The sequence below is a fragment of the Rhinatrema bivittatum genome, chromosome 2 (genome assembly GCF_901001135.1).
Source record: "Rhinatrema bivittatum chromosome 2, aRhiBiv1.1, whole genome shotgun sequence".
NCBI classification, from domain to species: domain Eukaryota; kingdom Metazoa; phylum Chordata; class Amphibia; order Gymnophiona; family Rhinatrematidae; genus Rhinatrema; species Rhinatrema bivittatum.
Window position 1 is genome coordinate 657,138,343 of NC_042616.1, and position 1,153,433 is coordinate 658,291,775.

Sequence of the window (1,153,433 nt, forward strand, 5' to 3'; positions counted from 1 at the left end):
CCTAAAATCCCAAATATGTGCTTCTATGATAAAGGAGGAGTCTAAGGTTACTTCTAAAAGTCTAACTTAGGTTTTGGAAAAACACCAGACTTTGTCAGTGGTAGCTGGGGGGTTGGTCCAGACTTCACTTCTTTTGAACAAGCACCCCTGGCAGTGGTCATGGTATTTTAAGTGTTACAAAACATGCAGAAGCAAAAGCAATGTACCAATAGACTAACTGATGGTTGAAAAGAAGCATTTGGTACACCTAGTCTGCCCGGGTGCTCCCTGACTATGCTGCTATAGATATTGATCTTTCCCAGTTGTCAGCTCAACACGCTTGATAGGCTACACGTTTCTCGCTCTGATCATCACCCTTTCTTGTTTATACCACCTCCCATGCCACTAAACTGATTTCCTAGCTATCAGCTGCACAAGCTACATTGCCTCCAGGAGATACCTCCTTATCCTATGCCTGTCAAAGGTTTCAGGAGGCTCTGTTCACAAGAATAGAAAAGGATAAGTAAGCCAAACCAGGAAAGAGTTAATAAAGTCATTGACAATGAAGAGAGCTAACACAGACAAGAGAGAAGCATGTTGGTAAATAAACTAGGAGCTTGAAAAGCAGGTAGCCTGGGGAGGTTACCTGGAGTGTAGTGCTGAGATGCAGGTGGGCCCGGACTCCATAGCATGTGAATGCAGGTGGTTCAGATCATTGGAGAATTAAAAAACAGTTCAAATCAAGCAATAAGGTCAGTGTGAAAGAGGAAAGTTGCTGGGAGGAAGCTGCTGCTATAGCCGGTCTGGAGATGCAGTAGGAAACCCATTAATAGAAAGCACCTGAATGTAATCTACTTTGAAGGGGTAAAAAGCAGAATATGAAATAAATAAGTAATATGAAACTCACTGCTTGGAAAGGAACCAGGGTCCCCAAGTGTAGCCAGAAGATACCATTTGGCTATAGTAAATGGTCATGCTGGTGCCAAAAATAGGATTCATTGGGAGAGGTTACAACCAGGCCAGACAGACTTGGAGAAACCAGCAACCACAGACATACTAAAGAGCTAATTATTTTCAAATATCCGGCATACCTAGAAATGATGCATTTAGAGGAAAACCGTGCAAAATACTTTGTAAAAAGTTTTTTTTTTTAAAATGTGGGATTAAGTTGGTAAAGTTCTTTGGATATCAGCAAGAGCCAGGCCATCTATACATCTCTGATAGATCCTGAAAAGGAGGTAGGCCAGCTAATATCCAGGAACAAGGCTCCAGTACTCTGATACTACAGATATTATCCTCTATAAACATCTACCCTCAGATTTGAGTCTTTTCTATTTTTTCATGTGCATTTCTCACAGGGGATGGAGGAAATTCTCTCAGGGGACGAATGTTTTAAAAAGGTCTTTTGGCTTGATTTCAGGATTCTTCATGGACAAAACACATTAAGGTGAGATTTGAGGGCCAATATCTCTTAATGCTCAAAGTTAGGGAAAGGAGTTGAAATTTAACACATATCCTTACTGGAAGCCAATGTAGTTCCTCCCACAATGGTGTGGGCCTCTGTTTCTGGGTTTTTCTATACATCACCCTGGCTACTACATTTTGGACCACTGGTGGCTTATAAATTGCTTTCTTTGCTAGAGGCTAAAAAAAATAGAGCTTTGCAATAACCAAGGTGAAAAATTGCCAAAGCATGCATTACTGTCTTGGAAAAAGAATGACTCAAAAATAGCAAAGCCAACAAACTAGTCACAGCTTCTGAAAAGTTTAATTAGCAATCACTGAACTATGAGCTTCCATAGCATAGAAGGAGTCTAAGGTTACTCCTAAATCTCTAACTTGAGTTTTGGAAAAAGCACCAGACTTTGTCAGTAATGGGCAAATCTTTACAATCTGGTTTGGTTGGGACTGCAATCCACCAAATCTGTTTTGCTACCATTAAGCTTTAATTTAGTCCCTGCCTTCCTCTCTGAAACAAGCATAAGAATATATAAAGCTTTTGTGTGATCGTTTCCTAATGAACATAGGATCCGTATGTCATCGGGATATGTATATTATGATCCAAACCAAAATTCTGAACAATATAACAAAGCATGCATAAATACATTAAACAAAGGAGGTGGCCCTGAGGGACTCCACAAACCAAAACTCTTGGAGATGAAGAGTGGTCATCACACTTTCTACCAGATAGGATGAAAGCCAATGTCTGGATGTTCCTTCTGTACCTAATTCAGAGGTAAGCCAATGGCGAATGTGAAAGGAGCAAAGCATCTCGCTGTATATGAGTCAGACTTTGCAACAAGTGAATTCACAAAGAGAGGATTCCCCTCCCAGTCCAAAGAACTCTGAGCTTTAGTGGATTCACAAAGACTTTATGATTTTTACACAATACAGAAAAAGAATAAACATCTAATCAGCTTAGCATGACAGCATCAACATAAGAGGAAAATAAATTCTTTAAATAAATATGATGTAAAACAGATGCTGGCCAGACAAATCTCTCAACATCTTAGTATTCCTTATATGGCAATCTAAACATGTTATCGCTGAATTGGCAGTTCAGAGGTCACATTCCTTAGTTTCTCTGCTCGTCTACTCCCACCCTCCTTTCTTCAGGGTTACCTTGGATAAAGTGAAAGGCTACTGTAATTTACTTCCACATGTTCCTCCTTTTGTGCCTTACAATCACAAACTTGCTTCAAACATGTCTGCGTGGGTAAGCGAGGATGTTGTGGGAGTAGGGCCATAGCTACAATCAGGAGGCCAACCAGAGGATGCCAAAAGTGATCAGAGTGTATAAGACACCCAGCCAGTCTCCACGAGGCTTTAACACGTATAACAACATCATAATGGACAGCACATCATCTGATGGGCAATACATTTCACATTAGCAAAAGTAGAGGGCAGCATTAGAGCATCTAAAAGGCCAGAAACATAAGAACCCTTTTTTGTTTGAATACCTCCAGTAGTGAGGAACCCACGTTGTTTCCATAATTGTCCATAATCATGTTCAACACCAGAGACATAGCAAGAATCAGGATAAATGCTATCAATTTTCCCTTTAGCAATGATTTTGTTCCTGCAGCCTCTATGACTTAAATCTATACAGATCTTTAACACACAGAAAACGCTTCTTCTGGATGACTAACAGGGCTTTCAGAGAGAAAGACAATCAAAAATAATAGAGCTGAGGCTAACATTCCCGGGAAGAATCTGATACACGCCAGAAAGGAGGTAGGCCAGCTAATAACCAGGAGGAAGGCTCGAGTACAATGATACAACAGATATTATCCTCTCCATTGTTCCACAGACTTATGAGACTCAGAGAGAATGGGGATTTGGAAAAAGGGAAGAAAGCTATTTATCTTGGTCTTCATACTTAACACTCTGTGCTCTTTTACTTTTAAAACAACCACAACTCACAAAAGGAAAAGTGTAGGGTTTTAAGGGATAAACAGGGTTCCACCAGACTCTTTCCTTTAAGAAAATTCACTGTGGAAAAGCCTTGTTGCAGCTAGCAAATGGTTTTAGTCCCAGATTAGGTTAAAGATTATCATTTCTGAATTCATATCCCAATCATCAGGATAATCTCAATTCATACCTAGTCCACAAGTTCTGGATTACATCTGAGCAGAAATGTATCTGTTATTATTATTACTTTTATTTACATTTTTATATACCGCCTAAAGCAATTGTATTGTACTAATGGATTACATGTGAACATAGATCATCAAAATCATAAAATATACAGTCATAACATATAAACATAATCATGTAAAATAATATACATGTGAGCAAAAATCAAAACTCACACAAGAAAATATATAAGATTTTTAATGGATAAAGCAAACATACTCATTGGGTCAAGGGGTTGCATCAGCCTCCTTCTTTTCAAGACAATTCACTGTGCAAAAGCATTGGTGCAGTTAGCCAATAATTTAAGTCCCAGAGTTGGTGAACGATATTAATTTCTCAATTCCTATCCCACTCTTCAGTTCAATTTCATTTTGTAACAGGTCCAGAAGTGCTGGATGACACCTGAGCACAAATCTCATTTCACACAAGGAAAAGAGTCAGAGTTTATAGGGATAAAGCAAAGACACTTAATTCATGGAATTATATAAGGCTGATTAAAAAAAAAAAAGGCATTTTGGAAAAGGCTCAGTGCAGCTAACCAAAGCTTTAAACTAGGACGAGTTCCATGATTATAACTTTTGAATTCATATCCCACTGCTCAGGATAATCTTAAATCGCACCAGGTCCAGCCACTCTGCTCGTTTCTCTGTTCATCTACTCCCACCCTCCTTTCCTCAGGGTTACCTATAATTCATCTTGGATAAAGTTTAAGGCGTATTGTAATTTACTTCCACATTTTCCTCCTTTTGTGCCTTACAAGCACAAACTTGCTTCAAACATGTCTCCTTGGGTAAGTGAGGAAGTTGTGGGAGTAGGACCGTTCACAAAGATCACAAATCTTAACTCATACATTGAAAAGTGTAACGGATTTTAAGGATTAAGCATAAACACTCATTGGGTCACACAATATGACATAAAATGATAGCAAATAAAGACCAAAGGTGAACCAGTGACTCAGGCTCCTTTCTATCACGAGAATTCATCGTAGAAATGCCTTGGTGCCTCTAGCCATTGGTTTAAGTTCCAGATAGGGTCAACGATTAACATTTCTCATTTCCTATCTCACTCTTCAGGGTAAGCCCATTTCATACCAGATCCAGAATTCCTCAATGAGACTTGAGGAGAAATCTCATATTCCACATGGAAAAGAATAGGGTATATTAGTGAAAATGCAAACAATTTCATTTTGTCACAAAGTTCCAGCAGATTCCTGATTTCCAGATCAATCACTGTGGAAAATCCTTGGTGCACATAGCCAGTGGAGTAAGTCCTGCTCAATGATGACAATTTTTCAGTTCATATCCCACTCTGCAGTTCAATCTCACCTCATACCATGTCAGAGGCTCTGGATGAGTTCTGAGCAAAAAGTTCAATTCACACATGTAAAAGAGTATGGTTTTTACGGATAAAGCAAACACACTCAGTTCATGAGATTCCATAAGTCTGATTATTTTAATAAGAAATCACTGATGAAGAGCCAAGGCCCAGCTAGCCAAAGGTTTAAGTCCCAGACCTGGGCAAGAACTTAAATTTCTTCATTTATATCACAATCCTCAGTTCTTTTTCAATTCATACCAGATCCAGATGTTCTGAATGAGTCTTGATCACAAATTGCAAATGAATCAAGGAAATGTCTAGCTGGTTTAATGGAAAATGCAAACACACTCGAGTCATGAAGTTCCACTTGGCTCTTTGATTTTAAGACAATTAACTGTGGTTTAAGTCCATGACTTTCATCAATGATTATAATTTTGCAATTAATATCCGACACTAGAACATAAGAACATAAAAAATTTCCATACTGGGTCAGACCAAGGGTCCATCAAGCCTAGTCTCCTGTTCCAACAGTGGCCAAATCCAGGCTTCAAGTACCTGGCAATTACCCAAACATTAAGTATATCCCATGCTACTGATGCTAGTAATAGCAGTGGCTATTTTTTAAGTCAGCTTGATTAATAGCAGGTAATGGACTTCTCCTCCATGAACTTATACAATCCTTTTTTAAACCCAACTACATTAACTGCACTAACCACATCCTCTGGCAATAAATTCCAGAGTTTAATTGTGCGTTGAGTGAAAAAGAATTTTCTCCGATTAGTTTTAAATGTGCTGCATACAAACTGCCCCCTAGTGCTTATATTATCTGAAAGAGTAAATAACCAATTGACATTTACCCATTCTAGACCTATCATATCCCTCCTCAGCCGTCTCTTCTCCAAGCTGAACAGCCCTAACCTCTTTAGTCTATCCTTATAGCGGCGCCGTTCCATCACCTTTATCATTTTGCTCACCCTTCTCTGTACCTTCTCAATTGGAACTATATATTTTTTGAGACGTGGTGACCAGAATTGTACGCAGTACTCAAGGTACGGTCTCACTATGGAATGATACAGAGGCATTATGACACTTTTCATTTTATTCACCATTCCCTTCCTAATAATTCCTAACAAACTGTTTGCTTTTTTGACTGCCGGAAACACTGAGCCGACGAGTTTAATGTATTATCCACTATGATGCCTAGATCTTTTTCCTGGCTCCTAATATGGAACCTAACATCGTGAAACTACAGTATGGATTATTTTTCCCTAATTGCATCACTTTGCACCTATCTACATTAAATTTCATCTGCCATTTAGATGCCCAGTTTTCCAGTCTCCTGTAATTTATCCCAATCCACTTGCGATTTAACTACTCTGAATAATTTTGTATCATCTGTAAATTTGATTACCTCACTCATTGCATTCCTTTCCAGATCATTTATAAATATATTGAAAAGCACGAGTCCTAGTACAGGTCTTTGAGGCACTCCACTGTTTACCCTTTTTCAGTGAGAAAACTGTCCATTTAATCCTACTCTGTTTCCTGTGATTTAACCAGCTTGCAATCCACAAAAGGACATCGCCTTATATACCATGATATTTTAGTTTCCTTAAAAGCCTGTCTTGAGGGACTTTGTCAAATGCCTTCTGAAAATCCAAATACACTACATCTACCAGTTCAATCGCATGTCATACCAGATCCAGAAGCTCTGGATAAATTCTGAACACAAATTTGAACTCATACAAGGAAATGTGTAAGGCTTTTAATGGATAAAGTAAAAATATTTGTTGGGTCATGGGGTTGCATCAGCCTCATTTCTTTCAAGGCAATTCACTGTTTAAAAGACTTTTTACCAGCAAATAAACAAATTAATTATGGACAATCATAATTTCTCAAATGATGTCCCACTCCTCAAGAGAAACTCAATTCATACTGGGTCTAGAAGTTCTGAATAAATCTTGAGCACAAAACTCAGCTCTCACAAGAAAATGTTTCTCCATCAATGGGCACAAAGAATCGAAGTTTTGAAGGTAGTTCCAATCTTATGGTCTGATCATTTGTTGTTGACATTTGTATTACGTAGCTTGATTAAAACATAAAATACCAAAAAGAGTAAGTGTCTGAGACAGCAAAAATTCAGTACAGAGAAATTTTGTGTTGGGTGACGTGCTAATTTCAATTGTCAGGACTGGAACCTAGCATCCACAGATTTGCTAGTTGAACAGTGGTGTGCTAGTCTCTGTGAAGTTTATGATGAAACAACCCCTTTAAGGGTATGATGGATTAGTCCTGCCAGAAACACAGCCCCTTTGTTTACACAAAGTTTGTTTGATTTCAGAAAAATGTTATGTAAGAAAAAAAGGCTGTGGAGAAAGTGTGGGACTACATAGGCGAGAATATCAACTAACTCTGTTAGACTATAGATGGGTGTGTCACCAAGCTAAACATGCATTTCATGTGAGCTCATTGGAATCTTCCCTTAATAAGACATTGGCGCTATTTTCAACTGCAAAAGTTAACTTCTAACCGCAAAGGATGGAGTAATATAAGTCTTGATTGTAATCAGTTTGCTAACTATTTTAAATAAAAAATCCTGGCTGTACAACAATGGCTAGGGACGATGGCTTCAATAATTAGTGAGACCATCTCAACGCAAACTCTCAGTTTGTGGTCAGCATTCTCATTACCTATACTGAAGGAGACTAATTAAGAAACCTCTGCAGTGAAGAGCATGAAATCACCTTTCGATCCATGTCCAGTTTACCTAGTAGAAATCTAAAGAATACCACCTATGAGATTATCCATAAAACAGTTATTTGCTCTTTGCCTGAAAGCATTGTTCCCAGTAAATTGAAACAGACAGCTGATAGACCCATATTAAAAGATCATACAATATCTCTGACTAATGTAGCCAACTCTTATCCCATATCAAATCTGCCTACATTATTAAAATTTTTGAAAAACGGATTTCTAGCCCAGCTGGTTGATTTTATTCTACAGCAAAATGAGAACTAATTTGGGTTTAGGAGAGGCAACTGTACTGAATTGCTGATTGTGACTCTACTGGACGCTCTGCATAGCCACTTGGAGAATGGACGTATTGGTCCAATTGAATATCTCCAGTGCTTTTGACACCACAAGACAAGACTTTTTAATTGCCCATTTAAAATCACTTGGGATATAAGGAAATATATTAAAATGGTTTGCCTTCTTTTAACAAGGCAGATCTCAATGTGTTCAAATTAACAGTCAGTTTTCTACTTGGATAAATTTGAAAATTGGTCTACCTCAAGGCTTTGCTTTATCCTCTGTTCTTTATTAATCTTTTTCTCGCACTACTAGGGAGGGTTCTGCAGAAGCTGGATGTAACTATATTTTTTATATACATCTGATAATATCCAGCTGAATATTCCTAGTGAGGTACTGTTCCTCCGAGCTTGAGATAAAGACTTGTTTAGCCTCTAATAAGTTGGTCTTAAGTGTATTAAAAACAAGAATTGTCTGAATGGGCAGAAACCTCCAAGCCTATGATTTGCCTCTGGTTAATCTTGAGTGTGATTCAGTAGCTATCCAATCAGAAGTTAACAACTTACACATTTAGGATTCCCAACTTATATTGAAACCCATTATTAAGTCCCTGGCAAAAACTGATTTTTATAAGCTGAAAATAGTAAAACCAGTAAAACATTTAATTCCGGGAATATGTTTTGCACAATACTTCAGGCAAGTGTTTTGGGTCATCTGGATTATTGTTACATTATTTGCATTGGACTACCAGTGAAGTTGCCTCAGCATGCAGCAACAAGTCTGTTAATGGAGCTATCAAAATCGGATCATATTAACTCGGTAATGTATGATCTTCTTTGACTCCAGCTTAGATCAAGAATGAAATTCCAAATATTGACAACAGCTCATAAACTGTTATGTACTGCGACTCCCTGTGCTATCCAACAGAGCCTGAAATAGTACCACCCAGTACAGACATTACATTCTGAAACACAACACTTGATGTGTTTGCCCTTACATAAAGTTAGAGGATGCACAAAACCAGGTTGAGGGGAAACTCATATGTAGCTCCATCTTTGTGGAATGCCTTGTTTCTAGATGCCAGGAAGATTACTGATGTAAAAGTGTTTAAGAACTGCATTATACCTTGATATTCCAGAAGGCATTTCAGGATTGATTAAGGGGGTTATTTTCTAAAGCTATTGCACACGTGCGATAACTAGATAGATAGCGCATGCTTGCGATAGTCAGCTCGGGGCAGAGTCAGCCCCGGAAGAGGAGGAGTCGGGGCAGCACCAGGGCCGATCTGCGAAGACTTCTCAGACAGCGAAACGTATGCATCCTTTTCGCTGTCATTTTCGCGCCTTTTATGATGTAGTTATTTGGCGCAACACCGGCAGCGATTGCACCGCTGCGGTGCGAACGCTGCCGGCTATCGAAGGACCACCCCCCGCTTCACCCCCCGCTCCCCGTTACCGCGGGATTCAGAGAGCCTGGTGGTGTTAGTGAATCCAGGCCTAAGTTTGTGTTTTACAGTTATAATATTATTGTTTATGCAAATAGTTTTATTTAATTATTTATGTTTCTGACCTTATTGATGTAATTAGTAATCTGCACTAGACACAGTTTTTCTATGGAAGCATTGTGGCTAAGAAGATTCCAAATAAATTAATACATAAGTAAATACAAAAATAACATCTGTAAGGGTTTTAAGGCAAAAAGCAAACACTCTCATTGGTTCAAAGGTTTCCACCAGGCTACTTGCTTTCAAGACAATTCATTGTGGAAAGCTCTTGGTGCAGCTAGCCAGTGGTTTAAGTCCCAGACCTGGTAAATGATTATAATTTCTCAGTTCCTTTCCACCCCTCAGGATAAACTCATTTCATACTAGGTCCAGGCATTTTAGATGAATTCAGATCATAAATCTAAAGTTGAATAAGAAAATGTATAGGGGTTTTAAGAAACAAACCAAAGATAGACATTGGGTCACAGGGTAAATATAAAATAATAGCAAATAAACGCCATAGGTCAATCAGTATTCCCAAATTCCATACTCTCAAAACAATTCATTGCGGTAAAGCCTTGGTTCACCTAGCCAATAGTTTAAGTCCCAATCTTGGTCAACGATTATAGTTTCTAATTTCATATACCACTCCTCAAGACATTTCATAACAAATCCAGATTTACAGGTTGAGTCCTGAGAAGAAATCTCATATTAGAGAAGGAAAAGTGCAGAGGTTTTAAGAAAAAAGCAAATATGGGTCATAGGGGTCTTCCAGGCTCCTTGCTTTCAAGACAATTCACAGAGGAAAAGCCTTGGTGCACGTATCCAATGGTTTAAGTCCCAGAGCTGGCCAATGGTTATAATTTTTCAAGTCATATCTTACTCTTCAGGATAATCTCAAATGATACCAGATACAGGCTTCCTAGATGAGTCCATATCATAAATTTCAATGCAGAAAATGAAAAGTAAAAGAGTTTTAAGGATAAAGCATACAAACTCATTGGGTTAAATGGTAACATATAAAATGATAGTAAATAAATACCAAACATCCACCAAGTTTGCCAGTGTTTCTCAATTTCAAGACAATTTACTGTAGAAAAGCATTATGGTACAGCTAATCAATGATTTAAGTCTCAGACTTGATCAATGATTATCTTTTATCAACTCATATCCCAATCCTCAGTTCGATTTCAAGTCATATGCAGCCTGGATGTGTTGGGTGACAGGTTCCACTAGGCTGCTTGTTTTTAAGGCAATTCACAGTGGAAAAGCCTTCATGCAGTTAGCCAATGGTTTAACTCTCAGACGTAGTCAATCATTACATTTTATTAATTTATCTATCCTCTCAATATAATCTCCTTTCATACCAAGACCAACCTTTCTGGATGAGTCCAGATCACAAATTTCAAGTCACACAAGGAAAAGTATAGGGATTTAAGGACAAAGGAAACATACTTATTGGGTCATGAGATTCCACTAGGCTCTTTGCTTTTAAGACAATTCATTGTGGAAATTTATTTATTTACTATTTAAAAGATTTATTAATCACTCCCTCCAATATTCAGGGCAGTTTACAAAAGAAGAAACATAGTAACATTTATAAAACAAAAAATATTAAATCATACAAAATAAAACAATTGAAAAAAAATAATCAGGATATTAAAAGAAAATAAACTACACAAACATAATTAAAAACTTATGATTCACAATAATCTTTGAAGGCTTGCTTAAATAAATCTTTTTTTATAGCTTTCTTCAATTCTTTTTTGTTAGATATAACTCTCAATGAGGGTAGGATAGAATTCCAAGTAAAAGGGCCGACGATGGAAAAGGCCCAGTCTCTAGTCATATTCACTTGTTGCAGCTAACCATTGGTTTAAGTCCCAGACCTGGTCAATGATTATCATTTCTCAATTAATATCCCAGTCCTCAGGATAATGTCATTTCATACTTGGTCCAGGCATTCTATATGGGTTTGGATCACAAATCTCAACTCACATAAGGAAATGTACAGGGGTTTTAAGAAAGAAAGTAAATACATGGTGTCTCATAGTAATATATAAAATGATAGCAAATAAAGAGCATAGGTCAATCAATCTTCCCGAGATCTTTGTTCTTAAAACAATTCATTGCAGAAAAGCCTTGGTGAAACAAGCCAATGGTTCAATTCCCAAACTTGGTCAATGATTATAGTTTTGAATTTCATATCCAACTCCTCAGGATAATCTCATTTTATAGCAGATACAGAATTCCTGGATAAGTCCTGAGCAGAAATTTCACATTACACAAGCCAAAGTGTATGGGTTAAAGGGAAAAAGCAAACACTCTAGTTCGGTCACAGGGTTCCATCAAGTTATTTGCCTGATGTGGAAATGCCTTGGTGCAGCTACACAATGGTTTAAGTCCTAGACATGTTCAATGATTCTAAATTTTCAATTTATATTCCACTTTTTAGTGGAATCTCTTTTCAAAGCTGGTCCAGAAGTTCTGGATATCTTCTGATAACAACTCTCAATTTATCCAAGGGAAAACATATGGGAAAGAATATGGGTTTTAAGGGATAAAGCAAACCCATTTGTTGGGTCATGGAGTTCCAACAGGCTCCTTGCTTTCACTCCAATTCACTATGGAAAAGTCATGGTTTAGCTAGCCAATAATTTAACTCCCAGGGTTGGTAAACAATTGAAATTTCTCCATTCATATCACAATTCTCATTTATATTTCAATTCATACCATGTCTGGATGATATGGATGAGTCCTGATTATTCATTTCAAGTTAAAAATATGAAGGGGTTACGAGAAAAAGCTAATACATTACTTAGGTAAGATAGAAAGTGATGTCAGATAAAGACCAAAGTTGCACCAAGTTTGCAGGTGCTTAATGATATCAAAACAATTCATTGTAGAAAAGCTATGGTCAATTAGCAAATGGTTGAAGTCCGAGTCCAAGTCAATGATTTTAGTTTCCTAGTTCATATCTCACAACTCAGTTCATCTCAATTTATACTTCACAGGAACATAAGAACATAAGAACATGTCATACTGGGTCAGACCAAGGGTCCACCAAGCCCAGCATTCCGTTTCCAACAGTGGCCAATCCAGACCTGCCAGTAATAGCAGTGGCTATTTTCTATGTCAACTTAATTAATAGCAGGTAATGGACTTCTCCTCCAAGAACTTATCAAATCTTTTTTTTAAACCCAGCTACACTAACTGCACTAACCATATCCCCTGGTAACAAATTCCAGAGTTTAATTGTGCGTTGAGTGAAAAAGAACTTTCTCCGATTAGTTTTAAATGTGCTACATGCTAACTTCATGGACTGCCCCCCTAGTCCTTTTATTATCTGAAAGATTAAATAACTGATTCACATTTACCCATTCTAGATCTCTCATGATTTTAAACACCTCTATCATATCCCTCCTCAGCTGTCTTTTCTCCAATCTGAACAGTCCTAACCTCTTTAGTCTTTCCTCATAGGGGAGCTCTTCCATCCCCTTTATCATTTTGGTCGCCCTTCTCTCTACCTTCTCCATCGCAACTATATCTTTTTTGAGATGCGGCGACCAGAATTGTACACAGTATTCAAGATGCGATACAGAGGCATCATGGCATTTTCCGTTTTATTCACCATTCCCTTTCTAATAATTCCCAACATTCTGTTTGATGATTTTGACTGCTGCAGCACACTGAACCGATGATTTCAATTGTTATCCACTATGATGCCTATATTTCTTTCTTGGGTGGTAGCTCCTAATATGGAACCTAACATTGTGTAACTATAGCATGGATTATTTTTCCCTATATGTATCACCTTGCCCTTATCTACCTCGTCCAGATCAGTGTCGGAGTTTTAAGGAACAAAGCAAACACATACATTGGGTCATGAGATTCTACTAGGCTCCTTGTTTTCAAGACAGTTCACTATGCAAAAGCCTTACTGAAGGCATCCAATGGTATTACCCCCAATCAGGTTAATGATCATAATTTCACAATTTGTATCCCACTCTTCAGTTCAATCGCATTTCATACCAGCTCCAGGAGTTCTGGATGAGTCCAGATTTAAAACTCAACAAACAAAAGGAAACGTGTAGGGCTTTTAAGGAAAAGCAAATACTCTCGGTGGTTCACAGGGTTCCACCAGGGTCATTGCTTTCAAGACAGTTCACTGAGGAAAAGCCTTGGTGCACCTAGCAAATGGTTTAAGTCCCAGAGGTGGTGAATGATTATAATTTTTCAAGGCATATCTTACTCCTCAGGATAATCTCAGATCACACCAGGTACAGGTTTTTTGGATGCATCCAGATAAGAAATCTCAATGCACACAAGGAAAATAAAGGAGTTTTAAGGATACACACTCATTAGATCCCCGTGGTAACATATAAAATGATAGCAAATAAAGATACACCAAGTCTGCCAGACTGCTTTATTTCAAGATAATTCACAGTGGAAAAGGCTTTTGGTGCAGCTAGCCAGTGGTTAAGTCCCAGATTTGGTCAATGATCAAATTTTCTCAATTCATATCTCAATCCTCTGTTTAATTTCAAGTCTAGATGCTCCGGATGAGTACTGATCACAATCTAAATTTATTCAAGGAAAAGTGTGGAGATAATGCAAACACATTTTTGTTCAGTAAAAAGGTTCCACTAGGCTATTTGCTTTTAAGACAATTCACAGTTGAAAAGCCTTGGTTCAGTTTGCCAGTGGTTTAGGTCCCAGACCAGGTGAAGGATTATAATTTCTCAGTTCATTGCCACTCTTCAGTTCAATATCATTTCATACCAAAATCAGAAGTTCTGGATGAGTTAAGATAAAAAATTCAACTCACACAGGGATACGTTTAGAGGTTTAAGGGACAAATCATACCTATTCATTGGGTCACGAGGTTCGACTAGGTTCCTTGTTTGTAAGACTCTTCACTATGAAAAGCCTTGGTGCAGGTAGCCAATCATTTGTCTCAGATCTGGTTAATGATTATAATTTCTCAATTTGTATCCCACTCTTCAGTTCAATCACATTTCATACCAGCTCCAGAAGTTCTGGATGAGTCCAGATAGTAAATCTTAACAAACACAAGGAAAAGTGTAGGAGTTTTAAGGGACAAAGCAATCAAATCATTGAGTCACGAAGTTCCACTAGGCTCCTTGTTTTCAAGACAGTCTTTGTGGAAAAGCCTTAGTACAGTTAGCCAATGGTTTTAGCCCAGGATCCGCTTAGTGATTATAATTTCTCAATTAATATCCCTCTCTTCATTTCTATCACACTTCATACCAGGTCCAGATGCTCTGGATGAGTCAAGGTCACAAACCTAAACACATAAAATGAAAGTGTAGGAGGTTTTATCATTTCTTATCCCACTGCTCCAGATAATATTAAATTATACCAGGGCCAGGCATTCTGGATGAGTCTAGATCACAAATTAAAACTATGAAAAGGAAAGTGTAAGGGTTATAAGGATGAAGCAACCATACACATTGAGTCATAGAATAACATATAAAATGATATCAGATAAAGAGCAAAGGTCAAGAAATCTGCCCAGACTCCTTCCTCTCAAGACAATTCATAGCGGAAAAGCCTTGGTGCAGTTAGCCAATGGTTTAACTCCCTGACCTGGTCAATGATTATAATTTCTCATTTCATATCCTACTCTCAAGATAGCTTCATTTCCTACCAGATCCAGAATTCCTGGATGAGTCCTGAGAAGAAATCTCAAGGAAAAGTATAGAGGTTTTAAGGAAAAGCAAATCCTCTCAGTGGTTTACAGGGTTCCACCAGGGTCTTTGCTTTCAAGACAATTCACTGATTAAAAGTCTTAGTGCCCTTATCTAATGGTTTAAGTCTCAGAGGTGGTCAATGATTATAATTTTTCAAGGCATATCTTGTTCCACAGGATAATCTCAGATCATACCAGGTACAGGCTTCCTGGATGCGTCCAGATAATAAATCTCAATGCATGCAAGCAAAATAAAGAAGTTTAAAGGATAAAGCATGCACACTCATTAGATCACATGGTAACATGTAAAATGATAGCAAATAATGAACAAACGTAAACCAGCTCTACCAGTCTTCTTGATTTCAAGACAATTCATTGTGGAAAAGCCTTTTGGTGAAGCTAGCCAGTGGAAGTCCCAGAGTTGGTCAATGATCATAATTTCTCAATTCATATCCCAATCTTCTGTTCAATTTCAAGTCATGCGCAGTTTAGATATGCTAGATGAGTACTGATCACAAATCTCAATTTATACAAGAAATGTGTGCCGACAATGCCAACATATTTGTTTAGTAAAGAAGTTCCACTAGGCTGCTTGCTTTTAAGACAATTCACTGAGGAAAAACCTTGGTGCAGTTTGCCAATGGTTTAAGTCCCAGAGCAGTTGAATGTTTATATTTTCTCAATTTAATGCCACTCTTCTGTCATTTCATAACAGATCCAGAAGTTGTAGATGAGTTCAGATCAAAAATTCAACTCACACAGCGATAAGTTTAAAGGTTTTAAGGAACAAAGCAAACCCATTCTTTGGGTCACGAGGTTCCACTAGTTTCCTTGTTTGTAAGACTATTCACTGAGGAAAAACCTTGGTGCAGTTTGCCAATGGTTTAAGTCCCAGAGCAGTTGAATGTTTATACTTTCTCAATTTAATGCCACTCTTCTGTCATTTCATAACAGATCCAGAAGTTGTAGATGAGTTCAGATCAAAAATTCAACTCAGACAGCGATAAGTTTAAAGGTTTTAAGGAACAAAGCAAACCCATTCTTTGGGTCACGAGGTTCCACTAGTTTCCTTGTTTGTAAGACTATTCACTGAGGAAAGGCCTTGGTGCAGCTATCAAATGGTATAAGTCCATTTATATCCCTATCCTCGGTTCATTTTCAATTCATAAAAGGTCCATATATTTTGAATGAGTCTTTGACACAAATTGCAACTTAATCAAGGAAAGGTATAAGGGTTTTAAGGAACAAAGCAAATACCTTAGTTGGGTAACATAGAAAATGATGTAAGATAAAGGAGCAAAGGTCCACTAAGTCTGCCCAGGCTTCTTGATATCAAGACAATTGAATGTGGAAGGCCTTGCTGAGATTAGCCAAAGGTTTAAACCCCAGACCTAGTCAATGATTATACTTTCTGAATTCATATTTCCCCTCTCATGAAAATCTCAATTCATACCAGGTCCAGGCATTCTGGATGAGTCTAGATGATAAATCTCAACTTACTCAAGGAATAGTGTGGTAGTTTTAAGAGAAAAAGCAAACATACTCGAGTCAGGAGGTTCCACTAGGCTCCTTGATTTTAGGACAATTCACTAAGCTTTGAGTCCCTGACCTTGATCAATGATTTTTGATTTCTCAATTTATATCCCACTCTACAGTTCTTTTGCATTTCATACCAGCTCCAGAAGTTCCAGATAAATTCTGAGCAGAAATCTTAATTCACACAAGGAAATGTGTAGGGTTTTTAATAGATAAAGCTCAAATACTTATTAGGACACAGGGTTGCATCAGCCTCTTTTCTTTCAAGGACATTCACTGTCTAAAAGCCTTTTTGCTAGACAGTGGTTTAAATTTCAAAACTAATGAAGGATCATAATATCTCAAATAATGTCCCATTCCTCAAGAGAATCTCAATTCCTACGGGGTCTAGAAGTTCTAAATAAATCTTGAGCATAAATATCACCTTTCACAAGAAAGTTTGTCCCCATCATTGAACACAAAGAATCAAAGCCTTGAAGGTAGCTCCAATCTTATGGTCTGATAATTTTTTGATGAATTTGCTTTACCTAGCTTGATAAAAACATGCAATCCCACACAAGGCCTGGTCACATGAATATCTCTCAGTTTTAACACACGCCAGCCTTTTAAAATTAGGCTTTAAGAGTGAGACAGCAAAAAGTCGATATGGAATAATTGGCTGCTAGATGGAGTGCTAACTTTAGTTCTCAGGGCGGAACTTAGCAGCCACAGATTTGCTAGTTGAAAAGTGAGGTACTAGCCACTCCAAAGTTTATGATGAATCAAACCCTTTAAAGGAAATAAAAGTCCGTCCTGCCAGAAACATCACCCCTTTGTTTACACAAAGTTTGATAGATTCAGAATTCTTTCATATGAAAAAGAGCCAGTGGAGAAAGCATTGGACTACAGTGAAGCTGCTACATGTATTACAGGATGTAGTGGCACATCTATTAATGGGGCTATCAAAATCAGATCATATTAGCTCAGTCATGTATGGTTTTTATGAGCTCCTGGTTAGATTAAGAATGAAATTCTGAATATTCACAGCAATTCATAAACTGCTATATACTGCTACTTTTTGTGTGATGTCCAACAGAGTTTGAAATACAGTACAGTGATTATGTACTGAAACACAACATTTGTTATGTGTGCCCTTACAAAGAATTAGAGGATGCAGAGGCCAGAGAACCAGGATGAAGTTCTACTTGTATGTAGGTCCATATATGGAATGCCTTGCCTTTAGATGTCTGGAAGATTACTGTTGTAAAAGTATTTTGGAACTGCATTAAAACCATGTTATTCCAGGAGGCATTTAGAGATTGATTAATTTGTGTTTAAAACTAGTATTATTGTTTATATTGATAGTCTGTTTTAATTATTTATATTTCTGATATTATGAATGCTATTTTTAAGCCAAACTGGACACAGGTTTTGTATGGAAGTATGTGGCTAACATGAAGAACATGAGAAATTGCCTTACTGGGTCAAACCACGAGTCCAGCAAGCTCAGCATTCTGTTTCCAACAGTGGCCGATCCAGGCTACAGGTACCTGGTAAGTACCCAAACACTAAGTCGATCTCATGCTACTGATGCCAGTAATAACAGTGGCTATTCCCTAAGTCAACTTGATTAATAATAGTTAATGGACTTCTCCAAGAACTTATTCAAACCTTTTTTAAACCCAGTTACACTAATTGCACTAACCACATCCTCTGGCAACAAATACCAGAGCTTAATTGTGCATTGAGTGAAAAAGAATTTTCTCCAATTAGTTTTAAATGTGCTAATTGCTAACTTCATGGAGTACCCCCCCTAGTCCTTCTGTTATTTGAAAGACTAAATAACTGATTCACATTTACCAGTTCTAGACCTCTCAAGATTTTAAAGATGTCTATCATATCCCCCCTCAGCCATCTCTTTTCAAAGCTGAACAGAACTAACCTCTTTTGCTTTTCCTCATAGGGGATCTTTTCCATCCCCTTTATCATTTTAGTCACCCTTCTCTGTATCTTCTCCAGTGCAACTATATCTTTTTTAAGATGTGGTGACCCAAATTGTACACAGTACTCAAGGTGCGGTCTCACCATGGAGCGATACAGAAGTATTATGACTTTTTATGTTTTATTCACCATTCCTTTCCTAATAGTTCCTAACATTCTTGTTCCTTGTTCGACTGCCGCAGCACACTGAGCCGACAATTTCAATGCATTATCCACTATAACTCCTAGATCTTTTTTCTAGGTGGTAGTTGCAAATATGGCACCTAACCTCGTGTTAACTATAGCATGGATTATTTTTCCCTATATGTATCACCTTGCACTTGTCCTCATTAAAATTTATCTGCCATTTGGTTGCCCAATCTTCCAGTCTCGCAAGGTCCTCCTGCAATTTATCATAATCCGCTGTGATTTAACTATTCTGAATAAGTTTGTGTGACCTACAAATTTGATTACCTCATGTGTCCTTTCCAGATTATTTATAAATATATTTATTGTAAAGCATCGGTCAAAATACAGATCCCTGAGGCACTCCACTGTTTACCCTTTTCCACTAAGTAATTGACCATTTAATCCTACTCTCTGTTTCCTGACTTTTGACAGTTTGTATTCCACAAAAGGATATTGCTCGTATCCCATGACTTTTTAGTTTTCCTAGAAGCCTCTTATGAGGGACATTGTCAAACACCTTCTGAAAATCCAAATATACTACATTTACTGGTTCACCTTTATCCACAAGTTTATTAACCCCTTCAAAAATATGAAGCAGATTTGTGAGGCAAAACTTCCCTTTGGTAAATCCATGCTGACTATATGCTCTTTATGTGCTACCATGGATTTCTATATCCTCTGTGATTTTGATCTTTAGAATAGTTTCCACTATTTTTCCTGGCACTAAAATCAGGCTCACTGGTCTATAGTTTCCTGGATCACTCCTGGAGCCATTTTTAAATATTTGGGTTACATTGGCCACCCTCCAGACTTCAGGTATAATGGATGATTTTTTATTTTTTTTTTGGTAAATATTTTTATTGGTTGTAACATCAATAATACAGAAACCAGTTACAAACACAACAGTAGCTCAATGTGGCAGAATAAACATGAAAAAGAGAGACAAACCTGTTATTTGCAGACCACGGATAATATGCATTACTTAAGTCTCATTAAGAAGTTCTGTAATTAACTAGGAATAATGTATTCCCGACATGTGGTCAGTAACAGACTGTATAAACCCCCATTGATTGGCAAAATACGGGTAACTATGACTGAGTGTTTGAACGGCTGATCCTGGTAGTACGTGAAGTACTTTTTTTTTTTTTTTTTTTAGTTTATCGTCATCCCTCCTGTAACCCTCCCTTTCCCCCCTCCCCCCTTTGTTTGTAGACCCCGGTCAGGAGAGAGGAAAGAGGAGATAAAGCGAATAAATATGAAAAGAAATATCAGATAGAAAGAAATGAAATGAAATGAAAATTATTATCATATGTGCCCTAGCAATTAAGGTTCTGATTGTGGGTTAATTATATCAACCTTTGGTTGTATGTACTCCAGCAGCTTTCCCCAACATTCTGTCCGTTCCTTGTGTCGCTTACTGACAACAGCTCCAGCGGAAATCATTTCATGTGAACACAAATTAAGCAGTTTTTGGAACCAATGTTCCAGTTCTGGGCCCTTGTCTTCTAGCCAGACTGTTGAAATGGTCTTTTTTGCCACAAGGGCCGCCGTCATAATAAAAAGTCAGAGAGCGGGATCAGTGGCGTTCCCATCTCCCATGTGGCCAAAAAGCCATAGGTTTGGATCTCGGGAAATATCTTATCCCCATATTCTCATACACTTCTGACAGATATTCTCCCAAAATTTCGCTATGACAGGGTATTTCCAAAAGCAATGATGGTACGAACCCTCTGACTTCTGGCATTTGACACAAGTGGGAGCATCCCGTAATTTATATCGATGAGCTTGAACTGGAGTAACATATCCTTGCCAGATAAATTTGTATTGGGTTTCCCTCAAGACCTCATTTACCATAATGTTATTTATGCCTGCAAATGCTTCCAGTATGTCTTTAACGGTGAGCTGAAAAGTGTCCACTGTGCCCGTTTCTTAACTAAGGCCTCCAGTCATACAGTTCTTGCATCCCATCTCATATTTTTATAAAATAGTGAAATTGATGGGCCTTTCTTGTCCCAACACTTAATCAGGTCAAGTAGAACATTGGTGGCCTTCTGGTTAGCCCAACATACTATGTGTTTAACCATAAAATGGTGAAGTTGGACATATGCATAGTGGTCCGCTTGTGGAAGTTGAAATTGCTGTTGTAAGTCCTCAAATCTATACAATGCCCCCTGTAGGGGATTAATCAATTGGTGAAGAAACTCAAGCCCCTGCTGTCTCCATCTACTAAAAGTGGACAGTCCCTACCCAGAAGTAAAAAAGGGGTTGTTTACAATCTGCATTAAAAGTGTAATTCCAGGTGGCTGTTGGGCCTGTTTGCATATGTGAAGCCATGTTTTACGGCAGGTAGTAATAAATAGATGGGAGCGTAGTCCCTCAGGTATTTGCCTTTTATCAATGTGCAACAGGGAATTTAAGGTTACCCCGCCATACCAGTCTGTTAAGCAAGCTGAGGGTGTGAAAATAGCTGTACCTAGTATGCAATCTCTAACATAACGCAGATTACAAGCCATATTGTACTTGTATATGTTGGGACACCCCCAAGCCACTGGCGTGAATAGGTCCTTGTAATGTTTTTAAAGCTATTCTAGCTCCCCCCCCCCCCCGAGAAATCTCGTAAGGGCAGTATTAACCGCCCTAATGTCTCGAGTGGTTAGCCATAAGGGTAACATTTGGAGCACATACATCCATTTGGGAAGCAGCACCATTTGATACAGATGTATACGGCCTTTCAAGGACAGTGGAAGCATCACCCATCTCTTGAGAGCATCTAATGTAGACTTTAGTTTAGATGCAATGTGGGCCTCGTATATGGTCTCCAGGGATGCGGGAATCACCACCCCAAGATATTTAATGCGATCCCCCGCCCATTTGAGAGGGAAAACCCCTTCCCAATCTTTTTGCAATTGTTTATTGACGTCCAAAGCTTCCGACTTGTCCCTGTTTAAAGCCTGCAAATGACCCAAAGTCAGATTGCATGTCTAGCAGGATAGGTAGAGCCGTCTCGGGATTGGTGAGAAAAATAAGGACATCATCGGCAAAAGCCGCTATTTTAAACCCCTGCTGCAGCCCCTCAAACCCTCTGATCCCTGGATGCCGTTCAATGTTCCTTAAGAGGGGGTCAGGGGGTCTATTGAGAGGATGTATAGTAAAGGAGAGAGGGGGCACCCTTGTCTCACTCCTCTTTGTAAATAAATCTTGTCAGACCTAGTATTGTTAACAATGATGTGAGTGGTAGGCGACCGATATAACAGCCGAATATGCTCCAGAAACTCCCCTTGGAAACCATATCTTTGTAGGACAGAAAACATATACTCCCAGGTTACCCTATCAAAAGCCTTTTCCGAATTGAATCCAATGGCTAAGGTGTTTATATTTTTATCCTGACAAATTTTCATAGCTGTGATTAATTTTATCATGTGTCCCGTGGCCTTTCTTCCTTTGACAAACCCCACTTGGGCTTCCGATATCAATCTGGGTAGTAATATGCTAAGCCTCTCCGCCAATACCTTAGCTAATAAGTTTAAGTCACTATTTAATAATGAGATAGGGTGATAGGATTCTGGTAAAGTCGGGTCCTTCCCCAGCTTTGGTAGAACTACAATGTGAGCACTATTAAATTGATCTGGGACGCCACTTTTACCAAACCCTCTTGAAAAAAGTGTGTGACAGGGACTGCAATTTGGTCCTTCGTTATTTTGTAGAAGTCATATGCGAACCCATCGGGCCCTGGGGATTTTCCTGAGGCGACCGCATTAATTGCATGTAAGACTTCATAAGTCTGAATAGGACGGTTAAGAAATTGGTTGTGCATCACTGACAATCAGGGTAATTGAATATCGGAGAAGAACTGATCTTCCCCCCCAGGAGTTGGATTCCCATCCTGTGCGTATAATTACTCATAGAAAGTTCTAAACACTTCTCCTATATCTTTATTTATCCCTACTATTATGCCCTGTTTGGTTTTCATAGACTTTACGAATGACCGTGGCCGAGCTGCCTTCACTAGGTTGGCAAGAGGTCTCCCTATTTTGTTACCAAATCGAAAAAGGTTTTGTTGTGCGGTTTGTAATGCTTTGTGGGCTCTAAGGTGGAGAACTGTATTTAATTGGTGTAGCACAGTGAAATATGCTCTTCTATGATCATCTGAGGGTAGACGCACAGGGTACTTCCTTTCAGGGTCTCCCCTAATCGTATAATGTTTTTAGTGATTCGTTTGTTGCGAGCGCTAATGTATGCTATAATTTCCCCTCGCAGTAATAATATACCCTTCGTCCTATGTTGTTCATTATGGACTTCGTATTCTTTCCATTTTTCCACGAAGTAATTCTAAAAGTGTTTATCATCCTTCAGGAAGCTAGGGAAACACCAAATCTCACCACTTTTTGTGCCCTCTGATGATCGGAGACGGATAGATACTGGTGAGTGGTCTGAGATCACTGGTTGTTCAATCGTCACCCCTTCTAAGATGGGAAACACCTCCCGAGCTATCAAAATGTAATCTATCCTGGAAAAAGATCCATGTGGGTTGGAAAAGAAAGTATAGTCCCGTTCGGATGGGTGGAGGACCCGCCAAATGTCCAAAAGTCCTAAATGTTTACACATATATTCCATTCCCCCTAATCGCCAAGCTTTGTGTGTTGGATGTGTCAGTGATCTATCTAAGGATGGATCCTGTACTCCGTTAAAGTCTCCCGCAATATATAGCGGGCCCCTCACATGTAACAGTAACACATTCGTAAGGTTCACAAAAAAACTTTGTGGGGGGTCATTTGGTGCATACACATTGCATATAGTGACTACTTTACCCCTCCAGGTCCCCACAATGATCACGTACCGTCCTTCTGGGTCAGTAATAGTTGCTTTTAGCTGAAAATCCGCATTCTTGTGGATTAATATGGCCACACCAGCTTTGCGGCCTTGTGCCGCGGAGAAGGCATGATTGCCTACCCAGTATTTTCTCAACTTGCTACTTTCTTTCTTAGAGAGGTGGGTCTCCTGTATACAGGCTATTTCCACTTTCAGTTTTTTTAAATGTGTTAACACTTTTTTCCGTTTAATAGGCGTCCCTAGCCCATGTACATTCCATGAAATTAATTTGGTCATGTGATCCCCTGGTTCATACCCCGATAAGAAAGCCCTCGAAAGCAGATCCACAGAGGAAAGGGTCCCAGCCTATCCCCTCTCTTGGTCAGTATTTATCCTTTCATGACTTGGCCGTGAAGATTCCCACCCGTTCCCCTCTCTCCTAAATTCCATGCTCTCCCCCATGCCCCACCCTTTGTCCCCCACTCCAAATGTGCCTGACCTTGAGATTGTTGCCAAGTTAGTTCTCCCTCATCCCCTCCCCATCCATATCAAAACACAATTTCTAGCCTTCTCAGCTTGGTTGTGGTTCCGGTTGTTCTTATTCCAGGGTTGCCAAATATTTCTGAGCATGTCTGGCTGAGCAATTGTTTGCGTCTTGCCCTCATGCCATACCTTCAATGTCGCTGGGTATTGGAGTGCAAACTTAAACTGTTTCTCCACTAGCTGTGAGCAGACTGTAGAAAAATTTCTCCATTGTTGCGACACCCTGGCAGAATAATCTTATGTGATGCGGATGTTGTGTCCCTGATAAAAAAAAGCTCACGCTTCTTACGATACGCTAGCCAGATCTTCTGTTTATGCGCATAGTTGAAGATTTTTGCAATTGCTATTCTGGGACGGTTATCTGTCGGCTTTTTCATCCCCACTTGATGTGCCCGTTCTACATTAAGGGTGCCTTTCATTTCCGGGAGACCAACAGCCTCAGGGAGCCAGCCCTCTAGGAAGCTTTCCAGCCCTTTTTCATCTGCCCTACGCGACCTGTTTTCCAGGTCATCAAGTTTGTCCTGGCATTCTTTCAGGGCTTTTTCTTGTGAGGATACTTTTGTTGTGCACGCGGTCATGTCGCCCTCTAGTAAGGAAACCCTCCCCTCTACATGCTCAATTCACGGCCCTAGCTCCATTAACACCTCTCTCACTTCATGAATTTGTGCTGAAATGCCCGCAAGCTTTTCATCCAATGTGGCAGCGATTATTTCTTTCAGGGCGGCTGCTGTAATCGGGCTTTGCAGGGAGGGTTCTGGCTCACACGTGGCCGCCGCCATTTTTGGGTCTGCCGGCTTCCCTTTCTCTTTTTTCCTGCTTCTTGAGGCCATCGTTGTCGGAGAGCGGTGCATAAAAGTGACAATCGACATGTATTGATTGCACCTCGAATCCGTCTCTTGTCTGGTAAAGTATTTTTTAGCAAATTGCCGGCGTTTTGAGGATCGCGGGGCCCGGAGCCAAAGTGAAGCACGTCCGCTTCAGCTCATCACCCCACATGACCCCCCATAATTGATGATTTTAATGATAGATTACAAATTTTAACAAAAGATATGAAATGTCATTTTTTAGTTCCTTTAGAACCCTGGGATGCATACCAGGAGATTTGCTGCTCTTTAGTTTGTCAGTGTTGTTAGGTCCCAATAACAATTATATAAAATAATAGCAAATAGGTTAATCAGTCTTCCTAAATTCTTTTCTCTCAAGATAGTTAATTGTGGAAAAGCCTTGGTGTGGCTAGCCAGTAGTTTAAGTCCCAGACTTGTTCAATGGTTATAGTTTCTCATTTTATATCCTACTCCTCTAGATAATCTTTAATTATTCCAGGCCCAGGCATTCTGGATGAGTCCAGATCACAAATCTCAACTCAAACAAGGGAAAGAGTAGGGGTTATTAGGATAAAGCAAACACACACCTTGGGTCACATAGTAACATATAAATGATAGCAGATAAAGACCAAATGTCATCCAATCTGCCCAAGCTACTTGCTCTCAAGACAACTTGAATTGGAAAGGTTTTGGTACAGTTTAAGTCCCAGACCTGGTCAATGGTTACAGTTTAAGAACATAAGAACATTAGAACATGCCATACTGGGACAGACCAAGGGTCCATCAAGCCCAGCATCCTGTTTCCAACAGTGGCCAATCCAGGCCATAAGAACCTGGCAAGTACCCAAAAACTATGTCTATTCCATGTTACCGTTGCTAGTAATAGCAGTGGCTATTTTCTAAGTCAACTTAATTAATAGCAGGTAATAGACTTCTCCTCCAAGAACTTATCCAATCCTTTTTTAAACACAGCTATACTAACTGCACCAACCACATCCTCTGGCAACAAATTCCAGAGTTTAATTGTGCGTTGAGTAAAAAAAGAACTTTCTCTGATTAGTTTTAAATGTGCCACATGCTAACTTCATGGAGTGCTCCCTAGTCCTTCTATTATCCGAAAGAGTAAATAACTGATTCACATCTACCCGTTCTAGACCTCTAATGATTTTAAACGCATCTATCATATCCCACCTCAGCTGTCTCTTCTCCAAGCTGAAAAGTCCTAACCTCTTAGTCTTTCCTCATAGGGGAGCTGTTCCATTCCCCTTATCATTTTGGTAGCCCTTCTCTGTACCTTCTCCATCACAATTATATCTTTTTTGAGATGCGGTGACCAGAATTGTACACAGTATTCAAGGTGCGGTCTCACCATGGAGCGATACGGAGGCATTATGACATTTTCCGTTTTATTCACCATTCCCTTTCTAATAATTCCCAACATTCTGTTTGCTTTTTTGACTGCTGCAGCACACTGAACCGACGATTTCAATGTGTTATCCACTATGACGCCTAGATCTCTTTCTTGGGTTGTAGCACCTAATATGGAACTTAACATTGTGTAACTAAAGCATGGGTTATTTTTCCCTTTATGCGTCACCTTGCACTTATCCACATTAAATTTCATCTGCCATTTTGATGCCCAAATTTCCAGTCTCACAAGGTCTTCCTGCAATTTATCACAATCTGCTTGTGATTTAACTACTCTGAACAATTTTGTATCATCTGCAAATTTCATTACCTCACTTGTTGTATTTCTTTCCAGATCATTTATAAATATATTGAAAAGTAAGGGACCCAATACAGATCTCTGAGGCACTCCACTGCCCACTCCCTTCCACTGAGAAAATTATCCATTTAATCCTACTCTGTTTCCTGTCTTTTAGCCAGTTTGCAATCCACGAAAGGACATTGCCAGCTATCCCATGACTTTTTACTTTTCCTAGAAGCCTCTCATGATGAACTTTGTCAAACGCCTTCTGAAAATCCAAGTATACTACATCTACCGGTTCACCTTTATCCACATGTTTATTAACTCCTTCAAAAAAGTGAAGCAGATTTGTGAGGCAAGACTTGCCTTGGGTAAAGCCATGCTGACTTTGTTCCATTAAACCATGTCTTTCTGTATGTTCTGTGATTTTGATATTTATTTTATTTATTGGTTTTTTATACTGACGTTCATAGGAAACATCACACCGGTTTACAATTCGTTATCAAATGCACAATTAAAAACATTTGAATTTCCAAATATAAATCATAGTCATAAAATACATAAAATTCTTAATAAAACATTTAAACTAAATAAAAGCATCTAAAATTCAGAACTTGCCAGGCTCCTTCTTTGGTATCACTGCCAACAGTGAATGAAACATTTTCTGTAAAGGGGAGTTACAAGAAAAGGGTCCATCATCCATCCCAATGCCAGCTCAGAGTCTAATTCTGCTGCACAATTTCTAAGGGTCTCACTGTGGAAGGTGCGTTTGCCATGTTCATTTCACTCACCCGGCCCATGAAGAGGATAAGAAAATTGTCCTGAAAACCTTGCATAATCCGCAGTGCAACCCTTTGCCTAGGGTAACGGTAGCATCACAATGCCATAGCGGGCAAAATTATGGGGAAAGGCGCATTGCTGAAGACGAGACTCTTATTTGATTCTGACACCACTCCCTCCAGCTACTTTCTTAATACATTTGCTTGCTGGATGGGGCGCGACACAGACGGAGCAAACATGTCTGAATTTGTAGTCCTCAAAGCTGCATGAGGATCTGTTATAACACCAGCATACCTTGGTAGGTGATAGGATTGTCCCACTGATTTGCATACTTGTCGAGAAAGATCATCTTGCCCAGTGATGCCCCTCATCCAGAGGAATGCACAAGTTCAATTGATGATGTTCTTTGGGACATTCCTATCTGCATTGGGAAGCACATCCCCATTATTTTCCTTCTTCCATGTTGACTGCCTATGCCTTCCTTCCATGATCTAAAATGTATCGATGTAGGAGCATTTCCTGATCTTCTTTCGTAGAGCTCTAGGCATACTTTCCCATAGCTGGGATAATGTAGACAGGGCTGGAGGACCCCTGGATGCTTCGCTGGCCATTGCTGTAGGGTGGTGTATATCTCACATATCAGCATAATCTCATTTCATTAAAGATCCAGAATTCCTGGATAATTCCTGAACAGAAATCTCATATCGAACAAGGAAAAGTGTAGGGAATTTAAGGAAAATAGCAAATACTCTCAATCATTCAGAGGGTTTCACCAGGCTCCCTTGGATTCAAGACAATTCACTGAGGAAAAGCCATGGTGACCTATCCAATGGTTTAAATCCCAGAGCTAATAAAAGATTATAATTTTTCAAATCATATCATGCTCCTCAGGATCATACCAGATCCAGACATTCTGGATGCATCCAGATCATAAATCTCAATGCACACATGGAAAACAGTTTTAAGGATAAAGCATACACATTCAATGGGTCGAATGGTAACATGTAAAATGATAACTAATAAAGACCATATTTACGCCAAGTCTGCCCAAGCTTCTTGATTTCAAGATAATTCACTATTAAAAAGCCTTTTGGTATAGCCAGAAAATGGTTAAAGTCCTAGACTTGGTCAATGATTCTATTTTCTCAATTTATATCCCACTCTTCAGTGGAATCTCATTTTTTATCAGATCCAGAGTTCTGGATGAGCCTTGAGGACAAATTTCAACTCACATATGAAAAAGTGCATGGGTTTTAAAGCGTATAGCAAATATACTCATTGGTTCACAGGGTTCCACCAGGCTATGAGCTTTCAAAATAATTCATTGTGGAAAAACCTTGGTGCAGTTTGACAATGGTTTACCTCCAAAACCTAGTTAAAGACTGTAATTTTTCAATTAATGTCCCACTCCTCAGTATAAACTCATTTCTTACCAGGTCCAGAAGTTCTGGATGAACGAGATCACCATGAAGGACCGTTACCCACTGCCGTTGATCTCCGAACCTTTTAATCGGCTCCAGGGAGACAGAATATTCACAAAACTGGATCTCAGATTAGGCTTCTGTTTTTCAAAACAATTCACTGTGGAAAATCATCCAGCTAAAGACATGTCCCGGACCTAGTCAGCAATTTAATCCCTTTAAATCCCATGCCTCAGTTCTATTTGAATTCACACCAAGTCCATAAGTTCTGAATAAATTATGAGCACAAATCTCAACTCTCAGAAGGATAAGCATAAGGATTTTAATGGATAAAGCATTCATAGTAGTTGGGACACAGAGTTGCATCAGCCTCATTTCTTTTAAAGCAATTCACTCTTTAAAGTATTTCTGCTAGCCAGAGGTTTAAGTATCAAAACTGATGAATGATCATAATTTCTCAAATCATGTTCCACTCCTCAGTACAATCTTAATTTATACCAGGTCTATACACAAATCTCAACTCACAGAAGGAAATGTGTAGGGGTTTTAAAGAGTTAAAGGAAACACACGTATTAGGTCATAAGTTTCCAGCAGGTTGCATGGTTTTAAACATTTCATTGTGAAAAAGTCTTGGTGCAGCTACTCAATGGCTTAACTCCCTAACCAAGTCAATGCTTGCATTTTCTCAATTCATATCTATCCTCTCAGAATAATTTCCATTCATACTAGGTCCAGCCATTCTGGATGAGTCCTGATGACAAATTTCAATTCACACAAGGAAAAGAGTAGGGGATTTAAGTGACAAAGTAAAAACACTCATTGGGACATGAGGTTCCACTTGGATCCTTGCTTTTAAGACAATTCACTGTGGAAAAGCCTCGCTTCAGCTAACCAATGGTTTAAGACCCTGACCTGGTCAATGATTATAATTTCTCAATTCACGTCCTACTCCTCAGGATAATGTCATTTCATACTAGGTCCAGGCATTCTAGATGAGTTCAGATCACATATCTAAAATTACACAAGGAAAAGGATTGGGGTTTTAAGAAATAAAGCAAAAACATACATTGGGGTCACAGCATGATGTCCGGACGAATGTCGGTAAAAAAAAGCCATTAAAAAATAAAATAAATAAATAAATAGAGTAACATATAGAACGATAGCAAATAAAGACCGTAGGTCAATCAGTCTTCCCAAGTTCTTTGCTTTCAAAACAATTCATTGCAGAAAAGCCTTTGTGCAGCTAGCCAATGGTTTAAGTCCCAGACTTGGTGAACTGTTATAGTTTCTCATTTCATATACAAATCCTCAGGATAATCTCATTTCATAGCAGATACAGAATTGCTGGATGATTCCTGAGCAGAAATCTCATATTACACAAGCAAAAGTGTAAAAGAAAATGCAAAAACACTAGTTGGGTCACAGGATTCCATTAGGATACTTGCTTACAAGACAATTCACTGACAAAAAGCCTTGGTGCATCTAGCCAGTGGTTTAAGTCTCAGACCTCATCAATGATTATAATTTCTTAATTCATATTCCACTCCTCAGTTCAATTGTATTCATACTGGCTCAAGAAGTTCTGAGTAAATTCTGAACAGAAATTTCAATTTACACTCAGAAAAGTGTAATTTCTGAAGAAATCTTGAGCACAAAACTCAGCTTTCACAAAATAATTTGTCCCAATCAATGGACACTAATAATCAAAGACTTGAAATTAGCTCCAATCTTATGATCTTCAGTTTTTTATGACATTTGCATTACATAGCTTGATAATATCAAGTAATCCCAACTGTTTGAGATGACAAAAAGTTGATATGGAATAATTTGTTGTCAGATAGAGTGCTAAGTTCAGTCTTCTGTACTGAACTTAGCATCTACACATTTGCTAGTTGAACAGTGGTGTGCTAGTTTCTCCAAAGTTTATGTTGCAATAATGCCTTTAAGGGACATATGGGTTCATCCAGCCTGCACCTCTTTGTTTACACAATGTTTGATAAATTTCAGGAAAAGCTTATGTAAGAAAGAAAGGCAGTAGAGAAAGCATGGGACTAAACCTTATAGACAAGAATATCAACTAACTCCATTAGAAGGGTTTGTTACCAAACTAAATGTGCATTTTATGTTAGCTCATTGGAATCTTCTCCTAATTTGCCACCAGAATTATATTTGACTGTAAAAAAACAAACTTCTAATCTCATGGAATGGAGAAATATAAGTCATGATTGTAATCAGTTTGCTGAGTATTTAGATTCAAAAATCCTGGCCGTAAAATATTGGCAAGGAACTACAGCCTCAATAAGTAGGGAGACCCTATCATCACAAACTTTCAGATTGTAGTCAGTGTTGTCATTACCTATGCTGAAGGATAATAGTTCAGTAATTTCTGCATTGAAGAGCATTATATCACCTTTAGATATATGTCCATTTTATCTAGTGAAGATTCTAAAGGATATCACCGATGAGATTATCCACAATAAAGTTAATTGCTCTTTGCCTGAAGGCATTGTTCCAAGTAAACTGAAACAGACAAAAGTTAGACCCATATTAAAAGATCACTCAATATTCTGACTGATATAGCCAACTATTGTCCCCTATCAAATATGCCTACATTAATAAACATTTTGGAAAAGAGTGTTCTATCTCAGCTGAATGATTTTATTCTAGAGCAAGATTTGCTAGAAGAGAACCAGATTGGATTTAGGAGGTGGTCACAATGCTGTATTGCTTATAGTGAGTCTACTGGACTCTATGCATAGCCACTTAAAGAATGGACATACTGGTGTATTGGTCCAATTGGATATCTCAAGTGCTTTTGACACCGTGACACATGACTTATTAGTTGCCCATTTAAAATCACTTGGGATTTCAGAGAATATATTAAAATGGTTTGCCTCCTTTTTAGTAGGCAGATCTCAATGTGCTCAAATAAAAGATCGGTTTTCTACTTGGCGGAATTTAAAAATGTGCCTACTTCAAGGCTTTGCTTTATCTTCTCTTTTTTATTAATCTTTTCTTGCGATACTAGCGAGGGTTCTGCAGAAGCCAGATGTTACCATATTTTTCATAGCTGAAGAATTCAAAATACAACAGGCCAATGAAAGTGAGCAAAAAACAAAAAATAAAAAGCACCTTCACATACCAGAGAAGCTGCAACATGTATTACATTTGATTCAGCATGTAGCAGCATGTCTATTAATGAGGCTATCAAAATTAGATCTTATTAGCTCGGTAATACATGTTCTTCTTTGTCTCCTGGTTAGATAAAGAATAAAATTCCAAAGATTGACAACAAATCATAATCTGCTATATACTGCTATTCCCTGTGCTGTCCAACAGATCCTGGAATATAGTACCACCCAGTATGGTCATTACATTCTGAAATGTGACATTTGTAGTGTTACCCCCTACAAATCTTAGAGGATGCAGAGAACCAGGGTGAGGGTGTACTATTATGTAGCTCCATCTATATGGAATGCCTTGCCTCTAAATGTCAGGAAGTGCATTAAAATTTCATTATTCCAGGAGGCATTTGTGGATTAAGTTTGTATTTTAAAGTGATAATATTATTGTTTATGATGCTACTTATTATATAAATTATTTATGCTTATGACATGAATGTTCTTTGTAAGCCACAATGGACATGGGTTTTGTATGGAAGTATGTGTCTAAGAAGATTTTAAATGAATAAATAAAATGAGTAAGGTTTTTAAGTGAAAAAGTGAACACTCTCATTGGGTCAAAGTGTTCCACCAGGCTACTTGCTCTCAAGACAATTCATTATTGAAAAGTCTTGGTGTGGCTTATCAGTGGCTTAAGTCCCAGACCTAGTCAATGATTATAATTTCTTAATTCATTTTCTATCCCTCAGGATAATCTCATTTCATACTAGGTCCAAGTATTTTAAATGAGTCCAGATCTGAAATCTCAACTCATACAAGGAAACCTATAACAATTTTAAGAAACAAAGAAAACACATACATTGTTACATAGTAACATATAACAAGATAGCAAAGAAAGTCCATAGGTCAATCAGTCTTCCAAGATAATTCATTGTGGAAGAGACTTAGTGCAGCTATCCAATAGTTTAAGTTCCAGGCTTGGTCTACGTTTGTAGTTTCTCATTTCATATCGCACTTCTAAGGATAATTTTACATTATAACAGTCCCAGCATTCTGTTTCAGTCTAGATCACAAATCTCAACTCGTAAAAGGGAAAGTGTAGGGTTTATAAGGATAAAGCAAACATACAGATCTAATCATATCATAACAGATAAAATGGTAGCAGATAAAGAACAAAGGTCAACCAGTCTTCCCAGGCTCCTTGCCCTCAAGACAATTCATAGTTTAAAAGCCTTGATGTAGCTAGCTAATGGTTTAAGACCCAGACCTGGTCAATGATTATAAATTCCAAATTGTTCAATTTCAGGTCATACCAAGTCCAGATGTGCTGGATAAATACTGATCACAAATCTCAATTTAGAACAGAAAACATTTTAGAAACAATGCAAACACACTTGTTCAGACACGAGATTCCACTACGCAGCTTGCTTTTAAGGCAATTCACTGTGCAAAAGCATTGGTACAGCTTTAAGTCACAGACCTGCTGAATGATTATAATTCCTCAATTCATATCTCACTCTTCAGCTCAATCCCAATTCATATCAGGTCCAGGTATTCTGCATGAGTGAAGATCAGAAATCTTAACTCACACAATAAAAAATGTAGGGGTTTTAAGGATAAGGCAAACACACTCATTCGGGAACATAGAAATATATATAATGATAGCGAATAAAGACCAAAGGTCAAACAGTCTTCCCAGGCTGATTGCTCTCAAGAAAATTCATACTGGAAAAGCTTTGATGCAGCAAGCCAGTGGTTTAAGTCCCAGACCTCATCAACAATTAAAATTTCTCATTTCAAATCTCACTCCTCAGCAAATTCTCATTTCATACCTGATCTAATTTCTGGATGAGTCCTGAGCAGAAATCTCATATTATACAAGGGGAAGTGTAGAGGTTTTAAGGGAAAAAGCAAACACTGACATTGGGTCACAGGATTGCACCAGTTTTCCTTGCTTTCAAGACAATTCACTGAGGAAAATCCTTGGTGCAGCTAAGCAATGGTTTAAGTCCCAGACGTGTTCAATGTTTCTAATTTCTCAATTTAAATCCCACTCTTCAGTGGAATCTCATATCATACCAGGTCCAGAAATTCCGGATTAGTCCTGCGCACATATCTTAACTCACATATTGGAAAGAGTGTGGGTTCTAAGGGATAAAGCAAATATACTCATTGGGTCAAAGGGGTTCTTCCTGGCTCCAAGCTTTCAAGACAATTCACTGTGGAAAAGCCTTGGTGCAGTTTGCAAATGGTTAATCTCCAAGACCTAGTTAAAGATTATAATTTTTCAATTCATGTCACGCTCCTCAGTATTAACTCAATTTTTATACCAGGTCCAGAAGTTCTGGATGTGTCCTGAGCACAAGTCTCAATTCCTAAGAGAAAAAGTGTAATACTTTCTAGGAATAATGCAAACATACTCAGTGGGACAGGGTAATCCACCAGGGTGCTTAATTTAAAATGAATTCACTCTAGAAAAAGCTTTGTTGCAGTTATGCAACAGTTTAATTCCCAGAGTTGGCTAACTAATATAATTTCTCTATTCATATTCTACTCATCAGTTCAATATCAATTCATTCCAGGTACAGAAATTATGGATGTGTCCTTAAAACAAATATGAGTGATAAACCAAAATTGTTGACATTTTAACAGATAAAGCAAACATACTTATTGAGTCAAGAGGTCCCAAAGGCTCCAAGCTTTCAAGACAAAAAAAGCCTTGGTGCAGTTTGCAAATGGTTAATCTCCAAGACCTAGTTAAAGATTATAATTTTTCAATTCATGTCAAATTCTCAGTATAAACTCAATTCATACCAGGTCCAGAAGTTCTGGATCAGTCCTGAGCAATTCATACAAGGAAAAGTGTAAGGATATTAATGGATAAAGCAAACCTGCTCATTGGGTCATGGGGTTGCTTCAGCCTCCTGTCTTTCAGGACAATTCACTGTTTAAAAGCTTTATGGCTAGCCAGTGGTTTAAGGTCCAAAACCGATGAATGATCATAATTTCTAAAATCACGTCCCATTCCTTGAGACAATCTCAATTCATACCAGGTCTAGATATTCTGGACAATTTTTGAGCACAAATCTCAACTCTCAGAACAAAATGTGTTGGAGTTTTAAGGGATAAAGGAAGTACAGTTGTTGGGTCATAGGATTCCAGGATATTACGTGCTTTCAAAAGAATTCATTGAGAAAAAGATTTGGTGCAGTTATCCAATGTTTAACTCTTATCTATCCTCTCAGAATAATCTACATTCATACCAGGTTCAGCTATATAGATGAGTTGAGATCACAAATTACAACTCACATAAGGAAATGTATAGGGTTTTAAGAAACAAATCTCAGCAGAGACATGGGACAGTGTATGGTTTTTAAGGGATGAAGCAAAAAAAACCAAAAAAAAAACATTGGGTCATGAGGTTCCAACAGGCTCCTTGCTTTCAAGACAATACACAATGGAAAACTCATGGTTCAGATAGTCAATGATAAAAATCCCAGACATGTCAAAAAATGAAACATCTTCATTCATATCCCAATTCTCAATTAAATTTCAATTCATACCAGGTCTGGGTGTTCTGGATGAGTCCTGATTACATATTTCAACTTAAAAAAGTAATGGTGCAGGGGTTAAGGGACGAAGCCAACACATTAATAGGGTAAGATAGAAAGGGATGTCAGATAAAGAATAAGTATAACCAGGCTTCTTGATATCAAGATGAACTGTGGAAAAGCCTTGGATGATTAGCAAATGGTTGAATTCCCACACTTTGTCAATGACTGCAGTTTCTTAGTTCATGTCTCATTTCAATCCCAATTCATGTCTGGTCCATATCTACTTGAAAAGTCTTGATTTCAAATCTCAACTCACACAATGAAAAGCATAGCAGTTTTAAGGACAAAGCAAACAAGCTCATTGTGTTATGAGGTTCCACTAGGCTCCTTGCTTTCAAGAAATTTCACTGTGGAAATGCCTTGGTGCAGCTAAGCAATGGTTTAATTTCCAGACCTCATCAACGATTATAATTTCTCTTTTCATATCCCACTGCTCAGGATAATCTTAAATTATACCAGGTCCAGGCATTCTGGATGAGTCCAGATCACAAATCTCAACTCATACAAAGGAAAGTATAAGGGTTATAAGGATAAAGCAAACATACATATTGGGGCACATAGTAACATATAAAATGAGAGAGGATAAACACCAAAGGTCAACCAGTCTGCCAAGGTTCCTTGCTCTCAAGACAATTCGTATTGGAAAAGAATTGATGCAGCGAGTCAGTGTTTTAAGTCACAGACCTGGTCAATGATTATAATATTTCATGTCATATCCCACTCCTCAGAATAATCTAATTTCATAACAGATCCAGAATTCCTAGATGAGTCCTGAGAAGAAATCTGATATAACACAAGGAAAAGTGTAGGGACTTTAAGGAAAAAGAAACACTTCCAACAGGCTCCTTGCTTTCATGTCTATTCACTGAGGAAAAGTCTTGGTGCATCCATCAAATGGTTTAAGTCCCAGAGCTGGTCAATGATTATTATTTTTCAAGTCATATTATACTACTCAGGATAATCTGAAATCATTCCAGGTACAGGCTTCCTGGTTGAGTCCAGATCATAAATCTCAACTCACTCAAGGAAAAGTAAATGAGTTTTAAGGATAAAGCATACACACCTATTGGGTCACAGGGTAACATATAAACATGATAGCAAATAAAAAACAAAGTTCCACCAAGTCTGCCGAGGCTTCTTGAATTCAAGACAATTCACTGTGGATAATCATTTTGGTGCAGCAAGACAATGGTTTTATTCCCAGACTTTTTCAATGATTATAATTTCTTAATTCATATCCCCATCCTCAGTTCAATTTCAAGTCATAACCAATCCAGGTGAGCTGAATGAATACTGATCACAAATCTCTGTTTACACAAGGAAAAGTGTAGAGACAATGCAAACACATTTCTTGGGTAACAATGTAACACTAGGATATTTGCTTTGAAGGCAATTCACTGTGGAAAAGCTTGGAACAGTTAACCAATGGTTTAAGTCCCAGACCTGGTGAATTACTATAGTTTCTCAATTCACAGCACTTTTTGTATATAACAATACTGAATTTATACTGTTAGAAATGTGACAGTTTTAAACAATACACAATAATTGAAAAATAACACAATATAAAATAATTTATTTTCATTATGCAAAAATCATATATACATGTGCTTTCATTATTCAATTTTTATTTTCATTCATTTTTTTTCTCTGGTCCTATTCATCTTTCCCATTCACTATTTTGTCTGAGGTTATAACATTCTTTAGCACAATAAGCCATATACTCTCATTTTGTATTAATTTATTATAATTATATGCTCAGTTGCAATTTACTTCATCCCCCGTTCACTTTACTAACATACGGGCATTCACAGTAGCCACTCCCAACTCATTGATTGACATATAGTTTTGGCGCGGTTTGAGCCCTTTAAATTAGCACCACGACTGCGCAGCGTTTTTGCCAACATTCTGCAATTTGCACGGATGATATTCCTATCGTAGTAAGTGTTTATAGTAACATTGCATGACTTAAATGTCTTTTCTGTGTAATTCATGCCCTTAAAAATGGTGCCGTGATTTTGCAGCACTCTGCACTAAATTGATTTGTGTTTTTAAAATCGGTAACATTTTGCAGGGATGACGCATTCATTGCAGCAAGTTTGAGGAATAACGGTTTGTGGCTTACAAATGTTTTTGGAGCGATCTATGCCCCTTAAAATCGGCAACGTGGTTTGTAGTACTTTGCACTTTGTTATCTGTCTCTTTAAAATCGGCATCTCATGTTTGTAGTACTTTGCACCTTTGGTGATTAAGGTCCCTCTAATTGTAAGGGATTGTTACAAGTCAATTTCACTAAATGATTCATTTTGCTGGTATTTTTAGGTTCAGGTAGAATTTTGAGCAGTAATCTTGCTACGAGCAAAAATCAAGATTTTGGCAGTAAGTTATATCAGCTTATACAAACCTTAAATTTATTCTTTATCTAATTAATTCCTTACAAAATATGAAAAAGTCATTAAGTTTCTTCACTGCACATTTCATAGTAACCAACAGTAATATTTTTTGTAATTCATCAAGTATTGTCACAATACATTTAGTTATATACACAGCACTGGTGGTCACACCTTGATACAATGTATCAAAAATATGTCTTCGTGAGTGCTAAGAGTTTAGGATTAGTATAACATCATTAAAGTTTGCTTTTATTTTAATTTCACTTCTATGTGGACTGTAAAAATATTGCATGAATGTAAAAGTGTTATGATTCATATGTTTACATTATTTACATTTTAAGTTTCAGACACTTGAATTCCGATATATAAATATATTGAATATTGAATTCATAAATATCTACATACAGGTAATAATTATTTTTTACACGAATATGATTTCTTAAAAACAATAGATCTGTGGTCATGTTTGATTTGTATGCTGATTGATATGTTATAATTGTTTTTAGCCCCTGAGGCAGCCCCGTTGGGGCGAAACTCGGCCTGAGTCGGGCAAAGTATAAAATCTGTGTCTCCATCAAAATAAAGAAATTTTGGACTATATTTGGGGTTTTGAGGATAAATCAAGCACATTTATTGGGTTACATTGTGAAATACAAAATGATAGTGGATAAAGATGAAATGCAGATGACTACCCAGGCCACTTGTTGTAAAGACAAATCATAGTGCAAAAGTCTTGGAACAGATAGCAAATGTTTTAAGTCCGAGACCTGGTTAATGATTATAATTACTTAGCATAATCTCATATCATATTACATCCAGGCATTCTAAATGAGTTCAGATCCCAAATGTCAACTTACACAAGCAAACATTTTGGGTTTTTAGGAATCAAAGCAAATACATACATTGTATTACATAGCAACATATAAAATGATAGCAAAAAAAAAAAAACCATAGGTAAATCAGTCTTCCCAAGATTTTTCCTCTAAAATCAATTCATTGCAGAAAAGCCTTGCTACAATTAGCCAATAGTTTAAGTCCCAGATTTGGTCTACAATTATAGTTTCTCAATTCATATCCCATTCCTCAGGATCGTCTTATTTCATAATACAATTCATAAAAGAAAAAGTGTAACGGTTTTGAGGAATAACACCGTCATACTCATTGGGTCAGGGTGTTCTACCAGGCTGCTTACTTTACAAGAATTCACTCTAGAAAAGCCTTGTTGCAGTTATGCAATGGTTGAAGTCCCAGAGATGGCCAACAAATATAATTTTTCAGTTCATATTCGATTGCATCAGCCTCCTTTCTTTCAAAACAATTCACTATTTAAAAGCTTTTTGGCTAGGCAGTGGTTTAAGATCTAAAAACTGATGAACAATCATTTTTCTCAAATCATGTCCCAGGATAATCTCATTTCATAACATACCCAGACTTTCTGGATAAATAATGAGTAGAAATCTCATATTACATAAGGAAAAGTAGAAAGGTTATAAAGGAAAAAGCAAACACTCTTGTTGGGTCACAGGGTTCCATCAGGCTACTTGCTTTCAAGACAATTCACTGTAGAAAAGCCTTTGTATAACTAACCAGTGGTTTATGTCCCAGATTTCTTCAATGATTATAATTTCTCATTCATATCCCAATTCTTCAATTTCATTTCAAAATTGGTCCAGAAGTTCTGGATGAACCCTGAGCACAAATCTCAATTTAGACCCAGAAACTTGTAGGGGTTTTAGGGATAAAGCATGCATACTTGGGCTATGGCATTCCACAAGGCTGATTACTTTAAAAAGAAATCACTGTGGAAAAGCCTTTGTGCAGCTAGCCAATGCTTTAAGTCCCAGACAGACCTGGTCAAGGATTGAAATTTCATATCCGAATTCTCAGTTACATTTCATTTCATACCAGGTCCATATGTTGAGGATAAGGTCTGATGACAAATTTCAACATAAACTAGGAAAGGGGTTTTAATGATTAAGCAAATACTTTATTTGGGTAACATAGAAAATGATGTCAGATAAAGACCAAAGGTCCACCAAGTCTGCCCATGTTTCTCAATAGCAAGAGAATTCATTGTTGTAAAATGTTTTAATTCCTAGATATCATCATTCATTATAATTTCTCAATTCATAACCCACTCTTCATTTCAATCACATTTCATACCAGGTCCAGAAATTCTAGATGAGTCCAGATCACAAACTCAACAAACACATGGGAAAGTATATGGTTTTTAACATATAAAGCAAATAGACTCTTGGGACATAGGTTTCCACCAGGCTCTATACATTCAAGACAATTCACTGTAGAAAAGACTTGATGCAGTTAGCCAATGCTTTAAGACCCAGATTTTGTCCACGATCATAATTGTTCAATTCATGTCCCAATTCTCAAGACAATCTTAATTGTCCCGAATGTCAGGATAAGACCTGAGCAGAAATCTAAACTTACACAAGAAAAAGAGTAGGGGTTTTAACGGATAAACGCACTCATTGGATCATGAAATTCCACCAGGCTCTTCTATTTAAAGACATTTCACTATAGAAAAGCCTTGGTGCTACTAGCCAATTGTTTAAGTCACAGACCTCGTCAACTATTATAATTTCTCAATTCATATCCCTCTTCTCAGTTCAATTTCAATTCGTACGAGGTCCAGAAGTCCTGGATGAGTCCTGAGCACAATTCTCAACTCACACATTTAAAAGTTCAGGTAATTTAAGGGATAAAGCAAAAACATTCATTAGGGTATAGAGTTGCACAAGGTTCCTTGCATTCAAGGCATTTCACTATGGAAATGTCTTGGCTAGCCAATGGTTTAAGTGCCAGACATGGTCAACAATTATAATTTTTTTAATTAATATCCCACTCTATAAAAGAATCTCAATTCATACTGCAGAAGTTCTGAATGAGTCCTGATCACAATTCTCTACTCACAATGATAAAGGTAGGGATAAAGCAAAAACACTCATTGGGTCATGGGGTTCCACCCAGCTTCATGATTTCAAAACAATTCATTATCTAAATGCCTTGATGCAACTAGCCACTGATTTTAGTTCTAGACCTGGTCATTATAATTTCATAGTTCATATCCCACTCATCAGGATAATCTCCATTCTGGATGAGTCCAAAGCACAACTCTCAATTCACACAAGGAAAAGTGGGGGGAGGGGGGTTTGTGAGATAAAGCTGCCAAGATGTTTTAAGGTGTTTTATATTGTTTTAAATTGTTATTCGCTTCATATGATTTATTTTATTAGTAGAAGATAAATGTTTCAATAAATAAATAAATAAATAAATAAAGGACACACACTGGTTAGGTCATAGGGTTCCACCAATCTTCATGAGTGAAAAGAATTCATTATGGAAAAACCAGACATTGTCAACATTTATGGAAAAACCACACATTGTCAACAATTATAATTACTGAATTCATATCTCATGTTTCAGGAAAATCTCGTTATATTATCAGATTTCCTAACACCACCTCTGTCACTCTGCTATATGCAGACTTTTTCTTGCTTTTCATCATTAATTTCTCTAATGTAGAAGAAAATCTGATAATTCTGATGATTTACATACTAGAGAGGATAAGCCTCAACTGCAGAGAACTAACACAGTTTGTTTCTCACTACATATCCCTTTTTAGAGATTTTCATAATTCTCTTAACTTTTGGGGCTTTGCCAGTATTTCTGTGATAGTCAAGTCCAAACTCCCAGCTCCTGGCATTCTCCTCTTGACTGGGCTGCCGGGAAATTTTGGAAGAAGCAGAGATTTTTGCTGTGTTTGTGTCCGAATATGCCAGTTCCCTTTATTAAGAAAATATAAGTGAATTCTCAAAAGGACCAGGTTTCCCCCTGCAGTCCTAAGAACTGTGAATTCTTGCCAAACTACAGAGCCCTTTTATAGCCTTTCATACCTAATTACAAAATGTAGACAAAAGATAAAGATGGGCAAAGATGTCAACTTGACAAATGCTACTAAATCTTAGCATGTCATGAATACACTTCTAAACATATTACAGCTGAGTTAGCAGTTCAAAGGTCACATTCCTTTACCAATATACTCTTGCATTGCTCTCCTCCATTCCTCAGGGGTACAGATTGCTCATCTTAGCCAAAGTTTACAGTCTATTGTAATGAACTTCCACAAAATCTTTAGCCTCTCTGCAAATGGCTGCTTGTTGGGTGCATCAGCACCCATGCATGTGGGATGGAGGAGATGAAGCTTCCTCCAATATCAGCAAGCCTGTAGCATGGGATCACTGGAAAGAAATGTATTCAGTGTTCATTCAAAACATGGAACAAGAAGATTCAAAGAATAGGAGATGCATCCAGAGTGAGAGAAGTGCTCAAAGAAGGAGTCTGATATGACTTATGGCCAGGCAGATACCTGCTACCCATGGTAGACCACATAGTATTCACCGAGCAGGCCTCTTTAGTGCAGCAGGCCCCTGAGCTCATAAAAATGACATCCAAAACCCTGTGGGTTAAGGGGGGTTACAGTAGTCACAGAACATTAAAGGAGCATGTACGTAGGGCAGGAGGGACATACGATCCGCTACCTGGCCAAACTGCAAGCCAGCTGCCCAAGAGGGATCAGAAGACTGCAGAAGAGGAGCCAGGAAGCAGCAGGTGAATGAGCAGCCTGAACACCCGCAGTGCTTGCTGAATGAGATCCAGGAGGAAGCAACCAACCATGGTCTGACCTGGGCATAGAAGATGATACAAATGCAGGGAAACAGCACCGACGCACTTCCCCTTCCACCCAACTAGCACCAGACTATAAAAAGGGCTGTTTTGGAAAAATTGTAGCTGCCTCTTTCCTGATCCACAGGGTGAAGAGCTACAGCTGGATTATGTTCATCAGCATTGGTAGGAGTAGAATGGACCTTCAAAGTCCCTCCCAACGACCATACCAGAAGGCTTCAGAAACTGAGAGAGATATTGAGATATGGGGGGAGAAATCTTTTGATGCAGAGAAAAATAGAGAAAACTCTTCATTGTTTACGGTTGACCGGTATCATTCTGTAAGTGCTGATAGGGGTTAGGCTCAACTTGGAAGGAGGTTGGGTCTCCATCTTAAAACTAATCATTAAAAAATCTGGAAAGACTTGTAAAAAAAGGGTAGAAGAAAAAAGCAGCAGCATAGGTAAGAGATCTGGTAGGGCCTCAAGAGCATTTATAGCTTGAGTTAATCTCAGAATCTGAGGACTCCTCTGAATCCTCCGCTGATTCCAAAGTCCCTGTGAATTGAACAAATGTTGCTGGAGGGTGGTGGTGGTGAGAAACTTGGTTCCCTCAAGTAATGCCCCACCAGGTCAGCATTGGAGCATGGCAGTTAGAAATCAAGCCCTCTGCCTATCACTCTTCTAGCATGCCAAGTGCTTGATAAGCTGTGAAGAAAAATCTGAAAGGGCAGAGTCATGTTGAGAAAAGTTGTTCCAGATGAATTGAAGCCAGGTACCTCAGTGAAGGAAAGAACCCAGATTACAGTGAAAACCTGTGCAAGGAACTGCCAAAGACTGCAAGAGGAGAAAGCCAGAGTCAAACCCAAAAGAGCTTCTAGGAGATGCCAGAGGGCTACTCTGTCTCAGCAAGACTGTGAGAGAGACCAGGATATTACTGCTGCATGTAAGAGAGAGGGGGATATGATTGCTTAATTTGAGGCTGTTTAAGAGAGGAGGATGTTGTTTCTAAGCATAAAAGAGGGGTGATATGATTGATTTGTGAGACAGAGGTGGATATATCTGCTGAGTGAGGATGAGGGATATATGAATGCTGAGCATGACTGTGAGAGAGGGGAAAATGATTGCTTAGTGTGAGAGCGTGAGGGATATGATTACTAAGTGAGTTACAATTGCTGCGAGGCAGTTTGAGAGAGGAAGGGTCTCACTTGCTGTGAACAATATATTGCGGCTGAGAAGGAAGAGGGGGAGACAAGTGAGAAAGAGGGGGAGGGGAGAGGAAAAGGTTGAAGGTAGGCAAGCAAAGGAAAGCAAAATATGAGGAAAAAAAATCAACCCCCATTAAGTAATGAACACAGAGCAAAATACACAAAGAAATAATCTCAGAAAATAATGAAAAGAATAAGAAAAGCCAAAACCCCAACATAGGAAAGAAAAAATGAGTAAATTAAAATGCAATACAAATTTCCCCAGCCCCTAAAATCTTTGGCTAGTGCCTACCTTTTCTATATAAGTCACATTCCAGCTCCCAACCATATGCAGATGCCACCACCCCTTTCCAGATCTCCTCAGTTTCTCCACCACTCTTCTCAGTCCCCTGGGGGTCATGGTATCACTTTATAATATTACACAGCAGGAGGGGCAGTTTTGGGATATGCCTGGTTGCTGGGAATGTTTCTGCTGTGAGTGGTCATTTGCTGAAATGTTCCCCCCAAATGATCCACACAATAAAGTATAAATTTCTACTGAAATTGCCTTTTATGCTTTAAAGCAATCCCTATAAGGCTAAAATAGGCTGATCTCATGAAGGATCATTCAGAGAAGCTTTTTTTTTTTTTACATCTTTGAACTATAAGTTGTTTTTTTTATGAATATATGTAAACATATTTCAAGAAATGGAAGTTTTCAAGGCCGTATGATTTCGGTGAATTATTTAGCTGTGTAACTGCTTAGACATTCAGTTCATATCTTTGAAAATTCCACAGACATCTCTCTGATTCCTTAGAACATCTGTTTCTGTTTTACACATCTGGTTAACACACAAATATTTCAAAATAAGCACGAGGCCAGGTATATGCCTTAAATTGATTTGTTTCATATGTGTGTGCATGTGTCTATAGTCTTCTTTCACATAGATATATATATATTCGTGTTTTAAATTTTACTAGTAATTTTCAATTTTTCAAATATTTTCAACATGGATTTTTGGTGGGCTAAGGTGAGGTGACAGATTATATTCACTCTGTAAAAAATAAGGAAAACAAAACACCTGGTTAACAGTAAATAACCCAAGTCAGATTAATGATGAGACATAAAAGAGGATCATATGTTTTTGTTGGGCCGGAGAGGGGGGGGGGTTGGCCATTTCTTCCTGCTGCTATGGGCTTCTAGCTCAATTGGCAATGGTCTCTGTTAGTCTATGATACAAGGAGTTTTCATTTACAGCTGCCGGGAGTTTTCCCCTATCCTACATCTGTTAACTCACGGAGTCCGGTCATTGCATGATAATCCTCAGCCAGGGCCCATGCAGCAAGGCAATTGATACTCGTTCCTCTCCCCTCCCCCATAAGTGATAAAGATAACACTTTCTGACATGTCTGACCTTATAAAACCCATGGGCTCTTTCAGGGACTCCTCTCCAATGGGAAGGAAGGATTTTATTTTTTCGTGTAATATTTCTACTGATCAGTGATGGCAATAATACAGACAGACCCATCAGCGCAAACCTGTGGCAAAGCTTCCACTTGCCCAAGCAAGTTCCTCCATGGCTCATTTAGTCAATGAAATCAGCAATCTGTAGCAATGCCAGTGGTGATGGCAAGAAAAAAAGGTGAAGGTAACAGTCTAGCTCAGACCATCCAAAACCTGTCCTGGAGACCCCACACTCAGCTTTTTAGGATATCCACAACGAATACGCTTGAGATAAATCTGCATGCATTTGAGACCCAGTGTATTCAAATGTATCTCATGTTTATTCACTGTAGATCTGAAAACCCGACTGGCTGTGGGGTCCCCAGAACAGATTTATGAAGCCCCGGTCTAGCTGTCGTTCCCACAGGAGGTGAAGGCTTGACAGGCACTGGTCAGGGCATAGACAACCAATAACTCAATGGTAAATAATAAGCAAAGAACCATACCTACAGCTGCAGCCAGAAGGAGTGTAGTCACTTCCAAGCCAATGTCGGTCTGAGGTGAGCCCAGAGATGACCACAAGGAACAGGAGAAGATCTGAGCAGGCAAATATGTAGGAACAAGTAACAGGAACAGGAGTCTATCGGAGGTGACAGGTGAGCAGAAAAAGCAGTGGGATCGGGGCATAGAAGATTATCATGAAAAAGAAATATGAAGTCTGCAGTACTAAGGGAGCCAGGGTTTTGGGGGAGTTTGAATGTTGCTCTCAGTAAGGATTGGCCCCTGCTGGATCAATGAGCTTACAGCTGGGCAGACACAGAGAGAAAAGGTGAACTTGCTGGAGGAAGCCGGGGAAAACTTGAAGCTCTGGCTCAGTGATAAGGCTCCCTGCTGATCCAGAGGTTGCTAGTCCAAGATCTTCTTGGCTTGTGATTAGTCCTTCTTCCTCTTGACAGGCAATTCCTGGGGCCACTGAAGCCAGCTTCTGTGAGTGCATGTGGTGGAAGCTCCTGATTAGTTTGGAGGTGCATACATTTTGGGCTAGTTCCCAAATGCATTCCTTTGTGCCAAATCCTTCCCAAGCCTTGAAGCTGGTTTTGCATTCCCTTGGAGTCTAAAATTTGTTTTACCACAAATTCCTTCTGTTCGTCTGTCTTCAGTGATGGCAGAGGGGATGCCAGGTGATGTGGGATTAGATTTGTGTGATAAGATTTTAGCAATGCTAAATGAAAAAATACATTCAGTTCTCATGGCGCAATAGAAAATTTCAACAGGATGCCATGCTTGACCCAAGGATTTCCATTAACTTCATGGATGCCAAGTATGCTCAACAGTACAGAGCCCAGTAAGACATAAAAAGTCTCCAGTCCCAGAGAAGTCAAATAACATTCTCCCTGTGTCTTCAGGGCCAATAGTCACAGAAACAGAATTCCTTATAATGAATACTATTCCGGGTCATAAAGAAATAATTCAGTTTGACCTGATGCATGCTCCACATTAACTTATCATCAGGAACAGGAGAAGTTCGGAGCAGGCAGACGAGCAGGAGTGGGAATGGTTAAGTCACAGCATCAGCTGAGATGTAGCCCCTGGACCTGCTGGAGGTGGAGGTGGAGGTAGCCATGCATCTGTTAGCGCTGGTAGTAAGAGTAATCTTACAAGAGCTTCCGGTGACTTCCGAGGCTACGGTGCCATCAGCAGCAAGTAGACAGGCTGAGGATGTGGCAGCAGCAGGCTCCCCTATGCTGAGATTCAGCCATTTTTATTCTAGAAAAAAGGATTTATTTTAATTTGCTTTAGCAGAGACTCACATTGTCAATGAAAATACATTTCCCCCCTTTGTATATTTCTTGTTTGTTCTCTTGATTTTGGGAAGGACCATTTTCAAAGGAATGTGCCTGAGTAACTAAACAGCACCTCAGATGAATTCCCCAGGCAGAAGACTGCCCTCCCCTCAGCAGATAAAACCATGTGCGCTGTTTCACAGTCTGTGTACTTTCACTGCAGGAAATAAGAGGCAGGGAAGGCAGAGAACGTGTGGGAATTAAATTTTGAAATCCCCATGCATAATTTACTGTGCACCTTCACTAAAGATGATGCAAAGTCTGCACTTCTGCTGATTGCAAACTTTTAGAGGAAACCTCCACAGGGCATCTTCCTTTGAGAATCAGCCTGCAGGTCTCCCACAGACACGTAGGCTGCACACAGGGTTTCAACACTGCCCCTTTTTGTACCAGCTTTGTCACTATTAGCAACTGATACCAGAGTGTTGGCACAGTGAAGGAAAGTCACAAATCATCAGCCAACCCCATCCCATCATGTTCTCCAAATAAAGGAGGGAGATAGTCTGCAAGATGAACACAGGGAGGTCAATGCCTGAAAGTAACAGTAATGCTCAGAGTTCTTCATTTATTCTACAGCTTCAGCTGTTTTGCATCCATTCTAAACTCCCAGCTATCCCTATAGCGCTGGCATCTCCCTCCATTCCAGCCTCTCTGGTGAAGGATTTTCCCTATTCAGCTCCCCTCTGCTCTTGGGATGTGACTGCCATATTATTTCAGTTGGTACAAAGCCAGTCAGTCCAGAAACTGGCCTGGGTCCGCCTGCCGACGGTGGGAACCTGCAGGTAGAGTCAATCCTGCTTTAACCCAAGGGTCCACAGACACAAGAAATGTGTGAGATGAAAAGTGTGAGCATAGTGTGTATGATGCGCTACTTTCATTCTAATTAAGCACTCTTTTCTAATGCTTGACCTTGAAGTCTACAATCTAAACATCAAAGCTGATACACAATGTGGCATGTTTTAATATTAATGTGTATATTAAAATGGGCATATTTATGCCATAAATAAAAAATCGTATGGATCCCTTCATGAATATATGACTTAGGGCTCAGGCTCACACAATATTTGCTGCCAACACTGCCTGGGCGTGGGAGCCTGAGAGTCAGGGCACTGCAGACAGAGCATATTAGTGAAAAGTACCTGGCATTTCTCGGGTTGTCTGTTTCACAACTGATGTAAATCTTCAAACCAGAAGGGTCCTGGCTGGATCTTGCTATGGCTCTGGGGCAGAGTTGGTCCAACTGCTCCAGCTCCTGCTCTGGGTGATCCCGGGAGGCTCTTCTTGCTATGACACAGAGCAGCTGCCTTTGACTTAGGTGCTCAGCTTGACCACACATCACTTTCATCTCCTGCCTGTGCACCTGTGATTTCAGACGAGGTCGCCGGAAGAAAGGTGTGGGATTCCTGAACATCGCACAGTATTTCTGGACCATACAGACTGGTCCCTTTCTTGGCTACTTTTAAGGATGGCTCGCAAATATGGATGATCCAAGATATGTGGCTACCGGTTACCAGGGCCGGCAGCTAATTGGTTTGGATTAATTCCAAACCTTTTACACGCTTTGGGGTGTCTCATCTCTCTCTTTGCTCTCTGCATCTCCTCAGTGTCAGGGGCAGCAGAGAAATGAATCGCCGTGGTGAGAGAAAGAGACAATGCATCTGTCAGGGTTCCGCTGACATAAGGCCCCATTATGACAACACAGGCTCGCACTCTGAGTTAGGATGCGCAGGGATTCACTATAGGCTGCACTCCTATTATAAGACCAAGCATACACTATATCCAGGGGGAGTTTGTACATGAGCTTTGGAAGTCACAGCATGCACCCTTCAGATTCTGCTAATATATTTAGAGAGAATGTGTCATGCTTGTGCAAATGATGTATTGGTGCACATTCCATTGCTCTGCACACATGGCTGCAGGCCTGGATTTCTCAATAGGCATACTAGGCCTGTGCCTAGGGCAGCAGAAGTCGGGGGGGGGCAGGGGGGCAGCAGGCTGGCTGAAGATTTGCTGCCTTTCAGCTGTGCCAAATGTCACTCAGCAGAGGACAGCCCTTTCCTGATCCAGTTCCTCCCCTTCAAACAGCGTGCAGGGAACAGGAAAGTCTGCAGCAGACACAGAAAAGAGGGATCATCATGGGGAGATCAGAAGGGGCTGAATAGAGATCATTGAAGAGTGGAGGCTGGGGAGTGAAAAGGGGATGGGCTGGGGGCATATATCTTTGAATGAAAGAAGGGGAACAAGGTTAGGGGACAGTGTTCATCTGTGTGAGGGAGAAAAGATTGGTGCCAAGTGTGCTTATGTCATATTGGGTGAGATACTAGAGAGGGGGATGCAAGAAGGAGCAGGAGCAAAGTATGGTAAGGACACCTCCCTCCTCTCCTCCCCACCATATGCAATTCAAATCCTCCCTCCCTTGACCTTCCTTGCTACTTCTCCCCAGATTCTGCAACTCACTCCTTAACCCTTCCTAGTCCCTCCTCCCATTCCTCATCTCTCATCCTCCCTACTCTTAACCCTTGTCCCCTTTCTCCTCACTCCATTCCTGATCCTCCTCCCTTCCTCTCCCCATCTCTGTCTCCTCCTTGTACAAATAATTGAGATCACTTGTCTTCACCATTAAATATAAAATAATTATTATTATTATAGTGTAAAGTTACATTATTTTTATAAGGTAATATAAAAGATGGACATGTTTGACAATTTGCTTCAGAATTTTTAATTTTTGCAATAGGATTTGCCCCTGAGTTGCCATAGGAAACTAGGAGACTGTGCCTTAGACCTTCTGCTTCCTGTTGTCCAACCTTGGGGGGGGGGAGGGGTGGAGAGGGGGTGACAGGGCCAACAGTGCCTAGGAGTGTCAAAACCCCAAATCCGTCATTGCATGGTTGTAGTATATTTTCAAAGAATAAATCCATAGATCTACAGAAATATTAGAAAAGGGCCCTGAGATAGCTGATGACACCCACTTGGTACCCTGTGAACATGCAGGCTGGGGAATAAGCTGGACTGCTACAGATCCCAACACAGCAAATGCACACTAGCAGAATCTCTCACCTCAGTCAGAAAGGCTGAGCACAGACAGACCCTCCTCACACAATAGAGAATGAGGAGACTACAGGCTAGAATTAGAAAGATGCAGACACAAAATAAACTGGAAACCCCAAAACGCCAGAGGCTATATGCAATGCAACACTGGAGAAACAGAAACAGAAATGCATTTATTACAGTGCTGTGCATAATAATAAGGACCTAATATGCAAAGATATTCAGTTATTGAAGTTATCCTGATATAATTTATCTGGATAACTTAGAAGGGATATTCAGCTGAATGGCTCTGCTGCTGAATATAACCAGATAATTTCTACTTAGCTGGATAAGTTATATCCGGATAACATTTGACCTGCTATTGAGGATGTCTTTTCAGTCACTAAGGCTGAATATAGGCATGTATAAATTTAGGATAACTGGATAAGTTTCCTCACCTCACCTTGTCCGACCCCAAGATATCCGGCTATTTATTTAACAGTATAAATACTTATCTAGCTAATCGGTGGCCACAGAACATAGCCAGATATTCAGCGCTGCCACTTAGCTGGACAAGTCCCTATTTATCCAGCTAAGTAGCGCTAAATATCGGCCTGAAAGAGATCAGAGATGCACATTTCCCAAGGCTGAGAGAGAAACATCAAAGACTTCCCTACAAAAGAATGAGCAAGAAAAACTCTTTGTAGTCCTGGGGGGAAGAGGAGAAACAGTGGCTACAGCAGCAGAAGAGGTTCTATCCTGCCAGCAGGCCAGAAATGATACCTGACCATATGGACCAGCTCCAGAAAATGAGACGTCTCCCTGATACTGTAGTTTCTCTAACCCATATCTTTGCTTGGCTAATTACCATTTATAATTATTTTTCCTTCTTTTTCTACCCTTTTTATTTAAATAATTCTGCATATTACTTTGGTAATGCATGTAAAATTGTCATGTCAATAAAGTTATCCGAATCTGATCTCATTCCTGCAACAGTGGACAGATGTCCTGTTTTATACAAGGTATTCTGTTGCAATTTTTAATTTAAATGTTTGTTCCACCTTTTCAAGTTATCCTGCTTTTTAGTCCACTTATCCAAAGTATCTTCAAGGCAGTTTACAACATTATTAGCATTCAGGTACAGTAAATCCCTGCCCCAAAGAGATTACAATGTAAATTGCCAGCTAAGTGTAACAATGGTGTCACCTCTATTCCTCTGTACCATCTCAGTTCTCCAGGCTAACGGAGGTTTTGCATTTTTTGGGCCATCTCCTGGTTTGGGTCCCATTCTTAAAGGGGATGCCTTCGTATAAAAGAGGTAAGCATTACTGTTGTTGGGAGAGGGAGAAGGAGATTTTGTAGGACCTTGACAAACAGGGTCTAAGTTTGCTGTATTTTGGTACGTTTGCTGTATTTTGGTAGGCCTCTTCTAGCACTGGAAGCGTATACAATGGGTAGCACCGAGGGAGAGTAAGATCCTACCTTGCTCCCGAAAGAATTTTTTAAATTTGGCATTGGGAAATATGGGGTAATAGAGGCATCTAGCCCAATACAGAAAACGTTTACATGGTTGGATGGTGCTATGCCACTGCAAATACATGGCAGGGTACTGCTGTCCTGCCACCTGACTGAGGGAAGGAGCTGTGGACTCAGCTTGGGGAAAAGACTTCCCCTTTTCAACCCCTTTTCATACACCTAACTTCCCCTATCTCTCTCCACCGCGCTACCCTCCCCCCCTTTCCCTCCCCACTCCCCTTCTCCCTTCACCCCCCCCCCCCCCTCTCACTTCATATTCTGCCCAAATTTTATATTTTATGTTATCTCCCATTATTGAAAAAAATACAAGACTTGTTATATATAGGATGTGGATTGAGAGTGCCTTCATACAATGCTAAACTGGTGTTCAGCTATCGTGTCTGTAAGCCATGCTCTGGCTTTAAAATCATTAGGCACCTCAATATGGTTTTAATTTACTGTTTGTGTCCACTGGTTTGCGTGCTCATCAAATTATTTTCTTGTATGCAAGCCACTACTTAACTTATACTTGCGAGTGTGTAGTCAATCTTGTGCTGCCGACACCAAGGCGTTTTGGAGCTTGTGCTCCTTCTTCACGGGCTGTGCTTTGGCAAGAAAGACTGCTCAAACACTGTGGCAATTGTTACGGTGGCTGTATAAAGAACTGTGGACTCCGGCGCTGAGGATACAGAGTGTTATGCTCCGTTAAAAACTTACGGCTGCCGCGACCTGCTCCTTTTTCTAGCGAAAGGAGCAGGTCGCGGCAGCCGTAAGTTTTTAACAGAGCATAACACTCTGTATCCTCAGCGCCGGAGTCCACAGTTCTTTATACAGCCACCGTAACAATTGCCACAGTGTTTGAGCAGTCTTTCTTGCCAAAGCACAGCCCGTGAAGAAGGAGCACAAGCTCCAAAACGCCTTGGTGTCGGCAGCACAAGATTGACTACACACTCGCAAGTATAAGTTAAGTAGTGGCTTGCATACAAGAAAATAATTTGATGAGCACGCAAACCAGTGGACACAAACAGTAAATTAAAACCATATTGAGGTGCCTAATGATTTTAAAGCCAGAGCATGGCTTACAGACACGATAGCTGAACACCAGTTTAGCATTGTATGAAGGCACTCTCAATCCACATCCTATATATAACAAGTCTTGTATTTTTTGCATATTGTATCATGTTATAAAAGTTTGGGTACAGTTTTCAGGTATCTCCCATTATTGTACATATTGTATATACTTGCAAATCTTGTTTATAATAATTTAACGCTATACTCCCCTTTATATCTCCCCCCCTCAATTACTCTCTTGTTAACATGTTATATTTGTTCGATGTTATATTTGTTCGATGTAAAGCGCCACCCCAGGCGTCTGTTTGCGTTACACTGTGAACCGATGTGATATCATTGATGAATGTCAGTATATAAAAACTTTAAATAAATAAATAAATAAATAAATAAATAAGTGCAGAAGGGGTCCCCAGGTTAGTACGGCTGCCCTCCCCTAATACCAATGCTAGTGGGTAGTATTTCTGTAGATGATGAATACCTGCATTGATTAGATGAACCAGTATCTTCTTTTGACTAATGGTTTTACCGCAGTGAATACACCAAGCAAAACATAGGTCATCCCTAACTTTAAAGTGTCTTCATGACAGGGATGTCTTGCATGATCCCCTCTCTGCATCCTTAGGGACTGCTGCTGCTGGCAATACAAGTTGAGGTTGAAGATTGACTGTAAGATAAAAGTCCAAGAGCTCCTACTCTCTACCTGCACTGTCAGATCTTCTCGGAGGTATTGGCAATTGGCACAAGACAGCGTGGATCCAGTAGTGGTCCGCAGAGTGGAGTAACCCGAGGATCCCACGCAGCAGGATAGATGAAGTGAAGAGTAGGTCTTGTGCTCACAATGCAGTAGAGAATACGTGCAAGCAGCAGCGGAGATCCAATGCAGGAGATCTCACTTAGCTGAAGAAGTTGAGACAGGCAGGAGAGGCTCTCTGAGGAGCGGATAGTCCTGAGTGCAGCAAGGGCCCTGAGGAGCAGGTACCTGAGTCACTCAGCCAGGAATGCCGGTATAGCGATATGAAGCATCTCAGAGAAAGGAATAGCAAGATGGAATCCTTGCTAACTCATAGGTAGGAAAGTCCGGTTAGCTTAAATACACATTGGCAGTGATGTCATGTGGAGGGACGCCCCCGAGGTTCCCGCCATGACGTGCACAAGAAGGAGGCAGCCGCGCGCGTGCCCTAGGTCACACCGGGTTCAAGATGGCGACCGAGATTGCCCTCGCCATCCCGGGAACGCCAAGGAGGTCGGCGTGCAGAGGCAGTTACGGCCATCTTAGCCAGAATCGAGGCTACTGGGCAAAATGAGGTGAGCAGCAAAGGTCGCAGCCATCTGCGACCGACGGGCGCAACAGTTTGCTTATAGTATGCCTGTTTTATTATGTAAACTGGTATATCAAGTCCAATAAATAATAATAATTACTTGGGGTGGGGTGAGGGCAGGCTAAGCAACAATATGCACACTTTTGATTAATCAGAATTATGTGTATGGTTTCTCAAAGAAAAATTACCTGCAGAGAAAATCAGGTGCAAGTTTCTGTAAGTAATTTTTCCAGAGGCAATAATTAAAGCAAAACTACCCATATTTGTTGCATTTCCAGCTGCTGCATGGCCTTACCTTCACCAGAGAACTCTAGTGAGTTTGGCTCCGAATTGTGCTCTCCTACAAGTCCCTAGTTTTTTGCCTCAGACAGTCCTATAGCCTCCGTGCCACCAAGGGACCTGCAGGAGCTCACTCCTCTAGCTGGCCAAGACTCTCTTACTTACCTGCACCATGCCCAGACCCCAGACCTATTTAACATTATCTAGCTTCTGCCTGAATGCTTTGGCATCAAGTTCCCTTTGGCTCCTTGTTCTAGCCAATTCTGCCTTGTAGCCTTCCCAAGCCATTCCTTGTGTTTCCTCGTGGCCTCTGGGCCTTCAGATTCCAGTCTTGCCTTGATTTGTCCTGTAGCCTTTGGGCCTTCTGAACCTTCTTTGCCATGCAGCCTGCTCCAGGCCTTTCTTTGCCTCTGGGCTTACTAGGCTTTGCTAGCCCTGAGGCTTCATTAGCCTCTTCCTGATTCTAGGCTCTCTGTCTTACCCATGGGCTTCTCACCTATGCTGCTTTCGGGCTTTATGTTTCATGGCCTGTGTTGTCCTCCTGACCTATCCTGTCTGAGTCTTGTGTTCCAGTCTGTTCCTCAGTTCATTCCTGAGTTCACTATTATCTTCACTCAGTTCCAGTCTATTCCTGTGTTCAGTTCACTCTTTCCTCCATTCAGTTCCAGTCTATTCCAGTTTTTCAGTTTACTCTTACCTCTACTCTGCTCCAGTCTGTTCCAGTGTTCCAGTTCACTCTTTCTGCCTCTCAACTCCAGCCCAGCCCTGCCCATGCTCTGATCTGAGTTCCAGTCCACTCTGCACTCCATTCCTGAGCTCCAGCTCTGCCTGCACATCATGCCTTGCTCCAGCCTCACTGGACTGCCCAATCTAACTTTAGTCTGTCCTTTCTCCCTGTGCCACCCTGGAAATGGTGTCTACCACGCTTACCCAATTCTGAACTTGCAACAGGATGCCAAAGCCAACCATCGCTTCAGGGAGTGGAGGCAGGACCCTGAACCATCCCGGTGAGTCAAACTTTAATTCTTCCTAGATTAACATCTCTGCTATTAGTATTATTCCTGCAATACCTGCCAGACCATAAACCATCTGCACTACCAAGAATGCTTAACATGTCAGTTTCCAGAACATCAATCATGGACACACAGTAGATATGGGGAGAAAAATGTTTTTTATATCATAACTGCTTGAACTCAATTGTTCTAATCTGTTAGTGGAATTGCCCCTGTATTCTTAACCTTATACTCCAGAGGACATCTGCCCCATCTGTGGGACAACCAAGCCAGTCTCCAAGACCAAAGCATTGTTAAAACCTGAACCTGGGCTGAGAGGCAAAATAAATAAGGATACTTGTCTGCAGCCTGCAGCAAAGTCTTTCTGTACTACCCCTCAAAAAAACACCAGCCTGCTTGACTAACTCGTATCATGCACCTACTCAGGCAAACTCTGTTTATGAAGAGAAAAAATAATCTCCTGAGTTAAAACCCTTGGTTTCTATTTCCTATACAAATACAATGAAACCTATTGTTCATAAGGGGCCCAGTCAAGTCATCTTGCCCCTATCTCTTTCTTCTTCCTCCTCTCCCAGTTGTAAACTTCCTTGTTCATTGTAACTACTATTTCTGCACCAGTTAGTAACTTGAGTTCTCTGTTCAATGCACAAAATGTTCAATGTAAACCGACTTGATGCGTCCTTTGGGCGTGAAAGCCGGTATAGAAAATAATTAAATAAATAAATAAATAAATAAATAAATAAATAAATGGTGCCCCTGGAGGGCCTGGTCAAGTTATGCTGCCCCAGGAGGGGACCAGACAAGTCAAGCTGCCCAAGAAGGGGCCCAGTCAAGCTATGTAGCTCCAGGAAGAGTCCAAGTCAGTCATGCAGCTTTGGGAGAAGCCCAGTCAGCTACATCAGCTGTGCCATACAAGAGGAGCTCATGCCAGTTGCAGTGCTCCAGGAGGAGCCCAACTTGTCATGGAGTTCCAGGAGGAGCCACAGTCAACTAAATCAGTCTTGTTGCTCCAGAAAGAGTTCAATCCAGCCCTGCCACTCTGGGAGGAGCCCCAGTCATTTCATTCAGCAGGAAACACCTGCTCACAGCAACTTCATCCAACAGAGGATGCCTGCTCACAGCAACTTTGTTCCGCATGAAATGCCTGCTCACAGCAACTTCATCCAGCAGGAGATGCCTACTCACAGCAAGTTTGTCCAGCAGTGGGCACTTCATCCCAGTTAGTCTGTACAGTAAGGGGCATTGGTTACCAGCTATCCATCTGGGCCATACCTCAGGTTTTTCCTTCAGCCAGGACCCTCATAAAAAATGTGACCCAGGAGGAGGAGTTTTAAAGGGGGGGTACTGTTGCATTTCCTTTAGCTGTGCAGCCTCCCCTCCATCAGAGGACTCTGGTGAGTCTGGTTCCGAATTGCCTTAACGGTCCTACAGTCTCTGTACCACCAGAGCATCTCCAGGAGCTCACTTACCTGTAGATGCCCTGGTGGCACACTTACCAAGCCTCTCTTACCTGTCTGCACCACGCCTAGACACCAGTCCTATTTAAACTTGTCTACCCTCTGCCTCAAAGCTTCGGCTTTGAGTTCCCTTGGGCTCCTTGCTCTATTCACTTCAGCCTTGCAGCCTTCCCAGGCCATTCCTTATGTTTCCTTGTGGCCTCTGGGCCTTCTGATTCCAGTCTTGCCTTGCTTTGTCCTGTGGCTTTTAGGCCTTCTGATCTTGATCGTTCCCTGCCGTGTTTTGTAACCATCCGGCCTTCTGATTTTAGATTTGTCCTGTGGCCCGCGGGCCATCTGAATCTGCCTTGCCTTGCATTGTAGCCTTCTTCAGGCCTTTCCTTTCCTTTAGCCTTACCAGGCCTTGCCTAGACCTAAGGCTTTCTTAGCCTCTTTCTGATTCTAAGTCTCTGTTTCTCTTGCCCCCTTGGGACCTAATCAACTACGCCGCCTTTGGGCTTTATGTTTCATGGTCTGTGTTGTCCTTGTCATGTCTTGTCCTATCCAAGTCCCATGTTCCAGTCTCTCCCTGAGTTCATTCCTGAGTTCACGCTTACCTCTACTCAGCTTCAGTCTGTTCCAGTGTTCCAGTTCTCTCTTACCTTCACTCAGATCCAGTCTGTTCCAGTGTTCCAGTTCACTCTTACCTTCACTCAGATCCAGTCTATTCCAGTGTTCCAGTTCACTCTTACCTTCACTCAGATCCAGTCTATTCCAGTGTTCCAGTTCACTCTTACCTTCACTCAGATCCAGTCTGTTCCAGTGTTCCAGTTCACTCTTACCTTCACTCAGATCCAGTCTGTTCCAGTGTTCCAGTTCACTCTTACCTTCACTCAGATCCAGTCTGTTCCAGTGTTCCAGTTCTCTCTTACCTTCACTCAGATGCAGTCTATTCCAGTGTTCCAGTTCACTCTTACTTCCACTCTGCTCCAATCTGTTCCAGTATTCCAGTTCACTTTTACCTCCTTGCAGCTCCAGCCAAGCCCATGTTCTGTTCATGAGTTCCAGTCCAGTCTGTACTCCAGCCCAGCTTGCACTTCGTTCCTGAGCTTCAGCCCTATCTGCACCATCATCCCTTGCTCCAGCCTCACTAGATTGCCCAACCCTACTCTAGTCAATCCTGCCATCCTGTCCACCACCCTTTCCCAGCTCTGAACCTGCAGCAATATTTTATTATAATTCACTCGCATATTATATGATTGGCATGTAATTAAACTTGAATAAATTAAATTAAATTAAATTATTGATACAAATTCTGAGGGTAAAAAGTATAGCTGAGTTTGCGCCAACATGGATAGTATGATTATTGCACCCAAAGTAAATTCTCTATCTCTACCAAACTAAAGTAATTCACTAGAAAAATTAGATTACAAAGTAAAAACCTGGGAGATAGACCACAAGATTAAAAGAAAGGAATTTCCACAGTAAGATCAAACTTACTTTCAGGCCATCTGGGAAAAAATAGAACTTAAATTCTATATTGTGCTGTTTATCCTTTCCAGTGATTTACACCACAATGAAGACACTTCATTTTGAGAAGTTGGGATTTTGATTTTTCCTACAGAAACATGTCATAATGTTAATAGAATTGTATTTCTTTTCATCTGTGCTCTTTATCCCAAGGGTTACTTTTTTATGATTTTTAAATATGTACATGCACTTAAAACTATCTTGGGTTTAGCATTCTGGAAATTTCTGTGTTCTGACCTTTGGAAACTACTTTATCTACTCCTGAAAGGCAGGCATCTAACTTCTGCATTGTGTTCTTCTACTTGAAACAATTTCCTTTTAAATGAAAATAAAAATCAATAACCTTATCTTAACATCTTCAGTGGGCTTGATAGTTTTTTCACCTATGTCTACCACTATAACTGAATGTATAAAGAGTTTCTATATTTTGTATACAAAACAATATTACATATGATCTTTTAGTTTTCTAAATTTTATATTTGTAAAATTTTACAACAAACTATAGATATGAATTCAGGTGAATATTCAATAGCATGGCAAGCAATTTATCCAGCTAAAGATATATTGACACAGATATTCAGCAGAGTGCTGCTAATTAGGGGGTAAATTTTAAGACCCACACGTAGGCGCACATGTGCACGCATTTGCCAGCTCTGGCATATGGATGCGGCAATTTTAAAACATATGCGCATATATTTGCATATATGTGCACATGTATTAAAATCGGCTAATCGTGCATACATGTGTGCACGATTTCATACTGACATGGGCATGTGCATGCAAATGCCGCCTCGCTCACGTAAGTGGGGGGGATTTCACTAGGCACACGCACCAACGAGGTGTTTGAGTGGATTCTTAGGTACTGTGGCAGATGACCACGCCCATGGGGAGGAGCCCCATGGGGAGCCACAGTACTGGGCTAGTCTCAGGATGCACAAACACAGAGTTTTGTCTTTTATTGTACAGCTGATGTATACCACCAGAGGTGGCAGTAGTGAGGTGATCCAGAGGTAGCAGTCCAAGGACCCTCAGCAGAGGGAACCCGTCTCACCAAGATGGTATAGGGATATCCAGGTGTAGGTTTCCCAGCACGGCAGAGCTGTAGATGAGACAGACTGAGAATTAGATTACTCACTAGATGGTAGCTGTGATGTAGAAGGTTTCCACCAGGCAGAAGTAGATGGTAACCGGCACCGATGCAGGGAGAGCAGGTCCTCGAGGAACGAGTACCTGATCCCAGTAAGGCACCTGAAAGAAAGCAAAGGGCCCCCGAGGAGCGGGTACCCAGGTTAGAGAATACCCCGAAGGGCAGAGAGAGAGCTTCCAGCGGGAGCACGGAAGCAGCAGAGTAGCTTAGACCAGACAAGTCCAATCCTTGCTAATTCAACAAGCTAGCAAACAAGCATATGTTAAATACTCAGATGGTGTGACGTCACTTGAGGGGGACGCCCCCGAGGTTCCCGCCATGACGTGGATAAAGACGTGAGTGGCATGCACGTGCGCACCTTAGGAGGCCCTTAGGAGAAACATGGCATGAGGCTTTGCCATAGCCATTCCGGGGACGCCAGAGAATGCGGCTTGCAGTCGTGGCGGCAGCCATCTTCCCAAGGCTAGCGGGGAGAGCAGAGAAAAAGGTGAGGCACAAGGGTCGAAGCCGTCTGAGACCGACGGATGCAACACCTCTTTTCCCAGTTCACCTCAGTAAAGGAGAGGACTTCTTAACCCACCCAGCTAACTTGCCTCCCTTTTACTCTATTAGCCCTGACCCTTAAAACCCCGCTGACTACCCTATTTATTTTATTTTACAACACCGTCCACAGCAGAAGTAAAGTTATGTGGTAGGGGACCCGGTGCGCACTTGTGCACATAAAGATTTACGCATAGACTTTATGTACAGACTCAGCCCACCCATGTCCCACCCATATTACGCCTGTGCCCTGCCCCTTTTTGTGAAGAAATTTTATGCGTGTACCAGGAGATACACGTGTACTTGTCTGGTTTTTAAAATCCGTGCGGCATGCGCTGGGCCGACTCACGCATTTATCTCCTGGCTTTGACGCGCATAGGGCTTTTAAAATCAACCAGCAGGTGCACTAGTGAATATAGATAGACTTATTCAGTTAACTTTAACACTATTCTCTGGCGTGACCAGACTTAGCCAGATAAGTTATCCAGCTAAGTTAACTTTGTTCTGGAATGCCCCTGGAATGACTCCAAATCCAGTGAAAGCATTGAAAGGAATACATCATCTTGCTAGTGGAAATAGAACAGCTTTTAAATTCAAACATGGGGAAATCTGACATTCGCTCAGCAGGTCATGGTTCAGAGGGAGGTATCTTTGAAGGATACTAATGAAATAGGAGAATTAGGGCACCCTAACAGTAAGGTTCCAATAAAAACAAAAGTAGTCCATGTGCCTATAAGAAAATAATCTCCTGAGCTGAAAGAGTCAAAGTTATCCCTGTCAACTGAGAAGCTGGTTGTTAATACAAACAAAAAACACATTTTAAAATGTCTGATGCCAATGCCAGAAGTCTAAGAAATAAGATAGGAGAGTTAGAGTGTGTAATAGTGAATGATGAGATAGACATAATTGGCACTTTAGAGACCTTGTGGAAGGAGGATAATCAATAGGACAGTGTAATATCAGGGGACAAATTATATCACAATGATAGGGAGGATCAACTTGGTGGGGGGGTGTTGCTTTATGTCCGGGATGGCATAGCGTCCAACATGATTAAGATCATAAAGACACTAAATGCAAAGTAGAATCTTTATGGGTAGAAATTCCATGTGTGTTGGGAAAGAGAGGTTCCAATAAAGTATAATACTGTTCACCCTGGTCAAAATGCTAAGACGGATAATTAAAAGCTAAGAGAAATTAGGAAAGCTAACTAATTTGGCAGGACAGTAATATTGACTGGTCATACTAGAGAGATAAAGTTCCTGGATGGAATTGTTGTGAGCGTGGACCCTTGGACCGAGATGGTGTTGGCGCTACCTGTGGGGGAGACCCCCACAGGGCCCCACCGTCAGGAGGCGAGGCCGGATGGAAAGCAGAGGCCAGCAGGAGCTTCGCCACTACCAGCCCACGTTCAGCGCTGGTTGAGCCATTGGGTGCCGGAGCCAGCTGGTTTTAGGTGGGCCTCTGCTTGGATGATCCCATGTAACATGGCCAGATGAGGCGGGGGACAACCAGGAGCCAGAGGTCCGAGGCAAGCAACAGAGGACGAGATCAGATTTGGTCCAAAGGCCGGAGGCAGGCGGCAGAAGACGTGGTCAGGTCCAGTCCAGAGGTCAGAGGCGGGCGGCAGAAGACATGGTCAGGTCAGGTCTAGAGTCAGAGGCAGGCAGCAGAAGGCAAGGTCAAGTAGCAATCCGGGTCAAGAGTCAAGGTCTGTCCAAGGGAAGAGGAGCAAGGAACAGGAACAGGAATGCAGGAACTGGAGCTGGGAATCCGGAGCAGAAGCAAGAACGGGAACTGGAGACTGGTACAAGCACAGGCACAAGAATGCAGGAACAGGAACAGGATCAGGAAGAGCAACTCAGGAACACTGACAGAAGACAGCGAGGAGACCTGTTGCCAAGGCAAGCTCTGACGTCATCACTAGGAGCCGCGGGAGCTTTTCCCGCCATAGCCCCTTTAAATCCCCGAGAGAGGCGCACACATGCACCTAGGAGAAGGGGCCAAGGAAGAAGGTGGCGGCAGCGTACCCCACCGCAGACGGGAGGCAGCAGGAGAGGGCGGAGGACCGTCCTGGGTCAAGCAGGGTGACCGGGAGGTGGCAGGACCGGGACGGCGGCTGCCCACCGCGGCCGAGGTGAGGGGGGCCGAGGTCGAGCCCGGCACTGGGAGGTAGAGGCTGCCGGCCTGCAGCTGGGAATTGTAACAGGAATAAAGACTGTTTCATGGAGTAATTGATTCAGGAACTGACAAGAGAGGGAACTATTTTAGTTCTAATTCTTAGTGGAATGCAGCGCTTGGTGAGTGAGGTATGTACATAGGCCTTAGGCCTGAGCTATGTATTTCCTGATTCTGCTGGCAACATATTTCACCACCATGTGCTTTGGCAAAGCTCATTGCCGGAAGAAGGCAACACCCCAGAGACGGTGCCTGATTGGACAATAAAGCTACGTTCATAATTGGATATTAGAAGAAATTAATACACCCAGGATGTGCATCAATGTATTTCTATTGGACAATGAAAAAAGTTTAAAAGTCTCAACCCGAGCAGTCCAGAGCTGAGAAGCAAGCCTGATGCCCAGTTGCCACTGACCTGCGTCTCCAGAGAAACAACGACTTCCTCTTTCCTTGTTCCTCTTTCTAAATTGTCTATATTGTCTTTGTATTGCTATCAATAAATTTGCCTTTTAGATCATAAAGCTGTCTGAAGGTGCTTTCCGAATACCAGCAGAAAACATATGGTCCTTCGAGCCGGAAAACGGAAAAGAAAGCCTAACGCCTGATGCGGGTATCGCGGGCTAGCACACCTTCAGGGATACCTCATTGCCAGCATCGAAGGAAGTGAGGGTGCCATTGATCGGGAGTGGAAAACTGCCCTGAAGCATCCTGAATCTACTTTGAGATTTTTGAGACCTGAAGCACTTCAGAAACCACGTTTGAGGAAGTAAGTCTTACTCTCAAAAAAAAAAAAAACTGCTCAGTAACTTTTATTATCTCTTAGACCTTGGCGCGCACTGCTATCTGGCAGATCTTGTACAGTACCAATCAATAAGCCCAAGTTGAATACTGCGACATAACCACCTGGGGCTCCGGGCTTTTGCCGGGATACGTGCCGGGACGGAGTAGAAACTAGTCAGGTGGATTCCGAAGCGGGATTACGTGCCGCAGAAAAAAGAAGCCTTCAGATCAAGCATTCCACGGGCAAACATACGTGGAGCTGTCTGGAAAGGTAAGTAAAAACTTGTCTTATACGAGTGAGTCATAGGTTTTTCCGTTAGTGTACTAATAAGTTCGAAAACAATTGGCAGACTTGACGCTGCCTTTTGGCCCTATCCCGGTTGTTTCGGCGGTAACGCACTGGAGCCCAAGTAATTTAAGTAGGAACCGGTAACCAGTCGAACGGAAAGGAGTAGATAGGTCTTCAGTACTCGTCTGTCTGCAGGCTATCTCTCCCTAGTCCCGCTGTGAATACCTTCGTGTTTGAAGAAGTACAGCACACCGGAAGCGTGAATTCACGGTACGGTGAAAACTACAATTAAGGTAAGGTTGAACCACTCTTTCTCATAAGAGAGTGGCTACACGAAAATCATTTTTAAATAATTATGTCGAAGTTTTGGTCTGCAATATTAAGAGGTCCCAAGATAGCAGGGGAGGTCTGTCCGTCATGTCCCCTGAGCAGAGTCATTGCTCTGCATAAGCCCAATGAGAAATTAATTCGCAAATGCCACTCTAAGTGGGTTGCGTGGGCAGCAAGGGATAGTTCCCTAGAATGGCCAGTAGGGGGCTCCTTTGACCCGTCCACGCTCATACAGCTAATAGCCTATTTTAAGAACAGGTATAGCAAGCCAAGGGCAAAGGACAATAAGAGGCTAGCGGACCATATACAAGTGTCCAGATGGTTCGTTATGACAGGAACATATTTAGCAGCTATTACTGGTGACGGAGAGGTGTCACCACCCCCATATGATTCACTATATGTTCGTGATTGTTTAGAGCCTGAAGAAACAGTGACTGCAGTGGGTAATTTACATACGGATCCTGCTGTACCTTCAGAAAGGGAAGGAGAACCCCAAGTAAGTCCCACAGTTCCCACAAGCACACCCCAACTCAGTACAGTTGAGATTGAAGATGACCTTTTTGAAGATGCTGTTCCTGCATTTGAGGAATACGGCATGTGGTTAGTAGACCCAGTAGAAAGCCCAGCAATTGTAGATATGCACAATTCAGCAGACACTGGAATGCCAGTAGATTCTGCACTGAGTACTATTCTTGTGCCAGAAGATTTATCACCCCCTCGTCCACCATCTCCTCCCACACCTCTTCCCTCTCCTCCTCCTTCACCTCCTCCTACACCGCCACCTCCAGTATTATCACCACCTTCTGAGATTCCTGAACTGCCACCAATTCCTGAACCTTTTGACCTGTCACCCATTCCCTGTCTCCGACCTATGCCTAATTTGATTGCAGATAGCGATGAGGATACAGAAAGTAGTGAGGAAATCGAACTAGTCACTGTAGCTTCAGCTGCCGCTGGTCCTCCAGCAGCCAAAATTGCTAAATTAGATCATTCATTTTTCTATGTCACTATTTGGGTTGATTCATTTCATGGATGGACACTTGCCTTAAGCCCACAGAAGAGAGTCTGTCCTCTAGAAGGATCCCTGATTGCAATTGCACTGAACACTGTTCGGAGTGCTGGAAGCCGTAACCATGCCTCCAAATGCATGACCAGATGCATGACCTTGGGCCAGGTAGCTTCACTACTGACATCACAGTGGTATAATAAACAAAAACAGTGTCGGCGTGAAATAAACGATTTGGTGAGACAATATAATGGCCTGTTTCAAACCAGATTACGCCAAGTAATGGGGCAAGCAGAAAACATCTGGAAGAAGTGCCTTTCATGGGCCCTTGTATTCCGTTACAGGAAACCTGAGCTTTTAGAGTGCATGTCCCCAGATAAAGTGAGTTCACACCTATCAGAGAAGGTATCAGCGTATGTAGGACCTTACATTGCCACCTTAGTGAAGCTTGGACAGAACACAGTGTGAACCTAATATGAAACACAGTTTTAAATGGAACCACATTTAGTACGACCATCCTTTAGGATGATCTCCTTATTCTGAGCCTTACTTTTATAGCTATTGCTTGCTTTACTGCAATATTCATTTCAGGACAAAGAAGCTAAAATAAGAATTTGCTTACCTAGGATATTTGTGTACATAAGACTAGTAAATCCTTGCCAGCCTTCCCGATGTCTGTCATGTAAGCCGGAGTGACATGCGTTGTATACAGGAACCCCCGGTATATAAAATCCTCCGGTATATAATATCCAAAAATAAATAGATATGTCTCTATAGACTTTGTCTGACCAATTACGTGCTGTCCCTACTACAGAAGACAGCAGCCGTGCACTGGGATCAGATGCATGTGGTCAGTCAGTTGTTATCTGATTGAGAACTTTTGTAGTGCCATCACATATGTTAAACGCCCTAAAAGTAATAAGCTTGTGGACAGATATAACAGGTTGCTAGGCTTCCCATGTTAATGTATTTACTGGTCTTATTGTTCAAGCTATTAAGATTTATTTGTGTTACCATTTGCAGGTATATTTTAGTGTAAGCATGTTTAGTATAAGTAAGTTAATTTTTAAATGGTACCATATAGTTTTAAGTTTTAAGTGTAAGTTCCTCTTTTCAATGTGAATGTATTTTTATTAAGGTGTTCACCAAGCGCATGCGATACCTTCCTCTTACAACATGTTATTTCCTTTCTGCTTTGAACTGTACATTTGTGGTAAAAGAGGGATCAAGGGGGGGGGCGAGATACACCTCCCACCAAAATAAATCCCCTTTGCTCTCAACTTTACATACTGATTCTTTATTACGTTACTGACTTCACATTCCTTTAATACTGAACTTGAGTACTGACAAGAACATATACTAGTGTTAGAATTTAGAGTCTGAGCTGCTGAATTATGATTCTGAGAGGAGAATTATGAATTTGAAAGGACATTTTAACTAAAGAGTCAAACTGTATCTTAACAGAAAAAAAAAGGGAAGTTGTCTCTTGCAAACCTGCAGAGTACAGCTTATCTGTTCTGCCAGCACTAGCTGTGCTACGAACGGAAGAAAGAGAAAAAAAAAAAGGAGAAATAGTTTCTAGTTTAAAATGTAGCATATTTAAGTATTAGTTATTTGATATTTGAATTCTAATTATTTTAATTATTTGATATGATACATTGACTATAAGCTCAGAACATTATTGATTAAATTTATTTAATATTATTGGTTGGAAATCTATATGTACAATATTTGTTAATTTGATATTTCAATTGTATGCTAGTATTTACTTTTCAGGTCTTCAAGGACTTCTACCTTTTGGATAGGACTTCTACCTTTTTGACAGAATTCTAAACTTTTATTTTTCATACACATTTTTGAATTTTTTGATTTTTAATTCACTTTCTTTTGATACATTTTTGATATGAATTTTGAGCTCATATTATATGTTATCTGTTGTCTGTCCTATGTGAAGACGACATTGAATGTATATTTGAAGGATGGATGAGTGTGTGTCAGTCCAGTGTGACTTATGTTTAATGTAATGTCTGAAATACGTGTTATTTGTGGTTTAGCTTACCACAGATGACTTTTCTTTAAATGCTTAATTTGCTTTTATGCTACTTTACCATATTAGGTATCTGAAACTATTAAAGAAGCACATATTCTCACTAGGCCGTGATGAATGAAAAGCTGTTACACCTTACTGAAAGCTTGAAAACAACATTTATGGGACTCACTCCATTCTTCCCATCCCTTCTATGGAAGTCTCGGCCTTAACACAGAATTCATCTTCCACTCATCATTGAACTTTACTACTCTTGCTTGATTATATTTTGCCTTTATGTTGTTGTACTCTACATTAATGCAGTTCTCATGATTGTGTGAATCTTATTGCCCTGATCAGATTAGATCCATTCCCAATCATTGTCATCTCTTTACACAAAGACTAACTGTTATGCATTACACCACACTATGCTTTGTCAAATGTCAATGATAATTGATTGCCATATACTCCAAGCCCATATGCCATTTTGCAAATGCCATGATTTGGATATCTACATACATCTACATACACCAACATGTTACACACCACATTAATTTAAAATACTAAAGTTTTGCTGCTATTCCCAGTTCTCTCATATCCATTATATGATTAATTAAGATGATCATTCATCCCTAGGTCCCATAGATAACTGGTTTGACTTACCATCTATGATTTCATTATTGCTTTCCACGTTATATTCATCTCCAGTTGATATACTCTGCCCTTTTTAGTCCAGACTTGTTCAGACATCTGCGTGTCAGTGAAAGACCGGCGCAGTGTGCCGCAACATAGTTTGTCATTTCAGCCTTCACACCGTTCTTAGGCAGCTCATGTGAATAGGCTGTGCAGACAAGTATGTCCTCTTCAATTCAAGTATGTTTAGTAAGTTTAAAGGTTTAATGTAGTCCCAAATGTTTATATAGTTATTCTTGTTGATTGAAGACAGAATTATGACATTCATTTGATCTCCCTATTCTTAAACATCACATTTAGTAGAGTTTGCAGATACCATCCCATTGGTTACAGAGATTTCTTATCCCTCATCCATATTGATGTCTCCTTCGACATCCTACTCCTAATTTAGATTTGAAGCATTTGTTTATATTCCCATAATGTTCAAATGCATGGTAGGCTAAGACATAAGCAATAGTACTCCCAAGCATGGTTTTGCTTCTATTAATTAATTATAACTATTGCTTCTGCTATGTCTCAAATACTCTCAAGTCACTCTCAAGTCACCGCAGTTCGTCAACATCTAATGATGAGCATGATTGAATCCCTTTCTGAAACTAATGAATGAGATTTTCCAAGGGAAAAGATTGCATTTCCACAGAATTTGGTTTAATTGATGGGAAACACAGTTTAAAGTGGCTTACATTTCTAAGTGAGTTTGCAATGGTTAATTGTGAGAATGGATGAAGTTTGTTATTTTAATGGCCTAAGACATCATCCTGCATTACTGTGAAGACAACTATGAACTCCTATACCATATTAAAGGAAGCCTTTCATTTATCAGCAGCAATGTTACCTCCTCAGGCTGTTATGCTTAACGATGACGGGTAAGCACCAGGTAGCAAATCATTAGGATTGCGTACCCTGGGCAACCTAAGACAGTGGCATTAACCCTGAGTAGAATGATGGATTATTGTTTCAACTAATCTAACCATTCATTTACAATCAATAATCAATCATTAAGTAGATCTATTGATTCATATGCTGCTAATAGGACCACATTACAGAATCTTGGATCAACTGGAAGAAGGCCAGAACAATACCTGAATGAAGGATGAATGTGAGATTGAATGACAATAAAACAAAGTACAAAATGAGTATGCGTGAGCAATTGTGATTGTGATTGTGGATGTGAGTTATATTAAAGAATGATTCAACGCCATAAAGAATATGGAAGCCATTTTTAACAGTACAAAAAGGTGGGTCATACTAAATTGATGCTATGACCATTACAATCCAGGAAATACAATCTCAGCCTTTCATTGGTGAATCGTTCCCAACGATTCAAGGGGGGAATGTACATAGGCCTTAGGCCTGAGCTATGTATTTCCTGATTCTGCTGGCAACATATTTCACCACCATGTGCTTTGGCAAAGCTCATTGCCGGAAGAAGGCAACACCCCAGAGACGGTGCCTGATTGGACAATAAAGCTACGTTCATAATTGGATATTAGAAGAAATTAATACACCCAGGATGTGCATCAATGTATTTCTATTGGACAATGAAAAAAGTTTAAAAGTCTCAACCCGAGCAGTCCAGAGCTGAGAAGCAAGCCTGATGCCCAGTTGCCACTGACCTGCGTCTCCAGAGAAACAACGACTTCCTCTTTCCTTGTTCCTCTTTCTAAATTGTCTATATTGTCTTTGTATTGCTATCAATAAATTTGCCTTTTAGATCATAAAGCTGTCTGAAGGTGCTTTCCGAATACCAGCAGAAAACAGGTAACAGTGGTGGAGCCACTTGGCAATAGTGATCATAACATGATCAAATTCGAATTAATGGCTAGCACTAAACTTTCAAAAGGGAAACTTAGATGAAATGAGAAAAATAGAAAAAAAAAAATGAAAGGTGCAGCTACAAAGGTTAAGAGTGAATAACAGGCATGGACATTGTTTAAAAATACCATCTTAGAAGCACAGTCCAGATGTATTCCACACAATGGGGCTGATGCAAAAAAAAGTGCGGAAAGCGAGCATGGCGCCCGCAAGGGGGGGGGGCGCCATGATATATTGTAATTAGGGGGTCGCGTTAGCAAGGAGATGCTAGGGTCGCTTGCACGACCTTAGCACCTCCTTGCTAACGTGACCCCGCGGTTACTGGCGTTCTGCCAGTTATGAACACTGACGCCGATAAATTCAGCGTCAGTTTTCATAACTGCAGACTTCCAGTTATGAAAACCAATTCCGAGTTTATGGGCGTCGGTTTTCATAACGCAGCCAGCTGGTGATGAAAACTGATGCCGAGCACATCGGCGTCGGTCTTCAATGCGGCCAGCTGAGGTTTTTTTTGTTTTTTTAAACTTTTAAAAGAAGTACAGAAAACCATTTTTTTCTGCTTTTCTGTGCTTCTTTTCAATGCGCTCAGCTATTAACGTCTGCTCCAGGCAGCCGTTAATAACTGAGCAATAAATGTGCATCTGAGACGCACACTTATTTTTTTGAATTGGAGTGAATGAGTAATAGCCTCATTCACATGCATTTGCACGTGATGAGCGCTATCCTATTCACTCCGTGTCAGACATGCGTTAAATAGGCGCTAAACCCCCTATTGCATTAGGGGATGGATTAGTGCCTATATAACCCGCGTCCGACTGCGGGTTATACAATGCGCTCGGCTGAGTGCACTGTATTGCATCAGCCCCATTAAGAAAAGTGAAAGTAAGGCCAAACGATTACCAGCATGGTTAAAAGGTGAGGTGAAAGAGGCTATTTTAGCCAAAAGAACTTCCTGCAAAACTTGGAAGAAGGATCCATCTGAAAAAAAATAGGAAAAAGGATAAGCACTGGCAAGTTAAATGTGTATATGTGTATATGTATATATATGTGTATATGTAAAGCCAGTTATATCGTTCCATCTGTTCTATGGTTCTATGTAAAGCCCCTCTCTCTGTTGGGCAGTTTATCGTTTTATGTAAACCGGAGTGATTTGTAGTCCTTACAAGAACTTCGGTATATAAAAATTAAAAATAAATAAATAAATAAATAAATATAGCCCTGCCTTGATTTCTGAGTGATCTAGGGGTGGCTTAATAAAGATAACGCTCATGCCTCTCTTGTGTCCCAAAGTTTAAACATATTGATGTGCTATATATTTTCTGATTTTTTACAGTCTGTATGATCTTATAATTAGACTCTTCCACCAGTTCTCTTATCTTGCAGGTTCCTGCAGCAATGTCAACAGTTTACCTTCTAATATAGACACGAGAATATCACGTAGAGCTTAAAGCAAAACTTTCTACCAATGCCCTGCAGGTTAAAGTAGGTATTGCCAGCTATCTTGCCACTTCTTTCAGTGGTCCCTTATAATTTGAGTTATTCTAACAGTTTGATTCCATATCTCTACGATGTGCTCTATCACATGTCTATTAGGACTTGTCTCCTTTCAGCCTTTCCATGACTATATCAGGAATTAGTGTGCAGCAGCAGCAAAGCGACAACTAAAAGAAAAATTACCTCCATTAAACTTTAATGCAAATAATAATTATGGCAGCAAGTGTCCCAAACTTTGCTATCCTTATTGACTAACTTGCTTTTAAGGGTATATTTGAATTTTTCAGTTAAGTCAGGTAATTTCAGTTACCTGATGGTTTCTAAGAAGAAAGATCAATAAGAGATAATAAACAGATTATGCACAACCTGCATGACCTATGGAATGAGCTTGAACACCAAGAAACTAAAAATCATGATAATCATCAAAAAGCATTCTAATGCTACAGAAATATTTGCTGAAAATCAGAAACAGAAACAAATAATAAATATATATATTTAAAGTCAGATGTACTAAGAATTTTACCATAGACACAAAATTGGGGGGAAAAAACTTTTAAAGGTGAATTTTCAAATGCTTTACTCATGTTAAAAAAAAAAGACCATATATGCATGTATGTGACCAGAGTGTGCACAATCTGTATTTTAAAGAGGGGTCCCATACGCATGTATATGCGTGTGTGCAAGTAAAAGTACATGCGCAAAAAAGGGGTGTGTTGGGGGAGTTTCGGGGCAGGATTATCACTTACGCATGTAATGAGGTATTTTCAAAGTGATATATGCGCACGTCATCAAACTTTCATGAGTTCATTTCTACTACTCATGCACATATGTACAAACTTTCATTTTGATTTTGGACTTGGCGATTGATGGTTTTGTCATCACTGGGAGAGTGGACACAGGAGCAGAGTATAGGGTGGAAGGGAGTGTTCCTGGGACAGACTTATTGGGTGGTAACTTCAAAATACCAGTTTATACTGGGGATTACTGGAACAGATTGGGGGTAGCAGGAACATACAGAGCATTAAAGGTGGGAGGGAGTGCATGTTACTGGGACATACTGAGGTGTGGGATTCTGTGGTGGAGTGTCCCTTTTCTAATGGCCTTATGGAAACTCAGGCCTTTTCTAATGGCCTTATGGAAACTCAGGTCACAGCGGCTGAGGAAAGAGAGAAAACAGAGGAGGAGGAGGAGGAAAAGGTACCTCTTACACAGAGTACACAGGGCTAGGACATAGTTTTTTAATCTGTCTGAGAAGCAAGTAATGTGCAGGTTCAGGATTAATGAGGAAACCATACTGTAACTATGCTAGCAATTAGAGCAGGACCTGCATCCAATCATCTGTGGGGGCCACACTGTTACGGAAAGGGGGACCGCTAGGAGAACAATCCCATCTTGAGTGGATTGTGTGCCCTTGGGCCTCAGCACGACCCCCAGAGAACTCCAAGGCAGCACCAAGGGTTGGTGAGGTTTGTCCCTGCATGGGTGGAGACGGACGGTCTGACCCTCTGCCGGACCTGCATGCTTCTGGAGCCAATACAATGGTGTTGGTTATTGAACAGTCCTCCGACCGTTCCCAACCCTTTCGGACCTGCCACAAGGAATGACAAGAAGCAGCAGGCCGGACTATAGACGAGGGCAGCGAAGGCTCTGGAACATAGAGACTCTAGACATAGATGAGGAACTTGGAGGTACAGACGAAGACTCACTTGGGTGAGCAGACGAAGACTCGTGCAAGGACTTTGGACAAAGGTTCAGAAGCAAGGTACTGCAGGCAAAGGTATTCAGGAGCAAGATCAAGTACTGGGTTGAGACTGCGATGCAGTGAGCCCTACACAGCCACTACCCATGGGCTGGTCGCGGACCACGATTGAATGCAAAGCAAGCCCTAGACGAGGTATGGAATAACTGAAGCTGGAACATGGCGAAGATTCGGTAGAAGCCTGTACCAAGGCGCGCCCTACACAGCCCATCCTAGGCTGGTCGCGGACCATGCTGGAATGGCACAGGTTCACAGAATCCTTAAAAACAAAGCAATTTCACAAACAAAACTGCGGGAGATGACACAGTCCATGAGTCAAAAACCCCCTCATATTCTTCCGGCAGAGAAGAGCAGAGTCAGATATTCGTAAAGATTGGGCAGCAGGCAGTTAACAGGGCAAGATTAGAGCAGTTCTCCTGACCCAATGCTAACAGTCCAGCTAGATATGAGGGAGACAATTATAGGAGGTTAATTGCAGTATGGTGGTAGTGATAAGTGCATTTCTACCTGAGTGATGCAGCCTTCCTGAAAGCAGTCATGAATTCCAGACTGTGAGAGGAAGTAGGCATCATGAATGAATCCTAGAAACCTGGGCACAACATCCAGGCTGATGCCGTTGCCATTGCAGACCACCTGCATATTGAGGGAGTAGAAACCCCTGTAGTTGCAGTAAGTAACCTTGTTGGCCCCTGGTGCTCTTATAGGGACATGACTACAATATATACAAGACAGAGGGGAAACATGCTATTTGATAGAAATCAGTTATTATTTGATGTTGTTGCTGTCTTCTCTGAAGGAAGGATATATAGTGCTGAGTTTTCCTAAGCAATGCAGCTGGGACCTAATCTATATACATAGAGATGGCAGGCTGGCTGATTCCAGATGTCACCCCTAGAGGTGTCTGAAAGATGCTGATGGCAAAAAATGCCAGGGTGGTTGTGACCTTGTCATGTACTGACAAGTTGTGTGTTACAATTCCTCCTGTAGCTGTGCCACAGGAGGCCTCTCACCTTTTCTCTGGAGGCTGCACCGAAGCTGGGGCCTTGTTTGGACAGTCTATCCCGGTTTTGCTCCATGGCCTGGGAGGCCTTCCTTGCCATCTGGGCCTGCCTGAGGCCTGCTCTGCTTCCTCCTGGACTCTCTGGTTTGGGCCTCGCCCCTTCTTCCTAGGGCCAGTCGGGTGTGGCCTATCTAAACTCCTCCCAGGGAGTTGCCTGCTTCCTGCACTATAAAAGGACTTCTCTTTCAGTTCTGCTGGGCCTTGCATTGGGGTTACATGCTCCTGGATGTCTTGCCTTCCAGCGCTCCATCAGGCCTTTGTTCTTTGTTGGAGCTCCATGTCTCGTCTTGATGTCCGTCGCCTGTTCCTGATGTCTATGATCCAGTCCTGATGTTCCTCGCCTGTTCCTGAAGTCCTGTACCCCAGGTTCCTCGTCGCCTTCTTTCCTGGCGTGACATGTCGTGGTCCGTGACCAGCCCATGGGTAGTGGCTGTGTAGGGCGCTCATGGTACAAGGCCATGGTATTCCTTTTCATGAGGAGGCAAGCTAAACAGTCCAGCCAGTGGGAAAATCCATTTCCATAGAGCACATAGGTTTGAGGAGTACAGGAACTGTGCAGAAGGGCCAAATTTCTCCCTGCTGAAAGGAGGCCATAGGTTTCCTCTGGTGTTTGGGCCACCATTCAATCTAAGACATGTCCCATAGGAAGATCTAGCTCATAATTGCACCTTTACTATACTTGTGACTATTGGTTTAAGTCTTCCCTTGACATCCTAGCCTAATACTTCACTGTTGGCTTATATCACATTTGTAACACATGTAGATACATTATGTTCATAATTGAATGTACATTTGTTACTGTATCCAAACTCCTATTGATGATTGCCCTTTTTGTAGGCCATATTGAGCCCCCATAGTGACCTCCCCATGCATATCCTTACCTGACTTCACCCACACCCCACACCCCTAAAGTCCTGCTTGTTAAATCCTATGCACATCCTTACTGATCCCCACCCTCACTACCCACATCGTACTTACCCCATGTGGGTAAGAAACTCCGCTATTAAAAGCAGTTTGCACCAGGCGCCAGGCCTGATTGTTATGGCACACCCCAGGGATGAGGAAGAGGTCCTGCTCATGCTCTGTCATCAGGGATGCCAGATGGGTGACATCCCTGGTAGTGAAGGGCCGGCATTGCTGAAAAAGCAAGCCCCTGAAGAACCGAAAGATATACTTTGCAGAAGCATGCATGTGGATGGAATGTGCAAATTTGAATGTAAACTACAAAAAAACCATGCACAAATGTATGCAAAGGTACATGCACAACATTAACATTATATTTGCCCATATTTTAGATCATACATGTGCATTTGTGTGCATGATATAAAATACATCCGTGTGAATGTGTGAGTCCATTTGCGCTTGCATATGGCTTGTGCAATTCTTTTAAAGTTATTCTCATCATATATCTGGCTCTTAGGTAGTCAGATCACAGAAGAAGAAAATGGTTCAACAGAAGAAGTGAGAAAACTAAACATGATTTTTGAGATTGTAAGGGGTTCCCTTCAGAGGAACCCTTACAATTTGAGCTTAGAAAGAATTGATGCACCATAGTTGCCAACCTTTGTATCGAAGATAGCATTTGATAATGATTATAATGAACAACAATTATATAGTACAAGGAGAGCTATAGTGACATCATGAAAATGAGCAGCAGGAGGTATATTGCTTGGAATACAGTTTACTCATGAAAGAGATAACATTAAAAACTTAATTTTAATGTATGAATCATGCTACTGTATGTAGTGACAAAAACTCAGGGTGCATGAGAAGCATATATATAATATTTGTCTCCCTGAATGAGTTGCATATACACCTACTCAATAAAATGATGTCATAGTTATTAAATTATCACTGAACTTTGCTTCTTAGACACAAATGTTAAAAAAAATTAAACATGAAAAATATTTAGCAACATTTTTCCTATTCCCTGTTGGAAAATAATTGTTTTAAAGATATTTTCAACCTGTTAAACAGTATATCAAAAACAAGAAATTAGAAAAGTACTGGTGAATACTAAGTACATTCCAAGAGCTTACTGTAAATTATGGCTTTAAGAGGGAGATCTTTCAGATACTGCTGTCACATAAGGATGGGCATTATAATCTGCCATGAATCATTTGTAAAGCAAACGGGTATTACAGTAAGCAAACATCCAAGCAGCGTGAGATAACACTCCTATGCACAACAAAACTATTACACTGACAAGATAATGTAGTTTATATAAAGATCATAGTGGCAATATAATGTGGTGGTTATAGCACTGGTTCAAATCCCCATACCACCTTGCAATGAGCAAGTTACCCTGTCTCTCTGTTCAGACTTAGATTGTATGCTGCTAGGGACAAGATATTAATGAGTTTGTGATAAATCTTGCACATTGATATAGACATGGAGAGGTCCATATTCAGCAACACTTAGCCAGAAAAATGTTGTATTATCCAGCTAAACAGCAGTGGCTGAATATCTCCCCAGGGTCAGTAGCTGCTACTTACCGGATAACTACTTATCTGGCTAGTTAGCCAGCTAAGTGGTAGGCAGGGTGCATATAAAAGGGAGGAGATGCATTAACTGGATAAGTTATCTAGCTAACCCTGATATTCAGAGTTAGTGGGATCTAGTTGTGTCGGAGACCTGTCCTAAAGTTATCCGGATAAACTTATCTGGATAACTTTTAGATAGCTAGATAATATTCAGCAGTGCAGCCATGCTGCTGAATATCCCAGTTAAGTTAGCCAGATACATTTATCCTGCTGGATAGCAGCAGAATATGGAACTCAGGATTAATCACTGGATCTGTCTGGTAGGCTGCAAATACAATGAGATAACATGAAGTCCTATCAGAAACACAGGAGCTCACATAGCCAGGTCTATCTGGCAGGCTAAACAAGGGACTTAAGAGTCCTAGTACTGGTAGCTATTTAGATTATTACAATGCTTTGTGGTTAGAGCTGGGAAGAGAGGGATGCTGGGTGTAAACTAATAGAGGATTTTGCATGTTCATCTGCACAAGATGGTAGAGTACAAATGAGGAAGAAGAAAAAAGCTGTCCTGGATAAGGAGAGTTGTCTTGCACACAGATATGCTCCATGACTGGCAGTTGTGATATATCCTTGGCAATGTGGACAGGAATACCTGTGCAAACTGGATGGGTCAGTTATCTTTTTCTGTTGTCATCAACTATGGGGGCTGATATTCAGCTGCAAAGTGGCTAGTTAAGTTAGCTGGATATAGCTACCCGCATATAGCTATTTGGCTAACTTAAGTAGGATATTCAGCAGCATGGCAGCACAGCTGAATATACCTAGCTATCTTAAAGTTAGCCGGATAAATATTTTCCAGACACCTCTAGGGGTGACATCTGGAACCAGCCAGCCTGTATTATAGATCATATAGGTCCCAGCTGCATTACTGAGGAAAACGCAGCACTAACTTATACGGCTAACTCTGCTCTTTTCTGAAATGCTGCCCGCCCGCCACCTAACTTATGCAGCTAAATTCTAGCTGCATAACTTGAATAATTTTTCAGTTATCTGTCTAAATGGCTTTTGAATATTGACCTCTTAGTTCTTATGTTACTATGATAACTGGCTCCATGGAACAGGTCGATCCATTTCTGCCGTTATGTTACCACCTAATGCAAACATTTGTGAATGGGGAGAAGTTCACAGGATTATTTGTTTCTGCCTCATGAAGATTTACTCCTGTGTATTAAGTTTTTGTATACTTCCAAATTTATTAGAACTTTAGCATCTGTGCCACATGGTATGCCCCATAATATGGTGAAACCCTGCATTTTTAGCCTTACTGGTAGTGTGTTTTAGTAGTATAGTGAGCATGCTCTAGAGCAGGGATGGTGAACTCCAGGCCTCGAGTGCCACAAACAGGCCAGGTTTTCAGGATATCCACACTGAATATGCATGAGATAGATTTGCATACAATGGAGGCAGTGCATGCACATTTTTCTCATGCATATTTATAGTAGATATCCTGAAAACCTGGCCTGCTTGTGGCACTCGAGGACTGGAGTTCACCATCCCTGCTCTAGAAGGAATCACACTGCAGTCTGTGAGAACTGCTATGAGGAATAGAGGAAACACAGCCTGATCTGAAAGGATCTGCAAGACAGAAAATCACCTAAAGGCATGACAGAGGAGAAAATGTGTCAAAACCAACAGGAAGTGATCTTACAGCTCCAAGTGTTCAAGGCCAGAGGATCTTACAGGGGAGCCACAGGGACTTTAATTCAACAAGAATCCTGTTGAAACCATGAAGCTAAAACAGCGTTAGGGAGACCCACTCCCAGACCCAATATATTAAGTGTGTCCTGAATTGAGGGTGGTATATAAGGAGCCTTAGCCTAACAGCACTTTATTGGTCCAACACTCCTCAAAGAGTTCGCTCTGTGATATCCTGTTGTCTGGTCTTTTTCCTGCGTGATTCTTGGTGCCTGCTGGATTCTGACGCCTGCTTTGCTCCTGGATAAAGAAACAGATCTGGTTCTCAAAGGAGGTGAATGAAAAATAAGGCAAAAAGAACAGCATTCAAGAAGCACAAAGGATTGCAAAAAAAGGAACGCAAAGAAACATCTCTGTTAAACTGAGGGAGACGACGAAAAATCAGGAAAGCAAAAGCTCAAGGTGGAAGAAAGAATTGCCAAGGGGAGGCAAAACATTTTGCAGATATATCAGAGGAAGAAGAAGGCCTGAAGTGATATAGTGAAATTGAAAGGTGACGAGGAGCACTGTGTGAAGAGAAATGAAGAATATTAAACAAATACTTCAGTTCGGTGTTTGCTATAGGAGACCCTGGAGAAGGACCATTGCTGGTTGACAAGACCATAGATGGAGATGGGATAGATGAAAATCCATTTACAGAAAGAATGTTTGGAAAGAACTAGGAAAACTGAAAGTGGACAAGGCCATGGGGCCGGATGAGGTACATCCCAAAAAATTGAGGGAGCTGAGATGTGCTGGCAGGTCCGCTGAATGACCTGTTCAATAGATCCCTGGAAACAGGAGTGGTGCCATTGGAGAAGAGCAGTGGTGATTCCGCTTCACAAGAGTGTTAGCAGAGAGGAGGCTGGAAATTACAAACAGTTAGCCTCACCTCGGTGGTGGGAAAATTACTGGAGGCTCTGCTGAAGGAAAAGATAATGAACTACCTATGGTCAGAAGGATTTCTTGACCTAAGGCAGCATGGATTCCCCGGGGGAAGGTCCTGTCAGATAAATCTGATTGATTTTTTTGATTGGGTGACTAACGAATTGCATCGAGGAAGAGCATTCGATGTGATCTACTTGGATTCCAGCAAAACGTTTGGTATGGTCCCACATAGGAGGCTTGTGAATAAAATGAGAAGCTTGGGAATAGAGAAGCACCAAAGTGGTGGCATGTATTACAAACTGGTTGACAGATAGAAGACAGCATGTAATGGTAAATAGAACCTACTCTGAAGAGAGAACAGTGTTAAGTGGAGTGCCACAGGGATCGGTGCTGGGACCAGTTCTGTTCAATATCTTTGTGAACAACAATGAGGAAGGGATATAAGGTAAAGTTTGTCTATTTATGGATGATACTAAGATCTGCAACAGAGTGGACATGCTAGAAGGAGTAGAGAGAATGAAATGTGATTTAAGGAAACTTGAACAGTGGTTGAAGATATGGCAGCTGGGATTCAATGCCAAGGAGTGCAGAGTCATGCATCTGGGGTGCAGTAATCCCAAAGAACTTGTTGTGCATGGACCAAGAGAGTGATCTTGGGATAATAGTGTCTGGAGAATTAAAGATAGCAAAGCAATGTGACAAGGTGATAGCTAAAGCTAGAAGAATGCTGGGCTGCATAGAAAGAGGAATAACCAGTAAGAAAAAGGAGATTTTAATGCCCTTGTACAGATCCTTGGTGAGGCCTCACTTGGAGTACTATGTTAATATCTCAAGAGGGTCAAAGAAAGAATGGAAGTAGTCCTTAGAAGAGCAACCAAAATGGTGTGGGATCTGCATGAGAAGACCTGTGAGGAGAAGCTGAAGGATCTGAATATGTATACCCTGGAAGAGAGGAGGTGCAGAGGAGATATAATATAGACCTTTAGATAGCGGAGAGGTTTTAATGATCCACATTCGACAAATCTTTTCCATTGGAAAGAAATCAGTAGAACTAGGGGTCATGAAATGAAACTTTAGAGAGGACAACTCAGAACCAATGTCAGGAAATATTTCTTCACAGAGAGGGTAGTGGATGCCTGGAATGCCCTTCTGGAGGAGGTGGTGAAGACAAAAATAGTGAAAGAATTCAAAGGGGCATGGGGTAAACACTGTCGATCCCTAAAGGCTAGAGGATGGAAATGAAGAAGAGAGTGCATGAGGGTAACTTGCTGGTGTGGTGGGTACTACCCTTAACCAATAAGTCTTCATACTGTTGATGCAACTCCATCATTGCTCTCTGCTTCAATGGCAGGGGGAAAAGAGGAAAAGGGGAATTGGATTCAGACAGCAACTTTTAGGGTCTGGTGAAACAAATAAATATGAGAGTAACTTGCTGATCTGGCTGTTACTATCCTTAATCAATAAGCCTGATACTTTTGATGCAACTTTAACATAGCTCACTGCTTCAACAGCAAGAGGTAATAGGCAATTAGATTCAGACAGCAAACAACAAATGCTCTGAGTTTTACAGTCTGGGAAACTGATAAGTATGGGGGTAGCTGCACAGCGCAGCAGATACTGCCATAAGCTTGCTGGGCAGACTGGATGGACTATTTGGTCCTCTTCTGCCAACATTTCTATGATTCTATGTTTCTATAGTCCTGGTCTTCAGTTCTGCTCTTGGGTCTTGCTCTGTTTCCAGTCTGCCTGGTAAGTCCCAGTGGCTGCTTGAACCCAAAGGCCCAATCTTCAGGGAATGGCAGCTGCTCCAGGCAGAAGACATTGGCTCCAGATCACCTGGCCTCTCTAAGGTACGCCCCTGCCCAGACACGGCACTTTCTCTCTGTCCTTTATGAAGCAGGCCATGACAGTTTGGACCAGTTCAAGTACATGATCTAAACTGGAATGAACTGGCCAGGCATGTTCATTTTTGGTGAGGTCTAACAGCCCACATCAAGGATGAATAGGCTTGGCTAGAACCCCCAGCCAACCTAGATGCTTTGCTCACTTTGGGGCCAATGCAATAAAGTATGCCCAACATAGCGCACAGCTTAACGAGCAGTTGGATGCATGTTTTGGATGCATTTCTATAACTCTTGATGCAATAAGGGTATCAGCGCATCCAAAATGCGCATCCAGACAAAAGCGTAGCTAATAGAACTCATCACATGTAAATGCCATGAGGATGAGGCTATTAGCTATTATCCTGCAATGCAAAAAATCCCTATGCATCCAAGCCATACTTTTTAACCTGTAGAATTTTATGCCTGCCCTGGAACAGGGGTATAGTCTATCTGCATGTCAAGGGCTCAACTTAAAAACAAAAACAAAATGCTTTCCTGGTTCCTCTCACTTAGTATCATTGCGATACTAAGTAGGAAGAAGCAGAACCAAGCAAAAAAAAAAAAGTCTTGACATAAAAAACATTTTCAGGGCACACAATATACATCCACAATATACATGCTCTGGGCCGTGTATATTGTAAATGCATATTGTGCCAGTAAAATAGCTGCCACAGGAAAAAACAGATACTTGTAAATTGAGATAAATTTTACTAACCCGTACATATCCATGTCTCCTGGGTGCCTGATGCCATGAATGCATTAGGGACACACAATTTATCCCTAACACATCCATTTTAGCGCAGCAACTCATTTGCATATTGCATCAGGCAACCAGGAGAGGTGGATGTGCACATGTTAAAAAACATGCGATCAGTTTGGGCGCATGTTTTTTAAGCGCATTTTATTGCATTAGCCTGTTTATGCGCATGAATCAAGGGACACTTGGGAGGACTAACAACAGTAAATTTCTATTCTTTCTTTGTTAACTAACTTCATTAACTTTCTTTTCTTTTTTAACTAGCTTCTTTCTTTTTTAACTAACTTCATTAGCTAGCTTTTTTCTTTATTTTTTAACTAATTTCATTAGCTAACTTTGTTTTCTTTCTTTCTTTTTTAACCATTGTTCTGCTTTATGAAATACCCCAAGTTTCTTGTCTTGTATGTTTATCATATTCTATTGTAAGCTCTATTGAACGGGGACTATTTTGTGCCTTTGTACTGTGCTGCGTATGTCATGTAGTACTATAAAACAGTTAAGTAGTAGTAGTAGTAGTAGTAGTAGTAGTAGTAGTAGAACATGAGCCTAGAGAAAAAAAGAGAGTTACAAAACAGGAGTGGGCAGTAAGGCCCTCCAGGAGTCCATGCTTGTGTTGCGGAGGTGGACCCCTGGCCCAAGATGGTGTTGGCACCATCCATGGGGGAAGCCCCCATGGGTCCCCACTATTGGGAGGCGAAGCCAAGTGGGAAGCGGAGGCCAACTGGAACTTCGCCAACACCAGCCCTCGTTCCCCGCAGGTTGAGCCCTTGGATACCGAGGCCAGCTGGTCTTAGGCGGGCCTCCACGTGGTTGATCCTGGAAAAGATGTCCAGAGACAGAGTGCCAGGTGGCAGTGGAGACGAAGGGTTCCAGAAGGAAGAGGCAAGATCTGAGGTTGGGTCCAGATGAGAGTCAGGGCAGGCAACAAGAGACAAGGTCAGGTCCAAGAAGAGGGTCAAGGCAGGTGGCTAGAGACAAGGTCAGGTCCAAGCAGAGGGTTGAGGCAGGCGGCTAGAGGCAAGGTCAAGTCTGAGCAAAGGATCAATGCCAAGGAGGTCCATCAGAAGGTAAACAGGAAGGTCCACCACGAAATCAGTGGACAGGTGAGTCCAGGGCTCTCTGGGGGCTGACAATGGCTGCAATAGCCCCCAGGGTCAGCCCACAGTGTCTTTTGTTCTGCACACGTGGGGCAGTAATCCACATAGGCTTGAGTATCCAAGGACATGGTTGGCCACCAATAGTAATGTTGAAGTAGGGACAACATCCATGCGCATCCGAGGTGTCCAGAGACTCAGGAGTCATGTACTCACTGTAGTACCTTTTCACAAAGCCTGCGGGCACCACCTCTTCCCTGTAGGCACTGTCATGGCAGCAAACAGGTAGATACAAGCCAGGACAATAATATGCTGAGGCTCTTCCTGGGAATCTTTGGGCTCAAAGGAATGAGATAAGGCATCAGCATGAAAATTCTTTTCTGCAGGACAGTAACATAGATCAAAGTTAAACCAGGTGAAGAACAACCCCCAGCGGGCCTGGTGGAAATTCAGACAAATGGCATGTCGGAGATACTCTAGGTTTTTATGATCTGTAAATATATGATGTACCCTAGAAAGGGTAGGCTCTGCCTTTCGAACAGACACTGTCTAACTTGGCGGAAAGACGATTGCTGCGCAGGCGCTGAAGCACACAATGAGTGGCGAGGTCTTTTGAAAAAACAAGTATGTCATCCGGATAGGCAATGGCTTTCGTATACAGCAGGTTGTGGAATATTTTATTTATCATGCATTGAAATACCACAGGGGTGTTACAAAGGCCAAACGGCATTACAAGGCGTTCATAATGCCCATCTCTGGTATTGAAAGCTGTTTTCCAAACATATTCTGGGTGTATAAGGATGAGATTGAAGGCTCCTCACAGGTCTAATTATAAAAATGCTGGCCTCTTGGAGATGATCAAATAGTTCGTTGATCAAGGGCAGAGTGTACTTGTCCTTGCTAGTGATGGCATTTAGGCCATGGTAGTCAATACATGGTCTTAAAGACCCATCCTTTTTGGTAACGAAAAAGAAGGCTGCCCTGGTAGATGATGTGGAGGGAAGAATAAACCCCTTAGCCAGATTTTCGCGAATGTAGTCCGACATAGCTTTGGTCTCTAATACAGAGAGCGGGTAGGTTCTGCCCCTGGGAGGCAAGGTTCCAGACAATAGGTCGATAGGGCAGTCAAATTCTCAGTGTGGCAGAAGGATGAAAGCCTTCTGTTTAGAGAAAACATCCTCAAAGTCAGCATATGGCGTGGGAAGGCCTGAGACAGTGGCTGCCAGCGGGAGCACAGACGGAGGGTCCACTTTTCTTAAACAAGAGTGGTGGCAGGCAGAATTCCACTCTGAGAGTTGCAGAGCCTCCCAATTGAACCGCGGGGAGTGACACTGAAGCCAGGGTAAACCTAGCACTACTGGGTGGATGGATTTATCCAGCACGAAGAATTCTACTTCCTCCTCGTGCAAGGTTCCTGTCTGAAGGCAAACAAGAATGGTGGGTCACCATGGATAGAGGCGATAAGCAATGGTTTCTCAATAGTACGAGTAGGGATGCCCAGGTGTTGGGCCAGATCTCTCACAAGGTAGTTTCCTTCGGCTTCTGAATCGACCAAAGCCAGGGTAGGAAAGGAACAGGAGTTCCAGATCAGAGTAACCAGGAGTATTAGCTGGGGGGGCGGAGAAGTGTCGCTCAAGTTCAGGAACCGTACTGAACTCAGGCCAGCAAGTTTCCCGAATGAATGGGACAAGAGAACAGACAATGTCCTGCAGCCCCGCAATATATCTAGGGGAATAATATTAAAAATCATATCTTTTTATTTTAAAATTATGTGTGCATACCACACAGCATGTGTGCACACATTAACACCTGTTAGGGAGCAGATGTAAATGTGTACATGTACATTATCTTTGCACGATCTTCAAAATTTACGAATTTACAGCACAAATTGTGGACCTCTATCAGAGACAATGTCCTTGGGTAGGCCATATAATCTGAAGATATGATGAAAAAATAGGCATGCCAACTTAAGAGCAGATGGTAGGCCCGGTAGAGGACAAAATAGGCCATCTTTAAAAATCGATATATTGTTACCCATATAACAGTATGGCCCTTAGATGGAGGCAAGTCCACGATGAAATCCGTAGACAGGTGGGTCCATGGTTCCTCAGGAGCTGGAAGTGGTTGAAGCAAACCCCAGGGTCACCCGACCGGGGATTTTTGTTGCTCACAAGTGTTATAGGATTCAACGTATGCTTTAGCGTCAGAGACCATATTGGGCCATATTGTGATGAGTGTGGATTTCTGTGTGTTATGAGGGAGTGTGAATGAAAGACAATAGCCCTGTGTGGGGGTGTGGTGTGGTGTGTGAGTGTGTGTGAAAGGTGTAAGAGGTTGCACTTGCACTGACGGCCACCAGATGTCGCTGTTTTGTGTAAGCAATTTTTAAACTTGTATTACCGGTCACAGGTGTGACCTATATGTAATGTAAGTGTATAAGATCCTTCCCGTATGGGAAGTGAATGTTGTGTGCAAATTTGAACGCATTCGGTTAAGCGGTTGGTGAGATTAGTGACGACGTACAAACTATTTAACATTTTTATTTATATAGATATTATTTTGAGGTTTTAGCAATTAGGATATGCTATCTTTGGGAATGTGCATTTCTTATGAAGTTCATATTCAAACTCAAAAGTTAGCTGGCTAAATGAATATTTGAGCACATATCCGGCTAAATTCAAGCCAGTTAATAAGTTAGATGTACAGAATTTAGCCAGAAAAGTTAAGGGCGTTCTGAGGCGTAACTGGGAGGAACTGGGTTAAGTTATTCAGAATTAGCCAGGTGTCTTAGCTAGTTAAGTCTGGTTGGGCCAAAGACCTCCCTAAAGTTAGGGGGCTATAGTTAGCCAGTTAACTTTAAGATAGCCGGCTCTATTCAATACTGCAACTGCACCATTGAATATATCTCCAAAGTTAGCCGGAAAAGTTTATCTGGCTAACTTTACTATCCAGACTGTGTTTAATTAAGGACTTCTATATTTTTTGTATTTTGCGCTTTCTTTAGAGTTCCACTGTTCAGAATCTGGCTTCTTAAGCTTTCTATTTTGATTTTGTCTGCATGTTTCTGTTTCTAATTTTTAGCCACTTATTTGTGTATTAGATAAGGGTTAGTCTGTGTTCTGTCTGTGTGTGACTGAGGTGTAGTTTCTCTATAGGGATTTGTAGCAGTCAAGGTTGTTTGGTTTGGCCATTAGTGTTACAGGGCCTAGTGTAATATTTGTATTGCTGCCTTTTCATAGATAAGTTTGTTGTTGTTAAGAACATAAGAACATGCCATATTGGGTCAGACCAAGGGTCCATCAAGCCCAGCATCCTGTTTCCAACAGTGGCCAATCCAGGCCATAAGAACCTGGCAAGTACCCACAAACTAAGTCTATTTCATGTTACCATTGCTAGTAATAGCACTGGCTATTTTCTAAATCAACTTAATTAATAGCAGGTAATGGACTTCTCCTCCAAGAACTTATCCAATCATTTTTTAAACAGCTATACTAACTGCACTAACCACATCCTCTGGCAACAAGTTCCAGAGTTTAATTGTGCATTGAGTGAAGAAGAACTTTCTCCAATTAGTTTTAAATGTGCCACATGCTAACTTCATGGAGTGCCCCCTAGTTTTTCTATTATCTGAAAGACTAAATAACTGATTCACATCTACCCGTTCTAGACCTCTCATGATTTTAAACACCTCTACCATATCCCCCCTCAGCCATCTCTTCTCCAAGCTGAAAAGTCCTACCTCTTTAGTCTTTCCTCATAGGGGAGCTGTTCCATTCCCCTTATCATTTTGGTCACCCTTCTCTGTACCTTCTCCATCGCAATTATATCTTTTTTGAGATGTGGCGACCAGAATTGTACACAGTATTCAAGGTGGGGTCTCACCATGGAGCGATACAGAGGCATTATGACATTTTCCGTTTTATTCACCATTCCCTTCCTAATAATTCCCAACATTCTGTTTGCTTTTTTGACTGCCACAGCACACTGAACCGACGATTTCTATGTGCTATCCACTATGACGCCTAGATCTCTTTCTTGGTGGTAGCACCTAATATGGAACCTAACATTGTGCAACTATAGCATGGGTTATTTTTTCCTATATGCATCACCTTGCACTTATCCACATTAAATTTCATCTGCCATTTTGATGCCCAATTTTCCAGTTACAAGGTCTTCCTGCAATTTATCACAATCTGCTTGTGATTTTACTACTCTGAACAATTTTGTATCGTCTGCAAATTTGATTACCTCACTCGTCATATTTCTTTCCAGATCATATATAAATATATTGAAAAGTAAGGGTCCCAATACAGATCCCTGAGGCACTCCACTGCCCACTCCCTTCCACTGTTTCCTGTCTTTTAGCCAGTTTGTAATCCACGAAAGGACATCGCCACCTATACCATGACTTTTTACTTTTCCTAGAAGCCTCTCATGAGGAACTTTGTCAAACGCCTTCTGAAAATCCAAGTACACTACATCTACCAGTTCACCTTTATCCACATGTTTATTAACTCCTTCAAAAAAGTGAAGCAGATTTGCGAGGCAAAACTTGCCTTGGGTAAAGCCATGCTGACTTTGTTCCAATAAACCATGTCTTTCTATATGTTCTGTGATTTTGATGTTTAGAACACTTTCCACTATTTTTCCTGGCACTGAAGTCAGGCTAACCGGTCTGTAGTTTCCCGGATCGCCCCTGGAGCCCTTTTTAAATATTGGGGTTACATTTGCTATCCTCCAGTCTTCAGGTACAATGGATGATTTTAATGATAGGTTACAAATTTTTACTAATAGGTCTGAAATTTCATTCTTTAGCTCCTTCAGAACCCTGGGGTGTATACCATCCAGTCCAGGTGATTTACTACTCTTCAGTTTATCAATCAGGCCTACCACATCTTCTAGGTTCACCGTGATTTGGTTCAGTCCATCTGAATCATTACCCATGAAAACCCTCTCTGGAACGGGTATCTCCCCAACATACTCTTTAGTAAACACTAAAACAAAGAAATCATTTAATCTTTCCACGATGGCCTTTTCTTCTTTAAGTGCCCCTTTAACCCCTTGATCATCTAACGGTCCAACTGACTCCCTCACAGGCTTTCTGCTTCGGATATATTTTAAAAAGGTTTTACTGTGAGTTTTTGCCTCTAAGGCCAACTTCTTTTCAAATTCTCTCTTAGCCTGTCTTATCAATGTCTTACATTTAACTTGCCAACGCTTATGTATTATCCTATTTTCTTCTGTTGGATCCTTCTTCCAATTTTTGAATGAAGATCTTTTGGCTAAAATACCTTCTTTCACCTCCCCTTTTAACCATGCCGGTAATCGTTTTGCCTTCTTTCCACCTTTTTTAAATGTGTGGAATACATCTGGACTGTGCTTCTAGGATGGTATTTTTTAACAATGACCACGCCTTTTGCACACTTTTTAACTTTGTAGCTGCTCCTTTCAGTTTTTTTCTAACAATTTTTCTCATTTTATCAAAGTTGTTTGAGTCCTGAGAGCTATTGCTGTGATTGTATGGTATGGCAGGTTTCTAGGTATCTTTTTTTTTTTTTGCAGGATTTTGTGTTACTTTCCAAACTGTATATTTTATATTTTTTTTTGCATGTAATGTGAACTGTTCTTATTCTGCTCTATACCTGTTCTTAAGATTGTTATGATTATTGCTATTTTATTGTAGTTATGATGCCTCCCTTAATGGAAAAAAAGATTGGATATGATGATTGTGTTCTTTGCTTGCTTTTTACATGATATTTTTCTTGTGTATTTATAAACTGCAATAAATATACAATAAATTGATGTACATTAATAAGGAATTTTTAATGTTGGTATTAAGTACTTGAAATAAGTGAGTTAAAATATTTTAAAGTTTCACACATGATGCATAATGGCTGTTGTGGATTATTTATAAATCCATTGTCAGGTGCACTCTAAGGCATTATTTATTGATAAGAGTGTAATTAGACATGTATGCCTATTGCCCACCCATGTTAACCTTGGGACCACCTAAAAAAATCAATTCTGGTTTCACCACTGGTATGAGGGAGAGAGAGGGAGTGAGCCTGCATGTGTGACAGCCTGCATGTATAAAAGAGAGAGAGAGCCTGTGTGTTTATGAGAAAAAGAGCAAGCCTGGATATGTGTGTGAAAGCCTACATTTGTATGAGAGACTGTGAACCTGTGTGTGTGTGTGTGTGTGTGTATGTGTGAGAGAAAGAGAGCCTATGTGCATATATGATAGCAAGCCTGTGTGTGTATGAAAGAGAGAGAGAAAGCCCTGCATATGTGTGAAAGCCTGCATGTGTATGAGGGAGCATGCCTACATGTGTGTGTGTGAAAGCCTATGTGTGTACCATATCAGAGCACAAGCAAGCATCCGCGTGTGTATGTGTGTGAAGAAGAGAGAGGGAGTGTGTGTGTGTGTGTGTGTGTGTGTGAGTGAGAGCATGTATGTATGTGAGGGAAAGAGAGAGAATTTGTGAAAGTGTATGTTAGCATATATGTGTGTGAGGGAGAGAGAGAGTGTGTGTGTGTGTATGTGTGTGTGTGTGTGTGCGTGTGTGTATGTGAGGGAGTATATGAAAGAATGAACATGTGTAAATGTGTGTGTGACAGAGAATAAAGTTTTTGTGTCCCCCCTCCCACCCCAATCTACTACAATCTCAGGGTAACTGGAAATCAAAAGATCCCACATATGGAGAGTAGGAGATTTTTTAATCCTTATTAATTTTCATTTTTGAATGCGGTTTTGCAATATTTTATTGTGTTTGGGAAATATTAGAACAAATGTATGTGAGTTTTTTAATTTTTGGATATTCTGTTCATCAGCTGTTTTAGCATTCTTTTTATTAGCATGGTTTCAATACTATGAATTAGGTTTTATATCCCTTGATTTTATTGCTTGATTTTTGTAAGGAATGATGATGTTTCTGTTTTCCCATTCTAAACTACATAATACAGTCAGGCTTGTTGTGGTTTCTGTTGCGCTGGAGGTGGACCCTTGGCCTGGTGCAGGATTGGTACGGCCCTCCGGTCAGACCCAGAGAGCACCTGCCACCAGGAGGCGGAGCACAAGAGGAGACAGAGGCTAGCTGGAGGTTCGCCAATAGTAACCCGGGGTTCCCTCAGGTTGAACCCTTGGTTACCCGGGCCGCCTGGTCTTAGGTGGGCCTCGCAGGATCTCCTAGAGAGGAAGTGCAGAGGATGCCCACCACGAACAAGGGTGCTCGGTCGATGTCCAAACAAGAATGTCCAGAGGTCACAGGAGGCCAGAACAGAGAGTCCAAATGGAAAGCAAGGATCAAGGCCAGAGTAACAGTTCAGAATGGTCAGCCGAAGCAGGGTTCAGTACCTGTAGTCAATCCGGAAGTAGTCAGGTCAGGCAGAGGTCACGTTCCAGGCAGTGATCAGAAGTAGTCAGTGGTCAGGCAGAGGTCAGTTCCAGGCAGCTATCAGGAGTAGTTGGAGAACAGGCAGAGGTCAGGTCCAGGCAGCAATCAAGAATAGTCAGGAGCAAGCAATGGTCAGTACCGTGAGATCAGTCTGAAAGGTACTACCAGGGATGGAGAGACGAAGGAACAGAAGACGCTTGAACAGGAGACACAGGAGACACTGGAACAGGAGACACTGGAACAGGAGACGCTGGAAGGCAAACTAGACACTGAGTATACAACCCGATTGCCAAGGCGAGGAAGTGGTGTCAGACTACTTTAATACAGCCATCAATCAGGGCTCGCCGCGGAGGTGGGATCGGGATCCATCCCTGGCCCTTTAAGAGGCCGGGAGGTCCCCACGCGCGCACCTAGGGGCGGGGCCGACGCCACGGAGGACGCCGAGCCCCGCCGTGAGGCCTGGTTAGGAGCCTGAGCGTGGGGGAGCCAGGGTCACTGCGAACTGGCTGCGGCTGCGGTGTGAGAAAGCCCGGAGCTCATGGACTGACAAGAAAGGTGAGCAGGCCCGGCTCCGGAGCAAATGCGTCCGGGAAGCGCAACAGTTTCCAGTTCAATTTTTTTGTCAGCAAATTTGGAGTGTTTGGAGGGGGGGCACCAAATTACTAGGGGGATACAAAATTACTGGCCCTGGAGGCCAAAATGTCTCTACATTCTTCAAGGATTTCAAATATATAGTATGACTATTTTGCAGTTTTATTTCAAGAGAACACGCAGTTAGTATCCTGTATCCACTATGAGATAGCAGTGATGATGTAAAAGAGTTCATCGTTCCTTGAAAGAAAGAGTGTCACCTCAGAATTTAAGGAGTATAACACAGCTGGCCATCTGACTGGACAATACGTTTTAGACCAAAGTGAGGCTCACATTAGCATTTTGCATTGGAGAGAGCAGAACAGGGAGTGAAATCAGCTCATCCATACCACTTTTACACAAGGATGGGAGAATCGAGCAGATGCCATTGCCTTGATGCTCCCAGCACAAAATAAATGTGCACAGCAGCATCCAGGAGGACATCCCCCAGGTAGGACAGCACTTTCACCTGGCAAGACAATAAAGCCTCCTTTAATTCTGATGTGAGAGTTCTCATTTAATGAACTGTATAATAAGCAAACTCATCTCACAGAGGAAAAGCACTAGGTGACCTGCCTTTTTGTAAGCTGATCATTTTAAGATTAAAACACATATAATTAGCAATGGCATTGTGTATGTGACTCCCTCCATGGTGTATACCTGCAGTTTCATAAATTAATTTTCTGATTTTTTTTTTTTTTTTTTTTTGCTCGCATTAAACGGACATTGTGTTTAGTTAGTCAGTGTTAATGTGATTTATATTTTTAGACCAAGGTCCCAAGCTGATGTAATTAAAAGCAGCAGCACTCGCTTGAGGCTTCAAAATACCAGTTTGTCTATTTCTTGACTTCAGGGCTTCCTCTTTTTGGCAACACACAGACCTTAATTAAGCATAAGTTTGAAACTTGTGAGCACTAACAGCAATCGAGGCTTCAACTTTAGCTACTGTATCATTTGTGCATCTTTCATACAAGTGCAGATTTCAAGCACATCTTTTAAAATAAAATCCCTGCATTCACTCACTTCATGCCTACAACAAGGGCTTAGGCTGGTAAAATGAATCAGGAAATTTTAACTCTGGGCATTTAAGTACTGTACTGGGGAATTTAACTATATCAATAAGGAAGGAGAGTTTGTAAGGGAAGGGAATTCTGACTTCTTGCCTTCTTAAATAAAATCTTCAATGCTTCAGAAGAAAACTTCCGCATCATATTTATCCTAGCGCCGAGTGCTGGATGTGACTCACTCTGAATGTTGGGAGCAGCAGCAGTGGAGGAGCTCAGGCAACCACATGCGGCAGCCATGGTAACTAACGGCCACATGTGTAAAAAACGGGGGTTGCGTGGGTGGCTGGGCCTTGAGCGCGCCGCGCACATTTTAAAAGGGGCCCAGCCACGCGCATGTAACCCTCGTTACATGCAGAAGTGCCGGGCCCAAAAAAGGGGCGGGGAGGGGCAGGGCTGGAGGCGGCTGGTACTGCAGCCATTTGCTCCTAAAGAGGAATAAAAGGTAAAATAAAAATTTTGGGGTTAGATAGGATAGGGATAAGGGCGGGGAGGAGAAGTGCAGAGGGAAGAAGGTCAGTTAGGTGGGTTGAAAAATTCCCGCCGCACGTACTTTTACAAAAGTACGCGCTGGGGGGCGCATGCCACCTGCACATGTGCACGTGGATTATAAAATACGGCACGCATCTGCACGCAACCCCTGGATTTTATAACATACGCGCACCGGTGTGCACATGTTATAAAACTGGCGCACACCAGGGATGTGCAGCAGGGACGAATTCGTCCCATTTGGTATTCGTATTCGTCGGGACCCAAATCCGTTGTATCCGTTCTTGGGGGACCCCGATCCATTCATTAGTTACATATGTATTCGTTTCCCAAAAAAAAACCCCTTCCCAATCCTTTAAATTTAATTTACTACAACCTCCCACCCTCTTGACCCCCCCAAAACTTGCCAAAAGTCCCTGGTGCTCCAGCGGGGATCCTGGAGCGATCTCCTGCACTCGGGCTGTTGGCTGCCGGTATTCAAAATGGCTCCGATAGCCTTTGCCCTTACTATGTCACAGGGATTACCGGTGCCATTGGTCGGCCCCTGTCACATGGTAGGATCAATGGACGGCCGGCGCCATCTTGTGTTTAAAATCTAGAAAAAGGGGCCACAGATGTGAAACATTTCATTGCATTGTCAATGGCGGCAGGAATTACCTCATAATCAGGCCTATACAGTAAAGTCCGCGGGAGAGCGGGCCGGCGCGCGCACCGCCCACTCACCGGTGCACATGATGCAGTATTTAAATTAGGTTGGCGCTAATTTCTGAAAGTAAAATGTGCGGCTTGGCTGCACATTTTACTTTCTGTATCCCGCGCGCATACCTAATAGGGCCATCAACATGCATTTGCATGTTGAGGGCACTATTAGGTGCAACATGCATTTGCATGTTGAGAGTGCTATTAGATGCCACGGATTGGACGTGCGTTTTCCTCCCCTTACTGAATAAGGGGTAAGGGAAAACGCGCTTCCAAGAGCAGGCTATACTGTACTATATCGGCCTGAATGTTGTGGGAAATGGGCTGAGAAGCAGCAGGCAGAGTAAGATCCTGACTTTTGTACAGATTGCTACAGAGGGCTGTAGAAATGGAGTGCTGTTCATCTCTGTGTGTGCTGACATCATAGAGAAAGTAACGATGTACGGGGCATTCAAGAACTTTTAAATGCATTTTCTTGAACAAGGTTAATTCATAAGTGAGTAATTCAATGATTTAAAGCTGTGGCCAATTGAAATCAGTTATAAGATATTATCTTTACATTCTAATGATTCATTGATGTCATTGTGACCAGAAGAAACCACTAACTGGTTGTGATGGGGGTCTACTTACCCCATGACTAGGACAGAGCCAATACCAAAAAAAGGTAGCCTACAAAAAAAGTCGAAACAACCCCAGAGATAAGAGACAGACTAACAAAGTTAGGGAAGAAGAACAAAAATAGAAAAAGAAAAAAAAGGGTGTCCCTGAGGAGGAGCCCTGGCAGAGGGTGAGGTGGGGCTCCATCCCCAATAACCACACCTCCAGAAGCCCTCAGGGGGAATAAAAGAATAGGAGAGAAAGATAGTGGTGGGGCTGGATAGAGACAGAGGAGGGGAGAATGGAGAAGTGCTAAACCATCACAGGAACATGGATAACGGAAAACAAGACAAACTCCAGCCCACGGGAAGAGTTTCCTCCAGAGGTTAAAGACTACATTGTATGTGTCACCTCTTGCATGCTCTGAATATCTTTTTTGGGACCATCTGAATATGATTTTACCTCTTCTAAAATACCTTGAATAATGGCCCAATATCCTCTTTTACAACAGTAGATATTTGAGTACATCCAGTATTCAATCTTTGGCCTAGATTCATCATTTTGCTATAATTTTCACATGAATAGCACCTGTGATTAAAAAAAAAAAAAAGGGGGGTGCACATGTGTTAAATTTATTTCACCTTATGAAGTGCCCATACAGGCATTGTTTTGGGAGAGGGAGAGAGAGAGAGACAGATTCTTTATAAGACTCTCATATAAGTCAACTATTTGATAAACTTTCTACCTAGGTGCTCTCAACCTAGGGCGAGAGTACATTGTAGAAATCTCATCTTTGTGTACCTTTCCTCATTCCATATCACATTAAATGTTCACTGCTGTTCATACGTCTCACTGTAAATGTAAAACTGGCCCTAAAACCCTAGTCCACCATCAAAACCTCACCTGAAGTTACTAGTTGACCTTCCTACAGTGGTATAAATAGTTGAGTAATATACATGCTATCATAGAGGATCTTTCACTCTCTCTCCCTCAACAAAAATTTGCATACACATCTTGTAATGCAATAAATAACACAGGCATTAGTTACATGATGAATGATCCTGTTTATTTGCTGGTGGAGGCCCAAACCTCTGGGGGATGAATCAACCAAAACTGAGACATTGAAAAATATATGGTTTTATAGCAAATGTAAGCTGTGGCCCTCTGGTACCAAACACAGAGACTTCAAGTGGATGTAGCCAGCAAAAATACTATTGAGGTCCCAGGTAGCAGGAAGGATTACGCACAGCTTCTTATTTATTTGCATACCAGCAGATATGTGTGTACTCGGGTGCCTTTTAAAATCCACACAGCTCGCCAGCTGGACATATTCTCATATCTCCCAGTTTTGGCACACACCCCTTAGTTTTGCCCTTTTAAAAGACACCTTTAAAAGACACGATCTAGGTTACATACCATGTAACCTAAATCGTTCCATGTATTTTCTCTATCGTTTTGTATGTTACTTGTAAACCGATACGATGTGCAAACGGCTTTCGGTATATAAAAACCTTTAAATAAATAAATAAGTCTTTAAAAATGTATCCCTAAATGTGGTAAAGGAAAAAGGAATTCAATATATTGTCGGCATTTCTAGAAAGAAGGTTACCACTCCAGAATTTTATTATCAAGTTTGTCCAAAAGAGAAGATTATGATAGCACAATGGTTTGTATAATGCAGTATTAAGAAGTACTACAGATGATCGTTCTGTTACATTTAAATGACCTTTATTATATGTGAAATGCAATTCACATTGTGGCAAAAAGTTCTTAACAATACTTTCATATAGCTAAGTGCCAATTAACATATTATCCTACTCTTCATCAATTTGTATTAAGTGTACTACATTGCTAGCAGTAGCTGCTGTACATGTAACAATCCTATGAATAATACTAAGAAACTATCATAGCTATATTAAGAACCTAATAATATAGGTGCTTTATGAATTTCAAGAACTCAGAGGATCTTATCTTTAAGATATGCAGTGCATAATAATTTATCTTGATAAAGAATTTCATTAAGGAGTAAACCACACTGCACAGTGCTTTATGGGGCCCATGACAGAGAGGTGAGTGGGGACTTGTCAGCTCCCACTGCATTCTTTCCTCTCGTGGCTAAAATTCTGTACTGGGCTAATACCATGGAGTAAGTAAGGCAAGAAAACACCTCTAACCAGGTATCTTTGTACATCCTTCTAGGATTACCAACTGGTCGGTATTCAGTAGGGATGTGAATCGTTTTAGGACGATTAAAATTATCGTCCGATAATTTTAATATCGTCTTAAACCGTTATGGAACACAATACAATAGAGATTCTAACGATTTATCGTTATAAATCGTTAGAATCGTGAGCCGGCACACTAAAACCCGCTAAAACCCACCCCCGACCCTTTAAATTAAATCCCCCACCCTCCCGAACCCCCCCAAATAACTTAAACATTTCCTTGCCAAATCCTACCTCCTTCAATCCCCCACCCTCCCGAACCCCCCCCCCAAATGACTTAAATTACCTGGGGGTCCGGAACGGCAGCGGTCCGGAACGGGCTCCTGCTACTGAATCTTGTTGTCTTCGGCCGGCGCCATTTTCCAAAATGGCGCCGAAAAATGGCGGCGGCCATAGACCAACAGGATTCGACGGCAGGAGGTCCTTCCGGACCCCCGCTGGACTTTTGGCAAGTCTTGTGGGGGTCAGCAGGCCCCCCCCAAGCTGGCCAAAAGTTCCTGGAGGTCCAGCGGGGGTCAGGGAGCGATTTCCCGCCGCGAATCGTTTTCCGTACGGAAAATGGCGCCGGCAGGAGATCGACTGCAGGAGGTCGTTCAGCGAGGCGCCGGAACCCTCGCTGAACGACCTCCTGCAGTCGATCTCCTGCCGGCGCCATTTTCCGTACGGAAAACGATTCGCGGCGGGAAATCGCTCCCTGACCCCCGCTGGACCTCCAGGAACTTTTGGCCAGCTTGGGGGGGGCCTCCTGACCCCCACAAGACTTGCCAAAAGTCCAGCGGGGGTCCGGAAGGACCTCCTGCCGTCGAATCCTGTTGGTCTATGGCCGCCGCCATTTTTCGGCGCCATTTTGGAAAATGGCGCCGGCCGAAGACAACAAGATTCAGTAGCAGGAGCCCGTTCCGGACCGCTGCCGTTCCGGACCGCCGCTGGACCACCAGGTAATTTAAGTCATTGGGGGGGGGGTTCGGGAGGGTGGGGGATTTAATTTAAAGAGTCGGGGGTGGGTTTTAGCGGGTTTTAACGATTTTAACGATATATCACGATATTTTACCCCCCCAAACGGCAACAATACGATTCCCTCCCCCTCCCAGCCGAAATCGATCGTTAAGACGATCGAGGACACGATTCACATCTCTAGTGGGTGAGGGGGGGGGAGGATGGTGAAGTCTGAGACAGCTCCCTCCCTGCATTACTAGTGAGAGGCTGGCTTCAGAGACAGGGGGGAGCTGCCTGACCCTCACTCCTGACTTCCCCCATGTCCCAGCTAGTGAATGGTGTGTGGGTGAGGGGGGGGGGGGGAGGATGGTGAAGTCTGAGACAGCTCCCTCCCTGCATTACTAGTGAGAGGCTGGCTTCAGAGACAGGGGGGAGCTGCCTGACCCTCACTCCTGACTTCCCCCATGTCCCAGCTAGTGAATGGTGTGTGGGGGAGGGGGGGGGGAGGATGGTGAAGTCTGAGACAGCTCCCTCCCTGCATTACTAGTGAGAGGCTGGCTTCACAGACAGGGGGGAGCTGCCTGACCCTCACTCCTCCGGGGTATTGTGATCTTCCTGCACACAGTGCCCTATCCCTGATACCAGGGGTGTTGTGATCTTCCTGCATGCAGTGCCCTATCCCTATTAATACCAGGAGTGTTGTGATCTTCCTGCACGCAGTGCCCTATTCCTGATACCAGGAGTGTTGTGATCTTCCTGCATGCAGTGCCCTATCCCTGATACCGGGATGTGTGCAAGAAGATCCCAACACCCCCGGTATCAGGAATAGGGCCCTGTGTGCAGGAAGATCACAACACCCCTGGTATTAGGGATAGGGCACTGTGTGCAGGAAGATCACAACACTCCTGGTGCCAGGGATAGGGCACTGTGTGCAGGAAGATCACAACACCCCTGGTGTCAGGGTTAGGGCACTGTGTGCAGGAAGATCACAACACTCCTGGTATTAATAGGGATAGGGCACTGTGTGCAGGAAGATCACAACACCCCTGGTGCCAGGGTTAGGGCACTGTGTGCAGGAAGATCACAACACTCCTGGTATTAATAGGGATAGGGCACTGTGTGCAGGAAGATCACAACACTCCTGGTATTAATAGGGATAGGGCACTGTGTGCAGGAAGATCACAACACCCCTGGTGCCAGGGTTAGGGCACTGTGTGCAGGAAGATCACAATACCCCTGGTATCAGGGTTAGGGCACAAGTTCTAGTCACATTGACTGATCACATTATTTGTTTTGTCAAGCTACCAACTGTTTCCATTTCCCATCCCCCATATACTGTCAGTGGGAAGCTTGGTAACATGAATAAATAAGAGGGCAGCCAATAGGAATACATATTCATTCCTAAACTGACCTTAACTGATCTGAAAAGTGTCAAATTGTATCATTTTCAGTTAGTGCGCACTAACTCCCAGTTAGTGCGCACTAACTCCCGAGTTAGTGCGCACTAACTCCCGAGTTAGTGCGCACTAACTCCCGAGTTAGTGCGCACTAACTCGGGAGTTAGTGCGCACTAACTCCCGAGTTAGTGCGCACTAATCGGAAAAAACGATTTTTAACGATTTTTTAACTAAAAAATCGTGCCTAACACGATTTTCTTGCCCTGCCACACGATTTCTATTGTTAAGACGATATGGAAAACTATTCACATCTCTAGTATTCAGCTAGCTTGGATGGGTTTTATCTGGCCAGGCCAGTTGTTGGCACAAGTTCAAAACTGAACTGTTATAAAATTACCCCCAGCATGTGGCTGATCATCTGGGAACCAGAGACCATCGGATGCTGGGATTCAATATTAGGATGCAAGAGATGAAGGTTCATTCTAAGGCGAGGGTCCTAGACTTCAGAAAAACTAACTTTCTCAAAATGGAGGAGTACCTCAAGGAGTCGATAACTGGATGGGAAAATCTAGGAGAAGTAGAAGAGAAGTGGGCAAAACCAAAAGGAGATATCATAAGGACAACTAAAGGGAAGAGGAAAAAGAGATTGTTATGGTTTTCTAAAAAGTAGCTGAAAAGGTAAGGGAGAAAAGATTAGCATTCATAAACTACAAGAGATTGCAGAAAAAGATAAAAAGGCAATAATATTTGGAAAATTTAAGAAAAGCTGGGAAAGTAGTCAGAGTTGCAAAAATTCAAATAGAAGAAAAAATGCAAATATGGTAAAACAGGGGGCAAGACTCTTTTTTAGATATGTTAGTGAAATACAAAAATGGAATTGTGAGGCTCAAAGGTAAAGGGGAGGAATATGTAGAGGCTGATGAGGAAAAAGCTAAATTACTCAACAAATATTTCTGTTCAGTGTTCACAATGGAAGGGCCTGGAACAGGACCACATAAAACAAACACAAATAAGATTGAACGTGAGGTAAATCTCAATCAATAACAGAACAGTATGTTTGTGAGCAGCTAACTAAACCTAAATTAGATAAGGCAATAGGGCCAGATGAGATACATCCGAGGGTTCTAAGGGAATTTAGAGATAGCCTGGCAGGTCCACTAGCTAAACTTTTCAATACGTCTTTAGAGTCTGGAGTACTTCTGGAGGACTGGAGAAGGTTTGATGTGGTTCCTCTTCATAAAAGTGGAAGTAAGGAACAGTCTGGGAACTACAGGCCAGTTAGTCTAATGGAAGCAATGCTAAAACAGAGGATAGTTTTAGAGCGGGACAATCCAATGGATTGCAAGATCTGAGGCAACAGGGTTTTACCAGAGGTAATCTTGTCAGACAAAAACAATAGTTAGAAAAAACTGAAAGGTACAGCTACAAAGATTAAGAGTATACAACAGGTGTGGACATTGTTTAAAAAAAACCCACCATTTTAGAAGTGCAGTCCAGATGTATTCCATGCATTAAAGATGGAAGGAAGACCAGACAATTGCCGGCATGTGGTGAGGTGAAAATGCTATTTAGCCATGTGGTGAGGTGAAAATGCTATTTTAGCCAAAAGATCTTCCTTCAAAAATTGGAAGAAAGATCTTTCTGAAGAAAATAGGAAAAAGCATAAGCATTGGTAAGTTACATGTAAAACATTGATAAGACAGGCTAAGAGAGAATTTGAAAACTCCTAATAAAAACTTTTAAAAATATATCTGAAACAGGAAGCCTGCAAGGGAGAAGGTGGGACTGTTAGATGGGGCACTTAGGGAAACAAAGGCCATTGCAGAAAGACTAAATGGATTCTTTGCTTCAGTGTTTAGTGATGAAGATGTTGGGGAGATACCTATTCTGGAGACCCTTTTCAAGGGTGACAATTCAGATGAATTGAAGCAAATTACTGTGAAGCTGGAAGATGCAGTAAGCCAGATTGACAAATTGAAGAGTAGCAAATCACCTGGACCAGATGGTATATACCCCAGGGTTCTGAAAGAACTGAAAAATGAAATTTCAGACCTATTACAATTAATTTGTAAACTATCATTAAAATCATCTGTTGTACCTGAAGACTGGAAGGTGGCTAGTGTAACCCCGATATTTAAAAAGGGCTCAAGACGTGATCCGGGAAACTATAGACCAGTGAGCCTGACTTCAGTGCCAGGAAAAATTGAGGAAACTATTCTAAAGAACAAAATCACAGAACATATAGAAAGACATGGTTCAATAAGACACAGCCAGCATGGATTTACCCAAGGGAAATCTTGCCTCACAAATCTGCTACATTTTTTGAAGGGTTAAAAAACATGTGGATAAAGATGAGCCGGTAGATGTAGTGTATTAGGATTTTCAGAAGGTGTTTGACAACGTCCCTCATGAGAGGCTTCTAAGAAATTAAATATTAATGGGATAGGAGGCAATGTCTTTTTGTGGATTGCAAACTGGTTAAAATACTGGAAACAGAGAGTAGGATTAAATGGTCTGTTTTCACAGTGGAAAAAGGTAAACAGTGGAGAGCCCCAGGGATCTGTACTTGGACCATGCTTTTTAATATGTTTCAATAATTTTTATTTGCAATACTAAATAACATCATCCTGCGAGACTTATGCTCTGAGTCTTCTGCAGGGAATAACAATACATGACCTTAATTTTATAATAAAGAAATACAACAAGCCATCAAATTGCTGAGTTCAGTGCATTGCCATAACCCTCCCTCCACCCCTCCCTGATCCCCCTATCCTCTCCCAAAACCACTCCTTCCCAGAACAACAATGGAATGGTGTCCTCGCCACCCACAGTTCGCTTATGCAGGAACCCACTGTTGTGAATGGCCACAAGGCCTTGCATACTTTTGCAACCTCGAAGGCCTTGCATACTGTTATGGCCTCGGGGCCTTGCATTATGTTGCGGGATGGGTTTAGTGTGCCCTTGGGCCTCAGCCTGACCCCAGGCACACGCAGGGCCAACCAGAGGGTTGGCAGCGTATTCCAGCGTGACTGGCGGGCTGACCCTCTTCCAGGCCTGCAAGCTCCCAAGGCCAACACCCAAGGATGTTGGAAGTTGAATGGTCCTCCGACCATTCCAAGCCCTTTCGGACCTGCTGCGAACAGCAAGGAGCAGCAGGCTTGGCCTGAGGTTGAGGGCAGGAGCTGGACTAAGAACTGGAACCAGACTAGAACAGTAGACAGGAACTGTAGCAAGACTCGGGTACTGGAACCAGGCAGGAACTGTAGCGGCATCACAGATGAGGGCTAGTGCGAAGACATCACAGAAGACACTTGGGCAGAAGGACAATTGCACAGTCTCTCAGGGCGCCCTACTCAGCCCACCCGTGGGACTGAGTCGCGGACCACCCTGTCCCACTGTGCACCCTACACAGCCTGAAGGCTGGTCACAGACTACGAGGAGAGCGGGACATGCGCAGGGAAGATCTAGGCGAGGAGGAACTCCGATGTCGGGACCAATGACATCCGAAGCTCCGACGGCTGGCAGGAACAGAAGCTCCAGAGCACAAGGATGGATCCCACCTGTTGCCCACTCCAAGGCCCAGCAGGTCAGAAGGCTAGGAGCACATACAATACGCAGGGAAGAACATCCGGGAAGGCAGAAACATCAGGACGTAGACGATCATGGCAGGACATCAGGACGAAGATCAGAACAGGAACATCAGGATACCTGGACAGGACATCTGGACAGGGACCTCAGGCATGAAGACAAGACTTGACATGGCGAGACAACAGGAACTCCATGGAGAAGACAGGAAAGCCTGATGGAGCTCTGGCAGGCAGGAGCCTCCAGAAGGATGACACTCCGATGCAAGCCCACGAACAGACAGACTGAGCAGCCCTTTACAGGGCTGAAGCAGGAAGTCCACTTAGAGGTGGGGCCAGCACACTCCCTGTGCCTGGCCCTTTAAATCAGGCAGAGAGACGGGCGCCGGCGCCTAAGGAGCAGCAGGAGAACTGTGCAGGACCGCGGACAGCGGCCTGCACAGACGTCAGACGCTGAAGCAGGAGAACTGAGCCTAGACGCAGGCTCCGATGACGGCAGTGGCTCCTGCCACTGCAGGAGGCCCCGGGGGCGGCTCCAGCCGCCACTCGAGCCCGGGGATGCGGCCTCACTGCCACGAAGATGACGGTGACGTCGGGGACAGTTTCAGCCCGTGGTGAGGGGCAGGAAGGCCGCGGTTCCAACCTCGGAGGAGGAGAGGATCCAGGACGGCCTCCAGGCCGCGTGGGGCAACCGACAGACCATGGTTCCAGCCGCGCAAGAGGCCCGACGGCGGCGTCCTGCCGCGTCGGGTGAAGGGCAGCATGGTGAGTAGTTCTGCTCACGGGGGGGGCCCGCGGACAGCGGGTCATAACACCCACAACAGTCAGTCATTCAGAATCAAACTCCTGGCCTGATGAGGAAGTGTTTGTATGCAGCTGTTCCACACTGAAAAATATTTCCGACGATGGTGCGGGGAGAACCGAGAGGGAAAGGGGTACAATGAGAGAGGTGATCAAATTTGCAGATGACACAAAATTATTCAGAGTAGTTAAATAACAAGCAGATTGTGATAAATTGCAGAAGGACCTTACAAAACTGGATGATTGGGCATCCAAATGGCAGATGAAATTTAATGTGGAAAAGTGCAAGGTGATGCATATAAGGAAAAATAACCCATGCTGTAGTTACACAATGTTAGGTTTCATATTAGGAGATACTACTCAGGAAGAAGATGTGGGCATCATAGTGGATAATACATTGAAATTGTAGGCTCAGTGAGCTGTTTTGGTCAAAAAAGCAAACAGAATGTTAGGAATTATTAGGACAGCAATGATGAATAAAACAGAGAATGTCATAATGCCTCTGTATTACTCTATGGTGAGACCTCACCTTGAGTACTATGTGCAATTCTGGTTGCCACATCTCAAAAAAGATTCAGTTGCACTGGAGAAGGTACAGAGAAGAGCAACCAAAATGATAGCTGGAGTCTGAGGCCAGGGTCAGAACCAAACGTCAGGCAGAGACAGACAGAGAAGATAAAGACTGGACAAGAGACTAAGACAAGACAGGAACAAACAGGGCAAGGCAAGGCAAGGAAACAACAAGGCAAGGCATGGTAACAGCAAGCGACATGCACTGCAAGAGCAGGAGGACCTGTTACTGAGGCATCAGCAGAGAGGACAGCTGGGAGTATTTCTAGTGGTGCTGATGATGTCATCAGGGCTCTGTTCCTGCCATGGAGCCTTTAACAGAGGACAGTGCACACATGCCTGCGACTATGGTCATACACAGGAACAGCAGCCTCCATGCTGTGATGAAGAAGGCATGGCATCAGGGCAGGCTGGCACCATCTTGCAGTAAGTGCATCTGATCATGGGACCATCCCATGGCCAGCGAAATGTTACACTTAGCCAATTAAGACATACATTTTCCTTCATTCTGAACAAGTAAGGTAGAACATGTCTACTTCCTGTCTCCTTTTTTTTATCTATCAATAAGTTGCTTTTATGAATTCATACGGAATGGGATAAATCTTTAGCTTCTTATGTAGACTTGTTTAGACACATCTATATTCCTATGAACCATGTTACAAGCAGAAAGACAACAGGAAGGATTTATGACCATTTACAAAGCTCAGACCAATCTTTTCCCACTTCATAGCAACAGAAATTATTGAAACAAATGGAACTAACAAGTGACAAAATAGCACTCATACGGGCCGATACAGTACAGTGCGCTCCGATGGAGCGCACTGTTAACCCTCTATTGGACACATGTTTTTGACGTGCTAGCATTACCCCTTATTCAGTAAGGGGCCGAAAACACGTGTCCAACCCCCCTGAACCTAATAGCGCCCGCAACATGCAAATGCATGTTGATGGCCCTATTAGGTATTCCCGTGCGATTCAGAAAACAAAATGTGCAGCCAAGCCGCACATTTTGCTTTCAGAAATTAGCGCCCACATTTCTTCGGGCACCGGGAAAGTGCACAGAAAAGCAGTAAAAACTGCTTTTCTGTGCACCCTCCGACTTAATATCATGGCGATATTAAGTCGGAGGTCCCGAAAGTTGCCAAAAGTAAAAAAAAAAAAAATTTGAACTCGAAAACCGCATGCTCAATTTTGCCGGCATCCGGTTTCCGAACCTGTGGCTATCAGTGGGCTCGAGAACCGACGCCAACAAAATTGAGAGTTGGCTGACAAACCCGCTGACAGCCACCGCTCTGGTCCAAAAGGAGGCGCTAGGGACGCGCTAGTGTCCCTAGCACCTCCTTTTGCCCGTTTTTACTGCCGGGCCTAATTTGCATTCTGAATCGCGCGCACAGGAGAGTGGCCTGTGCGTGCACCGGGAGAGCGGGCGTTCGCCCGCTCTCCCGCGGACTTTACTGTATCGGCCCGATAATTTTTCTCTTTATAAGACTAGATCAAAGAGAATTCCAACAGCTTAGCAAACTAGAACTTAATTCTTCCACACATTCACAGCATTCTAATGGCAACATAAAAAGACATCTTAAAATTTAGACCCAAAAATGCACCTTTGTGGTGGCTGCATGTCTTAAATGTGTAAATTACTTAGACAACTTGTAAACATGCTGAAGAAAATAAAAATAAAAGTAAACATATCAGTAACAGCACTAAAATCCTGAGATCCTGGAAGACTGTTCACAACGTCAAATTTGTTGGAAGACTGCTCACAAGCACCAAATTTGTTGCAGGTTCACTCTGTAAGTGTAATAAGACTCAAGGCTAGTATCCCCTAGGCAGCTTCCCTGGTGAGATCATCTACCCAGACTCAAGGCCAGATGCAGGCACCTTCCTAACAGAATCTACTACACAAAGCCCTTTATGCCACACACATACACTCAAGCCCTGAGTCAGCACAACTGTAGATGCCCAGATAAGCAGCGTTTTATTACTACTGACAGTTTATGCTACAGAAAGCACTGCAGCAAAATTAATGTACAATTGTAGGAAAGAAAATAGCTGCAATCGTATAGTAAAATACTTTTCTTACAATTATTAGGAGGGCAGATGAAGGTTCAGGATTCTCTCTCTCTGCTGTCCCTCTCCCCTCTCCCTCACATGATTCTGTTAGTTAAGCACCTTTTGTCTGCACATCTGATGTATGTTTTCAGAGAAGCATGTGGTTTCCTAAAAAATGGTCCAGGGAGAGAATTAACTCCCTTACCAAAGAATCTGTGCATCTATTTTTTACATCTTCCTTTCCCACACTTGGGCCTGCTTTTCAAAAGCATTTACATGTGGGTTTTACATGTGTAAATGCACCTACCTGTGTAAGAATGCTTATGAAAATTTCTACAATATATGCTATTCAATTGTTCAAAGAATTTACCTGTGTTAAGTGCATATAATGTGGGTAAGTAGCTTTTGAAAATTGTTACAATAATATGTTACATTCACATATATAATTCCTTTAAAAATTCACCTGTTGCTGTACAGTCACGTAAACCAGGGGTCAGTGGTGAGAACCCTAGTCCAATAAGGCCTACCTTCTGAATACATCCTAAGCCAACGTCAGACTTAGGCCAAGCAATCCGATTATGGTATCACACACAAATGAACTGGTAAATATGCAACTGAATATTTGGCAGTCGTGTGTTTGGTTCACGGAAATCCACCTAAACAATTAGCAAGTGAAACGTGTACAAATGCCCAAACGACTTAAAGTAACTGATCCTATTTCCAATTTTCTGCCAGTGAGTATGTGCAGGTGCTTTGCTGTTTTCCACTCTGCACTGTCTATTCTCCAGCTGCAGGAATATTTTTTGCAATAAAGGCTACCCAGACAGGTTTTGCTCACATATAATTTGTCAGACAAAAGTGAATGACACTCGATGGTAAACAAAATCTGCAATTACTCCCAAATATCTGTACATGAAAACCTAAATGGCCTGGAGCCAAAGAACACCAATGTCCACAGGTCTGTCCACAGGCAATTTGGCTATTTGAGAATTCACTTCAATGCCTGAATTTTTCACCTCTCCCCTACATGTGAATATAGCATGAATAGCTGAGAAGTGGATGTGAGATTTTGATAAGCAGTGGGAGTAGCTATGATAATAGATGCATATACTTTATTAAAAAAAAATGTATAAAAATATAAGACACAAGACACAAGAATGACACAGAAAGACTAAATGAATTCTTTGCCTCCGTGTTTACTAATGAGGATGTTGGGGAGATACCAGTTCCGGAGATGGTTTTCAGGGGTGATGAGTCAGACGAACTGAACAAAATCACTGTGAACCTGGAAGATGTAGTAGGCCAGATTGACAAACTAAAGAGTAGCAAATCACCTGGACCAGATGGTATGCATCCTAGGGTTCTGAAGGAACTAAAAAATGAAATTTCTGATCTATTAGTTCAAATTTGTAACCTATCATTAAAATCATCCATAGTACCTGAAGACTGGAGGGTGGCCAATGTAACCCCAATATTTAAAAAAGGCTCCAGGGGCGATCCAGGTAACTATAGACCAGTGAGCCTGACTTCAGTGCCAGGAAAAATAGTGGAAACTATTCTCAAGATCAAAATCGTAGAGCATATAGAAAGACATGATTTAATGGGACACAGTCAACATGGATTTACCCAAGGGAAGTCTTGCCTAACAAATCTGCTTCATTTTTTTGAAAGGGTTAATAAACATGTGGATAAAGGTGAACCGGTAGATTTAGTGTATTTGGATTTTCAGAAGGCGTTTGACAACGTCCCTCATGAGAGGCTTCTATGAAAACTAAAAAGTCATGAGATAGGAGGCGATGTCCTTTCGTGGATTACAAACTGGTTAAAAGACAGGAAACAGAGAGTAGGATTAAATGGTCAATTTTCTCAGTGGAAAAGGGTAAACAGAGGAGTGCCTCAGGAATCTGTACTTGGACCAGTGCTTTTCAATATATATATATATATATATATAAATGATCTGGAAAGGAATACGACGAGTGAGGTTATCAAATTTGCGGATGATACAAAATTATTCAGAGTAGTTAAATCACAAGCAGACTGTGATACATTTCAGGAGGACCTTGCAAGACTGGAAGATTGGGCATCCAAATGGCAGATGAAATTTAATGTGGACAAGTGCAAGGTGTTGCACAAAGGGAAAAATAACCCTTGTTGTAGTTACACGATGTTAGGTTCCATATTAGGAGCTACCATCCAGGAAAAAGATCTAGGCCTCATAGTGGATAATACTTTAAAATCGTCGGCTCAGTGTGCTGCAGCAGTCAAAAAAGCAAATAGAATGTTAAGAATTATTAGGAAGGGAATGGTTAATAGAACGGAAAATGTCATAATGCCTCTGTATCGCTCCATGGTGAGACCGCACCTTGAGTACTGTGTACAATTCTGGTCCCCGCATCTCAAAAAAGATATAGTTGCGATGGAGAAGTACAGAGAAGGGCAACCAAAATGATAAAGGGGATGGAACAGCTCCCCTGTGAGGAAGGGCTGAAGAGGTTGGGGCTGTTCAGCTTGGAGAAAAGACGACTGAGGGGGGATATGATAGAGGTCTTTAAGATCATGAGAGGTCTTGAACGAGTAGATGTGACTCGGTTATTTGCACTTTCGAATAGTGGAGGGACTGGGGGGCATTCCATGAGGTTAGCAAGTGGCACATTTGAGACTAATCGGAGAAAGTTCTTTTTCACTCAGCGCACAATAGAGCTCTGGAATTTGTTGCCAGAGGATGTGGTTAGTGCAGTTAGTGTAGCTGGGTTCAAAAAAGGTTTGGATGGGTTCTTGGAGGAGAAGTCCATTAATGGCTATTAATCAATTTTACTTGGGGAATAGCCACTGCTATTAGTTGCATCATTAGCATGGGTTCTTCTTAGTGTTTGGGTAGTTGCCAGGTTCTTGTGGCCTGGTTTTGGCCTCTGTTGGAAACAGGATGCTGGGCTTGATGGTCTGACCCAGCATGGCAATTTCTTATGTTCTTATGTTCTTAGCTATGATGATTTGACGTACTTACCTCTTCCCTGAGTGGACCGAATTTCCCCAGGTGACACAAAATCATATTTTTCAAATGCTTCGAGGGAATGTTACAAAACTTCACACAGAAGAAATACTTTTCTCCTGAACTTCATTTCCCCATGATGTATCAGAAACCAAACTTCTCCCAAGCTAAAAAATTATAAGGACCTTATGCAGACAATGAAGACTCTCACATAATCTAGAGTTCTGTTACAAGACTGCAAAAAAAGCAGTTAACAGCTGTCATTTTGAGTGGATTTCAATTAAACTCGGTCAGAGGGATGAAATAAGGAAAACAAGGAACACTATTATCCACCCATAATGAAAGCTAACACAAAAGAAAATTGAAATCCATTCTGCTTGATTAGCAGTTTTGAACAGAGAGCTGTATGTAAGATACAAAAAAAGGCATTCTCATGAAAAAATAGAATCCTATTTAAATAAATCATGGAAACTATCTAGATGTTATAAGAACTAGGGTGATCCCAATAGAGCAATAAACTCTGATTCCACTTTGTCACAACAGTGGGTATCCATAGGGGGTCATTTTCCAAGCGGATTGCACGCGAAAAGTCCATTATCGCGTGCGATACCAAGATCAGGGCGGAGTCGGGGCGGCGTCAGCCCCGGAAGAGGAGTCGGGCCGGCACCGGGGCCGACAGCGAAAGGTACACTGCATTTTCACTGCCAATTTCGCGCCGAATAACTACACCTTATGATGTAGTTATTTGGCACGACGCCAGCAGCAATCGCACCATGGAGGTGCAATCGCAGGACTGCGCCCCCCCCCCCCCCCCCCCGTTACCGCCATATTCACTATGCCTTGCAGCATTAGTAAATCCAGCCCTAAATGAAGTCTAAGATGGAAGCAACAGGAAGTCCACACCTCAGAATCCAAATAGATGAAAACTTCAGTATGAAAAGGCATATAAATAAAATTATAAAATCTGGATACTCTAATCTCAGATTACTTCACAGACTGAAACCACTATTTACCCTACAAGACTTCCGGACAGTATTGCAAACTCTGATTTTTTCAAACATAGACTATTGCAACTCCTTATTACTTGGCCTCACTGCAAACATCACTAAACCTCTACAACTTCTCCAAAATGCATCTGCCAGACTTCTCATTGGAAAAAGAAATTTCGATCATATTACTTCCTCATTGATTTTCACTGGCTTCCTATAACTTATAGAATACAATACAAAATATTATCACTCATCTACAACATCAATAACATTGATCCATCTTCTTCTGGAATTTCTATTCAGCATTACAATCCACCAAGAAATCTAAGATAAAAAAATAAAGGCATTCTAAGAATTCCCTCCATTCAAAACATTCACCTATTTCATATAAGAGATAGTCTATTCTCTTTTGCAGAATCAAAAATTTGGAACACACTACCTAGTCCTTTAAGAATTTTAACACACGCTCAAGGGATGGGGTCAACGCTCTATATATTTATTTATTTATAATGATTTATAATAATAATTTAATTCTTGTTCTCTGCTTTATCTATAAGTTCTAAGTTCTTACAAAGTTAGCCCTGTTATTTGTACCCACTTGTTTGATGTAATTTCCAACTTTGGTTCTATGTAAACCGATGCGGTATGTACTAGTTCATGAACATCGGTATATAAAAGCCTTTAAATAAGTAAATATATAAGACTACAACTAAACAGAGGGAGGCAGTCCTGGAGACTGGAAGAGCTCTGCCAATTTGAAGGCTGGGAGTTGCTGAAGCAGAAGTCCTGTTTAACCCTGACCACGGTAAGTAAGGTTAAAAACAGTTATTGTTCTCAAAATCTTTGCAGACATCTTTGTTTCTGTATTGTCAGGGTTTGCAGCATGCCACTCCATGCTGGAATGGAGCGGACCACCATACTGCACAAATCACATTTACATGAAAAATTGAATGGATACGCAGCTGTTCTGCGGTGCTGACATTTCTCCACTAGTAACAAGATATGAACCTGTTCAAACTGCTGCACAACAGATCTGCCACAACAGTGTGGCAGATCTGATGCCATAGTTTTCTGTCTGAGCAGAGGCAGAGTTCTCCAGTCCATGTGCCATCATATGGGCTCTCAAGCTGTCTCCAATATCTTCTAAATTGTCCACCTCATAATCACTGCCCATTTGCCAGCTACCCAAGGAAAACTCTTTTGGGAATGCGGGTGTTGTCTATACGCACAATGTGGCCAGCCCACCAAAGTGAAGCTGCTATCAGCATTGCCTGAATGCTGGTCATACTGCAAGTGTAAAATACCTTGGTTTTAGAAACTCTATCCTCCCATTTGATACTGGTAATTTTGATGGAACTGTTTAAGCCTCAGAATGTAATGATGGTTATGAGTCCAGGACTCACATCCATAAAGTTGAGGTGTGAAGACAACTGCAAGACAGGCTTTATCATCACATACACACAAGCACACACTTTCCTCATTTCACAGGCACAGCCTTAAGCATCTAAATGCAAAGTTTGTTTTGGCCAGTCTGGCACTAACATCAACATGTTAACAGAACTGGACAAGGAGTTGGGTTAAGGGCTGGAAACGACTGATTATTAACCTTAGGTTTTTGTTTTTTGAGGCTTATGGTCAATCCAAAATGCTGCTGTTACGTTTGGCCAGCCACGGGAGGACCCCATGACCAGCCACGCTTACCCCAGAAGCCACAGGGCCCTAACCTTTGCGCCAGATCATTGCCAGACTCCTCCCCACGGCAGGACGCCACCAGAGCTGCCACCTCCTGATTCCCTCCATTAGGGTCTCGCTCGCCATATGTCGCTTCATTTAAAGGGTCCACGGCGGGGAAAGGCCGCAATACCCATTGATAACATCACATGCCTTGGCCCTATAATTAGAGCTTGCCTGACATTCCTACCTTGCCTCAGCTTCGGTAATGCATGTGCCAGTGTCCTTAGTCATGCATCCAGCCTTGCCTTGTCTCTCCAGCCTGCCCTGCTTTGTCATATCCAGTTCCTCTTGCCTCCCTGCCCGTCCTGCATGTCAGTCCTTCCTGCCCCATTCGTGTCTTCTCTTCAGACTGACCACCTGGATTGACCTTTGCCTGGATATTCACTACACTTAGATTGCCGCCAGCCTCTGGCTCTTTACTTGGACTTTGACCTCTCTTGATTGCTACTTGCCTCTGATCGTTTGCCTGGACTTTTGACCTCTCTTGCTTGCCACCGGCCCCTGACTCTTGCCTGGCCCTGGACTTCTGTCCATGCCTCTCCCTAAAGGACTCTCACCTAAATCCTGCCAGCCCCCAAAATCCAAGGAAAAACCTGCAAGGAAAAAGTTTGGTTCAAGTGAAGCCCTAGTCCAACCTCTTGTCAGCAAGCTTCTGCCAGCTGTTGGGGAGGACCTACGGGGTTTCCCTCGCAGGCTGTGTCAATTTCACCACAGCAGCAGTTCACCTCGCTTACAGCTGTAAGAATGACACAAAGCAGTCAAATAGCTGCTGAGCTTCTTAAAACAAGTGCACCACCAACAAACAAAAAGACGGTCACAGATTATTGTTGTATGCATTTTTTGTTATTGTTATACGCACCTTCTGTCAGAATGAAACTAAATGGGAAAGTCCAAATTGCAGTTTTTAAAGATAATTGAGCAATAGGATTGAAAAATAAATACCAAACAGAAGTGGAGCCAGGGCACAACCCTATTTGGTTCCTCTGGCAGCAAGGACAAGCTGATTTCTCATCTGAATTCAATAGAAAAATCCCCATGCCTTCATGAAAGGAGCAAATTGATATGTATGAATTTATTCAGGCAACCAACTTCTACGGCCGGCGCCATTTTGCGCAAAATGGCGCCGGCCGTAGACAACACGATTCGACTGCAGGAGGTCGTTCCAGACCCCTGCTGGACTTTTGGCAAGTCTTGTGGGGGTCAAGAGGCCCCCCCAAGCTGGCCAAAAGTCCCTGGGGGTCCAGCGGGGGTCCGGGAGCGATCTCCTACGCTCCTGACCTCGGGGGACAAAAAACAAAATGGCGCCGGCGCTACCTTTGACCTCTCATATGACAAGGCAAAGGTAGCGCCGGCGCCATTTCTACAAGCACCGGAGGTCCGAGAGTAAAAGATCACACCGGGACCCTTCCTCTGGACCCCAGGTAATTTAAGGCATTTTGGGGGTTTCGGGAGGGTGGGGGATTTATTTTAAAGGGTCGGGGTGGGTTTTAGGGTTGTTTTAGTGTGCCGGTTTTCCCGCCCTCCCCCCCACTGGACCCCAGGTAATTTAAGGCATTTGGGGGGGGGTTCGGGAGGGTGGGGGATTTATTTTAAAGGGTCGGGGTGGGTTTTAGGGATGTTTTAGTGTGCTGGTTTTCGATTTACACGATTTTCACGATATTTAAAAAACCCAAACGGCAACGATCCGATTCCCTCCCCCTCCCAGCCGAAATCGATCGTTAAGACGATCGATCACACGATTCACATCTCTACTATTTACCTTCCCTCTATCGGCCAGGACACCAGACCAGAAGAGACTCCGCTCTGAGGGCTGTTTACCAAAGAGTCTTGATGGAAAATAGGCTGTAAATGTAAGATACGAGTTAGGGGTGGGTAAATGGAGCAAAAACAAAGAAGGAAATCGCAATATCAGACTCCCAAACAGAAAGAATATAGTCTGAGGCACAATCAAACTCCCCTCAGCAACCAATCATTTAATAAATTAGACAGACTTCCCATTTTTATCTAGTGCCAACTCCTGCACTGTGGAACATTTTATGGCAATGGGACACTGCTTTGAGGATTTCAGATTTGTTGTTCTGGATAAGCCCAGAATGAATCCACAGGGGGTGATTATGATCTGATCTTGAGACAGCACGAACAAAGTGGATATTTAAATTGGACGCTGTATATATCCAACTGAGCTGAACTGAGAGATCAAGTAATCTGTCTTGAGGTCTTTCTTTCTTTTTTTTTTTTATTTATGCACTTTTACATTAAATCATAAAGAAAAAGGATTTCCAGGTTTTACATGTCATTACATCATTTGTTGCTCTTTTCCTTTTTTAAATACGAAATAATTTTATTAGGAAAGTGCATTTCCTGTCTAAATCTTATTCTCCTAATAACCATTTAATAAGGTAGGTATATAAGATTCTGGAACATATAGCACAAAATATGGAAAAGGAAAAAAGGAACTAACAGGATACAGAAATATCCTGAACTGGCTGAGTTACAGTACTCCCAGTTCCCCGGTTATCCAAAAAAAATCTCAATTGGGATGGTTCAAAAAAAAGATAACATGTATTATTCAGGTGTACCAGACATTTACAAGGATATCTAACAGACATTTTAGCCCCCAGCTGCCTAACTTCTTGACTCATATCTAGGAATTTTCTCCTTCAAATTTGGGTAGCCCGGGTTAAATCCGGGAAAACCGAGATCTTTTGCCCTAGATACAATTTGTTGTGCTTCGCAGTCGTGGCCACCCACTACCACAACCCCCTACCTGATCCACGCCATTGTGGCCGCCACGGCAGCGTCGGGGGGTCACTGGAGTCCGGCTCCGTTCGCCCCCGCACCTCGGCACAAGCCTCCGTGGGGGAGGCGTCCCAGGCCTCCCCTCACGGCATTGGGCCGCTCTGCATCGCTCCTGGGACCAAGATGGCTGCCCTGCCCTTAGGCGCGAGGCCGCGCCTCCTCTCAGAATTTAAAGGGGCCTCGCCCTCCAAATTGTCCTCACCTGTTCCTGATGGGCTAGGCACAGGGAAGTATTTAAGCAGACTTCCTCCATTCGTTCCTCAACTTGGCAACGAGTCTGCTCGCTCCGGTGAGTCTCCTGGTGCCTTTGGTTCCTGGTTCCTGCTTCTCAGTGATTCCTTGGTGTGTGACTTCGGACTGGCAAGCAGTGATTCCTTGGTGTGTGACCCTGGACTGGCAAGCGGCGATCCTTTGGTACTCGACCTCGGACTTCCTCCGGACCATCCACCTTCAAGGGCCCACCTAAGTCCCAACGGCCCGGGTCCCTACGGGCTCCTCCCGGGGGGCCGCGGGCTTCCAGTGGCGAAGATCCAGTTGGCCCTTGCACCGACCTCACGCCTCTTCGACCTCTCAAAGGTCCACCTAAGTCCCAGCAGCCCGGGTCCCTACGGGCTCCTCCTGGGGGGCCGCGGGCTTCCAGTGGCGAAGATCCAGTTGGCCCTTGCTCCAACTTCATGCCTCATCGCCCTCTCAGAGGTCCACCTAAGTCTCCGACAGCGAGGATCCAGCCAGTTCCAACCTCTGTTCCATCTCGCCACCCGACGGGGGAACCTGAGGAGCCATCTTCTAAGGTCATATCAACCTCCCGTTGGTCCAAGGGTTCACGTCCCTCCTGGTCATAACACAATTTACTTCTATTAGAGAAAAACAATTTAATACCGAATCTCTATCTGTTGATAGTACAAATGTTGCCAAGAGTGTCCCACAGTATTCAATTTGTTCCTCTTCTGTTGTTTCCAGAAATGCAGTTAGATCTACTTCTGCTCCCAGTACAGGCTCAGCTGTTATCCCTTGTTCTTTCATTGTTGAAGATACAAAATATGTATTAGAAATTAATGTATTGTTTCCTTTGAAAATTGAAGAACTTCAGTCAGGTATCTCTTAAACTGCTCTCTAGGAGAGATTAATTTTACTTTAGGAAAATTTAATACCCGTAGGTTAAGGTATTGTTGTGCCTCTATCTGTAACACCCTCAGCTGAAGACTCAGGTCCAGCCTCTGCTATCGGTTTAAAACCCAAAGGTGTTTGGTGTGTAGACCAGTTCTGTATCCGGATATGGCTGTTCATTGGAGGGGAGGGAGTCTTAGGAGCCCCAGGGCTTAAAGATGTATGAATGTCTAAAGGAGCCTGGGTGTGTTCCTCACCCATCTTCCCAGCAGACGCACCTGGGGTAGATACATGGGTTGGAGTGAAAAACCCATCAATAGTCGATTGAGAGGATATGGGCATGGTAGTTGCAGAGGAAGCTAACTGCACACTACTCTTTCGCTTCATATGAGGCATATAATTTAAGGAATTAATTCAACTGTTGAGAAGCTTATCTAGCTCAGCTTTCCTTTTGTTTCAATTTGAGAGTCTTATATACAGTGGAGGCAGTAAAAGAAGAGAAATTTATCATTGTAATTTACTTACTTTTAGGTGGAGGAGACCTTAAGAGAAAATTCTATCAGTCCTGAAATTCAAAAATAGAGCCATGTGCCCCTTAGGCACGCGCGGCTTCAGCGATGCACCAGCAGTGGCTGCGCACTGCTGAATGTCCGATTATGAGGGCCTCTCCTCGGACCCTCCATGATGATGTCAAGCCCAGAAGTCAATTGATGCAATACCGTCGGGGCTAGGTTCAGTCCTTACCCCCAGATTTCACGGCTGTAGGTAAGCAATTCCAGCATCAGGCAAATCAGGCAAAGACTCTTCTCCCTTCTCCTCCACCTCAGGAATGTCGCCGCGGAATGTCTGGTTATGAGGGCCTCTCCTCGGACCCTCTCTGATGACGTCAAGCCCGGAAGTCAATCGATGCAATACCGTCGGGGCTAGGTTCAGTCCTTACTCCCGGATTTCAAGGCTATAGGTAAGCAATTCCAGCATCAGGCAAGACTCTTCTCCCTTCTCCTCCACCTCCTTGAGGACTTTCTTTATAAAGGGATCAGTGGCCACTTTTGTTTTAGAATGCTGAAAGATGTTATGTCCGGCATGAATTGTATGATTCTTTATCAATGTTTTTACAGAGATTTTTCACAATATAATGGAACATATGAACAAGATATTCCATACTGGGTCAAACCAATGGCCCATCAAGCCCAGTATACTGTCTCCAATGGCCAACCCAAGTCACAAGTACCTAAACTTAAATAGATTTTAACAGTAATGTGTCTGATGTTTTGATTTCTTCTAGTTATGAGGTTTGGAGAGCCCCTGTTGCAGATATTTCCTGCCGAAACATTGAGGTAGCTGTCTTGCATTAAATTACTACTACTGCTACTACGTAACATTTCTATAGTGCTACACAACATATACAGTGCTGTACAAACATACAAAAAGACAGTCCCTGCTCAATAGAGCTTACAGTTTAATAAGACAAACATATAGGATATTACGAGAGTGGATCCTTGGGCCGGCGGAGTAGGGAACCAATGCAGAGGAGCCCCAGAGGGCCCATCCGATGGCAAGCGAGGCTGTAGGAGACCCGAGACCCCTCAGGACCTTCATCACTACCAGCCCTCGTTCCCCGCAGGTTGAGCCCTTGGGTACCAGGGCTGGCTGGACTTATGTGGAGTCTCAGGCCAGAGGTGAACTAGAGTCTGCAGCCAAGGAAGTAGGCAGAGGGCGTACCTCTTAGAGAAGCTGGCGAGGGTCTCAGCAGGTAGCGTATCTCGTAGGCAGGCAGCATATCTCGTAGTCAGGCAAGCAAATGTCTTGGCATGGAGAAGCAGAAGACAGGAAACAGGTAACAGACTATGGCAGATCCAAACAGGAACTGGAGCCAGGAGTAGCCAAGGCAAAGCCTGAGAAGCAGGCCCTGCCTTAAATACCTGCAGGGTCAGGTGGTGCGCGTGCCCGCCTGGGAAGCCGGGATTCAGGAAGAAGGCCAGCACAGGAGCCGCTGGCCATCCTGCACGCGGCATCAGCATGGCGGTCCGGAGGGAGGGCCGCAACCGCCGGCTTAAGTGAGGTTCCCGAGCCAGTAGGTGGGGGGGTCTGGCTGCGGTCCCGTTCGGCTGACTTTCGCAACACAGGACAAGAGACAGGGTATTTCATAAAGCAAGACAATGGTTAAAAAGAAAAGAACGTTAATTAAGAAGACTGAAAGCAGACAATCAGACATAAGATTTAAAAGCGGTTTCAAAAAGGTGAGTCTTTAGAAGAGATTTAAACATGGCAAGAGAGAGAACATGACGCACCAGTTCAGGAAGAGAATTCCAAGCACAGGGAGCAGCCAGGTGGAAAGCACAGAGTCAGGAATTGGCAGTAGAGGAGAAGGGCACAGATAGGAGTGTTTTAATACCCCGGTAACATCTGATAATCATCCTTGCATCATTTAATTGATCTGGACTCCGTTGTCAACGTTTGATAGGTACTTTTGTATTACTTACATAGTACTAAGTTAGTTTTGACCTGCACATTTTTTTGGGTGGTAAATGATTTGAAATTTTGTTCAGTCCTTTGTATCTTTTGCCCCATTGTGGGCAAAAGACTTGCAATTTTGACTGTTGTGCCTGAGTATTTGTTATCACCTGTGATTATCTCTTAGACATGCTTTTGCTCTCTCTGTTTACTAGGTTTTTGAAACTGCCAGAGATCATTTGACATGTTTCCTGGGAGGCAATGCTGCAGGGAGTTTCCCCTCTGAAAATTAGCTAGCAAGTCCATAGCTACCTTATACTCATTGACCTGCAAGCTGCCTGCAGGGTTTCAAAACTGCCCCCTTTTGCAGCTGCTTTCGTAGATTCTCATGGATCACGAACTCAGTTATAGCCTCAAAGTTTCCATGATTAAATGACATACTCAGCTACTACAGGGAGTTGTATAAGGTGCTCAAAATGGCTGTATTTTGATGTGCCTATTGCAGAAGATAAAAAGGCAACGAATGCTCCTCCTATATCAGAAGAATTTATACATGATTAATAGGGCGAGGCACAGGCCCAAGAGGATGGGACAGAAGATGATGACTATGAACCACAGGAAGAGGCAGATCATCCAAATGATAACACAAGAAATGATCCAAAGCATGAGACAAAAGAAGACAAGTCATCCACAGGATACGGACCGACAAAAGATTATTATCTCCAAAATAATAGAAGTTCTTTCTTTTGATTATTTTATGTCCTTTTTTTGTACATAGGATTGTATCTCCAGGATTTTAATGGGAATCAAAGGAGAAAACAGGATTCAATATTCAGAACACATTACAGAAACATAACACTTCCTTTATATGGAGGTAGTGCTGCGTTTAAGGGAAAAAATGCTCTGCTGTGGATTATAGAAAAACCTCATTTCACAATCCTGGATCTCATCCAACTCACTAGTAATAAAAATATAATCTTAGAAGTCCTCTTCTCCCCAACATGCATCATTTTATCATTAACTACCACTACATGCATCATATTAAAAGAGGCTGGGTCCATTTGATAGTCAAATGTGTTAACCTCTGTTAATTCAAAGGATTAAAACTCCAAGCATATTAACCATGTTATTCTGGAGACGGGGTGAACTGCCTTAATGCGTCATGCAAATGAAAGTGTACACCATGTCATTTCATTGAGAAGGTTGACACAGGTCAAAAAATAAATTGAATCAGTGACCTTTTCTAGTAATTTTTCCCCAGGCACACCATAATGGCCCTTGCTCTAAAGTAATCTCTTTTCTCTTCACAAGGTTCTATCCGCTGTCGTGATTTGCAGGGTTTTTTTTTAAGGCTGCCATAATTAATTCAGCTGAGTACTTCTGATCACATAACAGTCCATGAGACATTTTTTGAAGTATTTAATGTGCTTGGATAACCAGACTTCAGGTGTCATAGAACTGCCAATGCTTTGCCATATTGTTGCATGAAAGCATCATTTTGTGCAGAAAGGACTTAGTCACATTGATTGCTTATGCAAAATTCAGTCATGCCATTATCTTATTTGTTCAATCTGATAATATGTAGACAACTAATAAAACAATGCAGCCACAAGTATTAGAATGAGGTTTAGGTCTTTGATTTTTTTTTCTCTCAAATTATGTTTTTGCCCCTGTAAATTTTAAATCACGCGGGGCCTAATTTATGAAAACCTTTTTTCTCATTCTATGTCTATGGGGAGGGGAGAGAAAGGTTAAAGAACCAGGCCCATTGTCCAGTCTGGCATTAATTTTCAAAGGTACTTCTACAGGTAAATGTGTGATTATCCATGGGAAAAAAAACCCTTTGAAAATTTCCTGGCACTTTATGCTGAGAAAAGAGGCAGTGCTGGGAGAAGGGTTAAGGCAGGGCCAGTGAATTACACATGGGTATGTCAATCTGAAATCCCTGTTCCTGCTTTACCCCATGCACATTTTCTTTGCAGCATAAACAGGGTAAAGAATCTCTGCAGCACTGGTCCTCAACAGGGAGTTTCCCTTTGAAAATCAGCTTGCAGGCCAGCTAATATGAAGTATCTGTGGGACTGCAAGCCCTGCAGGGAGTTTGAGGAATGGGTCCCAGATCATTTCTGCCTTTAGCAGTAATATTCTGTTATGCAAATGCACAAGGCTTGTATGCACTAAGGGCCTGATATTCAGCACCATTTAACTAGCTAAGGGCCTCATTTACAGGTCGATACAGTAAAGTGTGCTCCGTCGGAGCGCACTGTCAGCCTGCTCTGGACGCGTGTTTTCCCTTACCCCTTATTCAGTAAGGGGAGGAAAACACGCGGCCCACCCGCGGCACCTAATAGCGCCCTCAACATGCAAATGCATGTTGATGGCCCTATTAGGTATGCGCACGGGATCCAGTAAGTAAAATGTGCAGCCAAGCCGCACATTTTACTCTAAGAAATTAGCGCCGACCCAAAGGTCGGTGCTAATTTCTTCCGGCGCCAGGAAAGTGCACAGAAAAGCAGTAAAAACTGCTTTTCTGTGCACCCTCCGACTTAATATCATGGCGATATTAAGTCGGAGGTCCCCAAAAGTAAAAAAAAGTAAAAAAATAAATAAATAAATTTGAATTCGGCCCGCGGCTGTCGGGCCGAAAACCGGACGCTCAATTTTGCCGGCGTCCGGTTTCCGAGCCCGTGGCTGTCAGCGGGCTCGAGAACCGACGCCGGCAAAATTGAGCGTCGGCTGTCAAACCCGCTGACAGCCGCCGCTCCTGACAAAAAGGAGGCGCTAGGGACGCGCTAGTGTCCCTAGCGCCTCCTTTTCCCCGTTTTTCCCGCGTCACCTCATTTAAATACTGAATCGCCCGCACCGGCGAAGGGCTGGTGCGCGCGCCAGGAGAGCGGGCGTTTGTCCGCTCTCCCGCGGTCTTACAGTATCGACCTGTTAGTAAGCATTTTTCCCATAGACACAGAATGGGAGAAAAGCTTTAGTAAATCAGGTCCCAAGTTTGGACTATGCAGCTAAATGACGTTGTTTGAATATCCGGCTGCAGACAGTGGCTGCCACTTAGTTGGTTAAATTTTCATCTGGCTTAAAAAGTTAGCCAGCTAAATAAGGGGCAGGATGTTCTGGGGCAGAACCACTTGTCCACTGATATTCAGCATTATCCAGCTTAGGCCTAGATTAATCAAAAAGCCATTAAATATAGCGAAAATAGTGCCCACGATAAAAAAATGGGTGTGGTTAGGCTACTTTGCAGCCTCCCGCATCGCATAGGTAAATAAGGCACAGTGCGTTGCATCAGCACACTCCGTGTTGTGTCAGCGTGATGCGTCACCGCGTGCTGAGTCGTTTTACACGGCTAGCATAGATTAGTGCATGGTGCATTATTTTTTCAGTTTACATATCCCAGCTTCCTGCAGCTGCCTCTTTGAAGGTGTGTCAGGCATGGGAGAGAGAGGAGAGGAGAGTTGGTGAATGGTTTAGTGGGACTAGGAGCTTTTTCTGAATTGATTACCTGAGTGCGTTGTCTGCTCTTCTGTTGCCATCTGTTTCCCTTTACCTTGGTCTTTTGTCTTCTTTGTTGGAGTGAAAGGTTTTGTTTGTTTGTCCAGTTTGTCTGTCTTTTAGTGTGGAGAATGGTGGTGGAGGAGTGAGGAAGAGTGGAATGAGTGGAGGTGGTAGGATTAGTGTTGGTGGAAGAGTAGAGGTGTGAGTAGGAGTGGTGTGAGTGGAGGAGTGAGGAGTGGTATTGGTGGAGGAGTGGAGGAGTGGTGTTTATGGTGAGGAAGAGTGAGGAGGATGGAGCGTGAAAGGTCTGGGATGAGGGGAGGAGGGGAGGATGGAAGAGAGCAGGTGGGAGGACGAGGGCAGGAGTGCTAGGAGGAAGAGAAGGAGTAGGGACAGAGACAGAGACAGGAGTAGAGATAGGCAAGAGGGAAGGGATAGAAGAGGTGAGAGGGGGAAGGGGATAGGCAGGCGAGGATGGAGGGAGGAGGATGGTAGGCTAGGGATAGAGAGAGATGGCAGAAGGGAAGGGCATTCGTAGGGCAAGGGCAGGAGGAGAGAGGAAGAGAGGGGAAAGGGGAGTGGGAGGGAGAGTGAGGAAAGGAAGGACACCTCTCCGGAAGTGGAAGTAGCACCCTCTTCTGGCAGGCAGGCAGCAGGACGCCCTTGTCTCAGGGCTATCAAGTTCAGTGTGCAAGATAATGAGATGGTCATTGCAGGGGTCCTGGAGCATTATGCCATGCTGTTCGGCAACTGAGTGGCTAAGACCTCAAAGGCAGCCAAGAGCCAGATCTGGCGCAACATAGCCCAGGGAATCTTCAGGCACAGTGGAGTCCAATGAAGCGGGGAGCAGGTGGCTCACAAGTACTGGGACATCAAGGCACAGTTGAAAGCCAAGGTGATGAGCAGAAATAAATATATACGGCTGACCAGAGGAGGAGCCCCTGTCTCATCATCCTGACATTCACAGAGGAGTGCCTCGTGCAAAGGCTGGGACCAGATGTCTTTGATGGCATGGCTGAGTGGCTGGACATCACACGAGCTGCAGCCGGTAAGTTCACCTCACCAGTAAATGGGCAGGCTGCAATGGGTGCAGGCCCGGCGCCATCGGGTGTGCAAACTGTGCAATTTAACAGGGCGGCGCACCCAGTGGGGCAGTGTCGCAAGCAGGGAGAGAAGTTCCATGGTGCCGCCAGTGGACCTGATCCCACCGGTGGTGGAAGAGGAGGCCCAGGGTACCACCGGTGGACCTGATCCCAGCGGCAGTGGAAGAAGAGCATCCATGGTGCTGCTGGTGGACCCAATACCACCGGTGGCAGAAGAAGAGGAGATCCATGGGGCCACCAGTGGACACGATCCCATAGGCGGCAGAAGGAAGAGGTCCATGCTGCCGAGAAAAAGCAGCGCAGCCCTGCCGAAATCGATGGCAAGGTCAGCGCTGCCTTAGTAAGTGGAAAAGCAGCGGCCCCGCCAGAATCAGCAAAGTTGCCAGCAGGGCCGCGCTGCTTTTCCACTTACTAAGGTAATGCCGTCAATTTTGGCGGGGCCGCCCTGCTGAGAAGGAAGAAGAACGCATCCTGCAGGAAGTAATCCAATGCCCCGTGGCCAGAAGTCATTCCCTTGGCCACGGGGGCTGAAGGAGACTCTGCTGCTGCTGCTGCTGCTGCCTGCTACGTCAAGGGAAGTGAGTGAGAGAGAGAGAGCATGTATGCTTGTGTGTGTGGGAGAGTGAGAGAGCATGTGTGTGGGAGAGTGAGAAAACATGTGTGCTTGTGTGTGGGAGAATGAGAGAGAACATGTGTGTATGTATGTGGGGGAGTGAGAGGAAGCATGTGTGTGCACAATGACCCCAGTTACTCTCTGCCTGATAATCCATGACAGTTTCAGGGTAACTGGAAATCAAAGGTTCCCAGGTATCGAGAGTGTGAATTTTTAAAATCCTTTTTAGTTTTAGTTTTCAGTTATTATTTGCTTTGTCTGCTGTTTTGAAATATTTTATTGGTGTTTGGGACATTAAAAAAAAACTTGTAGATGAGTTTTGAATTAACATAGAAACATGGAAATGACGGCAGAAAAAGACCAATCAGCCCATCCAGTCTGCCCAGCAAGCTCTCACACATATTTTCCCATACTTAGCTGTTTCACTGACCACCAAGTTCAGGGACCTTGTTGGTAACTGTTTGATTCAAATTTCCTGCCACCCCCTGCCATTGATACAGAGAGTAATGTTGGAGTTGCATCAAAGGTGAGCATAAGGCTTAATGGTTAAGGGTAGTAACCGCCGTATCAAGCAAGTTACCCCAATGCTTGTTTACCCAGACTGCACAGATACATGCCTTGTTGGATGCTGTCTGAATGTAAATCCTCTTTTCCACATTTCTCCCTGCCATTGAAGCAGAGAGCAATGCCATATATGCATTCAAAGTGAAGTATCAGGGTTAATTTGTTTAGGGTAGTAACCGCCGCAATAAGCAAGCTTCCCCATGCTTATTTGTTTACCCAGACTGTGTAGTTCAGTCCTTGTTGGTTGTTGTCTGAATGCAAATCCTCTTTTCCACATTTCCCCCTGCTGTTGAAGCAGAGAGCAATGTTGGAGTTGCATTAACCATGTGAAGGCTTATTGAGTAAGGGTAGTAATCACCAGGTAGTAGTCTCCATTCCAGCAAGCCACCCCCATGGCTTGATCTTTTATTCATCAGTTTTTGAAGAATATTATTAGTATGTTTTTAGTATTATGATTTTATTGTTTTATGTTTGAGGAATGGTGATGGTTCTGTTTTGTCATTGTTGCACTGCATACAGAATCTGTATCTTGCAGTTTCCAATTCAGTTTTTATCTGCGTGTTTGAATTTCTGCTTTATGGTTGCTCTATTCTGTATTTGGTTAGGGTCTGTTTATGTTCTGCATGTGTGACTGAGGTGAGTCATTTTTCTAATAGAAAGTGTATTAGAGTATTTGGGCTTTCCGAGGGTCAAGCCCACACCCAACACAGATTACTATAAGCCTAATACCATATGGTTTCCAAATGTCTTTTTTGCAAGGATTTCTAGTTGGCATCACAGCAGTGCATGTAAATATAATGTAAGTGATATTTTTACCTCAGAATACTGTACTTTGATATTTTTAATTTATAATATAAATGCATAACTCTTTAACAGTGTGTATGGAATAGAGTGGGGGGGGCTGTGGTACAAGGCTATAAGGTTCACCTAGGGTACCTAATACCCTTGCACCAGCCATGAGTTCGGGGGGGGTGGGGAATGGTGCCAGTTTTTAAAGTTTGTATCACTGAAGAGAGTTGGATGTTTTTGTGGTGGGTTTGGGACAGAGAATGAATGAATGAACGGGGAGGGGGTCAGCACAGTAATTGTTCGCACAGGGTAGCAAAAAAGCTAGCACTGGCCCTGAATGGATGTACACATCATTTGGCATAAGATACTCACAATCCTTGAAAAGCAAAGTGCACCTCTGATGCCAAATGAAAAAAGGTACTTATGTCTTATGTTTTGTTTCTAAAAAGAAAATAGCAGCTGTTTTGTTTCCACAGCTCTCCCCAACAAAGCTGCCGGTTCCAGCCAGGAAGCCCCAGGGACCAACAGCGCAGCAGCCCTTTTGCAGAGGGCCTTCCTGATGGATGACCAGACCCAGGTGAGTGAAGAGGAGGAGGAGGAGCAGCAGCTACAGGCTCAGGAGGCATTGCAGATGCTGCAACCCCTGGGTTCACCCAACCCACTCAATCTGTCCCCCAACATCTCTGACTTCATGGAGGAACTTAGTCTTGAGTGGGAGCCAATAACAACTTCAAGCCAGCACACCACAGCACCAGCCTGAAGCACCACGCCCTTGGCAGGAGCAGCCCAGTAGCCCCGTCATACCACATTTCGAGGCCCAAATTCCTGCACTCCTCTCCACCATCCACAGAACCTCCACCAGCACCGGCATCAGGCCCAGCACCAGCACCAACAACATCCCCGCCACCAACAGAGGAGTCCATGCACAAGCAGCTGGACCAGCTGGAAAGGAGGCATGGAGTGCACCTCTGACAATAAGGACAAAGCTACTGCGCCTCAAGAGGACTGTCAACAGGCAGAACCAGATCCTGCAAGATCAGACTGCCACAAACATATAGAGTGTTATGATGCTGGCCGCAACAGTCAATTGTATGATGAAAGTGCTGACACAGATCCTTCATAGGATGCCTGAGCAGCAATCCAAGTCTTCACTGGAGTCCACACCCTGCAGGAGTCCCCAGGCTGACAGACACCCAAGGGGTAGGACCCCAAAAGATATGCCCCCCCCCCCCAAGTGGCAAGTCACAACATGGCAAGGGGCCATAAAGGACCAAAGGTGGTGGAATCAAATGCCAAATAAGAAGAGTTGTACCAACAATCCTGGGTGGGCCCCTCTACAGAGATCCTGTGCCAGCTAGATGGAAGAAGGCTGCTGGGCCCGTCCTCACTACAAAATACCTATGCCGGCTAGATGGAAGAAGCCTGCTGGGCCCGTCCTCACCTCAGAGTTCCTGTGCTTGATAGATGGAAGAAGCCTGCTGGGCCCGTCCTCACTACAGAGTTCCTGTGCCAGCATGCAGAAGGGATTGTCTACCGTTAGCCATTGTGGTCCAGGAGCCTAACTCTAAAGCCCTCCTCACTGCTCTGCTCGTATTCCATCCTCCTTGATGGGCCTCTAGTTACAGTACAGATGCTGCCTCTTTTCATCATGTCTCATCTCTTGCTGCGGATGCTGGTGTCTCATCTCATCTCAGCTCATGCTGCTGCTACCTCCATGCTGCTGTGTCTTTTCCTGGGCCTCCTGCCTCCATGCTTCACTCTTTGGTCCTGGTCTTGCTGCCTTCTTGCTGAACTCTGCTGTCTTGGCCCTTAGGCTGTCCCTTGCCCTTAAGCTGTCCTCTTGAGTGCACTCTTTTTCAGCATGGACTGTATGGGGCCTTTTCCTAGCCATCAATAGCAAGGCTGCCATCAGTTCCAACATTAGACCTATACTGCAGCTATTGGGGGTGCCACTTAGGCTTTCTATGTTCTTTGTTGCTAAGCCTGTATATGTAATGACGCCATTTCAAACAATGTATGTACAGGTCTACACACAATGTGCTGTTCATGTAATTTACAATGTTTTGTGCTATTTGCTATCTTCTCCTTGCAGAATGTGATTACCTAAGACTTTGATTTTATTTCAAACAGTGGACTACATGTCTTTGCTAATAAAGTGGTCACTGGTTTGAAAAATACACTTCCTGGTTGGCTCCTTTCATTGTGTGGTTTTTGTGTTAACGATTCTCTAGGCACAAGGTTTGCCCTCCACATGGCCTTTCATGCTAGAATGCCCTTGCACATTCCAACTAGCCACTTATCTAGCTACCAAGACCCTCTGGGCTAGGCCGCACAACTGAATGCTCAGTGATGCTCCTAAGGAATACAGCAAGAGCTAAAGGACCTTCAGTATTGCCTCTTTTTGCACTGTAGCTAGCTTCTGCCCCTTCACTTGTGTCATAACTCAAAGGCTGTCTGTACCCAACCATTTGTAGCTTTCATACTAAACGAAATATGATGTCTACTTGATGATTGTTGGACAGAGTGTCAGCTACTATGTGACAACTAGGGAGGAGTGAAGGAATATTGTCAAGTCGGGAATGTCCACAGGCCAACAGCAGAGGCCTAGAGAGCTGATGCTGCTTGAGACCAGGCAGACTTCCCAGACTGGCTGGCAGCCCTGTACTGGCATGGTCTGATGATCTGTATAATATGTGTACGGTAAGGATGACAAGACACTACTCCTTTACTCCTCCTCCCTTTGTGTCACACAGCAGCTGATATTCTTTTCCAACAGTTAGCAAGCACACAGCGGTGTCGAAGGGAAAGGTAGGTTAGTGTACAAGGGAAGCGCTGAAAGTGCTAAGCAAAACCTGTCCCCTAGATTCTACAGCAGATATGGGCGCACCACCTATATGTATGCACAGGAAAGCTATTGACCTACATATGGCAGAAAGAAAGTAGCTCTAACCTGCCAGCACATACAGAGGACCTAGTGTCAAATGATGTGGCCTAGGGTGGCAGCCTCTATGTGAACTGTGCATGATATGATCAACAGAGAGGCGGCTAAGGAGATCAGTGACTGGAAAAAGGGACTCTCAAATAGGACTGCCGCCAGGCCTCTGGCGTCTGTCAAGCAAACCAACTCCCCCCCCCCCCCCACACACACACACACACACACACACAAAACCCCCTGCACTGGGTATCTCACTACATGCTACCGCTAAACCCTTATCCAAACCAGTCATATCTCAAGTTTACTTGTTTAAATGTTAAATAAGTTATCTGTATAACCTGCCATAACTGTTGTAATTAAGCTTCCATATATATCCTCTATATAATCTATATATCCTCATTAACTACTGTAATTAAGCGACTATGTTTAACCCCGTTAACCTACCTCTCATGTAAACTCTGCTACGTTCCTCTACCTTTCTGAGCTGCTGGATTTCCTCCTTTCACCTCTTCCATCTCTCTCCCCCCCCCCCCCTTTTTCACTCCTGCTCCATCCCCCACTCCCTGTTTTTTGTAATTTCCTCCTTTCTCAAGTTTATTGTGAACCGGCGTGATGTGCTTGCACGAACACCGGTATATTAAAAGCTGTTAAATAAATAAATAAATCTGAATCAGCCCAACATCGATGCCATTAGATGGTCCTTGCCACGCCACATTCCAGCCATCCCAGCATCCCCACATTCAGTGAGGAGCTTCTTAATACCCACTACTCCCTTCCTAAACTGGCAAGCCTCAGTGACAGCTTAAGCTCTGGATAGCCTGCACACCCCCCAAATAACTGGACTATTAGGCCCACTCCAAGTACTAGGTGGAAAAGCCTCCATGGCGGGGGGTGTGCATTACAGGCAAATGTCAACTAATGCGGACACTTGTAAGACTGCATATTTGATGTGTGACGCTGACAACTTTCATACTTCTGCCCCTCGCTCACTAGGCATAAACAATGAGCAGACAGGGCCGGTGCTAGCTTTTTTGCTGCCCTGTGCGAGAAATTACTGTGCTGCCACCACCCCCATCCCCCCCCAATTCATTCAGTGTCTGTCCCAGGCCCATCAAATAAAGCCCAGCTCTGTCTTGCAATCTATATTTTAAAAAACTGACAACCCCCCACCCCCACCCCCACCCCAGCAGAACCTATGGATAAGGAAGGGAATTAGGTACCCTAGGTAAACCTTTTAGCCTTGCACACAGGCCACCCCCCTACACACACCCTCCCTTTACAGACACACACAATTAAATTTTGCATTTATAACAAATTTTCATGAAAAAGAACATTCAAGAGTAGTCTTCTGAGGCAAAAAATTGCCTTTACAACATACTGTTTAAGAAAGACACTTGGAACCCCTATAGAATTGGACTTTTTGCAATGCGTATTGGATGTGAACTTGGCACTCAGAAAGCCATGAACAAACAGAATTACCTTTACAATATAGTAAACCTCCCATACCAAAACAACCCTAGCAACCTTAACTATGAAAAGGCAGCACTGCACATATTACACCAGGCCCTAGAACACCAATAAAAGCTCTTATTAGGAAACCAGGCTGCTGACTTCCGGTCAGACGTCACCAGGGTCGGCAGCCTGAACCAGCAGCTCCGAGCCCCCCCTTCTTCAATCAGGTGGCATCGCCTGCCCGATCAGCCACCGGAGTCCCGAACGGAGCCACAAATGAGACAACAGTGAGGGCTACCGAATCGCCTTTTTTTTTTTTTTGCATCGGTCCGGCAGCAGGAGGGCGTGATATGCGCCACAGAAACATGTGCGGCCTTCCCGGAAGCAAGGTAGCCAAGATGGCGGCCGCGGCTGACAGCAACAGACAGCTCGCAGCAATTTTGGCACTCCTTCAAATCTCGGCGAGTGTATCTGCTGCGCTCGACGACAGGCTTCTTAAAATTCAAGCATCCATGGAAGGTATCAAAACTGTGGTGGAAGGGCAAGCTCGGCGTATCAACGAGGCAGAGCAGCGCATCTCAGATCAGGAGGACAGACTGGATTCAGCAGAAAGGCAAGCCCAAACTTTAAATACACAACAGGCCACTCTCCTAGTGCGGCTGGAAGACCAGAAAAATAGAAAAAGGAGAAATAATGTCAAAATCATAGGACTCCCTGAATCAATGCCTGACCGTGACCTCTATTCATTTGTGGAGACCTGGCTCCCTGATAAGTTGGACCTGGTGCTGGCCACTGACTATCTGCGCTGTGAACGAGTACATCATGTGGGCCCCCGAGAGAGGCAAATAGCAGGCCAAGACCGGTGATGGCTAGAATATTGAACTGGTCTCACAAAGTGAAATTGTTGAAAGCTTACCGCCAGCATCCTGGGGTGGAATACCAGGGACAAAGGGTCCTGCTATTTAATGATTTCTCGGCCGCAGTTGCAGCGCAATGGAAAGTTATGTCCCCTTCGTGCTCAGAGCTACACAAAAGAGGGATCTTCTGTGTGTGTGTGTATGTGAGAAAGGAAAGGTGCTTCTGTTTGTGTGTGTGTATGTGAGAAAGGAATGGTGCTTCTGTGTGTGTATATATGTGAGAAAGGAATGGTGCTTCTGTGTGTGTGTATGTGAGAAAGGAATGGTGCTTCTGTGTGTACGTGAGAAAGGAATGGTGCTTCTATGTGTGAGAGGGAAGGTGCTTCTGTGTGTGAGGCAGGGAGGGTACTTCTGTTTGTGTGCAGTGTATATGTGAGTCAGGGAGGGTGCTTGTGTGAGTCAATGTGTGTGTGCGAGAGAGAGATGGAGCATGTTTTTGGCTGGCTTGTGGCTGTGAGAGTGAGGGCATGTGTATGATTGAGCCTGTTTGTAAGTGAGATAGAACATGTGTGTGATTGAGAACTTGTGTGTAAGTGAAATAGAGAGAGCATGTGTGTGATTGAAATCCTGTGTGTAAGAGGGAGCGAGAGCATTGTGTGATTGAGAGAGACTGGCCAGAGAGGTGACGTGTGTATGTGTGAGACTGATCAGGGAGATGACTGGTATGTGTGTGCTTGTGTGTGTGAAAGAGAGAGCGAGAAGAGACTGGTTGTGGTCCCTAAGGAAGAGGACCGTGAGGACAGCTTCAGCAGCTACTGCTGCTTCTGGTGTGGCCTGCAAGGGAAAGGAGTAGGAGAACTGCTGGAGAGGGTAAGTAAAGGTGGCTTTTTAAGTTCATTTTTCTTGATTGACTACCATTTTAATTATTGGATAGTATGTGATGTGTCTGCTGTTTGAAATATTTTATTGGTGTTTGGTAAAGATTTCAAAATTTGCTTGTGTCTTTAATTATTGGATATTCTATTCATCAGCTGTTTTGAAATTATTTTATTAGTATGATTTTAGAATTATGATTCATGATTTATATATCTTGATTTTATTGATTGTTTCATGAGGAATGGTGACATTTTTGTTTTTCCATTGTTGCACTGTACAGTCTGGCGTGATACGTTTTACAGTTTAGTTTTTGTCTGTACATGTCTATTTATACTTTATGTGGCTTTATTCTGTATTTTGTGAGAGTTTGTGTTCTGCATGCAAAGACTGAGATGAAGCATTCTTTTAGCACGTGATTTCTCTGTAGGGATCTGTAGTAGCTTGGCCTGTTCTGTTTTCCTGATAGGAGGTGTATTGATATTTTAGATTCTGGTGTAATATTTGTGGAATTCTTTTTCTTAGGTGGGGTTGTTATTCTTTGAGTTTTGGCAAATAGTACTGTGTTGATACGGGAGGACCATGCCGAAATATAGGGGTGTGTACATATATATGTAAATTATATATGTAAATTATATTGTATATGTAATTGGGTACCCATGGGCGAGTATGGAGAAAAATCCCCCTGGCCACTATTTTCCCACAATCCGCCCCGTCAGCAAGTTCACACCCGCAGGGGACAATCAATCCACGATTGTTCTTATACCGAAAACAGGTACCCTTATGACGTAGGATCTTATTGGCCAATCTCGCTAATTAATGTAGACATCAAAATCCTAGTGGCTGTCTTAGCCACCCGTTTAAATGCCATACTCCTCACGATAATACACCCGGACAAAACAGGTTTTATTAAGGGTTGGCAAGGAGTACATGTTGCGTCGGAGGTGGATCCTTGGGCTGAGGTGGGGTTGACGCAACCCATAGGTGAGGACCTACTGGTCCCCACCATCGGCAGGTGGAGTGGGATGAAGGTAAAGGCTACTTGAGCTTCACCTATACCAACCCTCGTTCCCCATGGGTTGAGCCTTTGGGTGCCGGGGCCAGCAGGACTTAGGTGGGCCTCGAGGAAGATTAATTAGAGAAGTTGATTCAGCCCAGAGACAGCAGTCAATAGATGGCATAGTCCTACCCTTGCCTGGGATTGGTACTGGAACTCAGGCGCCAATGGAATGGAGAGTAGCTGGAGGCACTCAAGCAAAGATAGGCCGAAGCCTGATAAGTCCACATCCAAGGAGTAGGCTAGGAAAGACGTAAATGACAGGCTTGGATCAGGGCCGGCAGCAAGTGGAGGTTGTGGCAAGCAATGTAGAATTCTGAACACGGAGAAGTCTATAGCGTAGTCAATCAAGGCGATGGTCTGATCACAGAGAAGTCAAGCATAGTCAGGCATAGCAGAGGTTTGGGTCTGGAAATAGGCAGTAGAGTAGTCAGGCATAGCAGAAGTCTGGGTCTGGAGATAGGCAGAAGAGTAGTCAGGCGTAGCAGAGGTCCAGGTCTGGATATAGGCAGTAGAGTAGTCAGGCGTAGCAGAGGTCTGGGTCTGGAGATAGGCAGAAGAGTAGTCAGGCATAGCAGTGGTCCGGGTCTGGAGATAGGCTGAAGCATAGTCAAACAAATCGAAGTTGATATCTGTAGAGTCAGTCCAAAACATAGGGCAGGAACGATGAAGACAGGAACCAGGAACAATGAAGGACAGGAACATGGAATAGAGAGGATTCTCTATCAGCAACAAGTACGAGGAATACGAAGAGACCTGTTGCAAACGCAACGCTATGGAGCAAGGCCTGAGCTTAAATACACTAGAGAGTCTGACATCATCATCCGGAGCCGCGGCCAAGTTCCCGCCACGGGCCCTTCAAAAGGATTAGCGATGCGTGCGCGCGCACCTAGGGAGGGGCATGGCGCGGGTGGTGGCGTCTCTCCGCGGACCATGCGGAGAGGTCCGACGAGCAATGGCATATTGTCTGGCAACACTGGGGTCCATGGCAGAACCGGAGGCACCGGGAGCGGCCCAAGGTCGAAGCTGGCGGCCCACCACCACTAGCGAGGAGGAACCAGGAGCTGGAGTCCATGTAAGAAGGTGAGGGGGCCACGCCGCGGGTCTGCCACGGACGGCACACATAACAGTACTCAATGTACGCCGTTTGATAGTTGCCCTTAGTTACCACCCCCAGGCTGAAGCATTAATCCTAAGCCTAGATGCGGAAAAAGCATTCGATTCTCTGTCTTGGGACTATTTGTTCTGGGTTCTCCAAAGCTATGGGTTTGCCGGAGAAATTATGCAATGGTTAGAGATGCTCTATTCCAACCCGAGTGCCCGATTATTAATCAATGTTTCGCTGTCCATGCCTTTCTCTTTACATTGTGAGGTGCGTCAGGGGTGCCCACTTTCTCCTTTACTATTTGTCCTAGCGATAGAATCCTTAGCTGAAATACTTAGGCATGACAAAGAGTTCTGGGGCCTTTGCATTGGCAATCATTTGTTGAAGGTGGCAATGTTTGCTGATGATATCCTTTTGTTTGTGGGTCACCCCTAAGCGAGCATTCCAGCCATAGTTTCACTTTTCTCGCAATTTCAGGAGATTGCGGGTTTACGTATTAATTTTTCTAAGTCCGAGGCGTTACCCTTAGATCCGCAGCTGCAGGCAACTTGGCCCAGAGTTTTTCCCTTTCTGTGGGCCCCTGGGAAACTTAAGTATTTGGGTGTGTGGATTCCTGGGGACCTCACAGCCCTTTATGCCATGAATATATGGGAAACGATAACGACTAAAGGAGCCCAGCTGACGGCTTGGCACCCACTTCCCCTGACATTTTTTTGGGTGATGTGCTCTTCTGAAAATGGTGATCATTCTCAAACTTCTGTACAAATTACATACGCTTCCTATTTGGCTGTCTAATGTAGATTTATGATGGGTACAGTCAGCTTTTCAAAAGTTTTTATGGGCCGGAAAGAGGGCACGAATAAATTACCAGACCCTTATGTGCTCCAAGGAAGGGGGGGACTTGGACTCCCAGACTTCTGGCGGTACTATGTTGCTTGTCAGATGCGTTTTGTCGGGGAATGGCTTCTAGACTCCTATTCTTACTGCCAGCATGGCTTGGTTACAAGTATGTCTGCTCCATGGTCTCCTTTATATCTCCTGCAAGCGTGCCCAAAGACGCTACAGACCTTGGACATTCCTAAAGTTCTTCTCCGTCCCTGCTGGCGCACTTGGAGGTGGCTCCGATGCCAGCGCACTAAGAAGGGCTCTTGCTCTCTGTTGTTGCCGCTAGTAGGCAACAAGGACTTTTTGTCTGGATTCAGCTGTAGTGCCATATTCCAGGACTGGGCTTGTAATGGACTGCCATTTATTTTTCATCTCTATGAAGAGAATAGCCCTGTGGTACGGGAGTTTGCTTCCATAGCCCAAACATATCGAATACCGATGAAACAATTCTTTGCATATCTGCAAGTACAACACTATCTCCATTCATTTCACTGGACACTCTTTTGCTAAGAGTATATTCGACACCGCGTACTCTCGCAACTCTATAAAGAGCTGGAATGCCTTGAGCAAGCAATCTGCTACAACAGACCCCTTGGATGCACTTACTGCTTACTGGTCAGCGGTATGGACGGAGCTGCTTACAAAGTCCTATTTACAACTCTGTTTTAAGACGCTGCACTGTCACATTCTAGATCTGGGGCTGCGGGAATTACAATTTCGGATCCTGCATCACACCGTCTGCGACGATGTGCATTGAATCAAAATGGGCAGTTTGTGATCACTGCTCTGTATCAAATGTGCGTGAGAGACCAGTACCATGATTCATTGACTTTTTACTTGCTCATGCCTTGAGACCTTTTGGTCTACAGTATTGGAGTTCATTGCGAGATGTATCAACAGACAGCTCCCAAAGTCAGGTAGACTTCTTATGTCAGGTCTGAAAGAGGTCCTGACACCATGTCCTGCTTCCCATGACCATTTTGGCAGACTCGCCATTCTTTTAGCTTGCCAGGTTTTGATGGTTTGGATTGATCCTCTTGCGTAACCAAAAGTAGCAGCCTGGTATCAAAGGATGGCATGTAGATGGAGTGGATGGACAGTATAAGGAGCTGCAGGAAACCTGATAGGAGATACTGTAAAAGTTGGTCCAAATGTTATTATCTCTTCCTGCAGACATACAAACCAACCTACTGGCGATCGGCTATCAGGTGAATTGGTTATAGTCTGTGCTTGCTTTTTTTTTTCTGTCCGGCTGGGAGCTATTCCTTTAGCCTATGATACATATGAATATCCAAACAGGATGGGTGGCGTGGAAATATGGGGACTGCCCTACGTGTTTGCTGTTCCAATATTGACTCAATATTTTATGTTCGTGTGCTGGACGAAGGTTCGTTGTCTCCCAGGGAAGGGGGAGGGGATAAGAAGTGGATGGCTGGGGGGATGACTGCGTTGTATGTGTTGGAAGGGATGAATGGATGGATGTATGGCTGGACAGTCGCTGGACTGTTCAGCGAGTAAGTCTGGGGTTGAGCGGGTTGACTTCTCTACAAAACGGAGATTTGCATGCTGCCTATACATGACATGGCAATAGGAAAGGACATGGTTGTCATTTCAGTCTCTGTGTTGCATATTCTCTGTCTCTGTTTCTAGCTTTGTACGATACTATTCTGCCTATGTATTGCACATCTTCTTAATAAAAACAATTTTGTTAAAAAAAAAGGAAACCAGGCTGCTATAGATCCCTACACAGAAATTACATGCAAGCACAATACCTCACCTCGGTCACAAATGCAGAACACAGAAAGACCCTGACCAAATACAGAATAAAGAGATCAGAAAGTATAAACAGAAATGTGCTGAGAAGAACTGAACTGGAACTCACAATCAAGAAATATAAAATATTAATCATAATAGTAAAGTCATATTCATAAAAAGAATATTTCAAACCAGTTAATGAATAGAATATCGAAAATTTCCCAAACACCCAAAATATTTTCAAAAAGCTGATGAATAAAAAATCCAATTAAAAATGTTTTATTCCCCCCCAAAAAAATAATCTTTCAAAAGAGCAAAATCATTAAATTACACCCAATAATTAAAACTAATAATGATTTAAAAGTCTGCTCTCCATACCGGGGATTTGATTTCCAGTCACCCTGAGATTGTCCTGGATTGGGGGAGGTAGGGCAGCACACATTTTATCTTCTCTCTCACACACATGTACAATAATACATTCGTTCTCTCATGCACTCCCTCTCCCTCACCCTCATAGATACATTATGTTTGTGTGTGTGCCTGTGAGAGCCTATATGTGACACACAGGCTCTCACAGGCACAAAACATTCACAAACACACAAGCTCTCCAATAGACACATTCACAGGCACACAGGTTCTCACACACAGACTCACAGAGAAGCTCTTACACAGCCACACACATACACACACACACACACACACACACACACACACCATCTCCTACACAGGCACTCACTCTCACAGGGCCAGTCTCTCGCTCTCTCACACACATTTTGGACCTCTTCTTCAGCTGCTGGATGCAGAGCAGGGCCTCTTCGTCTGCCGCCAGTGCCAGGGAAAGGCCGGTGGCACCACAGGGCTCTTCTTCTGCCGCCGGCTTAGAGGAAATGCCAGCGGCACTGCTCGACATTGCTTTTGCTGGAGAGAAGTAGGAACTCCGCCAGCATGTTACTTCACGCCACCACAGGACCTTTCTGTACTCACCTCCCCCCCTTCCTCTTCGTACGCCTCTGTGGCCTACCTATCTTCCTGCTTGTGGGAGGGAGGCAGCAGAAGCCCATGCACAGCTTCCGCTCCCTCTCCCCCCAAGCAGGAAGATTGGTGGGCAGTAAGGCAGGTGAGACTGCAGGCCGCCAGCAGAGATTAACCAGCCAGCAGCCCATGGCCTTGCCTGCTGCCACCGGCCCGCTGCCTCCCCGAGTGTGCCACTCTGTGCAAATGCACAGAATGCATACCCAGTCGCACGGGGCCTGTGACCGAACTAGGGTAAATTTTAGAGTACAAGGCCTGAGGCCATGCATACTGCAGCCCATACGGTCAACTCTCAGAGATGCTCCTTTTCAAGAGTGGAAGCACTCGATCACTGCTGTCCAAAAACAGTGTGTGCAAAATGAATGCACACCCACTGCTTGCTCTGGGGTATGGATTGCTGTGGTAAGAGAGGAATCTATGAGTGCTTCAGCACCCCAAGAGACAGAAATTGACAGAGGGTAACACAGCACATCACTCACAGAGTTGCACACTCACACATTTATCTTTTGAGTATGGACTACCTGCAGCACTTCGTGTACCTACACATGGGCAATGTAGTTCCTGGAATGTTTGTCATCAAACAACACTGTTGTCTGTGGCTGCTTGTCCATAACTGCTAATGAGAGCCTGATTCCTTCCTCGGCACTGATTATATATACCTGGCCACATAAAACACATCTGTCAGAGGCATGTATGACACTTACTTTGTCGGAGGTACTGACATGGACCCCTCAAGGCCATAGGTGGCACTAAATGTGTGTCTGGCAAAAGAACAATACAGAAAGGCCATCAGCCATCATGCCAACCACAAGAGACCTCTGTGAGCAGTAGGCCTATATATTCAGCACCGTACTATACCTAGCTATGCGATTTCTAATGATAATATGCAGAAGGTGAGGGCCTTGGCCACTGTGATTTCATGTAGGTTTGGTTAACAAAACAGATAATGTCATAATGCCTCTGTATCGCTCCATGGTGAGACTGTATCTTGAATATTGTGTACAATTCTGGTCACCGCAGCTCAAAAAAGATATAGTTGCGATGGAGAAGGTAGAGAGAAGAGCGACCAAAATGATAAAGGGAATAGAACAGCTCCCCTATGAGGAAAGGCTGAAGAGGATAGGGCTGTTCAGCTTAGAGAAGAGATGGCTGAGGGGGGGATATAATAGAGATCTTTAAAATAATGAGAGGTTTTGAACGAGTAGATGTGAATTGGTTATTTACACTTTTGGATAATAGAAGAACTAGGGGGTACTCCATGAAGGTAGCAAGTAGCACATTTAAGACTAATCAGAGAAAATTATTTTTCACTCAACGCACAATTAAGCTCTGGAATTTGTTGCCAGAGGATGTGGTTAGAGCAGTTAGTGTAGCTGGGTTTAAAAAAGATTTGGATAAGTTCTTGGAGGAGAAGTCCATTAACTGCTATTAATCAAGTTGACTTAGGGAATGACCTCTGCTATTACTGGCATCAGTAGCATGGGATCTTCTTAGTGTTTGGGTAATTGCCAGGTTCTTGTGGCCTGGTTTGGCCTCTGTTGGAAACAGGATGCTGGACTTGATGGACCCTTGGTTTGACCCAGCACAGCAATTTCTTATGTTCTTATCTGTGTCGGGATGCATGCAACCACCAAGAGGTATGCTACCTAGGAAGGACCTGTGCGCATTGTGGGAATGGCACCAGGTAGCACAGGTGCTTTACCCAAAGCTGTAAGGGAAGGTGTGCTACTAGCGCACTGATGTCAGCAGTAGGGTTACTAACTGCCTTCAATTTCCAGGATAGGTAAATCCATGGGGGATCCGGGGGAAGATCCAGAAGTATATCCATTCGTAGTCCATGGCATACAGTGACATTATGGAAGACACAGCAGAGCAGCATTACATCTCCAGCTTTGGGTGGGACATACATTAAAGCTCCACCCATCTTTCCAAAGGTGCGTTCAATGACACAACAGATAGCACATAAGGCCTCGTTGTACCTTGTCTCTGCTGGCATGTTGGGAATGGCAACAGGGGTGAGAATCTCACCCCTGAATCTCCACCAATCCGCCATATTGTGAATGAGTAAACTGGTCAATGTTGTTTGAGAGGAAGTCGTTCGTGAATGTACATTTAAATGATTTAAAATTCGATCAAAGTGATGCAGTTAATGTATGTTTTTGACGCAAAACATTTCATAGAAACATAGAAATGACGGCAGAAGAAGACCGAATGGCCCATCCAGTCTGCCCAGCAAGCCTCACACATTTTTTCTCTCATTCTTATCTGTTACTCTTAGCTCCTTGTTCTATTCCCCTTCCACCCCCACCATTAATGTAGAGAGCAGTGATGGAGCTGCATGCAAGTGAAATATCTAGCTTGATTAGTTAGGGGTAGTAGGGGCAGTAACCGCCACGATAAGCAAGCTACACCCATGCTTATTTGTTTTACCTAGACTATGTTGTACAGCTCTTGTTGGTTTTTTTTTTTTTTTCTTCTCCCCTGCTGTAGAAGCAGAGAGCCATGCTGGATAAAGGACTAGTATGGCCGAAACACGGTCCCGTGTCGGGAGACCTGAGTACAGCGGAGTTAACAACCAGTACTAAGAAAATAAGAAAATTAGAAGATTATTCTACAAACTATAATGTGGAGATAATCGACCATTGGGCAAAATCATAGTTACAATGGAATGATTGGCTCATTAAATTAAGCTAAATAGTTCATGGATGGACTTTTTAATGTTGCATATATAAAAAAGTTGAAAAAAATATTTTTGCATACAATATCTAGCAATTAGTGACATGATTATACATAAGGCAGAGTCTAAAAGCGTCATGCTATTTCGATGAAGCCTATTATGATGGTCACTCACTTCTAAGTTAAAAATTGTTTCATCCTATCATTAGCGTCAGGATAGGTTGTAAGTGGGGTTGTATGTTGGAGTATGTGAAAGGTAAAAGACAAATTTAAGCCATCAATCATAGCACAGTCACTTGCAGATCTGGCTTGCAAACCACAGCACCTATAAGACTGTATAAGTTAGCCTGTACCTTTCCCTGAGCCTAAGTGCATGTCACATTGTTGTGGGCCAGTATATGTGCAGGATGGCAGTAGACAAAAGTAGCTTTACTCTTCTGGGCTCCTAAATTGCATCTGGGTGTTCCAAGAAATGCGTGCCAGGCCCTTGCAACCAAGCTAAGGCTACTGGTGTGTAGCAGTCTGCCAACCCTGAAGCAATACATAAGAGCTGCCACACATGTGCTAGCTGAACAAACATTACCTCATGGTGTGACTGCAAATGTCCCTGCCTGCTCTGCAGTATGTCCTCCATAGAAACCAATGTGGGAGCCCTGACACGGGGAATATGCCAGGCCACCAAAATGCACAGGACAGTGCTTCTGGATCAGCTATGTGAGGGTCAAGACAAACTGTGGCCGAAACTCTGGATGATGCATCACTAACTGGCCACGTGTAATTGTGCAGTACCAGCAGTGGGGGCACTTCAAGCTTGTGATTAACCAGTGAGACGACAGGAACAGTGCCATTGTGAAAATGAACCCATTGAAAGCGTATAGTACTTGCTCACACACCAAGCTTTAGGGCAGGTGTATTGTTTGCCCTCACAAGATTAACAGGCCTCTGTAACATGAAGAAAAAAAGGCAGGCCCTGGGGCAATGGCCTGCAGATATAACTGTACAAGCCATTTGTCATGGCAGTGATGCTGTTACATCCCCCACAGCCCCCCCCCTCCCAATGTCTGTGCCATCTCCCAAAAACACATAGCCAGAGATGGAATATAGAAAGAAGCATCTCTTATCTATGAGTCAACCATCACCATTCAGGCCATCCTCAAAATTTTCACATAGGCCCGACTGCCTAAGTATAAATGAATTGTGTGCGGCTCCTGGGTCCCTGGCCACCATGTCAAGGATGCGCATTCAAGTATCACAGACCACTTGCACGTTGATGGAGAGGAGGCAGGCAGCAGACAAAGGTAATCAAAGGCATGATCCAAGTAATAGGCAGGCAGCAGACAAGGGTAATCCAAGGCACAATCCCAAACAGTGAGAAGCAATGAAACTCCAAAAACAGCACCAACATAAGCGAGCCTGTAGCTGAGGCAAGGACCTGTGCTGGACTGTCAGGTTAAATGCCGTAGTTCCCCCACCCCCCCAGCCCTACTCTAACCCCCACCAAAACTTTTATTTTACCTTTTGTGCCTGCCTCTGGGCAGGCGCAAGTTGCGCGCACCGGCAGCCTGCCGGCACGACATCCTCCAACTCAGTGACAATGGCCGCTCTGTCGGAGGCCTCTGGCCCCACCCACGCCCTACCCCTTTCTGCAAGTCCCAGGACTTACACGCATCCCTGGGCCTTTTTAAAATAGGCCCGGCGCACGTAGACCCGGTTACGCACATAAATCCTTTTAAAATCCAGCCCTTTATGTGCAGACTCATCCCAAAATCGACAATTATGCCAGAATGCAAGTGTATTGGTGAATCTAGTCACTTTTTAAAATAAAGCTATAAAGGAAAATTCCGAAGGATGCCAAGCTATCTGATTCTTAACGGTTTGGAAATAGTGTCTGGCTTGCAAATACGTATAGAACTGCGTGTGAGAAATATGATATCTGTGTTGTATTTGATCATGAGAGGTCTTGAACGAGTAGATGTGACTCGGTTATTTACACTTTCGAATAATAAAAGGACTAGGGGGCATTCCATGACGTTAGCAAGTAGCACATTTAAGACTAATCGGAGAAAATTCTTTTTCACTCAACGCACAATAAAGCTCTGGAATTTGTTGCCAGAGGTTGTGGTTAGTGCAGTTAGTGTAGCTGGGTTCAAAAAAGGTTTGGATAAGTTCTTGGAGGAGAAGTCCATTAACGGCTATTAATCAAGTTTACTTAGGGAATAGCCACTGCTATTAATTGCATCAGTAGCATGGGATCTTCTTAGTGTTTGGGTAATTGCCAGGTTCTTGTGGCCTGGTTTGTCCTCTGTTGGAAACAGGATGCTGGGCTTGATGGACCCTTGGTCTGACCCAGCATGGCAATTTCTTATGTTCTTATGTTCAGTTGCAGTACATCTCCTCCCTATCACGGGGTGGAATGATGGCCACATGAGTGCAGTCGATAGTTCCCAGAACATTGGGAAAGTTTGCAAAGGCATAAAAACCTCTCTTCAAGTCCATCAAGACCTGCCTTTCCTGAGGAAATGCTATGTAGCAATTAATGAACTCAGAGACAGCTGTGATGACCTGGTCCAGACAGCAGAAAAAAGTGGTTTGGGACATTCCCCCCACAACCCCTACTGTCGTTTGGAAGGAGCCGGTTGCCATGAAATGCAGGGTGGCCAACAGTTTGGTGAGGCCCTGCACTGTATGGGACCTTTCAGTGACTGGATCCAGATCCCCTTGGAATTCTTTATATAATTCCAGGATAGCCCAAGAGCTGAGGCAATACCTGCAAACCACATAATCCTCTGTTATGCCCAGCAAGGATGTTCGTGGAGGAAAGATGTGCTCCCTGTATCTCCTCCGCTATGGCCACCTGTGTGCCAGGCATTGCCCTGGCCCCTGACTCCACAGGGCCCGTGGCTCAGCCTCCGGTGCAGGGACTTGCCTAGGAGGGCTTGGAACAGCTCTTGCTTGTTTTTGAGGTTGTTGTTTTTCCGCTTGTTGTTGTCTGTGGTGAGCCTCCCAAAGAATCCACTATCTCCCCAACAATTAAATTTGCCACGAACATTATGGCTTTAGGAAGCTAGGCCAGGTAAGAACAGGTGTTTTTATTGGGGAAGGAAGGCCTGGTAGATGTGTCCATTGTAATCCTCTTTTTATTACATGTGATAATCACTGCGATAATACCTGCAATCCATGATATCGGTCGCGGGAGCATGATAAATAATTTTTTCACCATTCTGCAAAAAAAAAAAAAAAAAAGGGTATAGTTATGTCCCACATTAAATCTTGCGATAGTGTGCGCTATTCTATCACATTCTACACTAGCAGACCCTCATTTCCATTTACTCTGCCCAAACTCCTCCCACTCGAATACTCAATGTTTAATTTGCATATGCATTTTGCGTTGCGTTATTTATCGCACGTGTTACGGCGTTATCACGTGCAATAAGACCCTTACATGTTACGATAAATGACCCAGTATGTTAGCAGGATAAATTTAGGACAGCTATTTGATTGTTCTAAAGTTACCTGTAAGATAGCTCAGCATATTCTGCTGTGCACCGCTGAATATCACAGCTAAGGTAGCCAGTTAAGTTTATCCAGCTAACTTAGGAAACAGAGTAGCAGCTCATTATGGTCCTAAATGTATGTTGCTCATAATTTATCACTTCACTCTTAGCAACTAATTCTCATTTGTTGTTGGACTGCGAGCAATACCATATATCGATGCGAGGCACTTGATAGAAATACATTATATGCCCTCATATGTTTTTTATTCAGTACGCTGGTGAAAAAGAAATACTACTTCTTAGTAACCAATGCTAAAATTTCAACATTTCAGAATTATTAGAAGATGTGAAAATACAGCACACACAGCTGAAAATTATGCTGTTATTTTGAATTTCCTGACAAGAACTATTATCTGAACTAAGCAGGAAACATGAATATATTAGTTGATTATGCAACACCGCTATTGCATCTTGCACCTTTCCACCCTTAGAATATTCCATGCAGTTGAAAATACTGGTAGTGGTTTACTTGTGTCTAACTGTAATGGACAGCCATCTGTAGATGGACCAGATACATTTATGCTTAATCTAACTGGAAAGGACCTGTGAAAGAAAGGAGGAAATGAAAAAATTGTTTTAAAACTGAAAATAGAGCAGTAACCAGTTAGTTCAAATGGAAGAATGACAGACTAGATCAGAAGTCGGCCAACTTCTAGCCTATTGAGAAGGACTCTTTTAAAAATCAGTACAATGAAAATTCAGTATATTTCTCCTAAGAAGAAACATCCAAAAATATGCTGAATTTGAATTCCACCTTAAAACATAATCACAACTTCAGATTGCAATGAATCGGTTGCCAAAATTAATTGTGCCATGCCCCTCCTTTCCCAAGCCCCCTTCCCAAACCCAGCTGGCATACAAATAATCAGCAGCTAGAGCACATTCGATTAACATGCACCAACTGGTCTTCAAAAGTGAATCCTCCCACTGTTTTTTAAATGCTTCTCTCTACCCCTGGAAACCCCCATCCCTTTATCCTCTGGCCCTCCTCTCTCAGTTTATCAGACCGCCAGAGTTCTCCATGGTCCACGAGAGACAGAAGCAATCCCCATTACCTCCCGGCCTGCTGAAACCATTCTCCCAAAGGGACCAGCTGATCGAGGCTCCCTTTTGCCACACATCAATATACAGAATACAAAGACAACAGTTTCTGATTTCTGCAGAAGCAAAAAGTCCAGTTTCAGCATTTTGTGGGTATGAGGACATGGCGATGTTTCATGCTTACAAGGAAAATAAAATACTAATGTGTCTGAATTACAATTCCTTTGTTTTGTTTACATGTAAAATACAAATCTTCCCCAGCTTTCAGCCCCCCGATCCCTCCATCTAAAACCCTCACACACACACCCAAAAAAAAAAAGAAAAAGAAAATGTAAAAGCGCTTTCTGGGAAAAGAAAATAATTTACCTAAAATGTTCTTGCAAAGCTGGAAATCACTGTATTTTGAATGTGAAGGTTCCTCTGTGCATTACCAAGAAACCAGGAGACACTCAAAAGACACAAGGAAGAAAGAACATTAGTAACTATTAAAAGGAGACAAAAATCCCAAGATAACAATTTTAGTTTTCACAAGGTACTCAAAGCAATTTAGAACTCTGTTTTTGGCACTTTGAATCTTCTCTTTGCCTTCAGGTTTCTGGCTGTAGTACTCTATTTGTTCCTTTTTAAGAACAAAATCCAAACAATAAGCAAAAAAAAAAAAAAAAAGTACAATGCCAGGAAGACATCTTGTGGTTTTAGCTGTTTATTTAGCGCTCAGTTAATAAAGAAAAATACCAGATACAATCAGGGAGATACTATTAAGAGTGGGCAGTATTCAAGTTGCACAGATTTACAAACACAAGAATTGAAATAGAGCAAAATGAAATCCTGTGTCTTTCACAGACATCAAATATTTTGTGTTATTGTCTCTATGAGTCAGCGTTTACAATTTATTTATTTATTTATTTAAGTTCTTTTAATATACCTATGCTCAAGACAAGTCTTATCGAACCAGTTTACAATGAACGAGGGGAGAAACCAATTAACAGCAAGGCGTATAAAAGTTACAATAAAACAGGGAGTGAGTAACTTGGTCATTAGAAAATGAGGGATAGATTAAACAGTAAAAAACAGTAAGAAACAGTAAAATAGCAATGAGTAGAGAGCTATTGATTAGATAAAAAAGCTTGTACATTCATTTAGTGGTTCATTTAGTTCATTTAGTGGTTTTTTTGGTGGAGTTGGCCGAACAGTTCTATAGTTAGGGGGGGGGGGGACTGAGGGAGAGACAGGAAGGGAAGGTGGGAGGGAGGGGGTGTGGGGCAAGGAAGGGAGGTAATAGGGAGAGGGGAGATAGACGGTGCTGGAAGAAGACAGTATCTTCAGCGGTATGCTTGAGTGAATAGCCAGGTTTTCAGTTTTTTTCTGAAGGAGAGCTGGCATTTTTCGTGGCGTAGATCATGGAGGAGTGAGTTCCAGTGATGCGGTCCGGCCGTGGATAGAGTTCGTTTTTTAATGGAGTTGTGTATAGTGGATTTGTTAGGGGGGACCTGGAGGGTGTCTCTGTAAGCGGATCTGATTGGTCTTGATGAGGCGTGGAGATCAAGAGGAATGGTAAGTTGTAGTGAAGATTGCTGATATATGGTTTTGTGAATGATGGTCAGTGTCTTGAAGAGTATTCTATAGTGGATGGGTAGCCAGTGTAGAGATTTTAAGATTGGAGTGATGTGGTCTCTGCGACGGGTATTTGTGAGGATCCTGGCTGCTGCGTTTTGCAGCATCTGTAGAGGGTTAGTGGAGGAGGCAGGGAGACCGAGTAGTAGCGCGTTGCAGTAATTGATCTTTGAGAACAATATGGCTTGAAGGACTGTGCGGTAGTCATGAAAGTGTAGGAGGGGGCTAATCTGTTTTAGGACCTGTAGCTTGAAGAAGCCTTCTTTAGTGGTGGCGTTGATGAATTTTTTGAAGCTCATTCTAGAGTCCAGGATGGTCCCCAGGTCTCTCACCTGGTTTGTTATTGGTATCATGGCGGTGCTGGTGATGGTTATTATCGTTGGGGGAGTTGACCAGGAGTTCGGTTTTTGACGTATTGAGAATCAGATCGTGATTGGTGAGAAGGAGATTGATAGCGTGAAGGCAGCTGTTCCAAAGTTTATGGTGTTGGAGATGGTGTCCTTGATGGGAATAAGGATCTGCACATCGTCGGCATATATAAAGTGGGTAAGGTTGAGGTTATTGAGTAATTGGCATAGTGGGAGTAGATATATGTTAAATAAGGTAGGGGAAAGTGAGGAACCTTGGGGTACTCCTTGTTTGGATGGAACGGGGGGGGGGGGGGGATTCTTTGTTCGATATTTTTACTTTGTAGTGTCTGTTGCTTAGGAAGGATTTTAGCCAGAGGAGTGCAGAGCCTGAGATGCCAATATCCATCAGGCGGTTGATGAGGATACTGTGATTTACAGTGTCGAATGCTGCGGAGATGTCGAGCAGAGCTAGCAAGTAAGATTTTCCATTGTCTAGTCCCATTAGGATGTTGTCGGTTAACGAGAGTAGGAGAGATTCTGTGTTTCGTCCTTTTCTGAATCCGAATTGGGAAGGAAAAAGAATGTCGTGGGTGTCAAGGTAGTCTGTGAGTCGAGTGTTTGCTAGTTTTTCCATTAGCTTGGCTACGAAATGTAAGTTGGCAATGGGCCGGAAATTTATAGGGTTAGCTGGGTCCAAGTTTGGTTTTTTCAGTAAGGGTTTTATAGAAGCAGTTTTTAATGCATCCGGGACCGATCCTTGAATGAGGGAACAGTTTATGATGTCTGCCAGCGGTTTGGCAATGGTGTTCGGGATTGTGAGCAGGTGTTTAGTAGGTATTTGGTCTATAGGGTGTGATTACCTATAGGGTGTGATTACCTTCTGTAATCTGATCACTTTTGATCTTCTGCCTTTCTAACTAAAGAAACTATATGCTAAGCATTCTTCCCATAGATACAAAATAGGAAAAGCCTACTAGCACATCAGGACCCAAACGACCCATATCAATTCTTATTATGGCATAGTTGCCAGTGCAGGCCTTTGATTTTCCCAATTTGGATCATTCTCTCTCTCTCTCTCTCCTTTGGAATATGAGTTCTTATTGAATAGGGAAGGAGATAAAGAAAACACAGATGATTTACTAGGCAGCAACAGGGAACTCAATATCAAAGTGCCGAACCCACCTGGGAAGGGAGAGAAAAGCTTACACTAAAAATAAAATAAAAGGGAAGGAATGTATAAAAATACTCAGTTGAGAAATATCCATCAGAGTCCGGATATGTCTCGCTGTTACTTGAACCCAAATGTCCTGTTGGAAGTCCAACAAAGGTTTTTGGAGACAGTACTTCTGCCTGCTAATATTCCTTCTGTGCATTCTGTATTCAAACCTTGGTATAGCACATATATATATATATATCTTAACAATGCAGAACGTGAAAGTGATCACAATACAGCATAATCACCTGCGACACACTAAGGGGTCTTTTTGTTTCTTATTTATACTTACGTATTGCCTTTCATGAACAAAAAAACAACCCAAAGCACTTTACAACAAAATACAATAAATTACATTACGATCAAATACATCAACAAAATACAATAATCAAAATACATCAATCTAATAGTACGTTCAGAGCAATTTTCAGAAAATATCTACCTAGGTCAATGGCTATTTACTGGGTAAATAGGCTATCAGGAAATTGCCCACCATGTAAGTAAGTAAAAGTATTCACAAGGATCAACAACATGCCTACCTTTATCTGCAGATTCTCTCAGCCGCCTGCTTCTCCCCAACATCCTTAAAGAACAAGTAAGCTTCAAATTATGTCCCCTCATCTCCCACAGATGGAAATAAAAGTTGCACCTTATCAACCCTCAAAATAAAATCATCCTCCTTCCTCCTTGTCTCCCACATCACAGCATCCCTTAGGTAGCCTCTGCACAGCTCTAAATCCTACCCCAGTTCAAAAAAACCATCTCCTCACCGAAACACACAAAATGGCCCCCTCATAATAGCCCATCCCCCAATACCTTCCTCGCAACCTCATTCCTTACTTCATAGTGCCATCAACACTATAATTCAACATGGTGCTGGCTGACTGGAGGATCTCCTTTGCCCAAATCATGAAGGGCATGCAGATACTGGTGCCAGCATGCACATACTGGTGCCAGAATGGCAGGAGTGACTGGGTATTAGTCCTGCCTGATTCTGACCCAGGGACATCAACAGGTAATGGGGGCAATTTTTAGTGTTTTGGGTGGGGGTGCTGTTTTTGAGCTGAAGGCAGGGTTTGGAGCCTGGGCTGGACCACCATGGTGGAGGGTGGGGGGGGGGGTGTCATGTGCCTGTAGAGAATGGGAAGCATGATTTGGTTTGGGTGGAACCATATTTATGGGTGAACTGCCCCTTTAAAAGACTGTGGCCGAGGGCTGATAATGCATTTTGCCACAGCTGGGAATGAAAATAATATTCTGGCTTCAGCAATGCACACTGGCACATTAGTGGCGCAGACATTAAATTCACAAGGACAGTAACTTTATAACGAGTGCACGTGCGCCCACAAATGCTGGAATTTTAAATCATCCACGCAAGTTTAAAATAAGCCTAGCGTGTGTATGCTTGCTCCTAATTTTAAGCAGTTATGCGAAGAAATGTTATCGGCGTATCTTTCCTTAGGACTTGTCGGCTTTTACACGCGCAAGTGAGAATGTTTTAAAACATGCGCCCATGAAGGAAATAATTAGTTTAACCACTTAGGCCACCAGTTTGCCCAGTCTATCTCTAGGTCATCAAGACCCCTCTGGTTATTCAGCCTGCACTCCCCCCCAGTTTACCCAGACTCCTCACCCAGCCAGATTTGTACTATAAAGACTTTTTTTTTTCCCAGACCTGCACCTGATAAAGAGCAGAAGTAAATATGTGCAGGTAAGAGCCCGAGGCACACTGCATTCGCCAGTTACAGAATCAGGATTTACATGCGTAAATGTTGGCCCTGTCCCAGAATGCCCCTGACCCGCCCCAAATCCGCCCCTTTCTTCCTGTTGCTTGCGCGCGCGCATAATTTGCCAGTTGCTTGCACTCAGCCCATATACTCACGAACATGGACCTTTTAACATGAACAGCTTTTTAAAATTCACCCCCTAAGGGTTTATCACCCTTTAGTGAATCCCGCATTCCTGGGGGAGGGGGAGGAGCGGCAGTAAAGTGCATGAAAGCATATTATTTGCATTCTTCAGTATATATATGCCTCTAAGGCTGAATTTCCAAATAAAATACACTCTGAAAGAAAGGATTCTATGAGAAAACTAGATAACATTAGTTTTAAATTAATCTGGCTTTAATCTAACTCAACCAAGATGTGGGAGTTGAGACTTAACTTTTAGTGAAAAGGTTAGTTACACTGGAGTTCTGTTGGCAGCAGAACCTAATGACAGTCTGTACAAATTCAGGGCCTCGTTTGTGAAGCATGTTTCCCATAGACGAAGAATGGGAGAAAAGCCTCAGTAGTAAATCAGGCCCTCATGCAGGAAATTTCTGCAGAGTTATTTATTATACTCTTAAGTATTTCAGAGAATAAGGGTATTGTTTCTATATTCCATTCAAATTTTACAGTCTGTGATGAATTGCACTTACTAGCCGGACTCACAAATAGCTTGAGGTTCATTTATCCCAGAAGAATTAACAATAAAGGTCTTTCAACATGTTTAAAAAATAGATATGATTAGGGGAACGAGGAGGTATGGTGCTACAGGTGTGCTATTCACTGCAGTGCTATATGGTTCTGCCTTGTCACAAGTTAACAATGGCAAGTGTAGCACACAATCAGGAGAGGCTCAGGCCAGGTGGCTTGCTCAGTTTCCCCTATCGGATGTGACCTTCCTAATGATTCATTTATCAAATTTCCTCTGTTCATCAAAAGTGTCATACATCAAAAGTTTGCAAGAGACACTGTCTGAGAGACTTCCCTGCCTAGGAGCCACCCTTTAGTTTTTGTTTTACCTTCATGAGACACTCTTCAGAAAAAAAAGAGATGGCATGCTGGCAGAACTTTTCATCAAAAGTAAACAGTCATCGGCAACTATATCCTTTTCAAGCATTCACCTAGCTTTTGCGCAAAAGGTCAGCACCAACCTTCCGCGCCCTGCAATCCTAAAGTATGCAGTAGTGGTGGGCGGGTAAGTCAAGCCCAGCTGAATTACCTGACCTGACTCCATGAGCCAAAACCCAAGCTGAGCCAAGAAATACAGCACTAGCTTCAATCCCACAACAGAAGGCATGGGGGCAACCTTCCTGGAGCAGCAGTTAGTACCCTTAAAAAAAACTTGTTGGGCAGACTGGATGGACCACTTGGATCTTTTTCTGCCGATATTTACTATGTTGCTGTGCAATCCCAGCTGAAATTGAAATAAACAGTTACATACCTTTTTGCTTTCTTGGTTTGATTTTATTTGGATGTTTCTTTCTTTCTCCATCTGCTTATGATCTGCTCCTTCACTAAGCTAAATAAGACCTTGCTTTCTTACCCGGGTAAATGGCTATTTATTCAGGTAAATGGCTTCTGAAAATTGTCCACTCTTTCCCAAGTAAAAGTACTGTAAGTGCAGGAATCAGCAACACACATGCTTTTACCTGTGGAAGAGGTCGGTGGTCTCCAAGGATCAGGTAGGTTTGGGAGAAGCATTTTCAAAACTACACCTGATGCTTGTTAGGGGAAAGGTATCCACAGGAAAAGCAGGTGCAGATCTCTGGGGGAACTATTTCCTTAGGCTGTTTTCAAAGGGAAAGTGTGCATGTGCAATGTTTGGTAAAAAAAAAAAAATAGCACACCTAATTTTTCTACCATAAATTTTGCAAAAGCTTTTAGGTGCAGTTAACATTTCTGCAAAATGAGTTTTTCCCAAGCCAATTTTATGGGTAGTTTTTACAAGTGCTAATAGGTTAATAAATTGTTTTGCATAATTTTGCATTCCAGCAATTCATTAACTATTTTAAAACAGTTTTATAAGTATAAAACTGCATTTTATTATGTGCATGCTAAAAGGGAATATAGAGCAGCACACTGCTTGCCATTTTTGCATGCAAAGTGGACTTTGCAAAGCTTTTCTTCATTCATTACATTACCTCCTAGCATACGACTATCTATAGGCTACTGTTTCTGCAGAGCATGCTTGTTAGTCCATTTTCCTTTGTGTGGTGCTCCCAGACCTGCTTCCTGTAATTATTTATGACCAGTCTTCCACCTCTGCTATCACCTCTTCAACACTTATCTAGCTAGAGGTGTTTGACCCTTTTCACTCTATGCACAGAGATGTAAAGCTGCTGCAGCCTCATATTAGGTTTCATAGCACAGCATCTGTATGGGGCAACTCTGCAAGCAAGGGGATTGCAAATGTGATATTTGTTTTAACAATCACGAGAGGTGTTTTGCACTGATGAGCATCGTTCTTAAGCAAAAGTATCATACAAGCAGAATGCAGGTATCTTGGAAAATCTCCAGAGGTGCCAAGTTTCTTTTGTAATTTGGCTCCACTAGTGAATCATACAGTGTGGATCGACAGGGGCAGTTTTCAGCCTCCCTGTGAATATTGCAGGTACTCGCAAGTTCAGTTTCAAAGGGAAATAACCCCCCCCCACGCAGTTTCCCTTTCTAAATTGTCTGCCCTAACAGAGGCCATGGGTACAAGCAGGCGCCACATTCCCGCCGGGAAGTATGCTTGAGGAGTTGAAGATAAACTTACTTTGTTGAGATAGCCTTGTCCCCATCCCCAGGGCTGCCACTTTGATCCCTCCAGCTGTGCAGAAATTTTCTAAAGGGCTTTCTCTGTGAGTGCTGGAAAAACAACAGAAGATTATTTCCACTTAGATAGCAAAGGGTTAACTATTACCTTTGAAGTTTATCAACCTGTGTAGGGGAAGGAAAGAGAGTTACCTAGCAGCCTGGGGCATGTTAATTACTTTGAAGGCAATTTTCAGAAGCATTTAGCCTTATAAATGGCTCCTTACCCAGGTAGAAGAGATTTTGGGGAAATTGCCAACCCTGTCTGGGGGTAAGAGTATGTGCATCATTCCACAATGTGTACCTTTTACCCCCATTTTCATGGAGGCGGTTCTGGGATGAGGTTAGACCAGGAGAGGCAGCAACATACATAGTTTTGCGTTTTCAAAAATAGGCGCATGGTTTTGGCAGGGAAAAAAGTATCTGCAGAAAAAGCAGGGGCGAATCTCATTGGCCAGTTGTGCAAGGGGGAGTGCATGTGGGCTTTCCCCCTTTGAGAGCTGCTGCAAACTCCGCCAGTAAAAAAAATGGCCATGATCCTTACACCTGCCCGCACAGTTTTTTCTCTGTGTGACCTGTAAAGTGAGTATCCTCCCTTCCTTGTGTGCAGTTCATGACCTTTAGCTCTCTGCAGCGCAACGCTCCTATTAAGTTCTTTCTTGTTTTATCCTAGAGTCTGTAGTAAAATTTGCTAGTTACAGCTTCTAACTCAAGACTCCATCCGGTTTCTTCAAAGTGAAAGCTCTATTAACATGGTGGGGGTAGGGGGGGTCAATTTGGAAAGGGGCTTTCTCCAATGCTTGGTTGTCTGAGGGGAACCCCTTTGAAATCTGCTCTATATATGCTCAATCCAGCCTTAAATCTTGAGCCACAATGGCCACTGTGTGCCTCAACCCCTCAAATTGGTCAAGTAGATTAAGGATCTGAATTACTAAGCTTTTCTTTTCCCATAGACATAGGATGGGGGAGGAGGGAAGTCCTTTGTAATTCAAGCCCTAAGTAATTTGAGTTTCTTTGCAGGATGTAATATCTTTTATTGGATCAGTATGAGAATTATCCAAAGATGCTGCATGTGCATGAGATTTTGGATCACATTTAGCAACCCATCAGACTTGTGATTTGGCTTTTGACACATCGGATAACGCTCTGCATGTCCATCCGCACTGGACCTAAAATAAGTAAAAAAAAAAAAAAAAAAAAAATCATGACTACATCTAAGCTCCTATTATTTAGCCATTCATGTGGCTAAATAATAGGAGCTTAGATGTAGTCATGTTCTAAAATTGTAATGCTAGCAATTATAGATTGCAACATCGGAAAAATGGAACCTAATCCCCTCATCAGCTTTCATGTGAGACCCCCCTCTGCCATGTTATTCCATTAGAGAATCTGACACAAGTTACCTGCAGTACTTCCCAAATTAATATCAGTAAAAATGTCATTCTGTCAGTGGGCTTTGCCATGTCATTATCGCCCACATTTAGTAATATGTTAAGGATGATCACCAAGACCTTTGACAAGAACTGCCCCACTTGCCTTTATTTTGGTATCAGAACCTGTGCTTGTGTTGTAAAATGTTAACAAGGGTAACTGCCCCTTCCTTCCCCCCACCCAAAGGCCTTGATCCACTCTCATCACTCTCCTATCCTCACCTCCTCTTCCTGGCCACCCCTTCTTCCCAGCAGCAATGTGATGCTCCTCTTTCAGCTGCTGCCTATTTCCCGTGGTCTTTCTTGCCAGCCCTATACAAGCCATCCCTGTGCAATGATGTCTGTTTCCTCCTGCCTATTCTCTGTCTGTGAATGACCAGGGACCGATTTTACTGCACTTCTCATCTCGCAGTTTCATAAAAGGAAAAAGGCATTTTTCATTTTACTTTTTGTGACTTTGTACCCTCCTTGTAAGCCTTTCCCTTCTCTTTCTGTGTGTCTCCCCTCACTCTCTGTATGACTCTCCTCTGAATGTTCTTACTCTTTTCTCTCCTCTCCCTGCCTGTCTCTTCCAGTTTGTCTCTGCTCTTTCCTGTCCTCTCTCTCTCTCTTATGCTCTCAGGCTGTCCACCTGCCTTTCTGCTCTGCATGCAGGATCAAGCAGCTTGCAATCAGTGGTTTTACAGAAGCATCAAAACAGACTGGCTTTCTTCCTCTGGAAATGCAGGGTCTGAAGGGTGGGGGATGGGAAAGAGACTTAGCAAGTCTGTTATGGATACTTCACTCCGATTCTTCCTTCTGTGACCCAAAATTATTACTGCTGGAGCAGAGCTCTATTCCTTTCCCTCTCTTTTATTCCCCCTTAATTTCAGCCCTGGTCAGAACAATTCAGCTTTGGTTCACAATCCCCATATCAAAAAAAAGATATAAAACCATGTTGCAAAGATAAACAACATGATGGGTTTGATTCACCCCCACCACCACTGCCCTCTGTGTTTTTGCCCTCCACGGGGCAAATATTTAAGGCTGCTCTGGTTTTACTGAAGAGCAACTGTTGTACAAGTGGATACTCTGGAGTACTGGATGCATACTATGCAGGGTTACTACCTGTGAGAGGGTTAATACGGCTCACCTACCACTGGGAAATAAACTATACCTACCCTCCCAAAGTCCGCAAAGGGCCTCTGGGACTTAACCTCTTCACTTCCTACCCCTAAACTACAAAAACGCAATGGTGGTATTGTGGTCCCAACCTTCCTGTTGCCAAATTCAAAATGAAGGTGAGAGGTCCCACAAGAACAATCATTTCAACACATGTTATTATACGTCTAATTTAGGATGCATATCTTGCTTTGCACTTAAGATATATAACTGTATACTTTTGAAACACAGCCCATAAAGATTACAACTCCCTTTAGCCTGCTACACTTTCAATCAATGAATTATGCATTCTCTCTCTATTTTATTTTATTACTTTATGTGTAGATATAAGATAGGAGTTACTTGATGCACTAACCAGAAGATCAAAAATGGTTGACACTAGCTCACAAACTGAAAATAATGTCAATGTTATCTAGAGAACGGCTTGTTTTTGTTGCACGGCGGTGGACCCTTGGCCTGGCGCAGGATTGGTATGGCCCTCAGGGAAGTCCCGGAGGGCACCTGCCGCCAGGAGGCGGAGCACACGAGGAGACAGAGGCCAGCTGGAGCTTCATCAATAACAGTCCGGGGTTTCCGCAGGTTGAGCCCTTGGGTACCCGGACTGCCTGGGCTTAGGTGGGCCTCAGAGGGTCTCCCGGAGAGGTAGCGGAGAGGTGTGCCCTCCAAGAGCAAGGGTGCGCGGCTCGTGAAGAACAGCTGGGCTAGGCTGGAACAGAGTGCACCAGAGACCGCTGGAAGGGAACAGGAACTGAAGGTCCTTCGGACAGGATAGGCAGCGCCTAGTGGTCTAGCTTGTAGGAGGCCGCAGGCAGCGTCAGAGCAGGCAGACCTGGTGGTCACGGGAGAAGCGAAGAGAGCGTCCGAATGAAGCGCAAGGGTCAAAGCCAGGGTATCTGTCCGAGGGTGGTCAGCCAAAGCAAGGGTCAGTTCCAGGTATCAGTCCGAGCGTGGTCAGTGGCAAGCAGAGGTCAGTTCCAGGCAGCGGTCCAAACATGGTCAGTGGCGAGCAGAGGTCAATACCGGGTATCAGTCCAAACGCGGTCAGAGACAGGCCGAGGTCAGTACCGTGAATCAGTCCGAGAAGGTACAACCTGGGAAGCGGAGCAGGAATCAGGAACAGACACTGGCACACAGGAGGACCATGGGAAGACAGATGCAGGAACACTGGAACAGGCACAGGAACACAGGAGCACTGGAAGACACACTGGAAGACAGGAATGCAGGAGCCCTGGAACAAGGACAGGAACACAGGAACGCAGAAACACTAGAACAAGGCACAGGATCAAGGAAGCAGGAACATAGGACGGCAACTAGTTTCTCACAAATGAGACGATCCGTTTTCCAAGGCGAGGAACTGGGGAAAGGCCCTCGCCTTATATGTGGAGTTCAAGTGACGTCATCGGGAGGCGTCCGGCCCGAGTTTCCCACCCTGGGCCCTTTAAAGGAGGGAGCACGGGCTGCGCATGCGCCTAGGGGAGGGGTCAAGGACGCCGAGGAAGCAGAGCCCCGATGGGAGCTCCACTGTGAGGCCTGCGAGGACGGAGGTGAGTGGGGACGGCGCAGAGGACGCCATGAGCTGGCCACAGCAGCGAGAGAGGAGTGCCCGAAGCTCATGGAGGGAACGCAACAGTTTTCTTACCTGGCTGTTTCATCCTCCATCTATAGGCCTCCTGATCAATCAGACCTGGCCTCTGTTGAGATTACAATGCCATGAACTTTAATTTGCAATTACCTAGGGCTTTTTTCCTCTCTTTTATCAAGTTGAATTTTAGTTTGGATCATGCATTTCTACAGGTAACCCCATTCTCAATGCATGTTACATATAAAAGACCAATTCTTTCAATGGCACCCAATCAATTATGAGGGATTCCTACCAAAATTTCAATGAACACACACGAAACCCTCTTGAAAATTTTTTTTTACCATTTATATAATATTGATATGCCCTAATCCAGGGTACAGCATTTAAACTAGCATTCAGAAAAAATATTTTTAATTCACAAAGAAAAATTTTTTTGATGAGAAGAGGAACGTTTCATATATTTTATATCATAAACCCCCAAAGGGTGATACAATTATATTATAATCATAAACGGACCTCCTCCATCCCTAATTTTTTAAAAGTATAGTGTAGAAACACCAAGTGTTGAGATCCTTCGCTTTTTTCATAAAGAATTTTTGTTGAAAACTGTGAATTTCACATCATAAGAAACTGAAACAATTAATGTAACTGTCCCGGTAATCTGTGAACTGCCCGAATACGTTTATGGTGCTTGAACAAGCTATATCGACCTCTCAGGCATTATAAATGTAAACAAGGCTTAATTACAAGCTCAATCAACATCCCGACTTATATGATGTTGTAAATCAATGACCGATGCAGCCACGTTTCAAGTCCGTCCAGGGACCTTTCATCAGGGAGTTCATCCTCGTTAATCCTCTGTCGGTGAGTGTTGAGATGTTGCCTGGTCAATTTTGTGTGAATCTTCAAAGTGAGTCCGGAAATGACTCTACTCAGAGTAGAGTCATTTCCGGATGGAGGAGGTCCGTTTATGATTATAATATAATTGTATCACCCTTTGGGGGTTTATGATATAAAATATATGAAACATTCCTCTTCTCATCAAAAACATTTTTCTTTGTGAATTAAAAATATTTTTTCTGAATGCTAGTTTAAATGCTGTACCCTGGATTAGGGCATATCAATATTATATAAATAGTGGTAAAAAAAAATTTTTCAAGAGAGTTTCGTGTGTGTTCATTGTTACATATAAAAAACATAATACAACAATCATTAAAAAAAACAGAAGCATAAACAAATAGAAGACGATATTCAGTGCCACTTGGCCAGATAAGTTTGGACTTACTTATCTAAGTGGCGCTGTTTCAATATTCAACCACGTTTGGCGGCTGCCTCGTAGCCAAATAACTAATTTTTTGTTAGACAATAATCATAGCAAAACTACCACGATAGTTTTGGTTTGATTATTGGTGCAAACCCTGTGGGTAAAAGTATCCTGGAGTTTGCACCAATGCAAGCACTTTTTGATAATTGCCCCTCAAAAATAAACCAGGACATTTAAGTGTATAATGTTCATATCCCTTTATAAAATAACTAGTTAGGCATGGAAAGAAAATCTTCACTTGCACTGGTATATAAATGGCATTAAAATGTACCATGCTTTGTAAATAAGTAACAAACAATAAGCTTATAAATACAGCAGGAACACAATGAACTTTTTGTTTAATTATGAAAGTAGCTTTTAACAATCAACATCAAATTAACACAAGAAGTGTAGCTCCTTATTGCTCGTCGTTGCTTAAAATAGCATTTGCCATTTTCCCCTCATTTCCATCGCTGCCAATACATCAGTACTTTAAGGTCAAACAAGACGGATGGTTTATACAAACTCATTTCAAAACAAGCCTTTAAATATAGCAAACACATTTAATTCTAAAACATGGCACTGGGAGTACAAGTTATTTTATATTATATTTCTTTTTTTCATGTTTAAAGTAAACCACAATCATATTCCATTGTTCATAAGGTTTGATTAGTCTTTGCTCTTGAGAATGAATGCCTAAGCTGTGCTGCTTTGAGTCACTTGATGGATTCCTTTTGCTGCAAAGCATCCTAAATCAAAGTGACCATTAACAAGCTGGCAGGGTTATTTCAATATAAGCAAACCCTAAAAAGAAAACAAGGCAAAGAAATTTCACTATAAAATCCCTAGCTTATATTTGCAATAGAAATAAAGTTCTGCTTTTTAAAGTCTTGGCTAAAGTCAACTAATGCCAAACCTAAGAAGTCCATATTTAGCTGCTGGCTGGCTGGGAAAGTCAGTCAGGTAAACTTATCTGGATAACTTAGCTGAGATATTCAATGGCACGGTTTGCCACTCAATATTTCCAGTATCTTATAGTTAACTAGATACGTTTACACGGCTAACTTTAGGACTACTCTTTGTCTCCCCTAAAATAGCTAGATAATGCTGAAAATCAGGGTTCTCCAGCTAAGTTAGACAGATAATGTTGCTCCACTCTGGAGCACCCTCAGACCGCCCTGACTGCCAGATAACTTTTTAGCTAGATAGCAAGTTATCCGACTTTCAGCCCAATTCAGTAAAGTCTGCGGGAGAGCGGACCGGCCACTCGCCATTAGGTGGTGCAGTAGAAATAGGCAAAAGGAGGCGCTAGGGACACTAGCGCATCCATAGCGCCTCCTTTTAGCCCGGAGTAGCGGCTGTCAGCAGGTTTGACAGCTGACACTCAATTTTGCCGGCATCGGTTCTCGAGCCCGCTGACAACCACGGGCTTGGAAACCGGACGCCAGCAAAATTGAGTATCCAGTTTTCAGCCCGACAGCCACCGGCCCATTTTAAATTTATTTTTTCTTTTTTTTTTTTACTTTTTTTACCCTTCGGGACCTTTGACTTAATATCGCCATGATATTAAGTTGGAGGGTGCACAGAAAAGCAGTTTTTACTGCTTTTCTGTGCACTTTCCCGGTGCCGGCAGAAACTAGCGCCTACCTTTGGGTAGGCACTAATTTCTGAAAGTAAAATGTGCGGCTTGGCTGCACATTTTACTTACTGAATCGCGCGGGCATACCTAATAGGGCCATCAACATGCGTTTGCATGTTGAGGGCGCTATTAGGTGCCGCGGGTTGGACGCGCGTTTTCCGCCCCTTACTGAATAAGGGGTAAGGGAAAACGCGCGTCCAAGAGCAGGTTAACAGTGCGCTCCGAGCGCACTGTACTGTATTGGCCTGTATGTCAGGGGCGGACAGACCAGGGAATTTTTTAATCTCAGCAATTGTCCAGCTAAGTGCCAAACTGAGCCCGACAAACATGCTGAATATGGGCCTCTAAATGTTTATAAGGTCAACCTTTTCCACAAATACCGATAGAAAGTCTCTAGCTGAAAAATATTTTCACCATTTTTCGCTGCTTCTGTAATAGTTCAGTAAGCTCAGAATGCATCCATCCTTAGCACCAAGGACTGGGTTGGCTTTGGGATAACTGGCACCCTGTGCAAAAACTGAAATAGCTGCCCCCTCCCTCCTGGTAAAATACTGGCTTCCCTTGCATCACCATCTTCAGCCTCTTCAGGGATTTCTCTTCTCATCCACTCAGCATGATCCCTACCTGATCCTGGTGACAAATATAGGTTTTTATCACCCTTAGGCACTGTTGGAGCCATCATGCCCCCAGCCCTTCCTCTGGAAGATCAAACAACACCAATGAAGTCTGGAGTCCATACAAGATGGAACAGAATCACTATACATATCCTATACTTCAACTTCTATACACATAGGCTGCATCTAACTGCTGCAATAATTAAGTGCAGAACAGAAATAGTAAGCTTCCCCTTACAATTCACCTTACAAAAAAAAGGAAATTCTGGTGTCACCTCAGTAAAAGCAATGCAAACTCCCTCCAGCAGGCACTTTGCAAAGTAAAACAAAACCCTATAAAAAAAAAAAAGACACCTAGAATCTCTATAGCAAATCTTCCATAGCATAACAGCACTAATTCCCAGGACTCAAACAACAATATTGCTTTACCTATGAAAAGGCAGTGCTGCAAATTTCACCAGCACCCCCTAAAAAATCACTTCTTATTGGGAAAACAGAACAAGCCAGTCTGCTACAGATCCCTACAGAAAACCTACATGCTAGCAGAATCCCTCACTTCAATCACACACACAGAATATGTTACTACAAACTAGAAATCGAAGCATACAAACAAAAAGAAAAGGAAACTCCAGACTCTGCATGCAGCGCAACACTGAAGAGAAAACACAAATGCATTTCCTCCTATAGTGTGCAAAATGCAAAGATCTCAGAAACGCACACTCCCAAAGCTGACATATTACAATCAATAAACTGGAAATAAAATGCTTTTTTTCTGTCTTTGTTGTCTGGACTTTGTATTTTCCTAATCTCATTAGTCCTGGTCTCTTTTTTTTTATTCTTTCATTTTGTCAGTTTTCTCCTAACTCCTTTTTCAGAGTCTCCTTTCCATCTTCTCTCTGTCTCCTGAACTTCTTCCCCTACATCTCTCTCCAGGGACAGAACAAGAGTAATTGATGCCCTAGGAGGACTTTAAGCCACCTTCTTCTCCAGATACACATCTGCTTATCAGTGACATTTCTAGCACAGCATCCCCTGAAGTCCAGCAGCCCCTTGCCATTCCTCTCTTCCTCTCCAGCTATCCTTCCTTCTTCTTTCTCCAGCCTAAGCAAACTCTCTCTCTCTCTCTCTCTCTCTGCCCCAGCTGTCCCTCTCTTCCCCCACCATCCCCAGCAGTCCCCTCAAATTTTGCCTCAACCCCAACAATTCCTCTTCCCCACCTCCCCATCCTCCCAGTTCCAGCAGCCCCTCTTTTCCACCCCAGCCCCCTTTCTGACTTCCCTTGAAGTCCCATAAACTCTTTCCCTTTTTCCAAGCAGAATCCTCTCTTCTTTTTCAGTGTCAGCAGCCCCCTCTCTCCCCAACTCCTGAAACTCCTCTTTCCCGATCACCACAGCCACCCTCTCTCTCTCTCTCTCTTTTCCTCCCCAAGGCTCAGCAACTCATCTTTCCCACCCATTGCCCTCAGACCCAATAAAGCTCCATCTCTTCTCCAAGCCCCTCCCTCTGATCAGGTTTGCCCCACCCCGCCTAGGGGCAGGAGAGCAGTGTTGAAGCCTGGCTTTTGTAAGCATCTTCTTCTGCCACCAGCACTTCTTTGATCCTTGCAGTTCAAACAGTTGAAATTTAAACTGTACTGAGCAAGACAGAGAATGCCAACAGCAGGAGAAATTTAGAAACGCCCTACCCCCAGCACTGCTCTCTTGCTGGCAAGCCACAAGGAAGTCTGGAGTGGTAGCTGCAGCAGCTGTTCTTTGGCCCTCATGGGCCCTATCAGGAGGAGGAGGGGCAACGGATGCTGTATGGCTACATGGAAGGGGGTTGCTGGCACCACCTAGTGTATGACACCACATATGACTGCACAGGTCGCATACCCCAAAAGCCAGTCCTGACCGAGGATGCCAGAGAATGGTGCTTTAAGGTCCATTTTAGGTCTACGGGAAAACATGCTGAGTACAGGAGATCCTATGAGAGGCCCAAGTACTCAGGATATACAGATCTGAGCTTCTGGCAAGCATATAGAAAATTAATATCACTTCCTGCATGAAGAGTCCAGTGACCTAATGGCAGTGCCTCTATCCTGCCATGCAGGAGACCTGGGCTCGATTTCCAGACCCTCTTTCTGCTCAGTGGGGTGGAAGGGGCTAAGGATGCTACAGGGGCAGCATCCAGAGCTACCGGGAGGAAGTTTCAGCCCTCAAGCAATAGAAACACCTACAGGTGGGATGCAGAATATACACAAACTGGGTCCTGAAGCGAGCCTCAATCTGCAGCTCCCATAATATGGGCTATCACTGTAATGGTTGGTAATAAATAAGCTCCCAGTGTCCTGCAGACCAAAAACTTCCAATTTAACAGCTGGAAATACCCGAGCTCACATGAATTAAATGCTTGGGTATTTCCAACTATTAAATTGAAAGTCTCCGGTCTGCACGGTATACCTTATGTTCTTAAAATTAACATTTAAAATGTACTTGCTATATAACTGGAAGCCAGGGGAGCTCTGGTAAAATCAGGCTAAGCCTTTCTCCATATTTACATTTGGTTATGGCACATACGATCGGCAATATTCTGAATATGCTACAGTTTGCGAATGAGACTAAGCGGTAACCTCTAGTACAATGAATTACAGTAATCCAGGCGGGAGATAATTGTACAGAAGTTAGATGAGGAGAGGGATATATCCAGTTAACAACTTCCTGCCCTAGTCCCATTCTGACTGGTTTGTTTATCAATTTCTTAGGTGGAACATTGTCAAAACACTTACTGAAGTCCAAGTTGCTCTTTATTACCCTTTAGAACCTTGAGTCTTGATAAGGATTGTTCTAGACAATCACTCATCATTTTGATATCAGCCCACCTTCAGTCCAGTTCCCTTGTCCTAGTATTATCTGGTTCAGTTCAGAATTTAATGTTGAACCATATTGTACGTACAGTGGATTCTAAATTGTTTGCTACCATGAGGTCGGTAGCACTATCATCCAGCAATAAGAGATATAAAACAACAAAGTCTAAAGAAATGCTTTTTGGGGAAAAAAATTCACTTTATGATTATTATTATTAAAACTTTGATATAAGGGCAATCACATGAATGTTGGAGATTAATCAAAGTCACAATCAGTCTCATCCGTATAATCATAAGGCCCACATGCATATGATTTCTGTGCCAATGTGGCCCTCATTGACTTTATTTTCAGTTAATTTCTTTTTTAAGAAGCCTTGAGCAAGAAGCGCATAGAGCATGCCCAGTTGGATGCTGTTCCTTTACAGTAGCCATGCTTAAGGGTACAACATATACTCAGTGTTGAGGAAATGCATGTAGAATAGGTGCATAACCAGCAGGAGGGTGTGGATTCCTCAGTCCTACACAGAAACTGGAGGAGACCTGTGCCACCAACAGGATAGCAGCAGGCCAGAGGCCAGTGAGCTGCAGGACTCAAGCTGTGGAAACTTTCAGGTTCGCACTAAATTTTATTAAAACACAATACTGATGATTTTAGTTTTACTTACATATAATGTTACATTTATGCAGACATAACCTATGTAACATATGTGAGGTGGTAATACAAGTTTCTATTAACTTTTATTGCCACCTCACATATATTGCACAGGTTTATATCTGCATACATTGTTAGCATTATGTTTCCTTTCTATTAAAAAGTGAATGTTATGCTAAAAACTTGTAAAGAACTTTTCTTAGTCCTGCACAAACCTCAGAGGAAACAGCAGACTTGTGGTACACCAACAGGATAGTTGGAGGCCAGTGGGAATCTGAGTGGGTTGCAGGACTTGGGTGGTGGAAACCTTCCTTTCAGATGAAGTAATGGTATGTTAAAGCAGTGGAGCAGAAGAGTACACCTAAATAAGATTATTTCAGAAACTAGATTCCTATCACAAAAGAAAGTAAGAAGTAACAAAAAGTCTGAACTCTGAGGAAAGGGACAGGGTAATAGGGAATTGCTATCTGTAATTCCTGTCATAAGAAATCATAAAAATGTCTTAGAAAAATTATCATTTGCATTAGTTTAATGAAAACTTGATTTAATGTTAATTGTCAGGCTTGATAAAGAAAGCAAGTTTGCTTACCGTAAACGGTGTTTCCGTAGATAGCAGGATGAATTAGCCATGCTGTCATGGGATCTGTCCATCAGGTCCGGGAGGCAGAGCTTGATAAAGCAGAGGTTGATTTTTGAGTCCCTCTGCGGCTGCGCGTGGGTTCCTGCGCAGGAAGTACAAGATCTCCTCAGTCTGTGATTAAGCTGTATTGTAGTTGAAAACTTGGTGACTGCCAGGGAGGAGGGTGGGTCAGCATGGCTAATTCATCCTGCTATCTACGGAAACACCGTTTCCGGTAAGCAAACTTGCTTTTCCCATCGATAGCAGGGCTGAATTAGCCATGCTGTGATGGGAGTCCCAAGCTCCCGATCACGTTAAGAATAAGGGCGAAGGTGGAACGTGATCAAAGGAGAGTGGCAGTCACGGAACCTCAGAGGATAGAGAGTGCAAAACTGCTTGACCTATTTTCGCATCTGCAGTGGCTTGTTGGTCCAGGCAGTAATGCGAAGTGAATGTGTGGAGAGAAGACCAAGTAGCTGCCTTGCAAATGTCTATAGGTTGTACATTTCGAAGGTGAGCCCATGAAGTTGATAAAGCTCGTACTTGATGAGCTGTAGGTATGGAAGAGAGAAGTATGTTGTTTCTCTCATAACAAAATTGTATACATTAAACGATCCAACTGGAGATGGTACGTTTGGAGACGGGTAATCCTGGAGCTTTTGGATCAAAGGAGAGAAATAATTGTGAAGGTCTAGAAATGGAACTTGTTCTGGATACATAATGCTGTAGAGTTCGTTTACAGTCAAGCGTGTGGAGTAGTTTTTCCCGAGCATTATGGTGAGGTTCTGGGAAAAAGGTTGGCAGTTCAATACTCTGATTGATGTGAAAATGTGAAACCACTTTTGGTAAGAACAATGGATGCATTCTAAGCACCACCTTTTGTTGAAAAAATTGTAAATAGGGAGAATAGTGCACTAAGGCTTGTAATTCACTCACTCTTCTTGCTGAAGTTACTGCAACAAGAAACACTACTTTCCACGTGAGATATTTGAGATGAGCTGATTCTAAAGGTTCAAACGGTGGAAACATGAGCTGGTCTAGTACTGTGTTGATGCTCCATGGAACTGGGGGTTTTGCAATTGGAGGACGCAAATGAGACAGTCCTTTAATGAAACGAGAAAGGAGTGGCTGGGTAGAGATAGACGTATTATTGAACAGTCTATGATAAGCTGCTATGGCACTGAGATGTACACGAATGGAAGAAGTGGCTAACCCAGTGTCGTATAGGGTGCATAGGTAGTCAATAAGCCTTTCTGGCGTGCAATCAACAGGTTGTATGCCTTTGGAAATACACCATAAGGAATAACGCTTCCACTTATAGTTGTAATTGCGCCTGGTGAACAATTTTCTGGATTCTAGAAGGATCAATTGTGCCTGCTGTGATATATTTTGCTCCGTTAAAAGGCACCGTTCAACAGCCATGCCGTCAAATGAAGAGAGGCATGTAAAGGATGCAATAGAGTTCCCTGATCTTGGACGAGAAGGTCGGGATGTCGAGGGAGACGTATGGGAGGTTCCTGTGACAATCGGAGCAGGAAACTGTACCAAGGTTGACGCAGCCAAGCTGGAGCTATGTGGATCAGGCGCGCTTTGTCCTCTATGCACTTCTGAATGGTCCTCGTTAAGAGGGGAATGGGAGGAAAAGCGTAAAGGAGGTCTCGGGACCAAGAGATCAGGAAAGCGTCCTGAGCTGTCCTGAGATGTATGGAGCAGAAACGAGGGACTTGCGCGTTGAGCTCTGTCGCGAAGAGGTTCCCCACTGTTCGAATACATGTTGGGCGATGTCTGAATTGAGAGTCCATTCGTGAGGATGGAAGATGCGACTTAACCTGTCCGCCCTCGTGTTGACCATTCCCGGAAGGTAAGTTGCTTGTAGATGGATACAGTGCTGATGAGCATGATGATAAATAAGTAGTGTTTCCTTGCAAAGGGGCCATGAACCCGATCCCCCTTGTTTGTTGATGTAAAACATGGCTACCTGATTGTCCGTATAAATCATCACTCTGCGGCCTCTCAGGTAGTCTTGAAACGCTAGAAGGGCATTGCGGATCGCCCTGAGTTCCAGTAAGTTGATGTGAAGGCTCTGTTCGGACAAGGCCCATAGACCTTGTGTCTCGTACACTTCCAGGTGCACTCCCCAGCCCTTCCGTGATGTATCCGTGGTCAGGACCATGTCGTGACCGGGAATCCGGAACAAAGCTCCCTTGGATAATGTGCTGGGGGATAGCCACCAAGTGATCTCTTTTTTCATTTGGGCAGTAAGTGTAATCTTGTGTGTCAACGGTTGAGTGTGTTGCCTCCATTGACGCTTTAGCCCCCACTGTAGGTGTCTCATATGTAACCTGGTGTTGGGAACCGTAAAATTGGCCGCCGCCATGTGACCCAGGACTACTAATAGTTGTCTGGCTGTTGGTGATGGAGTGTTCAGCAATTGGCGTAGAAGAGTTCGCAGGAGGAGTCGTCTGTCTGCTGGGAGGAAAGCCCTGCATTTGGTGGTATCCAGATACGCCCCTATGAACTGCAACTGTTGGGTAGGTTGCAGATGTGACTTGGGAAAGTTTATCACTAGCCCCAACTCCTGTAGGCAGAGAATAATCTTTTGGAGATGACTGATCAGGTTGTCCTGTGTCTGCGGAACAATGAGCCAGTCGTCCAGGTATGGAAAAATCATCATACCCTGTTGTCTGAGATAAGCCACCACCACCACCATGCACTTGGTGAAGACCCTGGAGGCAGCTGACAACCCAAAGGGGAGCACCTTGTACTGATAATGCTGATTTTGGAAACTGAAACACAGGTAACACCACGATGCGGTGTGGATTGGAATATGGGTATAGGCATCCTTCAGGTCAATGGAGCACATCCAGTCGTTGGATTGTAGGAGAGGAAGAATGGTTTTCAAGGATACCATTTTGAATTTTTCCTTTACGAGGAATTTGTTGAGTTCTCGGAGATCTAGAATCGGACGTTGACCCCCCGATTTCTTTGGTACAAGGAAATACGGGGAGTAAAACCCCTGGTTTCTCTGTGAATAGGGAAGCATCCTGATGGCTCGATGTTGGAGCAAAGTGGAGATCTCCAGTTGAAGTTGATCCTGCGCCCTTCGATGTTGTAATACAGGAGGGCGAGGTAAAGTTGGTTTGGATTGAAATTGCAGCTGGTAGCCTTGACGAACAATATTTAATACCCATTGATTGGAAGTAATGTGTTCCCAGACTGAAAGGCACGCCTGTATTCTCCCTGGTGGTGCAAGGGAGTGTGGTGGTGGCTGTATTCTCAAAAAGATTGCGCCGGCTTGGATGCTGTCGTCGACTGCTGCGGTTGCAAACGCTGAGCACGAGGTTTTCCCCGCCTCTGGAACTGCGGTTGTTGAGATTGTTGCTGCGGTCTTTGATAGGTGGGATATGAAGAAGGCCTGTAGGCCTGATAGGAACGAAAAGGTCTACGAGTGAAGGTAGAACGCTTATTGGAAGCATATGTTCTCCTGGGAAATTGAGAAGAAGAAGTGGATTGCAGCGATTGTACTGCTATGGCCTCTTCCTTGAGCTTCCCTACAGTTTTTTGAAGTTTTGTTCCAAACAGGTTGTCACCCGTGCTGGGAAGGTTAGCCAGTTTATGATGTACATCCTCCCGAATCGTACTGGAGCGTAACCACGCTGTACGACGGGCTGCAATCGAGATGGCTGAAGCCCTGGAAGAAGTTTCTAGTCCTTCGTAAATAGACCTGAGAAGGTGCCTAGTGCACTCTTCCATATCATGAAGCGTTTGCGGCGGGGCTTCTGCTGAGGTCGTAAGCAAGCCTTTCGTTGCCTGAAGACGTTCGTATAGATATTGCACCATGTAAAATTGGTGGTGCATGATTCTTGTTGTCAGCATTGCGTTCTGGAACATTTTACGACCCACCTCATCAAGATATCTATTATCCCTGTTAGGGGGGTAAGAGGAGTGAGTCTTTGATCTTTTGAAACGCTGCATCGCAGACTCCACCACAATGGACTCATGTGGCAATTGCGGTAGTGAGTATGGTGGATCCTTTTTCATTCTGAACTTGAGATCAGATTTTCTGGATACCGCTGAGATCGCCTGCAGTGTCTCCCAAGACTTTAATAGCACTTGATGCAGCAGATCATGTGGTGGTAACGCCGTCGGTTCTCCTGGCGTTTCAAATATCTTGAGGAGGCCTAGAGTCTCCGCTCGGGGGTCGACTTCTTTTTGTAGCTGCAACTGTAAGATGTTACCTATCTTTTCAAGAAATTTAGGATAAGAGAGGTCCTCCGGCGGTGAATAAGGTTCAGGAGGTTGCTCTTGCGGGTGGGAAGGGAACCCCGTGGAAGAGGAAGGTGAAAGAGAAGGGGAATGAGAGTCCCTGGTGTCTTGCGGACTGGCTGGAAGCGGGCATGTATGCACCAGGGACGTAGAATGAGGAGCGCCCAACATCGAAGTAGTAGCCAGTGGAACTTCGGGTTCAGATGTTGGTGAAGAGTGATGAGACATCACAAATGCGGACTCCAACGTCTCGTAGAAACCTGCGAGAGATTGAGAGAGCTGTAAGAAAGCCTCCTTGGCGTGTACCGGCATGGAAGGTTTTGGACGGATAGTTCTCCGGATCCCGTTGAGGAGATAACGGACGGTGAACCGGTGAGGTGGAATAGCTTGGAGCTCTCGAGGTGTGAGTAGAAGAAAGGTAGACCGGAGATTCAGTCCGACGTCTCGACTTTGAAGAAGAGGATCGTGACGAGCTAAGTCTAGAGTCTGCCATGACGAGCTAAGTCTAGAGTCTAGAGTTGCCGTGACTTCTTTGTGGGAATGATGCCGGTGGGTATGTTTGTAGCCGTGACGGCTATGTTTAGAATGAGTATGGTCCCGTTTCCCAGATCGTGATGACGTAACCGATAATGGTTTTGAGCTCGTGGAAGTGGATACCGATTGAGGGGAATGATGCTTCCTTTTTCTCTGTAAGAGCATGGGCTGAACACCCTGCCCTGTGTTGTTAAGGTTAGACTTTCCAGACAGGCTATACCAGTCTCGCCGGCATTGAGAAGGTTCAGTTACTCATACTCTGGAAGGTGAGTCGGCATCCTTGCGAGCTGCCGAAGCGGGTGGATCATTTGCAGGATCTTCCCGTGTTGAGCGGTGCTCAGAGACCTTAGGTGTTAAAGTCGGCGCCGAAGGGGGCGCGGTTAGGGTCGGCAAGTGTTGTGGCGCCGAATCTGGGTCATACGTAGACGGCGCCGGTTCCTGCTTCGCGACGGTCGGCGCCAATCCCGGCGCCGATCTCGGTGTTGAACTTATCTGCGCCAATCCCGGCTTCACAGCGCATTGCGGCGCCGTGTACGCCGGAGAGGGCCGGTCTTTCCCGCGCCGTGGAGGGCGGCGCCGTGCGGTCAGAGGAAATTGTCGGCGCCGTGCGGTTTCCTCTTCTTTGGAGGCGGTGGTGACGGCGCCATGGATCGGCGCAGTAGATTCGACGTATGAGCTATATGCTCTGGGTTGTTTTGCGGCCGAGTATGCTTGTCTGCGCCGTGTTTATGGGCACTACGAGGGCGTGACAACGGTGGCCCGGTGGCCCCAGAATCTACTGGAGGACGCGGCGCACGCATCGAGGACCGATCCCGGTCCGAAGAATCAGGGCCCTGATCCTTACTTCGTACATTGTTGCAGGAGGCCACCCTTTTTCTTATTTGTGAAGTTGTCTTCGCCGGTCCCGGCGAAGAGTGAGATTCGGATGGCTCCGACGTGCTAAGGAGCTCTTGCAGGCGGTAGGCCCGCTGCCGTTGCGCTCTTGGTGACATCCAAGCGCAAAATTCGCATTCCTTCACTTTATGTTTGGCGCCGAGGCAGCGATAACAGCGGTCGTGACTGTCTGTTACTGACATGACTCTACCACAGCGACATCTTTTAAAACCTGACTTGGACATGAGGAGATTGAAGCTCCACGTGTGTTCCCGCATGCGGAAAGAACAGACTGGGGAGATCTTGTACTTCCTGCGCGGGAACCCACGCGCAGCCGCAGAGGGACTCAAAAATCAACCTCTGCTTTATCAAGCTCCGCCTCCCGGACCTGATGGACAGATCCCATGACAGCATGGCTAATTCAGCCCTGCTATCGACGGGAAAACAACTTTTCAAGTGTATGGTATGTAAATAAAGTTATATCTTTGGTTAAAACAAACAATTGTTTCTCCCTCTCTCTGCTTTTTCCTGAGAAGCTGGTAAGTGGTCACCAAAGGGCAAATGAAAGCCACCCAGATCCCGAATCTAACTCTGAGTACATGTTACACCAACAAATAATAAAGCTGCAACAACAGCATATCTATAGAGGGGTCCATTTTCAGTGCCACTTAATCAGATAAGTTCCGACTTATCCAGCTAAGAGCTATGTTTTAAATATTTGTCTGTGGTCAGTGGCCGCCACTTAGCCAGATAAGTGGTGGAAAGGGAATGGGCATAACGGGGAGGAGTCAAGTTAGCTGGATAATAACTTATTTGGCTAAATCTGGTTTCCCCATAGACCTGTCTTAAGGTTAGCCAGATAAACTTATCTGGCTAACTTTAGGAAAGTTGGATATATGCAGTGGCTGACTATTCACCTCATGAAGTCTATTTGATCACCATTTCATTTGATTCAATAAATAACTTATCTTTTCCTCATATCCCGGTGCTCTTTACTTTTATCCTAGTTGAATCTGTAAAAGGTAGCTTGAAGTCACCAGTAAGCACATCAGAATCCACCTCTGCCCCTGTGCTGTTGCTCTGCATAATAGTCCCACATAGATGGAAGTCTTCCTAAGTTTTCCCAAGACAGCTCATAGTAATTGATCTACTTTCTGCTTTTCCTGTATTTCACTGTAGTGTCCCTCAAAGGAAAGAGCTAATCCTCCTCCCTTTTTTCTATTCTATCGCTTCCGAAAAGATTATAGCTTGGTGGTATTACAGTCCTGCTCTTCTGGGGCTCTTGGGCATAATCATGAATATTCATATTTCGGCAAGTACCAAACTGTCACAAATAGGGAGCTATGTGGAATGGACAAAACTTTACATGGCATGATTCAGAAAAAGGAATGCTGGGTGCATAAGAAGAGAAGCCACAAGATGTACTCCATTAAAGTCCCCCTGCTGCACCCACAGATCGGCTCACAAAGACTTATTCACCCACAAACCTGCACATATTTTATTCGACTCCCAGAACCTTCAGCCCTGAAAATATTTACTCCTGCCCGGGGCAGGGGTATTGCCAGTAGATCCCTGTCCATGGGAACCATTTTGTCACTTAGTTTCTGAATGGCGTGCTTTGAACCATGTGGTTAAAAGTGTGGCAGACCCTCCCGGTCTGGCCACTAGATGCCACTATCTCTGTCCTTAGAACACACTTAGGAGCCATCCATCCCTTCAGGCCCTCCCACCAGGAGGCTTTGGATTGGGTGACTCGCGTTATTTAGCCCAGCCGTTTTAACACTCAGAGGGTTCAGTTTGGGGAAGCAGTCGAAGGGTAAAGATGTATTTTTTCCAGACTCTGGTAGGGTCTTCCAGCCTTGCCAAGGGAGTTTTCTTTCAGAGGATCCTTCTTATATTAAGTTACAGAAAGACAGTTGAGCCTGATACACTTTAGAAGCAGAAGGGCTCTTACTAGGGACCAAAGACCTGTGAGCCTTCTCTAAATCCTAGGTGGGCAAGCACCAGTGATGGATCCTGCTGCGAGAGGCAGTGAAGGCTGGAGGAGATCTATTTGGAAGGAACTGAGTTCACCCTGCTTCTTTGGGGAAAGTCATCCTCGCTGACCGTACTCAAGGGGCAGAGGCTGAAGACCACTGAGCCCATTCATAACCTGAATGTGGCAAGCACCTGTGATAGCATGAACCTCAGTTTAGGAAGTATCAAGTTAAACTTTGTGTTTTGGACTTTGAGTTAGTGGGGAGGGTTTGGAGATTCTAGCGATGTGATTCGGCTGAACCTTTTGGTTCGGCCTTCGTTATCGGCCCGCCATGGGAAATTTCATTTTCCCGCGGTTCAGGACGATTTTATTTTGGATGCCAACCAACCGAAGTCTGAAACCCACCCCAACCCTTTGAATTCAATTATTACAACGGGGGGGTTGTAAGAAAAAAAAACAAAAAAACTCAAACCCACCCCAACCCTTCAAATTTAATTAATTGCAAACCCCCCACCCTCCTGACCCCCCAAAACTTGCTGAAATTCCCTGCTGGTCCAGCAGGGGTCCTGGGAGTGATCTCCCCCTCGCTGGCCATCGGCTGCCAGTAATCAAAATGGCACCGATGGCCCTTTGCCCTTACCGTGTGACAGGGGCTATCTGTGTCATTGGCCGGCCCCTGTCACATGGTAAGAGCAATGGACGGCTGGCGCCATCTTAAAAAATGACACAGGCCATCCATTGCTCCTACCATGTGACAGGGGCCGACCAATGGCACCGATAGCCCCTGTCACATGGTAAGGGCAAAGGGCCATCGGCGCCATTTTTATTAGTGGCAGCCAATGGCCCGAGAGGGGGAGATCGCTCCCGGGACCCCGCTGGACCACCAGGGACTTTTGGTAAGTCTTCGGGGGTCGGGAGGGTGGAAGGTTACAATTAATTAAATTTGAAGGGTTGGGGTGGATTTGGGGTTTTTTTGTTTTTTTTAATGTGCCCTTTCTCCCCCCCCCCCCCCCCCCCAGCGAAAACGATAAGAAAACCACATGAAATTTTGTGGGTTTTCTTATTGTTTCATCGCACCCCCCCCCCCCCCCCATCGGAAACACAACGAAATAGGAAATATCGTCTCTATTTCCTATTTTGTTGCAAACGAATGCACATCCCTATATGGATTTCCCTTCTCCACTGGAATTGCAGTGCTAAGGAATAGCCTGATCTCACAGATTTTTCTACAAGAGAAATCCCAGAAGTAACAGCTAAGGATAAAAGAACAGCTGCACCAAAAGGAAGGAAGACTAAGAGAAGGAGACCCCATCCAGATCTCTGCACAACAAGGAACCAGGACAGGCTGGGTGTCTGAGGGACAGAAGATGCCTAAAGGTAAGATTTTTGCAAAGCAAATGGGACCCCTTTAATAGGATTCCCCCACAGCCGCTGGGAGAGTATGCTCATTTAAAATCACCGTGGGCTCTACCCAGAGGTCTGTAATAAGGACACCTACCTACACAGGAAGAAAACCCTGCAATTACTGTCAGATGTACATTCATAATTTTGGACAAATGGACTTTATGAATCAGTAAAATTTATTTTAAAACCCAGACCTGGTCCTGTCTAATTCTTATAGCCTCTCACTTCATGAGAAGCACTTAAGGTACAGCACACACACACTGGCGACCTTTCCTCATAGTCTGGCCATAAACAAGAGCTTCCCTTGTAAAAAGAGTCTCCCTCGGGGATTGAGAGTCAGCGTGGGACGAACTGGTTAGCCGGAGCAGCCCCAGAAGATATGAATTAGATTGCGTGCCCTTGGGACTTACACACCAAGTAAGGGTTACAAAAGCATGACACTTAGGCCCCAGCAGGAAAGGAGAGAGGACTCACCAGAGACACTGCAAGGTCACCATCTTCTTCCTTCTCCTCGTTTGGCTCATAGGGGCCGGTGAGTGAAGAGGTTGGGGGGGGGGTGGTTGGGGAACAGGAGAGAGTCAACTACTAAAACATTTTAAAAATGTTACTCTTAGTGCTCACTGCCAGGCCGATGCAATAAGGCATGTTCAGCAGAACGTCCAGTTTAACCCTCAGTTGTGCAGGCATTCTTGGTGCGCAAACTTTTCTGCCGATGCAGCAAGGAATTTTCTGCACAAACATTGTGCGTACACCGATGTGCATTTTAAGTCGGCACCCCGCATGGAAATTCCACACTGATGTTGGCATTAGGAATTAAACAACACCCCCCCCCCCTCCCCATCCCATACAAAGAGGTACGCTGGATTATCTCCTGTTTTCTTTGTATTGGAATAGTCCGAGGTGAAGTAAAGTTTCCAGCGCTAGTGTCAGTCTACAAGTGGAAGCTGGAGGTCTAGTGCCGGGATCTGTGCTCAGTATTTTATGTGCAGACAACATGCTTTGTGCACAAAAAGCATGTTTTCCATGCATAAAATATGATTTTTGTGCACAAAAACATGCTTTCGGCGTTGAAAACAGTTTTTGTGCATGTAATTCTTTTAAACCTGTAAATAAATAAATAAATAAATAAATAAATAAATAAACATAAAATAAATACATTGTAAGTATTGTCAATATGTAAATAAGTGTTCATCTGGGGGTCACCTTCCCAGCCTCAAGGAGCATTAGGGTTACTATGCCGAGGTGGGAGCTGGAAGCAGGATAACCTGCAGGGCCAGTACTAGGCTGAGGACACGCCACACAAAAAAAAGAAATACTACAATGTCCAGTCTTAAATTGTGTTCCAAAATAAAAATAGTTTACTGTAGTATCTTCAGAGTAGAACATAATGACAAACTTCAGTAGATGCAGAAAACAAACAAAATCACAGTTCCAGAAAGTTACTGAATTCTTCTCACTTCACACTTCTCTTCCTTTGGTAACAGTTACTTTTCTATTACCCAAGTGTCTCTTTCTACTTTGTTTCTTTTCTTTACTTGGTTTCTCCCCAAGCCTAGCCTGGTCCTCGCTTTCTTTCCATCATTAAGTAAAATAGTTACTCACTCAGTCCTGTTCAGCTCAAGGACAGATTCCCTCTCGTGCAACAAACAGGAACCCACCATGCCCTGCAACAAGTCACTGCTAGCACAGTTTGCCTCCTGGTCCAGACAGATGCCTGCAGCACTTAAGCACAAGTTTTCTTTAATCTTCCAAGCAGTATTGCAATGTTTTAATTTCCTTCCCTTCAGGCCTCCTGAGATTTTTGGAGAAAATCTCTTCCCCACTCCTGCTACTCCCTTCTGTAACCCACAGTTCCCACCTGTCTCTGTCCTTCCAATTCTGGAGAGTCAGACGTTTTACTACCTTTCCAGAGACCGAGCGCATAGGGGATGTACTCTCACTGTCCGTCAAGAAGGGCCAAAGATGACCTAGCAGGCCTGGAATATTCTTACGCTAGCTCCAGCATAATCTTTTGCATTCTGCACATCCTTTGCACTACCAGTTTAATGGTTCAGGCTTGTTGGACTTTTTAGATTTCCCATAAGGGAAAATTCCCCACTTTACCATGCACCTTCTGTAAACCTCAGCTTATTATTTATGTCTTTCTTTTCTAATGCTATTTCAAATAGTTCCATGCAGCACTGGTGGATTATCTTGTTCTGCAGACCGATGGTGTAGTTGAGAGACCAAGGCTATGTCTGCAGTAGATAAGGAAGTATCCTGCAAAATGTACACTCGAGGGTTCCTGTTTTTATAACCCTATTTTCTTCTTCTTATAATCCTCCCACCCCAGACAGCATGCCCGGACAACACACCTGTCTTCACGGGCCTTGAAGGTCTCTTCCTGAGACTAATCCTCTGTGTCACTAAGGCAATCACTTTCCCTCCCTCATTCTTTGCCTGGGCTCAAGCAAGTTATTTCTACAACAGGACCAAGCCCTGCTGACTTCATCAGAAGTGAATCTGAAGTCAGGGTTGCAGTGCTCTGGCCCAAGTCTGTGTGAGGCCTGCCTAAGGTGTTCTCACATTTTTAACTCCTGATAAACTAGCTGTCTTTTAAGGATAATTGTGCAATCAATGTTATCTTTTCCTTCCATACGTGTTTGATATGACTATTTTGTTACTGGACCTTGCAGTCTTTTGTATTGAGTGTCACATGTATGATTTTTTACCCGCCAGTGAGAGATTGTATGTGTGCACTTGGTGCAAAAAGCTCCTGGCTCTCAGGGAATGAGTCCGATCTCTGGAGGATAGAGTAGCAGAATTGGAGGAGCTGAGGCAGACAGAGAGGTACATTGATGAGACCTTCAGGGACATAGTAGCCAAGTCCCAAATCCAGTCTGGCAGCCCCAGTGCTGCCTTGGATCATAAAGGTCTCCCAATAGGAGAACATCACCCTGGTGTAGCAGGAAGTGATCCTGTAGCAAGGACCTGCTCTCCAGGTGATGTATTGTTCTCTCACACTGAGGACAAGTCTCCCAGGGCTACTGCCCAGGAGGGAAGGGTTAGGCCGGCCACATAGTTAGTGATTCAATTATTAGAAATGTAGATAGCAGAGTGGATGGTGGGCGTGAGGAATGCCTGGTAACTTGCCTGACTGGTGCGAAGGTGGCAGACCTCACGCGTCACCTAGATAGGATTATAGACACTGCTGGGGAGGAGCCGGCTGTCGTGGTACATGTGAGCACCAACGACATAGGAAAATGTGGGAGAGAGGTTCTGGAAGCCAAATTTAGGATTTTAGGTAGGAAGCTGAAATCCCGAACCTCCAGGGTGGCATTCTCTGAAATGCTTCCTGTTCCACGTGCAGGTCCCCAGAGGCAGGCAGAGATCCAGAGTTTCAATGCATGGATGAGACGATGGTGCAGGGAAGAGGGATTCAGCTTTGTAAGGAACTGGGGAAACCTTTGGGGAAAGGGGAGACTTTTCTGAAAGGATGGGCTCCACCTTAACCAGAGTGGAACCAAGCTGCTGGCACTAACTTTCAAAAAGGAGTTAGAGCAGCTTTTAAACTAGAACAAGGGGGAAAGCCGACAGTCACTCAGCAGTGCATGGGTCGGAGAAATGTATCCTTGAAGGATACTAATGAAACAGGAGAGTTAGGGCATCCCAACAGAGAGGTTCCATTAAAAGCAAACATAGTCCATATGCCTATATGTAAAAAATCACCGAAGCTAATGATTTCCGAATTATCCCAAACAACTGAAAAGCAGGTTGTTAAAACAAACAAAAAACACACTTTGAAATGTCTATATGCCAATGCCAGAAGTCTAAGAAGTAAGATGGGAGAGTTAGAGTGTATAGCAGCAAATGATGAGATTGACATAATTGGCATCACAGAGACTTGGTGGAAGGAGGATAACCAATGGGACAGTGCTATATCAGGGTATACAAATTATATTGCAATGATAGGGAGGATCAACTTCGTGGGAGGATATAGAGTCCAACAGGATATACAAGAGACTAAATGCTCAGTAGAATCTATATGGGTAGAAATCCCATGTGTGTTGGGTAAGAGTATAGTGATAGGAGTATACTACCGTCCACCTGGACAAAATATTCAGACAGATGATGAAATGCTAAGAGAAATCAGGGAAGCAAACCAATTTGGCAGTGCAATAATAATGGGAGATTTCAATTACCCCAATATTGACTGGGTAAATGTAACATCAGGACTTACTAGAGACATAAAGTTCCTGGATGTAATAAACGATTGCTTCAGGGAGCAATTGGTTCAGGAACCAACAAGAGAAGGAGCTATTTTAGATTTAATTCTGTGAAAGAGGTAACGGTGGTGGGGTCACTTGGCTACAGTGATCATAACATGATCAAATTTAAACTAATAATTGGAAGGGGGACAATAATTAAATCTGCAGCTCTAACACTAAACTTTCAAAGGGAAACTTTGATAAAATGAGGAAAATAGTTAGAAAAAAACTGAAAGGTGCAACTGCAAAGGTTAAAAGTGTTCAACAGGCTTGGACATTGTTTAAAAATACAATCCTAGAGGCGCAGTCCATATGTATTCCACACATTAAGGAAGGTGGAAAGAAGGCAAAACGATTACCATCATGGTTAAAAGGTGAGGTGAAAGAGGCTATTTTAGCCAAAAAAAAATCCTTCAAAAATTGGAAGAAGGATCCATCTGAAGAAAATAGGATAAAACATAAGCATTGTCAAGTTAAGTGTAAAACTTTGATGACAGGCGAAGAGAGAATTTGAAATGAAGTTGGCCATAGAGGCAAAAACTCATAATAAAAACTTTTTAAAATATATCCGAAGCAAGAAACTTGTGAGGGAGTCGGTTGGACCATTAGATGACCGAGGGGTTAAAGGGGCTCTTAGGGAAGATAAGACCATTGCAGAAAGACTAAATGAATTCTTTGCTTCCGTGTTTACTAATGAGGGTGTTGGGGAGATACCAGTTCCGGAGATTGTTTTCAGGGGTGATGAGTCAGACGAAATGAACGAAATCACTGTGAACCTGGAAGATGTAGAAGGCCAGATTGACAAACTAAAGAATAGCAAATCACCTGGACCGGATGGTATGCATCCTAGGGTACTGAAGGAACTAAAAAATGAAATTTCTGATCTATTAGTTAAAATTTGTAACCTTTCATTAAAATCATCCATTGTACCTGAAGACTGGAGGGTGGCCAATGTAACCCCAATATTTTAAAAAGGTTGTAGGGGCGATCCAGGTAACTATAGACCAGTAAGCCTGACTTCAGTGCCAGGAAAAATACTGGAAACTATTCTCAAGATCAAAATCGTAGAGCATATAAAAAGAAATGGTTTAATGGAACATAGTCAACATGGATTTACCCAAGGGAAGTCTTGCCTAACAAATCTGCTTCATTTTTTTGAAGGTGTTAATAAACATGTGGATAAAGTTGAACCGGTAGATGTAGTGTATTTGGATTTTCAGAAGGCGTTTGACAAAGTCCTTCATGAAAGGCTTCTACGAAAACTAAAAAGTCATGGGATAGGAGGCAATGTCCTTTCGTGGATTACAAACTAGTTAAAAGACAGAAAACAGAGAGTAGGATTAAATGGTCAATTTTCTCAGTGGAAAAGGGTAAGCAGTGGAGTGCCTCAGGGGTCTGTACTTGAACCAGTGCTTTTCAATATATATATAAGCGATCTGGAAAGGAATATGATGAATGAGGTTATCAAATTTGTGGATGATACAAAATTATTCAGTGTAGTTAAATCACAAACGGGCTGTGATAGATTACAGGAGGACCTTGCAAGACTGGAAGATTGGGCATCCAAATGGCAGATGAAATTTAATGTGGACAAGTGCAAGGTGTTGCGTATAGGGAAAAATAACCCTTGCTGTAGTTACACGATGTTAGGTTCCATATTAGGAGCTAACTCCCAGGAAAAAGATCTAGACATCATAGTGGATAATACTTTAAAATCGTCGGCTCAGTGTGCTGCAGCAGTCAAAAAAGCAAACAGAATGTTAGGAATTATTAGGAAGGGAATGGTTAATAAAACGGAAAATGTCATAATGCCTCTATATTGCTCCATGGTGAGACCACACCTTGAATACTGTGTACAATTCTGGTCGCCGCATCTAAAAAAAGATATAGTTGCGATGGAGAAGGTACAGAGAAGGGCAACCAAAATGATAAAGGGGATGGAACAGCTCCCTTATGAGGAAAGGCTGAAGAGGTTAGGGCTGTTCAGCTTGGAGAAGAGATGGCTGAGGTGGGGATATGATAGAGGTCTTTAAGATCATGAGAGATCTTGAACGAGTAGATGTGACTCGGTTATTTACACTTTCGAATAATAGAAGGACTAGGGGGCATTTCATGAAGTTAGCAAGTTGCACATTTAAGAGTGATTAGAAAAAATTATTTTTCACTCAACGCACAATAAAGCTCTGGAATTTATTGCCAGAGGATGTGGTTAGTGCAGTTAGTGTAGCTGGGTTCAAAAACGGTTTGGATAAGTTCTTGGAGGAGAAGTCCATTAACGGCTATTAATCAAGTTTACTTAGGGAATAGCCACTGCTATTAATTGCATCAGTAGCATGGGATCTTCTTAGTGTTTGGTTAATTGCCAGGTTCTTGTGGCCTGGTTTGGCCTCTGTTGGAAACAGGATGCTGGGCTTGATGGACCCTTGGTCTGACCCAGCATGGCAATTTCTTATGTTTTTATGTTCTTATGTACATGTACTGAAGTGGCAATATTTTCTTTTCTTTTCTCTGAAGACCTTTCAACCTCTGCTCAAGGAAGGATATAGAAAATGAGGAAAAGAACCTAATGATAGGTCTTGGTATTCCACTTAAATGAACATTTTTCAGGTCAGCCAAAAAGCCCTCTGAGGCTTGGTGGTCATGCTGATAAAAACTAGTAATTAAACAATGTTTTTAGCACTTTTTTTGTGAAATTAGGGCCTATGCAAAGTGTAAAATTTTACATCACTGGAAACTAATGTTTTTCATGTGTTCACAGCACAAACAGAGCACAGCAGTGAGAATGTAGACTCACATTGCCCAACACATTGTGAATCACTCACTTCTAAGGGTGAAAGGCTAATTCTGCTTCCATGCCCATGCAATCCTAGATCTCCCTGCTTAGATTACCATCAAAAATGCCAGTCATAATACTTTTATTTTATTTCTACTGATATGGTCACTTGTCCACTGGGTACTGAACTGAGACCATCTGCTTAGTTCACATAAGACACCCAACAGCTTTGTCCCAGAGGCTGGAACTGCAGCAGAAAATGCCTTGCTAATAGAGACTGGTGGGATTCTCTACTACTGTTTCAGTCTTCGGGACACCTTTCAGATTATGTGCATAGGTTTCCCTTAAGGAAGCATTTTTCAGCTAGCATGGTTCTTTGGTAGAATAGGGCAAGTCTGCCCCCTATGGCTTCTTCCTTTGGACGGGTTGGCTGATTCTCATTGTGGGGTGCGGCTGGGGCTTGGACCTGAGCTGGTTCCCCTTTTGTTGTGCTTGTTCCGAAAGGACTGGTTCCTGCCTGCAGGACGAGGCATATGATAAGAGTTTCTGTATGGATTGAAGCGCTGCGAACCTCTGCCCCTGGAAGATCGGGGAAAGGGGCATTGGTGTTTCTTATTCCTGTCCTCCGGTAGTCGCGGCAATGGGGACTCGCCCCATTTGTTGGCCATTTTCTCTAGTTCGCTGCCAAACAGGAGGGATCCCTCGAAGGGCATCCTTGTGAAACGCGTTTTAGATGATGCATCGGCCGACCAGCTTCGGAGCCAGAGTTGCCTCCTGGCTGCCACAGCTGATGACACTCCTCTAGCTTCTGTGCGTACCAGATCGGAAGCAGCATCCGCAAGGAATGATACTGCTGGTTCCATGGCTTCCCCAGGGGTGTTGCTCCTGGTCTGGGATAGGCAGGCACATGTCACCATGGTGCAGCAGGCCGCTATTTGTAGGGACATAGCGGCGACATCAAACGATTGTTTAAGTTTGGATTCCAGACGTCGGTCATGAGCATCTTTGAGCACTGCACCTCCCTCCACTGGGATGGTGGTGCACTTCGAGAACGCGCAGACCATGGCATCCACTTTGGGGCATGTCAGAAGGTCTTTGGCCGCCGGGTCCAGAGGGTACATGGCTGCCATGGCCAATCCCCCTTTGAATGAGGACTCTGGAGCACTCCATTCCAGGTCAATTAGCTGCTGGATGGCTTGTAACAGAGGGAAATGGCGGGAGGTCTGGTGGAGTCCCTCTAGCAGGGGATTCATCTTAGGTTCCCCTGAAGCGCTTGTGCCTGGAATAGCAAGCTCCTTCAGGCTGTGGGTGACCAGGTCTGGGAGCTTGTCCTTGGTGAAGAAGCGTCTCATGGTCCGGTGAGGCTCTGTCCCTGGGGGGAGTTCCCCTAGGGGCTCTGATTCCTCTCCAGAGTTATCCGTGTCCCTGTAGGTGGGATTTCTGGGCGGTGGAAACATTTGTCTGTGTCTAGAGGAGCCTGGTATATGAAGGTCTTCTGGTGGAGGCTGTGGCTGATTTGCTGGAGGCTCCGTCTGCATGTGAACGAAGGTTGTAGGCCTTTGAAGAATTCGAACTATGAGATGGATGCTGGGTCCAAGCTAGGGGGCGCTGAGTCCCTGGGGGTCCCCGTTTGAGGGGAGTCCCGCTGGTATTTGCTAGGTCCGGGGTACATCCAGGCCAAGGCCAGTCCTGGGTGGGACTGGCCTTGGCCTGGATCTCCCAGGACCTTCTCGCACTGGGCGCACAGGGCGTTGGCCTCTTCGCTTTGTGCGGCTCTGATATGGCATGCTGGGCAGAGGCCTTGGGCCTTGAGCTCCGTTCCTGGTGGTGCCATGGCTGTAGGCGCATAAACCCTTCTTTTTATGTGCTCCGGCGCATTTAAAGATGTGCCTGGGGGTTGTGCGCATAGATGTGCGTCTAAGTCGCAGATATGCGCTCAGGCCAATAGGCGCACGAGGCGCGTATAACTTATGCGCGCGGCCATTGTGTGTGTACTTTATGCACACATGTACCTTTTGCGTGTAACTTTATGCGCACATGTATTTTGTGCACCTAGTCGGCCTTGTGCACCCAGATCGAGATGGTGGACAGAGCAGTGAATAGGGCCAATATGGCGACGGCGACTACGCGGGCAATATGGCGACCACTTCGGAGGGTCTCCACGTGGGAGGACCCTTGAAACTAACTGAGGCCTGACCCTGCTAGGGCGGATCAACCTGGCGGCACAGGTCCCGGCTGGTGACCTGTGCGACTCCTCGAACCTCGGAGACCGGAGTCTATGCTGAAGATTTCTACCTTACCTTGTCTTCGGCGCTTCCCGGTTTCGTCCCGGGCGGTCTCCGGCTGCGGGGGGAGAGGGCAAATACCTTCACCGCCACGCTCAAGGGTGTACCCGCTGCCTCTCAGACGCGCCCGAGATCGGGGGCTAGGTCCTCGCCGTGATTCAGCCGCCGGACCAAGGCTCACCTCCGAGGGACCACGGAAATCACCTTGGGAATTCTCAACTGGGGGAGGGACCCGAGGGTATCACCGCAGGAGAGCGGGGCTCGTCTTCAGAGGTAAGTTTTCTTCCGAATTTGGGTATTCTCCATTGAATTTTGTTGTAACGCTGTGAAAGCGTGCAGGTAGTCCCTAACTGCTATGGAGACGGAAAATACTGAAGAGCTGCACTTCCTGCAGGGGTATATGTACTAGGGGCTGAGGTCAGATTGAAATCTGATCCATCTCCAACTGCTATCAGGAGTACACTATATCCATTGGTCCTGAGTCCATCTGCTACATGATAGGAAATTACTGCTATTTATCAGAGAAAAAAAATTGTTCTTCACTTGAGGAAACAGTTATATAACAATAAACAAAAACACAGCATAAAGAATTTTTATCAACAGACACAATAACAAAAAATGCACTTGTAGTAAGTGATTATAAGTACTTACTGGAGTCTGTGCATTGTAAGAAAGTTTACCTGCAAAGTTCTTAAATGAATCTCTTAAAGCTAAATTTTAGAAATTTGTGCAAAACTTACCATGAGTTAAGGAAAGAAAATATCATTAGAGAAATAATACTTTTGAGTATTGAATAAATGTGATATATATTTATGTTTGCAAATACATACCTGTTATTTTTATATTTTCTTAATGCCAGTTTAGTTTAAATAAACATTTTTTATTGTTGTGATTAATTTTATTTCAAACCAGTCTAGCATTTCATTTAAATAATCATTTTTAATTTTCTTTATGTGCTAACCTCTCCAATCTCTGGAGAAATTGTTGTTATTGGTAATAAATACAATAACCGAGAGGTAGTGTCTTCCTGTAACCTCACTATAGGGAGTGGTGTTTGTTAACTCTTGAGTTTCCTTTAAAGTGACACTGTGACAAGGGAATCTCACAATACCCACCCTCCTCATAGGAGAGAGCTGACAATTCAATTATACACCTCTCATAAACAACAAACATGGCATAACAGTTAAAAACATTTATAACAAATGCCCTTATACATTACTATATCTGTGATCATTTATCTCTCTCACATATTGAATTTCTCTAATCTGTCATACTTTGTTTAGTTTCATTAATGTTATAGATGTTAAAATTACTGAAAAGCATTTAATTTTGCAGGTTTGCTAAAAACATATTTACTTGTATAAAAAAAAAAAAATAAATACATTATCCTGACAGACACTGTTTGACTGCATGTGATCGGTGTTCCCGCCAAAAAGTGACTGGGTGTGTGCAAATGTTTTTCATGTGAGCAACAAATTACCCGATTTGAAAAGGCTTGCGCGCGTAAAAACCGGGGGTTATGCAAGTGGCCGGGCCTTGCGCACACCGCGCGCATTTTAGAATGGGCCTGGCTACATGCGTAACACGTTACACGCATAAGCGCCGGGCCCTGCAAAAGGGGTGGGCTGGGAGTGTGTAGTATGGGCCGGGAAGGGCAGGGTGGAGGCGGGCCGGGACAGCGCCATTATCCTCTGTCCCGGGGAAGTGCACGCCGGCAGCCAGCCAATGTGTGGAGTTTACTTCTGCTACCGAGGAGCAGTAAGTATGAAAATAAAAAAAAGGAGGGTTAGTTTAGGGGTCGGGAGGAGAGGGGAAAAGGGAGAAAGGGTAGGTAGGGCTAAAGGAAAGTTCCCTCCCAGTCTACTACGCGTACGCTGTGCATACTTTCGAAAATTCCCCCCTTGCGCGTGCGAGCAGCGGGCCACCCGCACATGTGCGTGCGGATGTTAAAATCTGGCGCACATATGCATGTGGACATCATATTTTATAACATGCGCATGCTAATGCCTGCATGTTATAAAACGATTGCGTCCATGTGCGCGCACCGAGAACCGCGTGCACATGGACGCGCGTGTGCTCATTTTAAAATCTACCTTAATATTTTTAAACAAACTATTTTTGAGCGCTAGCATTAGTGTTGCATTTCTGTATATAGCACAAAGAAAATAAGCATGTGAGCAAACATGTAAAAACCTGTTCAGGATGCTCCAAAATGTATGAGCTCAGCTTAGAGGAAACTATGATGTGCTTGCTATATGTTTCAGATTGTGAAAACTATTTTATATGTTGAAGTAAATGTTTGTAAAGCTTTTATTTCTTTATTTACTATTTCGTTTGTATATTCTGGTTTGTGTCTTTTCTTTGTATTCCTTATTTTGGGCTGGTATCAAAATCAAGACGTCCCACAAAAGAATGAGCAAGTATCATAACATTGCTGGGGGAAAGAGAAGAAACAATGGATATAGCAAAATATTTGGTATCCTTCCATGAGGCCAGAAATTATTCCTGGCCCAGCAACTGTAGAGGAACGGCATAAAAAACTTTGAAATGCCCCTACTGCTGTACTTTCCATAACCTATATCTTTACTTGACTTATGACGATTTTGCAATTTTTTTTTCTTTTCTTGCCCTACACTTTTATTTTTATCATTCTGTATCTTACTTTGGCAGCACATGTAAAACTGTCATGCTAATAAAGTTATCTGAATTAGGTATAAGCTTATTTGGGATGGTCACCATTTCTTCTTTTCACTGTTCTATTTGGATCGTCTTCCCAGGAGCTCTTCCGCTACCGTTCCGTCGTCTCTCTAGCACGCTGAGAACTCAAGCCAAATTGCGATCCAGAGCGCCACCTCGCGGACACCGTGGGAACACCGGCTCCTCGGACAAGGATTTCTTGGCCCCGGAAGTAAAACGTCCGACATTTCCGCTCTCCTTCCGCACACGAGGGTGCAAGTTTAGTAAGACCGCACGCGGGTCTCTTCCTGCTTTCGGGCAAAATGGCAGCGCCGCCAGTGGAGGAGCTGTTGGCTCGGGCCGAGGAAGAGGAGGCTGCGAGCCTGCGGCAGATTACGGTGTGCAAGGAGCTGGAGCTCGAGTTCGACCTGGGCAACCTGCTGGCAGTGGACCCCAACCCGCCCGAAGCGGGCGAGCTCCGCCGGCGCGGCGACTTCCTGCGCACGCTGGCCCGGGGCAACACGCAGCTGCTGGTAAACCGGCTGTGGCAGGTGCCCAGCGAGCGGGTGCAAGAGACCGTGGTAGTCCGCCTGCCCGAGCCCGCCCTGCGCCTGCCGCGCGAGAAGCCCCCGCCGCGAGCCCGGCCGCCCACCCGCTGGGAGGAATTCGCCAAGCTGAAGGGCATCCGTAAGCGAAAAAGGGGCAACCTGGTATGGGACGAGGCGCACGGCGAGTGGCGGCGACGTTGGGGCTACCAGCGGGCCAATGACGATACCAAGGACTGGCTGATCGAGGTGCCCGCCACCGCCGATCCCGCCGAGGACCAGTTCGCCAAGCGACTGCGGGCCAAGAAGGAGAGAGTGGCACGGAACGAGCTCAGCCGGCTGAGGAACATCGCGCGCTCGCAGGGGCACAATCCGGCGGCGCCGCCGCCGCCCGGCGCTCCCCGATCCCGGGCCGAGCTGGGCAAGGCGCTGCACGTGGCCCGGCGAGCCACCGCCTCCGCCGGCAAGTTCCAGGCGCGGTTGCCAGGCGAGAAGGAGCAGCCCCGCGGCGCGGGCAAAAAGAGGCAATTCCAGCCCGTGCTGGGGGATTTGGCGGCCGAGAAGAGGCGGCAACTGGAGCTGCTGGGCACCCTGGGCAGTAAGCAGCCGCGGATAGACGTGACCCGGGCCGCCAACAAGCAGTTGCGGGAGGACGAGCGAGAGGCAGCGTCGGCAAAAAGCAAGAAGCGACCGGGGAAAGGCAGGAAGAAGCGGGCAATTGCCGGGAAAGGGGCAGGCGGGCCGCGGGCTGGCAAGAGAGCAAAGAGCCGAGCAGGGAAACGGAGCAAAAAGGGACAGTAATGACTGAAAACTGGCACCTGCAGTCCCCAAAGAGAAGGCCGCAAGTAACATTTCAAATAGACATTTGAGTTTGATTCATCAGATCCTGTACCTGACTTGTTTTGGGTTTTTTTTGTACCTGCAGTCAGACCAGGACATCGGCCGCCGCATTCTGTACTTTCAAAAACACACATGGTTGTACAAAGCTCGTTCTCAATTTTGTAGTGGCGAGTGAAGGAATACAGTTTCACATGGCATAATATAGTATTGAAGCGATTGCTATAGTTGCAATTGAGGATTAATTGTTTAACGAGTAAACGCAACTTTTCAATGAGGCATCTGGAGCTTTTCGGTAATAATCCAATGATCATGCCAAATAATGCATTTGGATTGTAACAATAAATTATTCTGTTAAATCAGCAGCAGGAATTTTGTCTTACTTCAGACTTATTCACTAGCTGGGACTTGAGTTTATTGCTGTATACTGTAAATCATGAATGTTGCAGTTCTTGAGCAGTAAAATTTCAGGACTTATGTACTAAAACTTTTCCCATAGACAAAATGGGAGAAAGTCCTTAATACATCAAGTGGTTGGTTTGCAGTTATTTGTAAGCCACAGGCTACAGTATGGTGGTTGTTAATACTTTCTGGTGCTATATAGAACTCTTTAGTAATGTACTTTTTATTTATTGCTTGCTCTTACCATAGTGCTCAAAGATACAAGGTTATCAGATGGTCTCCATATGTACATAACATGCCATACTGGGTCAGACCAAGGGTACATCAAGCCCAGCATCGTGTTTCCAACAGTGGCCATTTCAGGCTATATGAACCTGGGAAGTACCCAAAAACTAAGTGTAGCCCATGCTACTGTTGCTAGTAATAGCTGTGGCTATTTTCTAAGTCAACTTGATTAATTGCAAGTAATGGACTTCTTCTCCAAGAACTTAACCGATCCTTTTTTAAAACCAGTTACACTAACTGCACTAACCACATCCCCTGGCAACAAATTCCAGAGTTTAATTGTGCGTTGAGTGAAAAAGAGCTTTCTCCGATTAGAGTCTGAAGAAAATTTTTTTAAAGATAACCTGATGCCAAGACTTTGAGGCTGGTTTTAGATGCCCTCTGGCTCTTCATGTACCTATTTTTTCAGCCTCCATTTCCAAACTAGAGTACTTTTGTAATTTTTGACCATGTATTCAGTTTGGTATCAAAAGGGCCTTCTCAGTCATGTCTGCATAATAATTGCTCACTTTGCGCTCAGGAAAGACTCTGTTCTTTCAAATTATATCCGTTTTTATTTTCTCTCTCAGGTGTTTGCACCTGAGAGAGAAAATAAGTTAATAAATGGAATTGTACATACACAATGGCAATTTACAATAGTTTCAATGTACATGATCCACAAATTGGCTATAGTAAAGGCTTGGTGTGGGTAACATATATCTGCAGGAAGGTTTTATAAAGGTATTTTATTTTTGGGATCTGTTCTAGAATTTGCTCTTTCGTTTGGCATCTGAGAAAACGCAGAGCCCTATCTGAGTACAGTATCTGGAATGTGAGTACCCCAGCAAGTATCTGGAGAGCCATTTAAAAGGGCAATGCTCTGGCATAGTACAAAACATAGTTTGATACAGTTTAGTTTTTGTTTTTTTACCTTCATTTATCTAAGCATTATCAAAGGTATGCACAAGTTTTCAATTAATGACATTGAGAAGCTGCTTTCTCATTTTTTGCTGTATTCATTTAATAAATTTCCTTGTGTAAGTGGATTATGCTAACATTGTCATAAACCTCAGGCAGTGTTCCATAATGGATTGTAATATTCTAATACTGTAAAACTTGGTAACTTCAGTAGAACCTAGTAATTCTTGATTTCTGCTGACAGCAAGACATATTCAGCTTTTTGGCAGATACAATCTATTCTGGGAGGCTGAGGATGCCAGTTTTATAAAGTATGAACATAACATAAGATTTGTCATACTGGGTCAGACCAAGGGTCCATCAAGCCAGTATCCTGTTTCCAACAGTGGCCAATCCAAGTCACAAGTACCAAACATTAAATAGATTCCATGCTACTAATGCTGGCAACAAGCTGTGGCTATTCCCTATTGAATAAGAGCAGTTTATGGACTTATCCAAATCTTTTTAAACCCAGCTACACTATCTGCCTTCACCACTTCCTCTGGCAATGAATGCCAGAGCTTAATTGTGCATTGAGTGTGAAAGAATTTTCTCCAATTTGTTTTAAATGTGCTACCTGCTAACTTTATGGAGTGCCCCCTAGCCCTATTATCCGAAAGAGTAAATAAGTTTCACATTTACCCATTCATGTCCTTTCATGATTTTGTAGACCTCTTATATCCCCCCTCAGCTGTGTCTTCTCCTAGCTGAACAGCTGTAACTGCTTTAGTCTTTCCATGCCCTTTATCATGTTGGTCGCCCTTCTCTGTACTTTCCCCGAGTGCAACTATTATCTTTTTGAAATGCAATGACCAGAATTGCACACAGTATTCAAGATGCGGTCTAACCATGGAACAATATAGAGGCATGATATCCTCCATTTTATTTACCATTTCCTTCCTAATAATTCCTAACATTGTTTGCTCTTTTGATTGTCACAACACACTGAGCTGGTGATTTCAATGTAATATCAACTGTGATGCCCAGATCTTTTTCTTGGGTGGTAATTCCTAAAATGGTAACTTCATGTAGCTACAGCATGGGTTATTGCTCCTCATATGTTTCATCTTGCACTTGTCCACATATTTTATCTATCATAATGGATGCCCAATCTTCTAGTCTTGCAAGGTCCTCTTGCAATTTATCACAATCTGCTTGTGATTTAACTACTATGAATGTGTCATCTGTAAATGTGATCACCTCACTCGTCTCACCTCTTTGCAGATCATTTGTAAATATATTAAACACCATTCCAAGTACAGATCCCTGAGGCACGCCACTGTTTACTTTTTTCCATCATGAAAATAGACCATTTAATCCTACTCTTTCCTCTTTGCAATCCACAAAAGAACATCTCCTATCCCATGACTCTTTAGTTTTCTTAGAAGCCTCTCGTGAGGGACTTTGTCAAACGCCTTCTGAAAATCCAAATACACCACATCTATTGGTTCACATTTATCCACATGCTTATTCACCACTGCAAAAAAAGTAGCAGATTTGTGAAGCAAGACTTCCCTTGGGTAAATCCATGCTAGCTCTGGCCCATTAAATCATGTCTGTCTATATGTTCTGTGATTTTGTTCTTTATAATAGTTTTCACTATTTTCCTCGGCAATGAAGTCAGGCTCACACCAGTCTATAGTTTCCCAGGTCACCTCTGGAGCCTTTTGTATATATTGGTTACATTGGCCACCTTCCAGTCTTCAGGAACAACAGATGATTTTAATTATAGGTTACAAATTACTTGTAATAGATGCAAAGCATAACACTGCTAGAGGAGCAAGACTCATTTTCAAGCAGGTCAGCTGCTGCTTTTGTTATTAGTACCAAATAATTATTAAATGATGTGCCAAGTAATGCTAGAATATTTTGGAGCTAGGAGTATGTCCTCTAAATCTTAAATCTTGTTAAGAGTAGTGTAAGACTAGCTTTATGCCTTCTAGATGAGGGCTTACATTTTACTTTCTTTCTTACCATTAAAGGTTAGAACTTGGCTTTTATGATAAAAAAATGTTTGACATGCTTGTGTGTAGGTGTATATATGTATGTGTAATATGTAATACAGTGTGTGTATATGTATGTGTGTATATGTATACACACATCCTAGAGTAGTAAAGGAACTAAAAAATGAAATTTCTGATCTATTAGTTAAAATTTGTAACCTATCATTAAAATCAACCATTGTACCTGAAGACTGGAGAGTGGCCAAAGTAACCCCAATATTTACAAAGGGCTCCAGGGGTGATCCGGGTAACTATAGACCAGTGAGCCTGACTTCAGTGCAGGGAAAAATAGTGGAAACTATTCTAAAGATCAAAATCGTAGAGCATATAGAAAGACGGTTTAATGGAACACAGTCAACATGCATTTACCCAAGGGAAGTCTTTCATAACAAATCTTCATTTTTTTTAAGGGGTTAATAAACATGTGGATAATGATGAACCGGTAGATGTAGTGTATTTGGATTTTCAGAAGACGTTTGACAAAGTTCCTCATGAGAGGCTTCTAAGAAAATTAAAAAGTCATGGGATAGGAGTCGATGTCTTTTTGTGGATTACAAGCTGGTTAAAAGACAGGAAACAGAGAAAGATTAAATGGTCAATTTTCTCAGTGGAAAAGGGTAAACAGTGGAGTGCCTCAGGTATCTGTACTTGGACTGGTGCTTTTCAATATATATATATATATATATATATCTGTAAAGGAATACGAAGAGTGAGGTTACCACATTTGGGGCCGATACAAAATTATTCAGAGTAGTTAAATCACAAGCGGATTGTGATACAGTACAGGAGGACCTTGCAAGACTGGAAGATTGGGCATCCAAATGGCAGATGAAATTTAATGTGGACAAGTGCAAGGTGTTGCACATAGGGAAAGATAACCCTTTCTGTAGTTATACAACGTTAGGTTCCATATTAGGAACTACCACCCAGAAAAAGATCTAGGCATCATAGTGGATAATACTTTAAAATTGTTGGCTCAGTGTGCTGCAGCAGTCAAAAAAGCAAACAGAATGTTAGGAATTATTAGGAAGGGAATGGTTAATAAAACGGAAAATGTCGTAATGCCTCTATATCGCTCCATGGTGAGACCACACCTTGAATACTTTGTACAATTCTGGTCGCCGCATCTCAAAAAAGATATAGCTGCGATGGAGGAGGTACAGAGAAGGGCAACCAACATGATAAAGGGGATGGAACAGCTCCCCTATGAGGAAAGGCTGAAGAGGTTAGGGCTGTTCAGCTTGGAGAAGAGACGGCTGAGGGGGGATATGATAGAGGTCTAAGATCATGAGAGGTCTTGAACGAGTAGATGTGAATCAGTTATTTACACTTTTAGATAACAGAAGGACTAGGGGGTGCTCCATGAAGTTAACAAGTAGCACATTTAAGACTAATCGGAGAAAATTCTTTTCACTCAACGCACAATTAAGCTCTGGAATTTGTTGCCAAAAGATGTGGTTAGTGAATTAATGTAGCTGGGTTCAAAAAAGGTTTGGATAAGTTCTTGGAGGAGAAGGCCATTTACTGCTATTAATCAAGTTTACTTAGGGAATAGCCACTGCCATTAATTGCATCAGTAGCATGGGTTCTTCTTAGTGTTTGGGTAATTGCCAGGTTCTTGTGGCCTGGTCTGGTTTTGCCTCTGTTGGAAACAGGATGCTGGGCTTGATGGACCCTTGGTCTGACCCAGTATGGCAATTTCTTATGTATATGTGTGTATATATATATGTTAATAGTTGGACTGTCCAAGGACGGGAAATAGTGATAAGTAGGAAGTATATAATTGAGATGTATGGCATTAAGAGAATGCTTTCTGAGCTTGTAGAAAAAGGATTTGAGAGTTCAGAGAAAGGGGGGAGCTGAAAACTACAGCGAGAGAGGGGTGATGCTCAATTTCTCTTTGTGGTGGAAGACAGAGGATTGGATACTTTATTTTCAGTTTAAACTGATTTTCACTCAATAAATTCCCAGTTTTTTCCCCCCCCCAGATGTGACAATTGGCTTAAACTGGTATTCACCCTACTTTTAGGATGATTAAAAAGCTGCTCCAGAGCTATAGACGTAGTGTTTCAAGGCCTCCAGCTACTGCTGGAAGCCAGTGTGGGCCAACGTGCATGCTGGTTTTAATCCTGCCCCAGCCCCACCAGTGAAAGCGCAAACCCATCAGTGCCGCCCACGCTATGTTTCAAGTCTTACCTCTTCATCCCCCAAGCAGTCAAAGTGCCTGCTGTCTGGTGCTACAAATGAGGTTGAAGCAGGCCCTGTCCTCCAGGACTTTCCGCCGGCTCCCTGCACAAAAGCAGAAGTACAGTGCTGCAGCACATAGGATCCTCAAGCATACTGCTGAAGGAAAGAGAAGCATGGAGTCACCACTGGTAAGGATGAATGCTGTTGCTGTGCAGGGGTGAGGGGGATAGAGAGAGATTATTGGCTGGTGGTGGGGAGAGAGGGGAATGCTAGGCAGGAAATGGGAGGTAGAGAGTGATATGCTGCTAAGTGGATGGGTGGGAGAATCTACTTTATATTTTACTAGCGGTACCCGGCCACGCGTTGCAGTGGCAGAGTCAGGTTCTTTACCCTCCCTCCCCCTTCCCCTTGCTCATTTACCTCAGTCACTCATCCTCCTCCCCCTTGGTCACTCACCCCCCCCCCCTTCCCTCCCCTGTCCCCACTCCAACTCTCTCCCCTCACACTCACCTTTCCCCTCATTCTCCCTCCCCTCACTGTCACCCTCCCCTTCAGATCAGAAAACCTTTCTTTCTATTTCTGTGGGAACCCCCCCCCCCATCCCAACCCTTTAAATCAAATAACCCCCCACCCTCCTGCCCCCTCCCAAGACCTGGGAAATTAAAATTGTTGGTGCTACATGTGGTCTGTCCCTGGGCGTCTGTGCGCTTTATGTAGCCAAATAGGGGAGTGCCTAACCAAATTTGCACTTCCAAATTTGTTTTGTGGTCTGGGGAGGGCTATTTTGGTGCGTTCCCGAGATTGTGCAAGTTTAGTGTATGTATTTGTGTGTGAACCTCCCCCTTCCCCCAAAAAACAACCCTATGAGAAAAGTTCTCTTAAACACCCCACACTCTCCTGCCGCCCCCCCAGAGTTGCTGAATGAATGAAACCTGACCCCCCCTCTCGTGACCCCTCCCCACGATGTTCGCAATAAATTCATTACCACCCCCCACCCTCCAGACCCCCTGAGACCTGATAAAAATGTCAGTCGGTGGAGCGGGCGTTCAGGAGCGGTCCGGGAGCGATGTATTGGCGTTGGTCCAGCGGCTGCGAGCACTGAAACGGGTTCAGATGGCCCTTTGCCCTTACTATGTCAGTGGGGTGGAGCAATGGCAGAGGCAGGTCCTCTGACATAGTAAGGGCAAAGGTCCGCCGGCTGCCAGTCCTGAAAATGGCGCCGAGGGGCCCTCGCCCTTACTATGTCACATGGGCTACTGCCGCCATTGGTGTCCCCGAGTGGCATAGTAAGGGAAAGGGCCGTCAGTGCCATGTTGATTGCTGGCAGCCGACAGCCGTAGTGCAGGAGATGTGTCCCGGACCGGACCTGGCCCCCCGCTGGAGCCTCCCGGTCTTCTGTCAGGTTTTGTGTGTGTTGTGAGGGCCTGGGAAGTAAATCAATTTGGCATGTGTGAGGAGGGTGGTGGGCGTATTATCTGTAAAGGAAATAGTTATCTTCCGGCAAAAAAAGTGCACGAATGTGTTAAAATGGAAGTGAAACGTGGACCTGGACTGGCGAAATGATTAGTGTAGCATGTGTTAGTGTAAAGTGTAACAGATGGCGCTTACATCCAGCAGATGTCGCTGTTTTTTCAAAACAATTTTTAAACCTATTTTACCTGCCACAGGTGTGACATATCTGTAATGTAAGTACAGATGAACCTTCCTGTATGCGAAATGAAGGTTGTGTCCAAATTTGAAAGCAATCAGTTCAGTGGTTTCTGAGATTAGCGATTTTGTCCAAACTATTTAACATTTTTATTTATATACATTGTCCTGGCTTCTGTCCACCAAAATAAACTCAGATATTTACCTGGAAAAATGAGTGATTTTCTCTTGGTTTTGTTCTTAATTCCCAGGAAAAATAAAGAATAATAAAAACTAAAAGTGAAGGTCCCTAAAAGTGCATTAGGCAATATAGAGAGGGGTGGAGCTGGAGAGCACAGGGAGGGAGTGGAAGTGAATTTCCATAGTGGCGATGCAGGCTCTGGGCAACTTTACTCTTTATATATAGATATACCGGTATATAGATCTCAGAAAAGAAAAGATGTGGACTATGACATAGGGCTAGGAGCCAGGGAAGTTCCAGAGGCCAATTCAGTCCTTGTATAATTGACCTTGCACAGGTCACCTTACCTTCCTGTTTCAGTTTATCAAACTAATTGAGTGCTGATAACATTGTTCCTTCTGTGCAGTGAGTGTTTCATATAAAGATGTGAAGCCAGGTCCTACAGAGATGTGACTACATGATGTTTCAAAAATACTAAATAGAATAGTGATTGGGACATTTGACAGGAAGGTGTAATATGATTCCATATTATTATCTGGTAAGAGCCCAATGGTGGAAGAGATCAGCTTTTGCTATTTTACAGTGGCTTCTTTGACGTAAAAGAGCCTTTAGCAGTTCTTCTGCCTTGCTTGTCTTGATCTTTTTTTTTTTCCTGAAATTTTGTGAGTACATCTTGACCATAATATTTTTTTTTAATACAAAAAACAAAAGGGTTTGTCTGCAGTCTGCATTATCAATAGTCTAACGACTAATGGCATCATATATAGAAGTGGTGCATTTTAGTCTAGTGATTGTTAGTTTGATGTCCAGCATTCACTGTCCAGGAACACAGTTTTGGTAAATTATAAGTGCCAGTTGTTGAATACTGTACCTTTTTTTTTATATGTAAAACTCTGGTATCTATAACATGAAAATATTTCCTCAAGTTTATAATTTCTGTAACTCCAGCAGATATTTTCCTAGCGTGTAGACAGATGGAGTCAGGACCAGTGGGTTTATGCTCCCCTGCTAGCAGGTGGAGACTGAGTAAGTTGACCTCACAGTATATTTATATAACCCTGCAGTGACCCCAGCCTGCCAGTATTCTCCCTCTCCAGCAGGTGGTGGACGTGCATCTCGCTATGGGGATTGCTTCAAGCTTTTAGGAAGGAGAAATTTGAAATTCTAAATTCAGGAAAAGAAAGCCCCGCTCTCCTGCGGTGATAGTTAAAGATCCCTTCCCCAGTTGAGAATTCCTGAGGTGATTTCCATGTTCCCTCAGAGGTGTGCCTTGCTCAAATAGCCGGGTTTCCTAGTGTGAACTTAACTGCTAGTTCAGCTGAAAGGAGACAGAGTGCAGCAGTGACGACCGATGCACTCTCCCCCTGTGGCCGGAGACTGTCTCTGTACTCAGCAAGTAAGTGCTGAGCTCAGGTAAGGTTTAAACAAAAAAAGAGAAAGTTTTAACCTGAATAAGAGACAAGGGTTTCAGGACTTCCTCCAGGCTCCATTCTCTGCGTGCCGCACCAACGTTGGTTCCAGCTCCCGTTGGGCAGCCAGGTGGGTTGAGCGGCCCCCTGTGGGCTTTGTAGGCTTTGTTCCTGCGTGGTAGATAGTGGCAGCCGTCTTTGCGCACTCTTGTGCATATTCTGCCTTCTGTGGGCCTTTGGTGTGTGCAGTGTGTTGGCTCTGTGCATTCGTGCGCTCGGTTTTGGGTGCACTTTTTACGCGCACAAACCTTTTTACGCTCTTGGTACACAGGTTGTGCATGCGCCTTGCCGTACTTTCTTCTAGGTGCTTATTTTTTGGGTGCATTTCTTCTTTGAGCGTGAGCTATTCCAACGCACGTTTACCAACGTGATGGTGCCGGTACGCAAGCAGCCTAAGAGTCTTCCTATTTGTGTTGCCTGTCATATTAGGGCTTCTCAGCCTGACCTGGCTTCTAACCTGTGTCAGCGCTGCTCAGATGCTCAGGGAGAGTTGTCTTCCTCAGATTTTGTAAGCCTGGCTCTTCCTATTCTGATGATGGGTTGGTCATGGCCTTGACTGGGGGGGGATGTCAGACCTTGGTCTCCCTTGACTGGCTCCTTCGCTGGTGAGGGCAGTTCTGTGGGAGCAGCTCCGGTTCCTTCTGTGCTTAGTCTGGACCCAGCTGCTTTTTCTTGGGTGGAATTTTTTCAAGGCTTACAAGTCTTTCTTCAGGCACAGTCCTCCACTTCCCCCATTTCTGTCTGGTCAGACCCCTCAGCTGGTGGTTCTTCCCTCTTCCAGTCCAATGCATAAGCGTCTGGGCTCACTTCGGCTCTCTGTAGGTGTTCCCAACAGGAATCCAGATGGCAGTGATGAGGTTGATCCTTATTCCCTGGAAGATGGAGGAAATTCCTCCATGACTGGAACCGTATCGAACCATGTTGCGGTTCTTTCATAGAGATGAACTGCCAACCCTGATTTCCCAGCCCTTGAAACAGCTGGGTGTCCCTGGTTCGGATGCTGTGTCATTGCTGAGGAATACGTGTACGTGGGTGCCTTTTGAAATTTGTTCAGCACAAGCCGGCCCAACTTCTGCATGTATTTCCCAGTTTTGGCATGTGCCAGGCTTTTCAATTCACCCATAAGAGTGTTGGGTTTGGGCCTAGGGAGGTGACAGAGAGATTCAAAAGCTCCCAGTTATGACCAAGGTAATATTGGTCCCCTTCTTCCAATGTGAAGAAAGAAGAGTTCTATATGATCTTGAAAGCGCATGTACTATAACTATGTCCTGCAATAGTTCTTATTTTGAGCCAATCAGGGAATTTTTGACTTCTAGTCATCCTGAGATTGGTGGTGTGGATTAGTAGAGGAAAAGTGTGTGTGTGTGTGTGTGTGTGTGTGGGGGGGGGGGGGGGGCGATACAGAGAAATATCTCTCCCCACTCCTCAAGAATCTCTCTGCTTGGGGAACACTAAATATTTTTCTGTTTCTAACAAATTCTAGGATGTTTCAAATCTGTACGTTTTAAATCGTTTTCTTTGTTACTGGGGCTATGGGCGGAGGGAGATAAGGGGTGAATGAGTGACAGCCCGTTCGACTGCTCCTCCCCTCTTGTCTTGCAGTGATCATGGCCGCGCGCCGCAGAGTGTCCGAGCTACTGCAGCAGCTCCAACTGGCAGCGTGAGTCTCGGCGCGAGCTTGCCCAGGCTGGGTCCCGGGTAAAACGCAAGCAGAGAACTTGGGATAGGGAGGAACTTTCTACGTCACGCGCGCTGTGAAAAACAATACCAGAGTGCAACTGGCCTGACACAGCTGTTACATGCAGTAATGTTTTTTTTGAAAAGCTAGAAAGCTTGAGGCACTCTCGGGCTGCTGTGTGAAATATAAAGTAGGAGGGGGGCGGAACTCTTTCCACACTTTGATCTTGTTCTTGGCGAGTGGTAAAGATAGGGTTGCGTCGGGGCTGGGCGTCACGTCGTCAGCTGGAAGAGGAAGAATGCGCGCTGTTTGCTTGAAATTACGTCGCTCGCCCCCTTTCTGTCTTGTGATTTACGTGCTGGACTGTTTTGTGTCTGTGCCTTACAGCAGGCCACAGTGTTCTTGCAGTATTCCTTAAAGCCAATTGTTTTACTGTTGCCACAGATTTGTAAGGCCTTTTCACGTATAGGCGGGGGAAGTACGGGGAGGTTGGTCCCGGCACCGTCCTTTCAGTTCTGGGGTTCAATAGAAGATTTGCATTTCCTCTGCACACTGTCATCTTTACGAGCTAGCAAACAAAGTATATCCCTTTTAGCAGAAAAAAAAAACCCACTACAATAAAATGAATATATGGTTAAATTAGCACAAGTTCGAAACTTGCAAACCAGTACCAACAAAGTTGTTCCTCTGGCATGTGGCCAGTATATGAAAATGCATTAATCACATTAACCATTTAAAACATGAGGTAAGCAATTTAAAAGAAAGTTAACAAAAAAATCAAATGTAGTTTATAATTCAAAGCAGTTTTGAAATCTGAGAAATTGTTGTGACCCTGAGTTATCTGACAAACCTGTGGTCTAAAATGCAGCCAAAACTGCCAGACCCCCAATTCAATCAGAAGTCGGAGATTAGTGCAATTAGTGTGAAATTAATCTATAATCTCTGAACTGGAAAGCAAGAGGTTATGGACAGGGTCCATAAAAATATGTATAACAGAAAAAAAACCATGAAATTCCATATTTTTTCATGGATCCTACGGCTTTTAATTTTTTTATAAAGGCTTAGATATCTCCACTAGCTCTGTACAGCTTGCCCAGCACCTTTCTAACATTTTTTCTTTCTAGCTGTCAGATGTGGAGGCAATTTTCCTTAACGATTTTTCAGTGCCAGAAAAGAAACAGAAAGTGTTTGCGGAGTGTGGAAATTGCAGTGGTTTCTGAAGTCCAAGAAGTGGTGTTAGTTTCCCAGTAGCATAAGAATAAGAAACTGTTCAAACCACTGATGTATGGTGCCAATGTACACATAAATATACTAAGAAGTTTTTCCATAGATACACAATGGAGAAAACAATTTAGTTAGTATATTAGGCTCTTTAGGGGAAAGGGAAGAGGTAGGAAAGAATACCACAGCTCTCGCATGTGCTTTGTGCTATTAAGATCAGTTCAAAAGTTTTCTACAGTGAAAGACTTTGAGCAATTAGCTCATGAATGTAGATACATTGAGCTTCCTCAAGTTATTTCCTAGACTAGAGTGTAGACCAGAGCTTTCCAAACTGTGTGTCGGGACACGTTAGTGTGTCGCCTGCAGTGTGCAGGTGTGTCGCGCAAGCCCGGTCAACTCTGACGCAAGTTTGGGCTTTTTTTTTTCTAGAGATTCACTTTTTTTTTTCAGTTTATGGGTTGCTTATTATTGGGTGATTTTTGCTGTCAATCGCATTTTTTGGGGGGCTTGGTGGGTGGAACAAGCCCAGCCATCCTTACATTGGCTGCTGCTGCTGCCGATGAGGCCTGGCCATTAGGAGTGCTGACTGCAAGCAGCAGTGTCTGGTGATCATGGAAGGGAGTGAAGCACTTAACTGGCAACAATCAAAAAGACGAGGTACATGAGTGTGGGGGCCAGACATGTGCTGGGGGGAGAGAGATGAGTGAGTGGGGGGCAAATGTGCTGGGGGGACAGACATGTGCTTGAGGGGGAGAGATATGAGTGTGTGGGGTACAGACATGTGCTGGGGGGGAGAGAAATGAGTGTGTGGGGGTCAGACATGTGCTTGAGGGGGAGAGATATGAGTGTGTGGGGGCCAGACATGTGCTGGGGGGAGGAGAGAGATGAGTGTATGGGGGACAGACAATTTGTTTTATTATTGTTTCTCATAAATTATAACAATAACATGAATCTTGGAATATATATATATTTTTTTTTAATTTTTTATTTATGCTGATTTTAACAATCTTACATAGAAGAAAATAAACAATTGGTTACAGATTTTCCATACTGTTATCAATAATAACTGAGGTATACATCTCTAATCTGCAGTAAGAAATGTAAGAGGTAATGCTCCAGGATTGAGAGAGAAATTTGAGCGGTTTAAGGAAAACAGGAATACCTTTTACAATTGAAAAAGGAAAAGACAAACCTAGATAGACCTGGAATATATATTTTTAATATAAATTTAAGGTTTTCATGAGATAGGTTGTGTCGTGAAACATTTTATTTATGTATATATTTAAGGAAACATACATAAATTGTCGAAATATGTTTTGTTCGTTTAACCTTTAACCTCTGGTTTGCTAGTAGACTGAATTACTGTGTCCCGAAATTATGTTTGTCTAAAAAGTGTGTCACCAACATGAAAAGTTTGGAAAGCTCTGGTGTAGACAGATGGACTCAGGGCCAGTGGGTTTATGCTCCCCTGCCAGCAGATGGAGATGGAGCAAGCTAACATCACAGTATATATATATACTCCTGCAGTGACCCCAGCCTGCCAGTATTCTCTGTCTCCTGTAGATGGAGGACATGCATCTCCCTATGGGGATTGTGTTTTTTCTAAGGAGAAATTTGAAATTCTGATTTACGGAACAGAAAGCCCCGCCCTCCTGCGGTGATACCAAAAGGTCCCTCACCCAATTAAGAATACCTGAGGCGATTTCCGTGGTCCCTCAGAGGTATGCCTTGGTCCGATAGCTGGGTTTCCCGGCGTGGACTAAGCTGCTTGTTCAGCTGAAAGGCAGTGGGTGCAGAAGGCAGAGCGCAGCGGTGACGGCAGATGCCCTCTTCCCCAGCAGCCAGAGACCGTCTCTGTACTCAGCTGGTGAGTGCTGAGCTCAGGTAAGGTTTAAAAAAAAAAAAAAAAGGAAATAAGTTTTACCTTTTAAGCAAAGATAGAGGGATTTTAGGACTTCCTCCAGTCTCCGTGCTCGGCGCGTCATATCGACATGCGTTCCCGCTCCCATTAGGGCTGGGGAAATGGGCAGCCTGGCGGGTTGAGCGGCCCCAGTGGGCTAGGCCCCGCACTTAGGCCTTTTCCTTGCACGCCGCTTGGCAGGCCATCACAGCGTTTTTCATGCGCTAATGTGCGTGCACTGCTGTCCTCTACAAGCCATTGGTGTGTGCAGAGTGTCTGCTCTACGTATGCATTGGGTGCTCATTTTTGGGCACGCCTTTTGCACGCACAACTTTTGGATTTTCCACACTAAGAGACATGGTGCATAAGTTGTGCATGCGCCTTGTCACGCTTGCTTCTGCAGGGCTTCAGTTTTGTGCGCATACATTTTTGAGTTCGAGCCGTTCAGACGCATATTTACCGCTGCAATGGCGCCGGTAAACAAGAAGCCTAAGCGTCTTCCTATTTGTGTTGCCTGTCATATTAGGGCTTCTAACCTGTGTCAGCGGTTCTGAACGCTCAGGGAGGTTGCCTATCTCGGATTTTGCTAAGTCTCGCTCCTCCCATTCTGATGATGGGTTGGTTACGGCTTTGACTAGAGGGATGGCTCCTCTGCAGGCAAGGGCAGTTCTACAGGACCAGCTCCAGTTCCTTCTGGGCTTGGTTTGGATCCAGCTGCCTTTTTTTGGGTGGAATTTTTTCAAGGCTTACAAGCTTTTCTTCAGGTTCATTCCTCTGCTTCACCCAGTCCTGTCAGGTTGGATCCCTCGGCTGATGGTTTCTCCCTATTCCAGTCCTAGGTTTCAGTGCCGGAGCTCTCCTCGGCTCCCTTCGGGTGTTCCCGACAGGAATCCAGATGGCACTGATGATGAGATAGATCCTGATTCCCTGGAAGATGGGGAAATTCCACCAGGACTGGAACCATATCGAACCATGTTGAGGTTCTTTTATAGAGATGAACTGCCTGCACTTTTTTCCCAGACTGTGAAACAGCTGGGTTTCCCTGGTTCGGATGCCACGTCAGAGCTGAAGAAGAATCCCATTTTGGTTTCCTTGCGTTAAGCCTCTTGTTTTTTCCCTGTGATGGATGCCATTCAGGAACTGATTGATCTTGAATGGGACGCGCCAGAGGCAAATTTTAAAGGGGGTCGGACATTGGAAGGTCTGTACCCTCTAGATCCAGCTGTGAGAGAGCGTTTGCATTTTCCCAAAGTGGGTGCCCTGGTCTGCGCCGTTTCAAAGCAGTTGACTGTCCCTGTGGAGGGAGGAGCGGCCTTGAAGGGATATGTACATGATAGGAGGATTGAGACTATCCTTAGGCAAGCTTTTGAGGCAGTGGTGATGACTTTACAGATCGCTTCCTGTTACGCCCTAGTGGCACGATCTTGTCTGCTTCTCTCTCAGGAGGTTGATGACTCTGGAGGGACTTCCAGAGCGGTTATGGAACCTGCTGCCACCTTTTTAGCAAACACAGGCTGCAATTTGGTCCATTCCTCAGCCAGAGGAGTGACTTTGATGATAGCAGACAGGCGTCAACTCTGGTTGCGAAATTGGTCAGCTGATTCAGCATCCAAAGCTAATCTTACTAAGATGTCCTTTAAAGGCTCACTCTAGTTTGGGAGCGAGTTGGAGAAACTGGCCAGTAAGTAGGGCAAATCTCCGGTTCCTTGGTTGCCGGAGGATAAGAAGCAATTACATCGCCCCTTTAGTATGAGGGCCTAACAGTTGCAGAGATGCGCCATTCCTCTGACTGAATGGGAGAGCGGGTCGTTTCTGACAGGTTGCAGCGCTGAATTTCTTGTTCCTGTGAGGAGCTGGGGGGAGGGGTGGTCCAGTCATTTCCCCGTGGAGACCCCTGAGAAGTCTCATACCTCAGGTCTCTCATTGTCAGAGAAGTAAAATTTCTCTATCACTTTAACATCCCTGAGAAGTCACATTCCTCAGGGGTCTCATCAGAGAAGTAAAATTCCTCTGCCACTTTAACATTCCTGAGAAGTCTCATTCCTCAGGGGTCTCATCAGAGAAGTAAAATTCCTCTGTCACTTTAACATTCCTGAGAAGACTCATCAGAGAAGTAAAATCCCTCTGTCACTTTAACATCCCTGAGAAGCCTCATACCTCAGGGGTCTCATCAGAGAAGTAAAATTCCTCTGTCACTTTAGGCTGTCTGGAGGGGAAAAGGAAAAAGAGGAAAGGTTTTTACTTTTTATTAATCAGTACCCTGTACAAGGACCAGCAGCTTATGGGGGAAGGAGCGGAGAGGTTTTCTCTCTCTCCCGCTTGCAGCAGCCAGGCACAGAAGGACTTTCCCGTTCCCGCGGCAACTCCTCACCCCCCCTCCCGATGCCTCGATTGCCATTTTGTATCCATATGTGAAGAGCCAGCCTACTGCACCTGTTTCTTTGCCAGATGGGGGAAGGGAATTCTCATTTTACTACTGATTTTGTACTTTTATTACACCTAATTTAAGCCCTGTGCAACTGACTGACCTAGAGCCTGCCTCTCCTTCCGATGCGACCCCTCCCCCCGGGGGGGACGACCTTAAAGAGACAGCAGGCCTTTTCTTCTAAGTTTGTGATTTTAATGCACAAAGCTTTTTTTTCGAAGCGGAAGCTGAATGGCAGGAGGAGGAACCTTTACCAGTAAAGGTCCCCAGGCCATCAGGGGTGTTGGATTCCTCTAGGGGACAGTCAGGACAGACAGCTGCTAATTTCTCGGGGTCTTTAGCTCCTAATCTGCCGGACCCTGGGTCGCAGGACCTTCTCTTTGGGGATGCAGACGGGGACATTGATGGGTCCGCCCCAGACGAGTTGGACCAGATCATTAAATCGCTTGGAGAGAATAAGGTACATAAATTGCCGGAAGATCGTCACTACGCGGACCTGGTTCAGAGGCCAACGGCGTTATCGTCAGACTAGACCGGTGCCTCACAGGACTCCCTCTTTGAGGTCACAGTCCAGGTCTCATTCCTTTCGAGGCCGGAGACCGGCTCGGAACTCCTCTACGCACGGAGCTTCTGCTACATCTACACAATAAAACGTTGCCGGTCCACCCTTTGGTTCCCAGGATAGGAGGACATCTTTCCCTCTTCTACGAGGAGTGGATCAAAATCACCTCAGACGGTGGGTCTTGGATATTTTACGGCACGGTTACGCTTTCAAATTTGCTCGACCTCTCAGAGACAGGTTTGTCTCATCAAACAGTGTGCAGTGCAACAAACACTGGATCATCTCCTGGATTTGGGTGCCATTCTCCCGATGCCAGTACCGGAACAAGGGTTCAGCTATTATTCCGTCTACTCCATAGTCCCCAAGATGGTCAACAGGACTCTCAAGATACCACACTTCAGGATGGAAACCCTGCGCTCAGTGATTGCCACGTACACCGGGCAATCCTCACGTCCTTGGACTTGATGGAGGCTTATCTTCATATCCCCATCCTGTAGGAGCATCAGCGCTTCCTCCGCTTCAAGATTTTAGGGCAGCATTTCCAGTTCCAGGCCCTGCCATTTGGCCTGGTGACCGCTTCTCGCACCTTCACCAAAGTTATGGTGGTGGTGGCAGTGGCCCTGCAAGGGAAGGGATTCTGGTCCATCCCTATTTGGACGACCGGCTCATCCGGGTGAAGTCCACGGATTTGGGCCAGCACTCAGTGGAAAGAGTATTACTTCTCCTCCAGTCGCTAGGCTGCATCGTTAATTTTGCCAATAGCAGCCTCACTCCGGCGCAGTCACTCGACTTTTTGGGAGCTCATTTCGGCACCAATGTGGACACAGTCTCTCTTTGTTGGATCGTGCCCAATCTCTCCTCTCTCAGGTTCAGTGCTTTCGGAACCTCCGACTTCCCACTGCTTGGGAATATCTCCAGGTGCTGGGCTCCATGGCCTCCACTATAGATGTAGTGCCTTGGGCGTTTCCCACATGCGTCCCTTGCAAAGTGCATTACTCTCCTGTTGGCAGTCGGTGTTTCGGGAATTTCAGATTCTTCTGCTGCTATCATCTCTAGCCAAGGACAGCCTGACCTGGTGGCTCAACCTGGATCACTTGCTAAGAATGGTGGAGGTTCCGCAGTGGGTGATCATTATGACAGACGCCAGCCTCACCAGCTGGGGGGGGGGGGCTGTGTGTGGACACCAATCGACGCAGGGGCAGTGGATGCCAGTTCAGTCAGCATGGCCCATCAACTGTCTGAAGACAAGAGTGGTTCGTCTGGCGCTGAAGCGTTTTCTGCCTCTAGTCCAAGGTCGAGCAGTCCATATCTTCTCTGACAACACAACGACAGTGGCATACATCAACCGTCAGGGAGGGGCAAGGAGTCTCCATGTCGCTCAGGAGATGAACAAGCTAATGCTGTGGGTGGAACTCCATTTGTCCCATCTGGCGGCGTCGCACATTGCAGGCGTAGAGAATGTTCAAGCAGACTTCTTACGTCGCCAATGCTTAGATCCCAGGGAGAGAGAGCTGTCCCAGGAAGCAGTGTCACTCCTCTTCACGCGATGGGGGACTCCCCATCTCGATCTGATGGCCACTCAAAGGAGCGCTCCACGCTTCTTCAGTCACAGAAGAAGAACAAGGTGCAGAGGGCATCGATGCCTTAGCCCCCCCTTGGCAGTGGGACCTCCTGCTCTACGTTTTTCCACCTTGGCCCCTAGTGGGAAAGGTGCTCCAAAGAATAGATTCACCAGGGGCCCATGATCCTGGTAGCTCCGGAATGGCCTCGATGACCGTGATTTGCAGACTTGGTCAACCCTTGCGGTGGACGACCCGCTTCGACTGAGACATCTGCCGAACCTTCTCCGACAGGACCCAGTATTTTTCGACCAGGGAGATCGCTTCTGTCTAGCGGCCTGGCTTTTGAGTGGCACCGGATGAGAAGAGGAGGGTACCCAGAGGCTGTTATTGCCACTCTTCTCAAGGCTAGGAAGCTTTCCACCTCCATGCCCTATGTCCGGGTCTGGACAGTTTTTGAGTCTTGGTGCCAGTCCACACAACTTTCTCCACGTCATGTGACAATACCCCAGATCTTATCTTTCTTGCAGCGAGGTCTGGACATGGGATTAGCCTACAATTCCCTCAGAGTACAGGTGGCAGCCCTTGGTGCCCTCCATCATCAGGATGGAACTACTCTTTCATTGCACCCTGACATAGTCTGGTCCTTAAAGGGAGTAAAGCATGTGAAGCCACCGATATGCAATTTAGGTCCTTTGTGGAGCTTGAATTTGGTCCTTCGAATTCTAGGCAGTCCACCGTTTGAACCTCTGAAGAGAGCTACCTTCAAGGACCTCACTCTCAGGACAGTATTCCTGGTGTCTATCTGTTCCGCTCGCAGAATTTCGGAGCTTCAAGCCTTGTCATGTAGAGAGCCTTATCTACGCTTCATGGATTCAGGGGTATCCTTGTGTTGGTCTCGATCTTTCATTTGAATCAGTTTGGTGGAGCTGCCGTCCTTCCAGGATGAGGATTTTAGAGAGCTTAGATGCCGTGATGTCAAGTGCGTCCTCCTTCGTTCTGGAGTGGTCCCCAGAAGGGGAAACAAGGCTTCTAAAATCACCATTGCCTGCTGGCTAAAGAAAGCAATTTCTACGGCGTATGTTGGCGCTGGGCGTCTACCGCCAGACGTTAAAAGGCTCATTCTCTCCAAGCTCAAGCAGCCTCCTGGGCAGAAAGCCAAGCGGCCTCGCCACAGGAGATTTGCAGAGCGGCTATCTGGAAGTCGTTACACATATTCGTGCGTCACTATCGCTTGAATCTTCAACCACTGATCGTGGGCTCCTTTGGGGCTCAGGTCATTCGAGCTGGGCTATCAGTGGCCCACCCTACTTAGGGAAGCTTTGGTACATCCCACGGTCTGGACTGATCCTGGTATGTACAGGGAAAAGAAAATTATTCCTTACCTGCTAATTTTCGTTCCTGTAGTACCATGGATCAGTCCAGATGCCCACCCTACGGATTGTTGGGGGTTCTTTGGGATAATCTTTCAGCTCGACTGTGTAATTATTTCAGGATCGGTTTGGGACTGATTAAGAGTTCAGGTTGCAAGTTTTTTGCTTAGACTTGTTTACAGTTGATATTCAATTTTGTATTGATCCATCCAAGGTATGTTTTTCCTTATTGCTTGGATATTCTTAATACTGAAGATTTACAGAGGGCGCACCAGTTATCAGGGGCCGCCCTCTCAGTTTTTGCTCTGATTCCATCTGCTGGAAGGGGGACATAACCACGGTCTGGACTGATCCATGGTACTACAGGAATGAAAATTAGGTAAGGAATAATTTTCTTTTAGGCAAATTGTAGAGTTACCGCATAGATAAATATCACAAGGCACATTATTTGTTTTTGCACACAGTATATTATTGCGTTGGGGGGTAGTTTTACATACACAGTCAGAGGAATTAACTGCAAATTTGATATGACTGATGAATTTCTATCATTTAAATCAGTGAAAGGTACCAACAAGAGGAGTTGATTTGTACAATGTAGTAGAGACTGCTTTCTAGTAATCAACGATTCTTGTTGGTACCTTTCATTGATTCAAATGATAGAAATTCATCAGTCACATCAATTCCTCTGACTGTGAATGCAAAACAACCAACTCCAAACCCACCCCACCCCCCAAACCTGTCTGCTGTCTTTTTATAAGCAGGACTATTGCGACTGGTAGTAGAGGGAGTTTGTATTACTGTTATTGAGATAACGCCAGAATTTTTTTTTTTATGGTGAATTGTATGGGGAATGTTCTAGTTCTGCTTTATAACTATTGCTGAGGGTCGGGGTGAGAGGTGGGGTTCCTGTGGATGCAAACTGTAGATTTACATTTAGCCTTGTGACTGTTATGTGTATCACGCATGTGAGAACCATCTATCAGGTGTGTCCCGACAGAAAAAAGGTTGAGAACCACTCTCCTAAAAGACATCTATCCCAGTAGTGGGAGCTGCTGCACTAAAAAATCCTCAGTCATAAAAACTGAAATTGTATTAAAAGTTTGCATTTACTTCCATGGTATTGACAGTACAGATGGTGATCTGTGGAGGTTTTGCTGCTGGATTGCTTTTGTGCTGGGTTCAGCGGCTCCCTCAAGGGCAGGATGTGGCCTGTCTGGAGTCAGGGACTGCTTCTCTAGCTGATGCATTGTATAACCTGATTAGAATTTTTTCAAGATCTGTTGAATCTTCTGTGGCTGCCAGAGATTTTCATGGCTTTGATATTGGTCAGCTGATGTATCATTTTAAGCCCACCTGAGTGAACTTCCCTTTAAGGAAAATTTATTGTTTGGTGGTCTAAACAAGCTGGTCAAGAAGCTTCATGAATTTAAACTATAAAGGCTTCTAGAGGATAAGGTTAAGCCTTATTATAGGGCTAACAGAGGCTATGATAAATTTAGGGATTCCAGGAACTATAGACCAGGGAAGCAGTCATCTTCCAATTGTTCAGAAAAAGACGAAATCTATCCTTTTGGAGAGTCAGAAAGACCAGAGTAAAGTCATCTGGTTCTGCAGGGTTCTCCCATTATTCCCAATGAAAGTAGGCAGATACTCCTCTTACAGATGCCTGTGGGCGGTTGTCTTCAGCTTTTGTACCAGGAATGGATCCATATAACTTTTGATCAGTGGGTTTTGGATGTGATTCAAACAAGAAAATTAGCCCCATGTGTAAGAACTCTCTGCTTATTTTTGAAGGAACACTTATGCCTGTGCTGAGTTGCTTTAGACCCATCAGGAAAAATAACCAGTTTGTTTCCTAGAAAAAGCTTATCTTTAATGTCTTTCAGACTCACCGCAAAGGTAACTAACAGTGTTGCACTTTGGAGTTCCTCTTCGTGAGATCTATGTAAAGAAACAGAAAAATCAGTAAAAATAGATCACTCCAATTGTTAGATGTTCATTGACTTATTGAATATTTGGAAGCTACCAATCCATTCCAGAAATCTGACAGATTGTATTGTTTGGAGGGCCACATAAAGGCAAGGCAGCTTTCAAGGCTTCAAAGCCACGTAATGGTAAGCTTCAGCTTGCCTATTTTAACGCCATCAGGCTCCAAAAGACCTTCAGAATCACTGAACAAGAGCTCAAGCATCTTCCTGGGTGGAGTTGACAGTCTTTCCCTTGAAGATATTTGTAAAGTGACCACCTGGTCTTCTTTGCACACATTTACTAAGCATTGCAGATTGGATGTACATGCAAGGGAGGACATAGCCTTTGGTGCTGCTTTTCTCAAGTCAACCCTAACTTCCTCCCTCCCAGATTAATTGGACTTGGGTGTTTCCCACACATCTGAACTGAAGTAATAGGATGATAAGGAAAGAGAAATTTACCTAATAATTTCCTTTCCTTGAATCTTGCTCCAGCAGTCCAGGACCCTCCTAGGAAACTGAGCCTGTGCAGTTTATTTCGGTGTATCTTTGATTACAGAAACTGTTTGTTCTCATCTAGAGGATGACTGAAGGTTCACTTGCTCTTTTAACTTTTCTATTCCTTATTAATTAAAAGAATTTTGGATGGTATTTTCTTGAAGGAGGATTCTTTGTAGGTGTTCTGTTTTATGTTATTTACAGATTATGTTTGTCAATATTAGTCTTTTCTCCTTCATGGCTTTGACATAAGAATACTGGCTTTTGGTGGAGCTGCACCATGGTGACACCCAGTGTCTCCATCTGCTAGTAGGGGGGAATAAACTGATGCATCTGGACTGGTGTAGCAAGATTCAAGGACAGGAAATTATCAAATAAGTTAAATTTCTCTGTGGTATTGTTGAGCATTAATTGTTTATTCCCTGGGTTTTTCTACTACTACTAAGCTTTTCTTTAGCACTACACGACATATGCAGTGCTGTGCAAACATACAAAAAGACAGTCCCTGCTCAATAGAGCTTGTAATCTAATAAGACAAACATGCAGGACAAAAGACAATAGGGTTGATTTTAAGACCTGCGCGTGTGCACATGGATCCCCGATTTTATAACATGCACGTACCAGCATATGCATGTTATAAAATCTGATGGCCACGCACACATGTGTGCCGAATTTTAAAATCAGTGCATGCATGTGCGGCCATCCACGACTCGCATGTGCTGGGGAAGATTTTAAAACGTACAAGCGGCAGCACAATCAGGCCTCCCCCAGTTCCCTCCCAGTCCACTCCAATTAAGGAGCGGACTGGGAGGGAACTTTCCTATCCCTAACCCTACCCTTCCTACTTCTTCCCCTCTCCTCCTGTACCCCTACCCCTTACCTAACTCTCAGAAATTTTTTTTTTATTTTTTACCTTGCAGCTCCTCTGGAGCAGCAGTAGATTCTGCAGCGCGTGCTGCCCCGGGACAGTGTCGAATGGTGCTGTCCTGTCCCTGCCCGGCACCCACCCCACGCCCCAGGCTGGGCCTCTTTCTTTCGGCCCAGCACTTCGGTGCATAACGAGGGTTACTCACGTGGCTGGGCCCTTTGTAAAATGCGCACAAGGCCCGGCCACGTGCATACCCCTCATTTTTTACGCTTTTAAAATTTACTTGTAAAAGCAGACAATCAGGCATAAGATTTAAAAGCAGTTTCAAAAAAGTGGGTCTTTAGATAAGACAAACACACCAGTTCAGGAAGACTATTCCAAGCACATGGCGCAGCCAGGTGGATAGCAGGGAGTCAGGAATTGACTGAGGAGAAGAGTACAGATAAGGAGTGACTTATCTGGTAAGCAGAGTGCATGAGGAGGGGTGTAGAGAGAGATAAGAGAGGAGAGGTAGAGAGGTGCTGCAGAGTGAAGGCATTTGTAGGAGAGAAAGAGGAGCTTGAACTATATCCGGGAGCAGATAGGGAGCCAATTATGGGGAAGACTTTGATTAACCAATATTTAGATTTAGCAAATGTTTTTCAAACAGCATTTGGGCCATGTTGATATAGTTGATCTAGTGTAATCACAACACTAGATTACTGCAAGCATAGTTTTTGCATCTGTAAAGTACTAGATAGAAGGTTCTAACTGGCATAAAACATAGCTTGAAAATATTATTTCATATGTGTTGCCCTGGAAAAGTGTATGTGATTTGATTTTACTCAGAAGTTTGTATCTTTCTGTTTTGTTTTGTATTTTTCATGTTTCATTAAACCTAAATTTTAACTCTGTTTTCTATTTAGATGTCGGTGCCCCACTCATTCACACACTTACTCCCAAGGTAACTTGCAAATTTCTTTCTAAAATGTTATTCTGAAGTACATGCAGAAGACCCAGTGGGATGGGGCAAGAGCCTCAGAAAGTAGTCAATGGTTATGCTTAGGGGCCTATGTACTAAACTTTACCATGTATGGTGAGACCCTTTTGTACACGTTAAAAATAGCTTGCAGTGCAAGAAGGGCCTGTCAGGCATTTAAGCGGCATTTGTATAAGCTCACAAAATTTGCTAAATAGTGTGAACAGGCTAAACCAAGAATGCTCAGTTCTCTTTTCCTCAGGCTTCCAAGGGGTATACAAATAAGCTTGGTACATGGTGCTTCCAAGAGATGTATCCAAGACTTCAAGAGGGCCTGGGAAAAGCACAGAGAATCCTTATTTGTCAAAAAATGAAGAGGCGGTAGAAGAATTAGCAGCTGGATCTCTAACAGTTTGCACTTTCCTCCTCTTCCTCTGCATGCATTTAAATGTCTGTCAATGACAACCTTTTGTGAGGAACCTTGCCCCATTTTATGGCTAGTCACAAAAGCAGGGGTTCTCCCCACCATAGACAAATAACTAGCCAGTCAGCCACTCCCAGTCCTTTACCTGCCCCTCCCTGCTTTCACAGGGCACCAGCAGGGTGAGAGAATGGACGGACAGGCCAATGCAGAAAGGTATGTTCAGCCTAATGCACAGCTTCACCTGTATTTCAACGCTCATTTTGAGGGCGTAAAACGTACTGCCTATGCAGCAAGGAGTTTTACACTCACAAAATGTGTGTTCTAAAATAAGACTACTAACTAGCGCCCTCACATGGAAATACTATGCAAATGAGGGCATTAAGCAATCTGTAATGCAGAGAGGTTTGCTGGCCTAACCCAGGTTTTCTTAGTGCTGGAAACTTAACTCCTGGGTCAGAGATGGAGTTAAGTTTCCAGTGTTGTTGTGCAGGCACAAAAAATTCAGAAAAAATAAATCTTTCCTGCTCTGCCACCAATTACCCTCTGCCACTTAGCTGGATAAGTCAGTACTTATCTGGCTAAGCGGTGATGGTTAACTGCGGCCAGATAGCCAGATAAATACTGCTTTATCCATCTGAGTGGTAGAAGTTACCCGTGGCCAGATAGTTGCATAACTATGATTTTATCCAGCTATCTTTTTTTGTTATTTTTTCAGTACGGTCTCTTTCTTCCCTGGTTCCCCCACCCAGAGGTAAAATGTGCATTCAGCACTGTTCTTCAAGTGTTAACTCTTGAAGCTTTAGCATATCATTAGCTTGATGCATCAGAAGTTTTCTCTTAGGGCCTCACAGTCACTATATATGTGAGACTGGGGGGGATCTGATTGCTGGGGATAGGTGGTGCAGGGTCTCTGGTTTTCTATGGAAATGTCGTAGCCAATGAACTGGCTGGAGACCAGGACTTCAGATTAGTTCTAAAGAGCTATCTTCCAGTGATAAAGGGGACAGCAGTCAGAGTAATATCAGACAATGCCACAGCAGTGACCTACTTAAACAGGGAAGGAGCAGCCAGGAGTCTCTTGGTAGCAGGAGAAGTAAAGCTATTAATGGCTTGGGTGGAAATACATCTCAAAGACTTGTTGGCAATGCATATTATAGAGACCAACAACATGCAGATGGATTTTGTGAACTGGCAACCTCTGAATCCAGAAGAATGGAAGTCAGACTAGGCTCATAGACAGGTGAGGTCACCCTCAGTGGAACTTGAAGGTGACTCATGGAAATGGCAAGGTGGAGAAGGTTTTCAGTCACAGAGGAGAAATGGGATCCAAGGGATCAGATGCATTGTGTCTTGTATATATTCCCTCTCTGGCCTCTGGTAGAACAGGTGCTTCAGATTACATATCATCTCAGATAGGTCATAGTGGTAGCCCCAGGCTTGTCCAGGCATTGGTGTTACACAGATCTAGTCAGGCTCCAAAATGGGGAATTACTCAGATCTGGGGGCTATTTTACCAGTGCCTGCTAGTTTTGGAGGACCCCTCTCCTTTCTGTCTTATGGTCTAGTTTTTGGGCAGGTGAGATTACATAAGTCAGGTTACTCAAGAGCAGTGATATCGACATTACTTAAAGCAAGGAAATTATCTATGTCCCTGGTTTATATCAAGGTAAGGAAAATTTTTGGCTTGGTGTCAGAAGAAAGGGTTGTCCCTGTATAAAGCACAGCAATCCTCAGTCTTGGAGTTTCATCAAGATGGCTGAACAAGGGCTTAGCCTGAATTTTTTTAAGGTTCAGGCAGCCAACCCTATTGTGCTCCTTGGCATCGCATGCCCTCTAGTCTGTCCATTGGTCCCGACATGGAATTGGAATTTAGTGCTTAAGGTCTTGGCAGCAGCCTCTTTTGAGCCCTTGAAGAGAGTTTCACTGAAAGATCTCAGTCTGGAGACTGTGTTCCTGGTGGCATTCTGTTCAGTTAGAAGAATTTTGGCGCCTCAGTTGCTGAACTTCTGGATCCCTATCTGGTATTTTCAAGAGAAAAGGTTATGGATCCGTCCGGTGCCAACTTTCTTGCCTATTGGATATTGGATTTTCATCTGAATGAGGCTATTTAGAAACATAGAAACATGATGGCAGAAAAAGACCATATGACCAATCTAGTCTGCCCATCATTCCAATTTATCTAACTCTAGCATTTCCATCACTCCCTCAGAGATCCCCTGCATTTATCTCAATCTTTCTTGAATTCAGATACCATTTTTGTCTTCACCTTCACTGTGAGGCCATTCCAGGCATCTATGACCTTCTCGGTAAAGAAATATTTCCCAAGATTTCTCCTGTGTCTACCCCCTTTCATCCTCATCCTATGACCCCTCATTCTAAAGCCGCCTTTCCATTGAAAGAGGCTAGCCTCCTGTGCATGGAAACCGTTAACATATTTAAATGTCTCCTCTATCTCGCCTTTCCTCTAGGGCAGTGATGGTGAACTCCAATCCTTGAGTGCTACAAACAGGACAGGTTTTCAGGATATCTACAATGAATATGCATGAGAAAGATTTGCATGCATTGCCTCCATTTTATGCAAATCTATCTCATGCATATTCATGTAGATATCCTGAAAACCTGGCCTGTTTGTGGCACTCGAGGACTGGAGTTCGCCATCCCTGCTGTAGGGCATACATGTTTTGATCTTTAAATCTATCCCCATGTGCTTTAGAACAAAGACCACTTTTCATTTTAGTAGCCCTCTGGACTGACTCCAGCTGGTTTATATCCTTTTGAAGGTTTGGTCTCCATAATTGTATGCAGTATTCCAAATGAGATCTCATCACTGACCTATACAGAGGCAATATCACCTCCCTTTTTCTGCTTACCATTCATCTCTCTATACAGTCATCAGACTGAATTGGGGAGAGTAAGGATGTACATAGGGCACTAAGTCACTCTGAAAGTCAGATAGACTTTTCATTCTGTTCTGGGAAGCAGTGTCTAATGTGTCCATCGCCCACTGCATTAAGGAAGCGATCATGTCGGCTTATATAGGAAAGATAGCCAGTCCCAGAAGTTTTGTGGGCAAATTCCACTAGAGCATAGGCATCCTCTTGGGCTGAGTGCAGGTTGGTCTTGCTGAAGGACATTTGCAAGGCAGCAACTTAGGCTTCCTTTACTCATTCATTAGGCATTACAGGTGAGAAATGCGGACCAAAGGGGATGCACCTTTTGGAGTGAGCAAGTTCAAGGCAGCCTTGGCTTCCTCTTGCTCGGTTTAGGCACGGGTACATTCCTCATGTCTGGCCTGGTCTGGCAAGGTGATAAGGATGGTGAAATTTAAAACCTACCTGTTAATTTATTTTTTCTTTTGATAAACAGGGCTGAATTAACTATGATCTCTGGCAGTGTGCCCCTTGGCAATTTGAAATGGACTCTTGAAGTTATAGTTTTAGAGATAATGTTCCAAAATATTTAAGGTTCAAAGAGTTATTTGAAATATTGATTGTTTGTAACTATATATTAGAATTGTATGATAGATTGTTTACAGCATTTTAGTGATTCTGCACTATTTGGTATAATCGATAGATGTGTTTTTAATGATGAGTGGATGAGTGACTATGGTATAGGTTTTTGTATGGATGATAGAATGAGATAGATAGTCCCTAGTTCACCTCCATTTCCATCTCCATGCAGGTCACCTTTGCCCACTTGGTCAGCACCAGTTTTTCCTGCTCCAGTTTTGCAGCACACCTCAGACATCAAGGGATCCGTGTATTCCCCTACCTGGATGATAGGCTAATAGTAGCCCCGTCATAAGATATCCTGCGCAATCATTTGCAGTCCACTATTGGCCTTCTTCAGTCTCTAGGATTCCTAGTCAGCTTCAAGAAGTTGGGTCTGATCCCTACACAAAGGTTTCAGTTCATAGAGGCAGTCATAAATACAACTATAGAAAGAGCATTCCTGTTTTCGGATAGGATAGATAACCTTGCAGGGTGGCTGCCTCGCTGCTGAATTCTTCACGCACTATGACTTGCCATGTTCTCAAATTACTGGGACATCTACCAGCAGCTAGCCACATGGTGCCAGTCACACAATTGTACATATACCGGCTGCAATGGAACCAGCATTTCCAATTCTCCTTACCAGAATTACAGTGACCACTGGGATAGCACAGGAAATTCATTGGTGGCTCAATACACGCCACTATGAGTCCTGTACCCCACTCCTCATCAGTTGCTCCTGAGCATGGACACCTCCACTACGGGTTCGGGAGCTCACACTGGACCCCTAAAAACACAGAGTATCTGGTCTGGTTCAGAGAGATGGCTGAAGACTGCTGGAACTTTGGGCCATTCGCCACACACATGGAATAGACTTAGTTTTTGGGTACTTGCCAGGTTCTTATGGCCTGGATTGGCCACTGTTGGAAACAGGATGCTGGGCTTGATGGACCCTTGGTCTGACCCAGTATGGCATTTTCTTATGTTCATGCCTTCAGCCAAGTCCTCCACGAAAAGAGCATAATGATCCAAATGGACAATCAAGTGGCGATGTTCTACATGAACAAACAGGGAGGCACAGGATCTTGGAGCATTTGCCACAAAACTTTACAGATCTGGCACTGCATGGTGACGCACTGGGCCTCCCTAAAAGCGACATAGAAACATAGAAAGGACAGCAGAAAAGGAACAAATGGTTCACCCTGTCTGCCCAGCAAACTTATGGTGGTATTTGCAGCGCCATACAAGTCACTCTCATACTTATCAGTTTCCCAGACTATCAAGTCAGGGCCCTTGTTGGTTGCAGTTTGAGTCCAATTACCCATCACCTCTTGCCTATGAAGCAGAGAACAATGTTGGAATTGCATCAGAGTTTGATTAAGGGTAGTAACAGCCACATCAGCAAGTTACCCTCATTCTTATTTGTTTTCCCAGACTGTAAAATTCAATGTCCTTGTTATTTGCTGTCCGAATCTAATTCCCCTTTTCCTCTATTCTCCCTGTCATTAAAGCAGAGAGCAATAATGGAGTTTTATCAACAGTATGAAGGCTTTTATCCAGCAAATTATCCCCATGCACTCTTTTCTTTACTTCCATCTTCTAGCCTTTAGGGATCTACAGTGTTTATCCCATACCCCTTTGAATTCTTTCACTGTTTTTGTCTTTACCACCTCTTCTGGAAGGGCATTCCAGGCATCGACCACCCTCTCCGTGAAGAAATATTTCCTGACGTTGGTTCTGAGTTGTCCTTCCTGGAGTTTCATTTTTATGACCCCTAGTTGTAGTGATTACTTTCCAGCAGAAAAGGTTTGTTGTTGATTGTGCATCATTAAAATCTTTCAGGTATCTGAAGGTCTGTATCATATCTCCCCTGTACCTCCTCTGCTCCAAGGTATTGTCCAGGAGGGAAGGGTTAGGCCGGCCATCATAGTTGGTGATTCGATTATTAGAAATGTAGATAACAGGGTGGCTGGTGGACGTGAGGACTGCCTGGTAACTTGCCTGCCTGGTGCGAAAGTGGCAGACCTCACGCATCACCTAGATAGGATTATAGACAGTGCTGGGGAGGAGCCAGCTGTCGTGGTACATGTGGGCACCAATGACATAGGAAAATGTGGGAGAGAGGTTCTGGAAGCCAAATTTAGTATTTTAGATAGGAAGCTGAAATCCAGAACCTCCAGGGTGGCATTCTCTGAAATGCTTACTGTTCCACGTGCAGGTCTCCAGAGGCAGGCAGAGCTCCAGAGTTTCAATGCGTGGCTGAGACGATGGTGCAGGGAAGAGGGATTCAGATTTTTAAGGAACTGGGGAAACTTTTTTCCGAAAGGATGGACTCCACCTTAACCATAGTGGAACCAAGCTGCTGGCACTAACTTTCAAAAAGGAGATAGAGCAGCTTTTAAACTAAAACAAGGGGGAAAGCCGACAGTCACTCAGCATTGCATGGTTCGGAGAAATGTATCCTTGAAGGATACTATTGAAACAGGAGAGTTAGGGAATCCCAACAGAGAGGTTCCATTAAAAGCAAACATAGTCCAAATGCCTATATGTAAAAAATCACCGAAGCTAATGATTTCCGAATTATCCCAAACAACTGAAAAGCAGGTTGTTAAAACAAACAAAAAACACACTTTGAAATGTCTGTATGCAAATGCCAGAAGTCTAAGAAGTAAGGTGGGAGAGTTAGAGTGTATAGCAGCAAATGTTAAGATTGAGATAATTGGCATCACAGAGACTTGGTGGAAGGAGGATAACCAATGGGACAGTGCTATATCAGGGTACAAATTATATTGCAATGATAGGGAGGATCAACTTGATGAGGGTGTGGCACTTTATGTCCGGGAGGGTATAGAGTCCAAGAAGATAAAGATCATACAAGAGACTAAATGCTCAGTAGAATCTATATGGGTAGAAATCCCATGTGTTTTGGGTAAGAGTATATTGATAGGAGTACACTACCGTCCACCTGGGCAAAATGGTCAGACAGATGATGAAATGCTAAGAGAAATCGGGGAAGCAAACCAATTTGGCAGTGCAATAATAATGGGAGATTTCAATTACCTAGTACAGAAAATGTGGAAATCGAAACATAATAAATTTTAGCCTAAGAAGGTGTCAGCAAGCCTGACGTTATATGTCCTCATAACAGACACTAACCGGTCTACTCAATCATCCACCTTCATCATTTTTTAATGCTTTAATATTCCAAAATTTTTTTGAGTTTTTGTCTTTTAACTAAAAATGTCCTCCATGGAATTCATAGAACAGCAGACTCTTAACCAACGACTATTTCATGTTGCCCTACACGGGCCGGTGTTTCGCTTATGCAGCTTCGTCAGGAGCACATCAAAAAGATGTTTAAGCAAGAGTCAGTTACCTACAATAATCATATGGTAATTACTTCATATATCAAGAAGAGGAGGAAAATAGTACTTATCTTAGTAAAGGCAGGGCTACCGTTCAGAATGGACCTCACGTCTCGACCATCTTGTAAGAAGAAAAATGGAGGAACTGAAACCGAGGTTCAAAGCTCTTTAAATTCACCTGAATTCTGACGTCACAGACCTAGTTCAAGTGTGATTGGAAAATCATGAATTAAACAATGAAAGAGATTAATCACCCCAGGAACGCATGCAGTTCTAATTCATTATTCAAGCCAGATGGGGACACAGTATTAAGTCTATATATCCAGCGCTGTTCAGCTTGCAATAAAAGACGATGTCTATTTCCCCCACGCCAATGAGGTAATATGTGATCAATTGCACAAAAACGTAGATCAGCAAACGTATGTTTCTGTTCTTGACAATGCACAACTAGCGGTTCATCCTCACGATTATTTTTGATATTAGAACGATGCTCTATCATTCTAGTCTTTAGAAAACGCTTGGTTTTCCCAACGTAGAGTAATGAACACGGACATTGAATCAAATAAACAATCATTGAGGAGTCACAGGTAGTATTATATTTTAAATATATTTTGTATCCTGAAGGTAATAATAGGTAATCCTGTATAGACATTGATGATTGACACACTGAACATGTATTACAAGGACAATGCGATCCAGAAATTTGGCTGCTTGAAACTGCAGTCATAGAACTGTCAGATTTTACTAGTAGATTTCTCAGATTAGCAGCACGCGAAAAAGTAATACGTGGTGGAGATTGGAAAATCTTGTGTACTTGTAAAACGTGCCAATATTTCAAAATTGATTCCCGAATCTTAGAAGCAACAGAGGAATAAGGTAAGATACAGGTCTGACGTTCAGAGTCTTCTACTGTGCGTTGAAGAAACAGGTAATCTCGATTAGAATATTTAGCACGAAGGTAAGCCTTCTTAATACAAGATCGGGGATAACCTCTAGCGAGAAAGCGTTGATGTAATAATTGAGATTGCATTTCAAATTCTGCAGTCGTTGTGCATAAACGTCTTAGACGGATGTATTGACTTACCGGCAGGTTCCTCTTTAGATTCCTCGGATGAGCACTGGTGTAGTGAAGATAAGTATTTGAGCAAACAGGTTTACGGTATAATGAAGTGACAAACTTTTTGTCAATCAAAGTGATGTGAATATCCAAAAATGTAATGGTATATGGATCAATTGAGGCAGTAAACTTTAAATGGGAATTACAAGAGTTTAGCCAATTAAGAAACAATTGAAAAGTCTCCTCATCACCTCTCCAAAGAACAAAGACATCGTCGATGTAACGCTTCCAAGTGACCAAATGTTGCATGAATGGATGAGTAGTGAGCCAACTGGTCTCAAAATGATGCATGTATAAATTTGCCAGATCTGGGGCCATGGATGCCCCCATGGCCGTACCACATACCTGTAAATAAAATTCTTGATTGAAGGCAAAAAAATTTTTCTTTAATGCAATCTCTGTCAACTGTGACAAAAATTCACTTGGAATTCGATGGGGTCTTGGGCGTAAGTCAAAAAAATTAGTTGCAATTTCAATTGCCTCATCTTGAGGTATAGAAGTATAGAGAGCTTCCACGTCCAATGTTACTAATTGTAAACCTGTAGTGTCAATGTCTAGGTGTTCCAAAAACATAATCATGTCTGAAGAATCCCTAATGTAAGATGGCATTAGGGGGACAAACGGTGCCAAAAATTGATCAACGAACCGTGACAGGGGTTCGAGAAGTGAATCACAACCTGAAACAATCGGTCGTCCTGGCGGGTGATCAATGTTTTTATGGATCTTTGGCAGCGTGTAAAATACTGGTACACGAGGATGTTGTTTAATCAAGAAGTTAGATTCTTTAGAAGTCAAAAAACCAGACTTCATTCCAGCTTTAACCACCGATGTAATGAGGCTCTTAATCTCATTAGTAGGATCAACATCCAAATGTATATAGAACCGAACATCATCTAATTGACGTCGAATTTCATTTTCATAATCCGATCGATTCTGAAGCACAATTTTCCCTCCTTTGTCAGCGGACTTAATGATTACATCAGATGCAGACTGGAGATCATGAAGGGCATTACGCTCACATCGAGATATATTTTGAAAGGTAGCATCAGCAGTAAGATCCAATGACGAGATATCTCGTGAAATGAGTTGGTAAAAAACATTAATAGCGGGATCCTCCGGTCCAGGAGGACTCCAAGTTGAAGGATTCGAAAGCACAGATAAATCCACAGTTGTAGGGTGTGTAGTGAAGAAATTTTTAATTTTCAACGTACGGACAAACCGAAATAGAGCTACTTGCAAGGAAAATTTATCACCCAAATTTGTTGGTGCAAATGAAAGTCCTCGTTCAAGCAACTTAGATTCTGTTGCAGAGAGTTGTCGAGATGATAAATTAAGTATTAGAGATTAAGAGCCTCATTACATCGGTGGTTAAAGCTGGAATGAAGTCTGGTTTTTTGACTTCTAAAGAATCTAACTTCTTGATTAAACAACATCCTCGTGTACCAGTATTTTACACGCTGCCAAAGATCCATAAAAACATTGATCACCCGCCAGGACGACCGATTGTTTCAGGTTGTGATTCACTTCTCGAACCCCTGTCACGGTTCGTTGATCAATTTTTGGCACCGTTTGTCCCCCTAATGCCATCTTACATTAGGGATTCTTCAGACATGATTATGTTTTTGGAACACCTAGACATTGACACTACAGGTTTACAATTAGTAACATTGGACGTGGAAGCTCTCTATACTTCTATACCTCAAGATGAGGCAATTGAAATTGCAACTAATTTTTTTGACTTACGCCCAAGACCCCATCGAATTCCAAGTGAATTTTTGTCACAGTTGACAGAGATTGCATTAAAGAAAAATTTTTTTGCCTTCAATCAAGAATTTTATTTACAGGTATGTGGTACGGCCATGGGGGCATCCATGGCCCCAGATCTGGCAAATTTATACATGCATCATTTTGAGACCAGTTGGCTCACTACTCATCCATTCATGCAACATTTGGTCACTTGGAAGCGTTACATCGACGATGTCTTTGTTCTTTGGAGAGGTGATGAGGAGACTTTTCAATTGTTTCTTAATTGGCTAAACTCTTGTAATTCCCATTTAAAGTTTACTGCCTCAATTGATCCATATACCATTACATTTTTGGATATTCACATCACTTTGATTGACAAAAAGTTTGTCACTTCATTATACCGTAAACCTGTTTGCTCAAATACTTATCTTCACTACACCAGTGCTCATCCGAGGAATCTAAAGAGGAACCTGCCGGTAAGTCAATACATCCGTCTAAGACGTTTATGCACAACGACTGCAGAATTTGAAATGCAATCTCAATTATTACATCAACGCTTTCTCGCTAGAGGTTATCCCCGATCTTGTATTAAGAAGGCTTACCTTCGTGCTAAATATTCTAATCGAGATTACCTGTTTCTTCAACGCACAGTAGAAGACTCTGAACGTCAGACCTGTATCTTACCTTATTCCTCTGTTGCTTCTAAGATTCGGGAATCAATTTTGAAATATTGGCACGTTTTACAAGTACACAAGATTTTCCAATCTCCACCACGTATTACTTTTTCGCGTGCTGCTAATCTGAGAAATCTACTAGTAAAATCTGACAGTTCTATGACTGCAGTTTCAAGCAGCCAAATTTCTGGATCGCATTGTCCTTGTAATACATGTTCAGTGTGTCAATCATCAATGTCTATACAGGATTACCTATTATTACCTTCAGGATACAAAATATATTTAAAATATAATACTACCTGTGACTCCTCAATGATTGTTTATTTGATTCAATGTCCGTGTTCATTACTCTACGTTGGGAAAACCAAGCGTTTTCTAAAGACTAGAATGATAGAGCATCGTTCTAATATCAAAAATAATCGTGAGGATGAACCGCTAGTTGTGCATTGTCAAGAACAGAAACATACGTTTGCTGATCTACGTTTTTGTGCAATTGATCACATATTACCTCATTGGCGTGGGGGAAATAGACATCGTCTTTTATTGCAAGCTGAACAGCGCTGGATATATAGACTTAATACTGTGTCCCCATCTGGCTTGAATAATGAATTAGAACTGCATGCGTTCCTGGGGTGATTAATCTCTTTCATTGTTTAATTCATGATTTTCCAATCACACTTGAACTAGGTCTGTGACGTCAGAATTCAGGTGAATTTAAAGAGCTTTGAACCTCGGTTTCAGTTCCTCCATTTTTCTTCTTACAAGATGGTCGAGACGTGAGGTCCATTCTGAACGGTAGCCCTGCCTTTACTAAGATAAGTACTATTTTCCTCCTCTTCTTGATATATGAAGTAATTACCATATGATTATTGTAGGTAACTGACTCTTGCCTTAAACATCTTTTTGATGTGCTCCTGACGAAGCTGCATAAGCGAAACACCGGCCCGTGTAGGGCAACATGAAATAGTCGTTGGTTAAGAGTCTGCTGTTCTATGAATTCCATGGAGGACATTTTTAGTTAAAAGACAAAAACTCAAAAAAATTTTGGAATATTAAAGCATTAAAAAATGATGAAGGTGGATGATTGAGTAGACCGGTTAGTGTCTGTTATGAGGACATATAACGTCAGGCTTGCTGACACCTTCTTAGGCTAAAATTTATTATGTTTCGATTTCCACATTTTCTGTACTAGATTATTTTTGTGGTTATCTATTGACTCTCTGTTTGTTTGTTGTGCTCCAGATTTCAATTACCCCAATAATGACTGGGTAAATGTAACATCAGGACTTGCTAGAGACATAAAGTTCCTAGATGTAATAAATGATTGCTTCATGGAGCAATTGGTTCAGGAACCAACAAGAGAGGGAGCTATTTTAGATTTAATTCTTGGTGGAACGCAGGATTTGGTGAGAGAGGTAACGGTGGTGGGGCCACTTGGCAACAGTGATCATAACATGATCAAATTTAAACTAATAACTAGAAGGGGGACAATAAGTAAATCTGCAGCTCTAACACTAAAATTTTCAAAAGGGAAACTTTGATAAAATGAGGAAAATAGAAAAAAACTGAAAGGTGCAGCTGCAAAGGTTAAAAGTGTTGAACAGGCTTGGACATTATTTAAAAATACAATCCTAGAGGCACAGTCCATATGTATTCCACACATTAAGAAAGGTGGAAGGAAGGCAAAACGATTACCGTCATGGTTAAAAGGTGAGGTGAAAGAGGCTATTTTAACCAAAAAAGCATCCTTCAAAAACTGGAAGAAGGATCCATCTGAAGAAAATAGGATAAAATACAAGCATTATCAAATTAAGTGTGAAACATTGATAAGACAGGCGAAGAGAGAATTTGAAATGAAGTTGGCCATAGAGGCAAAAACTCATAATAAAAACTTTTTAAAATATATCCAAAGCAAGAAACCTGTAAGGGAGTCGGTTGAACCATTAGATGACCGAGGGGGTTAAAGGGGCTCTTAGGGAAGATAAGGCCATTGCAGAAAGACTAAATGAATTCTTTGCTTCCGTGTTTACTAATGAGGATGTTGGGGAGATTCCAGTTCCGGAGATGGTTTTCAGCAGTGATGAGTCAGACGAACTGAACAAAATCACTGTGAACCTGGAAGATGTAGTAGGCCAGATTAAGAAACTAAAGAGTAGCAAATCACCTGGACCGGATGGTATGCATCCTAGAGTACTGAAGGAACTCAAAAATGAAATTTCTGATCTATTTGTTAAAATTTGTAACCTATCATTAAAATCTTCCATTGTACCTGAAGACTGGAGGGTGGCCAATGTAACCTCAATATTTAAAAAAGGCTCCAAGGGCGATCCGGGTAACTATAGACCAGTGAGCCTGACTTCAGTGCCAGGAAAAATAGTGGAAACTATTCTCAAGATCAAAATCATAGAGCATATAGAAAGACATGATTTAATGGAACACAGTCAACTTGGATTTACCCAAGGGAAGTCTTGCCTAAAAAAATCTGCTTTATTTTTTTGAAGGGGTTAATAAACATGTGGATAAAGGTGAACCGGTAGATGTAGTGTATTTGGATTTTCAGAAGGCGTTTGACAAAGTCCTTCATGAGTGGCTTCTACGAAAACTAAAAAGTCATGGGATAGGAGGCGATGTCCTTTCATGGATTACAAACTGGTTAAAAGACAGGAAACAGAGAGTAGGATTAAATGGTCAATTTTCTCAGTGGAAAAGGGTAAACAGTGGAGTGCCTCAGAGATCTGTACTTGGACCGATGCTTTTCAATATATATATGTAAATGATCTTGAAAGGAATAAGACGAGTGAGGTTATCAAATTTGCGGATGATACAAAATTATTCAGAGTAGTTAAATCACAAGCAGACTGATACATTACAGGAGGACCTTGCAAGACTGGAAGATTGGGCATCCAAATGGCAGATGAAATTTAATGTGGACAAGTGCAAGGTGTTACATATAGGGAAAAATAACCCTTGCTGTAGTTACACGATATTAGGTTCCATATTAAGAGCTACCACCCAGGAAAAAGATCTAGGCATCATAGTAGATACTACTTTAAAATCGTCAGCTCAGTGTGCTGCAGCAGTCAAAAAAAGCAAACAGAATGTTAGGAATTATTAGGAAGGGAATGAACAGAAAATGTCGTCATGCTTCTATATCGCTCCATGGTGAGACCGCATCTTGAATACTGTGTACAATTCTGGTCGCCACATCTCAAAAAAGATATAGTTGTGATGGAGAAGGTACAGAGAAGGGCAACCAAAATGATAAAGGGGATGGAAAAGCTCCCCTATGAGGAAAGGCTGAAGAGGTTAGGGCTGTTCAGCTTGGAGAAGAGACGGCTGAGGGGGGGATATGATAGAGGACTTTAAGATCATGAGAGGTCTTGAACGAGTAGATGTGACTCGGTTATTTACACTTTCGAATAATAGAAGGACTAGGGGGCATTCCATGAAGTTAGCAAGTAGCACATTTAAGACTAATCGGAGAAAATTCTTTTTCACTCAACGCACAATTAAGCTCTGGAATTTGTTGCCAGAGGATGTGGTTACTGCAATTAGTGTAGCTGGGTTCAAAAAAGGTTTGGATAAGTTCTTGGAGGAGAAGTCCATTAACTGCTATTAATCAATTTTACTTAGGGAATAACCACTGCTATTAATTGCATCAGTAGCATGGGATCTTCTTAGTGTTTGGGTAATTGCCAGGTTCTTGTGACCTGGATTGGCCACTGTTGGAAACAGGATGCTGGGCTTGATGGACCCTTGGTCTGACCCAGCACAGCAATTTCTTATGTGCTTATGTTGTTATGTTCTTATGAGTTGCCTTCTGAAATTTAAATATCAATAGTTTATAGGTGGATGTGATTGTCCTGGGAAGGAGAGGAAGGAGCCTAGGAGAGAAGCCCACACATTGAAGTCAGCATTCGCTATGACTAACCTTCACTGCAAAGCATTTTCCATTGTACTTGATGGGTTGGGATCCTGTCTGTTTCCATAAACTACCTGCTAAGGATGATCCTTACTCTGGAATTTCTCTTCTGTTACTGCTGTTTTCTTTCTCTCATCATTGCGCTTTTAAATGTAATTTTTATACATTTTCAGCCATAGTGACTGAAATTTCACTGAAATGATATGATGCTATCAGACATGTTTAAATCTTCCTTACCATTTACCTTACAATATGCGATCTGTATATCACAGCTACGCAGTGTCCCTCTATTCTGTTCAACTCATCACAATGTTTTCTTTCTTGTAAACATCTGGAGGTAATTTTCAAACTAAAATCCTTCCTCCATAAGTTTATCAATCAGTCATCATAGTAGGCACTGCCGGCTGATTGACAAATTTAAGATGATATACAGAGGAGGGATGTTAGTGTGGTGATTCATTTTTTCCTTCACTGGATTCTGACACCATTTTGTATTGTGGGTAATTTTCAAAGCCATTTCTGCATGTAAAACAATTGTTTATGCGCGGAAATGTTTTGTTACAAAATTATCTGGGGTTTGTACAGATAAAAGCATGCCCAAAATGCTATTTCATGCATATCTTTTACCTGCAGTGAACAGAAGTGTTCCAGGGGTGGAGCCTGGGCAGAGTTAGCATTTACCCAGATACTGTTTTTATTTATTAAAGCATTTATATACCACTGATCTAAAATTCTAGATCATTCATCAAATCACATAAATACATTCATAAAATCACATAAACAATTTGTTCTAACTTGTGCAGGGAGTTTTGCCTGGATAATTTGCAAAGTCTGCTTACATGCATAAGTTAACTTTGAAAATTGGTGTAAGTTTTGCACCTCACAGCCCACCAGTTTGTGTGAACTGTTTAAAAAAAAAAAAAAAAAGTACCCTCTTTATAATCTCCAGGTGTTACTTGTTTTGTGCTACTTAGAAGAGCAGGGATACTACATGCGTAGGATGGTTTAGTTTCAATACAAGGTATATTGAGTTTTTGTCACTTGTATTAAGCATTAAGTTCATGATGGAAATTTTCTTTCAGGCCTTGGACATACTGGCTCTGGAAAAACAACAGACTATGCATTTGAGGTATAAAATTACCAGAAAGAAAATATGAATGAATTTGGTCTTGTACCATTTTTGAAAAATATGTTTTGACTATGCCATTTTCTGATCAAATTTCTCTGATGTCGTTTTTCTCCTACTTTTCTAGATGGCTGTTTCAAACATTCGATATGGAGAGAATGTGACCCAGGAAGTGGGCCTGGTACATCCACCTTGTTCACTTTTCAGTTTATCCACCAGTGGGTAAAAGGGACGTGTGTATAGTAGTGTGGACATTTCACGGCCACCTGGACAGGATGAGGAAATAGACTTTAAAATAATGAGAGAGATTAGATTCCAGCCTTTCTTCATGCAACTTAAACTTTATTCTCATAGTCAAATATAAACATTAATAGACTGCCTATCTTTTTAGCAGTGTATTTCTATAAGGCCTTCATGCAGAGAAGGATCAGGAGCTCTTACTCCTGGAGACTCCGAGCCTCCTGATTCCAGCTGGGCTCCAGGGTTCCTCCCACAGAGCTGTCTCTTCCTGTAGAATTTAAGGTGGATCAGGCTAGATGTCTGGTCCCGCACATGTTAAGGAGAGGTTTTAGGGCCACTCCTTCACATACCTCCCCCTCCCTCAGCTTTGGACCCATTGGGCTAAGTGTTTTCACTCTCCCTGGATTCCATCCAGGGAAGTGACTTAACTCCCCATGCCCCTTCTGGCCTGCCACCATGGGGTCAGAGTTCTAAGGTCACGTCACCCTCATCCATAAGGGTTACCCCAGACATCATTATCACTACCACTCACTGCACCCTTTGCCCAGTGTCCACCCAGAGTCCTTTAACTGAGTCCATTGATGGCTCCAAGTTCTACTCCTTCCCCAGCCGGACTCCTTGGACTTCCTGTGGGTATTCCCTTGGTGGTTTCTCTTGTACTTGTGCGTGCTCTTCAACTTCTCTCTGGTGTCTTATGACTCCTCTACACTGTCACTATCACAACACTCTGGCCATTCCATAGTACCACTCTCTGGCTTCTCTGTAGTGCCTCTCGCTGGCTAGCCTGCAGCATTTTTCTCAGGCCTCTCTGCTGCACCCCTCTCCAATTTCTCCACGCTACTTTCCACAGCCCAAACAATGCTGTATCTAGCAGGCCATTCTGCACTGCCCCCTTCTGGGAAATCTGTGTTGTCTCTTCCAGGCCAGGCTATGAAGCTGCACCATGAGCTTTCTGGTATCTCAAATTCAGTCACTGCAGGTTCCTTCATCTTGCACTTTTCCTGCTCTGTTGCTTTCCTCTCTGCCTGCTCTTTCCTTTCAGGGACTATTCTGGCTTCAGAATAGTCCATTCAGAATAGACCATTTGCTGCTTCAGCTTTCTCTGGTGTCCTTCTGAAGGGTAGAGCTGCAGTCATGTGACTCACTTAGCTACTGTGCTCCCTCTCTTTTCAGTGGTTCTGAGCACTGTCCTGGTTTTACTCCTGCCAAGTTGGAATTTAGGAATACTGCTTGTCCTTCCTAGTCTTTACAGGTACACGCCCCAAAAGCCTGGTATTTAGGGCACTTTTTTGCAGCTGCCTCTGTTCTTCGTAGAGGCTCTAAATCAGCGCTTGTACATTTAGCTCAATCATGCTTTTACTTGGCTGCCTTATGTGCTTAGTGCAGCTCAACTCGCTGTTGGAGGCTATGCCCTGTGCTCACACACACACAAACACACTTACACTTACACTTTCAGGCAGCTTCACTGTCTTTAGGGACCATGCCCTGTTCCTGCACAATGTTTCTCTCTCTTTTCTATCTTTGCAGAGGTAAAAAGAAAGGCAAATAAAACCTGCTTCTCCAGCCACTTACTCATTGGATTTCCCTGACTCAAAGCAAGCGGAGCTGGTCTCCTTACTTGCTTTAAACCTATAACTGATCTACCTATGGCCCCAAAGACTACTCTCTGTTTCAAAGAATTTTTTTTTCTGTGCTCTTTGAGCTAGAATGCATTAAAACCTCAGTGCTCTGCAGTGCTAGCAGCAATTCTTCTGCTTTAAACTCAATTCTTTAGGTATGGTACACACCCCAAACTTTATCTTTTTTTTTCTACCCTTGGAGACTTGGGTTTTCTCTGTGCAAAGCATAGAGAAACATCCTCAAACTGACACCATATATGGGATAGCCAAGCAAATCTTCACAGGCTGAAGGCAGAAACTATGTTGACTCCAGCCTTTCTTCATCCAACTTAAACTTTATTTTCACAGTCAGACATGAACGTTAGTAGATTGCCTAAATTCTTAGCAGTTTACTTCTATAATACCTTCATGCAGAGAGAGTTCAGGAGCTCCTACCCCTGGAGATGCAGGGCCTCTTGATCCCAGTTGGGCTTACATTCTTATCCCCTTCCCAGCAGGGTCCCGCTCATAGAGCTTTCTCTCCCTGTAGGATTTAAAGTGGACTAGGCTAGTTGCCTGGTGCCACACAGGTTAAGGAGGGGTTTTAGGGCCACTCCTTTACATTGCCATAGAGGTAAAAACAAGTAATAAGAACTTTTTATTTGATTTATTTAAACTGGCTTATTGTCTGCTCCTGTCAAAAATTTGTTCAGTGCAGATTACACCAAACACTCGTAAAATAAACACTCAAAATTTAATAAAACAATCAGATAAAAATACAAAAAACCAGAAATTTACCTGATAAATTTCAGCTTTTTCCTGAAGGCTTTAATGTCCTTCTCTGTCTGCAGTTCTGAAGGCAGAGAATTCCAAAGCATTGGTGTACAACAAGTAAATGCTTGTACCTGAGTACTGGGCAGTCTGCCATCTCTGATCGATGGTACTAATATATTTGTCCCTAAGGACATCCACAGTCTTTCAGACAGGAAACATTAGGTCTCCCCTAAGAAAAACGTATGCACCCATATTAAAACGTTAAACTGCACCTGCATTTCAATTGGGAGCCAATGCAAGGTACATATTTTAGACTGCGTTCTTGGTGATATTCTTCTGCATTTCTGTAGTGCAAGCCTGTAATCTCTCTATTTTTCTAGGTAGTCAGCTTGTCTGGGGGAGGGGCTGTACAAACTCAATAGCAGATGCAGAGTCTGGTGAATAGCCATGGACAATTGTTAACTGTTTAATTCCCTCCCACCCTACCTCTCTACCCACCCACCACATGTCCGGTAAAAAATAATGGATTAAATTTATTGAAGAAATGGACGTTATGAAAATTTGCAGATTGCTGTAGCAAGAAAAAATCATATATGAGAGACTTGAAGTGAAGGATTGGAGTTTGTAAGGTTACGCTTTGGGGCAAATTTAAAAAAAATACACGAGCGCGTACTTTTGTTCCCGCACCTGGCGCAAACAAGAGTATGCCGGATTTTAATAGATACGCACGTAGCCGCACGTATCTTTTAAAATCTGGGGTCGGTGCACGCAAGGGGGTGAACGTTTCTGCACCTTGCGTGCACCGAGCCCTGCGCACGCTTCCCGTTCCCTCTGAGGCCACTCCGAAATCAGAGCGGTCTCAGAGGGAACTTTCCTTCCGCCTCCCCCCACCTTCCTCTCCCTTCCCCTACCTAACCCACCCCCCAGCCCTATCTAACCCCCCCCCACACCTTTATTATAAATATGCACACTGGCCGGCCGCCAGTGTGCGATTCCCCGGCCCGGAAGCAATTTCGGAGGCCTTGGCCACGCCCCCAGGCCGGAACCACGCCTGCAGCCCCGCCCCGGATGACGCGCCGCCCCGACACGCCCCCCAGGAAAGCCCCGGGACTTACGCGCGTCCCGGGGCTTGCGCTCGCCGCCGAGCCTATTCAATATAGGCTCGGCGCGCGCAGGGGGAGCTTGGGGCAGGTTTTCGGGGGGTACACGCGTATCCATTTGAAAATCTGACCTTTTTGTATGAGGATAAGAGTTGAAGAAATATTATCGATATCATAATTTTGGGTTAGTCCCTGAGGAAGCCCCCGTGAGAGGGTGAAATGGAAATATCTTTGTTGGGCCAGATATGTGATGTGAAACCCAAATGATATAGGAATATAATATATGGGAAAAACATAAAGGCGTGAGAAGCAAGAAAGAGAATACATATAAAATAAAATAAATGTGTTATAGAAATTGAATGTAAAAATCTGTCACAATATTTATAAATATTGATATATGCTATTTGTTTTTTAATTAGTATGAATGTAGTATGTATGAGAGACGTATGAGTTAGTTAGATTTTAAATGTCTAGATAGATGTTTATGTACATTTGGTTTGAATAAATATAAACATTGAATTTGTAAAGATTGTACTTTCTTTATGTGTGTTATTGATTAATAGAGAAATTTTTGATTAAATCCCTTTGGATTGTGTTACACTGTCTGTGGCAGGAAAAAGGATCCTAAGAGATAAATTCAAATCCTATGCCATAAGGCATTTAAACTAGATGACGAGTGTGGCAGAAGGAAATTAGAATGTCACCTCCCCAAATACAAATACAAAAGAAATGGGTGAAGAGGATAACAAAAGTCAACTGAATAAGACACAAAGCAAGTCCAAGAAAAGCAGTAACCTGAACAAGAAAAGCTGGAGAGGTATGAGCACAAATGCTCATAGTCTGGGCAATAAAATCCCAGACCTGAAAGCCCTAATGGTGGAGGCGGACTTGGACATTGTTGCTGTCAGAGACATGGTTCACAGAATCTCAATGATTGGGATATGGCCATACCGGGCTATAACTTGTTAAGGAAGGACAAAGAGGAAAGAAAAGGGAGAGGACTAGCTCTTTATGTCAAATACAATATCCAAGCATCTGAGCTGCAAGGAAGATGGAGCCGTCCTAAAAAAAGATGATGGTGCATCCATTTTTACTGGAGTAGTTTACAGGCCTCTGAATCAAATGGAAGAACTATTTATTTAGCCATTTTATATACTGTCGTTCCAAGTGAAGATCACAATGGTTTACATCATGACATAAATATAGGAACCAATTACATTCACTTGATGTGTTCATATTTCATACAATTTAGGCATAAGACATCATTTAGGCAAAAGACACATACATTGAGGTGACCAGGTAAAGGAGAGATATGAAGGGATGGGGTAGCAGGGGTGAGGGAGCAATTATAACAAAAGGTGCTGGAGGGATGTAAAGAAGGGAGTTTAGCAAAGATGTTTCTGATACATTTATTTGGGATGGGTTGGAAAGAAAGAGGTGATGAGTTCTTTAGATAGGTTCATATTGAGTTTGTCCATGTAGTTGCACGTAATGATTTCGGAATGTTAAGTTAGATGATAAATAAGCATTTTGAAATAACCATGTTTTGAGATCACATCTGAATTTCTTTGTTTCAGTAGTCAGACCTAGAGTCTCAGGTAGAGATTTCCAAAGTATAACGCCAGCTATGGAGAACTTATGGTCTCTTATTTTTCACAGGTGTATGTTCTGAAATGATGACACAGCTAGTAATCCTTTATTATGAGATCTTAGTGATCTCTGCGGCTTATATGGTTGTAGTGCCACCCCTACCAGGCCAGTGTTGTCCAAATGGAGGGAGGAGTGTATTAATGTCAAGACTTTGTAATGGATTCGTGATTGTATCAGTAGCCAGTGCAGAGCTATCAGTGATTGCAAGATGTGATCAAATTTCCTGGATCCTGTTAGGAGTCTTGCTGCAGCATTGTATAGTAATTGTAGTTTTTTAATGACCTTTAGATGCTCCGAGTAGAAAAGAGTTGCAGTAGTTTGTTTAAAAAGATAAGGATTTGTAGGACTGTACAGAAGTCTGCATGAGTCAGCAAAGGTTTCAGTCTATGTAGTAATTGCAGTGTAGCATAGCCTGATTTGATTAATTTGTTTGTGTTTTTCCATAGTTAGGTTCTCGTCAATCTGTACTTCTAAGTCCTGCACTTGGTCTGAGGGTGTGATATTGAAGTTACCCAGGTCAAGTGTCTGTGGAGATTTCTTCTTAACAAAATTATTTCAGTTTTTTTAGTGTTTAGAGATAGTCTAATATTGGATAATTCATGTTGAATAGCCTTCATGTGTGATGCCAGTGTTCGTATTGTATTTTCAATGGAAATGGTGCATGGTATGTAGAACTGAATGTCACGGACGAAGACTGTGGAATCTAACAGAAGTAGAGAGATAGTGGATGCCCTGCAAGGGGCTATGTTCAAACGAATGGTAATGGAACCCACGCGGGAGGGAGCATTACTCGATTTAGTGCTCACTGATGGGGATAATGTCTCCAATGTCCAGGTGGATGCCTACCTCAGCAACAGTGATCATCAAATGGTATGGTTTGATATTGCAAATAGGATATGGAGAAGTCACACGAAGACCTGAGTTTTGCATTTCAAAAATATGGACTTTGTTGAAATGGGGAAGTACCTGGAGGGAGAACTAGAAGACTGGGAGAAAATGAGAGAGGTGAAGAAACAGTGGGCCAAACTAAAAGGAGCAATTACAAAGGCAACTAATCTATATGTTAGAAAAGTAAACAAAAGCAAGAGAAATAAGAAACCTATCTGGTTCTCAAAGGAGGTGGCTGATAAAATAAAAACAAAAAGAATAGCATTCAAGAAATATAAAGGATCCCAAAGGAGGAGCAGAAGGAAGAATATCTGGTGAAACTGAGGGAGATGAAGAAAGTAATCAAGAAAGCAAAAGTCATGCAGAAGAAAGGATTGCCAAAGAGGTAAAGTGAGGTGACAAAACATTTTTCAGATACATCAGAGAAAGGCCCAAAGTAGTATAGTGAAATTGAAAGGTGAAAAGGATCAATGTGTGGAGGGAGATGAAGAAATGGCAGAAATATTAAACAAATACTTCAGTTTGGTGTTCACTAAAGAAGACCCTGGAGAAGGACCGTTACTAGTTAACAAAAAAATGGAGGGGGGTAGAACAGACAAAACTCCATTTACAGAAGAGAATGTATGGGAAGAGCTAGGAAAATTGAAAGTGGACAAAGTCATGGGACCTGATGAAGTCATCCCAGGATACTGAGGGAGCTCAGAGATGTGCTGGTGGGTTCGCTGCACGACCTGTTCAATATATCCCTAGAAAAGGGTGTGGTGCTGATTGATTGGAGAAGAGCAGTGATGGTCCCACTTCACAACAGTGGGAGCAGAGAGGAGGCTAGAAACTACAGGCTGGTTAGCCTCAGCTTGGTAGTGGGAAGAGTAATGGAGACTGCTGAAGGAAAGAATAGTGAACTATCTACAGTCAGAAGAATTACTGGATCAGAAGCAGCATGGATTCACCAGAGGAAGGTCCTGTCAGACAAATCTGATTGACTTTTTTGATTGGGTGACTAAGGAATTGGATCAAGGAAGAGTGCTCGATGTGATTTACTTGGATTTCAGCAAAGCATTTGATACGGTCCCACATAGAGGCTTGTGAATAAAATGAGAAGCTTGGGAGTGAGCGCCAAGGTGGTGACCTGGATTATAAACTGGTTGACGGATAGAAGACAGCGTGTGATGTTAAATGGAACCTACTCTGAAGAGAGAGCAGTGTTAAGTGGAGTGCCGCGAGGATCGATGTTGGGACCAATTCTGTTCAATATCTTTGTGAGTGACATTGTGGAAAGGATAGAAGGTAATGTTTGTTTTTTTGCAGATGATACTAAGATCTGCAACAGAGTGAACACACCAGAAGGAGCAGAGAGAATGAGACGTGATTTAAGGAAGTTTGAACGGTGGTCAAAGATATGGCAGCTGGGATTCAATGCCAAGAAGTGCAGAGTCATGCATCTGGGGTGTGGTAATCCAAAAGAATTGTACATCTTGGGGGGTCAAGGGCTGTTGAGCATGGAGCAAGAGAGGGTCCTTGGGGTGATAGTGTCTAACGATCTGTAGATGGCGAGGCAATGTGACAAGGCAATAGCTAAAGGCAGAAGAATGCTGGGCTGCATAGAGAGAGGAATAACCAGTAAGAAAAAGGAAGTGATAGTCCCTTTGTATCGGTCCTTGGTGAGGCCTCATATGGAGTATTATGTTCATTTCATTTCCACAAGTGGTGGCTGCCCAGTCAGAACACTCCTTACCCAATTGCACCCACTGTTCCCTTTTTGAGAGAAAAGACCAAAACCATAAAACTTCTGAACCACCCATCCCAAAAGAAATTAAGTGCGAAATTAAAATCTCAAGATCTAAAATATCAAAAGCTGTGATGAGGTCAAGTTGCACTAAAACTCCTGTTTGCCTACCATCTAGTTTACTAAGAAGAAAATCTGATAAAAACAAGAGAAGAGTCTCTGTCCCATGATGTGCCCAAAAACCAAACTATGATCGAATAAATGGTTATGCAGAAGAAACTCGTCCAATTGCTTAAACACACATTCTCTGATATTCTTTTCTATTGTAAAGAGATTAGCAACAGGCCTATGATTTGTAATTAAACCAGGGGCCAATTTTGTGTCTTTTTGAACAGGCCTTACTCTCACCTTTTTTTTTTTTTTTTAATACCGCTTGTACAGTCCCTTCTTGCACGGACATATTAACCATTTTTCAAGCACATTCGAAGCAAAAAGTCTAAGGGAGTCATTTGGGCCACTAAATGACTGAGGGGACAAGGAAATAGCAGTAAAATTAAATTAATTCTTTGCCTCTGTCTAAAATCATAAGTTGGGTGGAACAGGTAAATAGGGAACGGTTATTTACTCTTTCAAATAACACTAGGACTAGGGGGACATTCAATGAAACTAGCAACAGGCAGATTTGAAAAAATTGTTGGAAATATTTTTTCACCCAGTGCACTATCAAGCTATGGAATCTGTTGCTAGAGCATATGGTCAAGGCAACTAACATAGTGGGGTTCAAAAGAGAGTGGGACAAGTTCCTGAAAGAAAAGTCCATGGTCAATTATTAGCCAGGTAGACTTGGGAAAGCCAGTGTTTATCCCTGGGAGTGAGATACAAGAAATAGATCAATTATTGGGGATCTTCTGGTCACTGTCAGAGGTAGGATGCTGCACTTGATGGACCTAGGTCTGACCCAGCAAGGTACTTATGTTCTTATGTATGATACAGATTGCACTCCAATATTTCTCTATATTGGCTTATTGGATTATAAAAAATTATATCTGTGAGGTTACTGTTATGAATTTTATCTTTCTTTTACATATAAAAACATTCACTGTGAATGCAATTGAAATATAGTGGGGCTGGCTTTAGTTCAGCTGTAACTGCGTGATTTTACACACGTCAATTAAATAATAGTGAAGTGTTCTGATTTTATTGTTCTATTGTTTTCATCACAGGACCTACAGAATATGGGTGCCAAAAATGTTTGTGTGATGACAGATAAGAACCTGAGTCATCTCCCTCCTGTGAAAGCTGTTTTGAACTCCCTAGTCAAGAACAGTGTGAACTTCAAAATGTTTGACACTGTCAGAGTTGAACCGACCGACAAAAGGTAAAACCTACTGTGCCATATGCTGCTAATGTAGAAACTTAGGGGGTCATTTTCAAAGGCTTATCGTGTCCCTTTTCGCTTGCGATAGCATGCTGGGGGTGGAGTCGGGGGAGAATGGGGGCGGCAAGGGGAGGAGTCGGGGTGGCGAGGGGGCGGACTCAGCGATGTCTTCGCTGGCGGCGATAAGGTTAATATCCTTAACGTCACCAGTAGCGTGCCGAATAGCACCACCTTTCACGGTGGCGCTATTCGGTGCAAAAGCCTGCAGCGAAGACACCGCAGTGGTGCGAAGGCTGCCGACTTTCGCAGGTCCGCCCCCATTTTCGCAGGTTTCACCATTCTGCCATAGAAGGTGAATCCAGGCCTTAGTCTGTCACTATTCTTCTCCACTGGACATGTTAGATATGTGTTTCTGACCGATCCTAGTCCCTTCACCACAATTAATAAAACAGGTTTTCTTTCCTCGATAGTTTCAAGGACGCAGTAGACTTTGCCAGGAAGGGAAGGTTTGACGCCTATGTTGCTGTTGGTGGAGGTTCCGTGATTGACACCTGCAAAGCTGCTAACTTGTATTCATGCAGTCCAGAGTCTGAGTTCCTTGATTATGTCAATGCGCCCATTGGAAAGGGAAAAACCGTGACCATGCTTCTGAAGCCATTAATTGCAGGTGAAGTGGTCAGATGTGTGTTTGTGCATCGGTGGTTTATTATTTTTTTTAATTGGTCAGTCACTTATTAACCATGGAGTGTAGTTAGCTGTGGGCATGCTCATGTTTTGTGTCTTTCTACTGTGTTAGCCACTGAAAAGCATGGGCAAGGCAATGCAAACACATTTTCACAAAAAGTTCAAGCCATTGTCAGCACTGAGGGAAAATGTTTGTGTGTGTGTTTTTTAGGCTTTCTTTACAGGAAATGCTGACAAGGGCCTTATATCAACACTGATTTCTGTGCTTGTCCTTCAATTTACATGCTTAGCCTTTCGTTACTAGGAAAATTATGGGGTAGATTTTATAACATGGATGTGCCAATTTTATAACTTGTGCGCCAGTGCGTGCACGCACATGTGCAGGCGATGCACACAAGGGGGGTGAACCTTTGCAATTTCCGCGCAGTGGCACAATCAGGCCTTCCCAGTTCCTTCCCAGTCCCTACACCCCTACCTAAACTCCCTCCCTCTTCCCCTCTCCTCTCCTCTCCTCCCCACCCCCTAAACCCTACTGATCTATCTTTCTTTTTTGTTCTACAACTTACTTTAGGTCTGGAGCTGAAGTAAGTTGCGCGCACCAGAGGACAGTGTACGATGGTGCTGTCATGGCCCGCCCCTTTGAAAAGGCCTGGCACTTGTGCACGGTCCAGGCTTTATGCGCATGGTCGGGCCCATCCATGTGTGTAAAGCCCAGGGATTTACGCGTGCAGTCCTTTTAAAATCCAGCCTTATGTGTATAAGTTCTATGGCTTCAGAAAAATAGGCACATATGTCAACTATAATGGATTCAGCAATATGGCCTCTCTACCCTCATCCGAGTCCACATATTTTTCTTGTGCCACAGAGTTTACATGCATAAATTAACCAGTAAGAGAAAGTTATCAGGATTAATTTAATTTATTTATTTATATGTTTTAGATACCAGCATTCCATGTGAAAATCACTAGTTCATAACGGATAATTTTAAAATAAGCACATGTATTGGCACTCGAGTGGTCATACACTGGATTTTTAAATCATGCACACAAGTAGGCACATGATTTAAAATATGCCTACTGCACACGTGTACTAATTTTATGCAGTTATTCAAGCAAACGTTAATCACATATCTTCCTTAAGCATTTGTCGACTTTAACACGCATAAGGAAGCGGACTTTAAAACATAAGAACATAAGAACATCTACCCGTTCTAGACCTCTCATGATTTTAGTATTGATAATTTTTTATTGATTTTCAAAAAATTAGACGACAAAAATATCTAATCTTTCCATAATTTCAAATCATCATGATACAAAATACAGAAGTTCTCTTTATAAGAAACATATAATGGTCTAATTATGATCCAATCAAAGAAAGTCTTACCACATTTATCTAAGAAAACAGAGGCATGGCAATTTCAAGGGAGATTTCAAAAAAAGATTAATATTATCCTAATCATTGCATTGTAATCCTGTTTATATTTCTTTTACTGGATTATGTTGGTAACACGGCTGCTCTTTTCTGTTCAACAAATATTTTCAAATGTTCTGGACTAAAGAATATATAAACATCCTGTTGTTTTTTTACAATACATTTACAGGGATATCTAAGGTTAAATACAAATCCCATTGACACTAATTCCTGTCTAAAAGTCAAGAACTCTCTTCTTCTAATCTGTGTAGTAACAGATAAATCAGGAAAAATCTTTACCCAACTTTCCTGGAATGTGATGGGGTATATGCTAAAATATTTTTTCATAACTTTGTTTAAATCCAGTAAATTTGTAAAAGCAACTAATAGCAATCCCCTATCTATTATTTGATTGTCAGTGCTCTCTAAGAAATTCGTGAGATTACCCTGAAAGGGCATCTCCTCAGTGTCCAAGTTTGGAGTTTTTTTTGGTAAAAAGTAGCAATAGCTAATCATAGGAAAATCATTTTCCGAAAATGATAATGTTTGCATTAAGAACAACCTCAATGTTTCCATCGGTACCTGCCCCGCTATTCTAGGAAAGTTAAGCAGGCGCAGGTTTAATCGCTTATTATTGTTTTCAAAAGCTTCAAGTCGTCTATGCAAAGCATCTCTGTCTCTTGCTACAATCGATTGAAATTCTAAATTTTTTCCCTCCTTCTAACGCCTTAATCCTTATTTCTGAATTTTTAAGACAATCTCGGACTTGTACTAAATCCTGTTGATTTTTCCCTGTTGCTATATCAACCTTTTTCTCTAGTCCTTTTATGTCCATTGACATCTTTGCAATCATGTCCCATAATAATTCCAGCGTGACCACCGCAGGGCGCTTCAGTGACTCATTTTGGTTGTTCCCCGAGGTCAAGTCGTTTCCCTCAGGTACTATTCCATTTTCTCCTCCGATATTCACATTCGGGGTCCCTGACTCAAACGAATTGAGTACCCCCGATGAGCCACCCATGAGGCCTTCAGCCGCCCTGAAACCTGGGGGTACATCTAGATTGGGGCTCAGTGAAGCTTCTTCCAAGGACTTGGGCTGCTCTCCCATAAAGCTCAAGTCAGCGGAGTCCTTAGCTACTGGTGAGACAGGAACTTTTAGGAATCGAACTATCTCTTGCTGAATAGGAGATGGAGGGGGAAGTGAGGGGAACACCCTTATTTTCCCCTTCCGTTTTGGAGGCATATTTAGCAAAATCAGTTCAAATTCAGCAAACTGTTCGTCTCCCAAAAACAATGCAAATTTTTACTTGCCTCTGTGGCGATGCCTGATGCAGAGTTCCCCCTCGATCCTCGCTTATCCAAGCGAAGCCAAGCAAAGCCACGCGCGCCCCTTAGGCGCGCCTAGGAGGCGTCGTTCTTATTGCGTCTCCTCGTCCCCTCCCGATGACGTCGGGGCTGGCAGGCAGGCAAAACGGAATCAGCTGGGGAATCTCGGAGCTCTCCGGGTGCTCCTTGCGATCAGGCAAGCACTCTCTACCTCCTAGACGCCGCTCTTATTGCGTCTCCTCGTCCCCTCCCGATGACGTCGGGGCTGGCAGGCAGGCAGGCAAAACGGAATCAGCTAGGGAATCTCGGAGCTCTCCGGGTGCTCCTTGCGATCAGGCAAGCACTCTCTACCTCCTAAACGCCGCTCTTATTGCGTCTCCTCGTCCCCTCCCGATGACGTCGGGGCTGGCAGGCAGGCAGGCAAAACGGAATCAGCTGGGGAATCTCGGAGCTCTCCGGGTGCTCCTTGCGATCAGGCAAGCACTCTCTACCTCCTAGACGCCGCTCTTATTGCGTCTCCTCGTCCCCTCCCGATGACGTCGGGGCTGGCAGGCAGGCAGGCAAAACGGAATCAGCTGGGGAATCTCGGAGCTCTCCGGGTGCTCCTTGCGATCAGGCAAGCACTCTCTACCTCCTAGACGCCGCTCTTATTGCGTCTCCTCGTCCCCTCCCGATGACGTCGGGGCTGGCAGGCAGGCAAAACGGAATCAGCTGGGGAATCTCGGAGCTCTCCGGGTGCTCCTTGCGATCAGGCAAGCACTCTCTACCTCCTAGACGCCGCTCTTATTGCGTCTCCTCGTCCCCTCCCGATGACGTCGGGGCTGGCAGGCAGGCAGGCAAAACGGAATCAGCTGGGGAATCTCGGAGCTCTCCGGGTGCTCCTTGCGATCAGGCAAGCACTCTCTACCTCCTAGACGCCGCTCTTATTGCGTCTCCTCGTCCCCTCCCGATGACGTCGGGGCTGGCAGGCAGGCAGGCAAAACGGAATCAGCTGGGGAATCTCGGAGCTCTCCGTGTGCTCCTTGCGATCAGGCAAGCACTCTCTACCTCCTAGATGCCGCTCTTATTGCGTCTCCTCGTCCCCTCCCGATGACGTCGGGGCTGGCAGGCAGGCAGGCAAAATGGAATCAGCTGGGGAATCTCGGAGCTCTCCGGGTGCTCCTTGCGATCAGGCAAGCAGACCTCTCATGATTTTAAACACCTCTATCATATCCCCCCTCAGTCGTCTCTTCTCCAAGCTGAAAAGTCTTAACCTCTTTAGTCTTTCCTCATAGGGGAGTTGTTCCATTCCCCTTATCATTTTGGTAGCCCTTCTCTGTACCTTCTCCATCGCAATTATATCTTTTTTGAGATGCGGCGACCAGAATTGTACACAGTATTCAAGGTGCGGTCTCACCATGGAGCGATACAGAGGCATTATGACATGATCGTGTGAAGGACACTCCCAGTTTTACCAATGAGTCCATCAGTTTGCCCAGTCCGTCATGAGGTCATCCAGACCCTCTGGTTCTTCAGCCTGCCCTGCACTCCCCTCCAGTTGGACCTAGACCCCAGTCGATTTAGGCCTAAAAAGAGAGCAGAAGTAAACATATGTAGCTAACAGCCTGCCGCATACTGTGGTGGCTGGTTTTTAAAATACGGATTACATGCATAACTGTTGGGCCCTGCACTGGAATGCCCATGCCACACCCCTTTCCACCCCCTTTTTTTAGTGCAAGCATTTACATATATGCACGTAATTAGCGGCTTTTAAAATCTGTGTTGCTCATACGTGGCCCACGTGCTCGCGTTTATGGGCCTTTTAGTGTGGCAGCGCTTTTAAAATTCATCCCTATGTGTGTAAGTTAAAAAAAAAAAAAAAAAAAGTACATGGACATGTTGTGATCCCGGGTCGTGCCCCGGGATCTCCACTCACCACCCGGTCTGCTTTGTCTGTGGGAGCCTCCTTCGGCCCGCCGAACCCAAGACGTGGCCGCCCAGGCCTCCACCTCAAGTATCTGTCTGCAGTTATGAAGGACTTAGTCAGTTTACATGTTTAATTGTCTAGAACCTAGACTTTGATGCAGCTTTAGTGTATCCCCCTCTTTGGTTCAGAATTAAGGGGCTACAATCCCCAGGGCCAGTCTCAATGTCCTGGACCTCTCACTCTCTCCATACTCATGCACAGTTAGCCCCTGGGGTGCCAGGTTTTCACAGGCATGGGGGAACGACTTGCCTCCAGGACCCTAGGTGTATAGGTGGGAATTCACTCCACAACTGACTCTCAGTTTCAGTCAGTCTCAGAAATTGGTATCCTCGCTCCTTGTCATCTTGAACAGAAGCAAGCAGGACACTGAGATTAGTATTCAAATAATAAATTTATTGAAATTTAAAAAATAGGATCCAAGCCAAAATAGAAAAAAACCATAAGAATACAAAGGAGAATGACAACCCCCAGCTGCCTCAAACTCTTTCTCCATCTTCAGCTGCTGAGTCACTGTCCCTTCCGAGTGTTGGAAAATAGGGAAAATCTCTTCTCCAAAGTAGGTAGGAAGGTAGTGGTGGAAAAACGCCCTCTTTTCCCAGGTAAAGAAAAATCTTCTCAAAATCTCTGGGCAACCACAATCCCCAGTATTAACTGGGATGCAAGGCCATGCAGGTCCCAATCCCCTCACGCAGGGGCGATTGCCCTCCTGAACTGGGAGCAGGTCTAGAAAACAAACAGCTCTCTTAAGTCAAAAATCCTCTTTTCCTAGCATGTAGCAGATGGACTCAAAACAAATGGGATATAGCATGCTCATGCTAGCAGTTGGAGACGGATCTGACGTCAGCACGGGTACATATACCCCCACAGGAAGTGCAGCAATTCAGTAATTTCCGTCTCCAAAGCAGTTTGGAGCTTACAACGCTCGCTGAGCGTTCATCCAAATTCTACTCGACTAAATTCTTGAAGACTTCCATTTGGTCGAGCCCCGCACTCCTGCGGTGATACCCTACGGTCCCTCCCCCAGTTGAGATTCCCGAGGCGATTTCCGTGGTCCCTCGGAGGTGAGAGCCTCGGTCCGGTGGCCGAATCGCGGCAGGGACCTAGCCCCCGGGTGAGAAGGGCTCGGTCCCGACCCGTGCGTGGTGAGGACTTAGCCCCCCGAGTGAGAAGGGCTCGGGCGTGGCTTAGAGGCAGCGGGTGCACTTCCTAGAGCGTGGCGGTGAAGGTACTTACCCTCTCCCCCCGCGGCCGGAGACCGCCCGGGTCACAACCGGGAAGCGCCAAAGACCAGGTAAAGCGTACATCTTTCTTGGGTCTCCGGAGGACGAGGATCAGCGGGGTCGGCCTTCGTGGCGGCCCGCCATTTTACCTGCCTGTTCACTTCCGTGTTACGCGCACGTTGTTACACGTACATCATTACGCGCAGTGTTTGGTTGGGCGCAGGCCGTAGAGCGCACATAGTTATAGAATTTTAACCATCAATACAGGTATATTTTTTGAAAAATACAATTGAATTTTGCAGTTTCCTCAATTTCACATTATATCACAATTACATGGCACAAGAAACAAATTCTATTACAAATCAAACTAAATCAAACTGCAAAAATTACTATGTAATATTAATGAAACGAAAGACAATTCCTAACCTGAGTGATGAAAGAATTTAAAATAATAACATGATAGAAAATAATAGAGCTAGATAAATTAGTGTTACATATCACTTAATTACACCGTAATCAAGATAGTTCTAACTTGAATTCACCAAGGATCTAGAGTCTAAAAAGTTACATAATTGATCAGGTTCAAAGTATACATTTTTAACACCCTGCCTATTTACTACACATTGGCATGGGAACCTAAGACTAAACTTTGCTCCCATACCAACTACTTCTTCTCGCATCAGAAGAAACTTTTTCCTTCGTGGAACGTGTAATATCTGGAAAGACCCATATGGACTGACCCAGAAAAGGCAGCTTCCTGTTGCGAAAAAAAAGCTTTTAAGTATCATTTCTCTATCTTGTGCAAATACACATTGTATAAACAAAGTTCCTCTCTTATTAATCTTTGCTTCCATGGATGTTTCTAGGAATTGTGTTAAGTCTAGCTCTGGTTCAGGTACACATTCCTTAGATACTGTCGAAACCATCTTAATCTTATATACTTTAGCTAATGTAGGCTCATTAGGAATTGTTAATACTTCCAATAAATACTTTTTAAACATTTCTAAAAGTGATACCTTTTCAAGTAATGGGGAATTAAGAATACGAAGATTTAAATATCTAATGGAATTTTCTATATTTTCCAATTTTCTTTGTTGTATCTATCAGATTTAATCAGTTGTACTTGATTATTTTGCAAGATAGTAACTTTCTGATCTAATTCAGCAATATTTTGTGTATTCAAGGAAATATTCGATTCCATAAGCTGAATTTTCCCCACCAAGTTAGAAGTAATATCTACCAGGGAGTACACCGATTTTTCTAATACCGTTATTGCAGTCCATATAGAGTCCATTGTGACTTCAGTAAGCTTAGGAATAGCTGGGCGAAGTAAATTAAACTCGGATCTTTAGTTTTCAATAAAACTTCTTAATTCCCCCGATATTCCTTTTTCCTCTCTAGGAGTAGAGGCTTTTACTACAAAGGGAGTTGAAATTCCTTCCCCCGGTGTTAAGCCCTTCATGAACCCCACTGCTCCGGATTCCGGGAATAGAACTTCTGAGGGAAACGGGGGGGGGGGTGGACGGGGCTCCGGGACTTAAGGTGACTTGTATGTCCGGCGAACACTCCAGCTGCTCATCTGGATTGAATGCCAAGGATTGCCGCGGAGTTGTAGTAGCCACTACCGGAAGCATGAACCCCTCGATTTTTGGTTGAAGGATGTCCGAGGCAGGGATACCAGTCTCAAGCTCCCTAATCCTCGCTTTCCTTTTGAATGTGGCATAAGTACTTTCAATTTGGAAACTCACTCAGGGATCTTCTTCGTATAACTCTAGAACTATTAACTACTATAGTAAGAAATTGCCTAACGGGGGTATTCAGAGAGTAGGAGAGAGATTTAACTATTAAAGGAAATCTTATACTCACAAAAATCTAAATATTTAAAGGAGAAATTCTTCAGACCTGTTTCCAGACAAAGCCGCGTGCCGGCGGCAGCTACATGCCACAGGAAGGGGCGGTTTTGAAGTCTACTGTCCCCTTCAGATGACGTCAACGGCAAGCTCCTGTCGGGCCAGGACGAGACATCACCCTCTGTCAGCTGGAACAAACAGGTGCCGTAATTGCGATCCTTCTTGGGGTCTCTCTCCCCTCACCTTCCCCCGAATCAGGTCGCAGGAAGGGGCGGTTTTGAAGCCTACCATCCCCTTCAGATGACGTCAACGGCAAGCTCCTGTCAGGCCGGGACGAGACCTCACCCTCCGTCAGCTGGAACAAACAGGTGCTGTAATTGCGAACCGTCTCGGGGTCTCTCTCCCCTCTCCTTCCCCCCAACCGAGCTCTTTTTGATTGAAAAAATCCTTCAACTGTGCAGGCCGAAAGAAAATGTAACTGTCCCTATTGTATTTCACTGCGCACTTGCAGGGAAACTCAGGAAAAATGAGGCTCCTAACGCAAGTGTCTCTTGTTTCAATACCAGGAAGCCTTTCCTTTTAGTTTGCGTAGATTTTGTCAGATCGGGGTAAATTCTGATCTTTGCTCCCATGAATAATGCATCCATTTTCTTGAAATAAATCTTCATTACATCTGTAAGATCTTTCTCATTATAAAAAGTGATCAGTAATGTGCTTCTTTCAATTATTTAAAATCCAAATGATTCAAGAAACTCTGTTAAATTAGCAAAGTCTCTTGGAGTTTCTTGTACGTGTTGTCTGTTCTTAGTTGGTAGGAAGTAGACTCTGTCCAGGGGTGGGGTACTTTGAGAAGGAAATTTCAATATTTCAGAAAAAATACCTTTTATTGTACTCCGAGAAAATTCCCCCACAATCCTGGGAAAATTCAATACATGTAAATTAAGATGTCTTAGCACATTTTCAATGTTCTCTATTTTTCTATTAATATTTCCACAATCCTGAATGGTAACATTTTGTACTGATTTCACTTGCTTTATTTCATTTTCTATCCTTTCAAAATTCCCGGAGGCCTCCTGCTTCTGTGTCTGAAAGTTTTTATTCAATGAATCTAATTGCTGGGAAAGCACATTTATTTTAGCTGAACAGTCCCCGCAGGATTGCGCTATGGAAGATGACAAATTCCATAGCGCTTCTAAAGTCACCACCTCAGGCTTCTTTAAGCCTAGCATTGCTTCAGTAAAGGGACTAGAGGAGGCAACAGCCCTCTCACCTCCAACAACCGCCTGTACCTCCCCTCCCTCCCGATCAAACTCACCGGGCAAACCCCCTTCGGTCTCTTGAAGGTTTGGTGCAGGGAACTCCTCCTCCTGCAAGGCTTGTGGCCCAACTTCGGAGCTCAGCCTCGAGGACGGCGTCGAAGTTTCTCTGGCGGCAGGTGGTGGCCTCTCATCCAGTGGGCTTAGCGATATTTCATCCGAGTTAGGTCGGCTTCTCCTCCAAGCGTCCTAACAGCCGGGGTGCTGTTCCCTGTTTGTGTGGGTATCGCGGTACACTGTAGAATGGTCTTTTGCACGGAGGGCAGGGTGGTGATAGAAGGATAATTCCTCACCCTGCCTTTTCTTTTTGGAGGCATATTGACTTCAGGAAACAAGTTTGTCGGCAAAACGCTCCGCAGCAATCAAACAGAGCTACCGATCAGGGCGCCATCTTGCTCCACCCCCTTCATATTAAATTTCATCTGCCATTAGGATGCCCAATCTTCCAGTCTTGCAAGGTCCTCCTGCAATTTATCACAATCAGCTTGTGATTTAACTACTTTGATTAATTTTGTATCATCTGCAAATTTGATTATTTCACTCATCATATTCCTTTCCAGATCATTTATAAATATATTGAAATGCACCAGTCAAAGTAATTTTCCCTGAGGCACTCCACTGTTTACCCTTTTCCACTGAGAAAATTTACCATTCAATCCGTCTCTCTGTTTCCTGTCTTTTAACCAGTTTGTAATCCATGAAAGGACATTACCTCTTATCCCATGATGTTTTAGTTTTCTTAGAAGATGTTTTTTTGGCTAAAATACTTTCTTTCACCTCACTTTTTAAGGTTAACATACAGGCAATAAGAAAAACAATGGTTATAAAAGCAGATTTAATGTCTGGGGCTTATCAAATTACCATTCATTTCTGCTGGTCTCACCTCTCTTTAGCTGAGAATTACTTTTGAACGCTGATGAGCTCTACAATACGAACCCATAGGGTAGGAAGTGGAGCCCAATGTCTTGCCTTGTGGAGGCAGTAGCTTACATTCTCGGGCCGGCCAGGTGCTCGTTCCCTTCACAGGTCTCCAGCACAGAGAAGAAAGGACAGTCATGGCCACCGAAGTGACAGACTGTTCAACTCTCAAGTCTCTTAGACTTTGTCTTCGCAAGTCACCTCGGCACAGGATGCACAGGGGCAAAACAGGGGTGGAAAGCCAGAGCACTTACACGGTTGCTTTCGATGGGTCTCGATTGGCCGACTCTGGCACCCTGCTCATTATTTGATCAGTTATCTCTACCATGGCATTCAGTTCTGCCCTACCTCTCATTTTGTGGGGGAAGGACTCGCTGACATGGCAGTTTTTATGGCTCAGCATTGGAGTTGCCTGTAAGATCTGCGGATCTGCTCTGCTGGACATCCACAGAAGTGGTCTTTCCCTGTACGTACCCGGATCAGTCCAGACCGTGGATTGAGCCTCCTGTCCAGCAGATGGAGACAGACAAAAACTGAAAGGGTATCCTATACCAGGACAGAGCCTACCCTGCATCCCTTCAGTATTTGTCTGTCTCCAGCAGATACAGGCAGCTGAACCTGTGGCTCCCTTCCTTTTCTCAATTTCTTTCTACCGGTGAGATTGTTCCTTCTCCTGTGTTGTTGTCTATCAGATCAAGCAAGTATTACCTTATTTCTATACAAAAAAAAAAGTAAAAGGTTCAAAACTCCTGCTTTGGGAGACAGCTCTGTCTTCCAACTCTTAGGGGATCCTAGGGGGGGTTTGCCCCTTGTTATACAGCCTAGGACCCCTTTTCCCGGTGACCTGCTTGTCTGCTGGGGCGATACTGGTGGTCCAGTCACTCCCCTTCCTTACCTGTGCTGCCTTACAGGATTTAACAAGGAAGCTCAATTCCCCTGCCTTCATTTAAGTTTACAAAAAAAGAGGCAGGAGACAAGCGAATTCAGCACCTTTTGTGCACGGATAGCAGCACAGCAGGGTTCGTTCTCCTGCCTCTGCTACTGGGCAGCACAGCTCAGCTGATTCTCCCTCTGTAGCTTTTCTAACCTGCCTTCATGCCGCGATCCAGTGGCTGTCTTACGGACCAGGTGCTTCGAGCAGGACTGTTTCGGTCCCACCCTGTTTAGGGAAGCTTTGGTACATCCCATGGTCTGGACTGATCCGGGTACGTACAGGGAAAGGAAAATTGGTTCTTACCTGCTAATTTTTGTTCCTGTAGTACCACGGATCAGTCCAGACTCCCTCCCGTGTACTGTATGTTACATCCGCTCGAAGTTCTTTTCTTTACAGTATATTGGATTCCTCGACTTCCTAACATAACTTTAAGGCACCGGAAGCATCTACTAGATGAATGTGGATGTACAGAGTTTTCAATCTTTTCAATTTACCAGTTCTTTATTGCTTGCTTGATCTTATAGTTATCTTTATCTGCTTTGACAACGTTTATACTAAAGGGATGCAGGGTAGGCTCTGTCCTGATATAGGATACCCTTTCAGTTTTTGTCTGTCTCCATCTGCTGGACAGGAGGCTCAACCCACGGTGTGGACTGATCCGTGGTACTACAGGAACAAAAATTAGCAGGTAAGAACCAATTTTCCTTTTCACTTCTGTCTGTCAGCTTCTCAGAGTGTGACAGGTGTGCATTCTTTGTTACAGGAGAACTTACCTCCTGAGCTCCAGGGTCCACTCTACTCTGATCCAATGAAGATGGGGGTCGACTGCGGCAGATCTCTAGTCGATCAGCATATAGAACAATGTTACACAGGGCCCTCTTTCTCTGGAGAAAGACTTCATTATTATTCCTCCCCTTTCCCGGCTTTTGCATCGCAGAGCACTATCAATTGGGATCTGCTAATCTCTGGCAACTTTACCTTTTGGTGGCCTCTCCCTGCTCCGCTGGGCAGGTACCATTGGCTGACTTTACCCCCTTTGGCAAACCTTCCAAATGGGAGAGGGTGCTTGACTTGAGTCCACCTGACTTCATTTAGGTAGCCAGGGTCTGGGGACAGACTCTCGAGTAGTTCACTCCCAATCGGGAATATCTCCGTGTTCTTCAGGACTAGAGCTGGGTGCATCAATTGTATCTCTCCTAACTGAATGGCAAGCCAGATCTTACCTCTTAGCCCCATGGGTATTTCCCATGGGCTCCTAGGCCACATTGCACCATACCATCCTTGGAGTGGACCTCGCCCCCGGTTTCACCAGGCGTGCCTGCGCACCTCTCTACATTTTTTTAAAGGGCCCGCAGCATGCCAGCTGTTGGCCCTTCTTTCTGACGTCATCACTCCAGTGGCCTATATTAGGCGAGCCCTGACCATCAGGCCTCGCCTTGGCAACTGCCCTGCTCACTAGTTGTGTGACCAGCTGCTTGCCCTCGCTTCCTTGCCTGTGTTCTTACCCGCAGACCCTGACCTTTGCTTCTCCTGACCACGCTTCGGATTTTCTCCAGACCCTGACCTTTGCTTCTCCTGACCACGCTTCGGATTTTCTCCAGACCCTGACCTTTGCTTCTCCTGACCACGCTTCGGATTTTCTCCAGACTCTGACCTCTGCAACGCCTGACCTCGCTTCGGTCCTTTCTCCAGACCCTGATCTTCGTTACGCCTGACCACCCTTCGAACTGCCTATAAACTCTGACCACCGCTTCGTCTGACTCCGCCTGCCGATGGTGGGGACCTGAGGGGCCCTACCCCTCAGGTGGCGTCTTACCCCATCTTGGTCCAAGGGTCCACAAAGCCTATGAACCGTAACAATAGGGATAGTTCTGTTATTCTTTTTGGCTAACAATTCATGGTTTTAGGGGGTTTCTGATTAACATGAATTAATTTGCTCCATCTTTAATTGTTAGGAAGGAAATAAGCTGCTTTCTAGGAATAGTTTTGTGACAAAAATTGATACTTGTTCCAAATGAGATTTAGAGAGGTATTTATTTGATTCACACTTGGCCGGATTTTAAATGCCCTGCGCGCGTAAATCCGGCTGGATTTACGCACGCAGGGCCCTCGCGCGCTGGCGTGCCTATTTTACATAGGCCGCCAGCGCGCGCAGAGCCCCGGGACACGCGTAAGTCCCGGGGCTTCGTAAAAGGGGCGTGTCGGGGCATTCCGTAAATGACGCAGCGTTTCGGGGGCGTGGCGCGGCGTTTCGGGGGCGTGGTGCCGGCCCAGGGGCGTGGTTGAGGCCTCCGGACCAGCCCCCGGGTCGGGTGATGGCGCACCAGCAGCCTGCTGGCGCGCGCACATTTACGTCTGCTTTCAGCAGGCGTAAATCTGCCAACAAAGGTAAGGGGGGGGTTTAGATAGGGCCAGGGGGGTGGGTTAGGTAGGGGAAGGGAGGGGAAGGTGGGGGGGAGGGCGAAGGAAAGTTCCCTCCGAGGACGCTCCGAAATCAGAGCGGCCTCGGAGGGAACAGGCAGCGCGCGCTGGGCTCGGCGCGCACAGGTTGCACAAATGTGCACCCCCTTGCGCGCGCCGACCCCGGATTTTATAAGATACGCGCGTATCTTTATAAGATACGCGCGTATCTTATAAAATCCAGCGTACTTATGTTCGCGCTCGCGCAAAATTATAAAATCTACCCCACTGTGTTCACCTTTTTCAAGAATGTAGTCTGAGTGGCAGGATTTCCTGATAAAATGGCCTGGTGGTTATCTTTTATCATTTTCTTTTTTTTAATTGAGCTTTTCAGTTAGGCATAGTTGAATTGTGTTACAAATACTGTTAAAGCTGCCTTGCCATTGGTTAGGTTTGCTGGTATCATACCATTTCAGTTCACCTCTGTGGGCAGCACAGCTCTCCCATTATTAAGCTTTTCCACTTGGACATAGGCACTTTGTGGAATGCACAACACATTTCTTCCACAAAATGTAACTGGTCCTCATTTAACTATCTATATGCTACTGGTGCACGCTTAATCCACAAACAGAAAATCTCATGGGGTGAAAGTATAATAACCAAACGCTCCTTGCAACTGATGTAAGAACACTATTCTAAAAATAGTTAAGAATGTATCACAAAACTATTTCATGTTACTATATTTTTATCAAAACACAGTATTTTTAAGGTAGCTGAACATGGAAACATAAAATTGAATCTTGAAATTAACTGATTATTAACTCTTGAATTCATTTCTCCCATTAGTCCCCACCACTTTCTAACTCTTGAATTCATTTCTCCCATTAGTCCCCACCACTGCTGGGACAGGAAGCGAAACCACTGGTGTTGCAGTGTTTGACTTTGAAGAGCTGAAGACCAAAACTGGTAAATTTTAAGAATACCCAAAGCATAGGCACGTAGTGCAGCAGCTGATGCTGGAATTCCAATTGAGGAAGTTAAAAAAAAAAAAAAAAAAAAAGTTCAGCTGCATTCAACAAATGTTTAAAAAAAGTTTTTTTTAATTTTAAATCTATAGAGAATAAAAGTGAGGTATTCTCATGTCTGCTTTTTCAAGGGTGCATATGAACATTTCAGCATCACTTTTTATACAAATCATGTGTCAATCAAGGTTAAATAATGGAGCTGTATTCAGGAGAGCAATAAATCCCACTTAATAGATTATCAAAACATGAGATAAATATTTTACCTAATTTATGTTAAGGCTTGTAGACTTAACCTATAAAAATAATATACAGAATCCATTCACATTGATTTCTATATAGACTCTGTTAATAAATTGTTCAGTCTTAACAGTTTCCTTAACAATGTGCAAAGTCTACATATCCCCTCTGTTTCTCTCCACAGTAGAGTTTTCCCATCACCATCTTGCCTTGGTTTCCAAACCCGATCAATCCGCCTTTACAAATGTAATCCCAATTCAGGGTGTTGGTTGAACTTTGTTGGGGGCCACAGTAAAACCCAGGACTAAGTCCCAGATTTGCAATCACCAGTCCTTGAGCCCTGGGGTGTGGGTTCTTGGTCTTTGGGGGAAGGCTGTCCTTCTAGGCCCAGGGCATGTAAGTGGAATCTCTTCCATGTTTGTTGCTATCATATCTTCAGGATAGGCACACTGGAAATAACAGGATGGACTCAGTACTGGGTGTTCCATACTAAAAGTTTACTTTGATTTATCAAAAATGTTCAGTGTCCATAAACTCTTATTTCTATAAAAGCTGAGTCCCACTGTATTCCTCTATGAAATTGTCCTTCAGATTGGACCCTGAGTACTTCTTACCCTCCAGAGAGAAGATAGATAAATGTCCCAGGTGGGTGGAATATTCCAATTATGGTAGAAACCCTTTAAACAAAACAGTACCTGTTGTCCAGAAGGTCTAGGGTTATTTCACAAACCAAACTCTGTCTTGTGGCCAGTGGAGTCTCCAGATGCCTCCCAAAACTCCCCACTCCTGCTCTCCTTTTCAATCAGCTACCAGACCTCTCTGGATGAAAAGTTCCAGGCTGAGAAAATGGTTCTTCACTTTTTTCAACTTCTGGGCAAGGAAGAGTGGCTTTAAAACTTCCTGACCCAACTCAGGAAAAACACTAAAATTAGGATTTCTTCACAAAACCAAAAAGTTAAAACTCTCTTTCATTTTGTAGTGGAGTGAGTGTCTCTTCTCTGACCAGGACCAGAGGCTACCCAGAGAGAAGAAATCAACTTCCCAAAGAAACCTTCACTGTCTCAAAATCCAGGATCTAGGCAGAACCTTCCAGGCATGGAGTGACTGAGAGGAAAAACCTGTTCAACCATGGTTAGACTGGAAGGCCCAACCAAAATAGCAGAAAACACTAACAGCTCCTTACTCTCCAATTCTAACAGAAAATGCCACACTACTCCTACTTCCCCTCCCTTATTCACACAGGAGTTCACCATTCCAGCAAGCCTCAGAGTAGGTGCTGTTTAGCATGGTACGCCCCTTCTCTTGCCTCACTAACAGACCAATACGGTAAAGTGCACTCAGCTGTTTAACACGCTTTCGGATGAGGGCATTAAGGCTAGGCTCTCGCTCTCTCTCTCTCTTTCTTTCTAGAAGGGCCCTGACAGCTAAGCTGGCTGCAGGAGCTCAGCCCACTTGGTCACAAATCACGCCCCAAACTCCTCCCTTTTTTCTGATTTGCATCGCACCATGCGTTATGTTGCTTTCGCAGGCGTTAAAGGCGTTTTTGCATGCGTTAAGGTGTTTTTGCATGCATTAAAGGGGCTTAATGCATGCAAAAACTCCTTAACTCATGCCTTATAGCAATTTGATAAATGACCCTGTTTGTTGTATAAAGTGATCAGTCACTTTAGACTGGTGTATGATCAGCTAGTCTGAGTCTGAGAGGTTTTCCAATGAACATAAAGATAAGTTCCCCCTGGCGCAGGGTTTCCTGAAACAACAGCTGTTATCAGGCTTGTCTGTTTTATCTTTGATTGACTATTCGTACTGTTCATTTATTTATTTATTTATTTAAAATTTTTATATACCGACATTCATCCAGGATATCATATCGGTTCACATTGTAACGCAAAACAAACGCACGGCATGGCGCTTTACATTGAACAGTAAAACATGATAACAAAGGCATTAACGAGAGGGGGAAAATAACATGGGAAGTTTTGCACTAAAATTATAAACAAAGTTCATGGGTTGACTGTTTAATTTATGGGGTCAAGCACCCACAAGAGGGGAAACAATTTTAGACCGTCCTTAGTGGAACACAGGATATGTTGCGAGGGTCATTCATCAAAATGCGTTATGGTGTTAACACACGTGATAAGGCATTAATGCATGTGATAATTGTGTTACCGCACAGTGCAAATACAAATTTTTAGAAGTGGGATTGATTAAAATGAGGGGCACTATCGCACCGTGCGATAGCGTAACACAGGGTATCGCATAGTTTTAATGCCGGAAATAACTACACCTTTTTTCCTGGCATTAAGCTGTGCAATATGCCTGAAATGGCTGTAACGCAATTTGCGATAAATTTAGCAAATTGCATTTTGGTCTTTTCTGGCTTGAGAGGGGAGTGGAGGGAGAGAGAGAGCTATTGGCTGGCCCTCCTATAGAGATTTAAATAATTGACTATTATGATGCCTTTCTCTCTCTCTGTCTCGGCACTTCGGAAGCTGCGAAATAGAAGTATCGCGGGGTGCAAAAACTTTACCGCACCCCGCGATACTACCTATCAAAGAGGTATTATAGTGCGCGGTGTGGTAATTCTAAAATTACATACACACCCCTTTTTTTTTTACCGCGAGCATTATGCATGTATTATTATAGTATTTTGATAAATCTAGGGGAGTGTTGGTAACTTGGCAATAGTGATCACAATATTATCAAATTTGACTTAATAACTGGAGGGAGCACACTAAAGAAATTTACTGCGACAGCATTTAACTTTCAAAAAGGTGACTATGATAAAATGAGGAAAATGGTTAGGAAAAATCTAAAAGGAGCAATTGCAAAGGTTAAGACTTTCTCAGGCATGGACATTGTTTAAAACGTCCATCTTGGAAGCCTAGACCCGATGTATTACACACATTAGAAAAGATAGAAGGAAGGCTAAATGACTACCAGCATGGTTAAAAGATAAGGTGAGAGAGACTAAAATATCTAAAAGAACATCTTTCAAGAAATGGAAAAGGTATCTGAAGGAAGAAAACAGGAAACAGCATAAGCACTGGCAAGTCAGATGCAAAGCATTGATAAGGAAAGCAAAGACAGAATTTGAAAAGAAACTTGCCCTGGAAGCAAAAACTCATAATAAAAACTTTTTTCAGGCACATTCTAAGTAAAAAGCCTGTGAAGGAGTCAGTTGGACCATTTAGATGATCAAAGGGTAAAAGGGGCACTTAGGGATGATAAAGCCATAGCAGAGAGACTAATTAAATTCTTTGCTCTGGTATTCACTGAGGAAGATGTAAGAGATATACCCATGCTAGAATTGATATTCAAAGGTAAGATATCCATGCTTTACATCTAACTTACAAGTGCTTATGCTGTTTCCTGTTTTCTTCCTTCAGATCCCTTTTCCATTTCCTGAAAGAAGTTCTTTCAGCTAATATAGCCTCTCTCACCTCACCTTTTAACCATGCCAGTAGTCGTTTAGCCTTCCTTCCACCTTTTCTCCAAATTGAAGAGCTCTAACCTGTTCAGCCTTTCATCATAAGGGAGCTATTCCATTCACTTTATCATTTTTGTTGCCCTTCTCTGTACTTTTTCCAGTTCTTCTATTTCTTTTTTGAGATGGGGTGACCAGAACAGCTCACAGTTCTCGAGGGGTATTTTATTCTCCAATCCTTTCCAAATAGTTCCTAATATTTTATTTGCTTTTTTACCTCTGCCACAAACTAGGCTGAGGATTTCAGCATGTTATCCAGAATAACTTCAAGATTTTTTTCCTGGGTACTGACTCCTAAAACAGTCCTCACCATTGTGTACCTGTTTTTAGGATTAGGATTATTTTTCCCTATGTGCATCACTTTGCACTTGCCCACTAAGAGGGAAGCGAAACGGCGTTACATTTGGCATCAATGAATCCCTCAACTGCGTGCGGTCAAAGAAAACATATCTAACAGAATTCAGAACTACCAGATATTTACAAAGGTGCCTAACTATATAAGATGTCCCCAAGGAAATGACCTCAGATCTCCTGGCCAGAAATTTCCTCCTTTGCTCCTGCATTGCCCTGGCTAAGTCTGGAAATATCTAATTTTTTTTCACCCTTGAATAAAGCGTTGCAGTAAAGAAAAAAAAGAAGCTAAGAATATGCCTTTGCTAATTTTATGGATAATTTTTTGACAGCAGATAATCTGGGATCTCACAGCCAATGTCTTTCGCCAATCTAGTTTTCACTCTTCTCAAGGGGTCCTTCAAGATTCAATGATAGAAACTGGTAAATTTTTGAAATAATATCTTTACTTTGATGCAAGTCTGAAGCCAACTTCAAAATCTATAAATTCTCTACTAAATACATTCCTAAGGGAAAATTTATTAAGCAATCCTTTCAGCTATAAATAATGAAGCTTTGGGAGCAGCTGGAGAGGAGAGAACGCTAAACCCGCTACTGACCTGTGAAAACGCAGTAAAATCGTTGTGGAAGCACACCCCCGGGACATCAAAAGACTCTGGAGAGAGGGAGGCGTATCCGGTGACGCAGGCGGAGGTCCCAGCTGGTATAAAGTACGCAGCTGGAGAGAAAGAACTTGGGAGCAGCTGGAGAGGAGAGAACGCTAAACCCGCTACTGACCTGTGAAAACGCAGTAAAATCGTTGTGGAAGCACACCCCCGGGACATCAAAAGACTCTGGAGAGAGGGAGGCGTATCCGGTGACGCAGGCGGAGGTCCCAGCTGGTATAAAGTACGCAGCTGGAGAGAAAGAACTTGGGAGCAGCTGGAGAGGAGAGAACGCTAAAACCCGCTACTGACCTGTGAAAACGCAGTAAAATCGTTGTGGAAGCACACCCCCGGGACATCAAAAGACTCTGGAGAGAGGGAGGCGTATCCGGTGACGCAGGCGGAGGTCCCAGCTGGTATAAAGTACGCAGCTGGAGAGAAAGAACTTGGGAGCAGCTGGAGAGGAGAGAACGCTAAACCCGCTACTGACCTGTGAAAACGCAGTAAAATCGTTGTGGAAGCACACCCCCGGGACATCAAAAGACTCTGGAGAGAGGGAGGCGTATCCGGTGACGCAGGCGGAGGTCCCAGCTGGTATAAAGTACACAGCTGGCGGCGCACCGCCGCCGCCGGCGCACTGCCTAAGCCGCGCGCTCCGAAGGGGCGCGTGGCTTTGGCCGGCTTAGGCCGGAGAAGGCGGTAAGGCGGGGAGACTCTCTCCAATTTCTGCACATTGGATCTTGCAGAAATCTCCAAACAAGGTTATATGACCTACAGAACTGTGAGTAAAACCTGGTTTTGGAATCTGCTGTTTATAAATTTATGATGCCGCACACTAAACGAAAAGGAAAGGTTAGGCTGGACGCCTCAACCCCTGCAAACCTTTCCCTGTTCAAAGCAGAGTAACAGAGTTTTATACACCTGCAGGTAAAAAATCTCCGGAGAGTCCTATTGCTGTATTAGGAGCGGAGCAAGCCCTTTTACAGCCAGGAGAGGTAAGTCTTAGTCCCGGAGCACCCAATACTCCATCTCCTCCCCAAAGTGTCCCCGGCACTGGATATTCAGGTGTACTGGGTATGCGGATGGCGCTGACCCAGGTAAACCCGTTTGAGGGAAGTCCAGAATTAGAGAGGTCACTGTTAGAAGAACGGGAGAGGTTGGTTCCTCCAATTGCTTTGGAGACCCAGAAAGATGGAAATCAGCCCGAAGGGCGTAAAGAAATAACAACGGATCCTAAAGGACTGTCTCCTGGGATAACCATGAGAAGTGTGTCTCTTCAAGAAACCTCTGATCTTCCTAGTATCCCCAAGGACATTTTGGAGACCCCAAAGCAAATATCATTAGAAACACTATGGTATACCATGATGTCATTACAAAAGAATATTGTTAACCTAAATAATACCATTAAAGATATGCAGGTAGCATTTCAAAATATAAACCCCTTAGTCTCCAATAATGGAGCGACTTTGAAGAAAGTTGAGCAAGATATTACTGAGATAAAAAATGTGCAAAGTAGCATTATAAAAGGAGAAGGAATTCTGTCTAGGAAGGTGGAAAACCTTGAAAATGCAGCAAGATATTTAAATTTAAGGGCAGTAAATTTCCCAAGGTGTAAGTTAATCTCACCTAAAGAGCAATTAAAGAATTATCTTGCGGAGATATTGCATCTCTCCTTGGAGAAACAACCTACAATAGCTAATGCCTTTTTTCTGGGGATAGAAAACCCAGAAAATAAAGATAAACAGGAAAGTCAGGATATGTTAAACATTACAGAGCTAATTGAAACATCATTTAGTGCCCAAATAGTAAGCAGGGGGACCCTAATGATTAAATTTATACTATCTTCGGATAGGGATAAAATTATGAACTTATATATGCTAAATAGGAATACCCCCTACTTAGGGCAAAAAATATGGCTATATCCTGATGTCTCAAGAGAAACCCAACAAAGAAGAAGGAGGTTTATTAATTTGGCTAATCAAGCTAGAACATTTGGTATCAAGGTCATAGTAAGGTTTCCGTGTAAATGTATCATGTGGGATAAAGGGAATAAATATATATATTATGAACCAAATTATTTAGAAGAGTATCTAGAAGGAATCAAGACTCAGGGAGCAACAGGAGATAGTGTCCCATAGGTTATTGGGTATATTAGACGAATTCTAAACCTGCAATTCTGTAGTTAAGATTAAAATTATTTATGTTTAAGAATTGCTCAACTGCTCCCCATTTAGTTTGGTAAAAAGATAACAGATGATAAATATTTATGTTGAGAGGTGTTGAAATTGGTATATATATTATATTTGATGTAATCTGTTATCTGCAAAGAATTCTTAATTCTTTAAGAATTACATATATATATGTATCTTTTACTTTGAATTTAAAGATATAAATAAAGAATTTAAAAAAAAAAAAAAAAAAAATAATGAAGCTTTTGGATGTACTATGGGCCTGATTTTCAAAAGCATTTACGCACTTAAAACTGAGTTTTACTTGTGTAAATGCACTTTACCCATGTAAGTGGATTTTTGAAAATTGCTACACTATATGCCATACATGCATTTACATGCATGTAAGTGGCTTTTGAAAATTGTATGATAGTATGTTACTTTTACATGCATAACGTTTTTGGAAATTCAACTGTAAATCTCCTATTAATTTGATGGGCAGATAATATTGCTTCTCTTTTGAACCAACAGTGTATAGCCCAAGATTATACCAAATGGAGAAGTTACTCCTGGTGAAGTGCTCTGGGAAAGCAGTTATCCCATAAGGAGGATAATAGCCCAGGAATTGTGAATATCCCTTTCTTACCCAGTTGTTTTCTCCCAGTGTCTAACATTTTTAAAGACATTTTGATCCTTCTTTATAGCTTCTCTTTTTATGGATACCCAGAGTGATACGGTCATGGCCCATTATTCTTTAGCGTTATCCATTATTTATCACCTGGATTATTGTACCACAAAATAATACTCTTTCAATATATGTTTCTTTTACTAGAGCTGAAAATAAGGGAGCCTCAGCCCACCCCGATTTTTAAATGAGGACTCTGAACCTAGAGGAATTCTAGGTCTTTTACCTAGCCATTCAGATTTGGATATTGCTGAGTTTAAATCAGAAATAAAATTGTTTAGCAATCAATGGGAAGCATATTTAAAACAAATACAATTCTAGGCAGGATATTCTTTTTTATAGCAGCAATTCTTCCCAACTAAGAGATGGAATATGAGGCCCACCTGCAAAAGGAGAGCAAAGTTTAGGGAATATAGTATATTTCTTTTTATTAATTGTATTTCGGAATATATTAGTTCATAAAAAAGAATACTGTAAGTAAACCAAAACCAAATAAAGAAATAAAATTAAGCAGAAAGGCAAGCAGTCTTAATACAAGTGAAGGATCCAAAAAAGGAAGGAAGGAGCAATAAATACAAAAAAAAAAAAGGTGACTGCCAAACTAATAATGAAGTGCAGACATAGTTAAGAGGTGAGTAATGTCAGATGAAGATCACAGGCTTATCTGCTTAACAGAGTTTTCCTGAATGAAACAAGAGCGATGCTTTGAATTCCAAAGGAAAAAAAAATCTTTGAATTTAATTTGAATTCAGCTCCAAGGCTCAGGACTTTTGACCATTATGTCAAAAAGCACCCTCCTTCTCTCTATATCAAAGAAGATGTCTGGATTAAAGTCTAATTGTAAAGCCTATAGACGGTACTTTTATCTGCCGTGAGCAGAGGTACTCCTGGGGAGAGGTTTACATTTTCATGCATACTTTTATATTTTCAAAAGTATGTATATATTTCCCCTACACACACACACACACCAAAAAACCTTGTGCATTATACATTGATAGATGTAAATGTCTGCAGGCAATCTTGCTGGAGTAATTTTCAAAGGGAAGGTATGCAAGTACTTTCCCTATGATAATAGATGTGAAGTCTATGGCTAATTGACTTTAAATCTGTGCAGGCAGTTACCAGATTACCCCCAAAATGAAGAGTCCAGTTTTTGAAACTAACTCTTTAATATCCAGTTCCAATCAGGTACTCATTAATGCAGATCTTTCAGCTATTATAATCATTGAGACATCTAGATATTGCCTTAGGTTTACATTGTTTTATTTATTTTTATTTTAAAAGTTTTTATATACCGTGAAATGGTTAAACATTGACATTAACATTGGTTAAACCTGGGGCTAAATTATGAAATAGGCTGGCTGATGCCATTTTGAAATGACAGCACCAGACCTGGAATCCTAGGGGGATACTCCAGGTTCCACTAGCTCACAACTAATCTTAAGGTAGAGCAAAGGGGATCAGAAGGGAGGATTAAGGAGGGAACCTTTAGCCCATTTTTTTTATTTAAAGCAATTCAACAGGATATTGAGCATTCCTTCCTTCAGGATGGAAACTTTGAGGTCTGTAATAGTAGTGGTAAGGCAGGGAGAATACCTCACCTCCCTGGATTTGATGGAGGTGTATCTTCACATTCCCATCTGGGTAGAACACCAGAAATATCTTCATTTTTTGATTCTGGGAGGCCTCTATTAGTTCAGGCCCTTCCCTTTGGTCTGACCACTGCGCTGAGGACTTTTTCCAAGTTCATGCTGGTGGTAGCAGCCTTTTTATATCAAGAGGAGATTTTGATGGACCCTTATCTGGATGATTGGCTGATCAAGGCAAAAACAGTCCAAGACAGCACGGTCGCCACCAGGAGGGTGGTGTGACTGTTGCAGAAATTGGGATGGGTGGTCAACTTCCCCAATAGCATGTTGCAGCTGTCCCTGAAATATCTGGAGATACTTTTTGACATGTGGGCTGGCCAGGTGAGGTTGATAGTATAAATGATTCAGAAGCTTCTGTTGCAAGCGCCTTCCTTAACAGACTCCTGAAACCTACGGTGTGGAGTTATCATCAAGTGTTAGGGTCCATGACAGCAGCTTTAGACTTGGTCCCTTGGGTGAGGGCTCATATGAGACCCTTACAGAGATGACTATTATTCAGGTGAGATCCACGAGTGAGATCACTGAGTTTGAGCTGGTGGCTCAGCACCAGGAATTTGGAGTAGGGAATGGATCTGGAAATGTCTAATTGGATTGTGTTGACAACAGATGCTAATCTTCAAAGCTGGGGAGCTTATTGCTAAGGGCAAGTGGCTCAAGGGATTTGGACAGTAGAAGAGGCCATCTGGTCCTTAAACCAATTGGAGACTAGAGCAATTTGGCTGGTGCTGGTTCAGTTTGCACCCACTTTTTGGGGGCAGGCAGTCATTTTATTGAACAATGTCAATGTGGTGGCATATATGAATTGGGGCAGTACAAAGAGTGTGCAGGAATCATCAGAAATAGAGAATTTTCAAGTGGATTTTCTCAGTCTCATAATGTACTAGACCCCAGAGAGTGGAAGATTTCAGAGGAGGCTGTCATTCAGATTGTGGCTTACTGGGAACTGGCAGAGTGGGATCTAATGGTGACCACGGAAACGCCAAAGTGGAAAGGTTTTTCAGCCAGTGGAGAAAGGCAAAATTGTCCAGTCTGGAAGCCTTGATTCAGATGTGCCGGAACATCAGCTCCTCTGTTTTTTTTCACCATGGCCTTTAATAGGCAGAATGGGACAAAAGATCTCCAGACATCAGGGGATGGTTGTCTTAGTAGAACCCAATTGGCCCAGGCATCTGTGGTATGTAGATCTGATCAGGTTTGTTGGACAACAGTCCCCTGTCGTCGTCTTAGTGTTCAGATTTGTTGAGTCCAGGTCCAATCTGGCACGTAGATACAGATTGGTTTTGTGTTGGCCTGGACCTTGAAAGATCGCAGCAAAAAAGGGATACTCTTAAGAGACAGTGAATACCTTGCTGTGTTCTAAGAAGAGTTCTACTTCCTTGGCTTATGCCAGGGTATGGCAGATATTTTAAGATTTACGCTAGAGGGGAATCAATTCCATCCATCATACAGTTTTTGCAGGAGGGTTTAGCATTAAATTCCTTCAAGGTGCATATAGCGACACTTAACCTGTTATAGGGGGTCTGTTTAAAGGTAGACCATTATTGAGTCATCTGGATGTGTCTCATTTCCTGATAGGGCTGAATAATATTAGACCTCCACTGAGTCTTTGCCTTCTTGGAATCTGAATGTGGTTTTGTCCTTTTTGTCAGGGGTCTCCTTTGAACCCTTAAGGAGGATTTTGATGAAGCTTCTTACTTTGAAAGTGGTGTCTTTGGTAACATTCTGTTCCACCCAGCATATTTCGGAGTTGTAGGCTCTTTTGTGTAAGGAGCCTTTTAGAGTTTACAAAGGAAATGAGGATTCGTAGGGATAATTTCTTCCTTCCGAAGGTGGTTTCTTCATTTCACCTTAATTAAGTCTCAGTTTTGGACATAAGAAGGATCCTTTTGCACTATTTGAAGGTGTCAAAGGAGTTTAGGAAGTCAGACCATTTGTCTTTTTTGCAGGTTCTAGGAAGAAGAAGCTACTTCAAAGTGTTCCTTGATCCTTGGCACATTGGTTTAAAGAGATTATTATGGTGGCTTATGTTGAGAAAAGTCTGTCACTTCCTAAGAGAGTGAGAGCTCATTCCATAAGAAAACAGGCGACTTTGTGGGCAGAACTTCAGTTAGTGTCACCAGTATAGATTTATAGCGCAGAGACCTGGTCATCTCTGCATTCATTTGCTAAACATTATTGGCTGAGTGTTTGAACCAGAGAAGATGTCTTGTTTGACTTGGAGGTCTTAAGGGCAGATTTGGCAGCACTGTGCTGAATGAAGAGGAATGTGATCTTTCCTTGAATCCAGCCAGACTAGACCAAGACCCTCCCTATTCTGCCAAAAATGTTTATCTGCAGTTTCTTCCTATAGATAGGATTTTGGTGCCTATAATTTGGGCATAGGTAAGCATATATTAAAGTGTTTGTGCTTTGTTGCTTTTCTGCTTTGGAAGTTCCCTGGTTTGGGGAGGAAGATTAATTTTGGTGTAGTTTGTTCTTAGTTTGTTACAGAATTGTGGCATGCTGAGGTTAGCACATGATTCTATACCAGTGAAGTCAGAAGGTCTGTTATTCTCTGTCTCCATCTGCTGGTTGGGGGCCATAACCCACGTATCTGGATTGGGCTGACTGGATTCCTGGAAAGGAAATTATCAAGTAAGAACACATTTTACCTCAACCACTATCAAAAACAGAATGCTGGGGTCAAATAACCTTTGGTCTGACCCAGTAAGGCAGATTTTATGGAATCACCCCCACATTCTCTGCAAGGAAAACTAAATCAAAGAATTCATTCAGTTTTACTGTGTTGGCGTTATCCTTCCTAAGCACCTCTTTTACTCCTTGGCTATTTAATGGTCCAATTTATTCCCTCATAGTTTTTACTATTAATTTTGGTCTCTCTCACAATATCCTCTTCAGATTATCTCTTGGCCTTCTTTATTAATGTTTTATATCTAATTTGTCACTGCTTATGCTCTTTCACATTTCCATATTAGGCCCTGCTTTCCATTTTTTAAAGGATGCTGTTTTAACTCTAATAGCTTTTCTTATTTGTTTGCTTTTTCCTATTTTTTTAATGCATGAAATACATTTCCCTGGGCTTCAAAGATGGTATTTTTAAATCATCTCCATGCCACATGTAAATGTTTAAGGGGCAATATTAAGACTGTGTGGCAAAGGGTAAAATCTGCAAGTACTTTTTACCTGCAGACTTTACAGCAGTATTCTAAGGGAAAAAGCTCCCTTTTAAAATTGAATTAGAAAAAGTACCCAAACAGACTTGCACCTGCTATTTGTGTAGGTACTTTTTCCAATGGAATTAATGTGCAAACCTTTAGAAACTTAAAAATGTGCGCAAAATTCCAATCCACTCCAATTCCGCCTTCAGACCTCCTCTCTCTATATTCATGTACAAGTGAGGCAGTTGTCAAAGGTACTAGTTATCCAAATAACTGGTGCCTTTGAAAATTGCCTTCATAACCTTACAACTGCTTCTAGTTTTCTAACTAGTTTTCTTATTTTATTATAGTCTCCCTTTTTTTTAAATTTAATTCTGTGCAGTAATTTATTATTCTTCTTTAGTGATTATTTGAAATTTGATTGCATTAGAATTATTACTGGCAAACAGCTCCACCACCATTATTCCTTGCACCAGGTTCTACATTCCACTGAGTCCTAGATGTAAAGTAGCTCCCCCTTTCATCAGCCCCAGGACCAGCTGGCTTCATGACTCAGTCAGACAGTACCCCATGCTTATTTTTATGACATTTGCTGCATGCATCTGAACTTTGCTTTGTTTCTGGCAGATTTTAGTGATCATATGATGGGTTTTGTTTCTAGCCTTTTATTTTTCCAAGATAACTTTTCACACATTTTCCCTTTTCAGATATGTGGTTTAAATGTTCTGACAGTTGTACGGAAAGTGTTGATACCATTGTGAAGAAATAATGAAAAACTGAAATCTTGTCTTGGACAGAAGTTTGTGATACAGTACATTTTATATTCAATTTATAATCCATGGGTCTATATAGTCAAGAGTCTTGTTAATGATCTTATGGGATAGCATATAAATAAGAATTGAGTGAATATGCTTTTCCATTTCTTCCTTGTAATTAAAGAAGGAAGATGCAGACTTTATTGAACTGAGGGCTCGATTCATCCTCAAACTTTAACTTTTGAAGATCAAATAGAACAAATTCTTCAAATAACAGATATCCAGGAGCACAAAAGGATCCACCATTGAGTACTCACAGACCTGCCAATAAACACTTATTTATCCAAATACATATGTCTTTTATTGACTTCTGAGAGCCCTCAGATTAAAAAATACAGTCTCTCTCTCTCTCTCTCTCTGTCTTTCACACTATAGATATACTCTTCTCTCACAGGATTAGCTACAGGCTGGAGCACTGCTGTAGGCATACAACTCCCATTCATGTCTATGGGAAGACTTTTAACATACTTGACAGGAGACTCGAAAGATCTAAATATGAATGTTCTAGAGGATAGAAAGGGGGAATATGAAAGCGCCTAGAGAGTTGAGGATGGAATTAAACTATTTGCTTTTACGGAAGAGAGTTACATTTTGGCTCTTCCCAAGCTAGATTAATGAGCATTTTGAGTTCTTTCTGTAGTAAGATTTGGAAGCAGTAATCCCTCTTGTTTAGGGGCAGGTAATTCATTGTATTATTTTAATTATGTGATCTTAGTTCAAATTTTTATTAAATTGTATGATTTATTTTAGTTTTATTATGTTCAATTATTGTGATTGGATTTTTAAACTTGATGTACACCACACCGATCAGTCTTCTGCGTAAGCAGTTAATAAGAATGAATAAATAAAATAAATGATAGAGACATCCAAATACTTATTTATTTATTTATTTATTTATTTATTTCGAATTTTTCTATACCGACATTCTTGAACAAAGATATCAAATCATATCGGTTTACAATTGAACATAACTGTCGCGGCTATGGCGTTACATCGAACATAGAACATTGAGCAATAAACATAGAACAGGTCAACAGTTCAACAATAATATATAGTGAAATGCTTCATCATAGAGTAACATAATATATATAAATAGGGGAACAACAACTGGGGCGACTGTATGCGTAATATCAAAATACGTTTAATGAAGTGTCATTATGCAGCTGCATAGTGGATAATACTTCCTAAATACTTCCTAAAGGTATCTAAATTCACAAGAAGAAATCATTTTTTCAAAGCAGATTGCATTCAGGTACTGTAGGTACCTTGAAGGGCCTTGCAGTCCTTACCACATTCTGGGGTAGATTTTGATAGATGCGCTCGCTACCCGACACACACACACACATGGACACGCAATTTTATTACATGCGCACGCAGGTGCGCAAATGTTATAAAATCGGGGGTTGGCGCATGCAAGGGGGTGCACAATTGTGCACCTTGCGCGTGCCGAGCCCACGCCAGGCCGTGCTGCCTTCCCCACGCCCTTTCCCCCCCTACCTTTTGCAGGTTTTTTTTTCTTGTTTTAAAACTTACTTCAGTCCTGGGGCTGAAGTAAGTTGCACACGTCGGCCGACTGCCGGCACGCGATCCCCGGCACAACAGCAAATGGCCGCTGTGCCGGGAGCCTCTGACCCAGCCCCGCCCCCCCGGACCGCCCCGCCCCCGCTCCCTCCCCATCCCTTTTTGCAAGCCCTGGGACTTGCATGCGTCCCGGGGCTTTACGTGCATCGCCGGGCCTTTTTAAAATAGGCCTGGTGCGCATAACCTTTGGAAAATCTGGCCCTCTGTGTTGAAAATTATTTACAATTTGGGAAGAACATTAAAATCTAGTTAGAATAAATTGTCTTCTTTTGTTCTGTCAAACACACCACTCAAAATCATTTACAACCTTCCCCTGTGTTTAAAAAATAACTGACTGTTTGTTTCTATGTAAAAGATGCTTTTAAGGAGCCATTGCCATTTTACAGCAGGAATCACAGCACCTACCTTTAAAAAACTGATTTGGGGCTATAATTTACAAATTAGCTTACACAATATCTACATCATCTCACCTATACTATTCTAGGTATATTTTTCATTCCATTTACATCTTTTTCTGTCTTAGGGGGTCATTTTCAAAGGCTTACCGCGTGCGATAGCATGCTGGGGGCGGAGTCGGGGTGATGAGGGGGCGGACTCGGCAGTGTCTTCGCTGGCGATAAGGTTGGTTACCTTTCACGGTGGCGCTATTCAGTGCAAAAGCCGGCAGCGAAAACACCGCAGTGGTGCGAAGGCTGCCAGCTTTAGCAGGCCCGCCCCCCCAGTTTTTGCGGGATTCATCATTCTGTGATAGAATGGTGAATCCAGGCCTTAGATTCATAAAGTCACATCTCACATGCTCACACACACACACTTTCTACATCCTGATACAGCTATACTGCCAGTCTGCCACTGCATTTCCTCTGTCTGTTACCTCCTCCCCACCTGCCTTTACCATTGCACTCTGTGTCTGTTCCAAGTTTGCTTAAATTATGTTATGGTTTTCATTACTACCAGTAGGCTATGCCAGCATTTATCACCCTCTCAGTAGAGAGGATAGAGCTTCCATTGAAACATCTGTTTACTTCCACAGCTCTGGCAGTCGAGATCTCCATTTGTTGTGGTTTTATGGTTAGAGCACTCTTGCACTGGATTCAACAACTATCTGAGAGCAGCCTTTTTAGTTGATGCTCTTTATGAACTTCTTTGAACTTGCTCTATGTCAGTGACTTCTTTGGTGGTGGCCAGGAGTCTGCAAACTCCTGGTCGAAATCTCATCTGGGAAAGCTCCCATGTAAAGGCAAGCTTCTTTCAGGGGAAGATCTGGAGGAGCTGGTTAAGAACCTGGGGGATCCAAAATTCCAGAGCCTCCCAGAAGATAAGCCCTGGTCATTCTTCCGGACTAATAGAGGTCATCATCAGTTCTGAGACTCTAGGCTGCATAGGCAGTTGACCTCCTATTCCTTGCAGAGGGGCTTGCAGAGTTCAAAGGGAAAGGATCAACCCTTTCCTATTTTTTGGAAATCTACAGTGGACACAGCCCCTGCCTCAGGAGAAGGTCATTCTTCTCAATGAAGCTTGGTGGGCCCACTCTCTGGTGGTGCCAGTAAGAGGTCGCCTACAGCAGGTTTACCAGAAGTAGACCCAAATAACCTCAGATCAGTGGGTTTTAGAGGTAATCAGTCTCAGTTATGTACGCGCCCATTGCTGATGCCTTCATGGTTTTTCCCTCTGCCTCAGCCTCCAAGCAAAGGGCAGTGCACGGTGCTCTTCTATGGCTTCAGCTGTTACAGACAGTGGTTCCAGTTTCCCTTGAGGAGAGTTGCCTTGGCCAGTATTCCATTTATTTCATGGTTCCCAAGAAAGGCAGTTCTTACAAACCTATTCTTAATCTCAAGGGAGTGAACAGCAATCTCAAGATCTTTCATTTCAAAATGGAAGCTCTTCACTTCATACTTATGGCAGCGAAACAGGGAGAATTTCTTTCCTCCCTGGATCTATCTGAGGTGTATTTCTATATTCCTGTCAGGTGGGACAAAGAGAGGTATCTCCAATTTTGTATTCTACAGGAACATTTTCAGTTCAGAGCACTCCCCTTAGGCTTGGCGACAGCGCTGCAGACTTTCCCCAAAGTAATGGTATTGGTGTCAGCCTTTTTGTGACGAGAGGGGATTTGGTTCATCCACCCTAGATGATTGGTTGATCAAAGTAAAATTGTACCAGGAAGGCATTCAGGTGGCCAATAGAATAGTTCAAGTTTTAGAAAACTTGAGTTGGATAGTTAATTTCATGAAGAGAAATCTTTCCCCTTCGTACTTGGGAGCATGCTTCAACATAGAGTTAGGACATGTATTCCTGATATATATATATATATATATATATTTTTTTTTTTTAATTTAGATTTATATCAGAAAGAGTAGACAAGTTATTTCAGTAGATGCATAAATTTGCAGCTGGTGAGCCCGAGGGCCTGGGATTATCTTCAGCTGCTCAGATTCATGGTGGCAGCTTTAGATCTATTACCTTGGGCCAGGACTCACATGAGACCTCTTCAGTTTTTGCTCCTGTCTCGATGGTCATCTCAATCCCAGGATTATGAGTTGTGGCTCCCTCTACCAGGGTTAGTGAAGGACAGTCTTCATGGTGCATGGTCGCTCAGAACCTGTTGCAAAGGATCAGTCTGTCAGCTCCCTCTTGAATTCTGGTCATGACAGAGGTGAGTCTGTTCGGATGGGAAATTCATTGTCTGGATCAGATGGTTCAGGGACTCTGGACACTAGAGAAGGCCTCCTGGTCCACCAGCAAACTGGAGATCAGGGCAATAAGATTAGCTGTCTGTCATTTTTTTCCTTTCCTCAAAGGCAAAGCAGTCAATGTTGTCCAACAATGCAATTGCAGTAGCATATGTGAACAGACAAAGGGGAACCAGAAATCTGGGTGTTTCGGAGGAGACAAATCTTCTGTTTCCTTGGGCTGAAGAGAATCTGGAGCTCTTGCTGTGGACCAGGAGAATGTTCAAGCGGATTTTCTGAGCATAAATCTCATGGATGCAGGCAAATGGGAGCTGAGCCAAGAAGCTTTTCAACACATGATTCTCAGGTGGCATTTGCCTCAAATGAATCTAATGGCTACATGCAAGAATGCCAAAGTTTCTCAGTTCTTCAGTCATCGCAAGGAGGTTGGCGCTAAAGGCATAGACACTTTGGTTAAGCCATGGCTAAAGGAAAGTCATCTTTTTGTCTTCCCTCTTTGGTCACTGATTGGCAGAATACTGCACAGGATCAAGACCAAAGACAATTGTGTGCTTCTCATAGCTCCTGTTTGGCCTCGGAGACCATGGTATATGGATCTGATGAGCCATCGGATCGACCTTCCTCTCTGTTTGCCGTTTGTCCAGGGGCTCTTGGTGCAAGGGCCGATCATCATGGAAGATTGATCATGATTCTATCTTATAGCTTGGCTCTTGAAAGGTCACACAAAGAAGAAAAGCTACTCTCCTTCTGTAATTTCCACCCTGTTGAAAGCTTGTAAGTCTTCTACTTCTTTGGCTTATATTCGTATTTGGCACATTTTTGAAGCATTCTGCAGGAATCGGACAACTTACCCATGGTGTTCTAATATACCTTGCATTTTTTCCTACCTTTTGGCGGGTTTGGAAAAGAATTTGGCCCTGAATTCTCTGAAAGCATGTGACAGCTATTTCCTGTTACAGGTGCAAAGTACATTGAGTTTCAGTGGTGGCTCATTCGAACGTAATCCGTTTTATTTGAGGAGTTAAGAGATTGCAACCTCTCTTCAGACCATTGGTCCCTCAGTGGGACCTTAATTTGTTTTTTTTTTAATATTTATTTATATATACAGGGCACATACAACAGGGACTTGAGGCAAAGAAAAATCAAGCATCAATACAATAAAGCATGTATATAAAGTTCTCACAGGACAAGCAGGATGGTAATCCTCAGATATGGGTGACATCATCAGGATGGAGCCCAATCATGGAAAACTTCTGTCAAAGTTTCCAGAACTTTGACTGGCCCCTACTGGGCATGCCCAGCATGGCACCAACCCTGCAGCCAGCAGGGGTCCCCCTTCAGTCTTCTTTTTTCCATGCAGCAGTAGCCTCGCGGTAAAGGAGCTCTGAAGAGATTCCTGACAGGAATTTTCCTCACGGAATTACCACAAGTTGAATTGCCCCACAGGGGTCCCTCCTCTAACTTTTCTCAGTCCGCGGTACTCCAGTAAATTTTTACCCGTTTCCCATCGATTACCGTCGAGTTTGGCCTTCGCGGCCTACTGGCCGTCGACTGTACCGTGGCTAAATTTTTGCCATGGCGTCGAAGTTTCGTCGATGCCCGGACTGTATCCGCATCATGTCTATCACAGACCCCCATAAAGTCTGTGTAATGTGTTTAGGACACGAGCACGATGTCTTGACCTGCACCAAATGTGCCCTAATGACACCGAAGGTTCGCAAGGCCAGAATGGAGAAGATGGAACTTCTCTTCCGTGCTCAAACCCCGACTCCGTCCATTGCATCGACGTCATCGGAACTGGCACCGTCAACTTCACGCCAGCATCGACCAACAACCGGTGACCGACAGGCATCGACGACTTCTCGGCCATCGACATCCTCTACTCCCCCTCAGGATTGAGGGGATCGAAGGGAGAAACATCGCCATCGACACCGTTAAGACTCGGACCATCGAGGGAGCAAAATCATTGACCTTGCCATCATCCGAGCCGCTGTCAAAGAAACGGCACTGACCATTCCTGCGACCAGGTCTCCGAGGCAACCCTCTCCTGATCGGGAATCGGGAGCCGCGACTCTGCCTTTAACGGTGGTCCCTCCGGCTATGCCTCTGCCTCCTTCTTCTGTTCCGGAGCCGGGACTACTTGCTCCGGGTCTCTGAGAAGAACTGGACCGGATGGTTCAGGAGGCCATCGACAAGGCGATGCAACATCTTCAGGTTCCTCCGGCACAGACTGTGAAACCGATCATCGACAAGATTCCGGCAGCGCTGGCACCGCTGATATCCAGGATGGAAGCCCTAATGTCCGCCTTTCCATCGATGGATCCCGGGTCTCCGATGCCCTCCCCATGGACAGCGTCATCGGGAGGAGAAACACCGTTCCGCATTCCTCCATCCGGAGTTATGCCTCGGCCATCGATGCCTATATGTCCCTCGCCACCGATCCAACCATCGGTGCCGATACGTCCATCGGCGCCACCGAGTCATCCATCAATGCCTATACCGGTGCCTTCGATGCCATCGTCGGTGCCTCCGATAATTCCTCCGATTCCTTCGGAGCCTAGACCAGGACCTTCAGATATCCAACCACCCTGTCCCCCTCTACTTCCTAGAGGAAAGGTTGTTGATCCTAATGATACCTGGGGAGATGATACCTCATCAGACACCGATAACTTACCTTCACCCAGGTTCTTATGGCCTGGATTGGCCACTGTTGGAAACAGGATGCTGGGCTTGATGGACCCTTGGTCTGACCCAGTATGGCATTTTCTTATGTTCTTATGTTCTTACCCACTGAGAGTAGAAAACGTTCTCCTCCAAAAGAGGACCTCTCATTTATCAACTTTGTGAAGGAAATGGCTGAATTGGTTCCTTTTAAATTGCAGATGGAACAGGATGATAGGCACCAGATGATGGAGTTGCTCCAATTCCTGGATGCCCCCAAGGTAATAGCCTCTATTCCCGTCCACCAGGTTCTTCTTGATCTCCTCAAAAAGAACTGGGAAAATCCAGGAACAATTGCCCCAGTACACAGGAAAGCTGACACTTCTTATTTAGTATAGTCAGCCCCAGGTTTTCAGAAGTCACAGCTTGATCACCACTCGGTCGTGGTAGAGTCTGCACAAAAGAGGGCAAAAAGGTCAAAACCTCACTCATGTACCCCTCCTGGTAAGGAACAGAAATTCCTAGACAACATTGGTCGACGAGTATTCCAAGGGTCCATGCTCATCTCCAGAATTGCTGTCTATCAGCTTTATATGACCCAATATAACAGGATCATCTTTAAACAGATATAGGACTTCTCAGATTCCCTGCCTCAGCAATTCCAAAACCAACTACAAACCCTTGTAAGCAAAGGTTTTGAGGCAGGCAAGCATGAGATCAGAACATCGTATGACATTTTTGACACCTCTACCAGAGTGTCTGCAGCTGCCATTTCGGCGAGACGGTGGGCCTGGCTCAAGTCTTCTGACCTTCGCCCAGAAGTGCAAGACCGGTTGTCCAACCTGCCTTGTGTAGGAGATAATCTGTTCGGCAAACAGATCCAACAGACGGTGGCCAAATTAAAAGACCATCATGAGATGCTTAAACAGCTCTCTTCGATGCCTTCCAACTTCTCCTCAAAGCAGCCCTTTAGAAAGGACTCTAAGAAGTCGTTCTACTGTCCAAGATAGTCCTATCTGCCTGGCGGACCTAACGACAAGCCGGAGTACTCAGAGGAGAGGGCAGGGTAAGCCCCCCAAGGCTCATCGCAGTCCAGAAGTAGGTCCAGGTATAAGGCAGGCGGCAGACAAGAGTAATCCAAAGACAGTCTGAGTAGCAGCAGACAAAGGTAATCCAAGGCACGGTCCAAGTAGTAGGCAAGCAGCAGACAAAGGTAATCCAAGGCACAATCCAAGTAGTAGGCAGGCAGCAGGCAAGGGTAATCCAAGATGCAATCCCAAACAGTGACAAGCAATGAAACTCCGAAAACAGCACCAGCATAAGTGAGCCTATAGCTGAGGCAAGGACCTGTGCTGGACTGTCAGGTTAAATGCCGTAGTTCCCCTCCCCCCCCCCCCCCCCCCAACTCAGTGGCAATGGCCGCTCTGTTGGAGGCCTCTGGCCCCACCCACGCCCTACCCCTTTTTGCAAGCCCCAGGACTTACACATGTCCCTGGGCCTTTTTAAAATAGGCCCGGCGCGCGTAGACCCGGTTATGCGCGTAAATCCTTTTAAAATCCGGCCCTTTATGTGCAAGTGAAGAAAGCACACCCCCAGACTCATCCCAAAATCAACAATTATGCCAGAATGCAAGTGTATTGATGAATCTAATCACTTTTTAAATAAAGCTATAAAGGAAAATTCCAAAGGATGCCAGGCTATCTGATTCTTAACCATTTGGAAATAGTGCCTGGCTTGCAAATATATATAGAACTGCATGTGAGAAATATGATATCTGTGTTGTATTTGTTCAAATGACATTACTATCCCTTGCTTAGAAGAATAAAAGTTCCCCAAATTGACCGCTCCATTCCTGTACCATACTTGAAATATATGATTTTGCAAGATGGGCACAAAAGCAGGATTACCCATAAACTCTATTAAATCCGTTGCATAGGGATTACCTCCCCCCCACACACACACACTTACATATGAACCTCCAGGCAAGTAGCACTGGTCTTAACAAAATATGCCTAGAAATCCTGTCATCCATATCCCTATCAGCTAGATGGAGAGCATTTATCAGTTGCAATGGAAAGAGAAGTTCATTAATTAATTTAGGAACCTCATACTTAAAACATTGTTTGTACCATTCCCAGTTGAACCACAATTGACAAGCAACATTATGAAAATGAGGAAGCCAAAGGCCCCCGTTGGCTTTGGAGCACATAAGTATCTTATAGCTAATCCTTTCCACTTTCCCCCTCCAAATAAATTGTGTTACCGAGGACTGCAAATGAGCAATATCCTTTGATTTTAACCAGATAGAAAGCATCTGTAATATGTATAGTACCTTAGGTAATAAAGACATTTTAAACAGGGCACGTCTCCCCAAGAAAGAAATGGGAAAGTTTTTCCAAAATCGCATTTGATCGTCCATGGAGCCTATCGGTTTGGTTATATTCACTGCACGCTTCTGGAAATTTCTCTACAAAAAATTCAATATTTCATTAGATTTCACCTCGGCTTACCATCCTCAAGCCAATGGCCAAATGGAGAGGACTAATAGAACCCTAAAGCCGGGGCTCAGGAGGTTTCTTTCTTTTACCTGCGAAGGATTTTGCTGCCTGATTTCCTCTCATTGCCTCTCCTGCTACAGCTGGGCTCCCGGGGGCAGATCCCCTGCCCTGGTGAACCTGTCGCCCACCTCCAATGTCATCGGGGAGGAGCAGGAAGGGCTTTAAATCGGCCCTTCCAGCGGCGCGAAGTTGGGCTCAGGAGGTTTCTTTCTTTTACCTGCGAAGGATTTTGCTGCCTGATTTCCTGTTGTTGCCTCTCCTGCTACAGCTGGGCTCCCGGGGGCAGATCCCCTGCCCTGGTGGACCTGTCGCACACCTCCAACATCATCGGGGAGGAGCTGGAAGGGCTTTAAATCGGCCCTTCCAGTGGCGAGAAGTTGGGCTCAGGAGGTTTCTTTCTTTTACCTGCGAAGGATTTTGCTGCCTGATTTCCTGTTGTTGCCTCTCCTGCTGCAGCTGGGCTCCCGGGGGCAGATCCCCTGCCCTGGTGGACCTGTCGCGCACCTCCGACATCATCGGGGAGGAGCAGGAAGGGCTTTAAATCGGCCCTTCCAGCTGCACGCAGTCGCCCGGCGCGTGCCTAAGCCGCGCGCGCCAAAGGGGTGCACGGCTTTGTCTGAAAGTGCTGAAACTGAAGAAACTTTCTTTGGATTTTGAAGATATTAGTAACGACTTGGATGACTTTTCCAAATAAGGTACTGATTTCCTTTAAATATATGAAAACCTGAATACTTGAAATTCTCCATAGCCCCAACGAGCTATAATTGATTAGTGAGAGTTAGTGGTAGAGATACGTTTATATTCTTTACCTTAAATATTTACATATATTCTGTGGTAGGGGTTAACTCTTGAGGTATGCCTCACTCTAAAAGGAAGGCCAGGATCAGAGAAAACGTTAACATCCACTCCTGATCCAGTGACATCGCAGCCAAGAATATCTACGTTCTTTGCACCTACACTGGGAACAAATCTGGAGGACAGGGCCGCAGTAGTATCTGATTTGGAGCAGGAGTCAGTACTACAGGCCGAAACAATATCGCTTAGCCTCGGAGCTCCTAACACCCCCTGACCAGCTGTACAGTCAAATCAGGAACATCGTGACTCTTTATTAGGGGCTGACAGTCCTGAAAAATCAATATTGCCAGAACTGGTTGCAGGAATGAATGGAGAGCAATCTGGGGGGGGGAGGGAGAGCTCAAGCAGGAGCTGAATATAATTCTTCCATCTGAAATTCCTGAGTTTACTATGGGGGCACTGTGGTCAGCAATAAAGTCTCCTGAGAAAGCAATCGTGGATCTATCTCAAAATATTAGTAGAACACAGCAGAGCTTTTCTTGTTTGGAGAATTCAGTAACCCTGAATAAAACAAGTATAATAAAAACTGAAAAACGCTTAGAACAAGTGGAGGTATTCCAACAAAAATATGTTAAAACAGAGTTGATTAATGATAAGAAAATTGAATACTTGGAAAATTCAATAAAATACTTGAATCTCAAGGTCCTGAATTTTCCAATGATTAGGTTAACATCAGCCAAGGAAATGTTTAATAGATACTTAATTAATATTCCCTGTACGTACCAGGATCAGTCCAGGACACCTGGGTTGTGACTCCGCACCAGTAGATGGAGACAGAGCAAGAGCTGTCGGGCTCACCCATATATGGTCACACTCCTGTCACAGCCCCTCAGTCTTACTCTTTCTCCAGTAGATGGTGCAGGTTTGGTCACAGCCCTGGTCCCTGGGGGTTTTTGGCTGTTCCCTGGGGTTCTCCTTTTGGTTGTTAAGGTTCAGGTTCTTTTCTTTAATTGGAATTTGATTGGTATTTAAAAAAAAAAAAAAAGTTAGGAATTTTTCCTCTTGAGAGGATACATCCCCGCTGGTCCTGCCTCCCAGGGGGGTTTGGAAGGTTCTGAGGGGACCATCCCCCCCTGGTTGAGGCCGCTGCTAGGGTCGAGGACCCGCCTAGGGAAGTAGCAGTGTCGGGGGTGACACCGGGGAGCCCGGTTCACTCACCCCTGCTGCAACAGGAGCCTCAGGACCATGGACAGCGGCGGTTTTCTTTACAAAAAAAAAAAAGTGTTTGACTGTTTTTGTTTGTGCCACGGCTTCTCCTTCGCGCCGGCTCCCCGTTTCTTCAGGGGGGGGCCGTCTTCGTCACCGCCCGCGCCGTTTTTCGATTTCATTTTAAAGGGGCCTTCCTCCCATCGGGGCCGCATGCCGAGGGGATCAGTCTGCCGCGCGTGCTGCTTGGCGCGTTCTCGTCTCTCCCGGGACAGCGTCTGTGCGTCTTGTGCCACCGGGGGCGAAGGTTCGTCGGGGGTCTCTCAGGAGGGCCGATCCCGGGCGCCGCGTTCGCCGCCTCGCGATTCCGCTGCTGCTGACGGCCCGGGGGACCCGTTCCTGCTTAGCGCGGGAACAGCGGCCATTTTGCCCACAGTCAGGGAAGCCACGCGGGTGGCAGTCGCAAATGGCGGCTTGCCTCCCGCGCTTTCGCCACAATGACGTCCCTCGGGGGAAGCCCCTGGAGAGGCCCGGTCCCAAGAGGGGTCCGGGCCTGAAGAGGAAACTGCAGGCTCTGGGTCCTCCTGCTCATCCGATTTTGCGCTACTTTTGCGCAAAATTTTAAAGTATAAACGGAGCAAAAGGAGGCCAAGGAAAGTGAAGGGATCCAGCAGTTCAGCTGGATCCCGGAAGAGGAGATCTTCGGCGGTCTCTGAGAGCGACGCAACGCGGCGGAAGCGCCCTGTGTGAGGAATGCCGCAGGACACGGACTCTGATTCTACCTCCCATGAGGAAGATGACCTGGCCGCAGAGCCCCTGGGGGGGGCTGGCGATGCGACGGATGGGAGTCCTTCTCAACCGGGAGCGGGGAAAGGTACGCCGGCCGTCGAGGATGATGACCCAAAGTTGGTGCGGTTGTTCCGCAGAGAGGAACTAACCCCGCTTATTCCAGCTATCCTCCAGGAACTGGGGGTTGAAGCGCTGCCGGTGGTACCCCGGCAGGGCAGCGAACATGGATCCGGTACTGCTGGGTCTCACGGGTCCAGCAGTAGCTTTCCCCTGTCTGTTTACGGCTTCGGATATCTTGTTCCGGGAGTGGGACACTCCGGAGTTGGGCCTAAAGGTCAGTAAAGCTATGGACAGGCTCTACCCGTTGCCTGAGGGTGCGCTGGAACTTCTCCGACTACCGAAGGTGGATGCTGCGGTGTCCGCCGTGACAAAGAGGTCGATTCCGGTTACGGGAGCTACGGCCCTCAAGGATATACAGGACAGGAAGCTGGAGGTGCAGCTGAAGAAAATCTTCGAAGTTTCAGCATTGGGGGTCCGGACAGCCATCTGCAGTAACTTCGTAATGCGGGCCAGTTTGAGATGGGCTCAGGTCCTCCAGGCTAATGCAGGTCTCTCGGAAGCGGAGGCCAAACAAGCAGATCGGCTGGAGGCTGCAATAGCATATAGTGCCGATGCCCTACATGACCTCCTTCGTACTTCGGCCAGGTCCATGGTCTCGGCAGTGTCGGCCCGTCGGCTTCTCTGGTTCCGGAATTGGGCCGCGGATGGCTCGTCCAAGGCTTCGGAGAGAGAGCATCTTGGGGCACTGCTGTTTAAAGGGAAATTATTGTTTGGCAAGGAGTTGGACGATTTGATGTTGTCTCTTGGCGAGAACAGAGCTTTCAGGTTGCCTGAGGATAGGGTCAGAGCCCGATCCTCCTTCTCCAACCGAGCCCGTTTCCGTGGTAGCAGGAGGTCACGTCCCCAGAGGTCCGCAGGTCCTTCCTATCGTTCCGGTTCCTCACGGTCGTCCTCATGGACTCAGTCCTTTCGGGGGAAGCGGTTCGGCCGTCAGGGTGGAACCCCGGGGGGCTCGACCTCCAAGGCCTCCCAATGAGATGCGGCCGGTCCATCCATCGCTTCAGCTTCAGTCGGTCGTTCCAAACGTGGGAGCTCGGCTGCAGTTGTTTGTCAAGGAATGGGCCAAGATAACTTCAGATCAGTGGGTCCTCAACGTGATAAATCACGGTTACGTGTTAGATTTTGCAAGGATTCCATTTATTTCATCGTGCCGAAGAAGGACGGTACTTCACGGCCGATTCTAGATCTCAAGGGGGTAAACAGATGCCTTCGCATTCCACGCTTCAAAATGGAGAGGATCCGGTCGGTGATTGCCTCTGTGCACCCCGGCGAATTCCTGGCGTCCTTGGACCTCACGGAAGCGTACCATCATATCGGCATCCAGCCGTCTTACCACCGGTTCCTCGGGTTCTGCATTCTGGGCAAGCATTATCAGTTCAAGGCTCTTCCCTTCGGGCTGGCCACGGCTCCCAGGACATTCACCAAGGTGCTGGTGGTGGTTGCAGCTCACCTCCGAAGAGAGGGGTTCCTAGTACACCCCTACCTGGACGATTGGTTGATTCGGGCCAAGTCCGAGGTCCAGTGTCGACAAGCAGTCAACAGAGTCCTCACACTCTTGCAGTCCCTGGGTTGGGTTGTCAACCTCAGCAAGAGTCATCTGACACCCACCCAGTCTCTGGAGTACTTGGGGGCCCTGTTCGACACGAAGAGGGGCAAGGTCTTTCTATCCAAGGACAGGGTCCTCAAGCTACAGGGGCAGGTGCGCCGCTTGTTGTCGCTTCGGCTTCCCCTGGTATCCAATTACCTGACGGTTTTGGGTTCTATGGCTTCAACGCTAGCTTTGGTCCCCTGGGCCTTTGCTCATCTGCGTCCGTTGCAATCAGCGATGCTTTCCCGATAGAAGCCAGTGTCCGAAGAGTTTCATCTGCCACTCCCGCTCACGGCCCAGGCGCGGGCCAGTCTTCACTGGTGGCTAGAAGCGGACCACTTGACTTGCGGAGTCTCCCTGTTAGTGCCCAAGTGGACAGTAGTAACCACAGACGCCAGTCTCTCCGGCTGGGGAGCAGTCTGCCTGGGCAAGTCGGTGCAGGGCCAATGGCCCTTGGCTCAGACTCAGTGGTCCATCAATCGCCTAGAGACCAGGGCGGTTCGCCTGGCACTACAGTCTTTTCTGCCGCTTGTGCGGGGAAAAGCGGTTCGAGTGTTGTCGGACAATGCCACCACCGTGTCTTATATCAACCGTCAGGGGGGGACGAGAAGTCCACTAGTGGCGGAGAAGGCGCAGCTTCTGCTAGCCTGGGCGGAGCACCACCTCAGCAACATAGCGGCGTCTCACATCACCGGAGTCGACAATGTTCAGGCAGACTTCCTCAGTCGTCATCATCTGGATCCCGGAGAGTGGGAATTGGCGCCGGAGGCGTTTCACCTCATTTGCGAACAGTGGGGGATGCCACACATGGACCTCATGGCCACATGGCAGAATGCAAAGGCGCCCAGGTTTTACAGCCGTCGGAGAGAGAGAGGGGCCGAAGGAGTAGACGCGTTAGTCCTACCCTGGCCGCTGGACGTACTGCTGTATGTGTTCCCTCCTTGGCCGCTGATCGGCAAGGTTCTTCGTCGCATAGAGCTACCTCCGGCCGAAGTGATCTTGGTGGCGCCAGAGTGGCCACGACGCCCGTGGTTCGCAGATCTCATTCAGTTGTCGGTGGCATCGCCCCTTCGTCTTCAAGGGTTGGCGGGGCTTCTTCGGCAAGGCCCCGTTTGTTTGGAGGATGCGGATCACTTCTGTCTTGCGGCATGGCTTTTGAGAGGCAGCGCTTGAAGAAGAAGGGTTATTCGGATGCGGTGGTCGCCACGTTGTTGCGGGCCAGAAAGCAGTCTACTTCTATGGCCTACGTTCATGTCTGGGCAGTCTTTGATGACTGGTGTGCTGAGCGCAATGTGGATCCTATCTCGGCTCCTGCATCCGATATTCTGTCGTTTTTACAGGCTGGTTTGGCTAAAGGTCTTTCGTGTAGTTCCCTTCGGGTCCAGGTGGCAGCACTTGGATGTCTGCGTGGCAAGGGGCGGAAGGGCTCCTTGGCACTGCACCCGGACATTGCACGTTTTTTGAGGGGGGCCAAACATCTCCGTCCTCCCTTACGTTGTCCATGTCCGTCCTGGAACCTCAATTGGGTACTCTCTGCATTGTGTTCGGCTCCTTTTGAGCCCTTGAAGAGGGCAGCCCTCAAGGATCTCACGTTGAAGACGGTCTTCCTTGTCGCTATTGCCTCAGCGCGCCGTGTTTCCGAGTTGCAGGCGCTCTCATGCAGGGAACCGTTCCTAAGGATCTCGGATTCCGGGGTCTCCTTACGAACGGTCCCCTCCTTCTTGCCCAAAGTGGTTTCGGCGTTTCATTTGAACCTGTCCATTGAGCTTCCCGCTTTCAACGTCCGGGGTGCGTCGCAGTCAAGGCTGCGGGATTTGCGGAGGTTGGATGTTCAGAGGACACTTCTCCGCTATCTGGAAGTCACCAATCCGTTCCGTGTAACGGATCATCTTTTTGTTCTGTTCTCAGGTCCAAAGCGTGGGGGCATGGCTTCCCGGACGACAATTGCCCGATGGCTCAAGGAGGCCATTGGTTCCGCGTACATAGTACAAGGGAAGCCAGTGCCTGAGGGTCTCAAGGCGCATTCGACCCGGTCGCACGCTGCTTCCTGGGCGGAATCTTCTCAGGTGTCGCCCCAAGAAATTTGCAGGGCGGCTACTTGGAAGTCCTTGCATACTTTTACGCGGCATTACCGGCTAGATGTTCAGAACACTGCTGGGGGTTTTGGAGAGAGGGTACTCCGTGCGGGACTCTCTGCTTCCCACCCTCGGTAAGTTAGCTCTGGTACATCCCAGGTGTCCTGGACTGATCCTGGTACGTACAGGGAAAGGAAAATTAGTTTCTTACCTGATAATTTTCGTTCCTGTAGTACCAAGGATCAGTCCAGGATCCCGCCCGTGCTGCTCTGAGGACATGGAGAGTCCGCTCGTAGGTTTTCAGTGTTTCGGTTTTTCTGTTCTGCTTTCTCGATTGAGAGAGTTGTTCCAGTTGGGGGTTTTGTCGTTGCTCCCTGTTGGGGAGGGATCCCTCTTTTGGTTTGTGTTATCCTTTGCTACTTTGACATTACGTAAGACTGAGGGGCTGTGACAGGAGTGTGACCATATATGGGTGAGCCCGACAGCTCTTGCTCTGTCTCCATCTACTGGTGCGGAGTCACAACCCAGGTGTCCTGGACTGATCCTTGGTACTACAGGAACGAAAATTATCAGGTAAGAAACTAATTTTCCTTTTTGAAGATGCAAGAAAAAAATTTGCCAGTAATCTCAAAAATGTATTATTTACCTGTAAAAACTGTACCGGGTAATATTGTAGAACAAGGAACAACTATTGACTCAATTGGTGTCTGATGTTTTAGAGAGATCACTTGATACTGAAATTAAAACAAGGGCCACTCTTTTAGGGCCTTATTCACAAAGGACATTTGCTCTTAGGCTGCCTATGGAAATAATATTTGTTGAATAAGGTCCTTAGTGTCCTTTGTTTTTACAACTGATAGGGATGCAGTTTTAAGATTGTTCTTGAAACAGCGACTGCAATTATTCTTAGGACAAAAGATCTGGATATATCCGGATCTCTCTAGGTCAACTCAGGCTAGAAGGAAAAGTTTTTTGAACCTTAGATCTGAAGTAGAAGCAATTGCTGCAAGAATGATTGTGAAGTTCTCCTGTCATTGTGAGATTTTTTTCTTAAATCATAGATATGTTTTTTATGAAGTATCTCAGCTCCAGAAGTTCTTGAGCTCCCACACCCCAAGTAGCACAGATTAATGGTTAGAAGCATATATCTAGTATAACTCAGTGTAACTCTCTTCCCTTTTTGGATAAGGGGTATAGTCTATACCTGATGGTTTAACTGCTTGATTTTCTTTTATTAGCTCGTGTATTTCCTATAATAAGAACAGGTAAAATATATACTAGGAAGCGATGTATTTCTGTATTCTGTATTTGCTTTAAATACCTGTATTCAATTTATAATGTAATGTTATAAAATTTTGAAAGGTGAATAAAAATAAAATTAAAAAAAAAAGAACCCTAAAGCAATTCTTGCGAGCCTACTTGAGCCTGCGGTAGGATGATTGGGCCGACCTCTTTCCATGGGCGGAATTTGCATTAAACTCTCATCAGTCCACCTCCACCGCTTCATCTCCCTTCCAGGTGGTCTATGGACGCTAGCCTTTACCACCACTTTCGCTCCGCTCCCGCTGACTGTGGCATGACCAGCAGCTCAAACAACTGCTCAAGAATTGCATCAATTGTGGCATAATACCCAGCAGCTGCTCAAGCAGGCTGCTCAGAGATCTAAGAAGGCCTTTGACGTGCATCACCACGAAGCACCCCAGTTCCAAGCTACCTTCAGCTCGCTTCGCCCCTAAATACATTGGCCCCTTTCCTTTGCTCCACCGTCTGGATCCTGTTACCTACTGACTCCAGCTGCCTTGCTCGCTCAAAATTCACAACGCCTTTGATGTTTCTCTACTGAAGCCTTTGGTTATCTCAGAATTTTCTAAAAAAACCACCAGACCCCCAACCGCTGTCCTCTGAAGCAGATGTCACATACCAAGTCCGAGATGTCCTGGATGTTCGAAAACGTGGAAGAAATGGGAATATCTCCTCTAATGGGAGGGCGGCTTTGGGCCTGTGGAGAACAGCTGGGAACCTGCGGCCAATATCCTGGACAAGGACCTCATTCGACAGTTTCATGCCGAGTATCCTTGCAAACCCAAACCTCTGGGGGGGGTCTTAAGAGGGGGGGTACTGTTATGACCATCAGTCATAGATGGCTGCGACCGTGTCTACTGACATTCTGCACCGTCCTGCTCCCCTCTCCAGGTCTGCTCGCATCTCAGGCTAGTCTCTCTTGCTGTGTTCCCCATGGCTTCTTGTGGCATCGAGACGCCGCCGCAACCCACGCTGACTGTGGGCCTTCCTAGGTGCACGTGCGCGCGCCACCGGGGCCCTCTCTTGAAGCCTCTTCGGTGGGAACCTCGGGGGTGTCCCTGATTAATGAGGTCATTGGATCAGGGTTCTTAAGCTCCACCTTCACCCTCAGCTAGCCGACTTGGCAATGAGTTCCATTACTACACTAGGAACTCCTGTCTCCATTGTTCCTGTGGTGATGCTACCAGATTTCCTTGTACTCTGGAACCTGCCTGGTACCCGCTCCTCGGGGGCCAGCATGCACACTCTTTGTCTTCTGGCTTCCCCCGCTCCTAGGGCTGGCCCTGCGCTTCCAGAAATACTATCTTGCGGGCTTCCCGCTCCTCGGGGCCGCCTCTGGGAATGCCTTCACCACTTGGGAGTTCTATCTCTGCGCTTCCCCGCTCCTCAGGGCAGTGTCTTCGTTCTATACAGAGACTGTCAGTGCTTCCCCGCTACTCGAGGTAGTGCCTACGTTCTGCACTTGAGACTGTCTATACTTCCCCACTCCTCGGGGCTGCTCCTCGGGGCTGCTCCACTATCACCTGTCACTGCCAGTATCTCCCGCTCCTCGGGCTGCTCCACGTCATCATCTGGAGACCTGGCTCGGGCTTTCCCACTCCACGGGTTGGCCTACATCATCACATCAGTACCTCCTTCGCTGTGCAGCTCCGCTCCTCGGGGTTGCCTCTCCGGAATACCTCCTGCAGGTCCTGTCTCTCGCTTCCTGCACCATGGGCCTGCCTAGCGCCATCCCTTTCGGAGGGCTCTGCCCAGGTACTGATCTCCAGCCTACATATCTACTGTGGGGATCCCTCCTTGCTGTATCTTCTACTCTGCTCCTCGGGACCCCTCCACAGTTTCACCTAGACTCCTAGAGCTCCCCGCTGTGCCTGACCTCGCTCCCGATGGTGTGGACCTGTGGGGCTCCTCCCCACAGGTAGCAACAACTCTGGCCAAGGGCCCACAAACACATTAGGTGCATATATATTACAGTTTTTCATTCACAATTTTACCAACAAGAATAAGATATCTACCTGAGACATCCACTATCTTATGTTCCAATTCGAAGGGACATGTTTTATGTATTAAAATGGAAATTCCCCATTGCCTCTGAGAAAAAGAAGCATAATAACAGTGACCAACCCAACCCTGTTTAAGCTTCCCATGTTCTTTATCATCTAGGTGAGTTTCCTGAAGAAATGCAATGTGAGTTTTTGCTTTCTTAAAAAGATTAAGAAACTTTTTCCATTTTATAGGTGAATGGATACCATCAACATTAAGGGAAACTTTGTTTAAATCAGCCATTGAACTTCACCCAAAAAAACGCAGAACACCACCACTTTGGAACAGCAGTGATAGGAGGTGATCGCCCAGCCTCAATCACCCACCTCAAACACATGGTAGCAGATATAATAAGGAAGGGTATGGACATGTATAATCAAATACCCACAAATGAAAACATCTCTCTCCAAGCCATTCATCGTCACACACATCACATTCATCCCACATTCAACCACTTCCACACCCCATCCACATATACTTCAGAAAAGAGCCAAATATCCCCCTCATCAGAAACACAAATCCACAAGAAAGTAATATAAAACAAACAAAAAAAACCAGAACCCATGAACAAGCTCAAAGGTTTCTGGACCGCCCAATCTTTGTTCCTTTATGGGGCAACCCACAACCACCAGACACATATGCACCCATGTGTAACATCCAAGATAATAATACTACTTTAGTGACCAACACTCACAAAAAGTAATATACTGCAAACCATAATATATATATAGTTAGAGGTCATGGGAATACAAAAAATACATAAACAGCTGCTCAGAAAACAGTAGAAAAAAAATCAATACTATGATTGATATGGCCGCACAGGAAGAAGGTAGACCAAGCAACCTAATAGAAAGGAAAAAAAAAAAAAAGAAAAGACAAAAAGTTCATGTCTAGAAATTAAAAAAAAAGTCTTGACATTCAACGGCCCTTAAGAGCAACCATGCTAATAACACTGCAAAAATGATCCGAGAAGCAGCAAATTTGTCTTCAGAAACTGAGAGCACACAAAAAAAAAAAGATCTGAAGTAAATGAAAGATGATTATAGTAGACTATCCTCTCGCCATCATCGCAGATCTGAGCAGCAGCAGTTCAACTTAAGAAAGTGAAGAAAAACCCCAAGAAAACGAGACCCAGAAATGAATCCATCTGGGAAATATCCACAGTTCCACAGTCATTTCTAAGCAGTCTTGCAGTATTACACGTCCCAGTTTACAAAATTAGTGCTCATCTTCATAGTATCCACAATCAAAAAAAGGGTAAAGCATATAGGTACTGAATTTTTGCCGTAAGTACAAATAAAAAAAATAATAATCCACCAGCTGAGGCCTCCTTTCATGAACCCTGTGGCATATTCAGGCGTTCCAAGAGTTTCAAGGCTTGCTCCTTCATAGTTACAACCGTAGCTGTACCCTCTCGGAACACCATAAGCTGGGCAGGGTACTGCAACGCAAACTTAACACCGTTGTGAAACAGCTCCGAACAAATTGGCATCAATGCCTTCCGGGACTCGGTTACTTTGGAAGAATAATCATTAAACAAAAGGATCTTAGAGCCATCATACTGAATCTGGTGCTCCACTCCTAGTTTTTTAAATGCGGTAAGAATCTTCATTTTATCAGCAAAGTTAAGGATCCTAGCGAGCACTGCTCTGGGTCTACCTACGCGGTGGGTCCTTTCAACCACAGTGGGTTCAGTCTCCAAAGAAATGCCCAGCTGCTCCGGTAGCCAAACCTTTACCAAGTGAGTTAAATCTGAGTCTTTATCTTTCTCCAGTACCCCAATAATATGAAGATTATTATGTCTTCTCCTGTTTTCTTGATCATCAATATGCTCTGCCAAAGCCGCATTCTCTTTCTGTAGAGCAACTATAACGGATTCCAATCTGTCCGTCGTAGTTTCCTGCGTCTGATGGATGCAGGAAACTACGTATAGAGACTGAGTATAGAGTCCCAAACTACGTATAGAGTCCCAAACTACGTATGGGACTGAGCATAGAGTCCCATCTATGCTCAGTCCCATCCATCAGTCCGATGGATGGATGGATGGGACTGAGCATAGATGGGACTCTATGCTCAGTCCCATCCATCCGATTCCGATGGGAATCAAAACTCTCCTTGACCTCATCTATTGAGGATTGTAATTTGTTGAGTTTGTCAGCAAGAACTGCGGAACCATTCTTGGCAATTTCCTTTATTAAATCTGCTTTCAGTTCCTGCATTGCCACTTCCAGGTCTGCCACCATTTTGTTTTCCTCAATCTTGGTCTTGTATCTCGGTATTCTCAAGGTTTTTGTAGTCATACCTAACCGGATCCTTCTCCACGAATCTTCAAAATTAAAATAAACAATGTTGTAGCAAGCCTGATACAAAAAGTGAGCTCAGAGTCACTAAAAAAAAGTTTGTATATAATGTGTCTGAATTATATTTCTATTTGTTGTATCATTTTTAACGTATCATATTTCTATATGTTAAACCATTCTTACTCCTTCCATCCACTTTGTCTCCTCCTCATATATGCATTACCTTATACTATATCATTACCATTGTATTATATTGCAATATGTATTTCTAAAAATGTATGTATCTCTTTTAAAAATGTAAACCGTTGTGATGGCATGTCTGAACGACGGTATAGAAAAATTGATAAATAAAAATAAATACATTTCCCATCTCCTAAACTGCACCGGAAGACCGGAACCTCAATTTGGTTTGAGCCTCTGAAACAGGCTTCTTTGAAGAATCTCTTCTAGAAAGCAGTGGGGCCCATATTCAACCGCTGAGTGGCTAGTTAAGTTAGCCGGATACACCTATCTGGCTAACTTTACCATGATATTCAGTGGTGCGGCAGCAACCTGAATAAATTTGGCTATTTTAAGATTTTGCCAGATAGGTATGTCTGGCTAACTTTAGACCTGCCCTACAGCAGGCTAACTCCACTCCTCCCAGAAATGCCTATGTGCCAACCCCGGAATGCCTCCAACTTACCTAGCTATATTCTAGTCAGCTAACTTGTTACCTGACTAGAATATAGCTGGGTAAGAGTTTTAAAATTGTGGTTCCATCATTTAGACGGATAACTTTTCAGTTATCCGTCTAAATGGCTTTTGAATGTCTACCCCGGTATTTTTGGTAGATTCAGGCTTTGTTTTACAGGAACCCTTTCTTGGTGATCTTCTCTGATTCGGTGTCTTTTTGGCCTGTCCCTTCCTTTTTGCCAAAGGTGATATCAGCATTTCATTTGAATCAGTCTGTCACTCTGCCAGCTTTTTCTAGGGAGGAGTGCCAAGGTATTAACAGGTCACTGTGGTTCCTGGACCTTCACAAGGATCTCATTTACTGCTTGGAGGTGACAAATTTGTTTCATAAGTCTGATAGGCTGTTTTTGTTATTTGGAAGTCCGTGTAAGGGTGAGGCATCCTCAGAAGCTACTTTAGCCCGTTGGATCAGAGACACAATATCTTTGGTGTATCTGCTTAGAGGTTGGTGGGCCTCTGAGCTCATTCACACCCATTTCACTAGAATATAGTCTTCATGGACAGAAGCTGTTGCTGTGGTGCTGGAGGACATTTTCAAGGTAGCTACTTGGTCCTCTTTGCATTCATTTGTGAAGCATTACCGTCTGGATGTTCTTGCTAAGGGAGACAAAGCTTTTGGAGCTGATGTCCTCAAAGTGGCTTTTACTTCCCCCCCCTTCCTCAGTAGTGGAGCTCGTGTACTTCCCACCTGTTTGGACTGGATTGGTATAGCAGGATGAAATGGAAGTAGAAATTGTCTTACCTGTTAATTTTCTTTCCATGAATTCTACTACACCAGGTCAGGACACTCCTGGGAAGCTGGGCCTGCTCTTCTTCCTGGTTCTTGCCATTTCTGTATGTGTATATTTCTGAAGGTCAAGTTTCTCTCTGCCTGTTCTTGCTTCCTATCCATCTTTTCTTCTACTGTTCTTGAATAGAAGGGTGAGCTATGGGAGTCATCTCTCTCCAAGTTGGTTGAATTAGATTTGGTTAATATCGTTTGTTTTCAGTGTCCTGTCACAGAGAGATACTGGAGTTTCTCTGTGCTGCACTACCTTTACATAGTGGTGATGATGTCATGGATAAAGTCTGTGTGCTTTGCTTCCATCTGCTGGTAGAGGGACATAACCCACATGTTTGGACTGAACTGGACTGGACTGATGTGGCAGGATTCATGGGACGAAAATTAACAGGTAAGAAAATTTATCCTTCTCAAACTATACATTTGCAAAGAAAGCGAAAAAGCAAACATAAATAGATTAGCTGAGCTAGGAAAAAATCCCAGGAGGAGAGAGAAAAAGCAGAACTCATGACAAAGTAACAAGAATGCAACTAATCATATCTGACTGTGAGGCAAAGAAGGAAGAAAGTCTTAAAACTGAGGATTTGCGTGTACACAACACTGATGGGCACAAAGAATCAACTGCCTTATCCCCCAATAAAACATTGCCATCATACAGAAAATAACTATAAAATTTCACAACAGCCATACAAAATAGATGTCCTTGATGTATGTATCTTGGGCTCTGCTAGTAACCCTGCCCTTCTGTGAAAATTGAAGGAAACATTGATTCTTATGTAGGGGAATATTTAATTCCAGACCTGGAAGAATAGATCAGGCCTCTTATCTTCCAGTTGCTTGAGCAGTTCTATGGCAGGCTGGGATCCCATATAAGCCATCCTTACAGCTTGCCTGTGGCAGTAAGTGTTGTTTGGTCTTTAATACCCGAGCACCTTTTAGAGAGTGACAGTAAGCACAACTAATATTGGTGAGTTCTTCAAAGAAGAAAAGTGGATTTTTTTCCTCCAAAAATTATATATTGCTTTTTTCTGTTATATTTTTCCCTATTTCTTCTTATATTTTTGGTACACATAAGTGCTTTAAAATATTTAAATGAGAAAATGTTGTGATTGAAGCGTGTGCTGGCATTTTCAAACTTGGGATTAACATCATGGAAGGATCATGCTCCAAGTGCTCCTCCCCCCAGTTCCAGGTGTTAGTGACACAGGAGAATTAAGTACATATTGGGAAGGGTATAATTTAGGATTGTGTATATTGTAACCAATATTGCCTGTTGATGTAATCTATTTTAAATTCATTATAATCAACTTTGAGACCATCCATGGTAAAAAGTGGAATATCAAATGTCAATAAATAAGTAAAAAAATAATAATAAAGCCGATGATGTATTACACTATTTTTAGTAAAACCAGTCTATAAAACCTGCATAAATTGGAGTTTATATGGCCTTAATGAGTTATGCAGTCTCTTAACTGGAATAGGGGTTAACATAGAATGTGATTATTTTTGTTGAATAAATAACTTTTGGTTATAAATATTTTTAAATACAAATTTGGATGACTTGATCCCTATCAGAGTTTTTAGAAATGAAACTGTGACAGTGATGTACTTCCATAAAAATAATGAACAGTAATTTACAGCTGACCAGTTACAAAAAGAAGCCACAGTGGACTGAATCCTAAACCTGTAATCCATTTATGCAGCATTTGTTTAATCCAGAGAACTGGTTGCATAATCCAGTATAGTAGTTGTATCAATATTACTGTACCACAAACCTGTTCTAGTCAGTCCAAGCCACTGCTGCCAGGTTTGTAATCTGTAGTGTAATGCAGAGTCCAGATGTACAATGCTACATCTTATTCATAGTATGCAAATACAAAAAGGAGTTATTTAGTCAGTAGCTAACTTTTTTGTTTTATATTTTTAGGCATTGCATCTAGAATGCTCAAGCCCACCCTGGGTATTCTTGATCCCCTGCACACTCTCCATATGCCAGAGCGAGTAGCAGCCAACTGTGGCTTTGACGTACTGTGGTAAGCACCAGTCAGTAACTGGAAATACCCGTAGTAATGTGTTGAAGGCTTAGGTATTAGACATACCACGCTTAATTACTATTATACAATATTCAGGACGGGATTTAGGCATAGAAAACATAGGCAACTGCCTCTGGTGCCAGATTTTTATAGGCACCAGAGTATTGCTGTCGATGCATGCCTAAATCCAAGCCTACTGCCTCTTATGTTAACTGCCCTACCTCTATGCCATGGCTGCTCCTGTGACACTCCGCCTCCTCCCCTCGCACATGTGAGGGGAGGAGGCGGGGTGTCACAGGACCTGTGAGCACACGAGAGTTGCAGGAGGCCTCACGCTGAAATTTTGTCGATCTGTTTGCCATTACTTTTGTTGTGAGGCCCACATCTATGGTATAGAGGTAGGGGGGGACAGGGGGAGGAACTGCTTTTATGGGGGGGAGGGGGTATCGGGAAGCAGATGTGGATAAACCCCTCCCCTTCCCCCACTGCCTATAGGCGCTGGCAATTTAAAACCAGCCCTGACAGTATTTTGATTCTTCTAATAATAATTTAGATTTGTAGACTACCTTTCATCCCAGCTGGATCGCACTGCGCTTTACAGTCTTATATGTCACATGGCTACCTGTATGGCAGGAAGTTTGGCTTCCTGCTTTTGGTACTTGGTCTGTTTTGCAGTTTTCAGAGGGGATGAGGAGCAGTGGGTATTATTGAGCCCAATTTTGTAACAGTCCAGGAACAGCTAAAATACACGTGGACTTCAGACCTTATTTATAGGCAACGCAGATTTCCTTTGAAAATTAGCAGGTATTCGTACATCCCTGCATAATATACGTGCACACATTTATGTTTTCTAGCGAGCAGGTGTAAATGTCCACATGTACATGTACATGTATGCTCTTGAAAATTGAAATTGTGCGTGTAAATAGTTTGCTTCACCCCCCTCTCTTTCAGCTTCGTGTGAAAGTATGTGTGAAATTGCTTCAGTGTGTACTTTTACACATACAACTCCTGGGGTAATTTTCAAAAATCCCATTAACATACATAAAGCCACATTTTAAGCTTATAAATACTTTTTAAAATTATCCCCATTGGGGCGGATTTTCAGAGCCCTGCTCGCCTAAATCCGCCCAAAACCGGGCGGATTTAGGCGAGCAGGGCCCTGCGCGCCGGTGAGCCTATTTTACATAGGCCTACCGGTGCGCGCAGAGCCCCGGGACTCGCGTAAGTCCTGGGGTTCTCCGAGGGGGGCGTGTCGGGGGCGTGTCTGGGGGCGGGCCCGGTTGTCGCGGCGTTTCGGAGGCGTGTCAGCGTTTTGGGGGTGGGTACGGGGGCGTGGCTACGGCCCGGGGCAGTCCGGGGGCGTGGCCGCGCCCTCCGTACCCGCCCCCAGGTCGCGGCCCGGCGCGCAGGAGGCCCGCTCGCGAGCGGGGATTTACTTCTTCCTCCGGGAGGCGTAAATCCCCGGAGAAAGGTAAGGGGGGGGGGGTGTAGACAGGGCCGGGCGGGTGGGTTAGGTAGAGGAAGGGGGGGGAAGGTGAGGGGAGGGCGTTAGAGGATTCCCTCCAAGGCCGCTCCGATTTCGGAGCGGCCTTGGAGGGAACGGGGGTAGGCTGCGCGGCTCGGCGCGCGCCGGCTATACAAAATCGATAGCCTTGCGTGCGCCGATCCAGGTTTTTAGCAGATACGCGCGGCTCCGCGCGTATCTGCTAAAATCCAGCGTACTTTTGTTTGCGCCTGGAGCGCAAACAAAAGTAGGCCTATTCGCGGAGTCTGAAAATCCGCCCATAATGTTTACCTACTTTCAGCTTGGTAAGCTGCCTGCATCACAGAGAGATACAGTTAATTAAAAAAAAAAAAAAAAAAAACTTTCCCAGACTGGCAATGTTAACCTTATTGCTGTATTATTGTATTTTATTGTTCTTTTAAAATTAACAAAAAATACCTGACTTCAAAAAGAATTATCTAAAGGTTTATGGAGGGGTCAGTGTTAGGGCAGGATTTGCATTCTCAAGTTCTGGGAGAATTTTGAATTTTAATTTTTTTAAGAGGGAGGCTTAGTCCTACTAGTTTGTCCAGGGTCCAAACAGTTTCATATCTCAGGGTGTTAATCCCCCACCATATTACACAGGTTAATAATCTCAGTCGAAGGGCCAAGACAGAATCATCCTGTACTCATAACTCGGACCTTATATTTAATCTTAGCCAAAAAGAGGCAGATTGTCTCGGTCAGATTACTGTCCTAACCCACTTCCTCAGAATGGCCTGTAAGATTTTCAGACATGTGGGACTCTATTTGGAGAATAAGAAGTATCCTAAGCTACTTGCAAAGTCATAGAGCATGGTACAGTAAAAGCAGATTTCTGCAAGCAGTCTACCAGGTGATCATAAGAAAAATTGTTTTACAGAGTGCTGCCCACAAGTTCTCTTGCTGATTGCACTTTATAGTTTTTAAATCATATTGAAATTTTTGGAAGTTGTAATATAATTATGTTACTTTTACATTTCCATCTAATCAGATAGCTCTGTTTTCTAGAATCCTATACTCAGGGCTGGCGCACCCATTAGGCGAACTTCGGCGGTTGCCTATGGCGCCAAGCCGTAGGGGGTGCCAAAAAGCAGCCACATGGTGCCGCAAGTGAGGCCTATCCCGCTCGCGGCAAAGAGAAATAGAGACTGTGTGAGAAGCACACAGTCGGCGCCGAAACAGGATAGGTGGAGGTGCGACCGGGGGGGGCAGCACAAGGGTCGCCTAGGTCGCCTAATACCCTTGCACCGGCCCTGCCTATACTTAGAGAGAGAGAGAGAGAGACTCACACTCACTCTACCTGGGCAACAACAAGCTAGGTGGAGAGAACATTGCACAAATCTCATCTTGGAGTGAGTTTCCTCACTCCGAAGGCCAGCAAATCTTCACAAGAGACCACTGTTCTGTTCGTACATCTCATGTTGAATGTGAAAGTGGCCCCTAACCCCCTACACTAATACCTAATCCCCACCTCCAGTTACTAGGTGGGCCTCCCATAGGGATACAAATACCTGTCTAGGGAGGAGGCACTATAGCAAGTCTCTCTCTCTCTCTCTCTCTCTCTCTCTCTCTCTCTCTCTCTCTCTCTCTCTCTCTCTCTCTCCCCTCTAGCTGAAACAGGCCTGTCCGGAAACATCGTGAACCGCGATAAACCTTTACCGGCCTCTAGCGCACAACGTAACGCAAATGAAAGAAGTGTGGTTATTGGCCATGTTAGGAGCCGCGCTAACACTGCGGCTGTTTCGCGGCACATGATAAATCCTCCCTACTTTACATTTGCTCCGCCCCCTGAATACAAAATTAAAAATTTGCATTCTCAAATCGCGTTAACGGCTGTTAGTGCGATTTGCGGAATTATCACCCGCGGTAACTCCTTGGAAAATGACCCCCTTAATCATTTCCACAAGAGCAGGATTCATGAAGTGGGCACTGCTTTAATGATTTTCTTCCACAGAGCTGTTCCCACAGAAATAGCCAAAGTGCATTGCATTCCCAAGTTAACTCAGGTTTTAGATTGTACCATTATCAGTAATGATATTGTAGGGAGAAGAGCTGTGCTTTCTAACCCCACCTTCCTTTGAGTATGTGCCTACTATTTACCAGCAAACCCTCCTGTTCCTTGTTGGAAAATTAGCCAAACTGCAGAACAAAACAAATCTCGTTTATTCCAAACTTACACAGGGCTAAGCTTAACACTTTGCATCAGGAAATACACAGGCAATTGGGAACAAAGTTGATAAGAAAAACAATGGTTACAAAAGATTTAATGACCAGTGCTTATCCAATTACCATTAATTTCTGCTGGTCTCACCTCTCTTTAGCTGAGAATTACTTTTGAACGCTAATAAACTCTGCCTTACTAACCCCCAGGGAAGGAAATGGAGCCAAAATTCTTACCAGGAGACAAATATGTAGCTTACGTTCTCGAGCTGGTCGGGGGAGATCCCTCCCTTCACCGATCTACAGCACAGAGGCAGAGTGGACAGTCATGGGCACCGAAGTGGCAGACTGTTCAACTCTCAAGTCTCTTAGACCTTGTCTCCGCAAGTCACCTCGACGCAGGATGCCTGGGGGAAAAGCAGGGGTGGAAAGCCAGAGCATTCAGATGGGTCGTCTCCTCCTCTTCAGATGGGTCTCGATTGGCTGAGCCTGAGTACTCGCACCCTACTATTTTTCAGGGGCTGACATGCATAATTCAGCAGCTCATGCATAGTCAGGTGAATGCATAATTAAAGCTTTTAATTAGCAGACCTTCCCATACTTTTTTTTTTTTTTTTATCAGTCCTTCATCTTATCTCTAGGTTCATCAAGTGGTCAGTTCTGATGAATGACAGTTGTTCACATTTGACAGAGCTCTGATAAACTATGATCCTGGATAGACAATTAGGACCATAAAGAGAGGCCCCAATATTATCGCAGCACCGATTCCCACACAGCACCATCTGTGCTGATGTTCTTTTGGCCACATTTTGGTGGCAGCTCGGCTAGCAAGGCTAATAAATTCTTTGGCTTGTCACCTAAACAGCAGTGAGAAGGCTCTCTCCTGTTTGCATTTGGCTGTACTTAGCCAAATGCCAAAGTCCATTTTTTCTCTCTGCATTTAGCTGTGCATAGCCCAAATAAGCCAATGTCTATTTTTACTGATGTCAGATGGTCCATTTTAGCAACAATTGGGATATTTTCTACAATATTGGGATATAAAGAAATTTTGATAGAGGTGAGAAAAACAGGACATATGATAGGTCAACCATGCCAGAGTTGAGCCAAGGAGTCTAGCGTCCCTCACAAAAGCTAAAGACAATCTAAGCTGGATTAGCACAAGAAAAAAAGCATGCAATCATAACAAAAAAAAAAATGTTTACTGGATGCCTTTTACAAGGCTGTTTTGATTTAACTCCTTCTTATTCTTCTCCTTGTCTGTTCCATCTTCTCTGTTTTTGTTTTTTCAAACATTTATGATTTTCTTGTCATCTTGTATTTTCATTTTCTTCTTGTATCTTCATTTTCTTGTATTTGCTCTCCTTTCTATATCTGTATGTCTCTATCAGTCCTGATCTCTTTCATGCACTCTATCCTGGTCTTTTTCTTCTTTCTGTGATCAATCCACTAGGCTTTCCTTCCTGCTCCAACTCCCACCTGTCTCTGCATTACACCTTTACAGCAAACTTATCTCCTCATCTCTCCTCTTTATCTCTTTTCATCACCCAAGCCCTCTCCTGTACCATTTTCAGTGACACCAGAACAGGGGGAAGACCAGGGCAGAAGACAATTGCCCCCTCTCACTTTTTAACGCAAGAAAACACCCCATAGACCTCAAGGCTATTTCTCGTTTCGCTGTAAACCGATCTGATATGCTCTTTTGCACATGAATGTTGGTATAAAAAAGTTCCAAATAAATAAATAAGGCTAACTAATTATGGTGGCAAGCCCCGCGATGTTGCAGCAGGTGGTTAGCTCAGGGGCTCACCGAGCTGGAAAACACTATTGAAAGCTAAAACCTATTCCACTAAACCATTGTTTCATAGTTACTTAGGTTGCAAGAAGACCAGTGGCCAATCAAGTCCAATCTTCTTTTATATCTAAAGCATCATTCCTTATCATCCTGTTATACCAGTCCAAATGGGTGGGTTTTCTCCTCCTACTAGGAGATGGAGACTGAGGACACACCTCTATGACATAATTACTGATTCTGACCATGGTGCAGCTTCAAAAAAACCCAATATTTTCTGTCTTCAGCAGATAGCAGGACATACTGGTCTGGTGCAGCAAGAACTTGACTTCCAGGCTTCGGCCTTTTCCCAGCCTAGTGGAGAATTTTTGGGCAGTTCTGCACAAGTCATCCCTTTTTGCTTTATTGACCACAAACTGCGGGCCAGGCTTCTGGCTGCTTCCCACTGAAGCAGGCCCTATGAAAGGCTCCCAGCCCCAGAGGGGGATTGGTAGAGCTTAGAGAATGGGAACTTCTGTTCGTTGAGTTGTCTTCCTCCTCTTCCCTGCCAACACCTTTTCTCCCTCTGGCTTATTAAAGCTTTTAAAACACAGAAAAGGAAAGCAAGAAAGGTGAGGAGATCAGCCGCTTCTGCAGAAGCAAGCAACTGGAGGAGTGGGGGCCCACCAGCCATTCAGTCTCTTTCTCGCCTTTGGGCCTGCAGTATTTCTTCACAGCTTCTGACTGCGTTGTAATAGAGCCTGGTCGGTTTTCGAGTTGTGTGAGCTAACACTTCTCTTGAAATGCCAGGTCCTACTGGCTCATTTGCATCAGCAGTAGTGGTTCTTTGGAGGAGCCTGCAAAGGCCCTAGAATCAGGCAGCAGAAGTTTGGCAGTGCTTACACTCAGGCTCTCAGATCCAGACGCCGCAGCAGTTGAGTCTGGTACTGGAGTCCATTTTTATTTCCTCCTCAGAGGCATCCATTTTGGTGGGAACGACCACAATTTTATATATATCTTGCAGATCATTCTTCCCCATTTCTCCTCCCAAGCTAAGAGCTTATGCCCTGGGGGAAGGGGGAGGGGAGGGGGCCTGTGGTATTCTACTGTGTGGGGAAAACCTCTGCTGAAGCTATGTTAGGTCCCTGTCTTTTCTCTCTAGGGGATCTCTCCCAACCATTTTTTGTTTTCTTTGGCTTTTTACAACAGGCCTTCTGTGTTTACTGAAGCTTGGTGAAGGGTGGGAGACCTGCAGCCACCATGGGTCAGGGCTGGATTGGAGTGGCAATAAGGGCCCAAGTATCTACAGTGATGTTTGCAGCAGGGGACTCTGAGGGAGAGCACCCCATTTTTTTCTGTCCTGAAGGAAAACATGGATGTAGACAGTTGTCAGTCCTTTGAGGAAGGACAGGTGGCATCAGAGGGTGAGAATGACTCTTGTCTTTTGCCTATTTGTTTAAAAAGAAATTCTCATATTCCAGAGGTCATGTCCTTTAGGACATTAATTCTTCAGGTTGTGGAGGTTCTAGTATGAGACCTTGTTCTGTAAGGAATCCATAGGTTATCTAAGCTAGTGCATATCCCAATGCTCCCACAGTAATATTTAAAGGGCCACGAGGCATGAAACCCCCAGGAAGTCTAGGAAGACACCTTCCCCCCCCCCCCCCACCACCACCACCACCACACACACTGCCTATGGAGGTGGCATAGCAGGGGCAAAAGTAAAAAAAAAAACCCAAAACAATAAATTTAAAGTTGCATGGCGATACGCCACACCCTTCCCAAACCCTTCACCTTTCCATAAAAACAACCCCCTTCCAGGTTCCAAACCCCCCACAAGGGGAGAAGTAAATCCCCGCGCGCCAGCGGGCCGCTAGCGTGCCGAGACGCGACCTGGGGCAGTTCCGGAGGGTGCGGCCACGCCCCCGGGCCCGCCCCTGAAACGCCGCGTCCCGCCCCCAAAACGCCGCGCTGATCGGCCCTGCCCACAACACGCCCCTGACACACCCCCGACTGAAAACCTCGGGACTTACGCGAGTCCCGGGGATCTGCGCACGCCGGCGGCCTATCGAAAAAAGGCGCGCCGGCGCGCAAGGCCCTGCTCGCGTAAATCCGGGCGGATTTACGCGAGCAGGGCTTTTAAAATCCGCCCCTATATATGTAAACGTAACAAACTGTCATAGCAATTTTCAAAAGCCATTTACCCGTGTTAAGTACACTTAATGCAGGTAAAACCTAAGGACAATTCAATGGCATATTTTGTAGCAATTTTCAAAAGCCCACTTAATATGGGTAAAGTGCATCCGAAGGGATGGGCTCCACCTTAACCAGGGTGGAACCAGACTGCTGGCGCTAACCTTTAAAAAGGAGATAGAGCAGCTTTTAAACTAGAACAAAGGGGAAAGCCGACAGGCGTTCAGCAGCGCATGGTTCGGAGAGAGGTATCTTCAAAGGATACTAATGATGCATTAGAATTAGGGCATCCCGACAGTGAGGTTCCAATAATAAGAAAAGTAGTCCAAGTGCCTGTAATTAAAAACTCACCTGAGCTAAAAAATTCTAACTTGTGCCAGAAGTCTAAGAAGTAAGATGGGAGAATTAGAATGTATAGCAGTGAATGATGACATAGACTTAATTGGCATCTCAGAGACATGGTGGAAGGAGGACAACCAATGGGACAGTGCTATACCGGGGTACAAATTATATCGCAATGACAGAGAGGAGCACCCGGGAGGCGGTAAGGTGCTTTATGTCCGGGATGGCATAGAGTCCAACAGGATAAACATCCTGCATGAGACTAAATGCACAATTGAATCTTTATGGGTAGAAATCCCATGTGTGTCGGGGAAGACTATAGTGATAGGAGTATACTACCGTCCACCTCTGGTCAAGATGGTGAGACTGACAATGAAATGCTAAGAGAAATTAGGGAAGCTAACCAAATTGGTAGTGCGGTAATAATGGGAGACTTCAATTACCCAGATAAACAGGTGCAGGAAAGAAAATAGGGTCCCATTCAAAATTCAAAAGTGTATTTATTATGTGTCCAAACAAGACTTCAATTACCCCAATATTGACTGAGTAAATGTATCATCGGGACACGCTAGAGAGATAAAGTTCCTGGATGGAATAAATGATAGCTTTATGGAGCAATTGGTTCAGGAACCGACGAGAGAGGGAGCAATTTTAGATCTTATTCTCAGTGGAGCACAGGATTTGGTGAGAGAGGTAATGGTGGTAGGGCCGCTTGGCAATAGTGATCATAATATGATCTATTTTGAATTAATGACTGGAAGGGGGACAGTAAGCAAATCCATGGCTCTCGTGCTAAACTTTTAAAAGGGAAACTTTGATAAAATGAGAAAAATAGAAAAAAACTGAAAGGAGCAGCTACAAAAGTAAAAAGTGTGCAAGAGGTGTGGTCATTGTTAAAAAAAAAATACCATCCTAAAAGCATAGTCCAGATGTATTCGACACATTAAGAAAGGTGGAAAGAAGGCAAAACGATTACCGGCATGGTTAAAAGGGGAGGTGAAAGAAGCTATTTTAGCCAAAAGATCTTCATTCAAAAATTGGAAGAAGGATCCAACAGAAGAAAATAGGATAGTGCATAAACGTTGGCAAGATAAATGTAAGACATTGATAAGACAGGCTAAGAGAGAATTTGAAAAGAAGTTAGCTGTAGAGGCAAAAACTCACGGTAAAAACTTTAAAAAATATATCCGAAGCATAAAGCCTGTGAGGGAGTCAGTTGGACCGTTAGATGATTGAGGGTTTAAAGGGGCACTTAGAGAAGATAAGGCCATCACAGAAAGATTAAACAATTTCCTTGCTTCAGTGTTTACTGAAGAAGATGCTGGGGAGATACCCGTACTGGAGAAGGATTTCATGGGTAATGATTCAGATGGACTGAACCAAATCACGGTGAACCTAGAAGATATGGTAGGCCTGATTGACAAACTGAAGAGTAGTAAATCACCTGGACTGGATGGTATACACCCCAGGGTTCTGAAGGAACGCAAAAATGAAATTTCAGACCTATTAGTAAAAATTTGTAACCTATCATTAAAATCATCCATTATACCTGAAGACTGGAGGGTGGCTAATGTAACCCCAATATTTAAAAAGGGTTCCAGGAGCAATCCGGGAAACTACAGACCAGTTATCCTGACTTCAGTGCCTGGAAAAATAGTGGAAAGTGTTTTAAAGATCAAAATCACAGAACATATAGAAAGACATGGTTTAATGGAACAAAGTCAGCATGGCTTTACCCAAGGCAAGTCTTGCCTCAGAAATCTGCTTTACTTTTTTTGAAGGAGTTAATAAACATGTAAATAAAGGTGAACCGATAGATGTAGTGTATTTGGATTTTCAGAAGGCGTTTGACAATTCCTCATGAGAGGCTTCTAGGAAGGGAAAAAGTCATGGGATAGGTGGTGATGTCCTGTCGTGGAATACAAACTGGCTAAAAGACAGGAAACAGAGAGTAGGATTAAATGGACAATTTTCTCAGTGGAAGGGAGTGGGCAGTGGAGTGCCTCAGGGATCTGTATTGTGACCCGTACTTTTCAATATATTTGTAAATGATCTGGAAAGGAATACGACGAGTGAGGTAATCATATTTGCAGATGATACAAAATTATTCAGAGTAGTTAAATCACAAACGGATTGTGATAAATTGCAGGAAGACCTTGTGAGATTGGAAAATTGGGCATCCAAGTGGCAGATGAAATTTAATGTGGATAAGTGCAAGGTGATGCATATAGGGAAAAATAATCCATGCTATAGTTACACAATATTAGGTTCCATATTAGGAGCTACCACCCAAGAAAGAGATCTAGGCATCCTAGTGGATAATACATTGAAATCTTCTGTTCAGTGTGCTGTGGCAGTCAAAAAAGCAAACAGAATGTTGGGAATTATTAAAAAGGGAATGGTGAATAAAACAGAAAATGTCATAATGCCTCTGTATCGCTCCTTGAATACTGTGTACAATTCTGGTTGCCGCATCTCAAAAAAGATATAGTTTTGAGGGAGAAAGTACAAAGAAGGGCGACCAAAATGATAAAGGGGATGGAACAGCTCCCCTATGAGGAAAGACTAAAGAGGTTACGACTGTTCAGCTTGGAGAAGAGACTGCTGAGGGGGGGATATGATAGAGGTATTTAAAATCATGAGAGGTCTAGAGTGGGTTAATGTGAATCAGTTATTTACTCTTTCAGATAATAGACTAGGGGGCACATCTTGAAGTTAGCATGTGGCACATTTAAAACTAATCAGAAAAAGTTCTTTTTCACTCAACGCTCAATTAAACTCTGGAATTTGTTGCCAGGAGATGTGGTTAGTGCAGTTAGTGTAGCTGGGTTTAAAAAAGGATTGGATAAGTTCTTGGAGGAGAAGTCCATTACCTGCTCTTAATTTAGTTGACTTAGAAAATTGCTACTGCTATTACTAGCAACAGTAACATGGGATAGACTTAGTTTGTGGGTGCTTGCCAGGTTCTTTTGGCCTGGATTGGCCACTGTTGGAGACAGGATGCTGGGCTTGATGGACCCTTGGTCTGACCCAGTATGGCATGTTCTTAAGGTAGGCAATGATTTTCAGCATTGTGTCTGTCTGAATGTGAATAAAATGAATATTCCTTCAGAAAGGCTGGAGTCAGCATATTTTCTGATTCCAGGAGAGTGACACCTGTTCAGCCATCCTCACATAGTCAAATTATAAGCATTCTTAAATAGTACTTTAGAATTATTACTGGCAGCTTAAAGTTGTGATGAATAAAACAGTTTCTCCGCATCATCAATCTGGCACCTAAAAGTTTCCAACCGAGTTTTATACAGTCTAAGGGCATCAGTAGATCGATCACAATGCTAGTGACGTTCCTGCCTACACAAGGAACATCTTAGCATCAGAATCTATGGAGAAAACCAAGGACACTTCTTAAATTGATGATGCTTGAAGATCTTTAAAGGGGCAACCTTGTCCAAAAGATTGGTCAAAGCTGTCCTCCCAGGTGGAAACTGCTAGTTCATCATTGGAGAATGCACCTCTAGCTCAGATGACGATAAATCCATAAAACGATCATTGTCAATATGAACCTTTTTAACATAGGTGGACTTCACTGGAGGGGATGTATCCAGAGGAAGAACACAGGGATATTAAAAGGAAATGAGAAAATGATCAGACCACGGAACAGGCCTAAAAGTGATATTAAAGGATTAGGTGTCAATTAAAGGTGTACTGCCAAAAATCAAGTCCAGGGTATGATCCCAGTGAAGCCATGTTCTCAAGAAAATATTCACTATTGGTGGACAATGTTGATATGTTGGCATATAGGTTGAAATAGTTGACAATAAGCATATTGTTCAAATCAGCCTTAGATCGTAGTAGTTGCTCAAAAAAGGTCAGCAATTACTATTTAGCAGACTAAGAGGAGAATAGACCAGGCAAATACTAAACTCTTTAGAGAAAAAAGCATCATGACATGAACCATCATCCAGATTTTCCTGAGAGAATTTCCAGATGTCTTTATGCACAATCAGAAGCCCTTCTCCCTGATCTTTACAGCAAGGCTGAGTGGCTATGATATAACCAGATAAACATTGCTAGTTCAAAATAGAAATATTGGAATCCAAAAGCCATGTTTCTGTTATGCACCAAAAAATGAGGTGACTCAACAGTTAATAAATCACATAAGATGGAGATTTTTTTTCCTAATTGTTGGTCCATTAATTAGCATAACTTTCATCTAGGGATTAATTTGAAAAACTGAGTTATGGAAAAATTTGATAGGTAATGCTCAAGATGGCTGCCTAGCAGGGCCAGCCCCATGATGCAATGCTAACTGTCCAAACCTACTATGACCATGAATCACTTCAAAAAAAGCCAGAGGGTGATGAAGGGATGTAAACAAATCAGACTTAAACCAGTGACTCATTGTGCATGAAGGAGCGCACAAAGGAAACCCCCCTTTGGAGTGTAACACCTCTGGCATCTTCCACTGGCTCCTGGGTCCCCATGCTGGTGGCATCAGCCTTGACGCCCCCCTCCCTCCCGATATGGTGACAGCAGGGAGTGGGACCAAAGCAGCTGAGCCAGCAGGAGAGAGTAAGCAGGCTAAAGAGACTTGGTTCCATTCAGAATTGGGGCAGGTGATGGCAAATGCCCAAGTGACTGGGGAACATAGCAGGGCTAGTTTGACTTTGTTTTCCTTATTAAAATTGTAATACTGAAAAACTTAGGTTTTGGTTAGCTTTCAGAACTTATTTATTGCTCCTTCATGGATTTTTATTTCATGAAGTGGCTTGTATTAACTTTTGAATTTCTCAGGCTGGCAATATGACTTAATTTACATGAGACCAGTCGGATGAAATTACAGATGACCTACTGGATGACATTTGTGCACTTTGGGCTGCAGAGAGCAGTATTTTATGTAATATTTCATTCTCTTGACATCCTTAAACTGTGCACTGTGCTTTCTCCTTTAGCCATGCCCTCGAGTCATACACCGCACTTCCTTACAACATGAGAAGCCCTTGTCCTTCGAATCCAGCCACCCGGCCAGCTTACCAGGGCAGCAACCCTATTAGCGACGTGTGGGCTAAGCATGCGTTGCATATCGTGGCCAAATATTTCAAGAGGTATGAATAACTACATTTACTACAGATATCAATGCTATGGAAATGTTGGCCTCTAGTCAAGAGAAAAGGAGCATAATTTACTAAGATATTTTATATTAACAATCTGTTTAATTTCTGAGTGGAACACAAGGCAGGCATTATAAAGTATGTTGCAGATATCTGAATAATCAACCAGGTGCTTGCAATTTTGAGACGGAACAGCCTAGATCACCTAACTCCCTCTCTCAAATTCACACACTTCTGTATTCCTTTTAAAATTTAGAAAAGAAAAACTGTCTCTTGTGTATACACCATCCATTCTGATTGCTATTCCTTTATTAGGAGAAATTTGGTTGATGGTAATGTCAGTATGAGAGCTACTGAATCATTTAACAGGGCTGATGGTCGAGATGAATGAGAGGAGTCTCTGAATCCTCTGTGTATGGGACTAAGCATTCTTCATAATTGTTTCCACCATTTTGCCCAGCATCAGCGTCATTTGCAGGAGTAATCTGGAAGTCACAGACTGGTGAGGTTGACGTTGATGTGGGGCAAAAGTGATGGAAACAGTTTTCAAGAACAGAATTAGTGGGTATAGGGGTAAACATGACTTAAAGGGGAAGAGCCAGCATGAATTTAGCAAAGGGAAGAATTGTCTTCCCCTTCTTCCTAAGCTATTAGAATTCTTTGAAGGTGTAAATAAGCATGTAGATGAGGGCGAGCCAGTTAATATAGTGAACTTGGATTGTAAAATAAAGTTCCTTGCAAGAGACTCCTGAGGAAATTAAAAAGTCATGAGATAGAAGGCGGACCCAGTGTAGACTGGTAACTGGTTTAAGGACAGGAAGCAAAGAGTAGTACTAAATGGTCAATTTTTGTTATTATTTGTAAGGGTTTTGGGTGGATCCCTGGACCTGTGGCAGATGAACCATGCCCACGGGGGGAAGTCCCGTGAGGGGCCACAGGTCAGGCTCAGCATAGGAGACACACACACACTAGTTCTTTTATTATACAGGATTGGTGAACCACCAGAGGTGGCAGTAGTGAACTGGAAAGTAGCCCAGTTGGGCTTGTAGTCCCTCAGGCTCTGGAACAGCGATCCCACAATGGCTGTGCTGTAATAGAGAGAACTGATATTGTGAGTAGTAGCAGGATATGCAGAGTTCAGGAATACCTCATTCCCTGTACGTACCAGGATCAGTCCAGGACACCTGGGTTGTGACTCCACACCAGTAGATGGAGACAGACTAAAACTTGTGGGCGGAGCCATATATGCCCCTGTGCCAGTCACAGCCCCTCAGTCTTACTCTGTCTCCAGTAGATGGTGCAGGTGCGGTCACAGCTCCTTCCTGCCCTGGTTCTGGTACACCTTCAGGGTTGGTTATATTTTTCTTGGTTTTAGGCCAGTTTAGGCTACGGTGTTTTTTAATTGGGTTCTTTTGCTAAATTGTCCCTGACGTCCCGTCCGCCCTGCCTCCCAGGGGGGTTGAGAGGTCCTGAGGGAACTACCCTCCCCCGGTTGAGGCCGCTGCTAGGGTCGAGGACCCGGCTTTTCCAAGTAGCAGTGTCAGGGGTGACACCGGGGATCCAGGTTTTCTCATCCCTGCTGGATTAGGGCTCCAGGACCGTGGTCAGCGACAGGCGTTTTTGTAAAAAAAAAAAAAAAAAAAGTGTTTTTTTTATTTTGAGCCGGCTCTCTGTTTTCTTCGCGTCGCCGCTCTCGGGGGGGGGGCGCCGCTGACAGGGGGGAGGCTGTTCGTCCAATTTTTAATTTTGGTTGCTGCCGTTGCTCGCCATCTTCGCGCCGTTTTCACCGGCATGCCTCGCAGCTCGATTTGCCGGGCCTGCGGCTCGGCGCGCGCGTGTCTCTCGCGCGAGGGCCTATACGCGGCCTGCATTCCGGGCGATGAGGGGTCGTCCGGGGCGTCTCGGGGGGCTCGTTCGTGACCCGCGCGAGCGCCGCTGAGCGGGGGGGGGGGGGGGCAGGGGCACGGTAGAGAGGCCCCAGGAGGTTTTCCCGCTCAGTGCGGGTGCGGCGGCCATTTTGGCCACAGGCCGCGAAATGGCGCGGGAAACGGCAGGGCCTGCGGCCCTGCCTCCCGCGCTTTCTCCTCAACGAATCGCGGTGGAGAGGGGTCCCTCAGGGGACCCGGGGTCCCCGGGGAGTCCCGCTGAGGTTTCTTCCGATTCCGGATCGTTTTCAGAGGACTTTGCGCTTTTGCTGCACAAAGTCCTGAAATATAAGAAAAGCAAGTGCGGCCGGAGGGAATCCCGCAAGGCTCCACTGCTGAAGAAGTCCAAGAGGCCATCGGGGGTTGCGGAGGTGCCCCCGAGCGCTTCGAGGGGGAAATGGCCTCTGCGTGGCGTCCCACAGGAGGCGGACTCAGATTCCTCCACTGGGGCGGACACTGATTCCCCTGAAGAGCCCCTAAAGGGGGCTGACGAGGTGGCAGCGGATGGATCCGCTCCGTCCGGCGCAGGAAAAGGATCACAGGCAGTGGAGGGAGACGATCCCAAGGTGGTCCGGCTCTTCCGCAGGGAGGAACTGCCACCCCTAATTCCGGCCATTCTCCAAGAGCTGGGAATAGAGGCCCCTCCGGTAGTGGTTCGGCAGGAGGCGAACATGGATCCGGTCCTGTTAGGCCTCACGGGCCCGGCAGTTGCCTTTCCGTTTCATTTTTCTTCAACGGACATCCTGTTCCGCGAATGGGACACTCCAGAATTGGGTCTGAAGGTCAGCAAAGCCATGGACAAGCTTTACCCGCTCCCGGAGGATGCGCTGGACCTTCTCAAACTGCCCAAGGTGGATTCAGCGGTTTCTGCGGTAACGAAGAGATCCACCATCCCAGTCACAGGAGCGACAGCCCTCAGGGATCTTCAGGACAGGAAGCTGGAAGTACAGCTTAAGAAGATTTTCGAGGTTTCCGCGCTCGGAGTACGAGCCGCCATCTGCACGAATTTCGCTATGCGAGCTAGCTTGCGCTGGGCTCAGGTTCTTCAGGCCAATGCGGATCTTTCTGCAGGCGAGGCAGCGCAGGCGGATAAGTTGGAAGCGGCAATAGCTTATGGCGCAGATGCACTCCACGATCTGCTGCGCACTTCGGCGAGATCTATGGTGGCTGCTGTTTCGGCGCGTCGCCTCCTGTGGCTACGCAACTGGGCGGCGGACGGCTCTTCCAAGGCTCACCTTGGGGCGCTACCATTCAAAGGTAAGTTGCTGTTTGGCAAGGAATTAGACGATTTAATGATGTCTCTGGGGGAAAACAGGGCTTTCAGGCTGCCCGAGGATAGATCCAGGTCGCGGTCTTCGTTTTCAGCTAGATCCCGCTTTCGGGGTTCCCGGAAGTCGCGTCCTCAGAGGTCGTCCGGGCAATTGTATAGGTCTTCTTCCTCCCGTACCCCACAGTGGCAACAGCAGTCCTTTCGGGGGAAGCGCTTTCGGACGGCAAGGCGGACCCCTGGCGATCACAGGGGCCAAGTCTTCGCAATGAAAGGTGGTCGGCCCATCTCCCGCCTGCAGCCCCAGCACTCCGTTCCCAACGTCGGGGCGCGGTTGATGTCCTTTTTCGAGAGATGGGCCGGTGTAACGTCGGACCAGTGGGTCCTCAACGTGATAAGACACGGCTACGCGTTAGATTTTGCTCGCACTCCAGCGGACAAGTTCCTTGTCTCGCCCTGCAAGGCCCCCGAGAAGAAGGTGGCGGTGCTAGACACCATCCGACGCTTGGAAGGCTTAGGAGCTATTTCCCCCGTCCCGGTCAGCCAACACGGCAAGGGCCGTTATTCCATTTACTTCATCGTCCCAAAGAAAGACGGCACGTCCAGACCAATTCTGGATCTCAAAGGGGTAAACCGATGCCTTCGCGTTCCTCACTTCAAAATGGAGACGATTCAATCCGTCATCACCGCGGTTCGGCCCGGCGAGTTCCTGGCCTCCCTGGATCTCATGGAGGCGTATCTTCACATAGGCATTCAGCCATCGTTCCAACGCTTCCTCAGGTTCTGCATTCTAGGACGGCATTACCAGTTTCGGGCGCTCCCGTTTGGGCTCGCGACGGCCCCCCGTACATTCACGAAGATGATGGTTGTGGTGGCAGCACAGTTGCGCCGGGAAGGTCTCCTGGTCCATCCTTACCTGGACGATTGGTTGATTCGGGCGAAGTCCGAGGATCAGTGTCGGATGGCGGTGGCCAGGGTCCTCCATCTTCTGCAGTCCCTAGGATGGGTGGTCAACTTCAGCAAGAGTCATCTGGCACCCACGCAGACCTTGGAATATCTGGGAGCGGTGTTCGACACGAAGCAGGGCAAGGTGTTCCTGTCGCACGACCGGGTATGCAAACTGCAATCTCAAGTGCGGCGCTTATTGTCTCTCCGCCAACCGCGTGTCTGCGACTACCTTACGGTCCTAGGGTCTATGGCTTCAATGCTGGCGCTGGTGCCCTGGGCGTTCGCTCATCTGCGACCATTACAGTCGTCCTTACTGCCCCGCTGGAAGCCGGTCTCGGAGGAATTCCATCTACCGCTTCCTCTAGCGGGACGCGCGAGGTCCAGCCTGCTCTGGTGGCTGGATCCCGGTCATCTGTCTTCTGGAGTCTCCGTTCTGGTGCCCGATTGGATAGTGGTAACCACGGATGCCAGCCTCTTCAGTTGGGGAGCGGTCTGCCTAGGGAGCTCGGTTCAAGGCCTATGGTCAGTGTCACAAGCCCAGTGGTCTATCAATCGCCTAGAGACCAGAGCGGTCCGTCTGGCCCTGCAAGCCTTTCTGCCGTTGCTGCGGGGAAAGGCAGTCCGAGTGTTGTCGGACAATGCGACCACCGTGGCATACATCAACCGCCAGGGCGGGACAAGGAGCCCCCAGGTAGCGGAGGAGGCTCAGCGCTTGATGGCCTGGTCGGAGCTGAATCTCAGCAACATAGCAGCATCTCACATTGCGGGAGTCGACAACGTTCAGGCGGATTTTCTCAGCCGTCATCGCCTAGATCCCGGAGAGTGGGAGCTGGGGGACGCAGCGTTCCTTCTCATTTGCGAAACGTGGGGTGTGCCCCACATGGATCTGATGGCCACGTGGCACAACGCGAAGGCCCCGCGATTTTACAGTCGACGTCGAGAACGGGGGGCAGAAGGCGTCGACGCGTTGGTGCTTTCCTGGCCGACGGATGTGTTGCTCTACGTGTTTCCCCCGTGGCCGATGATCGGCAAGATTCTACGGCGCATAGAGTTGCACCCGGCCAATGTGATCTTGGTGGCACCGGAGTGGCCGCGCCGGCCGTGGTTCGCGGACCTCGTCCAGCTGGCGGTAACGGCACCCCTTCGGCTCCAAGGAATGGCGGGCCTACTTCATCAGGGCCCCGTCTGTTTGGAGGATGCGGATCACTTCTGTCTCGCGGCATGGCTTTTGAGAGGAATCGGCTGAAGAGAAAAGGTTTCTCAGATGCGGTGGTGGCTACGTTGCTACGTTCCAGGAAACAGTCGACGTCTCTGGCTTATGTCCGTGTCTGGGTGGTTTTTGAGGAATGGTGCGTGCAGCGTGGGGTGGACCCCACTTCGGCTTCAGTCTCCGACATTCTGGCGTTCCTCCAGGCAGGTCTGGCCAAAGGTCTGGCGTGCAGTTCTCTACGGGTCCAAGTGGCGGCGCTTGGTTGTTTGCGAGGTAAGGTCCGTGGTACGTCCCTGGCGCTTCATCCGGATATTTCTCGTTTCCTTCGGGGTGCTAAGCACCTTCGCCCTCCATTGCGTCTCCCTAGTCCGGCTTGGAACCTCAATTGGGTTCTCTCCGCTCTATGCACGGCGCCGTTTGAGCCCTTGAAACGAGCAACTCTTAAGGATCTCACTTTAAAAACGGCGTTCTTGGTGGCGATTGCCTCGGCACGGCGTGTTTCCGAGTTACAGGCCCTGTCCTGTAGGGAACCTTTCTTGCGTATTTCAGATTCCGGAGTTTCTTTGCGGACGGTTCCCTCCTTTCTTCTGAAAGTTGTGTCGTCTTTTCACGTGAATCAATCGGTGGAGCTGCCCGCTTTTGCGGGGAGGGAGTCCTCCGTTCCAGAAGCAAGGGAATTACGGAAGCTTGAAGTGCGGAGATCCCTCCTTCGATATCTGGAGGTCACTAATCCATTTCGGGTCACAGATCATCTGTTTGTCCTGTTCTCTGGTCCAAAGAAAGGGGCCGCAGCGTCATGCACAACGATCGCCCATTGGCTCAAGGAGGCCATTGGTTCGGCGTACTTGGTGCGGGGAAAACCACTTCCCGTGGGCCTTAGGGCTCACTCGACTCGTTCTCAAGCGGCGTCTTGGGCGGAAGCTTCGCAGGTGTCGCCTCAAGAGATTTGCAGGGCGGCTACCTGGAAGTCGTTGCATACCTTTATCAGGCATTACCGGTTGGATGTCCGGGCTACCGATTCCGGGGGTTTTGGAGAGAGGGTACTCCGAGCGGAACTCTCTGCTTCCCACCCTCAGTAGGTTTGCTCTGGTACATCCCAGGTGTCCTGGACTGATCCTGGTATGTACAGGGAAAGGAAAATTAGTTTCTTACCTGATAATTTTCGTTCCTGTAGTACCAAGGATCAGTCCAGGATCCCGCCCGCAGTGCTGCGCTGAAGTAATGGAGAGTCCGCTCATTGTTCTGAATTATTCTGTTCCGCTTGTTTAGCTCTCTCGGTTGGAGAGTCCGTTTCCAGGAGGGGTGTTTCTTTCCCCGTTCTTTTAGCGGTTTATAGCTAGTTTAGTTCTCTGGTTGTGTTCTACTTTGACATTCCGTATGACTGAGGGGCTGTGACTGGCACAGGGGCATATATGGCTCCGCCCACAAGTTTTAGTCTGTCTCCATCTACTGGTGCGGAGTCACAACCCAGGTGTCCTGGACTGATCCTTGGTACTACAGGAACGAAAATTATCAGGTAAGAAACTAATTTTCTTTTGGTAATGTACTCACGCAGCGGTCTCTCAGTGTGGAGCACAGGACCTGAAGTAAAGGCAGGCCCTCGAGGAGCGAGTACCTGGTTCCACCAGGTACTGACAGGAACTGATGTAGGAGCAAGTACCTGGTTCCACCAGGTACTGACGGAAACTGACGTAGGCACGAATGAACCAGGGAATAGCTCTGAGAGATAGAGATGGTAACTCACAGATGTTATAGGCAGCGGTGTCTTCCTGGCAGAAGTGGAGTCCAAGTAGCGAGTCCAGGAACATGGGCCCTCGAGGAGCGAGTACCGGTTCCAGACTGCTACCTGAAAGATAAGAAAGAGAGAGAGGCCCCCGAAGAGCGGGTACCCCAAATAGAGTTGGTCCAAAGGAAGCAGAGTTGCAAGGTACGGAGAGCGAATCCCATCCGTTAGGAAACCTTTGCTAACTCGATTCGTTAACAATTGCGTAGGCCTTTTGTATCCTGGATGCATGACATCATCACAGGGGGACGCCCCGAGGTACGCACCACTGAAGGTACTTGAAGCAGGGCCGCTCAGCGCGCGCGCCCTAAGGCAGTTGAAAAGCATGGCAGGAGGCAGCGCCCAAGCCAGTCCGGGGACGCCGGAGAGGATGGCAGGCAGACGCCGCGGCAGCCAAACGTCCGTCAAGCGCAGGAGGAGTCGCCAGAGAGGTAAGGAGGGCGGAGTGGAGATGTCGGGCAGCGACAGTTGTAACAGTACCCCCCTTCAAAGGGCGGTCTCCTCTTCGGGTACCAATCTTTGGTTTAGAAGGATGCGCAAGGTGAAATTGACGGAGCATCTCTTTGTCAAGGATGTTGGCCTGAGGCTCCCAAGAGTTTTCTTCGGGGCCGAAACCTTCCCATGACAGAAGGTATTCAAGTGCATTGCCTCGTCTTCGGACATCAAGTATCTCTTCAACCTTGTATTCTAGGTTGTCTTCTGCGTTGATAACAGGTGGTACCTGAATCTTGGAAGTAAATTCGCTGAGAATGAGTGGTTTTAAGAGTGAAACGTGGAAAGCGTTATGGATGTTGATTCCAGGTGGTAGCTTCAGACTATAGGTGATGTTGCCAAGACGTCGGAGGATTGGAAATGGTCCAACGTAGCAAGGAGCGAACCGAGTGGTGGGTAGCTTCAGTCTGAGGTATTTGGTAGATAACCAGACTTTAGCTCCAGGTTTGAAGACTGGCGCTTGAGTGGTGAGCGTCATAGTACTTCTTAGCACGGTCACTCGCTTTATTCAGCATGTCTTTTGTCTGAACCCACAAGTTATGGATTTCATCAGCAGTAGCTTGAGCTGCTGGAAGTGGCGGTGTTGGAGAACGTCCATATACCACTTCAAAGGGTGTTGATCCAGTTGATGTTGCTGGATGTGAGTTGATGACGAATTCAGCCATGATAGCAGTTCGGCCCAGTTATTCTGACGGGAACTGACTTCAAACGAATGAACTGCTTCAAAGTTCTATTCATCCGTTCTGTTTGGCCATTTGATGGCGGATGGTAGGTTGAAGTGTAGTCTAGAGAGATGTCAAATAACTTGCACAAGGCCCTCCAGAATCGTGCCGTGAATTGTGAACCACGGTCAGAGACAATGTGATTAGGTAGGCCGTGAAGGCGAAATATGTGCAATATGAAGAGCTTCGCAAGCTCCAAGGCTGAGGGTAAGCCAGGAAGCGCTACGAAGTGGGCCATCTTGCTGAAGCGATCAACTGTTACCCAGATGGTATTCATTCCTCCGGAAGGGGGTAAATCGACTACAAAATCAGTAGCGATGTGTGACCAGGGCTGTTCCGGAACTGGCAGAAGTTGCAGCAGACCCCATGGTTGACCAGAAGCGAGTTTGTTCTTGGCACAGTTTGTACAGGATGCCACAGGAATAGGTATCCTTCTTGATCGTAGGCCACCAATACAACTTCTGTATTTTGAACAGGGTACGGCGTTGACCAGGATGGCCGGCCAGCTTGGAATCATGCGCCCAAAAGAGCACCTTCTTCCTGAGGTGTTTTGGAACGATGGTCTTACCAGTGGGCACAGAATGGGTAGTCGCCAAGATGACTTTCTTCGGATCAATTATATGCTGAGGTTCTTTGGGCACATCCTCCGAGAGATGTGCCCAAAGAACCTTGGCGTCTGCTCTGGTATTTCTGTCTCCAGGGCGATACTTAAGCACAAAGTCGAACCGATTAAAAAATAAGGACCATCTGGCTTGTCTGTGGTTAAGATGTTGTGCGTGGCGGAGATACTCTAGATTTTTGTGGTCCGTGAATATGCTTATTTGATGTTGAGCGCCTTCGAGTCAAGACTGCCATTCCTCGAATGCAAGCTTTATTGCCAAGAGCTCTTTATCACCGATCCCATAGTTCTTCTTGGCCGGGGAGAATCGTCGTGAGAAGAAGGAACAGGGATGTAAGGCTTTCGAGTCTCCTGACTGGCTCAATATGGCCCCCATGCCGGATTTTAAAAGGGTTACATGCGCCGGGCCTAAAACCCCGGGGCTTTACAAAAGGGGCGGGGCAGGGTGGGGCAGTCCAGGGAAGGGGCGGGGCCAGAGGGTTCCAACAGAATGGCCATTGCCGCTGTGTTGGAGGATCACGTGTCGGCAGGCTGCCGGCGTGCACCACTTGCGCCTGCCCAGAGGCAGGCGCAAAAGGTAAAATAAAAATTTGTGGGGGGGGGAGGTTAGAGTAGGGCTAGGGAGAGGAAAGTTTAGGGGAAGGGATGGGAAGGGAACAGATGAAGGTAGCGTGGCTCAGCGCACGCAAGGTGCACAATTGTGCACCCCCTTGCATGTGCCGACCCCTGATTTTATAACTTGTGCTTGCCTGCGCGCGCAAGTTATAAAATCGGGCGTACATGTGCGTGCGCCGGGTAGCATGTGCACATGTAGGCTGCGCGCGCTCCTTTTAAAATCTACCCCTTAGTGTGGAGCAGTAGTCTAAAACGCAAGTATAATGTTAGGACTTATTCTGAATGGAATAGAGAGTAAAATTACGAATATCATTATGCTACTGTATAAATTTGGTTATGTACCGAAAAAACAAAGAAGATCGGTGTATATAGGGACTTTTATTAGAACTTGCCCAACTCTGGCCAAGTTCCACTCACACAGGAGCTACCTCAGGGGCTGTATGGATGCACTCTTAATACAAAACTTCAGTGCAAGGTAAACATAATATGCGCATAACAATTCTTAACGCGTTGCAGTTCCCTGCTGGAGTTTACCGCCATGGTTCAGACTCAATGAGTTGTTTTCACTTTTGACTTAACACACAGTATCGTACAATCTGAATATGGTCGGTTAGTGCAACTAAAGTTGGTATTGAAATCTTGATATCCGCGGGACTGACTGAAACAGACAGCATTAAGAATCGTTATGTGCATATTATGTTTACCTTGCACTGAAGTTTTGTATTTAAGAAGCCTGGTTATTTCAGAGCAGTAGCTTAAAGTTCCACTTCTTTACAGCTCCAGAGCACTCGTGTAAAAACTGGGCTCAACCTTTGACTGCGTTGTGGGTGATCAGCATTATTTTCCAGCATGCTATACCTTTTGGAGAATTAACTTTTGTTTAAAAACAGTTCATTATTTTGGTTAATTGTGGTGTTAGTTCATATGAGAACATATGGTAAACTTTGTTTTCTCTCTAGCAAAGCTTTAACCCCATAGCCTAGGTGACTGGGTAGTTCGCTGGTAGCAGGAGGTGGCAATGCTGCATCCGCCTAAAGTGATTGCGGAGAAAAGAACGTCAAATGATTTTTCCCTTAAAAGATTTTAGAACACTGTAAAATAGTTCCATGATCTCAGGGAGAGTTAAGAAAGGAATAATTAATTTTTTTAATTGACTATGTTGAAGTGTTCTTTAAAGGACCCCTATGCAGACAAAAAGTTATTAGGCCAAAAAATGAAGCCTTTGTTTGGTGGTCTTGTAACTATTGGCTTGTATCCTCTTAGCTTAGTAGTGAAAATCACTTTTTTTACATACTCTGGGAGGAAGTTTTCAAAAGTATTTATAGGGCATATGTACTTTTCCTCATATGGGAAAGGGATGGTGTCAGGGACAGTATTAGGGTGAGATCATGCAAACCCTTCATTTTGAAATCACTGTGCGTTTTTGCATACTTTGTGCCCAAAAAGTATGTATGGTAAAAAAAGATCCCTGCAGCACCAAGCACTAATTTTCAAAGGGAAACTCTGCAGGCTGAAAATTGCCTCTCTGTTATTGCAAGGGAAGCATTGGAATCTGAAACTCAGGCTGTGTTCTGTCTGGCATCAGTGTCATCAGGGAATAGGTGAGACACTGTCTAGTTTATCAGCTAACTGATAACATAAGTATCTGATAGAACACATCTTGAGCATTTCATTCCGTTTTCTCTATGCAAGAAACAATCTCATATACTTGAGCAGGTCTGAACTGGAAGCTTTGTAGCAGGTGAGCATATATGTCGTCGAATGGTCTTGATTTTACAGAGTGACATTCAGCTCCAAACTGGTGCTTTCAAAAGTCAATGTCATGAGTTTCTGAATGTTCGCTGTTTATATTGTTTCAGAGCAGTCAGGAACCCCGAGGATCGTGAAGCCAGGTTTTCCATGCATTTGGCAAGTGCATTCGCTGGCATTGGTTTTGGAAATGCTGGAGTTCATCTTTGGTAAGGAAAGACCATCTTTCCACTATTCTCTCTCTAAGGGGTCAAAATTCAAATGTTTGTTCAGGACTTAGCATGACATACGGTGGGCGATAATTTGGAGACAGCCCAGGGACATTCCAGGGTGGAGTTAAATTAGCCAGCTAAGTTACAGGGTCATTCTTTATTCTGCAATGTGCCAGTGTCATGTGCAGTACAACCTTATTGCACGTGACAAGGCTCTACCAGCCGCATTGCAGTGGTATTATTCTAATTAGGGGAGGAGTGTGGGAGAGGTTTTGATGGAGTTATCTCCCAGCAGAGCTGCAGGCAATAATGTTTTTCATATTATTGCCGGCAGCACTGCGGGAAATGACTACACCTTTTCCCGTGGCGCTTTGGGGGCAATAGTGTGCGAGCAGAATGACAAATCTAGGAGTTATCTTGCTAATTCAGTTATTCAGAATTAGCAGAATATTTGTCCAGCTAAGTTTGGTTGCGCTGGAGAGCAGTACTAAAGATAGCCAGATAAATTTATCTGGCTATATTCAGCGGAGTACCTAATCAGTAGTGCTCTACTGAATATCCTGGACAACTTATCTGCCTAATTTTAATTGAATAACTTGCCCACTCTCCACACTGCTGAATATTGGGCTCTAAAGTTCTCATGCATATTCATGTTTAGAGCAAGATCTTATATGTGAAACCAGTGCAAAGAGCTACTAGTACTACTTCTTGTACAGATTCGAGTATGGTCTCCAAAGGCTAGAAAGGCAGATCTGGAATAGTAGAGGGGCCCCCACCTCCACCCTGGAGGCCCCTGTGTAGCTTTGGAGGAGCAAGGTCTCCAGGAAGGCGAACATAGACTCGCAATAGCAGAAACTGATCCTGTAGCTAGAACCGACTTGCCCAAGGTCAGTGGGAAAATAAGGATTTTGAACCCTGGATTTCCTAGATCTCAGCCCACTACTCTAATCCTTAGACCAGTGGTTCTCAACTTTTTTCTGTCAGGACATACCTGACAGATAATTCTCATATATATGAGACACGTGGAACATATGATCGTCATGGGGCTAAATGTAAACATGCACGCTGCATCGACAGGAAACTCCCCGACCCCCAACAATGGGTACAGAGCACAACTAGGGTATTTCCTGTACAACTCACCAATCAAAAAAAGATATTCTGGTGTCATCTCAGTAATAGCAAAACAAACTCCCCATACTACCAGGCACAATAGCCCTCCTTATAAAAAGACAGTAGTTTACCACCAATGCATGTCCTATTGAGAAAACACAACAAATAAGACTAATGCAAATGCCTACATGCTAGTAAAATTCCTCACCTCGATCACACACACAGAACTGACCTGCACCAAGTACAAAAAGACCACAGATTACAAATATGGAGACAGAAACTGGAAGGGACCCAAAAAAGCCACTCTACATGCAGTGCAAAACTGGAGAAATGGAATCAGAAGTATAGCGTTAATATAGTCCCAGGATCTGCAATAATGCACATAAAATTACACCTGCATTATGGAATGCACACAAATAGTAACAGGCCTATCTATGAAAAGGCAACACTACAAATATTAAATCAGGCCTTAAATACCAATACACCTCCTATTAGGAAAACAGAACAAGCCAAGCTGCTATAGATCCCCACACAGAAATAATTGTAAAATATACTAATAAATGTTACAAAACAGCTGATGAACAGAATAATATCCAACAATTAAAAACTCATAAAATTATTAACAATTCTCCAAATACCAATAAAATATTTCAGAACAGCAGATACTTCACGTAATACCCAATAACTAAAATGCCAGTCAATCAAGAACATAGGATGGAGTATGGATATCGTGAGGGTGAGGGTAGGACTGGTTGGGGGATAAATGAGGTTTGTATATGAAGTAGAAACGATTCTGGGTGGTGTATGGGAAGGGGCTAGGTGCAGTGGGGGATAAACTACAATTGAAAAAGGTATAGGGTGTTTTGATATTATCCAGTGTTGTAGAGTTGTAGCTATTACTTCCTTTTTGTATCATTGCCGATGTCATTTATTCGAATATCTGATGCCATAGATTGTGGTAGGGGAGTTATCCTTTGTACAGCAAAGCAACCTATGCAATAAAAAGCAATGTTAAAAAAAAACACCCTTACTTACCCTCTCCAGCAACTGTCCTCTTCCTTTCCCTTGCAGGCCAATAGCACATACCAGAAGCAGCAGTTGCTGCTGAAGCTCTGCCCTCATGGTCCTCTTCCTTAAGGACCACGATCAATCTCACACACCCAGTAATTAGACTCCATGACCAGTCTCTGCCTCTCACACCTCAGTCATCTCCTTGAACAGTTTCTCTCTCTATCTCACACCAGTCACCTCCCTAACCAGTCTCTTTCTCTCTCTCACACACACACACACACACACACACACACACCAGTCACCTCCCTGACCAGTCTCTCTCTCTCTCCTTCACACATACTGGTCACCTCCCTGACCAGATTATCTCTCTCACACACACACCAGTCAGCTCCCTAACCAGTCTTTCTCTCTCTCTCCCCTTCACACATACCAGTCACCTCCCTGACCAGACTCTCTCACACTCACACCAGTCAGCTTTCTGACCAGTCTTTGTCCTTCACACACACCAGTCACTTCTCTGACCAGTCTGTCTCTCTCTCTCACACACACACACACACACACACACCAGTCACCTCCCTGACGTCTGTCTCTCTCTCACACACACAAACACGTCACCTCCCTGATGTCTCGCTCTCAATCACACACATGCTCTCTCTCTCTTACACAAGTGCTCTCATTCCCTATATGTACCCAGATCAATCCAGACTGCTGGATTTTGCCTCCCCTCCAGCAGATAGAGACAGAGAAAAACTTGAAGAGCACCCCCTCTTAACCTGGTGTGCCACCTGCATCTCTTCAGTATTTCTCTGTCTCCAGCAGATGGAGGTGATGCAAATACTGCAGTCTTGAGCCAAGATTTAAAAAAAAAAAAAAAAAGAGAGAGAAAGGAGATTAGAAATAAAGGAAGATCAAGCACAACAACAAGAAGTGGAATTTCCTCCTAGGGGGTCAGCAGTTCGTGGTGGGACACCCCCCCCCCCCCCCTAGTAGTAGGTCTGATAGAGCAGGGGTTGGATACCCCACAAGGCTCCCCCGTTCTAGTCAGGCACCAGGGGTGATCACCGGTGGTCCGGTCCCTCCCCCTCTACCAGCCCAGACCCAGAGCAGCCTGTATGCCTTGCCGGTAACCTTTTCCCTTTATTATGCTCTGCACTTCAAAAAAAAAAAAAAAAAAGAGGAGGATAATAGGCTATATACAGGCTCTGTCACTTTTCATTGTGCGGCAGTGTTTGTCATTTGCGGTCCGAGGCTGTGTGGGCGGCTGCATCTCCTACTCGATTTACCTTCTGCTCTATCATTTCCTGAGGTCCTCAGGACTCGCTGCCCAACCTTCCTGATGTCGATCCCGATGCTCTGGCGGCGGTTGTGGGAGCCCCAGGACTTTGTGCTGTTAATCCAAAAAAAAAAAATTTGTTTTTTTCCATGCTGGTCAGCTGCAGCACAGCAGTGGGTCACCACTCGGGTGGGCAGAGGGTTCTCCTAGGAGGATACGTCAACGGCTGGAGCCGCGGGGATCTTTCCGGGTCCGAAAGATTTGGGGCCCATCACTGAAGGGAGACTTGAACCCTACTCATGGTAACTCAGACCTCGGTGGACATCCTGACCCTCCCTCGGTTCCTTCTCTTTCCGGCCCGGACGAGGAGCCGGGCAAGGCTTCGCTTCTGGAAGGGCATGGCATGAGAGTTGTTCGCCTGTTTTCAGAAGGAGGAGTTGGACCCTCTCATTCCGCATGTCCTGGCAGAGCTAGGAATTTTGCTTCCTCTGGATGTCTCGGCACAGGATTCGGCAAACCCGGTCCTCGCTGGTTTGCAAGGTCCAGCCAAGACTTCCTGTCCCATCATATGGTTCAGCAATTAATGGTCTGGGAGTGAGATACTCCGGAATTGGACCTGAGAGTGGGCCGGGCTGTGGTCAAACTGTAGCCTTTGCCTGAGGAGACCATGGAGCTTTTTGTAAGTTCCAAACGTGGCTGCTTCTGTGTCGCCTGTCACAAAAGAACCACTATTCCAATAGCAGTTGTGGCAACTCGGACACCTCAGGACAAGAAGCTCAAAATACCTCTCAACAGGATTTTCGAAGTCTCTGCCCTTGCCATTCGGGCTACTGGCTGTCACAGTTTCATGCTTTGGGCAAGCTTTTGATGGGTGCAGCAGTTGCTGACTACCAGGGACTGCCTCAGGACTCAGCGCAGGCAGAGCGCTTGGAAGCGACTATCGTATATGGAGCGGATGCCTTATGTGGCCCCCTTTGTACCTCTCCCAGGTCAATGGTCTCCACATTCTCGGCATGGAAGCTCTTATGCTTTCGCACCTGGTTGGCTGAAGTCTCCTCTAAGGCTCAGCTTAACGCTCTCCCTGTTCAGGGCAAATTCTTTTTTGGTGAGGATGGGCAGTGGATTCTCTCTCTGGGCAACTATAAAGTCCGTAAGCCCCCAGAGGACAAACCTCAGCCATCTACAGGTTTCTCCCAACCCACTTTCATTTTTGGGGGCAGAGAAGCTTCTAACAGAGTAGGGCTTCTGCTCCAGGCCAGTGACAAGCCTCGGGGAGGTCTCAATCCTGGTCTCTCTCATTTCGCAGCCGAAGAGTGACTTGAGAAAGCGTTAACCAGGGTCCCTGGGGCCCAAGTCCCCCCAGTTAGATGCGGCTGTCCCGGTTTTTGCGAGGAAGGGGCCAAGATATCTTCTGACCAGTGGGTCCTATGCATCATAGAATACGGCTATGCGTTAGAATTTGCTTGGCATCTGAGACCTGTTTATCATCTCACCATGCGGATCCCCTTTGCAAAGGCAGATTGTTCGGCAGACCCTCCACAGGCTGCATTGTTCCATCTATTTCGTGGTGCCGCAGAAGGAAAGCTCTTTCCGCTCAATCATGGACCTGAAAAAGGTGAACAAGGACCTCAGTGCCGCATTTTTGGATGGACACCCTACCTTCGGTTATTGCGGCGGTCCACAGCGGGAAGTTCTGGGCTTCCCAGGATCTGACAGAAGCTTGCCTACACATTGGTATCCACAAAGATCACCGGAAGATTCTTTGATTCATGATCCTCGGAATGCATTTCCAGCTCCGGGTCCTCCCATTTGGTCTGGCTTCAGCTCCTCGCTCTTTCACCAAGGTAATGGTGGTGGTGGCCGCAGCTCTTCGGTGGGAGGGAAGACTGGTTCCCCATACCTGGATGAATGGCTATTTTGGGCAAAGTCGAAAGAAGTCTGCGAGCTGGCAGTCAGCAAGGCCTTACACCTTTAGCAGTCCTTCAGATGAGTTGCCCATCAGGCCAAGCGTCCTCTCTTCCTTCTCAGGTCTTGGACTTCCTGGGAGCGCAGTTTGACACCCGAGTGAGTAAAGCCTTCCTACAGGAGGAGCGGATTACCATGTTAATGCAACATGTTGCAGCTCCTCGGCTCGATATTGTCCACTCTGGAATTGGTCCCAATGGCGCTTGCTCATATGAGGCCTTTAAAGTGATCGTTACTATCCCGTTGGGATACGATGTTGGAAGAATTTCCAGATACTCTTACTGCTTACAGCTTCTGCCAGGTCCAGTCTTGGTTGGTGGCTCGCCCCAGAACACTTGAAGTGCGGGGTGGACCTTGAGGTACCTTAGTGGGTGATCGGGCCCACGAGTGCCAGTCTCTCCGGTTGGGGAGCAGTGTGCCAGTCTCATTCGGTCCAGGGCCAGTGGTCGCAAGTGGAGGCGCACTGGTCCATCAATCGCCTGGAAATGAGAGCAGTCCGTTTGGCATTACAGAATTTTCTGCCTCTGGTACGCTTCCGGGCAGTGCAAGTTTTATCCCACAATGCGATGACTGTAGCCTATATCGACCATCAAGGAGGAATCAAAAGTCGTCTGGTAGTCTCAGAAGCGGTGCAGCTGATGGCCTGTGCGGAACAGCATCTAGCCTTGCTAGCAGCATCACACATGGCGGAAACCGACTATGTGCAAATGGATTTTCAGAGCCAGCAGAGGCTAGACCCCAGAGAGTGGGAACTCTCAGACGAAGGGATGAACCTCATCTCTCGCAGATGTCCTACCCATATGGACTTGATGGCGACTCAGGCTCCATGCTTCTTCAGTCGCAGTGAAGAACATGGTGCGGAAGCCGACCGACATGCTCTTCTATGTGTTCCCTCTGTGGCCTCTGGTAGGCAAGATTCTCTGGAGAATGGAAGTTCATCCCGGAATGGTAATCTTAGTAGCCCTGTAATGGACCCAGCAACCCTGGTTCGTGGACCTAATCAACCTCGTGATGGACGATTCCCTGAGACTAGGTCATTTACCAAATCTCCTTTGTCAACGCTCTATATATTTCGACCAGGCGGATCACCTTTTGACTAGTGGCCTGGCTTTGAAAGGCAGCAATTGAGGATGAAGGGTTATCCGGAGGACGTGATTACCACACTACTTCAGGCTCGAAGGACCTCTACCTCTTTAACTTATGTCAGGGTGTGGAAAGTCTTCAAATCATGGTGTCGTGAGTGGGAGATCCTCCCTTGTTAGTTCTCGGTGGCGCAGATTCTGACATTCTTACAGAAAGGCCTAAGTAAAGGGCTGTCTTTTCATTCCCTCTGGGTACTGGTGGCAGCCTTGGGTTGCCTTAGAGGCAAGGTTCATGGTGCGGCACTACCAACACATCCGGATGTGGTGCGTTTCCTCCGCGAGGCGAAGCTTTTGAATCCCTCAGTCCGTCCGGTATGTCCGGCCTGGAGCCTTAAATTTAGTCCTCAGGGTCTTGAGTGAAGCCCCTTTGAGCCTCTATGATCTAACTCTGAATGTGGTGTTTTTTGCGAATCTCCAAATCCGGAGTCTTTCTCAGAACAGTTAGATCTTTTTTGCAAAGAGTTGTCTTGGCCTTATACTTGAATCTATATGTGGAACTTCCGGCTTTTTTAAGTGGAGGCGCCTTACGCTAGGGAGTTGAGGCATCTAGATGTTAGAAGGGTGCTGTTGCTTTATCTTGAGGTTACGAATACCTTTCGGGGTTTCGGCTCCTCATGGACATAAAGCATCGAAGGCAACTATAGCCCATTGGTTGAAAGTGGACATGGCTTCTGCTTACATTTGCTGCGGACAGACTGTCCCTGATGTTTTGAAAGTGCATTCGATTCGGTCTCAAGTGCCAGTTGGTCTTGTCACAAGAAGTTTGTATGGCAGTGACCTGGAAATCTTTACATACTTTTGCTGGGCACTACCATTTGGATGTCCAGGCACTAGAGGTCAGCAGTTTCGGGAGCAGTGTCATTCGAGCGGTACTCTCAGGGTCCAACCCCAGATAGGGAAGCTTTGGTACATCCCAGCAGTCTGGACTAATCCGGGCATGTACAGGGAAAGGAAAATTGGTTCTTACCTGCTAATTTTCATTCCTGTAGTACCATGGATTAGTCCAGATGCCCTCTCATTGGGGGGATGATGTCAGTTTCTTGAGAGTCCGCTCTAATTTGTTCCAAGCACTTCAGAAGGCTACAGGTTTCTCCTTATCCTGTACTCAGGTTTTTCCAAGTTTATGGTTACTTTTGCTTAATCTGTACTATATCCTTTTATTGTGTTCTGCTTTGGTAATATACTGATGAGATGCAGGTGGCACACCAGGTTAAGAGGGGGTGTGCTTCAAGTTTTTCTCTGTCTCCATCTGCTGGAGGGGAGGCAAAACCCAGCAGTCTGGACTGATCTGTGGTACTACAGGAACGAAGATTAGCAGGTAAGAACCTATTTTCCTATCACACACATGCTGTCTCTCAATCACACACATGCTCTCTCCCTTAGATACATGCTGTCAATCACACTTGCACAAACATGCTCTCTCTTACACACATGATCTCAATCACACACATGCTCTCTCTCTTACACACATGCTCTCAGTCACACACATGATGTCTCTCTCAATCACATACATTCTCTTACACACATACTCTCTATCACACACATATGCTTTCTCTCCCTCTGGCTCGCTCTCCTCATGACCACCACCCCCCCCCCCCCCTCCACAAATTGTAACTGCAGCAGCAGCCTCCTCCAGCCCCCCCTGCCCAAAAAGCAAAAAATCATATCTTCTGCGGGGGATTAACCTGCTCTTTCTCCCATCACTGATCGCCAGATGTTGCTTCATTTTGGTCTGGGCCTGCACTGCTGCTGCTATTACTTTATGTAGCATGGTCCTCTCTTCTTCCCATGTGCCCTACTGTACATCACTTCCTCTTTGGGGCCATAAGAACAGGAAGAAGAAAGGGCCATGCTGCTAATATTGCCAGCTCCCACTAACACTGCTGACATCCCTGCCTGGACGGGACTGTAGCAGTGTTAGTGGAAGAATGTCTGTATCTCACTGCGATGGAGGAAAAGGAGGGAAGCACAACCAGAGCGGGATACCAGGAAGCCGCAACACACCTGCTGGTGTTTGGCAACACACTGGTTGAGAATCGCTGCCCTAGACTAATCCTAGTGTATGCTGAGTGGAAAGGGCACTGGATGATATTAACGATCATTTTTTGTTTTGCCTTGCACACTGTTAAGTCTCTGGTGTGCCCAGAATCTCTGCAGATCACCACTTGTCTCTCTGAAGGCCATTCCACTGACATGGAGACACCCAGCTTTGGGTATATGACAGCAGGAGACACAACTGCCAAATAAGGGAGCTCTTTTTCAGTACAGATTGTAAATGAAATGTTGAAATGCACTTTTACAATGTTACAGAATGTTCTTGGTTATAAAGGATTTGATTTTTAAAGCAACTTGTATACATATAGTCCTGTTTTATGCATGTAAGTGGGGCTTTGAAAACCAGGGGTTTGTGAATATAAAAGTATACATGAAGCCACATTTTGCATGTATTTTTATCTGCATTGGCAAGGGGCGAATTGCGGGTGGGGAAAGTTATTTACATGCATTCTTTCGATTTTCTAAAGTATGAGCACAAATGTACATTTAGATAGTTAAACATGCTTAGGAGCAGGTATAATTTTGTGCATGTATGTGTCTATACATACTAGAGCAATCCATGAATTTTCAAAGCAGAATTATGCGCATAAGTCTGCTTTGAAAATTAAAGATATAATACCCACAGACTTTAGTCCTACACAGGCTATTCTAAAATTACCTTTAAAATGAATTGTTTTTTCTTTTCCCTAGCCATGGGATGTCTTACCCTATTTCAGGTTTAATGAAGACCTACAAGGCTAAAGACTACAATGTGGATTATCCTTTGGTGGTAAATAAACACACACACATATATATATATATATATATATAATTTTTATCATTTTTTTATGTATGCATGTTTTTATAGATGTGGAAATGTACATAGTTTGGATGAAATTATGACTGCAGTTTATTATTGTGCATCATTTCTGGCTAGACTCACCAGCTGATTCCATTTTTTTTCTGATAGACTGCTCCAGTCCTATTTCACCCCATAGAAAGCACGGACTTGTAGACCTGCCTTTCTTAGAGAACTCAGAAATACTTCTCCATGGGTATGGTGGCAGAAAACCAGAAATGGATCAGACAGTCAAGGAAAAAAAAAATGGAACCTATTGGCAACCCTAACTATGATCCTAATGTAACAAAATTAATTCACTCCCTCTCAGAGTGTCCCCAGCTCCAACCAACCTACAGAGCAGGAGACAGGTCTGGCACCCCACAGCAGCTCTCAGGGATGCTTTTGGGTTGTCGGATTGTTTGAGTATTTCATTATAAATCCAGATAAGAGTAGCGATACTTTTATGAGCAGAAAAAGAGACCAAGCAACCAGTGAGGGCAGGAGAACATGGCCTTTAAGGTGCAAGTCAGGAGCTGCTTGTGCGAGCACTGCGCGCCCAATAGATTAATTCTCCAGTACACATCTGCTGCTCCACCCTTTGGAAATTTGGAGCCCAATGCATGAGCAGTGTGTGTTTCTTTTCTGAAAGAACATCACCACCACAGGAAATTATACAAAAGAAGGGAGAATCTCTCCTTTAGGATCAAGTTCCACAACATAATCCGGGGGCTGCAGTCAAATTAGCTGTTACGGTCTAGATGAGCTTCACTGTGTTTGCTTCTCTAAGCTTTGCAAGAGCTGTTATAAGAGTTCTGGTTAACATGGGTGGGGGTTTATTTTATCTTTTAGCCACACGGTCTTTCTGTGGTGCTGACATCCCCGGCTGTGTTTACTTTCACAGCACTGATGTGTCCCGAGCGACACCTTGAGGCTGCAGGGATCCTGGGTATGTCAAAGATTCCACTCTGCTACATCCAACCTTTCTACCCAGCATTTTGAAACAAGATGGTTGTCCTCTCGAGAGAGAGGAAAATGCGCTGCCAAAACATAGCTGTGCCAGGGATGCTTTTCATGACTGTTGCACAGTTTGCACAAATAGTATATGTTTTGTGGCTACTTGCACGTTTGCATTTTTCACATTTTGGTCATAAAAAACTAAGACTATGATTACTGCGAGTCAGGAGCCAGTTTTTGGCACCTGAAAGCTAGCTTTTGTATGATAACCTAGTGTTTCTGTAGCCCTGTCTTTTCAAAAACTATGTTTTTAAAAAAGCCTTTAATATCTATAAATCATGGGCAGCCATTTCTGGTTTTAGGCCCTTCATCCTTGCTGAAAACAGCAGCAGTTTGACCATTGCCAGTGCTCACCCTATTCTTATTCCAGACATGTAGAATGCGGATATACAGCAACAAAGGAATAATGAGTGTCATAGAGGGTGAATTGAAGCTGATAATGTATTCTACAGTCCAGAGCAGGGACTGACCAAGACCTCCTTTCATTTAATTGAAAAACATGAAGGTGGCAGTTGCCCTCCAGAGCAGTCTGAAATATTTTTATTCACTTTATCAAATTAACCCCTCTGGCCAATTCTGGCCAATACCTGAATTAGACAAAATCAAGCTCTTTAAGACCAAAAAAAATATGCACTGTCAGTTTGGCTCCAGGATTTTAGTTTTGGAGAGATCCAATTTAAAATACAAAGGGGGGAAGAGGGCACTAGCACAGGCAGGGGTTCACATTGCCTGCCCCTAGTAACTTGGCAGGTTTAGATGCTCTGGTATAGATTCTCAGCAGATTTCTGATGTTTAATACTTTAAAAAAGTCCAAGATTTTGCATCACATTGATATAACATTAATATAAAATAACAATGTATTAGCAATTAAATTACAACACAGAGCACATTTTCTTATGCAAAGTTAGTTAAGTTTTGTGTGTGACCTCTTGGAGACTAGAAGAAGAGGGCTCAATGCAAAAATGACACCTCACATGAACTTATCCTCCTATATCCTTTTCCAAAAATTCCAAAGCACCATTTGCTAAACAATGTGGAAGATAGAGCAGAGCAATCAGTTATTACATCTAGATTTAAAAAAATATATTTTCAGGGAGGATAATTCTCAAAGACACTACTATACATAAAACAGTATTGATTTTTTTTCCAGTTAATACTCTATTGATTTAACTCATATTACAAACCAAAAACATAAAGGAATAATTCATCCAAACAGAATTAATGTCACATATTACAACAAAAATGTATCCAAAAAATATACGATTCAAGTCCCCATATACAGTAAGTGGGGAAACGTACAAATCTCAATTAGCGAGGACATTATAATTAGAAAAAAAGGAGTGAATTTATATATTGTGTGCTAAATAAAATGTTAATCCACCTGTTGCTTATCCCTGAATAAATTTCCAGATGAAGAGGATCAATAAATATAAATCTGTTTTTTACACACACACTTACAAGGAAATAAAAAAAAGGTTGCACCCAACAATGTCACACTGTCCCTCATTTGCAAAAATTGCTTCCTATGACATTGTCTCTTAGAAACATCAGGAAATAATTGTATTTTTTGTCCTCAAACCAACCAGTCTTTATATTTAAAATATTTCTAGGAAAATCATGATTTTATTTAACTCCCTACAAAAAGTAACCAATAAAGTAGTCCTAATAGCAGTGTCATCCATAAAAGCCTCAAGGAAGTCAGAAAGAGCTGGATTCTCCTGAGATAACAAATTCATCCCTCACTCAGCATCTACAGTAATTCTCTTAGACTTAGATAAATAGTAAATTCTTGAGAGTAGGAGGATGCTATCTTCTGAGATCCCTAAACTTTCTTTTAGATGTTTCTTAAACAATTCCAAAGATAATAATAATCTAGACATAGGGAAATTACTTCTTAATTGATTTTCAATTGCCTCTATATGACTGTGTAAAGGCAAACTTTCTTTAATATGTGCTGGTCTTACAGGGCATCATAAGAATTCTCAATATTATCTAATCATATATTATGCTCTTGAAGTGTTAATTTAATAACTTGGGTGATTTTACTTAAATGAGATACAGAATTTGACATAGTTTTATCCACTTTTGTAACCAAACGCCAATTTATTGTAATAATAATAATTATTATTTTATTTGTATACCGTCAATCTGGTAAAACAATCTTGGCAGTTCACAGAAAATTAAAATACAGGTATATGGCAACAAATAGACATCATACATAAACTACATTAAAAAGAATACTTATAGTGCAAAATTAAAATAACTTCACTATTCTGAATTTTCCTGCTATCCTTTTTCTGTCTGCGGAAATGCAATGCTGACTAGCCATGTTTTTAGTCCCTTTTTTGAAGATCTTAATGTCTGGTTCAACGCACAATTAAACTCTGGAATTTGTTGCCAGAGGATGTGGTTAGTGCAGTTAGTATAGCTGTGTTTAAAAAAGGATTGGATAAGTTCTTGGAGGAGAAGTCCATTACCTGCTATTAAGTTCACTTAGGGGCAGATTTTATAAATCTGTGCACACGCGTACTTTTGTTTGAGCACCAGGTGCGAACAAGAGTACGCAGGATTTTAATACATACGCGCGTATTCATTAAAATCCGGGGTCGGCGCGCGCAAGGCTGCCCAAAATCGGCAGCCTGTGCGCGCGGAGCCGCACAACCTGCCTCCGTTCCCTCCGAGGCCGCTCCGAAATCGGAGCGGCCTCGGAGGGAACTTTCCTTCCACCCACCCACCCCCCCGGCCCTATCTAAACCCCCCCCCCACCTTTGTCGGCAAAGTTACGTCGCTGGAAGCAGGCGTAACTTTGCGCGCGCTGGTCCGGCTGCTGCGCTCCATGTTCCGGTCCGGGGGCTGGTCCAGAGGCCGTGGCCACGGCCCCAGAATGCCCCCGGGCCAAAACCACACCCGCGGCGCCGCCCCCGAAACGGCACATCACTCCCGGCACGCCCCCGACACGCCCCCGACACGCCCCTTCATGCAAGCCCCAGGACTTACACGCGTCCCGGGGCTTGCGCGCGCCGCCGAGCCTATGCAAAATAGGCTCAGCGCGCAGGGGGGGGGGGTTTGGGGTAGGTTTTCGGGGGGTTCGCGCGTACCCCTTTGAAAATCTACCCCATAGAGAATAGCCACTGCCGTTAGCAATGGTAACATGGAATAGACTTAGTTTTTGGGTAATTGCCAGGTTCTTATGGCTTGGATTTTTTGTTTTTTATGTGAGAATGCCCTGTTAAACAACTATTCCTATAATAGGGAACACAGGCTTCAAAGATCACCAGAATAGAAAGATGTAGATTCTGTTGAAATATGCCTCTTCGTCCACATCCTTACAGTTACAGATCACTGTCTGTGTTATTTGGGCACTTGCACTGGGTACAGCAGCTCCCTGAAGAGCGGAAAGTGGCTCAGCTGGAGTCCAGGGCTGCTTTCCTGAAGGATGAACTTATTGGCATCTCTTCTAGATCTGTAGTGTCGTCAGTTGCAGTATGAAGGCTATTGTGACTACAGCACTAAGCAGCAGATGCTTCCTCCATAGCGCCTCTAAGCAAGCTTATTTTCAAGTGGGAAATTGTTTCTTTGGCAAGGATTTAAATAAAATTGTAAAGACCCATGGGAAGAAAAACCTCAGTTTCAGAAGAAGAAATCAGTCTTTTCAAGAGGCCATAAGGCAAATCTTCTAGGTCTGCTATTTTCATCTGTTCCACCCAATAAAGGTGGGAGGGTCCTCTCCTTGGGGATGTCTGAAGGCGTTTGCCTTCAGCAGTTTTACCAGGAGTTGTCTCACATATCTTTACGGTTACAACCTAATTCTTGCCATTTCAGTCCTGATTCCTATAGGGTCTCTTCATACATTTTGGCTGCCAGGAAGTTGACTGTTCTCACTACTCTCAAGTAACTTCCACATTTGTAAGCATCGCTTCCAGTTCCATGTGATGTGCAGGGGCATGGTTAGTACTCCATTTTTTTTGTGGTCCTAAAGAAGAACGATTCCTATAGATCTGTCCTCGATTTGAAAGGAATAAACAGTAGTCTTTACATTTCAGTATGGCTATGTGACAGGGCGAGTTTCTCTTTTGTCAGAATCTTTTGGCGGTTTAATTCCATATTCCCATCTTTTCTATTTATTTATTTATTTGTTTGTGTGCTTTTATATACCGAAGTTTGGAACACTCCTTCACTCCGGTTTACAGATATAACAACGCATTACAGTAAACCATAACAGACAATTTAGAACATTGGTAACAGATAAATATTGTGCTTTGTTGGAAGAACTATAACGTTTCGTATTATAATGTTTTCTAATTAACATCTTAAGTGGAAATAGTCATTTGTCAAAATAGATAATTTGAACAATTGACAACGTTCTATTTAACGTTTTTAAGTGCTAAAAGATTTTAATCATAACAGGTACTTTGTACATTTGTTAACTGATAATGCTTGTACTTTACTAATGACAGTCTAATGTTTAACATTAATAACAATTTGCATTTAACATTTACAATGCTAATTGTTTCTTAGCTTGATTAGGTCAGATTGGTGTTTCACTGTTAGGGGTGACATGGGTTGAGTAGTTATAGTGGTGAGTCGCAGGGGAATTATGAGGGAGGGGGAGTTATGGGAGGCAAGTAGCAGAATGATGGGGGTATGAGTGACGAGAAGGGGCAGGATGGAGTTGGAGGAGGATGAGGTAAGGGAGGGGAGTGAAGTGAATGGGAGTTCTAGAAGGTGAGCAGTTATGTCTGAGGTAAGAAGAGTGCATGTTTAGCTTAGGTGAGAAGAGGGGTGGCTAATAGAATCTAAAGATCCGAGTGAATACAAGGTGCTTGTTGAAAGTGAATCACAGTAGGGGGGAGGTGTATAATGGTGCGGTGTGAAATTTAGGTAGTGTCAGCTTAACCAATGCCATCTTTGTAGGCTTGTTGAAATAGCCATGTTTTGAGTAGTTTTTTTAAAGAGTTTTGTGTCATTTTGTAGCCTTAGGTTTTCTGGTAACGAGTTCCATAGATTTGGTCTGGCTATTGAGATTGCTCTTTCTCTGTCTGTTGTGAGGTTTGCGGTTGAGATTGGTGGGACTGCTAAGTAGGGCTTTGTTAGCTGATCTTGTGTTTCGTTGAAGATTATGCTTTTGGAATATAGTATTTAAGCAGTCTGATTCATTGTTATGTATGGTTTTGTGAATGATGGATAGCATTTTGTACTCTATTCGTTTTTCTATTGGTAACCAGTGCAGTTCTTTTAGTACAGGGGTGATGTGTTCTGTTCTTTTGTGACCGGTGAGTATTCTAGCTGTGGAGTTCTGTAATATTTGGAGAGGGTGTGTGGTTGTTTTGGGAAGGCCTAACAGTAATAAGTTGCAGTAGTCAAAGCATGTGAAAATTAGGGATTGAACTATGGTTCTGAATTCGGGTTGGTTTAGAAGTGGTTTTAAACGTTTGAGAATTAAAAGTTTGTAGAAGCCCTCTTGATTTTCATGGCAATGTGTTTTTTGAAGTTCAGTTCAGGATCGAGCCATATACCCAGGTCCTTGATGTTTTCTCTCAGTCTGATTATTGTATTGTCAATTTGAATTGTATTATTGGGATGGTTAGGTGGGCTTTTTCTTTCCAGTAGTATGCATTCGGTCTTGTTCATATTCAGGCATAGTTTCATTTGATTTAGGATATTTTTATGCTGATGAGATGTGTGGCTGCAAGTTTAAGGGTGTTCTCTACAGTTCTTGTTACAGGAGTGAGTAGTTGAATGTCGTCAGCATAAATGTTGTAGGTGATGCCGAGATTCGATAGTAGTTGGCATAATGGTAGGATATAAATGTTAAACAGAGTGGCCGATAGAGCTGATCCTTGCGGCACTCCAGTTTCATGTGGAATAGATTCTGAGAGGGAGTTGTTAATGTTCTGTTTCAGAGGAAAGAGGTGAATCTGGAAAGATTATCATAGGTTCCTCCATTTTTTACGTACAGAAAACGCACTTTCAGTTCAGGGCACTCCCATTGTGGTCTCACTGCTTTCCTAGAACCTTTCCAAGATGGTATTAGTGCTGGCAGCTTTTTGATGAACAGAATGTATTATGTTTGTTCATACCTCAGAGTCCAACCAGGAAGGCCTTTATGCTATCCAACAGAGTTTTACAGTTTAGAAGACTTGGACTAGGTAATCAACTTTGCCAAGAACAAAGCTGTTTTTTCCAGTCTCCAGAATGCCTGGATTTCTCTTTGATGCCAGTGCAGGCCAAACCTATCTAACACAGAAAAGAGGGGTCACAATTGTGAGTCAGGTAGAGAAATTTATTGCTCAGAGGGCTCCCAGAGCTTAGGATTATCTACAGCTTCTTGGCTTCATGGCAACCTCCTTAGATTTGGTTAAGTGGGCCAAGGCCCATATGGTCCCTTGCAGTTTTTCTGTTTGTTTCACTGGGCCCCTAAATTTTAGGATTATGAAGTTTATCTTCCTTTCCCAGGGTAGGGGAGGCAAAACCTCTTTTGAGGATCAATGCCACTGAACTTGCTGAGGAGAATGAGTCTAGAACTTCCTCACTGGGTATGCCTCAAAATAGATGCAAGATTGCTGGGACAATGCGAGCCCATTCCCAGTATCAGGTTGCTCAAGGGGCTCTGGTCACAGGAGGAGGGCTTGTGGTCCATCAACAACCAGAAAACAGGGCCTTCAGATAGGTTTTGCTACATTTCTTCCTCTGCATCTCCTGTCCTTAGTGAAGAAAATGGCAGCCTGGGTTCTCTCTGTCAATGCCACAGACTTATGTGACAGATAGGGGAGGCACCTGGAGTCCAAGGAAACAAGTGTTCTGTTTCTCAATGAGTGGAACAGAATCTTCTGAAATTTTCATGACTCATTATGGGACTATGAAATATCCAGTCCATCTCTCTCTTCAGTGGAAAGTGGAATCTCAGTCAGGGAACCTTTTAGAAAATAGTTGAGTCGATGGGAGCCTCCACACATGATCCTAATGTCAACTTGCAAGAATGCCAAAGCCCTCTGATTCTTCAGTTATCGTTGGAAGTACGGCTTCAAAGGGAGGGAAAACTGTTGTGTCTTTCTTCCCTGGCTTCTGAAAGGGAAGACCTTGAATAAGATAGCAAAACAGTTTTTGTAGGTCATTCTTTCCAATGGCTCCAGATTGGTCAAAAAGTCCTTGGCACACAGATCATGTGAGACTACAGGCTGATTCTCCAATACAAGAAATGGCTTTTTAAGCAAGTCTACAAGAACAATGCATAGAACTAGGCAGTTTTACCTCTTACACTTTTTCTTTTACTTCGGCAAGCGCACTGCCTTCTGGCTGCAATAGACCATCTACCGTATTATTTTCTGGGACCACACTAGTTCAAGATCCTCCCAGAAAGTTGGGCCTCTGCAATCTTTGAAGTGGTGCCTCAGTTTATAGAGATTGTTAAAAGGCAAGCAGAGGTTTGCTTTTTACTTCCTCTTTTCCTTTTTCTTTCTCTTCATTAAACCAAGAAACGTTTGGAAGGTTTATTTTTTTGGAGAAAACTTGGTGTTTCAAATTAAGTACATATTATTTAAGAGTTTGAATCAGTTGCTAGTTTTATCTTCCATGGCTTTGACTTAACAATTCTCACTTTGTGCTGGAGCTGCACTTTGGTAATCAGCAATGATGTCTCCTATCTGCTAGTCGAGGGTGAAAACACACATGACCGATGTAGCAGGATTCAAGAAAGGAAATTATCAGGTAAGACTAAATTTTTCCACATTCATTCTCCTTATACAGAGAAGGCTATTATGTGCCTGTTGTGAATTTAGCAGATGTTTTGATTAAATAAATCTATTTCAGCTTTTTTCTGCTCTCACAGCATCTTACAAACAGAGCATTGTGTTTTGTTTTAGGAGCTGACATCCGTACTGCCAAAGTTGAAGATGCTGGACTTATTTTGGCCGACACCCTTCGGAAATTAATGTTTGATCTGAATGTTGACGATGGTTTGAGTGCAATTGGGTACTCTAAAGCAGATATCCCTGACTTAGTCAAAGGCACTCTGCCTCAGGTAAGGATACTTTTTTGACAGCAAACTTTCTACATATGTGTCAGGTACAATCACTGGTGGGGCTTGAACCAGAGGCTGTTCGAGCAGCAGACCAGTGCTCTGGCCACTAAGTCAAACTATTGACACAGGGAAAGCAGAGGTGCCATAGAGAATGAACCAGATGCCAGGGCCAGTGACTGCACCATATAGGAGATAAGATCGGCACTCCAGCCTTGAAAAGAGATTGCTGAGAAAGGAGATACTCAGTCCCTGGCGAGACCTCATTTGGAATACTGTCTACAGTTCTGGGGTCCGCATCTTCAAACGGATATAAACTGGATGGATTCAGTCCAGAGGGTTGGCTACTAAAATGATCAGTGGTCTTTGTCGGGACAGACTTAAAGATCTAAACATGTATACCTTAGAGGAAAAGTGGGACAGAGGAGATATGATAGAGAGATTCCTGTTCATACCCCAGATCAGTCAGGACACATGGGTTTTTCATCCCTACCAGCATATGGAGATAGAAGAAAAGCTTTACTGACCCTGAAATATTTAAGGCAGAATGCCACCTGCAGTCGCTCAGTATTTCTCTTTCTCTAGCAGATGGTAGAGGTGTTAAGCACCAACAATCTAGGACTGAGAAAAAAAGAGAAAGGAAATTGCTCCTGGGGATGTTAGATCCTGCAAAGGTCCATATCCTCAGTGGAGAAGGGCGAGCAGTGGGTTGGCAGCCCTGTGTGTCTTGGCCAGGAATTGGTGGGGGTTGAAAGCCTGTGGTCCAGTTTCCTCTCTGACCTTGAAGTTTCTCCCTTGGCTCTTCTTGGCTTCAGAAGAACACCAGCAGTAGTTTTTGCCTTATTCTTTCCTTCTTTGAGGACTGGTATTCCTCAAGTGTTTGATTTTTTTTTTTTTAGAAAACAAGGAAAGCGAAAGCAGCACAGTTATGGTCTATAGGTCTGGAAATCAGGAGAGTAGCCAGAGGGAGTGTTGCCGGCTCAGCTTGCAATGCTGGGGTATGTCTCAGCTGGCTTGGGGAGCAGTGAGTGAGAGGCAAGCCACAACATGTAATTTTGAGCTTTTATAATTTGATAATCTTTATGTTCTTTTAAATTTAAATCTTTATTTACATTTGTTTTTTATTTAGTTATGTAAACCGTTTTGATTAAACACTGTTTGTAAAGACGGTATACAAACACTTTTAAATAAATAAATAAATAAATAAATAAACATGCAGCAGAGGCAGATAATGGTGGTGTTTTCAGAGTGCGGGAAATGCTGTCAAGCCTGCAAAGAGCAACAATCACATTTGTCTTCAGAGGGGTAATGTTGTAGCTGCGAATCCAGGGGAGAGGGCAGATCCAGTACGGCCAACTCAGTGTCAGAAAGCAGAAGAGTGACCCAATCAACTGGAATGGCTGAAGTTGCTTTCACGGTCAGCACAGGAATGGCAGCCATATTGGAAATGTGCTGGGGGACAAGGGAGATATGGGGAAGTGGAAGACTCACCTCCGACCTTGTTCCCTGCTATCCCAGATGCAGAGCATGTTAATGAAGTCTCGGAAGGGCAGGAGGACCTCTCTGATGAGGACTCAGAGGTCACAGAGGCTTTCTCCACTGATTTTGTGCTGTTACTTCACAAGGCCTTTTTAACAAAGAGGGGGATGAGAAGGAAGCATTCCCATTCTCATAGCCCTCTGCAAAGGGGCAAAGCAAAAGTTCTGAACCCTCAGGAGGGCAAGAAGGTGCCCATTCACGTCAGTTCCCAGACGGCGGCTGGTAAGCATCTCAGAAGAGTCGAAGGGCTCTAAAGTGGACACCGGTCCCACAAGGGAGTCCTATGATAATGACATAAGTGGAAGGCCCTCTGAGTCTGAGGAAGTCCTGGTGATGGAAGGGGACAACCCTAAAATGGTCAGGCTTTTCTGGAGGGAGGAACTATTTCCACTAATTCTCTCATCTCTAAAGGAGCTAAGGATTAAGGTACTGCAAGAAGAGTCTGATCATGAGAAAGTAGATCCCATGGATGGGCTTTGAGGGCTGGCAAAAGCTTTTCCCTTCCATAAAACAGTCAAGAAGCTAGTGGTAAGGGAATGGGATACCCCAGAAGTCAGCCTCAAGATAGGGAGAGCTATGGCAAAGCTGTATTCGCTACCTGAAATACTTTGGAACTTCTGCAACTACCAAAGGTGAATGCGTCGGTCTTAGCTGTGACAAAAAAGGCCACAATACCAGTGGTGGGCTCAGCAACTCTAAAGGATGCTCAGAACTGAAAATTGATAATGCACCTCAAAAAGATCTTTGAAGACATTGGCATTAGGTATTCACTCAGTGGTTTACAACAGTTTTCTGGCGTGTGTCTGTTTGTGCTGGGTTCAGCAGAGCCAGACAAAGGGACCATCATCTTCTGAGCCTGCCAACAAGCTGAGCACTTGGAGGCAGGAGTAACCTATATTGTGGATGCGTTGTATGACTTGCTCTGCACTTCGGCCAGAAATATGTCAGTGATGTCTCCTGTGGTTGAGAAATATGTCAGCGGATGTTTGGTCCAAATCACAGCTCGGCAATCTCCCCTTTAAAGGAAAGCTTTTATTTAGAGAGCCGCCTGGTGACCTGCAACGTGATCTCCCTGTTGCAAGAGCTCGGTTGGTGTAGCTCGGAGTATCTGGGTGTTTGGTTTGACACGAAGCAGGGAATGCTGGAAGCTTGTATTCAGAAGTTGATGGTGCAGGTGAGTCTCTTGATGAACACTATACGCCCAACAGTGTGGTCCTATCTACAGGTACTCGGTTTGATGGCGGAAAGCCTGGAAATGGTGCCATGGGCGAGAGCACATATGCATGCTCTTCAGCGCTCCCTGCTGTCTCATTGGAGCCCAAAGTCTCAGGACTATTAAATTCAGCTCCACCTGCCGATGGAAGTCTGCTCTTACCTCCAGTGATGATTGCAAGCGGATCTTCTAAGAAAGGGAGTTTCCCTAAATCGCCAGAATGGTTAGTATTCACAATGGATGCAAGCCTCCAGGGTTGGGGAGCTCACTGTCAGGAACTAACAGTGCAAGAGCGCTGGAGTGCAGAAGAGTCTCTTTGGAACATAAATCAGCGGGAAGCCCAGGCAGTCCAGTTGGCATGCTTGCAATTCAGTGGCAGGTTGCAGGCTCGAGCGGTCTGGATAATGTCGGACAATGCAATGACAGTGGAGGAGGAATAGCCTAGTGGTTAGAGCAGTGGACTACGAACCAGGAGACCAGGGTTCAAGTCCCACTGTTGCTCCTTGTGACCTTGGCCAAGTCACTTTACCCTCCATTGCCTCAGGTACAAAAAAAACTTAGATTGTAAGCCCTCTGAGGATAGAGAAATACCTACAGTACCTGAAGGTAAACTGATGTGATATCTCAGATCGAATGTCAGTATATAAAAATAATAAATAAATATCAGTTGGCAGGGAGGATCCGAGAGCCGGCAAGTGTTGCAGGAGATAAACTAACTTATGGAATGGGCAGAAGTGCATCTTCAGGAGATCTCAGCCTCATACACTGCAGGAAAAGACAATGTAAAAGCAGACTTCCTCAACAGGGACAGTCTGGACCCAGGAGAATGGATATTGTCGGATGAGGCATTTCAGATGATAGTGGATTGCTGAGGCCTTCTGTTTCTAGACCTGCTGGTGACTTCTCATAATGCGAAAGTTCCTCGATTCTTCTGTCACAGAAGAGATCCAAAATCCTTTGGTATCGATGCTCTCATGGAGGACTGGCCAGAGGACAAGCTGCTTTATGCCTTTCCCCATGGCCCATGTTGGGCAGAAGAGTTCGGAGGGTCGAGGGTCACAGAGGGATGGTGCTTTCAGTGGTACCAGATTGGCCCAGAAGACCATGGTATGGGGATCTGTGAAGGCTTCTAGTAGACTCCCCCTTCTGGATCTATTGTGGCAGGGACCTGTTCTTCACAAAGATCAGACTCAGTTTTGTCTTAATGTATGGCCGTTGAGAGGACTTGCTTGCTGAAGCGTGAATATTCTACTGCAGTGATTGCCACCTTTCTATGAGCAAGATAGTTCTCCACTTCTGTAGCCTGTGTGTGGGTTTGGCGAGTATTTGAGGCTTGGTGTTAAGATTGAGGGGTGTTTCCTCGTTCAGTTAAGATCCTACTCATTTTGGAATTTTTACAGGATGGATTGAAAAAAGGTTGGCCCTTAATTCCTCGAAGGTAGCGGCTCTTACCTGTTTCACGGGTCAGGTGAATGGTGAATCCTTATCGGCTCATCAGATGTGGCCTGTTTCTTGAGAGGAGTGAAACATCTTCATCCTCCCTTGTGGTTATCGATACCCTTGTGTAGTCTTAATCTGGTTTTGGATTTCTTGGCAGGCCCTATGTTTCGACCAATGCGTAGCCTTTCCTTGTGGTTACTGACCTTGAAAATAGTGTTTCTGGTGGCGATATGTTCTGCTCATCAAATTTCCAAGCTGCAGGCCTTGTCTTGCGAAGAGCCGTTCCTTCGGCTGACTCCAGGGGTGATATAGCTACATACTCTTCCTTCTTCTTTACCAAAAGTGGTCTCAGATTTTCACTTGAATCAGTCCATTTCCCTGCCGTTTCTGGATAGGGAAAGAGATATGGAGGAATATCGCCTGTTGCGGCCCTTGGTTGTCAAGAGAAATGTTGTGAGGTATCTGGAGGTTGCTAAACCTGTCCGAAAGTTGGATCACCTGTTTGTCCTCTATGGTGGAAGTAAACAGGACGAGTCAGCTTTGTGGGCTACAATAGCTCGCTGGATTAGGGAGGTAATCAGGGCTGCCTATGTGGATGCTGAAAAACCGTTGCCTACTCAGGATAGGGCTTATTACACTAGGGCTCAGACAGTGTCATGGGCGGAAGTTAGATTTTGTCTCCCATTGACATTTGCCGAGCTGCGACGTGGTCCTCCTTACACACATTTTCTAGATATTATCGTCTGGATGTGCAGGCCCAGGAGGACACAGCCTTTGCACATGCAGTTTGACAGGACCGCAGGGAGCCTCCTGCCCTATTCGATACACCCTACTGGTCCTGAATTCATCTATCTGGATGCTAGGAAATGAGAAATTACTACTTACCTAATAATTTCCTTTTTCTTAAACCAGTCAGATGAATTCAGCTTCTCGCCCTTGGCTGCCAAATGATTGTACTATGGTCCCCCTGAGTGGTTACATGTTCCTTGGGTTACTGGTAAGTGTTAATCCAGTCCCTAGTCTAGTGTTAATACATTCTTTGTTAGAGCTCAGGGTTTCCTGTTGGCTGAGTGCTGAAATGGTTATCTGTTATCAAGCTTTTGCTAGTCTGTCCACAGTTGGCTTTTGAAGAGAATACTGGCAGGCTGATGTCACTGTGACATCAGTTTGCGCCATCTTGCTGGTAGAGGTTCATAACCCACTGGAACTGAATTAATATGTCTGGTTTACAGAAAAGGAAATTATCAGGAAAGTAGTAATTTCTTATTAGGGACCCTAAATTTAAGCTTGCTATTCATTTACTTGATTTACCTCTATATTAGGTGCCTAATGCTGAAAATCAGTACTAAACTCCTAACTTTTTTTCTCTGATCTCACTCCAGCCTTTAAGTCACCCACTATTTAGGCTCCTCAATTTTATAGTGAAACTAGGATCCTGAATTTAGGTATTCAACCTTAGTATATTTTCAAAAGGACCAATTTAGGATCCTAACGCTCAAAGTTTGGCACCTAAAGTCTTTGAAAACTGGCCTCTTTGGGGACTGACTTCCTTGTGAAACAGTTCCAGTCATAAGTGAAGTAGGGCATTGTATAAACATGGATCAAGAATCCTCAGTAGAAGTAATCATGGGGAAGGGAAGATGGAACTCTCACTGTGCACATCTTCATTCTCTGGCACTGGCAAAGACTTTAATCATTCATCCAGTAGTTTGTTAGTTTGAATTACTGATTATTAGAAACGCTAATGGGAAATTTGCTTTGATTAATGGATTGATACTAAACCTCTGAAATTTGATTCAATATGTATGACAGAGTGAATCTGTCATAGTTATGGCCCTCTGGCTTTTTAATTAACATCAACCAATGCCTGATAGGAAGGATGAGTTGCAATAGCTTATAGTCTATTATTAGCATGATGTCAGTTAAAATAGCACTGGGGACTGAATGTTTATTTCCTTGAACTAAAGAACAGGAGGTAATGAGTTTCCTTTTAATTTATAGATGTCCACATGGTTACGTTCCTTCAATTATTATATTATCAAAAATGTATACAGATGTAATTCTAGATTCACCAAAACTAGTAGTGTTAGGTGATTTTAATATTTATATAAAAGTTCTCCTTGTTGAAGCCTGTGCAGAAAGGGCCGGATTTTCAAAAGGTTACGCGCACTGGGCCTGTTTTCAAAAGGCCCAGCGACAAGTGTAAAGCCGCGGGATGTGTGTAAGTCCCGGGGCTTGCAAAAAGGGGAGATGTGGGGTGGGGGCGGGGCTAGAGGCCTCCGACACAGCGGCCATTTGCCACTGTCTCGAAGGATCGCATGCCGGCAGTTGGCTGGCGCGCACAACCTGCGCCTGCCTCCAGGCAGGCGCAAAAGGTTTGAGAAGAATTTGGGGGGGGTTAGAGTAGGGCTGGGGGGGAAAGGTTAGGGGAAGGAGTGGAAGGTTAGGTTAGGGGGAAGGGAAGTTCCCTTCCAGGCTGCTCCGATTTCGGAGTGCCCTGCGAGGGAACGGGAGAAGCCTGTGGGCGTTGGCGCACGCAAGGTGCACTAGTGTGCACCTCCTTGTGCGCGCTGCACCCCGATTTTATAACTTGCGCACGCGCGCTGGTTTGAAAATCTACCCCAATGTGTCAACAATGAATGTTCAGAGTTTATCCTAGATGGTTAAAAACTCAACCCATGAGGCAGATCATATTGTAGACCTAATCTTCCATTCTAAAACTAAAATGTCAGTGAACCTAAATAAGGCCTTGTTTCTTGGACAGATCTTTATTTAATCACTCTTGGAAAAGAAGATGGTAAGATAAAGAAGATTAACCCAGAGCAGTTTGTTGAAAGTCTAAATGATCTTTCTGCCATCTTAATGAATAAAGCTAGTAGTGCACAGGCTATTAGCTGGAATAAGGAATTCAGCAGAGTCTCAAATTGTTTGGCTCCAGAGAAAATATGATTTATTAATAATAGATTTTCCCTGTGCTTTACTCATGATCTGCATGAACAAAAGCATCATGTTGAGAGGAAGTGGTATAAATCTCTTCCTTCAGATAATAAACCTGAATGTAGATCACAGATTTGAGGATTTATTAACCATTATGGCTGCAAAGAAATAGTATTCTTCCTCTATCAATAATGCACTGAACTGCTCTAAAAATCTTTTTCAGGTCAAGAAATGATTACTACAACTACTTAATACTATTGAGTCTCCAGAAAAATTGTTTGTTTTTTACTTCAGTACTTTCTAGATTGTTCTCTGATAAAATTGCTCTTATACAGAATGCATTAGCTAATTGAATCTTTGATGAACCTGAGAAGATAGTTTCTGATCAGCAGAATCATAGGATTTTAATAGAATTTCAGAAAGACAATTTAGTAGATACAAAGATTATCACAATCTGTTTAATTTACCTATGCCCACCATAGTTAATTTTTGCAGATTCTGTGAAATCAGTAATTAATGCATCACTACATAATGGGAAGATGCCAGATTCTCTAAAATTAACCATTGTTAGATCTAGAAAAATTAAGATAGCTATAGACCGGTAGCAAACATCCCATTTCTAGAAAAGTAGTTGAAATAGCTGTTGCCACTTAATGACAAAGGTTTTTAGATCATTTTCAATCTGGCTTTAGGCCAAAATTACTGAAATCGCTTTGGTGGTAGTGCTCGTAGTAGTAAATGGTCTACACTGAGAACTAGACTAGGGAATTGAATTTTCTGTATTTATTTTATATTATTTGCTTTTATGTGATGGCTGCATTTTAAGACATTCTCACATCTCCTAATGATAGTTTGTTATCTTTCAGGAAAGGGTGACTAAGCTGTCGCCACGTCCTCATTCCGAAGAAGATCTGACCTTTTTGTTTGAGGCTTCTATGAAACTGTATTAGTCTTCTAGTATGAGGGGGTAATGGTTAACCAACAAGATCTGGCACACAGGAATTTAAGGACAATTAATGACTGTATTGAGGATGTCTAAACCAGACTATAATTTCAACTGTAATACTAATGGTTTGTGGAATGTGATTATAGATGTAACAGAGAGATTACCTAATAAAGTCTAATGAAATCTGTCCTTTGAGCGAAAAATCTGCAACAAGTGAAGTAATGTTTGGAATAGGCTGGATTTCTCTAGGGCAGTGGTTCCCAAACTTGTCTTATTAATGCCACAGTTAGGTTTTCAGGATATTTGCAAGGAATATGCATGAGAAGTGTATGCATATTTTTCTCACTCATATTCATTGTGGATATCCTGAAAACCTGATTAGCTGTGGGGTCACCAGGACAGTTTTTTGAACCACTACGCTAGGAGCATGTTACTGACTATGGCTTTGGTTCTTGAATCCAGTCTTTGAGACAACAAAACAAGTCTAGGTTTGCGTAACCAAAATATGAAAAATAACCAGCTATATGTCATGAATATTCTATGTGAATAACCTGAACAGCAGACCTGTTTTGGGGTCACAAGGACTAGATTTAAGAACTAGTGGATTCTGACAGATGACCATAAGGAACTCAGGATTATGCCTTTTCTATAAATGGAGCCACTCTCAAGTATTCCACAGTTGGTAAGTGCGAAACCATGGATTTCCATCACATCTTTTGAGCAGTTAGCACTGTATTCCAAATACGACACAGACTGTTGACTGTGGGCATGCCAATGAAGGCCCATCAAGATCCTATTGCCAGCAATGAGGAAATGCCATTTTTGACTTTACAATGAATTCTGTTACCATACTATACTTGATAGATATTACAAGGGACTTACTTTAATTTCTTCCATAAAATATTGCTCATATACCTTGCAGTAACCCTGTCAAAATATGTTTCAGAATATATTTTAACTTGCTCATGATATATCATGCTTTAAGTGTTACTGATAAATAATGAACTCTTTATTGCAATGTGATCTTTCCCTACTGATTATATAAACCTTTAATAAATTAATTTCAACCTTATTTTGTTAAAATAGTTTCAAAATTATTGAACTATAGTTAGTAGAATAGGATTATGTTTCTTTTAGGCTCCTATTTCAGCCTTCTCCAGATATAGAGATGTACCAAAGGGGCAAAGGGTAGCCAGACTGGTACCAGTAGATTACAACTCTTCAGAAACCAAATGGGTAGATGGCAGCAGGTGGTTGGTGGCTGGGTACTGCCCAGCAAGGCCCCAGGGATTTAGATGGCCAGATGTTTTACTAGTTTTGGTAACTTTAGATTATTACAAATGCAACCTCTGTTAAACCTGCTACTAGAACTTTGAGATTGGTGGGGAAAGTAGACATCCCATCCTTCCTTGAGTTCTTTCTTGACAGAGGAAAGTGAAAGTCTTCAAGGCCCTTGTGCTGTTTGGTGGACTCCTGATAACTTCTAGTAAAAATAACACACTGACACTGGTAGTGTTCAAAAATGAAATCTTTTACTGGAATAACTAACATATATGAATAAAATCAGTAACTTCTCTGCTGTAAAGATCTTAGTAGTCCAGTAGCTGAACTGGAATACACTCCTGAATAGATGAGTTTCCACTGACACTTTCCCAGCAGCAATTCAGAAAGTGGATCTCCCAGTCTAGTAGTCTTTATTCTTACTCAAACTGGAAATCCAGTATTCAAACCTTACAGCAAATATTCAGTAAAATGTACAAAATATGGTACTATCTCTTTTTTCACTATTCTTCACCTCTTTTGGTTCTCTCAGTATAAGGATCCACCTTGGACCCCAAGAAATCTCCCTCCCCCTAGAAGACCTGAGGGCTCTGACCTTGAGCTTCAACCACCTTCCTAGAATGGAAGATTGCATGACAGTACATGAGACACTGTGGGCTCATATGTTTTGTTACAAATTCCTTGACACAACATCTCCCACTGGAGAGTGTCAGGGAACACTATACACTCCTACCCTCTCTGAATCATTCATCCAGCCTTTGTGAGAACTTGGTGCATATAGTAAGGGATCACTTTTGGTTTCACCTTTACACAAATCTTGATGGTAAGATATGGGGGGATAGGTGTTGGATTAAGTATGGGATTTTGTATGTTCATTTACCCAGGATAGTAAAGAATCGGAGAGGAAGATGCCAAAAACTGACTTGGATAAGGAATGATATCCTTAGTAGTGTGGACTAAAATGCAACCTTTTTTATGGAGAGGGTATAGGGAGATATCTTATGTTTTACCACTGAATCACCAAAAATGAATCATAATAGCCAAAAAATGTACAGGCCAGTGTACTGACAGGCCCCAAAAGCACTATCACAGCAAGAAAAAGAATCTATGCCCCTAGCAAAACAGCACTGTCTCAGTGGAAAAAGAAGAGACTTTACCCTGATATACTAAAAAATACTTTATCAAGATGTGCCTATTTGCAAATAGGCATATTTACAAAAAAATCCCACCCAGACGCCTCCAAAAAACAACCATGGTTCACCGACGATCTTAGAAGGCTAAAACAAAAATTAAGACAAATGGAATCCAACTGGCGGAAAAGTCCTACTGCTAGCACACTCTCAGCCTACAAACGCTCGCTACAACAATACAAGGCCAGCACCTCCAAATCAAAAAGAGACTTTTTTGCCTCCAAAATCCACAACTTAGTCTTTGATGCAAAAGCTCTATTCTCCTATGTTTCCTCCCTAACCCAAGTACCCTCACCAGAATGCCCTAGTAACCAAGCTCAAGCTAAAGCAGATGAACTCGCCATCTTCTTTCAAAACAAAATCACAAATCTTCTTACTCAACTTCCCTCCAATATCATCCCTCTAACTCCAGCCCTAATGCCTCACATCAAAAACATTCATCTTGAAATGTTTGAACCCACTTCGTCTTCCGAAATCCAAACCATCCTTAAAAGAATGAAACCATCTTCGCACCCAGCGGACCATATTCCCTCAAAACTTCTCCTCTCAATACCAGACACCATATCCAAAACATTAGCAGACATCATCAACTGCTCGCTATCCCAAGGTTCCTTCCCAGAAGACCTCAAACAAGCCTCACTCAAACCTCTTTTAAAAAAACCCAACCTGGACCTAAAAGACCCCAACAACTACCGTCCAATAGCTAATCTCCCTATCATAGCTAAGATTATGGAAAGGCTTGTGAACGCCCAACTATCGGACTTCATCGAAGACAACAAAATTCTATCCGCCTCACAGCATGGATTCCGCAAAAATAGGGGCACAGAATCCCTACTTACCTCCCTAACAGACCTACTCATCTTAGGTACAGACAAAGGTCAATCCTTTCTATTGATCCTTTTGGACCTCTCAGCAGCTTTCGATACCGTAAATCACGCTATCCTCATCAAACTGCTAGCTGCGATAGGAATCTCTGGTTTAGCGCTCTCCTGTTTCAAATCGTTCCTAACCAACAGAGGCTACAAGGTAAAAATCCAGAATAAAGAATCATCACGCCACGACTCGACCATCGGAGTCCCACAAGGTTCCTCTTTATCCCCTACACTCTTTAATATTTACCTCCTACCACTATGTCAACTCCTCATCAACCTCAAGTTAATACACTTTCTCTATGCAGATGACATCCAGATCCTGATCCCCATCAAAGAATCATACTCAAAAACCCTTGAATACTGGGAATCCTGTCACCTAGAAATCAAAAACCTCCTCAACAGCCTCAATCTGGTACTAAACTCCGCCAAAACTGAAGTATTACTCATAACTCCTGATAACAATCTCACAACCTCTCTGCCAAACAACCTACAAACCACTCATGTAAGAGATCTAGGTGTGCTAATCGACAATAAACTAAACTTCAAAGCCCACATCAATAAAACCACCAAAGACTGTTTCTATAAACTGCAAGTTTTAAAAAGGATAAGACCACTCTTCCATGCCAAAGACTTCAGAACCATCCTCCAAGCCCTCATTTTCTCAAAATTGGACTACTGCTGCTCCACTTTACTTGGCCTCCCCTCCTCATACACAAAACCGCTCCAAATGGTCCAAAACGCAGCAGCCCGTCTACTGACAAACACTAAGAAAAGAGACCATATCTCCCCAGTGCTACAAGACCTCCACTGGTTACCAATTCATTTCAGAGTCATTTATAAATCCATCACCTTGATATACAAAATCATTCACCAACATACCACAATCGATCTACAAATTCCTCCCCGCTTCCACAAATCCACAAGACCGACCAGGGAAGCCTACAGAGGATGCCTCATTGTTCCACCCACGAAAACCACTAATCACAGCACCTTAAGAGACCGAGCCCTTTCCACCGCAGGCCCACAGTTATGGAACTCCATCCCTCCAGAACTCAGAAACGAACCATGTCTCCTAACCTTTAGGAAAAGACTCAAGACATGGCTTTTCAGGCAAGCCTTCTCGAACTCTACCTAATATGCACCATAAACAAACTCTCTACTCAGAGACTGTACATATGAGACACCATATTTATATTGAACTTTTGTACATTATTATTCTCCTCTATCTCTTTCTATTTCTTACATTCCCAGTTCATTAGCCCTTGTTAATTGTAACTGCTTCTCTTCATCACGTTATTTATGTTTTTTGGTTGTATTATCCGCACCCCTGTTTTCTGTAAACCGACATGATGTGAACGAGTTCATGAATGCCGGTATAAAAAAACCTTAAATAAATAAATAAATAAATAAATGTCTGTCTAAATTAAAAAAAAAACAGAGAGACAATACAACTTAAGCTTATAAGCAAGAGTCATGGATGAGCCAAAGCAGAGTTCAGAGATCACAAAGACCCCCAGTCTTGGAAGAAAGAGGGGTGGGGGGAGTCTGAGACAGAAAAAACCACTCTGGCACACAGCTTGGCATACAGATGTGGCAGTTCTCCCCCCGGGAAATGGGGAGGGGGAAGAAGACCTGCAATGCGGCAAAGACCCTCCACCCACCACGTGATTATGCATGAGCTTATGCATATTTATCAGCTGGAAAGTATAAGACAGTGGGGCAAAGAAGAAGAAGGGGGTTAAGAAAAAAACCCTGAGAGTGAAACCCAAGCAAGACCCGAAAAAGTGAAGGACCCTCTGGTGAAGCGAACCTTGAGGGGGAATCCTGAGAAAAAACCCTGAAACTAGAGAAGGGACCCCTGAAAGAAAAGAAAAGGGGAACCTGAAGCAGACCAGAAGCCCTCCTATTGAGGAGGGAGAAGACTAGGTGTGGCCAAGAGACCAGGGCAGGAGACCATAGAGAGGAGACACCCGGCTCAGGTGCGGAGAGTGACACGGCGTCTAAGATGGTGAGGGGCAAGAGCAAACACAGACAGCCCGGCAAGTATCAGAGCCAGAAGCAAGTATCCTTCCAGGACCGCTTGCCCACTCTGCCAGTACTAGCCCAGGAAGCAAGCCTCTCTTCTGCCCACATTCTCCAGACCTCCAGCCAGCGTCTGCTTCAGAGGTGAACAGAGAGTTATCACCTGAAGCTGGGACTAAGGGTAAGTAAGTTAGCCATAAGTATTAATATGTTAGGCAGGCTAAGGTTTATGGCATGTTGTTACCACCCATGATACAGATCTTTCCTTAGGGAAAACTGGTGCTTAGTGGCCAGGATGTTAGAGACCGGAATTGTTATTATGTTCTAAAGGCTATATCCTGCAAAATCTGACAAATAAAAGTCTGTTTCTGAGGAGAATACACATTGGGGTAGATTTTCATACAGGGTGCCCTCGCGTACTTTTGTTGGCGCTCCAGGCGCCAACAAAAGTACGTGGGATTTTAGTACATACGCGCGTAGCCGCTAAAATCCTGGATCGGCGCGCGCAAGGCTACCGATTCCGTGTAGCCGGCGCGCGCCGAGCCGTGCAGCCTGCCTCGGAGGGAATTCGCTAACGCCCTCCCCTCACCTTCCCCTCCCTTCCTCTACCTAACCCACCCCCCCCGGCCCTGTCTAAACCCCCCTTACCTTTGTTGGGGATTTACGCCTCCCAGAGGGAGAAGTAAATCCCCGCGCACCAGCGGGCCGCTGGCGCGCCTAGACACAACCTGGGAGCGGTTCCGGAGGGTGCAGCCACGCCCCCGGACCGCCCCGGGCTGAAACCATGCCCCCGGGCCCGCCCCAAAAATGGCGCGCCGCTCAGCCCCGCCACCCGACACGCCCCCCTCGGAAAACCCCAGGACTTACGCGAGTCCCGGGGCTCTGCGCGTGCCGGTAGGCTTATTGAACATAGGCGCACCGGCGAGCAGGGCTCTTAAAATCTGCCCCATTGTCTTTTCCTGACTTAGGATCACAAGTAAGGTGGGAGGGCAATTGGAAGTGTCCTGTAGCAGACAGGTCCCTGCACCCCTAAACTCGCTTACAAGGGGAGAGAATGCACTACATATGAAAAGTATAAGTATGAGGGTACTTTCATATAGCTTGCATAAGAAAAAGGGCAAATATGCAGGAAAGTTACACCAATTTTCAAAGTGGACGTTTTTTTTTAAATTATCCCATCAAATCTATCGGCTGCTTTTGAAAATATTCTATTTTTTAATAATTATGTGTAGGAAGTTTACGTATTTAAATATATTCATCATCTTTGTTGCTTTTATGAATATTTATAATGTACGACTTTTAATACGTTTTTAAGTATTTTAATGCACATGTGGTGATTTTTAGATTTTTTTAAGAATTGGTTTTTTTCATTATAATGATCATATAGGGGTGATACAATTATAATGTTTATATAGGAGTGATACTTCTAACTAATTATAATAATTACATAGGAGTAATACAATTTTCTCAAAAATTTTACAATAAAAACCTTTCTATTGTAGTAGTGGATCTTACTGTGGAATTTGTACCTGTATAATTTGATATGACTTTGACATGCCCACATGAATGATTGACATGTCCATTATTTTAAAGGATTTTGTTCTTTTTATCTTTTTGGATTTGTATGAGGATTTCTATGGATTTATTTCATTTTAACAATACAGGCTAAGTTCTTTCATTAAAAAGAATAAGGTTTAAATAAAAATATATTTTGACAGCGTTTCCGTTTTTGGTGCCAAAATTTACTATTTAAAATGGCTGATTCAGCGCGCAGAACAGTGATTCAATGTCAGATTGAGTGCGGTATGCTACCAATGACGGTAAGTTTTTGGATTCTCAGACTCACTCGTATAATTTGCTAAGGTAGCGATGTTTTGAAACGGCAGGCTTATATTCATAACCATTCAATTGCTAAAGTGCCATGGTTGTCACTATTTAAGATCGATATTTATGCTTCAGTATGGCATGAAATTTAGCTATGTTTAGACGCGACGCGCTCAGGTTGCCTGTTTGAGTGCTTTTGTCCAGACGCAATGCGTCTGGGCAAAAGCCCGACAATATGATTTTGTTCCAAGTTTGATACAATAGTGCCGTTCCATATTTTTTTATAGTTATTTGCGTTTTAATTGTACATTGTTGTAATACATTTAATCCCTTCATTTAGCTGTCATTTTAGTGATGCCGACATTATTGATAGATTCATACACATAATTAAGATTATAATTTGATATTTTTTTTATTTGTACCGACATAAGCAATTAATTTTATAATCAATATTTAATGCGATGTACATGAAAAACTTTCTTAATTTCAATTTATTTTTCATTTAATCATTTTTTGCATTTTTTAGCATGATTGGTTCTTAAATGGGCATATTTATTGACTTGTTATCCTTTGGTTATGCTGTCCAATTTTATGGTGATCTCGGCTCAAGTATTTTATCTTTAGATTAAGTTATGACATAAATTGCCAACGATGGGTTATGATAATTTGTTTAATATGTGTTATCGATGAGCTAGCTATATTTTAGTTATAATAGAACATATATATATTTTTTTGGGCATGTTTCTCCTTTTTTTTGGTAATAAGTTTTAAGATAAAAACTTCTAATAATTAGTTGCCATTGTTAGGATTCACATACCACATGACCACATGTACATTATAAATACATGTAACGTGTTTTAATATATACATTGTAAATAATCAAATACATTTTTTTTAGTTCATAAAATTGCTGTACGTTTGATGAAACTAATTTGCAGAGTGTCGATTTGGAATCTGAAGTGTTCAAGGTAATGTTTTTTATATTTTTTTATTTTAAAATTTTGTTTATTAAAGATTGTTATGTTGATATTTTTTTATGAATCTTAATCTTTGATATCTGAGATCTTAATGATTGTTAAAGATTTTTGATCTTTTAAAAATACTTTTTAATATTTATAAGATCTTAATGATGTTATTTATTATTGATGTTAATTTGATGTATTCTTTATATGACTTCTGTTTGGTTTAATTGTAGCCCCTGAGGCAGCGACTAACAAGCTGCGAAACTCGGCCTGAGTCGGGCATCTTTTGAACACATCTTTCTTTGAATAAACAATCGAAATACGACTGAGGCATCTATTTTGTTTTTGTTTTCCTGACGGCTATCATAGATCGCCTACCTCTTTGCTTTCTTAAACCTACTTGTGGTACAGCATTGAGATTGAGAGAGAACTGATGGGAGAGCAGGGTGGGAAAACCAAGAGAGAGAAAGACTAGTAGGGACAGTGTGGGAGGATTAAGCAAGACTGATCAGGAGAGGGTGAGGGAATTGCGAGAGACTGAGAGAGTGAGACTGGTGGGGAAAAGATTGCATTCTGAGAGAGAGATACAAGTGGATATGAGGGGGAGAGGGTTTCATGTTGGGATCCCCCTACTGCCACTCTTCAAGGAACACAACCCTGTACCCCTTTCCTGTCTCTTGAAAATGTAAGGCTCTTCAGTACTGTGCATTGTGGTTTCTTGGCTCTTAGTCTGTTAAAGTGTGGCCCCCCTCTGCTCTACTGGGCAGACTGGATAGACCATTTAATCTTGATTTACCGTCCTTTACTATGTTATTGTGAAATACTCTGCATGATCATTAGATGTCAGCATACTTACTGCCTACAGAAACAAAAATCCAGATTGAGTTTTTCCTCTCCATTTCATTGCCATCCCATTATCCCTTCTCTTTCTCTGCAAATTGCAAAACTGTCATGGTGGACTGCCCATAAACTTTCACCCTCATGCAAGTCTGTGATAGATAAAGCAACAACACATTCCTGAAAATAAACACCTCTCTTTTGTGGTTACATTATTTAATCTTCTTGTCTTATAACTAGGATTTATTTTCTTTTTTATCTGAATGTGTTTCTTCTATTGTTACAGTTTTGTGGGTTTTTTGCAATAAAAGGTGTGCAGCATTTTATTATGGTTGTGCTTCCTCTCTTTAAAACTGAGTCCACACTTAATTTATTGATGCTGTATTCGCAGTGTGGCTGTTTCAAGTTTGATATCTGTATAGGATTCCAGTGAGGATAATAAAAACAGTTCCTGAATTCACTGATCAAGTTTCACAACAGTGAATGCAACTAAGTGGGAGACGTTTTTACAACTTTCAATACTAACATATTCTATAGAAAAAAAAAATAAAAATCTATGCAAAAAAAAGGAGGCTCACAATGTTTGTATTTAACTACCAAGTGAATTCTGCTAAAAGTTGCTTCTTTAATCTGTTAGATAATGTGAGACAAGTTGGTTTCACACACATTTTTATTTCTTAGCAACACCAAGAGCAGTATTTTATTACATCTTAGAAAATAGTACATTTTATTGATTGTATAGGCATTGAAATGGGATGGGCCACCCAGGCCATGGCCCAACCACATTTTTGCAGCTGGAAGTGTTTATATGCAGTGGTTTCCGCCAGATCTTGAGGCTGGAGGTTTGTGGGACCTGAGGCTAGAGGCTTGTTGGGGGGTGGGGGGGATCCCGAGGTTGGCTGGGGAAGGGTGATGCTGGCTGGAAGGGGCTCATCTGAGGCTGACTGCTGGTTGGGGGTGGAGTCTGGGAGCTGTTGAGACTGGATATGGGAAGGAATCAGGGCTGGAAGCAGACTGAATGGATACTGTGCACAGGGGAAAGAGGGAGTCAAGGGATACTGGTGTTGGATTGGGGAAAGCAAATTATCACAAAAAATGGGGGGAGGATTGGGAGGTGTTCTGTTTGGAACACAAAGTTCCTGTTGTTGTAGGTGATGAGGGTGAGTGTTAGATAACATCCCCCCTCCCCCCATTGTCCACAAGAATAATAACAGAGGCTCAGCAGCTCAAACATAATACCCTCCACTCTTAACAATAAAGATTATGGGAGTTTGGTTTAGGAGGAAATGCATTTTACTTTTCAAGTTTTGTAAAGCATATCTAGTCTAGCTTCATAGGATTTCTATTTTTGTTTCTGTTTTTGTCTTTATGTTTGTAATGTGGGTTATTTTGCAGGATTTTGTATTTCATATTGTGCCTGGCAGTGGAAAAATTTGTTACTTAATTTACACCAAACATTTTTTGTATGGTGAGGTATAGGAGGAAAATATCCTGTTCTTTCCCCATTGTACTGGTATAAGAATTTTTTGACATCATCTGCTTCAGCGATAAAAAAAAAAATGCCATTTATTATTGTTGTTGATGTGCTGAATTCAAATATGACAATTAAACCAGCTAATTGGCTGCTGTTTCCATGATATTTAACTTTTTACATTTTATGTCTGTCTATGTATAGATAGTAGAGTTTTAATCACAAACTTAGGTCTTCATGTACAGTATTTGTGTAATATTTCACCTGTCCTGTTTATTTAACACTTTTTAAAATTTATTTTGCAAATTTCTAATTTGACATATTCAAGTTCAGAAAATCATAATTCAGGAGTACATAGAATAACATTAAGCATATTATCCTAAGAAAATATATAATCTATATAACATAGTCTCAAAGTATAATTATCTAGACTCCCTCTTACCAAACAATGGGGAGAGGTTCCATTTTATAAGCAAGAATACCAGCAAAGAAGAAATATGAACCAAACATTGAGAGACTTGGGAGTACACACATTCTTTCCTACAACTAAGAAGAAGATGTGTTATGCTCAGTCTCTTGGCTCCTTCGGCTCTCTAACTATTTCTCTAGCTGTTCAGGTTCATAATAAACTTGTACCATCAATTTTTATTACACATTTACAAGGGAGTCTGATATTTAACTGAATCCCAAAAGTTCTAGCCTGATTAGCCAGCATTAAGAATTTCTTACATCTTATCTTGTTTTCCTTAGAAACATCAGGATAGACCCATAATTTTTTCCCAGATATAAACAAGATCTTTTACTTAGAGATAATGTATTAAAATTATTCTTATCTTCTGAAAACTTGAATGTTGCCAATAAAGTTGCTCGCATTTCTATTTGAGAACTATAGAAAGTCTCTATCAATTCAGTAACATTTAGTGACATTCCCTCTGCTGATAGATTTTCATTTAATTGCTCTTCCTTCTTCCTCGGTAGAAAATAAGCCTTCAATATCACTGGTAACATATCAGCTGATAAAGAATTATTTTCAAGAAATATTATTACTAATTGTTCTTTTGTAGAAGTCATTTTGCACTGTGGAAAGTTTAATATCCTTAAGTTGTTGTACCTTATGGAGTTTTCTATACTTTCTACCTTTTTCTCCAGCATAGTTTCACCTTTAATTATATAAAGCTGCACTTTCTTTATCTGGTTTATTTCTTCTTCCACTTTTATCAAGTTAACAGTGTGTTGATTTATTTCTGGGGTTAAATTATGTAAAGTTGTTTGCATGTCTTATTTTTGAAGACAAGCAAGGCATTTTGTGTCGACATTATCGCCTGTCATATTAAATCCATAGTCACAACTTTAGGGTTTTCACTCGGTAAGAAAGGTATTACATTTATAGCTTGAGGTAGAGAAATACCTTAAGCTTCTGGGTTCCTTTGAAGCTGAGCAATCTTCACTGCTGGTCCAGCTTCCATTTCACTGGTTCCCGCTCAGTCCAAGCCGATAGTTCCCTCCACTTGTGGGGAGGAGATGAAGGGACCTCCCGTTCTTTCTAATGGCACTGTTGCTCCAGCTGCACCTTCCCTGATAGGGCTCATTTCCAAAGACACCATCTATCCTCGTCTTGAGCCAGTCAGCAGCGGTCTTGGCATCGCCTGGTAGACTGGGAGTTTTAGGAGCCCCGGGACTTAGAGTGATATCTCCCAGGAGCAGAGGTGCTTGCTCTCCACCTAACTGCTCAGTGGGATACTCCGGGGCTATAACCTCCATCAAGAGTTGGAAGCCCGTCAGCGTTGTTTGAATCAGTGCGGGTCTTGTGGGGGTCGGGGCTCCCTCTCTTACACGGCCCTTACGCTTTCTATGTGGCATCTCTCAGAGGCCGGCAAACAAGAAAAATATCAGGAAAGAATCAACGCTTCAGGAGCTTCACACACCTTCTCTCCCGGGTGCCATCTTGACAAATTTACGTTGGTATATTTAACACTTTAAATATTAAATCAGTAAAAGGTTTATATAAATAATATCTACTATGACTCAAAAGGCCAATAACTATTATGCATGTATGTGTACATAGTTTAGTCCTTATTCAGTGGCTTCTCAGCTCTACTTGACTTGTCTCTTGTATTCATTAAATACTCTTGTCACTGTCCAGCAATAGTCGGTAAACATTGATGAGCTCCATTTGCTCTGATACCATTTTTCCTTTGCTGCAGTGTCCTGGGGAAATTACTCACCATGCTCATCATTCATGATGAAAAAAAATCTAGATGAGAGTGCAAAAAATGTATCGTTAGTGACATGTTGCAGCCAAAGCTTTTGTATGCCTTGAGGAAGTTTTCCACCAGCTCCTTGCAGCTATCTGTCTTCTTTCTGAGAAAATTTGTTACCACAAACTGGAAGGCTTTCCACTCCATCTTTTCCTTGCTACGTAATGCACAGTTAAATGCATCATCTCAAAGAAGTTCACAAATCTGAGGGCCAACAAAGACAGCTTCCTTTAACTTTGCTTTACTTAACCTTGGAATACCACCGAGGTACTTGAAGGCTGTTTTAGTTTTGTCCATGGCCTTGACAAAGTTCTTTGTTAGACCCAGCTTGATGTGCAAGGGTGGTAACAAAATCTTCCTTGATTCAACAAGGGCCGGATGCTGAACACATTTCCTCCATGGCTTCTAGGAATATCATAAGGCAAGACATATCATGAATGATGCAATTCGAGTTTCAGATTGCATTATTCATTGTTGTGCCCAGAAAGCAAGTATTGTCCAAACCCAGTCCTAGATTTATTCATAGATTCAGTCAAAGATGTATATTAGTCATTTATGGCTTAATTTGAGATCCTTTCCCTTCTTAACTTACTTATCCTCTATAATTCCCAAGTCAAAGGTGCAGATGATACTAAGATCTGCAAAGTAGTGGACATACTGGAAGGAGTAGAGAGAATGAGATGTGATTTAAGGAAGCTTGAACAGTGGTTGAAGATATGGTAGCTGGGATTCAATGCCAAGAAATGTGGAATCATGCATCTGGGGAGTGGTAATCCAAAAGAGCTGTATGTGATGGGGAGTGAAGAGCTGTTGTTCACTGAACAAGAAAGGGACCTTGGGGTGATAGTGTCTAGCAATCTGAAGATGGCAAAGCAATGTGACAAGGCAATAGCTAAAGCCAGAAGAATACTGGGCTGCATAGAGAGAGGAATAACTAGTAAGAAAAAGGAGGTGATATTCCCCTTGTACGGATCCTTGGTGATGCCTCACTTGGATTATTGTGTTCAGTTCTGGAGACTGTATCTCAAAAGGTACAGAGACAGGATGGAGGTGGTCCAGAGAAGGGCGACCAAAATGGTGAGTGGTCTCATCAAATGACTTATGAGGAGAGGTTGAAGGACCTAAATCTGTATACCCTGGAGGAAAGGAAGTGCAGGGAAGATATGATGGAGACCTTCAGATACCTGAAAGGTTTTAATGATGCACAATCAACAACAAACCATTTCCATTGGAAAGAAATCAGTAGAACTAGGAGTCACAAAATGAAACTCTAGGGAGGATGACTCACAACCACAACGTCAGGAAATATTTCTTCGCAGAGAGGGTGGTGGATGCCCTGAATGCCCTTCCAATAACAGTGAAAGAATTCAAAGGAGCATAGGATAAACACTGGGAGGTAGATCTTTAAACAATACGCGATCGCGTACTTTTGTTGGCGCACCAGGCGCCAACAAAAGTACGCTGGATTTTATAAGATACGCCTGTAGCCGTGCGTATCCTATAAAATCCGGGATCGGCACGCGCAAGGCTGCCGATTTTGGGCAGCCTGCGTGTGCTGAGCCGCACAGCCTGCCTCCGTTCCCTCCGAGGCCGCTCCGAAATCGGAGCGGCCTCAGAGGGAACTTTCTTTTCACCTGCCCTCCCCTTCCCCTCCCTAACCCACCTCCCTGGCCCTATCTAAATCCCCCCTTACCTTTATTTCGTGATTTACGCCTGCCCAAAGCAGATGTAAATCAACGAGCGCCAGCGGACTGCTGGCGCGCCATCATCTGACCCGGGGGCTGGTCCGGAGGCCTCGACCACGCCACCGGGCTGGTGCCATGCCCCCGGCCCCACCCCCGAAACACCGCGTCCCGCCCCTGAAACGGCACGTCATTAGGCCCCACCCCTGACACGCCCCCGGCACGCCCCTTTTCAAAACCCCCGGGACTTAGCGAGTCCCGGGGCTCTGCGCGCGCTGGCAGCCTATGCAAAATAGGCGCGCCGGCGCGGGAGGGCCCTGCTCGCGTAAATCCGGCCAGATTTACGCAAGCAGGGGGTTTAAAATCCACCCCTGTGAATTTATTAAGCCTAGAGGATGGAAATGAAGAAAAGAGTACATGGGGGTAACTTGCTGGTGGGGTGGTTACTACCCTTAACCAATGAGCCTTCATACTGTTGATGCAACTCCATCATTGCTCTCTGCTTCAATAGCAGTGAAAAAAGGGGAATTAGATTCAGACGGCAACTAACAAGTACATTGAATTTTATTGCCTGGGAAAACAAGAATGGGGGTAACTTGCTGATGCGTCTTAACAATAAGCCTGAAACTTTTGATGCAACTCCAATATTGCTCTCTGCTTCAGCAGCAAGAGGTGATGGGGAATTGACTCAGACAGCAATCAACAAGGGCCCTGACTTTGATGGTCTGGGAAACTGATAAGTATGGGGGTGACTTGTATGGCGCAGCAGATTCTACCATAAGCTTTCTGGTCAGACTGGATGGACTGTTTGGTCCTTTTCTACATCATTTCTATGTTTCTATGTATATACTGACCCAGTAGCATATGTTGAAAACTAAAGCCAATCAACAATTTTAAGCATCACTTTTGTTCTCAGTGACCCAGATTTAGTAAAGTTTGAGTACAAGCATTTTGGCAGTAGAACAGTTTATGGGCATCCTGAAAATCTGACTATGGAGAACCCAGGACGGGTTTTGGAAACCCTGTGCTAGTGGACAGAGAAAGTGATATCACAGAGACATTCAAATAACACTACACATAATGCACGAGGCAAGAACCTTTCATGGAAAGTAAGTTTTTGAACAAAGGGGTCATTGCACAATGCTGGGAAGGGTAGAATCATCTGTGAGGAAGGTCTTTCCAAACTTGTCCTGGAGTCCTCATAGCAACTTGGGTTTTCTGGATATTGACAATGAATATACATGAGATAAATGTGCATATATTGCTAACCCAACATATGCTAATTTATATCATGCATATTCATTGTGGATGTCCTGAAAACCTGACTGACCATGGGGACTCCAGGACAGGTTTGAGAAGCCCTGCAATAAGGTAAGGAAGAGGATTAATTTTCACTGAAAGAATGGTGAATACATGGAACTTCTTGGTGGAAGTGCTAAGACCAATAATTGCATGAGAATTTTAACCCCATTTTTTCATCTTTCACATATTCCTTCTGCCCAAATGTACTACTCAGGAACCCTTGCTTGCTTGAGAGTTGGAGGGTAGTTTTCTGTGAAACTAATCCTCAGTACCACTAATTAGCCATTAGGGGATTCTGTAGAAGGGGCAGTCACCTATTTTCCTTGATCTCAAACCCTTTACCTCCTCAATACATCTGAGCACCATTCACCCTAGAGTCTCCTGTGCCACAATATGGGGTAGATTTTCAAAAACGGCGCGTTGGCGTACTTTTGTTGGCGCTCCAGGCGCAAACAAAAGTACGCAGGATTTTAGTAGATACGCGCGTAGTCGCTAAAATCCTGGATCGGCGCGTGCAAGGCTACCGATTCCGTGTAGCCGGCGCGTGCCGAGCCGTGCAGCCTACCTCCGTTCCCTCCGAGGCCGCTCCGAAATTGGAGCGGCCTCGGAGGGAATTTGCTAACGCCCTCCCCTCACCTTCCCCTCCCTTCCTCTACCTAACCCACCCCCCCGGCCCTGTCTAAACCCCCCCTTACCCCTGCCCCCGACACGCCCCCTCGGAAAACCCCGGGACTTACGCGAGTCCCGGGGCTCTGCGCGCGCCGGTAGGCCTATTGAACATAGGCGCACCGGCGCGCAGGGCCCTGCTCGCGTAAATCTGGGCGGATTTACATGAGCAGGGCTCTTAAAATCCGCCCCTATGTGTATTATTGAACTCTTAAGAAGGCATGGAACAAACAGTTTTTTTGTACAACAGTATTTGCTCATTACATTTAAGCAGTGACATGCAGAAGCTTCACATATGATGCTAAGCTACGGATAGTATTTTCTCCTATTCAGATCTGGTTACACAAACTGATGCTACATTTTTATTCTGGGATTTTAGGGGTTTGAATTCAGCTTGTTTGTATACAGCATATTAATATGTTCCATGGGAAGCTTGTGAAACAATGCAGTCCAGAGCAGTCAATCTGTAATGTATCAGTGATCAGGAAATTCAGAAAATGTTTTGCCAAGACATAGACTCTCCACGGAACATTTCTAGCACTGAAAGACACCAAATTATTACAAAGTCTCCCTAAATCCTCATGTGTGTAAAAAGCTTAACTTTAACTTCCCTTTATTGTATTCTAGAGCCTATCTTTATCATTGTTGTGCTTATTAATATTTCTAAATCCTCATGATATAACACTAGTTGTATTCTAGCTCTATTCAGTGCTGGATTGAGGGTGTGTTGTTCATTCTATTGGTGGATAATGGATTTGGTTGATTGCTTGGCAGAAGGACAATAGAAAGATAAGCAGCTCCATTTGTGGCCATGAAATTCCCCATCTGCCAAGTGTGCTCATGCTCCGGAAAGAGCGAGGTGCTGACAGATGAACACGTCAGCCAAGGCCAATATTAATGACATTGGTCATATGAGCAGGACATGTGGCTCCTTGAATCAAAAACTAATTGTACCCATTTTTAACATCCTTGCATTCTCCAACAATGAGCTGGTTGCACTTCATTTGCTCTCCATGGAGGACACAAATTAAAGGCAGGTATAGTTTTCCAATTAATAACAACCCTGGGCAACCTCAAACTAATCTTAACAGCCAACTATTCCTTTTTTTTTTTTTTTTTCCAGTTTAACATCTATAAACAAACTGCATTGTAATGAAGTGTCATATATTAATGAGTTCATTTTTGTGGCATAGGAATGGCATTTATGCACTGTTGTAATAAACACTGATATATCTTATGATATAATGGACTGTTCATTCAGTACTATTTTTGTCAAATTTCCATGGAGCAAAACTCCTGTGAAAGTGTGTGAAACCTCAGTTGTAGTGAAAAATTTGAAGTGGGGGTGGAGGATGGTACAGATTACTTTAATGCACATATCTCATTGTTTCTTAGTCCTGAGTATACAAAGAGCTCAAAATTACATTATAAGAAGATAAATGGGAGTATGTCTCTTATCTTTGTTCTATTTGACATGATTCTGGTACGTTTATTCTTGTGTTTCTGTCACAGATTTATGGTGAAGTTCAATCTTTTTGTCCTAATTCCCTTTCTGAAGCAGTCATGTATTTGTATGCAAAATAGACATGTGCCCTAAAAGATCATGCACTGCTCACAAAAAAGTAGCAGAAGTTGATATCAAGTTAGTAAAATACCTGTCTGTATACCCTTAAATACTGCCTCTATTTTATTAGTGAAATGAAAATTGAATGCACATAGACAGTAACTTTAAAACAAATGCAAGGGTGCCCATACATGCATGTATGAGTGAGCGAGCAGACATACGCTGAAATTGTAAATCATGCCCGCACTTGCACATGTATGATTTAAAATGTGCCCCTAATTTTAAGCTGTTACTCAAGCAAACATACTTTATGTATCTTCCTTGGAACTTTATCAACTTCAATGTGTGCAGGTAAGCAGATTTTAAAACATGCTCACGCCAAGGTCAGTCCCAGTTTTACCAAGTAGTCCACCAGTTTGCCCAGTCTATCTCGAGCTTATCCAGACCCTTCTGGATCTTCAGCCTGCTCTCCCCCCAGTTGACTTGGACCCCACACCCTTTCATGTAAGGCCTAAAAACGCGATTTCTGCAGACTTACATCTCATCAGGAGCAGCCGTAAAGGTACGTGACTAATAAGCCACTGCATGCTGCGGCCTCCGGTTTTAAAATACAGATTTACGCATGTAACTGTTGGCCCCAGTCCTGTATTGCCACTTTTTTTTTTTTTTTGCTCGAGCACATGCATATATGCGTGTAATTAGCAGCTTTTAAAATCCACGTTGCATATGTGGGCCTTTTAGTGCGAGCGACACTTTTAAAATTCACCCTATTGGGAGGATAATTTTATAACAGCCCGCATGTGCAGAAAGTACATGCAGAATTCAGCCCTAATTTTCAAAGTGGACTTGTGCACATAAATTTGCAAGTGTATTCAGAGCCCTGCGTGGGAGCAGGTGTAAATGTGTATGAATAAATTTATGCATGTACTTTAGTTACCCTCCCCCAACTCCACCCTAGGGAACACCTCTTTCAAGTACATGTAAAAAGTATGCATGAAATTATTCCATGCATACTTTTACAAGTAAAAGCAATGGGGTAATTTCAGAAAGCCCATTTACATATATGAAAGCTTTTGAAAATTATCCCCTTTTCGTACAGCTTGCAGAGTCAACTAAAAATTTTGCAAAGACTACAGGGAGGCATGTTGATTGTAATATCAAAAGGAATAAGTGGAGATTATTATCATGCGTTGTATAGTGCGTACAAGGTATCAGGTCCAGATTTAGTCATAAGTAACATTAGGCACCTACCTTGGGTGCCAAATTTTGAAGGCACCCAATAACTGGGACTCCATTTGTTCCTATCTGATTTCTGTGCACAAAATCTCCCATCCTTGTCCACTGCCGATGGGCACCATGATCTTAAAGCTGGCTCTGCCAGATGTATACAGTGCAGAGATGTGTATTCTGTTAATCTAAAAAGGAAAATATGACAAATGAATTGAGTTTCAGTTTGGTTTGGTGCAGCCAAACCAAAATAGCCAGGCACTGGAAAAAAAACCTGAATCTTTTTCAGCTCATTTGATTTAATGCCATTACAGTCCATGGGGAAAACAAAGCAATGCATTTTTTTTTTTTTTATTACTTCAAGCCAGAGTGAGACAGAGAAGAGCAAAACTAATTATGTTGAAGCACTTTTTTAACTAGTCTATCTCAGCTGGCAGCTGCATCTCATGACATCATCCTTTTTTTTTTTAGATCCTTTCTTCAAAGTTCAGAGTTAAAGAAAAGTTTATAAAAAATGGTTTAGATTTAAAGAAGAAAACAAAATGTGCTGTCACTAACACCATGTCCTAGCTGTGATTAGGAGTGGTTATAGCAGGAGAAACTAGCATCAGAGCCTTACAGTATATGTAATCAGGGTAAGACTAGCACTTCAGCAGACAGCATGTATCAGCATGTGCAGGAAAGATCCAGACAGAGATATTGACTCTTCCTGCATATGCAGAGTGTGCAGTGACTATCACAGGGGACAGCTTGCTTTCACTGTAAAAGTTAATGACAGTGTATTAATTTTTGTTTGTGATTCTTGCACTAAGTTTGACTAGGTGGACATATAGGGGTAGATTTTCAAAGCCTACGGGCGTAGCTACTAAAATCTGGCCCATAGTAGGCAGCAAGCATCAGGATTTCACTGTTATCTATTTGTGATGAAAATGAGAGTCTGGTCTGTTCTCTGTGTGTCCACACAAGGGTGTACATTGTAACATTAAAAGCCCTATCCCACTATTAGTTTGTTTTAATAAATTCCATCATGTCACTGGCATCAAGAAGCAGAGGAGGGAAGGCTGTCCCTCCAGAGAGGCATAGGGCTAGCATAAGCAGAAGTGGTAATGATAAGAGACATCAGATCATGAAGACTAGGAACTTCACTCCTAAGATCAGGAAATATTTGAGAGAGAAACCAGCTAGAGATGCAGGGCTGGACAAGAAACTAGAACAGCATTTGCCTGCTCCTATCTCCACTGTTGGTATGGTGCAGAATCAGTGGAGGGTGGCAGCAACAGTGGAAGAGGATTAGGTGAGCATCAGGTTAAGCCAACACAATGCTCCCTGTTTTTTCCTGACTAATGTTAGCCGATTCTTGAAGAACATACTGATTCAGATGACGCATGTGAGGGATTTGAAGAATTAGAGGCAGGGGATGCTAAAAGCAGGTATTATGCTGACAGCAATGCTGGAAGCTGAGTGTACCATGCTCCTGGAGGGTGCTGGGTGGAACAGAAGGCTTTGTGGTAGGAGAGAGGTGAAGAGGAGGCTGAGGGTAAGCTTTTTGTTCAAACCAGGGGGGAAGGAGCATTTAGCTCCATTCAGCCTTTACTTTTGCTAAATCTTTGGGAGAGTTAAAAGGAGGAGAAGGATTAAGCTGACAGGCCCTACATTTCTCTCACTAGGGTAGGGGTGTTGAGTAGAGCCTGCAGGCCAGTTTGCTACTTCATTCTTTTTTAATATGGTCGCCACTTAAGCAGTTATATTCTTTGAATATAGCTAGTTAAGGCTAAAATTATCCAGGGACATGTTCCCAGACAAATTTAACCCTACTCTTGGCCATATCTGGAGTTAGTAAAATAAGTTATTCAGCTAACTCAACTCTACCCCCGGAATGCCCCCAATATGCCTCCTACTTATCCGGATAAGTAGCAATGTTATTCAGAACTCATCATTTATCTAGCTAATTCAAATGTTAACTGGATAAATGCCTTTGAATATCAACCTCTTTGTATCTTGTATTGATGTTCCCTCTTTTGCTGTTATCTGCCTGCAAGTTTCATTAAATCTAGATTGAAAACTCAAATGTCAGAGTCCAAAATAGGGTGCAGTTTCTCCCATCGAGTTTACTGGAAACGAATTAATCAGCATGACAAAATAAATGAATTAATTGGGGAATCAAAACAAACAAAATACATTAAAATGGCAAAAAAAAGTGAAATAATGGACCAAAGCAAATATTTTCCATGAACATCACTAACGCAGCACTGTAAAAAATGTTATCTGCCCTTCTACAAGCAGCAAAATGCAGTACTAGTTTAGCATAGATAAAATCAGGGCATTCTCCTTGGTAAATATGGGGAAAAAACGCTGCAATTCCTAATAGATGCGTGGAATACAGATTTAAACTTAACGCTTGATCATAGGTATTGAAAGCGTATATGGAACTCGGTGCATCGCAATTCTATTTGTGCTAAAAGGACTGAGCTGTTGGTTAAACTATCAAACAGAACTTATCGTACTCTTTTTTTATTCTAAATGTTTCTCAAATGTGGGGGGTTTGTGCTGAAGAGGGTGTGGTCAGATGGGTTCTTATATTCACATGTGGTGGTGGCACCTGATACTTAGAACTTTTTGGGAGCTAGTAATTCAGGAGACCGCAGACATCTTAGGGATTTCTGTTCAAGTGACCCCTGTTAAATATAGGGCCAGATTTTAGTATCTACGCGCGGGTGTAGATTTGTGCGCGCAACCCGGCATGCACAAATCTAAACCCGATTTTATAACATGCGCTCGCAGGCGCGCGCATGTTATAAAATCCGGGGTCAGCGCACGCAAGGGGGTGCACACTTGTGCACTTTGCGTGTGCAGAGCCCTAGGGGAGCCCCGATGGCTTTCCCTGTTCCCTCCAAGGCTGCTCTTAAATTGGAAGTGACCTCGGAGGGAACTTTCCTTCCACCACCCCCCTCCCCACCTTCCCCTACCTAACCCCCTCCTAACCTTTATTTTAGAAGCTGCGCCTGCCTCTGGGCAGGCATAGGTTGCGTGCGCCGGCCGAGTGGCCCTACAAAAGCCTCTGGCCCCTCCCCCACTCTGCCCCTTTTTTCAAGCCCCGGGACATGTGCGCGTCATCGGGCCTATGCAAGATAGGCTCGGCGCGCATAACCCCCCTGCATGCGTAAATCCAGCTGGATTTACGTGCTTAGGGCTTTTAAAATCTGCCCCATAGAGCATTAGCAGGTCAGTTCTTTGTAGCGGCTAGATTTACGTGGCAGCTTTCTGGAAGTCCGGTCCTAACACTGAGTACTGGCGGTCAGAGGTTAGGAATATCGCTGACATTGAATTGTTGCGCTTTGACCTTAAAAATGAGCATGCTAAATACCTTCGTATTTGGGGCCCATACCATGAATACCTGAAAGATATTATTTGTCTGTATGATGGGGAGAATTTTTAGTCAACGTGTCTATGTTGATTTTATACCTCGCAACTTAAATGTATCCCTTCTCCTTGTTTTCTTACGGAGATTCTGCACTTTGTATAAGCTGTTGAGGAGTTTTCCTTTGATGTATGCCTTGGAAATTTAATAAATAAAGAGTTATAAAAAAAAAATTACTAAATGTACAGACAACTCTTCCTTTAACAAAAATCTTTGAACCTTAAGTAATGGATATTTTTTAAATAAAGGCTTCCTGTTGGTTTTTGGAGGATTAACTAAAAGATAAGTGCTACTAATCATTCTTTGCATTAACTGAATTCATCGGAAGGCAGATGGGAATTTAAAACTGTTGCTCTGAAGAATAGGAGATGAGCTGAGATCCCAGCATCTGTCTGCCCCGGTGAACCTGGACAATGATCAGTGCGGCAGATTGGATTAGGAGAACCTATTCTGCAGCCCTGCAGAGCCCTTCCCTCGAGCTGACAGGCTCACACCAGTCCTGTGGAGGGCGACATGGCCCAGATATCCAGCTGCAGGAGCAATGACTGTTTGGAAGTCTTCACCACTGTTATTGTACCTACACGCGAGTACATTTACCACAAGACTCTCTAGTGTTGTCTCTTAAGTACTGTCCTTTTTAACAAGGGAGGAATTTTTTTTTTTTAAGAGCAATATCATATATACTACGAAGTGAGGTCTTGAGAGGAAATGCACTTTACTGTAGGGCCAAAGCTGCTGAAAACATGGATATATTTCAGTAAGAGAAAAATACCTGAGATAAATGTGCTTTTGTTGGAGTAATGATATATAGATATAGTAACAGATATTTTTGCAGGCAATCACATCCGTGAATCAAGAGTTCAAAAGTGATACGCTGTATATCTGTAACCCCACCCTGCTGTGCCTATCCTGCAAGAGTGGGGCCATAAAAGAATTTGTTTCTCTTTGGGGCTGAAACTACTCACAGATTAGCTCTTTCACAATCTCTCTTACGCCCAGGGCCAGATCCTTTGTAGGCGGGGTGAAAGGGCCCAGTGTGACAGGCGTATCCTTCTTACACATTCCCGTTTCCTTTGTGTTCCCTTGGGAGAGGGGACTTGTCCTTGAGGTGGGTGCAGTGAGTACAAAATAAATGCTCTGGAGTCACTGTGTTGGTGTCCAAAGTTAAAGTCTTTACTGTTCAAACAACGGTGATGCATGGCACAACAATTCAAACTGCAGCAGCACAGAATTCTCTTGTTTTTCTTACAGTCTCTTCCCTCTGTCTGTGCAGGACTCACATATCAGGGCCAGGGAAAACATCCACTCTCTTGGATTAGGTAAAGTGGAGCTCCCAGGTGGGCAGAGTCTCTTTAAACTGGTCAAAAAAACAAAACAAAACACCTTTCTATCTGCTAAAAATGTTAAATGTTTATGGCACAGAGAGTAACACTTCTCTTTCTCTTTCCAGGGTAGTGAAACACTGAATGGATGTCCACAGTGATATTTTTAATTTCCCCTTCTCAAGATCAGCAGATCTTCTGGATCTCCCGGGTTCCTACACAGTGGGGAGGATTTTCAAAGGGTTACGCGCGTAACCCCGAAAACCCGGTCCTGCGCATGCCGAGCCTATTTTGCATAGGCCCGGAGACGCGCGCAAGCCTCAGGATGCGCGTATGTCCCGGGGCTTGAAAAATTGGGCGGGTCGGGGGCGGGTCCGAGTCCTCTGGTGCGCCGGCACTCGACCGGCAGGCGCAACTTCGCCAACAAAGGTCGGGGGGGTTTAGATAGGGCTGGGGGGCGGGTTAGGGAGGGGAAGGTGGTGGGGCGGAAGGAAAGTTCCCTCCGAGGGAGGGAACAGGGAAAGCCATCGGGGCTCCCCTAGGGCTCGGCGCGCACAAGTGTGCACCCCCTTGAAGGATCCCCTTGAAGCAAGCAGCTGCCTTTGCTTCAAACAGGAAGGAAGGGCAGCCAAAACTTCCTCCTGAATCTTGAAATCAAAGTCTGTTTTTCCCCAACAGAACTTGACACTGGAGTTCCTCCTCACAACAGGTCACCGTCACTTCGGGGGCAGGTCTTCCCTATCCCTGGGCATCCCAGACACAGGGTTCCCCATGCCCCGAGTCCAAGAAAGGCCCAGGTATCCCGTGAGGCTCCTACCACTTAAAATCTTAAAACCTGAAAAATAGACCTAGAGGGAAAATCCTCAGCCTTCCTTCTCACAACTTGAATTGACGAGAAACCCAGAACGAGGCTAGGTAGTGCAATGTCCAACTCTGATCACTAGTCTGAAGAAGCATATTTAAAACATTGCATTACCTTCTTTTCTGGGCGCCTGTTCTTTATCCGGGTAAAGAGTAGCAGCTTCTGCCACTTACCCAGGTAAGTGGCAGAAGCTGCCACTTACCAGGTATATCCGGCAGCAGTGAGCTGCTGTCACTTAGCTGGATAAGTCGGTTATCTGACGCGAGTTACCACTAATTTAGCCGGATAAGTGACAGTGGCGAACTGCTGCCAGATAGACCAGTACTTACCTGGGTAAGTGGCAGAAGCTGCTACTCTTTACCCGGATAAAGAACAGGCGCCCAGAAAAGAAGGTAATGCAATGTTTTAAATATGCTTCTTCAGACTAGTGATCAGAGTTGGACATTGCACTACCTAGCCTCGTTCTGGGTTTCTCGTCAATTCAAGTTGTGAGAAGGAAGGCTGAGGATTGGTACTTATCTGGGTAAGTGGTAGTGGCAATTGCCGCCATGTACACAGATAAAGGACAGTACGCCCGGAGAAGAGTAATGCTTAATGCCCTCAGCTTGTCTGACGTGACTTAACGAGAATCAGGAGGGCTCCGTTTTACTTCTCTTCCTACAGGCACGCAGGGATTGCAGTATTTTAGACTTTTAAAAAATCATTTAAAGTGATTTTAAATGCCGGCATATTAGCGCTGGAAACTTAATTCCAGCTCTGACCTAGAGTTAAGTTTCCAGCGCTAAGAAAGGCGCACTGGCCAGATGCAGTCTCTCTGCATTGGAGATTAATGCTTAATGCCATCATTTGCATGGGATTTCCATGAGAATTTGCCAGTGGCAAGCAGTCAGGGCCTTCAAGCGATTCAGTGAACCCCCAGCCTAGCCGATTTCCTTTATTTACTTGTTTTGTTTTGGGGGGGGGGGGGGGTTTTGCATTTTTCTTCAAGTCGGGCAGGGATAAACCAAACCCCTGCCTGAGCCGATACTGCACTCAACCATGCAATCCACTTCATCATCTCCCAGCTGGCAGCAGGAGTCACTTTTAAGTGAACATCATCTCCTGCTGCCGTGGGGCAAATCTCACAGCACTTATCTGAGATTGGCCCTGTGGCAACAGGAGATGACATTGCATCAATGTAACTTCTGCTACAGTCCATGCTACTAAAAGAACCCGTGATCTGGCAGGCCACTGCGGAGCCCTTCCTGCAGTGGCTGAAGAAGAGAGGAGACCTCATGAATCTGTGGTGGCCGCCAGCGGAGCCCATTCCACTGGTAGCTGAAGACGAGTCCTGGCAGGCTGCTGTGAAGCCCATAACGTCACAACTGAAAAAGAGAGGACCTGTGACCCGGCAGCATGCAGCAGAGGTGGAGAAGAGAGTGGGAGACCCTGAGCCTGTGTGAATGAGAGTGTGCATGTAACAGCGAGCAGGCCGCTGAGTGTGACAGAGTGCTTGAATGTGTGTGTTAGGGGGAGAGAGCCACCTAGAGTGAGTTTGTGTGCAGAGAGCCACTGAATGTGAGAGTACCTGAGCATGTATATGTGTGAGGGAGAGAGAGAGCCACTGAGTGTTAGAGAGTGCCTGTGAGTATATGTGTGTGTGTGTGTGTGTGTGTGTGTGTGTGTAAAAGAGGGAGAGAACGCCACAGAGTGTAAGAGAGTGCCTGTGAATGTGTGTGTAAGAGGGAGAGAGAGAGAGTGTGTGTGTGTGTGTGTAAGAGGGAGAGAGAGCCACTGAGTGTGAGAGAGTGCCTGTGAGTGTGTAAATGTCTCTCTCTCTCTTACACCTACTCTCATAGGTACTCTCATACTCAGTGGCTCTCTCTCCCTCTTACACACACACACACACACACACTCATAAGAACATAAGAAAATGCCATACTGGGTCAGACCAAGGGTCCATCAAGCCCAGCATCCTGTTTCCAACAGTGGCCAATCCAGGCCATAAGAACCTGGCAAGTACCCAAAAACTAAATCTATTCCATGTAACCCATTGCTAATGGCAGTGGCTAAGTGAACTTAATAGCAGGAATGGACTTCTCCTCCAAGAACTTATCCAATCCTTTTTTAAACCCAGCTACACTAACTGCACTAACCACATTCTCTGGCAACAAATTCCAGAGTTTAATTGTGCGTTGAGTAAAAAAGAACTTTCTCCAATTAGTTTTAAATGTGCCCCATGCTAACTTCATGGAGTGCCCCCTAGTCTTCTATTATCCGAAAGAGTAAATAACCGATTCACATTAACCCGTTCTAGACCTCTCATGATTTTAAACATCTCTATCATATCCCCCCTGAGCCGTCTCTTCTCCAAGCTGAAAAGTCCTAACCTCTTTAGTCTTTCCTCACAGGGGGAACTGTTCCATCCCCTTTATCATTTTGGTTGCCCTTCTCTGTACCTTCTCCATTGCAATTATATCTTTTTTGAGATGTGGCGACCAGAATTGTACACAGTATTCAAGGTGCGGTCTCACCTTGGAGCGATACAGAGGCACTTACACTTAATGAGAATCAGGAGGGCTCCGTTTTACTTCTCTTCCTACGAGCACGCAGGGATTGCAGTATTTTAGACTTTTTAAAAATCAGTATGATTTAAAAATGAGTATGTGTGTGTAAGAGGGAAAGAGAGCACATGTGTGTGTGTGTGATAGAGAGAACATGCCTGTGAGTGTGTGTGTGTATGTGTAAGAAGGAAAGAGAACCGAGTGTGAGAGCATGCCTTTGTGCCTATGTGTGTGAAGAAACAGCCACTGCATATGAGTGTGTGTCTGTGTGTGTGTTTGTGAAAGAGAATGAACATGTGTATTACAAGTTTGTGTATGGAAAGAGAAAAAGGATAACGGTTGTGTACCCTCCCAACTAATCCAGAACAAACTCAGGGTTAATGGAAATTAAATGTTTCTAGCTATGGCGAGCAGATGATTTTTTTTATCCCTATTCGTTTTAATTGTTGGTTATTTGCTATATCTGCTGTTTTATTATTTTATTGATGTAATATTTGCAGTGCTGCTTTTTCCTGGGTAGGGCAGTTGATGTTTGAGTCCTGGGAGTTAGTGTTGTTTTGATATGGCAGATTTATCTCTTGGGGTCAACTGTATTCTTGACAGGCTGTGATAGCTTTTGTTGGACTGTGTATTATTCCAACATACTGTAAACGAGCTATTGAAACAATATAGGACCCGTCTTTAGATGTCACTGTCTCTGATCTGAGATCTGGAGCAGAGGCCTATGTAGTTTTAAAAGCTTTTGTACAATATTTTTAGGTACAGGTTTTTTTTATTTTGCAGATATTATTAGACAGCCTGGCTTGTTCTGTTTACCTAATGGGTGTTTTAGGGCCTGATGTAATATTTGTAGTGTTCAAAAAAAAAAAAAAAAGCAATATCATACTCGTATAGCCAAAGTTTATAGAATTACTAAAAGAAACTGGAATCAGAAATTATGTGCACAAACCGTATCAGGATATGGCACACTAACAGTCATCTGCCAGTTCTCAGTTTTATGTGCAAAAACGGGTCATAAACGTGACACCTTTTTGCATGTAAAATTGCATCTGCACATAAAATGCATGCAGAAGTACAAGCAGATACTAAGGTGCATTTGGCTCAGCTCACCTTTCTACATTGGCCTGTTTGAATAAGGAAATGCAAAATAGGCAGTTCAGAACAATCACAATGCTGCTCTAATGACCTATTAGAGCAAAGGCTACCTGTATATGTCTGGCAGAGAAACTAAGTTAAACATTACATCACTAGGACACAGTGCAATAATGAAAACGTACAAAACACGCTGTAACGACAGATTGCTCAGAACTGGTTTGAGAACTAACAGTACAACATTGTACTTCTATAATTACACACTTTTAAATCATAACACAGAAGTGCCCACAAGAATCAGGATCTTTGCTTAACCATGAAAACAAACAGTTGCATTAGGCCAACTCACCTGCGATTTGCACAGTGGAAGATTCCAATAGCTTTCACCCAACATGCAAGATGAAAAGTTAGGTTTAAAAAGGCTAAGAGCGAGAAGGCCCAGAGGCTCTCTCTTGCCATGTTTAACTCCCATCTAAAAGACCCACCTTTTTGAAACCTTGTTTAAATCTTATACCCGATTGTCTGATTTTAGTCTTGTTAACTAACTTTTCTTTTCTTTTTAAACATTGTCTTGCTTTATACCACAAGTCTCTTGTCCTATATGTTTGTCTTATTAGATTGTAAGCTATATTGAGCAGGGACCGCCTTTTTGTATGTTTGTACAGTGCTGCGTCAGTCGTGTAGCGCTATAGAAATGTTAAGTAGTAGTAGTAGTAGTAAGGCAAAGCAAGGAGCAAGAAAGCCCTTAGGACACAAGGCAAGACTAGGAGCAGGAAGGCCCTTAGGCCACAGAACAAGGCAAAACAAGGATAGACCTTGGTAGACCTCAAGGCAACAATAGCTAGGGCAAGAAGCAAATGAGAAAGCGAGGCTGGATTATATAGGGCTGAGGCTTGAGTGTGGTACTGGCAAGGAGTAGGAGCTGGCAAGGCTGAAGACATGGTTCGCTGAGGACTTCTGGTAGCTAGGAGTTGCACCACAGGCTGAGCTTGATGAGCGGAACCCTCTTAAAATCCACCCTAATATATAGAACACAATCTTTTCGGTTATATTGTAATAAACTGTTACTATTTTTGGTAATGCATTAATTTTGAGGTGCCTTGTGCCTCTTAAGTGACAGAGGGTTTCATTTGGTTCCTCAATTTCTCCCGCTATAGCTTATTTTAATGGTTCTTTTTCCACTGAAAATAATCTTTATGCTTATCATAGCGACTGTGCGTAGGTAGTAGGCAAAGGAATGCAAATTACTGTATTTTTTAAAAAAGGAAACAGACTTTGAAAATCACAAAACCAAATATTTTAGACAGATTTCTGTTTGCTATGATTTACTAGCATGGATGCTTTGGATAGGTCTTTAAGCAAAAAAATGAAATTATATTTTTTGATAAACCTCTCAAAAACTAAATCTGGGAAACATTTCTTTTTTTCTTTTTTCTTTTTTTTTTGTTAACCCATCTTCCTACCACATTTATTATTATTCTTAGACACAGGCCTGTGCCTCTACAAGTCAGAAGACAAGAGACCAGTCCACTTTTGTAACACTGTAATATCCCAGTGTAACTCTAAACAGAATGTAAGTTGCGAGGAATCATTAGAACACTACATAAGCTGGCTGCAATGCTGGAAGATGTGCCAAGAAATTATTGCCTGGCGAGCAGGGGAGCATGTAGCCTGCACGTGGCAGATGAAACAATTCAGTGGGTCACTTCCGCTTCATTCTTGTAGGTGGCCACTGGACAGATGTGTTGCTGCCACGCCAAGGTGATCTCATTCAAGGTTTTATTTTAAGAACGATGAGGAGTGGCGACCGGGGTGCCTGAAGAATAGGCAGCAAACATTTCCTTTCAGATGTGCTGCCAAGTCCAGTAAGTCATCAGAATTGGTTTATTATTTTGCACTGTGTTCCGAACATGCTCTTCCTGGCAACCTACTTTTCGTTTTCTTTTTTTTCAAAAAACTATTCTAACGCTTTATATTTATTAACAAAGAGAGGGGAAAACATTGTAACCACCATAAAGACTAATGTTTCCATCGCTGCCAATAGTAAGTTTGTACATGCTACAAAGGGATTCCAGTGAAATCACAGAAACAGAGCTCACACGATTTGTCAATGTGTCACCAGGATACCAGAGAGGAAATCTCTGTGCAGCTCCGTATTATAATCACTGTACATATAACCACCTCCTCCCCTCAGGAAGAGAGTCACAGTTCCATACCCTGCAGAGCACTGGGTTACATGTTGCAGGGATGGGGATCTGGGTTCAGTTATCTAGGAGCAGGATACACCTGCAAGGCCAATAAGAGGTTCACACACAGTCCACAAAAATAAAAGTTCATTCCGAAAGTTGTTTTCCTTAAACAGAGAAAAATGTACTGATCAAAAGTATATTTAAAATCCAGAAAAGAGGAAAACAAAAAAACCCAAAACCAAAAAACAGAAACAGTCCAAAGTATTCACTCCAAGAGGCAAAAAATATACAGGTTCTTTCAGAAGAAGTTCAGAAAGTTACAAATGCAAACTCAAGTATTATGCTGCATAAAATCAGTTCCAGTACACCAGGATCCCACAAACTCCAGTAAGAGCTTTTATCTTATCAAACCACATTCAGAAATTTCTACAGAATTCCCTTATTCTACTCTTTAGTTACTCTTGCTGGCTGAACCAGGACAAATCATCCCACTGAAGCGGTATGATCCTCTTGAGTTGCCCAACCACTTGCAGAAGATCACCCCTCTCTTCCACATAGTGAAGGGTAGAGGTTATGTGAGCCCTTGGTGCTGCGCCATGGTTGACACAGTCTTGAGGGCAAACCCCCGAGATCTAGCCAGCAGCTGGCAAATGCGCCCTGTAGTGGAAGAGTCTGTAGCTTCACCTTTATCAGTCCCCTCCCCCGCAGGTTGAGCCCTTGGGTTCTGGCAGCTGGTAGGCAGGTCCTTAAGGCGGTGAAAATAATGGAAGTCCAAGAGCATACCAGGGTCAGGGCAGACAACAGTCTAATGGAGTCAGAGACAGGCAGCTAGTAAGAGTTGTCAGTTCCAGGTGGCAGGCAATTGTAGTCAGGTTCAAGCAAGAAGTCAAGATCTGAGTCAGGCCAAGGAAGGATGGAGACACACTGGAGACACTGGACAAGGCGAGATTGGACAAGGTGGGCTGGATGAGACGAGGCTGGAAGACAAGGATGGATGATGAGGCAAGACTGCAAGGCAAGGCTGGATGACGAGGCAAGGGTGGATGAGGCAAGACTGGATGACACCAGGCTTGGCAAGGCAAAGGCTAGAAGACAAGGCTGGATGAGGCAAAGCTGAATAAGGCAAAGCACAGGAACGCAAGGCAATATGCACTGTAAAGCAGAAAACCTGTTGCTGAGGCAAGGTGGTACACCAGGACCCTTACTTAAATAGGCCGGTCAGCCTGACATCATTAGAAGGTATTGTTCAACATTTCCTGTTGTGGGGCCTTTATTATGTATGCCCATACACACATCCCTAAGGGAAGGCCATGGCCTGGCAGTATCAGCAGCGATTGGCTGCAACAGCAGCATTCTGCCATGACAGGAGTTCCTCGGCAGCATGGGTCAGCAATGGCGATGAGTGCAGCAGCTCATGGGTCCATCATGTGAGCCACCTAATGTAACAGCAACCCTCCTCCAAAGCTCCTCTCCTATTTCTAGGCTTTGGTTTCCTGGAGAATCTCTTGTAAAACTCAGATATGAGTTGGAGAGCTTGCAAGTTGAAAGCTGGCTCTCAAGATTTCTCCTCAGGTCCATAGTTCTCCCTGAGTTGAAAGTGCACCTCTTACAGTGGGAGATATATAGAAAGTGTCAAATTGGCCCTTGAAAAGAGGCGCTCTCTCTCCCCCCCCCCCCCAGTCAATCACTTGTGAGTACACATGTAAAGGCTCTAGTGCAGTAGGGATATTTTAAATGGTACACATGCACAATAGAAAATCAAGTGTAGTTTATGTGCACACCTTTTAAAATGTACTTGTTAATGAGCATGCTGCTTCATGAGCCCCTCAGTCTCTTCCAGAGGTTAAGTTTTAGCGAGATACTTGAATCTCCAGGGAGGCGGGCAGGTTTAAGGTATGGCTGATTCATATGGCTGTCTGTGGATAACCCTATTTACAGGTAAGCAAACTTGCTTCCTCTGTTGACAGGCAGGCTTGAATGAGCCATAACTGTCCACTGCAATAACTTTCTTTTCAAATTTATCTAATGCTTTGGGATTTTTTTCCAGGAGGTGTGTTGGAATGATCCCATATGCGCTTAGCCCTCTTCAACACCAACTCCAGCACAACAGAGTGGAACAGTAGCTGGACGACCCAAACAAGGGGAGGCTTGAACGTGAAATTTCAATCTTTCAGGCTACTGGAAGACATAATATTGATCCTCCCACATCCTCATTTGTAGATCTTTGAGGAGGATTAGGAGGGACACAGAGTCCACCAGAAGTTGACAAAATTGCAACAAGCCACAAACACCCATTCTCAAATCCATGTGCCTTCCTCACATTGATGAACAAAGTCTTTGCTAACTTCTCCAGAAAGTGAGCATAGCAGAGGTCTTCCGGAGGAGACATACGCTGTAGTAAGACAGATGGAAGATTTAAAAGAATCTCCATGGAATCCACATCACCTGACCACAGAGGGATGTTTAACCAGGATCCTAGTGACAAAGGAGACCTTGGCAGTGATGTCTGCTGGTCTGAGGGGGAAACAACCAGTAGAAACTCAGAATTAGCTAAACTGGGCAGATTTGATAGACCATATGATTTTTTTTTCTGCTGTAATGTTTATGGGACTCCCCTTAGGGCGGTGAATCCACTATGTCAGGACAGGGACTGCCTCCTATTGCAGGCATATTCTGAGGCAAGGAATGAGCTTTATGCAGACTTTGCAGCACCCCATGTGAAGAAAAAAAGCTCCTCCATCCTGGACAGCAGATGCTCCAATTTCCATCTCTGGTCCTCAGAGCTTAAGGAGGCAAAGAAATTCTTCACTGTCTTCGACAGCTGAGCTCTCATTGGTTGTGGAACATTTTACTCTGAATTGGAGGAGATACTGACTGTTTGGACACCCATCTAAGCTCATCCTCACTGAGGGTTGTTGATACTCGTTGCCACATTAGTTGTAAGTGTTCAAGCAGTAGGAACTGGCACAGTCAACACCAACTGCATAGAAGCATCCTGCTGACTGGCACCAGAATTAACAATAAGTGCTGGCATGGCCACCTTTTGCCCCAAAGCTCTACCCTCCATAGAAGAAAGTTACCTATCTGCGTGCTAAAGCACTCCACTCCACCAAAAACAAAGGCACCCTAGCCCTCTGAACTAAGAGAGATGACAGTATCCTGGAATAATTGTTGCAGTCCTGCCTGGATCCAGTACCCGAGTCCTGCTACAGTTCCTGCCTGGTTCCAGTATCCGAGTCCTGCTACAGTTCCTGCCTGGTTCCAGAACCTGTACCCAGTTACAGTATCACTACTGTCTTTATCTGGTTCCAGTTACCTGTCCTGATCCACAACCCTCCTAAGTCCCAGCGGCTGGGCCCCTACGGGCTCCTCCCAGGGGGGCTTCGGCTTCCAAGGGTGAAGCCACCTAAGTCCCAGCGGTTAGGCTCCTACGGGCTCCTCCCGGGGGAGCACCAGCTTCCAGGGTGAAGAGCATCTACGTCCCGCCTGAACATCTGCCTCCCGGCCCGCTGTTCATCCGAGACATTGTCCATCTCTTCCTAGTCTCCAGCAGGCCGGCCCAAGGGTCCACTAAACAGAGACTCCCACAACAATAACAGCTCCATGCCAATGAGATGGACAGCACCCAGGGTGGCATGAGATTCAGATAGAATAGATGGTTCAATGCCATGAAGGTCTTCCGTGCCATAAAGAACGATGACAAGTGCTGAGGAGGCTATATCCTCCTCAGAGTTTAGTACATGTTTGCTCTAGTGAACCCCTGTGCTGATGGTGCTTGCTACTTCTTTATAACCAAGGGAGATGACCTTGGAGAGGATCCCTCCTATTTAGGCATTCTTTTTGGCACCTAATCAGGCATCAGGGTCTTTGGAGCCATGTTTAACCCCTGACCTGTAGAAAACCCAGGAGCCAGCATCACACTGGGGGAGCCTTCCCTGACTTGCAGGAAAGTAGGGGAAAGGAATCTTGTCTCAATTCCTTGCTGCACCTAGAATCTGTCAATGCCTCACTCTGGAAAGAGGAGCGGCTCCACTTCCCTACCTCACACCGAGACTTCAGGCTGTTACTTGATGGTATCTTTTGCAGAGCCTCCATTTTCTAGTCATGATACTGCTGCACTCCTGGGGACATCTGACTACAGCTGTAACAGTTGAAGGTATCATGATCCAGCCCAAGCAGCAATAAGAGAAAGAATGTGTATCTGTAATGGATATCCAGCAACTACGAAAGCAGGCCTTAGAACTGCTGACAGAAGTCTTCTTGAGCTTGGACTTTTTCTTATTACTTTTTTTTTTTAAGAATTTAAAAGTTCTGTTGTGGGGCTACTGAGTAGCAGCAGAAGAAAAAAGATGCAACGAGGCAGAACATTAGGCCAACTAAAAAGGTCAAAACATTGAAGAGAGAGACTGGAAACATGTTCATGTGGTAGCTCAGACAAAGAACGAGGGGCTCATGAGGCAGCGTGCATGCATGGAAACTCCTGAGCAAGCCAGCAAGACTTTCACTGAACTCTGAGTGTTGGGTCCATGTCAGCACCATTGGATGACATCACCCATACATTATGGATGATTCATGCCGGCTTGTTAATGGAAAATCCAATCTTCCTGTCTGATAGTGCCCTTGGGCAAGTCACTTTGTCTTCCTCTGTCGCAAGTAACCCAGTTCTAATTGGGCAATAATATTGTTCCTCCTCCCATTTTTCCCCAATGTAAGCTTTCATGCAGTTCAGGCACATGAGAAGTGCTTTTGGACCATACATGCCAAAAGTGGCTGTATGTATGTTCCTGAAATATTACATTACAAAACACTCAGGAACCTGCTTGGATGAAAGCCACTAAAGACGTAAAATTAAATTTATAGTGTCATCGCCTTGCATTCTTTTGCTTTTCTTCATAATGCTAAACCAGATTTAACAGTTAGCCTTTTGTCTTTGCTGTTAAAACTTTACCAGAGACAAGGCGATGTGCTGTTACTTGGTTGACCACTGTTGGGTAATTTCTGTTTCCTGTGATTTTAGGCCGAGCTGACCAGAGTCACAGCTGTAGAAGCAGCGGACTGTGCTTTCATCCAGGAGTGAGTCCACTTTGTTTGTGCTTTCAAGCCTTCGACCCAGTTGCAGGGCAACTGCGCTCAGCTGCCCCAGTGCGCTCTCCATACAAGAGCAGCTTTGCTTGCACAGTCCCTGAGGCATTAGACAGAACAGCAGGTGGCCACAGTCAGAGGGCATCTGATTACAACCAAACAGTGTTAACTGCAAATGACCTCAACAAGCACAATAAACTTCAAACCTCTATAGGAAACATGTAATTAATTTCTAAAGCAACTGACCAAAATGTCATTTTATTGATGAGGTTCCATTAGCTCATGGACTTTAGATCTTAAAATCTGTTGAAAGTGTTTGATGTTTGTTGATTTATTTATTTTTAAGTGATTTATAGGCTTATCAAGAGGACAGGCAAATGACCTTGCCATTTACCTATGGTGCTGTGTTGCAGATTAAAAACAAAACAAAAAACAAACAAACAAACAGAGGGGATATTAGGCTAGTAAAAAATTAATCATTCTTTAGATTCTTTACAATTTAAAAACCTGATTTAGAAAAAGACAGATGTTACTATTTACATTATGCATGCATTATGCTCAGTAATTGTATGAAGTAAACAGTATCTGTGTCTTTCAATAGCAGCCCAGGAATGACATCATGCCATATATCTATCTAACACTGAACCCATATTTATTTGTTTTTGAGGCTGTTACCTTCCTCGACCTCCTCTCCGCTTATAAAATTTTGCAAATTGCTTTGAACTAGTAGAATTGCTCTGCTCACCTAAAAGAACAAAGATAAGGGTGTTACTTTTTTTGTAGGCAAAGAACAGAGCAGAAAGATTCAAACACTGAAGAAGAAAGCAACCTGACCCCCCCATAGCAGAGGCCTTCATGCCTCTGACAGGCAGCCGGCCCTGTGGCATGCCAGGTACACTGCAGAACATCTGGATGAAGCCCAAGAAGGCGGCAAAGCATCTTGGGGCAACCAACAGTGCTTTTGAGACAGACAGACTGAAACAAGACAGGGCCAGGGGTGCTTTTGGCTATAATGTTCTTAATGACTGTCAGAAGAAAAACAAAACTAATGATAAGAACATAAGAAATTGCCATGCTGGGTCAGACCAAGGGTCCATCAAGCCCAGCATCCTGTTTCCAACAGAGGCCAAAACCAGGCCACAAGAACCTGGCAATTACCCAAACACTAAGAAGAACCCATGCTACTGATGCAATTAATAGCAGTGGCTATTCCCTAAGTATAATTGATTAATAGCCATTAATGGACTTCTCCATTAAAGGATAATATGATAATCTAAGAATTTGTAGATTTGGATGTGTTAGAACAATAGATCGAAAAGTTTCCTCTTGGAATCTACTTTGGATTTTTTAACATAAATCTCAAGATCTGCTGCAAAATTTGACAGATCCACCTTAGAATTTGCCGTTTTTAAAAGATTGCTATACATCTCAATCTATTGACGAAGTACCTTGGTTCAGGCCATTGCACCATTGGAGTCCACCACACAGTAACACAGTAATAATGGCCGAAAAGGACCAAATGCTCCATCCAGTCTGCCCAGCAAACTTCTTATGCTACTAATATCTGCTGCGTCGTGCAGGTTACCCCCCAATGTTTCTCTTAAGGATAGTAACTGCTCTTCGGTACAGTTGTCCCCAAGCCTTATGATACCCCATAAAAAAAACAGGGCTCAATGAAACTGGAGAGGTGATAAACCGGAGACCGGAGAGGCAAGGAGGGAAGGCGCCTGCGGTCAAGCCCTGCTGACCACAGAGTGACACACCGAAGAGCTGCCTTGGAAGAAATTCCCTCCAGCCTTCAGGGGCTTTGCACGTGTTCACTATTACATGGAGGAAAGGGGGTTAAGTCAGGAGGGAGAAATGGTTGGGAAAAACTGATTCTTCTCATTTATTTGCTTTGTAATTTGGTCACATGAATATCCCGTGTTTCTAAAATGGGGGGGGGGGGGGGGGGTAATTTTCAAAGAGATTTACCTGAGTAAATCGCCCTCTTCTCCTGGCTAAGAGCATGTGCCGGCTCTCACAGCCTGAGCACTTTCAACCGGGTTAAAGAGAAGCGATCCCAGAAATATGCTGAAAGTCGGGGGAAGAAAGCAGCATGAGGACCTACGACGTGATTTCCAAAAGGTGCACTTGCTATTATAAGCTGACCCATCCCCCCACCTTAGCCGCCCGCACTAAGAGAAGGGGCAAAGCAGGTGGGTGATTGCATAGTGCAGACTTCACGCCAGCTAATTTTACCTGGTTAGTTTCTCTCTGCAAATCAGCTACAAGTTTGCGTGGGAGAAAGTACCTGTGGACATTGCGGCTCTGCAAGCTCACTGAAAATGTCCCCCCCCTTAGCTGGTAATTTCAATTTCAATTCAATGGTTTATTTGATTTTACATTCTGCCTTTCAGGCAGATTACATTCAGGTACTGCCCATGTTGGTACAAAGTCTGCAGGTTTCTTGTGCCCCAGGACGTGAAATGATGTGCATACTTTCACTATGGAAATACCCATGCACAGTTGCACCTGCTAATTCAAGTGAGTAGTTTTCCTGAGAAAAATATGCACACACGTTTGACAATTAAGAATTTGCATGTGAATGCAAACCCCTCCCCACCCCTGCCATCATCCACGCCTCTTCACACCTCGGGTAACGGTTTGCATGTAATGGTGGGTAGGCTTCTAACATCTCTTATCTGTTGGTAAAGCACTATTTTATCTCTGGAAATAGCTTCTAAAATCCCCCTGCAAGTGTAAAGTTCATGTGTTTGTGTTAAATAAACTTCTTAAAACACATTTAATGTATTGTTTTGCTATGTGTGACAGACAAATATATTTCTAGTGCTCTTATATACATTTTTAATTTAGATAGTTTTTGAGAGAGGAACTTTTTTATAATGCGTTTCACTTAGAATTTAGATATTTATGGCAGATAAACATCACCAGATTAATACTTTAATATATGTATTTATTAAATGTATAAACCACCCATCATAAAATTCCTGGGCGATGTACATAAAGACAACACAAAACAACAGACTTTTAATAAACTAGATAAACAACAAACTCACATATAATAAAAGCCAATAAAAAACACTACTTCTGCTGAAGATGTTGAAATGGGTTAAAAAATTGACACCACCACTAGACATGTTGAAAAGCATTGGGACAAATACCTGCCTATTTAAACCTAATCTGCATTAAAAGATTGTCAAAATAAAAACCCCTTGACTTTTTCCTACATAAGAAATGATTGCCAAGTGTTAAGTATGCCAAGACTCCTCCATGGGAGAAGAAATTATGAATCAGAAATCTTACCCTTCTCCTGCAGAGGATTCAAATCAAGTTTTTTTCCTTTGTATCTGATCCTTATCCATCATTTATTTGAAACAATGAAGGGGGACATTCCCAATTTGCTTCTTAAGGAAATGGATCCGCACTTTCCTTGCTCATGTGTTGAGTGATTCGAGGCTTTCCAGAACTACTACACTTAACGCTCGGTCAGATATATCTATATAATCTCAAAGTATGGTCATGGTTACTCCTAATTTCTTTTCTTTTTATCAGTTTAACTGAAAAAAAGATAATTATTTGGATAGTAAGATTTGCAAAAGTCATTGTTTATGTTCAGTTTTGCAATGAAAAGAACATTTTTTTCCTTACTATTTCATTTGAAAATTCTGTGTAAAAATGACATATTAGGATTCCGACTTTTAAAAATGCATTCATTCTGGGAAACGTTTTGTGAATGGTTGATTTATTCAGTGAGTTCTTGGTTACATGACTGGATGCTTTGAGAGTAGTGACATCTTTTCTTGGACTAACAAAAATAAATTGTGCACAGATGCTCTTGTGTGTGAATTTTCTGGGCCTACTGCAGGGATCTCTGCAACAGTTAACAAGAGATGCCAGTTTTATATGCGAAAGCAAAATCTTCACAGTGTCTTGTTTTTCCTGGGACCAATACAGTAATAAACAGTTTAATCCATCATGTGACTGGGCAATATAATTTGTCATAAATCTATAACAGAGAAAACATATATGTACATAGTCGATGTAAGCTGTGAAGAGATTGATAGTGAGAATTGTTGAACCGTATTTGGTGAAACTGTGCAAAGGATTATATTGCTTTCAACATATGGGTCTGATACTTTTCCACTGCTGAGGGAATGTAGTATATTTATTTATCTTGCGATACCATTCTAACAATAACACACGGGGATGGAAGTGTAATGATGATATTGGCTCAGTTACTGCCTGCTATATCAACTGTTGACTGGTCAGTGCTTCCCTTTATACTATTCACCTGGGGCGGATTTTAAGAGCCCTGCTCGCCTAAATCCGCCCAAATCCGGGCGGATTTAGGCGAGCAGGGCCCTCCGGGCCGGTGAGCCTATTTTACATAGGCCTACCGGCGCGCGCAGAGCCCCGGGACTCGCGTAAGTCCCGGGGTTTGGCGAGGGGGGCGTGTCGGGGGCGGGCCCGGTCGGCACGGCGTTTTGGGGGCGTGCCGGCAGCGTTTCGGGGGCGGGCCCGGGGGCGTGGTTACGGCCCAGGGCGGTCTGGGGGCGTGGCCGCGCCCTCCGTACCCGCCCCCAGGTCGCGTCCCGGCGCGCAAGAGGCCCTCTGGCGCGCAGGGATTTACGCCTCCCTCTGGGAGGCGTAAATCCCCTGACAAAGGTAAGGGGGGGTTTAGACAGGGCCGGGCGGGTGGGTTAGGTAGAGGAAGGGAGGGGAAGGTGAGGGGAGGGCGTTAGAGGATTCCCTCCGAGGCCGCTCCGATTTCGGAGCGGCCTCGGAGGGAACGGGGGTAGGCTGCGCGGCTCGGTGCGTGCCGGCTATACGAAATCAATAGCCTTGCGCGCGCCGATCCAGGATTTTAGCGGCTACGCGCGATACTACTAAAATCCCGCGTACTTTTGCTGGCGCCTGATGTGCCAGCAAAAGTACGCCTATTCGCGGTATTTGAAAATCTACCCCCTAGTGTTTTAGGTGAGTCATGCAGGTATAGCCGAGAGGAATACATCAAACAAAGCATTTGTGAGCAGATAACATGAAGCACAAAGTTTGAGCTATAGCCCTGATGCAGCGATTCCGTGAAACGTTGTCAACGTCAGCATTTTTCAGAATCAAATTTAAATCAGCAAAGGACAGTGGCATGGACACATTGACATCATAAATACGGTGTTATAAAGATAAGTAAATCTAAGTGATTTTTAAATTTGAAGCCAAGCCATATTATCAATTCATTAAGCTGTGAAATTTTGTGAAATTGAGGTGCTGGGAAGAATTTGCCATCACAAGTAGTTCAGAGAAGATTTTTGCAATACTGGTTTACTTCTGTGTTTAAATCATGAAGAAAAATAAAATTTGAAATTAAAAATTATTTTAAAATAAAATCACAAAAAGGAGAGGTTTTTGTAGACCAGTGACTGCAACAACTGAATGGGGATTCAGCCTTTAGCGTTTCTCATCAGTACTGAGGTCTTTTCCTCTCAAAGTAAACTTTGATATACATAATCTACAGAATAGGTGGCAGAAATATTCTATTGGTAGCCGATCCAGTGAGCTGTATAGCAGTGACGACAATAGGAATCGGATAAAAACAAGCTGATGGACTCAAGCTAGGTGGAGAGAACATTGCCCAAATCTCATCTTGGAGTGAGTTTCCTCACTCCAAAGGCCATCAAATCTTCACAAGAGACCACTGTTCTGTTCTGTTCGTACGTCTCATGTTGAATGTCAAAGTGGCCCCCAACCCCCTACACTCATAACTAATCCCCACCTCGAGTTACTAGGTGGGCCTCCCATAGGGATACAAATACCTGTCTAGGGAAGAGGCACTATAGCATGGCGCGCTCTCTCTCTCTCTCTCTCTCTCTCTCTCTCTCTCTCTCTCTCTCTCTCTCCCTCCCTGCAGTGCACTGAAACAGATATATACTTGCAATGTAGCTCAAATTGGGTTAATAGTGCAACTTGCTCTAAGAGTGTGTTGCAAGCTGTTATCACAATATGCATGCTTATTAGCATAAGGTAACACCCCTTTTTGGTATCGCATGCGATATTGGAAAATGAGGCCCTAAGTGTGTCAAACTGATAGCATAAGGAACACCAGAGACTCTTATTTGGCACTAAGTTATTTTATTTATATTTTAGCTTACCCCTTACCTTGATAGCTCAAGGTGAATTACATTGCAGGAACTGTAGATATTTCCCTGTCCCCAAAGGGGTTACAGTTGAAGGAGGTAATTTTCAAAGTAGTAACCCCCCAAAATGTAACATGCTATCATAGCAATTTTCAAAACCATTTATGTGCTTAAAGTACACTTATGTGCATAATAGTAAAACCTATTACAATTCAATAGCATTTGGAGCAATTTTCAAAAGCCCTCGTATGCATGTAAAGTGCAAAGGGCATTTAACATGTGTAAAACACAGTTTTAAGTGCATAAATCCATTTGAAAATGACCTCCTAAGAGGTAGATTTTAAAAGCCTTGCGCGCTCAAAAACAGCCACATACACATGTAAGTGGGCCGCATGGGAGCCTCATGAATGTTAAATAGCCAGGAAGTATTGCGCGCCCAGACAAAGAAGGCGGAAAAGGAGTAGGTCATGGGCATTGCATTGGCAGGGCCAGCACTGAGGCACATAACTTTGCTACAGCTCCTCGGTAGGCGTAAGAGAAGAAAGCGCGAGAGACTCTATAAGGCTCAGCCTGATGCTCTATATATGGACATGATTTGAGGTGAGTTTATTTTTTTGGGGGGAGGGGTGTTACAGAAACATTCAGAGGGATCCATTGTAAAATTGACATCATTAAAGAATTTCAGACCTTATAAGTGATAAAAAGGAGTTGTGTACACTGTAGCTAGCAGAGACTGCAGTGTACAAATCAACTCCTCTTTTTAGAATTTTCATTGCTTATAAGGTCTGAAATTCTTTAATGATGTCAATTTTACAATGGATCCCTCTGAATGTGTCTGTAACACCATCCCCTAAACCCCAACCCACCTCCTGAAAACTCACCCCCAATTAAAGTGCCCCCTTAGAATAGTCCATCTCTTTCACGCTCTCTCCTTCCCACCCAAGCGTATAAAATAGGGCACGTGGCGAGATATGTGCATTTATTGGCACACGTGTGGCCCTTTTAAGATCTACCTGTAAGTTTTTATCTGAGTAATGGAGGGTGAAGTGACTTGTCCAAGGTCATAAAGAGTGTGAGTGGGATTTGAACCCTGACTTCCCTAGGTTTCAGGCTTTACTCCTCCTTACCAAGTACTGGAGAGAAACATATTGCTCATATACCCAATATGTTTTCCCTACATAACGGTCAGCAAGTAAGTTGGTATGTGCTAACCATTGCACTGGACTAAACTAATGCCCTTGGAACTAGCTTTCAAGCATTATATTCCAGTTTTTAGGTGTACACAAAACCAAATAATAAGAAACAAGTACATACTGTTGCAAATTCAAATTGTAAATGTGGCAACTGATCAGCAAAAGCCAGAAAGCAGAAGGTTACTATGAAAGAGCAGGAAAGGAACAGCCTTTAGAAAATGCTTTTCTGAAAAGCCCGCCAAAAATGATCCAGCAGCCAAGTCTCTGGCAGCCCAGCTGTCTGTCAGAGAGAACTGCTTCCCATCTGCTGTCTGGAGCACACAAAGGCTGGTTGTCTGCCAGAAGGGGAGGACAGGCACATCTTCTGGAACGCCCCAAACACATGCTGTGCTGGCCATTGCCTTCATCTGCAGAGCATTTAATGAATCTGCAGGCTGCGGCCATTTCTCGCTTCATAAGGCTGCTTATAGCATGGCTGGGCTCACTTCTGGCAGATAATGTGTAAAGTCTGTCTCCAGATTATGGACACATTCTGTAAATTTCAGCCTTGTGCTATCAGTAGGCACACTATGCTAAATATAAATCACATTTAAACAGGCATTGGGGCAGAAGCAAATTCTTAAAGCTATATATACAGTATATTTTGAATTGTACCAAAATTAAACAATGTGTTTCATAAATATTACCTTTTTACTTCATCATACTAGTTTAACAGACCAATCTGCTTATTGAATGAGCATCTGAGGGATTTATTTATTTTACTATTTTTCTGTCTTGTGTAAGACCAAATATGTTAACTATATTCTCCTTATATACACAAATAAGAGAAACCCTTTGTTACATCTAATCCATGGTGCATTAGGTTCCTAGTGTATGAGTTAATACAAAAAAATTAGAAAGCATGGAGATAACTGAGGCCCAAAACACAGAAACAAGATACAGAAATATGAAGATAGCAAGTTAAAAAAATAACTTTATATAACATATAACCTTGAAAAGAATTACACGTAATACAATAATATAGTCAGTCATGGTTTATATAAAGGAAGAAAAGAAATGAGGCTATAGTCCAAGGGTAGGTAGTTCCAGTCCTCAAGTGCTACAAATTGGTTGCGTTTTCAGAATATCCATTATAAATATGCATGAGATTTGTATACAGTGGAGGTAATGCATGGAAATATAGTATATCTCATGCATAATCATTATGGATATCCTGAAAACCAGATCTGTTTGTGGCACTTGAAGATCGGGATTTCCTACCCCAGCTATATTCCCTTCAGCAGGTCAGAGTAAAATGAGTTAAGCTTAATTCAGAGGGGCCTATAACGCTAGCAGTCGTCACTTAATGCTTGCTTTGTCCGTCGAGATACCCCTATACCTCCTAATCTTCTTGTGTTAGCCTTTTTCCCTGTCTCATATTAATCACACCTGAGACCGATGTTGGTTGAATAAGGCCGCAGCTTTATTTTGTACATTATATCATCAAAACCCTTCCTGGGTACCTGGGCCAGTCCTCCGTGTCACTCACCGCCCGCCGTGGAAACTGAGCAAGGCAGCATTAATCCTTTTGGCCGCCCGCCTTGTCCTCCAGCAAAGGGCCCCCGCCCATCAGCACTTTCGACTCCGTCACCTTTTTGCGCTTCCCCAGCGTTACGCAGCTACCCAGCCGTCTTTCGCTACCTCCGGCACCACTTGCCATAGGCCCCAACCGGCCCGGGTTACCGCCAAGGCACGAGGTAGGGAATACCCTTGCCTCGTGTCCCCCCAATAACTCATTAAGCTGCGGCCTCTGTTATGCCAGGTCTCTATGGCCTCCTGTATGACATTATTAAAGATGTCATAACCAATGTCTGACAGGTGGACCCCATCTTGCCTGAAAAGGCCTGGGCATTCTACCTCGGCCCAACGGTGACTAATCTGTTCTCCTCCCCTCTCCTGTATCCATTTCCCAATTTGCCTATTTACTTTCTTCCTACCCCTATTCCATAATTTTGTGTTTTTCAACTTTGTACGAGGGATTATTTCCGACCAGAATATTGTTGTTTGTGGGAATATTTCCATAATCGTAATAATGTCCCGTTTTGCTGCTTGTATCAGTTGCTTGCATGTGGATGGTCCTAAATCGTTGCCACCCAGATGTACTACCAGCAGTTCAGGCACTACTCTCGAATCACTCATGTGCCGCAATAAAGGTATTAATTGTTCCCAACGCATACCTGGTTTACCTATCCAGGTGATGTACCATCCACGTGACGCCAGCCCTAGATGCTGCCCATATGTTCTTTCCTTTGCCCGTTTTGCAGCCCAACGCACATAGGAGACTTTCATGATCCACGCCGAGTGCTATGTCACTCGTAAATCTGTGAAAATACAATACAATCAAATGCTCCAGGTTACCCAATGTTTACCTTGTCTAGACGGACATATGTGTTAACTGCGTTGGAGCGCCACCATCCAATTCTTTTTATTGTGGACGTTTGTAGACCGGCTTGCGCTGCACTTGTTGCCGCCCCAATTCTAAACGAATGTGTCGTGAATTTTTTAATATCCAGCTTCATTTTTTGGATTGAAGCTTTTAACACTGCTGCAAACTGGTACTTGGTGAGCGGTGTACCATCCTTGTGTATCAGCAAGTGTACGCCTTCAACCGTAGATACCTCTGCATGTTGTTTATGGGACAAGTCTCGCACCCCTCTACCCGTTTCAATAACAACTTAGCTCCTTTTCCTTCTTGATCTGTTTTTGATTTTTGAATTGTTATGGTTAGTGTGTCTGTCGTCAACGTCACATTCTTTAGTAGTAACCCGCTCTGTCCATGGTCCTCTTTGTTGGCGGCCACCAGCTCGCTCACCCGCATTGCCCCAAAGAATGCGAGTGAAAAGGCCAGGTGAAATAGTTCCCGTTCGAAATCCCAGGAACATATGGAAGACAGGATCGTCCAGAGTGATCGCAACATGTCATGCGTGATGGGATGTCTTCTGTCGCTAATATGGCCCACTTTCTTTGCCCACCCTGCCATCATCTTCTTCACCATGAAGGACTTGGTTGGATCCCCCAGCCCTTCGCCTTAAAGAAGAATGCCATCCCTGCCAAGTGTGTTGTTACCGCATTTTTCGATACTCCTCTTTCTTTCGAAGTGGCTACGTACTTGATGATCATGTCATCGCTGACCGGTCCTTGTCTCCATCCTTTCTCTCTGAGGAATGTAATTATGTTATCGCATCCTCTGCAATAGGCCTTCCATGTGGATGGTGCGACTGATCTGCACACTAGGTCCATGGTGGTTTCCAACCAATCCTCCATAAGTGCATGGGCATGACTGTCCCTGTTTCCTCTGCAGTTGGGACCTGTTTGAAAAACAAATGCCATTTAGCTCGAGACAGGGCATCCGCTGCGCCGTTGCTTACCCCAGGAACATGCCTAGCTTGCAACGTAATGTTGTTACGTAAAGCCATCAACACCACCTCCCTGAGAAGATTAACCACTCTTGGGCATTTCGCTGACTGTGTATTCAATATTTGGACCACTGCTTTGTTGTCACACCTAAAAAATGACCTGCTTATTCCTCAGTCTGTCGCTCCATAGCACCAGAGTGACCAGAATGGGGAACAGCTCCAAGAATGTTATGTTCTTCGTGAGGCCACTGTCTCTCCACTCTGTTGGCCACGGTTCTGCACACCAAGCCTACTGGCAGATGGCACCGAAACCCCAGCCTCCCGATGCATGTGTGTGTATTTCCAAGTCTCTGTTGGACAGCGGAGCTTCCTGAATAACGGACACTCCGTTGAAGTCTTGCAGGAATTCCTTCCAAATCTTTAGGTCTTCTCGTATTTCCTTCGATATTCTGAGGAAATGGTGTGGGCATGTTATCCCTGCAATGCCAATCTACGCATAAATGCCCTTCCCATAGGGATGACCCTACACGCAAAGTTCAGCGTTCCCAGTATAGATGGCGCATTCCGCAATGTAATCTTCTTTTTTAACATAATCTGCTGTATTCCTATGTGCAGTTTTCTTACTTTTTCCTCCGGCTATTTTGCCATCATTCTGGTGGAGTCCAGCTCGATACCTAGAAATAATAATATAGTTATTGGACCTTCCGTTTTTTCATGCGCCAGCGAAACTCCGAAATCCTTAGCGACCTCCTGAAATTCTCTCAGCAAGTAGTGGCATGTATTTGCGCCTTTTGGCCCGACGAATAATGTATCATGTTTTCTGAATTTGTCCTCTGTGCGGTGACCCAGTGCAAGAATGAGCTGAACATTTCGAAGTACGCGCAGGATATGGAGCATCCCATTGGCATACACTTATCGACGTAGATTTTTCCTTTGAATGTAAACCCCAACAAGGGAAAACTGTCCGGATGTACTGGCAGGAGTCTGAAAGCAGATTCGATGTCAGATTTTGCCATCAATGCGCCCTCTCTACATGTGCTGAGCAGGGCCATAGCCGAGTCGAATGATGCATATTGAACTGTGCATTCTGCCTGGGGTAGCATATCATTGACTGAGGATCCCGGGGGATATGATAAGTTTTAGATAAGACGGAATTTTCCTTCTTCTTTTTTGGGGATCACTGCCAGTGGTGATAGGCACATATTCTTGAATGGTTGTTCCTGGAATGGACCTGCCATTCTCCCGAGTGCCAATTCATTCTCGACTTTTTCCTGGACTAAGTCCGCGTGTCTAGTTGCTGATTGTGCATTGCTAATCTTTGTGTTCTTGATGTGACCTTGTATTGGTATAATTTATTATACCATTATATCCATACCGAAATCCTTGTGTTAGCTTCTCCGCTTTTTGTGGGTTCGGATAAGCTTTTAGCCAGGGTTGCATCTTTTCCAAGTTGATGGGCGAGCACGCCTTCTTGAAGTGTTTCTTCTCAATTCACTTTAGGCTTACTCCCCGACACTGTCTTCTTGGGGCATCTGGTCAAAGAATGTTGCGTTGCGCACCCAGAACACACATGTTTGAATTTACATTCTTGAAATGTACATGTCGTCCTGTTATATCTCCAACAAGTGTTGTCCTGTGATTGCGGCAGTCTTGTGGAATATCTGGTAGGTGATGGTCTTCTGGAACTTCGTGGTGATGACACAAAATTGTTCAGAGTAGTTAAATCACAAGCAGATTGTGATAAATTGCAGGAAGACCTTGGGAGACTGGAAAATTGGGCATCCAAATGGCAGATGAAATTTAATGTGGATAAGTGCAAGGTGATGCATATAGGGAAAAATAACCCATGCTATAATTACACAATGTTGGGTTCCATATTAGGTGCTACAACCCAAGAAAGAGATCTAGGTGTCATAGTGGATAACACATTGAAATCGTCAGTACAGTGTGCTGCGGCAGTCAAAAAGCAAACAGAATGTTGGGAATTATTAGAAAGGGAATGGTGAATAAAACGGAAAATGTCATAATGCGTCTGTATCGCTCCATGGTGAGACCGCACCTTGAATACTGTGTACAATTCTGGTCGCCGCATCTCAAAAAAGATATAATTGCGATGGAGAAGGTACAGAGAAGGGCTACCAAAATGTTAAGGGGAATGGAACAACTCCCCTATGAGGAAAGACTAAAGAGGTTAGGACTTTTCAGCTTGGAGAAGAGATGACTGAGGGGGGATATGATAGAGGTGTTTAAAATCATGAGAGGTCTAGAACAGGTAGATGTGAATTGGTTATTTACTCTTTCGGATAGTAGAAAGACTAGGGGGCACTCCATGAAGTTAGCATGGAGCACATTTAAAACTAATCGGAGAAAGTTATTTTTTACTCAACGCACAATTAAACTCTGGAATTTGTTGCCAGAGGATGTGGTTAGTGCAGTTAGTATAGCTGTGTTTAAAAAAGGATTGGATACGTTCTTGGAGGAGAAGTCCATTACCTGCTATTAAGTTCACTTAGAGAATAGCCACTGCCTTTAGCAATGGTAACATGGAATAGACTTTTTCTGGGTACTTACCAGGTTCTTATGGCCTGGATTGGCCACTGTTGGAAACAGGATGCTGGGCTTGATGGACCCTTGGTCTGACCCAGTATGGCATTTTCTTATGTTCTTATGTTCTTAACTAGGAAACTCCAATACTTCTCCTGGTGCACACTGGGACAGTTCAAGAGAATGCTAGCCGAAAAATGAATAATTATGGCTGGGTATTATTAATATTTTTGTTGTTCCCTAATATATAAAATACTATCTATTTATATATTAATATATACATCAATTATATATTTTTATTATATTAATATATAATCCTATATATTTATATATCAATATTTAATATTTATTATTAATTATAATTATATATTGATATAAAATAATATATAAAATACCTACAGTACCTGAATGTAATCCACTTTGAAGCACTGCAAAAAGTGGAATATAAATCTAAATAAATAAATAAGAATAAATAAATAAGTTGATGTGTATGATTGCTAAAATATTAGATAGAAGCATTTTGGCAAAAGAGAGATGTTCAGAAGAATCACCCCCTGGAAAAGATTGGACTGATATGGTCTGGTGGAACAGGAAATATGACTCCAGATGTCCCTGTGGTTAATGGGGCTGAGAGAGAGAGCATGGAAAAGGAAAGAAGCTCTTTGGGTCCAAGAAAATATCTGGGACCCTGTAATATGTACAAACTTGTGATTACTAAGGAACTGTTAATAAACTCATTGATGTTTCTGGAAGAACTGATCTGATTCTTGATTAAAGTGGATGCTAGAACAGCAAAACCATGAGCAAGTCCATTTCTTCTATCAACACACCCATGGGGGTGCAAAAATTGGGTTCAAATCTCTTTGCTACTAGTGTGAATAGAAGTGGAATTAAAATCTGTAGTCAATAGGTATTGGTTTACTAGATCCTAACCTCTGACTCTGATAAATGACCAAGCTCATCTTATAAAGTTGATCTCCCTGAGATTATTTAAGGGGGAAGATCAGGGATGTGCATTTGTTTATACAGGTCGATTTTAAAAACTTTGCTCACACGCTTATGTGGGCCGTGCATGAACAAGGAAGTTTTTAAAAAGCTTGTGCATGCATGAGGAATAAGGTGGTGGAAAAGGGCAGGGGGGAGCATGGGCATTTTGGACCAAGTCCAAGACTTACATGCATATCTCGATATTTTAAAACCGAAAAAAATGCAGCGTGCGTACACTAGATATCCACCTAACTTTACTGCTGCTCCTCATGAGGAGCAAGTCTGTAGATCTTGAGTTTTAGGGCTTACAGAACAGGGGTGAGGTCAACTGGGCGGCATGCAGGAGGAAGAACCAGAGGGGTTTGAAGGACCTCAATATTAACTGGGCAAACTGGTGGACTAATTGGAAAACTGGGAATATGCATCGCACAAGCATGTTTAAAATCTGCTGACATACGTGAGTAAAAGTTGACAAAGTCCTATGGAAGGCACACATGTGCTAGCTGTGCTCAAGTAATCTCTTAAAATTAGGAGCATACTTGTGCGCAATTGGTACATTTTATAACATAAGTCCACACATGCGTGCATGATTACAAATTCCAGCGTATCTTTGCTCGTGAGCTGATATGTGCATGTATGGATGCACACACACACACACACACATATGTTTTAAAATTACTGTCATAATGAATAAGGAATCCCTTGGTTCATTGAAAATTAATACAAATAAAGCAAAATTGCTAGGGGTGGGGGTGAGGAAGGGATTTTACTCAAGGCAAGAGCAACTAGTGAGGTCACTCTGATCCTAGACTGACTAGAACCAGGGCAGAAAGGGACAGGGAACAAGCCAGGAAATAGGACCAATCAAGGTGAAGCATTTCTTTTTAACCAGTCTATCCTAGTTGGCATCTGCATGGATTGACAGTGACTGCCTCTTCCCCCTCCCCCCCCAAGTTGAAAGTGAGCATTTGAGCAAGGTACCATTTTAGCTCACTTGCTTTCGACTGCTGGACAGGATTGTTATACATTTCTAGCTCTGAGAGCTGAAATATATTGAGAGAAAGACTGCGACGGGACTAGGAGAATTGTGGGGTTTGCTGTGCCCTTTTCTGATACACTGTTACAGTGTATCAAAAATTTTCTTAACGTTTTTCAGTGATACAGCACACTTTGTAACAAAAAAAAACAGAAGAAAGTCAGTGAGAAATTTGAGTATTGGGTGCAAACGTCAGTGTACTGAAACAGATTTAAACTGCAGAAGTACAGTGTACTGACTAGACACACAGCAAAGGAGCTAAGGTTGAATCTTTGCTTCTCTGAGTAATCCTTGAAGTGGAAAAAGGATCTATTTGGCATGCTGTTTTTTTTCATGAAATGTTTCATCTCTGGAAAAAAGAAAACAGTACCATTACCAGGCACTGGCACTTAGGTAGGCACACACTAGGCCAGAGCTTTCCAAACTTTTCATGTCGGTGACACACTTTTTAGACAAATATAATTTCGTGACACAGTAATTCAGTCTACTAGCAAACCAGAGGTTAAAGGTTAAACGAACAAAATGTATTTCGACAATTTATGTATGTTTCCTTAAATATATACACAATAAAATGTTTCATGACACAACCTATCTTGTGAAAACCTTTCATTTATATTAAAAATATATAATATTCCAAGATTAATGTTATTGTTATAATTTATGAGTAACAATAATAAAACAAAGTTATTGTGTTATTCAATTTACCTCTTTAATGAGATATATGAGCCTGATGGGATGAACACAGCTTTTGAATATTTGGTGTTAATAAAAAAAGTCCAAAGGGTCTTCTGCATAATTTAAAAAAGCTGGCCAGTTTCATACTATAAAATTATTTGATAGCCTCATTCAGCTAATTCTATATGGCTATGAGAGTGAAGTCTGGAATTTATAGGAAGGGGCAGAATGTCAATATAAATCCTGCACCTCCAGTTCTGTAACTCTGTGCATCCACTGAAATTCCCCCAAACAATGGAGCTTGGATGTTTCCCTTACAGCTCATCATACTAAAAGATATTTTCAAATTCTGGTGTCACCTCACAGTAACAGCAGCACAAGCACCTTCCACTGCCAGGCACATTGTGAACTAACACAAAACCCCGCAAAAAAGGCACTCAAAATCTATACTGCAATCCCTTTGTAACATAACAGGAATAACACCAAGGACTCAAACAACAATAACCCTACCTGTGAAAAAGCAAGGGTAAATATTACACTGGGTCCTAGAATACCAATAAACCACCTACTGAGGAAACAAAACAAACCAGATTGCTATAGATCCCTATGCTAGCAGAATCTCTCATCATGGTCACACACACACAGAGCAGAGACAGACCCTCACCAAATACAGAATACAAAATAAAGGAGAACAAATTAGACAAAAACTGAAATGGAAATCCCAAGAAGCCAGACTCTGTGTATTAACAATGGAAAATCAGAACCACCATTCCTCATAAAACAAATAAAATCAAGAAACATAAAGCATCAGTTATAATAGTAAAACCATACTAATAAAAGAATATTTTAAAACTACTGATAGATAGAATTTCTATTAATTAAAATCATATACATTTTTTACAATTTCCCAAACACTAATAAAATATTTCAAAACTGCACATATATCAAATAACACCCAATAATTAAAATTAATAAGGATTTTAAAAAGTCCCTGCTATCCATACGTAGGAGCTCTTGATTTCCAGTCACCCTGATATTGTCAAGGATTAGAAGGTTACCCTCTCTCTCTCACACATACTCACGTTCATTCTCTCTCACACATACACTGTCATATACATACACATTCATGCTCTTATACCCACCATATCCTCTCGCTCTCACAGACACTGACACACTCTCAGGTTCTAAGACACTCTCTCCCCCTCCACACACACCCCACACAAACTCTTACTCCCCTGGATTTTCTCACACACTCATGCTCTCACTCTCTCTGGCTCCTTCACATACACACAAACACACACACCCAGGCAAGCTCCCAGTCATTCTCACACAAACACACACACACCCAGGCAAGCTCCCAGTCATTCTCACACAAACACACACACACCCAGGCAAGCTCCCAGTCATTCTCACACACAGAAACTGACCCCCAGGCAGGCTCCCATTCATTTTCACACCACTCCCTCACCATCCCCAAGGCATGCACACATTCATTCTCACACACACAGACCCCCAGGCAGGCACCAATTCATTCTCACACACACACATACACCACACACAGGCAGGCACTTATTCTCACACATACAAACCCCAGGAAGACACCCATTCATTCTCATACACAGACACACCCTCAGGCAGGCACCCATGCATTCACACACATACACCCCCAGGCAGACTCCCATTCATACACATGCACACACTAAAGGCAGACCCCCTCTTTTTCTTTTGCCAGCAACCTTGGAGCCTCTCTCATTCCTCTGCTGCCACTGTCACTGATGCCGCATGGCTATTGGGGAGGCGCTGAATGAAGCCCATTCTGCTGCCTCCTCTGTGCAGGCCCCATGGGTTTCCACTTCCTCCATGTTGATCTCGTACATTGTGAGATCCGCATAGCGAAAGTGCTACTCTTGCACATTACCAAAGATTACATGTGCCAATCAGTAAAAAGTAATTTTTTTTTTTTTTACATTTGCTGTCTGATCTTAGTTTTCTAATCGGTTGATCACAGGCTTTTTTGTACCACCTTCCCTTTCTTATTTTTTTGCCAATTCCTTTCATATTGTCTTTTTTTCTATTTCTTTTCTCTCCATCTATCTTCTTCCCTCAAACACACAGTCAGGTTCTCATTCTCACATGCTTTCTCTCTCTCACACACACACACACACTTAGGCTCTCACTCTCACATGCTCTCTCTCATACAATCATTCATACACAGTCTCTCTCTTGCACATGCTGTCTGACTCTCACACACCCAGGCTCTCTCTCACTCCCACATGCTGTCTTGCTCAAGCACAGGCTCTCACTGTCACATGCTCTCTCTCATACAATCATTCATACACACAGGCTATCCCTGTCACATGCTGTCTCTCTCTCACACACACATAGTCTCTCAACTCACTCTCACACACAGATACACAGTCTCTCAACTCATTTCATATACACACACACACACACAATCTCTCAACTCATCTCATATACACACTCTATGGGCCCTCAGCCTCTCTCTTACCTCTGGGCCTCCTCTTCACGGGTCGCTGCAGGATGGGCTCTGCAGTGGCCCTGATCTTCTCGGGCCGATCCGCAGCAGCCCTGATCTTCTCAGGCCAATCCGCGGTGGGGGCCCTGCTACCGGGCCTCCTCCTCTTCTCAGCCCGCTGCAACAACGCTGCTCCTCTTCTGCACGCGGCTGATGCTCCTCCTCCTTCCTGCCCGTGCGGCTCTGGCAATATTTTTATTCCGGGGCCGCATGGGCAGGAAGGAGGAGGAGCACCTGCACGTTTAGACGTGACCTTTTTCTTCGAGCTGTGGTGACGTGAGCTCCACCACGGCCCTGCCAATCTTCCTGCTGTGTGTCTCCGGCACAGCAATACTTCACTACTCAGCCGCCAGTGGGATGAGGTCCACCGGCGGCCGCATTGGCTCCCCCTGACCTCTCCTCGGTATACCACTTGCTCCGCCCCGTCACGTGCACCGGGCTTGCGCGGCACACTGCAGGCGACACACTAAAGTGTCGCGACACACACTTTGGAAAGCTCTGCACTAGGCAGACAGCAGTGCAGCAGCCTGGCACACTTTTGATAAGTTTGTGCCCATGCATGCCAGTCTCCACATTGGTATGCATGTGTGAGAGAAACAGAGAATAGTAAAAGGAGTACACACACTAACACTACTTGTAAAAAGACAAATCCTTTTCCATAAGCAGTAGCCATTCCTAGTGACTGTCAGATTTCCATTATGCGACAGAGAATGGCAGCAAAGGGAAGGCACTCTGGTACCAACAATAATATAGGGAAAGGAAAAGCTTTGGCTCCCTCTAAAAAGGTACCTATTAGTGCAAATCCAAATACTTCTGGCAGTAGGAGTAGTGAGAGAACACCAGAACTCCATCATCCAAGCTAAAGAGGTTTTCCTTTTTTTACAGGGAGAAATCATAGGCCCAAGCAGCATCAAGCAAGAAACTGAGGATGGAAGTGCCTGTGCTGTCCGCTGCCATGAGCTCTGTTTCTATGGTGCAGAGGCTGAATAAAGCAGAGTCAGTGGAGGGTGACGTTGGTACTGGCAGTGGAGGGAAAAGGGCAAGGGCAGTACTAGAAACGGAGAAGCCAAAAGCAGCACAGTACTCCTTCCTAAGAAATATCTGCAGCAGGTCCTACAAGAAAGTACTGATTCAAATGAATCATGTGAAGTCTTCAAGAGCTCAGATGATACAGAACAACTAGTAGCTGAGGTGAACATAGGGAGTTTAGTTATTAGTGAGCTATCCTCTCCTGAGCAGGTAGAGGAGGCAGATAACAATACTGCCAGGGAAAAGAGAAACCCCTAGGAAGAGGAGGGTTGGAATGATGCCCCTGGCCTATTGCTTCTTGGTCTACCCTAAACCCCAGCCCCAACACCCAAGCCTGCAGAGAGGGAGAGGAAATCCTGTAAGAAATATGAGGTATGGAGGCACTTTAGAGCAGTGTTTTCCAACCTGTGTGCTATGGCTTCAGACTTGATCAGGTGTGCCACAGAAAAGTCACTACTGCCTGATGCTAAGCTCCAAGCCAGCCTTGCTCTTAGCTCCTTGCTGCAACAAAAGAGGCCAGCAGTGGCTATTAAAAGCATCAGAACTCCTTTCTGAGAACATATGTAATCATGTATGCCTCTTTCGCCTAGCACCTCTTCATCTTCCTCCTCCTGAGCTTCCTTTTCTAGCCTTTGTCCTATCCCCAGGTTGAAAGAGTGTGCACTAAGCACTGGAAGTTACTTACTCTGATGTTGGGAGCAGCAGTAAAGAAGCTTTGGCAGCCATGGCTGCCTGAACCATGACAATATCCCGCTTCTCTTGTACTTGATTATAGAGGGAACTGGTTCATTGTGATGGGCTCATGTGTCTCTCCACCTCCTTTCTTCTTCTCCCTTTGTTTTAAAAGTTGGAAGAGAGACTGGCAGAGCCTACAGTGCTTTCCTAGCTCTTCTTTTGGCCATATGATTCCTCTCCATGTCCACACTGCCTGCTCCATGGAGGTTAGGTGCCACTCAACATTTCTGTTAAAGTAGGCATGCCGTGGGCTTGAAAAGATTGGGAAACATTGCTTTAGAGTAGTGATTCTCAACTGGTGTGTCACAGCTCCCAGTGTCCCACTGCCCTGGTTGTGTTTCCCTTCTTTCTTTTTCCTGCCCTTGCTGGCCAATGGGAAGCCTCCTCCCTTCTTCCTGTCCCCACGGGCCAATCGGAAACCTCCTCCCTTCTTCCTGCCAGTGGGAGTAGGGAGGAAGCCCCCGATTGGCCAGTGGGGCAGGAAGAAGGGGCATCCCATAGTGAAGAAGCCCAATCCCGTGAAGCAAGGCCACCATGGGAGCTCATCTCCGTGGCGGCGAAGAGAAAGCCTGACCCCGCTGAAGCAAGGCCACCATGCAAGCTCATCCCCGTGGCAGTGAAGAAGATACCTGACCCCACTGAAGCAGGGCCACCATGGAAGTTCATCCCTGTGGTGGCGAAGAGGAAGCCTGACCCCGCTGAAGCAATGCCACCATGGGAGTCCATCCCCGTGGCAGTGAAAAAGAAGGCCCCATCTCTGTGGGGAAGGAAGAAGAGGTTTGGTGGTGAAGCCTGGTGCATGCATGTATGAATGGGAGCCTGGGTGTGGGTATGTGTGTGAATGGGAGCCTGGGTGCGTGAGTGAGAGCTTGTGTGTGGTAAAATGGGAGTGAAAGCATTTGTGTGTGATTAAGAACTTGTATGTGAGAGCATGTGTGTGACTGAGACAGACACTGGTCAGGGAGCTGACCGGGGTGTGTGTGTGTGTGTGAGAGAGACAGAGACAGGTTGTGAGCCCTAAGGAAGAGGACCATGAGGACAGAGCTTCATCAGCCACTGCTGCTTCTGGTGTGTGCTTTTGGCCTCCAAGGGAAAGGAGTAGGAGAGTTGCTGGAGAGGGTAAGTAAAGGTAGCTTTTTAAGTTTATTTTTCTTGATTGCCATTTTAAGTATTGGGTATTATGTGATGTCTGCTGTTTTGAAATATTTTATTGATATTTGGACATTTTAAAATAATTTTTATGAGTTTTCAATTGTTGGATGTTATTCTGTTCATCAGCTGTTTTGAGACATTTATTAGTATAGTTTTACAATTATTTCTGTGTGGGAATCTATAGCAGCTTGGCTTGCTCTGTTTTCCTAATAGGAGGTGTATTAGTGTTTAGGGACTGGTTTAATATTTGTAGTGCTGCCTTTTCATAGGGTTGTTACAGGTGTAACTTTGTGTGGATTAGTTTATGCGCATTATTGCAGTTCCTGGGTTTATGTTAGGTGCTATATTTCTCTTTCCATTTCTCCAGGTTTGCACTGCATGCAGAGTGGCTCTTTTGGTTTTCTATTCCAGTTTCTGTCTCCATATTTATAATTTGTAGTCTTTCTGTGCTTGGTGAAGGTCAGTTCTGTGTGTGTGACCAAAGTGAGGTATTTTACTAGCATGTAGGCATTTGTATCAATCTTATTTGTTGTGTTTTCTCAACATGACATGCATTAGTGGTAAATTATTGTCTTTTCATAAGAAGGGCTATTCTGCCTGGTAGTAAAGGGAGTTTGCTTTTATTGAGAATTATCAGAACCAGAATATCTTTTTGTATGGTGAGTTAAATGGGTAATGCCCTAGTTCTACTCTGCACCCTTTGTAGGGGGTCAAGGGTGTTCCTTAGGATGCAGAATGTATGTTTACATTTAGGCCCATGACGGTCACATGTTTAGTGTGTCATACGCATGTGAGAACCATCTGTCAGGTGTGTCCCAGCTGAAAAAAGTTTGAGAACCACTGCTTTAGAGAAATGGAGGACTCATGTTTTGCACAGTGCATTCTCTGTTGTAAGTCCATCAGTACAGTATAGGAATTGGGGCACCTTACACTAGCAAGTATCATCATAGAGAACATCAGATAGCATGTTCTTCAGGGAAAGGTGTCGGTACTAGATTGGAGAACCCATTTGCCAGTCAAAGAAGCAATAGCAGGAGTAGAAAAGAGCTAGAACAGGGGAAGTCAGATTCAGCGGTGGCTAAGGCCAGAGGGATGCTTGGCTGCATAGAGAGCATAACCAGCAGGAAAAAGATTATAATGCCCTTGTACAGGTCTTTTGTGAAGCCTCACCTGGAGTTCTGGAGGCCGTATGTCAAAAAGGATAGACACAGGATGGAAGCAGTCCAGAGAAAGGCAACCAAAATGGTGGGGGGTCTGCATCAAAAGCCATATGGGATGAGACTATAGGACCTGAATATGTATACCCTGGAGGAGAGGAGAGACAGGGGAGATATTATACAAACTTTTAAATACCTGAAAAAGTTAACAAGGCCCAGGAATCAACCCTTTTCCAAAAGAAAACTGTAGAACTAGGGATCATGATACGAAACTCCGAGGGGGTAGACTCAGGAACAACATGAGGAAATATTGCTTCACAGAAAGGATTGTGGATGCATGGAATTCTTCTCCCAGAAGAAATTGTGAGGACAAGAACAGTAATGGAATCCAAAAGGGTATGAGATAAACACAGAGGATGCCTTGTGGCTAAAGGATGGAAATGAAGAAAAGAGGTAACCTGAACAGAGTGGCAGTTACTATCCATTACAGAGCACTGAGAGGAGAGGATCACCTTGCTGGTGGCTGAAAAGAATCAGTAAGTTTTTTGCTTGGGACTTATGTTCCGTTTCATAGTGATGTACCGCCACATTTATTCGCATAGTCTTATTTACTCATCTTGCTACTCTATTACATTAATTGTCTGAAATGTAATTACATTAATTGTCTGAAATGTAAATATTGCTCTGTTCTTTCTCTCCCCTCTTCCAGTTCCAAGTTAATTTTTCCCCGTTTTATTGTAACTTTCTCACATCCTTTTTCTGATTCCCTGTATTTAAAAGTTCAAGGTTCTTATTGAGAATATTGTTTATTACGCTACGTTATGCTTTCACACTTTGTTAATTGTAAACCGGGTTGATGTGATGCCTGTCATGAAACTCGGTATAACAAAAACATTAAATAAATAAATTGTCATTTTTAAAAGTATTGGGGCAAAGTTAACTATTTGGGAATATTATTTAGTGTGTTTGTGCTTTTAATAATCAATAAAGCAGTGAATAAACAAGTTAGACTGTATTTTTAAATAGTCGGTCAATAAGGCAGCTAGTAAGCAGTAGGTAGTGTGTTTATTTTTAAAAGTCTGTAAGGCAGCTAGTAAGCAGAACTGAGTGTTTGTATTTAAAAAAAACAAAACACACACAAAAACCCCCCCACAAAAAAAGTAGCCAGAAGCTAGAAATAAGCTAGGAGCAGTGTATACCTAAGTAAAAAGGTTGAAATGTTCAGTTCAGTTACTCACCTTGGAAAGGTGTTGAGGTAGTGTGATTTGGTTTGAATAGGTACCAACATTTGTTAATCAAGAGAGCAGTGAGTCACTCTGGCTGACTAACTGAAGTTAGACTGATTGTGCAAGGTGATGCATATAGGGAAAAATAACCCTTGCTATAGTTACACAATTTTGGTTCCATATTAGGTGCTACTACCCAAGAAAGAGATCTAGGCGTCATAGTGGATAACACATTGAAATCGTCGGTTCAGTGTGCTGCGGCAGTCAAAAAAGCAAACACAATGGGGCGGATTTTAAAAGCCCTGCTCACATAAATCCGCCCAGATTTACGCGAGCAGGGCCTTGTGAGCTGGTGCGCCTATTTTCGATAGGCCGCCGGCGCGCGCAGATCCCCGGGACTCGTGTAAGTCCCGGGGTTTTCAGTCGGGGCGTGTCGGGGGCGTGGCCGATCGGCACGGCGTTTTGGAGGCGGGACGCGGCGTTTCGGGGGCGGGCCCGGGGGCGTGGTTTCGGGCTGGGGCAGTCCGGGGGTGTGGCCGCGCCCTCCGGAACCGTCCCCGGGTTGCGTCTCGGCTCGCCAGCCTCCGGGAGGCGTAAATCCCCGGACAAAGGTAGGGGGGGGGGTTTAGATAGGGCCGGGGGGGTGGGTTAGGTAGAGGAAGGGAGGGGAAGGTGAGGGGAGGGCGAAAGAGAGAGAGGGAACGGAGGCAGGCTGCGCGGCTCAGTGCGCGCCGGCTGCCCAAAATCGGCAGCCTTGTGCGCGCCGATCCTGGATTTTAGCGGCTACGCGCGTATCTACTAAAATCCAGCGTACTTTTGTTTGCGACTGGTGCGCCAACAAAAGTACGCGAACGCGCATTTTTTAAAAATCTACCCCAATGTTGGGAATTATTAGAAAGGGAATGGTGAATAAAACGGAAAATGTCATAATGCCTCTGTAATCGCTCCATGGTGAGACCGCACCTTGAATACTGTGTACAATTCTGGTCGCCGCATCTCAAAAAAGATATAATTGCGATGGAGAAGGTACAGAGAAGGGCTACCAAAATAAGGGGAATGGAACAGCTCCCCTATGAGGAAAGACTAAAGAGGTTAGGACTTCTTAGCTTGGAGAAGAGACGGATGAGGGGGGATATGATAGAGGTGTTTAAAATCATGAGAGGTCTAGAACAGGTAGATGTGAATCGGTTATTTACTCTTTCAGATAATAGAAAGACTAGTGGGCACTCCATGAAGTTAGCATGTGGCACATTTAAAGCTAATTGGAGAAAGTTCTTTTTCACTCAACGCACAATTAAACTCTGGAATTTGTTGCCAGAAGATGTGGTTAGTGCAGTTAGTATAGCTGAATTTAAAAAAGGATTGGATAAGTTCTTGGAGGAGAAGTCCATTACCTGCTATTAATTAAGTTGACTTAGATAATAATAACCACCGCTATTACTAGCAACTGTAACATGGAATAGACTTAGTTTATGGGGTACTTGCCAGGTTCTTATGTCCTGGATTGGCCACTGTTGGAAACAGGATGCTGGGCTTGATGGACTCTTGGTCTGACCCAGTATGGTATGTTCTTAAGGCATGGGGGTAACCTGCTCAGAGTGGCAGTTACTACCCTTAAAGAAAAAAACAACAACAACAAAAAACTTTGCTGGGCAGACTGAATGGATCACTTGGGTCTTTTTTTTTTGCTGACATTTACTATGTTACTAATCCAATTCCCCAGACTCTTCCTCCAGTGAGGTGACAGAAAAGCAGCCTCCAATCCAGAGTCAGCAGCAAGCCACCATAGAGCAGAAGGGGTGTGTCACCATGTTACTGCTCACTGTCCTGTAGTAGAAGGCAGGTAGTATTAAAGGAGGTCACACATTCAACTGGGGGAAATGATTGTCCTGGATGACCAGCACATGGAATTTAAGTGGCTGCTGCGGCTGTTAGCCCCCAATTACAAAGTGCCCTCCCAGACTATATTCAGCAGGCATGCTATCCCTCACCTGTTCATTCCATGCATGCTCACAGGCAGGCGTAGAAGACTGTCTAGTAAATGTAACAGATAATCTGTTTGCTCAGTTCTTTGACAATACAAATGCTTTGATTAGGAAGGAACCTGTTCAGGAAAAATTGCATTTGAAGTCCAGCATGTTGGTGAGGGAGGGGATTGTAAATCTATTTCCGCTAATCAGCTGTTCAAATTTAGCTTCTTTAAAATGGTAAGAACATAAGAACATAAGAAAATGCCATACTGGGTCAGACCAAGGGTCCATCAAGCCCAGCATCCTGTTTCCAAAAGTGGCCAATCCAGGCCATAAGAACCTGGCAAGTACCCAAAAACTATTCCATGTTACCATTGCTAATGGCAGTGGCTATTCTCTAAGTGAACTTAATAGCAGGTAATGGACTTCTCCTCCAAGAACTTATCCAATCCTTTTTTAAACACAGCTATACTAACTGCACTAACCACATCCTCTGGCAACTAATTCCAGAGTTTAATTGTGCGTTGAGTAAAAAAGATTGTGTTTCAGGCTGGGATAGAAGTGCACATATTTGTGCTCCTACTTTTAAGTAGTTACACGAAAAACATTCACATATCTTTCTTTAGGATTTGTTGGTTTTTATGTGCACAAGTGAGCATATTTTAAAGCATGCACGTGTGTAGGAAATATTCAGTTTGCCCAGTCTCTCTGGTTCTTCAGCCTTTACTCCTCCCAGTTTACCCACACCTTTCACCCAGTCAGTTTTTGGTTATAAAAAGTTTTATTCTTACACCTGAAAAAGAGCAGAAGTAAATATGTGAAAGTAAGAGCCCAATGTGCGCTGTATTCACCGGTTTTAAAATCGGGATTTATGCACATAAATGTTGGCCCTGTTCTAGAACACCCCTGACCTGCCATTTTTATGTGCGTACTTTGTCTCTTTTAAAATGTGTCGTTCGCACTCGGCCCATGTACTCTCGTATATGGGCCTTTTTACGCATTCAATTCTTTTAAAATTTACCTCTTATCTAGCTAATTTGCAACTTATTTAGCTGCGTAGCACCTTTCCTGCTACTTAGACAGACAAATTTGAACTTATTCAGATAAGCAGTGGCACATATCTAGCTATATTCTGATTTATCTGGCTAAGAAATGGCAGGCCTACATATGGGCCGACACAGTAAAAATCGCGGGAGAGCGCCCGCTCTCCTGTGCGCGCAATTTAGTAAGTTAATTTATTTAAAATAGGGCCCGCGGTAAAAAGAGGCGCTAGGGACACTAGCGCATCCCTAGCGCCTCTTTTTGGACAGGAGCGGTGGCTGTCAGCGAGTTTGACAGCCGACGCTCAATTTTGCCGGCAAAATTGAACGTCCGGTTTTCAACCCACGAGCCACAGACCCATTTTAAAATTTTTTATTTTTTTTATTTTTAACTTTTTTTAAACTTTTAGGACCTCCAACTTAATATCGCCATGATATTAAGTCGGAGGGTGCACAGAAAAGCAGTTTTTACTGCTTTTCTGTGCACTTCCCTGCCGCCGGCAGAAATTAACACCTACCTTTGGGTAGGCGCTAATTTCTTAAAGTAAAATGTGCGGCTTGGCTGCACATTTTACTTTCTGTATCGCGCGGGAATGACTAATAGGGCCATCAACATGCATTTGCATGTTGTGGGCGCTATTAATCTCGGGGAGGGGGTTGGACGCGCATTTTTGACGCGCTATTAACCATTACTGAATAAGGGGTTAAGCTAGCGCGTCGAAAACGTTCGTCCAAATGCTCCACCGGAGCTCACTGTACTGTATCGGCCTGATAGCTGGATAAGTCTGAAAAAGTACTTCTTGTCTGCCTAAGTAGAGCTTTTCAGATTTATCTGGCTGTGTGCCACTAGTTAGCCAGATAAATCTGAACTTGCATGGCTCATGGTTTAGACATATGCGAGCATTTGTGCACACATATGTTCTCATTTTATAATCTTTCCACACTGGTCATAAAATACCGTAGCAACTTTGCTTGCATTCATATATACATTTAAATGGGTGGAGATGAGCAATTTTGAATCCCAATAGACCTCTTAGGGTCTATTGGGATTCACAATGCTTATCAGTCACAACAATGACTCTCCACCAGGCCTTATATTATCCCCATTACTCTTTAATCTGTATTACATTCCTTTAGCTGCTCTAACCGAAGAATTTCAGATAGATTGCTATTTGCTGATGATATTCAGCTTATAGTATATATTGATTTGTACCAAGGCACATAGATTTCTAAATGAAACCTCTGCCTCAAAACTGTTGAAAATTGGCTGGTGTCATCCCGGCTCAAATTGAATTCTCAGAAATCTGAGGCACTGTGAGTTAGTAGAAAAGGTAGGCTCCCTTTCAGTTCTTCCAGAGCTGAGTGGTATCATATTGATATGTAGTTAAAACCTCTTTTTGCTATCTCACCAGATTCAGCAACTATGTACTGGTGCCGAGTACATTTCAGTATTATTGGATATTTCCATTGCATTTGAAACCATGTATCATAGCAAATTATTGTCCTGTTTAAAGTCCTTAGGATTATTGGGTAATGTCTTTAATTGATTTGCTTCATTTTTATTAAATAGAACCCAGGAGATTAGGCTTGGGAATTGTAATTCTGTAATATTATGACAAGTAAGGTTCCTCAGGGTTCAGCCCTGTAAGCATCTCTCTAACATTTATCTTGCCCTCATTTGTAAACTGTTGGCCTCTCTTAGCATCAATTATTGGATCTACACTACATACAGTTATTTGTACAGTATTCACCTCCTGGTCAAATACTTTTTAAATGGTTTCATTATGCTTATGGACACTAAACCAATGGTTATTTCACAACAAACTAGCATTGAATGTCGCAAAGACAAAAATTATTGTGCTGAGCAAATTCCTGCTGTTTTTTGATAGAGCATTCCAGTATTCCAATAAGTATGTAATCTAGAAGTTATTCTTGACTCAAAACTGCCATTACTAATGCACATTAAGATGGTGGTTAAATCCACTTTCTATATGCGTCACACGCTGAGGAGGCATTGCTATTCCTAGAACCTTATGATTTTGGATTTGTTTACAAGCACTTATATAGTCCATGCTGGACTAAAATAATGTCCTATACAACGGGCTACCAGCAACTGTATTGCATCTGCTGCAATTGATTTAAAATGGTGCAGCTCACATATTAACAGAGTCTTCTCTGTGCAATCACATAACCCCTCTTTTGTCATTATTACATTGGTTACCAATTAAATGGAGGATTCTTTATAAACTAGCCTCAATACATAGCATGATTCATGATGATGCTGATTGTTGGGTTAATACCATATTAAAAATTTATAAATTGTTGCACTCACTAAGGTCCGAAGAGAAGTATTTGTTGGAAATTCCTACTATAAAATCAGCACAACTAAATGTGACAAGAGACAGGGCCTTCTCAGTTGTTAGCTCACTTTACTGGAATGCTCTACCAGATTCAATCCGGACAACTGAATGTCATGGTTCTTTTAAAAAGGTCCTAAAAAGTCATTTGTTTAAACAGGCATATTCTTAATGGAGAGGGCAGTAATCAATAACTAAGCGGCACAAGACATATTAGAAGCTTGTTGGTGCTATTTGGGCTTATGTCTCCTGCTGATATATTGTTGGGGTTCCCTGAAGATAGATGCTTAAAGCCAACAGCTATAGAGAGATACGCTTTTTATTTAAATGGTATAGACAAATATAAATCTTGCACACTAATAAAAAGGTACCTTATAAAGAGACAGAATGCCATGAAAGGCAAGAACATATACTGCCTCTTGAATGATTTACTGATAGCAAAGCATTATATAGAATTTACAGTTGTATATTTCCAACCTTTAAATTAGATTTCATAATTGTCAAAATTTCTATGCTTGGCTTTCTATTATAAACAAATAATCTGAATGGCTGTATGGTAATTTGCTCTCATTCTCCAACTTAATCATCTTGTGTGTAAATGTTTTCTTGGACTTTTGCAGCATTGGCAGCCTTGTGTCTTTTCTAAGAATTACATAGAATGTCAACTGGCCTTCTCCTTGGTTCTAGATATGTTTCTATGACCCTGTAGTTCAGTTCTTTATTTTTATCTAGCTTATAGTGTCCAACTGCCTAGAAAAGCAAATACAAAGTTGGAATACAAATATCATGTTACAATGTTATACTTGTTAAAGGCTGCCTATGATCAAAAATAAAAAAAACTTAGAACAGGAATAATGACTTCTTGTGTGACATGCCAAAAAATATTTTACTGAGATTAAGGGCCTATGAGCACCCACATCAGTATGTTACTATGCTTCTTGTTTGATTTTTTTTTATGTACTTTGCCTTATGTAAACTGCCATTCATTGTGATGAGTGTAGAATATAAATTAATAAATCTAAATCTATGCCCTCTGCTTGAAAGGAGGAATCAGCCACTCTTTTTAATGCCTTGTATTGTTTCATTGAACTCTGATGGAGGTCATAATGGAATTGCAGGATATCAAATATAAATAAATAAAAAATAGGGAGAGGAACAGCCAACAGGAAAGGGGAAGTGATATTGGCTCTGTATAAATCTCTAGTAAAGAAGTCATTAATAAACTGTGAATAATTCTGGAGACACTTTCAAAAGAATATAAAGCAAATAGATAGGGTCATTCATCAAAATGCATTAGGCCGTTATTGCGGGTATTAACACCCTAATGCCTGTGATAACAGCTTAATGAATGAATCATATCGTGAAATGTAAATACAACATTTTTTAATCAAAGAGGAGGAGTTTGGGTGGTGTTTATGAAAATGAGGGGTATAAACACTATGGGGTAGATTTTAAAAGCCCTGTGCGCCGGCGCGCACAAAGCCCCGTTACGTAAGTCCCGGGGCTTCGTAAAATGGGCAGGAGGGGGCGTGTCGGCGGGCCGGGGGTGTGTCTGGGGGGCATGTCCAGGGTCAGGGGGCGGTCCAGGGTGGGTCCAGGGGCGGGCCGGGAGGGCGATCCCGAGTTCCCCAGCACTGCGGCCTGTGTCGGGGGATGCCGAGGCGGCAGGCGTAACTTGCACAACAAAGGTAGGGGGGGATTTAGGTAGGGCTGGGGGGGTGGGTTAGATAGGGAAAGGGAAGATGGGGGGACTTGGAAGGAAAGTTCCCTCCGAGGCAGGCTGCACGGTTCGGCACGCGCAGGCTGCCGATTTTGCGCAGCCTTGCACGCGCCGACCCCGGATTTTATAAGATACGCATGGCTACGCACGTATCTTATAAAATCCGGCATACTTTTGTTTGCGCCAGTTGCGCATACTTTTTAAAGATCTACCTCTATGTGTGATAGCGTAATGCATGTTTTTAATGCCAGAAATAACTACATCTTTTTTCCAGGCATTAAGCTGTGAAATATGCCTGAAACGGAATTTGCAATAAATTTTGCAAATTCCGTTTTGGGAATTTTCGGAAAAGGAGAAGGAGAATGGAGTGGAGCGGGAGAACCTCTGGTGTGGCACACATATTTGTCATCTATTTATACCACTATAGGAAGGTCATCTAGTAACTCGAGGTGAGGTTTTGGTGGTGGACTAGAGTTTTGAGGCCAGTTTTACATGCAGTCAGAAGTACAAACAGCACAGTACACATCAGTGAAGACTGGATGTGATTTGGAATGAGGAAAGAAACACAAACATGAGATTTCCACAATCTTCTCTCATCCTAGCTTGATAATACCCAGGTAGAGATGCATCAAGATAGAGCAAGAGAACATTGTACAAATCTCATCTTTGCGTATCTTTCCTTACTCCAAAACATAAAACCTTCACTGATGTGTACTGTGCTGATCATACGTCTGCCAGTACAAGTAAAACTGGCCCCAAAACCCTAGTCCACCACCAAAACATCACCTCGAATTACTAGATAATCCCTCCTATAGTGGGTATAAATAGTTGACTACTATGAGAGCCTTATAAAGAGGTTCTCTCTCCTGCCCCATCCCCACTCGAGCAGCTTAAAACAAGGAAATGCCTTTCTGGGCACTTCTCAGCTTGCAAAGTGGAAATATTGTGGGTGCAATAAATGTAACACGTGTTGTGGTAAAATACCTATGTGAAATGCTAAAATAGTGCACATTGTGGTAAATGAAAAATTACCTTAACCACACCCTTTTTTTTTTTTTTTTTTTAAATCGTGGGCACTATTCATGCGAAATTTTTAGCATTTTGATGAATCTAGGCCAGAGTTTGAAAACTACTTTAGTAGCTGCTCTATGAACAATCATATAGATACAGATAAAGATTTAAACAGAAAAAGAAAGAAAGGGAAGATGTGATAGAGATATTTAAATATCACCAAGGATTAAATACATAGGAGACATCTCTTTTCAACAGAAGAGGACTGTGATGCATAGAACAGCTTCCGTGTGAAGGTGGTAGAGATGAGAACAGCATCAGAATTCAAGAAAACATGGAAGAAGCACAGAAGAATTCTGAGGGTAAGGAAGGGACTATAAAGCTAAGCTGGAGATGTGGATGGACCATATAGTCTTTATCTGCCATCATGTTCTCTATTTACCTAATAACCCTGACTTCTGCCTGTTCTTATCTTTTATTTTTCTCAGTCCTCTGCATTTGTTTTATTTTTATCCATTTTTAAATGATTTTAGGAATGATTTTATTGTTCATATTATGCTGTAGGTATTCTGTCTTATGACCATATTATTTCATTCTATTTTTTAAATTTTATATTGTATTATTACTTATTGTTCCTCACCTTGTACACATTCATAGAAAAGTGAGAAATGCATTGTAATAAATAATTTACATAACTTTTTTTCATTCCTAATAGTAAGGGTACTTTTTTAAGCTTTCGAAGTAGTATCTGTGCATTAAAAAAAGTTCAAACTAGAAACCTTATGGAGCTTTACACAAGCATTTTATTGAAGGACATTTGTTGAAAGAGTATGGAATTTTATAAAAGTATAACAAATGATAAAACAGTAAGATTAGCTTTCTAAGAATGGCAGAAAACCACAACAAACTGATTATCAAAATGATACACAAGATCTTACATCATACAATACACAAATACTAAAGTCAGCTTGTGCTTGTAGAAAAGCATTCGACATATGTTTATGTAGTCAGACTTGTATGCAAGATTCTCTTATACAAAAAAAAGTCACCAGCATAAACAGAACTAAGCCTATAGTATTCACTATACATTTATGTCAAAAGCTTAGAAACAAAATATTTAATACATGAAATCAGTTTCCATGCATACTTAGCTGGCACATATACAGTATGTATAATCTACAGCATCTTAAAACAAGTAGGTTGAAAAAAATACATTAAAAAGGTGACTTAAAGATGTGCTTAACTGACATGTTGTAAAGTTTAAAACTTCACACAAAAGCTACAACTACTTGGGAAACAAGTAATACCAATTCATTGTGTATGATGCTAAAATTGTTTGGATGGGACAAAATTTGATTAAAAGATTAACTTTAGTGATACTTGGCAATAATTGTGGATGTTCTATATTCAAAATAGTAGAATGGTTTATTTGTTCCATTAAAAGATTTATTCCATTAAAAGAAAACCATCCGTTTGTATACGGAGCATTTCTTCAAACGTACATGCAACACATAGTGGATTTTGAAAAGATGGAGTGGTTGAAACAGGAAAAGATTCAATATCAAAAATATAAAGCTATGCATATATGAGAATACAATACACACGCTCCAAACATTTGTTTCTCTGAAACACAATGCATGATGAATGCTCAAAACACTGTTCTTTAAAGCCCTGCAGAGCCCAACAAGGGAGCAACAGATACTTGCAATGTCTTACTCAAAAGCTCAGAAAGGACCTTAAGAGAGAGCTGTCAGCTGCATAGCTCTGCAGAGAGAGTAACTGAATTTCTGATAGTTTCCTTTTCTTATCCCTTCTATCATTTTGTCTCCTACCACTTCTCCAGGATGACTGCCTGCCCAATGCACAGTTAGATCCTCTTGCTAGCTGAATTCTAGAGAACCTTCTGCAGAAACTAAACTCTCTTAATGCTACTCCTCAGCTACAAGAGTCCATCTCTGCAATTCTCCAGCTTCTCTGGAGCAACCAGATTAGAAAGTGTCAGAAATTGCATCTCCCATACACTACATAAATTTGTCTGATGCCACTGTGTGAGATATGATCTCTGATGTTTTCAAAAAGGGCTGCTCATGGACAGAGGGGAGGGAAGGGTAGCTTAAAGATATGTAAAAACATTAAAATGTTGCATAGTGTTTCAGAAATACTGCATAGTACACACGGTATGATTTTCTTTTAAGCTACTATTCTTATGATTTAGCTGGTTTTAAAGAAGAGCTATAATGCCTTAAATTAAGATGTAATACCCTAACATGGAAGAGGATTAAGCTGAGTTCTATTTGCTAATATCCAAAATCCTGTATAAAAAAAAGTTTATCCAGCCATAAATAGTGGTATTAATCTTTGGATTAGTGATAAAATTTCAAGTGTTTTGAACTGCAGTACTGGTAATTTTAAGGTATTTTAGCTGGTAGTTAAGTAAACAATTATGACACCTTTTCCTTTTTTTATGATTTTTAAAAATATTTTTGAACAAATATTTGTATTTAAAATGTATTAATGTCCCTGCTTCTTAGCCTCCTCGCACCGTGTTTACTCAGAGTCCCTTACAGGCATCACATTGCTAAATAAGCATGAGCACAACAAAAACAGCTGCAGCGAGGACTCAGGGAAGAGGATTTTTACAAATAGGGGCATGGTTATAAAAGATGCATAGCTGTTATTAAAGAAAATTTTGGATAAACATATTACCAGCACAGAAAATGATAATGATCTGGGGCTAACACAAGAGAAAGCAAAACCAAGAAACAAATGTGATGAATTTCTGGAGAATCTAGCCAGTACTGCTGCTTAAAATATCTTGAAATAATTTGATTTTAAATTACACTATGAGGGATTTCTTCCCTCCCTCCCCTCTTCCCTGCACACACATGGTATTTGGTTAATGCTATAGTCATTCAGCTACAAACTTCATGGTAAAGATTGATCCCAGTTAGTTAACTCGATAACCTGCCATCATTTGTGTGTTCAACTTCACACACAGTGCATAAGACGCTCTCTCTTTCCATCTCTCAGTAGCAGCAAGCCGATTCTGCTGTCATCTATAGCAGCACATCTCAGGCGTGGAAAGGAAGAACATCAGACTTATACATAAATGACAGTACAGACTTCCATTTACCTGTCAGTATTTAAGATGACAAGTGTACCAATATACTCTGTAATTTGTTAACATGAAATCTGTTTCTTAAAAGCACAACCAAGACATTCCTTCAAAACAAAATAAGTGCAAATACCTAAGACTAGGCAACTGAAGCAACTGTCATAACCTGCAGAGAAATGCAGAAAAAAAAAAGAGTCTTCCAAAAGACAAAGATTTTAATAAATAAAGAATATACTTTTTCTCTAGAAATAGTTTTGAAAGTAAATTTAATGGTAAGACATCTACGTGCACATACAATGTTCAGGGCCAAGGTGCTAAGAGCTTTATCATTTACATGTTTTGCTTTTCTTTAACCCAATGGTTCCCGATAAACAGACAATTCTCTGGAATTCTCAGAAGTGCTTGGGCTCCCCAAAGGCTTAAAATAGAGATGCTTTCCTAAAGAGGAATGCAGACATGACCAACTAGCATTTACACCTGACAGGCAACTTATAGGATCCAAGCTATGTATAAAGTTTAAAAATTACAAGTCTTTGTCATACTTGTAGCACAGGAGGATTTAGATATGCATAAGAGTAACATGATTTAGTGTCTAGTGCAATATTCATGCAGCTGTAACATACCAATTAGTATTCATCTCAGGTAAGAATTTACTGCTTTTCCATACATCACTACTAAAAACTTGTCCTTTACCATTTGGGTACCCGATTCACATGAGATTTATTCCCAGAAGATGCATTAAGCAACAGCGAGTGCCTTCTGTGTTCATATGGCACTTCTAGTCAGTTCAATATTGCTTCCTGGATTGGAATCTATGGATTTGGTTCCATAGGCATAGAATGGGAGAAACACTTTACTGAATAGGGTCCTTAGCTGTTAAAACAGAAAACAACACTGGCTTCTAAATACCCTGCATCCCTACATATATTTATGTATAAATATCTACACTTAAGCTTAAAATAGAAATAAATTATAAAAACAATCAGACTTCTTTCCAATTTACAAGGTTACCCTGCGCCTACATACTGTACAATACATTCAACAATGGTCTCAGCTGGTTCGAAATTAATGAAGAAATACTGATACTTTACTAAGAATGAAAAACTTAATTCAGCCTTTTGACTATCGTTTTCTCTAGTACCGTTCACAAATAAATATATTTAACACTGTAGTATTTTACCGAGCATACCAAAAACCTGTAGTGCAACTTTCTAATCTTCCTTCCAATACCTCCCCAATGTGGTTTTTTTTTTTTTTTTACATAAAATAAAATGCTACCTAAGCAACTGAGCAATTTAAGCAGAAGTGCTTTTCTGTAGACATGCATTCAATGCAGTCGCGCTATATAGTTTCAAAAGTAGTACCTGTAAACCTACAAAACATCAAAAATGCAGCATCAAGAAATTACTATTTTATAATGAATAAAGTTCTATGAAAAATTGTCTAATAAAAATATGCTTTGTAAACCTGCTCCCACACTCTATTTTACTTTTTGCCATGTTTTCTTCAAAAGTATTGCAGGGATTATTCATGCTATCCCTTTACATTCAAGGCAAACTATCTTCTCTCTATCAATGAGGGAAATAATGTTTTAAAAATGTATGCATCACCAACCACCAGTTTTTGGGTTATATATATTTTGTCTATTTGTCAACTCATTAGTGCTGAATTCAGATCCAATGTCCACTGGCTCTAGGGCTGTTCTCTTTATTATCCATTGTTTCTCTTCCTGAACTCCACTCTATCGAATCCAATGTACCGTGCAGACTCTGGCATCACCGGCTGGATCAACAGGAAGATGAGGCTAACTATGAAAGAGCAAGCTTTTTGGAAACAAAATCAGCTATCCATCAGCAACCAGGAGAAATAAACAAATGTACCCAACTAAGAATTATGCTTTCAAACTATTTTATAGTTTGCCTAAATGGTGACTGCTTTATTTCATTTTCATGGGAAGTCACGCAATCCTCTTTCACTCCAACACCTCAATTTACTTCTCTGCAGGATTTGCATCACTTTGGGATTTCTTTGCTATACTAATCGTATATGGTGCTGATAGAGTATGCAGCGCTGTACAAGGAAATAGAAAAGTCCATCATCGCCTGTATCCTTGTATTAATACAAGCAACGTGGGTACAATATTTAAAGGCATCCCCTGCCACAAAGAACTTATTTATTATTTAATTTCAAAAGTCACATTTCACCAAAGTGATCTGAACTCTAGCAGCACAGTTTTATTTGGTCCTAGGATGACTGAGATCCCTTAGGGTTTTGTAGAATTATGTGAACAAAATGCAAAAAAAAAAAAAAAAAATTACCAAGTAAAAAATGTAGTCAGAATTTGAAGATAAAGCCACTTCAATCGTTTTCTCCTTGGCTGATTTTTCACTCTGTTTCCATAATTTTCAAAGGTGTTAAGCACATGGACCTGGCACGACCACCTCCAAGCATTTAGGGATACAAATGGATGCTATTTCACCTGGGCTGAGTCAGCCTTGATTTAACTTGTTGTTAGTTGTGCTGTTCTTCCAGAAATTGGAATTTCATGTACATAAAATCAATGGGCTAAATTCAAGACTGGCTCAGCGTGTCCAGATGACTCAAAGTAAGCTGGTTACAATGCTAGCATCATGGAGATGACAAAAAATTACAAAGCAAATTGTGCTACTTGAGACTTCACTTCCACAATATGTCCCTTTGGAAATTAAATTGCCAAAAGGAACCAGACAATAATTAGGTGGAATGAAGACGAGGGAAATTAGGAGCTATAATTCACCTGGTTGGAGAGAAAGGCAGATTATGTGCTCTGCCCATTAAATTCCCTTTGTATGGTTGTCTCCTAACACAAATCAATTATTTACAGGAAGTCCGTGGTAATACAGGTTTACAATCAACCTTTCTAGTGCAGGGTAGGATAGCAGTGAGTCACAAAGAATTCTTACTGGTTGTAAAGATAAATATTACAATATTAGAGCTCTTGAAATATTGCTGGTGGCTGTATATGTGCTGAGATATTTTCTTGCTTGCTCAGTCATGATCAGTTGATCTTCTGTCTTTCCATAGACCACAGTTTCCCACTCACCATGTGACTGTAAGAAGATAAAAATGATTTTACTATTATTTTACTATCAAAGAACAGCAACACAAATTAAAGTACCTTTTTATTCATATTTTTAATAAATTATATTTGTTTTGTATATGAATTGTTTGTGCTATTATATTTGACTGTATTTTAACACGGGCAGCCGTTTGTCACTAAAAGAGGAGGGGAGGGGGAGGGAAGACAAAGCAAAATTGCTTACCTTGTAATAGGTGTTATCCCAGGACAGCAGGATGTAGTCCTCACATATGGGTGACGTTACCAATGGAGCCCTAGTGCGGGAAAGTTTTCTGTCAAAGTTTCTAGAAACTTTTGACTGGCACTGTGGTGCCACTGAGCATGCCCAGCATGCTATGATATTCTCTGCCACAGGTGTCTCTCTTCAGTCTCGTATGTAGCAATAAGCCTTGGCAAAAAATAAATAAATAAATAAATAAATAAAAAATAAATAAATAAATATATATATATAAAAAATGTATGAGACCCAACTCCGCAGGGTGGCGGGTGGGTTCTGTGAGGACTACATCCTGCTGTCCTGGGATAACACCTATTACAAGGTAAGCAATTTTGCTTTATCCCAGGACAAGCAGGATGCTAGTCCTCACATATGGGTGATTAGCAAGCTAGAGGCTGAGTCATTTGGGATTGAGGCAACAGTGAAGTATTGCTGTTGAAATGAGTCAGCCGAAGATAATAGGTTGGTTGTGGAAGGAGTTGGGTTTAAACTGGAAACAAGTTCTTTAAGACAGATTGTCCATAGGCTGAATCTTGTCGTCCTTCTTTGTCCAAACAGTAATGAGCTGCAAAGGTATGAAGAGAACTCCATGTTGCTGCTTTACATATGTCAAGGATTGGCACTGAACGATAGTGTGCTACTGAGGTTGACATTGCTCTTACTGAATGTGCCTTTACTCGCCCTTGGAGAGGAAGGCCTGTTTTTTCATAGCAAAACTGTATGCAATCTGCTAGCCAGTTGGACAGAGTATGTTTACCCACTGCTTTACCTGGCTTGTTTGGATCATAAGAAACAAAAAGTTGATTGGATTTCCTATGGACTGCAGTGCGATTTAAGTAGAAAGATAATGCACGCTTACAGTCCAAAGTATGTAAGGCTCGTTCTCCTTGGTGAGAATGAGGCCTTGGAAAGAATGTGGGTAAAACTATGGATTGATTCAAGTGGAATTCCGTAATTACCTTGGGAAGGAATTTTGGATGTGTCCGGAGAACCACTCTGTCATGCAGGAACTTCGTAAAGGGTTCGTACGTGGCAAGTGCTTGTAGCTCACTAACCCTTCTAACTGATGTAATGGCTATGAGGAAGATAGTCTTCCATGTAAGGAATTTGAGATCACAGGAATCTATGGGTTCGAAAGGAGAACGCATAAGTCTTGTTAAAACCAGATTCAGGTCCCATTCTGTGACTGGTGGCCGAATTGGTGGTTTAAGTTGCATTAAACCTCTCATAAACCTACTGACAAGAGGTTGAGTGGAGATTGGTGCATCTCTTATCCTGTCGTGGTAAGCTGAGATTGCACTGAGATGTACTCATACTGACGAAGTCTGGAGGCCAGAGTCTGAAAGATGATATAAAATAGTCTAGTAGGGAAGTAGTGGGACAGGTAAAAGGATTAATATTGTTTTGTCTGCACCACAAAGTAAATCTCTTCCATTTTGAAGAGTAGTTCTTTCTTCTGGAAGGTTTACGTGAAGCTATAAGCACTTGAGATACATTGGTTGAAAGATTAAGTGGTTGTAAAGTCAAGCTTTCAACATCCATGCTGTCAGGGATAGGGATTGAAGGTTGGGATGGCGCAACCGACCCTGATCCTGAGTTATGAGAGTGGGAGCTACTCCCAGACGAATTGGATCTCTGATGGAGAGGTCTAGTAGTGTGGGAAACCATACTTGTCGAGGCCAATATGGGGCTATGAGTATCATGGACCCTTTGTCCTGTTGTAGCTTCACTAGAATTTTGGTTATGAGCGGTATCGGGGGATATGCGTATAGTAGGCCTGAGTTCCAAGGGCGAGCAAAGGCTTCCTTGGCTGGCTGGTTCTTCTGTTTGTGTAGAGAACAGAAGTTGTCCACTTTGTGATTTAGATGTGATGCAAAGAGGTCTATGGTTGGTTGACCCCAGTTTTGAAATATCCTGGTCGCTACTGAGGGATCCAGTGACCATTCGTGCGGTTGGAACTGACGACTGAGTCGATCCGCCACTACATTGTGAATGCCTGCTAGATAAGTGGCCCGGAGAAGTATGGAGTGGTTTAGGGCCCAGGCCCAAATCTGTGCAGCTTCTTGACAAAGGAGATACAAACCTGTACCTCCCTGCTTGTTGATGTACCACATGGCTACTGTGTTGTCCATTTGGATGAGAACAGTCTTGTGTGAAAGGCAGTCCTTGAACGCATGCAGTGTATAACATATAGCTCGAAGCTCCAGGAAATTGATTTGGAAAGTTGCTTCGAGTTTTGTCCAAGTTCCCTGGGTTTGGAGATTGTCTATATGAGCTCCCCAACTCAAGGTGGATGCATCTGTAGTTAACGTTATCTGTGGGACTGGTTGCTGGAAGGGTAGGCCCTTGCGCAAATTGTCCTTGTTTACCCACCAAAGTAGAGAGGAACGTAGCTGGTGGGTTACTTGAATTGGAGAATGCAATGGTTGAATGGCTTGGATCCATTGAGATCTTAAAGTCCATTGAGTTACCCTCATGGCTAGTCTTGCCATAGGAGTGACATGAACTGTGGAGGCCATGTGGCCTAGTAAGGTTAGAAACTGATGAGCTGTTGCTTGCGTCTTTGAGAGAATCGAGTTTGCTAGCAAGGACAATGTTTCTGCTCGATCCTCGGGTAGAAAGGTCCTTGCATAGATGGTGTTCAGTTCTGCTCCTATGAATTGGAGCAGGTGAGACGGTGTGAGATGGGACTTTTGATAATTGATGAGAAATCCCATGGAGTGAAGTAGAGCAATTGTCTTGTTGAGAGAAGTTATTGCTCCTTGTTGAGATTGATTCCTGATGAGCCAGTCGTCTAGGTATGGGAAGACATGAACACCTTGCTTGTGCAAGTGTGCTGCTATTACTGCCAGACATTTTGTGAATACTCTGGGAGCAGAGGCGAGTCCGAATGGCAGTACTCTGTATTGGAAATGTTGATGACCCACCATGAAGCGCAGATACTTGCAGTGAGAAGGGAATATTGGAATGTGAGCATAAGCGTCTTGAAGATCCAGAGAACAAAGCCAGTCTCCTTCTTGCAGAAGTGGGAGCATGGTGCCTAGAGAAACCATCCTGAACTTCTCTTTCTTTGGAAATTTGTTGTGATTTCTGAGGTCGAGGATGGGACGTAGGCCTCCTGTTTTCTTTGGAATGAGGAAGTAACAGGAATAGAATCCTCTGCCCTGCTGATTCCGAGGTACTAATTGGATAGCCTTGGCTCTCAGAAGGGCGGATAATTCTGCTTGTAGATGAGGTAACTGAGATTTTTGCTGTGGGCAGAAACTTGGTGGAGAATCTGGTGGAATGGAGAGAAAATTTAGTTTGTAACCATGGGCGATTATAGAGAGTACCCATTGGTCTGTTATTGTTTGCCAGTGTGTGTAAAAGTGGGATACTCTTCCCCCCACTGGAAGATGTGTTTGATGATTTAAGGGTGTGGCTTGTTCTCTGCTTTGATTCTCAAAATCCCGCCGCTGGGCCTGACTGAGGCGGAGGTTGCATGCGAGGAGCTCTAGGTTGTCTTGTTTGGGAGCGTTGTTGTTGAGGCCTAGTAGATCTACTCCTGGAAGTTTGGGAGTAGTATCGTTGTGGCCTGTAATAGGAACGCCTAGGTTCCCTCCGGGGTAGGCGTCGTTGTGATTGTGTAGAGGTGTCCTGAGGCATTTGGGACAGCTGACGTAATGTTTCAGTGTGGTCCTTTAGCTGTTGGACTGCTTCCTGGACCTTGTCACCAAATAAATTATCTCCCAAACATGGCAGATCCACAAGTTTTTCCTGGACCTCAGGCCTGAGATCAGAGGCCTTGAGCCAGGCATACCTGCGAGCAGTAATCCCAGCAGCTGCAGATCTGGAGGCAGTGTCAAAACTATCATAAGCTGCTCTCACTTCATGTTTTCCTGCTTCAAGGCCTTTGTTCACTATGGCCTGTGCTGGTTCTTGAAAGTGCAGGTAAAAAGTTTATGAATTGTTCCATCTGCTTCCATAAGTCTCTCTGATACTGTGTCATGCATAACTGGTATGCAGAGATTCTGGAATTTAGAATTGCAGCCTGATATACCTTTCTTCCCAAAGAATCGAGGGAACGGTGATCTTTACCTGGAGGAGTTGAAGAGTGAGGACGAATACGTCTTGATTTTTTCTGGGCAGATTCAACTACCACTGAGTTATGTTGTAGTTGTGCCTTTTGGAAACCAGGTGCTGTCTGTACCAGATAAGTGGAATCTACCCGTTTGTTTACTGCTGAAACTGTAGAAGGGTGCTCCCAAATCCGGTGTTGTAGATCTATAAGCACCTCATGAATTGGGATGGCCAAGACTTGTTTGGGTGGATCTACAAATTGCAAGACCTCTAGAGTATGTTGTCTAGTGTCTTGCTCTGTTGCCAATTTAAAAGGGATGGTATCTGCCATGTCCTGAATAAAGTTGGAAAATGACAGGTCTTCTGGTGGGGACCTTTTCCTCGGTTCCGGTGGAGAGGGTTCCGACATGAAGTCCTCATAAGACGTGTTTGACCCATGGCTATCCCAGGAATCCTCATCATCATCCCTATAAGGAGATTTTGTGATGGATTTAGGTGGTAGATGCATTCCTGATGGACCTGGTAATGGGTCATCGATGGAAAGTAATGGAGGTGTCTGTTTCTCTGGTTGCTTCGGTAAAGTGTCGATGACATCTTGATACCATTGCAGTAGACGCTGGAAGAAAGCTAGATCTTGAACTTCTGGCTCTTCCGGTGGTAGCTGTGTCGATGGAATAGCCGCCGGAATCGATGTTGACGTCGAAGGTGGCTGTCTCGGTGTGGAAACAGCCGGAGTCATCGGAATAGACGTCGAAGAGGACGATGGCAGGTGTGCATATATCGATGTTGATGCCGTTATTATTCTGGGTGTCAGCATCGAGTCACCTTTTGTCCTCGGTGTGAAAGTCGACACCGGCATCTGTGGTCCCACCGGCATTGGCAAAGTTGCCGGCATCGATGCTGGTAGCATCGGCATCGACGAGCCCGTCGGAATCAATTGTTGTTCCATGAAAGCCTTTGATACCGCTTGTCTGATGATATCAGACAATTCCGGCATTACAACTGATGGTACCAGAGCAGTTGTAAGCGGTGGCGGAGGCTGAGGTGTAGGATCCAGTGCATGGCCCTGCAGAGGATCAGGAACTGAAGACGGAGGATGAGGCCCAGACGCCGATGTTTCCTCGGTCCGTGGCCGCTTCGCCATCGATGGCTCCTGGGACGCAGTTTCGGGCATCGATGGGCGTCGATGTCGATTCTTGTGTTTTAACTTTTGAGGGTCGATGGATTTCGTCGATGACGATGAAGGTGACGAAGGATCTCCCGACAGCCCCGGGCAAGGTTTTTTAAGTAACAAGCGCTTAGTCGCTCCAGCCGGAGACGACTTCGATGCTGGATAAGGAGATGGGATAAGCTGAAGACGGAACAGATGTTCCATTTTTTCAAGTCGAGCTTTTCGGCCTTTCGGTGTCATCTCGGTGCATTGTGGGCAGTTATTTACCTCATGTTTTTCTCCGAGGCATAGCACACATTCGATGTGCGGATTGGTAATCGACATTTTCCGAGAGCATACAGGACATTTTTTAAAACCTGTAGCCATATTTCTAGTCGACAGCCGTCGAAACAAACGAGAATTTGTGAGAGAAAAATTTCCCTTCAAATGAAGGAAAAATGAGACAGAGGTACTCACCGGCCGGTGAAGAAATTACCCCTCGAGATCTGTGAGAGAGAATATCGCTGACTTATAGTCAAAAAAGTTGTTGAGAAAATCTCAACGGCTCCTATCCCGTGATGCAGCGCGGAAAGACGAAGACTGAAGAGAGACACCTGTGGCAGAGAATATCATAGCATGCTGGGCATGCTCAGTGGCACCACAGTGCCAGTCAAAAGTTTCTAGAAACTTTGACAGAAAACTTTCCCGCACTAGGGCTCCGTTGGTGACATTACCCATATGTGAGGACTAGCATATAGAAACATAGAAACATAGAAATGACGGCAGAAGAAGACCAACCGGTCCATCCAGTCTGCCCAGCAAGCTTCACACATTTGTTCTCATACTTAACTGTTTCTCTTGGCTCTTAGTAACCTTATGTTCTAATTCCCTTTTCACCCCCACCATTAATGTAGAGAGCAGTGCTGGAGCTGCTTCCAAGTGAAATATTAAGTTTGATTAGTTGGGTAAGCGGCAGCATAGCTCTCTGCCATGAAGCAGAGGGCAATGCTGGAAATGTGTGAAGTATCAGTTTTTCTTTTCCCCTGTCATTGAAGCAAGGAGTCATGCCGGACATGCACCGAAAGTGAAGAATGCCTTGAAAGTCACATTAACTATCAAATATTGAAAAGCCTAATAATTGGTAATACCTATAAGCCCATGAACCCATCCCTGTTTTTTTTCTTTTTTTCTTTTCTTTTTTTAATTGGGAGATGGATGCCCTTCATCCTTCTACTCTGTGAAGTCCTGCTTGTCCTGGGATAACACACACACACAGATTCCAAAGTACCATAGAGACCTGATGTAGCATAAAATTCTGCAGCTTTATTGGCAAATAATAACAATATACAACCATAGTCGTGTACCCGAGCCAAAACATAGATAGAGGTGTCAGTGTCTTCTTCTGCGCAGTCAGCACTTCACCTCTGGACTGGGACCAGCCGCAACCAAGCAAGGCACTGCCCTCCTGGAGGCAATTATCTCCAGAGCGTTCCCGGTCACCCGCCTTGCCTAAGCAAGTTCACTGCTCAATCACAGGGTGGACATCAGGTCTGCCACCGCTCCAGGGCCAGCATGCCCTGGCGACAGACAGCCTCCATCGCATCGAAGTAGAGTATACCACATTCTGTGCACTGCCTCCACTCGTGAACCCCTTTCCCAGCTTGGGAACCCATGCCCCGCTGCGACAAGAAAACAAACATGACCAATTCTTACCAGCAGGAATAACCATATTATTACAAGAGTGGGTGGGTGGATTTGTGGCAAGGATAGCAGCATGGGGAGAAGAAGCCAAAAGGGACGGAGCCAGGGTATGCTGCCCTGATATCCCCCGTGCTGCAGCCCCCACCCCTTGGGACGGCCTCCGTGTTTGACAAGGTCCAATGGGCCATATCGGATGCCCCAACCTGCCCCCAAGGCCTCCGGTCATCATGGGGAGTCCTCCTCCATCCTGGCCCACTGCCCTTCTGCCTTCCTCCAACAGCATCACAGCACTCCATTGCGCATGCGTGCGCTATTGGGATGACATCAGTACAGTCATTGTGCGGCGCTGACGGTGCACATTCCAGTGATGATGTCACTGACACGCAGTGAGTGCAAGCCGCGGTCCCCCCTCCTCCCGCTCCAGGTGCAGCGCTGGGTTATCAACGGCGTAGGTACACAGACCCGGCGCCGTGACTTAACCCAGGCAGCAATGATCATTTGTTGCCTGGGGGGGGGGGGGGGGGAGCATAGACAGCACACACATGCAGTTTCCAAAGTATCAGTGACCCGATATGGGGTAAAATTGGCCACAGCTTTATTGACAATTAATAACAATATACAACAATAGCCATGTACCGAGCCATAACATGGATAGAGCTGTCACAGTGTCCTCTTCTGCGCAGTCAGCACATCACCTCCGGCCCGGGGCCTGATGCAACCAAGTATGGCCCTGCCCTCCAGGAGGCAATTATCTCCATGGCGTTCCTGGTCACCCAACTCGCCCAAGCAAGGTGACTGCCCAATTGCAGGGTAGGTATCTGGTCTGCCGCCGCTCCGGGAGTCCCTATTGCATCAAAGTAGAGTATACCACATGCTATGCACTGCCTCCTGGCTCGGGAACACCCGTCATAGGGCCCGGAAAGCCATACGGCTTATCCAGGACCCTCCACCAAATCCAAGCCCAACTGCGGCACAGAACCTAATTGCAGCCAATGACTAGGGGCCCTACAACACCCTGTGAAGAGCATGTTTCAAATTGTTCAAGAACAAGTCCTGTCCATATCTGAGAGATGCACTCCATCGTTGTGGAACGGCTCCTTGCACTCCACACATAGGCCAGTTGTGGTGTCTCATGTGCAAGCCACCACTTTGTTTGATGAAATTTGCTGATCTGCCTGTTTAATTTCTTCATTCACCATCCCCAGAGTGGCAAGTCCAGGAACTGGAGATGGGGGGGGGGGGGGGGGGGGGGAATCTCCGACTAAATGAGTCTGGTGCAGAGCATTAAGGACAAGATGATCGTGATGTCATTCCTCATATTGTGGGGTCCAAAATCGTTGCCTCCGAGGTGTATGATTAATACTTCTGGAGGGACAAATCTTGTTAGCTGCTGCCTCAGCAGGGGGGACAAGCTGATCCCAATGCATACCTCTCTGACCCAGCCATAACACTATCTGTTCATAGGCGCTATGCCCAGTTGCTCATTGATGGTTATTTATATTGCACGTTGGTCCGCCCAAAACACAAACGAGCGTCCAGTGATCCATATCGACTGATGTTCTCAATGGGGGCCTGAAGGACAGAAGGTGTTAAAATAAATTGCTGCAAGGGAGGGGACGATCATATTTGTGACATTCATATCCAAATTGCTAAGGTGCGTCGAGTCCCGGGGATCCGTTTACCTGTCTTATATGGGAGAGGAATGCCAGGGAGCGCCATTTGCCGACAACCCAGATGCAGTGGCCATTTGCCGACAACCCAGATGCAGTCGCGCTGGAGGCCGCCCCGATTCGGAAAGAGTGAGTTCTGAACTGTTCCGACCTCAGCCCAGCCAATTCCAGGGCACACTTAAAGATAGTGTTAAATTGATACTTGCTCAGAGGGAGTGAGTTGGCATGCAATGGAAACTGTGTTCTCCCGGAGGGCATGAGCGCCCCGTAGCGTCCGCACTGGCAATGGGACATGTGACCAGACCTGGTACTTCAGCAAGTGAGATTGATGCCTCCCAGCTGAGCTGGTCGGTCTTTGATCTCCATTATCCAGAGAGTCAGTTTTTCCATCGGTGATGGAAACATCGCAAGCTCGAATACTGGAGTGGTCATGTTTAGAACTGGTTGTGGCAACTAATTCGCTCATGCAACATGCGGCAAAGAATGCAATGCAAAAGGTGGCTCGGAATAAGACCAGCTCAAAATGGTCCAGTACCACCGAAGGCAAACAGCACCATAGGGTAAGCAGGTTATCATGCAGGATAGGAGGCGCTCATCAAGGACACGAGGATTGTATTTCGTCCAACTCACAAGGACACATCTAACTTCAAAGTCCCTTACTGGGAAGGGCAAACTTTGGGCCTTTGCAAAAAAAAAAAAAAAAAAAAGCATAACCTGCCAGATCTGTTGGACTGCTTTGAGATGCACCACACTGTTTAGCTTGCACAGTGTATTCCATCATCCTGTGTGAAAGGCTCAGGTCCTCTGGCTGGTCGGAGGCTTCCAGGATTTCCAGTACTTCGTTGCATCCCCTCAGGTATGCTCATCAGGTAGATGGTGCAATTGATTGGCGCAGCAAGTCTAGTGCATCCTGGCTCCAATGCTCCAGAGGTGTACAGGAACTGGCATTCCCCTTCTCTTCAGCGTCCGGAGCGAGCCTCCAAAGTCTTCCCACTTAGAATAAAAATCAGCAATCTCATTGCTTCGCCAGCGCCAATACGTTTATCTGCAAACACCGCAAGACCATTAGCCTCAGGAATTCTGAAAAAGGAGTGCTGATTGATTATGTGAACGACAGCTAGGTTGTCACACCAGAATATCACCTTTCTGTTCACCAGTCACTCATGCCAAATATGGAATGCTACCACTATCGAGAACAGCTCCAGGAAGGTGATGCTCGATATGATCCCCGAATCTACCCAAGTATTTGGCCATGTCTCCATACACCAGCTGCCTTGACGGTATAGGCCAAAATCAATACCCCCCGAGGCATCGGAGAACAGCTCTAGGTCAAAGCTGGATACTGGTGGAGGTAGCCGCACTGAGCCATTGAAATCAGTCAGGAATTTTTCCCACACCCTGAGATTTTTGCGCACTGGGCGGGTAACTCGCAATCTGTGGTACTTCCTCATGACTATCATGGATGCAGTGATCAATCAGCATAGAAATGCTAGCCCCCATTGGAATTATGCGACAAGCAAAAGCCGGCTCCTGATTAGGGATCGCACTGTGGTTAGGGTTGCCCTGTGAGCCAGGTGCATACTCAGGATCAGTTCACCAGCTTCTGAATTTTATTGGCTGGGAGTCTGGACAACATCTGAATAGTATTGAGCTCAATGCCAAGGAAGGTAAGCACCTTAGTTGGCAGTTCCAACTTGACCGCTGCCAGTGAAATGCCAAAGTCTCTGGCCAAGGTTTGAAAGCCATCAAAGAGATTGTGGCACACTTCTGAGCCACAAGGGCCCACGAATAGAAAATCGTCCAAGTAGTGAACAATGCTTGTCAAACCGGTGTGCTGGGACAACTTCCAATGCAAGAAGGTGTTGCAAGCCCCAAAGTGTGTACACGAAACCAAGCACCCCAAGAGCATGCACTTATCAAAGTAATACGCACCTTCAAAGAAGAACCCCAGCAGAGGGAAGTCATCCAAATGCACCGGTAAGAGCCAGAAGGCAGACTATGTCCACCTTAGCCATGAGAGCCCCCTCCCAATAATCCCTGAGGAGGTTGAGCGTACTATCGAAGGAGGCGTATTGGAACGTACAGGCCTTCTCCTGGGGGATGAAATCATTCACTTTCCAACCAGCTGGGTAAAAAAGGTTATGTACAAGCCTAAACTTATACATAACCTCTTTCTTGGGCACCACCAATGGTGGTAAAACCATCCTGTCGAAGGGAGGCAGGGGGATGAGGTCCGCCACCCTACCGAGACTAATCTCCATCGACAGTTTCTCCCTCATAACCTCAACAAAACTGGTAGCAGAAGGCGCATTCGTATAGCTTGAAGGGTTCATAGAACCCTCATAAGGGATTCTGAAGCCATCCTTAAAACCCTTGTGCAGAACCGCTGCATGCCTATTGGAGTAAAGACTGAGACCCATCACCAGCTGCTCCCAGCTAACTGGAGTCGGGGCTCTTACATAAGGGCTACTTGCCTCTACCACCAAGAACTTTCTCTGTCCGTTTGGTGGTGGGGTAACTCGCAGCGCAGGAGGTGCAAATGTATTTGTACTTACAATCTTGTGCCGTACACTCCCCTTTATTGTATCACCAGCAGGCTTTGGCGGTGGGGTTAGATGCCCATCCGTGACCTTGGGAGCCCCCTTGGGAACAAAAGGAGTGATTGGTAGCTTGAGCCTCCGAGTTTTGCGCTGTTATGTGGGTCAGCCACAACTCGGCGTCGTGAGTGCCCCAGGACATAGATGGGATTTCCACCATCCTCTCTCTGAACCGCTCCTCATAGTTCAACCAAGCAAATTCCTCGTATACGGAGTGAGCACTGAATGGTGCCCAGGTATGACCACATTGCCAAGTGCTGTGAGGGGTCAGCTCAGACAATTATCGATGCCAACTGAGCAAAGGACCACACCCAGTTATTAATAGTCCTTGAGACCCATTTGGGACCCATAGAAGCTTCCTGCCACATCTGCCTCTTACGAGACCCTTCCTCCCATCTGTGCCTTTCCATCAGACTAAATATGTGGATGTATTGGTGGAGTATGCGGCGCCGGAGTAAGCGTGGGAAACCTTGCCAAAGCTGCTTCGTAATGTTGAGAGCAGGTAAGCCAGCACTAGAAGCAGTGGTGTCCTGCGACCCCTCTACCACAGACGATCCACGTGAAACAGAGAAGGATACGGAGGGGTGTGAGTGTCTCCTACTTTTCCTTTTGTGCCTCTGCCCTGCAACCTTGCTGCCCTCTGCAGGTGGTTGTTCAATGGCTGCCTTCTCCTCCCGGTGGTTGATTCGAGGTCTCCCCAACCCCAACCACAGGAATACAATGTTGGACTCATCTTCAGCAGACACAAGGACCACTGACTGTACCCCAGGGGCCTGAGCGGGATACGCATTGGTGGCATTCCGGAGGTCTGGAGAGTCCAAAGGACGGGCACTCTCATTAGGTGCTTAAGCGCAGGCAGCAGCCAGGACAGAGCATCCCTCAGGGCGCGACGGAACTGATGCGGGCTCTTGTAATGCAGGCAAGCAGCTCTGGGCTTGCGGGGACAAAGCATACCCATTGCCCCGTGCAAAGGTGTGCACCAGGTTGCCATTGCGATTGAGCCCCCTGATAAAACGAGAAGGGCCCGAATATGGCCACACAGGCCAGGAAGGAGGTACAGCCTCTGTAGCACTCCAAGCCGGCATCTGCATAGATGGTGCGCTGGACGGAAAGGCAGGGAAGGTGCATGGCTGGGCTCCCCCAGCCGAATATCACCCTGTTGCCGCGGGGGTGAAACCTCCTGGATAGCTAATAAATAAATAGCTGGCTCTGTGGTCCCTGTGAGGTCCCCACCCCACTGGCTGGAGGGCCAATGGGGAGGACTGAAGGATGCAACCACCTCCAGCAGGGTGACTACCCCTAGCAAGCTCTGATCCCGTCCCCCATGCTGTGCTGCCGATTGTTCACGTTGGCTGGTGGGTCTCTAGGAGGGAAATGGAACCTTTGTCTGACTCTTCCTGGAGATGGTTTGTGGCCTTCTTGGCCTTGTTCCCCCTTTGGGGGTTTTTGGACAGCAGTACACCCAGTGATTCCTCTTTAGGTGGGGCTGCGCTATTGGGATCTCCCCATGGGGGGTGGTGAGGGGGGGCTCTCAACTTGCAGCCGTACAAGCATGGCTACAGAATAGGAAAATTAGTTCTTACCTGTTAATTTTCGTTCCTGTAGTACCACGGATCAGTCCAGACAGTGGGCTGAGCCTCCTTTCCAGTAGGTGGAGACAGACTAAAACTTGCAGGATGCCCTATATCAGGACAGAGCCTATCCTCTAACCCTTCAGTATAACGTATGTCAAAGCATAAAACAATAAACCCAAGAATAGGATCAAGCAAGTAACCAAAAATCTCAACGGAGCAACCATAGATTAATGTAGAAGCATGGTATACCTATACGCTCTTGCATAAACTTGGTATAAAATAACCACCAAGGCTTCCGGTATAAATGCTCAATAATCTTGCACCAAGGAAAATATGAAAATCTGCAGACCTGCAAGAAAACAAGCTTCGAGAGGACAGAAGACAGACAGGGAAGGGCGTCTGGACTGATCCGTGGTACTACAGGAACGAAAATTAACAGGTAAGAACTAATTTTCCTTTCCTGTACGTACCCGGATCAGTCCAGACAGTGGGATGTACCAAAGCTTCCCTAAACTGGGTGGGACCGAGACAGTCCCGCTCGAAGCACTTGCTGCCCAAAGGAACCGAACACCGGAGCGTGTACATCCAGACAGTAGTGCCGAGCAAAAGTGTGCAGAGACGTTCAAGTGGCGGCCCTGCAAATCTCCTGCGGGGAGACAGATTGACTCTCCGCCCACGAAGTAGCCTGAGAACGCAGAGAATGGGCCTTCAGACGCTCAGGAAGCGGACGACCTTGACAAAGATATGCCGAGGAAATGGCTTCCTTCAACCACCGAGCAATCGTGGTCTTAGAAGCCTGCTTACCGCGGTTGGGACCACTCCAAAGGACGAAGAGATGGTCCGATACCCGGAAGTCATTGGTGACCTGGAGATAGCGAAGCAAGACTCGTTTCACATCTAGCCGATGAAGGTCGCCACCCGCCGTACCCGCAATCTCCTCCGGAGAGAACCCTGGGAGTTCGACAGACTGGTTGACATGAAAAGCGGAGACAACCTTAGGCAAGAAGGAAGGAACCGTCCTGAGAGAAACCCTGGAATCGGAGAAACGCAAGAAGGACTCCCGACAGGACAGCGCCTGAAGCTCGGAAATACAGCGAGCAGAGGAAATAGAGACCAGAAAGACAGTCTTTAGAGTAAGATCCTTGAGCGTAGCGTGGCGAAGAGGCTCAAAGGGAGCCGCACAGAGAGCACGAAGGACCAGGTTGAGACTCCACGACGGACATGTGGCCGGAGAGGGGGGGCGCGGAGGTGTCTAACGCCCCTCAGGAAACGAATCATGTCAGGGTGAGCTGCTAAGGCATGACCGTCCACCCGACCCAGGAGAGAGCCGAGCGCCGAGACTTGAACGCTTAGAGAACTGAAGGAGAGGCCCTTAGAGAGACCTTTTGAAGAAAAGAATCAAAGGAATCGAGGCGGAGCGCGCAGGGACACCCGCCTCCGTACACACGGACTCAAACACTTTCCAGATGCGCACATAGGCCAAAGAAGTCGACTGCTTCCGGGCTCGCAGCAGGGTGGAGATGACCTCCTCCCTATAACATTTGCGCCTCAGGCGACGCCGTTCAAAAGCCAGGCCGCAAGACAGAAGCGATTGGCTTGTCGAAAAATACAGGCCCCTGCCAGAGGAGACGAGGGAGATGACCGAGGCGCAGGGGCCTGTCCACCGCTAGATTGATGAGATCCACGAACCATGGCCTTCGCGGCCACTCGGGAGCGACTAGAATCACCGGTCCCCGGTGGAGCTCGATTCTCCTGAGAACTTTCCCCACCAGTGGCCACGGGGGAAACACGTACAGAAGGATGTCTGCTGGCCAAGGTAGAGCCAGAGCATCCATGCCCTCTGTGCCTTGCTCCCTCCAGCGGCTGAAGAACCGATTGGCCTTGGCATTGCGCAGAGTCGCCATGAGGTCGAGGTGAGGAGGACCCCACCTGTCCACTATCAGAGCCATGGCCGTGTCCGAGAGCTCCCACTCTCCCGGATCGAGCGACTGCCGGCTGAGGAAGTCGGGTTGAACATTGTCTTTTCCGGCGATGTGAGAAGCCGCAAGGCACTGTAGGTGATGCTCCGCCCAAGCGAGGAGACGGCTGGCTTCTAAGGCTACCAGGGGAACTGCGAGTGCCCCCTTGGCGATTGATGTAGGCGACTGTGGTGGAGTTGTCGGACAGGACTCGTACCGCCTTGCCGCAGATCAGGGGAAGGAAATCCTGAAGGGCCAGGCGGACCGCCAAAGTTTCCAGTCGATTGATGTGCCAGCGCGACTGAGTCTGGGACCATGTCCCCTGGGTGGACTGAGAAAGGCAGACCGCACCCCAGCCCAACAGGCTGGCGTCCGTGGTTACTATCGTCCACTGTGGAGCTTGAAGAGGCATCCCTTGCAGGAGATGAGGAAGAGACAGCCACCACTATAATTCGTCGGTGGTAGACTCCAAGAACGGAAGGACTACGTGGAACTGCTCCGACACTGGTTGCCAACGAGACAGCAAAGCTTTCTGTAACGGACGCATATGAGCAAAGGCCCAGGGGACCAGATCAATGGTAGAAGCCATGGAGCCCAGGACTTGGAGATAATCCCAGGCTGTCAGGGAAGATAGCGCAATCAGATTCTGGACCTGATCGATCAGCTTGAAGGCTCGCACCTGAGGTAAGAATACCTTGCCTACTCGGGTGTCGAAGTGTGCTCCCAGAAATTCCAACTTCTGGGAGGGCTGAAGCTTGCTCTTGGAAAAGTTCACTATCCACCCGAGAGAGGCAAGGAGCTCCAAGACGCGATCCACCGCCCGCCGGCAAGAGGTCTCCGACTTGGCCCTGATGAGCCAATCGTCCAGATAGGGATGGACGAGAATCCCCTCCTGGCGCAAGGCCGCTGCCACTACTACCATGACCTTCGTGAAGGTGCGAGGAGCGGTCGCGAGGCCGAAGGGGAGAGCTCGAAACTGGAAGTCCTGGTTGAGAATGTGGAATCGGAGATACTTCTGGTAGTCGCGGTGGATGGGAATATGAAAATATGCTTCTGCGAGATCGAGGGAAGCAAGGAAGTCTCCGGGACGGACCGCCGCAATGACCGCCTGTAGGGTTTCCATGCGGAAGTGGGGGATCTTGAGGGCCCGATTGATCCTCTTGAGGTCCAGGATTGGGCGGAAGGACCCGTCCTTTTTTGGCACGGTGAAGTAAATAGAATACTGGCCGGCGCCAATTTCCCCTTTTGGGACTGGGACCACCGCCCCCAGATCCAGAAGCTTGGAGAGAGTCTGGACCACCGCGTCCCTCTTGGCCCGGCCGCAAGGGGAGAACAGAAAGAGATCTGGAAGTTCCCCGACTAGGTCAGAAGCGTACCCCGTCTCTGATAATGTCGAGGACCCACTGATCCGACATGATTTTGACCCATTCCTCGAAAAACAGGGAGAGGCGTCCGCCGAGGTAAGGGACGAGGAATGGGTCGGCTGAACTTCATTGCGTGGCAGGTTTTGCGGCGGTACACCCTCGCGAAAAGGCCGCCTGCCACGAAAGGACTGCGACCAGGACTGCGCATGAGAAGACCCCCTCGCAGCACCGCCCCACCCGCGAAAAGCGGAGCGACGCTGACTCCTGAAGCGAAAGCGAGAGGCCGCGAAGGACCGAGAAGACTTAGGGCGGTCCTCTGGAAGCTTATGGACCTTGTTGTCAGCCAAGGAGTCCATAAGCTTGTCGAGGTCCTCGCCAAAGAGCATCTTACCTTTGAAGGGAAGTGTGCCCAGCCGGGTCTTTGAGGACTGATCAGCCGACCAGTGGCGTAGCCAAAGGAGCCTCCGGGCAGCCACTGCCGAAACCATCGCCTTCGCCTGCACACGGACCAAATCGTAGAGGGCGTCTGACACGTAAGCGATTACCGCCTCCAGACGTTCGGCTTGTTCTGCCTCACCTGGCAGAAGCTCCCGGGCGCAGAGTAACTGTTGGACCCACTGGAGGCCCGCCCTCATCATGAGACTGCTACAGCAAGATGCCCGAACCCCGAGGGCCAGGACGTCAAAGATGCGCTTCAGGTGAGCCTCCAGCTTACGATCTTGTGAATCCTTCAAGGCCGTGGAACCTTCCACCGGAATCGTGCTGTGCTTGGCCACTGCAGAAACATAAGAATCCACCGATGGAAATCGCAACAGCTCCAAGCCCTCTTCCAGGAGGGGACAGAGCTTATCCATCGCACGCCCCACCCGGAGCGCACCCTCAGGAGCCTCCCATTCCCGCAGGATAAGGAGCTTAAGCATGGGGTGGAAGGGAAAGGCCGAGGCCGGAGCCCGGAGCCCTCCCAAAACCGGGTTCATATCCTTAGGGTGTGAGGCCATGAGATTATCCACAGAGGGACATTCCAGACCCAGCTCCTCCAAAACAAAAGGGAGGAGGGGCTCTAACTCCTCCTTACGAAAAAGACAAAGGGCTCTGGAGTCATCCCCCTCTAGGGGGGGGCATCCGCCGAATCCGAGGAAGCAGCGGGGTCCGAGGAACCCCCGGGACCACCCGCACCCGAACTGGTCCCTGAGGCTCCGCGGCCGGTCCAGTGGTCAACGGCGCTGAACGAGGGATTTTTGGCGGGGGGACAAGGGGGGGGCTTTCATCCAGCTCATGCAGGCTAGCTAGATAAGATTTGTGCATGAGGAGGACGAAATCCGCGGAAAAAGGGACCCTGGATTTGCCGGGGGGGGGGGGGGGGGGCAGGGAAGGTCAGGACCTCCCTCCTGGGGACCCGTGGGGGCCAAATCGGGGGTTAAATCAAAAAAATCCGGCCCCCCAGCCCCAGGGAGCACTGAAATCGGCCCCGATTAAAAATCCAAGATGGCGGCCGTTCCCGGGCTCTGCCGACCCGGGAAAGGCCTAGCCATGCCGGGAGGAGTGGAGCCCCGGGCTAAATTTGCTTGTCCTGCTGAGGAGGGACCTTCCCCACCCAGCAGGCAAGCAGTGCAGAGGCCCTGACGCGAAAAACGCGAAGAGGACAGCCCACAAGAAAGACAGGCTGTCAGCTGGGACATAGCTAAACCTCGGCTGAAGAAAAAAAAAGTTGAAAAAAAAGCTTGATTGACAGCCTGCACAGCAGGAGAGAGCAGGCAGGAAACCTGCTGCCTTCTGCTTCTCTGACTGCCGGTTCTAGCCCTACTCTGACCAGAAAAAAATAAAAAAGCTGGTCAACTGCTGCAAATAAGTTAGAGGTAGGTGAGTACCTGCAACTTATTGAAAGTTTAACACCTTTTAACTCCTTTTTTTTTTTTTACTGAGCGCAGCAGCGGATTCAAAACCCTCTCAGCAGCCAGAGGGGGAACGAGGCCCAGAGAGCGTCGGTCCCCACATCTGGAAGCGTCCACGGACTCAGGACTATGCAGGGAACCCCCTCCTGCAAAAGGGGACAAGCCCCCCTGAGCCGGGCAAGAGCTGGGAGACTGACGTCTCCCACACAAAAAACAGAAAAGCACTAAAGAAGGCAGAAATTTCCTTCAGAGATCCTTTTTTTTTTTAAAACAAGAACCAAAAGAAGTACTAGCTTGAGCCTAAAGAGAAAGAAGAGGCTGACTAGCCTACAGCAGAGAACCGAAGGGGAGATGCTGCACCTGCTGGAGACAGACGAATACTGAAGGGTTAGAGGATAGGCTCTGTCCTGATATAGGGCATCCTGCAAGTTTTAGTCTGTCTCCACCTGCTGGAAAGGAGGCTCAACCCACTGTCTGGACTGATCCGGGTACGTACAGGAAAAAGAGCTTAAAAGTGCCCTCTTCCTCCTTTATTTATTTTTTTAATCTGCCAAACGGGAGCGTTGGGGAAGAAAAGACCTACAAGCTTAAAAGGAATGGAGCCAGGGTGTGCTGCACTGATATCCCCCTATGCTGCTGCCCCCGCCCCCCAGGAAGGCCCCCGTGTTTGAAAAGGCCCAATTGGCTGTTCTGGATGCGCTGACCCGCCCCCAAGGCCTCCAGTGATCGGGAGTTCTCCCCCATCCTGGCCCACTGCTCCTCTGTCTCTCCCTGACAGTGTCGCAGCGCTCCACTGCGCATGCATATGTCACTGGGATGATGTCAGCATGTCGGCAACGCCGCCACACATTCCAGCGATGACGTCGCCAATCACGTTGAGTGCACGCCACGGCCTCCCTTCCTCCTGCTCCAGGCGCGGGGTTATCAGTGGCGTCCATGCACCGACCTGATGCCGTACCTTAATGTTTGTAAGCCACTTTTGGTGATACCACTGGGTTTGATAAGGCAGATAAAAGTCCAAAGACAAAAATAGAAATAGAAATTTCAAGTGACATAAATCTTTCCTTAAAGCAGATGACATTTCAGGAGCAATTTTCAAATTGTCAACATTTGACACAAAGACTTTCTCCTTGAAAACTGCTGTGGGTATAAAAGATGTGCAGTCATTTGCTCTTCCTTTGTCTGCAGGTAGAGTTTTGCTTGAAAAGTATACACACAGATTTGAATATGCTATCTATGTGCATACTTATCCTCCCCAGACCTACTCCTGAGAATGCATACTCTCAATGCACTTAAAAGCTCAAGCATTGTGAATGGCAATTTTCGCATAGCCAATTTACGTGGATAAGAATCACTTTGAAAATCGGCCTCCCCATGTATTAACATTGAAAGCCAGAATAAAATTGGACCTCAAGCCACAATCTTGAAATATGAAAACAGTTTTCACATAACTGATGTGTGACACTACCACTTGCATGTAAAACTAAGAGAAAAAACAATATAGTTTCCTTACGACAATATAAAAAGACAGCTTTAAACAATTAAAAGCTATTAGAAAAATTCTAAGAAACAACTTATTTTTGAAATAAAATGCTAAAGAAATGATAGCCTTAACTGATAGGGCAATTAGTAACCCAGAGCTACAGTTCTTCAAAGATTGCATTCTTATCACACTAATAGTTCTAATAACTTTCTTCAGAAGGCACATTTCCCAAAATCTGTAGCTTCCCTGAAGTTTATGTAACATAAAAATAAAGAGTCGAGGTAAACAAATTTAACTTCAATATTTCCAATATGTGGGCTCCCCCCCTTGGTCCAGACTATGAATTACCCCTATGTTTAGGGTGGGGAGTTCAACATGAGAAATATTATTTACTAATATTATTTATCTTTGGATTTGTAGCTTGAGTGGGGGATGAGAGAGGGTCCCAGTCACTCCAATACCACAATTCTGTACCCTTCCCAAAAAAACTCATTTATGGCACAACAGACCAGATACAATCATCAAACCAGAATAAAACAGTAATTAACCTTTTTACTAGTATTATGTAGGTAGAAAATAAATCCAACCAGAATGTTAAATGGGAAAAGTACAGTAGTGAAGTATAATATAAACTTGCAGTTTTCTTATTTTAAATCAAGCAATGCAGAAATAACTCTGGGTATGGCCTGTTAGCCAGGGCAACCGACATACTCATATGGATAGTAAAAAAAAAAAAAATTAAGGATCTCTAATAGAAAAAGGTTGGGGGGAAAAGCAGTGAAGTACACAGCTTTCAAAGATTGTCTTTACCTCTGAATACTCAAAAAGAGAGGTAGGGGGAACAGATTCAACCCAATGTCACAAGTTTGTAAAGGGTGCACCTTGTAGTAAACACAAATTCGTGTGCAAAATAAATAAATAAATTCAAGAAAATGAAAAAATCCCTCTTGATGGTGGAACTGGCTTGATGACAAACCAGATAGATGAATACTGAAGGTGTGGAAGGTCTGTCTCTCCTGGGGAATTTCCCCAAATGGTTTACTTTGTACTAAACAGAAAGCAAGCCTGATTTCAGTCTTTTACTGAAAGACCATGGACCATCAGCTTCTCTTTCCCTGCCCAGTCTCATGTGGCTGTGGCAAGGGTTTATGCTTGATTTTGGTTGAAGCAGTTAAGATTAGATACTGAATCTGTGACAAAAGGCAAGGAAATAAACCTCTCTCCTGTGCTCAGATACTCAGTCTCTTAGGAGGGTGATCCGGCCATGTGCTCCTGGGCCTGGATATCTCTTGAAAATAAGTCTCTCAGCTTCTGGCTCCTCTGTCCCTTGTTGGGATATTACTGGAGAAATGCTTACCTGATAATTTAATTTTCCTTAGTGTAGCAGATGGAGACGGAGTCAGATTTCAAAGCTGACGTCACCCTAGATATACCCCTGCAGTGACCTCAGCCATTGTGGACTTACTATGGAAAAATCTTGATTTCAATTTGGAAAAGCTTTATAACTTGCTTAAAAACTCGATTAAAAAACTTTGATTAAAAACTGGAGACCGCCACTATACTCAACCAAACGTACAAGTAGGGGGCATTCCATGAAGCTAGCAAGTAGCACATTTAAGACTAATCAGAGAAAATTCTTTTTCACTCAACGCACAATTAAGCTCTGGAATTTGTTGCCAGAGGATGTGGTTAGTGCAGTTAGTGTAGCTGGGTTCAAAAAAGGTTTGGATAAGTTCTTGGAGAAGTCCATTAACTGTTATTAATCAAGTTTACTTAGGGAATAGCCACTGCTATTAATTGCATCAGTAGCATGGGATCTTCTTGGTGTTTGGGTACTTGCCAGGTTCTTGTGGCCTGGTTTGACCTCTGTTGGAAGCAGGATGCTGGGCTTGATGGACCCTTGGTCTGACCCAGAATGGCAATTTCTTATGTTCTTATATTCTTAACATAAGCGTTGGCTCCCAGCAATACCACAGATGCCCTGAACAAGGGAAAGGGTGATGGCTTACCCATAACCTATGGAACAGAGATTCATCTCCTAGGCGATTCCTTGGTGCTGTTCATGGGCAGCCGTGGGTGGGCTGCTGAGTACATCTGTCTACAGTAAGGAAAACAAAATTATCAGGCAAGTAATTTCTCCATTTCCTAGCATGTAGCCAGATGGACTCAAGACCAGTGGGATGTAGAAAAGCTACTCCCGAAAGGGGCGGGAGGCTGCCCATAGTCCAATTAGTACCACCCTCGCAAAGGCTGCATCCTCTTGGGTCTGGACATCCAGGCAACAGAACCGGGAGAAGGTGTGCAAGGAAGACCATGTCGTTGCTCGACAGATTTCGACGGGAGACAGTAGTTTAACCTTTGCCCAGGATACTGCCTGGGCCCTAGTGGAATGAGCTTTAACCTGAAGGGTTAAGGGCTTCCCTGCCTCTATGTACACTACCATGGATCACGTCCTTAAACTGCTTCGCCTTTTCTTCCCCTGTGAAGGACAAACAAGCTGGGTCTGAACGTTCCAGATACCGCACTAAAAGTCTACTGACATTTAAATGGCATAGGAGGTGGTAGTCTTCTGTGTCCTTGTGTCTGTCCAAGGAAGGTAAGGAAATGGACTGGTTCAGGTGAAACTCCAAGACTACCTTTGGTAAGAAGGATGGGACGGTGTGAAGCTGTACTGTTCCTGGAGAAAACCGAAGGAATGGTTCCCAAGACAGCGCCAGTAGCTCAGAGATCTGATGAGCCGAGCATTTTGCCACCAAGAATACAGTCTTTAATGTTAATAGGCATAACGACAGACTGCGCAGTGGTCTGAAAGAAGGCCCTGCCATAAAGTTCAATACTAGATTGAGGTTCCATAGGGAGACTGGCCACTTTAAGGGTGGTCGGAGTTGCTTAACCCCTTTTAGACAAATCCGGATGTGCCAACAGACGGGTTCCATTCACCTCGTCCATGAAGAAGAGGGCTGCCACCTGGAACTTCAGGGAGTTAAGCGACAATCCTTTGTTCAGGCTGTCCTGTAAAAATTCCAGGATCATGGTGATCTTGGCCGTTCGCGGGGGCACCCAGCGCTCCTCGCACCAAGCCTCAAATATTCGCCAGATCCATACGTACGCCTGGGACACTGAGAACTTCTGCGCACGGAGCAATGTGGCGATCACGACTGCTGAATATCCATGCTTCGTCAGGCGAACCCTTTCAAGGGCCAGACCTTAAGAGAGAATCGAGCTGGATCTTCGTGAAGAATTGGACCTTGCTGGAGAAGGTCCCTTTGCGGGGGAAGCAAAGGGTATTCTCCACAAGAAGCCTCCGCTTGTCCGCATACCATGAGTGCCTGGGCCAATCCGGAGCCACCAGAAGGACTAGTCCTCTGTGGAGGGAAGGTGTACAATAATTCCTCCTCTGGCCAGGTCTGGACGAGGGCGTCGATCCCTTGGGAGCACTGATCTAGTCTGCGACTGAAGAACCGGGGAACCTTCGCATTGTGAGATGTAGCCAGTAGGTCGAAGGATGGGGGCCCCCAGCGATCTACTAGGAACTGGAAGGTTCCTGGATCCAGCGTCAATCCTCTGGATCCAGGCTTTCCCTGCTGAGAAAGTCTGCTCTGACGTCTTTTCCTGTGATGTGGGAGGCTGAGATCCCTTGTAGATTTAACTCTGCCCATTCCAGAGACACTTGGTGGCTTTTGGTTCCTCCCTGGGGGTTGATGTAGGTAACTGTTGTTGCATTGTCCAACATCACGTGAATTGCTTGACCCTGGAGCCTGTGGCTAAACTGCAGGCACGAGAATCTGACCGCTCGTGCTTCCAGGCGGTTTATGTTCCAGTTCGCCTCTTCTTCAGTCCATCGTTCCTTGGCTGTTAATTTCTGACAGTGAGCTCCCCACTCTCGGAGGCTTGCATCTATCGTGAGGACAATCCAGCTCAGTGGGGACAGGCTTATGCCCTTGGTTATGTTAACTTCCTATAGCCACCACTGGAGCAGAGAGCATACTTCCATCGGTAGGTAGAGGCAAATCGAGTAGTCTTGAGACAGTGGGTTCCCATATGAGAAAGTAGGGAGTGTTGGAGAGGCCACAAGTATGCCCTTGCCCACGGTACTACTTCCAGGGTTGATGCCATGAGGCCAAGGACCTGGAGAAAGTCCCACACCTTGGGGCGCATTGTTTTCTCAACTGACGCACTTGGTCCAAGAATTTCCTTCTCCTCGAGGAAGGGAGGAAGACCTTGTCTTGCTTGGTGTCTAATTGGACCACCAGGTACTCTAAGGACTGGGAGGGATTGAGGCTGCTCTTGTCCATGTTCATGATCCAACCGAGTGCCTGTAGGAGGGACCTGACACTGCTGATCACCTGGAGGCTCTCTTCCAGTGACTTCATCCGGATCAGCCAGTCGTCCAAGTAAGGATGCACCAGGATCTCTTCTTTCCTCAGTGCCGCCACCACGACCACCATAATTTTGGAGAATGTTCTGGGAGTGGTTGCCAGGCCGAAGGGCAACACCCAGAACTGGTAATATCAGCCAGTACTGCAAATCATAGAAACTACTGGTAGTCTTGATGGATTGGAATATGAAGGTAGGCCTCAGAGGTCCAGGGAGGTTTAAGAACTCTCCCGATTGCACTGCCATTATGACGGAGCGAAGAGTTTCCATGCGGAAGTGGATTATCCGCAGATGATGGTTGACGCTCTTGAGATCCAGGATGGGTCGGCATGAGCCCTCTTACTTGGGCACGATGAAATAGATGGAATAACGCCCGTATTTACTTAGGGTGTAGATACTGGAGTTATAGCCCTCAGACTGAGGAGCCTTATCAGTGTGGATTCCACTGCCAGTTTCTTGTTCTGGGGAGTGGCAGGGTGACATCATGAACCTGGCCCGAGGGGTGCTGCGAAATTCTAGAGCATAACCTTCTCGTATGTCCAGTACCCATTTGTCCGACGTGATCTTGACCCACCGCTGATAGAAGAGGGATAGTCAGTCCCCCATCTCCTTGTCCCATGGATGGGTCAGCCCAATTTCATTGGGGAGTCGGGTCAAACCTGAGTCTGAACCTGTTCCTCTTTTTGGTTGTCTGTTCCGAAAGGACTGAGACCTTCCCGAGGGCCGAGATGACTCAAATGTTGAGTTTCTGTAGGGCTGGAAGCACTGGGAGCCCCTGGCCCGACCCCTCATGGGTGAGGGGCACTGTGACCTATTTTTCTTATCTTCCGGTAGTACTGGCGATTCACCCCACTTACTGGCTAGTATCTCCAATTCGCTTCCGAATAGAAGGGATCCTTTTAAAGGGCATCTTTGTGAGGTTCGCCTTAGAAGTTGCGTCTGCTGACCAATTTCGCAACCATAGTTGTCTTCTGGCCACCACCACTGAGGCTACTCCTCTGGCTGAGGTACATACTAGGTCCAAGCTTGCATCCACGAGGAAGGCTACAGCGGGTTTGATCACCTCTCCGGAATGCGCCCCAGAGTTATTTGCCTCTCTCTCTCTCGAAGCAGACATGAGTGAGCCGCCAGAGCACAACAGGAAGCGATCTGCAGTGTCATTGCTGTCGCGTCAAAGGCCTGCTTAAGGATGGATTCCAACCGCTTATCGAGAGCATCCTTAAAGGCTGCTCCTTCTTCTACAGGGATATTTGCTTCGAGACAGCACAGACCAGGGTCTCCACTTTCATGGAAACACAGGCGCTCCTTGACTGCTGGGTCCAGAGGCCACAAGGCCTGACCTCCTTTAAAACTTGCCTCCGGGGCATCCTATGCCAGGTCAATCAACTCATGCATGGCTTTCAGCATCGGGAAATAGCAAGAGGCTTTCCATAGACACACCAGGATGGGGTTCTTCTTTGGCTCAGACATAGGCTCCATGCCCGGAAATCCCAGAGTCTTCAGGGCCTGGGAGACTAGAGTCGGTAATTCATGTCTGTGGAAAAATCGAAGCATGGTCTGGTATGGTTCCAGGCCTGGAGGGCTTTGCCCATCCTCCAATGAATCCCCGTCATCGTCCGTGGTGTTTGGGTCCCTGTCAGAGGTGAGGAGAGGCATGTCCCGAGGCATACTTATAGGGCTGGGAGGGCGAGGCCTTCCCAGCTGGGGCTCAGCCTGGGCAGAGGCAGGGGCTGACTGCACCTAAACAAAGGCTTGAAAGCCCTGAAAAAATTCCAACCAAGAGAATGCCTCTGGGTCCATATTTGGGCCAGGAGGAACCGGGGTAGGGGCCGCTGAACTGCCCTCTCCTGAGGAGGACACAGCCCCGGAATTGCTCATGTTGGGGTGCTGCCAGATAAGGTCGTGGCTGATCCATCCTCCGACTGGGATGGGCCAGACTTGGAAAAGTTCTGAGAATCCAGCCCTTCCTGGGCCTCCTCACAGTGCTGACACAGGCAGGATTCCAGGTCAGACTGTGCCGCCCTAATTTGGCAGGCAGCGCAAAAGGAGTGTCGTCTGAGCTTCTTTGCTGCCGGGGCCATAACTTCTGTAGCTTGTGCGTTTAGCCGGCAAATGCCTCTCGAGCACGCACAGATTTGCTTGGTGCGCATAGACCTAAGGGGCCGGTTGTACACTAGGAGTGTGTGCCCTTATGCGCGCAGCTATGCATGTACTTACACACACGTTAGACACATAGGCCTGCCAGCTCCGCACGTACCAATGAACGAAGGGGGGAAAATGGTGTTGCACCAAATCGCATGCATGATGGCTCCGCCATGGATCGCCACGTGGAGAGTCCACAGAGTCTGAAGCGGGGACTAGCCCATCAGGGGGCTGCTCAACCTGTTCAGAAACCCCCTTCCCTCGCCCGAACGGGATCGGGAATGATGTTGGTACAGTGCGCCGAGCAAGGAGACCGGAGGAAAGACTTACCAAAGCCCTTCCATGTCTCTGGATCGGAGGAGTTCTTCTCTACTTACCTGGTCTCAGTGCTTACCGGCTGAGTACAGAGACAGTCTCCAGCTCCGGGGGGGAGAGGGTTTAGGCCTTCACCGCTGCGCTTGGCTTCTGCACCCGCTGTCTTTCAGCTGCTTCAGCAGCAAAGTCCACGCCAGGGAGCCAGGTACAGACCAAGGCACACTCTGAGGGATTTATTTATTTTATTTATTTAAAAGTGTTTGTATACCGTCTTTACAAACAGTGTTTAATCAAAACGGTTTACATAACTAAATAAAAAACAAATGTAAATAAAGATTTAAATTTAAAAGAACATAAAGATTATCAAATTATAAAAGCTCAAAATTACAAAAATATATAATAAAAATAAAAATCTAAAACAATGAATAGTTACATAAAAAATAAATCAATATATAATAATGTTGTGCCCTGTGTGATGGAGAAGTAGTTATGTTATTTAGTGTGTGATATATGGAAAGCAGATTGAAATAAATGTGTTTTTAGGGATTTTTTGAAGTGTTTGGAGTTGGATATGGATCTTAAAGAGTCTGGTAATGCGTTCCATAAGATTGGTCCAATGACAGAGAATGATCTTTTTCTGGTGATGTCAAGACGGGCCTGTCGTGGTGATGGGATGTCTAAGAGGTTTTTGTCCAGTGATCTTAGATGTCTGGGGGGTTTGTAAATCCGGAGAATGGAACATAAGGTAATTGAATTAGGAGTGTAGATGAGAGAGTGTATAATGGACAGGATCTTGAATTGTATTCTGTATTTAATTGGTAACCAATGTAATGATTGAAGTATCCGATGTTGGAAATCACCTCAGGAATTCTCAACTGGGAGAGACCCTTAGGTATCACCGCAGGAGAGCAGGGCTCGATTCTTCCTTTTGATTTGAAGGTAAATTTCTCCTTTGAATTAGTGCTGCAATCCCGTTAAACACCGCTGCTGGTGTGGGGATAGCGTCCACATCTGCTAGGAGACGGAGAGATACTGAATGGCTGAGGTCACTGCATGGGGTATATGCAGGGTGACTTCAGCTTTGAAATCTGACTCCGCCTCCATCTGCTAGCAGGGGAGCACATAACCCACTAGTCCTGAGTCCATCTGGCTACACGCTAGGAAATTGTAGCTTGGCCATGAAGAAAAACAGCTGTCTATTTCCTCAGAACAGAGACTTCTATCTCTCACTCTTGATATTTACCGTATTTTTCGCTCCATAAAACGCACTTTTTTCCCCACAAAAGTGGGGGGGGGGAATGTTTGTGCGTCTTATGGAGCAAATATAACCCCCCCCCCCAAAAAAACTAACAACAACCCCCCACCCTCCTGACCCCCGCAAGACCTGCCAAAAGTCCCTGGTGGTCCAGTGGGGGTCCAGGAGCAATCTCCTGCACTTGGGCCGTCGGCTGCCAGTAATCGGCCCCAATGACATAGTAAGGGCAGCCGACGGCCCAAGTGCAGGAGATTGCTCCCGGACCCCCGCTGGACCACAAGGGACTTTTGGCAGGTCTTGGGGGGGGGGGGGGTGTCAGGAGGGTGGGGGGTTGTGGTTAATTAAATTTAAAGGGTTGGGATGGGTTCCCCACCCCCCACAGAAAGAGAACGATAAAAGTTTTCTGATCTGGGGAGTGGACCGAAATGGCCCTCCCCAGACCCGAAAACGAAATGGGGACAAAAAATTTTTTATGCACTCCCCTAATTTGCTCCATAAGACGCACAGACGCCCGGGAACAGAGTGGTTTAGCACACCATATTTTTTTTTTTATTTACGGTTTTAAAGCAGAAATATATTACAATAACAATCAGAATGGTTACAACTATGGCATATGCAGAGCCAGCATGGAGACAATAAAATTGTAGCATTACATATTAAACGTTTGTTAGCAACATATAGTTAGAAAAATACGCTAGAACAGGCTGTATCAACCGTCTCTTCTTGTCTTGCAGGCCCCCCCGATCAAGAAATCACTGTTCAGGACTCCCAGTCATCACTAGTAGTCAATGGGAATCATACAAGACATATAATGATGATGGAAACTATTGGTCGCAAAAAGAGCGAGAATGCCTCTACAAAAAGGCCTGAAAACTGTAATATCATAAAAGCTGGCAGCATGAATAATAAACCATCAAAACTGAAACCTCTGTTACAAATGTCTGAGTTTTAATGCTTCCCACCCTTCCCCACTCTCCTCCCTCCTACAAATCTGGTCTGCTGTCTGACTCTATAAGTACATGGTACCCCTATCTGTATTAGTGTCTAGATATACTAGGAATACTTATGCGTCTTATTGTATATGTGTCTCTCCCCTCCATAAGAACCAACATCGCCATCGAAGCTCAAATTTGGCTAATTGTTTCCGCCTAACAGCGGTGAGTTTATTCAAATAACAGACAGTATTCAAACACTGTGTAACCCTAGCTAAGGTGGGTACCTGGCCTGATTTCCAACAGCACGCCAGTTCCATTCGTGCCGCTATAAGGGTTTGTTGTATATTTATTTATTTATTTAACACTTTTTTATACCGACCTTCATAGTCATAACCATATCGGATCGGTTTACATTTAACAAGGGTATAACTGTAGCGTAACTAAAGAGAATTAAACAAAAGAAACGAATAAGCCAAAGTTACATTCAACAAGGATAATGAACTTGGAAGCTTATGTAGCTGGAAGGAAGTAAAGGTAGAAATAATTAAGTATAAAGTATTCTTCTGTACGAGACTGTGTGTCCCTGGGTATATGGAGCAGAAAAACTGCCGGGTCTTCAGTTACAGGAAAGCCCATTATATCTGAAAGTAATTGTGTCACAGTATCCCAAAATTTCATCACTATAGGACATGTCCACCATATATGGAAATAGGTGCCTAGCTCTACACATTGCCGCCAACACTGAGCTGAAACTTGAGGGTAAAATCGATGGAGTTTCGATGGTGTACGTTACCATCGGTATAACATTTTATACCCGTGTTCTACTATCGAGGAGGCAATGGAGCAGCTATTTATAGCCAAAAAGGTAATCCCTAAATCTTTCTCCCAGCCCTGGATATGGGACGGCTGAGTTACCAGTTCTCCATTTAAGAGAATATATCCGGGAGATCACCTTTGCGTGAACTAGCTGCATCACAGAAACCCTCGAATAAAGTTTTACCTTTCTGTAGGTCTGTGTGCATCACCTTTTGGAATATATAGTGGTGCAGTTGACAATAGAAGTAATGTGTGTTATTAGGCAGATCAGATTCTAATTAAGTTTAAAATGGGGTTTGCTTTCTATACCTTAATGAATATTTACGCTCCTAATCAGGGCCAGGGGCCATTTTTACAAAAAGCCTCTGGTGTGCTACAGCAATGGGCGGATGGCCACATCATAATAGGGGGCGATTTCAACCTCACTAGATACCCATTTCTTGATTCTAGCAGTGGTAAAGGGGCCTTTGGTAGCGTACACTTTTTAAAAAATAACTTCCTCCCTCTGAACCCTAGGTGCGTCTTATGGTCAGGTGCATCTTATGGAGTGAAAAATACGGTAGTTCTTCAGGAGAACTGATTGCAGAGCTGCCAGATACATTCCTCTGAGCCTGGGTCTTGGTTCCAACTTTTGGCCATCCCCGCCCAGACACAGACAGAGCCAGCCAATTTTAATTTTCTTTTTTAAATGGTTTCCCAGCATTCCTTTGGCTTCCTCCTTTGCTGGCTATGTTAGTGCTGTTCTCTAGGCGGGCTAAACAGTACAGCCCTTTCCCAACTTGAGAATGCTGGATGCTGGTTCTTGCAGAACATTTGTCATTCACAGAAGAGCACACAGGGGTTTTGTTATTTTCATATTCCCTCACATTGGCTGCGGTGGCTTTCAGCCTCAGCAGGGTTGAAAAATCCTTTTTGGCAAGCCCAAAACACATCACACAAATGCACATTGTAAGACTCCAATTCATGATAAGCTCATGAAGGCAGGAACCTGCTACAAATAAATTTATAGAGCTGAGTAATGTAGCATGACAAAGCAAATGTTGCTTACCTGTAACAGGTGTTCTCACAGGACAGGAGGATGTTAGTCCTCACATATGGGTGACATCACAGGATGGAGCCCTGTATGGAAAACTTTTCTGTCAAAGTTTCCATAAAGCTTTGACTGACACTGGCACACTGAGTGCATTGAGCATGCTCAGCCTGCAATTATCCCTGTGAACCACAGGTGTCTCCCTCAGTCTCGTCTTATAGCTAAAAGCACAAGCGAAACTAAAATAAAAGTGAAAACGTATACAGACCCAACTCCGCGGGGTGGTGGGTGGGTTTCGTGAGGACTAACATCCTGCTGTCCTGTGAGAACATCTGTTACAGGTAAGCATCATTTGCTTTCTCACAGAACAAGCAGGATGGCAGTCCTCACTTATGGGTGAGTACTGAGCTGAGGATGCCCGAGAGTGCACCAAATGCACCCAAGATGCGCAAAAGACGCAATGACAGGGGTGGAATTTGGAATGGAGGGCATCCTGAAACCCTTAACGGGTTGGTGGAAGGATGTTGGGTGGTTAAACCGAAAAGAATAGGAGTAGACGGACTGGCCAAACATGGAGCATGCCGACTAGTCGTATCTAAGCAATAATGGGCTGCGAAGGTATGGAAAGAGCTCTAGGTTGCAGCCTGGTAAATATGTACAAGCAGCACCGGCCAAAAGGAAGCTATTGAGGCTGGGACGGACGCAACAGAGTCTGGTTACACACAGTGTTGTAGTGAAATACCTGCTTGCTGGTAGGAAAAGAGATACACACCGTCAATTAGGAGGAATAGGTCTGTTTGTCCACTGGAACTCGCAGCTTGACTCTTGCCACAGAAGGAAAGAGTTAGGTGGAATTCCTATGGAGTGTAGTGCGATCTAGATAGAATGCAAGTGCACTATTACTGACCAAGGAGTGGAAAAACCCTCTCGCTTTGGTGAGAGAGAGTTGGGAAAAATAGGCAGAGTATAGTCTGAATAAGGTGAGATGCAATGTCTACCTTAAGAAGGATATGAAGTTGAATACGTAAAACCACTCGGTCACAGAGGAATGCAGGGTCGGATGAGTATGTAACAATGTGTGTAACTCAGACCCTGTTGGTAGAAGTGACGGTTATGAGGGAAAGAATTTCCCATGCCAAACTGTGAAATGAGAGGAATGGAAAGGCTTGAATGGAGAACATATGAGACTAATAAGCACAAAATATAGGTTCCATTCTGTGACTAGTGAAAATAAAGGTGGCTTGATCAGTGGATAATCCATGGTAAGCTGACTCAGAAGGGGTTTACCGTTAATCGGTTATCCCCACTCCCAAACGATACACCAATTGGAACAAAGGTGTAGCTAGGTGGAGGATGTCTGGGGAGCAGAATCCAAGGGAGCAAGAGAAAAGAGTGGTGTAGAAAAAAGAAAAAGGGTAATACCCTTTTTGTATTCGTCAGGTGGTAAATCATGACATTTTGAATGGTAGGATTTGTGTGTGTAAGGTTTTGTGAGAATATCAGTGAGTCTACGATTTGTGCCTGAGGTGAGAAGGCGAATTGGTTACTGGTGTGATAGATTGAGTATGGGAAGCATACTGGTCTCGGCCAGGACGTGGGTCTGAGGAACAGTGAATCCCGTCCCGGTCCAGCATTAGAAGAGTGCTGGCTATGAGAGGCAGCAGAAGAGACACATTTAAGAGGCCCTTGATGGGAACGCATTGGAAACATGTGTAGGGAGTAGAATCTGTGCACTGTATGGTTCGATTCGGACACAGAGGGCAAGTTCGGTTGACCTCAGCGCTAGAAGATTTTTCCCACTACACATGTAGTCCGAGACCATTCGAGAGAATGGAAACCTATATGGAGAAGGTCTGCTAGTGCGTTTAGTACGTGTCTTAGATAAGTGGCCCGAGGATGCATGAAGTGAGCAAGGGCCAAAGGTAGAGCTGCGCAGCTTCCTTGCAGAGCAGCTAAGAGGTTGTGCGTGCTTGTGTGTTGGAAAGCACATTGTCCCTATGTCTGTATGCACAAAGATTTGTTGCAGAGGCAGTATTGGAAGGCATAAGGGTATAACTCATGGCTACAAGTTCCAGGAAGTTCATGTGAAACTGTGCCTGGAGTGGAATAGACGCATATTGTGTTGAGAAGATTTTAGGTTAAACTTTACACCCTGAGTAAATGCGAGCATAAGCAAAATCAGACTAGGTTTTGGTTCTAGATCTGCAATATGGATGAGGGATGAAAGCGGTTGAACAGCTGAGACCCACTGATAATGGAATTTCATTGAATCTAACCCATAGCAGTTTTGGATCTATGAGGAAAGTGCATAGTGAAGAAACCCCATGGCCCGACAATGAAGAATTGAGGGGCTGAGGTTATGGAATATGCGCGCGGTTCCTTGACAGGAAGGTCATTGTGACTGTGGTGTCCAGAAGTGTATAAAGGATTTATGGCAGTGACAGTAATCCCAGGTAGTAATTTATAGTGAGTCATGTAAAAGTTAGAGCTCCTTGCGTGGGCTGACTGTGGTAATGCAGCTGTCCATGCAAGGAAAAGCTTGAATGATGTTGCACTCCGTAGAGAAACAGCAGTCACCGATAGTGAAACAATGAAATACCCCAGTTGCCGAAGCTGGTGCAACCGGCAGAGCTTGGGATTGTAATATTGTTGACTCACCATGAAGCACATAGAAAGATTAGAGGTAACGTACTTACTGCGATATGGAAGCATGGTAACGAGAGATACCATTTTACCTCTGCCTTCTGAAGGAAGTTGGTATTTCTGAGGTCTAGGATGTGCGGAGAGTAACTACTTTCTGTTGAAAGAAAGAATAGTGTAATGAAAACTCCCCAACTCCCTCCCTCCTGCGCTTTGTAGCATCTGGGGGAGTGTACCGGGAACCTTGGTACAAAGTGAGTTGGCCGCTCTGATATCCGGCCAGTTGGGAGACCAGGAGGTGTCCAACTGACGGGGCTGATGTAATCTGGATATCATGTAACCTCCCACGGGAGCGTGAGCGGTAAAGTCTTACCCGCATTTCTGTGTGCTGTACAAGGAGACATCGAGACCTGTCGTCAGGCTTCGAGGTGGACTTGCACTTGAGGCAGTATTTGCTGGATCTCGTGTTTAGCAGATCTGCGAATGCATCTGGAACTTTGGTTCTGAATTAGGAACCAGAAGCCAGAGTATTAATCAGTACAGAGCCCCTTTGTTGAAAGCGGGAGGATGTCCTGATGCAATCCAAAAGAAATGATAGAGAGTTTCTCTTGGTATTGTGGCTGACATAGCTGGCAATAGTCATATGTGACACTAATACGGTTCTTGGAAGGTAGATGACCTAGAACTTTTCAAACCATGTGGCCCGAATTAGAGAACACATCTCAATGGGAATGCTGCAGAAGTGGGTACTTACCATCCGACGTGGATCGCCGAAGGATGAGCTGGAGATGCCATTATTTTGATTCTTACATACATGATAAAGTCTGAATTGGTGCAGTCTTATTGGCTCTTGGTTGCTATTCTGTGTTCTTGGTACATGTGATCTGCATGCCCAACTGACATTCAGATAGTAATTTTTCTTTTTAGAAAGAACTAGAATAGTTTTTTGAAACAGGGTTTTGTTTTTGCTTTTCACTTCTTGACTACTGGTGGGTGGGGGGATAGCACCTGAGTTTAACTATTCCAGATACCTAAAAATAATGATGAGCATGCTGTACACTGCCAGTGGGAGATGCTGAAGAGCAAGGACTTGAGACTATACTTCATTGCAGGGTGGACAGACACCCAAATAACTGCACATGTGAAGCTTTTGTTATACAGGCTACGTTGAGTGCAGTGAGCCTGACACTGAAGACATAATGAAAGGTGACTTATGTATTCTGATGAGTGGGTGGCCTCCAAAAGTCAGATAGGCTAACCATGCTTATAACTATCTGAATGAAGATCGCGACGGATGACAGAAGATACTGAGACCAAGTCATGGATGCTCCTAGCAGATTAGAGGCATGCTTACTAAGGATTTCTAGGTCAAGTAAACTCCAGGTGTACTTAAGCTTAGACGAGGTTAGGTAATAGTGATGAGGGTCATGTGGCCAATTATACAGAGAGAGAGTAATAGACTAAGACTGTGCTTTTCTTCTTTAGTGAAGGTATTTTGTACATTGCAGACAGTTATGAGATGTGGAATTGCTGAGGGGATGGCTGGAGGTAGCCACAGAGACAAAGAGAGAGAGAGAGAGAGAGAGAAATAGATGATAATGATATTTAATAAGAGAATAGTACAAAAAAAAACTGATAGTGTTAAAGTTTGGATTTCTTACCCTGTCTTTTATCACTCATTATATTAGGCAGGAGTCAATGCTGAAAGATATTGGGACATTGTTAGGTCTGCTAGCCTGTTTGTCATCAGAAATTAATCCACAAGCTGTGATGCAAGTAGAGATGGACCACATTTATGAACATTCTGTACAAAAGACTGTTGCGTTGTTTGATTGCTTTAACTTTTGATATTGCATTTTACATGTTTAGTATTAGAATCATTCACAAATATCACATGATATAACATGCATACATATAGTAAGTGTGAAATAGTATTCCCTCAGAATGTAGTCTGTGAGATACTATTGGTCATTCTTAATGTTTCTAATTAAATTGTCTCATGTTTGATATATCATAGAATTCCCCATACTATTAGCCCTATTTATTTATTTATGCAATTCTTATATATCGTTACACAGAACACAAGATTCTATCTTTACGGTTTACATAATAAAAATCATTATACAACGGTTAGAAACAGAATAAATACAATAAAATTCAATACAAATAAAAACAAAATAACTAAAATCTACTCATTAAAAATAAAATAAATCTAGTTAAGAAAAAGAAATAAGAATTCCTCTGTCAAACTTTAGTCTCTCAATTACCCTCTTTGGCATTGGTTCCATATGCTTGCTGAAAGCACCATGTTTTTAGGTCTTTCTTGAATTTCTTCAAGTTATTCTGTACTCTAAGTTCCGGTGGTAGGCTGTTCCAGAGTTTTGGCCCTGCAATCAAAATAGCCCTGTCCCTCACTTCGCTGAGGTGAGCAGATCTAACAGTAGGCACTGAAAGTAACCCTTTATTTGCTGACCTTAGTTCTGGTTGAGGTACATGGAGTTGGATAATTGAGTTTAGCCAATCTGTTTTGTCTCCATATATGATCTTATGAATAATACATAATGTTTTATGTTTGATTCTGTACTCAGTTGGTAGTCAGTGTAAAGACTTTAGAACTAGTGTAATGTGATCTTTTTTTCTTGTATTTGTTAGTATCCTTGCTGCGACATTTTGGATAACCTGGAGGGGCCGTATAGTTATTTTTGGAAGTCCTAGCATGGTAGAATTGCAATATCAAGTCCTGAAAACAATAACACCTGTACAACATATCTAAAATTATTTTGTGAGAGCAAGGGTTTTAGACGTTTCAACAATCTTAATTTATTAAAACCTTCCTTTACTTTTTTAGATATGTGGGCTTTAAAATTTAATTAGTAATCAATGATAAGTCCTAAGTTTCTTGTTGTATCCGTTAACTTAAAACATGTTTGATCATCAAGGGTGATTATTTTTTTGCCTAAACTGACATTTTTTCTATCTAAAATCATGAAGACGGATTTATCTAAATTTAAAATCTGTTTCATTTGTACAAGAAGTTGGCCAATGATTTTTAAGTACATTTCGACCATTCTGAAAATGGATTAAATATTGCTTTCTATCGGAAATAGCAGCTGAATATCATCCGCATAAATATAATAAGTTAAGCCTAGACCGCTTAACAAATGACATAGCAGTAGGAGATACACATTAAACAAAGTGTCTGATAGGGCCGAGCCCTGCGGGACTCCTGTTGTCAATTTTATCTTTTCTGACGTAATATCTTTAATCCTAACCGTAATTCTATTTTCTAAAAATGATCTAAATCATTTTAAGGTAGTATCTGTTAATCCAATGTCTTGTAATCTATTAAGAAGAATATTATGATCTACCATGTCGAAGACCGTTGAAAGATCTTAGCCCTAATAGCTAACTGTACATATAGACATTTTCCTTGTCAAGGGGATATAAATTTAAACTATTTTCCCTGTTGACTGACCTGACAATGTATGCTTATCTGCACATTTTTCTTTCTTCATGCTTATTTCCAGACTTGTAGGGAGAAATGCATTATGTATTGTAGTCTTGTATAATTCCAATGATCCTTTACTTTTCTAGTGCATTTTTAAGATTAGGTTCTCCTTTTGCTAGAAGTGGCTTGGTACCTTGCTGCCTACACAGGCCATAGTGCAAGGTCACACATACAAAGTGAAGACATGACTTAAGGAAACTACTTATTTAGAGTAAGACAGGAAATATAGAGTTAATGGTTTCCTGTTTAATGCAAACAGCTTTCTCCTAGTGCTGAGTGCTGGAACGAGTTGACAGCTATCTAAAATTAGTATAAACTGAACCTAAGTTTTAGGATACATTTTTAGTTTTGGTGCACACACATTTCTGAAACATGATGTATAGGAATTGAACAATAAGGTTGGATCTTTAAAGGTTTAAGTGTTCATAATTTTAGAATTATTTTTACACATTACTGTGGAGTCACACACATTATTCAATTAAGAGAAATAACAGTTACTTTACAGGATTATAGATTGGCCCTGGCCTTACTGTTAATACCATGAGGCCTATATGCCATACACTCCAGAATACTTACTGTTGTCAGTGTTATGTAGAAGTTACTGATTTTACCCCTATAATTCTTAATTTAACCTAGCATCTAGAACAGTGGTTCTCAACCTTTTTTCTGTCGGGACACACCTGACAGATGGTTCTCACATGCGTGACACACTGACCCATGATCGTCACAGGGCTAGATGTAAATATACAGTTTGCATCCACGGGAACCCCCCTGATCCACAATAATGGATGTAAAGCAGAATTATGACATTCCCTGTTCAACTCACTCTACAAAAAAGATATTCTGGTTCTGGTGTCATCTCAGTAACAGCAACTCAAACTCCTTCTACTTTCAGGCTCAATAGCCCTACTTATGAAAAGACAGCAGTTTACCACCAATGCATGTCCTCTTGAGAAAACGCAACAAATAAGACTGATAAAACACTTACATGCTAGTAAAATATCTCTGTAACAGACACAGAACCGACCTAACATACTCCCAGGATCTGTAGTAATGCACATAAACTAATCCACACACAGTTACACCTGTATTATGGAATACACTCAAACAGGAGCAACCCTATCTATGAAAAGGCAACACTACAAATATTAAATCAGGCCCTAAAAACCAATACACCTCTTATTAGGAAAACAGAACTAGCAAGCAGCTATAGATCCCCACACAGAAATAATTGTAAAACTATACTAATAAGCAGAATAAATGTTTCACAACAACTATGAACAGAATAACATCCAACAATTAAAAACTCATAAAAACTATTAAAAATTCTCCAAACACCAATAAAATATTTCAAAAAAAGCAGACACATCACATAATATTAAATAATTAAAATAGCAGTCAATCAAGAAAAATAAACTTAAAAAGCCACCTTTACTTACCCCCTCCAGCAGCTTTCCTACTCCTCTTCCATGCAGGCTGTAGCACACACCAGAAGCAGCAGTAGTGGCTAAGCTCTATACTCATGGTCCTCTTCCTTAGGGCCCATGTCTCTCACACACACCATACCAGTCATGCCCCCATGACCAGTTTCTGTCTCTCACACACCAATCATCTCCCAGTCTTTGACAAACACACCAGTCACCTTCCTGAACAGTTTCTCTCATGCCATACACACACACACAGGCTTCCCACTCCCGTGTTCCACTTACATATATGGGCTTCTCACTCTCATAATCACTTTCTCTTTCTCACATACACTCACCAGTCTCTCACTCCCATGCTTGTTCTCTCCACATGCACAGGCTTCTCATTCCCATAATCACTTTCTTTCTCTCCCACATACACACACACCAGTCACCTGATCTCTCTCATGCATACACACACAGGCTTCCCACTCCCATGTTCTCTTTCAGATATACAGGCTTCTCACTCCCATGCTGTATCTCACACACTCCCAGCTTTCTCACTCCCATGCTCACTCTTCACATGTACAGGCTTCTTATTCCCATAATCACTTTCTTTCTCTCTCTCACATACACGCAAACACACACCAGTCACCTGATCTCTCTCATGCATATACACACACACATAGGCTTCCCACTCTCATGTTCTCTTTCAGATATACAGGCTTCTCACTCCCATGCTGTGTCTCACACACACACAGGTTTCTCACTCCCATGCCCACTCTTCACCTGCACAGGCTTCTCATTCCCATAATCACTTTCTCTCTCTCTCTCTCTCTCTCACACACACCCGTCACCTGATCTCTCTCATGCATACACACACACACAGGCTTCCCACTTCCATGTTCTGTCTTACATACACAGGCTTCTCCCTCCCATGCTGTGTCTCACACACCCCCAGGTTTTCACTCCCATGCTCACTCTCTTCACATGCACAGGCTTCTCATTCCCATAATCACTTTCTCTGTTACACACACACACACCCAGTCTCTCTCTCATTTCCATGCTCGCTCTCCACGTGCACAGGCTTCTCATTCCCTGAATCACATTCTCTCTCTCACATTCACATACACACCAGTCACACCGTCACCTTACCAACCAGTCTCTCTCATATACATGCACACACACAGGCTTCCCACTCCCATGCTCTCTCTCACATAATCAGGCTTCTCACTCCCATGCTCTCTCTCACATAATCAGGCTTCTCACTCCCATGCTTTCTTTCACATACACCCCCACAACACCAGGCTTCTTACTCCCATGCTTTCTCACATACCCAGATTTCTCACTTCCATGCTTTTTCTCTCTCTCTCTCTCACACACACACCCCCCTGACTGTCTCACACTCTCACATACACATCAGTCATCTCCTTGAGCAGTCACTTTCATTGTCTCTCACATATACACATACATCAGCTCTCTAACCAGTTTCTCTCAATCACACACATACTCTCGATCAAATATATTCTCTCACTTACACACAGGCTCTCAATCACACACATTCTCTCACTTACACACAGGCTGGCTGGCTGCTTCTCTCTCTTTCTGTCACTCACTTCCTCTCCCCCCCCAGCACAAACGGTAGCTGCTCCTCCAGCCCCCGCAGGCCAAGAAGGAAGAATTCCATCGATCACGGGAGGCTCATGCTACTCTCTCCTTTCCCTTCCGCTTTATCCCCCAGAGCAGGAAGATCAGCTGCCTCTCCTGCTGCCACCGGACTCCTGCTATCTTCGGGCGTCCGAACTTCCTGTCGGGGGGGGGGGGGGGGGGGGGTAGCGGAAGCGCAGCGCACAACGTCCGCTTCCTCCCTCCCCCCCCCCCCCCAAGCAGGAAGATCGGCGGACCATATGGCCCGACGCCCGAAGATAGCAGGAGGCCGGTGGCAGCAGGAGAGGCAGCTGATCTTCCTGCATTGGGGGGAGGAAGCGGAAGCTGCGCGCGGCGCTTCCGCTCCCCCCCCGAACAGGAAGACCGGTTGGCCATACGGCCGCAGCAGCGCTTCCCCATGTGTGCCGTGATGGCACGCGAGGCGTGGGTTCTCTTGCGGCACGGCCTTTCTTCTTCCCGCGCACCACTTCCTGTTCCGGTTCCGGGTCCGGGGGGGGGGGGGGGGGGAAATGCAGGCGCGGGAAGAAGAAAAGGCCAGCCGCGGATGCCACAGCTTTTTTTTTTTTTTGCACCGCTGCCGTTCCCGCTGGGCTTGAACGTGCTGATAGCCCGGCGGCAACGGCAGCAGGGAAGAACGAGCAGCGGGAGGGACCGGGAGCCACGCGACACACCTGCCGGTGCTTGGCGACACACCAGTGTGTCGCAACGCACCGGTTGAGAACCGCTGATCTAGAAGACAATTATAAACTGTCTCCTGACTAATTAGTTGAAGCAGAGTGGTGAAAATATTTTTATATTTATGGGAATAACAGTATTAATCTATTTCCTCATAATATTTGCATGCTGCATCACAGTAGCTTTTATTACAAAGGATTATTGTTTGTTTCATGCCCATTACTATATGGACCACTACTTAAACCAAAAATTATGAACTCATATGAAGGAGGGTACGTATATGCTACAGTGTGTCACATGATATAATTTTTAGGAAAGAGGTTGAAATAAGCTCATTTAACTTGATTGCTAATATAGAAACATAGAAATGATGGCAGAAGACAACCACATGGCCCATCTAGTCTGCCCAGCAAGCTACGCACTTTATCCATTTTTTTCCCCTTTTTTTTCTCTCCCACCTGTTACTATTGGCTTCCAGTACCCTCCAGCCCTAATTCCCCTCCACCCCACCACCAATTTAGAGAGCAGCGCCGTATCTGCATCCAAGTGAACGTCCAGCTCAATTAGGGGTAGCAACTGCTGTAACAAGTAGGCCACACCCTTACCCCATACTCTTACCCACCCCTGTTTTTATTTTTTTTGTTTTTTTTTTTGTTTTTTTTTGGAGATAGCAGCCCTCCATCCTTCCGCTCCGTGAAGGTGGAACATCAACTACTGGCCACTGGCATCCCGCTCTGTGAATGCCTCTGTGGCTACTGCCGCTCCGTGCAGTGTTTGAATGCCTCTGTGGCTACTGCCGCTGCGTGCAGTGTTTGAATGCCTCTGTGGCTACTGCTGCTCCGGTGCAGTGTTTTGCTGCCTCTTTATTCATGCCCTCTAGACTTGATGGATCCACAGTGTTTATCTCACGCCCCTTTGAAGTCGTTCACAGTTTTAGACTTTACCACTTCCACCGGAAGGGCATTCCAGGCATCCACCACCCTTTCTGTGAAGAAATACTTCCTGACATTGGTTCTTAGTCTTCCTCCCTGGAGCCTCAGCTCGTGACCTCTGGTTCTGCTGATTTTTTTCTGACGGAAACAGTTTGTCGTTGTCTTTGGATCATTAAAGTTTTTCAAGTATCTGAAAGTCTGAATCATATCACCCCTGCTCCTCCTTTCCTCCAGGGAGTACATATTTAGATTGTTCAATCTCTCCTCGTATGTCATCCGATGAAGACCCTTCCACCTTCCTGGTCGCCCTTCTCTGTACCGCCTCCATCTTGTCCTTGTCTCTTTGTAGATACGGTCTCCAGAACTGAACACAGTACTCCAGGTGAGGCCTCACCAAGGACCTGTACAAGGGGATAATCACTTCCCTTTTCTTACTCTATATTACTCTCTCTATGCAGCCCAGCATTCTTCTGGCTTTTGCTATCGCCTTGTCGCATTGTTTCGCAGACTTCATATCGTTAGACACTATCACCCCAAGGTCTCTCTCCTGCTCCGTGCACATCAGCCCTTCTCCCCCCATCGAATACAGTTCATTCGGATTTCCACTCCCCATATGCATGACTCTGCACTTCTTGGCATTGAATCTCAGCTGCCATATCTTCGACCACTCTTCCAGCTTCCTTAAATCCCGTCTCATTCTCTCCACTCCTTCCGGCGTGTCCACTCTGTTGCAGATCTTAGTGTCATCCGCAAAAAGACAAACCTTACCTTCTATCCCGTCCGCAATGTCGCTCACAAATATATTGAACAGGACCGGTCCCAACACCGATCCTTGTGGTACACCACTTAAAACCTCCCTCTCTTCAGAGAGAGCTCCATTTACCATCACACATTGTCTTCTGTCCGTCAACCAGTTTGCAATCCAGGTCACCACCTCAGCACTCACTCCTAAGCTTCTCATTTTATTCACCAGTCTCTTGTGCGGGACCGTATCAAAAGCTTTGCTGAAATCCAAGTAGATGACAGAGTGCTCTTCCTCGATCCAATTCCTTGGTTACCCAGTCAAAAAAGTCAATCAGATTTTGTCTGACAGGATCTTCCCCTGGTGAATCCATGCTGCCTCTGGTCCAGCAATTCTCCCGACTGTAGATAGTTCACTATTCTCTCTTTCAACAGTGACTCCATTACTTTTCCCACCACCGAAGTGAGGCTAACCGGTCTGTAGTTACCAGCCTCCTCTCTGTTCCCACTCTTGTGAAGCGGAACCACCACAGCTCTTCTCCAATCACTTGGCACCACTCCCGTTTCTAGGGATCTATTGAACAGGTCATAACATGAGTTATCACTAAATCCACATGTTTCTTTAACAATCTTTGGGATGTTTGTTTTAAACCAAGAAATGGGGTGGAATGTGTTATTTTACAATGGATCAAAACAGGCCCCAATAATTGATATATATGGATCAATATATATATGGCACATAGCTTAGCATAAAGAAAGCCTGAAACTGTAGTATGCTGTCATTTGTTTTTCTTATTAGACTGCATGGTACTAATGAGCTAAAAGGTAAGAGCCAGGATACTTATTTGTTGTTCTAAGAGATAAGCCTGTTAAATGCCTGTGTTTGAACCTTTTGGGAGTCAGGCACTGTCTAGGTAGTACCAGGATCTTTAATTGCCATAATTTAACAGCTCCAGATGGCTAATGTCAGAGCTATGGGTGCAAAACAAAACATCTAACTTGCAGATATTAGATTAAAGTCAGAGAGAATGAGATATAAAAAGCTGCGTGCAACGGCAATTCTTTGAATGAGTCATAGACAGAGAACGAACAGTTAGTTTGTGGGGTTCCCAGATTGTACATTTTTCATTTCTGAGAATACATTGTTCCATAGCAAGGAAGACCTATGATGAGAGTATTCTCTATATAAATTCTTTCCTTATATTTATCTCTATTATTATAACCCTATTTACTTGTATTGATTTATGCAAAATTGTTGTGCTGCTGTGTGATACTTCTCTTTGTTGGTTAAATACCATATATTTACCATATTTATTTTTGCTTTTACCAGATTTGTGGCATAATATAAAACCACTTATCTTAACCTTTTACAGGTTCTGGATTTCTACCTAAAACCTAAATTTGGGTTCCAGAATATCCCTCCCACATTTTCCTATTTCGTTGGTGCCCACATGTACCATGACAGCCCTGTCTAAAATCCTATCTAGGTGACACATGAAGTCCACCACCATCTCTGTTGAGATCTCTCTCTATTTCTAGAGAGTTTCGTTCAACCGGAGGCTATTGCTGCTGCTGAGGATAAGGTCTCTGCCTATAATTAGAATATATAGTTTTCTGAGATGAATGATTCACTGTAGCAGATGTGAGCATCTGTAATACAGTACAATGATCTTTAATGACATCCACTGATCCCTTTGCCTTCTCTTAAAATTATCAAATGAAGCATCTGCTACTTTGTTATGAATGTCTTCTCAAAAACATGCACAACTTCTCAAAGACTAGACACATTTAGCCATGCAAGCTTTCTAGTTGATATGGATATTGCAGACGATCTAGAAACTGTATCAAGTTAAGTCATAATCAGCTCTTTGTTATGTGTTTGGAACCCTTATCAGCTTCATTAAAGAGAAGTAGGAACATGAACTTTTCCTGATCTTCCTGTTCAAGAAGAGTGAGAAGTCTCCTTTATTTTTACAAGGTGCTTTACAAATACTTGCACCATCTGTAATTGGCAAGCTGCAATTCTTGATTGTAGCATTGCAGCTTGAAACTGTTTCCTTCCAGAGGTATCCAATAATTTAGACTCCTTCCCTGGGGCAGCACAAGAAAAAGTCTGATTTTTGAACTGTTTTCTTAGCTGATTCAACTACAATGGAATAATGAAGGAGTTGTACTCTGATATATCCAGGACAAGGTTCACCTCTGTATTTTATATCAATATTTTTGTCCACTGGAGGTATGAAAAGAGGTGCCATCCAGAATATCATCTGCAGGTCCTGTAAGACTTTGTGTATAGAACTGCTTTCACTTGTTTTGCAGGCTGAATGAATCTAAGGACATTGTGAAAGTCCTCCTGTTGTGAAATTTCCTCCAATGGAATGGCATATTTTTAGACATTCTTTGAAGAAATGCTGGTTAGGTCATATCTTCAGGCAAAGTGTTACTCCTTTATGGTTCTGGAGGGATCTGATGCCAATTCAGAAGAACCATGCATAGAATGAAGCGAACCTAAATGGTCAGAGTAATCTGAATCTTCAAAATCAGATAGATTTACTGGCAAATTCTTAGGCATAGATCTCAGTATTGGTGATAAAGAAGCAGTTGATTTTCCTAGATGAATTTTATGGTATGGAATAATAGAAGATTGTGATTGAAGCTCCATGGCAAACCCCTCCAAAATAGAGACTATCCACATATCCATGCAGAGTATACTCCAATGTTCTCTTAGAGGCCTGATGCAATCATACCATTGATATTTTGGTTGGGGGTTGTAACCTCTGCTGCATACAGGTTATCACAATGTATTCTTGAAGTCCTGATGAAATCAAATCAGTGTTGTTAGGGTGTAACCTCCATTCCATGCAGGCTACCTCAATTGCTTTCTGTTTTCGGCTGTAGCTGCTTCTTCATGCAAGTTATCCAGTGTTTTCTTGGAAGAACAAAGTAATCATACGACTGCTGTCATAGTCTCAACTGCCACTCCATTGGTTACCCCAGTGCTTGCTTAACATCCTCTTGTCTCCATGGATCCTCTGCTTTTGTTTTTTGAACTATGTTATTTTTGTTTCCACCATCTCTATCAGAGGGGCATTCTAGCCATGTATTACTCTCTCTTTGAAAATATATTTCCTGATATTGGTCCTGAGTCTTACCCCTTTGAAATTTCATTTTATGACCCCCTGCTTTCCACTTAAATGGTTTACTTCTTGGCATTAATACCTTTCAGGTATTTAAATATCACTATTATATCCCCCTATTATCTCCGTCATTTCATACAGCTTTTATTGCAGACCCTGCATCATATTGGTGCTTTTCTCTGAACTGCCTCTAAGGTATCTCTATTCTTAGGAAGTACAGTCTTTAGAAATGAGCACAGCACTCTAGGTGAGACTTCACCAACTACTGCTACAGAATCTGATTACCCCATTCTGTTATTTTCTACAGGCAGTCAATACAATTGCTGCAATGTAATTCAGTGGCAGAATTCTCTAAAACATTTTTTTTTTTTTGTATTTAAAGATTTTATTGTCAATCAAATGCAGCAAGTAATATAACACAGTAGGATACAAAAAACATGAAGCATTAACCAGAACAAGAAGTACACCGGAGTAGTAACCGCAAACTTCTAGATACAACAGTACTTAACCAAGATTGTATAATTGATAAATTGGTCAATCACCCCATCCCATTCTTCCCTCCCCCCACCCCCCTGTACACAACTGGGAACCGGTAACCATCAGGGGAAATGTGTACTTGAAAGCCTGAAAGCGGAGAAGGAGAAGTCTAAATGGGAGAAAGAAAAAGGAGAGAGGTATGGGAGGGTGGATGGTGGGAATGCAGACAAGGAGAAAAAGCTCGCCCAGCCCTCCAGAGTGAAAGGCCCTGGGTAAAAAGTATGTATGGATAAAAAACCTGCATGGGGATATAGCCAAGATGCCTAGAAAGGCTACCAAACTCCAGGACAATAACAGCATTTGCGGCGTCTTTCAATCAAGTGGCAGAGTTTTGTAGTGCAAGCCACTTGGTGTAAGAGCCCCATATCCGGTTAAACGCTACCAGCCGATCCCTGTGTACTGCTGTAAGTCTACTGAGTTGATAATATGTATGTAGTCGATATTGAATTTTAGCCAAACTGGGAGCGTTAACCCCTTTCCAATGGGATGCTATCTCTGACCGTGCTGCAATAAAAACTTGTAACAAGAACTTTTGTGTGTCTTTATTATGGTCAGGTAAAGGTAGACCTAAGAGTGCGTGCCGGGATTCAGCTTGAACCGGAGTCACAACAACCAACGATAGCCATCCCAAAACCTCCCGCCATACTAATGCCACTTTGGGACATTCCCACCAAACATGGTAGTAGGTACCAATGTGGCCGCAGTCCCGCCAACAGAGGTTAGAAAATGTGGGCCGAAATTTATGGAGTCGTTCCGGTGTATAGTGCCACCGGTAAAGTAATTTATAACAGTTTTCCTGTAAACTGGCCGAGACAGAGCATTTATGGGCAAGGGAGTAAATAGAATCCCATTCTTGGTCCTCTAACTGACACTGGAAGTCTAGTTCCCACAATGTGCGATGGCGCGGGGTCTCCTTTGATAGCCCATTGAGGAGACCGTATATCTTAGAAATAACACCTCGTATAGTAGAAGCAAATTTGCAATATGTTTCAAACAGTGTGCCTGTCAGTTTCAAAGTACCCCCCATGCCCCGCGCTTGACAAAGTGATATAATTTAGCATAATGCAAAAAGTCCCCTCCACCCACCGAGTAATGTTCACTTAATTGTTCAAGTGTCATCAGGGAGCCCTGGTCCAGCACATGTACCAATCTGGTAATGCCCACTGACGCCCACCGTTTCACAGTCACAGATTCGTCCTGAATGGGGTATACAGTATTTGTATAAAGATGAGTCATTATAGAGTACCGTTCAGGCCCAATCAATTTAGCCTTCCATGGAAACCATACCTTAAGTGTGGTGTGAAGTGCGAATGGCATGTACATGACAGGTCCCCCAGTCTGAGATGGCTGCCACGGAAGAGCCGACAGGGGCATTTTCCCTACCAGCGCCTGTTCTAGGAGCACCCATTGCGGTATATCAGTCGTACGGTGAATGGCCACCAGGGCCCGAAGCTGCGCAGCCAGATAATACCACAGCAAGTTAGGTAATTGAACTCCCCCTTGAAGTTTAGTCCTATATAGAGTTGTTCTAGCCACCCGGGGGGGTCGTTTGCGCCAGATGTAACTACATAGCATTTGCTGCCATTTCTTTAGGAGGGAGGACGATAAGGAAATGGGTATCGTGGTGAAAAAATATAAAAATCTGGGCAGTATGTTCATCTTGATTATGGCAAGTTGGCCCAACCACGAATGCATCTGATGTTGCCACTTACATAAATCCTTACAGATAGTGCGGACAAAGGGATCATAATTTAACATATAGAGTTGACTAGTTGTGGAGCCTAATCGAACACCCAAATATTTAAGGGAAGTGGTAGCCCACTTGAAGGGAAATTGACGCCCCAATGATAGCACCTCAGTAGACGGCAGGGTGAGGTTAAGGATTTCCGATTTGTCAAAATTAACTTTCATACCTGACACAGAGGTAAACCGCGTCAACTCTGACATGACCTGCTGCAGTGAGGATGCCGGCTCTGTAAGAGTGAACATCACATCATCTGCGAATAGGGATATCTTAAAATGATGGTCCCCTCTCTGAACACCCACGATCCCCTGTGTGTGTCGAATAGTCGTAGTGAAGGGCTCAAGGAACAGGGCAAACAGCAAGGGAGACAACGGGCACCCCTGTCTGGTCCCCCTCTGAATCTCAAACGGTTCACCATAGCTCCCATTGACCTTAACGCAAGCTAAAGGTTGGCTATACAACTTTTCCAGCCAGGTCACAAAAGAGGTGCCAAAAGACATTTTGTGCAGCGTCTGGAAAAGGAACGGCCAGTGAACCAGATCAAAAGCCTTCTCTGCATCTAGTGAGAGAAGAACAGCTGGCACCCCCTCAACATGCACCAAGTCAATAATGTCAATTAGCCTTCGAACATTGTCCGCCGCCAACCGTCCAGGGACAAAACCCACTTGGTCATTGTGTACTAAATTGGGCAGAACTCCATTAAGTCGAGCGGCCAGGACCCTAGCTAGAATTTTAAGGTCTATGTTAATTAAGGAGATGGGCCGAAAAGAACTACATTTTGTGTGGTCCCGGCCTGGCTTTGGCAACACCGTAATACCAGCAGTGTTTGCGTCCCGTCCAAGAGTCGACCCCAGTAAGAGAGAATTGAACGAGTCTGTCAATGGTCCCGCTAGGAGGTGAAAGAATTTGCGGTAGTAAGTTCCTGTGAAGCCATCAAGTCCTGGAGCCTTGCCGGGCTTTAAGCGTTTAATGGCAAGGAGTACCTCTTCAGTCTCAATAGGCTTATCGAGGAATACCCTCTGGGAGTCAGTCAGGGAGGGTAAATTCACGGAGTTCAAATAATCGGTAATCGCACCATCAGATACCGTGCCATCAGCCGAGTATAGATGTGTATAGAAATTTGTGAAAGCGTGCCGTATACCCTCCGAGGTAGTGGTAGCTGATCCGTCTGGGGTAACTATCTTGGCAATAGTCGCCTGCACCCTTACGGCCCGTAATTTGTGTGCTAGATATCGACCTGCTTTGTTACCTCCCTCAAAGAATTTTTGTCTTAACAAAAGCATATGATGGCTAATAACCTCATCGTCCAGGGACCGAAGTGAACTCTTAATCTGCAGTATTTGATGATAAGCAGAATTCGAGGAGGTGGCGCTATGCTGCTGGGTCAAGACTCTCAATTTGGCCAATAGAGCTAGTCTGGTAGCCTCCCGGGTCTTGTTGCAGTGTGCTGCCTGTGAAATGAAAAGTCCCCGCATTACAGACTTGGAGTATTCCCATACCGTTAAAGGATTCATATCCTCAGTCTGGTTCTCTTGAAAAAAGAGCGTCAGTTGGGACTCTATCTTGGTTACAAAATCCCGATCCTTAAGTAAGCCCTCATTAAGCCTCCATGGCCGATATCCAGAGGTAGTGTCCTGTAGTGTAACTTCTATCCAAATGGGGGCGTGATCGGACCAAGTAATATGGTCGATCTCCGCTTTCTGGACCCTATTTTGCAATTGAGTGGAGACAAATAAGTAATCAATCCTAGAATATGTACCATAGGGATGAGAATAAAAGGAGTATGATCTAGAGTGTGGGTACCTCCGCCTCCAAATGTCTAAAACACACCATTTATCTAGAAAAGTGTGCCACTTAGACCTGAAGCTTTGGGCGCCACCGGTGCTATTATCCAGAGAGGGGGATAAAGTGGCGTTAAAATCACCACCTATCACTAAGTCCCCTTCTAGATGCTGTAGCAGGACTTCATCAATTTGTTTCAAAAAGGCTACCTGATCTGTATTTGGAAAGTAAACATTAAGTAAGGATATTATACTTTTACCCACCCTAATTTTCAGAAAAAGATATCTGCCCTTCGGGTCCACCAGATGAAATAGTTCCTCATGAACACAGGCAGCCGAGAGTAAAATGCCCACCCCCGCATATTTCTGCGCTTTAGAGCTGGCAGCCCAATAACCGGTGGGGAATTGAGGGAAGGCCAAAAGCCGTTCGTGGTGTCGCCGTACATGCGTCTCTTGAATAAACGCTATTCCCACCTTTTGACGCTGAAGCTCTCTAGTGAGCAGCAAGCGTTTCCTCGGGGTATTTAGCCCCTTCACATTAAGTGATAAAATCTTAGTAGCCATCTCATACAGTAATTACATTCCTCACCCATACATAAGAAAAGAGTTCCCCCTCCCTTGAAATACAGCCCACTAAGTGCAAAACTCCCCAAACCCCTTTCCCATTTTCAAAATACTCAGAGAAAGATTTGCAATTCCCAGTGTGTTCCCCAACAATACAACTGTATCCCTCCAACCCTCCTTGGGACACATGAAATGGAGGCCGTGTACTCCCGACTAACAGCGACCACCAGCCTATAACGCCCCTCCCCCCCCCCGCCCCCACCCCTGCTAAGTGTGTAAGCCAAAACATGTAAACCTGATAACTGCCTGTAACTGTGACAATGTACATATAATAACCAGAAATCCAGCGCAAAGTGCTTCTTGTCGTCCCTCGCGCCCTGCCATATGGTCAGAAAGATGTCCAGGTCAGCTCTTGATCAGCCAGCCAAGTTAGGAAGTCCGCCATGCAGAAAGATTCAACCTTGATCCTGCTGAGGGGAACGACGAGCATCAGACTGCCTCCGAAGTCTCTTCCCCCCCCTTTTCTGCCCGCTGCCATCGGGGGGCCGAGTCCAACCTCTCCAGCTGGGACGCCGTCTTGGGTGCTTGGAATGACACAGGGATTTGCGCTTTAGTGAAGGCTTCCAATGCTTCCACTTTGTTTTTAACCTTGTAAGTCACTCCCTGGGCTTGAAAAAGTAACCCAAAGGGGAAAGTCCATCGATATTTTATATTCTTATCTCGTAGAGCGGATGTCACTTCTCTCAGCTCATACCTCTTCTGTAACGTAACAGGAGCCAAATCTTGAAAGACAGTGATAGGTAGGTTGTGCCAAGTAATCTCCTTCAGCAAGCGGGAGGCAGTGTAGACTCTCTCCTTGAGGTGGAAGTTGTGAAAGCAAATTACCAAGTCTCTCGGTTGCTGGTCCCTGCGCTGCCCCAGGGCTCTGTGTGCTCGATCCAGGAGTATTTCTGGAGAGGTGGGTAATGAATCACTAGTGCTGCCCTGACTTTCGGATAGTATGTGAAGACAGATTTGTTGAGCCACCACCGTTGCGTCCGCATGTTCAGGGGTGTCCGGTACCCCCCTGATGCGCAGGTTATTTCTCCTACTCCTATTTTCTAGATCTTCAATTTTCTCCTGAAGCACTGAGTTCTGCACTGTGCTGGAGCCCTCGGGAGTGCAAAGTGTTCAGGGCTTCCCCATGCGAGTCTACCCTGCTTTCAATTTCGTCTGCCCGGTTCCCTAAGGCTGCCAGGCCCTCCTTTACCTCCGCCACAGAGTCCATGATCTCCCTTTTGTGCTGCTTCATGTCGCCTTGCAAGTCAATAAACCACTGCCTCGCCTCTTCGCGGGTGAGGGGAGTGCCTGCTGAGATAGCTTGCTTGTCTGGGCATGTTTCGGTGAGCGCCATGACAGCTTCACCATTTCCTGCAGCGTGGTCCTCGTCGGATCCGCCATCTTGGTCAGGATCGGGAGGTTGCTTGCCATAAGAAAATTGCCGTAAGTCGGCAGTTCGCCTTTTCGTGGCCATCGGGTCGGGGTTGTCAGCTGTGGAAGGCACTTCCGGTAAGTTTTATTAAAGGTTTGCCGCGATTGCGCTGGTTTCGGCGGGGTGAGGGCCTCCGAGGGAGCGGAGCTCATTAGCTATGCGACCGCTCTCATCGGCTGCTCAACAGCGCCCCCTCTCTAAAACATTTTTATTTATTGTAGCTATAAGTAATGAAGCTAAATAGCAAACTTTACAATATTCATGTAATATACATATTAGCAAAGAGTAAGAAGTTAAAATTATGCAAATACATGGGTTTTCTAGCAATTTTCAACATTACCCTATTGAAAATGACTTGAACTTCATGGTGGACCTTCCTCTCAAGTTTGGACCTGATCATGAAATTTAATGGAAGTTACCATGCTCCTATAAGGACTGAAGCAGCCTGTGAGCCTTTCTTGTATGTGTTAAAAAGCAATATAAGAATTTCTTAGAAACTTACCAGTGTTGACTTTTCAAATCTGACACTTTTGGAAGTACAAGGGTTTTGTTTCTTTTTAGTCAGCGTGAAGGCTTTGCTTTTCTCTGGAGCTCCAGAACACCTGTTTTCTTGTTTTTCCATCAGTGGTATCATTAATAAAGATGTGGTGACGATATTTTCTGACTATAAGGATAAAGTGAGAGAGACAAAAGAAACACAAATACATGATTCTTGCTTGATTTAATGGGAAAGAGAAGTTGCTTACCTGTAATAGGTGTTCTCAGGTGACAGCAGAACAAATAAGTCACGTACATGGGCTGATGCAGAAGATCTGTCCAAATTTTCTAAAAAAAGATTTCTAAGGCTTACATAGTGGTTTCCTGCACACCGCTGGATCTGAAGCTGTTCAGTTTATCCTTTAAGCTTATATGAAAAAAGGGGTACAGAATACTTCCCAAGGGGAGGCGGATGGGTTATGTGGCTAGTTGCATCGCTATTATCAGAATATACCTAGAAAAGTAGGGGTGTGCACAGCAAATAATTTTGTTTTGGTTTTTTTTTGTGTGATTTCATTTGGGTGTTTTCCATTTACTTTTAAGTTTCTTTTCTTTTTCATTTTGATTTTGGAAAATAATGCTTGCTGTTTGCAAATACTCTGTGCTATTTGAATACAGTGCACGCTATTTGCAAATAGTGTGCACTGTTTTCTGAAACTAAAAAGACAACCCCAGGGATCTCCGGAGACTCCTAATCCCAAGTCTCCATCACTCTCGGAGGCAGCTGTTTCCCCCCAAAGAAGTAATATTATGTAAAATAAACTCACAGTCACAGGAGAAGCCCCAACCCCGAGCCCATCCCTTTGTTAAAAAATACTTCTCACCACTCTCACAAATCAGTGCCCCCATGACCCACCCTTGTCCAACCTCCCGACACCTCCCCAACTCACCAAATTCTCCTTGGTGGTCTAGTGGAGGCTTGGGAGTGACCCCCTTCTGGTAGCTGCTGTCTTGAAAAATGGTGCTGATGCCCTTTGCCCCAGCATGTAACAGGGACTATCCAAAAGCACTGATGGCCCCTGTAACATGATAGGACAAGGGGCTGGTGTGGGGTGGGGATAGGGCCTGTGACTGGGTGTTTATTTTACAAAATATTATATTTGTTTGGGAAACTGCTGCCTCCAAGGGTAGGACAGGGAGATCCGGAGACCCTCTGGTTGCAATTTTTTTTTTTGGGGGGGGGGGGGGGGGGGCACCTGTGCACACTATTTGCAAATTAGGGCCTGATTTTAAAAAGCATTTACATGCTTAAAATTGGGTTTTACACGTGTAAAAGCACTTTCCCTGTGTGCCATTGAATTGTCTATAGGATTTACCTGCATAAGTGCACTTTATGTGCTTAAATGGCTGTTGAAAATTGCTATAATAGTAATTACATTTACACATATAAATCCTTTTGAAAATTTCCCTCAGTATGCACAAAAATGATAGAAAACACAACACAAAATTGGTTTTTCTATTTTGTTTCAAAACCAAAATGAAATGGCAATAAGGCCAATGTAATAAGCTGCGATGAACCTGTCGCAGGTTTTTGCGCGTGAAATTGCGCATGGCTTTCTGCACTAATCTTATGTGTGTATGTAATAACGCATTCAGCATGGTAAAAACGCGTGCACCAACCTGCTCAAAAACCCATGGCACGTTTTGCATGAGTGCATCCAAATGGCATGTAAAGGAGGTAATTATGTATTAATGGGTAATGCAGGGAGCTGCACTAGCAGGGAGATCGTTTTTTTAGGGCCTGGGTCAGAACTGGAGTTAAGTTAAATCACCTGTGATACATAAGCCATGCCAACTGTAACTAAATTCTGCTGTATAATGGCTATGAAACGCTGATCAAGCCAAACTGATTACCAGTAGAAATGACTGGCTACACACCTCCCTCAGAACTAAATGTGAGATCCACATATCCATGCCTTGCACCAAGGACATGAGTAATGAAAATTAGTGGCCTAGGCAGAATAAGACAAATGTCTCTCACTTACCCAGAGGTACAGAGGAGCTTCTTGCACACATGACCCAGGATTTACCCTTGAACCTTTTTTTTTTTTTTTCAAATGAACTCTGCAACATTTTCCCATTAGCACCTATTTTAGTGGCTGTTTTTCCTGCAGCTTTCTGCATCAGGGCTTAAGCACAGGTATCAATGCATGTATTTGTACTTGTATTTTTTTTTGTGTGTGTGTATCTAATTTGCATGCAGTTCTCTTATTACATCCAGTGGTGCCGCCTGTTCTAGACAGTGTGTGCTCAAAAAAATACATGCAGAAAAAGCACTGATTTCAGTGCGGGTTTTATTACATCGGTCCCAATGTCATTGATATGGTCTATATCATTTCAAACAAATGCACATCCCTAATAGGTAAGCAATTTTGCTTTCTCTGATGACAAGCAGGTGCAACAGAACTAAGTCCATCTTCAAATAAGAGGGAAAAGAGATGAATAGATGCCAATATTTTTTGTTGTTGAGAAAACCTCAAAAGTTTGTATTTATTAATTTATTTTTCTCCAAAGAAGAAAGGTAAACAAAAACCATAAGAACGGGCTGTACTCCTCAAATAGGACAATGCAAACCTAATAAACTATTACCACACTGTGTGGAATATAAAAGTTTTAAAAAATAAATAGCATTCAAATGGGAGGCCATGTCCATATAGAAATGATTGATGAATATACAATGAATATATTGATGAAAATACACAATTAAGCTCTAGAATTCATTGCCAGAGGATAGGGTTAAGGTAGTTAGCGAAGATGGGTTTTAAAAAGGTTTGGATAAGTTCCTGGAGGAGAAGTACATAAACTGCTATCAACAGGGAAAAGCCACTGATTGCTGCCAGGATTAGTAGCATGGGATTTATTTAATTTTTAATCATCAGCTCAATGTGCTGCAGCATTCAAAAAAGCAAACAGAATGTTAGGAATTATTAGGAAGGGAATGGTTAACAAAATGGAAAATGTCATAATGCCTCTGTATCGCTCCATGGTGAGACTGCACCTTGAATACTGTGTTCAATGCTGGTCACTGCATCTCAAAAAAGAAATAGTTGCGATGGAGAAGTTACAGAGAAGGGCGACCAAAATGATAAAGAGGATGGAACAGCTCCCCTATGAGGAAAGGCTGAAGAGGTTAGGGCTGTTCAGCATGGAGAAAAGACGGCTAAGGGGGGATATGATAAAGGTCTTTAAACTCATGAGAGGTCTTGAACGAGTAGATGTGAATTGGTTATTTACACTTTTGGAAAATAGAAGGACTAGGGGGCACTCCATGAAGTTAGCACATTTAAGACTAATTGGAGAAAATTATTTTTCACTCAATGCACAATTAAGCTCTGGAATTTGTTGCTAGAGGATGTGGTTAGTGCAGTTAGGGTAGCTAGGTTAAAAAAGGTTTGGATAAGTTCTTAGAGAAGTCCATTAACTACTATTAATCAAGTTGACTTAGGGAATGGCCTCTGCTATTACTGGCATCAGTAGCATGGGATCTTCTTAGTGTTTGGGTACTTGCCAGGTTCTTGTGGCCTGGTTTGGCCTGTTGGAAACAGGATGCTAGGCTTGATGGACCCTTGGTCTGACCCAGCATGGCAATTTCTTATGTTCTTACGACTTGGATTGGCTACTGTTGGAAATAAGATACTGGGCTTGATGGACCCTTGCTCTGACTCAGTATGGCCTCTCAAGATTTTATGTACTGTATGAATTTACAAATCTTTATAAACTTCTTCTAAGGAAGTAAATCTTACATTGGCAACTGATGTTGCCAAGGTCCTGACAGAATGGGCCTTACTATATGTTGGGAATTATTAGAAAGGGAATGGTGAATAAAACAGAAAATGTCATAATGCCTCTGTATCGCTCCATGGTGAGACCGCACCTTGAATACTGTGTACAATTCTGGTCGCCACAACTTAAAGACAACGTAAAAGACCTTGGTATTTGGATCGACAGTGAACTAAACTACAAAAACCACATCAAAGCAAAAACAAAAGAAAGTTTCCATAAACTCCAAATAATTAAACATCAAAAACAGATGCTTCACCGCCAAGAATTCAGAACCGTCTTACAATCTTTTATTTTCACCAGCCTTGACTACTGCAACTCACTCTTGATAGATCTACCTAAAGTGGCCTTAAAACCATTTCAATTACTACAGAACGCCGCAGCGAGAGTCCTATCTGGCAAAAAGAAATCAGACCACATCACCCCCGTACTCAACAGTCTACACTGGCTACCGGTAGAAAAAAAGAATTGAATTAAAAAAACTAACAATCTTACACAATGCAATATACAAAGCAGATAACACGGCCCTTGACAATGTCATACATATACACAAATCGCAACGTATGACTAGAACAGCAAGTAAATTACATCTAGATATACCATCACTCCCATTAGCCAAGCTATCCACCACAAGAAACAGAGCCATATCCATCGCTGGTCCGAAATTATGGAACTCACTACCAGAACACTTGAGCTCACAAAGCAACATTAAATCATTCAAAAAAGAGCTCAAAACATGGATATTCAGTTAAACATTCAAGGATGGTATTGGTTAATATCAAATAACATATCTAATACATAACCTGTTTCGGGTATGCAATGCCACTCCTAAGACTATGACACAGAACGTTTTAAGCTAGATTATTCGAAAAAACGTATTGATCTTTACCCAGACTTGTTCACCCCATTTACATGGTTTGATCACAGATATACTCTGTTATAAATGTTGATGTCGATTGTAATAAGTAGTTTTTCTGGTCCTGTTACTGTTAAATGTATTAGGTTGTTATATATGTAAACCGGAGTGAAGGCAGCTAGCTATACCTCGGTATAAAAAAACTCTTAAATAAATAAACAAATAAATAAAAAAAAAAAAAAAAAAAGATATAATTGCGATGGAGAAGGTACAGAGAAGGGCTATCAAAATGATAAGGGGAATGGAACAGCTCCCCTATGAGGAAAGACTAAAGAGGTTAGGACTTTTCAGCTTGGAGAAGAGACGGCTGAGGGGGGATATGTTTAAAATCATGAGAAGTCTAGAACGGGTAGATGTGAATTGGTTATTTGCGCTTTTGGATAATAGAAAGACTAGGGGGCACTCCATAAAGTTAGCAAGTGGCACATTTAAAACTAATCGGAGAAAGTTCTTTTTCACTCAACGCACAATTAAACTCTAGAATTTGTTGCCAGAGGATGTGGTTAGTGCAGTTAGTATAGCTGTGTTTAAAAAAGGATTGGATAAGTTCTTGGAGGAGAAGTCCATTACCTGCTATTAATTAAGTTGACTTAGAAAATAGCCACTGCTATTACTAGCAACGGTAACATGGAATAGACAGTTTTTGGGTACTTGCCAGGTTCTTATGGCCTGGATTGGCCACTGTTCGAAACAGGATGCTGGGCTTGATGGACCCTTGGTCTGACCCAGTACGGCATGTTCTTATGTTCTTAAGATAAGACCTACCAAGCTGAATGAAATGTCTATGGGCAACTTCCCCCTTATGTGCATGAGACAGAAGGAAAAATGCTGATTGATGAAGATGGAAGAAAAGCACTATACTAAGCAGAAATTTGGGATGCTGTTTTGATAGAACATTGTGTAAGATGGATAAGTTACTGAGGCCTTGAGCTCACGAACTGCATACTGAAGTGAAATACTATTTATGGCATTCCCTTTCCCTTTTACTGATCAGGGCAATTGAAAAAGGGTAGGAATTCTATTTTCTGATAATCAAAAAAAAAAATTGGGGAATCCCATCCTAGAACTAAGAGCCTTAAACATGTATCTTATATCTTGTCAAGTTAATTTCCTTGAACACAATTCCCCTCCTAAATAAGGGAGGTTAGCTATGCTCTCTGGATTTCAAGGATACTTGCAGTTACGTGCAAAAGCTTAACTACTCCTAGTCAAACTGACATGACTTTTCCTGAGAGAATTTTCTTCTCTTTGGCTTTATATTGTGTTTTCCTTCTGGCTTCCAGGAATGAACCTACCAAAAATTGATACATTTTAAATGGATGAGGTTTTCTATCTGGTGCGATGGTAAATCCCTTGAACTTATCTTTTTCCACACAAAATCTGTTTAAATACATACTACGTCTGAGTCTGGTCTCAAAACCAAATCAGTTAGGGTTCATCTCAGTGCTGCTGATACTTATCACCTTGTAGAAAGGAATGTGGCCTTCCATATCAGATAATTGAGCTCACAAAAATCAGGAAGCTGAAAGGTGCTTTCATCAGCTGCATTAGAACAATACTAATATTCTACGATAGTGCAAGACACTTTAGGAGAAGGAGTCAGTTAAAGCAAGCCCTGTATAAACCTGACAACCAAAGGCTGTACAGAAATCAGGTTCCTTTCTACAAGGTGATAAGTATCAGCAGCACTGAGATAACCCTAACTGATTTGGTTTTGAGACCAGACTCAGACGTAGTATGTATTCAAACAGATTTTGTGTGGAACAAGATAAGTTCAAGGGATTTACCATCGCACCAGATAGAAAACCTCATCCATTTAAAACGTATCAATTTTTGGTAGGTTCATTCCTGGAAGCCAGAAGGTAATCACAATGTAAAGCCAAAGAGAAGAAAATTCTCTCAGGAAAAGTCATGCCAGTTTGACTAGGAGTAGTTAAACGTTTGCACGTAACTGCAAGCATCCTTGAAATCCAGAGAGCATAGCTAACCTCCCTTATTTAGGAGGGGAATTGTGTTCAAGAAAATTAACTTGGCAAGATATAAGATACATGTTTAAGGCTCTTAGTTCTAAGATGGGATTCCCCAATTTTTTTTTTGAGTATCAGAAAATAGAATCCTACCCTTTTTCAACGGCCCTGATCAGTAAAAGGGAAAGGGAATGCCATAAATAGTATTTTCTCTTAAAAAGGGACATGAAATGGGACATGGCTTGGAGGGATCTTGAATAGACATAATTTGTAACTGTCCCTTAAGATCCAGAGGCCCCAGCTGCCTTGAGATTATCCTGGGCCAATGGTTTATATAAAACTTAGTTCTGCCTCTGAAAGAACTCCCTGCTAGGGGTGGAGGGAATGAAGAGGGGTTAATGTATTAGCTATGGACAGTTTTGACTGGGTTGCAGCATGGGGTTTTGTGCCTTTGTGGTCTCTCAGATCCTCTTGCTGACAGGGGCAAACAAATGGCAAAAAGTGAGTTTTCTGAAGGAAAAAACTGCCTCCCCGATGATCCACCCCAATACACACTTGTGGTGAAGGAGGGATCGGAAGTAACTGCAGAAAAGGTCTGAAGGGTAGAACAGTGGCCTTTTATAAGTCAATACTTTTTTAACATTATCTCTGAAGAGATTTTTCTCTGTTGCAGGGCCCGTCAGTGAGCCTGTCCTGCACATCTTAGCCATTAGAGCCTGCACGCATCAACTGCCATGGCAGATGTTCTTAATGCTGTGGAAGTTTGGTGGATCAACTTAACCAGATTCTTTCTACATTCCATGTCCATGAAATGAACACATTCTGTTTCTCTGGAGGGAGAAACTAAGAGCTTCCTTGCCCTTTCCATAACAGAATGCATACTGTATATTCAAACATGAAGATCTGATAGGACTTTATGCAGAAGCCTAGCACAGCATTCTGTAAGAACATCTTCCCAAAAAAATTCCAGAATTTGAGACTCCTTCCCAGATAGAACCCAAGGAGTTGAACTCTAGCTGTCCTGGCCTGCCCTCATCCCACCCAGACCCCATCCCTTTGGAGAGGCCCAGCACTTTGGTGTGTAACAGGGGTTATGCGCATGGCCAGGCCCTTCCAAAAATGCATGCGATGCATGCAAGGCCTGGCCACATGTGTACCCCCCGTTATTTATGCATGTGGCCCTTTTAAAATCGGGCCGTAAATGTGACAAAATCAAAGTATGAATATTTGTGAAACCTGACTAGACCACTGAGAAGGCTTCACTGATGGGGAGAAAATATCTTGAGGCACAGTGGTTTTGATGAAAATAAAAAATAACCACAAACCTGCCTATGAAACTAAAGGAAAGCACAGGACAGGACTGACTGAGGCAGCCAAACTGCTTTTCACAGAAATGCACTTGAGTGTTCCCCAGACAAAACAAGACTAAGGTGGACAAATCGGAGGGTCTCCTGCATTATGACAGAAGAGCAAGAATGCCCACCATATCCACTAAATCTTTTTAAACTGTACTCAGTTTTCCAGAAACTTTTCAGTGTTGCTACTATGAGATGATGTTATACATATGTGTAGCTTGCTTATGTTGCTTGTTCTTGGAAAAAAATAAAACTTGGAAAATGCCAAAAAGTCTAAGTAAGGTGCTACTAATAAAGCAAAGCTGCTTACTTTTAACAAGTGTTCTCCATGGGCAGCAGAATAAAACAGCCACACAATTGGATGAGGTGATCCAATAGCGCAAATGCAGAAAAATGCCCTCTCCAATTCTAACAGACTGATAGTGTTTTGAGCATGTGCAGGAGCTCCCATGCTGCTGACACCTCACAAGCCACCTCAGAGCTTCAATATCTGGGAGGTGAGTGGGATTGTGTGACAGATTTGGTTCTGCTATCCATGGAGACACCTGTTACAGGTAAGTACCTTCACTTTATTCATGAACAAGCAGAAACAAACAGTTACACAAGTGTGGACTCCCGATCTAAGAATTGTGTAAAAATGTTTTGGGGGTTTTTTTTGGCAATCAGGAAAAACTGGGAGGGGAGAAGTTGATGCTCCTAATGAAATAAGATCTGAAGAACAGTTTGGCCAAAAATACTATCATTGCATGAATGTTGGTCCAAACAGTAGTGTCTAGTGACAGTTTCACTTCAGAACAAAATGGTAAGGCCATTACTACTTTGATCTCAATATCTACGCCTTAAGAGCCAGAGACTGAAGGAATGGGATGGAGAAGAGAAGGGGTATACTACCGTCCACCTGGTCAAGATGGTGAGACGGACAGTGACATGGTAAGAGAAATTAGGGAAGCTAACCAAATTGGTAGTACAGTAATAATGGGAGACTTCAATTACCCCAATATTGACTAGGTAAATGTATCATCGGGACCCGCTAGAGAGATAACGTTCCTGGATGGAATAAATGATAGCTTTATGGAGCAATTGGTTCAGGAACCGACGAGAGATAGAGCAATTTTAGATCTAATTCTCAGTGGAGCATAGGACTTGGTGAGAGAGGAAATGGTGGTGGGGCCGCTTGGCAATAGTGATCATAATATGATAAAATTTGATTTAATGACTGGAAGAGGAACAGTGTGCAAATCCAAGGCTCTCGTACTAAACTTTCAAAAGGAAAACTTTGATAAAATGAGAAAAATTGTTAGAAAAAAACTGAAAGGAGCAGCTACAAAAGTAAAAAATGTCCAAGAGACGTGGCCATTGTTAAAAAATATCATTCTAGAAGCACAGTCTAGATGTATTCCACACATTAAGAAAGGTGAAAAGAAGGCAAAACGATTACCGGCATGGTTAAAAGGGGTGGTGAAAGAAGCTATTTTAGCCAAAAGATCTTCATTCAAAAATTGGAAGAAGGAACCAACAGAAGAAAATCGGATAAAGCATAAACGTTGGCAAGTTAAACGTAAGACATTGATAAGACAGGCTAAGAGACAATTTGAAAAGAAGTTGGCTGTAGAGGCAAAAATTCACAGTAAATACTTTTAAAAATATATCCGAATCAGAAAGCCTGTGAGGGAGTCAATTGGACCGTTAGATGATCGAGGGGTTAAAGGGGCACTTAGAGAAGATAAGGCCATCGCGGAAAGATTAAATGATTTCTTTGCTTCGGTGTTTACTGAAGAGGATGTTGGGGAGGTACCCGTAATGGAGAAGGTTTTCATGGGTAATGATTCAGATGGACTGAATCAAATCACAGTGAACCTAGAAGATGTGGTAGGCCTGACTGACAAACTGAAGAGTAGTAAATCACCTGGACCGGATGGTATACACCCCAGAGTTCTGAAGGAACTAAAAAATGAAATTTCAGACCTATTAGTAAAACTTTGTAACCTATCATTAAAATCATCCATTGTACCTGAAGACTGGAGGATAGTAAATGTAACCCCAATATTTAAAAAGGGCTCCAGGGGCGATCCGGGAAACTACAGACCGGTTAGCCTGACTTCAGTGCCAGGAAAAAGAGTGGAAAGTGTTCTAAACATCAAAATCACAGAACATATAGAAAGACATGGTTTAATGGAACAAAGTCAGCATGGCTTTACCCAGGGCAAGTCTTGCCTCACAAATCTGCTTCACTTTTTTGAAGGAGTTAATAAACATGTGGATAAAGGTGAACCGGTAGATGTAGTATACTTGGATTTTCAGAAGGCGTTTGACAAAGTTCCTCATGAGAGGCTTCTAGGAAAAGTAAAAAGTCATGGGATAGGTGGCGATGTCCTTTCGTGGATTGCAAACTGGCTAAAAGACAGGAAACAGAGAGTAGGATTAAATGGACAATTTTCTCAGTGGAAGGGAGTGGACAGTGGAGTGCCTCAGGGATCTGTATTGGGAACCTTGCTTTTCAATATATTTATAAATGATCTGGAAAGAAATACGACGAGTGAGATAATCAAATTTGCAGATGACACAAAATTGTTCAGAGTAGTTAAATCACAAGCAGATTGTGATAAATTGCAGGAAGAACTTGTGAGACTGGAAAATTGGGCATCCAAATGGCAGATGAAATTTAATGTGGATAAGTGCAAGGTGATGCATATAGGGAAAAATAACCCATGCTATAATTACACAATGTTGGGTTCCATATTAGGTGCTACAACCCAAGAAAGAGATCTAGGCGTCATAGTGGATAACACATTGAAATTGTCGGTTCAATGTGCTGCGGCAGTCAAAAAAGCAAACAGAATGTTGGGAATTATTAGAAAGGGAATGGTGAATAAAACGGAAAATGTCATAATGCCTCTGTATCGCTCCATGGTGAGCCCTCACCTTGAATACTGTGTACAATTCTGGTCACCACATCTCAAAAAAGATAGAATTGCGATGGAGAAGGTACAAAGAAGGGCTACCAAAATGATAAGGGGAATGGAACAGCTCCCCTATGAGGAAAGACTAAAAAGGTTAGGACTTTTCAGCTTGGAGAAGAGACGGCTGAGGGGGGATATGATAGAGATGTTTAAAATTATGAGAGGTCTAGAACGGGTAGATGTGAATCGGTTATTTACTCTTTCGGATAAAAGAAAGACTAGGGGGCACTCCATGAAGTTAGCATGGGGCACATTTAAAACTAATCGGAGAAAGTTTTTTTTTACTCAATGCACAATTAAACTCTGGAATTTGTTGCCAGAGGATGTGGTTAGTGCAGTTTGTATAGCTGTGTTTAAAAAAGGATTGGATAAGTTCTTGGAGGAGACGTCCATTACCTGCTATTAAGTTCACTTAGAGAATAGCCACTGCCATTAGCAATGGTAACATGGAATAGACTTAGTTTTTGGGTACTTGCCAGGTTCTTATGGCCTGGATTGGAAACAGGATGCTGGGCTTGATGGACCCTTGGTCTGACCCAGTATGGTATTTTCTTATGTCCTTAACTCCTGGGATTGAGTCAGGAGACCTGGGAAGACTAGAAGCTGAACAGGTGGTGCTACCATGAATCTTCTTTGCCATGGAAGCCATATTTGATGAGGCCAGAATGGGCCTATGAGATTTTCCTCTGAGTCTTTGCATTTTCTCCAGAGTATTTGGGATTAAAGAAACTGGAGGAAAAGCATACATGAGAGCTTTGTTCCATCGAATGAGAAATGCATCCAGTGCATAAGAATTGATCGCTGGTCTTTCGGAATAAAAATGGAAATTTTGTGATTGTGTGGTGATACAAAGAGGTCTATGAGTGGTACTCTCTCATATTTGAAAAAAACTTTGAAGAATAGTGGAATGTATGGACTACTCATGAGGATGAAAAACAGAAGCTGAGTTAGTCTGCAAGAATATTGTTCTTTCCTGGGAGATAAATGGCTGACAATGAGATGTTTCTTTGAACTGCCCAGTTTCATAACCTGACTGCCTCTGCTCATAACTTTGCAGATCCTGTACCACCTTGTTTATTTATTTAAAACATGCCTACCTGATTGTCTTTGAATTTGAACTACTGAGTGCTTTATCCAGGACTTGAATACCTGAAGTGCACTGTAAATTATATGGCAATATGTTTACACATCCATCAGAGAAACCTGAGGTCTGCAAATAAGGGCTTATTAACAATTCCAACTCTAAAGTCAGCACGACTTAGTCAGGTGCGAGATCGAGCACTATCAATAGCTGGCCCCAAACTTTAGAATACTTTACCAACACAGATAAGACTACAAGCAGACACTAAGAAATTTAAGATCGAGCTCAAGACATGGCTTTTTAAATGCACATATTAATTAATGAATGCCTTTAGATGTAATGTTTTTTAGTTTTTTAAGTATCTTTTATCTTTCACACTTTAACGTTTGTAATTTAAATTATAATTATGCCTTGATATGACTGTATGATGTTTAATATTAATCGCTCTTAATTATTTATTAGCTCGTAACTAGTTTTACCTATTTTAAATGCTATTAATGACTTATTGCATTTTCTTATCCTTATTTTATTGTAAACCGTTGTGAAGGTTTTACTGATACGACGGTATATAAAAAAAACAATAAATTAGAAACTAGAGCTACAAAAATATGATATGATAATTGACTCGAGTCAAACCAGTTCCTTGAGAACATATGTTGTTTAGATAAATGTCTGCCCCACTGGACTTAATTTTTGTGGGACACTAGCTCTTGAGCACTTATGGCTGGGCTCCTTTCTTGTAGCATTAGCTCTCACCCTCTCTGTAATGGACCGGGCACATCCAAGTGTTCATGTTTTATTATATATTGTATCCTGGGAAGGTGAAATGGAAGATGATAACCTGTTTTTATAATATTGAGAACTCATTGATCCATTGTAAGGAGAGACCACTGGGGAAAGAAAAACTGTAGCCTTCCCCCCACTGGAAGGGATTGGAATACCTAATAGTCAAACACTTTGTGATGCTCTCTGGGACAACCGGTGAGGTTGCTTTTGTCGACACCTCTCCCTATTCCATGGTCGAGAATGTTGAGGTTGTTGTTGGTATTATTTCCACAGAAATGATCTACTTGTAGTATGAATATGTAAAATACTTTCTGCTGAACAATAAAACAACAACAACAAAAAAAACCCCCAATAAAAGCTACCACTTACAAAGAATCAAATAAACACACCATGGATTCAAAAAATAAAAATGATTGGAATTGTTAAATTTCTTCAAAAGGAACACTCTTTCTTGCTTTGATTTCATAAAAATGTGGCTATGGGAATTCATAAATGGTGGTAAATCTCTCTAAGGAATAACAATATCTTCTCACAGAAAAAATGCTAGTTTTTAATCATAGTCCACATTACCATTCTTATTTTTGAAAGTCACTCATTGGCTGAAATTGTGGTCATTAAATTGTATATCTTGTTCTCTTTATGCATCTTATGTCCTTTAAATCAGGTGCAAATGTGAACTTAAACACCCATCACTTATCTTTTAAAAAAAATTGCAGCTCAACTCAATATCCAGTAATATCCAACATCAATCATGGCTCAGCATACAGGCATATTCACAAACATGACAAAGCTGTGTTGACTCTTTAAAGAACTGTGTGGCATTGCAGAAGTGAAGCCTTGAAGCAGGTGATAGGGAGCAATGAAACACAGCTTTGGGTTGAGTAATTTCTTCAAGATGAAAAGTAATATTTTCTATAATATGAAAAAAGATCCTCTCAAGGGAATAAGTAATCAAATAGGATAGAGAAGAAACCCAATGTGTGGGAAACAGACATAATCAATACTTTGTATTTTAATAAGTGACTATCATACAGTGTTGTGCACATAGTCTCCTGACCTGATTTCATGCACATTTAGTATTATAATCATAGGCCACCACAGAACCGGTCTTTTCAGTGGAATTCAATGCACCAGCACCTTGGTTACCCACTTAATTCTCCACAATATTTTTAAAGGGGTTTCTTCTCTATTCTAAAATAATATTTTCTGACATCATGTATCAGTGGGGGTTATTACTCCTTTGAGGCTCTTGAAATGGATGTGGTACTAGTTCAAAAGATTCTTCTACTGAATGATGTGTGTCTAAATGTCTTGAGTATTCTGAATCTTCATAATCAGAAATTATTATGAGAGAATCCTAAGACATGGACTTTTGCTTTGAAGTCAAAGGAGGAAATGCTTCTTGTTGAATATTTTTCTGATAAGTGTAATAGGGTGAGTACGTTGAAAACTCTGAAGCAAATGTTTCTAGGATAGGAAGAGGGGAGTCCGCCCTTGAAGTTGATGCTTTAACTGATTCAGATATGTAGTCTTTAATGAAATCCTTCCAAATCTTCTGGATGAAGGCCTCAGGTAACAGAGATAGCAAATGTTGCTTACCTGTAACAGGTGTTCTCACAGGACAGCAGGAAGTTAGTCCTCACGTATGGGTGACATCACAGGATGGAGCCCTGTACGGAAAACTTTCTGTCAAAGTTTCTATAAAGCTTTGACTGACACTGGCACACTGAGTGCCCTGAGCACGGTCAGCCTGCAATTATCCCTGTGAACCACAGGTGTCTTCCTCAGTCTCGTCTTATAGCTAAAAGCACAAGCGAAACTAAAATAAAAGTGAAAACGAATACAGACCCAACTCCGCGGGGTGGCGGGTGGGTTTCGTGAGGACTAACATCCTGCTGTCCTGTGAGAACACTTGTTACAGGTAAGCAACATTTGCTTTTTCACAGGACAAGCAGGATGGTAGTCCTCACATATGGGTGAGTACCGAGCTGAAGATGCCCGAGAGGGCACCAAATGCACCCAAGACGCGCGAAAGGCGCAATGATGGGGGTGAAATTTGGAACAGAGGGCATCCTGAAACCCTTAACGGGTTGGTGGAAGGATGTTGGGTGGTTAAACCGAAAAGAATAGGAGTAGACGGACTGGCCAAACATGAAGCATGCCGGCTAGTCGTATCTAAGTAATAATGGGCTGCAAAGGTATGGAGAGAGCTACAGGTTGCAACCTGATAAATATGTACAAGCAGCACCGGCCAAAAGGAAGCTATTTAGGCTGGGACGGACGCAACAGAGTGTGGTTACACACAGTGTTATAGGGAAATGCCTGCTTGTTGGTAGGAAAAGAGATACAGACCATCAATTAGGAGGAATAGGTCTGTTTGCCCACTGGAACTCGTAGCTTGACTCTTGCCACAGAAGGAAAGAGTTAGGTGGAATTCCTATGGAGTGTAGTGCAATCTAGATAGAATGCAAGTGCACTATTACTGTCCAAGGAATGGAAAAACCTTCTCGCTTTGGTGAGAGAGAGGTATTGGGAAAAATGGGCAGAGAATATTCTGAGTAAGGTGAGATGCAACGTCTACCTTAAGAAGGATATGAAGTTGAATACGTAAAACCACTCGGTCACGGAGGAACACAGGGTAAGGTGTGTAACTCACTGACCCTGTTGGCAGAAGTGACGGTTATGAGGGAAAGAATTTCCTATGCCAAACTGAAATGAGAGGAATGGAAAGGCTCGAACAGAGAATGCATGAGACTTATAACCACGAAATATAGGTTCCATTCTGTGACTAGTGAAAATTGAGGCGGCTTGATCAGTGCATAATACAAGGTAAGCTGACTCAAAAGGGGTTTACCGTTAATTGGGTATCCCCACTCCCAAATGATACACCAATTGAAACAGAGGTGTAGCTATGTGAAGGATGTCTGGGGAGCAGAATCTGAAGGAGCAAGAGAAAAGAGTGGCGTAGAAAAAAGAAAAAGGGTAATACCCTTTTGTATGCGTCATGTGGTAAATCATGCCATTTTGAATGGTAGGATTTATGTGTGGAAGGTTTTGTGATGCTACCAGTACCTGAAAACATCAGTGAGTCTAAGATTTGTGACTGACTGGTGGGACGGCGAATTGGTTACTGGTGTGATAGACTGAGAAGTATGGGAAGCATACTGGTCTCGGCCAGGATATGGGTCTGAGGAACAGTGAACCCTGTCCCGGTCCAGCATTAGAAGAGTGCTGGCTATGAGAGGCAGCAGAAGAGACACATTTAAGAGGCCCTTGATGGGAACGCATTGGAAACATGTGTAGGGAGTAGAATCTGTGCACCGTATGGTTCGATTCGGATGTGGAGGGAAAGTTTGGTTGACCTCAGCATTAGAAGATTTTTCCCGCTACATACGTAGTCCAAGACCATTCGAGAGGATGGAAACCTACATGGAGAAGGTCTGCTAGTACGTTCAGTAAATCTCTTAGATAAGTGGCCCGAGGATGCATGGAGTGAGCAAGTGCCAAGGGTAGAGCTGCGCAGCTTCCTTACAGAGCAGCTAAGAGGTTGTGCGTGCTTGTGTGTTGGAAAGCACATTGTCACATATGCTGTCTGTCTGTATGCACAAAGATTTGTTGCAGAAGCAGTATTGGAAGGCATAAGGGTATAACTCATGGCGACAAGCTCCAGGAAGTTCATGTGAAACTGTGCCTGGAGTGGAATAGACGCATATTGGGTTGAGAAGATTTTAGGTCAAACTTTACAACCCTGAGTAAATGCGAGCATGAGCAGAATCAGACTAAGTTTTGGTTCTAGATCTGCAATATGGATGAGGGACGAAAGCAGTTGAACAGTTTAGACCCACTGATAATGGAAATTCACTGAATCTAACCCATAACAGTTTTGGATCTATGAGGAAAGTGCATAGTGGAAACAAAACCCCATGGCCCGACAATGAAGAATTGAGGGGCTGAAGTTACGGTAAATGCGCACAGGGACATGTAAGTATTTATTAGAATGTCTGCGCGTATGCTGGACAGGAAGGTCATTGTGACTGTGGTGTCCAGAAGTGTTGTATAAGGGATTTATGGCAGTGACAGTAATCCCAGGTAGTAAATGTATAGTGAGTCATGAAGAAGTTAGAGCTGCTTGCATGGATTGACTGTGGTTATACAGCTATCCATGCAATGAAAAGCGTGAATGATGTTGCACTCCTTAGAGAAACAGCAGTCATCGATAATGATTCAATGAAATACCCCAGTTGCCGAAGCTGGTGCAACCGGCAGAGCTTGGGATTGTAATATTGTTGACTCACCATGAAGCACATAGAAAGATTAGAGGTAATGTACTTACTGCAATATGGAAGCATTGTGACGAGAGATAGCAAATGTTGCTTACCTGTAACAGGTGTTCTCACAGGACAGCAGGATGTTAGTCCTCACATATGGGTGACATCATCAGGATGGAGCCCAATCACGGAAAACTTCTGTCAAAGTTTCCAGAACTTTGACTGGCTCCTACTGGGCATGCCCAGCATGGCACTAACCCTGCAGCCAGCAGGGATCCCTCTTCAGTCTTATTTGATACCTACAGGCAGTGCCGAAAAAATAAAACAATAAAATGTTACGAACCCAACACCGCGGGGCGGCGGGCAGGTTTCGTGAGGACTAACATCCTGCTGTCCTGTGAGAACACCTATTACAGGGAAGCAACATTTGCTTTCTCACAGGACAAGCAGGATGGTAATCCTCACATATGGGTGAGTACCAAGCTGAGGATGTCCGAACATGCACCAAATGTACCCAATGGCATGCAACAGGCACAATAACTGGGGTGGAATTTGGTAGAGGGCATCCTGAACCCCACCGGGCAGGCGGGTGTTGGTACGTTACGTTGGAAATAGGTTACGCAGGACAGATTGGCCGAAGATTGAATCTTTTCTTCCGGCTTTGTCTAGGCAATAGTGGGTTGCGAAAGTGTGGAGAGAACTCTAGGTGGCAGCCCTGCAAATGTCAGGAAGCGGCACCAAACGTAGGTGTGCTACTGAAGTCGCCATGGCCCTCACAGAGTGTGCTTTAACATGGTCTTGGAAAGGAATTCCTGCTTGCTGATAGCAAAAAGATATGCAGTCCGCCAACCAGGAGGAGAGAGCCTGCTTACCCACAGGTTGCCCTAGTTTGTTGGGATGGAAAGAGACGAAAAACTGAGTGCTCTTCCTGTGGGCAACTGTACGGTCTAGGTAGAACGCTAGAGCCTGTTTACAGTCAAGGGTATGCAGAACCTGTTCCCCTGGGTTGGAGTGGGGCCTGGGAAAGAAGATAGGTAGTATGATGGATTGATTAATGTGAAACTCCGAAACTACCTTAGGCAAAAACTTAGGGTGAGTGCGCAATACCGCCCGGTCCTGCAGGAGTTTAGTGTAAGGCGGATAGGTAACTAGGGCCTGTAACTCACCAACCCTGCGAGCTGAAGTGATAGCCAAAAGGAAAATCACTTTCCATGTGAGATATTTTAGGTCACAGGAGTGAAGAGGTTCGACGGGTGGTTTCATGAGTCGCCCGAGAACCAGATTAAAGTCTCAAGAAAGGGCCGGAGGACGTAAAGGTGGCTTGATATGGAGCAAGCCTTTAAGAAAATGTGTTACGAGGGGTTGTACCGATATAGGGACATCCCCGACACCTTTATGGAAGGTAGCTACCGCACTGAGATGCATTCTGATGGAAGAGGTCTTTAGACCTGATTCCGATAAATGCCAGAGATAGTCCAAAAACCTTGGGATTGGACAGGAAAAGGGATCAAGGGATTGCGAAGAACACCATGATGTGTACCGTTTCCATTTATAGGAATAAGATTTTTTTGTGGAAGGCTTTCGTGAAGCAATCAGGACACGAGAAACCGAATCTGAAAGGTTAAGTGGTTGAAGAATTAACCTTTCAACATCCATGCCGTCAGGGACAAGGCCTGAAGATTGGGATGGCGTAGACATCCGTTGTTCTGAGTGATCAGAAGCGGGTGCGTTCCTAAGGGAATGTGCCTGCGGATGGAGAGATCCTGGAGTATGGGAAACAACATTTGGCGTGGCCAGTGAGGTGCTATCCGGATCATGGTTCCCTTGTCCTCATGGAGCTTCACGAGAGTCTTCGAGAGAAGAGGAAGTGGAGGGAATGCATAAAGCAGACCGGCTGCCCACGAGAGGGAGAATGCATCTCTGGGCTGAGAGCGCTCGCTCCGAATGAGGGAGCAGTAATTGTTCACCTTGTGGTTCTGAGGGGATGCAAAGAGGACTATTTGGGGATGACCCCATTGCTGGAAGAGAGAGGTCGCTACAGAGGGATTGAGAGACCACTCGTGTGGCTGGAAAACACGACTCAGTTTGTCTGCCAAGACATTGTCCACTCCCGGCAAGTAGGTGGCCCTGAGGTACATCGAGTGGGAGAGCGCTTCCGCCCAAATCTGCGCAGCTTCCTGACACAGGAGCCTGTGCCTCCCTGCTTGTTGATGTACCACATGGCCACCTGGTTGTCCGTCTGAATCAGGATGACGTGATTTGATAGGCAATCCTGAAAAGCTCTGAGAGCATATCGCATCGCTCGAAGCTCCAGGAAATTTATCTGGTGTTTGGCTTCCTCTGGAGACCAAAATCCTTGTGACTGCAGATTGTTCACATTAGCTCCCCAGCCGAGGTTGGAAGCGTCGGTGGTGAGAATGAGTTGAGGATCTGGCAGGTGAAAAACCAGTCCCTGGAGGAGATTGTTCTGATTTTTCCACCAGGTGAGAGACAGATGGAGTGCGTCGGTGATGTGGACAATGGTTGACAGAGGCTGAGTTGCTTGAATCCATTGTGACCTCAGAGTCCAATGCATGACTCTCATGGCCAGGCGGGCTATTGGTGTGAGATGGACTGAGGACGCCATGTGTCCAAGAAGGACAAGGAATTGTCGAGCTGTTGCTGTATACTGAGACTGCAACTGGTGAGCGAGGGACACGAGGGTTTGCACTCGTTGTTGAGGTAGAAAGGCTTTTGCCTGTAAGGTGTCCAAGTCTGCCCCAATGAACGATAAGGTTTGAGATGGGACTAAATAGGATTTCTCGTAATTGATGAGAAATCCTAGAGAAATTAGAGTGTGTAGGGTCAAATCCAGGGACGATCGAGCGGCTTGCTGGGTTGGGGCCCTGATTAACCAGTCGTCTAGATAGGGGTAGACGTGAACACCTTCTTTCCTGAGAAAGGCTGCGACAACCACGAGACATTTGGTAAAGACTCGTGGTGCCGATGCTAGGCCGAATGGAAGCACCTGGTATTGATAGTGCTTTAGGCCTACTAAAAATCTGAAGTACTTGCGATGAGCTGGAGCTATCGCAATGTGGGTATATGCGTCCTGGAGGTCCAGAGAGCAGAGCCAGTCTTCTCTTTGTAGAAGAGGTAGAAGCGAGCCCAAGGTTACCATCTTGAACTTTTCCCACTGGAGGTACTTGTTGAGGGCACGTAGGTCCAGAATTGGACGAAGCCCCCCGGATTTTTTGGGGATCATAAAGTACCGGGAATAGAACCCTAGGCCTTGTTGCGAAAGGGGGACGGGTTCTATTGCTCGTAACTGGAGAAGAAGGGAAACCTCCTGCTCCAGAAGGACAGTGGTCAGTTACTCTCCACGCTTGTAGAGGTGGTGAGTCCGGTGGAAGAGCAATAAAGTTCAGGTGGTAACCCTGAGCAATGATTGCTAGCACCCATTGGTCAGTTGTGATTGATTGCCACATGCCGTGAAAGTGGCCCAATCGACCTCCCACTGGTATGCCTGGCAGAGGAATCAGGCTGCTGCTCTCCAAGGGAAAGTATAAAACCTGAAGCAGGCCCCGGTTGGGGAGCTGCTTGTGGCTTTTGCTTCCGGAGCTGGCGAGGCTGAGATTTTTGATAAGGCCTCGTAACTCGGGACCTTGCTGGTGGAGGATAGTACTTCCTTGGGCGGAAGGATGACTTCTTAGAGTCCTTCTTGAAGGGCTGTCTAGAAGGGAAGTCAGAAGGTATCGATGAGAGCTGTTTGAGGGTCTCATGATGGTCCTTTAATTCAGCCACTATTTGCTGAATCTGTTCACCGAACAGATTATCTCCTATACAGGGCAGGTCAGAGAGCCTGTCTTGTACTTCTGGGCGAAGGTCAGAAGACTTGAGCCAGGCCCAGCGTCTTGCCGAAATGGCAGTTGCAGACACTCTAATGGAGGTGTCGATGATATCGTAAGCTGTTCTTATCTCATGCTTTCCTGCCTCAAACCCCTTGTTGACAAGGGTTTGAAGATGTTCTTGAAATTGGTCAGGCAGGGTTTCAGAGAAGTCCTGTATTTGCTTGAAAATGACCCTATTGTATTGGGTCATGTACAACTGGTAAGAGGCAATCCTGGAGATGAGCATGGCCCCTTGGAACACTCGACGACCAATATTGTTGAGGAACTTGTGTTCCTTGACAGGAGGGGTAGAGAAGTGTGGTTTTGTCCTTTTTGCTTTCTTTTGAGCCGATTCCACCACAACGGAGTGGTGGTCGAGCTGAGATTTTTGAAAGCCAGGGGCTGACTGTACCAGATAAGTAGTGTCAGCCTTTCTGTGTACTGGGGCAATGGATGCAGGGTTTTCCCAGTTCTTTTTGAGAAGGTCAAGAAGAACTTGATGAATGGGAATAGAAGTGATCACTTTAGGGGCATCCAGGAATTGGAGAAGCTCCATCATTTGGTGCCTATCATCTTGCTCCATCTGAAGCTGGAAAGGGACCAATTCTGACATTTCCTTCACAAAATTAATGAAAGAGAGGTCCTCTGGAGGAGAACGCTTTCTACTTTCAGTAGGAGAAGGAGGTGAAGGTAAATCATCGGTGTCTGTGAAAGTATCATCACCCCAGGTGTCATAAGGATCAGCAAGCTGACCTGTAGGACAAGAAGGGGGTTGGATACTCAAAGGGCCCAGCTGAGGCTCCGAGAAAATTGAAGGAATCACCGGGGGCACAGTGGACGCCCTGGGGGGCATCAGTGCCGGCATCGATGGCGCCGATGTGCGTATCGCTCCCGATGAATGAATCAGTGGCAAGGGACGATGGCTGAGGCAATACCCCCAAAGGAGGAAGGCGAAACAGTGTTTCTCCTCCCGATGAAGCTGTCATCGGGGAGCGCAACGGGGCCATCGGAGACCCGGGAATTACCGGTGGAAGGGCAGTCATGAGCGCCTCCATCTGGGATAGCAGCAGTGCCAGTGCTGCTGGAATCGGGTTGGTGACCGGTTCCACTCTCGGTGCCGGAGCCGGAGGGACCTGGAGTCTTTGCATTGCCTTGTCGATGGCCTCCTGGACCAGCCGGTCCAGTTCTTCCCGGAGACCTGGGGCAATCAGCTCCGGCTCCTTGACGGAAGAGGGAGGCTGAGGCACAGTCGGAGGGACCACCTTTACAGGCGGAATCGAGACTCCCAAACCCCGATCGGGTGAGGGTGGCCTCGATGTCCCGGTCGCAGGAGCGGTCGGTGCTGTTCCTGGACGGGGCTTCTTCGATGGTGGCTCGGACGGTGGCGAGGTCGATGATTTCGCTCCCTCGACGGTCCAAGATTTACGATGCTGATGTTTCTCCCTTCGATCCCCTCGATCTTGAAGGGGAGAAACGGGAGTCAATGGCCGTGAAGACGTTGATGGCGGGTGGTCACCGGACGGTTGTCAATGGTGGTGCGACTTCGAACGTGCCGGTTCCGATGACGTTGATGCGATGGACGGCGTCGGGGTGTGAGCACGGAAAAGGAGTCCCATCTTCTCCATTCTGGCTTTGCGACCTTTTGGTGTCATAAGGGCACATTTGGTGCAAGTCAGGACATCATGCTCATGGCCTAAACACATTACACAGACTCCAAGAGGGTCTGTGATAGACATGGTGCGAGTATAGTCCGGGCACCAACGAAAACCCGACGCCATGGCCATAGAAAAAAATCGAGCCACGGTACAGTCGACGGCCAGTAGGCCTCAAGGGCTAAACTCGACGGTAATCGACGAAAAAAGGTGAAAAACTTACCGAAGTACCGCGGCCTGAGAAAAGTTAGAGGAGGGACCCCTGTGGGGCAAAATAATTTTAAATAAGTCCGTGAGGAAAATTCCTGTCAGGAATCTCTTCAGAGCTCCTAAACCACAAGGCTACTGCTGCGCAGAAAATAGAAGACTGAAGGGGGACCCCTGTTGGCTGCAGGGTTAGTGCCATGCTGGGCATGCCCAGTAGGGGCCAGTCAAAATTCTGGAAACTTTGACAGAAGTTTTCCGTGATTGGGCTCCATCCTGATGATGTCACCCATATGTGAGGACTACCATCCTGCTTGTCCTGTGAGAAACCATTTTACCTGTGCCTTCTGAAGAAAGTTGGTATTTCTGAGGTCTAGGATGGGCGGAGAGTAACTACTTTCTGTTGAAAGGAAGAATAGTGTAATTAAAACTCCCCAACCCCCTTCCCCCCCCCCCCCCTGTGCTTTGTAGCGTCTGGGGGAGTATACCGGGAACCTTGGTACAATGTGGGGTGGCCGCTGTGATATCCGGCCAGTTGGGAGACCAGGTGGTGTCCAACTGGAGGGCTGATGTAATCTGGATATCATGTAATCTCCCACGGGAGCGTGAGCGGTAAAGTCTTACCCACATTTCTGTGTGCTGTACAAGGAGACATTGAGACCTGTCGTCAGGCTTCGAGGTGGACTTGCACGTGAGGTAGTATTTGTTGGATCTCGTGTTTAGCAAATCAGCGAATGCATCTGGAACTTTGGTTCTGAATTAGGAACCAGAAGGCAGAGTATTAATCAGTACAGAGCCCCGTTGCTGAAAATGGGAGGATGTCGTGATGCAATCCCCAAGAAATGATAGAGAGGTTCTCTTGGTATTGTGGCTGACATAGCTGGCACAGCGATATGTGACACTAATACGGTTCTTGGAAGGTACATGACCTAGAACTTTTCGAACTATATGGCCTGAATTACAGAACACATGTCAATGGGAATGCCGCAGAAGCAGGTACTTACTATCCGACGTGGATCGCCGAAGGATGAGCCGGTGAAGATTGCTGGCTCTGTGGATTTCAGGAGTCATCGAGGGGTAGCCTGTCGGACGTAGACGTCCGTCTCAACTCTGATACCTGGTATGGTGGCGCAGGTATAGAGGAGACAGGCTGGGCGTGGCTGGTGCTACCACTGTAATTAGTGGAGGGCCACAATCCTGCACCGATGTCGGTGGGGCATGCCTCGGGAACAGGGGAGCCATCTTTGACTCGTGAACCCGGCCCTTGTCACAGTGGCTCGATGTCTCGTGACGCCAGTGCAGAATTCTTCAGAACTCGTTCCGGTGTTTCTGAAGCACCAAGGACTGCCAGCACTGTGCGGAACAGTGGCGATGGCAGTGGTGATGTTGCTCGGCCCGGGCATTCTCCAACACTGAGAAGGATAGCACCGGTGTGCTGGATGGCGTCTGTGGCGGATGGTCACCATGCTGGTAACGATGCGTGGCACAGTGCTCGGCCCGGTCCTTCCCCAGCTCCGAGATGGATGCCCTCGCTGTCTTGGATGGTGACTGATGATGGACTGTCAGCATGCCTGCACTGCTCTTGGCTCTATGTAGTGTCATAGGCTAATACGGGGCTTTAATAAGAACCCAAAGCATGGAGCACTGTATTTAGGCGAGGGCATTACTGAAGGTGCTATGTCGGTATTGACGGTGTCGATGGCAGCCGAAGCGGCCTCGAGGGTATCTTCAAAAATATATATGAAAAAAACGTCAATGACCGGGGCAGAGCAAAGATGAGTGACGGAAGCACTGATCTCATTGGCATAGGTATCTATGGAAACGATCTGGCATCGAATAATTGAAAAAACATCATTGGCATCGGAAAAATGATACCGGCATCGACGGAGTCAATGACCGCATCAATAGGAACGTCGAAGACACCGATGGAAACTACGTGGGCATCGAGGGCATCGATGTATGGAGGCAGGCACCGACGGCATTGTCACGGGCGTCGATGGTATTGATTGGATCGACTCAGGCACCAATTGCATCGATGTTGGCATCAACGGAACTGACGGCATCGACGGAATTGACATTGGCATCGATGGCATCGACATTTCCATCGATGCCACCGATGCAATCGACCCAGATATCGATGCCACCGACCTGGGCATAGAATCCATTGATGGAATCGACCCTGGCATGGATGCCATCGATGGAATTGATCCTGGCATCGATGCCAAGGACAATGGCATCGATGAATCGATAAAATAAAGGATGGCATCGATGAAAATGACCCTGGCATCGATGGAAGTGCCCTGGGCGACGGTGGTATCGACCCGGGCATGGATAGCACAGACGAGACAAAGGTGTGCATCAATGGCGTCTATCCGGGCAATGATGGCACCGATGAAACCCAAGGAAAAATCAGTGCCACTGATGAAAAACATGGATGGCACTGATAGAAATGATGCAGGGACCGATGGCATCAGTGTACCGCGGGGGGAGGGGGACTGATGGCATCTAAGAATCCAGGACGGTCTGAAGAGGGTACTGATGGTAGCGATGGGGGCATCGACTGCGCGAGGGTATCGAGGAAATCGAAGGACCTGAAATCGACAAGGGCCCTGGCGGCAATGGAAACCGTGGAGGTCCCTTTCCCACTAGCGCTAATAACCAGGCAGAGTGTCACAGAGGGACACTCGCAGGCTATGTGTGGCTAACTGAAAACATAGAGAGAGGGAAGGCCGCAGTCGGTTGGGCAGGCCAGGGAGGTGACAGGAACCGACCGAAAAAAAAGGGCATAATACTCACCGAGCGTCGAATAAACGTACGGAAGGGAGACCTGTGCAGGGAAAAGTGTTTGTGAAGTAAAAGTTTAAGTGTTTCCGTGTGGAAAAAGTGTTAGAATTTCTCACAGAGCTCCTAACCGCTATGCTTACTGCAGAGAGGAAAAAAGAAGACTGAGGGAGACACTTCTGGTTCACAGGGATAATTGCAGGCTGAGCATGCTCAGTGCACTCAGTGTGCCAGTGTCAGTCAAAGCTTTATAGAAACTTTGACAGAAAGTTTTCCGTACAGGGCTCCATCCTGTGATGTCACCCATATGTGAGAAGTACCATCCTGCTTGTCCTGTGAGAAACTGATTATACTGGGAGGCCTTTTCCAGAATAGGTATCTGACTCAGGTGCTAAACTAGGTGTAGAGATTTTATGATGAGATAGAATGAGTTTAATGCTGAGGGACATGGCACTAAAGAACAAGGTTCCGAGGAGATGTATGGCACCAAGGACAGCTTCCACGCTGATTCATTGGTGCAATGCTTTTAAAAAGATGGCTCCAATGGCCTATATGGTCTTTCGTCACAGTGTTTCTTGTCTACTGGCACCAAAGAGTCACACTTCCTCTTTCTAGAATCAGTTTTTGAAGAAGAACTTGTGTTTTCTTGCCCTCTAGACTCTGATATTTTAATATGGTTTCTTCAAGGAGGAGCTCTGTAAGAAGTGGAACAAATTCGTATTTTAACTTCATGCTCCTGTAATTAATGGCTCATGGAAACAATTTTCCCACATGGACCACAAGTAGTAGAGCTATGATGGGGGCCTAGATACCTAAAACATAAATCGTGTAAATCCTGGCTACTTATTTTATAGTGGCACTTCACACACAGTTTGAAGGGGCTTTTACCTGATCTTGGAGACTTTTCCCAACATGATGAAGCTGAAGGTAAGTGAGAAAAAGTTTTTTGTTTTTTTTTTACTCAAAGCCAGAAAAACAAAAACATGGCAAAGAGATTAAAAAATAACTGGAAACATGAAAAATATTAAAACAGAAAAAGACTCATGGTGGCAGCAATTTGGAGCAAGCAAAGAAATTCTCATCAGAGTGCTACACTCACAAAAAAAACCCAAAAAACTGAAATGCCTCTTATGGTGACGGCAGTGTAGGAACTCCTGCCTATGTTCAAGACTTTTAGTCTGTTAGAGCTGAAGAGAACATTTTTCCAAGGTGGTGCCATGAGATGATTTCACCCACTGTTGTTCCTGCTTATCCATGAAAAAAGGAGACTCTTTGTTGAGAATGCAGCCCCCCCCCCCCCCCTCACCCACCAACGTTAACAGATCAGAAGAGGCCTGAGACAAAGCTGGCTGTGGGAGAGCAGTTCAGCATATGTGCTCTGACAATAGGAAAAAAAGAATACAGGCAGCAGATCCAGCGGCACACAGGAAATGACTGAAGACACAGGAAAAGCTTTCTGAGAAAGCTCTGAAAAGATCTTCTGTGCCATGTAACCCATGTGTTTGGCTCCATTGCATCTGTCTGTCATCAGAGTAAATATGAATGAGAAAGCAAAATACTGGAAGTCTACCAAAGAAGAACATTAAGCATCTCCCTCTAAATATGCTCTTGCCTTCTTACCTATCAATAGCTTTACACACTTAAACTTAGGAAATGAAGAACAAAGATAAGAGTCCAGAATAAGAATAACACAAGTATCATATACACTATGGGGTTTGATTTTAAAAAAGCATTTACATGCTTAACATTGGGTTTTACATGTGTAAATGTACTTTACCTATGTAAAAGGACTTTCGAAAATTGCTACAATATATGCATTGAATTGCTCATAGGATATTCATGTGTATTGTATTCTATTGTATTGTATTCTATTGTATTGTATTCTATTGTATTCATAGGATATTCATGTGTATTGTATTGTATATTCATTGTGTATTGAATTGTTCATAGGATATTCATGTGTATTGTAATTAATAAAATTATTACATAATTTTATTAATTACAATGTTAAACTATACTATATTATTTATTATCATTATGTTAAATTGTCATCCAGTTATATTGTTCCATATGTGCCACTGTTCTATGTAAAGCCCCTTATCTCTGTTGGGCAGTTTATCATTATATGTAAACCGGAGTGATTTGTAGTCTCTATAAGAACCTCGGTATATAAAAATTAAAAATAAAATAAATAAAAATAAATATGTGCACTTTTTGCACATAAAGGGCTTTTTAAAATCGCTATGATAATATGTTACATTTATATGTGTAACTTTTTTTAGGCTACATCCTTTGTGTCCAGATGTATCTATTTGCTTTCATTTCTTTAAAGTGTTCTTGTGTGCTGTTATTTTAAACTGCAAATTATTTTTTCAAGTTTCTGGAGGCATCAACTATCTGCTTCTCATCTTGACTTGTATTCCACCTCATAGGTGTTGCCTAGGAATTTTCAACACATATTAAATATAGGCAACAGAATAATACAAATATAGAGGTTTATCCAAATAACTTTTGAAGTTAACAAGACAAAGCTTGAGATTTTAATTTCCTGCCCCCTCACCAACAAAATTGTAGCCATGAAAGTCATTACCCAGCTAAAGTTTAGTCGAAAAAAGAGGCAGGGTAGGATGGGGCAAGACTCTAATATATCTGGCTAGCACAGATATCCAGCATTAGCCAAATAAATTTAGACAGGTAAGTCTGGTTGTAAAATTAACTGTACTAAATTTACCCAGAGAATGTATTCAGTACAATACTTGCCCAGGTATGCTCTACTGAATATCTAGGTAAAGTTCCTGGGTGATATCCCTGTTTCCCATCTGACTCCATATGATATCAAAGGGTACAACATTCCATTTAATGCAGAAACTGGAAATCAATATACTGAATACAATTAAAACAAGCATTGAATTTGGGTAACAGAACACAGCAATCATTATTTGTATTTCAGGGCATGGCTTCTAAATACTATTTAAATCTCTATATCAGCATGTTCAGAGTGCTAGAGATTATGTCTGTCTTGGAGTAGTAGCCTAGTGGTCAGAGCAATGGGCCCTGAAACAGGAAGCCAGGGTTCAATTCCTAAAGGATTACTAATAGTAAATTTATTAAGAACATAAGAATAGAAAAGTTGCCATACTGGGTCAGACTGAGGGTCTATTAAGTCCAGCATCCTGTTTCCAACAGTGGCCAATCCAGGATACAAGGAACTGGCAAGAATCCAAACATTAAACATATCCCATGCTACTATTGCCAGAAATAAGCAGTGGCTATTCCTTAAGTCAACTTGATTAAACAGTTTATGGACTTCTCTTCCAGGAACTTGTCCAAACCTTTTTTAAATCCAGCTAGCCTAACTGCCTTCACCACATCCACTGGCAACGAATTCCAGAGCTTAATTGTGTGTTGAGTGAAAAAGAATTTTCTCCAATTTGTTTTAATTGTATTACTTGCTAACTTCATGGAGTGCTCCCTAGTCATCCTATTATCTGAAAGAGTAAATGACCAATTCACATTTACTTGTTCTAATCATCTCATGATTTTGTAGACCTCCATCATATCCTCCCTCAACTGTCCTATTTCCATGCTGAAAAGCCCTAACCTCTTCAGCCTTTCCTCAGAGGGGAGCTGTTCCATCCCCTTTATGATTTTGGTTGCCCTTCCTTGCATTTTTTCCATTGCATCTATATCTTTTATAAGATGTGGTAACCAGAATTTAACACAGTACTCAAGAGGCAGTCTCACCATGGAGAAATAGAGGACGTGAATGAAGAGTGGGTGGCTCACAGGAATGACGATTACTGCCTGAAGATAATACCCTTATGCAATAAACATACACACTGTTAATGCGACTCCAACATTGCTCTAAGCTTCAATGGCAAGAGGAAACGTGGAAAAAGATTTGCAATCACAAAAAAAGCGGGGAGTAGCTGGCTTGTTACGGCGGTTACTACCCCAAACCAAATAAGCCTGGTACTTCACTTTCAATGCATATCCAGCATAGCTCTCTGCTTCAACGGCAGGGGAGAAAGACTGATACATCATGTATATCCAGCATAGCTCTCTGCTTCAACGGCAGGGGAGAAAGTCTCATAGTTCACTTTCAATGCATATCCAGCATAACGCTCTGCTTCTACGGCAGGGGAGAAAGTCTCATAGTTCACTTTCAAAGCATATCCAGCATAACTCTCTGCTTCAACAGCAGGGGGAATGAAGAAAAGTAGATCTATATACAGACAACAACCAACAAGGTCTAAATTATTTAGTCTGGGTAAACAAATAAGCATGGGTATAGCTTGCTTATTGCGGCGGTTACTACCCCTAACTAATTAAGCTAGATATTTCACTTAGAGGCAGTTCCAACACTGCTCTGTACATTAATGGTGGGGGTGGAAGGGAAATAGAATCAAAAGGTTACTAAGAGCCAAGAGTAACAGATAAGAATGAGAAAAAAAAAGTGCAAAACTTGCTGGGCAGATGGATGGGCCGTTTGGTCTTCTTCTGCCGTCATTTCTATGTTTCTATAAATAAAGAGGAATTACGACCTTCTGTTTTATTCACTATACCCTTCCTAATAATTCCTAACATTGTTTGCTTTTTTGAATGCCGCAGGCTACTCAGCTGACAATTTCAATGTATTATCCACTATAATGCCTAAATCTTTTTTCTGATTGTAGGTTTCATGTTAAGATTTACCAATCATGTAACTATAGCATTAGTCATTTTTCCTATATGCATCACCTTGCACTTGTCCACATTAAATTTAATTTATCATTTGGAAATCCAATCTTCCAGTCTTGGAAATGCCTCCTGCAATTTATCACTATCTGCTTGTGATTTAACTACTTTGAATAAGTTGTGTCATCTGCAAATTTGATCACCTCACTTGTGATTCCCCTTTCCAGATCACTTATAAATGTATTAAGCACCAGTCCAAGTACAGATCCCTGAGGCACTCCACTACTTACCTCTCCCCACTGAGAAAACAGACCATTTAATCCTATTCTGTTTTCTGTCTTTTAACTATTTTGCAATCCACAAAAATACATTGCCTCCTATTCCATAATGGTTTAATCTTCTTAGAAGTCTCTCATGAGGGACTTTGTCAAACGCCTTCTGAAAATCCAAATATACTACATCTACTGGTTCACTTTTATCCACGATTATTATCTCCTTCAAAAATATGTAGCACATTTGTGAGGAAAGACTTCACTTGGGTAAATCCATGCTGGCTGTGTCCCATTAAACAATGTCTATCTATATGCTCTGTGATTTTTTTCTTTAGAATAGTCTTCATGATTTTTCCGGGCACTGAAGTCAGGCTCACCAATCTATAGTTTCCCAGATCACCCCAGAGTCCTTTTTAAATATTGTGGTTACACTGGCCACCTTCCAGTCTTCAGGTACAATGGACAATTTTAATGACAGGTTACAAATTACTAGAAATAGATCTAAAATTTCATTTTTGAGTTCTTTCAGGACTCTAGGGTATATATCATCTGTTCTAGGTGAGTTGCTCCTCTTCAGTTTGTCAATCTGGCCTACTACATCTTCCAGGTTCATTGTGATTTGGTTCAGTTCATCTGAATCATCACCCTTGAAAAACATCTCTGGAACAGATATCTCCCCAGCATCTTCATTTATAAACACCAAAGCAAATAATTCATTTAGTCTTTCCATTATGGCCTTATCTTCCCTAAGTGCCCCTTTAACCCCTTGATCATCTAACGGTCCAACCAACTCTCTTGGCTGGCTTCCTGCTTCGGATATATTTTTTAAAGTTTTTATTATGAGTTTTTGCCTCTACGGACAGCTCTTTTCAAATTTTCTCTTAGCCTATATTATCATTGTTTTATATTTAACTTGTCAATGCTTATGCTTTTCCTATTTACCTCAGATGGATCTTCCAATATTTGAAGGAAGTTTTTTGGCCAACACAGTCTCTTTCACTTCACCTGTTAACCAAGCTGGTATTCATTTGACCTTCCTTCCACCTTTCCTAATGCATGGAATACATCTGGATTGCGCTTCTAAGATGGCATTTTTAAACAATGTTCTCGCCTGTTGTAAACTCTTAAGTGCACCTTTCTTTTTTTTTTTTTATCTTCCTCATTTTATCAAAGTCTCCCATTTGAAAGTTTAGTGCTAGAGCTGTAGATATACTTATTATCCCACCAGTTATTAATTCAAATTTGTTCATATTATGAACATTATTGCCAAATGGCCCCATCGCCATTACCTTTCTCACCAAATCTTGTGTTCCACTAAGAATTAAAAAGCTCCCTCTCTTGTTGGTTCCTGAACCAATTTCTCCATGAAGCCGTCATTTATTCCATCCAGTAACTTTTCCTCTCCAGCATGTACTGATGTTACATTTGCATGGACCTTTTCCTCTCCAGCAGGTCCAGATGTTACATTTACCTAGTCAATATTGGGGTAATTGAGATCTCCCATTATTACTGCATTGCCAAATTAGTTAGCTTCCCCTTAGCATTTCATCATCTGTCTTATCATTTTGGCCAGGTGGACGGAAATACATCCACATCACTATACTCCTTCCCCAACACACATGAGATTTCTACCCATAAAAATACCACTGTGCATGGAAAGAGACTTAGCCTGACACTCAATATATGCACCATAGTAAAAAGGCACTTTGATTTGGGGCAAGTTTTTGGGAGGTGATGTTACAATGAATACCTCTGAATGTTTCTGTAAAATTTACATCATTAAAGAATTTTAGACCTTATAAGCGATGAAAATTCTAACAAGAGGAGTTGAATTGTACACTGTAATCTCTGCATTGTACAAATCAACTCCTTTTCTTCACTTATAAGGACTAAAATTCATTAATGATGTCAATTTTACAATGAATACCTCTGAATGTTTCTGTAACACCACCCCCAAACCACCTCCCAAAAACTGTGTTCTTCCTGGATATTTAAAATTCGCGTAGCTCCCGTGTGTTTTTGCGAGCAAGGCTTTTAAAATCTACCTCTTAGTCTCTTGTAGGAGACTAAGGTAGTTCTTTACTTATAGGAACATAGACTACTTTTGCTTTCATGGGAACCTTTTTTTTTGGATGCCTTAACTTTCTTATTTTGTTAGTATCCTTCGAAGATACCTCCCTCCAAACCATTAACTACTGAGGTACTGTCAGCTTTCCCCCTTGTTCTAGTTTAAAAATGCTCTATCACCTTTATAAAGGTTAGCATCAGCAGCCTCATTCCACTTTGGTTAAAGTGGAGCCCATCCTTTAGGAAAATATGCCCCCTTCTCCAAAAAGTTGGCCAGTTCCTTACAAAACTGAATCTCTCCTCCCTGCACCATTTTCTCATCCATGCATTGAGACTCTGGAGCTCTGTCTGTCTCTGGGGACCTGCTTGAGGAACAAGAAGTATTTCAGAGAATGCTACCCTGGAGGTTCTACCTAAAAGTCCAAATTTCGCTTCCAGAACCTCCCTCCTTCACCTTCCTATTTTGCTGGGGCCCACATGTACCATGACAGCCAGCTCCTCCCCAGCACTGTCTAAAATCCTATCTAGGTGACGAGTGAGGTTCACCACTTTCACACCAATCAAGTTACCAGGTGATCCGCATGTCACCTATCTACATTCCTAATAAATGAATCACCAGCTCTGATGGTCGACCTAACCCTTCCCTCCTGGGCAGTAGCTCTGGAAGACTCGTTCTGTGTGCGAGAGTACAATGTATCAATTGGAGACTAGGTCCTTGCTACAGGATCACGTCCAGCTACACCAGGGTGATGTTCTCTAGTCAGGTGATCTTCCACTTCCAAGCAGCACCAGGGCTGCAAGACTGCAGTTGGGACGTGGTTATGTCCCTGAAGTCTTCTCTATATACCTGTCTACTTCAGCTGCCACTCTAGCCTCCAGAGATCAAACTTGTTCTCTAAGAGCTCTTTGTACTGGGTACACACATAAAACTTCTCACCAACGGGTAAAAATCATGCATGTAGCACTTGATGTAAAAGACAGGAAGGTCCCCCTCTTGCTTCTGGACACTTGAATGTTTTTTGGCACATCAGAATTTTTTTTGCCTGCCAACATAAAGTTAAATAAAGGCTTATATCCTCTTCAGGTAGGCCAAGTAAACTCACAGTAAACACCTAAATGGTTCAAACTGCTTAGTAATTGGAGTTCTAAAATGTTCTCTGTGAAGATAGCAAAATGTTGCTTACCTGTAACAGGTGTTCTCACAGAACAGCAGGATGTTAGTCCTCACATATGGGTGACATCATCAGGATGGAGCCCAATCACGGAAAACTTCTGTCAAAGTTTCCAGAACTTTGACTGGCCCCTACTGGGCATGCCCAGCATGGCACTAACCCTGCAGCCAGCAGGGGTCCCCATTCAGTCTTATTTGAAAGCTACAGGCAGTGCCGAAAATTAAAACAATAAAATGTTACGAACCCAACACCGTGAGGTGGCGGGCGGGTTTCGTGAGGACTAACATCCTGCTGTCCTGTGAGAACACCTGTTACAGGTAAGCAACATTTTCCTTTCTCACAGGACAAGCAGGATGGTAGTCCTCACATATGGGTGAGTACTGAGCTGAGGATGTCAGAACATGCACCAAATGTACCCAAATGCGTGCAACAGGCATAACAACTGGGGCGGAATTTGGTAGAGGGCATCCTGAACCCCACCAGGCAGGCGGAAGGGTGTTGGTACGTCACGTTGTAAACAGGTTACGAAGGACAGACTGGCCGAAGATGGAGTCTTGTCTTCCGGCTTTGTCCAAGCAATAGTGGGCTGCAAAGGTGTGGAGAGAACTCCAGGTAGCAGCCCTGCAAATGTCAGGAAGTGGCACCGAGCTTAGGTTTGCTACTGAAGTTGCCATGGCCCTCACAGAGTGTGCTTTAACACTGTCTTGAAGTGGAATGCCCACTTGCTGATAGCAAAAGGATATGCAGTCCGCTAGCCAGGAGGAGAGAGTCTGCTTACCCACAGGCTTCCCTAACTTGTTAGGGTGGAAAGAGACGAACAATTGATTGCTTTCCCTGTGGGCAGCTGTACGGTCTAGGTAAAATGCTAGAGCCCGTTTACAGTCAAGGGTATGCAGAGCCTGTTCTCCTGGGTTGGCATGGGGCCTGGGAAAAAAGGTAGGTAGTATGATGGATTGATTAAGACGAAAATCCGAAACTACCTTAGGTAAGAATTTAGGGTGAGTGCGGAGTACCGCCCAGTCCTGCAGAAGTTTAGTGTAAGGCGGATAGGTAACTAGAGCCTGCAATTCACTAACTCTGCGAACTGAAGTGATAGCCAAAAGGAAAATCACTTTCCATGTGAGATATCAAAGGTCACAGGAGTGAAGAGGCTCGAACGGTGGTTTCACGAGCCGACTCAACACCAGATTAAGGTCCCAAGAAGGGGCCGGAGGACGTAGTGGAGGCTTGATATGGAGCAAGCCCTTCAAAAAGCGTGTTACAAGGGGTTGTACTGATTAGGGACATCCCAGACACCTTTATGGAAGGCGGCTACTGCACTGACATGCATTCTGATGGAGGAAGTCTTTAGACCTGACTCAGATAGATGCCAGATATAGTCCAGAAACTTCAGGATTGGACAGAAAAGCGGGTCAAGGGACTGAGAAGAGCACCATAACGTGAACCTTTTCCATTTGTAAGAGTGAGATTTTCTCATAGAAGGCTTCCGTGAAGCAATCAAGACACGGGAAACTGGTTCAGAAAGGTTAAGTGGTTGAAGGATTAACCTTTCAACATCCATGCCATCAGGGATAAGGCTTGAAGATTGGGATGGCGTAGGCTCCTGTCGTTCTGAGTGATCAGAAGTGGGTCGTTTCCCAAGGGAATGTGCCTGCGTATGGAGAGATCCTGAAGTATTGGAAACCACACTTGGCGTGGCCAGTGAGGTGCTATCAGGATCATGGTTCCCTTGTCCTGATGTAACTTCACAAGAGTCTTTGAGAGAAGAGGAAGTGGAGGGAATGCATAAAGCAGACCTGTTGTCCACGAGAGGGAGAATGCGTCTCTGGGTCGAGAGAGTTTGCTGCGAATGAGAGAGCAGTAGTTTTCCACTTTGTGTTTTTGTGGGGACGCAAAGGTCTATTCGAGGATATCCCCATTGTTGAAAAATGGAGTTTGCTACTGAGGGGTTGAGAGACCACTCGTGTGGTTGAAATACGCGACTCAGCTTGTCCGCCAGCACATTGTCCACTCCCGGTAAGTAGGTGGCCTTGAGGTACATCGAATGGGAGAGAGCTTCCGCCCATATTGTGCAGCTTCCTGACTCAGAAGGAAGGAGCCCGTACCTCCCTGCTTGTTGATGTACCACATGGCCACCTGGTTGTCAGTCTGAATCAGGATGATGATTTGAAAGGCGATCCTGAAAAGCCCAGAGAGCATATCTGATTGCTCGAAGTTCCAGGAAATGTATTTGGTGTTTGGCTTCCTCTGGAGACCAAGAGACTTGTGTCTGCAGATTGGCTACGTGGGTTCCCCACCCGAGGTTGGAAACGTCGGTGGCGAGAATGATTTGAGGATTTGGAACCTGGAAGGGCAATCCCTGGAGGAGATTGGTCTGATTTTTCCACCAGGCGAGAGACAGATGGAGTGAGTTGGTGATGTGGACAATGGCCGACAGAGGTTGAATAGCTTGAGTCCATTGAGACCTCAGAGTCCAGTGCATGAGTCTCATGGCCAAGCGGGCCATTGGTGTGACATGGACTGAGGATGCCATGTGTCCCAGGAGGATGAGAAATTGGCGTGCAGTCGCAGAATGCTGAGACTGTAGCTGGTGAACAAGAGATACAAGAGTCGGTGCTCGTTGTTGAGGCAGGAAAGCCTTTGCCTGTAAGGTGTCCAATTCTGCCCCAATGAACGATAAGGTTTGAGATGGGACTAAGTAGGATTTGCCGTAATTGACAAGAAATCCTAACAAAATTAGTGTGTGTAAGGTTAGTTTGAGGGACGACAGAGCAGCTTGCTGAGTGGGAGCCCTGATTAACCAGTCGTCCAGATAGGGGTAGACGTGAACACCTTGTGTCCTGAGGAAGGCTGCGATAACTACGAGGCATTTTGTAAAGACTCGTGGTGCAGACGCTAGGCCGAATGGAAGCACTTGGTATTGATAGTGCTTGGGGCCTACTAGAAACCTAAGGTACTTGTGATGAGCTGGAGTTATCGCAATATGAGTGTATGCGTCCTGGAGGTCCAGAAAGCAGAGCCAGTCTCCTCTTTGTAGAAGAGGTAGAAGCGATCCCATGGTGACCATCTTGAACTTTTTTCGCTGGAGGTACTTGAGGGCCCAGAGGTCCAGAATAGGATGGACGCCTCCCAATTTTTGGGGGATTAGAAAGTACCAGGAATAGAACCCTAGGCCTTGCTAACAGTATGGAACAGGTTCTATTGCTCTTGACTGGAGAAGGAGGGAAACCTCTTAATCCAGAAGAATGACGTGTTTGGATGTTCTCCACGTCTGTAGAGGTGGGGAGTCCGTGGCAGGGCGAGAAAGTTCAGATGGTAATCTTGAGCAATGATTGCTAATACCCATTGGTCGGATGTGATTGAATGCCACATGTTGTGGAAGTGGTATAATCGACCTCCCACTGGTATGTATGACAGAGGAATCTGGCTGCTGCTCTCTAAGTGGAAGTCAAAAACCTGAAGCAGGTCCTGGTTGAGAAGCTGCTTGTGGTTTTTGTTTACGGGCTTGACGAGACTGCGGTTTTTGATAAGGTCTCGTGGCACGTGACCTGGCTGGTGGCGGGTAAGACTTCTTCGGGCGGTAGAATGACTTCTTAGAGTCCTTTCTGAAGGGCTGTTTTGAGGAGAAGTCAGAAGGCATCAAAGAGTGCTGTCTTAGGATCTCATGATGGTCCTTTAATTCTGCCAGTACTTCTGGGCGAAGGTCAGAAGACTTGAACCAGGCCCACCGTCTCGCCAAAATAGCAGCTGCAGACACTCTGGTAGAAGTGTTAAAAATGTCATAAGATGTTCTAATCTCATGCTTGCCTGCCTCAAACCCCTTGTTTACTAGGGTTTGTAATTGTTCTTGAAATTGCTGAGGCAGGGAGTCTGAGAATTCCTGTATCTGCTTAAAAATGACTCTGTTATATTGGGTCATATAAAACTGATAGGCGGCAATTCGGGAGATGAGCATGGCCCCTTGAAATACTCGGCGACCAATGTTATCTAGGAACTTCTGTTCCTTTCCAGGAGGAACAGATGAGTGAGGATTTGACCTCTTTGCCCTCTTTTGTGCAGACTCTACCACGACCGAGTGGTGATCAAGCTGTGATTTTTGAAAACCTGGGGCTGACTGCACCAAATAGGTAGTGTCAGCTTTCCTGTGTACTGGAGCAATTGATCCAGGATGTTCCCAGTTCTTCGTGAGGAGATCAAGAAGGACCTGATGGATGGGAATAGAGGTGATTACCTTGGGGGCATCCAGGAATTCGAGCAACCATCATCTGGTGCTTATCATCCTGTTCCGTCTGTAATTGGAAGGGAACCAATTCAGACATTTCCTTCACAAAGTTTATAAAGGAGAGGTCCTCTGGAGGAGAACGCTTCCTACTCTCAGTGGGTGAAGGTGGTGAAGGTAAATCATCGGTGTCTGTTGACGTATCATCAGCCCAGGTGTCATAAGGATCAGCGCCCGTCCCTCTAGGAACTAGAGGGGGACAGGGTGGTTGGATACCTGAAGGTCCCGGTCTAGGCTCCGAAGGAATTGGAGGAATTATCGGAGGCACCGATGATGGCATCGAAGGCACTGGTGCAGGCATCGAGGGCATCAATGGATGACTCGGTGGTGCCGACTGACGTATTGGCACCGACGGATGAGTTGGTGGCGAGGGACGTATTGGCATTGATAGCTGAGGCATAACTCCAGATGGAGGGACGCAGAACGGTGTTTCTCCTCCTGATGATGCTGTCAGTGGGGAGGGCATTGGAGCCATCGGAGACCCGGGATCCATCAGTGGAAAAGCAGCCATAAGCGCTTCCATCCTGGATAGCAGTGGTGCCAGCGCTGCCGGAATCGGGTCGATGAATGGTTCCACAGGCGGTGCCGGTGTCGGAGGAACCTGAAGATGTTGCATCGCCTTGTCGATGGCCTCCTGAACCATCCGGTCCAGTTCTTCTCGGAGACCTGGAGCAAGCAGCCCCGGCTCTGGAACAGAAGAAGGAGGCAGAGGCATAGCCAGAGGGACCACAGTTAAAGGCGGAGTCGTGGCTCCTGATCCCCGATCGGGTGAGGGTTGCCTCGGTGACCCGGTCACAGGAATGGTCGGGTGCCTTTCCTGGACGGGGTTTCTTCAACAGCAGCTCGGACGATGGCAAGGTCGATGATTTTGCTCCCTTGATGGTCCAAGTCTTACGGTGTCAATGGCGATGTTTCTCCCTGCGATCCCCTCGATCCTGAGGAGGAGTAGAGGGTATCGATGGCCGAGAAGTCGTCAATGCTGGTCGGTGGTCGATGCTGACGCGAAGTTGACGGTGCCTGTTCCGATGACATCGATGCAATGGACGGAGTCGAGGTTTGAGCACGGAAGAGAAGTTCCATCTTCTCCATTCTGGCCTTGCGACCCTTCTGTGTCATTAGGGCACATTTGGTGCAGGTCAAGACATCGTGCTCGCGTCCTAAACACATTACACAGACTTTATGGGGGGTCTGTGATAGACATGGTGCGGGTACAGTCCGGGCACCGACGAAACCCCGATGCCACGGCCATGGAAAAAATCGAGCCGCGGTACAGTCGACGGCCAGTAGGCTGCGAGGGCCAAACTGTAATCGACGGGAAACGGGTAAAAACTTACCGGAGTACCACGGACAGAGAAAACTTAGAGGAGGGACCCCTGTGGGGCAATTTAACTTTTAGTAATTCTGTGAGGAAAATTCCTGTCAGGAATCTCTTCAGAGCTCCTTTACCGCGAGGCTACTGCTGCGCGGAAAAAAGAAGACTGAAGGGGGACCCCTGCTGGCTGCAGGATTAGTGCCATGCTGGGCATGCCCAGTAGGGGCCAGTCAAAGTTCTGGAAACTTTGACAGAAGTTTTCTGTGATTGGGCTCCATCTTGCTTGTCCTGTGAGAAAAAGCATAATGTGCAGTGCTGAAACAGGCTAGAGTGTTAGAATAGCCACAACCCAACTACTTGCAAATTTGAAACCATTGCAGAACACACGTGAAGCATTTTGAGATTAATTAGAAAGGACATGAACCTAACTCATATGCAAGAAATACTCTTTATAGACTAACCTGGAGATCTGAAATAGTATCAACTGTGAACATCTGAGCACCAAGTTCTTCTTTTTCCCAGGCATCCAAAACCAATGACTTTCTTACTTTCTTCACAGAAGAAATATGCTAGAAATACATTTGTAAATAACATTAACAGAATTGCTGCAATCTAGATTACCAATATGTTTTGTAAGTGCTACATTATGGCATTACCTCTTGTTTGCAGTTTATATAGACAGGATCATCTTCCTCTCTGAGGAATATGTCTTTTCCAGTTTCCTGTTTTAAGACCTCTCTAATATCTTCTTCCAAAAAGGCAAGAGGCTGTGACTATGATATTGAAACAAACAGGAAACATTAGTATTAACTGTGTTATTTTTCAGTACTGATTAATTTAGTAATTAAATCAAATTTGAAAAATTCTGTTCAAGTGTATAACTTTGACAACAATATTAGCAGTTATAGGAAAGCATAACAGATTTATTACTAACAACTGTAATCTACAATATTATAGTAAATGTTATCAGGTCTGATTGGTTATTTTTGCATATTTCTGTAAAGATTGTAAAACTAGAGACTGGTAAAACCAGGTCAGATTAAAATTCAGCCACAGACACCCCCTGACCCAGAACAATCTGCACTATACTCAAGAAACAGCCATCCTTCTCCTATATGTTTGCCCACTTCTTTATGTTTAGTTTTTTCCTAACTTCTTTGTTCCTGACTTTGTCTCTATCTCAATGAGTAGCACACTCATTGCTTATTCTTTCTTTTTCACTCTCAAACACTGCTTCATAAACTAGTATTGGTCTTATTACAAAGTTGTACTCCTCTCCTTTTACCCAGGCTGAGATTCCCTGAACACATATAATGCCACTTGTTTCTATCCACTTTAGTCATCCAACTGTTGTTGTTACTTTGGCATGGAACTCTGACAAAAATTTCTTTGTTTGCTCTAAATTGCTGCCACCATGAATTTTTCACTATTTTGATATTTTTTTTTTGTTTCCAGTTTTTTTAAATCTCTATCATGTTTTTGCTTTTTTGCTGCTAAGTAAAAAAAAAGGTTTCTCCCTTCCCTTCAGTTTCATTATTTCAGAAAAGTCTCCAACATCAGATAGAAACCCCTTCAAACTGTGTGTGAAGCGCTGCCATAAGATGAGTAGCCAGGACTCCAGGAGCTTAGGCTCCCATCATGACTCTACTGCTTGCGGTCCATGTGGGACAAAGTTTTCTGCAAGTCAGTAAATAAAGGATCATGAAGCTAAAATATGAATTGTCATCCTTTTCTGAGAAAGAGAGCTCCTCCTCGAAGAGACCATACCAAAAAAAGATCAGTGTAGAGGCGGTACAAGTTTCTCTTCAAAAACTGATTCTAGAAAGAGGAAACAGAGCAATTCACTCGTGAACTATCATCTTTTAAACTCCAGTTCAAAGTCATTTGAGAAGTACTTAAAATAAAGCTATCAAAGCTGCTGATAAAGTCTCAATCTCATCAAATGCTGCTGTAAACTTTATAAAGAACAGCTGTTCTTCACAACCACTTAAGTTCTAATAAACATTCCCCAGAGAGACTTCAAAAACCAAGGTTGTTACCAGAATTATTCTTCCAATATTTCCCTATGAGACTTCAATGGTTGCTATTGCTCCTCATGGTGGCTATATTATAGAGCAACCTGAAACATGTTTGTAACTAAGACTAATGTCTGTGTATCTCCTAATGTCAAAACTGATTCTCTAATATACATGCAATTAGTGGGGGGAAAAAAATTAACCCAAATTTTGCCAACTTCAGAAATGCAATTCTAATTCAGATCCCTAAAAGGTTTTAATGATGAATAAACTTTGAACTTTTTACGTTGCAAAGAAAACAATAGAACTAGGGGTCATGAAATGAAACTCCAGGGGGCAAATCAGAACAAACATCAGGAAATATTTCTTCAAGGAGAGGGTGGTGGATATCTGGCATGCCCTTCCGGAGAAGGTATTGAAGACAAAAACAGTCAAAGAATGCAAAGGGGCATGGGATAAACACTGTGGATCTCTAAGGGCTAGAAGACAGAAATGAAGAAATGCATGTGTGTGTGTGTTGGGGGGGGGGGGGGGGGGGGGGGCGACGACTTGCTGGTGTGGCAGTTATTACCTTAGCAGAAGGCATGAAGATTACTATTCTTAACCAATAAGCCTTGAAGCTTTTAATCCAACTGCAACACACAAATTGGATTTGAACCGTAGTATCAATATAACAAATTCCACAAAATAATCTACCACGTGATATTAAATGCCAATGTTATTGAGCCTTTGACAAAACCCTCATTCAAGAGCAAATATGCAGGCACTATGCCGTGTTTGACAATATTCACTTTTAAGAATATGGGATCTATAAAGTCAACTGCTCACCTCAAATTTGTTGTAATCATCGGGATTGTCAACATGGATTTTTTTGTGAAGGAGATTCAACCTTAATTGTTCTGTTTTTTCTTTACTTTGTTTTTTTCTTAACTTTTTTAACACTTTTAAAAAATATTTATACGCTTTTGAGTCATGTGGATTAGAAACACTTTCAACGCCTTATAACCACAGAAAAAAAGGGGACACTTATCGTTATGTTGTTCTGCAGCGGCACCAAGCTTAAATGCCCTGCCGGGAACACTGCGTGTTTCGTAGGAAAACTTATTTCATGGGCTCGGGCTTCAATGTCACTATAAAATAAAAAATCATGATTAAACCATGATAATAATACATTCCATACAGTCCATTTCTAAGTAACATACGTGTCTCTCTGTGAATGGAACTCCTTTCAGCGTCTTCTTCAAGCTCGGCTTTTTCAAAAATGGAGCTGCCATAAGGAAAAAGGGGGAGGATTTAAACTGATGAATGACTCATACACTGACCAATGGGAGCCCAAACCTGAACAATTACAACCAATAGATACTCTAGAGAACAGCCTTTTAAATCAAGGACATCCATTCAATATTATCATTCATTCCTGCTGGATACTCAGTTGCTAATTTAAAAATCCAACGTTGTTCTTTATAGTTCAATTCAGAACGTTTATCACCACCCTGAGAGGGTGCTAGAATATGATCTAATATTGTCCAATGTAAATTTGAAAATTCATGCTGTGCAGATAGACAATGCTGTACAATTGGAGCCTCAACATTTTTGGTATTTAAACGGCTGCGATGTTCTCGCAGCCGAATTTTAATAATCCTAGATGTACGTCCAACATACAATGAAGGACAATCGCATTGTATAATGTAGACCACATTATCTGTGTTACAATCCGAAGAAAAGTTTTTGAAAAATGTTTCTCCTGTTCCAGGATGTTGCCATGAATTACCTTCAATCGTAGTGCTGCACATATCACAGTGGCCACATGCTTTATGTCCGGGAACCTGTGGTAATCTTCTTGGAAAGGTGGATGTTGCACGGACTATAGTTCTTAATATTAGAACCCCTTTGAAATGATATTAGGGGAGGGTCAGAAAAAATAGAATGTAATTGAAGAACATACCAATGCTGGTGTACACTTTTAATGATGGCCGCCGATTGATCAGAATGTTATAAAACAAATACATTGCGGGATATAGATTTTCTGGATTGATAGTCCAATAATGTTTGTCTACGAGAATAAAGTGCTCTTTTGTAGGCTGCATGGATTGCAAACAGGGGGTACCCCTCTCCAAAAATCTTTTAGCCATGATGTATGACTGTTGTTTAAAGTTCTGAACAGAGGAGCAGATACGTCTCAAACGAAAATATTAACTCACAGGTAAGCCATTCTTGAAGGCCTTTGGATGAAAACTATGATATCTAAGCAGGTTGTTCCTGACTGTCACTTTCCGATGTATAGCAAATGTTGCTTACCTGTAACAGGTGTTCTCACAGGACAGCAGGATGTTAGTCCTCACATATGGGTGACATAACAGGATGGAGCCCAATCAAGAAACACTTCTGTCAAAGTTTCCAGAACTTAGACTGGCCCCTACTGGGCATGCCCAGCATGGCACCAACCCTGCAGCCAGCAGGGTCCCCCTTCAGTCTTGTTAAAAAGTTACAGGTAGTGCTGAAAATAAAATAAGAAAACGTTTTGAACCCAACACCGTGGGGCGGGTTTCGTGAGAACTAACATCCTGCTGTCCTGTAAGATCACCTGTTACAGGTAAGCAACATTTGCTTTCTCACAGGACAAGCAGGATGGTAGTCCTCACATATGGGTGAGTACCGAGCTGAGTATGTCCGAGTATGCAACAAATGTATCCAAGATGTGCAACAGGCACAACAACTGGGGTGGAATTTGGCCAAGGGCATACTGAACCCTAACGGGCAGGCGGAAGGGTGTTGGTAAGTCAAGTTGTGAATAGGTTACACAGGACATATTGGCCAAAGATGGAATCTTGTCTTCCGGCTTTGTCCAAGCAATAGTGGGCTGTAAAATTATAGAGAGAACTCCAGGTGGCAGCCCTGCAAATGTCAGGAAGCGGCACCGATCGTAGGTGTGCTACTAAAGTTGCCATGGCCCTCACAGAGTGTGCTTTAACACGGTCTTGAAGTGGAATGCCCGCTTACTGATAGCAAAAGGACATGCAGTCCACCAACCAAGAGAAGAGAGTCTGTTTACCCACAGGCTGCCCCAATTTGAAAGGATGGAAAGAGAGAAACATTTGAGTGCATTTCCTGTGGGAAGCTGTACGGTCTAGGTAGAACGCTAGAGCCCGTTTGCAGTCAAGGGTATGCAGAGCCTGCTCTCCTGGATTGGAATGGGGCCTGGGAAAAAAGGTAGGTAGTATAATGGATTGATTGAGATGAAACTCCGAAACTATCTTAGGTAAGAATTTAGAGTGAGTGCGGAGTACTGCCCGGTCCTGCAGAAGTTTAGTGTAAGGTGGGTAGGTAACTAGAGCCTGTAATTCACTAACTCTGCGAGCGGAAGTGATAGCCAAAAGGAAAATCACTTTCCATGTGAGATATTGAAGGTCACAGGATTGAAGAGGCTCGAATGGTGGTTTCATGAGCTGACCCAAAACTAGGTTGAGGTCCCAAGAAGGGGCCGGATGACACACAGGAGGCTTGAGGTGAAGCAAGCCTTTCAAAAAACGTGTTACAAGGGAGTTGTACTGATATGGGGAACATCCCCGACACCTTTATGGAAGGCAGCTACCGCACTAACATGCATCCTGATGGAGGAAGCTTTTAGACCTGACTCTGACAAGTGCCAGAGATAGTCCAGAAAATTTGTGATTGGACAGGTAAAGGAGTCAAGGGATTGAGAAGAGCATCATGACGTGAACCTGGTCCATTTGTAAGAATAAGATTTTCTCATGGAAGGCTTCCGAGAAGCAATCAGGACACGGGAAACTGGTTCAGAAAGGTTAAGTGGCTGAAGGATTAACCTTTCAACCTCCATGCCGTCAGGGACAAGGCTTGAATATTAGGGTGGCATAGGCACCCGTCGTTTTGAGAGATTAGAAGCGGGTCCTTTCCCAAGGGAATGTGCCTGCGAATGGAGAGATCCTGAAGTATTGGAAACCACACTTGGCACGGCCAGTGGGGTGCTATCAGGATCATGGTTCCCTTGTCCTGACGTAACTTCACGAGAGTCTTCGAGAGAAGTGGAAGTGGAGGGAATGCATATAAGAGACCGGTTGCCAATGAGAGGGAGAACGCATCTCTTGGCTGATAGTGTGGGCTGCGAGTGAGAGAGCAGAAGTTATCTACTTTGCGATTCTGAGGTGACACAAAGAGGTCTATTTGAGGATAACCCCATTGGTGGAAGATCGAGTTCCTTACTGAGGGGTTGAGAGACCACTCGTGCGGTTGAAAGGTGCGACTCAGCTTGTCTGCCAACACATTGTCCACTCCCGGCAAGTAGGTGGCCCTGAGGTACATCAAGTGGGAGAGGGCCTCCGCCCATACCTGCGCAGCTTCCTGACACAGAAGGTAGGAGCCCATCCCTCCCCGTTTGTTGATGTACCACATGGCCACCTGGTTGTCCGTCTGGATCAGGATGACTTGATTGGAGAGGTGATCCTGAAATACCCTGAGAGCATATCTGATTGCTCGCAGCTCCAGGAAATTTATTTGGTGTTTGGCTTCCTCTGGAGACCAAGATTATTGTGTCTGAAGATCGGCCACGTGGGCTCCCCAACCGAGGTTGGAAGCATCGGTGGTGAGAGTTATTTGAGGGTCTGGAGCCTGGAAGGGCAAGCCCTGAAGGAGATTGACCTGATTTCTCCACCAGGCGAGAGACTGACAGAGTAAGTCGGTTACGTGGACAATTGTCGACAGGGGCTGAATAGATTGAGTCCATTGTGACCTTAGAGTCCACTGCATGACTCTAATGGCCAAGTGGGCCATTGAGATGACCTGAACTGAGGACGCCATGTGTCCCAGGAGGATGAGAAAGTGGCGTGCAGTCGTGGAGTGCCGAGACTGCAGCTGGTGTGCAAGAGACATGAGAGTGAGAGCTTGCTGTCGAGGCAGAAAAGCCCTTGCCTGCAAGGTGTCCAAGTCTGCCCTAATGAATGATAAGGTTTGAGATGGGACTAAGTAGGATTTGTCGTAGTTGACGAGAAATCCGACTGAAATTAGAGTGTGTAAAGTAAGATCTAGGGACAACAAAGCAGCTTGCTGAGTGAGAGCCCTGATTAACCAATCGTCTAGATAGGGGTAGACATGGACACCTTGAGTCCTGAGGAAGGCTGCAACTATGAGGCATTTTGTGAAGACTCGTGGTGCAGACGCGAGGCCGAATGGAAGCACTTGGTACTGATAGTGCTTGGGGCCTACTAGAAACCTCAGGTATTTGCGATGAGACGGAATTATCGCGATATAAGTGTATGCGTCCTGGAGGTCTAGAAAGCAGAGCCAGTCTCCTCTTTGTAGAAGAGGAAGAAGAGAGGCCAAGGTTACCATTTTGAACTTCTCTCGCTGTAGGTACTTGTTGAGGGCACGTAGATCCAGAATTGGATGAACGCCTCCTGATTTTTTGGGGATTAGAAAGTACCGGGAATAGAACCTTAAGCCACGCTGAGAGTAGGGTACTCGTTCTATTGCCTTGGACTGGAGGAGGAGGGAAACCTCCTGTTCCAGCAGGATGGAGTGATTGGATGTTCTCCACGTCGGTGGAGGTGGGGAGTCCGGTGGAATGGAGAGAAAGTTCAGACGATAACCTTGAGCAATTATTGCTAGGACCCACTGGTCTGAGGTGATAGAGTGCCACCTGTTGTTGAAATGGCACAATCGACCTCCCACTGGTATGTGGGGCAATGGAAGCTGGCTGTTGCTCTCTATGCAAGAGTCAAAAACCGGAAGCACTCATATCACGATAATTCCATCTCATCGCAAATACCTGAGGTTTCAAGGAGCTGCTTGCGGTTTCTGTTTTCGTGTCTGACGAGACTGGGCTTTTTGAAACGGTCTCGTAGAACAGGTTATAGTTGGTGGCGGGTAGGACTTCTTCAGGCGGAAGAATAACTTCTTAGAGTCCTTCCGAAAGGGCTGTTTTGAAGAGTACTCAGAAGGCATCAGAGAGAGCTGTCTCAAGGTCTCATGATGGTCCTTGAGTTCCGCCACCGTCTGTTGAATCTGCTCGCCAAACAGACTGTCTTCTACACAGGGCAGGTCAGACAATCTGTCCTGAACTTCAGGGCGAAGGTTGGAAGACTTGAGCCAGGCCCATCATCTTGCCGAGATAGCAGCTGCAGATACCCTGGTAGCAGTGTCAAAGATATTGTAAGATGATCTGATCTCATGCTTCCCTGCCTCAAAACTCTAGGGTTTGGAGTTGCTCTTGAAATTGATGAGGCAGGGAGTCTGTTAAGTCTTGTAGCTGCTTAAATAAGACCCTATTATATTGGGTCATATAGAGCTGATAAGAGGCAATTCGGGTGATGAGCATTGATCCCTGGAAGACACGGCGACCAATGGCATCTAGAAATTTCTGTTCCTTGCCTGGGGGAAAGGAAGTGTGAGGTTTTGATCTCCTTGTTCTTTTCTGGGCAGATTCGACAGCCACAGATTGGTGAGCCAATTGAGGTTTGCAAAAGCATGGAGCTGACTGAACGAGATTGGTGGTGTCAGCTTTCCTGTGGACTGGAGCAACAGAGCCAGGATGTTCTCAGTTCTTTTTGAGGAGATCCAGAAGAACCTGGTGGATAGGGATGGAGGATATTTCCTTGGGAGCATCCAGGAATTGTAACACTCCATCATTTGATGCCTGTCATCTTGTTCAGTCTGCAATTGGAAGGGAACCAATTCAGACATCTCCTTCACAAAATTTATGAAGGAAAGGTCCTCTGGAGGAGAAAGCTTTCTGCTTTCAGTAGGTGAAGGTGGTGAAGGCAAATCATCAGTGTCTGGTGAAGAATCATCAGTCCAGGTGTCGTAGGGATCAGCACCTGCTCCTCTAGGGAGTAGAGGAGGACGGGGTGGTGGGATCACTGAAGGTCCTGGTCGAGGCTCCGAAGGACTCGAAGGAATAACTGGAGGCACCGATGAGGGCACTGAAGGCACCTGTGCAGGCATCGAGGGCATCGATGGATGGCTCGGTGGTGCCAATGGATGCGTCGGCACCGATGGGTGGATCGATGGCATCGACGTATCGGCATCCCGATGACAAAGCAAGTGGGGAGGGCACCGGAGCCATCGGTGACCCAGGGTCCATCGGTGGAAAAGCGGCCATAAGCGCTTCCATCCTCGAGAGCAGCAGTGCCAATGCTGCTGGAATTGGGTCAGTGGTCGGTTCCGCAATCGGTACCGGTGTCGGTGCCGGAGGAACCTGGAGTTGATACATCGCCTTGTCGATGGCTTCCTGAACCATCCAGTCCAGTTCTTCTTGGAGACCTGGAGCAAGCAGCCCCGACTCCGGAACAGAAGAAGGAGGCAGAGGCATAGCCGAAGGGACCACCGCTAAAGGCGGAGTTGCGGCTCCCGATACCCAGTCGGGTTAGGGTTGCCTCGGTGACCCGGTCGCCGAAAAGGTCAGTGCCTTTTCTGGACGAGGCTTCTTCGACGGCGGCTCGGACGATGACGAGGTCGATGATTTGGCTCCCTCGATGGTCCGAGACTTTTGATGTCGGTGGCGATGTTTATCTCTACAATTCCCTCAGACTTGAGGGGGAGCAGAGGGTGTAAAAGGCCGAGAAGTCGTCGATGACGGATGGTCACCGGCCGGAGGTCGATGCTGGCGCGAAGTTGATGGTGCCGGTTCTGACGACGTTGATGCAATCGACGGCGTCAGGGTTTGAGCACGGAAGAGAAGTTCCATCTTTTGGTGTCATAATGGCATTTTTGGTGCAGGTTAGGACATCATGCTCACATCCGAGACACATTACACAGACTTTGTGAGGGTCTGTGATGGACATGGTGCGATTACAGTCCGGGCACCGGCGGAACCCCAACGCCATGGCCATGAAAAAATTGAGCCGTGGTACAGTCGACGGCCAGTAGGCTGCGAGGGCCAAACTCGACGGTAATCGACTGAAAATGGTTAAAAAACTTACCGGAGTACCGCGGCTTGAAAAAGTTGAAGGAGGATCCCCTGTGGGGTAAATTAAATTTTAGTAATTCCGTGAGGAAAATTCCTGTCAGGAATCTCTGCAGAGCTCCTTAACCGCGTGGCTACAGCTGCACGGAAAAAAGAAGACTGAAGGGGGACCCCTGCTAGCTGCAGGGTTGGTGCCATGCTGGGCATGCCCAGTAGGGGCCAGTCAAAGTTCTGGAAACTTTGACAGAAATGTTCTGTGATTGGGCTCCATCCTGTTATGTCACCCATATGTGAGGACTACCATCCTGCTTGTCCTGTGAGAAAGACATTTTAATTGTTCTACCTTCTTTGATGATAGAAATGTCCAAAAAAGAAATCTGAGAAAAATCATAGTCAAATGTGAATTTCAAATCCTTGTCAACTGAATTTATCTATGAAAACAATTTTTGTAATTGATTTTCATTAGACTCCCAGAAAAACACCAAATCATCAATGTAACGAGCCCAAAAAGATATGTTGTTAAAAAATGACGATGTATAGATATGTGTGGTTTCTAATTTGTTCATAACAAGATTAGCTACTAAAGGAGCCACTGAGAACCCCATGGCAATACCTTGAACCTGTAGGTAAAATTCTTGTTCAAACAAAAAATAATTATGTTGCAGAACTAAACGAGTGATGGACATCAAAAAGGACAAAGGAATTCGATGATCCTAGTGGAAAGGACTTCAGCTAAAATTTCCAGCTAATATTACATCCATTGATACCAAAATAGTTTGTTCAGAAATTACAGTATGACTGTCCAATTTCTTAAGGACATGAGTGGTGTCTTGGTCATAAGATTGCATATTTTTTACGTATTTTTGTAGGAATTTATCCAGAAAAACCGCGAATGGTTCCAGAATCGATCCATTACTGGATATTATTGGCCAAAGTGGTGGGTTCTCCAAATTTTTGTGCACCATTGGAATCCCGTAAAGAACCGGGATCCCAGGATGAGAAACCAGCAAAAACTGACGTTCCTTCTTAGTAAGAAATGACATCTTCCTCTCTACTAGTAGATCTTCTATGTGTGCCTTTAAATGAGTCGGATCTTCTGTCAAGTGTTGGTAATATTTACTAGCCTTGACATGTTCTTTCAAACTGTTAATGCACTGACTCTTATTCTGGATAACAGTACAACCCCCCTTATCAGCAGGTTTTATGATTATCTCAGGATTAGAGGATAGCGAACGTAATGCCTCCCACATTGTATGTGAAAAATTAACATATTGTTTCTTGGGAGAACCTTCAATGTTATCCATATCATATAACACTAGGCCACGGAATGTGGCAATGTTGGGGTCCAATGGGCCAAGGGTTATCCATTTTGATTTGGGATGTACTAAGGACATAGTGTCCTGAGGTACCTCATGAGATTCACAGTATAACTTTAATTTAAGTTTCCTTATAAACCAAAATAAGGAAATTCGGCTATCAAAAGAATCGTAATAATTATGAGGGACAAATGACAAACCCAAATCTAGTACTTCTTTTTGTGTATCAGTCAAAGAAATGTCAGACAGATTAATTACTGTGGATCGTACCGTGTTTTGGATCTCGTCTGAGGGCCTTCCCAATCCATGTGAGCCTGCGTTATTGGGTCTTTGCGTGGTTGTCTGCGCTGCCCTCTCTGTTGCCAACGACCCCTTCTGCCACGGCCAAAAAAAGATTGGTTACCACGTGAGGATTGGCCTCTACCATAAGCCCCGTGTGAACCGTCACTGTCAGAACTGTCTGAACTGTCACTAGAATTTTCAAAAGTGACATGACGTGGAACTGGTTCATCATTTTTATTTAACCATTGATACACCCCTGTTTGCAATCCGTGCAGCCTACAAAAGAGCACTTTATTCTCCTAGACAAACATTATTGGAATATCAAGCCAGAAAATCTATATCCCGCAATGTATTTGTTTTACAACATTCTGATCAATCGGTGGCCATCATTAAAAGTGAACACCAGCATTGGCATGTTCTTCAATTACATTCTATTTTTTCTGACCCTCCCCTAATATCATTTCAAAGAGGTTCTAATATTAAGAACTATATTGTCCATGCAACATCCACCTTTCCGAGAAGATTACCACAGGTTCCCGGACATAAAGCGTGTGTCCATTGTGATATGTGCAGCACTACGATTTAAGGTAATTCATGGCAACATCCTGGAACAGGAGAAACATTTTTAAAAACTTTTCTTCGGATTGTAACACAGATAATGTGGTCTATATTATACAATGCGATTGTCCTTCATTGTATGTTGGACGTACATCTAGATCTATTAAAATTCGGCTGCAAGAACATCGCAGCCGTTTAAATACCAAAAATGTTGAGGCTCCAATTGTACAGCACTGTCTACCTGCACAGCATGAATTTTCAAATTTACGTTGAATATTAGATCATATTCCAGCATCCTCTCGGGGTGGTGATAAACGTTCTGAATTAAACTATAAAGAGCAACGTTGGATTTTTACATTTGCAAATGAGTATCCAGCAGGAATGAATGATAATATTGAATGGATGTCCTTGATTTAAAAGGCTGTTCTCTAGAGTATGTATTGGTTGTAATTGTTCAGGTTTGGGCTCCCATTGGTCAGTGTATGAGTCATTCATCAGTTTAAATCCTCCCCCTTTTTCCTTATGGCAGCTCCATTTTTGAAAACGCCAAGCTTGAAGAAGACGCTGAAAGGAGTTCCATTCACAGAGAGACACGTATGTTATTTAGAAATGGACTTTATGGAATGTATTATTATCATGGTTTAATCACTATTTTTTATTTTATAGTGATAAAAACATGACGAGCCCGAGCCCATGACGAAGTTTTCCTATGAAACACGCGCAGTGTCAAAACGTCGAGTTTGAACAAGACGCTGAAAGGAGTTCCATTCACAGAGAGACACTGACATGGAAGCCCGAGCCCCTGACAAAGTTTTCCTACGAAACACGCGCAGTGTCGGGCGTTTCAGAGAGAGCATTTAAAGTCAATGCTGCCTCATACAATCGGGCGTTCCCAGCAGGGCATTTAAGCTTGGTGCCGCTGCAGAACATAACGATAAGTGTCCCCTTTTTTTCTGTGGTTATAACGCGTTGAAACTGTTTCTAATCCACATGACTCAAAAGCGTATAAATATTTTTTAAAAAGTGTTAAAAAAGTTAAAAAAGAAAAAAACAAAGAAAAGAAAAACCAGAAAGAACAATTAAGGTTGAATCTCCTTCACAAAAAAATCCATGTTGACAAACCCGATGATTACAACAAATTTGTGGTGAGCAGTTCACTTTATAGATCCCATATTCTTATAAGTGAATATTGTCAAACACAGCACAGTGCGTGTATATTTGCTCTTGAATGAGGCTTTTGTCAAAGACTCAATAACATTGGCATTTAATATCACATGGTTGATTATTTTGTGGAATTTAATCCAACTGCAACATTGTTCCCCACTTCTACAGCATGGGGAAAAATGGGAATTGGATTCAGAAAACAGATGGACCCAACTTCTATAGTACCATAGAAACATAGAAGTGACGGCAGAAGAAGACCAATAGGCCCATCCAGTCTGCCCAGCAAGCTTTCACACTTATTTTCTCATACTTATCTGTTACTCCGACCGCTGAGTTCAGGGCCCTTATTAGTAGCTTTTAGATTCTAATTTCCTTCCACCCCCGCCATTGATGCAGAGAGCAGTGTTGGAGTTGTATCAAAGTGAAGTATAAGGCTTAATGTCTGAGGGTAGTAACCGTTGTATCGAGCAAGTTACCCCGAGGTTTGTATACTCATACTGCTCGGATCACTGCCTTGTTAGATGCTGGCTGGATGTAAATCCTATTTCTTCATTCCCCCTGCCATTGAAGCAGTGAGCTGCGTTGGATATGCATTCAAAGTGTAGTATCAGGCTTAATTTATTAGGGTTAGTAAATGCTGCAATAAGCAAGCTACTCCCACGCTTATTTGTTTACCCAGACTGTGCAATTCAGTCCTTTGTTATTGTCTGAATATAAATCCTCTTTTCTTCATTCCCCTGCCATTAAAGCAGTGAGCTGCGCTGGATATGCTTTCCAAGTGAAGTAACAGGCTTAAATTGGTTCGGGGTAGTAACCGCCACAACAAGCAAGCTACTCCCACGCTTATTTGTTTACCCAGACTGTGCAATTCAGTCCTTGTTGGTTGTTATCTTCATTCCCCCCTGTCATTGAAGCTCCATGTTCCATGTATGTTCCATGTAAACCGCCTTCCCGGCGATAGTTTTCTCTGTTAATTGTGAACCGGAGTGATATGTATTGTATACAGGAACTTCCGGTATATAAAAACCTAAAAATAAATAAATAAATAAATAAGCAGAGAACGTTGAAGCAGAGATTTATGCTGGATATGCATTGAAAGTAAAGTATCAGGCTTAATTGGTTTGGGGTAGTAACCACCGCAACAAGCAAGCTACTATCACGCTTATGTTTACCCAGATTGTGCTACCTTGTTGGTTGTTGCCTGAATGAAATCCTCTTTTCCACATTTCCTCTTGCCGTTGAAGCATAGAGCAATGTTGGTTGTTGCCTGAATGAAATCCTCTTTTCCACATTTCCTCTTGCCATTGAAGCATACAGCAATGTTGGTTGTTGACTGAATGCAAATCCTCTTTTCCACATTTCCTCGCTGTTGAAGCATAGAGCAATGTTTATTGAATAAGGGTATTAATCACCAGATAGTAGCCGTCATTCCCGCAAGCCACCCCCATACCTCTTCTCTTCATTCCCATCCTCCATGCTTTATAGATCCACAGTGTTCATCCCACGCCCCTTTGAAATCCTTTACAGTTGTGGTCTTCACCACTTTCTCCGGAAGGGCGTTCCAGGCATCCACCACCCTCTCCGTGAAGAAATACTTCCTGATATTGGTTCTGAGTCTTCTTCCCTGGAGTTTTAAATCGTGACCCCTGGTTCTGCTGATTTTTTTCCAACGGAAAAGGTTTGTCATTGACTTTGGATCATTAAAACCTTTCAAGTATCTGAACATCTGTATCATATCACCCCTGCTCCTCCTTTCCTCCAGGGTATACATATTTAGATTCTTCAGTCTCTACCTCATAAGTCATTTGATGAAGACCATCCACCTTTTTGGTCGCCCTTCCTAGAACTGCTTCCATCCTGTCTCTGCCCCTTCAGAGATACGGTCTCCAGAACTGAGCACAGTACTCCAGGTGAGGCCTCACCAAGGACCTATACAAGGGGATAATTACTTCCCTTTTCTTACTCTAAATTCCTCTCTCTATGCAGCCCAGCATTCTTTTGGCTTTAGCTATTGCCTTGTCATACTGTTTTGCCAACTGCAGATCGTTAGACACTATCACCCCCAGATCTCTCTCCTGCTCCATGAACATCAGCCCTTCCCCCCATCGAATACAATTCTTTCGTATTTCCACAGCCCACATGCATGACTCTGCACTTCTTGGCATTGAATCTCAGCTGCCATAACTTCGACCAGTCTTCGAGCTTCCTTAAATTCAGTCTTATTCTCTCCACTCCTTCTGGCATGTCCACTCTGTTGAAGATCTTAGTATCATCCGCAAATAGGCAAACCTTACCTTCTATCCCGTCCGCGATGTCACTCACAAAGATACTGAACAGGACCGGTCCCAACACCGACCCTTGTGGCACTCCGCTCATCACCGCTCTCTCTTTAGAGTAAGTTCCATTTACCATAACACATTGTCTTCTGTCCTTCAACCAGTTTGCTATCCAGGCCACCACCTTGGCACTCACACCCAAGCTTCTCATTTTATTCACAAGCCTCCTGTGCGGGACCATATCAAAAGCTTTGCTAAAATCCTAGTAGATGACATCGAGCGCTCTTCCTCGATCCAATTCCTTAGACACCCAATCAAAAAAGTCGATCAGATTTGTCTGACAGGACCTTCCCCTGGTGAAACCATGCTGCCTCTGGTCCATCAATTCTGCTGCTTGTAGATAGTTCACTATTCTTTCCTTCAGCTGCGACTCCAATACTTTTCCCACCACTGAGGTGAGGCTAACCGGCCTGTAGTTTTCAGCCTGCTCTCTGCTCCCGCTCTTGTAAAGCAGGACTACCGTCGTTCTTCTCCAATCACTCGGCACCACTCCCGTTTCCAGGGAACTATTGAACAGGTCACACAGCGGAGCTGCCAGCACATCTCTGAGCACCCTCAGTATCCTGGGATGAACCTCATCAGGCCCCATGGCTTTGTCCACCTTCAATTTTCCTAGCTCTTTCCATTCATTCTCTTCCATAAACGGAGATTCATCCATTCCGCTCCCCTCCAGTTTCTTGTTAACTAGCGTCGGTCCTTCTCTGGGGTCTTCTTTAGTGAATACCGAACTGAAGTATTCATTTAATATTTCTGCCTTTTCTTCATCTGTCTCCACCCATTGATCCTTTTCACCTTTCAATTTCAGTATACCACTTTGGACTTTTCTCCTTTCACTGATGTATCTGAAAAATGCTTTGTTACCTCGCTTTACCTCTTTGGCAATCCTTTCTTCCGCCTGACTTTTCACTTTATTGATTGTTTTCTTCGTCTCCCTCAGTTCCACCAGATATTCTTCCTTGTGCTCCTGTCTTTGGGATTCTTTATATTTCTTGAACGCTGTTCTTTTAGCTTTTATTTTGTGTGCCACCTCCTTTGAGAACCAGATAGGTTTCATTTTTCTCTTGCTTTTCTTTACTTTTCTAGCATATAGATTAGTTGCCTTGATAATTGCTCCTTTTAGTTCTCCTAGCTTTCTAGTTTTCCTCCAGGTATTTCCCCATTTCATCAAAGTCCGTGTTTTTGAACTGCAAAACTCGGGTCTTCGTGCTACTTCTCCATATCCTATTTGTGATATGAAGCCATACCATATGATGATCACTGGTGCTGAGGTGGGCACCTACCTGGACATTAGAGACATTATCTCCATTAGTGAGAACTAAATCGAGTATAGCTCCCTCCCTCGTGGGTTCCATTACCATTTGTTTGAACAGAGCCCCTTGCAAGGCATCCACTATCTCTCTACTACTGTTAGATTCTGCAGAAGGGATTCTCCAGTCTATATCCGGCAAATTAAAATCTCCAACAATCACCACGTCTCCCTTCGTTCCCATCTTTTGGATGTCTTCAACCAGATCTTTGTCAAGCTCTTCTATTTGATTTGAGGCCTGTAAACCACTCCAATAAAAATGGATACCCCATCATCTTTTTTTTAGGTCGGCCCATAGTGCTTCTTCTTTGCCCCATCTTCCTTGCTGCTCAGATGCTTGGATATTGTTTCTGACTTAAAGAGCCACTCCTCCCTCTTTCCTGCCCTCTCTTAATAAGTTATAGCCCGGTATTGTCGTATCCCAATCATGTCACGTCTCCGTGACAGCAACAACGTCCAAGTCTGCCTCCACCATTAGGGCTTGCAGATCTGGGATTTTATTGCCCAAACTATGAGCATTTGTGCTCATAGCTTTCCAGATTTTCTTGGACTCCTTTTGTGACTTATTTAGTTGAATTTTGTTATCTAGTCTATGATAATGATGCGCAGAGATAAGGGTAAAAGTATAGGATTGCTTCTATGTCCTATTCCTAAAGGAAATGAAGGAAGTGTGCAGGAGGGTAACTTGCTGGTATGGTGGTTACTATCCTTAGCAGAAGGCATGGAGATTACTACCCTTAACCCATAAGCCTTGATGCTTTTAATGCAAGTGCTTCACAAGAATTTCAAATAAACCCAATAATTTCAAGAACTAAACAAACACAAAATCATATAATCTTGATCACACCATAGAGTTATCTACACTAAAATAGACTCTGTGAATCTTTGTTTCAATATCTACATATAGATTATGTGAATATTTTTATATCATCTCAAAGTGACCATCATATACCTCAGGTGGTTTATCAATTCTGAATATGACACCACCGAGCGTGATGTCAGTTCCGGCATCAGATTTTCGCGGGCTTTTGTGCTTGTTAAAAAGAGGTGAGACATGGCGTTTTTTCTAAATACAGTGAAGTGAAGTAAGAGAAGGCTTTAAGCATCGCAGGCATCTCATGTAAAGTAAGTGGGCAATATGTTGAAAAGTGGAGCCGTTGACTTAGAGGTTTATCGCAAAATAGTACAATGTTTATGATATTGTTTTGCAGAATCATTATACAGCCTCAAGCTAAGACAGCTTTGTAGAGAGCAGCATGTTCAAGGTGTCAATCCTTGATGAAGGAATAATTTTCCGAAACACTGCAGTGTCGGTTCAAGACACTAGAACTGGCTCAAGACACTAGAACTTAATGACATGCATGGAGAAGAAAAGAAATCAGTGTTATGAGGAGGTTGCGGACAATACAGCACCTTGAAGTTAAGTGACTGTTGATTAACATATAAATTCCAACAAAAATTAACAAAAGCACATCTCGAATAAATGACTGATGAATATAAACCTTCAAGCCTAATATCGGGTGTGTTATATTCAGAATTGATAAACCACCTGAGGTATATGATGGTCACTTTGAGATGATATAAAAATATTCACATAATTTATATTTAGATGTTGAAACAAAGATTCACAGAGTCTATTTTAGTGTAGATAACTCTATGGTGTGATCAAGATTATATGATTTAATGCAAGGGCAACATTGCTCCCCACTTCGATAGCAGGGGGAAAAGGGGAAATGGATTCAGACAATAACCAAGAGGGCCCCGACCTCTATAGTCTGGGGTACTGATACCCAGGCATAGGGTAAAAAGCACAGCTCTGCTTCTATTGTAAAATCCATAAGCAATGCATGTCAAGCAGCACTGTCTGAATTTTTAAGAAAGCTCATTACAGAATAAAAAATGTTGCTAGCTGAAATTATCGGTAATCATAAAGCTGGGGACAACTGCATGGAGTGGCAGTTACTACCCTTAAGAGAAACATGGGGGTAGCCTGTACAGAGTGGCAGTTGCTTCCTTAGGAAGATTGCTGGGCAGACTGGATGGACTATTTGGTCTTTTTCTGCTATCACTACTATGTTACTAAGTGCTTCTTCTGCAGTTAGTCACTTGGTAAAGACCCTTGTTGCCGCTGATAGGCTGAAAGGGCATACTCACCACTGACAGTGAGAGTAGTATACCAGAATGTATAAATAGTGCTCGTGGGAGGGATGGATGGGTATATGTGCATAGTTGTCCTTTAGATCCAGGGCACACATCTCTCCCCCCGTTCGAATGAAAGAAAAAATTGTGTGAAGGGAGTTCATCTTGAATCTTTCGCTGGAGTATATTCTTGTTCAGACTTCTTAAATCCAAAATGAGTCTCAATCCCCTGTTTTTCTTGGAGATAAGGAAATAGTGGGATTAGAACCCCTAGCCATGCAGATAGGGGCAAAACAATTTATATTGCCCACTGATTGAGGAGAGACTCTACCTCCAGACAAAGTTACGTCAAGAGAGTCAGATCCGGATTGAAAGCTGAGCAATGAGGAAGCTTGGGAAGTTTGGAGAAACACAAGCAATATCCAGACTCTTATTTTGAGAACCCAGTGGTCTTTGGTGATCTTGCACCATTTCAATAGGTATCACTGGATTCTTTCCCCCACCCCTCCACTAAAGAGGGTGGCTAGCAGGTTAAGAACATAAGAAGTTGCTATAGTGGGTCAGACCGAGGGCCCATCAAGCCCAGCATCCTGTTTCCAACAGGATGCCAATTCTGGCAAGTACACAAACATTAAAATAGATCACAAGCAACTAATGCTGGTAATAAACAGTGGCTATTCACTAAGGGCCAGATTTTGAGACTTATGCGCGGGTGTAGATTTGTTCGCGCAACCCGGCGCAAACAAATCTACACCTGATTTTATAACATGGGTGCGCAGCAGCACGCATGTTATAAAATCCGGGGTCGGCGCGCACAAGGGGGTGCACACTTGTGCGCGCCGAGCCCAAGGGGAGCCCTGATGGCTTTCCCTATTCCCTCCAAGGCCGCTCCGAAATCAGAGCGGCCTTGGAGGGAACTTTTTTTGCGATCCCCCCCACCTTCCCCTCCCTTCCCCTATCTAGCCCACCCCCCAGCCCTAATTAAATCCCCCCTTACCTTTTATTTATGAAGTTATGCCTGCCCCAGCTCGCCATCCCCCGGCACAGGCCGCTGTGCCAGACTTGGGACCGCCCCCCCGGATCGTCCCCAAACCTCCGGCCATGCCTCCTGACCCGCCCCCGGACCGCCGTCATGCCCCCGAACCCGCCCCCTTTTCGAAGCCCCGGGACATACGCGCGCACCGCCGAGCCTATGCAAGATAGGCTAGGGGCAGGCAGAGGCAGCTTTTCGGGGGTTACGCGTGTAACCCTTTGAAAATCTGCCCCTAAGCCAACTTGACTGATAGAGTTTATGGACTTCTCCTCTAGGAACATAACAGATCCAGCCCAAACCTTGACCAAGTGGTCTAAAACTTGGTCCAGATTTTAGCTGGATCTGTTGTGTTGCATTTGGTTGATGACGCTCACATTGCCAACTTTGATCTGGAAGTTATTACTGCTGCAGAAGTAGAGTTGGAATTCAGTACAGATGAAACTCCCAGAAGAGTAGTCTTTGAACATATAATCTTTTAAAAGCATAGTATAGCTGCCTTGAAGTGGACTGTTGCTCTGAGCCTGAGGAGAAGGACTGGACTGCCACGTTATTACTTTGAGCAACTGTTTCTCTGAGTTTGCCCCCAAATGAATGATCTCATGGGCAGGGAATGTCCACGAGTATCATTGTGCAAACTACTGGCTCTCAACCAAGCCATCTGGCGTGCTCCGACTGAGCCTGAAGAAGAGTGTGCCATCGTATTGAATGCTTCATAAATGGAATAAATAAGATGGCATATACACTCTTCCGTATTCAAGAGTGGCTGAGGGTATGCAGATTTGCTATCACACAGCAGAAGGAAAGGCTTCACTTTTTGCATATAATCGTGTAAGTATTGAAGTATATAGAATTGGTGAGCAGGCATACGTGCATTAAGCATGGAGCTTGGAAATACCTTTTTGTTAAATTTGTCCAGCAGCCTGGATGAAATATTTGAAAAAATTGCTTTCTTTGCTCTTTTAAGTGTTGATTCCACTATGACAGATTGGTGAGGTACTTGAACTATTTCAAAACGCAGGCATTTTTGTATTCTATACTTGAGGTTTAATTTCCTTGCTACTAGGGTGCAGGAAATCGGATTCGCCCACATTCTTATTTGCAACTCTTGCATAATATCATGGATTGGAAAGGCTGCAGGCTCCGCTGGGGTCTTCAAAATCTGGAGAAGACCGAAGACTCTTGTGCGATGATTCGTGCCCTTACAAACAATCTCTAGCACTGTGCCCAACTTATCCAGAAATTTGGAGAAAGAGACATCCTTAGGAGGAGACAAATGTTCTGGAGGTTCAGGAAGGAGGGGGGGTGAAGGAGGGGGGGGGGTGAAGGTTATTCTTGTTGAAACTCTCTCAGAACCAAGAAGGGAGAGAACTCTAATCCAGGACCCCAATGCGGTAATTGAAATCGCCTATTGTTACTGTACTGACAAACTAGTTAGCTTCCTTAATTTCTGTTAGCATTTCATCGTCCATCTCTTCATTTTGGCCAGGTAGACTATAGTATACACCCCCTACTATACTCTTCTCCATAAAACATGGAATTTCCACCCATAAATATTCTACTGCATTGTTTTAAAATCCTATCTAGGGGATGCATAAGCTCCACTGCTTTCACACCAGGCAAGAAAGTTACCAAGTGATCCTCACATCTACCAGCCACACTACTATCTACATTCCTAATGTTCGAATCACCAACCATGACAGACGAACTAATCCTTCCCTCCTGGGTACAAATCCTTGGAAACTACATCGTTGATGCGAGAGAATAATGCATCACCTGGCTGCAGGTCCTAGCTACAGGATCTCTTTCTGATACACCAATATGATGCTCTCTATTCAGGTGATCTTGCTTCTCCAACACAGCAAAGACTGGAGTTGGGACCTGGCTACTATGTCCTGTAGGTCTCCTCTATATACGTCATCTGTCTCAGCTCCTCCAAGTCTGCTACTCTAGCCTCCAGAGATTGGACTCATTTTCTGAGAGCCAGAAGCTTTTTGCACCAAGTGCAAATGGTAGAAAATTATGCAAGTGGCACTTGGTGCAAAAGACTGGAAACCCCATCTTGCCGCTGGACTGCTATCTGCATCTTAATATTGTTGTGTTCTTAGTTAATTTAGGTTGCTAAGGGAGTAAGGATGTGTAAATTAAAGTCTTTTAAATATATGTGGTGTATTTAATATTAATTTGGCCATGACTTGCAAGGGGACAATAATTAATCTATTGATAAAGGCTGGGTCACTCCCTTGTTTTCGATAACTCCCTGATTGATTTTTGGTATAATGTCTTTTGTTCTCTTAAATAACATAAGAATCTATAAATGAAACAAATGTGCATAGGGAGGGTGGAAGGAAAGACACTAAAAATCACCTACCTTTCCTTTTTAATGAAGCACACAAAGATTAATTCACCTCACAATTTCTCTGTCCTTCAAAATTTTAAATCCTAAAATTACCCAGTAAAGCAATATTCACTGATCCTCTTAAGCCACCAGCAAAATCTTCCTCTGCTCTCAATGATCCCTCAGGATTGAGAGCTAATGAGTTCTTCCCCTGCTATCTATATCTTGTATTTCAAAAGCAAATTACTATTGACGATACACACTTCAATTAGTTTGCCAGAGTGATCATCTGATATTGTTTCTGTTTAATAACTGACATCTAATCAAAGCAATCTCTCTTCAGTCACACTTTTTCCAAGCAAGTTACTTAGCTTTCCTTTCTTTCTATCAGATACAAACACTATAAACTACCTTCTCCTCTGCCTCCTGGGGCCATACGATTCAAATCAGCAGTCAGCTTGGGCAGCAAAGAAGGAGAATACAGCCCGACATGCTGCCACTCCTCTTTCTCCTGCCACCCAGTCAGCATAGTGGGAAAATCATAGAGGGGTTGTGGGGAGGGAATTATAAGAATAGGAGACCTGGGCATTAGAAAAATGTGAAAGAGGGCCTGGGAGGTTGTGAGAATAGGACTGGGGCTTTCAGGAAATGTGATAGAAGGGCTAAGGGTTGTGTGAAAGAGTGGGTGGTGTGTGTGTTTGTACGAACACCTGGGATGTGGACAGGAAAATACAAAGGACTGGGGGTAAAGAAGAAAAAAAAGAAAACCAGGGATCAGGGAGGGAATGGGAAAAGAGGAAATAAGGACATGGGGTGGGATATGAGCAGTGGGGATGTGAGGGGAAGCAAGGATAGAGACTTCTTTTTCCTCTCTCTATTTCCCCTCTTAAGAAACCAGAACAATTTTTCCAGCAGAATTTGCTATTTCTTGCTGCAGAATCTACCTTTAAGCTGCCACAGAAGACTGGGGGCTCTGCCTCAAACAAATAAATGGAAAAGAAACTCTTATAAGATTGTGTTAGGCAACCTTCATAAAAAGCCTCAGTGAATTTATGGCTTATTGGATAAAGCCTGTATGATTCTGGGCTGATATAATCATGGGTTGCAGTAACACTTTAATATGCGCTAACCAGCGCTATAGGTATGGCACAATCACTGTGTAATTGATATCTCTAGTGTGTGCACTTATCTTTTTCTTAGTTGAACGCAGGAAAAGGTGGCAAATAGTCCTGAAGCGTAGTCTCCGAGTTCTTCTTCTACTACTACTATCTCTGCCTGAATCTCTCTGAGAGATTCAGAGATCTGCCTGAATCTGCCTGAATCTCTCTGAGAGATTCAGGCAGAGATAGTAGTAGTAGAAGAAGAACTCGGAGACTACGCTTCAGGACTATTTACCACCTTTTCCTGCGTTCAACTAAGAAAAAGATAAGTGCACACACTAGCAATATCAATTACACAGTGATTGTGCCATACCTGTAGCGCTGGTTAGCGCATATTAAAGTGTTACTGCAACCCATGATTATATCAGCCCAGAATCATACAGGCTTTATCCAATAAGCCATAAATTCACTGAGGCTTTTTATGAAGGTTGCCTAACACAATCTTATAAGAGTTTCTTTTCCAGCTGAATATCTATATTGTGACTGGATTCTTTGTTTCAGCTGCAACTACGGGTTTCTATTGTATACTAAGTAAGCTCCAACAAATAAATGGCAGACCTCTTTCAATGGAAAGGAGGCTCTAAAATGAGGGGGTCATGGGATAAGGGTAAAATAACTTCCTCCGCTCAGAATCCCCCCAAGATTCCAGAACCTTCTTTCTCTCCTCTTCTTTTTCCCCCACCCCAATCTGCCTTCCTATTCTATTCTTCTTCTCCAAACTTCCCTTTCTTCCTGTCTACCCACTCCCAATCTTTCCTCTTTTTCGTCCATTCCCAATCTTATCTCCTTCTCCTCCACTCCCCATCTCCCATTCTTCCCCTTCTCCTCAACCCTGAGATTTCCTCTTCCTCTTCTCCCCCACATCGATAAATTCCCCACCCATAAAATTCCCAAGAGAACAAAACAAATTATTCAGACACAAAGCGTTTGGAAAACTATTATTATTATGCAAAATAAGTGATATAATTCAGCTGCCTTCCCAGACTCCTTGGCTTTGGACACTCACTGCACAGCAAGGAGCCACCATTGTACACTCTGATGCATGTATTACTAGGACCCAGCGAAGAGACGCATGAGGCGTATGTGCGCATGATTCTGTGCACTCTGGCGAGAAATTCGGGTAGTCACCCCGATAATGATATCACATGCTAAACACTACTACTTAGCCTGCCTGGACCTGGACTATTTGCCTTGGCAACAGGTTCCTGCCTCACTTGCTATGTGCCTGATTCCAGTTGCTGCTCCTGCCTAATTGCTGCCTATCTCGACCTTGGACCATTCTGCTTGCTGCTTGTCTCAGCCTTGGATTGTTCTGGATTCTGCTTGCCTGCTGCCTGCCTTGACCCCAGACCAGTTACTGGATTCTGCTTGCCTGCTGCCTGCCTTGACCCCAGACCAGTTACTGGATTCTGCTTGCCCACTCCTGCCTTGACCCCGGACTGGCCACTAGATTCTGCTTGCTGCTGCCTGCCTTGACTCCAGACTGCCTCCTGGATTCTGCCAGTGCCTTTTTCTGCTTTGGGATCCACCTAAGTCCTGCTGGCCATCTGCACTGAGGGCTCAACCTGAGGGAACGATGGTTGGTAAGGGAAGCCTCCTCAGGTCCCTCTTTGGCATTTCTGCCTGTGGTCAGGTTCATCAGTGGTTCTTCTTGCTGCCTCACCACACAGGAATCCATATCACCAGCTGCAGTCCAAAAGGGCTTCCGGAGCGGCCAGAGGGCTGCCCCAACAATAAATGTACATTATTTAATATATAAATAATTCAAATGTATGAAAATGTGCTGCATAACTGCCACAGAATTTCACAAATTTTCCTGCAGAATTTGCTCTTTCCTGCTACAGAATCTTCCCTTAGGCTGCCACAGGAAACTGGGGGCTTTGCCGCCAACAAATAAATGGCAGACCTCTTTTAATGGAATAGAGGCTCTAGAACGAGGTGGCATGAGATAAGGGTAAAAGGTGAGAGACTCAGGAGTAATCTAAAGAAATATTTATTTACAGAAAGGGTGGTGGAAGTAAGGATAGTATTGGAATTCAAGAGAGCACGGGACAAGTTTAGAGGATCTCCAAGAGGAAAGGTCTATAATGCTGACCAGTGGATTTAATTTTTTATTTATATTCTGCCTTGCATGAGATATGGATGTGTCATATGGTCTTATCATCATGTTCTATGTTTCTATATAATACATGGCTTTCAGCTCTAATCCACTGATATAGCATGATCTCTCATGAGCAGTCCAGAGATCATACATTTAAAACAGCCTGCAGGTGCACTCCTTATCCTTTCAAGGAGGCAAATAGGTGAGTACTCTTGGTGTTGTAGGGGTTGAAAGGGTATTCCCTGCAGAAGACTGGCAGTGTATTCACCAAATAAAATATTTCATGATCTCGAAAAAGATAGAGATAAGAATCCTGATATTGTCGCTTGTGTCCACTGGAATTTTAGTTCCCATTGCATTAATTACATAGGAAGTCAGGATAATGGACCTAGAACTCTCAAGACTTCCCTTGTTGTTGCTTTCTAATTGGCAAATAGTTTACTAGGGAAACAATCATCAGCTCTAACAATTTTTTAAAAAATCATATGAAGATTCTAGGCAATAGACAGAGCTTATGGTAGCCAGTAACAGACATTTTCTGACTGCACTGACAGCATTGCTTGAAGCCATGTTAGTAAAAATAAGATTCAAATGTTAAAAATCATTGATGAACAAAAAAAACCCCCAAACAAACCCATGAGACTGACTACAGCTATAAGTTTTAAAAAATGAAAACTAAAACTATAGAAAATGAGGCACAATAATGGAAATACAGTACAAGAAAGCACATGTTCATACATCCAAACAGTTTAGTGGACAAAAAATACTGAGGAGAGATGTGCTGAGGAGACTGGGTGGGAATCCTCATGCATACTTAGAAAAGATTCTAGATATCTCTAAGCTCTGAGAGAGCTGTTCTGCATCAGATAATGTCATTCGCTTGTGTGGTTGATTCAGCCTGCTTGTTCACACAAAAAGGAAACTAAGTACTTCAGTTGCACTCTAGCAGGTAGGTGAAAGGTTGGGTAGAGTGGAAATAGTATCTATAGATAGCAGATTTTTTACATAAGCTGTACTTGTGCAGTCTCTAATATGTTTATTTTGTATTTTAGGTCATGAATCTTTGAAGGCTAAGGATGGCTCTGTTGCATGAAACAAATGTTAGCTTGCACTGTGTTTAATGCACGTCTAAGCTGACAGGGCATCCCATCCCAGGAGGATGGAGTGAAGAAAAGAAATTTAAAGCAGAATAAAAACAATCATATGCACTCTGGCCGTGCAGTATAGACAAGGCAATGAGGACAAGGCAAATTTTGCAAATGGGATGAGAATTTACTAACATTTGTTTTTCTTCTGCAAACATGTAACCCTTCCCTAAATCAGGCCAACAAACACACGCACATGTGCATCCGCACGTCGCTTTGAAAGTTAACATCTTAGGGAATAGCCACTGCTTATTAGTGGCATTAGTAGCATGGGATCTATTTAATGTTTGGGTACTTGCCGGGTACTTGTATTCTGGATTGGTCACTGATGGAAACAGAATGCTGGGCTTGATGGATCCTCAGTCTGACCCAGAATGGCAACTTCTTATGTTCTTATCATTACTAAATCCATTGAGCACAGACTGGTTTGAGTCAGCACTCCTCTGTCAAAGCATACTGAAAACTATAGAAAAGTCCATATATATATATACTCTAAACAGAAAGAACTTTTTCTTTTTAATGGAAGAAGTAGAACCTCTTTGGAAATTTTGGAAGATTTTAATTTATTTATTTGTATATATTTTCCCCTCCCAGGTGGGTTTCTGGAGTTGTGTAACATAGAAACATAGATATGACGGCAGAAAAGGACCAAACAGTCCATCCAGTCTGCCCAGGAAGCTCATGGCAGCATCTACTGCGCCATACAATTCGCCCTATACCTAACAGCATCCCAGACCATCAAGCCAGGGGCCTTGTTGGTTGCTGTTTGAGTCCATTTCCCATCACCTCTTGGCGTTGAAGCAGAGAGAATGATGGAGTTGCATCAACAGTATGAAGGCTTATTGGTTAAGGGTAGTAACCGTCATATCAGCAAATTACCCCATGCACTCTTTTCTTTATTTCCATCTTCTTCCTCTTTCTACCTGCCATTGAAGCAGAGAGCAATGTTGGAGTTGCATCAGAAGTATCAAGCGTATTGGTTAAGGGTAGTAACCACCACAGCAGCAAGTTACCCCACACACTCTTCTTCATTTTCATCCTCTAACCTTTAGGGATCCACAGTGTTTATCCCATGCCCCTTTGAAATCTTTCACTGATTTAGTCTTCACCACCTCCTCCGGAAGGGCATTCCAGCCATCCACCACCCTCTCTGTGAAGAAATATTTCCCAACATTGGTTCTGAGTTGTCCTCCCTGGAGTTTCATTATATGCCCATTAGTTCTACTGATTTCTTTCCAATGGTTGTGAAGCTCTGTATCATATCCCCCTTGTACTTCCTCTCTTCCAGGGTATACATATTTAAGATCTTCAGTCTCTCCTCATAAGTCAATTGATGGAGAACCCCCCCCCCCCCCAACCACCATTTTTGTTGCCCTTCTCTGAACCGCTTCCATCCTGTCTCTGTCCCTTTTGAGATATGGTCTTCAGAACTGAACACAATACTCCAAGTGAAGCCTCACCAATGACCTGTACAAGGGGATTATCACCTCCCTTTTCTTACCGGTTATTGCTCTCTCTATGCAGCACAGCATTCTTCTGGCTTCAGCTATTGCCTTGTCACATTGCTTCACCGACTTCAGATCGCTAGACACTTTCACCCCAAGGTCCCTCTCTTGCTCCATGCACAACAGCCCTTCATCCCCCATCACATACAGCTCTTTTGGATTACCACACCCTAGATGCATGACTCTGCACTTCTTGGCATTGAATCCCAGCTGCCATATCTTCGACCATTGTTCAAGCCTCCTAAAATTGCATTTCATTCTCTCTACTCCTTCCGGCATGTCCACTCTGTTACAGATCTTAGCATCACCTGCAAATAGACAAACATTACCTTCAATCTCTTCCACAATGTTGCTCACAAAGATATTGAACAGGACCGGTCCCAACACAGATCTTTGCGGCACTCCGCTTAACACTGTTCTCTCTTCAGAGTAGGTTCCATTTACCATCACTTGCAGTCTTCTATCCGACAACCAGTTTGTAATCCACGTCATCACCTTGGTGCTCACCCCCAAGCTTCTCATTTTTGTTCACAAGGCTCCGATGCGGGACCATATCAAAAGCTTTGCTGAAATCCAAGTAGATCACATCAAGCGCTCTTCCTTAATCCAATTCTTTAGTCACTCAAAAAAATCAGATTTGTCTGACAGGACCTTCCCCTAGTGAATCCATGCTGCCTCAGGTCCAGCAATTCTCCTGCCAGTAGATAGTTCACTAGCCTTTTCTTCAGCAGAGTCTCCATTAATTTTCCTACCACCAAGGTGAGACCAACTGACCTGTAGTTTCTAGACTCCTCTCTGCTCCCACTCTTGTGAAGCTGGATCACCACCACTCTTCGTCAATCACTCGGCACCACTCCGTTTCCAGGGATCTATTGAACAGGTCACACAGTGTACCCGCTAGCACATCTGAGCTCCCTCATTATCCTGGGATGAACCTTATCAGGCCCCATGGATTTGTCTTTCAGTTTTCCTAGCTCTTCCCATAATTTCTTCTGTAAATGGAGTTTCGTCTACTCCACCCCCCATCCACAGTCTTGTTAACTAGCGATGATCCTTCTCCCGGGTCTTCTTTAGTGAACACCGAAGTGAAGTATATGTTTAATACTTCTGCCATTTCTTTGTCTCCCTCCACATATTAATTCTTGTCACCTTTCAATTACACCATACCATTTTGGACATTTCTCCTTTCTCTGATGTATCGCTTTACCTCTTTGGCCATCCTTTCTTCCACCTGACTTTTTGCTTTCTTGATTACTTTCTTTGTCTCCATCACTTTCACCAGATATTCTTCCCTGTGTTTCACATTTTGAGATCCTTTATATTTCTTGAACACTTTCTTTTTGCTTTTATTATATCAGCTACCTCCCTTGAGAACCAGATCAGTTTCTTATTTCTCTTACTTTGGTCTACTTTTCTAATATATAGATTTGATATAACAGATATAAAGGTAAGGAAATGATCAAAAAAGGTTTAAATTTCTCCTTCCTTTTCTTTCTGCTATACCAGTCCAGAACTGGGAAGTACCAAAGCCCAATTATTCTGAGTGGGAGGATATTAAACCTTCTTTTAGCACGCTTGCTTTATAAGCAGTGTTCTTTTTCATGAGAAGATGCAATCTGTATTGTTTTGAAAATGAATGCACTGTAAACCATGTGACTGTATTACAAATCTTTGCAGGAAGTCCCGTGGGACACGGACCCATGTCTGGGGCAGGGTACAATATGTGTGTGCAGCTGACGATGGCAGGGCAGGGGGGATTAATAAGGGTGAGGCAGGGAGGGGGAAGGGAGAATCAGATAGTGAAAGAACGTACAGAGGGGGAGGGGAAGGAAGTAGGTGGGAAAACTAAGGAACGCAGGGAGGGATGAAAGGGAGCTGCTATAGGGAAGACCAGAATGTAAAGCACAGCGCACCAGAAGAACCCCCTTTTTCCTGTAGTTTGCATCCTAACAGCAGCTGAGTTTGAGTTTCTAAATGGTAAGGGCCTGCATCCTCAAACCTCCCCTCCCTTGTGTGTCCTCTTTTTTTTTTTCCTTCTTGCCCTTTCCTGATCGGGTTGGCTCGGTCACTTGGTGGGGGTAATGTGGCCTCCACATGGTGGCCGGCCGGCTTTGTTCCGGCAATCTGCGGAAGGAGTGGGAACTGGGCGCGGAATGGCACTGGCATTGGGGTGATCCCCTACTGCCACATTGTGCCTACCAGCAGGGGCTCCGTGTGGGCAGTGTGTCCATCCAGTGAATATGGATATGAGTTCCCTGCAGCAGCTGCAATGCCCAGAGGTGAGGGCTCTGGCAATGGAAGCGCATAGTGCCGAGGATTTAGCGAGGGAGCCACTGGGCTGCTGCCATGGTTTCTGCAGCGTCGAATTGTATGCCTGTAGACTGGGGGGAGGGGGTGGCCTCCATATTCCTTGACTTCAGTTTCCCTGCGTTGGCACCCTACCTGGGGTGGAGAAGCGTTCGATCACCTGGAGCGGCTGCACTGGCTCACGGCTGGGCGGTACTGCATGACAGAAGGGGCAGCCCGGTGCTCTGCGTGGCAGTACGTGCTCCAGTTAGCTGATGAGTCTGGCCGGTGGGTGGTAGCGAGGTCAGTCAGATGGAGTAGCAGAGCAGGGATGATCTTGATCTGGCCGCTGCTATGCACCACGTTGTGCCTGCCAGGCAGGCGGTGGATGATCTGTGGTGGCCAGCAGGCCTTGTCGATGCACGGTCGGGCCTGCTGCTATGCTAGTACAGTGCAGCACAGAGAATGGCTTGGCTGCATTTTCTATCTCGACAGGTGTGTCGGGGGAATGAGTGCGCCATCTTTTGGTGGACAGTCTTTTATAGTTTACAAGGTAGCCATCTGCAGCGTGGAGAGGGAAAAATGATGCACCCACAGGAACGATTTGGGCAAGCATCCAAATGGGTGAAAAGCAAGGCAGTATCAATTCAAGACAAGTGAGTCAATCTGTAACAACTGAGTCCTCAGGAAGAATATGTTTAAAAAAAAAAAAAAGGGGGGGGGGGGAGGAAATATAGTTATTTGCAAGAGGTGCACAATGTCCAATGTTGTCTCTCCTGCAGTATTTTTCCGTAGGTGTGACATTTCATCAAAATGGTGCCCCTAAAATCGAATAGGGCACAGGGTTCTGGAAAAGACAAGGAAAAGGCCAAAAAAAATTAAAAAAAGAAAGGCCCCATAAAAAAGTCTAAGCAAGCGTCCAAACTTAGCCCCACAGACAAGCCATGACAAAAAGCTCGATCAGCAACGAAAAATAGGCAAGAATCAGACAACTTAATGGCCGAGCTAAGACAGAAGGCATAAGAACATAGGACAGAGTGGCTGAGACAGTGCATGTCTAAGAGCGACGAGACAATGCAGAAGAGGGACCTCAAAGCAACAGAAAAGTCTGCTAACAAAAAGTCTAACTTTGATTACCACGATCCTCGTGAGGACAGAGTCAATAAGGGTTCTGGGAATCTGCAGCCGGAGCTGGTTAAGTCGACCACAGACACAAGCTTTCTCCTCCGAGTCAGGGTCTGTCGCCAGTGACAGTGACGAGGAATTAGCTCTAGCCACTGAGATGCAAAAGGTGTTAAACATAAAAAAAAAAAAAAAAAAAGGGGGCACATCACCAGCCAAAGTATGGGGCCACAAATCCAGGGCAGCACATCTGGGCAGCTTGAAACGGTGGTTGCACTCGATAATCCCATGACACATTCCACAAAGGATAGAATGAGACACAAAGAAACTCTGCAGAGTCAGCACACTAGCGAGAAGTGTATCAAGAAAAACAAAAAAGAAAATATAGACGAGAGAATTCATTGATATTTTCTCACTCCTTATCCCAGAACAAAAGGAGGGTCACAATGAAAGCAAAGAGAAATATTCTGCAGTAGAGAGCAAAGAAAAAAACTGAAGATTTCCAAAGCACTCAACAATTGGGTTTCCACTTTTCACATATTCATGAGTGTGATAATGTAAAGGGAGCCAGAACAGGCGCCTTACCTAATATGGTATCTAGATTTCATCATGAAGGCACACAAGTGTTATGGAGGTTGGGCTTGGCTCAACTATGATAAAAAATTCCATAAAGCTATGGCAGAGGACAACTCAATATCCTGGCATCATAGAGTCATCAACCTATTACTGGATGAAATGATGCAGAAACCTTTTAGATACAAGCAGTCTTCTCACCCAGAGACAGAAACACAGGGGCGGCTTTTGGGAAGCATGAAACATGCAGACAGTATGCTGGGTACTGGACGTGAGCTCACTGTAGATTTAGACACACATGTACCAAATGCGGTGGGTCACACCCGGTGGCTCACTACTGAGCTCCCAAGGACAGACGACAACCACTACCATTTCAGCGAAATTGAGATGGACCAGACTTCAACCCCAGTCAAAATTAAGGCCATGGCTCCAAAGTTGGAGCATTATCTATGTACAGTTCAAGCCCAAGAGATCACCAGAGGATTCACCTTGGGTTATCCCAGTCAATGCTCGAAAGACCCCCCTTTGCCACACATCAACATTCGCAAAGTCTTATCTTTAGAACATGTTACATCTCCCCTGGGAGTGATACCAAAAAAAGAACCAGGAAAATTCAGGTTAATACACAATCTGTCTCACCTTGAAGGTGGATCAGTCAATGATATGACTGACCCACAACAATGAGTGGTTCAATATGCCTCGATAGACCAGGTCATAAAGATCCTACAAGCGCAGGATACCCAGGGTTCCTAGCGAAAGCAAATATTGAGTCAGCCTTCAGACTACTGCCAGTCCATCCCACATCCTTCCACCTATTAGGTTTCAAATTCAGGGGACAATACTATTTCGACAAATGCATGCCAATGGGCTGCTCCATATTCTGTGCATACTTTGAAAATTTCAGCTCCTTTGTACACTGGGTGGTACAGCAGGAATCGGGATCCAAAGGCCTAGTCCACTATCTAGACGATTTCCTGTTTATAGGCAGGGATGTGCAAAAGTGCAGATCCCCTGCTGGCAGTTTTCCAAACGGTTGCAGAGAAATTCGGAATTCCCCTAGCCCAGTGCAAAACAGAAGGCCCAGCTTTGAAATCTAGTCCTGTGGGGATTTTTTTGCAGATGCAAAGTATAGAAACATAGAAACAGAAATGACAGCAAAAGAAGACCAAATGGCCCATCTAGTCTGCCCAGCAAGCTACGCACTTTATCCATTTTTTTTCCCTTTTTCTCTCTCCCACCTGTTACTATTGGCTTCCAGTACCCTCCAGCCCTAATTCCCCTCCACCCCACCACCAATTTAGAGAGCAGCGCCGTATCTGCATCCAAGTGACATCCAGCTCAATTAGGGGTAGCAACTGCTGTAACAAGCAGGCCACACCCTTGCCCCATACTCTTACCCACCCGTGTTATTTTTTGTTTGTGTTTTTTTATTTTTGGAGATAGCAGCCCTCCATCCTTCCGCTCCGTGAAGGTGGAACAATAACTACTGGCCACTGTCATCCCGCTCCGTGAATGCCTCTGTGGCTACTGCCGCTCCGTGCAGTATTTGAATGCCTCTGTGGCTACTGCCGCTCCATGCAGTGTTTTGCTGCCTCCACTTTATTCACGCCCTCTAGACTTGATAGTGGTATGCAAGATAAAGAACATACCACTTAACATGCCTAGTTCAGCAGGCTGCCTCATCCCCAATGCAGCCCCTTTTTCTCGTGGATTAAATACACACATTGACATCACATGTGCTTTTCCCCACAAAGAGGGACAATTTTCAGAGAGGGGGGGTTTCCATGGAGAAACACTCATTTACCCATGGAAATCCCTTTGAAAATTGCCACTGTAAAATAAATTTATCATAAAATTATCCAAAATGAGTTATAATATTAAGAGACATGCATACCAGTAGAGAAACATGTTTTAACAGGGGGTTCTTTTCTGGTAACAATAGTGCTGCATGCTATGACACAAATATTAGGAGCCAGCAAGGTTTGAATGTAATACAGATGTGATGGATTTGGACTCCAGAGAAAGCATTTGCTTACCAGTAAATGGGATTTTCCATAGACAGCAGGATGAATCAGCCCTAATGTGTGAGGGATGTCATCCGATGGCGCAGACACAGACCCAGCTCTCTGAGCTCAATAAAGTCTTATTGAGAGTGTGAGGCAATTTCCCTACATGAAAAAAACATTATGAGCCCCTCACTCTCTTCAAGAGCTTAAGCTTTAGTTAGGTAGTCGACTCTCCAAGGATGGAGGAGGGTATTAAGTATGGCTGATTCATGCTGTCTACAGAGAACATAGTTTACATAAAAGCAAACCTGCTTTCTCTGTTGACAAGAGGCATGAATCAACCATAACTCACAGGAAGTCCCAAGCTCAGGGCTGTACTGCAGAGCAATAAATAAAAGGTTAGGGCTTATTTTCAGGGGATGTCTTATTTTTTTTTTCAATGATTGGAGAATGAGAACAAGGCTAAGCCCGCCTCCTCTTTCATTCACCAATCAGATTCAATTTTCGGCCGAACCTTTTGGTTCGGCCTTCGTTATCGGCCCGCCACGGGAAATTTTGTTTTCCTACGGTTCGGGCCGATTTTATTTTGGCTGCCCCCGAAACCCGCCCCAACCCTTCAAATTTGATTAATTAAAACCGGGTTTTTCAGTAAAAAAAACCAACCCAAACCCACCCCAACCCTTCAAATTTACTTCATTGCAACCCCCCCCCCCAAACTTGCCGAAATTCCCTGGTGGCCCAGCGGGGGTCTCAGGAGCGATCTCCCGCTCTTGGGCCGTAAGCTGCCAGTAATCAAAATGGCGCCGATGGCCCTTTGTCCTTTCCATATGACAGGCTATCGGTGCCATTGGCTGGCCTGTCACATGGTAGGAGCAATTGTTTTTGAAGGGGTTAAGAAACATGTGGATAATGGTGAGTCAGTGGATATTGTGAGGTCAATATTAAAAGTCATTAGATGGATAACTCACAAGTTATTCATCTAACTCACAAGTTACACAAGTTATCCATCTAACTCCAAGCTAGCCATTAACGCCAAGCTAGCCATCTAATTGTTTAGATTTGAATAATAACCTCTGGCTTTTCCAAAAGTGTTTGTTAAAGTCCCTATGAGAGACTCCTGGGAATATTAAAAAATTATGGGATGGGAGGCAATGTCCTGTTGTGGATTGCAAGCTGGTTAAAAGATAAGTAAGAGTAGGACTAAATGGTCAGTTTTGTCAGAGGAGAAATGTAAGCATTGGCGTGCCTCAGGGATCTGTACTGGGACCTGTGCTTTTTAGTATATCCAAAAATGATCTGGAAAAGGGAACGATGAGTGAGGTGATCAAATTTACAGTCAACCTAAAATTATTCAGAGTTATTAAATCCCAAGTGGATTATGAAAAACTGGAGGAGGACTTTGCGAGACTAAGAGACTGGGCATCCAAATGGCAAATGAAATTTAAAGTGGATAAGTGCAAAGTGATACACACAGGAAAAATTAACCCATGCTGTAGTTCCATAATGATAGGTTCAGTATTAGGAATTACCACTCAGGAAAGGATCTTGCTGTCATTGTGAACAAATTTTAGGAATTATTAAGAAAGGAAGGCAGAATAAAACAGAGAATGTCATTATACCTCTGCATCACACCATGGTTGGATCGCACCTTAAGTACTGTGCAGAATTCTGGTTGCTGTATCTTAAAATAGATGGGAGTTGAACTGGAAAAGGTACAGAGAAGGTTGACCAAAATGATAAAGGGGATAGAACAGCTCCCCTATAAGGAAAGTGGTTAGGGCTGTTCAGCTTGCAGATGAGACAGCTGGCGGGGGGGATGATAGAGGCATATAAAATCACAAGAGGAATAAAATATGTAAACATGAATCGGTTATTTACTCTTTCAAAAAATTCAAAGGGATACTCCATAAAGTTAATAAGTAGCACATTTAAAACAAATCGAAGAAAACTCTTTCACTCAATGCACAACTGAGCTCTGGAATTCATTGCCAGAGGATGTGGTAAAGCTAGTTAGCGTAGCTGGGTTTAAAAATGTTTTGGCAATTTCTTTGAGGAGAAGTCCGTAACTGCTATTAACCAGGTAGACTTAGGAAAAGCCACTGCTTATCTCTGGGCATTAGTAGCATGGGCTCTTACCAGTTACTTGTAACCTGGATTGGCAACTATTATAAACAAGATACTGGATGATGGACTCTTGTCTGACCCAGTATTCAATTTGTATGCTCTATACAGTATGCTAGCCAACTGGGCAACATTTTGTTTGGTGCCCTTCCCAATGTATCAAAGGATACGAACAACTAAGAAGCATGACAGTGAGTTAGAGTCCACTTTAGCTAATATGGAAGGGCTCTCTTGCAGCCCAGGGAGTGAAGAGCATTTCTCTTTTGAGCACATGTGGTTTTGGAAAGAAGGCTGGCAGCATAACAGCTTGGTAAATGTGGAATGCGGATACCACTTATAGAAGAAACTTTTGAGTTCTTTAACAATGTCGTGAAAAAAAACTGCAGGTACGTTGAATATGAAATCAGAGCCTGTAATCCACTTACTCTTTGTGCCAAGGTAACAGCCATGAGAAAGAACACATTCCATATGAGAAACTTTATATCCACTGGCTCAAGAGGCTCAACATGAGGTTTCATGAATTGAGCTAGGACTATGTTTATATGCATAATACTGTAATCCTCCCAGTCCTCTGAGCCACAACCTTGGAGTTATCTTGAACTTCTCTTTATCCTTATCAATTCATATCCAAAACACTGCTAACATGTTTTATTTCCTTCTCTGTTTCACCAATATCAGTTAGTTCTTTTCTGAACATATTACGAAAAATCGTATCCACTCTCTCATCACCTACTGCTTCGACTATTGCAACCTGCTCCTCCCAAATCTCCCAGTGTTTCATCTCTCTCCACTACAATCCATCCAAAATTCAGCTGCACAACTTATTTTTTGCACAAATCACTACACCCATATAACTCCTTTTCACAAGACACTACACATTGGCTCCCTATCCGTTCCCATAAATACTTCAAGCTCTTCTTAGTCACCTACAAAAACATTCACTCTGCAGCTCCTCCCTATCTCTCCTTTCTTCTCTCTCTCCACACCACTCCTTGTGCACTCCATTCATCAGGTAAGTCCTTCTTAAAGTTTCTCCTATTGCCAATTTCGTATTTTTTATCTGGCTGCATTATATAATTAGAACAGACTTCTCAAGCTGGTGTGTCATGCTCCTTCTCTTGCTTTATTAAAATCCCATCTAAAACCCCACCATTTTGAGGCTGCTTTTAAATCTTAACCCCTAATTGTCCTGCTTACAGCCTTATTAATTTTAAACCATTTTCTTAATAAAAAAATTCCTAAATTCTCTTGCCCCGTATGTTTGTTTTGATTAGATTGTAAGCTCTACTAAGCAAGGAATGTCTCTTATATGATCTTGTACAGTGATGTGCATGTCAAGAAATGTTATAGAAGTGAGGAGGAGTAGTAGTAGTAGTAGTCATCGTATAGTCGTAGTAGTAGGGTGAGGTCCCAAGATTCTTGAAGTTTATCAACCAAAAGCAATGCCACAGATCTTTCATGAACTTAGATACTAAAGGGTGGAGAAAGATCGGGCTCCTTCCACCTGCTGGTGATATATCGCAATGGCACAGAAATGAACTTTAACTGAAGAAGTGCTGAGGCCCAAGGGTATGAGGAAAAACATGTTGAAATAAATCCCTCAGACCACAGGGGAAGAGATCCAGCTAACTAGTCCCACACTATGTTGATAACCTCTTCACTTGAAAATTGGATAATCTTCTGGTTGAAGGTTTTCTAGCTCAAATCAGAATGTTCTCCACCTCCTCAGGAAGGAGTAAGGAGGAGACTACTGTGCGCTCAATATCCATGCCTTAAGGGCCAGGGATAGGAGGTTCAGATGGAAGAGACTGTGCTCGTCCTACATGATGACAGTTGGAGATATCCCTAGCAGAAAGGAGAATAAATTGACAGGTAAACAAGATGTGAATACCGCATCTGCCATGACCAGGCCAGCGCTAACAAGATAATACATAAGAGCATAAGAATTTTCCATGCTGGGTCAGACCAAGGGTTCATCAAGCCCAACATCCTGTTCTAACAGAAGCCAAACCAGGCCACAAGAACCTGGCAATTATCCAAACACTAAGAAGATCTCATGCTACTGATTCAATTAATAGCAGTGGCTTTTCCATAAGTAAAATTGATTAATAGCAGTTAATGCACTTCTCCTCCAAGAACTTATCCAAACCTTTTTTGAACCCAGCTACACTATCTGCACTAACCACATCCTCTGGCAACGAATTCCAGAGCTTAATTGTGCAGTGAGTGAAAAAGAATTTTCTCCGATTAGTCTTAAATGTGTCACTTGCTAACTTCATGGAATGCCCCTAAGTCCTTCTATTATCCGAAAGTGTAAATAACCGATTCCCATCTACTTGTTCAGGACCTCTCATGATCTTAAATACCTCTATCATATCCCCCCTCAGCCGTCTCTTCTCCAAGCTGAACAGCCCTAACCTCGTCAGACTTTTCTCATAGGGGAGCTGTTCCATCCCCTTTATCATTTTGATTGCCGTTCTCTGTATCTTCTCCATCGCAACTATATCTTTTTTGAGATGCGGCAATCAGAACTGTACACAGTATTCAAGGTGAGGTCTCACCATGGAGCGGTACAGAGGCATTATGACATTTTCTGTTTTATTGACCATTCCCTTCCTAATAATTCCTACATTCTGTTTCCTTTTGTGACTGCTGCAGCACACTGAGTCGACGATTTTAAAGTATTATCCACTATGATGCCTAGATCTTTTTCCTGGGTGGTACCTCCTAATATGGAACCTAACATCGTGAAACTAAAGCAAGGGTTATTTTTCCCTATATGCAACACATTGCACTTGTCCACATTAAATTTCATCTGCCATTTCGATGCCCAATCTTCCAGTCTTGCAAGGACCTCCTGTAATGTATCACAATCCGCTTGTGATTTAACTACTCTGAATAATTTTGTATCGTCTGCAAATTTGATAACCTCACTGGTTATATTCCTTTCCAGATTATTTACATATGTATTGAAAAGTACAGATCCCTGAGGCACTCCACTGTTTACCCTTTTCCACAGAGAAAATGGACCATTTAATCCTACTCTCTATTTCCTGTTTTTTAACCAGTTTGTAATCCATGAAAGGACATCGCCTCCTATCCCATGACTTTTTAGTTTTCTTAGAAGCCTCTCATGAGGGACTTTGTCAAATACCTTCTGAAAATCCAAATACACTACATCAACCGATTCACCTTTATCCACATGTTTATTAACCCCTTCAAAAAAATGAAGCAGATTTGTTAGGCAAGACTTCCCTTGTGTAAATCCATGTTGACAGTGTTCCATTAAATCATGTCTTTCTATATGTTCTACGATTTTCATCTTTAAAATAGTTTACACTATTTTTCCCGGCACTGAAGTCAGGCTCACTGGTCTATAGTTACCCGGATCGCCCCTGGAGCCGTTTTTAAATATTGGGGTTACATCAGCCTCCCTCCACTCTTCAGGTACTATGGATGATTTACCCTGATATAGCACTGTCCCATTGGTTATCCTCCTTCCATCAAGTCTCTGTGATGCCAGTTATGTCAATCTCATCATTTACTGCTATACACTCTAACTCTCCCATCTTACTTCTTAGACTTCTGGCTTTGGCATACAGACATTTCAAAGTGTGTTTTTTGTTTGTATTAACAACCTGCTTTTCAGTTGTTAGGGATATTTTGGAAATCATTAGCTTCGGTGATTTTTTACATATAGGCACAAGGACTACGTTTGCTTTTATTGGATCTTCTCTGTTGGGATGCCCTAACTCTTCTGTTTCATTAGTATCCTTCAAGGATACATTTCTCCAAACCATGCACTGCTGAGTGACTGTCAGCTTTCCCTTTTGTTCTAGTTTAAAAGCTGCTCTTTCTCCTTTTTGAAAGTTAGTGCCAGCAGCTTGGTTCAACTCTGGTTAAGGTGGAGCCCATCCTTTCGGAAACGTCTCCCCCTTCCCCAAATGTTTCCCCAGTTCCTTACAAAACTGAATCCCTCTTCCCTGCACCATCGTCTCATCCCTGCATTGAAACTCTGGAGCTCTGCCTGCCTCTGGGGACCTGCACGTGGAACAGGAAGCATTTCAGAGAATGCCACCCTGGAGGTTCTGGATTTTAGCTTTCTACCTAAAATCCTAAATTTGGCTTCCAGAACCTTTCTCCCACATTTTCCTATGTCGTTGGTGCCCACATGTACCACGACAGCCAGCTCCTCCCCAGCACTGTCTATAATCTTATCTAGGTGACACGTGAGGTCTGCCACCTTCGCACCAGGCAGGCAAGTTACCAGGCAGTCCTCTCGTCCAGCAGCCACCAACTATGATGGCCAGCCTAACCCTTCCCTCCTGGGCAGTAGCCCTGGGAGACTTGTCTTCAGTGCGAGAGGACAAAACATCACCTGGAGAGCAGGTCCTTGCTAAAGGATCACTTCCTGCTATACCAGAGTGATGTTCTCCTACTGGGAGACCTTTCTGATCCAAGGCAGCACTGGGGCTGCCAGATTGGATTTGGCTACTATGTCCCTGAAGGTTTCATCAATGTACCTTTCTGTCTGCCTCAGCTCCTCCAAGTCTGCTACTCTAGCCTCCAGAGATCGGACTCATTCTCTGAGAGCCAGGAACTCTTTGCAACGAGTGCACACATACAATCTCTCACCGGCAAGTAAAAAAATCATACATGTGACACTCAATGCAAAAGATTGGAAAGCCCCCCTCTTGCTGCTGGACTGCTAACTTCATCTTAGTTTTATTGAGTTCCTAGTTAAGATTAGGATAATAAGGGAATTGGAATGAGAGTACTTTAAATTTACAGGTGAATTTACTAATTAATCAGCTAATGTCCTATAAGGGGATGATTAAACTTTCAGTAAGGGCAGGTACAATAGTATGATGTTTAATGAGAAAGTGTCTCTTGCCTAAAAATCAAGGGTTGAGTGGGTGGGAAAGAGAGACACTAGAATTAACTCTCTCTGGCTTGCTTATTACCTCAGACACACACAAACTCTAAAGAATATATCCCTCTATTTCACCTTTCTCCAAACTTTTAAAAGTCCAAAGATTTCCTAAAGATATATTTACCAATCCTCTTTAACCATTAAATTGATCTTCACTCAGTTAATTGAAGGGACTCCTCTCCCGGGGATGCTGGGAGCAGTATGCAGATGAGCCTTCCGGTCCTCTTCTACTGCAAAGTGTGCGGGGCCTTTGGAAGCTGGGGCTGTGGAATTCAATCCCTGGATCACTTACAATGACCTCTGGACTCCTCTCCCAGGGGATGATGGGAGCAGTATGCAGATGAGCCTTCTGGTCATCTTCTACTGCTTTGTCCTGAAGGGCTTTCTGGACAATCCTGGTAATGAGAAGAACTGGTGGATATGCTGAGAAATGACAGATGCTCTAATCTTGCAGAAACATATCAGGAGCTGATCTGTAGCTACTTGAAAGAATGGAGCAGGAATTGTCAACCTTCCTGTTGTCCTACAAATTAATAGGTTGATCAATAAACCCCAATTGAACTAGTCATTTTTGCCTCTTCATCCAAGGACCATGCGTACAGTTGTAATCCTCTGCTGAGATGGTCTGTTAACATATTCTGGATTCATAGAAGATACATTACCTGAAGATGGACATTGTGATGACCGGCCCATGTCCAGATTTGCAGGGCCTCTTCGCAAAAGAGGAAAAAACTTGTGCCTCCTTGCTTGTTCAAAGAGAACATGGCCACTTGTTTGTCTCTATAGATCAAGATTCTCTTTCCAGAAGCAGATGAGAAAAAGCCATTAAAGATGAATTTTCAAAGAAGTTCTACATGTAAGTAGCATATATGCTATTTTATAAATGTTGAGAATATGTGCATATTTTCAGTTTTGCATATACATTGTAACAGGGGGAAAAAAAGGGGGCAGTCTAAGGACATTCGAGGGTAGGTTTCAGAATTACCACAGTAGTTGCTATTTTGAAAGAGATACACATATATACATTGCCAAATGTACTGGTGTACTTTTACAAATTGTCCTCGGTACAAAGCGTATCCACAAATAGTCATGTACATTTTCATGAAGGTCACTCACTCACAACCACACAAGCCTTCGTGCTCCTATAGAAGCCACTGAAGTACTGGCCACAGTACTGAAAGCTTCATAGGAGGAAGAAATAAGATGCTTCTTACATTCTTCCACATCTTCCACTGCTTGATGGAACTCTGATTGCCTCGGATCTGACAATTCCATCAAAGGTTTCAGCTTTTGCACACATTCATGCAAATACTGCTTTATATACAACTGATGAGTCGCAATCCGAGCACAAAGCATTTATTTCTGGAAGACACTTTTCCTCAGATGCATCCAATGCTTTAGGATTCTTCCCAGGAGGCATGTTAGAGTGGTCACAGATGCGCTTTTCATACTTCAACACTGACTCCACTACCATGGAGTGGTGTGGTGTCTGGACTATTCCAAAGTCTAGGGAGGCCTGAACTCCGTACTTCAGATTAAGCTTCCAGACCACCGAAAGACATGATTTCAGAGGCTACCACATGCTCATTTGCATGTCCTTCAGCAGGGTATGCACCAGAATGGCTGTAGAGTCCTCTGGAGATTGGAGAAATTGTAGAAGCCCCAAAACATCTGTTATCGGGTCTTCTTCCTTCTTAACACTAATAGACATCATCTTTGCTAACTTACCCAAAAAGTACTAATAATGGTGATCCCTCCAGAGGAGAGGGAGGAGGAATAGCCTAGTGGTTAGAGCAGTGGACTATGAACCTGGAGACCAGGTTCGAGTCCTGCTGTCGCTCCTTGTGACCTTGGGCAAGTCACTTTACCCTCCATTGCCTCAGGTACAAACTTAGATTGTAAGCCCTCTGGGGATAGAAAAATACCTACAGTACCTGAATGTAAACCGTAATAAATAAAGGATCTGAAGAAATCCCCATGGAAACTTCCTCTCCTGGCTATGGAGGTACATTGAGCCAGGAACCCAACGATAATGAAGGAGAGCCAGGAAGCAAACTCCTTTGATTTCAGTGGTGAAACTCCTAGAAGAAACTTAGAATGAGCTGATCCCACTTCTTCCCTTTCTAATCCATGAAGGGCCTCACTTGAAGGGGTGAATCAACCACTTCATGCCAGGGACTTACTCCACAACCAAACTCCTTGGGGTAAGCATGCTCCTATGTGGGAAAATGTCCATCTTGGACAGGAGAGGTTTTAGCCTCCCAAAGCAAAGAACGTCAAGCAGCATTGTCTGAATTATCAAGACGACTCCTCACCCAATAAAAATGTTGCTAGTGATAATTTATGGGTTTGATAGTTGCTTGGTTTTGATTTATTGTAAATATTATTAGTGGGTCATTTCATACCAAGTGGAACAGGGGTCCACACTCAATCTCCTCCAAATAAAAAAAAATAAAAAATTGCATGGATGTTCTCTAGGGTCTCAAATAAAGCCATACTAAATTTTTCACCTGGATCTCTGTTGGTTGGAGAACTAGAGGCAGCTGAATGGAGGTCTCCTTTGAGTACCATGCTCTGTACAACCTAAAATGCCATTTTGTCTAGATGCTGCAGCGAGACAACACCTTTCAAGGGCCTGAAATTTTGTGGATTAGTACAACCCCTGGTATTAAATCCCAGTGCAAAGTTTGGAACCTAACATAAGCTTGCCTCCCTTATTATGGGCCAGCAAAATATGTGAAAAATTTTACAAAAGAAATATAAGACCTACTTTGACTCCTCATTGCTCCTGACCTATACTTTGATTCATGGCATATACATTTAAGATTTGCACTAAGAGGCTTTACAGGAAGCTGGAAGCAAAGATATAATTACATAAAGATATGATGTCACTTTTATACAAATTTGACAATTTTTAGGTGCAAATATCTCTGAAATTTTTAAATCTTTTCTTTTTAATGTCATTTAAAAGACCATCTTGTTTTCTACAAAAGTTACCCTTTTCATTTTAGACTCAATCTTACTTTGGTCAGAATTAAGGCCCCAATGTTATGCATCATTTGCATGCATTAGTGTGCTATGTTATAAAGAGACATCTTTAATGCCCTGCTGTGTAACATGCGAATGAGCTAGAGATGTGAAATTTTACAGTACAGTGAAGCTTGTTGTGCTTACTATGCTTGTAGCTTATGACATTTTGCTTCGACATACTTTTATAAATGACCTCTCAAAATGGACATTTTATTGCACTGTGTTATTTATTGAATGCAAACCTGAACATGCAAAAGTATCACCTTCACAAGGAACTATGGTAATGTCATGTTAGCAGTGTGTTGTGGCAGAGATTTTGGGAACAGGCTCTGGTCTGACACCATTGTGCTCTTTGTGGTATAATGACTGCCTTGACAAACAAGTCCTGGCCCATCCTGATGTTTTATATATCTTGATGAAACTATCAAAAATTATTCCTTTATTATTCAGGATGCTGTGCAAGGATTTCATTGGGAAAATAGTCAGGCATACTCCACATTTTTGTTGTTTACTATTGCAACCCTGATATCCAATGTCTCTGTATATGCATGATCAGTGACTGCTTGCGCCATGACTCAATAGCTGAACACAAGTTTTTGAGAACACTCATTGAGCATTTGAAGGGCGTTTTACCACTTTTGGAGTATATTCACTACTTTAGCGATGGCTCTACTGCTCAATACAAAAACTTTAGAAATGTCATTAAATCTTTGCAATCATAGTAACAACTTTCGTATTACAGCTGAATGGAACTTTTTTGGCACCAGCCATGGAAAAAACCCTGTGATGGGATTGGAAAACGTTTAGCTGCCCGTGCTAGTCTACAACGCCCCCTCAATAACCAAATTTTGACACCAAAGGATTTGACTTTTGTGATAAAAGTGTCCCTGGTATCAAATTTTTCTTTGTCCCAAAGGAGGACACTGAAGAAATCAGACCTGTTCAGGATGAGAGGTTTAGCAAAGGTCATACAGTTGCTGGCACAAGGGAAAATCATCACTTCAAGCCCAACGATTCAACTAAAATTTGTATTAACAAAATTTTGAATGATGTCACTTCATTTATTGCAAGTGTTCTAGAACATGAACGTAATTATTTTCCTGCTTTTCAAGTATCCAGTTTCCAACTTGGTCAGTATTTAGCTTGCATCTATGAAAATTCCTGGTGGACTGGCCATATATGCAAAGTCTCAATTGAGGAACATGATGTCTTAGTCAATTTCTTGCACCCCCCAAGGTCCTGCAAGATCATTTTACTGGTTGCCCCATATAGACACCTGTTGGGTTCCAGAAGAACACATTATTGCTACCCTTGATGCACCCATAACAACTTCATCAGGCAGGCAGTACATTTATTCACAAGCTATTTTTGTCATGCACTGATGGGACATTCAAGGCAGGAAAAAAAACTAAGTGAATTTTTGTGAAATCTGCAGTTTAAGTAATTCTCGTATGTAGTGTCTTGCCTTTTCTTGTTTTGTGCTTACATAAAAGCTTGGAAACCTGTGGCTGGTACCTTGTCTGGCTGTCTGGCGTGGCTCCTAGGCAATGGGGTTGTCAATTTTGCTGAACTGGTAGGGCTCAGCTACCACTGACCAATGCAATGTAACTAATCAGCATACAAAGTTTTAAACTTATTTTGATGACTAAATTTATGAAAATATGTCTAAACAAATATATGTCAAAAGCTAAAAGTGTGGTAAGCACAATAAACTACGCTGCATTGTAAAATGTTACATCTCTAGCTTATTTGCATGTTTCACATTTGGGTGCCAAAAATGGCTCTTTTTAACATAGTGCATTCATACATGCAAATGATGTTTGTCTTTGGGACTGTAATTCTGACCAAAGCAAGGCTGGGTCCAAGATGAAACAGGGTGACTTTTGTAGTAACAAAGGTACTTTCAAATGATATTAGAAAGAAAAAAATTAACTACAAAGTAGAGATATTTGCACCCAAAAAAATGGCAAAAATTTGCATAAAAAGGTGACATGTCTTATGTAACTATATCTTAGCTTCCAGTTGGTTACAAAGTCTCCTAGCGAAAATCCTAGATGTGCGTCATGGGCCATGACCAATGATCCAGGTATGGCCTGAATCAAAGTATACATGAGGAGCAATGAGGAGTCAAAGTAGGCCTTAAATTTGTTTTTGTAAAATCTTTCACGTACTTTGCTGGCCCATAAAAAGGGTACCAAGCAAGCTCATGTTAGATTCCAAAGTTTGCATAACAACTTAGCAACAAAAGTTGTAATAGTCCACAAAATTTCAGGCCCCTAACAGGGGTTGTTTGGCTGCAGTCCCAGACAAAGTGGCCGTTTTGTGTTGCTCTGAGCACAGTACTCTAACAGTGGCCTTCATTCAGCTGCCTCTAGCTCTTGAACCAATAGAGATCCAGCTGAAAAATTTAGCATAGTTTTGTTTGAGGTCTTCAAACATCCACATAACATTTTATTCGATTTGGTTGAGCATGGATGATTTTCTAAATTGGTCCACTTGACATGGAATGTCCCTACTCTTATCATAAGGCTTGGGGGTAACTGCACGTAGCGGCAGTTACTACCCTTGAGAGAAACATGGGGGGATTTTGCACGGAGCAGTAGATACTACCATAAGAAGCTTGCTGGGCAGACTGGATGGGCCATCTGGTCCTTTTCTGCTGTCATTACTATGTTATGTTACTTACCATTCTTCAGAGTTTAAGGAGGCAAATAAATTCTTCACCAGCTTTGACAGATGGGACCATATGAACAAGAGCTGAAGGAAAGTCATCTTCCTCAATAATCCAAATTAGTTCATTCTTATCTGGGATCAGAATTGAGGACAGATCGACTCTGGGGAAGCCCTATACGAACCGTGCTGACTTCTTGGCACTGAGGGAGAGGACCCCAAAGGTAATTCTTTGTGTCATTTAGATGCCCTTACTGGCAACTCACCTGGCACCATAGACTTCTGCATCATACTCAACCCCAAATGTGTGATGGATCCGGAAACTGGTGCCATGGGAAATGGGGGTGGGAGGAAAGCCTTCCTGGACTTTCAAGGAAGAGGGGGGAAAAAAAATCCCGTCTTGACTTCTTGTGACAAGAATCCTAAGATGCCTTCCTCCAGGGAGAGAAGCAGCTCCACTGCACTACCTCACGCTCTAAGGCAGGGGTCAGGAACCTTTTTTGGCTGAGAGAGCCATGAACGCCACATATTTTAAAATGTAATTCCGTGAGAGCCATACTAACTACAACCCCCCACCCTCCTGACTCCAAGATCTACCAAATTAATTTACTACAACCCCCTAGTCTCCTGACGCCCCTAAGACCTGCCAAATTAATTTACTACAACCCCCCATCCTCCTAACCCCCCCCCCCCCAAGACCTGCCAAAAGTCCCTGGTGATCCAGCGGGGGTCCAGGGCTCGCAGACAAATCTTTACTAAAAAAGTAAAAATCTAACAAAAACCCCCACCCTCCTGACGCCCCCCAAGACCTCCAAAATTAATTTACTACAACCCCCCACCCTCCTGACGCCCCCCAAGACCTCCAAAATTAATTTACTATAACCCCCACCCTCCTGACCCCCCCAAGACCTGCCAAACGTCCCTGGTGGATATAATTGCGATGGTGTCGACAGCCCTTTGCCCTTACTATGTCACAGGGGCTACCGCCGCCATTAGTCGACCCCAGTGACATAGTGAGGGCAAAGGGCCGTCGGTGCTATTTTGACTACTGGCAGCAGACAGCCCAAGTCCAGGAGATCGCTCCCGGACCGCTCCTGGACCCCCGCTGGACCACCAGGGACTTTTGGCAGGTCTTTGGGGGGTCAGGAGGGTGGGGGTTGTAGTAAATTAATTTTGGAGGTCTTGGGGGCGTCAGGAGGGTGGGGGATTTTGTTAGATTTTTACTTTTTTATTAAAGATTTGTCTGCAAGCCAGATGCAGCCATCAAAAGAGCCATATATGGCTCCCGAGCCATAGGTTCCTGACCCCTGCTCTAAGGCTTCAGGCTCTTGCCTGACAATGCCATCTACAAGGCTGTAATCTTCCAGACATTGTACTGCTGTGTTCTCATAGACAACTGACCACAGCTGTAACAATTGGAGGAATCATGATCTATGCCCTGGCAGCATAGTAGACAGAATGCTTATCCATAATAGAGAAACAGCGCCCACAAACACACGAAAAAAAAAAAAAATGACCACAGTTTTCTTGACAGTTTCGTTTTGGTTTTTTTTTTTAAAGAACTGAAAAGTTCTGTAAACTTGCTGCCAAGGCAGCAGCAAAACCAAAAAAGATGCAATGAGCCAGGCCAAAAATAAAATGGAGAGAGACTCAGAATACATCCATGCGGTAGCTCGGAAAAAGAAAAACTGAGGGGCTCAAGAGGCAGTGTGCATGTGTGAGAAGTCCCACACATGCTCAGTAAGACACTTACTGAGCTCTAAGAGCTGGGTCCATGTTGGCACTACTGGATAATGTTACTCAGCATTATGGCTGATTCATGCCTGCTTTTTGATGAAGACAACAGAGGACTGTCACCATTGTAGGAGCAATCCTATGCTAGCACACAAGCAGCACTAATGATTTTGTCACAGAAAATGATTCTCTGTCTAACAAAGTTTCAATTGCCCAAACATTCTTGTGAGGTGTGGGGGTGGCAGGGACAAGACAGTACAATAAAAAGGAGATGCTCACTAAAACAATTTAACAATATATAAAAATGAAACATACCATAATTTTGAGAGGTCCATACTTTTTCTCTTGAGCAGCTAAAGCATTTTTAAAAGGTGTAGGCGTCCTTGGTGTAGTACCTAGTAAGGATCTTCTAATAGTAGGAGTTCTAAAACTATTACATAAGACAAATGATTAGATTGAAGCATCCCTATATCTACATCTTCCAGATAAAAATCAACTACTACTGAATAATGAAAAATCTAGGATAAAAAACTAATTTGACATTTTATATCTGTATTTGATAACTTTCTCTATTTCTTTCTGCACTCCTTGGGGAGGGAGTTCTGTGCAGAATTACCCTCCTGTGCAGAATTCTGCACCTGCCACACAGAATTAGGTGTGCATACCAAGAAGCATGAGCAATGAAAGTAGAGGTATGTGTGGGCTAGAAGAGAGGAAGGAATGGCATTAGCATGAGCTGGAGGCAAGAAAGGAGCAGCGGCAGGCTGGACTACATGAACCAGAGGAGAGTTAGGAGAGCAAGTGCTGGCCCATGAAGGCCAGAAGAGATGAGTATGATGCATTTGCCTTGGACTGCATGGCCTGAACAAAAGGAAGGAGCAGTGGGGGGTCCAGTGGAGATTGAATGAGCAAGCTAGCAAATTTAAGGAAAGGTAGGAGATTGCTGGGGGTCTTCATAAAGATGGGGAGGGAGCAGACAGAGAAAGCTAGGAAGGCTTGCTAGGGTGAGAGGAAACAGCTTTCTCTCTGTCTGCCCTCTCCTCAGAAGTCAAGCTTGGGTTAGGGTCCTACAGAAACTAGGGGTCTTGCTTAAGGGGCGAGGTGGTTAGACAGAGAGAAAGCTAGGGGGTCTTCCTGGGGAGCAAGAAGATAACTGAAGGGGAAAGAGAGAGAGTTGGGAAAGGTTCAAGCCTTGATGGGGGTTTCCAGAGAAGCAGGGGGAAATAGAGAGAAAGGGAGATTTGAGTCTGCTGAGAAAGCTAGTGGAGAAAAGGGATTGGAGAGGGTTCAACTCTAGGGGGAGGGGGAAATAGTGAGCAAACTGGGGGACTGACCTAAGGGAAAGAGATCAAGCATGGGGAAGGGATTCAAGCCAAAAGGGAGGTATAGCTGAGGAGAACTGTTGAACAATTTGGAGTGGCCAGGCTTTAGGAGGGGAACATTGTACACAAAAAAATTAAAAATTTTGCATCTGAGTAATAATTTTTTTTGTATTGCTATATAAATGATTACTTAAAGATAGTGATTGTCTGAACAAATAAAGTCTGCAGAATTTTAAAATATTTTATGCAGAATTTGTAACTTTTTTGCACACAGTTCCTCCAAGAGTAAACTTTTCTGTAAGAAATATATACACAATTATAAAAGTGATTATGCAAGTACACAATGCCCACATCTTGGCTGGTTTCCGCTGAACCTGACATTAATATAGCATTTGTATAGCATTTGTAAGAACAACAGGATTAGCCAAACAAAATTATTTACCCATGCTAGACTATTGCATTACTGTACTAGTTACCTCTGAATATTTAAAAATATTCAAAAGTCTCTTTCTTCCTTGTGTTGGATATCTGATCTCTCAATTAACTTGCTGTAACTATCTTAGTATTAACAGACTGACTGAAATCTTCAAACCCCAAATATTTACATTTCTGAGCTCTAGCATTGTTGAAAGAGGGACTATAATTGCTAAGTAATAAGCATTTTTGTTTCTTTGAGAAAAGTAACCATATACTTTCTCTCAGGCTGATACAGTACAGTGCGCTCCAATGGAGCGCACTGTTAGCCTGCTATTGGACGCGCGTTTTCCCTTACCCCTTATTCAGTAAGGGGAGGAAAACGCGCGTCCAACCCGCGGCACCTAATAGCGCCCTCAACATGCAAATGCATATTGATGGCCCTATTAGGTATGCGCGCGGGATACAGAAAGTAAAATGTGCAGCCAAGCCGCACATTTTACTTTCAGAAATTAGCGCCGACCCAAAGGTGCTTTACTGTGCACCCTCCGACTTACTATCATGGCGATATTAAGTCGGAGGTCCCGAAGAGTAAAAAAAGTAAAAAAAAATAAATTTGAATTCGGCCCGCAGCTGTCGGGCCAAAAACCGGATGCTCAATTTTGCCGGCGTCCAGTTTTCAAGCCCGTGGCTGTCAGCGGGCTCGAGAACCAACGCCGGCAAAATTGAGCGTCGGCTGTCAAAACCCGCTGACAGCCGCCGCTTCTGGCAAAAAGGAGGCGCTAGGGACGCGCTAGTGTCCCTAGCGCCTCCTTTTCCCCGTTTCTACCGCGCCACCTAATTTGAATACTGCATCGCGCGCACCGGCGAGGGGCCGGTGCGCGCACCGGGAGAGCGGTCGTTCGTCCGCTCTCCCGCGGACTTTACTGAATCGGCCTGTCTGAAAATTAACAGAAAGTGTGTCTGCTAAAAGCAACTGTGCACTTTACAGGTACGCAAGCTATTTGAAAATTGCCCTCAATAAGACCACAAACAATACTTATCACTGAAATCCTGGAGTTCTTTATTATTGTCCTTTCTGTACTTTGTAAAAAACATTTCTTTTTAATTTAATGTATTACTTTGGCAACACATGTGAAAATGGTCATTTAATAACACTTCTTGAATCCGAAAGCAAAATCCCAGAAAAAAAACAGAACTAAAGAATAGGATGGCAGATAAAGACCACAAAGCTCATGTTTTCCCATACCTACCACAGTACTCCAAACAATACTTGATCTTTGGCAATATATTCATTCCCCCACCACCAAGAAGAAAGAAAGCGGGAAATAAAGGAAGAAAGACAGCAAGATATTCAACCTGTAGAGCACAAAGCTAAGGATAATATGCTGGGAAATAATTGAAACATAATACTTTACTGTAATCATTTTTTTCATTTTATAGAATATCTTATTCTTTTTTCAGCTACACATTTTACTAAAGGAATAATAAATGTAATGGTGGTACATTTTTCATTCAACACATAATTAAGCTCTGGAATTCATTGCCAGAGGATGTGGTTAAGGTGGTGAGTATAGCTGGGTTTTAAAAAAAGTTGTGGATAAATTCCTGGAGAAGTCCATTAACTGCTATAAATCAATAGGGAATACCACTGCTTGTAGCCAGCATTAGTAGCATGGGATCTATTTAATGTTTGGGTACTTTCAAATACTTGTGGCTTGGGTTGATCACTGACTGGGACTGATAGACCCTTGGTTTCACTCAGTATGGAATATCTTATGTTCTTATGCACATTTATGCTTGAACTACCAATGAGTTAGTGAAGGTTGCTACTACTACTTATTATTTTACCACTACTACACATACCCAACTTCCAAGCAAGGAAAGAACTCACTCAATGCAGCATTATTTGGGGTTATTTATATAATACTGATAAAGCATCATACATTTAAAATAAAGCGGCTGTTGCTGGGGTGGAAGGGAAATAGAACCAAGAGTTAAGAGAAAAAGATAAGTATGAGAGAAAAAAAATGTGTGAAGCTTGCTGGGCAGACTAGATGGGCCATTTGGTCTTCTTCTGCCGTCATTTCTATGTTTCTATATGTAAGATGATATACCACCATAAGCCACCTTAAAAGGGCCAATCCAAACACTTTGGGGAACGACAGAAAAGGAGGGGGGAAGTGTTTTTGAATGGGCTGGTTTTTGAATGAGGATCGAGTGGAAGGATCTGCTTGTGGGTTCGAATTTGTCAGGTTGCTTGGTTTGTTAATTTATTTAATTGAGTTGGGTAGAGTAGAGGTGGGGCAGAGCAGACTTGTCCTACCTAGTCCCTCAATGAGAGAGGGAGATGGTTGGGGAAATTTGGGATAGAATGGATGACAGTAATGATGATTAATATATTATATTGGAGAAATTGCTTACCTGATGATTTCGTTTTCCTTAGTGTAGATAGATGGACTCAGGGCAAGTGGGTTATGCTGCCCTGCCAGCAGCTGGAGATGGAGCAAACTGACATCACAGTATATATAACTCCTGCAGTGAACCCAGCCTGCCAGTAGTCTCTTCAAAAAGCAACTGTGGACAGACTAGCAAAAAACTTGATTAAAAACAGTCAACCATAACTGTACTCAACCAACAATAAACACTGAACTCGAGTAAGAACACAGGTACCCCATTCTAGGGACTGGATGAACACTTACCAGTAATCCCCTGGTATCCGTATCCCTGCAGGAGGACCATGAACACAATCAGTCGGCAGCCGAAGGCAGAAAGCTGAGTCCATCTGTCTACACTAAGGAAAATTAACTTATCAGGTAAGTAATTTCTCCATTTCCTAGTGTGTAGACAGATGGATTCAGGACCAGAGGGATGTACCAAAGCTACTCCCGAACAAGGCAGGAGGCTGCCCGCAGTCCAGTCAACACAGCATGTGCAAAGGCTAAATCCTCCCGGGCCTGCACATTCAGATGATAAAACCTGGAAAAGGTATGTAAGGAGGACCATGTTGCAGCTCAGTAGATCTTGTCGGGAGATGACAAATGAACCTCTGCCCATGACCCTGCCTGAGTTCTAGTGGAATGATCCTTAACCTGAGCAGGCAACGGCTTCTCAGCATAGACATATGTAGCCATGACCACCTCCTTAATTCAACGAGCTATCGTAGCCCGCGAAGTTTGTTCGCCCTGCTTCTTTCCGTCATGAAGGACAAACAGGCCGTCTGACCTCTGAAAAGGCTCATAAACCTCCAGATAGCGCACAAGCCTCTTAACATCCAAGGAACGCAGAAGGCGATATTCCCCTCGCGTTCCTGACCTTATCCAGAGACGGCAAGGAAATAGACTGATTCAGATGAAATTCCGAAACCACCTTAGGCAAGAAGGATGGAACAGTATGCAGCTGAAATTCCCCTGGAGTCACCCGAAGGAACAGCTCCCAGCAAGACAAAGCCTGCAACTCAGAAATATGACAAACAGAACATATCGCCACCAGGAACACTGTCTTCAGGGTCAATAACAACAAGGAAAGATTGCGCAGCTGTCAAAATGCAGGGCTTGCTAAAAATCCAGCACCAGTTTAAGACTCCACAACAGAACTAGCAACTGCAAGGGAGGCCGAAGGTACTTTACCCCTTTCAAGAAACGGGCCACATCAGGATGAGATGACAAGATGACACCATTCACGGCACCTCTGAAACATGTAAGAGCCGCAACTTGAAAGGTCAAGGAATTATGGGCCAATCATTTAGTCAACCCATCTTGCAAAAATTCCAAAATAAGCAGGATTTTAACCGACTTAAGAACACTACGCTCCTCGCACCAGGCCTGAAATACTCTCCAGACCTGCACATATGCTAGAGAAGTGGAGAGCTTCCGAGCGCGGAGCAAGGTAGCAGTTACCGCAGAGGAATATCCACACTTCAACAAGCGAGCCTTCTCAAGGGCCAAACCGTAAGACAGAACTGAGCTGGATCCTGATGAATAACCAGCCCCTGTTGCAACAGATCCATGTGCGGTGTAAGACGAAGAGGGTCCTCCACCAGGAGTCTCCATCTGCTGGAGATGGAGAATACTGACAGGCCTGTGTCACTGCAGGAGTATATATATATCTTGTGATGTCAGTTAGATCCCATTTCCACGTGTTGGCAGGGGAGCATAACCCACTGGTCCGGAGTCCATCTATCTACACGCTAGGAAATTATTATATATTATATGATGATTTTGTATTTTTATACTAACATAAATACAAATAGAAAATGGAAAAAAAATAAAAGTAACCTTGATAAAGCAAGTTTGTTTAGTGTAAACAGTGTTCTTCATGGACAGCATGATCGATTAACCATGATATGGAAATGAAGTCTTCAGAAGGCATCAAACAGACCCCTCTCTAATACAGCTTTTTGCTCTTCTGAGCATGTGGGAATTCCCACACAGGCGTTGCCTTGTGAGCCCTTCAGTAGATTGTAGAGCTAAGCATAGCTAGGTAGTCAACTCTCCAGGAAAGCAGCAGGTATTTAGCATGGTTAATTCATCTTGCTATCTAAGGAGGACACCATTTACGGTAAACGAGCTTGATTTCTCAGTCATCAAAAGCAGGGCTGAATTAGTCATGACATACAGGGAGTCCTAAGCTGAGGGTGGCAGCAGACCATTTGCTGAATAAGCAACCAGGACATCACCATGGAAAGCGGAATACTGGATGAACATGCTACGCAAAACTGCTTGTCCAAATTTACTGTCACTTTTTGATAAATTGTCCAGATACTAATGGGATGTGAAGGTGTGCACTGACAACAAAGTTGCAGCTTTGCAGATGTATCAATAGGTATTGCTCACAGATAAGCTACTGATGCAGCCATGGCTCTCACTTGATAAGCCTTGATGGAGTCTATAATCTGTAGGTTTGCTAGTGCATAACAATGTGCTATACAGCCTACTAGTCAACTGGAAAATATGGGTGGCTGGTTTATGCTCCCTACATTCCAGACAAAACCCCTTCATGGGATTTGGCTGGGGTGCCGGTCGGGGCTTGGGAGCTCGCTGCAGGTTGGGACGGCTGCAGGAGCTCACCCTTTGTGAATGGGCGCAAGGGGCCGGAGGATAGTAGTTCCTTTGGCGATAGAAAGACCACCTCTGACCCTACCTCGCAGACCTTCTGGCTGAGGAGGGTGGGTCTGAAGTGCTGGCAGAGAGATGCGGGAGGGTGTCATGGTGATCCTGCTCATAACAAGGTTGCTTTGATCGTTTGGATCGCCCTTAAACATTTCAGGATGAACAGTGATTGATTACCCCCTTCTTAGAGGGGAGATAACACAGCGCTTCTGTATTTCCTTTAATTTAACCCGCCATAATAGGTATTATAGAAGACGACGCAATAGAATACTGCATCCAGCACCGGTAAATGAGAGAACACGACCTGACAGTAGACTGTGGTGACGAGACCGGATGCTGGCATCGCGTACTTATACCGGAAGTGGTGTCATGTTTTGTTAAAATGGCTGTCGAGGAGATCGACGGGTGAATAAAGAAACCTTGATTGAAAATGGAACCGCAAGAATAGCGATCACCAGAGACCCGTTGAAGTTGGACTCTTTGATATTGGATTTCTAACTCTACCCCTGAAGCAGGACCTAGGATGGTCCGAAACACGATCGTGTCGGGACGATTTTAAGACGCGCTGAGCGTTAGAGAAATCTACTTCAGATAAGTACTATGCCTTAATGAATGGTGTGGTGTGAATGACTAATCTTTTGATACGAGAGCTGTTGCCTCTGTTATATTATTGGCACGGTGATGCCACAATATCATAACATGGGGTCTTTTGAATAGTTTTACATAAAATATGAAAAATTTGAAAAATATTCCATAAAAAAGTGGGTTTTCCAAAAACTCCAACAAAGAGTGTTCTTTAGAATAATAAAGTAATTTTGGACCTGTAAACTACTCATGGGCTGTACATGTTACAGACTCATGTAGCACAGAGGTCCTACAAATACAAAAAGAAATTGTGCGTGGTTCCACAATAAGATTGATGAAAATTGATATACCAGAGTCCTTATTTTTGTTTGATGTGTGTGTACATGTATATGGTTCTGGAATAAGAATTTATTTGGGCATATTTGTTGTGAGATCCTGCAACTGGACCACCACATCCCTCACTTTGTCTCCGAAGAGATTCTCCCCAGTAGACAGCAGGTCAGCAAGTCTTTCCTGTACCTCCAGTCAGAGATCCAAGGTCTGCAGCCATGCCATCCTTTGGGCACAGATTCCCGCTGCAAAGACTCTTGCAGCCATTTCAAAAACATCACAGGTGGAACACACCTCTTGTTTTCCGCAATCCATGCCCTGATGCACCAATGACAGAAAAGTGTCTTGCTGCTGTTGAGGCAGCCTGTTCGGCCGCCTCCTGCACCTGTTTCCAGAGGTTGAGAGATTATATAGAGCTGGTAGGAAGCAATGCGGGCTATAAGCATTGTCCCCAGAAAGACCTTTCTCCCAAGAGCGTCCAGCGCTCTGTGATCCTTCCCCAGGGGTGCTGAGGCATGGGTCCGAAAGCATCTAGACTTCTTGAGAGCAGATTTGATCACTACCAATTGGTGTACCAGCTGATGCTTTTTGAATCCAGTAGCCTGTTGGACAAGGTACACCTGTCCGCCTTCCTATTTACAAGAGGTATCGAGGATTTGGGAGCAACCCATCACAACAGCAATTCCTTAAAGATAACGTGCACCGGGACTGCCACAATCTCTTTAGCAGCCTCCACAAACTGGAGGATTTCTAGCATCTTGTGTCTGGCGTCCTCCTCTGTCATCAACTGAAACTGGATGGCCTCAGCCATCACCTGTACATATTCTGCGAAGGTCAGGTTCTCAGGGGGGAGATTTCCTTCGCTCCTCAGGGGGAGAACCTCCAAGTCCTCTGAGGAGGATTCTGCAGTATCCTCCCCCAGGGGTCATACAGGGCCTCATTCTCACTGAAATCCTCAGGGGATGGGGCCCTGGGTACTTGGCCTTTGTCCAGAGGCCTAGGCACTGGTGCCAGCAAAGCTGAACGGGGGACTTCAGTCCACAGTGTCAACGCCAGCCTCGTTGGAGGAACCAGCAACAATCACTGCATTGGGCAGGGGGAGCATTGGTGTCCCACCGGGCATCAATGGCCCCCTGGGAACCAGCACCAGCAGGGTTGGTAACACCCCGATGAGCACATCAAGATGCTTCAGCAGCAGTTCCAACAGCGAGTGCACAGGCACCAGTGCTGCCGTGTCACCGGCTTGATGCTCTGCAGCTCCTGATCAACTGCCAGCTGGACTCTGTGCTCCAACTCCTCCTCAAAAGTTGCTGATGCCAAAATGGACTGGGAGGAAGGAAGGGGGGCCAGGTCCTCCTCAGAGCCCTGAGGTAAACTGGCAATTGACACCAGGACCAGTGGAGACCGTCGCGGAACCCCAGCATTGATGGAGGAGAGGCACTCCTCGCCGTGGGGTCACTTCGGGAGCATCATGGCAAGCGCTGGTGCTGACCCAAGCCCTGCACCATGCATCAAAGGTGACCAGTGCCGATGTTTCTTTGGCTTCCCTCAATGCTCGGCCCAGTTTTTGCCCAGTGCTGAGGTCAAAGATAAGGACCTGATAACCTGGACCTGAAAGAGACTGACAGGGGCTGGTCCCCGGCGCACCTATCTGCTGGCGGCATTGACAGAGCAAACACCGCCGCCAATGGCGATGGCCCGGTGTCCATCAGTGCAGCTCCATGGTCCTTCGGTGTCAATGCCACTGATGCCAATGTTGATGGTTGAGACTCTCTCGCCCCCAAAGAGCTTCTCCATTTTCTTGAGGTGAGCACGACGTCCCTTCGGGGTCATCTGGTCGCACAAGTGGCACCCCCGAATGACGTGCAATGCCCCCAGGCAGAGGATACACACCATGTGGGTTCGTGATAGACAGTCCTCGGGCACTGATGAGGCCATGACAATATGAACTCAAGAGGCGAAAAACGACAACAGAGGCAGTGGGATGCATATAGGGGAAAAATAACTCATGCTTTAGCTACACTAACGGGCCAATACAGTAAGGACGCGTAAGAAAGAGTGTGGCAGTGCCGGGTGCACCCTCGTTTGCCGCACGCATATTTTGGTTCACATACCGCTCGATTCAGTATTCAAATTAGACGCAAATCCAAGTGGCGTCCAAAGTGTGTCAATGAAGCGGTAGGCGTGCGCAATCCATCTTACTGTATACAGCGGTATACAACGCCTATACAGTATCCAGGGTACGCTGGTACCTGTCATTTCAAATGTCATTCCACCAGGTAAGTAGATGGTTCTTTTCTACAGACCCCGCTGCCTTGAGCGCTCGGCTGGATGTCGAAGCCGCGACCTCGTACATCCGGCTTGGACGTCCAGCCGGGCGTTCAAGGCAGCAGGAAGGTCCATGACGTCTGAGGTCGCGAACCTGAAAATATGAATAGAAGCTGTCGAAACTCGGATAGATGACATTGTAATGGCCGCAACTGAGACAAGCTGCAAAAGAGAGGGCTTGGAGCACAGGTTCAAAGAGCTTATTGAGAAGGCCAACGATCTAGAGAATGGAGGTCGTTAGTGGAATATCAGGTTGGTGGGCCTCCCAGGAGGAGTGGAAGGCTCAGAGCCGATTTCTTTCTTTGAACGCTGGCTCCCAGAGATATTCGGGCTTGAGATGAAAGGCGGGAAGATTAAACTTGAGAGAGCGCATCGAATGCTAGGCCCGGTACTGGGAGCAGGAGGTCGGCCACACACAGCAATCATGCAGGCGCACACCTACCCTGATAAAGTAAAAATTATAAACGTGACATGAGTAAAAGGAGAAATACTTTACCAGAATGTTCTTTCAGGACTTCTCGGCCTCAGTGCAGAAGAAGAGGTCCGGATATGCCATGATTAAAAAAAAAAAAACTGCAGCAGAGAGGTTTTCAACATGCTCTGCTTTACCCGGCTTAGCTCAAAGTGATGATCAAAAGCACGTCAAGAATCTTTGAATCTCTGACGGAGGCACAGAGCTTTTTGGAGCGAGCTGGGGAGGCTTTGCCGAAGCGCAGACACACGGAGTCAGTGAGACCACTGGGGCCTAATCCAGGCCGCTATGAGGACTGAGTGCGCAGTGCGGCTGGAGTGGGGAGCAGTGGAACTCTGCAGCAGTGACAGCAGCGGTGTGCGGAATAGCACACAATCCCTTAACAATGACTTTTTCTTTTTTTTCTTTTGCGTTTTGCCTATTGCATTTTCTCTGCTTTACCTTTTTACTCTTTTTCTGATATTACAATTGCCTTGAGCGCCCAGCTGGACGTCCAAGCCCCGACCTTGAACGTCCAGATGGGCGCTCAAGGAAGCGGGAAGGTCCATGAATGGACGCCGCGACCTCGAACGTCCGAGGTCGCAGCTTGGACGTCCAGACAGGCGCTCAAGGCTCTAGAATGGAAGTAACAGCTCTGATTCTATGCCTGGCAGGGCAAGCGGGCCCAGATTGGGCCTTCCCAGCTGACCTTGCCCGCCCAGCACTAAAGTGAAAGAAACATGTTTTAAATGACTTTTGTGCAGAGAAGGTTGAAGGAGGGAGATCCAGAGGGGGCGAAGATACATCTCAAGGCAGTGGGAAGGTCCATGAACGGCTGGCCGGACGTCCAGCCGGGCGCTCAAGGCAGCGGGAAGCCGACTGAACACCACACTTAACACCAGGGTCAGGGTAGGTGATAAATATGCAGGTTAAAGACGCAGCAAATAAACTGGTTAAAAAGGCGATAATCTGGGCGCACGTTACTGTATTGGAGGGAATAGCTAAATCGATCATTAACATATCATATACATGCGGCGGGAGGAGACGGATACGTGTCCATTTCGGCAAGTGGTAAGGACGCGTAAAACCGGATACTGAATCGCAGGTTCACCTTATGCGTCCAAATTATGCGTCCAAAGCAGGTTAGAAACTGGGTAACTGCGGCCGCACTTTACTGTATCGGCCCGTATGTTATGTTCCATATTAGAAGCTACTATCCAGGAAAAAGATCTAGGCTTCATAGTGGATAATACATTGAAATTGTAAGCTCAGTGTGCTGTGGCGGTCAAAAAAGCAAACAATGTTAGGAATTATTAGGAAGGGAATGGTGAATAAAACAGAAAGTGTCTTAATGTCTCTATCACTCCATAGTGAGACCGCACCTTGAGTTCTGAGTACAATTCTGGTTGCCACATTGCAAAAAAAGATATAGTTGCACTGGAGAAGATACAGAGAAGGGTGACCAAAATGATAAAGGGGATGGAACAGCTCCCCTATGAGGAAAGGCTAAAGAGATTAGATCTGTTCAGCTTGGAGAAGAGATGGCTAAGGGGGATATGATAGTGGTCTATAAAATCATGAGATTAGACCAGGTAAATGTGGATCGATTATTTACTGTTTCAGATAACAGAAGGACTAGGGGGCATTCCATGAAGTTAGCAAGGAGCACATTTAAAATAAATTGGAGAAAATTCTTTTTCACCCAAAGCACCATTAAGCTCTGGAATTTGTTGCCAGAGGATGTGGTTAGGGTAGTTATTGTAGTTGGGATAAAAAAAATATTTGGATAAGTTCTTGGAGAAGTCCATTAACTGCTATTAATCAAGTTAACTTAGGGAATAGCCACTGCTATTACTGGCATTAGTAGCATGGGATCTACTTAATGTTTGGGTACTAGCCAGGTACTTGTAAACCTTTAATTGGCCACTGTTGGAAACAGGATGCTGAGCTTGATGGACCCTCAGTCTGACTCAGTATGGCAACTTATGTTCTTATGGACTCTGTTTGGGTGGAGCCAGTACTAACCTGGCTACCTCCAATCCAGGAACATTCAGCGCAGTTCCAATTACATGGAAAGAGAACTCCTGGAGACACCAACCCATGACACAAGGACTAGAACCACTTCACAGAGATTCTAATAGAGTATCCCTTGCATCAGGGGTAAATGTAACTATTTCTTGTGAGAGTAAATATGATATTCTGGAAAGGAGTGGATGCAAAGTAACCTCCTTATCTTTAGCCACTAAAGAGGTAAAAAAAAAGTCCTCAACAACTCTGCCACTCGGTAAATGGGCTGATGTGCTTCTGGCTGGTCATTGGAGGTGGCATGTGCTCTTTAGAAATTAAGATGAAATCTTAATGTACTTCCTCTGGGCTCTCTAAAATTTGTTCTGGAGGTCTGTTGGAAATTAAGGGCACCAGGGCGTAAATGGAGTCTGGTGTGTCTAGCCACAAGCCTTGTTCCAGTACTGGAAGCAAGTGAAGTACATCTCTTCCTGCTCCTGATAACGTCTGTAAATGTATAGAAGGTGATTTAATAAATAGAAGCGTTGGAAGCACTGCAACCCAGTGTGTCGACAATTTGTCGAAGCCTGAGTCCTTGCTCCAAGGACTGAGGCTTCGATGGAGGGAGCATCAATGGTGTTTAGGATCAATACTTTGAATGCTATGGGATTCAGCTCATATAGTGCTCCTTAGCAGGATGCGTCGTCTACTTTGGTGAATGATGCCACAAGGGTATTGATGCTGCATACCTCAATAGTACCAGGAGTGGGTGCGCCAACGAATGTGTTGGGTGCATCGCCAGCATCAAATGCCAATGCTTCTTCTATGCTGGTGACATACTCCAAAGAGTGATGCTTTTTCATTTTTGTAGTTGCTGAGGTTTTGAGCTTGCAAAGGGTTTGTTAACACCTGGAAATGGCATATTTTCTGTTTGCTCGACCCCGAGTAGGTGGAGGAGCCCAAGGACTGCTCCAGCAAAGGGGAAAGCTTAGCGAAGGAGCTCCTGCTCAATTCAGCATTCAGGGAGCTCAACAAGGCTCCATCTCGGAGGACTGACTGCAGTTCTTTAGAGACTTACGCAGTTTCTCTATCTTCCAGACCATGCACTTCTGAGATCATAGAGACATCTTGCCGCAATGTTAACAGTTGGCCTGGTTGTGACTCATTCCCAGGCACTGGTAGCAGACGGCATGCCTATCTGTAATGGACATTTTCCTACTGTGCACACAGTCCTTGAAGCCAAGAACAGTATGCTTCTTGGTGCCAGACATTTCCATGAAGAAAAAATATGTATTTTTGAAAAAGCACCAAAAAGGCAGCAAAGCAACTTAATCATTAAAAAGTATGAAGAATAAAACTACTGGGTTATCAACCAAGAAAAATAACAGAGATAGGATACATGTCCATGCTGATACTCGGGGAAAAAAAAAAAAAAGACTAAGAGGCTCATGAGGCAATGCCTGTATGGGAATTCCTGCATAGGCTCAGCAGGGTAAAAAAGCTCTATGAGCTTAGAGAGAAGAGTCCATTCGGCACCATCGGATTATGTCACCTACATGTCACGACTAATTCAGCCCTGCTTGATGACAGAGAAAATGAGCTTCATTAAAATTTATTTAAAAGGAAAACGGCCAATTTCTGTGCAATTATTTAAGCAACTATGTCATTTTTAAATGATCTTCATAAAGGAACTTTTCAACATTGGGAGCCCAATTTTATAATAAAGAATTTAGGACTGAAGTGCACGGGGAGTCAGCCATAATTTTCAAATTGGATTTATGGGCATAAGTCTCGTTTGAAAATCAGCAGGTATGTGTGAACTCTTGTGCGGCATACACACACACACACACACACACACTTACACCTGTATGAGAGCAGGCTCATTGTTCACGTGCATACTTTTGCTTTAAAAAAAAAAAAAGTAAGTAAATGACTTCCCTGCCATATCTAATCTCCCAATTCTATCTAAAAAAAAAGTTGTTTAAAACAATTTCAATATTTTTAAGATGATCATTCTATTCTAGATCTTCATCAGTTTAGGTTTTGTGCAGGTGAAAGCATGGAAACCTTATTACTTTCACTTTTTGATATTTTTCAAAGGGGTTTTCATAGTGGAAAAAAATTCTTTTTGGTGCTGCTTAATCTAACTGCAGCCTTTGAGACAGCTGATCATGATCTTGTTTTAACAGACTTAGTGAAATTGGTATGGCCAGTATTGCCCATAAATGGTTTACATCATATTTAAAAGGAAGTCATCAAAAAGTGGTATATAAAAACTGCTAAGTCTCCTTTATTTGATCTTAATACAGGGGTTCCACAGGGATTGGCATTATCGGCCTCCCTTTTCTATGTGTACTTAGCCCCTATTTGTAAAATATTCGAGTCTTAATGTTGATTTTCGCATATTTGCTGATGATATTCAATTTTATTTACAAATTGATGGGTCAGTACATTTTGTATTAGAAAGAATGAAGTTTATTATAACTTCTTTAAACCAATGGTTGAAGACAAAATCTAACCTTGAATATGAAGAAAACAGAAATTCTGTATTTTGCAAAGATTCCAGAGAGAAATCTTGTCCAATTTGTCGATTAATGGAATTGCTATTCCTATATTAAGTCAAGTACGTAATTTGGGTGTTCTAATATTTATTTATTTATTTATTTATAAACTTTTCTATACCGTCATTAAGTTAGGTACCATCATAACGGTTTACAATAAGGCACAAATAATAATATTGGAAAACATAATAAAATCTATCATTAAACAGGTGCCAAGAATTTACGGTAACATAGTTCGTTTATAATTACTCATAATTGGAAGTGTTTTATCATGTTATATCATGTCCATTCTTTATTTTAACAGGTTTTAAAAATTCTAAAATCAAGGGCAAACATTTAAAAATAAAAATAGAATATAAACCCGTGTGGATTGGGGTAGTGGGCTTGAGTGTTCTGCAGATCGCTTATCTTATTCCCTGTGTTTTACTCTCCTCTCTCTATGTTGTACGCCTGTTTAAATAACCATGTTTTTAAATGTTTTCTGAAGATTTTGATGTCTGTTTGTAAGCGGATCTCGATAGGCATGGAGTTCCATAACATAGGACTAGCTAAGGAAAGTGCTCTTTCCCTTACTTGGGTTAGTTTAGCTATTTTAATTGAGGGGATGGTTAGTAATGCTTTATTTGCTGATCTCAGGTTTCTGTTAGGGACGTGTAGGCGAAGGGCTGTATTCAGCCATTCAGTTTTTTCATTATGTATTAATTTATGTATGGTACATAGCTTTTTATAATGTACTCTTTGCTCGATGGGTAACCAGTGTAAATCTATTAGGGTTTCGGAGATGTGGTCTCTTTTACTTTTACCAGTCAGAATTCTGGCAGCCGTGTTCTGCATTATTTGGAGTGGTCTAATCGTTGTGTGTGGTAATCCAAGTAGGAGTGCATTGCAGTAATCAGTGCTAGCAAAAATTAGAGCTTGTAACACTGAACGGAAGTTATTTATTGTAAGTAGCGGTTTTAGTCTTCTGAGGGTCATTAGTTTGGCGTATCCTTCCCTTACTTTCAATGATATGTGTTGTTTTAGGTTAAGTTCTGTGTCAATTATCACTCCGAGGTTTCTCACTTTCTCTGAAAGTTTTGTTTGGTTGTTTTTGAGTATGATAGGGTTTTGGATGATTTCCATGTTTTTGTGTTCTAATAGTAGGAACTCTGTTTTCTCTATGTTAATCACTAATTCCATCTGGTTCAGTAATTGTTTGATGATATCCAGATACATGTTTGCTATGTTCAGTGTCTTTTCAATAGTGTCATCAATGGGTAAGATTAACTGAATATCATCAGCATAAATGTAGTGTGTGATGCTTAGACCCGCTAGTAGGTGACATAATGGCAGTAAGTATATGTTGAATAGGGTGGCTGATAATACTGATCCCTGAGGGACTCCTGTTTGAAGGTTTATTTTATTTGACCTTGCATCTTTTATCTGTACTTGGTAGTATCTGTTCTCTAGGTATGATTGGAACCATTTGATTGTTTTGTTACTTAATCCTATTTCTTCTAGTCTATTTAGTAGTATGTTATGATTTACAGTATCAAAAGCTGCTGATAGATCAAGCATCATTAGTATGTACCGCTTACCACTGTCAAAGCCTCTCATGATGTTATCTGTAAGTGCCAGCAGTAGCGTTTCTGTGCTGTAGTTTTTGCGAAAACCATGTTGTGACGGATAAAGGATATTGTTATTCTCTAAGTGTTCAGCAAGTTGTTTTTGTATGGCTTTTTCTATTAGTTTTGCGATTAGTGGTAAGTTAGATACCGGCCTATAATTGTTCCGAATGCTCGGATCACTGTTTTTTTTCTTTAAAATTGGTTTTACAATTGCCCCTTTTAGTGATTCTGGCAATGAACCTTCTGTTAAGGATAGGTTGATCATCTTTGTTAATGTTGGGGATACTGTGTTGGCTACTTTCTTTTTGTCCATGGTTGGTATAGTGTCTACTGCATGTGCGGCGGGGTTTATTCTTTTTAGCATGGCTTTGACTTCTAATTCTGAGATTTCATTGAATTCAGTCCATTGATTAACATCTCTTTTTTGCATTATAATGTTTTGTTTGGTTGTGTTAGGAATCTTGTTTTTTAGGTTCATAATTTTTTCATTAAAGAATGTGGCTATTTCATCACATCTATTTTCTGGTATATTTTGGGGAGTATCAGATTTATCATTGGTGAGATTTTTTACAATGCTGAATAGTGTTCTTAGGTTATTAGAAAATTTTTCTATTTTATTTATTTATTTATTTAGGGATTTTATATACCGATTTTCTTGATACAGATCAAATCAACTCGGTTTACATAGAACGATAGTACATTAACAGTAACTAGTCAAACCTCAAAAGAGGAGACAGATTAGGAGCAGAAGGTAAAAGTTACATTATAACAATGGTGAATAACTTGGAATTGGAAATGAAGAGACAGATAATCAAAGTAGAGAGATATAACAGAGAGAAGGGGGTTGAAGCCAACCTCAGGAGAATAACTCTAGCATTATAACATGATTATATGACATTCTGCTAGTTATTGAAGTACAGCTGATTGAATAATATCTTAGTAGAATATAGTCTAGGAGACAGGAAAGGCTCTACAGAAAAGCCAAGTCTTCAGTTTCTTCTTAAAATCTATGAGGCAGGTTTCCTGTCGAAGGTCTGGGGGTAGTGTATTCCAAATGGTGGGGCCTGCTGTTGAAAAAGCCCGGTCCCTGATTGTTAATTTTTGTACCAATTTGATTGAGGGAACATGAAGGGATCCCTTATAGGCATCTCTCAAAGGTCTAGCTGAGGAGTGTAATTTGAGAGGGTGTAGTAGGTCTAGTGGAGTCTGGTGGTGGATGTTTTTATGAATAATGGTAAGGAATTTGTGAACAATTCTAAAATTAATTGGAAGCCAATGTAGGTTTTTTAGAATGGGCGTGATGTGATCTCTGCGCTTAGTGTTGGTCAAAATCCTTGCAGCTGCGTTTTGGAGTAGTTGCAAAGGTTTTAATGTAACAGCTGGTAGACCTTGCAGGATCGAGTTACAATAATCGACCTTAGAGAACAGGATTGCTTGGAGTACAGTCCTGAAGTCATGGTGATATAGGAGAGGCTTGAGTTTTTTAAGCACCTGTAACTTGTAGAAGCATTCTTTTATAGTATAATTTATAAACTTCTTCAAGTTCAGATGATTGTCAATTATAACTCCGAGATCTCTAGCATGAGTGATGTGGGAGATATTGTGCATTTGTTGAAAGTGTAGACTATTTTCAGGGGTGATAAGCAGGAGTTCAGTCTTAGCGGTATTTAACACCAGGTTGAGGCTAGTAAGGAGATGGTTAATAGTTTGAAGGTGAGATTCCCATAATTTGATTGCTGAGTCCAAAGAGCCTGTTATAGGAATCAATACTTGGACATCGTCTGCGTATATGTAGAATTTCAGATTTAGTGATGAGAGGAAATGGCAGAGAGGGAGGAGATAAATATTAAATAGGGTGGGAGATAAAGAGGAGCCCTGGGGGACTCCATTTTAGTACTGTAATATTGTTTCTTTGCATCGACTACATTTTAGTACTACATTTTAGTACTACATTTTACTCTTTTTTAAATTTTTTAAATTTTACATTTAGTAAATGTAAAATTCACTCCCAACGTCCCCCAACTCCCACTCTCCGGGATCCAGACGATGACGGCTGAGAAAATCGCACGCTGCTTCCTGGGCGGAATCTTCTCAGGTGTCGCCCCAAGAAATTTGCAGGGCGGCTACTTGGAAGTCCTTGCATACTTTTACGCGGCATTACCGGCTAGATGTTCAGAACACTGCTGGGGGTTTTGGAGAGAGGGTACTCCGTGCGGGACTCTCTGCTTCCCACCCTCGGTAAGTTAGCTCTGGTACATCCCAGGTGTCCTGGACTGATCCTGGTACGTACAGGGAAAGGAAAATTAGTTTCTTACCTGATAATTTTCGTTCCTGTAGTACCAAGGATCAGTCCAGGATCCCGCCCGTGCTGCTCTGAGGACATGGAGAGTCCGCTCGTAGGTTTTCAGTGTTTCGGTTTTTCTGTTCTGCTTTCTCGATTGAGAGTTTTGTTCCAGTTGGGGGTTTTGTCGTTGCTCCCTGTTGGGGAGGGATCCCTCTTTTGGTTTGTGTTATCCTTTGCTACTTTGACATTACGTAAGACTGAGGGGCTGTGACAGGAGTGTGACCATATATGGGTGAGCCCGACAGCTCTTGCTCTGTCTCCATCTACTGGTGCGGAGTCACGTTGTGACTCCGCACCAGTAGATGGAGACAGACTAAAACTTGTGGGCGGAGCATATATGCCCCTGTGCCAGTCACAGCCCCTCAGTCATACGTAATGTCAAAGTAGAACACAACCAGAGAACTAAGCTAGCTAGAAACCGCTAATAGAACGGGGAAAACACCCCTCCTGGAAACAGACTCTCCAACCAAGAGAGTTAGAGTTAACAAGCGGAACAGAAGAATTCAGAACAAAGAGCGGACTCTCCATTACTTCAGCGTAGCACTGCGGGCGGGATCCTGGACTGATCCTTGGTACTACAGGAACGAAAATTATCAGGTAAGAAACTAATTTTCCTTTCCCTGTACGTACCAGGATCAGTCCAGGACACCTGGGATGTACCAGAGCTAAATTACCGAGGGTGGGAAGCAGAGAGTCCCGCTCGGAGTACCCTCTCTCCAAATCCTCCGGGGTCGGTAGCCCGGACATCCCCCGTACTGCCTGATAAAGGTATGCAACGACTTCCAGGTAGCCGCCCTGCAAATCTCTTGAGCGATACCGGAGAAGCCTCCGCTCACGATGCCGCCTGCGCACGAGTCGAGTGAGCCCTCCGGCCCACGGGAAGCGGTTTTCCCCGCACCCAGTACGCCGAAGCAATGGCCGCCTTAAGCCACCGCTGAAGCAATGGCCTCCTTAAGCCACCGGGCGATCGTTGTGCGAGACGCTGCGGCCCCTTTCTTAGGACCAGAGAACAGGACAAACAGATGATCTGTGACCCGAAACGGATTACTGACCCCCAGATATCGGAGGAGGGACCTCCGCACGTCAAGCGTCCGCAATTCTCTCGCTTCCGGAACAGAGAACTCCCCGGCCGCCAAAGCGGGCAGTTCCACTGATTGATTCATACGACAAGACGACACCACTTTCGGTAGGAAGGAAGGAACTGTGCGCGAAGAAACAACTGTGCGCAAAGCAACTCCGGAATCGGAAACACGCAAAAGGGGTTCACTACAGGACCGGGCCTGCAACTCGGAAACACGCCGCGCTGAGGCGATCGCTACCAAGAACGCCGTCTTAAGAGTGAGATCCGTAAGAGTCGCGCGTTTCAAAAGCTCAATAGGCGCCGTGCATAGGGAGGAGAGAACCCAGTTGAGGTTCCAAGCCGGACAAGGAAGACTCAAGGGAGGACGAAGGCGTTTGGCACCCCGGAGGAAGCGAGCAATGTCCGGGTGGAACGCAAGGGACGTGCCACGGACCGTACCCCGCAAACAACCGAGCGCTGCCACTTGAACCCGAAGGGAACTGCACGCCAGGCCTTTGGCCAGACCAGCCTGGAGGAACGCCAGAATGTCGGAGACGGAAGCCGAAGTGGAGACCACCCCACGCTGCACGCACCAGTCCTCAAAGACCACCCAGACACGGACATATGCCCGACGGGGCCCTGATGGAGCAGGCCCGCCATTCCGTGAAACCGAAGGGGCGCCGTTACCGCCAGCTGGGCGAGGTCTGCAAACCACGGCCGGCGCGGCCACTCCGGTGCCACCAAGACGACCTTGGCCGGGTGCAATTCTATGCGCCGTAGAATCATGCCGATCATCGGCCACGGGGGAAACACGTAGAGCAGCACATCCGTCGGCCAGGGAAGCACCAACGCATCGACGCCTTCTGCCCCCCGTTCTCGACATCGATTGTAAAATCGCGGGGCCTTCGCGTTGTGCCACGTGGCCATCAGATCCATGTGGGGCACCCCCCACGTTTTGCAATGAGCAGAAAGCTTCGTCCCCCAACTCCCACTCTCCGGGATCCAGAGCGTGCCTACGGATGTGCTGCTCTACGTGTTTCCCCCGTGGCCGATGATCGGCAAGATTCTACGGCGCATAGAGTTGCATCCGGCCAACGTGATCTTGGTGGCACCGGAGTGGCCTCGCCGGCCGTGGTTCGCAGACCTCATACAACTGGCAGTAGCGGCACCCCTTCGGTTCCAGGGAATGGCGGCCCTACTCCATCAGGGCCCCGTCTGTTTGGAGGATCCGGATCACTTCTGTCTCGCGGCATGGCTTTTGAGAGGAATCGTCTGAAGAGAAAAGGTTATTCAGATGCGGTGGTGGCCACGCTGCTGCGTTCCAGGAAGCAGTCGACGTCTTTGGCTTACGTCCGTGTCTGGGTAGTCTTTGAGGACTGGTGCGTGCAGCGCGGGGTGGTCCCCACTTCGGCTTCCGTCTCTGATGTTCTGGCGTTCCTCCAGGCGGGTCTGGCCAAAGGTCTGGCGTGCAGTTCCCTACGGGTCCAAGTGGCGGCGCTTGGGTGTTTGCGAGGTAAGTCTCTGGCGCTTCACCCGGATATTGCTCGTTTCCTTCGGGGTGCTAAGCACCTTCGCCCCCCGTTACGTCTTCCTTGTCCGGCTTGGAACCTCAATTGGGTTCTTTCCGCTCTATGCACGGCGCCGTTTGAGCCCTTGAAACGCGCAACTCTTAAGGATCTCACTTTAAAGACGGCATTCTTGGTGGCGATTGCCTCGGCACGGCGGGTTTCCGAGTTACAGGCCCTGTCTTGTAGGGAACCTTTCTTGCGTATCTCCGATTCGGGGGTTTCCTTACGGACGGTTCCTTCCTTTCTTCCGAAAGTGGTCTCGTCGTTTCATGTGAATCAATCGGTGGAGTTGCCCGCTTTTGCGTGCGGAGGCTCCTCTGTTACAGAAGAGAGGGAGTTACGGAAGCTTGACGTGCGGAGATCCCTTCTCCGATATCTGGAGGTCACTAATCCGTTTCGGGTCACAGATCATCTGTTTGTCCTCTTCTCTGGACCAAAGAAAGGAGCTGCAGCGTCCCGCACAACGATCGCTCGTTGGCTCAAGGAGGCCATTGGTTCAGCGTACTTGGTGAGGGGAAAACCTCTTCCTGTGGGGCTGCGGGCTCACTCGACTCGATCTCAAGCAGCGTCCTGGGCGGAAGCTTCTCAGGTGTCGCCTCAAGAGATTTGTAGGGCGGCCACCTGGAAGTCGTTGCATACTTTTATCCGGCATTACCGGCTGGATGTCCGGGCTACCGATTCCGGGGGTTTTGGAGAGAGGGTTCTCCGAGCGGGACTCTCTGCTTCCCACCCTCAGTAGGTTGCTCTGGTACATCCCAGGTGTCCTGGACTGATCCTGGTACGTACAGGGAAAGGAAAATTAGTTTCTTACCTGATAATTTTCGTTCCTGTAGTACCAAGGATCAGTCCAGGATCCCGCCCGCAGTGCTGCGCTGAAGTAACGGAGAGTCTGCTCTGTGTTTTTGATTTGCTCTGTTTCGCTTGTTCGCTCTCTCGGTTGGAGAGCCCGGTTCCAGAAGGGGTGTTTCTTCCCCGTTAGTTAGCGGTATCTAGTTTTGTTCACTTCTCTGGTTGTGTTCTACTTTGACATTCCGTAAGACTGAGGGGCTGTGACTGGCACAGGGGCATATATGGCTCCGCCCACAAGTTTTAGTCTGTCTCCATCTACTGGTGCGGAGTCACAACTTTTTTAAATTTTACATTTAGTACTACATTTTAGTACTACATTTTAGTACTGTAATATTGTTTCTTTGCATCGAGGATAATTTGTTTATAGTAGGCCAGGTGTTTTTTGTATCTAGTTAGGTTTTCATGTGTTTTGGTTTTCCTCCATTCTTTTTCTTTTTTTCTCAGGGTTCTTTTGGTTTCCTTTATCTTAACATTGTGCCATTGTTTTGTTTCTTTGGTTTCTTTTATTTTGATGTTTTTTTATTGGGTTTATCTCATCGGCTAGTTTTTTTGTGGTTAGTATCCATGATGTAACTGCGGAGTGGCAGTTAGTATAATCCATTTTTGTTAGTTTTGTTTCTAAATTGTCTTTCAGGGCTTCTATGTTAAAAGGTGGGCGATATTTGAATTCATAGGGTTCACTTTTCATTGTTGCTTGTTGTTCAGTTACTTTGACAGTGGATTGTATGAGGAAGTGATCCGACCACGGGATCTGTGTGTAGTCTGTTTTAATGTGTTCTAAGTATTGATTGATAAATGATAGGTCAAGTGAGTGTCCGGCTATGTGGGTTGGTTCATTAGTAGTTAGTGTGAAACCTAGTGCTGTCATGATGTCTAATAGTGTTTGGCAGTTATTTGATAGTGGATTTGAGTCCATATGTAGGTTGAAGTCACCTAGAACAATTGTGGGTTTTGCTGTTTTTAGGTGCGTTGTTAGGAATTCGATTAGCGGGGAGATATTTAATTCTAGAAGGCTAGGGGGGCACCTCACCAGCATTATGCCCTCATATAGGTCAACTTGTACGCAATGCATACTATAAACTTCACTTGATTCACAGTATTCATTCTTTCATTGAAGTAAATGAAGGAAATGATCTAAAAACTATTGTTCATTCTCTAATTATGACACCGCTTGATTATTGTAATATCTTTCTTTTGGGCTTGTCAAGTAACATTAAAAGCAATGCAATAAGATCAAAATTCGGCAGCGAAAATTATCTCTGGACCTCTTCTATATGTCAACATGTTTTGCCAATTATGAAACAATTTCATTGGCTTCCCTTCTCTTGGCAAATAAAATGTAGGGTTTTGTTTGTTTTTAAAGGAATTAATAATCTAATGTCCCCTAGTTTTAATGCTGATCTAAAATTATATTAGCCTATAAGATCCCTTTGATCAGCATCTCAATTACTATTAGAGGTTCCATTAGTCAAATATATAATGTTAGATGAGTCACATGAGCATCTTTTTATGATTCAGGGTCCTTTAATCGGGAACTCTTTACCGTTGGAGATAAAGAAAAATTGTTCTCCTTACTTTTAGAAAGTTGATTAAAAATGTTTTTCAGGTTGTCTCAGATAACAGTAAGAAGGGTATGGCTTGTATCTAGTCAAATATAATATTGGTATGTAATTGTTATATTAACATTTAATGTAATAAAGCACTTTTTGTGATTTGTTAATCATTAGCTTAAGCAGGGTTTCTAAGATAGCAGCAAAATATATGACTCCAATACAGGTAGAAGCATCAAGATTTCAGGTAATGGATATATTAGGCATTAAAAGCAGTTAAGAACAAATTTTGTTTTTTTATTGATTTGATTTTATGATTTGTTGTGATTTAAATATGTTTATTTAATGTATGAATTTTTATTATGAATGATTTATTGTGAACCACTTAGAAATCCAGATAAGTGGTATATAAATATTCTAAATAAATAGGCCCTCAGGAATGCCTCTTTCAAGTATGTGTAAAAGTACGCTTAAAACTGCTTCTTCCATACTTTCACATGTACTGAAAGGCGTATGTGTGTGTCAAAAACAGCATTTAACACACACATATATGCTTTTGCAAATTCTTTCCTAAGGTTCCAGTTTATACCTTTCAACCAGTTCCTCTACAAAGTCTACATGTCATTATGCATCTTGACAAAAATTCTGGCTCAATTAATTTCCAAATTCTTACCCTGCATTTTCCTTTTGATCTTTGGGTGTCACATCCTTGTGAAGAGGGGTGGTAATAAGGACTTTTTGCCCACAGATTGGCGTGGATGTAAACGCAGGATTTTCAAGGTTAAACTGCTCATTTCCAGAACATGTGTTGAAAAACTATATACCAAACAAAAAAAGTACAAAGATTAAGCTTATAGTTCACAGATCTAGACTTTTCATTGAAAACATACCACCAAACCAAGGTTACTTATGTTACACTGAAAATGGCCACTAAAATAATTTAATTTCCTATATTCAGCAGTTATGTGTAAACGTATGTACCCCACAACTACATCACAACAATTACAAGATTTTTTTACATAACTACAGCTATCTGTGAAAGCACCCAACTCATACTTCTAATACTGCATTGAGAAAAAAAAATATTTATTTATTTTTATAAAGCAACATTTGATCTGAGATATCACATTGGTTTACATTCCAGTACTGTAGGTATGTACCTATCCCCAGAGGGCTTACAATCTAAGTTTTGTACCTGAGGCAATGGAGGGTAAAGTGATTGCCCAAGGTCACAAGGAGCGACAGCGGGACTAGAACCCTGGTCTCCTGGTTTGTAGCCCACTGCTCTAACCACTAGACTATTGCTAATTCCAAATAGCACATACAAAACATAAAACCCACCATGAAAACCTCAGTGCATAGTTATGAAAATAATTCAAGAAATTCAAAGCAGAAGCTCAAGATATTATCTAAAATGCCAGCTCAACCTTTTCTCTATTGACCATATCCCCAAATTTACTTTTTTTCTGTTCTAAGATATATATTTTTTCTCTCTTAAAGAATAAAAAAAATTATGATCACCTCCCCTATTTTAAAATATTTTCTTTCCAGGGTCACTCATCAATTCATGTTTATATATACCTTTGCAATTTCTGCATAGAGATTGGAAGATCTGTTCCATTTGAAGAAACAGTTTTTTCTAGTCAATGGCTTTCAAGATAAGACTAATATATCTACTATTTCTCTGGGTAGATCAAGATCTGCAATTATTGACAGGTCAACATCCAAGCTGTTGTGTTGAGGGCTGGGAGATTGTGATCATAAAGTATTCCATCTTGAGTTAATTTCCGGGCTAATATTCAATAGGCCGTTTAGTGGACAAGTTATCTAACTAAAGTTAGCCAGATAATTTGTCTCATATATTCAGCGGATAAACATCCCACAGAATATACAAGCTTAAAATTATCCAGTTACATGTAGCTGGATAACAAAAAACCTAACCAGCTATATTTGAAAATAGATGGGTAGGTTTTTAGATATCCAGACTTGAGTGGCTGGATAATGTGCTACTTAACTGGATATCTTTAAAGATATATGGCGAAGTAGCACTGTCAAAGCAAACAAAAAAACAAAACATAAAGCACCTGCAGGCCAATCCCCTCCCTCCCCAAAAAATCATAAAAAGTTCTTGTCATGCCATGTTGTCGCCTTCAAACCTACTGTAATTGCAATGATAGGGAGGAGCAACTCGGGGGGGGGGGGGGGGGGAGCCTTTATGTCCATGATGGCATAGAGTCCATCCTGGACATTAAGGATTCTGCAAGAGAGACTAAGTGCACAACAAAATCTTTGTGTGTAGAAATCCCATGTATGTCGGGGAAGAGTATAGTGATAGGAATAATCTACTGTTCACCTGGTTAAAATGATGAGATGGACGATGAAATGCTAAGAGAAATCAGGGAAGCTAACCGAATTGGTAGTGCAGTAATAATGGGAGATTGCAATAGCCTCAATATTGACTGGATACATTTAACAGCAGGACAGAGAAATAAAGTTCTTGGATGGAATAAATAGCAGCTTTATGGAGCAATTTGTTAAGGCACCAACGAGAAAGGGAGCTATTTCAATCTAATTCTTAGTGGAGTGCAGGATTTGGTGAGAGAGGTAATGGTGGTGGAGCAGCTTGGCAATAGTGTTCATAACATGATCAAATTTGAATTAATGTTGAAGGGGGAAAATAAGTAAATCCATGACTCTAGCACTAAACTTTCAAAAGGGAAATGAGAAAATGAGAAAAAAACTGAAAGGTGAAGCTACAAAGGTTAAGAGTGTTCAACAGGCATGGGCATTGTTAAAAAATATTATCTTAGAAGCGCAGTCCAGATTTATTCCAAGCATTAGGAAAGTTGAAAGGAAGGCCAAATGATTGCCAGTATGTTTAAAAGGTGAGGTGAAAGGCTATTTTATCCAAAAGATCTTCCTTCAAAAATTGGAAGAAGGATCTATCTGAACAAAATAGGAAAAAGCATAAGCATTGGAAAGTTAAATGTAAAACACTGATAAGACAGGCTAAAAGAGAACTTGAAATGAAGTTGGCCATAGAAGCAAAAAACTCATTACAAAAACTTTAAAAAATATATTCGAAGCAGGAAGCCTGCAAGGGAGTCAGTTGGACCGTTAGATGATCAAGGGGTTAAAAGGGCAGTAAGTGAAGATAATGCCATCATGGAAAGACTAAACCAGTTCTTTGCTTCATTCTTTACTGAGCAGGATTTGGGGGAGATACCTGTTCCAGGGACTGCTTTCAAGGGTTTCTCAGCCCCTCCTGGAAATGTCCCTGAAACATCTTTTTTATCTAGCTAAATTATAACTGGATAAGTAGTTATCCAGTTATAACTTAGCCAAGTAGGTGACTGACTATGCCACATTTGCCATTTAGATGGATAACTTGTGAGTTATCAATCACACAAACACCCACTCACACCAACCGTGTATTCCAGTACACAACTCTGTAAACAACAAAAATAATCCCAACCAATGTACTGGTGTATGTTATAAAGCACCCTGTTACCGACAAACTTTTGTTAGACCCTCTATTCACGAGTAGGCATAAATCAATCCGTCTCGTTTATCATAAGAGGTCTCATTACTTTAATTTTAATCACATATAAGTTTGCGGGTTGAAATACAGCTCGCATTTAGAAAAGGACATGCACGGATTAAACCGCTTTCTTTGATGGAACTTCTTGAGCAAAAGATGGATTTTTTCCGTTGAATTGGATTCCATATTCCAGCTATTCCCCTGAAGCAGGACTTCGGTCCGAAACATGGCCATGTCGGGACGTTTGGGACCTATTCATCGTGGATAAGTATTTGCATAAATATCATCCATTGGATATACTGGTTGGGAATTTTCCTCATGAATTTTTGTCAGGACTGTTTTTAAGGATAATTTGAAAAATTGAAACAAAATATATATGTGATTAAAATTAATGTAATGAGACCTCTTATGATAAACGAGACGGATTGATATATGCCTACTCGTGAATAGAGGGTCTAACAAAAGTTTGTCTGTAACAGGGTGCTTTATAGCATACACCAGTACATTGGTTGGGATTATTTTTAACTTATGAGTTATCCATCTAAATGCTTTAGAATATTGACCTTGTAGGTTCTGTCCCTAGATAAAGGGGAAGACTGTTGGAGAGTTGAACTAGATAAGCAAACCATAACTGTCTGGGCCATGCTGGAGCTATGAGATCAGCAAAATCCTGGAGAAGCTTGTGCACTGTTCTAGTGATCAATGGTATCTATGGAAAAGCAAACATGGTGCTTGTGGATGAGTGATCTTATGATGCTCACTCTTTCTGAAGGCAGAGATGCTCTTTCTTGTATTGAGTCCATCCCCGCCCCAAAGAACTTGAGCCTCCAAATGAGGACTAGACTAGATTTCTTGAAACTAAGAAACCCAATCATTGCAACAGTCAAATCATCTTGTAGAGGGAACAAACCATTTCCTCACAAGAACTTGCCGTGACTAGTCAATTGTCCACATAGGGAAAACTTGGATTCCTTGATGACGCAGATGTGCCACTATCAATGCAAAGCATTTCATAAAGACTCTTGGAGCTGCTGAACAGCAGTACTTTGTATTGTTAGTGGGAAGAATCCATCTGGAAATAAAGATAGTGCCAATGGGAAGGGTGGCTATGTTTGTGAGAATATGCATCCTTTAGTCCAGCGCATACATCAATTTTTCATTCTGTATGTATAGGAGAATCATGCTGAGGTAATTAACTTTGAATTTCTCTCAGAGTACAAATTTGTTTGTGTCTTAAGTTCAGAATGAGCCTCAATCCTCCTGACCTCTTGGGGATTAGGAAATATCAGAAGCAAAAACCCTGGGACAAAGAATAGGCTCTATTGCTCACTGTTGAAGAAGTGATTGGACTTCTTGGCAAAGCTGTGGGAGGTGAGATGGATATGGACTGAGAGATACACAATGTGGGAGGGATAGTAGCCAGGAGAAACCGGTAACCAAACTACATGATTTTGAAACAAAGGTCCTTGGTTATCTGATGCCACATTTCTAGGAAAGTCTGAATTCTTTCCCCATTAGAACAGAGTGGTAAGGGATCAAAAACTGGGCCCAGATTTGGGTTGGGCCTGCTGCAGGGTTTTGGGTTGACATTCCCGCTGCTGAGGTCTGGCCACAAGTGGCTACTGACACTGGGCCAGAAAAGGCAGCAGAAGGTTCTGCTGAACTGATCAGTAAGGCTGACTGAGGAAGTATGGGCACTTGTATGTGAAGAAGGAGCACTGCTAAGTTTCATCTTAAGCTTAGCAACCGTTTTCTCTCAGCTTTTCACCAAACAGATTGTCATCTAAATAAGGTAGCTCAACCAACTTCTTTTGGACATCTTCATATATGCTGCTCACTCTAAGCCATGCCAAAAGTCAAGCCCTGAAGGAAGCTAAGGAAGTACCATGAAACAGAGTTGAACAACTCAAACAGATCTGAGAAGGTGACGAACGACCTCGTCCACATCCAAAAGTGGATGGGAACCATAAGTAACACCTTCTGTAGGCTGTAAAAAAGGCTTTAGCTTCTGGATGCGGTTGTGAATGTATTGTGCCATAAAGAATTGGTGGAAAGTAATACGAGTGGAAAGCATGGAGCTTTGAAAGTCTTTTTTGCCGAAATTGTCAAGTAATCTATGGAGAAAGTACAGAATGGCTAAATACATCTATACGACTGCACGCTCCTCAAAAAAACTTGAGATCAATTAACAAAGGACTTTTAACAGTCCCGACTATTAAATCGGCAAAGCTTTCTCAAGTAAGAGATCGTATAATATCAATTGCAGGAACAAAAGTGTGGAATACGCTACCCACTCAATTGAGACTACAAGCGGATAAAAAGAAATTTAAGGCGGAACTGAAAACATGGATGTTTAAAATGTGCCTACTCAGAGGCTGAGTTGAAGTAACTTAAGGGCTGTTTCTTTCTGTTTTACTTAAATAATATTAATTTTAGTATATTATTTGTAGTTCTTAGGTATTCTTAATATTTGCTCTTATTGAATTCTATTTTAGTTGGATATTTTTAATATTATTTTTATTATGTATTTTTAACAGCTAATTTATATTTTCTATCCTTTATCTTTTAGTATTATTAGCTGTCAGCTCTCTTTTATGAATTTATTGTATTTTCCTTATTTTAATTGTGCACAGTTGTGAAGGCCTTGCTGATGTAACGGTATAGAAAAGCAATAAGCTATAAACTATGTTTCCCTGGAGGCAGGTTTGAGTGAAATTTGGTCTTTTTCGTTTTTTTGTTTTTTTAAATAGCAAACTCAAACACTACAGACACCAAATCCTGGAAACTTCTGAACACTGTATTGAAGATCAAGTTTCCTCGCTGTAGGAATGTCTGAAACAGGAGTTTCCCACATTCTCATTTGTAAAATGTTGAGGATGTTGTGGACTGGAAAGCTTGCCATTTCTGATAGAGTGCCTAGAATTTAAAGTAGACTGAGCAATTTTGAGAGGAGGTTGTTGTCTTTATGGACATGGAAGTCAAGCATCATTTCTATCTTTTCCACAAATGTAAGAGTATGTGAGGTCCTCTGGGGAAGAGGTGTGGTCAGTAGGATCTGGAAATGGGTCAGAAGACTTACCTGTAGAGTCTTCTTCTGAACCTACTGGCAGGGGTTCACTTATCCAGAACTCCAATGACAAAGAGGGTGAATCAGGTGGTTCTTCTGGTTGCCCCTGAGGAGATACACTCTGGTCAATTTCCTCCTATCGACTGGACTCCGCTGCTATAGAACGTGATGATGAAGAATTCCAAATTATGGGTTCTGATGGATGTGCTCAGGCCGATAGGCGAAACTTGGATTCCCGTGTGAGAATCGCTACAGTAGTGGTGAAGAGGATAGGCTGGATTATTCCTTTCCTTTCCTTAGTTAGAGGGGTAAAGACATTTCTCACCAAACCTGCAATCCGGTCAAATGACTGATGTGTCCATTGACCCAATGGAAGCAGAACATCCTCTTTGGAGACTAGGATAGATTCCCTACATTTGAATAGGTGGCTTATTGGAGGCAAGCGGAATTATAAAACATACCAGAAACAGTGTTTCCAATTGAAGACCCTCCGACAGCATCCATCTCCACATGAGGGTTCTTGTTATTGGAGGACTGCATACAGCTGTGTTGGTAGAAAAGAGTGATGGGCCTGATGTGCCGATAACTTTGAAGTGGAATGCTTGCATGCTTCGGAAGAATGGGGCTTCGATGGGCCTTTAGTGAGTCATGTCGAGAAAGCCAGTGCAGATTGAGGATGTTGCCTTGATGTGAGCGTCAACTGCATCAGAACTGTGCCATGAGTTCTTGCACTGTGCATCATGGTGTTATACCATTGGAGTACTGGATGCACCGTGCAGCCGGTGTGCAGTAGCTCCAAGATGCATCAATGAAGCACAGGCTGCAGGTACTGCAGGCTTCAGTGCAACATGCATTGAGTGGATCAGTATATAGATGGAGTTCTTCAATGCATTGCATGCTAGGTGTGCAGATGGCCCATAACTGCTTAGATAGCGCCGGTGCTGATGTACCACACTTGAAGTGCTTGTGCTTCTTCGATGAAGGATGCCTGACACTACTTGACCCAATGGCTTAGAAGAACTCTTGTTCTTCCCTGCAAGGCAGATGCTACTCTGTAGGAATAGGATCTGCTACGACTCCGAAGAGATTTATGCAGCTCCTCAATTCAAATTGCCCTGGAATGTTGGGGAGTGCAGAGATATCTGTCCACAGAAGTACTAGTTAAACTGGTCATGTTGCTACCCAAGGCACCAGAGTGTATTGGCAGTCAGTGAAGAATATTACTTTGCAACAGATACCATTTTTAAATCTGATCACAGCTGGATTTTTCTTCTGGCCTCTGGGGGAAAAAAGTGTTCCCCTCTCTATTTTTTTTTGTCAGAATGGAAAAGTGCTTTTATGGATGCTACAGGGGCATCAAGGCAACTATAAAAGAATATAATGAAGTAGAAATATCTAATTTACATTTTAGAGAAAAAATTATTAAGAGAGTGAGTACATGTCCGTGCTTATGCTCAGACAAAAAATGATCGAGGTAATGCCCACATAGGAACTCCTGCACATGCTTAGTAGAGATCACAGCTCTACTAGCTTGGAGAGATGGATCAGTTTGGTGCCACTAGATGACATCACCCACATGTAATAGCTAATTAGCTTGCTTATTGACAGAAAAACACAGTGATCTTTGATGGTATCCACTGCTTTTTAATTTCTCCCTGAAGTGATTGTCACTTGTGCATGGGGCATTTGCTAGCTCATCATGCACATCCTTCCATAGTCCCAATGAATGCAGCCAATCAAGTCATCTGGCTCCAATAGCAATTGCCGATATTCTAGAAGTGTCATAGGAATTATACACAGATCTAATAAAGTGCTTACCACATTCCTCAGCTTCTTGAATTACTGGTAGGAACCATTCCATCTTCTCTACTGGAAGGGCTTTTGCTAAAATTAGTAGTTTTAGTACGGAAGAATGCATATATAGAGAAGCAGCGTGAGCTTGTCTCACGCTGTGAAGGATAACAAGGAGCAAGCAGAGGGAACAGAGGGTTAATAGGAGGGGGGAGGGGGGCGGTAACTCATGGAGACAGCAGCAGTTTGAATAGCTGCTTCTCCATTGGTTGCAGGGAATAAACAGTTCTGGCGCCTTTTCCGTTGGTGCCTCAGTTAACCAGGAGCAGCGAGGCAAAAGGCAGTGCTTGCTTTCCCACCCACCCTCCCTTCAATGTTGGTTGTAATGAAAACATTTGTAAGAGGGGTTTGTTGTCGCAGTGGAGGCGGAAACCCGAGCCCTAAGTTATAATTTTGTATGTGTTTATAAAGGACATTGTTGGGGGGGGGGGGGGGTGAATCTTGTGTAGTTTGGGGCTGCTACACAGGATGGCCGATGAGCAAGGGGGGGGGGGCCGATGCTCTGGCCGCAAACTTACCCTCGCAGGAGCTGCGGCGGGGTAAGTGGAAAGGGGTGAAGAAGCGTCTTACCATTCGGACGAAGTGGTAAGAGAAGTACCTGAAGAAGAAGGGGAGGAGGAGGGGGTTGGGGGGAATGTTTTGACCGATTGTTAAAGTTGAAGGGCTCGGGTTAAGTTATGAAATAAACTGCGGCCCAATGCGTAAACCAAATTATTTGGAGTTTGTCTTTTGTACAAGGGGGGGGGGGGGAGAGTGTGTCAGCGAGCGAATAGTCTTGCCTACCTATGTTACGAGCCATATACAATTGATGAGCAGCTATCCTTGAATTAAGCATAGTTAACTGGAAAACTTTCTTTGTTACATTTTCTAGCAAGCTGGCATCCTTAGTTGAAGTAGTACTTGAATATACCTTTGAGAGTTTTGCTCTTTTTAATGCTAACTCCACAGTACTTGAATGTAATCCGCTTTGAAGCGCTGAAAGAAGTGCGAAAAGCAGAATATAAAAATTTAAAAATACTATTGATTGTACTTTGAGATGACGTGGAGCTGGTTACACCCTATTTTTTTATGTCTAATTTTCTTGCTACAAGAAAGGTAGATAATAGTGTATGCCACATCTTGGCTTGAAGTTCTTTTAGACATTTATAAATTACTTGCAGTGCAAGCAAGTATATCGTATAAAGGGCCCAAAAACCTCACACAGCGATTCTGACAACGTGAGAGACATCTTTGCATCTCAGAGTGGACACTTTTTAATGCCTGGCATAGCCAAAAGAAGGAAGGCTAAGTTGAACTCAATTTTTACAAGAAATACAATTACAAAAAAATACAAATACAGTTTAAGGAATTTTTTCTGAGGAGAAAACAGAGACTATCATAATGCTGTTTTATCAATCCTTCGTGTGACCGCAGCTTGAATACTGCATGCAGTTTTAGTTGCCCCATCTAAAAAAAAAAAAAAAAAAGACATAGCCGAACAAGAAAAAGTATAGAGAAGAGCAGCAAAATGATAAAGGGAATGAAGCAGCTCTCTTTTGAAAAAAGGCTAAATAGTGTACGGCTCTTCAGTTGGAAAAGAGCAAACAGGGGAGCTATGATAGAGTTTTATAAAAATTATGAGTGGCATGGAGCAGGTTAAGAGGGGATGTTTTTTTTTACTCAGTATGGCATTTCTTATGTTCTTATGACCAACAGGTTCTAACCTGCCACCATCTACTATGGACGTCAATATGCCAAAGAAATTGTCTGGGTGTTCAGCACTAGCTGGATAAATTTAGCTGGGTACATCCAGTCAGAAAAGTTGCTGTCCTAAGTTACTCAGGTAAGCGTACCTGAATATCTTAACTAGAAATGTTCAGCAGAACACTTACCTGGGTATATTCACTGAATATCTGGATAAAGTTACCCAGGCAAGCTTTACCATTTTTCAACTTACTCAATATGGACCTCTATATTATATATGCTACTGCAACCCCCTTGTTCAGGGGTTTTCTCTATGAAGAAGGGATACACATTTCGGCACTGAAGAAATCTTAGCAATCTAGGCCTAAGGGAATCTATAACCCAGTCACAGAAAAACAGTTTCCACACCAGAAGTGTTGTATCAATAAAAAGAAAAGTTTACTTTGGCAGGAAGGAGTAACAATAACAGAATCCTTCGCCAGAAATCATAATGATTTATAGTCACTCAAAAGTTTTACAAAAATATAGCACTTAAAGCTCCTAAAGTCCTATTGGTTTCCCTTGCTTTCCAAGATTTCTTTAAGAGCAAACATGGGATCCTCTGTTGCATTTAGGACTTTCTCTGTAATACCTGCACTCTGCAGTTCTTCAGACTAGTTTTTATATTCTCTGGAATGGATACCCTTCAGAGATGATAGTTGCAGCTTCTCCAACAAATATAACTCCAAACTTCTCCTACATCCAGGGTAAATGGACCCTTGTTCCATGCTCCAACTTAGAGAAGAAAAGCAATCTCTCCTTCCTCTCCAATTCTCTTCAAGAAGCAAGCCAGCAACATGCTGCCTCTCCTCTTGCTCCTCTCCATTTCTGACTCTTCCTGGTGAATCTGAATGCACATATATATATTTTAAAAAGATCCCTCCCTTTGGGATAGACAAAGTTAATTAGATTTACACTCCAATACATCTTTAAAATGTACCACAGTAGGACATTGCAAACCTTACATTACCATATTCTAGACTTCAGCCCTGGAGAATTTTAATCTAAAGGATCTACAAGCAAGGTACCAAAAAAGAAATATTAATAGGGCACAGAGCTAGATAAGATTTCCAGACATGGCCCCTTACTTTATGAACAAACTGAATGGACTTGTACTTTCATTCACAAACCCATTCAGTATCTTAATAGTTACAGGTGCACTCAAGATTCTACATACATCTGTGGAAGGAAGCTCAGAGTAACCCATACTGGAAGATTTACTCAGCAATCCAAATTTGACAGACAGCATATATGCAAGGAGCCAGCTAAGAAAAATCAGTGCTCAATAACAAATGAAATTAATATAGATTATACAAGGCTTTTACACAGATCCTTCTGTCAGAAAATGTGTTAGAAAATGTGTTTCTTTGTAATCATGTATGTACAGTGTAGTCAGTTATACCAAGCTACCGTAGTATTGAAGCATAAGAACTGCTTTTTGTATGTTTACTTAGATGAGGGCCTCTTTTGAGATGCATTCCAACTTCAAACACCTGTGTCCCTGGAGGCTTAAAAAAAAGTATAAGAAACTTTACTTCTGATCTTTGTTCTTGGGGAGTTAGAAAATGAGAGCCCCCACCTGGCTACTCTTGTCGGGGGTGGGGGGCAAAAAAGTAAACTTTCCTCAATTGGGATGCCTTCCAATTTCCTTATCTTTGTCCTTGGGGGGGGGGGCTTCGAAATCTGTCTATGTAGACTCCTGTTAAAAACAGTATGGGAAGAGGAGCAGTAGCGGAGCAAGATAAACTCTGACTGACCGCACGAGAGAGAGATTAAAAGGGCTAATTGCTTCATGAGATTGGTAAGCATTTGATTTTTCTGCATAAGAGAACCCTAGCTAGTATAATTGACCCTAGCTAGTATTAGCTAAGCATATACTAGAAAGAATTTATTTTACGAAAAGCAAGTTTGCTTACCATAAACGGTGTTTTCCGTAGATAGCATATGAATTATTCATGCTGTCTGGGTACGTCCTCCGTTCCACTAGGTGGCAGAGCTCTCTAAGATCACCCAAAGTCTTTTGGTGAGGTGCTCCTCCCTGCATACCAGCCGTGTCTCCTCAAGGCTCCTCAGTCTGCGTCAAAGCACGATGAAATGCAATGCCGAACTGTCCGGGGAGGTGGGCGGGTCAGCATGGCTAATTCATCTGCTATCTACGGAAAACACTGTTTACGGTAAGCAAACCTGCTTTTTTCACCATAGATAAGCAGCTGAAATAGCCATGCTGTCTGGGAGTCACCAGCTGAATTATTAAGCGTGTAGTTTATGTGAGTATTTTTATGTCATTGAACGCTCAATACTATGTAATGGGCGGACAGTTCGTATAAGTGAGTTCAAGTAGAAGTGTTCTTGGTTAGGATTATCCGTTTCATCACTGCATCATCTTTGGCTTGTTTGTCTAAACAATAATGAGATGTGAAAGTATGCAGTGAGGACCATATGGCTGCTTTACAGATATCTGAAATAGGGACATTGTGAAGATGTGCGACAGAGGCAGCCACTGCCCGCACTTGATGGGCTTTGGGTGTGGAGGATAAGGTTTCAGAACGTTTTTGGTAGCAGAAACGTATGCAGTTGGAAATCCAGAATGATAACGTTCGTTTAGAAATGGTAAGTCCTGGAGCGTTTGGATTGAATGAAAGGAAAAGTTGTGAATGTCTGATGGTAAACTGAGTTTGTTTCTTATAATATGCAAGTGCACGTTTGCAGTCCAATATATGGAGGCACTGCTCACTGTCATTTGCGTGCGGTTTGGGATGGAAAGTTGGCAAGGTTATAGTCTGATTCAAGTGAAAGGTGGAGACCACCTTTGGAAGGAAATTAGGATGTGTACGTAGTGTCACTTTGTTTTGGTAGAATTCAAGATAAGGTAGGTAGTATACTAGTGCTTGAAGTTCAATGATTCGTCTTGCAGATGTAAGGGCGACTAAAAACAGTACCTTCCAGGACAGGTATCGAAGATGGCAGCTGTCCATTGGTTCGAAAGGTGGTAACATGAGTTGTTCCAGAATTGGGTTGACATCCCATGGCACTGGTGGTTTCTGTAAAGGGGGTCTTAGATGTAGAACACCTTTCATAAAGCAAGAAATAAGAGTATGACAGGCTACTGATTCCCCGTTGAGAGGAATGAGGTAAGCTGCTATCGTGCTAAGGTGGACTCGAAGAGATGCAGTGGCCAGACCCAGAGTATAAAGTAGATGGAGGTAACTTAGAAGAAGTTCCGGTGGACACGTCAGTGGGTCTGCATTCATTGAGGAACACCAGGATACGTAACGTGCCCATTTGCGTTGGTAGTTTTGTCATGTTGATGGTTTTCTAGATGCGATCAAAATATCTTCCAGTTGAGGTGAAATGTTCAGATTTTGGAACAAGACCCTTTCAATCTCCATGCCGTGAGATTCAGTGATGCGTGTAGTGGATGGAGCACTGATCCTCCTTGCTGGGTGAGGAGGGAGGGGGCATTTCCTAGAGGTATCGGTTTGCAAATTGATAGTTGGACTAGGTAGCTGTACCATGGTTGACGTGGCCATGCTGGAGCAATGAGGATCAGATTCGAACCATCCTCGATGCACCTTTGTACTGTTCGGGAGATCAGTGGAATAGGAGAGAACACATAAAGGAGGTCCTGAGACCAGTCCAGGAGAAAGGCATCTTGTGTCAGCCAGCATGAGCTGGGGTATACTGAGCAAAAAAGATAGACTTTCTTGTTGTGTTGCAAAGAGGTCTATTCAGGGAAGACCCCAAATGGAGAAGAGTCGGTTAGCGACCCTTTGACCGAGTTCCCACTTGTGTGGGTGAAAAGTTCTGCTCAATTTGTCTGTCCTGGAGTTGTTGATCCCGGGTAGATATGTGGCTTATAGGGAGATCCCCTTGGAGTGGGCCCAGTCCAGAATCTGTATCGCTTTACAAAGGTTCCATGAACCGGAACTGCCTTGCTTGTTTATGTAAAACATTGCCATTTGATTGTCAGTGTGGATCATTACGATATGGCATAGTAGGGCATGTTGAAAAGCCTGGAGGGCGTACTTGATAGCCCTCAATTCCAGGAAATTTATGTGATAATTGTGCTCCTGGGTGGACCACAACCCTTGAGTCTGAAGGTCGGAAAGATGGGTTCCCCAGCATTTGGGGGAGGCATCTGTGGTTAGAATCAGTTGATGTCGTGGGGGTCTGAGAGGTGAGCCCTCTGTCAATGCTGGTGAGGTTAGCCACCAGCGGATGTCTACTTTCATGTTGGTTGTTAGTTGTATAGGTGTTGATAATGGACTTAAGAATTGAGACCATTGGGTTTTTAGGCCCCATTGTAGACGACTGATATGTAGTCTCGTGTGTGGGACCACGTAGATGCATGCTGCCAAGTGACCCAGTAAGGTTAAGACTTGATGGGCTGAAGCACTGGCAAGTGGTAAGAGACTCTGGGCCAGTGTGGTGAGAGCTAATGCTCGAGGTTGTGGCAGGAAAGCTCTGTCTTGAATGGTGTCTATAGAAGCCCCTATGAAGGTTAGCGTTTGTGTCGGTTGCAGAGACGACTTTTCGTAATTTATGAGAAGACCTAGGTTGTCTAGGCAGTTTATTGTTTGAAGTAAATTGTACCGTAGAAGAACTGGGTTGGGGGCTACCAACAGCCAGTCATCTAGATAGGGAAAGATTTGAACTCCTTGTCGATGTGAGCCACCACTACCGCTACTCTTGGTGCAGAGGAGAGACCAAACGGAAGAACTTTGTACTGGAAATGTCTCATGTTCGTCTGAAAACATAGGTAAGTCCAAGAATTTGGATGCATTGGTATGTGGGCGTACGCATCTTTCAGATCTATGGAGCACATCCAGTCTCCTATTTGTAGGAAGGGGAGAATGGATTTGAGAGAAGTCATTTTGAATTTATCATTTGTTAAGGGAACATAGGTCTAGAATGGAGCGGAGTCCCCCCAATTTCTTGGGAATAAGGAAGTATTGTGAACAGAATCCCTTGTGGTATTGGGATGGAGGCAACTCCCTTATACAGTGTTGATGGAGTAGTTTGTGTACTTCCCGAATGAGAATTTCCCGATGAGTTTTCTGGTGCTTGGGTGGTACTGGATGTGGTAGTGATGGAAGGGATATAAAATTGAGAGAATATCCATCCCGTATGATATTGAGGACCCATGAGTCTGATGTTATAGTGCTCCATTGAGAAAGAAAGTGGGACAGCCATCCCCCAACTTTCTGGTCAGGTAGTTGTGGCTGTATTATCCCTAAAAACTTTGTTGGTTTTTGAGTGGCTGAGGATCAGCTTTCTGGCATGGTTGACGAGGAGCACATGGCCGTTGATGAGGAGCTGGCTGTTGATAAGATTGTTGACGAGGGTTTGGATTCTGTTGTGGCCTATAGGCAGGGTAAGGACGATATTGTCGCCTGGGATAAGGTTTTTTATATGAACCTAAGGATTGCTTAGAGGGTGGTGCCTCGTGTTGAGTTAGCGAGAGTACTGCTACTTTTTGTTCTTTTAATTTAGCAATAGTCTCCATTAACTTGTCTCCGAACAAGTTGTCTGGTCTACAGGGAAGGTTGGCAAGCTTTTCATGCACGTCATCACATATGGCGCTTGCCCGTAACCAAGCCAGTCTTCTGGCTGCAATGGCATTAGCTGATGTTTTTGCTGAAGTTTCAATCCTTCATAAATTGATTGCACGAGATGACGAAGACCTTCTTCCATATCATGGAATTCAGGTGGAGTGGTGTTATCAAGCGATTTCTGCTGTAGAATAGGCTTCAAAGATTGCAGACATTCAAAGAGGTATTGCGCCACATTAAATTGATGGTTTTGTATTTTGGCATTTAGAACCCCTGATTGATGAGCTCTTTCAGCGAAATCATCCAGAGTTTTATTGTCACGACCTGGTGGATTGTTGGAGAGTAGCCTGGTTTTCCTTGCTTTCTGCACGGCTGATTCTACAACCACTGAAGCATTTGGTAGTTGTACGTTAGTATAGAAAGGTGAGTCATTCATTCTATATTATAAGTATGTTTTCCTCGAGGTGGGCGTAGTTTAAAACGGAGAGTCCCAGGAGTTTTCTAAGAGTGAATCTAAAACTGGATGTGACAGTAGTGCTGTAGGTTCAGCAGGAGTGTCAAAAATTTTAAGGACGCCAAACATTTCTTACCTGGGGTCTGGTATCTTTTTGGTTTCTACGCCCAATCGGAGGACCTACTTTTTCTAGAAATTGAGAGTAGGTTAGATCTTCCGGCGGAGAGATCGGCTCCGGTGGTAAATCTTGCGGGTCGGACGGGTATCCGTTGATGATCCCAGAGAAGAAGATGAAGGTGAAGAGTGAATCGGTAGAGGCGAAGGGGCTCTAGGTAGTGTTTTTGGCGCTGGTCCCGGTTGAGGGGGACGAGGGCATCTCTTGCGGTTCAGTAGGAAGCGGTTGGTTTTGTTTCTCAACGGATTCCAAAAATTGAGATAAAATGTTGGTAATTTGCAAGATGGTACTCGAAGCCGAAGTTGAAGGTTTCGGCTTCATTTGGAGATGTGATGGTAATACATCTGGTTCTTGAACATTAGCATCTGGAGCCTTTGGATGACCCTCACCCACGGGCAAAGGAACCAATGGGAAATGGAGGAGGACTGGTAGATCTGGGTCCTCGTGTCGATAAGAAGCCATAGACCGTACCGAGAAAACTTCCAAAGAAGTAAAGGAAGAAAACAAGGGTCGGATCTCCGTGGGGCAGACGGACTTTCTTCGAGTGATAGCACTAATGGTGAAGGACTTCTTCTACAGTGTGATGTTTTTTGTGTGCTACAACTGGTTGCGTCGGCAGCGTCGGTTTTAAAAGCTGCGGCCGTGTTGCTTCGGCATCGACGCAGTATCCTGGGTGTGTCAATGCAGTGTTCCTTCGGCGCTTCGGATCTTCAACGCGGTGAAGTTTCTTTGATGCGTTTATGCTTCAGTGGTGCCTCGACATCACGAGGCATCCACGCATGCAACGCTGAATGCGTCCTTGGCGCATCTCCTGCGCCCTGCGTCAGTTTGATTTTGGATTTTTTACTGTTCTTTGGAATGGGAGGGTCCGCAGAGGTAGCCCTTCGATGGCCTTGGGCTATTGGAGTCGACTATGGTCCAGGAGCCGATTTAACAGAAGTTTCAGAGAGGGGCATACGAACCCAAGGCTCCCTTTCTCAAACGGGCAATTTTTTCAGGTCTTTGGCGCTATGCCTGTGGGGACATGAGGCCCCAGTCCGGGCAGTTAGCTTGGTCATGTCTAGAATCTGTTGTGTTTGTGCCTCTTCTCGCCCCCTCACTCCACCCTCTCTACCTGGGATGCGACTCCCTTCAGCTCTAACGGACAGTGCAGCCGCGGCTTCTCTCCGCCTCTTGGTCCCGATGACATAAGGGCACGCGCTCCAGACTTTGTACCAGCAAGGGTGCGAACCTCGGGGGCGTCCCCCCGTAGTGATGTCATCCATTTGCACTTTAAAAGGTCTTTGTTTGCTTACCTTTAATGAGTTAGCAAGGAACTCCAACGGGACTTGCTTCGGCAGTCCACGATACTTGCAACAATGATCAGAGTCAGCCAGGGAACCCGTCCCCACTGCTCGGCCTTTTCAAAATTACCAGGAGTACCCGCTCCACGGGGGCGCCACTCTCTCTTCTTGATTTCAGATTGCCAGAACACTCGGAAGACTCCTCATTGCCTGGAAGCAATCGCGGACGTGAACACAGTGAGTTCTATTACATAGGAACCGGTACTCGCTCCACGAGGGCCCATGTTCCTAGAATCTTATACAGCAATTGTGAGTTCTTATTACAGACTGTTTGTGGGAACCAGTGCTTGCCTACGGCTCCTGTTCCTGCATGTACTGAAAACTCTCTGTGGCATAGAGACCATTACAGACATCTACTATTGTGAGTGTACCATCTTGTATCCAGTATACCCTGTCTACTCACTACTTCTAGTCTCTCTCTACAGCTCAGCGACCCAGAGATTATATTCCAGTATCAGAAGGACTTCAGCCTTGCCGGACACGACGACTCACTACTGCCACCCCTGGTGGTCCAGCTTCCAGTCTAAAAAGAACTATTGTGTTTATCTCATATTCTAGCCTAGTCGGTGGTTCCTCTCAGGATCTCCTCCTGGGGGCGCTGTCATCTGCCATTGGCCCAGGGATTCACCATTTCCTCTAAGTGGTCATTCCTTTCACTATTGTCACCTTGTGGGAGCTAACCACTACAGACCACTAACTCTGCTCACGGAAGTATTATATAGACAGCTACTCCTCTTTCTCTGAGACTTGCTATCTCAGTAGCGAAGTACTATATACCTATTGCCAACTCCTCTTCCTTGGAGAGTTGATCCATAACAGATTGCTACTCCTTAGCAGATTGGTAACAGCTTGCTACTTCCTTTCCTTACAGGGGTATCTTACAACAGTTCGTTAACAGATCTACAGATAGCTAACTCCTCCCATCTGGAGGAGCAGGTCCTGTCATATCGCTACTTCCCTTTTCAAGAGAACAGCAGAACAGCTTGCCAACTCCGCCCTCCTGGCGGAGTGAGTGACAGCAGATTGCTAGCTCCTGCCTCTCTGGAGGAGGCGAGCTTAACAGATTGCTAGCTCCTCTCCTCTGGAGAAGGAGAAGGAGAGCGTAACAGGACCGAGGCATAAGTAACAAAATTGGTGTCTGTCTGTCACAGACATGATTTTCCCCACATTCACAAAACTTGAAACCTGGTCTAGGCATGTTTAGTGAAGGGAGTAATCCTTTTCCAAGGTTTAAAACAGTTTCCTATCAGATTTTTTCCTCAGAAGTTTTCCTTTCCTCACAGAGAGAAGAGCTCCGTGTGCATTCAATCGCGTGGAAAAAAACGGACTGAGGAGCCTCGAGGGGACACGGCTGGTATGCAGGGAGGGACACCTCACCAAAAGACTTTGGGTGATCTTAGAGAGCTCCACCACTTAGTGGCACGGAGGATGTACCCAGACAGCATTGCTAATTCAGCTGCTTATCTGTGGGACAAAATGTCTTTAGTAGATATTTATCTAATTGCTATAGTTGCAGTAATTATTGTTACCATATTTATGCTTATAGCTCTGTAATGTTTGATTAAGATAAGATTTGAAAAATATAATGCCTCATAAGCTAATCACATGCTTTACAAGATTATAACTTATCTGAATAAAGAGACTTATTTTCATACATCCAGACTGGTTCATTTCTCTAAATAACTCTATTGGGGAACCCTCAGTTCTAAAAAATAAACTCCTTCCCTTAGGGCTGGCGGGTCTTATGAAAAGGTAGGATAGGGGCAGAGCATATCCTGACTTTCACTGATATGTCTACAGCTCTAATGTATGGAGAACCATGAGAAAACACCAATCTCAGTCTTCTATATGACTCTTTGGGCATTGGAGATCCATCAAGTATGATCAGCATAAAAGCATAAGAATTGCCATGTTGGGACAGATCAATGTCCATTGAACTCAGAATCATGAATTTAACAGTGGCCAAGCCAGGTCAGAAGTATCTGGCAGATCCCATAAAGCAGATATAATTCCTGTTACTTTCTCCCAGTGATAGCAATACCTTTCTTTAGTCTACCTGGCTAATAGTGTGTTATGGACATTTCCTCCAGGAACTTGTCCAAACCACTTTTAAACCCTGCTATGCTAGTTGCCTTGATCATGCAGTCTGGCAAAAGAATTCACGAGCTGAATGCACTGAATGAAAAAGTACTTTCTACGACTTGTTTTGAATCTGCTTGCTACCTTGTTTTATTATTATTTGAAAGGTTAAATAACCATCTTTTATTTATCCTTTCCACCCCACTCATTTTATAAACTTCTATCAAGTCCCCTCTCAGCCATTTCTTATCCAAGCTGAAGAGCCCTAGCCTGCATAGCCTTTCATCAAAGGAGAGATGTTCCATCCTCTATCATTTTTGTCATCTACCTCTGCACCTTTTCTAGTTCCACAAAGTCTTTCTTGAGATGGAATGACCAGAACAGCACACAATACTCAAGATACGGTCATATCATGGCTCAGTATTGAAGCAAAATGATATTTTTCATTTTATTCTCCATATATTCTATTTGCTTTTTGACCGCTGCACACTGAGCTGAGGATTTCAACATATTGTCCACAAGGTAGGGACTCCCAATACAGAAGCCAGCATCGTGCATCTGTAATTGGGATTATTTTCTATGTGCATCAATTTGCACTTTTCTACATTAAGTTTCATCTGCCATTCTCATTATCAGTCATTAAATTTCATCTTCCCAGTCTCTTAGTCTCATAAGGTTCTTCTGCAGTTACATGCAATTTGCTGCAGTTTTAACAACTTTGAATTACTGTCATCTGCATATCTGATCACCTCACTTGACATTCTCTTTTCCACATCATTTATGAATATATTAAACAGCACAGGTCCTAATACTGATCCCTGTGGTAGTCTACTAATGAACTTTCTCCATTTGGAAAACTGACCATTGAGTCCTATCCTCTGGTTTCTGGCCTTTTACCAATTCACAATAGAACACTGCCTCCTATCCTATGACTTTGTAATTTCCCGAGGAGTCTCTCATAGAGGACTTTGTCAAATGCTCACCTTATTCTTTATTTACACCTTCAAAAAATTCTAAAAGATTTGTAAAACAAGACTTCTCCTTACGAAAACCATGTTGATTGTCCCCCATTAAGTCATTTCTATCTATATGGCCAGTGATTTTATTTTTAAGAATGGTTTCTACTTCCAGTAATGGCTGCGTGCTGAATAGACGCAGGTGGAGGAAGCTCCTGGTGAGTTCCCCGTGGACCCCTAAAAAACACTGACTTACAAAACTTTGACATGTAAATCTTGTTTGAAGACCCAAACAATTGACCCAAACAATTTGAAATATTACCAGAGCGGCAATACTGCAACATGAGCAGCAAGTTCCATTGGGGTGCTCATGAAAAACTGAAGACTGGAGAGATACAGCATATGGCAAATCACTCTGAGAAAAGGTCACCTGTGGTAATGTCGGAGGAAATGATACAACAGATCACCAAGGCAGTTTCAGCGTGCTGGATGACCGGTTCACTAAACTACAAACCATGGAAGATATTAAAGATAGTTTGGAATCTCATGTGAAGTGAGTAAAAGCTGAAGAGCAAAGGATTCCGGGATAAGAGGGCCTGCTATTTCAGGGTGAACAAAAAAAATGCAGAGTTGCAAACTAAAAATATGCAACTGGCAGAGCAGGTCGATAATCAAGAGACCTGCAACAGAAGAAAACCTGCGGATCGTAGGTTTATTGGAATCTGTTTCTGATGTAGAATTGCCAGAGGTGCTGGAAAAATGGCTTCCATGTATATTATGCCTTGCAGAGGAGGGGTTTTCACCTGTGTGCAAAAGAGTTTATCACGTTGGAATTCGCACGGAGAAGTCAGGCGGAAATCCTTAACTGGGCCCACAAACAAGATTTCTGCAAGCCTACAGAAAGAAAAGACAAGCTAAGGAATATAACGGGCAGCAGTTGCTGCTATTTAACGATTTTTCCATGCAAGTGATTGCTCAGCGCAAGGAAATGGCATCTGTGTGCATGGTGTTGTATAAGAAGGGAATTAAGTTTGCTCTCGTCTATTCTGAAGATTTTTTATAATAAACCTATGAGAGTTTTTTATAGACAAGAAAGCAGCCACACCATATGTCGATGGGCTGAAAGATGCAGAGGGTTGACCAGGTTTTTTCACTATAAAGAAGAGTGCTCATAATGATTGAATGCAGGTTCCTTGAAACGTGGGGTTTTGGTCTTATAGGTCCATTTCGAGCCATGATCTCCCATGCCTTGAATTTATTTTGTAAAATTATGTAACTGGGTCATTCTTCTAATGTTTTGTTTAGTATGATATCATATTATTGTTGAATATAAAACTAAATGGTTTAAAGGGAGTCTTATATGGGCACAAACCGATAAGAATTTAAGCAGAATTGGGGTTTGTGGTCCCCTTGGAGGAGTGGGGTAAGGAAGTTGAAGGAGTGAATATTTTTTGGTTGAGTATGGATGAGGGGTGTAGATGTAAGATTGTTTGAATGGATGAATATGCAACCTCGAGAGGTAAAATAATGAACCATATGATGTATAATCCTGCTACTGATGAGATCTGTGAGACTTCTCATTTTACGGAATGGTTTTACGGCTACCTAGGTGCTAGGGCTGGGAGGCATCTGGGTCCTTTTAGAGGCTATTTCACAACCTGCCTTGACAGGTCAGTAGGTCTTTTCTTTTCACTGAGGGACAACGGTTAAGGTGAATGTATACGCCCTTAAATGTTGACTGTATCCATTCCCCAATAAAACAGAAGAAATTGTCTGTTTCTCAAACAAAAAGCCCACAGTTATGATCCAAGAAACACACCTTTCTGATAAAGAGCATTCTAAACTCAAAGGGGAATGGGTTGGGCAATGTTATTTCTCTTCCTACTCAAGAAGGCAACAGGGAGTGGCTATTTTAGTTCATAAGTAGATTTTGCTTGTATTAGTCCACCAATTTTCAGATGGGGAAGGCAGATTTGTATTGATACTGGGGCAACTGTATGGTCAGAAGGTGGCATTATATAATATTTATGCACCCAATGTGTACTCGCCAGATATTTTTTCTAGGATCATAAGCAACTTGCTTCAGTTCCCCATACAAGATCATTTGGGGGGGGGGGTTGTTTCAATGTGGTTGCAGATTCTCGTATTGACTGTAAACCAGCCAGGGAATATAAAATGGAGGAAAAAATATGGGAATCAACTTAGTGGTTAAAGAGTTAGGTCTCCCAGATATATGGTGTGTCTTGCACTGGGGAGAACAAGACTGTAAGTTCTATTCTAACACCTACAAGTGTTATTCTCGTTTGGATTATATCTTGATTTCTACAGATATATTTTCTAAGGTAACCAATGCAAAGATTGGTACAATATTGATTTCTGACCATGCACATGTTTTGATGGGACTGGAACTGAGGGATGCTTCTTGAAAAGCATGTAATTGGCGGATGGATCCAAATTTATTTCAAGATCAGGAATTTCATGGTTTCTTATAGGATAAATGGCGGGAATTCATAGAGTATAACGATAAAGATCAAATGTTGCCATTACTGTTGTGGGAATAGCTAAGGTAGTTATGCGTGATCATAGGATTGCTTATGTGGCCAAGCAAACAAAAATTTGCAATGCTGAAATTTTAAAGCTCACAATACTAGCCAAACAAGCTCAGAGCCAGCATGTGAATACGATGTCTACAGATGATAACCAAAAATTTGCAATGCTGAAATTTTAAAGCTCACAATACTAGCCAAACAAGCTCAGAGCCAGCATGTGAATACGATGTCTACAGATTATAACCAGGAATGGGATTCTGCACGGGCTGCGCTTAATACCTTTCTCTTTAAAAGAGCTAGGAAGTCCCTGTCTTTCTTTAAACAAATATTATATAAATATAGCAATCACCCAAGCAAACGTTTAGCCAATTTGGTAAAGATAAAAGGGCAGACAGCTGATATTACTGGAATAAAAGATAAGGCAGGTAAGATTCAGCATACTAAACAAATTTCAGAAATTTTTTTTTAGATTTTTACAGGACCTTGTATAGCGCTCAAGGGGATGATGATGAAAGCAGAGATACATTTTTTCAGGATATTAAATGGTAGTTGCTTCCTCCAGATACGCTAGTGGACATTAACAAGCCAATAACTGATGGGAAAATTTTCACAGCTATTCATAGGTTGAAATTGGGGAAAGTGTCTGGGTTGGATAGGCTAGGATCTGAATATTATAAAGTATTTGCTTTTGAATCCCATGGCTAAACTTTATAGTACCTGGTTAGACACTGATGCTCTCTCTGAAGTAAAGCAGAGTTGCTTACCCGTAACAGGTGTTCTCCTAGGACAGTAGGATGTTAGTCCTTACACATGGGCAACATCATCAGATGGAGCCCGGCACGGAAAACATGCCTAGCATGCCACGAACCACGCATCCATGCTAGATACCTGTCTAGTCTCATAACATAGAATTACGAAAAAATAAAATAAACAAAGGAGAAACCCAAAGGAGATTTCGTGAGGACTAACATCCTGCTATCCTTGGAGAACACCTATTACAGGTAAGCAACTCTGCTTTCTCCTAGGACAAGCAGGGTGGCAGTCCTTACATATGGGTGAATCCCTAACTACAGGCTGTTCCTGAACAACAAGCAAGACCAACAGGCACCCAACCAGGTGGTAACAGGCACAACAAAACAGGTGCTGTTGGTAACAGCAGGAAAACATCCTGAACCCGAAAAAAGGGCCTTAGACAGGAAGAGATGGGTTCTACAGCTGAAAGAGATTCCGGAGGACAGACTAGCCAAAACTACTATCCTGTCAGCCATCCCTGTCCAAACAGTAGTGAGTGGCAAAAGTGTGGAAGGAACTCCATGTTGCAGCCTTGCAGATCTCAGTCACGGGGACCGCTCTCAAATGGGCCACTGAAGCCGCCATGGCTCTGTCAGAATGAGCCTTGACCTGGCTCCCAAGCTGCACTCCCACTTGTGCATAGCAGAAGGATGTGCAATTCACCAGCCAGTTAGACAGGGTTTGCTTGGCAACCACAACTCCTAATCTGTTCTTATCAAATGAGATGAAGAGTTGCATGGACTGCATGTGGCCTGCTGTCTGCTCCAGGTAGAAGGCCAGGGATCTCTTGCAATCCAAGCTGTGCAGAGCCTGTCTGCCCTGGTGCAAATGAAGCTTGGGAAAAAAAAAGGTGGGCAGGACGACTTGAAATCCATCACCACCTTAGACATGAGTTTAGGGTGCGTACTCTGAATCACCCTATCATGAAAGAACTTCATGTATGGTGGATACGTCACCAACACCTGAAGCTCACTGACCCTGCACGCCGAAGTGACCATAACTAAAAACATGACCTTCTAGGTCAGGTACTTCAAGTTACAGGTGCTCAGTAGCTCGAAAGGATCCTTCATGAGCCATGCCACCACCACATTAAAGTCCCAGGACATAGCAGGAGGCCACAGGGGAGGCTTCAACTGAAGCAGACCTTGCATAAAATGCCCCATTATGGGTTGCACGGAGATGGGCGAACCATCCACCTCTTGGTGGTATGCCTAGATGGCACTCAGATGTACCCTGGCTGACTTGGTCTTCAAGCCAGCATCCGAAAGATGTAGCAGATAGTCAAGTAGCCTCGATGTGGAGCAGAACTGATCTAAACCACGATGCTCACACTACACAGAAAACCTCCTCCACTTCAGGCCATAAGACTTCCTGGTGGAAGGCTTCCTGGAAGCTACCAGAACCCGAGACACATCGTCAGACAGGGCAAGGGGCTGCAGGATTAGCCTCTCAACATCCAAGTCATCAGGGACATCGCCCTGAGTTTAGCATGGCGCAGCCTGACCTGATCCTGAGAGACAAGCTCGGGGGAAGTTCTCAGACCAATTGTTTCCCGGACAGAGAGATCCCGCAGGAGCGGAACCAGATCTGCCTTAGCCAATGAGGGGCTATGGCAGATCATGTTCTTCCTGTCTTGCTGGAGCTTCAGTAGAGCCTTCATCACCAGTGGAAGCGGAGGAATCGCATACAGAAGGACCTTGTCCCAATGACGGGCAAAAGCATCTGAGAATGGTTTGCCATCTTTCCTGTAGAGAGAGACTTTTTCCATCTTGCAGGTGCAAGGGGAGGTGAAGAGATCCATGTCTGGGGTTCCCCAGAGATAGAAGATCCAATCCACTACCTCCTGATTCAGGGATCTCTCGTCGGGCTGGAAGGCTCGACTCAGCCGACGCGCCACCACATTCTCCTTCCTGGCCAGGTACATGGCTCATAGCATGATGCCTTTAGACTGAGCCCATGACCAAATTTGAACTGCCTCCTGTCACAGAGGAAAGACCTGATTCCTCCATGTTTCTTGATGTACCACATCGCCACTTGGTTGTCGGTCTGAATCAGGACCGCTTTTGTTGGACAGGTGATCCCTGAATGCCCACAGCACGTAACTGTTCACCCGAAGCGCCAGGAAATTGATCTGACACTGAGCTTCCTGTGGAGCCCCTCCGCATGGACGCCCCAACCCAGAGTGGTTGCACCCATGATAAGTACAAAATGGGTAGGGGGGACACCAAAACGGAACCCCTTGCCCCAAATTGGGCAGGCTCTCTCACCAAGACAAGAAGGTCCTGAGTGGCTTGTTGCCATTGGGACTATAATATCCATTGAGCTCTGTGCATATGCAAGCGAGCCAAGGGAGTAACATGGATGGTCACGGCCATATGACCCAGCAGTTGGATCATATGACGGGCTAAGACCTGCCGGCTCCGAAGCCCAACTCCCGCAAGGTACGCCAATGTAAGTGCCCAGTTGTGAGGAAGATAAGCTTTGGCTTCAGCTGTGTCCAGCCAGGCACTGATAAAACTCAACTGAGGCAAAGGGTAAGATGAGACCGGGTAGTTGATGACAAAACCCAGGGACTCCAACACCTGAATGGTCAAGTGCAGGGATCAAAGCACTCCCTCTTGGGTGGCGCTCTTGACCAGCCAATCTCCAAGTAGGGAAACACCTGCACCCCAGATGGTGGAGGTGTGCCCCCAATACCATCAGACACTTGGTGAAGACTGTGCAGTTTAGGTGAGGCCGAATGGCTACACCCTGTACTGGAAATGCCTCTCCCTCAACGAACCGAAGATATTTCCTGTGACCAGGGAAGATTTCGATGTGGGCATACGTGTCCTTCAGATCGAGGGAGCAAAGTCAGTACCCTCTTTTCCAGGAGGGGAATCAGGATACCCAGAGAGACCATTTTGAACTTTTCTCTTCTGAGAAACCTATTCAAGGACCTCAGGTTCTCTTTGGAATAAGGAAATAGTGAGATTAGAACCCCCACCCCCACCTGCTGCAGCGGAATGGGTTCAACTGCTCTGGCCAATACTAGGGTGGAGAGCTCCGTCAAGAGTATTTCCTGATGCGAGGACAGATCCCAAGAGGAACACGGGGTTGAGTCCAGAGGGACACCCCAAAGATTCAGCTGGTACCCTCGACAAACGATGGACAAGACCCATCGGTCTGAGGAGACACTGGGCCAGCAGTCCACGAAGAATTGCAAACATTTTGACAATGAAGGTGCAAATTAACAGAAGAGCAGGTTTGCTTACTGTAAATGGTGTTTTCCGTAGATAGCAGATGAATTAGCCATGCTGTCTGGGAACGTCTTCCATGCCACTAGGTGGCGGAGCTCTCTAAGTCTAGCAAAGTCTTTCAGATAGGTGCTCCCTCTTATATCTTTCTCTGATATACCTCAGGCTCCTCAGTCAGTATTAAAGCAAGTGCAGTGTATGCTGGAAATGTCCGGGGAGGCGGGGGGGTCAACATGGCTAATTCATCTGCTATCGATGGAAAACACCGTTTACGGTAAGCAAACTTGCTCTTTTCACGTAGATAAGCAGCTGAATTAGCCACGCTGTCTGGGAGTCCCCAGCTGATGTATTGAGCATGAGAGAGTTAAAGTGTAGCTCAATTCCAAAGTTCGTGGTGGACAGGTCCTATGAAGGCTGTATGTGTGAGGAACATGTGCTCTTCTGTAGGATAGTCTGGCCCATTATTGCATCATCCTTTGCCCGTTTATCCAAGCAGTAATGGGATGTGAAAGTGTGTAGCGACGACCATGTTGCCGCTTTACAAATGTCTTTGATCGGAACATCATGTAGATGAGCCATTGAGGCTGCTAGTGCACATACTTGGTGCGCTTTCAGAGTTGTAGGTAGAGTTTACGAGCGTTGCTGGTAGCAGAATCAAATGCAATTGGATATCCAGATGGATAGAGTTCTTTTCGTTACTGGACGTCCTTGTGCATTTGGATTGAAGGAAAGAAAAAGTTGAGCTGGTCTGGTAGGTGAATGGGTGCACTGCTTATAGTAGGCAAGCACACGCTTGCAGTCCAAAGTGTGGAGTTTTTCTCATTATCATTCGCATGAGGTTTTGGCTGAAAAATGGGTAAGATTATGGTTTGGTTGATGTGGAAACTGGAAATCACCTTTGGTAAGAATTTGGGGTGAGTTCGCAAAGTCACTTTGTCATGGTAAAACTGAAGATAAGGGAGGTAGTGAACTAAGGCCTGTAATTCACTAACCCATCGTGCAGAAGTTAAAGCTACTAGAAAGAGTACTTTCCATAACAGGTATCGGAGATGACAAGTGTCTAATGGTTTAAAGGGTGGAAGCATTAGTTGCTTAATGACGATAGTAACGTCCCACTGTACTGGTGGTTTCTGTAAAGGCAAACATAGGCGTAGGGCACCCTTCATGAATCTGGATACTAGTTCATGACATGAGATGGGGCTTCCGTTGAGAGGTTTGTGGTAAGCTGCTATAGCGCTTAAATGGACCCGAAGTGATGATGTTGCAAGGCCTCTCATGTAGAGCAAATGGAGGTAGGCTAGAAGTTGTTCAGTGAACAAGATAAAGGGTCAAGATCCCTGGTTGAAGACCAGGAAGCGTAGCGTGCCCATTTTCTATTGTAACTAATTCTTGTTGACTGTTTCCTAGAAGAAAGTAAGATATCCTGAAAATATGGTGAAATGTCTAGGTGTTGGTATGCGATCCATTGAATCTCCACATCGTGAGGTGTAGGGACGAGTGAAGCGGGTGAAGAAGAGATCCCTTGACCTGGGTGAGTAGTGGGAGGCTGCTGCCCAGGGGTATGGGGTCGCAAATTGATAGGTGTAATAGGTAACTGTACCAGGGTTGTCTGGGCCATGCTGGTTCTATTAGAATTAAATCCGCTCGGTCTTCTATGCATCTCTGGATCATACGGGATATGAGGGAATCGGAGGGAATGCAAAAAGGAGGTCGTGAGACCAACTCACTAGAAAGGCGTCCACAGCGAGTTGGCGAGGGCTCGGGTAGACTGAACAAAAGGTTTCCAGTTTCCTGTTTGTTCTCTGTTGCAAAGAGGTCTATAGTAGGGAGACCCCATATGGAGAAGATGTGTTGAACTACTGCCTGTTCTAGTTCCCACTCGTGGGGATGAAAAATTCTGCTGAGCTTGTCTGCTCTGGAGTTTGGATGCCGGGCAGATAAGTTGCTTGAAGAGAAATGTATCTCTGGTGAGCCCATTCCAGGATCAGGACAGTTTCTTTGCAGAGGTTCCAAGAACCGGACCCTCCTCCTTTGTTTAAGTATTTATTTATTTAAAAAAAATTTTTATACCGAAGTTCGTTATGCAAACATCACATCGGTTTCCATGTAACATAAAACTGGCCAACAGGGCTTTACATTGAAACTGATTAAAGAACTGGGGAGTGGTAAGAGGGGGGAAACATGAAGGGAAATTATTGTACAAGAAAAATATAAGCTAGGTGAAATGATTATAAGCGTGGGAGCATGATTATATATAGGCAGTAAAATTATATACAAATATTATATACAAGTACATTTTTTACAAAGAGGATAATTTGGGTAAGGGGGTAGGGGAGAGGTCACCTGGTTGTCCGTGTGAATCATTACTATCTTCCCTCGTAACAATTCTTCGAAGGCTCGAAGGGCGTTTTTTTACTGCTTTGAGCTCTAGTAGGTTTATGTGTTGTGTCCTTTCGTATGCAATCCATAGACCTTGAGTCGTTAAGTGATCTAGATGAGCTCCCCAACCCTTGGGGGACGCATCTGTGGTGAGTATTATCTGATGTCAAAGGGGTCTTAGGGGTGAGCCCATCTGTAGTGTTGATGGAGAAAGCCACCACTGGATGGTGGTCTTTTTTCATACTGTCTGTCAAGGTAACTGGAGTAGACAGTAGATGAAGGAATTGAACCCATTGTGACTTTAGGCCCCATTGTAGCCGACGCATATGTAGACGTGTGTGAGGGACCACATATATGGCTGCTGCCATGTGCCCCAGAACAGTTAGTATCTGGTGAGCTGTTACTGATGTGCTGTGTAGTAGATCTGTAGCCAGAGTGGAGAGGGCTAGAGCTCTCAGATGAGGGAGAAAAGCCTTGTCCTGAATCGTGTCAATGAAAGCACCTATGAATTGTAATGTCTGAGTGGGTTCTAGGTTTGACTTTTCGTAATTGATGAGCAGACCTAGGTTGTCGAGGCAGGAAATCGTGAGGAGAAGATTGGATCTCAGTAGGTCCCGATTGGGTGCTACTATAAGCCAATCGTCCAGGTAAGGGAATATTTGAGCCCCCTGATGACGAAGGTGCACCACCGCCACTGCAAGACACTTGGTAAAAACTCTGGGGGCAGAAGAAAGGCCAAATGGAAGGACTTTGTATTGAAAGTGCTGGTGGTCCATTGGAAGCATAGGTACCACCAGGAACTGGGATGCATTGCGATATGTGCATACGCATCCTTCAGATCTAGCAAGCACATCCAATCCCCTGACTTAAGATAGGGAAGGATGGATTTGAATGAAGTAATTTTGAATTTCTCCCTGTAGAGGGTTTGTTGAGGGAACGCAGATCCAAGATTGGACACAGACCTCCCGATTTCTTGGGAATTAGGAAATATTGGGAGTAGAATCCTTGACGGAATCCTTCGGAAGGTAATTTCTGAATGCAATTGTTGTACAGAAGCATTTGAAATTCTTTCAACAGAGGTTCTTTGTGAGATATTAATTGCTTCTATGGTACCCAATGAGGAAGGGTTGGGAGGGATGAAAAGTGAAGGGTGTAACCCTGGCATATGATTGTAAGGACCCATTGGTCCATGGTTATTTGATTCAAGGCTGGTAGATATTTGGTTAATCTGCCTCCTACAGGAGAGGGTTGTGACAGTGACGGTGGTGAAGGACCGGATTGAGGCTTTGCGGGTGGAGGTTCTGCTTGCTGTCGTGGTGGACATGCAGCCCTTGCACACTGACGTGGCGCTTGAGATTGATAGGGAGGTTGCCGAGGCTGCTGGTAGGTTTGAAGCTTAAAGTACAAAAAGGGCTTAAAAGATTTAAATGGGGCCCTTCTGTAGGCTATCAAGGATGTATAAGGATACCTTGAGGTCGATGGGATATGAGGAGTGGTCAAGGAAAGGACGGCCGCCTTTTGTTCCTTGAGCTTAGGTACCATTTCGGTAAATTTGTCCCCAAATAAATTTTCGGGATGACAGGGTAGATTCAGCAATTTTTCATGGACATCGTCCCGTATGGTGCTGGATCGCAACCATGCCAAGCACCTTGCTGCAACTGCATTTTCTGAAGATTTTGAGAAAATATCAAATCCCTCATAAATGGATCTTAATAAATGTCGAAGACCCTCTTCGATATTATGATATTGAGGAGGAAGGGTGACATCCGGTGAAGCTTGTTGCATGGACAACTTCAATGCCTGAAGATTCTCAAACAGGTATTGGGTTATGTAGAATTGATGGTTCTGGATGCGTGCATTCAACATCGCAGCCTGGAAAGTTTTCTTTGCAAAATCATCCAGCGTCTTTTGGTCCTGGTTGTTATTAAAGCTCTGTTGTTAAAGCTGGGAATTAGCAATCTGTTATTAGAGCTCTGTTAAAGCTGAGAGATAGCAATATGTTATTAACGGAGATGCTGGAGATAGTAATCTGTTATTATTTAGAATAGTTGTGGGTGGATCCTTGGACCAGTGGCAGGTGACCACTCCCACGAGGGAGCTCCTGAGAGGGACTACTGGTCAGGCTTAGTGTAGGAGACATACACACACTAGTTCTTTTATTAGACAATATATTAAACCACCAAAGGTGGCAGTAGTGAGATGGAAGCGCCTGGCTGGGCTGTAGTCCCTCAGGTATTGGAACAGCGATCCCAGTATGGCTGAGCTGTAGAGAAACTAAGAAAGTGAGTAGATATGATATGCAGAGTTCTGGAACAAGTCCTTGGTGATAACACTCACACCATAGTCTCTTAAGGCAGCCCAGGAGTTGGAATGCAGTAGGCCCTCGAGGAGCGAGTACCTGGTCCCAGGGAAAGTTCTGAGAGATAGATGGAAACTCACTAATGTTGTAAGCAGCAATAACTTCTTAGTAAAAGTGGTATTCAGGAGCTGGTCCGGGACGTGGGCCCTCGAGGAGCGAGTACTGGTTCCGGACTGCGACCTGAAAAGAAAAAGAGAGAGCGAGGCCCCGAGGAGCGGGTATCTCTAGTGAACTCCGAGGAGGCAGCGTAGCTAGGTATGCGGAGAGCGAATCCCATCCGCAGCAACCTGGAGGAAGCGAACCCTTGCTAACTCGTCTTGTTAGCGAAAACTAAGACCTTAAATATCTGGAGCTGATGACATCATCTCAGGGGGACACCCTGAGGTTAGCGCCAACGCCGGTACATCAGTCGGGCCACGAGCGCACGCCCTTAGGCATCTGGTCAACATGGCGGCTTGCAGCATCAAGCCGGTCCGGGAACGCCGGAGGAGGACAGCCTGGAGACGCCGCAGCAGCTATCCTTCCGTCAACCCCGGAGGGAGTCACCAATGAGGTAAGGTGGGCGGAGCAGAGACGTCGGACAGCGACGGACACAACACCAGTGTGGTGGTGTATTAGCATGAATTCTTGATTTTCTAGTTTTTTGCATTGCGGACTCAACTACCATAGAATTATGAGGTAGTTGAATTGACTTATGAAAGGAGGAATCTTTCATCCTGTATTTTAAGTCAATTTTCCTTGATTTAGGAGGACTGGTCAGTGGCATGACCCAGGATTTTTCCAGCAGAAATGTTAAGACCAGGTCCTGCAGGAGGGCCACAGGTTCTGTAGGTGTGTCAAAAATCTTCAATATGCCAAGCATTTCTTGGCGAGGATCAGGAAGTCGATGCGTTTTTATGTTCAAGAGTTGTCCGATTTTTTCAATAAACTGCGAATACGTCAGGTCTTCTGGAGGCGAAGATGGTTCTCAGGGAACCTCTGCCAGGTCAGAGGGGTAGCCCGTAGATACAGTATCCATATCTGATAATTTGTGTTTCGGAGATGGTGGTTGAGTGAAAGGGACCTTTGGTGCTGGTCCTGGAATGACTGGCTCCACTGCAGGTTCTGGTGGGCCCGCAGGTAACGAAGGTGGAAGTTGAGATAGTTTTTACAGTCAGTAGAACAAAGTCAGTATGGTTGTGATTTGGTTCATGGCCTGTGTGGCTAAGCCTGAAGTCAAAGTTGAGGTGGAGTGGGACGAAGCCTTTCTTGTAGCGGCCACAGTTTCTGTGGAGGTGGTTTTAGTGGTAGAAGTTGTGGAACATCCAAAGGTTGGTCAGGAGCCAGAGGCACTTCCGATGGAAGGGACGTAGAAGACATTTCTTCCGGTGAAGAAGGAGAAGTGAAAGATGAACGAAGTGGTGAAATATCCCTGTCCAGATCCAGCATTGATGTTAGCGACGCTTCCCTAGGCCTCTTATGGCCAGAGTGGTGCTTTTTGGGTTGATTGTGAGATGTCTGCATTGGTTGTGCACCTCCGCGCATCACCTGCGTCGGTGGTGCATCCGTGAGTTGAGGGTGCGTCGATTCGCCAAATGCATCGGGGATGCACCAGCATGGTATAGGTTCGGCGCAGAATCCTCTTTGCGCCGGTGCGTCAACCGCTTGGCCTTGCTTTGATGAGCCGACGCTTCGAAGCAGTTTCGGCACATCTGTCCTCCGGGAGTGGATGTGTCGGTGAAGCATGTGGCCGTGATGCCGCCAACGCATCACCCGTTCTGAGCTCTGATCCCAGCCAGGAGAGCAACTGCGGGTGTCCTGATGAAGGAGGGTCGACAGAAGAAGCCCTCCTCGATGAGAGGGTGGCTCTCTTTCTCTTTGGGCCTGGGGAGGATCACATCGAGGCCTCAGAAGGGGCATAAGAACCTGAAGCAGTTAGCTGTAGTTCCTGCATTTTTGCAGCCCGCTGACGCTGGGCACGTGGGGACATGCGTCCACAGTCCGCACAATTTAACTAGTCATGGGATGGTCCCAGACATATATAACACAGAATGTGGCCATCCGTGGCAGACATAATTTTGCCGCAGGAGCAAAATTTAAAGCCAGGACGTGGCATTCTTTGTCTGCTGATGGTTTTCTGACCAAACCTTTAAGTTTAAAGTAGATTTTTTTTCCTTTCTTTTCTTCACAAAATTCTCTCACAGGAGAGCAGAGCTCCATGTGCCAACTGCCGCGCGGAAATAAACTGACTGAGGAGCCTGAGGTATATCAGAGAAGACATAAGAAGGAGCACCTAGCTGAAAGACTTTGCTAGACTTAGAGAGCTCCGCCACCTAGAGGCACAGAAGACGTACCCAGACAGCATGGCTAATTCAGCTGCTTATCTACGTGAAAAGAGTATTTTGTTTATATGCGATTGCTGTTTTGTGGGCAAACATGTTCAGTTTGCCAGCCTTTTTATTTATTCATTAACCTTGCTGTTTTTTGCATTTATCTGAATCACCACCAAAATGGGAGGTGAGCGGTTGGAAGGACAGATTAGAAGACAAGATGGTTTTCTAATTGCAATTGTGATGCTGTAACATTAATTCACAAATTACCCAATATAGTGTCTAAAAAGCCTGTAAAAATGCAGAAATATAAAATGTGGCCTAATTAGTGAAGCTCTTTCTGTAGTACAATTTTATGATTGGTAACTGTAGAGATGAGAAGGGTTTGCAACAAATGGATCTTATAGTATAGACTTTGTAACATCAACTGGACTCCTGGTATCCAAGAAAATCAAACTATTTTTAAGTATAACAATGAGAGAATTTTAAGCAACACGCCAATCTGATAAGCTGGCAATTTTCTTGAATCATCCTATTTTAATCTAGTAAAATCTCTAACAAACTCATTTAATGAATTTCAATTTGCATTTCAATTTTGTGTATACAGAATTTCAACTGAATTTCATTGCTAGCCACGCTAGTGCTTTAATGGGTACAGTTTAGGTGGAATAATTATATACATTAAAAGAGCAATATTTTGATACTGTTGACATACTGTTCCCAGATCCTTTAGACTTACAGCCATGTACTATTTCAAAACAATCTCAAAATCATTTCAGGTGCATTAAAAATAGTTCACACACCCTTACCTGTGATGGGGAAAATGGTAGTGTTTTCACTGGAGTGTTTTTTAGTGTAATACTGTGAGAATCACTGAATGAGCCATCGTTCAGTTCATTGATGGGTGACTGACCAACTCGATGTTTCTTTTTCTTCCTTAGGATACTAGGTGGGGTGCTAAACTTGGCTGTGATTGGAGAAGTAGAGGGTATCACCTCATCACTCTCTCCACTGCTGCAACTGTTTTTCCTTCCATCTAATATTAGACTGCTATTGAATTCACACTCCATAGCCTCGTCACTATGTTGAATTTGAATCACATTTATAGGAGTCTGTTTGCCTGGGGAAGCAGTACCAGCAGCATCAGAAATGTCAAAACTGGTGACATCACTCCAAGCCACAGGATCCTGTTAAAAAAAACAAAACACAAAGGTCAGCATGCACATACACTGCATACTACATTTCCCTATGTTTAATTTCAGTTAAAACTCTACCTCCATTTAAAATTTTATTATTGCCTGCACGGCCCTCCTTCTGTCCCCCCCCCCATCTCGCCCCTTCCTTCTTCTTTCCCCCCCCCCTCCTCTCTTGTTCTCCCCCCCCCTGCTCTCCACCCCCCCTCCCTTCCTAGTATTCCTATATCCCTTTTCTCTCAGTCTCCCCATTTTGTACATATGTATATAATTGCAAATCTTGTTTATTATTTAATGCAATTTCTCCCATGTTTTCTTACCCCCTTATTCCCGTGTTAACATGTTTTATTTGTTCTATGTAAAGCGCCATGCATGGCGTCTGTTTGCGTTACACTGTGAACCGATGTGATATCCTGGATGAATGTCGGTATATAAAAATGTTAAATAAAATAATAAATAATAACTAAAAGACAATGTAGAATATGAAATATTAGCATAGCCATGATACATTTCAGGCAATGGGATGAAATTCCAATGATCTGTCTACTGCACAAGACAGGATACTTAGCTGCACAAGGACAAATAGGTATCTACTAGACTACCCACAATAAAAATGTACAAAATATATATTAGCATACAGTTTAATCAAGAACTAGGTTAACTTGTGTATTTGGGTTACTCTGAAAACCTTTTGTCTACTCTTACTATTCACACAATATTCAAACTTTATAGTCAGTGTGATGCTTGCATTTTCAAAAATTACTCTTTTATAATACTGAGAAAGAAAAGGATGAGCTAAAATTTTGAAATGCTAGTATTGCCTCAGGAACAGAATATTAAATCAGAAAAAAGGGATTCAATGAATTTTACTTGTTTTAACTAACAATTAATTATAACAAAACCATGCTAGTATTGCTGCTTTAAGTGATTCAGTCAAGGTCATTATCACAAGTGGTGAATAAAGAAACAAAACCAGGATCTCTACATAATCAGCTACATGCTCAAAGTATGATACCATACTTCTAACTTATCTTAATTCTCTTTACATTCTGTACTCTTGTACTCAAATACAAATCAGAGTTTTTGGTATCTAAAGCACCTGGCAGACATCATTTTGAAACTTACAGATTCAATCAGCTCTAATGTCTCTGCAAATTCCGGGATCGTCTGTAAATATGACAGCACTGCATTTGCCTCCACAGCAAGGAACTTGTTGGGTGAGTTTTGCTGAGCAGATGTATTCTGGGTCTCATCCATACTGTAAAACTCACTGGTTTGCTCCTCCAGGCTATTTAAAGTATTTGACATACTGTCATCTACTAGGAAACTACCAGACCAACTAGAAAAACTTCCAGCCTGCTGGAAGACAAAAGAGATAAAATCATGTTATCCTCAAGATACAGTACAAAGATTCTGTATGGGAAGGAATTACTGAAGATCAAAAATGAGAGAGAACAATTTCATTAAATCTCAGAATTTTAGCCAAAAATCACACTTTGAAATTTTTAGTATACTTCAAATTATTTCAGTTATAGTACGATAATATCCTACAAACAAAAGCGTCACACCAATGTGTGGGCACCAAAAGAATGGAAGAACTGCTGAAGCAAGAGGTGATGGCTCAGAGTACAGTATGAAGGAATAAAAAGAACAAAGCATGTATGTTGAAAACTTGTAAAATATATGCAATCTCATACACATTCCAAAATCAAATATAAAATGTATATTTTCTTACTGTATAGCCATATTGTTATACAGAGAGGGATCCCTAAATGCATGATGTTGAAAGGGAAAGGATGATGCAAGTAGAATTGTAAATATATTTAAACAAATATGCATGCATACATATATCTAGCATAAGAAAATTGGAAAAATAAGCTCACATTTATAGAAAAATCCCCTAAAATGTTCAATATATATAATATGGGAAATCACAATTAAGGCTAGATATCTTACCCTTTGCGCCAAATGGTAACTGATAAATTAGGGAATGCAAGGATAATCTAGCAAGACATTTGCTACTGTAGATAAAAGATATGGGAAGAGATGTGGTCTAATAGCAAGAACACTGGATGATTCAGGAAAAAGCCTTGGATAAAGTTGAAAATTCTCTCTGTAGGACCTTGGGCAAGTTCACTATTAGCCTATACTTCCCAGACCCGAAGAAAAACAAGGCATTTGTTTAATCAGGCTTTCCCAGCCAATTTTTTTTTTTTTTTTTACTTAAAAACAAAGTATAGCACAGTTCGTTAAAGAAACAGCTGAAAACCCTAAGATCCTCCAGGATCTCAAAGACATGGTACAATATTAGATTATTTTTGTTGTCTGGAATACTCAATAATCACTATAGCAGCAAAGGCCCAAGAAGTCTAAAAGCTAACCAAGGCTCAGAAAACATAAAAACACACACTGAAGCAGATTTTCAAAGGGTTTAAGACACCTAACTTTTTAAGCTCATGCCTAAATTGACCCTTTTAAAAATTTCACAGCAGAGATCTCAGAATTTGCTCTAACCGCCACAAGAATATTAGGTTTTGTAGACTATATTTGGATTATGTTTGCTGAGATTAACCAAGGAAGAAGTATCAATGATCAACTTGACATACTTCCAGTTGCTGCAAATTCAAGAATGTCAACATTCATATACCACTTAGCAGACATAGCAAACAAGCTTTGCTAAAGGAAACTTGCTCAGGGAAGAAAAATACACTTTGGAACTGTTAAAGCAGAGCTTTCCAAACTTTTCATGTTGGTGACACACTTTTTAGACAAACATAATTTCGTGACACAGTAATTCAGTCTACCAGCAAACCAGAAGTTAAAGGTTAAACGAACAAAATGTATTTCAACAATTTATGTATGTTTCCTTAAATATATACATAAATAAAATGTTTCACAACACAACCTATCTCATAATAAATATTTGCAGGCTTCCACTTCCTCCATGCTGATCTCGTACATTGTGAGATCGGCATAGAGAAAGTGCTATTCTTGCACATTCCCAAAGATTACATGTGCCAATCACTAAAAAGTAATTTTTTTTTTTACCTTTGCTGTCTGATCTTAGTTTTCTAATCGGTTGGTCACAGGCTTTTTTTTTCCACCTTTCCTTTCTTGTTTTTTTGCCAATTCCTTTTACAGGGTCTTTTTTTCTATTTCTTTTCTCTCCATCTGTCTTCCCTCAAACACACAATCAGGTTCTCATTCTCACACGCTATCTCACACATTCTCACACACACAGGCTCTCACTCACATGCAATCTCACACATCCACAGCTCTCACTCTCAAATGCCTCTCTCTCATACATACATACATACATACATACTGTCTCTCTCGTGCACATGCTGTCTCACTCTCACACACACAGGCTCTCTCACTCCTACATGCTCTCTTGCTCAAGCACAGGCTCTCACTGGCACATGCTGTCCCTCTGCATGGGTTGCCGAAGGATGGGCTCTTCAGAGGCTCTGATCTTCCCTGGCCATGACATGGGATCTGCAGCGGCCCTGCTATCGGGTTTCCTCCTCTTCTCGGGCTGCCGCGACGTGGGATCCGCAACGGCCCATTAATGCTGCTCTTCTTCTGTACGCAGCAGATGCTCCTCCTCCTTCCTGCCCACGCAGCTCCGGCAACGTTTTTCTTCCAGGGCTGCACAGGCAGGAAGGAGGAGGAGTGAACGTGACCCTTTTCTTCGGGCCGTGGTGATGTAAGCTCCACCACTGCCCGCCGATCTTCCTGCTATAGTTCCCTGCTTCCGCCGGCCCTGTGGACCGGGCGACACACCTCCACACTACAGGCGACACACTAATGTGTCCCGACACACACTTTGGAAAGCTCTGATGTAGGCATTTGTATCAATCTTATTTGTTGTGTTTTCTCAATAGGACATGCATTTGTGGTAAATTACTGTCTTTTCATAAGGAGGGGTATTGTGCCTGCCAGTAAAGGGAGTCTGTTTTGCTTTTACTGAGATGTCATCAGAACCAAAATATCTTTTTTTTTGTATGGTGAGTTGTACGGGTGATGCCCTAGTTCTGCTCTGCACCCATTGTTGGGGTGTCAAGGGGGTTCCTGAGGATGCAGAATGTATATTTACATTTAGCCCCATGACAGTCACATGTTCAGTGTGTCACGCATGTGAGAACCATCTGTCAGGTGTGTCCCCGCTGAAAAAAGATTGAGAACCACTGGCCTACATGCTAGTAAAATACCTCTCCTCAGTCACATACACAGAACTGACCTTCACCAAGTACAGAAAGACCACAAATTATAAATATGGAGACAAACTGGAATGGAAAACCAAAACAGCCACTCTGCATGTAGTGCAAACCTGGAGAAATGGAAAGAGAAATATAGCACCTAACATGGTCCCAGGATCTGCAATAATGCACACAAACTAACCTACACAAAGTTACACCTGTATTATGGAACACACTCAAACAGTAACAACCCAACCTATGAAAAGGCAACACTACAAATATTTAACCAGGCCCTACACTATTAGGAAAACAGAACAAGCCAAGCTGCTATAGATTCCCACACAGAAATAATTGTAAAACTATACTAATAAATGTTACAAAACAGCTAATGAACAGAATAACATCCAACAATTAAAAACTCATAAAAATTATTAAAAATTGTCCAAATATCAATAAAATATTTCAAAACAGCAGACATCACATAATACCCAATAATTAAAATGGCAGTCAATCAAGAAAAATAAATGTAAAAAGCCACCTTTACTTAGCCTCTCCAACAGCTCTCCTACTCCTTTCCCTTGGAGGCCAATAGCACACACCAGAAGCAACAGTGGCTGCTGAAACTCTATCCTCATGGTCCTCTTCCTTAGGGCCCACAACCAGTCACTCACACACAGTCTCTGTCTCACACAGACCAGTAACCTCCCTAACCAGACTCTTCCTCGCATACATACAAGTCACCTCCCTCTCACATGCACATACTAGTCACCTCCCTGACCAGTCTCTGTCTCTCTCTCTCTCTCACACACACACCTCCCTGACCAGCCTGCCTCTCTCTTACACACACACACCTCCCTGACCAGTCTGTCTCTCTCTCACACACACGTTACCTAGCTGACCAGTTTCTGTCTCACATACACACACACCAGTCACCTCGCTGACCAGTTTCTGTCTCACATACACACACACCAGTCACCTTGCTGACCAGTTTCTGTCTCACATACACATAAGAACATAAGAAAATGCCATACTGGGTGAGACCATCAAGCCCAGCATCCTGTTTCCAACAGTGGCCAATCCATGCCATAAGAACCTGGCAAGTACCCAAAAACTAAGTCTATTCCATGTTACCATTGCTAATGGCAGTGGCTATTCTCTAAGTGAACTTAATAGCAGGTAATGGACTTCTCCACCAAGAACTTATCCAATCCTTTTTTAAACACAGCTATACTAACTGCACTAACCACATCCTCTGGCAACAAATTCCAGAGTTTAATTGTGCGTTGAGTAAAAAAGAACTTTTTCCGATTAGTTTTAAATGCTAACTTCATGGAGTGCCCCCTAGTCTTTCTATTATCCGAAAGAGTAAATAACCGATTCACATCTACCCGTTCTAGACCTCTCATAATTTTAAACATCTCTATCATATCCCCCCTTAGCCGTCTCTTCTCCAAGCTGAAAAGTCCTAACCTCTTTAGTCTTTCCTCATAGGGGAGCTGTTTCATTCCTCTTATTTTGGTAGCCCTTCTCTGTACCTTCTCCATTACAATTATATCTTTTTTTGAGATGCGGCGACCAGAATTGTACACAGTATTCAAGGTGCGGTCTCACCATGGAGCAATACAGAGGCATTATGATATTTTCTGTTTTATTCACCATTCCCTTTCTAATAATTCCCAACATTCTGTTTGCTTTTTTGACTGCCGCAGCACACTCAACCGACGATTTCAATGTGTTATCCACTATGACGCCTAGATCTCTTTCTTGGGTTGTAGCACCTAATATGGAACCCAACATTGTGTAATTATAGCATGGGTTATTTTTCCCTATATGCATCACCTTGCACTTATCCACATTAAATTTCATCTGCCATTTGGATGCCCAATTTTCCAGTCTCACAAGGTCTTCCTACAATTTATCACAATCTACTTGCGATTTAACTACTCTGAACAATTTTGTCTCATCTGCAAATTTGATTATCTCACTCGTCGTATTTCTTTCCAGATCATTTATAAATATATTGAAAAGTAAGAGTCTCAATACAGATCCCTGAGGCACTCCACTGTCCACTCCCTTCCACTGTCTTTTAGCCAGTTTGCAATCCACGAAAGGACATCACCATCTATCCCATGACTTCTTACTTTTCCTAGAAGCCTCTCATGAGGAACTTTGTCAAACGCCTTCTGAAAATCCAAGTATACTACATCTACCGGTTCACCTCTATTCACATGTTTATTAACTCCTTCAAAAAAGTGAAGCAGATCTGTGAGGCAAGACTTGCCTTGGGTAAAGCCATGCTGACTTTGTTCCATTAAACCATGTCTTTCTATATGTTCTGTGATTTTGATGTTTAGAACACTCTCCACTATTTTTCCTGGCACTGAAGTCAGGCTAACCCGTCTGTAGTTTCCCGGATCGCCCCTGGAGCCCTTTTTAAATATTAGGGTTATATTTGCTATCCTCCAGTCTTCAGGTACAATGGATGATTTTAATAATAGGTTACAAATTTTTACTAATAGGTCTGAAATTTCATTTTTTAGTTCCTTTAGAACTCTGGGGTGTATACCATCCGGTCCAGGTGATTTACTACTCTTCAGTTTGTCAATCAGGTCTACCACATCTTCTAGGTTCACCGTGATTTGATTCAGTCCATCTGAATCATTACCCATGAAAACCTTCTCCATTTCGGGTACCTCCCCAACATCCTCTTCAGTAAACACCGAAGCAAAGAAATCATTTAATCTTTCTGTGATTGCCTTATCTTCTCTAAGTGCCCCTTTAACACCTCGATCATCTAGCGGGTCCAACTGACTCCCTCACAGGCTTTCTGCTTCGGATATATTTTAAAAAGTTTTTACTGTGAATTTTTGCCTCTACAGCCAACTTCTTTTCAAATTCTCTCTTAGCCTGTCTTATCAATGTCTTACATTTAACTTGCCAACGTTTATGCTTTATCCTATTTTCTTCTGTTTGATCCTTCTTCCAATTTTTGAATGAAGATCTTTTGGCTGAAATAGCTTCTTTCACCTCCCCTTTTAACCATGCCAGTAATCATTTTGCCTTCTTTCCACCTTTCTTAATGTGTGGAATACATCTGGACTGTGCTTCTAGAATGGTTTTGGGTTTTTTTTAACAATGACCACGCCTCTTGCACATTTTTTACTTTTGTAGCTGCTCCTTTCAGTTTTTTTTCTAACAATTTTTCTCATTTTGTCAAAGTTTCCCTTTTGAAAGTTTAGCACGAGAGACATGGATTTGCGCAGTTCCTCTTCCAGTCATTAAATCAAATTTGATCATATTATGATCACTATTGCCAAGCGGCCCCACCACCGTTACCTCTCTCACCAAGTCCTGTGCTTCACTGAGAATTAGATCTAAAATTGCTCCCTCTCTCGTCGGTTCCTGAACCAATTGCTCCATAAAGCCGTCTCAGCATCTTGACCAGGTGGACAGTAGTATACCCCTATCACTATAGTCTTCCCCGACACACAAGGGATTTCTACCCATAAAGATTCAATTTTGTATTTAGTCTCATGCAGGATGTTTATCCTGTTGGACTCTATGCCATCCCAGACATAAAGCACCACACCTCCTCCCGGGTGCTCCTCTCTGTCATTGCGATATAGTTTGTACCCCGGTATAGCACTGTCCAATTGGTTATCCTCTTTCCACCATGTCTCTGAGATGCCAATTAAGTCTATGTCATCATTCACTGCTATACCTTCTAATTCTCCCATCTTACTTCTTAGACTTCTGGCATTAGCATACAAACATTTCAAAGTTTGTTTTTTGTTTGTAATTTCATTCTGCTTTTTAATTGATAGGAATAAGTTAGAATTTTTTAGCTAAGGTGAGTTTTTAGTTACAGGCACTTGGACTATTTTTCTAATTATTGGAACCTTACTGTCGGGATGCCCTAATTCTAATGCATCATTAGTATCCTTTGAAGATACCTCTCTCTAAACCATGTGCTGCTGAGCGACTGTCGGCTTTCTCCTTTGTTCTAGTTTAAAAGCTGCTCTATCTCCTTTTTAAAGGTTAGCACCAGCAGTCTGGTTCCACCCTGGTTAAGGTGGAGCCCATCCCTTCGGAAGAGACTCCCCCTTCTCCAAAAGGTTCCCCAGTTCCTAACAAAACTGAATCCCTCACACATCAGTCACCTCCCTGACCAGTCTCTCTCACATACACACACACCAGTCACCTCCCTGACCAGTCTCTCTCACACACACACCTCGCTGACCAGTCTCTGTCTCACACACACACACACATTTTCCTGACCAGTCTGTCACTCTCTCTCACAGAAACACATCACCTTCAACCAGTCTCTCCCTCAATCACACACATGCTCTCTCACTTACATACAAGCTCTCAATCACACACAAATGCTCTTGCTCCCATTCTACTACACACCCACAAAGCTGCCATTCATGCATTCAGTCACTCATTCTACCACACACACACACAAAGCTGCCACTCATGCACCCAGGCACCCATTCTACCACAGGCATACAAAACTGCTACTCACACACATACCACACAAAAAGCTGCGACTCTCTCTCACACACACACACACACACACAAGCTCATGTGGAGCCTCTTCTCATTGTTTGGCCCAATAAGCCTGGCCTCCACTTTTCAGCTGATGCCGGCCTGGCCTCCGGCGGCTGCACACAGGGCCTCTCTGCCCTTCAGCCGCTGCCAGCCTGGCCTCCAGCAGCAGCACTGTCTCTCCGCACTTCAGCCGCCGCTGGCCTGGCCTCCGGCGGCCCTATGCAGTGTCTCCCGCACTTCAGCCACCGTCAGTCTGGCCTCCAGCAGCGGCACTCCCCTACTAACTCCATCGGCCAGTCCGTTCCTGGAGAGAAGGGAAGCACAAGTGGAGCAGTGGGACATCGGGAGCCATGACACATCTGCCGGTGCGTCGCGACACACTGCTTGAAAATCGCTGGTTTAGATAATCAATATACATTAGACAATCTTCAGTTTTTAGTAATAAATCAAGTGCCAAACAAAAGAAGGGGTGATTTCAAAGAAAAGAAGATGATTTTCAATTTAAACACGACTAAACCAGCTGGTTTAAATTCTAATATTTAAAATTGTTCGTTCTGAATTTGCCCAGTTAAGGGATAGGACTTCCTAGGCCCCTAATCTAATAGACTCCCTTTTTCCTTGTTAGCCCCAATCCTTAAAACCCCGCTGACCAGCCTACATTTTTTTTTTTTTTATTACTTACCCGCCATCCATAGCAGTAGTAAGGTTATGCAGCAGGAGATTCAGGTGCACGCCTGTGTACATAAGTATTTACATGCACATCTCTTGGCCTTCCCCAATATGCCCACACCATGCCCACTCCACAACCCTTTTTGCAAACTTTTTCTTTGTGCACACAGCAGAAGATATGTATAACCTCGGGTGGCTTTTAAAATCCGCTCGGCATGTGCCGGCCCAAATTGTCCATGTATCTCCCAGTTTTGAATGCATGCAAGGCTTTTAAAATCTGCCTTTAAGCATATACATGGATATAAAGTTGATTTGTTTATTTGTTTTGGATTATTTTATTTTAAATATTAAGAATTATTTTTTCACAGAGTTTGGATCCCCAAATAAGCATATTTGGCAAAATGTTGGTCACATCAGACCATTATTTGAAATGAATATTTAAGATAAGATTTTGAATCTTTAAAAGTGTGATTCAATACTTTAGAAAATTTATAGGAGGTTTGTTTGTTTTTTGTTTGGGTTTTTTTTTTTTAAGACTGATGATTATTTCAAGCCAGAAAGGTGAAATTTATACTCACCACAGGTATTCTAAATTCTTTTTTCTCCTTCTTGAATAATCTTCCATGTGTTCTAATCCTTTAGTGGAATGTTTGAGTTCTCCTCACAGTCACACACTAAAGAGATGCATCAATGCTTCACATCTCTACTGGAGGGCTCAGTGCCCACTCCTTTTTCCTCCTTTCTCAAACACTCAGAAGCCTGGTCTTGATTCAAACAGGGATACTAAAAGTTGACTCCTGTCCTTTTTTCATACAGAGGAGCAGAAGTAATTAAGGGCCTTTTTGGCTAAGCCTGACTATTAGTGGTTAATGTGGTTCTTTGATACTTGGGTTGAGCCTTCAATGCCAGCTTTGAGAAGTTGGACTTTAGTTCACTGCAAAGAATGTCAGAGTTATCATAGTCGTACCCAAAATATTTGTAGCAAACTTTGTGATGGTCTGTTCTGGACATCTATTTGCACTTGGAACAAATAGGGTCATTCATCAAAATGCGTTATGGTGTTAACACATAACGCATGCAAAAATCATGTTACCACACAGCGCGAATGCAAATTTTTGGAAGGGAAAGGATTGGGGAGGGGTTTGGGCGGGATTAATTAAAATGAGGGGCAATATCGCAACGTGAGATAGCATAATGCATGCTATCGCACATTTTTAACACCGGAAATAACTACAGCTTTTTTCCTGGCGTTAAGCTGTGCAATATACCTAAAACAACCATAAACGCAATTGCGATAAAGATTGCAAATTGCATTTTGGCCATTTCTGGGTTTGGAGAGGGAGAGAGAGTGGAGTGTAGAGAGAGAGAAAGCGCGCCAGTGGGGAGGCCTTCACAGTATTCAACTATTTATATCTCTATAGGAGGGATAGCTCAAGGTGAGGTGTTGGTGGTTTATGGTTTAGGGACCAGTTTTACATGCAAGTGAGACGTACGAACAGCAGAGTACACCTCGGTGAAGATTTTGCATCATTTGGAGTGAGGAAAGTCTCACAAAGGTGATATTTCTACAATGTTCTCTCGCCTAGCTTGATAAACTCTATAACAGGGTACTATCAAGCTAGGGCGAGAGAACATAGAAGTATTGCGGGGTGCGAAATGTTTACCGCACCAAGCGCTATTTCTGACTATGGGAGTTATCCATGCATTATTATAGCATTTTGATGACTCTAGGGAAAAATTTGAAGCAGCTGGCCTGCTTCTCAGACATGGTGGGGAAAATCGATAAGGCAAAATTAAAGAAATGTTATTCCTAAAACAAGATGATCCAAGAGATGAAAAAATTTTAGCCAGATTTCTGCTGATGAGGCCAAAGTGAACAAAAACTGTAGGTTGGTGCAATATACAAAATAACCCCAAAACTTCCAAAGTGACAAAAAACCTAACTAGGGCAGTCTAGGGGGATTTTGACAGAAAACTTTATAAAAAGAATAACATATCTTCTAAACTCTGTGGAACCTCAACAGAGGATGAACATGTCAGACATTCTTGGCAGACAAAAATAAACTCTCTCTTACCACAAGCTGTCTCAGCGCCGCCTGCGAGCCTGAAAACGCCGTTGCTCCACTCCTCAGCCCGAGCTTGAAGCTCGGCCCACCTTGACCTGATCAGCCCTATCAGAGGGCAGCTTCAGTGCAGCCAATCGAGGAGAAGCCGGCGGGGATTTAAATTCTGCTCTTCTCAGGCGCCATTCCTCTTCGCCTCGCCGGATCAGTCGGAAAGCCTGCGCAGTCGGCGCCTTGACCTGCCGGGGTAAGGCTTTTTCTCTCTCTTACCACAAGCTGTCTCAGTGCCGCCTGCGAGCCTGAAAACGCCGTCGCTCCGCTCCTCAGCCCGAGCTTGAAGCTCGGCCCACCGCGACCTGATCAGCCCTATCAGAGGGCGGCTTCAGTGCAGCCAATCGGGGAGAAGCCGGAGGGGATTTAATTCCCCCTCCTCTCAGGCGTCGCGCGTCAAAGGAGCGCGACAAACGGGCCCGCCCCTTCGTGTGGCCCCTGAGGACAGGACCTATCACTAACACGACGAACTTCACCTCCTTAATCCTTGCTTCCCTACGATCAAGTCTCCTCCTGGATTCAACACACACCTACTCCAACCTCAATCCAGCTCTACACGTCAGATTCTGCCATAGACTCACCGTTCAGTGCTTCCGTTTGCTACTTCCTCACCTCAATTCCCCCGAACGCAGCCACTAACCCTAATTGGCTCAATTGGCCCATTTTTCCACTAAACGCCATCTACCTACTAGGGCAGGGGTCGGGAACCCATGGCTCGCGAGCCAGATATGGCTCTTTTGAGGGCTGCATCTGGCTCGCAGACAAGTGTCGCCATACTTCGCGGTTCCCCGCTGACCCAGCTGCTCCCCGGTCCTCCGCCGCCCGGGCTTAAAATGCTGTCAGCCCGGGCGGAACGCGGCAGGACAGCTGGAGTCAGCGGCACCGGCGTGCTCTCTTCTCCTCCCCCCCCCCCCCCCGCGGCCCGGAAGAGGAAGTGGAGAGCATCGGGTGCCTGCGCGGGAAGAAGAGACCACACTAGCGTGGTCTCTTCTTCCGCGCAGGCACCCGATGCTCACCACTTCCTCTTCCGGGCCGCGGGGGGGGGGGGGGGGGGAGGAGAAGAGAGCACGCCGACTGGAGTCATCCGGGTGCCTGCGCGGGAGTCATCGGGTGTCAGCCGGGTGCCAGCGCTGGAGTCATCGGGTGCCTGCGCGGGTCTTCCCGCGCAGGCACCCGATGCTCTCCACTTCCTCTTCCGGGCCGCGGGAAGAAGAGAGCACGCCGGTGCTCTCTTCTTCCCGCGGCCCGGAAGAGGAAGTGGAGAGCATCGGGTGCCTGCGCGGGAAGACCCGCGCAGGCACGCTAGTGTCCGACGGGAAGAAGACTGCAGCGCGGCTCGGAGGAAAATGAAAATCTTCAACCGCGGCCGATGGGACTCCGCCTTCGCCTCCACGAGGGCTGAAAATGAAGGAGGTTAGCGTTGGGAGGTGGCTGCTGCTGCCGCGAGTTCCCGGGGGGGGGGGGGGGGGGGGAGGGGGAGAGAGAGAGTGAATGAGCGAGCAAGCATGTGTGTTTGAGATCCTGTGTGTGTGAGTGAGAGATTGCATGTATGTGAATGATTGAGAGCCTGTATATGTGAAAGAGAGTATGTCTGTGATTGAGATCCTGCCTGTGAGAGAGAGAGCATGAATGTAAGTTTACCATTGGGAACCTGTATGTGTAAGTTTGTAATTGAAAACCTGTTTGTTTGAAAGAGTATGTGTGTATGATTGAGATCCTTTGTGTGTGAGAGAGATCATGTGTATGTATGATTAAGAGCCTGTGTGTATAAGTAAGAGAGAGATCATGTGTGTCTGTGTCTGATTGACAGCTGGTTTAGGTGATGGAGCATGTGAGTATGTGATTGAGAGCCTGTGTTTAAATGAGAGAGAGAGACCATGTGTGTCTGTGTGATTGAGAGCTGATTTAGGTGAGGGAGCATGTGAGTATGTGATTGAGAGCCTGTGTTTAAATGAGAGAGAGAGACCATGTGTGTCTGTGTGTGATTGAGAGCTGATTTAGGTGAGGGAGCATGTGAGTATGTGATTGAGAGCCTGTGTGTAAATGAGAGAAAGAGAGGACATGTTTGTAAGCATGTGAATGAGAGTCTGTGTGTGGGAGAAAAAGACAGCATGTATTTATGTGATTGAAAGCCTGTGTGTGTGTAAGCGTGAAAAGATAGACAGCATGTGTGTAAATGTGTAATTAAGAGCCTATATAAGTGAGAGAGAAAAAACATTTGTATATGTGAGTGACTGAGAGCATGTGTGTATAGGTGTGTCATTGAGAGCCAGTGTGAGAGAGAGCGCTGGTATGTGACTGAGAGAGGAGAAAGTTCCAAGCAAACCACCCCACCTCCTGCTAATTCAGAACAATCTCAGGACACCTGGATATCAAACGTTCCCAGGTATGCAGAGCAAAAAAATTTTTGTATCCTTATTATTTTTCATTACTGGATCTTTGTGTCTGCTATTTTGAAATATTTTGTTGGTATCTGGAAATGTTTTATATGAGTTTTTAATTATTGGATATTCCACTCATCAGCTGTTTCGAAATCTGTTCTTTTTGTTAGTACAGTTTTACTGCTGATGATTTTATATTTCTTGATTTGTTTTATAAGGATGTGTGATGTTTCTTTTTTCCTTTGTTACACTGCATACAGAGACTCTGGCTTGTTGCAGTTTCCAATTCAGTTTTTGTCTGCATGCTTCTTGTTATGCGTTTTGGTCTCTTTATTCTATGTTAGGTGAGGGACAGCACGTGATTCAGGTGAGGTTTTCTGCTGGCGTGTAGTTTCTGTGTAGGACTCTATAGCAGCCTGACTTGGTCCGTTTTCCTAATAGGAGATGTATTGGTGTCTTAAGGCCTGGTGTAATATTTTCAGAGACTTATTGTACTTTAAAAGTGTGATCTTACATAAAATGCACACATTTACTTGTATTTAGTTTTAAACATATTGTATGGCTCTCATGGAATTACATTTTAAAATATGTGGCGTTTATGGCTCTCTCAGCCAAAAAGGTTCCTGACCCCTGTACTAGGGTCTTCCCCAGACCCCACCACTTCACTCCTCACAATCTTACCAACAACATCTCCACCTCAGCTTGACTACTGCCTCACCTTCCCCCCTCTCCAGCTCAAACATCTAGAATGCATCCAGCCTTCCCAATCCCAATTCTACAGCACTGCCTATCACAGAAAAGAATTCCAACCAGACAAGCACAACACCGCAACTTAAAACCCCTTACACCTATCCTGATTGCACCGATTACCCAGCTCCTAGGCCTTACCCTATTCACCCTATCTCTATTCAATGCGCAATCCCTAACCAAGAAATCTCTAATCTTCAATGACTATCTCACAGATGCTAAGCCGGATATATGCGCAATAACCGAAACTTGGCTGAAACCCTCAGATACTGCAATAATAAACCAGCTACCGACGCTAACCTATGACATTTTCTCCTTTCCCAGACAGAAAAAGAGGGGAGGTGGAATTCTCCTAGCAACCAAAAAAGACCTTAGATTCTCTCAACATCCTGTCCACTCGGATACCAAACTTGAAATCGGCTTTTTCACATCACACCAACTACAAATTCTACTCGTCTATGCCCCCCCCCCGGGCCTCCTAGAAACTGATGCCTCCCCTATCGTTGAAATAACCACAATGCTCCTCAACCTGGACGCCCCAGCAATAATCTTAGGAGACTTCAATCTGCACATGGACAACCCCTCACTCTCTACCAGCTGTCAAACCCTTCTCTTAGCTCTCTCAGCAATGGGATTAACACAAATAGTCAACAAACCTACACATAAAGCTGGTCATACTCTGGACCTGATCTTTGTCAACAAAGGCATAAAGTCGACATCCCTACTGAAGAGTAAGAAGGTACCCTGGTCAGATCACTCCCTGATCTCAGCTTCTTTCTCGCTGGAACAAACCATCGCCCCTCACATACCCTCACCTTCCTTTCCTTACAGGAGATCATGCTCCTCTGAAGACCTCAATAGTCACTTGGTTCCACAACTTCCCTCCATAGACCTCACCGATCCTAACACTTCTCTCCGTTCTTGGAATGTCATCACAGAATCCATAGCTAACAAGCTCTGTCCTCTAGCAATAAAAAAAATCCCACTCAAATGCCTCTAAAAGACAACCCTGGTTCACTAACGACCTCAGAAGGCTTAACAAAGTTTAAGACAGAAAGAAGCCAAGTGGCGTAAAACACCATGCGCTAGCACGCTCTCCGCCTACAAATTTACGCTACACCTGTACAAGTCCTCCACCTCCAAATCAAAAAGGGATTTTATGCGTCCAAAATTCATAACCTGGTCTTTGACGCTAAAGCCCTATTTGCCTATGTATCTAGCCTCACTCAGGTCGCCCCCCCCCCCCCCGAATTTCCCAGTAACCAAGCACAATCCAAAGCCGAAGAACTCGCATTGTTTTTCCAAAACAAAATCATCAGCCTTCTTACCCAACTACCCTCCAAGATCGCCCCCCTACCATCGGCTTTGCAACCTCCCATCAAAAATATTCACCTCGAAGCTTTTGAACCCATTTCCTCCTCTGAAATTCAAGTTGTTCTAAGAAGAATGAAACCCTCCTCTCACCCGGCAGATCATATCCCCACCAAACTTCTTCTCACAATCCCAGACTCTATCTCCAAAACATTGGCAGACATCATTAACTGTTCTCTCTCCCACGGTTCCTTCCCAGACGACCTCAAACTGGCGTCACTCAAACCACTCCTAAAAAAAACAAATTTGGACCCAAACGATCCTAACAACTTTCGCCCAATAGCCAATCTCCCCTTCATTGCTAAGATTATGGAAAGGCTTGTGAATTCTCAACTATCGGACTACATTTAAGATAATAAACTCCTTTCCGCCTTGCAATATGGATTCCGTAAAAATCTAGGCACGGAATCCCTCCTTACTTCCCTAACAGACTTCCTCATCCTGGGTCTTGACAAAGGTCAATCTTTTCTGCTGGTCCTTCTGGACCTTTCGGCAGCCTTCGATACCGTCAACCACTCCATCCTCATCAACCAGTTAGCTGCCATAGGAATTTCTGGATCTGCTCTATCTCGGTTCAAATCGTTTCTCAGCAACAGAGGTTACAAGGTCAAAATCCAGAACAAAGAAGCTTCACGCCATGACTCATCCGTAGGAGTCCCACAAGGTTCCTCTCTATCCCCGACACTCTTTAACATCTACCTTCTACCACTTTTCCAACTCCTCAACAACCTCAACCTAAAACACTTTCTCTACGCAGACGATATCCAGATCCTGATCCCCATCAAAGGCTCATACTCAAAAACCCTCGACTACTGGGAATCCTGCCACCAAGAAATCAAACGTCTCCTCAATAGCCTAAATCTAGTACTAAACTCCTCCAAGAACGAACTACTACTCATATCTCCAGAGAACAGCAATCTCACCGCTTCTCATCTAACCAACCCACCAACCACTCGAGAGATTTAGGAGTGATAATTGACAACAGGTTGAACTTCAAAGCCTCCATCAACAGAACGACCAAAGACTGCTTCCACAAACTCCAAGTTTTAAAAAGGATAAGACCTCTCTTCCACGCCCAAGATTTCAGAACGATCCTCCAAGCAATTATTTTCTCAAAGTTAGATTACTGCAACGCTATCTTACTTGGTCTCCCTTCCTCCTACACCAAACCGCTCCAAATGGTACAAAACGCAGCAGCCCATTTACTAACAAACACCAGGAAAAGAGACCATATTTCCCCAATTCTAAAAGACCTTCATTGGTTACCAATTCACTTCAGAATCATCTACAAATCCATCTCCTTTATATACAAAATCATCCATCATCACACCAGAATTGACCGTGTTTACTAATGAGGATGTTGGGGAGATACCAGTTCCGGAGTTGGTTTTCAGGGGTGATGAGTCAGACGAACTGAATGAAATCACTGTCAACCTGGAAGGTGTAGTAGGCCAGATTGACAAACTAAAGAGTAGCAAGTCACCTGGACCGGATGGTATGCATCCTAGGGTACTAAAGGAACCCAAAAATGAAATTTCTGACCTATTAGTTAAAATTTGTAACCTATCATTAAAATCATCCATTGTACCTGAAGACTGGAGGGTGGCCAATATAAGCCCCAATATTTAAAAAAGGCTCCAGGGGTGATCCGGGTAACTATAGACCAGTGAGCCTAACTTCAGTGCCGGGAAAAATAGTGGAAACTATCAGCAAGATCAAAATTGTAGAGCATATAGAAAGACATGATTTAATGGAACACAGTCAACATAGATTTACCCAAGGGAAGTCTTGCCTAACAAACCTGCTTCATTTTTTTGAAGGGGTTAATAAACATGTGGATAAAGGTGAACCGGTAGATGTAGTGTATTTGGATTTTCAGAAGTCGTTTGACAAAGTCCCTCATGAGAGGCTTCTACGAAAACTAAAAAGTCATGGGATAGGAGGCGATGTCCTTTCGTGGATTACAAACTGGTTAAAAGACAGGAAACAGAGAGTAGGACTAAATGGTCAATTTTCTCAGTGGAAAAGGGTAAACAGTGGAGTGCCTCAGGGATCTGTACTTGGACCGGTGCTTTTCAATATATATATCAATGATCTGGAAAGGAATACGACGAGTGACGTTATCAAATTTGCGGATGATACAAAATTATTCAGAGTAGTTAACTCACAAGCAGACTGTGATACATTACAGGAGGACCTTGCAAGACTGGAAGATTGGGCATCCAAATGGCAGATGAAATTTAATGTGGACAAGTGCAAGGTGTTGCATATAGGGAAAAATAACCCTTGCTGTAGTTACACGATGTTAAGTTCCATATTAGGAGCTACCACCCAAGAAAGAGATCTAGGCGTCATAGTAGATAATACATTGAAATCGTTGGCTCAGTGTGCTGCAGCAGTCAAAAAAGCAAACAGAATGTTAAGAATTATTAGGAAGGGAATGGTTAATAAAACGGAAAATGTCATAATGCCTCTATATCGCTCCATGGTGAGACCACACCTTGAATACTGTGTACAATTCTGGTCGCCGTATCTCAAAAAAGATATAGTTGCAATGGAGAAGGTACAGAGAAGGGCAACCAAAATGATAAAGGGGATGGAACAGCTCCCCTATGAGGAAAGGCTGAAGAGGTTAGGGCTTTTCAGCTTGGAGAAGAGATGGCTGAGGGGGGATATAATAGAGGTCTTTAAGATCATGAGAGGTCTTGAACGAGTAGATGTGACTCGGTTATTTACACTTTCGAATAATAGAAGGACTAGGGGGCATTCCATGAAGTTAGCAAGTAGCACATTTAAGACTAATGGGAGAAAATTCTTTTTCACTCAGGGGTAGATTTTCAAATACCGCGAATAGGCGTACTTTTGTTGGCGCTCCAGGCGCAAACAAAAGTACGCTGGATTTTAGTAGATACGCGCGTAGCCGCTAAAATCCGGGATCGGCGCGCGCAAGGCTATCGATTCCGTATAGCCGGCGCGCGCCGAGCCGCGCAGCCTACCTCCGTTCCCTCCGAGGCCGCTCCGAAATCGGAGCGGCCTCGAAGGGAACTTTCCTTTGCCCTCCCCTCACCTTCCCCTACCTAACCCACCCGCCCGGCCCTGTCTAAACCCCTCACTTACCTTTGTCGGGGGATTTACGCCTCCCGGAGGGAGAAGTAAATCCCCGCGTGCCAGCGGGCCGCTAGCGCGCCGGGACGCAACCTGGGGGCGGGTCCGGAGGGCGCAGCCACGCCCCCGGACCGCCCCGTGCCGTAGCCACGCCCCCGAGCCCGCCCCCGGAACGCTCCCGACACGCCCCGAAAACGCCGCTGCGCTCAGTCCCGCCCCCGACACGCCCCCCTCCGAAAACCCCGGGACTTACGCGAGTCCCGGGGCTCTGCGCGCGCCGGTAGGCCTATGTAAAATAGGCTCACTGGCGAGCACGGCTCTTAAAATCCGCCCCTCATGCACAATAAAGCTCTGGATTTTGTTGCCAGAGGATGTGGTTAGTGCAGTTAGTATAGCTGGGTTCCAAAAAGGCTTGGATAAGTTCTTGGAAGAGAAGTCCATTAACTGCTATTAATCAAGTTTACTTAGGGAATAGCCACTGCTATTAATTGCATCAGTAGCATGGGATCTTCTAGGTGTTTGGGTAATTGCCAGGTTCTTGTGGCCTGGTTTGGCCTCTGTTGGAAACAGGATGCTGGGCTTGATGGACCCTTGGTCTGACCCAGCATGGCAATTTCTTATGTTATTATGTTACAATTTCCTCTCTGCTTACACAACTCCACAAGACCTACCAGAGACACATACAGAGGACCCCTCCATGTACTCCCTACTAAAACCACTAGACACATTTCCTTAAGAGATCGAGCCCTCTCCACAGCTGGCCCACCGTTATGGAACTCCATCCCTCCCAATCTCAGACAGGAGCCCTGCCTCCTAACCTTTAGAAAAAGACTCAAGACTTGGCTATTTATGCAAGCTTTCCCGGACTTAAATTAATGCACCTCGCCATCAACATATCCAACACAGCAGCTGTACTTCATCTCCTTGTATATAATTTAGTCTCTACTAAACTAACTTTATTTCCTCTGCTCCCAGTTCAATAGCCCTTGTTAATTGTAACTGCTTTTCTTCGACACGTTATTTCTGTTTTTGATGTGTTTACTGCACCCCTGTTTATATGTAAACCAGCATGATGTGATCATTTCATGAATGCCGGTATATAAAAACCTTAAATAAATAAATAAATAAATAAAATAAAAATATATTGCTACTGCAGAGCAGAACTTTCACACATGGCCAATGAAAAGCTTTTTTTTTTTTAACCAGGAAGCTGTAGAAGAAAATGTTCATTGCCAAGCAAAGTCAGGTGACTCATGTGACTATGAATTGCTAGTTTTCAGAGAAAATTCATGATCTCTCTCTTGCATTGAACAGGTTCAACTGCACAAGCTGCTAAAAAAGGAAGTCTTCTAGTCTCTGTGGTTCCTGGTAACCAAAGGTCAGAAAATCTTTTTGGGGGACTAATTTGAAAGTACTTCCACAGTTCTCTCACACTCCCGAGCATCTAACTATCTGAGTGAATTAAAGGCCAACAGTTCAACAAAAGTCTCAGCCTGGGAATTTGTGTAGAGCTTTGCCTAAGGTATTAGCTACAACTTCTGAACCCAATCAAAAACCTGATCCCGTTTTTGATTGGGTGGCAATGTGGGATTTAAATAAAATATAAGGATAAGTGATCTATTTACAGTTTTTATGTAATATCCTAACCAGAATGATCCACTACTTAAACTAGGAAAGAGTAGAAACATTCTTGTTGGTAAAAACACTTCTTGTAAAAAAGTTTCATATGGTAATTCTTGGTAGAGAAAGGTCAGAGAGAGAGAGAGAGAGAGAAGAAAGATTTCAATGTAAGGCAATGGTTTGTCACCATAGTATTACAAAAAGTCATCATTTTAAAACTCAGCCCTTTTCTTTAGTGAAGCAGAAAAATAAGAAAATTCTACCTCTTGGATACACAAACATGTGAATCAGTTCATATGTCAATTAAAACTATCCTATCTATGAAATCGGACAGTGTTAAGAGTTAAAGCAGTCAAAACATTTCAAACTGCAAAACATGCTACCAGAGATGTGGATTTTCCCCATGCACGTTTGTTTCACTTTGGCATAAAATTTGAACAAAGTTTTTTCTCTGGTAATTTTACTATGTACATTTTTCTGATGCACTAAATAGGTTTTTGATCTGACTTGGCATAACTATTGTAACATAAGCAGACGCCAGACTACTACACCCTAGTTGGTGTCCTGCACCTTACAGCACCGGGCCTGGCATGGTGGTATGTCCATTCCGGCGATGCCCCGGCATGGTTCCACACATTAAGAAAGGTGAAAAGAAGGCAAAACAATTACCAGCATGGTTAAAAGGGGAGGTGAAAGAAGCTATTTTAGCCAAAAGATCTTCATTCAAAAATTGGAAGAAGGATCCAACAGAAGAAAATAGGATAAAGCATAAACGTTGGCAAGTTAAATATAAGACATTGATAAGACAGGCTAAGAGAGAATTTGAAAAGAAGTTGGCTGTAGAGGCAAAAATGCACAGTAAAAACTTTTTTTTTTTTTTTTTTTTTAAATTTAAATTTTATTGGCAACAAGATCAATAACATAGCCATATTCACTTCAAATACAAACCACTGAAATATACAATAAAGCTTTTACAACCAATGTCTTGCCATTCTTTTCTGGTTTTCCCCCACCTCCCCCCCATACCAGCTAATATTTACTCCGAGGATGGGAGCCTTGAGATTGGCTGCCTCCTTCATAGCCCCAGGAAGCTCCCTCAATGTCACCATGTCCATAGAGCCTAGCCTCTCCGGATCTCCGCCCCCAATTGGCCCTTTACAACCCCAATGTTCTCCCGATGCTCAAAGTGCATTATACCAATGGAGAAAGGGCTCCCAGATGAGGACATGCTTTGCCACGGCATCCTGCTGTGTGGCCCTTAGATATAGCCACGAGTGCATAAGCCATAGCCGGTGGATAACTGACTCCACAGCCGGCTGCCTGTCCTGCTTCCAATGGGCCGCCAGTTGCTGACGCGCCGCACTTAACACGTGATGCACCAATTGTCTCACCCTCCTCGGCCACTTCTCTGGAAAATCGGACAGCAGAAAAAATGCCGGTTCATGGGACATGGGCACATGTAGCATCTGTATAAGCGTCTGCCGAATCCATTTCCAGAATGGTAAGATAATGGGGCATTCCCACCAAACATGTAAGTATGTCCCCTTTTGCGTACAGTTTCTCCAGCATTGTTCAGCTTGTGCTGGGTACATTTTATGCAATTTGGCCGGTGTCAGGTACCACCTCGTCAATACTTTGTAATTAGTCTCCATGATACTTGCCGATATAGTCCCTCTGGAGGCCTGAAGAAAGCAAGCATTCCAATGTGCCGCCGTCCAATTCAGATTTAAGTCCTTTTCCCAGGCCTGCTGAAAACAATGACCGGTCAAGTCTTTTTCAGATAGCCAAACGTAGATATTTGAAATAGTCCCCTTTAATTCATCCCGTGTACTGCACAGGCTTTCAAACGCCGAACATTGTCTGCTCACATTCACTCCAATATAAGGGTCTTGAATACAGTGTCGAATCTGGAGGTACCGATAATACTCCCCTCTGGGGAGGTCATGTTTACATTGTAATTCCTCAAAGGAGTGTATGCGAGAGTCCTGAAACAATTGGCCGTAGCGCAATATCCCCCACCTACTCCACCTCTCCAGACCAACCCCCCCCTCAAAGACCGCACATCGTTGCTGATATAGCCCAATGGGTAACAAGGGAGTTGTTACCTCTGTCCCCGACAGCCTCCCCCGGCATTGTTTCCAAATTTTCAACGTTACCTGCGTAAAGGGATTTGCTACCTCTTTAGGGTGCCCTTTCACTGGGAGCCCCCACACCCTCGTATGGAGAGGCGTGCCCCCCCCCAGACTTTGCTCAATTTGAGCCCAAAGTTTGAGACATCGCCCAGCAGCACATTCCGGTATAACCCGGAGCTGTGCCGCGTGGTAATACTTAATAAAATTGGGAACTGCTAGTCCTCCTTCCTCTCTAGGACAGTACAGCACCCTTCTTGCTATTCGCGGTGGCCTTCTCCTCCATATAAAGTGAAAGACCTTGGTTTGCAGTGACCGTAAAAATTTCGAGGGGACCTCTATCGGCAGTGTTTGAAAAAGGTACAACCATCTGGGTAATATATTCATTTTAATCACTGCTACTCTCCCCACCCAGGACAGCCTATATGGAAACCATATATCCAGATCTCTAGTCATTTGTAGCATCAAAGGAACATAATTAAGATGAAACAACTGCCTCCACTTTGCAGATAGTGTGATCCCTAGATATTTTATGCCCTTCGTAGCCCATTTGAATGGAAATTTAGCCTGTATCGCCGGAATCTGCTCCGCCGGCAATGTAACATTCAAAATCTCGGTTTTAGACATGTTAACTTTGAATCCCGATATCCCACTAAATTTGTCCAGCTCTTGGACTAGAATCGTTAGGGTACTCTGAGGATGAGCCACTGTAAACAGAAGATCATCTGCGAACAGCGTGACCTTAGCACAAGCTCCCCCTACTTCCAATCCTTTTATATCCCCATTTTGACGTATAATAGCAGCTAATGGTTCCATAAATAGCGCAAATAACAGAGGGGATAGCGGACACCCCTGTCTGGTACCCCTTCCCAAGGCAAACGCCTCTGAATAATATCCATTCACTTTAACACAGGCCTTGGGATGAGTATACATTGCTCGGAGCCATTGCTGAATATTAGGACCTAAGCCCACTTTACGCAGGACCCCAAACAGAAACCCCCAGTGCACCCGGTCGAAGGCCTTTTCCGCATCCACCGCCATGAGGACCAAGGGTACCCCTCGATTCTGTGCGGCCCACATCAAATTCACTACTTTACGAACATTGTCCCCCGCCTGCCGGCCTGGTATGAACCCAGATTGATCGGGCTGTATAAGGGAAGGCAAGGCCATATTCAACCGCTTTGCCAGTACTTTAGCTAAGATTTTTAAGTCAATATTAAGTAGGGAGATTGGTCTATAGGAGCCACACAACGTTTTGTCCTTACCCGGCTTGGGCAACACCGTGATCCCTGCCAGGCTCATGGTATCCGGGAGAGCCGATGTCTCAAGGATATCATTATACACCGTTTGCAAGTGTGGGACCAACAAATCCTTAAATTTTTTATAAAACAGCCCGGTAAATCCGTCCAAACCAGGGGCCTTGTGTATTTTTAAACTGGTAATAGCATCAGATATCTCCCCCCCTAGTAATTGGCATATCCAGAATTCGGACTTGATGCTCCTCTAAACTGGGTAAAGTAATTGTCCCCAAGTAGTCATCAATTTGTTCTGCAGACACATCTAACTCTTCCGTATATAACCGCTGATAGAACTGGGCAAACCGATTCCTGATTCCCGTGTTTTCCATAAGAATGCCACCATTATGGCCCTTTAGCTTGAGGATGGTACTTTGTGCTATTTGTTGTTTCAATTGCCTTGCGAGCCATTTACCCGGCTTATTACCCTCCAAAAAGTGGGTCCCTCGTCTATGGTCCAACTTATCCATAATCTCCCCATCTAATAAGGCCCGTAGTTCATTACGTTTTCGATCTAGCTCTCGGAGGACCCGCCATCCCCCTACTCTCTTATGGTCTCTTTCCAAGTTCCCAATGACCTTCGTCAGCTCCTGCTTGTACATCCTGTCTTCCCGCAGCTTCACTGCTCCCCTAGCTATCAGGCGCCCCCGGATTACAGATTTAAAGCAGTCCCATACCATCCGAGAAGGGACTTCCCCGTTATTGTTGTTCTCAAAGTATTCTGCAATGTCTAGTCGCAGAGACTCATAAGTTTTCACGTCTGTAAGAAGCTTATCATTGAGCCTCCAATATTTCATCCCCCTTTCTTCCTGCGTCAGTCGAAAAGTCCCAGATATTGGGGCATGATCTGACCAAACAATCTGGCCTATCTGCGACTCTTCACAGTCCACCACCCATTTCTTACTACCCAGCCACAGATCTATGCGGGAATAGACCCCATGCGCTCTGGAGAAGAAGGTATAATCCCTCACCCTAGGATGTCGGTGTCTCCAAATATCAATAAGCCCCCAGTGCTCCATCAGGAGTTTTAGCCTTTCTCTGTGTCCTTTACTTCCACCCCGCCCAGCACTATGATCCAGACTAGGGCTCAGTGTGGTATTGAAATCCCCACCAACTAGTACTGCACCCTGAATAAAATCACTGAGTGCTTGCTCCAGTTGTATAAAGAACATCCCTTGATTTTGATTAGGGGCATAGACGTTAATGAGGGTCATCAAAATATTGTCGACCTTTAACACTAGAGCGATGTACCTGCCCTGTCGGTCCTTTCTAGTATCCAAAATCTCGACCCTCATGTCTTTACTCAACAGAATTCCCACCCCACATGTCTTCCTCGCCTCACAATTAGAAGCCAGAAAAACATGCGGCTATGCCGCATCCCGCAGTAATCGCTCATCCCGCTTCAGCATATGCGTTTCTTGTATAAAATAGATCTGCGCCTTTTGCGCCTTGGCATCTTTGAATAACAATTGCCGCTTCCTTGGGTGGTTCAGCCCTTTCACATTCAGAGACACTATATTTAATTTAGCCATTCAGTCCTTCCTCTATTCAGCCTGTACTTATAAATTGAAAAGTACTCCCATCCCCTCTGTTTCCTAATCACCAGCCTGGTATACCCCCCATCCCCCAACCCCACCCCTCCCCCCAACCCCTACCACTATCCGTGAGGAACCCATCCTCACCCAAACCATAGGAGGAATGACCCCATCCCTTGTGGCTCCATATCATAATTTAAACAATTGCATGTATTAAGCCTTAAACCAGCATAAAGCCCCCCAGCGTAACCACAACCATATGCAACCTTTATCCCTTAACTTGTTAAACCTAAACTGCCAAACTGGGCTACTATACCCCATGAGTACCTCAACCCATGATCAACTTGCGATTCCCATAACAACATTATTAGAATTCCAGAACATGGATTCCCCCCCAACACTGAAGAGATTAATTCCAATACATCATATTGTCCGCCTCATCCCTCACTGGCTCCCCCCCTTCCTTAGCAAACTCCTGACGCCGGAGCCGCTTGCCACCCTTTCCCATTCTTTGCCATCGGGGGATGGGAACGCCTCTTGATGACGGCTGCCCCGCCGGCTGCGGGGTGATTGCGATGCCCTGCTGTCGTAGGAACTTTTCTGCGCCTTCCGGGCTCCTTGCTACACAGGAATTTCCACTGATGGTAAACATAATGCCAAACGGATACAGCCACCGATATCGGACATTCTCCGCTCTCAGGGTTTCAGTGATACTTTTCATTGCCCGTCTTTTTTGTAACGTCACCGCCAACACATCATTAAAGATTTGTATCTCCGCTCCTTTCCACACTATACGCCCCATGCCTCTTGCTTTATTCATGATCAGTTCTTTAGTGTGGAAGTTATGCAGGCAGGCCACAATGTCCCTCGGTTTGTTGTTAACCGGCTTTCCCAGCGCGCGATGGGCTCTGTCAATAAGAATTGGTTGCCCATACGGTTTTTCCGCTTCTGAACTCAAAATGGATCTGCATATGTTTTGCACAACCAGTCCATAATCGATGGTTTCTTCTCCCTCCGGTATACCGCGGATTCTAATATTGCAGCGGCGCTGCCGGTTTTCCAGGTCTTCTAATTTAGTTAGTAAGTCCTCTGTGACCTGCTGCAAGTGTTGTATATCCTTATTGTGTTGCACAAGGGTAGTAGCTTGCTCATCCACACTTTGCTCCACCACGTGCACGCGTTCTCCAAGCTCTTCTACCTCCACCCGAAGTGCCCCCATGTTTTCCTTTATTTCCAGTTTCAATGTCTGTATAATTTCTTGTTTCATATCTTGCAACCATGTCTGCAATTCCTGCTTGGTGGGGCTAGTCTCAAGATGTGCCCCCAAATGAGACCCTCCAATAGCAGCTGGCTCGGCTGCCACGGTGTCCACTTCATCCCCACTCGGGGCTCCTTTCTCCCCTTCCATGGAGTCGCTGTAGGCAAACGCTGACAAGTCTATGGGTTTTTTGCGGGCTGCCATTTGCTTTGCCTTTGCTGTACAGGTCTACCCCAGCCTCAGGGCCCCTTTACACCATAGCCGCCATCTCAGTAGCCTGCTTTCATGGTCACTCTGCCTGCTGTATCCCCCCCGGGGGATTCTCTTGCACACCAACTCTCACCCACTGCCGTGCAGCTCAGACCCAGCCTGACAATCGGTCCCACCATCCAAGGCTGAAAAATACTTTTCTTCCCCACTGTTGTCGCTATACTCCGGGGTCACTGGGGTCTTTAATTTTGCTGTGGTTTAGTGTGTTGCCTCTGCCCCGGGACTAACCACGTGGTCCGCCGCCATTTTGGCTCCCTGTTCGTCCCGCTGAGCGCGCTCCTCCATCGCCTTTCTTCCCCTGCCTGCTGCCAATTTCGGCAAGAAAAGATCCTCCCTGCAGTGCTGGGGCTCCGGTGGAGTTTGCAATATTAAAAGTTTGATGCCGACTGGGGGGCACTGGGGAATCGAGCCGCCGCGATCGCGACCGCCAACACGCGGTCCGCCGCCATCTTAATAAGTGCTGGGCTCCCGCGGGACTCCCTCCTCCTCCGCCCCGTACTCACGGCCGGCAGACTTTTGCACTCCGCGGTTCCCCCGATTCAAAGCCCGGGTGTTTCCCCTGCTTAGCCTGCTCGTTGTGGCCAGCGGGGCCCCTTTTTATCTTAGAGCCATGCCGTTTCTCAGTGCTGCCACGGCGAGCTAGGCACTTAAGCTGCCATTGCCCCGGGATGACGTCACTTCCTCACAGTAAAACTTTTTTAAATAAATCCGAAGCAGAAAGCCTGTGAGGGAGTCAGTTGGACTGTTAGATGATCGAGGGGGTTGAAGGGGCACTTATAGAAGATAAGGCCAATCCGGAAAGATTAAATGATTTCTTTGCTTCAGTGTTTACTGAAGAGGATGTTGGGGAGGTACCCGTAATGGAGAAGGTTTTCATGGGTAATGATTCAGATGGACTGAATCAAATCACGGTGAACCTAGAAGATGTGGTAGGCCTGATTGACAAACTGAAGAGTAGTAAATCACCTGGACCGGATGGTATACACCACAGAGTTCTGAAGGAACTAAAAAATGAAATTTCAGACCTATTAGTAAAAATTTGTAACTTATCATTACAATCATCCATTGTACCTGAAGACTGGAGAATAGCAAATGTAACCCCAATATTTAAAAAGGGCTCCAGGGGCAATCCGGGAAACTACAGACCAGTTAGCCTGACTTCAGTGCCAGGAAAAATAATGGAAAGTGTTCTAAACTTCAAAATCACAGAACATATAGAAAGACATGGTTTAATGGAACAAAGTCAGCATGGCTTTACCCAGGGCAAATCTTGCCTCACAAATCTGCTTCACTTTTTTGAAGGAGTTAACAAACATGTGGATAAAGGTGAACCGGTAGATATAGTATACTTGGATTTTTAGAAGACGTTTGACAAAGTTCCTCATGAGAGGCTTCTAGGAAAAGTAAAAAGTCATGGGATAGGTGGTGATGTCCTTTCATGGATTGCAAACTGGCTAAAAGACACTTCAAAGTGGATTACATTCAGGTACTGTAGGTATTTCTCTATCCTCAAAGTGTTTAAAATCTAAGGATGTAATTTTCACAGGAGTTATGCAACATAACATAATACTATAGTAGTGATTTTCAAAAGCTCCCTTACTCAAGTAAAGTGCATTTACACATGTAAAAGCTAATACTAAGTGTGTAAATGCGTCTTAAAATCAGGACCTAAGAATAACTTTCAAACAAATGCGTGCTGTGGTATCTATGCACATATATGGCCACAAGCAGATATATGCACGTATATAGGCTTATGCATGAATACATACAAAACATTGAAACCCATGTATATCAATACACTGGACGCATACATTTTTTCCTACCTATTTAAAAAATATATGCACATCTATTTTAGGCACAAAAGAAAGAATTATTCGCATCCCAATTTACATGTACAAGTTGGCCACTTTTAAATCATGCTTGCGTAAAAGGAATTAACTAGATTATCCAAATAGTCCATGAGTTCACCCAGTCTTTCTGCAGGTTATCGAGACCTTCCTGGTTCTTCAGCCTGAACTCCCCCCCACCCCCACCCACCCACCACTTCACCCACCCACCACTTCACCCAGATCTCCCACCCAGGCAGTACGACAAAATAAACATGTTTAATATCACTTACGGCAGATAATTAGAAGGTATAAAATATGCAAATAAGTTAGCAAATGAACACGCTTAAGCATTTTTAAAATAGCAACTTATATAAAATGTTGGCCCCGCCCGGGAATACCCCTAGACAGCCCCCCCCCCCTTTTTTTTTTTTTTTTTACACACGTTTATGTGCGTGTGAAAATGAAAATACAAGTGTTATTTCCAACATTTATAAAATAGAGAATATGTGAGTAGATGCTAATTATGCGTGTATATACTAATTTTTGTGTGTGTAATGTTTTGAAAATTCACCTATAAAAGTTTGTACCTGAGGCAAATAAGGGTGAAGTGACATGCTCAAGGTCACAAGAATTGGCAGTGAGATTTAAACCCTGGCTTCCCTGGTTCACAGCCCACTGCTGTAACCATTAGGCTATTCCTCCATGCCACTTTGAAAATTATCCCACCAAATCTATTCGCACCCCCTTACACCCACTAAAATATTCACAGAACTTTTTCAGGAAAATTTACATGCATACTTTAGAAAATCCAAAAGTACACATGTAAGTCCAAACTTCTCCCCAACAACATCCCAAGGGAACACCTTTGCTCAGCCTAGGTAAATTTACCCACGTCAGACAGGCAATTTTGTGAAAGGCCATTTTTGTAGATAAAGACTCTGCCAATTACCCTCTTAATTTGGTTTTAATGATATACTGAAACAAATTTAAAGCTTGAAATTGCCAAGTTTGCCTAACATCACACTGGTATCCATTCATTGTTACTAATGAATTTTATAAAACATTTTTAGAAATGGAAAGCTTTCCACCAGAAAAAGCATGGGGAAATTTTCTACCTTATATCTCTGCATGCTACGGAATGAAATAGCAAACTATTCAAGACCTAGGATATTGCACCAATTATTATAGAGAAATCAATAGGAATATGTAACAATACGTAAGGCTAAGTTGCTCACCTATACAGATATTCTCCTTAGACTGCAGGATAAATCAGCCACACAAATGAATGAGATCATCAGAGGATGCTGAAATGGAAAAGCTCTCTCAGAGCTCAGAAAGACCGAGAACATCTTTCTGAGAATGCATGAACCTCCCCTTGCAGTCACCCACTGCTTGAGTCTCTTCAGTCTTAATAGCAAAATAAACTTAAATTCTAAAGGGGAAGTAGTAGGGATTTTGTGGCTTATTTCTCCTGCTGTCTATATATTGAGGACATTTATTACAAGTGAGCAACATAACCTTTTCCATGGACAAGCAAAATAGTGTCAGCCACACAAGTAGGGACTCCTAAAATGGGGGTTATATAATATTAGTTTATTGTTTCTGTCTTTATGCAATCCATATTTATTATCAGAGAATTAAGGGAAATAATTGAAGACATTAATTAAATAAGCTTTGAAGAACTGCCTGTCCAAAATTCTGTCTTGCAGGGAAGTATTTTCTCGGCAGTAATGAACAATGGAAATATGATTGGAAGACCAAGTAGAAGCATTGCAGATATCTTCTATGGAAGCAGGGTGAAGATGCATTAAGTATGCTGCTGTAGCCCTACCTGATAGCCTTTCACCTTACTTTGAAGATGCTGTCCTCAATAATTGTAGCAATAAGAATTGCAATCAGAGATCCAAGTTGAAAGAGTCCTCTTTATAACTGAAAAACACGGCTTAATTGGGTTAAAAGAAAGACAGCTGTGAGGTGACAAAACATTTTTCAGATATATATAGGAGAAAGAAGGAAACCCCGAAGTGGTATAGTGAAATTGAAAGGTGACTAGGAGCAATGTGTCGAGACAGACAAGGTAATGGTGAAAATATTAAACAAATACTTCAGTTCGGTGATCACTAAAGAAGACCCTGGAGGACGACCGCTGCTGGTTGACAAGACCATAGAAGGGAATGGGCTAGACGAAACTTCTATTACAGAAGAGTATGTATGGGAAGAGCATATCTGATTGCTCGCAGCTCCAGGAAATTGATTTGGTGTTTGGCTTCCTCTGGAGACCAACTTCCTTGTGTCTGCAGATTGGCCACCTGGGCTCCCCAGCCAAGACTGGAAGCATCGGTGGTGAGAATTATTTGAGGATCTGGAGGTTGGAAGGGCAAGCCTTGGAGGAGACTGATCTGATTTTTCCACTAGGCGAGAGACTGATGGAGTGAGTCGGTGACGTGGACAATGGTCGACAGGGGCTGAATGCAGAGTCCATTGTGACCTTAGAGTCCACGGCATGACTCTCATGGCTAGGCGGGCCATTGGGGTGACCTGAACTGAGGACGCCATCTGTCCCAGTAGGATGAGAAAGTGGTATGCAGTCGTGTAGCGCTGAGACTGCAGCTGGTGTGCAAAAGATGAGAGTGAGAGCTCGTTGTCGAGGTAGAAAAGCTTTTGCCTACAAGGTGTCCAAGTCTGCCCCTATGAATGATAAGGTCTGAGAAGGGACTAAGTAGGATTTGTCATAGTTGACTAGAAATCCTAGCCAAATCAGGCATGTAAGGTAAGATGCAGGGATGACAGAGCAGTTTGCTGAGTGGGAACCCTGATCAACCAATCGTCTAGATAGGGGTAGACGTGAACACCTTGAGTCCTGAGGAAGGCTGCAACTACTATGAGACATTTCGTGAAGACTCGTGGTGCAGACGTGAGACCGAATGGAAGCACTCGGTACTGATAGTGCTTGGGGCCTACCAGAAATCTCAGGTATTTGTGATGAGATGGAGTTATCGCAATATGAGTGTAAGCGTCCTGGAGGTCTAGAGAGCAGAGCCAGTCTCCTTTTTGCAGAAGAGGAAGGTGGGAACCCAAGGTTACCATTTTGAACTTTTCTCGTTGGAGGTACTTGTTGAGGGCACGTAAGTCTAGAATTGGACGAACGCCACCTGATTTTTTGGGAATTAGAAAGTACCGGGAATAGGCTCTATTGCTCTGGACTGGAGGAGAAGGGAGACCTCCTGTTCCAGAAGTTGTGAGTGGTCGGATGTTCCCCACATCAGCCGAGGTGGGGAGTCCGGTGGTATGGAGAGAAAGTTCAGGTGATAACCATGAGAGATTATGGCGAGGACCCACTGGTCTGAGGTGATTGTGTGCCACTTGTTGTGGAAATGGCACAATCGACCTCCCACTGGTATCTGAGGCAGTGGAAGCTGGCTGCTGCTCGCTATGCAGGAGTCAAAAACCGGAAGCAGGACCCGGCTGAGGCGCTGCTTGTGGCTTTTGTTTTCATGTCTGACAAGATTGGGCCTTATGGAAAGGTCTCGTGGAACGAGTCCTAGATGGTGGTGGATAGGACTTCTTTGGACGGAAGAATGACTTTTTAGTATCCTTCTTGAATGGCTGTTTGGAGCCATAATCAGAAGGCATCAGAGAGAGCTGTCTCAGGGTCTCATGATGGTCCTTGAGGCAGGTCGGACAATCTATCCTGTACTTCAGGGCGAAGGTCCAAAGACTTGAGCCAGGCCCATCTTCTCGCCGAGATAGCAGCTGCAGATACCCTGGCAGCAGTGTCAAAGATATCGTAAGATGATCTTATCTCATGCTTGCCCACCTCAAACCCTTTGTTTACTAGGGTTTGAAGCTGTTCCTGGAATTGCTGCGGCAGGGACTCTGCAAAGTCCTGTATCTGCTTGAATAAGACCCTGTTGTACTTGGTCATATACAGCTGGTAAGAGGCAATCCGAGAGATGAGCATTGAGCTCTGGAAGACCCGGCGTCCAACGGCATCTAGAAATTTTTGCTCCTTGCCTGGGGGAAAGGAAGTATGAGGTTTTGTTCTCTTTTGGGCAGATTCCACGACAACAGAGTAGTGATCCAATTGATATTTTTGAAAACCTGGGGCTGTCTGTACCAAATAAGTGGTGTCAGCCTTCCTGTTGACTGGAGCAACAGAGCCAGGGTGTTCCTAGTTCTTTTTGAGGAGATCCAGAAGAACTTGGTGAATGGGGATGGAGGTTATTTCCTTGGGAACATCCAGGAATTGCAACAACTCCATCATTTGGTGCCTGTCATTGTGCTCGATCTGTAATTGGAAGGGAACCAATTCAGACATCTCCTTCAAAAGGTTAATGAAGGAAAGGTCCTCTGGAGGAGAACGCTTTCTGCTTTCAGAAGGAGAAGGTAGTGAAAGCAAGTTATCGGTGTCTGGTGAAGAATCATGTCCAGGTATCGTAGGGATCGGCATCTGCCCCTCTAGGAGCCCTAGGGGGATGGGACGGTGGAATCCTTGAAGGTCCTGGTCTAGGCTCCGAAGGAATCGAAGGAATAATTGGAGGCATCGAAGGCACCAGTGCACGCATCGAGGGCATTGATGAATGGATCGGTGGCGCCGATGGACGTATCGGCATCGATGGCCGAGGCATCGGTAGGACTCCCGATGGAAGGATGTGGAACGGTGTTTCTCCTCCCGATGACAACGTAAGCGGAGAGGGCACCGGAGCCATCGGTGACCCGGGATCCGTCGGTGGAAAAACAGCGATGAGCGCTTCCATCTTCGAGAGCAGTGGTGCCAACGCTGCCGGAATGGGGTCAGCGATCGGTTCCATGATCGGTACCAGTGTCAGTGCCGGAGGAACTTGGAGTCTTTGCATCGCCTTGTCGATGGCCTCCTGAACCAGCCGGTCCAGTTCTTCTCGGAGACCTGGAGCAAGCAGCCTCGGCTCCGGAACAGAAGAAGGAGACTGAGGCATAGCCGGAGGGACCACCGTTAAAGGCAGAGTTGCGGCTCCCAATCCCCTTTCGAGTGAGGGTTGCCTCAGTGACACGGTTGCCGAAAAGGTCGGTGCCTTTTCTGGATGGGGTTTCTTTGACGGCAGCTCGGACGATGGCGAGGTCAATGATTTCACTCCCTCGATGGTCAGAGGCTTCCAATGTTGATGGCGATGTCACTCTCTATGATCCCCTCGGTCCTGAGGGGGGAGTAGAGGGAGCTAAAGCCCGAGAAGTCGTCGATGCCGGACGGTCACCGGCTGGTGGTCGATACTGACGCGAAGTTGACTGTGCCGGTTCTGACGACGTCGATGCAATAGACAGCGTCAGGGTTTGAGCACGGAAGAGAAGTTCCATCTTCTCCATTCTGGTCTTGCGACCTTTGGATATCATTAGGGCACATTTGGTACAGGTCAGGATATCGTGCTCACATCCGAGACACATTACACCGCTTTATGAGGGTCTGTGATGGACATGGTGCGAATGCATTCCGGGCACCGACGGAACCCCGACGCCATGGCCACTCTAGCCGTGGTACGGTCGACGGCCAGTAGGCCGCGAGGGGCATACTCAACTGGAATCGACCGAAAATGGGTAAAAACCAATTCGAAAGAGGGACCCCTGTGGGGTATGAAACATTTTAGTAATTCCGTGAGGAAAATTCCTGTCAGGAATCTCTATGGAGCTCCTTAACCGCGTGGCTACTGCTGTGCGGAAAAAGAAGACTGAAGGGGGACCCCTGCTGGCTGCAGGGTTAGTGCCATGCTGGGCATGCCCAGTAGGGGCCAGTCAAAGTTCTAGAAACTTTGACAAAAGTGTTCCGTGATTGGGCTACATCCTGTGATGTCACCCATATGTGAGGACTACCATCCTGCTTGTGATCTACAATCCAGTAAGTTGCTGGGCCCGGGGCAGCATGGATTCATCAGAGGAAGGTCCTGTCAGACAAATCTGATGGTTTTTTTGACTGGGTGAATAGAGAATTGGATCCAAGGAAGAGCATTTAACATCATCTACTTGGATTTCAGCAAAGCTTTTGATACCGTCCCACATAGGAGACTTGTAAACAAAATGAGAAACTTCGAAGTGAGCACCAGGGTGGTGGCATGGATTACAAACTGGTTGACTGATAGGAGACAGCATGTAATGGTACATGGAACCTACTCTAAAGAGAGCTGTGTTAAGTGGAGTGCCACAGGGATCGGCATTGGGACCAGTTGTGTTCAATATCTTTGAGAGCTACATTGCGGAAGGGATAAAAGGTAAGGTTTGTCTATTTGCTGATTATACCAAGATCTGCAACAGAGTGGACACACCTGAAGGAGTACAGAAAATTAAAAGTGATTTATGAAAGCTTGAATATTGGTCTAAGATTTGGCAGCTGGAATTCAATGCCAGGAAGTGCAGTCATGCATCTGGAATGTGGTAATCCAAAAGAGCTGTATATGATTGGGGGGGGGGGGGGGAGGGGGAGGCTGATGTGCATGGACCAAGAGCAGGAATTTGGGGTGATAGTCTCTGGTGATCTGAAGATGGCAAAGCAATGTGACAAGGTGATAGCTAAAGCCAGAAAAATGAGGGGCTGCAAAGAGGGAGGAATAACCAGTAAGAAAATGGAGGTGGTGATGCCCTTGTACAGGTCCTTGGTGAGGTCTCATCAGGAATACTGGTGTTCAGTTCTGGAGCCCTTATCTCAAAAGGAATAGAAACAGGATGGAGGCAGTCCAGAAAAGGGCTACCAAAATGGTATTGGGTCAGTATCAGAAAACTTATGAGGAGAGACTGAAGAATATGAATATGTATACCGTGGAAGAGGGCAGGGGTGATATGATAGATATCTGAAAGGTTTTAATGATGTACAAACATCAAACCTTTTCTGTTAGAAAGAAATAAGAAAATTATTACTTACCTGCTAATTTTCGTTCCTGTAGTACCATGGATCAGTCCAGACAGTGGGTTATGTCCCCAATCCAGCAGATGGAGTCAGCACAAGCTTTGAGGGGGCGTATCCATATATACTACTACCCCCTCTGCAGGAGTTCAGTATCGAGTATATCAAAGCCAGAGTAGAAACCCCCGAAGGATCAAGTTTGTGGAAACAGATAATGAAAACAATTGTAACCGCAACAAGTAACTGCAAACATCCTACCAACTTGTAGGGAGCTGTGAAAAACAGCGAAAAGAAACGACTGTGAAGACACAGAACACTGCGAGCAAGAAGTAGCGCAGAGCTGAGCAGGATCAAGAACCCAAACGCGGTGGGCGTCTGGACTGATCCATGGTACTACAGGAACGAAAATTAGCAGGTAAGTAATAATTTTCTTTTCCCTGTACGTACCTGGATCAGTCCAGACAGTGGGATGTACCCAAGCTTCCCTAAATCGGGTGGGGTCCTGCGAGGCCTGCTCGGAGAACCTGCTCGCCAAAGTGTCCAGAGACCGAAGAGGCGAGGTGCAGACGATAGTGCCTCGAGAACGTGTGTAACGATTTCCAGGTGGCTGCCCTACAAATTTCCTGCGAGGATACAGAGCGAACCTCCGCCCAGGAAACCGCCTGAGAACGTGTAGAATGCGCTACGATGCCGGGTGGGGGAGTCAGTCCCGCCCCAATGCAGGGAGCAGCAATGCCGGCCTTCAGCCATCTGGCAATGGTAGTCTTCGAGGCCTGAGACCCCTTCTCAGGGCCGGCCCAGAGTACGAAGAGATGGTCAGAGGTCCGGAACTCATTTGTAGCCTCCAGATAGAGGCGCAGAGTGCGCTTGACATTCAAGAGACGGAGAGACTTCGGCTCTGAGGAAGAGAAGGACGGCAACTCCACCGTCTGGTTCACATGGAATGCAGAAACCACCTTCGGAAGGAAGGAGGGAACGGTGCGAAGCGAAACTCCAGAGTCGGAGAAACGGAGATAGGGCTCTCTACACGACAGAGCCTGCAGCTCCGAGATGCATCGAGCGGAACAGATGGCCACAAGAAATACAGTCTTGAGAGTGAGATCCTTTATCGTTGCACTGCGCAGCGGCTCGAACGGTGGTCCCGACAGGGAGCGAAGCACAAGGTTAAGACTCCAGGAGGGACAAGGGTCCCGTAACGGAGGATGCATATGCTTGACACCCTTGAGAAAACGAGCAATGTCAGGATACTGTAGAAGAGAGCCCCCATCGCTCAACAGCGAACCAAGGGCGGCCACCTGAACCCGTAGTGAATTATAGGCGAGCCCTTTTTCCACCCCCGCCTGTAGAAACTGAAGGATCTGAGGTACAGAAGCCTTAGCGGGTCTTGTGGCCTGGCTGGTACACCACAGCTCGAACACCTTCCAGACTCAAACATAGGCCGCCGACGTCGATGTCTTTCGTGCCCGCAATAGCGTGGATACTACCGCCTCCGGGTAGCCCCGACGCCGGAGGCGGCGCCTCTCAAAAGCCAGGCCGCAAGACAGAAGAGTTCTGCCTGCTCGAAAAATACCGGGCCCTGATGTAGGAGCTGGGGGAGGTGCCCCAGCCTGATTGGCCCGATCACCAGCTGTAGCAGGTCCGCAAACCAGGGTCGCCTGGGCCATTCTGGGGCGACGAAAACCACGGTCCCCTGATGGCTTTCTATTCTGCGGAGCATCCTGCCCACCAGGGGCCATGGTGGAAAAGCGTAGAGCAGAAGATGTGGCGGCCACGGGAGGACCAGGGCATCCACTCCCTCCGCGCCGCGCTCTCTCCGGCGACTGAAGAAGCGTAGAGCCTTGGCGTTGAGAGCGGACGCCATCAGATCCAAGTGGGGGGGCCCCCCACCGATGGACGAGAAGTTGCATCGCTTTGTCGGAGAGAGACCACTCTCCGGGGTCCAGCAGTTGACGACTGAGGAAGTCCGCCTGGATGTTGTCCACACCGGCGATGTGCGAGGCCGCTAGCCGGACGAGATGACGCTCCGCCCATTGCATCAGCAGCGCCGCCTCGAGCGCGACCTGCGGGCTGCGCGTGCCTCCTTGTCGGTTGATGTAGGCCACGGTGGTAGCGTTGTCCGATAGGATTCTGACTTCCCGGTTCCGAAGAAGCGGGAGGAAATGTCGCAGAGCTAGCCAGACCGCTCTGGTTTCCAGACGGTTGATTGACCACTTCGCCTCCACCGTGGACCACGTCCCCTGCGTGGCGCTTCGATCGCAGACTGCACCCCAGCCTGCTAGACTGGCATCGGTGGTCACCACCACCCAATTTGGCAGATCGAGGGACACGCCACGGGCCAGGTTCGGCGGATCCAACCACCAGCCCAGACTGTCCCTGGCATTCTGCGGGAGCGGGAGAATCATCTGGTAGTCCTGCGATACTGGTTTCCAATGGGAGAGGAGCACCCACTGTAAGGTCCTGAGGTGCGCGAAAGCCCAAGGTACAAGGTCGATGGTGGACCCAATCACTCCCAGGAGTTGCAGGTAGTCCCAGGAGGTGGGCTCTGGTAACGCAGAGAACAGTCGTGTGTGATCCCGCAAGGATTGAGCTTTGTCCTGGTGCAGAAAAACTTTGCCCAGTAGGGTGTCGAAGGTCGCCCCCAAAAAAAACCCAAGCGTTGCGAGGGCATGAGGGAGCTCTTGGAGAAGTTCACTACCCATCCCAGGGAATGTAGAAACTGTACTACTCGAGTCACCACTGAGCGTCCATGATCGAATGACTTCGCCCGGAGGAGCCAATCGTCCAGATAAGGATGAACCAGGATGCCCTCCTTCCGGAGAGCTACCGCCACGACTACCATGATCTTGGTGAAGGTGCGCGGCGCCGTCGCCAATCCGAACGGGAGAGCCGTGAACTGAAAATGCTGGTCCAGAATTTTGAAACGAAGGAGAAGGTGGTGGTCCGGGCGGATGGGAATGTGCAGGTAGGCCTCCGTTAAGTCCAGGGAGGCGAGGAACTCCCCCCGATGCACCGCCGCAATCACTGACCGGAGCGTTTCCATGCGGAACCGAACGACTCGAAGGGATTTGTTGACTTCCTTGAGGTCTAGGATAGGCCGGAAGGAACCGTCCTTCTTCGGTACGACGAAATAGATGGAAAAGTGGCCCGAGCCCACCTCTCCGAAGGGCACAGGCGCAATAGCGCCTATCTCCCGGAGTCTGTCCAGAGTCAGCTGCACCGCTCCTCTCTTGAGGTCCGAGCCACAGGGGGAAAAGATGAACCTTCCCTGCGGGGGGCGGACAAATTCCAATGCGTAGCCGTGTTTTATGGTATCCAGGACCCACTGGTCCGAGGTGATCCATGCCCACTCCGCGTAGAAATACGTTAGTCGGTCCCCAATCCTGGGGACAGGGGAGTGGGCGAGACTGGCATCATTGTGAAGACTTGGTATAGGGGTTCCCAGTTCCGGGAGTAGTGCGTGCGGGCCGACGTCCGCGAAAGGAGCGCGACCAGGGCTGAGACCTGGGGGCGGATGACCGGGAGCCCGCCAGTCTGTATCCCCTGTAGCGCCGTTGCGCTCTGGTCCGAGAAGAAGAAAATGCTCTGGATGGTCGAAACCTATCCTCCGGCAGCCGATGAACAGCGTTCTCCCCCAGGGACTTGATGATCCGGTCCAAATCCTCCCCGAAGAGGAACTTGCCCCTGAAGGGAAGAGAGCCCAGACTCGACAGAGGACGTATCAGCCGCCCAATTGCGTAGCCACAGTAGTCGTCGTGTTGCCACTACCGAAACCATGGATCTTGCGAGGACCCGAAAAAGGTCGTACGAGGTGTCCGCCCCATCTGCCACTGCGGCTTCTAGCCGATCTGCCTGGGCAGCCTCATCGGACGGCAGGTTCTGAGACGTGAGGAGTTGTTGCACCCAAAGGAGACTAGCCCGCTGGGCAAGCGAACTGCACATCACCGCCCGCATACCCAGAGCGGAGACCTCGAAAACCTGCTTAAGGAAAACTTCCAACTTACGATCCTGTGTGTCCGCAACGCTGCACCTCCCGTCACTGGGATAGTCGTCCTCTTCGTGACCGCCGACACTGCGGAGTCCACTTTTGGGACCTTGATGAGGTCCAGAAAATCTTCGGGGAGCGGGTACAGCTTTTCCATAGCCCGGCTGCTCTTCAGGGAGGCCTCCGGGGTGTCCCATTCCCTGGTGAGAAGTTGTAAAAACGAGTCATGAATGGGAAAAGCCCGAGCCCTCGGCCGGAGTGCCGCCAGGACAAGATCTCCCTTCCTTGAAGAAGTGACGACAGCGGGAGCCTACTGGGGCAGGCGGGTCTGGTGGCGGGTCCAAATCTAATTCTTGGATGATCTGCGGGATGAGGTCGTCCAGCTCTTCCCTCTGGAAGAGGCGTAGGGTACGCGGATCATTCCCCCTCCTGCGTGCCGTCCCCTTGTCCCCCGTCCGGGAGGTCAAGTCCATGTCCCGCTGGGTCTGGCACCGCCCCCACTGCCGCGGGCGTGGATCGGACCCGGGTAGGAAGGCGGGAGGCCCCCACTCCCGGAGGGTCGGGGGGGGCCGGCGTCGAGGGCGACATCAGAGGGATCTTAGGAGGGGGGGTCCCACAGGTGCTTCCAGCCCCTGCAGATAAGCGGTATGCATGAGCAGGATAAACTCCGGAGAGAACCCCGGCCTGCTCGGGTGCGCTTCGGGGGCGGCGTGGTTCCTGCTCCCTGGCCCTGGGTGCTTGGTTCCTGCACCAAAATCGGGGGAACACCCCCGCTGGTAGAGTCCTCCAGGGATCCGTTCTCCCTCGTGGCCTCCAGGGATCCGTTCCCCCTCGTGGCCTGCGCCTCAGGGCGCTCAGAATGTAAAATGGCCGCCGTTCCCGCCAAAAATGGCGGAGTGGCCGGCCCACGCCGCCCTGGCAAAAAAGAGAAATCAGTCAGGGACTGAGTTACCTTCCCCCCCGGGAAGGCATCGTGCACAGATGCCCTCCCGGGAAATCCGGGACCCCGGGTCTCCGCAGGCCGCACAGCGGGACGACCGCGGCATCGGGATCGCTGTAGGAGAAAAGAAAAAGCCACGGGGAGGGGCCACGCACACAAAAGCGCCGCTGCGGGGGGGCCCGGTCGGCCCGCACTGCCCGCTGTCCGAAAATAGAGGAGGGTGCCGCGGGGGGGGCCTTACCGGCCACACGACCCGCCCCAGACATCTTTCCCTAAATGGCTCAGCAGCCCATGAGGAGCTGTAAAATGGCTGCGGGTGAGGGAGTAAAGAGCGAAGAGGCCGGCTCCACCGGCTTTCGCGGGCACCGGGGGCTGAGCTGTGAAGGAAAAAACTACAAAGGAAAAACAAACTTACCCCTGGCTGCAACGAGAAATAAACAGCAAGGCCGCAGAGAAGAGACAAGGAAGAGAAGCCACTCCCCAGAAGTTGAAAGAACTCTGCCTTACTTTTTTTTTTTTTTTTAAACTTAATACAAACTTGATCCACAGAAAAAGACAACAACAAGCCATAATCAAGCAAGAAAGTGAAGAAAAAGGAAAAGGAGGGGAAGCCTGATTCCCCTACTCGCATCTGCTGGAGTCAGAAGATACTGAACTCCTGCAGAGGGGGTAGTAGTATATATGGATACGCCCCCTCAAAGCTTGTGCTGACTCCATCTGCTGGATTGGGGACATAACCCACTGTCTGGACTGATCCAGGTACGTACAGGGAACAGCAGAACTAAGGGTCACAAAATGAAACTCCAGGAGGGACATCTCAGAACCAATGTCAGAAAATATTTCTTCAGAGAGGGTGATGGATGCCTGGAATGCCCTTCCAGAGGAGGTGATGAAAACCAAAAGGGCGTGGGATAACTGATGTGCATCTCTAAAGGCTAAAGGATGGAAAAGAAGAAAAGAGTGCATGGACCAATGAGGGCCCCGACCTTTACGGTCTGGGGAAACAAGGATGGAGGTAAGTCGAAGATGCGGCGGTTACTACCCTTAACCAATAAGCCTTGATGCAACTCCATCATTTTTCTCTGCTTCAACGGCAGGGGAAAAGAGGAATTGGATTTGTACAGCAACCAACGAGGGCCCTGATTTTTATGGTGTGGGAAACTGATAAGCATGGGGTTACCTACATGGCACAGTAGATACTACCATAAGCTTGCTGGGCAGACTGGAGGGACCATTGGTTCTTTTCTGTTGTCTTTTTTATGTTTCTAAGAACTTCCTGTGGGATTTTCTTCTTTCCAAATAGAAGGGTAAAATTCTTCTGCAATCCAATGTGTGAAGAGTCTGCTCACCTTATGAATGTGCAATCTTGGAAATAATGTTGGTAGCACAAGGGATTGGTTTACATGCAAATGAGAAACCACTGTTGGAAGAAATTTAATTTTCAAACTACTCCATAAACCGAGGACATGGAGACAGGGCTGCAATCTGCTTACTCTTCATATATAAATAACAGCTACTAAAAATAAGATTTCCAAGATAATTTGAGATCTTCTTTTGCCAGTGGTTCAGATGATTGCTTCATGAGCAGAGCAAAACCTACATTAAGATCCCAAGGAACAGGGAAATCTTTTAATGGAAGTTTCAGATGTATGGGGCCTTTCATGAATTTGGCAGCTGTAAGTTGATGGGAAAAAGAAGCACATGTTAGTCATCATAGTATGCCACTATAGTGCTAAGGTCAATTCTGACACAGAGTTAGAAGTCACATAGGTTTAAAAAATACTAGAGTAATAAAAAAATAAAAATATAAAAGGGCAATTAAAAGGGACCTTGACAAAAACTGAGTAACAGACAGAAAATCTTTTCCATTTAAAGTTTTAAGATATTCTAGTAAAGAATTTTCTTGAAGCAAGAACTTTCTTTACTTCAAAAGGTAAATGCATAAATACTAGTTAACTTTCAACATCCAAACAGAGTCAAAAATTTAAGGTTGAGATAGCAGAGTTGCTTACCTGTAACAGGTGTTCTCCCAGGACAGCAGGATGTAGTTCTCACATGTGGGTGACGTCACTGGGCAGAGCCCTATCACAGAAAACTTTTCTGTCAAAGTTTCTAGAACTTTTGACTGGCACACTGAGCATGCCCAGCATGCCATAATCCCTGTAGCCACAGGGGTCTCCCTTCAGTCTCGTTTGTAGCAAAAAGGTGTGAGCAAAAAAATAAAATAATAAAACATTTCAGACCCAACTCTGTGGGGTGGCGGGTGGGTTTCGTGAGGACTACATCCTGCTGTCCTGGGAGAACACCTGTTACAGGTAAGCAATTCTGCTTTCTCCCAGGACAAGCAGGATGGTAGTCCTCACATGTGGGTGATTAGCAAGCTACAGGCTGACTCATATTTGTTAGGACCAACAGCGTACAACTCGTGCAGCATACACAACAAGTGGTGTACTGATGGGAAAAATGAGGCAGCCTGAAAATCACAGCAGATTGGATGTGAAAGAAGTTGGGATTACACTGGAAATAAATTCTTCAAGACGGATTAGCCAAATGCAGAATCTTGATGTCCTTCCTTGTCCAGGCAGTAATGTGCTGCAAATGTGTGAAGAGAGCTCCATGTTGCAGCTTTACAGATCTTGGCAATCTGTACTGAACGAGGTTGCCATGGCTCTCACTGAGTGCGCCTTCACTCGTCCCTGAAGAGGAAGGCCTGCTTTGTCATAGCAGAATTCAATACAGTCTGCTAGTCAACTGGAGAGAGTTTGTTTGCCCACTGCAACTCCCGGTTTGTTTTTATTGAATGAAACAAAGAGTTGGGTGGATTTCCTATGGACAGCAGTGCAGTCTAGGTAAAATGCAAGTGCACGTTTACAGTCCAAGGTATGAAAAACCCTCTCGCATTGGTGAGAGTGAGGCTTTGGGAAAAATGTGGGCAAGACCATAGACTGATTTAAGTGAAAGAAGTAACCACCTTGGAAGGAATTTAGGGTGAGTACAGAGGACCACTCGGTCATGTAGGAACCTTGTATAGGGTGAGTATATGACAAGTGCTTGTAACTCACTAATCCTTCGAGCAGATGTAATGGCTACTAGGAAGAGAACTTTACATGTAAGAAATTTAACATCGCAGGAATCTATAGGCTCAAACTGGGAGCGCATGAGCCTCGTAAATACTACATTCAGGTCCCATTCAGTGACTGGTGGCCATAGAGGGGGCTTAAGCTGTTGTAAGCCCCTCATAAACCTACTCACAAGGGGTTGCCCTGTTACTGGGGCAACCCCAACTCCTTTGTGGTACGCTGAGATGGCACTCTGATGTACCCTCACCGAAGAAGTCTGGAGACCAGAGTCTGTAAGCTGCCAGAGATAGTCTAACAGAGATGGAGTGGGGCAGGAAAAAGAGTCGATATCTTTTTGCATGCACCATATGGTAAATCTATTCCACTTAGAACAATAGGATTTTCATGTGAAAGGCTTTCATGAGGCTACAAGCACTTGAGAGACATCATTTGAAAGGTTGAGCGGCTACAGATCAAGCTTTCAATATCCAGGCTGTGAGAGACAGGGTCTGAAGTTTCGGACTGGGTAACATGCCTTGGTTCTGAGTTATGAGAGTGGGCACTGTGCCCAGGCAAATGGGTTCTCTAATCGAGAGGTCAAGAAACATGGGAAACCACACTTGTCAAGGCCAGTATGGGGCTATGAGTATCACTGACCCTTTGTCCTATTGCAGCTTCACAAGAGTTTTGGCTATCAGTGGTATCAGGAGATACGCGTATAGGAGGGCCTGTGTTCCAGGGGTGAGCGAAAGCGTCCATGGTTAGCTTGTTTTCTTGCCTGTGCAGGGAGCAGAATCTGTCCATTTTGTGATTCAGTTCGGATGCAAAGAGGTCTATTGTTGGTTGACCCCAGCGTTGGAAGATTCTGGTCATCACCACAGGATACAAAGACCACTCGTGGGGATGAAACTGTCGACTAAGGCGATCTGCTACTACGTTCTGTATGCCTGCCAGATAAGTGGCTCTGAGATACATGGAGTGTGCAAGGGCCCGGACCCAGGCCCAGGCCCAGATCTGCGCGGCTTCTTGGCAGAGGAGATAAGAGCCTGTACCACCCTGCTTGTTTAAGTACCACATTGCAACTGTGTTGTCTGTTTGTATGAGTACAGTCTTGTGTGAAAGCAGTCCTTGACACATATAGAGCATAAAGTATAGCTTGAAGCTCTAGGAAGTTGATCTGAAATGTTGCTTCGAGCTGTGTCCAAGTATCTTGAGTTTGAAGATTGCTCACATGAGCTCCCCAACCCAAGTTGGATGAGGCTGTGGCTAAAGTTATTTGGAGAACTGATTGCTGGAAGGGTAGACATATTAGCAAGTTGGTTTTGTTTGTCCACCAGAGAATCGATAAACGTAGCAGGTGGGTTACTTGAATCTGGGATGAAAACGGTTGAGTGGCTTGGAGCCACTGAGATTTCAAAGTCGATTGAGTTATTCTCATGGCCAGCCTGGCCATAGGAGTGACGTGGACAGTGGAAGCCATGTGGCCCAGCTGAGGATGTTTTCTTTGTACACAGACGTAACTAGCTTGGAGAGTGTCTCTGCGCTGTTGTTGTGTAGGATGTCCTTTGCGACTGTGGTGTCTAGATCTGCTCCGATGAAAGTAAGGAGGTGAGATGGAGTCAGGTGGGATTTTTGGTAGTTAATGAGAAATCCTGAGTGTAGCAGATTGATAGTGAGCTTGAGAGCGTCGAGAGCTCCTTGCTTGGAATGGCTTTTGATCAGCCAGTCGTCCAGGTAAGGAAATACATGTATGCTGTTCTTGCATAGATGGGCCGCAGCCACTGCTAGGCACTTTGTAAATACACGGGTTGCCGAGGCAAGTCCAAAAGGCAGAACCCGGTACTGAAAATGTTAATGTCCCACTATAAAACGCAGGTATTTGCGGTGATGTGGAGATAATGGAATGTGAGCATATGCATCCTGAAGATCCAGAGAACAGAGCCAATCTCTTTTTGCAGAAGGGGAAGCATGGTGCTCAAGGACACAATCCTGAATTTTTCTTTTTGTAGAAATTTGTTGAGACTGCGGAGGTCTAGGATAGGGCGAAGGCCGCCTGATTTCTTTAGAATGAGAAAGTAGCAGGAGAAGAATCCTCTGCTCCCTGCTGTGCCCGGGGAATGGCTTCCACAACCCTGGCGCTCAGAAGGGTGGATAGTTCTGACTCTAGAAGGGTTGTGTGATCTTTTTGCATCCACAGGGGATTGGGTGGTGAATCTGGGGGTACCATGAGGAAGTTTAGATGGTATCCCTGGGTTGTGATGGATACAAACCCATTGGTCTGTGGTGATGCTGAGCCAGTTGGTTATGAAGTAGTGAATTCGACCTCCTACTGGCAAGTCTGGTTTTGGATTTGTGGAGTGGCTGCTATTCTCTGGATAGATTTCAAAATCCAGAGGCTTGGCTGATTTGAGGGGCTGGCTGAAGCTGTCGTGGATGCCCTTTCTGAGGTGGTTTGGTTGATCTTGCGCGAGATGTAGGTGGATAGTACCTGCATAAGCGATAAAACGGTCTCCTGGGGTCCCTTCTCGTGGTTCTAATTGCAGAGGAGTGAGCCTCTGTAATAACCGTGGACAGCTGACGCAGGGTCTCGTGATGGTCTTTCAGTTGAGCCACTGCATCCTTTATCTTGTCACAGAATAGATTTTCTCCAGTACAAGGCAGGTCAGCAAGTTTGTCCTGGACTTCAGTTCGTAAATATGATGCTTTAAGCCAAGCCCACCTTCTGGCGCTGATTCCCATCGCTGATAAGCGAGAAGCAGTCTCAGGAATCGTAAGCAGCCCTGATTTCATGCTTTCCCGCCTCAAGGCCTTTCTGTAGAATGGCATTGAGGTTATCTTGATGCTGTTGGGGAAGAGTATCAGCTATTCCCTGAACTTGCTTCCAGAGATTCCTCTGATATTGTAAAGTTGATATGCAGCTATGCGTGACACTAGCATAGACCCTGAAAGATTTTCCGACCTAAGATGTCCAGGAATTTTTGGTCTTTTCCAGGGGAAGATGAGGAGTGAGGGTGCAGTCTCCTGGCCTTTTTCTGTGCGGATTCAACTATCACTGATTGATGGGGTAGTTGTGGCTTTTGGAATCCTGGAGAATGTTGGACAAGATACATTGCATCCGTCTTCCTATTCACTGGTGGGACAGTGCAAGGATGCTCCCATATAGACTATGTTGGAGGTCCAAGAGTACCTCGTGGACGGGAATAGCCATAATTTCTTTGGGAGCATCCACAAATTGGAGGACTTCCAAAGTTTTATGACGTTTGTCTTCTTCTGTGACCAGATCAAAGGGGATTGTCTCTGACATTTCCTTTATAAAATTTGCAAAGGAGAGGTCTTCTGGAGGAGACCGTCTCCTTTCTTCCAGAGGAGATGATTCAGATAGTATGTCCTCCGTAGAACTGTCGGTGCCAACGTCCTCCCATGGGTCATAAGGGGGTTCTGGTTGAGGCCCTGAGATAGGGAAAAAGGCTGGTACTGTAGGATGTGTTAGCATTTATAGATCCCTCCATGGATTAGATGGAGGAAGAGGTGGCACCGATGGTATCTAGGGGAATCGTGGGCGTCTCTGTCCCGAGAGCCCCAATGGACCAGGCTTCGGTTCCTGCATCAGTGGACACGTTGCTGGAAGAGGACTGGAGTCCGTGCCTTCGTCTTCCAAGGACCCCGGGATGGGTATCGGGGAAGTCGGAGACTCAATAGGTTGTTTTTGTATCGATGGCCCAGGCTGGGTTGGAAGGGCACCGATGAGTGTGTCGAGGTAGTCAAGCAGTGGTGTAAATATCGATGGGTCCGGTGTCAGTATGGGGACCGGCATCGATGGCGGTTGTAAGTTCCGGAGGGCATCCAGGACCGCCTGTCAGACCAGTATGTCCAACTTCTCCCTGGAGGCTGGTAATAGTAACAACAGCTGCAGGGGGAGGCAGGCTAGGTGCAACTGGCACATCCACAGGTGTCTACGGGGGCTCAGTACCCGGCACCAATATCGGTGGGGATCGCCTCGGTATCTCGGGTGGAGAGGAAGTTGGAGGCTCCTCTACCTGTGTCCTCTTCGCAGTTGGATCGATAGCCATGGAGGCCGATGCGGTGTCTGTGCTGGCACCGGGAATGGAATCGCATCGGTGGCGGTGACGATGTTTCCCTCGGTGCTCAATCCAGTCTTTCTCCAGCAGTGAGGAAGACGATGCTGATGCCTTAGATGGTATCGATGACAGATGGTCACCGTTACCCTGGTGCTCCCAGCGAGGTTTGTCTATGGATTTTTTCGATGTTCCTGCTGGTGACGAGTGGGTGAATGTCGATGGAGTTATCTTGATTTTAAAAAGGGACTCCATCTTGTCCAGGCGGGCCTGCCTGCCCTTCGGAGTCTTTTGGGCACAACTTGGGCAGTGACGAACATTGTCTGATTAGCCGAGGCACAGCACACAGACATCATGCGGGTCGGTAATCGACATGGTACGGGGACAGTCCAGACATTTTCAAAAACCCGTTGCCATGATGGAGAAAAAAAAGAGGGCCACAAAAACGGTCGATGACCTGCGAACACAGAGGAAAGTGGAGCAGGAACAGACCAGAGACGGTGGATTTTTACTCATCAAGCGATGAAAAACAATATCGCAATGGGAGACCCCTATGAGGGAACTTTTTAATGAAATAATCTTCAAGTTTTTTCCGTGAGGAAATATTGTGAGAGTTCTCACAGAGCTCCTAACCGCGGGGCAAACTGCAGCGCGGAAAAAAAGAGACTGAAGGGAGACCCCTTTGGCTACAGGGATTATGGCATGCTCAGTGTGACAGTCAAAAGTTCTAGAAACTTTGACAGAAAAGTTTTTCGTGATAGGGCTCCGTCCAGTGATATCACCCACATGTGAGGACTACCATCCTGCTTGTCCTGGGAGAAGTAGAAGATTCAATGGAAGACCTGTGAAGTCCTCATCATCTGAATAAGAGAGAAGCATATGATGACTCTGAGCCTTCCTGAGAATCAGTAAATAGAATAGGAGGATATTCCATTGTTGACCTATTTCTGGTGAGTCATGAGATTGAGACTGGATCTGAGTTTGGATCTTTTTAACCCTAAATTGTATTAAAGTATTAGTAGGGAGACTTCTTTCTCCATTGCGGCACCCATTCAATGGAACCTTCTTCCTTTTGACCTCAGATCTTTAGAAGATGTTAAAAAATTTAAAACGGCATTTAAGGAATATCTGCTTCATCGTGCGTTTAATGATAAATGAGGCTGCATGAATGTTCTTAATCTGCTCATTAAAAGATATATGACGATTTATTAATTGAATATTCAATTTTTGGAATATGCTCTTATGTCTAAAATAGTAAATGTACCATTAATATTTGGTATTTTGCGGCTTGGTTTCTGTGAAGCTGAAATCTGTTTGTATTTTATTTTGTTTTTATTATGTATGTATCCTTGTATATCGCCTAGGCCTTGTTAAGTGTTAGGCGATTAATAAATTTTAATAAATGAAATAAAAATATTTATTTTTATTCTTATTCTTATTAATTCTGCATTGAAGCTGCTTTCAGTTTGTAATTTGTTCCTTGTTTCCATATGTTTGAATGTTATAATACGCTAATGTTCATTGTTTAATGTATCACCTTCCAGCGAAAGTTCTGTTTCAATGTAAACCAGTGTGATCTGTATTCTTTACAGGAATGTCGGTTATATAAAAATTCTAAATAAATAAATAAATTCATAAGGCGGAACAGTGTATTAACTATCCAATTTGAAGGCCACATTGTCTGGAATTGAAGACACCTCTTCCAATGGAGGAGTAAGCAGCAAGTCTGGCATATCAATAAAGTACTTTTTCACAATATCCAGCCACATTTTTTCCATAATAGAATGTTGATCCCATTTTATTGGAGGAATCATTGGGGAATTACTATCTGATTCTGGAACCAGAAATGGCACAAGTATTGCAATTTTTTGTTTTGCAAGCAAAGCTTACACTAAATTCTCCTGTTTTGTGAGTTCATTGCCAAAAAAAAGTCTCGGTACTGACAAGTCTCAGGTGCCTTTGTTTATGGCTGGCACTGGTAAAAACTGTGTCTGAGATTCAGTTGACTGCATCAGCCTTCACACCAATCTGTTGTGCGCCACAAAGGATGTCTAGTCCTATTCTGCACCAATGATCTCTAGCAACATGGTACTAGTAAACTTTGATGCTGAAGAGCTTAACTTATGCCCTTCTTTTCTGGAGGGAGAATGGCACCTACAAAGAGACCATGCCAAATCATGGAACCAAGCATGAGAGAACTCTGCCTTTTTAAATTTTGGCAAAGGTCCCTCAGCTGGTGGTTTCCTCCTGTTACCTGAGGTAGAGGTTTGAGGTGACTCCAGAAAGACAAGCGTGTAGCTCCTCAAACTTTTGGCCCTGGTGGACAGACAAGCACAAGCAGCACATTAGGCATGTCATAAGAAGGATCCAGATATCTGACCCATCGATCATATTGGTTTGATAAGGACATGCTCTAGACAAAGTGAGGACACTTCTTGAAACCTGGTTTCATTTAGAAAAGAACTAATGGCTAGGACAACTTCAAGTTTTGAAATAAAAATTTAACCCAGCTAATTTATGTTTTTGGATACTCGCAAAGAAAACATTTAAAAGAGAAAATAAGAGAACAAACTAGACAGCTAAATTCATATCTGCATAAGCAGAAGGGGGAAAAAAAAAAGACTTGTTTGGCGGATGGCTGCACATGGAGGTCTGCACATGCTCAGACAAGCCACTTCAGTCTTTCTGAGCTCCAAAAGAGCTTTTTCCATCTCAGTGCCATCAGATTACATTACCTATATGCATGGCTGACTTTATCCTGCTTGTCCACCGAGAACAAATACTAGACAACTATAAGTCATTTAAGAAATGGTAAATATCCACACAATCACAAAATGTCCTTACAGATGAGACCCGCTTCCTTCTGACTTCATTTTCAGCTGACATTAGTAGTAATTCAAGTTCCTTTATTCTAGTTTCTTTATCAGGATCATCATCAACAAAAGGCTGCTGCCATTGATATATAAAAGTACAAAAAAAAAGAATTAAAAAATATATAAGCTGTTATAAGAATTATAAATCAGAAGTAAAGCAACTTACACAACTAATCAAATATTTTTCAATATTATACTGTGGATACCTTTAATGAAAACTGGGAACATTTGAAATGATCAATATCAGTCAACAAAAGCTCACATCACCACCATAGAGCCAACAACCTTTCAATTTAAAAACCATTAGCAAGGTCTGTGTACAAAAATTTAAAATTCTGCAAAATGCTGCATACTTTATATTGCTCAAAATAACAATATACATCACAGTCTAAATAATTAATTTAAAATTTAAAGAGAAAAGTTATTTCTTAAAGATGCAGATTTTAAATATTTTGAAAGAATTGTCCTAGAAGTAAACTGTACTATAAGAGTGTCTCTTCCACCCTCTCTCCCTAATCCCCTAGGCCAGACCCTTTTTCACTTTGTTTTCTCAGGTCCCTACTCCTCCACCATCTCTTCCCTCCCCTTCTAGGCTCAATCTCTTGCACACTATCTCCACTCCCAGAGATAACCCCTCTCTCAATACTGCCCCCATACAGGCTCACTCTGTCCTTCTCTCTCACACATGCTCCCTCTTTCTCTTGCACTCACACCCTCACACAGGCTCCCTCTCTCTCGCACTTACACACCCCCTTCACACAGGCACTCTCTCTCTTACAAACATGCACACTCGCACACAAATACATAATCCCTTTTTCATACACCTCAGCTCCCAATCTGTCACACATGCACACACCCTCACAATCTCCTTACAGAGGCTCCCTCTCTCTGGTACACACATCCACACACAGACTCAATCTCTCTCACACATGTACCCTGGCACATAGGCTCCATCTATCACACACACACACATATATTCCTCTACATACAGACTCTCACTCATTCTCAATGGTCCTGTCACATCTTCACTATGAACAAGATGGATTCCACTCATGGCACACCAAGCCTACTATATCCTTGCTCACAGCCTGCTGCGCCTCTCTCCAAATTCTGCGCAAAAACTGGAAATTCTGCACAGGAGGAGAATTTTGCACTTTTTTGCTCCACAGTAGCTGGGAGCAGGCATTTCCTATCTTTGAAAAGTAAATTGTTGGCTCTAGAAGCCTCTCTGTTTTTAAAATTTCCTTGTAGGTGTTTTATTACTTTACAGTCCAATAAGTTTATTTTCATAGAACCTATCGGGTAGATTTTAAATCGGCCCTGTGTGTAAATCCTGGGGTTTACGTGCATAGCCGGGCCTTACGCACACCGGGCCAATTTTCAAAAGGGCCCAGCCCAACGCGTAAACCCTAGTACGTGATTAAGTGCCTGTAAAGAGGGCAGTCCAGGGGGCAGGAAGGGGGCGGTCTGGGGGGCGGAGCCAGGCAGGGCTGGAGGTGGCCAGTAGAGCGGCCATTTGCCGCTGTACCGGGGAAGGGAATCCTGGCACGCACAAGTTGCTACTGCTCCGTTGGAGCAGTAAACAACAAAATAAGGGGGGAAAAAAAAAAAAGGTAAGGGAAAGGGTTTGGGGGTAAGGAGGAGAGGGGAAGGGGCAGGGAGGTTAGGGTACGGGGCAGGGAACTGAGGTAGGCTGCGATGCGCTGCTGCGCAAAACTTGCATAATTACCCCCCCTTGCACGCAGATTACAAAATCCAGTGCACATGTGCGCATGGTCCAACGATTTTATAACACATTACATGCGCATGTATTAAAATCTACCCCATGCAATTTGGAGACTTTCATAGTTAATAAAGCAGAGTTGCTTACCTGTAACAGGTATTCTCCCAGGACAGCGGGATGTAGTCCTCACATATGGGTGACGTCACTGGACGGAACCCTATCAGAGAAAACTTTTCTGTCAAAGTTTCTAGAACTTTTGACTGGCACATTGAGCATGCCCAATATGCCATGATCCCTCGAGCAACTTCAGTCTCGTTTGTAGCAAAAGGTGTGAGCGAAAAATAAAATAATAAAACATTTTGGACCCAACTCCGAGGGGTGGCAGGTGGATTTCATGAGGACTACATCGAGCTGTCCTGGGAGAACATCTATTACAGGTAAGCAACTCTGCTTTCTCCCAGGACAAGCAGGATGGTAGCCCTCACATATGGGTGATTAGCAAGCTACAGGCTGACTCATATTTAATGGACCAACAGCACAAGTTGTGCAACAGGCACAACAACTGGTGTGCTGTTGGGAAAAATGAGGCAGCCTGATAATCACAGCAGTTTGGATGTGGAAGGAGTTGTGATTATACTGGAAATAAGTTTTTTAAGACAGAATGGCCAAAGGCTGAATCTTGGCGTCCTTCCTTTTCCAGGCAGTAATGCGCTGCAAATGTGTGAAGAGAGGTCCATGTTGCAGCTTTACAGATGTCAGCAATCGGTACGGAACAATTTTGTGCTACTGAGGTTGCCATGGCTCTCACTGAGTGCGCCTTCACTCGTCCCTGTAATGGAAGGCCTGCTTTGTCACAGCAGAATTCAATATAGTCTGCTAGCCAATTGGAGACAATTTGTTTTCCCACTGCAACTCCTGCTTTGTTTTTATCAAAAGAAACAAAGAGTTGGGTGGATTTTCTATGGAGTGCAGTGCGGTCTATATAAAATGCAAGTGCATGTTTACAGTCCAAAGTGTGTAAAACCTTTTCGCCCTGGTGAGAGTGAGGCCTTGGGAAAAATGTGGGCAAGACTATAGACTGATTCAAGTGGAAATTAGTAACTACCTTGGGAAGGAATTTAGAGTGAGTACGGAGGACTACTCTGTCATGTAGGAACCTGGTATAGGGTGACTATGTGACAAGTGCTTGTAGCTCACTAACCCTTCGAGCAGATGTAATGGCTACTAGGAAGAGAACTTTCCATGTAAGAAATTTAACATCGCAGGAATCTATAGGCTCAAATGGGGAGCACACGAGCCTTGTAAGTACATTTAGGTCCCATTCAGTGACTGGTGGCCGTAGAGGGAGCTTAAGTTGTAGTAGCCCCTCATAAATCTACTCACAAGGGGTTGCGCTGTTACTGGGGCATCCCCTACTCCCTTGTGGTACGCTGAGATGGCACTCAGGTGTACCTTCACCGAAGAGGTCTGGAGACCAGAGTCTGAAAGGTGCCAGAGATAGTCTAATAAAGATGGAGTGGGGCAGGTAAATCTAGTCCACTTAGAACGATAGGAATTTCATGTGGAAGGCTTTCGTGAAGCTACTAGCACTTGAGAGACATCAGTTGAAAGGTTGAGCGTTTGGAGGATCAAGATTTCAACATCCAAGCTGTGAGGGATAGGGTTTGAAGGTTTGGATGGCATAACTTGCCTTGGTTCTGAGTTATGAGAGTGGGCGCTGTGCCCAGGCTAATTGGTTCTCTGATTGAGAGATCGAGAAGTATGGGAAACCACACTTGTCGAGGCCTATACAGGGCTATGAGTATCATTGACCCTTTGTCCTGTTGCAGCTTCACGAGAGTTTTGGCTATCAGCGGTATCGGGGATACGCGTATAGGAGGCCTGAGTTCCAGGGGCGAACAAAGGCATCCATGGCTAATTTGTTTTGCTGCCTGTGCAGGGAGCAGAATCTGTCCACTTTGTGATTCAGTTCAGACACAAAGAGGTCTATTGTTGGTTGACTCCAGCGTTGGAAGATTCTGGTCATTACCACAGGATCCAGGGACCACTCGTGGGGATGGAACTGTCGGCTGAGGCGATCTGCTACTATATTCTGTATGCCTGCTAAGTGGCCTGAAGAAACATGGAATGTGTTAGGGCCCAGTCCCAGATGTGCACGGCTTCTTGGCACAGAAGATAAGAGCCCATGCCTCCTTGTTTGTTCAGGTACCACATGGCAACTGTGTTGTCTGTTTGTATGAGAACAGTCTTCTGTGAAAGGCAGTCCTTGAATGCATAGAGAGCATAACGTATAGCTCGAAGGTCTAAGAATTTGATCTGAAAAGTTTCTTCTAGCTTTGTCCAAGTACCCTGAGTTTGAAGATTGCTCACATGTGCTCCCCAACCCAACGAGGATGCATCTGTGGTTAAAGTTACTTGCCTGTTACCAAATTATTCTTGTTTGTCCATCAGAGAAGAGATAAACGTAACTGGTGGGTTATTTGAATCTGAGATGAAAACGGTTGATTGGCTTGGATCCACTGAGATTTCAAAGTCCATTGAGTTATTCTCATGGCCAGCCTGGCCATAGGAGTGACGTGGACTGTGGAAGCCATGTGCCCTAGCAATGTTAGGAATTGATTGCCTGAGACTGTGTTCTTTGTGCGCAGAGATACAGCTAGTTTGGAGAGCGTATATGCGCAGTCGCTGGATAGGAAGGCTCTGGCTACTGTGGTGTCCAAATCCGTTCCAATGAAAGTCAAGAGGTGAGATGGAGTCAGGTGGGATTTTTGTTAGGTGATGAGAAATCCCATAGACTGTAGCAGATTTATAGTGAGCTTGAGCATGTCGAGAGCTCCTTGTTATCGTCCAGGTAAGGGAAGACATGTATATGACTCTAGAGTAGATGGGTCGCAGCCACTGCTAGGCACTTTGTAAATACACGGGGTGCCGACGCAAGTCCTAAAGGCAGGACCCGGTACTGAAAGTGTTGATGTCCCACTAGGAAGTGCAGGTACTTGCGGTGAGGTGGGAATATTGGAATGTGAGTGTAAGCATCTTGAAGATCCAGAGAACAGAGCCAATCTCCTTTTTGTAGAATGGGAAGTATGGTGCCCAAGGACACCATCCTGAATTTTTCTTTTTGTAGAAATTTGTTTAGACTGCGGAGGTCTAAGATGGGGTGGAGGCCGCCTGATTTCTTTGGAATGAGAAAATAGCAGGAGTAGAACCCTCTGCCCTGCTGTGCTTGGGGAACAAGTTCCACGGCCCTGGCGCCCAGAAGGGTTGACAGTTCTGATTCTAAAAGAGTTGTGTGATCTTTTTGAATCCACAGTGGATTGGGCAGTAAATCCTGGGGTACCGTGAGGAAGTTTAGACGGTATCCCTGGGTTAAGATGGAAATAACCCATTGGTCTGTGGTAATGTTGAGCTAATTCAGAGCTTTCCAAACTGTGTGTCGGGACACGTTAGTGTGTCGCCTGCAGTGTGCAGGTGTGTCGCGCAAGCCCGGTCAACTCTGACGCGAGTTTGGGCTTTTTTTTTTTCTAGAGATTCACTTTTTTTTTTTTCAGTTTATGGGTTGCTTATTATTGGGTGATTTTTGCTGTCAATCGCGTTTTTTTGGGGGGCTTGGTGGGTGGAACAAGCCCAGCCATCCTTGCATTGGCTGCTGCTGCCGATGAGGCCTGGCCATGAGGAGTGCTGACTGCAAGCAGCAGTGTCTGGTGATCATGGAAGGGAGTGAAGCACTTAACTGGCAACAATCAAAAAGACGAGGTACATGAGTGTGGGGGCCAGACATGTGCTGGGGGGAGAGAGATGAGTGAGTGGGGGGCAAACGTGCTGGGGGGACAGACATGTGCTTGAGGAGGAGAGCTATGAGTGTGTGGGGTACAGACATGTGCTGGGGGGGAGAGAAATGAGTGTGTGGGGGTCAGACATGTGCTTGAGGGGGAGAGATATGAGTGTGTGGGGTACAGACATGTGCTGGGGGGAGGAGAGAGATGAGTATGTGGGGGACAGACAATTTGTTTTATTATTGTTTCTCATAAATTATAACAATAACATGAATCTTGGAATATATATTTTTAATATAAATTTAAGGTTTTCATGAGATAGGTTGTGTCGTGAAACATTTTATTTATGTATATATTTAAGGAAACATACATAAATTGTCGAAATATGTTTCGTTCGTTTAACCTTTAACCTCTGGTTTACTAGTAGACTGAATTACTGTGTCCCGAAATTATGTTTGTCTAAAAAGTGTGTCACCAACATGAAAAGTTTGGAAAGCTCTGAGCTAATTGGTTATGAAGTGATGGATTAGACCTCCAACTGCTAAAAATGGTTCTGGATTTGTGGAGGGGCTGCTGTTCTCCGGAAAGGTTTCAAAATCCAGATGCTTGGCCTGTTTGTGGAGGAGGCTGGGGTCTGGATGCTTTAGGCTGTCGAGGATGCCCTCTCTGAGATGGTCTAGTTGTCCGCACGCAAGATGGAGGTGGCTAATATCTGCGTGGCCGATAAAATGGCTTTTTAGGGTCTCTTCTGGTTAATGTTCTGGCAGAAGAAGGGGCCTCAGTAATGACCGTTGACAATTGGCACAGGGTCTCATTGTGGTCCTTCAATTGAGCCACTGCGTCTTGAATTTTATCATCAAATACATTTTCACCGGTGCAAGGTAAATCAGCCAGTCTATCCTGGACTTCATGTCTTAGATCTGAGGCTTTTAACCAGGCCCATCTCCTGGCACTGATTCCTGTTGCTGACATACAAGAAGCTGTTTCGAAGGAATCATAAGCAGCACGGACTTCGTGTTTACCAGCTTCAAGGCCTTTATATAATAGCTCATGCAACCTGTGTTGAATGAGCTATTATATTTATTTATTTATTTATTTTAATTTTTTCTATACCGGCAATCGTGATAACATCACATCAAGCCGGTTTACAATAAACAATGGGGTAATAACCGGAACCGAGAACAAATATGTAATATACATATTATAAATGCAGTTACAATAAACAAGGAAACATGCAACTGGGAGTAAGAAGAAGAAAAGATAGTAACTTTAACATGGTGTATAAACCTGTAGAAGGTAAAGTTTCCAAAAAAAAATGGAAGTGTATAATTTACAATGAGTTGTTCAGTTCAAAAATGCAATTTTTAACAATAAAGAAGAAATCATAAGTAATGAAGATACTGGGTGTTTATAAAGTTTAGGAGAAGATTATATATATTATATATAATATTATATAGCTATGAGCTATTATATAATATTATATAATAGCTCATAGCTCATGCAACCTGTGCATGAGCTATGGATCCGCACTCCTCATCTATTTACTTCTTATTCATAAGTACCTTACCTTTGCTAATAATCTAACTAGCACTAGCCCGGACTCCATCATGACTCCCTTGTTCTAAAGTTATTGCCCTCCTCGGGCCTTTACCTTCCAGCTGTCCAAGCTTCCAAGTTTATAGTCCTTGTTTAATGTAACTTTTGTTTCCCTCCGATTATAAAAAGTTGTTCTGTCTGTTACAGTTCTCTATCCCCGTTCAATGTAAACCGATTTGATATGGTATTTAACCATGAAGGTCGGTATAGAAAAATGCTAAATAAAATAAAATAATATGGCATTGAGACTGTCTTGCTGCTGTTGAGAAAGAGTGTCGGCTACGTCCTGAACCTGTTTCCAAAGGTTCCTCTGGTACTGTGTCATGTAGAGTTGGTATGCAGCTATTCGTGACACCAGCATAGAGCCTTGAAACATTTTACAACCTAAAAGGTCCAGGAATCTTTGATCTTTGCAGGAGTTGTTGAGGAATGTAGACGAAGTCTTCTGGATTTCTTTTGTGCTGATTCAACAACCACTGACTGATGTGGCAGTTGTAGATTTTGGAATCCAGGTATGTGCTGGACAAGAAAAGTTGCATCTGTTCTTTTATTTACTGGAGGAACAGAACAGGAATGCTCCCAGAGACGATGCTGTAGATCTACTAGTACTTTGTGCACTGGGATAGCTATGACTTCCTTTAGAGCATCAAATTGGAGCACTTCCAATGACATGTGCCTTGTATCTTCCTCTGTAATGAGATCAAAGGGAATAGTCTCTGACATCTCCCTAACAAAACTGGCAAAGGAGAGATCTTCTGGGGGAGATTGTCTCCTTTCCTCGTTTGGAGATGGTTCTGACAAAACATCCTCCATGGATTTGTCAGTGTCCACATCTTCCCATGTATCAGAGAAGGTTTCTGGTTGAGATCCTGAACGAGGGAAGAAAGCTGGTGGTGTAGGTCGTACTGTCACCAATGGATCTTTTGATGGCCTTGATGGAAGCTTCGGTGGCATCAATGGGAACCGCGGCGTCTCGGTCCCGAGAGCCCTGATGGACCAGGCATCAGTTGAGGCATCGGTGAAGTTGGGCTGGAATCAGTGCCCTCATCGTGTCAAGACCCGGGAATGGGAATCGGGTCTTTCGGAGGCTGCACAGGTTGCTTTGGCATCGGTAGCCAGGGTTGTGATCGAAGGGCGCCGATGAGCGTATCCAACCTGGTTAGCAATGATGCAAACATCGATGGCTCCGGTGTCTGTTCCGGTATGGGGGTCGGTACCGGTGGCTGAAGGTGTTGGAGGGCATCGAGCATTGCCTGGCAGATAAAACACAGTCCAGTTCCTCCCTGAACATAAGAACATAAGAAATTGCCATGCTGGGTCAGACCAAGGGTCCATCAAGCCCAGCATCCTGTTTTCAAAAGAGGCCAAACCAGACCACAAGAACCTGGCAATTACCCATACACTAAGAAGATCCCATGCTATTGATGCAATTAATAGCAGTGGCTATTCCCTAAGTAAAATTGATTAATAGCCATTAATGGACTGCTCCTCCAAGAACTTATCCAAACCTTTTTTGAACCCAGCTACACTAACTGCACTAACCACATCCTCTGGGAACAAATTCCAGAGCTTTATTGTGCGTTGAGTGAAAAATAATTTTCTCCGATTAGTCTTAAATGTGCTACTTGCTAACTTCATGGAATGCCCCCTAGTCCTATTATTCGAAAGTGAAAATAACAGAGTCACATCTACTCATTCAAGACCTCTCATGATCTCAAAGACCGCTATCATAACCCCCCTCAGCCGTCTCTTCTCCAAGCTGAACAGCCCTAACCCTCTTCAGCCTTTACTCATAGGGAAGTTGTTCCATCCCCTTTTTCATTTTGGTTGCCCTTCTCTGTTCCTTCTAAAACGCAACTATATCTTTTTTGAGATGCGGCGACCAGAATTGTACACAGTATTCAAGGTGTGGTCTCATCATGGAGCGATATAGAGGCATTATGACATTTTTGGTTCTATTAACCATTCCCTTCCTACTAATTCATAACATTCTATTTGCTTTATTGACTGCTGCAGCACACTGAGCCGATGATTTTAAAGTATTATCCACTATGATGCCTAGATCTTTTTCCTGGGTGGTAGCTCCTAATATGGAACCTAACATCGTGTATCTACAGCAATGGTTATTTTTCCCTATATGCAACACCTTGCACTTGTCCACATTAAATTTCATCTGCCATTTGGATGCCCAATCTTCAAGTCTTGCAAGGTCCTCCTGTAATATATCACAGTCTGCTTGTGATTTAACTACTCTGAATAATTTTGTATCATCCGCAAATTTGATAACCTCACTTGTCGTATTCCTTTCCAGATCATTTATATATATATATTGAAAAGCACCGGTCCAAGTACAGATCCCTGAGGCACTCCACTGTTTACCCTTTTCCACTGAGAAAATTGACCATTTAATCCTACTCTCTGTTTCCTGTCGTTTAACCAGCTTGTAATCCACGAAAGGTCATCGCCTCCTATCCCATGACTTTTTAGTTTTCGTAGAAGCCTCTCATGAGGGACTTTGTCAAACACCTTCTGAAAATCCAAATACACTACATTTACTGGTTCACCTTTACCCACATGTTTATTAACCCCTTCAAAAAAATGAAGAAGATTTGTTAGGCATCCATGTTGACTACGTACCATTAAATCATGTCTTTCTATATGCTCTACGATTTTGATCTTGAGAATAGTTTCCACTATTTTTCAGGGCACTGAAGTCAGGCTCACTGGTCTATAGTTACCCGGATTGCCCCTGGAGCCTTTTTTAAATATTGGGGTTACATTGGCCACCCTCCAGTCTTCAGGTACAATGGATGATTTTAATGATGTTACAAATTTTAACTAATAGATCAGAAATTTCATTTTTTAGTTCCTTCAGAACCCTAGGATGCATACTATCCGGTTCAGGTGATTTGCTACTCTTTAGTTTGTCAATCTGCCCTACTACATTTTCCAGGTTCACAGTGATTTCGTTCAGTTCGTTTGACTCATCACCCCTGAAAACCATCTCCGGAACTGGCATCTCCCCAACATCCTCATTAGTAAACACGGAGGCAAAGAATACATTTAGTCTTTCTGCAATGGCCTTATCTTCCCTAAGAGCCCCTTTAACCCCTCTGTCATCTAATGGTCCAACCGACTCCCTCACAGGTTTCTTGCTTTGGATATATTTAAAAAAGTTTTTAATTATGAGTTTTTGCCTCTATGGCCAATTTCATTTCAAATTCTCTCTTCGCCTGTCTTATCAATGTTTTACACTTAGCTTGACAATGCTTATGTTTTATCCTATTTTCTTCAGATGGATCCTTCTTCCAATTTTTGAAGGATGTTTTTTTTTACTAAAATAGCCTCTTTCACCTCACCTTTTAACCATGACGGTAATCGTTTTGCCTTCCTTCCACCTTTCTTAATGCACGGAATACATATGGACTGCGCCTCTAGGATTGTATTTTTAAACAATGTCCATGCCTGTTGAACACTTAATCTTTGCAGCTGCACCTTTCAGTTTTTTTCTATTTTCCTCATTTTATCAAAGTTTCCCTTTTTAAAATTTAGTGTTAGAGCTGCAGATTTACTTATTGTCCCCCTTCCAGTTATTAGTTTAAATTTGATCATGTTATGATCACTGTTGCCAAGTGGCCCCACCACCATTAATTCTCTCACCAATTCTTGCGTTCCACTAAGAATTAAATCTAAAATAGCTCCCTCTCTTGTTGGTTCCTGAACCAATTGCTCCATGAATCAATCATTTATTACATCCAGGAACATTAAGTCTCTAGCAAGTCCTGATGTTACATTTACCCAGTCAATATTGGGGTAATTGAAATCTCCCATTATTATTGCACTAACATATTGGTTTGCTTCCCTGATTTCTCTTAGCATTTCATCATCTGTCTGACCATTTTGTCCAGGTGGACGGTAGTATACTCCTATCACTATACTCTTACCCAACACACATGGGATTTCTACCCATATAGATTCTACTGAGCATTTAGTCTCTTGTATGGTCTTTATCCTGTTGGACTCTATACCCTCCCGGACATAAAGTGCCACACCCCCACCAAGTTGATCCTCCCTATCATTGCGATATAATTTGTACTCTGATATAGCACTGTCCCATTGGTTATCCTCCTTCCACCAAGTCTCTGTGATGCCAATTACGTCAATTTCATCATTTGCTGCTATACACTCTAACTCTCCCATCTTACCTCTTAGACTTCTGGCATTGGCATACAGACATTTCAAAGTGTGGTTTTTGCTTGTTTTAACAACCTGCTTTTCAGTTGTTTGGGATCATTCGGAACTCATTAGCTTTGGTGATTTTTTACATATAGGATTATGAACTATGTTTGCATTTAATGGAACCTCTCTGTTGGGATGCCCTAACTCTCCTGTTTCATTAGTATCCTTCAAGGATACATTTCTCCGAACCATGCACTGCTGAGTGACCTTCGGCTTTCCCCCTTGTTCTAGTTTAAAAGCTGCTCTATCTCCTTTTTGAAAGTTAGTGCCAGCAGCTTGGTTCCACTCTCGTTAAGGTGGAGCCCATCCTTTCGGAAAAGTCTCCCCTTTCCCCAAACGTTTCCCCAGTTCCTTACAAAACTGAATCCCTCTTCCCTGCACCATCGTCTCATCCACGCATTGAAACTCTGGAGCTCTTCCTGCCTCTGGGGATATGCACATGGAACAGGAAGCATTTCAGAGAATGCCACCCTGGAGGTTCTGGATTTCAGCTTCCTACCTAAAATCCTAAGTTTGGCTTCCAGAACTTCTCTCCCACATTTTCCTATGTCGTTGGTGCCCACATGTACCACGACAACAGGCTCCTCCCCAGCACTGTCTATAATCCTATCTAGGTGACGCGTGAGGTCTGCCACTTTCGCACCAGGCAGGCAAGTTACCAGGCGGTCTTCACGTCCACCAGCCACCCTGCTATCTACATTTCTAATAATTGAATCACCAACTATGATGGCTGGCCTAACCCTTCCCTCCTGGGCAGTAGCCCTGGGAGATTTGTCCTCCGTGCGAGAGGACAATACATCACCTGGAGAGCAGGTCCTTGCTACAGGATCACTTCCTGCTACACCAGGGTGATGTTCTCCTATTGGGAGACCTTTATGATCCAAGGCAGCACTGGGGCTGCCAGAATGGATTTGGGACTTGGCTACTATGTCCCTGAAGATCTCGTCAATGTACCTCTCTGTCTCCCTCAGCTCCTCCAAGTCTGCTACTCTAGCCTCCAGAGATCGGACTTGTTCCCTGAGAGCCAGGAGCTCTTTGCACCGAGTGCTCACATACAATCTCTCACCGGCGGGTAAAAAAATCATACATGTGACATTCAATGCGAAAGACTGGAAAGCCCCCCTCTTGCTGCTGGACTGCTACCTTCATCTTAGTTTAAGAACATAAGAACATAAGAAAATGCCATACTGGGTCAGACCAAGGGTCCATCAAGCCCAGCATCCTGTTTCCAACAGTGGCCAATCCAGGCCATAAGAACCTGGCAAGTACCCAAAAACTAAGTCTATTCCATGTAACCATTGCTAATGGCAGTGGCTATTCTCTAAGTGAACTTAATAGCAGGTAATGGACTTCTCCTCCAAGAACTTATCCAATCCTTTTTTAAACACAGCTATACTAACTGCACGAACCACATTCTCTGGCAACAAATTCCAGAGTTTAATTGTGCGTTGAGTAAAAAAGAACTTTCTCCGATTAGTTTTAAATGTGCCCCATGCTAACTTCATGGAGTGTCCCCTAGTCTTTCTACTATCCGAAAGAGTAAATAACCGATTCACATCTACCCGTTCTAGACCTCTCATGATTTTAAACACCTCTATCATATCCCCCCTCAGTCGTCTCTTCTCCAAGCTGAAAAGTCCTAACCTCTTTAGTCTTTCCTCATAGGGGAGTTGTTCCATTCCCCTTATCATTTTGGTAGCCCTTCTCTGTACCTTCTCCATCGCAATTATATCTTTTTTGAGATGCGGCGACCAGAATTGTACACAGTATTCAAGGTGCGGTCTCACCATGGAGCGATACAGAGGCATTATGACATTTTCCGTTTTATTCATCATTCCTTTTCTAATAATTCCCAACATTCTGTTTGCTTTTTTGACTGCCGCAGCACACTGAACCGACGATTTCAATGTGTTATCCACTATGACACCTAGATCTCTTTCTTGGGTTGTAGCACCTAATATGGAACCCAACATCGTGTAATTATAGCATGGGTTATTTTTCCCTATATGCATCACCTTGCACTTATCCACATTAAATTTCATCTGCCATTTGGATGCCCAATTTTCCAGTCTCACAAGGTCTTCCTGCAATTTATCACAATCTGCTTGTGATTTAACTACTCTGAACAATTTTGTGTCATCTGCAAATTTGATTATCTCACTCGTCTTATTTCTTTCCAGATCATTTATAAATATATTGAACAGTAAGGGTCCCAATACAGATCCCTGAGGCACTCCACTGTCCACTCCCTTCCACTGAGAAAATTGCCCATTTAATCCTACTCTCTGTTTCCTGTCTTTTAGCCAGTTTGCAATCCACGAAAGGACATCGCCACCTATCCCATGACTTTTTACTTTTCCTAGAAGCCTCTCATGAGGAACTTTGTCAAACGCCTTCTGAAAATCCAAGTATACTATATCTACCGGTTCACCTTTATCCACATGTTTATTAACTCCTTCAAAAAAGTGAAGCAGATTTGTGAGGCAAGACTTGCCCTGGGTAAAGCCATGCTGACTTTGTTCCATTAAACCATGTCTTTCTATATGTTCTGTGATTTTGATGTTTAGAACACTTTCCACTATTTTTCCTGGCACTGAAGTCAGGCTAACCGGTCTGTAGTTTCCCGGATCGCCCCTGGAGCCCTTTTTAAATATTGGGTTACATTTGCTATCCTCCAGTCTTCTGGTACAATGGATGATTTTAATGATAAGTTACAAATTTTTACTAATAGGTCTGAAATTTCATTTTTTAGTTCCTTCAGAACTCTGGGGTGTATACCATCCGGTCCAGGTGATTTACTACTCTTCAGTTTGTCAATCAGGCCTACCACATCTTCTAGGTTCACCGTGATTTGATTCAGTCCATCTGAATCATTACCCATGAAAACCTTCTCCATTACGGGTACCTCCCCAACATCCTCTTCAGTAAACACCGAAGCAAAGAAATCATTTAATCTTTCCGCGATGGCCTTATCTTCTCTAAGTGCCCCTAGTTAAGTTTAGGATACTAAGGGAGTTGGAATGAGAATACTTTAAATTTACAGGTGAATTTAGTAATTAATCAGCTAGTGTCCTACAAGGGGATGATTAAACTTTCAATAAGGGCTGGTACAATATTATGTTTTAGATAAGACCCTGATTGATTTTTAATGAGAAAGTGTCTTGTGCCTAAAAATCAAGGATTGAGTGGGTGGGAAAGTGTCTTGTGCCTAAAAATCAAGGGTTGAGTGGGTGGGAAAGACAGACACTAGTATTAACTCTCTCTGGCTTGCTTTTTACCTCATACACATACAAACTCTAAAGAATATATCCCTTAATTTCACCTTTCACCAAACTTTTATAAGCCCAAAAATTTCTGAAAACTATACTTACCAATCCTCTTAAACCACGGTTAAATTAATCTTCACTCAGTTAATGGAAGGATTTGAGATTCGTGAGCCGTTAGGCGCACGCTTCCGGTCCTCCTCTACTGCAAACTGTGCGGGGCCTCTGGAAGCTGGGCTGTGGAAGTCAATCTCTGGATCGCTTGCAGTGACCTCTGGACTTCCTCTCCCGGGGGTTGCTGGGAGCAGTATGCAGATGAGCTTTCCGGTCCTCCTCTACTGAAAGCTGGTGATAGCACAGCTATAGCGGGTGGCAGGCTAGGCGTTACTGGCTGCTCCACAGGGATCTGTGGGGGCTCAGTACCCGGCACAATTTTCGGTGGGGAACGCCTTGGTTGTTCCGGTGTAAAGGGTGTAAGCTGCTCCTCTATCCGTGTTCTCTTCGCAAGCAGCTCGGGCGAGGACTCAGGTTTGTGCTGGTGTCTGTGCTTCCCTCGGTGCTTGGCCCAGTCTTTCCCCAGCACCGAAGTGGATGCTGTCAATGACTTGGACAGAGTCATGACGGAGAGTCACTGCTACCCTGGTGCTCCTGGCGGGGTTTTATGATCTATTTTTTTGATGTGCCTGCCGGTGACGATTGGGTTGACGTCGATGGAGTTAGTTTAATTTTAAACAGGGTCTCCATCTTGTCAAAGCGAACCCGCCTACCCTTCGGAGTCATCTGGGCACAACTTGGGCATGTAGAGACGTCGTGTGAAGAGCAGAGGCACAGCACACAGACACCGTGTGGGTCGGTAATCGACATGGCTCGGGGACATTCCAGACATTTTTGGAAACCTGTTGCCATAATGGCAGGGAAGAGGCCCAAAATTGGTTGATGGCCTGCGGGCACCGGAAAAAGTGGCGGCGGGAACTGACCCAGAGTAATATTTCTACTCACCGAACGGTAAAAAAAACTTTTTCCCGATGGGAGACCCCTATGAGGGAATGTTTTCTGAAGTAAATTAAGGAAATCAAGTCCCATTCTATAAGTGTTTCGAGGAACCCAATAAAACGGAATTGAGGGATCCGCCATTTTGCTGGCAAGGCCTGATTTTAGCTTGTCTTTGCGGAGCGTTTTCGTCGCCATCCGCTCCTGTTGGAATCTCAGAGAAACTCCCACAGAGCTGCAAGTAAGTGATCAGCACTGAAATCTTTGAGGTCACTGTCAACAACTTAGGGAGGCTGATGCATGTGGATATAGGGAGTGGGGCCCAGGAGCTGTACAGACCCATATCTATACCTCCCAGGTTTTTTTTTTGGGGGGGGGAGTGAGGGGAAGACATGAAATTTCCCAAGAGTATTTTCTTTTTTCTTTACTTTGAGATTCCCCTCCAGGATCAACCAAGCCTTTTATGTTGCTAGGAGCTACCAAATAATGGTTCGCAATCCAGAAATGAATTTCTGATACCTGGCCAACTGACTACTGGAAGAGAATCAGACAAAGCTGTAGTAAGAAATTGCCAAAAATCGAACTTTGAAGGGAAGGCAAACCCAGTTTCAAAATCCTACTGCACAACCTATCATCTGCTGGAGGCAGAGAATACTGGCTTAAACTGTTTCTGCACGACACGTAAGTAGTGATGATGTCACAGAGGAAGCCTTATAACTCTGCCTTTATCTGCTGGAAGGAGGAAATAACCCACTCAAAATTGCTTACCTTGTAATAGGTGTTATCCCAGGACAGCAGGATGTAGTCCTCACATATGGGTGACGTCAGTAACGGAGCCCTAGTGCGGGAAAAACTTCTGTCAACGTTTCTAGAAACTTTTGACTGGCAGCCTGAGGCTACTGAGCATGCTCGGCATGCCATGATATTCTCTGCCACAGGGGGTCTTCACTTCAGTCTCGTATGTAGCAATAAGCTTTAGCAAAAATAAAATAATAAAAGGTATGAGGTCCAACTCCGCGGGGTGGCGGGTGGGTTTCGTGAGGACTACATCCTGCTGTACTGGGATAACACCTATTACAAGGTAAGCAATTTTGCTTTATCCCAGGACAAACAGGATGCTAGTCCTCACATATGGGTGATTAGCAAGCTAGAGGCTGAGTCATTTTATATGAAGGCAACAGCGATGTGTTGTTGTGGAAATGAGGCAGCCGAAGAACACAGTAGATTGGTTGTAGAAGGAGTTGGGATTAAACTGGAAACAAGTTCTTTAAGACAGATTGTCCATAGGCTGAATCTTGTCGTCCTGCTTTGTCCAAACAGTAATGAGCTGCAAAGGTATGACGTGAACTCCATGTTGCTGCCTTACATATGTCAAGAATTGGCACTGAGCGATAGTGTGCTACTGAAGTTGACATTGACCTTACTGAATGTGCCTTTACTCGCCCTTGGAGAGGAAGGCCTGCTTTTTCATAGCAAAACTGTATGCAATCTGCTAACCAGTTGGATATAGTATGTGTTATGTTCGTGGACCCTTGGGCTGGTTGGGACAGGAGATGGAGTGCTGTGGAAGTCCACAGCGAATGTCCCAACCAGGAGGCGGTACGGGAGCTCGGTGCTGGCTGACGCTCTTGTCTACGGTGAAGTCCTTTGCGACCAAGGACAAGACCCTCCCTGGACGGATGGACGGTGTTGGACCGGAGAGGAAGAAGAGTCTTCGCCCTGGAGACCGGCACTCCCCCGGGAGGAGCCCTTATGAGTCCAGCCGCTGGGACTTTAGGAGATTCACCCTGGAAGCCGAAGTCCCCCCAGGAAGAGCCCGTAGGGACACGGCCGCTGGGACTTAGGCGACTTCCTGATGATGCGGATGGTCCGGATGCAGGCGCCTCCTGCAGGTCGTGCTTCCGGATGGCTGGCGCCTCCAGCAGGTCGTAGGAAATCCTGAAGTCAGTCCAGGAGTCAGGGTCCGAGGATGATCCGCAGCTAGTCCAGGGGTCGGTATCCAGAGAGCGGTCCACAGCCAGTCCAGGGTCAGAGCCAGTGAGCGATCCAAAGCCAGTCCAGGGGTCAGAGCCAGAGAGCGATCCAAAGCCAGTCCAGGGGTCAAAGCCAGAGAGCGATCCAAAGCCAGTCCGGGGGTCAGAGCCAGAGAGCGATCCGAAGCCAGTCCAGAGGTCAATACCAGAAGAATCCACAGCAAGGGAAGCAGGCAGAGGCGGGACGAAGACAACCAGGAATGCAGCAAACACAGGACAAGTCCAGGAACCTTGTTGCAAGGCACTGGAGGCTCCTAGAAGCAAGATACTTAAGGCTGAAGGCATCTGACGTCATCCCCAGCTGCTCAGCAGATTTTCCCGCGCTGGCCCCTTTAAGAAAGGCTCCTCCCCGCATGTGCACGTCAGGGGGCGGGGCCAGCCGTGCCGAGTCGTCGACATCTCTCCCGGGGAAGGAGACACATGCTGGAGGGCCTGCAGGCCCGGGGAAGACCCGAAACGGCCCGGGCCGCCCCCGAGGTAGGTGGAGGGACCGGGGCACGGCCCGGGACCGCAACAGTATGTTTACCCACTGCTTTACCCGGTTTGTTTGGATCATAAGAAACAAAAAGTTGATTGGATTTTCTGTGTGTTGCAGTGCAGTTTAAGTAAAAAGATAGCGCATGTTTACAGTCCAAGGTATGTAAGGCTGATTCTCTTTGATGGGAGTGAGATCTTGGAAAGAATGTGGGTAAAACTATGGATTTGTTCAAGTGGAATTCCGTGACTACTTTGGGAAGGAATTTTGGATGCGTACGGAGGACCACTCTGTCATGTAGGAACTTTGTGTAGGGTGCGTACGTGACCAGCACTTGCAGCTCACTAACTCTTCTAGCTGATGTAATGGCTATGAGAAAGATAGTTTTCCATGTCATAAATTTAAGATCACATGAGTCTATGGGTTCGAAAGGAGAACGCATGAGTCTTGTTAATACAAGATTCAAATCCCATTCTGTGACTGGAGGTCGAATCGGTGGTTTGAGTTAAACCTCTCATAAACCTGCTGACGAGAGGTTGTGTGGAAATTGGTGCATCTCCTATCTTAATATGGTAAGCAGAGATTGCACTTAAATGTACCCTTACAGATGAAGTCTGTAGACCAGAGTCTGAAAGATGGTATAAGTAGTCTAGTAGAGAAGTAGTAGGGCAAGTGAAAGGATCAATGTTGTTTTGCTTGCACCACAAGGTGAATCTCTTCCATTTGGAAGCGTAGTTCTTTCGTGTGGAAGGTTTACGTGAAGCTATAAGTACCTGAGAGATATGGGTTGAAAGATTGAGTGGTCGTAAGATTTAGCTTTCAACATCCATGCTGTCAGGGATAGGGATTGAAGGTTGGGATGGCGCAACCGACCCTGATCCTGAGATATGAGAGTGGCGAATTGGATCCCTGATCGAGAGGTCTAGAAGTGTGGGAAACCATACTTGTTGAGGCCAATACGGGGCTAGGAGTATCATGGACCCCTTGTCCTGTTGTAGCCTCACTAGAGTTTTGGTTATAAGCGGTATTGGAGGATACACATATAGTAGGCCTGAGTTCCAAGGGTGAGCAAATGCGTCCTTGGCTGGTTGGTTCTTCTGTGTGTGTAGAGAACAGTATTTGTCCACTTTGTGATTCAGGTGTGACGCAAAGAGGTCTATGGTTGGATGTCCCCATCGTTGAAAAATCCTGGTTGCCACTGCAGGGTCCAGGGACCATTCGTGCAGTTGGAATTGACGGCTGAGTCGGTCCGCTACTACGTTCTGAATGCCTGCTAGATAAGTGGCCCGGAGAAACATTGAATGGTCTAGGGCCCAAGTCCAAATTTGTGCAGCTTCTTGACAAAGGAGATACGAGCCCGTACTTCCCTGTTTGTTGATATACCACATGGCTAATGTGTTGTCTGTCTGGATAAGAACAGTCTTGTGAGAAAGGCAGTCCTTGAACGCATGCAGCACATAACGTATAGCTCGAAGCTCTAGGAAATTGATTTGAAATGTTGCTTCGAGTTTTGTCCAAGTGCCTTGGGTTTGGAGATTGTTTACGTGAGTTCCCCAGCCCAAGGTGGATGCATCTGTAGTTAATGTTATCTGTGGGACTGGTTGTTGGAAGGGTTGGCCCTTGCGCAAATGGTCCTTGTTTACCCACCAAAGAAGAGATGCTCATAGCTGGTGAGCTACTTGAATTGGAGAATGTAGTGGCTGAATGGCTTGGATCCATTGTGATCTTAAAAGTCCATTGAGTCATTCTCATGGCGAGCCGTGCCATTGGAGTGACATGAACTGTAGAAGCCATGTGTCCTAGCAAGGTTAGAAAGTGATGAGCTGTTGCGTGTGCCGTTGAGTGAAGTGAGTTTGCTAGGAAGGATAGTGTTTCTGCTCGATCCTCGGGTAGAAAGGTTTTTGCAAGAGTGGTGTAGAGTTCTGCTCCTATGAATTGGAGCAGATGAGAAGGTGTGAGATGGGACTTTTGATAATTGATGAGAAATCCCATGGAGTGAAGTAGAGCAATTGTCTGGTTGAGAGAAGTTATTGCTTCGTGTTGAGATTGACTTCTGATGAGCCAGTCGTCTAGATATGGAAAGACATGGACACCTTGCTTGTGTAAGTGTGCTGCTATTACTGCCAGACATTTGGTGAATACCCTGGGAGCAGAGGCGAGTCCGAATGGTAGTACTTTGTACTGGAAGTGTTTGTGGCCTACTACGAAGCGCAGGTACTTGCGATAAGTAAGGGAATATTGAAATGTGAGCGTAAGCGTCTTGTAGATTCAGAGAACAAAGCCAGTCTTGTTTCTGGAAAAGTGGAAGCATGGTGCCTAGAGAGACCATCCTGAACTTTTCTTTCTTTAGAAATTTGTTGAGATTTCTGAGGTCTAGAATGGGACGTAGGCCTCCCGTTTTCTTTGGAATGAGGAAATATCGGGAGTAGAATCCTCTGCCCTGCTGAGACCGGGGCACTGGTTCTATAGCCCTGGATGTCAGAAGGGTGGATAATTCTATTTGAAGCTGAGGAATGTGATCCTTGCTGAGAGGAATCTGGGGTGCTTGAAATTCGGTAGGAATTGATAGGAAATTGAGTTTGTAACCTCGAGATATTATGGACAGAACCCATTGATCCGTTGTTATTGTTATCCAATTCTTGTAAAATTTGGATAATCTTCCTCCTACAGGGAGTTCTGGCCGAGGATTTCTTGAAAAGCTTAGTTCTCTGGAGATATCTTCAAAAGCCCGCTGCAGGACCCATTTGAGTGGCAGGCTTAGGCCTGGGTGCTCTTTGTTGGCGAGGCTGTGGTCTGTGCTGGGTCCTTGATTGGCGAGGCCTAGATGCAGGAGGATAATATCGTCTTGGACGGTAATAAGGTCTCTGGATGTCTCTCCTTTGGGTTCTGCGTGCAGCATGTGTAGTAGTATCCTGAGGCATAGAGGATAGCTGCCTTAAGGTCTCATTATGTTCTTTAAGTTGGGAGACTGCTTCTTGAACTTTCGTCCCAAATAAGTTATCCCCCTTACAGGGAAGGTCCACTAGTTTTTCTTGGACCTCTGTCCTGAGATCTGATGCCTTAAGCCAGGCCCATCTCCTGGCACTTATACCAGAAGCTGCCACCCTTGAAGCTGTCTCAAAAGAGTCATAGGCTGTTCTTACTTCATGTTTTCCAGCCTTAAAAGCTTTATGAACTAGGTTTTGTGCTGGTTCTCTGTATTCTTGGGGTAGAGATGGGATAAACTCCTCCATCTGCTTCCATAGGTTTCATTGGTATTGGGTGATGTACAATTGATAAGCTGCTATTCTAGAGTTTAGCATTGCACCTGGAATACCTTACGACCTAAAGTGTCTAGAAACCTATTATCCTTTCCAGGAGGATTAGAAGAATGCACCCTTGTTCTTTTAGCCTTCTTCTGTGCTGATTCCACAACTACTGAAGAATGTGGTAGTTGGGATTTCTGGAAACCTGGTGCAGCTTGGACCAAGTATGTTGAGTCCATTCGTTTATTAATGGGAGGAATAGAACATGGATGTTCTCACATTCTTTGTTGAAGTTGGAGGAGAATGTCACGGATAGGTATTGCCATAATTTGTTTGGGAGGATCAACAAATTGTAATACCTCAAGGGTTTGATGACGGATATCTTGTTCAGACTCTAACTTAAACGGGATAGAGTCAGCCATATCCTGAATAAAGGCAGAAAAAGTAAGGTCTTCTGGTCGGGACTGTTTCCTTGGGTGTGGAGGAGAAGGGTCAGACATGAAAGTTTCTGAAGAGTCAGATTGTGTATCACTCCATGTGTCATAATCTGGAGTGTGTGGATGTGGCTGGGCAGCTGTAGGTGGAGGAGGTACACCAGAGGGTCCTGGAATAGGTTCCTGGAAAGAAGACTCCTCTTCCATCGGATTCGAGGGCAAGGAATCCAGTAGGTCTTGATATTTCTTCTGAAGCACCGATATAGCATCTCCAGAAGGGAGTGGCATCGTAGATTTTTGTGTTGGAATCGTTGATATCGATGCCCTTCCCGTAGACGAAGGTACGGCAGTGGTGGCCGCAATTCAAGTCGATGCTGGACCCAAAGCTGTAGAAAACATCGATGACATGCCCGATGAAAGTGGGGGCATCGATGTGGGCATCGAGGAAAAAAGGGACGCACGGTGAGTCGTTGTGTCCTGAGGCATAGGGAAGGGGCCTGGAGTCAGGAAAGTTCCCGGGATCCGGACGGTGCTTGGCATCGAGACTGTGATTGGTGTCAGGGCTGTGAGCGGCATCGGGATGGCGTCCGGCATCGGGTCAGTACCCGGCATTGGGAGAAGTCCCGGAATCGATGCCATTGTCAGTGGAACAGACATCGGCACCGGTTGTGCCAGCATCGGTGATGTCAATGTCGAGGTAGACGTCACCGGCATCGGCGATGTCACCGGCATCGGTGCTGGCATCGGTAAGTGTTCTTTGATGGCTTATAAAACTGCTTCCTTTATATAGGATGTGAAGTCCTGCGGCATTGGTATAAGAGGTGGCATCGTTGCAGGCGGGGACGATTCTAACTGCGGTGCAAGTACTGGCATAGTAGGCCTTTCAGGCATCGAGGTGGCTGTAAACTTAGCCCACTTTTCTGTCGGTTCTCTGCGGACAGATCCCGATGGTGATGCTGAGGCATGCCGATGACGGTGCTTATGCCGAGGCCTTACCTCCGCCGCCGAGCAAATCGACGATGTTGATGGAGTAGGGGAGGATTTATCTCCAGAACCGTCGGGTCGACGCTTTTTTAATAAGACTTTTTTGGAAGCTCCTACCGGTGAGGGTTTTGATGAAGTGGCCGGAGAGGGTATCAACTGCAGGCTGAAGAGCTGTTGAATTTTCTCCTGACGCAGTTTTCGGCCTTTAGGTGTCATTTCTTGACATTTCTGACAAGAGGAAATGTTGTGTTGCTCACCCATACATCGAACGCACTCTAAGTGCGGATCTGTAACCGACATTGTTCGGTTACAAGTCGGGCATTTTTTAAATCCCGACGCCATTCTGTCACCAACGGCCGTCGATGACTGAAAAAATAGTAGCGTTTATTTAAAAGAATAACGCTAAAGTACTTCACCAGCCGGTGAGCAGAGAAAAGTGAGATCCCCTGAGGGAGAAATGAGAAGAAATATAACTATGGTTTTAGTTAGAACTGAGGTAAACTCAGAGGGCTCCGGTGTCTATGCTGCTAGCCAGCGGCGCGGAAAAACGAAGACTGAAGTGAGACCCCCTGTGGCAGAGAATATCATGGCATGCCGAGCATGCTCAGTAGCCTCAGGCTGCCAGTCAAAAGTTTCTAGAAACTATGACAGAAGTTTTTCCCGCACTAGGGCTCCGTTACTGACATCACCCATATGTGAGGACTAGCATCCTGCTTGTCCTGGGATAATAGTCTGGACTAATGAGCAGGATGAAAAGGAAAAGCAAGTTTGCTTACCATAAATTGTGTTTTTTGTAGATGGCAGGATGAATGACGACATCTGGGTTACATCATCCAGCAGCACCGAATGGACCTTTCTTTCCTAGTTAGTAGAGCTTTTGCTCTACTGGGCATATGCAGGAATTCCCATGAGGGCTTTGCATCATGAGCCCCCCTCAGTCAATTTAGATCTAATTCTAGCTAGGCAGTCAATTCTCCAGGGAGGTAGGTGAATATTTAGCATAACCAATTCATCCTGCTATCAACAGAATACATCATTACATGTAATTTCTAATTCCTAAAGTTAATGGCTACCCCTTGTTCAAAGTAAACCGATGTGATATTCCCATGAATGTCGGTATAGAAAAGTTTTAAATAAATAAATAAAATAAGCAAACTTACTTTCTTCATTGACAAGCAGGGATGAATTAGCCAAGGCATGTAGTGAGTTCCAAGATGAAGGTTGCAGCAAATTGTTTACTGATTAAGCAACCCAGACCCCACCTTGGAGAATAAACTACTGGGTGAACAGACTATACAAAATTACTTGTCCAAATTTACTGTCACTCAGAGATTATCCAGACAGTAATGGGATGCAAAAGTGTGTACTAATGACCATTTTGCAACTTTGCAGATGTCTTCGAAAGATGAGCCACTGATGCAGCCAGTGCTCTAACTTAATGAGCCCTTATGGTAATCTATAATTTGTAGGCCTGCTAGTGCATAGCAGTGCACAATACAGTCTGCTAGACAGTTGAACAATGGACATTTGGTGACTGCTCTGCTAAGTCTGATAGGCTTCACAACTATTCATCTTGTACAATCCTGACAATATGGCAGAATTCTTCTTTTGTAATAAGCTAAGGCCCTTTTACAGTCTATGATATGAAAGGCGTTCTCACCTTCATGTGAGCATGGCCTCAGGAAGAACATAGGTAACATGATGGCTTGATTAATATGGAAAGTTGATACTACTTTTGGTAGAAACATTGGGTGGAAGAACTGCATATAATGAGGATAATAAACCAAAACCTGAAGTTCGCTGACGCTATCTGACATGACAGCTAGAACGAATATAATTTTCCATGTTAGAAACTTCAGCAATGCCAACTCCAGTGGTTCAAATAGCATCTTCAACAGTTGCGCCAAACCATATTGAGGTCTCAGGGGAAAAGGTGGTTTCACAACTGGAAATTTAGTATGCCATAAGCCTTTTATGAACTTAAAAACCAACAGATGAGTGGAGATTGGCTTACCCTCAATTTAAATATGGTTAGCTGCCATGGCACTGAGAAGTACTCGAGAGAATTTTAAAAGAGTTGTTCGCGTTATATATGGGCCGAGTGCGAGCAACCCTTATTTTAAAATCAGAAAATTATGCATGTAAATGTGCCTGCACATATAACAGAACGCGTAAAAAAGGGATGGGTTTGGGACAGGTCAAAGACATTCTGGGGTGGGAGCCAACATTTATGCAAGTAAATCCCAATTTTAAAACCTACGAACTCAGAACACATCAGGCTGTTATTTGCACATAATGAGGTCCATTTTCAGCTGCTGTGTGCTCGGCTAGTTAGCCAGATAAACATATCTGGCTAACTAGCAGGGTATACTCAGTAGCGTGGCTGGTCAGCTCTTCGGGCCAACCAGTTAGCCACATTGGTTAAGTGGTTAACTTAGAATATCGGAATTAGCCACATAAGTTATACTGTTAACTCTGGGCCACCCCGAAATGCTCCCACCCCCAAAATGCCTCCTTACATTTCTAAATTCTAGTTACCCAGCTAGAGTTTAGCTAGATAAGGTTTAAATATAGCCAAGAAAGCCACCGAGACGGATAACTATTGCATTATCCATCTAAATGGCCTTTGAATATTGACCTCATTTACTTCTACTCTTTATCAGGTATAAGTCAGAATAAAGCTTGTTATTGCCAAAAACTGATTGGGTGAGTTGTCTGGGTAAAATGGGGGGAGTGCAGGCTGAAGAACCAGAAGGGTTTTGATGATCTAGAGATGGGAAAACTGGTGGACTAGGTGGTGAAAGTGGTTATTTCCTTCACACACGCATCTTTTAAAATGTGCTCTCTTGCACGTGTAAGTGCTAGCAAGTCCTAAAAAAAGATATGCAAATAAAATTTCCTCATGTAACCACTTAAAATTAGTACACACACATGCACGCTATTTTAAATTATACGCATGCACTTGTGTAGATGATTTAAAATTCCAGCATATGTTTGCTCACACCCACACAAGTGGGTATGCACTCCTTTTACAGTTACCATACCACTGATTAGGTGCTCAGATATGAAGCAGAAAGAGAGCAACTAGCCCAGTCACCATGTGGAGAATCGTTTCAATTTAAAGCCGTAAGCTCTCCTATTTGATATTTTCCTGGCAGACACTCTTATATATTCAACCTTCTTGGATAAGGACAATTTGGTGGGGGGAGAACAAGATGGCTGCCACCTGATCCACATGCTGAAGAAGTGTTTCTCTGGCTCTTTACCTGAAATCTTTTTCCTTTATCAAAATGCCTCACACAAAGAGGAAAGCATGGCTGAGGGAGTTATCAAGTTCTTCTCCCATGCCTGAGCAATTACAACCTCGGACTGAAATCTTCTTTACGGCACCCCTACCTGAGATGCCGGAAGGGAGAGCCGCAATGGAGATGGATGTCGAGCAATCGCTGCCCCCACTGGCTGAAGTAATATCATTAAGCCCTGGCGAGCCAAGCATGCCTCCATCTCCTGTTTCATCGATACTGGATATATCTGAATTGAAATTGAGAGATATTATTACTTCTGAGGCCTCGAGAAGGGAAAGCATTTTGGTTTCTCCTTCGGTGAATCCGTTTGGAAAGGATTCCATGGGCCTTTCTCTCGCCTCTAAATTGCCTGAGATTACTGAAAGTGGAAGCGGCATCATGGGTGAAGGAGACGAGAATGTCCAGGTATGTCAGATGCTAAAGCCATTATTTGCAAAGCCAAAAGAGATAACTCTAGAGACTGTTTGGTTTGCTTTAATTTCTATTGAGAAAGCTATATCCTCTTTAACAGCTGTAATTGTGGATAAAGCAAAATTGCTTACCTTGTAATAGGTGTTATCCCAGGACAGCAGGATGTAGTCCTCACATATGGGTGACATCATTGATGGAGCCCTATTGCAGAAAATTTTCTGTCAAAGTTTCTAGAAACTTTTCACTGGCACTCTGAGCCCACTGAACATGCCCAGAATGCCATGATATTCTCTGCCACAGGGGTCTCCCTTCAGTCTCGTATGTAGCAATAAGCTTTAGCAAAAATAAAATAATAAAACGTATCGGACCAAACTCTGCGGGGTGGCGGGTGGGTTTCGTGAGGACTACATCCTGCTGTCCTGGGATAACACCTATTACAAGGTAAGCAATTTTGCTTTATCCCTGGACAAGCAGGATGCTAGTCCTCACATATTGGTGATTAGTAAGCTAGAGGCTGAGTCATTTCGTAGTGAAGCAACACTGAAGTATGGTTGGTGAAAATGAGGCAGCCAAAGATCACAGCAGGTTGGATGTAGAAGGAGCTGGGATTAAACTGGAAACAAGTTCTTTAAGACAGATTGTCTGTAGGCTGAATCTTGTCGTCCTTCTTTGTCCAAACAGTAATGAGCTGCAATGGTGTGAAGAGAACTCCATGTTGCTGCTTTACATATGTCAAGAATTGGCACTGACCGATAGTGTGCCACTGAGGTTGACATTGCTCTTACTGAATGCGCCTTTTTCTCGCCCTTGGAGAGGAAGGCCTGCTTTTTCATAGCAAAACTGTATGCAATCTGCTAGCCAATTGGAGAGAGTATGTTTACCCACTGCTTTACCCGGTTTGTTTGGATCAAAAGAAAAGCAAAATTGCTTACCTTGTAATAGGTGTTATCCCAGGACAGCAGGATGTAGTCCTCACATATGGGTGACGTCACTGAACGGAGCCCAGGCGGGAAAACTTTCTGGTAAAGTTTCTAGAAACTTTTGACTGGCCCAGTAAGGCCACTGAGCATGCCCAGCATGCTATGATATTCTCTGCCACAGGTGTCTCTCTTCAGTCTCGTATGTAGCTAAAGCGTTAGCAAAAAAGAATAATAAAGGTAGAAGACCCAACTCCGCGGGGTGGCGGGTGGGTTCTGTGAGGACTACATCCTGCTGTCCTGGGATAACACCTATTACAAGGTAAGCAATTTTGCTTTATCCCAGGACAAGCAGGATGCTAGTCCTCACATATGGGTGATTAGCAAGCTAGAGGCTGAGTCATTTGGTAGTGAAATATTGTTGTTGAAATGAGTCAGCCGAGGATCACATAACATTGGATGTAGAAGGAGTTGGGTTTAAGCTGGAAACAAGTTCTTTAAGACAGATTGTCCGTAAGCTGAATCTTGTCTTCCTTGCTTGTCCAAACAGTAATGAGCTGCAAAAGTGTGAAGCGAACTCCATGTTGCTGCTTTACATATGTCAAGTATTGGCACTGAACGATAGTGTGCTATTGAAGTTGACATTGCTCTTACTGCGTGTGCTTTTACTCGCCCTTGGAGAGGAAGGCCTGCTTGTTCGTAACAAAACTGTATACAATCTGCTAGCCAATTGAATAGAGTATGTTTACCCACTGCTTTCCCTGGTTTGTTTGGGTCATAGGAAACAAAGAGTTGATTGGATTTCCTGTGGATTGCAGTGCGGTTTAAGTAGAAAGACAGAGTACGCTTACAATCCAAGGTGTGTAAGGCTCTCTCTCCTTGGTGAGAGTGAGGCCTTGGAAAGAATGTGGGTAAAACTATAGATTGGTTTAAGTGGAATTCCGTGACTATCTTAGGAAGGAATTTAGGATGAGTACGGAGAACCACTCTGTCATGTAAGAACTTAGTGTAGGGTTCATATGTGACAAGTGCTTGTAACTCACTAACCCTTCTAGCTGATGTAATGGCTATGAGGAAGATAGTTTTCCATGTAAGAAATTTTAGATCACTGGAATCTATGGGTTCAAAAGGAGAACGCATGAGTCTGGTTAGAACCAAATTTAGATCCCATTGTGTGACTGGGTGTCTAATTGGTGGTTTGAGGTGAATTAAACCTCTCATAAACCTGCTGACAAGAGGTTGTGTAGAGATAGGTGCATCTGCTACCTGATTATGGTAAGCGGAGATTGCACTTAAATGTACTCTTACAGATGAAGTCTGTAGACCAGATTCTGAAAGATGGTACAAGTAATCTAGTAAAGACCTTGTAGGGCAAGTGAAAGGATTGATGTCGTTTTGCTTGCACCACAAAGTATATCTCTTCCATTTGGAAGCATAGTTCTTCCTTGTGGAAGGTTTACGTGAAACTATAAGAACTTGGGATATGTTGGATGAGAGATTGAGTGGTTGTAAGATCAAGCTTTCAACATCCAAGCTGTCAGGGATAGGGATTGGAGGTTGGGATGGCGTAACCGACCCTGATCCTGAGTTATGAGATTGGGAGCTACTCCCAGGCGTATTGGATCCCTGACTGAGAGGTCTAGAAGTGTGGGAAACCATACTTGTCGAGGCCAATGTGGGGCTATGAGTATCATGGTCCCATTGTCCTGTTGTAGCTTCACCAGAGTTTTGGTTATGAGCGGTATTGGAGGATACGCGTAGAGAAGGCCTGAGTTCCAAGGGCGAGCAAATGCGTCCTTGGCTGGCCTGTTGTTCAGGTTGTATAGGAAACAGTAGTTGTCCACTTTGTGATTCAGATGTGATGCAAAGAGGTCTACTGTTGGCCGTCCCCAACGTTGAAATATCCTGGTCACCACTGTGGGATCCAGTGACCATTCGTGTGGTTGGAATTGACGACTGAGTCTGTCTGCCACTACATTGTGAATGCCTGCCAGATAAGTAGCCTTGAGAAACATGGAGTTGTTCAAGGCCCATCCCCATATTTGAGCTGCCTCTTGACAAAGGAGGTATGAGCCTGTCCCTCCTTGTTTGTTGATGTACCACATGGCTACTATGTTGTCTGTTTGGATCAGCACAGTCTTGTTTGTAAGGCAGTCCTTGAAGGCATGCAGAGCATAACGTATAGCTCGAAGTTCCAGGAAATTGATTTGAAATGTTGCTTCGAGCTTTGTCCATGTGCCTTGTGTTTGGAGATTGCCTATGTGAGCTCCCCAACCCAAGGTGGATGCATCTGTAGTCACAGTTATTTGTGGGACTGGTTGTTGAAAGTGTAGGCCCTTGCACAAATTGTCCTTGTTCACCCACCATAGTAGAGAAGAACGTAGTTGGTGGGTTACTTGAATTGGAGAATGCAGTGGTTGAATGGCTTGTATCCATTGAGATCTTAGAGTCCATTGGGTTAATCTCATGGCCAATCGAGCCATAGGAGTGACATGAACTGTGGATGCCATGTGGCCTAGTAATGTTAGAAACTGATGAGCTGTTGCCTGTTTCTTGGAGTGAATCGAGTTTGCCAGTAGGGAAAGTGTGTTTGCTCGATCTTCTGGTAGAAAAGCCTTCGATAGGCTGGTGTTCAAATCTGCTCCTATGAATTGTAGGAGATGGGTTGGAGTTAGATGTGATTTTGGATAATTGATGAGAAATCCCATGGAGTGTAGTAGAGCAATTGTTCAGTTGAGAGACTGTATTGCCCCTTGTTGAGATTGGTTTCTGATGAGCCAATCGTCCAGATATGGGAAAACATGTACACCTTCTTTGTGTAGGTGTGCTGTATTACTACCAGACATTTGGTGAACACTCTGGGAGCAGAAGCTAGTCCGAATGGCAGCACTCTGTATTGGAAATGTTGAAGGCCCACCATGAAGCGCAGATACTTGCGATGAGGAGGGTATATTGGTATATGGGCGTAAGCATCTTGAAGATCCAGAGAACAGAGCCAATCTCCTGCTTGAAGAAGTGGGAGCATTGTACCCAGGGAAACCATCCTGAACTTTTCTTTCTTTAGAAATTTGTTGAGATTTCTGAGGTCGAGGATGGGACGAAGGCCTCCGGTTTTCTTTGGAATGAGGAAATATCTGGAGTAGAATCCTCTGCCCTGCTGTGACCTGGGCACTGGTTGAATGGCCCTGGCTTTCAGGAGGGTGGATAATTCTATTTGTAATTGAATTATTTGAGAATTTTGTTGTGGGTAGGAAGTTGGTGGGAATTCTGGAGGAATTGAGAGAAAATTTAGTTTGTAGCCGTGAGCTACAATGGAAAGTACCCATTGGTCTGTTATCTTTTCCCAATTTGAGTGGAAATATGAAATTCTTCCTCCCACTGGTATGTGTTTGGGGTTTAGGAGGGAGGGCCTGTTCTCTGGACTGTTGTTCAAAAACCCGTAGCTGGACCAGTCTGTGGAGGAGGTTGAGTAGGGGCTGTTCTCGGTTGCCTGGATTGAGAGCACTGAGTAGGCCTAGAAGGTCTAGCTCTTGTAGGCTGGTTGTAGTACCTTCTTGGTCTGTAGTATGGTCGCCTAGGTTCTCGACGAGGAAGACGCCTAGGGGCCTGAGTTGTTGGTTCTTGTGGTAATTGGGATAGCTGTCTTAAGGTCTCTGTGTGATCCTTAAGTTGTTGGACAGCATCTTGTACTTTTTCCCCAAACAAATTATCTCCAAGACATGGCAGGTCCACAAGCTTCTCCTGTACTTCAGGCCTGAGATCTGATGCTTTCAACCAGGCCCATCTTCGTGCTGTAATGCCAGCTGCTGCTGTTCTTGAGGCTGTGTCAAAATTGTCATAAGCAGCCCTTACCTCATGCTTCCCAGCCTCCAAGCCCTTAGTAATGATGGCTTGTGCAGATTCTTGGAATTGTTCTGGGAGAGAATTTGTAAAGTGTTCCATTTGCTTCCAGAGATCCCTTTGATACTGTGTCATATACAGTTGATAGGCGGAGATTCTGGAAGATAGAAGTGCACCTTGGTACACCTTTCTGCCAAGGGAGTCTAGAAAGCGATGATCCTTCCCTGGAGGAGCTGAGGAGTGTGGACGTACCCTTTTGGATTTTTTCTGAGCAGATTCTACCACCACAGATTGATGTGGTAACTGTGTTTTTTGAAAACCTGGTGCTTGCTGCACTAGGTAGGTAGTGTCCACACGTTTGTTAACTGCTGGAACCGTGCATGGGTGCTCCCATACTCGTTGTTGTAGGTCCAACAGCACTTCGTGGATAGGGATTGCCAGAACCTGTTTTGGTGGGTCCACGAACTGCAGGACCTCTAGGGTATGTTGCCTTGAATCTTCTTCTGATGAAAGCTTGAAAGGGATTGTGTCTGCCATGTCTTGGACAAAACTGGAAAAGGATAAGTCCTCTGGTGGGGATCTTTTCCTTGATTCAGGAGGTGAGGGTTCGGACATGAACTCCTCAGAAGAGGTGTTTGACCTTTGATCATCCCAAGAATCTTCTTCATCTGGTTCTTGATAGGGAGTTCTTGGGGTTTTTCTTAAATTTGTGGAAACACCCGATGGTCCAGGTAAAGGTTCATCGATGGAAATCATTGGAGGGATGTTTCCTGTGGTTTTCTGAGGAGTTGTGTCGATGACATTGTGGTAATTTTGTAGAAGACGTTGAAAAAGTGCTAACTCCTGAGGGTCACTATCATCTGGTACTGTTGGTATCGATGAAATGATAGGTGGCCTCGATGTCGTTGTCGAAGGTGGTCTTCCCGGTGTCGATACTGTCGACGGCGGTATCATCGATGTCATCGGTATCGATGAAAGAGATGGGATTTGAGCGTATATCGACGTCGATGACGTAATAATCTTTGGTGTCGACGTCGATTCCCTCTGTACCGGAGTCAAGAATGACCCCGGCATCTGTGTTACCACCGGCATCGGCAAGTTTGCCGGCATCGATGTAGTAAGCATCGGCAACGACTGAGAAGTCGATACTGAAAGTTGATCCTTCAGAGCCTGTGAAATCGCTTGTCGGATTAAATCTGACAATTCCGGCCGCACAACCGTTGGGAGCAGAGCGGTTGAGGGCGGTGGCGTAGGCTGAAGCACAAGTTCTTGAGACGTACCTTGTGTTGGATCTGTCGCTGGCAATGGAGTCGAGGTAGGCCGAGGCGCTGAAAACTCCGATGTGTCCTGATGTTTAGCCCGCTTCGCTGTCGAGGCTTCCTGGGAAGAGAGTCAGACAACAAGGGGCTTCGATGCCGGTGTCGATGTTTCGACTTCAATTTTTCTGTCAATTTTGTCGACGTCGAGGACGATGAAGGGGACGAATGATCCCCCGACGGTCCCGGGCGAGGTTTTTTAAGTACTATGCGCTTAGTCGCTCCAGCTGGAGACGACTTCGATGACTGCGATGGAGAAGGTATGAGTTGCAGGCTGAATAAATGCTCCATTTTTTCGAGCCTGGTTTTCCAGGATTTTGGCGTCATCTACGCACATTTTGGACAATTTTGTACATCATGTTTTTCACCCAGACACAACACACATTCGGTGTGTGGGTCTGTAAGTGACATTTTTCTGGCACAAACAGGGCATTTTTTGAACCCTGTTGACATTTTTGTAAGATCGATGGCCGTCAATTCGACTGAGGAGAAAAAATCTTTACTCCCCGAAACAGAAAATTTAAGACTGGGTTACTTACCGGCCGGTAAGGAAAACCCCCGAGAGATTTTCTGTGAGAGAGAATATCAAATTTAAGACTATTAAGTCGAGAGAAAACACTCAACGGCTCCGGACCCGCAATGCTAACCGCAGCGCGGAAAAACGAAGACTGAAGAGAGACACCTGTGGCAGAGAATATCATAGCATGCTGGGCATGCTCAGTGGCCTCACTGGGCCAGTCAAAAGTTTCTAGAAACTTTGACAGAAAGTTTTCCCGCCTGGGCTCCGTTCAGTGACGTCACCCATATGTGAGGACTAGTATCCTGCTTGTTCTGGGATAAATTCTCTTTCTTAGGAAGAGGAGAGTGAAAGCTGATAAAGCGTATCTGATCGCTTGCAATCCTGGGAGAATGATTTGACATTATCTTTCTATGAATGACCAAAATCTTGGAGTTTGAATGGGCCCTGTGTGGAAAACCCAATCCTTTGTGGAGGCATCCATCACTAACATAACTTAGTAGGAAGTAAGCAGAGTGGTGATCCCTTATGAAGGATACAGGGGTCTAGCTACCAGCGCAGTTCCTGTTTCATTTCTTGTGAAATTTCCACTTTGGCTCTCAGAGGTTGAGATAGCTGGTTCCACTGGGAGCATAGGTCCCATTTCAGGAGTCATATGTGAAGGCGGGTTAGTGACACTATGCAAATTGCAGCCACCTATGTGGCCCAGAACAATAAGAATTTCTCTGGCCATTGACTGATCTGGGTTCAACAGACTGTATACAAGGGATATGAGACTGTTCGCAAGATCTGACAGAAGAAATGCTCTCTCCTGTACAGAACCTATTCACACCTTCAATGAATTTGATTTTTTGGGAGAGAATTAGAGTCAATTTCTCCAAATTCATGAACCCCAATGATTGTAGTCGTAGTACTGATTTTTTGGAGAGGGGTTAGTACACCTTCCTGGAAATATTATGTCACAAGCCGGTCGTCCAAGTAAGGGAAGAATCTGATGCCTTGTCATCACCATATGTGCTGCTCCTACAGCAAAGCACTGAGCAAAGACCCTCAGTGTTGCCGAGATACCAAAGGGAAGCACTTTGTATTGACAATGGGAAGAGCACACCATAAAGCACAAATAATACAAGCAGAAGAGATGGATGAGAATATGAGCATAAGTGTTGCGTCTGTCGGTCTCAGATAGCTTCGACCTTTGTGCCTCACCTCTCTCTCTGCTAGCCTTGGGAAGATGGCTACCACCGCGTCTGCAAGCCCACTCTCCGGCGTCCCCGTAACGGTTATGGCAAAGCTTCAGGCCATGTTTCTCCTAAGGGCCTCCTAGGGTGTGCGCGCGCACGCCACCCACGTTTTTATCTACGTTATGGCGGGAACCTCGGGGGCGTCCCCCTCGAGTGATGTCACGCCATCCGGGTATTTAGCCTGTGCTTGTTTGCTAGCTCATGGAGTTAGCAAGGATTGGACTTGTCTGGTCTAAGCTACTCTGCTGCTTCCGTGCTGCCGCTGGAAGCTCTCTGCCCTTCGGGGTATTCTCTAACCTGGGTACCCGCTCCATGGGGGCCCTCTGCTTTCTTTCAGGTGCCTTACTGGGATCAGGAACTCGCTCCTCGAGGGCCTGCTCTCCCTGCCTCGGTGCCTGTAACCATCTACTTCTGCTTATTGGAATCGCTACCACACAGCTACCATCTAGTGAGTAATCTAACTATCAGTCTGTCTCATCTACAGCTCTGCTGCACTGGGAACCTGCAACCGGACTTCCCTAACAATCTCTGTGAGACGGGTCTCCTCTGTCGAGGATCCCTGGACTGCTATCTCTGGATTGCCTCACTACTGCCACCTCTGGTGGAATTCATCAGCTGTTCAATAAAAGATATCTGTGTTTGTGCATCCTGAGTCTAGCCTGGTACTGTGGCTCCCCACAGGGCTCCTCCCTCTGGGCGTGGTCACCTCCACAGTACCCCAAGAATCCACTCAAACACCTCTAACCATAACATATAAGCATCCTTTAGATCCAGAGTGCACATCCACTGCCCCCTCTGGATGAAGGGGTGGACTGTGTAGCAGGAATTCATTTTGAATTTCTTCCAAAGTATATGCTTGTTCAAGATTCTTACATTCAGGATGGGTCTCAGTCCCCCAGATTTCTTGGGATGATAAAAAAAAAGCGGGAGTAGAACCCTTGGCCATGGTGACAGAAGGAAATGGTTCTATTGCCACTGTTCAAGGAGCAACTCCAAGTGGAGCTGTATCAAGTGGGACAGATCCAGATTGAAGGCTGAGCAATGGGGAAACATGGAAAATCAGAAGAAACAGAACAGAGAATGCAGAAAAAATGTTAGTCCTTACTATTTCATAATATTCATCAATTTATTCAAAAAACTCCTGACTTAAACAAAATTATATTTTAACAATCAAAGTGTCCCCTGACACGGACACTGTATTTCGTCACAAAGGCTACATCGGGAGGGACAGAAAGGCTGAAGCTCATACACTGCAAAAGATTGAAACAACATTATAATGAAAGGACATAATCAGGGTTTACAGTAGGTGATGACAGCAGTAACTTACATATCGGGGAAACATTCAGAGAACATTCAAAAAGTTCAAAAAAATGTTGGGAGCTTGAACACAAAATTAATACACCAGTGAACTTAGAAATGCCAAGATTGACACCAACATCATTCTAATATCAGAAATTATAATCCAGAGGTTCAAAGCAGCTAATCACAATAACATACATGAGGAGCTTATGCAAAAACAAAAGTGAAAATGAAAAGTGAGCAGGAACTCATACAAACATGAAAACTCGTAGAGAAACGAAAGACCACCACAGCATACTTAAAATGCCAAGCTGGACGCCACAACATAATAATAGCAAAAGTTAACGGCTAATGAAAAAATTCCTAGCAGCTAATAGAGGCAGCGTACAAAAATATAGAAAAATGAAAGCTCGTACAAAAGTAAAAGGGACACTACGACAAATTTAAAAATGCCAACTTAGGCACCCACGATATAATTTGAATACCAAAAAACTATGACCAGAAATTAACAAGCGCTAACAAAGTTTTTAAACAATTAAAGCGGCAACTTGCCTATCGCAAATACATTCAAAAAACGTAGGAAGCTCATGTAAAATAAAACTGAAAATAAAAAAAATAAACGGGAGCTCATACAAAAATGAACGCTCATACAGAAGTCAAAGAGCACCACAGCAAACAAACTTAAAAACATTGAGCTAGGCGCTGTAGCATCATTCTCATAACAAAATTTACAAACAGAGTAAACAACAGATAATGAATACGGCAACATACCTGTCACAGATACATTTAGAAAAATGTCAGGATTTCTTACAAAGAATAAACACACCAGCAGAGATGCCAGGCTTGATGCCAAAACAGATAGCTCATCTGATATATGGGAGAACCATATCATCTAATATATGGGAGATCATCTGATATATGGGAGAACCAATCAGCATAGGGAAAGTGATGTTAATATTTAATAGTAATGAAAATAAACACTATGATCTTATAAAGAGATGAGAATAAATATACAAATAAATACACGAATCATAATGCTATTGTATAGTTGTGTGTCTATACATCCATGCACATTTACACAAAATGTATCCACTCAAAATCTGAATTGAGACCATGTGGGGATAGTGTCTGAAGACTTCATGATCTTGAGATCCCAGTGATGTTTGGTGATCATGCACAAACTCCTCCAGGTTGTGCTGGATTCCATCCCCTACTAAGAAGATAATTGCTAGGTTTGAAAGATGATCATAAACTTGGTCCAGGTATGCACTGGACTTGTTGAATTGCCTTTGGTTGACATGCTCATGCTGTTACTACTATAGAAGTAGAGGCAGAATCTGAGAATTGCCAGAAGGGACGTCTCTGGAAATACAGTCTTTTAAACTGTAGTAAGTTTGCCTTGCAGAATACTGTTGCTCCAGTCCTATAAATAGAGATTGGACCACAACATGCTATTCCTTTGAGCAACCATTTCTCTGAGCTTTTCTCTGTAAAGATACTCACCCAAGAATGGGATGTCTGCCAACTTATTGTGAACATCTTCGCACAGACTACTGGCATTCAACCAAGCCATGCAGCATGCTCCAATGGAAGCTGACGAGGCGCGTGCTGTCACAGATGGATTGAATAACATGGCGTATACACTCTTCTGCATCCAAGAGTGGCTAAGAGTATGTGATTCCAGCTTCACCAAGCGGAAGAAAAGGCTTCAGTTTGTGCATACTGTCATAAGTATTGACCATGTAGAACTGGTGAGCAGAGAACCATGCATTAAGCATAGAGCTTTGAAACACCTTTTTACCAAAGTTGTCCAGTAACCTGGGATCTTTCTCTGGCAGATTATTTGCATACATTCTTGTTTTCTTTGCTCTTTTAAGAGGCAATTCTGCCACACTGATTGATGGGGTAATTGCACTATCCCAAACCCCAGGGATGTTTGCACTTATATTTGAGATCTAGATTTCTTGCAGCTGGAGCACAAGAAATAGGACTTACCCACATTCTTGTTTGCAATTCTTGCAGGATATCATGGATTGGGAGAGCTGTGGGCTCTGGCGGTGTGTCCAGAATTTGGAGGAAACGAAAGATGTTTGCGTGAGGATCTTTAAATTATGCATATTAACACGGAGCACTTTCTCCAGTTTATTCAGAAACCCAGAGTAGAAAAGATCTTCCAGTGGAGACTAGGGTTCTGGAAGCTCTGGGTGGGGGATTAGAGGATGCCCATTGATCCCACTTTAGAGCCTGGAAGAGATGAAAGGACCTCAGTGATGAAGGAGGTGACTGAGCAGAAGTCCTTGGTCATCTTGGAGGGGTATATTCCTGGTGCACATCCTCTGACTGGCTGGATTCCACACAAGTGAATGCCATGGGCTACAATCAGCTCACGGGGGTTCTAATGGAGTGTCCATGTGAACTTGGGACACTGGGAACTCCTTCTCATTGGAGTAAATCTGATATCTTGGAAAGGAGGGTTGGAAGGTACATTTATCTGTAGTCACCAAAAAGGTAAAGAAGTCTTTCACCAATTCCGCTATTTGGCAGAGATGTGCCCTCTCTCCTGATAAGGGTGGTCTAACATCATCTTCTGATACTAGAATGGAATCCTACACATCTTCTGGGTTCCGCAAAATTTGGATTGGAAGCCAATTAGTGTGATCACTACTAGAGAGTAATGAGATCTGATGTAAACAAGTTGAGGGGTGCAGGGATCTGTCTGCTACAAGATACTGCCAGCTGCCCTCCCACTTTACTTGCAATCCTAAGTCAGTAAAAGACAATGTGTATTCTTCTCAGAAATAGACTTTTATTTATCAAATTTGGCAGGATATAGCTTCTAGAAAATAACAATTCCTATCTCTAACATCCTGGTCACTAAACATCAGTTTTCCCTAAAGAAAGTTCTGTACCATGGGTGGCGACAGACATGCCATAAACTTTCGCCTGCTTAATATATTAACTACTTTGGCTAACTTACTTACCCCTGATTCCAACTCTCCGCACCCAAGCAAGCACGTTCTCTCTCCAGACTCCAGGAAACACGCAGTCTTCTCCCTTCTTGATAGCAGGGAGTGCTGGTCTGCTTCTGGCCCCCCTTTCGCTTGCAGGGCCACTTCAGCACAGCTTCTCGCTCTCCAGGTTTTCTCCTAGGGTTTGTGCTCCTTTTCCTCCCTTCAGGGGGGTCCTTCACTTCAGCCTTCACCTCTTTTTGGTTTCATGGGTGCTATCTCCAAGGGGTCCTGTTGGTTCAGCCTCTCCTTTTTTGCCCCCTGTCTTATACTTCTCAGCTAATGAATATGCATAAACTCATGCATAACCGCGTGGTGGGTGAAGGGTCTTTTGCCACATTGCAGGTCTTTTCTCCCCTCCCCATTACTTCAGGAAGGGTCTGCCATGTTGCACGTCTTGTTCCCCCTCCCCATTTCTTTGGGGGGAGAACTGCCATGTCTGTATGCCAAGCTTTCTGCCAGTGCCAATGTTTCCTCCATTTCTGACTGCCCCCCCCTAAGTGTGAGGGTCTTTCTGACCTTTGCTTGCCTTGGCTCATCCATGGGACTTAAGCTGTCTGACTGGTTTTTTTGTTTGGACAGACATTTACAAAAAGGCAGATCTGATAAGGTATTCGTCAGTGAAACTGTTCAAAAGTTTCTTTGTTTTTCCACTGAGACAGTCTGTTTAGAGTTCATCTGGGTATAAGTCTTTCTCTTGCTGTGATAGTGCCTGGGGCCTGTCGGTTTCTTGGCTCTTATGATTCACATTTGATAATTCAGTAGTAAACATCAGCTGTCTCCATTCACTGGGGTCTCCAGATGTAGCATAGCTCATGTCCATAAGTAATGGATGTTCTCCTACCACAAATACAATCCTTGAAACCATTCACTGTGGCTTTTTTCTTACTGGATATTGTGAAGAAAAAATGTTTTTGTTTTTTGTTTTTTTTAAAGTAGCACTGAAAAGTGCTGCTTTGGGCTGCTGAAGCAGCAAGGCAATTTTTAAGAAAAAAGATTTTTACAGAAAAATAGAGAAGTAGAGGTACACATCCGTGCTGGTGCTAAGACAAAAAAAAGACTGAGGGGACTCAAGGAAACACCCAAATGGGAATTCCTGCACATGCTCAGTAGAACAAAAGATATAATAGCTAGGAGAGGTCTGTTCGGTGCCACCAGATGTCATTACTCATGTCATGGCTAAATCAGCCCATCTTGTCAAAAGAGAAAAGGTAATAATTATACTTGCTAATTGGGCACTCTAATAATTACTAGAGATGTGCAGTGGTAAAACGATTTGGTTCAGGCTTCGTTTTCGGCCCACTACGGGAAATTTAGTTCCCGCTGTTCGTGCTTTTTTTTTTCGGAGGACCATGATTTTCAGGTTAGCGCGCACTAATGGGAGTTAGTGCACACTAACATTTCAAAGTTAGCGCGCACTAAACCGAAACCAAATTTTTCAGAAATTCGGAAAAATTGCTTTCATTTTTCGGTTCTCCCAAACCAGGACGAATTAGACAATTTTGTTGAAATTGTCTAATTCGTGAAAAATGAATGCACATCCCTAATAATTACTACATTTTATTTTTTTAAAAATTACCAGAAAATATCTTACCTGAATAAAGGCAAGAGAGTTCTGAACATTTTCCAGGCAGCTGTTTTCTGGTGATACATACTGGTACCCTGAGATCTAAAATGTAAGCACATCAAAACTTCTCCATTACATTCCAAAGAATATTAAAACAAAAAATGTATTTTCAGGCATAAGCTTCAAACAAAAGTATTATGTGCTAAACAAGCTGGCAGATAAACTCATTAAATTATAGAAATAATTTTTAGATTAAATTACATAGTAAAATGAGCTTATCACTATTATATTTGATGTATTAAAATAAAGTCTGCTGGGCCATACCCAAAGGCAAATGTTTTGCATTTCAATGTAAAAGATTTTTTTTTTTGAGAATTTATTTCCAGACAATCCAAATGTGCTTGCTTTTTGTTTTATTCCTGGATCGAGTCTTCCATACCCCAGGTCAGCCTAGGCTGGATATGCTGCAGAGACTGTGTTCACAGCTCTGGGAGAAAGGAAGGGACTCATGGTCATAATGAGGGTCTCAGATTCCTCTACCACCTGCTTAATCTCAATCTCTTTTAGGACCTGAGAAATTATGGAGTATAGCTTCTCCTTCTGAAAGAGTCTGACCACATCCACATCCCCTAGGGAGACTGGCATGGATTCCTCATCTCTTCCTATCCTGCAGACGACCCATCAACCTCAGACACAGGGAGTCACTTCTCTTAGAGGGGCAAGATGGAACCTCAGATTCCCCTGGAGGTTCTAACTTCCGCAGCTTGGCTGGATGTGGCACCTCCTTGGAGAATGGCTGCTTCATTGACGCCTCCCTTCTTGGCCAGAAAAGCTTTGTGCATTAAAAGGACAAATTCAATTTAAAAGATCTCTCCAGCCTCAGTCTCCCCATCTGGGGAGTCTGCAACTACTTCAGAGCCCTACTGGGCAGTATCTGAGGATTCAATTGTTAAGAGCCACCTCCCACAACATTTTGTAAAACACAGAAACCAGACTCAAAATGGCCATGGTTCCTGTGCTGCTGAGCAGAACAGCACACCGCCTGCCTCAGCATCTTATGGTCATTTTTGACATCTGACCACTGACTGTTTTCCTCCTGCTGCGGCACTAGCAGTCAGCGAACTGTCTTCCCGACAGTCGATGTAGGGCCCATTACAGCCCCAAAGATTGACGTTTGGTGCACTTGTCTCCGCAGGTTACTTATAGCATTTCCCGTGCTCAGTGGGAGCAGCCATGCCAAGGCCTCCCGCGGACAAACTCCCCATCTATCAGGTCAACCGCTCACAGTCACACCAAAGCTTCAGCTATACTCAGAAGCCAATCCTCTGCCCTCAGGACAACTGAAAACATTCCCCCTCTCCTCCACAGAGACAGTGTCGCAGCCTAGGCTCCTTCCTGTTCAACAGCACTTTTTTTTTTTTTTTACCAGTGTTTAAATATTTTTTAATCTTAAGACAGAGCTTTCCCACAAAAGAAATAAGAAATATATACTTTCCTGAAGCTGGCTTCTCAATGCCACAAGATCCTTAAGGAGCGAGGGAAACAAGATAGAAAATGAGGAAGCCAGCCTACTGGCTTCTAAGAAAACTAAAAAGTCATGGGATAGGAGGCAATGTCCTTTGGTAGATTGCAAGTTGGACAGGAAACAGACAGTAGGATTAAATGGTCAGTTTTCACAATGGAAAAAGATAAACAGTGGAGTGCCTCAGGGATCTGAACTTGGACTGGTGCTTTTTAAAATATTTATAAATGATCTGGAAAGGAATACGACGAGTGAGGTGATCAAATTTGCAGATGACACAAAATTATGCAGAGTAGTTAAATCTCAAGCAGATTTGTTGCGTCTGAGGTGGACCCTTGGGCAGAGGTGGGGTTGACGCAACCCGTAGGTGAGGACCTACAGGTCCCCACCATCGGCAGGTGGAGTGGGCTGAAGGTAGAGGCCACTGGAGCTTCACCTATACCAACCCTCATTCCCCACAGGTTGAGCCCTTGGGTGCCGAGGCCAGCAGGACTTAGGTGGGCCTCGAGGTTGGTGACAAGAGTAGTTGGTTCAGCCCAGAGACAGCAGACGATAGGTGGCAAAGTCCTACCCTGGACTGGGTGCGGTACTGGAACTCAGGCGCCAATAGAACGGAGATTAACTGGAGGCACTTGAGCAAAAGTAGGCCAAAGCCTAATAAGTCCATGTCCAAGGGAGTAGGCTAGGAGAGTCATCAATGTCAGGCTTGGATCAGGGCTGGCGGCAAAGCAGAGGTCGTGGCAAGCAATGCTGAGTTCTAATCACGGAGAAGTCAATAGAGTTAGTCAATCAAGGCGATGGTCTGATCTCGGAAAAATCAAATAGCGAAGTCAATCAAAGCAATGGTCTGATCACGGAGAAGTCAATAGCGTAGTCAGGAGTAGCAGAGGTCTGGGTCTGGAGATAGGCAGCAGCGTAGTCAGGTGTAGTCAGGTGTAGCACAGGTCTGGGTCTGGAGATAGGCTGAAGCGTAGTCAAATAAAGCAAGGTCGATATCTGTAAAGTCAGTCCAACATATAGACAGGGCAGGAACGAGGAAGACAGGAACCAGGAACAACGAAAGTCTGGAACAGGCGTAGAGAGGATTCTCTAGCAGCAAGTACTTGAGTAGTGAGGAGACCTGTTGCAAAGGCAACGTTAGGGAGCGGAGCCTGAGCTTAAATACACTGAAGGGTTTGACGTCATCCGGGGCCGCAGCCAGGTTCCCGCCACGGGCGCTTCGTAAGGATCAGTGGTGCGCACGCGTGTGCCTAAGGAGGGGCATGGCGCGAGTGGTGGCGTCTCGCCGCGGGCCATATGGAGAGGCCCGACGAGCAATGGCATCTTGACCTGCAACACTGGGGACCACGGCAGAGCCGGAGGCACTGGGGGTGGCCCAAGGTCGGAGCTGGCGGCCCATCGCCGCCAGCGAGTGGAACCAGCAGCTGGAGTCTGTGAAAGAAGGTGAGAGGGCCATGCCTTGGGTCTGCCGCAGACGGCACGCATAACAGGATTGTGATGAATTGCAGGAGACCATTTTGAGACTGGAAGATTGGGCTTCCAAATGGCAGATGAAATTTAATGTGGACAAGTGCAAAGTGATGCATATAGGGAAAAATAACCCTTGCTATAGTTACGCAATGTTAGGTTCCATCTTAGGAGTTACCACCCAGGAAAGAGATCTAGGCATCATAATGGATAATACATTGAAAAAGTCAGCCCAGTGTGCTGTGGCGATCAAAAAAGCAAACAATGTTAGGAATTATTAGGTAGAGAATGGAAAATAAAACAGAGGATGTCATAATGCCTCTGTATCACTCCATGAGGAGACCGCACACCTTGAATACGGTGTGCAATTCTGGTCATCACATCTCAAAAAGGATATAGCTGCACTGGAGAAAGTGCAGAGAAGGGCAACCAAAATGATATTGGGCATGGAATGGCTGCCCTATATGGAAAGGCGAAATAGTTAGGGCTGTTCAGTTTGGAGAATAGACAACTGAGGGGTGATATGATAGAAGTCTACAAAATCATGAAAGGACTTGTACAAATTAATGTAAATCAGTTATTTACTCTCTCAGATAATAGAAGGACCAGGGGGCACGCCATGAAGTTAGCAAGTAGCTCATTTAAAACAAATCAAAGAAAATTCTCTCTCACTCAGCACATAGTTACTCTGGAATTCATTGCCAAGAGGATGTGGTTACAGCAGTTAGTGTTACTGGGTTTAAAAAAGGTTTGGGTAAGTTCCTAGAGGTTAAATCCAAAAACTGCTATTATGGTAATTAATAAGCAATAGTAGCTTGTGATCTATCTAAAGTTTGGGTACTTGCCAGGTACTTGTGACTTGGATTGGCCACTGTTGGAAACAGGATATTGGGCTTGATGGACCCTTGGTCTGACCCAGTATGGCATTTTTTATCTTCTTATGTTTATGACTATCAAATTCCACCAACAAAACTAGGGGGAAGTCACAAAAAAGGGCCACTAGCCCCTAAATTTTAGCAAGTAACACATTTAAAACAATTCGGAGAAAATTCTCACACTCAACACACAATTAAACTCTAGAATTCATTGTCAGAGGATGTGGTTTCAGCAGTTAGTGTTACTGGGTTTAAAAAAAAGTTTTAGATAAGTTCCCGGAGAAGTCCATAATCTGCTATTAATCTAAATTGGGGAATAGTTACTGTTTATTACTGGTATTAGTAGCATGGGATTTATTTACTAAGTATTGTATCCTGGATTGGCCACTGTTGGAAACAGGATGCAGGACTTGACAGACCCTTGCTCTAACCCAGTATGGCAACTTCTTATGTTCTTATTTCACCACTGGGATGGCCCTTGGATACAGCCTAAAATGCCTAGGAGCAATTTGTCCTTTTGTCCATTGACTGCAAGTTTTTGCACCTCCACCATCTACTGAGGACAGAATATACTAAGCAACTGTAGGTAGTACACTGTCTTAAGTATCAGAGGTATAGAAAACCTTTTCGTCTCTCTCTACATCTGCTGATAAGAAAAAAAAAACCATGCGTCTGGACTGATCGGTGGGGGGAGGGGGGGCGGGACACGATAAAGATGTTTTGCTGTGTACCTAGCTTTTTCTGTGTATTCATTTTCTGGATTATGCCTTTTTTTTTTTTTTAACACCTGATGCATTAGCATACTATTAGCTTACTGTAGAAAAAGACAAATATGGCCCATCTAGTCTTCCCATTCGTCCAATTAATTTAGCATTAAAGGGGCTCTTAGAGAAGATAAAGCCATTGCAGAAAGACTAAATGAATTCTTTGCTTCCATGTTTACTAATGAGGATGTTGGGGAGATACCAGTTCCGGATATGGTTTTCAGGTGTGATGAGTCAGACGAACTGAACAAAATCACTGTGAACCTGGAATATGTAGTAGGCCAGATTGACAAACTAAAGAGTAGCAAATCACCTGGACCGGATGGTATGCATCCTAGGGTACTGAAGGAACTAAAAAATGAAATTTCTGATCTATTAGTTAAAATTTGTAACCTATCATTAAAATCATCCATTGTACCTGAAGACTGGAGGTTGGCCAATGTAACCCCAATATTTAAAAAAGGCTCCGGGGCGATCCGGGTAAATATAGACCAGTGAGCCTGACTTCAGTGCCGGGAAAAATAGTGGAAACTATTCTCAAGATCAAAATCGTAGAGCATATAGAAAGACATGGTTATTGGAACACAGTCAACATGGATTTACCCAAGGGAAGTCTTGCCTAACAAATCTGCTTTCCTTTTTCTTGAAGGGGTTAATAAACATGTGTATAAAGGTGAACCAGTAGATGTAATGTATTTGGATTTTTAGAAGGCATTTGAAAAAGTCCCTCATGAGAGGCTTCTAAGAAAACTAAAAAGTCATGGGATAGAGGGCGATGCCCTTTCATGAATTACAAACTGGTTAAAAGACAGGAAATAAAGAGTAGGATTAAATGGTCAAATTTCTCAGTGGAAAAGGGTAAACAGTGGAGTGCCTCAGAGATCTGTACCTGGACCGGTGCTTTTCAATATATATATATAAATGATCTGGAAAGGAATACGACGAGTGAGGTTATCAAATTTGCGGATAATACAAAATTATTCAGAGTAGTTAAATCACAAGCGGATTGTGATACATTACAGGAGGACCTTGCAAGACTGGAAGATTGGGTATCCAAATGGCAGATGAAATTTAATGTGGACAAGTGCAAGGTGTTACATATAGGGAAAATTAACCCTTGCTGTAGTTACATGATGTTAGGTTCCATATTAGGAGCTACCACCCAGGAAAAAGATCTAGGCATCATAGTGGATAATACTTTAAAATAGTCAGCTCAGTGTGCTGCAGCAGGCAAAAAAGCAAACAGAATGTTAGGAATTATTAGGAAGGGAATGTTAATAAAACGGAAAATGTCATAATGCCTCTATATCACTCCATGATGAGACCGCACCTTGAATACTGTGTAAATTCTGGTCACCGCATCTCAAAAAAGATATAGTTGCGATGGAGAAAGTACAGAGAAGGGCAACCAAAATGATAAAGGGGATGGAACAGCTCCCCTATGAGGAAAGGCTGAAGAGGTTAGGGCTGTTCAGCTTGGAAAAGAGACGGCTGAGGGGGGGATTTGATAAAGGTCTTTAAGATCATTAGAGGTCTTGAAGGAGTAGATGTGAATCGGTTATTTACTCTTTTGAATAATAGAAGGACTAGGGGGCATTCCATGAAGTTAGCAAGTAGCACATTTAAGACTAATCGGAGAAAATTCTTTTTCACTCAACGCACAATAAAGCTCTGGAATTTGTTGCCAGAGGATGTGGTTAGTGCAGTTAGTGTAGCTGGGTTCAAAAAAGGTTCGGATAAGTTCTTGGAGGAGAAGTCCATTAACGGCTATTAATCAGGTTTACTTAGGGAATAGCCAGGGCTATTAATTGCATCAGTAGCATGGGATCTTCTTAGTGTTTGGGTAATTGCCAGGTTCTTGTGGCCTGGTGGAAACAGGATGCTGGACTTGATGGACACTGGGTCTGACCCAGCATGGCAATTTCTTATGTTCATTATAATTACCATCACTTCCTTAGCTATCCACTATAATTATTTCATGCTTTCTTGAATTCAGATACTGTTTTTGTCTTCACCACTTCTACTGGGAAGCTGTTCCACACATCCACCACCCTTTCTCTTAAAATAAATATTTCCTAAGACTTCTCCTGAGTCTAACCCCTTTCAACTTTATCTCATGACCCTTCATTCCAGAACCTCCTTTCCATTAAGAGAGACTCACCTCCTGTGCATGGAAACCTTTGACATATTTAAATGTCTCTCTCATATCTCACCTTACCTCCAGGGTGTACATGTTTAGTTTTTTTAAGTCTATCCCCATATGCTTTAGAACAAAGAACACTGAACATTTTAATTGCCACTCTCTGGACCGAATCCATCTTCTTTATATCCTTTTGAAGGTGTAATCTCCAGAATTGTACACAATATTCCAAGTGAGACCTTCTGTATACAGAGTCAAAATCGCCTCCGTTTTTCTGCTGATCATTTTGCAGTCAAGCATCTTTCTGTCGTTTATCATTGCTTTATTCAATTGTTTGGCCAACTTAAGATCATCAGATATAATTACCCCCAGATTATACTCTTCCTTTGTGCTTAGAAGAATTTCACCTCCAATACTGTACCTTTCCCTTGGGTTTTTGCATACTAAATGCATTAGTCTGCATTTTTAGCATTAAATCTTACCTGCCAGACCTTAAACCATTCCTTAAGCTTTGCTAGATCCCACGTCATGTTTGCCAACCTTCCTGGCTGTCTATCCTGTTACAGATTCACTTGTGGATGTCCTGAAAACCAGACCAGTTTGTGGCACTCTAGGACCAGAGTTGCCTACTCCTGTCCTAAATGGTTAATAAGAGTCGATTTCACTGTTTTTATAGACAACCAATGTACAAAGTTTGAAAGGGGGTAGACTCAGGTGAAATCTTAGGAAATATTTCTTACAGAAAGGGTGGGGACTTCCGGCAATGACGTCAGCCAAGCGGCAGCGCTCAACGGCGACATATGCTTGATTTGTCCCCAACTAGTAAGGGCCATGTTGATCAGCTGCGAGAGACTCTCAATAGTTGTTTACATCAAAGAGCTTCCAAATCACTCCGCTATTACCAATATCAACTATACAAACATGGCAATCAGCCCAGTAAAATGCTAGCTCATTTAATTAGACCCTGAAATCAGAAAACAGTTATTGCAGGGATTAGGAACCATAGGGGTCATTATGTGACTGCTCCCACGGATATAGTAACCAGGTTCTTAGAGTATTATACAGCTCTTTATGGGAAAAAGGGACAAAATCCTGCTGTCACGACCTTATTTTTCCAAAAGATAAAATGGCCATGCTTATCTTTGGATCAGCAATTACTACTAAATTGCTGACCAAGAAATATATTCGGTGGTCCAGGGCTTGAAGCAGGAGAAGGCTGCAGGGCCGGATGGACTAGGGGCAGAATTCTATAAAATTCTTAAATTTCACCTTCTGTCCCTACTTTCTAAATTTTATAATGAGCTAGTTAATACTATGGAATTACCCGCTGCGACTAATCAATCAGTTATCATTGTTTTACCAAAAAAAGGGAAGGACCCAGCAGATGTTGGCTCATATAGACCCATCTCCCTGCTAAATGTAGACCTTAAAATACTGGCGGCTGTGTTGGCGGCCTTCCTAAATCAAATTTTACCCACTCTAATTGGTGAGGATCAGACAGGGTTTGTTAGGGGTCACCAGGGAGTGCGGCATGTAAGGCGCCTTATAGCGGCTTTAAGTTATCATTCTGCAGAGGAAGCCATGATCCTGAGTTTCGACGCGGAAAAGGCCTTCGACTCAGTGTCCTGGGATTACTTATTTTGGATGTTAGGTCAATATGGCTTTACCGGGGCGTTTAACGTGGCTTACGACCCTATATAAAAACCAGTGCCCGTATTTTGCTGAATGGAGCCCTTACGGACTCTTTTGTGCTCCAATGTGGAGTGAGACAAGGATGCCCCCTTTCCCCGCTCTTATTTGTACTAGCTGTTGAACCCTTGGCCATACAATTGTGGGAAGAAAAGGGTTTCTCGGGGCTCAGCCTCAGTGGTCATCCTCTAAAGATAGCGCTCTTTGCGGACGACGTACTATTATTTGTGGGGCGACTCCGTAGTAGTTTGCCTATTATCAATATTTTTGAGCAATTTAGTGAGATAGCGGGGTTGAAGATCAATTATTCTAAGTCTGAAGCGTTAGATCCACGGCTGCAGCACACCTGGCAAGGCTCTTTCCCCTTTGTGTGGGCGCCTGGGAAGCTCAGATATTTGGGAGTTTGGGTCCCTAGGGATCTTCATCTTTTATATGACCTTAATATCACGGATATGATTACCAAAATCCTATCGCAGTTGACTGCATGGTGCCCTCTCCTGCTGAGTTTTTTTGGCAGGTGTGCACTGCTAAAAATGATCATTGTACCCAGACTTTTATATCTTTTACATATGCTTCCATGCTGGTTAACAGTTCGGGATGTACAACTCCTGTGTGCAGGGCTGTCTAGGTTTCTCTGGAAGGGTAAGAGGGCACGTATAACGTACACTGTTTTGGAACATCCTAGGGAGGCGGGAGGTTACGGGCTGCCTGATTTCTGGCTATATAATGCAGCATGCCAGCTGCGGTTTGTGGGGGAATGGAGCATCAACCAATATTGTTATTTTGATGCGGGTTTATTGAATAACATGGCTGCCCCCTGGTCACCTCTCTCTCTTCCTCAGCTAAACCCGGTAAGGTTGCACGTGCTGGTCTTTCCAAGATGTTTAATTTACCCCTGCATAAAGGCCTGGAGGTGGTTACGACGGCTGAGTAGCCTGCAAGGACTCGCGTCTTTGTTGACTCCATTGCTAGGAAATTTGGACTTTCGTCCAGGCCGAGACTGTAGGGGTATTTTTCAGACCTGAGCTGCTAAGGGGGTGGTGTATCTTTTCCACATGTTTGATCCTGAAACTCATGAACTCGTGGATTTTCACACCTTAACGGCTTGGTGCGGAATATAAGCGCAGGGATCATCTGACCTTACTGGCATCTCGCTGGTCGACTATCCTGGACAGTGAAGTGATACCTGATCACATGCAGTGTTGGTTCAAATCCCTACATACACAGAACCCAGATTTGGGGCTTCGGGAGTTACAATATCGACTTCTGCATTTATCGTATTATTATGATGATGTGCGGCGCTTCCGGATGGACCTCACGGATTCCCCGCTCTGCATCAAGTGCGACAAAGAGGAAGGCACTTTGCTGCATCATCTCCTTCACTGTACGACTGTCCGTCTTTTCTGGACTCAGGTTTTTCAAGTTCTCTCTCAGTGTACAAGTATCACCGCACAGCATGCTGGCATCATGGCGGTTACACATTCTCTTCGTAGTCCTCTTCTTTGTCCACTTTCGAAGGCCAAATTTGGTCGTTTAGCGATGTTATTGGCATGTAGGACCATTTTGTCATTTTGGGTGGAACCGAACACTTCTCCCCCTGTTACAGCTTGGTATTACCGGATGGCATCTGAGCTCCAACTGGAACGCATGGACTGTCTTTCGGGACATCGTACAAGAGATAAAATGTATGAGGACTGCTGGCAGGCTTTTTTTTTAGGGGCCTCCCTAGCGAGATGCAGGCGAATTTACACACTGCTGGATACTCTAGTTTGGGCTTAATTTCTTCCTTGTCTCTGGGGGGGAGGGGGGGTTGGGGTATGTAGTGCAGTGGCTGGTAGATGTATGATTTGTGTGTGTGAGAGAGACAGTGTTTTGTGGGTGATGGGAAAATGATTAGGCTTGGGAGTTGTATAAGTGTCTTTGGGGTGGTAGGGCGGGTTGACCTTGGATGTGTAAAAGGAAAAAGGAAAAACAAAGGACTGGGGCTTGTGAAAGGCTATGTTTTATCTTTAGTTTTACACTCTTTATGGTGCTTGTTCTTTCATATTGCGGCTTGACTCATTCGTTGAAACTGTTTATTTTTGTATACTGTTCAGCGTGCTGCTCTCTTTGCATGGCCTTGTACAACCCTTGACCAATAAAAATTATTCTGACAAAAAAAAAAAGAAAGGGTGGTGGATGTGTGGAACAGCACACTATACATGCCTAAAAAGGCTGTATACAGGCAAGACAATTTTACAACTGGCCTCTCAAGAACAAGGAGGAGAGAAACTGCAGCACAGAAAAGTCTGCACAAACTGTATCTGTACGTAAATGGAAAGAGTCATATTGGCAGACGTGTCAGTGGCTTTTTCATTAGCATTAAATTCACAACAGTAAAAAAGAACACAAAGAGAAATACTAACACTGAACTCTTTTCAACAACAAAATGCATACCAAGAAACAATATCTCCATTAGGTTTCTGACTTCAGCAGCACTAAAAACACCAGATAACTCTGCATCTCCATTTTTTCTATTTTGCACTCTATTGTGTTTACTTAAATAAAAACCTCAGCTATTTGGGTTTTCTTGTTTGTTTTGTTTTGGATTTTTTTAACTAGTGAACAAATATTAAAATAAAATTTTCAAATTACATGAGCTTGAACAGGTATGAAAAACTGATTTGGTGTTTGCAAATGGTCCACAGTAGTATAAGCTTTGTGCTGAAGTTTGGATGAAGCTGACCGATCAGACTTGGGTGCATCTTGTAAGTAACCCTCCTGTTCCACTTTTCTCCGCATAGTGGAATTCCAGTGATTTTTGATTGAATTATCAGTCCTAAAATAAAAAAGAAAAAGACCATTTGTTTCTTGTATCATCTTCCTCAAGGTTTTAAACTGTAAAAATGAACATATACACATTTTCAAGATGATTTTCAAAAATTGTAAATACATTTTAAGGCATTTATTCACCATCCTTAAGAAGAGATTACTAAAGATCAAGCAGGATCCAAAATGACAGGAGCATGGGCACCTGGATATACTGAATGAGACAAGAGATGTCATCTATATTATCAAGTGTGAGATAACTTGTGACTTTTTTGTTAACATAGCTCTTCCCAGAGTTTTAGAGAAATTGCAAAACAATTTCAATTTTTTAAAATGTTGAAACACTATTAAAATGCACAAGAATGGAAATGTAAAATACACTATTTGCTTGTTGAATACTAATAAAAAATGATTTTTATTACTTCATGGCAACATTTTAAAAAATCCAGTAAATATAATTTATTTAAATTATTTTCGCCATAATATTGGGAATCCCTCCCCAGTAATATTGCATCCCATCAAGCCTTATTAAGCATCCCTGCCAAAGTTCAGCCACTGATGTATAGAACTTGGAAATTAAAAAATGAGAAATTACTACTTACCTGATAATTTCCTTTTCTTTAGGATAGTCAGATGAATCCAGAACTAGTGGGTTATGCACCTCTCTACCAAACTGAGCAAAGCTGACATCACAGTATGGGGGTAATTTTCAAAAGGAGTTACATGTGTAAATGTAGCTACTATTGTAGCAATTTTCAAAAGCCATTTACTCAAGTAAAGTGCACTTATGTGAGTAAATCCTATAGACAAGTCAATGGCATATATTGTAGCAATTTTCAAAAACCCACTTACTCGAGTAAAGTGAATTTACTCCAGTAAACCTGGTTTTTACTCGAGTAAATGCTTTTTAAAATCAGGCCCTTAATATATACTGCAGTGACATCAGCCTGCCAGTATTCTCTTCAAAAGCCAACTGTGGACATACTATCAAAAACTTGATCAATAACAGATAACTATTTCAGTACTCAGCCAACAGGAAACACAGAGTTCAGACAAAGAACGTATGAACACCAGTCTAGGGACTGGACTAATATTTACCAGTAACCCCTAGAACACAGCCACACAGGACCACCAAAGCCCAAACATTCGGCAGCCAAGGATGGAAAGCTGGATTCATCTGACTATCCTAAAGAAAAGGAAATTATCAGATATGAAGAAATTTCTCATTTCTTAACATCTAGTCAGATGAATCCAGATCCAGTGGGATGTACCCAAGCTACTCCCAAACAGGGCAGGAGGCTATCCACGGTCCACGCAAACCGCACATGAAAAGGCTGCGTCCTCTCGGGCTTGCACATCCAAACGATAATACCTGGAAAAGGTGTGTAAGGAGGACCACATTGCAGCTCAGCAAATGTTGACAGGAGACAACAATTAAACTTCCGCCCATGACACTGCCTGAGCCCTAGTGGAATGAGCCCTAACCTGACTAGGCAATGGCTGTTCAGCATCCACATATGTGGCCGTGACCACCTCTTTAATCCACTGAGCTATTGTAGCCCGCGAAGCCAGCTCATCATGTTTACTGCCACCGTAGAGGACAAATAGGCAATCCATCTTCTGGAAAGGTTCAGAAACCTCCAGATACCTCACAATATGTCTCTTGATAGCCAAAGGGCACAATAGGCGATATTCCTCCACATCTCTTTCCCTATCCAGAGATGGCAGGAAAATGGACTGATTCAAGTGAAAATCTGAGACCACTTTTTGCAAAAAGGAAGGAACAGCACGCAGCTGTATTGCCCCTGAAGTCACTCGGATGAACGGCTCCTGGCAAGACAAGGCCCACAGCTCGGAAATTCAACGCGTAGAGCAAATTGTCACAAGAAACACAGTTTTCAAGGTCAGTAACTGCAAGGAAAGGTTATGCATCGGTTTAAACGTAGGGCCCGCGAAGAAATCCAAAACAAGATTAAGACTCCACAAGGGCACCAGTAACCGCAAGGGATGATGAAGATGTTTCACTCCTTTCAAAAAAATGGATCACATCTGGATGAACTGACAAGGGACCACTATTCACCTGACCTCTGAAACAGATAAGAACCACTACTTGTTCCTTTAAGTAATTAAGGGCCAACCTTTTATTCAATCCATCCTGCAAAAATTCAAAAATGAGTGGGATCTAACCAAACGAGGAAGTACAAGTTGATCTTCACACTAAGCCTCAAATACTCGCCAAACCTGCACATAGGCCAAGGAAGTGGAGAACTTTCTCGCTCATAGCAAGATGGCAATCACCGCAGTAGAATATCCACACTTCAGCAAGCAAGCCCTCTCAAGGGCCATACCAAAAGACAAAATTGAGTTAAACCTTCATGAAGAACAAGTCCCTGTCACAACAGATTCCTGTGTGCCAGAAACCAGAGCAGGGAGTCTACCAAGAGCCTTTGCAGATCCGCATACCATGGTCTCCTGGGCCAATCTGGTGCCACTAGAAGCACTATCCCTCTGAGACCCTCAACTCTCCGAACCATTCTGCCCAACATGGGCCATGAGGAAAAGGCATACAGCAACTTGTTCTCCGGCTATTCCTGCATGAAAGGATCAATACCGAAGGATTTCGCATCTCTCCTGCGACTGAAGAATCAAGGAATCTTCGCATTGCGAAAAGTCACCAGCAGGTCTAGAAACGGAAGGCCCCAGTGATCCACTCTCAGGTAGTCTGACAATACCCATTCTCCTGGGTCCAGACTCTCCCTTCTGACAAAGTCTGCTCTCACAATATCTCTTCCTGCAATGTGTGAGGCCGAGATGTCCTGAAGATGCACTTCCATCCAATCGATAAGTTGGTCCATCTCCTGCGACATTTGCTGGCTCTTGGTTCCTTGATGTAAGCCAGTGTCATAACATTGTCCAACTTTATCTGGACCAATCAACCCTGCAACCTGTCACTGAACTGCAAGCACGCCAAGCAGATCGCCCGGGCTTCCAGCCAATTGATGTTCCAGAGAGACTCTTCTGCATTCCAGCACCCTTGCGCCATCAGTTCCTGAAAGTGAGCTCCCCAACCCTGGACGCTTGCTTCTGTCGTGAGTACTAACCAGTCTTGTGATTTTAGGGAAACTCCCTTTCTTAGGGAGTTGTAGCCACCACTGTAGTTGAGAGCAGACCTCCATCAGCAGGTGGAGCTGAATCGAATTGTCCTGGGACTATGGGCTCCAATGAGACAACAGGGAGCACTGAAGAGGACGCATATGCGCCCTTGCCTATGGCACCACTTCCTGGGTTGCCATCATCAGAGTACCTGTTGGGCGAATAGTATTTATCAGACGCACCTGCACCATCAACTTTTGAATACGACCTTCCAGCAGGAAAACCCTGCCCTGTTTCATGTTGAACCGAACACTGAGATACTCTAGCAACTGAGAAGGCTGAAGACTGCTCTTGACCAGGTTCACCACCCAACCAGGTTCCTCCAACAGGGAAATTGCCTTGTGGGTCACAAAGCCTGAATCAGTCAAATACGGGTGTACTAGGACCTTGTCCTCTCTCAACTCTGCTGCCACCACTACCATAACCATGGAAAAGGTTCTGAGTGTGGTGTCCAGACAAAAAGGCAGCACCCGAAACTGATAATGGCATCCGAAAACTGTGAATTGCAGAAACCGTTGGTGCTCTAGTCAGATGGCAATATGTAGGTATGCCTAAGCCAAGTCCAGGGAGGTCAGAAATTCCCCTGACTGCATGGCCATTATGACTGAGCACAATATTTCTATGTGAAAATGAGTCACCCGCAAATGACAGTTGACCCCTTTGAAGTCCAGGATGGGACAAAAGGAGCCCCCCTTTCATGAGCACAACAAAATAAATGGAAAGCAGAATTGCTTACCTGTAACAGGTGTTCTCACAGGACAGCAGGATGTTAGTCCTCACATATGGGTGACATCATCAGGATGGAGCCCAATCACGGAATACTTTTGTCAAAGTTTCTAGAACTTTGACTGGCACCTACTGGGCATGGCCAGCATGGTACTAACCCTGCATCCAGTAGGGATCTCCCTTCAGTCTCATGTATAGTAAAAGAGCATGCGAAAAATAAAACAGCAAATCGCAAGCGTACCCAACTCTGAGGGGTGGCGGGTGGGTTTCGTGAGGACTAGCATCCTGCTGTCCTGTGAGAACACCTGTTACAGGTAAGCAACTCTGCTTTCTCACAGGACAAGCAGGATGGTAGTCCTCACATATGGGTGAACAACAAGCTGAGGATGCCCGAGCATGTACCAAAGTACCCAAAGACGTGCAACAAGCACAACAGGAGGGGTGATTTTGGAGAACGGGCAGCCTGAAATCCCAGCGGGCCGTGGTAGGAAGTTGGGTATTAAGCTGAGAACAAATTGCGCAGAACTGACTGGCCAAAAAGTGAATCTTGTGCGCCAGCCTCGTCTAGGCAATAGTGGGCTGCAAAAGTGTGGAGAGAACTCCAAGTAGCAGCTCTGCAGGTGTCAGCAAGAGGTTCAGACAGAAGGTGTGCTACCGACGTTGCCATTGCTCTGAGTGCGCTTTTACGTGCTCCTGTAGCGGAAGGCCTGCTTGTTGGTAGCAGAAAGAAATACAGTCTGCCAACCAGGAGGACAGGATCTGCTTTCCCACCGGGATACCCAGTTTAATGTCATTGAAAGATACAAATAGCTGGGTGGACTTCCTATGGCCTGCAATGCGTTGCAAGTAAAAAGCTAGCGCACGTTTGCAGTCCAAGGAAAGCAGAGCCCGCTCACCTGGATGTGAGTGAGGTTTTGGAAAGAAAGTAGGCAAAACTATAGATTGATTTAAATGGAATTCAGAGACTACTTTCAGCAGAAATTTAGGATGAGTATGGAGGACCACCCAATCATGAAGAAACTTCGTATAAGGGGGGTATGTTACCAGCGCCTGTAGCTCACTGATCCTGCGAGCAGACATCAAAGCCAAAAGGAAGAGTTCTTTCCAGGTAAGAAGTCATAACTCGCAGGAGTGCAGAGGCTCAAGCGGAGGTTTCATGAGCCTGGCTAAAACCACATTAAGATCCCAAGTCGGGGCTGGGGGACAAAGAGGGGGCTTGAGGTGAAGCAAGCCTTTCAGAAAGTGTATCACTAAAGGTTGTGTCGAAATGGAGACATCCCCTATACCTTGATGGAAGGCAGCCACCACACTGACATGTACGTTAATGGAGGAAGTTTGCAAACTCAACTCCAAGAGATGCCAGAGGTAGTCTAAAAACTGAGTTGTGGGGCAGGTAAAAGGGTCTAACTCTTTAGAAGAGCACCACATGGAAAATCTTTTCCATTTGGAATGGTAATATTTCCTAGTAGAAGGTTTTCGTGAAGCTATCAGGACCTGGGACACAAGAGTCTGATAGATTGAGAGGCTGTAGATTAACCATTCAACATCCAAGCCGTCAGAGACCAGGCCTGAAGGTTGGGGTGGCGCAACTGTCCATCCTTCTGAGATATCAGGAACGGCTCCGTGCCTAATCGAATTTGTGGACACACTGAGAGGTTGCGAAGGATGGGAAACCATACCTGTTGCGGCCAATAGGGGGCTATTAGAATCATTAGATCCCTGTCTCTGCGTAGCTTCACGAGAGTCTTGCTGATGAGAGGTCGTGGTGAGTAGACATAAAGGAGGCCTGTCGCCCAGGAGCGGGCGAAAGCATCCCTTGGTGGAGATGTGTGACTGCGATGTAGGGAGCAGAAGTTCTCCACTTTGCGATTGTGAATCGACGCAAAGAGGTTGATGCTCGGATATCCCAACTTCCAGAATATCCAGTCCACTACCGCAGGGTTGAGGGACCACTTGTGAGGCTGAAACGAACGACTGAGTTGGTCCGCTAGAAACATTGTCTACGCCTGCCAGGTAGGTCGCTCTCAGTAGCATAGAGTGAGAGAGAGCTAATGCCCAAATTTGCATTACTTCCTGACATAGGAGGTAGGACCCAGTTCCCCCTGCTTGTTGATGTACCACATCGCTACCTGGTTGTCTGTTTGTATTAGGATTGTTTTGTTGGACAAGCAATCCTGGAAAACATTGAAAGCATATCGGATTGCTCGGAGCTCCAGAAAATGTATTTGATGTTGTGATTCCTCTGCAGACCAGTCTGCAGTTGGTTGACATGTGCTCCCCAACCTAGATTGGAAGCATCGGTCGTTAAGATGATTTGAGGTTCTGGAGCTTGAAACGGTAGCCCTTTGAGAGCAGGTGGGACTCCGGGATCCACCACTCCAGCGAGAGGCGAAGCTGCCTGATAACCTGAACAATGTTGGACATTGAATGATGTGCCTGTGACCACTGGGACTTTAATGTCCACTGCATTACTCTCATGGCAAGGCGAGCCATTGGGGTAACGTAGACCGAGGACGCCATATGTCCCAGCAAGACTAGGACATGACGAGCCGTCGTGGTTCGGCAAGATTGTATAGTATGCGCCCGCACCTCCAGCGCATGAGCTCGGTCCCTGGGAAGAAAAGCCTTTGCTTGGATCGTGTCGAGATCCACTCCGATAAAGGAGAGGACTTGAGATGGAATCAGATGAGACTTCTGATAATTGATGAGAAATCCCAAAGTCAGTAGCAGCTGCACCGTAAGATGGAGGGAGTGAAGAACTTCCTCCGCCAACCGAGCACTCAGCAACCAATCGTCTAGGTAAGGATAGACGATTGGTTGCCTAGTTTTCTTAAGTGCGCGGCTACTACTGCCAGGCATTTCGTGAAGACACGAGGCACTGAGGCCAGACCGAATGGAAGTACACGGTATTGAAAATGCTGGCTTCCAACAAGGAATCATAGGTACTTTCTGTGAGATGGGGTAATTGCGATGTGCATGTATGCATCTTTTAGGTCCAGAAAGCAAAGCCGTTGTTGGAGAAGCGGTAGTAAGGAGCCTAAGGTTACCATCCGAAATTTCTCTTTCCGAAGATGTTTGTTTAGGGCACGAAAGTCTAATACGGACAAATGCCTCCCGTCTTTTTTGGGATTAAAAAGTATCGGGAGTAGAAGCCCTGTCCACTTTGGGAAAGAGGAACTGTAGGCTTGTAGGATGGATTTTATTTCCTCCTGCAGCTGCTGACAATGGTCGGAGGAAGTCCACCCTGGCCGAGGTGGTGAGTCCGACAGGAGGGAGAGGAAGTTTAGATGGTAACCTTGAGCTACAACAGATTGGACCCACCGGTCTGTGGTGATCTTTAGCCACATGGTGGTGAAGTGGCAAAGCCGGCCGTCGACAAGCAGAGAAGTCAAAATCCCGCAGCAGGACTAGGCTGGGCAAGAAGTTGTGCCTTCTGAGTCCGTGGCTGTCGTGGTGGAGGCTTCTGGAACGGACGGGACAGACGAGCCCGCACCAGTGGAGGATATCATCTTCGGGCTTTGTAAGCTGGCCTTTTCGCCTCCCGTCTAAACGGTCATTTGGAGGGGGCTGAAAACTCAGCATGAGCGGCCGAAAGCTGACAGTGTTTTGTTGTGATCCTCCAGCTGTGCCACCATCTCCTGGATCTTGTCTCAAAAGAGATTATCTCCTGTGCAGGGGAGATCAGCCAAATGATCTTGAACCTCCAGGCGTAGATCCGAGGACTTTAGCCAAGCCCAGCGTCTTGCACTTATACCGGCCGCTGATAACTGGGAGGCCGTATCAAAGACGTCGTACACCGATTGGACTTCATGCTTCCCTGCGTCGAAGCCTTTCTTAACTATAGAGCTCAGCTGATTTTGAAGCTGCTCTGGAAGGGACTCACCAAAGTTCTGCAATTGCTTGAAAAGATTTTGATTGTATTGTATCATATATAATTGATATGCCGCAATACGTGAGATGAGCATAGAGCTAAAGAAAACTCTGTGCCCTAAAGCATCTAAAAACTTCTGCTCCTTCCCAGGTGGTGCAGAAGAGTGAGGTTTCGAACGTTTTGCCCTCTTCTGGGTGGACTCCACTACCACCAACTGATGCGTCAGCTGTGTCTTTTGGAAGACAAGCGAGGGCTGCACCAGATAGATTGCATCACGATTGACAGGAGGGACCATCCCAGGATGCTCCTAATTGCGCTGCATCAGATCCAGTAAAACCTCATGAACTGGGACAGACTTTATCTCTCTTGGAGGATCCAGGAACTGAAGCACCTCCAGCATTTTATGTCTGAGTCCTACTCTGTCTGCAGCGTAAAGGGAATAGTCTCCGCCATCTCCTTGATGAAGTTAATAAAGGAGAGGTCCTCTGGTGGAGACTTATGCCTTTCCTCAGGAGGTGAAGGTTCTGAGGGAACATCAGCCAAATCCTGGGAATCCGAGGTGTCATCCGTCCATGGACTGGAGGAAGGGAGAGGTCTTACAAACAACCCTTTTACTCTGTCTCTCTTTTTTTAATTTTTTTATTTTAAGCCTTACCTGGCTGAATACAGAGACTGTCTGCGCCGCGCTCTGCTTCCTGTACCCGCTGCCTTTCAGCTGTTTTAACAGCTAAGTCCATGTCGACTGAGAAAACCAGCTACCAGACCAAGGCACTCATTTGAGGGACCACAGAAATCACCTCAGGAATTCTCCTGGGAGAGGACTATTTGGTATCACTGTGGGAGAGTGGGGCAAATTAAATTTCCTTTTATTTCTCCTTCTAAAAACTTCAAGCAATCCCCAGTAGGGAGATGCACATCACTATCTGCTGGAGACAGAGAATACTGGCAGACTGATGTCACTGCAGAAGTATATATACTGTGATATCAGCTTTCCTCCGTCTCCATCTGCTGGCAGATGTTCATAACCCACTGGTTCAGGATTCATCTGACAAGATCCTAAGGAGTAATTTTCCTTACTGCCAATTCCTGTTGTATTAACACTGACAGCAGTCTGAACTTGAGGATTACTACTCCTCAGTGAATGCTGAGCTCAGCAGAATTTCTTTCAATGGAAAACGGTCACAGCCTCAGATCCTGATCCTAACCCCTCTTCCTCAGCAACAATTCTTTTGCTCTAGTCTAAGCACTTCTCAGCATTAAGGTATTGTATAAACACTTCACAATAGAGCAAATTGTTAAGAGATCTGGAAAAGACGTGTCTTGGGAGGAATCATCATGACTGCTATACGTGTTAATAGTATGAGACAGATTATAAGAAAACCTCTCATTCTATTCTGTTCTCAGTAATTAGAATCCGTGGGATGCCAAGTACATCCAGTACCTCTTCAGTTGCAATTTGGCAGCCTAGAGAACTCTAATCCCAGTCTGAAGATATTAATTTATCCTTTGTGAAGATATATATAGAACATAATTATGCAAAAGAGGCCCTAACCTAAGCCCTGGGTCACTAGAAATATGCCCTTGGGAAAGTATTCATGGATGTTATTTAACTTCTATTATTAGGTTATTTGATGATTCATTGTGGCAAAGGTGTATTAAGAGGTTTTGGTATATTCCTTTGAATGAGTGACATGAGGAAGAAACCATAAGGAGTTTCCTTGGGGGTCAATGTAAATGAGAATGTGTGATTCAGGTTCCTCCTGCAGAAAATGATTGAGAGGGGAGCTCCACAGCTCCTAGGAGGGCAGCTGGTCAGCTGTATACAGCAGAAGCCATGGGAGGTCAATGAATCATTGCAGGACTCATGGGTGATGCCCAATAGGCAGTCCAGGAGGGTTATGGGCCACAACAGAACTGTGAAAATTCAACAGGGAAAGAAATATACAGATGGGACTTTGACTAAGAAAAAAGCAAGTTTATTTATAATAAACTGTGTTTTCTATAGATAGCAGGATAAGTTAGCCATGACATGTGGGTGAAGTCATCTGGCGGTACCAAAAGTATCTTGGTCTCTTAGCTAGTAGAGCTTATGCTCAGGCGTCATGAGCTTCCTTCAGTTAAATTGAGAAAGTAAAATTGCTTACCTTGTAGTAGGTGTTATCCTAGGACAGCAGGAAGTAGTCCTCACATATGGGTGACGTCACTGACAGAGCCCTATCACGGAAAACTTTCTGTCAAAGTTTCTAGAAACTTTTGACTGGCACACTGAGCCCACTGAGCATGCCATGATCCCTCAAGCCACAGGGGTCTCCCTTCAGTCTTGTATGTAACAAGAAGCGTTAGCAAAAATAAAATAATAAAACTGATCGGACCCAACTCCACGGAGTGGCAGGTGGGTTTCGTGAGGACTACATCCTGCTGTCCTGGGATAACACCTATTACAAGGTAAGCAATTTTGCTTTATCCCAGGACAAGCAGTATGCTAGTCCTCACATATGGGTGATTAGCAAGTTACAGGCTGAGTCATATTTGTAGTGGACCAACAGCATACAACTTGTGTAACAGGCACAACAACTGGTGTGTTGTTGGAAAAAATTGGGGCAGCCTGAAATCACAGCAGATTGGATGTAGAAGGAGTTGGGATTATACTGGAAATAAGTTCTTTAAGACAGATTGTCCGTAGGCTGAATCTTGTCGTCCTTCTTTGTCCAAATAGTAATGAGCTGCAAAGGTGTGAAGAGAACTCCATGTTGCAGCTTTACATATCAATCAAAATGACTATACCAACATTTATCTATACATCATAAATAATATTAGACGCTCACTCCACAATGCTGTCACATGATCATCATACTAGGGATAGTCATTGTGGAGTGAGCGTCTAATAATATTAGATGCTCACTCCACAATGCTGTCACATGATCATCATACTAGGGATAGTCATTTTGATTATTTGCGTTGACCAACAAATCTAATTACACAACGGTTGAATTTCACCTACTGATTTCAATAGCAGTTGCAGCTTTACATATGTCAGCTATTGGCACTGAACGATAGTGTGCTACTGAGGTTGACATTGCTCTTACTGAATGCGCCTTTACTCGCCCTTGGAGAGGAAGGCCTGTTTTTTCATAACAGAACTCTATACAATCTGCAAGCCAGTTGGAGAGAGTTTGTTTGCCCACTGCTTTACCTGGTTTGTTTGGATCAAAAGAAACAAAGAGTTGAGGGGATTTCCTATGGACTGCAGTGTGGTCTAAATAATATGCAAGTGCACGTTTACAGTCCAAGGTGTGCAAAGACCTCTCACCTTGGTGAGAGTGAGGTCTTGGGAAGAATGTGGGCAAGACTGTGGACTGATTCAAATGGAATTCCATAACTACCTTGGGAAGGAATTTTGGGTGTGTACGGAGTACCACTCGGTCATGTAGGAATTTTGTATAGGGTGAGTATGTGACAAGTGCTTATAACTCACTAACCCTTCTAGCTGATGTAATGGCTATTAAGAAGATAGTCTTCCATGTGAGAAATTTAACATCGCAGGAATTCATGGGTTCAAAAGGAGAACGCATGAGTCTTGTTAATACCACATTAAAGTCCCATTCTGTTACTGGTGGCCGTATCGGGAGTTTAAGGTGAATTAAACCTGTCATAAATCTGCTGACAAGAGGTTGCACTGATACTGGTGCATCCCCTATTGTATGATGGTAAGCTGAGATTGCACTTAAGTGTACCATTACTGACGAGGTTTGGAGACCAGAGTGTGAAAGGTGCCATAGATAGTCTAGTAAAGATGATGTGGGGCAAGAAAAGGGGTCAATATTTTTTTGTGCACACCACATGGTGAATCCTTTCCACTTCGAAGTATAGTTTTTTCATGTGGAAGGCTTACGTGAAGCTACAAGCACTTGAGAGACATTAGTTAAAAGATTGAGTGGTTGCAGGATCAAGCTTTCAACATCCAGGCTGTTAGAGAGAGGGATTGAAGGTTGGGTTGGCGCAACCTACCCTGATCCTGAGTTATGAGAGTGGGAGTTGTACCCAGGCGAATTGGTTCCGTGATCGAGAGGTCGAGAAAAATGGGAAACCACATTTGTCGAGGCCAATACGGGGGGTATGAGTATCATGGACCCCTTTGTCCTGTTGTGGCTTCACTAGGGTTTTGGTTATTAGCGGTATCGGGGGATACGCGTATAGAAGATTTGAGTTACAGGGGCGAGCAAAGGCGTCCCTGGATAATTGAGTTCCCTGTTTGTGCAGGAAACAAAAGCTGTCCACTTTGTGATTCACTTAGTTGACTCCCAACGTTGAAATATCTTGGTCGCTACTAAGGGATCCAGGGACCACTCGTGAGGTTGGAATTGACGACTGAGACGGTCCGCTACTACGTTGTGAATGCCTGCCAGATAAGTGGCCTGGAGAAACATAGAATGTGTCAGGGCCCAGTCCCAAATCTGTGCGGCTTCTTGACAAAGAAGATATGAGCCCGTACTTCCTTGCTTGTTCAGGTACCACATGGCAACTGTGTTGTCCATTTGCATTAGCACAGTCTTGTGTGAAAGGCAGTCCTTGAACACATGTAGAGCATAACGTAAAGCTCAAAATTCCAGGAAATTGATTTGAAATGTTGCTTCGAGTTTCGTCCAAGTACCTGGGTTTGGAAATTGTCTATGTGAGCTCCCTAACCTAAGGTGGATGCATCTGTAGTTAAAGTTACTTGCGGAATTGGCTGTTGGAAGGGTAGGCCTTTGCGCAAGTTGTCCTTGTTCGCCCACCATAGGAGAGATGAACGTAGCTGGTGGGCTATTTGAACTGGGGATGACAGCGGGTGAATGGCTTGTATCCACTGTGATCTTAATGTCCATTGGGTTATTCTCTTGGCTATTCTGGCCATAGGAGTGACATGAACTGTGGAGGCCATGTGGCCGAGTAAAGTTAGAAACTGATGCGCTGTCGCTTATTTCTTTACGTGCAGAGAGTGTGCTAAAGAGGAGAGTGTCTCTGCCCGGTCTTTTGGGAGGAAGGCTCTTGATAATATGGTATTCAACTCTGCTCTGATGAAATTGCAGTTGGCGAGATGGGATGAGGTGGGATTTTTGGTAGTTGATTAGAAATCCCAGCGAATGGAGCAGATTGATTGTGAGCCTGAGAGAGGTGAGAGCTCCTTGCTGTGATTGGCTTCTGATGAGCCAGTCGACCAGGTAAGGAAAAACGTGCACACTTTCCTTGTGCAAATGAGCTGCTGCTACCGCTAGGCACTTTGTGAACACTCTGGGTGCTGAGGCAAGTCCGAATGGCAGGATACGGTATTGGTAATGCTGATGACCCACCATGAAACACAGAAACTTGCAATGAGGCGGGTATATTGGAATGTGAGCATAAGCATCCCATAGATCCAGAGAACAGAGTCAGTCTCCTGTATGAAGAAGAGGAAGCATGGTGCCTAAGGAGACCATTCTGAACTTCTCTTTCTGTAGAAATTTGTTGAGATTTCGAGATCTAGGATGGGACGTAGGCCTCCTGTTTCTTTGGAATGAGGAAATAAAGGGAGTAGAATCCTCTGCCCTGCTGAGTCGGGGAACTGGTTCCACGGCCCATGCTCTCAGAAGGGTGGATAATTCTGCTTGCAGAAGAGTGTATCCACAGAGACTTTGGTGGAGAGTCTTTTGGTACTGTGAGAAAATTCAGTTTGTAACCTCGTGTTATATTTGATAGTACCCATTGATCTGTTGTGATATTTGACCAATGAGTGTGAAAGAGAGAGACTCGACCTCCCACTGGTATGGTTGGTTTGGGGTTGATGGAGTAGCTGCTGTCCTCTGGTTGTTTTTCAAAAGCCTGATGCTGGGCCTGTTTGAGGGGGAGGATGAGGCCTAGAAGCCCTCGGTTGTCTAGGCTAGGATCTTTGCAGCGGTCTGGATGCTGGTGGATAGTACCTACGTGGCCTATAGTAGGGTTTTCCGGTATCCTTTCGTGCCGGGCAGCATGAGGCAGATGAAGTATCTTGTGGGATAGCAGATAGTTGACGCAGAGTTTCAGAGTGTTCTTTAAGTTGGGCTACTGCGTCTTGAACTCTTGTTCCAAAAAGGTAAATCTACCAGCTTTTCTTGAACTTCAGGCCTGAGGTCAGAAGCCTTGAGCCAGGCCCAACGACGTGCCCTGATACCAGTTGTCGCTACTCGTGAAAAAGTCTCAAAACTGTAATAAGCAGCACGGACCTCATGCTTGCCTGCTTCCAAACCTTTGTGGATAATGTCCTTAACTAAATCCTGATACTGTTGAGGCAAAGTCTCAGCTAGTTGTTGCATCTGTTTCCAGAGGTTGCGCTGATATTGCATCATATAAAGTTGATATGACGCTATTCTGGAAGTGAGTATCGAGCCTTGAAAGACTTTCCTGCCCAGAGTTTCCAAGAACTTTTGTTCTTTTCCTGGTGGAGTCTAGGAATGAGGGCATACTCTCTTTGATTTTTTCTGAGCAGATTCAACCACCACAGATTGAAGTGGAAGTTGGGCCCTCTGATAACCAGGAATGTGCTGCACCAGATAGGTGGTATCCATCCTTTTATTTACGGGTGGAACTGAGCATGGGTGTTCCCATAATCTGTGCTGCAGTTCTACTAGGACCACATGAACTGGAATTGCTAGTACTTCCTTAGGAGGGTCTACAAATTTTAGAACCTCTAAGGTCTGTTTTCTGGTATCTTCTTCCGACACTCGTTTAAAAGGAATAGTGTCAGCCATCTCTTTAACAAAATTGGTAAAAGACAGGTCTTCTGGGGGTGACTTTTTTTTCTGTCTTCAGGTGGGGACGGTTCAGACAAAGTCCTCTGAAGACGTGTCGGTGTCTCTATCTTCCCAAGAGTTCGATGGCGTATGCTTTAGAGGAGAAACATGAGGAGGCCTCAATGGCATCGATGCTTTTTGTGGTGAAAAGAATGGTATCGAAGGAGAGACCGGAATTCTCGGTCTGGAGAGTCCAGAGGGCCCCGGCTGAGGTTCAGATGGTAGAGAAGTACCAGAAGCATCATCGTCACCGATTGGAGCTCTTCCACTCCTATTCCAATCAGGGCATCGAGCTTCGACAACAGTGGCTGGAATATTGACAAATCTGGTATAGGCTTCGGGGTTGGCATCAGCATTGAAGCAGGCACAGGTTTCGGTGGAGGCACCAGTACAGGCATCGGCTCCAGCGGTGTCGATGAACGAAGATCTCCGACAGCTTTTCTCACTGCCTGGCAGATAAATCCGTCCAGTTCCTCCCTAATAGCTGATGAAGTCAGAGCAGCTACAGGTGGTGGCAGAGAAGGCGTCATCGGCTCTTCCACAGGGCCCTGTGGTGGCTCGATGTCCGGCACCTTTGAAGGTGGGGAACACCTCAGAGTAGAGGCCTCGATAGTCCTTGCAGACGAGACCTCTTTGGCGATGGTTCTCTTGGTAATAGTAAGGCCTCTGGCGTCGATGCTTTTGTTTATGCTCCATGGCTTTTTCAAGCCCAGATGTCAATTTTATTGATGCTGCAGACTGAGTCGGGGATAATTGGTCTCCGGAGCCATCCGTGCGATGCTTGCGAACTACTAATCTTTTTGACACTCCAGCTGGAGACAATTGAGTCGACGTCGATAACATAAGTTGTATATGGAAAAGATGTTCCTTGCTGCCCTTGGCGGTCATCTCCACACATTGCGAGCAGGAAGAAACACCATGCGACAGCCCTAGGCACAAAACACACTTGACATGCGGGTCGGTAATCGACATTGCGCGAGTTTGTTTTTTTAACTGCTGCAGCACACTGAGCCGAGGAGTGCAGTTCGGGCATTTTTTTAAGCCCGTGGTCATAATGAAGGCCGGACAGACGTCGACGGCCTTCTGACAAAAAATTTAAGTTCACCCAGATCGAGCGGGGAAAAAATTTTTTCACTTACCGGCCGGTGGTCGGATGGAGACCCCTATGTAGGGGATGAAATGAGATATTTTAAACCTTTTGTTCTCAAGTTTGTGTGAAGAAATTCACACAGGGCTCCTTCACCGCAATGCTAACTGCAGCGCGGAAAAATGAAGACTGAAGGGAGACCCCTGTGGCTCGAGGGATCATGGCAGTGTGCTCAGTGTGCCAGTCAAACGTTTCTAGAAACTTTGATAGAAAGTTTTCCGTGATAGGGCTCCATCAGTGACATCACCCATATGTGAGGACTACATCCTGCTGTCCTGGGATAAATAATTTTAGCTAGGTAGTTGATTCTCCAGGGAGGCAGATGAGTATTTAGCATGGCTAATTCATCCTGCTATCTATGGTAAGCAAATTTGCTTTTTCCAACAATAAGCAAGGCTGAATTAACCATCACATGTGGGTAGTTCCAAACTTAGGGATGCAGTGAAGCGTTTATTGAAAAAGCAACATAGAACCCACTATGGAGAGTACACTACTGAGTGAACAGGCTATGCTAAATGGCTTGTCCAATTTTACTGTCATTCTTTGAAATATTGTCCAGACCAATTTGGCAGTGCAATAAAAATGGGAGATTTCAATTACCGATAATCCACAGAAGCAAACCTTGCACATAAGCAAGTACTCAGGAACACTGGTGCAGGTGGAATTGAGCTCTTTTACCTGCACCAGTGTTCCTGCGATTTCAATTACCCCAATATTGACTCGGTAAATGTAACTTCAGGACTTGCTAGAGACAAAGTTCCTGGATGTAATAAATGACTGCTTCATGGAGCAATTGGTTCAGGAACCAACAAGAGAGGGAGCTATTTTAGATTTAATTCTTAGTGGAACGCAGGATTTGGTGAGAGAGGTAACGGTGGTGGGGCCACTTGGCAACAGTGATCATAACATGATCAAATTTAAACTAATAACTGGAAGGGGGAAAATAAGTGAGAGAGGTGACTGTGGTGGGGCCACTTGGCAACAGTGACCATAACATGATCAAATTTAAACTAATAACTGGAAGGGGGACAATAAGTAAATCTGCAGCTCTAACACTAAACTTTCAAAAGGGAAACTTTGATAAAATAAGGAAAATAGAAAAAAACTGAAAGGTGCAGCTGCAAAGGTTAAAAGTGTTCAACAGGCTTAGACATTGTTTAAAAATACAATCCTAGAGGCGCAGTCCATATGTATTCCATACATTAAGAAAGGTGGAAGGAAGGCAAAACGATTACCATCATGGTTAAAAGGTGAGGTGAAAGAGGCTATTCTAGCCAAAAAAACATCCTTCAAAAATTGGAAGAAGGATCCATCTGAAGACAATAGGATAAAACATAAGCAATGTCAAGTTAAGTGTAAACATTGATAAGACAGGCAAAGAGAGAATTTGAAATGAAGCTGGCCATAGAGGCAAAAACTCATAATAAAAGCTTTTTTTAAATATATCCGAAGCAAGAAACCTGTGAGGGAGTCGGTTGGACCATTAGATGACTAAGGGGTTAAAGGGAAGATAAGGCTATTGCAGAAAGACTAAATGAATTCTTTGCCTCCATGTTTACTAATGAGGATGTTGGGGAGAGTTCCGGAGATGGTTTTCAGGGGTGATGAGTCAGACGAACTGAACGAAATCACTGTGAACCTGGAAGATGTAGTAGGCCAGATTGACAAACTAAAAAGCAGCAAATCACCTGGACCGGATAGTATGCATCCTAGGGTACTGAAGGAACTCAAAAAATGAAATTTCTGATCTATTAGCTAAAATTTGTACCATATCGTTAAAAACATCCATTGTACCTGAAGACTGGAGGGTGGTCAATGTAACCCCAATTTTTAAAAAAGGCACCAGGGGGCGATCCGGGTAACTATAGACCAGTGAGCCTGACTTCAGTGCCGGGAAATATAGTGGAAACTATTCTCAAGATCAAAATCGTAGAGCATATATAGAAAGATATGGTTTAATGGAACACAGTCAACATGGATTTACCCAAGGGAAGTCTTGCCTAATAAATCTGCTTCATTTTTTTGAAGGGGTTAATAAACATGTGGATAAAGGTGAACCGGTAGATGTAGTGTATTTGGATTTTCAGAAGGCGTTTGACAAAGTTCCTCATGAGAGGCTTCTAAGAAAATTAAAAAGTCATAGGATAGGAGGCGATGTCCTTTCGTGGATTACAGACTGGTTAAAAGACAGGAAACAGAGTAGGATTAAATGGTCAATTTTCTCAGTGAAAAAGGGTAAACAGTGGAGTCCCTCAGGGATCTGTACTTGGACCGGTGCTTTTCAATAATATATATATATATATATATATATATAAATGATCTGGAAAGGAATAAGACGAGTGAGGTTATCAAATTTGCAGATGATACAAAATTATTCAGAGTAGTTAAATCACAAGCAGATTGTGATACATTACAGGAGGACCTTGCAAGACTGGAAGATTGGACATCCAAATGGCAGATTAAATTTAATGTGGACAAGTGTAAAGTGTTGCATATAGGGAAAAATAACCCTTGCTGTAGTTACATGATGTTAGGTTCCATATTAGGAGCTACCACCCAGGAAAAAGATCTAGGCATCATAGTGGATAATACTTTAAAAATCGACGGCTCAGTGTGCTGCAGCAGTCAAAAAAAACAAACAGAATGTTAGCAATTGTTAGGAAGGGAATGGTTAATAAAACGGAAAATGTCATAATGCCTCTGTATCGCTCCATGGTGAGACAGCACCTTGAATACTGTGTACAATTCTGGTTGCCGCATCTCAAAAAAGATATAGTAGTGATGGAGAAGGTACAGAGAACGGCAAGCAAAATGATAAAGGGGATGGAACAGCTCCCTTATGAGGAAAGGTTAGGGCTGTTCAGCTTGGAGAAGAGACGGCTCAGGGGGGATATGATAGAAGTCTTTAAGATCATGAGAGGTCTTGAACAAGTAGATGTGCATCGGTTATTTACACTTTCGAATAATAGAAGGACTAGGGAGCATTCCATGAAGTTAGCAAGTAGCACATTTAAGACTAATCGGAGAAAATTCTTTTTCACTCAATGCACAATAAAGCTCTGGAATTTGTTGCCAGAGGATATGGTTAGTGCAGTTAGTGTAGCTGGGTTCAAAAAAGTTTTGGATAAGTTCTTGAATGAGAAGTCCATTAACTGCTATTAATGAAGTTTACTTAGGGAATAGCCACTGCTATTAATTGCATCAGTAGCATGGGATCTTCTTAGTGTTTGGGTAATTGCCAGGTTCTTGTGGCCTGGTTTGGCCTCTGTTGGAAGCAGGATGCTGGGCTTGAAGGACCCTTGGTCTGACCCAGCATGGCAATTTCTTATGTTTTTATGACAGCAATGGGATGGAAGAAACAGCTCATAAATGAACCAGTGCTGCAGCCATGGCTATCATTCAATAAGCCTTGATAGAACCCATAATTTGGAAGCCTGTTAGGATATAGCAATGGGCAATACAGTCTGCTAGCCAAATACACAATGTCCGTTTAGCCACTGCTATGCCTAGTCAGTTAAGATCATAAGAGATAAAGAGTTGGGAAGCTAGGCAATGTGGCTGAGTTCTGCTTTTGTAATAAGCTATGGCCCTCTTACAATCCAAAATGTAGAAAGCTTTTTCACCTCCATGTGCATGTGGCCACAGTATGGAAAACTGATTATTTTGGAAGAAATTTCAGGTGAGTGAGGAGCACTACCCTATTGTGGAAGAATTGCATGTAGGGTGAGTAATGAGTAATTAAGTTAATTGACCCTTCTGGCTGACGATACACTACCAAGAATAGCACTTTCCATGTTAGGAATTTAAGAGAAACTAATTTTCATAAGTTATGCGAGAATCATGTTTGGATCCCACAGTACAGGAGGTTTTGTGACTGAAGGTTTAGTCTGCCATAAATCTTTCATGAATTTGGAAACTAACAAATGAATGGAAATAGCTGCTTAACATTCTCAGATCAAGAGTGAACCTATCATGCTGAAATATACTCTTGCTGATGAAGTGCTGAGTCTCAAAGCAGACAGAAAAAACAAGTAGTTAAGCAATTCTTTGGGACTGTATCAGAATGAATCTAAGAAATGTTGCCAGAGCCATAGCTAGCCTATGGCCAATATGGCCTTGACCATAAGCACCATCTACCAAGGGGCGCAATCTCTCTAACAGTTTAGCTGAAGAGCTGCCTCCCCACCACCCGATAGCAGTTCTTGCTGGAAAAACTGTGTATGTTTGCTTCAGAGCCCCTCCAGCAGTCAGAAGCAAAACACCAGTCCGGTCGAAAGAAGAAACATTGGCCTCCCCCCTCCCCTGGCCCCAGCAGTCAGAAGGTGCAGCCCGTGAAGTTGCAACAAACAGCATTGGTCTTTCATACCCCCCTGCCCTAGCAGTAAGAAGAAGTGCAGCTGCGGAGCCACACCAGCTGCATCGCCTTCCCATCCTAGCAGTCAAGAGAAGCACAGATCGCGAAGCTGAAAGAAACAGCATTAGCCTTCCACTCCCCTCCCTGGTAGTCATAAGAAGTGCAGCTGCAGAGCAAAAAAGCAGCCTAAGGCCTCCCAATCCCCTCAGCAGTCAGAAGGAGCACGGCCTGCAAAAGGCATTGGCCTCTCCACCCCCTCCCAGCAGTTAGAAGCATGGCCTGTGAGGAGAAAAAAAAACATCGACCCTCCCCCTCATCATAAGCAGGAGCAGCAGGGCCTGGAGTCTAGAAGCAAAAAGGAAGAGTCTAGAGGCTGCCTGGATGAAGGAGGAGACTACTGTTGCTGCCCCTTGTTCTTCCAGAGTAGGAAACGAGTGAAAAAGCATGAGTGACAGAGCTTGTATGTGTGTGTGCACGTTTATATTACTGAGCATGAGATAACGTGTGTGTGTGTGTGTGTGTGTGTATATATATATATGACTGAGCATGAGACAGCGTGCACGTGTATACGATTGAGCATGTAAGTGTGGGTAGTTGGTGTGTGACTGATCATGAGAGATAGCATGTCTGTGTATGACTGACCATGACACAGATCGTGTGTGTGTGTGTATGGCTGACCATGACAGATCGTGTGTGTATATGGCTAACCATTACACAGATCATGTGTGTGTGAATGCGCATGAGACAGATCATGGATGAATGACTGAGCATGAGAGAGAGAGCATGTGTGTATATGATTGTGCGTATGTGTATATGCAAGTATGTGTAAGTATTAAGTATTAATTAAGTAAGTATTAATTAACCAACTACCAATACAACAATATGACATCTTCTCTATCCCCAGACCTAAAAAAAGAGGGGGTGGAATAATGTTAATTGCAAAAAAAGAACTGAGACTATCTCAGCAAGCCTTCAAATCGACGACCAAACTAGAAATCGGACTATTCAAATCCTCCCAGCTTCAAATCTGCCTTATTTACGCCCCCCTGGGCTCCTAGAAGCCGACCCCTCTCCCCTCATCGAAGTCATAGCCAAACACATCAACACTAACTCACCTGCTATCATTTTGGGAGACTTCAACATCCATGTTGACTCCCCATCCCCATCCCCATCCCCATCTTCCAATTGTGAAGCCTTTCTCTCCTCCCTCCAGGCTATGGGATTCAAACAAATTATAAACAATCCCACGCACAAAGCAGGCCACACGCTCGATCTGATATTCACGAATGAAACCATCTCGCCCATCTCCCCACCTTCCTGCACCCCATCCCCTGGTCAGATCACTCGCTGATAGTTACAGAATTATCTATAAAACAAAAACAGACCCCCATTGCTACTAAATCCTCTATCCAGTTCAGGAAACCGTGTTCCATGGACACACTCAACAACAGCCTTGCCAAAGACCTTACTAAACTGGACCTCTCTGATGCTGATACTGCTATTAACTCCTGGCAATCTATCACACACTCAGTAGCAAACACAATCTGCCCCTTATCTTCAAAAGTTATCAACCCGGCCCGCACGAACAAAAAACCCTGGTTCTCAACTGAATTAAGAACACTCAAACAAGACCTACAACACAAAGAACAACGCTGGCGGAAAGATCCCTCCCCTACCTCACTGGCTTCTTTCAAAACAGCAATGAACTACTATAGGACATCCATTACCCGCACCAAACGAGATTTCTACGCCAAAAAAATACACGGCTTCTCATACGACCCAAAAACTCTGTTCTCATATGTTGCAGCCCTTACCACCCCTATTCCCCCTACCTTCCCAGAAGAAGCAGCCCAAAACAAATCTACAGAGTTGGCTATCTTCTTTGACAACAAAATAAAAAACCTACTTGCCCCCCTGGCAACATCCAACACTTCATCTAACCCCTCGCAACCACCAAGCCAAAATCCTACACCAACTATCCACAAACAGACACTAGAATCTCTTGAACCTACATCATCACTGGAAATAGAATTGATAATCAAGAAAATGAAACCTTCTTCACACCCATTGGACCAAATACCGACCAAACTCCTCCTCACCATTCCTAACACCATTGCTAAACCTCTGGCAGACATCATAAATTGCTCCCTCAATCAAGGACCTGTCCCAGACTCATTAAAAATTGCTTCGCTGAAACCCTTACTAAAAAAACCCAACCTGGACCCAGCCAACCCTGTAAATTTCCGCCCCATTGCAAACTTACCTTTTATAGCCAAGCTAATGGAAAAGCTTGTCAACATCCGACTCACAGACTACCTTGACTCTCACAATATTCTCTACCCTTCTCAATTCGGATTTAGGAAACGCCTAAACACAGAATCCCTCCTTCTTTCTTTAACGGACAATATCCTGATGGGCCTTGACAAGGGACAATCATACCTTCTTGCCCTACTCGATATCTCCGCGGCGTTCGACACGGTAAACCATTCTATCCTCATCAACCGTCTAATGGAAATAGGCATCTCTGGCTCTGCACTGCTCTGGTTCAAATCCTTTCTGAACAACAGGCACTACAAAGTTAAAATAAATGACAAAGAATCCCACCCCATTCCTTCAAAACAAGGAGTACCACAGGGTTCTTCACTTTCCCCTACCCTGTTCAATATATATATCTACTCCCTTTATGCCAGCTACTCAATAGCCTCAACCTCACCCATTTTATATACGCGGACGATGTGCAAATCATAATCCCCATCTCGGACCCCATCTCCGCTATTCTAAATTTTTGGAATAACTGCTTACACGCCATCAACCTTCTTCTCTCGAGTCTCAACCTGGTCCTCAATATGTCCAAAACAGAACTCCTGGTTATCTCCCCTTGCGATAACAACCCCTTCACCAACAATGCAATTATTCCACTAGCAAGTCAGGTTAGAGACCTTGGGGCCACCCTTGACTATAGAATGAATTTCAAAAAGTTCATCAACGCTACAACCAAAGAATGCTTCTTTAAGTTACAAGTCCTGAAGCAGCTAAGACCGCTCTTACACGTCCAGGATTTCCGTTCAGTGCTTCAGGCCATACTGTTTTCAAAGATCGATTATTGTAACGCTCTTCTACTCTGTCTCCCCGCCTCTTCTACTAAACCTCTACAGATGCTGCAAAACGCAGCGGCCAGGATCCTTACAAACACACGTCGTAAGGACCACATCACACCAATCCTAAAAATCCTACACTGGCTACCCATCCAATATAGAATACTCTTCAAGGCTCTCACCATCATCCACAAATCCGTCTATCAGCAATCCACACTCCAACTTGCCATCCCTCTCGAACTACATACTTCAACAAGGCCGATCAGAAACGCCTACAAAGGTTTGCTCAAGGCCCCCCCCCCCAACAAATCCTCGGTCCACAACTCTATTCACAAGCGAGCACTTTCGACAGCAGGTCCGCTCCATTGGAATTCACTTCCCCCAGATATACGCCAGGAACAATGCCATCTCTCCTTCAGAAAGAAACTGAAAACCTGGCTGTTCACACAAGCTTACCGTTGAAGGAACCTCCATCAATCCAACACTGACTCTCACCCTTCGACCTCTTCCCCCCTCCCCGTTTCCAGTCCCTCCCCTGACACCACCCCACCCCTGCTCACCTCCCCATGTCTCCTCTTCCCAGATATATTATGTTAATAATCGCCTAGGATAAATCTCTGTTTATATCTCGCTACTATATGGTTTTCGTTAATTTTTATCACTCTCCAGTTATCATCGTTTAAAATCTTTCCTGTCTTCCATCTCCCATGTTTTCGCTCCCTGTTTAATGTAACTTTACCTTTCTACTTAGTTGTTAAATTGGTTTCCCCCTGTTCTATTGTAAACCGGTACGATAAGACCTCATCTTGAGTATCGGTATAGTAAAAGAATTTAAATAAATAAATGTGCGTCTGTGTATGTTTATATGTACGACTGAGCATTTGAGATAGAAGAGAACATTTGTGTGCAGTAACCCCTGCTCCTTTATAAATCCACAACAATCCCAGGGCATTTGGAAATTAAAAGTTCCAGGTATGGAGACTGGGGGATCTTTTAATATCCTGTTTTAATTTATTGGGTGTTATTTGATGTATAATGATTTGGAATATTTTATTGCATTTGGAATATTTTTAGATAAAACATCCAATAATTAGAAAATTATTTGTCAGCTGTTTTGAAATATTTGTTCTTTTTATTAGCATAGTTAACTATTATGATTGATGGTTTGGTTTATATTTCTTGATTTTATTGATTGATACTATATGAGGTTCTGTTTTTCTATCATTGCACTACATACAGAGTCTGGCTTGATGCGATTTCCAGTTCAGTTTTTTTCTGCAGGTTTCTGTTTTTACTTTATGGTCTGTTTATTCTGAATTTGCTGAGGATCTGTTTGTATTCTGTATTATGACCAAGGTGAGGAATTTTGTATGTACTTTCTGTGTAGGGTGCTATAGCAACTTGGCTTGTTCTATTTTCCAAATAGGATCAAAGTGATTAGAAAAATAAAATGTCCAGCTAGCAAGGGTAGAAAAAAAGCATTTTATATTCAGTTTAGTGAATGGAATATGCAAACTTTGGGAATGTGCAGCTCATGATATTTTATTTTGTGCAATAAGGGAAGAAATATGTTTCTGTTTTTATTTCATATAAATAGAAATGCATTTCATAAATAAATTTCTGTGGTGTTGCATGACATGCAACATCTGGCTTCTCAAGTTTTCCAGTTCAGTTTCTGAATGAAGGCTTATGGTGTCAGGATTGTACTGGTTCCAACTGAGCTGGAAGCACAAAGAAGCAGGGGGAAACTGCTTGGTGAAAATAAAAATTAAAATTAAAGCCTCCATTAAAACAGTCTCTCAACTCATGGTATTGTATATTGTGTTCAGGGTGAGGGCGCACTTTTTCACTTAGCCATAGGTGCCATATGGCCTGACTACGGCTCTGAATGCTGCTGACACCATGTGGAAAATGTTTTCCATTTCAAGCCATAGGCTCTCCTAATTGATAGTTTTCTTGCAGATACTTTTTCATCCTCAACTTCTTTTGGTAAGGACAACCCGGGGATTACTGAGCACTCAACATCCAAGCCTGCAGATAGAGGGTTGGTAGGTTTGGATTTAACAGTGTCCCTCTTCTTGGGTTAATACGGATGGATCTGACCAGAGATGGATCAGAGGACTGTCGGATAATTGCACTAGATATGCATACCAAACTTGTTTAGGCCACCCTGGAGCTAAAAAGAATCAGATGGCCCCAGCCTTTGAATATTTTGCACCGTTCTGGATATCAGTGGGAATGATGGAAAAGCATAAATGAGACCTGCATTCCAGCAGAGCAGAAAAGCATCCTGAGCTGTTCTGAATTTGCTAGGAAGAATGGAGCAAAACTAGTTTTCTATTTTGTTCTGATGCAAATAGGTTTATTGTTGGTAGACCGCACAGTCTGAACTGAGCTGGAAGCCCAAAGCAGTAGGAGGAAATTGCCATAACAAATTTAAAAAAATAGAAAATCAGAGTTGCTTACCTGTAACAGGTGTTCTCCAAGGACAGCAGGATGTTAGTCCTGACAAAATCAGTCTGCCACCCTGCAGAGTTGGGTTTCTCTCAGTTTATTTTATTTTTTCGCAATCTCTGTATTATAAGACTGAAGAGGGACCCTCATGGTTAGCGGCATGATTGACAGGCACACTGAGCATGCCTATGTTTCTAGAAACTTTGACAAAGGTTTTCCGTGCCGGGCTCCCTCCGATGATGTCACCCATGTGTGGAGAAAGCAACTCTGCTTTCTCCAAGGACAAGCAGGATGGAGATCCTCATACATGGGTGATTAAGTAGCTCCAGGTCTCTCCGAACATGAGCAGCAAAGAACAGGTGCCAACATGCACAACAACTGCAGCTGCAGCAACTAGAGGAGCAGGCCTTCCCCCTAAGGATAGGTCCCTCGGAGGAGAGAGTTGAGTTGACATGGCTGGAAGAAGGTGTGGAGGATGGACTGTCCGAAACGACTGTCCTGCCAGCAATCTTTGCCCAGGCAGTAATGGAAGGCGAATGTGTGGAGGGAACTCCAGGTCACCATCCTGCAGATCTCGTGAATGGAGACAGCATTTAAGTGAGCCACCGAGAACAGTGGCTCACCGAGTGCAGAGAAAGCTTTGATGTGACTATCAAGTTATAAACCCGCCTGCGCATAGCAGAAGGCAATGCAACCCGCTAGCCAGTGGGATAGTGTCTGCTTGGAGACCGTGACTCCTAATCTGTTCTTGTCAAAAGAAACGCATAGCTGAGTAGAGGTGCAGTGGCGTGCTCTCCGTTCCAAGTAGAATGCAAGCGCACTCTTGCAATCCAGAGTGTGCAGAGCCCGTTCACCGCAGTGAGAGTGAGGCCGTAGGAAAAACGATGGCAGCACGATGGACTGGTTGAGATGGAACTCTGAAACCACCTTGGGCAGGAACGTAGGGTGTGTCCGTAGGACCACCCTGTCATGACAAAACTTCGTATAAGGCAGATACGACACCACCGCTTGCAGCTCACCAACCCTGCGAGCCCATGTGACCACAACCAAGATGATCACTTTCCATGAAAAGTACTTGAGATCAGAAGAGTGCAACGGCTCAAACAGAGGTTTCATGAGTTGCAAAAGGACCACATTGAGATCCCAGGAAACTTCCAGGGGCGAGGCTTCAATTGAAGCAAACCCCTCATGAACTGGCCAACAAGCGGATGGCAAGAAGTTGGGGAACCATCTAAACCCCAATGGTTTGCCCGTGTGGCGCTGAGATGGATAGTCATGGATGCGGTCTGTAGACTGGATTCAGAGAGGAACAACAGGTAGTCCAGAAGCACAGGAGGAGAGCAAGAGAAGGGATCCAAACCGCAACCCTCGCACCAGAAATAGAACCGCTTCCACTTCAGATTATAAGACTTCCTGGTGGAAGGTTTTCTGGACTTCAGGACACGGGATACCCCTGTCAGTAGGCAGAGGGCCTCCACATACACCCGATCAACATCCAAGCTATGAGGGCCAGGGTCCGCACGTTGATGTGACGGAGCTTGCCCTGGTCTAGCACCGTTCCCAACTGAATTGTGGATTGTACAGTTAAGTCCTGAAGAGTTGGGAACCAGACCTGGCAGGGTCAATAGGGAGCAATCAGGATCATGGAGCCTCGATCCTACTACAACTTCTGGAGTGTCTTGGATATGAGCGGAAGGGGAGGGTAGGCGTACAGCAAGCCCATCCCCCAGTGGATCGAGAAAGCGTCTGCTATCGATCCTCTGCTCCTCCTGCCGAGGGAGCAAAACCGGTGCCCTTTCCTGTTTTCCATGGAGGCAAACAGGAATATGTCCAGGGTCCCCCAGCAGTGGAAGATGCTATTCTCTACCTCCTGATTAAGGGACCATTCGTGGGGTCTGAATGTCTGACTCAAGGTATCGGCCAGGATGTAGACCACTCCCAGAAGGTACACCGCCCGGAGAGTGATACTGTTCTCGATGGCCCACGTCCAGACCTGGACTGCCTCCTGGCAGAGGTGAAATGACCCGGTTCCTCCCTGCTTGTTCAGGTACCACATGGCCACCCAATTGTCTGTCTGATCAGCAATACCTTGTTCACGAGAAGCTCTCGGAACACCCGCAGGGCATAGCAGACCGCTCGTAGCTCCAAGAGGTTGATCTGGAGCCGAGCCTCCTGAACTGACCAAAGCCCTTGGGAGCAGTAACCCAGAACATGTGCTCCCCACCCTGTCTGAGAAGCATCAGTGGTGAGAGTGGCTTGGGGCTGGGCATTCCAAAAGGAGCAACCCTGCTCTAGGTTTGTGGGGATTGTCCACCACAGATGGGTTTGCTGCAAGCTTTTGGTGACTATGATGTGAGCATGCATCTCCTGCAATGCCTGACACCACTGAAAGTAAGACGTCCATTGCGCACAGTGCATGTGTAGCCGAGCAAACGAGGCGATATGCACCATTGCTGCCATATGTCCCAGCAGCTGAAGAAACTGGAGGGCAGAGACATGTAGGCAGTTGTAGACATGTTGTGCAAGAGCTGCTAAAGTCTCTGCCCTGTTCTGAGGTAGGTAGGCCCTCTCCTGGACAGTGTCCAGGCACACTCCCAATGAAGTCCAGATGCATGGCCGGCTGAAGGTGGGACGGGATAGTTGATCAAGAATCCCAGAGTCTCCAGAGTTTCAATCATGAGGCGCATGGCCCTCTGAGCCCCTTGATGGGAGTTGCCTTTGATGAGCCAATTGTCAAGGTAGGGAAACACATAAATACCCTGCCTTCAAAGATAGCACCAACAACTGCCAAACATTTTGTGAAAACTCAAGGCACAGATGCCAAGCCAAAGGACAGAACACGATATTGATAGCAGTGCCCATCGACCAGAAATCAAGGTACCTCTGATCCGCCTAAAAAATGGGGATATGGGCATATGCATCTTGTAGATAGAGGAAACAGAGCCAGTCCCCTGCCCTGAGCAGGAGGATCAAGGTGCCCAGTGAGACCATCTTGAACCTTTTTCTTTACCAAGAAGCGGTTTAAAGCTCTGAGGTCCAGAATAGGCCTGAGGCTACCCATTTTCTTGGGAATTAGGAAATACCTGGAGTAGAACCCTCTGCCATGTTGGCTGGTCGGAACAGGTTTGACTGCTCAAGCGGAAACGAGGGCAGAGAGCTCTACCTGAAGTATCCGGATGTCCCCTGCTGCTCTCCACTTGGGAGACGGGGGGAGCGGGGTGGAAGACGCTGGAAATGTAGCCAGTAACCCTGGCAAACGATGGATTGGACCCAAAGGTCCGATGTGATCGAGATCCATTAATCTGCAAAAAGTTGGAGATGACCCCCAACCGGGAGGCCAGGGTCCCGCATGGAAATGTGGCTCATACTCCCTTGCCACTCAAAATCCTGTGACAGGGTTCTGTGGCGGAGCCGTGGGCGCCCCAGGTGGCCTAGGCTGCCTCTGTCTGGCCCTGGGGAAGGGCCTCTGAGCCCTGGACCTCTGTGCAGGCGGGTAATACAAGGTCATTAGAAAGTTAGTCTCGGGTGTTGCCATGTTGCCGACAACTGTTGAAGGGTTTCTTGGTAATCCTTCAGCTGAGCTACAGACACCTTAATCTTGTCCCCAGACAGGTTCTCACCAGTACAAGGCAAGTCGGCGAGATGGTCCTGTACCTCAGGGCGCAGGTAGGAGGCTCATAGCCAAGCCGTCCGACAGGCTCCAATGCCCGCTGAAGCGGATCTCATGGCTGTCTCGAAGATATCATAAGCTGAGCGGACTTTGTGTTGATCACACACCAGGCCCTGTTGGAGGATGGCCTGAAAATCCTCCTGGAATTGTTGAGGCAGACACTCACTGAACTCCAGGGCCTGCTTCCAGATTCCGCGAATATTGCCCCATATAAAGCTGGTAGCAAGCTATAAGGGTAATGAGCATGGTGCCCTGGAACACTCGGCATCCCAATGCATCTAGGGCTTTATGTTCTCGCCCTGGTGGAGCAAAGGCATGGGTACAAACCCTTTTAGCCTTTTTCAGGGTTGACTGGACGCGTGGGTAGCGACATGCAGCATGCCTGTGAAAGTTTCTAGAAACTTTGACAAAAGTTTTCTGTGCCGGGATCCATCCGACGATGTCACCCATGTATGAAGACTACTATCCTGCTTGTCCTTGGAGAAAATTTAAAACAAAGGTATAAAGTGCAACAGGTGCAAAATAAACCAGACAGGAACACCAAAAGTGGGGCCAATATAAGGCTACAAATTCCAGCTGAAGACCAGAGTCAAAGAGTTCAAGGATCAAGAATAGGACAATATCTAGGACCAAGTTCTGGCAAGGTGCAGATAGTGAAGCCAGAATATATCTAAGTCCAACAAGAACAAAAGAGCCACCAGCAAGCCATACAGATGGGAAGACTAATCTGAGTGTAAGTCAGCAGGCTATAAACAGCTGGGAGGACTAAATAGATAGTTCACGCGGCCCTCTATCATCAGAAGACAAGAACTGCCCAACAGATCCTTACATAAAGAAATACTGTATATATTGAAAAGAGAATATTTTGGTTTTGCTAATGTTTGGATAAAATCATGGTTTTAATACACTATCAGTCACAGCAGGAAAATGCAGGTAAGCTTGCTTTAAACATGAAAGAAAATCTACCTCCCAGGAAGCAGTTTTGCAATTTCAGCCCAACGGTTTCCCAGGCGCTTGTGAGCTTCATATATAATTCGGTCCTCATCTTCTGTCCATGAAGACTTCTTTACCTCAGGATTTAGGTGGTTATGCCATCTCTCCCGGCACTGCTTGCCTATTCTTCCTTTCAAGTGTTTCGCAATTAAAGACCAACGTTTTGGACCATACTTCTGAACTAATTCAATTACCTACAACAAAGTCCAACAAAGGGTTAACAAAAGCCCTGCCTGTCTTACTGCTCTGAGAACATCTTTTTAATTCTTAAGTCACTAAAATACCAAGCAAATTAAGATATCATATGTTCACAAATCAGATAGCACACTGTATCAAAAATCAGTCTTGTCCTTTCACCTGGCAAGACACAAGTGCTGTCAGTGCAGATATACCTGATGTGATGTTACAGAAGCATGCAAGACCTCAAATAGTTTTATTTTTAATTTTTTTCCCATTCTTTTCCACCTCCATCTTAAAAACTCCTTCCCTCAGGTAGAATTCCTGAGTGGCTCTTGGGACCCTGGAGAACTCGAGGACTGGAGACGAGCCTCCTCCAAGGTGCATCATCAGTGCCATATTTAAGTAGGCAGGGGCTGTCACATTGGTGGCAGCCCTACCTGAGCCTCAGCACACCACCAAAATGATAAGGCCAGGCCAAACCAGCCCCAATGGATGGGGGATCCAAGCTCACATCTCCAGCATCACAGAGCAATATACTACAGCCCGAGCTACAAGGGAGTCCCTCTTCTTATAGTTTTTATAAATTGATTTAAAAGACAACAATCGTATCCTTTGCAGCCCTAAAGTCCAGGTAGGCAATAATGCCCATGGCTGAATACTAGTTATAAAAAAAGTAGTTTGGTAGTAAATCAGAATGAATAATTGCATGGTACTGATCCTGGGTGCATCCACCTTGTGCCAAGTGAAGCAGTGATATTGGCTATCCTCTCCTCCAGCAAAATAGAGAATGAGCTAACCGACCAGTTCTGCTGGAGGAGTAGAATTTTCATGCTAGTTCACAAGCCAACTACAATTTTTTGTAGTAAGTAGCAGTCATCCAGGCAGAGTTTCACTTAAAGGTAAATTGGTTCTTACCTGCTAATTTTCGTTCCTGTAATACCACAGATCAGTCCAGACAAGTGGGTTTTATTCATCCCTACCAGCAGATGGAGGTAGAACACAAAACTTTGGGCACTACCACATATGCGAGAGTGCCACCTGCAATCCCTCAGTATTAATCGATACCCAAGCCAGGATAAGTAAAAATTAAAGAGCGAACGAGGCTCCTAACATGGATACCCCTGACCAACTACATAACAATTTAGAAAACGTTAAACCGAGAAATCGAAGCCAATAAAGGCAAATCTGCTTTGCAAGAAATACAGCAGTAGACCAAGCAGTATTTCGGCAGAGATCCTTAGGGCGGGCCTCTGGACTGATCTGTGGTATTACAGGAACGAAAATTAGCAGCTAAGAACCAAATTTTCCTTTCCTGAACATACCCAAATCAATCCAGACAAGCGTGATGTACCAAAGCCCTCTTACACTGGGCGGGAACCCGAAAGACCTGCTCGAAGAACACTCTCCCCAAAAGGGACCATCTCTAGGGCCCGCACATCCAAACGGTAATGCTTGGTAAAAGTGTGCAATGAAGACCACATCGCGGCCCTACAGATCTCCTGTGGAGACACCAGCTGACACTCAGCCCAAGACGTCGCCAAAGCTCGAATCAAATGTGCTCTAAGCCCCGCTGGAACCGCTCTTCCTTTGGATACATAAGCTGCAGAGAATGTCTCTTTCAACCAACGAGACAAAGAAACCTTAGACACCTTTTCGCCCTTTTTTGTTCCCCTGAACAGGACAAACAAATGATCAGAACGACGGAAAGTGTTAGTGACTTTCAAGTAACTTAACGCCATTCGTCTCACATCCAAAAGATGAAGCTCTCGCCCCTTCGAGGGATCCCAAGCCCAATCCGGAAACCCGGGCAATTCTACTGATTGGTTCACATGAAAAACCTACACCATCTTAGGAAGAAACAAAGGCACCGTTCGCAAGAACACCTTATCCGACGATATCCGGAGGAATGGATCACGGCACGAAAACGCCTGCAATTCTGAAATACTTCTAGCAGAACAGATAGCTACCAAGAAGAGTCTTCAGAGTAAGGATTTTCAAAGATGTCTGGCCCAGAGGCTCGAAAGGCTCCTCGCAAAGGGCCTACAACAAGAGATTGAGATTCCATTCCGGCCAAATGCGACACAGAGGGGGACGGAGATGTTTGATTCCCCGTAGAAAAACGCACCACATCTGGATGGGAAGTCAAGGCCTTCTCCTGTACTTTCCCCCTGAGAAAGCCCAAAGCGTAAACCTTGGCTCGAAGGGAACAATGGGCTAATCCTTTGGATAAACCCACCTGCCAAAAGGACAAAATATGGGACACCGAAACTTGAAGAGGGTCCAATCCCGTTGTCCACACCAGGTCTCAAACACCTTCCATACCCTGGAATAGGCTAACGAGGTAGAAGGGCTTCGCGCTTGGAGAAGCGTGGTAAATACTGGTTCCGAATATCCTCTCACACGCAATCGCCTTCTCTCAAAAGCCAGGCCACGAGACAGAAGCGATCCTCCCGATCGGAAAATATAGGACCCTGACGAAGAAGCTCCGGAAGGTGGGTCAGGCGTAGTGGACCACCCACTGCCAGGCGCACCAGATCTGCGAACCATGGGCGGCGAGGCCACTCTGGAGCCACCATTATCACTGACCTCGCGTGGCCCTCTACTCGCCTGAGCACCTTCACTATCAGCGGCCATGGAGGGAAGACATACAGGAGGACCCCGGTCGGCCACAGACATACCAGGGCATCAAGCCCCACCGCCCCGGACTCTCTCCGGTGGCTGAAGAACCTTTGCGTCTTGGTATTGAGACTAGTTGTCATGAGATCGAACTGCGGGGTCCCCCACTGCTCGCAGAGGAGTTCCCCAGCCCTCTGAGAAAGTTCCCACTCCCCTGGATCCAACTGTTGCCAGCTGAGGTAATCCACTTGGACTTTGTCGACTCCTGTGACGTGGGAGGTGGCGATTCCCTTGAGATGAAGCTCTGCCCACTTGAACAGCAGCTGAGCCTCCTGCGCTACCATGCAGAGGGCAAGAAAATTCTAAGGTGTAGCCGTCTCTCACCACGCTCAATAGCCACCGGTCGGAGGTTATCTGTGTCCACTCCTCGTAGAACCAGGCCAGCCTGCCCCCGATTACCAGAGATGAGGACTGGACCTGCCGGATCTCATTGTGAGGACTTATTGCCACCCGCTCCCTGGGTGGATACGCCTCTAGAAGACTTTCCAGACCCCCAAAAGGACTGTTACCTGTGCAAGGACTGTCTTGGGGCCGAGGCCCCCAAGGACCTAGTCTGTCGAAAACGCCTCGACTCCCGAAAGCGAGGCCGAGAGGAGAACGGTTTCCAGCCAGACTTTCGATTCTCTGGCAGCCTACTGCCCTTCGTCTCTCCCAGCGACTTCAGACGATTGAGATCCTCACCAAACAGCAGTTTCCCCTGAAAGGGCAGATTTCAGAGCTGAGATTTTGACGAGAGGTCCGTTGACCAGTTACGTAGCCACTAGTGTCGTATGGCCACCATCACAGTGTGGGCCGTGGTTCTCACCAGGTCATACAAGGCATCCGTGCCATAGGCAACTCCCGCCTCCAGGTGGGCCGCCTGGACTGAGGAAAGAGTCCCGGAGGCCGACTGCTCCTGCGGCTTCTGGATCCAACACATCAGACTTGCACATACCGCTGCTTGTAGGCCAAACCCCAGAACCTCAAACGCTCGCTTGAGAAGCACTTCCAACTTCCGATCCTGAACATCCTTCAGAGCGGAAGCTCCAGAAACCGGGATAGTGGACTACTTAGTGACTGCCGAAACTGCCGCATTCACCTTCGGGACCTTGAGAACATCCAAATGTTCCTGCAGTAGTGGATAAAGCTTGGACATTGCCCTGCCAACTTGCAGACCCGAGTCAGAGGAATCCCACTCTCGGCTGATCAACTTCTGGATCTTCTTCGGAATTGGGAAAGTGCTGGGGGGTCTCCATAGGCCATCCAGAACTGAATTAACCCCTTCAGCATCTGAATCCTCCAGGGTGAGCTTAATCCCCAACTCCTCTAACACCTGAGGTATAAGCGGGCGAAGCTCATCTCTTTTGAAAAGACAGATCATCCGCGGATCATCTCCTTCAGCCTCTGGACCCTCCGAAGTCCCCTGTTCTGTTTTAGAGTCTCTTGGGTCCAGAGGGGGACCCCCAATCAGATACCCATCCCGATCGGCATCCGAGGAAACCTCCTCCTCCTCCCTAGACTCGTCTGACTCTTCCGAGGCCGATTCCATGTGCGCTAGACGTCCCTTTGGAGGCAGGATTCGCAATCCTGCAGCGCCTTTAGGGGGAACCTTCCCCTGCTTTGCCAAGTCCGCCAGGCTTTGTGACACCGCCCTTGCTGCCTGCCTAGCCAGGAAGGCCTCGTGCAGCAAAAGTATGGATTCAGAAGAAAACCCCCCTGGGGCCCCTGAAGGGCGTTTGGGGCTGCTAGGGCCCTAGACATCCGGGCCTTTCGCCCTTGGTCGTACCATGGGGGACAGGAGCAGCAGGGACCCCCCCCCAGAACCCCAGGAAGAAACTCCCCTATCCGGCTCTGCAGATATAGCCACTCCCTCCTGCGCCTCGGTCCGTGAATGGCTCCGCGGCTTTGTTTGTCTCTCTAACAACCCCCCCCCCAGCACATTCCATGCAGAGCAGGAGGTCATTCAGGCAGACCGACGGGCTCCCACAGGCCCTGCAGGTCTCCCTGAGCTGCCTGTCCATCATGGCAACTTAGCAACTCAAAAATAAATGCAAAAGCAAGCAAGTTTCTTGCCAACCGCGTTGCCATGTGGCCCGAATACAGGGGGGAAGGGTGCACCACATAGAAGCTGACAAAAAACTGAAGAGGGCGCACTGCCCCAAGAAATTCCCGCGCAGAACAGGCCACTGCCACGGCTGAAAAATCGCGTGGCTCAATCGGCAGGACAGCCCGCCCCCACCGGAGGAAACCACCCACCTCCGAAGACTCTCCCGATTCGCCCACTTACTGAGAGGCTTGCACCCGACGATCCTGCCGAGGTGTCTGCCTGCCCGACAGCTCAGTCTGCTTGCTAGCTGCTGCTGTCTCAGAGCAGACAAGCTGCCGTTTTTTTTTTTGGTTTTTTTTTTTACACAAAGTCTTAAAGATCCAGGCACATAGGAAAATAATCCCCTCAAAAAGGCTAAGGGTACTTCCCTGTTCCTGGTCCGGCGGAGGGGCTTCAGTCCCACCAAGGAAACCAGACCACTGGCTGACAGTGGTCCTGGGGTTGCGGGCTGAAGCTGGTCAGGGGCATCCAACTCCCCATTCCCCCGGCTCCACCTGAGGGATGACCCTTCTTCAGGAGCCTGTCACCTCAGGGAGCAAGTCAGGACTGCAGGGTTAGCACCTCTACCATCTGCTGGAGGTAGAGAAATAATGAGGGACTGCAGGTGGCACTCTTGTATATGAGTCAGTGCCCAAAGTTTTGTTCTCTACCTCCATCTGCTGGTAGGGATGAATAAAACCCACTTGTCTGGACTGATCTGGGTATGTTCAGAAACAGGTTACTAAGGCAGCCCTATATGAAAACGACAACTGTTGCTCTTTAAAACAATGTATTTAAAAACGTACTAGGTGTTTACAGATTTCTGCAAGATCATAGTGTCTGACCTCCATGCTGACATTGGTACTGTTCCGTATTCAGATTAAATTTACATGCATAGTGTATTCAGTGACTATTTTACCTGAAACCATAGAGCCAAAAAAGCCCATTAAAGTTACACAGCAAATTACAGTCATTGGCAGGTATGCTGCCATGAAGTTTCAGAATTCAAGAAAAGGTAATTTCTGTGTACTGGACAAGGAAGAAGCAAGAAGTAGCTAAACTGACAGAGAAAGAAAGTGCTACACATTTCTTAGGGGTTACTGTACAAAGGTAAACTTTGAAGAGCAGTTACTTGCTGCTGCTCAATAACAATGAAGTAAAATTTCCACAATACTTTTCCTATAAAATAAAAATAAAGCAAGAAATACCTGTACTATGATAAAGGCAAAAATTCTTATTTGGGAGTCCAGGTTTGAATGGGATTTCAAAATTCTCAAGACACAGAGAATGAGATTATGCAGCAATAAGAATCATACCGTTTTCACAGATACACTATCCTACTGCTAGATCAGTTAACACAAGATTCTGCTCTTGATTGGTCAATCTGACGTCGCTTCCTGTTCTTTTTACACCATGAATACGGCCTGATTTACTAAGGCTTTTCTCCCGTGCTGTGTCTATGGGGAAAATACTTAGTAAATTACGCCCTTAATTGGCATTAGTTGCTAAGGAAAAAACGTGCCAGGGAGTGAAACTACATCCCAGAGAAGGATTAGTTAGCATGGTATTAAAGCACACATCATTCCTTGTTCACTCTGTAGTATACATGCAAATAGTAAGCAAATCATGCTGCCCTCCCACTAGCATTAACAGTGGGCGTGAAAACAATATTAGAAACCAGCAGGGGAAGAAAAGAGTGCTGGACATTGAATACCTCCATTTTCCTTCACAGTATACCAAATCATTTTCATCTTAATTAACAAAAATGAAAAGTAAACTCAAATCCAAAGATTAACACATACCCTCTGATCCTCCTCTTTTGTCCAGGGACCTTTTATTAATTCAGGATTTAAAACTTTCTGCCATCGATGCTGACACTGAACATCTGAACGGTTCTGAAATACCCAAAGTCATTAAAGGCATAATTTTAGTAATATAAAAAAAGAATAATCTGACAAAATGCATAGACACTCTTGATTCATGAAACATTCTATTTATTTACCTTTTCTATGGAATATTTATCTTAAGAACCATACATGCCTTGCAGGAGTAACCAAGTCAATAGTGGAAGAATACTAGTTTTGAAGGCTGTGGCAGTAATTAAGGAGGGACTTGAACTGACAAGTCAAGAAAATGAGATATTTGAAAGAAATTCTGAAGATAGTCAGAGACAGAGAAAGGATACGGGATGGAACGGCTCCCCTATGAGGAAAGTCTGAGGTTAGGGCTGTTCAGCTTGGATAAGAGACGGGTGAGGGGGGATATGATAGAGGTCTACAAAATCATAAGAAGACTAGAGCGGGTAAATGTGAATTGGTTATTTACTCTGTCAGATAATAGAAGGACTAGGGGGCACTCCAAAGTAGCACATTTATAACAAATCGGAGAAAATTCATTCGCTCAATGCACAGTTAAGCTCTCAAATTCATTGCCGGAGGATGTGGTTAGGCAGTTAATATAGCTGGGTTTAAAAAATGTTTGGATAAGTTCCTGGAGGAGAAGTCTATAAACTGCTATTAAACAAGTTGACTTATGGTATAGCCACTGCTATTACTGGCATTAGTAGAATGGGATCTATTTAATGTTTGGGTAATTGACAGATGATTGTAACCTGGACTGGCCACTGTTGGAAATAGAATGCTGGGTTTGATGGACCCTCAGTCCAACCTAGTATGGCAACTTCTTAAAGAAAGGGCATACACAAACTTGCTCTTGCCCATCTTTCTTTTTCTCCCCATTATCTCTTTTGCTCCCTCCACCCTAATCACATATCCTCTTTCTGTGTCTCCCACACTAGTCAAAATGTATCTTGTGTTCAAGCCTTTTCTACTAGTCCCTACCTTTGTAATAAACTCCCCCTGCTGCCCCAGATGCTACCTCTCTTATCTCTAAGTCTAAATTTAAAACCAATCTATTCCACCTGGCCTTCTATGACTTACAATCAAAAATTATTTCCACACCTACTAGGTATCTTTGCAATTGTTTTACATGCAACCCACAAACATTCCACCAAAATCCTTCTGGTGATAGCTCAAGCTACACTAGCTACTTACAGGGCATCCTTTCTTCACTGCCCCACCCTACATTTTTCTCATTTGTTTTTTTGGGGTTTACTTTTTTCCCTTCCACCTCCCTCCAGCTTCCTTTCCCTTACACACTTCAGTATCTATCCTTTCTCTCCCTCCCATCATCCTTTTTACTATCCCTCCTCCTCTCCATCTGGCTTCTTACCACTACCATGCATCCTTTTTCAAACTCTGCCCCTCCCTCCAGCAACTTCAGAAATTTTGAAATAAGTATGATTGGGGCAGCCAGAATGGGCTCACAAGGAAGAAGAGACAAGAGAAGCAAGGAGCTTCATATGTAGGGAGACTGGGCATGCAAATGGCAAATTAAATTTAATGTGGACAAGTGCAAAGTGATGCATTTAGGGAAGAGCAACCCAAATTATAGCTATACAACGCAAGGTTCCACATTAGGAATCACCATTTAGGAGAAATCTTCTGCTCAGTGTGCAGCAGCAGCCAAAAAAGCAAATAGAATGCTAGGAATTATTAGGAAAAGACTGGAGAATAAAGCAGAGAATATCATAATGCCTTTGTATCACTCCATGGAGCGACCTCATCTTGATATTGTGCAGTTCTTGTTACCACATCTCAAAAAAGATATCAAATGTTGCTTACCTGTAACAGGTGTTCTCACAGGACAGCAGGATGTTAGTCCTCACATATGGGTGACATCACAGGATGGAGCCCAATCACGGAACACTTTTGTCAAAGTTTCTAGAACTCTGACTGGCCCCTACTGGGCATGCCCAGCATGGCACTAACCCTGCAGCCAGCTAAAGGAAGTGCCGAAAATAAAATAAGAAAATGTTACGAATCCAACACCTTGGGGCGGCGGGCAGGTTTCGTGAGGACTAACATCCTGCTGTCCTGTGAGAACACCTGTTACAGGTAAGCAATATTTGCTTTCTCACAGGACAAGCAGGATGGTAGTCCTCACATGGGCGAGTACTGAGCTGAGGATGTCAGAGTATGTACCAAAGGTACCCAGGCATGCAAGGCATTAAGCTGGGCTGAAATTTGGGTGAGGGCATCCTGAACCCTACCGGGCAGGCGGAAGGGTGTTGGTACGTCACGTTGTAAATAGGCTGCGCAAGACAGACTGGCCGAAGATGGAATCTTGTCTTCCGGCTTTGTCTAAGCAATAATGCGCTGTAAAAGTATGGAGAGAACTCCAGGTGGCAGCCCTGCAAATGTCAGGAAGCGGCACCGAGCGTAGGCGTGCTACAGAAGTTGCCATGGCCCTCACAGAGTGTGCTTTAACACGGTCTTAAAGTGGAATGCCTGCTTGCTGATAGCAAAAGGATATACAGTCCTCCAACCAGGAGGAGAGAGTCTGTTTACCCACAGGCTGCCCCAATTTGAGAGGATGAAAAAAGACAAACAGTTGAGTGCTTTTCCTGTGGGCAGCTGTACGGTCTAGCTAGAACGCTAGAGCCCGTTTGCAGTCAAGGGTATGCAGAGCCTGCTTTCCTGGACTGGAATGGGGCCTGGAAAAAAGGTAGATAGTATAATGGATTGATTGAGATGAAACTTCTAAACTACCTTAGGTAAAAATTTAGGGTGAGTGCGGAGTACTGCCCGGTCCTGCAGAAGTTTAGTGTAAGGCGGATAGGTAACTAGTGCCTGTAACTCACTAACTCTGCGAGCCGAGGTGATTGCCAAAAGGAAAATCACTTTCCATGTGAGATATCGAAGGTCACAGGATTGAAGAGGCTCGAATGGTGGTTTCATGAGCCGACCCAAAACTAGGTTGAGGTCCCAAGAAGGGGCCGGAGGACGCAGAGGAGGCTTGAGGTGAAGCAAGCCCTTCAAAAAACTTGTTACAAGGTGTTGTACTGATATGGGAACATCCCCGACACCTTTATGGAAGGCGGCTACCGCACTGACATGCATCCTGATGGAGGAAGTTTTTAGACCTGACTGACAAGTGCCAGAGATAGTCCAGAAACTTCGTGATTGGACAGGTAAAGGGGTCAAGGGATTGAAAAGAGCACCATGACGTGAACCTGGTCCATTTGTAAGAATAAGATTTTCTCGTGGAAGGCTTCCGTGAAGCAATGAGGACATGGGAAACTGGTTCAGAAAGGTTAAGTGGCTGAAGGATTAACCTTTCAACATCCATGCCGTCAGGGACAAGGCTTGAAGATTGGGGTGGCGTAGGCACCGGTCGTTTTGAGTGATTAGAAGCGGGTCCTTTCCCATGGGAATGTGCCTGTGAATGGAGAGATCCCGAAGTATTGGAAACCACACTTGGCGAGGCCAGTGGGGTGCTATCAGGATCATGGTTCCCTTGCCCTGACGTAACTTCACGAGAGTCTTCGAGAGAAGTGGAAGTGGAGGGAATGCATATAGGAGACCCGTTGCCCATGATAGAGAGAACGCGTCTCTTGGCTGATAGTGTTGGCTGCAAGTGAGAGAGCAGAAGTTGTCTACTTTGCGATTTTGAGGTGACGCAAAGAGGTCTATTTGAGGTTGAAAGGTACGACTCAGCTTGTCTGCCAACACATTGTCCACTCCCGGCAAGTTGGTGGCCCTGAGGTACATCAAGTGGGAGAGGGCCTCCGCCCATATCTGCACAGCTTCCTGACACAGAAGGTAGGAGCCCGTCCCTCCCTGTTTGTTGATGGCCACCTGGTTGTCTGTCCAGATCAGGATGACTTGATTGGAGAGGCGATCCTGAAATACCCTGAGAGCATTTCTGATTGCTCGCAGCTCCAGGAAATTTATTTGGTATTTGGCTTTCTCTGGAGACCAAGATCCTTGTGTCTGCAGATCGGCCACGTGGGTTCCCCAGCCGAGGTTGGAAGCATCGGTGGTGAGAGTTATTTGAGGGTCTGGAGCCTGGAAGGGCAAGCCCTGAAGGAGATTGACCTGATTTCTCCACCAGGCGAGAGTCTGACCGAGTGAGTCGGTTATGTGGACAATGGTCGATAGGGGCTGAATGGATTGAGTCTATTGTGACCTTAGAGTCCACTGCATGACTCTCATGGCCAAGCGGGAAATTGGGGTGACCTGAACTGAGGACGCCATGTGTCCCAGAAGGATGAGAAAGTGGTGTGCAGTCGTGGAGTGCTGAGACTGCAGCTGGGGTGCAAGAGACACGAGAGTGAAAGCGTGCTGTTAAGGCAGAAAAGCCTTTGCCTGCAAGGTGTCTGTCTGCCCCAATGAACGATAAGGTTTGAGATGGGACTAAGTAGGATTTGTCGTAGTTGACGAGAAATCCGAGTGAAATTAGTGTAAAGTAAGATGCAGGGATGACAGAGCAGCTTGCTGAGTGGGAGCCCTGATTAACCAATTGTCTAGATAGGCATAGACATGAACACCTTGAGTCATGAGGAAGGCTGCAATTACGACGAGGCATTCTGTGAAGACTCGTGGTGCAGACGCGAGGCCGAATGGAAGCACTCGGTACTGATAGTGCTTGGGGCCTACTAGAAACCTCAGGTATTTGCGATGAGATGGAATTATCGCAATATGAGTGTATGCGTCCAGGAGGTCTAGAGAGCAGAGCCAGTCTCCTCTTTGTAGAAGAGGAAGAAGAGAGCCCAAGGTTACCATTTTGAACTTCTCTCGCTGGAGGTACTTGTTGAGGGCACTAGATCCAGAATTAGACGAACACCTCTCGATTTTTTGGGGATTAGAAAGTACCGGGAATAGAACCCTAGGCCTTGCTGAGAGTAGGGCATTGGTTCTATTGCCTTGGACTTGAGGAGGAGGGAGACCTCCTGTTCCAGAAGGATGGAGTGATTGGATGTTCTCCACGTCGGTAGAGGTGGGGAGTCCGGTGGAATGGAGAGAAAGTTCAGGTGATAACCTTGAGCAATTATCGATAGGACCCACTGGTCTGAGGTGATTGAGTGCCACTTGTTGTTGAAATGGCACAATCGACCTCCTACTGATATGTGGGGCAATGGAAGCTGGCTTCTGCTCCCTATGCAGGAGTCAAAAACCAGAAGCAGGGCCCGGCTGAAGAGCTGCTTCTGGTTTTTGTTGTCGTGTCTGACGAGACTGGGCTTTTTGAAACGGTCTCGTAGAACGGGTTCTAGCTGGTGGTGGGTAGGACTTCTTCGGGCGGAAGAATGATGACTTAGAGTCCTTTCGGAAGGGCTGTTTTGAAGAGTACTCAGAAAGCATCAGAGAGAGCTGTCATAGGGTCTCAGGATGGTCCTTGAGTTCCGCCACTGTTCGTTGAATCTGCTCGCCAAAAAGATTATCTCCTACACAAGGCAGGTTGGATAATCTGTCTTGTACTTCAGGGCGAAGATCGGAAGACTTGAGCCTGGCCCATCATCTTGCCGAGATAGCAGCTGCAGATACCCTGGTAGCAGTGTCAAAGATATCGTGATTATCTGATCTCATGCTTCCCTGCCTCAAAACCCTTGTTTACTAGGGTTTGGAGTTGCTCTTGAAATTGCTGCGGCAGGGAGTCTGTTAAGTCTTGTATCTGCTTAAATAAGACCCTATTATATTGGGTCATATAGAGCTGATAAGAGGCAATTCTGGAGATGAGCATTGATCCCTGGAAGACACGGCGACCAATGGCATCTAGAAATTTCTGTTCCTTGCCTGGGGGAAAGGACGTGTGAGGTTTTGATATCCTTGCTCTTTTCTGGGCAGATTCGACAACCACAGATTGGTGATCCAATTGAGGTTTGCAAAAGCCTGGAGCTAACTGAACAAGATAGGTGGTGTCAGCTTTCCTGTGGACTGGAGCAACAGAGCCAGGATGTTTCCAGTTCTTTTTGAGGAGCTCCAGAAGAACCTGGTGGATAGGGATGGAGGTTATTTCCTTGGGAGCATCCAGGAATTGTAACAGCTCCATCATTTGATGCCTATCATCATGTTCAATCTGCAATTGGAAGGGAACCAATTCAGACAACTCCTTCACAAAATTTATAAAGGAAAGGTCCTCTGGAGGAGAACGCTTCCTGCTTTCAGTAGGTGAAGGTGGTGAAGACAAATCATTGGTGTCTGGTGAAGAATCATCAGTCCAGGTGTCATAGGGATCAGCACCTGCTCCTCTAGGGACTAGGGGACGGGGCGGTGGGATCACTGAAGGTCCTGGTCGAGGCTCCGAAGGACTTGAAGGAATAACTGGAGGCATCGATGAAGGCATCGAAGGCACTGGCGCAGGCATAGAGGGCATCGATGAATGGCTTGGTGGTGCAGATGGACGCGTCAGCACCGATGGGTGGATCGGTGGCACCGGATGTATCGGCATAGATGGCTGAGACATCGGCAGAACTCCTGATGGAGGGATGTGGAACGGTGTTTCTCCTCCCAATTACAAAGCAAGCGGGGAGGGCACCGGGGCCATCGGTGACCCAGGATTCATCGGTGGAAAAGCAGCCATGAGCACTTCCATCCTCGAGAGCAGTGGTGCCAACGCTGCTAGAATCGGGTCGTGGTCGGTTCTGCAATAGGTACCGGTGTAGGTGCAAGAGGAACCTGGAGTCGATGCATCGCCTTGTCGACGGCCTCCTGAACCATCCAGTCCAGTTCTTCTCGGAGACCTGGAGCAAGCAGCCCCAGCTCCAGAACAGAAGAAGGAAGCAGAGGCACAGCCGGAGGGACCACCGTTAGGCGGAGTCGAGGCTCCCGATACCCTGTCAGGTGAGGGTTGCCTCGGTGACCCAGTCGCCGAAAAGGTCGGTGCCTTTTCTCGACGGGGTTTCTTCGACGGCGGCTCGGACAATGGCGAGATCGATGATTTCGCTCCCTTGATGGTCCGAGACTTGCGATGCCGGTGGCGATGTTTATCTCTACGATCCCCTCGATCCTGAGGGGGAATAGAGGTTGTCAAAGGCCGAGAAGTCGTCGATGCCGGACGGTCACCGGCTGGAGGTCGATGCTGGCGCGAAGTTGACGGTGCCGGTTCTGACGACGTCGATGCAATAGACGGCGTCGGGGTTTGAGCACGGAAGAGAAGTTCCATCTTCTCCATTCTAGCCTTGCGACCTTTTGGTGTCATGAGGGTACATTTGGTGCAGGTTAGGACATCGTGCTCACATCCGAGACACATTACACAGACTTTGTGAGGGTCTGTGATGGACATGGTGTGATTACAGTCTGGGCACTGGCAGAACCCTGACACCATGGCCTTGAAAAATTGAGCCACGGTACGGTCGACAGCCAGTAGGCCGCGAGGGCCAAACTAGACAGGAATCGATGGAAAATGGGTAAAAAACTTACCAGAGTACCGCAGCTTGAAAAAGTTGAAGGAGGGACCCCTGTGGGGTAAATTAAATTTTAGTAATTCCGTGAGGAAAATTCCTGTCAGGAATCTCTGCAGAGCTCCTTAACCGTGTGGCTACTGCTGCGCGGAAAAAAGAAGACTGAAGGGGGACCCCTGCTGGCTGCAGGGTTAGTGCCATGCTGGGCATGCCCAGTAGGGGCCAGTCAAAGTTCTAGAAACTTTGACAAAAGTGTTCCGTGATTGGGCTCCATCCTGTGATGTCCCTCATATGTGAGGACTACCATCCTGCTTGTCCTGTGAGAAATATTGTAGCAAAATTAGAAAAGGTAGGGAGAAGGCCAACCAAAATGATAAATGAGTCCCCTATGAGAAAAGGCTAAGGAGGTTAGGACTCTTCAGTTTGGAGAAGAGACGGCTGAGGGGGAGATATGACAGAGGTCTATGAAATAATGAGTGGAGTGGAACAAGTAAATATTCAGTTGTTTACTCTTTCAAAAAGTACAAAGACTAGGGGACACAATGAAATTACTAGGTGATAAATGTAAAACTAATAAGAGAAAATATTTTTTTTATTCAAAGCATATTAGGCTCTGGAATTTGTTTCCAGAGGATGTAGTGAAACCTATTAGTGTAGTTGCGCTTAAAAAAGGTTTGGACAAGTTTCTAGAGAAAAGTTCATAAACCATTATTAAGGTGGAGTTGCAAAAATCCACTGTTTATCCCTGGGATAAGCAGCTTGGAATCTCTCTACCCCCTCGGGATCCTGCCAGGTACTTGTGATCTATATTGGCCCCCCTGTTAGAAACAGGATTCTGGACTTGATGGACCTTTGGTATGACCTAGTATGGCAAGTCTTATTTTCTTAAGATGTATAAATGAATGTACTACAGACACTTGAGAGTAGAGAATAGTAGGCCACACAGAAAACGGTTAAAATATAGTTTAGTGATAGGTAGTGACTGCACTAGGAATTTGGCAGAATAGACATGGAGGAAGGGATAAATTAAGTACAGAATGAGTGAACCTGAAGATAAAACTTTACATTGGGAAATGTGTGTATAGCAGGATAGAGAAGAGTCAAACTGTCAGAGATGTGCTGGGGCAGGGCAGTGAAACTGTAGCCTATTGTTAATTATATTAATTTAATAATATAAATATCATCTCACTGAGGGGAGAAGAGCTAGAGGTGTCCCTTCGTGTACGGGTGGTTTGAAATGCAGCTATTATTGAACTGTGAAATTGCACTGACCAGACTTGAAAAACTATCCAAGGTTGCTGAAATGCCACAATATATGCTAAAAGGCTAGAATATATGTAAAAGGTCAGAAAGTAAGTTTAAGTTCAATACTGAGTTTCATTTTTGCCTTCTCAATTTATTCTTTTATTTAATTTGAGATTGCTTTTTAGAAAGAAAATGCTCACAAGCCAAGTTTTATTAAAATAGGTTGTACAATGCAGGAAAATGGATGTGTAATTTGGTAACAAGATTTAAATATATTTTACATACCAGTATTTAAGAAAAAGAATTATAGATATTACATCAACATTGATCAATGTGCAAATGTATATTATACTGTATGTTTATACATACAGTATAAACATACAGTATACATTGTATTTCTTTCTAAGATTATATTTTTAAAAAACTCATCACTAATTTATTATAAAGAACCATTTAATCATTCATATTCCTTACATAATCAAAATTTTAATTGGCTTAAATATTGTTTATATGACAAAATCTTGGAATGTTAACTTAATAATCTCGTCATCAATTATTGAAGTGCTGTTTTAATTTAATAATCCCAATATTTTATAATTGTGAACTGTTTCTAATAATGTAAGGTCACCCATTTCTACCCCAAAGACTTGGAATCCTCTTTGTGCAATAGCAAATGGACTCTATGCATATGCCAAAAGTTCAGGACTGCCAATATTGTTTGATAATAATGGACAGAAGCCGAACACTGACTCCACAGTATCCACTGCAATAATATGAAATATAGACCGCTGATCATAAAAAATGTTGAGATTACTTACCTGATAATCTCATTTTCCTTAGTGTAAACAGATGGACTCAGAACAAGTGGGTATAGTGTGCTCGTGCTAGCAGTTGGAGACGGATCTGACGTCAGCACGGGTACATATACCCCCACAGGAAGTGAAGCACTTCAGTAATCTTACTTGCAAAAGCTGTTATGGATTTTTGTGTACTGACGCTCAATGAAATAGTGAAACAGGACTCCCCTGACCGATTGATAGTAGCTGGAGACCGCCAGCATTCTCAACCGGAAGGCGTCGACACCTGGTAGACTGGACGCACTCATGTAAGAAGTGATAAGGCTTACCTTGAATCGGTGAAACCAATGTGTACAGGCAGCTGGGTGGGATGCTGAGTCCATCTGTCTACACTAAGGAAAACGAGATTATCAGGTAAGTAATCTCAACATTTCCTGTCGTGTAGCCAGATGGACTCAGAACAAGTGGGATGTACAAAAGCTTTACTCCCGAACTGGGCGGGAGGCTGCCTGAGGACCGTGTAAGACTGCCCTCGCAAATGCTGTGTCCTCCCTGGCCTGGACATCCAGACGGTAGAATCTGGAGAAGGTATGGAGGGAGGACCACGTCGCCGCTTTACATATTTCTGCAGGCGACAGCATCCTAGATTCTGCCCAAGATGCTGCTTGGGCTCTGGTAGAATGAGCCTAGACTTGTAGAGGCGGTGACTTCCCGGCCTCTACGTAGGCCGCTCTGATGACTTCTTTAATCCAGCGGGCGATGGTGGGCCGAGAGGCCGCTTCTCCTTGTTTCTTCCCGCTGTGCAGGACGAACAGATGGTCAGTTTTTCGTACTGTTTCTGTCATTTCCAGATATCTGGGCAGCAATCTGCCGATGTCGAGATGGCATAGCAAACGCCCTTCTTCAGATTTCTTCAGACCTGCCGTGGTTGGCAAGGATATGGATTGATTGAGGTGAAATTGTGAGACTACCTTAGGCAAGAAGGATGGAACCGTGCGAAGATGGATAGCCTCAGAAGTGATCCTGAGAAAGGGATAACGGCAAGACAGCGCTTGTAGTTCCGAAATGTGGCGTGCTGAACACACAGCCAGCAAGAACACCATCTTCAAAGTGAGAGAATGGAGAGACAGGCCCCGAAGGGGTCTTAAGGTGGATCCCGCGAGGAAATCTAAAACTATGTTGAGGTTCCACAAAGGCACTGGCCACTTCAGTGGCGGACGAATGTGCTTGACTCCTTTCAGGAAGCGAGAAACATCTGGATGCGTGGCAATGGTCTTGCCATCCCTCCTGGGACCATAGCAAGACAGCGCAGCCACCTGAACCTTGATGGAGCTGAGGGAGAGACCCTTCTGAAGCCCATCCTGCAGGAAATCCAGAACAATAGGGATAGTAGTCGCATGTGGATTGGTGCCATGAGTGTCGCACCAGGCTTCAAACACTCTCCAAATCCTGACGTAGGTGAGGGAGGTGGAGAACTTGCGAGCTCGGAGGAGTGTATCTATCACCGGCTCCGAGTAACCTCTTTTCTTCAGTCTAGCCCTCTCAATGGCCAGACCGTAAGAGAGAATTGATCTGGATCCTCGTGAAGGATGGGACCTTGACGTAGCAGGTCCCTGAGCGGAGGCAGGGGAAGGGGCTCCCCTGCCAGTAGTCTTCTCATGTCCGCGTACCAGGGTCTTCTTGGCCAGTCTGGTGCTACCAGAAGAACTAGGCCCGGTGCTTCTGAATCTTGTGGATGAGGGTGCCCAGCAGGGGCCACGGAGGAAAGGCGTATAGCAGGGTCCCTGGAGGCCATGGCTGAACCAGGGCGTAGATCCGTGAGAGAACGGATCTCGCTTGCGGCTGAAGTACCTGGGTACTTGAGCATTGGACCTGTCCGCTAATAAGTCCATGTCCGGAATCCCCCAGTGATCCACAATCATCTGGAAGGCTGTGGGCTGACAGCTGCCATTCCCCCGGATTTAGGCTTTCTCTGCTGAGGAAGTCTGCCGTGGTGTTGTCCCTTCCGGCAATGTGGATGGCGGAGATGTCCTGAAGATTCGCCTCTGCCCAAGCCATCAGCGGGGTTATCTCTAGGGACACCTGTCGGCTCCTGGTTCCGCCCTGACGGTTGATGTATGCCACCGTGGTGGCGTTGTCGGACATTTATTTATTTATTTATTTTGGATTCTTATATACTGATATTCTTGTATGATATACAAATCATGTCGGTTTACAATACAACAGAACAATCGCAGCATAGGCGTTACATTGAAACATAAAATACAACAGCACAATTGCAGCATAGGCGTTACATTGAAGAACATAAAACAAAGCGTCTAATAACATATAATATAATACAACCGAACAATCGCTGCTAAGGCATAACATGAACCTTAGTGTATGAAAGAATATAAATATAAATATGCAAACATATGTACAATGCTAATATAGCATAAGGGAGTCCTAAAGAGTAATGGCACTTTGAAACTTGACGCAAAATCATCAACATTCACATGATCCAAGGGAGGTAAGGGAGGAGAGGGGGTGAGAATAGGAAGGTGTTGTTGGGAGGGAGAAAGAAGAGGATTGGGCTAAGAAAGGGAGAAGGAGAAGGATCTTGGCTCTCAGTGGTGACCTGTTAAGTCCTTTAACCGGTGTCAGAGTGGTCTAGGGGATCCGGGAAGGCTTGTCTGAAAAGCCATGTTTTTAAGAGTTTTTTGAATGTTTGGTGGCACGGTTCTTGACGGAGCTCCAGAGGCAGAGAGTTCCATAGGATGGGCCCTGCTGTCGAAATTACATCACTCTGACTGCCCAGTTCCGCAGTCTGTGAGCAAACTGCAGGCAGGCTAACCGGACTGCCCGTGCCTCTAGGCAGTTGATGTTCCACCCCGCTTCTTCTCTGTTCCACCGCCTTTGGGCGGTGAGTTCTTCGCAGTGTACTCCCCCATCCGCTCAGGCTGGCATCTGTGGTGAGCAGAATCCACGTGGGGGAGAACATCTTCGACCCCCTGCTCGTGTGGTTGGACTGCAACCACCACCGTAACTGGGTCCGCACTCTGGCTGGTAGAGGTAGATGCACGGAGTAGTTCTGGAAGCGGGGACTCCAGCGAGAGAGCAGGGAGCTTTGTAGAGGTCTCATATGGGCCCTTGCCCAGGGTACCACTTCCAGGGTGGATGCCATGAGGCCGAGAACCTGCAGATAATCCCAAGCTATGGGCTGGCTGGCTCCCATCAAGGACCGGAGACGCGTCTGAAGTTTTAACCTTCTCTTGGTGGTGAGACCGACTTTGTCTGCCTGGGTGTCGAACTGGACTCCCAGGTATTCCAGTGATTGGGAAGGCTGTAGGCAACTCTTGTTTAGGTTGACTACCCATCCCAGGCTTTCCAGAAGGGCGATCACTCTGTTGGTTGCCCGAAGGCTCTCCTCTAGTGATTTCGCCCTGATCAGCCAATCGTCTAGGTAGGGATGGACCAGGATTCCTTCCCGTCTGAGCGCCGCTGCTACCACTACGATCACCTTGGTGAAGGTCCGCGGCGCCATGGCTAGCCCAAAGGGCAAAGCCCGGAATTGGAAGTGGCGTCCCAGAATCTTGAAGCGTAGATAGCGCTGATGATCCGGATGGATCGGGATATGCAGGTATGCTTCTGACAAGTCTAAGGCAGTGAGGAATTCTCCTGGCTGTACTGCGGTCTTGACTGAGCGCAGAGTTTCCATGCGAAACCTCGGGACCCTTAAGTATTGATTGACTGATTTGAGGTCCAGTAAGGGCCGAAAAGTGCCCTCTTTCTTGGGTACCATGAAATAAATGGAATAATGTCCAGACTCCATTTCCCATGCAGGTACTGGGACTATGGCTTTCAAGGACAGGAGCCTCGCCAGGGTAGCTTCCAATCCTGCCTTCTTGTGGATGGGACACGGAGATTCCACAAACCTGTCCGGAGGGAGATGATGGAAGTCCAGATAATACCCCTCTCAGATGATGGCGAGGACCCACTGGTCCGACGTTATCTCGACCCATCTGGGGTAGAAGAGGGTTAACCTGCCCCCTATGGCTCCGTCCCCCGGATGGATCGGCTGATTCTCATTGGGAAGCACGGCCGGGCCCTGAACCAGAGCCGGCTCCCCTCTTCTGCTGCTTGGGCCGAAAGGACTGGTTCCTGGCCTGAGGACAAGGTGCCTGGTAGCGACCCCTATAGGGAATGAAGCGTTGGGAGCTTCTGCCTCTGGATGGCCTTGGAAAGGCGCGCTGGTTCCTTTTGAACCTGTCTTCCGGCAGTCGAGGTATTGAAGAGGCACCCCATGTGCTGGCCAGTTTATAGAGGTCGCTGCCGAACAGGAAAGAACCCCTAAAGGGCATTCTGGTGAGGCGTGTCTTCGAAGGAGCATTGGCTGACCAATTCCATATCCAGAGCTGCCTCCTGGCAGCTACAGAAGATGAGATCCCCTTGGCTGTTGTACGGACTAGGTCAGATGCGGCATCCGTGAGGACCGAGAGAGCGGACTCCATGTCCGCTGCTGGAGCATTGTTCCTAACCTGTGACAAACAGGAACGCGTCACCACTGTGCAGCAGGTTGCGATTCGCAAAGACAGAGCTGCCACCTCAAAAGTCTGTTTCAGGATGGCGTCCAGTTGCCGGTCATGAGGTTCCTTGACGGCCGCCCCCCTCTCAACTGGAATGATAGTGCGCTTGACCACCGCGCTAACCAAGGTGTCCACCTGAGGGCACGCCAGCATCTCCTTGATTGCCGGATCCAGGGGGTACATGCCCAGCAGGGCCCGACCCCCTTTGAATGAGGCCGCTGGTGCAGCCCATTCCAGGTCTATCAGTTGCTGTGCGGCTTGCAAGAAGGGGAAATGGCGGGCTGTAGGAAGAAGACCCTCCAGCAGAGGGTTCTGTGTAGATGGCACCGTAGTGCTGGGGCCTGTAATATCCAACTCTGCCAGGCACTGAGATACTAGGTCGGAGAGATCTTCCTTGGGAAAGAACCGCCTCATGGTTCGATATGGCTCAATCCCCGAGGGAAGTTCCCCCTCCTCGGAGGGTTCTGATTCGTCCTCTGAAACATCAGGGTCCGCCTGAACCGGACTGCCCGGAGGCGGGTGTGCTTGCCCACGATAAGGGCACGAAGGTCCAGGGGCAGGATCCGCTGGAGCAGCAACAGCAACAGCAGCAGCAGCAACAGCAGGGCCTGGACGGGAAGCTGATTGCATCTGTACAAAGGCATGAATCCCCTTAAAGAGATCCACCCAGGAAATGGAAGTGGTCTCAAGTCGTCGGGGTACCAGGTCCCCCGGGATCCCAGATTGTTCGAGACTGCCCGCGAGATCCGGGGTGGCCCCTGGGGAACTGTCAGCAAACCTCGGTTGAGACTGGTCCTGGCCCGAGGCTCCCACTGCCTCCTCACATTGGGCACAAAGGGAGTCTGGCTCCTCGCTGTGCGTGGCCCTAAGCTGGCATGCTGAGCAGAGGCCGAGAGCTTTCACGCCGAAATCCAGAGGCGCCGCCGCCGGAGACGCTGGGGCGTTTGAATGTTCCATCGCTGAAGAATATACGCTCAAGAATATGCGGCAGCAATATGCGCTCAATACAATAAGCGCTCAATAATATGCGGCAGCAATATGCGCTCAATACAATATGCGCTCAATAATATGCGGCAGCAATGTGCGCTCAAATCAATATGCGCTCAATACAATATGCGCGCAATAATAAGCGGCAGCTATATACGCTTAATACAATATGCGCTCAACAATATGCGGTCAGCAATATACGCTCAATACAATATATGCTCAATAATATGCGGTCAGTAATATACGCTAAATGGTATACAACATACGCTCCAAATATGCACTCAATACGATACAGGCGCCTATCATGGGCGCTCAATACCTTAACAAGGCCGACAAAATGGCGACCTCCGCGGCGTGCCGATACAGGCAATGCCGCCGATCCTCGTACCTCGGAGACCAAAAGTAAGAGATGTACGCCTTACCTGATCCTCGGCGCTTCCCGGCTGGAACCCGGGCGGTCTCCGGCTGTGGGGGGAGAGGGGAAATACCTTCACCGCCGCGCTTGAGGAAATGCACCCGCTGCCTCTAGGTCCACGCCGGGACCGAGGCGCCTCTCAGCCCGACCCAAGCCCTTCTCGCTCGGGGGCTATGTCCCTGCCGCGATTCGGCCACCGAACCGAGGCCTAAACCTCCGAGGGATCACGGAAATCACCCCGGGAAACTCAACTGGGGGAGGGACCAGAAGATATCACCGCAGGAGTGCGGGGCTCGTTGTTCTGTAGAAGTTTAGAAAGTAGAAAGTAGATTGGAAACACGCTCAGCGAGCGTGCAGGCTCTCCAAACTGCTTTGGAGACGGAAATTAATGAAGTGCTTCACTTCCTGTGGGGGTATATGTACCCGTGCTGACGTCAGATCCGTCTCCAACTGCTAGCACGAGCACACTATACCCACCTGTTCTGAGTCCATCTGGCTACATGACAGGAAAACTAAATTACTTCCTTTACAAGCGGTATATTAAATTTAAATAAATAAAATTGACAAGCTGACAAAAGTAATAAAAAAGAAACTGGGTTGCTTTGCCCAGAAGTATTGTTTGTCCTGCTAAATATTAGAGATACAGCAGCCAGAAACATTAATCTGAACCCCCTTTGAAGTGATTTCCCTGGTCACACATGCTCGTAATCTAGGAGTCATTATAGATAGCGAACTGTCTTTCAAAAATCATATCACAACCAAAATAAGGGAAGGATACCACAAACTCTTAACACTGAGAAGTTTAAAACCATTCTTAACCCCAGAAAATTTTAGAAGTGTTACAATTGTTCATCTTCTCCAATCTGGATTATTGCAACTCTCTATTATTCAGTCTACCGCTTTCTAGCATCCGTTCCCTTCAAATCTTACAAAACACAGCTGCCAAAATTCTAACAGGAACAAAAATATATAAACATATAAGTCCCATCCTAATATCTTTACACTGGCTCCCAATAAAATTTCGAATAGATTACAAAATCCTGACCATTCTACACAAGTTAATACACGGGGAACAAACAGACTGGCTAGGCGCTGCCATCAGACTCCACGTACCGCAGCAAAATCTGCGCTCAGCCAATTCCCTCTGTTCGCTCCGTTCAACTCATTTCAATCAGGGAACATGCAATTTCTCTTGCTAGCCCTCAACTCTGGAATACACTTCCAACCAATCTAAGACTACAGCAGAGCCTGAAAACTTTTAAGAAAGACTTAAAAACCTGGTTGTTCACCAAAGCCTATCAAGACCCACAATAACACCTTCGCTACCATCTCCCTCTCTTTCCTAAACTTTTTCGACCTTACCACCCTGCTATTTGTAGCTCTTATAATTTTTAATATGGCTCCTTACTCAAATTTTATTATAATTTTTATGTACCCAAGTTTTATTTGATTTTATTATAATGACTGTATTCAATTTCAAGTGTTTTCATTTGTATTTAAAGTTGTAAACTGGAGGACCGGACTGTTTCCTCAGCCCAGCCCCGGAACAACGCTTACCACAGGAAGCTCTGGAGGAGGAGCCTACGAGCCATAAAAACTGCTCGGGAGCAGCGCAGCAGTGAGGACCGGACTGTTTCCTCAGCCCAGCCCCGGAACAACGCTTACCACAGGAAGCTCTGGAGGAGGAGCCTACGAGCTATAAAAACTGCTCGGGAGCGGCGCACCACCCCCGCCAGCGTGCACGGCTTTGTCCGGCTTAATCCGGACTAGACGGACTGACGAGGAATTCTTGTCCGGCCATCTCACTGAGACCCGTGAGTAGAAATTTTGCACAAATTGAAACTTCTCTTTCTGACTGTTCCTGATACCTAAAATAAATTGCTTTTTATTAATGCCTGCAAAAAGGAAAGGCAAGGTTAGGGTCTTCCCTTCTGAGACCATGCCCCCGCTAATGCAGTTAGAAATTGAGCGTTTCATGACACAGCTGAAAAATCAGGGTGCCAGTGAATCTGTTGGGAGCTCCCTGGAAGGAGAACAGGCAGCTCCCTTAGAAGAGGCTTCCCTAAGTCCTGACCTACGCTCGCCTCCAGTGCAATGAGGAGCAGAAGGAGCAACAGCTGTGCCACCCACTGAAGATGTGGGATGTGACACAGCGAAAGAAGGGGTAGCTTCTATCTCAGAAGTTGAAAACGGGGGAGTAAAAAAGAGGGGAATACAAGAGGACTTTCCTCCAGATGCTGGGGGAATAGTACTTTCCTCAAGTTTACATCAAGATCCCCCCCCCCCCCCCCCCCACATGGTTTTCCAGAACAACATCAGTCCACGTCATTAAGATCGGGGACAGCTACATTACGAGATATTTGGGATTTAGTAAACAGTTTGAATGTGACTGTGAACAGACTTGAAAAGAAAATTGATTCTTTTTCTTTAAATTTTCAAGGACAGTTTCAATCCTTACAGCAACAAACGACAGAAGTTACAAATAGAGTTCAGGAAACTGAGGAAAAGATTAAATCTATTCAAATATTGAGCACAGCCATGATTAAAGATCAATTATCATGTTCCAAAAGATTAGAATTATTAGAAAATAATGCACGACATCTGAATGTTAGGTTTCTTAATTTTCCTAAAGTTGCAGGAGAAATACCATTTGTTACCTTAAAGAGATTTTTATCAGAGGTACTAGGTTTTTCTGAAGGTTTGTTATCTATAAATACTTGTTTCTTTGTAAAAAAAAAAAAAAAAAAAAGTACCCCTCAAGTTGCTGTTTCGGTACCAGCAAATCTTACTAGCTTTCTTGAAAATTCAACTTTGGAAGTATTAGAAAGAAATACATTAATAGTTTCTTTTATTACAACATTAGATATCAGCAAACTTATGAAAAGCTATTTTCAGAAATATCCTATATCATATTATGGTCAAAATGTGAAACTATTTCCAGACTTAGCTCCTGTTACTCGTAATAAAAGGCGAGAATTTTTGGCAGTAAGGCAAAGAGTAACCTCGTTGGGCTACTCCTTTTATTTGAGATACCCTTGTCAGTATATCTTAAAAAGAGGAAGCGAGTCCTTTAGTTTTTCCTTAATAGACCAATTGCATCAGTTCATAGAATCATGACAACCTGTGACTTCATCACCAATATCTCAAAATGGGTAAAGGTAAAGGTAAATTAATAGAAAACAGCAATGTCAATGTGCTTGTTACATATTAAGAGCTCTTTTTTTCCTTTATAGACTCTCCTGATTTTTCTTTCCTCACTTAATCTCAGTGTGTTTATTATTTATTTTATTATTGCTTTACAAATATAAAAATTGTTTATCAATATGAGATGCATTTCAATTGATATTATATTTTTAATTTGAAATGCATGTTTACAATTTCAATGCAATATATTGAATGTAATTTGAATTCTTGTTTGTAAAATAGAAATCACAGATAAATAAATAATTAAAAAAAAAAAAGTTGTAAACTGTTATGATGGAGAAACCGAATGATGGTACATAAAATTCAATAAACAAATAAATAAATATCTAAAACCCCCAGCTCCGAACATAAACTAGATGAATGTGAGTTGTTCTAATTAACAGACTCAATTTTTTCATATTACAAAGTATTCTTTCTAAGATCCCTCCAAACAGATCAGAGATGCATTGCCAAGACTAAATCCAATGACTATCTTGATCAGAAACTTTCTTCAAGGAACCACTCTGGAATTACACTGACAAGACCTCAAGTACTACTCACGACACCAATAGGAAAGTTAAGGCCCATAAAAATTAAAGACAAGAAAGCCTGGATCAACACATCGCTAAAACTTGCACCCCATCGCTAGACTGAGAAGCAGACTGCATTGACTGAACCAGATGCCCAAAAATATGGAACTGTTCAAATTGTTTCTGCAATGTTACTACAACCTACGCCTTGTTGTAAACTAGTACTATAGCCTCGTGAGTCATTCAGCTTTAAAACTACAAGAACTTGACCACTAAGTCCATGCCAGCAAGTGTAAAAAACTTTTGAATATACAATCTTCTTTTAAACCTGTAAAATCAAACACCGAACACAGATCAGACATGGTTAAACCCTACTGATACAGGCCCCACAAGGTTCAACGGTGAACAGACCTTGAAATCCCTTGCCTGAGGAATTCTCCAGATATTTACCTGAGTTGTCCATTGGGGCCTTGTGATAAATAAGTGCTTGCACCCTAATAAAGATTGCCTTTCCTGCACAAGATGTGGCTAAGCACCTTCCTTCATTTTGATTCAGGTCATCCTGGAAGAAATGTCCATCTGACAACTACAATCCAGAAGAGCCTTAATCTGACCAACTGCTGAATATACACTCATCTCCCCATCCCAATCCTGCTTGAATCATGTCTACCAGTGCTCTGAAAATCTCCAGTTGAGATGATGGGCCCAAGTGAGACTTGGGGTACCTGAAGATGAAACAAAGTAACTCCAATTCTCAGATGGATTGCACACAGATTCTATGGCATTCACCTGAAATGTTCTATTGACTAGCTAATTGCCCAGGAAAAGGGGAACACATGTACTCCCAGTTTGTTTAAATTCGCTACTACCACAGTGAGGCATTTGGTAAAGATACATGGAACTGATAGTATGCCAAAAAGCAGCACACAATACTGGCAGTGTTGATCCCCTACCACAAATCAGATGTTTTCTGTAACCTGGAAATATTTCTATGTGAGTGTAAGCATTCTTCAGATCAAGAGAACATAGCATATGAACATAAGAAAATGCCATACTGGGTCAGACCAAGGGTCCATCAAGCCCAGCATCCTGCTTCCAAAAGTGGCCAATCCAGGCCACAAGAACCTGGCAAGTAGCCAAAAACTAAGTCTATTCCATGTTACCATTGCTAATGGCAGTGGCTACTCTCTAGGTGAAATTAATAGCAGGTAATGGACTTCTCCTCCAAGAACTTATCCAATCATTTTTTAAACACAGCTATACTAACTGCACTAACCACATCCTCTGGCAACAAATTCCAGAATTTAATTGTGTGTTGAGTAAAAAAGAACTTTCTCCGATTAGTTTTAAATGTGCCCCATGCTAACTTCATGGAGTGCCCCCTAGTCTTTCTACTATCCGAAAGAGTAAATAACCGATTCACATCTACCCGTTCTAGACCTCTCATGATTTTAAACACCTCTATCATATCCCCCCTCAGTCGTCTCTTCTCCAAGCTGAAAAGTCCTAACCTCATTAGTCTTTCCTTATAGGGGAGTTGTTCCATTCCCCTTATCATTTTGGTAGCCCTTCTCTGTACCTTCTCCATCGCAATTATATCTTTTTTGAGATGCGGCGACCAGAATTGTACAAAGTATTCAAGGTGCGGTCTCATCATGGAGCGATACAGAGGCATTATGACATTTTCCGTTTTATTCACCATTCCCTTTCTAATAATTCCCAACATTCTGTTTGCTTTTTTCACTGCCGCAGCACAATGAACCGATTTCAATGTGTTATCCACTATGACACCTAGATATCTTTCTTGGGTTGTAGCACCTAATATGGAACCCAACATTGTGTAATTATAGCATGGGTTATTTTTCCCTATATGCATCACCTTGCACTTATCCACATTAAATTTCATCTGCCATTTGGATGCCCAATTTTCCAGTCTCACAAGGTCTTCCTGCAATTTATCACAATCTGCTTGTGATTTAACTACTCTGAACAATTTTGTGTCATCTGCAAATTTGATTATCTCACTCATCGTATTTCTTTCCAGATCATTTATAAATAAATTTAAAAGTAAGGGTCCCAATACAGATCCCTGAGGCACTCCACTGTCCACTCCCTTCCACTGAGAAAATTGTCCATTTAATCCTACTCTCTGTTTCCTGTCTTTTAGCCAGTTTGCAATCCACGAAAGGACATCGCCACCTATCCCATGACTTTTTACTTTTCCTGGAAGCCTCTCATGAGGAACTTTGTCAAACGCCTTCTGAAAATCCAAGTATACTACATCTACCGGTTCACCTTTATCCACATATTAACTCCTTCAAAAAAGTGAAGCAGATTTGTGAGGCAAGTCTTGCCCTGGGTAAAGCCATGCTGACTTTGTTCCATTAAACCATGTCTTTCTATATGTTCTGTGATTTTGATGTTTAGAACACTTTCCACTATTTTTCCTGACACTGAAGTCAGGCTAACCGGTCTGTAGTTTCCCGGATCGCCCCTGGAGCCCTTTTTAAATATTCGGGTTACATTAGCTATCCTCCAGTCTTCAGGTACAATGGATGATTTTAATGATAAGTAACACATTTTTACTAATAGGTCTGAAATTTCATTTTTTTAGTTCCTTCAGAACTCTGGGGTGTATACCATCCGGTCCGGGTGATTTACTACTCTTCAGTTTGTCAATCAGGCCTACCACATCTTCTAGGTTCACCGTGATTTGATTCAGTCCATCTGAATCATTACCCATGAAAACCTTCTCCATTACGGGTACCTCCCCAACATCCTCTTCAGTAAACACCGAAGCAAAGAAATAATTTAATCTTTCCGCGATGGCCTTATCTTCTCTAAGTGCCCCTTTAACCCCTCGATCATCTAACGGTCCAACTGACTCCCTCACAGGCTTTCTGCTTCGGATATATTTAAAAACGTTTTTACTGTGAGTTTTTGCCTCTACAGCCAACTTCTTTCAAATTCTCTCTTAGCCTGTCTTATCAATGTCTTACATTTAACTTGCCAATGTTTATGCTTTATCCTATTTTCTTCTGTTGGATAGCAAGTACTCTTTTTTTTACAGAAATGGAGATTAAGGTGCCCAGGGAAACTATTTTGAATTTTAATTTCTTCCTACTCCCATAGCAACCTAAAACTTAACTAGGAACTGATAAAAATTGAGATGAAGGCAGCAGTCCAGCAGCAAGAGGGGGGCTTCCCAGTCTTTTGCATCGAGTGTCACATGTATGATTTTTTACCCACCGGTGAGAAGTTGTACATGTGCATGCGATGCAAAGAGCTCCTGGCTCTCAGAGAACGAGTCCGATCTCTGGAGGCTAGAGTGGCAGACCTGGAGGAGCTGAGGGAGACAGAGAGGTATATAGATGAGACCTTCAGGGACATAGTAGTCCAGTCCCAACTTCAGACTGGCAGCCCTGGTGCTGCCTTGGAGGAAGGTGGTCTCATAATGGGAGAGCACCAACCAGATGTAGCAGGAAAGGATCCTGTAGCAAGGACCTGCTCTCTAGGTGATGCATTGTCCTTTCGCACTGAGGATATCTCCCCAAGGCCTACTGCCCAGGAGGGAAGGGTTAGGTCGGCCATCATAGTTGGTGATTCGATTATTAGGAATGTAGATAGCTGGGTGGCGGGTGGGCGTGAGGATCGCCTGGTAACATGCCTACCTGGTGCGAAGGTGGCGGACCTCACCCGTCACCTAGATAGGATTTTAGACAGTGCTGGGGAGGAGCCGGCTGTCGTGGTACACGTGGGCACCAACGACATAGGAAAATGTGGGAGGGAGGTTCTGGAAGCCAAATTTAGGCTCTTAGGTAGAAAGATTAAATCCAGAACCTCCAGGGTAGCATTCTCTGAAATGCTCCCTGTTCCACGCGCAGGTCACCAGAGGCAGGCAGAGCTCCGGAGTCTCAATGCGTGGATGAGACGATGGTGCAAGGAAGAGGGATTCAGTTTTGTTAGGAACTGGGGAACCTTTTGGGGAAGGGGGAGTCTCTTCCAAAGGGATGGGCTCCACCTTAACCAGGGTGGAACCAGACTGCTGGCGCTAACCTTTAAAAAGGAGATAGAGCAGCTTTTAAACTAGAACAAAGGGGAAAGCCGACAGTCGCTCAGCAGCGCATGGTTCGGAGAGATGTATCTTTAAAGGATACTAATGATGCATTAGAATTAGGGCATCCCGACAGTGAGGTTCCAATAATTAGAAAAGTAGTCCAAGTGCCTGTAACTAAAAACTCACCTGAGCTAAAAAATTCTAACTTATCCCTATCAATTAAAAAGCAGAATGAAAATACAATCAAAAAACAAACTTTGAAATGTTTGTATGCTAATGCCAGAAGTCTAAGAAGTAAGATGGGAGAATTAGAATGTATAGCAGTAAATGATGACATAGACTTAATTGGCATCTCAGAGACATGGTGGAAAGAGGATAACCAATGGGACAGTGCTATACCGGGGTACAAATTATATCGCAATGACAGAGAGGAGCAGTCGGGAGGAGGTGTGGCGCTTTATGTCCGGGATGGCATAGAGTCCAACAGGATAAACATCCTGCATGAGACTAAATACAAAATTGAATCTTTATGGGTAGAAATCCCTTGTGTATCAGGGAAGACTACAGTGATAGGGGTATACTACCGTCCACCTGGTCAAGATGGTGAGATGGACAGTGAAATGCTAAGAGAAATTAGGGAAGCTAACCAAATTGGTAGTGCAGTAATAATGGGAGACTTCAATTACCCCAATATAGACTGGGTAAATGTATCATCGGGTCACGCTAGAGAGATAACGTTCCTGGATGGAATAAATGATAGCTTTATGGAGCAATTGGTTCAGGAACCGACGAGAGAGGGAGCAATTTTAGATCTAATTCTCAGTGGAGCACAGGACTTGGTGAGAGAGGTAACGGTGGTGGGGCCGCTTGGCAATAGTGATCATAATATGATCAAATTTGATTTAATGACTGGAAAAGGAACAGTGTGCAAATCCAAGGCTCTCGTGCTAAACTTTCAAAAGGGAAACTTTGATAAAATGAGAAAAATTGTTAGAAAAAAACTGAAAGGAGCAGCTACAAAAGTAAAAAATGTCCAAGAGGCGTGGTCATTGTTAAAAAATACCGTTCTAGAAGCACAGTCCAGATGTATTCCACACATTAAGAAAGGTGGAAAGAAGGCAAAACGATTACCGGCATGGTTAAAAGGGGAGGTGAAAGAAGCTATTTTAGCCAAAAGATCTTCATTCAAAAATTGGAAGAAGGATCCAACAGAAGAAAAGCATAAACATTGGCAAGTTAAATGTAAGACATTGATAAGACAGGCTAAGAGAGAATTTGAAAAGAAGTTGGCTGTAGAGGCAAAAACTCACAGTAAAAACTTTTTTAAATATATCCGAAGCAGAAAGCCTGTGAGGGAGTCAGTTGGACCGTTAGATGATCGAGGGGTTAAAGGGGCACTTAGAGAAGATAAGGCCATCGCGGAAAGATTAAATGATTTCTTTGCTTCGGTGTTTACTGAGGAGGATGTTGGGGAGGTGCCCATAGTGGAGAAGGTTTTCATGGGTGATGATTCAGATGGACTGAATCAAATCACGGTGAACCTAGAAGATGTGGTAGGCCTGATTGACAAACTGAAGAGTAGTAAATCACCTGGACCGGATGGTATACACCCCAGAGTTCTGAAGGAACTAAAAAATGAAATTTCAGACCTATTAGTAAAAATTTGTAACTTATCATTAAAATCATCCATTGTACCTGAAGACTGGAGGATAGCAAATGTAACCCCAATATTTAAAAAGGGCTCCAGGGGCGATCCGGGAAACTACAGACCGGTTAGCCTGACTTCAGTGCCAGGAAAAATAGTGGAAAGTGTTCTAAACATCAAAATCACAGAACATATAGAAAGACATGGTTTAATGGAACAAAGTCAGCATGGCTTTACCCAGGGCAAGTCTTGCCTCACAAATCTGCTTCACTTTTTTGAAGGAGTTAATAAACATGTGGATAAAGGTGAACCGGTAGATATAGTATACTTGGATTTTCAGAAGGCGTTTGACAAAGTTCCTCATGAGAGGCTTCTAGGAAAAGTAAAAAGTCATGGGATAGGTGGATTGCAAACTGGCTAAAAGACAGGAAACAGAGAGTAGGATTAAATGGGCAATTTTCTCAGTGGAAGGGAGTGGACAGTGGAGTGCCTCAGGGATCAGTATTGGGACCCTTACTGTTCAATATATTTATAAATGATCTGGAAAGAAATACGACGAGTGAGATAATCAAATTTGCAGATGACACAAAATTGTGCAGAGTAGTTGAATCGCAGGCAGATTGTGATGAATTGCAGGAGGACCTTGTGAGACTGGAAAATTGGGCATCCAAATGGCAGATGAAATTTAATGTGGATAAGTGCAAGGTGATGCATATAGGGAAAAATAACCCATGCTATAATTACACGATGTTGGGTTCCATATTAGGTGCTACAACCCAAGAAAGATCTAGGCGTCATAGTGGATAACACATTGAAATCGTCGGTTCAGTGTGCTGCGGCAGTCAAAAAAGCAAACAGAATGTTGGGAATTATTAGAAAAGGAATGATGAATAAAACGGAAAAGGTCATAATGCCTCTGTATCGCTCCATGGTAAGACCGCACCTTGAATACTGTGTACAATTCTGGTCGCCGCATCTCAAAAAAGATATAATTGCGATGGAGAAGGTACAGAGAAGGGCTACCAAAATGATAAGGGGAATGGAACAACTCCCCTATGAGGAAAGACTAAAGAGGTTAGGACTTTTCAGCTTGGAGAAGAGACGACTGAGGGGGGATATGATAGAGGTGTTTAAAATCATGAGAGGTCTAGAACGGGTAGATGTGAATCGGTTATTTACTCTTTCGGATAGTAGAAGGACTAGGGGACACTCCATGAAGTTAGCATGGGGCACATTTAAAACTAATCGGAGAAAGTTCTTTTTTACTCAACGCACAATTAAACTCTGGAATTTGTTGCCAGAGAATGTGGTTCGTGCAGTTAGTATAGCTGTGTTTAAAAAAGGATTGGATAAGTTCTTGGAGGAGAAGTCCATTACCTGCTATTAAGTTCACTTAGAGAATAGCCACTGCCATTAGCAATGGTTACATGGAATAGACTTAGTTTTTGGGTACTTGCCAGGTTCTTATGGCCTGGATTGGCCACTGTTGGAAACAGGATGCTGGGCTTGATGGACCCTTGGTCTGACCCAGTATGGCATTTTCTTATGTTCTTATGTTCTTAGATAATTGTTTAAGGCCCTTAGAACTAGGATGGAATGTAGTCTCCCTGTTTTCTTTGGAATCATGAAGTACTTGAAGTAGAATCTCCGCCCTCTTTCCCTTGGTGGAACATGTTCGACTGCATTGGCCTCTTCGAGGAAGGAGGGGTCCTTTTCTAGCACATCCTGATGTGGAGACTTCTCATCCCCCAAAGTAGGACCCATTAGTCTGACATTACATTAGACCAACAATTTACATAAAACTTCAGCCTGCCTGAGATTAGAAGGCTCTCTGGCGCAGGTACTGGGATCTTTACAACTTTGGAGCTGGCTGTGGCTTAGGGGCGCTCTATTGCCTTAGACAAGGTCAGGGGGGCTTATTGTGTACAGTACCAAGGAGATATAAGATAACACCTCCTCACTTGGGAACAAGTGTCATATTGGTTCTCCCCCCACCCACTCAGGTACCTCCTGACAGAGGAGGGTGGGTCTGGAGTGGCTATGGAGAGCTGCAGAACCATTGCACAGTGTTCTCTGATCTATGCCACTACTTCCTTGACTATGTCCGAAGAGATTCTCTCCAGTGAACGGCATACCCAGCAGCTCTTTCCTGGACCTCGGATCAGAGTCTGAGTACCAATCCCCATGGCAAAGATTTGAGATGCTATTTCAAAAACATCAAAATGTTCTGACCATGCGTTTTCCACACTCCATTCCCTTAAGCACCAGTGACTGGAGGTCATCACACTGCTTCTGATGAAGCTGCTTAACTACCTCTCACATCTGCTTCACCAGGTAGGGCATTTACTGGCCCATGAAGAGCTGATAAGGAGCAATATGCATATTAAGCATCATTCCCTAGAATATCTGTCTCCCAAGAGTATCCAAGGTTCTGGAATACTTCCCCAGGGGCACAGAGGAATGGGTTGTAGTCCTCTTAGCTCTCTTGATAACAGATTTGACCAGCACAAATTGGTGTGGTAGCTGTCTTTTTTCAAATCTAGGAGTCTTCTGGTTGAGATAGCAAATGTTGCTTACCTGTAACAGGTGTTCTCACAGGACAGCAGAATGTTAGTCCTCACATATGGGTGACATCATCAGGATGGAGCCCAATCACGGAAAACTTCTGTCAAAGTTTCCAGAACTTTGACTGGCCCCTACTAGGCATGCCCAGCATGGCTCTAACCCTGCAGCCAGCAGGGGTCCCCCTTCAGTCTTATTTGATAGCTACAGGCAGTGCCGAAAAAATAAAAAAAAGAAAACGTTACGAACCCAATACCGCGGGGCGGCGGGCAGGTTTCGTGAGGACTAACATCCTGCTGTCCTGTGAGAACACCTGTTACAGGTAAGTAACATTTGCATTCTCACAGGACAAGCAGGATGGTAGTCCTCACATATGGATGAGTACCGAGCTGAGGATGTCCGAACATGCACCAAATGTACCCAACGGCGTACAACAGGCACAACAACTGGGGTGGAATTTGGTAGTGGGCATCCTGAACCCCACCGGGCAGGCGGAAGGGTGTTGGTACTTCACGTTGGAAATAGGTTACGCAGGACAGATTGGCCTAAGATAGAATCTTGTCTTCCGGCATTGTCCAAGCAATAGTGGGCTGGAAAAGTGTGGAGAGAACTCCAGGTGGCAGCCCTGCAAATGTCAGGAAGCGGCACCGATCGTAGGTGTGCTACTGAAGTCGCCATGGCCCTCACAGAGTGTGCTTTAACACGGTCTTGGAAAGGAATGCCTGCTTGCTGATAGCAAAAAGATATGCAGTCCGCCAACCAGGAGGAGAGAGTCTGCTTACCCACACGTTGCCCTAATTTGTTGGGATGGAAAGAGACGAATAACTGAGTGCTCTTCCTGTGGGCAACTGTACGGTCTAGGTAGAACGCAAGAGCTCGTTTACAGTCAAGGGTATGCAGAGCCTATTCCCCTGGGTTGGAGTGGGGCCTGGGAAAGAAGATAGGTAGTATGATGGATTGATTAATGTGAAACTCCGAAACTACCTTTGGCAAAAACTTTGGGTGAGTGCGGAGTACCGCCCGGTCCTGCAGGAGTTTAGTGTAAGGCGGATAGGTAACAAGGGCCTGTAATTCACTAACCCTGCGAGCTGAAGTGATAGCCAAAAGGAAAATCACTTTCCATGTGAGATATTTTAGGTCACAGGAGTGAAGAGGTTCGAATGGTGGTTTCATGAGCCGCCCGAGAACCAGATTAAGGTCCCAAGAAGGGGCCGGAGGACGTAAAGGTGGCTTGATATGGAGCAAGCCTTTCAGAAAATGTTTTAAGAGGGATTGTACCGATATAGGGACATCCCCGACACCTTAATGGAAGGCGGCTACCGCACCGACATGCATTCTGATGGAAAAGGTCTTTAGACCTGATTCCGATAAATGCCAGAGATAGTCCAAAAACCTTGGGTTTGGACAGGAAAAGGGATCAAGGGATTGTGAAGAACACCATGATGTATACCTTTTCCATTTATAGGAATAAGACTTTCTTGTGGAAGACTTCTGTGAAGCAACCAGGAGACGAGAAACTGAATCTGAAAGGTTAAGTGGTTGAAGGATTAACCTTTCAACATCCATGCCATCAGGGACAAGGCCTGAAGATTGGGATGGCGTTGACATCCATCGTTCTGGGTGATCAGATGCGGTTCTGTTCCCAAGGGAATGTGCCTGCGAATGGAGAGATCCTGGCGTATGGGAAACCACACTTGGCATTGCCAGTGAGGTGCTATCAGGATCATGGTTCCCTTGTCCTGACGGAGCTTCATGAGAGTCTTCAAGAGAAGAGGAAATGGAGGGAATGCATAAAGCAGATCGGTTTCCCACGAGAGGGAGAATGCATCTCTGGGCTGAGAGTGTTTGCTGCGAATGACGGAGCAGTAATTGTCCACTTTGTGGTTTTGAGGGGACGCAAAGAGGTCTATTTGGGGATAACTCCATTGCTGGAAGGTCGCTACCGAGGTGCTGAGAGACCACTCGTGCGGTTGGAAGACTCGACTCAGTTTGTCTGCCAAGACATTGTGCACTCCCGGCAAATAGGTGGCCCTGAGGTACATCGAGTGGGAGAGTGCTTCCGCCCAAATCTGCGCAGCTTCCTGACACAGAAGGAAGGAGCCTGTGCCTCCCTGCTTGTTGATGTACCACATGGCCACCTCGTTGTCCGTCTGAATCAGTATGACGTGATTTGACAGGCAATCCTGAAAAGCTCTGAGAGCATATCGAATTGCACGAAGCTCCAGGAAATTTCTCTGGTGTTTGGCTTCCTCTGGAGACCAAGATCCTTGTGTCTGTAGATCGTTCACATGGGCTCCCCACCCGAAGGTGGACGCGTCAGTGGTGAGAATGTGTTGAGGATCTGGTAGTTGAAAGGGCAGTCCCTGGAAGAGATTGTTCTGATCTTTCCACCAGGCGAGAGACAGACGGAGTGCGTCGGTGATGTGGACAATGGTCGACAGAGGTTGAGTAGCTTGAATCCATTGTGACCTCAGAGTCCAATGCATGAGCCTCATGGCCAGGCGGGCCATTGGTGTGACATGGACTGAGGATGCCATGTGTCCGAGAAGAACAAGGAACTGTCGAGCTGTGGCTGTATGCTGAGACTGCAACTGGTGAGCGAGGGACACGAGAGTTAGCACTCATTGAGGTAGAAAAGCTTTTGCCTGTAAGGTGTCCAAGTCTGCCCCAATGAACGGCAAGGTTTGAGATGGGACTAAATAGGATTTCTCGTAATTGACAAGAAAACCTAGAGAAATTAGAGTGTGCAGGGTCAAATCCAGTGATGATCGAGCGGCTTGCTGGGTTGGGGCCCTGATTAACCAGTCATCTAGATAGGGGTAGATGTGAACACCTTCTTTCCTGAGAAAAGCTGCAACAACTACGAGACATTTGGTAAAGACTCGTGGTGCCGATGCTAGGCCGAATGGAAGCACTCTGTATTGATAGTGATTTGGGCCTACAAAAAAACTGAGATACTTGTGATGAACTGGAGATATTGCAATGTGGGTGTATGCGTCCTGGAGGTCCAGAGAGCAGAGCCAGTCTCCTCTTTGTAGAAGAGGTAGAAGCGAGCCCAAGGTTACCATCTTGAACTTTTCCCGCTGGAGGTACTTGTTGAGGGCACGTAGGTCCAGAATTGGACGAAGCCCCCCGGATTTTTTGGGGATCAAAAAGTACCGGGAATAGAACCCTAGACCTTGTTGCGAAAGTAGGACTGGTTCTATTGCTCTTAACTGGAGAAGAAGGGAAACTTCCTGCTCCAGGATGAGAGAGTGATCGGTTACTCTCCACACTTGTAGAAGTGGTGAGTCCAGTGGAAGAGCAATAAAGTTTAGGTGGTAACCCTGAGCAATGATTGCTAGCACCCATTGGTCGGTTGTGATTGATTGCCACATGACATGAAAGTGGCACGATCGACCTCCCACTGGTATGCTTGGCAGAGGAATCAGGCTGCTGCTCTCCAAGGGAAAGTCAAAAACCTGAAGCGGGCCCCGGTTGGGGAGCTGCTTGTGGCTTTTGCTTCCGAGGCTGGCGAGGCTGAGGTTTTTGATAAGGCCTCATAATTCGGGACCTTGGTGGTGGAGGATAGTACTTCCTTGGGCGGAAGAATGACTTCTTAGAGTCCTTCTTGAAGGGCTGTCTAGAGGGGAAGTCAGACGGTATCGATGAGAGCTGTTTGAGGGTCTCATGATGGTCCTTTAATTCAGCCACTATTTGCTGAATCTGTTCACCGAATAGATTATCTCCTATACAGGGCAGGTCAGAGAGCCTGTCTTGTACTTCTGGGCGAAGGTCAGAAGACTTGAGCCAGGCCCAGCGTCTTGCCGAAATGGCAGTTGCAGACACTAGTGGAGGTGTCGAAGATATCGTAAGCTGTTCTTACCTCATGCTTTCCTGCCTCAAACCCCTTGTTGACAAGGATTTGAAGCTGATCTTGGAATTGGTCAGGCAGGGTTTCAGAGAAGTCCTGTATTTGCTTGAAAATGACCCTGTTGTATTGGATCATGTACAGCTCGTAAGAAGTAATTCTGGAGATGAGCATGGCCCCTTGGAACACTCGTCAACCAATATTGTCTAGGAACTTGTGTTCCTTAACAGGAGGGGTAGAGGAGTGAAGCTTCGTCCTTTTTGCTTTCTTTTGAGCCGATTCTACCACAACTGAGTGGTGGTCGAGCTGAGATATTTGAAAGCCAGGGGCTGACTGTACTAGTTAGGTATTGACTGTACTAGTTAGGTATTGTCAGCCTTTCTATGTACTGGGGCAATGGATCCAGGATTTTCCCAGTTCTTTTTGAGGAGTCAAGAAGATCTTGATGAATGGGAATAGAAGTGATCACTTTAGGGGCATCCAGGAACTGGAGAAGCTCCATCATCTGGTGACTATCATCCTGTTCAGTCTGAAGCTGAAAAGGAACCAATTCCGACATTTCTTTCACAAAATTAATGAAAGAAAGGTCCTCTGGAGGAGAATGCTTTCTACTTTCAGTAGGAGAAGGAGGTGAAGGTAAGTCATCGGTGTCTGTGGAAGTATCATCACCCCAGGTGTCATAAGGATCAGTAGGCTGACCTGTAAAACGAGAAGGGGGTTGGATACCCGAAGGGCCCAGCTGAGGCTCCGAGAAAATCAGAGGAATCACCGGGGGCACGTAGACACCCTGGGGGGTATCGGTGCCGGCATCGAAGGCATCAATGGCGCCGATGTGCGTATCGCCCCCGATGAATGAATCGGTGGCGAGGGACCACATGGCATCGATGGCTGAGGCAATACCCCCGAAGGAATAATGCGGAACGGTGTTTCTCCTCCCGATGAAGCTGTCAACGGGGAGCACACCATAGCCATCGGAGACCCGGGAATCACCGGTGGAAGGGCGGTCATGAGCGCCTCCATCCGGGATAGCAGCGGTGCCAGCGCTGCTGGAATCGGTTCGGTGACCGTTTCCACTCTCAGTGCTGGTGTCGGAGGAACCTGGAGTCGTTGCATCGCCTTGTCAATGGCCTCCTGGACCAGCCGGTCCAGTTCTTCCCGGAGACCTGGGGCAAGCAGCCCCAGCTCCGTGACGGAAGAGGGAGGCTGAGGCACAGTCGTCGGGACCACCTTTACAGGCGAAATCGCGACTCCCAAACCCCGATCGACTGAGGGTGGCCTCGATGTCTTGGTCGCAGGAATGGTCTGTGCCGTTCCTGGACGGGGCTTCTTCGATGGTGGCGAGGTCGATGATTTCGCTCCCTTGACGGTCCGAGACTTACGATGCCGATGTTTCTCCCAACGATACCCTCGATCTTGAGTGGGAGAGACGGGAGTCGATGGCCGTGAAGACGTCGATGGCGGGCGGTCACCGGACATGGTCGAAGCTGGTGCGACTTCGACGGTGCCGGTTCCGATGACGTCGATGCGATGGACAGCGTCGGGGTGTGAGCACAGAAAAGGAGTCCCATCTTCTCCATTCTGGCTTTGTGACCTTTTGGTGTCATGAGGGCACATTTTTGGTGCAAGTCAGGACATCATGCTCACGGCCTAAACACATTATTTATTTATTTATTTAGCGCTTTTTTTTATACCGACATTCATGATCCCAATCATATCATATCGGTTTACAAGAAACAATGGTGCAATAACATTAACATCAACCTGAACAATAGGCGAAAAGTGATAAAAGTTACAATAAAACAGGGGCACTCGAACTGGGAGGAGGAAGAGCCAAAGGCATGGGTAACTCAGAGATAAATAATATCTGGTAATATACTCTGGATTAACAATAATCTGAACTCAGGGCTGAATACTATCAAATATATAAATAAGATCATATACTCAGGACTGTAATAATATCGTATATTCATGACAAAATAGTATCAGGTCTTAGAACTCTGAACTAAGTAATATGGAATCAGAGGCCATGTCAGGGTTGCGGTACATTGACTGGAGGACCATGAAGTTATTGTGGTTGGGGAGGTCATAGCTCAGGGAAGGCTTGTAGAAATAGCCATGTTTTGAATTTCTTTCTGAATGACAGAATGCAAGATTCTTGTCTAAGGTCGGGGGGCATGGCATTCCAGATGGTTGGTGCCACTGTCGAGAAGGCTCGATCTTTGGTGGATGAGAGGTGAGTGGATTTGGCTGGGGGGGTGTGTAGCGAGCCCTTGTAGGCTTCTCTAATGGGTCTAAAAGAGGAGTGCAGCTTGAGTGGGTAGTGTATATCGATGGGTGTTCTGTTGTATATAGCTTTATGGATGATGGTGAGACACTTATGTAGAATTCTAAAGTTTACAGGGAGCCAGTGCAGGTTTTTCAGGATAGGTGTGATGTGGTCTCTTCTGCTGGAGTTTGTTAAAATTCTGGCGGCCGAATTTTGTAGCATCTGAAGCGGTTTGGTGGTAGAGGCGGGAAGGCCTAGCAGAATCGAATTACAGTAGTCTAATTTGGAGAATATAATGGCCTGGAGTACCGATCTGAAGTCTTGAAAGTACAGGAGCGGTTTGAGTCTCTTTAGTACCTGAAGTTTGAAGAAGCAGTCTTTGGTTGTGTTGGTGATGAACTTTTTTAAATTTAACTGGTTATCAATTATAACTCCGAGGTCTCTTGCTTGGCTGGCCAAGGTGTTGGTGTGGATTGAATGTGGGTTATTTGTTGTGGTTGAGAGATATAAAGAGCATTTCTGTCTTAGACTTGTTAAGAACAAGGTTTAAGGTAGTAAGGAGGTCGTTGATATCTTGGAGACATTTGTCCCAGAACGTCAGTGTTTTTGTGAGGGATTCGGTTATTGGGATCAGGATTTGGACATCGTCGGCGTAGAGATAGTGTTTGAGTTTAAGATTCGTAAGCAGCTGGCAAAGAGGAAGAAGGTATAGGTTGAATAGTGTAGGAGACAGAGAGGAGCCCTGTGGAACACCTCTTGTGGTGTTGATGAGCGGAGATTCCTTATTGTTGATCTTTATTTTGTAGCCTCTGTTTGTGAGAAAGGATTCGAACCATTTGAAGGCCGTACCTTTTATCCCGATGTCTGAAAGTCGTTTAAGGAGAGTGGAGTGATTCACCGTGTCGAATGCTGCCGAGATGTCGAGGAGTATTAGAAGGAAGGAGTGACCAGAGTTCATACCCATGATGAGATGATCTGTGAAGGAGATGAGGAGGGATTCGGTGCTTAGTGCTTTGCAAAATCCGTATTGCGATGAGTGGAGAATATTGTTATCTTCCAGGTATTCTGATAATTGGGTGTTGACTATTTTTTCTGTGATCTTTGCCAGAAAAGGAAGGTTGGAGATGGGGCGGAAGTTGTTGGGTTCTCTGGGGTCTAGATTTGCTTTCTTGAGAAGGGGTTTGAGGGTGGCTATTTTTAGGACGTCCGGGAAGATTCCTTGAGATAGTGAGCAATTTACGATGTCCGCTAGGTACTTGAAGATGGAGTCTGGCATCGATAGAAGAAGCTTGGTTAAGATTTGGTCGAGTGGGTGGTAAGAGGGTTTCATTTTCTTTATTAGAGATTCAATTTCCAGAGTAGAGGTGAGTTAAAAAAATTTCAGTGAGGGTCCGAAATTTGAGGGGGGGAGCTGGAGATGGGAGCGGAGGCAGAATTGGAAGGCAGGAGTGTTAGTAATTTAGAAATTTTGTTGTGGAAAAAAGTTGCCAGTTTGTTTGCCTTTGCTTGTGCCTGTTCGTCTGGGATGCATGGGGTAGAGGTTTTTGTGAGCTCTGATACGTAGTAGAATAGAGTCTTAGGGTCAAAGACAAGGTCATGTATTCTGTGACCGTAGAAATCTTTTTTCGCTCTGAGGATGGCGTTTCTGTATAAGTGTAAGGTTGATTTGTATGCGTTTAATGTGCTCGGGCATGGGGTCTTACGCCATTTGTTTTCTTTTTGTCTGAGGTTTTGTTTAAGTTCTCTGAGTTCATTGGAGAACCAAGGTTGTTTCCTATTAGGCGTCTGCTTGATTTTTCTGGCTGCCCGGGGGCATACTTTGTTCGCTATTGATTCTGTGATGATAAGCCATGAGCGGAGTGCCGAGTTGGGGTCAGAGACTTCTAAGTTTGTGGAGTTCCTTTGTTAGATGCTCGCTGAGGACCTCTGGGGAGCAGGATCTCCTCTAGTGTATTGTAGACTGAGTGGGTTGTGCTTTGGGCCTTGCTTGAGAGGGTGGTGGTGATCAGCGAGTGGTCAGACCATGGGATTGATGTGCATTCCCGGGGGGGGGGGGTAGAGGAAGAAAAACTGGAGTTGATGAAGACGAGGTCGAGAATATGCCCTGCTTTATGGGTGGGCTTGTTGATGATTTGTGTGAAGCTCATGGCCTTGAGAGAGGTGAGGAATGCTTCGCAGTTAGTAGACAGTGGGATTGAATCGACATGGAGGTTGAAGTCCCCTAAAATCAAGGCGGGGACATCTAGGTTGATATGTTTGGCTATGATTTTAATTATGGGGGAGGCATCTGTGTCCAGGAGACCAGGTGGAGCATAGATAAAGAGGATTTGTAGATGGTCGGATTTAAACAGGCCAAGTTCTAATTTAGAGGCTGACTTAATTGGTTGAAGGGTTAGCCTAAGTTCCTTTTTGGCCACTAGGAGCAGGCCGCCGCCTCTTTTTTTCTGTCTGGGAAGAGAAAAGACGTCGTAGTGATGTATAGGTAGTTGGTTTATCAGGGCTGTATCTGTTGGTTTAAGCCAGGTTTCTGTTATGGCGCAGATGTCTGGGTTTGCGTCGAGGAGATAATCATTTAGGATGTGTGATTATTTTGTGATCGATTGAGCGTTAAATAGAGATACTGAGAGTAGTGCAAGACCCAGTAGTTGGATGAGAGGCGAGATCATGATGGGGATAAGGGATCTAGTAGTGCATGTCCGGGGTAATGTGAGAGATATTTCCCTGGTAAGGGCGCTGTGATGGAGGATGGGAATTGGGTAGCCTTGTGTCATATTCCCCTTGTGTTCAGGCTGGACTGTTTTTGGTTGAATATCTGTTTATTGGAGTGAAGGGGTTAGGGTGGGAATCCTGGGGTGGGAATTCTGGGGAGTTGGCAGTGTGAAGAGCGGTGTGTCCTGGTGGTCTGGGAGAGGCTGCGAGAGGATTAAGCATCCTTATTCTGCGAGTGGTTGGATGAATGAGAGGCGTCCTTCTGCTGGGAGGGGAGGGTGAATGGAATTATGAGAGAGCACCCGTCTGCTGAGTGAGGGAGGTGAGTGATGGGAGGGTGACCGTCTGTAGAAGTTATGTGTCGGTCTGTTGAATGAGTCCATTGAGTGTCCGTCTGCAGTGTGGGTCCGTTGGGTGTCTGTCCGTTGAGTGTCCATCTGCAGTGTGGGTCCGTTAGGTGTCCGTCTGTAAAGTGGGTCCGATGGGTGCTGGTCTGTTCAGTGAGTTCGTTGAGTGTCCGTCTGTAGAGTGAGTTTGCTGAGCGTTGATCTGCTGAGTGAGGAGCATGGATGAATGAAGGCAGAGTGTTTGATGAAGAGGTGCTAGGTGTTGTTCCGGTGCGAACGAAAGGGCGCACAAAGGGGCAGGCCCCTTTGTCGCTCTCCTTAGGCGCACGACGCCAGGCGCCATCGAGCACTTTAAAGGGCTCCGGGCGCCTGGCTGACGTCGGCCCCGGGCGCCTGGCTGACGTCTGGTTTCGGGGGGGGGGGGGGGCGGGCTTACTGCGCTGTTTTTTTCTTTGTTAGCAACTCCTTTCCGGATCGGGGGGTCCGGGGCGATGTAGCTGCTCTCCCTTACTCAGGTCCACCTCCCCTGACCCCGACGGGTCAGCACCGAGAGCGCTGGGAGGGCCGACCTGGGTGGCGGGGAGCAAAAGGGCGCGTTTGCAGTCGAGCCCTATAAAGGGCCCCGGGTGCCTTGCTGACGTCGGGTTTCGGGGGCGGGCTTACCGCGCTGTTTTTTTTCTTTTTTAGCAGCTCCTTTCCAGATCAGGGGGTCCGGGGCTATCACATGTCTATCACAGACTCCATGAGGGTCTGTGATAGACATGGTGCGAGTACAGTCTGGGCACAGACGAAACCCCGACGCCATGGCCATAGCCGCTGTATGGTCGATGGCCAGTAGGCCGCGAGGGCCAAACTAGACGGTAATCGACGAAAAATGGTGAAAAACTTACCGGACTACCGCGGCCTGAGAAAAGTTAGAGGAGGGACCCCTGTGGGGCAGTTTAAATTTAATTAACTCCGTGAGGAAAATTCCTGTCAGGAATCTCTTCAGAGCTCCTAAACCGCGAGGCTACTGCTTCTCGGAAAAAAGAAGACTGAAGGGGGACCCCTGCTGGCTGCAGGGTTAGTGCCATGCTGGGCATGCCCAGTAGGGGCCAGTCAAAGTTCTGGAAACTTTGACAGAAGTTTTCCGTGATTGGGCTCCATCCTGATGATGTCACCCATATGTGAGGACTACCATCCTGCTTGTCCTGTGAGAAAAATCATATCAGCCTTCTTTGTTCAGCGAAGCCACAGAGAGGGGGTTATCTCACATCCTAATCTGTACCTCCTGAAGGATCTCATGTACTGAGACTGTGAAATCTCCTTAGTAGGTGCCACGAACTGGAGGATGCCCAGCATCTTGTTCCTGGTTTCATCCTCCTTCAGTAAAGGAAATGGAATGGCCTCAGACCATCTCTACACAAAACCAGGGAAGGAGCATGCCAGACAGGGACTTCCTTTTTTCCGTAAGAGGAGATGGGTTGGAGGGGAAACCTGACGATTCTCCGCTTCTGAGACCACATCTGCAGATATGCAGCCATACACCCAGAAATACTCCAAGTCCAACCCTGACTGGAATGCCTGGGGAGAGGACCTAGATGCTGCCCATCCTACAGACAAGACCTCAGAGAGGGATACGCTTGTCTATTGGGACATGGAACCAGAGCTACTCCTGCACATCAGTGAATCTTCCTGTCTCAATGGGCTGGAGATCATCATCAGTATAGCCACCATAGATATTGATTTTCCTCCCGGAACTGTCATTGGTACCAAATCTAGTACCAGGCAACTGAGCAGCTACAGATTCCAACAGCAGTTGATCTTTAGCCTACATTGACAACTGTGCACTTGATGCAAGGGCACTGAGGCACCACAAGGCCTTCTCCAATATCTGCTGGATTTTCTTATCCAGATCCTCCTCAAAGATCATCAAAGCCAACACCAGTTAGGAGGCAGAAGGGGGGGTCTCGTCTTCCTGGGAAGCCAGAAGTGGTTCAAAGGCAGACACCTGAACCCTTGAAGACTCTTGCGATTTCTGGGAATGCATAGAGGATGAGCTGTCCTCTCTGCAGGAATGTTTCAAGGGATTCATGGCCACAATCAAAATGCCCCACTTCTGGCATCGTGCACCAATGGAGACTGAACACTTTTTTTTTGTCTTTGCTTGTTGCTCAGCATTGGAACTCTTCGATGCGGGAGCTGAAGAAGCAAAACTCTTAGCCTTCTAGTTTTCGATGATGGTCTGTCTTGATACTCTATACTGAAGGGTTCGATGCCCTCTTGATATCGATGCATCACCAGTGTCTAGCGCAATTTCTGGGTCCCTCGGTACCGATGTCAATGGACTAGACTCACAGAGGTCAATATTCAGCCTCAGAACAGCTTGTTAAGTTAGCCGGATATAGCTATCTGGCTAACTTAACGGGGATATTCAGCAGTGCGGCCTCACCACTGAATAATCCCAGCTATCTTAAAGGTTGCCACATAAGTATATCTGGCCAGCTTTAGGAAAGCAGAGTTGCTTACCTGTAACAGGTGTTCTCCCAGGACAGCAGGATGTTAGTTCTCACATGTGGGTGACAACATCAGGATGGAGCCCAATCACAAAACACTTTTGCCAAAGTTTCTAGAATTTTGACTGGCACACTGAGTATGCCCAGCATGCCACCAACCCTGTATCCAGCAGGGGTCCACTTGAGTCTTGTTTGTAGTAAAAAGTACGAGTGAAAAATAAAATAATAAAACATAAGCGAACCCAACTCCGCAGGGTGGGAGCAGATTTCGTAAGGACTAACATCCTGCTGTCCTGGGAGAACACCTGTTACAGGTAAGCATCTCTGCTTTCTCCCAGGACAAGCAGGATGGTAGTCCTCATATGTGGGTGAGTAGCGAGCTACAGGATACTCGAATATAATAAGCCAAAAACACCCAACGACGTGCAACAGGCACAAAAATTGGGGTGGTTTTGTTTAGGAGGGCAGCCTTAATTTCAAAGTGGGTCGCTGGAAGGAAGTTGGGTTATTAAACTGGAAACAGATTACACAGGACAGACTGACCGAAGATGGAATCATGTCTGCCAGTCTTGTAGAAACAATAATGAGCTGCAAAAATATGAATTAAATTCCATGTTGCAGCTTTGCAGATGTCAGCAAGAGGTACAGAACATAGATGTGTTACTGACGTTGCCATTGCTCTTACTGAATGCGCTCTTATGGGTTCTTGTAGCGGAAGGCCTGCTTGTTGGTAGCAGAAGGATATACAGTCTGCCAGCCAAGTGGAAAGGGTCTGCTTGCTTACTGAAGCTCCCAATTTGTTTTTCTCAAAGGAGACACACAGTTGGGTGGACTTCCTATGGGCTGCAGTGCGGTCTAAATAGAAAGCAAGAGCATGTTTGCAGTCCAAGGAATGCAGAGCCCGTTCAGCTGGTTGTGAGTGAGGCTTTGGAAAAAAGGTAGGAAGTATTATTGACTGATTTAAGTGGAAATCTGACACTACTTTTGGCAGGAATTTAGGGTGTGTGCAGAGTACCACTCGACCTGGAAAGAATCTGGTATACGGTGGATATTTTACCAGTGCGTGTAGTTCACTGACTCTGCGAGCCGATGTTATGGCAACTAGAAAGATCACTTTCCAAGTGAGGTGTTGAAGCTCGTAGGAATGCAAGGGCTCGAATGGTGGTCGCATGAGCCGTGCTAGAACCACATTAAGGTCCCACAATGGAACTGGAGGACACAATGGAGGCTTCAGTTGCAGTAATCCTCTCAAAGCGCCCAACCAGGGGTTGCACCAAGATCGGGGCTTCTCCTATACCTTTGTGATAAGCTGAAATGGCCTGATAAGTACACGGATGGAGGAAGTTTGTAGGCCATCTTCCGAGAGATACCAGAGGTAGTCCAGGAACTTTGAAATGGGGCAGAAAAAGGGCTCTATTTCCTTAGTGGTGCACCATGTAGAGAATCTTTTCCATTTGGAATGATACGATCTCCTAGATGAAGGCTTTCGTGAAGCTACGAGGACCTGGGACACACTGTCAGATAGGTTGAGAGATTTCAGGATCAACCTTTCAACATCCAAGCTGTCAGAGACAGGGCGTGAAGATTCGGATGACACAACAGCTCGTTGTTCTGTGTTATCAAGGATCTGTGCCCAGGCGAATTGGTTGCTGGACTGAGAGGTCACGGAGGATGGGAAACCAAACCTGACGCAGCCAGTGAGGGGCCATGAGGATCATTGTGCCCCTGTCCTGCCGTAACTTCACGAGAGTCTTGCTGATGAGTGGAAGTGGAGGATAGGCATATAGTAGACCCGTTGCCCATGAGTGGGCAAAGGCATCTCGTGGTGGCGTGTGGTGACTGCAGTGTAGAAAGCAGTAATTGTCCACTTTGCGGTTGTGAACTGATGCAAAGAGGTCTATGTGTGGGCGGCCCCACTGGTGAAAAATTTTGTTTACTACAGTGGAGTCCAGAGACCATTCGTGGGGATGAAAGGTGCAGCTTAGATTGTCTGCCATCACATTGTCCACGCCTGCCAGGTATGTCGCTCTCAGTAGCATGGAGTGGGATAGAGCCCAGGCCCAGATCTGTGCCACCTCCTGGCATAGAAGGAAGGAGTCCGTGCCACCTTGCTTGTTGAGGTACCACATCGCTACCTGGTTGTCTGTTTGAATTAAGATTACCTTGTTGGAAAGGCAATCCTGAAAAGCAACTAGGGCGTATCAAATTGCTCGAAGCTCCAGGAAATTTATCTGATGCTTTGCTTCCTGTTTGGACCAGGTTCCCTGGGTTTGGAGGCTGTTGACATGGGCTTCCCAACACAGATTGGATGCATCTGTAGTTAGAGTAATTTGAGCTTCTGGAAATTGGAAGGGTAGTCCTGACTGAAGATTGGACTCCCTTATCAACCAAGCTAGTGAGAGACGAAGCTGGCTGGTGACGTGGACGATGTGGGACATGGGTTGATTTGACTGGGACCACTAGGACTTTAAAGTCCACTATGTTATCCTCATGGCTAGTCGAACCATTAGGGTGACATGGACTGTAGACGCCATGTGGCCCAAGAGGGTTAGCAGATGACGAGCTGTGGTTGTTTGACGAGTCTGTACTGCTTTGGCTAAGATTGATAATGAGCATACTCGATCGTTTGGGAGGAATGCTTTGGCCTGGATACTGTTTAGACCTGCTCCTATGAACGAAAGGGTGCGTGATGGAGACAGATGTGACTTGGGGTAATTGATTAGGAATCCTAAGGATTGTAGTAGGCTGATAGTGAAATGGAGGGAGTGGACCACTTCCTGCCAGGATGGGCCTCTGATGAGCCAATCGTCTAGATATGGATAAACATGAACGTCGTTCTGTTGGAGATGAGCTGCGACAACTGCGAGGCATTTGGTAAATACCCGGGGTGCTGATGCTAGTCCGAATGGTAGCACCCGGTACTGGTAATGATTGTGGCCTACTACGAATCTTAGGTATTTCCGATGAGGAGGGTATATGGCAATGTGTGCATAAGCCTCCTGGAGATCTAGAGAGCAGAGCCAATCTCCCTGCTGTAGGAGAGGCCAGGGTTACCATTCTGAACTTTTCTCTGCAGAGATGTTTGTTTAGGGCACATAGGCCTAGAATAGGACGAATGCCTCATGTCTTTTTGGTATTAGAAAATACCAAGAGTAGAAACCCTGACCCCACTGCAGTCGAGGCACCGGTTCCACGGCATTGGAGTGCAGAAGAGTCGAGAGCTCTGTCTCGAGAAGCAGAGAGTGATTGATTGAAGCTACTGCCGGACAAGGAGGAGTGTTCGGTGTTGGGGTGAGAAAGTTTAGACGGTAACCCTGGGTGACCACAGACAGGATCCATTGGTCTGTAGTAGTGGTGTGCCATATTTTGTGAAAAAGGCACAAGCGGCCTCCCACAGGAATGGTTGTGGAAATTGGAGGCTGGCTTCTGCTCTGTGGAAAGGAGTCAAAACCCCGATGATGGACCAGATTGCGGGGCTGGTTGGGCTTTTGGAGCCCTAGGTTGTTGAGGTTGGCCTCTTTGGGGAGGGTCTAGTCTGCTGAGCATGGGATGGAGGAGGAAAGTACCTACGTGGTTTATAGGAAAATTTCCTAGAATCCCGCCTAAAAGACCTCTTGGTTCTAGCTGGGAATTCCGAGGGAAGAGGGGAGAGCTGATGCAAGGTATCATGATGGTCTTTTAATTGCGTAACTGTCTCCTTAATTTTGTCACCAAACAAATTGTCCCCAGTACATGGAAGGTCTGATAGCCTCTCTTGGACCTCTTGGAGTAGGTCAGATGATTTGAGCCATGCCCAACGCCTGGCGCTTATACCTGCTGCCGCTACTCTTGGGGCAGTGTCAAAAACATCATATGCTGCCCTTACTTCATGCTTTCCAGCATCGAGTCCTCTCTGAAAAATAGAGTTCAGGCCTTCTTGATATGCATCCGGAAGGGTTTGAGAGAATTCCTGGACTTTTTTCCAAAGATTCCTGGAATACTGAGTCATATAAAGCTGATAAGCTGCTATCCGAGCCATCAGCATGGAGCCATGGAAGTCTCTTCGTCCAAAGGCATCCAAGGATTTTTGTTCTTTGGCTGGAGGAGCAGAAGTATGAGGTTGAGATCTTTTGAACCTTTTCTGAGCAGACTCAACAACAACAGATTGGTGGGAGAGTTGGCTTTTTTGAAACCCTGGAGCTGACTGGACTAAGTAGGTGGCATCAGTTTTTCTATTTACTGGTGGAACTGTGCCTGGGTGTTCCCAGTTGCATTGTAGCAGATCAAGGAGCACTTCATGAATTGGAACTGCCATAACTTGCTTAGGGGCACTGACAAATTGCAATACCTCCAGCATTTTGTGCCTGGCATACTCCTCCGTTTGTAACTTAAAAGGGATGGTTTCAGACATCTCCATGATGAAGGTGGCAAATGTAAGATCGTCAGGAGGGGAGCGTCGGCATTCTTCTGGGGTGAAGGCTCAGACAGGATTTCATCGGAGGCTTGAGTGTCGGAAGAATCATCACTCCAGTAAAGGAGGACCAGAAGGCTCATCTGCATACCGCTCCCAGCATCCCCCGGGAGAGGAGTCCAGAGGTCACTGCAGGCATTCCAGGGATTGACTTCCACAGCCCCAGCTTCCAGAGGCCCCGCACCCTTTGTAGTAGAAAAGAACTGGAATCTCAAACCCTTCCATTAACTGAGTGAAGATTAATTTAAAGGTGGTTAAAGAGGATTGGTAAGTATAGCTTTCAGAAATATTTGGGCTTATAAAAGTTTGGTGAATGGTGAAATTAAGGGATATATTCTTTAGAGTTTGTCGGTGTCTGAGGTAATAAGCAAGCCAGAGATACTTAATTCTAGTGTTTGTATTTCCTACCCACACAACCCTTGATTTTTAGGCACGAGACACTTTCTCATTAAAAATCAATCAGAGTCTTATCTAAATCATACTATTGTACCAGCCCTTATTGAAAGTTAATCATCCCCTTGTAGGACACTAGCTGATTAATTAGTAAATTCACCTGCAAATTTAAAGTACTCTCATTCCAACTCCCTTAATATCCTAAACTTAACTAGGAACTCAACAAAACTAAGATGAAGGCAGCAGTCCAGCAGCAAGAGGGGGGCTTTCCAGTCTTTTGCACCGAGTGTCACATATATGATTTTTTACCCGCCGGTGAGAGATTGTATGTGTGCACTAGGTGCAAAGAGCTCCTGGCTCTCAGGGAATGAATCCGATCTCTGGAGGCTAGAGTAACAGAATTGGAGGAGCTGAGGCAGACAGAGAGGTACACTGATGAGACTTTCAGGGACATAGTAGCCAAGTCCCAAATCCAGTCTGGCAGCCCCAGTGCTGCCTTGGATCGGAAAGGTCTCCCAGTAGGAGTACATCACCCTGGTGTAGCATGAAGTGATCCTGTAGCAAGGACCTGCACTCTCCAGGTGATATATTGTCCTCTCGCACTGAAGACAAGTCTCCCAGGGCTACTGTCCAGGAGGAAAGGGTTAGGCCGGCCATCATAGTTGGTGATTCAATTATTAGAAATGTAGATAGCAGGGTGGCTGGTGGACGTGAGGACCGCCTGGTAACTTGCCTGCCTGGTGCGAAGGTGGCAGACCTCGCACATCACCTAGATATGATTATAGACAGTGCTGGGGAGGAGCCAGCTGTCGTGGTACATGTGGGCACCAACGACATAGGAAAATGTGGGAGAGAGGTTCTGGAAGCCAAATTTAGGATTTTAGGTAGAAAGCTGAAATCCAGAACCTCCAAGGTGGCATTCTATGAAATGCTTCCTGTTCCACATGCAGGTCCCCAGAGGCAGGCAGAGCTCCAGAGTTTCAATACGTGGATGAGACGATGGTGCAGGGAAGAGGGATTCAGCTTTTTAAGGAACTGGGGAAATGTTTGGGGAAAGGGGAGACTTTTCCGAAAGGATGGGCACCACCTTAACCAGAGTGGAACCAAGCTGCTGGCACTAACTTTCAAAAAGGAGATAGAGCCGCTTTTAAACTAGAACAAGGGGGAAAGCTGACAGTCACTCAGCAGTGCAAGGTTCGGAGAAATGTATCTTTGAAAGATACTAATGAAACAGGAGAGTTAGGGCATCCCAACAGAGAGGTTCCATTAAAAGCAAACATAGTCCATGTGCCTATATGTTAAAAATCACCGAAGCTAATGATTTCCGAATTATCCCTAACAACTGAAAAGCAAGTTGTTAATACAAACAAAAAACACACTTTGAAATGCCACACTTTGAAATGCCACACTTTTATGCCAATGCCAGAAGTCTAAGAAGTATTTATTTATTTTTTATTTATTTATTTAGCTTTTTTTTATATACCGAGGTATAGCAGAAATTGCCTTCACTCCGGTTTACATTTACAACAACCTGTTACATTTAAAGCATTTAACAGAAAAACGGAAACTGGTATAGAACAATAGCTTAATACCAATCAAGATATACAATATAATTAGGTATATATCAGTGCTCAAATCATGTAGGGGACAGCTGCTACAGAGAAAAATCGAGAAGGTTTCTGGGAGTCAGAAAGGTAGTCATTGGAGGGAGATTGCATGCCGAAGGAGGGACACGCAATGGGAGTGGTCTGTAGATTTATCCTTTGCAGTCTTTGAGTGTGCTGTCTTTGAGAGTTTGGCTGAGTAAGATGGGAGAGTTACAATGTATAGCAGTAAATGATGAGTGACATAATTGGCATCACAGAGACTTGGTGGAAGGAGGATAATCAATGGGACAGTGCTATATCAGGGTACAAATTATATCGCAATGATAGGGAGGATCAACTTGGTGGGGATGTGGCACTTTATGTCTGGGAGGTATAGAGTCCAGCAGGATAAAGATCATACAAGAGACTAAATGCTCAGTAGAATCTATATGGGTAGAAATCCCATGTGCGTTGGGTAAGAGTATAGTGATAAGAGTATCCTACCGTCCACCTAGATAAAATGGTCAGATAGATGATGAAATGCTAAGAGAAATCAAGGAAGCTAACCAATTTGGCAGTGCAATAATAATGGGAGATTTCAATTACCCCAATATTGACTGGGTAAATGTAACATCAGGACTTGCTAGAGACAAAGTTCCTGGATGTAATAAATGACTACTTCATGGAGCAATTGGTTCAGGAACCAACAAGAGAGGGAGCTATTTTAGATTTAATTCTTAGTGGAACGCAGGATTTGGTGAGAGGTAATGGTGGTGGGGCCACTTGGCAACAGTGATCATAACATGATCAAATTTAAACTAATAACTGGAAGGGGGACAATAAGTAAATCTGCAGCTCTAACACTAAACTTTCAAAAGGGAAACTTTGATAAAATGAGGAAAATAGTTAGAAAAAAAACTGACAGGTACAGCTGCAAAGGTTAAAAGTGTTCAACAGGCATGGACATTGTTTAAAAATACAATCCTAGAGGCGCAGTCCATATGTATTCCACACATTAAGAAAGGTGGAAGGAAGGCAAAACGATTACCGTCATGGTTAAAAGGTGAGGTGAAAGAGGCTATTTTAGCCAAAAAAAAAATCCTTCAAAAAATTGGAAGAAGGATCCATCTGAAGAAAATAGGATAAAACATAAGCATTGTCAAGTTTAAGTGTAAAACATTGATAAGACAGGCGAAGAGAGAATTTGAAATGAAGTTGGCCATAGAGGCAAAAACTCATAATAAAAACTTTTTAAAATATTTCCGAAGCAAGAAAGCTGTGAGGGAGTCGGTTGGACCATTAGATGACAGAGGGGTTAAAGGAGCTCTTAGGGAAGATAAGGCCATTGCAGAAAGACTAAATGAATTCTTTGCATCTGTGTTTACTAATGAAGATGTTGGGGAGAGTTCCGGAGATGGTTTTCAGGGGTGATGAGTCAGACGAACTGAACGAAATCACTGTGAACCTGGAAGATGTAGTAGGCCAGATTGACAAACTAAAGAGTAGCAAATCATATGGACCAGATGGTATGCATCCTAGGGTACTGAAGGAACTCAAAAATGAAATTTCTGATCTATTAGTTAAAATTTGGAATCTATCATTAAAATCATCCATTGTACCTGAAGACTGGAGGGTGGACAATGTAACCCCAATATTTAAAAAAGGCTCCAGGGACGAACCAGGTAACTATAGACCAGTGAGCCTGACTTCAGTGCCGGAAAAAATAGTGGAAACTATTCTCAAAATCTTAGAGCATATAGAAAGACATGATTTTTAATGGAACACAGTCAACATGGATTTACCCAAGGGAAGACTTGCCTAACAAATCTGCTTCATTTTTTTTGAAGGTGTTAATAAACATGTGGATAAAGGTGAACCGGTAAATGTAGGGTATTTGGATTTTCAGAAGGCGTTTGACAAAGTCCCTCATGAGAGGCTTCTAAGAAAACTAAAAAGTCATGGGATAGGAGGCAATGTCCTTTCGTGGATTACAAACTGGTTAAAGACAGGAAACAGAGTAGGATTAAATGGTCAATTTTCTCAGTGGAAAAGGGTAAACAGTGGAGTGCCTCAGGGATCTCTACTTGGACCGGTGCTTTTCAATATACATATATATAAATGATCTGGAAAGTAATATGACGAGTGAGGTAATCAAATTTGCGGATGATACAAAATTATTCAGAATAGTTAAATCACAAGCAGATTGTGATACATTACAGGAGGACTTTGCAAGACTGGAAGATTGGGCATCCAAATGGCAGATGAAACTTAATGTGGACAAGTGCAAGGTGTTGCATATAGGGAAAAATAACCCTTGCTATAGTTACACGATGTTAGGTTCCATATTAGGAGCTGCCACCCAGGAAAAAGATCTAGGCATCATAGTGGATAATACTTTAAAATCGTCGGCTCAGTGTACTGCAGCAGTCAAAAAAGCAAACAGAATGTTAGGAATTATTAGGAAGGGAATGGTTAATAAAACGGAAAATGTCATAATGCCTCTATATCGCTCCATGGTGAGACCGCACCTTTAATACTGTGTACAATTCTGGTCGCCGCATCTCAAAAAAGATATAGTTGCGATGGAGAAAGTACAGAGAAGGGCAACCAAAATGATAAAGTGGATGGAACAGCAACCCTATGAGGAAAAGCTGAAGAGGTTAGGGCTGTTCAGCTTGGAGAAGAGATGGCTGAGGGGGGATTTGATAGAGGTCTTTAAGATCATGAGAGGTCTTGAAAGAGTAGATGTGAATTGGTTATTTACACTTTCAAATAATAGAAGGACTAGGGGGCATTCCATGAAGTTAGCAAGTAGCACATTTAAGACTAATCGGAGAAAATTCTTTTTCACTCAACGCACAATAAAGCTCTGGAATTTGTTGCCAGAGAATATGGTTAGTGTAGCTGGATTCAAAAAAGGTTTGGATAAGTTCTTGGAGAAGAAGTCCATTACAGACTATTAATCAAATTTTCTTAGGGAATAGCCACTGTTATTAATTGCATCAGTAGCATGGGATCTTCTTAGTGTTTGCGTAATTGCCAGGTTCTTGTGGCCTGGTTTGGCCTCTGCTGGAAACAGGATGCTGGGCTTGATTGGCTCTTGGTCTGACCCAGCATGGCAATTTCTTATGTTCTAGGGATCATAAGGTGTATCTCCAGCATCTTGAGGGTGCTTAGATGGAGGTCCAAATCCAGCCGGATCTGAAGGTGGCACCGATGGAAAGGATGGAGGCACCAATGGAGACGGTGAAGGCATCGATGGCATCAGTGCTTTTGATGGACGTCGGGGTGGCAGAAGACCCAATGATCCCGGAACAGGCTCCGGCATCGGTAAATCCCATTCCTCATCTGAGGATAACTGAAACGGTATCGGTGTCTGTGGTCTTGGGGGTGCCAATGGTATGGCAGGGAGCAGTGCCGATAGCAAGGCACCGATCAAGACATCGATACGATCAAGTAGTGGAGCCAGCACGGTAGGCATCGGATCAGGTGCCGGCATGAGCACCGGTGCTGGTGGAGACTGGAACCCTCAAAGTGCCTATAGAACTGACTCTTGGACTATCTGATCCAATTCCGCCCTAGAAGCTGGCATCCGTGTCACAGCTATTGGGGGTGGAGGCTCAGAAGGCATTGCCAGAAGGTCCACGTGTATTAATGGAGTCTCAGCTCCCAGCACTAGTGCCGGTGGGGAACGCATCGGTGTCCCGGGACCAGAAGGGAATGGGGCCCCTTCTCCCTGGGACTTCTTCATCGGTGGTTCCGTCAATGCAGTCGTCTATGGCTTGCTGGTGGAGTCATCAGTAGATAAGTCACGTCGATGGCGGTGACTGTGCTTCTCTCGATGCTCCGTCCAGATTTTCCCCAGCACAGAAGAAGATGACGTTGATGCCTTCAAACGTACAGAGGATGGTAAAGGAAGGTCATCGAAGACTCGATGTCGCTGAGACTTTGATGGCGACGGAGTCTATGAAGACTTGTGACTCCGTGTTGCTTTGGCTGGAGAAGATGGAGATACTTGCTTAAAGAGAAGTTCCATCTTTTCTGAGCGGGCCCCGTGGCCTTTTGGCGTCATTTGGGCACAGTTAGTGAACTGTTGGACGTCGTGAGCGGGGCCTAAGCATAAAACACACAAGTCGTGAGGGTCCGTAATGGACATGGTCCTCAGACACTCAGGGCATTTACGGAACCCCGTTGCCATAATTTTGAAAAACATGGGCGGCATGTGGTCGGTGGCCGTCTGGCACCGTTGAAAAAACACTGCCAGGAACAGACCACGAGAGACGAAGTAAACTTACCGGCGTCAACAGGTATCAGCGGTCGATGGGGGACCCCGGTATGGGGTAAAAGTTTTAAATTTTTAAAGTTAGTTTCCGTGAGGAAATTTTTGTGAGAAATTCTCACAGAGCTCCCAGATCCGCGAGGCTACTGCTGTGCGGGGGAAAAAAAAAAAAGTGAGAGACTAAAGGGGGACCCCTGCTGGATGCAGGATTGGTGGCATGCTGGGCATGCTTAGTGTGCCAGTCAAAGTTCTAGAAACTTTGACAAAAGTGTTCCGTGATTGGGCTCCATCCTGATGATGTCACCCACATGTGAAGACTAATATCCTGCTTGTCCAGGGAGAAAGCCCTATGGCATAACCAGAGTTAGCCACATAAATTAAGCAGCTAACTCTGGAAACCCCTCCGGAAATGCCTCCAGCCCACCCCTGGAATGCCCCTAACTTATGCAGCTAAATTCTAACCGCATAAGTCATTATGCAGTTAGAATTTAGACACATATGGCATTAAATATAGCCGGCTAGCCATTTAGACGGATAACTTTTCAGTTATCCGTCTAAATGGCTTTTGAATATTGACCACAATGTGCCCAATGTATTTCTCCATAGGCTCCAACCAGGACTGACACCATCTAGGGGTCATGGTCGCACATTGATGACACCTCGGGATGTCATGTGATTCCTCCAAGCACAGGACACATCTATCATAGAGATATGTGATAAATTCATGATCCTGTCACAAAAGGCATCTCTTGAAGTCACTGAAAGGCTTATCCATGGCCAGACGAAAAACTAAGAAAGCAAAATTGAATCCAATGACCACGGGCAGTCGATACCCCTCGATGCAGACCTGGTGAGACAATGAAACAGCAACTTACAAAAACAACTGAAAAACCTTACCCTAGGGACACTAGCAAGGAAGAAGAGACTATTGGACTCATCTAGAGAAAAAAAAAAAAAAAAGACACCAAAGAAAAGCAGAACAGTGAAGAACCATGACCAGTGGGATCTGCGGAAAAGAATAGACTGAAAGGACCACCACATGGACACATTATCATGACAGCCTGAACATACTCAAAGCACAATCAAAATCCTAGAAATTTGTGTCAGAAAAGTGCCAGGCCAGGCCCCATCAGACTCTATCACCTACTTGTGAGGACTGCCATCCTACCTGTCCATGAAGAATCATTAGCTTCCTCTTGAAATCTGTGATGAATAGTAAAGTGCAGTAAATATTCAAAGATAGCAAAGTTGCTTTCCTGTAACAGGTGTTCTCCCAGGACAGCAGGATGTTAGTCCTCACAGATGGGTGACATCGTCAGATGGAGCCCTGTCACAGAACACTTTTGTCAACGTTTCTAGAACTTTGATTGGCACACTGAGAAGGCCCAGCATGAAACCAACCCTGTGGCTACATGGGGTCCCCCTTCAGTCTCGTTTTATAGCAAAAAGCACGAGCGAAAAATAAAACGTAAGCGAACCCAACTCCGCAGGGTGGCGGGCGGGTTTTGTGAAAACTAACATCCTGCTGTCCTGGGAGAACACCTGTTACAGGTAACCAACTCTGCTTTCTCCCAGGACAAACAGGATGGTAGTCCTCACAAATGTGTGAATAGCAAGCTGCAGGCTGTACCCGAGAAAGAGGAGGCCAACAGACACCCAGCAATGTGCAACAAGCACAATAGGGGTGCTGTTGGCAATAATGGGGCAGCCTGAACATCACATGGGTCCTAGGTAGGAAGAGTTGGGTTGTGATACTGGAAACAGATTACGGAGGACAGACTGGCCAAAGATGCTATCCTGTCGACTGTCCTTATCCAGACAGTAATGGGCTGCGAAGATGTGGTAGCAGAAGGCAATACAGTCTGTCAACCAAATGGAGAGGGTCTGCTTGCCCACCGCAACTCCCAGTCTATTCTTGTCAAAGGAGACAAAAAGAGTTGGGTGGACTGCGGTGCGGTCTAAATAAAAGGCAAGAGCACACTTGCAGTCCAAGGTATGCAGAGCCCGCTCACCTGGATGAGAGTGTGGCCTCGGGGAAAAAAGTAGGCAATACAATGGACTGATTTAGGTGGAACTCAGTCACTACCTTACACAGGAACTTAGGGTGAGTGCGCAGTACCACCCTGTCGTAGAAGAACCTCGTGTAAGGCGGATAGGTCAATAGAGCCTGCAGCTCACTGACTCTGCAAGCAGAAGTAACTGCCACGAGGAAGAAAACTTTCCAGTAAGGTGCTTGAACTCGCAAGAGTGCAGGGGCTCAAATGGAGGCTGCATGAGCCATGCCAACACTATGTTGAGGTCCCAGGCCACAACAGGAGGACGTAGTGGAGGCTTTAGTTGTAGTAAGCCTCTCATGAAGCACCCCACTAAGGGCTGCATCGAGACTGGAGTATCGCCCACCCCTCAATGGTAGGCACTAATGACACTCAGATGTACTCGAATTGAGCTGGTCTGTAGACCGGACTCCGAAAGGCTCCATAGGTAGTCCAAAAGCCTTGGCGTGGGGCAAGAGAAGGGGTCAAGGCCTTCTTGCATGCACCACGAGAAGAATCTTTTCCACTTCGCCCGATATGACTTCCACGTGGAAGGCTTTCACGAAGCTACTAGGACCTGCGAGACATTAGCAGAAAGGTCGAGGGATCAGAGTATCAGGCTTTCAACATCCAGGCTGTCAGGGTGGTGCAGCCTGCCCTGATCCTGTGTGATGAGGTCGGGGTGGTGCCCAGGTGAATGGGCTCCTGAACAGAGAGTTCGCAGAGAATGGGAAAACAGACCTGACGCAGCCAATGCAGGGCTATGAAGATCATGGAGCCTCTGTCCTGCTGTAGATTCATGAAAGTCTTCCCTATTAGCGGAATCGGAGGGTACGCATATAGTAGTCGCTCACTCCAGGAGTGGGCGAAGGCATCCACAATTGGTGTCCTTCGGTCCCTGTGTAGGGAACAGATTCCGTCTACCTTGTGCTTCTGCGAGGACACAAAGAGATAGACGTCCAGCTGACCCCACCGGCGGAAGATCCTGTCCGCTACACAAGGGTTCAGGGACCTCTCGTGGGGCTGGAATGTCCGGCTGAGGCAGTCCGCCACTACATTCTTTGTGCCTGCCAGGTAGGTGGCTCACAGTAGCATGGAACGCGACAGCGCCCAGGCCCAAATCTGCGCCGCCTCTTGGCAGAGCAGGTAAGAGCCCGTGTCCCCCTGTTTGTTCAGGTAGCACATGGCTACCTGGTTGTCCAGGTAGCACATGGCTACCTGGTTGTCCAGGTAGCACATGGCTATCTGGTTGTCCAGGTAGCACATGGCTACCTGGTTGTCCAGGTAGCACATGGCTACCTGGTTGTCCGTCTGGATCAGGATGACCTTGTTGGATAGCCAGTCCTGGAATGCGTAGAGGGCATACCGCATCACCCAGAGTTCCAGGAAGTTGATCTGTCAGGCCGCCTCGGTGTTATTGTTTGTAAGGTTTTGGGTGGACCCTTGGACACTGTGGCAGCTGACCACGCCCACAGGGGGTGGGGGGGAATCCCGTGAGGGGTCACAGGTCAGGCTCAGCTTTGGGACACACAACACAGAGTTATATCTTTTATTAGACAAATTTGAGAAGCCACCAGAGGTGGCAGTAGTGAGTAGAGATGAAGCCCGGCTGGGCTGGGGTTCCTCAGGATACTGCAACAGCAATTCCCTCTATGGCTGTGCTGTAGTGGAGAAAATTGAGATAGTGAGTACAGTGGAGCATACACAGAGTTCTGGTATAGAGCCTCGTTGGTAAAGTTACTCACACAGCGGTTTCTCCCAGAAGGTGACACAGAAGCTGGAATAGAGGCAGGCCCTCAAGGAGCGAGTACCTGGTTCCAGGGAACAGCTCTGAGGAAATAAAGTTGGTAACTCACTGATGATGTAGGCAGCGGTTTCTTCCAAGCAGAAGCGATAAGTTCAGACAGCAAGTCAGGGAACATGGGCCCTCGAGGAGAGAGTACCTGTTCCTGATAGCGACCTGAAAGAAATGAGAGAGGCCCCCGAGGAGCGGGTACCCCATTAGGTTAAAGTCCAAAAGTTGGAGAGGCAGAGTAGCTAGGTACAGAGAGCGAATCCCATCCGTAAGGAGATCCCTTGCTAACTCGATTAGCTAGCAAAAAGTGTAGGCTTTTGTATCCGGGATGCGTGACGTCATCACAAGGGGACGCCCCTAAGGTTCGCGCCAAAGAAAGAATAAGAAGCAGGGCCGCACGGTGCGCGCGCCCTATGGTACCTGGACAACATGGCGGGATGCAGCACCCAAGCTGGACCGGGGACGCCGGAGAGGACGGCAGGCAGACGCCGCGGCAGCCAGACGTCCATCAACCGCGGGAGGAGTCGCAAAAAAGGTAAGGTGGGCGGAGTGGAGATGTTGGGCAGCAACAGTCGTAACACTCAGCTCTCAACCACATCCCTTGCATTTGTAGGCCATTGACATGGGCGCCCCAGCCTAGGTTGGAGACATCCATGTTCAAAGTCACCTGAGCAGCCGGGGGCTGAAAAGTAAGCCCTTTGCTCAAGTTGGATTTCTGCATCCACCAGGCGAGGGAGAGCCGGAGTGGTGTGGTTATCCAGGCCAGTGCCGAGAGTTTCTGAGAGTCTTGATACCACTTAGAATGCAAAGTCCACTGCCTGACTCATGGCTAGGCGGGCCATTGGGGTGACGTGGACAGACGTTGCCATTTGACCCAGCAACCTGAGGAGTAGGTAGACAGAGGCTGTCCGCCGGCAGCGAATGGAGCTGGCCAGGTTGGCTATGTGTTCGTTGGGCAGAAACGCCTTGGCCACAGTGGTGTCCAGGTCTGCTCTGATGAAGGACAGTTGCTGGGACAGAGTCAAGTGGAATTTTGGGTAGTTGACAAGGAAACCCAGTGACTGAAGGAGTCATAAGGTCAAGTTGAGGGAGTGAAGGACTCCCTCTTTGGATGAGCTCTTGAAGAGCCAATCATCCAGAAACGGGAACACACGTACGCCGTTTCGGTGCAACTGTGCTCCCACGACTGCCAGGTACTTTGTGAATACCCAGGGCGTGGAGGCGAGCCCAAAGGGGAGAACCCTGTACTGGAAGTGATGGTGTCCAACTACAAACCGCAGAATTTTACGATGAGGAGGAAAAATCGCAATACGCGATTAAGTGTCTTGTAGATCCATAGAGCAGAGCCGTTCCCCTTGCTACAGAAGCAGAAGTAGGGTGCCCAAGGACACCATTCTGAACCGCTCTCTGCAGAGGAACCTGTTTAAGGCTCGAAGATCGAGCATAAGACAGAGGCCGCCTGTCTTTTTTGGGATGAGAAAATAGCAGGAGTAGAACCCTTGCCCCTGCTGAGCCCGGGGAACCAGTTCCACAGCTCTGGACTGTAACAGGGCCGAGAGCTCTAACTCAAGGGCCACTGTATGATCAACCAGGCTCCACGCTGGGGAGGGTGGGGAGTCTGGAGGAACAGCGAGGAAATTTAGGTGGTAACCATGGGCTATGATGGACAATCCCCATCGGTCGGTGGTGATTGGGAGCAAATTGACGGCGAAGTGGCACAGGCGACCTCCCACAGGTGGGTTGGATGGTGGTGGGGGTTGGCTTCTGCTCTCTGGATGCTACTCAAAAACCAGCTGCAGGGTCAGGCTGGGGAACTGGCTATGCCCTTTGTTGGCAAGAGTGGCCTCTCTGGGAGGACAGAGCTGCACTAGCACGGGATACTGGAGGATAGTATCTCCATGGCTTGTAAAACTGTATCCTGGTATCCCTACGTGGACCTCTACGGGTCGCTGAGGCGGCATCAGAGGTGGTAGTGGACAGTTGACGCAGGGTCTCGTGGTGATCCTTGAGTTGGGCCACTGCATCCCAGATTTTGTCCCCAAACAGGTTCTCTCCTGTACAGGGGAGGTCAGCTAATTTTTCTTGCACCTCTGGACGAAGGACTGAAGCTTTGAGCCAGGCCCAGCATCTGGCACTAATGCCCACTGTTGAGACCCTTGATGCTGTTGCTAAAGCGTCATAGGTTGCCCTCACTTCGTGTTTTCCGGCCTCTAATCCCTTTTGGAGGATGGAGTCCAGGCCCTCCTGAAACTGCTGTGGCAGGGTTTCCGAGAACTCCTGGACTTGTTTCCAGAGGTTCCTGTTATACTGGGTAATTTAGAGCTGGTTTGTCACAATGCGAGCAATCAGCATAGAACCCTGGAAAACCCGTCGACCTAAGGTGCCTAAGTCTCTCTGGTCCTTTCCTAGAGGGGCGGAGGACTGAGGGAGGATCCTCTTGGCCTTTTTCTGGGCTAACTCTACCACAACTGACTGGTGGGGCAACTGGTTTCTCTGAAACTTAGGGCAACAGGCCCTGGGTTAAGTGGCATCGGTCTTTTTATTGACCGGAGGCACAGTACCTGGTTGTTCCCAGAGATGGTGCAGGAAGTCGAGAAGAACCTCGTGTACTGGGATAGCCATGACCTCTTTTGGAGTGTCCACAAACTGTAGGACCTCCAACATTTTGTGGCAGGTGTCTTCCTCTGTTGAAAGTTGGAAAGGTATGGTTTCCGCCATCTCCCTGATGAAACTGACAAAGGAGAGATCCTCCGGAGGTGTTCACCATCTCTCTTCCGGGGGGGGGGGGGGGGGGGGGGGGGGGGGGAGAGGCTCTGAAAGTTCCTTGGAGGTCTCCGAGAAATGGTCAGAGGCGGCATCCTCTCATGGGTCATAGGGAGGCTCTTCTTCACCAGCAGGGTGTCTGGGTCGAGGAGAGGGGCTACACCCCAGAGTACAGGGTGCGGGAACCAATGGACAGTGAGGTGGCAACAATGGTGGTGCCGGCACTGAGGGCACCAAGTCCTGGGAGGGACACCAGGGCACCGGGAGACCCGGCATCGGTGGTTCCGTCCGTGGAGATGGGCCAGGATCCGCATCTTCCTCCTCTGAGGAGCCTGGAATCGGGATCGAGACTGGAGAAGTACCGGTGGTTGGTTGGGCACTGAAGGCCCCGCTGGTACGGACTGTGCCAGCAGAGCACTGAGCAGGATACCTAGTCTTTCCAAAAGGGGTGCCAACATGGAAGGCGCCGGTTCCGATACCGGTATGGGAGCCGGTGTCTGTGGCGATGGCGACTGAAAACCCCGAAGGGCAATGAGCACTGCCTGTTGGACTATGTGGTCCAACTCTTCTCGGAAGGCGGGTGCGGACAAAACAGACCCTGGAGTAGGAGGCAGGCTAGGCATCACTGGAGTGTCCATGGGGATCCATGGGGGCTTGGTGCCCATCACCGATATCGATGAGGAACTCCTCGGGGTCCCGGGTCCAGAGGAGGATGGGGCTCCTCTTCTCGGGGCCTCTTCGGAGAAGGCTCAGTCAGGGCCGATGCAGCTCCAGTATCTGTGCCGGCACCGGACAGCGATGCACATCGGTGCCGGCGTCAATGATTCCCACGGTGCTCAGCCCGGTCCTTCTCAGACGCAGAGGATGATGATGCGGAAGCCTTGGAATGGGTCGACGCCGGCAAAGATCGGTCTCCTGCTCCTCAGTCCTCTTGGCAGACCTGCGATGGGGAGGGTTCCAAGGCAGATGGCCCCCCTTGACTCGATACACCCTGCACCGGGGGTCGATGGAGCAGATTGCTTGGATCCAAACAAGTGCTCCATCTTCTCCAGGCGGGTGCGCCGGCCTTTGGGGGTCATCCGAGTTGTGCCCAGATATCGACGGACGTCATGGGAAGGCCCGTGGCACAGGACACAAATGTCTTGCGGATCTGTTATGGACATAGTCTGCGGACATTCGGGGCACTTCCGAAAACCGGTCGCCATGATAAAAAGAGGCAGCATGCGGTCTGTCAGTCACTGGGAATTGAACCACCGGGAACCGACCGCAAAAGCGCAAAGCGGACTTACCGAACTTTGGAGGAGTTGTTGCGCGATGGGGGACCCTGGAATGGGGAAAAATTGGAAAAATAACTTCAAAAATTTCCATGAGGAAAAAACTCTCACAGAGCTCCAGTAACTGCAAGGCAACCACTGCGTGGAAAAAAAAAAAAAGAGATTAAAGGGACACCCCGTGTGGCCACAGGGTTAGTGGCATGCAGGGCTCCATCTGATGATGTCACCCATCTGTGAAGACTACCATCCTGCTTGTCCTGGGAAAAGCAATTGTTTAGAAATGTCCCCAGTCATACTATATATATAGATATATAGATATATCTATATATATAGGTATATAGATATATCTATATATATAGGTATATAGATATATCTATATATATAGATATATAGATATATCTATATATATATATAGATATATAGATATATTTATAGATATATAGATATATTTATAGATATTGCAGCTTTGGTGTATTCTTTTCTAGTTTTTGAACTATTACTACACAAGCTTCTTAGCAGCATTAGTTGGAAGGATTTGAAGCATGTATCTCTCTCAAGGTAAAATTAATGATAATCTCTCTGATGGGTTCAAATACCAACAGAATCGCAAAATATTATGCACTCAAACTTTTATCATAATGCTGCAAATACATTTATTCAAAACACTTACTTGAAGATGGTTGGCAACTAAACCCCAATCTTCTGTTCCATGTTGTTCCACCAGCTTCTTTAATTTGTCATCCTTACAAAGCAAAGATCAGTATCAGCAGGGAGATGCAAGATTTTCAAACAACATAAACAGCAGTCTGGTAACATTACCTCATCTCTCGTCCATTTCACTCTGTTCCAGATCTTCTTTGATCCTTTTTTCTGCGGTACTTCATAATCATGGTCTGCAAACTGAAGGTCATCATCTTCATCCTCACTTAAGAATGAAAAAGAAAAAAAAAATACATTAAATCTTCAAATTCAATGTTGTGGGTATTTAAAAAAAAAAAAAAAAAGAATCATTGAAATAGCATTTTCCTTGTAAGTTTCTCCATATGTGCCACACTGTGCAAGCAATTCATTCTGCTGGTCCATGGAAAATCTTCATTTCTGTGCCTTTGGGACAACCCCTATTTAAAATAGACTGATAAAAAACAAAGCGCTACCTTTCAGCCCCTCTAGTTCTTAAACAGCCTTCTGGTGATACTTTCAAAATGCAAAGAACTAGCCAGTATTTTCAGCAAGTGACACATCATAGTAGAAAGGCACTAACAGCGCCAGAAAGTATCTTAAGACCCCATACATTTTAATGTGAGGTGACTGAGTAGGTAAGGGTCAACTGGCTTGTACTAGTGAACTTGCTAACATAGGTAAGCATGTTTTATGTGAATTATGTACTAAGAAGGGAAAGCCTACATACTATATTAATGCAATTAAATGCTAATTAATGTATTTTATTTGTAAGGAAATAAAAATCAAAAGAAAATGCACTAGTTAAAAACTGAGAAATGAACTGATACAGCAACTATACAAGAATAATCCCTCAAAACCTTTACTTTCATGCATTCAAGTGGACTATATGCAACCACACTATAATAATGGAAGTAAACTCATAAGAGGGAAGAGAAGAAAGTGAGGAAGGAAGAGGGGAAATTAGTATGCAAACTTATCTGGAAAATATTCAAATCAGGGGCTCTTAGGGTTCTTAAGGTCAATTAATTATCGTATTGGTAAGGGGGTAAAGATATATTGTGGTAAGGTTGAACAGACTTCTCTCTGGATGGGATTTTCACTCAGACTACTAAAACAAGCTGAAATCCACTTGGTCTGCTATTTCCATGGTTGCCCCTTCTATCCCAGCAGAACAGGCTTTTATTTTACACAGGAAATGGATAGAGATGAAGCAACATAAGAACATAAGAAATTGCCATGCTGGGTCAGACCAAGGGTCCATCAAGCCCAGACAGGAATAGGCGCTTGAGAGTACAGCTCCCATCGGGTGAAACAAATATAGCTAATTAGAAGCAACTGCCAGCGTTTCAACCCTCCTTAACTACTTATTAAAAGTCTGAAGTAGTAGTGACATGGCTACTCACTGAAAAATGAGTGATCTAAAACACTGAAGACTGGAAGGTGGCCAATGTAACCCCTATATTTAAAAAGGACTACAGAAGTGATCTGAGAAACTATAGACTATAGCTTGACTTCGGTGCTGGGAAAAATCGTGGAAACTAGTATAAAGAATAAAATCACAAAACATATAGTCAAACATGGTTTAATGGGACACAGCCAGCATGGATTTACTGAAGGCAAATCTTGCCTCACAAATCTGCTACATTTTTTTTTAAGGGATGAATAAACATGTGGATGAAGGTGAACCGGTAAATGTAGTGTATTTGGATTTTCACAAGGCATTTGACAAAGTCTCAAATGAGAGGCTTCTAAGAAAACTAAAAAGTCATGGGATAGGAGACTATGTCCTTTTGTGGATTGCAAATTGGTTAAAAGACAGGAAACAGAGTAGGATTAAATGATATGTTTTCACAGTCATAAAAGGTAAACAGTGGAGTGCCTCAGAAATCTGTACTTGGACCTGTGCTTTTTAATATTTTATTTATTTATTTATTTTACATTTTTATATACCGACAATCGTTTTGAACATCTTATCGGTTTACAGAAACAGTAATGCAGCAACAAGCTTTACAGTAAACATGGAACATTGAATTAAAATACATGATGGAGTAATCAAAAAAGGGGGGGAACTAATTATGGGATGCAGAAATGTAGATTAAATTATAGGTGCAAAAATATGTAAGATATTATAGGTGCAAAATATATGTACATAGGCGGGAGGCGACATTGAAATATATTTACAATTACAGGGAGTGAGGTTATGAAGGGAGGTGAGAAAAGGGGAAAGGGGAGCAGAAAGGAGAACGAATGGGGGGGGCAAAGGCTAAAGGAAAGGAAGACTATGTGGATGGGGGGGAAGGTGGAAGGTGGAGGGGGGGCAAAGGCTAGGGGGGAAAGAGTAGAAAAGGTCAATGGGGGATTAAGCAATAGAAGTTCATGTGAATTCTTGCTTGAAAAGCCAGGTCTTAAGATTCTGCTTAAATTTCTTAGGGTATTGTTCCTGGCAAAGACTGGGGGGCATTTTATTCCAAAGTGTAGGACTGGCTATGGAGAGAGCACGGTCTGCGGTGCATTTAAGCTTTGTGAGAGGGTGTGTGTAAAGTTGCCAAATGCTGGTTTCTGGTGGGTCTGCTAGGGGTGCGAAATTGGAGGTGCTCATTGAACCAGGGCAAGTTTTTGGTGTGAAGGGATTTATGGATGATATTGAGGGACTTGTATCCTGGAAGAGATTGGCAGCCAGTGCAGTTGTTTGAGTACAGGCGTGATGTGGTCATTTCTATGGGCATTAGTAAGGATGCGGGCGGCCGAGGTTTGGAGCACCTGAAGGGGTTGGATAGCATTTTTGGGGAGGCCTAGTAGTAGGGAATTACAATAGTCTACTTTGGACAGGATAATGGCTTGTAGAATAGTGCGGAAGTCATTGAGATGCGGGGGGGGGGGGGGGGTTTGAGTCTTTTTAGCATATGCAGTTTGGTCTTTTAGGGTGGCGTTGATGAACTTTTTCAAGTTAAATTGATTGTCTAACATGACACCGAGGCTACGAATGTGCGGGGCGAATGTGATGGAGGATGGAGTTGTGTTGGGCGAGGGTGGGTTCATAAAGGTATTGCAGGGCGAAATGACTAAGAGCTCCGTTTTAGCGGTGTTGAGTGCCAGATAGTTGTCAGAAAGCAGGGAACTGATTGAGGTGAGGGCAGATTCCCAGGTTTTCATGGCATTAGATAACGTGTTGGTGATAGGTATGAGGATCTGCACGTCATCCGCATATATGAAGTGCGGAAGACTAAGGTCTGACAGGAGGTGGCAGAGGGGCAGGAGATATATACTGAACAGGGTGGACGAGAGGGAGGAACTTTGAGGGACACCTTGCGCCAGGTTAAATGGTTTTGATTCACTGTTTCCAATTTTTACTCTGTCTTGTCTATTAGAGAGGTATGATTGGAACCAGCTTAGAGGGATGCCAGAGATTTTGTGTAGACTTATTAAGATGTTATGGTTAACCGTGTCAAAAGCCGAGGATATATCCAATAGGGCTAGGATATAAGATTGTCCTTTGTCTAGGGCTTTTAGTATGTGGTCTGAAAGGGAGATGAGGAGGGTTTCAGTGCTCTGCTGCTTCCAGAATCCATACTGGGAGGGGAAGAGGATGTGATTATCCTCTAGGTCAGTGATGGCCAACCTTTTGAGCTCAGTGTGTCAAAATTCATAAAAAAGCCGAGCATAACTCGGGTGGTGTGTCACTTCTAGAAAAATCCATAATTGTGATATTTGTAGCTCTAATTAATAACAAGTTATAATTTTAATATATGTACTGTATTTATTAATAAAGCAAAAACAAATAATTCTTTACCTTGCCTGCTTAGTGACTTTTTTGTTGCTGAATTTCGTCAGCTAAATCTTCAATTAAAACACTCTCTCCCCCTCCACCCCCCCTCCCACACAAACTCTTACTCCCCTGGATTTTCTCATACACACTCATGCTCTCACACTCACTGGCTCCCTCACATACACACACACCCAGGCAGGCTCCCATTCATTTTCACACCACTCCCGCTCCATCCTCCAGGCAGGCACCAATTCATTGTCACACACACAGACCCCCAGGCAGGCACCAATTCATTCTCACACACACAGACCCCCAGGCAGGCACCTATGCATTCACACACATACACCCCCAGGCAGAGTCCCATTCATTCACATGCACACACTGAAGGCAGACCCCCTCTCTTTTGCCAGCAACCTCGGAACCTCTCTCATTCCTCTGCTACCACTGTTACTGCTGCCACATGACTATTGGGGATGTTACTATTCTTGCACATTCCCAAAGATTACATGTGCCAATCACTAAAAATATATATATTTTTTTTAACCTTTGCTGTCTGATCTTAGTTTTCTAATTGATTGGTCACAGGCTTTTTTTTTTCCACCTTCCCTTTCTTATTTTTTTTTTTTTTTTTGCCAATTCCTTTTATATTGTCTTTTTTCTGTTTCTTTTCTCTCCATCTTCTTCCCTCAAACACACAGTCAGGTTCTCATTCTCACATGCATTTCTCTCACACACACACACACACAGCTCTCACTGGCACATGCTGTCTGACTCTCACACACACAGGCTCTCTCTCACTCCCACATGCTGTCTTGCTCAAGCACATGCCGTCTCTGCAAACATTCAAGTCCTCACTCTCACACACAATCTCTCAACTCATGTCATACACGCGCGCACACACACAGACCCTCAGCCTCTCTCTCACCTCTGGGCCTCCTCTTCGCGGGTCGCGCAGGATGGGCTCTGCAGCGGCCCTGCTACCGGGCTTCTTCCTCTTCTCGGGCCGCTGCGACTTGGGATTCGCGGCGGCCCGTAAGCACAAGCGATGCCCCTCTTCTGCACGCGCTGATGCTTCTCCTCCTTCCTGCCCTCGCGGCTCCGGCAACGTTTACTTCCGGGGCCGCACAGGCAGGAAGGAGGAGGAGCATCAGCGCGTTCAACACGATCTTTGTCTTTGGGCCGTGGTGAAGTGAGCCTCACCACGGCCCTGCCTGTCGCTGCGCCTCCCTTCGCCCGGGGGCAGGGGGGGGGGGGGGGGGCTACTAAAAAACTAAAAAACTAATTTTAAAGGGTTGGCGCAGCCGAAAAAAAAAAAAAAAAGGCTCGGCACAGCCAATTAAAAAAAAAAAAAAAAAAAAAAAAAAATCGATAGTCCCGAAACGCTAGGCGTGTCAGCAAAAACGGCTCGGCGTGTCACCTCTGACACGCGTGTCATAGGTTAGCCATCACTGCTCTAGGTATTCCATGAGTTGACTATTAGCTCTGTATTTAGAATGAACATGGCAAACTGTAGTTTTCAAGAGATCAGTGCTTTGAAATAAACCTATACTGGAAGGTTTTTTTAGTAGCCTGCATGCAAGCAGTCTGCAGTATAGCCAGAAGGCAAGACAAGGCAAGAACAAGAGACAGGTCACAGAGCCAGAAGTGACACCATGAGAAAACAAGGAGTTTCTGGCAAGGGAGGGTTTCAATAGGGCTGGGATTTAGGCATGGCAAAGGCAGTGAGAAGGAACTAGAAAAGACTAGAGGTTTACTGAGGGCCTCTGCTGGTGGGGAGGCATCATTGTAGGAGACAAGAAGACAGGACAAGGCTGCATAGCAGGCGAAATCCCAACAATTTATCACTGGTGCTCAGGTGGCACCAATCCAAGCATTAGAAATAGGGATGTGCAGAGGGACGCCATACGTTGCATTCGGGATTCGTATTCGTCGGGGGGCAGATATGTTGCATTCGGCAAGAGGGGCCCCCAATACGTTTATATGTTAATTTTTATTCGTCCCGGCTAAAATTAAATTAACTACAACCCCCCCCCACCCTCCTGACCCCCCCCCCCCCAAGACCCCCCAAATATATTTATAAATGATCTGGAAAGGTGTACGACGAGTGAGGTAATCAAATTTGCAGATGACACAAAATTATTCAGGTTGTAATATACGAAATGGCGACCGTATACACGGCCAGTAAAGTTCAGTAAAGCAAAATTATCCCTGGGACCACAGGTGTCTCCCTCAGTCTCGTCTTATAACAAAAATCACAAGCGAAACTAAAATAAAGTAAAAACGTATACAGACCCAACTCTGCGGGGTGGCGGGTGGGTTTCGTGAGGACTAACATCCTGCTGTCCTGTGAGAAAGCAAATGTTGCTTACCTGTAACAGGTGTTCTCACAGGACAGCAGGATGTTAGTCCTCACATATGGGTGACATCATCAGGATGGAGCCCAATCACGGAAAACTTCTGACAAAGTTTCCAGAACTTTGACTGGCCCCTACTGGGCATGCCCAGCATGGCACTAACCCTGCAGCCAGCAGGGGTCCCCCTTCAGTCTTGTTTTGAAAGCTACAGGCAGTGCCAAAAAATAAAATAAGAAAACGAACCTAACACCGCGGGGCGGCGGGCGGGTTTCGTGAGGACTAACATCCTGCTGTCCTGTGAGAACACCTGTTACAGGTAAGCAACATTTGCTTTCTTACAGGACAAGCAGGATGGTAGTCCTCACATATGGGTGAGTACCGAGCTGAGGATGTCCGAACATGCACCAAATGTACCCAACGGCGTGCAACAGGCACAACAACTGGGGTGGAATTTGGTAGAGGGCATCCTAAACCCCACCGGGCAGGTGGAAGGGTGTTGGTACGTCACGTTGGAAATAGGTTATGCAGGACAGATTGGCCGAAGATGGAATCCTGTCTTCCGGCTTTGTCCAAGCAATAGTGGGCTGCGAAAGTGTGGAGTGAGCTCCAGGTGGCAGCCCTGCAAATGTCAGAAAGTGGCACCGATCGTAGGTATGCCACTGAAGTCGCCATGGCCCTCACAGAGTGTGCTTTAACACGGTCTTGGAAAGGAATGCCTGCTTGCTGATAGCAAAAAGATATGCAGTCCGCCAACCAGGAGGAGAGAGTCTGCTTACCCACAGGTTGTCCTAATTTGTTAGGATGGAAAGAGACGAATAACTGAGTGCTCTTCCTGTGGGCAACTGTACGGTCTAGGTAAAACGCTAGAGCCCATTTACAGTTGAGGGTATGCAGAGCCTGTTCCCCTGGGTTGGAGTGGGGCCTGGGGAAGAAGATAGGTAGTATGATGGATTGATTAATGTGAAACTCCAAAACTACCTTAGGTAAAAATTTAGGGTGAGTGCAGTGTACCGCCCGGTCCTGCAGGAGTTTAGTGTAAGGCAACTGTCCAGAAGTGCCCTACTTTACCCAGCTTGTCCCCGGCTAAACTGTTTGACTCCCTCCCTCCCTACCCCTCTACCCACCCACCCCTGGGGCTTGTTTTCTAATAAAGACTGCCTAACTTCCCATTGGCAGCGAGATAAATTAGTACATTGGTAACAGTCAAGGAAATACAAATCACAAACTACCAAGATGAGGACTATCCAATGTAACTGCTGTAGAGCCTTTATTCTGAGGGAAAGCATCTGGAAACTTAGAGCTTGCCCAATTTGTGCACAACTCTCTTCCTTGAAAATGGAGCTGACTGAGATAAAAGCTCAATTAGCTTCAATTAAAAGTATTACACCCACATTGCATTACACAGATAATAATTCCCCAATATCACGGAAAAACCAGGAGTCAAGAAAAGGAGATCCATTAGGCTCAGGTAGGACCCACAGTCATCCATTCTTGACAGATGAGCAGCCAACAGGTACACCCTCCCACTCAAACAGGTCATTAAGAAATTCTTTACAATCCAGGATTACAGTGGGCTCTGGTAGAATTAGACCTGTGATAAGGAGACACACAATGTACCAAATGCAAAAAGAACAAGCCCTCTCTATATTAAAAACTGAGGAAGTTCTTGAGAAAAACATTGCAGTATTACCAGAAAAGAGAGAAAAAACACAATGCATGCAGTATTTCAAGATTCATAACCAAAAGAAAAATCTAATTGAGATGGATAACTCTGTCAACAGTGGCACAACTACAAACAGAAAGAGTAAAGTGAATAACAAATCTCAACTAATATCTCATAAGGAGTCCAGGAAAAGCAATAACCTTAAAGAGAGTACCTGGAAGGCTATGACCACAAATGCTCATAGTTTGGGAAATAAAATCCCAGATCTGCAGGCCCTAATGGCTGAGGCAGAATTGGACATTGTTGCTATCACAGAAACATGGTTCACAGAATCTCATGAATGGGATACAACAATACCAGGCTACAACTTGTTAAGGAAGGACAGAGAGGATAGAAAAGGGGGAGGTGTGGCTCTTTATGTCAGAAACAACATCCAAGCATCTGAGCTACAAGGAAGTTGGGGTAAAGAAGAAGCTCTATGGGTCGACCTAAAAAAAGATGACGGAGTGTCCATTTATATTGGAGTGGTTTACAGGCCTCCAAACCAAAAGGAAGAGCTGGACAGAGATCTGATTGAAGACATCCATAAGATAGGTAAGAAGGGAGAAGTGGTGATCGTGGGTGACTTTAATATGCCAGATGTAGACTGGAAAATCCCATCTGCAGAAACTAAAAATAGTAGAGCAATAATGGATGCCATGCAAGTATCTTTATTCAAACAAATGGTGTTGGAACCCACGAGAGAAGGTGCTATACTCGACTTATTGCTCAATAATGCAGATAATGTCTCAGATGTCCAGGTGGGCACCCACCTCAGCAGCAGTGATCATCGAAAGGTATGGTTTAATATCACTAATAGAATAGGGAAAAGAACCACAAAGACCCGAGTTTTACAGTTCAAAAACACAGACTTTGAGGAAATGGGAAAGTACCTGGAGGAAGAACTTAAAGGATGGGAGAACGAGAGAGATGTGGATCAGCAGTGGACCAATCTAAAAGGAGCAATCACCAAGGCAACTGCTCTATATGTTAGAAACATAAAGAAAAGCAAAAGAAAATTGAAACCTATCTGGTTCTCAAAGGAGGTGGTTGACAAAATTAAAGCTAAAAGAACAGCATTCAAGAAATATAAAGGATCCCAAAGGGAGGAGCACAAAGAAGAATATTTGTATCAACTGAGGGAGAAGAAGAAAACAATCAAGTTGGCAAAAAATCAAGCAGAAGAGAGGATTGCCAAGGATATAAAAAATGGTGACAAAACATTTTTCAGATACATCAGCGAAAAGAGAAAAGTCCAAAGTGGTATAGTGAAATTGAAAGGTGGTAATGATCAATGTGTGGAGACAGACGAAGAAATGGCAGAAATATTAAACGAATACTTCAGCTCTGTGTTCACTAAAGAAGACCCTGGAGAAGGACCATCTCTACACAACAAGAAACTGGAGGGAAGTGGAATAGATGAAAATCCTTTTACAGTAGAAAATGTGTGGGAAGAGCTAAAGAACCTGAAAGTGGACAAAGCCATGGGGCCTGATGGGATTCATCCAAGGATATTGAGGGAGCTCAGAGATGTTCTGGTGGGTCCGCTGTGTGACCTGTTCAATAGATCCCTAGAAACGGGAGTGGTGCCGAGAGACTGGAGAAGAGCGGTGGTGGTCCCGCTTCACAAGAGTGGGAACAGGGAGGAGGCTGGCAACTACAGGCCGGTTAGCCTCACTTCGGTGGTGGGAAAAGTAATGGAGTCTCTGCTGAAAGAGAGAATAGTGAACTATCTACAGTCCGGAGAATTGATGGACCAGAGGCAACATGGATTCACCAGGGGAAGATCCTGTCAGACAAATCTGATTGACTTTTTTGACTGGGTAACCAAGGAATTGGACCAAGGAAGAGCGCTCGATGTCATATACTTGGATTTCAGCAAAGCTTTTGATACGGTTCCGCACAGGAGACTGGTGAATAAAACGAGAAGCTTGGGAGTGAGTGACAAGGTGGTGACCTGGATTGCAAATTGGTTGACAGACAGAAGACAATGTGTGATGGTAAACGGAACCTTCTCTGAAGAGAGAGCGGTTTTAAGTGGTGTACCGCAAGGATCGGTGTTGGGACCGGTCCTGTTCAATATCTTTGTGAGCGACATTGCGGACGGGATAGAAGGTAAGGTTTGTCTTTTTGCGGATGACACTAAGATCTGCAACAGAGTGGACACGCCGGAAGGAGTGGAGAGAATGAGACGGCATCTAAGGAAACTGGAAGAGTGGTCGAAGATATGGCAGCTGAGATTCAATGCCAAGAAGTGCAAAGTCATGCATATGGGGAGCGGAAATCCGAATGAACTGTATTCGATGGGGGAGGAAAGGCTGACGTGCACGGAGCAGGAGAGGGACCTTGGGGTGATAGTGTCTAATGATATGAAGTCTGCGAAACAATGCGACAAGGCGATAGCAAAAGCCAGAAGAATGCTGGGCTGCAAAGAGAGAGGAATATCGAGTAAGAAAAGGGAAGTGATTATTCCCTTGTACAGGTCCTTGGTGAGGCCTCACCTGGAGTACTGTGTTCAGTTCTGGAGACCGTATCTACAAAAAGACAAAGACAAGATGGAAGCGGTACAGAGAAGGGCAACCAGGAAGGTGGAGGATCTTCATCGCATGACGTACGAGGAGAGATTGAAGAATCTAAATATGTACACCCTGGAGGAAAGGAGGAGCAGAGGTGATATGATACAGACTTTCAGATACTTGAAAGGTTTTAATGATCCAAAGGCAACAACAAACCTTTACCATAAGAAAAAAATCAGCAGAACCAGGGGTCACGATTTGAAGCTCCAGGGAGGAAGATTCAGAACCAATGTCAGGAAGTATTTCTTCACGGAGAGGGTGGTGGATGCCTGGAATGCCCTTCCGGAGGAAGTGGTGAAGACCAGAACTGTGAAGGACTTCAAAGGGGCGTGGGATAAACACTGTGGATCCATAAAGTCAAGAGGCCGCCAATGAAGAGTAGGTGACTCGCCACAATGATGGCTACTGCCTGGAGACAATACCCTTATTCAATAAACATACACATGGTTACTGTGACTCCAACATCACTCTAAGCTTCAACAGCAAGAGGAAATGTGGAAAAAAGGATTTGCACTCACAAAGACGGGAGTAGCTGGCTTGTTACGGCGGTTACCACCCCAAACCAAATATCCAAATTACTACCTCCACCTTCCTCTATTCCTGATGCCTTTCAACTAGCTTGATCACTCCATTCTTATACTTCACTTTCAATGCATATCCAGCATAGTTCTCTGCTTCAACAGCAGGGGAAAAGAAAAACTGTTACTTCACACATCCAGCAGAGCTCTCTGCTTAAACGGCAGGGGAGAAGAAAAAAGGGTTCACACTCACAAAGCGAGGAGTAGCTGGCTTGTTACGGCGGTTACTACCCCAAACCAAATGTACCTGATACTTCACTCTCGACGCATATCCAGCATGGCTCTCTGCTTCAACGGCATGGGAGAAAGACTGATACATCACGAATTTCCAGCATAGCTCTCTGCTTCAACGGCAGGGGAAAAGAAAAACTGATACTTCACGCATATCCAGCATAGCTCCCTGCTTCAACGGCAGGGGAGAAGAAAAAAACTGATACCTCACGCATATCCAGCATAGCTCCCTGCTTCAACGGCAGGGGAGAAGATAAACAACCAATAAGGGCTGTATAAAATAATCTGGGTAAAAACAAATAAGCATGGGTGTAGCTTGCTTATTGCGGCGGTTACTACCCCTACTACCTCTAACTAATCAAGCTAGATATTTCACTTGGATGCAGCTCCATCACCGCTCTCTACATTAATGGCGGGGGTGGAAGGGAATTAGAACCAAGAGCTAAGAGAAACAGATAAGTATGAGAGAAGAAATGAGGGAAGCTTGCTGGGCAGACTGGATGGGCCATTTGGTCTTCTTCTACCGTCATTTCTATGTTTCTATAAGGCGGATAGGTAACTAGGGCCTGTAACTCACTAACCCTGCGAGCTGAAGTGATAGCCAAAAGGAAAATCACTTTCCATGTGAGATATTTTAGGTCACAGGAGTGAAGAGGCTCGAATGGAGGTTTCATGACCCGACCGAGAGCCAGAGTAAGGTCCCAAGAAGGGGCCTGAGGACGCAAAGGTGGCTTGATATGGAGCAAGCCTTTAAGAAAGCGTGTTACGAGGGGTTGTTCCGATATAGGGACATCCCCAACACCTTTATGGAAGGCGGCTACCGCACTGACATGCATTCTGATTGAAGAGGTCTTGAGACCTGATTCCGATAAATGCCAGAGATAGTCCAAAAATCTTGGGACTGGACAGGAAAAGGGTTCAAGGGACTGTGAAGAACACCATGATGTATACCTTTTCCATTTATAGGAATAAGACTTTCTTGTGGAAGGCTTCCGTGAAGCAATCAGGACATGAGAAACCGAATCTGAAAGGTTAAGTGGCTGAAGGATTAACCTTTCAACATCCATGCCGTCAGGGACAAGGCCTGAAGATTGGGATGGCGTAGACATCCGTCGTTCTGAGTGATCAGAAGCGGGTCCTTTCCCAAGGGAATGTGCCTGCGGATGGAGAGATCCTGAAGTATGGGAAACCACACTTGGCGTGGCCAGTAAGGTGCTATCAGGATCATGGTTCCCTTGTCCTGACGTAACTTCACGAGAGTCTTCTAAAGAAGAGAAAGTGGAGGGAATGCATAAAGTAGACCGGCTGCCCATGAGAGGGAGAATGCATCTCTGGGCTGAGAGTGCTCGCGCCGAATGAGGGAGCAGTAATTGTCCACTTTGTGGTTCTGAGGGGACGCAAAGAGGTCCATTTGGGGATAACCCCATTGCTGGAAGAGGGAGGTCGCTACCGAGGGATTGGGCGACCACTCTTGCGGTTGGAAGACACGACTCAGTTTGTCTGCCAAGATATTGTGCACTCCCAGCAAGTAGGTGGCCCTGAGGTACATCGAGCGGGACAGCGCTTCCGCCCAAATCTGCGCAGCTTCCTGACACAGAAGGAAGGAGCCTGTGCCTCCCTGTTTGTTGATGTACCACATGGCCACTTGATTGTCCGTCTGAATTAGGATGACGTGGTTTGATAGGCAATCCTGAAAAGCTCTGAGAGCATATCGCATTGCTCGAAGCTCCAGGAAATTTATCTGGTGTTTGGCTTCCTCTGGAGACCAAGATCCTTGTGTCTGTAGATGGTTCACATGAGCTCCCCACCCAAGGTTGGAGGCATTGGTGGTGAGAATGAGTTGAGGATCTGGCACTTGAAAGGGCAGTCCCTGGAGGAGATTGGCCTGATCTTTCCACAATGCGAGAGACAGACGAAGTGCGTTGGTGATGTGGACAATGGTTGACAGAGGCTGAGTTGCTTGAATCCATTGTGACCTCAGAGTCCAATGCATGACTCTCATGGCCAGGCAGGCCATTGGTGTGAGATGGACTGAGGACGCCATGTGTCCGAGAAGGACAAGGAATTGTCGAGCTGTTGCTGTATACTGAGACTGCAACTGGTGAGCGAGAGACACGAGGGTTTGCACTCGTTGTTGAGGTAGAAAGGCTTTGGCCTGTAAGGTGTCCAAGTCTGCCCCAATGAAGGACAAGGTTTGAGATGGGACTAGATAGGATTTTTCGTAATTGACAAGAAATCCTAGAGAAATTAGAGTGTGTAGGGTCAAATCCAGGGACGATCGAGCGGCGTGCTGGGTTGGGGCCCTGATTAACCAGTCGTCTAGATAGGGGTAGACGTGAACACCTTCTTTCCTGAGAAAGGCTGCGACCACTACGAGACATTTGGTAAAGACTCGTGGTGCCAATGCTAGGCCGAATGGAAGCACCCGGTATTGATAGTGCCTTGGGCCTACTAAAAACCAGAGATATTTGCGATAAGCTGGAGCTATCGCAATGTGGGTATATGCGTCCTGGAGGTCCAGAGAGCAGAGCCAGTCTCCTCTTTGTAGAAGAGGAAGAAGCGAGCCCAAGGTTACCATCTTGAACTTTTCCCGCTGGAGGTACTTGTTGAGGGCACATAGGTCTAGAATTGGACAAAGCCCCCGGATTTTTTGGGGATCAAAAAGTACCGGGAATAGAACCTTAGGCCTTGTTGCGAAAGAGGAACGGGTTCTATTGCTCTTAACTGGAGGAGAAGGGAAACCTCCTGCTCCAGAAGGACAGAGTGGTCGGTTACTCTCCGCGCTTGTAGAGGTGGGGAGTCCAGTGGAAGAGCAAGAAAGTTCAGGTGGTAACTCTGAGCAATGATTGCTAGCACCCATTGGTCGGTTGTGATTGATTGCCACATTCCATGAAAGTGGCACAATCAACCTCCTACTGGAATGCCTGGCAGAGGGATCAGGCTGCTGCTCTCCGAGTGAAAATCAAAAACCTGAAGCAGGCCCCGGCTGGGGAGCTGCTTGTGGCTTTTGCTTCTGGGGCTGGCGAGGCTGAGATTTTTGATAAGGCCTCGTGATTCGGGACCTTGATGGTGGGGGATAGTACTTTCTTGGGCGGAAGAATGACTTCTTAGAGTCCTTCTTGCAGGGTTGTCTAGAAGGGAAGTCAGAAGGTATCGATGAGAGCTGTTTGAGGGTCTCATGATGGTCCTTTAATTCAGCCACTATTTGCTGAATCCGTTCACCGAATAGATTATCTCCTATACAGGGCAGGTCAGAGAGCCTGTCTTGTACTTCTGGGCGAAGGTCAGAAGACTTGAGCCAGGCCCAGCGTCTTGCCGAAATGGCAGCTGCAGACACTCTAGTGGAGATGTCGAAGATATCGTAAGCTGTTATCTCATGCTTTCCTGCCTCAAACCCTTTGTTGACAAGGGTATGAAGATGTTCCTGGAATTGGTCAGGCAGGGTTTCAGAAAAGTCCTGTATTTGCTTGAAAATGTCATGTACAGCTGGTAAGAAGCAATTCCCGAGATGAGCATGGCCCCTTGGAACACTCGTCGTCCAATATTGTCTAGGAATTTGTGTTCCTTGACAGGAGGGATAGAGGAGTGTGGCTTCGTCCTTTTTGCTTTCTTTTGGGCTGATTCTACCACAACTGAGTGGTGGTCAAGCTGGGATTTCTGAAAGCCAGAGGCTGACTGTACAAGATAAGTAGTGTCAGCCTTTCTGTGTACTGGAGCAATTGATCCAGGATTTTCCCAGTTCTTTTTGAGGAGGTCAAGAAGAACTTGATGAATGGGAATAGAAGTGATCACTTTAGGGGCATCCAGGAACTGGAGAAGCTCCATCATCTGGTGCCTATCATCTTGCTCCGTCTGAAGCTGAAAAGGGACCAATTCCGACATTTCCTTCACAAAATTAATGAAAGAGAGGTCCTCTGGAGGAAAACGCTTTCTACTTTCAGTAGGAGGTGGTGAAGGTAAATCATCGGTGTCTGTGGAAGTATCATCACCCCAGGTGTCATAAGGATCAGCAGGCTGACCTGTAGGACGAGAAGGGGGTTGGATACCCGAAGGACCCGGCTGAGGCTCCGAGAAAATCGAAGGAATCGCCGGGGGCATCGTGTACGCCCTGGGGGCATCGGTGCCGGCATCGAAGGCGCAGATGTGCATATCGCCCCCGATGAGTGAATTGGTGGTGAGGGGCGACATGGCATCGATGGCTGAGGCAATACCCCCGAAGGAGAAATTTGGAACAGTGTTTCTCCTCCCGATGAAGCTGTCATTGGGGAGCGCACCGGAGCCATCGGAGACCCGGGAATCACCGGTGAAAGGGCCGTCATGAGCGCCTCCATCCGGGATAGCAGCAGTGCCAGCACTGCTGGAAAAGGGTCAATGACCGGTTCCACTCTCGGTGCCGGTGTTGGTGCCGGAGGAACCTGGAGTCGTTGCATCGCCTTGTCGATGGCCTCCTGGACCAGCCGGTCCAGTTCTTCCCGGAGACCTGGGGCAATCAGCCCTGGCTCCGTGACGGAAGAGGGAGGCTGAGGCACAGTCGGAGGGACCTTTACAGGCGGAATCGCGACTCCCAAACCCTGATCGGGTGGCCTCGATGTCCCGGTCGCAGGAGTGGTTGGTGCCATTCCTGGACGGGGCTTCTTCGGTGGTGGCTCAGACGGTGGCGAGGTCGATGATTTCGCTCCCTCGACGGTCCGAGACTTACGATGCCGATGGCGATGTTTCTCCCTGCGATCCCCTCGATCTTGAGGGGGAGAAACGGGAGTCGATGGCCGTGAAGACGTCGATGGCGGATGGTCACCGGAAGGTTGTAGATGGTGGGGCGACGCCGACAGTGCCAGCTCCGATGACGTTGATGCGATGGACGGCGTCGGGGTGTGAGCACGGAAAAGGAGTCCCATCTTCTCCATTCTGGCTTTGCAACCTTTTGGTGTCATAAGGGCACATTTGGTGCAAGTCAGGACATCATGCTCACGGCCTAAACACATTACACAGACTGCATGAGGGTCTGTGATAGACATGGTGCGAGTACAGTCCGGGCACCGACGCCATAGCCATAGCAAAAAATCGAGCCACGGTACGGTCGACGGCCAGTAGGCCGTGAGGGCCAAACTCGACGGTAATCGACGAAACTCGGTGAAAAAACTTACCGGAGTACCACAGACTGAGTAAAGTTAGAGGAGGGAGCCCTGTGGAGCAATTTAATTTTAATTAACTCCGTGAGGAAAATTCCTGTCAGGAATCTCTTCAGAGCTCCTAAACCGCGAGGCTACTGCTGCGCGGAAAAAAGAAGACTGAAGGGGGACCCCTGCTGGCTGCAGGGTTAGAGCCATGCTGGGCATGCCCAGTAGGGGCCAGTCAAAGTTCTGGAAACTTTGTCAGATGTTTTCCGTGATTGGGCTCCATCCTGATGATGTCACCCATATGTGAGGACTACCATCCTGCTTGTCCTGTGAGAACACCTGTTACAGGTAAGCAACATTTGCTTTCTCACAGGACAAGCAGGATGGTAGTCCTCACATATGGGTGAGCTGAGGATGCCTGAGTGCGCACCAAATGCACCCAAGACACGCAAAAGGCGCAATGACGGGGGTGGAATTTGGAACGGAGGGCATCCTGAAACCCTTAACGGGTTGGTAGAAGGATGTTGGGTAGTTAAACCGAAAAGAATAGGAGTAGACGGACTGGCCAAACATGGAGCATGCCGGCTAGTCGTATCTAAGCAATAATGGCTGCGAAGGTATGGAGAGAGCTCCAGGTCGCAGCCCGATAAATATGTACAAGCAGCACCGGCCGAAGGTAAGCTATGGAGGCTGGGACGGACAGAGCAGAGTGTGGTTATACAGAGTGTTGTAGTGAAATGCCTGCTTGTTGGTAGGAAAAAGAGATACAGACCGTCAATTAGGAGGAATAGGTCTGTTTGCCCACTGGAACTCGCAGCTTGGCTCTTGCCACAGAAGGAAAGAGTTAGGTGGAATTCCTATGGAGTGTAGTGCGGTCTAGATAGAATGCAAGTGCACAATTACAGTCCAAGGAATGGAAAAACCCTCTCGCTTTGGTGAGAGAAAGGTGTTGGGAAATTGGGCAGAGTATTTTCTGAGTAAGGTGAGATGCAACATTTACCTTAAGAAGGATATGAAGTTGAACGTAAAACCACTCGGTCAAGGAGGAACGCAGGGTCGGGTGAGTATGTAACAAGGTGTGTAACTCACTGACCCTGTTGGTAGAAGTGATGTCTATGAGGGAAAGAGTTCCCCGTGGCAGACTGTTAAGTGAGAATTTATTTTATTTATTTATTTATTTATTTAAGGTTTTTATATACCGGCAATCATGAGCACATATCTTGCTGGTTTACATGGAACGGGAGTGCATTAAATACAACAACTAGAACTGTGGTGATCGAAGGAGCAGTTACAAATAACAAGGGTAGCAGAACTTGGATAAGAAGGAAGAGATAGGAAAGAATAAACGGTTAAACGGTATACAAATAAATTAAATGCTATGTAAAAATGGCATGATTAATGGCTGAATATTTGAAGTCCTTGGTTTGTATCTATAACGTGATATTAGATTGTGTCTGGGAAAGCTTGCTTGAATAACCAAGTCTTAAGTCCTTTCCTAAAAGTTAAGAGGCAGGGTTCCAGTCTGAGATCTGTGGGAATGGAATTCCACAGAGAAGGGCCAGCAGTGGAGGTGGCACGATCTCTTAGAGTGATGTGTTTGGTCATTTTCGCAGGGGGAACTTTGAGGGCGCCTCGGTAGACATTTCTGGTAGGTCTTGTCGAGTTGTATGCTTGGAGGGGGATTTGTAGATCGAGGGAGATGCGTTGATGAATAGTTTTGAAGATGACACAAATGGCTTTGTACATGATACGGAAGTGGACGGGTAGCCAATGTAACTCTTTCAGAATGGGGGATATGTGGTCTCTCTTTCTTGCGCCTGTTAGTAATCGAGCTGCTGAGTTTTGAATCATCTGTAGTGGTTTGGAGTAGGAAGAGGGCAGACCTAGCAATAGGGAATTGCAGTAGTCTAATTTTGCAAAAATGACTGCTTGGATGATCGTTCTGAAGTCTTGGGCATGGAAAAGAGGTCTTATCCTCTTCAGAACCTGGAGTTTATAGAAGCAGTCTTTGGTTGTTTTGTTGATATGGGCCTTGAAGTTTAGCCGGTTGTCTATTATCACTCCTAAGTCTCGAACTTGTGTGGTAGGTAGGTTGGTGGGAAGAGTAGTGTTGGAGATGTTGGTTTCCGGAGAAATGAGAAGGATTTCTGTCTTAGAAGAGTTTAAGATGAGGTGTAGGTTGTTTAGTAGTTGTTTGATTTTCAGGTGGCATGATTCCCAGTAGTCAAGAGTTTCAGAGTATGTATCTTTGATGGGGATGATGATTTGGATATCGTCTGCATAAAGGAAGTACTTTAGATTGAGGTTGGTGAGAAGTTGGCAGAGAGGAAGAAGATAGATATTAAATAGGGTCGGAGATAATGAAGAACCTTGAGGGACTCCTATGACAGAGTCAAATCTAGAGGATTCCTTGTTTTGGATTTTAACTTTGTAACCTCTGTTATTGAGAAACGTTTTGAACCAGGATAGGACGGTGCCGCTGATTCCTATAGACGAGAGTTGGTTTAGGAGGATGGCGTGGTTGACCGTGTCGAACGCTGCTGAGAGGTCTAACAGGTGAAGAAAGGAAAGGCTCGAACGGAGAACGTATGAGTCTTGTAAGCACGAGGCGGCTTGATCAGTGGATAATCCATGGTAAGCTGACTCAGAAGGGGTTGACCGTTAAACGGGTATCCCCACTCCCAAGTGATACGCCAATTGGAACAGAGGTGTACCCATGTGAAGGATGTCTGGGGAGCAGAATCAGAGGGAATAAGAAAAAAAGAGTGGTGTAGAAAAAAGAAAAAGGGTAAAACCCTTTTGTAAGCGTCATGTGGTAAATCATGCCATTTCGAATGGTAGGATTTGGGTGTGGAAGGGTTTTTGTGATGCTACCAGTACCTGAGAACATCAGTGAGTCTATGATATGAGACTGACTTTTGAGAAGGCGAATTGGTTACTGGTGTGATAGACCGAGAAGTATGGGAAGCATACTGGTCTCAGCCAAGACGTGGGTCTGAAGAACAGTGAACCCCGTTCCGTTTCAGCATTAGAAGAGTGTTGGCTATGAGAGGCAGCGGAAGAGACACATTTAAGAGGGCCTTGATGGAAGAAAGGCGCCTATGGGAACGCATTGGAAACATGTGTAGGGAGGAGAATCCGTGCACCCTATGGTTCGATGCTGACGCAGAGGGCAAGTTAGGTTGACCTCGGTGCTAGAAGATTTCTCTCGCTACACATGTAGTCCAAGACCATTCAAGCCCATTCCCCCTCATTACTAAACAACTCTCTTCTCAAAAAAATACAAAAAAATCCTTGGTACACTCCCACACTAAAAGATTTAAAACAAGCCCTTAAAGCTGAAAAGAACTGGCGTAAAGAACCCACACGACTCTACTTGCACGTTACAAATCCTCTCTGCAAAGCTATAGTGAGAAGATAAACAATGCCAAAAAGAATTACTACGCTGGCAAGATCCACCAGTTTCAATTCAATCCAAGAGTTCTATTTGAATATGTCACTTCGCTTGCTAACCTCGCTCCAAATATCATCCCAGAAGAAGAAGCCAAAATCAAATGCGAACAACTGGCCTCTTTCTTTCAAGACAAAATTAACAAAATTATGACACGCTTTCCCTGCAGCTCTCACACGCCCCAATTCAATGACCACTGTCACACAAAAGACTCTACCCCAAAGCTCACAATGTTTGAACACACCGCAACAACTGAAATTGAATCCCTACTCAAAAAAGCCAGACCCTCCTCCCACCCCTCTGATACTATCCCCACAAAACTCCTCCTCACTGTCCCTGATCTAATAGCCAGTCCTATCTCTAACATTATCAATGCATCCATCGATTCTGGACATGTGCCCAACTCTCTTAAACATGCTATCCTTAAACCCACTCTAAAAAAAACCAAGCTTGACCCATTAGACCTTGCCAATTACCGCCCAATCTCTAATCTCCCATTTATTGCTAAAATCCTAGAAAAAACCATTAACCGCCAACTTAGTGACTATTTAGAGGAACACCAGATCCTCTCTCATTCACAATATGGATTTCGTAAATTACATAGCACTGAAACCCTTCTCTTATCACTGTCTGATTACCTTATCAAAAGCCTAGATAAAAGTCAACCTCATCTTCTAGTGATCCTGGATATTTCTGCGGCATTTGATACCGTTAGCCACCAAATACTCCTCCAACGCCTACACGAGATTGGAATAACTGGTACTGCCCATAATTGGTTTACATCCTACCTGTGCAACCGAAACTATAAAGTCAAAATTGGCAGCCACTTATCCAAGGAAATCCCCCTGATGCAAGGAGTCCCTCAAGGCTCCTCACTTTCATCTACTCTTTTTTACATTTATCTTCTACCGCTCTGCCATCTCCTCGCTAACCTTAAGCTTCCACACTTTTTGTACGCTGATGATGTACAAATCCTCATTCCGATAACTGAATCCATACCTAAAGCCCTTGAAATTTGGGATACCACTCTCGCTTCAATCAACAACCTCTTAAAATCCTTACAACTTGCCCTTAACTCCACAAAAACAGAACTCATGATCATATCTTCTCCTACACCCCTACATACCTCCCCTACTACACCCATAACATCTGCTCACATACAATTCTCCCACCAAGTCCGAGACCTAGGAGTCATTCTTGACGACCAAATGACCCTCAAAAAATTTATTAATGCAATTCTTAAAGAGTGTTTTTTCAAAATACATACACTCAAAAAATTGAAACCTTTGCTTCACTCAGCTGACTTCCGGACAGTTCTACAAGCTATGATATTTTCCAAAACGGACTATTGTAATTCACTTCTCTTAGGCCTACCCAAAAATGCCATCCGCCCCCTACAAATCCTGCAAAACACTGCAGCCCGTATCCTTACTAACACAAACTCAAAGGAACACATTACACCAGTATTGAAAGGGCTACACTGGCTCCCTATTCAATCTCGCATACATTACAAGACACTAACACTCATCCATAAAGCCCTCCACAATCCTGAAATGAAATGGTTTAACAACTCACTACAACTTCAAACATCTATTAAACCTACCAGAAATCAGTACCTCGCCACCTTACAGACCCCCTTGCCCAAACTATATAACCATGCTTCCACCAAAGCACGAGCGTTTTCCTTTGCCGGCCCCTTGTTATGGAATACTATGCCCACTGAACTACGCCTTGAGCTGTCTCCCAAAATTTTCAAGCAAAAACTCAAGACATGGTTATTCACTCATGCTTATACTTGATATACATATGCGTTTCTACTCCCTATTTATGCCCTGCCTTTATCTACCTAATACATCTTCGTTATGCACCAATTCTGATTACTCCTTATAACTGCTTACTACATTCAATACCCTTTACTTAACCGCTCCTACTTGGACTCTACTTGCCATCTCTCCCCTATTTGCCATCTCTAACTTTTAATTCCATTTTTTTCTCTTATCCTTCTCAAACCTCATACCTAGTATTCCTAGGCTCCCTATATTCTTTAGCTTTGTTTAACTCAGTTCAGTTAAGTTGCATCTAAATGATTGTTTCGATTTAATTACTTTTACTTGTTTCATGTTCAAGAATTCATAAATTAACCTATGTTAAATGTATAACGCTCCGGCGTATGTTCCTGTTCTCTGTACACCGACGTGATATCTCTGATGAGCGGCGGTATATAAAAAACTTTAAATAAATAAATAAATAAATAAATAAATAAATAAATAAATAAGAGGATGGAAACCTATATGGAAAAGGTATGTTAGTGCAATCAGTAAGTCTGTCAGATAAGTGGCCCGAGGATGCATGAAGCGAGCAAGGGCCAAGGGTAGAGCTGCGGAGCTTCCTAGCACAGCAGCTAAGAGGTTATGCGTGCTTGTGTGTTGGAAAAGCACATTGTCCCTATGCTGTCTGTCTATGCACAAAGAGTTGTTGCAGAGGCAGTATTGGAAGGCATAAGGGCATAACTCATGGCTACAAGCTCCAGGAAGTTCATGTGAAACTGTGCTTGGAGTAGAACAGATGCATATTGGGTTGAGAAGATGTTAGGTCAAACTTTACAACCCTGAGAAAATGCGAGCATTAGCAGGAGCAGACTAGGTTTTGGTTCTAGATCAGCAATATGGATGAGGGACAAAAGCGGCTGAACAGCTCAGACCCACTGATAATAAAATTTCACTGAACCTAACCCATAGCTATTTTGGATCGATGAGGAACGTGCATAGTGAAAAAACACCCTGGCCCGACAATGAAAGAACTGAGGGGCTGAAGTTATGGAAAATGCACGCAGGGACATATAGGAATTTGTTAGAATGTCTGCGCGGTTGCTGGACAGGAAGGTTGTTGTGACTGTGGTGTCCAGAAGTTTTCTATAAGGGATTTATGGCAGTGACAGCAATTCCAGGGAGTAGATTTATAGTGAGTCATGAAGAAGTTAGAGCTCCTTGCTTGGATTGACTGTGGTTATGCAGCTGTCCATGCAAGGAAAATGATGTTGTACTCCGTAGAGAAACAGCAGTCACCGATAGTGATTTAATGAAATATCCCAGTTGCCGAAGCTCTGCAACCAGCAGAGCTTGGGATTGTAATATTGTTGACTCACCATGAAGCACATAGAAAGATTAGAGGCAATCTACTTACTGCGATATGGAAGCATGGCGATGAGAGATACCATTTTACCTGTGCCTTCTGAAGAAAGTTGGTATTTCTGAGGTCCAGGATGGGCAGAGAGTAACTACTTTCTGTTGAAAGAAAGAATAGTGAAATTAAAACTCCCCAACCCCCCCCCCCCCTCCTGCGCTTTGTAGCATCCGGGGGAGTGTACCGTGAATCTTGGTACAGAGTGGGGTGGCCGCTCTGACATCCAGAAAGTTGAGAGACCCGGAGGTGTCCAACTGGTGGGGCTGATGTAACCTGGATATTATGTAACCTCCCAATGGAGCGTGAGCGGTAAAGTCTTACCCGTATTTCTGTGTGCTGTACAAGAAAACGTCGAAACCTGTCTCCAGGTTTCGAGGTGGACTTGCACTTGAGGCCATATTTGCTGGATCTCGTGTTTAGCAGATCAGCGAATCCATCTGGAACTTCGGTCCTGAATTAGGAACCAGAAGCCAGAGTATTAATCAGTACAGGGTCCCATTGCTGACAACGGGAGGATGTCCTGATGCAATCCAAAATAAATGGTAGAGAGGTTCTCTTGGTATGGTGTCTGACATAGCTGGCAATAGCGATATGTGACACTAATATGGTTCTTGGAAGACAGACGACCTAGAACCTTTCAAACCATGTGGCTCGAATTAGAGAACAGATCTCAATGGGAATGCCGCTAAAGCGGGATTAGAGTATTTACCATCCGACGTGGATTGCCGAAGGACGAGCAGGTGAAGATTGATGGCTCCGTGGATTTCAGGGGTCATCGAGGGGTAGCCTGTCGGATGTAACGTCCGTCTCAACTCTGAAAGCTGGTATGGTAGCGCAGGTATAGAGGAGACAGGCTGAGCGTGGCTAGCGCTACCACAGTAATTTGTAGAGGGCCACAATCCTGTACAGATGTCGGTGGGGCATGCCTCGGGTACAGGGGAGCCATTATGACTTGTGAACCCGGCCCTCGTTGCAGCGGCTTGATGTGTCGTGACGCCAGTACAGAATTCTTCGGAACTCATTCCGGTGTTTCTGAAGCACCAAGGACTGCCAGCACTGTGCTGAACAGTGGCGATGGCAGTGGTGATGTTGCTCAGCACGGGCATTCTCCAGCACAGAGAAGGATAGCACTGATGTGCTGGATGGCGTCGTGGCGGACGGTCACCGTGCCGGTGACAATGAGTGCCACAGTGCTTGGCCCGGTCTTTCCCCAGCACCGAGGTGGATGCCCTCGCTGTCTTGGATAACGAATGTTGACGGACTGTCAGCATGCCTGCACTGCTCCTGGCACTATGTAGTGTCGTAGGCTAATACGGGGCTTTAATAAGAACCCAAAGCATGGAGCACTGTGTTTAGGCGAGGGCATTACGTGGAGGTGCTATGTCGATATTGACGGTGTCGATGGCGGCTTAAGCGGCCGAGGGCATCATCAAAAATATATATATGAAAAACATCGATGACCCGGGCAGAGCAAGGATAACAGTGACGAAAGCACTGATGGCATAGGCGTAGGTATCTATGGAAACGATATGGCATCGAGAAATCGAAAAACATCATTGGCATCGAAAAAAATGATGCCGGCATCGACGGAGTCAATGACCGCATCGATAGGAACGAAGACATCGATTTAAACAACGTGGGCGTCGACGACATAGATGTATGGAGGCGGGCGCCGACGGCATCGATGGCAGACATTGGCATTGATTCGGGCATTGATGGAATCGACGATGGCATCGATAAAATAAACCAAGGCATCGATGGAAGTGCCCTGGGCGACGATGGCATCGACCCGGGGGTGTGCATCAATGGCATCCATCTGAGCAATGATGGCATCGATGAAACCCAGGGAAAAATCAGTGCCATGGATGAAAAACATGGATGGCACTGATAGAATCGATGCAGGGAACAATGGCATCAATGTACCGCAGGGGAGGGGTACCAATGGCATTGAAGAATGCAGGACGGTCTGGAAGGGGGTACAAACGGTAGCGATGGGGGCATCGACTGCGTGAGGGTACCAAGGAATCGAAGGACCTGGATTCGACAGAGGCTCTGGCGGCAACGGAAACCGTGGAAGTCCCTGTTCCACTAGCGCTAATAACCAGGCAGAGTGTCACAGAGGGACACTCGCAGGCTATGTGTGGCTAACTATGAAAACATAGGGAGAGGGAAGACCGTAGTCCATTGGCAGGCCAGGGAGGTGGCAGGAACAGACCGAAAAACAGGGCATAGTACTCACCAAGCATCGAATAAATGTATGCGAAGGGAGACCCATGCAGGGAAAAAGTGTTTGTGAAGTAAAAGTTTAAGTGTTTCCGTGTAGTAAAAGTATTAGAATTTCTCACAAAGCTTCTAACCACTATGCTTACTGCAGAGTGGAAAAAAAGAAGACTGAGGGAGACACCTGTGATTATAGGGATAATTGCAGGCTGAGCATGCTCAGTGCACTCAGTGTGCCAGTGTCAGTCAAAGCTTTATAGAAACTTTGACAGAAAAGTTTTCCATACAGGGCTCCATCCTGTGATGTCACCCATATGTGAGGACTACCATCCTGCTTGTCCTGTGAGAAAATGCCGGACATCATCAACGACCTGGAAACAGGGACATGGATACGGGATATGGACATAAAGAAGATAAGTTTTGAGAATCCAATTTGTGTTTTCAGCCTTCGGCTAACATCTAAAAAATGTCGGCGTTTTTGGGAGAGGTTCGGCGTTTTGAAAGAAATTCTTGCTAAAGCAATTAGTGGCTTATACCACATTTACAAGACAGTCTTGATTCAGTATATCGTTTCAAAATTCAAACACCATAAATACACATCAATGCACATTAATTGTACACGCTAAGCAATACTATAAAATAATCACGGACTGGAGGAGGTCGGTTAATGACTAAAATTACAAACACTGCTGGATGCAGTGATATAATGAAATTATATGAAACCTTCCTCTTCTCTCCTTAAAAATTTTTTGGTTTCTTAATTAACTTTTCATGTTTAACTCAGATAAATACATACAAAATTTGCGTAGACACGTTTGTCACATGAAATTATTTAGATGCAATATATCAGTCAAGCTTCTATATTTGAGGTGATATTATGTGTGAGTGACAAAATTATTCAGAGCAGTTAAATCACAAGCGGATTTCGATAAATTGCAGAAGGACCTTGTGAGACTGGAAGATTGGGCTTCCAAATGACAGATGAAATTTAATGTGGACAAGAGCAAAGTGATGCATAAAGGGAAAAATAACCCTTGCTGTAGTTACAGCATGTTAGGTTCTATCTTAGGAATTACCACCCAGGAAAGAATTCTAGGCATCATAGTGGATAACACAATGAAATCATGCATCGCTCCATGGTGAGACCGCACCTTGTGCAAATCTGGTTGCCACATCTCAAAAAAAGATATGGTTGCATTGGAGAAAGTGCAGAGAAGGGCGACCAAAATGATAAGGAGCATGGAACGGCTCATCAGAGGATGTTGGAGAAGAGAAGACTGAGGGAGGATATAATAGAGGTCTACAAAATCACAAAAGGACTTGAACAGTTTAGCAGAGTTGTTTACATGTAACAGATGTTCTCCTAGGACAGCAAAATGTTAGTCCTCACACATGCGTGACATCATCAGATGGAGCCTGGCATGGAAAACTTCTGACAAAGTTCTTTGACTAGGCACACTGAGCATGCCTTATATGGGCCTGAAAATTCTCTTTAATAGCTCTTGGTTCGAATTAACCAATTGTCGAAGTACAGGTGGATCAGAATACCATCCTTTCTCAACACTGCCGCTACCAGCACCATGACCTTAGAGAAGGTTCTGGGTGCGGTGTCTAAAACCGAAGGATAGCGCTCAAAGTGACAATGAGACCCCAAAACAGTGAAACGCAGAAAACAATTGATGCTCCAGCTGGATGAGAATATGCAGATACTCCTCTGACAACACAGAGACTTAATAAACTCCCCCAACTGTACACTGGTCTTATCAGCCCACACAGAGAATAGGTCAAAAAAGTTCTATACTTCAAAGCAATATCCTGTAAGGAAGTCCCATAAGAACATGTCATACTGGGTCAGACCAAGGTTCCATCAAGCCCAGCATCCTGTTTCCAACAGTGGCCAATCCAGACTATAAGAACCTGGCAAGTACCCAAAAAATAAGTCTATCCCATGCTACTGATGCTAGTAATAACATCAGTGGCTATTTTCTAAGTCAACTTGATTAATAGCAGTTAATGGACTTCTCCTCCAGGAACTTCTCCAATCCTTTTTTAAACACAGCTACACTAACTGCAATAACCACATCCCCTGGCAACAAATTCCAGAGTTTAATTGTGCGCTGAGTGAAAAAGAACTTTCTCCGATTAGTTTTAAATGTGCTATATGCTAACTTCATGGAGTGCCCCCTAGTCCTTCTATTATCCGAAAGAGTAAATAACCTACTCATATTTACCAGTTCTAGACCTCGCATGATTTTAAACACCTCTATCATATCCCCCCTCAGCTGTCTCTTCTCCAAGCTGAACAGTCCTAACCTCTTTAGTCTTTCCTCATAGAGGAACTATTCCATCCCCTTTATCATCTTGGTAGCCCTTCTCTGTACCTTCTTCATTCCAACTATATCTTTTCTGAGATGCGGCGACCAGAACTATACACAGCATTCAAGGTGCGGTCTCACCATGGAGCAATACAGAAGCATTATGACATTTTCCATTTTATTCACCATTCCCTTTCTAATAATTCTCAACATTATTTTCTTTTTTGATTGCCGCATCACACTGAACCAACGCTTTCAATGTATTATCCACTATGTCGCCTAGATCTTTTTCCTGAGTGGTAGCTCCTAATATAGAACCTAACATCGTATAACTATAGCATGGATTATTTTTCCCTATATGCATCCCCCTTGCACTTTTCCACATTAATTTCATCTGCCATTTGGATGTCCAATTTTCCAGTCTCACAAGGTCCTCCAGCAATTTATCACAATCTGCTTGTGATTTAACTATTCTGAATAATTTTGTATCATCTGCAAATTTTATTACCTCACTCATCATATTCCTTTCCAGATCATTTATAAATATATTGAAAAGCAAGGGTCTCAGTACAGATCCCTGAGGCACTCCACTGCCCACCCCCCTCTCCACTGAGAAAATTGTCCATTTAATCCAACTCTCTGTTTCCTGTCTTTTAACCAGTTTGTAATCCACAAAAGGACATCGCCACCTATCCCATGACTTTCAGTTTTCCTAGAAGCCTCTCATGAGTAACTTTGTCAAATGCTTTCTGAAAATCCAAATACACTACATCTACTGGTTCACCTTTATCTACATGTTTATTAAGCCCTTTAAAAAAGTGAAGCAGATTTGTGAGGCATAGGCTGACTTTGTTCCATTAAACCATGTCTTTCAATATGTGCTGTGATTTTGATATTTAGAACACTTTCCGCTATTTTTCTTGGCACTGAAGTCAGGCTAACTGGTCTGTAGTTTCCCAGATTGCCCCTGGAGCCCTTTTTAAAAACTGATATTACATTAGCCACTCTCCAGTCTTCAGGTACAATGGATGATTTTAATGATAGGTTACAAATTTTTACTAACCGATCTGAAATTTCATTTTTTAGTTCCTTCAAGAACCCTGGGTGTGTATTTCATCCAGTCCAAGTGATTTACTACTCTTAGTTTGTCAATCAGGCCTATCACATCTTCTAGGCTCACCGTGATTTGGTTCAGTCCATCTGAATCATTACCCATGAAAATCTTCTCCGTAACGGATATCTCCCCAACATCCTCTTTAGTAAGCACCGAAGCAAAGAAATCGTTTAATCCTTCCGTGATGGCCTTATCTTCTCTAAGTGGTCCTTTAACCCCCTCGATCATCTAACAGTCCAACTGATGCCCTCGCAGGCTTTCTGCTTCAGATATATTTTAAAAAGTTTTTACTGTGAGTTTTTGCCTCTACGGCCAACTTCTTTTCAAATTCTCTTAGCTTGTCTTATCAATGTCTTACAATTAACTTGCCAATGCTTATGCTTTTTCCTATTTTCTATTATTCGTTTTTCCCTATCGTACCTTTCTGAATTTAAAATGTCTTCTCCGATTCCGATTATATGGGGAAGAGGGAAATATGCGGGAATCTTTCCTTATTATACGTGCAGTTTAATAGAGTATTAGTCGAATCAAAAAGCGAGTCTTATTATTACAGCAGTCACATCAACGATGCAGTCACATTAACGATTTTTGGATTTTTCCTATTAATATACAATCTATATGAAAAAAAAATTCCCATATCAGATTTATTGCAATCTAGACAGCCAGACATAATTTGTATTACCAAATCTTGGCTTTTAGAGACAGATGTTCTTTTGTTGAAAGACTATTGTATTTTCTCACAACCGAGATCTTATAAACAAGGTGGTGGCTTAACAGGGATAGCTAAATCTGAACTTGCTTTGAAGGGTATTGAATGTGACTAGACTCTTGAGTTAGAGGTACTTGCTTTACATAATTCTTCTTGGGGAGTATGTCTTGTTTATTCACCTCCTAAATATCTTGAACAGAACCCAACAGTTTTAATTGACATATTAAATTTTATTAAATGCTGATATTAAAGAATATATCATCTTGGGAGATTTTAATTTACATCCTAATATTAGTCCCATATCTGATAGTCGTGAGTTCATTTTAGAAACTATGAGTACTTTAGGATGGCAACAATTAATGAACCCACTCATTTGCAAGGTAATACTTTAGACCTCGTCTTTTTCAGAACTTGCTCTTCCTATTTTAATATGGCCATGACTAAATGTGAGGTTGTTCCCTGATCAGATCATTTTTTGAATGAAATATCGACAATTGTTAAACCCATTATTAAGGAAAATAATCCTAGTCAGGTCATTAATAAAAGGGAACAATTTGAAGTTGATTCTTTAAAAGAACCTTGGATTCCCAAACTAAAAAAAAAACAAAAAAAAAACCCTCTAATATACATGATGCAGTTTCCCTATGGGTTAATTCTTTAAATCTAGCCTTAGATCAAATTGCCCTTATGACAGATTTTGTTTGTAAAAACTCACACTGCTCCATGGTTTGGAAAAGAAATGATTTCAAATAAAAGTCAGTTGCGAACTGCTGAGCAACGTTGGTGGAAAAGCAAGTTTGCTTACCGTAAATGGTGTTTCCGTAGATAGCAGGATGAATTAGCCATGCTGTCATGGGAACTGTCAATCAGGCCCGGGAGGTGGAGCTTCAAAGTAGATTTCAGAAGTTTGTCTTTGAGGCTGCGCGTAAGTTCCCACGCAGGAAGACAGAATCTCCTCAGTCTGTACAAAAGCAAGCGTAAGCAGGATACGGAGTAATGTCGACTGCTCAGGGAGGTGGGTAGGTCAGCATGGCTAATTCATCCTGCTAATTATGGAAACACCGTTTACGGTAAGTAAACTTGCTTTTTCCCGTTGATAGCAGGGCTGAATTAGGCATGTTGTCATGGGAGTCCTAAGCTCCCGATCACGCTGTATTATGGAGTTGAATTGTCTTGTAAGCGTGATCTCGTACATGTGAATTAATGTTTTAGCGAATCGCACGTCCCAGCTTAGCGTCTTCAGCTGTGTGCTGGTCTAAACAGTAGTGGGAAGTAAACGTGTACAGGGATGACCAGGTAGCCGCTTTATATATGTCTATTAGTTGGACAAGCCTGAGGTTCGCCACCGAAGCAGCCAACACTCTGACTTGATGCGCCTTAGGATGAACAGAGAGATGAGAGCCCTGTTTGAGGTGGCAGTACTGGATACACTGAGCAATCCAGCTGAAAATGGTTCGTTTAGCCACCGGTAATCCTGGGGCAATTGGATTGAAGGAAACGAATAACTGAGATGCTCTTGAAGTTGGTCCGTTGCTTGTAATAGGCCAGTGCTCTTTTACAGTCTAGTGTGTGTAAAAGTCTCTCTCTGTCATTCTGATGTGGTTTCAGACAGAAGGTAGGGAGCTCTTTTGTCCGATTCAGATGAAATTGAGAAACCACTTTTGGTAAGAATGAAGGATGAGTCCTGAGGATTAAAACTGAAGGTAGGGACTATAGTGAACTAGAGCCTGCAACTCACTGACTCTATGAGCTGACGTGACCACCACCTGATAAACGACTTTCCAGGTAAGTTATTTGATGTGAGCAGAGTCCATTGGTTCGAATGGAAAAAGCATGAGCTGTTCCAAAACGACATTGAGATCCCATGCTACTGGCGGCTTGGAGATTGGAGGCCTTAAATGTGTCAGACCTCTGACAAAATGAGATATAGTCAGGTGTACCGAGATTGGTTTACCATGGTGTGGTCTATGGAAATCCGCAATCGCGCTGAGGTGGACTCTGACCAATGCCATGGCTAGGCCCCCCACGTATAATTGGTAAAGGTAGTCCAATAAGAGTTCAGGGGAGCAAAGTAGCAGATCGATGTTTTTGGCCGCACACCAATCGGTATCTCTCTTCCACTTGAAGGCTTCCGGGATGCTATGATTATGTCTTGTACTCTTGACGACAATCCTTGTTCAGTTAGGAGGACCCGCTCAATCTCCATGCTGATAGATGGAGGGAGGCATGCATTGGATGCAGAAGAGTTCCCACTTCCTGAGAGAGAAGATCTTCCAGGTTGGGTAAGAGAGGTGGGTCTTGTATGGAAAGTTGTAGAAGATGAGTGTACCATGGTTGCCTTGGCCATTCTGGTGCGATGAGGTTAAGTTGCGCTCCCTCCCGCATGCATTTCTGAATTGTTCTGGTGAGCAATGGAATTGGGGGAAAAGTGTATAGAAGTCCTTTCCTCCAAGGGATGAGGAAAGCATCTTGTGCTATCCTTTTATTGCTTGGCCATATGGAACAGAAGCGTGATACTTCCTGTTGAACTCTGGCGAAGAGGTCCAGGGTTTGAAGTCCCCATTTTGCAAAAATTGTTGCGCCACTTGTGGGTGAAGCGACCATTCGTGTGGATGAAAAATCCAACTTAATCTGTCTGCCCAGGTGTTGGCTACACCAGGAAGATAGGTTGCCTGAACTTGAATGGAATGGTGGGCTGCCCATTCTAGAATGAAGATCGTTTCACTGCAAAGGTTCCTCGAACCGGACCCTCCTTGTTTATGTAAAACATGGCCACTTGATTGTCCGTGTAGACCATGACTCGATGACCTCGCAGGTGGAGGACAAAGGCTTGTAAGGCGTATCTGATCACCTGAGTTCCAGGAGATTGATTTGGAAATGTTGTTCGTTCAGGGACCAGAGGCCTTGTGTCTCTAGATGGTCGAGATGTGCTCCCCATCCCTTGAGGGAGGCGACTGTTAGGACTATGTTGTGCGGGAGTAGGGTGAACGGGGCCCCTTTTGTAAGTGTGGTTCTGTTCAGCCACCATTGTATGTCCATTATCATTTCTGGGGTTAAGGATAATTTCCATGTTAACAGCTGAGAATGTTGTCGCCATTGCCACTTGAGACCCCACTGGAGATGGTGCATGTGCAGTCTGGTGTTTGGCACTGTGTGAATGGCAGCCGCCATGTGACCCAAGACCGTTAGTACCTGACGAGCTGACAGTGAGTGAGTGGCTTGGAGGGATTGTAGGAGCTGTCAAACAACAAGTCTCCTTTCGTCCGGGAGAAAAACTCTGTCCCTGGTCGTGTCCAGTTGAGCTCCTATGAAGTATAGTATTTGAGAGGGCTGAAGGTGCGACTTTTCGTAATTGACAACGAGCCCCAATCTGTGTAGACAGTGGAATATGTCCTGCAGATGAATGAGTGTTTCTGGGCTGGAGGCCACAATGAGCCAATCGTCCAGATAAGGAAAATTCTTGATGCCCTTCTGGTGAAGAAACGCCACCACCACCGCCATGCACTTTGTAAACACTCTGGGCGCTGCCGAGATGCCAAACGGCAGGACCTTGTATTGGTAGTGTTGAGCTTTGAACTGGAAGGATAGGTAACACCAGGAATCTTGGTGCATAGGAATGTGCGTATACGCATCCTTCAGATCGATTGAACACATCCAATATTTGTGATGCAGCAAAGGAAGAATGGTTTTGAGGGATATCATTTTGAATTTCTCCTTGAGTAAATACTTGAGTTCTCAGAGATCTAGAATGGGGCGTAGAGATCCCGACTTCTTGGGAATTAGAACCCCCGTAGAGTGGGAGGAAGGAGAAACGCGATGTATTGCCTGTTGTTGTAAGAGCGAAACTATTTCTATTCCCAATTGATGTGACGTTCTCCCTTTGGTGAAATTTGATGGAAGTGGAGGATACAATGTAAATTGGAGGTTGTAACCATGTCGAATTATATCCAGTACCCATCGATCTGTGGTGATCATCTCCCACTCTTGGATGTGCGCTTTGATTCTTTCCGCTATGAAATGAGGCAATGGAGGTGGGTGAGCAACTCCTAAAAAGAGGAAGGAGCCTTGGGAGCCGGGGCAGATTGTTGTCCCTGAGGTCTTTGAGCACGAGGATAACCCCTTCAGTTATGCAGCTGCTGTTGTGGCGCTGCTCGCAGTGGTGGTTGGTATGGCTGTGGCCGGTAAGACGCATATGGACGATATGATCGACGGGTGAACAACTGTCTGCGAGACGGTGCGTAGAAACGCCTGGACGAAGCTGCATAGGATTGAGGATGCATTAGACTCTGCACCACCACTGACTGCTCTTTTAATTGGGCCACATTCTCTTGAAACCGGGTCTCGAAAAGGTTGTCACCTTTACATGGCAAATTTGCAAGTTTATCGTGCACCTCGTCACAAATGGTGCTAGATCTCAGCCATGCCATGCGACGTGCTGCAATTGCCAAAGCTGACGTTCGCGATGACGTTTCGGACACCTCATAAGCAGTTCGTAATAAGTGTCTTGATGGTGATTAATTCTTGCCGTCAACATGGCTGCTTGGAATGAACGTTTCGCAAATTCATCTAAGCATCGACTCCTTGGGGGGGGGGGGGGCCAGAATGTAACCGCGTTTTCTTAGCTCGGTGTAACGCTGACTCCACCACAATGGAAGCGTGTGGTAACTGCGGCACTGAATAGTAGGGGGGATGGTTTCATCTTGTACTTGAGATCTGTCTTTCGGGAAACTGCCTGGATCGCAAATGGAGTCTCCCATGACTTTTCCAGTACGCCATCAAGAACCTTATCAGGTGGGAGTGAGGTAAGCTCCAATGGAAGATCAAATATCTTTAAGAGATCTAATGTCTCTACCCTGGGATCCAGAACTTTCTGCACCTTGCAATGAAGCACAGATCCAAGTTTTTCTAGAAATCTGGGGTATGTCAGGTCTTCCGGCAGGGAGTAAAGGCTCCACCGGTTCATCCGGGAGGGGGGGGGGGGGGGGGGGGGTCGGAAGGATATCCCATGGAAGTATCTGGAGATGTTGGTGGAGAAGTTGGCGTAGGTGTTGGAGAAGCAGGTGCAGGTGTTTTCCTTCATTGCCGAGGTTGTGGCGACTATATATCCGGTACCGGAGACTTAGGCCTGTCCGGAGACGGAACTGCAGTAGGCTCCAGCGATGGAGGTCTCGTGCTTGGTGTCGAGGGGAGTAGTGTGAATGTAGCTTGATTACTTTCGAAAAATCCCGAGAAAGCTTCATAAGAACATAAGAAAATGCCATACTGGGTCAGACCAAGGGTCCATCAAGCCCAGCATCCTTCCAACAGTGGCCAATCCAGGCCATAAGAACCTGGCAAGTACCCAAAAACTAAGTCTATTCCATGTAACCATTGCTAATGGCAGTGGCTATTCTCTAAGTGAACAATAGCAGGTAATGGACTTCTCCTCCAAGAACTTATCCAATCCTTTTTTAAACACAGCTATACTAACTGCATGAACCACATTCTCTGGCAACAAATTCCAGAGTTTAATTGTGCGTTGAGTAAAAAAGAACTTTCTCCGATTAGTTTTAGAAAGTTGCGTGAATGCTTGGCGGGTCTCAGGAGGCATTGCTCGTTTTTGGGGTGGATCCTCACCTCGTGGTGGAAGTGCCTCCACCAGGATATCTGAGTCCGGTGCTGGACGAGAGTGTTATTTAGCAGCAATTCCCATCTTGTGACTTGTTTGTCCTTGAAAGGTTCCTGCAGACTCTGGGTGGAATTACGCCGCTTAGAAGTGTCCGAGAGATCCGAAAAAACCTGAACCGAGGAGGCTGATGAATCAAAGGAGACGTGACTTACCCACTCAGCATCAGGTCCCATCAATGAATCATTTTCTAACGAGTGGGATTGTGCAGTGTGTTGTGGGCTCCAGGCCGGGCGAGTCGACTGCATGGACCCCACTCCTGGTAATGGAGTACGGTGTTGGACCGAAGAATCTTGGTAAGAAGCTGTCTTTCGCCGTTTTTCAGCCTGTGGTAGGGGTTGCGCCACTCTCTTCAGGGGCTGCTTCGTGTGCTTCATCGAATGCATCGACGCCATTGATATTTGCGTCAACTATCTCTTGGGCTGCGCCAGAGAAGTGTGACGGCGCATATGCTCCAAGCCCGAGGAAGTCTGCGCTAATTGTGTTGGCATCGCTGGCTGTGTCGGGAGCGTCGCTGACTTCGATGTCAACGCATGTGGCATTGGCCTTGACTCCTTAATCACAGATGCCGATGTTTTCTGCTTCGACTCGGCAAGACGACAACATGACTCCTCATGTGTCGAATGCTTCGTTTTTCCATGCGCTTTGGTGTGAATCGATGCACTCGGCTCCCCGATGGTCGAAGCCTGAGCGCACAGCAGGCAATTCGTCAACGCAGGTTCGCGGTCCCGAGTGCTGCTCTATGTTTTTTAGGCCTAGCACCTTTCTCATCTCCAAGCCTGGAGGAAGTCAGCTCCATCGATGCACTTTGAGAGGGAGCGATTTTGCAGGCCCCAGGGAGGAGTGAGCTTCCGAGGGGGAGGGGAGCATATGAGCCTCCCTTCGCTGCTCTCAAGCCCTGGATTTTCTCTGCTTGCTGTCTGCGAGCCCTCAGGGACATCTTACCGCAGTGCTGACAAGTGTCCTGCTGGTGATCTGGGCCCAGACACCGGTAGCATCGGTCGTGGTCGTCCGTTATGGACATTATCTTCCCGCAGGGGCAGGGTTTAAAACCCGATGGACGGGGCATGTTCTATTTTTAGATACTAAGTGAAAAAACGCTGAAGAAACTCCGATCCAAAAATCAAAGTTGAGGAGACAAGCTCCGCGTGCATTCCTGCGCGCCGAAAAAAGAGACTGAGGAGATTCTGTCTTCCTACGCAGGAACTCACACACAGCCTCAGAGTCAAACTTCTGAAATCTACTTGAAGCTCCGCCTTCCGGGCCTGATTGACAGTTCCCATGACAGCATGGCTAACTCAGCCCTAACTATCAACGGGAAAATGTAAATCTCAATCAAATTTGCAAAATTATTTAAATGAACTAGGTAATTACAGAAATGAATCCAATCATCTAAAAAGACAATATTTTACTCACCAAATTCAGTCAGCTCCTAATAAGTCTCATGAACTTTTTTTATTGAAAAAAATTAAATTGCTAAACCGCAACTAATTGACAGTACCATTACCTTGAAAGCTCAAGATTTTGGTCTTTACTTTAGTGAAAAGATTAGAAATTTAACCTCGTGTTTCATTACTGATTCTGTTCCAGTTGAAGATGAAGCGAATGCTATTTGAGAATCTTTTCATGTTTTGGGCCCAAATGATGTACTAGATATGATTAATACTTTGAAATCTCATTTTTGTCCATTACCCAATTGTTCGAATGCATCATTTAAATGTCTTAAAAAAGAACTTGCTGCCTTCTTGCAAGATTTAATAATTTTTCTCTTCAGGAAGGCTGCATTCCTAGAATTCTAAAGAAAGTAATTGTTAAACCTGTGCTAAAGAAAACATTGGATCCAAACATTCTTTTAGGGCAGGGGTGGGCAATTAATTTTCCCATGGGGCCGCATGAGAAATTGGGATGGTTTTAGAGGGCCGGACTAATATAATTAACTCAGTTCTCAATAGCCCTACTTATGAAAAGACAGCAGTTTACCACCAATGTATGTCCTCTGAGAAAACACAACAAATAAGACCGATACAAACGCTTACATGCTAGCAAAATATCTCATCTTGGTAACAGACACAGAACCGACCTAACATACTCCCAGGATCTGTAGTAATGCACATAAACTAATCCGCACACAGTTACACCTGTATTATGGAATACACTCAAACAGGAGCAACCCTATCTATGAAAAGGCAACACTACAAATATTACATCAGACCCTAAACACCAATAAACCTCTTATTAGGAAAACAGAACTAACAAGCAGCTATAGATCCCCAAACAGAAATAATTGTAAAACTATACTAATAAGCAGAATAAATGTTTCTAAACAGCTATGAACAGAATAACATCCAACAATTAAAAACTCATAAAAACTATTAAACATTCTCCAAACACCAATAAAATATTTCAAAAAAGCAGACATCACACAATTAAAATGACAGTCAAGAAAAATAAACTTAAAGCCACCTTTACTTACCCCCTCCAGCAGCTCTCCTACTCCCCTTCCCTGCAGGCCATGGCACACACCAGAAGCAGCAGTAGAAGCTAAGCTCTATACTTATGGTCCTCTTCCTTAGTGCCCATGTCTCTTACATACACACCATACCAGTCATGCCCCCATGACCAGTTTCTGTCTCTCACACACCAATCATCTCCCAAACAGTCTTTGGCACACACACACCAGTCACCTTCCTGAACAGTTTCTCTCATGCCATACACACACACACACACACAGGCTTCCCACTCCCGTGTTCTACTTGCATATATGGTCTTCTCACTCTCATAATCACTTTCTCTGTCTCTCTTTCTCACACACACACACACACTCACTCACCAGTCTCTCACTCCCATGCTTGTTCTCTCCACATGCACAGGCTTCTCATTCCCAAAATCACTTTCTTTCTCTCTCTCACACACAGACACACCAGTCTCTCACTCCCATGTTCTCTTTCAGATATACCGGCTTCTCCCTCCCATGATGTGTCTCACACACACCCGGGTTTCTCACTCCCATGCTCACTCTTCACATGCACAGGCTTCTCATTCCCATAATCACTTTCTCTCTGTTACACACACACCAGTGTCTCTCATTTCCATGCTCACTCTCCACGTGCACAGGCTTCTCATTCCCTGAATCACATTCTCTCACATTCACACACAACAGTCTTTTTCTCTCATACACACAGTCACCTTACCAAGCAGTCTCTCTCTCTCATGCATGCACACTCACCCAGGTTTCTCACTCCCACAACTCCAGGCTTCTTATGCTCATGCTTTCCCACATACCCAGACTTCTCACTTCCATGCTTTTTCTCTCACACACACACACATCAGTCACCTCCCTGACTAATGCCTCACACTCTCACATTCACATCAGTCATCTCCCTGAGCAATCACTTTCATTGTCTCTCACATACACACACACATCAGCTCTCTGACCACTCAATCACACACAGGCTGGCTGGCTGCTTCTCACTCTCTCTTACTCACTTCCTCTTCCCCCTACATATGTCACAGAGTTTTTTGCCGGTCCGCAGCGCGCGCTCCCGGTCTCTCCCGCTGCCGTTGCCGCTGGGCTGTCAGCACGTTCAAGCCCAGTGGGAACGGCAGCGGTGCCAGAAGGAGCAGTGGCACCCGCGGCTGGGCCTTTTCTTCTTCCCGCGCCTGCACCCCCCTCCCGTGACCCGAAACAGGAAGTGATACACGGAGCGGTGCGCGGGAAGGAGAAAGAGCCGTGCCGCGTCGGCTGCAGCATCGGCCCCCGAGCAATTGAACCAGCCCGCAATCGAGAAAGGAGTCAGCAGCATGAGCCCCCGCAGGCCAAGAAAGAAGAATCCCTTCGGCCGCGGGAGGCTCATGCTGCTGACTCTTCTCGATTGCCGGCTGGTTCAATTGCTCGGGGGCCGATGCTGCAGCCGACGCGGCACGGCTCTTTCTCCTTCCCGCGCACCGCTCCGTGTATCACTTCCTGTTTCGGGTCACGGGAGGGGGGGGGCAGGCGCGGGAAGAAGAAAAGGCCAGCCGCGGGTGCCATAGCTTCTTCCAACACCGCTGCCGTTTCCACTGGGCTTGAACGTGCTGACAGCCCAGCGGCAACGGCAGCGGGAGAGACCGGGAGCGCGCGCCGCAGACTGGCAAAAAACTCCGTGACATATGTAGGAAAGAAACTCGAGCGAAGGCACGCTGCCCGATTGGCCGGTGCTGGGCAAGGCTTGCCCAGCACCGGCCAATCGGGCAGCGTGCCTTCGCTCGAGTCACTCCCTCCTCCCCCCCCCCCCCCCGGACGCTGTAAAAAAAAAAAACCAGTTCATTCTCCACTCCCTCGCTCCCCGATTGGCCGGCCAATCGGGGAGCGAGGGAGCGGAGAATGAACTGCTGCCTTCCCTCATTCCCCGTCTGCTCTCAGCAGTGGGCGGGCCGGATTCAGACCGTAGGCGGGCCGGATTCAGCCCACGGGCCGCCCCTTGCCCAGGTCTGCTCTAGACGGTTGATGTTCCACGCTGACTCTTCTCTGTTCCACCGCCCTTGTGCGGTGAGTTCTTTGCAGTGTGCTCTCCAGCCGCTCAGGCTGGCGTCTGTGGTGAGCAAAGTCCACGTGGGTGATGACATCTTCGACCCCCTGCTCATGTGGTTGGACTGCAACCACCACCGCAACTGGGTCCGCACTCTGGCTGGCAGATGAAGGCGCGTGGAATAGTTCTGTAGACGGGGGTTCCAGCGAGAGAGCAGGGAGTGTTGTAGAGGTCTCATATGGGCCCTCGCCCAAGGTACCACTTCCAGGGTGGATGCCATGAGACCGAGAACCTGCAGATAATCCCAGGCTATGGGCCGACTGGCTCCCATCAAATACTGGATACGCTGCTGAAGTTTCAACTTTCTCTTGGTAGTGAGACTGACTGTGTCTGCCCGGGTGTCGAACTGTACTCCCAGGTATTCCAGTGACTGGGAAGGCTGTAGGCAGCTCTTGCTGAGGTTGATTACCCAGCCCAAGCTTTCCAGAAGGGCGATCACTCTGTCGGTTGTCCGAAGGCTCTCCTCTCGAGATTTCGCCCTGATCAGCCAGTCGTCTAGGTAGGGATGGACCAGAATTCCTTCCCGCCTGAGTGCCGCTGCTACCACTACGACCACCTTGGTGAATGTCCGTGGTGACGTGGCCAACCCGAAGGGCAGAGCCCGAAACTGGAAGTGGCGTCCTAGAACCTTGAAGCGTAGGTAGCGCTGATGATCCGGATGGATCGGGTTATGCAGGTATGCCTCTGACAGGTCTAATGCCGTGAGGAATTCTCCTGGCTGTACTGCAGCCTTGACGGAGCGCAGAGTCTCCATGCGAAACCTCGGTAGCCGTAAGAATCGATTGACTGACTTGAGGTCCAGCACAGGCCGAAAGGTGCCCCCTTTCTTGGGTACCATGAAATAAATGGAATAGTGTCCAGAATTCACTTCCCAGGCAGGTACTGAGATGATGGCTTTCAAGGACAGGAACCTCGCCAGGGTAGCTTCCAATGCTGCCTTCTTGTGTATGGGACACGAAGATTCCACAAACTTGTCCGGAGGGAGATGATGAAAGTCCAGATAACATCCCTCCCGGATAATGGCGAGGACCCACTGGTCCGACGTGATCTCGACCCATGTGGGTCGAGATCACGTCGGAGCCATAGGGGGTTAACCTGCCCCCTATGGCTCCGTTCCCCAGATGAATCGGCGAATTCTCATTGAGAGGCGCGGCCGGGACCCGAGCCCGGGCCTGCTCCCCTCTTGTGCTGCTTGGTCCGAAAGGACTGATTCCTGGCCTGAGGACGTGGTGCCTGTTAGCGACCCCTGTAAGGAACAAAGCGCTGTGAACTCCTGCCCCTGGAGGGCCTTGGAAAGGCGCGCTGGCCCCTTCTGAACCGATCTTCCGGCAGTCTAGGCACTGGGGAGGCACCCCATGTACTGGCCAGTTTATCAAGGTCGCTGCCAAATAGGAAAGAGCCCTTAAAGGGCAATCTGGTGAGGCGTGTCTTTGAAGGCGCATCAGCTGACCATCTCCGGATCCAGAGCTGCCTCCTGGCGGCTACGGAGGATGAGATCCCCTTAGCTGTTGTCCGGACCAGGTCTGATGCGGCATCTGTGAGGAACGAAAGAGCTGACTCCATGTCAGCTGCTGGAGCGTTGTTCCTAACCTGTGACAAACAGGCACGCGTCACCACTGTGCAGCAGGTCGCGATCCGCAAAGATAGAGCTGCCACCTCAAAGGTCTGTTTCAGAATGGCGTCCAGTCGCCGGTCATGAGGCTCCTTGAGGGCCGTCCCCCCTTCAACTGGAATGGTAGTGCACTTGACCACAGCGCTAATCAAGGCGTCCACCTGAAGGCACGCCAGCAGGTCCTGGATAGCCGGTGCATATGGGTACATGCCCGTCAAGGCCCGGCCCCCTTTAAAGGAAGCCGCTGGTGCCGCCCATTCTAAATCTATCAGTTGTCATGCTGCTTGCAAGAATGGAAAATGGCGGGCTGTAGGACGAAGACCTTCCAGCAGGGGGTTCTGCGCAGAACCCGCCTGCGCTACGGTATCCAATATCCAACTCCGCCAGACACTGAGACACCAGGTCGGAGAGATCCTCCTTGGGGAAGAACCGCCTCATGGTTCTATATGGCTCAATCCCTGGGGGAAGCTCCCCCTCGTCCGGGAGTTCGGACTCGTCCGGTGAAACCTCCTGGTCAGACTGATCTGGACTGTCCAGCGGCGGAAGGTCCCGCTCACGATAATGGCGTGAGGGTCCAGGAACAGGATCCGCAGGAGCCGCCACCGCAGCGGCCGCCGTCGCAGCCACCGCAGCAACAACAGGAACAGCAGGAACCACAGGGCCCGGACGGGAAGCCGTTTGCATCTGTACAAAGGCATGAATCCCCTTAAAGAGATCCACCCAGGAAATGGAAGCAGCCTCTAATCGCCGGGGTACAAGATCCCCCAGGATTCCAGATTGGTCGAGACTGCCCGCTAAATCCGGGGTAGCCCCTGGGGAACTGTCAGCAAATCGTGGCTGAGACTGGTCCTGGCCTGAGGGTCCCACGGCCTCCTCACATTGGGCACATAGGGAGTCTGGCTCTTCACTGTGCGTGGCTCTAAGCTGGCATGCAGAGCAGAGGCCAAGGGCTTTAAAGCCTGAGGCAGGCGGCGCCGCCACTGAAGACGCTGAGGCGTTCTGTTCCATTGAAAAGTATGCACTGAATGAGAAGCAGCAATAATATATGCGAAATAGAACAGGTGCACAATAATAATAATATGCGGCAGCAATAGGCGCTTAATACAACAGGCGCACAATAATAATAATATGCGGCAGCAATATGCGCTTAATACAGCAGGCGCACAACAACAACAATATGCGGCAGCAATATGCGCTTAATACAACGGGCGCTTAATCATAATAATAATATGCAATATGTTCTCAGTAATATGCAGTGAGCAATACACGCTCAATGGCCTTCAATAGGCTCTCAGCAGTAAGCGGTTAGCAATACACGCTCAATGGCATTCAATAGGCTCTCAGCAATAAGCGGTTAGCAATACACGCTCAATGGCATTCAATAGGCTCTCAGCAATATGCGGTTAGCAATACACGGTCAATGGCATTCAATAGGCTCTCAGCAATATGCGGTTAGCAATACACGCTTAATGGCATTCAATAGGCTCTCAGCAATATGCGGTTAGCAATACACGCTTAATGGCATTCAATAGGCTCTCAGCAATATGCGGTTAGCAATACACGCTCAATGACATTCAATATGCTCTCAGCTCAGAACTAAGGCAATATACGCACAAGGAGGAATAAAGCCGCGCCTATTACGGGCGCTCAATACCTGAACAAGGCCCACAAAATGGTGCCCTCCACGGCGTGCCACGCCGCCGATCCTCTGCTCCTCGGAGACCAGAAATAAGAGATGTAAGCCTTACCTGATCCGCGGCGCTTCCCGGCTGGAACCCGGGCGGTCTCCGGCTGCGGGGGGAGAGGGCAAGTACCTTCACCGCCGCGTTTGAGGATATGCACCCGCTGCCTCGTCCACGCCGGGACCGAGGCGCCTCGAAAGCCTCACCCGAACCTCGCCCGGGGGCTGTGTCCCTGCTGCGATTCGGCCACCGGACCGAGGACTTACACCTCCGGGGGGGATCACGGAAACCACCCCGGGAAACTCTACTGGGGGAGGGACCTTAGGGTATCACCGCAGGAGTGCGGGGCTCGATGCTGTAGAAGTTTTAGTAGGTAGAAAAAGTAAAAAAAAAGTAGATTTGGAAAACACGCTCAGCAAGCGTGCAGGCTCTCCAAACTGCTTTGGAGACGGAAATTACTAAGTTGCTACGCTTCCTGTGGGGATATATATACCCCGTGCTGACGTCAGATCCGTCTTCAACTGCTAGCACGCGGATATTATCCCATTCGTTCTGAGTCCATCTGGCTACATGACAGGAAATGCTCTATTTGTTTCTTGTAGTATGTATGTATTAACTTGATTTTTATGTGTTTTCTGTAAACCACCATATTCACAATTTAATAGTTGACAGTATACATCTTGATTTGGTGTACATCACAAAAACCTAATTAAAAGGTAAATGCTTTGTAGTAATTTCTCAAGTCTGTACCCTGGTTCCTACATTTTCCTATGTAACAGGATTAGGAAAAGAGGGGGAAAGAGTTGCTATTATTTTTCCCAACTCTCTCCCCATGAAAATAATTTTTACTGACCAAGTGGCTGGATGTGAGAGCCTTTTGGTTTTATTAGATTTTATTAGATTTTAAAGACCCTATCTTTTTATGATACTTTCCACCTGGTGCTTCTCAAAGTTTTAACTTATTTGGTCATAGAATCCATACTAGGCCAAGTGTTAAAATACCCTTTTTTATTGGTTATGGGGGACATTAATATATACACAGATAGTATGGTTTCCTCAAGTTACAAGCTTTCTCTCTACTTTAGCTGCTACTGGACTTTATCAAATTTTAGTGCTACCCATGATAAGGGACACACCATGAGATTTACTATTTGGTTCTGAAAAGGTTAAGAACCAAGATAATTTGATATTTGATGGATAAGTAAAATTACCATGGTCAGATCATTTCCTAGTTAATTTTAAATTTAATTATGGTAACCACATGCAGAGGAAGAAAACCAATAAAAATCTCAAACCTAGATTTTAAAAAGTAGACTCATCCAGCTTTGTAGATATTGTTACCAATTTAGTTCAGCTAACTGGAAAGATTCTCTGGGTTAGAAAATGGAATTCAATAGGGATGTGAATCGTTTTTATAACTAATTGAAATATCATACCATGATTTCTTAATTAGTTATATATCGGTTAAAACGAGAAACACTTTTCCCCCGAATTTTCATGAAAATAGTTTTTCGGGTTAGTGCACCCTAACAAAACCCATTCATTTTTGTTACTTTGTTAGCGCACGCCAAGCCGAAAAACTATTTTTTACTTTAAAAAAAAAAAAAAAAAAGCCGATCTGCAGGAAAACAAGATTTTCCCGCGGCCACATGAACCTGAAAGCGCAAACGATCGAGCACCCGATGCACATCCCTAGAATTCAATACTGGGGGAAGGTATGAAATTGGCCACTTTAGGGCCTCAGGATGGAAGTAAAATGGGAATTAGAAAGAGCTAGGCCCCTTACTATACAACCCAATTCTTAGAATTTAAAAGATTTACATCGCCTTGAGCAACATTGGAGGAAAACAAATTCAGCAAATGATTTAAAAAAAAAATTGTGGTAATCCACTTCGGGCAAATACTTCAAAAAAGGTTGCATTAGCCAAAAAGAATTTCTATTTGAATATCATTATTGAAGTTTACCAGGATCCCAAAATTATTTTTAAATGAGTTAACTCACTGTTAGGGGATGACAAACTTCAGAAGCTAATTTGTGATGCCTTACCTGACTGATTCTCTTCTTACTTTCTTTGAAAATAAGATTTTCAATTTAAGAAACCCTCTTTTACAAAATCTTACACATTAAAGGAACTGCGTTTATTTATATAGAAACATAGACACATAGAAACAACGGCAGAAGAAGACCAATAGGCCCATCCAGTCTGCCCAGCAAGCTTTCACACATTTTCTCATACTTATCTGTTACTCCAGCCACTGAGTTCAGGGCCCCTATTGGTAGCTTTTTGATCCTAATTTCCTTCCAACCCCGCCACTGATGCAGAGAGCAGTGTTGGAGCTGTATCAAAGTGAAGTATAAGGCTTAATGTTTGAGGGTAGTAACCTTCGTATCGAGCAAGTTACCCCGATGTTTGTATACTCATACTGCTCAGATCAATGCCTTGTTAGATGTTGGCTGGATGTAAATCCTATTTCTTCATTCCCCCTGCCGTTGAAGCAGTGAGCTGCGCTGAATATGCTTTCCAAATGAAGTAACAGGCTTAAATTGGTTCGGGGTAGTAACCACCACAACAAGCAAGCTACTTCCATGCTTATTTGTTTACCCAGACTATGCTACCTTGTTGGTTGTTGCCTGAATGCAAAACCTCTTTTCCACATTTCCACTTGCCATTGAAGCATAGAGCAATGCTGGTTCTTGAAGCATAGAGCAATGTTGGTTCTTGCCTGAATGAAATCCTCTTTTCCACATTTCCTCTTGCCGTTGAAGCACAGAGCAATGTTGGTTCTTGAAGCACAGAGCAATGTTGGTTCTTGCCTGAATGCAAATCCTCTTTTCCACATGCCGTTGAAGCATAGAGCAATGTTGGAGTCTCATTAACTGCATGAATGTTTATTGAATAAGGGTATTAATCACCAGGTAGTAGCCGTCATGCCCACAAGCCACCCCCCATCCTCCAGGCTTTATGGATCCACAGTGTTTATCCCACGCCCCTTTGAAATCCTTCACAATTTTGGTCTTCACCACTTCCTCCGGAAGGGCATTCCAGGCATCCACCACCCTCTCTGTGAAGAAATACTTCCTGACATTGGTTCTGAGTCTTCCTCCCTGGAGTTTTAAATCATGACCCCTGGTTCTGCTGATTTTTTTCCAACGGAAAAGTTTTGTCATGGACTTTGGATCATTAAAACCTATTAAGTATCTGAATGTCTGTATCACATCACCCCTGCTCCTCCTTTCCTCCAGGGTATACATATTTAGATTCTTCAGTCTCTCCTCATAAGTAATTCGATGAAGACCATCCACCTATTTGGTCGCCCTTCTCTGGACCGCCTCCATCCTGTCTCTGTCCCTTTGGAGATACGGTCTCCAGAACAGAGCATAGTACTCCAGATGAGGCCTCACCAAGGACCTACAAGGGGATAATTACTTCCCTTTTCTTACTCTAAATTCCTCTCTCTATGCAGCCCAGCATTCTTCTGGCTTTAGCTATCGCCTTGTCACACTGTTTCGCCAACTTCAGATCGTTAGACACCATCACCCCCAGGTCTCTCTCCTGCTCCGTGCACATCAGCCCTTCACCCCCCATCGAAAACAATTCTTTCGGATTTCCACAGCCCATATGCATGACTCTGCACTTCTTGGCATTGAATCTCAGCTGCCATAACTCTGACCAGTCTTCAAGCTTCCTTAAATTCCTTCTGGCGTGTCCACTCTGTTGCAGATCTTAGTATCATCCGCAAATAGACAAACCTTACCTATCCCCTCCGTGATGTCACTCACAAAGATATTGAACAGGACTGGTCCCAACACTGACCTTTGCGGCACTCCGCTCATCACCGCTCTCTCTTTAGAGTAAGTTCCATTTACCATAACACATTGTCTTCTTTCCTTCAACCAGTTTGCTATCCAGGCCACCATCTTGGCACTCACACCCAAGCTTCTCGTTTTATTCACAAGACTCCTGTGCGGGACCGTATCAAAAGCTTTGCTAAAGTCCAAGTAGATGACATCAAGCGCTCTTCCTCGATCCAATTCCTTAGTCACTCAATCAAAAAAGTCAATCAGATTTGTCTGACAGGACCTTCCCTTGGTGAAACCATGCTGCCACTGGTCCATCAATTCTGCTGCTTGTAGATAGTTCACTATTCTTTCCTTCAGCAACTACTCCAATACTTTTCCCACCAAAAAGCCTATTGAAATATTACCAGATATGGAGAGATCTGTAGCAAATTCATCATTGGCAGTTACTGATAAATTAAATACTCTTTCAGATTTTGACACAGCATCTCTTATAGAAATACAATCCATCGTTAAAAAGGTGAACAAAAATTCAAATACATCTTTGGATTCTTGCCCATTGTTTTTAATTGGAATGTTACCTAATATAGTCTTGATAGGCCTCAAGAACCTAGTCAAGTCTTCTCTTGCTTTTGGGAAAGTCCCTGAAATCTTAAAGAAAGCGGTGATCATTCCTTTTTTAAAAAATGAAGCAACGGACCACAGAAAATGTCTAAATTAATGACCCATTTCTAATCTTCCATTTATCTCCAAGATATTAGAGAAAGATGTTACTACCCAACTTACTTATGGAAGACAATAGCAAATTAGTTCCTGCTTAGGTGGGATTTAGGAGGGGAAGAAACAAAGACTAGGGATGTGAATCGTGTGCCCGATCGTCTTAACGATCGGGTTCGGCTAGAGGGAGAAAAAAAATCTGATCGGTGGTGATGTGAATCGGAATCGGTTCAGATTCACATCGTTAATTTTTTTTTAGTGAGGCCCGACCCTTTAAAATTGACCCCTTACCTTCCCCCACCCTCCCGAACCCCCCCAAAACTTTTTACGAGTACCTGGTGGTCCAGTGGGGGCACGGGGACCGATCTCCCACTCTAGGGCCATCGGCGCCATTTTGGCTGCCACTCAAAAATGGCACCGATGGCCCAATAAAAAAAAAAAAAAAACCCTACCCGACCCTTTAAAAATGACCCCTTAGCTTCCCCCACCCTCCCGAGCCCCCCAAAACATTTTAAAATTACCTGGTCTAGTGGTGGTCCCGGGAGCGATCTCCCGTTCTCGGGCCTTCGGCTGCCACTCATAAAGATGGCACCGATGGCCCTTTGCCCTTACCATATGACAGGGTATCCGTGCCATTGGCCGGCCCCTGTCACATGGTAGGAGCACTGGATGGCCGGTGCCATCTTTAAAGTTTTGGGGGGGTTCGGGAGGGTGGGGGAAGGTAAGGGATTAGTTTTATAGGGTTGGGGTGGGTTTAGGGGTTGTTTTGGTGTGCCGGTTTTACCCCCTCCCCCGATTTACGATTTTTCACGATAAATCGGGGGAATTTCTATTATATCGCGACTCTTAACGATTTTTGACAATTTAAAAAATATCTGACAATTTTTTTAAATCGTCAAAAAACGATTCACATCCCTAATAAAGACTATCTTGATAAATGTTATGGACTCTGTCCTACCTAGTCTAGATAAGAGCTATTCTCCTTAACCTTTCAAGTGCATTTGATCTAGCCCACCACAAAATCTTAATTTCTCATTGTCATTCTTTATGGTTAGCCAGGATGGTTCTAAATTGGATTTCAAGCTTCCTGCAAAATAGGTCATCAAGCATACTCTTTCAAGTGCATTATTTGCATACAGGTACATTAATCTGTGGGATTCCTCAGGGATCCTCCCTCTTTCTACTATTATTGAATATTTTTCTATCCCCATTGGGGACTTCATTTCTTTGGGATTTTCACCTTTTATTTATGCAGATGATTTTCTAATTCTCAACCTCTTAGATCACAATATAGCTATCACCACTTCATATTTAGAGAGTTCTATATCAGCCATCAGATCCTAGTTAGGAGAGAATCTTTTGGTTTTAAATTCGACAAAAACAGAAATTCTATTAATAGGAAATAAACTAGAGAAATTTCAGATATCTCTGGGTAGCTACACTGTGCAATCTTCTGATGAGGTAAAATCTTTAGGAGTTAGATTAGATGCTAGTTGGTCTATAGGAAATCACATCAACTCAGTCCTCCATACAGCCTATGGGCAGTTACGTTTTGTGAAACAATTAAAATCATTCTTAACCTTTGAGGCTCTAAAATCCATGGTTTATGCCCTTGTGATCTCAGTTCTAGATTACTGTAATGCTACATACTGGGAGTTACCAGGTACTTTAATTAGAAAAACTTCAAGGTGGGACAAAACATGGCAACTAGAATTGTTATGGGTCGTGCTAGGCATGAATCTGCAACTCCTCTATTGGAAAAAATACACTGGCTCCTGGTAAGATTACGACATAAATTTAAAGTATTTAGCCTCACTTTTAAGATCTTACATGGGATTGGGCCCCCCGCCCCCCTTCATATGTCATCTGGACTGCGCTGGAAGTCCTCACTCAGGAAAGCACGCTCTCAGCATAGCTATCTACTTCAACTCCCATCTCCAAGAACCATTAGGCACATAAAAATTGCATTAAAAGATCATTGTCTACTTCAATTCCTGATGCCTGCAATAATCTCCACTTATCAATCAGGGAAGAAACTTGCTTAATGCGTTTTCGCCGTAAACTGAAATCCTGGCTGATGACTTCTGAGCTCAACCTAGAGCTTTTAAGAATTTTAAGCTAGTTTCTCTAATCCAATATTGTTTTTAATCAATTGATTGAAACAATGCAATAAAATAAAACAATTTGTTTACTTCTACTGTTCATCATTTTGGAAAGACTTATTGTAAGTTTTGGAAGGCAATTCATAAATTAATGTGCAGGTATGCACTGAGGCCGGACAATTCTGTGGCATCAGAGCATCACGAGTCAAGTGCACTGGTGCATCAATAACCTCAGCATGCCCTGTGTCAAGCACCTCGATATGCTGTGCATCGATTGCAAGTGGAAGATGCATCAGTCGAGTCTGAGTTCTGTGTGTTGCCGATGCTGTGACGATGCCAATGTACCCAGCTTAGAATGTTTGTGCTTTTTCAACGCAGGTTGCAATGGCTCCAGTAATTAATGCCACTTTGTGTTTTCAACTCAGTCCTGTGACGTTAGCCTGAGTGGACAGGGGATTTTTTGAGGAACTCCTGCAGGAAGAGGACCTACTGTGACTCCGGAGAGATTTACACAGTTCCTCTGGACTTCTGCAAGCACAGGAAACTCCGTCCTCAGGCATAGCAGTTTTTCAGATCATATTACGGACTGAGCCATTGGTAACAATTCTAGCTCATCTGTGAAGGACGTAATCTTTCCACAGATACAATATTTGAAACCACTCACCGAGGTTGATTTCTTCTTCTGTTCAAACATGGTGGAAGAGAAGGCCACACTTCAGTGGTATGATTTCTTTTTTTTTTTGTTCGGTAGCACTGAAAAGTGATGTTGTCGGGCTACAGAGGCAGCAACCGCAACTTAAGAAGAAAATGAAGAAAAAAATATTGACTTGAAAAAGGTTTAAGATTTTAAAGAAAAAAAATAGAAGAAATGGAGTTCGCATCCATGCTGTGAGAAAAAATGACTGAGAAGACTCACAAAGGCAATGCCCACACGGGAACCTCCACATATGTTCAATAGAGCTCAAAGCTCTACTAACTTGGAGAAACAAGTCCATTTGGTGCCACCGGATGACATCATCCCCACAACCTGCTTAATCGATGGAAAATATATGAAGAGACTAATAAGTAGTATATTCTAGGCCAGTGGTTCTCAACCAGTGTGTTGCCACACTTCCCGGTCCCCTGCTGACCTAGCTGCTCCCCCTACCTGAGCAAGACAGGTCCTACACCCGGGCTTAAAACGCTGAAAGCCAGGGCAGAACGCAGGAGGAGTCAGCGGCACCGGCATGCTCTCTTCTTCGCCCCCCCCCCCCCCCACGGCCCGGAAGAGGAAGTGGTGAGCAGCGGGTGCTTGCGCGGGAAGAAGAGACCTTGCTAGTGCGCTCGGCATCGGCCCAAAGAAAAGAAGAGAGGCGCGGCCTGAAGAATGTGCAGCGCGGCTCAGAGAAAAACGAAGAATGTCATTAACCCCCGCGGCCGATGGGACTCCTTGCTCCGCGAGGGCTGAAAATGAAGTAGATTGCTGCTGCCTTTAGGGTTAGAAGTGAAGGAGGCTGCTGCAGCCGCTAGTTCGGGGGAGGGGGGGAGAGAGAGTGAATGAGCAAGCATGTGTATTTGAGATTGTGTGTGTGTGATAGCATGTATGTGAATGATTCAGAGCCTGTACATGTGAAAGAGTATGTGTGTGTGATTGCGAGCTGGTTTAGGTGAGGGAGCATGTGAGTATGTGATTGAGAGCATGTGTGAAAGTGAGAGAAAGACAGCATGTGTGTCTGTGTGTGACAGAGCTGGTTTAGGTGAGGGGGTATGATATTGAGAGCCTGTGTGTAAATGAGAGAAAGAGAGAGCATGTTTGTAAGCATGTGAATGAGAGCCTGTGTGTGTAAGCCTGAAAAGATAGACAGCAAATGTATAAATGTGTAATTAAGAGCCTATATATGGTGAGTGACTGAGAGCCAGAGAGAGAGAGTTGCAACAAACCATCCCTCCTCCTACTAATTCAAAACAATCTCAGGGCACTTGGATATCAAATGTTACCAGGTATGAGGAACAAAACATTTTTTGTATCTTTTTTTTTTTTTTTTTTAATTTTATTACTGGTTCTTTGTGTCTGCTATTTTAAAATATTTTATTGGTATCTAGAAATTTTTTATATGAGTTTTTAATTATTGGATATTCCAATCATCCGCTGTTTTGAAATAATCTGTTCTTTTTGTTAGTATGGTTTTACTGCTACTGATTTTATATTTCTTGATTTGTTTTATAAGGATGTGTGATGTTTCTTTTATTCCTTTGTTGCACTGCATACAGAGACTCTGGCTTGTTGCGGTTTCTAATTCAGTTTTTGTCTGCATGCTTCTAGTTACGTGTTTTGGTCTCTTTATTCTTTGTTAGGTGAGGGTCAGCACATGTGATTCAGGTGAGGTTCTCTGCTGGAGTGTAGTTTCTGTGTAGGGCTCTATAGCAGCCTGATTTGGTCCATTTTCCTAATAGGAGATATATTATCTTAAGGCCTGGTGTAATATTTTCAGTGTTGCCTTTTCTTAGGTAAGGTGGTTACTGTTAAGTGCTGGAAATTGGTGCTGTTTTGGTGTGGGATGTTTACAGTTTATGCAATTTCTGTTCAGATACAATATGTATCTTTCCCTTGTGTCATTTTAAATAATAAAAATAATTACCAGACCTTTACTTTTTATTTCCGCCGTAAATTGTAATGAGCAGTGTATCACACATGTAAACGTGGTCTGTCAGGTGTGTCACGATGGGAAAAAGGTTGAGAACCACTGTTCTAGACTGAGTAGCATGAGCACAAGTTCATTCGGATGCAAAACTATGCAAATATCCAAAAGATCTAATTGATCACACAATAAGAGGATACCCTTGTGACTCAAAAAATTTTCCCCAGGTGGACAATGAGATTTATCCAATAAGGGAATCATGCGCCATATTTAAATCTCCACCAAGGATAAAAAGGACAAGCATGAAATCCCCATTACTTTTGCAAAAGGGTGGCATAAAAAGCAGAGTCATAAGTGTTAGGGGAATACAATTACATAAGACTAAAGGCTCCCCAAAACGAGACCTTTTAATAAGATACTGAACCCCAAGGATCTTTAAACACCTGAAAGAAGAGAGCCTTATGAATTTAAACAACCACCCCTACCTTCCTCAAAGCCAAGCAGGTCCAAAATACCTCACCAATCTATCATCTTTTTAAATTTGTTGTCTTCCAAATCATTTCAGTGATTTTCTTGGCTCATGGCTGTATCAGCCTTATGTCTACTTAGAATTCTAAGTACTTAACAGGAGATCCCAATCCTCCTACATTCCAAGAGATAAACCTAAATTTTTCTTTTCCAATATAAAAAATAGAGAAAGCCAAGCACCCAAAGTACCAGAAACTTAATTATTTTATGCTTACCCCCAGTCCAGGGCAAACCACAAAAATCTCCAAATGCTCCAACAATAACCTGAAAGAAATCGTGCCAGACCCCATCAGTGCCTCTTATCCAGCATACAGAACTGTCCCCAACCCAAGTACCCTCCCAAAATCCTCCCACCCAAACCCCTCTCAAATATGTAGAAAACTTCTTCAAATTGAGGACAATCACATTATGATGCTGAAGGACTCTTCCACCACCAACCCCCAAAAAGCACTAATATCAGTCATAAAAAAATTAAAAGAAAAATGTACCAGTCGATCCAAAACTTCAGTATAAACATTAATCAAATCGCAACACATATAACATGGACATGAACATAACAAAACAAGAAACAGTAAAGACATTAAAAGAAATCTAGTCCAGATGCTCAAAGCCTAATTCCTGTGAAATAATAAAAAGATTATAGTAACCAAATGTAGCATAGCAAGCCAGATATAAAACACTGAAAATAGGACAGTTATCTTATATAGCAATTGTCCTCCACTGGCCACCAAGTCTCATTCCAACATCCATGGTGCCATAAGGAGCATGTTAGCAAAACCAGACAAAAGGCAAACAGCTACACATAAGAAACATAGCTAATTTTAGCCCAGAAGATTTAGAACACAGATTCTGTGCTTAAAGTTATTGTCTCAGGGCATTTATCCGAGCAGTCAGGATAAAGCCTATGAAAAGAAACATTATGCTAGATTTAAGTCAGCAAAAGTCAACAGCAATGAGAACATGCACAGAAAAAATTCCAAAATGCTAACAAAGCAAAGCATAGAATATTAATCGTATTAAGAATTATTTAGCATAGGAAATTGTATTTGGTTAAAAAACAGAGGATTTGAGCTCTTGGTGCCTCCTTTCTGCTATGATTTCCTTACAAATGCATTATCAAGTTTCAAGGTGCTAACAACAGTTTTTATTATCCTATCCAACTGGAAAAAGTTTCTTACAAAATAAGCCTGCCCTTGCTAATTCCAATATTGTCAGAAACTTTTCTATTCAAGTAATTAATGGCTTGGTTTCTTTTGTTATGTAGATTTCTTGTAAAATCTCTTAATGTGGTCAGATTTGAACAGTATGTTATGACTGCTTGTTATTTTCCTGGTTGCATCCTATTGTTATTTCTTTGCAGAACAGCTATGAATTTTCCTAAATCAAGGTTTATTCTGAATGTATTATTTAAAAATGAATAAAGAGATTTACAACAAAGCATTATTTAGCATGTTCAGAAAAGCTCAAGCTTTCATAACTTAGCAGAAGAGTCTTGAAATATAAGAACTTTATCATCATTCACTGAGGGCTGGATGCCTTTGCAAACCACCTGTAAACAGCAATCTTATGAGTAAAATTGAGGAACCTAGCTATTACCACCTTGCGCCTTCCACAGTTTTCTTGCCGAGACCTCATTCTGTGAGCCTGTTCAATAACAGGCCCAGGAGCTTCAGCCAACTGCAATTCTTTGGGGAGCTATGATTCCAGAAACCCTCTCAATTTGCCATCTGTCAGTCTCTGGGAGGCCGAGAAACAACAAATGATTTGCGGCACAATCAATTTTTCAAGTCTTATATCTTAGATTCATAGCACTCCATTTTTTTCTTTTATAGATACCCTGTTTCCCCGAAAATAAGACAGTGTCTTATATTAATTTTTGCTACCAAAGATGCACTAGGCCTTATTTTCAAGGGATGTCTTATTTTTCCATGAAGAAGAATTCACATACCGGTACCGGTATATTGTTGAACAAAAAAATGAACTCGCTCCTCGAGGGCCTGCTGGGCACATCCATCCTTAAAAGCGACTATTGCACCTGCTACAAATAAAAGGATTTAACTGGCCATGTCAGATTGAATAAAAGTCTTTTTAAAATAGTTATTCAGTAGTCAGTGACATACTTTTCACACACACAGAACAGCTCTTCTACCCACGGCATCAGTTAACTTGTGCTGGATGGAATTAGACTCACCTAGATCTGATTCCAACTCTGCACTTTCCTTTCTTCACTGGCTTTGAATTTAACAATTTATAAACCACATTTTCTTGATGCAACCAATTCGACACAATTTTAAAGCAACACATCACTAAAGCAATATAGTACAAAAAATAAAATGTATATGAACCTCCCCCGCCCCCCCGAGAGGAAGATAGAGGCTGCTGCCGTTGAACTGCAGCAGGAAGAGGCAACGTACCATCTGCTACCTTGCTTCGGGAGGAGGGGAGAGGACTGGCAGTGTACGGTAAAGCAACGAAGTGACTTACTTTTTTCACAGCCCTCCTCCGGAGACAGATCGCGGCTCCCCTGCCTCCCGGTGAAGATAGATGCCTGCATGGGCGAAAGCGGCCCCTGTGCGTGCGATTGGGCCACTCAATGCGTGACGTCACATGCCGTGACGCCAAACGTCGTGATGTCACGCATTGAGTGGCCCAATCGCACGCACAGGGGCCGCTTTCGCCCATGCAGGCATCTATCTTCACCGGGAGGCAGGGGAGCCGCAATCTGTCTCCGGAGGAGGGCTGTGAAAAAAGTACCGTATTTTTCGCTCCATAAGACGCACTTTTTTTCCCCCAAAGGTGGGGGGAAAATGTATGTGCGTCTTATGGAGCGAATATAAAAAAAAAACCAAACAAAAATCTAACAAACACCCCCCCCCCCCCCCGACTCCCCCAAGACCTGCCGACTTAATTTCCTACAACCCCCCCCCCAAGACCTGACAAATTAATTTCCTGCAACCCCCCACCCTCCTGACCCCCCCAAGACCTGCCAAACGTCCCTGGTGGTCCAGCGGGGGTCCGGGAATGATCTCTTGGGCGTGGGCCGTCGGCTGCCAGTAAACAAAATGGCGCCGACGGCCCTATGCCCTCACTATGTCACTGAGACCGACCGCTGCTATTGGTCGGTCTCAGTGACATAGAGAGGGCATAGGGCCGTCGGCTGCCAGTAAACAAAATGGCGCCGACGGCCCTATGCCCTCACTATGTCACTGAGACCGACCAATAGCAGCGGTCGGTCTCAGTGACATAGTGAGGGCATAGGGCCGTCGGCGCCATTTTGTTTACTGGCAGCCGACGGCTCACGCCCAGGAGATCGTTCCCGGACCGCTCCTGGACCCCCGCTGGACCACCAGGGACGTTTGGCAGGTCTTGGGGGGGTCAGGAGGGTGGGGGGTTGCAGGAAATTAATTCGGCAGGTCTTGGGGGGGGGTCAGGGGGGTGGAGGTTGTTAATTTAAAGGGTTGGGATGGGGGGGGGGGGTTCCCACAGAAAGAAAAATTTTCTGATCTGGGGAGTGGACCGAAATGGCCCTCCCCAGACCCGAAAACAAAATGGGGAGAAAAAAAAAAACTATGCACTCCCCTAATTTGCTCCATAAGACGCCCAGACGCAGAGCCGGTTTAGCACAATTTTATTTTTTTTAAATTTTCCCCCTCTGAATCCTAGGTGCGTCTTATGGTCAGGTGCGTCTTATGGAGCGAAAAATACGGTAAGTCACTTCGTTGCTTTACCGTACACTGCCAGTCCTCTCCCCTCCTCCCAGAGCAAGGCTGCTTTTCGCGCCTTGCTTCGGGAGGAGGGGAGAGGACTGGCAATCCTGAGCGTAGGATTGCCTGTCCTCTCTCCCCTCTCTCTCTTGCAACTTTTTTTTTTCGCTTTTTCGATTTTTTTGCGCTTTTGTTGCTTCGGGAGGAGAGGACTGGGGTTGCCCCGGAGACCAGCACCCATGGACGTGGCCAGGGCAGGTGAGCGGGGGCTGGGGGAAAGTTTGCCGCCTACCCTTACCCCTGCCTCTAACGCAGGGATAAGGGTAGACGGTAAGTTACCAGGTTAAACGCGCGGCAAAACGGCAGGGGCGCGCGTTACTGTATGGGAGGGAATACCGTAGCTAATTCAATCGTTTACATGAATTATGTGCTAGGTCTTACTTTCGGGGGAGGTCTTATATTTAGCAATTTGGCAAAACCTCTACGAGGTCTTATTTTCGGGGGATGTCTTATTTTTGGGGAAACACGGTAGTACTCACATTTGCCACCACTACACGTGCAACACCTTCCACTTTAGATATCTGTTGTTCCACATTAATAACCCACTGAGCAAAAAGTCTTTACAATTGTAGATATTTCATCAAGTTTAGCAAAAGCTTTTTCAACTTTGGAGTCAAGTGCATTCACAAAGACAGCAATAATACCATCAATCAGAGCCATGCTAAGAGGAGGATCCAAAGCTACTGCACAGGTATTGTCCATTTTAGTATCTGCAGCTTCACCTTCTCCTTCTTACAGGGTCATTTATCAAATTGCATTAGGGCCCTAACGCCCACGATAATGCCATAACACGCACGATAAATACCGCATCGCAAAATGCGTATGCAAATTTAAAATTTGTATTCGCATGGGAGGTGTTTGGGCAGAGTAAATGGAAATGAGGGTTGGTTAACATGGCGTGCAATACAGTAACGCACAGCAACGCAGGTTTTAACACCAGAAATAACTTTTTTCTATGCGGCATGCCCGTGTTACCGGGCAAAACAGTTTTTATCACAAACGCCGAGAGAGAGAGAGAGAGAGAGAGAGAGAGAGAGAGAGAGAGAGAGAGCGAGCGACTCTGTGGAGGCTCACATATAAATTAACTATTTATACCACTGTAAGAGGGGGTCCTAGTAACTCAGGGTGAGGTAGGTTTTGGAGGGCAGTTTTACATGCACAGTCATAGGTATGAACAGCACAGTTGCTATCAGAGAAGATTTGCTGTCATTTAGAGTGATGAAAAGTAAAAGAAGAGTAGGTTTGTAAAATGTTCTCTCTACCTAGCTGCAATCAAACTAGTTAGAGAGTAAACTGTACAAATCTACTCTTCTTTTAAACTACAAATCACATAAAAATGAACTGAGATGTTAAAAGAGAAAATCAGCGATGTGAAGACCCGCCCCCCCCCCCCCCCCCCCCCCCCCGACGTCATGGCGACCCGATTAACGGCGCGATTCCACCAGGCGTTTTTCCCCTTTGTGCTAACCTTTGTGCTCCTTCTAATAGAATTATATTTATGTTTATGTTAATAATTTAACTTTTATTAATGTTATTTAGCTTTTTGCTTTGTTTAAAATTATTTCATTATTGACGTTTAAATGTATTAGACTAAGGAATTTTACTTCCTGCTTAATCTGTTTCATTGTAAACCGGTTTGATATGCATTTTATGCAGGAAAATCGGTATAAAAAAACTATAAATAAATAAATAAATAAATAAATAGATAGATAGATAGATAAAATAGTCACTGATGGCAACTGTGCTGTATGTACCTATGCAGTACATGTAAAACTGCCCCCCAAAACCTACCCCACCCAACAAACCTCACCCCAAGTTACTAGTGCCCCTCTTACAGTGGTATAAAATAGTTAATTTATATGTGAGCCTCTACAGAGTAGCTCTCTCTCTCTCTCTCTCTCTCTCTAGAGTCTAGACAGCAGCCAGTTGGTAACGTGCCTGCGGTGGATTACTCAGCATTGGGTGGGGTGTGATAAATGTATCCTGTGTTGCGGAAAATACCTATGCGATGCAGGATCAGGAAAATTAGCTAACCATGCGCTTTTTTTTTTTTTTTTTTTTAATCATGGCTGGATATTTATAGCAATTTGATAAATCTAGGTCTTAGTGAGTATTGTGATCATTGCATCTCAAAAGTCCCAAATACAATTTCCTCTTCCTATCTAAGAGAAGCACACCTAGATATCAGCAGTTTTAAAGGCAAGATGGTAGCTGATCAGGTTGAATAGTGGAGGGGCTTGGAGAGCACAAAGGGATCTGACCTAAGCCAATCACAGCATCATGTAATTAAATTTTTTTTAAATAACTCCTAGTGTGGAGAGGGAGATAAGTGATTCCTTGTGATTTGATGGGATACTTAAGAAACAGTCTGTAGCATCTCTATTATCTGAGGGACCTATCTGCCCAAAATTGTCAAAAGTCAATGATTTATGCAAAACCTCAGCCTTCCCAAACAGGTAAGTTTTCTAGAACAGAAGCTGGAGTTCTGGAGATTTGTGTTGAAACCAATCAAAAACCTGTCCTGGATTTTGTCTGGGCTGCCAAGTGAAATTTTGAGCTTCTACAGTCTTTTATGCAAGCACTCGAGACCTATTACTGACTTGTGAGACTGGAAAATTGGGCATCCAAATGGCAGATGAAATTTAATGTGGATAAGTGCAAGGTGATGCATATAGGGAAAAATAACCCATGCTATAATTACACAATGTTGGGTTCCATATTAGGTGCTACAACCCAAGAAAGAGATCTAGGCGTCATAGTGGATAACACATTGAAATAGTCGGTTCAGTGTGCTGCGGCAGTCAAAAAAGCAAACAGAATGTTGGGAATTATTAGAAAGGGAATGGTGAATAAAACGGAAAATGTCAATGCCTCTGTATCACTCCATGGTGAGACCGCACCTTGAATACTGTGTACAATTCTGGTCGCCGCATCTCAAAAAAGATATAATTGCGATGGAGAAGGTACAGAGAAGGGCTACCAAAATGATAAGGGGAATGGAACAGCAACCCTATGAGGAAAGACTAAAGAGGTTAGGACTTTTCAGCTTGGAGAAGAGACGGCTGAGGGGGGGATATGATAGAGATGTTTAAAATTATGAGAGGTCTAGAACGGGTAGATGTGTATCAGTTATTTACTCTTTCGGATAATAGAAAGACTAGGGGGCGCACTCCATGAAGTTAGCATGGGGCACATTTAAAACTAATCGAAGAAAGTTCTTTTTTACTCAACGCACAATTAAACTCTGGAATTTGTTGCCAGAGGATGTGGTTAGTGCAGTTAGTATAGCTGTGTTTACAAAAGGATTGGATAAGTTCTTGGAGGAGAAGTCCATTACCTGCTATTAAGTTCACTTAGAGAATAGCCACTGCCATTAGCAATGGTTACATGGAATAGACTTAGTTTTGGGTACTTGCCAGGTTCTTATGCCTAGATTGGCCACTGTTGGAAACAGGATGCTGGGCTTGATGGACCCTTGGTCTGACCCAGTATGGCATTTTCTTATATTCTTATGAAGCAAGTATACAAAGGAATATATCTTTTTGGAGGAATAACCTGTCTTCTTGATGGATCACTTGAGAACAGTTTATAGATGGTAGCAGAGAGCATCTGATGCACAGAACCAAGGTATTTTCTTAGATCCCCCAACTTTATGACTGTCTTCAAAGAGATCATCTCTACATGACTCATCAGCAAGCTTATCATGCATATTGTCTCAGTTCTAGCACACACAACTTTGGCAACCTGCGGGCTCCAATAGCCATAGTAGAGAGTTTTGATGCTGTATCAAAAGCATTCATTGTAGGGCTTCTGATCTTAAGAGGTTTATGAATTGCAAATTTAGGGGATTATTTTTCAGGCAATTAAGTGTTTTTAGTGGATATTAAAAATAAGTCTTTATCATGGTTTTCACAGCACAAGTTAAAATTTTTGGCACATTTTTAGGTGTATTCAGTTTAATAAGGTGTATATCAATTTATCTTAAAATAGTTACATGCTGTGTTGCATGGTGTGTGTATGAGACTTGGGTGGGGGTGGCAGGGATTTTATATGTGGTTGAGGAGAATGGGGTAAAGGACTTGGGGGGCAAATGGAGGTGGAGGGGTGTGCATGCGTGTGTGGCTGCGGGTAATGGAGATTAGGGCAGTAGAGATGTGGGGGTAGGAGGTGGCATGCTGTGTATCTTCTCTCAAAACACACACTTACACGTTCATTCTCTCACACATTCTCTCTTCAATACACATCCATGCTTTCACACATACTCCCTTCTCTCTCTCACACACAGGCCCAGGACCTTCCACCACTCTCTTCAGGCTGCTGCAGCATAGGTCCATCACAGCCTCACTAGGCCTCCCTTCAGGCCCACTCTGATGACATCATCTGGCTGCCTCCATGCTAGGCTTTTTTTTTTTTTTTTTTAAAGAGTTTTCTGATTAAAAGTAAAAAAAACCCAAGGTCCCCATGGGGGTGTTTTGTTGGAGTTTTTCAATTTTAACCAAAAATCAGAAGCCATACCATATGTCTGATACCTAATAAGTCCGTTATGGCAAACTTAAAATGCTTGCTTGAGATGTCCGACTCATAAATGTCTGTTAACTGTCTGATAGGAAACAATTGTTATGTGAGAGCTGATCTACAATATATAATGTATAATATTTAATAGGCAGAGATATGATCCACAATGACTGCTAGGCTACGGTGGAAATAAACACTCTGATATGAAAGATATAAAAGATGATATGCCTAGCAGACAATGACCTATAACAAGGAATATTGCACCCCAACCACTCTTTACCTTGGGCTGCTCAGTATGTGTGACCACAATTGGGAAGACAGTTAGGGGGGAGGGGGGTAAGAGGAACGGGGAAGGGGAGACATCTGCAAACGACGATTTATAACTAATAAGTACTTTATCTGGTACAAGACAGATAATATGTGGCTATTGATTCTAAGAAAGTGGGTAGCTAAAGACCAGAATTAAGTAAATGGGCTTAATATTCTCTATCAATAACCTCACTCAAGATGAACAATAGACCATATTATATGTATGTGTTATGAGTAATTATTGGTGAGATTACTTACCTGATAATCTCGTTTTCCTTAGTGTAGACAGATGGACTCAGAACAAGTGGGTATAGTGTGCTCGTGCTAGCAGTTGGAGAAGGATCTGACGTCAGCACGGGTACATATACCCCCACAGGAAGTGAAGCTCTTCAGTAATTTTCCTTGCAAAAGCTGATATGGATATATGTGTACTGACGCTCAATGAAATAGTGAAAACAGGATTCCCCTGACCGATTGATAGGAGCTGGAGACCGCCAGCATTCCCAACCGGAAGGCGTCGACACCTGGTAGAGTGGACGCACTCATGTAAGAAGTGATAAGGCTTACCTTGAATCGGTGAAACCAATGTATACAGGCAGCTGGGCGGGATGCTGAGTCCATCTGTCTACACTAAGGAAAACGAGATTATCAGGTAAGTAATCTCACCATTTCCTGTCGTGTAGCCAGATGGACTCAGAACAAGTGGGATGTACAAAAGCTTTACTCCCGAACTGGGCGGGAGGCTGCCTGAGGACCGTGTAAGACTGCCCTCGCAAACGCTGTATCCTCCCTGGCCTGGACATCCAGACGGTAGAACCTGGAGAAGGTGTGGAGGGAGGACCAGGTCGCCGCTTTACATATTTCTGCAGGCGACAGCATCCTAGATTCTGCCCAAGATGCTGCTTGGGCTCTGGTAGAATGAGCCTTGACTTGAAGAGGTGGTGACTTCCCGGCCTCTACATAGGCCGCTCTGATGACTTCTTTAATCCAGCGGGCGATGGTGGGCCAAGAGGCTGCTTCTCCGTGTTTCTTCCCGCTGTGAAGGACAAACAGATGGTCAGTCTTTCGTACTACTTCTGTCATTTCCAGATATCTGGGCAGCAATCTGCCGATGTCGAGATGGCGTAACAAACGCCCTTCTTCAGATTTCTTCAAACCCGCCGTGGTTGGCAAGGATATGGTCTGGTTGAGGTGAAATTGTGAGACTACCTTAGGCAAGAAGGATGGAACCGTGCGAAGATGGATAGCCTCAGGAGTGATTCTGAGAAAGGGATCACGGCAGGACAGTGCTTGTAGCTCTGAGATGCGGCGTCCTGAACATACAGCCAGCAAGAACACCATCTTCAAAGTGAGAGAACGGAGAGACAGGCCCCGAAGGGGTCTGAAGGTGGATCCCGCGAGGAAATCCAAAACTATATTGAGGTTCCACAAAGGCACTGGCCACTTCAGTGGCGGACGAATGTGCTTGACTCCTTTCAGGAAGCGAGAAACATCTGGGTGCGTGGCAATGGTCTTGCCATCCCTCCTGGGACCATAGCAAGACAGCGCAGCCACCTGGACCTTGATGGAGCTGAGGGAGAGACCCTTCTGAAGTCCATCCTGCAGGAAATCCAAAACAATAGGGATTGTGGTCGCATGCGGATTGGTGCCGTGAGTGTCGCACCAGTCTTCAAATACTCTCCAGATCCTGACATAGGTGAGGGATGTGGAAAACTTGCGAGCTCGGAGGAGTGTATCTATCACTGGCTCAGAGTAACCTCTTTTCTTCAGTCTAGCCCTCTCAATGGCCAGACCGTAAGAGAGAATTGAGCTGGATCCTCGTGAAGGATGGGACCTTGACGTAGCAGGTCCCTGAGCGTAGGCAAGGGAAGGGGCTCCCCTGCCAGTAGTCTTCTCATGTCCGCGTACCAGGGTCTTCTTGGCCAGTCTGGTGCCACTAGAAGAACTAGGCCCCGGTACTTCTGAATCTTGTGGATAAGGGTGCCCAGCAGGGGCCACGGAGGAAAGGCGTATAGCAGGGCCCCTGGGGGCCATGGCTGAACCAGGGCGTCGATCCCTTGAGAGAACGGATCTCGCTTGCGGCTGAAGTATCTGGGTACTTGAGCATTGGACCTGTCCGCTAGTAGGTCCATGTCCGGAATCCCCCAGTGATCCACAATCATCTGGAAGGCTGTGGGCGACAGCTGCCATTCCCCCGGATTTAGGTTCTCTCTGCTGAGGAAGTCTGCCGTGGTGTTGTCCCTTCCGGCAATGTGGACGGCGGAGATGTCCTGAAGATTCGCCTCTGCCCAAGCCATCAGCGGGGCTCTCTCGAGGGATACCTGTTGGCTTCTGGTTCCGCCCTGTCGGTTGATATATGCCACCGTGGTGGCGTTGTCTGACATCACTCAGACTGCCCGGTTCCGCAGTCTGTGAGCAAATTGCAGGCAGGCTAACCGGACTGCCCATGCCTCGAAGCGATTGATGTTCCACCCCGCTTCTTCTCTGTTCCACCGCCCTTGGGCGGTGAGTTCTTCGCAGTGTGCTCCCCATCCGCTCAGGCTGGCATCTGTGGTGAGTAGAATCCACGTGGGGGAGGACATCTTCGCTCCCCTGCTTGTGTGGTTGGGCTGCAACCACCACCGTAGCTGAGTCCGCACTCTGACTGGTAGAGGTAGATGCATGGAGTAATGCCGGAAGCGGGGGCTCCATCGAGAGAGCAGGGAGCGTTGTAGAGGTCTCATATGGGCCCTTGCCCAGGGTACCACTTCCAGGGTGGATGCCATGAGACCGAGAACCTGCAGGTAATCCCAAGCTGTGGGCCGACTGGCTCCCATCAAGGACCGGAGACGCGTCTGAAGTTTTAATCTTCTCTTGGTGGTGAGACTGACTGTGTCTGCCTGGGTGTCGAACTGGACTCCCAGATATTCCAAAGATTGGGAAGGCTGTAGGCAACTCTTGCTGAGGTTGACAACTCATCCCAGGCTTTCCAGGAGGGCGATCACTCTGTTGGTTGCCTGATGGCTCTCCTCTCGCGATTTCGCCCTGATCAGCCAATCGTCTAGGTAGGGATGGACAAGGATTCCTTCCCGTCTGAGCGCCGCTGCTACCACTACAATCACCTTGGTGAAGGTCCGCAGCGATGTGGCCAGCCCGAAGGGCAAAGCCCGAAACTGGAAGTGGCGTCCTAGCACCTTGAAGCGTAGGTAGCGCTGATGATCCTGATGAATCGGGATATGCAGGTAGGCTTCTGATAGATCTAAGGCCGTGAGGAATTCTCCTGGCTGTACTGCGTTCTTGACTGAGCGCAGAGTTTCCATGCGAAACCTCGGGACCCGTAAGTATTGGTTGACGGACTTGAGGTCCAGGACGGGCCGAAAGGTGCCCCCTTTCTTGGGTACCATGAAATAAATGGAATAATGCCCAGAATTCATTTCCCGTGCAGGTACCGGGAATATGGCTTTCAGGGACAGGAGCCTCGCCAGAGTAGCTTCCAATGCTGCCTTCTTGTGGATCGGACACGAGGATTCCACAAACCTGTCCGGAGGGAGATGATGGAAGTCCAGAAAGTAACCCTCTCGGATGATGGCGAGGACCCACTGGTCCGACGTAATCTCGACCCATCTGGGGTAGAAGAGGGTTAACCTGCCCCCTATGGCCCCGTCCCCCAGATGGATCGGCTGAATCTCATTGGGAGGCGCGACTGGGACCTGAGCCCGAGCCGGCTCCTCTCTTCTGCTGCTTGGGCCGAAAGGACTGGTTCCTGGCCTGAGGACGAGGTGCCTGGTAGCGACCCCTATTGGGATTGAAGCGTGGAGAACTTCTGCCTCTGGAGGGCCTTGGAAAGGCGCGCTGGTTCCTTTTGAACCTGTCTTCTGGCAGTCGAGGTATGGGAGAAGCACCCCATGTGCTGGCCAGTTTATCAAGGTCGCTGCCGAACAGGAAGGACCCCTTAAAGGGCATTCTGGTGAGGCGTGTCTTCGAAGGAGCATCAGCAGACCAATTCCGTATCCAGAGCTGCCTCCTGGCAGCCACAGAAGATGAGATCCCCTTAGCTGTTGTACGGACTAGGTCGGATGCGGCATCAGTGAGGAACGAGAGAGCGGACTCCATGTCCGCTGCCAGAGCATTGTTCCTAACCTGTGACAAACAGGAGCGCGTCACCACTGTGTAGCAGGTTGCGATTCGCAAAGACAGAGCTGCCACCTCCAATATCTGTTTCAGGATGGCATCCAGTCGCCTGTCATGAGCCTCCCTGAGGGCTGCCCCCCCTCAACTGGAATGGTAGTGCACTTGACCACAGCGCTAACTAAGGCGTCTGCCTGAGGGCACGCCAGCATCTCCTTGATAGCCGGATCCAGGGGGTACATGCCTATCAGGCCCCGCCCCCCCTTTGAATGAGGCCGCCGGTGCAGCCCATTCCAGATCTATCAGTTGCTGTGCAGCTTGCAAGAAGGGAAAATGGCGGCCTGAAGGACGAAGACCTTCCAGCAGAGGGTTCTGTGTAGGTGGCACCGCAGAGCTGGGCCCCGAAATATCCAACTCCGCCAGGCACTGAGATATTAGGTCGGAGAGATCTTCCTTGGGAAAGAACCGCCTCATGGTTCGATATGGCTCCATCCCTGAGGGAAGTTCCCCCTCCTCAGAGGGTTCTGAGTCGGTCTCCGAGACATCAGGGTCCGCCTGCACCGGACTGCCCGGAGGCGGTGCACAATAAGGGCGCGAAGGTCCAGGGGCAGGGTCCACTGGAGCAGCAGCAGGAGCAGCCGCCCCTGTAACAGCAGGGCCCGAACGGGAAGCTGATTGCATCTGTACAAAGGCATGGATCCCCTTAAAGAGATCCACCCATGAAATGGAGGTGGACTCAAGTCGCCTAAGTACCAGATCCCCCGGGATTCCCGGCTGTTCAAGACTGCCTGCGAGATCCGGGGTGGCCCCTGGAGAACTATCCAAAAACCTTGGTTGAGACTGGTCCTGGCCCGAGGCTCCCACTGCCTCCTCACATTGGGCACAAAGGGAGTTTGGCTCCTCGCTGTGCGTGGCTCCTCGCTGGCATGCTGAGCAGAGGCCGTGAGCTTTCACGCCGGAATCAGGAGGCGCCGCCGCCTGGGACCCCGGGGCATTCGATTGGTCCATTGCGCTAAAGTAATATGCGGCAGCAAAATGCGCTTAATACAATAGGCGCTCAATACAACGTGCACTCAATACAATAGGCGCTCAATACAACGTGCGCTCAACAATATGCGCTCAACAATATGCGCTCAATGCTAAGCGGCAGCTATATACGCTAAACACCATATGCGCTCAATACTAAGCGGCAGCTATATACGCTTAATACAATATGCGCTCAATAATATGCGGTCAGCAATATACGCTAAACAGAATATGCGCTCAATAATATGCGGTCAGCAGTATGCGCTCAATACAAACGCCTATCATGGGCGCTCAATACCTGAACCGGGCCAACAAAATGGCGACCACTGCGGCGTGCCGCATACAGGCAACGCCGTCGATCCTCAACTTCGGAGACCAAAAGTAAAAGTTGTGCGCCTTACCTGATCCTCGGCGCTTCCCAGCTAGAACCCGGGCGGTCTCCGGCTGCGGGGGAGAGGGGAAGTACAGTCACCACCGCGCTTGAGGAATGCACCCGCTGCCTCCCAGGTCCAAGCCGGGACCGAGGCGCCTCTGAGCCCGCAGGCTGGGTCCTTGCCGCGATTCGGCCACCGGACCAAAGCCTAAACCTCCGAGGGAGCACAGAACTCACCCCGGGAAGCTCAACTGGGGGAGGGACCAGTGGTATCACCGCAGGAGCGCGGGGCTCGATGTTCCTGTAAAGATTTTAGAAGTAGAAAAGTAGAAGTAGATTGGAAACACGCTCAGCGAGCGTGCAGGCTCTCCAAACTGCTTTGGAGACGGAAATTACTGAAGAGCTTCACTTCCTGTGGGGGTCTTTGTACCCGTGCTGACGTCAGATCCGTCTCCAACTGCTAGCACGAGCACACTATACCCATTTGTTCTGAGTCCATCTGGCTACACAACAGGAAATAATCATTTCTTGTATGAATAAAAGCAAGTTTGCTTACCGTAAATGGTGTTTCCGTAGAAAGCAGGATGAATTAGTCATGCTGTCATGGGAACTGTCCATCAGGGCCCAGGAGGCGGAGCTTTGTAGTAGATACAGAGCTTTGCTCTGTGCGGCTGCGCATGCCTTCCCATGCAGAAAAACAGTCTCTCCTCAGTCTGTGATATAGCAGTTGGTGAAAAACTTGCTGACTATCCAGGGAGGTGGGTGGGTCAGCATGTCTAATTCATCCTATCTACGGAAACACCGTTTACGGTAAGCAAACTTGCTTTTTCCCGTTGATAGCAGGGCTGAATTAGCCATGCTGTCATGGGAGTCCTAAGCTCCCGATCACGCAATTACAGCACTTCATACGAAGACACTCTGTCCTGTTTTTCTTCCAAAGCGTGGATAGTCAGGTGTAGATCAGGAAGATATTGTCTGTAAAACCACCTTCCCGAGGTTGGCGTCCTGCGACGCCTGCTGATCCAGGCAGTAGTGGGACGTGAATGTGTATAATGAAGACCACGTTGCCGCATTGCAAATGTCTATTGTGGTACTTGTGCAAGATGAGCCAATGAGGCGGACACTGCTCATACCTGGTGCGCCTTTGGGTGAGAACTTAAGCTGAGGTTCTTCTTCTGATGACAAAATTGAATGCATCAGCCAATCCAGCTGGATATAGTCCGTTTGGCTACTGGGAGCCCTGGAGCGTTCGGATTGAAGTTGATGAACAATTGTGATACATGGCCTTTTGCCAACGCCCTTTTGCAGTCCAAAGTGTGCAACAAATGTTCTCTATTGTTCTGATGCTGTTTGGGAAAGAACGTTGGTAATTCAATGGATTGATTCAAATGGAATTGCGTGATTACTTTCGTTAGGAAGGATGGATGAGTCCGCAGTACTACTTTGTTATGAAAGAACTGCAGATATGGAGAGTAGTGTACTAACGCCTGTAGTTCACTCACTCTGCGGGCTGACGTCAGCGCGATTAGAAACACCACTTTCCATGTTAGGTACTTGATATGAGCTTCTTCCATTGGTTCAAATGGCGCCACCACTAATTGTTCCAGCACCAAGTTGACATTCCACGAATCGGAGGCTTTGCAATGGGAGGTTGCAGATGCATGAGGCCTTTCAGAAACCTAGAGATAAACGGATGAGCCGAAATGGGATGTCCGTTGTATGGTCTGTGGTAAGCAGTTATAGTACTGAGGTGTACTCTGATTGACGAGGTGGCGAGGCCCGCCTGATACAAGGTGTGCAGGTAATCTAATAATTTTTCCGGCGAGCAATCCAAGGGAGGTATCCCTTCTGAGAAACACCACGTCGTAAAACGCTTCCATTTAAAACTGTGGTTTCTGCGTTAGAGGGTTTCCTTGATGCTAGAAGTATCTTTTGCGCTGAGTGCGATATACCTTGTTCCTCCCATAAGCGCCGTTCAATCTCCACGCCGTTAGGTGTAAGGAGGTGTGCATGGGATGTACCAGGGCTCCTCCGTTTTGCGTGAGAAGGTCCTCCCTGTTTGGCAGTAGTATGGGATCCGCTACTGATAGATGAAGTAGATGAGTGTACCACAGTTGACGTGGCCACGCAGGTGCGATCAAGATCAGTTGTGCTGCATCTTGTATGCACTTGTATGGTACGTGTTATGAGAGGAATTGGAGGGAATGCATACATAAAGGGTTCCGTCCATGGTAGGAGGAATGCATCTTGAGCTAGTCGAGTGTCGCTGGCCCACACTGAGCAAAAACGCGAAAGTTTCGTGTTGAATTCTGTGGCAAAGAGGTCTATGGTCGGAACTCCCCACTGCTGGAACAACCCATCCGCTACTTGTTGGTGAAGGGTCCATTCGTGCGGATGAAATATTCGGCTGAGGCGGTCGGCTTGGGTGTTTACTGCTCCCAGCAGGTACGTGACCTGTAGACATATGGAGTATCTGGCCGCATGTTCCAGGATTTGCAGTGTTTCCTTGCAAAGGGACCAGGAACCGGACCCACCTTGTTTGTTGATGTAGTACATCGCGACTTGGTTGTCTGTGTAGACCATCACCCTGCTGCCTCTTAAGTGCAGAAGGAATGTCTGTAGGGCGTTTAATCGCCCTGAGTTCCAACAGGTTGATTTGTAGAACTTGTTCTTGTGGCGACCACCTGTCTTGTGTCTGTAGGTGGTCTAGATGTGCCCCCCAGCCCTTCTGGGAAGCATCTGTGGTAAGGACAGTATTGTGTTGAGGAGTGGAGAATAACGCTCCCGTCCATAAATTTGTCCCTCGGAGCCACCACTGGATATCGCGTAGCACTGCCTGTGTGAATTTTACCCGGGTCGAGAATGGTTGTATGTGTTGCTTCCATTGCCTTTTGAGTCCCCATTGCAGGCAATGCATGTGGAGTCGTGTGTTGGGAACTGTGTAAATGGCCGCCGCCATGTGCCCCAGGACGGTTAAAATCTGTCTCGCGGATGGTGTCCTGACTAGGCTTGTGGCTCGGAAGAGTCGGCACATCTCTAGCCTCCTCTCTCTGGGTAGGAACGCCCTGGCTCTGATGGTGTCGAGAACCGCTCCGATGAACTGAATAGACTGTCGGAACGAGAATGGATTTCTGATAATTGACGAGGATCCCCAAACCATGCAGGCACTGCATTGTCAGATGCAGGTCGTTGGAGAGTCTGGGGTTCGGAAGCCACGATCAGCCAATCGTCCAAGCAGGGAAAAATCGTTATGCCCCGTTGACGAAGGTGGGACACCACCACTGCCATACACTTGGTGAAGACTCTGGGGGCTGCTGAGAGTCCAAAGGGGAGAACCCAATACTGGTAATGTCGATTCTGAAACTGGAACAACAGGTATTGCCATGACGACGGGTGCATTGGAATATGCCTATAGGCATCTTTCAAGTCTATTGAGCACATCCAATCCCCGGTTTGCAGAAGTGGAAGGATTGTTTTCAGGGATACCATCTTGAATTTCTCCTTGACCAAGTGTTTGTTCAATTCTCTGAGGTCCAATATAGGTCTCATACCCCCTGATTTCTTGGGAATTAGGAAATAAGGTGAGTAGAATCTCTTTGTCGCGAGTCCGATTTGGTATTCGCCCGATCGCTCACTGTTGGAGGAGGGATGTGATTTCCTATTGCAACTGTAGCTGTCTGCCCCGGGCGTGAGGCGGCAATAAGTGTGGTAGATTGGGTTTGACCTTGAAGTGTAGTTGATATCCTTGTCTCACTATCTCTAGAACCCATTGATCCGTCGTGATGGCTTCCCAGTATGGTAGGCATAATGAGATCCTGCCTGGCAGGTGTGGTGGCAGTGATTTTATTTATTTATTTATTTATTAACTTTTATTTACCGACATTCGTGAAACACATCATGCCGGTTTACATAGAACTCAATTGGGAAAATACAGTATAACAAAATAACAATATAACAGTATGACATTGAAACAATAGGATGTTACTAAAACGAGAAGCAACAAACAGAAAAACCAAAAGCAATGGCATCATCAATGCACTGCCATCATCAATGATGATGGCAGTGGCCCTAAAAAGAGGGCGTCGACTTTGCTGCTACCTGCAGTTGTTGAGGGGCTTGTCTTTGGGGTCTCGGTCTCCCTCTTCTAGGGAGAGGAGTCTGTGATGTCCTCTGTGGGGGGGTTGTATGGAGCCGTCTGGCTCTGTTGGTACGGGCGAAAGGATCTCCGAGCACAGGACTGTCTATGGGTAGGTGCGTAGGAATTGCTGGGTTGTGGGTCAATGATTGGACTGCTACCGCCTGGTCCTTAAGGTTGGCCACCATCTCCTGAAACTTATCCTCAAAGAGATTGTCCCCCGTACAAGGAATATTTGCCAGCCGTTCATGCAGTTCTTCTCGAATGGCACTGGACCTAAGCCAGGCCATTCTGCAGGCAGCGATAGCTGACGCTGACATGCGTGCCGATGATTCAAACCCCTCATACACCATCCGGAGGAGGTGCCGAATCCCCTCTTCCAAGTTTTGAATTGGCAGGTGTATTGCCTCTGGTGCTGCGTCGAAGTCGGGTAGCTCCCCTTGCAAGGTCTGCAAACTTTCGTAGAGGTACTGCACCAGATAAAATTGGTGCTGGCTGATTCGAGCCGAGAGCATGGAAGACTGGTACGCCTTCTTACCAAAGTCGTCCAAGAGGTGTTGTTCCTTTCCCGGCAGTGCCAAGCCATGTAATTTGGATCTCTTGGCACGTTGCATCGCTGATTCCACAACTAGTGACGAGTGTGGAAGTTGAGGCGAAGAATAGAACTGGGATTTCTGCATGCAGAATTTTAAATCTAATTTCCAGGATACCGGTGTTGTCGTGTAAGGGGACTCCCACATTTTCTCCAGGATGGAGTCAAGCACCTTGTGCGATGGAAGTGCTGTAGGTTCCGCCGGAACATCAAAAATCTTTAGGATTTTCCCAGTGTTTCCGCCCGTGGATCTGGTACCTTCTGTACCTCTAAAATGAGAAGGGTTCCCATCTTATCCAGAAATTTCGGGTACGAGAGATCCTCTGGCGGCGAGTACGGTTCCGCCATGTCCTCTGGGGGATCGGAAAGGTACCCCGTGGATGATTGTGATTCCGGATCCCTTACTGGGGGTGACCGCACCCTCCTCAGTGCTTTGGGTGTAGGTGGGAGAAGAGCCCGTGGGGAGAGACCTTTGGGAGTCTCTGCGAATGATGTGCTCTGTTCTGGCTACGGTTCCCCTTGCGGGGAGGGAGGAGTGCTTTCCTTAGAAGTCGGTGAGAGATGGAAAGTGGAGTCAAAGAAACCCACTAAGGCGGTGGATAGCTGAGAAAAGGCTTCCTTCGTCTGTCGGGGCATTCTCAGCTTCCGGTCTGCACCACTGGCAGGTGGTGCCGTGGGCGTCTTTCCCAACTCCAGTCTATGCTTCTTTGGAACCGGTTGATCTATGGCCGAATCCTCCGTGCCATGAATAGAGCCCCATGATGGAACCGCGATCTGCCCACCAAGGAGGACGAAGACGAGGACGTAAGATGGACATACTCCTCCTCCGAGTGCATCGAGGATTTGCGATAATCTCCCACTCCTCGGGGACACCGACCCGTCGGACCCCCTAGGACTAGGGTGTTGTAGGGTGGAGAGGCTTCAGGCGATGTACCCATTCTCACGTGAGGCCAGTGTTTCAATTTCCTTTGCCTCTTTTGCTTCTCCGTCCTCCCCCGACTGTGCGGGGCAGGTGGGGACGTGTGTTGACTCTTGAGCGGTGAATCCGGCGAGGTTGACCTTGTCCCTATGTTCTGCGCCGTCTGTGAAGGGCGCATCGGATGGTCTCCGCCCGGGACCTTCTGCTTATGCGTCACATGCTTCGAGCCTTTGGGCTTCGGCACCAACCCCTGCGCCGTAGGCTTTGATCCCGGGCCTTTCGACGCCAAGTGTGCCGACCTCCGTGGTTCCAGCGTCGTTTGGGGTGGCCGCCCCTTTTTTGCGTCGGTCTTCGGCGCATGCTTCAGCTTGTACACCGATCCCAGCGCCTCCGGCGCCCTGCGACTCGACTCTCACCTCGAGCGCCAGCGATGTCGACGCTTCCGACGCACGGCCAACACTCTTCAGCACCAGCCGATGCTCATCACCTCCGCCGTGCGTCATGACTAACTTCGCTCCTCGGCCTTGCCATGGTGAGTCGCGCCGATCCCGGCTTGGACTCCAGGCACGATGGCCGGCTTCCCGGCCTCCAGTCCTGGAGGTGGAAGGTTCCACGGACGCTGCTCTCCTTACTGGAGCTGTCCGATGGTGATCCGGGCCAGGTGACGAGTGGGCCTCCGAAGGCGTAGCACTACCAGATTCCTCGCTCCGTAGCGATTGCAGCTTTTGGGCCCTCTGCCGGCGAGCCCGCAGCGACATCCTGCCGCAGTGCTTGCATGCAGCCTATTGGTGATCCAGTCCCAGACACCTGTAGCACCGATCATGTCCGGTTATGGACATGATCTTGCCATAAGTGCAGGACTTGAATCCAGAGGGCCTTGGCTCCTGTTTTTTTAGACATTTTTTCTTCTTTTTCGAAGAGTTGCTGAGGAGAACTCTAGCTCTGCTTGCACTCCAGCACGAGTAAAAACAGACTGAGGAGAGACTGTTTTTCTGCGCAGGAAGGCACGCGCAGCCGCACAGAGCAAAGCTCTGTATCTACTACAAAGCTCTGCCTCCTGGGCCCTGATGGACAGTTCCCATGAAAGTATGGCTAATTCAGTCCTGCTATCAACAGGAAACAAATCAGCTTTGAGAAGAGGTAACAGAGAAAATAAAATAGAGGTTTAAAAAATTATGAGTGGTGTGCAACAGGCCAGAAGACAGTTATTTACCCTTTTAAACCGTATTAAAATTAGGGGATACTCCATGAAACTAACAGGTAGCAGAGTTAAAACAAAATCAGATAAAGTATCATCAGTCAATGCACAATCAAGCTATAGAATTTGTTGTTGGAGAATGTAATCAAGATGGCTTTAAAAAAAAAAGAGATTTGAACATAAATTGTATCAACATGAAAGGGTAAATCAAATTGGTGGAGGGGTGGCCCTATATATAAAGGATGGCACAGAGAAGATAAAAATCCTGCAGGAAACAAAATGCACAGAGGAATCCTTATGGATAGAAATTCCATGTGTGATGGGTAAGAGTATAGCAATGGGTGTATGCTACCATTAACCTAGCCAAGATGAAGAAACAGACTATGAAAGCTAGCTGAAATTAGAAAGGCAAATAAATTTGGACACAATAATAATGGGAGATTTAATTGCCCCAGTATTGCTTGGATCACTGTCTAATCAGGACAAGCTAGAAAGGTTACATTTCTAGATGTCATAAATAACCATTTCATGGAGCAGCTACTCCTAGAGCACACAAGAAAGCAGCTAATTTAGATCTAGTCCTTAGAGGAACACATGGCCTGGTGCAAGAGGTTACTGTGGTGAGGCCACTTAGCAATAGCTATCATAAAGCAATCAAATTTGACAGTCACTGGAAGGAGGACATTAAGTAAAACTACTGCATTAGCACATAACTTCAAAAATGAATACTTATGACAGAATAAGGAAATTAGGGCTAGATTGAGCTGCCGCGGTAAAGGGGGCGGGGAGCACTAGTGTGCAGCCGGCCGCATCACAGCAGTGCAGTTTTGCCTGCCGTGGTGCGGCTATGCCGCACACTATCGCCCCTATAGTGCCACACTAAAATGTGGTGCTATTTCCCGCGCTACTGCTGGCGGTATTGTCCAAAACATTATCGCCGGCAGCTGTGCCACCACCCCCAAACTCTTCCCTAACTCCACCCCTTCCCCTAATTTTAATTTTACCACCATGATGCCCATTATCGCGTATGTTAGGAGTTATCAGGCGCAATAATGCCTTAATGCATGCAATATTGGGCTTATCACACATTGGAAAATGACCCTATTAGCAAAAAAAAAATAAAAAGGAGTGGTTGCAAAGGTTAAACGTTTTCATAGGCATGGACATTGTATTTTTAAACAATCTTGGAAGCCCAAATAAAATGTTTCTCATGTATTTAAAAAAGTCAAAGAAAGACCAAACAACTATAAGCACAGTTTAATGGCAAGTAAAAAAAAAAAAACAGTAAAAGCTAGAAGGGCATATTTCAAAAAAAGGAAATAAAAACATAAAAAATTGCCATACTGGGTCAGACCAAGGGTCAATCAAGCTCAGCATCCTTTTCCCAATAGTGGCCAATCCAGGCTACAAGTACCTGGCAAGAACCCAAAACACTAAGTAGATCCCATGCTACTGAGGCCAGTAACAGCAGTGGCTATTCCCCAAGTCAACTTGATTAATAGCAATTAATGGACTTCTCCTCCAACAAGAACTTATTCAAAACTTTTTTAAACCCAGCTACATTAACTGCACTAACCACATCCTCTGGCAACAAATTCAAGAAATTAATTGTGCACCGAGTGAAAAAATTCTCTGATTAGTTTTAAATATGCTACTTGCTAACTTCATGGAGAGACCGCTAGTCCTTCTATTATCCGAAAGAGTGGGAACTCTGCCAGCACGTCACAATTTCATGCCACCACGGGACTTTATTTTGCTGGCAGGGAGTGGAAACTCCACCAGCATGTCTCTGCTCCTCGCCCCCAGCACTGCAGGTTTTCCTGCCACCAGAGTTTGCCTGAATGAAGGGTGAGGCGGCTATGGCAGGAAGGTTTCAGGGGGCAATTTTGCCACATCAAACTCTTGCCGTCTGAAGCAGCCACCTCAACCTGCTTCATTATAGAACTATCCCCGATTCTCTAATCAGCTTGATTAATAGCAGTTTATAGACTTCTCCTCCAGGAACTTATCCAAACATTTTTTAATCCCAGCTATACTAAATGCCCTAAACACATCCTCTGGCAACAAATTCCAGAGCTTAACTGTGAGTGAAAAAGAATTTTCTCTGATTAGTTTTAAGTGTGCTACTTGCTAACTTCATGGAGTGCCCCCTAGTCCTTCTATTATCCAAAATTGTAAATAACCGATTCACATCTACCCGTTCTAAACCTCTCGTGTTTTTAAAGACCTCTATCATATCCCCCCTCAGCCGTCTCTTCTCCAAGCTGAACAGCTCTAACCTCTTTAGCCTTTCTTCATAGGGGAGCTGTTCCATCCCCTTTATCATTTTGGTCACCCTTCTCTGTACTTTCTCCATTGCAACTATATCTTTTTTGAGATGCAGCGACCAGAATTGTACACAGTACTCAAGGTACAGCCTCACCATGGAGCAATACAGAGGCATTATGACATTTTCCGTTTTATTCACCATTCCGTTCCTAATAAATCCAAACATGTTTGCTTTTTAGACTGCTACAGCACACTGAGCCAACGATTTCAATGTATTATCCACTATGGTGCCTAGATCTTTTTCCTGGGAGGTAGCTCCTAATATGGAACCTAACATCATGTAACTGCAGCATGGGTTATTTTTCCCTATATGCATCACCTTGCACTTGTCCACATTAAATTTCATCTGCCATTTGGATGCCCAATCTCCAGTCTCACAAGGTCCTCCGGCAATTTATCACAATCCACTTGTGATTTAACTACACTGAATAATTTTGTATCATCTGCAAATGTGATTACCTCACTCATCGTATTCTTTTCCAGATCATTTAAAATATATTAAAAAGCATCGGTCCAAGTACAGATCCCTGACACACTCCACTGTTTACCCTTTTCCACTGAAAAAAAATTGAGCTTTTAATCCTACTCTCTGTTTCTTGTCTTTTAACCAGTTTGTAATCCACGAATGACACTACCTCCTATCCCATGACTTTTTACTTTTCTTAGAAGCCTCTCATGAGGGTCTTTGTCAAACACCTCCTGAAAATCCAAATACACTACATCTACCGTGTCACCTTCATCCACATGTTTATTAACCCCTTCAAAAAGATGAAGATTTGTGAGGCAAGACTTGCCTTGGGTAAATCCATGCTGACTGTGTTTCATGAAATCATGTCTTTCTATATGCTCTGTGATTTTGATCTTTAGAATAGTTTCCACTATTTTTCCCAGCACTGAAGTCAGGCTCGCTGGTTTATAGTTTCCTGGAGCTCCTGGAAACTCAAATGAAGTAAACAGGCAAGAGCATAAGCAGTGGCATGTTAGATGTAAAAGAGTAGCAAAACAAGTCAATAGAAGATTTGAGAAGAAGCTCAAAGGAGGCAAAAACTAATTAAAAAAAATGTTCAAGTACATTTGAAGCAAAAAGCCTGTGAGGAAGTCAGCTAGATGACCAAAAACTAAAAGGTGTATTCAAAGTCAACAGGGAAGAGACAGAAAAACAATCAGTTCTTTGCCTCGAACTTTACTGAGGAGAATGCCGAAAACATACCCACACCAAAAACATTCTTTGATGGCAGAGAGTCTGAACAACTAAAACAAATCTCTGTGATAATGGAGGATCTATTGAAACAAACTGACAAACTAAAGAATAACAAATCACAAGGCCCATATGGAATTCACCCCAGTATCCTAAAAGAACTTGAACATGAAATTGCAAACCTATTACTAGTAATCTATAACCTGTCATTTAAAACAGCCACAATATCTGAAGACTGGAGGATGCCAATGTAACACTGATTTTTAAAAGTAACTCCAGAAGTGATCCAAGAAGCTATAGACTGGTGAGCCTAATGGTGGTGCCAAACAAAATGGTAGAAGCTACTCTTAAAAACAAAATTACTGGCCATATAGACATGGCTTAATGGGGACGAGTCAACATGGTTTTAGCAAAAGGAAGTGTTGCCTTACAAATCTACTACATATTTTTGAAAATGTAAATAAACATGCAGAATAAAATGTATTTGGATTTTCAAAAGGCTTTTTTTTTTTTTTTTTAAGTCCCTCATGAGAGACTCCTCAGGAAATTAAAGCGTCATGGGATAGGAAGCAACTTCTGGTTAAAAGATAGGAAACAGAGCGTAGTATTAAATAGTTTTCCAAATGGAGGTAGTTTATTAGTTGAGTACCACAGGGTTCTATACTGGGACCTGTACTATTTACCAGAGAATGTGGTTTGTGCAGTTAGTATAGCTGTGTTTAAAAAAGGATTGGATAAGTTCTTGGAGGAGAAGTCTATTACCTGCTATTAAGTTCACTTAGAGAATAGCCACTGCCATTAGCAATGGTAACATGGAATAGACTTAGTTTTTGGGTACTTGCCAGGTTCTTATGGCCTGGATTGGCCACTGTTGGAAGCAGGATGCTGGGCTTGATGGACCCTTGGTCTGACCCAGTATGGCATTTTCTTATGTTCATAAATGTGGAAAAAGGAACATTAAGCAAGGGGATCACATTTCAGATAGCTCAAAATTATTCAAAGTTTTTAAAACAGCAGTGTTTTATGAGGAACTGTAGAAGGACCTTGGGAGACTGGGCATCTGAAAGGCATATGCAATTTAATGTGGAAAAGTGCAAAATCGACACATATAGGGAAAAAAAATCCCAGCTGCAGGTACACATTTATTTATTTAAAAAATTATATTCTGCTCATTTCCAAAATCATTCAAGACAGATAAAAGTTACATGCACAAATTAAAATAAAACAAAACAAGACAAACAGAAATGTGCTCACAATGCTTATGGAGTATCCAACAGAACCCTAGGAGCAGAGGTTTGCACAGTCTTCAAGACTAAGAGTGTGTTGACAGGTAACCCAAGAAAAATAGAACTGCAATAATCCAACCTCAGTCAGGCCAAGGGCCTGACGCATAATTCTATATTCCTGAGCCGGGAGCAAAAGGTTTCAACCTCCAGAGCATCCTTACAGGTCTATTTACTAAAGATTTTCTCCCATTTTATATCTATGGAAAAAATGCTTAGTAAATAGGGCCCTTAGTTTGAAAACGGATGCTCTGGAGTCACCAACCAGGAATAGGACCTTGGAGTCCTTGCAGGCAATACACTGAAATCCTCAACTCAGTGTGCAACAGTGGTCAAAAAATAGACAATAGACTATTAAGAATGATCCTAAATTAAATGAAGAATAAAATGGAAAATATCATATTGCCTCTGTATCGAGCCATGGTGTGACTGCACCTTGAGTACTGTGTGAGTATTCTCCATCCCGACTTAACAAAAGCATAGCAAAACTAGAAAAAGTGCAAGGCAGAAAATGAAATGCCCCTATGATGAGAGGCTACACAGGTTGGGGCTCTTCAGCATGAAAAAGAGATAGCTGAGAGGGGACATTATAGAAGTTTATAAAATCATGAGTGGGATGGAATGAATATCTAAAGGATAGCTAATTACCCTTCAAATAATATTAAAGGGAGAGGACACTCCATGAAACAACAAGCAGATTTAAAACAAACTGTAGAGAAGGAGATTTCCTACAAGGACGGCAATATAAATCTTAGGAGATTTCAATATACAAGTAGACTCCCTCCCACTATCAAATGCCTGTGAAACCTTTCTATCATCCCTCAAAGCTATTGGTTTCACACAGATCGTCACTGACCCTACTCATCAAAATGGTCATACTCTAGATCCGATTTTCATTAACAAACCCATCATCTCCAGTGACCCTATTAGCACAGCTGTTCCATGGTCAGATCACCACCTCCTGCACACTACCCTCACCCTTAAAAGAACCACCTCACCCCAAATCCCAGAACCTAAAACAATACAGATCCGCAAATTATGTTCTATCGATGAACTCACTGTTGCATTCAACAAAGAACTTCATAATCTTGAACTAGCTGACATCAACTCAGCAATCACATCATGGTATTCTATCACTGGGAACATTGCCAACGACCTTTGCCCCCTTCGCACTAAAAAAATTGGCCACTCCAAATCTTCACTTAAACCATGGTACACCCCTGAACGGACAGCTCTAAAATGCACCCTTAGGAAATTGGAAAAAGATTGGCGTAACAACCCCTCCCTCACAAAAAGAAATACTTACAGAGCAACCCTACGTATCTATCGTGAGCAAACCCTCAATGCAAAAAAAAATTACCATGCAAAAAAAATACAAGACCTGCAATTTAATGCAAACGCTCTCTTCACATATGTAACACAAATGACTAAAACCAATGCCACTCCCACCTGTAATAAAGATGCCCTAACCAAAAGTGAGAACTTAGCTAAATACTTTCACAAGAAAATAGTTAAAATCATGGCATGGTTCCCTGGCAATAATCCCCTGACCAAAACCATCCCACATGATTCCTCTGCTATATTTAATGCCTTCGAACCCACCACATCCCTAGATTCAAAATACCATTAAAAAAATGAAACCTGCCACACATCCAAGTGACACTATACCCACCAAACATCTTCTCTCCATCCCTGAAATCATAGCACCCTCAGTTGCTAAAATTACAATTGCTCACTAGCTTCCGGAGAAATCCCTAATACGCTTAAACAAGCTATCATCAGACCTATTCTAAAAAAGCCCAAAGCTGATGCCTCTGACCTAACCAATTACCGACCTATTTCCAACCTTCCCTTCATAGCAAAAATCCTTGAAAAAATTGTAAACACACAGCTCATTGAACACCTGGAAAAATTTGAAATTCTCTCACCATTGCAACATGGTTTTCGTAAATGTATGAGCACCGAAACTCTGCTCATCTCTCTTATCAACACCATACTTACTGGGTTCGACAAAGGTCAATCCTTCCTAGTAGCCATGATTGACATTTCCGCGGCCTTCGATACTATTAATCACAACATTCTCATTACACGGCTCAAGGAAATCGGCATAGCTAACACCCCACTGCAATGGTTTGAAGCTTTCCTACAAGGACGGCAATATAAAGTCAATTTTGAAAACCATGAATCGCAACCATACAATATAAATCTCGGAATACCGCAAGGATCTGCCCTCTCCTCTACTCTCTTTAATATTTATATCCTCCCTCTTTGTCACCTACTGACAGAACTTGGCCTTTTGTACTTCATCTATGCGGATGACATACAAATTGTTATCCCCATCACTGACTCCCTTAATGATGCCCTTAAAACATGGGATACTGCCCTCACCGCCATTAGTAACCTCCTTACTAGCATCAATCTGGCCATTAACCCCAATAAAACAAAACTTATGGTCATTTCCCCACAGAATCACAAAAACACAATTGCTGCCACTCACACATCACTCACTTCTCCTGACATCACTAACACTGTTAAAAACCTTGGAGTCATATTAGACAACCACCTTAATTTTAAAAAACATATCAACAACATTATTAAAGATGGGTTCTTCAAACTACACACTCTAAAAAAAATTAAGACCATTACTCTACCAACATGATTTCCGTACTGTACTGCAATCCCTCATTTTTTCGAAAGTTGATTATTGTAATGCCCTTCTCCTAGGCCTACCCAAAACTACCATTCTACCACTACAAATGCTTCAGAATGCAGCAGCACGCATTCTCACCAACACCAGAAAATCGGAACATATTACTCCCATACTCGGAGATCTGCACTGGCTCCCCATTGCACAGAGAATCATGTTCAAAACCTTATCTCTAATACACAAGACCCTACACAATGAAAACATGACATGGTTCAATAATGAACTTTACTTCCACAAACATTCCAGAACCCCTAGAACACAGCATGCAGCCACCCTACACACCCTCACACATAAAACCACCACTCTTGAGTCAACTAGGAAGCGTGCGATAACCATAGCCGGACCGAACTGTTGGAACAATATGACATCCGGAGTTACGGCAAGAAACATGCCCAATAAAATTTAAGCAAAAACTGAAAACATGGCTTTTCCTACAGGCTTATACTTAACCCTTACGCTCTCCTCTCTCCCTTACTCCTACAGCCTTGCCCACTAATTTACTTAAATGTACATCCCCTTTTTCTCTCTTACCACACCTAACTTTTTGTTGGCAATTATTCATATCAATTGTTTATAAGACTTCTATCCCATTTCTTTCTCTCATACCCAGCTTTTCTCTTTTCCAATTGTGTTTTATAAAATTCATTCTATTTATTTATGACTTATAAATTCAGTGAGATAACAATTTGCTTTGTACCACTATTTTATTTTTCCCTTTCATTGTTCCACTGTTCTCTCCCCTCCCCCCCGCTTAACAGTTTATTGTAAAGCACTATTGCATATGTTTGTTAACAAGTTTATTGTAAAGTTTATTGTAAATGTTTATTGTAAAGCACTGTTGCACATGTTCGTTCTAGTTGGCACAGCTGCAATGTTTCTGTTAATTGTGAACCGATGTGAGGTTACTAAACAAATGTCGTATATAAAAACTGCAAATAAATAAATAAAATAAATAAATAAGAATATTTTTTCACTCAATGTACAATCAAGCTGTGGAACCTATTGCCAGAGGACATAGTCAAAGTGACTAGCATAATGGGTTTATAAAAGATTTGGCCGGGGAGAGCCCACAAGATGGCCGCCTGAACAGATGTGCTGTGAAAAGCTCCTGAAATCATCGCTTGATTTTGTTGAAAGTTTCCCCTGTAAACCATGCCACACACGAAGAGAAAGGCGAAGTTGAGGGGAGTGGATCTTACTTCCACTCCAAAAGAGAACAACCAACCTCGCATTGGAAGCTTTTTCGCAGCAACCCCACACCCGACGCTGAGAGAGCTGGTCGCTAAGGGGATAGTAGCTGAGCGTGTGCTTTCCCCTCTGACCCCGGAGACATCACTAAACCCCGGATGTCCAAACAGGCCGGCACCGCCATGCCCTGAGAGAGATTCTGGAGATTGGAGGACCACAGCCCCGTTGGGAGAAACCCGAAGAGGGAAGAAGCGGTACAGCAAAGGACACCAACATTGGATTACAACATCTTGGAGCTTGTATCAGAAATTCAGCCGTGAGCAGGAGGAGAAGGAGAGAGTCGGGGAGCCGATATATCGCTGGGAGCCACAGGCTTGGATTTGGGTGCCAGCGCAACTGTAGTAAGAGGAGGTGAGAAAAAAAGAAATGTCTCAGGGAGAGACTGTAGAAAAATCAATTGTAACGTTAACAAGAATAGTACAAGAAACTAAAAATCAGGTTTCTATTAATGCCGAAGGAGTTTCAGCACAGAATAACAAAATATTAGAAACGGAAAACCATTTAAAGGAGGTAGAAAAAGTGCAAGCTGCTATTCTATAAGGGGAAAAAATTACAAGTAAAAGATTAGAAAATGTTAAAAACAGCTTGAGAGCACACAACCTGCGATTCATGAATTTCCCTATTATAGAAAATATTTCTCCATTGGACCTCTTCAAATCGTATGTATCGTAGGTATTAAAATTGCCTGAAACTATGATACCAGTAATTACTAAAGCTTACTATCTTCCGTATACTGGAGTCAGTCCAGAAGAATCAGTGCCACCTTTGGATATTTCAGCGTTGTTGGAGTTCTCACAAGAATTAGTCATTTCAAGAAGGAGACCTCTGTTGGTTTCTTTTGCCTTTCTCATGGACAAAAACAACGTTTTTAGACATTTTTTCAGGAATAGACATGTCTTGTTTCATGGACAAAGTCTGGTGTTATCCAGATTTAATAAAACCTACTCAAAACTAGAAGAAAATTATTCCTTTCGATGAGAGTTGAAGCCCAGCAAAAAGGTGCTTTATTTCAGCTGCGTTTCCCCTGTAAATGTTGTATGAAATTTCAACAGCAAAACTACGTTTTTTATGAGCCGTCCCAGTTGAGGGTATTTTTGGATTCTCATGCCTGAATTCTACCGGAGTTGGTTTGGAATTATGATTAAATTGTAGTGGGATCTGTTCAGTAGGCTATATTTTCGATATAATTGGGTAAATTTGATTTGACTTTAAGTAAGGCTCCTTTGCATGGGCTCTCCCCCATATTACTATTGTATACAATATGCAGTTATAATTGATTTTGGTATGAAATTATAATATAAATGTATATTATTCTATCTGCACTGTATTTCTTAACAAGTGGCTGCATGTATAATTATGTATAAATCTCATAAATAAAGAATTTTTTTAAAAAAAAAAAAAGGTTTGGCCAATTTCCTGGAGAAAATGTCCATAAAAACATTATTAGCCAAGTAGTTTAGGAAAAGCCATTGCCATCCCTGGGAGTAACACTACTTTTGTGATCTGACAGGAACATGTGGCCCTTACTGGTCACGGTCAGAAAAAGGATGCTAGGCTCAATGAACCTTTGGTCTGACTCAGCATTTTATGTTATGTTCTTAATCTCTTTCATCTCAAGAGGGCAGAATAGATGTTTGTTGCATTATGCATGTCCCATAGGAGGAACAAATCTTGGAAACAGATAGCTTAGTTTTAGGGTCTGTTTTAGTTTATTTATTACTCATTAGAAATGAGCTCTGTATTATGCTCAATAATTAGAAAGAAAGATCTCCCCCAACTAAAACCAGACTACTTGGCTCAATTATAAATAAAATCAAATAGAAAACATTTTTAACATGAAGAAAAAATATCTGAGAGGAAAACTTATGAACTAACTGCTATAGACTTGTATTAACCCTACTTCCTCCAATGAAAATAGAATTAAATTGAAGAAAATGAACCGCTTATTAACTTTAACTCTCTCACTACTTTTTGGGGAGGAATGCTTAAACCTAGACAATTACTGGTGCAACATCCAAGACAAGTCTTATTTGCGTTCACATTGGATCTATTCGCTATATATAGGCTCTGGAAAAAAATGAACATTTTTGAAGACTGATACCTGAACCAGTTTCAGAATTATCCAAAATTATATTATAAATTCAAATCCATATAGATGGAGTACCTTCTTCCGATAAACATTATTACAATCTACAAAAAAAAACAAAAAACCTGACTATAGAGGAATAATCATCCTTGTTCAGAAAATGTAGTCAGCTGCTTTCACTTATTTTCAAACTAAGATAATACAGGTAAAGGTGCCTTTATTTGCATGTATAACAAACTCTTTTCCATATATTCTACTTAGATTTCTGCTCCCCATTTTCTCCAGGTTTCACCGTTGTCTACTAAATCACACAGTCCTAATAATTACATCAAAAAGTTTTCCTTAAAAAAAAAAAAAAAAGTTGTGTATATTAATTGTTCATCTGTTGGGGAGCAGAGAGAATCCTGGCACACAGCATAAGGAACTCACACCATTTATGGTGCTGGGTCAGTAAATGAGAAAGGGAGGACTATTATTGCCTAGTAGGCTCAGCTCCAGATAAGTAAGTGCTTTCCTTCAACCAAACAGGATCAAGGTGTGCAGTCCAATTTTTAGTATTACAGAAAGTAATACAGGCAATACATTTCTGGCACCTGGATTGCGTGTAACCTGCCAAAGGGGGGAGAGATATAGGAACATTACTTAAAGTTGCTTAAATGTTTCATTGTTCCATGTAATGCCTTCAGGCAAGTTTTTGTTCTTTGTAAACCGGTTTGATTTGCATCTAATGTAGGAAGATCGGTATAAAAAAACAAAAAAATAAATAAATTATTATCCTCATCAAATTACAGTGGAGGCACAGGAACATAGACCTAATAGCCAAGACACACTGTCAGTAGCAGATGGAGTCCCCAACCTGCATCCCAGCTGCTAGTTCATTAATACCTATTTTTATAAAAAGATGGTTGTGCGGTCTTTTTTTTCAACCAATTTTTCCTACTCAGTTACTTTCTGAGTCCATGCCAGAAACATGGGAGAAACAAAGACAACACTCATCCTACTTAGTTTCAACTTGTAGATATGACTGAACTATTTAATCAATTTATTTTAGAGATACTAACAGTCTGTTGTAAAAGGAACCCTCTTTCTTATGTTTTGTCAGTGCAGTAACAGCATAGCTTTTCACATTACTTATTTCTATGTCTGGCTTTTATACATACGAGTTAAGCACAAGAGCTGAAAATGGGTGTGTGGGATCGGCCTCAGGTAAACAGATACTAGTAATTATTTCGAATAAGATCTTAAATGTTCAGCCATGTTAGACTTTGAAGGGGTGTAAAGTAAAAGAACCTCATGAGGTACTTCAAACCCACCAGGGGCAGAGAGAATGACAGTAAAGGGGGGGGGGGGGGCACATTATAGGGATGAGGCAGGAATAAGGGAAGGGAGGGAAAAGATGGAGGGGATCAGAAGGCGGGGAAAGAGACAAAATAGGAGATATAAGGATAGGATCAGGAACGATCTGAGAGCAGGTGAAGGACAGAGAAAGAGAAGGCCCAGAGTAGGCAAAGGAGGGGACACTTACCTGCGTGCTCTCTTTGCCATCCCAGCTGAGGGGGGGCGGCGGCGGTGGTGGCAATGAGCCCAGACAGTCGTGACCCCGGGATCTAGCCCTTACAGATAGCGCGCAGAACCGTAGGGCATCCTCCAGCCACAAGCCGAAGAGGACTGGAGGCTCTCGGGGGTTGCGGTACAGCCCGGGCTCGCCGCTCTCTCCGCGGTACCGGCTCCGATCAACTCTGGCGCTACAGCTATTTCCGATGCCGCTCACCACAGTCGCCTCGGATTACACGGACCATGCTGCCCCTTCTCTTGCCACTGTCACCGCGGCTCTGCCTCCAACTCTTGGTCACTGCTGCTGCGGTCACTCACTAACATTCAGCTGCTCGACTTTTTTACTTTTTTTTTTTTTTTTTTGTCCGTACCGCCGAATCTCGCGCCCAGCCTCCTTCTAGAATCAGGTTTGAATCTGCGCACGCGGTCTCCCTGCCCATTGGCTGAAAAGGCTGGCGCGCGCCCACGAGGGCGGAGGCAGAGCCGAAGCTAGGGGGATCAGCAGTTCTCAGCAGGCGGAGAGCGCGCTTGAGTTGACAGGAGGGCAGGGAGTGCTCGGCGCGCGCTAGGAGGAGGCGTAGCTGCCCTTGGCGCGAGCTAGGCAGAGGAAGTTGCTTTCTGTGACACGCGCCACCGCTGTTTGTTGTTGTTTTGATTGGAGACTCTTGGAAGGCGCTGGGATGGGGGGAAGGGGCGGGGGAGCGGTGGCGCGCGCGACTCTGTGGCGTCCTGGTACCTTGGCTACTGCTGCCGTCAGTTTCTGACTCGTACGAAATGCTGAACTGAACTGAGCTCAGCGAAGGTTTGCCAACTGGTGTTAATTTATTTTATTAAGTCTGCCTTGTTTTTACTGACAACCTAACTGTTTTATGGACATACGTTTAACATCATACAAAAATATGATGTCAATTTAGCTCAGCTTTCCATCCATTTCTTTTGCATTCCTTTTTCTCACCGTAGCTTGTTTTCTGCACTGCATAGTTGTTGCAAACAATATATAGCACATCTTACAAACAACTATTTTTTTAAATCACGGTGGAAACCTTTTTCTTCACTACCTAAAAATAAAAAACAGACCTGAAGGAACACTGGATCGGTTTCATAAACATGTCATTTTTTTGCGTATAGTTTTCCGGACTTGAGGGTCTAATGCAATAAAGTGCATCCAGCCTAGTGCACAGGTTAATACATGGTTGGACGCGCGTTTTGGACGCTCTAGCAGGCAGATACAGTACAGTGCGCACTGTTAGCCCAGGTTCGGACGCGCGTTTTTGACGTGCTAGCTTTACCCCTTATACAGTAAGGGGGTCATTTTCAAAGGAGTTACGCATGTAAATGTGACATACTATCGTAGCAATTTTCAAAAGCTATTTACTCGAGTAAAGTGCACTTACTTGAGTAAATCCTATGGACAATTCAATGGCATATATTGTAGCAATTTTGAAAAGCCCACTTAATTGAGTAAAGTGTATTTACTCGAGCAAAAACCAGTTTTGCTCGAGTAAATGCTTTTTAAAATCTACCCCTAAGGAGTAATAGCGCATCGGAAAACGCGCATCCAACCCCCCCCCCAAAACTAATAGCGCCCGCAACATGCAAATGCATGTTGATGGCCCTGTTAGTTATTCCCGCGCGATACAGAAAGTAAAATGTGCAGCCAAGCCACACGTTTTACTTTCAGAAAATAACGCCTGCCCAAAGGCTGGTGTTAATTTCTGCTGGTGCTGGGGAAATGTACAGAAAAGCAGAAAAAACACCCTCCGACTTAATATCATAGCGATATTAAGTCGGAGGCCCCAAAAGTAAAAAAAAAAAGTAAAAATTAAAAAAAAAAAAATTAAAAATCGGCCCGCGGGTCGGAAGACGGACATTCAATTTTGCCGGCGTCCGTTTTCCAAACCCATGGCTGTCAGCGGGTTTGAGAACTGACACCGGAAAAATTGAGCGTCGGCTGTCAAACCCGCTGACAGCTGCCGCTCCTGTCAAAAAGGAGGCGCTAGGGACGCGCTAGTGTCCCTAGCGCCCCCTTTTACCGCGGGCCCTAATTTGCATAGGCCACCCTCCTGAATCGCGCGCCCAGGAGAGTGGCCTGTGCACATGCCGGGAGAATGGGCGCTTGCCCGCTCTCCCGCGCGTTTTTCTGTATCGGCCTGTAGACTAGCACCCGATCAATCGGGCTAATTCAGTACAGTGTGCTGGACCATGCACACTGATCAACACACATTTGGCCAAGTGTTTTCAATGGGCGTCTATTACCCCTTGTACTGTAAGAGGTTTAGTGACTCGAAAACGCACAGCCAAACCCCCTGAAAACTAATAGCACTCATCACATGCATTTGCATGCTGATGAGCCTATTAGTCATTCATCTGGGATTCAAAAAGTAAAATGTGTGGCAAATCCGCCAATCCCTTGGGTAGGTGTTAATTTATGAGCAGTACAGAAAAGCAGAAAATACTGCTTTTCTGTACACCCTCCGACTTAATATCCTAGCGATATTAAGTCGGAGGAACCAAAAACATTAAAAAAAACATTAAAACTTTTTTAAAAATATGCCGTCCGATTTGGTTAGGAGAACAGACACTCAATTTTACCGGCATCTGTTTTTCTAACTGACCACTGTCAGCTGTCACTGTTGTAAAACTGAGCATCGGTTTCCTCAACCCGCTGACAGCCACCTCTCCTTTTAGCGTGACCCTTCATTTACATATAGGATCGCGCACCCAGGAGAGGTGGCTGGGCGCACATTGGGAGAGCAGGCGCTCAACACAGAGCGCCCGTTCTCCTGCGATTGTTTCTGTATCGGCCTAAATAAGATTAGCATGGCCAAAACCCATGCCCAAATAACTGCATAGCCAATCGTGCTCATCACATGTAAATTCCATGTACATGAGGCTATTAGTTATTACCTCCTGTGCAGTAAATCACTGGTTGCCCAATGCACACTTTTTAATGCTGCAAATTTAACTCCAGCCCCGGAGCTGGTTAAGTCATTCCATGAGTCAGGGCTCATGAGAAATGCAAAAATACTGTTTCTGTGTGTTTCCTCCTATACTTAGATCTACTGCTTGCGGTGTTTACAATTGAAGGAATAATGTAATGATCTGATCTAAAAAGAAAATTCTAGATGCACAATATACACGTTCCAGGCGTGTATATTGGGTGAAATCAACTGAGGCGGGATAAAGCAGACACTCGTATCATATAGCAACTGTCCTGATACCAGTGCATCAATCAATCTGAATGCTTTTGTAAAGTGAAACTACTTAAAATGTTTATTCTCTGATAACTGGAATGCAAATTTCTTGACATTCCATTGTAAAAAAAAAAAAAAAAGCAAAAGAAAAAACAAGTTGAATTTTATGTAATGAAAATAGTTTCAAATTTCTAGTAAAAGTGATTAAAAATCAACCCAGTTTAGTCCCAAAGAGAGGAAAAAGAGGAATGACAACTGATTTGGCAGGGCAACCCTGACAGTCACAAAAGAGAACCTGTTACCAAGGCTGTCTTTAGGGGGTGGCAAAGAGAGGTGACCACCCTAGGCCCCATCCTTTCAGAGGCCCCTCATGGCCCTGATTGCCCCATCCACAACACTATAATTTCAGTGTTCCAGGGCCCCAATGCAGTTGATTCGCCTTGGGTTTCGCATCCTCATAAGGTCAGCCCTGCCCTACTGCTCAGTAGAGGTGGCAGTAGCAGCATGAAGACACAGTGAGCCCTCTCCCTTTGACTGTTGCTGTCCCCCCCAACATGCTTCCTGTTTGGAAAGAAGTGTATGTAGTTGTGAGAAGCAGAAGCACATGCTCACTGTGACTCTGTGCTACTAACTTATTTCTGCTCTGCTCTGAGAGGAAGAATCTCTCCACCCACAAATCTTCCCTTTGACAAATAATCGCCCCTCCCCGCCTCAGATGCCAGCCTTACAAACTCCCCTCTTCAGGACTTACCAATGTATCTCTGGTGGCCTAGTGGAGGCCTGGAGCACCTAGTGCCAGGCAGCTGGTAGCTTGCAGTTGCCCCATCACATCATGGGGGCAGCCAGCACCAGTTTGGAAAATGACCACTGCCCAGTCAGGAGTCTAGGGGGTGCTCCTGGCCCCCACAAAACCACCAGGGCTATCTTGGAGGTTGGAAAAGTGGGCTACAATGGGGGAAGGCCAGCTTCTGGGGCGGGCAATTTTTTGTCAGAGGGGAAAGGTAGGGGGCAGGGCCTGCTAAAAAATATATATTTTTAACAACTGGCCACCTCCAGGGGTGGTAGGATAGCGAATCTACAGAGACCCCTGGAGTCTTTGACACTTTTTTGGGGGTGTGGCTAGTTGAGGCCCCTTTGGATGGACAGGCGACGAAGGTTCATTCAAAGGCGAAGGTCCCAGACTTTAGGAAAACTAACTTCTTCTGCATTCAGGCAAGCCAATCCCCACCAGTGTGTTATGCACCTCTGCCAGCAGATGGAGACGGAGCAAGAAGCTGTCGTCACAGATATATAGCCCTGCTCCAACATCAGTCCACCAGTATTCTCCATCTCCAGCAGATTGTGGACATGCATTTCCCTACTGGGGATTACCAGTAAAAAAAAATAAATAAATAAAAATAAAGGAGAAATAGAAAAAAAAATGAAAATTGACAGGCCGATTATATAGCACTGCTTGCCTCCTGAGGCGATATCTTTGGGTCCCTCCCTCAGTTAAGAGGCTTAGTCCAGTAGCCCTGTTCTGGCGTGGTCTTAAAAAAAAAATTAGCAGTTACAGACCGATAGAGGCTCAGTGGTGAAGGCTTTCACCCTCTCCCCCCCCCCCCCCCCCCCCGTAGCCGTGAACCTGTTCCTGTTCTCAACCATGGAGGGCTGAGCTCAGGTAAACGTTTTCATATAAAAATATATATATAACAAGCATGAAGTTAGTGAGGCTAGTTCTTACTTGGTCCTACTCCTCAGCATTCGGCTTCTCCCACTCATGGCTCTGGGGAGTTTTGTGAGTGTGGAGGCAGCTCAGGCACGGCAGGTTGAGCCTTTTGGCTAGGCCCCGCTCTGAGGCTTACTTCCTGGGCCGTGTGGTAAGTCGCAGCAGTTCCTTCAAGCATTTTTGTGTGTGACATCGGCACATGCCTGCATGCCTTCTTGTGCACCTAAATCAGCATCCCCTGTTCTGTGTGTACTTTGGGGCCGATGCAATACAGTGTGCTTAGTCGCTAACTAATCCCCTTATGCAGTAAGGGAATTAGCGCCTCTACAACGCACGTCCAACGCAGAGTGATTCTAATAGCGCTCATCACATGCAAATACATATGAATGAGGCTATTAGCTATTCACTCCCAATGCAAAAAAAAATGTGAGTCTAGGACACATTTTAGCGATCAGAAATTAACGCCTGCCTGGAGCAGGCATTAATAGCTGAACGGTCTTAAAACTAGTACAGAAAAGCAAAAAAACCTGCTTTTCTGTACTGCCTTCTACTTAATATCATTGCGATATTAAGTAGAAGGCAGTACAGAAAAGCAGGGTTTTTTTGCTTTTTTTTTGGTTAGTTTAGTTTTTTCTCCTACTTAATATCATTGCAATATTAAGTAGGAGAAAAAAACTAAACTAAACTAACAAAAAAAAAAGTGCCGTCAGTCGAGTGCAGGAAACGGACACTCAATTGACAAGTGTCCGTTTCCTGAACCCCTGGCTGTGCAGCTTTTAGGAAAACCGACACCAAGAAACTCGGCATCGGTTTTCCTAGCCAGCGGTCGGCCGACGCTCTCGGGCTCCTGTTATTAAGAAGGCGCTAGGGGAGCACAAGCGACCCTAGCTCCTCCTTGGTAACGCAACCCCTAATTTAAATATTGCATGGCGCTCCCAGGAGGGGGGGCTGGGGACACATTAGGAAAGCGAGTGCTGACTGTTCAGCACCCGCTTTCTGCGCATAAATATTGCATATATTGTGCATGTAGTTAACCGTGTCACTGAACACGTTTTGTGCACATGCACCTGTTGGTTTTCTGAGCGTGTATTTCAGCACGTTTTGTTCGTTTTCCTAAGCATATAACTGTGCGTGTAGTTAAGCATGTACCTGCCTGTGCATTTTCTGAGTGCTTATTTCACTGCGTTTTGTGCATTTTGCTAAGCACATAACCGTCAGCGTATTTAAGAGCATGCTTTGTGCGTGGCGAGCCCAGCCACCGATTGCGCCTCCTGCCAGCCGCGCCGCCCATCTACGCGGCTCTGGGACCTGCCGACCACCCAGGGGACATCCAATTAGGAGCGGAGAGGGAGGTTTAAATTTAAGAACCTGCAGGCGCCGCCCACCAGCGTCACGCGCCAAAGGAGCGCAACAAAGGGGCTGGCCCCTTTGTGCGCCCCTTCGTGCAGCCACTGAGTTCTAGAAGAAGTAGAAAAAAGAAAAAAAAAACAAAGAATAAGAAGGAAATCATCTCCCGATCTCGACCTTCATTCACCCCTCCTTCGGCTGAGAATCTATCGATTACAAACGGAATGTACCCGCTCTCCTTTTGACCAGGCACCCTCTCTGAGTCCCACTCAACTTCCAGAAACCTATAGAAAAACCTATAGAACAACCTCCAGCATCCACCACTCGGACTGCACTCAACCTCCAGCATCCACCACTCGGACTGCACTCAACCTCCAACATCCACCACTCGGACTGCACTCAACCTCCAGCATCCACCACTCGGACTGCACTCAACCTCCAACATCCACCACTCGGACTGCACTCAACCTCCAGCATCCACCACTCAGACTGCACTCAACCTCAAGCATCCACCTCTCGGACTGCACTCAACCTCAAGCATCCACCTCTCAGACTGCACTCAACCTCCAGCATCCACCACTTGGACCCTTCAGTCTCTTTCAACTTCCTGTTCTCTTCACCCGTTTTCCTCTCTTCCACTCCCTCACCCAATCAAAGATGGTGACATTCAACAACCCTCATCTACAAAACAGACACAGCCACCTTATAAACATCCCCCTATTGAAAAACAACAAAAACTTATTTTGTCTCACCTTCCTTCTCATCAACGCTCAGTCCTTGTCCAAGAAACACATGTTAATTTCCGACATACTACAAGAAAACAATCCTGACTTCTTTGCCATAACTGAATCCTGATTAAAAAACACCGATCAAGTAATTCTGAACCACCTTACCCACAATGACTACGATACCTTTTCAATTCCCCGTAATTACAAAAGAGGAGGAGGCCTGCTACTCATTATAAGAAAACACTTTTCAATGAAAATAATCCCACATAACCTCCCAAAACAATTTGAAGTTACTCTCTTCGACTCCCAATATCTGCAAATCTGCCTTGTATATTGCCCACCCAAACTGCTAGACAGCAACATCTCTCCGCTCATTGAATTTCTTATTTCAAACATCAACACAAAAAAACCTTCTATCATCCTTGGAGACTTCAACCTCCATACAGATGCCAATCCCTGTTCTCCAAGCTGCGAAACCCTACTAGACATGCTGTCAAGTCTAAACTTCATCCTTCAGGTGAACAGCCCTACTCACAAAGCAGGTCACACACTTGACCTGATTTTCACCAATAACTTCTTCACGAACACTTCCATTTCTCACAACCCAGTTCCATGGTCTGACCACCATCTCTTACTTTGCAAGTCTCAAACAAACTACAACAACACAACAAATAATAATTCTACTAAAAAATCCTTCAAATTCCATCCTCCTTTTCAAACTAATCTTCTCCTTCAAGAGCTAGGACTTCAACTAGCGAATCTAGATTTATCAAACATAAACAACGCTATCCATTCCTGGTCTGCAATCACTGAAACAACCGCTAACATCATTAACCCGGAGAAGATCAAACGTCTAAAGAACAAAAACGAAATTCAAAACCCCTGGTTTAACACCACCCTAAAAAACATGAAATCAGCTCTCAGGAAAACAGAGAAAGAATGGCAAAAAAATAAGCTACCTGCTACACAACAAAAATACCATACACAATTAGCGACCTACAAAAAATCAATCCAAAACACAAAACGGAACTACTACGGCTTTAAAATTATTAATTCCTCTAACAAACCCAAATCCTTGTTCAACTTTGTAAATAACCTCATTTCTGATATCTCCACCTCCAACGCAACTATCACCAATATAAACCTAAGCCAAGATTTAGCCTTCTTCTTTAAGGACAAAATCTCCAAAATAACAGATACCTTTAACTCCACTTCAAGCTTCAATTTTCAATCATCAACAATTAACATCCCTCCATGGCTCGATTTCAGACCTATCTCCATCATAGAAACAGAAAAAATGCTGAAGAAAATCAACCCTGCACAACACGAACTTGACACCATTCCCACCCAAGTACTTAAAGAAATTGCTTATCCTTTAGCTCCAACAATTTCAGCAATCATCAACAAGTCGCTCGAGGAAGGCGAGCTGCCTCCCAAGTTAAAAATCGCCACCATCACACCTTTATTAAAGAAAAAAAACCTCAACCCAGACGACCTGAACAACTACCGCCCAATCTCCAACCTACCCTTCTTCGCCAAAATGATAGAGAAGGCAGCTTTGAAACAACTCAACGAACATCTAGACGATAACAAAATTCTCTTTCCCTCCCAATTCGGCTTCAGAAAAAACCACAGCACTGAAACCCTCCTACTTAACCTCTCCAATACCATCCTAAGAGGACTTGACAACAAAAAAGGATACCTTCTGATTCTTTTAGACCTCTCTGCAGCCTTCGACACAGTGGATCATAAAATTCTTATCTCCTGTCTAGAATCCATAGGTCTAGCTGGCAAGACTCTTAGTTGGTTTACATCCTTCCTCAATAATAGACACTTCAAAGTTTCTCACAACAATTGCTCATCGAACCCCATCCCCCTCGAAACAGGTGTGCCACAAGGATCAGCACTTTCACCCATCTTATTCAACATCTACCTTACCCCTCTTTGCCATCTCCTATCAAGACTCGACATAACGTATTACATGTATGCCGATGATATACAATTCCTCATTCCAATTTCCTCCTCGATAGAAGATGCTATGTCTAAAGCAGCCTCACACCTGGACACAATCAGAAACATGCTAATTCATCTTAAACTATGTCTAAATACCAGCAAAACTGAATGTATCCTAATTGCCAAAACAAATCCTGATCATAAAACAATTCCACCCTTCCACTTTGACAAGACCCTCGTCCATCTTAAAGAGAGCGTTAAAGAACTTATCCAATCCTTTTTTAAACACAGCTATATTAACTGCACTAACCACATCCTCTGGCAACAAATTCCAGAGTTTAATTGTGCATTGAGTAAAAAAGAACTTTCTCCGATTAGTTTTAAATGTGCCCCATGCTAACTTCATGGAGTGCCCCCTAGTCTTTCTACTATCCGAAAGAGTAAATAACCGATTCACATCTACCTGTTCTAGACCTCTCATGATTTTAAACACTTCTATCATATCCCCCCTCAGTCGTCTCTTCTCCAAGCTGAAAAGTCCTAACCTCTTTAGTCTTTCCTCATAGGGTTGCTGTTCCATTCCCCTTATCATTTTGGTAGCCCTTCTCTGTACCTTCTCCATGCACCACGGACCTTTGGTCCCACTATTCTACCATCAGGAAGACACCTTCACTCTGTGAGTACCTCTACGAACCGGCGCTCCAACTCTACCCACCAGCCGCGGCATTACCCAGACTATGGGCTCCTGCCTATCGTGAACATCTGGGTGAGACTACACTTCTGAGCCTGTTGAGCGTATTGGCACCTCGTGGATCAGTGCCTTACCTTCCTGCTTTACCATCTATTTACAGCAGTACAATAAAGACTCTATCCATTCTGTGTCTGCTATCTGTGTCAGCCATTCGCAGTGGTTCCCCACGGGGATGACTCCCCCATGGGGGGAGTCATCCCCGTGGGGAACCACAATGGAGATGACTCCCCCATGGGGGGAGTCATCTCCATTGCGACCAAGGGTCCACAATGCCTCAAACACCAGATTGCTAACTCCATGGACTCGGCTCAGCTAGCAGCCCTGCAGGCCATTCCTGGCCTAGCCCAGCGGATTACAGAACAACAGTCTTTGGAGAATCTTGCTACTGCCTTCAATCAGTTACACGCTCAACTGATCTCCTCAGCAATTCCTGTGAAGGAGTTGCTGTCACCAGTGGTAACCCTTAAGACCACTGTGCCTTTATCTACACCTACCCGCTTCACGGGTGAAGCCAAGATGTGCAGAGAGTTCATAAGAACATAAGAAAATGCCATACTGGGTCAGACCAAGGGTCCATCAAGCCCAGCATCCTGTTTCCAACAGTGGCCAATCCAGGCCATAAGAACCTGGCAAGTACCCAAAAACTAAGTCCATTCCATGTAACCATTGCTAATGGCAGTGGCTATTCTCTAAGTGAACTTAATACCAGGTAATGGACTTCTCCTCCAAGAACGTATCCAATCCTTTTTTAAACACAGCTATACTAACTGCACTAACCACATTCGCTGCCAACAAATTCCAGAGTTTAATTGTGCGTTGAGTAAAAAAGAACTTTCTCCGATTAGTTTTAAATGTGCCCCACGCTAACTTCATGGAGTGCCCCCTAGTCTTTCTACTATCCGAAAGAGTAAATAACCGATTCACATCTACCCGTTCTAGACCTCTCATGATTTTAAACACCTCTATCATATCCCCCCTCAGTCGTCTCTTCTCCAAGCTGAAAAGTCCTAACCTCTTTAGTCTTTCCTCATAGGGGAGCTGTTCCATTCCCCTTATCATTTTGGTAGCCCTTCTCTGAACCTTCTCCATCGCAATTATATCTTTTTTGAGATGCGGCGACCAGAATTGTACATAGTATTGAAGGTGCGGTCTCACCATGGAGCGATACAGAGGCATTATGACATTTTCCGTTTTATTCACCATTCCTTTTCTAATAATTCCCAACATTCTGTTTGCTTTTTTGACTGCCGCAGCACTCTGCACCGACGATTTCAGTGTGTTATCCACTATGACACCTAGATCTCTTTCTTGGGTTGTAGCACCTAATATGGAACCCAACATTGTGTAATTATAGCACGGGTTATTTTTCCCTATATGCATCACCTTGCACTTATCCACATTAAATTTCATCTGCCATTTGGATGCCCAATTTTCCAGTCTCACAAGGTCTTCCTGCAATTTATTACAATCTGCTTGTGATTTAACTACTCTGAACAATTTTGTGTCATCTGCAAATTTGATTATCTCACTCGTCGTATTTCTTTCCAAATCATTTATAAATATATTGAACAGTAAGGGTCCCAATACAGATCCCTGAGGCACTCCACTGTCCACTCCCTTCCACTGAGAAAATTGCCCATTTAATCCTACTCTCTGTTTCCTGTCTTTTAGCCAGTTTGCAATCCACGAAAGGACATCGCCACCTATCCCATGACTTTTTACTTTTCCTAGAAGCCTCTCATGAGGAACTTTGTCAAACGCCTTCTGAAAATCCAAGTATACTATATCTACCGGTTCACCCTTATCCACATGTTTATTAACTCCTTCAAAAAAGTGAAGCAGATTTGTGAGGCAAGACTTGCCCTGGGTAAAGCCATGCTGACTTTGTTCCATTAAACCATGTCTTTCTATATGTTCTGTGATTTTGATGTTTAGAACACTTTCCATTATTTTTCCTGGCACTGAAGTCAGGCTAACCGGTCTGTAGTTTCCCGGATCGCCCCTTGAGCCCTTTTTAAATATTGGGGTTACATTTGCTATCCTCCAGTCTTCAGGTACAATGGATGATTTTAATGATAAGTTGCAAATTTATACTAATAGGTCTGAAATTTCATTTTTTAGTTCCTTCAGAACTCTGGGGTGTATACCATCCGGTCCAGGTGATTTACTACTCTTCAGTTTGTCAATCAGGCCTACCACATCTTCTAGGTTCACTGTGATTTGATTCAGTCCATCTGAATCATTACCCATGAAAACCTTCTCCATTACGGGTACCTCCCCAACATCCTCTTCAGTAAACACCGAAGCAAAGAAATCATTTAATCTTTCCGCGATGGCCTTATCTTCTCTAAGTGCCCCTTTAACCCCTCGATCATCTAACGGTCCAACTGACTCCCTCACAGGCTTTCTGCTTCGGATATATTTAAAAAGGTTTTTACTGTGAGTTTTTGCCTCTACAGCTAACTTCTTTTCAAATTCTCTCTTAGCCTGTCTTATCAATGTCTTACATTTAGCTTGCCAATGTTTATGCTTTATCCTATTTTCTTCTGTTGGATCCTTCTTCCAATTTTTGAATGAAGATCTTTTGGCTAAAATAGCTTCTTTCACCTCCCCTTTTAACCATGCCGGTAATTGTTTTGCCTTCTTTCCACCTTTCTTAATGTGTGGAATACATCTGGACTGTGCTTCTAGAATGGTATTTTTTAACAATGACCACGCCTCTTGGACATTTTTTACTTTTGTAGCTGCTCCTTTCAGTTTTTTTCTAACAATTTTTCTCATTTTATCAAAGTTTCCCTTTTGAAAGTTTAGCACGAGAGCCTTGGATTTGCACACTGTTCCTTTTCCAGTCATTAAATCAAATTTGATCATATTATGATCACTATTGCCAAGCGGCCCTACCACCGTTACCTCTCTCACCAAGTCCTGTGCTCCACTGAGAATTAGATCTAAAATTGCTCCCTCTCTCGTTGGTTCCTGAACCAATTGCTCCATAAAGCTATCATTTATTCCATCCAGGAACGTTATCTCTCTAGCGTGACCCGATGATACATTTACCCAGTCTATATTGGGATAATTGAAGTCTCCCATTATTACTGCTCTACCAATTTGGTTAGCTTCCCTAATTTCTCTTAGCATTTCACTGTCCATCTCACCATCTTGACCAGGTGGACGGTAGTATACCCCTATCACTGTAGTCTTCCCTGACACACAAGGGATTTCTACCCATAAAGACTCAATTTTGTATTTAGTCTCATGCAGGATGTTTATCCTGTTGGACTCTATGCCATCCCGGACATAAAGCGCCACACCTCCTCCCGAGTGCTCCTCTCTGTCATTGCGATATAATTTGTACCCCGGTATAGCACTGTCCCATTGGTTATCCTCTTTCCACCATGTCTCTGAGATGCCAATTAAGTCTATGTCATCATTTACTGCTATACATTCTAATTCTCCCATCTTACTTCTTAGACTTCTGGCATTAGCATACAAACATTTCAAAGTTTGTTTTTTGTTTGTATTTTTATTCTGCTTTTTAATTGATAGGGATAAGTTAGAATTTTTTAGCTCAGGTGAGTTTTTAGTTACAGGCACTTGGACTACTTTTCTAATTATTGGAACCTCACTGTCGGGATGCCCTAATTCTAATGCATCATTAGTATCCTTTAAAGATACCTCTCTCCGAACCATGCGCTGCTGAGCGACTGTCGGCTTTCCCCTTTGTTCTAGTTTAAAAGCTGCTCTATCTCCTTTTTAAAGGTTAGCGCCAGCATGCATTTTGCTTTACAGCCTACCCTCTTTCCCACTGAGGCTTCAAAGACCACCTACATCCTGTTGTTCCTTGAAGGACGAGCCCTGGCCTGGACTTCACCGCTATGGGAACGTGAAAATCCTATCCTGAATGACCTATCAGGATTTCTACAACTTTTTAAGTCTGTGTTTGATGACCCGGCTCGCCAGACCATCGCTGGATCTGCCTTGCTCAACCTTCAGCAAGATAACAAGCCACTTACAGATTTTGCCATTGAATTTAAGACTCTAGCATCCGAACTGCATTGGGACACTGTTATGGTTTTGAGGTGTTTGAGTGGATTCTTGGGTACTGTGGAGATGACCACGCCCATGGGGAGGAGCCCCGTGAGGAACCACAGTACTAGGCTAGACTCGAGACACGCAAACACAGAGATTTGTCTTTTATTGTACAGCTGAGATATACCGCCAGAGGTGGCAGTAGTGAGGTGATCCAGAGGTAGCAGTCCAGGGGCCCTCGGAGAGGAGACCCGTCTCACAGAGATAGTATAGGGAGATCCGGATGCTGGTTCCCAGTGCAGCAGAGCTGCAGATGAGACAGACTGACAATGTTAGATTACTCACTAAGTTGGTAGCTGTATAGGTGGAGATCCCAGCAGGCAGAAGTAGTTGTATACAGGCACTGAGCCAGGGAGAGCAGGCCCTTGAGAGCGATTACCTGATCCCAGATAGGCACCTGAAAGAAAGCAAAGGGCCCTGAGGAGCGGGTACCCAGGTTAGAGAAATACCCCGAAAGGCAGAGAGAGCTTCCAGTGGCAGCAAGGAAGTGGCAGAGTAGCTCAGACCGGAGGCTTTCCATCCATTCACGATCCTTGCTAACTCGATAAGTAGCAAACGAAGGGCAGGCTAAATACCCGGATGGCGTGACATCACTCGAGGGGGATGCCCCCAAGGTCCCCGCCATGACGTGGATAAAGACGTGGGTGGCTTGCGCGCGCGCACCCTAGGAGGCCCTCAGGAGAAACATGGCGTGAGGCTTTGCCATTGCCGTTCCGGGGATGCCGGAGAAAGTGGCATGCAGACGCGGCAGTAGCCATCTTCCCAAGGCTAGTGGGGAGAGCAGAGAGAAAGGTGAGGCACAAAGGTCGAAGCCGTCTGAGACCACGGATGCAACAGAGACTGGATGCCTACGTGCCATATTCATGGAGGGTCTCAACTCTCGCATAAAGGACGAACTAGTGGCTAGTGATTTGGCTGAATCCCTTGAGTCCCTGATGGAACTAGCAGGGAGAATTGACCGCCGTATCCGCGATCATACTCAAGAGGCTAAGAGTCCACAAAAGTCTACAGTCGGGGCTATCCATCCAAAACCTGTGCCTACTGCTTCCAGCTTACCGTCTGCACCCCTAGAGGAGGAAGAGCCTATGCAACTAGGCTGAAGCCACTTGACCTCTAAGGAAAGATGTTACCGCAAGTGCATGGGCCTGTGCATGGCCTGTCCCATTTGTCCGGGAAACTGATGGGCCTGGTATCTGCAGGAGGACTTCTCCTGGGCCTTACCTCTCCTACTCCTCCATTATCTTTACCTGTATCCCTGCTTTGTGGAGGTCTCGAGTTCCAGACTCTTGCTCTCATTGACTCCGGTGCCGGAGGTAATTTTATTCTGAAGCACTTGGTCAAACATCTGAGGATTCCTACCACACCAATAGATAAGCCTCTGCTATTGTCATCCATCCATGGAGAACCACTTCCTGGAGAAGTTTCATTGATCACCCAGGCTAGACACTCAGAATCAATTTCCTTTCTAGTGTTGGAAAAAGCCATGCATTCGGTGGTGTTGAGTCTGCCATGGCTTCAAGACCATATGCCACAATTTAATTGGGCTACTTTGGAACTGTCCCGGTGGGGACCAGACTGTCATGGTTGGTGTCTTGCTGAAGTTTCACCGCTCATCTGCATGCCTACCACTCCATCATTACCTGGCTTACCTCCACAATATGCCTCCTTTCAGAATGTTTTCTCTAAGCAAGCAGCTGATGTGCTTTCTCCACACAGAGAGTTTGATTGTGCCATAAATCTGAAGACAAACTCTGAACTTCCCAAAGGAAGAGTCTACCCTCTTTCTGTAGCTGAGACCAACGCTATGTCTACCTACATACAGGAAAATCTATAAAAGGGATTTATCAGACCTTCCAAATCCCCTACTGGTGCAGGCTTCTTTTTTGTAGGAAAAAAGGATGGCAACTTACGCCCCTGCATCAATTACAGGGGTCTGAATGAAATTACCATCAAGGACAGGTACGCCCTGCCCTTAATATCTGAACTGTTTGATAGACTCCAAGGGGCCAAAATATTCTCTAAATTGGACCTAAAAGGAGCTTACAACTTGGTGCGTATTCGAGAAGGAGACAAATGGAAGACTGCTTTTAACACCCGTGGTGGACACTTTGAATACCTTGTCATGCCCTTCGGTTTAAGTAACGCATCTGTAGTCTTTCAAAATATGATGAACGATATCTTACGGGACTTACTGTATCAAAGCGTAATAGTATATCTTGATGATATACTGACCTTTTCTCAGGATCTGCAAAATCATCAGGAGGATGTTAAGAAAGTCCTAAGATGCCTGCGTGAGTACCACCTTTACGCAAAGCTTGAGAAGTACGAATTTCACAAAGAAGCTGTACCCTTCCTGGGACATATCATTTTGAAGAACGGTTTTCAAATGGACCCTAAGAAACTTGAGAGTATACGGGACTGGCCTCAACCCACAGGCCTGAAGGCATTACGTCGCTTCTTAGGATTTACCAATTACTACCGATCTTTCATTAAAAACTACTCATCATTGACAGTCCCTCTAACTGCTATGACCAAGAAGGGAGCCAACCCTGCCAACTGGTCTCCTGAAGCCATCTCAGCCTTCATGACGCTCAAAGAGGCTTTTCAAAAGAAGCCGTGTCTCCGCCACCCTGATCTACACCTCCTTTCATCATGGAGGTTGACGCATCCGACGTTGGTGTGGGGGCGGTTCTAAGTCAGTACAGTGAATCCAATGTGCTCCATCCTTGCTCCTTCTTTTCTAGGCGATTCTCGCCTGCTGAGAGAAACTATGGGATAGGAGACAAGGAACTTCTCACGATCAAGCTGGCTTTTGAAGAGTGGTGTCCCTGGCTAGAAGGCGCTCAACACCAAATAGTAGTATACACCGATCACAAGAATCTAGAGTACCTTCGACATGCTCAACGACTCAACCACCGTCAGGCAAGATGGTCCCTGTTTTTCAACAGGTTTGATTTCCTTCTTAAATACCATCCAGGAGAAAAGAACACCTGGGCTGATGCCCTATCGCGCTCCTTCTCACCTCAGGACATGCCAGATGAACCCCGTCATATCATCCCGCAAGAGTGGTTCTCGCAGCCACCCATACGGTACCTGCTGGGAAGAGGGTGGTGGCCAGAAGTTTAAGAAAAAGACTATTGAAATGGGCACACGATTCTCGTCTGGCAGGCCATCCTGGGCAGAGTCACACCTTAGCAACGTTGCAAAGATACTATTGGTGGCCAACCATGAAGAAGGATGTGCAAGCGTTCGTGGGTTCCTGCGCTGTCTGTGCCAAGCAAAAGCCACCACCCGGGCATCCTTGGGGTTTATTACAACCTCTATCATCACCGGATGAACCTTGGACCCATATCATTACTGGTTTCGTAGTGGACCTGCCATCATCCAACGGCAACAACACCATATGGATTACGGTCAACCGTTTCTCTAAAATGGCACACTTTGTAGCATTCCAATGAAAATCACAAAAATAATGGCTCACTTCCTCAAATTAATACAAAATAACAAACGAAAAAACTTGAGGAAAAACTGCAAACTTGCAGAATATTTGTGTTCATAAATCTCTATTCAAAGAAATTTCAGAAACCAACAGGGAATGGTATCAGAGTAATTAGTGCTCCAGTCTCATGGGCTCTTGCCCTTACAGGGCTACAACCCCTCTCTTGTATTAGCACTATCTGGTCACGTCACTTACCACTTCCCATATGGTGTTTGTTTTTTAATTTTTAATTTATATATTCTCCCTATTTTACCTTATTTTAATGTGCAAAAAGCCTCCAAACTTCCCGTTAAAAATTACCCATTTAAAACACACACTTCACCTTACCATTGAAGTCACAAACTAACTTGTCTTTTCTCTTGTAATATAATCACCATTCTTACTATTATATCACCATTAATATAACTAGCAACTTATCTCTTATCTCGAATTGTGGTTGCCTTTCTCGTTGTTATTTCTAATTTGCCCGCCCGACATTTCGGCGCACTCCCTGCGCCTGCTTCAGGGGCACTCAACTACATTCCTGCGAAAAGAAGACAATTTTAATTAACCATTTCTTAGTTTTACAAAGTTTTCTCATGCGACTACCACAATGGGACTTACATTTTAGCTCGACCTAACTTCTCTCGGCATCTTCCTCAGTTCAAATATGGCGCTCAAACGCTTCCTTTCACCTCATACCGGAAGTCTACTACATATGATTCCATAAAGGATGATGGATTCTCCTATCAGCCTCTTCCTACAAGTATACCAACCAATCAACTTCCTTGTTGAGCCCAGCAGGGGCTACTGTGTTCAACTTAAAAATCCATCTCTGTTCGCGCTGCAACAGACAGAGATTTAAATCCCCTCCACGCTCATCTCGCTCCACACTTTCTAAAACTGTGCACCGCAGGCAGTCAAAATTATGGGCTTTATCCACACAATGTTGTACCAGTGGTGCCTCTAATTTATTGCGTTTCAATGTGCTTTTATGCTCTATTAAACGGGTCTTTAATAATCTTGTCGTTTTACCTACATATAATAACCCGCAAGGGCACCAAATTGCATAGACAACGTTACTGGAGATACAAGATGACTTTACAACTGGTTTAAACCTTTTTCGTTTTTCCAATGGTAAGTTAATGTTTGAATGAGCTAGTGGACACATAGCGCATGACCCACACGGGGAATGTCCCTCTCCTTCCATAATTCTCCTAACTGGTGCCTTAAAATGTGACTTAACCACATGATCTTTAATGTTAAGACCTCTTTTAAAAGCTATCAAGGGCTGTACCTCAAAAATCACCACCGCTCCCCCCTTATCAGCACTCTTAATGGTCTATGGAATTTAACCGCTCAGGAACATAGGGCACTACAGGAAATAAAAAAAGATTCCACACTTGTGGTTAAGAGTGCTGATAAGGGGGGAGCGGTGATGAATCGGGATTCATATAAGGAGGAGGCTTTGAGACAATTAGCAAATCAACATTTTTATGAGAAATTGGATGGAGACCCCACAAATCAGTTGAAAGAGTACATTGACAACATTTTAGAAGAAGCTTTGTTGCAGGGATGGGTCACAAAGAGGGAATTCCGTTTTTTGAAGGTGGAGTATCCTAGGGTACCAACTTTTTATCATCTCCCAAAGATTCACAAGAACTTGGAAAATCCACCAGGACGCCCCATTATTTCTTCCTGAGGCTCACTACTGGAACCACTCTCCCAGTATGTCGACACTTTTCTGCGACCACTAAAACCCACGCTGTCGTCTTATGTACGCGATTCAGGTGAACTGATACAGTTTTTGGAAACTTTAAAGTTTCCTTAGAAGGGGTTTCTTTAGCCACAATTGATATCGTATCTCTATATAGGAATACACCCCAAGATGCCGCTCTAGAGGTGATTCAAACACGATTAACAATGCAAGCAGCATCAATCCGACCACCAGTTACTTTTGTTGTTGAGCTAGCAAGGTTAGCCTTAAAGAAAAATTTTTTCTTAATTGACAATACTTATTATCAACAGGTGGGTCGAACGGCGATGAGGGCCACGATGGCCCCAAGTGTAGCTAGCCTCTATGTAGGGCATTTTGAGTCACGATGGATAGAGACCTCTCCGTACAAAAACAATATCCTGGTGTGGTGCCGATTCATGGACGACATCTTCATTGTGTGGCGGGGGACTGAGGTCCTTTTTAAGGAGTTTGTAGAGTGGTTGAATACCCGCGAACAAGCTTTGCAATTCACATACACTTTTGATAAAACCTCTGTCTCATTTCTTGACATAAAAATCTCTATAGAGGCAAAAAAAAATTTTTTCACTATTTTTCAGAAACCAACGGACAGCAATACCATATTGGAGTATTCAAGTTGTCATCCGCTAACATTAAGGAACAGTATTCCTTTTGGCCAATTTTTGAGGCTAAGGAGCTGTGCTTGACGGTAGGGGAGTACAAAGAGAGAGCGAGAGAGATGAGTCAGAGATTTGTAGATAGAGGTTATCCAGTAGCTGTTGTAAGAAAAGCATGCAAGCGAGCAAGATGGAATCATAGGGAACAACCATTAACACCTAAACAGAAAGAGCCCGTAAAGTGATTGACATGTGTTTTACCATATTCTCTGGGAGTGAATGAGGTGGTACGTAGCATCAGGCGCCACTGGAATGTATTACAAGTTCATGCGGTTTTTGAGGTACAGCCCTTGATAGCTTTTAAAAGAGGTCTTAACATTAAAGATCATGTGGTTAAGTCACATTTTAAGGCACCAGTTAGGAGAATTATGGAAGGAGAGGGACATTCCCCGTGTGGGTTATGCGCTATGTGTCCACTAGCTCATTCAAACATTAACTTACCATTGGAAAAACTAAAAAGGTTTAAACCAGTTGTAAAGTCATCTTGTATCTCCAGTAACGTTGTCTATGCAATTTGGTGCCCTTGCGGGTTATTATATGTAGGTAAAACGACAAGATTATTAAAGACCTGTTTAATAGAGCATAAAAGCGCATTGAAACGCAATAAATTAGAGGCACCACTGGTACAACATTGTATGGATAAAGCCTATAATTTTGACAGCCTGCGGTGCACAGTTTTAGAAAGTGTGGAGCGAGATGAGCGTGGAGGGGATTTAAATCTCTGTCTGTTGCAGCGCGAACAGAGATGGATTTTTAAGTTGAACACAGTAGCCCCTGCTGGGCTCAACAAGGAAGTTGATTGGTCGGTATACTTGTAGGAAGAGGCTGATAGGAGAATCCATCATCCTTTATGGAATCATATGTAGTAGACTTCCGGTATGAGGTGAAAGGAAGCGTTTGAGCGCCATATTTGAACTGAGGAAGATGCCGAGAGAAGTTAGGTTGAGCTAAAATGTAAGTCCCATTGTGGTAATCGCATGAGAAAACTTTGTAAAACTAAGAAATGGTTAATTAAAATTGTCTTCTTTTCACAGGAATGTAGTTGAGTGCCCCTGAAGCAGGCGCAGGGAGTGCGCCGAAACATTGTCAATGTCGGGCGGGCAAATTAGAAATAACAGCGAGAAAGGCGACCACAATTCGAGATAAGAGATGTTGCTAGTTATATTAATGGTGATATAATAGTAAGAAAGGTGATTATATTATAAGAGAAAAGACAAGTTAGTTTGTGACTTTAATGGTAAGGTGAAGTGTGTGTTTTAAATGGGTAATTTTTAACGGGAAGTTTGGAGGCTTTTTGCACATTAAAATAAGGTAAAATAGGGAGAATATATAAATTAAAAATTAAAAAACAAACACCATATGGGAAGTGGTAAGTGACGTGACCAGATAGTGCTAATACAAGAGAGGGGTTGTAGCCCTGTAAGGGCAAGAGCCCATGAGACTGGAGCACTAATTACTCTGATACCATTCCCTGTTGGTTTCTGAAATTTCTTTGAATAGAGATTTATGAACACAAATATTCTGCAAGTTTGCAGTTTTTCCTCAAGTTTTTTTGTTTGACGTTTTGTAGCATTACCAGGATTGCCCTCTGCTACTGAATGAGCTAAACTCTTCATTAAACACATCTTCCGTCTTCATGGGATGCCCAAACATATCATATCTGACAGAGGAGTGCAATTTACTGCAAAGTTTTGGAGCGCATTATGTCAGAAGTTTGACATCGCTATAGATCTAACCTCTGCCTACCATCCTCAGTCTAACGGTCAGACTGAGAGGATGAATAGGACACTGAAGCAATTTCTGTGATCCTAGACTCTAGACAGAACGACTGGGCTGAACTACTGCCTTGGGCAGAATTTGCCATCAATTCACATCCTTCTTCTTCAACGGGGTCTTCCCCTTTCCAACTTGTTTACGGGAGACAACCTTTACCTCCGCTGCCTATTCCATTGACAGTAGCCTCTCCTGCTGACCAGGCTACCGCAGCAGAATTATCCCAGCTTTGGAGACAAACGAAGGAGCTCCTTTTGAAAGCAGGACAAAAGGCAAAGAGGACCTATGATGCCCATCATCAAAAGGCACCCCAGTTCTAGCCAGGCGACAAGGTCTGGTTAAGCACAAAATACCTCTGACTCAAGCTCCCTTCTGCAAACCTTGCTCCTCACTTTGTGGGACCTTTCGCCATCCTTCGGCGATTAGGGAATTTAACATACAGTCTCAAACTGCCTACATCGATGAAGATACACAATGCATTTCATGTATCTCTACTAAAGCCAGTGATACTCTCCGAGTTCTCCAGAAAAGAACTAGAGCCCACCAGCCTGGACACAGAAGATGACATTGAATATGCTGTAGACAACATCCTTGATGTAAGTAAAAGAGGCAAGACATGGGAATACCTCATCTCTTGGGAGAACTATGGCCCAGAGGAAAACTCCTTGGAACCGCTTGCCAATATTACAGACAAGGAGATGCTACGCCAATTCCACCTGGCACACCCTCGCAAGCCCAGACTACCTGGAAGAGGTCTTGGAGGAGGCCCTTTGAAGGGGGGTACTGCTGCATCCATCAGTTGCAGACGGCTGCGACCGCTCTGCCTTACCTCTTTTTCTCCCCTTTCCCTCTCTTTGGGCAAGATGGCTGTCTCTGGTGCCGAGTTCTGTGGGCCTCAGCGTTCTCAGACCAGCATGGGCGTCCCCATCCACCATGCTCACTCCTGTGGTCTCCTAGGGCGCGAGCGCGCACATCTCTGACACTCAAATACACAACATGGCGGGAACCTCGGGGGCGGCCCCACCGCATGATGCCAGTACCTCCGGGTATAACTAGCCTCCGCTTCCGCTACCAGTTTGGGTTAGCAAAGACTTCGCTTCGCTACTCTACCTGCTCTAAGCTGCTAGCTTAGACACCTCCTTTTGCTAAGGGTCTCGCTCCAGCAGAAGCTCTAGACACCTGCTCCTCGGGGGTCTCTCGTTTCCAACTTCCCTTCGGGATCCTCACTAACCTAGACAACCGCTCCTCGAGGGTCTTTTCTCTTATTTCATTTCCAGGATATTGGACTATTGCGTACTCGCTCCTTGAGGGCCTATCTACTTCATATCCTGCACCACGGACCTTCGGTCCCACCATTCTACCATCAGGAAGACGCCTTCACTCTGTGAGTACCTCTATGAACCGGCGCTCCAACTCCACCCACCAGCCGCGGCGTTACCCACACTACGGGCTCCTGCCTATCGTGAATATCTGGGTGAGACTACACTTCTGAGCCTGTTGAGTGTATTGGCACTTCGTGGATCAGTGCCTTCCTTCCTGCTTTACCATCTATTTACAGCAGTACAATAAAGACTCTATCCATTCTGTGTCTGCTAACTGTGTCAACCTATCGCAGTGGTTCCCCACGGGGCTCCTCCCCGTGGGTGGAGTCATCTCCATTGCGACCAAGGGTCCACAATGCCTCAACACAACAGTAAAACCACTGGAGCATGGAGAAAGTTCTAGACTGCCCCGGGTGGCCTGCCGTCAAGGAGTCGTGAGCCCACCGAAGGACCCTTCGGCGTAACTGGCGAGGTACCATCATCTTCCCAGCTGCTACCGGAAATGTAGTGGACAGGATGACCTTAGCAGGGTCAATAATATGCCATGGGGTGTCGGACATCCTCTGCGACGAAGGACCTGGAAAGGGCATTGTCACAGCAATTTTTGTTGGCAGGTCGGTAGTGCAGCAAGAAATTGAATCGGGTAAAAAAGAGGTCCCACTGGGCCTGACGATAGTTCAAATGCTGAGCGTGGTGTAAATACTCAAGGTTTTTATGGCCAGTGTATACTATGATCTAGTGTTGGGCTCCCTCGAGCCAGGGATGCCATTCCTCAAAAGCTAGCTTGATGGCTAGTAACTCCGTTCTGCTGGAGAGAAACGTCGGGAAAAAAAGGAGCACGGGTGTAAGGTGTGGTTAGGCAAATGCTGGCTCAGAACTGCTCCTACTCTCACGTCAGACGCATCGACCTCAACGATGAATGGACGTCTGGGTGGCGGAGACACGGTTCTTGGAGGAAAGTGGTCTTAAGATCCTGGAAGGCTGCCATGGCTTCAGGCAACCACTGAGAGGAATTGGCCCCCTTGCAAGTCATGGCAGTGAGAGGTACGGTCAGAGTGGAATAATGGTGAATAAAAGACCGATAGTAATTGGCGAAGCCCAGGAACCTCTGTAGAGACTTGAGACCCGTAGGTTAAGGCCAATCACGAATACTCTGCCTCAGTTTCTGTAGATCCATTTGGAAACCTTGACTGGAAACCACATCGCCAAGGAAAGGAACTGACTCTTGCTCGAACAAACATTTTTCGAACTTGGCATATAGTTGATTGTCCCGTAGACGCTGGAGAACTCGAGACATCCTTGCAGTGACTCTGTAGGACTTGGGGGAAAAAACCAAGATGTCGTCAAGGTACACCACCACACATTGGTACAGCATATCTCTAAAGACCTCGTTCATCAGATTCTGAAAGACCGCAGGAGCGTTGCAAAGGCCAAACAGCATCATAAGGTATTCAAAGGGCCGTCACGCGTAGTAAACGCGGTCTTCCATTCATTGCCTTTGCAGATGCGGACCAGATTGTAAGTTCCCCTTAGGTCCAATTTGGAGAAGAGTTTAGCTCCTTGAAGCCTGTCAAAGGCAGTGGGTAGCGGTCCTTGACAGTGATCTCATTAAGGCCTCGGTAATCGATGTAGGGGCGGAGAGAACTGTCCTTCTACCCTACAAAGAACAATCCCGCTCCTGCGGGTGAGTTGGAGGGCCAAATGAAGCCTCTGGCCAGGTTTTCGCGGATGTACTCCGACAGCCTGAGTCTCGGTTAGCGATAAGGGGTAAATCCTACCCCGAGGAGGCTCCATGTTGGGCAACAAGTTGATTGCACAATCATAGGAACAATGTGGGGGTAAGGTATCCGCAGCCTTATTAGAAAACACATCCGCATAAGAAGAGTATTGCTTTAGAAGGTCGGGAAGAGAGAGAAGTGTTCAGGCATGGAAGAGGCGAGACGGACTCCAAACAGTTGTCATAGCAAGAGGAGCCCCAGCGGAAGAGTTGTAAAGTGGCCCAGTCGAACTGCAGGGTGTGTTGCTGTAGCCACGGCAGTCCCAGGACCACGGGATGTATGGCTTTATCCAAAATATGGAAGGAAATGGTCTCTAGGTGCAGAGACCCTGTGCAGAGTCGGATAGGAGCCGTGGTGTGAGTGACTTCTCCAGGTAATGGTTCTTCATGGATGGACTAGAGAAGTAAAGGCACTGGGGAGCTGATCGTGGGAATCCAGAGATGTTCAGTCAATTAATGCAGAATGAAATTCCCCCCAGCCTCGATGTCAACCAAAGCCAGAGTGTGAAACTCTTGATTGTCCAATTTTATAGAGACGGGTACTGTCAACGGAGGAGAAGGTGACGTCAGGCCTAGGAGCAGTCCTCCTGCTGAACCTAGGCCAGGGGGTTTCCTGGACAGACGGGGCATGTGGCAATAGTATGGCCAAGTTGACCGTAGTAGAGGCAGAGGCCGGATTGCTGACAGCGGCGTCATTCCTTGGGAGAAAGTCTGCTCTGACCCATCTGCATGGGCTTATTCTCAACTTTGCTCGGAGCCGCGACCAGTCTGGGTGAGGGGAACCACTGAATGTGAACCGAGCTTGGCGTAGGGCTCCTGGAGGCTTTGGAATCCTGGGAGCACTCTTGCAAGCGGTGGTCAATACGGCCAGCTAGGTCTATTAACGAGTCCAAGGATGCAGGTAATTCACGAGCTGCTAACTCATCTTTAATTCGGGAGCTCAGACCTTCAAGGAATATGGACCGTAGGCAGTCTGAGTCCCAGTGAAGTTTGGACGAAAGGGTCCGAAATTCAATGATGTAGTCAGTTAATAGCCTTGAGCCTTGTTGAAGATGGAGGAGAGAAGACCCGGATACTGCTCTTCTGCCAGGGTCATTGAAGACTGAACAAGGCAAGGAATCTGGGCAGGTCACGAAGAACTGGATCAGCACGCTCCCAGAGAGGTGATGCCCAGGCCAAGGCCTTACCATCCAGAAGGGAAAGGATGTAGGTAGTTTTCGTGATTACATCTGGGAAGTAAGCCGGTTGCAGACAGAAGTGCATATTGCATTGATTCAGGAAACCCCTGCACATAAGAGGGTTCCCCGAGAAGCAAGGAGGTGTGGGCAAGGGCACTGTAGGCTGTGGAATCGGCATGGTGATGGAAGGATTAAGCTTGGGAGACGTCGTGGCGGTAGACACAGTAGCGTCTAAACGAGAGCTCATTGTCAATGGCTGCTCCCAGGGATGGCTGGAGGGCTGAAACCTCTGCCAGGTCTATGGACTTGAAAATCTGTTAAGATCCGTGGGTTTCGTGGACCCTTGCCCCTAGGTGAAGGTTGATACCACCTGTGGGGAGGAGCCCCACAGGTCCTCACCATCAGGAGACGAGGTCAGTGAGAAGTAACAGAGATGGAACGTCCTGCATCACCATTACGTGATCCCAGGAACTTGTAGAGATTATATTGGGAGGTGCCCCGAGGAGCGGGGTAGAGATACAGTTCGGAGAGAACCCACAATATCCAGGCAGGACAGGATATGTGCCAGAGCAAGAGCCCCGCCAGAGGAGAACTAGAAGACCCTGAGGAGCGGGGAGCACCAGGCAGGGACTGTAGAGGAAATGCTGCAGGGACTGTCCCGAGGGGTGGGGCAGCGTAGCGAGCGAGGCTCTGGTGAGATGACGTAAGCCGCCCCGAGAAGCGGGGAAGCCCGGAGTACAGTCTCTCCATGTAGAACATAGGCACTGCCCCAAGGAGCAGGGGAGCAAGGAGTGCATACTCCCAAGCAGGAAGGTGGTCCAAGGGGAAACCCTGAGAAACAGGGAAGCCGGCAGGCAGGATCTCTGGAAGCGCAGAGGCTAACCCGAGGAGCGGGGAAGCCTGGAGACAGTCCCCAACAGGAGCACGAGCAGGCCTCCGAGGAGCGGGTACCCAGCTAGAGTCCAGAGCCAAGACAGGTCCGATGCAGGAACCACGATCCGAGGAAACAGGAGCAAGCACTAGGCGAAGGAACTTGTTGCCAAGTCACAGGTCGATACAGTACAGTGTGCTCCGTCGGAGCGCACTGTTAGCCAGCTCTGGACGCGTGTTTTCCCTTACCCCTTATTCAGTAAGGGGAGGAAAACACGCGGCCCACCCGCGGCACCTAATAGCGCCCTCAACATGCAAATGCATGTTGATGGCCCTATTAGGTATGCGCGCGGGATACAGTAAGTAAAATGTGCAGCCAAGCCGCACATTTTACTTTCAGAAATTAGCGCCGACCCAAAGGTCGGCGCTAATTTCTTCCGGCGCCAGGAAAGTGCACAGAAAAGCAGTAAAAACTGCTTTTCTGTGCACCCTCCGACTTAATATCATAGCGATATTAAGTCGGAGGTCCCGAAAAGTAAAAAAAAGTAAAAAAAATAAAAATAAAAATTTGAATTCGGCCTGCGGCTGTCGGGCCGAAAACCGGACGCTCAATTTTGCCGGCGTCCGGTTTCCAAGCCCGTGGCTGTCAGCGGGCTCGAGAACCGATGCCGGCAAAATTGAGCGTCGGCTGTCAAACCCGCTGACAGCCGCCGCTCCAGGCCAAAAGGAGGCGCTAGGGACGCGCTAGTGTCCCTAGCGCCTCCTTTTCCTCGTTTGCACTGCGTCGCCTAATTTGCATACTGGATCGCTCGCACCGGCCAAGGGCCGGTGCGTGCGCCGGGAGAGCGGGCATTCGTCCGCTCTCCCGCGGTTTTACAGTATCGGGCTGTCAGTTAGCAAGGGGCAAAGGTGGTCCTTCAGAATCCCAATCTTGTGATGTCATCAGTCGAGGACGTTGCCAAGGTTCCCACCATTGGGCCTTTAAAGAGAGGCCTGGTGGCGCATGCACGCCTAAGAAGGCCCAGAGTCGACGTGGGTGATGGCGGAATCCCGGCCGCCACGAGGAGCCTTGTAAGGTCGGAGATGTGCGGTGGTGGTGGCTAGCCCTAGCCGTGAGCTGACCCGCAGAGGAGAGAAGACCCACACATGTTATGAGTTGGATTGGTCACAGCTGTCTGCGACCGGTCATAACAGCACAATTTAAAAGTTGTGACATCATATAAAGACTTTGTATAAATATTTCTTTTCCATATAAGATGAAAAAGCAAACCGTATGTTAAAAAAGTTCCAAAAAATCAGTACAAAGCATTCAGCCTGTAGCAGCAAGATAAGTTTCCCTTCACTGTTTGTTTTCATTTCCTCATATCTGCATTTTCCCGCTACAGTTGCATGTACCTGCTCTGAGGTAACAGACACAAACTCACGTTTCAAAGGAAAAAAAAAACTTTCAATATGAGACTCCTCAGACAACTCTTTAACTGATACAAAGTCCAAAAAAAAAAAAATCTCCACTTTGAAGTATACCTTAGGAAATACAAATTACTCACACAGTCTTCAAAACAAATCCCTTGCACCATACATAGCAGGCTTGGTCTTCAGAAAATAGCACAGTCTCAAACAAAAAAGAAAAAAAATGTCCACAAACAAAAAATAGACCAAGCTTTTATAGTTTAGGTAATATATCTATCTGTAACCATCTCCACCCAAGGTATATATAGAGAGAGAAACAGAGAGATAATCTCTTAATGACTTTAAACATTTTTTCTTTCGTTTTCCTGTTGACTCTTCCTGCAGCTTTCCTCAGTTTGTCAGACCTTCAAAAATTTAATTTATTTATTTATTTTAAAACTTTTCTATACCGTCGTTTAGTAGTATACCATCACAACGGTTTACAGATAGGCACATAAATAAGTCTGGTTAGGATTATAAATTAGCTAGTAGGTGCCAATAAAGTTTCGGTTACATGATTCAAATAATATACGCTATTTGGATTGTGGATTGGAAGTTCCATTTATATGAATAATAGGATATCCATATGAGAATACTGTACTCTTAAATTAATCTTTAGGTATGAGAAAAAATAATAAAGGAGGGATAACTGCTATTTGTTGACTTTTAACAGTGTGCCAGAGTTCTCTTTCTTGTCCGCTAGTATTCCTTACTCTCCACTCTCATTGTGAAAAGCTTTTTTGAAGAGCCATGTTTTTAAGCTTTTTTTAAAGAGTTTTAGATCTTTCATTAGTCTTATTTCGAGTGGTAGTGTGTTCCATAATATTGGACCGGCTCTTACTTGCGTCAGTTTTGCTGTCTTTACAGAGGGAATGGTTAGTAGAGCTTTGTTGGCTGATCTTAGATTTCTCTGGGGGACATGTAGTCATAGTGCAGTGTTTAGCCAGTCAGTATTTTCTTCATAGATCAGTTTGTGGATTGTGCATAGTGTTTTAAATTGGACTCTTTGTTCAATTGGCAGCCAGTGTAATTCAGCGAGTGTTTGAGTGATGTGATCTCTTCTGCTTTTTCCCGTTAGAAATCTGGCTGCAGAGTTCTGTAAGATTTGTAGGGGTCTTAGTGTTGTATATGGTAATCCAAGGAACAGTGTGTTACAATAGTCTGTGCTTGCGAATATAAGTGCTTGAAGAACAGTTCTAAAGTTCGCTTGTGTTAATAGGGGTTTTAGCCTCTAAGCACCATAAGTTTGGCATAACCTTCCCTAACTTTCACTGATATGTGTTGCTTAAGATTGAGTTCATTGTCAATTATTACACCTAGGTTTCTGGCTTTTCCGTTTAGTTCCACTATCTGGTCCTTTTTAAGTTTGATGGGATTCTGTATTAATTCAGTGGTTTTTCTTTCAAGGTGTATGAATTCTGTCTTTTCAATATTAATTACCAGTTCCATTTGGCTTAATAGTTGTTTTATTATATCTAGGTACAACATTGCTAAGTTTAGTGTTTTTTCAATTGTTTCCTCTATTGTTAGGATTAGCTGAATGTCGTCAACGTATATGTAATGTATGATACCTAGTCCTGCCAAGAGGTGGCATAGAGGCAGCATGTAGATATTAAAAAGAGTTGCCAAAAGTGCTGACCCCTGTGGGACCCCCGTCATTAGTTTGATTTTGTCTGATATTGTATTTTTTATCTGTACCTGAAAAAATCTATTGTGTAGGTAGGAGCGGAACCATTCAATTGTTTTGTTTTGTAGTCCTATTTCTTCAAGCCTTTTTATTAGTATGCTGTGATTTACTGTGTCAAATGCTGCTGACAGGTCTAGTAATATCATAATGTAGTGTTTTCTGCTATCAAACCCTCGTAGTACATTATCTGTTAGTGAGATTAGTAATGTTTCAGTGCTATAGTGTTTTCTGAAGCCGTGTTGTGAGGGGTAAAGTATGTTATTGTTGTCTAGATGTTCTGCCAGTTGCTTTTGTACTGTTTTTTCTATTAATTTAGCGAGCATGGGTAAGTTTGAAACAGGTCTATAGTTACTTAAGACATTTGGGTCACTGTTCTTTTTCTTCAGTATTGGTTTAATTATTGCACCTTTAAGAGAGTCTGGCATTAGTCCTTCACTAAGCAATAGGTTAATTATTTTTGCTATAGTACAAGAGGTTATATCAGCTAGTTTTTTGATGTCTGCTCTGTGTTCTTCAAAGTTTCCATAGTTCTGAATCATTTCTGTAACAGTAAAAGTAACTATTTTACAATTAATTATGATAACATTTCTTAATGAAAAAAAAAAAAAGACAAAGGAGCTCTGAGATTAAGCAGCCAATTCCTTGACTGATCCACCCACTCCCCCAATATAAAAATGTTTAAAATATTACCAAACACTAATAAAATATTTCAAAACAGGAGATGCATCACATCTAATAATTAAAACTAACAAGGATAAAAAAAAAAATCTCCCACTCTCCATACCTGGGAATTTTAGATTGTCGTAAATTGGAGGAGGGTGTACAAACTTTAACCTCTCTCACACACACATATACAGATTCTCTCACACATGTGCACAGGTGTACTTCCTCATAGACACACACATACACAAAACCCTCTCGTATATATATACACAAACACTCACCCTCCCTCTCATACACACACATACATAACAAGTTGCTAACTCCTCCTACCACGGGAGTCGAACCATAACAGATTGCTAACTCCTCCTTCCTTAGGAGTCATCACTAATTACTATCTGCTTGCTCCTCCCATCAGCATAGCAGATCATAACAGATTGCTAACTCCTCCCCCATCAGGAGTCTTCAGCAACAGATTCATAACACCTATATAGGGCTGAAGATCAGGAAATGCCCTGGGAGGAGTCCAGGTGGGGCCAGGAGGCTGGCCCTTTAAATCACTGAAGGAGGCGCGGCCGTGCCTTAGGAAACAGGAAGCAGGAAATTCAGCACCGTGGAGAGTGGCCATGCTGCCGCTGTGAGTGCAGGAAGAAGCTGGGCTTCTGTGCAGGCCCCGATGATAGTGGCAGCATCCAGGCTGCTGAGAATCAACTGAGGGCGGCCCCTGCCGCGTAGGCGGGTCCGGGGACTGCGGCCTCTGGGCCACGAGGTTGAAGAGGGCGTCGGCGGCACTCCCTGCCGCAAGAGGATCGTGGTGAAGGCGGCTCCATGCCACACAGGAAGCTAACGTCCACGGCTCCTGCCGCGAAGGTCGATGACGGCTCCGTGCCACGAAGGTAAATGCAGGAGTATAACAGAAATTAGCACATTTAAAACTAATTGGAGAAAATTATTTTTCACTCAATGCACAATTAAGCTCTGGAATTTGTTGCCAAAGGACATGGTTAGTGCAGTTAGTGTAGTTGGGTTTAAAAAAGGTTTGGATAAGTTCCTGAAGGAGAAGTCCATTAACTGCTATTAATCAAGTTGACTTAGGGAATAGCCATTGCTATTACTGGCATCGGTAGCATGGGATCTACTTAATGTTTGGGTACTTGCCAGGTACTTGTAGCCTGGATTGGCCACTGCTAAATACAGGATACTGGGCTTGCTGGACCTTTGGTCTGACCCAGTATGGTAATTTCTTATGTTCTTATGTGTGCTCTCTGAGGCCCCCAGTCTGACAAAGGAGAAGAGAGGCACAGGCCTTGCCAGTTCCTTTAATAGGGCTGGAAGGAAAAGGGATATTAAGAATTTTTTTCTGGTTTCTACAGTTTGACCTAGTCCATTCCTTGCAGGCTATATCCCCTGCCCAGGGTATTTGCATACATTTTCAACCAGCATAAGAGGAGGCTGCAGTACCCAGATATGAGAAGAGATCCTGATTCAAGTTTTTAAAGTTTTATATCTTTCCACCTTTGGGAAAGGAAGAATTTTTCTGACCTTCCTTTTCCCTGAATTGGAAAGCCAAGGAGGGTAACTCGCTGCTGGGGAAGCTCCAGGGGAAAAGATTTAACTTGAAGAATGCTCCCCTGAGGCTGAAGCAGATTTGTTTGATCTCTCATGCTCAAAGAAGCTAATTTGAAGAGAGAAGGTTTTGATTGTGCTCATTTTTTTTTTACTGTATTCAGTTGTTTGTTTGCTTATTTATGTATTTATTTAAAACATTTGTATTCCACATATAATGACTGTCTTTAAGCGGATTTCAGAATAAAACAAATAATAAAATAAACCACATAAAACACAAATTCAGAAAACATATATGCAATACATTGTCACCAAATTGCCATTGCAAACAGAAGTTTTTGAACATGCTGACTGCTAAACAAACATTCTGCATCAGCAATTATTATTTTACATCAGCTGCTGAAATACTTCCCTAAATAAAATAAATTTTAATGCTTTATGGAAAACCTTAAAATCATCGAGGGTCTGAATATCCTCAAAGAGAGCATTCCATAATTTTGTTCATTTTAAGAGTTGTGCTTCAAGATATTTGACTGTTATTGGATCTACAATAAAATTTTATTTTGGAACCAAACTTCAGGTGTGGACTTTATTTGAAGCTGGTAAGTCTCCCCCTAGGCCTCCCAGAGAATTCTCTGGACCCACTGGAGGACCTTGACTGTTCCTGGAGCTGCAGCAGGGTAACTCACCACCTCTGCAACCTCCGAAGGTAGCCCTAGTGAAAGAGGGTTTACACTCATTTCAACAGCTCTCCCCATCCAGCATACAGTAAGAGGATGGGATTGAAAAGGCTGTAGCCAACTTTCTAAAATCTACCTCAGGGACTGGAGCCATGGGGGACTGCTACCAGGGATTGCACTGTGGACCCACTTCCTCTTCCCGTAGCTTCCAATCACAGCAAGGAGAGAGGAGGGGAAAAAGAGGTGGCAAGGAACACAGCTCACCTCTTTTTCACTGACAAACTGCCGGCTCTAATACCAACCCCAACCCCTCCCAAACAGGAAGCACTGCTGAAGACAAGAGGAGCCACCTGCCACCATGAGCTTGCTGCTGACGCCTTTTCCAAGGCTTGTTTGAACCCATCCACCGCTGCCTCCTGTGGTAACTGGACCTTTAGTGTCTGGTCAGTACTTCTGACGAAGACATGGTACCGTTCCCCTTAAAAACCACATTTTCTGGTTGAAAACAGGATAACTGACAACCCTAATGATCAATTCAGTTTTGCAGTCTGAAATTTGGAAACGATTGTCTTTGGTTAGATTGGAACAGGAGAGCTAACGGTTACGTGAGATCCACAGCTCATCCATGACCTGGATGTAGTCTGGTAGGTGGCCTTGGAATACTGAGATTTCACCATCCACTGGGCTTGAAGTGTTGCTGCTATTTGAGCTTCCATTCTCAACAAGGACCATGCTGATGTCTGTCAACTCTGAAATATCTCTTCTGTGGAGACCATGACTTCTTGAGCTCTGTAGTCAGACAGATTGGCTTTTTGTCTGATAGTGGCATGTGGCTCGTAGCCCTGGCCAAAGATCATCAATGGCAGGGCTGAGTTGGGAGGGGATATAAATTGGGGGGAAGGGAGAGGGTGGGCAAAACCCCTGGTAGGTGTGAATGAAGTTTCATAGTGCTGTAGCCTGAGAGAAGCCGGTTCCAATTGAGCTGGAAGATGCAAAGTTTGGCAGGTAACTCACCTTGTCAAAAAAATAAAAATTAACAAAATATATTTAGGTCTAAGAAGTCCTGGAGGCAAATATTGGTTATATTTGGGCACATAGTCTCTGTGAGTAGAGTGGAAGGCATTAATGAAGCATCTATGATGGTTCTTCCTCCTGCATGTCCCAAATATCTTTTTTCAAGCAATGAAATCTTTTTTTTTTTTGCCAAATATTGGCCTTTACAACAGGGTTCTTTTTCTACTTTTAACCATTCAGATGCGAATACAAAATCTGGCTAACTCAAATCCACATGGAATATTTATCATCTCCGAAGCAACAGGACATTTAATGTAAGCTGTCGTTGCGCTGAACATTGTCAAACTGCATCATAGGTCATGATGTTTCTTATAAAACATCTTAGGAAACATCATCACGTGGATTGAATCTGATGGCATGATCATCATTATATCAGTCAGTGCTGGAAGGTTCATCTTGAAAAAGCAGCAGGATAGTAACAGTACTTCATATTGCAGAAAAAAAAGTGCCCTAACAAAATAGAGTGACCCAGCTGAGGTCAGTTTCCAACTTACTCAAGTCCTAAGAGGCATGGAGCCATTTCTGTTTTGTTTTGTTTTTGCATCTTCAAGACTTTCTCATTTGTGCTTACAGAGAGGGAGGTTAGAAACTGGCTCATATTTTTTCCAGTGCTAAAAAAAAAAAAAGATTCAGGAAGGCTGGAGAATGTTAAGTTCTTTCCCATGGAGATATTTGCTGAAGGAACGCAGTGTTTGAACTCACAAATCCCAGTTCTCATGATTTACTGATCTAGCTGCTTGTTTCCCTCAATTTCCTGGTTTTCAGTTTGTATTTGTTTAGAATTTAACCCAAATTAAAGATAAGAATTGCCATTAACATCATTATCTCTGTCCTCCAAATTTATATTACAAAGTCATTAATTAATAGGAATTCCATAATGTGCAGCAACATTATTTGTCAGCTGTTAATAATAAAATGATTACAGTATGTGGAGGCTGTATTACACTTGTTTGAAAGAAATTGTAAATGTTGGTTTGTAGCGCACTCTGGAGTATTAATAGAGAATGTTCCACCTCCAGAATCCACATAAATAGGCAATTTGTCTATAAGTTCCAGGAAATTTTGAGGTGTACAAAATATACAGCAAATCTCCATGGGAAAGAACTTAACATTCCCCAGCCTTCCTGAATCTTTTTTTTTTTTTAGCACTGGAAAAAATACCACTGATAAATCTCTTCAGATATTTACATAGAAACAACAGCAGATAAAGACCTATCTAGTCTTTCATCCATACCAACTGCTCAGCTCCACAATCCCTACCACTCTCTCAGAGATCCCCTGTGCTTATCCCATGCTTTCTTGAAATCAGATACTTTCCTGATCTCCACCACCTCCATTGGGAGGCTATTCCATGCATCTACCACCTTCTCTTTTTTCCTTAGATTACTCCTGAATCTACCCCCCTTTTACACTGCTCCCTTAACCCCTCATTCCAGAGCCTCCATTCCATTGAAAGAAGCCACCTCCTATGCATTGATATCTTGGAGGTATTTAAGTGTTTTGTTATATTTCCTCTATCCTGCCTTTCCTCTGTGGTATACATGTTAGATCTGTCCCTATATGCTTTAGAACGAGGAGCTTTAATAGCCAACTGCTGGACTGACTCCATCCTATTTATATCTTTTTGGAGGTATGGTCTACAGAATTGTACACAGTATTCCAAGTGACGTATCACCAGGGACTTATACAGAGGCAATATCACCTCCTTTTTAATGCTGAAGACTCCTCTTCCTAAGCACCCAAGCATCTTTCTGGTTTTTGTCATTGCCTTATCTTCTTGTTTGGCCACTTTACGATCATCAAATACAATCACTCCCCGATCCCTTTCTTGTTTGGTGCTTAGATGAAATTCACCCCCTAGACAAGGGGTGGCCAACTCTGGTCCTCAAGAGCCTCAAACAGGCTTGGTTTTCAGGATATATGCAATGAATATGCATAAGATAGATTTGCATGCACTGCCTCCATAGATTTTATATATATATCTTATCCAAAATAACACAAAATGAACACTCATATATACATTTAGTTTAAAAGTTAATATAACAAACAATTAAAGCAAAAAATACTTAACATCCTAAACAAAGCCTTTTTTATTTATTCAACAACCAATGCGTGTTATTATATATATAGAGAGAGAGAGAGAGAGAAACAATAGTAAGGCAGTATAAAATCGAGTGTTCCAGTGATGCTATAATCCAAAATAACACAAACATGAACACTCATGTGTACATTTAACTTAATAGTTAATAGGGTAGACAAGGCAAAAATGCTTATCATCTTGAACAAAACCTTTTTTATTTATTCAGCAAGCAATATGTGTTATTTAAACAAGCATAAACTAAAACCCTCAAAATATTTAAAATATGTTTTTAACAAAAGAACACAATCCTTAAACACATAGATGGTCCAATGCAGGACTAGATCGTGTGGATGTTATTTTAAGTCCTCGCGAATAGTGTTGTCACTGTAGGTTTAACAAGCTGCAAGTAATTACTCTTCGTTGACCTCAGTTACTTTAATTCTTGAAGGCACTGAAGGCATGGGGATATTAACTCCTCTCAACAAAGGTTCCTTTGTTTCATCCTAGAAGGGCTTCATCAGGAGGAGGAGTTCAAGCAGAGCAACTGGACTACTTAAATTGTCATTTACAGCACTTGGATTTTCAGATCATCAGAGCATATTTAAAAACGTTGCATTTTTTAAACAACCTGACAGCAGCCTTCCTTCCGTCAGGATCTTGATCTAGGAAAACGAAAGTGTGTGTGATGTAATCCATCTGGGGGGGGGGGGGGGGGGGGGGAACGGGACATGACCATTGTGTGAATGGAAGGTGGCCATGGCTGAAAACGTTTGCTCCCCCCTGCACTCCTCATGGTTTCCACATCTTCCTGGGCATCTACCCAGTTGGAGATTTTGGTATCATCCACAAAAAGAAAAACCTTTCCTGATAGTCGTTCCACAATTTAATTTATGAAAATGTTGAAAAGAACCAGTTCAAAGACTGAGCCCTCAGCACACTACTAGTGATACCCATTCCTTGGAGTAAACTGCATTTACCACTACCCTTTGTCGCTTCCCACTCAGCCAATTTCTAACCCAGTCAGTTACTTTAGGGCCATACCAAGGGCGCTCCGTTTTATAAGTCACCCATATGGACATTTGTGCACCTCGGAAATTTTCCTGAATAAAAATCCTGAGTGAATGAACTGTTAAGGGAAAAAGGAACCTTACTGTTCCAGTTTTCTTGGTATATTTTGTTTGCAATCTTGTGATTCATAAAGTTTTCCCATTGTGAAAACAATATGAATCAGATTCAACAAGAGACATAATTCTCCAGAGGTGCAAAAGCCCAGAGTGCCTGGTCAGCCAGGTGACTACAGTTTCACTGCTGTTGCCTGCCTGCTGCAGACCCTGCTAGACTATATTAAGGATGTGCCGCTATGATGTAGCCAAGTTCAGGTCTGCCAGGGGCTAAACATGCTGACAACGGGCAGCTAGAGGAAGAGATGCTAGAATGGCCTTTACAAGGTGACCAGAGCATACGTAACTGCAAACTGGTGAGGGCCCTGCTGGGCTGCCAGAGTTAAATATATTGTTAATGATGAGAAAAGGTTTCAAGAGGAAGAATCTGGGAGAAGGAACTAAAGAAAAGCTTAAAAAATGAGCAAAAATAAGCTAAAAGAAACAAGAGCAAAAAAAAAAGGGAAAAAAAACAAACAAACTGAATATTGGGGCCGACTCAGTGGGAAATTTTGTGCACAGCCATGCAGCAGATTCAGATTCCTAGCTCAGCCTCCAGGGGAACAGAAAAGAGCAAAAGGAAACTGGAAGAAAGGTCAGTAAACATGATGCCAAAATGCAGTATTGAATCTTTATGGGTAGAAATCCCTTGTGTGTCGGGGAAGACTATAGTGATAGGAGTATACTACCGTCCACCTGGTCAAGATGGTGAGACTGACAGTGAAATACTAAGAGAAATTAGGGAAGCTAACCAAACTGGTATTGCGGTAATAATGAGAGACTTCAATTACCCCAATATTGACTGGGTAAATGTATCATCGGGACACGCTACAGAGATAAAATTCCCGGAGGGAATAAATGACAGCTTTATGGAGCAATTGGTTCAGGAACCGACGAGAGAGGGAGCAATTTTAGATCTAATTCTCAGTGGAGCACAAGATTTGGTGAGAGAGGTAACGGTGGTGGGGCCGCTTGGCAATAGTGATCATAATATGATCAAATTTGAATTAACGACTGGCAGGGGGACAGTAAGCAAATCCACGGCTCTCGTGCTAAACTTTCAAAAGGGAAACTTTGATAAAATGAGAAAAATAGTTAGAAAAAAACTGAAAGGAGCAGCTACAAAAGTAAAAAGTGTGCAAGAGGCGTGGTCATTGTTAAAAAATACCATCCTAGAAGCACAATCCAGATGTATTCCACACATTAAGAAAAGTGAAAAGCAGGGAAAACGATTACCAGCAAGGTTAAAAGGGGAGGTGAAAGAAGCTATTTTATCCAAAAGATCTTCATTCAAAAACTGGAAGAAGGATCCAACAGAGGAAAATAGGAAAATGCATAAACATTGGCAAGTTAAATGTAAGACATTGATAAGACAAGCTAAGAGAGAATTTGAAAAGAAGTTGGCCATAGAGGCAAAAACTCACAGTAAAAACATTTTTAAATATATCCGAAGCAGAAAGCCTGTGAGGGAGTCAGTTGGACCGTTAGATGATCGAGGGGTTAAAGGGGCACTTAAGAGAAGATAAGGCCATCGTGGAAAGATTAAATTATTTCTTTTCTTTGGTGTTTACTGAAGAGGATGTTGGGGAGGTACCCATACTGGAGAAGGGTTTCATGGGTAATGATTCAGATGGACTGAACCAAATCACGGTGAACCTAGAAGATGTGGTATACCTGATTGTTAAACTGAAGAGTAGTACATCACCTGGACCGGATGGTATACACCCCAGAGTTCTGAAGGAACTAAAAAAATGAAATTTCAGACCTATTAGTAAAAATTTGTAACCTATCATTAAAATCATCCATTGTACCTGAAGACTGGAGGATAGCTAATGTAACCCCCATATTTAAAAAGGGCTCCAGGGGAGATCTGGGAAATTATAGACCGGTTAGCCTGACTTCAGTGCCAGGAAAAATAGTGGAAAGTGTTCTAAACATCAAAATTACAGAACATATAGAAAGACATGGTTTAATGGAACAAAGTCAGCATGGCTTTACCCAAGGCAAGTCTTGCCTCACAAATCTGCTTCACTTTTTTGAAGGAGTTAATAAACATGTGGATAAAGGTGAACCGGTAGATGTAGTGTACTTGGATTTTCAGAAGCCATTTGACAAAGTTCCTCATGAGAGGCTTCTAGGAAAAGTAAAAAGTCATGGGATAGGTGGCGATGTCCTTTCGTAGATTACAAACTGGCTAAAAGACAGGAAACAGAGAGTAGGATTAAATGGACAATTTTCTCAGTGGAAGGGAGTGGGCAGTGGAGTGCCTCAGGGATCTGTATTGGGACCCTTTCTTTTTTTAATATATTTCTAAATGATCTGGAAAGAAATATGACGAGTGAGGTAATCAAATTTGCAGATGATACAAAATTGTTCAGAGTAGTTAAATCACAAGCAGATTGTGATAAATTGCAGGAAGACCTTCTGAGGCTGGAAAATTGGGCATCTAAATGGCAGATGAAATTTAATGTGGACAAGTGCAAGGTGATGCATATAGGGAAAAATAACCCATACTATAGTTACACAATGTTAGGTTCCATATTAGGTGCCACTACCCAAGAAAGAGATCTAGGCGACATAGTGGATAACACATTGAAATCATCAGTTCAGTGTGCTGCGGCAGTCAGAAAAACAAACAGAATGTTGGGAATTATTAGAAAGGGAATGGTGAATAAAACGGAAAATGTCATAATGCCTCTGTATCGTTCCATGGTGAGACCGCACCTTGAATATTGTGTACAATTCTGGTAGCCGCATCTCAAAAAAGATATAATTGCGATGGAGACGGTACTAGGGATGTGAATCGTTTTAGGACGATTAAAATTATCGTCCGATAATTTTAATATCGTCTTAAACCGTTATGGAACACAATACAATACAGATTCTAACGATTTATCGTTATAAATCGTTAGAATCGTGAGCCGGCACACTAAAACCCCCTAAAACCCACCCCCGACCCTTTAAATTAAATCCCCCACCCTCCCGAACCCCCCCCCAAATAACTTAAATAACCTGCGGGTCCAGCGGCGGTCCGGAACGGCAGCGGTCCGGAACGGGCTCCTGCTCTGAATCTTGTCGTCTTCAGCCGGCGCCATTTTCCAAAATGGCGCCGAAAATGGCGGCGGCCATAGACGAAAAAGATTGGACGGCAGGAGGTCCTTCCGGACCCCCGCTGGACTTTTGGCAAGTCTCGTGGGGGTCAGGAGGCCCCCCACAAGCTGGCCAAAAGTTCCTGGAGGTCCAGCGGGGGTCAGGGAGCGATTTCCCGCCGCGAATCGTTTTCGTACGGAAAATGGCGCCGGCAGGAGATCGACTGCAGGAGGTCGTTCAGCGAGGGTTCCGGCGCCTCGCTGAACGACCTCCTGCAGTCGATCTCCTGCCGGCGCCATTTTCCGTACGGAAACGATTCGCGGCGGGAAATCGCTCCCTGACCCCCGCTGGACCTCCAGGAACTTTTGGCCAGCTTGTGGGGGGCCTCCTGACCCCCACGAGACTTGCCAAAAGTCCAGCGGGGGTCCGGAAGGACCTCCTGCCATCCAATCTTTTTCGTCTATGGCCGCCGCCATTTTTCGGCGCCATTTTGGAAAATGGCGCCGGCTGAAGACGACAAGATTCAGAGCAGGAGCCCGTTCCGGACCGCTGCCGTTCCGGACCGCCGCTGGACCCGCAGGTTATTTAAGTTATTTGGTGGGGGATTTAATTTAAAGGGTCGGGGGTGGGTTTTAGGGGGTTTTAATGTGCCGGTTTTTCGATTTTTCGATTTTTAACGATTTTTAACGATTTTTCACGATATTTTACCCCCCCAAACGGCAACAATACGATTCCCTCCCCCTCCCAGCCGAAATCGATCGTTAAGACGATCGAGGACACGATTCACATCCCTAGACGGTACAGAGAAGGGTTACCAAAATGATAAAGGGAATGGAACAGCTCCCCTATGAGGAAAGACTAAGGAGGTTAGGACTTTTCAGCTTGGAGAAGAGACGGCTGAGGGGGGATATGATAGAGGTGTTTAAAATCATGAGAGGTCTAGAATGAGTAGATGTGAATCGGTTTTTTACTCTTTTGGATAATAGAAAGACTAGGGGGCACTCCATGAAGTTAGCATGTGGCACATTTAAAACTAATTGGAGAAAGTCCTTTTTCACTCAACGCACAATTAAACTCTGGAATTTGTTGCCAGAGGATGTGGTTAGAGCAGTTAGTATAGCTGTGTTTAAAAAAGGATTAGATAAGTTCTTGGACGAGAAGTCCATTACCTGCTATTAATTAAGTTGACTTAGATAATAACCACCGCTATTACTAGCAACGGTAACATGGAATAGACTTAGTTTTTGGGTTCTTGCCAGGTTCTTATGGCCTGGATTGGCCACTGTTGGAAACAGGATGCTGAGCTTGATGGACCCTTGGTCTGACCCAGTATGGCATGTTCTTATGTTCTTATGTTCACCTGAGGTTACAGGAAGGGAGCATAGCTTTCAAAAACTGATTACCAATGTATTGAGTTAGTCTAATAAAAAGGTGTTTAATTTAGTTAATTACATTTATTTCTTGTCTAAATATCATTGATGCTTTAAGTGAGTTACAACACAATATAAGAATACATAATACACATAATATCATGAGAAATTGTCATACTGGGTCAGACCAAGGGTCAATCAAGCCCAGCATCCTGTTTCCAACAGTGGCCAATCCAGGCCATAAGAACCTGGCAAGTACCCAAAAACTAAATATATCCCACACTACTGATGCTAGTAATAGCAGTGGCTATTTTCTAAGTCAACTTGATTAATAGCAGGTAATGGACTTCTCGTCCAAGAACGTATCCAAACCTTTTTTAAACCCCGCTACATTAACTGCACTAACCACATCCGCTGGCAACAAATTCCAGAGTTTAATTGTGCGTTGAGTAAAAAAGAATTTTCTCCGACTAGTTTTAAATGTGCTACATGCTAACTTCATGGAGTGCCCCCTAGTCCTTCTATTATCTGAAAGAGTAACTAACCGATTCACATTTACCCGTTCTAGATCTCTCATGATTTTAATGACCTTCTCCAAGCTGAACAGTCCTAACCTTTTTAGTCTTTCCTCATAGGGGAGTTGTTCCATCCCCTTTATCATTTTGGTCGCCCTTCTTTGTACCTTCTCCAATGCAACTATATCTTTTTTGAAATGCGACGACCAGAATTGTACATAGTATTCAAGGTGCGGTCTCACCATGGAGCGATAGAGAGGCATTATGACATCCTCCATTTTAAATTCCCTTCCTAATAATTCCAAACATTATTTTTTTTTAATTTATAATTTTATTGAGTTGAAAGAAAGCAGTACAAATCCAAAGAACATGCACATTTTTGGAACGAATACTCTCAACAGTTTCAAAGAATTAGAATTCCCTCACCCCTCTAGATTCCCCTCTCCCCCATTCTCCCCCACCCATGTTCAGTTTCAATGTAAACCGATGTGATTTGTATTTCATACAGGAACACCGGTATATAAAAATCTAAAAATAAATAAATAAAATTAACAAAAACATATCCAAGGTGTCTCGCAACTTTACCATCAAAAGAGGGTACAGTATATAGGTAAAAGCAGAAGTATAATGCTATCAAGATCAAAAACATGAATACAATATCTAAGAGGCTTCCTTCTTTTCCCAGGTTAAGAAAGGTGTCCATGTGGTCTGGAATGCCGCTGTGGTGTTGTGAAGCTCTGCTGTAACTGCCGCCATTCTACAATACTGATGTACCTTTTGTTGTATAATCCGCAAGGAGGGGACTCCATTCTGTTTCCAATGGCTGGCAATTGCCATCCGAGTTTCAATAAAAACCTGTTGACACAATTGAGTTTGTGATTTGTTCAGTGCTCGATGTGGGAGATGTAATAGCATAAATCCAACATCCATAAGGCCCTGCAAGTCCAGGATGCTCTTGAGCCAATTCGCGACCATAACCCACAGCCTGTGAACATGTGCGCAAGACCACCACATATGTAGAAATGTGCCAACTTGTCCACACTGACACCAGCATAGATCGCTTAGGCGGGGGTATCGATGATGTAAGGTAGAAGGTGTAACATACCAGCTTGTGATCAGTTTATAGCAGTTCTCCTGCAGAGTAGCTGAAATAGAACACTTTCGAGCTGCGGTATATATCTGAGTCCAGTCCTCCGTCAAGACAGAGCGCCCTAAATCCTTTTCCCAGGCCTGAGTATGGGGGAATGGCTGCGTCTCTGTTGCGTCCGTCGCTGCTCGACGCCCTCACTCCGCCCTCTTTACCTCTGTGGCGACTCCCTCTGGGTCTGATGGACGGTTGGATGCCACGGTGTCTCTTTGCCTTCTTCCTCCGGCGTCCCCGGACCAGCATGATGCTGCGGATCCGCCATGTTGCCTGATGACGTAGGGCGCGCGCGTTCCGATGTATGTTCCAGCAAAGGCGCAAACCTTGGGGGCGTCCCCCTGAATTGACGTCATCCGCTTCCAATATATAAGGTCTCAGTATTTGCTAACGAATCGAGTTAGCAAGGGGTTTCGCTATCTAAGCTACTCTGCCTCCTCGGACTTACCACGGGTACCCGCTCCTCGGGGGCCTCACTCTCTTTTCTTTATTTCAGATTGCCGACAGGAACCGGTACTCGCTCCTCGAGGGCCCATGTTCCTGAAGACTCTGAAGATTCTCTACTGCCTAGAAGCTATCACAGATGAAGATTCTCTACTGCCTGGAAGCTATCGCAGATACAGACATTTGTGAGTTACTATTTCAGATTGCAGATAGGAACTGGTACTCGCTCCGAGGGCCCATGTTCCTGTACACTTTGAAGATTCTCCACCACTGTCTGGAAGCTATCGCAGATACAGACAATTGTGAGTTACCATCTCTCTCTCAGAGCTTTCCCTGGAACCAGGTACTCGCTCCTCGAGGGCGTAACCATTTCCAGCTACTGAGCTTCTTAAGACCTTATGTGAGTTTTGTCATCCAGTTCTGGCTATGTATACAGCATACCCTGTCTACTCACTATCTATAGTTTCTCTACAGCTCAGCAATCCTGGGAACAACATTCCAGTACCTGAGGGACTTCAGCCCTGTCGGGTATATCAGCTCACTACTGCCACCTCTGGTGGTTCTACTAACCTGTCTAATAAAAGTACTATCTGTGTCTGTCTCATACCCAAGCCTAGCCGATGGCCCATTTCAGGATATCCTCCTGGGGGCACTGTCATCTGCCATAAGCCCAGGGATTCACCTATCTACATTCCTCTACAGCCAAGTGCCCTCTCCAAGCACTCCGCTGGTAACAGATTGCTACTTCTTCTCCATCAGGAGTCCTCAGCAACAGTTCATTACAGATTGCTATCTCCGCAGTCTAACCTCCAACAGACTTATCTACTCCCTCTACAGGAGCTGAGCATATCATATCGCTATCTCCTCCTTCTTCAGGAGCAGTTTCATTACAGATTGCTAACTCCGCCCTCGGAACATAACAGTTTGCTAACTCCTCCTTCACAGGAGACGTATTCATTACAGATTGCTAGCTCCGCCTCCAACAGGAGTATCGAGCAACAGATCTACAACAGAATTACAACAGATTGCTAACTCCAGTGGATCTGGCTTTAAATTGGAAAAGCAGTACTCCATGGTTCCGACACAGCTCAATGCCTTGCGGGCCATACCGGGTCTGGCCAGGCGCATTGTAGAGCAGCGAGAGGCTTTGGAGAAACTTACTGCAGCAGTACATCAGCTTCATACACAGAAGATACAAGGCACAGCTTCTACCCAAGAAGGTCAGTTACAGGAGGTAACTTTAAAGACTGCTGTTCCACTGGCTGCTCCTATTCACTTCTCCGGAGTTCTCGGGGCTTTTTGAACCAGTGCAGCATGCATTTCACCTTACAGCCTTCATTGTTTCCCAAGGGCCTCTTCTAAGACTACCTACATCCTGTCATACTTAGATGGGAGAGCCTTGTCGTGGGCATCTACCTTGTGGGAACGTAAGGACCCTATTTTGCAGGACATAGAAGGATTTATGGACTTGTTTAAATCCATTTTTGATGACCCTGCTCGTATGTCTGTTGCCAGGTTTGTTTTAGTGGACTTGAAGCAAGGCAACAGATCATTGGCTGAATTTGCCATAGAATTCAAGACTCTTGCAGCGGAACTTCGCTGGGACCCCAGATGTCTCAAGACTCTTTTCTGCAGAGGCCTGGATACCCGCTTGAAAGACGAGCTGGCCGCTCGCCAGAGACCTGACTCACTGGAAGAATTGATAGCCTTAGCTACTCGGATTGATTGTCGGCTCTGAGACAAGGTGAAGGAACTCTGGCCTAAGGTGTTAACTGGGTTGAAACAGGCCAGTACCCCTGCACCTTGGATGGGTCCAGCAATTCCTGCTGTTGATAAAAATGAACCGATGCAACTTGGTCATGGTCACTTGACCTTTAAGGAGAGAATATTTCGGAAGAAACGCAGCCTGTGCATGTACTGTGGTCAGCCTGGCCATGATGTCTCTACATGCCCCATTCGTCCTGGAAACAGACGGGCCTACGTCCCGTGGGAGGACTGTTCTTAGGCCATACGGTGTTATCTCCTCTGCTCTCTCATTCAGTATCTGTGATCTCTGAACCAGCTACGGTTCAGACCCCTGCCTTGTTGGACTCAGGGGCAGGAGACAACCTTATTCTCAGATGTCTTGTGGAAGAGCTGAGGAGTCCCTTCATCAAATTGGAAGATCCATTATTGCATCACAACTTGAAGTGGGCTTTGGACGTTCCTTTACACCGCCACTTCTCTTGAGGATCTTACTGACATCCACAGCAGTTCTACTATTGGCTGCTGATATACATAGCGGTTGCTATGTTCGCCATGGCTAGATGGCGAACATACATCTTGACCGTCTTCACGGACTGATATTCATAGCGGTTGCTATGCTCATCATGGCTAGATGGCGCTCTACATCTTTTCCATCTTCACGGATCTTATAAACCTAGAGTGTCTCCGTTACGCACAGCATTTGGATACAGACAGGCCAGTTGGTCTTTACTCTTCAACCACTTTGATGTTGTGCTTAAGTACTGACATGGAGACTGAAACACCAGAGCAGATGCGCTGTCACGCTTGTTTCACTCAGAAAATGTGCCTGATGTACCAGCACATTAGATCCGAAGAAAAAGATGATTTCTCTAGCCACCAGCCTGTTGGATTGCTGGTGTTGCCACCATCTCTCTCTTCCAGCAATTCTACGGAAGAGTTATCCAGAAGTGGGTTTTGGACATACCAACATTGCCACTTCTTTTTTTTTTTTTAATTTTTAATTTTGCAAATTTCCATTAATACATTTATCTAGTATAATGTTTAAAGAAAAACAGGATATACATAATTATTAAATTTTACATTCAGTTAGTTATCCTGAAAAATATAAGAACCAAAGTATAATCAAAATATAACTTCTCTTTACATATTTAGAATTACCAGAGTATTCCTGTGTACAAAACAATTGTAGGGGATCCAAAAATTCAAAGGAGCACTTATTACCATAAGGATATTCACCATATATATAGTGAGATTTAGCAGAAACAAAACATTAAACCAACTGTTGGGAAGTTATAGTTGCTTGCACAGTTCCTTGACTACGTCGGGTTTCCAGGAATTTCTCCAGTTGCTCTGGATCAAAATAAGAATATTTTACACCATCTACGCGCATAGCGCACTTACAAGGGAATCTGATCATAATTTGTATCCCTAATGTTCTGGCTTGATTTGCCAAAACCAAAAATTTTTTACGTCTTGTCTGGGTTTCCCTAGAGACATCCAGATAAATCCATAGTCTTTGTCCCAGATAAAGGGAGGTACGATTTTGCAAATACAATTTTAGCAAGTCATCCCTCTCAGAGGGTGACTTAAATTTTACTAATAAAGTACCTCTTCTTTCAATCTGAGATATATAAGAAGATTCAATCAAATCAGTTACATTCAATGATTCTCCTTCCACTGGTTGATTTTCCATTTCTCCAACATTTTTCCAAGAAACAAAATAAGCTGATGTTATCTTAGGTAATGCTTCTGTAGATAATTGTAATACATCTTGGAAATAGTTTTTCAGTTGTTCTCTTGGAGAAACTAACCTGCACTTGGGAAAATTTATAACTCTAAGGTTATTATATCTCTGTAAATTTTCCAGGTTTTCCACCTTCTTACTTAGAAGTGTTTCTCCTTTTATTATTGCAACTTGCACTTGTTTAATTTGATTAATCTCTTTATCCAGTGTCTCTATGGTCTCAGTATGTTGAGATATCACAGGGTTGACATTATAAAACGCTGTTTGTAATTCTTTTATAGATGTAGTTAGATTTAATACATTATTTTGTAGAGCAGATATCGCTTGCCACAGTGTCTCAATTGTAACAACCTTTGGTTTCTCAAACTTAGTATAAGGTAATATGGTTACCGTTTGCGCTGGAGAATCTGCCTGGAGATCTGGAGTCTTTCGGGGCTGTGTTTTCTTCCCACCCGAAGCGGCCATTTCTTCACCGCTGCGGTTTCGAGCGTCCTCGATTTCGCCCTCCATCAAAGGCGAGGAAGTTAACAGCCCTCGCGCTGTTTTCACCGCCGAAATCTCTTCCACTGATCTCTCCCCGATCGGGCTTATCACAGACAACGCCATCCGTTGCTGGGACCGGCCTGGATCAGTGGCTTCTTCGGCGCTTGGTGGTTTAGGCACAGTTGGAGCCCTGGGACTGAGCGTGACTTCTCCCATGAGCGTTGGCGCTTGCTCCTCACCTAGCGCTCTCGCGGGACTCTCCAGGGTTGGGCATTCTGCTTGGGGATAGAAACCCTCTATCGTTGTTTGAATAAGAGAGGGTCGCGATGGGGTCGGGGCATCCTCTCTGACCCTTCCTTTACGTTTCGTATGGGGCATCGCACTCTGCTAGACCCCAAAAACGACAACAAATAATTTTACAATGCAAACGGATCAGGAGCTCCTTTCTCCACTCCTCTCACATCAGCGCCATCTTGGATCTCCAACATTGCCACTTCTGTTGAAGTTCATTGACGTCCATAGCAGCTAAACCATTGTTGCTAAATTCAACACTTCATCCGGTTACGTTACTAAAGAAGTACCCTTAGTGGTGGGGTTGGACATACACCAACATTGCCACTTTCGCTGAAGGTTCACTGAAGTCATAGCAGCTGAGCTATTACTGCTGAATTCTATACCTCATTCCGTTACTTACTGAAGAGTTACCTTTAGAAGTGGGGTGGGATGTACTCTAACATTGCCACTTCCATTGAAGTTTCAGTGGCGTCTATAGCAGTTAGCTATTGCTGCTATATACTACCATCTCTCATCCAGCTTCTTCTACTGGAGAGTCATCTTTAAAAGTGGATTTTGGACATTTCTTCACATCACCACTTCCACTGAATTCCTCAGTGACGTCCACAGCAGCTCTACCCATTGCTGCTGATTTCATCATTCTACACTCTGACAGATTCTTCCAAATCTCAAGATCCATCTATCACCTTTACAGTAGACGAAATAGAAATCAAGATCAAAGAGATTCTGGATGTTTGCTACAGAGGCAAGACTTTTGAATACCTTCTGATTTGGGAAGGCTTCGGCCCCGATTTTGATCACTTAGGAGCCTCAGACCAATATCTTGGATAAAGAGATGCTTCATCAGTTTCACTTCATGCATCCTTTGAAACCAAAGCCTGGTACCCGAAGAGGAGATCGCCCTTTGAAGGGGGGTACTGTTGCGTCCGTCGCTGCTCGACGCCCTCACTCTGCCATCTTTACCTCTGTGGCGACTCCCTCTGGGTCTGATGGACGGTTGGCTGCCATGGTGTCTCTTTGCTTTCTTCCTCTGGCGTCCCCAGAACGGCATGATGCTGCGGATCCGCCATGTTGCCTGATGACATAGGGGGCACGCACGCGTTCCAATGTATGTACCAGCAAGGGCGCGAACCTCTGGGGTGTCCTCCTGAATTGGTGTCTTCCGCTTCCAATATATAAGGTCTCAGTATTTGCTAACGAATCGAGTTAGCAAGGGGTTTCGTTACCTAAGCTACTCTGCCTCCTCGGGGGCCTCGCTCTCTTTTCTTTATTTCAGATTGCCGACAGGAACTGGTACTTGCTCCTAGAGGGCCCATGTTCCTGAACACTCTAAAGATTCTCTTCTGCCTGGAAGCTATCACAGATGAAGATTCTCTACTGCCTGGAAGCTATTGCAGATACAGACATTTGTGAGTTACTTTTTCAGATTGCAGATAGGAACTGGTACTCGCCCCTCGACGGCCCATGTTCCTGTACACTCGGAAGATTCTCCACTATCTGGAAGCTATTGCAAATACAGACAATTGTGAGTTACCATCGCTCTCTCAGAGCTTTCCCTGGAACCAGGTACTCACTCCTCGAGGGTCTAACCATTTCCAGCTACTGAGCCTCTTAAGAACTTATGTGAGTTTTGTCATCCAGTTCTGGCTATGTATACAGCATACCCTGTCTACTCACTATCTATAGTTTCTCTACAGCTCAGCAATCCTGGGAACACCGTTCTAGAACCTGAGGGACTTCAGCCCTGCCGGGCATATCAGCTCACTACTGCCACCTCTGGTGGTTCTACTAACCTGTCTAATAAAAGTACTATCTGTGTCTGTCTCCATACCCAAGCCAAGCCGATGGTCCCTCTCAGGATATCCTCCTGGGGGCGCTGTCATCTGCCATCGGCCCAGGGATTCACCTATCTACATTCCTCTACAGCCAAGTGCCCTCTCCAAGCACTCCGCTGGTAACAGATTGCTACTTCTTCTCCATCGGGAGTCCTCAGCAACAGTTCATTACAGATTGCTATCTCCGCAGTCTAACCTCCAACAGACTTATCTACTCCCTCTACAGGAGCTGAGCATATCATATCGCTAACTCCTCCTTCTTCAGGAGCAGTTTCATTACAGATTGCTAACTTTGTCCACGGAGCATAACAGTTTGCTAACTCCTCCTTCACAGGAGACGTATTCAATACAGATTGCTAACTCCGCCTCCAACAGGAGTATCCAGCAACAGATCTACAACAGAATTACAACAGTCTCATTACCCAATAATAGGAGGTACAATTTAGAAACCATGTCCCTTTTCTTGTCTATGTCTTCACAATAATGTTCCAGTAATGTCTTTCCTTTACTTAAAGAAGACAAGATACAAGGGGTATGGAGAAAATGAGACATTTGGCATCCTGCTAAAAAGTACCTAGATGGCAATTGGTACAGGTTTTACAACTGCGGCCATGACATTATAGAACCGCAACTGAGAAAATTCTCCACTTTGGTAATGCCCTGCGTATGCCAGACTCGATAAGTCGGGTTAGTATGATCAGCAGGGAAATTACTCAAATGACAAATATGGGTAGAGTAAAAATACAATATGTCCCCAATCATGCAACGTTTCCACTTAGACCAAAGTCGCGTTGTTGTGGCGAAGGACAGTGGCAAAGTATTAGTGGGGACCCACATGTCGCAGGGTTGCTATACCATCACTGTGAGCGGCGTAGTACCTATAATCTGCTCCTCAAAAGAAGCCCATTGTTTCATTGAGGTCTTCCTATGTATATTGGGGATAGCCAAGAGCTGCCACGTAATACCTTTCTAAATGAGGCATTCCAAGCCCTCCCCGATCCCGGGGTAGATAGCGCAATTGCCTAGACACTCTTGGAAGACGCCTGTGCCATATAAAATCGAACAGAATTTTTTGCCAGGATCATAAAATTACTGGGCTAATGTAGATTGGTAAGGCAATGAACATATATAAGAATCTATGTAGAACATTCATTTTTACAATTGCTATGCGCCCTAACCAGGATTAATGGCCCCTGTCCCAGGTTTGTAAGTCTTTTTGAATAGCACGGAGCAGGGGTACATAATTGAGATAGAAGAGATCACTGACATCAGATCCCAGGAGGACACAAAGGTATTTAACTGAAGTGGGAGCTAACTTAAAGGGACAGCATCGCCATAGATCTTGGACTAACATGGCATCAGCGGTAACATTGAGTAGCTCGGATTTGTCAAGATTAATTTTAAATCCTGAGACCTCGCTAAAAGCCTGGATCTCGGCTGTGACCCCAGACAGTGACTCAATGGGGTTAGTAATGGTTAACAAGATATCATCAGCGAAAAGGGAGATTTTTAAATGTAAGTCACCCAATCCTGTCTGAATTTCAAACTCTGGTAGCTAAGGACTCTAAAAAAAAGGGAAAATAATAATGGGGATAAAGGGCACCCCTGTCTGGTCCCTCGTTGAACAGGGAAGGGTTCGCCATAACCACCATTTACCTTTATCCTAGTGACCGGATCATGATACAGAGTTTTAATCTATTGAGTAAACATTGGCCCAAGACCCATCTTACTTAAGGTAGCAAACAAGGACTCCCAGTGCACCAGGTCAAATGCTTTTTCAGCATTGATAGCCAACAAGAGGACTGGTATCTTCTCCTTCTTAACCCACCATAATATATCTGTGACTTTGCACACATTATCCGCCGCCATCCTCTGTGGAATAAATCCAACTTGGTCCTTATGTACCAATTCCGGGATGACCATATTCAAACGAGCCACTAATACTTTCGCTAGGATTTTTAAATCTATGTTAATCAGGGAAATCGGGTGGTATGAACCACACTGAGACGGGTCCCTCCCCAGCTTGACAAGTATGGTAACACCTGCTACGTTGGAATGTGCGGGTAATGTGGCACCGCCCCTTAAGCTGTTAAAAAAAATTTTGTAAGGGGCTCCACAATCTGGGCACTGTATTTTTTATAATAGCTTCCCATGAAGCCATCAAGTCCCAGTGATTTGCCTGTTTTCAGATCTTTTATAGCTGCCTGTACTTCCTCGGGACTGATAGGTGCATCGAGGAACTCTTGTTGGGCATCTGATATAGATGGGAGCTGCACAGCCTGTAGATACTGCATTATTGAGGCGTGCGTAATCGTATGATCTTTTTGATAAAGTTTCGCATAAAATTTTGTGAAACATGCTCTGATATCCTGGGTAGTGGTTAACATTTGCCCAGTGGAATCCCTAATCTTAGCTATGTTGTCCTGAAGGGCTCATTGCTTCAGTTGCCGAGCTAATATTTTACCAGCTTTATTGTTACCCTCAAAGTACCCCTGCTTCGTGCGCCACCCAGGAGGAGTCCAACATGCTCAATGCTCATAGAAGTTCCATCCTGCGCCGTTCCCTCCATTTCTTCCCCGCTGATGCCATGGCGATAAGGTGACCTCGCAGGACTAGTTTAGAACATTCCCATAAGGCACCCGCTGCCGCTACAGACCCCATATTATGCGTAAAGTAGTCCTGGAGACAGTCCGTAACAAACTTGCTTTGGGCTATAATCGCCTAACAGATCATCACAAAGTTTCCAGAACTTAACCTGAGTCCTGTGGCGCAATCATTACAGAAGCCCACACAGGGGCATGATCCATCCATGTAATGTCTCCAATACCTGCATCTACAACTTGATTCTGTAGCCCTTTATCAACAAAAATAAAATCTATCCTAGAGGAGGAGTTGTGGAGGGTGCGAATAGAAGGTATATGACCTGGATAGTGGATTACATATATGCCAAATTTCCGCCACTCCACAGGTGGCCATCACTGTTGTCAATTCGGCTGAAACTTTCCAGCTACCGGTAATTTTGTGGTTGGAGGTATCAATCCTTGGATTACGGACCAAATTATGATCTCCTCCCCATAATAATTGCTCCTCTGCAAAATGGGTTAATACTTTGTCTAGTGAGCGGAAGAATTGGCCCTGCTCTGAATTAGGCGCATGCACATTTATAATGGTAAACATCTTCTTATCCAGCCGGATTTTTAAAAGAATATACCGCCCGAGCGTCCGCTACATGAGACACATATTCATATATGACATCTTGTGCAATAAGGATACCCACTCCTGCATATTTAGTACCCCGGGTGCTTGCAGCTAGATAGATGTTAGGATAACCCTTAATTGGTAACACTCATTCGTGGCACCTGCGCAAGTGGGTTTTCTGAATTAATGCTATAGAAACCTGCTGTTGGTGTAGATCTCTTTGCAGTAATTGCCTCTTTTTATGGGAATTCAGACCCTTGACATTAAGGGACCATAATTTCAGAGCCATTACATGGTCTCAACTCCCTGGGAGAGATCCGTATAACCTGTACCAACTATAAATTAGTAGTATAATAATATGAAGAGAACACCAAAAACACAACATTCCCCATGAGCTCATAAGTATTACTCCCACCCATCCCATCTCCCACACATACACCGAAGCCACTCCCCGGATACCTCCGAACATGAGGGCAATTGTCTCCAGAAAGTATGCCGCTACCCGGCCATTGGCCCTTGAAAAACTTGTGCAACTCCAAGCAGTAGAATCTTCCTGAATCCCCTTATGAGTGCATAAATGTCACTATAGAGTCGCTAACACCATGTTACATAGTCCTGTGTGAGTCTCATTAAAGCTGTCTGTTGGTCTCCATGCCCTTATTATTTTGTCAGCATCGCCCCAAAAATTGTTTACTGACCCAGCGCCTACTTTTTATCAGTGATTGGTGGAGTTGACTTCTGGCGCTCCAGACGCTTAGGGGTAGATTTTACAAAAGTACGCGGGATTTTATAAGATACGCGTGTAGCCGCGCGTATCTTATAAAATCCGGGGTCGGCGCGCGCAAGGGGGTGCACATTTGTGCGCTGCCCGTTCCCTCCAAGGCCGCTCTGAAATCGGAGCGAACTCAGAGGGAACTTTCCATTCACCCCCCCACTTCCCCTCCCTTCCCCTACCTAACCCATCCCCCGGCCCTATCTAAACCCCCTCCCTACCTTTATCTTAAAAGTTACTATTGCCTCCAGGCAGTAGTAACTTACGCGCGCCGGCGCTGTGTCAGGGCACTTGGCCACGCCCCTGAAATGCCCCCGGGCCGGAAACACGCCCCCAGACACGCCCCAAAAACTCCTGACACGCCCCCCAGGCAAGCCCCGGGACTTACGCGCGTCCTGGGGCTTGTGTGCGCCGCCGAGCCTATGCAAAATAGGCTCGGCGCGTGCAGAGGGGTTTTAAAAGGGTTACGCGCATAACCCTTTTAAAATCCGGCCCTTAGTGTTACCCATCTTGGAGTAGCTGCCATTCAGTAGGGGATTTCCTCTGGGCGACCTGTGGGTAACGCTTTATCAAATGCTTCCTTTGTCCTGTGGGTAGCGCTTTATCAAATGCTTCCTTCGCCTCCGCCAGAGTTTTAATTCTATAAGTAATACCATCAAAGGTAAATAGAGGCCAAATGGAAAAGTCCACCGATACCGGATTGTACTTTCCTGGAGCGCGTTAGTCACTTCTCTCTAGGCAGAGCGCTTGTGAAGGGTAGTTGCTGCTAGGTCATTGTAAATACAGATTTTATGGCCTTCCCACAGCATTCACACTGCTTCCTAGCCACATTGTAGAGCTTTTCGTTTTCTCTGTAAATTTGCAGACAGATCAGGATATCCCTGGGTTTCTCTGCGGTCCAGGGGCCCTGCGTGCGATGTGCTCTCTCTATGCTGAAATTCATGGGCATTGCTGCGTCCTCCGATTCAGCGGGCAAAGCAGAGGCCATGAAGGACCGAAATATATTAACCGCCACTTCCCAGCAGTCTAGGTATTCCGGCTGCTCCAGTACCCCTCAGATGTGCAGATTATTCCTGCGGGCCTGATTCTCTAAGTCTTCAATTTTTTCCTCGAGCACCAGGTGTTCAGCGCGACTCGCAGTCTGGGCATCCCCCGGTTTCTGTAAAAGATCTTCCTGGTGCTCCAGCCTTATGTCCAGTTCATCGATCCTATGGCCCATAGCGGCCATGTCTTCCTTAATGTCAGTAATTAGGCACATGAGATCCTGCTTGTGTTGCTTTAAGTCGAATCGTAGCTCCACAAACCACTCCCTGAGCTCCGATCATGAGGGCAGATCGCTAATTGCTAGCAGCGACGCATGGTTGGGCTCACCCTCTCAAGTAGCATCTGAGGCCTGGTCTGTCGATTGCGCTCTGTGATCTCCCTCCGATTTTGAATATGAAAACTGCTGAAGGTAGAGATTTTTATGTTTCGCCGCCATCTGGAAGTCTTTACTTACAGAGTGTGTAAAACTGCAGCACGAATAAAGGGCAATTGCCAACAGTAGAAGCGAATATCACAGGTTCGGGCCAGGAGCTCGTACTCTAAGCAGCCATACCCGCTGGTGACATCATCACGCCCCCCCCCCAATTCCAAACATTTTGTTTACTCTTTTGATGCCACAGCACACTGAGCCGAAGATTTCAATGTGTTATCCACTATGACGCCTAGATCTCTTTCCTGGGCGGTAGCTCCTAATATGGAACCTAACATCGTGTAACTACAGCATGGGCTATTTTTCCCTATGTGCATCACTTGCACTTATCCACATTAAATTTCATCTGCCATTTGGATGCCCAATTTTCCAGTCTCACAAGGTCCTCCTGCAATTTATCACAATCGGCTTGCTATTTAAACACTCTGAATAATTTTGTATCATCTGCAAATTTGATTACCTCATTGTATTCCTTTCCAGTTTGTGTTGGGATGAGTGGAGTGTGCCCTTGGACCTCAGTGAACTGGGAGAGGAGCTCAGAGGAAGCGCCGAGGGAGATGAGACGGAGCCTCTTCTGGGCGGAGACCGGAAGCCCAGGCCCCTGCCGACCTGCACAGCCTCTGGGAGGCCAACCACGCAAGGTTGGTCTCTGAGTAGTCCTCCGACCACTCCAAGCCCTTTCGGACCTGACGCTGGATAACTGCAGAGGCAGCAGGCCAGGTAGGAGGCAAAGGCGGATGAAGACCACTGGGATTGGACAAACTCAGGTGCTGAAGAAGACGAAGATTCAGGTGTTGACGAAGATGAAGACTCAGGCACGGGAGGCATGGCAAGGCAAGCTAAAATCAGGCAAGTAACTTGTCTAATAAAAGAATTATCTGTGTCTGTCTCTGTACTCAAGCCTAGCCGGTGGTCCCTCTCAAGATATCCTCCTGGGGACGCAGTCATCTGCCCAAGGATTCACCTATCTACATTCCTCTACAGCTGAGTGTCCTCTCCAAGCACTCTGCTGGTAACAAATGGCTACTCCTTCCCCACCAGGAGTCTAGGAGTCTTCAGCAACCGATTCATTACAGTTTGTTACTACTCCCTCTACAGGAGTTGAACATATCAGTTTACTAACTTCTCCTTCCTCAGGGATAAATTCATAACAGATTGCTAACTCCTCCTACCACAGGAGCAGTTTCCTAACAGAATGCTAACGCCCTAGCAGGAACCATAACAGCTTGCTGTTATGGTTCATAGGAGTATAACCATAACAGATTGCTAGCTCCTCCCTCCAGAGGAGCTCACTCATAACAGATTGCTAGCTCCTCCCTCCAGAGGAGCTCACTCATAACACTTAGCATAGAGACGATTCTCCCGTAATTTCTGCAGAACTCTGGTGACATCCACTTGATAGCTTTGCAGATCTTGGGAAAAAATCAGTAGACTGCTGCGACCTTTGCTGCTCACCTCATTTTGCCCAGTAGCTCCGATTCGGGCTAAGATGTCCGCCTCTGCACGCTGACCTCCCTGGCGTTCCCAAGACGGTGAGAGAGTTCCCAGTCGCCATCTTGAAATTGGTGTGACCTAGGGCGCGTGTGCCTGCCTCCTTCTATGCACGTCATGGCGGGAACCTCGGGGGCGTCCCCTCCACATGACGTCACTGCCTACGTGTATTTAAACCTACTGGACTTTCCTACCTACTAGTTAGCAAGGATTCCATCTTGCTTAATTCCTTTACTCTGAGATGCTTCGCATCGCTGTTCCTGCTTTCCAGGCTGACTCAGGTACCCGCTCCTCGGGGGCCTTGCTACACTCAGGGCTATCCGCTCCTCGGAGAGCCTCATCTGCCTGTCTCACCTTCACCAGCTAAGTGAGTTTCTCCTGCATCGGATCTCCACTGCTGCTACTACGAATTCTTTACTGCATTGTGAGTACAAGACCTACTCTACATTACCACGTCTGTCTTGCTGTGTGGATCCTCGGGTTACCCCGCTCTGCGGAACACTACTGGATTCATGCTGTCTTGTGCCCGTTGCTAACACCTACCTCGGGCCTACCCTGCACTGCGGACCACTACCGGAGCTACAATGCACAAGGTATACCAGAAGCACGTACTTTCCAGGTTCACGATGTCTTGTACCAGTTACCTACATCTGCCTCCGGCCTCCCCGTGCTACGGACCACTACCGGAGCTACCACCCACAAGGCCTATCAAGAAGCAAGGATTCCCCAGGTTACCCTGCCCTGTGGACCACTACCGGAGAACCATCCCAGCTCTTCTAATTCCAGGCCTGAGTTTACAAACCAGCTCCTCGGGTTTCTCTTTACTGTATAATAAATATTCTCTGACGCCTGTGTCCATCACTGCTGAGACCTCGCCTGTTGTGGAGAGTACCCACAGGGCTCCTCCCTGTGGGTGGAGTCGGCTCTCTCCACGACCCAAGGACCCACAAACCAAGTTAAAACATAACAGTGGTATAGGATACTTCTCCAGGTAATGGTTCACTGTGTATAGAAGAGAGAAGCAGTGGAGTGGGTGTCGGAACGGTAGGAATCTGTAGATGTTCCACCAGTTTTTTTAAGTATAAAATTGCCACCGGCTCTGGAATTGACAATTGCAAGAGTCTGGAATTCAAGGGTCCCAGAGATGATCGAGACTGGGAGTGCCAGTGGAGGAGATGGTGTAGTAAGACCTAGGAAGAGTCCTCCAGCAGATCCTAGGTCTGGATGTTTCCCGGACAGATGGGGCAGGAGTGGACCGCATGGCCTGGTTGACTGCAGTACATACAGAGGCCCATTCTCTTACGGTAGCGCCTCTCCTTGGCGGTTAGATGGCTACGGCCTAATTGCATGGGTTCATCTTTTTCAGGAATTGGTATAGGCTGGCTCTGTGCTGCAGGTGTGGCTCATGGACGCATACTCACAGAGAAGTGTTTCTTAGGGCTCTTAACCTCTTGGGATCATTCCCGTGGGCGATGATCAATTCTCCCAGCAAGGTCTATAAGTGAGTCCAAGGTGCCACGTAATTCACATGCTGCCAATTCATCCTTAATACAGGTGTTAAGGCCCTCAAGGAAAATCACACGTAGACACTCTAGATCCCAATGAAGCTCTGAAGATAAGAGTCTTGAATTCAATCACGTAGTCCGGGAGTGGCTTGGCTCCTTGTTGGAGATGTAACAGAGTGTATCCGGCGACTGGCTTGCGTGCAGGGTTGTCAAATACTGACAAAGAGAGCAAGAAAACCTGGCAAGTCGCTAAGGATCCCAGAGAGGTGAAGCCCAAGCCAGGGCTTTCCCATCTAAAAGAGACAGGATATATATGGTCTTGGATACCGCAGTAGGAAAGTAGGCTGGTTGTAATGAAAAGTGCATGCAATACAGAAATAAATAAGAGAACAGAGAAAACTGAATAAATGATTCATTTCTGCAGACAGTGTAAGTACGGTCAATTTAAATTAATTGTTAAATTTTAATTTATCACTGAAACCTTTGTGTGTGGTTTCAGCTATTATTGAAGATGTGTCTGCCACTCTAGCTAACCCTCAAAAGGATAATGAGCAAGCAATCCCTCTCATCTAAGACCTCCCCAGAGCAGACACCAGATGTGAATAATATAACAGTTATTACCCAATCCTGTCCAGACTCCCATCAAGAGGGATCATCACCCCACCCTCTCCCAGTGACATCTGTTACAGCTGCCACCTGTTTCACAAAATCCTGATAAATCTGCCACAATATGAAAATGTCAATAGCACTGAAAAAAGTTACAATTGAAGGGTCAGTCACTTAGTAATGGCCTCTTCTAGTGGCTGCCTGTAAATCTGTTAAATAAATACAGCACCAAGTGTCAGTGCCAAGCATGAACACACTCAGTTATGTCATCATGGTTAAAATACAGGAAGTGGAATAAAGACGCAACCTGCGAAAACTGGTGGGAGGATACACAGGGCCAGTGAGGACTTATGTGCCCTTGGCACAAAAAGAACTATTGTTCTGCTCAGTTTAGCCCTGCACATCTGCTCAGGGACATGTCAAGTTACCAGACCTTTAAGCTGACCAAGCTGGAGTGCCTCGTTAACTTTCCTAATGAATTACTTTGGAAACTGGGTTTAATCTGCAAAATGAGCCATCTACAGCAGTCATGAAATATTAGCTTTGAATTCTGAGCATGAATGCTAAGAACCATATTGCACCTTGAAAAAAAACACAGGGAATTGCTCATCCTTTCAAGAAATTCACAATAGCAGGATTTCACTCTACTGCATTTCCAGTAAATAAATCATCTTCATCGTCACCACCATTGTTAATTTATCTTATTTTTCCCACAAGAGAGTCCAAAGCAGAATGTACAGAAAATAAATAGGAGAACCGTCAATTACATTAAATAAATAGTGCAGTACAAGAGTGTATTGTTGAAATAGGTTAAGATTTATTCTAGACAGAAATTACAATAAGTAAATACTATGAGGTATTATAAATAAATACTATGAAGGACAGTGATGAAAATACATACGTAAATAGTACAATATGGAAGTCCAGTAAAAAAAAAAAAAAAAAATGAGTATACAGGAGAGAGCTTAGTCATATTTGATACAGGGCTTGATCTCTTTGGTCTGTTTGGAGCAGTTTTAATATATATCCAAGTACGGTGCATATCTAGTTGCAGTGGTCATAAATAGGGGGTTGCAGTTAGAGGCTCATGAAACGGCTGTAGACTTAATGCTGCTTTAAAGAGGCAAATTTTCACTATTTTTCTGAAAGCTAAGAGATCTGGAGTTAGTCTGAGAGGTGGTAGATAATTCCATCAGGTGCTGGTGAGACATATTTCCTTGAGGCCAGCATGACTAGATGGGCTTGAGATAGTGAATGCAATGTGTTGAGCTCGGGGGTGGACCCTTGTCCTGGAGCAGTGGAGAACGGCTCCCTGGTAGGGACCAGGAAGCACCTGCCCCCAGGGGGCGGAGCACTGGAGGAGACAGAGGCTAGGATAAGCTTCACCACTGGAAGTGTAGTGTAGTGTAGCTGGGTTCAAAAAAGGTTTGGATAAGTTCTTGGAAGAGAAGTCCATTAACTGCTATTAATCAAGTTTACTTAGGGAATAGTCACTGCTATTAATTGCATCAGTAGCATGGGATCTTCTAGGTGTTTGGGTAATTGCCAGGTTCTTGTGGCCTGGTTTGGCCTCTGTTGGAAACAGGATGCTGGGCTTGATGGACCCTTGGTTTGACCCAGCATGGCAATTTCTTATGTTCTTATGTTCTTAAGCCTGCGGTCCCCCCGGGTGGAGCCTGTAGGGACCCGGGCCGCTTGGACTTAGGTGGGCCTCGCAGGGTCTCCTGGAGAGATGGTAGACAGGCGTGGCCACGGACAGCAAGGGAGCGCGGTAGATAGGCGTGCCCATGGACAGCAAGGGAGTGTGGTCTTGGGACTGAGGTTCCGATGGAGCAAGGAAGACCAGAACAGTGTAGGCGATGACAAGGCAAGGGACAGAACCAGAATCAGGAGATGTAGTTAATCAGGCAGAGGTCAGAATCCGAGGGTCAGTCCGAGGAGTAGTCAGGCAAGGTAGAGGTCAGGTTCCGGAGGTCAGACGAGATCACGAGGCAGGCAGAGGTCAGGATGCAGGCAGCAGACAGGAAGGTCGAGGAACAGTTCAAGGGTACTACCTGGGGAGACGGACAGACGGACGGACGGATGGACAGACGCAGGAACAGTAGGATGCTGGGACAAGACTGGAACAAGGCTTAGTACGCAGTGACAATTTAGCACACAGTGCCGACCCGATTGCCAAAGCAAGGAAGTGCAGGCAGGGACTTCCTTAAGTAGTTCCTTCAATCAGGGCGTGCCGCGGAGCTAGGACCCGCCCCTGGCCCTAAAAGAGGCCGGGCAGTCCACACGCGCGTGCATAGGGGCGTGGCCAATGCCATGGGAGGCGCCGAACTCCGGCGTGAGGCCTGATGCGCAGTGGAAGGCCTGGCAACCGCCGCCACAGGACACCGAGGCCTAGAGGTGCTCACGGCTGCTGCTGGGGAGGCAGACCTGGGATCTGCAGAGACGCCAGAGAGATGAGCAGGCCCATGTGCAGGCCGGACGCGGTGCGCAACACAATGGATGGAAAGGTGTAACTGGGGCTGGGATACCTGCTGAGGTAGGTCAGTGCACAGCCTTTGAAAGTCTTGTAGGTTAGAATCAAGATTTTAAACTTATTGTGGTACAGTATTGGGAGCCAGCGGAAGGTTTTTAGGACTGGAATAATTCTCTCATTCGAACTGCAACATCCTTTATGAATTTAATTTGTTTGGGATGTCGATTCAGAACAATAACACAGGGCCTGGATAACAGTAGTGAAAACAGTACCATCTAGGAGAGAATGAAGATGACAAGAGTTGGCAAAAATGGAAGGTGGCTAATTTGGTTTTTCCTAAGATTTGGGCCTTGGTGGTAAGTTAAGAGTCCAGTATGAAGCTCAGGCTCCAGTCTTGGATACTGAGGAGGGAAATTATCCCTTCAAAGAACATCTTTGAATGTGGATGACTAAAGTATTTTTTTCCCCAATTCATAGTACCTCTGTCTGAATTGTTTGTTTTGGTGCAACTAGTTGAAGATCTTTTCTAAGCAGTCATTACGTCAACAGTTGTCTTATCATGGTTAATGTATTTGTCCCACACATACAGGATGAGAACTATTAGTAGGTGAGTGTATACTAGCTGAAGCTGGATTATGCATCTTAGTTTAACAAGTGACAAGTAATTTGGTCTTTGGTATCTTTAATAGGTCTGCTTTTAAACTTGGAAGATTATAATAAAACGGATCAGACAATTATGAAATGAAGTAATATTATTTTAATTAGCTGCAGTATTTTATTGACCAGCTTTTTTTTCTTTTATCTGTGGCCCTCCTTAATTTGATTTTCCAGCTGTAATGCCTCTTCAAAGAAACCCATTGTTACACCCATCGGTCGCAGACGGCTGCGACCACTCATGCTCACCTCTTTTTTCCCTGCACCATCAATCCTAGGAAGAATGGCGGCCTCCGCCGACCTCCCCGGCACGGCATGGGCACTGCCGACCGCCATCATGTCTCCGGAATCACCTAAGGCGCGCGCAAGGGCCTCCTTTGTACACGTCATGGCAGGAACCTCGGGGGCGTCCCCTCCCGATGACGTCAACTCGCTGCTGTACTTATAGTTCAACGGTTTTTATTGCTGTTTTGAAATGTAACAGAGCAACAGAGGTAGAAAAAATAACCAAACAATGTGCACGAAATAGAATTGAGGGACACTTCCACTCAGTAACCCCCAAAGTCAATCACAGTAACAAGTACAGCCATTATCACAAGGAAATACCCCCCCCCCCCGGCTCCTTGGTCCAATCCGTCCATCGCTGTGTCGCAGATAGCGCATGTCCCACTCATTTTGTAGCAAGGTCATTTAATATGTGACTGCGGATCCGTGGTGAAAGAGATTGAATATATAGGTCCCAAATAGTCATGAAGCGGCGTTGGCGTTGAAAAGAGGTAGATGCCCAGTGTTTATCCATTAGTAACAGTTGATGCAAGTGGTTTCTCCACTGCCAATATGGAGGGGATTCAGAAGATTGCCAGTGTACCAAAATAATTTTCTTCCCCACCGCGAATGCCTTGCGTAAGAACAGCCGCGGTCCTTGACCACGAAGCAGGGTTTGTGGAATCTGTCCAAATAGTATCAAAGTACTGGTAAAAGGGATCTTAACAGACAACAGTCCCTTCAAATAACACACCAATCTAGCCCAAAACGGTCGCACCTTAGTACAAGCCCAAAACATATGGTGTAAAGAGCCCTCAGCCACCCCACATCGCGTACATTTCCCAGTAGCGCCTAGTTGGTAGTGAACAGCCTGTAATGGGGGGATAAATGCTCGCCCCAGAAATTTGAACAGCATTTCCCGATAATATGAATTAGAAGAAATGCTAGAGATTTGTCTGAAACAGCGCTGGAGACCCCGAGCCGTCACCACTTCCTCCCCTGCTCCATTCCAGCGAGCAGCCAAGGTCCCTGTGATGCCCTCCACGTCATCCCGCAAAAGTTTTTTATAATACTGAGCCATGGTGGGAGCCGACCGCGCCGTCAAGGCGAGAAAGGTGTCCACCTTGCTAAAAGACTGGACTTGCCGACTCGCCTGTGGTAGGGAACGTACATAGTGTTGTATTTGGAGGTAAGGAAATATATGCCTATAAGTTAGCCCATAGGCCTCAATGATATCCTTGTGAGACATGAGCTCTCCTTCTGCATCCAGCACATGGCCGAGGTACACTATGCCCTGGGAAGCCCATTCCTGAAAGCCAAAAGTAGAAGACCCAGGAGGAAAGTCGGGGTTACCCCTGATTGGCAGAAGATAAGCATTTTGTCGAGGAACACCCAAATGTTTAGCCATCATCCTCCACGAGCGTCGGAGAGGAGATAATAACAGCTCAACCAACGGAGGGTAAGCTATTTTAGAGGAGTCAGCTTGCAGTACATAACTGAGCGCGATCGGTGCCACCAAGGCTCTATCTACTGACAGATTAGTATATGTTGGCGTTTCCAGGAGCCAATCCCGAACAAGGCGGAGATGTCCAGCCACATTATAGAGGCGTAAATCAGGCACCCCAATCCCTCCCCGTCCCCAACGAGCCCGGAGAGAGTAAAGGGGAATACGTGCCCTCCGGCCCCGCCACAAAAACTTGCGTAATGCGCCCTCCAACTTTCTCTGATCAAGGGTCTTAAGAAAAATGGGTAAATTTTGAAAAATAAAAAGCCACTTAGGCAGGAGCAACATTTTGAACAGATTCAGACGACCTAACAGAGAAAGAGGGAGAGGGCGCCAGGTGTCCAGTTTGTCCATAGTCAATGTTAATAAATGAGAGACGTTTTTGGAGTACAAAAGGGACAGCTGGGTTGGGAGTATAACCCCCAGATAACGAATCTGGGAGGATGCCCACAAAAGGGGAAAGGTTGACCCCCAAACAGCTTGAAGGGAAGCCGGAAATGACATTGCCTCAGATTTCCCCAGGTTTAATTTAAGGCCCGCGAAGGAACCAAATGCTGAAATCAGGTCCAACAAGGACGTCAAAGAGCGGACAGGGTCCATCAGAAAGACCAAAATATCGTCAGCGAATGCTGCATATTTAAATGTTTCTGACTGAAATCTGATTCCTTTAATAGTCGGGGCTGCCTGAATAGCTGCCAACAAAGGCTCAAGCTGGAGAACAAAAAGCAAAGGGGAGAGGGGACATCCCTGTCTAGTGCCCCTGGAGATGCAAAAGGAATCTGAACTGGAACCATTAACTGCAATGGAAGCCTTGGGATCTTGGTACAACAGATGGACCGCCTGCAGATAAAACCCATTAATACCCACCATCTGGAGAACGTGAAAAAGATAAGACCACTCCACCCGGTCAAACGCTTTTTCCGCATCTAAACTAACCACCAGATGGGGAATGCCTTCATGCTGACCCAAAGCCATAGCTGTGAGGACCTTTCGAATATTGGTGAGGGCATAGCGATGTCTAACAAACCCCACTTGACCCGGCCTCAACAACCCGGGGAGGAAACCAGCCAACCTGTCTGCCATGATTTTGGCCAGGAATTTTTGGTCCACATTGAGGAGAGATATCGGCCGATAGGATTCAGGCCGTAGGGGATCTTTCCCCGGCTTAGGTATCAAGGTGATGGTGGCACAGTTACTTAAGCTGATCGGCCCTTTGCTTCAACGAGTTAGCAAGGAGTTTCCTCATTGCTGAATCCACTCCATTTGTGGACTTCCAGTTCCAGATTCCTCTCTTGGCGTGTGGACACTCTGGGTACCTGCTCCTCGGGGGCCCTTCCGCATTCCCCGCTCCTCGGAGGGCCTTCCTGCCTTGGACTTCTACCTGACCCGCTTCTCGGGACACTCTCCTGGAACTACCTCTTGTGAGTACCTTATTACAGACTTCAACGATACTAGCTTCACTGAAGGTTCTCTGCGGTGTACCCCGTGCCTCGGGCCACTACCGTTCCTCTTCAGTAGAAGCTGTTCCAGTATACCCACTGCTGCAGGGTATTGTGACACCAGCTACAGGATCCACTTCCGGGTCCCTGCACCTCAGACCATCTCTTCCTCATCTACAGTACAGACATCATCGCGTACCCCGCTCTGCAGGCCACTACTGGATCTGTACTTCTGAGGTAATCTATACTCGTCTAAAGGGACTTCCTGGCGTACCCCACTCTATGGGCCACTACCGGATCTTCACATCAGTGGTATCACCCTGGGTATACCCCACTGCTCAGAACTATTTATTTGCATCTCCCACTCTGCAGGCTCTGCTTTTCCTTCCTTCATAATAAAGTCTGTATTATACAGCTGTGTCCTATGCCACTGAGACTGTGCCTACCGACACAGTGAGGCTCACAGGGCTTCTCCCTGTGGGCGGAGACATCTCATCTCGGCTCAGGGTTCACATCCTTACAAAAACATAACTCCATGGACCTGGCCCAGCCCAACGTCTTGCCGAGCAACAAAGGACATTAGAGACTTTGGCTAATGTCTTCAACCAGCTAAACTCTTGGCTGAACTCTACATCAACGCCTGACAAGGCCACATCTTCTCCACATGCGTTGCCTGTACGACTCTCCGTGCCCTTGCCAGCACCCACTCATTTTACAAGTGATCCCCTTTTATACAGGGGCTTTCTGAATCAGTGCTGTATGCACTTTTCACTACAAGCTACCTATTTCCCAGACATAGTGTCCAAAACTATGTATATACTGTCTGTTTTAGTTGGGAAAGCCCTGGCCTGGGCTTCACTTCTCTGGAAGCGTAATGATCCTATTCTCAATGATTTGACAGGCTTCCTTGCTCTCTTTCGTTCTGTATTTCAGTGGTTCTCAATCTTTTTTCTGTCAGGACACACCTGACAGATGGTTCTCACATGCATGACACACCGACCCATGATCGTCACGGGGCTAGATGTAAAAGTACAGTTTGCATCCACAGGAACCCCCCTGACCCACAATAATGGATGTAAAGCAGAATTATGACATTCCCCATACAACTCACCCTACAAAAAAGTTATTCTGGTTCTGGTGTCATCTCAGTAACAGCAACTCAAACTCCTACTTCCAGGCTCAATAGCCCTACTTATGAAAAGACAGCAGTTTACCACCAATGCATGTCCTCTTGAGAAAACACAACAAATAAGACTGATAAAAATGCTTACATGCTAGTAAAATATCTCATCTCGGTAACAGACACAGAACCGACCTAACATACTCCCAGGATCTGTAGTAATGCACATAAACTAATCCGCACACAGTTACACCTGTATTATGGAATACACTCAAACAGGAGCAACCCTATCTATGAAAAGGCAACACTACAAATAGGAAAACAGAACTAGCAAGCAGCTATAGATCCCCACACAGAAATAATTGTAAAACTATACTAATAAGCAGAATAAATGTTTCAAAACAGCTATGAACAGAATAACATCCAACAATAAAAAACTCATAAAAACTATTAAACATTCTCCAAACACCAATAAAATATTTCAAAAAAGCAGACATCACATAATATTAAATAATTAAAATTTATTTATTTGCAGTTTTTATATAGCGACATTTGTTTAGTAACTTCACATTGGTTCACAGAGAACATAAAATTGCAACCGTGCTAAAGAACATAGGGTTAGCAACGGAGCATTACAGTTGACACCTTAACATTAATGGAGCAATACAGTTAACACATTAACTAAGGCAATCAATCAAGAAAAATAAACTTAAAAAGCCACCTTTACTTACCCCTTCCAGCAGCTCTCCTACTCCCCTTCCATGCAGACTGTGGCACACACCAGAAGCAGTAGAAGCTAAGCTCTATACTCATGGTCCTCTTCCTTAGTGCCCATGTCTCACACACACACACACACACACACCATACCAGTCATGTCCCCATGACCAGTTTCTGTCTCTCACACACCAATCATCTCCCAAACAGTCTTTGACACACACACACCAGTCACCTTCCTGAACAGTTTCTCATGCCATATGCACACACAGGCTTCCCACTCCCGTGTTCTACTTACATATATGGGCTTCTCACTCTCAATCACTTTCTCTGTCACACACACACCAGTCACCTGACCTCTCTCATGCATACACACACAGGCTTCCCACTCCCATGTTCTCTTTCAGATATACAGGCTTCTCCCTCCCATGCTGTGTCACACACACCCAGGTTTCTCACTCCCATGTTCACTCTTCACATGCACAGGCTTCTCATTCCCATAATCACTTTCTCTCTGTTACACACACACACACACACCAGTCTCTCTCTCATTTCCCATGCTCGCTCTCCACGTGCACAGGTTTCTCATTCCCTGAATCTTTCTCTCACACACACCGTCACCTTACCAACCAGTCTCTCTCATGCATGCACATGCATCTCACATAATCAGGCTTCTCACTCCCATGCTTTCTTTCACACACACACACACCAGGATTCTTACGCCCATGCTTTCTCACATACCCAGATTTCTCACTTCCATGCTTTTTCTCTCTCTCACACACACACACCAGTCACCTCCCTGACTAATGTCTCACACTCTCACATAAACAGTCATCTCCCTGAGCAGTCACTTTCATTGTCTCTCACATACATACACGCACACACACACACACACACACACACACACACACACACACACATCAGCTCTCTGACCAGTTTCTCTCAATCACACACATGCTCTCAATCACACACAGGCTGGCTGGCTGCTTCTCTCTCTCTCACTCACTTCCTCTTCCCCTCCCCCAAAGCACAAATGGTAGCTGCAGCAGCCTTCTCCTCCAGCCCCTGCAGGCCAAGAAAGAAGAATCCCATCGGCCGCGGGAGGCTCATGCTGCTGTCTACTTTCCCGATTACCGGCTGCTTCGATTGCTCGGGGGCCGATGTTGCTGCCACCGCTATTTTTCCATACGGCCTGGCTCTTTCTCCTTCCCATGCACCGCGTATCACCTCCTGTTCCGGGTCATGGCGGAGGGGAGTGGGGAGCGCGGGAAAAAGAAAAGGCCAGCCGCTGCTGTTCCCACTGGGCTTGAACGTACTGATAGCCATCATGGATTCGCATGGGAGAGACCAGGAGCATGCGACACACCTGCCGGTGCTTGGCGACACACCGGTTGAGAAGCGCTGCTGTATGTGATGACCCCGCTTGCAAGATTGTCACTGGATCTGCACTCCTGCATCTACAACAAGGTACCAAACCTTTGACTGATTATGTTATTGAGTTTAAAACTTTGTCCTCTGAGCTACATTGGGCTGGGTTGTCTGCGGGCTATTTTCCTGGAAGGTCTTAACTCTCGCATCAAAGACGAATTAGCAGGATGTGAGCTCCCTGATACTCTGGACTCTCTCATTGACCTTCCTGGTAACAGGGGCTATGGAGATCGGTGTTCCCATATCTAGACGAGAAGATCCTTAGAGATGTCAGGGATGGGAACCGCCCCGCTTTCTTTAGGAGCGTCGACAAACTGAAGCACTTCCAGCATTATATGTTGCGCATCCTCCTCCGTAAGGTGTGGGAAAGGAATGGCCTTGGCCATTGCTCTGACAAACCCCATGAAGGAATGGTCCTCGGTGGGAGAGAGACGCCTTTCCTCCAGTGGGGAAGGCTCGGAGAGAGGGTCGTCCGAATATTTGGATTAAGATTCTGAGGAATCATCTTCCTGAGGGTCATAAGTGAGGAGGGAAGGCCCTAAGGCCAGAGCAGCGCGGGCAAGGCCTGTTAGAGATCCTAGCCCTTGATTCCGACGGTTTTGGAGGCAGCAAGGGCACCGTGGGAATCAAGTTTCCCTGGCATCCAGGGGACCAAAGGTCACGGGAGGCCAGAGGGCCCGGGCAATGTCTCAGGGAATCGAGGCCTCATGAACACGGCATGGGCTGCGCCTTCCTCCTCCTCGGATCCGATGATAGGGATTGCTCCTGAGGGGGGCAATGGTGGCCACTGTGGAACCGAAGGTCCCTTGGGCACCAGTTGCGTTGGCAGGGCACCTAACAAGATGTCCAAAGGCTCAAGCAGAGGTGCCAACATAGACTGTGGAGGCTCTGGCACGGAGACCGCTGACATGGCTGTCTTGTTGCTCTGAAGAGCTCCGAGCATCGAGGTCTGCACCCTGTAGTCCAACTGCTCCTGAAAATTCCATGTGGCCAGAACTGAGGGAGGGGGCTCATCCTCTGTTCTCTGAGGCGGCACGGTACCCACCACTGATACCGGTGGGGAATGCCTGGGACTCCCGGGAACATCAGAGGATGGGGCCTCCGAAGAATGGGGTCTCTTCAGTAGCAGTGTGGCAGCTACCAGTACCACATCACAACCAGAGCTGCGTGGCGACGGCAACGGGTGTCGATGCTTGTGGGACCTCCCACGTGCTCGGCCCGGTCTTTCCCCAGTGCTGAAGAGGCGGAGGATCCGATGCCCTGGAAAGCGGTGAGATCGTGGAGGTTTGGTCACTGTTTCCGTGATCATTTAAGGAAGTGGAAAGGGGAATGGTGAGATGGAGCGTATCATGTGGCTTCCCTCAGCCCCCTGGCAGTGATGGCTCTGACGCAGGTGTGGATGGAGTGGACTTTTTAGAACCGAAAAGTTTCTCCATCTTATCCAGGCGTGCACGACAGCCCTTGGGAGTCATCTGATCACACAGCTGACACCCTCAAACATCATGTGAAGCCTCCAGGCAGAGGATACAAGCCTCATGCGAATCCATGATGGACATGGTCCACGGGCACTGGGGGCACCAACGAAAGCTGGATGACACCATAGAAAAATGTCCTATGCATGGCTGATGACCAGCGGTCACCGGGGGCAAATAGCTGGGAATCAACCGCAAAAGCAGAAAAAGAAGTGTTAACCTACCACGTCAAGGAGGCACTGACCGCGAAGGAGGACCCGATGATGGAAAAACGGGAAAAACCTTTTTCTCACAAGAAAAAAAACACAGAGCTCCACGAACCGCAAGGCAACTGCACCATGGAACAAGAGAGACTGATGGGGGACCTCGCATGGATGTGCAGATAGTGGCATGCTGGGCATGCTCAGTGTGCTGGTCAAAACTTCTAGAAACTTTGACAAAAGTTTTCCGTGCCAGGCTCCATCGGATGATGTCACCCACATGTGAGAACTACCATCCTGCTTGTCCTAGAATAAATCTTTCACCTCTGCCACACATGAAATATCGTCACCAAATATAGACTAAGAGACACAAATCAGAAATAGAAACATGCAGACAAAAACTGAACTGGAAACACCAAGAAGCATACCCGAGATCTGAGTTCATCCTCAGACTCCTCTGGGTTAATGGGGAGAAACACCCCTCCATTCTCCCCTTAACAGACCAATTCTCCCTCTTCCCACCCATCCAAGACAAGTAAGCACTTTCACCCAATTTGCCCCTTCGTACCCCATCCTCCACTGGAAACACCCCAGTAAACAGCCACTTTCTAACCTATCTTCTCCTGGACAGACCCCAAACTCCCCATTGCACCCAAATCCACCCTACCCACTCCAAGCTGAATTTCATCACTCTCTCTCATTTTCCATTACTCCCCTGAAGCCTGGATCCCAGCAAGGTCTTCCCTTCCCAAGGCTGCACCCCAGCACTCTCCCCCTTTCATTACTCTTCCCCACCCCCAAAGGCTGGACCCTAGCATGCTCCCTCTGGCCCCCCCCCCCCCCCAAAAGCATGGATTCCAGCACACTCCCCCTTAGATAGACCCCATCAATATGATCTCCCCTTTCTAAATCTGAATCCAGGCAATATTCTTACCCTTCCCACATTGAGCTCCTGCCTAGAAATCCAAGATAGGTACCGGCAACTAAAAACCAGTACAAAAACAAAGAAAATGAAAAAAAAAATGGTTTTCCTCCATGCAGCAGACAAAAAAAAAAAAATAGAACCACTGACACAGGAAGTTCCACAGTCGTGCTTGGAAAAAAAAGCTAATTACTAGGTTCCATCAGCTAACATCATTCATCTTTGAGGACCATTGTATCCTGCTTGTCCTGAGAATGATCCACACAGCCTGCTGTAGGAGACAACTGAACAGTGGCATAACCTCAACCACCAGTACCTCTCTCGCAGCTCTAGCAGGCCAGCTCCCCAAACCTCTGCCTTTCTGTGCATACTTTTGGATATTTTATCAGAAAAGCTGCTTCAGGGCTCCATTTTTCTATCTGGTATTTTTATTCCTAATTCTTATTTGTTCACTGACATTTTATGTATATTTGCACATTTGCTTGTTTATTATGAATATGCCCACTCTTTAGACACTTACTTCCTTGTAATTAGTATTTAATTACATGATCCTCCACGCTTTATATATCCAGAGACAATAATATTGAAAATGTAATTATTTATATTTAAGTTTGGGTACTTGCCAAGTAATTGTTTACTGGATTGACCACCACTGGAAACAGGCTGCTGGGGTTGATGGACCCTTGGTCTGACCCAGTATGGCAACTTGTGTTCTTATATATCGTTAATTTAAGAGATACATAACCCATTTTAAATTAATCATTTAATACGGATGTAGTTAGTGACCCCATCAAGTTTTAGAAATCCCATTGAAACCTTGTTCATATTTTATCCCTCTTGAACACCTTGCCAACATTTCATGATGAAAATTATTTAAAATATTTATATCAGACCTGCTCTCTAATTCACAGCAGGTTACAAAACATACATAAAAACCAACCATTAAAATGTAAATAAAAATATAACAGTCTTAAGCACTGGAACCTTCTGTAGTTCTTTTGAGCTGAACATAAAGCATAAATTGGCCTGTACAGTCACAACATAGCTAATATCCAAGGAATGGCGATGATAATTTTCAAATTGATTAATTCTATTAGAACTTTATATTTAATTCTCCAACCCAATGAACTGGTAACCAGTGTAATGAAATAAATAAAATAATCTTTTGCATAATGTACAAGACTAGTAATGGTAAGCAATATATTCTAAGAACAAAACTATCACTTTCAAATGATCCAGATAAACTGTTTTACTAAAGGCTTTTGTTCTCTTAACTTGAGATTAGGTTGAATACATGTATTCCGTGCAATAGGTGGCATACCATCTCATATGGTAACTTTCTGAAGTTTGGAGCCTACTGCATTATGGCCAACTTCATACAATTATTAAAGCGAGTATTAAAAGAAGCTCTACACTTTGACTCCAGGCACTCAGTTACAGAAAACAATCTCACACAAAGATATAGATCTAAATAAAAGCTCCAATGCATAGACCGAGCTCCTTCAGAAAGATGTAATTCTGTTCTTCTACAAGTGTCCAAAATACTTTGTCAAATTATTATGTATTCAGTTCTAATTACTTCCATTTTTAAGTCAGCATTGTCACATTTCATCGTTTGCTAGCTTGGATGCAGTTTCACTGGTATCCCTGTCGATGAAAATAACCTGAAGGTACCTGGAAATGTGCTCAACCTGCCTGAAGTTTTAGAATCATATTTCAGAGGTTACTGCAGTTTTTTTTTTCAATCTGTTCACCCTAAAAGTATTCCTGTTGAAAGATGCATTTTCTTCCTTTCATCTGTGGCATGAAAATTCCCTTCTTGATTTCAAAATTCCAAAATATCAACTTAACTCAACGCATTCAGCAATTCAATCAGCTGTGGCAGAGTTTTGTCCTTCCCTTGAAGCTCAAAGTTCAAGGTATTTAGTTTAAAAGTGAAACCAATAAATGCCAGAAGCAGAGAGCTATCACTAATTACTGCGATCCAGTTACAGTCAATTTCTCTTTCAAAAAGATTTCTCATCATCTTTGGAAGGAGTTCCTGGAAACACTCCCATACTTCTTCCTTCCTGAACTACTGCACTTCAGAATGCAAAATACAGTCATACTGCCCCATCAAGCTTAGACAGAAGTGTCTTGAACAACTTGTATTACAGTGCTCTGGGCCCAGATTATAATACTTTCACAACTACATGCATTATAAACTTAAAATTGACTAGTTCTGTGCACAAAGGCTGTAGATTGATGATATAGTGATGCCAAAGATTTCAGGATCAGTTTTGTATATAGCAATAGAACAAGCCTTTTTTCCTAGCACCAGCAGTTACACTTTTTTTGCATAGGAATATCAATGTTCAAGTGTCAGTTAATTTACAGACAGTTAAATAAAAAGATTCAAAAAACCAACATGCTGCTAAAAAATGTCAGGTCAGTAAAAATATAAGCAACAGTTATTGGTATTACCTGTAACCCTACTTGAGTCAGATGACTGCCCTAGCCTTTGTTTGGTAACTACTAGTTCTTCACCTAAAAAAAAATTTGCCCCTTGAATTTCTATATTCCAGATTTTTGACGATTTTTACAACTGTTTAAAATTACCTCTCTTTTTATCTCCCTTTAGCATAGCTATTCTCAGGAAACTTTCATATTATCTACAAACAGCATATTGTCACTTATAAACACACTGAGGTCCGGGCAGTGACCTTTGTGGCACCTGGCTGGCCACTTTCCCTTCACCTGAGTAGACCCTAACTACAGCTCTGAGTCCTACTACTCAACCAACTTCTCAACTAGCTTATAGTTATAACTGGTTGACTTGCTCACTACTCATCTATGTGGCTCAGTGTCAAAGGGTTTACTGGACTGCAGGTAGGCCACATTTCAGTGCTCCAAGCCTATTAGTCTGGTCACTTCATCAAAGCAATCAAATTTGGTTGGGCAAGATTTTCCTCTTTTTAAACCAATGGTTCCCAACCCTGTCCCAGGGGATCCCCCAGCCAGTCGGGTTTTCAAGATATCCACAATGAGTAGGCATGAGAGAAAATTTGCATGCATTGCCTCCATAACATGCAAATTCTCTCACATACATATTCATTGTGGATATCCTGAAAACCCTACTGGCTCGGGGGTCCCTGGGACAGGGGTGGGAGCCACTGTTTTAAACCATGACACCCAGGATCCTGTAACCCATTGGCTTGAAAGTACTACACTATTATATCCTTCCCTAGTGTTTCCATGACTTTGTCCACCACTGATGTTACACCAACAGGTCTACAGTTTCCACTTCCTTCTTGTTCTCACCTCTTTTGGAGCAGTACATCTGCCTTCCAGTCTCTTGGAACCTCTCCTATTAAAAGAGATAATATGACCAGAGCTCTGAATAGTACCAGCAGCATCTCTTTTAGCTCTTTCAGTGTTCTGGGATATATTCCATCAGGATCCACAGGCTTGTTTACTTTCAGTTGTGCCAGCACACTGACTATTACCTCCTTACTAAATTATGAGTTCATTCCAGAATCCCCTATGCCTTTGGTCCATCATCCTCTCACATGTGCACACAAACCAGAATTACTTGTTACTAAAAGAAACTTCTCACTGGCAAAAAATGACAGCTCTAATTATTACAGTGTAAAAGAAAATAGCTATGATTTCTAAGAAAAACAGTTAAATCTCTTAATTATTCTGCTGATTCTTCCACATCTATTTTATTCTAGTTGAAGAGTGGCCACTCCTGAATCAAAGCATCCAGGCTCAATATTGATCGTCATTCTATTCTGAGAGGGTTGTTGGCATAAGCTGGAAAATCAAAATTAAATCTGAAGTGAAGATGCTACAATGTTCCTGTGTCACGATAAACACTATATGGTAGAGAGGCCCTCTTCAATAGTATGTTGTACCATATTTTCTGAGTTCTGTAGTAGCTGAAATATAACAAAGTGAAGCTGGACAGCAAGCAAAATCAAATAAATTGGCTCAAACTTTAGACTTAACTTATTTTAATATAGCAATCAAAGAATGACTCCAAATACTGTACAGTGAAGTGCAATATAGTACACTATATACTGTTATAATACACTATTATTACATTACAGGTAAAAAACCAAAATGTAATTAGTACGGCAATCACAAATAAAACAAATTAAAACAAGCTTTGAGGGCGGTACACTTCCTATGCCAATTTTTAATTCAACATTTTAAAGCACTGTTTTAAAAAGGGTATTTCTCTAAATATATACACTATCAATCCTTATTTATATATATTTTAAACAAAACAGCATTCCCTCCACAAAGTGCACTCATTTTATTCCTGTTCTTGGCAATAATCCTTATTTAGTACAATAAATCTGAAAATGCTAATCCTTTACCAATCTATTATTGCTCTACCACAGACAAAGGCTCAGAGGGAATTGTGTCTAAGATCATTAATATCTTGAAAGTATAAATCTTTCATAAGTTTATATATACAAGCAACAACAAAGACAAAAATCTTCCTTTTATTCTACAGGCGGCTTCACTTCATGTTAATGCAATCCTATGGATTCAGGCTGGCTCCATCATTTTGTCAGGAAATCATTAAATGCCAAATGTGTTTACAAACAATAGCATTTTCTGTGACAATGCCTGCTATGTAGAGCATGCTAAACATTTTTCACATTTTGTCTCACTGTAGCTGCTTACTCTTTCCTATACCTTGAAAATGCTGATTTACCTTAAAAAAAAAAAAAATCCTTTTTTTTGAAGTCTTGAAAAGATGCCTTTTTCATTACTGAAATAGTTCTGGAAGAGGATCATGCTAAAGTTACTAGATGCAGGGTTTGGGATAGCATGTATCATTTCTCTACTGACCACAGTAGAAGCCTTTGTTTTTGGACTGGATGTTATACACGAATTGAAACATAAAAATGTGTTAAGCCAAAAGAACAGCGACCAAGCTATGTTCATCTCATATAGCACAGGGGTGCTCAAACTGGTCCTGGTGCACCCCCAGCCAGTTAGGTTTTCAGGATATCCCTGGTGAACATGCATGAAAAATACTTACATTCAAAGGAGGTAGTACATGCAAATAAATCTCATGCATATTCATTAGGAGTATCCTGAAAACCTGACTGGTTGGGGAGGGGGGCCACCCCAGGAATGGTTTGAACACTCCTGGATTAGCAGGATCAAGTCAATCTATCTTCATTTTATGCTAACATTTCAGATGATTTATAGCTAACAAGTCTCCAGCAATAAACTATATGCACAGATGCTTTAAAACAAATTTTTGGAAGGATAACGTATTAAGACAGCCCCTGTACTCAAATGGATTTCAACCTTTCCATCAAAAGAATGACTTAAAGTACTAATTTAAGTTTACTGTGTCCTCTGAGTTGTGTGCCCAACTCTCATATTCAGCCTACAAATCAAACATTCAACTGATAAGAATTTATTCATTACTGTGCAATTGTAAGACAGCACTGTAAAATCAGCTACAAAAACGATACAGTTAAATGTGTACACATCATTGGTTGTAGGGCTGGTGTTACATGGATTCCACTGGTAAGCAACCATAAAGTGCCATGGAACATCTTAGCAGCACTTGCAAGATCCAATTTCAGATTTAACAAGCCGTAACCCTGCAAACGGATATGTACAAATGAAACTGTATGATTCTTGAGAGGAAGAAATGATTGTACGTGGTTTTAACTAAATACTGCAATTTCTTTTCAGAAAACTATTTATCCCCTGTGAGGAAAAGAATCAGATAGCAGTGCTAACAGATTAATCGTAAAGGTTAGAAATCAAATAGTTTGAACTACTTATAATCGAAACCTGTTAAATACTCAGAAGATTCATAAAGTGACCTTTTCATTTCCTTCACTTGCTTAATATTTCCTCTTTTTTTTTTTTTTAGGTGCAAGGCTAGTGATATATACAACCCTGTTCCCTCATTTAAAAGTGCAAAGGGAAAATATGCAAAACTTACTCATTTGTCACTCAAATTACTGCCACTTTCAGCGCTTATAGCATGGGAATGCAGACAGGGCTTTGCACAAACAGGATTATGGCCAGATATCTTTCCCCAAAACAAACCTCAAAGTAAACTAAATACATTCTAACAGATACTTGGTCATATATGCCCTGGTTAGTTCTTAACAAGCAAAATTCTCTTACCATCTACCTAAAGAGCAGACCAACAAATCAGATAAAGCATCTCATATATCGGTTCAGTGTACGAAAACCTTTTGAATAAAAATGGTTCTAAAGTGAAAAGCTGTGAATAGTCGTGATATTGGTAAAATCAAACAAGTACAAAAACAAAGACAGCCAAGCAAGGCCTAAAATGTGCCGTCTCTGAGCCTTTATTAACAATACATTTGTTGCTCATCCACCAAATTCAACTTCACTGCAATCCAACAGTAAAGAAAGTAGCTGAAAAAGATGGAAATATATTCGATAAAATGAAGATCTGCAGGATAAGAAGTGCAACACCAGTGCAGTATTGGATCATCATATCTCAGTCTGTGCGTTGTGAGCACGAGGCCTGCTGCTCAGGGAAGATCTGTGAAGACCTGATGAATATACTGTTGAAATAAACGCCAACGTTGCCATGGACTGATGGAGAGAACTTGCACGGTAGACTTGTCTGGGTCAGAGGCCTAGGGGTACTGAAGAAGACAATACATGTTTTCAGGAAAATAGGAGTCAAACTGAACAGCTTTTAAGAGCTCAGACAGTTGATTAATGAACATACCCATTTATTAAAAACTGTCAATATTTCTGTTTGGAAGTCTGCTAATAAGATGACATTTCTTGAACAATGACAAGTAAACTTTTTGGTAGAGAAACTATTTCTTGACTTGTACTTCTTGCTACAACACAAGCCAATATTTAGGTGCAATACCAATGAAGTGTGCAACACCATGCTGCTTCAGAATGCCAGGATCCATATAAAAACACCCCTTCACTTGTTAGAAGAGCAGGCACAAGTGTTGGCAATATCAGACAAGCCAAAATGTACTACTCAGCTCAATTTGATCCTATGTCAGTCTACACAGACTAGATCTAACCTTGCTTTATCTGACAATATGTAACAGGTAAAGGAAAGCCTCACAAATTACAATCTTGTTACAAGTAATGACCTGCTTAAAATACAAAAATAAATGTTTGATTGTAAGGATATCTCAGCCAGTGGTAAATATTGTGATCCATATATGCTGCATTATGAATTACAATATCAACTTTTTAGTTGCTTTTTCACATGTGTAAATTATCTATCTAGGGAGACAGATTTGTTTGCAACTGTACATGAATTTCTATTCCTGCTGGGTTTTTTTTCCTTAAATAACTTTATAGCTTGTAATTTCAGGTATTTGTCAAGCATTAAAAAGGAGCCATATAAAGCTTTCAGTCAGCATGTAATTGCCCATGTAACAGATCTTTATGAATCAGAAAGACAAACCTTGGCTAGCCCTAAGGCCATGTATGCAGGAGAGCTGGGTTTAATTCCTGTGCCTGGCTTCTGTCCCATACCAGGCCAGCCGGTGCTGCAGCAGAGGCAGCATTCACCACTTAAGGGGAGCAAACCTCAGTCATTACACAATGTGGACAGATTCTGGGTGCATAAGTACCAGTTTCCAGAGGAAGCTGTGGTCTGTGGCCCCTGACCAAGGACAGTCACTGTGATGGCTGCGCTAGACAAGGATGGAGGGTTAAAAAAAAATTGGAAAATGTTATGGGTAGTTGTGAACAAAGACTCATAGCAATGTAGCTAGTAGAGGCTGGTTCAAACTAGGCTGGAAGCCTAAAGGAAACAGAAAACTGCAGGGCCAAAACAAGAGATATGTCAGCTGGCAGTCTATTTTGGTCATCCTGGGAGTATTTCTTCAGAGGACGGTTTGCACTAATCCAACTTTTTTTTTTAATTGCTCCCTAAACCTTTGATGGCAACAGTGCTACAAAAGATCTTCCAATATCCCACCTCATCACAGGAATTCATCCCATTGACTGTCTATGTAGTGGTCCATTAAATGCCAATCACACACGTCATGCAGTGGATAAGATTACTTTTTTTAAACATATGTATAAGATTTTATTTTTATGACTATTCATGAACATGGCCCAGCCAACATACACATCACACAATAATAATATAATCTTTACTTATTAGCTGTCCTCCAATCAAGAGTGATCCATGGGCTCAGCTGTATTCGTGATCTCTGCATCTTGGCTATCCATTTCTTCAGGCTCTTCAACAGAAACTCTTTGTTGTACTTTAGATCCGGAGGGGAATGTTTCCACTGTGTTTGCCAGGCTACCAGCACTTGGTTCTGCACCCAGCAGTGCACTATCACTAGTCAAAGACTCAGGCGCTGGCAAAACTATCTGACTAATTCCACTGCACTGAGCAGAGGGCCCTGCAACGTCTCCTCTTCTCACAGTTGACTCAGCTGCTGCCGACTGCTCTGAATGTTGATCCCGCAAGTGTTTATCCATCGAGGCCTGAATTGAAGAAACCATCTCTTGCAGTTTTTTACGCTGAGCTTCAACTAAACTGGGGTCAATTTGTCTGCTGTCTCTCATCGTAACTACTCCAGGAGCTACTCGGATAAGCTCACTGTCACCAGGAGTAGCTGTGAATACAGATGGTTCTGATTTTTTGGAACCAATACTGAAATCTGACCCTGTACTATGTTTTCTACTAGGTGGGTTGTCCCTAGGTCTTTGATCAAGGTACGGGCTGCTTGATGCAGTTCCTAACGAATGCCCCTTCCCTTGAAATGCTGTCACATTATGTTGTTGTTCAGACTTCTTTTTTACCACTCCACCACTCCCTAGTTTAAGGACTCCATGTGAGGGGCTCGCCTCCTTGCTTCTTGAAGATGCTTCAGCTCGGACTTGACTTAATGCCTCTTTAATCATATCTTCTACATCAGGACCAATGGGGAAGTGGCCTGCAGCATCTGCACACAGTTCCAGTCTGTCTTCTGATGCATTATACACAAACGTTTTACCGGGCAGATAGGGGAAGTTGCAGTGCTTTCCATCAACCAGACCTATGCAGAATGAGAAATGAAAGCAAAATGATTAGTTTCTATTAAAATATGCATTTATCACTAATGGAACCTGTTTTTTAATCTCTACTTAAGAAAAAACAAACACACACACTAATGTACTCCACTAGCTCTTGCAGGAAAAAAAGTTTGCTCCCTAGGGCAAGTAGCATCTTAGATCAGCTAAAACACAGTAACATACAAAAAGACAGCCAATAAAGATCAAAATGGCCAGTCTAGTCTGCCCAGAAAAAGCAGAGTTGCTTACCTATAACAGGTGTTCTCAGAGGATAGCAGGATGTCAGTCCTCACATGCGTCACATCAACCGATGGAACCCAGCACAAAAACTTATGTCAAAGTTTCTAGAACTTTAACTGAACTTCTCTGAGCATGCTCAGCATGCCATACCATGCATCCATGTGAGGTCCCTTCAGACTCATAATATAAAATTCAGGAATAACCCATTAAGTGGAAACCCAATTCCATGGGGAGGTGGCAGGTTTTGTGAGGACTGGCATCCTGCGGTCCTCCAAAAACACCTGTTACAGGTAAGTAACTTTCTCAGATGTCAAGCAGGATGGCAGTCCTCATACACAATTGAATCCCTAGCTACAGGTTGCTTCCCCCAACATAAAAGGGGACCAACAAAACACAAAGCAAGTGCAAACAGGCACAATAACCAGTTTGTTAGTAACAAGAGGGGCACCCTGAACAAACAACGGGCCTAGGTGGGAATGGATTTGGGTTCTATACCTCAAACAAGTTCTGAAGGACAGACTGGCCAAACCTATTGTCGCGTCTGCCACCCCTATCCAGACAATAATGCAATGTGAATGTGTGGAGAGAACTCCATGCCACAGCTCTGTAGATCTCCATCGGAACTGCTTGCAAGTGGACCAACACCACTGCCATGGCAGTGGGTTATTCTAGAGTGAGCCTTGACATGACCCCCCCCCCAAGATGCAATCCTGCTTGGGCATAACAGAAGGAGATGCAGTCTGCTAGCCAACTGGAAAGCGTCTGCTTGCCAATGGCGATACCCAGCCTGTTCTGGTCAAAAGAAACAAAAAGTTGGTGGACTGTCTATGGGCTTCTGTTCAATCCAGATAGAAGGCTAAAGCTTTTTTGCAGTCCAAACTGTGCAGGGACCATTTGCCTTAGTGTAAATGGGGCCTAGGAAAGAATGTTGGCAAGACGATGGACTGGTTAAGATGGAAGTCCAACACCACCTTAGGAAGGAACTTAGGGTGCATAAGCAGGATCACCCCGTCATGAAAAAACTTAGTATAAGATGGGTAAGTCACTAAGGCCTGGAGAGCTCACAGACCCTGTATGCTGAAGTGACTGTTACCAAAAATATGACCTTCCAGGTCAGGTAAGTCAGGCCACAGGAACGCAGGAGCTTAAAAGAAGCCTTCATCAGCTGGGCCAGCACCACACAGGTCTTTAGGCATAGCAGGAGGCCTTAGGGGAGACTTCAGCTGAAGCAGACCTCACATGAACCATATAACTATATGCTGTACAGAGATGGGCTTGCCCTCTACACTGTGAAGCTATGCACCAATCGCACTCAGGTGAACCCTCATGGAGTGGGTTTTAAGATCAGCTTCTGAAAGGTGTAGAAGGTAATCAAACAATGTGTGTGTCAGGCAGGATAAAGTATCTAAGGCCTTTGGCTCACATCACACAGAGAACTTCTTCCACTTCAGTTCATAAGACTTTTTGGTGGAAGGCTTTCTGGAATCCAGCAGGACATGAGACACATCTTCAAGAGATACAGACATCTCTCAACATTCAGTCTGTGAGCGTCAGGGTCTAAAGGTTGGGATGACGCAACTTGCCCTGAATCTGTGTGATGAGATCTAGGGAAGTCCCCAGACTGATTGGTTTCCGGATGGACATCTCCCACAGGAGTGGAAACCAGACCTGTCTCAGCCAATGAGGGGCTATGAGAATTATAGTCCATCTGTCCTTGCAAAGCTTCAACAAGGAGCTGGAGGATAAGTTTACAGAAGACCCTCGCCCCAATACAAGGCCAAGGAATCTGAGGTTGCCCTGCCATGAGTCCTGTACGGAGAGCAGAACAGAGGAACCTTCCTGTTCCAATGCGTGGTGAATAGATCCATGTATGGGCTCCTCTAGAGGCATATGATACAGTTTTTGCCACACCCTGATCCAGAGACCATTCGTGGGGCCTGAAGGTGCGACAGCCTGACTGCAAATACATTTCCCACACCAGCCAGATACAACGTCCTGAGCACCATCCCGTGGTGACAAGCCCATGACCAAATCTAAAAACATTTTCCTGACACAGGAGATATGAGTCTGTGCCTCCTTGCTTGCTGACATACCACATTGCAACTTGGTTGTCTGTCTGTATCTAGACAATTTTGTTGAACAGCCAATCTTGAAAGCCCACAAAGTGTACTCCATCACCTGAAGCTCCAGAAAATTGATTCAACAATGGCTTTCCTGGGCAGACCACAAACCATGGGTGCTGAGCCCATCTACATGTGCTCCCCAGCCCAGGGTTGATGCATTTATTGTCAACGTAATTTAAAACTGGGGACTTTGCAAGGTAAACTCCATCCAGAGTCTCAGAGGGCCAGAGAAATTCAGATGCAGTCTTGGAAGGCCTGTGTGGCCTGATGCCACAGAGACCTTAGGATCTGTTGGGCATGCCGCGTGTGCAGTCATACCAGGGGAGTGACATGCACTGTAGTGGCCATATTGCCCAGCAACCTCAACATGTCCCAGGCTGATACCTACTGGCTCTGTTGAAGCCCCGCTATGATGGTCATCAGATTGATAGGCCTGTTGCCACGGCAGGTAAACCTTGGCCTGAGCCGGGTCTAGCAGGGTTCCAATGAAGTCAAATTGAGGTGATGGACTGAGATGTGACTTGGTGTAATTGATGACAAACCTTAGTGACTTCAGCACCTGGATGGTCGAGAGCATTGATGCCTTGGCTCCTGCCCAAGAGGTGCTCTTGACCAGTCAATCATCCAGATAGGGGAAAACATGGACTCCCAGCTTACGTAAGTGCGCTGCCATTACAGCTAGGCATTTTGTGACGACACGGACAGTCGCTAGCCCAAATGGCAGTACGCGATACTGGAAGTGCTGAGTTCCCACCACAAATCAGAAATACTTCCGATGACTGGGGAATATCTTGATATGGATGTACATGTCCTTCAGATCTGGAGAACATAGCCAGTCCCCTTTTTGCAAGAAAGGGATTATGGTGACCAGGGAAACCATGCTGAACCTTTCCTATTTCATAAATGTTTTCAAGGCCCAGGTCTAAGATGGGATGGAGTCCCCTTGTTTTCTTTGGTATCAGGAAATACTGCAAGTAAAATACCCTATTTCCCCTGGTGGGATGGATTTCACCACTCTAGCCATTAAGAGGTATGAGAGCTCCTCTATAAGTACCTCCTGATGAGCTATCAGACCCCAAAAAGGACTCTGGGGCAATTTGGCGGGGCACTCAATAGATTTAATTTGTATCCATTGTGCATGATGGCAAGGACACTGGGCCACTGGTATGGCAGAAGTGGCTATGCTCCCTGCAGTCCACTTAAAACCCTGTCCCTGGAGTTGAATGAGGTGCTGGCTGAGACTTTGGGGCCATTTGTTGCCTTGAGTGTCTGCAAGGGGCCAGCGATTGCTGATGAGGTCAAGGCAGAGGAGGGTATTATTTTCTTGGGCTGAAGAAATTCTTCCATTCTCCTGACCTCGCAGGTCTCCTGGGTGTCAGCAGAGAATTGCTGGAGTGTCACATGGCGGTCCAGAATTTGGGCCATAGTCTTCACCTTATCTCCAAAGAGATTCTTTCCTGTGCACAGCATGTCTGCAAGTCATTCCTGTACCTCTGGTCAGAGGTCCAAGGCCTGCAGCCAGGAAAATCTATGAACACCAATCTCCACTGCAGACCTACTCCATGCCATTTCAAAAACATCATAGATCGACTGTATCCCTTGTGCACCAGCAACCCTCTCCACCTGCTTCAGAATGTCCCATATATACTGGCCTACAGAGCTGGTAGGCCACTATGCAGGCATTAAACATAGCTCCTTGAAAGACCTTTCTCCCAAGAGCATCCATTGCCCTCTGATCCTTCCCCAGGGGCCCCGAGGAATGAGTCCAAAAGCACCTGGCCTTCTTGAGAGCAGATTTCACAACCACAGATTGGTGTGGCAGCTGATGCTTGTTGAATCTGAAAGCCTTATGGATGAGAAACTGCGACTGCCTTCCTGCTTATGGGAGGCACTGAGAGGGGGTGTTCTCACATCCTAATCAGCAGCTCCACAATGATCTTGTGTACTGGGACTGCCACAATATCCCTGGGAAGCTCCACGTACTAGAGGATATCTAGCATCTTGTGCTGTGTATCCTCTATCTCTAATTGAAAGGGGGTGGCTTCTGACATCAACCTAACAAACCCTGTGAAGGAGAGGTGCTCCACTGGAGACTTTCTTTGATCAGCTGGAGAAGGGGGGTCCAAGGGGAGGCCATCTGATGCATCGGTGACAGAAACATGAGTAGTCACCACCCAGGGGTCATAAGGGGCATCATCACTGTCACTGACAGATGACTGATCCAATAGTGCTCAGTCCCTAGCTGGAGGTATGGGAACAGATGGCTCTGGCCGTGTTGACCGAGGACCCGAAGCCACCCCCATTTCCAGGGGAGCTTCCCTCTCTGGGGAATCAGGGATGACCACTGGATCGACCCGTGGCACCTTTGATACCCCGGGCTCCAGCACAGGCTGCGTCAGTAGCATGTCGAGTGCATAAAGGGATTCTAGCATGGGTGCTAGGTAGGTCAGTGCAGGCCCCAGTGCAGTCTGTGCCCTAATGTCAAGACTCTGCACTGCCTGCGCTGCTCAAGCTCCTCCTCGAACGTTGTCAATGTCAAGACTGACTGGGAGCCAGGAGGAGTGGTTACATCCTCTTTGACCCAAGAGGTGGATAGATGGCTAACATCTGGACGGATTAAGGCCGTGGCGTACTCCCAGGCATCAGGAAGGATTGGCCGACCTACCCATGCATCCGCTGGTGCATCCCCATGCCCGGCACCGTGTATCGACAGGGACTAATGCCGATGCTTCTTCAGCTTCCTTCGATGCTCGTATCAGTCTCTCCCTGATGCAGAGGCTGATGACAATTAATCTGACGTCTTCGACCTGGAGGAGCTAGGCGAGTGCCTGTCTCTGGTGCCCCTATCAGCCTTCGACATTGACGGAACCAATGGCCCCGCTGATGTAGAGGACTTGATGGCCATCAGTGCGGCTCTGAGGTCCTTTGATGTCGATGGTTCAGACTTTTACAATCCAAAGCATTGCTTCATCTTGAGTCAGGCCAGATGTCCTTTTGGGGTCATCTAAGCGCATCTGCTGAAACCCCGGACATCATGCAATATCCCTAGGCAGAGGATACATCTATCATGGGGATCCATAATAGACATGGTCCTCGTACACTTGGAGCATTCTCTTAAATCCTGTGGAGGACATGGCGTCAAAATAAAAGGGACTTTAAATTGTAATTTATAGCTGTCGATGGCTGGCAGGCACAGACTGCACTGCCACCCCAGGAGAATGACAAAGGAAAAGAAATTTACCCAAATGTCAAAAACCTAAGAATGATAAGGAAAAGTCACTGAAGGGACCGGGACCCTCTATGAATATGAGGTAGAAAACGTGAAATCACAAATGTAAGTTAAAAAAGAAAAAGGGGCTACTTCACTGCAAAACTAGAGGGAGACACGAGGCTCCACGGAAAAGCAGAGACTGAAGGGACCCAACGTGGATGCGTGGTATAATGGCATGCTGCGCATGCTCAGAAAGGCTCAAATTTCTAGAAAGTCTGACATAAGTTTTCCATGCCTGACTTTATAAGATGATGTCACCCATACTGCTTATCCTCAGAGAAAGTATGTTTAGGCTAGAACCTGTAGCTCAGTTCAGGTTACCCCCATGCCTTCCATTTAGGGTCGTGCCTGAAGCTCCATTCAGGTTACCACTGTGCCTTCTATTTAGGGTTAAGATTAAAAGGGCAATTTTCAAAGTCATTTGTCCCAGTAAATTGTCCTCCTCTGCCTGAAGTATGAACAAGTTGCCATAGAGTACATACTCTTAGCTGGATTAATAGAGGTGTTCGCTGGGAATGTTTCAGTCAGGGGAGGAAACACCATGTGCACGTTCTCTACATGTACTAAACAGTTCGCCTTGCCACACAACCAGGTGCAAGAGAGATGACTAATTTGTGCTAATTTTCAAAAAGAAGCTATCTGGGAAGTTTTTCTTTGAAAGTCTCCTACAAAGCCAGTGCATTAGAAGTGCATGTGTACTCAACTAGGTAGCCCTTTGAAAATTGGAGGAAAAAATGCCAAGTGGAGCTCTTATAGCAGAAGCTGATGGCCACAGATATGACTGAAAGAGCTCCATCAGTTCATCTGTCCTATCTTTAAGCTTGAGAGGCTACATAAGTACTAGCTAAGGAGCTAGAGTGGGACCCAGCGAAGCAATGCTCAGGGAAAAAGGGCAGCTGATCTAGTCTGGTGGACCTGGAGATAGCTTCAAGTAGATCCTAAAGTTTTGAATCCTGAGGCATGCTCACTGAAAAGTATACTTTCCTCTACAATTTCACATATAACTACGGACCTTCATTTTCAGTTTTTAATTTATTTTTCCTGGGAATTTAGCAGAGTTTATTATAACAAGAACAAAAACCAGGAGGAATCTGTGGAAAAAAATGACTTGCTATTTTTCCAGGCAAACAACTATAATTATTGTAACAAACTGAGAAATTCCCAGAAAATAAAATACTTAAACAACGATCCCTACATATAATGGACACAGGGTAGCACACAGACATGTTTGAAACATGGCATGTTTGAAATGTGAGCATTTCCACCACTCTCCAGACTTCAACTCATGTATAAAAAGACACACACAAGAACCTCCTAGGGTGATACTAGGTTAACTGCATTTCATTTTTTCATTCTAATGTATATTTTCAGTTTTAATGATAATCTACCCTCCCCCCTACCTTTTCTACAGTGGCTCATGAGTATGTTTCACAACCATTAGGGCTGTGGAGGCTGGCCAGGATTTATGCACAGGCCTAGATCAGGTGGAAAAGTTCTTGCCTTGCCAAAACTCCTCAATTCAATTTTCACTTCCCCCAGCAGACTTCTAAATTCCCTTCTCACCTCCACCCATAGACACCAGGGATTCAGTAGAAGCCAGGGAGCAACTTGCCACCTTCTACAGCACCACAGGCCTTCATAAGTCACTGTCCCAGTTTTCCCCCAATTTTTCAAATCACCTCTGCCTTTTACTACCCCCTCCCTCACCTCGCTCAGTCATAGCAGTGACACACCTTGGCCAAAGGCCATAGACTGGCTCCCTCTGAAACACAGTACTAATAATTATTTCCATGCCTCTATTCAGACACACAGCACTGTACAGATACACATAAGAGTTATTGCTCTGTGGAGGTCTGCATACATCCAGAGTATGACCACTACATGTCACCACTGTGTGAAGGCAGGACCTCCCTCCCCATAAGCAAAGCTGTGGACATTGGCTACCCATTATCGCTAGCTCCCGCCAATCACATTTTTCTAACCAAATCCACTCCCACCACAGCTTGCCTTCCCCTAGGATTTTCTTTCGATTTGCCTCTGCAGTCTATTCTCTTCTCTCCCTCCTCCATCTTGTCTCTCCTTCTAGGCACTAAAGTGCTAAACAGCTCACCTCCTCCCCTCCCTCTTCATCAATGGCTATCATTCCTCTGCCAATAATTATTGCAGCCAGGCACCTCTCGCTGCTCTATGCATCTCCTTCCTCCAACATCCTTTGCTGCCAACCAAGTAATTCTGTTTAGTGCAGGAGTGAGCAGATGTTTGAGACAGAAGGCCACAACAGTGGGCTGTTGAGGGCTATCAGCCCCACGCTAGAGCTTACCAACCACACACAAAAAAAGAGAGTAACTTCAGCCACCACCTCCTCCTTTCACAGCCATACCTTTCCCCACCATGTCTAAACATTTACACCCCCCCCCCCCCCCCCGTGGGCCTTCACTCATCTTTCTCCAGCCTCCTCAGTCCTCCACCCTCCATTGCTTACATGGAAAACAGCAGAAGTGAATTACAAAACAAGACTTCCTTTCTTCATGGCACATTATGGAAGATCAGTCATACAACTAATGGACCATCATTCTGCACTCTGGATGTGCAATATACAAATGCCACGTTATTTCGTTTTTCACGATGTGCACCATTTCATACATATATCAACACATCAACCCTTTCAGCTGTTGCCCTGAACTGCTCAGAGGGAGGAGCTGCATTGTTAGAAAGGGCTACAAATTATCTAACCCAACCAAACACTAGGCCAGTGATATGATCTGCGACACTTCTGCCAACATGACTACTTTGAAAGAGGCTAAACAGTTTTAGGGCAGCAGTTCAAAGAATTCAAAATGTCTAACACCACTTTTAAACTAAGGTCTCATACTACTTACTACTACTCTAATAGTGTTTCAAGATCTGTCACAATGCCTTTACAATTTCAATTGATAACCGCTCTCCCACAAATGTTACAACATTCATCACAAATGACTGGACATTGTGTTCCCATGTTGCAAATACAGAAATGTACTAGAAGTTCTAAAATTAAACACTCTATATAATGCGTCCCATAAACTTATGTAATGATTGTTCAACTAGAGGGAACATAGAATAGAAACCTCTAATACACATCCATTGTAACTGAACACAAGCGAAGGAAGACATTCCTGTACCTGGCACACAATAAGCTCACACTAGTTAATTATGGAAACTCTTCCTTTAACAAGTGATCAACAGTCAAAGTGCCCCCCCCCCAATTTTCTACAACAGCTTTTTCAAAATTTTGCAGCAAGAGTTGGCAAATTTGCATAATTTTGTATATACATGCGATGGAGAAATTACTTACCTGATAATTTCGTTTTCCTTAGTGTAGACAGATGGACTCAGGACCAATGGTTAATGTTTAAAATTATGAGAAGTCTAGAACGGGTAGATGTGAATCGGTTATTTACTCTTTCGGACAGTAGAAAGACTAGGGGGCACTCCATGAAGTTAGCATGGGGCACATTTAAAACTAATCGGAGAAAGTTCTTTTTTACTCAACACACAATTAAACTCTGGAATTTGTTGCCAGAGGATGTGGTTAGTGCAGTTAGTATAGCGGTGTTTAAAAAAGGATTGGATAAGTTCTTGGAGGAGAAGTCCATTACCTGCTATTAAGTTCACTTGGAGAATAGCCACTGCCATTAGCAATGGTAACATGGAATAGACAGTTTTTGGATACTTGCCAGGTTCTTATGGCCTGGATTGGTCACTGTTGGAAACAGGATGCTGGGCTTGATGGACCCTTGGTCTGACCAAGTATGGCATTTTCTTATGTTCTTATGATCTTCTGCTAGCAGATGGGAGATGGAGTCAGATTTCAAAGCAGACGTCACTCTAGATATACCCCTGCAGTAACCTCAGCTCTTCAGTATTCACTTCGAAAAGCCATTGTGGATATATCTTTGCTTAAATAACGATTAAACCTGAGAAAAACTTGAACTGGTTCAACTAATTTCAAAACTGGAGATCGCCAGTGCACCCAACCAATTAACGCAGACACCGGACAAACTGTGGGTGTCTTGAACTAGGGGTAGGCCGCGGCTTACCCGTATTTGCTTAGTCTCGAGGTTTGTTATCCGAGGTTCTCCTTTTCCGGGGCAGCCGTGGACGGGATGCTAAGTCCATCTGTCTACACTAAGGAAAACGAAATTATCAGGTAAGTAATTTCTCCATTTCCTAGCGTGTAGCCAGATGGACTCAGGACCAATGAGATGTACAAAAGCTACTCCCGGACAGGGCGGGAGGCTGCCCGTGGCCCACTTAATACTGCCTTTACGAAGGCTGCATCTTCCCGGACCTGAACATCAAGGCGGTAGAACCTGGAGATGTGTATGGAGGACAACGTCGCCGCCCGACAGATCTCTGTGGGCGACAGCAGCTTGGTTTCTCTGCCCAAGAGACTGCCTGGGACCTCATAGAATGAACCTTAACCTGTAGAGGTAAAGGCTTTCCTGCCTCTATGTAGGCTGCCTTGATTACTTCTTTGATCCAGCGGGCTATGGTCACCCGCGAGGCCGCTTCTCCTTGTTTCTTCCCGCTGTGAAGAACAAACAAGCGATCCGTTTTGTGCACCGGTTCCGATCTTTCCAGGAATCACACCAGGAGTCTGCCGACATTCAGATGGCGAAGAAGGCGTGAGTCTTCAAAGTCCTTATGTTCATCTGGAGCTGGTAGCGAGATGGTTTGGTTCAAGTGAAACTCGGAAACCACTTTTGGAAGGAAGGAGGGGACAGTACGCAAACTTGAGGAACGGTTCCCAACAGGATAGAGCCTGCAGTTCAGAGATGCAATGAGCTGAACATGTTGCCACCAGGAATGCCGTCTTCAATGTTAAGAGGCGTAGTGACAGACCGCATGTTGGTCTGAAAGAAGCCCTAACTAGGAAGTCTAATATTAAATTGAGATTCCATAGAGGCAGCAGCCACTTTAGGGGTGGTCTGAGTTGTTTAACCCCTTTCAGGAAGCAAGACAAGTCTGGATGGGTTGATAGCCGGATACCATCCAATTCTGCTCTGAAGCAGGCCAGTGCAGCTACTTGGACCTTGAGGAAGTTGAGGGACAACCCTTTCTTCATACCGTCCTGTAGGAACTCCAGAATCATGGGAATCTTGGCTGTCCACAGGAGAATCCCGTGGTCCTCACACCAGGCTTCGAATACGCTCCAGATCCATATGTATGACAGGGATATGAAGAACTTGCACGCTCGAAGCAGGGTGTCAATCACGGCCTTTGAGTAATCACGCTTCTTCAGGTGAGTCCTCTCAAGGGCCAGACTGTATGAGAGAATCGAGACACATCTTCGTGGAGAATCGGGCCCTGCGTGGAGGTAGGCACAGAGGGTCTTTTCATGTTTGTGTACCATGGTTGTCTTGGCCAATCCGGGGCCACTAGTAGAACTAGTCCCCTGTGATGTTCTATCTTGTGGATGACATTGCCCAGTAGTGGCCCTGGGGGGGGGGGGGGGGGGGGGGCGGAGGCATACAATAAGTCTTCCTCTGGCCAAGTCTGGACGAGAGCATCAATTCCTTGGGATTGTGGCTCTCGTCTGCGGCTAAAGAACCTGTGGACTTGGGCACTGAGATGGGTGGCCAGTAGGTCCATGGCTGGGAGGCCTCAGCGATTTACTATCAGTTGGAAGGTTGTGATTGACAGCGTCCATTCCTCCGGGTCCAAGCTATCTCTGCTGAGGAAGTCTGCTGAAATGTTGTCTTTTCCTACGATGTGGGAGGCCGAGATCCCTTGTAGGTTTATCTCCACCCATGCCACGAGAGGGTCTATCTCCAGAGACACCTGCTGGCTCTTGGTTCCTCCCTGGTGGTTGATGTAAGCAACCATTGTCGCGTTGTCAGACATTACTCGAATTGCTTTGCCTCTGAGTTTCTGGTTGAATTGCAGGCATGCTAGTCTGACTGCTCCAGCTTCCAGGCGGTTTATGTTCCATTCCGCCTCTTTCTTGTTCCATTGTCCCTGGGCCATCAGTTCCTGACAGTGGGCTCCCCACCCTCGCAGGCTCACATCTGTGGTAAGCAAGATCCAATTCAATGGAATAGGCTTATTCCTGCGCTTAGGTGGTCTTCCTGTAGCCACCACTGGAGCTGAGAACGTACCTCTGCTGGTAGTTGGAGGCGAATTGGGTAGTCCTGGGACAGTCGGTTCCATCGTGACAGTAAGGAGCGATGGAGCGGTCACATATGGGCCCTTGCCCAAGGGAAAACTTCCAGGGTTGATGCCACGAGGCAGAGGACTTGGAAGATAGTCCCATATCTTGGGGCGTGCACTGGTCATCAATCGTCATAATTGTTCCATCAGTTTCCTTCTCCTCAGGGGAGGGAGGAAGACTTTGTTCTGTTTGGTGTCGAAATGGGCCTCCAGGTACTCTAGCGATTGAGAGGGCTGCAGACTGCTCTTGCCCGTGTTCACGACTCAACCAAGTTCCTGCAGTAGGCTCTTGACTCTGCTTGTCACCTGCCAGCTCTCTTCCGAAGACTTTACCCTGATTAGCCAATCATCCAGGTAAGGGTGTACCAAGATCCCTTCCTTTCTCAGTGTTGCTCCCATGACCACCATGACTTTGGTGAAGGTTCTGGGGGCGGTTGCTAGGCCGAAGGGTAGTGCTCGGAACTGGTAATGGTGACCCAGTATCACAAAGCGCAGGAAATGCTGCTGATCCTGATGGACTGGGATGTGAAGGTAGGCTTTGGAAAGGTACAGGGAGGTTAGAAACTCTCCCGGTTGACAAGCCATTATTACGGAGCGAAGAGTTTCCATGAGGAAGTGTAGAATCCACAGATGACAGCCGACATTCTTGAGATCCAAGATGGGCTGGAAAGATACTTCCCTTCCCTTCTTGGGAACAATACAATAGACGATGCATATAGGAACAATACAATAGACGATGCATATAGGGAAAAATAACCCATGCTATAGTTACACAATGTTGGGTTCCATATTAGGTGCTACAACCCAAGAAAGAGATCTAGGTGTCATAGTGGATAACACATTGAAATCGTCGGTTCAGTGTGCTGCAGCAATCAAAAAAGCAAACAGAATGTTAGGAATTATTAGAAAGGGAATAGTGAATAAAACGGAAAATGTCATAATGCCTCTGTATCGCTCCATGGTGAGACCGCACCTTGAATACTGTGTACAATTCTGTTCGCCGCATCTCAAAAAAGATATAATTACGATGGAGAAGGTACAGAGAAGGGCTACCAAAATGATAAGGGGAATGGAACAACTCCCCTATGAGGAAAGACTAAAGAGGTTAGGACTTTTCAGCTTGGAGAAGAGACGACTGAGGGGGATATGATAGAGATGTTTAAAATCATGAGAGGTTTAGAACGGGTAGATGTGAATCGGTTATTTACTCTTTCGGATAGTAGAAAGACTAGGGGGGCACTCCATGAAGTTAGCATGGGGCACATTTAAAACCAATCGGAGAAAGTTCTTTTTTACTCAACGCACAATTAAACTTTGGAATTTGTTGCCAGAGGATGTGGTTAGTGCAGTTAGTATAGCTGTGCTTAAAAAAGGATTGGATAAGTTCTTGGAGGAGAAGTCCATTACCTGCTATTAAATTCACTTAGAGAATAGCCACTGCCATTAGCAATGGTAACATGGAATAGACATAGTTTTTGGGTACTTACCAGGTTCTTATGGCCTGGATTGGCCACTGTTGGAAACAGGATGCTGGGCTTGAGGGACCCTTGGTCTGACCCAGTATGCATTTTCTTATGTTCTTATAGCACCCCGTATTTTGTTGGGGCATGGGAACCAGAGTTATTGCCTTCAGACTGAGTAGTCTTGGTTAAAGTGGTTTCTACTGCCAATCTCTTGGAATGGGAGTGGCAGGGTGACAAATTTGTCACGAGGGATGCTGCGAAACTCCAGAGTAACCTTCTTGAATGATGTTTAGAACCCATTTGTCCGACGTTATCTCGACCCATCTTTGGTAGAAGAGGGGCAAGTCAACCCCCTATATCCTCTTCCTGTGGATGGGTCGGCCCATTCTCATTGTGGAGCACGGCTGGAGCCTGCCCCCAGGCCTGCTCCCCTCTTGGTCTGTCTGTTCCGAAAGGGCTAGGACCTTCCAGAGGGATGAGGTGCCTGGAACTGCAAGTTCCTGTAGGGTCTAAAGTGCTGCAATCCTCTGCCCTTGGTTCTTCTGGGGGAGGGACGCTGAGATCATTTACTCCTAACTTCCGGTAGCCGAGGCACTGGGGATTCACCCCATTTGCTGGCTAACTTCTCCAATTCACTTCCGAACAAGAGAGATCCTTTAAAAGACATTCTTGTGAGATTTGCTTTAGATGTCGCGTCCGCAGACCAATTCCGTAGCCATAGTTGTCTTCTGGCTGCCACTACCGAGGCAATGCCCCCTAGCTAAGGTGCGCTCCAGGTCTGAGCTTACGTCTGTCAGGAAGGCTGCTGCAGGTTCCATCATTTCACCGGTATACATTCTGGAGTTATTTGCCTCTCTTGAGAGAAGCAAGCAGAAACATGTCATCAGTGTGCAGCAGGAAGCAATCTGAAGTTTCATCGCTGTTGCGTTGAAGGCCTGCTTAAGGATGGATTCCAATAGACTGTTCTGAGTGTCCTTCAATGCAGCCCCTCCCTCAATGGGGGGGGGGGGGGAGGGGGTTGCTGGTTCTAGGGCTTCCAAGGCCCGACTCCCTTTGAAGCTGGCCTCTGGGGCATCCCTTCCAGGTCAATCAGTTCCTGGATGGCTTCCATCATTGGAAAGTAGCATGAGGCCTTACGAAGGGACACCAAGATGGGGTTCTTCTTTGGTTCCACCATAGGGTCCGTGCCAGGAATACCCAGAGTCTTCTGAGTCTAGGAAATAAGAGCTGGTAATTCGTCTTTGTGGAAGAATGTATGGTTCCATTCTTTGTGAAAGAAGTATGGTTCCATTCTTGGAGGGATTTCTCCTTCTTCCAGGAGTTACTCACTCATCATCTGAGGTGTGTGGGTCCCTGTTAGGGAAGTTCTTGGTTAGGCGAGGCATCTGAGCCGGGCCGGGAGGATCTTGTGCTTCCGGCAGGGGTTGAGCCTGGGGCTGATTGTGCCTGAATGGCTTGCAGCCCTTGGAAAAATTCCAACCAGGAGAAGGTCCCTGGGTCCATGTTAACCCTAGGGGGAGTCTGAGTAGGGGGCCCCGAGGTGCCCTCCTGTGAAGAAGCCATCTCGGAGATGCATAAGTCCAGGAAGCTATAGTCAGTAGTTCTGGAGCCATCTCCCGACAGTAAGGGGCCAGGCTTTGGTTCCCCCTGGGCTTCTTCACAGTGTTGATACAGGCTGCGCGGCTCTTATGTGGCAGGCTGTGCAAAGAGTGCCTTCTAGCCTTCTTTTGTGCTGGTGCCATTGTCTGTGTGTTTGTGCGCGTGCAGTTGTAAATGCAGCTGTGCGTGTAGATACGGGCGCCGGGTGTGCTCAGTTGTGCAAGCGTCTGTATTGGACATGCGCAAGTTAGGCGTATTGGCCATCCGGCCTGCCCCGCGCATACTGCCGGTCAAGAAGGGAAGATGGTGCTGACGACCCCCGCGCGTAAAATGGCGCCCCCCCCCCCGAGGGTCTCCACGCGTGTGGATCCCTTGCACCGGATCAGGACCTAGCCCAACCAAGACTGCTCAACCCGATCAGTGCTCCCTTCTAACCTCGCCAGGGACGGATTCGGAACGGCAATCCGAGCTGTGGAGACTGGAGACCTGAATTTAAAGATTTTCTCTTACGTGGTCTCAGCGCTTACTAATCGTGTTCCAGACGGTCTCCAGCTGCGGGGGGAGAGGGAATTACCTTCACCGCCGCGCTCGTTTCTGCACCCGCTGCCTTTCAGCCACACTGGGGGGCTAAGTCCATTCCGGGAATCGACTACCGGACCAAGGCACACCCTCTGAGGGATATCTGAGAACAACCTCAGGAATTCTCGACTGGGGGAGGGATCCTTAGGTATCACCACAGGAGAGCGGGGCTCGATCTTCCTTAAGGTAAATTTTTTTTCTTCTTCCGTAATTCTTAACACTATTCTAGTGTGTGGGATACTGTCCGCATCTGCTAGGAGACTGGGAGATACTGAAGAGCTGAGGTTGCTTGCAGGGGTATATCTAGAGCGACGTCAGCTTTGAAATCTGACTCCGTCTCCCATCTGCTAGCAGAAGAGCTCAATACCCATTGGTCCTGAGTCCATCTGGTTACACGCTAGGAAATACAAATTTTTTTTTCTTTATACAAATAACGTTTTCTGACGTATGTCCAGTTAATTTGTTTAATTTTTTTTTATTAGAGGAAAAGGGATCTTAGTGATTGGGACTGGGGAAGAAGGGAAGGAATCTGGAAATGGGAAGACAAGATTCTCTCATTTTCCTCCTCTGCAATCTCAAGTGGAGAGAAGGGAGGGTAGGGAGAAATGGGATCAGGAGTGGGAAGGTAAGAAAAAAGGGAGTATTGTGGATGGGAGTGGAAGAGAAGAAAGAAAGAGGAATAGGAATGGGGTGAAGGAATAAAGCCACAGACTCCTCCCTTTTTTCCCTAGCCCCTTGGATTCCTTCACTCTCCCTCTTTCACTTCTTCCCTCCCCAACCCCCTGAACCCCTCACTTACCCTGGTCACCCCTTTCCTCAAACTGCTTCACTCAGCTGGTTCCGCCCCCCACACAAACCCCTCTAATTCTGGTTCACTCCCTCCCCCACCTGATGAACCCCTCAGTTTTCCCAGTCCATTCACTCCCCCTCCCAGTGATCACCATTCTTTGTATTCAACTGATACCTGGTTCACTCTCTCTCTGCCCCCTCTCCGCATCCCACCAGCAACTATCATTTTCTAAGAGGAGGAGAAGGATGGCAGCCTTGCAGGTCCTCCAGCATGTCCTCCCTACCCATCTAGCCAGGGACCAAGCATTGTGCTTTGAACTATGTGGTTCAAAGCGTGCCATTCGGGCCCTGGCAGAGGAGCAGGGAGGATGCATCGGAAGAGCAAAGAGGCTGCAGTCTTCTTCCTGTCTGAAAATGATAGGAACTGGTGAGTGAGAGCATACAGGGGGGTTAGACCACACCCTCCACTGCCACCAATAATTTTCTTCCAGGAAGAGTGAGCAGGAAGGAGAGGGGAAATGTGCTGCTTACTACCACCAATGCTTTTGTTTTGAGAGGGTCCTCTGTGTCTCATTGCAATTTGGCCAGAGTTAGACAATTTCATGGCAAGGGCCGAATTTTGTAGTCCTTTCCGTGGCCACACAGTCACGAGAGAATGGGGGCCCTGCCGACACAGATATAGTCTAATGTAGTGGTTCCCAATCCTGTCTTGTCGGGTTTTTAAGATATCCACAATAAATATGCATGCAATAAATCTGCATGCATCGCCTCCATAGCACACACATTTTATCTTGTGCATATTCACTGTGGATATCCTGAAAACTTGACTGGCTGGAGGTCCTCCAGGACAGGTTTGGGAACCTCTAGCCTAATGGTAACTGAGTAACATTTTATACTTCTGATCTGTTCGAGACATGATGCATCTTACATTGAACTGATAAACCCATCAAATAGGTTATTACTGGGTATTAACTCCACAGACCAGAAAAATCTCCACAAAAACTGTAGGAAACCAGGAGGAGGGCATGATGGCTGGCCTCTCCGGTGTATCACATGATGAAATCAGGAGACTAGACCAGGTGGCAGACACGGCGTGAAGGACTCCTACTGGCCAACTAGTGGGGGAAGAAGTTAGAGAGAAAGGAATGGGCAAGGGAAATATGATAAGGAGAAAGATGAAAGAATGGATGTGAAGGATGAAAAGAGTGCATGTTGAGAGGGAAAGGAAGAGAATGGGTTAAAAGCGGAAGGGATGAGCAGCTGTGTGATTACACTACATGAGAAGAAATGCTGGGATGGAACTGGAGACAGGTAGATGAGACTGGAAGGATCCAATAGGCGTGAGCGGGAAGAAGAGTTTGGAAAGGAGGCAGAAAAAGAACAGTAGAGGGGTAGAAGCAGGCAAGAAAAAGGTCCCTTTAGGAGGCTGAAAGACAGACTGCAAAGAAAGTATGAGAGAAGAAAGAAAAAACAAAGTGGAGAAAGATGCTAATAGAAATTTTTTTTTAAAACTATTTAACAGATGATACGCACACAAGAAACATGCAAACTTTCCAAGCAAATTATACAGGAAAAGAAATGTTTCGGCATTGTAGATAGCATACAGATGTAAGGCAAGACTCCAATACATCCAAAAAGCAGCAGTTAAGCACAAGAGAAGTCAAGAGCTGTGTATGTAGTCCCAATATGTCCCCCAGATACTTTTATTTATCCGATAATGAAAAATGTGAAAGCAAAAATCATCATATCCAAAATAGTAAAATAGTTTTATATCTTAAATATACATTTTATACATAATTGGCACACAGTCTGCAAGTCATTGCTACAGAATTAACCCTGGGGATCTGTGGTAAGACCCTATCCTTACCAAGACATGTGTTATATCTCACAGTATCATTCCAGATTCATGACCGGGAACCACGTTACCATTTTTTTTTTTTTTTTAACCAAAGTGCCTGCGAGATCCCAATGCATATAGATTTTCAAAGCCTTAAATAAAATATTTACTAAATCACATGTTGGATGAAAAAAACAAACAAACATATTTTGGACAAAGAACAAGATTTTCAAAGAGGCTTTTCAACTCATGATCACAGTTTACTCTTCAATATCAAATAGAAAAATATTTTTAAATAATTAAGGAATCATTGTTTGTAGCATTCTCGGATTGAAGCACCTTTTGATATGATAAACCGCCCTAAATTATACTCAAAAGTTACAGACACCATTGTCTCTTATAAAAACATATTAACCTGGGACCAGAATCAGATCATTGCGGGCTGCAAGGAAAAGGGCCATGGAAATTTACCTTAATAATGGAGTCTATAAAAAGGTATGCAAAAAGTTGAGGAAGTGATTTTTTGGAAAGTTTTGCCTGCACTTACTTACATGGAGAACCCAGGGCTGGGGTCTCCCAAGCTCTACATTCAGGAGCTCCTCTTAGACCCGTTCTCTTCCCCCACCTCGTGTGAAACTGGGCCTTTACTCTTTACAAATACACCTCAACCGTGTTTTTGGAGAGAATGGTTAGTGCCTTAAAAGAATCCACACAGACTGCAACTCTGCCATTAGTACATACGGTAGATTAAACAAAGATTAAAAGCTAACTGTACCCATATTTTTCTTCATCATGTTGTAGAACACGCCTCCCTGTTGGAACAAATGAGGAAGCCCCCTTGCATAAGACCACACATCTTCTCCTGCAAAACAAAACCAATAAAAGAGCAGTTAATTGACATGAAACGAACAGACCAGGGAATGAAACCAACAACTGGTGCTGACCGGAATCTACTGCTATCATTCGCTTTCACATCTGTACACCTCAGTACCCTGATCAAAAATGTCAGTTTGAAGTACTCTGAACATGTTCCTGCAAGAGAAAAAGATGCAGTGGTAGCTTTCTCCCAAACCACTCACAAAAGGAATAGGCAAAATAAAGGCAGAAAGTGTTCGTATTTTGTAGATGGCAAGCAAAAATAAGGTGTTGTATAGGTTTTAGCATTATGGAAGAGTAGGAGCAGCTACTCTGGGTCTCTCTATATGGGAAGAACCATTCTTCCTGCTTTGGCCACATCCCCTTAGGTCAATTTATTGTGCATTCCACATCTATGTAAAATGTATGCAGCAGTATTTGGCTCATCCAGTGCAAGTTACCTGCGATATCATGACCTTGTACATGTGTGACGCAACCCGTGACGTTCTTCCAAAGATGGCTGCCCCACAAGTGCTGAGAAATTAATGGCATAAACAGAACTGTCTACATTTAAAAACATTTCCCATGCAGGATAGCAGAAAACCACCCCATTGTTCTTGGTTCTTCTATGCTTCAGTTTCTGCATAAAAACTAAACCATCCCACAAGGCTAATGTAACAAACACTCAGCAGATAACAAACGCATCCAGTTAGCAGGCAAACTAAAACAGGAATGTAAGCTCAATAACGCTATACAGTTCACCTTTAAAATATACTGCAGTCCAGACAATATATCTAATTGCACCACTGGAGCTCTCTAATATAAACGTTTTGGAGCTTGGCCTTTATTCATGTTAGCTGGCTCCAGTTTTTACTGCAGTGCATATATGTTATACATAAGAAAAGTAGATATGCATGTGCAATATTGGGTCAGACCAAGTCCAGTTGGGTCACTCAAAAGTACGCAACAGATCTAATCCCTATTCATTCCTAGCAGTAAGAGGTGGCAAACTCCTGATCTACTTGGTTAATAACTATTTATATATTTTGTATACAGATATTTGTGGTAACATGATTCTGTTATTCAGGAAGTTCAAACTTTTTTTTAAGCCCAGCTATACAACAAAACTATTCTCCAGCTATCAATTCCACAATTTAGTTTTTTTCAGTTTATGCATAATTACTTTCTTAAATTTGTTTTAAATCTGCTACATTTTATAGTGTCCTAGTGTTATTTCAAAGGGTGATAATGAGCCTCATGCCACATGGAAGGTTCCTGGTTCGATCTCCAAACTGGGACATGCCCTCTCCGGTTTGGCTGAGGATCGGGATTGTGCGGAGGCAGTGTTTACAGTTGGGAGGGCAGCAGGGAAGTGATGGCTATTGGCAACTGGACTCAGGACCCATGACTGTAGGATTCTGGGAGGAGCCCCCCAGCCGAGGACAGTCACAGTAATTACCAGAATAGTTAAGTTGGAGGGTAGGGGAAAGGGATATAAAATAGGGAAAATATCAAGTGTTTTGAATGAAGGCTCATGGCACCAAATGAACTGAAGTATAAAGCAGCAGAAGGGAAATGCAAGGTTAAAAAGAAAAAAAAAGTTGAGTAAATAGCTGTTCCTATTAACCTGCTCTACCCTTCTCATGGTTTTAGAAACCTCCATCATATCCCACCCACCCCCACCAAGATCTTCAGAATGGAGCTGCTCCATCCATTTATCATTTTGGTTGCCCTTCTCTTAATTCCTTTCTTGATATGGGGTTACCAGAACTGCACACAATACTTAAGAAGTGGGTCATACCAGGGATTGATACAGAGGCACTGCAAAATTCAGTTTAGCTTTCCATTCCTTTTTAAAAATAGGATTTAACATTCTATTTACTTTTTTGACCACTGCTGCACACAAATGAAAATTTGTTCTTACCTGCTAATTTTTTGTTCCTGTAATACCACAGATCAGTCCAAAAAAGTGGGTTGTGTATCCCTACCAGCAGGTGGAGTCAGAGAACAATTAGAACTTTGGGCACTGCTACATAACAAGAGTGCCACCTGCAGTCACTCAGTATTGACCTGTACCCATGCCCATGCTAACAGAACTAAATAACGAAGGGTAGCACCCTACCAAAATTTCTGGACTACCACTTTGTCGCTGGCAAAAACCAGACCGAACTGCTAAAAACTGCTCCATGAATGTCTGCAAAAAATGAACTTCAACAATAAAAAACTTAAGCAGGTTCTGACCAAGACAGTCTTTCGGTATCTGAAGAAAGGGGTGGGCCTCTGGAATGATCTGTGGTATTACAGGAACGAAAATTAGCAGGTAAGAACCAATATTCATTTCCTGAACATACCAAGATCAGTCCAGAAAAGTGGGATGTACCCAAGCCACCCTACACTGAGCGGGAACCCGAAAGACCCACATGAAGCACTCTCCCCGAAGGACGGTTCATCAGAAGCCTTAACGTCCGATCGGTAATGTTTCGTAAAAGTGTGAATAGACAACCACACCGCCACCCTATAGATCTCCTGAGGCGACAGTAACTGACACTCTCTCCAGGAGGTAGCCTGAGCCCTAGTGGAATGAGCTCTGAGACCCAAAGGCACCTGACGCCCTCAGGCTATGTATGCCGCGCAAATGGCTTCCTTAATCCACCGAGATATGGTCGCCTTTGACGCTTTGACCCCTTCTTTGGGCCACCAAACAGAACGAACAAATGATCAGAACGTCTGAAGTCATTGGTAACCTCCAAATAGCGCAATAAGGCACGCCGCACATCCAAAGATGAAGGTCTCTTCAGAGAAGACTCCCGGGACCAGTTAGGAACCCCGGAAGCTCCACAGTTTGATTGACGTGAAAGGCTGAAACCACCTTAGGGACAAAGGATGGAACCGTATGTAACAATATTCGATCGTCGTAAATCCGAAGAAAGGGATCCCGACAAGACAGCACCTGCAACTCAGATCAGACAGGTCGAGCAAATGGCCACCAAAAACACCGTTTTTAAAGTCAGATCTTTCAGGGAAACTCCACGAAGAGGCTCGAAAGGAGCACCACATAGAACTCGCAGGACTAAATTCAAACTCCAATCCGGACACACCGAACGGATGGGAGGGTGCAAATGTTTGACCCCCCCTTAAGAAACAGCAATACCCGGATGCGCTGCCAGCAAACAGCAGTCAAAGTTCCCCCACAAGGCACCTAGAGCTGCAACTTGTATACGAAGGGAATTGAATGCCAAGCCCTTAGCGAGGCCCTGATGCAGAAAGTCAAGAACCCGAGGAACATGCACTGCTAAAGGATCGCAGGAATGCTGATGACACCACGTCTCAAAAAGCTTCCAAACTGTCGCATAGGCCATAGAGGTGGCTGGACGTCTCGCCTGTAGGAGGGTGGAAATGACTTGTTCTGAATAACCCCTCAAGTGTAAACGTCACCTCTCAAAAGCCAAGCCGCGAGAGAGAAGCGATCCTCCCAATCTGAAAATATGGGCCCCTGATGGAGCAGATGCGTTAGATGAGCCAGCTGAAGTGGACCCTCTAGAACCAAGTATACCAGATCCGTGAACCACAGATGACGTGGCCACTCCGGCACCACCAGAATCACCCTTCCCGGGTGCTGCTCTATGCAACAGAAAGCCGACCTATGGGGGGCCAGGGCAGGAAGGCATACAGCAGAATCCCCGTGGACCAAGGACACACGAGAGCGTCTATGCCCACCGAGCCCTGTTCTCGGTGACAGCTGAAAAAACAAACTGTTTTTGTGTTCGCCTGCGTTGCCATCAGATCCAGCTGAGGAGTTCCCCATGTGGCACAAATGAGATTCCACGCCTTGAGAGAGTTCCCATTCCCCTGGGTCTAGTTGCTGTTGGCTGAGTTAATTGGCTTGCACATTCTCTACTCCCGTGACATGGGATGCGGCAATGCCCTCGAGATGGTGCTCCGCCCAGCTGAACCGAAGACGTGCCTCCAGTGTTATGGAGGGACTTCGAATCCTGTCTTGCCGGTTGATGTACGCCACTGTTGTCCAAGAAGACTCGCACCATTCTGCCCTGGTTCCAGGGAAGAAATGCCCGCAGGGCCAGACTTACAGCCCTGGTCTCGAGCCGGTTTATGGACCAGGATCTTTTCATCGCCGACCAGAGCCCTTGGGCGGACCCCGCCCCCCCAACCTGTGAGGCTGGCATCAGTGGAGATTATCAGCCAATTCGGAGTGTCCTAATCCACCCCCCCCCCCCCCCCCCCCCCCCCGTTCCAGATTGTCCAGTCACAGTCACCATTGACAGACTGGCTCTGGATTCCAGAAGAAGAGGCATTGGTAGATTGAATTGCTCAGATACTGGGCTCCAGCGACACAAAAGCACAAGCTGTAAAGGTCTTAAGTGAGCGAACGCCCAAGGAACCAAGTCCAAGGTTGAAGCCATGGAGCCCAGGACCTGAAGATGATGCCACACTGTGGGATTGTTCCTTCGAAGAAGGGAATGTATTTGTTCCTACAACTTCCCTATTCGGTCCGCCGCTAGAAACACTTTGCCCAGCAAGGTATCGAATTATGCTCCGAGATAAATCAACTTCTGAGTGGGTTCCAAGTGACTCTTCTGCACATTGATTACCCAACCTAGGGATCGCAATGTGAACATCGCCATGTGCACTAATCTCTCGCAGTCCTACCGAGACTTCGCGCGAATCAGCCAGTCGTCCAGGTATGGGTGGACCAAGATTCCCTCCTGACGAAGGAAGGCCACCACCACCACGGCTAACGTGCGAGGAGCTGTTGCGAGACCAAATGGGAGGGCTTGAAATTGGAAGTGTCATCCCAAGACCTTGAACCGCAGAAACCTCTGGTGAATCAGCCGGATCGGAATGTGTAAATACGCCTCCGTGAGGTCCAGAGAAGCGAGAAACTCCCTTTTTCGAACCACGGCCATCACTGTCCTCAGGGTTTCCATATGAAAGCGAGGAACCCGAAGGCAACGGTCCACCTTCTGCAGATCGAGGATGGGCCGAAACGTGCCCTCCTTCTTGGGGACCAAAAAGTACATGGAGTACTGTTCTCGTCCCTGTTGAGCCCGAGAAGTCGTTGTAGAGTCACCCGGAATGCCTCTCACTTGACACTTGAAGCCACTCTGGATGCCACAAAAACCTCCCAGACCGGGCACGAGAACTCCAGTGTATACCAGTCTTTGATCACTTCTAAGACCCAGCGGTCTGATGTAATTCTTGCCCATTCCGTGTAACAGTTGGATAATCTGCCTCCGACAGCTCTGATGACTGAATGGGTGTGCATGGCTTCATTGGGGGTTTTTATTACTTCCTGCATCAAGATGTCCCAAATTCTTCAGGGCTGGCGACCCCCTCAAAAGGACTGCTGGCGCCCCGAAGCAGGTGGTACAGAGTATCTATCCGCTCTGAAGCGGTGAGAGTTCCAAAACCTAGCTCGAGGAGGGAAGACTTTCTTAGAAGATCTTATCTTCCAGCAACCGATTGTCCTTGGATTCGGCAAGCAGCTTTACTAGCTGATCCAGATCTTCCCCAAAGAGGAGCTTGCCCTTAAAGGGTAGATTACAAAGCTGGGACTTGGAGGACAAATCCGCCGCCCAATTTCACAGCCAGAGGAGACACCGCACCTCTCGCCGAGGTCCTCACCAGATCATACAAAGCATCTGCAACATAAGCGATGCCTGTTTCTAGGCGGGCAGACTGCAGAGCCCCACTGTCGCCCGCACCAGCCCCAGCAGCAGACTCCTGGACCCAACACAGACAGGCCCTAAAACCAAGACACAGAGAAAAACTATTGCAGGAGACAAGGGAGCAGCTGTAGCAGAGACAGTGGTGAGTAGCCAGTGGCGGGCGAAACCCTGACAGGATTATCCAATTCCCCAGACGCCCGGCTTCTACAGAGGGATGGCCCACGAAGGTGCCTAACACCTCAGGAAGTGACTGTAAACAAAAAAACTAAATTCAAACTAACTAAATAAAAAATATAACTAAAGACTGCAGGTGTGCATCTGTACCACCCGCTGGAGTCAGAGAAATACTGAGTGACTGCAGGTGGCACTCATATAGCAGTGCCCAAAGTTCTAATTGTTCTCTGACTCCACCTGCTGGTAGGGATACACAACCCACTTTTCTGGACTGATCTGGGTATGTTCAGGAATTGAGGGTTTCAATGTATTGTTCACAATGTCTCCAAGGGCCTTTCCAAGGTGATGCATCAGCCACTCGGCATCGTGTACCTGTAGTTAGGAATATTCTTCCCTATGGGCATCACTTTGCACTTGTCCACATTAAATTTCATCTGCCAGTTAGAAGCCCAGCTCCTCAGTCTTGCACGGTCCTCCTACAGTTAACTGAGCACAATTAGCTTGGGTTTTAACTACTTTGAATAAATTATGTCATCTCTAGATCTTATCTTGTTAATTGCTCCTTTTTCCTTTATCATTAATGAATATGTTAAACTCCGATCCCAGTGCAGATCCTGCTCCCCTTAGGGAAAATCTGAACTAAAACGCCATACATGCAATGGGGTAAACCAGGACTGAACCAACGTGCTGATATTTAAAAAAAATAAATAAAAAAAATATGGAACCATCTAGTAACCCTTATTGGTGCACTACACACTATAAGCCAATTGTTTGCCTTGTGAATCAGCTGAGAATGCAACTTATGTCAGCCACATTTCTGGCCCTCAGGTGTCAATACCCTCGGGACTTAGAATTCTGTTTTTGAAATTAGCTCTACTGTACTAGTGAGATCTTGGTCCACACAGAATGAATTCAGTACAAAGCAAATGGGAGAATGTGCAAAGAAAATTGTAATAACAAATAAAATTCACAGTATAAGGGATCATCACTAAACTACATATTCAAAACAAAACTTTTCTACTCCAGGGATCAGGTGCAATTCTTCAGCTACAAGTTTATCCCAAATTGTTAACATTTTATAACTACAAGGAAACAGAATTCTTTACTCTGTAGCAAAACATTTTTGTACCGATTGAGTGCTGCAGAAAAGCTGGAAGGCCAAATGTTTGGGTTCTTTGCTACATTTCATGTCACTTATACAATGATAGACTGTGCCTTCCAAATAATCCTTCCCCCACCATCTGATAAGGATGACCCTATTGTGTATGCATGCCCAGCAATGCACACCCCGTGAAATTTGATCATTTTGTAACTATAGAAATATTTGTCAACTGTTTCTTCAAACGTTACACAGCAGTGTTTCCCAATTGGAGTGCCTTCAGACCTGATTAGGTGTGCCATGGAAAAAAATCACCACTGCCTGACGTTCACAACCAGGCCTGCAACTCTGCTCTGCTTTCAGTGTCTTGCAGCAACAAGAGAGAGGAGCTCCTTTCTGAGAGCATGTGTGATCAAGCGTGCCTCTTCTCCCTAGAGACAGCCTGAGCTCTGAGAATGGCATGCAGGGCACAGATAGCTGGGCCTAGTTTTATGCAGCAAATACACTGCACATGGTCCTCCTTCCCTTTAGCCTCTGTGCTATCCCCAGGCTGAGTGAGACAGGGAGAACATGCATTAAACACTGAATGTAACTTAATTTTATTTAATTTCAGAGATTTATATTCCCCCTTTATAACTGATAGAGTTGAACAAGGTGGTCCATGCTGCGTGAGTTCTGGGAGATAGGGCCGTTATGGTTTGTTCATTACGTATTGAGTGACTTTTTTTTTTTGCAGGGTTTTGTGTTAAAGAGTACCTGGCAGTGGAAAGAGTTTGTGTTGCCATTACTGAAGCAACTCCATAATATGAATATTAATTTAAAGTTACATATTTTACAGTATAATGGCCTATATATGTATTTTGGAGGAGATTATGATTGGTTCCTTGTCATCAAAATTTTGGTAATGGTTTACAGGTACGAGTCCCCAATCTTAAGTACTTACGGTAATGCTTCTGGGAGGACTCAGCAGCATTTCAGTTAAGAGAAAAGCAGGAAAGGAGGTGATTTGAAGTAGATATTGCTGGGACAAATGAGATTGTGGTGGTTGGAGAGGGAGGCAAAAACTGTTAGGGACAGGGGTGCTGATGAGAGACTGCTGGGGATAGGGGATGGACTTAAGAGACAGATGGACTACTGAGGACAAGGGGGGATGAGAGAGAGAAGCAAGTGGGGACAGAGTGGGACATCAGGTATGAGTCTCCTTCCCATGCCCCACTCTGTCCCCAGTAGTCTCTCTCAATGTCTCTCTCCATCTTTCATGAGAGAGAGATTGCTGGGTTGCTGGGTGGAGGAGATTACCACTAAAAGAATAACTAGCATGGCGCATACCTGTATGCCTAATGCCCACCTATGTTAACCTCAGACCCTGCCAAAATATCAAATTCTGGCTATGCCACTGTTCCCTAATATTTCAAATAGTCAAAAGAGCTAACATGCCAAGGGGGATCCCCCTTTTTTTTTTTTTTTACTTTCTCACTGATTTGACCTGTGCTGGGCTGAGGAGGGGAGGGGCCATGCTCTTTCCTCACTTCAGACAGCAGATTAACTTGAGCCACCCAGACGCAGGTTTTCAGGATTATCCATAACGAATATACCTGAGACAGATTGCATACAATGCAGGTAATGCATACAAATCTCTCATATGCATATTCGTTATGGATATCCTGAAAACCTGACTGGCTAGGTATGTCCAGAGGACTGGGTTGAAAACCTCTGGTTTAGATGAACTGAACCACCTCAGATGCAAAAATGTAGTCACTGGAGTGATTCCACAGTGTGAAGAGAGCACATTAACTGCCATGACCAGCAAACAGGAGAAAACAGGGGCAATAAACCGAAAGTCACCACAAAGAAAAACAGCCGAAGTACATCAGAAGTCAACCCACAACCAAAAGGTTCAAAACAGGAAGGTATTTAAAAAGCAGCAGCAGCAACTTTTTATCATCTTTAAAAACTAGCTCCAAGGACTTTGAAATATTTCCAAAGTACCCATAAGAAGTGGTAAGAAGCACTTTGTATTGCAGCTCCACTAAAGTCACTCAAGCACTTGGCAATAACTTTAAGGTATGATTGATTCTTGCTGCAGGGCTAGGACTGGGGGAGGACGCCAGCTACCAAAGTCCAAGAAGGCATGATCTGCAGGGCTGACGACATGAGAACACAAATACTGTAAAAGCCAGTGGCCCCTAATTTCAGAAAGCAGAGAACCGCCCTCTCCCTTCTTGCTCCAGTCCCCTGGAGCAGATAGAACACAGGCCATAGCAAATAACCCTCTGTTCCCTATTCCAGCCCCTCTCTTATTCCCCTCTTCCCCTATCTACAAGGAATAAAAAGGGAGAAAGGGTGAAGATGGAGTTTAGAGCAGAGCAAAAAATAATTTAGTTTATATCTGATTATTTCTATTTCTAATTTGTGATCCCTTATTCTGTATTTCATGAGGGTCTGTTTTGTGTGTGTGACTGAGATGAAGTATTATGCTAGCATGTAGGTATCTGCAGCAGTACAGGTTGTTCTGTTTTTTTCCACCAGAAGGTGCATTAGTGTTTTAGGGCCTGGCTGAATATTTGCAGTGTTGTCTTTTCATACAGAGTTGTTGCCGTTTGAGTTCTGGGAGTCCATACTGTTTTGGTATTGTAGGTTTGCTCAATAGGTTCTGAGTGACTTTTGGCAGGATTTTGTTACTTTACAAAATGCCCAGTAATGGAATGACTTTGTATTAATGTTACTGAAGTGACAACATAATTTGACATTTTTTTTCCTATCCCAGTTCAGCCCAAGTCAGCCATTTCAGATATTACCTTCAAACCAGTCTAGTGCAAATTTTCGAAAACATTGTAGGTCGAACGGACCTCGCATTTTCTACCCTCCAGGTCCTTATGCACCAATGACAGAATGCAGGATGTTGCCGAGCAACTGCCCCAGCAACAGCAGGGCCCGCCGATGTCCACAGCAGTCCAGCTTGCTCTGTTTCCCTTACAGGATGTGTATTAGTATTCTACACCTGCTGTAATATTTACACGGCTTCCTTTTCATAGATAGGATTCAGATTCAGGTGCGAATCCTAGGAGTTATTATTGTGTTGGAATGGTAGGACTGCTATGTATGTGCTGAATGATTTTCATTATAGAAGAACTGGTCAAATCATGCTATCAAATAATGTTAATGGTAGCTTTACTGAGTGGTTGAAACTGACCATAGGTTTCTTTGCAAGGTTGTCCTTCTGGACCTTTTCTAGTAGTGCCTTTTATAGCCAATAAAATAAGTGATTAAATAATCTTGAATAAAAATAATTTCAATAACAGCTTGTAAAAAGTGTTAAGAGTACTCTTTCCCTTGCATCATTTTTACAATAAATATTTAGACTTTTTTTTTGTAGAACTATAGATTGTAGGGTGTTATGGACGTGAGCATTGCTCGTAAGGTGTCATGACAGAAAAAAGGTTGAGAAACACTGCAGTAATGATTTCAGGATAAACCCCTAAAATGAGCCTAGCTGCCAAATTTTCCAATATATGTAATGCCTTTATACAAGACTTAGGAAAACCTATATAAAAAGTTACAATAATTAAGATGTCAAAAAAATGCTTGCCCAATTGTTAAAAATATTTATCACAAAGATTTTTAAACATGTTCACATTTTTAATTTTAAAAAACCCTGATCTTATTAGACCTAAGCTGCAATTTAAAAAGAGATAATTGCATCAAAATAAAAATCTAGATTCCTCAGCAAAACTTTAAAAGATATGCAAGTCCCATTTAGCAAAATTCTAGGGTCCTCAGATGCAAATGATAAAGGAAACCTAGAGAACCAAACCAACTGTTTTTACCGGATTTAAAATCAAATTATTTCTACACATACAACTGTTTATATCACTTAGGCAAAGCTAGGCCAATTCAAATATATGATAATTCTTCAAGACAGGAAAACAATGTCATCTGCATAAAAGTTTAAAACATAAGCTTCTATTATTGAACAAAGAGGATGCATCCATAAAACTACACTCAAACTGAAATCTCCATTCAGCTAACAAATGTCTATTAAAAATTCCACCTACACGCCACATACAACTTACATCAACTCGGAAGAGAGCCATTTCCCTAGGAAGCCCTGAACTCTGGAACACCCTCCCCACCGAACTGAGAACACAGCAAAACTTAAAAACCTTCAAAAAAGAACTAAAAACTTGGATGTTCACTAAAGCATACCAAAACACCCAATGACTATGCTACATGAAGAACAATCCAATGAACGTAACTAACCTGTACAGTTTATCAAATGAACTATGCTTATAACGACTACAAAATGTTAACAAGCACGTGAATTTCTGTACACTGTTAAACATCGATACTTTGTAAACTGTTGTGATGGCAAAACTGAACGGTATATAAAGCTTGATAAATAAATAAATAAATAGACCGAACCATGCAGAACGATTTTCACAACTCTGTTCTCTATCAGAAAGATAAGATTTAAACTAACAAATACACCCTCTCAACCCAAAACTCAACTGACTGATAATCGGGTGGCTAATCGTATCAAATGCGGCTGTCTAAAAACACTGCTAGTATTGCCCTTCTTTTATCTAATTCCAGTAATAAAAAATTTGAAACAGACTAAGTCTCAATACTATAACTTGTGAAATTCATACTGATTAGGATGTAAAATATTCTCTATCAAAAACTCATTTAAAGTGAGGGGGATCTAAAATGACAGAACCTTCTGGTTGTGTGTGGGGTTGCTCTGTCTGGGTCCTGTTGATTTTGCCTCTACATGCCTCATTCAGCAAGAAAACTGCAGGCTAGGGAGAAAGAAGCCCTGCCAACATTTCTCCTATGACTTCTGGCCCAATGAACGCCCATGTGCAGCAGAGAACCATAGAACCGGGAGCTCTCTCGCTGGGAGACATTCGGGAGGAAGTTGTACCCGATACCGCCCCTTGGGCTACATACTACTCTGTCCCCTGAAGAACCGACGGCCCTGACTAACTCCGCAGAAGACAGCCCTCTCACCCAGTCCCGCATGTTCATAGCACTTGATGGTCGGACCTTGAGCGGGCAATATGAGGCAGGAACATCAGAGTTGGGTTTTGAACCTTCCTTTTTACCATTGGAAGCCAGGGAACAGCCCAGAAGCACTGTACTTCAACCATATGTTGGAGGAGCACTCGTATTGCCTGAGATTACAAAAACGGATCTGGTAAGACCAACAGTGACATCTTTAGAATCAATATGGGAGACCATTCAAACATTGAACTCAAATATTTTTAACCAAATGACCCCGGTCTATACTTATTTGGGAAATTTACATACCCAAGTAAGAAATGTGGAAAAAGAAATTGACGCATAAGAAAACCATTGAGTTACTGCAGCAGGATTTAAACAAATCAGTACTTCAGGTTTCTTTGATTAAGGAAAATCAGTTGCTGTTTGTAAGGCTGGAAAATATGGAAAATTCGATTAAGGGGAAAAATTTATGTTTTATACGTATTCCTCGGGATCAACTAACTCCCCCAAAGGATATGTGGAAGAAATATATGCTTGAAATCCTCAAAGTTCCTGAACAGGCACCACCTTTAACTTCAAGAGTTTATTACATTTCTCCTTTCAAGGGAAAGGAATCTGTAAATCAGAAAGGGGTTTCAATTCTTACTCCAAATGTGCCTCCACAATTAAATCTTTGATATCCTTGAAACTACCCAAAAGGATTTAATTACTCCTGCCACATTAGTGGTTTCGTTTCTCCTTGAAGCCAACAGGGAATGGACATTAAGGATGTAATTTAGTCATAGTTTAGAAACTGTTATGGATTATAAAATTAGCATATCCCCAGATTTGTCCAGGATAATCCAGAAAAGAAGGAAACAATTTCTATTGATGAGTCCTAGGGTTACTGAAATAGGGGCTCTTTTCTTTTTTACTTTTCGTTATAAATGTATAGTAAAATATCAAGGTCTTGCCTATATTTTTTTTTTCAGCCAAATCAGCTTTCTTCTTTTCTTTCAGGTAAAATTATACCTGTTACTAGCTATTCTCCAATTGTAATTAAGTGATATTTTGGGTATTTTAGGTCCATAATAAGTAATGTATTAGTACTCCGCACAGTAGTTCTTTTTCTTTTCTGATTATTATATACCTGAGGTAGAGGTATTGGATCCCTTGCTGAGGACTTGGAGTTAGAACAGAGATATTGTTTATTATTTCCTAATATTTTTTCCATATCATAATGTTTTGATTGGATTTATATCTCTGATTTCAAATAAAGATGCATATTTTTTGAAAATTTGTTAAATTTTATAAACAAATTTAAAAAAAAAAAATTTAGCTGTAGACACTACTTTCTCAAATACCTCCCCAACATGGGCAAATTTGAAATTGGCCTACAAGTAGATGAGGAATTTACAGATTTACTTTTTTCGTACTTTCTAACAAAAACAAATTAATTTAGAAATAAACTCCAGGAAGAGATTGTTCATGGCATACAAAACTGAGAAAAGATATGGGTCTAATGAACATTAGGGATGTGCAGATGTACATTTGTTTTAACTGAATATGAAAAATGCAATGAATAAGGGCAATTCATTTCATTTGGCGGACCTGAAAACAAATTAAGGGGGCCCCTTAATGAATCTTATTCATTTAATTTGGTTAAAGCTTCTGGTTGGGCCTGGGCATAGGCCCAAGGCTGGGGCCTCACTAAGGGCCTAGGCTGAGGCCCAAAGCAGAAGCTGCAGCTTGGGCCCCGCTAAGGACCTAGGCTGAAACCCAAGCAAAGGCCCAGGTCGCCCCACACCCAAAAAAAATAATGCTGGGGTGTTGGGAAATTTCCTGACTCCCACTTACCTGATCAGTCAGGTATCCGAAGCTGCAGCCAGACTAGGCCCAGGTTCAATGCTAGGGCCTTGGCCCAGGTCCCGAGGATGGAGTACAGGCTGGGTAGGGCCTTTTCTTGTCTTTTCTTTTGTAAATATTGGCATCTGCTGGGGATGAGCTAGAGTAAATTAACTCCTGTGCATCCTCCTCTGCGGACACAGATAGTTGTCTTTTCTTCTGCAAGCGATGATCTACCCAGCCAATGCTCAGGCCTTGGGGCCTGGGTCTGACATTGGACTGAGGCCCAAGCATCAGGTCAGGTGATGGGACCCAAGCTCTGGACCTGGTCCTGGCTTTGGCCCCAGCATCGGGCCTAGGTGTGGGGACCAGGCCTTCAAGCCTCAGCCTTGTGTAGAGCCTAGGCCAAGGTCACGGTGACCTAGAGTGGCCTTGGCCTAGGCCTCACCAGCAGATCCCCATCGGACTGGGTAAGTGGGGGGGGGGGGGGTCAAGAGGGATCAGTAGTGAGGACAGGAAGCGGCCTTGAGAGTTTCCTTTTTTTTCCCTGCTTTTGGGAGGAGGGGGTTATTTATTTTAAAGTGATTTTTTTTAAACAACTTAAACATTAAATAAAATGAAATTTGTGGGGAAAATCCTCCCGAAAACGAAATGAAAAACGAAACTAAATTTTTACCCCTGCACACTCTTAATGAACATAGGAATTTTTAAAAATTAGATATCAGTACATCAAATATTTGTTTTGGTTACATTTAAATTTGTCCCAGGCCATTTCCCCTCAAAATAATTATCAGTCTGAATAATGGGTAGAGAATCATTAGAAGATGACATTTAATCTAATTGCCATCTAACCACCTGAAATAGTATGGCAACCTTGCTTTTTCCTTTGAATATTCTGACAATCTATTAATAGTAATAGAAAGCTCATAAGGATTATTTAAAGAGTTCTAGGAGTAAAATATAAAACACCTTCCTAAACTTCTCAAAAAGAATTATATTCTGATCAGGTAAACATAGTCCTATTTTCTAATAATGAAATTGTATGTGATTTTCTTTTGGCTCTATTATACAATGCTTTTTCTTCACAAGTTCCTAGTTAAACCAAGGAACTCTACGATGGTGAAAAATGTTATTTTTAAATTTTAATGAACCTTTTCTGTTAGAGAAATTTGATACATTAAAGCAGTAGTAGACATATTTCACATCAGCCCATTCATTCTTAAACAATTCCAAATCAATAGGGTTACAATATGATTTTAACTTTTTTTCCTGGTTGTTCCAATAACAGGAATTTTTTTATTTTTAAAGTGCTATGTGTTGGAAAAGAAATGCTTAATATCGGCAGCTATTCCCAGGAGTGTGCAGGTTACCTGAGTATTCAAACAATATGGACTCAGATTTTTACTGATACAAAAGGTTAAACAGGTCACCATTTCCAACACACCAATGAGTTAGCTACTTAACAAAATTATAACTCCAACCAATTGGAAGATGTTATCTCATACATGCTAATAAGATTGGATTCTTATAAGTCATGAGATTTCTTGTAAATTGCTTCCAGAAGGCAGAAATGAAGCTCTGCTGATCCTTAACATACTTTTTAGCATTTCAGCTGCTTTGGATAGTTTTGCAAGTCTAATCAGTGCAATTTCATTCTGCTGTAATTATCTTCATTCTTCACTGCAAAGATATACTTTTCACAGGTGTTTTTCATAAGAATGTTGTAGAGCACCTCACAGACGGGCCGATACAGTAAAAATCGCGGGAGAGCGCCCGGTCTCCTGTGCGCGCGATACAGTAAATTAATTTATTTAAATTAGGGCCGGCGGTAAAGAGGCGCTAGGGACACTAGTGTCCCTAGCACCTCTTTTCAGACAGGAGCAGTGGCTGTCAGCGGGTTTTGACAGCAGACGCTCAATTTTGCCAGCATCAGTTCTCAAGCCCGCTGACAGCCACGGATTCGGAAACTGGACGCCGGCAAAACTGAGCGTCCAGTTTTCAACCCGTGAGCAGCGGGCCTATTTTTTTTTTTTTTTTTTTTAAACTTTCGGGACCTCAGACTTAATATCGCCATGATATTAAGTCGGAGGGTGCACAGAAAATTAAACGCCTACCTTTGGGAAGGTGCTAATTTCTGAAAGTAAATGTGCGGCTTGGCTGCAAATTTTGCTTTCTGAATCGCACGGGGATACCTAATAGGGCCATAAACATGCATTTGCATGTTGCGGGCACTATTAGGTTCGGGGGGGTTGGACGCGCGTTTTCAATGCGCTATTACCCTTTACTGAATAAGGGGTAAAGCTAGCACCTCGAAAACGCGCGTCCAATCCGCTGGAGCGCACTGTACTGTATCAGCCTGAGAGTTAGTCTTATGCCCTGGGTGAGTCTTGACCTTCAAAGGTCAATATCCCTTGAATAAGCTTAGATATTCTGTTGGAAGACAATGCAACTCTTCCTTCTTTTGTTTTGAAGTAGGCTCTTAGAAATTCTACTGTTTGAGCCAATTCCAGCTTGTTCTTTGCAAAGTTTATTACTCATCCTAGCTGCTGTAAGAGCTGGACTACTTTCTCTGAGAGCTTGTGGTTCTCCTTTACCAACTTTGCTCTTATGTGCCAGTCTTCCAGGTATGGGTATACCATACTTCGTTTGCGCAGGGTTGCTGTCGGTACTACCATGACCTTGGGTCCTGGGTGCTGTTGCCAGACCAAAAGGTAATGCCTGGAACTGAAATGCTGTCCTGTACACAGGGAGCCTGCCACTGTAGGCGTTTTCTTGATGCCAAGTCCGCACACCTACATCATCCTATCAGCCTTTGCTCTTCTTTTCGAGGAGCTATGAGCAACAAGACTCCTACATAGCTTCACTGCTGATATATATAATCAGCAATCACAATGTAAGACAAGTATAAACGTGAAAACATAACCAAAAAAGCACTATACCACAACAGCCTTAATAAAACCTAAATTAACCCAACGAAACAAAACATAAGAGAAAACAGGAGCTTAACAGATTTTATGAAAATTAAACAGTATAAAAGTTTGGAAAAAGTAAGCTATGAACTGGCATTTAAGAAAGTATAGCAAGCTAACTTCTAGGTCTGTCACACATTGAACCAGTACTCAGTCAGTGTACTACTCCAAAGCTAAATTATGATTTCCAAAATATTCTCAAATTCTAATTTGCAAAAATAATTAGCAAATTCTTGAATTGCTTTTTTAAATCTTTACTCTCTTTAAAAAGAAAAATGCTCTCGACTTTTTACTTGAGACCTTTGGCCAAAATATGATACTGAAACAGCTAAATAGTGAGAAAAATAAAGTTTAAACAATCTTCACAGAACATATTAAACAAATATTTTATCACTTATAAGAGACACTATAAAGAGAGCCTAGCAGCGCTGTCATGTTCCTTAAACTAGGGTGATCATGAGCCATGCTCTATCTTCTGCCAGCACATGCCTCAGTGTGGCAATATCTCTGATAACACTGCTTCTCTTACAGATGTGTGCAAGGGGTTTTACTTTTATTTATCTTGTAGAGAGTTCTTGAATCAACTCAATTACATAAATGAACAAAAACCAGGGCTCTTCCCCCCACCACCCGCATTAAGGAAAATTTGTGAGCATCCACTGCAATTCTGATCTAGGATAGCAAGCACAGAGAAAATAAGATTACACTTACAAAAAAACCCCCAAAACTAAATTTGTAGGGCTAATCTGGCATCATGACATGAAAGGATTTCTATGTGGCTCAGTGGCAGCGCTGTATACAGCCATATAAGAGCAGAGGGGTTCGATTCCAAGGCCAGGACTCTGATCCCTAAGCTGCTCAGGTCGTCGGATGCTACAGAGGCAGCATTCAGAGCCCTTAGAAGGGGATTGGGGGTGAGAGTTGTGAGCATCGTACAACAGTGACACATAGTGGCTGGACTTAAGGCCCACAACTGCAGGGTCCAGGAAGGAGCCCTGGTATGCGGCATTTGGCTAGAATGACTGGGCTAAGGATGCTGAGAATATTAACTAGAGAGAAAATCTTCAGGTAGTTATGAATGAAGACTCATCACACCAGATCTTAGTCCTAATTCCACTGAAGTTCAAAGCCCAAAATAAATGTGGGAAGATACCACACCAGGTCAAAATAAAGATATCAATGTACTTCTCAGATGCTAAAGATACAGTATCTTTCACTGCCTGGTGTTTGATACTCCCATGCTTAAAGGAAATTTGTGTTTTTGGCAATAAAAAAAATACATTAAAAAATTCACATAATTCTCACATGTCCTATATAGCATTTTTTCAACATTTCTGCATAACCCCTCTTTAAATGGTGCAAACCTGTGAAGTGGCAACATTTTTACAGCATATTCCAGTTGGAGAGATTATTGATCACCCATTTTGCAACCCTCACTTCACCTAGTTTCAGAAAAGCTCATTTGAACAAGTATGCCTTCAAAGACTGTTTCCCTCTGGCAAAATAGGCAGTAAATAGCCTTTATACAATACACTGCCCAAGGCAAACGTTTTCTGAAACTACTCAAAATACATTTTTCAATAGGTGAAATATTTTCTTTCCCCATCACTTGAACTGGAACACAAGTGTAGAGCTACAGTGCTTTTCAGTAGAGATGTGAATCGAACTGAAATCCGAACCGATTCTGGTTCCGATTCAAATCTCTACTTTTCAGTACTACTGCATTTAAGAACACTCCCCCCACCCCCCCCCAGTAAAGCCCTATATAATAAGCATTTTTGCCAAACAAAATGGGAGAAAAAACCAAAACAAAACACTTAGTACATAGGCCCCTTAGCTTTGCTCCAGAAAATCTCACTTATGCTCTGCCTTACTTACAGATACTATCTCCATAGGCAAAACATGGAGTGGGACACAGACAACAACTCAATCTACCACATACAATCCATCCATCATTCCTTGAAAGACAGAGTCTGAACAATCAGATAAGCCACAGAATGAGATTCCAACACAAGCTCTTTTCCACAGTCATTTCATCTATAAGCCCTATTTAATGGGAGCAAATGCGCAAAGTGATAAGCCTTTTCAGATGCTTCAACTTGCTGAAGCAGTTATCTTACAACCATTCCTAAAATCCTTATTTTGTGCAAAACCTATCTGCCTTACTATGCCCTTTCATAGTGATGTTTCATGGTCGATATAGAAACATAGAACATGAAAACATAGAAATTACAGCAGAAAAGAAACCAACAGTCCATCCAGTCTGCCTAGCAAGTTTATGGTAGTTTCTGCCATGCCATACAAATCACCCCCACACTTATCAATTTTCCAGACCATCAAAGTAAGGGCCCTTTTGGTTTGAGTCCAATTCCTCGTTACCTCTTGCCATTTAAGCAGAGAACAATGATTTATTTATTTAAGAACTTTTATATACCGACATTGGTAAGTACATCACATCGGTTTACCTCAAACAAAAGATTGAAAGTACAATGAACAGGGAGAGTGGAAAAGGAACACAAAACTAACAAAGAGCAACAACGGTGCTGCAGATGGAGGAGGCTCTATTGGTGAGCCAGAAAGGGAGAGCTGAAAAGGTAACATAATTAGCATAACATAATTAACAAAATAATATAGTTAGCATAATTCTTGTGATAGCTAGAACGGCATGGGGTTTACTATAGGAGAGAGGAAGGGTGTAACTGGAACTAGAAGGGTCTCAGGAAATCTAGTCTGTTAGGAGAGGGGAGTAAGCGAAATGGTGGCGTAATGGAGAAACCTGAATCTAGTCTGGATATGCCAGGTCTTTAGCATTTTCTTGAATTTATAGGGGCAAGGCTCAAGGCGGAGGTTTGTGGGTAGAGCATTCCAGCGATGGAGTTGCATCAACAGTATGAAGGGTTATAACACACACAGCACTGCGCACACCTTCTCTCACCGCCCTTTCACACATTTACTAATTGAACAGACGCTCTTTTTGGGAATTAACAGGCCGCAGCTTTATTAACAAACCCGTCGCCCGAGCCCTTTACAGTATAAACCAGTGGTTATCCGCCACCCGCCAGCAAGACAATTATCTGCAGGCCACCTGGCCAAATCCTGTTTAGGTAGCACCCCACCACCTAAACCAGCTCCCGCCACTTAAACCAGCTCGGAGCCAAGCCAAGCTAAACCAAGCTGTCTGACAAGTGTTGTCCTGCCAGTTGAAGCCCCGCAACTGGCAATCCATCGAGCCCATTTAGCCATAGCCAGGCTCGGGCAAACTGCCCCAAACGCTGCGACAGCAAACAACCGTGAACAATATAACCCAAGGGCGGAAAGCTGATCGGCCGAACTCCGGCAGGGAAAAGGGGATGTCCGCTGATGCCCTGCCCCTTTTTCTTCCCGATGTCCCATGCGGTGCTCCCCACCAATGGGGAGGCACCGCAATGGGAGAATTCAAATTCTCCCAATCCTTTGCTTCCACTCTCTCCACCTCCTCCCCACCGGTGCCAGTCTGCCGTCCCGGGTGGGCTCTTTCATTGGTTGAGGATAGTAACCAACATACCATCAAGTTACCGCCAGCACTCATTTCTTCATTTCCATCCTCTAGGGATCCACAGTGTTTATCCCATGCCCCTTTGAAATCTTTCACTGTTTTTGTCTTCACCTCCTCCCCCCAAAAGGGCATTTCAGGCATTTCCTGATGTTTGTTCTGAGGAGGAGTCCTTTTCCAATGGAAAAAAAAAATGTGTTGTTGATTGAGCATTATTAAAAAACTTTCATGTACCTGAAGGTCTGTATCATATCTCCCCTGCACCTCCTCTCCTACAGGGTATATATATATTTAGCTCCTTCAACTTCTCCTCATGAGTCATTTGATGCAGATCACCCATCATTTTTAATCGTTCTTCTCTGGACCGCCTCCATTCTGTCTCTGTACCTTTTGAGATAGTGTCTCCAGAACTGAATACAGTACTCCAGGTGAGACCTCACCAAGGACCTGTACAAAGGAATTATCACCTTTTTCTTACTAGTTATTCCTCTCTCTATGCAGCCCAGCATTCTTCTGGCTTTAGCTATCACCTTGTCACATTGCTTCGCTGTCTTCAGATCGCTAGACACTATCACCCCAAGGTCCCTCTCTTGCTCCGTGTACAACAGCCCTTCACTCCCATCACATACAGCTTTTTTGGATTATTGCATCCCAGATGCATGACTGCATTTTTTGGCATTGAATCCCAGCTGCCATATCTTGGACCACTATTCATGCTTCCTTAAATCACGTCTCATTATCTATACTCCTTCCGGTGTGTCAACTCAGTTGCAGATCTTAGTATCATCCGCAAAAAAAACTTTACCTTCTATCCCTTCCACAATGTCGCTCACAAGAAACTTGAACAGAACCGGTCCCAACACTGATCCTTGTGGCACTCTGCTTAACACTGCTGTCTTCTGTCAGCCAGCCAGTTTGTAATCCATACCACCACCTTGGTGCTCACTCACAAGCCTCCTATGCAGGACCATATCAAAAGCTTTGCTGAAATCCAAGTAGATCACACATCAAGTACTCTTCCTTGATTCAATTCTTTAGTCACCCAATCAAAAAAAATCTGATTTGTCCAACAGGACCTTCCCCTAGTGAATCCACGTTGCCTCGGGTGCAGCAATCCTCCTGACTGTAGATAGTTTACTATCCTTTCCTTCAGCAGAGTCTCCATTAATTTTCTCACCAACGAGGTAAGGCTAACTGGTCTGTAGTTTCCAGCTTCCTCTCTACCACCACTCTTCTCCAATCACTCAGCACCACTTTCGTTTCCAGGAATCTATTGAATGGGTCACACAGCAGACCCACCAACACATCTCTGAGCTCCCTCATTATCCTGGGATGAACCTCATCCGGCCCATGGCCTTGTCCACTTTCAGTTTTCCTAGCTCTTCCAATACATTCTCTTCTGTAAATGGAGTTTCATCTATCCCATCGCCACCTATGGTCTTGTCAACCAGTATTGGTCTTTCTCCAGGGTCGTCTTTAGTGAACACCAAACTAAAGTATTTAATATTTCCACTATTTCGTCATCTCTCGCCACATATTGATCACTGTCACCTTTCAATTTCACTACACTTCGGACCTCTCTCTTTTCTCTGATATATCTGAAAATGTTTGTCACCTCTCTTTACCTCTTTGGCAATCCTTTCTTCCGCCTGACTTTTAGCTTTCTTGATTTCCTTCTTTGTCTCTCCGGTTCACCAGATATTCTTCCCTGTGTTCCTATATTGAGATCCTTTATATTTCTGGAATGCTGTTCTTTTTGCTTTTATTTTATCAGCCACCTCCTTTGCAAACCAGATCGGTTTCTTATTTCTCTTACTTTGGTTTACTTTTTTAACATATAGATTGTTGCCTTTATAACTGCTCCTTTTAGTTTGGCCCTCTGTTCCACCTCTCCCATTTTCTCCCAGCATTCTAGTTCTACCTCCAGGTACATCCCCCATTGCGACAAAGTCTGTATTTTTGAAATTCAAAACCCGGGTCTTCGTGTGACTTCTCTGCATCCTATTTGCGATAGCAAACCATACTGTTTGATGTTCACTAGTGCTGAGGTGGGCACCCACCCGGATATTAGTGCTCACTAACGGGGATAATGTCTAAGTCAAGTTTCACATCTTCCCTTGTGAGTTCCATTACCATTTGTTTGAACAGAGTCCCTTGCAGGGCATCCACTATCTCTCTACTTCTGGTAGATTTCACAGAAGGGATTCTCCAGACTACATCTGGCAGATTAAAAATCACCAAACACCACTTTTCCCTTCTCAGATCTCTGCCTAGTTTTTCCGTTTTAATCAGAGGCCTGTAAATTTATTTATTTATTTTTTTTAAGATGGCTCACAATGCTTCTTCTCTACCCCACCTTCCTTGCAGTTCAGTTGCTTGGATATTGTTTTTGATATAAAGAGCTACTCCTCCCCCTTTGCTGACCTCTCTGTCCTTCCTTAGCAAGTTATAGCCCGGTATGGCCATATCTCAGTCATGAGACTCAGTGAACCATGTCTCCATGACCGTAACAATGTCCAAGTCCGTCTACACCATTAGGGCCTGCAAGTCTGGGATTTTATTGCCCAAACTGCAAGCATTTGTTGCTAGAAGTAAAAGCGTTTTTTAGGGTTTGGTTTTTTTTTAAATCTCAGCCCCAGAAAAGCAGGCTAGATTGCACCCTTTTAGGTTTCAGTTAAAAAATCTGCCCCCTCCTAAAACCCAATGCACACAATTTTGCAATTATTCACCATTTCTAAAACAGGCTCAGCCCGTTCCTCCGCCGCTGGGGAAGAGGGGAGGGAGTAGGGACTGCCGGACAGTTACACACAGGAGGAGGAAAGGGTAAAGAGTCACCGAGCCAGTCCGTCCACCGCCAGGGAAGGGAGTTGGGACGGCCGGAACAGAGCTAATGCGCATTGTGAAATTAAACCAGACTGAGCCACGGCAACACGTGGCTGGGACATACATACTACATACATAATCAGTAGCAGTTCACTTAGCAAGCTCTGGAAGGCTAGTGATGCAGGAATATCTGGAGTCCAAAGACCCTGCTCCTCCTTAGCACATAGCTGCCTTTCCCTCTTATGAGAACAGTAACTATTCAATGACAAATCCTGCCACAAGTTAGACAAAATGAAGGAATGAAGCTTGCATGATTCAACTTCTCATAATATTGTCACTAGCTTATCCCCTTCAATGGAAACAAACGTACTCAGTCTATTTGCTAATGATGCTTCAGTTGAATAAAGTTATGGGTAATACTATGAGGTTTTTGTCATCCCTTCTGTTTATCTGTGGTACATACTGGTCAGACCTGGATAGAAATGGAATCTTAAAAAGGAGAAATTACTACTTACCTGATAATTTCCTTTCCTCTAATGAGGGCAGGCCAATCCCCACCAGTGTGTTATGCACCTCTGCCAGCAGATTGAGGTGAAGCTGATGTCACGGATATATAGCCCTGCCCCAACATCAGTCTTCCAGTATCCTCTGGAAAAGCCAAACTGTGGACAAATTGAATAAACTCTAAAATGATTATCATCAACCAACCACTCATGCTTTCAACCAATAGGGAACAATGAGCTCAGCCAAAAGAATAAAATTTACTAAATTGAGGGGCTGGTTAAGTTACTTATCAGTCTTCAACAAATAACAGGAAAAGCAATCTGCAAAAAGGAGAACTAGAGGTAAAAATGCAGCAGCCAAGGGCGGGTTGGGGATTGGCCTGCCCTCAGAGGAAAGGAAATTATCAGGTAAGTAGTAATTTCTCCTTCCTCTGCATTCAGGCAGGCCAATCCCATCAGTGGGATGTACCAAAGCTACTCCCAAACAGGAGGCTGCCTGCCATGCAAACTGTTTGCAAAGTAAGCAGTCGCAAAGAAAGAGTGCAGAGAAAGCACACAGTGGCCGAAGGTCAGACCTGCCAAGACTTCCAGGACCAGGTTAAGGTCCTACAGAGACACTGGAAGCCACAAAGGATAACGAAAATACTTAACTCCCTTCAAAAACCACGACACACCACACAACTGACAACCCCTTATAACAAGTGAGGGCTGTCACTTGAACTTTCAAGGTGTAAAGGGCCAGCTCCTTTATGCAATCCATCCTGTAAGAGTTCCAAAATTAAGGGAGGCCGAGAACCTCACTCAGTACACCAGGTCTTGAAAAACACTCCAAACTTTCATATCGGCCGGAGACATAGAAAATTTCCTAGCCTGAAGCAAATTTGAAAATCATGGCAGGCAAATAACCACAATTCAACAACCTAGCCCTCTCAATGGCCAAACCATAAGACAAAATCAACCCGGATTGTCATGTAGAATGGGTCCCTGTCGCAACAGATCCTTCCAATCTGGTAGCCTGAGAAAACTGCCCACTAGCAGTTTCTGCAGATTTATTTATTTATTTTATTTTTTTTATATATGGACATTCGATCTGAGATATCACATCAGTTTACATTCAGGTTCTGTAGGTATTTCCCTATCCCCAGAGGGCTTACAGTCTGTTTGTACCTGAGGCAATGGAGGGTAAAGTGACTTGCCCAAGGTCACAAGGAGCGACAGCGGGACTCGAACCCTGGTCTCCTGGTTCATAGCCCACTGCTCTAACCACTAGGCATACCATGTCCTCCGGGGCCAACCTGTAGCCATCAAAAGGACAGCTTGCAATCTTCCAAACGATCCTGCCTATCGGAGGCCAGGGTAGGAAGGTATACAGAAGGCTGCCCCCTTGGCCACACCTGAACAAGGGCATCAATGCCCAGCGCTTTCAGGTCCAGTCTGCAAATGAAAAACTGCAGAATTTTCACATTGTCAGAGGTTGCCAGCAAATCTAGGTATGAATGGCCCAGCATGCCATAATGTGCAGAAAGATTAGTCCGTTGGATCCCACTCTCATGAGAAAGTTGACTGACACTCATTTCCAGCTATGTGAGAGGTGGCTATGCCTAATAGAGGTGGCTCCGCCCATACCATGAGCGCATCTCTCTCTTCCAACACCTGGACAAACCACCCGAGCTTCCAATCGATTGATGCTCCACTGCCACTCCTCCGCATTCTTGCAACCTTGCACCATAAACTCCTGACAGTGAGCTCCCCAACTCAGAAGCCTCACATCTATTGAGAGCACTAACCAATCCAGCATCTCCAAGGGAACTCCCTTCCTAAGAGAATCTGCCTGCAACCACCACTGCAACTGGGCGCTCACCTCCAATGGAAGGAGAAGTCACACCACATAGTCCTGCAACTGCGGGATCCAGCAGGAAAAAGATGCGTGTCGAAGGGGTTGCATATGAGCTCTTGCCCAGGGAACTACTTCCAATGTGGCCGCCAAACCCAGGACCTGTAAAAAAAAAAAAAAGACGACCATACCATTGGGTAAGCAGCGCTTATCAGGGAACGAACCTGAGCAGTCAATTTGTGAATTAGACTTTCTGACAAATACTCTGTGCTGCTTCGTATCGAAGCAAATGCCGAAATACTCCAGCGTCTGAGATGGGTGTAAGCTGCACTTGGCTAGCCTAGCTCCCATAGTAAGGGGACTACCTTGCGAGAAGCCAGGAGACTTATCCCACGCTTCTGTCTCGAGTCAACCAGTCAGCTAGATACGGGTGCACCAGAATGCCGTCCTTGAGCAAGAACACCGCAATCACCACCATGACCTTGGAGAAAGTCCTGGGCCTAAAAGACACGGCCTGAAACTGGTAATGGTGACCCAGAATGGCAAACTGTAGGAATCGAAGTATGCAGATATGCCTCCATCAGATCCAGAGACGCGAGGTATTCCCCTGACTGTACTGCCATTATGACAGAGCATACAGTTTCCATTCGGAAATGAGTGACCCGCAAATGACAATTGGCTCCCTTGACATCCAGGATGGGTCAAAAGGACCCCTCTTTTCTTGGGTATGACAAAATAGATGAAATAGCAGCTTGTATTTTGCTGCGATTTGGAAATGGGAAGCACAGCCTTTAGGGCTAATAGTCTTCTCAATGTAGTGTCCACTGCTACCCTCTTCTGAGGGAAGTTGCATGGAGATATCATAAAGGCATCTGGAGGAATGCAAAGAAACTCTAGAGCAGTGGTTCTCAGCCCTGTCCTGGGGACCCCCCTAGCCAGTCGGGTTTTCATGATATCCACAATGAATATGCATGAGAGAAAATTTGCATGTTATGGAGGCAGTGTATGCAAATTTTCTCTCATGCATATTCATTGTGGATATCATGAAAACCCGACTGGCTGGGGGGGGGGGGGGTCCCCAGGACAGGGTTGAGAACCACTGCTCTAGAGCATAGCCATCCCGAATCACTTCAAGGACCCACTAATCCAATGTGATCTAGACCCACCTGTGATAAAAGTAAGTCAAGGCATCCGCCTATCTCCTGCACCAACAGGTAGGCCCACAAATCTTCACTGAGAAGATTCAGAGACTCCACTCCTGGAGTCCACATCTTTCTGGGGCGAAAGGACTGAGACCTACTGAAGGGATGGTATCTCTGGAAGCTCTCCTATAAAGAAGAAATCACCTATATATTCATAAGAGCAGCTACTTGCCCGAAAGAGCTGAGAAGCTATTCTCTTTTCCTCCAGCAAATGAGGGACTTGGGCTTCCCCCCATCTGTTTGCCAACTTTTCCAACTCGCTGCCATACAAAAGGGAACCCTTGAAGGGAAGCATGGTGAGATTGGACTTAGAAATAGTGTCAGCCAACCAATTATGCAGCCACAGCTGCTGTCTAACCACTATCACAGAAGCAAGTCTGGCATCTCTGCGAACCAGAACCCATCTTGTATCAGCCAAGAAGGTAGCCTCCGGTTCTATCACCAAAATGGCTCTGCCATATTCTTTAAAAAAAAAACAAAACACACTGAAGTTAGCTTAAGCTACCAAGACACAAGAAGCAATCTGCAAATTCATCACCATGGCCTCAGAGGCTTGCTTAAGGATAGCCTCAATCCTATCCTGTGCATTCTTTAGAGCTGCCCCTCCTTCCACCAGAATGGTGGTTGGCTTAGTGACAGAACACACCAACGCAGCCACCTTTGGGATACGCAACTGCTCTCTGGCCTGCAGATCCAAGGGGTATAAACCTGCCAAAACGCACTTCCTCTTTAAAGTTCACCTCTGGTGCACTCCATTCAAGGTCAATCAACCCTTGAGTAGCATCCAGGAGGGAAAAGAAACATGACGCCTTGCGTAGGGTGACCAATACGGGTCACTCTTTTGCACACCTGTGTCACTCCTAATCACTCCAAGGGTCTTCAGACTCAGATATCATACCCGGCAACACATCTCTACGAAAAAAAACCAAAGAAGAGCTCTATGTGGTGCTAAACCTTGGGGAATCTCCCCTGCCTCAAGAGGGGCGCAACCCAAAATCATTAGTGTCATCTTGATCCACATCAATACAAACAGTAATGATGTGCAGCGCCACAGGGAACTTTGAGCATGCGATTCTGATTTAAAAGATATTGACAACTCAGGATACCCCTGTAGAAAAGTCTGTAATCCCTGGAAGAATTCTACCCATGAAAAGGACGACTCCATATGAGGCCCCATAGGCCCGATCCTGACATCCTGAGAACAAGTTTCCCCTGAAGACGACTCAGCAAGCAGATCAACCGAAGAAGGTCGTCGCACCTTCGGCCCCACTTCCCTCAGAGGGGATGGACGAGCGTCGGCAAAATCGGAAGGCAGAAAATCTCAAGTAGCCAGGCAGCACTGACACAGCTGTATCGCCTTATGTGGCCTGTAGCACAAATGACTAAGCACTTCAGCTTGATGCCGGCACCATGGCAGCTATGTCCTCAATACAGATGCAGCAGTCAGGTATGCGCTTAACTATGCACACAGTTCTGTATTTAGCAAAAGGCAAAAAATGTGCTGAAAGACACACAGCAACACGCTTAACTACACACACAATATACGCACAAAAGTACGCGCACAACAGGGGATGCGGATTTAGATGCAGAAGGCAGCGTGCAGGTATGCACACACACAAAAGAACCGCCATGGCTTACCATGCGGCCCAGGAAGGAAACCTGAGAGCAGGACCTAGCCAAAAGGCTTCTCAACCCACCATGCCTGAGCTGCCTCCACACCTCACAAAACTCCCCAAAGATGTAAGCGGGAGATGCCAAACACTGAGAAGGACCCGGTAGGCAGTAGCCTCATTAAAATACTTCCATTTTTATTGTATGTTAAATAAAAACTTTTACTTGTGCTCAGCCCTCCCTGGCTGAGAGCAGCAATGGATTCCTGGCTACAGGGGGAGAAGGCAAAAAGCAGAGTCTCTCTCAGCCTGCAACCACTAATTTAATTTTTAAGTCCATGCCAGAACAAGGCTGCCAGACTGAAGGTTCTCAACTGAGGGAGGGATCCAATGGTATCACTTCAGGAGGCAAGAAGTTCTACACAAGCATCTCATTATCGTCCTGTTTTTGGTTTTTTTTTAAACAGGCAATCCACAGTAGGGAAATGCATGTCCACCATCTGCTGGAGACAGAATACCGGCAGGCTAATGTCGGGGCAGGACTATATATCCATGACATCTGCTTCTTACTCAGTCTCCATCTGCTGGCAGAAGTGCAGGACTGGCCTGCCTGAATGCAGAGGAACATAATAAATGTCAGCAGAAAAAGACAAATGGTTTATTCAATTTGCCCAGCAAGTTAATTGTGGTACTAAGTGCCTCCCTATCAAATTACCCCCAAGCCTTCTGTTAAGGGTAGTAAACTGCTGCTCCATGCAGGTTAGTCACAAGCAGAAATATTGAACCTAAAGTTAATATAGGTTACCCTATGTCTTTATTTCCATCTTCTAGGTATTCGTAGTGTTTATCCTATGCCTGTTTGAATTCCATTACCATTCTCGTCTTCACCATCTATTCTGAAGATTGTTCCAGGCATCCACCACCTCTTCTCTGTGAAGAAATATTTTGGTTCTCAGTCATTCACCTTGGAGCTTCATTTCATGACTCCTAGTTCTACAGCCCCCCTTCCCCTTCCCCAAATGGAAAAGATTTGATGTTTATGCCTCATTAATACCTTCCAGGTTTCTGAAGATCTGTATATGTCCCCTACACTGTGTCTCTCCTCCTCCTCCTTCAAACACTCCTCATGGGTCTTCCAACTCAGACCCACACCATTTTAGTCGCCTTTCTCTGGAATGCTTCCATCCTGAGATACGGTCTTCAGAAATGAACATGGTACTCCAGGTGAGGCCTCACCAAAGACCTGTACAAGGGTATTACCTTTTTCCTGCTGGTTATTCCTCTCTCTAAGCAGCTTTAGCCCAAACTTGTCACACTGCTTTGTTACCTTCAGATCTCCAAACACTATCACTCCAAGGTCCCTTTCATTCAACCCTTATCACATACAGCTTTTGGATTACTGCACCCCAAATGCATGACTTTGCACTTCTTGCATTGAATCCAAGCCCCCAAACCTTCAACCATTCTTCAAGCCTTACATTTTTTCATTCTCTCTACTCCTTCAGGCATTTGACTCGTTACAGATCTTAGTATCATCCGTAAAGAGACAATTTTTCCATCTAACTCCTACATAACGTCACTCATGAAGACATTGAACAGAGCCTGTCACAAAACTGATCCTTGAGGCACTCCACTTAACACTGTGCTCTCTTCAGACTAGGTTCAATTTATCATTACACGCTGTCAATCTATTTATAATACAATCTGAACATAAGAACATGCCATACTGGGTCAGACCAAGGGTCCATCAAACCCAGCATCCTGTTTCCAACAGTGGCCAATCCAGACCATAAGAACCTGGCAATTACCCAAAAACTAAGTCTATTCCATGCTATGCTACTGTTAGAAAATAGCCACTGCTATTACAAGTAAGTCAACTTAATTAATAGCAGGTAATGGACTTCTCCTCCAAGAACTTATCCAATCCTTTTTTAAACACATCTACACTAACTGTACTAACCACATCCTTAGTTTTAAATGTGACCCCTAGTCTTTCTATTATCTGAAAGAGTAAATAACTGATTCACATTTACCCGTTCCTGACCTCACATGATTTTAAACACCTCTATCATAACCCCCTTCAGCCGTCTCTTCTCCAAGCTGAAAAGTCCTAACCTCTTTAGTCTTTCCTCATAGGGGAGCTGTTCCATTCCTTTTATCATTTTGATTGCCTTTCTCTGTACCTTCTCCATCGCATTTATATCTTTTTTGAGATGCGGCAACCAGAATTGTACACAGTATTGAAGGTGTGGTCTCACCATGGAGCGATACAGAGGCATTATGACATTTCGTTTTATTTACCATTCCCTAATAATTCCCAACATTGTTTGCTTTTTTGACTGCCGCAGCACACTGTACCGACGATTTCAATGTGTTATCCACTATGACACCTAGATCTCTTTCTTGGGTGGTAGCTCCTAATATGGAAGCTAACATTTTGTAACTATAGCATGGGTTATTTTTCCCTATATGCATCACCTTGCACTTATCCACATTAAATTTCATCTGCCATTTGGATGCCCAATTTTCCAGTCTCAGGTGGTCTTCCTGCAATTTATCACAATCTGCTTGTGATTTAACTACTCTGAACAATTTTGTGTCATCTGCAAATTTGATTACCTCACTTGTTGTATTTCTTTCCAGATCATTTTTAAATATATTGAAAAGTACGGGTCCCAATACAGATCCCTGAGGTACTCCACTGCCCACTCCCTTCCACTGAGAAAATTGTCCATTTAATCCTACTCTGTTTCCTGTCTTTTAGCCAGTTTGTAATTCACAAAAGGACATCGCCTCCTATCCTATGACTTTTCAGTTTTCTTAGAAGCTTCTCATAAGGGATTTTGTCAAACACCTTCTGAAAATCCAAATACACTACATCTACTGGTTCACCTTTATCCATATGTTTAACAATCCCTTCAAAAAAAATGAAGATTTGTTAGGCAAGACTTCCCATGAGTAAATCCATGTTGACTGTGTTCCTTTAAACCATGGCTTTCTATATGCTCTACGATTTTAATCTTTAGAATAGTATCCACTATTTTTCCTGGCACTGAAGTCAGACTTACTGGTCTATAGTTTCCAGGATCGCCCCTGGAGCCCTTTTTAAATATTGGGGTTACATTGGCAACTCTCCAGTCTTCAGGTACAATAGATGATTTTAATGATAGGTTACAAATTTTAACTAATAGATCAAAAATTTCATTTTTGAGTTCCTTCAGTACCCTAGGATGCATACCATCCGGGTCAGGTGATTTGCTACTCTTTAGTTTGTCAATCTGGTTGTAAGAACTTAAACTGGACCAATAAAACATGTTCAAGCACACGAGTTATCAAGACTCTCAGAACTCTTTTTCAGACATCAGCATCTATTACCAAAGTTCTCAGATATATTATTATTCTTAATCTTCAACATGACTAAAATAATACATATTTCTGGTTTGTGCAGTCTTCCTCCCAATCAAAATGTTTTATTTCACTCCTTCCCATTTTTTCCACCTATTATCTCATTCTAATTTCCTGTCTTCTGTACTGGCACTTACACTTTTTCCCCAGGAGCAAGGTGGTGGTGGTGGTGGAGGGGGGGAGAATGTCTTCCTCTCTCTTTTCCTCTTGTCTCTCTCTTTCCTCCTGTGACAGTTCCAGTTTCCTGCCTCTCTTTCCTCCTTTCTAGTCAAGGCACGTTTCTGCCATATTTGGACTACTGTTTGTTTTTTTTTTTTTGGGGGGGGGGGGGGGTGTTTAGGAATCAGTTTGAGGAACAGAAGTAGAACCAAGTAAAATGCATTGCCTCTCATTAGCAGTACAAAAAGTAGCAAGCATTAAGCTTGCTCTCCAGAATACAGCAAAACATTTTTAGACATGCAAAAGGGCAGTTGCAGTGAAAGAATCTGTATCCTAAACAGACCTGATCTGGTATTCAGCCCAAAAACATATGAAAATTTGTCAGGTTTTTTGACATCTGGAACTGCACAAGGTGGCCAAGGATGCATTTTTGTGTTCTGACTAGGTGCTAAACAATATGATTTCATATATTAAATCTAATCATTCTGAGCCGAAAGCACTATAATCTTTGTGCAAGTAAATTCTTAACACTTTAATCAATGAGAGATTACCTAATTATAAAAGCATCACCTTTCAATATACCCAAATATTTTGTAAAAAAAAATCTTGTAGTCAACTACTGCTCTACTTAAACAGTGATAGAATGATAGGCCAGACTTTGAAATGTCTTTTCATTAGACAGTACAAATATGCTATCTTTTCAGAATGGGAAACCCAGTTGGGACAATGATCAGGAAAATAGATCGAAGACCTTTTTCCCAACCCAGCAATTTCCTCCTGCTCTTTTGAACTTTTAGTTTATTCAGAATTGGGACTGGGTTCCTAGTGCCAAGAGCTTGCATTTACAATTACTCTGAAATTTTTTCCTCTATATATACCTCCCCTCCTCCCACTGTTGCTGCAAAATTCCTCAGCCAGAGGCCACACATCAGGGCTCCTCCTGAAGTAAGCAAAGGTAGCTTGGATAATATAGTGGCTACGGAACAAGAAGAGAGAGGAAAAGCTGAAGAGGTTAGGGCTGTTCAGCTTGGAGAAGAGACGGCTGAGGGGGGATATGATAGAGGACTTTAAGATCATGAGAGGTCTTGAATGAGTAGATATGAATCGGTTATTTACACTTTCGGATAACAGAAGGACTAGGGGGCATTCCATGAAGTTAGCAAGTAGCACATTTAAGACTAAATCGGAGAAAATTCTTTTTCACTCACCGCACAATAAAGCTCTGGAATTTGTTGCCAGAGGATGTGGTTAGTGCAGTGTAGTGAGTTAAAAAAAGGTTTGGATAAGTTCTTGGAGAAGTCCATTAACGGCTATTAATCAAGTTTACTTAGGGAATAGCCACTGCTATTAATTGCATCAGTAGCATGGGATCTTCTTAGTGTTTGGGTACTTGTCAGGTTCTTGTGGCCTGGTATGGCCTCTGTTGGAAACAGGATGCTGGGCTTGATGGACGCTTGGTCTGACCCAGCATGGCAATTTCTTATGTTCTTAAGAGAGCTTTCATGACACTATCCAAAAATGTAATAAAATTGCTATTTGGTCTTCTCCCTTCATTTATCCAAATTGGAGTGATTTTGGAGCAAGGATCTCAGAGAAGAAATTACTGAGGATGTACTGTATGCTTTTGTGGGAATATACAGGCACTTTACAGCAGCCAATATGAGGGAGATACAATTTAATTTGTTTCATAGAGTATATCTTACTAGGACTTTGGGATATCATATGAATATCTGGGATTCTGAGCTTTGCTTGAAGTGCAGGGTCCAGAAAGGTACTGTGTGTCATATGTTTATTGAATGCCTTAAATTACAAGCCTATTTGAGACAGATTTCGGACTCCATCAGGGGAAATCAGGCGAAAGGAAAGCACCTCGGTCAGGGAACTGGCCAAAGCAGGGAAAGGCCAGGATAACTCCGGAGCGTGGGTGCACTCTGCTCTGTAGATTAAGGAGTACGATAAGTGCACATAAACTTCACTTGGTCAAATCTTTTGTATATAGGATTTTTTATTTTTTCAATATGGTAACTCCTGAATTAGTAATGCATAACAGTATCTTTTGACAGCAGTCCCCGACACGGACCCGTGTTTCGCCTGTCCAGCTGCTTCGGGGGGATTTTATAACAACAATCTGTGAACAAGAAAGGTTAAACTAACCAAGGGTAATGCTAGGCAAACCGATAACAGACAAAAGATATTTATATCCACATACCTGTGTCTCATAGTATTCTGTACATGGTTCAGGAGCACGAAGTGCTGATCCTAGATACTGAATTTAAAGCCCAGACAAGTTGTTTTGGCGCAAAACCGCGCTTGTCACAGAGTTGACTAATTAATCGATCACCCATCAGACAACACTCCTTATGACGTTACATACATTTTTAGAGGCATCGCACTCAGTGGAGGAACTACAATTTTTTGTTTTGGATGTGGTCTCGATACCGGGAAGGGGTGGTGACTTTTCAACAATGTTAATTAAAAGGGAACAAAATTGGATATACATTTTAGATACAATAGCTCCCAAAGGATTGAATGCGGAGCTGGATCCTGTATGAAAACGAAGGGTGGCTGCCACTCAGAGGCTAAGCCATCCCAGAGGATGAGATGTGAAGTGAAAAACCACTTCTTCTCTAAGCAGAAAACCAGGCACTGAGAGGGAACCTACTGAGGGCACCTCTCGAAAGCCAAAAGTCAAATCTCTCACCCCCGAAGCAAGGGAGAGCACATTGTTCAGCCGGATCAGGTTTATTCCGAAAAACCTTCCGTTCTCTGGATAAGAATGGGGCATAATTGCCAACATGAGGTCCTCATGGCGACTGGAACAGTTACTGGTGGCAGCCTAGTCAGACACTAGGATTAACATGGCAACCAGGTGAAGGAAAACTAGCAAAAGTGACCCAGCTGGCTCATGCTAAACAAGGGTCGTATCATTGTCCCGGTCAGGGCCATGCACCAGAGAGGGAATTTGTCCAAGATGATCCCCCTAAAGGGGATTGAGAGCTTAAGCCGATAAGGGAAGAAGCCTGTAAGGGCCCCCCTCCCCTCCTGAAAGGGAGAGGTATCCTGGTATCTACCCCAAAAATGGAACGAATAGGACTATATTCTTGGCCAAGACATTCCAGAATACCAGGGACAGAAGCGCAATGGTATGGGATGTCTGCTGGCACAAGAACATATGCGCAGATGCCAGCAGGCACCTAGCAACGGTGGAGCCTCTTTGCTAAATCTATATCCTGCAACAGCAGCACTGAGCACCCGCACTTCAGTACGCCATTGAACCAAGCAGTGATGCGCATGCATGGAAAGACGCCGCACCCTTGGGCCTAGCAGTCCATGCCATGGCCTGAACGAGCATAAAAACTACGGTGATAGAAAGCGTGCTCATCCTCTCTCCGAAGGAAATGCACTGCTAGCTCGATCTGACATGCAGGAGGGGAAGCCACTTCAACCAGGTCACAAGCCAAGGAGACTAATTCCCAGGAGTGTGGGAAGGATGAGCTTCTCTTCCCCATGGGAACATCTGGTCCTGAATTCCCCCAGTCTGAGCCTCTGTAGATGCCAAGCAGTCGGACAATTTCCTGGAACTTCTGGCTAGGTAGGAACTTAAAGAACAAACTACCACAAATGTAGGTAATACCAAAAATAATTGATTTTTCAAAAGACCCACATTACTACAATTGTAATTTACCAAGAATGTATTATTTAATTGTTCAACCCTTCTGTGACCCATACAGAGTTCAAAAAGCTTTTTATCGAAAAAAAATATATTTAAGTGTGGTGGTTGTTTCATAAAATTTAATCAAAGATACCATCCAGGTTGCCCACATACTTTTTCTAATCATGAACATACCACCTCTTCCCCCCCCTTTTTTTTTTTTTTTTTTTTTTTTAAATATTTGATTCAACGTACTGGATTTAAATAATATTGTGAAAAAATGGGAATTGTCCACAATATAGAGGTTTTTGTTCCAGGAGAAATAAGGACTCAACCAGGTCGGAGCCGCATCCAAGCTCTGGGAGCTAACAACCTCTTTGCATGCCTGCAGTTGCCGGAGACAGAGACTACTGGACCAGAACCACACCTTCCTTATAGACCAGAGTGATGTCCTAAAGAAGTGTGTCCTCTGTCTCTGCCAGCTGTGGAGGAGGGAAATCCCATACGTGATAAGCAGTAATTCCTTTTCTAGACCAGTTAAAGTCAAACACAACTATCATGAAAATTAGGATGGGAACTATTTTCATGGATTTCTCATGCGAGCAAGACGGAATGAACAGCTGCCACTGGGGGGCAGGCTTGAGCCACAGCCAAGTGATGAAGCCTGCAGCTTGGGCAGCATTAGGAAGGGACAGAAGCAAAGAAGGCTGGGAAGAATGAAAAAGCAATAAATGGCAAAACAGAAAAATAAACAAAAAAAAGGATTAAAAAAAAAATTAAGAATTGTTTTCCCCCCAATTCCTAAAAAGTTTGGCTGGCAGCTAACTTCTAAAAATCTTTCTACCCCTGTCCAATATGTTTTGCAGATCTCCATGACTTTCCAAGATTCCTACTTATTTATGATTATAACGTTAATGCAGCCAATTATTTGAAGGATCTCATGATGAACTGTAGGAAATCTCTCTAAAGGAATAATCATGAATGTCTTCCAAACATGAAACCAGATTCAAACCACAGAGGTCTCACATAAAGGAGACACATTAGAAAAGGTCAAACATGCCAATCTGACTGGCCATTCAGCTTTTTCTAACTTACATCACCAAGGAATATAAAGGATAACAGGAAAAGACTGAATATGGCAAAAATATGAGAATTAAAGAAAGCATAGGCAACTTTGATAAAGCAGATGGTTGCAGATCAGTAGGCTCTGCTTATATACTCAGGGGCTTCTAAGATTTGGTTAAATTTAATTGCCAGCTATTAACTATCTTTAACAACTAATGAAGAAAGCTTGTGGTTCCCATCCTTTTAAAAAGATGAAAAGGAGAAGACATGGAATAACAGATTGTTTTGCCTGGAAAGATGCTAGAGCAAATAATTTTTTTAAGATAAGGCGTTAACAACCAACACGGATTTCTAAAGAACACCACCACCTAAGATCATTGTTATTGATCCAACTTCCTGAACACTCTATGAAGGACTGTTATACCCAGTGACATGACAGGGATTTTAAAATATTCACAAATGGGGATTTCCTATCCTGGATTCCAAAGCTTCATTAAATCACAAAATCTAAATTTGACCATAAACTGTTCTATTGTTTCTGTTCATGTAAATGTATTGTAATCTACCTTGAGGCAAACTTTGGGAAAAGGCAGAATATCAAATTTCATAAATATTTTACCAAACCAACTAAAGTTTATCTGACAGGGTTAATAAATATTGCAGATAGACACAATAGATACAATACATCTGGAATTCAATAGGCTCTTTTCCTATCTCATGGAACAGATGCAAACAGACTAGGAAAAAAGAAGTAGACACAGTATCAGGTGCTTTCAGAACTGGTTGGAAAAATAAACTTGAAGATAGTTAAGCGTTAAAAGTCAACCTGGCAGTTGAGTTTTACAGGGGTCAGTCCAGGGACATAGACTACTTGCAACAATGACAGAACTTGACCAAACTGGAAGGATGGAATTCAAAAGCAAAATGATTTACAAAATTTGAGAAATAGGCAAAAATGAAGAGGAAAAAAAATTCAATGAGGGCAAAATATAAGGTAGCTATTTAGGAAGCAAATAAAATCAAAAGCCATAAAAACAGACTGGAAAATGGATTAGAAGCTGGCTAACGGATGGCAGTAAATGGAAGTCACTGAGGATAGAGGATAGAAAGGTGATTGATTAGTGGAGGGCCTCAGGAGTTTATTTTATTTAGACATTGTATATACTCGTTTCATGTATAGATCACAATGGTTAACAATGTCCTCCTGGATCTATTCAACATTTTTGTGAGCTATACTGCAAAGAGTTTGGATGGAAATGTTTGTGTTTTTGAGGATGACACTAAAATCTGCAACAGAAGGGAAACCCCAAAAGGAATGAAAAGTAATCTAAGAAAGCTTGAGGAATGATCAAAGGACTAGCAGCTGGGATTCAGTGCCATGAAGTGCAGCGTCATGCATTTAGGGGTGCAGAAATCCCAAAGAGCTGTATCTGATCTGGGGCGAGAGTGAGTTACATGAACCAGAAGAGTGACATCGGTAGTATCTAATGATCTGAAGGTAGCAAAGCAACATGACAAGGTGATGAACTAGGGCCAGAGGGGTGCTGGGCTGCATAGAGACATTACCAGCAAGAAAAGGGAGGCGATACTGCCCCTGTACAGGTCACTGGTGAGTTCTCACTGGGAATACTGTGTCCAGACCTCTTCACTTTTTCCCCCACACACAATAGCACATATGACAAAGTAAAATCAGGTTTGTAGAAATTTGTGCAAATTTAAAAAATATTGAAATATCACATTTACATCTTGTTTCTCATGCTCAGAGTCCTTTAAGTGCCTTTAGGCAAACTCCAAGCAGGCTGTCATGAGCCTTTTACTGAGTGGCGGCTTCCGCCTGGCCACTATCATAAAGACCCAGTTGGTGGAGTGCTGCAGAGATAGTAGTTCTTCTGGAAGGTTCTCATCTCCACAGCGGAACTCTGGAGCTCTGTCAGCACTCATTGGGTTCTTGGGCGCTTCCCTGATCAAGGCCCTTCTCCCCCGACTGCTCAGTTTGGGCGGGCAGCCAGCTTTTTGATGAGGCCTGGTGGTTCCGAACTTCTTCCATTTGGAGGCCACTGTGTTCTTTGAGACCTTCAATGCAGCAGCAATTTTTTTTTTTATCCTTCCCCAGATCTGTGGCGTAACACAATCCTGTCCCGAGGTCTATAGATAATTTCTTCTTCATGGCTATAATTTTGCTGTGATAGCACTGTCAACTGTGGGACCTTATATAGACTGGACTTGATTTGGAAAGGCACACACCTATCAACTGAATTTACCACAGGTGGACTCCAGTCAATTTGGAGAAACATCTCAAGGATGATCAATGGAAATAAGATGCACCTGAGCGCAACGTTTGAGTATCATAGAAAAGGATCTGAGTACTTAGGTAAATTTGATACTTCAGTCTTTTTTTTTTTTTTAATTAGTTTGCACAAATTTCTACAAGCCTGATTTTGCTTTATCAATATGGGATATTATGTATAGACTGAGGAGGGAACAAAATGCATATTATCCATTTGAGAATAAGGCTGTAACGTAACAAAATGTGGAAAAAAAATACTTTCTGAATGAACTGTATATAGGTTAAAAGCAGCCCAGAGAAAGGCAGCCAAAATGGCATAGTCTGCACCAAGTCTCATGAGGTCCTAAATAAGTATACCCTAGAGGAGAGGAAAGATGGGGAATATAATACAGACTTTTAAATACCTGAAAGCAATGCTCCCTCAAAGGAGTGACTAGGTGTGTGCAAATTTTTTTTCACATCAGCAACAACTTTTCTTAAACCAACAATTTCTGAGCGCCAGTATTAGCGCTGCCTTTCTGTAAATAGCACAAAGAAAAATTATGTGAGCGACCATGTAAAATCTGTGAGCGATGCTCCGAAACGGGTAGACTCGGGAACAATGTCTGGAAATGCTTAGCTGAATTTTCTTTCCTTGAGTCCTATTAGACCAGTCATGTACAGGATTTCCCTCTTCCACCGTTGACTGAGACAGAGGACATCTCTTATGACTGCACTCTGGGCTCATATGGGAGGTATGGTCCTAGTCCAATCCAGTGGCCTACTGCCAAAGAACCTTGACCATATGAAATCTCTCCAATGCCCTATTCGTGAAACCTCTAATATAGGGTACTCAAGACTGCTCTGAGTGATTCAAAGAAAGGTAGAAAGAGGCAGAAAAAGGAGGGTGCTACCGAGCTATTTCACATGCCACTAGTCCCAATGAGCCCCCTTGCCCTGGTCTTCTGACTATGTGGCAATTAGGTCCCTTCTTGGATGGGACCTTGGCAGGTCTTAGCAGGACACAAGGAAAGAAAATTATCAGGTAAGCATAATTTAATCTTCCTTATCTTCCTGCTAGACCAGTCATCACGTATGGGAGTTACCTAAGCTTCCCCTTGCCAGGGACGACAGGTGGCAGACAGGCTTGTCCTCAGGACTCCCATTCTGAAGGCAGAGTCCACCTTGGCCTGCACATCCAACCTGTAATAATTCATGAAGGCGTGCAGAGACCACCATGTAGCAGCCTTGAAAATTTCATCCAGAAAGACTGAGAATGCTCTGGCCTATGGTGGCATTTGTACCCTCAGAGTGGGCTCACAGAATTGCCGGGGTCTGCTTGCCCAAGAGCATATATGCCAGAGTTATTGTCTCCTTGATATACATAACTAAGATGGCTCTGGGTGCTGCATCCCCTTTCCGGGGACAAGCAGCATGTCTGTTTTCGTAACTGTTTCGTAATTTGTTTCTTTCAGGGACTTCAACAGTATACAGCATACATCCAGCTTACTAGGCAGCTCTCTTTTTCCCTACAGTACTCCCATTAAAGGCTGACAGAGAAACAGATTGGTTAATATGAAAGGGAGATACCACCTTTGATAAAAAAGGATGGTACTGGCTGAGAAGTCACCGCATCTGGGGATAAGACCAAATAAAGATTTCTACGAGAGGGCCTGCGGCTCTGAAATGACTTGCTAAGCAGATGGCTACTAAAAAGACTGTCTTCAGGGACTGGTCCTTTATGGAGGCCTGTTTTATTGGCTTGAAGGGTGGTTTAACTAAGGGTCTTAAGACTAAGTTGAGATCCACTGAGGAACTAATGGTCTGAATGGTGGGCATATTCGTTTTATCCCCCTCAGAAATCATACAATGTCCAGGTGCTCTGCCACCTGGGCACCTTTGACAAGGCCCCTTATATCATGAGATTGCAGATACCTGCACCTTTATAGAATTAAGGGCCAGACCCAACTGTAGGAAGTGTAAAATATATGGTATTCTCCTCTTCCATGGGGAATTGCCAGCTAACTATAGAATTCTGCAACTGCCAGATTCTTATATATGTCAAAGATGTTGAGGGCTTTTGAGCCTTTAATATGGTTGAAATTACAGCTGAATAACCTGTTACCTTTCAAGATCAAATCCATAAGAGAATGGAGCTGGGTCCTTCATTAGGGCTAGACCTTACTGCAGGTGGTTCTGTTTCTTCGGGACCTGCTCAGCAACCTCACAAGATCTACATACCAAGTCCTCTTTAGCAAATCTGGGGTTACTAGTAGAACAATGATTGTGTGGCCCTCTATTCTTTTTATTGTTCTGTCCATCAGAGGCCACAGTAGGAAGACATAGCAGGCTGATCTGTGGCCACAAGCATAGGAATGCATCTGTTCCGCTTGAGCCTGGTTCTGCCCTGGAATTGAACACACCAACCTTCCCGGACGCCTTCCCGGACGCCAACATAGTCAACTAATCTCCAACTACACCTTGGTTATCCATTCTATTGTTTTACATATGTAAATTAATAACCTATCCTTTCTCTTCCTTCTCATCCAAGTTCTTATCACCCTGTTATATGTAACTGCCTTTTCAGCACCTTTGTTATAGTTATGTTTACTATGCACCCCTGTTTTATGTGAACCAGCATGATGTGACTGCTGTCTCGAATGCCGGTATATAAAAATTTGAAATAAATAAATAAATAACCTTGGCATCTGACTATGTGGCAATTAGGTCTGTGCCAGGGAGCCCCCACTGATTCACTACCATCTGAAAGGCTTCTGAACTCAAGTCCCACCTTTCTGGCTCCAGCCAGTTCCTGTTGAGAAAGTCAGCTTGGCAATTGTCCTTCCCTGCTGTGCGTGCTGCAGAGAGCAGGAGCAGATTTTCTTCTTCCCATCCGACAGTTGGGCTGCCTCAGGTGCTAGTGTGCAGCTGCGGGTAGCCCACTGCTGGTTTACATATGATACTGCCATGGCGTTGGCAGACATTACCCTGACTATTCTCCCTTTCAATACAGGGAGAAAGTTTTGGAAAGCTAACCTAATAAACAGGCTAGAGACAAGAGCTACCATCCATTGTGACTCTTCCTTTGACCATTGCTCCTTAACCACTTAGCCTTGGCAGTGGACCCCCCAACCTCCTAAACTGGCATCTGTGATAAAGCTAACGCTACCAATCCAGGCTTCTCTATCTCTGGAGGCACTTATAATCGACATCGGGAATCCTTGGAAGATGCCAAGCAGCTGGAGATAGTCCCAAGCTCTGGGTGAATCCTGCCTCTGAAAGAACTGTACTCTTGAATCAGCTTGGATACTCTGTTGGGAGACAATGTGATCCTTCCTTCCCTCATATTGAAGCGAGCTCCTAGGAATTCTAGGGACAGATTCTAAGCTCTACTAGGCAGGGACTATCTAATCACAACAAACATACTGGGCAAAAGAAATGGTATCTTGTGTGTTTTGTACACACTGCATATGTTGAGTAGCGGTATAGAAGTGTTAAAAAGTAGTAGGAGGTTCTAGACTTCTTTTTTTTTTTTTTTTTTAAGATTATGCATCCCAGCTGCTACAAGAGCTGGACTACCTACAAAAACCTGTGGCTCCCCTATGCTAACTTGGCTCTTATGAGCCAAACGTCCAGGTAGGGTGAACCATAATTCCTTGTTTGTGAAGGGCTGTCGCCACAGTCGCTAGGATGAAAGGTAATGCCTGGAATTGAAAATGCTGTCCCAAGATGCAGAACCTTAAGAGGCTTCAGTGGGGAATCTGAAAAGGAACGTGGAAATATGCTGCCACTAAATCTAGGGAAGCCAAGTACTCCCCTTGCCTCACTGATATGGATGTCTCCATTATAAAGTGCAGCACATGCAGGTGCCACCTGTTGCCTTACTTTTGGTCAGAACTGGCTGAAAGCAGCTGTCTTTTTTTGGAAGCCCAAAGTAAACTGAATAAGGGCCCTACCCCTCTCCTGTGAGCACAATCTCCTGAAGGTGCTGTAGTTTTAACATTCCCTTTACTGCTTTTGAGTGGAGACAAACAGGGGAAACCACAAAAATCCTTGGGACCTGTCTTGCACACGCGGGGGCAATAGTCCTGCTGCATGATGTCCAGAACACAATAGTCAGAGGTGACTTGGATCCGCTCTGCATAGTACCTCAAAAGGCAACTACCTTCTGGTACTATTGTAGGGATAGAGATGGGGGAAAAGAACTCACTGCATATGCCCTGAGCCTGTAACTACAGGGGGCTTCACCCTTAGCCTTTCTGGCCCCTCGGAAAAACTGGGCCTTGGACCTCAGTTTGCCGAAATGCAAACACTGCCCACTCGAAAACCATGAAATTCCCTGAAGTGATGGCATTTGGGCCCTCGTGCACTCACTTGGGGGCCTATCTTCGGGCAGTCCCTGAGGTCTAGATTATCCTAGGCCTTTTACGAGCTTCTCCAGCTCTTCTCCAAACAGACCTCTGTTGAAAGGTAATTTAATCGAGGCTGCCAAATTTCAGAGCCACAAGAGCTTTCTTGCAGCCACTACCCAGGGTGCCATCCTTATAAGATCACATAGTGTGTCTGCTAGATACGCCACTCCTATTTTTGCTGTCTCCTGTTTTCAGGAATTGCTGAACCCAGCACACAATCGCCCATGCCATGCCACCCTCCACAAACAGCATGTAAGGCCAAGTCATTGGCAGAGGCCTGCTTAAGAATTGCCTCAATATTCCTACCCTGAGCTTCCCTCGGGAAGTGCCACCTTCAACTGGTATAGTTCTGCAGGTGACAGCCAAAATTAGGGCATAAACCTTGGAATTCCTTTGAAGCACTTCCCTATCCTTTAATGGTAGGGGATATATCCTACTCATAAGCTTTATGTCCTTTAAGCTCCCTTGGGGAGTGTCCCACTCTGTTAATACCATCTCTTTCAGGCTTTTACTGGCTTGCCGATTCCCCATAATATGGGATCCCCTTCCATCTGATTGTCCATTGGGAGTCTGAGATCTTAAAAGTGGACATCACACTGGTAATAAGGGCCATTAATTCTTCCATGAAGAATAGGTGGACCACTACAAACTCTTGTTCCTCAGGGGAGCATTCTCCTTCCTCCAGGAGCTCTGAGGGCCTAGAACAGACCTGGGCAAGGGGCGGCCCGCGGGCTGAATCCGGCCCGCCTACGGTCTGTGACCGGCCCGCCCACTGCTGAGAGCAGACGGGGAAGGCAGCAGTTCATTCTCCGCTCCCTCGCTCCCCGATTGGCCGGCCAATCGGGGAGCGAGGGAGCGGAGAATGAACTGTTGTTTTTTTTTTTTACAGCGTCCGGTGGGGGGAGGGAGTGACTCAAGCGAAGGCACGCTGCCCGATTGGCCGGTGCTGGGCAAGGCTTGCCCAGCACCGGCCAATCGGACAGCGTGCCTTCGCTTGAGTTTCTTTCCTACATATGTCACAGTTCCGCCTTTCGTGGTCTTTTTTCAGGGGTCCCCAACCAACGGTCCGCGGCACGCGCTCCCGGTCTCTCCCGCTGCCGTTGCCGCTGGGCTGTCAGCACGTTCAAGCCCAGTGGTAACGGCAGCGGTGTTAGAAGACGGCGTAGCCACGGGTGGGCCTGGGTGGGCAGGTGCCCACCCAACTTAGACCCAGGCCCACCCAACTGGCACCGGAACTGCAAGGCTGTCGCGGGATCCCATCCCCGCGACAGCGAACAAGAGAACCCACGCCTCGCGCACCATCACGGCACACATGGGGAAGCGCTGCTGCGGCAGTATAGCCAACCGGTCTTCCTGTTCGGGGGGGGGGGAGCGGAAGCGCCGCGTGCAGCTTCCGCTTCCTCCCCCCAATGCAGGAAGATCAGCTGGCCTCTCCTGCTGCCACCCGTTCTCCTGCTATCTTCGGGCCCGCCGAACTTCCTGTTTGGGGGTGGGGAGCGGAAGCGCCGCGCACAGCTTCCGCTTTCTCCCCCAAAACAGGAAGATCAGCTGCCTCTCCTGCTACCACCGGCCTCCTGCTATCTTCGGGCGTCGGGCCGTACTGCGCGCCGATCTTCCTGCTTGGGGGGGAGGGAGGAAGCGGACGTTGTGCGCTGTGCTTCCGCTCCCCCCCCCCCGACAGGAAGTTCGGCGGGCCATACCGCCCGACGCTAGCAGGAGGCCGGTGGCAGCAGGAGAGGCAGCTGATCTTCCTGCTTTGGGGGGAGGAAGCGGAAGCTGTGCACGTGCTTGAATGTGTATGTGTGGATGAGAATGGGAGTGTGTGTGGGTGAAAACTGGAGCCTGGGTGTGTATGTGGGTGAGAATGGAAGCTTGAATATGTGGGTGAATGGGAGCTTGAATGTGTGTATGTGTGGGTGAGAATGAGAGCCTGGGTTTGTGTGGGTGGGTGAGAATGGAAGCTTGAATATGTGGATAAGAATGGGTGCTTGAATGTGTGTATGTGTGGGTGAGAATAGGACCTTAAATGTGTATATGTATGGATGAGAATGGGAGCTTGAATATGTGTGGGTGAGACTGGGAGCATGGGTTTGTGGGTGAGAATGGGAGTCTGGGTTTATGTGTGTGGGTGAGAATGGGTGCCTGGATGTGCGTCTGTGTGTGCACAAGAATATAAGCCTGGGGAGGGGTGAGAAAGTGAGAACTTGTATGTGTGTCTGCAGAGAATGTGAGCTTGTGGGGGGGGGGAGAGCATATGAGAGTGAGAGCTTGAGTGTGTGAGAGGGAGTCTGTGAGAGAAAGTGTGTGTGTGTGTGTGTGTGTGTGTGTGTGCATGGAAGGGAAGACGACAGTAATAGAAGAAAGACACTGAAAAGGAATTAGGAAATGAGCTATAAGGGAAAAAATGGGAAAAAGAGACCAGGACCAACTGATTAGAAAAATACAAAGATCAGACAACAAAGGTAAAAATATATATCTATATTTTGAGATGCTTATATTTAAATTGCTAACAACACAACCGCTCTCTCAAAATTTATGGACAGGTAGGAGCCGTGTATAAAATCGTAATAAGAAGGCTAAAGTACCACAAATCACCGTGAATTATGTTTGTATCATTAAGTAAAGCTCATACTTAGGCGTAGATGTGAATGCTATGCTGCATAATTTGGCATTATTTATCAGTAAAAAAACAACTAGTAGACCTGCATGCCTACAGCCCACCCATGTTAACCTTGTGCCCACCCAAAAAATCAATTCTGGCTACACCACTGATGTGAAGAGAGTGAGCATGAGAGTGAGAAACCTGGGTGTGTGTGAGACACAGCATGGGAGGGAGAAGCCTGTATATCTGAAAGAGAACTTGGGAGTGGGAAGCCTGTGTGTGTGTGTATGCATGAGTGAGATCAGGTGACTGGTGTGTGTGTGTGTGTGTGTGTGTGTGTGTGAGAGAGAGAGAAAGAAAGTGATTATGGGAATGAGAAGCCTGTGCATGTGGAGAGAACAAGCATGGGAGTGAGAGACTGGTGAGTGAGTGTGTGTGTGAGAGAGAGAGACAGAGAAAGTGATTATGACAGTGAGAAGCCCATATATGTAAGTAGAACACGGGAGTGGGAAGCCTGTGTGTATGGCATGAGAGAAACTGTTCAGGAAGGTGACTGGTGTGTGTGTGCCAAAGACTGTTTGGGAGATGATTGGTGTGTGAGAGACAGAAACTGGTCATGGGGGCATGACTGGTATGGTGTGTGTGTGAGAGACATGGGCACTAAGGAAGAGGACCATAAGTATAGAACTTAGCTTCTACTGCTGCTTCTGGTGTGTGCCACGGCCTGCAGGGAAGGGGAGTGGGAGAGCTGCTGGAGGGGGTAAGTAAAGGTGGCTTTAAAGTTTATTTTTCTTGACTGCCATTTTAATTGTGTGATGTCTGCTTTTTTGAAATATTTTATTGGTGTTTGGAGAATGTTTAATAGTTTTTATGAGTTTTTAATTGTTGGATGTTATTCTGTTCATAGCTGTTTTTGAAACATTTATTCTGCTTATTAGTATAGTTTTACAATTATTTCTGTGTGGGGATCTATAGTGCTTGCTAGTTCTGTTTTCCTAATAAGAGGTGTATTGGTTTTTAGTACCTGATTTAATATTTGTAGTGTTGCCTTTTCATAGATAGGGTTGCTCCTGTTTGAGTGTATTCCATAATACAGGTGTAACTGTGTGCGGATTAGTTTATGTGCATTACTACAGATCCTGGGAGTATGTTAGGTCGGTTCTGTGTCTGTTACCGAGATGAGATATTTTGCTAGCATGTAAGCGTTTGTATCGGTCTTATTTGTTGTGTTTTCTCAGAGGACATGCATTGGTGGTAAACTGCTGTCTTTTCATAAGTAGGGCTATTGAGAACTGAGTTAATTATATTAGTCCGGCCCTCTAAAACCATCCCAATTTCTCATGCGGCCCCATGGGAAAATTAATTGCCCACCCCTGGCCTAGAACAATCTGAATTCAGACCTGGAGTCCCTTTTGGAACCCTAAGTGAGCATGTGAGCTGAAGAGCCAGGGTCTCTAATTGCAGACGAGGCCCATTTTGAAAACAGACTCCTCTTCTCTGGGCCTTAGAGAACCTATGCTGAGAGGAAAGGGGGCCTAATTCCAACTTCTATATGGCTGAGAAAGCCCTATACATGAAGCAGACAAACTCTGATGATATTGCTCCAACGGCCTGCACTATGGGTCCTCCATATGGGGCCACAGGATCTTCAATCCCTGGAGCAGGTCCCTGTAGTACTTCCCTGTTGGGGAAGCCTCAGGTAGAGAGTACCCTGGTAATACACCACATGGGGGTTTTTAGGCCTTCAAGATCTCATATGCCGCTCTCTCCGGCCTCTGCCACAACAAATCCCCTGCTTGTTGCTGAATGGAGGAAGCCAACATTTCCTAAGTAGGATGCTCCACCTCCGAGTCACATACATAAGGTGCCCACCACTGTTCTAGTGCCATAGTGTGCACACCTCCGGCCCCTCATCAGCACTTTTTAAGGGTGGTGGTTGGGAGGGTAAGCATGCCAGGAATCACATAGCATTCAGTGCCCTACTGTCCTATTACAGCTCTTCCCCCCCCCCAATCTTTTTTTTGTTTATACACACAGAAGCAAGGCTCTATGTGGCGTTCAAACTTTAGTGTCCTGTGGCAGAACGGCCCCAACCACAGCTTTCATGCCATGCCCCAGACTCCTCTTATAGGGGCTGCCAACCTGCCACAGCTGAAATCAAACAGTCGCGGTACTCAATCATGTGGCTTTTCTCTCTCATGAGCAGAAGCCATGGCTCCTTGCACAGAGGCAACTGCTGTGCCCAGGAGCAGAGAGAGAAAGAGAGCCATTGAGGGCAGAACTAGGAAGGAGGGGCAGAGGGAGCAGTCTACAGCTCCACTATGCACTCTGGGTTCCTAATTCTCTGGGCTGGAGGAGCGGGAACTATCAGGATTTTCACCAGACCCTACAGGAACTGAGGAGGGACCTGAAGGAGCTCAACTGGGAGCATTTTTATTTTTTTGTCTGTTTCCCAGGAGCAGGTTTCTACCAGAAGCAGCAGCCACAAAGGTCTATTGCCCCAGGAGCTGGGCTCATTTAGGCCCAGGAGGAACCAAGACTCTGAGCTTGAACACCTATCCTTATGTGTCACAAGTGCTGGAGACAGAGACTACTATAACTGGACCAGGACCACAGCCCCCTTTATAAGCCCAGAGCGAGATCATAAGAAAAGTGTAACCTCTGTCTGTCAGCTGTGGAGGAGGGACATACCATACCTAATGACTGGTCTAACAGGAAGATAAGGAAACTTTTTTTTTTTTTCTTCAGAAAGTGTGGTAAATACCTGACATGCCCACTCAAAAGAGGTGGTTAGGATAAGAATAGTAAAAGAATTAAAAAATGCATGCGATGAACACAGAGGATTCAATGGTTGGAGAAAAAGAAAGAACAGAGATAATGGGTGGTAATTTAGGTGTAACATTTCCGCATGGGGGGGGGGGGGGGGTAGCCTGCATGAAGCGGCAGTTACATCCCTAAACACTTTGCTAGGCAGACTAGATGGACCTCTGGTTTTTATTTGCCATCATTTACTATGGAAATGATAGGACAAGGAAGAAAGATCTGGAACATGATGAGCACACACTGATTATGAGTCAGCAAAATACTGTAGCAGTGTTATAAAAACACAAAACAATCTAACACCAGATATTTCTGGTGTTCACTGTAGAAAGGCAAGGCGCATGACCACATAAAATGAACACAAATCGGATTAGAAATGAGAAACTTCAAATCTATTTTCAGAAAAGTGTTTGCAAGGAACTAGCTGAACTAGAAGTAAATTAAAATCGTGAGCTGAATGGGATATATCAGAGAATATTAAGGGAATTTAGAGAATTTCTGGCAGTTTTGCTTGCTTATCTTTTCAAATTTTATTTTATTTTATTTTTTTTAAAGAGTTGGGCCTAGTTCCAGAGGCGTGGAGAAAGGCAGATATGGTTCCTATTCATAAAAGTGGAAGTAAGGAGGTGGCTGGGAACTACAGGGCAGTTAGCTTGACCTCAATAGTGAGCAACTGAATGGAATTGCTACTAAAAGATTAATAATGCACTTTCTGGAATCCAATAGATTATAGGATCCAAGGGAACATGGTTTTACTGGAGGTAGGTCTTGTCAGACAAATCTGATTAACTTCATTGACTGGGTGACCATAGAGTTGGATCAGAGAATACTAGATGTAACGTACTTGGATTTCAGTAAAGCCTTTAACATGGCTACACAGAGACCTATAAAACTGAAAGCCCTTGATATGTTCCCTAAAGTGACTAACTTAAGGTACAAACTGGTTGAGTAGATAGCAATAATGGTAAATGGAGTATAGGGGGTGAATCCTAAGTACAAAAGAAAAGCGGGACCTGGAGGTGTTCGTATCTGATGATCTTAAGATGGACAAACAGGTGGATAAGGCAATGGTAAAAGCCAGAATGATGCTTGGCTGCATACAGAGAAGAAAAGTCACCAGAAAAAAGAAAGCATTATTGCCCCTGCATAAGCCCCTGGATTTCTGAACAACTCCGGAGATTGTACCTAGTGTAGGTAGTGGAGAGAAAGATAGTATTTGAATTCAAGAAAGTGTGGGATAAATGCAGGGGACCTTTGAGGGAATGGTGAGAATTGTAAAGCTAAATTAGGCGGGTGGAGGGGCAGACTAAATGGGCCATGTGGTCTTTTTCTGCCACCATGTTTCTATGATTTTATACAGAAGACCAAATGCTGACATCCCAAGAATTTAATTTTTTTTAAATAAAAGCAGTTTATCATCAAAATATACCCATGACTTTGCAGAATGTTTATCCTGCTTTCCATAACACTACAACAGTTTGCCATAGGTTTACCAAATGTTTTCTCAAAAACTGCCTTGCCAAAGTGACAAGATACTGACATCTTAACTCAGGTATGAACTATAAAATAAAAGGATTATTTTCACACTATTTTCCTTTAACAAGTTTATAACCATTTCCAATAGCAGATTTGTTTTTTTTAAATGTAATACTGATTGAGAAAAATCCTATATCCATAGCCAAGGTTGGTTTTACTGTGCTGTAGGACATTTAAAAATGGACACCACACATTTTCTTCTCAACATTGCATACCTTATGTAACAGATTAAATCAAGTTCCATTCTCTTCTTACTCCCCCTTTACCATTCTATGTAAAGCTGTCTTCCCCATTAACTAAAACCAAGCTCAATCCATTTAATTTAGGTAGAGTACTTCTTACCCCTAAATTAGACTCAAATATACTGGTTGAAAAGTCTGTGATCAACAAGAGATTGTGACCCATACTGGTTTTAATTTACCCTCATCCCCAAAGTTTTATGAAGAATAGACATCAAAATAAACCAACTGGCACAAACAGGAGTTACAAAACCAGGCTTGCAGTAGCATCTCATGACATGCAGGTTGACTGCAGACAAAACCAAAAACATAGCACAGTATTTCTCACCTTCACAAACTATGTCATTCCTCAAAAGGTAGCTCCAGGCATCCATTTCCATGATCTGACCATTTGCAGTACCAATTACTTTATCAAAATCATAAGTTTCATCAGTGCTCTATCCCTGGGCCCCAATAATTCTAAACCTGTGACAATCTGAAGTGCATTATGGGAGTCATAACATAAGCTACCTTTGTGTCACCATTTCATAGCCCTTTCTTAAAGCTATAGCATGTAAAGCTTTAGATGTTATCAAACATACCCAAGGCGACAAACCAAATGTGGATTTTTTTTTATGCTTCATGGTTCATTATACTTCCTGCTTAACGCATGTCATAACAGTAGAACGTAGGTGTGATAAACAGAAGTCAGAAGCACTATACAGAGTGACATCAAGTTAGGATACCAGGGACAGGAAGCTGTTTTGTCATTTACTGTATTTGGACCTCTGCAAAGATTTTCAGATATGACTGAGGATCAGAGACTGGGAATTATTGCAGTGCTATATACCTGGAATGGGGACAGGACCAAAGAACAGTAGATTGGTACAAGGTTCTTACTATGTTGGGCACTTGACCAAGCCTTTACTTTACATTGTGTATTCTAGGCCAGGGGATCTTTAAAAAATAAAACTACACAGAAGTAGCCTTTTTCTCTTACCCATTAGAGTAGCCAGAAGACACAAGGAATACATCTCTTTGTCAATCTGCTCTTGCAGTTCTTTAGAAGAATTCTTGCTAATTATGGTAACATCTTCAGGTTTCACTTCATGGGCCGAGTGGGCTAATGTAGGCTGGCTAGGTTCCTCCTTGCCCTTCATGATCTCTATGGATATTCTGTCACCATGCTGCAAGGGAACGGGCTCATTTTCCATTCCTTCCCGGGGTGGTAGAAGCTCTTTAGGAGGGAAACCAAAGCGTATGCATTGCAAATATGGAGGGATAGAAAATTCTCTGGCAATGTTTTCCTGCAGTTCATAAAACGTGGTTGAGGACTTCAGAGTGAGCATTGCTTGTCGCCCATCGTAAGTTGTGATCCTGATCTTTTTTTCTTTTGAAGCAGCAGGGAAATAAGGAACTTTTGTAGGTGTAGGGGGTGCTGACGATGAGCCATCTCGAATAGTATTGGGGGATGCAGATCTTGGATGCTCTTTCTGTTCATGTTTCAGTTTCTCGGTTTTCCGTTTCTGTAATAAGGAAGCTTGTTCTGAAATATTCTGTTGAATAGTTCTTTCAGTTTTGCTCATATTTAGCTCCTCCTTGTGCAAGGTTTTCCCTTTCTGTCCTGTAAGGATAATTTTTGTTGGAGGATGCACCTCAGAGTCCTGTCCAGGTTTAAAATCATCAATTCTCTGAGCATGAGCACCATCAATATTAACAGGGGTATAATCGTCAGGATTCTTTTTGGCAGTTTGATGCAATATTGTATTAACTACTTTCTGAACTAAAATTTCACTACCAAACTCACCAGGAAAATGCTTGGTAACAAGTTTCATAGAGACATCATACACATTGCTGTTCAGAGAAACATCACTTTCATACTGGAACCAATACACTGTTTCTCTTACCACTCTACCACCCCACTCCAATGTAATGGGAAAAGCTTCAGGAAGATTGTCATATTCTTTACCTTCCCAATAATGTTTGAATCCACAACCGCATTTTCCACCGGTGGACCTACTATTGGTTCGGTCTCCATCTAAATACACAATGGATGCATCATTTTTGACTCGGCGTACTGAGGTACCATGGCACCAGTTACAAGCAGTCAGAGTACTCAGACTATAGTCTGGGACTAGAACATCTTTCACAGCATCATAAGAGCACACCAAGCTGTTGAGGGGAAAGCTGTAGTTCTTGTCAGGCCTTAGCTGCCCATGCGTAGTTTTTGCTAAATTATAGAGTTTTCCTCCAGGAGCCAACCATTCTAAGGAAACATGAATTTCTGACAGGGCACCACAGATCAGACACTTGTGAAGGCGATTCTCTGTCACTGCCTTTTTGGCAGCCGCAGTCACTTCTTCGGGCTGAACTCCTATTACACCAGTCCTCCTGTAGCAGTACTGATGCATGTCAGCTACCAAACTAGGATGTATACCAAACTTGTTCATAAAAACTTCTTCCATTGCAGCAACGAGCCTCATCAAATACTTGTCTTGCAAACCTCTGTCGCCTCCAATTACACAACTCCCATCCTCTTCCAGTTTGACATATGTCTTAATTAAATCTTGCGGAACCCCCCAGGCTTTGGGAAGTAATTTCATTGGTATTTTAGGCAAAGAAATACCTTTTATTCCAACCAGAGGAATGTAATGATTACGACCAGAACTACTCCAAGCAATACAAATAGGCTTGTTCAACTGCCCATCTTTTCCTCTGCATTTTTCCACAGGTATAAGTCCTGGGAGAAAAGTAGCGGAATAATCCCCTGAACTTCTCATGCCACTCAATGAATCTAACAAAATGATGGGGCGATGAAGGACATTTGCCAAGCCAAAAATATGAATGTTTCTAAGCCCCAAGGGTACCCCTTCAGGTGGGATGAACAAGGGGTCGCACTCATTGATTATGTCCTCCCATTCATCCGCATCAATAAAATCATGAAAGAGCGCCTTGTACCTCCCGAGATTTTCCTTGAAATGCCTTTTCAGGTTCTCCCGCAAGGCGTGCCAGAAGAGCTCCCTGCCCACCAGGGCCCTGGACACAGCGTGGACCAGGCAGTGGCCGTCCCCATCCACGTGGACCGGGATGAAGCACTCCTGGTTGCCGTTGGCCTTCTTGATGTCCTCCAGCGTGTCATGCAGGTAGACAAGGCTACCCGAGCGGTCCTTGCCGTAGCCCACCGTGTTGACGTGCTCGGGCTCGATGAGGAAGGCCCGGTCGCCCAGCAGGGCGCAGTCGAAGAGGTCACCCTGGTTCATCTCCTTTAGCAGCTTGGCCTTGCCCGTCTGCTTGTCCATGCCGTAGCGGGCCAGGATGGGAGCGAGCAGCTTGCAGTGGTAGTTGGAGAGGCCCATAACTTTCACCAGCTCGCCGCTCCGCTTGGGGGCGCCCGTTACACCGAGCAGGGCACTCCGCAGTAAGTTGTGCAGCACCACGTCCGGGTCGGTCACCTCCTCCACGCCCAGCAGGCTGCGCTGCTCGTGCCGCCGGCCGCAGTCGGTGCACTCGATGCTGGCCACGCCATGCGCCGGGAAGAAAAGCCGCGCCTGGCAGCCTGGCTCCGGGCAGTTGCCCGACAGGATGCGCCGGTCTTTGCGCTTGGAGGCCGGCTGCTGGGACATCTCCGCGCCGCTCCCGGGTCCCCGCGTACGCCGGAGTGAGGGGGGGGGGGGTTGTTTCACAGACTCATCGTCCGCCGCAGCGCTCTCCGGTTCCCCGCGGGAAGTTTGCCCTCCGCGGTTTAATCACGGGTGGAATCGCGTCCGCACACTGGATATTGTTTTTACGGGACCCGGACAGAGCCGATGCGGAAGCGCCTGAGCGTCTTATTGCTTTTTCACCGCCCGCAACCGTTGCGGGACGTAACGGCCTCCCCTCCGCGACGTGGCTCAGTGCGCATGCGTGGGCGGCGTCTAGACAGCCGGTAATTGTAGTATTCTGGGTAAAGGCTCGCTGTGCGTTCTATTGCTGGCGGTTCAGTGTGAGAGGGACTGTAAGGACCCGGATGCCCTGGGGCGGGGTCCGCTTATCTCACAATGCCCGCCGGGAGATGTAGTGTTTGGGCTTTTTTTTTTTTTTTTTTTTGCTACCAGTTGGGTTTGCTGTATCGGGAGTTGGTGTGTTTAGGATGGTGTTACGCGATAATTGGATGATGCTTGACCCCCCTTCTATGCGATAAGAGATTTATTCCGTGAACTCTTCTTTGAATTAGCTGCCAGTGGGAATTTAGATTATGATAATTTATGTAAGAAAGTAGATGAACAAATAAGTTTTTTAAGAACGCTGATCTCTGACAGGATAAAACTGTGGTATTCTACTTGAATCGCTATAATGTCATGTTTTAGTATATGAGATAGAGATAGCAGATATATAGGGACCTTTTCAGTTTTTATTTTATTTTACGCAATAATTTATAAGTGTTTATTACAACAAAGAGAAAACGGGAACAATCAGTGGAAAAAAATTACACTCCATTTTTTAGGGTAAATACAATTTCTGTTATTGTTGTAATAAACGCTGGTATAGTCCCAAGAAAAATGAAATAAAAACTGAAAATGAAGTTCCCTGCAGAATTATTACAGCGTGTTGCGAAATGGCTATTCAGTGTGAGTGCTGTGATGAACTTTTGAACTGATAATTGTAATCAAAGATGATACCAGAATATTTTTTTCATGGTATGGTGTAGGGGAAAGTATCCTGCACTGCCCCCATTGTTAGAGGGGTATGTGTGTGCGTGTTGGGGGGCATGGAGGTCTGTGGTCACAAAATATATATTTGCAGAACTGGAGATACAAGATTTATATTGAATTTGTCTTGCACATATGATAACAAGAATGAACCTCTCTGAACCCAGGGTACAGTATGTGGGGTATGAACTTAATCTCTGAAATTTACTGCTAGTGCTCTTGTCAATACTTGCATTGTGCCAAATAGCTTTTTTTCTGAAGCTTATTAAGCTGTTTATATACAGTACAGGCAACATACTGAGGTAAGCTTGGAAGTTCTTTTTAATCAGGTGAGTAGTGCCCAAACAAATAGGACTGATTCTGTATCTTTAGGTCACATTTTTCTGATCTTTGATTGTATCTGATCTTTGATTGTATCACACGGAATTTGTCCAAAATAGTTACTTAGTACTGATATTTCTATTAGTAATGCTATTTTTGTTGTTTTCTCCTTTACCACTATGTCTGGTTTTCTAGAATTATCAGACTTTGCTGATCAACAAATTTAAAATAAACTGTAACATTAGGACACTTTGTCTTTAATCCTATGTTAGGAGAAGACCTTTTTTTAACTTTTTATTTAGAGAAACTCACAGAAATCAACAGTCATTGTAACCACAAAGTTCACACTCTGATACATCCCATAATTTTGCAAGGTAAAATATGTTACAAGGTAAAAAGACACATAAATACAGTGACAATATAATCACTCATAAATTCAAAGCAATCCAATAAAAGAAAAACCTCAAAGCCCAGACAAGGAGCTTCATAAAACATTACCACAAAAGAAAAAAAACAAATATTGCCTTTATGAACCTGTACGCTGTCTCCAGTCCCAATATCTTTCCTATATTGCATTATATTGTGCAGCCTTATCCCATATATAAGTAATCTTATCCATCAGGGCAATTTCCGCTAGAGTAGTATACCAATGGGAGAGTTGCGGACACCTTTTTCAGAAGAAGGCAATAGTGAATTGAGCAGCATGTAAAAGACTCTCCAACCTCTGTCTGTTCTTATCCAGATCCACCTGACTCCAGTATCCCAAGAGAACATAAGAACATTAGATATGCCATATCGGGTCAGACCAAGGGTCCATCAAGCCCAGCTTCCTGTTTCCAACTGTGGCCAAACCAAGTCACAAGTATCTGGCATGTACCCAAACATTAAATAGATCTCAAGCTACTATTCCTTACTGATTAATAGTAGTTTATGGATTATTCCTCTAGAAACTTATCCAAACCTTTTTTATATCCAGTAACAGTAGCTGCTGTAAACACATCCTCTGGCAATGAATTTCAGAGCTTAACTATGCACTGAGTGAAAGAATTGTCTTCGATTTGTTTTAAATGAGCTATTTGCTAACTTCGTGGAGTGCCCCCTAGTCATTCTACTATCCGAGAGAGTTCTTTCATGACTTTGTAGACCTCTATCATATCCCCACCTCAGACGTCTCTTCTCCAAACTGAACAACCCTAACCTCTTTAGCCTTTCCCCATAGGGTAGCCGTTCCATGCCCCTTATCATTTTGGTTGCCCTTCTCTGAACTTTCTCCAGGGCAACTATATCCTTTTTGAGATATGGCAACCAGAATTGCACACAGTATTCAAGGTTTGATCTCACTATGGAGCAAAACAGAGGCATTATGACATCTTCCGTTTTATTTGCCATTCCCTTCCTAATAATTCCTAACATTATGTTTGCTTTTTTGACTGCCACAGCACACTGAGCCAAAGATTTCAATGTACTATGACACCTAGATCTCTTTCCTGGGTGGTAACTCCTAAGATAGAAACTAACATTGTGTAACTACAGCAATGGTTATTTTTCCCTATATGCACCACTTTGCACTTGTCCACATTAAATTTCATCTGCCATTTGGGAGCCCAATCTTCCAGTCTGACAAGTTCCACCTGCAATTTATCACAATCCGCTTGAGATTTAATTACTCTGCATAATTTTGTGTCATCTGCCAATTTGATCACCTCACTCGTTGTACCCCTATCCAGATCATTTATAAATATATTAAAAATCACCGGTCCAAGTACAGATCCCTGAGGCACTCCACTGTTTATCTTTTTCCACTGTGAAAACTGACCATTTAATCCTACTCTCTGTTTCCTGTCTTTCAACCAGTTTGCAATCTACAAAAGGAAATTGCCTCCTGTCCCATGACTTTTAGTTTTCTTAGAAGCCTCTCTTGAGGGACTTTGTCAAACTCCTTCTGAAAATCCAAATACACCACATCTACCAGTTTAACTTTATCCACATGTTTATTCACCCCTTCAAAAAAATGTAGATTTGTGAGGCAAGACTTCTCTTGGGTAAATCCATGTTGGCTGTGTCCCATTAAACCATGTCTATCTAAATGTTTTGTGATTTTTATTCTTTATAACAGTTTCCACGATTTTTCCTGGCACTGAAGTCAGGCTCACCGGTCTTCAGATACAACAGATGATTTTAATGATAGGTTACAAATTAATTGTAATAGATCTGAAATTCCATTTTTTAGTTCTTTCAGAAGCCTGGTGTTTATACCATCTGGTCCAGGTGATTTACTAGTCTTCAGTTTGTCAGTCTGGCCTACCACATCTTCCAAGTTCACCGTAATTTGGTTCAGTTCATCTGAATCATCACCCATGAAAACCTTCTCCGGAATGGGTATCTTCCCAACATTCTCTTCAGTAAACACTGAAGCAAAGATTTCATTTAGTCTTTCTGCAATGGCCTTATCTTCCCTAAGAGCCCCTTTAACCCCTTGATCATCTAATGGTCCAACCGACTACCTTGCAGGCTTTCTGCTTCGGATATATTTTTTAAAGTTTTTATTATGAGTGTTTGCCTCTATGGCCAACTTCTTTTCAGATTCTCTTTTATCCTGTTTTATCAGTATTTTACATTTAACTTGCCAATGCTTATGCTTTACCCTATTTTCTTCTGATGGATCCTTCTTCCGATTTTTGAAAGAAGATCTTTTGGCTAAAATAGCCTTTTTTACCTCACTTTTTAGCCAGTAAACAAATCACCTTCCTTCCACCATTCTTAAGGCATAACTGTGGAATCAAATCAAAAGAGGAGGCAACTATAATTTGAATAATCACATATATCTCTCCACAAAATTGCTGTACCTTAATACAGTCCCACCACATATGAAAATAAGTCCCAAGGGCGCCACAGTGTTGCCAATAAGGACTAGAGGAACTAAACTTGGAAAAGAATACTGGATACCTATTTACTCTGTGTAGTAGTTTATATATAAGCTCCTGACTTTTTTTTACAGATGGATATCTTTGCTGCCGATCCCCATATCAATTGTGAATCAGTTTCATCCAATTCCAGCTTGAGACACAATTACATTAAGCAATAAGCAATGCATTAGTATCCCAACTCACCATCACCAAATGCTAAATAACGATATAATTTTGTGATACCCTTGAGTACAGATCCCTTCTGTGTTAATATTTTTTCAGTGAGATTCCTCTTTTGGAGGGATTTCTCTCCCGCAGCCCGCTCCAAAGTCAGTTTACGTATATGCAACTAAATATAATGAGTATGTACCGGTAAATGAAATTTACCCCTAAGATCCTCAAATGTAGTAAAAAAGGAGCCCACCCATAATTGATGCCTTTAACAGCTTCATTATACATCATTACACATAGGGGGTAATTTTCAAAATCCTTGTGGATCTTGCACACCCCTCAACTACTTTTTACCCATGAACCTGCAAGATCGTTTTACAAGGGAAATTCCCCATAGAGTTATAGGGTACATTGCTTTGGTGTTCTCAATAGAAAGGCAGTCATTGAATGCAGATAAACTAAACTTTTCCTTTTGTAAATTGGACCTGCAAAGTGCGCATGTAGAAAAGTACCCACAGACTTTGCAACAAATGTCTTTTACTGGTCAGGGAAAGGGAGGGAGGGAGGAAAGGAAGCCTTGATAAGAACTGGGGGGAAGGAGGGGGCAGATGAGCAGGGAGTAAGGGTCCTGAGGGCATCTGGTCCTAGACGTATTCTTTGTTCATTGGAATAATATGTGTATTTTTGTGCTACTGGGCTTTTTTTTTCTTACTGATTGGCGCACTAAGCTATGGTGTACTGTATGGATTTTGCTTCCGGCAATCAGTGACCAGTAAAGGATTTTATTTTGGTGAACAACAGCTACAGTGTGAAGTGTGACATTTGATGTTGACTGGACTGACTGCAGAAGAGCCCCAGGTGAGAAAGCAAAATCCTTAAATGTCTTGAAAGACAGACTCTTTCCACCTGTGTGAGAGAAACCCAAGAGCATGGGTACTGCTCTGGCCCATGACCTCCCCTGCATGCCAGAAGAAGTTGGGACAGGGCCTACATACATTATAACAGTATTTACCCTGTATTAGAAATGTATGCAGGTACTTTAGCACATTTAAACAATGTAATAATCCTTTAGTCACTCACTGTAGCAAATGCACACCCTGACAGGTAAACTGTCTGTGCCAGGGCCCCTCCTTTCTGGGCTTTTCCCTGAGGCTTGTTTTGTTAAACTCATGACGCCTCTTGGGGAGTATCAAAATCTCTTCTGACATTCTTACTCTTCTTTGACATCACTTAACCTCATTCAGGGTCTTTTAAGAACACTGATGGACTCTAGCAAGGAGAAAATTTGGGACCATCTTACAAATAATTACGTTTGTATAATTTAGCATAATTAGATTTCTTTGGCGCATAATTTACCAGGGTGAACCTTATTCTTAGAGAATACTAAAAGGAAATTTTATATAGAAATTTTGTTTGCAGCTCCCATTACATTTATATTTGCTGAGTAGTGGATCAGTGTGTATTTTCTGTACTAAATGCCCAATTGCTAAATCAAACAGAAAGGGGACAACCTTGTCTAGTACCACTAAAGATAGAAAAGAATATATGGAGAGAATCCTTTGTTAGCACCCTGGTCCATAGATTTGCATAAAGGGTTTATCCAGTCAATAAAGATATCAGGAAAACCATATTTATGCAGCACAGAAAATAAAAAGGGCCAGTGCAGCCTATCATAACCCCTATTGGCATCAAGAGAAACTATCATACAAAAAATGTTTTTCTTATTGGCCAAATGTGTAATTTTATTGGGGTGGGAGAACCTGCTACACATTCTAATGCAGAGAAATGAAACATACTGAAGAGAAGTGCAACTTACAAAGAGATCCAGCAGCCTTTGGTTAGGAATTGTAGCAGGAGGCAGGGGTAGGGATCACCATAGATAAAGCAGAGGAAGCACTAGGCTGAAGAAACTGGCTTCACATGAGTGTTTGCTTGCTGTGAAACCACCTTTTCTGATTTAAATTGCCGTGGAAGGGAAATGCTGTGAAACCATCACTGAACTGGGCTGTTTTAAAGCTGGAAAACCTAGAAAGCTAAGCAGCAGTCTGTAATTTGGCCAAAGGAACCTGATAGGCCTGTCCTTGTGGATGGAGCTACAGTTCAGATTGGGCCTAGTCCAGGAAAGGTTGGAGGATTCCTACTGCTCCTGAAAGATCTTGATGTGAAGACCTCATAAGAACTGGAATATATTCTGATGTAAGGACTGGGGGCCTATTAGATCTTGAGGCCTAGTGGATGAAGATAGTAGGAAGGTAAGTCCTATATAGGACTTTTACTGACCAAACCAGTTTTTGTTTTATGAAATTAAAAACCCTGAAATCACTGTGCACTGTCTCCTCTATAGATGTGCAACTCTTACTTGGGGGCACACAAACTATTTTTTTTTCCTGCTCCTGCTGGCAATTAACTCCCATGCTTGACTCTCTATCCCATGGCCCAGACAATGTGTGTATATAGTGACTGCATTCCAAGGGGTGAGATGCTGGGACAAACCAGGCAGGACTAGGCTTTGGGTATTAAATTAAAGTTTATTGATTGGAAATAATTAAATTAAAGTCCATTTGTCCATAAGATTGAAGTTACATCTGACTGTTGGTACATTGGTAAATTTCTCTGTAGGTAGGTGTCCTTTGTTTCAGGCATCTGAATAGAGCTTCCCATGGTGATTTTAATTGCGCAAAGCTCACCCAGCGATTAACTAGGAATCCTATTGGAGGGGTCCCCTCAAACACAGCAAAACAGCCCTACCTGAATCCTTATCAATCCTGGACACCCGGCCCATCCTGGTCCCATAAGTAGAAATCTGATCAGGGTCTCCCAGTCTTGCACATTCATGGTCTTCAGTCCTCTGGATTGAAAGACCAAAAGGAAATCCGGCTCAAAATCTATCTTTCTGTAATTAATGGAAGCAAGACCCTCTAGTAGGGAGTACACAATGAGGAGTCCCTTCAACTTAAAGCTCAGGGTGAGGCTGGGAGGTCTCATCAGAGAGGTTAAAAAAAAGCATCTTCACTGTTACAAGGCTTTCTAACACTGTCCACCCCGAGCACTAAAATGGCTGGGTTAATTAGGATGAGGTATCTAACCACAGCGCTCCAGGTTAGGAGGCACTGAGAGGGATGGAAAGTTCATAGATGGAGGGTTCTAAGCAGGGACCTAGTAACAGCTAGTGGCCAACCCTTAGAGGTGCCACACATGAAAAAGTGCGTCCAACATGTGCGTGAAGACATTTAAGCCATACTGGTCATAGTATTAGCCCTCCGCACATCCTTAAGTCCCAATGGAATAAGGTGTTAATACCTGCTGGAACACTGTGCCGCAGATTTGGCTGGAAATGTCTATTCAAATGAACATTCAAACATACTGTATGTAGCCCCTCTGTCAGTGTCCTCACTGAGCATGGAAGATGTACGACAGGGGCTGGCTGATACTTTTTGCCCTCTCCAGATCCCAAAATTTTAATAACAAGGGTGGGGGGAAGCACTGCTTCAAGACCCTTGGGTTTAAGCGCTACTCTTTTTCTGCAATAAAGTCTCCTCATACAGGTGTGATGTTTTAACACAAAATAATCTCAATTAAAATAACTTGACATCTGTTACATTTTTTGGGTTTGGCATCCATAATGTACACTGACATTGGCTGCCGATAGAACAAAGAGTGCAATATAAAACACTTTGCACAATTCACAAACTGATCAACGAAGAAAAAGCGGATTGGCTAAACACAGCACTTCGCTTACACATCCCACAGAGAAATCTTAGATCAGCTAATAAAGCTCTACTAACCATCCCCTCGGTCAAGACAGCAAACCTGACCCAAGTTAGAGAGCGAGCACTATCATTAGCCGGACCAACATTATGGAACTCATTACCACTCGAAACAAGATTACAGAAAGATTTACAAAACTTAGATTGTAAGCCCTCTGGGGATAGGGAAATACCTACAGTACCTGAATGTAAACCGATGTGATATCTCAGATCGAATGTCGGTATATAAAAAATAATAAATAAATAAAATAATTAAAAATTTACAACTCTTTAAAAAAAGTTTAAAAACATGGCTTTTCAAAAAGCATTTCACAATGAGAATGGAGAATAAGAAGTATAAATGAACAAGCAAAAGAACATCTACACACAGCACAAAGTCATCTAGTAGCGTACTTGTATATTTTATTGTTTTTACTCATAATTATAGACTAATATAAGAGATCTGCAGTATAAAGTACAATTCTTGTATGGTTTTCTTATTAATCATATAAAAGGACAAGATCCAGATCACTCATCATATACCTTATATTATGAAAACATGTTACTGATAAATGTATTGGCACTGTGTTAAAAAGATTTTAACCAAATATAAATTTACGTGCCTCTCCGTAAATCGTTGTGATGGTGCATTACTAAACGACGGTATAGAAAAGATTTTAAATAAAGAAATAAATAAAGCAATCTATTCTTCCCTTGAATAGACCCTTGGGATCACCTCTGGCCCTTTCTGAATTTTAGGGCTCTCCACAGGGGTAGATGTTAGGGTTCCTCATTTCTACACTGCATTTCCCTTTACACTTGGGATCCACTGCTGGTCTCTGCTGCTGTCTCCTCTCCTCAGTGCACTGGATAGGCAGCTAGGCATCGACTCCTGGGTGAGGATAAGATAAGGAGCTGTCTTTTTTCTTCTCCCAAGTGACACAGATTGTGCACACACACTCCCAAAGTTTCTGCTGGGTTGGTACGAAGTCTCTCAGGTTGAGTGACATGGGGTGAACCTCAAGGTTTGCATTACTGCAGGACAACCTCTTGTCACAAACGTCTAATTCCTAAATTCCAAATGAATCAAACTTTCTAGTCTCCCTTCCACAAGGGACAAGAAACTTCAAGGACTGTGGCTTTCATTCAGTTCCTGGGTAATCTTAAAATTATATTATACTTAAACCTATACTACCTTACTATATTTACTCAGTTTTGACATCTAAATAGTTGATTCTTCACTTTATGTGATATTTAATCTATATTACCTTTCACCATGAAAATAAACTGTAAATAACTAACTTTGCATATTTACTCATACGATACCTAATCCTATATTACGTTAATTATTTAGACCATCACACGTTATTTATGCAACCTCTGTTATGTTATTACGTGTTGAAATCAGTTTTTTGTAAAGCTCATACGCTGCTTTTATGTTCCATGTAAACCGATGTGATGTACCCAACGAATGTCGGTCTAGAAAAAACTTTAAATAAATAATCTCTTTCCTCCTTTACTAAGAAGAAAACATGCTTTGCCATGCACAGTTGTGAGCAAAAGTTTAGACACTCCTGGTCAAATTGTACAGAAGCAAATACAACTTCCACATGGTACAAAATTAAAGATATCATCTTTCTGCTATTTTTAATGCAACCTCACTATTTATTTGCTGATTTTAACAGATTGAATATGGCATGTGCAAAAGTTTGGATACATGCCATGCACTACCTTTAGGGGTTGTGGAAATTTAAATCAGACTACTCACTTGTCTGCAGTTTTCGGGTGAGGGCTCTGAAGCAAATGGTGGTCGGAGTGGGTGAGTGAATGGATGCCTTGGCAAACTGGTGCTTGGAAGTACATGCGCAAGTATTTTCAGAAGCGAAATGCACGTGGACATCAGCCAACTTTATAAAACACCTGCCTCAATGTATAAATTGAGGGTTATCATGCATACATGTTAGAATTATTGTGTGTGTAAATTATATGGGCACACTAACTGGTCGATTTTCAAAGCCCTACGCACACCAAAGCCAGGAGATATGCTCGTGACTCGGCCTGGCGCATGCTGAGCAAATTTTAAAAACTGCAAATACGCCTGTATCTCCTGTTACATGCACAAAAGAGTTTTTCACAAAATGGGGCAGAGCATGGGCAGGGCATGGATAGGCTGGGTCTGTACCATGAAGTCTGGGATTAAGTCTTTACACGCACAAGTGCTCGCCAGGATCCCCTATCGTGTAACTTTACTTCTGCTAAGGATGGCGTGTAAGTTGTGAAATAAAAAAAAAAATAGGGTAGTCATCGGAGGTTTAAGGGTCAGGGGCTATAATAGGGTAAAAGGGAGGAGAGTTTTAGCTAGGGGGTTTGGGAAGTCCTTCACTAGGGTGAACTGGGAACAAACTGGGAAAAGAGGTACTTGCGTTGGCGCACGTGCTAGTAAAATCTCCCTCACTTATACGAGCAAGGCGCTACTTGCGCGCACATGCATGAGTCAATATGGAATCATATGCACATGTATGCACAGATAGCCAATTTTAAAACACGCACATATACACGTATATACGCACATATGTTTTAAAATCGCCTTGTACATGTGCGTCTGTACACGGGTCATAAAACTTACCTCTGTATGCACAACTCCATGATGATACGTGCATACTTTCAGAGTGGAGATACGTGGCATTTTATAAACTATAGCTCGCATTGGATAGTTTATGAAAAACAGGTGTAACTTTAGACATGTTAACTTAATGCACACTGTTGAAAATTACCCTCTTTTTGAGTAAACAAACTAAAATTATATTTTCTTAACCAGAACTATATTGTGAAGGAGTAAACACATATAAGTTCTATGGTATTGTTAAAAACATGCTTAGGGCCATCCCAGTGGCTCAGGTGGCAAGTGCTATGCTGTGCCATGTGGAGATTCCCCATTTTGATCTCAAGTTGGGTCTTCTGTTCCCTGCTTCACCTTGGAATGCTACAAAAGCCATGTTCACAGACCCTGTGGGGGTTATAGCTTAAGGGTGACACTTGGTGGCTGGATTCAGGGCCAAGATTGCAGCGCTCCACGAGGAGCCTTGATACCTAGACCAACACCGTCACTGCATTGACTTAACTAGGTATGTTGGGAAGGGAAATGTAAAATAGGAGCAGGAGGAAACATTCCAAACAATATAGCCTCAGATGCAGGAATGGCCACATTCTTGCTGCATCCAATTTACTTAGTATTTATAGACCACCTACATCAAGGCTCTAAGTAGCAATGACAGAGGGGAGCACCCGGGAGGAGGTGTGGCGCTTTATGTCCGGGATGGCATAGAGTCCAACAGGATAAACATCCTGCATGAGCCCCGGAGGGGCTTGAGCCTGCCCTGCCGCCCCCGGAGGGGCTTGGACTTACTGCTGTGCCCCGGGAGGGGCCTGAGCCTGCCGTGCCACCCCGGGAGGGGCCTGAACCGGTCCTGCTGCCGTCCCTGGAGGGGTTTGAACCGGTCCAGCTGCCGCCCCTGGAGGGGTCCGTACCGGCCCAGCTGCTGCCGCCCCTGGAGGGGTCCATACCGGCCCAGCTGCTGCCGCCCCTGGAGGGGTCCGTACCGATCCAGCTGCCGTCCCTGGAGGGGTCAGTACCGGTCCAGCTGCTGCCGTCCCTGGAGGGGTCCATACCGGCCCAGCTGCTGCCGCCCCTGGAGGGGTCCGTACCGATCCAGCTGCCGTCCCTGGAGGGGTCAGTACCGGTCCAGCTGCTGCCGTCCCTGGAGGGGTCCATACCGGCCCAGCTGCTGCCGCCCCTGGAGGGGTCCGTACCGATCCAGCTGCTGCCGCCCCTGGAGGGGTCAGTACCTGCCTTGTTGCCCCAGGAGGAGTCTAACCCTGCCACCTTGCCCCAGGAGGGGTTACGGACTATTTCGCTGCCCCAGGTGGGGTTTGTGTCCCCCTTGTCACCCCAGGAGGGGTTATGGACTGCTTTGCTGCCCCAGGAAGGAGTTGAACCTGCCGCATCGCCCCAGGAGGGGTCTGCCTTCATTATTCAGTACCCCCTGCAAAGTTGGGACCCAGGAGGAGGGGGAGGCCTTGAGAGGGGGGTACTGTTACGGCTATGGCTGCTGTGCAACCGCCTCACCACCAAGGGTCCTTTTAGAGCAGGCTCTCCTGATGGGCCCAGTCCATCTTCCTTGTTCACTCTATGTTCTGGACTTCCCTTTATAACCCTGCCTGGCAGTTCCCTCGGTGCTTCGGCATCGAGCTCACCTGGGCTCCCTGCTCTAGCCTTCCTTGCTTTGCTGTGCGTGTGGTCTTTGGGCCCTGCTTTGCCTTGCCTTGCGCTGTGTGTGGCCTTCAGGCCTTCTACCCTGCTTTGCCTTGCCTTGCGCTGTGTGTAGCCTTCGGGCCTTCTACCCTGCTTTGCTTTGCCCTGCCATGTGTGTGTGGCCTTCGGACCCTCTGCTCTGCCGTGTGAGTGAGGCCTTCAGGTCCGCTGTCCTACTGTGTGCATGTGTGGCCTTCAGGCCCTCTGCCCTGCCATGTTTGTGGCCTTCGGGCTCTCTGCCTTACTACTAGGTACCTTGACCCAGCCTGGACTCTGACACTGTTGCCTGCCCTGACCCAGCCTGGACTCTGACACTGTTGCCTGCCGTCTGCCCTGACCCAGCCTGGAATTTGACACTGCTTCCAGCCTTACTCTGCTCCACTGTCACCATCATCAGAGACCTTCCAGCCATCCCTATCTCTCTCTACCTGGAGTCACTCCAGAAGGTGGTGTTCACAACACCAGAACACAGCCCGAGCGTAACAACAAGAACAGCAACAGTTTCTTGAGGCACTGGCCTCCTCCCTTGAGTGTTTGCACGCCTGGCTTGATGACCTGTCCGGTAATTCAGTTCCAGTACTGGCTTCCTCTCACCAGCAGTCTCCCTCCAATCCTAGAGCCTTGCTGGCTCTACCAGCTCTGCCTCATTTCAACAGTGACTCCAAGCTCTGCAGAGAGTTCATCAACCAATACTACATGCAGTTCACTCTGCAGCCCTCCATCTTTCAAGATGAACTCATGAAAGTCACCTTTATCTTGCCTCGTCTGGAAGGGAAGGCATTGGCTTGGGCTTCGCCCTTATGGGAGAGATTCGATTCGCTCCTACAGGAACTGTCTCAATTCGTGGCTGTGTTCCGGAGGACTTTTGACGATCCTGGGTGGCATGCTGTGACAAGCACTAATTTGCTATACCTTCAACAAGGCCAAAGAAGCCTATTTGATTAACGATTGAATTTTGGACTTTAGCTACAGAACTCTCCTGGCAGGAAGACTGCCTGCGTGCTATCTACCTGGATGGACTTTCCCTGCAGCTGAAGGATGAACTGGCAGCTCGGGAGCTCCCTCCTTCACTTGAGGATCTCATTGATCTGGCTGGCCGAATTGATCATCATCTCCAAGAGCGCCACCGGGAGAATTGGATACCCAGAAGGCCCTCTCAGGTTCACTCCCACTCGCCACTAGCCCTGCCTCTGGTAGGGTCTCCATCGTGGCCAAGATGGAAGAATCCATGCAGTTGGGCCGTGGGTGACTGTCCCCGGAAGAGCGCCTCCGGCGGAGACAAACTGGCCTGTGTCTGTACTGAGGAGCACCTGGCTGTTATGTTTTTGTAAGAATGTGAACCCTGGGTTGAGATGAGAGGAGCCCTGTGAGCCTCACCATCAGCAGGCGTAGTCTCAGTGGCGTGGGACACAGCTAGAAGTAGAGACTTTATTATGAAGGAAGGAAAAAGTAATGTCCACAGAGTTGGAGATGTAGTAATTGTTGCAACTGTCGCAGTCTGATGGCTTCACTCCGCCTACCTTTCTTTTTCTGCAACTCCTCCTGCTCCCTGTGGACGTCTGGATGCCGCGGTGTCTGCCCGCAGTCCTCTCCAGTGTCCCCAGACCGGCTTGGGCGCTGCCTCCCGCCATGCTCCTCAGGTACCTTAGGGTGCGTGCGCCATGCGGCCCTCATTCTTATTTCCTCTAGGGCATGAACCTCAGGGGCGTCCCCCTGTGATGACGTCACATTGCCCGGATATTTAATCCTATTGTTTATTGCTAGCCTTTGAGTTAGCAGGGGATTTCCTACGGATGGGATTCATTCTCCATACCCAGCTACTCTGCCTCCAACTTCTGTTTGGACTCTTTGCTGTTAAGGAGGTACCCGCTCCTCGGGGGCCTCTCTGCTTCTTTCAGGTCACTATCAGGAACCGGTACTCGCTCCTCAAGGGCCCATGTTCCCTGACTCGCTGCCTGTGTCCATCTCCTCTTCTACTTGGAAGAATTCGCTACAGACCCCATCTGTGAGTACTACTACCATCTACTCCTCAGAGCTGTTTCCCTGGAACCAGGTACTTGCTCCTCGAGGGCCTGCCTCCGTTCTAGCACCAGTGCCATCTTCCACGGAGAACTGCTACGTGAGTACTTGCCAATGAGTCTCTGTGCCCAGGGATCTGGTACTCGCTCCTCGAGGGCCAGCTCTCTCTATCTCGGGGCTTCTCCGTACTGGGGACTCTGTGAATATCTCAGAGTACTCATTTTCTCAGTTCTTCTTCCTACAGCACTGTTACCGGAGAAGCCGCTGTTCCAGCGCCCTGAGGAATACTAGCCCAGCCGGGCTCCATCTTCTACTCACTACCGCCACCTCTGGTGGCTTCATAAACTGTATAATAAAAGATATCATCTGTGTTTGTGTGTCCGGAGCTGAGCCTGACCTGTGGCCCCTCACGGGACTTCCCCCCCTGTGGGCGTGGTCAGCTGCCACAGTGTCCAAGGGTCCACCTAAACCCTACAAAACATAACAGTAGTACAGTCCTGAGCAATGGGGAATACCCAGAGCGAGGCCACACATGAGAAGATCCGGTAGTGACCCACGGAGCAGGGTAGACCGGGGATCCCCTCTGACGAGTGTAGGCACCTCAGGAATACAGATCTGTAGTGGCCCACAGAGTGGGGTATGCCGAGGATGTCTGTACAGTAGATATTGAAGAACTGGTAGAGATGCCGGAACCCAGAAGTGGCTCCCATAGTTGATGTGTTGATACTCTGCAGTGCAGGAAAGCTGAATAGCTTCTACTGAAGAAAGGAGGTAGTGGCCTGAGGCTCAGGTTACACCGCATGAAATCCTCAATACAGTTTGTATAGTAGATGTCAGTAGAGGTACTCACAATAGATGGTTCCTGGAGAGAGAGAGAGACCTGAGAAGTAGGTCTAGTAACAGACAGGTAGGCCCTCCTAGGAGCAGATAGCCGGGAATGCAGGGGAGCCCCCGAGGAGCGGGTACTCAGAGCGTTAGATGTCAAGACCAATGTCAGGAACAGGAAGTCCTTGAATGAGGTGGATTCAGCAAGACTGAATTCCTTGCTAACTTGAAGAAGGCAAGGGCCAGTCGGATTAAATACACTAGCGGGTTGACGTCTTCGGGAGGGGACACCCCCGAGGTTCCCGCCATGACGTGTTCAAAAGAGGCCCTTGTGCGCGCGCATGCACGCCTAAGTAATTCCAGGTCCAAGATGGCGGTCGGCAGCACCCTCGCTGTCCCAGGAACGCCGGAGAGGTCAGCGGGGATTAGCAGAGATCACCATTCTTCCCAGACTTAACAGAGCAGGGAAAAAGAGGTGAGCATGAGAGGTCGCAGCCATCTGCGACTGACAGGCGTAACAGTAACAGTACCCCTCTTCTTAAGGGCCCCTCCCCAGGGGTTTTGGCTTCCTAGGATGTGACCTGTGGAACTGTTGGATCAACTCCTTCTCGAGGATGTTAGGCTCCCAACTATTTTCCTCAGTACCAAATGCTTCCCAGGAAATAAGTTACTCCCATCGTCTGCCATGTTTTCTTACATCAAGGATGTCTTCCACCTGATAGGTGATGTCTTCTTTGGCAGAGAGAGACTGAGGTTCAGGTGTAATCCTGGAGAATTTCGACAAGATGAGTGGCTTCAAAAGGGAGATGTGGAAAGCATTATGCTATAGTTACACGATGTTAAGTTCCATATTAGGAGCTACCACCCAAGAAAGAGATCTAGGCATCATAGTGGATAACACATTGAAATCATCGGTTCCGTGTGCTGCAGCAGTCAAAAAAGCAAACAGAATGTTGGGAATTATTAGAAAGGGAATAATGAATAAAACGGAAAATGTCATAATGCCTCTGTATCACTCCATGGTGAGACCGCACCTTGAATACTGTGTACAATTCTGGTCACCGCATCTCAAAAAAGATATAGTTGATATGGAGAAGGTACAGAGAAGGGCAACCAAAATGATAAAAGGAATGGAACAGCTCCCATATGAGGAAAGACTAAAGAGGTTAGGACTTTTCAGCTTGGAGAAGAGAGGGATATGGGGGGATATAATAGAGGTGTTTAAAATCATGAGAGGTCTAGAACGGGTTAATGTGAATCAGTTATTTAGTCTTTCGGATAATAGAAAGACTAGGGAGCACTCTTTGACGTTAGCATGTGGCATATTTAAAACTAATTGGAGAAAGTTCTTTATCACTCAACGCACAATTAAATTCTGGAATTTGTTGCCAGAGGATGTGGTTAGTTCAATTAGTGTAGCTGTGTTTAAAAAAGGATTGGATAAGTTCTTGGAGAAGTCCATTACCTGCTATTAAGTTGACTTAAAGAATAGCCACTGCTATTATTAGCAACAGTAGCATGGGATAGACTTAGATTTTGGGTACTTGCCATGTTCTTATGGCCTGGATTGGCCACTGTTGGAAACAGGATGCTGGGCAGCATGGCAGAAGAAGAGAAAACATTGCATCTCATGTTCATGAATAGGGGAAGGCAGCCATATCTAACAGCAGAGAGCACAAGTTTAGAGATGTGCTTTCGTTTGAAACAAAATGGTACATTTTAATGAAATGTCCCATTTTGTTTCAATTAGTTTTTCATTTTATTTCCAAAGTTGTGGTCCTACTGACACCATCACAGTCGCCCCCCCCCCCCCCTCCCTTTTCTAGGGCCGCTCTCTATTACCTCCAACTTCTAGCACTTTACTCCATGAATAGCTTGAAAATAGGATAGGTGCAATCCCCAGTTGCTCATGCCCTGCCGTTGCTGTTTATCTCAGAACAGCCCCGGCTGACCTGAGGCCAGCACCATTTTCTGTAAAAGGAAACGGTGCTGGCCTCAGGTCGGTGGGTGCCATTCTGTCATAAGCAGAAGTTACTGGGGATTGCTCCTGCTGCAATTTTTCAAGTTCTGGATGGAGGTAAGACAGGTCTGGGAGAGGGCGGGAAGGGAAGAGTTTGTTTTTGTGGGGCAGGGGAAGAGGAAAAGGGTGTTTTGGTTTTTTTTTTATTTCAGTTTGCTTTGTGTTCCTGTTTTTAAATGAAAGAAACAACAAATTAAATTAAAAAGAAAACATTTCCTGTGCACACCCCTTAGCCCCCATCCGGTCAGTTACAGAAGCAGCGCTCTAGTTTTTGGTCCTTACAGGATAGGTGTTGCTATTGCTACAGTCATACCAACTGTTGCAACATTACACAGGACGTAGTAGGCTTTCTGTTTCACAAATGCCCGAGTCTTTCCACAAAGTCACAAGAATTTGTTTAATTCTAAGACAATCTATAAAGAGCAACCCCGCAATGTTTCTGATATCCAAGAGAACTACGAAACGTTTTTCCTAGCACCCACAGAATTATGAAATCCGCAAACGCTGAAAATCCCCCAACCATAAATTTGCAGCTCTTGCCAAGGTAACGGAAGCTGCCTGCCGTTCGTTACACCCTCCCCTGAGCTAGCACGGCTGGGAGTTTCAGTAAACAACTCGGTCTCAGAAGAATCCTGCGAGCTGCTGAGATTGTTACCTGCTGCAGCACCGATAGTTGCAGCAGGTAACAGGACATTGGAAACAGGAGGTTTTTCTAGTATAATGACCTGGATTCTAGAAATCGAGCCCTGCTCATTGACGGCGAAATGTGTTTATTGCAAATGAGAGACAGCACAGTTTGCACTGGATGCAAGAATACTGCATGCAGTTTTTTGATCGTTGGGCAAGCGAGGCATAGCTTTGGCCGTTTGGCTTTCTGATATCGAGAGAAACTTTCAAACATCCCACTTAACGTATGCTGAAAATACATATATTTAGTGGCATACCACTAAATCGTGGATTGGGACAAAAATAAATTAAATAAAGTATGCAAAGAAGCCTCAATACCCTTGCTCCTCAAATATTGTGTACACAAATATAAACACCAAATTCAAAACATTCTTCTTATATATTCAAAAAATTTTAATCAAACTAATTTATTTTTGTTAAAATGTTATTGAGATCCCAACTACCTAAAACCACCCCCCATAAGCACTTACACATAGACACACACATACACCCACCAAAACCTATTGAAAACTGAGCCCTGCAAGGAAGGAACAAAATGTCCCTTATAATGATGAAGCAAAATATCTCACCCTTATTTGCCCAGGCTAATAATACATATATATATGTATGTATGTAGTTTCATCATATAATAAGTGGGGTGTTTGAAAGTTTCTCTCGATATCAGAAAGCCAAACGGCCATAACTAAGTCTAGATAAATATTCTTGCTCAATGATCAAAAAACTGCATACAATATTCTTGCATCCAGTGTAATCTGAGCTGGCTCTCATTTGCAATAAACACATTTTGCCATCAATGAGCACTGCTCGATTTCTTGAATCCAGGAATTCTACATATTATATATGTATTATATATATAGTTGGTGTAATATAATTATATATATATAACACCAATTTTCAAAGTGGACTTGACGTGTAAATTATCCCACCAACCTACCTTGCACATGTTACACCTGCTATTTGGCACTCAGAAACGTTTCCTGAAATTTTACAGGCATATGGTTGAATTTTACAAAGTATGTATCAGAGTCCAAACTCCATCTCCAGGAACGCCTCCACTCTGTCCAGGTAAACTTGCACACAAACATGACATAATGCGCATAAATTTACTTGCATGTTGGACAGACAGTTTTGTAAAAGGCCACTTCTGTTTTATGTGCAGAAATCCCTTTGAAAATTATCCCCATATATCCTATATTGTTGACACAGAGTAAAAGATGAGGTGCTTTTTCTGTAAATAATTGATAGAAATTGCTACAGTGTGCGATGGCATAATGGGGGGAATGTGAAGGACGAAATATTTCTGTGAAATGTGCATCACTCAGGTGCTTTAATAACCTACAGTTCTTAAATTTATTTATTTATTTATTTATTTAGTGTTTTTTTTTTATACCGGCATTCACGATAGGCATCACATCATGCCAGTTTACATTTAACAGGGGGTGAAAAAATAATACAATATAAGAACTTTAACAGGTGTGGAACTTAAATGAAAAATCAACTGGCAACGTATAGGTCTGGTAGCCTTATGGTGTGTCTTTTCATGCTGTTAGGCATTGGCACTAGGTGGCAGTAGAATACTAAAAATATCTGACTGGCACAATGTTCCAGCATTAGGTACCTGAAGAAGAGTATTAGTTCTCATAGGCTAGTCAAGAAATGTGTTTAGTCCAATAAAAGGTATCGCCATATATATATATATATGGTGATATATATACATTTTTTTTGTTCAAGTGGACTAACACAGCAGCTAAACTATTGTATCTGAACAAGGCAGTCTAGAAATAGATCATTAAAAAGAAGTTGTTATGCCTGTCGGTCATAGATGGCTGCGACCACTAATGCTCACCTCTTTCTTTGCTGCTTTGATACCATTGGGGAAAGTGGCGGCCTCCGCCAGCTACCACCAACCTTCCTGGCGTTCCCGGGACAGTGTGGGCGCTGCCGACCGCCATCTTGCCTTTGGGATCACTTAGGCGCGCGCACGCACAGGCCAGTCTTAAGCACATCATGGTGGGAACCTCGGGGGCATCCCCTCCGGATGACGTCTGCTATACTTAAGCTGGCTGGCCTTGCCTTTTGATGAGTTAACAAGGAGTTCCCTCATTGCTGAATCCGCTTCACTCTTACGGACTTCCTGTTCCAGTTCCTGCACTTCGGCATGAGACGCTCTGGGTACCCGCTCCTCGGGGGCCCTTCCTCGTCTCTGGCTATCCGCTCCTCGGGGGGCCTTCTGCCTTGGACTGGTGTCTGTTCCCGTTCCCCGGGACCTATCCTGGAACTACCACTCTGAGTTCCTTGACTCCATGGACCACTACTGTACCAGCCTTATTGTGGGATCCTCTCCAGTGTACCCCGTGCCTCTATCATGCCATCTCTAAGTGAGGAACCACTTCGGTGTACCCTGCGCTGTAGGCCATTACCGCATCATCGCTACAGGACCCTCACTGGTGTACCTCGTACCTCGGGCCACTACCGTACCATCTCTAAGTGAGGAATCCCTCGGTGTACCCTGCGCTGCAGGCCACTACCAGTTCTCCCACGTCTGAGGTGTTCCCTCTGGGTATACCCCCCTGCTCAGACCTTGTTACTTTCCCCTGCACCCCCTGCTTCGCGGGCTCTGCCTTTCTACCTCTCTAATAAAGACTCTATTCCACAGCTGTGTCTGACGTCCGCTGAGACCGCACCTCCCGGTGGTGAGGCTCACAGGGCTCCTCCCTGTGGGCGGTACTATCTCTCACCTCGGTCCAGGGCCCACACACCTACAAGTCATAACAGAAGTAATATAACTTGGTGATGAGGCTACTGTGGCAGATCATGAAAAAGAAGTAATATAATTCAGTGATGGGAGCTATTGTGGCTATCAAAGTAAATTGGAATAGTGAAGCTGAACCAGATTCCCCAACACCTGCAGAACCCCAGAAACATCCGGTTAAGCCCCATTGGACGTGATAGCTATCTGCATTAATTGTTTTCTAGTATAGACATATTTCGCAGCAAGTGAAAAATTAGGAAATTCCATGGGAGGGCAGCAAGAATGGTTATGTGCCAAGCATGCTGTAGTTAATTATGTTAGTTCAGGGCACGCCATGCTAGATGACTCTTGCCCCAGAGAATAATGCCCCCTGCATGCCGATAGTTGCAGCAAGAGCTCTCCTCTGTGCAACCATGTTCCAGCCAGTTGGGGGAGGTAGCAAATAATTCACAAGCTGCACCTGGACTGAGGTCAGCTGAATGTGTTTTGGTGCCATAAGCAGTTGAATATCTAGGGAAAAGGATTTTCTCTCTCTGTACAGGTTTCATCTTCATTGCCGCCAGATATACAATAAAAAGACTCAAGGGGTAAAATCTATATCTCTGTATAGATTAAATAGCATTCTCAGGAATTTATAACCAAGAAATGGAATTAAAAAATGACATTGTGGGAAATGGCAAAGACTAACAGGATTAAAAATAGTTTTCAGCAATGCCAGGAGCAGCAGCAGCCTGCACTGCACTGTCAGGCCAGAAGGGACAGTTGTCCCTCTCTCACCTGCTCCCCAACATGTCAGAGTCAACTCCCTTTCCTGCTCTTTTTTTTGGGGGGGGGGGGAGGGGTGCTCAGGCTGAATCACCCCAGGCTCTGCACCCTACTAGAGTCAGCCCTGCTCCCCAGCTCTCTTTCTGACAGAAAGGTGGACTGAGTCACAGAAGAATTAAAGCAGGAAAGGAAAACACATTTACTTGTGAGTTCCTCATAAGGAAGAACTCAACACATCACAGCTATCCTATGGAAGAGAAATCTGACACCCTGAAAGACCCTACTGAGCACTTCCTTTTCTACTATGGGAAAACTCCTCTCTTTATACAAGTGGACTGCAAAGGATTGAATTTGGCTTTTACCTACCTGTAGGGTGCTTTAAGAAGGTTTTCTTTGAAGCCAGAGTAATTTGATGGTGATGAAGGAATAAATATAAATACTGCACAATGAGATTGCACTGATCAGACTTGTAAGAATAGCCAAGGCTGTTGAAATGCTAAAAAGTATTATATAGGTCAGCATTAAGTTTTGTTTCTGCCTTCTGGGCTCAATATACAAGATGGATTATGATTTACAAGAAGCCAGTCTTATTAGCATATATGAGATAAAATTATAATGTCAACCAATTAGGAAAATGTTATGCAAACAAACTCATTGATGTGTATATTAGAGGCGATGACATATTTAACTGAGTGTAATGGCTCAGAAGAGTTGAACTGAAGGTTTACTCTGCATTGTTTGGTAAGCACTGTGTCTAAGACATCTTACAATAAAAGACTAAAGATTTCTCTCTTACTGGCTGTTGATATTCAGTGTTTACTAATGTCCCCAACAAAGCAGAGCAAGTGGAATGGAGACCAGGGTCAGCAAGATTCCCCGCCACAATTGGTTTTAATGTGGCCTTTATTGAAAAGGCCTTCACTAGATCCAGGGGAAAAGTCTCAGTATTAGTGTTTCTAATGTCACCTTCTTAGAGAAGATTCATAAACACTAGGGATGTGAATCGGGCTTCGGACGATTGAAAATATCGTACGATATTTTCAAATCGTCAGAAATAGGGGGCTCCCCCAAAACGATAGGAAAACCCCACGAAATTGTTTGTGGGGGTTCTCTTATCGTTTTGGGGGAGGGCGGGAAAAACGGCACACAAAAATAACCCCTAAACCCACCCCGACCCTTTAAAACTAATCCCTTAGCTTCCCCCACCCTCCCGACCCCCCCCAAAACTTTTTACAGGTACCTGGTGGTCCAGTGGGGGTCCCGGGAGCGATCTACCGCTCCCGGGCCGTCGGCTGCCACTAATCAAAATGGCGCCGATGGCCCTTTGCCCTTACCATGTGACAGGGTATCCGTGCCATTGGCCGGCCCCTGTCACATGGAGGGAACACTGGATGGCCGGCGTCATCTTTAAAAATGGTGCAGGCCATCCAGTGCTCCTACCATGTGACAGGGGCCGGCCAATGGCACGGATACCCTGTCACATGGTAAGGGCAAAGGGCCATCGGCGCCATTTTGATTAGTGGCAGCCGACGGCCCGGGAGCAGGAGATCACTCCCGGGACCCCCACTGGACCACCAGGTACCTGTAAAATGTTTTTGGGGGGGTTGGGAGGGTGGGGGAAGCTAAGGGATTAGTTTTAAAGGGTCGGGTGGGTTTTTTGTTTATCGGCTCAGGCGCAGCCGATAAACAAAACCGCGATTGGGCCAGACGAAAAAAAAACCACGATGTGAATCAGAACCGATTCCGGTTCCGATTCACATCTCTAATAAACACTCAATTTCTGGACTTCCTTGATACAAACCTGATTTAGGATGATTACCATTCTGGTTTCCATGCATTTTATAGTATGGAGACCTTACTGGTGTCATTGTTGGATGAACGATAGGCATTCAACAGTGCTAGCAGAGGAGCCACAACAAAGCTGATGGGAAATGTATGAACTTCTATTTAGTTAATCTTCAAAGTCACTATGATTCATTGAAAAATGTCCACAAGTCTGGAACACGGAGGATACTGCATTTTATGACTGTGCAAAACCATGGTTGCTTAAAAAATGTATGAGGCTGATATTCAAAAGCTATTTAGATGGGTAACTGAAAAGTTATCCATCTAAATGAATTAGCCACAATATTAAATGGCTTATCTGGCTAAATTCTAGAATTTAGCCCGATAAGTCGGGGATATTCCTGGGGCAGAAGGTAGGTGTTTCAGGGAGGAGCGGAGTTAGCTGGATAGGTAAATCGGCTAACTCTAATATTCAGAGTTAGCCGGTTAACCTATCTGGCTAGCTCTGACCATGCCATAGGGCTGGTCTAAAGTTAGTCAAATATACATATCTGGCTAACTTTAACATAGACAGGTATATTCAACGGCACTGCCACACCACTGAATATCCCAGTTAAGTTAGCCAAATAGGTGTATTCTAGCTTGGATTCCAGATGCGGGGGTCATGTGCTGGCATTTAATACATTGCCAGTAAGGCAAGATTGTCGCTTGACCAGAGCCCCAAATTGCAGGTTTGGGTTTTATAGCAGAAGGTCTCTTTAGAAGGTTTTAGATTAGTCTTGGCTATGACTAAGGAGCCATCAAGAGTAGAAAAATGTTTATAAGACTCACTGGACAGGCTTGGTATCACATCTTCTTCCAGGAGCAAGAGTTGGTTTGACAGCACAGCTGCCAGCATGGTTAGTTGATAGTTTCACAGATTTTGAGATGGATTTTTTTCTGGATTCTTGTAGCTTTCTAAAGATCAAAAACTTGATAATGGGAACAGGCAGGAAAAAGTGGGTGATTCTATACTTTGCCATATCATTCTTGCCTTGTTTGCATGAAATCAGAGAAAAGAGCACTGAGGTTCAAGTCTGACCCACCAGGCAGGCTGAGGGTCTCTTAGCCACTCTCACGGGCATTTTTTGCCTTTCACATTCTGTCAGGGTTGGCTTGACTGGGTTCAGGGTACACCACCCAAGGAATGGCACGGGACGGCAGGTCAGGGCATGGGCTGGTCTTCCGCCTAGCTAGGCCCCTTCCCCGCAGGTTGAGCCATTGGGATCTGGGGGCCAGTAGGGCTTGGCTGTGGCAGCAGTATGGACTAGAGCTTGAATTGGAACTGAGTGCAGGTAAGGACTGGAGCTTGGGCTGGAAGAGAGTGCAGGTACAATGCAGGACTGGGTCCAAGGACAGACATAGAACAAGGACTGGGGCTGGACACAGACAAGAGACAGGGCAAAAGCAGGACTTGGTGGGGACAGGACACACAGAACAAGGAACTCTTAACACAGAGGCCCGAAGGCACACTAAGCAAGGAAGGCCTAAATAGGCCGTAGAGCAAGATAAGGCCTAGATAGGCCATAGAGCAGGGTAAGGCCTAGGTAGGCTGCAGAGCAAGGAAAGGGGCAAGAATGCCTGTAGGCCACAAGGCAAAGCAACGAGTGAGAAGGCCCAAAGGCCACAAGGCAAGGCTCGAGAATGTATGGAGGCCAGAAAGCAAAGCAAGGAGTAAGAAGGCCCAGAGGCCACAAGACTAGGTTGCGTAGGCCGTAAGGCAACAGTGACTAGGGCAAGGAGCCAAGGGTGACTCCATGAGAAAGTGAAGAGGGTTTGGCAAGGCTGGAATATGTAGGGCTGGAGTTTGGGTGTGGTGCAGGCAGAGAGGAGGAGCTTAGCAAAGTTGGAGACTGGGATTGCCGAGGACTCCTGGTGGCTAGGTCACTGTGCCACAGGCTGGGTTGAATGACCTGTGAAGAGATGGCTTTGGTGGCCGAGTAATGCTCACTGGAGGCCTCTACAGGTGGGGAGGCATCATAGTCATCCGAGTCAGGGTAGGATTAGAGTGCATAGCAGGCAAAATTCTAATAGCGCCTGATCGCTATCAAATGATTCACCATGAGCACATGGTTGACCAAATAGAAAGCACAATCTCAAGAGAGCTCCTTAACCCGCATGGCTACTACTGCGTGGAAAAAAAGAGATTGAAAGGGGACCCCTACTGGATGCAGGGTCAATGTTTTGCTGGGCATGCCCAGCAGGTGCTAGTCAAAGTTCTAGAAACTTTGACAAAAGTGTTGCGTGATTGGGCTCCATCCTGTGATGTCACCCATATGTGAGGACTACCATCCTGCTTGTCCTGTGAGAATATGCCCATTTTAACCAGCAGCATATTGGAGACCCTGCGCCATACTGGGACACAGCCAAAGCTGTGTTACGAGGTGAGGTTATGGCATACATAGCCAGGAAAAATAAAGAACTATCAGCCAATATTATTAGACTGGAAAAGCAATTGCAAAAGGCAAAGCATACATTTAACTCGAATCCCACCAAAGAAAATTGTACACAGTTCTACTCCACGCAGAGCACACTACATGAGTATATTCAGCAGAAGACACAAAAGTATGCTCAGGCTTGTGAACCCTTGGGCTGACGGGAGGATGGAATACCTTGGGGTGATGGTCCATAGGTTCTCCTGTCGGGTGGCGAGGCAGGAACAGAAGACGTGACCAGCTGACCCTCGGCACAGGAGACAGAGGCAACTGTGAAGGCAGATGAAGAGTTGTGAGGTTGAAGAAAGGAAGTGTATCTTCGCCACTGGAAGTCCGCGGTCCCCCCAGGAGGAGCCCGTAGGGACCCAGACCGCTGGGACTTAGGTAGACTTTTGAGAGGTCAAGAAGTTCGGTGCAAGGGCTGACTGGAGCTTCACCCCTGGAAGCCCACGGTCCCCCCGGGAGGAGCCCGCAGGCACCCGGGCCGCTGGGACTTAGGTGGGCCCTTGGAGACGATGGTCAAGAAGGTCAAGTGCCAGAGGGTCATCGCTTACCAGTCCGAGGTCACACACTGAGGGATCACCACTTGCCAGTCTGAAGTCACACACCAGAGAATTACCGCTTGCCAATCCGAAGTCAAAACCAGGAACCACTGCTAGCCGATCCGAAGTCAATACCAGGAATCACCGCTAGCCGATCCAAAGTCAGTAACCATGAACTCCAAGACAAGACAGGAATGAGGATCCAAAGCACAGGAAAACTCACTGAAGCAAGCAGACCTGATGAACGAAGGATGTTGCCAAGTCAAGGAATGAGCAGAGGAAGCCGCCCTTTATACTTCCCCTGCTCTGGCTGATAGAGAACAGCTGAAGCTAGTTAAAGGGATCAGGTCCCTTTAAATGTGTTAAGGAGGTGCGGCCTCGCGCCTAAAGATGGTGGTGGCCATCTTGGATTTTCTCCGTGGAGGAAATCGCTGCTGGATGCCACGAGGGGGGAGCAGGGACGGCTCCCCCTGCGGCAAGCAGCATAGGGACCCGTGCCGGAGCGACGGGCCTCTAGTCAGGGCCTTCCCCCGGGACTCCTGCGGTGGATCGCTGTTGCGGGCAAGGTAGGGGACCGCGGTCGTGGCCTACCAGGGCCGCGGAACACAACATATCGGCTCTTTCAATTTGGCAACAAGGCGGGAAAACTCATGGCCAGCTTACTAGAATCCTGGGAAGGTCAATCTTATGTTAAAGGTTTACGTGATGAACAGGGGCAACTTAAAACTTCAACTAAGGATATAGGTGATATATTTACTAAATATTATTTATTTATTTATTTAGCAGTTTTCTATACCGACCTTCATAGTAGATAACCATATCGGATCGGTTTACATTTTAACAAAGGGTAAAACTGAGGTAACAATTCTGGTAAATAATAGATAACAAAGGAAAAGGAATAAGTCAAAGTTACAATCAACAAGGTATGGAAAACTTGGAGGCTTAAAGACAAGCTGGAAGGAAGATAGAGGCAGGTAGAATAAATATAACATGATACGAATAATTTAACGGGTTAGAGCATATGCTTTAACCAGGAAATGCCAGTGTCCATTGTTCAGGAGGAAGTGTGTCAAGGTCCTTGTAAGAAGTGAGGCTCAAACTAGTGATTATCCGGTGGATCTGGGAAGGCTTGGTGAAAGAGCCACGTCTTTAGTCTTTTTCTGAAGGTTAAGAGGCAGGGTTCCAATCTGAGATTTGCTGGGATATTGTTCCAGATACCTGGGCCTGCAATTGAAAAAGCTCTGTCTTTAGTCGTAGAGAGGCGAGTGGCTTTAGTAGGGGGAAATTTCAGAGTGCCTTTGTGGATATCTCTCGTTGGTCTGTTAGAGGAGTGGAGTTTGAAAGGGATATCCAGGTCGAGTTGGAGTTGCTGATGGATGGTTTTGTGTATTAGGGTAATAGATTTGTATAGGATTCTGAAATTTACTGGTAACCAATGTAGGTTTCTGAGGACGGGGGAGATGTGTTCACCGCGGCTGGTGTTGGTCAGCAGTCTCGCTGCCGCATTTTGTAACATCTGCAGTGGTTTGGTGGTAGATTTAGGGAGGCCTAGAAAGAGGGCACTGCAGTAATCTATTTTGGCGAACAGAAGAGCCTGGAGGACTGTCCTGAAGTCTTGGAAAAATAAGAGTGGTCTCAGTCGTTTCAAAACCTGTAGTCTGAAGAAACTGTCTTTGGTAGTTGTGTTGACCATTTTTTTAAGGTTTAGACGATTGTCTATTATTACCCCAAGGTCTCTAACGTGCGTACAGGTGATGTGAGCATTGTGCGGTGAAGGTGGAGGAAGATTGTTTTCGTTTGAAGAGATGAAGAGAAGTTCCGTCTTTGAGGCGTTGAGGACCAAGTTTAAGCTGTTGAGTAGATTAGTAATGGATAGAAGACAGTTATTCCAGTAGGTGAGAGCTTTTGAGATGGATTCTGATATTGGGATTAGAATCTGTACATCATCTGCGTACAGATAGTGAATTAGGTTGAGGTCTGTCAGTAGTTGGCAGAGGGGGAGGAGGTATATATTAAAGAGGGTTGGAGATAAGGAGGATCCTTGTGGTACGCCAAGGGAAGATTTTGTTAGAGGTGACTCCTTGTTATTGATTTTGACTTTAAAAGTCCTATTGCTGAGAAAGGACCTGAACCAGTTGTGGGCTGATCCGGAGATGCCGATATCCTCAAGGCGATCCAGGAGGATGGTGTGGTTGACTGTGTCAAATGCCGCCGAAATGTCTAACAGAACTAATAAGAAGGAATGTCCTTTGTCTAATCCCATTATAATATGGTCTGTAAGCGAAATGAGGAGGGTCTCCGTGTTGCGTGATTTCCGGAAGCCATATTGCGAGGGGTATAGGATCTTATGGTCCTCTAGATATTCTGAAAGCTGGGTGTTTACCAGTTTCTCTGTAAGTTTGGCAACGAATGGTAGATTGGAGATGGGTCTAAAGTTGGCTAGTACATTAGGGTCTAGATTGTGTTTCTTGAGGAGGGGCTTAAGAGAAGCAGTTTTTAGGCTGTCTGGGTAGCTTCCTTGAGTTAGAAGGCTGTTAATAATATTTGTTAGAGGTCCTGAGATCGTGTCTGGAATAAGCAGCAGGAGTCTTGATGGGATATTATCAGCCGGATGACTAGATGGTTTCTGTCTTTTTAGAATGGATTCAATCTCTTTGGTGGAGATTAATTCGAAGCTGTCCAACCTAGGTTTAGCGAACAAATTGAAATTCTCATCTGATTTGAGAGGTGTTGTATTAGGAGGAAGGAGGGCGAGAGTATTTAGGATCTTCAGTTGAAAAAATGAGGCGAGTTCATTAGCCTTGGATAGAGCTTGTTCGTCTGGAATAGGTGGCGGGGTTGATTTAGTTATTTGTGTTACGTAAGCAAATAGGGCCTGGGCGTCATACTGGTAGTGGTGTATTTTGTTGGCGTAATATTCCTTTTTTTTTTGTAGTATGCAGGTCCTATAGCGATGTAAGAAACCCTTGTATGCTGAAAGGGTAGTAGAGTTGGGGGTTTTTCGCCATCTATTTTCTTTATGGCGTAAGTCCTGTTTCATCTGTTTTAGTTCGGTGCTGAACCAAGGTTGATTCCCCCTTTTTTTTGGATTGATTGTTTTGGAGGTTATTGGGCACCATTTGTTTGCGACTGCTTCAGTAATTGTTTGCCAGGAAGATAGGGCTGAGTCGGGATTAGACAGGTCCAGGTTGGAGAGTTCCTTGGAGAGCTGCTCGCTGAGTATATCAGATGGACATGATTTCCTGAATTGAATGGTGGAAAGGTGCGGAGAGGTGCGAGTCTGTTTGTATGTGGAGAAGGATGATTCTATCAAGAAATGATCTGACCAAGGGATTGGGGTACATGTGGGATCAACCGTGCATGTGAATTTAGAGTTAATGAATATTAAATCCAGGATGTGACCAGCTTTGTGTGTGGGGCTGTTGATAGTCTGAGAGAATCCCATAGCAGTGAGGGTGGTGAGGAAGGCTTCGCAGTTCGCAGATCGCGGTATAGCGTCTGTATGGAGGTTGAAATCACCCATAATCATAGTTGGTAGGTCTAAGTTAATATGTTTTGCTATGGATTCTATGAGGGGTGAAGGGTCGGTTTCTAAAACTCCAGGAGGAGCGTAGACTAACAAAATTTGTAGAAGTTTTGACTTGACTAATCCTAGTTCCAATTTGGATTCAGTCTTGATGGTGTGAGCGGTCAGTCTGAGTTCTTTCTTGGAGGCTAGAAGAAGTCCACCTCCTCTTTTTTTGTGTCTATGGAAGGTGAAGATGTCATATAACTGGATAGGTAGTTGGTTGGTTAAGGCAATGTCCGAGTTTTTTAACCAGGTTTCTGTGATGGCACAGATGTCTGGGTTGGAGTCCAGGAGGTAATCATTGAGGATGTGTGTCTTTTTAGTTAAAGATTGTGCATTGAGGAGTGTTACTGAGAGTAGCGTGAGGCCTAGAAGTTGGTTCAAAGGAGACGTCATGATTGGAATAATTCTTTTTTGTAAGACGTTTGTGGAGTTAGGTAAGGAGATTCTCCTCTGGTTGTAGATGATTGGGATGTTGTGTGTGAACATGATGAATGAGGTTCCGGAAGAGGTTTAGTCTGAGCAATATTTGATTGTGACTGGATACAACTGGTGAGAAGTCTGTATGAAGAAGAGATGTCTGTGGACGGATGAAAGAAGGTGTTTGTCTGAATGAAGGGCGGTTTGGATGATTGTTGAAAGGAAGTCTATAAGCTTGTTGGATTGATTGGAGGAGTGCTCAGTCCTCCTTAGGTGTGGGTGGTTGTTTGATCAAGTGGTGGTAGAGCTCCACTTCTGGAGGTCACTAAGTTTGAGTGCTGAAGTTGAGTGTTGGGGTGAAATGCTGGGGCGAATCTTGGTTGAGAGCTGATGTTGAGTGCTGAGATTGGTATGAATGTTTAAAGCTTGCTGGAGAGGCTGGATGAATGCTGGACGCTTGAAAGAGGGGCTGGATGAATGCTGGACGCTTGTTGAAGAGGCTGGATGAATGCTGGATGCTTGTTGAAGAGGCTGGATGAATGCTGGACGCTTGTTGAAGAGGTTGGGTGAATGCTGGACGCTTGTTGAAGAGGCTGGGTGAATGCTGGACGCTTGTTGAAGAGGCTGGGTGAATGCTGGACGCTTGTTGAAGAGGCTGGATGAATGCTGGACGCTTGTTGGAGAGCTTGCTGGGGAGGTGGACTTTTATTCTATACGTCTGAAACGGTTAATCTGAATCTTTGCTGGCTGTTGCCTTTGTTGAAGATATCGGTTGTTCCATGGGTAAGGCTCTGGGCCTCCTGAGGGCTCTACGAAGGGGCGAGACAAAGGGGCAGGCCCCTTTGTCGCGCTCCTTCGGCGCGCGACGCTCGGCGCGCGGCGCCTAGCAGGGTATGATTTAAATCCCTGCCGGGCTCTCTCTGGTTGGCTGCCTTCTGTTTTGGGGCGGGCCTAGGCGCGTTTTTTTGTTTTCTTCTTTTTTTTCAGGTTTTCCTTCGCCGGAAACGGCCTCGGCGATCGCGGCTGGCGTCGGGGTCCCCTGGGTGGGGAGGCCGAACACTGACCTGACCTTCCCCCGGTGGGGCTCCGGCGCCGGTCGCGCAGGTCTTCAGTCGCCGCGTGGAGGAGAGAGAAGGGAGAGAAGGCGCCTAGCAGGGTAGGATTTAAATCCCTGCCGGGCTCTCTCTGGTTGGCTGCCTTCTGTTTTGGGGCGGGCCTAGGCGCGTTTTTTTGTTTTCTTCTTTTTTTTCAGGTTTTCCTTCGCCGGAAACGGCGAAGGAAAACCAAATGGCGAAGGAAAACCAAAATCTTACACAGCAGATCCCTCTAATCGCTCCGATATACAGTCCTACCTATCCAAACTAAAACTGCCCCGGGTGTAGGAGCAAGATCTGCAACTCTTAAGCGCTCCAATTGGTAAACTTGAACTTGAATTAGCAATTAAATCCACGGTCTTAGGTAAATGCCCAGGTCCTGATGGCCTAACGAATGAGATTTACAAGATCCTTTCAGATCACATCTGCCTCCCAGTACAGAAGGTTTATGACAAGTTAACGTCGGTTGACTTTCAGGCATGGCAGGCGAATAGAGCTACAATAGTAGTGCTCCCTAAACTGGGACGAAGCCCTGAATCATCAGGTTCTTATAGGCTCATCTCGCTCATAAATTGTGATATTAAGCTAATGGCTAAGGTGATGGGGAACCGATTGTCTACAAATCCCACCGCTTCTCAGGTGGGATTTGTTCGGGGGGGGCGCCAAGCAGTGACTAATGTTTGACGGGTCTTGACCTCGATAGGCTTTTCACAGAAAGAGGACTTAAATTCTCTTCTTGCAAGCTTCGACGCTGAAAAGGCATTTGATAGGGTGAACTGGGTTTTTCTTTTTGAAACTCTCCACCAAAATGGTTTTCAAGGCCCTTTTGTTTCTTTCCTTTCTACCATAATCACGAACCCGCAGGCCAATATATGGGTTAATGGGGAACTCTCTCAGGACTTCTCATTGTCTCGGGGTACTAGACAAGGTTTTCCTTTGTCACCCCTCCTTTTTGTTTTATCTTTAGACCCTCCCTGTTGCGTACAGTAGAGGCATCACAAAGCATTGAAGGGATTCAGCTGGGGGCAACGTCGTTCAGGATGGCAGCGTTTGCGGATGATCTGCTGTTGCACTTAACAAATCCCACCTGTTCCCTCCCTGCAGTTTTGGTGGTTATCACTGAATATGGTTCCCATGCTGGACTCAAATTAAATCTTGACAAATCAGAGGCTATGATGATTGGGTCAAGGGGACATTTATGATGGGAAGGGGATTTCCCTTTGAAATGGGCAAAGAACAGGATAAAATACTTAGGGATCAGGCTATCCAATGATATTACTGAATTATATGACGCAAATATTCATAAATTACAAGAAAAAAGAGTTCGGTGTACAGATATCGATAGGGGGACCCCCTCTTGCTAATTGGCCACATACATCTACTGAAAATTGACTGTGTTACCTCGATGGTTGTATGTTCTGGGAGTCCTGCCAATCACCCTAAAGCAATCTACTATACTTAAGTATCAAAGGACTGTGGCGAAATTCCTTTGGCGAGGAAACAGACCGAGGTTGGCACTGAAGATTTTGATGAGGCCAGCTTCCATGGGAGGATTTGGCCTCCCTGATCTGAAAGTCTACAATCATACCATCAACTTGAGACACATTGGCGATTGGCTCCTAAACATCACGTTCTTCTCGGATACCCCATTTGAAGCTCAACTATTATCTCCCATCTCACCATGTTATGCCCTCCATGCGCCCTGTGCATCTCTGACCTCGTCAATTAGATCGGATTTGTTGCTCTATCCATTGAGACAGACGTGGAAATGATTTATGAAGAAAGCTTCTTTGCCCACTAATGTATCCCCATATCTCCCACTTAGGGGCAACAAGTTGTTTCCGGCGGGGCTGGGCACTTCTCAATACCGAGAGTGGGAAAAGAAAACTATTACTTGCATAGGCCAAATGTTCCATGCGGATGGATTGTTATTGGATTTTCCAGCGATCTGCACTCTCTTTGGAATCTCACCTAGAGACTTCTTCCAATATCACCAAGTCTGGCATTATATAAGATCACTTGGGAACCTGGATTTCTCAAACTCCAAGTGGCAATTTTTACGTGACTGGTTTGATTTGGAAACCCCTAAAAAACACTCACTCTCTCACTATTACAAGTGCGTGGAATCCGCCTATAAAAAATGGTCCCTGAATCTGTAAGGCTCAAATGGCAACAAGAGCTTAATCACACGATCGCTCCAGAGGCGTTTATTTCCATCTTTGCTCACACGCTGCAGATAATCTGCAATACATTGCTGAGAGAAACTCGATATAAAATAATTTATCGAATGTACATTTCACAATGGCAGCCTTTCCTGGCAGGGTTTGCAGAATCGGAAGCCTGTATTAAATGCCACTCTAATGGAGCACACCTGGGACATGTACTCTGGGGAAGCCGGAAAATACAAATCTTTTAGAGGAAAGTATTTCAATATGCAAATAGAATCTTAGGCCTTAAAATACCATATTCTTCTTTAGTAGCGCTGTTTGGCATTTTTCCATCTTCTTTCAGAGGGAAAAGAGTACACACCTTATGGATCTCAAAAGTATTCTTGCTGGCAAATAAGGCTATCCTCATGGTCTGGTGGAAAACAGAGAGCCCATCAATAGTGCATTGGTATTCCACCATTCTTCATCTCTTAACTATGGAAACTTTGTCTAATAGCCACATGTCACTAAGGACCAGAAAAGCTATCACTGCCATTCATTCTGACCTTACCTCATGACTCTAAGAGCCAATTTCTCAATAGTTTAGATGTTTGATTGACTTTTGGAGATCATTTTTATGCCCTGTAGTTCTTTTGACGAAGGCTCTCTCAGTGCTGGGGGGGGGGGGGTATGGGAGGGATGGGGAAGGATGGGTATGTTTAGGGGATGATTGCTGTTTAGTTTAAAAAGTTACTTAAACTTTACAACTGTATGGTATGTAAAAGAACACATTATATACCATATCCTGACTTTGTGATTGCTCGTTGCACACATTAATAAAAAAGATTTAACATAAATAAAGTTGCTGAAAGAGAGGTGTTACGCCTGTCGGTCGCAGACGGCTGTGACCTCTCATGCTTTTTTCCCTGCTCCAAGTCTGGGAAGAATGGCGGTCTCTGCCAATCCCCACTGACCTCTCCGGCGTTCCCAGGACAGCGTGGGTGCTGCCGACTATCATCTTGGACCCGGAATTACTAGGCGCGTGCGCGCGAGCAAGGGCCTCCTTTGAACACGTCATGGCGGGAACCTCGGGGTCGCCCCCTCCCAATGACTTCAACCCGCTAGTGATTTTAATTCAACCAGCCCTTGCCTTCTTTGAGTTAGCAAGGCGTTCCGTCTTGCTGAATCCTCCACATTCAAGGACTTCCTGTTCCTGACTTGGTCTTGTTATCTGGATGCTCTGAGTACCCACTCCTCGGGGGCTCCTCTGCATTCCTAGCTATCCGCTCCTCGGAGGGCCTACCTGCCTGACTGCTACTAGACCTGCTTCTCAGGTCTCTCTCTCTCTCCAGGAACCATCTACTGTGATTACCTCTACTGACTTCTACTATACGAACTGTATTGCAGATTCCACGTGGTATACCCCGACCCTTGGGCCACTACCGCCTTTCTTCAGTAGAAGCCATTCAGCTTTCCTACACTGCAGAATATCTACACACCAGCTACAGGAGCCACTTCTGGGTTCCGGCATCTCTACCAGTTCTTCAACATCTATTGTACAGACATCCTCGGCATACCCCGCTCCATGGGCCACTACCGGATCTGTATTCCTGAGTTGCTTATAGTTGTCAGAGGGGATCCCCGGTGTACCCCGCTCCGCGGGCAACTACTGGATCTTCTCAGCTATGGTTTCTCTCTGGGTAATTCCCATTGCTCAGGACTGTACTACTACATCTCCAATTCTGTGGACATTACTTTTATCTTCCTTCATAATAAAGTCTCTACTTCTAGCTATGTCCTACGCCACTGAGACTGTGCCTGCTGATGGTGAGGCTCACAGGGCTCCTCCCTGTGGGCAGAGACACCTCTCATCTTAGCCCAGGGCTCACATTCTCACATAAACATAACAAGAGGATTCTTGCGGAACGCCAGTGGTGCATTGGAAAGTGTCAGAAAGGTTATTATTAAGTTTTACTTGGAAGGATCTGTTGGTAAGAAAGGAGGAGAACCATTTTAGAACATTGCCTTCAATTCCTATGGTTTTTAGTTCTAGGCATAGAAGATTATGGTCTACTGTGTCGAAGGCAGTGGTCAAGTCAATCAGAATTAGACATTATGGGGTAGATTTTCAAACCGCGCGAATTGGCGTACTTTTCCTGGCGCATCAGGCGCCAGCAAAAGTACGCCAATTCGGGATTTTAGCAGATACGCGTGTAGCCGTGCGTATCCGCTAAAATCCTGGATCGGCGCGCGCAAGGCTATCGATTCTGTATAGCCGGCGCGCGCCGAGCCGCGCAGCCTACCCCTATTCCCTCCGAGGCCGCTCCGAAATCGGAGTGGCCTTGGAGGGAACTTTCTTTTGCCCTCCCCTCACCTTCCCCTCCCTTCCCCTACCTAACCCACCCGCCCGGCCCTACCTAAACCCCCCCCTTACCTTTGTGGGGGGATTTATGCCTCCCGGAGGGAGACGTAAATCCCCGCGCGCCAGCGGGCCGCTAGCGTGCCGGGACGCGACCTGGGGGCGGGTACGGAGGGCACGGCCACGCCCCCGGACCGCCCCGGGCCGTAACCACGCCCCCGGGCCCGCCCCCAAAACGCTGCCGACACGCCCCCAAAACGCCGCGCCGACCGGGCCCGCCCCCCGACACGCCCCCCTCGTGAAACCCCGGGACTTACGCGAGTCCCGGGGTCTGCGTGCGCCGGTAGGCCTATTGAACATAGGCGCACCGGCAAGCAGGGCTCTGAAAATCCGCCCCTAAGATAGAGTCGAATCCTCGTAGTACATGATCAATTATTGATTGAAGAAGAGTCTCTGTAGAGCGATTCTTTCTGAAGCCGAACTGGTTAGGATATAGGATTTTATTGTCATCAAGGTGAGATTCCAGTTGAGAGAGAGAAGCCTTTTCAAGGATTTTTGCAAGGAAGGTTAAGTTGGAGATTGGATGATAGTTATCCCAATCATCTGGTTTTCCAGATTTGTTTTTTAAAATTGGTTTAATTACATCTTGTTTTAGTTTATGAGGCACAAAGCCTTCCATGAGGCTCAGGTTAATCATAGTTGTGATTGGGGGGGGGGGGGGGTGTTCTTGTTTAGATTTCATGTTTTAGTGAGGATGCTGGAATCAAGTCAAGCAGTGAGTAGCTGGTTTAAATTTTGATCTGATTTTGCTTATTTCTAGTTTTGAGACTTGTCGAAGTCTGACCATTTATCTTTAGGATCAATGCATCATAATTGAAGGAAGAGATGTTGATTGGGAATTGTTTAAGTTTCATAATTTTTTTAAATAAGGCAGTTGCATATTTGTTACAAGATTTTTTAGAGAAAGTAGGGTTGGATGTTTGATGATATGAAGGCTCTTTGATAAAATTCTTTATTGTATCAAATAGGAGTTTTGAGTTGAAGATCACGCCATGGATTAATTTTGCATAATAATTTTTTTAGATTTATTTGTAAGGTTTTGATATTGAGAGAGATGAGTTTTATATCTTTTTAGAGATTCTTCAGAGGGATTTTTTTCACCATTGTTTTTCAAGTTTTCTTAGGTGTTTTTTTTTTATTCTTTCAGAGTTTCATTATTCCAAGGGTTCATCAGTTTTATTTTGAGAATGTTGTTTGTTAAAGAATCTGGTTTGTATCCGGCTAAGTTTGTCTGCTATATCCTTAAGAGTTGTATCCCATAAGTTGAAGGCTTCAGCACGGTTTGTAAGTTTTAAGTCACAAATTTTGGATTCTAAAGTTTTAGTTAGTGTATCAGCATTTATTTTCCTTCTAAACATATAAGTGGTAGTATTTTCAGGAATGTTCAATATTTGATTTTTGAATATAAGTTTAGCTTTGGTCAAACCAGGGAATTGTTGAATGAATATTACAATTGTTTGGGTTAGCGAAATTTAGATTGAGTGTATTTCCAGCTTTATGAGTGGCTCCATGAACGTGCTGGGTCCATCCTAATGCTTCCATTGTTTCAAGGAATTGTTTTCAATAATAGCCAAGTATAAAGAAATATAAAGTATAAAGAATATCCAACTACCTGCTTTTTTTATATTAACAGCACTACAGTCAAATCAACAGTAGCATTAAGGTAACTGCTGAGGCATAGATATCCAGTACAAATACAGGACACAGAGCAGACAAGTCAAGATCTCAAAACCCTTGATTCCAAATAGGCGGGTTTATTGTAATTCTATCTACCAGGGTTTAGTGGGGGTCTAGCATGCAGCAGCTGAAATTTATTCAAAATACAGCTGCTGGGTTGGTGATAGGAGCCAAGAAATTTGAGTTTATTCCACTCATTCTCCAGCAATTATATTGGTTGACTATTGAGGTATAATTTTGTTCAAGATTTTGGTACTAATGTTCAAATATATCCATTTTGGAATACCAAAATATTTAGCTGTGTTACGCCTGTTGGTCGCAGATGGCTGCAACCTCTCATGCTCACCTCTTTTTTTCCTGCACCATCAAGTCTGGGAAGAATGGTGGCCTCTGCTAATCTCCACCAACCTCTCCGGCGTTCCCGGGACAGCATGGGTGCTGCTGACCGCCATCTTAGACCCGGAATTACCTAGGCGCGCGTGCAAGGGCCTCCTTTGAACACATCATGGCGGGAACCTCAGGGGCGTCCCCTTCTGATGACATCAATCCACTAGTGTATTTAATCTGACCGGCCCTTGCCTTCTTCAAGATAGCAAGGAGTTCTGTCTTGCTGAATCCACCTCATTCAAGGACTTCCTGCTCCTGACTTTGGTCTTGGCATCTAACGCTCTGAGTACCCGCTCCTCGGGGGCTCCTCTGCATTCCCAGCTATCCGCTCCTCGGAGGGCCTACCTGCCTGACCGCTACCAGACCTACTTCTCAGGTCTTTCTTTCTCCTGGAACCATCTCTTGTGAGTACCTCTAGTGACTTCTACTATACGAACTGTATTGAGGAATTCCCGTGGTGTAACCTGAGCCTCGGGCCACTACCACTTTCCTACATAGCTTTCCTGCACTGCAGAGTATCAACACACCAACTACGGGAGCCACTTCTGGGTTCCGGCATCTCAACCAGTTCTTCAACATGTACTGTACAGACATCCTCAGCTTACCCCATTCCGCGGGCCACTACCAGATCTGTATTCTTGAGGTGCCTACACTCGTCAGAGGGGATCCCCGGCATACCCCGCGCCTCGGGTCGCTACCGGATCTTCTCATCTGTGGTCTCGCTCTGGACATTCCCCATTGCTCAGGACTGTACCATACGAAATTTTTCCTATTTTTCTTATCTATTGAGTTCCTTTCTATTTTATCCTTTCTTTAGTTTTTAGGCTTTTAGTACTATGTTTAACTTAACTAATTATTCTTATTGTTTTATTAATTTTATTGTATCTCATGTTTCTTACTTGTTTTTAGCTACATTGTAAACCTTAAAGATAGAATCATGTGTTCTGACTCACGGTATATAAGAAATGCATAAATAAATAAAATAAATAAATACTTCTTCAACTCTGTGGACATTACTTTTTCCTTCCTTCATAATAAAGTCTCTACTTCTAGCTGTGTGCCACGCCACTGAGACTATGCCTGCTGGCGGTGAGACTCACAGGGCTCCTCCCTGTGGGCGGTAGGCACCTCTCATCTCAGCCCAAGGGTTCACATTCCTACAAAAACATAACAAGCTAAAGTGGTAAAACACTATGAACCAATAAGATGTTTATGATCATCACAAGAAGTGTTAGTGTTATCTATTCTTAATGAGATGAGACTGTCCATCATCCGACTCATGGCATTCAGTTACTAAGGAGCAAAGATCTGTAACGATTTGCCATTAGATGTGAGACTGGAAATTGCCTTCATTAAATTTAGGAAATCGGCAAAAGCGTGACTTTTTAATCAGACTGGATAAGGATAGAAGGTAGACCTTTAAGAATCTAATGACTCCAATATATGTAAGATTATGTTTAAGAAGGGTTTACTGGATGTGAGGGACAGGTTAAGATGGAATGGGTGAAATATTTTGATGAAAGGGGAGGGGAATGTGTTGTGATATATAAAAGACAATTTTGTGGAAGACATTTCAATGTGGCACGAGAAAGGGTTAATTTAGTCCCTTACGAGAGAGAAATACAATTATGTTGATTCACAGTTAAAGGCTGCAGTCAGAGCCATAGCTAGCCTATGGCCGATATGGCTGTTAGGGTTAGTTAGTATGTGGGCCCAGGGCCGAATGAGAGATGGTACCGCCCACAGAGAGGAGCCCCATAAGCCTCACCATCGGGGGGCGGGGTCTCAGCTGACGTCAGACACAGTATCAGTCTAGAGTCTTTATTAAAGAGATAGAGTGGCACTACCTGCAGAGTGGGGGGGTGCCAGACAGGATGTCTCACAGATCCAGAGACACAGGGTCGGTAGAATGAGGGATACCCAGAGAGGATATCTCCGTAGAGTTGGTAATGGTCCATGGAGCGGGGTACACCGATGAGGTCTTCAGTAGAGATGGTAGTCGCCCGTGGAATGGGGTACAACAAAGAATGGCCTCAGCAGAGTCAGTAGTGGTCCGCAGAGCAGGGTACGCCAATAAAGTCCTTAGTAGAGATGGTAGTGGCCCATGGAGTGGGGGACACCGAAGAAGGTCCTCAGCAGAGATGGTAGTGGTCTGCAGAGCGGGGTACGCTGAGCAGGTCCTTAGTAGAGATGGTAATGGTCCACAGAGTGGGGTACACCGGTGAAGGTCCTCCATAGAGATGATAGTGGTCCGCAGAGCAGGGAACCCCGGTGAGGTCCTCGGTAGAACAGGAAGTAGTCTGCAGAGCGCAAAGAGTAGCTATGGTTCCAAGAAAGCCCCGGGGAACAGGGCAGGCAGAAGTCCCAAGAGTTAGGCCCTCCGAGCAGTGGATAGCCAAAACGAGGAGAGGGCCCCTGAGGAGCGGGTACCTGAGACGTCTTATGTCAGGAAGCAGGAACTGGAACTCAGGGTCCTCTGAGAGCGAGGCGGATTTAGCAAGGAGGGATGTCTTTGCCAAGTCGTCGGTAGGCAGGGCCAGCTGGTTTAAATATCCTGGAGGGATGATGTCATCCGGAGGGGATGCCCCGAGGTTCCCGCCATGACGAGTTTAAGACTGGCCCATGCGTGTGTGCACACCTAAGGGATTCCAATGGCAAGATGGCGGTCGGCGGTGTCCGTGCTGCGTCGGGAGGCCTGGTAGTGGTAAGCAGGCCGTCGGCAGCTGGCGGAGGCTGCCAGTCTACCCCATGGAGTCAGGGAAGTGAAGAAAGAGGTGAGCAACAGCGGTCGCAGCTGCCTGTGACCGACGGGCGTAACAATGGCACTATGGCATCTTTTGGTAGCGGTACCTATGGCTGTGGCCATATTGGCCATAAGCACGCTATGGCTCTGTGTGGACCCTCCTTCTATTCCTGGACAATGTACCATCTGCTGTGAAAAAAAGATTACCAACACAGCAATATGCAAAAAGACTGGAAGTTCTTTTTGATAACCCTTTATTCATGCTCGTATGGGGAGCCAGCATGCAATACTGACTGACTCCGAATTGACATGGCATATGCAAGATTTAAATAAACTTTCTTACTAAGATAAAATGTTAAGATAAGCACTTTTAATTAAAGATGAAAAATTTGAAGGCATGCACATTCCTAACCCCCCCTCTAGGAAAACTAAACTAACCTTGAAAACATTTACTGGGAGGTTATGTTCACAACCTTCCTTAAACACACAGAGGAAATGAAGCATTTGTTCTTATATTTGTACCATGCTCTCACTGTTTTCTGGATTCCGCAATTTATAAATGCATGAGTTAACATTATATTTTACCCTGCATCCTTTATACAAAGAGGATCTTAACCATTTTAACTATTTTAGTACATTGAAATACTCACTTTCAATGCATTGCATGTGCATATGTTGCAGGGTAGAAATGTGTATATTATATAAAATGCATGTAACTGATATGAGCGGGTAAGAAAATACTATCATAGATCTCCACGTGGCCATATATGCAAGTATATGGGACCGTGCAAAGCCTCAGTGTGTCTTCAGATCTGACCAGGTGTGGTGTAGAAAATATATCACTGCAAACAGAATGATAGGAATTATAAGGAAGGGAATGGTTAAAAAAACGGAAAATGTCATAATGCCTCTGTATCGCTCCATGGTGAGACCGCACTTTGAATACTGTGTTCAGTTCTGGTCGCCGCATCTCAAAAAGGATATAGTTGCGATGGAGAAGGTACAGAGAAGGGCAACCAAAATGATAAAGGGGATGGAACAGCTCCCCTATGAGGAAAGGCTGAAGAGGTTAGGGCTGTTTAGCTTGGAGAAGAGACGGCTGATGGGGGATATGATAGACGTGTTTAAGATCATGAGAGGTCTTGAACGAGAAGATGTGAATCAGTTATTTACACTTTCAAATAATAGAAGGACTAGGGGGCATTCTATGAAATTTGCAAGTAGCACATTTAAGACTAATCAGAGAAAATTCTTTTTCACTCACTGCACAATTAAGCTCTGGAATTTGTTGCCAGAGGATGTGGTTAGTGCAGTTAGTGTAGCTGGATTCAAAAAAGGTTTGGATAAGTTCTTGGAGGAGAAGTCCATTAACTGCTATTAATCAAGTTTACTTAGGGGCGGATTTTAAAAGCCCTGCTCGCGTAAATCTGCCCGGATTTATGCTGGCGCGCGGGGATTTACTTCTCCCTCCGGGAGGCGTAAATCCCCGGACAAAGGTAGGGGGGGGTTTAGATAGGGCCGGGGGGGGGGGGGGGGGGTTAGATAGAGGAAGGGAGGGGAAGGTGAGGGGAGGGCAAAAGCGAGTTCCCTCCGAGGTCGCTCCGATTTCGGAGCGGCCTTGGAGGGAACGGAGGCAGGCTGCGCGGCTCGGTGCGCGCCGGCTGCACAAAATCGGCAGCCTTGCGCGCGCCGATCCTGGATTTTAGCAGATACGCGCGGCTACGCGTGTATCTACTAAAATCCAGCATACTTTTGTTTGCGACTGGTGCGCCAACAAAAGTACGCGAACGCGCATTTTTTGTAAATCTACCCCTTAGGGAATAGCCACTGCTATTAATTGCATCAGTAGTATGGGATCTTTTTGGTGTTTGGGTACTTGCCAGGTTCTTGTGGCCTGTTTTGGCCTCTGTTGGAAACAGGATGCTGGGCTTGATGGACCCTTAGTCTGACTCAGCATGGCAATTTCTTATGTTCTTATGTCTCTAGACCAACTTCTGAGCTCTGCTCTGAGCACCATGCAGCAACAAGAGATATCAGTGTAGCTCTTAAATATGTTTTTGAGAATACGTGTAATCATGCATGCCTTCTCTTCTTATCTACAGCATGATCCCTGGAGTGTGTAATTAATGGGCAGCATACAGAGTACAGATCGCTGGGTCTTGCTTTGTGCAGCATACACACCTCACACAGCTAAATGGTCAATTTTCTTAGTGAAGAAGTGTAAACAGTGGAATGCCTCAGGGATCTGTACTAGGACCAGTATTTTTTAATATGTTTATAAATGATCTGGAAAGGGGAATCATAATTGAAATGATCATCATTTCGAAGATGACACAAAATTATTCAGTTGTTAAATCAGTGGATTGTGAAAACTTACAGGTAAACCTCGTGAAACTGAAACATTGGGCATTTAAATGGCAAATTAATGTGGAGAAGTGCAAAGTGATGCACATGGGGAAATGTAATCCACAATATAGCTACAGCATGTTGGGTTCCATATTGGAAGTTACTACCCAGGAAAAGGATCTGAGCGTCATAGTAGACAATATTTTGAAATCCTCGGTTCAGTGTGTGGCGGTGGTCATAAAAGCAAACAGAATGTTAGGAATTATTAGGAAAGCAATGGAGAATAATACCGCAAATGTCATAATGCCTCTGCATCAATCCATGGAGAGGCTACATCTGGAATATATGTGCAGTTCTGGTCGCTGCATCTCGAAAAAGATCGCTCTTTCCCTCCCCTCCGGCGAGCCCTCCAATACGAAGTCGGGGGGGGGGGGGGGGGGTCGGGTTTCCCAACTCGGCCCGCCTCGACGTCACCAACAGGCTGTTGCGCATGTCGGCACGCAGCCCTGGGACATCTCTCAGGGCATCGAAGGGATTGCAGAGCTGAGCTCTTGGCATGATTAGGCAGGCTAGACAGGTTGTATGGGCTTTTTCTGTCGTCATGTTTTTATATTTCCCATGAATATCTGCCAAACATTTTACTTTTACAACAGTTGCAATTCAGGTTTTTTCAATTTACCCTCCAGCAGCCAAAAATAAAGTGTGTGAAGTGAATTGAATACTTACGTAAACTGAATCCTTTTTATTTTCACTGTAATAATCATTTTGCTTAGAGAAAATATGTTGACAGGTAAGACTTCAAGCACTTTTTTTTTGTGGTTTAAGAGTACAATTTTGTGTGGATGTTGCCCACTATAAATAATGGTTTGAAAAAAAAACCAAGGACTTGTAATACAGGAATAAACCAAAAGCAAACAGGAACAAGGGAGTACCGTATTTCCACGCATATAACCCGCGGGTAATGTGCGTTTTTACCTACCCCGCATGCCCCCCGCGGGGTATAAACGTGGGCGGGTTATCCAGAAAAAATTTTACAACCAATAAAGTTTCCCGACTCTGAATAGGCTGCAGCTGAGAGGAGTCCGTCCTATCCCTGCGCCCGGCCGCTTCCTGATTGGTCGCGTGTTAAATCTAGGCCGCAGGCGGGTGGGCGCTTGTTCCAGGCGGCGGCGGCGGGGGCGGGTGGACGCGCGTTAGTTCGAGACGGCCGGCGGGTGGTCGCGTGTTAAATCTAGGCCGGGTCGCACAGGCGCGCATTCATTCACTGCCGGTGGGGGCAGCCCCCACCGGCAGTGAATGAATGCGCGCCGAAAGCAGCTTGTTCCAGGCGGCGGTGGCGGGTGGACGCGCGTTAGTTCGAGGCGGGTGGTCGCGTGTTAAATCTAGGCCGGGTCGCTCAAGGCAATCTAGGCCGGGTCGCTCAAGGCAGTCACATGCCGTGACGTCACGGCATGTGACTGCCTTGAGCATCGAATCGCAGGGGTCGCATTCATTCACTGCCGGTGGGGGCTGGGGCAGCCCCCACCGGCAGTGAATGAATTCATTCATCCAGGCGGAGGAGCCGGCTGCTTTCAGCTGCCGCTGCCGGCTGCTTTCGGCGCTCAAGGCAGTAGCGGCGAAAGCAGCCGGCTCCTCCGCCTGGATGAATGAATGCGACCCCTGCGATTCGATGCTCAAGGCAGTCACATGCCGTGACGTCACGGCATGTGACTGCCTTGAGCGACCCGGCCTAGATTGCCTTGAGCGACCCGGCCTAGATTTAACACGCGACCACCCGCCTCGAACTAACGCGCGTCCACCCGCCACCGCCGCCTGGAACAAGCTGCTTTCGGCGCGCATTCATTCACTGCCGGTGGGGGCTGCCCCCACCGGCAGTGGATGAATGCGCGCCTGTGCGACCCGGCCTAGATTTAACACGCGACCACCCGCCGGCCGTCTCGAACTAACGCGCGTCCACCCGCCCCCGCCGCCGCCGCCTGGAACAAGCGCCCACCCGCCCGCGGCCTAGATTTAACACGCGACCACCCGGCTCCCGCCGCCCGCCTGGACCCACGCGGCCCTCCGACAGGTATTTAAAATTTTATTTTTTTTTTGAATTGCGGGTTATATGAGGAGGCGGGGTATATTAAAACTTTTTTTCATAAATCTTGAAAACCTGCGGGTTATGTGTGTGGGCGGGTTATATACGTGGGCGGGTTATTGTCGTGGAAATACGGTATACATATCTTTTTGCTAGATAAGCAGTGTTATTTATGGAATGTTTGCACTGGGAGCAGGTCTCAAAGTTTTAATGTCTTGTTGTTGCTGGAACCCAGTGTCTTGAGTAAGGTTGCACTTTGCATGGCACTGTGGAATGTTTCAGTAAAAATGAAACTGAGATCAAGAAAACTTATCCTACCCTGCAATAGTGGATAAGCAGTTCACCTTGGGACAGTGTGCAAGACAACGTTTTATATATTGGTAACATCCAATTGAAAAATAATCTGTTTAGCTTGAGGGAGCCCTTTGTCTTTCCAAGCTGTATTGCCAAACTGTTTTCCAGTCTCTTTCTTCTTCTGTATGTACTGTATATTATTCAAATAGAGAGAAAGAAGGATTTGAAAAAATATCCTCTAAATATGGGAAAAAATTAAAAAATGAGCTAAAAAAAATACTCTAATCAAGACATAAGTACCTGATTCCATTTCTTCTCTCATTCTAGCTCCTAGGACTAGGTCTCCAGCTTTCTCACACATATTTTAAGTGTGAGAATTTTAGTTTTCGCAACATGAATATTCATGAGCTTTATTTGCATACATTTGATCCAAGAACCTTGCCAATTTGACTATTTTAGCTACCTGGAAAACCAAATCTACTGTGGGTTTCTTGAGGATCAGATTTGGAAATCACTAGTGTAAGTAACTAGGGTAAGTAACTTTAACTCTGGTCCTGGAGTGCCACAAATAGGTTTGGTTTTCAGGATATCCACAATGAATATGCATGAAATATATTTGCATGCACTGCACTCCAGTATTCGAGTTCCCTTATCCCTGGTTTACTCTTCTTTATGATACCTACAGTACCTGAATGTAATCCACTTTGAAGCGCTGAAAAAGTGCGAAAAGTGGAATATAAATCTAAATAAATAAATAGTGTTGTGCAAGTCCCTCTTCTTTCAGTCACTGTGCAGCCCTGCAGTCGGATGTACATTGTAAGCTCTTAAGGACTGGCACTAATAACTCAGCACTGTGCATGTTGACAGCAGTATGTTTTGCAAATATTTATATACCTTAGTTAAGGCGCTTTTGCTGTTCTTGGTGGCATTCATAAAAAATAAACTAACTTTGTATAATTATGTGTTCTTTGCATTTGTGCCATGACATTCCTGTTTACTTCCTTCCTTCATTAAATATGGATTATATGATCAAAAGGATTCTGTGGCTTTACTCTTTGTATGAAAGGAATGCCAGAGATGGGAGATATCTTGGAACGCCTGACATTTAATGTAGATTTGCTTAGAAAAAGCACAGTATTAAATGATTTAAACCTGGGCCAAAAGAAATCTGCTGCTGAGGAAAATAGTCAAAATGAAAGGGGCATTCTCGCTCACTTCCCTGTGTAGCCTACAAATCATGCAGTATGCTTGTCCCTATGTGTTGGAACAAATGTTGCCATTCCGTCTGTTTGCTGCCATCACAGTTCATCAGAAAGCTCTCTAGCAAGGGTGAACAAGTTCTACAAAATGTTAAAGACAGGTAAAGGGGCTGCTATGTGCTTTCTGTTCCCAGACTCCTCGGTCTCCTGAAATAGAGAAAAAAAAATCCCCTGAAATCTAATCAGAAAAAAAAAGTCCCTGAAACTCTCTGCTCAATGCTACTTGACCTGGCACTTATCAAAATGCTTTTGGTTTTGCTTTTTGTTTTTTAGTTTCTTTTTTGAATAGAGGAGTCCATGATTGAGTATATTATCTTGCATCTGTTGCAAACGATAATGCTGCTGTCTTTTATATGGAAGAACCTGTATAAGAATGAAACACTGCAAGACCCTGCACAAGCAGCAAACTGGATCTCTTAACCTCTTTGGAAATGCTATTCTAAGGTTGATGATATGCAAATGATGCACTATATGTGCTGCAGTATCCTTTTGCAAGTAGCTCTAGTCAGAAAAAATACCATTTCTAGGGTCAGCTTTCCCAGATTGTCCTTTTGGGAAGCATCACAATCCACATGTGGCTTTCATTGTTCATTCATTTGAATGTAGAATCTAAAAAAAGTGGTAGAATCAGAGGTTACAAGCACAAATCCTTGTTGGGATTTGACTATCAGCATCAACCCAATACAAATTATTTAAATCTCTGCAGTTTTCCTTGAGTGTCCTGATCACGTTATTTTACTTATTGGGATTGGCGTTTTTGATTCACTAGAGTTTTATGCATTATTTCCTTGTGAGGTATTAGCTATTTCAGCAAAGGCCTCTGCTGTGGTTTCTATTGAAAGAAGAGCGTTTGCTTACCATAAACAGTGTTTTCCGCAGATAGCAGATGAATTAGCCATGCTGCCTGGCACATCCTCCGGGCGTCTAGGTGGCGGAACTCTCATAGAACACTGAGTTTTTCAGTGTGGTGCGCCTGCGTGGATATTCCCACACTGCCCCAATCTCCTCAGTCCATATCCAAGCAAGACAAGATGAAAATAATAATATTAACTGTCCAGGGAGGAGGGAGGGTCAGCATGGCTAATTTACTTACTCTCCCTTCCACTACTATTGCTACTACTATTACTTGTAACATCTGGCTGGCTGTGGGATGGCCCCATAACCGGCCACACTCACCTCCTAAGGCTGCAGCCCTCTCAATGGCAGGGCATTGCTTTATCTTGCCTCACTTTGCCTGCCTCAGCCGTGTCTTGGTCCCTTTGTGTCTTGCCCTGGTCTTGTCTATCTCTGACTCCTAGTTTAACCTCAGCTTGGACCTTGACTATTCTTCTGGATCTCCACCTGCCCTGACCTCTGTCTGGACCTCGACACTGCCTGATCTCCATCTGCCCTGACCACTGCCTGGACCCCAATATTGCTTACTCACCTCCTGCCCTGACCTTTGCTTGCTCCTCGACCTCGCCTAACCACTCCTTACAGGACCCTTATCTACACTCTGCTGTGCCCTAGAAAAGGGCTAAACCTGGGGAATGGGGCTAGTATAGGTGAAGCCCTAGTCTTAGTCCTTGTAAGAACATGTCTACCTGCTGTCAGTATGGGCCTTGTGGGTTTGACTGCTAGGCTATGTCAACCATGCCGCAGCCAAAGGGCTCACATCTATGACACTACTTCTTAGCACTTCTATAGTGCTACTTGACATTTATTTTATTTATTAATTTAAAATTACTCGTATCCCGCGCCCTCCAAAGTTTGGGGTGGGTAACAAAAAAATACTCATAAAATTGCATAAACAAACATACAAAATAACAGATACAAGGGACTGGATCCAATATATCCAAAAACTTATGTACAATTGTAAGAAATTTTTGCAGGTTAATTGGTTGGGCTGGATGCTACTAATTCACTGAAGGTGCTATTAAATAGATATGTCTTTAGAGCTTTCCAGAACATTTTTGGATCATTGATGTTTCAAAGTTGTGCAGGTAATGAGTTCCAAAGTGCTGGACTGGCTATTGAAAATGCTTGTTCCCTGCTGGAGTCAAGACGAGTTAATCGGGGTGAAGAAGTCTCAAGGAGCATAGAGTTCTGCCGAAAGTATATAATTTGAGCGTTGCTTTTGTCCATGGTGAGGTGAGATTGTAAATTAGGTTGTGGATAATTGAAGCCAACTTGTATTGCATACAATAGTGTACTGGGAGCCAACGGAGAGGAAAAAGAACTGGTGTGATGTGGTCTTGAATCTTAGTCCTGGTTAATAAATGAGCTGCTACATAAGAGATGATCCCCGCTCAGTAGAGCTTACAATCTAATCAAGACAGAGAGGGCAAAAAAGACTTCAGGAATTTTTTTTATTAAGAAAATGGTTGAAATCAATAAGGCTGTAAGTGGGATAATTGGAGGGGGAGTAAGATTTAAAAGCAGCTTCAAAAAGGTGGGTTTTAGACTGGATTTCAATAAGGCAAGAGAGGGAACAAGACACACCAACTCAGGAAGACTATTCCAAACATACAATGCAGCCAGGTGGAAAGCACTGCGGTAGGAGTTGGCAGTAGAGGAGAAGGGCATTGATAGGAGTTACTTGCATGATGACCAGAGTTCACAATGAGGGGTGTAGGGAGAGATAAGAGAGGAGATGTAGTGAAGAGTTGCAGAGAGCACACTCTTATTGGTGAGAAAGAAGAGTTTGGACTGTATGTGGAAACAGTTAGGCAACCGATGTAGTGACTTGAGAGGAGGGGATTATATGGGTGTAGTGATTTTGACAAAAGATAAGTTACACATCTGGTGGTTGATATTCAAAAGCTATTTGAACAGATAACTGAAAAGTTATCCATCTAATGGCAAAAAGCCAATATTAAATGCTGTTATGTGGCTAGAATTTAGCCGCATAAGTTGGGGGCATTCTGGAAACGGGCAGAGGGCATTTTGGAGAGGATCAGAGTTATCCGCATAAATTATACGGCTAACGCCAAAAATTTGGAGTTAGCCGCTTAACTTATATGGATAACTCTGGTCATGCCACTGACCTGTCCTAAATTTAGCCACATAAACATATGCTCTAACTTCAGTGGCGCAAATGCATCATTGAATATACCCTGCTAATTAGCTGGATAGGTTTATCCAGCTAACTTGCCAAGCTGCTCTGCACCTGAATATTGACCCCCCTGAATTTTGAACAGATTTCAGTGGAGAGAGATGGTTCACTAGCAGACCTGAGAAGAACACGTTGCAGTGAGAGGTGATGATAGAGTGGATAAGGATTCATATACTTATCATTATCGTTGCTCATGAGCAACGGAACTTCGATCCCCCTCTAAATACTACACAAGCATCAGCACTTTCATAATAGCCCAACTAGCACTAGCACGGACTTTTAGGTCTTAGTTTCTTAATTTACTACCCTCTTAAGCCTTTCTTTCCAGCTGTTTAAGCTTCCAAGTTTTGCAGTCCTTGTTAAATGTAACTTTGTTTCTCCTGATTATAATAAGTTGTTTATGTTTACTGTTTTTATGTCCCTGTTCGATGTAAACCGACCTGATAAGGTATTTAACCTTGAAGGTCGGTATAGAAAAATGCTAAATAAATAAATAAATAAATAAATAAATAAATAAATACTGTGTTCAGAAAGGAAGGGATGGATTTTGGTGATATAGAGAAAGAAATTACACATTTTAGCAGTATTTTGGATATGTGTAGAGAAGGAAAGAGAGGACTCAAAAAGACTCCAAGATTACAGGCTGAGGGAACTGGGAGGATGACAGTGTTATCATATCCACAGATACAAAGAGAGGGGAAAGAGAAGTGGATTTGGGGTAAAGGTAAGGAGTTATATTCTGGCCATGTTGAGTTTAAGGTGGTGGTGGGACATCCAAGCAGCAATGTCAGACAAGCAGGCTGAGATTTGGGACTGGATTATTGATAAAATTTCTGGAGTAGAGAGGTAAATCTGGAAATCATCAGCATAAAGATGGGCTTGAAAGCCATAGGAGGAGATCAGAGCACCAAGGGAATTAGTATAGAGAGAGAAGTCAAGAGGGCTCAGTACAGAGCAGTACAAAGCAGTATTTTCTCCAACCAATGTCCTAGTCTGTTTTCTAGTGATCTGTAATAGGCCTTTTAGTTAGGGTTAATTTTGTACTTATTTGTCCAAGGCCACTAATTGACTACTATTATGCATAATTACTTTCCCCAACACTTTAAATAGGCAGTAGTGTTGTGCATACAGCCCATGGGACAGGCCCGCAAGCAGTTCACTCGCCTCCCAATGCCATGCTCCTGTTGCCGGTGTGGCATGAAATGCCACTTTTCTTCCACCTTGCTACCGCCAACACTGACACCCTGATCCGTGATAGAGGGAGATGCCGCAAGTGGCTCAGTATTGCTCTGATTGTCTTCCATTGCGGCGTGAGTCGCTGCCACTGCTGCCTCATGGCCTGAGGGCCGCCAACTTCCATCTTGCTGCTGCTAGCGTTCTTCTCTAGGTGAGCGCACACACTTCTCTGTCCAATTTAAAGGGCCCATGGCAGGAAAAACTCTGCAGTCCTTTCTGATGATGTTTTCGCCTTGTCATGCCTGCAGCCCTATACAAGGGCTTCTCTGCCAGTTTCTGATTGCCTTCACAAGGAGTTGCTTCGTCCCTGGAGTTCCTGCACCATCCCAGTTCGCTCCTTCAAGGTCTTCATGTTACTTGTTCTTATGGGAGCTCCTCTATGTTCTGCGTTACATGTTCCTAGTCTCTCGATGGTCCCTGTATCTTCTGTTCCTGTTGTTAAGTTCTCGCAAGTTTCTGATGTTCCAGTCTTCGTCTCCAAATCCTGCCTTTCAGGTCTTCTCTATCGTCCACTCCTCCAGGCATGCCAGTGTCATGGTCCGTGACTAGCCCACGGGTTGTGTAGGGTACCTCATGGCACAAGGCCTGACTTCTTCACTGGTCAAGCCTCCAGAAGTCCCTTGTATTTAAATGCCGGGGTCTTGCCCTTGGTTCTGAGTTCCTGAATCCTGTTCCTGGTCTTTGGAGCTCCTTGCCCAGCTTCCATCCATGTCAAAGTCTCAAGCCTAGAGTCTGTGCTGCCTTTGGCATGGTCAATGACCAGCCATTGGGTTGTGTAGGACACAGAAGTGCAGGACTCTCCCCGAGTCTTCATCATATTTCCATTGCCAAGTTTTCTTCATGTTCCAAGCCACTGACAGTGTAGGATGTGCTGCGGTGCAGGGCTATACCTGTACTTGAATCTGAATCTGAGACTGAGCGTGAACCTGAGTCTGAACCTGATCCTGAACCTGAACCTGAACCTGAGTCTGAATCCTGAACCTGATCCTGAACCTGAGTCTGAGTCCTGAACCTGAACCTCAGTGTCTTTGTCAAGTTCCAAGTCTTCAGTGCCTTTGTATAGTTCCAAATCTTCAGTGCCTTTGTCTAAGTTCCAAGTCTTCAGTGCCTTCATCTAGTCCTTGTCTCCAGAGTCCTCAACTTCCTTCTATCCTTACACATAAGCCATTCCCAAGCAGCAGGTCCAAAAGTGCTTTTGAGTGGCTGGAGGGCTACTCCAAAGACTAGCATTGCATTGCTGGGTCTCACTCCTATGCATGAAGGTTCAGTGGAGTCTCCAACTGTTCCAAGTTTCCAAATGTTCCAAGCTTCTGTTTAGCCCGTACCCAGATGCACTTGCCTACGCATGCGTACCTTGGAACCTTGCCCTGGGGTTGTGCCATGGCGCAAGGGCTCACACACTCTCTCGATGATCGGGCCTCGAGCCTGCTCGCAACAAGTAGTCTTCATACCAATCCTTAGTAGATGTTTATCTTGCTAGTAAAGGTACACTGTGGAAATTGCTTTCTCCAGCAGGGCCATCCAGCCTCCATCCTGGCTTTCAGCATGTTCAGATCTGGGTCTGCTTGCGTGACTGTCCTCAATCTAGTTACCATCTCTGCTCCCATGATTAATGTAAATATGAATAGATCCACAAATATCAGGAAATAAGTGAAATCAACAATGTATAAATGATTCCTGAAATAGGAAAGCGGTGGGAAGCTCGAAGAGACCTCATATATTAGATGCCCAAGAACTAGGCTAATAGAAGCTTATAATGGCGTAAGCTTTTCTTTATTTATAATCATCGGTCTCGATGAGCGAAATTAAAGGGGCGCCATATGAAGTATAGCTGCCCCAATTATGCACTTAGAGTCAATTGTACTATGATATTGTACTTAACTTGCGAACTTTAATCTCCGGCATCAAGGTCCAAATGCTGCTGAAGTTGATGGTAAAATGGGAGAAACCGACTTTGGTCCGACACGACATGTTTCGGAGGGAACTTCCTTCCTCAGGGGGCCGGGTGCCACTATTACCTGCTTTTGTCACTAACCGGAGATGCTTGACACTGTTAAGAATGAAATAGATACAAGAGAACAAGTGCATAGTAAAAACCCGCCGCAAGGGAGAGACGGCAGTATCAATGGAAAGAACACTTACTGTGTACGAAGCGTTGACTCAGTTTGTTGCGCCCGGAGGCGTCTCTGTATGATTCTACAGATGAAACAACGCATAATAAAGTACAAAGACCTTACGTTTGGTGTTTTGAGACAGGAAACCTTGCATATATATATTACCTCGTGGCGATGCTGGAGTCGCTCGCTGGACCGTGAATGTACTATCGGCAGCGAGAGACGTCTGAACGCTGACCTTTAAAGACAAAAAAGGCGCCAAGGATATGGGTGTGTCCAAATAAGGGCACTTACGTCACAGTCGGAGCCATTTTAGGACAGGGGCTGTCCATAAAAGGGAAATGACGACATCAGCAGCCATTTTGAAAAAATTCTCGATTTAGGGATTCCCCATGGTGCAGCTATCCATAAAAGGGAAATGACGTGGGAGGAGGCCATCTTGAAAGCAGTTGACCGAGAGTATACCCAAACCTATCCTTGTGTGGATGATGTCGTCACTGTCTGCCATATTGAAAAAGGGGGGAAAAAAACAAAAAGGCAATCAATATTGGCAAAGTCTAAATGAGAGTGTACCACTCTATTTTCTCGTTGAGGCCCCGCGGTTCCACAGATTGTAAACGGTAGATCCATTGATGTTCCTTCAAATTTAATGTGGAGAGTCTGTCTCCCCCCCTCCAGGATTGTGCGATTTGTTCAATAATCAACCACTGGAATTGTTCAAATTTATGTTGATGAGTGACACAATGTTGTACCATGGGGGCCTTGACATCTAAGTTCTTAATACGGCTACGGTGTTCAATTAACCGGACTTTAATTTTACGTGTAGTTCTGCCCACATAAATTTTTTGGCAAGGGCAAATGAGTCCATATACCACAAAATCAGAGTTACAGTGGACAGCTTGTCGCCGTATAATTCAAATCTGGGTATTGGGGTCTTGCCATTCAACGCCAGTGATGGCTAGGGTACAAAAGCTGCAATTCCCGCACTGTGTCTGACCCGGGGGGCCGGGAGTGATATCCAAATGTTGAGTGGCACGTACTACTTGTTGTTTGATATTAACCCCTCTGCTATATGCAAACATGGGTGGAGAATGGAAGATCTGATGTGGACTAAGGACATGCCAATTACGCTGAATAGACTGCCGGATTTGTTGTGTAAGATTCGTATGTTCTAGTACACATACTGTTTGTGACGTCTGTTTGCGACTCCTATATTGTAATAGGGAATCTCGAGGAGAAAACTTGGCTCTTTTGAAAGCCCTTTTGATTGTTGCTGTTGGGTATCCCCTCTCCTTGAACCTATCACTTAGGATTGCACTTTGATGTAGGAAATCTTGCTGATCGGAACAAATCCTGCGAATGCGGAAAAATTGTCCCACAGGTAGGCCTTCCTTGAATCTCCGTGGGTGATGACTTTCAAATTTTAAAAAATTATTACGATCTGTAGGTTTCCTAAAAAGAGTTGTTTGTATTGTACCTGCTACTTTGGAAATAAGAATGTCCAAAAAAGATAACTGCTCTTTATCAAACGTCATGGTGAATTCCTATTTCAGGAATCATTTATACATTGTTGATTACACCCATGATTAATGTGGCATATACAGCAGGTACGACCTTTTCTTCCATGACATTATCCATATGGTCATCTATGTTGAGTTCAGTTGTTCATGATAGTGAGCAATCAGCAATTTTTTTTTTCTTGGCTTGTACACAATCAAAAGGTCCTACCTATGCGACTGAACCAGCATCTGCTGTAGCCTCACAGCCATTCTGCTCACTGGTTTAGTCACAATTGCTGTTAGAGATTTTTGGTCTGAAAGACTATAACTTCTGGGCCAAAGACAGAGAGTTGAATTTTCTTTGCAATACATGTCACAGTTGTGCTGTGTCGTGTTTGACACAGCCTAGTAGGCGAACTCACTAGGCTCATGTCAACAGCTGGCGGACATGCCCTGGGCTGAGCTGGACCTTCACCTATACCAGCCTCGTTCCCTGCAGGTTGAGTCTTTGGGTTCCAGGGGCCAGCAGGACTTAGGTGAGTGTTGCGATCCTGCCCGCGAGGAGCGCGGGCAGGCTCTTACTTTCGTGCGGCCAGGCTCTTACTTTCGCGCGGCCAGTCGGGCCGCGGACGCTGACTTCCTTGCGGCGGGCGTGCCGCCGTCTCCAGGCTCTTCCCCAGCTGCTTCCGGTCCTGCGCGGCGGGGGCGGACCGCCGGGGGCTCTCCCCTCGTGGCTGGGACCTCCGCTGCCGCTCCGGCTCTCCCCGACGTCCTGCTTCACTCTCGGGGTCTTCAGCCAGCAGGGAGGCTGTCCCTGCTGGTGCCTGCTGCAGTCCGGGTCCTCGCCCGGCAGGGAAGCCGTCCCTGCCGATGCCTGCAGCTCTCTATGCTTCTTACCTGATGTCTTCACTGCTGGGAGCTGCTCCTGCAGCCTGCCATCTCTCCTTACCTTCAGTTCCATGGCAGGTCTGCTCCAGCTGCCTGCCTGCTTCTCCTTGGGCCTTCCTCGTGGCTGAGGATGCCACCAGCTTCCAGCTCTCTCTTCTCCCAGCTCTCCTTAGGCGCGGGCGCGCACCTCTCTCCTCCTTTTCAAGGGCCAGCCAGGTGTGGCCCTCTGCTGACCCCTCCCTGGGCGTTGTCCTCTTCAGCCCTACAAAAGGGCTCAGCGTCCATTCCAGCTTTGCCTTTGCAAGGAGTTGGTCACTCCTGGGATCCTGCTGTCCTTCGCGCCAGGAGTTATCCTTGTTCCAGCACTTCTTCAAGGTCCTGTGTTTCCTGTTCTTCGTGGGAGCTCTTCGTCTTGTCTTATTGTCTATGTCCCAGTCCTGATGTTCACCTGCTGTTCCAGATGTCCGTGTTCCAGCCCTAAGGTCTGTCTCCCGATCCAGTATCTGTGTTCCAGTCCAGATGTTTGTTCCTGATGTCCGTGACCCAGCTCTGATATTGCTTCTCCTGATTCTGAAGTCCGTGATCCTGTCTTGCTCTCCTGAACCCCTGGTTCCTCGTTCCTGAGTCTTCTGTACGCTTGGTACCTCACGGCAAGCCATGTCGTGGTCCGCGACCAGCCCCATGGGCGGGCTGAGAAGGGCGCTTCATGATGCAAGCCAAGTATCTCGTTCCTGAGTCTTCTGAAAGCCAAGTACCTTGTTCCTGAGTCTTCTGTACGCTTGGTACCTCGCGGCAAGCCATGTTGTGGTCCGCGACCAGCCCCACGGGCGGGCTGAGTAGGGTGCTTCATGATGCAAGCCTTGTACCTTGTTCCTGAGTCTTCTGAAAGCCTAGTACCTCGTTCCTTCCTGCGCTGGTTTCGCTCCCGCGGATGTAGGACAGGGTGGTCCGTGACCAGACCAGTAGTACTGGCTGAGTAGGGCACCCTGAGGGATCGCGCCACTGTCCATATACCCCGAAGTCTCGTCTGTGCATCCAAGTACCTCATTCTTGAGTCTTCGTCTGTGCCTGAGTCTTTGTCTGTGCATCCCAGAACCTCGTTCCTGAGTCTCCCTCTGTGCCTGAGTCTCCGTCTGTGCATCCAAGTACCTTGTCTCTGAGTCTCGTCTGAATCTCCATGTTCCGGTCTCCGCTGCCCTGGCCTCCATCCGGCCTGCCGCTTCTTGCCGTACCCTGCGGCAGGTCCGAAAGGGCTTGGAACGGTCGGAGGACTGTTCATAAGACCATCATTGCCTTGTTGGTCTTCTGAAGCGTGCAGGTCCGGAGGAGAGTCAGTATCTCCAGTCTTCAGTCCAGCCTCACTCCTGTCCAGCCCATGCTTGGGCATGCCTCGCCTACCGCGGCACCTCTTCGGAGTTCCTCTGGGGTCGAGCCGTGGCCCTAGAACACACATCTCTTGGTAAGTGGGACCGCTCTCCTAGTGCTCCTCAACAGGCGAGTGTCCCAAAGAGCGGTCAGGAAGAGAGAGTCCAGAGCCGGGCTAGGTCAGGCCAGGCAGCGATCAGACAGTTATCAGATTCTAGCTGAGGGTCAGGGCAGACAGCGAGCAAGACATAGTTGGGTTCCATACCAGAGGACAGTGGAGGGCTGCAAACAAGAGAATGGTCCAAGTCCGAAGTAGGAGTCAATATCAGGAGATCAGGCAGATGAGAGACCGGAACAGGACCAGGCAAGGAGCAGGAACTAGAAAAGGTTGGGACCAGAGCAGGACGATGCAGGACCCAGAAAAAAAGGCAGGCTGGAACATGGCAGGATCAGGTATAAGGCAGGAGCAAGGAGAGGCAGGATCAGGAACATGGCAGGAAGTAACATGCACTACAATGGGAGCAGGAGGATCTGTTGCTGAGGCACTGACGGAGAGCACTGCTGGAGTTTAAGTACCCAGCTGTTGCAATGTCATCAGGAGGCGCCAAGGCTCTGGTTCCCACTGTGGATACTATTTAGTGTGCAGGAGTGTATGTGCACGCCTATGGAGGGGCATGGCAGCGTTCAAGTCATTGAGGCGATGGTGTTCCTACTGCAAGCAGTCCAAGCCACGTTGGAAAGGGTTGTGTTGCGCCCTTCGGTCTCAGACAGCTGCGACCTTTGTTGCTCACCTCTCTTTACCCTGCACCAGCGATTCTCAGTGCCATGGCGGCCTCAGCCTGCAAACGCCGACTTCCTCGACGTTCCTGGGACGCATGGGCGATCCCGTCTGCCATCTTGAATCGGGGATTACCTAGGGCACGCACGCCAGGCCCTCTCTTATCCACGTCATGGCGGGAACCTCCGCATGATGTCACCCGCCTAGTGTACTTAATCCATCTAGCCTAAGCTTCCTACGAGTTAGCAAGAACTTCCTTCCTGCTTATTCCACTCCTTTTGGAGACGATCCACTCCGCTACGCTGAACTGCTTCCTGAACTCCTGGACTTAGAACGCCTTAGGTACCTGCTCCTCGGGGGCCTTGTCACGTTCTGACTATCCACTCCTCAGAGGGCCTTCCTGCCTGGAGAATCCATCTACCCTTGTCTGGGATCCTGCCTAGTTCAGCCTTGTGAGTGCAATTCTCATTTCTACCACCTTGCTGACGGAACCGCCAGTGTACCCCGTGCCTCGGGCCACTACTGTGCTCATCTCAGCTACCTTCTTCTACACTTCGGAGTGAGTACCATCCTCTACCTTGCTCTGCTGACCTCCTGCACCTCTCTGAACTACTACTCATTGATTCTCGGCGTACCCTGAGCTGCGGGCCACTACTGGATCTACGGTGAGAGGTGTGTCACCTGGAGAGGGGTTTCCTGGCGTACCCCGCTCCGAGGGCCACTACCAGGGATATCATCATTGAGCAACCTTACTAGTCTAGAGTAGCAATCTGTTATAATCTGGTATGGTTGTGGACCCTGGATCGTAGTGAGAGCAGACTCCACCCACAGGGCTCCTCCCTGTGGGTGGAGTCTGCTCTCACTACGATCCAGGGTCCACAACCATACCAGATTATAACAGATTGCTAACTCCATGGACCCGGCTCAGGCCTCAGCCCTGCAGGCCATTCCTGGTCTGGCCCAACATTTTGCTGAACAATAGAGGACCTTAGAGACATTGGCTGATGCTTTTAATCAGTTGAATTCCCGACTGAACACTTCTACCACGTCTGATAAAGATGCTTCATCGCAAGTGGCTTCTGTTCGAACTGCAGTACCTTTACCAGCCCCCACTCACTTCTCAGGAGATCCCCTGTTGTGTAAGGGCTTTCTCAACCAGTGCTGTATTCTTTTCTCGCTACAACCAACTTACTTCCCTAATGTACTAGCTAAGACTATGTATATCCTGTCTCTTTTAGAAGGGAAAGTCCTGGCCTGGGCTTCACCTTTATGGGAACGCAATAACCCAATCCTCAGTGACTTGCCATGTTTTCTAGCTCACTTCAAGTATTTGACGACCCAGCTCGCAAGACCATCGCAGGATCTGCTCTTTTATACCTCCAACAAGGAGCTAAGCCACTTCCAGACTATGTTATTGAATTTAAGACCCTGTCTTCAGAGCTTCATTGGGACCTGGGGTGCTAACGTGCAATTTTCCTAGAAGGCCTTCACTTTCATATCAAGGATGAATTGGCAGCACGTGATTTGCCTGACACTTTGGACTCACTCATTAACCTTGCAGGCAGAATTGATCACTGCCTGTGTGAACGTTCATCGGAGGTAAAGAGTCCGAAGAAACATCCACTAGGGAGTATGCGCTCATGACCAACACCTGCAACTCAGACGCAGCCTTCTCCTATCACTGAAGCTGAACCCTTGCAATTAGGCTGCAGCCACCTAACTGCCAAAGAGAGACACCACCGTAAGAGATTAGGTCTCTGTATTTACTGCGAACAACCTGGCCATGTGGTTCAATCCTGCCCCATCTGTCTGGGAAACATGCAGACTTAGGATCCGCAGGAGGACTCTTCCTAGGTCTTACTACACCATCTTCTCCACTGACTCTCCCAGTCTCAATCATTTCCGGGACTTTTGAATTTCAGACTCTTGCACTTGTTGATTCTGGTGCAGGTGGCAATTTTATACTTAAAAGGCTAGTGGAACATCTTCGAATTCCTATGGTTCTGACACCAAGTCCGCTGCTTTTCTCCTCTATACACGGCGAGCTACTACCAGGAGAGGTTTCCTTCACCATGCAAGCAATATGCCTGCGCACGGGTTCTCTTCATTCCGAGACCATCTCATTTTTGGGCCTGGACAAAGCCATTCACCCAGTAGTACTTGGTCTACCATGGCTGCAAGACCATACACCCCAGTTTGACTGGGGCACCATGGAACTATCACAATGGGGAGCGGCTTGTCACGACAGATGCTTGAAGAAAGTAACACCTATGCCCTGCATATGAACCTCTATTTCTCTCCCAGGTTTGCTGCCACAATACGCGTCATTTCAAGACGTATTTTCGAAAAAAGCAGCAGACGTATTACCACCTCATTGGTCCTTCGATTGTGCTATTAAATTAAAGCCTGACTCGGAGCCACCTAGAGGAAGGGTATACCCACTTTCTCTCTCAGAGACTGTGGCCATGTTTGCCTATATTCAAGAAAATTTGCAAAAAGGATTTATCCAGCCTTCCAAACCACCTGCCAGAGCTGGATTCTTTTTTGTTGGCAAGAAGGATGGATCTTTTCATCCTTGTATAGACTACAGAGGACTTAATGAAATTACTATAAAGGACCATTACCCTTTGCCTCTGATCTCAGAGTTATTTGACAGACTCCAGGGAGCCAAGATTTTCATGAAACTAGACCTAAAAGGGGCATACAATCTGGTCCACATTTGTCAAGGGGACGAGTGGAAGACAGCCTTTAATTCTCATGATGGCCATTTCGAGTACTTGATCATGCCCTTTGGCCTGTGTAACGCTCCGGCCATATTCCAAAATATGATGAATGAGATTCTGCGAGATATGCTTTACCAATGTGTTGTTGTGTATTTAGACAACTTTCTGATTTTCTCCCCAGATATACAAAGTCATCAGGTAGATGTTGCCAGAGTCCTGCAAAGACTACAGGATAACTGTCTTTACGCTAAGCTTGAAAAGTGTGCCTTCCACCAGGAGTCTGTTCCCTTTTTGGGCTACGTGGTGTCCAGTAGAGGTTTCCAGATGGATCCACAAAAGACCAAAAGCATACAGGACTGGCCTCAAAGAACTCCGCCGCTTCCTTGGCTTCACCAATTATTATTGCACATTCATCCACCACTACTCTAGCCTGACTGCACCACTTACTGCCATGATTAAGAAGGGAGCCAACCCTTTGCAGTGATCTCCAGAAGCTGTTGCGGCCTTTCAAACCCTCAAGGAGGCTTTTCTCAAAAAACCTTGCCTTTACCACCCAGATCCTCGACGTCCATTTATAGTCGAGGTTGATGCCTCCGATGTCGGTGTAGGAGCCGTTCTTAGCCAGTACAGTGATACCCATACACTACACCCTTGCTCTTTTTTTTCTCCAGCGGAGAGAAATTATGGCATAGGAGATAAAGAGCTGTTGGCTATCAAGCTAGCATTCAAAGAATGGCACCTATGGCTCGAGGGGGCACAACATCAGATAACTGTATACACAGACCACAAAAATTTGGAATATCTGTATCATGCGCAGCGACTCAATCATAGACAAGCCTGATGGTCTTTGTTTTTTAATTGGTTTGACTTTCTACTCAAGTACCGCCCTGCTGACAAGAATACACGTGCAGATGCTCTCTCACGCTCCTTCACTTCAGAAGATTTTCAGGATGCACCTCGCCATATAATCAACCCTGATAAAGTGATTCTGGCCGCTACCCACTTTATTCCAGCTGGGAAGATAGTAATACCTCAGACCCTGAGAAAGAAACTTCTAAAATGAGCTCACGATTCCCGATTAGCCAGTCACCCCGGGCAAGCCCGTATGCTATCCACTTTAGAAAGATACTATTGGTGGCCTTCAATGAAGGAGGACATAGGAGCATATGTAGAATCTTGCACCACCTGTGGAAGACAGAAGCCTCTGGCCGGTCACCCTTGGGGTCTTCTTCAGCCTTTACCAGCTCCAGAGGAACCTTGGACGCACATTGCGACAACTTCGTCGTTGACCTGCCAGTGTCCAGTGGAAACAACACCATACGGGTCACTGTAGACTGCTTCTCGAAAATGGCGCACTTCGTGGCATTACCTGGACTACCATCTGCCCCAGAATTGGCAAAGCTGTTTATACGGCATATCTTTCGCCTGCATAGCATGCCAAAGCATATCCTCTCGGATAAAGGTGTACAGTTCACAGCTAAATTCTGGAGAGCTCTTTGTAAGAAATTCGATGTTTCTTTAGACCTGATATCAGCATACCATCCACAATCAAATGGTCAAACTGAAAAAACAAACCATACACTTAAACAGTTCCTCCGCTCCTACGTCAACTCCAGACAAAGCGACTGGGCAGAGTTACTCCCATGGGCCGAGTTCACCCTGAATTCGCACCCATCAGCTGCTACTGGATCAACACCATTCCAGACAGTGTATGGCCGTCAGCCGTTACCTCCGCTACCAATACCCTTGTAAGTCTCATCTCCAGCAGCCCAGGCTTCGGCTGAAGAATTCCATCATTTCTGGGAACAAACCAAAGGCCTTTTGCAGAAGGCAGGACAACAGGCCAAGAAATGTTATGACGCTCATCACAGAGCAGCACCTCAATTCCAACCAGGAAACAAGGTATGGCTCAGTACCAAATTCATCCGTCTCAAGCTGCCATCTGATCGATTAGCTCCACACTACATTGGGCCTTTCTCCATCTTCCGCTGTCTGGGACCAGTAACTTACAGCTTGCAACTACCCACTTCCACAAAGATACACAATGCCTTCCACATATTTCTCTTGAAGTTACTCATTCTCTCCGAGTTTCTAAAAAGACTCCGGACCCGCAGCCTCTTGCTGCTGAAGAGGATATCACGTATTAAAGTAGATGACATTTTGGATGTACACAAACATGGAAAGCAATGGGAATACCTCATATCCTTGGAAGGATATGGGCCGGAAGAAAACAGTTGGGAGCCTGCTAAAAACATCTTTGACAAGGATCTAATTCGACAATTTCATCTAACTTATCCAAGGAAGCCGAAACCCCCTGTGAGGGGCCCTAAGAAAGGGGGTACTGTTGCGCCTGTCGGTCGCAGATGGCTGTGACCTTTGTTGCTCAACTCTCTTTTCCCTGCACCAGTGATTCTCAGAGCCATGGCGGCCTCAGCCTGCAAATGCCGACTTCCTCGGCGTCCCGAGTATGGCGTGGGCAATCTCGTCTGCCATCTTGAATCGGGGATTACCTAGGGCACGCGTGCGCATACCAGGCCCTATCTTATCCACATCATGGTGGGAACCTCGGGGGTGTCCCCTCCGCATGACGTCACCCGCCTACTGTATTTAATCCATCCAGCCTATGCTTCCTACGATTTAGCAAGGACTTCCTTCCTGCTTATTCCACTCCTTTTGGAGACGATCCATTCCGCTACGCTGAACTGCTTCCTGAACTCCTGGACTTAGAATGCCTTAGGTACCTGCTCCTCGGGGGCCTTGTCACTTTCTGGCTATCCGCTCCTCGGAGGGCCTTCCTGCCTGGAGAATCCATCTACCCTTGTCTGGGATTATGCCTAGTTCAGCCTTGTGAGTGCAATTCTCGTTTCTACCATCTTGCTGACGGAACCATCGGTGTACCCCGTGCCTCGGGCCACTACCGTGCTCATCTCAGCTACCTTCTTCTACACTTCGAAGTGAGTACCGTCCTCTACCTTGCTCTGCTGACCTCCTGCCCTTCTCTGAACTACTACTCGCTGATTCTCGGTGAATCCCGCGCTGCAGGCCACTATCGGACCTTCGCTGAGAGGTGTGTCACCTGGAGAAGAGTTTCCTGGCATACCCCGCTCCAAGGGCCACTACCAGGGATATCATCATTGAGCAACCTTACTACTCTGGACTGTGTCTTCACTCCAATCTGTGGGTACTACCCATGTTTCAGTCTAATAATGTCTTTTACATCTGTGTCCGACTCAGCTGAGGCCACGCCTATCGTAGTGAGTCCCTACAGGGTTCCTCCCTGTGGGTGGAGTCAACTCTCACTACGATCCAGGGTCCACAACCATACCAGATTATAACAAGTTGGTGGCGTTCGTGGGTGAGTTGGCCGGCTGTGGAATCATCCCGCAATCAGCCCTTTGTTACATTATGTATATATAACTCCTGTTTGGTATCATTCCTTCAGGTGCTGCTGAGGGCTAGGCAAAATGCAATACACCTAGGTGGTTTTTCAGAACAGGAGGGAAGCAAATGCTTTTACTAGGCCCTTTAGAGTTAGTATGACAGTCAATTAAATAAAGCTCAGCACACTCAAATTTGTTTTTACAATTCAGTGCAAAATTAACTGATGCAAATAACAAAAAGTAGTTGAAATGACAGAAACATACTTGTTCCAAAATTTCAGTCCAGTACATCACATAAATAGTCACAGATACTAGTTCCTGAAATCCTGTTGGCCTCTTAGAAACAAATATGAAAATTCCTGTTGTTGCTTCTATAGACTATTCCTTTAGTACCTGCAGTCTTCAACTACTACTAACTCCCTCTAGTGATTCTCTTATGTAACCCCTGTCACTTGAGATGGATTATGCAAATACCTTATTGTAAGAGATTTAGGAATTTCTACATCCAGTGGTGAGCATAGTTTTGTTCTATGGGTGTTAATGCTCTTTATGAATATGCCATGGGTTTATCCTCTTGGAGCAAGCATCTTTTGTGTATCTACATGGATAATCACAGGTACAAAGAAATTAAGCACTGAATCACTGCAAAGTGCAGTCTTCAGAGCTTTTACTGCTTTTGTGTGATTGGGACCAATTGCCTCACATGGACCTGGAACAATGACTTTCTTAGGGGATCTGTAAAGTATAGTCAGTGATTCAGGAGGAACCCAATCTGACCTCTATGCAGACTTTAGCTAGTCAGTAGGAATTGTAGTACTTGTTTGAGGACACAAAAGAACAATTTGCTAATGTTATTGTTGACACAGATCCCTCTGTAATTATTTGGATAAGTAGCATTGCCATGTTTATAGATTGTATTTATTACTATAATCCCTCTGATTGTGTATTAGGCCAAAGAGTCATATCAGGTTAAATAATTTTACTAGTGCTTCCTGGACTTGTACACGGCTATATTTGAACATTTTATTTGGTACCCTATCGGGGTCACATACTTTTCAGGGATTAAGTGTCTGGAGGCATTCCTTGATTAATCATGGTTGAGCTAGCTGCCATTTTTGAAACTACATCTGAGTAAGTGAAGGAGTCTGAACGCTTCAACCTGACAAAGGACTTCATATACCAGAATTCCCTGCTTCATGACGGGTTTACTTACAGTCTGCAATACAGCTGTAATTAGGACATTGAGAAACTCTCTGTCAGCACATTGCACATTTTCATTTTTTTGGCTTCGCTGTTCTTATTCTCTGATAAGCTTTCACTGCTGTAACCTAGATTAGAACAATGGATGTATTATGTGATGGGCTGTATTACTGCAGACTCGCGAATTCCTTTCCAGAACTGCAAGTCCCAGCAGCCTCTCCTGCAGAACATGGGAGAAGTTTCACGAAAGTTCCAGGGTGTCTAGGGAGGGGGTCAGTAGCCCCTTCAGCCGGAATATGCTCGCTCAGCAGTTGTAAAATGTTTATTCAGCAAAACCAGAACGCATGTGTGAAAGATAAGAACTGTAAAGCGTATAAGGGTTTGCTCCGAAGGGGGCGTGGCATGCAGTTGTACTGAGCCTTTGTCTTAGCTGCATCTTGCTAGCAATAAAAGTCTATCTTTGCGGATCAGTTGTCTGGACCTCCTTACTGATTAAAAACAGACGGTTACATTTGGCGAGCTTCAGCCAGGAGGTGCCGGGGACGCTATTTTAGCCCCCCAGCTGGTCCGGTGGTTTGGTGGCGGAGCGATCCCCCAGACTTACTTGGTGAGTGGCCACCGCTGAGTTCAGCGATCAGGTTTCTGAGGGGACCGTTCCACAAGGAACTTCTTGAGACCTCTGGGCTGGTGATTCGAAAAGAAGGCTTTCTTCGCGATCGAGAGAACGTTTCAGGCAAGTATACTTTTATCTGCACGGGAATAAGAAACAGGGGAACCTGAATTAGAAACCAGATACAGCTAAATTACCAGCCGATCTTGAAATGGATCGAGGGGGCGTTGATCAAACCCCACAGCGTGGTTAGTAGGAGCTCCCCCTCCGAAGACCTCGTTACTGAAAACCTGAATTGGAATTTCGGAAATTTTTGAATTTTGGGAATCGGAAAGAAATCTTGGGAATAGGTTTCTTGTTGTGTGAAAGAGAGTGAATGGCCTCGCAGTTCTAGTCGGGGCAATTGTGACCCTTTGTGTCTGACGGATACGGACCCCTTACCTATCCGTCTTCCCTTCCCTCCTTTGTCTGTGAACTCTATCCTAATGGGAGGGAGCGGGTCGACTCCGTTAAAAGTCATGACGGAACACTATAGCGAAGTGTTCGATGAACATAAATGTACAAAACCCGGAATGATTCAACGATGCACCCATAAATGGCCCGGTTTCTGTGTAAATTGGCCTCCTACAGGAACTTTTAATTTCCAAACGGCCACACGGGTCCATAAAATAGTCATACGAGAAGGGAACCCGGGTTGCCCTGGGGAACCGGAAGTCCCCAGTGTCTGTCTGTCTGTAAGGTACCGAAAAAAAAAAAAAAAAAAATTCTACTGTGGTAGATCGGTTAGACAAATTTCTTTTTGTGATCAAATACATTATTTCTTTTGATAACTGCTATCTGTGAATTGCAAGCACATGTACCAGGGATTTTTTTAATTGTTTTAATTGTTTTAAACCCTAATAAGAAGAGATTTTGGTTTACAGATGCTGCACAAGACTACTATACAACAAATTAATGTACAGTGTTAAGTTAAAATACTGATTTGATTACTGGAGAATGCATTTACTGGTGTTGAAGTTTAGAACTTGATGGCAGTTAAGGGTTAACGGCAGAGATAATTACAGGAGAGAGGAGGGGATCGAGCCAGAGAGAGAAGAAAAAAAAAAAAAAAAAAGGACATTTGGCTAGCCTGGGTGAATGAAAATTGTTTCGTTTGTTTTAACAGAACATTATTGAAAGTTAGTTGATGGTGTGCGTATGTGAATAAAGATAGAATTGTGGCTGTTTCACAGAAGTTGAAGTTTTTGTAGCTCAGAGTTTCTGCTGATTAAATTTATTCTCCAAGGTCCTTGCTAAAACTGTCTGTAATCTGACAAAGGATTGCTACTTGCAAAGAAATACCAGAACCAAGGGTCCCTTACAAATCATTTAGTGCCTTATGATGCAGGCTATTTTTAAGACATTTTATAGCAGCAAATTCATTGCGCCTTCACTCGATACATCCACAGGTTAGTCAATTATTCTCTAATACCATGTTAATTATTGTTCTTACTTGTCTCCTATATATTATCTGTTATTTAAAAGTTACATTGGAACGCATGATAAAGTATGAACTCTCTTTTGCTGACGCAGTTTATTTTGAAGCTGTCTCTGGGAAATTTAGAGAAATGATTAAGAATGGGTTCTTTGTTAAAGTTTTTCTTGTTGCTTCTTTGGCTAGCAGTAGTTAAATATGCAGAATTACTCCCTGTTTTAATGTGCAGCGCTGACTGTGGGAATTACAGGAGGCCGTTTGTAAAAAAAAAAAAAAAAAACCGGAGAAAACAAAGACTTAATATTAAAAATTTTGATTCAGTGGCAGGCGCAAGATAAGGATTATTGGAAGTTGTGGGCAAGAAAAGGGGCCACTATGCAAGATTAGGAACAAGAGCAAATATGAGTCGGCCCAAATGATAAAGTAGTAGCACACACATATATATATATATATTGCAATTATGTTCTTTTACCACTGGTGGGGGCTGGGCTCTGGCTATTACCATATGTTCTTAGTGTTTGCAATGTAATTGGTACAAGGCTTCCAAGGGTTTGATCATCACTCCTGCACACCTAAAGCGCCCCCCCTGGATCCTTGCCTGCAGATCCAGGTTGACTTTATTGAATTAACCCAATGCCAAACTTACAAGTATGAAGGAAGCAATGTTTTGCAGCTTCTCAGCCTCGTCAGAATTGATTTGCCTCCAGGCGCAGGTCACCTATTCAATTCCCAGATGGACTGTGATCTTTTCATCGTATTTTGAGATGTATGGGAACAAGGATCAGGAAGAGAAGAAAAGGGGCCCGTCCCTGCAACCAGGAACTTAATAATAGACCTGACATCCGAAAGAACCTGCAGAAGGCCGAAGGCTTTGAGGGCATGAGCCTCAGCCAGTTAAAAGCTATAGCAGACCGAGTATGTGGAAATAGAGAAGTGGAAGAGAAAAGAGAGAAGCAAGTAGAGACATGAAGGAGAAAGTGACTGTTAGCCGCCGCTCTCGAGGACACGCGGACGGGAAGGAGCCAAGACAATGGCAGACCGCGAAGAGGAGGGGGAACAAGACCCCCCCCCTTTTTGGGAAAGAATCAGTGTGCGTACTACAAAAATGAAGGCCATTGGAAGAGAGACTGTGAAGAATGGCAAAAGAAATACGGGAGCCCTGCAGTGAATACTAACGACAAAAATGGACCTGCACCGACACAAAGGGGCCGAGGAGGAAGGAGATTGGACAACCCCCACTGGCAGATGGCGGGGGAGGCGACAAGGAGCATACAGCCTGAAGAGATCGGGAGGGAAGAATCCCCACTGACCCTCTGGTGGAGATCCATGAGGTAACACAACAAAAATCAGGGGCCTGTTGGACTCAAAGGCCAACGATCTGTCATGACTGCACCAATCGGCCCCCCCGACGAAAGAGACTGTTTTTATAGTGGGTGCCTCAGGTCAGGTACTCACTGCCCCTCTGCAGAAAGAATGAAGTATACAAGTAGGCGGGACTATGGTATCCCTTATCGGATGGAACCTGCTGTGTAAGCCTCAGACCACATTGAGATTTCAACCAACAAGGGAAGTTAAAGCCTCCTTCGGGGACCATCCAGTGATACTCATCTGTCCCCTCCAAGAAGAATGGAGACTACATCTTCCCATAGTCGAACGAACCATCGAACATCGAGATGAAAACAACACCCCTCTTAACGAACAGCGCAGACAACTGATGGATAGTGTACCCCAAGTATGGTCCGAGCAGAACCCGGGAGGAATAGCTATCGACGCTACCCCCATATGGATAGAGATGAAACAGAATGCACAGGTGATCAATCAACCTCAATACCCCATTCCATACATGGCCAGAGAAGGAATTGAAGTACACCTGCAGAGATTGTATGATTTGGGAATTCTCCGGCGAATCCGATCTGCTTGGAACACTCCTCTACTGCCCGTAAAGAAACCCGGTTCTTCTGATTACCGACCTGTACAAGATTTACGGAAAGTGAATAATCAAGTAGCAGATCTAGTAGCCCTCGTACCAAATCCATACTCAATCTTGGCTCAAGTTTCCCCTACCTCCAAGTGGTACAGTGTCATTGACCTCAAAGATGCTTTCTTCTCCGTTCCAGTAGCAGAAGAATGCCAGAAGATCTTTGCCTTCACATGGGAAGATGCAGATACTGGAGTAAAGCAGCAGTACACATGGACTCGGTTGCCTAAAGGGTTTAGGCACTCACCTACGCTGTTCGGTGAGCAACTGGCAAAAGACTTAAAGATGTATCAAGTAAAGTATGGGCCAGTCATACAATACGTGGATGACCTTCTGTTGTTTCGAGAGACGTACCTCGAATGTGCGGTATCCACTCTTCAGCTGCTAAAGACGTTGTACTCAAAAGGGTATCGTGCAAGTAAAAAGGAAGCGCAAATCTGTGAATTGGAAGTAAAGTATTTAGGCTTCCAAATACGTGGAGGAACCCGATGTCTGGGGATTTCTCGCACCAGTTCTATAAGAGATCAACCTGTACCCACTTGCAAGAAAGAGCTCCGAGCGTTCCTTGGAGCTGCAGGATACTGTAGGCTGTGGATTGCTAACTATGCAGTTATTGCCCAACCCCTATACGACAAGCTGCGGGGTAAAGAAGCAGAATCTCAACCCTTCCAGTGGGAAGGAAACGAGCTGGCAAGCTTACGTCAACTAAAAGAAGCCTTAATTGAACCACCTGCCTTAGGATTGCCAGATGTGATGAAACCATTCCATCTATTCGTCGATGAAAAGAAAGGCATGGCCATTGGGGTATTGACTCAAACTCTAGGCTCATGGAAACAACCTGTTGCATATCTGTCAAAAGGAATGGACAATGTTGCAAAAAGATGGCCTGGTTGCCTTCAAAGCATTGCTGCTGCATGCTTACTGATACCCGAAGCTGTTAAGCTAACATTTGGATAGACTTTACAAGCGAGGCAACTCAATACCTCACCAAAATATTGGGCCTCAAATGGCATCTCCATTGCACATGGAGACCTCAAAGTAGCGGGACTGTTGAACGAGCTAACAGAACTTTGAAAAGTCAATTAGCCAAGCTATGTCAAGAAACAAGAACCAAATGGCCCAAAATGCTACCATTGGCATTGCTCAACATCAGATGCACTCCACGACAATCAGGACTAACCCCTTATGAAATGATGTACGCAAGACCGCCACCGTTGCCCTCTTTCCCCGAATCCTTACAAGTCCAAGGGGAAATGTCACTCAGCAACCAAATGAAAGGACTCTACAATACTGTGGAAGCAATTCGCAAATATACCTGTGAGACAGAGCCACTAATCTTAATCAATCCTATCCATAAACTCCAGGTGGATGACTCTGTGTGGATCAAGGAATGGGACGAATCAGACTTCCTTAAACCTCGATGGAAGGGACCATTCACTGTGCTGTTAACCACAACCTCCGCTCTCAAAGTATCCGGTTGTCCCACCTGGATCCACTGGACCCGAGTTAAACCAGCCACCGAAACTTGGCAGGTCTCCAAGACCGGTGACAGCACCCTGCGCTTTACTAGAAATACAGCAAAGGTCAACCTACTATAGAAACTAATGCAGTCACAGAAATACTAATAACCTGTTTGTTTCTTTCTTCTCTCGCAGGCATCAAAAGCATATGATCTCAACGCTCTGGAAGTGGGTTATCAGTACCCTCCTGGTAACCGCTCTAACTATCATATGCCCTTCTAACCTTTCCAATTGTTGTTTGCAGATCGATGATAAGAGTAAAGTCATCGAAGAAATTACAGACCGTATGGTGCGGTTGGCTCATGTTCCAGTACAATCCTGGTCCGGAGCCTTGGATTGGACAGCTTCATTACCTTCCTGGCTTACATCTATTCCTGGGTTCAGAGAACTTTTATTCCCTTTATTATTTTTCTTACTATCCTGTGCACTCCTCCCTATGTGTTTCCCTCTTTTCCTCAGGAGCCTTTCGTCTATGATGGAGAAGATCGCTGATCGACGAGCAGCAGCCCAAATTATGATGCTGAACCAGTACGCTTCAATTTCTTCGCTACCCTTCAGTGATTCTTCAGACTCAGAAGATGAATCTTCAGTTTACTATGACACTAATTTTTAATTTGAAACATACGGCCACCTTGTTTGCTCAGGTGAAGTCCGGCTACAAAGGGGGGTGGAGCCAATAGGGCCCATCCGTCTCAAACCGGTGAAGACACCATCGACCTGGCAAACAATTTAGGGCCCTACTCAGTATTATGGTACTAATTATTTTCTTGTCATTTCAGTTACTTCACATATGAAGGTGATACTTACGCCTTCTTACCGAAGTTGAAGTATCAAAGGGGGGAATGAAGGAGTCTGAACGCTTCAACCTGACAAAGGACTTCATATACCAGAATTCCCTGCTTCATGACGGGTTTACTTACAGTCTGCAATACAGCTGTAATTAGGACATTGAGAAACTCTCTGTCAGCACATTGCACATTTTCATTTTTTTTGGCTTCGCTGTTCTTATTCTCTGATAAGCTTTCACTGCTGTAACCTAGATTAGAACAATGGATGTATTATGTGATGGGCTGTATTACTGCAGACTCGCGAATTCCTTTCCAGAACTGCAAGTCCCAGCAGCCTCTCCTGCAGAACATGGGAGAAGTTTCACGAAAGTTCCAGGGTGTCTAGGGAGGGGGTCAGTAGCCCCTTCAGCCGGAATATGCTCGCTCAGCAGTTGTAAAATGTTTATTCAGCAAAACCAGAACGCATGTGTGAAAGATAAGAACTGTAAAGCGTATAAGGGTTTGCTCCGAAGGGGGCGTGGCATGCAGTTGTACTGAGCCTTTGTCTTAGCTGCATCTTGCTAGCAATAAAAGTCTATCTTTGCGGATCAGTTGTCTGGACCTCCTTACTGATTAAAAACAGACGGTTACATAAGGATGTAACTATAACCCCTGAGGCAAGCGTCTTTTTACCAAAACATGGGCCTATACCGGGTTGGGCATTGATATAATGAACATTGCTAGGGTGTCAACCAGAAGTATTGGATAGACTTATCATGCATTTAAGATAAATCTATTGCTCAGTTGAGTTTTACACATATGCTGGTTTAAAGGTTAGGTTTTACATTTTGAACTAGCAAATGAATGAGTTTAAGGTGCCTATCTCTGCCACCGCTTGCAGCCCATTTTGTGGCAAGAGGCGGTAGATTGCACTTTGAGCGCACCATAATAATTGTCAGATGCTGTGTTCATTGACTAACATTAAGAATTGACTTTTTGAAGTACTTATGGTCTATATACATAGACGCATGACCTCTTATTTTTTGTCTTTAGTTAGTGTCAGTCCAAATTTTTACCATTCTGAATTGCTAAATCAGATTTGGTTTCGGGTTTAAGTCCCTTCAACATTTCCCAGAATGAATTTTTGTCTATGGCCTCTTCTATTTCAGACAGGTTTTTCATGTCTTCTTGATTGTTTTGCATTTCATGGTTGCCTTGTGAGCTCTCAGTTTATGCTGCTTAGATCTTCCCTGAGAGGCTGTCTGTGCTTTAGGTTAGAGAATTTTATTACTTTTCTGTTTTAGGATTTTACATTCATTATCAAATCATTTCTAGTATTCATTGCAGTTTCCCAAGAATTGCAAATAGAACTTTTCTGCAAATTTGGATGACTGGGGACACTGTATCTATATATTTATGATAAGGACCCTTAAACTGCCCTTGTCCTGTGAATACCATCTGGGTATACTCCAGTCCAGTTGTCTTTGATTTTCAGTGATTTTATCTCTGTATGAGGTTCAGATGTACATATTCTTTCTTTTCCAAGAATGGGAGATACATTATTCTCCATTATATCAAGCTTCACTTTCTGTTTGTCTCTTACTGAGCACTCTCGACTGATTGTTCTGAGCAGAACCTCAACCCTCCAAAAGCCACAGACATTGTTTTTGCGGGTCTTATTTTGCCTTCAGCACTGAGATGCTTGATATGTCATAAAAGCAAAATGTTAGCCTCCACCCTGGTGTCAACACCCACATTTACATACCAGGCTGCTGCTTCCTCTTTCTTCTTTGCTTCTGCACTAAATATTTTTACAGGCTAGAATTTACAATTTTTTAGATACCTGCAGTTAATTAGATCAAATAAATTTAACTTGGAATCCTACAAAACTGTGCCTTCTGCTAAAATACAGAATTTGTCCTCAGTCAATAATGGAATATAGTACAGATATGAATAGTTTTGTTGCACATTATGGGGGTCATTTTCAAAGGAGTTACGCATGTAAATGTGACATACTATCGTAGCAATTTTCAAAAGCTATTTACTCGAGTAAAGTGCACTTACTTGAGTAAATCCTATGGACAATTCAATGGCATATATTGTAGCAATTTTGAAAAGCCCACTTACTTGAGTAAAGTGTATTTACTCGAGCAAAAACCAGTTTTGCTCGAGTAAATGCTTTTTAAAATCTACCCCTATCTGTATGCTGCACTAACAAGGTATGTTTTTAAAAAATGATTCTCTAGGTTATTGAACTGTATTCACAAAAACATTGTTTGCTTCCAGGAATCAAAAATTTTCTGTGAACTAAAAAAAACCACAAGTCATATTAGCTTGAAGTCATTGGGGGATAATTCTCAAACTGTTTGCATTGAGACAGTGTCCATTGGGTTCTTTTAGCACGTTGCACCAATTTTCAACATCTAATTCCACGCATACGTTTGCTATGAACCTTACTGCAGGCACAAAGTAATCTATAAAGATTTGCACCTGCTTTTTTTGTGCGGGTAGAGTTTTGCTATAAAAGTACACATGGTAGATTTGAAAATACAAGCTACCCTGCATACATTTCTCTCCCTCAGTCTCAACATGCCTTAGGAACACCTGCTTCTCAATATGGTTCATGTATTGTGGAACGATGCAGATACTCCAGCAGCACTGGAGATGGCACTTTTTAGACAATCAAATTGTGCAGGTGAATTGCTTTTTTTTAATTTGAAATTTTTATTAGCAAGCCAATAAATCAACAAAAGCAAAATTACATGGTGCTAAAATTAAACAGTGTATGCTAAACATAATATAACAACAAAAAAGGGGCCACCACATATTTCCCCATAATATGTCTATCAAAGGTGGATCCTTTGAAAATACATGGTCGCATAGTACTGCAATATCTAACAATTCCCAAAGAAAATAAAAAAAATAATCAACATTAACCTCAAAGCCCCAGCTATCCCCTCTCCCCATCTCCCCTCCCTGACTTGGGATATCTGATACACGAATGAAGAAAATAAGAAGCAAGCATCAAATACAGAGAAGCAACTAACAATCTGTCACAGATTGTTTCCACCTCTCATAAGGACACCACACGTGCTCAAATTGCCGCATTGACTTATGTTTAAGTGCTGTTATCCTGCTCAGTCGTTGTATCTTCTTGATCCAAGCTTTATTATCGTCTAACTGAGGTGCTCTAGTTTCTCGCCAGCGCCTGGCGATCTCATAACTAGCAGCTGTACACATGAAGCGCACAGACTAAGATGTTTATGGCCAGGAGAGGTAGCTAAATTAAGTAATTCATGTTGGAGATGCAGTAAAATAGGAAATTGAAGAATGTCCTCTAGCTAACGGGATATTTCATCCCAATAAACTTTGATAAAAGGGCATTCTCACCATAAATGAATGAAAGAGCATACCCCCCCCCGCCCCCGCACTCCTTCCAGCATAAATCAGACATAGAAGGGTTCATTTTATGTAATCGAGCCGGGGTTATATACCATCCGTATAAGATTTTGAATCCATTTTCAATTATATTTGCAGAGATAAGGCCTCTACTCAACAATTGCTCAACAGAAACCTCCACCCCTAGATCACCCTCCCACACGTTTACAAAAAGAAGATTTAGTTAGAAGATCAGGATTTAAAAAGTGTAGAATTTAGATAGTATCCCGGGAACCCTATCTGCATGTTTGCATAAAGATTCAAAATAGGATACTCCTTGTACCAAATGAGCTGCCACTTTAGTCTTAGATACAAAATTGTGAAGTTATAAATAAGGATAAAGTACTATCCCGGAAAGATCATAACGAGCTTGAAACTCAGAAAAACTACAGAATCCCTGTAAACTTCAAACATGTTCCCAGGTGAATCGCTATTTATCCACATAAAAGGCTTTTGAAATTTCTCTCTAATATTTCTTTAAAGCAGTGGACATTTTTGTCTCATTTCATAAGCATAGGGCCAATGGAATTATTTAGAATAACTTGTTTGGACACATTAAGCTTGTTATTGCTTTTCTCTGCCTTCAGGTTTTTTTTTTCTGTGGCATGCAGAGTTGTTGGAGGAATTGGCAGACACCGATTTGAATGGAGTACTTTGCACTGCTAACTAGTGTACTGGCTTGCAGATGCTATTCCAGCTTTGGTATTTGATGCTTACTGTTTCCCTTGTTTTGAGACATATTAGTTAGCTCTCTGCTAGAGGTGTACCTTTTCCATTATCACTAAGACTCTGTGATGTCCAAATAAGGCAGTCTCACTTTCGTTTCTGCATGATCCAAGCTCACGAAAGCTCAGGATCTTTGACTAGTTTCATCTCTGTAATGGAAGTGTTGTGGAAGTAATGCTCTTAGCCCCCATGGGGAGAGGAAGAATAACACTGGGGTGATCCAGCTAGTGGGAGAGTGCATTGAAGCCTCCCTTCTACTCCTCAGTCAGTAAAGAGAACTTGTTCCTTCAGGGGAAGTAGAAGAAGGAAGTGGAGCAGATGATGGGAAAAATAATACATCCTATATGGCAAAAAATCCACCATAAAGTTCAGTATGGCCAAGAGGAGGTTTGGAGAGCCCTAGCTGCAGAGATCATCGGTTTGAGCATCCTGTACAGCTGGGCACATAAAGCATCAGTTCAGGGATGCCACCATAAAGCTTTACTTCAGGATCTCCAGAATAGAGAGGACGTAGGCTTCAGAAATGGGTTGACCATCCAGGCCCTGGCCCATCCAACGTTTTGTCCAGGTCATCCTATCCCGGAAGTGCTAACTGCTGGCCTGACAATGTATGGCTCTCTGCATGCTTGCACTGGGTCTTGTGAGACATCCAAATTAGCATGAGAACTCTTGCACTTATCTGCATATCTCTCAAGACCGGTGAGAGCCAATGTTCCTTCAAAGTTTTGAAAGACTGCGTGCGCAAAAATTTTCTTTTTGTGCAATATTTTTTTTTCAGATATGTTGTTGCGGTCAGAACGGTGGACCCTTGGTCCGGCCTGGCTGAGGGTGATGGATGAATAAGAGGACTCTGCAGTGATGTAACAGGCCGGTAGGTGGTACCTAGACGGAAGAGCAGATGAGGTCTTCACCCTGGAAGCCTGAGATCCCCCCGGTAGGAGCCCGTGAGGATCTGGACCGCTGGGACTTAGGCGACGGCCGAGAGACTAGAAGGAATGATGGGATCTTCACCCTGGAGATCCGAGATCCCCCCGGGAGAAGCCCGTGAGGACCCTACCCTCTGGGACTTAGGCGACGTCAGCGAGGCAGGAAGAGAAGACTGATCAGAAGTTGAGGCAGGCGGCAGACACGGAGAATCAGAAGCAGAGCCGAAGTCAGGAATCAAGGAATCCGGAACCGGAGCGGACTCAGGAACAGGATCAGCAGGAACAGCAGGATCAGGAACAGCAGGATCAGGAACGCAGCAACTAGTGACTCCTGAGAGTTAACCTCGTTGCAAGGTGACTTCTTCAGCCAGACGCCGGGTTTAAATACCCTGCCGGCGTCTGACGTCATCGAGGAGGCGGGCCGGAGCTTCCTGTAGCTGGGGCTTTAAACAGGGCTCCCTCGCGCACGTAGCCCCGAGAAGGGCGGAGTCGGAATTGAGGCTCGGCGGCGTCTCCCTCGTGGAGACGCCGCCATGGAGAGGCCTGGTAGGCCTGAGGAACGCCGGACCCTGATGCAGGCCGCGGCGTGAGAAGGAGGTAAGGACCCGGTCGCGAGTCTAGCGATCGAGACCGCAACAGTACCCCCCCTCTTACACCCCCTCTTCAAGGGACCCGGTTTACCAGGATGGTCCAGATGGAATTGTTGCAGGAGAGATTTGTCTAGGATGTTGTGAGCGGGCTCCCAGGTGTTCTTCTCCACATCGCAACCCTCCTAAGCTAGCAGGTACTCCCAGCAGCGGTGGAAGAAGCGGACATCAAGTATCTCCCAAACCTCATAAGTCTGATCGGTAGCAGCGAGGGTATCCACTGGATCTGGGGGTCTCCGATGAAACCTAGAAAGAATTACTGGTTTGAGAAGGTAGACATGAAATACATTGTAAATACGTAAGGAAGTGGGCAAACGTAAGCGATAGGAAACCATTCCAAACCTCTCAGCAATTCGGAATGGTCCGCAGAATTTAGGAGCCAATTTCTTTGAAGGTAACCTGAGTTGAATATTCTGTCTCCTGGAAGAAACACTGGTGCAAGTTGACGATGCCGATCAGCATGCCTTTTGGAGGAGCTGGCTGAAGCGGTTAACCTGGTTTGGATGGAATTCCAGAGGCTATGTAATTGCTGAGCAGACAGCTGAGCCGCCGGTGTCAGAACGGTCACAGGCAGGGGCAGTGGTGGTTTAAGTTGCTTCCCATACACTACTTGAAAGAGTGACTTCCCTGTGGCCGAGTGAATTTGGGTATTGTAAGAGAATTCGGCCCATGGTAGTAACTCTACCCAGTTGTTCTGTCTGGCATTAGCAAAGGCGCGAAGAAATGTCTTTAAGGAGCGGTTCATGCGTTCAGTCTGGCCGTTATTCTGGGGATGAAATGCATTGGAGAAACTGAGTTGAACCCCAAACATTTTGCACAAAGCTTTCCAATAACGGGTCGTAAACTGGAGGCCCCGGTCAGAAACAATGTCCTGCGGAAGTCCATGAATACGGAGGATGTGCTGTGTGAATAGCAGTGCTAACTCTGGTGCAGATGGCAATTTGGCCAATGGAACAAAATGGGCCATCTTGGAAAAACGGTCCACCGTGACCCAAATGACCGTTTTCCCATTGGATGAAGGCAAATCTACTACAAAGTCCGTAGCTATATGAGCCCAAGGTTCAGTAGGTACAGGCAGTGGTTGCAATAACCCCCAAGGTTGACCTATTCGGGGTTTTTGTCTGGCTCAGGTGGGACAGGAACTCACATAAGTGCGTACGTCTTGTCTCATGCTTGGCCACCAGTAATAGCGGTTCAACAAGTCCAACGTCCTGTCTCAGCCAGTGTGGCCACCAGACAGGGAATCGTGAGCCCAAATTAAGGCCCTCTTTCGGAGACGCTTTGGAACTACTGTCCTCCCCAGAGGACTCACGATCACAGTGGCTAAGTTGATCTTGGCGGGGTCCAAGATGTATTGGGGACGATCCTCCTCCCCCTCTAGCTCTGTGGTTCGGGACAAGGCATCCGCACAGATATTTTTGGATGCTGGACAGTAGCGAAGGCTAAAATCAAAACGATTACAGAAAAGAGACCACCGGGCTTGTCTAGGGTTCAGCCGTTGTGCTTGACACAGGAACTCCAGGTTTTTATGATCAGTGTAGACTGTGACAGGGTGAGTTGCTCCTTCTAGCCATTGCCTCCACTCCTCGAAGGTCAACTTAATTGCCAAGAGTTCCTTGTCCCCTATACTGTAGTTACACTCGGCCGCCAAGAACTTTTTGGAGAAATAGGAGCATGGAAGTAGCTTGCCTGTGTCTGAGTGTTGGCTGAGTACTGCTCCTACCGCGATGCTGGAAGCGTCTACTTCCACAATGAAAGGGCGTTGCGGGTCCAGATGATACAAGCAAGTGTCCAACAAGAAGGCTTGTTTTAAATCCTTAAAGGCCCAACAAGCTGTTTCAGGCCATTCCTTAGCATCTGCCCCTTTATGAGTCAGCGCGGTAAGGGGTGCCACTCTCAGCGAATAATGAGGAATAAACTGCCTGTAGAAGTTCGCGAATCCGAGGAAACGCTGTAAGGCTTTCACCCCCCACGGGACGGGGCCAGTTTGTGATAGCTGAGACTTTCTCTGGATCCATGTGAAAACCAGTAGACGAAACGATGTAACCCAAGAAGGGAAGCAACTCACATTCAAACATACATTTCTCTAGTTTCGCATACAGGTGATTATCTTTCAAGACTTGTAATACTTGCTTAACATGTTGGTGATGGGACTCCAGATCTCGAGAATAAACTAGAACGTCATCCAGGTACACTATGACATAACAGTGCAGCATCTCTCGCATCACTTCATTCATGAGATTTTGGAAGACTGCCAAAGCGTTACACAAGCCAAACGGCATTACCAAATATTCATAATGCCCATCTCTTGTGTTAAAGGCAGTCTTCCATTTGTCTCCAGGACGGATGGAATTAGATTGTAGGCTCCCCACAGATCAAGTTTGGTAAAGATTTTGGCCCCCTGTAATCTGTCCAAGAGTTCAGGAATCAATGGAAGAGGGTATCGATCTCACTTGGTAATGGCATTTAAGCCTCTGTAATACATGGTCTGAGTGTACCATCCTTTTTCCCCACGAAGAAAAACCCCCTCTGGCTGGTGACTGAGAGGGTTGGATAAATTCTTTGGCAAGATTCTCAGAGATGTACTCAGACATTGCACGGGTCTCTGGCAGAGACAAGGGATACACCGTACTACGCGGTGGCGTGGTGCCTGGTAGTAAGTCTATGGCGCAGTCAAAAGGGCGATGACATGGCAAAATCTCTGCTTTTTTTAAAAGACCTCCGCAAATTCCATGTAGGGTGTAGGAAGCAAGATGGAAGTACTTAGCATGGACACGACAGAAGGCCTTGGAACTTTGAGACAGTTGGAGAAGCAGAAGGGGCTCCACTGAGCTATTTGTAAGGAGTCCCAATGAATTATGGGAGAATGTTGCTGCAACCACAGTAACCCCAGTACCAGCGGGTGAACAGCCTTTTCCAAAACCAGGAAAGATATTTCCTCTGAATGCAGCGTTCCGGTCCGGAGAGTCAGAGGAGCCGTAGAGTCAGAAATACTCCCTGGGAGAACTGTAGCTCGGATAGAAGTGATTCGTAGTGGTGGGCTCCGAGGAACAGTGGGTATCCGCAGCTGTTGCACCAAATCAGACAAGATAAGTTTCCACCCGCTCCAGAGTCGATGAAGGCAAGAGTGTTAAAAGACCTTCCTGGGTATTCTCGAGTCAATGGTACAGTACATTGAGGAGCAGAATTAACACAGCCTAGGAGTAGCTCTCCCGAACTGCCTAGGCTTTGGCGTTTCCCGGACGCTCCTTGCACTGGGCTAGAAAGTGGCCCTTGCTGCCACAATATAGACACAAGCCCAATGCCCGGCATCTTCGCCTCTCCTCCGCAGTCAACGGCGTGCGGCCCAACTGCATTGGTTCTTCAGATGATGGTTCTGGGTGTGACGTCCCTTGACTTGAGGCTGTCATCATTGGCTAGAGAAGACAGGTGCCAAAGGTATGGGGCAGCGTAGCGATCGTCCCTCTTTTGTCCTTTGCTGGAGGCGACGGTCAATCCGGCCAGCTAAATCGATTACCTCATTGAGGTTGTCAGGAATGTCTCTGGCGGCCAACTCATCCTTGATGCGACCTGACAAGCCTTCCAAAAAGACTCCCCTCAGGCTGTCATCGCGCCAGCCTACCTCCATTGCGAGAGTGCGAAACTCGATAGCGTAGTCTGCCAGGGACCGAGATCCCTGTCTTAGCTGTAATAGCTCTGACGTAGCTGTAGGCAGGCGTGCGGGTTCGTCGAAGGCTTGCTTGAAATTGAGAACAAACTGCTGTAGGTTATTCAACAGTGGATCCTGGCGTTCCCACATCGGTGAAGCCCAACTCAACGCCTTCCCCTCCAGCAATGACAGAATATAGGCTACCTTCACAGAATCCGATGGGAATTGATCAGGAAGTAGCGAGAACCTTATATAGCACTGGTTCAAGAATCCCCGGCAGCCCTTGGCATCGCCTGCTTAGCGAGAGGGGCAGGAAGCTGAGTGGGCGCAGTTATGCTTACTGTGGGAACCAGAGGTTGCACCGGTGGTGGTTCTGGCGGGGTGGCATCCAGCAGATTTGCGAATCGTTCGATGGTGGCAGCCAGAACGTCGAGGCAGTGTTGCTGCTGCTGCAGTCATTGGGCCATCCCGGGAATGGCTTGCAGTCCGGAGATGTCCGCTGGGTCCATGGCCTTGCAAACTGTTGCAGTCAGAACGGTGGACCCTTGAGCCGGCCTGGCGGAGGGTGATGGTTGTATAAGAGGACTCTGTGGTGATGTAACAGGCCGGTAGGCAGTACCTAGATGGAAGAGCAGATGAGGTCTTCACCCTGGAAGCCCGAGATCCCCCCGGGAGGAGCCCGTGAGGATCCGGACCGCTGGGACTTAGGCGACGGCCGAGAGACTAGAAGGACCGATGGGATCTTCACCCTGGAGATCCGAGATCTCCCCGGGAGAAGCCCGTGAGGACCCGGACCGCTGGGACTTAGGCGATGTCAGCGAGGCAGGAAGAGAAGACTGACTAGAAGTTGAGGCAGGCGGCAGACACGGAGAATCAGAAGCAGAGCCAAAGTCAGGAACCAAGGAATCAGGCCGAGAGGAATCCGGAACCGGAGCGGACTCAGGATCAGGAACAGTAGGATCAGGAACAGCAGGATCAGAAACTCAGGAACTAGTGACTCCTGAGAGTTAACCTCGTTGCAAGGCGACTTCTTCAGCCAGACGCCGGGTTTAAATACCCTGCCAGCTTCTGACATCATCGAGGAGGCGGGCCGGAGCTTCCTGCAGCTGGGGCTTTAAACAGGGCTCCCTTGTGCATGTAGCCCCGAGAGGGCGGAGTCGGAATCGAGGGCGGAGTCAGAATCGAGGCTTGGCGGTGTCTTCCTCATGGAGACGCCACCGTGGAGAGGCCTGGTATGCCCGAGGAACGCCGGACCCCGATACAGGCCGCTGCGTGAGAAGGAGGTAAGGACCCGGTCGCGAGTCTAGCGACCGGGACCGCAACATATGTTTATTAGTTTTCTGCAAAAAACATCAAATCCAAAACAAGTTCAATACAATGAACCAACAACTCCCCCCCCCCACCTTCTTTCTTTACCCTCCCCCTTCCCTAAGCATTTAGGTATGGCACAAACCTAAACCGTTTTCCCACTTAGAACATCAATACCATATTTAATTCAGTAATAAAAGAAAGCAATAAAATTTATTTATTTATTTATTTATTCAACCTTATATACCGGCTTTCAAATTCATTTCAAGGCGGTTTACATTGATTGAAATTGCAGTAGCAGCATTCAAATACATATATACTAAAAACATATCCTTAAACATAATACAAGGCTATAATACAGTAAAACCAAAGGCTCACTAACTAAACAGTACATTAAAACTAATCTCTTTCAAATCGCAGCAGTACTGCCACATCTTACCAGGATATCCCCCTTCCCTCTACCCCTCCATCTACCCTCCTCCCCCCCACCCATCTCCCCTACTTCCATCTCCAACTCTCATCTCCATCTTCCCCTGGTGTCTCTGTATTACTATGATGAACGGGATCAACTATTTAGGCTAAAAGCCTGTTCAAATAGCCAGGTTTTTATCTGCCTCCTAAAGCTATTAATATCCTCCTCTGTCCGAATCTCTGTGGGTAAGGAATTCCACATTTTCGGCCCTGCTAGAGATAAAGACCTCTCCCTTACTGAACTAAGGTGGGCCAGTTTGGGCGATGGAATGGTCAACAAGGCCTGCCCAAGGGACCTCAAATTTCGTGATGGGACATGGATACGTAAAGAAATAAAGAAAGCATTAAAATAATACAATAAAGCAATAGAATAAACAGATATTACTATCAACCATGGAATAAATAGGTATTCATGTAAACAAAGATGGTATTAATGAAGTTTCATTTTCACTTCATCAGGCATTGTGACCAAAAAAATCTGCCCAGAGGATTTGTAAAAGGCCTAGAACCTGAATTTGCAGATGTTTGCTCCAACAGACAGAGATCCCACATAACAGACTTCCTGCATGTGAATTCAGGGCCTCGATCACTCAGCCACATCTTCAAAATGCATTTCAGTGCTTGCAAACAGCCTTTAAACATGGGGACAGTTACTTTTAAACAGCCGCACGGGCATACATGTACATGCATATGGTGGCTCAAGCAAATGGACACAGCCATTTAATAACATACGCACTTATATGCGCGTGTGATTATAAAATCAGTCGTACGCGTGTGCATGTTTGCGCAAATTTGTATGGATGCGCACTTGTGCATGCAAATGCCGGCTCCACTATGTAAGTGTGTGTGTGTGTGGGTGGGGGTTATTATATATATTTGCCGACTCAATTACCAGTTTCCCCAGTCCATTCCCAGTTCGCCCAGGTAAAGGCTCCCGACTTCCTAACTCCCCAGCTAGTTAGCCTTCTTTTTATCCTGTTAGCCCCGATCCTTCAAACCCCGCTGACAAGCCATCCATAGCAGAAGTAAAGTTACATGGTAGGGAACTCCAGCGCGCGCTTGTGCATGTAAATATTTATGCACATGCTTCAGGTTACAGACCCGGAATGCCCCGCTCAGAGTCCGCCCACATCCCACCCCTATTTTGACTTCCAGATTTGTGCGCATACCGGGAGATACGCACATACTCGTGTGCCTTTTAAAATCCACGCACACAGGCACAACTTCTGCACGTAGCTCCCGGCCTTGGTGCACGTAGGGCTTTTAAAATCTACCTGTATGGTTTTTGTACCTCTTCCAACGGAACTCGTGTTCTCATTATGACCTAAAATGCAGAAGGTTGCTGACCATGGAAAAGCAACAGAGACTATATTTGTAAAAAGCAGTAAAATACTCTGCCAAAATGACTGAAATGACATACAGTTCCACAAGCAGTGCATAAGAGATGCACCATCCTGTGAACACTTTAGATACCTATCAGATGTTGCTATCTTTGCTTTATATGCTTTGATGGCCTCAAATACTATTCTATTAAGTATTTTAAAATAGAATTCCTTGAATGCTGCGCATGAAGTAGACTTCTGCATTGGAATAAGACAGGCATATATATTTTCATCAGTCATCTCACATTGTAAATCCCTCTACCAAATGCCAGCTAAAATCTGAAGCACTTTATATTGAGAATTGTCATGTAGAAACTTATACATTATGGTCACTGAAGCACTGGTCTTCATTATTAATCCTAAAAAGCATTGGAAAAGGTCTATTGATATAAGGACCATTGCAATACGATACACTTTTAAGTTGCGTATAGGCAAAATTATCCTTCTCTGTAAGATATAATTGCTCAATACAATAATTCAGTGGATATAGTTCCCCTGTACCCTGATTAATAAATGGTTGTATATTGCTTATCTGTAAGATTTTAAACACTTTATACATATTCTCTGGTTCAAATTTAGGATTACCCACAGTGGAAGACAATAGGAACTATCCCAAGGGAGGTTTAATAGACCACATATAAATCTCCAACCCAGTCTATGTTGTGGTCCTGGGCCGTGCCCCGGTCCCTCCACCTACCTCGGGGGCGGCCCGGGCCGTTTCAGAGCTTCCTCGGGCCTGCAGGCCCTCCAGCACGTCTCTCCCTCTTCGGGAGAGATGTCGACGACTCGGCATGGCTGGCCCCGCCCCCTGACACGCGCGCGCGGGGAGGAGCTCCCCTTAAAGGGGCCAGCGCGGGAAAATCAGCAGGACAGCTGGGGATGACGTCAGACGCCTGCAGGTATTTGAGTCCTGCTTCTAGGATCCTCCAATGCCTTGCAATAGGTTCCTGGGTGTTGCCTGTGGTTGCTGCGTTCCTGATTGTCTTCGTCCTGCTTCTGCCTGCTCCCCTTGCTGTTGATTCTTCTGGCTCTGACCCCTTGGACTGGCTCTGGATCATGTTCTGGCTCTGACCCCTTGGACTGGCTCTGGATCGTGTTCTGGCTCTGACCCTTTGGACTGGCTCTGGATCGTGTTCTGGCTTTGACCCGTGGACCGGCTGTGAACCTCTCTGGATACCGACCCCTGGACTGGCTGCGGACCACCCTTGGACTTCGACTCCGGGACCGACTTCGGGATTACCTACGACCTGCTGGAGGCGCCAGCCGTCCGGAACCACGACCTGCAGGAGGCGCCTGCATCCGGACCACCCTCTCCTTCAGGAGTCGCCTACGTCCCAGCGGCCGGGTCCCTATGGGCTCCTCCTGGGGGGACTTCGGCTTCCAGGGTGAATCTCCTAAGTCCCAGCGACCAGGCTCTTAAGGGCTTCTCCCGGGAGAGCGCTGGTTTCCAGGGTGAAGATTTTTCAATCTTCAAGCTCCCTCTTTGTCCGTCCGCCCACGAGGTACCAAGTCCTTGGTCGCATAGGGCTCCACCATAAGTCCTGGGTCTCAGCCTGCTTAGAACCTCCGAACCGCCTCCTGGTTGGGACAACTAAAGTAGACTTCTACAGCATTTCGTCTTCTGTCCTAACCAGCCCAAGAGTCCACGACCATAACAGTCTAACTGTACTAGAGGTCAGAGACTTTGAATAATGTACTGGAAGATTATCATAATTAGCTTGCAGGACATATAGCATTATTATTTATTTATTTAGAAACTGTTATATACCGGTAATTGTGGGGACATCATACCGGTTCAAATTCAAAGGAGCTGCAAAATTCTCCTCTGCTCTATATGCAAAGTTCTTGGAATTTCCCACCAACCACTCTTTCAAAATGTCCATAATACAGGCTACATTATAGAGCCTAATGTTGGAAAATTCCATTCCACCCTTTGATTTAGGAATCATGAGTGTAGCAATTGGCAACCTTGTTCTATGTGTTGATAATTTGAATATCTTTTTTTAGTAGCAGAAAGGGGACCATTTACAAAATATGTAAGAGCTTTGGGATAAGTATCATTTTCACAAGAGCTAATCGACTTGATAATGATAAAGGAATTGCATCCAACTATTTCATTTTTTCCTAAACTCCATTATTAAAGGAGGGATATTGTACCTATACCAATCTTGTGGATTACTATGCACTTTTATTCCTATATATTTAATTGTCCCTTCTGCCCATTCTAATGGGAAGTCATCCCAGTTGTCTTTTAAACATCCTCCCATATCAAGCGCTTCTGATTTGCTAAGATTCAGCTTCAAACCTACCGTATGTCTTAATATAGCTAGCACCACTGCCAGAGTAAACATGGCTTGTGTAATCATCATTATAATATCATCAGCAAACAACATTAGTATGAGTTCCTGGTTGCCTGTTTTAACTCCTTTAGTTTCTTGTTCCTATTTTAATTTAATAATTAAAGGCTCCAAGGTGAGAATAATGAGCAATGGAGAAAGCAGGCAGCCTTGCCTAGGGCCTCGTCCCAACCTAAATATTTTTGAAAAGGAGCCATTACTGCATATGCATGCTTTTGGATCAGTATAAAGTAATTTAATCGCATCAGCAACTGGTCCTGAAAAGCCAAATTTATTCAGTATATAGTAAAGGAAATCCCACGACGCCCTATCAAAAATGTTTTCAGTATCAAAGCTTACAGCCATGAAGACTTAATCTCTTGGAAATATCAAAAGCCATTAACAACCCCCTAATATTCGCTGATGATTTCCTACCAAAAACAAAGCCTGCCTGCTCTGGTGAAATTAAGGTGGGCTTGATGATCAATTTGAGTTTTTTTGCAATAAGCTTGACAAATATTTTGACATCCTGATTTAACAGAGAAATCGGTCTATAGGAGGCAGCCAAAGCAGAAATTTTGCCTGGTTTCGGCAGCACTGTTATCACCGCTTCTTTCTGTTATGACCGTCGGCCGCGGCCATCTGCGGCCGACCCAACTCATGTCATGTGCTGCCCTGCTCTCCTCTCCGGACGAACTTGCGGCAGTGGCTAGCCGCTGCCGCCGCATGCCATCTGCCTCCTGAGACTTCTCGTGGCAGCTGGGATGCCGCCAACCTCCATGCCTCCTCTGGGCCTTCCTAGGCGCTCGCGCGCGCCACCAAGTCTCTCTTTAAAGATGCTCTGGCGGGAACTTCAGGGGCATCCCCGATTGATGACATCACTAGCTGGGATTCATAAGCACCTCCCTTGGCCTATGCTAGTCGACTTGGCAACGGGTTCCTTCGCTTACTTGTGCTTGTTCCTGCTGCAGCTGACCTCGCCTCCTGACAGTGTGGACCTGTGGGGCTCCACCCCTCAGGCTGTAACAACCTTCACTTCGGGCCAAGGGTCCACGAAACCCATGAATCGTAACAGTTTCTGTTGTGTACAATATTTAATAGAATTGTTTAAATACTTCACCAATTCCTTCATCAGAGGTTATCCAATCTCCTTTCTTATTATTAATTCTTCTTACAAATATGGATATTGATTGTGCTCTGGCCATATTTGCTAGCATCCTACTTGATTTGTTGCCCTATTGAAATCATTTATGCTTAAATGAAAATAATGAATTAACCGCCCTTTGATATAATAAGTCATTTAATAATTTTTGGGTTGCCCAGAATTTTGCTTTCCATTCCTCTGTGTGTAAGGAATACATTTGTCTTTTTAGTGGTCTAATTGTTTTTCTAAGCTTAGTATGTGGTGATTTAACTGCTTCTTTTTTTGCCACTATATAGCTTATAATTTCCCCTTGTTTGACAGCTTTAGAAGTTTCCCAATACAGAACTTGGTCTTCTCTATGCAGTTCATTTGCCTGTGCAGATTGCTGCCATTTTGTTTTTAAGAAAGGCTTAAACTGAGGATCCCAACTAGCCACATTGGCATTCTCTGTTACGCTTGGGCTGAGTTCAGGGGTAGTGAACACCACCCAAAAGGGTGGCTCCAGGTGGAGAGAGACAGGGAAGGATGGAAACCGTGTCTGGGTCCCGGCTGGGTCAGGGCAGACAGCAAGTAGCAGTGTCTGGGTCTAGGCTGGGTCAGGGCAGGCGGCAGTTAGCAGGGTCTGGGTCCAGGCTGGGTCAGGGCAGGAGGCAGATAGCAGTGTCTAGGTTCAGGCTGGGTCAGGGCAGGCGGCAGATAGCAGTGTCTAGGTTCAGGCTGGGTCAGGGCAGGAGGCAGAGCAAGGCAGGTCAGAAGGCCCGTAGGCCACACACACACAGAAGGCCCGTAGGCCAGACACCGTAAGCGGGGCAAGGCAGGTCAGAAGGCCCGTAGGCCACACACTGTAAGCGGGGCAAGGCAGGTCAGAAGACCCATAGGCCACACACACACAGAAGGCCCATAGGCCACACACCGTAAGCGGGGCAAGGCAGGTCAGAAGGCCCGTAGGCCACACACACACAGAAGGCCCGTAGGCCACACACCGTAAGCGGGGCAAGGCAGGTCAGAAGGCCCGTAGGCCACACACACACAGAAGGCCCGTAGGCCACACACCGTAAGCGGGGCAAGGCAGGTCAGAAAGCCCGTAGGCCACACACACACAGAAGGCCCGTAGGCCACACACCGTAAGCGGGGCAAGGCAGGTCAGAAGGCCCGTAGGCCACACCCACACAGAAGGCCCGTAGGCCACACACAGTAAGCAGGGCAGAGAGCCCGTAGGCCAAACACACACAGACAGTAGAGCAGAGGGCCCGTAGGACTGCACGCACAGTAAGCAAGGCAGGGCAGGGCAGAAGGTCCGAAGACCATACACAGCACAAGGTAGAAGGCCCGAAGGCCGCGCAAGGCAAGGCAAGACAAGGTAGAAGGCCCGAAGGCCACGCAAGGCAAGGCAAGACAAGGTAGAAGGCCCGAAGGCCACGCAAGGCAAGGCAAGGCAAGACAAGGTAGAAGGCCCAAAGGCCACGCAAGGCAAGGCAAGGCAAGGCAGACAGAAGGCCCGAAGGCCACGCAAGGCAAGGCAAGGCAAGGCAGACAGAAGGCCCGAAGGCCACGCAAGGCAAGACAAGGTAGAAGGCCCGAAGGCAAGGCTAGGCAAAGTAAGGTCAAAGAACCACACGCACAGCAAGCAAGGAAGGCTAGAGCAGGGAGCCCAGGCGAGCTCGATGCCGAAGCACCAAGGGAACTGTCAGGCAGGGTTATAAGGGAAAGCCCAGAACATAGAGAGGAGAAGGGAGATAGACTGGGCCTGTCAGGAGAGCCAGCTCTAGAGGGACCCCTGTTGGTGAGGCGGTTGCACAGCAGCCATAGCCGTAACAGTACCCCCCCCTCAAGGCCTCCCCCTCCTCCTGGATCCCATTTTTGCAGGAGGTACTCAATAATAACGTGAGACCACTCCGGGGGCGATGCGGCAGGTCCAACTCCCTCCCGAGGCAGCAAGGCAGTCCATAACCCTTCCTGGAGTAATAAGGCAGACACAACCCCAACCTGGGGCAGCAACATAGTCCATAACCCCTCCTGGGACAAGGCGGCAGAGTTAGACCCCTCCTGGGGTAGCAGAGGCGGTGCAGATTTCCATAACCCCTCCTGGGGTGACAAGGGGAACATAAACCCCACCTGGGGCAGAGAAATAGTCCGTAATCCCTCCTGAGACGACAGCAGGACTGGTCCGGACCCCTCCAGGATCGGCATCAGGGCCGGCACAGACTCCTCCAGGGTCGGCGACCGTAGGACCAGTACGGGCCCCTCCCGAGTCGGCAGCTGGATCGGTACAGCAGGCTCAGATGGTTGAGTAACAAAGTCTGTTGGCAGGCCCGGTTCGGACCCCTCCGGGGACTGCAGCAGGGCCGGTTCGGACCCCTCCGGGGACTGCAGCAGGGCCGGTTCAGCAGGCTCGGATGGCTGAGTCAGAAAGTCTGTCAGTAGGACCGGTTCGGACCCCTCCGGGGACGGCAGCAGGACCGGTTCAGTAGACTCAGATGGCTGAGTCAGAAAGTCTGTCAGTAGGACCGGTTCGGACCCCTCCGGGGACGGCAGCAGGGCCGGTTCGAGCCCCTCTGGGAGTGGCAGCAGGACCGGTTCGAGCCCCTCCGGGGGCGGCAGCAGGACTGGTTCAGTAGACTCAGATGGCTGAGTCAGAAAGTCTGTCAGTAGGACCGGTTTGGACCCCTCCGGGAACGACAGCAGGACCGGTTCGGACTCCTCCGAGGACGGCAGCAAGGCCGGTTCGAGCCCCTCCGGGTGCGGCAGCAGGACCGGTTCGGACCCCTCCAGGGGCGGCAGCAAGACCGGTTCGGCAGCGTCAGACGGCTGAGAAACACAGTCTGTCAGTAGGACCAGTTCAGACCCCTCCAGGGGCGGCAGCAAGACCGGTTCGGACCCCTCCGGGGGCGGCAGCAAGACCGGTTCGGCAGTTTCTGACGGCTGAGAGACACAGTCTGTCAGTAGGACCGGTTCAGATCCTTCCGGGGCCAGCAGCAGGACCGGTTCGAGCCCCTCCGGGGGTGAAGCAGCGGGCTCGGACTCCACTCGAGGCGATGCAGTGGGCTCGGAACCCTCTCGGGATGATGCAACAGGTTCAGGCCCCTCTCGGGGTGATGCAACAGGTTCGGACCCCTCACGGGGTGATGCAACAGGTTCAGGCCCCTCTCGGTGTGATGAAACAGGCTTGGACCCCTCTCGGGGTGATGAAACAGGCTTGGACCCCTCTCGGGGTGATGCCACAGGTTCAGACCCCTCGCGGGGTGATGCCACAGACTTGGACCCCTTGTGGGGAGATGCAGCAGACTTGGACCCCTCTTGGGGTAGTGCAGCAGGCTCAGGCCCCTCTTGGGGTAATGCAGCAGTCTTGGAACCCGCTCGGGATGATGCAACAGGTTCAGGCCCCTCATGGGGTAATGCAGCATGCTTGGATGGCAGAGCAACAAGGTTAGAATTAAGGCGCAGGGAGGACAAAGTTTGTACTGCCGTGGGCTTGATGCCTTGAGTCAGAAGCTCCTGCTTTTGTTTCTGAAGGAGCTGCTTAGAGAGGGCACAGGCAGTTCTAGGACGTCTAGGGAAGGTGCTCGTTAGTGTCTTAACTGCAGCTGTGGGAAGCAGAGCTCTGCTAGAGTTAATTACTTCTCTCAGCTTTCGTTTCTGAGGCTCTAGCATGGAAGTTATAGAAGGCTTCTTAACCCGGTGAGTTCTAAGATTTTCAGAATTAATACTTGTTTCCTGGTAGCAAGTTTTTTCCAAAGTGTCCAGAGATGAAGTGCTAGAATGCTTAATCCATAAACTGTTACATGAAATAATGTTGCTAACTGAGCCAGAAGCTGAACGCCCGGTAGTAGAACTAGCTGAGCTTTTGGGAGAAACAGATGGCCCGTTAGCTTTGCAGCAGGAGCAGGGTTCGCCTGGAGGCAAAAGGCACGGAAGACATGAACATTTCCACCATCCTGGCTGTGGAGTAGAACAGTTTAAACACTCTTGATAGACAGAGACATTTCTCTTATTGCAGGTACTGCACGACCAGTGTTCCTGACCAGCAAGTTGACAGGCTAGACAGTTCTGATAGCTTAGGTAATTCAAGGTCTGACAGGAATTGCAGGTATAAAACTTTGAAGGAGGCATCTTGTAATAGGGAAAAAAAGTTGACTCACCGGATTAGCACACAGACCTATCTCTTCCCCTGGAAATTTGATGGCTTCGGCATACTGTTACGCTTGGGCTGAGTTCAGGGGTAGTGAACACCACCCAAAAGTGTGGCTCCAGGTGGAGAGAGACAGGGAAGGATGGAAACAGTGTCTGGGTCCCGGCTGGGTCAGGGCAGACAGCAAGTAGCAGTGTCTGGGTCTAGGCTGGGTCAGGGCAGGCGGCAGTTAGCAGGGTCTGGGTCCAGGCTGGGTCAGGGCAGGAGGCAGATAGCAGTGTCTAGGTTCAGGCTGGGTCAGGGCAGGCGGCAGATAGCAGTGTCTAGGTTCAGGCTGGATCAGGGCAGGCGGCAGATAGCAGTGTCTAGGTTCAGGCTGGATCAGGGCAGGAGGCAGAGCAAGGCAGGTCAGAAGGCCCGTAGGCCACAAACACACAGAAGGCCCGTAGGCCAGACACCGTAAGTGGGGCAAGGCAGGTCAGAAGGCCCTTAGGCCACACACCGTAAGCGGGGCAAGGCAGGTCAGAAGCCCCGTAGGCCACACACACACAGAAGGCCCGTAGGCCACACACCGTAAGCGGGGCAAGGCAGGTCAGAAGGCCCGTAGGCCACACACACACAGAAGGCCCGTAGGCCACACACCGTAAGCGGGGCAAGGCAGGTCAGAAGGCCCGTAGGCCACACACACACACAGAAGGCCCGTAGGCCACACACCGTAAGCGGGGCAAGGCAGGTCAGAAAGTCCGTAGGCCACACACACACAGAAGGCCCGTAGGCCACACACCGTAAGCGGGGCAAGGCAGGTCAGAAGGCCCATAGGCCACACACGCACAGAAGGCCCGTAGGCCACACACCGTAAGCGGGGCAAGGCAGGTCAGAAGGCCCGTAGGCCACACCCACACAGAAGGCCCGTAGGCCACACACAGTAAGCAGGGCAGAGAGCCCGTAGGCCAAACACACACAGACAGTAGAGCAGAGGGCCCGTAGGACTGCACGCACAGTAAGCAAGGCAGGGCAGGGCAGAAGGTCCGAAGACCATACACAGCACAAGGTAGAAGGCCCGAAGGCCGCGCAAGGCAAGGCAAGGCAAGACAAGACAGAAGGCCCGAAGGCCACGCAAGGCAAGGCAAGGCAAGACAAGGTAGAAGGCCCGAAGGCCACGCAAGGCAAGGCAAGACAAGGTAGAAGGCCCGAAGGCCACGCAAGGCAAGGCAAGGCAAGACAAGGTAGAAGGCCCGAAGGCCACGCAAGGCAAGGCAAGGCAAGACAAGGTAGAAGGCCCGAAGGCCACGCAAGGCAAGGCAAGACAAGGTAGAAGGCCCGAAGGCCACGCAAGGCAAGGCAAGGCAAGACAAGGTAGAAGGCCCGAAGGCCACGCAAGGCAAGGCAAGACAAGGTAGAAGGCCCGAAGGCCACGCAAGGCAAGGCAAGACAAGGTAGAAGGCCCGAAGGCCACGCAAGGCAAGGCAAGGCAAGGCAGACAGAAGGCCCGAAGGCCACGCAAGGCAAGACAAGGTAGAAGGCCCGAAGGCCGCGCAAGGCAAGGCAAGACAAGACAGAAGGCCCGAAGGCCACGCAAGGCAAGGCAAGACAGAAGGCCCGAAGGCAAGGCTAGGCAAAGCAAGGTCAAAGGACCACATGCACAGCAAGCAAGGAAGGCTAGAGCAGGGAGCCCAGGCGAGCTCGATGCCGAAGCACCGAGGGAACTGTCAGGCAGGGTTATAAGGGAAAGCCCAGAACATAGAGAGGAGAAGGGAGATAGACTGGGCCTGTCAGGAGAGCCAGCTCTAGAGGGACCCCTGGTGGTGAGGCGGTTGCACAGCAGCCATAGCCGTAACATTCTCCATGAATTAAAGACAGATCTTCCTCCCTTTTTTTGTAAAATTTCATTATACAGGACAATGGTCGAGATTATAAGGATAACAATAACAGATTTCTTGACTTGTGGGAATAAATCTTCTGAAATTCAAAACATAATCTATTCTTGATTGAGAGGAATGTGCCCTTGCATAATGGGTGTAATCCCGATCAGATGGATGTAGTGCCCCCAATATATCTAACAGTCCCAAATTATTACACCAAAAAATCACTCCTTTGCCTTGACTTAAAATTCATATTTTGTCATCTGTTTTTTTATCCAATAATGGGTCTGCTATATAGTTTAATTCTCTACCCAATATTATCTGTGCGTGCCCTAATTCTAAAATACGTGTCACCAGATTCACAAAAAATACATGATCATATTGATTTGTAGCCTATACGGATGCTAAAATAACTACTTTCTCAAATAATTTCCCTTCTGGATCTTCTATGATTCCTTACATTGTGAATGCAACATTTTTATCTAGTACTACTGCTATGCCATTACATTTGGAGGAACCTTGATTGCACCAATGCTTCCTTAACTTTTTATGTTCCTCATCTTTCATATGAGTTTCTTGCAAAAATATGAAATTACTTTTAATCGATTGATATGAGCTAGCACTTTCTCCCTCTTAATACCAGCTACATACCAGCTACATTCCAAGATATGAGATAATCTGTGACCCCTTTTAACCTGCTTGCTTTTGCATACTTCCAACAATAATAAATTGTAATCATGCCCCAGCCTATATAACACGATTTTAAACCAGCATGTTTTTATCCATAATATAGGATATTTTATCTGCGTAATTAACATCACAGCATATGTGACACCTATAGCCCATTGATCCCTAACCCACCCCTAAACAAAAACCTTAACCTTCTTTCCTTCCTAGTCCCATTCTTCAACAATCCCTCTCAAACTTTAAATACAATTCTCTATTAAGAATTGAAGGCATGATATCATGTGCATGGGTGCCATCCCCATGTCTCAACTAATTTCCAGGTCCTTAAACATATGCATTGACATACTCAATAATACATTTTGAGTAAATCTTACCATACAATTCTCTGAAAGTTAGTTAATAAAAGTCAACTTCATTGAGAATTCTTTACTTAATAGCAAGCAACTCCAAAACAAGGATAAATTGCAGTTCACTTCTTGAAATAATGAACATTACTTGTTGATATTACTATCCAGTCATACTTGGTGGAAAAGTTACAATAACCTGCCAAATAGGCTTGAAACTTTCAGCCGATTAATTGAGATAATAAATGCACGAATAGCCTCCATCATAGTAACTCTAAACAACTAATGGAGTTGTGATATGATCCAAGGTATCTAACCACTATTGGCTACTCTTCTTTTTGTATATTGCAGTACATGGCTAATGCCATCAGCTCCTACTATGTGTAAGACAATACTGCATCTATGGACCTCCCCCGTAATGAGATGCGGCTGCCTCAGTTAATGTCCAGTCCCGAACAATAAGCAAGGGAATCAAGTCAAAGACATTTTTATTTTTATTTATTTCTTTTTTAAGTGCTGTAACTGCACATCAATATCATTTGTCTGCCACCATTTTATATAGATCACGTTTGACTGTAGCGGTATATTTGTATCCAGGTTAGGTAAAAATGTAATGCTCGTTATTGCAATCATACATTTCTGCACAGATGCAAGTTAAAGTTAATGCCAAAATGTTATGAAAGGGACTCAATGAACTTCTTGGCCGTATCTACTTTGTCAAAAACTTGAACTGCTCCCGTGTGCCAGATACGTAGATGCGCTGAGAATTGCAATATAAATTTAATTTGCATCTAAAAAAGGGCTGCACACATAGGATTGAATTATTTTCTTTTTATAGTCACTCGAACTATGCATACCAGCTGATCTTGATATTGCACATTTCTGTGTTTGCAATACAATTGCATAATTAACTGCTTATGGGCAAAATTCAGGACTTTAACAATCACTATGTGTGGACGGGCATCTCCTTCCTTTCTGGTGCCCAGCTGATGTGCCTTTTTCAGAGTCAGCTCCGTTAAATTTAAAACTTCCAGCAACCACTTTTTCAAAAAGCTCACCAAATTTCCTTCCTCTGTACTTTCTGGCAGTTCCACAAATCTCATGCTATTTCTTCGTGATCTGTTTTCCAGATCATCAATTTTATCTTCTTGCAATGTGACCTGCTTTTCCAGGACTACCAACTTTCCCAAAAAAGCCACAGATTCATCGTCAAGTACAGAAAGTCTCCCTTCAACATTATCAAGTCGGGTCCCAAATTCAGCAATAGAATTTTTAATGTCGATTATTACTGCCATCAATAGTTCGGTGACTGCATCATTAGTGAACAAAATGGCCTGGTCGCATTCTCAGTTGAGGCAGCCATTTTGTCCACTATTGCTTTTGATTTCTCTTTGTCTTTTTTCCCTCCTTCAAGGGCATACTACACAGCAATTTATTCATGTATTCTGCTCACCACAGCATTTTCTTTTTTTTTTTTTTTTTTTATTTATGCAATTTTCAATTTTACAAGGCATTACATCTTTACAGAAAAATAGTAAAAGATATGAGAGTATCTCCATATTATCAAAGAAATATTTTTAACATGTACCATACATACAGTACCATTTACTCTCAATCTTTAGATTCAAGTCCTCAAAACTGAGAAGATCCATCTCTCAACCTAAAGAAAACATTTATAAGAAATAGCAATAGTCACAATAACAGCCATTTATATATTGAGATAAGCAAGGATTATTATACCTAAGGATTCCCATCAAGTACAGTAGGTTGTGTTTTCCCAAGCAAGAACTGGGTGAGTTGGGGGGGATCATAGAAAACATAAGATTTATTTTGATATTTAATCATGCATTTGCATGGGAACTTAAGGAAAAATACTCCCCCAATTTGTTGCACTTGTGTTCGCATTAACAAAAACTGTTTTCTTTTCTTTTGAGTCTGTCTGGCAACTTCTGGGAATATTTTAACCCTGTGGTGTAGGAACTGCTCGGTTCTATGACGGAAATACAATTTTAATAGCCATTCTTTGTCCGGTTCCAAAGTTAAGGTTACAATTAAAGTAGCGGGTACAGCCATCTCTGTATCAGAGGTCTCCAGCAATGCAGACACATCCAAAGTAGGCTCACTCACTGGTATTAATGGTGTAAACACCTCATCTTCAGCCTGATCTCCACGTTGGTTCTCAGGAGCCTTTTTAAACTGCGGTAAATAATATATTTGTGAGACCGGAGGAATCACATTTTCTGGAACCTTCAACACCTCTACCAGGTACCTCTTGAACATCTCCCTGGGAGGAATTAGCGGCAATTTTGGAAAGTTTATTAATCTGAGGTTCCTGTTTCTTACAGAATTCTCTAGCGCTTCTATCCTCATGTTCAAATTTATATTTTCCTTCATTAATGCTGTTTGCATCTGTTGTACAGAGTTAGATTGAACCCTCACCAATACTAATTGTTGTTCATATTCAGTAGTCATATTAGATATCTCAGTCATTTTACCCTCCAGGTCCCCACATTTCAGAGTCAAAATAGAAACCTGCTGAGTTATCAAAGTTTTCAACTCCAAAATAGCGTCCCAGATGTTCTCCAAAGTGAAAACAGAAGGCCTTGTTACTGAAGTTAAAATTGAAATCCCACCAACTTGTTTGGGAACAGTACCTTTACTGACTAGACCAGGTTCCTTCGGTCTAGCTCCTTGCTCGATATCCTGCCGTTGGCCCAGTATGTATCCTGGGCTCTCCACCGCCAATGCCGCCGGTATGGACCCTGCTGTGAACGCCCCAACTGCCGCTTGGGCCGTCGGCGTTCCCTCCACTTCACGGTTGCTCCTGGCGAGAGCAGGATTTTCGGGTGGCATTCTCTCTTCGGGGCTCAAAGATGAAATTGAGCCAGGGAGAGAGGGGAGCTCCAATTCCCCTCCCCCTCCCTCCAGCGGCTGAGGCCCCGATATCGGGCTGCTACGCAGAATGTGCGCATCCATCGGGCCAGTCAAGGTAGCAGGAGCGGGTGCTGCAGGGAAGTTCCCAGCTCGAGGTTTCCTTTTACTTCCCATTCAGGAAAAAACGAATAACAGGTAATTCTTTTAGAGATTCAGCCCGATGGTGTTCACCCTGCCGACTATGCGTCCGCCATCTTGGATCTCCTCTTCCACCACAGCATTTTCTGATGATTTCTGGGATAGATGATGATTATTTTAGAGCAGGGTTGTTGTGGAGATGGACCCTTAGCCCGAAGTAGAGTTGATGCTACCCATGGGGAAGCCCCCCACAGGTTCCCATCGTCGGGAGGCGGAGCAGAACAGGAAGTAGAGGCCGACTGGAGCTTTGCCAATACCAGCCCTCGTTCCCCGTAGGTTGAGCCCTTGGATGCGAGGGCCGACTGGTCTTAGGCGGGCCTCCGCATGGTTGATCCCGGGGAGGATGCTCGAGGCAGAGCCAGGAAGCAGCGGAGACACAGGGTCCAATGGAGTTGGGTTCAAGGCAAGGCCTGGAACCAGGAGCCCGGACAGGCTGAAGCAGGCTAGGAGTCAGGAATACGTTAAACCCGGGCTTGCAAGTAGGTGAAAACCTAAGAAAGGACAAGTCCAGATAGTCAGCTGAAGGCAAAGTCAGGTACAAGCTGGAATCAGGGCAGGCGACTGGAGACAAGGTCAGGTACAAGCTGGAGTCAGGGCAGGTGGCTGGAGACAAGGTTATGTGCAAGCTGGAGTCAGGGCAGGAGGCTGGAGACAGGATCAGGTACAAACTGGAGTCAGAGCAGGTGGCTGGAGACAAGGTCAGGTGCAAATTGGAGTCAGGGCCAGGGAATCCATCCAAAGCGTGGTCAGGAACAAGCAAGGGTCAAAGCCAAAGAATCCATCCAAAGCGTGGTTAGGAACAAGCGAGGGTCAAGCCAGGGAATCCGTCCAAAGTGTGGACAGGAACAAGCGAGGGTCAAGCCAGGAAATCTGTTCAAAGCGTAAACTGGTAATAGGAAGCTGGAACTGAAGCACAAGGACTGGAACAGGAATGCAGGACTGGAACTAGGACAGGTACCGCAACAGGAACAAGAACAGGAACATGAAGCAACTAAGTACATGACTGGAAGCATGGAGACCTGTTGCCAAGGCAAAGACCGGATGGCAGAGCCTGCCTTAAGTAGCAGAGCCCGAAGACTTCATCATTTGGGGCTGTGGGAAGGTTTCCCACCACGGCCCCTTTAAAGTTGGGGAAGGCGCGCGCGCCTAAGGCAAATAGACTCAACTACGTGATGGTGACGTCTCCCCTTGATGTATTTGGGGAGACCCGACTGGTACCAGAGGAGGCCATGGAGCTGCCAAAGAGGAAGGGCCAGGTCCAGGACCCGGGCGTCAGGGGTGAGTAGAGCCAGTTGTGGGCCTGCCACGGCCAGGATACGTAACAAGGGGATGGTAACCAGAGCCCAGAGACACACATCTTTATGGGATCATCACGTCACATGATCTCTTTGTGCAACATTTTATAAGCCAAGTTCAAATTTGTGCTGTATGACCCAGATTAATGCAAATAATATCAAGATTTCTTGTGCATGCTGGGGTTCAGGGCAGGGTGAACTGTGGCAGGGGGAGAGGGATTCAGGGGTAGAGTGATGAACTAGTGCTGGATGAGGGGGTAGGGGAATAGGGATTTGGGGGCAGACAGGGTGAAATACAATACTATTTCAATAGCAAAATTCACTGTCAAAATGATTATCATGTTTTCACTTGTTTTTGACAGTGAATTTTTCTATTCAAATACTTGGGATTTATAATCATGCAACTTGCTCTGTTTTCCAATTTGTACTTCCCAGAACAAAGTGTATTGGTGTTCTAGAGTAGGGTTTTCAACCCATATCTTAGGACATTCCCAACCAGTAAGGATATTTCATGTTATTTATTGGCCTTGAGTTCTTGAGAAAAATGAAAAGCAGTTTAATAAATCCAAGAACAAATAAATCTTTTTGTGAGCGTATGCTTTTTGGGTGTCGGGGAGGCGGCGATATCCCATTTCTCGCCTCAGGCAGCAGGTTGCCTTGAGCCGCCCCTGGGTAAGGCTGATTGACTGGCTGGGGAGTGGGGGGGGGGGGGGGGGTCGAGGTTGGATGGGAGAGGTTGAGGCTGATTGACTGGTTGGCTGTGGGAGAGGTTTAGGACTAGAGGCTGGCAGGCTAGCTAGAGGGCGCTGGCAAGCTGGTTGGGGAGTGGCTGACTTGGGAATTAGCTTGCAGGCTTGTTGGCTGAGGGGGAGGAAATGTTTGGGGACAGGCTGAGCGGGGGCAAGGCTAGTTGTTTAGGAGGAATGACTGATTGGGGCATGGTTGCAAGTTGGTGGGTACAGGGGAGGTGGCTGTTTGTGTGAGAGAGAGCATGTAGGACTGTGGATGAAAGAGAAAGAGAGGCTAGAGAGGGGATGAAGATGTGAAAGGGAGTAAGACCAAGGTAGGAGTAGGGACACTTCTCTTTTCCTCTTTCTCCATCCCAGATACTTCCCTCTTCTTCCATCTGCCCTCCCCACCCCTGGATTTTTCCTGGTTCTCTCCTCATCCCTGGTCCTCCAGTGGGGCAGAGTTGGGAGGAGAAAGAGAGAGAGACTAGGGGTGAGACAAGGGGACAAACTGCTGTGCACAGGGGAAGTAGGGAATTAATTTTCCAGTTTGGTATTACATATGGAGTTTGGCTTCTTGGGGTTTCCATTTCAGTTTTTGTCTACACAAAACAAGTATTCTGTTTTTGATAAAGGTCTTTCTGTGTTCTGCAAGTGTAACCAAGCTGAAGTATTCTGCTAGTGCAGTGATTTCCAACCCTGTCCTGGGGACCCCCCAGCCAGTCAAGTTTTCAGGCTATCCACAATGAATATGCATGAGAGAAAATTTGCATGCACTGCCTCCAAAACATGCAAATTTTCTCTCATGCATATTCATTGTGGATATCCGGAAAACCTCACTGGTTGGGGGGGACCCCAGGACAGGGTTGGGAACCACTGTGCTAGTGTATAGGGATCTGCAGCAGTCTTGTTCATTGAGTTTCCCCAACAGGAGGTTTATTGGTGTTCTAAGGCCCAGTGTAATGTTTGCAGTACTGTCTTTTCATAGATAGGGTTGCTACTGTTGGCATCCTGAGAGTCAGTATGTTTTAGCAGATTTGCTGCATATATTCTGAATGGGATTTTTTAAATTTTTGCAGGATTTTGCATTTCACAATGGGCCTGGTAGTGGAGGCAGTTTGTGTTACCATTGCTTAGATGACTAGATGGTGAGTTATAGGGGGAAATGTCTTGCTTCACCCCACTGTTGAAGGTGTATATGTGTGTGTGAGTGTGGTTCTGTGGATAAGAGTATAAAAGTAGAGAACTGGAGGTACAAGATTTATACTGAGTTTGTCTTTCACATACAGTGAGGAGAATGAACGTTATAAACCAGGGTACAGTATGTTGGGTGTGATCTTAGTCTCTCAGATTTACTGCTGGTGCTCTTCTTAATGCCTGCATTGTGCCAAACTGCTTCTTTCTGAGGCTTGTACAGTGTAACATATACAGGCAACATATCGAGGTGAGCTTGAAAGTTTCAGGCGAGTGGTGCTGAAACAATCAGGACTGTTTCTGTATCTTTAGGCCACATTTTCTTGGTCTCTGATTACATCTCTTGGTACTTGATGATATCTCCATGCATGGTACAGAATAGTCTCTTGGTACTGACACTTCTATTGTGTGTGTGTGTGGGAAGGGGGTGTCAGAGTGTGGCTGCAACATCAGCATGCTGCAATTTGGAATAACAAGGTACATCACTTCCTTTAATGGGAATACAAGTCATATGTTTCAATCACATACCTGTTCCTTTTCTTGTCTGCATAGGTCGGTGTAGTCATCGGAAGGACACCTACCCTGTTTTCATACCTCTGTCTATCTCTGCACAACAGGAAGAGACTGTCTACACCCACACTGCTGGAAGCACAGGCCTTTAGTGATCCAGCAGTGGAAGAGGTGAAACTAGCAGGCCAGTCGGCAATGGAGCAGAGGCAGAAGACTGAACTGCTGGGAATGAGCATCATACAGCTGGACTCCTTCGGCCCCAGCCTTCATCTACCATCCCTGTTCAATCACAGCCAGTCGGGTATCTACCCCCCACTGTCAGATCAATATGGGAGAGGAGAGAATGGTCCAAATGGCCCATGTAAGCTTCAGTGCCCTTATACAAGGGGCACTGTCTCTATTGCAATGATATATCCAGCACTTATATAATAATGTGCAAAACCTACAAATAGCTCTCCTGAAATGTGTAGACCAATTTACAGTATCTCTGGATAGAGGCAACATCACCCTGAGCAATATAGGGCATACTTTGTGCCAATGCATCGAGGCCTTTTGACTGTAAATGCCTTAGTCCACCATGATGGTGTCTACACCTAGTAGCAATAAGCGCTGTTGGAGCCAGCACAACATGGACAACAGGCTTAAGGTAGAAAGGAGGTCCAGATAAAGGGTGCAAGGGTGTGAATGGCAAGAAACCTTTGGGACTGATTAAAGACTGAAATCTGGATTCCATATTTTATTTTTATTTGTTTAATGTTTGTAGTATTTTATGTATTTTTTTGTGTATCACTGTTTTATCTAAATGTGTATATTTGTTTTGGGCTTTTTTTTTATTGTATGGATGTTATGTTGTACCTTGGAAGGAACAAGAATTTAGGACTTGTGGGTCATAAACATTTTTAAACAAATAAAAATTCTCAGACAGATACAGCTAACCTGAACCGAGATAAAAGATCATGTCTGTGGCTCTTGGCTACCAGAAAGTGTTTCTTTTGGCTGCCTGCCAAGGAATTGGGTCTGATCTTCAGCCAGTAAATTCTGGACTGCTTGGCCACGTTTCTCCATTTGCATTGAGACAGCCTCTCTCTTCTGCGCAGCTTTATTAAAAAATAAAAATAAAAACAGCACAGTACTTTGCTTATTTTTAGCACATTTCATGAAATGAAAGATTGCTTATATTTTGGTTTGTTCATCTGTTTGTGACATTAAGATCACAGGTGACAAGTAGCAACAGACAGGTAGACCAAGCAAGAACATAAGTGTAGTGGAGGAAAGACCACTGAAATAAAGGTCTAGATGCAGAAACAGCAGGGCTAGTAGGATTCCCCTTGTCCCGCCAGCCAAAGAGTGTCTGGTTTCTAGCCTGAGTTGCTTAAACCCAGAAGAGAGAGCAACAGTTGAACACATAGGGGTCTGAATTCAAGGCATTTGTTTGGCTAAGTTTGACAGTTAGTCAGACAAATGCCAGGATTTGAAAACCCCCCCCCCCCCCCCGGTTGCAATGGGACGATGTCCTGCATGGCCTCCAGACCTCTCTCCAACCATGGCGGGCTGGGATCCTTTGCGGCCAGGCAGCCGCAGAATAGGTGATGTTGCCGGTACCCCGGGCAATCACCCATTTTCGCCCACCCTAAAATCCGGCTCTGTGCTTGAATACTCCCGATGTTGAGCAAACTCTTTCACTGTAGCTCAGGAGAGGTACTTTGAATTGAGCTTAACACTCCCAATCCTTTTGAAAAGTTGACTCCAATTTATAATTCATATTTTCAGGTTCGCGACTTCAGACGTCATGGACCTTCCTGCTGCCTTAAGCGCCCGGCTGGACGTCCAAGCCAGACGTCCGAGGTCACGGCTTGGACGTCCAGACGGGCACTCAAGGCAGCGGGAAGGTCCATGAACGGACACTGCGACCTCGGATTGGGGCATTCCAGAGTGGAGTTATATTCAGTGTTATCTGGTAGCCTAGGAGTCTAACTCTAGGAGTGCCTCAGAGCAGTTCTAAAGTTATCCGGGTATGGCTGACCAGTTATGATTTATGTTTTACATTTTTTTTGGTCACCACTTAATTGAACATTTCCGGTTAAGTGGCAAGTACCTGGATAACTTCAAAACTTAACCAGTTATATTCAAATGTATAGCCAGATAACTTTAAGAGAGTATATTCAGCAGGATGTTTATACCGGTGAAAATACAGCTCATGTTATCCAACTAACAGTGGAATCAGGGGGCTGGCAGGCTTCATTGAGCCCTGCCAGTCAAACATGAGGAAGAGCTGGTGTTAAAGGAGTTACAGCACTGGAGCTCGATCTTGCCCCAAGCCTTCTGTTGTTTCTACACACACACACACACACACACACACACACACACACACACACTCTCCTATACAAATACCACCCATCCATCCCCCACCCCACACACATACCATGCTCACCCACCCTCCCCCACATACATCCTCCTTCAAGTATCACACCCCCACAGACCACCCTATACCTACTCCTTCATCCATCCCCCATCCCCACAACTCTCCACACATGCAAGGAGAGTGCACAGAAACCTGTGAGAGGGAGATGGAGAGGAAACTGGAAGGAGTAGAAAGGAAGATGAGCAAGAAGGATTGAAGGCATAAGTGGGATGATGCACTATACCATCTGTACCCCGTTTTTTTAAATTCTTGATCTGCCTATATGTGTAATGTATGTTTCCATATATGTCCACACTGAAAAGCAGGACAATTGTGCATCCTGTTCTTGTTTAAGCAGGGCATAGCATAATTTATTTAAAAGTGGGATTGGCCTGTATAAAGCAGGATACCTGGCCACCTTAATCCCAAAAGATCATTCCTCCAAGGCTTGTGCATAGTCTTCTTTGCCCATCTGTACAGCCACCCCTTGTCTTGTTGCTGTACTTCTCCTCCTCTCCCTGGCAGTGCTGCCCAGCTCTATCTCCCCACCTCCTGGGGCAGCATTCTGGCAGCAAATCCTCCTGCACCCAGAAGACTTCCATGTGGCAACAATTACACTGAAAGCAATGTCCTTCCTTTTATAGCGGATATACCCCTTTTTCTTGTGGTGTGATTTGTGTGAGAAAGTGTCCTTCCACCTCTATGACAAACTTCTGAGGAAGAGCATAAAAAAACCCCAAAACCAAGTGTTAAGATGCCCACATAAAGAGTTGTTCTGCCTTGTATATTTTTAGTGAATTCATGGCAAAGGGTTTTCTGGAATGCAGATTACTTTATTTGTATAATAATTTTCTTATTAAACTATGAACTCGCATAGGTTTTTGATGTACTTACACAAACTAGTTTTTACAGGACAAAAGTGCCACACAGAACTCTAGATGAATACTGCTATGTTTAGCGTTGACGTAAACATTGTCTGTGTGGTTTAGTGAATAGGGCCCTAAATGGAAAACCACAAAGAGATCCTTTTTACAAACATCTGGAAGAGAACCAATAACAAATAACTGATAAGGAGAGCCTGAACCCTGAACTTTGTACTGATGTGATAACAACTGCAGATACTCAGCAAGATAGATATACTCTGATTAATCCACCGATTGTGACAAGACAATGTTAAAGTAATAATGTAGACT

The 1,153,433-nt window shown here is 44.6% G+C and overlaps 4 protein-coding genes and 1 long non-coding RNA gene across 9 annotated transcripts; 3 read left to right on the plus strand and 2 right to left on the minus strand.

Moving 5' to 3' along the window:
- Positions 1–183,455: 183,455 nt before the first annotated feature.
- On the plus strand, positions 183,456–185,022 carry RRS1 (ribosome biogenesis regulator 1 homolog). Its single transcript, XM_029591398.1, has one exon. It carries the CDS (start codon positions 183,599–183,601, stop codon positions 184,619–184,621), a length of 1,023 nt encoding a protein of 340 aa, XP_029447258.1. The 5' UTR covers positions 183,456–183,598; the 3' UTR covers positions 184,622–185,022.
- Positions 185,023–195,351: 10,329 nt separating this feature from the next.
- On the plus strand, positions 195,352–339,690 carry ADHFE1 (alcohol dehydrogenase iron containing 1). Of its 3 annotated transcripts, none has more exons than XM_029591399.1 (14): positions 195,352–195,427; positions 208,724–208,761; positions 224,598–224,644; positions 224,769–224,822; positions 233,841–233,995; positions 234,466–234,662; positions 248,908–248,985; positions 287,390–287,495; positions 300,436–300,588; positions 312,035–312,133; positions 321,383–321,461; positions 322,362–322,458; positions 330,389–330,546; positions 338,539–339,690. In XM_029591399.1, exons 1-14 carry the CDS (start codon positions 195,375–195,377, stop codon positions 338,620–338,622), a joined length of 1,398 nt encoding a protein of 465 aa, XP_029447259.1. In that variant the 5' UTR covers positions 195,352–195,374; the 3' UTR covers positions 338,623–339,690. The 3 variants fall into 3 exon arrangements, with proteins under 3 accessions (XP_029447259.1, XP_029447261.1, XP_029447260.1); XM_029591401.1 differs by lacking the exon at positions 195,352–195,427 and adding an exon at positions 195,552–195,571; XM_029591400.1 differs by lacking the exon at positions 195,352–195,427 and adding an exon at positions 196,171–196,190.
- A 4,994-nt stretch (positions 339,691–344,684) lies between these two features.
- On the plus strand, positions 344,685–347,094 carry LOC115085413. Its single transcript, XR_003854838.1, has 2 exons — positions 344,685–346,775; positions 347,003–347,094. It is a non-coding gene; the product is annotated as an uncharacterized LOC115085413 (long non-coding RNA).
- A 59,907-nt stretch (positions 347,095–407,001) lies between these two features.
- MYBL1 (MYB proto-oncogene like 1) lies at positions 407,002–896,279 on the minus strand. 2 transcript variants are annotated; one of them, XM_029591402.1, is made up of 16 exons: positions 895,664–896,279; positions 809,882–809,987; positions 809,733–809,804; positions 751,398–751,490; positions 744,648–744,868; positions 714,253–714,436; positions 703,189–703,263; positions 662,954–663,058; positions 613,240–613,473; positions 611,731–612,108; positions 577,231–577,373; positions 552,789–552,903; positions 504,342–504,458; positions 504,147–504,254; positions 464,253–464,414; positions 407,002–412,385 (listed from the first exon to the last, which is right to left on the minus strand). In XM_029591402.1, the coding sequence occupies exons 1-16, from the start codon at positions 895,681–895,683 to the stop codon at positions 412,257–412,259; spliced, it is 2,262 nt and encodes a 753-aa protein (XP_029447262.1). In that variant the 5' UTR covers positions 895,684–896,279; the 3' UTR covers positions 407,002–412,256. The 2 variants fall into 2 exon arrangements, with proteins under 2 accessions (XP_029447262.1, XP_029447263.1); XM_029591403.1 differs by lacking the exon at positions 809,733–809,804.
- A 76,076-nt stretch (positions 896,280–972,355) lies between these two features.
- On the minus strand, positions 972,356–1,048,897 carry VCPIP1 (valosin containing protein interacting protein 1). Of its 2 annotated transcripts, XM_029591405.1 has the most exons (4): positions 1,045,919–1,048,891; positions 994,443–994,529; positions 974,669–975,561; positions 972,356–973,173 (listed from the first exon to the last, which is right to left on the minus strand). In XM_029591405.1, exons 1-3 carry the CDS (start codon positions 1,048,539–1,048,541, stop codon positions 974,687–974,689), a joined length of 3,585 nt encoding a protein of 1,194 aa, XP_029447265.1. In that variant the 5' UTR covers positions 1,048,542–1,048,891; the 3' UTR covers positions 972,356–973,173; positions 974,669–974,686. The 2 variants fall into 2 exon arrangements, with proteins under 2 accessions (XP_029447265.1, XP_029447266.1); XM_029591406.1 differs by lacking the exon at positions 974,669–975,561 and having other exon boundaries at positions 1,045,919–1,048,897.
- Between the last annotated feature and the right edge of the window lie 104,536 nt (positions 1,048,898–1,153,433).

Coding starts and splice junctions, on each gene's coding strand:
- RRS1 (XM_029591398.1), top strand. CDS start 183,599: ATGGCAGCGCCGCCAGTGGAGGAGCTGTTGGCTCGGGCCGAGGAAGAG.
- ADHFE1 (XM_029591399.1), top strand. CDS start 195,375: ATGGCCGCGCGCCGCAGAGTGTCCGAGCTACTGCAGCAGCTCCAACTG. Junction 208,762..224,597: donor TTCACACACTTACTCCCAAG/GTAACTTGCAAA, acceptor ATTTTCTTTCAG/GCCTTGGACATACTGGCTCT. Junction 224,823..233,840: donor TGACCCAGGAAGTGGGCCTG/GTACATCCACCT, acceptor TTTTCATCACAG/GACCTACAGAATATGGGTGC.
- MYBL1 (XM_029591402.1), bottom strand. CDS start 895,683: ATGGCAAAGAGAGCACGCAG. Junction 751,491..809,732: donor TAGTTGCCAACCATCTTCAA/GTAAGTGTTTTG, acceptor TGGGTATTTCAG/AACCGTTCAGATGTTCAGTG. Junction 612,109..613,239: donor CATTAGAGCTGATTGAATCT/GTAAGTTTCAAA, acceptor TTTTTTTAACAG/GATCCTGTGGCTTGGAGTGA.
- VCPIP1 (XM_029591405.1), bottom strand. CDS start 1,048,541: ATGTCCCAGCAGCCGGCCTCCAAGCGCAAAGACCGGCGCATCCTGTCG. Junction 994,530..1,045,918: donor TCTTCTGGCTACTCTAATGG/GTAAGAGAAAAA, acceptor TTTGTTTTGCAG/GAGAAGATGTGTGGTCTTAT. Junction 975,562..994,442: donor CATGATGAAGAAAAATATGG/GTACAGTTAGCT, acceptor CATTCTGCATAG/GTCTGGTTGATGGAAAGCAC.